General features: G+C 41.4%; 6 protein-coding genes, 1 long non-coding RNA gene and 1 pseudogene across 21 annotated transcripts; 4 read left to right on the top strand and 4 right to left on the bottom strand.

The window, feature by feature from the left end:
- The first annotated feature begins 154,355 nt into the window (after positions 1 to 154,355).
- On the top strand, positions 154,356 to 312,245 carry LOC138738357 (serine/threonine-protein kinase Nek6-like). 5 transcript variants are annotated; one of them, XM_069888420.1, is made up of 10 exons: positions 154,356 to 154,446; positions 190,614 to 190,742; positions 234,095 to 234,235; positions 236,444 to 236,506; positions 240,680 to 240,790; positions 245,601 to 245,709; positions 248,653 to 248,760; positions 275,409 to 275,503; positions 286,384 to 286,497; positions 309,992 to 312,245. In XM_069888420.1, exons 2-10 carry the CDS (start codon positions 190,650 to 190,652, stop codon positions 310,100 to 310,102), a joined length of 945 nt encoding a protein of 314 aa, XP_069744521.1. In that variant the 5' UTR covers positions 154,356 to 154,446; positions 190,614 to 190,649; the 3' UTR covers positions 310,103 to 312,245. The 5 variants fall into 5 exon arrangements, with proteins under 5 accessions (XP_069744521.1, XP_069744512.1, XP_069744494.1 ...); XM_069888411.1 differs by lacking the exon at positions 154,356 to 154,446 and adding an exon at positions 154,499 to 154,702; XM_069888393.1 differs by lacking the exon at positions 154,356 to 154,446 and adding an exon at positions 154,709 to 154,857.
- Positions 233,990 to 260,074, bottom strand: LOC138738373 (uncharacterized). 2 transcript variants are annotated; one of them, XR_011341515.1, is made up of 4 exons: positions 259,910 to 260,074; positions 242,886 to 243,042; positions 236,036 to 236,249; positions 233,990 to 234,268 (listed from the first exon to the last, which is right to left on the bottom strand). It is a non-coding gene; the product is annotated as an uncharacterized lncRNA (long non-coding RNA). The 2 variants fall into 2 exon arrangements; XR_011341514.1 differs by lacking the exon at positions 233,990 to 234,268 and having other exon boundaries at positions 235,905 to 236,249.
- A 2,895-nt stretch (positions 312,246 to 315,140) lies between the features above and the next one.
- On the bottom strand, positions 315,141 to 388,072 carry psmb7 (proteasome 20S subunit beta 7). The gene is made up of 8 exons (XM_069888380.1): positions 387,968 to 388,072; positions 382,703 to 382,796; positions 377,140 to 377,237; positions 375,967 to 376,107; positions 369,265 to 369,380; positions 338,465 to 338,523; positions 317,328 to 317,479; positions 315,141 to 315,396 (listed from the first exon to the last, which is right to left on the bottom strand). Exons 1-8 carry the CDS (start codon positions 388,027 to 388,029, stop codon positions 315,285 to 315,287), a joined length of 834 nt encoding a protein of 277 aa, XP_069744481.1. The 5' UTR covers positions 388,030 to 388,072; the 3' UTR covers positions 315,141 to 315,284.
- Positions 357,428 to 479,437, top strand: LOC138753607 (adhesion G protein-coupled receptor D2-like). The gene is made up of 21 exons (XM_069916849.1): positions 357,428 to 359,650; positions 360,085 to 360,308; positions 412,258 to 412,372; positions 434,372 to 434,507; positions 444,341 to 444,629; positions 445,357 to 445,424; positions 449,335 to 449,365; positions 451,901 to 452,146; positions 453,481 to 454,119; positions 461,652 to 461,756; positions 461,831 to 461,916; positions 463,324 to 463,605; positions 467,355 to 467,466; positions 468,098 to 468,233; positions 469,414 to 469,521; positions 469,782 to 469,896; positions 470,520 to 470,619; positions 471,120 to 471,216; positions 474,771 to 474,876; positions 475,068 to 475,149; positions 479,430 to 479,437. The coding sequence occupies exons 6-21, from the start codon at positions 445,383 to 445,385 to the stop codon at positions 479,435 to 479,437; spliced, it is 2,295 nt and encodes a 764-aa protein (XP_069772950.1). The 5' UTR covers positions 357,428 to 359,650; positions 360,085 to 360,308; positions 412,258 to 412,372; positions 434,372 to 434,507; positions 444,341 to 444,629; positions 445,357 to 445,382.
- Positions 479,438 to 479,587: 150 nt separating this feature from the next.
- On the top strand, positions 479,588 to 596,310 carry LOC138753556 (adhesion G protein-coupled receptor D2-like). The gene is made up of 15 exons (XM_069916744.1): positions 479,588 to 479,767; positions 480,262 to 480,314; positions 482,185 to 482,311; positions 483,242 to 483,345; positions 490,596 to 490,698; positions 498,092 to 498,245; positions 499,383 to 499,516; positions 502,208 to 502,320; positions 503,826 to 503,946; positions 546,395 to 546,436; positions 556,420 to 556,473; positions 557,242 to 557,386; positions 558,297 to 558,391; positions 592,347 to 592,377; positions 593,468 to 596,310. The coding sequence occupies exons 1-15, from the start codon at positions 479,588 to 479,590 to the stop codon at positions 593,473 to 593,475; spliced, it is 1,464 nt and encodes a 487-aa protein (XP_069772845.1). The 3' UTR covers positions 593,476 to 596,310.
- A 2,926-nt stretch (positions 596,311 to 599,236) lies between these two features.
- LOC138738252 (nuclear receptor subfamily 5 group A member 2-like) lies at positions 599,237 to 669,665 on the bottom strand. Of its 9 annotated transcripts, XM_069888371.1 has the most exons (11): positions 669,440 to 669,665; positions 662,714 to 662,822; positions 660,950 to 661,024; positions 660,233 to 660,351; positions 660,016 to 660,134; positions 659,608 to 659,749; positions 644,532 to 645,157; positions 642,003 to 642,077; positions 621,133 to 621,252; positions 613,682 to 613,829; positions 599,237 to 600,777 (listed from the first exon to the last, which is right to left on the bottom strand). In XM_069888371.1, exons 4-11 carry the CDS (start codon positions 660,300 to 660,302, stop codon positions 600,530 to 600,532), a joined length of 1,548 nt encoding a protein of 515 aa, XP_069744472.1. In that variant the 5' UTR covers positions 660,303 to 660,351; positions 660,950 to 661,024; positions 662,714 to 662,822; positions 669,440 to 669,665; the 3' UTR covers positions 599,237 to 600,529. The 9 variants fall into 9 exon arrangements, with proteins under 9 accessions (XP_069744472.1, XP_069744476.1, XP_069744477.1 ...); XM_069888375.1 differs by lacking the exon at positions 642,003 to 642,077; XM_069888376.1 differs by lacking the exon at positions 660,233 to 660,351.
- A 59,831-nt stretch (positions 669,666 to 729,496) lies between these two features.
- LOC138738226 (nuclear receptor subfamily 6 group A member 1) lies at positions 729,497 to 1,052,715 on the bottom strand. 2 transcript variants are annotated; one of them, XM_069888368.1, is made up of 11 exons: positions 1,052,500 to 1,052,715; positions 986,310 to 986,354; positions 971,778 to 971,834; positions 793,059 to 793,289; positions 767,273 to 767,328; positions 761,721 to 761,878; positions 759,340 to 759,564; positions 758,094 to 758,348; positions 752,904 to 753,025; positions 738,536 to 738,688; positions 729,497 to 736,212 (listed from the first exon to the last, which is right to left on the bottom strand). In XM_069888368.1, exons 1-11 carry the CDS (start codon positions 1,052,561 to 1,052,563, stop codon positions 736,124 to 736,126), a joined length of 1,455 nt encoding a protein of 484 aa, XP_069744469.1. In that variant the 5' UTR covers positions 1,052,564 to 1,052,715; the 3' UTR covers positions 729,497 to 736,123. The 2 variants fall into 2 exon arrangements, with proteins under 2 accessions (XP_069744469.1, XP_069744470.1); XM_069888369.1 differs by lacking the exons at positions 729,497 to 736,212; positions 738,536 to 738,688 and adding an exon at positions 756,960 to 757,009 and having other exon boundaries at positions 752,910 to 753,025.
- Positions 1,023,583 to 1,024,323, top strand: LOC138754072 (general transcription factor II-I repeat domain-containing protein 2B-like; annotated as a pseudogene).
- Positions 1,052,716 to 1,097,221: the final 44,506 nt, after the last annotated feature.

Here is a 1,097,221-nt window from a genome sequence, read left to right as displayed (position 1 = left end):
GTGTTCAAACAAGACCTGTTACAGAAGGGATCTGGGGAATTTTCTGAGCTCAAGAGAGTTTGTGCGGATTTTCCAGTGAGAGCCACTTCAGTGATGTGTTTGAACATAAATGCTCACAGTAGGAATCTAAACACAAAGCCCATGGCTTGTTACCATGCCAATGAGTATCAGGTTGTAAGGTACATCATTTTGACCTCTGCCCATCTTATTTGAATATTATTTTACTAAAGGCTGCCAATGTTCCCCAAAGACAATAATTTCCAATGAAAGCGAACAGGCCTTAACACGCAAATATTCCCTCAAGGGAGTGGGCTTTGCCTGCATAACAACCATGGCATTCCCAATGGGTTCAGATAGTGTGTTTCTACTGTACCCTATCTATATTGACACTGTAGGCACACACTCTGTACCTCCACAGATTGTGTGCTTGGTACTGTTTCTGAATACAGTCTATTTCCTCACAGAATCACTCTTCCCATAAGCCTTCTTTTCTGAAACCTTGTGCAATTCATCCGCATTTCTAACTAACATGGATCATTCATTTTAAAAAATGCTCATTCAGAGGACATTTCCAGCATTACAAACATTTATAAACCTTCTCAAATTGTTCCTGCAATCCCAACAACTATGATAGGATTCAAACTTGTATTTCTATCAGCCATTTTCAACTTTTTTCTGGCTACGCTCCGGCCGACCCCAAGGACTCTGCTCCAAGTTTATGGAATAAAACACGAAAGTTGTGATGGTAGTAAAGGACAGAAATGCTAGAAGAGCTCAGGAGGTCTCACAGCATCAACAGGAGGTAAAGATATATTACCAATATTTTGGGCTCGAGTCCTTCAAAGTGTGAGTAAATAGCAGGCAAGGGGTCTATATTAAAAAGCTGGTGAAATAAGAATAGGAGGGTAGGAGTCCAGACCAACAGATATGATGAGAGGAAAGGTGAGAATTGATAGAAGGGGAGGATTTTTGGCTCTGTGAAAGGAGACAGAGGGAAAAGGGAAGAGAGAGAGATAGAACTGGAGGAAAGGGGACAAGGAAAAGATGGATGAAGTGAATAATGTTGACAAGATCATCATGGGGGCATGAAGCAACACCAAAGTAGATGATATAGTGGAGGAAGAGCTGAGGGGCCTTGTCTGTGTAGGCTTGTAGCATGGATTGCTACACATAGCTAACAAAAAGGCAGGCATAATTGCTCCCCCCCCCCAGGGGGCCGTAGGGCCCACATTGAGAATGGCTGCTCTAGATTCATGATTGAGCTCTGGTGGATTGTCATAACCTAGCCACTATCCCATGGATATTGTCCATATCCAGGAAGTATAATCAATTCAGCCCCTTAAAGTTATTAAAACCTCAAATGGATGTGACCGATCTGTGACTATTAACCTATATCTATCCACCATTGATGATCATAAATGATTGTGGAGATAAAGTTCACAACTTTTGTGGCATGATGTGGAAGAGAATTGAGTCTCTGCACCAACCGGCGGTTGGAGATGGTGACACTGCCAGAGCTGCTTGAAACAGCCTGTTGAAAAGGCCGATGGTGTTTTTAAAAAAAATAGCTTGAGATCTGTGCCTGAGATGGCAGCACCCATGCTTGACTGTAGACCACGAGGGGTTGCAGACTCCAGTGGATCATCGGACTGGCGCTGAGGACCAGAAGCAGGTGACCACCCACCTACCTGCTGAGGAGAAATCTGGGAGACGACCCCCTGAGGAAAACATCTTTGCCATTTCCTTCTTTTTCTCTATAGTCCCTCTTCCTCAGACCGCAAGGGAATCATACTAACTTTGCCGAAACCTTTATTTTTTATATAGCTGCTACTCCTGGGCCAATACTCAGTGGTTTCAAACAATGTAGCATTCTGGGACCAGTTCACACATGTACAGACAAATGTTTAATATTTTAACAACCTCTCTCAGTCTATTTTATGCCTCTTTTCACATTCTGCGTTCTCTCTCCTTATTAATGCCTTGGATTGGTTATGGCTGCATCGGGTTTGGACTGGGCAAGGATGAGTTATTTTGGCCAAGTACTGCCAGTGTCTGATTGGCTGAGGTCAATTTGCATCCAGGTCAGATTAGCTTCAGATGAGTTGATGTCGGGTTGGGATGGGAGGTTGAATCAAGTTTAAGAAGACCATTGCTTCCTCTGGGTGATGATTGCCATTCTCACCAGAACTCCTACATCCCCAGTTTGATCTCTACATTTGAAGAACCGCAGGTCTGATTGTTTATCTGTTTATGGATGGAGTGGGGAAAATGGCAACCCTAGAAATGGGTTCCAATGAAATGAAGGCTGTTTAAATGGCAAATAATTCTTGCATTGAGTCAATAAGACCATAAAACTTAGGAGCAGGTTAGGCCACTAAGTCTGATCTGCCATTCAAATCATGACTGATGACACGTACAGTTAACAAACAACACAGGCAAGATAAATGCAACAGGAGGATAACAACAGATCTTTGGCACTATTCAGCACTTCCATTATTAGGAAAGAAAAATCTCACAGGGGAAACATTTGCAAACACCATGACAACCGGAGCCCTGCTGCTGGTGAGGGTTGGAGAGGGGTGTGGAGTGGAGATCTGCTTTCCAGTGCTCCTCTGCAGGGTCTTCCTGCTCAGTTATAATGGTAACAAGTTTAAACCCTCTGCAGATCGGAATTAGCGGTGTTTCATTTTAAGATCAATGACCATTAGAGGTCCTTGCCCAAGATGGCTACCATTCCATGATAGCCAGACCATGAATGGTGTGGGCTGCAGGGGTGTAGTCGGCCAGTGTAGGGCACCAGAGTAGAGCACCCACCCCACTCTCTATCAAGGAGGAGAAGGCTAGGAAAGGACCCTAGGGGGAGGAGACAATTGACCAGCAAGGGGTTTGGATACCAGACTCACACTAGTGTGTGAACTGCAGGGATCAGGACCAGGATTCGTGAGAATGCTGATGGTCAGCAGGGCTCCAGAAGGGCCTCGGTTGCTGACATCATCCCGATTATACGGGGGTTAGGAGCCAGAGGCCGAGGAAGGAGACTGGGATGCCTGGAGCTCGGGTTCACTGCTGGAACAGACAGGAGGTTGTGCAGCTATGGGGTTACAAGGGCCTAGGAGGCCGCGTCATCAGAGGAGGTGGCGTAATCTACGGACACAGTGTCTCTGCAAGGACTCTCCTTTGTTTCTCTTTCTCATCTTGAGAGGGGTGCTGAACTAGTGGCACTTCTATGTGCCTTTGCAGCAAACAAAAGAAAACAATTTTGTGTGTAATGATTGTGACAATGGAGGAACTTTTATGTGCATCAGCTGGTCTTGCTGTGCAGGAAATGCTATGTGAATGGATGTTGTTGTTGTTGCCAAGAATCCCATGATGTTTTCATGGTAAAGTTTGCATTAGCATTTAATATTGTGTCACTGCTTGAGGCAGCGGCCCAACATGTGGCTGCAATCACCTTCTTTCTCTCATAAAACTGGACAGATTTATATCGAACCAGCAAGATGTTTCATGAGTGGTGCTATCTGCTTTTTTATAACAGGCTAAGGAAATATTCCCAGACCCACTGTTTCACCAACTGAGCAACAATGGGGAAAGGGTAATGAGGGAAGGGTCATGGGTGGTTTGGAGGCACCAGATATTCTCCTCACTGCATTTGTTCCACCCAAAGATGTGAAAGTCTTGGTGTGCTAACAGTTGTTTTTAGCAAATGGTTTTGTCTCATTTGGCTGTTCATAAAGTGATTGCCTCCAAATAAAAACCAGGTGTTTCCATTGTGGAGGGGGAGTGGGTCACTGTGAGCCTGATGTAGAGTTACATCAGCCAGCTGGAAGGACTCTGGCATAAGAGCATCCTAGTGGCAAACCTACGCACTTTTCATCAATCCATCGAGCATCCTGCTGTCAGGTGTGGTAGAGGGAGCCACTGACTTTTGGTCACTTGCAGGTGGGATGTCCTGGACTTGTTGTGTAGCCAGGATTGGCTAAGTGTCTGGTGCAGGCCTTGTGCAATGGGTTTATGCGACAGAACCCACCTCTCCACCCAGTCTGTCCAATTTGGATCAGAGGACTCATTCATCTGAATCCTGAATGAACATAAAAAATGAATGGGAGATGGCCATCTGACCTGTTGAGTCTGTTCAATAATCTCCTCTGACAATGGACTAAGCTCCCACTTGCTCACCTGTCCCCATAACCCTTAATTCCCCAGTAATTTAAACATTTGGATAGATAGTGACATAAATATAAATATAACAAGGCAGCCTCTATTGTTTTTCATGTTGACTGGACAAAAAATAAATCTTTTGAACCAATTTTGTTCAGTACAATACTTTCTTTGATTTAGAACATTAACCTTCTCCTCTTCACAGATGCTACCTGATTTTCTGAGTATTTCCACCATTTTCTCTTTTTGTTTTGTTTCCACACACTTCACTGTAAATTGTTTAGTGTTTTGCCTGTCTGAAGTGTTGAATTACAAGACAGTTGACATTTTTGTTGGTTAAGGACAGGGAAGATGGCCCAGCTATGGTTAGAACATAGAACAGCACAGCACAAGCCCTAAAATTCATGATCTTGTGACAACCCACATAAACCTACTTCACAACAATTTAATCCTTCCCTATCTCACACTCTAACCTTAAGCCTTGTATCTTGCTTATATCCATGTTATTTTTTACATAGAAATTAGGTTTTTTTTTCATTCAAAAATATTTTCCTATCTTCCGGAGGTTCACACACGATTAATCAAAACTCGAAATCTCTGGTCCCTTACTTGATTTTACACTGAATACTGGAAGTGCGGTAAGTAAAGAGGCAGGACTTGCAAATACGTGCGCTATTCATTAACCCATTGTTGTGGACTGCCTGCGTTCAGTTTAGACTGCAGGCTGTCCACAAAATTGTCTAGGGCTGCCGTAGGAAAAATTTCGGAATGGGAATGAGTCATTAATTTCCGTTCTCAACTTTTTACACAGCCTGCGTTGCAGTAAGTTTGTGATAATTTCCTGTTACACAGCGGCTGTGTAAAAACCATGGAGTCTTCTGAATGTCCCTACTACACCAACCTTCACCACCATCCCCAGTAATGTGTTCCAGGCATTCTCTGTGTAAAAAAAAACTCACCTTTGACATCTGCCTGAAACTTTCCTCTGATCACCTGAAAAAAATTGTCCTCTGGTATTTGCTTCTGTTGCCCCAGGAGAAAGGTGCTGGCTGTCCATCCTATCTCAGCCCCTCATAATCAATTAAGTTACCTCTCCTCTTTTATGGTTAAGAGGACAGTACACTGGTATGCTCACTGCAGAATGCTGTGGTGGGACCAAGATATCTAACCCGACTCTCCAGAGTAGTACTAAAGAAACAGTATCTCATGGAATCAAATGAATACCGAATCTGCTCCCTCAAACAGATGTCAGCAATCCTGGGGGCACAGTTTTGAAACCAGGCTTAAGACTTAACTGAGCCAGTAATTACCCTTCAAGCACTTCAAAAATGGATAATCTGGTCATTATCACCTTATTGTAAGTGGGATCTTGCTCTGTAAATATTGTCAGGTTTACTGCAATACTTTGGAGAGTACTTCATTTGTTCAAAAGTGCTTGGGGTTATCCTAAGGTCAGAGAAGGTGCATACAAATGGAAATCCTGTTTGGAAAATCGATTTAAAGGATCCCAGTGAGCCTTTGTCTGGGAGAGCAGGGTCTGTGGTTCCACTTTTCTGTATATTGCAGCTTTACTCAGAAAATGCTGCAGAATCCCAGAAGCTGCAAGCTCTGCAGTGGGAGAAGGAAGAGGTTTAGGTAATGGAGAGTGGAGTTGATGAGCGGTAGTGACTCCCTGGAGTTGATGGAAATCTGTAGTGACTCCCTGGAGTTGATAATCTGTAGTGAACCCCAGGAATTGGTGCAGTGAAAGTGACTAAGTGTAGAGTTGGTGGCACAGCAATGGCTCATCCTGAAGTTCCTAAGCTCCAGCAGCACTGAAGCTCCGAGAAGCAATAAGTTCAAAATGAGAGCGCACGTGTGTGTGTGTGTGTGTGTGTGTGTGTGTGTGTGTGTGTGTGTGTGTGTGTGTGTGTGTGTGTGTATGGTAGAGCTGCAGGTACTCCCACAACGTTGAAGAACTATTGAAACACTGAGGCATTAAAAGCTATGTAGCAGTTAGTTGATTGGAGATGGGATTGGTGTAGATATGTTGGCATTATCACAGTGGGCCATGAAATCATAGAGTTGTACAGCACAGTACAAGGCCTTTTGGCCTACCATGTCCATTCTGACCCTGCTGCCCACGATCTCAAATCCCAATTACCCGCTTTCGGAATATGTGTTCTACTTTGGTTATTTATGAGTATATGAGAGTTTATTGTCATACGCATAAGTACAATGTACAAATACACCAACATTCTTACCTGTGGTAGTCACACAGATACATAAGTTACACCAACTACAATAGTATTAATTTAATTACCACAATATGCCTTGTCCCAGAACAAGAGATATAAAAGAATACATAAATAAATATTCATAATTGCAGTTAATACAAAAAAGAAAATGTTTCAAAGGAGCAGAGAGATCTTTTGGTTGTTCCGGAGTAGTTTATGGTTAGCATAGTACAGAGATCCTGGAAAAAAACTATTGTTGAACCTAGAGATGTTTTACTTTGGTGACTTGGACAAGTGTCTATCTAAATTCCTTCAACCAAGTGATTACATCTGATTCCACCACCATGTCTGACAGTGAGTTCCAGATCATAACAGCTCTCTGTGTAAAGAACATCCCTCAAATTCCCTTTAAAACTCTTTCCTCTCACCTCCAGCATGTGCCCTCTTGTTTTTGATACCCTTGTTGTGGGAACAAGATTTTGCCTATCTCATACTCTTGTATACTTCTAGCAGGTCACCTACAGGATCTGTCACTCCAAGGAAAGAAGCCCAGGCTATCCAATCTCTCCTCTCGAAGTCATGGTCCATGTCCATGCAGAATGAGAGTCTCCATGACTAGAGTCCACTTTCCCTGTCCTCCATTCTCATAGGGTATGGCTTAAAAGCCAAAAAGTTGCATTTCTTTGACAAATTCCATATCCTTTACTGTTTGTTTCAAAAGAAATGAAGACCTTTTAGAAGTCTCATTATTACTTATGTGAGCAATAATAACTGAAACTTGTATGTGTACATCATGCTCCCCATGAATAGCCATGTGATAATATCTAAGAATTTGCAATGAAAATAAAGACAGGGCTATTATAGCTCATGGTTACGTTTAGAGAAATCGAACAATAGTTTTTAAGAGGACACATGCATTGATCTGAGAAACAAAGTTTCCACCTGCAACACCGTTTCTCCGTAGAGAATGCAATTGGAACTTTCTTTTGTATTTACAACCCATTGACACAATTTTAAGTACTTATGAACTAAACTAACCATAAAGGTATCTTGATAGCATGAAGTCAATCTGTTTAACAATCTCCATAGTCCTCAAAAACTAATTTTACATGTGTGGAGTCTGATTTTCCAGCCTTTTTTTTTACAAAAAAATGAATGAAAACAGCTTTAATTTTGTTTTTTTTTTAAATATTTCAGGCTCCATCTTAATCTCTTGTGCATGACCCTACATTGTTCTATCTTTTCAGAAAGCCAATACATGTTAGAGCTGTTTGCTTCCTGGTTTGCTGTCTATTAGAATTTTTCAATGTATTAGTCTTCAAAATGACCTTTTGATGCGCACTGGGACTCCTTAGAACTGATGTCTGACAGACCCCTCTGTGGGAGGAGATGACAACCCAAAAGCTCTGCTGGATTTTTATTAGTTGGTTTACAAATTTGAGTTTGTTTATTGTGGAGAGTACAGTCTCTCCACTGCTGTAGTCCTAGATTCCTCTGGCCTGGGAAAGGATTATGACTATCCACCTAATTCATAGAACAGGGGTGTCAAACTCAAATTCACAGAGGGCCAAAATTAAAAACTTGGACTAAGTCATGGGCCAAACTAAATATTTATTGAAAATTTTCAACAACATCTGCATGTTTTTTCTTCTTTCAACATATGTAATGTTAAACTTTTTCTTATTAAAATAAATGTTTAATAATAGTTTTGGTTAAACTCTTTCCAGAAGAAGCATTAACAAATGAGAAATAAAATATTCAATAAATAATATTTCTCTATCGCCTTTAAGCTGCTTTTAAATGTATTTTTTTTCACAAGCCAACAAGTCAAAAAAAATAACAAGTTGCTTCAGTGAAAATCCAATCTTTCAACTATGAACAGTCCAAAGTTAACCAAAGAAAATATGAATCCAAGCTTAGCTTGCTACACTGTGATTTACTCTGATGTACCTGGGTCAAAACCAGATTCTTGGCATCTCTTCTTAGATGCAAGTTCATCAAACTCTGGGGTCAGAGTTTTCCTCCCACCTGTCTTGAAAGGTCCTGTTTTCTGTCTTTCGTTTGGCCATTTTTCGTAAGGGATTTATTACACGTGAGTTGGGCGACAGGTCGCAGATGCTAATGAAAGTAAAGGGAGGAGGTGGGGGCGATTAGCGGGCTGACGGGCCAAAGCATTCTGGGATTTGTAGTATTAGCTGTGCATGCGCTATACTGGCGCGGCAGCCAGCGGGCCAGCTCTAATATATATTTGATATGATCTTGCAGCCAAATATAATTATATCACGGGCCAAATTTGGCCCGCGGGCCTGAGATTGACATGTGTGCCATAGAACCATAGAGCATTGAAGCTCAGAAAATTTTTGTTACCGTAGATGTTAAAATTGAGCTCGCATTCACCACTTCAGCTGGGTGCTTGTTCCACACTCACAAGGTTTTAACCTTTACACCCACTACCCCACTGCTCCCCCTGAACTTTTCCACCTTCCCGCATACCCCATATTCCCTCATTTGTAACTCACCTACCCTCAGTGAAAAAAGCCTATCTATACTTTCTCTTGTATGCACCACTCATAATTTGAAATACTTCTCTGAAATCTTTCCTCATTCTTTTACGCTCCAGGGGATAAAGTCCTAACCTGTTTAACCTTTCCCTGTAACTCAGTTCCTGAAGTTCCGGTAACATTCTAATAAATCTTCTCTGCATTCTTTCTATCATGTTGATGTCTTTCCTGCAGTTAGGTGACCAAAACTGCACAGATACTCCAAATGTTGCCTCACCAATGTCTTATACAACTTTACCATAACATCCCAACTTCTGTACTCAATACTTTGATTTATGAAAGCCAATATGCCAAAATCTCTCCTTTCAACCCTATGTATCTGTGATGCCCACTTTCAGGGAATTATGTATCTGTATTCCCAGATAACTCTGTTCTACCACAATCCTCAGTGCCCTACCATTTTCTGTGTATGCCCTACCTTGGTTTGTCCTTCCAAAACGCAACACCTCACACTTGTCTGCATTAAATTCCATCTGGCATTTTTCATCCCAATTTTCCATCTGGTCCCGATCCCTCTGCAAACTTTGAAAACCTTTCTCACTGTCCACAGCACCTCCAATCTTTGTGTCTACTGCCTTCCAATAATTTACCTATTACTGATGTCATTTTCTGGGTTACTTTTGGAACCTTTTTTTAAACAACAGAAAAACATGAGCTACCCGCCAATCCTCTGGCACCTCACCTGTGGCTAAGGACATTTTAAATATTTCAGCCAGGGCTCCTCCAATTTTTCCACAAGCCTCCCACAAGGCCCAAGGGAATATTTTGTCAGGCCTTACGAATTTATCCACCCTTATTTGCTTTCAGGCATCAAGCACCTCCTCCTCTATAATATAAGTTCCATGACCTCACTGCTTTTTTTCCTTACTTCCCTCGACTCTGTGCCAGTTCTTGACTAAATATTGATGCAAAAACAAATGTTTCTCCCATTTCTTCTGGTTCCATTCCTAGCCGATCACTCTGATTTTAAGGAGACCAATTTTGTCCCTTACTATGCTTTTGCTCTTAATATATCTGAAGTAACATTTAGGATTTGTTTCACATTGTCTGCCAAAGCAATGTCATGTCTTCTTTTAGTCAAGTCAAGTCACATGGTAAAGATGAGAGAACATTTCTCCAGGATCACGGAGCATATTTATATCAATATAAGTTCGAATAGAAGTTAAACTATTAAAATATTAAGACCTATACAGTAACAAATTATATTGTGTTGATATTGTATTATTTTATTATATATATAAAAAAGGAAAATCTAAACCTACTACCAATAAGGAAGCTATTTGGTCAAAAAAATAAAAGGAAGACAGAATTCTTAGAGTGATAAATTACCTCATTAGTCCACATTTCTACCTTCATAACAAATCAAAGACCATAAAAGTAATTCAAAAAGGGCCCCCACTGTGTTTGAAAATGTAAATTCAAATTGGAAATTGAGCACCTAATCTTCTCTAAATTTAAACATGATGTCACGTAGCCATTGAGCATGTTTAGGTGGAGTAACGACCCTCCATCTGAGCAACAACCCCTGGCTAGCCATAAGAGAAATAAAAGCTAATACATGCAACTTGGATACCAGATAAAGCAGTTAAGGGATTAGGTTTAAATTAACTTTTAAAAGTGCAGAGAAAGTTTGAAATGCTTCGATCCAATATTTCTCAAGACTGACACGTCCAGAACATATGAATTAATGAAGCATCTCCATTGTTGCATTTATCACAAGAAAAAACTCAGCACTCTCAAAATTTCACCTTTAAAAGCCTTACACTTACTGAACACATCCTTTCCAGGAAACAACTTGTCCCAATCAACATTTTCTAGCTCCTTTCTAATTTCGTCAAAATTGGTCTTTCTCCAGTTCAGAATCTCAACCCGAGGACCATCCATAATGAATTTGTAACTAATGGCATTATGATCAACGGATCCCTAAACATACTTCTGTCACCTGTTCTGTCTCATTCCCCAATAGGAGATCCAGTATTGCACTCGTTTTTGTTGGTCCCTCTATACAGTATATTGATTTAGAAAACTTTCCTGAACACATTTGACAAACTCTAAGTCATCCAGCCCTTTTACAGTATGGGTGTCCCAGTCACTATGTGGAAAGTTAAAATCTCCCACTATCACAACTGTCAGTTTCTTCCAAATTTGCTCCTTCAATTCTTGCTGACTATAATACAGGTACAACCCCATAAGTGTGGTCATACATTTCCTGTTCCTCCCATTCATCCATGCCCCTAATTATTTTATAAACCTCAACAGGGATACTCCCAACTTCCCACATTCCAATAAGAATTGAACTGGATTATTTTATTGTCTCCTGTACAAAGATACAGAAAAATACTTTGTTTTGCCTGCTATCCATCCAGGTCAATACATATAGCAGATAATACATTAATAACAAATAAACAAGTAAATAAGTTAAAGGAACCATGATACAATAAGTCAAATAGTGCAGGGTCTATAGAAAAGTACAGTTAAAACAGTGCAAGGGCACCATCTTTTGTCAGTATGGTCCATTTAAGAGTCTTAAGAAACTATCCTTGGATCTGGAGGTTCCTGTTTTCAAGCATGTATATCTTCTGCTGAATAAACCCAGTTTATCCCCAGCCTTTTATTTCAGGCACCTGCTTGCTTTCACTCATATATTGAAGAAGGGATCGAGCCCGAAACATTACCTCCTATGTACACTGTGAGTCCTGCTGAGTTCTATGGTGTGGCAATCAGAACTGAACCCAATACGCCAAAACTGTTTGTGACTTCCTGGCAGTCACACTGAAAGTCGTTCATCTGGTGGCTGTGACAAGCTAGTTAGTATTTTTACCCAATGATGTTGACAGCAGTTGTCTTGCAGGGAATGTAAATGAAATTAAAATGACATGTTTATTTAGAAAGAGATGCCACTTAATTAACTGGTTTTAACACTGATGTGATGGAGATCCAAGGAAGTGTCCCTCATTATTTAACTTCTGTAACATGTGCTATTGAACATAATTGGGAGTTTCTGAGTTTTTGTCTCCAGATTCATCAGTGAAATAAAAGTAGAACCTAATGTGACGAGATAGTCACTGGAATGGATAAAGGAGGATGCAAGGGACTGCTGGAGATCACATCTACCTCAGCTTGTGAAGATGTTATAAAACCAGACATTCCTTCAAGACACAGGTAGGACTTGCGAGCCACCAAGGTCCACTTTCTCCTCCCTCTTCCCACCTCTTCATGGGTTGTCTATCTCAAATGCAGGAACACCAAATCATCCTCTTCAAAGGGAGCTTCTAATCACTCTGTTGAATCAGGGAGCTGGAGGCAGGAGGGATAGGTGAACTTCTTTCCCCCGGCTTGCTTTGTCATTGCTGCAAATGCAAACAGTCTGCAGAAACATGTTGGAACCTTCCCACCTCAAGTGGCAGGGTTCACATCTACAGCCAAGTATTCAGCAGGTACTCCACTAATTGAAAGGCAGTGGTCAGAGCTGACGATAACTACAGACAGGAAGATTAAAATGCACCAGAAGATTTCCACCATGAGATAGGACAGCAACAACCATTCAATAAGAATGAAATTTTATTGCTCTGACCCAGCACCCCCAGTAGAAAATCCCTCTGGCACAGCCTCAGAATATAAAACGTCTCACGAGAACAGAGATGAGAAGGAATTTCTTCACTAAGAAGGTGGTAACTCAATGGAATGTGTCGCTGCAGACAACTGTGGAGGCCAAATCACTGGGGATATTTAAGATAGAGGTAGATGTTTTTGATTAGGAAGGGAATCAAGGGTTACAGGGAAAAGGCAGGAGAATGGGGTTGAACAGGATAGAGATTGGGTTTGGCTCAGGAAGCGAGGAGGAAACAGAGGTTGCAGAGAGAGAGAAAGATTAAGAGAATGGGCAAAGAAGTGGCAAATTAAATACAATGTTGGACAATGTACTTTGGTAGAAGAGATAAAAGGGCCGACTATTATTTGGATGGAGAGAAAAATCACAAGATATAGGAGCACAACTCAATTGGCCCATCAAGTCTTCTCTGCCATTTTATCAAGAGCTGATCCATCCTCCCACTCAGCCCCATTCTCCAGCCTTCTCTTCATAATCCTTGATGCCCTGACTAATCAAATACATGTCAATCTCTGCCTTAAATATACCCAACAACCTTGCTACCACAGCTACCTATGGCAACAAGTTCCACAGTCTCACGACCCTCTAATGACATTTCTCTGCATCACTGTTTAAATTGATGGCCTTTTATCCTGAAGATGTGCCCTCTTATCCTAGACTCGACTACCATGGGAAACAACCTTGCCATATCTTCTCGGTCCAGGCCTTTCAGCATTTGAAATGTCTCTCTGAGGTCCTCCCCTCATCTTTCTGTACTCCAATGAGTACAGTCCAAGAGCCAACAAGTGTTAACCCTTTCATTTCTGGTATTATTCAAGTAAATCTCAGAATTAGAATTTATTGTCTTGAACAAGCCATGAAATTCGTTGTTTTGTGGCAGCGTCACAGTGCAAACCTTCATGTAAACCACTTCACAAAATATATACAAGAAATAGTGCACAAAAAGTCAAAGGAAGGCAGTGTCTTTGATTCATTGATCATTCAAGAATCTAATGGCAGTGGGGAAGAAACTGCCTTTGTGCCACTGAGTGCTTGTCTTTTGGCTCCTGTACCTTTTCTTCAATGGTAGCAGAGTGAAAGGGGCATGACCTGGGGGTCTTTGAGAACAGAGATTACTTTCTTAAGACATCACCTCTTATAGATGTCCGAGATAAAGTCTGATGCCTGTGATGTCGCAGGCTGAATTAACAACCCTTTGGAATTTTTTCTTGTCATGAGCATTGGCACTTCCATTAGCACCAGACAGTGATGCAACCAGCCAGAATGCTTTCCACGTTACACCTGTAGAAGTTTTTGAGAGTCTTCAGTGATGTTCTGAATCTCCTCAAACACCTCACAAAATATGGTTGCTGGCGAGCCTTCTTCGCTATTGCATCAATGTGGAGGCTCCAGGACAGATCCTTGGAGATGATGACACCCAGGAATTTGAAGTTCTTGACCCTCTCCACTACTGAGCCCTTGATGAGGACTGGTTCATGTTCTCTTGACTTCCTCCTGAAGTCCAAAATCATCTCCTTGGTTTCACTAAGGTTGAGAGCAAGATTGTTGGTTGACATCACTTAACAAACTGATCTATCTCCCTCCTGTAAACTTCCTCATTGCCGTTGTGATTCTCCCAACAACCATGGTGTCACTGGCAAATTTGTAGATAGCATTGACCTGGCCACACAGACAGGGTGTGCCTGGCCACACAAGGTGTATATTAAGCTCCTGCTGTTCCTGTGACTGGATCCCCTGCAATTTGCATACAGATCCAACCGCTCTACAGATGTCTTTGCCACCATCCTCCAACTAACCCTCACCCACCTGGAAAATAAGAACTTGTATGTTCGAATGCTGTTTATCGACTTAAGCACTTCACACAAGCATACCTCAGTACTTGTTAAGGAAGTTGAGTCTGTTGAGTCTAAACATCTCCCTCTGCAATTGGATTCTTGACTTCCTGTCAGGGAGACCTCAAGCAGTCCAGATCAGTAACAGCACTTCCAAGACCATCACACTGAGCACGAGGGGCCCCCCAGAGCTGCATGCTTAGTCCACTGCTGTTCACTCTGCTGACCAACGAATGTGCAGCTAAACAACTCAAACCAAGTTTGCTGATGAGAATGGGCGTGGCCATGCGAAGGACCTAGAAAGACACGTCTTGGTTGAGCTCTCCGTGAAGACTATTAAATAGAAGGTCAAAACTTTTTTAAAAAATCAAGATTTATTTTATTAAAAATGGTTAAAACTAGCACGAAGAAACCAAGGCAGCCGAGAACAAAGACTAAAGAAGCTCCTATTCACCTGGGAACATCTGGTGAAAGTCCGAAAGGGAGTGGTGCAAAATTAGTGACAGGTCTGGCAGAATCAGGTAAAACTGGGGAGTTGGGTCAAGAATTGAGCATCATCCTGGAAAAAATGGAGAATTGGACTAACTGATTCATAAGTGTTGGAACACTGATGTGAGTTATGACAGAGAAAATTATCAAAATAAAATAGATTTGATGAAGACCTGATGGAGAGAATAGATTGAGCAGAGATTGAACTGATGAAAATGCATGAGTTACTTGAAGCTTTGGGGAAAAAAAGCCAAAGAATGGGAGTCAGATAAATAAAGGCTGCCTGACAAAATTGACCATATGGAGATCTTTTGTCAATAAAATAATGTCAGAATTATTGGACTAAAGAAAGGAATCGAGGGAAGAGACCTGGTGAATTTCTTTCTAAAATAGATCCCACAAGTGTTGGGAGAAGACAAATTTGGAGAAAAACTGCAGTTTGAGAGAGCTCACTGAACACATGGACTCAAAAAAGCCAGTGACCGGAGACCAAGACCAGTCCTGGTGAGTCTTTTAAGCTACCAAGCATGGGATATAATTCTGGAAGCATATGACTACTCTAAGCCAAATAATGGCCCGCCTGAGGTTGATTGTGAAAAGGTACTATCTTTTCAAGATTTTAGCCCAACTTTAATTAAACAAAGGAAAGAACTTAAAGATATGAAAAGACAACTAGGTGCAAAAAACTTGAAACACTCAATGATATATCCTATGAATCTGAGGGTCAATGTAGTGGAAAGGAACTGGTGATTTTTCAAAAAACAAGAACGAGGTAGAAGATTTCCTACGAATATATAAAGAAAATAAAAAAGATTCAGGTTGCCGAGGGAGAAGATTGTGAAAATATTTATAATGGAACTAAGTAAAAGTAGTAAAAATATTTTTATTTTTGTTAAACTGTCTTGTATTTATTGTTTAAAAGTAAAGGGAATAAAATGCTCATGAGAGCTCAGTAAAGGGGGATAAAAATCTGTGAAAAGTGGTAGCAGGGTGGAAACCTGAGTCTAAGGGGGAGAAAGGCTCCTGGGAAGGAGTAGCAAAAGAAGATGGTGCTAAAGGGAGAGGTTCTTCTTCCTCGAGAGATTCCATGAGCTTTTTTTGCAAGATTTCAAGGCTCTACATACACAACACCGTCAGGGCAGGGACATTGTGTGTTTTTCTTAAAGGGGAAGGATCATTTTATTATTTAGAGTCAAAGAGATTTTACTGTTAAAAATATTGTTTTAAAGAAGAATATGAATAGAACTGAAATTTATTAGTTTTAATGTTAATGGAATCAATGAGAAAGTGAAGAGAAAATGGGTCATGGCATACCTAAAAAAATTAAAGGCAGATGAAGTCTTTTTACAAGAAACACATCTTACCAAATTAAAAAGAGGTTGGGTGGGGAAAGTAATATCATCTTCATTTGAATCAAAAGCAAGAAGTATAGCAATTTTAATTAGTAAAAATATACCAATAATAATAGAGGAGACATGAACTGATTACGCTGTAAGATTTGTAATGGCACATTGTAAAATTTATGCAGAATCATGGATATTTATGAATATTTATGCCACAAATTGTGATGATGAAGTCTTTATGAAGGAGTTTTTTAAAAATCTGCAGGGGGAAGGCAAATTATATAGATTGGAAAAGATTTCACTTTTTGTTTAGACCCAATATTGGACAAATCAGCGAGAAAAATAACAAAGGCGAAAGCTGCAAAAATGATATTGTCATTTATTAAGGATTTAAATTTAATTGATCTTTGTAGGTGGCTCAACCCTTTGGAAAGAGACTACTCATTCTATTCAAGGGTACATGATTCACATGCAAGTATGGACTTATTTTTTATGTCTGTCCAGTTACAGAGTGGTAAAAATGGAATATTTAGCAATACTTTTATCAGACCACTTGCTGTTAACATTAAGTATTACAATAATGGAAAAGCAAGAAAGTATGTATTGACGGCATGTTAACACTACATTAATAAAGAAGGATTTTTTTGTGAATTTATTAAGAGAGAGAAATATTTTGTGAAAACAATCTTCCTTCCACTGACAACAGTTTTCTAATACGGAATATGCTTAAAGATTATCTGAGGAGACAAATTATTTCTTATACTAAAAAGAGTATGCAAGAGACTTAGAAGGTGTAAAGAAGGATATAACAAAATTAGAAAAAGAATATCAGGTATCAGGAACACAAGAAAAATATAGAATATTATAGAGCAAAAAGTTACAATATACATTACAAGCATATAGAATAGAAAAATGATATTAAAAACTAAACAAATATTATACACTACACATAAATTGTTATCTTGGCAGGTTAAAGTAGAGGTGTCATCCAGAATGAGAAATGCAATAGAAATGGAAGCTGATACTATAACATATAATCAAAAAGAAAGAAATAATATGTTTAGGCAATACTATATGGAACTATATAAATCAAAATTACTAGGAGATGAAAACAAGATGGAAGAATTTTTAACAAATGTTGAACTTACTAAACTAGAAGAGAGAGAAAAAGGTAATTGAGATGCACCTATTACAAGGGAAGAAATAGAGAAAGCTCTGGGTACTTTACAAGTTAAGTCCCCAGGGGAAGATAGGTTCCCTCCTGAGTTCGATAGATAATTTAAAGATCTGTTGATGTCTCTTTTAATGGATGTGTTAGGTGGTGGAGACCCAAACTCTCCTGGAAACTTTTACAACTGCTATAATTACAGAGCTACTGATTAAAGGTAGAGACCCACTAATATCCTCATCAAACAGCTCCTAAATGCAGATTACAAAATCCCAGCAAAGGTGTTAGTTAACAGACTGAGTGAGTATTTACCACAATTAATACATCCAGATCAGGTGGGATTTGTTAAAGGAAGACATTCTTCTAATTGTCTGGGTAGATTATTCAATATAATATATATGGAAAAATCAAGGTTGAATCCAAGCATAACTATTTCTTTGGATGCAGAAAAGGCATTTGATCAACTAGAATGGTCTTTCTTATATAAAACATTGGTAACATTGGTATAGGTAGAAAATTTATAAATTGGATAAAAACTCTATCATAAGCCACAAGCTAAAATTATAACTAATAACCAAGTGTCATCTATTTTTCCCTTGAGCAGATTGAGTAGATAGGAGTGGCCCCTATCCCCAGCATTATTCATCCAGCTATTGATCCTCTGGTATAGATTATAAGAGATCCAGATATTAAAGGCTTCAAAGTTGGACAAGAAGAACATAAAATTAGTTTATTTGCTGATGATCTGCTATTATATATGTTTCTTTAGCTTGGCTTCGCGGACGAAGATTTATGGAGGGGGTAAAAGTCCACGTCAGCTGCAGGCTCAATTGTGGCTGACAAGTCCGATGCGGGACAGGCAGAAACGGTTGCAGCGGTTACAGGGGAAAATTGGTTGGTTGGGGTTGGGTGTTGGGTTTTTCCTCCTTTGTCTTTTGTCAGTGAGGTGGGCTCTGCGGTCTTCTTCAAAGGAGGTTGCTGCCCGCCGAACTGTGAGGTGCCAAGATGCACAGTTTGAGGCGATATCAGTCCACTGGCGGTGGTCAATGTGGCAGGCACCAAGAGATTTCTTTAGGCAGTCCTTGTACCTCTTCTTTGGTGCACCTCTGTCACGGTGGCCAGTGGAGAGCTCGCCATATAACACGATCTTGGGAAGGCGATGGTCCTCCATTCTGGAGACCCAGCTAAATCACTGATAAGATTACAAACAATATTATAAAAATATGGAAGAATATCAGGATATAAAAATAAATATGGATAAAAGTGAGATAATGCCATTGCAAAACTTTGATTATGAAAGATACCAAAAAGATAGTAGATTTAAATGGAAGAAAGATGGAATTAAATACTTAGGAATAATGACAGATAATAATTTACAGAATTTATATAAGCTTATTTATACCCCTTTATGAGGAAAAAATAGAAAAAGATTTGCAGAAATGGAAAGATCTGCCAATTACATTAATAGGAAGGGTAAATTGTATAAAAATGAAGGTAATGCCAAGTCTACAGTAACTCTTTCAATTGTTTCAACCTAAATTTATATCTAAAATGTACTTTGCTCTCCAAAATGAAAGTGAAAAGCCAGGATTACAGAGATCAAGAGAGAGATGGGAGTTGGATTTAGGAGTTGAAATAGTGGAAAAAGGCTGGTCTGATTGGTGTTTGGATAGCATGATGTCAATTATAAATGCAAGATATAGTTTAGTAAAATATAATTTTCAACACCAATTATACCTCACACCACAAAAATTACATAAATCAAAATCAGAAATATCAGAAATGTTTTTTAGATATGGAACAGAAATAGGAATATTTGTACATGCTACGTGGTAGTGTGTGAAGGTGGGACTATTCTGGCAGGATATTATTGAAATACTAACAAGGATAATGGGTGGACTTTGTGGATGATCCAGAGCTTTATCTTTTGGGCAACTTTATTTAAATAAATAATAAACTAACTAAATTCCAAATTTCATTTGTTAAAATAGCTTTAGCTGTGGCTAAGAAATGTATTGCGATTACTTGGAAATCTGACTCCCCTCTACCAATAACATGATAGAGATGAACAGTTGTATACCCACAGGAAAAAAAAACCATAATTTAAAGAACATATTTATAAAAATATGGTAACCATATTTGGATTATATCGGGGCCCAAATATAAATTAAAAAGAAAAAAAGGTGCTGTTATCATAAAAATGTGGTCTCCCCAATGAAGATTTTTTTTAAACCAAATGTAAGCCCTGATGGTATATGGTTTTATACTGTGAAGGTGGTAGCGGGGGTGGGTAGAAGGGGTTGTTGTGTTTTGTAAAAAAAAATCTTAATAATGGAAAATTTTGATATGTATATTTATGGAAAAAACAAAAATAAAATATTTTTTAAAAGTTCACTGGCAACACGACTGTGGTGGGCTTTATTATTAAGAATGAGGAGTTAGCATACAGAAATGAGGGGCAGTCACTAATGGACTGGTGCAGAGCCAAAAACCTATATCTGAAGATTATCGAAATGAAAGAGATGGTTGTCAAGTTCAGGAGGGCCCGGGGGAAACACGCTTCGCTGACCATTTATGGCTCAACCATTGAGGTAGTCAAGAGTATTAAGTTCCTTGGAGTACAATTAGTGGAGAATCTCACCTGGTCCCTTAACACCGGCTCCACAGCCAAGAAAGCCCAGCAGCACCTCTACTTCCTGCAAAGGCAGAGGGAAGTTGATCTTCCACCCTCCATCCTCACTACATTCTACAGAGAAAGTATTGAGAGCATCCTGTGCAACTGCATCACTGCCTGGTCTGGAAGCTGTACCACCTCAGACTGCAAGACCCTGCAGCAGACAGTGAAGTCAGCAGAAAAGATCATTGAGGGTTCTCTTCCTACCATGAGGGACATCTACAACACTCGATGCAGGTGAAAGGCAATAAATGTTGTGAAGGACTCCACACACCCTTCATGTAAACTATTTTCTCTTCTGCCATCTGGTAGGACGTACCGTAGTACTCAGGACCTTACATCCAGATTGGGCAACAGTTTTTTCTCCCAAGTCATCAGGCTCCTGAATTCCAAGAACATATGTGGGTAGTGGACTATTATTTTATACGTCTTAATATTTCAATGTGTTTAACTTCTATGCTAACTTATATTTATGTAAATATGCTCCCTGGTCCTGGAGAAATGCTATCTTGTCTTTACTGCGTGAGCATGGTATGAACAATAAATAAGGGTGACAACTTGAGTAGAACACATCTTTGGGATGTGCCTGCATTGACAGTCAGTGAGGAAGAGACGTTGTTTCCAATTCTTACTGACTGTGGTCTTCCGGTGAGGAAGTCAAGGATCTTCTCTAAACCCTCTCCAAAGCCCGCATATCCTTTCTCAAAAAAGGTGCCTAAAACTACACAGTATTCTAAGTGAGGTAGTTTTAGTGCTCTATAGAGAATCAACAATACATCCCTGCTCTTATATGCTATTCCTCTGGATATGAATGTCAATATTGCATTTGCCGCCTTCACCACCATTTCAGCCTGGAGGTTAACCTTTAGGGCATCATGCATGAAGACTGCCAAGTCCCTTTGCAGCTCTGAATTTTGAATTTTTGCCCCATCTAAATAATAGTCTGCCCAACCATTTCTTCTTCCAAATGTATGAACAAATACTTTAAAACATTGTATTTCATCTGCCACCTCTACCCAACACTATTCTTTGTGGAATACCACTTGTAATAGGTAGCCAACCTAAAGGTTAACCTCCAGGTTGAATAGGCAGTGAAAAAAGTGAATGCAATGTTGGGATTTGTATCAAGAGGAATAGCATATAAGAGCAGAGATGTGATGTTGAGGCTTTAAAAGGCACTACTGAGGCCTCACTTGGAGTACAATGTATAATTTTGGGCTCCCTATGTAAGAATCAATGTACTGGCACTGGAGAAGGTTCAGAGAAGTTTCACAAGAAAATGATTCCTGGAATGGAGAGATTAGCTTATGAGGAATGTTTGATGGCTCTTGGACTGTACTCCTTGGAATTCAGAAGAATGAGGGGGGACCTTATAGAAGCATTTTGAATGTTGGAAAAACTTGGACAGAGAAGATGTGGCAAAGTTGTTTCCCATAGTAGATGGGTCTAGGAAAATAAAGCACATGTTCAGGATTGGAAGGCAACCATTTAAAACAGAGATGCAGAAGAATTTCTTTAGTCAGAGAGTGCGAGCCTCTGGAATTTGCTGCCACAGGCAGTTTTGGAGGCCGGGTCATTGGATGTATTTAAGGGAATGATTGATAGCTATATGAAAAGTGAGGATATCAAAGGTTATGGGAGAAGGCAGGGGAATGGAGATGGATCAGCTCATTATGGAATGGCAGAGTGGACTCAATGGGCCAAATGGCTGAGTTTGCTACAAAATATTCTGGTCTAAATCATCCATGATGAAATGTCAGGTGCATTTGATGGGCTGGATCACCTAATTATACTCCTATGTCTCATGGCCTTATGTTACCTGACTCTACCCCCAACAAGCTGCACACCTGGAGCAGAGTTCACCACAGACTCAGAATGGAAACAAATCATCCACCAACCCATGGGACTCCCTCAAAGATTTCTTCCCCACTTGTAAGCTTGACTGTGTGTGGTATGGTTGGGATAAACAATCCTTGTCATAAGCCCCACAGAGTTCACCTGAGCACTTTTGCTCATTGCCCCATGTTCCATAACATATAAGACACAGTAATAAGACACAGTACAGAAGTGAAGAGTTATAGGGTGAGATCAATTGGTATAGAGTAAATGCAATATATCTTTACCTGTATGGGGTTCATTCAGGAGTCTGATAACAGCCAGAAAGAAATGGTCCTCAAATCTAGTGGTGAGTGATCTCATACTTGTTGTTGGGGTGGTGGGAGGTGTGAAGTGTGTGTGGCTGGGTGGGATGAATCTGTTAAATAGTTGGCTGCTTTTCTAAGGCTTCGGAAGGTAGAGGAGGAGTGGATGGAAGTGAGTGGGGGGGGGGGGAAAGGGAGTTATAAGTGCTAGTCTTAGCCATGTTCACAACCCTCTATGGTTACTGGTAGTCTTGGGCAGAGAAGTTCCCGTCCCACGCAGTGATGTCCTGATAAGATGCTTTCAATGGTGCACCTGTAGGAATTGTTAAGGGATGCAGGTGATAGCCCATATGAGAGCAACCTGCTTTGCATTAAGCCAGTAAAAGTCATAGAGAAACACAGCACTGAAACACACCTTCAGCCCATTGAGTCCGTGCTAGTCACCCATTTACACTAATCTTATATTAATACTATATTCTCCTACATTCCCCATCAACTCCCCCCAGATTTTACCCCTCACCTACACATCAGGGACAACTTAAATGCCAACCTGAATGTCTCTGGGATGTGGGAGGAAACTGGAGTACTCAGGGAAACATATGGTCACAGGAAGAATGTGCAAACTCCACCCATGTAGCACCTGCAGTTAGGATTGATCGCAGTTCTCTGGCACTGGGGAGCAACAGCTGTAGGAGCAGCATGACTCTACTGCTCTTCCTAAAGAACCATCTCTTTGATCTGTAATGGAGGATGAATATTTGGGAGAATTTGGTAAAATTTGAGTAGGTTACAAACATACATACATTTTAAAACAGATCTTATTTGAAAGACTGAAGAATTCATATTCAGTAACATTGCAGGATCTTTGGAGACTTTTATGTACATTTTACAAGTAGGTGCTAATTGAAATGACATCATGAAATGTTTGGAATTGGAGACAGGCTGGATGGTTGGATAACTACAAGGCTTCTGACCTTTCTGCTCACAGAAGGGTCACTCTGGGTTTTGTTTACCTAAGACAATAGCTTGACCAAGGGGGAGAACTCCTGTGGTTTGCTGAAGAAGGTGGGGGTTTTGACAGGTGAGAGAGTCACATGGGCTTTCTGGCAGTCTCAGTTGGAGAGAGAGAAAGAGATAAGGCAAGTTCAAGAAGCTCTCTCAAGCTAGTGTGTGTGTGACACTGAAAGCAGCTGAACAGTGAAAGCCAGGAAGCTGGTTGGAAGCAGAAAGTTCCAGAGCAGTGGATGGCTGAAAGTGCTACCTGTCTGATGTTTCTCTTGGAATAAGTGGAACAGAAAGGAACTTTGTGGTAGCCTGAAAGAAAGAGGTTACCATCTGGAGAATCCTGATGGGGCAAGTTTCATCAGTGAGACATTGTGGTGACTAATGGTGGTACCTCAGTTGTGGAAATCCTGGAACAACAAATCTCTCTCTGCAAACCCTACAAGAACTTTCCTGAGTGGTAAACATTTACCTTTAGAGCACCAAAGCCTGGTAAACTTTATACAAGTTAAATTCTGTGCACAGTATAAGAATTGCCTGCATCCGGAAATTTGGAAGAAGGAGAAGTGAGATTGAACTGTGAACCAAAGAACTTTTCTTAAATTTACACACACATTACATACACGTGTGCTTAGAATTAGAAGGGGGTTAATTTGGGTTAGTTAAGTATAGAGATAAGTTAAAGTTTGATTCTATTTTCATGTTTAAAGGTGATTAAAATCAACTTTTATTTAAGTAACTACTTGGTGAATGCCTATTGCTGCTGGGTTTTTGGGTCCTTTGGGTTTGTAACAGATCTTGCTTTGATCATGTGGTAATTTATTTATGTTAATTCAAGACAATAAATCATATTTTCTATGGTTATTTATGGTTACAATATTATTTTTTATTATTGCTCTACTTTTGAATTGTTGACCCATCCAAATCAGCCAGCAATTTCCCAGCACTGCCACGTGTTGCTCTCCAGCTGTCCACTAGAAGGCATCAGAGGGCAACCTCAGGGTTCAGAGTTCCCTCCAATCCCAACTTTAGGAACGCAGTACAGACTTAACCCATTCTGCAGTAAAAGCATGTTGAAGATACAAACTGTGGCAATTCAGAGACAAGAGTGACAGAGGAAATGTTCAATGTCAGTCCAAAAGCTTATTTGAACAAGTTATATTGTAGAAAATAATCAAATATTTTAAAACCCAATTGTTAATACAAGGTCAAAATATATAGTGTGCCTAATGTTGCAAAATAGACACTTCAGTCAAAAATGTACCTGATGAGGTGGCAATAAAGCAGTCCATTGATTCAAAAGGCCTCTTGTGTGTTGCAGGGAGCCTTTATTTTCTGTGCTTTTCACACAGTGGGCCAATGAGTTGGGAAAGAATTCCTATCATTTGTTTCATTGTCAGCCACAATAGTTTCATTCTGAAACTTACAAGGTATTCATAGAATCATTGAATGGTAGGTGTAGGAGCAGGCCAGTCCACTCTTTGAGCCTGCTCCTCCATTCTATTCGATCGTGACACATCGTGTGACCCTAGTACCCTATGTCCCTCCATGCCCCTTGATCCCTTGAGTGAATAGGACCACATCAAATTCCCTTCTAAATACATCAAATGAACTGACCTCAATAATGTTCTGAAACAGGGAATTCTACAAGTTCACAGCTCTCTGGGTAAAAAGGTTTCTCCTCATCTCAGTCCAAATGGCTTTAAGGATCAAGGTTCATTTTATTGTCATGTAATAATACATTAAAAATGTAATATACATGATAGTGACTTTTGGCAAAGAGTTGCCCTGAGCATTGCCTGACGCCCCTAACAATAGGAGAAAGAAGCAAATGAGAGTCTCTTCAGAGGAAATGAGTGTCTGTGGATTTACCTCCAGTGCTCCCACATCCTCCGCAGCCGCACAAGTCTCTGATCGATCCATCGGCAACCCAAGCTCCATATCCAAACCTCCCACACGATCAGGAAGCCTTCAGTGCCCGAGGACCTTCTCGGGAGCCCTTCTTGCCCACAGCACCCTCTTGTATCCCAGCTCCGATACCTGGTCCCATAAGATGGTTTCCAGTAGCCCACAGCCTGTGTGGGTTATCTGACCACAAGTCACTCGCAGCCCTCCCCCTTATCCCAAAACTGTGACCCCTTGTTCTGGACCAGGTGAGATGTTCATGTATTCCTAGAGCAGTGTTGGAAGGAGGCCCCACCTCCTCCTCTTGAATGGATGAATAAGATTCTGCTTTGGAGGAAAGAATGGGTGGTTTCTCCCGAATAATCCAATTGGTTATTATTTCATTGCTATTTGAAGGATTTTGCTGTGCTGAAATCAGCTGCAGTATTATTTGTCAGATGAGCTCAGTGCTTAGCTTTTTTCTAATTAAACTACGCATCGCAACTCCCACCACACTGATCAGGAGAGACCTCTTTTAAAAACATCTTTGCAGCAAAGAATAATGCAGCAGTGGCACAGCAAATTGAGATCTTTAAAAACATTTTAAAATTTTAGATGGAGTATGGTAATAGGTCATTTTGGCCCATGAGTCCATGCTGCCCAATTTACAACCAATTAATCTACATCCCTGGTACGTTTTGAATAGTGGGAGGAAACTGGAGCCCCAAGAGAAAATCCACGCGGACATGGGGAGGACATACAAACTCTTCACAGACAGCGCGGGATAAGGATGCTGGTCCCGATTACTGGTGCTGTAGAGGCATTGTGCTAACTGCTATGCCAACCGTGCTGCCCAAGGCGTTGTCTCATTGCTTCCTATCTAAACTAAACACTAACCCTAACCCCATACCGAATCCTAAACCCAAACCCCAACCCTAACTCCCAACTCCTGACACTAACTCTATCCCTTAACCCTAACCCAACACCTAATTCCTAACCCCTAACCTAATCCATGTGTAGAGTTTCCACGTTCTCCTTGTGACCACATGGATTTCCTCGGGTTGTCCGGTCTCCTCTCAGATCCCAAAGACATCCAAGACAGTGGATTAATTGGACATTTTTGTTAACCTTAGTGTGTAGGTGAGGGGAAGAATGCATGGGTGGTGGGGGAGATGGATAAATCGATGAGAATGTGAGGAAAGTTTGGTGAATCTCTGGAATTCTTTGTACAGGAAAGTTATAGAGGCTGGATGGTTTGGAGATATTTAAAGAAAAGATAGATTGGAGAATTGAGGTCTATGAGGATCAGGCACAGAGGAGGAGATGAGGTCTGGGACAGATCAGCCATGGTCAGATTCATTGGTGGGACAGGCTTCTCCTGATCCCTTTTTTTTGTGTTCATGTGGTACAAAAAAATATCTTGAAGCTTCCTGCCATATCTAGCTTTGACGGGCAAATGTCTCAAACTGAGCAGGTTGTTGTCACCTTAAAGCAAGCAGTTGTTAGATTTCTTCTTGACAAAGACTTTTTCTTGGGCCATACCTGAACCTACATTCAGGTTACCTTGTCACCAAATGGAGGAGGAAAGGTGGTGGGTGAGTTTTGTAGTTTAGGAAGTTTATTTATAATTTTCAGGTTTACTCAGTGCACGTCTGCAAGCACGTGAAGATCAACCAAAATAACCTTTGTCAAAGATCGAAAGAGTGACACAAGGTAAGCCCTTGAAAGCACTATGACCTCAGATAGCTTAGTGGAGAACAATAGACAATGATGCACTTCCAATTGTCATATAGATGTGTAATCGTTGATGTCGTGTAATAGTCAAACAGCACCCCCCCCCCCCCCCATTTGTGGCCCAAAATTCAGGTGCATTTGTATAACTTATGTAAAAGTTGACCCCCTTATTTTTGGCCCTGACTGCTCACCCATCTGAGCTTCTGATGCCCCAAAAGTGGACCCTCATCCCACCCACCCACCGGAGCTCCCGATGCCTCAGCCATTTGCCCACCAGAGCTCCCAACACCCCTCATCTGAGTTCCTGACTGCAGAGCCTCACCCCAGCCGCCCAGTTATCCCAGCTTCTGACCATGGATCCTTGCCCATCCAAACTCCTGATGCCCCAGTCATCTGCCCATCCGAGCTCCCAATACCCCATCTGCAGAGTTACCACCCATTTCTGGCCATCTGAGCTCCCAATGCCTTGAATGGCACAAGTACTCATGAAGGTCAAAAGTTTGAACCGTGAAAAAGTCAACCTCTCTTTTTTGGCCTGAAAAAGTGATTACATGAGTACATTAGGGTTTATACAGTACATAAATAATGCTCTCAAAATTATACTCATTACTGCAATGAGAGCAACATGCTGGTTATGTGCAATTTGAAGTCAGCTGTAACATTTAAATTCCATTTGTAATCCTAAAAGAAGATGAAAGGTCTTGAGTTCCTTTTACATGCTGGAATCAGAATACAGGCTTGAGGTTAGTAATTTGATCTGTTGAAGCAACACTTGGTTGTAAATCCATTCTACTGTCTCCACAAGCCTAACTCACACATTCTGAATCATTGTTATATGTGTTCAGTTTATAAAGGTGCTTTAGCAAATTTGCAAGCTACCTTAAACACTGAGCAGTTTTTCTTTTGAGATTTGACTGTTTCACTGGATTACTTTATAAAACTGAAAGTGTCCAATGTGTGCATTCGACCACAAGTGTGTCTTCCCCTTTTACAAATATGGAATGATTTGCTCTGCAGGACAGAATAATCCCTGGATCGATAACCATTTGCGAAAACGATATCTCCTCCTGTCTTTGCAGTTGTCAACCACTTCAGCAATGAGAACATAAGTGAGTGGGGAGATTGCTAGCTGCAGAGGGCATGCTAACACTGATCTGGAACATTGTTCGAACAAATATTGTCAACACATGCCAAAATGTGTTGATGTCTAGTCAGGCCTTCAGAAGCATGAATAACCCTCCACTAAGTCCAACACAGGCTCCAACCTCCCATCCATGGCAGACATCTAGGTAAGGCATTGCCAACATCATAAAGGACCCCCATCACCCTAGTCACCATCTCTTCTCACTGCTCCCTTCATGCAGAAGGTACTGAATCCTGAAGTGCGGCACCTCTAAGTTCAAGAACAATTTTTTTTTCCAAGCTTGAACCTCCCTGTACTACCCTAACCAGAACCAGGGACAACCAAAAGATCTGTCTGCATCATTGAATCCCTACTTTTTTTCTTGAACTCTGTAATGGAATAATTATTGATCTCCCTTACTTTTATATTTATTATTTTTCTGTATGGGAGTAATTTGATGTAAATTATTGAAGTTGTTTCTCTACATCAGTACCTATGGCTGCAGCAAGTAAAAATTACAGGCATATGATAACCATCACCAATGTGCATCTGTGCTCTCCTTACAGAGTACTTACTGGTTTACACAGTACTGAGAGATATCTTCTGAGGCAGTAGTTTTCAGTCCATGGGCCAATAGTGATCTGTAGGTTTGTTCAAGATGGTTAGCGATAGGTAAAGGAATGCTTATCTGTAATATCTGTAGGTGATTAAAAAAAGATTGATACCATCTGCTCTAAGGTTCACAACTTTTCCACCAGTTCAAACCCCTTTTGTTCCCCTCAGGAATGGAGACTGGAGAAATGGATTTATTTCTCTCAGAAGTCACGGGGGAACTGATCTAGAAACATTAAAGACATGGGAAAGGCTGCAGAGGCTATTGCTTGGTTTGGAACATTTCAGTGCCAAGGAGAGACTGGATAGGTTGGGGTTGTTTTCCCAGGAGGTAAAGTTACTGATGGGGTATCTTTCAGAGGTGTACTAAATTATGGGCAGCAGAGATAGGGGAGAGAGTAGGAATCTTTGCTCCTTGGTGGGTGTTGACAACATTAGAAGCAATCGGTTTCAGATGAGGTAGGAGGAATAGAAGAGATCTTTGAGGGAATATTTTCACATAGAAAGTGGTTGGAATCTTGAAAGCACTGTCTGAGGAGATGATGGAGGCAGAAACTCTTAATGTTTAAAAAGCATCTGACTCGCTGAGATAAATGGAATGACCTTGATAAGTGCAAGGGTTAACATGGTCACACGGGGCTGAAGGGACTCTTTCTGTTCTGTGCAACTCCATGACTCTTTTGAATGCTCTGGACCTTTGAATGCTGAAGGACTGCAGCTCATAAAATGAAAGGGCTGCAGGGGCAGGGGTTGTCAGCAGCTTCTAAAGTGGCTGCTGAATGAGAGCAAACTTCCCTGCGTCAGACCAGAAACTGTCCCTCTTACACATTGGCAGAGCTGGCTTCTAGTAGTAATATTTATTAGTAGTAATATTTGCTTTATTAGCAAGAGAAAATGAAAAGTCACTGTCTGTTGTTCTTGAGTATTCAAGAGAGAAAAAGTTCAGTTCTCTAATAAAGGTCGTCCACATTACATGAATATGTATGTTTCATTGTGGATTTCTTTGAATAAAGATTAGGTATGAAAGGTGAAATGTTTAATGAGAATATTAAGGAGAACTTCTTTATGCAGAGTCGTGAGAGTGTGGAACAAGTTGGCAGCTTGAACCGGTGAATATGGGTTCAATTTTGACATTTAAAATAAATTTGGATAGATACATGGATGGAAGGAGTTTTGAACAGTATAGTCCAGAAGAGACTAGATGGGCCTCCAAGACCTTATTTCAGTGCCATAGTGTTCTATGGTGTTAAATAGGATTCTCACTGAATCTCACAACAAGTCATATTGCTATGAGTCACTACCTCATAGCTCTAATGACCAGGTTCAATCCCAACCTCTGGTGCTGCCTGTCCGGAGCTTGCACATTCTCTTAGTGACTGTGTGGAGATCTGTGCACACTTCAAAGAGGGCTGGTTGATGTACTCTTAATGCAGCATTTAGTAACAGAATCCAAGGGGAGTGTAGGGAGAATCAAATGGGATTGGAGCAAAGGGCTGGTGGGTGATCAGAATGGACCTGGTGGGCAGGGGTCCTGAACCCGAGCTGTGAGATTCTTGCACCCATCCAGACGGGTTTGGGTTATTGATGGAGACAGACATACAATTTATTATTCAGATTTTTAATAGATTAATGCTGTGATGTGGTTAAAGATTTTTGCTGTATTTAATCAGAAAAATTGATAAAAAATTACTTCATCTGAATATAAATGCTCTCCTTCATTTGACTACCTTTAAGCTCTGCAGGTGTTTGTGATGTTGGAAGTGGCAGCTTATTTCAGAATTCTTGGAGGAGAAATTCAGTCTCGTGCAATTAAATCCTTCTCCAAAGTCTGCGCTGGGTTAAACAGGGAGCACCTGTGAAATCTGAAGCACATTTGGGAAGAGTGTGGGTATAACAGCGACAGCTTGGTCATTGGGTTGATGGCGGAGCAAGAGAGAACACTTCTTGTGGAATTGGTGACACGTCTTGCAGAGGGTGAGCACTCTGTCAGTAGAATTGGTACCTCTCTGCCAAGCTCCCGAAGGACCAACACCCACCCTGCCTAGGGAGCAAATGGTGCCATCTCCAGGACATTGAGTTTCTCCATAGAATTTTCTTCAGGAAGAAAACCAATCATAAAATTACTCTAAAGTAGGATTGTAATGGATGTGTTGTTGAACAGAGGACTTAAAAAGGATAAATGTTAGTGCTAAATCATATTTTCCTCCCATTTATCCAGCATGACAGTTGAACAGAATGTTAACTGTGCACTAGGGCATTTTGATCTGTGTCTGTTAGACATTGTTAAAGTGAGACCAAGCAGTTTGAGGAATCTTTGGAGTATAAAGATGATCAATAGGGGTGGGGTTTGGAGGTGTATTAAGTTGGTGCACAGAACTGAGGGCAAATCCTGCCCTGATCTGACAGCCGCACCAGAGGTTAATGAAGTCAGCTGGGGCTTGGGGTGCAGTGTGGGGAGGAGCCAACCACTCAGTGAAGTGAAAATTTGACAGAGCTTTAAGTCAGAGCTCAGCTGCCTTCCCACACTGCTGCCTCTTTTTACACAGAGAGCTTACAAAGGGTGTAGCCCTTGGCAACCTGTCTGTTCCCCATTCACCAATAAAGTGTACAGAGAAACTAGCTCGCGAGGTGGGGTAAGTGATGTCAAGCGCAAACTGCTGGAGGAACTTAGCAGGTTGAGCAGCATCAAGTGGGAGGGGGGAAAAAATTGGCATTTTGGGCTAAAGCCCTTCATCCAGACTGAAAATGCAGTAGTAGAGAGGGAAGCGTAAAGAGGACAGGGTTGGAGGAACAGGGGAACCAGAGCATAATGGACAGACACAGAATGTTGGCAAGGTGCTAGATGAAGGGAGAGGTAGGCGAGAAAAACAGAAAAGTCACGTGAAGGAAGATGAGGTACACAATGGGGTGTGGACGCTCAGAGAGACAGGCTGCCAGGGCAGGGATCTGATGAGAAGAGAACAGTGGAGTAAAGAAAGACCAGGAGGAACATCATCAGAATTATGATAATTAGAACAAGGTGCTAGGGGTTGGGGGTTGGGGGGGTTGGGGAGGAGATGGAGAGATGACACAAGAGGTAGTGGTGGCTGATGAGAGAGGGTACAGAACATATTTAGTTGTAGATGATCTATCTGGACAAGGCCCAGATAGAAGATGAATACAAATAGAAGAGAGAGAAAAATAGGGTTGAAAATATGGAATGCAAAATGTACAGCAGGTCAAGCAGCTCCTGTGGAAAGAGATAAAAATGGAGTAGTTCCCATTACAGAAGCTGTGTGGTGTGCCTAGATGGAAGATGATTTGATGTTGCTTGAGCTTGCATCAAGTTCACTGGAAAAAAGTGACTAAAATATTGTGAGAATTAAGATTTCAGGAAAGTGAAAGCTTTGGGTCATTCTTGCAGCTGAACTGAGTGAGCTTTCTCTGATATTGAGATCATCTTATGAGCACTGACTTCATTACGTTAAAGCTTTGCCCCTGTTATTTTCTCTAGTTGCTGGATAAGGCCACATGACTCCCATTCCAAAGGGAAGTCTCATTCCTCTGGCTCCTGTACATCTTCCCAATTCCCTGCTCCTGGAGTTGTCAGTAGCAAATAATGCCAACGCTTTCATCAAAGAAACTGCTTTATTTTCTTCACTTCTATCACCATTGTCAGATACAAATATTTGTAACTCTAGAAGAGGAAAGGATCAACATAATTTTTGATCTCCCTTATTAATGATTGGAATTACCTGTACGTTGTTCACTATATCCCCAGCAAGCCTGATAGCAGTAGTAACCTTTCCGGTGTATTACTAGAGGGGTCAAAACGCCAATTATTGTGCCATTTGTTGTTTTCTAACAATATCCTTTCATTTACATTGTAATTTTACTCTTGAAATTAGCAAAGCAATTAATCTATAACTCCCAAATGATAGGCAATGAATGGCCCAATCATACCTTGCATCAGGGGTAGGGTTTTCGAATTTAACTGTTTAACAGTGGCTGAAGGATAAGGGCGACTTGTGGTCTGGAGACCCGCACGGGTTGAAGGCTGCTGGAGACTGGCTCATGGGAACCAGGTATCGGAGCTGGGATTCAAGAGGGCAAGTAGGGCTCCTGAACTGCCTCAGATGCAGAAAGCTTCCTGATTGTATCATAGGTTTACATCTAGAGCTTAGGTTGCCGATGAATCAAGCAAGAGTCTGTGCGGCTGCGAGACTGCAGGAGCGCGAATCCATGGCCATCAGTGACTGCAGGAACTCACTTCTGCTTCTCTTTCTCTCATACTGTAAGGGGAACTGGGCGACACTAATGGTGACTCTTTGCCTTACAGCATGCAATTTTGTGTAATATTACATGTTCTGTACTTTTACAGAATTTTGTATCTTATTGTCAATTTTTTTTGTGCTATCTAGACAAGACAACCTATCTGAGAGTACAACAGGTAATTCAAAAATCCCAAAAAAGTACAGTGTAGTGTTATAGAGAAAAGGTTTAGTTAAATCAGTGCAAGGGCAGCATCATTTTAATAGTCTGGAAACAACAGGAAGGAAACTGTCCATGAATCTGGTATCAGCTGAAATGCAGTGATCGTGGCTTCAAGCAATGGGTGGAAGGGTTGCCATGGAATGAAGAGGTGTGGTGTCCAGGAAGAGAGGCCATCCCAGGATGAGCAGCCAAACTGAATCCTGATCTATTCATGTATACATCAGAGAACTGTAAAGAGATGCATTGAAAGTAGACCTTTAGCTCGTTCACTTTATTCTGACCATCAAGGACCTAATTTTACACTAATCCAACCCACCTTATTCTTTTCACATTCTTATCAACTCCCCACACTCACCTACAATGGGGGAAATTTCCAGTGGCTAACTAAACTACCAACCCACACGTCTTCAGAAAGTGAGAGGAAATTGGAGAACGCAGGAAACATGCACGGTCAGAGGGAGAACAGGCCAACAGCACCTGAGGTCAAGTTTGAACCAGGTCCCTGGAGCTGTGAGGCAGTGGCTCTGTGCAAGTAAAATAGTCCTCTCCATCACTTTGGGAGTTGATTGGCTTTGTAGCTAGTCACCTGTCCTTCATTCAATGCCCAGATAGAATAGATAATCTGCTCTGCTTTATGGGATTTTGCTTTGCAGCTTGGGAACTGAGCTTCCTCTATTTTGCCTGTATGTCATTGGCCGCAAGGCATTTATGCCTTCCATGTGTATATAAATCCAAGTTTGCCTTCTTTTCCTGTTCAGAGGCTTAGGCAGTAGGTATTAAAGGATTCAACTGGATTTTAATGATAGGAAATACAAAAAATAAGGAAGAGAACTTGTCAGCATTTTGTTTAACTGATGAGATACAGATTCCTGTCAGAAAAACAAAAGGAGAACAACATTCACTATCATCTTGGATGTTCAACAAGCTCATTTACATCTACTCAAGCTGACCAACTACAAGTCCCATCCACAAGGAATGGTGTCTGGGTTGGTAGTTCACTGCCCCTGTCAGACCTCAGGACTCTTACGACAGAGCCTGTAGCACTGCTTTCCTGACACTACCTGGTGACACTAGGCATATTGAGCTCTGGAGGCTGAAGGAAACATTGGGTGGTGCTGACTCACAGCTCTTGAGATCTGGGATCAATCTTCACCTCTGAGTTGCACCTCCTGTTTGTGAATCCACCAGGTGTTCCCGGCTCCTCCCACATCCCAAAGGCATGTGGGTCAATGTGTTAATTGGATGTTGTAAATTTGCTCTAATGTGTAGGGGAGTGGTTAACAGGAATTGTTGGGAACACGCAGAAAATAAAATGAGATTAATGTAGGTGTGGAGTGGGTGAGTGATTGATGGCTGGCTGATGTATACATGAGTATACAGTTCTCTGATGTATACGTGAGTAGATCAGGATTCAGTTTGGTTGCTCATCCTGGAATGATGGGCTGAAAGGCCTTTTTCTGTGCCATATGACTATGACAGCTGGAGGGCATATATTTTAGGAGATGGGATGAGACTTAAAGGGGACCCAAAAGACAGATTGTGGCTCTGTGGGGTGAGCTGCCAGAGGAAGTGAGAGAGGTGGGAACAATTAGAACATTTAAAAGATGAGCATTTACATGGGTAGTAAAAGTTCTGGGCCAGATCTGTGCTGCATAACCCTATAGTGATGTCTCCTTAGATATTTTTGGCACCTCTCATGACCTGAGTGCTGGAATGCATAAAGGTATTCTGTGTAGTTGACTCTGTGAGCAATTTGGAAACAGGATGTTTCCACAAACACAATGTGCTAGCAGCCAGAATATGTGGCATTGGTGGAGGAAAGTCTGTGGGAGAACTCGCCTTCTCTTCACATTACTACCATGGGATCTTTCACACGTCTGTCCAATGGAGCAGGCAAGGCAGCATCCTGGTTTTCCTTTTCACCTTGTTGGAAATCTAGATGGAATTGGGGTTGGGGGGGGGGTTGCGGGTCAGTGGGACCTGATTGTTAGACAGGATGAAGCATTTATTCCATCCCACATATCCACTATCATGTAGGAACATAAGAAATAGGATTAGGCGTCTCCATCAGGCCTGTGGAGCTTGTTCCACCATTCAGTAAGATCATGGCTAATCTGGCCGTGGACTTAGCTCCACTGACCTGCCTGTTCCCCATAACCCTTAATTGCCCTTTCATTCAAATCAAGTTCATTGTCATCTGATTGCACAAGTACAACCTGATGAAACAGCGCTCTCTGGTCCTCGGTGCAAAACACACAGACACACAACCAGGCATAACACATACAGACAAAATACATGTGGGGGACAAGTATACAAATAAATAAATACAAATAGTTTCATCAATATGAGAGTCTCAGGTAGTTAGTGTGAGCAATTCCTTTGGTAGTTTTGTATTCTCTCTGTCCATGGGAAGAAGCTGTTCCTCAGCTTGGTGGTACCTGCATCTCTTTCCTGACAAGAGCACAGAAAAATGCTGCATGTAGCGTGGAAGGGGTCTCAATGGTTTTGCATGCCCTCATCAGACAATGATCCTTCTCAATCACTTTGATATGGTGGGGGGGGGGGGGGAGAAGAAGAGGGAGACTCCAGTGATCCTCCCTGCACTCTTATGGCCCTGTGGATTGACCTCCGATTCATTTCTCTTCACCGACCATACCACACTGTGATGCACCCAGCCAAGATACTCTCGATAGAGCTCCTGTAGAAGGTTGAAATGATGCCGGCCTGTAGCCTTGCCCACTTCAGTCTTCTCAGGAAGTGCAGTCGCTGTTGTGCCTTCCTGACAAGTGAGGAGATATGTGTCCATGATAGGCCACTCATTAAGTGAACTCCAAGGAGCGAGATTCCTGGGGCCATGTAGATCAGATCACTTTAGTCTCCTTGATTGGCAATAATCTCAAGGTGTTGGCTTGGAAGAAATTTTTTTAAAAATCTCCATCTTAAACTTGGACTTCTGTGGTTCTGAATGTTGTAAAATATTCCTGACAGCATCTCCTGAGCATAAAGAACATACTTTCATTTGCACATACCACTCCTGCCCCTCTGGTAATAAACTTCATCTTTATCACACAATCATCACTTATCATGGAGGGGGAATTATTTATTTTCTTCATTAATTGCCCTCCTATTTAATAGAACACAATACTATATGTGGGCGAGAGATTGTGGTTGGATTTGCAATCAAGTCCCCATTGTCCAGCACCTTGATAAGCAACGCACCATGTGATGAATCACTCCAATTTCCTCATTACAGCTGCTGTATCATTGGGTTGCAGCCACCCACAATATCCTAGGTCTCAAGGTGCAATTCAGATCTTTTCAAAGCATTTTCATTTTCAAATTAAGGCAGAATAAAGAAAACTCTACCAAGTGCTGTCTGTTGTGCAATGAAGATGAGTAATTTATCATGGGTAAACAGGTCTCTGTGTGTGAATCATATGGGTTACTCAATAACTGGACATGGCAGATATTATTTAACATTCTGGCATATACTGTATCCAAGATGTTTTATTCCAGAAACATTTGCTTCCATTTATATAGTACGGTCTACTAGAAACAGATCCCAAAGGGCTTTCCATGGGAGTTCCTTAGGGAAACATTAGGGCACATCAAGTGGTGCATAGAACAGGTTACCAGGCATGTAATCAAAGAACTTGGGCTTATGAAGCTCAGTCAAGGAGGTGGGGAGGTGAATGGTTTGGAGCAGAATTCCTGTGTTTGAGGGCTTCAGGTAAAGGCAGTGTTCCCAATGGGAGGCAGAGTGATTAAAACTGAGGAGAGAACTGGAAAATTGCAGTGGCTTTATTGCAGTGGGTTAGGTTTATGGGGTTAGGTGGGAGGGGGGGTGTCAGAGCCAGGGAGTAGAGCGCTGGAGCGGGGTGACAGAGCCAGGGAGTAGAGTGCTGGACGGGGGTGACAGAGCCAGGGAGTTCAGCGCTGGGGGGGGGGGGGTGACAGAGCCAGGGAGTTCAGCGCTGGGGGGGGGGATGACAGAGCCAGGGAGTTGAGTGCTGGAGGGGGGGGGTGTCAGAGCCAGGGAGTTGAGCGCTGGAGGGGGGGTGAGTGAGCCAGGGAGTTGAGCGCTGGAGAGGGGGGTGAGAGAGCCAGGGAGTTGAGTGCTGGAGGGGGGTGAAGAGCCAGAGGTTTGCGCTGGAGGGGGAGTTGAGCGCTGGAGTGGGGGAGACAGAGCCAGAGGTTCGTGCTGGAGGGGGAGACAGAGCCAGAGGTTCGCGCTGGAGGGGGAGACAGCGCCAGAGGTTCGCGCTGGAGGGGGAGACAGCGCCAGAGGTTCGCGCTGGAGGGGGAGACAGCGCCAGAGGTTCGCGCTGGAGGGGGAGACAGCGCCAGAGGTTCGCGCTGGAGGAGGAGACAGCGCCAGAGGTTCGCACTGGAGGGGGTGACAGACAGGGTGGGTTAAGGTGGATGATGGACTTAGAAAACAAATGAGAATTTAAATTTTGACGCCATGTTTCTCCTGGACTCAGTGTGAGTCAGTGATGGGAGTAGGAGCTGGTGTTGATAACTGAACAGGATTGGGTCTGAATAGCAAACAGTGCCCTTGGGGTGTGGCATGTCGAGGTAAAATAGCGCCTACAGTAAGCACATAAATTGTGCACTCCCGCCTCCATTTATTAAAAAAAATTGCCTATAAAGTTGACAGTTAGGCAATTTTCATGCACAATTGAGCTGGCACCAACCGTGCCACCCAACATATTCTTGTAAATTTCACACATTGCGTTGTAATTTATTGGAAGTGAACTAGTGGATTAACTCCCATTTGGGCCCCTAGGCTGAGCTTGATTAAGGGAACGCCCTCCCCCCCCCCACTTGCTCCCCCCTCAGTTCACTCCTGCTGGTTTCCCCCTCACTAACAGAGCCCTGAATTGCAAACCATGCCACACCATCTTGAGGTTTATTACTGTCAGTCGCCAAGCCGTAGGATGCTCCAGGCTCCAGCCCGCATTGAAGCTGTCCAAACCTTGTATTTATTTGCCATTCCTGGCTGGAAGCTGCAACCCCAGCAAGAGGACCTGCAGCTTCTATGCTCGTGATAACTTCAGGTGGTTTACTCAGATTGTCCCGGGTCAGCACCTCAAAGGGCCGCTCCTGTACCTCATAGGGCCATTTTGGCTTTCAAGGCCACTTGCGCACATATGGCAGTGGCGGCTCATTGTGGAATCAGTAACCTTCCACGCAGGTGGAACTGCTCGGTGTTCCCCTGGCACTGACACAGTGGTTCCAGCTGGTGGGGTATTTTGTCCATTGATCCCACACAGCCACCACCGCAGTTAAGTGCCCAAGTGGCCCCAAAGGTCACAGCTGTCCGATGAGATGCTGGAGGCAGGAGTGGCACTCCTATGAGCTCCAGCAGCACTGCACCCTTGGCTGAGATGAAATACATATTCACATACACACACCAAACTGGGTACTCAGTATATTCAACACTCAAAGAAAACCAATAGGATACCCACAACACCACCCTTTGACTCAGGCACATGGTTCAATGCTACTACAAGGAACTAGGGACACCAATTAAACACTCTCAATCCTTTAGCAGTGTAGTGCACATCTTAGTACTAGCAACAACTTACCCACAATTTCTCCAGCAGCAAACACCATTCCATGGTTCTAGGCCTGGAGTGAAGCAGAGTGGCCCAATGGCAAAAAGGGTGATTTGAGCACACATAGTGCCCTTTATAGTCCTCAGGTTGGTTACAGGAGGTCAATGGCTTGGTGCCAGCAAGGTTAAACCAATTACAACAGCCAATGGCCTAAAGCCAAGTACAGGCAGGCTGAGGTGCCCAGCCCAGGTATTTTATAGGGTGAAAATGACTCAGTGCCATCAAGGTTATATCGATTACTAAGGCCGAGTACAAAAGAATTTAAATTGGCCAATGCAAGGTGTGCACTTAATGGGGTGGAATGGGGTGGGGTGGGGCCAAACTTTGATGGGTAGTGCTGTCATGACCCTTCACTGCCTCACAATAAAATACAGAGTGGAGAAATAATTGAACTCTTCAAATTATATTACCCTTTTCAGGCACACATCAACACTCTTTTAATTCATGTTTTAAAGATGACGCACAGTACTCTGTCAGTGTCACAAAGATAATACTCTGTGTTTCCCTGGTGCTGGCAGAGCATTTTCAGCTGCATGGGCGATTATGAATAAGGAAGACAACTATTTTGCCCATTGATCCTACATTGAGCTGCTGTGAAGTGCCAGAGTGGCCCAAGGTGGCTGCGACCCCAAAGCATCCTGATGAGATGCTGGTCCAGAGTGGCCCAGTGAGGTGCTGAAGCAGCACTCCAGGGCGCTCAAGTGGAATGCAGAATCTGTGCTGGGCTAAGGCCTCAGATATTGGGCGGGTGAAGTGAGGTCAGTGGTGCCCCCCTGCAAGTGGTGCCCAGGACATGTGCCTTGGCTGCCATTCCCTATATACATCTATGACTTGGGGTGCCACACTGCCGTAACCGATCTTCAAACCACCATCTTACAGAAGAGGAATCCTGCAGGTGGCAACACTGCCAATGGCTCACCTGACATGGCAGTTGTCCCCATATCTTACACAACACCTCGAAGCTGTGTTGAGGGACTTGTTACACGAGGACTGTCGGACATGTAAAAAGTAAACAGGAAGACGTGGATTAGAATTACAATTGTAGTTGCTGAATGTGAAGTGGATTGTGAATCTGTTCCATGAACTCCAAAGTTCAAAGGTAAAAGTTCAAATTTACTGTCAGAGTACATATATGACATCACATATAACCCTGAAATTCTTTTTATTGCAGGCCAATGCTTATGAGTATTAAATAATCAGCAGAGCCAAGTTACTTCTTTGGGCTTGTAAAGATTGCTGGGATTGGCTTGTCTACTGCTTGTTTGAAACAGTTGCCCACATTTCTGACTGGTGCCCTGCTGGAAAGATTATTGGAAAGGTTAATGTAAACAACTGTGATTCCATATCTGAAAAAGGTCTCAGACATGAAACATTAGTTATCCTTCCTAAGGATACTGCGTGACCTCAAGTCAAGTCAAGTCACCTTTATTTATTTTTCATACCATGCTCACATGGTAAAGATGAGATAGCATTTCTCCATGACCACGGAGCATATTTAGATAAATGTAAGTTAGAATAGAAGTTAAACAAATTAAAATATTAAGACACATACAGTAACAGTCAACGGTACAATATTCACATATGTTCTGGGAATTCAGAAGCCTGATGGCTTGGGGGGAAAAAAACTGTTGCCCAATCTGGACGTAAGGGCCATGTGCTAAGGTACCTCCTACTAGATGGCAGAAGGGAGAATAGTTTACATAAGGGGTGTGTGGAGTCTTTCACAATATTTATTGCCTTTCATCTGCATTGAGTGTTGTAGATGTCCTTCATGGTAGGAAGAGAACCCCCAATGATCTTTTCCACTGACTTCACAATCCTCTGCAGTGTCATGCGGTTCAAGGTGGTACAGCTTCCAAACCAGGTGGTGATGCATTTGTACAGGATGTTCTCAATACATCCTCAGTAAAGTATAGTGAGGATGGAGGGTGGGAGATGAACTTTCTTGAGCATTTGCAGGAAGTAGAGGCACTGCTGGTTTTCCTTGGCTATGGAACTAGTGTTAAGGGACAAGGTGAGAATCTCCGCCAAGTGGACTCCAAGGAAATTGATACTCCTGACGACCTCAATGGTCGACCTCAATGATCAGTGGAGTGTGGTCTCCCCAGGCTCTCCTGAAGTTGACAACCATCTCTTTTGTTTTATTAATGTTCAGATACAGGTTGTTGTCTCTGCACCAGTCCATAAGCATCTGGACCTCTTCTTTGTTTGCTGACTCCTCATTCTTACTAATAAGGCCCACCATGGTCGTGTCATCAGTGAACTTGATGATGCGATTCGAGCTGTGTTTAGCCACACAGTCATGGGTCAGCAGAGGGAACAGCAGTGGACTAAGCACGCAGCCCTGGGGGCCCCCCGTGCTCAGTGTGATGGCCTTGGATGTGTTGTTACTGATCCGGACTGCTTGAGATCTCCCTGACAGGAAGTCAAGAATCCAATTACAGAGGGAAGTGTTTAGACCCAACAGGCTCAACTTCCTTATCAGGTATTCAGGTATGATTGTGTTGAATGCTGAACTGGTCAATAAACAGCTTTCGAACATACGAGTCCTTATTTTCCAGGTGGGTGAGGGCTAGATGGAGGGTGGTGACGATGGCATCATCCACAGAGTAGTTGGATCTGTACGCAAACTGCAAGGGGTCTAGTGACGGGGACAGCAGGAGCTTGATGTGCCTATTGACGAACCTCTCGAAGCACTTCATAACAATGGATGTGAGTGCGACAGGGCGGTAGTCATTGAGGCTGGACACAGATGACTTCTTTGGCATGGGGACAATGGTGGCAGCTTTGAAGCATGTTGGGACCACGGTGCTTCTCAGGGAGATGTTAAAGATGTTGGTGAGAACATCTGTTAGCTGAGCCGCACATCCCTGCACTCTTTGCCGGGGACGTTATCTGGTCCAGCAACTTTCCATGGGTTGACCTTGCCTAATTCTCTCTTCACATCGGCCACTGCAAAACACAGCACCTGATCATTTGGAGGAGAGGTGGCCTTCTTCACCACCATATCGCTTTTCACTTCAAAATGCGAGTAGAAGTTGTTGAGTGCATCTGGGAGAGAGGCATCTCCAGCACAGGCAGATGGTGTAGTGGTTGGTGATATATTGGATGCCCTTCCATGTGTCGAGTGTCCTTGCTGTCTAGGAAGTGACTATGAATGCATTGGGCATATGCACGCTTTGCTTCCCTGATGGCCTTACATAGCTTGGCTCTTGCAATAGCTAGGGCTACCTTGTTGTCTGCTCTGAAGGCAGCGTCACATTTCCTGAGCAGCACATGCACCTCAGTCATCTATGTTTTCTGGTTAGAGCGAGTAATGATGGTCTTGAGCCCAGTGACGTTGTCAGAACACTTTAGCTGGCCACTAATACTGTTCCAGTTTGATGCAGTTGCCACCTTGAACACGTGGCAGTCAGTTCACTCAAAGCAGTCTTGAAGTGCATGAATGGCCCCCCACTGGCCAAATTTTAACCTGCTTCAGAACTGGTCTGGATTTTATCCAGCTGCTGAGTTTCTCCAGTACTTTTGTGTTTCAGTTGATGTTTGCAACCAAACTCTTATCTTTGATTCATCCCCTCTTCTTTTACATCAGCCATGGCTCAGCAGGAGATTTGACAAGCTGTGAAGTCGGCATTTGAATGCAGAGGTTTTGACGTCAAGAATTGAATGTTTCTCTTTCCATGTGGGTTTTCCATGTGGATGAGAATTTCCAGATTTGGGAAATTAGGGGAATCAAAGCATAGGGGTTGAATACAGGGAAGTGGTGCTGATGCAAAAGATCAGTCATGATGTTCCTGAACAAACAAGAAACCTTGAATGGCCTCCTTCTGCTCCATCCTCTTACAATCTTACTAGACCATGATTGGATGATCCCTGAAGATCATAAATCATGTGCAGTGATATGGAAGGTAGGTGCTAAGTTTAAATCTCAAGGCATAGCTTGGAAACAGCAGAGATTCTATTCAACCAACAATTAATAGCCAGGAAATGGTTGGGAACACAAGGCTGGAATTACAAGGAAAGTCAGTCCTCTAAAATAGCCTCAACTAATCTGAAAGTATGACACATTTCAAGGAATGGCATAGTTATGGTAGCATACAACATCAGGAAATTTAGACAAGATAAAATAATATTCAAATTAAGAAAGTAATTCCAAAATAAATAAACATTCAAAGCCCAGGAGTACATTGGTTGTAGAGCCAATGAGTTCATTGTTGCTACAGTAATAAAAAAAAGCATTTTGTTCTCTCTATGAGAGAGCCAAATCAAATATAAGCACCCCTGGGCCTTTCATGCCTCACTAAAGGTCAGCACATATACTACTCTCTCAAGATATTGATTTCACATTCCTCATGTTCTGAGGCACCATCATTTCTTAACCCTTCCTTTAACTCCAGTGGAATATTTTTAATATTTTATGGGATCTGGGTACTGATGTTAATGCCAGAATTAATTTGTGTTTCCTCATTAGCTTTGATAAGGGGATAGGGACCTACCTTCTTGAACCACTGCAGACTTTCTGGTGAAGGTGTTCTCATGGTGTCATTATGAAGGGTCCAAGAGATTCGACCCAGCCATGTTGATGGAGCGGTGATATAGTTTCAAGTCAGGATAGTCTGTTACTTGGAGAGGATTCTGGGGTTCCCTTACATCAGTTTTCCTTGTACTTTTTGTTGTTGCCGGAGAAGTGGAGGCATAGTGAAGGTGTTCCATGCTGCAGGTCACTGTCATCTCTTTGCTTCTCTGACAGCAGAGCATGATGAGCAAACACTGAGAAGATGGAGTGGCTCAATGGGTCAGGCAGCATTCATGGAGAGAGATGGCCAATGGATGTTTCGACAAAATGTCCCAACCTGCTGAATGTTTCCAGCATCTTGTGGTTCAATTACATTGTATAAAATTTAAAAAAAAAGATTTTAGGAGAAACATTAGAGGGTTCTTCTTCACTCAGAGAGTGGTGTTTGAAAGTGTATATCATGGCTATTGTGATTTATGGTGTGAAAAATAAAAAATTTAAAAAAAAAGAAAAAGTATAATTGAGCAGAGTCAACGTGGATTATGAAGGGAAAATCATGTCTGGCCTGTGTTGGAAGCCTTGTATAATGTGGACTCGATTAGAGGGAACCCTGGGCATCAGTCACCTATGTGAATTGTTAGATGCTGGTTAAATGTATTTAACTTACAATGCTTAACTAATGCACCTGCATTAAGAATAAACAATCAAAACGACAAAAAAAAAGAGAGTGGTGTTTGAATAGAATAATCTTCCAGAGGAAATAGTTGAGGCAGAGTCAATTCTATCATTTAAAAGGAGGCTCGATATATACATGGATAGGAGGGGGTTTGAGCGTTTTGGGTGGAGAATAGGTGGGGGGATCTAGTGGAGTTGTTTGAGTGAACCGGCATGGACTTGAAAGGCCGAAATGGCCTGTTTCCATGGCATAAAGCACACATGTCAAACTCTGGCCCGCGGGCCAAATATTTGGCCCGCAAGATCATATCCAAAATGTATTAGAGGTGGCCCGCTGGCTGCCGCGCCAGTATAGCGCATGCACAGTAACCGCTGTGTCCCAGGGTGAGAGAGAAAAAAATCCTGGTCCTTGAAAAGTAGTGGTGGGTGGTTTTATAAACACGCTGTCGTGTCCCCCCGCCCACCCCCCCACCGCAGCGCGGCCTGGCCGGTGTCAGGGGAAGCCAAGGCCGCGTCCCAGCGCCCGGAACCCCAGTGGCACAGCGTTTCTTGGAGCTGCAGATGGAGTTGGGACCCCAGAGGGAAGATTGGGGCTCCCCGCCGGGCGATGGGGGCGCCGGCCGCCCTGCGCCTTCCCACCGGACCAGCAGCAGGTGCCCGGAGTACATGTGGAGAGCGAGGCTGGTCGGGCAGGTAGGGTGGAACCCCCCGCCAATCTCGGGAGTGGCGTGGGCTGGATTGGGATTAGCCGCGCTCACCTGCTCCTCCACCGCTGACCGGGATCCCAGCACAATCCTGAGCGTGGAGACTGCCCTGGAAAGGTCCTGGGACACCGGCACGGAAAGAAGAGCAGGGTCCATAGAACATTACAGATCAGAAACAGGCCTTTCGGCCCTTTGACACTACCTCGTGAAAACCCAACACTGGAGAAACTCAGCGGGTCAAAGGGGGTCCGGCAGAAACTCAGCAGGTCAAGGGGGGTCCAGGAGAAACTCAGCAGGTCAAGGGGGGTCCAGGAGAAACTCAGCAGGTCAAGGGGGGTCCGGCAGAAGCTCAGGGGGGGCCTGACCTCGCCAGGACCGTTGCACACTCCCCCTCCCTGCCGCAGGCCGACCCGCGACTCACGGTGACGGGGCCGCTGATCCGCCGAGATGCCGCCCTGCAGCAAGAGCCGATGCCCCCGCACTGTCGTTGTCCAACCCGATTGCCCGCAAACCACGCCCTCCCTCACACAGGCCTGAGTAAGTATTATGAACTTTAATCTCAGGATAAAATGATCTTCCAATAGTTTCATGTCACAGTGATAAATATATTCCTGGTTAAAAATGGTCCTGCACCTGGATACAAGCTCATTAGGCATAAAACTTGAAAAGTTTGTAAATCAAAGGATATCTGTACCAATGGAAAAAGGGAAAATAACCCTGCTAGAGTTCATGCTCACAATCAGTCATCCATTTGATTGTTTCAGGAATCATGTTATTCTCCCACATTCTCAATAGCCCTCAGATTTTACTATTCGACAGCACACTAGCAACATTTGACAAATCCTCTATAGAGAAATATTATTTATTGAATATTTTATTTCTCATTTGTTAATGCTTCTGGAAAGAGTTTATCCAAAACTATTATTAAGCATTTATTTTAATAAGAAAAAGTTTAACATTACATATGTTGAAAGAAGAGAAAACATGCAGATGTTGTTGAAAATTTTCAATAAATATTTAGTTCGGCCCTCGACTTAGTCCAAGTTTTTAATTTTGGCCCTCCGTGAATTTGAGTTTGACACCCCTGGCATAAAGTGTTATTTATATGTGTTATTTGCTTCCTCAAAAAACATGGGGATTATGATAGACAACTTCAAGCTGAACTCAAAGATTATTTCAGATTTGCTGTATCACATAGGAGTTGGAGAAACATTAAATTAACTTCTATTGAATTTAGCATTATTTAATCACATAATGATGCTGACACATTGTGTTAATTCAACTGACCTAAAAATGCTTTGCTGCTAATTTTCATGTGTACTCAGCATCTGATGCCTCTCATGTCAGTTGACCTGCATTGATGGATTCCAGTTGCCCTGATACTGGTTTTCCATGGTCACAATGTCCTGGTGAAAACTTTCACTATGTTCATCACTGACAGTACCAAGATCAGCAGGGATGAAGTCCAAGTGTGAATACAGAAAATGAATTTTCAATGACATGTTGTACTTCATGGTTTTGTAGGCTTGAAGGATGTTGTCAATCAGCTGGATGTAGTTTGGTGCTCTGTAGTTGCCAAGAAAACTGCATCTATCCTGACTGAGCATGCCCAGACCTAAGACAACATTTGCATAGCGTCTGGACTGAGTGCATGCAGCTTGCTTTGTGGGCAATATTCTAGTTGACTTAAAATATACCAGGAAATCACAAAAATAGGTTATATCTAAAAAACGGTTCACGATAGAAACATGTTAAGGTGATGTTTATGATTAGCAGCCCAAAATCCATAAAATACATGCAAAGATGTTCAGGAAGCAAAATCTTTGTTGTCCAGTGTTATAGATCCAGCTCCTGCAATCCTTATGCTTGCCCAGCAGAATTTCACTGAAATAACTGGAGCTGCTCGATGGCAAGCAAGCAAGCCTACATAGTGCCTCGACAGCATTGACCTGTATGCTGGTTCAACTGTTTGCATGCAAGGGAACAGTACAGAATGACCCATGAGAGGTCAACATCAGGACCAAGGGTATGTATGGACAGAGCTCCCTTTTCAATTATCCAAATAAATCTGGAAGCAAAATGTAAATATCTTTAATGGCTCCCAATAATTGTGAAAAAAAATCTATCTGGATAACTCTCCCTTCTTTATGAATTAAATAGTGGGAAATGAACTGATGAGCTCCCTTGAGCACTGTTGCTCCAGTTTGACTCTGCATAGACTGCAGCCCCCTGTATGGTCAATTTTCCCATTGCCCCTGTATTTACAATGTGCCCATTTTCTCCACAGGGCCCAGCTCCCTATTGTCCCAGAATTAACTCAGGCACTAACTGGATTGATACTTGTTTTTGCTGGCTGAGGCCACTCTAGCCCAGATGTTCTACCATCGTGTTTTTATGCATGAATAATTGTCTGATTACCATGAGGCTTAGGACTTACCATATCACTGGATACACTTCTTGTTTCAGCTGCATTTCAGCAGATGTCATCAATAGAGAAGCATAGAGTCATACCATACAGAACAGGCCTTTCAGCCCCCCTCTTCTATCACGACCTAAGTATACTAAACCTAGCTGTCAGCACCTAGTGGTGTTAAATGCAAAATGGACCTCCCATCCATTGAATGCATCTATGTGAGGCCCTGCCCCAAGAAGGCAGTCAGCATCATCAAGGACCACTATCATCCTTCTCTCTGCTACTTTGCCTAAAGTCCTGTACCTCTAGGTTCAGAAACATTTTTTTCCAACAACTATCAGGCTCTTGAAGCTCCCTGTATTACATTTACCCTAACTACTTCGGGACCACCAAAATGCCAATTATTTTTCTTGGAATAACTGCAACTGTGAATCTTTATTTATATCCTATCATACTTATTATCTCTTTTTCTGCCTTAGAATATTATTGTAATTTAATTAATACTGTTGTAGTTGGTGTATCTTACATACCTGTGTGGCTGCAGCAAGTAAGAATGTCATTGCATTTGTATATTGTACTCATGTACATGATAATAATTTATCTTGATCTATAGCCTTGGCATCCAAGTGCTCTCTTGACACTTGGGTTGTGTATTCTAGATTCCAACCACCCTGTGTAGAACACAGAACAGTACAGTACAGGAGCAACCCATTCAGCCCACATGTCTGTGGTGAACAGAATGTCCAAACCAAACTAAGACTTTGCTGCTTGCACATGATCCCTGTGAATTCATGAATTTATGTAGATGCCTCTCTCATATCTGGTTTCACCTCTACCCTGGCAATCCTTTCCAGGCACCCGTCCATGTAATGGACATAAACTCATCTGCTCCCCATCTTAAATACATGTCTTCTAGTATGTGATGTTTTCACCCTGGAAAAATGTTCTTCGCGACCCATCTCTCCACTCACCCTTCTCCATCCAAGGCATGGGTGGCAGGCGGGAGCATTTGGGGCAGCAGGAGCTCGTGGGGGAAGCGGGGATCGTTGGGGCAGCAGGGACTTTTGGGGCAGCGGAAGCTGTCAGTAGGGTCTAGCGGGGCAGCAGAAGCTGTCAGTGGTGGCCAGCGGGAGCTGTCAATTATGGTCAGCGGGGCAGCAGGGACCATTGGGGTAGTGGGGACTTTTGGGGCAATGGGAGCTGTCAGCAGGGGCCAGCGGAGAAGCAGAGACCATTGGGGAAATGGGAGCCATTGTGGCAGTGGGAGCCGATGGAGCTAGCAGGAGCCATCAGGGGGCAGCCAGTATGGGCTGTGACAGCCTTTGGCCTTCAGGGCTGCTTTCTGCGGCTCAAAACGTGGTAGAGCAATGGCTGTCTTCCCTACCCATTATCCCCTACGCAGCTGGAAATGTTCTGGGAAACACAGCAGTTCCAGCTCCGTGGAGGATTATGAATAGGGAAGACGGCCATTGCTCTGCCGTGTATTTATGACGGGTTGTGCTATGGCACCAGTTGCCCCGCCTCCATCGGCTCCAAAGGGTGCTATGAGGTGCCTCTGGATATGAATGGGATGCTGGAGCAGCCTTTTAGGCCTGCTATCTGAAAGGTAAGTTTTAAATTTTCGATTTGTTCTTGTAGTTGGTGTCCCGGCAGATGCCTGACATGAAATGGCATTCAGTGTGTTCCAGAATTTGATACATTTGCAAAGACACTGTGATTTTGCAGGGGCGAACCATGCTGACTGCTGGAGAGGAAACAGCTCTTTGAAAGCAGCTCTTGTGGCTAGCCATTCTGTGGAATTCAGGGCAAAGTATGCTATGTGAATGACTGGGCCTCTTTGGTAGATTGACCTGTGCCAGGAGGATCTTTTTGGAAAGCAAAGTGCTTCATTTTGATTGTGAATAACAGTGGAGATAACTTGGAGAGACTTTCATTTTAAGTGTGACTAGCAGTGAAGTTACTTGGAGAGACCGGTGCCAGGGTCTTGGAACCTTCGTGGAGGCCACCCAGTTTGAGTCTTGGCTACAAGAGGACCAAGAGTGTTATAAGAGTGTTTGGATGGACATTTCTTTAAAGGCAACGCAAGAAGCATTCGTGAGTCTGTAGCAGACACAACTCCACTCTTCCCATCAGTTCAACATTAATTTCTGGGCATCAAATTTCAATGGCCTAAGCTTCAACATAGAATCTAAAAAACTGGACTTTGAAGTAACTTTCTAGATTTGGTGGACTGTAATGGTTTGGGGATATCACACACACACACATACACACACACACACACACACACACACACACACACACACACACACACACACACACACACACACACACACACGTGCGCGCGCACACACACGCACACGCACACGCGCACGCACGCACGCGCATGCGCGCACACACACACACACACACACACACACACACACACACACACACACACACACACACACACACACACACACACACACACACACACACACACACACACTAACCTGCGCATAGTAGGGGATAGATTTAAGTGTTAAGGATAGTTTAAGAAATAAAATTAGTTTTTAAAAATTAAACACGGTCTGCTTCATTGTCCTATTGTTGCTCGTTACGCACGGTTTGTAACAGTGGACCTTGACTCTCAGATGTTAGGGACCTCTGCTCTGTGAGGGCGGGGAAAGTGTTCTTATGATCTATGCAACGTGTTTTCGCTCAGTCAGAAGGTTATCAAATCGTGAATGGTGTAGACATCTGATGCTCCCAATGTATGGGATATGCCTCATCTGCTCCTTTAAGTAGATCAATAGATCTCACTTTGGTACTTTGAGGAAGAGTAGTGGAGGTTACCCCAAAATCTAGGCCAAACATCCACTTTTAATCAGTATGTCTGGTACAAAGTGACAGGCGGGTTGACCCCCATCACATTTCCTCTCACAGGAGATTACGACGTGCTTATTGACTGCCATAACAGCATTATGACTCCAAAACTATGTCGCTGTCTGTAACGCACCATATGATGAAAGAGAAAGGAAAATTTCTGCGTTAATGCCATATTTTTGTCAAAGAAATTAGGTATTTGGAGCCATAATTCATTGTAAAGTCCTGAAACTGAACCTGCCAGCAAAGTGATCATATTTGTACTATGTGACAAGCTACCTTTTAAAAGAAGAGAAAATTGAATTTTACTTGACATAATATGCATAAGGTACAGAATTTACAAATCAATATTTCCTATTCAAACTTTGCACCCAGTTCAATTGTTGATGGACTTGTTGTAGAAGATGACTATTTTACAGAGGAGTCTGGGAAGGTAACCAGTGGACCAGCGAGGGCTCAGTGGCTGAGGGGCACACACTAGGCTGCAAGCTGCTGGAGAACAGCTTGTGAGAACTAGGGATTGGGTCCAGAATTCCTAAGGGTGCTGGTAGCAAGCAGGGTTCTCAAAGGACTTCGGGGGCTGACAGCCTACTGATTGTATTGGAGGTTGGGAGCAAAGAGCTGTGGTTCACCACTGGAATGTGGAGCTCCAGAGTTTGCAGGAATGCAGGAGGCAAATCTATGGGCACTCTGTGCCTCTCAAGGGACTCTCCTTTGCTTCTCTTTCTCTTCTGGGTGGGTCGGTGGGGGTGTTGTGAACCTTTAAGGCAGGCAAAAATTAATAAATATTGTTTATAATGCACATGACAATAAAGTAATCTGGAATCTTGAATCTCTTTGCTGGTTGTTTGGACCAAGATCTCCATGTTCACTGCAAATAGTGAAAATGGAATCAATCCTCTCGCTGGCTTTCTTCTCAAAGGGCTGTGATTGAATGTAGAGAAGTTGTCAGTCCACCGACATGTACCCCTTCTTCATTCAGTGGGACCATTGTCTGTTTACAAAGGAGCAGACAAGGCCCCATTCAGAGCAAAGGCGGCAGTGGCAGCTTGTCCTCATTCACCCTCTATGGCTGCGGAAGTGTTTGCTTCCCGCCTGCCAGGCGGTTTCAAAGCCTCAATCCTGACCATTGACTGACAGATTAATCGGAGCAAGTGGCTGAAATCAAGCAGCTCACTTGCTTCTCCGATGGAGTTTGGTGCTTTCAGAGCCAGCCACAGCTGCAGACACTGGGAGGTCTCAGCATTGTCTCCTGGCGATAATGGAGAGCGGGTGGGAGGTAGGGAAAGCTTCCTTTGGTTTGCAGTCCATGCTTCCAGCTTGAGTTGAATAGACATATAACCAACGAAGGACCTATAAGTGGATTCAATGTGTAGTGGACTCAAGAAAAGAAAAGAAGCAAAACCACTCAGGCAAGAATTGAAGGTGCACATTGAGCTCTCTGCTATCTGTTGCATCCATCAGGTTTGGAATATACTATATACTCACCAGCGCTAGCCTGCACCCAGACTGAAAATGCAGGAGCTCAATGGGTCAAGCAGTATCTGAGGAAGCAAAGGGATCCTTAGCGTTTCAGGATGAGACCCTATGTTTAGAACTGAGAGTTTAAAAGTGAGAGAGAGGTGAAGGGAAGTGGAAGGAATGAGCTGGCAAGTGATAGGTGGATCCAGAGGAGGGAGCAGCTGATGGGCAGAGGGAGGGGACTGACGGAGGCCAGGGGGTGATGAGTGAACACAGCCAAGGCCACAAATTGTGGCTAGGGAGGGAAGGTGGTGAGTTAAATCAGACAAGTTAGGGGTGGGGCAGAGGGAAACAGTAGTGGGGGGGGAGGATGGGTCAGAAACTGGGTAATGGGACCAGGCCATGGTTTGTGTGAGATGATGTGAGTGGTTCAGAAAGGAATAGAGGGGGGTGCAGAGAATTCTGTGCTCAATTAGTTGGGTCAGCAGCATTCCGAGATGGATGCGAGGTGCTGTTCCTCCTGCTTGGCCTCACGCTTGAGGAGACTGAAGACTACAAGTCAGTGTGTGAATGAGTAGAGGTGTCAAAATTACTCAAGATGGCTATTGCAGACATATCTGATGAAGGGTACAGGCCCTGAATGCTGGCTACCCTTAACTTCCGATGACCTGCTGAGTTTCTCTAGGGGGTTTGTGTACTGTTCTGGTCCCCAGCCTCTGCAGACTTTCTTGTTTAATGAGTGGCACCACTGTGATGGTCCAGTCACTCATTCCACTTGTTCTCCGGATCATGGAAAACATCACTGTTTGGGTCATTTCACCCAGGTGAAGCCTCTGTGCTGTTCTGTTTGGTTGATGCATTCAGTCCAGATGGCACAGTCCAATAAGGATGTAGGCTATCAACGTAACTGCAAAAAATTTCAAGGAGAGGTAAAAATTGGTGTGGAAGGGGTTAGTGCAGCTCGACTGGAGAGCTACCCTGTTGCTTTTTTTTGTGCTGTTACAATTTCTTTTGCTGCACCAATGAAGCCTCACACTCATCAAAACACAAGTTCTAGTCTTTTGGGAAGAGAAGCTACATGAAATGCTGTGCCTAATTAGCTTGGTAGCCCTTGCAAGGCTAAAGACTCACAGCTAGAACTGCAATATTTATGCTGTGCCATTTCTTTAAACACAGAACTATTTCCATTGAAGAAATCCAGCAAATAAAATACGGATAGTCTTCGCATTCTTAGTCAAAAAGATAACAGCTTGTGGCTATTGGTTTCCCGACTGGGATACCTTGGAACCTGACTGTAATCTGAAATTATTTTTTCATCCCTCAAAGTGCTGAATCGTTTTAATATCACTACCAACTTTTCCATGCTGTTTAAAAATTGTCCGCTATTGCTAAATATTGCTATTTATTTCCTCTCTCTCTTTTCCACAGCAAAATTTATTCCTTCATTCTCATCTTTTCTTCCTTCATGTTCCTGCACTCATGCAAAAACTTAGGTCATTTCCATCTCAGAATCCAATTGCCTGTTCTATATTTGCCTGATTGCAGCGCCGGCATCTGCAGATGCTGGGGATTGTACTAAGGGTTGAGGCAGTTTTAACCAGTGTGAGATGATGTCATCTTATGCTGGCGTTGAGAAGATTTTCGTTTCACACTAGATCCTTTTTAGCCCCATGCAAGTGTGAAAGGGGCTTAGGTGAGGCGCTGCCTCAGGAAGGCAGCCAACATCATAAAAGACCCCCACCATCTTGGTCACAACCACTTCACATTTCTACCTTCAAGCAAAAGATATTGAAGCCTGAAAACCATCAACTCTGAGTTCAAGAACAGTTTCTTTCGAACAGCTATCAGATTCTTGAACATCCTCTTGTTACAGTAATCAAGGACAGTAATCAACAGTACAAAAGGACTGTTTGCACTATTATTTGCACTGGGATCACTGAGAATATTAAAAGTAAAACACAAAAGTCTGCCAATACCGTGGTTGAAGTAAAAATACAATGCTGGTGAAACTCAGCAAGTCAAACAGTGTAGAATCAGAATCAAAATTCATTGTCATGAACAAGTCATGAAATTCAGTGCTTTGTGGTAACCTCATAGTTCAAACCCTCTTATGACACTACTATAAAAAATAAAAATAATAGTGTCTGAAAAATAAGACAGTGTCTTTGGTTCAATGATTATTCAGGAATCTGATGGCAGCGGGGAAGAAGCTGTCCTTGTGCCGTGTTAGGTAAAAACATCATGAGCTGGGAATGTAGAGGGAGTCACCCAGTGCTGGGCCGTAACAAGATGCAGTTGTGACCTTGTACTCTCAAGATAAGAGTGGGGATGACAAATTGATGTGCAGGAGGCTAGCAGAGAGGGACAGCCACAGTTTATTCATTGGACAATGTCATGGTATGATAATTTACTAAGTACGTATCCTAAGGTATATAAAAAACACCACTTGCTGATAACGGCAGAATGCGCCTTCTCCAACTAACACTGTTAGTTGCAAGTGTTACAATCCGGCAATAAAGAACAAAGAACCTTGATTTCGACTCAGTCTGGTGTTTGACTCACTCATTCATGAACAAAGCAGACCTAACAGCCGCTGAGCACTCGTCTTTAGGCTCCTGCACCTTTTTCCCAATGGTAGACTCGCCAAGGCAAATAGCGCCTTTGGAAGACTACACAAAAGAGTCTGGAAAAACAACCAACTGAAAAACCTCACAAAGATTAGCGTATACAGAGCCGTTGTCATACCCACACTCCTGTTCGGCTCCGAATCATGGGTCCTCTACCGGCATCACCTACGGCTCCTAGAACGCTTCCACCAGCGTTGTCTCCGCTCCATCCTCAACATTCATTGGAGCGACTTCATCCCTAACATCGAAGTACTCGAGATAGCAGAGGCCGACAACATCGAGTCCACGCTGCTGAAGATCCAGCTGCGTTGGGTGGGTCACGTCTCCAGAATGGAGGACCATCGCCTTCCCAAGATCGTGTTATATGGCGAGCTCTCCACTGGCCACCGTGACAGAGGTGCACCAAAGAAAAGGTACAAGGACTGCCTAAAGAAATCTCTTGGTGCCTGCCACATTGACCACCGCCAGTGGGCTGATATTGCCTCAAACCGTGCATCTTGGCGCCTCACAGTTCGGCGGGCAGCAACCTCCTTTGAAGAAGACTGCAGAGCCCACCTCACTGACAAAAGACAAAGGAGGAAAAACCCAACACCCAACCCCAACCAACCAATTTTCCCCTGCAACCGCTGCAACCGTGTCTGCCTGTCCCGCATCGGACTTGTCAGCCACAAACGAGCCTGCAGCTGACGTGGACTTTTACCCCCTCTATAAATCTTCGTCCGCGAAGCCAAGCCAAGAGAGAGCAGAGTGAAGAGGGCATGGCCTTGGTGGTGGGGGTCTTTGAGGATAGAAGCTGCTTTTATAAGACACCATCTCGTAGATATCCTCGATGGAGTGAAGTCTGGTGCTTGAGGTGTCGCAGGCCAAGTAAACAACCCTCTGGAGATTTTTCTTGTCCTGAGAGTTGTCTTTTATTCAATTAAGTTTACTATTATAGATTTTTTAAAATACCTGTTTGGCTGCAGCAAGTAAGATTTTCATTGTATATTAGTCCCATTAAAACTATTAGGAGAAATCAACCATTTGGAGAAAGATAAATGAGCCTCCTAATTTGATTTTGTGAGTGTATTTGTTTTTATTGGTTTGATTATTTGAATCATTTCATAATTTTTCTTTAAAATACATCCAACTTTTCCCAGTTTGGAAAAGAAATAAATTCTGTTATTTATTCAGTTAATTCTGCAAACAAATTTCTGTACTATGTTTTACATTTTTTGACTTCATATACAATACAGTAATATACAGACAAGCAAATCTGAAAATAGGGGCTCAAATGAATGATATTATTAAAAATAATTGTCGAATTTGATCAAAACTAATTTTATTAGATTAACATACAATTCTAACTCCTTCTAAAAATGATATTGAAAACATTGGAGATGCTGCAGATTGTTCCTGAGAAGAGGGACCATAGATGAGAGAGGCTATTTTTGTTAGAGGGAAGGCTGAAGGAGAGTCAGATAAAACTGAGTAAAATGTTAAGGGGTCCTAACAGAATGGATAGTGTGGGCTGCTCTTGTTGGTGGAGGGGTTGATGGAGTAGTGGGGTGGGTGGAGCTTCTGGTGACACTGCCAGAGAGGGTGGTGCAACCTGAAACTTTCAACCCAATAAAAAGTATCTGGATGAGAATTTGTCCTCCTATAGTTTCCAATGAAACACAAAAGTGTGCAGATGCTGTGATTGTAGTAAAAACACAGAAATACTGAAGGGACTCAACAGGTCTCTAAGCATCTCTAATAAAGATAAACTGATGTTCTGGGCCTGAGCCCTTTTTCAAGGAATGAGTAAAAAGCAAGCAGGCATCTGATTTAAAAGATGGGGAGAAGGAAAGAAAGGACAGGTGGAGGGTCACAGATCAACAGGCAAAAGGGGATAATTGGATATGGATAAGAGGACAGGAGAGATGAAAGGTGAGAATTGATTGGGGGGGGGTTTAGCTCTGTTAATGCAGAGTTGGGGGGAAGGAGCAAAGGGTAAAGGGAAAGAGAGAGCGCTAGAGGGATAGATGGGGGCAGGGGTGCTAATGGAAACCAGAGGTTATGGAATATGAGATGTTGTTCATCCAATTTGTGGGTGATCTCAGTCTGGCAATGCATGAGACCATGGACAGATGCATTGGCAAGAGAATGGCCACTGTGAGATCCCACGTATTGTGGTGAAAATGTCACCATTTCAATTCTTTGCCTATACCCTTGCTGACATGTCACACACTGCCAAACTGAGACCACCCACAAATTGGAGGAACAACATCTTGTATTCTGTCTGGGCACCCTCCAACTGGATGGCATTTTCAGTGACTTCTCCAATCTCTCTCTTTCCTCCAGCTCTGCATCCCCCTCACAGAGCCAAACCCAACCCCACCCTTGATCAATTTTCACTTTTCCTCTCTCCTGTCCAACCCAGATCCAATTATCTTCTTTTGTCTGTGCTCATCCCCCTACCCTTTTTTTCCTTCTCCCCAGCCTTTTAATTCAGGCATCTTGAAGAAGGGCTTAGGTAAAAGGAAACACTGACGGGAGGGCGGGATCAGCCGAGGAGCGGGCAACCACAGCCCGACCAGCTGAGGGACGCCCGACACCAGAGCTATCAGCTGGAAGATGAGGAAGGCGCAGGAGAGGGAGTGAGGAACCAGTCGAGGAAGAAAGTCAACGGGGTGAACGGCAAGAGGAGCAGTAGCAGGGGGCCCGACAGATGAGTAGCCCAGGAGGGGAGGATCAACAACAAGAGGCCTAGCAAGAAGAGGCCCGACAAAGTGATACAAGCAACTCATCAGGAGAATCAGAAGAGACACAGATACAAAGAAGAGAAGAAGAAGACACAAACACAGGTACAGATACAGAAGAAGAGAAGAAAAAGACCAAGATCTTCACAGAGAAATAGAAGGTAAAACAGATGGACAGAATATAGATAAAGCCTTTTTTGAAGAACAAATGAGAGCATTAAAAGAATGGTTGTCATTAGAATTTAGTGCAATTAAAAGAAAAATGAAAAGAACAGAAGATAAAATGCAAAGTTTAGAGCGGGTCATGACAGAAATAGGGAAAAGAGTAGAAAATGTGGAAGAACGAGAAATGGCTGTAGAAATGGAATTAAATGACTTAAGAGGAAAATTGGAAATAAGTGACAAAAAAATTAAAGAGACACAAGGGTTGTTATCTCAGAAAATTGATATGTTGGAAAATTATAGTAGGCAAAACATCATAAAAATAGTTGGGCTGAAGGAGGGTGAAGAAGGCACAGATATGAAGGAATTTATAAAAGGATGGATCCCGAAGGTCCTGGGAATGACAGAAATGCCGGAAGAAATGGAAATAGAAAGGGCACACAGAGCATTAGCTCCGAAACCGCAGACACATCAAAAACCAAGATCCATTTTAGTTAAATTTTTGAGATATACGACAAGAGAAAATATTTTGGAGTGGGAAAGGAATAAAGTTAGAGAAGATAATAAACCACTGGAATACAAGGGTCAAAAAATATTTTTTTACCCAGACATAAGTTTTGAACTCTTAAAGAGGAGGAAGGAATTTAATGCAGCAAAAATGATTTTATGGAAAAATAGTTACAAATTCGTGTTAAGACATCCAGCTGTGCTTAAAATATTTATACCTGGGGAACAAAACAGACTGTTCTCGGATCCAGACGAAGCACAAGAATTTGCAAAGTGTTTGAAGGACAGAAGGAAGGATGAAGAGATGTAATAAGAATGAAGAAAGGTGATAAAGTATATATAAAGATGTAAAAACAATGTATATGTAAAGATCTAGAGAGGGGAAGGAAGGAAGTAAGGGGGGGAAAAAGAGAGAGCTTTGTTATATGTGTAAAAACAAAGTTTTTTCTTGGGGAGTTGGGGGGGGAGAGAATAACTGTCACTGCGAAATCAGTTGACATTTGCAAGCAAGATCGCAACCCAAATGGAAAGGGAAGTTGTGGTTGCCCAGCAAGGGATAAGGGGCAACTCAGAGGGGGGGAGCATTTGGGGGTTAAGGTAATATTGGGTGTGGGAATTGTTGGAGTATTTTATGTTTTAAATGTGTTGTCATACATTGAGTTTAAAAAGGGAAAACTGAGAGATGAAAATGGGGAAAAGGGGGATGGAGATGGTGAGGAAGTGGAAAAGAGGTGTAAACAAGATATAAGATGGCCACGTTGAATGATATGACTAGAAACATTAATGGAATACATAACCAAATTAAATGGAAGAGGATATTAAATTGATTGAAAAAAGAAAAAAATAGATATAGCATTTGTGCAGGAAACGCATCTAACTGAAGTGGAACATAAATTAAAGAGAGACTGGGTAGGATACGTAGTGGCAGCATCATATAATTTGAAAGCTAAGGGTATAGCCATATTAGTTAACAATAAACTCAAGGTTACGCATGATACAGTATAATTGGTTACGCAGGTTATATATCACTTCTCAAAAATTAAAAGAATGGGATCCAACATTATCAGATAGATGTTTTCGCTGTAAGAAGGAAATGGGAACAATACATACAATTTGGGCATGTACAAAAGTGAATACGTTTTGGGAAGATCTAAATCAGATATTAAATAAAATCACAAAAAATAACGTACCAAAAATTCCAGAGATCTTTCTTTTAAGTAACATAAGAAGTAATGAATTAGGCCTCAAATTGAATAAAGTGCAAAAAAGATTCATTATGATAGCCTTAGCAATAGCAAAAAAGTGTATAATATTAACTTGGAAAATGGAAGCGAGCCTGAGAATACAACAATGGTACATGAAAAAGAATAAATGTATTTCATTGGAAAAAATAACATATAATTTAAAAAATAAAGTCACATTATTTGAACAAATTTGGGAACCATACATGGAACATAACAGAGAGAGCTTGCCTCAGACCTCCACCCCCTAAAATGATAAGAAGACAAAACGATTTGATTCAGTGTGTAAAAACAGATGATGCATTTTTCTTGTTTATTTTTCATTGTGTGAAGACATTGTTTTATGGTTTTATTGTATTGTATATGTTGAATATTTATTGGTTTTGGAGGGGGTGGGAAGGGGGGAGGGAGGGTAGGGGGAAAAAAGGGAGAAAATGCCACTGTATATTTAATGAGAAACATTTGTACATATTTTGGTTGATATGGTTCACAGTGTGAAAAATAAAAAAAATATTAAAATCAGAACATTATGGCACAGAAAAAAAAGAAGGGCTTAGGCCCGAAATAGCAGATTCTATTTCTACCTCCTATGAATGCTGCAAGTTCTGCTGAGATCTTCCAGCAGTTCTGTGTCTTTACTACTATAGTTTTCAGCCTTTTGATTTTGGCTAGCATTACCATTGAGGGCTGAACAACCACCTACTTCTCTATCAGTGCCCCTGCTATCTCTTTTCTTAATCCCAGATCATCCTTGGGATTTACCATCCTTCATGCTTATCGGCACCCAACATCTCATTTATCTTTATGCTGACGTACTGCAGAATATCCATGGATCTTGTGACATTGATGCACAATGTCGGTAAAAGTGGTGTAATGTGTACATTGACATTGGCTCTGGGTGTGAAATCATAGTGTTATTGGCTCTCGGTAAGTGTAGTCTGCAGTTCTAAAAACAGAAGATGACATGCAAATTATAGAAATTAATTGCTGAAGAAATTGAAATAATTACTTCCTTGAATTTGCAGAAATTTTTCCAGGGGGAAAGAAATGATCCCATTATGTGTGTAGTCTGCAGAGGGTCAGAAGGAACTTGATCTGACTAACTGTTCCCAGTGGAGAACCTCGGGATACGCTTCTCCCTCTGCTGCATTGGATCAGAATTGGTTTAAAGTGCTGACGATTACAAACTTGGAACGTTTCCTCCCAGTGTTTTGTCTCTCACTGGAGTGCTCGGATCATAAGGAGGCAGAAGTCACTTGAGGTGAACTGGTCCCATCCCTTGTAGATACCCATTCAGTTTTAGAAGCCTTGCTTGAGAAAAGATACATTGATCAAGCCCGAAGAAGGGTCTCTAGAATCTGGGCATGAGGTAGAATCTGGGAGGAGTTGATGTGAATGCAGGGAGAATAAAAAATGAGATGAATGTAGAATTAGTGGAAATAGATGATTGATGGTTGGTTCAAATTTGATGGGCTGATGGGCCCCTGTCCATGTTGTAATTCCCTAAGAGTTTCTCATTCTTTGAGGGAGTTCGATAATGAGGAAAGGTTCCCAACCTTAACTTGCATTCTCTTTAGGATTTCTCTCACCAAGATCTTGACAGATTAAATTATACTATATCCTCAGGTGGTAAAGCAATGGTTTATTATCTAAAAATTAGTGTTGACCTTTCAAGAGTAACATTAATAATTACGAAGGATGAAATGAGACTCAGCAGTGCAATGGGTTAGAGCCACTGCCTCACATCGCTGAAGACCTGGGTTTAATCCTAACCTTGGGCACTGTCTGCGTGGAGTTTGCATGTTCTCCCTGTGTCTTTTCCCTGGGTGCTCAGGTTTCTCTCACTCCCCTAAGACATATAGGTTCGGAGGTTAATTAGACAATGTTAAGTTGGCCTCAGTGTGGAATCAGGTAGGGGGGGGAGTTGATGAGAATATGGGGAGAATAATGAATGTGACTAATGTAAATGGGTGTTTGATGCTAATATAAATTCAGTGTCTCTTTCTGTGCTGCATCTCTCTGTGACTCAGAATCAGAACTTATTGTCGTGAACAAGTCATGAAATTTGGTGTTTTTGCGGAAGGATCGTGGTGCAAACATTCATATTATAACATTTTACAACATTACTATAAATAAAAAAATTAAAATAGTAGTACACAAAAAGTGTGTTTGGTTCAATGATTATTCAGGAATCTGATGGCAGTGGGGAAGAAGCTGTTCTTGTGCTGTTGAGTGTTCATCTTTAGGCTCCTGTACATTTTCCCCAATGGTAGCAGAATGAAGATACTCCATGACTTCATGAAATCACACAAAGATCATTTGGAATGTGCATCCCTGACACTCTCCCTTCCTAAGGCAGTGGATCACTGGACAATTGGAGGTTCCAGGGGCTAACATGGTATGTGCCAACAGTGATCCTGAAGAAGAGACCTGTTTTGAATTGAAGGGCTTGTCACAAAGCTGCACTGTGTTCCAGGCCCATGTGACCTCCTGTCCCTTAATATGGGCAAGAATGTGGGTGGAGTCATCGACTTCTGGAGATCAGGAAAGCTGTTTCATCTCAAGGCAATGCTGCCAGAACACAGCAGAACAAGGAGGAGGAGTGAACCTTCTCTTCCAACACTTTTTAAACACATTCTTCTTTGGCTTGGCTTCGCGGACGAAGATTTATGGAAGGGGTAAAAGTCCACGTCAGCTGCAGGCTCGTTTGTGGCTGACAAGTCCGATGCGGGACAGGCAGACACGGTTGCAGCGGCTGCAGGGGAAAATTGGTGGGTTGGGGTTGGGTGTTGGGTTTTTCCTCCTTTGCCTTTTGTCAGTGAGGTGGGCTCTGCGGTCTTCTTCAAAGGAGGTTGCTGCCCGCCAAACTGTGAGGCGCCAAGATGCACGGTTTGAGGCGAGATCAGCCCACTGGCGGTGGTCAATGTGGCAGGCACCAAGAGATTTCTTTAGGCAGTCCTTGTACCTTTTCTTTGGTGCACCTCTGTCACGGTGGCCAGTGGAGAGCTCGCCATATAACACGATCTTGGGAAGGCGATGGTCCTCCATTCTGGAGACGTGACCCATCCAGCGCAGCTGGATCTTCAGCAGCGTGGACACATTACAGGTACTTAAAAGGCTGTTGCTAGGTGTTGCTGTTGGTGAGAAGACACGAGAGATCCCTAGGAGTGTTTGCACTCAGTCAGGTGTTGACTTCTGCAAACCCATGCAGAATTTTGCAGATGTGAAAGAACATAACAACATCTTGGTTATTGAGGGATCCAAGGTCTTTCAATTAATTGTACAGAGTTCAATTGAAAGCCTTCTGAATACTTTCAAGAAGAGTATACAGTGATGTACAGCCCCATAATTCATGAAAAATGCAAGAATATGTTTGGATTACTGAATGATAATTCACATTTTGAGGGTGGGCAAGGAGAGAATCAGCAGTGAGGGGAAATTGAGGGGTATGGAACATTGATGCTGATTGTAAGGTGCTTTTGATGACAGGATAATTCCCTTAGCCGAGGACTGTTGCCCCACTCTCACAGTTTCAATTTCTATGATTCCTGCTGGCAAACACTGGGCCACCCCTCTTGATGGCCCCTGAGATATTAATCACTGGAGATTACTTGCAGTCTAACTGGCTGCATTAAGCATTCTCCACAATGATTCCATTGTTCTGTGTTACTGAAGTTGGATTGGGAGGAACCCTCACACTGAGACCATTTAAATGCTGATTCCCTGTGGCATTCGCAATAAGACAGTGAGGCGAGCATGGCCTGTGCTATGTATTGCTCAGCACTTACACAGCTCATTTACAAGCTGCAGGAACAGCAGGTTCATCCCAAGATAATATTACTTGCAATCCAGGAAGAAATGGGTGGCACGGTTGGCGCAGCAGTCAGCGTAACACCTTTACAGTACCAGCGATCGGGGCCAGGGTTCAAATCCCGTGTTGACTGTAAGGAGTTTGTACCTTCTCCCCGTGTCTGCGTGGGTTTTCCCTGGGGAGCTCCGGTTTCCTCCCACTGTTCAAAAACATACCGGCATATAGGTCAATCGGGTGTAATAGGGATAGCACGGGCTTGTGGGCCAAAATGGCCTCTTACTGTGCTGTATGTCTAAATTTAATTAAAATTAAAATTTAAAAATCAGGAGGAGATTGAGGGCTCTGGCCAACTTCCTTCGTGATATCATGTCCTATCGAACTATTTGCTCTGGTTGGAAACTGCTCCTCATTTTATCTTATCTTTCCCTCCCCACTCCTGATCTTATGATTGAGGGAGGGTGGGTAGGTGGGTGAAAGGTCATTGATGTACTTGCTGGACAGCAGTGATTTCATGGTGTTTAGTTTGAGTTCATCAGGCAATGAATCAGCTTGCATTTTTTGCAGTAATACCTGAAGGACATTTTACTATTGGCCACAGTGTCCAGTAACTGTTCTGCAACAAGAAAATAAAACCATTGCCCCATGACACTCATCTACATTGCCCTGGCACCAGAATGTTGGGAATCACCAGGGACTGCAGAAACTACACAAGGATTCCAGTGACAGGGTGACATCACGAAGCCTCTCCACAACCTGCAAGGCACCAGTCAGGGGGCATGGTGAAATAGTCTCTACTCATTAAGAGTAGTATAAACATGAGGTGGATGGTCAGTAGGAATGGCCTCATTCCGGTCCTATGTCTTATGTATCTCTCCTCTTTCCACACCTGTCAGTTACCTTCAACACCATTCGCTTTTAGTTTCCAGTAACATTTGATAGCACAGCTCATTTATTCTGTTGACAGTTGGTAACAATTGAAAAGGACATTATGAATACGTAGGAGCTTAGAATATGGCCATCCGGCTCATCATTTCACTGCCAGCCCTATGAAGCAATCACGTCAGTCCCATTTCTCACAACTTTGAAATTACCCATGAGGCAATCCAATTCCCTTTAGAAAGCATCAGACACTCCTATAGGATTTGAATCCCTACTCTGCCTTGGAATTATTACGTATTTCTTTTCTAATCAGCTGTTGAGTATACTTTACATAATTTTCCAGGAACAGTCAAATATTCTGTTTTTATTTCAATGGCAAAAAGAAGCTTCACCATTGCATTAAAGTTGTATAGATGGTTGTTTTTGTCTGTTCGTCAGGAGAGGTTAGACAGTTTGGGTCTGTATTCCTTGGAGTTTAGAAGAATTGGGGATGACTTTGTTCAAACATATGAGATCCTAAGGGGGGATTGACAGAGAAGATGTTGAGATATTTTTTACCATTGTTGTAAGAGTCACAACAAGGGGACATAGATTTCAGGATAAGGTTCTGTTTAAATCTGAGGCTATTTAAAGCAGAAACCAGGGCTGGCATCAAGGTGGGGCATTCATCGTCATTGCCTCCCCAAATGAGGTACTGTGAACCCCCCCACCAACCCGTAGTACTAGCATCACTAATCTCCACGCGAAATAAGCAGTGGATTTGTCATGTCAGAGGGAGGGGGAAGTGTGACAGCGGCAGTGCACGGAGGAGGTTCATGGTAGGTAGGCTGGCTCCACCATTACTCCACGAGCTAGTTTTTGAACGTCAGATTTTTCCCCACAGAGTAACCCTAATGCCCCCTGATTAGACTTTTTCTGACACCAACCCTGGCAGAAACAACTTTTCTCCAAGGGTGATGGATCTCTGGAAGCAGTGGCGTAGCTGGGGGAGCAGAGGGGAGTGCAGGGGGAGCAACAGCTCCCTCAGAGCACATTCTTCAACACTGGCGCCTTTTTGAACTGCGCTCACTGCTCATTCTCTTGTGATGTGCTTGGTGGGCCACTAGCACATCGTAAGAGACTGAACAGTGAACACACAGTTCAAAAAGGTGCCACTTTTGAAGAACGTGCTCAGGGGGAGCTGTGTGGCTGCTGACATCTGGTGAGGAATAACTCCAAAGGTATTTATTTCTCCTTGGCTTTCAAAATTTTAATAAGTTAGTGATAAATGCAAAATGAAAATGTATGATGAATTTTAAATTATTTGGTATGCGTCGTGCCCTCGTCTCCCCTACCCCCGGTCTGTCCCTGCCCCCCCCGCAGTCTGACGGTCACCTCCCAGTCCAACGCCCCCCGGTCCAATACTCGACCCCCCCTCCCCCAATCTGACGCTCAACCCCCCCCACCTTGGTCCAACACCCCCCTGGTCCAATGCCATCGAAAAATCAGTGCGGCCTGGCGTTCAACTATTGACTCACCATTTATTGTGATGTCTTTTTTTATGTGCTCGCTCCCCCTAACATTAGATCCTGGCTATGCCTTTGTCTGGAAGGCTCTGGACCCTAAGGGTGGTAGAGCTAAATAATTGGAAGGTGAAAATAGGTAACTATTTCAAAGATTGAGGATTATGGGGAACTGGCCCAGGACTGAAAAGTTGGTTACCTTACTTCCTATGGATGCTGTGTGACCTGCTGAGTTTCTCCAGCACTTTTGTGAATTGCACTCTCCTCTACTCCAGCACCTGCAGATTTTCTTGTTTAACAGGAGAGGAGACCAGCATAGATCTCCCACGATCACTTTGGATGGTGGGATAGGCTCAATGGACTGACCTGTTCCTAATTACTTTTATTCCTGCTTCTTCAGATCCATTACGATTGTAATTATGGAAAAAAAATTTCAAATACTCACAAAGGAATATGATCCCATAATATTTGACAGAATAGCTGGCCACCTATAAGTGGTCTAATTTCTGAAATTATAAATTTCTATCTCCATATCCCATTGCTTCCAATTGAATCGAAGGTAATCATCTAAATATATAAATTGTTTTGTGGAACTATTCATTGGGTAAAAACTTTGGCATGTAAATCTCAGCATTTCTACAAGTGCAGAAAATAAACAGCTGTAAATAAACCCCACAGAATCTATATAGAAAGCAGAACAGTAAAACCTCTCTATTCTAAGGTTTACTGAGCTAAAATAAACAGGAAGGAGTTGTTTTGTTCAAATAAAAATCACTCAGAATGGTAAGTGGCATTGAGGATTGCTAACGTAGGGCAATGTTGACCTTCATTTGTTGAAGAGCTTTTAGCGTCTAAAATTAATGGCTCTTGTCTCGATGATAAGCGAAGAGCAAACAGAACTCTCATGGTACCACAAAATTACCCAACCCAATGATTGTGTTTTAAGCATAAGCAGGATGTCTCTTTGAAAACCTTTCTGTTGAAACTGAAAATGTTCCGGATCAGTGCAAGTTACATAAACATAGAAGCTGAGACAGTACAGCACGAGAACAGCCCTTGGCCCACCATATCTGTGCTGACTGTGATGACAATTTAAACAACTTCCATCTGCCTACACCTGGTTTGTACCCTTCCCCCCTCCCCTTCATCTATCTGCTTAAATGGCTCTTTAATGTTCCTGCCGTATCTGTTTACATTATTACTCTGAGCTGTGTGTCTCAGGCACAGACTCTGTGTAAAAAAATTACATTGCAAATCTCCTTTGAACACAACCTCTTTCACCTTAAGCCAATGCTCTCAAGTATTTGACATTTCTATACTGAGAAAAAGACTCAAACTCTTCACCTTTTCAATGCTTCTCATAATTTTATAAGCCTCTATCAGGTCAACCCTCAGCCTCCGATGCTCCAGAGAAAACAACCCAAGTCTGTTCAATCTCTCTAATCCAGGCAACATCCCTGGGAAACATCTGCACCCTCTTCAATGCCTCCACTTCCTTTGGAGAGGGTGCAGAAGAGGTTTACCAGATGTACACAATGGGAACCATTACTTTAACCAGCCATTTCAAGTTCCTAGATCAACAAATGGGGAGTAAGGGATGAAACTCCAGATACTGGAAAGCTGAAATAAACTCAGAAAATTATGGAGATGCTCAGTAGGTCAGTCAGTGTCTGTGGAAAGACTGGGGTCTTTATACCATTAATATTTTGGGCCTGGGACCCTTCATCTGTGGTGGAGAAGAGAGAAACAAATCACTCTAAGAAGCAGAGAAGATGGGGGGGGGAGTGGGTTAAATGGTATAAAGGAATGTCTTTGAAAGGATGAAGTTGGAGGCAGTTGAAATCAGATGAAGATGAAGATCCTTTGTCTATCAGATGAAGATCCTTTGTCTATGCATTGTGCTGCTAATGGTCCTGTGGGACATATCCCAGAGGCATCTACACAAAATAAGAAGCAAAAAAGGAAAATCTGAGCCAAAAATATGCCAGGAAAAAAATAATCCATATCTTATTCATAAGGGCTGATGTCTTTCTTTTGTTCTCACTGGATGTGGGGATCATTTTGCTAGTTCACAGTTTAATCACTGCAGGCAGACTCACCTAAACACAAGCTAAATTTTGGAAAATAGTCTGGAATCCATCACCATTTAATAGAATAATAATTGACCACTTTGAAGTTAATGAGAATGATTAATCCTAATCAGTTTAAGTGCTAATACATTTTCCTTGCACGGTGTGTGTTTTGTTGGTGCCTTTGTGCAGCTGCTATCCTTCTCTCAGACGAGGGCAGGATTTGCTCAGCTACCTCAATGAACAAATTCTCATGTTAACCTGGACCCTTTTAAGATTGATGAACAAAAATATCTGGAGAAAATAAGAATTTCCAGATATATGAAAGGGCTTGACTAATTCACCTGTGAAGGTCTTGATGTCCCAAAGTTCTGAGGTGAGGCTAGAACCAGGACCATTAGCAGCACAATGCATAGACAAAGGATCTTCATCTGATAGACAAAGGATCTTCATCTTCATCTGATTTCAACTGCCTCCAACTTCATCCTTTCAAAGACATTCCTTTATACCATTTACCCCCCCCCCTCATCTTCTCTGCTTCTTAGAGTGATTTATCTCAAGCAATTTCCTGCTCTGCACTTATCTACGGTGTAGACCTCCCATGTTAATCCTCAAGGCCAGAACATCCTGTTGTCTTGATCAGAAATCAATTCATACCCCATATATTTCTAATTATTTCTTTGTACTCATCTGGCCATAGCCTTCTGTTCTACTCAACACCTCCTTATGCCTTAACTTTCCTACTGAATTGGTTTATACATTTTCTTTGTCTCCGACATTCTCAGTCATGGTACGCTTTGTTCTCGTTTGGCCATAGTCTTCTGTTCTACTCAACACCTCCTCATGTCTTAGCATTCCTCCTAGATAGAAAAATACATTTTCTCTCTTTTGTATTTGGAGGCAGCAAATTCTACATGTACTATAATCAGCCAACTTTCATACTGTGTCTGTTACTTAATTGCATTCCTATTTCCCTTAAACAGTATACTTGAAGTAAATAGTAAATTGTTACATAGTACTGGATTAATGAATACATAATGAATAGTACATAGGCATATTTTCTATGATTACTTAACCCCTTGGTTCCAAAAGTCCCCCCTTTGGTCTCATGAAAATGAGACCAACCAAACCACCCGTTAACTTATGGGACCTCAGGAGTTTTGGCAAAGTCCAGCATCCCCGACCCCTTATTAAACTTAACCTCATAAACTTGGCCATTATGAACACACTTCAGTCCAGTGGGGGCCCCAACACAGTGTTCAGGAACGTCAGTCCAATCCGCAAAGTACTGTTTCGGTTCGTTATGGGCCCCCCAGGCTGACCACGAACACTTTGTACAGTTGTTTCCTTCTCCAGACCCTTCAAGGGCTAGGAACAACATCATCCATAGTCCCCACATAGTGTTCATCACAGCCCCCTAAATTATGATGACTTCAATATAGAAATATCACTTCCAATACTGATATACAGTCACCGTAATCCAATAGTCTCTTTAAAGGGACCCGTTAAAAAATTATTAGTCCATAGTTTTATCACAGGGTCTCAGTCATCTCCGTTCGAATCTGTTCCAGCTGCACACTGATACCACGTCTCTCCTTTTCCCTGAGTCGAACCCCGTGGGACGTTCTCTCCACCACTCTGTAGGGCCCTGTCCACCTGGGCTCCGACCACTTTCTCTTGATCACCTTTAGCAGAACCCACTCCACCACGGATGGTATCGGGGTTTCACCTTTTCGTTCGGTACTTGTAACCTGTTGTGAAAAAGCTGATACCAGACCCGTTAGTTTATCATAATAAAGCTTATATCTCATTGGTTTAACCTCTTCCTTTGTGGTATGAATCCCGGCTCCAGGTCCCGGAAACTGGTGCCCCATTTGCAGTTCATACGGAGTAAATCCTGTCACTGAACTTACCGAACTCCTTATTGACATCAATGCCAGGGGCAGCTCATCCACCCAATTTAACTTGGTCCGTGCCTGCACTTTCCCGATCTTACCTTTTATTATTTGGTTCATTCTCTCCACTTTTCCTTGGGATTGTGGATGATACACCGTTCCAAAGGCATGTTTTAACCCCAACATCGTTTCTATTTCCTGTAAATCTTTACTCTTAAAATGTGTCCCATTATCTGACCTGATCTTCCTAGGAAATCCGTGTATAGGAATATACTGGTTGATTAGGAACTTAATTACCGTCTTTGCGTCTTCTCTTTTGGCAGGGATTGCCTCTGGCCAACCTGTGTACACATCTACTGCTACTAAGAGGTATCGATATCCTCTTACCCTCTCAATCATGTCCGTGTAATCAATTACAATTTCCTGCCCTGGTAACTTAGGCAACGGGAACTGTCCTTCGTGAGGTTTCACAGTCGCCTTGACATTATATGTTATACATACCTTACACTCTCTGATATGATTCTCCACCATCGCCGGCAGGGAGGGGTGCCACCAATGTATCAAATATCTTATCATCTGTTTCTTCCCACAGTGGGTTAACCCATGCGTCTCCTCCAGGAGGGGTTTCATGAGTCCAGATGGTAATACTGGCCTACCGTCCATTGATCTCCACAGTCCTTGCTCTTCGGTTGCCCCCCCTTTCTTTCCATACCATCATTTCCTGGGGTGATGCTTTCGCTTGTTCCTGAATTATTACTCCAACCTCACAAGGTGGCAATAAGTCATGTGCCGTTCTATCTGCCTGCATCATAATAAACTGAGGGCCGTACCCTGCTGCCCTTTTTGCGGCCATGTCCGCTTCCTGATTTCCCCGAGCTACCATCGTATCTGTTTTATCATGGCCCTTACATTTAATAACTGCTAATGCCCTTGGTTTCAGGAGGGCCTCAGCCAATTTCCTGACATCCTTCTCGTGCTTAATTGGGGTCCTTGCTGCTGTTAAAAACCCACTTCTAATCCATTGACTAAGCTCAACCTGTATTGTCCCTACCACATATGCCGAATCTGTATATATATTTACCTCCTTTTCTTCTGTCCATTCTAATGCTGTTATCATTCCCTGTAGTTCAGCCAGTTGTGCTGACTCCTTTCCTCTCGCTGTCCCTGTAATAATTTCTTCAAATCCTTCTGTAGTTTTCCATACTACCGCATAGGCGGCTTTTAGTCCGTCCGTGGGGTGTCTGTAACAACAACCATCTGTAAATAAGATTTCATCTGGTTCTCTCAAGGGTGTAGCCTGTAAATCAGGTCTTATTTTAATATCCCTTCGAACCCTCTTTTCACAACAGTGTGGTTCTCCCTCTCCCATATTATCTGCCATGTTAATGCCTTCATGGGTAAACGTAATATTTGGAGCATTCAAAATCTTTTCCAGTCTCTTCTGCCTCAGTGATGTCGTTGTAAATGCTGTCGAGCTCACAAATGCTACAATACTATGTGTTGTTAATACCATCAGGGCATGTCCCATCACTTTGTGTGCCACCTTTTGTAAAATTTTTGCTATCCCTGCTGCATGTCTCGTACATGGTGGGTGTCTGTCTTCAGTCGGATCCAGTGTGATACTCACATACATGAGCACACATCTTCCACCCCCTTTGTTCTGAAAAAGGACACCATCAATTGTGTGTGTTTTTTCAGAAACATCCAAAATGAAAGGGTCTCTATAATTTGGAATTGCCAAATCTATAGCGGTTGTAAGAGCTTGCTTAAGTAGAATAAAACACATCTCAGCCTGTGCAGTCCAATCAAGTGTAGCTCTCAGATTCCTCATCCCCTGCTCATTCACTAAAGTTCGCAGTGGATGTGTCAACTCACCATATGATGGGATAAACTGCCTACTAAAACCCGTCAAGCCCAAAAATGAAAGCATTTCCTTAACTGTCTTTGGTTTTGGATGATGTAGTATCGCTGTTCGATGCACAGGCCCTGTACCTTTCGCTGAGAACATTCTTCCTAAAAAGGAGACCACTTGTCTGCAACATTGCAACTTTAAACAAGAGACTTTAAATCCTGCCTTGAACAGCTGCATTAGCAGGAGCCTTGTGGCCTCCAAACAGGAGACAGGCTCAGGTGCTGCCAATCTCTGCTACCAAAAGGGGGTGGAGTGATCCTCTGACATTCCTAACGAGAAGGCATTCTCAAGTGTCTGTTCTTGCCCTCTCTCATTTGTCTTTTCCATTCGCATACTAGTTTCCCTTACTTTACATACATCGTTCTGTATTCCCTTCGTCAATTCCTTTATTGTCATCACACTTTCCTGCACAACTACTTTAAGTATCTCTTTCACTTCCTGGAGTTCTTGTCCTGTTAATTCAGTGACATACACTATTCCCTCATTTATCTGCATCACTGGCATCTGGGGAATCGGATAAGGTGGTGGCACGTCTCTGGTAACTTTGGATAGAGCAGGGCTGATGGCTTAACCTCTCCTGTCACCTCCATAACCATATATAACCATATAACTGTTTGCAGCACGGAAACAGGCCATGTCGGCCCTTCAAGTCCGTACCGGTTCACTTGAACAACACCACTAGCTCCTCCGCAAACCAACAGACTAATGTTGGCATATCATCTACATTTACATTTTGACACGTGATAATAAAAGGAACCTCGAAGCCTTGGTGGAAGCTTTGATCCTCGTGGGACCAGTGAATCTCTGGGCACTAACACAGAGAGAAGAGACGTCAATAACAGCAACATCAAGATGATGAGAAGAGTACAATTGTTCTGCAGGAAGATGTTCTTGGGTATTTTAGTTAATTTCAACATTTTGTGTTAAATTTTAAAAATGATTCACGACAATTTGTCAAGAGTGAACATTCTGAATGCTAGGGATATTTGAAGAAGAATGGAACCTCCTCCCCCTTTTTCTCCTTTTTGATAGGGGATGCCTTTTTAGTAGAATGCTGAAGGTTTGTTTCCACAGACATGCAAGCCAATGTCATATTATGTAAATTTGCCCTCCTCTGTTCCTTCGCTTCCTTCTGTTGTTTAAATTTTCTTCTATTCAAGATAGACCCTTGTCCCTTTTTCTCATGTTCCTGTACCTCCTTTGTCGCATCCCTTTCGGCTTCTCCTAGATACCATACAAGCCTGATTTTTTTCCAATCCTAGCGGCACCTTCCCCTGACTCTGCAGCTCTTTCCATATCTGACCATACCGTTTCATAACCTTTCCTTCCTCCCCCTTTCGCAGTCCTCCCAGCAATTGACTCCTTGTTTTTTCCCACTGCTGGTTTACAGATGGAGGAATCCATTCACATCCCCCATACTTCTGACATTCCCCTAATTCTCCTTCCATCTTTTGTTCCTATCTTTTTTCCTTCAGACCTCGTAATTCAATGAGTCTCTCACCTGGTAGAATTTCGCCACCCTTCAACCTACTGTGAACCTTAACGCTTTCTCGTAACCACAAAAGAAAAACTTAACACAATACTCAACCAAATAACTCTTATGCAATACTAAAACAAATAACTCTTATACAATATTAAAACAAATAACTCTTATACAATACTAAAACAAATAACTCTTGTGTAATACAAAAACAAATAACTCTTATACAATATGTTAACTAAATGGCCAAGACCTTTAACTTTTATATCTATGACTCTACTAGGGGACTCTAACCCCTATTTCTCTAGGGGGCCTCTAACCCCCGGTTTTCTCCAGGGGACTCTAACCACCGGATTTTTAAGCTTTATTCCTTGGCTTCTACTAGGACTTTTGCAGAGTAGTGACAACACACAATTTTATCGTTGCCAATAGCAGAAATTCATTTAAACAGGCGTCTGCTTACCTCCTTTTGTTGAGTGATCCTTGTTGTTATCACCACACCATAATCGACCGATGTTTCGTCTCTTTGTCTTCCGTCACTTCTCCATCTTCATCATGTCGGAGTCACCAAATTGTCGGACTCTGGCTTTACCCCACCCTCAATTTAGTCTATGTGTCGTCTGAGTCCAGCGTGCTCGTTGAATGAAGTGATAGGAGAAGGTATTCGGTTCAACAATCAGTTGATTACACAGCACAAGAATAAAGCTTAACAGAGCTCAGGTTCAGTCGTTAGTTCATAGGTCACCTGCTCAGTGAGCTATTCCCCAAGACTGACTCCTACTGTCCAGTCTCTTCTGTTTATATAGATCAACATTATTGTACTGAACAAAAGTTGGCTTTCTTTGCTAGATTCCTTGCATAAGATTTATCTCAAGCAATTTCCTGCTCTTCAGTTATCTAGGGCGTAGACCTCCCATCAAGGCCAGAACATCCTGTTGTCTTGATCAGAAATCAATTCTTACCCCATATATTTCTAATTATTTCTTTGCACTCATCTGGCCATAGCCTTCTGTTCTACTCAACACCTCCTTATGCCTTAACCTTCCTACTGAATTGGTTTATACATTGTCTTTGTCTCCGACATTCTCAGTCATGGTACTCTTTGTTCTCGTTTGGCCATAGTCTTCTGTTCTACTCAACACCTCCTCATGTCTTAGCATTCCTCCTAGATAGAAAAATACATTTTCTCTCTTTTGTGTTTGGAGGCAGAAAATTCTACATGTACTATAATCAGCCAACTTTCATACTGTGTCTGTTACTTAATTGCATTCCTATTTCCCTTAAACAGTATACTTGAAGTAAATAGTAAATTGTTACATAATACTGGATTAATGAATACATAATGAATAGTACATAGGCATATTTTCTGTGATTACTTAACCCTTTGGTTCCAACATATGTGACCTACACTAAAAATCTTCCCCAATTTATCTCCAAAAACATATCTATAAACAATACAAACACAGCTTAACCTGTCACACTCTGCACAACAGCATGCTTCAATCTTTCATGATTTAAATAACAATCAAATTTACAATTATTTTTTTCTAAAGTGGATGACCTTGCATTTACCAACATTGTACACCATCGGACTTGTCAGCCACAAACGAGCCTGCAGCTGACGTGGACATTTACCCCCTCCATAAATCTTCGTCCGCGAAGCCAAGCCACTTAACCTGTCTATATCTCTGCAGACCCTCCACATTCTCTGTGCAATTTGCTTTTCCACTCAGCAAAGTTAGATATGTTGCACTTGGTCCCCTCTTCCAAATCATTAATACATACTGTGAACAGTTGTGATTGCCAACCAGAGAAACACCTATTTATCCCAATTCTTTGCTTCTATTGGTTAGTCAATCCTCTATCCATGCTAGTGCATTATCCCCAACTCAGTGCATCCTTACCTTTTGATTATGTCATTTATGTACAGCAATGAGCTCTCTGAACCCTTCTCCATTAACAATGGCGTGAAGCAAGGCTGCGTTCTCGCACCAACCCTCTTTTCAATCTTCTTCAGCATGATGCTGAACCAAGCCATGATAGACCTCAACAATGAAGACGCTGTTTACATCTGGTACCACACGGATGGCAGTCTCTTCAATCTGAGGTGCCTGCAAGCTCACACCAAGACACAAGAGCAACTTGTCCATGAACTACTCTTTGCAGACGATGCCGCTTTAGTTGCCCATTCAGAGCCAGCTCTTCAGCGCTTGACGTCCTGTTTTGCGGAAACTGCCAAAATGTTTGGCCTGGAAGTCAGCCTGAAGAAAACTGAGGTCCTCCATCAGCCAGCTCCCCACCATGACTACCAGCACCCCCACATCTCCATCGGGCACACAAAACTCAAAACGGTCAACCAGTTTACCTATCTTGGCTGCACCATTTCATCAGATGCAAGGATCGACAACGAGATAGACAACAGACTCGCCAAGGCAAATAGCGCCTTTGGAATACTATACAAAAGAGTCTGGAAAAACAACCAACTGAAAAACCTCACAAAGATAAGCGTATACAGAGCCATTGTCATACCCACACTCCTGTTCGGCTCCGAATCATGGGTCCTCTACCAGCATCACCTACGGCTCCTAGAACGCTTCCATCAGCGTTGTCTCCGCTCCATCCTCAACATTCATTGGAGCGACTTCATCCCTAACATCGAAGTACTCGAGATGGCAGAGGCCGACAGCATCGAATCCACGCTGCTGAAGATCCAACTGCGCTGGGTAGGTCACGTCTCCAGAATGGAGGACCATCGCCTTCCCAAGATCATGTTATATGGTGAGCTCTCCACTGGCCATCGTGTCAGAGGTGCACCAAAGAAGAGGTACAAGGACTGCCTAAAGAAATCTCTTGGTGCCTGCCACATTGACCACCGCCAGTGGGCTGATATTGCCTCAAACTGTGCATCTTGGCGCCTCACAGTTCAGCGGGCAGCAACCTCCTTTGAAGAAGACCGCAGAGCCCACCTCACTGACAAAAAACAAAGGAGGAAAAACCCAACACCCAACCCCAACCAACCAATTTTCCCCTGCAACCGCTGCAACCGTGTCTGCCTGTCCCGCATCGGACTTGTCAGCCACAAACGAGCCTGCAGCTGACGTGGACATTTACCCCCTCCATAAATCTTCATCTGCGAAGCCAAGCCAAAGAAAAGAAGAAAAATTGAATGCCTTCTGAAAATTCAAGTTTCCAACATGCACCCATTCCCTATTATCCACTGTACTTGTTGTATCCTCTAAAAACTCCAGAAAGTTTGTCAAACACAATCTGTCCTTCCTGAATCCATGCTCTATCTGTCTGTTGGAATAATGTCTATCCAGATGCCTTGCTATTTCTTCCTTAATGATGGCTGCTGGTATTTTCCTTGCTACAGACATTAAGCTAGCTGGCAATAGTAACCTGACTTTTGCTATATCCTTCTTCAAGTAATTGTGTGACATTTGATGTCTTCTAATCCAGTTCACTAGAGCCATGATGCAATGAATGGACATTGAGCCAAATGAATGAACACTGGCTCCAATGCTTCAACATCTATTCATGTCTAACCCTGCACAGATCTCTGATGCCTTGCCTACCTGGATAGGTTGCTACCTCTGTGAGCCAGGGTACAGGAGGTAGGAGGGGTGGAGCCAGGGATGTAATTTACAGAACACACTGCAGTAATCTGAAAGTCTGCGGAAGCAAAATGTATAAAACTTGCCTTTTTTTTCCCTTCCTCAGCAATTCTCTCCCCAACGGTTAAAGCTGCAGAAACCAAATTAAAAATAAATGTGGAGGGAAACAAATGGGAGGTTTCTGAGATTTGATGGAGGGAAGAAGATCTTGCATTTGTACTCTATCCCTGAATTATGATGTTAGTGAAAAGAAACCGATGCAGCAATAAAAAAGAAACTGGAAGGAAGTTGACTCATTGGAAAGCCATGACCCACAGAGATAAAAATGTTATCGTTACCAGTTACTGCAGTTGCAAATCATCACAGGTTGAGGAAGGTGACAGCATTATACAAGATATAAAGCAGAAGGAGGCTATTTGGCCCATTGAATTTCAGAGTATCTTATCAGTGGTGATGTCCCACATTCTTTCCTGGAACCCATTATCTCTCACAGCCCATCAACTCTGATTCTCCTGTTGCCTATCAACACACGAGGGGCAACCTACAGTGTGGCATGGGTACAAGGATGGCATGGTTAGCGTTGAAGGTAGCACAACACAATTACAGTGCCAGTGACGCTGGTTTGAATCCGTCACTGTCTGTAAAGAGTCTGTACATTCTCCCCGTGTCTGTTTGAGTTTCCTCTGGGTGCCCTGGTTTCATCCCATGTTCCAGAGACACACAGGGTTTAAAGGTTAAGTGGTCACACGTGTGTATTTGGGTGGCACAAGCTTGTGACCCAGAAAGACCTGTATCATGGTGTATCTCAAAAAAACAAATAGCCTACCAACCTGTACACCTTTTGGAATGTGGGAGGAAACCAGAGCAGCTGGGGATAAAACCTACGCAGTCACAGAGAGAGCATGCAAACTCCACACAGGCAGAAGGGGAGGTTGGAATTGAACTTGGTTCACTGGCATTGAGAGTTCTCCACTGTGTCACTCCAATGCTTGGTCTTTTAAATCAGCCATCTTTCCTCCTCTAACTGTACAACCCGATTCCTTTCACATTAAAAAATATGACTGTGGGAGAATGGAGAATTCCATTAATTCACCGCCCTTCAGATTAGGTCATTTCTTTTCTTTCTTTGGCTTGGCTTCGCGGACGAAGATTTATGGAGGGGGTAAAAAGTCCACGTCAGCTGCAGGCTCGTTTGTGGCTGACAAGTCCGATGCGGGACAGGCAGACACGGTTGCAGCGGTTGCAGGGGAAAATTGGTTGGTTGGGGTTGGGTGTTGGGTTTTTCCTCCTTTGCCTTTTGTCAGTGAGGTGGGCTCTGCGGTCTTCTTCAAAGGAGGTTGCTGCCCGCCAAACTGTGAGGCGCCAAGATGCACGGTTTGAGGCGTTATCAGCCCACTGGCGGTGGTCAATGTGGCAGGCACCAAGAGATTTCTTTAGGCAGTCCTTGTACCTTTTCTTTGGTGCACCTCTGTCACGGTGGCCAGTGGAGAGCTCGCCATATAACACGATCTTGGGAAGGCGATGGTCCTCCATTCTGGAGACGTGACCCATCCAGCGCAGCTGGATCTTCAGCAGCGTGGACTCGATGCTGTCGACCTCTGCCATCTCGAGTACTTCGACGTTAGGGATGAAAGCGCTCCAATGGATGTTGAGGATGGAGCAGAGACAACGCTGGTGGAAGCGTTCTAGGAGCCGTAGGTGATGCCGGTAGAGGACCCATGATTCGGAGCTGAACAGGAGTGTGGGTATGACAACGGCTCTGTATACGCTTATCTTTGTGAGGTTTTTCAGTTGGTTGTTTTTCCAGACTCTTTTGTGTAGTCTTCCAAAGGCACTATTTGCCTTGGCGAGTCTGTTGTCACTTCAGTCATAAATAGCCAGCCATGATACTGAGACTTTGGACCCAGATTCTGGAGAGCTCAGGCACTGGAATCAGCATCCCTTCTCTCTTTCATCCAGCCTATAAAATGCTGTACATTTCAATGATAAACCACACGGCAGAGTTTCTGGAGTTTGGTAAGTTAAAGGGCTGAGTTTGCAGAGTATGAGTAGAGTTGTTGGGAAGGGGAAGGGTGATGTTTTCCAGTCGAGATCAAGCAAAGAAGCATCACTATCCCAGCGAGAGTTCATCACATGTCCATCGATCCACCACCTCCTCTGATCATCACCTCCTCTGATCATGGCCCAACTTCACCCATTACAGAAGTAGGGGTGGTGGCTGTAAGATTGCCCATCAGATGGTTTGCACTATCTTCTCTTTTTCTGACCCACACTGCAGCTTCCGAACATGGAATCTAAAGCCACTTATTAATTAACGTCTTGCCAAAGTTAAAGGGTTATATTTTAATCAGTAAGACTCGCTATGAACAGCCCATAATTTAATGCCAGTTACAGTGATGTCAGGTAACAGAAAAGTAATTGTAAGGAAACATATGAAATAATCTACTAAAAAAAAGGTAAATTTTCCTCTGAACTGTTACAGGGGAATTAATTAAATGTGGTTATGGAAAGAATATAAGCTACAACTTATGAAACATGTTTTACAACCAGACTAGCAGACATTTCATACATAGTACCGCAAGTCATATAAAGTGAATGAGATCAATTGGTGTAAAGCAAAGGCAACATAGTTTTATTATTTTGGAATTCATTCATGTGTCTGATAATGGTGGGAAAGAAACTGTCCTTGAATCTAGTGGTACATGATCTCATTCTCATGAATCTTCTTCTCAATGGGAGGGGGGTTGAAGAGAGTGTGACTGGGGTGGGATGAGTCTTTTCCAAGGCAGCAAGAGACAATGGAGTTATGGGTTGGGGATGGGGGATGGGGGGGTGGGGTTTGGTGGGGGCAATGGCCTCAGCAATTTTTATGACCCTCTGCAGTTTCTTGCATTCTTGGGTGGAGGATTTCCTGACCCATGCAGTGATGCAGCCCAACAGGATGCTTTTAATGGTACATCTGTAGAAGTTATTAAGGGGTGTCAAATTTCCTCAGGCTTCTGAGGCAGTAAAGGCACTGGTGTGTTTTCTTGGCCATTGCATCAACGAGAATGGACCAGGACAGGTCGCTAGAGATGTTGACAACAATCATTATTGTCCTCCCTTTTCACCAGAACTCTAAATAACTGAATTTAAATTCCACAGTGGGAGGAGAACTTGCCACTAGAACCTTAGAATGAGGAACAGGAGCATTTCAATATAATTATGGCCGATCTTCGATCTCAAACATTACGCTCTGCCCCATTCCTCATATCCATGTAAATTTATTTCATGTGGAAAATGCAATGCTTTCTGTTTGGAATGAACTTGGTGACTCTTTGACGGAGAGAATTCCAAAGATTCACCAAAGATGAATGAAGAACTGTCACCTCCATTCCGCCTTAATGGCTCTCCCTTGTGACTCTTTCTCCTTCCACCCACATTTTTCAGGCCTGAGAAATGGAAATCCCCTGCTGATTCTTGGAATTCAGTCTGGATTTCTGAATTTCACCACAGTTCTGATTGGTAGCTGTATGCCGAGAACTGAAAGTGTTTCCAATTCCACAGCAAACAAGGCAGACAGTGAGACAAGGCCAACGCAAGCCTTTCTCTCACCTCTGTCACCTCTGTGAGCACCCAGCACTATCTCGACCCAGGATAAGGATGCCAGCGCTGCACTGACAGATCTGAGAAAAATGGGGAGTGGGGAATGGGACAAAGGCAGAACAGGGCCAGCAGCATTTTTCCCTTTGTCCTTGGATGTCTGTCAGGGGTGGGGTTGCCCATGTTCAGCAGCCCACAACTTGAGGGATATGGGTTTGGAGAAAGCCAGAATAGGAGAACTCCCACTGGAGGAATCAGGACAGAGAATCAGTTCAGTAACCATAAGCCTCACACCAGGCCTTGCTCTGGGACCAACTTCTGGGAACCAAGCATCAGGATGGGATCTGTGAGGGTGCCAAAGGAGAACAGTGCTCCCGAAGGGCCTCAGGACCTGAAGGCTTCTCTGTGCCTTTGGAGTTTGGAACCAGGGGTCAAGGACGAAGACTCAAATGCCTGGAGGTCAAACAGGGGTTTGCGGAGACTGCAGGATTAGAGGAAGTGGTGGATCCATGGACATGTGATGAACTCTCGCTGGGATAGTGATGCCTCTTTGCTTGATCTCGACTGGAAAACATCACCCTTCCCCTTCCCAACAACTCTACTCATACTCTGCAAGCTCAGCCCTTTAACTTACCAAACCCCAGAAACTCTGCCGTGTGAAGTCAGGGTATGACAATTAAATAATTGTCATACCCTGACAAAGGGCTCAGGCTTGAATCATCAGTTATACATCTTTACACCTTATAGATACTGTGAGACCTGATGAGCTTCTCCAGCATATCTATGTTCTTACTTTATTTAATTGTCAGCTACTATTTGAAACAATTGTCCAAAAGTACACAGTACATTATTGTGAAATAAATGCAGTTTAATTTTATTTTCTTGTTGACAGCAGAAAAGATCAATTCATTTTAGATTCAAAGAGGTATTTCGATGAAAATTGGCGAATATGTGACTTATACACTAGATTTTATGGTAATTTCTCATGTCACTAAGATCTGCTGTTCCCTGTTCACTGCCAACCAAGTTGTATTCCAACTGTCTCTTGGCATATCTGTGCTCACATTGAACAGTCTCTTTTGGAATACACGATACCCCCGCAGTAACTGTGATAGCTGTTCTACATCTGTGCAAGCCAGCCTCTTGTGGGCTCCTCTGTGAAGGTTGTAACTATGTAACTACAGAATCCTGGTTTGAATGGCTGTGCAAAAATCAGCGATTGTTTCTGACTTGCCCTGTCAGTCCAAGCATGAGCTTTCTCAGAATGAGGATGAGGTGAGATGTTTTACCAAATCCCCAAGGGGCTGGATGATGGATATAAATTGGAAGCAGCTGTGGAAGTATTTTTTTAATCTTCAATCATTGACCAAATGCACTTTGATCCATAATAGTCAATCAGTTCTTTATGGATTTGAGCACCAGGCTTCCCTGTGTTTCCCTGAACTTCCTTGAAGTTGGATACAAGATGATGACAGGTCTGGACAGTAGATCATGGAATGTGCTTCCATTCTGGAAGGGTGGAAGTGTGGTGGTGAGATTCAAAGTGTTCAAGGAGCTACAACCCTAGAGGTGCTAGTATTAAAATGCAAATTTTATTTACAACTGCGAGTAACACAAAACCAGAGACTGAACACTTGGATGTGAACCAATCTCACTAGCATGCAAGTTCACTAAACCACAAATACCTAGAGGAGGTATCTAGAACTTCAGAAGGTTAGAACAGAGATTACCTGCCACTCCAATGTAAAAGCATAGCTCATGGATTGAAGAAGCTGTCTCGCACAGATTTGAATGTACAAGTAAAACCGGGTGAACTATAATGGGTTTTCCAGGAGCTTGCCACAACAGAACTTCACCCTATACAGCACACACCTCATGACCAGTCCTTCAGCACTGCCCGCTGATCATAGCCAGGAGCAGGCTCAGGGGAATGAAGGGAGAGCGTCATGCACTGCTTTGTATACCCTTGGATGCCAGCCCAGGTGTCGAGTCACATAACCGCATAAGGTGGCTTATACTGGGGGGAATAGAGTCTGATTTTGATTGACAAGGGAACGTGACCTTTGACCAGAGAGGTGTTTCCTGTTTGACCAATGAGGTTATCCTCTGGGCTAGAGGGTGAGAGCTCTGGGGTGTAAAATAAAGGGAAGAGAAGTCAGACTGGCCATATGCTGGGTGTGGTTGGAGTTTGCAGTGCCCTGCCTGCAGATATAGAGTCATATAGTGTGGATAAAAAGAAAACCATATGCAGTACTCCAGCTGTAATCTGACCAAGGCTGAACTGACCATCTCTTTGTCCATGGAGGCTACTGACCCATTGGGTCTCTCTAGCTCCTCTTTGAGCAGAATGAGCTGGCTCAACGACTGTCACCCAGTAGCGCTAACATTGACTGTGATGAAATGCTTTGAGAGGTTGGTCATGGCCAGAATTAACATGTACCTAAGTAAAGGGCTGGACCCGCTGCAATTCACCTATCATCACAATTGCTCCACAGAAGACGCAATATCGCTGGCTCTCCACTCAGCTCTGGATCACCTTGAAAATAGCAACTCATACATAAGGCTGATCTTCATCGACTACAGGTCAGCTTTCAATACCATTATTCCCTCAGTGCTGGTCAACAAGCTCCAAACACTGGCCTCTCTGCACCCTCCGCTGCAACTGGATCCTTGACTTCCTCATGGGAAGACCACAGTCAGTATAAATCCGGAACAATGCCTTCTCCTCACTGATGATCAATACAGGTGCACCTCAAGGATGAGTGCTTAGCCCTCGGATCTACTCAATATATATACACCCATGACTGTGTGGCCAGACACAATTCCAATGCTATCAAGTTTGCTGATGACACCCCAGTTGTTGGGAGAATCACAAACAGCAATGAGGAAGTCTACAAGAGGGAAATAGTTAAGTGGTTTCATACCAACAACCTTACGCTTAATGACAGCAAAACCAAAGAGATGATTGTGGGCTTTAGGAGGAAGTCAGGACAGTCCTCAATGAGGACTCGCTCAGTAGTGGAGAGGATCAAGTGCTTAAAATTCCTGGGTGTCATCATCTCCGAGGATCTGTCCTGGACCCTCCATGTCAATGTAATCATGAAGAAGGCTGTTTGAGAGGTGAGGTGTTTGAGGTGATTTGGTATGTCACTGAAGACTCGAAAACTTCTGCAGGTATACCATGGAGAGCAGTCAAGTTGTTTACATCACTGTCAGGTACGGAGGTCCCAATGCTCAGGATAAGATAAAACTCCAGAGGGTTGTTTGGACATCTACAAGAGACGCTGTCTTAAGAAAGCAGCCTCTATCTTCAAGGACCCCCACCCAGGCCATGCTCTCTTCACTCTGTTACCATGGGGAATAGGTTACAGAAGCTGAAGATGAGCACATGGACAGCTTCTTCCCCGCTGCCATCAGATTCCTGAATGATCAATGAACTAAGACACTGCCTTTCTTTGACTTTCCTGCACTATTTTATTTGATGTTTGTAAGTGGATTATATAAATGTTTGCACTGTGATACCACAAAAGAACATGTTTCATAACTTGTTTATGACAGTAACTTTTGATTCTGATTTGCTCAAGATTCCATCTGTTGTGTTTCCCTACACAACTGTAGTAAGACAATATGATTCATGTATGTAAATCTTCTGGTGGTAAAATTTGCTTGCCAAGTTATTGGCTAAAATTTCAAATGAGCTTTCAATGTATCTTCAGTGAACAGAGTAAAGTGGTTCAAGAAGGCAGGTCCCCAGAAGCAAGGTGAAGAGGGATGGGCAATAAATGCTGGCCTTGTTAGCTGCAAACAAAAGAGATTGCAGATGGTGGCTCCCTCCAGCCGTTGGTTTCTTTGACTCAGACCTGTGAGCAGTGCTCACCTTCAGTCAGAGAACTGAAGTAAGGCTGCCTTCCTGGTGTACGGCTGGTGTTGAGTGTCAAGACAAACACTCACATCGAAGAACAGCTGGCCTGCTACAGCAGGCAAAAAAAGGAGGCAAACCTCTAACAAGTACCTGTCTTAGGGCTCTCTGATCCAGCAGCCACAGATCCAACGAGGCTGGGGAATAGGAAGAATTGGCTCACCATTAGCTGCTTTTCCCCAGGCCTCAACTCCTCTTCTGTGATAGTTTCCCTTAACTCTTGATCACCCATCTGTCAATAATGTACCTAGGTCTTTCTTTAAACCTCTGATAATCCAGCCTCCACAACTCATGAGTGGAGAATTTTTCAGAGTCACTTCCCTCTGTGAGGAGAAATTCCTACACACCCCCTTCTCAACTGACCATCTCCTCATTTGCTGCTTCGTGTACCTGTGTTGAAGCCATTGACTTCATCCACTTCGCTACCAACTTCCATCTCAACCTCAAATTCACTTGGTCCATCTCTAGCAACCCTTTCCTCGATCTTTATGTCTCCATCTCAGGAGACAAACTTTCGACGGACATCTTCTACAAACCCACTAACTCCTTCAGCTACCTTGACTACACTTCTTGCCACCCTGTCCCCTGTAAGGTTTCCATTCCATTCTCTTAATTCCTCCATCTCTGTCACATCTGTACCCAGGATGAGGACTTCCATGCCAGATCATCAAAGATGACCTTTTTCTTCAAACAACATGGCTTTTACTCTACCACTATCAACTTGGCACTTACCCTCATGTCTTGAATTACTTGCACATCTGCTCTGACCACCTCTCCCCTCAGTAGCAATAAGGACAGGATTCCTCTTGTCCTCACCTACCACCTCACCAGCCTCCACATCCAACACATTCTCCTCTGCCATTTCCACCACCTACTACATGATCCCACCACTTGACATATATTCCCCTCTGCTCCCTACTCTGCCTTCCACAGGGATCACTCTCTCATGACACCCTTGTCCCACCCACCAATCATCCCCTTGGGACCTACCCCTGTGACTGCAGGAGATGCTCACACCTTGCGCCTACACCTCCTCCCTCAGCACCATTCAGGGCCCCAAACAGTCCTTCCAAGTGAAGCAACATTTCACTTGTGAATCTGCAGGGGTCATCTTCCGCATTCAGTGCTCCCACTGTGGTCTCCTCTACATCAGAGAGACTGGATGCAGACTGGGATATCACTTTGTTGAACACCTCAGCTCTGTCCACCACAATAACAAGGATCTCCCAGTGGCCTCCCATTTCACTTCCCCATCCCATTCTCTTCTGACATGTCTCTTCATAGTCTCAGTACTGCCAGACTGAGATCACCCGCAAATTGGAGAAACAACACCTATTCTTTGGACTATTCTTCTGGATGATGTTAATATTGACTTCTCTGGCTTTTGTTAAACCCTCCTCCCTTATTTCTTCCCCCATCACCTTCCCCCAGCTGTCTCTCCCTTCCTTGTCTCTTTTCACAATAGATAACTTTTCCTTTAGAGAATGGGAGAGAAAAGGGATCAAAAGAATAGAAAATTGTTTTTTGGGAAATAAATTATTATCTTTTGAACAAATGAAGGACTAATATGGTATAACTCACGGTACAATGTTTGCATACCACCAACTGAAAACCTACTTGAAGGACAAATTGGGAAGCAGACTGAGGTTACCAGAGGAAGCAATTTTGAATATGTGATTACAGACACAATGATAATTAAAAGATTTATAACAAACATGTACATCAAACTGCAAGAGAAAGAGAATGAGGAAACAAGCTGTAAACCCAAACAAAAATGGGAACAAGATCTAAACATAAAGATAAAGAATTAAATATGGGAAAAGCTATGCTCCGGAACTATGAGAAATACAATAAACACGAGGTTACGCATGATACAATATAATTGGTTACACAGGCTATACACCACGCCCCAAAAGTTAAATAAATGGGACCCAACAGTATCAGACAGATGTTTTTGTTGTAAGAAGGAAACGGGAACAACAGTACATGCAATTTGGGCATGTGAGAAAGTAGAAAAGTTTTGGGAAGATCTGAACCAGGTATTAAATAAAATCACAAAAAGCAACATACCAAAAAAACCCAGCGATCTTTCTTCTGAGTAATATAAGAAGTGAAGAACTTGGACTCGATTTGGATGGAGCACAAAAAAGATTTATAATGATAGCCTTAGCTGTAGCAAAAAAATGTATTATGTCAACCTGGAAATTAGAAGATAGCCTGAGAATACAGCAATGGTACATAAAAATGAATAAATGCATTCCATTGGAAAAAATAACATATAATTTAAGAAATAACATCACAGTATTCGAACAAATTTGGGAACCGTACATGGAACACAACAGAGAAGTCCTACCGTGGACCTCCACTGCCTAAAATGACAGGAGAAGAAGACAAAATGAACTGACCCAGTATGTAAAAGTAGAAGACACAAATTTCTTGTTTATTTTCATTGTGTGATGACATTGTTTAATGGGTTTAATGTATCATATGTTGAGTGGGTGGGGAGGGGGGGGTGAAGGAGGGAGGGAAGGGAGGGGGGGAAAGGGGAGAAAATGACACTGTATATTCAAGAGGGAAATGTTTGTGTGTATTTTGGTTAGTATGGTTCATAGTGTGAAAAATAAAAAATTTAAAAAAAAGGAGTATCCATCATCCAGCTCCAATATAAGGCCCAGTGTTGGAGTCAGTGCAGAAAGCTTCACTGGGCTAATTCCTTGAATGAGGAATTTGTCCCATCAAATATAACCAGTATATTTTAGAAGAATGAGAGCAAATCTTACTGAAATATTCACAATCCTCAGTGTTTGACAGGGTAGCTGTTTCTATAAGTGAGAGAATCTTGAATGAGGGTTCACTGTTGATAAAAGGATAGTCATTTAAAACTAAAGTGTGCAGGGATTTGTTCTCACAGAAGATGGTAAATCTCTGGAATTCTCTGCCTAAAGGAGTGGTGGAGGTTCTGGAAATATTTAAAAAAGATGAAAATCAATATTTGAAAGATCAGGGAATTGTAGGCTATGGGGATTTGGTGCAGAAGAAGAGAGGAGGTCTGAGGTAGATTGACCATGATCAAATTGAATGGCAGTACAGACATGAAGGGACAAGTGGCCTCCTCCTGCTCCTATTTTCTTGCACTCTCTTTGTGTTTCCGCTGCTCCACATTTGCCAGCCCAATCCCTGTGATGAAGCCAGAACTAGGCCACTTTCATTCCCATAGCTGATGATCTCCGTGGTTCGATGTCCACCTCATGACAGGGTGCCATGGTCAAACTAAAAAGCTTCCACTCCAATTTCAGGGAGTCACGAAATATTGAAGTGTACTGGACTAATAAGGTTATTCTTTTAACTATCCAAGGATAACCCCAGGGTACTTTAAAAAGTAATGAGTAGAAATAGGAGCTGTCACTCTGGAATTCCAGATTATCATTTACCTCAGCACCACTCATCCCATGTTATTTAAAAATGCATCGCGCTCTGCTCTGGCTTTAAAGGTTGTCATAGCTGAAGGGTGGTAGTGGGGACAAGCTCCCACTGCTACACAAATGCTCCTCATGGCATGGGACTCAAAGAGCCTCTGACAACCCAGTCCAACTCCTGCCCTTCACACATGGCTCTTATGCCTTATGGAGCTGTTCTCACTATCAGGAGAAGGGGCAAAGATGGGCCTTGAAACCAATTGCTCCAGGCAGATAGGACTCATTAACCACGGATGGTAATTCAGCTAGGAGAGGGAAAACTTTGATTTCAAACCTCCACTGTCTTGTGTCTATACCCGGTCACGGGAAAGGCTTTGGGAGTAAACCCTGAGGAAAAATCTGGAGTCAGAGTCCCGAAAGCGGCTGACTGATTAACCCAGCGTCAGTCTGACAACTCCTGTGATGCTGCTGGCACCAACCTGTATCGACTTACATCATTCCTTTGTACCTGTCATTAGCATGGAGAACAGACAGATCGCTATATCAATTCTGCCCTGGCTTGTACCCTGGAGACACCACTCCAGCTTACACATGCAGCAACTGTGGCAAAGTCTGCCATTCCAGGATCGGCCTTAATAGCCATTTAACGCTGCTCAAAAAACCAGTGACTACCAGAGGTGCAGTACCCATGGTCGACCATGACCAATGGAGGCCACAACAAGAAAAAGCCCTCTGTTCTGCATAAACTCAGTGACTGGGGCTACATAGCCGCATTGGGGAGGTATTTCACAATTCAATCCCTGTTTGTTAAGAACTCATCTCAAACCTGAATGGTCAGCCTCTTGCCACTCTGACTTCTGGATGTTGATATCCCAGTCAGGCAAATGTTATAGAAAATGCTGGACAAACTCAGTGGGTTAAGCAGCATCCATAGAAGGCCATAAACAGTCAACATGTCAGGCCATAACCCTTCATCAGAAATTGCTCCACCTTGATGGACAACCCCCTATGAAGCAATGTCTCCTAGATCCCCACACAAAGAGAAACTTAAGGACATAAGAACACAAGAAATAGGAGCAGGAATAGGTCATCTGGCCCATCAAGCCTGCTCCGCCATCCTATGAGAGCATGGATGATAGGCTCATTTCCACTTACCTGCCTTTTCCTTATATCCCTTAATTTCCTGACTATGTAAAAATCAATCCTACCTTGTCTTAAATATAGTTACTGAGGTTGCCTCCACTCTTCAATGGACAGAGAATTCCACAATTCACCACCCTCTGGGAAAAGTTGTTCCTCCTCAACTCCATCCTAAATCTACTACTCTGAATCTTGAGGCTATGTCCCCTAGTTCTGGTCTCTCCAACCAATGTAAAAAACGTACCTATCTCTATCTTATAATTTTTCATAATTTCATAATTTTTTACTTTTCATAATTTTATATGGTTCTACAAAATCCACTCTCATCTTTTAAATTCCAGTGAGTTCAGAACCTGATGACTCATTGTCTCCTTATAATCTAATCCCCTCATTTTGGGAATCAATCTGATGAACCTCCTCTGCACCACCTCCAAAGCCAGTTACCCCTTCCTGAAGTAAGACCAGAACTGAGAAATTTGGAGTCACGTGATGGAGTAGTGGCCGGACGGTGAACTCGGGAAAAACAAGAGAAAATACAAAGGCACAGAAATAAAAGTTAAAGAAAAGTGAGTATAAAGGTGGAAAGAAGATGGTGACAAAAAAAGAAAAATCAAAATCAACGGTAAGAAGAGAGGAAGAGAAGACAACGGAGGAAGAAGGAGAAGGCCTTACCTGTCCGAAGAGGCCCGCTGTGGAGAGAGAAGCCCGCTTCCTCAGGTCGGTAGAAATAGGACTACAAAAATGGCTCGCAGAGCCGAGTAAAAGTGCGCAACCGCGCATGCGCGACTCCTCACGCATGCGTGATGCGCATGAAAAAAAACACACCGACGGGAGGGGGGACCAGCTGGGGAGTCGATCTCCACAGCCGGCAACGACAGCTGCAGAACACCTGCAGCAAGAAGAGACCACAGAAGACAATGAAAACAAGAAAGAAGAGAAGAAAAGGGCAACAAAGAAACAACAGATGGCCAACCCAGAGGAAGAAGAAGAGGAAGAGTACAGTGAAATAGAAGAAGGGAAAGGCAAGGTAAAGGATATACTTTCTCTTGTTAGAGGATACATGGAATCATTTAAAGAATGGCAAACACAGGAATTGACATGTGTGCTCTACACAATTTGCTTTTCCACTTAATTTAGTGTCATCAGCAAACTTAGATACACAACACTCTGTCTCCTCTTCCAGTTTGTTAATGTGTCTTGTTAATGTGAACAATTGCGGGGCTAGCACCGACCCCTACAGCACACCACGCACCACTGATTGCCAACCTGAAAAACATCCCTGCATCCCAATTCTCTGCTTTCTATTGGATAACCAATCTTCTATCCATGCTAATATATCACCCCCCAACTCTATGCATCCTTATCATCTATACGTCTTTTATGTGGCACCTTATTGAAAGCCTTCTGGAAATCCAGGTAGCCTCATCCATTTGCTCCCCTCTATCTACCGCGCTCATTACATCCTCAAAGAACTCCAGTAAATTTGTCAAACAGGACCCGCCTTTGCTGAATCCATGATGCATCTGTCTGAAGGATTCATTTTGCTCTGGATTTCTCTATTTCCTCATTATTTCTTCTTTAATAATGGCTTCAAGCATTTTCCCAACTACAGATGTTAAACTAACTGGCCTGTGGTTCCCTGCCTTTTGCCTACATCATTTTTTAAACAGTAGCGTGACACTCACCATCTTCCAATCCCCCCGGGACCTGCCCAGAGTCCAGAGAATTTTGGTCAATTATCACCACAACCTCAAGTATAACTTCTGCCAATTCTTTTCATACCCTGAGATCCATTCCATTAGGACTAGGGGATTTATCTATCCTTAGACCCTCAAGTTTTCTCAGTCCTACCTCTTTAGTGATAGCTTCCTATTACACCCAGGTCCTCACCTCCCATCACATCCATAATATCTGTCATTGACATGGTAGAAATGTCCGCCACAGTGAAGTCCAACACAAAATAATCATTCAAAGCCTCAGCCATTTTCTCATTACCCAATTATCAATGCTCCCTTCTTATCTTCCAAGAGACCTACATTCACTTTAGCCACCTTTTTGTGCTTTATATAATTATAAAATCATTTACTGCCCGTTTTTAGATTTTGTGCTAATCTTTTCTCATAGTCCACCTTCCCTCACTTTATTGCTCGTTTTGTGTTTCTTTTTTAAAAAAAAACTTTATTTAGTATTTTTTCAATAAGAATAAACAGACTTTTACAGAATAAGTAGTCTAATAATAAAACAGTAAAACAAACCTACTCCCTCCCACAACAGACCCCTAAAGGGAAGCATTAAAAATAAACAAAAACCTTCAGTAATTTACAATATTACTAAATTCATATTCTTCATATACAATGTCCACATCTTAACAAAAAAACCATAATTATTATGTAAGTTATATGTTATTTTCTCCATATAAATACACGACTTCAACTCATTATGCCATCGAATTATATTTAATCGTTTTGTGTTTCTTTGTTGTTTTTTTAAAATTTTCCCAATCTTCTAGCTTCCCACTGCTCTTGGTGACTTTGTACACATGAACTTTTAGTTTGAAGCCTTCCTTATTTCCTTAGTTATCTAAGGCTGGTTGTCCCCACCCTTACTGTCCCTGTTTTTAACTGGAATATACTTTTGTTGAGCACTGTGAAAAATCTCTTTGAAAGTCCTCCACTGTTCCTCAACCATCCCTCCATATAGCCTGGGTTCCCAGGGCAACTCCTCCCTCATCCCCTTGTAGTTTCCCTTGTTTAGGCATAACACACTGGTTTTAGACCAAACTATTGTACCCTCCATTTGGATGAGCAACTCATTCATACTATCATCTCTCTTTCCAAGAGGATCTCTAACTACAAGATCACTAATATTTCCTGTCTCATTGCACAGGACCACATCCAAGATAACATGTTCCCTTGTCGGTCAGTAACATACTGTTCAAGAACGCCACCATGTATGCATTCTGTGAAGTCCTCCTCAAGGCTGCCTCGACCAACTTGATTCACCCAGTCTATGTGCACGTTAAAGGCCCCCACAATAACTGCTGTTTCATTCTCTCATGCTTGCAATATTTTTTGGTTTATTGCCTGTGCCACTGCAATGTTACTATTGGGTATCCTATGGACAACTCCCACCAGTGATTTTTTTTTTCCCCTTTACTATTCTTAATCTCTATCCAAATGGATTCAACATTTTGCTCTCTAGATCTTACATCATCTCTTACTATTGCCCTGATCTCCTCCTTAACTAAGAGTGCAACCCCACCTCCCTTACCTTCCTGCCTGTCCTTCCTTATTACCTGACATCCTTGGATATTAAATTTCCAATCCTCTCCACCCAGCAATCACGTTTCTGTAATTGCCACTAAATCATAGGCCTTTGTACTGATTTGTGGCACAAATTCACTGATCTTGTCTCAAATATTATGGGCATTCAGATAAATTGCCCTTATATCCATTGTGCTTTTAAAATCCGGTAATCTTTAACACTTTTGACTTTTATCCCCTCTACTTTTACTTTTCTATTTTAACTTTTGCTTTTAATTTATCCACTCTCTTCCCTTTCACTTTATCCATCCCTCTCCAATCTGTTGAAACCCACCCCTTCAATTTAATTTAAAGCCCTGTCCACAATCCTAACTATGCGATTCGCCAGGATCCAGGTCCCATTATGGTTCAGATGGAACCCATCCCCTTTGAACAGCTCCTTCCTTCCCTAATACTAGTGCCAATTTCACATGAATGGGAAATCACTTCTCCCATATCAATCCTTGAGCTATGCATTTAACTGTCTAACCTGCTGGACTAATCCAGAGATGACCACTTTTATGGTTTTTTTTTAAGATTTAGTCCCTAGCTCCTCAAATTCCCTTAGAAGAACCTCTTTTCTGGTACTACCTTTGTCATTGTCATCCACATGGACCACGACAACTGGATCTTTCTCCTCCCACTGCAAATTCCTCTGTATGCTAGATAAAATGTCCTGAACTCGGGCACCAGGCAGGCAACACAGCCTTTGGGACGCTCCACCCCTGCGACAGAGAACTTTGTTTGTTCCCCGAACTACACTATCACCAATTACCACCACCTTTTTCTTCTTTCCTCCTTCTTAAATGGTTTCCTAAACTACAGTGCCACAGTTAGGTTGTTTATCTTTCCTTTAGCCCTCACTCTTATCTACAGAAGGAGTAAGAATCTTGGACGCAAGACAAGATCAAGGGTTGAAGCTCCTCCTGCACTGTCTCTTGGATCCCACAAACTGCCTCATTCACAATCACACCCTCTTGTCCCTGTCCACAGGCTGAATTTAAGGCAGCTATCCCAATGCTGCAGATGTAGTCATCAGGAACCAACTCCCACATCATGTAGTTACAACACATCACCACCTGATCTTGCATGCCTACTTTATTTAATTACCTCTAACTTCCTCTTTGTCTGTACGCTGGACATTTGGTGGGGAGGGAGTTAGAGGATATGGCTCAGCAACAATGAACTCACAAGAACCCAAGAAATTAAGAGCAGGAATAGGTCTCTCTATCCCTCAAGCCTCCACCATCATTCAATTAGTTGTGGTTGTCCAGTGCTGGCCTTCAATCCTTTTTTGTTCCAATTGCTCACAACCCTCAGTTCCCCTCCTCTTTAAATCCTTCCAATGATCTATCCTCCAGGGTGGAGGACTCAACAACCTCTGCAAGAAATAATGATTTGTTCCCAACTCAAGAGGGGATCTGACTTGGAATGAAACCTGCAAGCAGTAATGTTTCAAAGAACACATTTTCTAGGTCACACCTTTAAGAGGTCCACGAGGCAGCTTCAGCATTGTTTTTCAGAGATGTTGCACACTGTTGCCAGCTTTAATGTGAAGGGCATGACACAGGCTGAACCAGCTGCAGGTGAAATGACGTCCTGGTCATTGGAGTGGAAATTCATTTGTAAAGAAAGGATAATCCTGGTGGTCTCAGTTTTGACAGCTCCATTCCGAGCCACATTTCAGCAGCAAGAACTTGCAGAAGACAACATGATGTCAATGTCGTGCCTGTAAACGGATGCAGTGTTACCTTTTGTTTGGAGCTCCCCAAAGTCCTGACACTTATGAAAAAAATGACTCCCTGCAGACCTGACTGCGCACAAATGCTGTGCATTTTAACATCCAAAATGGATTTCCACATGGACGCATTTCAGCTTTATGATCCAGCCACTTACGTGGGCATGATAAATTACTGCAATAAATGTTCTCGCGTTGCAGGGAAAAAAATTGTTCAAAGAAGTAATTTTGGCAAAAGAAGTTGAAGAAAGATCTCTAGAGTCCAAAATGAAGCTTGAGGCAGAGAGGAATGTTAACCTCGACTTGTATCATTGACATTGCTGTAATTATTTGAATAAAACAGTTCATTTGATTTCAGTTCCGAATCCTTTCTCTTAAAACTAATAGGACAAGATTAATAACCATTAAATTTGGGAACCCTTATCATAACCATATTACCCTTGGAAAGGTGTGCTTTATAATAGTGCCGTAAGAATTAATGTTTCCACATGGAAGCCACAGTTTTGAATATCTCTCTGGTTGCACTTTGCAAGTCTTTGAGGAATAGGGATTATTTATTGCTGGAAGATATATTTTTATATGTACATGGTACTGCTTCTCAAAAGCGTACCAAATACCAAGATTCTTCAGCTGATGATAGGAAACAAGGTATAAAAAGCAAATGTGGGTTTGTCTGCATGCAATGGGTGAACAAGGGAGTCATTGTGACATGAGTGAGATCAAGTTTTTATCTCCTTACTTTAACGTCTGATCCCTCATGCACTCAATCTCTGTGTTTTGCATTTTTTTTGCTGACGTTTATCTTAAGAAGGTTTGACAAAGTCTGAAAAACTTTAACAGTTGACAAACTGGGGGGGGTCAGAGGTAAATGGATGTCAGTTGGTTTGAAAAGCTTCCAATTCCCAACCTGCTTTTAACATTGCCAGATTCAGGATCTGAAAACCCACAGAGATTAGGTCGATAATACTTTCCCAGTCAGACCTGGCATTCAGCTGTTGTGGGGATGCAGAATTCCAGCACACACCCCATCGAATGCTGGAGTCTGGGGTTCATGACAGTTTCAGAAGAATTTGATGATAATTCTCATATACATAAGTACAATGTACAGAGGCACCAAAATTCTTACTTGCTTTAGCTACACTGGTAGGTAAAGACAATAGAATAAATTAAAATGACCACAACATGTCATGAGAAAGAAAGAGATATAAAATATTATATTAATAAATATAAAAGGAAATGTAAATAAATATTCACAGTTGCAGATAGAACAAATAAAAAGTGATGTTTCAAGAGAGCAGACAGAGCTTTTGGTGATCTCATATAGATGTTGTCAATGAATGGGAGATTGTGCCCATGATGGACTTGATTTAACTGCAGGAAAGGCAGCAGTTATCGGGAGAACAGCTATGGCGGTGGAGGCCGGTACAGCCAGGGAGGGGCCAATGACTGCTCGTTGGTTTCTGGAGCCAGAAGAGTTACCGCAGCTACAGAGGCTGATCTGACCTGACTGTGACTAATGGCACAGAGCGACTGTGCAGGATTCAATCACCGCCAGCTCTTTTATTCTCAACTTCATTGTCCGACTGAGTGGCTTGTTAACTTCGATCATGTACACTACTCAAAAGAATACCTGCATCAAACTTCAATGTACATTTGGGTACAGAATGCAAACAAGTGCTGTTAGTATGACAACTATGGAGAATTTGCAAAATGTTCCTGTCAAAGTGCATTAAAAAGTGACTGCCTCAGACACAGAATGCTATCATTGCATGTTAAAAATCAACTACAGGTACAAATAAAAAGCTTACTAAGGGGATTTATTTGTTCACTTTTTCCAGGTTATCAAGTTTAAGTTTATTATCATCTGCCATATACAACCGGACAAAAAAGTGTTTTGTCAAACAATACACAGCACATGGTAATCACATATATACATAAGATATATAAAATGAAAATGTTCAAATATTTTGGAATTATTGACTTGTTTCATTTATAAAAGACCCAAGGTTCATCACTCTCACAGCTTTTGGGAGGAAGCTATTTCCTACCCTGACAATCTGTATCTCCTTCCTGATGGCAGTAGGTCAAAGATACTGTGTGATCGGTGGTAGGAGTACTTGATAATTCTTTGAGCTCTATTTAAGCAATGCTCCTTTTTAGTTAATCTTTTGGTCCTTTAGTTAAAAGTGTGGTTGACCAGAGTATTGATTACACCATGGAAGCTTCAGATTATGTCTGTGCATGTCGAGCTTGTTTCTGCACAGTGGATAACCCCGCAGGGGGCGGGGAGAGGGCAAGGGATTGGGGGGGGGTGGTGTGGTTGAATTTGGCCACTGTCAAAGCATGAATGAAGTGAGGCACAGTACAAATAGTCAGTCTCAGACGTAGTAACAAGAGTGATGCAATGCAAGTTTGAATCACTCTCTGACTGTGAAAGAACTTAGCAGGAAAGCCAAGCATCACTAAGGGTCTGATCCCAAAAAATTGAAGAGCCGAGATGATAAGAACAGAAAATGCTGGATATAGGCGGTCAGGCTCTGTCGATCTGCCTGAGTCCTAGTCGTCATGTGCCATGCTTTGTGGCTGGTCACAGACTGGGCTCCCAGAGCCCAGGGTTCTCTGTTCGTCATGAGGTCAGCTCTCCAGCCTCAGATGGAGGCTTTGCCCATTAGTCAAAGCTTTCAAGTGTTGGCTGGCTCTGGTCCTCCCTGATTTCACTGCAAACCACCAGGGCAGATTTATCACTCTCCAATAGTCTATATTCACTTCAACCTCTACTGAATGACAGTGCAGACCTTTGTACCCAAGTCTCCGGAGCAGGACCTCTTGAATCACAGGTGGGATGTGGAGTCCTTTGAAGTGATTGTCCCCAGTTATGGATAGATTTGGATATGCAAAGCATCTTCAAGGTCACAGCTTTGCAATTTGTTCTTCCTGAACAGCTAAAGAACCAATGGAAGGCATGGAGTTACAGAGTTCTACAGGCACACAGCAGAAAACAGGCTCTCAACTTGTGAATAGTGACCAAATCGGGATTCTGGGCTAGTTCCATTTGCCTACATTTGGTCCATACCCTCCAATCCTTTCTCTCCATAAATCTGCCGAAATGTCTTTTGAAATTGTCCCCACTTTAGTTTCCCCAGGCAACCTGTTCTAGATATGGACCACCCTTGGGATGAAAAGGTTGCCCCTTAGGTCCTTCTTATTTCTCCTCTCTCACCTTAAACCCTGCCCTCCAGTTCTATAATCATCTACCCTGGGTAAAAGACTGTAACCATTCACTTTATCCATGCCTCTCATAATTTTATAAATTTCTTTTAAGTCACCTTCAGCCTTCTGCTCTGTAAAGAATAAAGATCCAGCCTATCCAGCCTCTCTCCATAACTCTAGCCCTCAAATCCTGGTAACATCCTGGTGAATCCCTTCTGCACCCTTTCAAACATCAGATTATCTGGGCAACTAGAACTTCAGGCACTTGAATAGACTGACACTTTAGTCCTTCAAGTGAAGAGGCTGAGGGGTGACCTGATAGAGGTTTCTAAAATTAGGAGGGTTATTGATAAAGTGAATGATCCCAGAGTAAATGGCTCTAGAACTAGAGGGATTAAGGTTTAAGGTGAGAGAGGAGAGATCTAAGAGGGACCTGAGTGGCAACCTTTTCACTCAGAGGGTGGTCCTTATCTGGGATGAGCTGCCAGACGAAACTGTAAAAGAGGGAAATCAAAGGACATTTGGACAGATCTACGAATAGGAAGGATTCAGAAGGGATATGGATCAAATGCAAGAAAATGGGATGAGCCCAGAATGCTGACTTAGTGAGAATGGTCTAGTTAGGCTGAATGACTCCATGAGCCAAGGTACCATGTTATGTGTAGATTGAATTAACATACCTTGGCAGAGCTCTTACACTGAAACTTCTGTTTTAACCAAGAGTTTCAGAGGGAAATTAGTCTCCTTCATCTCTCAGCAACACATTCTTCATCCGAAGGAGTTATTCTCCATTAACCCTAATACTTATAGAGTAAACTAACCTCCGTCAGTGCAGCAAATATTGGCATTCTGATGCTATTGGGCTGGTGGTGGTCCTCCTTGCAAGAAAACAATGGACTGTGAGGAGTGTTAGTGGCCCCTTTCTCCATCCCAGAATCAGCTCACCCACAGGTGAAACTGCTATCACCTCTTTTTTACTTCTGGACTTGGATGCTGCTGCTTCGTTTGTCCTACTTGCTAAAAAAGAGAAGCCGTGCATCGCTCTGTTATCGATGTATGAACATGCACCAGTCCTGCTTCACCCACCTGACCTATGTATGCAGAGCCATGATGTTGAACACATTTTCAATCCCATTGTCTACCCTCCATGCACCTATAATCTCCACCTCTAATCTTCTTGAAGACCCTATGCTTTTATTTATAATCAACTTGCTGCTGCCTATCAACCCCAGTGCACCTTCAAGGTCATCAAATTATAGATTCATGCAGCCATTCAGTGCATTAAATTCATGGGAACCACCAAGCACCGATTTACACTAATCCTACCCATAGAAACATAGAACATTACAGTACAGAAACAGGCCTCTTCAACTCTTCTAGTCCATGCTGAACCTTTTTTTTTGTCTAAACACATTGACCTGCACCCAGTCCATGGCCCTCCATACCTCTCTCATCCATGTACCTGCCCAAATTCCTCAAATGTTAAAATTGAGCCCGCTGGAAGCTCATTCCACACCCCCACCACTCTCTGTTCCCCTTCATGTTCCCCCTAAACTTTTTTTTCCTTTCATGTCCTCTGGTTTGTATCTCACTCACCCTCAGTGGAAAAAGTCTATCTACATTTACTCTGTCTATCCCCCTCGTAATTTTAAATATCTCTAGCAAATCTCCCCTTATTCTTCTATGCTCCAGGGAATAAAGTCATAACCTGCTTAACCATTCCCTGTTCCTGAAGTCAGGGCAACATCCTAGTAAATCTTCTCTGCACTCTTTCCATCTTGTTGATATCTTTCCTGTAGTTAGGTGACCAAAACTGCACACAATTCTCAAAATTTGTCCTTATCTGTGTCTTATACAACTTTAACATAAAGTTTAACAACTCCTATACTCAGTACTTTGATTTATGAAGGCCAATATGCCAAAAACTCTCCTCTATCTGTGATGTCACTTTCAGAGAATTATATATCTGTATTTCTCAGTGCCCAACCATTTACTGTGCATGTCCTTTCTTGGTTTGTCCTTCCAAAATGCAACACCTCATACTTGTCTGCATTAAATTCCATCTGCCACTTTTCACCCCATTTTTCCAATTGGTCCAGATCCCTCTGCAAGCTTTGAAAACCTTCTTTGCTGTCTACAACACCTCCAATCTTAGTGTCATCATCAAACATGCTGATCCAATTTACCACATTATCATCCAGATCATTGATATAGATGACAAACAACAATGGTCCCAGCACTGATCCCTGAGGCCCACCACCAGTGGTGGTGAATATATCTTGCTGCATTTTAGATACCATCGACCTTCAGAGAGCATTTGATAAAGCGTTTCTTGTAAGAGTCTATTTAGGGTGTTCAGCATGCTCCGCCTTCCCTCAACAACAACTACAGGTGCACCATCGAGAGGACTCTTGCTGGATACATCACATCATGGCATGGGAGCTGCTCTGCTCAAGATTGGAAGAAGTTACAGAAGGATGTGTACCATTGACCATCAGACAGGCCTCCAGTCTGAGAAGCATCACTACTCTCTGGCTTCTCCCATCCAGCCATTGTCGAATCTAGTTCACTACTTCACCATGAATGCCTAATGTCTGAACCTTTCTGACTAACCTCCCATGTGAGACTTTGTTAAAGGCCTTACTAAAGTCCATGTAGACAACATCCACAGCCCTTCCTTCATTAACTCTCCTCAAAAAAACTCTATAAGATTGGTTAATCATGAACTACCAAATAAATGTATATCCATTCCCTTAGAATGCCTTCCAATAATTTATCTACTACCGACCTATAGTTTCCAGGGTTACATTTGCGGCCTTTTTTAAACAAACCTAATCCATTTTATTCTCCCTCCTTCCCACCAACATCCCAGTGCCCCCTGCCAATTCCACCACTTATCTACCCTCCAGTACCCAATTAACCTGCCAACCCACAGGTCTTTGGTACACCTGATGAAATCTCATGTAGTCTCAGAGAAATGGTGCAGACTCCACACAGAGAGCAGCTAGTCAGGAATGAACTCAGATTTCTGGAGTTTAAGGCTGTGGCTATACTAGCTGCACCACAGTGCTACTCCTGATCTTAACCCAAACCCAACTATGTGATCCCTGAGCTATGGGGATAAACCTAATTAGTTCCTGGCATCAGCAAAGCTCATGGTCATCTGAGCCAGCTGCACTGACTCTGGGAGACAGCAGCCATGAAGTTTCAAGCTTCTGGCTGTGGTCTAGTTGGCAGTTGGTATCTCTCCTACTTAGCATCTCAAAGTTGTGGCTTCCTGGCAAATCATGAAAGGAAAGTAATACAGAAATAATAGTAATATTTTCCTCCTCAGGAAAGTTATGGCAATGGCTGACAAATCCATTGGAATTTTTTGCAAATATTTCCAAATACTTAGGTGAATATATCTTTCTGCATTTTTGATACCATCGACTTTCAGAAAGCATTTGATAAAGCGTTTCTTGTAAGAGTCTATTTAGGGTGTTCAGCATGCTCCGCCTTCCCTCAACAATAACTACAGGTGCACTATCGAGAGCACTCTTGCTGGATACATCACATCATGGCATGGGAGCTGCTCTGCTCAAGATTGGAAGAAGTTACAGAAGGATGTGTACGCAGCTCAGAAAAATCACGCAATCTTCCCTCCTCTCCATGGACTCCATCCACATCTCCCACTGCCTTGGAAAGGCAGCTAAAACACTGAAGGACCCATCACATCCCAACACACTCTCTTCTCTTTCCTCCCATTAGGGAGAAGGCTCAAGAGCATGAAAGCACGCACCACAGGCTTAAATACGGTTTCTTCCCTGGAGGCATCAGGTTCCTGAATGAACCCCACAACAGTGCTAAAATAACCCTTCTCAATATAAACTTAAGCAGGAAAGTTCTTGGAGTTAAAGGAGGAAGTAATACATTGAACAATAAGTGAAGTCAATGTCAGAGAGCAAATTGTGTGACCATTGACGGGAATTAACTGGGCAACTTTGACCTGTCACAATCAATTCTGACAGGAGCAACCCAACTGGTGCTGAGAGAGAATGGAGAAACCAATCTTCCACTAAACATCTGGTTAAGAAAGATGTGAATTTCCATTTCACCTTTTACAACTTAAGGTTGTTCCATTAACTTTTCAGCTAATAAGACAATAAGAATCTACCACCCACCTGCACACAGGGGGCAGTTTACATTGGCCAATTAACCCAGTAATCTGCACGTTTTTGGGAAGTGGGAGGGATCTGGAGCATGTAGAAGAAACCCACACAGCCATAGGTAGAGTGAGCCAACTCTGAAACCTTTTCATTTATTCCTCACTGCAACTCTGCTCTCTGTACTGCATTTTATTCCATATTTGAATACATGGACAGGCTTGCTGGATAACACACAAAACAAACCTCTGCAATACACATGAGACCATAAGCATAATCTTGAACTTAAACTTACAACTTGGACTCTGTATGGACAGGAATGGGGGAGGGGGGGTCAAGATTGAACTGGGATCATTGCAGCTGTGGGACAGCTGCACTGATAATTGTGCCAAGTTCATGAGGACTTAACCTTAGTTTTGGCATTGGTGAGTGGGAAGGGAGTTGTTGAGATGTCTTCACTCAATTTCTAGTCTGTCTTTAACCCAAGACCAATTCAAAAACTTTGAGATGGATTCATTCCCATATACCCAACCTCCATTCTCTCTCCAATCTCCCTATATACCCAACCTCCATTCCCTCCCCAATCTCCTCATATATCCAACCTCCATTCCCCCTCTGATCTTCCCATATGCTCAATCTCCATTCCCTCTTGGATCTCCCCATATAGCCAACCTCCATTTCCGCTCCGAAAGGGCCTGTAACCACACGGTTAGTGTAGTGGTTAGCACAATGCTGTAACAGCGCCAACGTTCAAGAAGGAGTTTGTGCATTCTCTCTGTGTCTGAGTAGATTATCCTGGGGAACTCCAGTTTCCTCCCAAACTTCAAAACTTACTGAGGGTTATAGGTCAATTGAGTGTAATTGCACTGCCTGGGCTTGTGGGCCAAAAAGGGCTGTTACCGTGCAATATGTGTGTCTAAATTACTTGATGAACTGGAGCAGGATTCTATGTCCCTGTTCCAAGTTGGATTTAACTCCGGGGGTGAAGACACAATGAGTTAATCACAACCTAACCTCCCCGAAGTTGTTCAGGGCAGTTCTTATTTGATTTTCTAAGATCGATCATTGCCTAGTCCTGTTTTTCAGTGGAAACAGGACCAATCCAGCCCTCATTTTTGCTTTCAGTTTTGGATGCCTTTTGAATTTATTTTGGATTTTTGCCAATCAACGCGTCAGTTCACAGCAATGGTTTCAATCCATGGCGCTTCAATTGTAATATAAACTCTCACTTCCTGCATATGCCTGAGAGCCTGTAAAAACTATATCTCCATCATCATTGCCATGCAGGAACTGCTTTGCTGCCTGAACTCACTGACTGCAGAGTAACATCATTTTCTGCAGAACAATACCCATTAGAAAGGTTCTATTTCTGGTAAGTTCCACATACTACCTGGCAAATAGAAATTCAATTCATTAAATAAATCTGGTTAAAGAAATTAGCCCGTGTCAGCTAACATGAAAGTATTGACTTCCATCAAAACATCCGGTTGCCAAAGCAAATAAGCTTTTTCCTTTTACTGTTAATAATCAGTTTTTGAAGATATGGAATCAATTGGGGACTAAAAAAGTTGAAGATTGTTTTGAAGTGGGGAAACTTAAATCTTTTAATCGAATAAGGGGAAAATATGAGATCCCTAATAATACTTGCATCATTATTATCAAGTAAGTTTTTTTAACTGAAAAATTAGGTTATAGTTTAAAATTATCTAGACAATCTGCTTTAGAGTTATTACTTACTAACGGAGATATAAATACATTTATTTCTGAGATGTACAAATTATCACAGAGTAAAATGTCTAAACCAAAAATTCATAAATCAAGATTAAAATGGGAAACTGATTTGAATAGGAAGATAGATGAAAATGTTTGGAGGAATCTATGTAAAGATAATATAACTAAAGTTATAAATGTAAGGTACAGATTAGTACAATATAATTTTTCACACCAATTACACCTAACTCCTCAAAAATTAAAGAGTTTTAATTTCATGTTTAGATTTATGTGGTAAAGAGATAGGTACCTTTTTCCATTCTGTCCTAAATTTAAGATCTTTTGCATATAAGTTAAATTATTTTTGGAAAAATTATTGAAAGTTAAACTTCTGTTTGATCCAATATTGCTTTTATTAGGAGATATTAAGACGATTGCTTTAAGATTAAGGTTGACTATGTATCAGATTTAATTTATATGTTTAACCTTGACTGTATCTAAGAAATGTTTGGCTATTACCTAGAAATCTGATATAGCTCTAAGAATGCAAAATGGCATACTGAAATTAAATCTTGTATTCCTCTTGAAAAGTTAACATACAATTTGAGGGACAAATATAATTTTTTTTTAAAGTATGGAGCCCATATTTGAAATTCTTGGTTTGAAGATTTGAGCTCTCATTCCATTCTGGTGAGACATCTTGGTTTCACAGTTGAGTAGTTGAATTATATATATATTTGATGATCTCCCACTTTTTTTCTTTAGTGGGTAGATATAGGGGAAGGAGGATGAGTGTTAGTGGGGAGATTGGGGAGGGTTTTTTGTTATTATCCACATATATATTTTCTGTATATGAATTTTATTATAATTGATGTTATTGTGGTTTTAACATTTTTAAATAAAGTATTAAAAAAAACATCCAGTTGCACCCAGTGTATTTTTTCCTTTGGCCTTCAATTATCAGCTCATCAGTTTCCAGCACCGACAGCCTTTGTCTCCATTTATCTCCCACCTCTACCCTTCTCACAGCCATCTTCTTTCTTCTGATTCCCTGCCTTTTCTCTTGGCCCTCTCTCCCCTTTTCTGGCACCTGCCAATCACCTGCCTCCCCCTTCCCATCCTTCTCTTACTGTCTCCAACCCTTCAACCTGGTCCTCACTGCACCAACTAGCTCCCCTCTGCACTTAATTTTGATGGAGTGTTCTGACCCAAGATGTTGACCATTCTTACACTCAAACAGATGCCGTTCAACCTGCTGAGTCCCTTCAGCATATTGTTTGTTGCTCCAGATTCCAGTGTCTTAATTCACTGGTGTGTTCTAAAACCCATCTGGTGCACTTCTGCGATTTAGGGAAAGAAATTTTCCAAATTAAATTTAGACATACAACCCTTATGGAGGTTGGGTAGATAGGGAGATCGGAGAGAGAATTAAGTTTGGGTACATGGGGAGCTGACAAGGACAGAGGGGTCAATTGTGTGGAAATACAAAAACTGCAGAGGCTGGAATTAAGCATCGAGCAGCTGGAGGAACTCAGTGGGTCTAGCAGCATCTGTGGGTCCAAATAGTTAGTCAACCTCTTCAATCCGGACCCTTTATTGAGATTACAGTAGGAAGGATCAATGATTGTGTTGGATTCTAAACATGGCTGTGAGTTCCAAAACCCAGCATCCCCTCTCAAATCCCACGCAAAGGGCCAATTCTACATGTGCTGAGGGAAATTAATCCTCCCTATTCACCTTCTCCAGGCCCCCCATCATTTTTTGTTCAAAAGTAATTTGCCAGAAGCTCTCTGCACTCTGAACACCTCCCATCGATGGAGTAAATTTTAGTTGCATACAAATTGTTTCTCCACGCAGCTATTAGGGTTGGAGAGTTCAGGATTTATTGGCACTTTAAGAAATACTGTAAAGGATTTTTCTGTGAGCTTGTTAGTGACCAGTTATAAAGGAATTCAATTTAATATAATGAACATGCAAACATTAATTAATTTCATTGATGATGCTCTGGTGTTTTCTTTCTTCTCCCAAGTTAAGAACTGATTTTCTAAATGCTTCTCTCACCCTTTCAAAAAGATCCCACCCTCATTCCTTCTCATAACCAACTGACCCTTAGAATCCAACTATTATGTCCCAAAGTGTTTCCATATTTATTTGGTCCATGACTCGCACTTTGTGAAGAGGAAACTCTCCCTCTTCTCAAAGGTTTTATTTTGTAATTGGCTTGAATTTCACCCCAGAATAAAGAATTCTGAAAGGTTTGTTGTAAGGCCATATGCACAATTTTGCGCTGTAATTTTGCTGCTGATTAGCTGTGGTGATTGGGGACTTCAGCAGGACTAGGAATGACCACCCTCCGTAACATATTAATAGCTCAGTAGTGGAGAGAGTAGAGAGCAAGTTCCTCAGAGCCTACTTAAAAAGTGACCTATCCTGGACACACAACATCTCCTCACTTGTCATGAAAGCACAACAGCAACTGGACTTCCTGAGGAGACTGAAGCAGCCAAGGCTACCCGCCACCATGCTATCAAGTTTCTACAGGAGCTCTATTGAGAGCATCCTGCTTATCTGCATCACAGTGTGTTATGATTGTTGTAGAGCATTGGATCAGAGGTCAATCCACAGGGCCAGAAGAGCGGCAGAGTGAATCACTGAAGTCTCCCTCCCACTGATGTGATCACCCTGGATCGTTGTTTGAAGAGAGCTCGCAAAATCATGGAGGACCCTTACCATGCCACACACAGCATCTTTCAGCTAATCCCACTGAGAAAGAGATATAGGAGAATCAGAGCCAGAACCAACAGGCTGAGGACAGTTTCTTCTCATGGGAGGTGAGAATGGCGAATGACTGAATGCCCATACAAACCCTCCAAGACTCTACCATTTATTAAACAATGCTTATTTATTTTTAAATATGTATATATGTACCACATGTCATTTTTCTGTATGTGTGATACCTCTGTATGTCTCTATATATGTTATGTCTAGTTGTGTGTTTACATGTTTTTGCACTGAGGGCCAGAGAATGCTGTTTTTTCAGGTTGTACTTCTACAACTGAATGATAAAAAAAGCTTGTTGAACTTGAAATTTATGTCTGTCCACCTGTGGAAACATCCCCATCTCTACATTTTATATTCTGAACAAAGACTTTTCAATCGCTATTGTCTGCTGAGTTTCTATTCCCACCCTGTCAGGGAAATCAACAGGTAGGGTAGAAAGTTCTGAACAATAGCCCACACAGAGGAGGGAGAAACTTTCACATGAGAAAAATGCAAACACAGAGGACACTGGAATCTTGAGCAAGCATTGAGCTGCTAAGGGACTCAAGTTCAAGTTTATTTATCATCTGATTGTACCAGTGCAACCCACAGTGCAAATGTACAAACAGACACCACACAGATATGGACAAATGATGCCTATTCCAAGTACAGGTCAGGCAGCATCCATGGGCAGAAATGGTCAGTCAGCATTTTGGGTTGGGACTCTTTATTTAGACTAAAATAAAAAGGCGATTTAACATATATGTATGAAAAGGGAAAGGAGCTGGGGAGGAATGAGGTAGTAGGGTATTGAGGAGGGAGAGACACATATATCCAGAAGATGGGAGAGGCCTTATCTAGGTAACCATGTGTTGTTTTAATGCTTTACCTGCTAAATGTGTTCAACAAGAGAGCGCGCTTCATGGTGACGACATGGACTCCTTCTAAAGCCCAGGAATACAAAACATTGAATTTGGAAGGTTCAAAGTACAGGGAGGGCACTTGGAGCTATATCCCAGCATAAACATGGCCAGAAGCCCAGGGCTTCACGACCCTTTGCATAAAGGAGCTTCTCCACATATTTATCTTAAATTTTTGATCCTTTTGCCTGACTCTCACAAGTCCTCAGCTATAGGAGACAATCTCTCAGTATCAGTTCGGTCAATCCTCTGGTGTTTAGCCTAATAGAAGGGGGTTTTAACCCACCTAATATTGACAGGGATTACCCTCGTGCAAGGTGCTTAGATAGATGCACTGGAATTTGTTAAGTGCATCCTTTGTACAACAGAATGTAGACAGTCCTGCAGAGATAGGGTATTCTTGACATTATCTTAGAAAACAAAACTGTGCAGAAGGTGGAAATGTTGGTGTGGAATATTTTGCATATAGCCTCTGTGAAAGTGTTGATGATGATGTGTGCAAGTTCAAGAGAAGCCCACAATATAGATCACAAGCAGTTTCCGGTATGCTCACACAGAAATTATTAAATTTAGGACAAAAGATCATTGGATGGATTAATATGGCTTTTATGGCTAACCCAAACCACTAATTTAAATCTCTGAACAAACATGCAGGCAAACAGGTTTCAAAGGCGAAGCAGTCCTGATGTTGTTGAGGCAGCGAATGAATAACAATTGTTATTATTGCACAAATCATATCCAGCGTGATAATATGTAGGAATAACTGCAGACTGCTGAGAGACTGATGTGTATCAGAAAATTAACTCTTTACAATTAGTAATGCAAAATCTCAGATGTTAACAGTGTATCTTTGGGGCGAGGCCATGCAAAAGACTTAGACAGATGAGTCTTGATTGAGCTCTCTGTGAAAATTATTAAATAGATGGTCAAAATTTGAAAATCAAAATTTTCTTCATCAAAGATGGAAAAAATCTAGCACAAAGAAGCCAAGGCAGCTGAGATCAAAGACTAAAGAAGCACATATTCATCCGGGAACATTGGGCGAAAGGGAACAGTGCAAAAATGGTGACAGGACTGGCAAAACCAGGTAAAACTAAGGAGTTGGGTCAAGAATTGAGGATCGGGGGGCGTGGCAAGATGGCGTAAGGAACAGACGTGCCTTCCAGTCCTCTCCTGACTCTTTGTTATTGTTTTGTCTATAAGTGCCCATTAAAACTTTTTAAAAGTTTAGAAATAGTTAGAGGTGTTCAATTAGTTTCTAATGGTACAACTGTTGAAAAGAAGTAAAAAAATGGCAACAGATCGTTAAGAAATTGCATTTCCCGAGGTTAAATGCCTACCTGTTTACAAGAAGCCAGGTCTCAGCGTGGAATGGATCCAGGAAGAGAGGTACAAGATTCGGCAATGGAGCTCCGCTCTTTATCGGCAGGGCTCTTTAAAGATGGCACCTGGCAGCCCTTGGAACAAAGGGTTGGCCAGGCGCGTGCGCGTGAATCAATGCCCGCTGTGAGTGCTGTCAGTGAATCTTTGACAGCTAGAACAGCTGGGACGCTGCCAGCTGAAGATCCGACTCTGAAAAGACGCTTACCGATTGATGTAGCGGTGGCGCTGCGAAATGCACCTCCAGTAATGAAGACTTCAACAGACATCGATGTAATGAAGGCATTTGATATAATATGGGTTAAGGATAACCCTGGCCATCAACCTCCAGATACTGCTGAGGAGGTTGTGGCAGGGGTTTCCACATGCAGTCATACTATAAGAGAAGCAGTTAAACCAAAGGAAATAGGAGACCCTTTGGCTCTACTGAAACAGCAAGATCCTATTGTGCCTGAATCTATTCCAGTAGATATGCTTATTAAGAATCTTGAATCTAAGTTATCCTCTACAATAAAAGAAATAGGTAAGGCTTTAGTTCAGGTTAATACAAAGCTTAATACTTTGGTGGGCATTAATACTCAACAGATGGTTGATTATGGAGCTTTTAAGCTTGAAACGAGTGAAAGACTTGATGGTTGTGACCAAGGTATAGTTGAGGTACGAGACCAAATACAAGATGTAAATAAAACAATTGAAATTTTACAAATTCAGAATAAAAATTTGGCGAAAAAGGTTGATTATTTGGAGAATCAATCTAGACAGAATAATATAAAAATTGTTGGTTTGCCAGAAGATATGGAAGGATCAGATCCAAGAAAATTCTTCACTGAATGGATTCTACAAGTGTTAGGACAAGATAAGTTTCCGGAAGGCTTAATATTGGAACGTGCCCATAGAGCTTTGAGAAGAAAGCCTTTTTCAGGACAAAATCTAAAACCTGTTTTGGTTCGTTGTTTAAATTATTATGATAGAGAGACAATTTTGCGTGTGGCTATAAGAAATGCACAACAAAGAAGATCTTCCTTGATGGTTCAGAACAATCGTGTTTTTTTTTTAATCCGGATTTGAGTCAAGAAATTATGTCTCAACGACGTGAATTTAATCCTGTGAAAGAAGTGTTGTGGAAAAAAAGATATAAAGCAACATTTAGATACCCTGCAGTATTGAAGATTTTTCAAGATGGCTATCAACCAAAATTTTTTGATAATCCTAAGGAAGCCATGGACTTTGCTCAATTATTGCCAATTAAGCAATTTCAGGAAAGACGTTGTCCACCACAGTCTCCAAGGAGAGTGGAGACGCAAGATGGGAACCGAATTCCAAGAAGAAATGGAAGTAATGGTGGTCGGAGTGACAAAGTTGATTAAAAATTTTTTTTTTTTTCTGAGAAGATTTCAGATAATGATGATAGTTTAATGTGAAATGGGAGTTGGGAGAGGGAGCTGGGTGGGCATCATTTTCCAGAAGTCATCAGCTACGTGTGAGTTATCTCACACCCAATATTTTGTGGGAGTTACCACATTGAGCGGTTGAGACAGGAGGAGGTGGCTGCAACCTCCTACCTGTTCTTTTTTTAAATCAATTTTTGGATTAAGGAGTCAAGTTTTTTTAAATATTATTTTTAAATTTTTTTGTGTAGTTTTAGGAGGGGATAAGGGAAGGGGGTGTTTTTCCTTTTTTTTCTCTTTTCTTTTTTTTCTCCTTCTCTTTTTCTTTGTGTTATTGTAAGTAATGTCTAAACTTAAGTTTGCTTCTCTTAATGTTCAGGGTTTAAATAATTCTATTAAGCATAAGAAAGTACTCGCTTACTTAAAAAAATTAAAAGTTGATGTGGCTTTTTTGCAGGAAACTCATTTAACAGATAAGGAACATTTGAAACTTAAACGTGAATGGGTTGGACAAGTTTTCTATTCTTCATTTAATTCAAAGGCGAAAGGAGTAGCAATTCTGGTGCATAAGAATTTACCATTTCAGTTACAGAATGAAGAGAAAAATGGAGGAAGATTATTAAAACTGAACTGTACAATTCTTAATGAAGCTTGGACTCCACTTGATGTTTATGCTCCAAATGTTGAAGATGCAGCTTTTATTGTAGATGTGTCTTTATTACTTGGACAAACAAATTCCAATGTGATGATTGGGGGAGATTTAAATGTGGTATTGGAGCCTTTATTGGACAAGTATCCAAGAATAATTAAGAAATCTAAGATGGCAGTACAAGTGACTAATATGATGAAAGATTTGAATTTAGTTGATATTTGGCGAAGACTTAATCCTACAGAGAAAGATTTTTCTTTTTATTCTTCACGTCATAATTCCTTTTCAAGAATTGATTATTTCTTAATTTCAACACATTTGCAGGATAAGGTTATATCTATGGATTATAAGGCAAGATTGGTTTCAGATCATTCATTATTATTATTAGAATATCAGAGTTCACAAGATGTTCAGAGAATCCCAAGATGGAGATTTAACATTATGTTATTACAAAAACCAGAATTTATTAGTTATTTAAAAAAACAAATTGAGGATTTTATTAGTAATAATGTTAACTCTGTTTCTAGTCATTTTGTTTTATGGGACGCAATGAAAGCTTTTTTACAAGGTCAAATTATTAGCTATGCATCTAAAGTAAAGAAAGAGAGAATTAGAGAGATTGAAGATTTAGAGAAAAAGATAACTGTTAGTGAAAAAGAATTTCAAAAAAATGCTACCGAAATGCAAAAGAATCAGTTAACTAATTTAAAATTAAAGTATAATGAATTACAAACATATCAATTTGAATGTTTAATGAATCGAACTAAACATAAGTTTTATGAATGGGGTGAGAAAGCTCATAAAGTTTTATCATGGCAGTTAAAAAAAGAACAATTATCTAGGATTATACCAGCAATTAGAAAAAAATCGGGTATTACTTTTAGACAATAAGAAATTAATGAGGAATTTTGTAATTTTTATTAAAAAATATATACATCTGAGTGTAAAGATGTAAGTGAAGATGCAATAGATTCTTTTTTGAAAAATATTAATTTGCCACAGCTGAATCAAGAAGATAGACAAGAGTTGGATAAATCTTTTACAGAGAATGAAATTGAAATGGCTATAAGAGATATGCCAAATGGAAAGGCACCCGGTGAAGACAGGTTCTCTATAGAATTTTATAAAACTTTTTATGTTGATATATCTTCTATTTATAAGAATGTAATACAACAAATTTATAAAACTTTTCAATTACCTGAATCTTGTTCTAATGCAATAATTATGGTTATACCAAAAAAAGATAAAGATCCTTTACAGGTTTCTTCTTATCAACCAATATCGTTGTTAAATGTAGATTATAAAATTGTAGCTAAAGTTATGGCTAATAGATTGGCTCAATATTTACCTAAAATAATACATAAAGATCAAACAGGATTTATAAAAAACAGATATGCGTCTGATAATATTTTGCGATTAATTACTTTGATAAATAAATTTAAATCTCAAATGAATTATCCAATAGTGGTCTCATTAGATGCAGAAAAGGCTTTTGATAGAGTGGAATGGAAGTTTTTATTTAAAGTACTTGAGAAATTTTGTTTTGGTTCTTCATTTATTGGATTGATAAAGGCTTTATATAATAGTCTGAAGGCTAGAGTTGCTACTAATGGACAGATTTCAGAATCTTTTGATTTAACAATGTCTACTAGACAAGGATGTCCATTGTCACCTGCTTTATTTGCTATAGTTATTGAACCTTTGGCACAGTTAATACGTCAAAATGAAAATGTTAAGAAAATGTTTTGAATGAGGAATATAAGATTAATTTATTTGCAGATGACGTTTTATTATACCTGGTAGACCCTGATATTTCTTTACCAGCAATTCAAGAATCTTTAGAAAATTATGGTCAATTGTCTGGTTATAAGGTAAATTGGGCTAAAAGTGAAATTTTGTCAATTTGTAAAGATGATTATTCGATTTATAAAAATATTACGAAATTGAAGTGGACAAAACAAATTAAATATTTGGGAATTAATGTCAATACAGAATATCAAGATCTATATTCAATTAATTACCTTCCTTTAATAAAAAAGATTAAACTAGATTTGATTAGGTGGAAGGACTTACCTTTAGGTTTATTGGGGAGGATTAATACTATAAAAATGAATATTTTTCCTCGGATGCAATATTTATTTCAATCAATTCCTTATTTAAAAAAAAAGTTTTTTTAAGGATTTATATAAAGCAGTTAGAGAATTTTTATGGAAGGGAAAATTTCCGAGGGAAGCAATGAAAAAGTTGATGTGGGACTTTCAATTTGGAGGTTTGAGATTACCTAATTTTCAATATTATTATGAGGCAGCTCAATTTAAATTTCTTAGTGCATTAATGAATATGGAGGATTCACCCAGTTGGGCAAAGATAGAACTGGCAGTTATTTTAGAAAAATCTCCACATGAATTTTTGTTTCGATGGAATAAAAATTTGTTACGAACTTATGATGTACCAATATTGAAACATTTATTGAATCTATGGATGAGTAAACTTGATAAAATGGGGCTTAAAAATAAATGGTCTGGGCGATTGCCATTATATAATAATCAACTTGTTCCTTTTACGGTCTCCAATATCACTTTGAAACAATGGGAAAGGAAAGGAATAAAAAACCTATCTGATTGTTTTTTTGAAGGACATTTTTGTTCTTTTGAGGAATTACAAAAGAAATTTGGTATTAGTGGAAATTCTGTATTTGTGTACTATCAGTTAAGATCATTTGTAAAACAGATATGTGGTCATCAAATGACTTTATTGCCCGAAACTAGTTTTGAGAAATATGTACTTTCAATACCAGAAAAGGGGTATATATCTGATTTGTATTGTATATTACAAGAAAATGAAAATAAGAAAGATTGGGATAAAGATAAGTTGAAATGGGAAAAAGATTTAGGTTCTACAATAGCTGAAGAAGTTTGGATGGAAAGTTGTCAAAACAGTATTTGGAAATTGATTAATGCTAGATTAGCGATGATTAATTATAATTTTATACATCAATTATATTTAACACCAGAAAAATTAAAAAAATTTGGTCTTAGTAAGTCAGACTGTTGTTTTCATTGTGATCAGACAGCTAGTACTTTTTTACACACTGTCTGGTCCTGTGACCGATTGCAACAGTTTTGGAAAGGTTTTCAATCTATATTTAATAGATAATATAATATTTGTGTTTTATTAGATCCTGATACATTTTTATTAGGGAATATGCAATCATTAATTGATTTAGGATTAAATGATTATCAGATTTCTTTTATCTATTTAGCTTTAGCAGTGGCCAAGAAATGTATAGCGTCTACTTGGAAAGATAGAAATATACTAACTTTGGATAGGTGGTATTTAGAGATGAAGTCTTGTTTAATTATGGAAAGGATATCTTTTTCAATTCTAGATAAGATGTCTTTTTATAAGTTGAAGTGGACTCCATTTGTTAAGTATATGCAATCAAGTTTGATTTAAGCATGTTCTTAGATGTGATATTTTAGATGTGATAAATCTTTTTTTTATTATTTTTATTTGTCATATTTTTCTTTTTCTTTGTGTGTGTTTTTTAAATACATAATATTGTTAATTTTACTAATTCTTCACTCTTTATTTTGGGGGAGGGTAAGGGTTTTTTTATATATATAGATTTTTTTAGTTCTTGTATATGTGGGGGGGGGTTAGGTTGAATTAAGTTAGGTTATTAATGTTGTATTGTAATTATATTATTTTATTTTATATCCTTTCTTTAAATGTAATTTTTCTTTTTATTCCTGTGATAAAATCTTTAAATAAAGTTTTAAAAAAAAGAATTGAGGATCATTCTGGAAAAAATTGAGAATTTGAGTTACCGACTCATAAGTGTTGAAACGGTGATGAGAGTTATGATGGAGAAAATGACCAAAATAAGAGAAATTGTTGAAGACCTGTTGGAGAGAATGGGTCGAGCAGAGAATGAATTGATGAAAATGCATGAAAAATGAGGTTTTGGAAAAAAAATGCCAAAGAATGGAAGTCCGATAAACAAGGACTGCTGGACAAAATTAACCATATGGAGAACTGTCTTCTTCTTTGGCTTGGCTTCGCGGACGAAGATTTATGGAGGGGGTAAAAAGTCCACGTCAGCTGCAGGCTCGTTTGTGGCTGACCAGTCCGATGCGGGACAGGCAGACACGATTGCAGCGGTTGCAAGGGAAAATTGGTTGGTTGGGGTTGGGTGTTGGGTTTTTCCTCCTTTGCCTTTTGTCAGTGAGGTGGGCTCTGCGGTCTTCTTCAAAGGAGGCTGCTGCCCGCCAAACTGTGAGGCGCCAAGATGCACGGTTTGAGGCGTTATCAGCCCACTGGCGGTGGTCAATGTGGCAGGCACCAAGAGATTTCTTTAGGCAGTCCTTGTACCTTTTCTTTGGTGCACCTCTGTCACGGTGGCCAGTGGAGAGCTCGCCATATAATACGATCTTGGGAAGGCGATGGTCCTCCATTCTGGAGACGTGACCCATCCAGCGCAGCTGGATCTTCAGCAGCGTGGACTCGATGCTGTCGACCTCTGCCATCTCGAGTACCTCGACGTTAGGGGTGTGAGCGCTCCAATGGATGTTGAGGATGGAGCGGAGACAACGCTGGTGGAAGCGTTCTAGGAGCCGTGGGTGGTGCCGGTAGAGGACCCATGATTCGGAGCCGAACAGGAGTGTGGGTATGACAACGGCTCTGTATACGCTTATCTTTGTGAGGTTTTTCAGTTGTTTGTTTTTCCAGACTCTTTTGTGTAGTCTTCCAAAGGCGCTATTTGCCTTGGCGAGTCTGTTGTCTATCTCATTGTCGATCCTTGCATCTGATGAAATGGTGCAGCCGAGATAGGTAAACTGGTTGACCGTTTTGAGTTTTGTGTGCCCGATGGAGATGTGGGGGGGCTGGTAGTCATGGTGGGGAGCTGGCTGATGGAGGACCTCAGTTTTCTTCAGGCTGACTTCCAGGCCAAACATTTTGGCAGTTTCCGCAAAGCAGGACGTCAAGCGCTGAAGAGCTGGCTCTGAATGGGCAACTAAAGCGGCATCATCTGCAAAGAGTAGTTCACGGACAAGTTTCTCTTGTGTCTTGGTGTGAGCTTGCAGGCGCCTCAGATTGAAGAGACTGCCATCCGTGCGGTACCGGATGTAAACTGTAGTTGATGGAATAATGTCTGAATTAATAGACTAAAGCAGGGGTGTCAAACTCAAATTCATGGAGGGCCAAAATTAAAAACTTGGAATAAGTCGAGGGCCGAACTAAATATTTATTGAAAATTTTCAACAACATCTGCATGTTTTCTCTTCTTTCAACATATGTAATGTTAAACTTTAGGATATAACTTTAGGAGGATAATGTTACAGGTCAAGAGTAGGTAGCTCAAGTTCACCCTTTGCTTGACCTGAGGGAAACATATTTGGTCCCTGTGGAGATGTAGTCAGCATTCACAGGCTATGTCCATTTTGGCCTGCATCAGGACTCAGCATTTCCTGCTCACTCCTCAGGCTCTAGGCCTCTATTCACCCTCGACCCACCATCCCTCTACCTGACCAGTCCTTTACCCAACCTCTACTCACCCCTCACTCCACACGCTCTGCCTCTTCCCACCCCATCCTATACACGCCCCTCTACTGCCTCTCCCCTCAACCTGTTCCTCCCTCTACCCGTCTCTCACCCTCTGATCACCCCTCCCCTACTCGCCCTGCCCCTCCCCTTTTACCTCTTCCCTATCCACCCCTCCTTCTACTCATCCCTCCCTCTAACTGCCCCTCGCACCACCATAACTTCCCCTGCCCATTACTCCTCACCTACACCCTCTGCCCACCCCTGCTTACCCACCCACTCAGGCCCAGCACGCTGCCGATCAGCCTTTGCGGAACAGCGGGGGCCGTGCGCAGCCTGCCATGTCCGTTGCGCCGACAGGAAATCACAGGCGCTCGCCAATCCGCCGCACCGCTCGACAGGTGGGAGAAGCGACTGGTTGTGCGGGGAGCCTTCCAACTGGCTTGCCGGCTGATGACATCGACAGACTTCTCGTGTTACAATTTTGTTTTCCCCATTCTCAAAGTTTGCACGGACAACCTGCAACACTCTTGCTCCCTCCGCGTCCCGTGGATCTGATGCCCGGGTGTTGTTAGGATTCCCAGCAGAAAGTTTGTGGAACTTTACCATTCTGGATTCCTTTTTGAGAATATTCTGGCCATCTTTTAAGGGGGGTGGTTTTAGGGGGGAGGGGATAGTTAGGGGATGGGGAAGGATGTGCAAAGAAGGGGGAGGATGGTGGGGGTGACATTACCAAAAAACAGCATCGGCTCTCGCTGCAGGGCAGGCCACCTCTAATACATTTTTGAAATGATCTTGCGGGCCAAATATAATTATATCGCGGGGCCAGAGTTTGACATGTGTGGACTAAAGGAAGGAATCGAATGAAAAATGGATCCCGCAAGTGTGGGGAGAAGACAAATTTGGGGAAAAGCTACACATTGAGAGAGTTCATGAACACTCGAATTCAGAAGAGCCCGCAATCAGAAACTAAGACCAGTTCTGGTGAGACCTTTAAGCTACCAAGAACAAGAGAAAAGTTTGGGAGCAGCATATGACTACTCGAAGCAGAATAATGGCCTGCCCAAGGTTGATCATGAAAAGGTACTATTTTTTAAAGACTTTAGCCTAACTTTGATTAAACAAAGAAAAGAATGTGAAGATGTGTAAAGACAACTGCGTGATAAAAACTTGAAATACTCAATGATATATCCTGCGACTTTGACGGTTGAAGTAGCAGAAGGGAACTGGTGATTTTTCAAGACCAGGAATGAGGTGGAAGACTTTCTGCAAAGTTTGTAACAAAAAAAAAGAGATTCAGGTTGTCAAGGGAGAAGATTGTGAAAATATTTATAATGGAACTAAGTAAAGTTTTAAAATTTTTGTTAAACTGTCTTGTATTTATTGCTTAAAAGTAAAGTGAACTGCTCACAGTGAACTCAGTAAAAGAAAAAAACAAATCTGTGAAAAGTGGTAGCAGGGTGGAGACTCTGGTCTAAGGGGGAGAAGGGTGCCTGGAAAGGTGTAGCAAAAGAAGATGGTGCTAAAGGGAGAGGTTCTTCTTCCTCAAGAGATTCCATGGGCTTTTTTTGCAAGCTTTCAGGGCTCTATATACACATCACCATCGGGGCAGGGACATTGTGTGCTTTTCTTAAAAGGGAAGGTCACTATTATTTAAAGAGTCAAAGAGATTTTACTGTTAAAAAATATTGTTTTAAAGAAGAATTATTAGTTTAATGTTAATGGAATTAACGGGAAAGTGAAGAGAAAACAAGTCATTGGATACCTAAAAAAATTAAAGATAGATATAGTCTTTTTACAAGAAACACATCTTAGCAAATTGGAACATGCGAAAGTGAAAAGAGGATGGGTGGGGCAAGTAATATCATCTTCATTTGGATCAAAAGCAGAGGTGTAGCAATTTTAATTAGTAAAAATATACCAATAATAATAGAGGAAACATTAACTGATCAAGCTGGAAGATTTGTAATGGCACACTGTAAAATTTATGCATAATCATGGATGTTTATGAATATCCATATCCAAAACTATGATGATGAAGTCATTATGAAGGATATCTTTTTAAAAACTACAGGAGGAAGACAAATATATTGATTAGAGGGAATTTCAAATTTTATTTAGATCCAATATTGGACAGATGAGTGAGAACAATAACAAGGGCAAAAGCTGCAAAAATGTTATTATCATTTATGAATGATTTAAATGTAATTGACATATGGAGGCAGCTCAACCTCAGAAAGAGATTACTCATTCTACTCAAAGGTACATGATTAACATACAAAGACTGATCTATTTTTAATGTCTGCCCAGCTACAAAATAGAGTGGTAAAAACAGAGTATTTGGCAAGACTTTTATCATGCCACTCACTGTTAACATTAACTATTATGATAATGGAAAAGCAAAAAAGTATGTACAGATTGCGCCTTAATCTAACATTATTTAAAAGGAAGGATTTTAGTGAATTTGTTAAGAGACAGACATAAATATTTTTTGAAAACAATCTTCATTCCACTGACAATAGTTTTTAAAAAAATATGGGATACGATTAAAGCTTATTTGAAGGGACAACTTATTTCTTACACAAAAAATCTTGAGAGAATATGTAAGAGACTTAGAAGGTCTAGAGAAGGATATAACAAAGTTAGAAAAAGAATATTGGATAACAGGAACACAAAAAAATATAGAATATTAGAGAATAAAAAGTTACAATATAACACACTACAAATGTATAGAATGGAAAAAAATGATACTAAAAACTAAACAAAAGTATTATGATCTAGAACGGGCACATAAAATGTTGTCTTGGCAGATTAAAGCAGAGGAGTCATCCAGAATGAGAAATGTAATGGAAACAGAAGCTGATACTATAACATATAATCAAAAAGAAATAAATAATATATTTAGACAATATCATATGAAAGTATATAAATCAGAATTAATAGGAGATTTAAACAAGATGGAAGAATTTTTAATAAATGTTGAACTTCCTAAACTAGAAGAGAGAGAAAAAGATGAGTTAGATGCACCTTTTGCAAGGGAAGAAATAGGGAAAGCTCTGGGTACTTTACAAGCTAATAAGTCCCCAGGGGAAGATGGGTTCCCTCCTGAGTTCGAAAGACAATTTAAAGATTTGTTGATTCCTCTTTTAATAGAAGTGTTAGACCAGGTGGTGGAGACTCAAACACTCCTGGAAACTATTTCAACTGTTATAATTACAGTGCCACTGATGAAAGGTAGAGATCCACTAAAAACCTCATCATACAGACCAATATCACTCCTGAATGCAGATTACAAAATCCTAGTAAAGGAGTTAGCTAACAGACTGGGTGAGTATTTACCACAATTAATACATCCAGATCAAGTGGGATTTGTTAAAGGAAGACATTCTTCAAATAATCTAGGTAGATTATTCAATATAATACATATGGCAAAATCAAGGTTGAATCCAAACATAACTATTTCTTTAGATGCAGAAAAGGCATTTGATTGATGAGAATGGTCTTATATAAAACATTGGTAAAATTTAGTATAGGTAGAACATTTATAAATTGGATAAAAACTCTATCATAAGACAGATAATTTACAGAATTTACATAAGCTTGATTATACTCCTCTATTAGAAAAATAGAAAAAGATTTACAGAAATGGAAAGATCTGCCGATTACAATGAAAGGAAGGGTAAATTGTATAAAAGTGAAGGTAATCCCAAGACTACAGTAACTCTTCAATTGTTGCCTATAGTACTAAAAATTTATTTAAATTATTACATAATTGCATAAGACAATTCCTATGGAATAACAAAGTACCAAGAATTGTACTGGAAAAGTTAACTTGGGACTATAAACTGGGAGGACTTAGATTTCTAGATTTTAAAAAGCAAGATTTCTATCATCTTTCTTTGAAGAAAACAGTCCCCATTTGTGGATTTGAATAGGACTGAATTCAATAAAAGAGGAGACAGTTAAGGACTTTATTTATAAGTGGAATGTTAAGCCAATAACAAAAAAAGGCAATCCTATATTAATACACATGATTAGAAAATGGCAAGAAATAAATGAATGTATCAGGAAAAAAGCAGATATATCACTGAGGACACCATTATGTAAAAATGTACTACAGCCTATGAATCTGGGTAACAAAATAGTGAATTAATGGTATTACAAAGGAATAAGATATGTTGATGATTGTTATATGGAAGGATATCTTGTGTCTTTTGAACAATTAATAAATAAATAATGGGACATTCTTTTGCTTTCTCCAGTTAAGATCATTCTTAAGGGAAAGATGGGGACCAAACTTGACCCCACCTAAAATTAGTGAGGTTTGACTGGAGAATATCTAAAATTTACTTCGCTCTCCAAAATGAAAGTGCAAAACCATGTTTACAGAAACTGAGAGAGAGAGAGATAGGAGTCTGATTTAGGGGTTGCTATAATGTAAAGATGTTAGTCTGACTGGTGTTTGGACAGCATGACATCAATTATAAATGAAAGATATGGATTAGTATAACATAATTTTCTCCACCAATTATATTTCACAGCATAGAAATTATATAAATCAAAATCAGAAATATTGGATATTTGTTTTAGATGTGGAATAGAAATAGAAGCATTTGTACATGCTACATGATTGTGTGTCAAGGTGAGACCTTTTTTGGCAGGATATTACTGAAACACTAACAAGTATTACAGAGGTGGCCTTCACAGATGACCCTGAGCTTTATCTTTTGGCAACTTTACTAAAATAAGTAATAAACTAAATTAATTGGTTAAAATAGCTTTAACTGTGGCTAAGGAAATGAATTGGAATTACTTGGAAATTCAACTCCCCTCTACAGACAGCATGTTGGAAGATAGAGATGAACAATTGTATACCTATGGAAAAAAAATCTCATATAATCTAAAGAACAAATATGACATATTTATAAAAATATGGCAACCAAATTTGGATAGAGGGGCCCAAATATAATACTCTTATAAAAATATGTGACCTTCCCAATAAAGATTTTCATTTTTTAAACCCCAACCATAAACCCTGATGGTGATGGTGTACTGTGAAGGGGTGGGAGGGAAGGATTGTTGTGCTTTTTATTATTTTGTAAGAAAAAGTTATATACACATACATACATACATATATATAGATATATATATATCTATATATATCTTGAAAATTGAAAATTTTGATTTGTACTGTATATTTATGGAAAAAAAATCCAAAAATAAAATATTAAAAAACCATCTCTCTGGTGCATATGATCTTCCTTTGATTACAGTAATTTATTATGTAATTATCCTGAGATGCTTCCATGGAGTCACAGAAACATGTCCATTGGCCCACTCAATACATGCAAACATAAATCATCCATTTACACTAACCCTACATTATATTTGTTTTCATTCTTCTCACATTATTATTCCACCTCTCACCTACACACAGTGGCCAACCTGCACATCTGTGGGACGTGGGAGGAAACTGGAGCACATGAGGGAGAACGTGTTAGTTATTAGAATGTCTTACTGGTAATGTATCACAAATTTCAGTGATCTCCTGGACCTCTTCTTGATTGCCATTAGGGAGTTGGGGAGGGATTTCCAAAAGTTTTTCCTGAAATTGGTCACAGGTTTTTTTCACTGTCCCCAGGAGCCACAATACCAGCATATTAGGGTAGAGAGTAGTAGTAAATCTAAAAGGAGCAATGGCGTTAGAGAGAAATAGAGATTGAGAAAGATAAGGATAATGAGCAATAAATAGAGAGATAGATAGAGATAATATCTTTGAATTTAAATTGGGAGGATTTAATGGAGTCAGCAGCTAGGACAGTTGAATGCTCTGATGGCAGTATGTGGGAAATCTGGGTCAGCAAAATTGTTCCTGATGACTACACCTGCAAGAGGTGCATCCAGCTGCAGCTCCTGGGAGACTGTGCTAGGAAGCTGAAGTTGGAGCTAGATGTACTCAGGATCATTCAAGAGGCCAAGGCAGTGACAGAGAGGAGCTTCAGGGAGACAGTCATCCTTAAAAGTCAGGAGTCAGGCAACTGGGAGACTTAGAAGGGGAATAGGCAGATAGTGCAGAGCACCCCGTGACCTTCCCTCTCAACATTAAGTATACTCTTCTGGATACTGTTGGGGGGACGATCTACCGGGGACCAGTTGTGGTGGTCATATCTCTGGCGCAGATGATGGCCCCTCAGCTCAGAAGGGAAGAGGGAGAATAGGTGAGCTATGATAATTAGTATCTTTGGTTAGGAGAACAGATAGGAGGTTTAGTGGGCGAGATTGAAACTTCCAGATGGTAGATTGCCTCCCAGGTGCCAGGGTCAGGGATGTCTCTGATTGAATTCATAGCATACTGCAGGGGGAGGGAGAGCAGCCAGATGTTGTGGTCCACATGGGGACCAATGACATGGATAGGGGCAGGGATGAGATCCTGAAGAGGGAATACAGGGAGATAGGAAAGACATTAAAAAGCAGAATCTCAAGGGTGGTCATCTTGGGATTGCTACCTGGGCCACATGCTAGAGAGGGTAAGAATAGGAAATTGTGGCAGATGACTGCGTGGCTGAAGAGTTGGTGCAGGGGGCAGGGGTTCAAATTCATGGATCATTGGGATCTCTTCTGTGGAAGGTCTGACCTGTACAAAAAGGACAGGCTGCACCTGAACTGGAGGGGGACCAATATTTTGGTGGGCAAGTTTGTTACAGCTGTTGAGGAGGGTTTAAATTAGTTTGGCAGAGGGGTGGGAAACAGTATGTGAGTGTAGAGATTAGGGTAGAAGGAAAAAAGCATGAAACATTGGTGATGATGGACAGGCAGGGACAAAACATAAATGTAGCCAGTGTGTGGGTGCCGGTGGTGGGGGGGGGGGGGGGGAGTGGTGGTGGGGTTGAAATGTGTCTACAAGCAAGTCTGTTAAGGATGAAGGGCTGGAGGAACTCAGTAGGTTGGGCTTCTGCCTAAGTTCCACCAGCATTTTGTGTGGCTCCAGTTGGCCAGCATCTGCAGTCCCTCTTGTTCATATTCCTTGAGGAATACAGATGGTGTGGAAGGGAACTTATAAAATAAATCAGGAAGGCAAAAAGAAGGATATGAAGCATGCTTGGCAGATAAGATTAAAGAGAATTCCAAGACATTCTTTAAAGAGAAAGAGGGCAGTCAAGGAAAGAATGGATCCCCTTAATAACTAAAGTGGTAATCCAGTGTTTCTCAACCTTTTTATTTCTACTCACATACCACTTTAAGTAATCCCCATACCATAAGTACTCTGAGATTGGTAAGGGATTACTTAAGGTGGGATGTGAGTGGAAAAGGAACGTTGAGAATCACTGCTCTAGACCCAATTGTTACTGAAATATTTTGCCTGAGAAATATTGTCATTGGCTCATTTCCTTTGGAGTTATGAAACCGTGCACATAATGAGTCAATGAGGTACGATTAAAACAGTGGTTTTGAAACTTTTTCTTTCCAACACATACCACCTTAAGCAATCCCTTACTAATCACAGAGCACCTATGGCATAGGGAATACTTAAGTGGTATGTGAGTGGAAAGAAAAAGGTTGTGAACCACTGGGTGGGTGGTTGGAATGCATTGCTGGGGATTGTGGAGGAGACTAGTACGATAGGGACATTCAAAAGACTCTTAGATTGGCACATGGAAGTATGAAAATGGAGGCCTATGGGCAGTGTGGGAGGGAAGGGTTAAATTGATGAGGAATATATTAATCAGCACAACATTGCGGACCAAAGGGCCTGTACTGTGCTATGCTGTTCTACATTGTAAGAAGGAGTTTGATTGGTCCTGTGTCAGATTGCTATGGGAAGCAAGGGAGGAGACAACTGGGATTCTGACTAATATTCTTGCATCTTAGCCACAGTTAGGAAGACTGGAAGGTGGCCCATGATCTTCCTTTATTTAGGAAGTGCAGCAGGGAAAACCATGAGCCACTTCACTATAGGCTGACCAGTCTGCCATAACCTGGTGTACCCCTCCTTATGCAGAATAAAGGAAGATTAGGGTAGGTCAGTGGTGGGGAAACTATTGAAGAAGATCCAGAATTCATGTACAGTTGGAAAGACGGGCTGATCGGGGATAGAGAGGAAGAAATCCTATCTCACAAACTTGATGGAGTTTTTTTAAAGTAGTAGCAAAGGAGATTGAAGAAGGAATGGCAATGGACTTTAGTAAAATATTTGACAAGGTCCTGCATGGTATATGGATTGAAATGGTTCACTCAGTAAGTTTACAAATGAAACAAAAATTAGTGGTGTTGTGGATAGTGAGGGAGGTTATCTCTTGAGTACAGGAAGATAGCGCTGCTTTGCGGAAACTGCCAAAATGTTTGGCCTGGAAGTCAGCCTGAAGAAAACTGAGATCCTCCATCAGCCAGCTCCCCACCATGACTACCAGCCCCCCCACATCTCCATCGGGCACACAAAACTCAAAACGGTCAACCAGTTTACCTATCTCGGCTGCACCATTTCATCAGATGCAAGGATCGACAATGAGATAGACAACAGACTCGCCAAGGCAAATAGTGCCTTTGGAAGACTACACAAAAGAGTCTGGAAAAACAACCAACTGAAAAACCTCACAAAGATAAGCGTATACAGAGCCGTTGTCATACCCACACTCCTGTTCGGCTCCGAATCATGGGTCCTCTACCGGCATCACCTACAGCTCCTAGAACGCTTCCACCAGCGTTGTCTCCGCTCCATCCTCAACATCCATTGGAGCGCTTTCATCTCTCTTGGTGCCTGCCACATTGACCACCGCCAGTGGGCTGATATCGCCTCAAACCGTGCATCTTGGCGCCTCACAGTTTGGCGGGCAGCAACCTCCTTTGAAGAAGACCGCAGAGCCCACCTCACTGACAAAAGACAAAGGAGGAAAAACCCAACACCCAACCCCAACCAACCAATTTTCCCCTGCAGCCGCTGCAACCGTGCCTGCCTGTCCCGCATCGGACTTGTCAGCCACAAACGAGCCTGCAGCTGACGTGGACTTTTACCCCCTCCGTAAATCTTCGTCCGCGAAGCCAAGCCAAAGAGAAAGAAGACAGGAAGATATGGATCAGATAGAGAGCTGGATGGTGTGTGAGTAGATGGAATTTAATCCCAACAAATGTATTTTGGAGGTTCAAATAGGGGTAGGACATATCCTGTAATTGGTAGGCCACCAAGGAATGTTGATGAAAAGAGAGATTTAGGGGTCTTTGAAAGTGGCAACTGTTGGGCACTACCAGTTGCCCCAATAATCACCAGGACAAAGACAGAGGGGAACGATAGCCTTTATTGTACATAAGACTTGAGCTGGCCCGGATCTAAGCTAGGGAAGTGCCAGGAAGGGAGAGATGGTTGACCTTTATGGCCTGGGTCCCAGGGGAGGAGTCCAGGTGAGAATGTGATCAGGGGATGGGCCAGCCCATGCCTTTACCCATCAATGAGTACATACAATCCATACCATTTTAGCAACACAGGCCAATAGAGTGGTAAAGAAGGTTTCCCTCATAGGCAGGGCATACTGTACATTGAAAGAGTTGGGACATTAGGGCATAACTTTTCAAAGCACTGGTTTGACGGCATGAAGTATTCTGTGTAATTCTAGTACACAGGTGAAATCCATCCACATGTTGCTTGGATTGGAGTATGCTTGTATAGAAAGAGAGAGAGTGGATACACTGGGCTTGTTTCCTCTCGAGCAAAGGAGGCAGAGGTGTGAACTGATAGAAGGATATGAAATTATGAGAGGCAGAGATAGTCAGAATAGAAGGGCATATGTTTAAGGTGAGAGGAATGAGTTTTAAAGGGATCTGAGGGGTTGTGTTTTACACAGAGAAACACACAACATGCAGGAGGACACCAGCAGGTCAGGCAGCATCCAGATAGTTGATGTTTGGGGCTGGAATCCTTGCATAGATGGTGGCTGATATCTGGAGTATGCTGCCAGTAGAGGTGGAGGAATCAGACATAAACCTCTACAATTGAGAGATGCCTAGGCGGGCACCTACACAGACAAGGCACAGAAGGTCACAGACTAAATCTAGGGCAAATGGGATTTTGGTAGATGAGCAAAAAGGTCATCATGGACATGGTGGATCGAAGCTACATTGAGATGACCTTCTGATTCTTCAAAACTCTTCGATGCTCGCTGGTAATTGTCTTCAGCCTCCCTGAGAGTATTTGGTAATTTGGAGTAATTTATTTTGCAATAGCACAGCAAATAACATTCTTGTTCCATCAGTCTGGCATTGATTTGATGTCAGGGCCCAAGGGAGGGAAGGCAATGTCACAGGCACACACATCTCCCATGAGGTGAATTACAAGATGTCACAGAATGGGTTTCCATCTCTTTTTTTCAGTAATAACTTTCTGGGAAAGTAAATTTTCTTTTCAGAAGGTGAAGACAAAATTTGGAGTGGGAATTATTAGAATACTATTGGCTTTTATTAGTTTGAAACAAATTCATAAATGAAACAATACGGTAATAAGGTCAAACTTTTCCAAAGAGTTTTCCAAATCCAGAAAGGCAAGGAAACCCATATGTGAAGCAGATTCCAATGGACTTGTTCAGTGCCATGTTTGCGAGAATCCACATCTGTATCCACCAGCTCTTTCTTGGAGACCATCCAAACTCCTGCTGTCTGCATCCTAATTCACACCAGATCCTCTTATCCATTGTCCTGTGCTTGGTAATCTTCACTGGTGCCAAATTCAAAAAGCCCTCACTCTTCACATTCTCACCTTGATGTTCAATTCCCTCCAAAGCCCTTCGTCCACCGCCCTCCCCACCTCCACCCAAACCACTTACATAGAAGCATAAGAAACAGGAGCAGGAGGCAGCCATCGGCCCCATCACGTCTGTTCCACCATTCAACAAGATCACAGCTGATCTGGCCTTGGACTCAGCTCACCGACCTGTCTGTTCTCCAAAACCCTTAATTACCCTGAAATGCAAAAATCAATCTAATTGTGTTTTAAGTATATTTATGAGGAAACCTCGACTGCTTCCTTGGGCAGATTTCCAGTTTCACTACTGTTCCTTCTCATCTTAAATCTACTCCACCGAATCTTGAGAGTGTGTCCCCAAGATCTAGTAGTCATCTTCAACTTATTCGCTCACCTTAATCTTTCCATCAAAAGCCTTCAAATCCCAAGCTCAGGGGTTCTCTCTATATCAGTGGTGCTCAATCTTTTTATTTCCACTCACACACCACTTTAAGTATTCCCTATGCCATTGGTGCTCTGTGATTTAGAAAAGGGTTGTTTAAGGTGGTATGTGGGTGGAAAGAAAAAGTTTGAAAACCATTGTTTTAATCGTACCTCATTGACTCGTTATGTGCATGGTTTCATAACTCCAAAGGAAATGGAACAATGACAATTTTTCTCAAGCAAAATATTTCAGTAACAATTGGGTCTAGAGCAGTGATTCCCAACCTTTCCTTCCCACCACATACCACCTTAAACAATCCCTTACTAATCACAGAGCATCGATGGCATAGGGATTACTTAAAGTGGTATGTGATCAGAAAGAAGAAGGTTGAGAACTACTGCACTGTACATTTCGATACCTATATTGTTTAAGATCCTCTTTAAAACCTACTTCTTTAGTCAAGTTATTAGTTTTCTACCCATCCTCCTGATATGGTTTGGCATGTAGGGTCCTGTGAATGGAATTTGTCACTGATTCTAAAATTGCTCCAATACATTTCTATCTCAATGTTAGCAAGACCAAAGAGGAGGGGCAGAGCTCACTTCCTGGTGGAGATAATAGTTTAGAATCTGCACCTCTATTTCTTCAGAAGCCTGAGGAGCTTTGGCGTGATGAATTCTATAGGGCCACAATTGAAAACATCTTATCAAGGTGCATCACTGCGTGGGACAGGAACTACTTCACCCAAGACAAGAAACTGCAGAGAGTTCTGAACATGGCTCAGGCCATCACACACAACCCTTCCCCTCCCCTCCACTGACTCCACCTTAACTTCCCACTACTTAGAACATGCAGCCAACATATTAAAAGATGTATTCCACCGCAGCCACATTCCTTTCAACCCCCTCCCTTATTCATTGGGAATAAAGGCTGAGGTCCGAAACATTGACTGCCTTTTACTTCCTATGGACGCTGCACGATCTGCTGAGTTTCTTCAGCACTTCTGCACCAGGTGTGGGGAGAAATTTGCAGCAGTTGCACCAACAATCTTCTTTGTTGGGATTTCTGTGGGAAGTTGTAGCCACCTGTCCCTCAATGGACTATGAAGGAAGACCCCAGCATGGGTTGGGCCATTGGTGGCTCTAGACCCTGTAGAGCAAAGGTCCATTCCTGGACCGTCTCTGTCAGCATGATGGCAGTGGCGTGCCAACCTTGATGTCAAACTGTAACTGCCTTACCATCTATATGGCTACATTGTATATCTCCCTCTGGTCAAAATCCAATTGTTGTTTGTGGGGTATTCCTGTTCACAATGTACATGCTCCTTCAACGCCTTTGACGCCTTCATGAATGAAGAACCTCCACTTTAAATATACCCAATAAGTGTTATATATGGTATAAATGGTGCACTGTGCTGCTCGACCAGCTGAGTTCCTTCTGCAGATTCTGTTTTGTGAAGGGCTTGAACCCACAGCCTCCTGATTCAGAAGCAAGACCACTGCCAGAGAACCGCAGTACAGAACCACTGCACTCCGACAGCCTCAGCTCTCTATCCCAATGTATCAGCAGCCACACCTCCCTACTCCTCCATCCCAACAGCCACACCTCCCTACTCCTCCATCCCAACAGCCACATCTCTCTACTCCTCCATCCCAACAGCCACATCTCTCTACTCCTCCATCCCAACAGCCACACCTCCCTACTCCTCCATCCCAACAGCCACATCTCCCTACTCCTCCATCCCAACAGCCACATCTCTCTACTCCTCCATCCCAACAGCCACACCTCCCTACTCCTCCATCCCAACAGCCACACCTCCCTACTCCTCCATCCCAACAGCCACATCTCCCTACTCCTCCATCCCAACAGCCACATCTCTCTACTCCTCCATCCCAACAGCCACACCTCCCTACTCCTCCATCCCAACAGCCACATCTCTCTACTCCTCCATCCCAACAGCCACACCTCCCTACTCCTCCATCCCAACAGCCACATCTCTCTACTCCTCCATCCCAACAGCCACACCTCCCTACTCCTCCATCCCAACAGCCACACCTCCCTACTCCTCCATCCCAACAGCCACACCTCCCTACTCCTCCATCCCAACAGCCACATCTCTCTACTCCTCCATCCCAACAGCCACATCTCCCTACTCCTCCATCCCAACAGCCACATCTCTCTACTCCTCCATCCCAACAGCCACACCTCCCTACTCCTCCATCCCAACAGCCACACCTCCCTACTCCTCCATCCCAACAGCCACACCTCCCTACTCCTCCATCCCAACAGCCACACCTCCCTACTCCTCCATCCCAACAGCCACACCTCCCTACTCCTCCATCCCAACAGCCACATCTCTCTACTCCTCCATCCCAACAGCCACATCTCTCTACTCCTCCATCCCAACAGCCACATCTCTCTACTCCTCCATCCCAACAGCCACATCTCTCTACTCCTCCATCCCAACAGCCACATCTCTCTACTCCTCCATCCCAACAGCCACATCTCCCTACTCCTCCATCCCAACAGCCACATCTCTCTACTCCTCCATCCCAACAGCCACACATCCCTACTCCTCCATCCCAACAGCCACACCTCCCTACTCCTCCATCCCAACAGCCACATCTCTCTACTCCTCCATCCCAACAGCCACACCTCCCTACTCCTCCATCCCAACAGCCACACCTCCCTACTCCTCCATCCCAACAGCCACACCTCCCTACTCCTCCATCCCAACAGCCACACCTCCCTACTCCTCCATCCCAACAGCCACATCTCTCTACTCCTCCATCCCAACAGCCACATCTCTCTACTCCTCCATCCCAACAGCCACACCTCCCTACTCCTCCATCCCAACAGCCACATCTCTCTACTCCTCCATCCCAAGAGCCACATCTCTCTACTCCTCCATCCCAACAGCCACATCTCTCTACTCCTCCATCCCAACAGCCACATCTCCCTACTCCTCCATCCCAACAGCCACATCTCTCTACTCCTCCATCCCAACAGCCACACCTCCCTACTCCTCCATCCCAACAGCCACACCTCCCTACTCCTCCATCCAAACAGCCACATCTCCCTACTCCTCCATCCCAACAGCCACACCTCCCTACTCCTCTATCCCAACAGCCACAACTCCCTACTCCTCCATCCCAACAGCCACACCTCCCTACTCCTCCATCCCAACAGCCACACCTCCCTACTCCTCCATCCCAACAGCCACATCTCTCTACTCCTCCATCCCAACAGCCACATCTCTCTACTCCTCCATCCCAACAGCCACATCTCTCTACTCCTCCATCCCAACAGCCACATCTCTCTACTCCTCCATCCCAACAGCCACATCTCTCTACTCCTCCATCCCAACAGCCACATCTCCCTACTCCTCCATCCCAACAGCCACATCTCTCTACTCCTCCATCCCAACAGCCACACCTCCCTACTCCTCCATCCCAACAGCCACACCTCCCTACTCCTCCATCCCAACAGCCACATCTCTCTACTCCTCCATCCCAACAGCCACACCTCCCTACTCCTCCATCCCAACAGCCACACCTCCCTACTCCTCCATCCCAACAGCCACACCTCCCTACTCCTCCATCCCAACAGCCACATCTCTCTACTCCTCCATCCCAACAGCCACACCTCCCTACTCCTCCATCCCAACAGCCACACCTCCCTACTCCTCCATCCCAACAGCCACACCTCCCTACTCCTCCATCCCAACAGCCACATCTCTCTACTCCTCCATCCCAACAGCCACATCTCCCTACTCCTCCATCCCAACAGCCACATCTCTCTACTCCTCCATCCCAACAGCCACACCTCCCTACTCCTCCATCCCAACAGCCACACCTCCCTACTCCTCCATCCCAACAGCCACATCTCTCTACTCCTCCATCCCAACAGCCACATCTCCCTACTCCTCCATCCCAACAGCCACATCTCTCTACTCCTCCATCCCAACAGCCACACCTCCCTACTCCTCCATCCCAACAGCCACACCTCCCTACTCCTCCATCCCAACAGCCACACCTCCCTACTCCTCCATCCCAACAGCCACATCTCCCTACTCCTCCATCCCAACAGCCACATCTCTCTACTCCTCCATCCCAACAGCCACACCTCCCTACTCCTCCATCCCAACAGCCACACCTCCCTACTCCTCCATCCCAACAGCCACATCTCCCTACTCCTCCATCCCAACAGCCACATCTCTCTACTCCTCCATCCCAACAGCCACACCTCCCTACTCCTCCATCCCAACAGCCACATCTCTCTACTCCTCCATCCCAACAGCCACACCTCCCTACTCCTCCATCCCAACAGCCACATCTCTCTACTCCTCCATCCCAACAGCCACACCTCCCTACTCCTCCATCCCAACAGCCACACCTCCCTACTCCTCCATCCCAACAGCCACACCTCCCTACTCCTCCATCCCAACAGCCACATCTCTCTACTCCTCCATCCCAACAGCCACATCTCCCTACTCCTCCATCCCAACAGCCACATCTCTCTACTCCTCCATCCCAACAGCCACACCTCCCTACTCCTCCATCCCAACAGCCACACCTCCCTACTCCTCCATCCCAACAGCCACACCTCCCTACTCCTCCATCCCAACAGCCACACCTCCCTACTCCTCCATCCCAACAGCCACACCTCCCTACTCCTCCATCCCAACAGCCACATCTCTCTACTCCTCCATCCCAACAGCCACATCTCTCTACTCCTCCATCCCAACAGCCACATCTCTCTACTCCTCCATCCCAACAGCCACATCTCTCTACTCCTCCATCCCAACAGCCACATCTCTCTACTCCTCCATCCCAACAGCCACATCTCCCTACTCCTCCATCCCAACAGCCACATCTCTCTACTCCTCCATCCCAACAGCCACACATCCCTACTCCTCCATCCCAACAGCCACACCTCCCTACTCCTCCATCCCAACAGCCACATCTCTCTACTCCTCCATCCCAACAGCCACACCTCCCTACTCCTCCATCCCAACAGCCACACCTCCCTACTCCTCCATCCCAACAGCCACACCTCCCTACTCCTCCATCCCAACAGCCACACCTCCCTACTCCTCCATCCCAACAGCCACATCTCTCTACTCCTCCATCCCAACAGCCACATCTCTCTACTCCTCCATCCCAACAGCCACACCTCCCTACTCCTCCATCCCAACAGCCACATCTCTCTACTCCTCCATCCCAAGAGCCACATCTCTCTACTCCTCCATCCCAACAGCCACATCTCTCTACTCCTCCATCCCAACAGCCACATCTCCCTACTCCTCCATCCCAACAGCCACATCTCTCTACTCCTCCATCCCAACAGCCACACCTCCCTACTCCTCCATCCCAACAGCCACACCTCCCTACTCCTCCATCCAAACAGCCACATCTCCCTACTCCTCCATCCCAACAGCCACACCTCCCTACTCCTCTATCCCAACAGCCACAACTCCCTACTCCTCCATCCCAACAGCCACACCTCCCTACTCCTCCATCCCAACAGCCACACCTCCCTACTCCTCCATCCCAACAGCCACATCTCTCTACTCCTCCATCCCAACAGCCACATCTCTCTACTCCTCCATCCCAACAGCCACATCTCTCTACTCCTCCATCCCAACAGCCACATCTCTCTACTCCTCCATCCCAACAGCCACATCTCTCTACTCCTCCATCCCAACAGCCACATCTCCCTACTCCTCCATCCCAACAGCCACATCTCTCTACTCCTCCATCCCAACAGCCACACCTCCCTACTCCTCCATCCCAACAGCCACACCTCCCTACTCCTCCATCCCAACAGCCACATCTCTCTACTCCTCCATCCCAACAGCCACACCTCCCTACTCCTCCATCCCAACAGCCACACCTCCCTACTCCTCCATCCCAACAGCCACACCTCCCTACTCCTCCATCCCAACAGCCACATCTCTCTACTCCTCCATCCCAACAGCCACACCTCCCTACTCCTCCATCCCAACAGCCACACCTCCCTACTCCTCCATCCCAACAGCCACACCTCCCTACTCCTCCATCCCAACAGCCACATCTCTCTACTCCTCCATCCCAACAGCCACATCTCCCTACTCCTCCATCCCAACAGCCACATCTCTCTACTCCTCCATCCCAACAGCCACACCTCCCTACTCCTCCATCCCAACAGCCACACCTCCCTACTCCTCCATCCCAACAGCCACACCTCCCTACTCCTCCATCCCAACAGCCACACCTCCCTACTCCTCCATCCCAACAGCCACACCTCCCTACTCCTCCATCCCAACAGCCACATCTCTCTACTCCTCCATCCCAACAGCCACATCTCTCTACTCCTCCATCCCAACAGCCACATCTCTCTACTCCTCCATCCCAACAGCCACATCTCTCTACTCCTCCATCCCAACAGCCACATCTCTCTACTCCTCCATCCCAACAGCCACATCTCCCTACTCCTCCATCCCAACAGCCACATCTCTCTACTCCTCCATCCCAACAGCCACACATCCCTACTCCTCCATCCCAACAGCCACACCTCCCTACTCCTCCATCCCAACAGCCACATCTCTCTACTCCTCCATCCCAACAGCCACACCTCCCTACTCCTCCATCCCAACAGCCACACCTCCCTACTCCTCCATCCCAACAGCCACACCTCCCTACTCCTCCATCCCAACAGCCACACCTCCCTACTCCTCCATCCCAACAGCCACATCTCTCTACTCCTCCATCCCAACAGCCACATCTCTCTACTCCTCCATCCCAACAGCCACACCTCCCTACTCCTCCATCCCAACAGCCACATCTCTCTACTCCTCCATCCCAAGAGCCACATCTCTCTACTCCTCCATCCCAACAGCCACATCTCTCTACTCCTCCATCCCAACAGCCACATCTCCCTACTCCTCCATCCCAACAGCCACATCTCTCTACTCCTCCATCCCAACAGCCACACCTCCCTACTCCTCCATCCCAACAGCCACACCTCCCTACTCCTCCATCCAAACAGCCACATCTCCCTACTCCTCCATCCCAACAGCCACACCTCCCTACTCCTCTATCCCAACAGCCACAACTCCCTACTCCTCCATCCCAACAGCCACACCTCCCTACTCCTCCATCCCAACAGCCACACCTCCCTACTCCTCCATCCCAACAGCCACATCTCTCTACTCCTCCATCCCAACAGCCACATCTCTCTACTCCTCCATCCCAACAGCCACATCTCTCTACTCCTCCATCCCAACAGCCACATCTCTCTACTCCTCCATCCCAACAGCCACATCTCTCTACTCCTCCATCCCAACAGCCACATCTCCCTACTCCTCCATCCCAACAGCCACATCTCTCTACTCCTCCATCCCAACAGCCACACCTCCCTACTCCTCCATCCCAACAGCCACACCTCCCTACTCCTCCATCCCAACAGCCACATCTCTCTACTCCTCCATCCCAACAGCCACACCTCCCTACTCCTCCATCCCAACAGCCACACCTCCCTACTCCTCCATCCCAACAGCCACACCTCCCTACTCCTCCATCCCAACAGCCACACCTCCCTACTCCTCCATCCCAACAGCCACATCTCTCTACTCCTCCATCCCAACAGCCACATCTCTCTACTCCTCCATCCCAACAGCCACACCACCCTACTCCTCCATCCCAACAGCCACATCTCTCTACTCCTCCATCCCAACAGCCACATCTCTCTACTCCTCCATCCCAACAGCCACATCTCTCTACTCCTCCATCCCAACAGCCACATCTCTCTACTCCTCCATCCCAACAGCCACATCTCTCTACTCCTCCATCCCAACAGCCACATCTCTCTACTCCTCCATCCCAACATCCACATCTCCCTACTCCTCCATCCCAACAGCCACATCTCTCTACTCCTCCATCCCAACAGCCACACCTCCCTACTCCTCCATCCCAACAGCCACACCTCCCTACTCCTCCATCCCAACAGCCACATCTCTCTACTCCTCCATCCCAACAGCCACACCTCCCTACTCCTCCATCCCAACAGCCACACCTCCCTACTCCTCCATCCCAACAGCCACACCTCCCTACTCCTCCATCCCAACAGCCACACCTCCCTACTCCTCCATCCCAACAGCCACATCTCTCTACTCCTCCATCCCAACAGCCACATCTCTCTACTCCTCCATCCCAACAGCCACACCTCTCTACTCCTCCATCCCAACAGCCACATCTCTCTACTCCTCCATCCCAACAGCCACATCTCCCTACTCCTCCATCCCAACAGCCACATCTCTCTACTCCTCCATCCCAACAGCCACACCTCTCTACTCCTCCATCCCAACAGCCACATCTCTCTACTCCTCCATCCCAACAGCCACATCTCTCTACTCCTCCATCCCAACAGCCACACCTCCCTACTCCTCCATCCCAACAGCCACATCTCTCTACTCCTCCATCCCAACAGCCACATCTCTCTACTCCTCCATCCCAACAGCCACATCTCCCTACTCCTCCATCCCAACAGCCACATCTCTCTACTCCTCCATCCCAACAGCCACATCTCCCTACTCCTCCATCCCAACAGCCACATCTCCCTACTCCTCCATCCCAACAGCCACATCTCTCTACTCCTCCATCCCTGCAGCTAAATCTCCTTATCCCTGCACCCTGGCATCCACATCTCCCTACCCTGCTCTCCCTGCAGCCACACTTTGTCCCTGCAGCTTTAAAAGCTTCATTTGTCTCCTTTCAGTGCTTATGTTGGATCTCTAACCTGATATATTAACTGTTTCTCTCCCCACAGATGCTGCCTTATCTGTTGATTACTTCCAGCATTTTCTGTTTATATTTTAGATTTTAGGCATCTGCAGCTTCCTTTTTTTGATTTTTTTACTCACACTCCAGACTGTTGCCACTCCCTGTATCAACTTTGCCTGCTTGTGTCCTGCCGACGAATCCTGTTAGCACTCTGTGCCAAAAAAAACATATGGATTTGAATAGCTTTTTGCAGAGATGTTCAGTGAACATTGTAAAATTGAGTGGGATAAAGAGACAAGTTGATTTGTGATAGGGGTGGATATTATCCTGACTGTTCTTTCATTCATGAAAATTGCTGCATGTTTTAATGAACTCTGAATAACCAATGCATTAAAATGTCCAAAATATAAACTTTGTTTTTGAATGTTTCCATTATCATGTCAAACATTCCTCACAGATTTATAGTGTGCATGCCAGCCGTCCAAATAACAATTGGCATATGGTAACTAAATTTGCTAAAAATTGAACCCAGGCACCAGAATGAATTGAGATTCAGTTTAGCCACAAACCAATGGATTTCTTCTACATTCTCCCTCTGCCTTAATCCTCTTTGACTCCAGTGCTCAACCTCATTGATCTGCAAAACCATGCTGAGATAATAAGCAGTTTGTGACCCCATCTGAACAAGGATTCTTCCCCAAGGTTAGCACAGAGAGTAGTGAGACTATGGGTATACTAAGAGGTATTTGGCTGCATTGCTGCTGAGCGAGCTTTTGATTAATGACTGAATTGTGCAGGAGAGGCACACCAGGTGTGTACACACCAGACTGATGCAAATCTCCTGCATTGCCTTTAACAGATGGGGCAGTGGAGTGAAAGGAAATGTTAACCTGCATTAAGATGACCAGCTGCAAGAATGTACCTCTGTGAAATTACATCGCAGCAAAAATTGGGCAATAATTCATCTTTCTGTTTATCGGTTGTGAAATTTTGCCTTGGGTAACAATTGTCTAATTGCAACTGAAAGGGAGGTTGAGCCATTTTCTTAATGCTTTTGGAATTCACTAAACACAGGTCAAAAAGGCAGCGTAATTGCAGTTAATATGTCAATTTAACTTTCTCCATGTCAGCATGTGTTGGAAATTTGACTACATTCACAAAGCTCAGAAATTCACTTTAACAACTTCTATTTATGTTAACTACACTAGCAAGAGATATTTCATAAGTAGATATCAAAGAAAGATTGGCAGTGATTCATTTAACCAGATACCAGGACACATGGTCAAGACCATCAGCAAAGGGTGATGTTTCATCAAGTTTGTGAAAGGAAGGAGTGCTGGAGTAATTTAGGCAGGGATTCCACAGTACTGGGTCTAAGGCAATAGAAGGCATGGCCGCTCGCGGTGAAAGTGGTATTGAAGTGGAGGATGGTAGGTTCAGAGTTGACAACAAGGTTATAGAAATGAAGAACTGGAGGAGCTTCATCTTTGTTCCTGATGCATGGGCAATTGCCCTTGAGAAGCTGATGCTGGGTTCTGTTCATGTGCCTTTGCAGGGACAGGGCGGAGAGGCAAAAAACTCTGTGATTTTGATCTGGAGAAGGAGTTAATCCCTTCTGGATTTGGCACATTTTAAATTATATACATTTTTAATTTCTGGCTTTCCTGCTAGATTTATAGAAACAGATTAAAGCTTGTGCAGAAGAGATACATATTGGACTTGTATAAGTTATTACAACATGGAACATTACAGCACACCAATGATGTTGTGCTGACCTTTGTAAACCAACTCCACAACAATAACCCTTCCCTCCCTCACAATCTATAACCCTTTTACTTACATCCATGTGCCTTTTTAAGAGACTTTTAAATGTTCTTATAGTATAACCTTCCACCACTACTCCCAGCATCTGGGCACCAAAAAAACTATTCTCTGCCATCTCCCCTAAACTTTCATCTACTCACTTGAAACAGATGATCTGCCCTGGGGGAAAGGTGCTGTTTGTCCATCCTATCTCTGCCTCTCGTCCTCCTATGCACAATGTTAGCTGACTACAAATCAGCTGCGTCATTTTCCAAAAATATTCTTTATTCATAATGAATATAGTAAACATATCTTCTTGACATTATTAGTACATTTATTGACATTCTGTCAGCGCCCCTAATGTGTCCTGCTTAAACGAGAGTACAGAAGAGATTTACCGGGATGCTGCCTGAGTCAGAGGTGTGGGAGAAGTTAGACAAACTTTGTTTTCTCTGGAGTGTTGGAGGCTAAGGGGAGACCTGATAGAAGCTTATAAAATTGTGAGAAATGTTGATAGGATGGACAGTCAGAATCTTTTCCCAGGGTAAAAATGTCACACATTTAAACTTATATATGTGAATGGAGGAAAGGTTGATAGGAGATGTGTGGAGCAAGATTTTCTTTCATTTTACAATATTTTTATTGGTGTTTATATTATGCAAAATTGAATTGCACTGTTATTTATGGTAATGTACAATTCAAAAGATAAGAATTTTTTTGAAAAAACCTTTTACAGTAATTCAAACCCCTGCCACTAAGCAATGTTAAAAGCTAAAACACATAGGAATCAAGTGACAACAGCCCAGAGCACCACACCACCAAAGCTTGAGACCAACCCTAATTCTTTAGGTTTTGATAATAGTCCATAAATGAGCCTCACATCTTTTGAAAGTTAATATTTGACTCTTTAATTTTTTCTAAACTTAAACAAGACATAATATCACTTAAGCAGGGACTTTATTTACATTTAAGGAAAGACTGGATAATTACATGGAGGGGAGAGGATTGGAGGGGTATGGACCAGGTGCTGGTCAGTGGGACTAGGAGGGTGGGGATTTGTTCCGGCATGGACTAGTAAGGCCAAACTGGCCTGTTCTGTGCTGTATATGGTTATATGGTTAACCATTGTGCATATGTAGGTAGAGTATTGTCTTTGCATTTCATCAAGATTGCACATCTGGCTAACACTGAAGTAAAAGGTAAAATTCGGTTTTGAGTTGGAATCAGTAAAACATTTCGAGATGATGAGGGGCAAAATTTTTATACAGAGAGTGGTGGGTGCCTGGAACAGACTGCTCTTGGCAGTGGTGGAAGCAGATGCTTCAGTCATGCTTACGAGGCTTCTAGATGGACTCGTGGATATGCAGAATAGAGATTCAGTGCAAGCAGCAAAGCTTTAGTTTAAAGAGGGCATCATTATTGGTACAGACATTGAGGGTTGAAGGATCTGGAGCAGTGCTGTTCTGTTCTTTCTTCCATGTAAGCAATGCATCAGTGACATGTTGACATGTGAGAGAGATGGATACACAGAGCCCAGTCAGTCAGTATCCATTGGCAGCAGGATTTTTAGACTGTGGCCTTTTCTCACAGAGACCTTGTGTTGACTACAACAAGCCTCAGTACTCCTGCAGCGCCTGGAATGTGCCAGTCGCAGGGTCTGCACTAAGGGGGGCATCCACTGGCATTCCCTCCCAAACATGGTGCTGTACCCCCCCCCCCCTCCACCATATGGTTGCGGCCATCCCTGGCCATCAGACCTGCCTCCACTCCCTCCCTTCTAGGTTGACGCATGCTAGCGACTCTCCACCCATCCTCAGCCATGTCACTAGAGTGCTCAAGCGTCAGTAGCCAGTCGGCAGTATTTCCTCGTTACACTGGGAGACTAGGCAGACTAAAATGTGCTTTTCACTGAAATAATGTCAAATTATAGTTTATCAGTTAAAAAAATTGCTTTGGAGGGATGGCTGTTTTATGTTGGAACAGGGTATTCCTTTTTCTCCTTAATGGTCTGTCGAGACCTTTGTGATCTATTTCTGACAGCTGTTCTTGGATGAGACTGGATTATTCTTTTCCACTTGGAGACCTGGATATGCTTTACACCACGATGGTACAATGGAAAGGGTTCAACAAACAATCTGCTGGATGAACTCAGTGGGTAAAACAGTGTCCATGGGCCCACCTAAAATTACTGAGATGGAATGAACGATTTGGGTAGGGAACAGACCTAAATTTATATCTAAGATGTACTTTGCTCTCAAAGTGAAGTGAAAAACCAGGTCGACAGAGATCAAGAGAGAGATGGGAGTTGGATTTAGGAGTTACAATAATGGAAAACTGCTGGTCTGATTGGTGTTTGGATAGCATGACGTCTTTTATAAATGCAAGATACTGACTTTTTTTCTATACCAATTAATATACCTCACATCACAGAAATTACATAATTCAAAATCAGAAATATTGGAAATGTGTTTTAGGTGTAGAACAGAAATAGGAACATTTGTACATCCTATGTGGTCGTGTGTGAAGGTGAGACTTTTCTGGCAGGATATTACTGAAATACATGGAGTACAAGGGTGGCCTTTGTGGATTAACCGGAGCTTTATCTTTTGGGCGACTGTATTGAAATAAGTAACAAACTAACTAAATTCCAAATTTCATTTGTTAAAATAGCTTTAGCTGTGGCTAAGAAATGTATTGCGATTACTTGGAAATCTGACTCCCCTCTACAGATAGCACGATGCAAGACAGAGATGAACAGTTATATACCTACATACAATCTAAAGAACAAATATGATGGCAACCATATCTGAATTATATAGGGGCCCAGATGTAAATAAAAAAAGGAGCTACTATTATAAAAATATGTGACTTCCCCAGTGAAGACTTTCTTTTTTTATACCCAACTGTAACACCTGACGGTGCATGAATTTATACTGTGAAGGAGATGGGAGGGAAGGGTTCGTGCTTTGTTTTGTAAGAAAAATTATCTATCTATATAACTTGAAAATGGAAAATTTTGATATGTACCTTTATGGCAAAAACAAAAATAAAATATTTTTAAAAAGCAGTGTCCGTAGGTAGAAATAGGAACATAGGAAGTAGGAACAGGAGTAGGCCAAAAATGGCCCATCGAGCCTGCTCCGCCATTCAATACGATCATGGCTGATCTAATTTATGACCTAACTCCACCTACCTGCCTTCTCCCCATATCCCCTAATTCCTCTATCATGTAAACATTTATCTAACCGAATTTTAAATATGTTTAATGAGGCAGCCTCAACCACTTCCCTGGTTAGAGAATTCCAAACATTCACTACTCTCTGGAAAAAACTATTTTTCCTCATCTCTGTCCTAATTCTACTCCCCCGAATGATCAGTTAACAATTAGGGTCAGGATCATTTGTTGAAAGTAAAGTAAAAAAGGAGTGATATTATATCTCTGAAGGTGGAAGAAGCTGGGGAGTGGAGGTAGGGTATTATGCAAGAGGTAGGTGAGGTAGAGGGGCAGGTCGAGGGGGAACGCTTTAGTAAGGTGTAATCTGTGATGATGAGAATAAATGTTGGTCAGTCGACCAAGCCCTTCCAAACCATGGTTCACCCTCCCAAGTAAAAGTAATCACCGGTGACAACAAATACAGATGCCAGGGCATCAGACTGTATGCCTAGATTTTTGTGCGTATTTCTATGCTATGCGTTCTGAACATAGCATCGTCCTGTCTGTGATATTTCTTTTATTGTAATAAAGAAACTTGGGTTCTTTTAAAACAACTATAATTTATTAGCTAATGTACACACTCATGACCTTGTGGACGCATCCATCTCGAATCCAACCGAAACTGCAAGCAAACTAGTCTTCGATTCCTCGTGGTTAGAAGGATCACTAGTACTCTATCATTACATCCCCTTTCCTTGAGATACTGTATCCATTTCAATTTACAGTTCAACACAAATGTAAATACAAACATCAGCAGCACAAACTTTTTAAGTGTGCTTTTAATTCAGTCTGTCAGATGCTATGATAACACATGAATCTTCTTAACTCAAGTGCTTTTGTAGGCTCTCCTGGTCCACTATTGTCTAGCACTGGTGGTGTTTCCTCTGTTGCTGTCCAGGCTGGATCTTCTGCATTTATCTATCCCTGCAGTGAAACTTGTGTTTTCAGCAGGTTCTTTTGATTCCTCCTCAGTATTTGACCATCCTCTGTTATGACAGTGTAGGATCTAGGATTTACTTCCACTAGAATAATAACTTTTTTGACCCAAGTGTTGAAATCTCTGAGTCTTCCTGTGTTATGTTGTGCCAGTGGTCCTAAGCTTCTTGTTGACTTTACATAATTTGCCTTTGTATCCACTGCAGACACTTTTGTTTCTGTTCGATATCTTCAACATTTCTATTCTTGTTTGAGTCTGCAGAGTAGGGAAGTGTGGTGCATACATCCCATCAGAAGCTTAGCGGGTGACATGCCATGTTCAAGTGGTGAAATTCTGTAACTCGGTGGAGCTAGATACAGATCTAAGTCACTGTTTAATGCTTTATTGATCAATTGAATGCAGAGGATTTGAAGACACGTCAAAAATCATACTCTTCTGCAAAGTTCTGGAATTCACTACAGCAGTACTATGGTCCATTGTCACAGTGGACAATTTGAGGAATTCCATGTCTTGCACAGATGAATTTCATATTTTTGATCACACAATACTTGCACAGATCAATTTTATATTTTTGATCACACAAGCAGCAGACATGTTAGGAAGCAGTACAATCTCCAGATAGTTTGCTAGTCAGTCAAGAACCAGCAAGTAATTATTTCCATCCATGTGGAACAGATCAGTCCCAACTTTCTGCCATGGTTCTGCTGGTAAGTCAGTTATTATCAGGGGTTCCTTTGTCTACTTTGCATGATATTTCAAAAAGGTCTCACAGCCTGAAACCATTCTGCGAAAGTTAGCATTAACAGTTTTGGCCATCCTCTTGCCTTTTTCCATTCCAAGTTACCCCTCATGCACCCTTTTCATCTTCTCTTGTTGCAGTGATTGAGGAATGATAATTCTGCTCTGTCTGAGTAGACGCCTGTTGACAACACTCATCTCAGCTCTGATGTTGTAGTTTGGCTAACATTCACCTTTAGGCCATCCTTCATTCAGATTCTTGATGACTTTCTGTAGAACTGTGTCCTTTTCAGTTTCAGCTGTGATCTGCTTGGATTTTTTGTCAGATACGTGAAGATATTCAGTGATCAGGTTCATGTGGAGATTCACTTCTCTGTGTGGAACTCTCATTGTGTGCTTCACTCTATGTCATTGCCCTGGATAACACATCAGCTAACACAATAGGTTTCCCTGGTGTACACCCTCTTGACTAGGCTTAAGTTTTCACATGCTTTGTCACCAAGCAGTGATTCATGTCCATCTGGGACTACTGTGAACCTGAGGTGGTGTTCTTTATCTTTAACTTTTACCTTGAGTTTACAAGTACCTTTGTCCATTGTTGGCTTTGAGCTGTACAGGATTTGTATGGATTTAACTTCATTGCCCCTGTGTCCTGCTTGAAAGGAATATTTTCTCCATCTGTATGCAATGACACAATCTACTTATCCTGCTCGACTCTGATCACACTTGGCTGTCAGTGTCTGTTGGTTTATGGACTTTCTGCACTACCATGCCCATAAAGAGCGTATCACTGAGAGCAGCTTATTCTATAGTGTGTATAGTTTCACTTCTGTTTTGTTTTCCTTTGGAAAAGACATTGCTTTGCATAATGATTCTGCCCTTTACACTTATTACAGACTTTTTCATAAGATGGGCATTGGTTTGGTGCATGTTGAGTGGCACATCGTTTGCAATTGAATATCTCTCCAGCTTTTTGTTGTTTCCTATACCTCATTTTTTGTTTGTGTGTGTGTCCTGACACTGTGGCTATGACTTCATTTTCATTGGCTTTTGCACTATCACTGAACTTAATCACATGCTGTAGAGCTATTTCACTGGTGTGACATATCTTCACAGCTCCAGCTAAGGTAAGCTCTGTCTCACAGAAACCTTTCTCTCACTTTCTTTTTTTCTTTTTAAAAATATTTTTATTGAGTTTAACATATAAATCCTACATACAATGCCTTCTAATACTGTATAACAAGTAACAGATCATATCATATACATATCACAAATTAATATAAATGTAAATCTAAAACCCTATTCATATTATATCTGTTTCTTATCTATAATCCTGAACACAGTTTGATCACGGATCACTGAATCTTGCAGTGATCCAAAATTGCATGTTCTTGCTTTTAATTTCAAGTCCCATTAAAAAAAGTATCGAAGCGCTCTCCCTGCATCTGTGTACGCGAGCGTAACACATATCTCTCGAATGTTTCATTTTTCTTTGGTGAACAGTGTTCATCATACACCTTGATAAACTTTGTTGATGTTGCCCTGGTCTTCTGCCTTGCCAAAACAAATGTATTGAAAACCTCTAATGCTTGATGTCCCTCCACAGTAAGTAGCAGTGCAATCTTCTGAGCATCAGGTTTGCAATCAAGTCTAATAGCTTGCAGGTACAGCACGGATCTTTGAACAACGTCTACTCATGGTTGACATTTCTAGTCCAATTTACAGTGTCAGAAGTCTTTACACTCTCCATATCTCTGCTGATAAAGACTGAAACACACTCTGCACACTCCTGGTGTATCTTCCACTCCTGGTACCATGTGATGTTTTGTTTTATTCTAATAAAGAAATTTGGGTTCTTTTAAAACAACATTATTTTATTAGCTAAAGTACAGACTCATGAGTGTGAGGAGGCTTCAACCTTGAATCCAACCAAAGCTGGCAACAACCTAGTCTCCAACTCACTCTAGTGGTCAGGAGGATCACTAGCACTCTATCACTACCCTCTCCTGAGGAGGGGACATAACCAACTGAACAATGCCTCTCAGAGAATGCCACAGGCAAAGGTCAGAGTCATTCCATTCTCTGTTTGCTGACTGCAGTCAATTTTATCCCTTGAGTTGTATGATGGGAACAAGGTAGGGATGGAAGTGACCCAGAATTTGTTTGGGAGGACATTGCCATCCTTTTCCTAAATTGTATTTAGAAACTCCATCAAGAAGGCAGTGCTCCAACAACATGCCCCTGTCTCCAGTAATTACACATGATTGAACTTTAAAGCAGAAAATGACCAATTATTTCTTAGTTCAAGAAATTACAAGATAGCCAGCCTAACTGCTAAAATTTTGGAGATCACTCCAGAAGGAAAATTTTTCTGCTCATCTGCAGTTGAGATCATCTATGTTTCAACTGAATGACTTTCTCTCCTACCTTTGATTTCTATTTTTCAAGATGTTGGATCACAATCAAGGTACTCAGAAGTTGTTGGGACATTTTGATTTCCCTCATCCTTTTCAGACAGTGAGTCCCAGGCACAAAATTCACTGAGATTGAATGAGAAAGTGCTCAGGGTCATTCTGATTCTTGGGGCAAGGAAGGTTAGGAGAATGAGTTTCCTCTGTCACATGCATTAAAACTCTGATATCACATGATCTGTGTGATATGATAGTGATGTTAAGTTTATTGTCATACACATTGTACAATGCACATATGCACCAAAATTCTTCTTGCTGAAGCTGGACAGGCACTTTATAAAAAAAAATTAAATGGATTAAAAAAAACTACAGACTGAATGCTCAATTGAATTTAAAAAGGGCAATAAATTCACAATATGTAGGTATGTAGCGGCAGCTACTCTGCTCCTGCAAAAAACACACACAACCAGACGGGTTGAGCTCAGTGAGCAGACTAGTTTATTACAGGCTACTGGGCTGCACTTATACTCCCAGCCTGGACTTGGCTGAGAACCGCGCTGGAGGGCGCTGACGTCACCCGGGCGTCACGAGGTCCCCAAGCGTGGGTTTCTGAGCCCCGAGCTGGAAGGAAGGGAAACCCCTGATGGCACCATTTTGGCCAGCTGCCCTGCTGCGTGGCTTACAAGCGGGGCTGGTTCGCCTGTCTTGTGGTGAGCCACCACAGATAGATAATAAATATTCAGTTATCGAACATGACAGAAATATGATCTTCATTCCATCATGTTCATGCTGACCTTTTTGCCCATCTACACTAATCTCATTTGCCTGAACGAGTTCCTAAACCTCCAATCTTTGGCTTTTCAAGTATCTGTGTCAATGCATCTTCAATGGAATGATTAATCCAACTCCAGCACATTCCAGATATCAACCACTCTATATGAAAAGCATACCGCTCCGATCGCCCTTAATTCTCCTTCATCTCAGCTCTTGCTTTTGATACTCCTACCATGAGAAAGAGACTAACTGTCTACATTGTCTATGTCTCTGTCAGATCACTCCTCAGCTTCCCTTGCTCCAGAGAAATTTAGTTCCTGTGGATTCCCTAGATCTTTGCAGCTTGGGCTGTCATTATAAAGCAGAGGAGAAGACAGTCTATTCAGCCTCTCCTCATAACTAGTCTTCCAAACCAGCAACATCCTGGTGACTCTCCTCTGCACTCTCTCCTCCTTAATCCCATAGCGTGGAGACCAGACGGCACATAATAACCCAAGTGCTACCGAATCAGTATCTTGTTAAGTTGTAACAAGATGTCCCAACTTTGATAATCTATGTGTAACTCTGGTCTTGTTGTTTGAATGCAGCTTAGTAAATTGAGTGAAGATTGTTAATACAGGGTAACTATTATTTCCCTAGACTACATGTTGACATTCCTGTCACAGAATTTGGACATGGCATGTGAGACAATTTATTGCTCATTCTGAGTTTTCATGATGGTGATGAGGGACCTACTTAACCCATGGCCTGTGTTATAAGTATTCCCACAGTGTGTACGTAGGGGGTTGAACAAACTGGGTGTCCTGTTGAGGCACTTTGAGGATGATTAGTCATCTATGTTGTGGTGGGACTGGTATCACATACAGTCAGACTGAATGAAAATGGCGTTAAACAAGAAAATCTGTAACTGCTGGGGTTGGGTGCAATACATAAAAGTGCTGGAGAAACTCAGTAAGTCATGCAGCATCTGTAGGAAACAAAAGGTAATCAAAATTTTGGGCCTGAACTCTTCATCAGGAATCTGGAGAAACAGATGAATAAAAGGGTGGGGGAGGTGGGGGGAGGGAGGAGCACAAGCTAACTGGAAAAATGTAAGAGGTGGTTACAGGAAGGTAGAAAAGAAAGAAGCCAAGAAGTGATAGTAGGAAATGGCAGTGTGTCAAGAAAGGTAGCTCTCTTGCCAGAGAAGAGGTGTGGAGCTGGAGGAGAGGAAATAACTGGGGGAGGAGGTTAATGAAAATTGGAGGTTGGTATTATTGCCGTCTGGTTGCAGGTTGCAGAGACGGAATACAAGTTGTTGTTTCTCCAGTTTGCTGGTGGTCTTGATTTGACAGTCCATGAGGCCACAGACAGCCATGTCAGTGTGGCAGTGGTTTGGCTACCGGGAGGCTCTTGCTGTTATAGTGGACAGAGAGGAGGAATGAAGATGGCAGGCTTCTTTCTCTGAAGCTTGTCAGTGAACCAGGTAAGATTTTAGTTTAATGGTTTCCATTGCTGACAACCTCTGTAACTCCTGGTTTATTTAATTAATGACTTAAATACTCCAATTACCATGGTGGGATTTGAGCTCAGTCTCAAGATTGTTAGTCCAGACCCATTGGCACAGTACCTAATTTTTAATGGGAATTATGGAAGTGCAATAATTACTTGGCATTTATTGCAGCCTTCACTGGCCACAAGTGACAACACAAATTGTTGGGGGCTGTCTGAACTCTCGCTGAGAGATGAGAGTAGTTCTCACCTCCTGCGGCTGGATAAGGATTGGAAGCCAGATATCTCTCAACTGACGTGGAACATGCCCATATTTCATTAGTGTGCAAATATGAAAATTATTCCCCCTGTGTTCCAACACCCTGGACACTCCTATGTGACAGCGAGTGGTGACCGTCAAATCTGGAACTTGTCAAACAAATTATGTCAGCAAATCAAAAGCAGGCACGAAGAAAAATAATTTTCACAGAGAGTCTTCAACAAGAAGGTGTGATAGAAAAGATGGCTCCCTGGATGATCTTTGAGCTAGTGCTATTTCCACAAAGTTTATTTCATTAAATCTCATAATAGTTTGGGGCCCAGTTTATTTTAGGGTTCATGCTTTCTGGAGTCAATCTCAGAGATGTAAGGTTTAAGCATTTCCTTCTTGGGAAAGAGGGACATTTTTATTTCTATTTCACTCTCCCTGGAGAAAATTTAAGGTCCGTTGTACTGGAAATCATTAAACTTTCAGCCTTCCAGTGAGTTGCTTCAGCAACTACCCTCTCCTGAGCTGGGACTATCAGGAGTTGCTAAATCTCAGACCAACAGGAGCATTTATGCAATGAGTTGACATTGATTGGAACTTGGCTGAGATCAGTTTCTTAATTTAAAGTGCAAAAAAAAATTAAAAGGACAAAGAAAAAGATACTTTTAGAAGATTTGCTTTAAGAGCTTTTTCAGTGATTCAGCCATGGGACAGCGCAGCCAAGAAACTCAGGAAAAGACAATTATCACTCGGGAAGCAGGTATAGAAATGACTCCATCTGGTCCAGTCCCTTCTCCAACTCCTCTGCCCTTGCTCCCAGATTCCAGCATCTGCAGTTCCTGTGGATTCCTGAGAAGGGATCTTTGCAGCTTGGGCTGTCATTATAAAGGAGAGGAGAAAACAATGGATGCTGACAGCAAGAACAGACTAGAAGGGCTGAACATCCTCCACTGTTCTCGTGACATTTCTTTCTTTGGAGTTGACTTTCCTTTATTATCTTCAGACACAAAGTTGCATTCTTTCTTTATTTTTCAATCTTTTTATTGGCTTTTATAATAAATAAAGTAGAATGAAGAAAAGAGAACAAAACTGAAAATACAATATGAGATATGTGTGTAAAGTGTTACGAGCCCAGAGGATCCCAAAACCCAGCAGCAATAGATATTCACCAAGACAAATGGTTACTTAAACAAAAGTTGCTTTTAATTATCTTTAAACATGAAAACAGAATCACACTTTAACTTAACTTTACCCCCTTCTAATTTTAAGCGCATGTATCTAATGTGTGTATGTAAGTTTAGAAAAGTTCTTTGATTCACAGTCCAATCTCACTTTTCACTCCTCCAAGTACTCTGGTTGCAGGCAATTCTTATACTGTGCACAGAATTTAACATTTATAAAGTTCACCAGGCTTTGGTGCTTGAAAGGTTAATGGTTACTGCTCAGGAAGGTTTTTGTCAGTTTTCAGAGAGAGATTTGTTGTTTGCTGGACACAAACTGATTCTTTTTAATCAGCCACATCAGTGTATTGCTGAAGAAACTTGCCCCAGCAGGGTTTAACAGATGATAACCTCTTTCTTTCAGGTCAATACAGAGTTCCTTTCTGTTTCTCTTATTTCAAGCGAAACATTATTCAGCCAGTCCTCTCCTCTTGTATGGGCTGAACTAAGCACTCACAACCCATCTTCAAAATGGGGTTTTTCCACAAGCTTCCTAGCTTATCCTGTTCCAGTCCCAGCTGCTGCAGCTGCTGTAGCACTGCAAAACTGATCTCTCTCTCTCTTCCCCCCCCTCTCTCTCTCTCACTCTCTCTCTCTCTCTCTCTCTCTCTCTCTCTCTCAGAGAAAAAGCCTTTTTTACTCTCTCTGCTTGCATGTTTTTATGTGACCAACACTAAAACATGCCACAATTTATCTCCCAAAAAAATATCTATATACAATATAAAATATTGATGTATCTGGATAAAACTTCAGACAGTATAAACTCAATCCTCCGTTCACTGCACTGAAGGAAGGCAGAAAAGACATAAAAATTTTATAGATATATATATAATATGTAAAACCCACCTAACTTACTCTATTAACGGATTCATAACTCCAAAGGAAATGGGCCAATGACAATTTTTCTCAAGCAAAATATTTGGGTAACAATTGGGTCTAGAGCAGTGATTCTCAACTTTCCCTTCCCACTCACATCCCACCTTAAGCAATCCCTTACTAATCACAGAGCACCGATGGCATAGGGATTACTTAAATGGGATGTGAGTGGAAAGGAAAAAGATTGAGGACCACTGCGTTAGATAAAAACAAAGTTTTATAAATTTTTTAAATTCCTAAATTGGAACGACATTCGCAATTTATGTTTGAGTATTGGATCATTATTGATCTTGGAAAAATTAAATGGATGAGAGGTAGCCAATAGAGAAGCCACTGAATACTGCTGTATAGATTTCAATTCTAAATCTATCCATAAAGGATGATCCAATTTGTCAGAATAAAAAATCCAAAAAGTTTGTTAACGAATATTACAGCCCAGTAATAAAATCTAAAATTAGGTAGAGCCAGACCTCCCATCTTTATTCAATTTTTGTAAATGAAATTTACTAATTCTAGGATACTTGTTCTTCCAAATAATGGAAGAAACTTTTGAATCAATATTATCAAAAAAAAGACCGGGATAAAAAACTGGAATTGCTTGACAAAGAATTTTCCTCACATTGCCTTGTATCCATTTCCTACTGTTATGCTCCTGCTTCCATTGCCCATTTGTTTACTGGGATCAGTCTCCTCTGACCAACCCATTCACTCTAGACCTGCCATGATCTGACCCACCTCCCTCAAATATCTTATTCTCTCCATCCTCAGTGTCTCCAGTCCAAACCTCCATTTGTCCTTCCCCAATGCTGTTCACGCTGTGGAGTTCCTCCAGCAGGTTGTGCTTAGCTTCAGATTTCAGCATCTGAAGTCTTCTGTGTGTCTCCAAAGTATTTCAAGATCACTTTCTTTTTAAAATATTTTTATTGATTTTCACAAAGAACGTACACAAACAAAATGGGTACAATTCAATGAGATAGTATGGACAGTTACACAAACTAAATAAGGCATTCCTTAAATCACTAACATACATAAATTGTAAATCATATCCATAGTCCATATTTTAATTAATATACACCTTTTAAAAAAACTCTAATAATACAAAAAAAATAGAAAAGGAAAGAAATTCAAACCCCTTACCTAACCTGATTAGTATTAAAAGGAAAATGAAGGTTAAAAAAATTAATATAGAGAATGTGGAAAAGATACGTCAGACAATTTAATTACATTGGAGAAAAATTATAAAATAATAGAGTGAGTCATAAATGACCCCCATAACTTCTGGAATCTTATATCTGAATTATGAATTGAATTACAGATCTTTCAAGATCACGATTGCCTCTAAAACATGTTTAAAGCTACATCAGTCTGACTGCAAGTAAACTATTCCCAGTTAATTGATTTGAATTCAGGATACATGTAAAGTTCTCAGTGACACTGTTTTCTGTAGAAACCAGAGCTCAAATTGAGGACAATTGTAGCCTCAGCTGCTGCAATGTTGACCTCACTCGATTGATTGGGCCCTTGTCTCCAATAGGCTAGAATACACTTTGTCTGAATCCAAACCAATGTTGAATCATTAACCCTGGAGCTCATTGAACATGTTTAACATATTCATTTAATGGAAGAAGATGTTTATTACTTCTGGTTAAATGTCTGTTCAAATATACCTTAGATATTGGGGCTTCCTGGAAATATCTAAATCTTTTGTCATCACTAAGAACAAGGAGAAAAGGAGGCTATTCCACTCCTCAAGATTTACTGTACCTCAATGAGATTGTATTGATCTGTTACTTAACTGAAAATCACCACCTTTTCACCCATTCACATGTTGCAGCATTTATTACATAAAAGTGCTTGCCCTTAAGCAGGGGTAGTGAATCTCCTACAGTCCTGGGTGATGCTGGGTAGGGAATTCCAGGAATTAGGCAGGGAGATGATGAAGGGCTTGGGAGATATGTGACCATGGTTAATAAGTATCTGTCAGACCTGGATCTTAGGTTCATGATGACTGAGCACCAATCCTCACTGATCCTCACTGAACAACTGATCCTCACTGAAGAACTTCTCACTGAACACTGTGCACCAATTCTCAATGAACACTGATTCTTACTGAATATTGTGCTCCAATCCTCACTGAGTACTGATCCTCACTGAACAGTTGGCTGGGGTTTTCGTGGACATTTTCACTCTGCCTCTAGCCCAGGCAGTTGCTCAATGAGCTTTAAGATTGCTACCATCGTGTCTGTGCCAAAGTGCTCTACTGCTATGAGTCTAAATGACTACCATCCAGTTGTACTCAGCCCCATTATTGCAGTGTTTTGAGAGATTAGTCTTATCTGAAAACATGTTTGCCTGCCACTATGGATTGTCATCAATTCACCTACCCTACTAACAGGTCAACCAAGGTTGTGACATTTCAACAGTCCTTCACTCTGCTTTGACTCACTTGGACAGCTCTAACTCTTATGTTAGAATGCTATTCATCGACTATAGCTTGGATTTCAACTCTGTTGTTCCCTCTAAGCTGATAACCAAACTTCATTTGCATGGCATCAGCCAATCGCTTTGTAATTGGATTTTGGATTTCCTAACTGAAGACTTCAATCTGTTAAGCTGGGCAATATTTTCTCTTCCATTCTTACCTTGAATACTGTCATGCCCCAGGGTTGTTTGTTGAGCCCCCTTTTGTATTCCCTCTTTACCTCCGATTGGATTTCTATGGATAGTACAGATTTAATAATCAAGTTCACAGATGACACCTTGGTAGTAGGCCTGATTAAAGGGGACAATGAAACAGCCTATAGGGATGAAGTTCAACATTTGATCTTGTGGTGTGCTAATAACAACTTGTCACTCAGAAGACTAAGGAGATCATCGTGAACTTCAGGCATGCCAGAAGCCACACTCATGTCCCAATTTACATCAATGGAGTGGTGGTGGAGCGTTTACTGAGCTTTAAATTCCTTGGTGTTCATAATATCTGAAGATCTCACTTGATCCTTGAATTCTTCAAATTTGATTAAAAAGGCACAACAGTGTCTTTATTTTTTGAGGAGCATGAGGAATATCCACCTCTGCCCCAGGATATTGTTGGATTTCTATAGATGCACAATTGAGAACATGCTAACATATGGTATTTCAATGTGGTATGGTAAGTGTATTGCACAAGATCGCAAGGCACTCCAGCTGGTGGTGAAAACTGCCCAAAGGATTATTGGAATCCAATTGCCTACCATCAAAAACATCTATAGGGAATGATGTCTGAACAGGGTGAGAAACATCATCAATGACACCCAAATCATAGACTATTCTCTCTTCCCCCATTGGGCAAACCCTACTGGAGCCTTCGATCATGCACCAGTAGGCTCGAGAAGAGTTTTTTTTTACAAAGCTGTGAGCATGTTGAACACTGAATCATAGTGCTGAGTGGTACTGCACTCATATTGCAAAATCAGTACTTTTTAACAGTTTGTTGTAGAATAGTGTTGTTGTTGGTTTTAATTGTATGTTTTATTGTAACATTTTTTAACTTCTGGTTGATGCTGATTGTATTTCATTGGCTGATTTACCGGTACAATGAAAATAAACTGAATCTGAATCCAACTTATCCTCACTGAACACCAATCTTCACTGAACCTTACTGAAAACCGATCCTCACTAAACACTGATCCTTACTGAACACCAATCATCAATGAGTATTGATCCTCACTGAACACTGGAGAAAAATAGTATTAGCTGGTGGAGAGTTCTAAGTTCTGCAGAGGCACAGAGAGGACACCGGTTCAATCCTGGGCTTGGGTGCTGCCTGTGTGGAGTTTTCACATCTTTCCTGTCACCGAGTATCCTCCCACACCTTTGTAAACTGGATTAGGGCATTATATAATAATCCTAAAGCCAAAGAGGTGAATAATAGTCAAATAACTGCACTGCTTCAGCTGGCGAGATGAAGTAGACAAGGATGTCCCTTCACTCTAGCTTTGTTTATTTTAGCTATAGAATCACTTGTAGAAGCAATTCAAAGTGATTTGGAAATTAACAGATTTAGGGTTGGTCAAGAAGAGCATAAAATTAGTTTATTTGCAGTTGATGTTTTAATACATTTGACTAAAGCTGAGACTTCTTTAAAAAAAAATTATGTTAGATTGGAAGACTATGGAAACATTTTGGGTTATAAAATAAATTAGGATAAAAGTGAAATAATGCCATTAATGGAAGGAGACTATAGTCAATTCTAAAATTAAATGGCCAAAAGATGGTATTAAATATTTAGGAATATGTATTGATAATAATCCAAAGAAATTATATAAATTGAATTATTTATCATAACTTAAAAAGGTTGAGGAAGATTTTTTTGAAATGGATCAATTTACCTATAACTTTAGTGGGAAGGTTTAATTGTATTAAAATGAGTATATATCCAAGAATACAATATCTTTTCCAAACATTATCTATTTTAATACCTCAACATTTTTTTCAAGAATTAAACAAACATGTAAGGAAATCCCTCTGGAAAGATAAAATGTCAAGAGTTTCTATAGAAAAGTTAACATGGAAATAAGAATTATGAGGCTTCCTAATTTCAAAAACTATTATTGAGTGGCACAAATAAAATTTCTCACTTTTATTCGAAAGATAAGAAAAACGGACATGGGTTAAAACAGAAATGAATAAAATAGGAGAGAGTAAAGCAGAAGAATTCATATATAAATGGGTTGCAAAGTTGATGGTTGGTGAAAAAGAAACACCATTGCTGAAACATTTGATTAATATTTGGAATAAAATAAATGATGAAATTAGTGCAAGGGGATGCCTTCGACTCAAAATTCTCTAACATCTTTTTCAAAAGATAATCAATTTTTGGATATTTGGTTAATAAATCTGAAGATTGTTATGAAAGAGCAATTAATGTCATTTGAGCAATTGAGAACTAAATGTGGAATAACCCAAAATACTCCTTTTTGTTATTTTCAATTGAGGGCATACTTGAGGGACAAGCTAGGACCAACCATGGTTGCAGTGAAGTAGAAATTCTTAATCAGGAGAGGAATTGTTAAGAGGTTTACTCTATAGTATATTCTTTATTTCAAATAGGAACTCCTAAACATGGAGTTCATAAATCTTGACAGAGGTAGGAACCAGATTTGAATATTGCAATTGATGAGCAAAGATGGGCAGATCTTTGCAGTGATTCTGCGACTAACGCTATTAATGTAAGGTATAGGTTAGTTCAGTATAATTTTTACATAAGTTATATCTTACCCCACCCAAATTGAATAGATTGAAATCAGATTTATCAGATCAATGTTTTAGATGTGATGAGGATGTAGGAACATTTTTTTACATTCAACTTAGTCTTGTCCCAATGCAAGACCTTTTTGGGTGGATTTAGGGAATTTTTTGGAACAAGTTACATGTTAATTCCTCAAAATCCAGATTTATTTTTATCAGGAAATATTGAAGGAACAAGACCTAAATTAAAACTGTCAATATATCAATTGGAATTTGTTAAAGCTGCATTGGTGATAGCAAGGAAATGTAATGCAGTTACTTGGAAATCAGATATGCATTTGGGTATGTCTGGATTGAATGCAGAAATTCAAAGTTGTATTCCTTTGGGAAAAAAATTACATGTAATTTGAGAAATAAATATGCTACATTTTTTACAAATTTGGCACCCATATACTCAAATATTAGGTTTACGTTTGTAATGTGCTTCCTGCCCCTCTGGAGCTGTGAGAATCTCCTCTGAATTGTATTAAAGAATTCTGTTCGTCGGCATCCCTCTGTGCAATCCTGAAAGTTTCTTCTCTTTCTTTTATTTTACTATATTGTACCTTTTATATTAATTATTTTGAGGGTGGGGGCTGGGGGGAGGATTTGGAGGGCGGGTAGATACCACCATGTCTATAGTTTTCAGCTTGTTTTCTTTTTGCAATTTGTATTATTATATCAATCTTTGACGACGACTTCTAGGGGAAAATTTTTAAATCAAAGATTAAAAAGGAAATGGGGGAAGGAAAGCGACACGGGGAGAACGACAGCGCGGGATTCTCATGGGTGCAGAATGAATGGTTGATGGCTGACACGGGCGAGGTGGGCCGAAGGGCCTGGCCCCGCCCTCCGATTTCTGCCTCCAGAACGCTGTCCCACCGGCCGCACAGGTTGAAGGGAAAGCACCTCTGGGCCACGAACTGGGCGCTGCTGACGGACAGGAGGCCGAGATGGAGCTCATCATTGCCGACTCATGTGCTTTCAATTAAAGGGAAACATGAGCCAGCAAAGCACGTGATTAAAAAAAAGTCTCCAGCATTCTTCAGCAATACAAGGTTTCATTTCTCTGCTCTTTGGCTGAGTTCCCCCCCCCCCCCCCTTCCCTCTCAAAGCCAATCCCCTTCCTTTAGTGGGGCAAACATCTGGATCCAAATGCGAAGCCGACCCAGCTCGCCGTCTGCTCTCCTGGTGCGGTGTTTGGCCCAGACGGGAAGGCCGGCAGCAGGGTGAACCAGAAAACTTGAGCAAAGTCACTCTCTCCTCCCCTCCGTAAAGGGCCACCCCTTCCTTCTGGGAGGACTTGCGTGGCGTGTAAGTTGAACCAGGCTGAGAAACTAAATGGATTTTCATGCAGCGTGAGGGCAGGTTGGTTTATGGGGGGGGGAGAAAGCTCCAGCACTTTAATTTGCTTCACCGGTTTCCCCCACAACCTGCAAGGCAGTTCTGCAGTCAAGTTCAGGGTTGCGGTAGGTCTACTTTTCTTCCCGTTTTATCACAAACGCCTGCTTTAACGCAAGATCTCACGGTGGAGATTCCTCTCCCCTCTTGTGCTACGAAACTTTCGGTGTGTTGTATGTATCCAATGTTATATCGTACTGTGATTAGTGGAATTCCTTCTTCGTGGCTGTGAGAAGAGAAACATTCCCTGATTGTTACTGTTCCTGCCTCCCTAATACATGGCAAAGAATACTGAATTGGTCTGGTTCTTCTGAAGATCTGGTTTGCCTTCCTATGTGTGATTTCTGAGCGCAATTTATCATTGATGATTTTTTTTTTGGATGTGAAAAGAGACGTTATTGAATCCTCCCCACTCCCTCCATAAACTGAGAGTGAAGGCGAAGAATTCCATTGAGCAAAAATATTTGGGAAAACCATACGGAGAACCACTTTGGAAAAGTTAATGAGTCACAGCGTAGATGATGATAGCGGGAGACTTGGGTGAGGGGGGGGGGATGCAGTCAAGCTCAGTTGCCAGTCTGTGCACTCACTTCTCCAGTAAGTATCTTCTGCTGGGTTAGGGAGCATTGGATCTCAAAGAGTTGGATCATTTTAAAAGTAAATGGGAGCAGGAGGAGTGTGAGTGTAGATGATCTGCCCTGGGCCTCAATTCTTCTCTGCACCATGCATGTCCTATGATTCCCAGCTTCTAACAACATTTCTCCACCATCCCCATCTCCCCCCCCCCCCCCAAATGATTCGTCATACTCTTGACAAAGGTTTCTGCATACCTCCGTTTTAAATGGTTGGCCTCTCATCTTGTAACTGTGCCCCCTTGTTTGTGACTCTCCCAGAGGGAGAGTTTATTCTTGTCATAGCTGATCCTTTTTTAATCCTAATCTCCTGCCTTTTCCCCATAACCCTTGATTACTTTCCCAACCAAGGATCTCTTTCTGAAATATCTCCAATGAATTTGCCTCAACAGCCATCTTTGGCGAAGAATTCCACATCTACCATGTCAACCCCTCTCTGGTCTGAGATGTTCCAGTAAGATCGCCCCTCGTAGAGTGTTGATCTAATTTCTTTACCAACTCGTAGTTGGACAGTTTCAGAGTTCCTTATACTTTGGAAATAACACTTTTGTCACTTCAAAGTCTTGGGTGTTATGCTGGCATCAGATAAAGGAGGAAGGTTAAAGGAAACTTGCAGCAGGATCTATGACAGATTGAAGGGTGCCAAGCACAAGTTAGGCTAAACAATGCAAGATTAAGCAATCAATGCTACGTTTAATAATGACATACAGATGCTCTCAGCTGGGCTCACTGTGAATGGGCACTCTTGATACAGACGCTATCCAGTCTGGGATTTCAATGCTTTGAAAGATATGCTGGACACAGAATCTGCAGGGAATATCTAATTCCGCCCACCTCATCACTCTGCTCCACAATGCAAAGCATCTCAGGTGGCAACTGCTGTTCTGACTTGATTTACTTTTATTTTACAACAAACTTTATAATGAGGCAAAATCTATCCAAGTTCAGTCTTCTGGCAGGGATGGGTTACCTGTCTTTTTGAGTCTATAACCCTTGCAGATTGTAACTTTTGGAAGCCATGGCAGAGCACGGGCCCTTGTTGGTAGGTTTACCAGAACTGAGGGAGCAGAGAAAGGAATAAAAGGGGATGATTTGGCTTTGCTGGCCACAATGTTACTTGAGAGAAGAGAAGGTTTGGCCTGAAGATGTGAGCAGCCTGGGAGGGAGTATGGCATAGACCAGAGGTTAAACGGAGACTTTAGCATTTCAGCCATGGCCATAAGACCAGAAGCTGTTCGGCCCGTTGAGTCTTCACTGCCACTATAGCATCAGAATCAGAATTTATTGTTATGAAATTCAGTGTTTGTGGCAGCATCATAGAGCAAACAATCATATTCTAACCATCTTACAACATGACGATTAATAAAAAATAATAATTAATTATACTGCACGAAAAGTAAGGCAGGGTCTTTGGTTCATTGATTTTTCAGGAACCTGATGGCAGCGGGGAAGAAGCTGTTTTTGTGCTGCTGAGTGCTCGTCCTTAGGCTCCTGTACCTTTTCCCCGATGGTAGCAAAGCAAAGAGGGCGTGGCTTGGATGGTGGGGGACTTTGAGAATAGGGGCTGCTTTTTTAAGACACTGCCTCATGTAGATGTCCTTGATGGAGTGAAGTCTGGTGCCTGTGATGCCATGGCTGAGTTAACAACCCTCTGGAGTTTATTCTTGTCGTAGCTGATAGACTGTCCTTTTTATATCCTATTCTCCTGCCTTTTCCCCATAACCCTTGATTACTTTCCCAACCAAAGATCTCTTTCTGAAATATCTCCAATGAATTTGCCTCAACAGCCATCCTTGGCAATGAATTCCAGATTCACCACCCTCTGGGTAAAGAAATTCCTCAATCTCTGTTTTTGTATTCTGAGGCTGTGCTGCCACGGATCTGTGTTAGTATTAATCCTTAGTTTAATGTTAAAACTATATTTTATCTCGATAAGGTTTAATCCGATAGGTTTGGGTGGACAGGGCTCATTTACATTGTGCAGACATGCTGGTTATGGTTCTGGTTCTTTGCAGCTGTTAACTGGGTTCAGCATAAAGACAATGCATTTGCATTTTAAACGCCATTGACTACAAAAGACAGAATGGCTGCTGATGCCGGTTGAAGCCAAGAGGTGAAAGGATTTATGATGGTTCTTGAGATACTGAAAAAAGTGTTATCTCAGAAGCACCTGAGTAAATGCACAGCCATTTTGTGTCCATGTGGGAAGACATCACGGAGGTATAACTTAGATGCTTTTAACACATCAGTGTGAAAAGACATTATGAACTTCAAAGACAGAAATGATGTCACATACTATGGTGACATGAGAGATTTTCCAGAAATATGTTATTGAAATATAAGACAAAGAGGTCATTTTAACTTAGTGGTTTTAAAACTGCCTCCCTAAACACACATTCCACCTTCAGCAATCCCTATGCCTTAAGTGCTCTGTGATTGGTAAGGGATTGCAGAAGGTGGTATGTGAGGGGGAACAGAAGGTTGAGAACCACTGCTCTAGACCCAATTATGTCTGAAATATTTTGTTTGAGAAAAATTGTCATAGACCCATTTCCTTTGGAGTTATGATGAGTCATTTAGGTACAATTAAAACAGTGGTTTTCAAACTTTCCCTTTCCACCCACATACCACCTTAAGCAATCCCTTACTAATCAAAGAGCACCTATGGCATAGGGAATACTTAAAGTGGAATGTGAGTTTAAGGGGGTAGTTTGAAAACCATTGGCTTAAGAGAATTTACTGTCCTGTTGAGTGAAAGCAGCAATATTTCCTGCTGAGGGGAAAAAAGCTGCCTATGTTACTCTTGAAAAGGTTGGGGGTGGGGTGGGGTGGGGTGGGGTGGGGGGGGGGGGGGGGAGGGAGAGACACAGAATAAGTGACCTTGAAATAAGTCATTTCTGACTGCTTTTTTGAAAATAAAGAGTTCAGCCTCATCATGGAAGAAAACTGAAAACAGGAGACAGAAAACTTGACCTCCTGGAAAGACAGGTCTTGTATTATCCTATGCACAGGAGGTACAACATAAGTAGCTTTTAAATAAGTAAGACCACTTCTCATTTGTACCCAAAAAATGGTTACTCCAGTTTGAAGAATATCTCTGAAAGACAGCTCATCAAGACTTGTGAGTTTAAAGAAATCTGAAGATGTGATGTTTAAAAGTGCTTTATTTCTGAACTGAAAATTTAAGACCTTCAAGCAAGACCAAAATGATGCTGAAGTTTTTAAATGGACTTGCCCACCCACATACCACCTTAAGCAATCCCTTAATAAGACCACTTATGACATAGGGATTGCTTGATATGGAATGTGAGTTTAGGGGGGCAGTTTGAAAACCGTTGATATAGAGCAAAGGCAACAATTAGGAGTCTGATAATGGCAGGGAAGAAACTGTCCTTGTTAACATTATACCCTGCACTTTATGTGACACTACATCCTACACTCGTTTCATTGTAATGCTTTTGTGTTTCCTCTTGAACTACCTGCTGTACTGACCACAGGTTGACTTGCCTAGATAGCATGCAAAACAGAGCTTTTCACTGTTTCCCAGTATATGTGACAATAAACAATTCAATTAAATAATAAAAGACCTCTTTGAAACTATATGAAGAAGTTATGGAGCTTCTGATGTCCTGAGCAACATTCTCGTTCATAAAGTTTCAACCAGCTCCATTTGATTTTACCATAACCATAGAAAATTACAGCACAAAACGTGGGTCCTTCTAGTCTGTGCCAAACTATTATTTTGCCTAGTCTCACTGACCTACACCCGGACTATATCCCTCAATGCCCCTCTCCTCTACGTAACAGTACATTTTTTTTAAATGGCAAAATTGAGCCTGTATTCAGCACTTCATCTAGAAGCTCGGTCAATATTCCCTCCACTCTGTGTTAAGAAGTTCTCCCCAAATGTTCTCTTTAATCTTTTTCTCTTTCACACTTAACCTATGTCTTCTTATTTTTATCTCTCCTAATCTCAGTGGAAAAAGCCTGCTTGCATTTTCTCTATGTGTACTCCTCATAATTTTATATACCTCCATCAAATCTCCATCATTCTTCGACATACCAGGAAATAAAGTCCTAAGCTGTTGAACCTTTCCCTGTTGCTCAGTTCAAGTTCCAGCACTCTTCTTCTCCGCATTCTTTCAGTTATACTAATATCTTTCCTGTAGTTAGGTGACCAAAACTGTGCACAATACTCCAAATTTGGCCTCTCTTGTGTCTTATATAACTTTACCATAACATTCCAACTCAATATTTTGGTGTATGAAGGGCAATGTACCAAGAGTTCTCTTTATGACCCTATCTACCTGAATGGTGATCATAGGTATCGGATGTGAATCTCTGATTTGTTAAATCCTGGGGATGCTAGAATAGTAAATTCTATGACAGTCTCACCCCCTTCACCATTGGGAGAATGATCTGTTGCTAAGCTGTTCAAAGTCTAGCCTGGTTACACTTACCTGAAAGTGGTGAAATTAAGGTTAACAGCTATGTGTGATGTGTTTTTGAAGGCATATGGAGTGTGCAGTTATAGATATATCAATGAGCAAAACTAGTTGTACCTGTTTGTTTTTGAAATGCTGTATCTTGTGGGTGTGCTCAGGTGAGTGGGTTTAATGTGCCCATATCAACCGGAAACAACTTTTAAAACCTGCAAATAATCAATCAGTTATCAGGCTAAAGTGGTAATTGCACAATGAATTGGTTAATGATTTTAAACATGTAAGAAAACAAAGAAAGATCTTTCTCCCATCACAGATATTTGAGCTTTCAGGGTGTTGCAATGCTTTATAAATGAGTCCTAATCGCTCGAAAAAAAACTCAAAGTCTGACAGTGCACCAGTAACTGTACAAAATAGTTGCTGAACACAGCACAATGGGGGAAAGGGTAAACACAGTGTGTCCCACAATAAATCAACCCAAAATTAGTACTGCCTAATAATAAATCATAGGCATAAAAAAATAATCAAGCCTATGCTCCCTTATTATTCATAAATGCATGCATGTCAAGTTGACTTCAGTTTGGTTTGGTGAAAATTTAACCCACTTTGGCTGGTTACTACATTCAGGTGCTTTGCAGGAGAGGGATTTGCTCAGACTGACATTCAGATTTTGGAGCTCAACACAAGTTACACTCCTTTACACTCTGTTGCACTGGTATGTCACGCCAGTCTGTCACACACCATGCTGCAGATGTGAAACAAACACAAAATGTTGAAAACACCCAGCAGGTCGGTCAACATCTGTGAAGAGTGTGAGGTCTGCTTTGTTCATGAATGAGTGAGACAAACACCAGACTGAGTCGTAATCAGGGTTCTTTGTTCTTTATTACCGGATTGTAACACTTGCAACTAACCATGTTAGTCGGAGAATGCATTCTGCCGTTATCAGCAAAATGGTGATTTTTTATACCCTTGGATACATGCTTAGAACATCATCATATCATTACTTGTCCAATGACTAAAACTGTTGCTATCCTTTCCCTGCTAGCTTCCTGCCTCTCAATCCATCAATGTCTCTCTTATCTTGTAAGTACAAGGATGCATTCACATCTTGTTACAGCCCTGTACAGGGTAACTCCTTACACATTCCCATCTCATGATGTTTTACCTTACAATCCCTCCTTTGTCCTCTTTAGAGGACAATCTCGCCCTGACTATGCTACCACCGCGTTACATTAGTTCGCCTATTATTGCCAAGCTCTATACGGGTTCTGTTCACAGGGTAGTTCGGCTGGTGGGCGAGGGCTCCCCCAACCCTCCTTTGCGTACACCCCCCATCCGTCACCCCGATCCCATTGCCCGTTTACAAGTTTCATCCCATTTGCCCCCAAGCAAAAAACTAGCTAACCCCCCGTACATTAGTAAATTCCCAAGTTAACATATGGTCTACAATCTAATTCATAATACTTGTTCTACAATCTGATTAATAATGTTTGTGTTACAATCAATGTTATAATATTTGTTCTACAATCAAGGTTATAATATTTAGGTTACAAGCAAGGTTAAAATTATATGTGTAACAATCTAATTCACAATCCCTCCTTCCCATCACATTCCCCTTCCGACTCCAGATCGATCTCAGTAACTTTCTCCGCCTCCTGTAATGTGAGATAGTTTTGCTCCACAGCTTGCACAGCTTGATATTTCGGAGGCAGTTCATCACGGTCAGCAAAGGCTCTCTCTATGGTCCTCGTGACCAGCGTTCGAATGCATGGAATACAACAACAGCCACAAGTGATAAAAATTGATACAGAAATGAACAAACCCAGCAAAAGTTGTCCTAACAATGTGCTCCATCTCCCAAACACTCCCTGTAACCAGGATAAAACAGGATTGGAGACTCCAGACTGGGCTTTTAATTCTTTCGCCAATGCCCTAAGTTTCGTTAACCCCTTAGTGAGTGATCCATCTGGCCCTGTGTTATTAGAGATAGAAGTGCAGCATAGATCTCCAAACATAGCACACACTCCACCTTTCTCTGCCAGGACCATATCAATCGCTATCCTATTCTGAAGTGTCATAAGGGAAGTTTCTGACAGTTGTTGATGTATTGCCTCAACAACGTCCCTGGTCAAATTTGCAAGGCGCTGGACATTATAGTGAATAAGGTTGATCCTATTAACATTCTTATTTACAGTGATGGGAAAAATTGCACTAAAAACAGGAAAACTTTCAAACCCAGCTGCAATCTCATCGGCTAATTTAAATTCGTCCGGAATATTCCGGGCTTGGCCAATGGCATCAATCCATACCCCATCAGGGTTCCTTCCTCCCGGCCCCAAGAGTCCAACACTCCTCCTTTTCTCCACAGCCAACTCTCTGTGTGGCGCAATTCTAGGGAATCCTCGTCTCCCTCCTGCCTTTTGACAATCAGCACTGGCGCATTAAGGGTTACTAGAGCACACCGACCATCCCAGTTAGCGGGGAGCCAGTTGTACAGCACTCTTCCTCCACAAAACCACCAAATATCCGCCCTAGCCTGGGTCAAGCGGGTTGCACTACTGCTATGTGAGAGATCAACATGAGTCCTGCACGAGTCGCTGGGCAGCCAACCCACATGGAAAACGTGCGCTGCTGTGTTGTTGTTGGCAAAACAAGTAACATTAGTTATGCCTGTGGATCTAAAGACAGGGGGAGCTACATTAGCCGGAGCTATGGGAAACGTCTGTTCCCATATCAGACACCTATTCAGTGGGTTGGATTCTGACATTAGGTTCAAGGCGCAGTCCATAGCATCTGTCTCCTCAAAAATTGATCTGCTCATCCGTAATAATGGCCTTCCTCGGGCACAGACCCAGCAGTTCCCATACCCTGCTTGGTCCGCATATTTACCCATCTGATCTATCCAGGAGTTTGACTCATCAATACCTGTCTCAATTGCTATCTTCTCTCCCCTGGACATCTTCGTACTGTCGAATTTTCTCACTTCCCCCTCTTTCGAAGTGGGTTTAATTATGTCCTTTGTGTATGTTTGTAAGTCGAACCTCACCACTCCCCAAGGATCTTTTCCATTAATAGACACTCCAATCATTAGATAGAAGAGGTCTCCGACACCATGTTCTCTCCCTGTGCCTCCCTCGCATGTCTTGTACTGTAGTAGGTTTTCGATACCCTAGTATCATTTCTCTATGTGCCTCAGACATGGCCGTACCGTTTTTACCCACGAGTCTTCCTAGGAAAGTTACCACCCTCCTTCCGACCTGACATTTCGACCTTTTTACTTTAAATCCAGCCTCGCCTAACCCCTTGAGTAAAACTGCTGTCCCTGTCAGGCACTCATGTGGCGTTTTCCCTGCTAATAGTAGGTCGTCTACATACTGAATCAGTGTAACATCTTCCGGGAGTTTTAATTTCATTAGGATTTCGCTAAGGGCCTGATTGAACAGTCCTGGACTGTCCTTATAACCCTGAGGTAATCTAGTGTATGTGTACCGATGTGCTTGGTAAGTGAAAGTGAACCAGTCTTGGCATTCCTCAGCTAATTTCAAGCAGAAGAATGCGTTTGCCAGATCAATGACAGTATAGTATTCGTGCTCCGGACTCAGAGCCCTAAGTGCTACATATGGGTCTGGGACTGGTCTCCCGATGGTCTTGGTAGCCAAGTTAATCTCCCGGAGGTCGTGTACCATCCTCCAGTCTTTTCTACCCGGTTTGGGAACAGGCATGATGGGCGTGTTCCACATACTGTCAGGTGCCGCCCTTAAAACCCCTGACTCCATTAACCCTTCTATCGTTCCTTTAATACCCTCCTCCTGACTGGGCGACAAGCGGTATTGTTTTCTCCATATTGGTTTCTGCCCGGGGTTGGCCAATTCTAGAAATACCTCTCCTTTTATTACTCCCACATCATAGGGCCCCGTTGTCCATATATGTGGACTCAGATTAGAAAGATATTTGTCTGAGTCTCTGTGATCAATATTTTCTCCTTCTATGGCTCGGTCTCTTTCTACTTTCTCATTCACTACCTGGTCCCATGCTTCAATATTCAGTCTGACAAATTTTCCTCCCTCCGAGGTGGAATATCCCGGGATTTCTGTCTGCCTGTATTCACACCCTATCGCTTCCTTTACCATCGGACCCAGCTGTCGAGCGTGATGATCTTTGGCAATACCCAAGGTCACATGAGGCACACTTTCTACTCCTAAGCAGAACCACTCCATTTGTTCTTCTGTCATGACAACCATAGCAGCTATTCCCTCCTTACCTACAAAGATAAATGGACAATGTATCGTTTCTGTCTTCCCTTCTTTTAGAGAGTCCCACCTCTCCTCATATTCCTGGTCCGGGTGGATGGTGTAGTTTAATGTAACATGCATAGGATCTAGTGGATAATGGTAATCCCCATACCGAGGAATACTGGCCCTCCACTCAAAAAACTGTTTAATCAGCCCTGGGCCTGGTTCATCATACAGTAGCCGACTCCAGAAAATACTAACCTCCACAGAGTCTTCTGAAGCGTTAGATGGGGTCATTACTATAAACTGTCCTCCCCTTCTTATTGTATCCCCTGGGTATGTTAACCGAAGGCCCTTCTCAGAACATTGTATGGTTATTCCTAGTTTGGTAAGAATGTCCCATGCTAATAAATTAATGGGGCAACTTGGCACAACCAGGACAGGCGTTTTAACCCTTTGTCGTCCAAATGTCATGTCGATGTTATCTGTATAGGGCTGTGTTTCCCTTATCCCGGAGAATCCTATTGTAGATAATGTTTTGCCCGAAAATGTGCTCCCTGGGGGTTTTTTAATCACTGTCGTAACTGCTGCCCCTGTGTCAACCATAAATTCAATTTTTTCTCCATTTACCGTCCCCCAAACTTTTGGTGGCTCCCAGGGAGGCGTGATTTTTGATTCTCCAGGGCACCTTCAATAATCAAATTCAGCACCTTCCTCAATATAGTCATTACACTGAGGTGCCTGGACTTGTTGATCACTCTGCCACCCCCCGATTCTCTGGGGCCCATCAATGTGTCCACCCCTACCCCTTGCTTGTCCTCTTAAGTTTCCTCCTCTTCCCTGATAGCCTCTAATAGAGGGTAATCTTTTTCCCCTTGCTCTCCCAGCCTCCGGACAGTTCCGCTGGTAGTGTCCAGGATTTTGGCAGTACCAGCATACTGCATGTTCCCCTCTATACATTGTACCTAGCTGTCTTTCCCAACCATTTCTTACTTGGGGTCCCGGATTTATCACTGGCCCCATGACCTGTGGGACTATCTGTTGGGCCGCTAATTTAACCCCTATATGTTCTATGGCTCTCACCAATTTATCGGTTGTCTTGTCCACCTCCTTCGTTATCTTTTCCACTTCCTTCAATACACCTACCATTAATTCTTTTTGATCCTCACTGATCTGCCCCAGCACATTAATATCTCTGTTTAAGTTTTTAATGTTATCCTGAACCTTTTTCATGTTCCATTTCTGTATCTCTAACTCCTTTTCTATTTTCTTGGACTCCAGAAGGGTCTCCACATCTATTACTCCCCCTTCTATTTTTATTAAAGGGGCCTGTACCTCGTCTGATGTGTCCCTATTCCCGAGGTTCTTGTCACACCCCAGTGTCTCAATATCTGGATATAAGGGACGTGACTCCAGGATCCCATCTGGGGTGCCAGGGGCACCTTTTGACTCCACATATGTATAGGGCGGGGGTCTACAAGCTATTTCTACAGGGGCAGTAACAGGTGGGTTACCAGGGAGACCAAATTCTTCAAATAGAGCTAGGACATTGCGGTACTGAATCTCCTTGTCTCTCACCCTCTTTTTTGCTGACTCGCGATTAAAGATTTTGTTTTCTGTGTCCCGTTTTGTTTCTTCCAGCTTGCCTAAGACTCTACGTTTTAAAATTTTGTTTCCCTCACCTGTCAGGAACATCTCAGTGCCCCCGGGTAACCAACCCCTCTTCCTCCAGCGGTCTACACATTTTCGGAGCATTTTTTGTTTTTCCAATGCCGCATTACTGGTATTTCGCTCCTCTATTTCCTGATTAATTTCCTTAATAACTTGGTCAAAAGTCTTAGCAGGCAACTGTACAGCCATAGCTGCGGGACCACTTTCTAATGCCTGTTTTAATTTAGGTTTTTGTCCGTTTAGGGGATCTATGTCAACGAAAATTGCTTTTAAAAATGTCTCCTTGCAAGCTGGATGACTAATATCTTTTAAAGGAACAGTCTCTAAGTCTTGTCCTCCAATTGACTTCAGACTGTCCTGTATACTCTGATTGCTCGTTTTCCACTCTCTGTTTTCCCAAAGGGGTCTGAAAGTTAAATTACAACTAGAAAACCAAATATTTGGGCTATACTTTTGTCCTGTTTCCCTGTACCAATCTATGAATTTACGTAACTTTATCTCCTTGGTGATGTTGGGAATACCCTCATTTAACTTATCAAAAGTATTTCGAATAAACCGGGTGTCTCTTAGGAGTTTATCAACTTTTTCATTAATACCTCCTACCTGATCCGGACACAGCTGTCGCAGCCTTCTGTCGTCGTTCTTGTTCACCAGGCAGGCGTCCCTGAGTACTTTTTTTTTGTTGTCTCAAGGTCTCTAGTGTCTGCTGTGGTATTCCACCACGGCGAATTGGGGAAATAAATTCTTAACTTCTCAAGTGTACAGACATTATCATACCTACCGGACATTTATAAGTCAGTCTCTCAGATACAATTGAGGCCAATAAGCCTGAACCTTTGTTTTCTTTCAAAGCCCAACCTTCACGTGGGAGATTTCTCCTCTTAATAACCAGTTTAGGGCAGAAAACTCAGGTCCTCAATTGTTTATAGACCACCTTCTCACTCTATTGGACTTTGCAACGACACAATAAAGACTTTTAAACTCTAGTAGTTTCTTGCGAAGCACTTAATAAATGTCATTCAAACACCTTAAGGACTTTTGTCTTGTCTGTAATCACTTACGTGTTACAATCCTGGCATGCGACCTTCAATTGTGGTCGTCTAATTTGTCCGATCTCCAGTTCTTACTGACAATCATAAAGATTTTAAAAAAAAGAGAATTTTGTTAAAACAGGCTTCTCTGGACCTTTTTATCAGCCGGCTGAGATGATTGTCAGAAAAAACAGAAACCGTCGTCCAGTGTTCACTCACCCATCACGTCGGGGTCACCAAATTGTTAGGTCTGCTTTGTTCATGATTGAGTGAGACAAACACCAGACTGAGTCGAAATCAGGGTTCTTTGTTCTTTATTACCGGATTGTAACACTTGCATGTTAGTCGGAGAATGCATTCTGCCGTTATCAGCAAAATGGTGATTTTTTATACCCTTGGATACATGCTTAGAACATCATCATATCATTACTTGTCCAATGACTAAAACTGTTGCTATCCTTTCCCTGCTAGCTTCCTGCCTCTCAATCCATCAATGTCTCTCTTATCTTGTAAGTACAAGGATGCATTCGCATCTTGTTACAGCCCTGTACAGGGTAACTCCTTACACATTCCCATCTCATGATGTTTTACCTTACAAGAGGAAAATGGAATAAATGCATTTGAGACCCTTTGTCAGATTCCAACTCTTCCTCCGGCACATCTGAAATTATATTTCACCTACTTTGCACTGACTACCCCTGACCTCCAGTTGCCTGTGCTGAATCTAATTCCAAACCTCAAACTACATAATTGAAGTGAACCTTCAGGTGCTGGAGTCTAGCAAGATGAGGTGGGGGTGGGGGTTTCACACCTCTGAGTCAGAAGATTCTAGCCTCCATTTGCAGCATACCCCAGCACAGTTCACGAGAGTCCACTGTTGCTTCTCCAATTGAGTGGTTATAAAAGGTCCTTTAGGACCATTGTAAAGAAGGAGTTGTGAAGAAGACCACAGAGCCCACCTCACTGACAAAAGGCAAAGGAGGAAAAACCCAACCCCAACCCACCAATTTTCCCCTGCAACCGTGTCTGCCTGTCCCGCATCGGACTTGTCAGCCACAAACGAGCCTGCAGCTGACGTGGACTTTTTACCCCCTCCATAAATCTTCGTCCGCGAAGCCAAGCCAAAGAAGAAAGAAGGATTGACAAAGCTGTCCTGATGATCCTCTAATCAAAGCCACTAAAATCTGATCATTAACTCACAGCTATCCATGGGATCTTGCTGTGTCCACAATTAACATGTTTCTCACATGATATCAGTGGCTATATTCCAAAGTCCTTTGTGATGAGGTTACAGCTTCTTTCTAAATCCTATGTTTTTTCATGTGTTTCTTATTTTATTGTAAACACAAGCTAGCTATGGATCGACATCTGTTACTGGACCCTCCTCTCCTGTGGAAAAGTCTCTCCACTTTACTAGTATCTCCGCAAAGTGGGCCAAATAATTGAACTTTGACAAACGGGCAGCGAAACAAATAGAGATTCTGACCCATGGAATCAAGATAGAACATTTAATGTTCAGGGTTTCCCCGAGTACTTGCATTGACAGCAGAGGAACCAATTTATGACTTAAATCATAAATACACATGGATTAAAATCATCAATGTCCAGATCAACCCACTGGTAGCAAGGAAGTTACTCTGCAGCAGACTCTGTATGATCATGTGAGAGGAGAAAGGGGGTCTGAAGAGAGCACCTGTCGATTGTACAACCTGGAAATGGAAATAGCTTCAAGAAGCTGAGTTTAGGTTTATTGCAAGAAAACATTCCCATCCACACTGGCACCAATGTAATGTGAACATCCATGCAATTTTTTTTAAAATTGGAGAATGAGAGGCGACATCGAGTCACCTGGGACTGCACTCGCTGGAATTCAGAGAAATGAGAGGGAATTTTATAGCAACATAAAATTATGAAAGGGACAGATGAGAATGCTACAGCACAGAAAGCAGGCCATTTGGCCCTTCTAGTCTGTGCCAACTATCATTCCACTAGTCCCTTTGACCTGCTCCTATTCCATAACCCTCCAGACCTCTCCCAACCATGTACCTGTCCAATTTATTCTTAAAACTAAAGATCGAGCCCGCATTCACCACATCAGATGGCAGCTCATTCCATACTCCACCACTCTCTTGAGTGAACTTTCCCCTAATGTTCCCCCCAAACCTTTCTCCTTTCAGCTTAAACTATGTACTCTCATATTTATCTCCCCCAATTTTAGTTGAAAAAGCCTACTCTCATCCACTCTGTCTATACCTCTCATAATCTTGTAAACCTGTCAAATCTCTCCTCATTCTTCTTCACTCCAAGGAATAAAGTCCTAACCTGTTTAATCTTTCCCTATAATGCAACTCCTGAAGGCTCAGTAACATCCTAGTAAATCTTCTCTGCGCTCTTTCAATCTTATGGATATTCTTCCTGTAGTTAGGCAACCAGAACTTAACACAGTTTTCCATATTTGGCCTCACTAATGTCTTAAACAACTTCAACATAACATCTAAACTCCTGTACACAATACTTTGATTTATAAAGGCTAAGATGCCAAAATCTTTCTTTACAACCCTGGCCACCTGTGTTCCTAGATCTCTTTGCTCCTCTGCACTCCTCAGTGCCCTACCATTTACTGTGAATGCCTTACCTTGGTTTTCTCTTCCAAAATGCATCCCCTCACACTTGTTTGCATTAAACGCCATCTGCCATTTTTTTGGCCCATTCTTCTAGTTGATCCAGATCCCTCTGCAAGCTTTGAAAATCTTCCTCGCTGTCCATAATACCTCCTCTCTTTGTGTCATCAGCAAACTTGCTGATCCAATTTACCACATTATCATCCAGATCATTGATATAGGCACAATGGTCCCAACACAGATCCCTAAGGCTCACCACCAGTCACAGGCCTCAAATCTGAGAAGCAACCATCCATTACCACTCTCTGTTTTCTCCCACACAACCAATTTCGAATCCATTTTACAACCTCTCCATGAATACCTACCGTCATAACCTTCTGAACTAATCTCCCATGTGGGACCTTGTCAAAGACTTTACTAAAGTCTATGTAGACATCATCCACAGCCTTTCCTTCATCTATCTTCTTGGTAATCTACAACATTTGTGAAACACGAACTACCATGCACAAAGCCATGCTGATTGTCCTTAATCAGCTCATGGCTGAACAAATACCCATATATCCTATCTCTCAGAACTCCTTCCAATAATTAATCTACTACTGACACCAGGTTTACTGGCCTATAATTACTGGTTTATTGTGCCTTTTTTAAACAGTGGGACAACATGAGTTACCCTCCAATCCTCTGGTGGATACAATTAGAACTAGGGTTAATGTTCAGGTGAATAGATTTAGGATGGAGTGGAAGTGGAACTGCTTTCCTCAGAGAGTGATGAATCTGTGGAATTTTCTGTCCAAAGAAGCAGTAGAGGCTGCCTCATTAAATATTTTTAAAACACACTTCCAATTTTTGCAAAATTGGAGAATTAAAGGTTATGGCAAGAAGGTGGTTAGGATGAGCCAGATGGTCAACTCCTGCTCCTGTTATCTTGCATTCTTGTGCAAAAAAGAATAGCATGTTTTGAATGGTGAGGGATTGGTGTTCAGAAAACCCTGGCTGTCCTTGTACACAATCACTGAAAGGTAATGTGCATGTACAATGAGTGATTAGGAAGGCCAATATCATGTTAGGTTTCACTGTGAGAGTGTTTGTATGTAAGGATAGAGACATCTTGTTCCAATTATATAGAACCCTGGTGAGACTGCATCTGGAATATTGTATACAGGAAGGATATACTTATGGCAAAGGGAGTGCAGCAAAGGTTGGTGAGATTGATTCCTGGGGTGGAAGATTTGTTGTATCAGGAGAAATTAAACAGGCTTGGCCAGGGCTCTCTTGAGCTTAAAAGAATGAGAGGAGATCTGATAGAATCAGATATTTCTTAAGGGATTTGACAGGATTGGTGCAGGGTTGATGTTTACCTTGGCTGGAGTGGCGAGAAGCAGGATTAATGCCTTGTAATAAGGAGGTTAATCATTCTAAACTTGAATAAGAAGCAATTTCTTCACCAGGGCATAGTGAATATTTGGAATTCTCAGTCCAGAAGGGCTCTAGATACTATGTTACTGAGTGTATTCAATGCAGAAAGCAATCAGTATCTGGATAGTATTGCTTATAGGAATGGTTCTGGAAAGTGGTGCTGAGTTAAAGATTAGCCATGACGTTGAATTGCAGAGCATTAGAGGTTGAATGGTCTTCTATTATTTAGTTACCAACCCATAACTCATTCCTTTGAACCTTGTTTAAATACAACCAGAAACACAAACAAATATGCGCATCAGGCCAATTGATATTTGAAGGGGACTGCCGATGCAATACTTTGCTAAGATTTTAGGCTTTCCTTTAGATTCTTTCTTTAGAATCTAAAGGAACTGTTATCTGTCTCCTTCACACAGCAACTGTCCACATAAATCATGCAGGGCCTTCAGCCCAACTTGTCCCTGCTGACCAATGGCATTCTGAGCTCATCCCATTTGCTTTCATTTGGTTTATATTCTTCTAAGCTCTACCTAACATAAATCTGTCTAAATGTTCTTTAAACATTGCCATTGTACCCAATTCTACAGAAGTCCAGTTTTCTATCAAATATTTTCATTCATATTGTTTTGAATGCTTTTGATTTTTAATACAGAATGTGCTAGCCGCTAATTAAATCTGTTTTATGCAGAGTTTTCTTTCTATAAACTTACTTGTAGGTATTTTAGTTTTTAATTTTGTAAGCCAGGGATTGAATGATTGCTTGAACTGGAATGGTTATCATATCATTCTGCTATCTCAATCTTCATCCCCTCACATCGAGCCTACAGCTGGCAGAGTGGTTAGACAGACTGGAGACTCTCCAGTGGTTGATGCGTCTAGAATTGACCAAGGTTTGGGGGAGGGGTACGTGTCTGTCTGCAAGTAAGGCATTGCTTCCAGCAACTTCCATTTATAGAACTTCTTCACCCTAGCCAAACTGTTCCAGGGAGCCTCACAGGAAAAAGTGTGATCAAACTCTACAACTGACAGCAGTTTAGTCAAAGAGAGGGTTTTAAGGGGATGGAAATGCTGTGACGGAGAGGGGATAGTGGATTCCAGAGCTCAGAATCCGGGTAGTTGAAAGCACAGCTTCTGATAGTGGGACTGACAAGTTCAGGTTTAACCAAGGGGACAGGAGAGAAGGAACACCAAGACTTTGGGAAGTTTTTGGGCTGGTGTGAAATTTGAATATGGGCAGGGTTTGAAAACACTTTTAAAATTGAGTGCTGCTTAACCAGGAACCAAGTTTATTTTCATCAAGTGATATAGGTGTCACATTGGATGTAAAGCAAAACACTGCAGATGCTGGATATCTAAACTAAAAATGGAAAATACTGGAGAAACTCAGCAGGTTCAGCAACAACTGTGGAGGAAGAACCAGATTAATGTTTCAGGTCACTAACTCTTCACTAGTGGACAATCCTCTGAGAAGGGTCATCATCCTAGTCTCCCCTGCAACTTACAGGCAGAAGCCTGAAGTCTGGTCCCTCCAAGTTTAAGAAAGCTTTTATCCAACAACTATCAGACTCTTGAACCTCCCCATACTTCCCGAACCATAAACTACTCTGACGCCACAGAGAGACATGTCTGTACTATTTCATTTACCGATCTTTATTTCTTTTACTCACTATATCTGTGAATATTTAGTGACTATCTTTTATATTTCTTCTTCTTTGGCTTGGCTTCGCGGACGAAGATTTATGGAGGGGGCAAAAAGTCCACGTCAGCTGCAGGCTCGTTTGTGGCTGACAAGTCCGATGCGGGACAGGCAGACACGGTTGCAGCGGTTGCAGGGGAAAATTGGTGGGTTGGGGTTGGGTGTTGGGTTTTTCCTCCTTTGCCTTTTGTCAGTGAGGTGGGCTCTGCGGTCTTCTTCAAAGGAGGTTGCTGCCCGCCAAACTGTGAGGCGCCAAGATGCATGGTTTGAGGCGATATCAGCCCACTGGCGGTGGTCAATGGGGCAGGCACCAAGAGATTTCTTTAGGCAGTCCTTGTACCTTTTCTTTGGTGCACCTCTGTCACGGTGGCCAGTGGAGAGCTCGCCATATAACACGATCTTGGGAAGGCGATGGTCCTCCATTCTGGAGACGTGACCCATCCAGCGCAGCTGGATTTATCATTTAATTAAAAACATTTTTTTTTAGACATACAGCACAGTAACAGGCCCTTTTGGCCCATGAGCCCGTGCTGCTAAATTACGCCCAATTGACCTACAACCCCCTGTACATTTTGATTGGTGGAGAAAACTGGAGACCCCGGGGAAAACCCATGCAACGGTCAAGCTCCTTACAGAAATCATGGGATTGGAACCCTGGCCCCGATTACTGGTGATGTAACAGTGCTGCACTAATTGCTACACCAAACCCAGACTACTTTAAAGTATTGCTATTGTGATTGTTTTCTTTTACAAAAGTATCTGTTTGGCTGCAGCAGGTAAGAATTTCAAAGCATTTGTATATTGTGCAGATTAAAACAATAAATAGATCTTCATAATCATTGGGAGATAATCTACAGATGCCCTTGACCTGCTCAATATCCCTGGTATCTTCTGCTTTTATTTTGGCAAGGATTGTTTGTGTTTAACTATCTTTGTAAAATGTGGTGTTTGAGTTTCCTTCTCGAGCCATTGTGGACCATGCAGTGAAAATCCATGAGATTTTCAGAGTTTCAACTCGGTGATGGTAAAGGAACGATAATATAACTTCCAAGTCACTTGAATGGAGCTGAACTGCATTGAATTTCCTGCCACCTCATGACAGGAAGGGTGTGGATGCCAAAGAGGAGATTTACAAGGATGATGTCTGCTTTGGAAAGCATGCTTGAGTGAACTTGGTCTTTTCTCCTTGGAGCAACAGTGAATGAGAGGTGATCTGATTGAGATGTAGAAGATGAGGAGAGGCATTTTCTCAGGACTGAAATGGTTAACCAGAGCAGGCATAGTTTTAAGGTGCTTAGAGGTAAGTATGGGGGGATGCAAGAGGCAAGTTCTTCACTCAGAGAGTGGTGGGTGTGTGGAATGTGCTGCCAGCAATTATGGTGGAGGCAGGTACAATAGGATCTTTTAAGAGACTATTAGACAGGTACAAGGAACTGAGAAAAATGGAGGGTTCGGTTAAAGGGAAATTCTCGGCAGTTGTTAGAGTAGGTGATTAGGTCAGCTCTACAATGTGGGCTGAAGGGCCTGTACATCACTGCAGATTTCTATGTCCTATGGACTGGATTGAATTGGGCTGGGTTCATTCAAATGGATTAATTTTATCATCATGCCTATCAAGAAACAGTAAAGTTGCACTGGAGACACTACACATGCAGCCAGTCTATCCATATCTGGAGGGGAAAAGTGGCGTTGCTTTAAGTATCAGCCTGCTTTTTATCTCAGACATTCCAGTTGCAAAGCATCAGCATTCCTGCTTCTTGTTTGGGAGTTGCAGCAGATGCAGATGTCTTTAATCTCCAGTTTAGGAACCACCTCTACCTTTCAAATGAGGCACCTTGAGTATCGTACTGACCACAAGAAAGCTTGTGCACGTAAAGCATGACCTTTAATCATCCACCGCCCTCCTGTCACTGTTTATTCATGGCATGGCCTGACGCAACTGGCACTTACTGATTGCCTCTTGGGCATTTTAGAGTACAATTTAATGTCATGATGTTGGTGGGTCCAAAGTCAGTTATGGTCCAGACTGGGTAAGGGCTCTGAAATTCCTTCCTCAGAGGTGATAACCCTCTCACTGCCTGAAAACCCGACCCATATAATGGAGGCCTGACCTGCATGTCGGGGCCTGTCCCTCGTGAACCTTTTACAAGCTTGTTTGGATAATCCTCTCAAGCAACCAAGCTGATCTGATTAAAGTTTCACGCACAAAGCCCAGGTAAGCTGGACACCCAGGCAAACTGTGACAGGCCCAATGTCACTATGTTGCCAAGATTCACGTCAGGGACGAGTTATACAAACTCAATCAAAGTGGTGTTGATCGAGATATATAAGATGATGAGAGGCATTGATCACACTGCACAGAATAACTGGTCAACTTCCAGAGTGGTGGTGCTCAAAGTGTCGTGGGGGTCAGAGGTCACTCTTTGCCAAGTGGTGGGTGGTGAACATCACCTGGTGCCCAGATCACTGGATGTATGGGCTGAACTGGCAGGGGTGAAGGTCATTACCAAGTGGGACCTGATCCACACGTTTGTACAATGAAGTGTGGATAAGAAAGGCAACGCCATCTAACAATCAACACCATGAGGGACTTTGATCATCTGTCCAAATATGGATCAGACGCCAGAGGAAGTTCAGCATTTCCTACACAAGGAAGATATCACTTCGGTTGCATTTCAAGATTTAATTTAAATTTAAAATTTAGATACGCATCATGGTACTGTGTTACCCAATTTATACCCAATTAACCTACACCCCCTTGTACATTTCAAATGATGGGAGGAAACCGGAGCAGACATGAGAACATACAAACTCTTTACTGACAATACAGGATTCAAACCCTGTCCCGATCACTGGCGCTATAAAGGCGTTCCACTAACCGTTACGCAAACTGTTTCGCCCAATGTCATGTAATAATGACAGTGCAATATTACATGGAATTTGTTTTCACCTGCTGTAAAACAGACAGATTCGCCATTGGCAGAAATTGCCTGAAGTGCCTCTTACAGTCAGAGAAAGAGAAACAAGTGTGTCTGTGAATTCGCCTCCAGTGATTTTGCAGCCCCCACAGCCACACAGAGTCCAGTCCAAACCATCAGCAGCCTGAGCTTCAAACCTGAACTTCCCACGTGATCAGAAACTCTTCAACACCCTCTTGCATCCCAGTTCTGATACCTGGTACCCCTTCAGCCAGTTTTTGAGCCAGTCTCCAGCAGTCCACAGCCCAATGTGAATCCCTCAACCACAGTCGTCAACAGCCCAGAGCCTACGTGAGTTCCTCACCTTGAGTCAACAGTCCGCTCCATGTGTTTCATCCAACCACAGAACCCCGCACTGATCTGCTGCTGTTGCCAGTATCAAGCAAAATCTCCAAACATGGGGAGTTTTCAGGAGCTTCTTGAGTAGAGCCAATGTGGCCAGTGGCTTGGATCTCCAGAGGGGTAAATGAGCCACTGTTGGAAGAGAGGGGTTTTGTTGGGCAGTGGTCACGGCTACTGCATATTACAAAGCCAGAGGAAATCACTGAACCTTGACCTTTCCGAGGCACTGTCCAACACCAAACTGGGATTCTGCCAGTCTTGTGTTGGTGGCAAGTCCACTGCGTTCACAGCTGAAAATGGTAAGTCATGGAGAAAAGAAGAAATTCTGGAGAAGTTGTGAGGTGAATTCTTCCTCCTGCATTGAACTGACCAGGCACATGTGCTAAAGCCCTCTTGTTATGGCATAGGCAGTGAATAGGAGCAATGCCCAGGAGGAGCCCATTGCCTTTGTGTGATTGACATTGGTAAAGAGCGCACCCAGGTGAAGGAGACATCTGGATCAGAAGGCCCCAGCCATCATGATGGCCACTGGCCACAATCCTTGTTGGCAAGTTTTGGCCCCAAGTTGGACATTTCCCCAACAATACAGTGGCCGTCTGTATTTCTGACTCAGTGAGATCATGGTGTTTAATTTTGAGCAATCAAATATCATGCCACATGTGATGAAGCAGATGAAGATTACACAAGTTATTCTACCACATCAGAGGATGATCTTCCTGCAATAAGGGAGGAGATGTTCACATGGAGGGAGGGATCCACATGTGTGGATTGGTTCAGACTGATGTTCACACAAGAATGGAAGGTTTCTGCATCTCAGGCATGATGAGCTGTCTGCAATTGAGGATGACATCGACGGAGTAATGGTGTATCAAAACCCAAAGAACCATGAAGCAGAACGATGGAGGAACTTCATTATGAGCATTTGGACATAGCATGAAGCAAGAACTCCAGCTTTGTCCATTGTTTTGTCCACAAGCGAGGATCAAAGGGGGAAGTGGAATAACTGGGCATTGTACAATGCACAAGATTCAGCTACCAACAGCTCTCGCACGAGTATGGGAGTGGTCCCTGTGGCCATTCCAGCGAATCTACAGTGAGAAAGATATCCCATTTAAAGCAGATTTGGGTAACGCACCAGGATCTCCCACCCTGACTGCAGAAGAATTCATGTCCCATCTAATAATGGCCCTTGGCTTTGGTCACTTCCTCTTCTCAGTTTGAGCGGTGTTGTGTGCAGTTCTGATTGCTGTACTACAGGACAGATGGGGTAACTAACATTAGAAATAGTGCAGAAGAAATTCAGGATGTTGGGTGGAATGAGGGCTGTAATTCAAAGAGAGATTGGATAAGATGGAATTGGAGCAAAGGGGACTGAGGGATGACCATGGAGGTTTATGTTTATGAGGGTCATGGATACGATTGATGGTTCTGCTTATTAGCATTCTTAGCTCTTTGCTTCAACTGCCCAGATGTGGTAAGGGGATTTGAACTCCAGTCTGCAGGCCAAACTCCGAGGATATCAATGACTGAATCTCTCTGGTGTCAGACAACAGGGAAAGGTTGCAAGGGATAATTCTTGCTGTAGTTGTATTCCTGCACTGAAGTGCAGATTCCTGCACTGAAGGCTTGAAAAGATGAAAATGGCAAGGGTTGGAACAGAGCAGTTGGCATATTATTTCATAAATTGTCTGAATTTTTATGTAAAAATTATTACATTCTAAAAATAATTCTGTTAAGGTGCTGCATAAATTATTATTTCAAAGATGTTACGATTTGTTCTAAACCTCAGTGATGGTGCTTTTAAAAGGACAATGTTCTGAAGTTACAGAGACATATCAAAAGCAACTCTGCCAATTCGTACCCACTAAATGGAGGTGCTGGAATAGGAGGATTTAACACTGAAAGACCAAAATAATAAAAATACTTCTGTATTTTTTTGAACTATTTCCTCGTAGAGGGCAAAACCTCATCTAAACTATCCATCTGTGGAGCACAATTTGCTTTCCCTTTCTTCCAAATGAAGAAATAAGTGTACTTTCCAAATAATTATAAAAACAAAAAATTAAGTTCCAGAATCAAGAAGAGAAGATTGAAACGCTAAATCCTAATTTGAATAAGGACATTTTAAAGTAGTATACATTGATGAATCTTTACTGTTTCCAAGGAAAGCATTTGTTTAGGGTTATGGTATAATTGATAACAATCTTGATTTCAGCATCTGATCCAGTTTCTTGCCTTTAGAAATTGTGATGTCACCATATGACAAGAAGCCCGTTAATAATCCGGTTACAAGTTTGATTCCCGGTTTCTGGACTTATTTCATCTCAGGCCTGGGGGAATCTTTCTGCTTTTCCTCGGGGATACCACTCAATACCCCTTGCCCCCTTATTCAGTGGTTGAGGTAGCTCAAAGGTTGCATTATTCTGCAGACATTCTGAACCATTCCTCAAATGCAACTGATGATGCATTTGGATAGTGCACCATGGCTTAAGAGCAATGAGGATTAACCCTGCTGGGAGGAATGTTGCCTCTGGTGGGAGAATTTAGAACCAGGAGCCATCATTTTTAAAAAAAAAAGAGGGGTTGCTCATTCAACTCACAGAAGAGCAGTCATAAGGCTTTGGAATTCACTGTCTCAAGAGACAATGAATGGACTGAAAAATTTCAGACCGAGCTGGATTGATACTTTCTAAGCAAAGAGGTGAATGAAGAGGGAGATGAGGTCCTGAACAGATCCACATACTTTATGAATGATGGCGACCTCCTGCTTATGTTTGAATGTGTGGACAGCTTGTCTTAGAGGCTTAGAGCAACAAGGCCATGTCTAATGCTGCTACTAGCTGGCATGTGGGTAGGGAGTAGGAAGAAAAAGATGATACTAATGAGAAGTTGAAATCCTCATGCGATCCATGATTCACACCTGGTCAATCTGAAGCCTTTTTCCATAAAGTGGGGTATTAAAATTGTAAATGGAGACAATCAGCATCCGCAAGAATTGAGAGACCATTTCAATGGAATCATTGCACTCAATATTAAATAGTCTTTCACTTGTTGGAAAGTAGACCTTGAAGATTTTATCCCTGAGATTTTCTCAACTGGAACTGCCAACCGTAGCAAGGGTCTTTGATGAGTTCACAGCTGATCTACAACCTACTTCCTTGCTTTCATTAACAATAATGAACTCAGATTTTAAGTGATCAATTGGGATTTCCAAACTTCTCCCACTCTCTGTGTGCAGGGGTGGTTCCCAGCTTCACTCCTGAAAAGAAAAAAAACCCACAGAAACCGCAAATGCTTGAACCTTGAGCAAGCAATGTTTTGGCTCAGACCCCTCTTTCGAGACCTCTTGATAAAGCGTCCATTCACAAAACATTGACTGAACATTTCTGCCCATAGATGCTGCCTGACACATCAATTTCTTTTTGCAACTCATTGCTTACTCCTGAAACCCTCCCAATCACCTCTCTTCCATATAACAGAACCTCCAATGTGACTCAGATCTGAAAAGTTGCTGTAATTTCCTTCATGTTGGACATGACGTTTTCACACAGCAAATCTGAGATGAAATATTCTGTTGCTTTAAGTCAGTGGTTTTAAACTTTTTATTTCCACTCACCTATGCCATTGGTGCTCTGATTAGTAAGGGATTGCTTAAGGTGGTATGTGAGTGGGAAGGGAAGATTGAGAATCACTGGTCTAGACCCAATTGTTGAAATATTTTGGTTGAGAAAAATTGTCATTGGCCCATTTCCTTTGGAGTTATGAAACTGTGCACATAATGAGTCAATTAGGTACATTAAAACAGTGGTTTTCAAACATTTTCTTCCCACCCACATACCACATTAGGCAATCCCTTACTAATCACAAAGCACCTATGGCATAGGGAATACTTAAAGTCATATGTGAGTGGAAAGAAAAAGTTTGAAAACCACTCCCTTAAATAAAAGTGATCCTGATTGTACACATTCCTTTTCTAAACCTTGTGCCAAATATACTTGGGAAATTATTTCAATAAGATCAGAAATATTGAGGATTTGCTTCTCTGATAATGCTTCACAAAATGGAAATGGCAAATTCCAAGAGATTATTCATGCATTCTTGCTGAAATATGGTTAGAGAAGAAAGAATAGTCACTGTGAGGTATCCACATCCTAAGTGACAGTTTTGTTCGAATTTTTGGCATTCATGATGAGGCTTTAAGATATTTTAATTTGAGTAATTACCATATTTGGGCAGTGGGGGTAGTTGCCAATAAGCCACAAGAATAATTATGCCTGAGCAATTTTCAAACCAGTGTTAGTTGAGGTTATAGCAGACGCAAGAGGAACCATGTACATGTGACGTGATGACCATCGGATGGCTGAGTTGTTGGCGCTTTATTAGTGCATCCAAGGGGCAGGGGTGAGGGCTGTGCTAATCAACCCCTTGTGAGAGAGTTGCACTTGGTGTCATCGCAAGCTCCAGTTTTGAACTTGAGATGTGTCCCTGAGGCCAGATCGGTTCTGAGAGACGTTGTGGCTTCCCTATCACTGGTCCAGCTTGTCCTTGAACCACTGCAGGGCAGTAGGGATGTGAATGGGCATTGGAGAACTATGGGAGGATGAGCCTCACCTGAAACCATCCTTACTGTTCGTTAAAGGTGGAAGTCAGGAATCTGACCAACTTCACTTAAAGAGCAAACATCACGTTTGAAAAAAGGAACAGATTGATGATGAATTGTGTTTAAACGTGAGGGAGGCCTCATCTGCAAAGAAGCCTTGATTCATGTACGCAATGAGCACTTGGTATTTGGATCTTTGACTCAGTCACATCCATAACTCAAGCTATGGCAGCACCGTAACAGTCAGCATTGAGATGCACCAACTGCCCTTGTATCTGTCAGTTCTCTCAGGAGTCAGTGGGTTGAAGGTTCCCATCTGGTTGGAGAATCTCAACTCCATTAAACAACTGAGACTCTGTATAGGACAAAAGCAGTGAGGAAGCCAGGTATTGGGAAGTGTAAAGATAATCCTGCTGTGGTGGTGACTGAAGACTTGGGAGTTGGAATAGTTAGAAACATTAAAATCATATTGTGTAACTGGAGAAGTTTAATCCATGTTGGTCGCATGCAGATTAAATAACTGAACTAACCTCCAGAGTTCTGAACAATTGACCCAGTGTCCTGGTAGTTGAAGAATTAAAGTTCAAGTCATTCAATTAAACTGAAAAATTTATTTCAAGGTCATCATACTATGGGCTTTATTAAAACTGGACCAGTACTGTTACTGCTCACCAGTATTATCCTTCAGTTTCATAGCTGCAATTGGAGATTTGAATTATTATAACAGTCAGTTTAGCACAACAAATAATAAAATGCCATTATGGGTGCAGGGTGTCCACCCTACATGTTGACCTTCTATTTCCCTCCACCGATGCTGCTCAACCCACTGGGTTCCTCCAGCAGATTCCTTTTTGCTCCAGATTCCTGTATCTGCGGTCTCTTGTGCTCCATCAATACATCAACTATGTTTATTTGTTACATTTTGCCGAGAACAGTGAGAAGGGTTCTTCTTCAAACAATCCAGTGGTTATCTCTAACATTCATACGTCAATGTAAAGTGCACAATTTCCAGAGTATAGAGTTACAATGGGGAAAAAGAGACCAATTTCTAATGAAGTACTAAGACAGGAAAGTAATCGACAAAAAAAGAGAGGGATTGCAGATGCTGGAAAAATGGAGAAACACGCAAAATGCTGGAGGAACTCAGCAGGGCAGGCAAAATATAGACGCCATTTTGGGCAAGACTGTTAGGCATCAACTCGTACTTTCTGTGGATGAACACATTAAATAAGAACAAATATTAATAGAAGTGCTCTTTGCTACAAAATTGCACTGGATGTGATCTTGATGATTACTTTGTTTGCGATGTTGCAGGTCATTTGTTTTGAAATTTTGCTGACGTCTTGTTAAAGCCAAAAAAACCCTTTTTAACGATCGTCTCGTTAACTTTGGGTCAGTTTAATATATTCAGAGCTGGCCAACCAGAACTCTTGGAGTACTCGGGCTAATTAAGAGGCAGATCATCAATAACTAGGCGGCAGCAAGACATCTTGCAAAGTGTGGGAGAGAAAAATGATTTGAATAAAGTGCTTCCCAGATTCGCATCAGTTTCGATTGCGCAAATAAAACTCCCAGCATGCCTGGGGTAGCCCATAGACCTCAGCGTTGGCAGGGCCTGCCCAATAATCATTTTGTGTTAAACACCCAAGCATTTTTGCGCAAGGTGAGAGTCTTTAAAAGCAGTCAACGTATTGGACCGATCTCATGATCAATCAGTTCCATCAAGCTCAAACACAGCTGACTTCCATCCAGGTTTGTTTGACATCTGGACCCACACCAGCCTGACTTAAAAGAGTTGAGAGTCCTCTGCTCAGAGCTGTTGTTGACACCAGTTGATTGGTGAAAGAGTTGGTACTGTTGTATTATAATGGTTTGGGGCTGGTGTGGGAGTGATGATGTGACAGAATAATGACTGATGACAGAACATTACAGTGCAGTACAAGAAGTGCTGACCCCGATCAATGTATTCCTGGCACCTACTGCTCTGTATGTGTGTATATTAAAATAAACCCCACTAACACCAACAACAAACCCCTGATGTCTCTTCTAAACTTTCCTCCTCTCATCTCATGGAGATATCCTTTGCTATTTGTAACTGTCGTCTTGGGAAAAAGGTACTGCCTGTTCACCCAATCTATGCCTTTCATAATTGTGTACACCTCTATTAAGTCACCTCACATTCTTCTTCACTCCAAAGAGAAAAGTCCTAGCTCTGTTAACCTTGCCTCATAAGAGCAATACATTTTCCAATCCAGGCAACATCTCTAGATATGTCTTCTCTGCACCTTCTCCAAAGCTCCAAAGTGGACTAACTAGAGTTTTATAGAGTTACATTATCTCATGGTTCCTGAACCCATTCCCCTAACTAATGAAATCCATACCATAGACCTTCTTAATTATCCTATCAACCTGCATGGCAACCTTGAGGACCTGAAGCTCAAAGTCCCTCTGTATTTGCTCACTGATAAGAATCCTGCCATTAACCATGTACTCCACCTTCAAGTTCAAACTTCCAAATTGCATCTCTTCACGCTTCTCCGGATTGAACTACATCTGCCACTTCTCTACCCAACTCTGCATCCTGTCTATATCTGGCTGTAACTGATGACAACCTTCTGCATTATCCATCATACATCCAACCTTTGTGTCATCTGCAAATTTACTGGCCCATCCTTTCACTTCTTCATCCATTTATATAAATCACAAGGAGCAGGGGTCCCAGAACAGATCTCTGCAGAACTCCACTTGTTTCTGATCTCCAGGCAGAATATGCTCCATCTACTATTACCCTCTGTTTTCTATAGGCAAGCCAATTCTGAATTTACACAGCCAACACTCCATGGATCCCATGCCTCGTGACTTTCTGAATGAGTTCACCACAGGGAGCCTGTCACATGTTTTATTAAAATCCATACTACACACCACATCCACCACCCTACCTTCATCAATTTATTTTGTAATTTCCTCAAAAAACTCATTTACCTTTTCTTCCCTCATTTATCCTTAAGCAGCCATACCTTCACTCAAGTCATCCTTCTGTTCTTTATGTATGCATAGAATGCCTTAGTTTTCCTTAATCCTACTTATCAAGGCTTTCTTGTGTCCCCATCTCGCTCTAAGTCCTTTCATAAGTTCCTTACCGGCTACCATATAATTCTCATGAGCCTTTCCTGACATTTTCTTCCTGAACCTGTATACTTCCTCTAACTAGTTGCCTCACCTGTTTTGTCAACCGCGGTTTTTTTATTCTACTGTCTTTTTCCTGTCTCAGTGGGACAAACCTACCAGAACCTTGTGCAATTAGTCCTGAAACATCTTCCACATTACCTCTGTGCTTTTCCCTGAGGACATCTGTTCTTAATTTACTCTCCCCAGTTCCTACCCAATCCCATTGTAATTAGCCCTTCCCCAATTACACATGGCCATTTTGTCGACTCCTATCCTTGTCTATAGCTATGCTAGAGAGTTGTGGTCACTGTCACCCAAATGCTTCCCACTGAGAGGTCTATCACCTGACCAGGATTATTACACAGTACTAGATCCAGTATGGCCTCTCCTCTAGTTGACTTGTCCTTGTGTGGTGTCAGGAATTCTTGGACACACCTGACAATTTCTGCCTCATCCATTTCTCTTGCAGTTATGAAGTGCCAATCAATATTAGGGAAGTTGACGTCTCCCATAAACGTAACCCTGCTACTTTTGCTCCATATGAAAATCTAACCTGTTCCTCGATGTCACGAGGGCTATTTAGGTGCCTATAGACTACTCTCAATAGACTGATCACTCGCTTCCTGTTTCAGACTTCCACCTGCACTGACTTAGTAAACACTCCCTTCAGTGATACTATTGCTGATTAGTAATGCTACTGCCTCCCTAACCCTTTTGAAACCGTATTTGCATTAGCCAATTCTCTGTAACGGCCATAACATCATAATTCCACATACTGATCCATGCTCTATTTTTCTCCCCTATTCATGATATTTCATGCATTGAAATAAACACATTTCAATCCTTCCAGCTGACTACGCTTATGCTCCCTCCACTGCCTGTCCTTCCTCACAATCTCACTACACATTGCATCAACCTTTCCACCATCTGCTTTTTTCTTTGCCTCATTCTATCATTCTTCTTCCCATCCCTCTGCTAAACTTGCTTAAACCCTCCCCTACAACTCCAGCAAACCTCTCCACCAGGATATTGGTTGCCCTTCCAGTTTGTATGTAACTTGTCCTTATTTGACAGAATTAAATCCCATCTTTGTCGGGCACACTCAGTACCGGCTCACTGTTAATATTTTATCAACCTGGGAATACGGAGTCCAAAGCAGTATTGATGGTGCCTCCTTCATCCCCATCCCTGTGTGTCAGCGCAACACCTGTGGCCTCTGTGAGCAGAGGACCTTTAGTGGTCTCTCTATAATTACGTTTAAACACATTCTAATTTACAGAGCTTGGTGCAAATTGGTTGGGTGAGATGTACAATATCTTCAGTCAAAAACTTGGCGCATTGCTGGATATCTAAATTATCCTTAAAGGTGTCAGTGTAACTGTTACGCTGGGTGACATGAGCCATGTTAATTGCTTCAGGTTTGTGTCTGCTTGCAAAGAGGCCTGTGATCGAACAGACTGCTCTTGACTGGATGAATAAATATTTACAGCTTTAAGAAGCTCGGGCAGTGTGCCAGTGACTGGAGATGGGTGAATTTTAATTGTAAGTTTTTGCAATCATGTACTGCCAGCCACCCGTGGGTATACTGTTCAAAGTTGCTTTTATTAATATTTATATGCTATATTCAAGTTGCTGCCTCAAGCTGTCAGGTTTAACTTCAGTGGTCGTGTTGAGGGGAGATGGATCAAATAAAGATGATGGTAGTGTGTTCTGCTTTGAAATAAAAGAATGAAAAAAACTGGGATAAACTGATGGCAGCAGCGATAGGAAATTCACCCTATTTTCTTCCTCTCCATCAGGGAAGGAGACACCCAACGAGTGGCCTGAATTTTATGTGACAGCCAATCAGGAGCATGGACCTCTCTGAGCTCAGACTGATCCATGTTCAATGGGAATAACTAAAAGTGCAGACTTTGGAAATCTGAAATAAAAGCAGAACATGTAGCAGGTCAGACAGTCTCTGTGGAGGGAGAATGGGTTAACACGTTAGACCCTTTATTGGAATTTGGAAAGAGGTTAAAAATAAGTTGCTGAAACATGCCACCTTCTTGCTATTTAAAAAGTCATTTCCTGATCCTGAGGAAGTGTTCCCAACCTGCAACATTAACTGTAATTAGTCCCTCTACAGATGCTGCTCGGCCAGCTGAGTATTTCCAGCATTTTGTGTTCTGTTGCATGTTTTGAGTCCCACGCCAAGGACTCCAGCACAGACCCCCACCCAATCTCCTGGTGCACCATCAAGGGGTAGTTCAGTTAGTGGTCCAAATGCCTGGATAGCAATCCAGGAATGTGCACTCAAATCCCACCACTGCATCTAGAGAAATTAAATTCAGTGAATGATCTGGAATTTAACTTTAACAAGGCAAAAATGTCTGAGTAAAAGTTGACTGTGAATCTTCTGGCAATAAACAAATGTGCTGGAGGATCTCTGCAGGTCACGCAGCATCTATGGAGAGAGATGGATAGCTCAATTCTCCACCTCAGGTCAGAACCCATTATCATTATTGTCCACACCACAAAAAAAATTGGAAGAAATAAGATTTTCTGGAATGGCACTTTAATCACTTGGTAGTAAGTCTAAGTGCACCCTGATCTTGGTAATGTTGAGATCTTTGCTTCATCCCTCTGATGCAAAATCAGATAATTAAGAGGACAAGACATCTCTGTTAGAGCCCTGTGATCGAGGGAGTGGTTGTCATCTGAATGGGCTGAGTCAGAGTGGTAAGGCTTTGGCTTAACAGGCTTTGGCAAGAACAGGTAAACTGAGGGATCATAGAAGTTGAAGTAAGAAAGGGCCACCCTATTCAAGGAACAAAAGGATTCAGCAGGTAGGCACAGGTAAGGGCAGGTTTGAGATAACATATATTTTGTTCCCCTAGTCATAAACAGTGGGGATGGCAGCCAAGGCAGGGGAATGCTCCTCGTGCAGAACGTGGGTCATCAGGAATGCCAGCAAGTAGTGCATCCAGCTGCAGTTCTTGACAAACCACGTTAAGGAATTGGAGCTGGAGTTAGATGAATTCCGCATCATTCGGAAGGCAGAGAGGGTGATGGACAGGAGTTACAGAGGTGCTATCACACCTCGGAGGTAGGAGGAAGGTAGATGTGTGACAGTCAGCAGAGGGAAAGGGAACAGGCAAGCAATGGCTGTCCCCCTCAATAACAAGTATACCATTTTGGATACTTTTGTGGGGGGAGCAACCTACGGGACACAAGCAATGGCAATGAGGTCCCTGGCATGGAGTCTGGTCCTGTGGCTAAGAAGGGAAGGGAGGAGAAGAGGTAAGCTGTAGTGATAGGGGATTCCATAGTTAGGGGAACAGATAAGAAGCTCTATGGAAGAGAGCAAGTATCCCAAATGGTATATTGCCTCCCTGGTGCCTGGGCCCGAGATATCTCAGATCGAGTTCATGACATTATCAGGAGGGAGGATGAGAAGCCAGATGTTGAAGTCCACATAGGGACATGGGTAAGAAGGGGAGGAGTCCTGCAAAATTGTTCAGGGAGTTGGGTGCTAAATTAAAGGACAGGACCTCCATGGTAGTGATCTCAGGATTGCTACCAGTGCCACATGTTAGTGAGGTTAGAAACAGAAGGATAATGCAGCTTAACACATACTAAAGACATGGTGAAGGAAGTAGGGTTTCAGGTTTCTGGATCATTGGGCTCTCTCCCAGAGAAGGTGGGACCTGTTCTGACGGGACAATTTGCATCAGAACTGAAGGAGGACTAATATAATTGCGGGAAGGTTTGCTAGTGTTGCTCCAGTGGATTTAAACTAGATTTGCAGAGAGATGGGAACCAGAGTTCCAGAGCAGTTGGAGAAATGGAGGAGGGAAAAGACTGTGAAAATTGCATACACTGGGAACAGTGAACAGGTCAATGGTGGAAATATTCTGAGATGCATCTATTTCAATGCAAGGAGTATTGTAGGAAAGGCAGATGATATTAGAGTGTGGATTGGCATGTGGAATTATGACATTGTCCCCATTAGACAAACTTGGTTGCAGGAGGGGCATGATTGGCAGCTCAGTGTTCTGGGCTTCCGTTGCTTTAGATGTGTTAGAACGGGGGGATGAAAGGGGGAGGAGTGGCATTGCTCATCAGGGAAAATATCACAGCTGTGCTCAGGCAGGACAGTAAACCAGAGGGCTTGACTACTGAGGCTATATGGGTGGAGCTGAGGAATGGTGAAGTAGACCACATTCAAGGGGTTGTCTTAAACCACCCAATAGTCAATGAGAATTGGAGGAGTGAATCTATAGAGAGATAGCAGGCAGCTGCAAGAAACATAGGTTGTGATAGTAGGAGATTTTAATTTTCCACATATTGACTGGGACCCCAATACTGTAAAAGGCTTGGAATTTGTCAAATGTGTTCAGAAAAGTTTTTGAAATCAATATAAAGAGGTACCAACTAGACAGAATACAATACTGGATCTCCTTTCAAGGAACAAGACAGGACAGGGGACAGAAGTATGTGTAGGGGAATATTTTGGGCCCAGAGATCATAATGTTATTAGTTTCAAGTTAATTATTGGAGAAGAATAGGTCTGGGCCTCAGGTTGAGATTCTAAATTGGAGAAAGGCTAATTTTGAGGAAATGAGAAAGGATCTAGAATGCATGGATTGGGATGTTGTTTTGGGGCAAGGATGTGCAAGGTAAATGGAGGACCTTCAAAGATGAAATTTTGAGGGTAGAGAGTTTGTATGTCCTGTCAGGATTAAAGGCAAGGTTAGAAGGCATAGGGAACCTTAGTTTTCAAGGGATATTGGGGATCTGGTTCGGAAGAAGAGTGAGATATATAGCAGGTATAGGCAACATGGAGCAAATGAGGTACCTGAGGAGTATAAAAATCCAAGAAAATCTTCAAGAAAGAAATCGGGAAGGCTAAAAGAAGGCCCAAGGTTGCTTTGGCAGACAATGTGAAGGAAAATCCAAAGGGTTTCTACTGGTATATTAAGAGCAAAAGTAAGGGATAAAATGGGTCCCCTTGAAAGTCAGAGTGATTGGCTGTGTATGGAGCCAGAAGAGTGTGGGCTATCTTAAATTTTTTTTCATCAGTATTCAGTCAGGAAACAGGCACAGTCGTGGGAAGTAAGGAAAACCAGCAATGTGGTGGTCATGGAACCTAAACAGATTAAAGAGGAGGAAGTGCTTGTGGTCTTAGAGCAAATAAGGGTGGATAAATCCCCAGGGCCTGACAAGATATTCTTTCAGATCTTGACGAAGGCTAGTGTAGAAATTGCAGGGGCTCTGGCAAAAATATTTCAAATATCCTTAGCCACGGTGTGGTGCCAGAGGATTAGAGGGTAGCTCGCGTTGTTCTGTTGGCTCCAATAGTAATCCAGGAAATTCTAGGATGGTGAATCTGACATAATTAGTTGGTAAATTATTGGAAGATATTCTAAGAGATTGGATATACAATTTATTTGATAGGCAGAAACTGATTATGGATAGTCCACATGGCTTTGTGCATGGTAGGTCGGGTTTATCCAATCGTCTAGAGTTTTTCAAGGAGTTGACCAGGAAAGTTGACGAAGGAAAGGCTGCGATTGTTGTCTACGTAGGCTTTAGTAAGGCCTTTGACAAGGTCCCACATGGGAGGTTAGTCAGGAAGGTTTAGTCGCTAGGTATTCATGGTGAAGTAGAGAACTGAATTTGACAATGGTTTGAAGGGAGAAGCCAGAGAGAAGTGATGGATGATTGCTTCTCAAATGGGTGGCCTGTGACCCGTTGTGTATCTCAGGAATTGGTGCTGGGACCATTGTTGTTTGTCATCTCTATCAATGATCTGGTTGATAATGAGGTAAATTAGATCATCAAGTTTGCAGATGACACTAAGATTGGAGGTATGGACAGTGAAGAAGGTTTTCAAAGCTTGCAGAGAGATCTGGACCAGCTGGAAAAATGGACTGAAAATGGAAGATGGAGAATAATTGACTGAGTTTATTTCTGTAATGTGGTGCCGATAATAAGCACCTTAATCACTAAAAAATAGCCCTAAGTCAACACTCAAAAAATAATTTGCAAAGGAGCTTGGAAGTTAAAAATGTAAAGTATTTTCTTGTAAAACCATACATGGAACAATCAAGTCCAGAAGGACTTTGTAAGACACCAGAAACAAAGAATTATTTCTTTCAAGACTCTTTCAATTCCTGGAACTGACTCACTCCCCTGCAAAACATGGTCTGCCTGTCATAGGTCACCATCTGCGGAAAGGCCTGGTGAGGATACAGTTATAATAAGCTCTTTCAGTGAGAAAAGCCCTTTTGGATTGTGAGTGGAGAGAGCAGCACGTGGCATGTTTAAAAGAGGAAATGAAAGGCAGGGAATGAGCCAGGGTCTGGTGGCCTGTTTGAGGATGTGGGCGGCTGATTTTGCAATCACTTCTCAGTAATCACTGAATGCTTCATTTACGGCCTTACACCAGTAATCTGCAGAAAGACTATTTGTTAATTCTCAGCTCTGGAGCATTGCAAAAGTGGGAAGTGGAGTTCACTCAAGTTGAGAAACAATTCAATCTCATGTGGAGCTCTGAGCAACACAGAGATGTGGAATTTCTCAGTCAATGAACTTTAATTTTTCACAAATCTGTCGCTTCCTCTTCTGAAAGAAACCTGCATTGCTGCGGACAGTTCAGGCTACATTTTGTCAGTTTGGAAGAAAGGGCAGCTCTAACACAGGTAACGTGATCTATGGGTAATTAAAAGTAAATACACCCTTGCTTAATCCAAGAACTATTTCCTCAGAGATTGTGTTGGCAAGGAAATAAAGCACAAAATAGCTGATGTATGATTTCTGAAATGGATATTTATTAAGTTTCATGTGGACATTTTAAAAAGAATGAATCTTGTGATACCGGATCTAATGGATGCTTGGTGTATTGTGCAGGTTTGAGGGATTAAAAGTAAAGAGACCTGAAAATTAATCCATGCTGAAATTTCTTTCCTGGTTTGCAAAGATTTAACAGCTGGGTGTTTCTGCAGGATTGAGAAGACAGTGCCTCATGGTGACATGGTAGAATGGAGGAACAGCAAACTCGTCACTCACTTCCTTTGACGGATCAGCACAACTTCCTTTACAACCCCAGCTTGGGGTATCGGCAGGACGCACAGGTCAGTGCTTTTCTGTGTTGACCACAAACCTCTGCTGCTGTTTCACATTGCCGACTACCCAGTCCTTGTCAGTGCCCTTGTCAATGTATTGCACTGCCCATAATACCTTAGAGAGGAATGGTGTTAAAAGGGACATTGGGTATGAGCTTGAACTTCATGTAACCAATCATTTCAATTCCCTGCAGCATCCTCACACCAATGTGTCTGCTCTGAGCCTCATCCATATTGTCAGGGCGAGGCCAAATGTAAACTTGAGGAATGCCATATTTCTCCTGGTCAACCTTTTTTACATCTACCTGTTTTCTCTCTAATTTCCCTCCCACCTCCCACTTCCTTGTCTCTCCACCTCCCCCACCTTTTGCCCCATGTCTTTTCCCCTTTTGGCTCCAGTCCTATCCTCTTTACATATATATTGCCTTGGTCTCACAAAAGGGTCCCCAACTGAAACGCTGACTGACCCTTTCTACCCATAGATGCTGAATCACCCTTTCAGTCACTTCAAAGGGACAGGGGTTGGTAATGCGGCAGCGGAGAATGCGATTCATTCAGTACTGACTTGTACAGCAGGGAGTCTTTGGCTCAACCTCTCCATGCCCACCAACTTGCCTGCCTTTGCTGGCTCTTTGTAATTACCATTGCAACGCCATCTCCCAACATCAAAGCCACAACTTTCCTAGAGAAGTCTGTCAGTCAGACAGCGTGGGAAAAGGCCCTTCAGCCCCCTGAGACCATGCCAGCCATTAAGCACTTAGTTACATTGATCTGGCATCAACTAATTTTATTCCAACTACATTCACATCACCACCCCCCAAGATTCTACCACTTATTTGCAGAAATTGGATCTTAAATGGGAGAGGTCTCGGGACTTCAAGAACTGACTTACAGGGAAAGATAAAATAGGTTAGGACTTTATTCCCTGGAGCATAGAAGAATGAGAGGAGATTTGATAGAGGTATACAAAATCATAAAGGGTATAGATAAATGCAAGTAGGCTTTTTCCACTGATGTTGGGTGAGATACAAACCAGAAGACATGGGTTAAGTGTGAAAGAGAAAAGTTTGGGGGAACATTTGGGGGAATCTTCTTCACACAGAGTAGTGGGAGTGTGCACCAGCTGAAGTCGTGAGTGTGGGTTCAATTTTAACATTAAAGAAAAGTTTGGACAGGTACGTGAATGGGAGGGGTATGCAGGGCTATGAACTGGGTGCAAGTCAGTGGGACAAGGCAGAATAATAGTTTAGCACAGACTATAAGGGCCAAAGGGCCTGTTTTCTATGCTGTAATGTTCTATGGTTCAGTAACCTACCAAACCACATGGCTGTGAAGAGAAACCAGGGCCCCCATGGGAAACATGCACAATCGTATGGAGACATGCAAACTCCACACAGACTGCACCTGAAATCAGGACGCTGGAACCATGAAGCAGCAGCATGTGTCTGTACAGCTCTGGTTGCTAAGTAATGCCAATGATATCTCCCCTCATTCTTCTAAATTCCAATGAATACAACCGTAAATTTATCCAGTCTTTCTTCATCTGTCAGTCCTCCCATTCCAGTGATCAGTCTGGTGAATCTTGACTGAACCCTTCAATAGAAAGAATGCCGTTCCCAGATTAGGAGACCAAAACTGTACATTACACATAAGATGTGGCCTCACCAAGGCCTGGTACAACTATAGTAAGGCCTCTCTGTTTTCGTTTCAAAACCTCAGTATGAAGGTCAACATGTCATTTGCTTTCTTCACCATCTGCTGTAACTCCATTCATCCAGGACAGCCAGGACTTGTTGCACTTCCCCTTTTTCTTAATTTCTTATCATTCAAAGAATAAGTATTGTGGGCTGAAGGGACTGTTGCTGTGCTGCACTGTTCTACGATCTCAGTCTTGGCTTACACCAGACTCACTATGAACTTAATTTGCACAGACAGATTGACATTGAGCTGGTCTTTCTCTCCAGTGAGAAAGATCCAAAGATATTGCATTCTCTTGCGTTGTACAACTTAATGTTAGCTCTCTGCACAACAAGATGAGATACCTTGGACAATGAAACCTTGGGGAAGGAGTGCAGAGTGATCATAAAGACAGCATCACCTGACAACATTTGATGTGTGATTTAGGAATTCTTTTGATTGCGTTCTGTACAACATTTCAGTTCTGTTTGACAGTGTTAAATTACAAAAACAAATGCACTCTCTTCTCTTTGGAATCTCCAACAACTGAAAGAGCAAAATGCATCGAGCAGTTAGGGTAGAGAAATGTTGGCTTGCCAACACTGATCAAGGCAACTGTTTCATTCCTTTCTGTACATCCCTGAGCTTCAAGAACTGGAAACCCTAACCCTAATGTGAACACTTTTTTTAAATCATTGATGCTTTAGAGATATCACTATTGCCAGATAAGATTGAACACTGCAACTGAAAGGAGCCATGAAAAATTAGATGACGAGATGAGAGTTTGTTGTCATATACATAAGTACAAAGAGCACACAGCTACTGAAATGATTTGCACCATGATATTAGATTGCCAGTGACCCAGGTTTAAATCCTGTGCTGTTTGTAAGGAGTTTGTACGTTCTCCCCATGATCTGTGTGGGTTTTCTCTGGATGCCTCGTTTCCTCCAACCATCCAAAAGTGAATGGGGTGGTAGGTTTATTGGATGTAATTGGGCAGTGTGGGATTTGTGGGCCAGAATCTGCCTTCTACTGTATTGTAAATAAATAAAAAAATTTAAATCTACAGATGTACATGTATTGAAGTTGTTACTTACTGCAGCTACATAGGATAAGCCCGCTGCAATATAATACTGCAATAAATTACTATAATATACCAAGGTAAGAAAAGAGAGGGTAAATTTGAAAGGACCGATAAATCGACAGATGAAGTTAGTGTAAGAAAAAGAAGTGACAATTTGGTAGTACAGACAGATCTTTTGGTGGTCCCAGAGTAGTTTTGAGCCAGAACCCTATGTCATTCCAATAATTTTGTGTATGCACTCAACCCCAGCATCTGGAAATTTTCTTGTTTAACTCGAAAAGAGCAATGCTCTGTGAATTCAAAGCACCATAATGAGTAGGAGAACGAGTTAGCAAACCTTAAATGAATGGAATTGTTTATGGTCATTGTGCACTGAGATATAGTGAAAAACTTTGTTTTGTGTGCTGTACAAGCAAGTCAACTTGTACTTAAGAAGAATAGGTAGTTCAACAGCAGAAAGCGCAGAGTGTGGTACTACAGTAAATCAAAGGGTGTAGGAGATAGAGAAAATTACAGTTAAAACAGTGCTTTTATCCATGAGGTCCATTTAAGAGTTTTTGAATCAGGTGGTTTGTGTTTTCAAGTTCATGTATATATCTGCCTGATGGAAGGGGGAGATGAGAATGTGACTGGAGTGGGCCAGGTCCTTTAATATGTTCACAGCTTCCTACCACAATTTTAAAAAGAGCAGATCCATGAGATAACTTCACTCTCTAGATTCCAGCTTAGGTTTTGACATTCAGTAAGGAAACTGTCAGGTCGGATTTGTTAATGAGATTTCAGATATGTTGTTTGACAATGTCTCTGGAGTGATGTTAAAATGAATTGTTTATGCTCGAATGAAATATTGGTGCGACTAATGCTTTAAATAACTGCTTTATGAGGAGAAGTTTGTCTTTGGATATAATAGGTGTAAGTATTACCCTCGGAGTATTGAGGTCAGTGGAGCCAATTATCCAGCAGAGAATGCAACCTGAAGCAAGATCTAATACCAGCCTCCAAAGAGGGATCTCCTCTCTTTGTTTTATTTCTATATTATTTTTATTTATTCGATCACCTGATCTGAACCTCATTGGCAACATTATCAAACTTTTTCCAACAGCTTTTAGGCTGTCGAACCTCCCCTCCACATCCCTAACCATGAACTACACCAGTGCCACAGAAAGATCTATCTGCTCTATTGAACCATAGGACATCACTGCAGAGAAACAGGCCTCTTTGGCCCTTCTAGTCTGTGCCAAACCATTTTTTTTGCATAGACCCACTGACCTGCACCCAGTCCATAAGCCTTTATACCCCTCCCATCCATGTAACTGTCTAAATTCCTGTCAAACATTAAAAATGAGTCCGCATTCTCAACTTCAGCTGGAAGCTCATTCCACACCCCCAATACTCTTTGTGAAGAAATTCCCCTCATGTTCCCCCTAAACTTTTCCCCTTTCACTCTTAACCCATGTCCTCTGGTTTGTATCTCACCTACCCTCAGTGGGGAAAAAAAACTATCTACATTTACTCTGTCTATCCCCCTTGTAATTTTAAATACCTCTATCAAATCTTTCCTCATTCTTCTAGGCTCCAGGGAATAAAAACTTAACCTGTTTAACCTTTCCCTGTAACTCTGTTCCTGAAGTCCAGGCAACATCCTAATAAATCTCCTCTGCACTCTTTCTATCTTATTTATATCTTTCCTGTAGCAAAACAGCAAACAATACTCCAAATTTGGCCTCACAAATATCTTATGCAACTTTAATATAACATCCCAAATCCTGTACTCAATACTTTGGTTTATAAAGGTCAATAGGCTCTCTTTCAGGGAATTATGTATCTGTATTCCCAGATTCATCTGTTTTACCACACTCCTCAGTGCTCTTCCATGTCCTCCCAAAATGCATCACCTCACACTTGTCTGCAGTAAATTACATCTGCCATTTTTCAGCCGATTTTTCTAACTGCTCCAGATCTCTCTGCAAGCTTTGAAAACTTTCTTCACTGTCCACAACACCTCCAATCTTAGTCTCATCAGCAAACCTGCTGATCCAATTTACCACATTATCATCCAGATCATTGATATAGATGACAAATAACAATGGTCCCAGCACCGATCCCTGAAGCACCACTAGTCACCTTTTTTTCTTGCACTAACTGCAACTGTGAATATTTATCAATATTTTATATGTATCATCTCTTTTTCTGTCTCATGGCATGTTGTGGTAATTTAATTTAATCTACTGGAGTTGGTGTAACTTCTGCACCAGTTTGGCTGTAGCAAGTAAGAATCTCATGGTGCCTGGTGTGTATGACAATTAACTTTCATCAGCTCTGGAGGCAGTTATGAGACAACCACGTATATAAGTCTGAAGTTACTGGTAGATGAGACTGGATAAGGATGCCAGATCTCCTTCCCTGATAAACCAGATGGGTTTTATTATAATTCAGTTGTTTTACTGAGAATAATCTTAGTACAGAGTAATCGGATCATTTGAATTTAAGTTCTCCAGTTATGGTGGAATTTGAACTCCTGATTCTGAATTCCTGGTTCAGAGCCATGACTACTAGTCCAGAACTTAACTACTATATATAATTTTGCAATCAAAGGGAGCTTGGGACTTCTTGGTCCTGGCAATAATCTTTGTTATAATTATTTTGCCATTTTGAAACATTATGCTTCAAATTTATTTTACATATATATATATTTAAAAAAATCAACCTAGCATGAATGTTCCAGGAGTGTGAAACTAGCGTCATTGTAACTGGAACCATCTTTGAGGCCAAAGTTCTGATTGTCTTGAAATGATGTGACGATTATTTAGATTTCATGCTGGTGTAAAGTTGATTCAGAAGGCAGACCATCAATACTTGCTCCTCCTGAGCTTGTTGAGAGTATTGGCACAATGATTACAAGAGTCAGAGCCAGCTGTCCTGAATCCAGACACCTGTATTTTAAGATGCATGTTTTTCTGTTTACCAAGTCACTCTCGCTGGAGTTTTGATATTTTATTGGCAAATAGCAGTCACCCAGGCGCAGATCACTAATTCCCTGATTCTCTGAATTATTTGCGAATGAGAACAGATGGGAATTTAACATGAATATGTGACAGATTTATAAATTGTATCCAACATCAGTGAGACCACAACTTGAGAAAACACACACTACAGTAAAGAAGTAACTGCGCTGGAGACGGTGAAGAAAAGATTTCGGGTGTGTTGCCAGGACTGGAAAATTATAGATTTGAGAAAAGATTAGCGTGCCTGGGAGTGTTTCCTTTGGAAGAGAGGAGGCTGAGAGGAGACTTAACTGTGGTATGCAAAAGTATGTGGGGCCTACACGGAATAAATAGAAGGTTTTTTCTGAAATTGGCCGCAAGTTTTTTCTTTGGTTTTTCGTCTCCCCCAGGAGCCACGCTACAGACATAGTAGGCAGAGAGTAATAGTGTAGTGGGGGAGAGAGAGTGATCGTGTAGTGGGGGGAGAGAGAGTGATCGTGTAGTGGGGGGAGAGAGAGTGATCGTGTAGTGGGGGGAGAGAGAGTGATCGTGTAGTGGGGGGAGAGAGAGTGATCGTGTAGTGGGGGGAGAGAGAGTGATCGTGTAGTGGGGGGAGAGAGTGATCGTGTAGTGGGGAGAGAGAGTGATCGTGTAGTGGGGTAGAGAGAGTGATCGTGTAGTGGGGTAGAGAGTGATCGTGTAGTGGGGTAGAGAGTGATCGTGTAGTGGGGTAGAGAGTGATCGTGTAGTGGGGTAGAGAGTGATCGTGTTGTGGGGGAAAGAGTGATCGTGTAGTGGGGAGAGAGAGTGATCGTGTAGTGGGGGAGAGAGTGATCGTGTAGTGGGGGAGAGAGTGATCGTGTAGTGGGGGAGAGAGTGATCGTGTAGTGGGGGGAGAGAGTGATCGTGTAGTGGGGGGAGAGAGTGATCGTGTAGTGGGGGAGAGAGTGATCGTGTAGTGGGGAGAGAGAGTGATCGTGTAGTGGGGAGAGAGAGAGTGATCATGTAGTGGGGAGAGAGAGAGTGATCGTGTAGTGGGGAGAGAGAGAGTGATCGTGTAGTGGGGAGAGAGAGAGTGATCGTGTAGTGGGGAGAGAGAGAGTGATCGTGTAGTGGGGAGAGAGAGAGTGATCGTGTAGTGGGGAGAGAGAGAGTGATCGTGTAGTGGGGAGAGAGAGAGTGATCGTGTAGTGGGAGGAGAGAGTGATCGTGTAGTGGGGTAGAGAGAGTGATCGTGTAGTGGGGTAGAGAGAGTGATCGTGTAGTGGGGGAGAGAGTGATCGTGTAGTGGGGGGAGAGAGTGATCGTGTAGTGGGGGAGAGAGAGTGATCGTGTAGTGGGGGAGAGAGAGTGATCGTGTAGTGGGGGAGAGAGAGTGATCGTGTAGTGGGGGAGAGAGAGTGATCGTGTAGTGGGGGAGAGAGAGTGATCGTGTAGTGGGGGAGAGAGAGTGATCGTGTAGTGGGGGAGAGAGAGTGATCGTGTAGTGGGGGAGAGAGAGTGATCGTGTAGTGGGGGAGAGAGAGTGATCGTGTAGTGGGGGAGAGAGAGTGATCGTGTAGTGGGGGAGAGAGAGTGATCGTGTAGTGGGGGAGAGAGAGTGATCGTGTAGTGGGGGAGAGAGAGTGATCGTGTAGTGGGGGGGAGAGAGTGATCGTGTAGTGGGGGGGAGAGAGTGATCGTGTAGTGGGGGAGAGAGAGTGATCGTGTAGTGGGGGAGAGAGAGTGATCGTGTAGTGGGGGAGAGAGAGTGATCGTGTAGTGGGGGAGAGAGAGTGATCGTGTAGTGGGGGAGAGAGAGTGATCGTGTAGTGGGGGAGAGAGAGTGATCGTGTAGTGGGGGAGAGAGAGTGATCGTGTAGTGGGGGAGAGAGAGTGATCGTGTAGTGGGGGAGAGAGAGTGATCGTGTAGTGGGGGAGAGAGAGTGATCGTGTAGTGGGGGAGAGAGAGTGATCGTGTAGTGGGGGAGAGAGAGTCTGGGTGTGGATTCTAGGGCAGGGGAATGCTCCTTGTGTACGATGTGGATTGTTAAGGAAGTCAGCAATTTCCCTGATTACTATAAATGTGAAAAGTGCATCCAGCTGATGCTCCTGACAAACTGTGTTGAGGCTTTGGAGCAGGTGGTGGATAAGCTCCGGAGCATTTGCGAGGCAGAAAGTCTGATAGATAGGAGTTACTGGGACACTGTTACACCTCGGAGACAGAAAGGGTAGATGGGTTGTAGTTAGGAGAAGGGGGGGGGGGTGGAGCAGGCAGGCAAACAAAGCAGGGTCCCTTGGAAGGTGTCCCCCTGAAAAACAAGTATACTGTTTTGGATACTGTTGAGGGGGATGACCTACTGGATATAAGCCATGGAAATTGGGCCTCTGGCACAGATTCTAGGGCTGTGGCAAAGAAGGGAGGGAGGGAAAGAGCTGTAGTGATTCCACAGTTAGGAAGACAAATGAGAGGTTTTGTGGAGAAGATTGTGAATCACAGGTGGTATGTTGCCTCCCTTGGGTTAGGATCCGGGATATCTCAGATTGAGTTCACGTCATTCTTAGGTGGGAGGGTGATCAGCCAGATGTCGTAGTCCATATAGGGAACCAATGGCATAGGTAGGAAAGGTGAGGAGATCCTGCAAGGAGAGTTCAGGGAGTTAGACACTAGGTTGAAGAAGACCTCAGGATTCCTTCCTGTGCCACATGCTGGAGAGGTTAGAAATAGGAGCATAAGGCTGGAGACCTGGTGTAGTAAGGAGGGCTCTAAGTTTCAAGATCACTGGGCTCTGTTCCAGAGAAGATAGGATCTGTACCAACAGGACAGATTGCATATGATCTGGAAGGGAATTAATATCCTTGTGGATAGGTTTGTAGTCTTGTCCTGATTCGTTTAAAGTAGATTTGCAGGGAGAGGGGAACCAGAATGTTAGAGCAGTTAATGAGGAGGATAAAGTTCATGCGAGGACTGCATCTATAGTCAGAAATCAAAGGTTTGTACATGAGAGAAATTTTCTCAAGTGTATTTATTTTAATGCAAGGAGTATTATTAGAAAGGATGATGAGCTTAAGGCATGGATTGACACTTGGGATTATGACATTATCAGTGAGACTTGGTTTTGGAGTGGCAGGACTGGCAGCTTAATGTTCTGGGGTTCCATTGCTTCAGACATGATAAGGGGGAGGGATGAAAGGGGGAGAAGTGGCATTGCTAGTCATAGAAAATATCTCAAATGTGCAACATCAGGATAACCAGGAAAGTTTGCTACAGAGATCATGGGTGGAGAAAAGGAACAGGAAAGGTGTGATCACACAGATAGGGTTGTATTATAGACCACCCAATAGTCAGAATTGGAGGAGCCAATCTGTAGAGAGATAGCAGACCAATGTAAGAAACAGAAGGTTGTGATAGCAGGAGATTTTAACTTTCCAAATATTGACTGGGACTCCCACACTGTAAAAGGGCTGGATGGCTTGAGTTTGTGAAATATGTTCAGGAAAGTTTTCTAAATCAATATATAAAGGTACCAACAAGAGAGGATGCAGGACTTGATCTCCTATTGGGGAACAAGACAGTTCAGGTGACAGATGTATGTGTAGGCGAACATTTTTGGTCCAGTGACCATAATGTCTTTAGCTTCAAGTTAATTATGGAAAATGATTGGACTGGTCTTCATGTTGGGATTCTAAATTGGAGAAAGGCAATTTGTGGAAATGGGAAACTATCTAGGAAGAGAGGGAAATGATGTTTTCTGGAAAGGGTGTGTTAAATAAGTGGATGGCCTTTAAAAGCAAAATCTTGAAAATGCAGAGTTTGCGTGTGGTGAATCTCTGCCAAGCTGCCTCTCTCCCCTTTGGCAAGCCTTACTGTACTAACATTGGCTGTGCATTATCTCTACTGTTAAGGACACTCCCCTTGGATATAACTGTATATGCATCTATTGTCTTTCATTATTGTACCATGAGTTTCTGCTAATAAAAGCCATGATTATTGTTTGACCACATCGTCTTTGTCTACTTCATCAACTGGCACTTCAGCATGTTCCTGTTAGGATTAAACGCAAAGTTAACAGGCATAGTGAACCGTGGTTTTCAAGGGATATTGGGGATCTAATTAAGAAGAAAAAGAGGGAGGTCTATAGCAAGTGTAGACAACTGAGGTACTTGAAGGGTACAGAAAATGAAATAAAAAACTCGAGAAGGAAATCAGGAAGGCAAAAAGAAGACATGAGGTTGCTCTGGCAAATAATGTGAAGGTAAACCCAAAGGGTTTCTGTAAGTATATTAAGGGTAAAAGGATATTAAGGGGCAAAATTGGTTCCCTAGAGGATCAGTGGTCAACTATATGTGGAGCCTCATGCAATGGGGAGATCTTAAATAGTTTGTTGTTTTTTGCCTCAGATTTACTCAGGAAACTGACATAGTACATAAGGAAGGAAGGGAAACAAACAGAAGTGTCATGGAACATATGGAGATTAAGGAGGAGGAGGTGATTTCTGTTTTATAGCAAATAAAGGTAGATAAATCCCTCAGGGCAGATAAAATATTCCCTCGGACTTTGCTAGAGACTAGTGTAGAAATTGCAGTGGCCCTGGCTGATATTTTCAAAATGCCCTTAGCCATGGGTGAGGTGCCAGAGGATGAGAGGATAGCTCATGTTGTCCCCTTGCTTAAAAAAGGCTCCAAAATTAAACCAGGTAATTATAAGCCAGTGAGCCTGACATCAGTAGTGGGTAAATTATTGGAAGGTGTTCTGAGAGATGGAATATGTAGGTATTTGGACAGGCATGGGTTGATTAAGGACAGACAGCATGGCTTAGAGCGTGGTAGGTTGAGTTTAATGAATCTTGTGGAGTTTTTCGAGGAGGTAGATGAAGAAAAGGCTGTGGATGTTGTCTACATGGACTTGAGTAAAGCCTTTGACAAGGTCCCACGTGGGAGGTTAGTTCAGAAGATTCAGACATTATATATTAATGGAGAGGTTGTAAACTGGATTCGTGATTGGCTGTGTGGGAGAAAACTGAGTGGTAGTGGATGGCTGCTTTTTAGACTGGAGGCCTGTGACAAGTGGTGTGCCTCAGGGATATGTGTTGAGACCTTTGTTGTTTGTTGTCTATATCAGTGATCTGGATGATAATGTGGTGAATTGGATCTGCAAGATTGCTGATGACAGTGAGGAAGTTTGCAGAGGGATCTGGACCAACTAGGAGAATGGGCCAAAAAATGGCAGATGGAGTTTAATGCAGACAAGTGTGAGGTGATGCATTTTGGAAGGCAAAACCAAGGTAGGGCATTCACAGTAAATGATAAGGCAGTGAAGAGGGCGGAGGAGGAGAGAGATTTGGGAATACAGATTTTTTTCTACAACCACAGTGTCTACAGAATTTTGTGATTTACTTAAATGGGAATACAGACACATTGTTCCCTAAAGATGGCATCACAGGTGGACAGGGTTGTAAAGAAAGATTTTTGATCTTAGCCTTTATAAATCAAAATATTGGGTATAGGAGTCGGGATGTTATGTTGAAGTTTAAGACATTGGTGAGGCCAAATTTGGAATTTTGTGTGCAGTTCTGGTTGCCTAACAACAGGAAGGATATCAATAAGATTGAAAAAGTGCAGAGAAGATTTACTAGGATGTTGCTGGGTGTTCAGGATTTAAGTTACAGGGAAGCATTAAACAGGTTAGCACTTTATTCCTTGGAGCCTGGATGCAGACTAGGAGATTGCTTTGTTGAGCACCTCAGCTCTGTCTACCACAATAGTCTGGATCTCCCATGGCCACCCATTTCAACTCTCTGCTCCATTCCCTTGCTGAAATGTCTGTCCATGGTCTCATGCACTGCCAGACTGAAACCACTGCAAATTGGAGGAACAACATCTCTTATTCCATCTGGCATCCTCCAACCAGATGGCATTAACATTGACCTCTCCAGTTTCTGTTAGCCCTCTCCCCATTTGTCTCTCTCTTCCCTTTTCCCTCTATCTCCTTTTCCCTAGCTCTGCATTCACAGAGCCAAAACCCCACTCCCTTCCCCATCAAATCTTACCTTGCCTCTCTCCTGTTCTCGTATGCACAATCAACTAACATCTTTTTGTTGGTTTGTGCTGTGTCTGCACCACTCCCCCCCCCCCCCCCCAGCCCTTTCTTTTCTTCTGCCCAACTTTTTAATTCAGGCACCTGCCTGCTTTTTACTAATACCTTGAAGAAGGGCTCAGGCCCAAAATGTCGGTAATATATCTTTACCTCCTGTGGACACTGCGAGACCTGCTGAGTTCCTCCAGCATTTCTGTGTTTTTTTTTATCTAAAAAAAACACGACTTGTTACTACTTTCTCTGCAGGATGTGGAGCAGCAGTTCATTGACTGCTCACGAGTTATGTGCCCCTGCGAGGCCACAGTTGGATGCAGAACTTTTAAGAATGAGCAGATTGAATGTTATGATCCAATGCACAATGTTCCAATCCCAGCAAGGTCAGCAGAATCAAAAGTACTGCAGAGATTAGACTCTGGATGAGACTGATCTGTTGGTGCTGAGGCACTAAATTCAGGCCCTCATTTGCTCTCTCTTAATTTCACGAGACCTTTTGTACTCATTCAAGGATGAGCTGGGATTAGCCTGCAGGCCAACATCCATCCCTCACTCAGTATAACTAAAAGGGATAATCCAGTCATGGATAGTTTGCTGTTTGTGGAATCTTGCTGTGCACCCATTTTGCATATCATCTCACATTTACAGGTGGATATCACTAACTATAAAACTGATTGAGGTGTCCTGAAATGGTAGACTCCTTTACAATGTTGCATTAACTGATTCTGTTGGAAAGAAGGTTAAAAGTTATCAGAAATGAGTCATGCAACACAGAAGATGGTGGAACTTGCCAGAGGAAGTGGTAGAAGCAGCTTATTTTCATAGAGCTGACTGACAAAGTGTTCAAGATTAGGTTTTTCTTTTAATTTTTAGACATTCAGCACAGTAACAGGCCCTTTCTGCCCATGAGCCTGTGCAGCCCAATTGCTTCCAATTGACCTACCACCCCTGGTAGGTTTTGGAGGGTGGGAGGAAACCCACGCAGACATGGAGAGAATGTACAAACTCCTTACAGACAGCGCGAGATTTGAGCCCTGGTCACTGGCGTTTTAAAAGTGTTGCACTAACCACTGCACTAACCGTGCCACACTATGGTCAAGTTTAGAGTCATGTGTACCGAGGCGCAGTGAGGAAGTTTGTTTTGCAAACAGTCCAGCTGGATGTGATATAAGAGTTGGAGGCAAGTACCATGAAAATATTGAAAAGATATTTAGACAGGTCCATGGTGAATGAACAAAGAGAAGCAGGAAGAACTCAGAGGGTCAGACAGTATCCATAGAGAGAAGTGATCTGTCACATTTAATATCTGGAGCCTTAATTAAAACTAAAGTCAAACTTTATGTAGGCTGAAATGTCACTGTATATATTTTAATGATGAATATTTGTATATATTGTTATTGACATGGTTCACAGCGAAGTATTAATTAAAATATTATAAATTTAAAAAATAACTATGTAGGGTGGGAGAAGAATCTGGGTTAAGACTAAGAGGTGGTAGGATATTGGAGAGGAGGCAAGGCGGGGAGAGAGAGAGAGAGAGTTGGAGATGACTGGAGTGGGGGGCGTGATTAAAAAGAAAAGAAGCAGGTAAAGAAGAGATGGGAAACAGTAGTCTCTTTTAAACTGCAGCACCTGGGTAGCCCTCCTGGGACCCAGGTGAGATTACTGAGGCAAGGGTGCTGGAAATACCTTTTAAATTGCAGATGGATCTACCTATTAAATCGCCAACCCGGCGATTTAAGGAGGATCCCACCCCTGCAATGACACATCATGCACTCACCAGAAGTACTGCCGTATGTTCAGATGCTGGCTGCCCGGTCATGCACGCAAGCGCTGATGTCACTGGAATAAGCGGGTCAGCCATTTTCCTGTTCAAATCGCCTGTGGACGTGACCTAGGTAAGTTTAACTGAGTTCCCTGACTACCTCTGAGGTTGGATTCCAACGGGGTTGACCGGGTCAAACCCTTCTAATTGCTGCGTAACTGGGGTGCTAACTAGGCAAATTACCCGGTTAACCCCATTTTACACAGCAGTTTGAAAAGGCCTAGTGGAATCAAATAGAGGTGGGGGGAGGGGGCATACATGGATTGGAAAAATTTGGAGGAATTCAGGACAAGTGCAGGGAAATGGGACCGACTGAGTTAGATGATTTGGTCTGAAGGGCCTGTTTCTGTACTGTCTGACTCTCATTCCCAAAGGGATTTCTCTATCCTTCAGACAGCTACAAGGGGAAGAGAGCTTCTTGTGGGTTACTCAGCCAAACTATTCTAACATCAGTAAATCTATGGGAGGAGCTCACCTGGTCAACCAGCATCTCAAAGTGTTCCCACCTGAAATGTTGACTATTCTTTATCTCCCATTGATTAATACTGCTTGACCCATTGAGATCCTCAAACAGATTTTTTTGTTCCAGGTCTCTTGCAACTCTTGGTTTAGAACTAGGACCGGTTACTTCAGTAGGTGTCAATATATATTTTTCCATTTGTAATAGATCAGCAAGGTAAACATCTTGACAATTCTGACAAAATTCTGAGCAAGGAAAATAAAATAGACTTTGTAAATTTTCTTCATTAACTCCTCTCATCCAGAACTCTACCCACTAGAAGGATAAGTAGTAGATACATTAAAACCACCTGCAGGTTCCCCTCACAGCCTCATACCACTCCCACTTATGAATATATCACCACTGGTGTAAGACCCAGAACCCCCTCCTCCTCTTCACCAGAAAGCATGCAGGAGTCCAAGAAAGTGTCTCACTCTGCTCCAAGGGCAATTAAGAATTGGCAATAAATGCTGACCTTGCCGATGGTGTAAAGGAATCAAAAGGATTTCCAGATGTCAGGGAGTATGTGAACAGGGAGAAACATAATGAGATTACAAGGAGATAACTCCAGCTCTGCAAACTTTTAATCCTCACAGATGTACAAACATCAAGCAATGGTTTAGACTGAGGATTATTCATTTTGTCTGCTATGTGTTCATTAGATTGGAATGTAAAACAGAATCATGGCATGGTATCAGTGGTGGCAACACAGATGCATGATACTCTCTTCCCTTGGCAGTGAACTTGACTGCCCAGTTTCTGCGTATGAGTAGCATGTGTTCATTAACTTGATGGATGAGCCCAATTGGATTTGTCGCTTGTAAATACAATGATCATGTCTAGCAGAAACTTGTCTTTTATCTAGCGCTGGCAATGATGTTCTCTTCTATACTATTCAAGGAGCTAATGATCTGTTTAATCACCAAGAGATTGGAACAAGCTGTAAAAAGATTGCACATCCTGGACTAGGTTAATCTTCAGAACCAAAATCAATGGATTTATGTTGGGACACCAGTGGTGTATCTAGGTAAAATAGCGCCTATCTTTTTAAAAAAAATCGAAAATAAAGGTGGATGATTTCCATGCACAATTGGGCTAGATTTGAAGATCAGGCATGGGTAATTCCCTGGAGGAGCAGGGATTTCCATCAGAAATCAAAATGTGACAGTGTTCTTAAAGAACCTCTGACTGTTGCCCATAGCTCGAAGTTCTTTTGTCAGATGGAGATTCTCTGATGGGCTTGGGACTTAGGAATTCAATATTTGGCAGCTGAGGCGAGGTCAGTGGCGCCCACCCCTTCAAGTGGCACCCAGGGTATGTACCCTGGCTGCCATACCCTAGATATATGTATGTGGGGCATGGTAAAAGGATGAAATTATGGTCTAATTGAAAGGCAGAAGAGAATCAAGGAGATGAATGGCCTTTCCCTTTTCCTCTATGTTGCAGTCCTGTGCCCATTTGGGCATTGTGATGTCTTCAAATGTTTACAGCTTATGACATTTCAGACCTGGTCTTGTACACCATTCATTTTGATTCCCTATGCACAGTTAGCGTAGAGGTTAGCGTCAGCAACCCGGGTTTGAATCTGGCACTGTCTGTATGGAACTTGTACGTTCACCCTGAAACATACAGGCCTTGTAATTTGATTGGGGTATTTTGGGTGGTGTGAGCTGGAAGAGCCTGTGCTGTATGTCTAAATTTAAAAAAAAATAAATTAAAAATTTCTCTTCAGCTCCCTCAGAGACCTTGCCCCAGACCCTTCCCTCTGCTATAGTGGAGCCCTGAACAGCATTAGTAACACATGGTCCCCTCTGCAGTTCTTCACTTTGTAGCAATGACAGAGTAGAAGAAAGAAACTGCAACAAGAGCTTGAAGACAATGTGTAGAGAGGGTAAATGATCTGCCTTGCGAGTAGATAGCTGTGTTTTGGAGTCTGTGATGCAGTCTCTGCCCCAGTGCATGCGTCGTAGAGAAAGACAATACAGACACGGGCCCATCAGCCTACTTTATTCATACTGAGCTTCAATTAACCATCCATTCCAGTTTCATCTCCCAGTTTGAATACTTACATTCTACTTCATTGTAAAGATCTAATCTCTGCACAAGTGAAAACTTAAGATGTATTTTAAGATGAAAGCAGAAAATGCTGGAAACACTCAGTAGGCTGGGCAGCATCTGTAGAGAGGGAAGGAAGGTGGAAGATCATCAGAACTAAAGCGACAAAGTTTTGAACCCAAAATATTACAGATATTGCCTGACCTGGAGTTTTCCCATCTGCAGTTTTTTTTTGCATTTTGATATATTTTACAATGCAAAATAAATCCTCACCCTTGTCTTTCACCCCTCTCGGCCTTTGTGGCATTTCAGCTCCACAAGTGTCCAGAATTTCTCCAGCTTCCAGTGAAGGCTTTCTGGATTAGCTTCACTCTCCACTGTTCCATCCGTGCCTGCAACTGCCTGGATCCTGAGCTCCAGACTTCTCTCCCTGAACCCATCCTTGGGCTGTACCTCCTCCACCAAGCATGTGCTCAACTCCTATGTGGCTTAGTATTTGGTTTTTGTTTAACAAGGATGTTATATGATGTTAAAGGCACCATACAAATGCAATTTGCAGCTCTTGGCTGAATTATTTGCCTCCTAGTTTCCATTTCCTGTCGGTGCTGCGCTGACCTCCCTGGGTGTGTGTTTTTTTAACCATTTCCTCCTGTTGTAATTCCTTTATCTGACTGCTAGATTCAGTTCCTGAATTTTTTGCACAGTTTACACCATGATCAAACAAACAGATTAATAATGGCTACATTAAACTATGCAGACAGGAACGTTTGCAAACACATTTAACTGGAGTACACCACCTTGAGGAAATTAAAACCCATGCGTCTATTATTTTGCTTCTCACTGCACTGCCACACATTCTCAAAAAGATTTTTCTTCATCTTATTCCAATTTTATTCCCTAATTAAGCTTTGTTAACATGAATTGTGAGAACATAGAACGTTATAGCACAATACAGGCCCTTCGGCCATGATGTTCCATTAATTGATGTAAATTTACTCCACAATAGTCTAATCCTTCCCCATCTCACATCCATAACTCTCTATTTCTTTACATCCATGTGCCTATATAAAGAGTCTTTGGAATGTCCCTATTGCACCAGCCTCCACCATCACTCCCAGCAATACTTTCCAGGCACCCACCACTCTCTGCCATCTTCCCTAAACTTTCCTCCATTCACCTTAAACCAGTGTTCTCTGGTATTTGCTGTTATCGCCCTGGGAAAAATGTGCTGGCTGAGTGAAACATGATAGTCTGCAGATGCTGTGGTTGTATTAAAATGCACACAGAAATGTTGGAGGATCTCAGCCGGTTTTGCAGCATTCATTGGAGGTAAAGATATATTAACGGTGTTTCAGGCCTGCGCCCTTCTTCGAGGAAGAATGTGCTGGTTGTCCACCTTTTCTATTCCCCTCATACACTTCTATTAAGCCACCTCTCAATGTATGTCACTGCTAAAAGCTGTAGCTCTGTCAACTTTGCTCCAAGATTGAAGACGTTCTCCAATCAAGGCAACGTCCTGGTAAATCTCTGCACACAAATCTCTTTGCTTACATTGAGCAGAAAGGGAGCCTCCTTTTCAAGACTTAACAGATCATTGTGGGAATGAATGGGAATGACATTTCAAGTTAAAACTGATGTGAATGTTGGGCAAATCATCAGCTCGGAACCTGCGAGAGACTGGAATTTGGAGTAACAATCAATCTGCTGGAGGAAGTTGGAGAGAAAGATTTGTTGTTGATTCCTGCTATCCCAATGGAGGGTTCCAACTTGAAGCCTTGACCATTCTTTCTCTCCCACTGATGTTGCTCGACCCATGTTTGGTGGAACAGCTTGAAAGGATTTTCTGTTGTCCAATTTCTCTTGACGGCACAGTGATTCAGCTGGTAGCCCCACTGCCTCACCATCCAGAGTCCCTGGTTCAATCCTGACCTCTGGCACTGCCTGAGTGGAGTTTGCAGGTTCTCCCTTCTACCGCTCGGGTTTCTTCTGGGTGCTCTGGTTTCTCCCCACATTCCAAAGACATAAATTGGCCACTGTAAATAGTCACCAGTTTGGAGAGAATATGTTAAATAGAAAATTAGGGGACCAATAAAGGCTGCTCTGTGAGCTTGCACAGACAGGATAGGGAGAATGGTGCTCCTTGCCGTATGACGTCGGAAACTATTTGTGCCTAGGAAGATTCCAGAACTACCTTTGCTGGAGTCATTTGGGGGTAATTACTGGTTGTGAGGCAGCATTGTGAGGCACAAGGACAGCATAGTTGGCGTAGCGGTTAGTGCAATGGATTTACGTTGCCAGCAATGGGGACTGGGGTTTGAATCTCACGCTGTCTGTAAGGAGTTTGTACTTTCTCCCTGTGTCTTTGTGGGTATTCCTTGGGTGCTCTGGTTTCCTCCCACTGAAACATACCAGGCGTGTAGGTCAATTGGGTGTAATTGGATGGCACGGACTCGAGGGCCGAAATGGCTTGTGACTGTGCTGTATGTCTAAATTTAAAAAAAAACTTCTCTAAAGAGGCATCGGGATCTGAAGAGACGGCCATCTATTGAACATCTCCAGGATTCAGACCTTCCATCTGTGCTGCCATCCCCAGTGCTTCACTGAAGAGCTTGAGTGGCACAGCAATGCAGTGACTCACAGCCTAATGGTTGGGGAGCAAGAGTTCAAATCCCACTGTGGTAGTTGGGGAATTTAATTCCATAAACTTGAACTAAGAACCCGCATCAGTGCTACTAATGATGATAATAATGTGATTGAATTTCCACCCGTGTTTCACTTACTGCAGATGTGTAGTTTTGTTAATTTATTCCTGTGATGTGGATATTGCTGGAAGTCCCCTTGCAATTACATGACCATTTTGGTAGGTGTGAGCAAGTTGAGTCAAACCTGTTTCCACTTTGCTGGACTATCACAGGAGTCCATGATGGATGCCCTGAGGTCAGGATTCTATTGTGGATGGATATTAGCAAATCAGATGGGTTTTTGCAAGAACGCAGCACTTTCACAATTACCCCTTGTGGGAGAATTTAGAATTGGGGGCCCCTGTTTAAAAATAAGGGGTCAGCCACTGGCAGAAATGAGGTAAAACTTTCTCTCCCTGAGGGTAAGGGGTCTTTGGTAATCTCTCCTTCACTGTGCTTTGGAAGAGGAGTTGGAATATTTTTATGGAAGAGCTGGTTTGATTCTTGATAAGCAAGAATACAAACGTTACCACTGGTAGATTTTTAAATGTTGTTTTAATTTTAACAATACACATGGTAGTAGGCCATATCAGTCCATGAAAACTTCCATCCAATTAACCTATCAACCCTGTCATTTTGGAGGGTAGGAGGAAACCGAGGCACCTAGAGAAAGCACTCACAATCATGGGGAGAGCGTACAAACTACTTGTAGACACCAAAGGATTTGAATCTGGGTTGTTGTAATAATGTTACACTAAATGCTACATTAACCATGGTGCCCTCCAAATATAGAGTGAAATATAGAATTGTAATCAGATCTACAACATTAAATCATGGGGAATACTCAAATGACCTGCTCCTGTTAAAGGACTGAGTGACTAACTGTCCCTAATACAGTAAAACCCCTGTTATCTGGAATTCAAGCAACTGTGAGCCTCAAGCAACTGTCAAAAAAAATCACAGAAAATAAATTGGTAAAAAACGTTAGAAGTTTAAAATTGGCACGCTTCGCCATTTGTTTTGCCAATCCACACAACAACTATAAAATTCAAGCAACTATAAAATTCACTTATCTGGCATCTTCCCATCCTCATGGGTGCCAAATACTAGAGGTTTTACTGTAGTACTGAGACTAGTATTTAATTGAATTGCCCACCCACACCACCCTGGCCCCTGACACTTTACCCTGCAACCACAGGATGAGCAGGTTATCCAGGGACCCAAACAGCCTTTCCAGGTCAGGCGGAGATTCACGTGCACCTCTTCCAACCTGGTCCAATGCATGTGATGGTTTTGCTGCTGGCTCCTCCACAAAGATGAAACTAGCCATAGACCAGGGTGGACTGTAGCCATACTCCTAAGCCACCATGAACTGCCAGTTGCATAATTTCCAGACCGCTTCCCATTCCCACACTGACCTCTTGGTCTTTCTCCATCCTTCACCATACCGAGGCCAAACACAAACAAAACAGCACCTTGTATTCCATGGGTCAGCTTTACCACCCATGGTATGAACATTGAATTTTACAAACCCCGTTCTCCCACCCCCTGTACTCTTTGTCACCCCACTTCATCACCCAGGGCCTCCGTTCAAATTTTTTCATCCCTGTCCCCATTCCAAAGATTCATCACCTTCCCCACCCCCTCTTCCCCCCCCCCCCACCTGGTTCCAACTACTCACCATGCACCTATCTATCCACCTAGATTTCTTCTTCATTGTCTCATCTTTCCTATCTCCAGCCCTTCGCTCTCATTCTATCTGCGCATGCTTCTCCAACCCTCCCCACACCCTCATCTTGTACACCTCTCCCCAACCAGCCTTTGTCTCAACCATCTCTCTCAACCCCACATCCTAGCAACCTTCCTCCTCCACTCTGTCCTGACGTGGGGTCTCAACCTGAAACATCAGCACATCTTGTTCCCTCCCCGGATGCTGCTCAGCATGCTGAGATCTTCCAACAGTTTGATCTCCACTCCAACAGTTCCATCTGCTAAATCTGTTTTCTAGTAAATGAAAACAGATCCCAGGCATTGAAAGGAGCTCTGTTTGTCTATTTAAAACATTTGGCCATCTATTTCTATACTATGACAGGTTCATGGAAAGCCATTGAAACTGATTTAGATGCTGCAGACATTTTGCCTGCAATGGTGAAAGTTGGATTGCGGGTTCCCCCCAACCCCGTGTTGGAAAGAGAAGAATCTGATGGGTTTATGGGATTTCAGCTGAACAACTGGCCAGCCCTCCCCACCCCCACCCCCCACCCCCCACAAGTGAAGTTCCGCTTAATATCATCCATCTGGGAGAGTGCAGAGAAGCTGGCAGTCATTTTGAAGACTGATGCGGTGGTCTGTGATCACTCCAAGTACTGTCCCACCAAGCTGACCAAACGGGATACGGCTTTGCCGTGCTGTGACCACCAGACATTCTTAACTCGACTGAAGCTGCTCCTTTGCCTGCTGTGCTCAGATTTACACAGGCTGGTATAGCTCTCTTCTGCTCATGTGGAAGAAATAATTTGCTGGCATTTTGCAATCTGTGGGTTTGGTCACATTCCACATGCAGCTCAGAGAATAAACATTCCAGAAGGGATGAGTTCACTGCAGAGGAGCTGGAAAGGATAAAGGAAGTATGAGTAAAGAATGTGAGCACATTGAAGGACAAAACACAGAGTCCCAGGCTTGGTCTTGCCGATGGTAGTTCTGGAGATGGACCAGAGGCAGCCTGCTGTGACCGTGTATGCCACACAGAACACAATACACTGGAGGTCAGATGCTGGAATGTGTCTGCTCCATTCCTGCATTGAGTCCCTTGGGGGCTCCTGGAGGTAGACCAGGACACTGGTTTCACTGCTCTAGATGTAAGGAGCCACAGCTTCTCACTGGCTGCAATTGGTGCATTCACCGGTTTTCCATTCAATTAATCAGGTGTTCAATCCTGATCACTTCTTAGCTTCCTTCTCTTTACCCTCTCACCTGTATCCGCCTGTGAGCCTGTACTCTCCTTTCCACCCCCCACCCCCCCACCCCCCCACCACCCTTCTCCCCACCTTTTTGTTCTGGTATCTGCCTGGTTTTTGACACTCCTGATGAAGGGCTCTGGCCTGAAAAGTTGACTGCTTTTTACTTCCAACGGATGCTCTGTGACCTGCTGAGTGCTTACATCACTTTTCTCTCCTGACATGGAATGTTTTATTTATTCAGTTTAACTAATAATAATACATGTAATTAACACAGAAATTGAATGTTTAAAGTCAGTTATTACTTATTTTATTGCCATATTCATTTTTAACAAATGTTTAGAGTTACAGAGTTCTACATGCCCTCCATCCAACTTCAGGTCCTTGACCTGCAGTGGTGGTGACATTACTGACCGTCAGTGCAGATTCTAGGATCATTTCACTCCATATAAACTTTATTCTAAATTAATGATGCCAAACATTACTAGGTGGCTTTGTTTACTTGGACTGTCCTTCTATGGGAGATGGGATAGATGACTCCATCCTTGCTAAGCAGTTAAGGGAAATGTTTGGATCAATCAGCCACTGGGCATGACGGACTAACCTCACAAGAAGTGGAATTTGATCAGCCTACATAGGGGGAAATGGCAGAAATGCCCAACGCTGCATGCATCAGATTCCCAGACACACCGATTAGTCAGGCTCAGTCCTGGCAAGAGATTGGATTTCTTGTTAACCCCTTGAGCGCTGGTGGTCATTGTTTCCAAGTACCTTGCTGTGAATCTAAATTGCTGCCTGTTGCTGGCAGATAAGTTAATCTGATAGAGAAGTAGCTGTTGACCTGATCACTTGTGACCAGGTGAAGGAAGCATTTGATGGTGTGCCAAGGAATTGGAGGTTGGGCAGTACACACCATTGCACCCAAACGTCTCAACCCCCCCCCCCCCACCTCCCCAGGCTCGTGGTTTACAGGAGGCTGCCTCTGCTCCCAAAATCCGGCACCTGGAAACAATTTTGGGCTTGGGAGAAAAACTGCATACTAACTAAAGACCCACTTATCCACAGCAGCAGGAATCTGGACACTGAGAAAGGAATTTCTGGATTGTTTGTGAGAAAAAGCACATTGCATAGAAATTTGGACCTCAGCCTCCTATTATCTTTCCTGTTCTTGATCATAATATGCTGAAGTTGTGCTTGGGTGCTGCTCTCTTTCTCCACCCTGTCATCAGGTGTGTCTTCTGACCCAAAATTGTGGTGACCTTTCACTTCCCATGGACGCTGCATGACTTGCTGAATTTCTCCAGCACATTGGTTATTGTATCTTCCAGAGCAGTGTTTAGAATTATTAACCTGTAGCTCATGGGTGCAGAGACCTTGCTTTGATCAATGTATAGTGAGATATTGGGGAAGCTGATACACAGAGCCAGTGCCACAGTGTCCACTGGCATCAGGACCCAAGACTGGGCCTTTCCCCACAGATCTTTTGCGGTCACTGCACCACGTCTCAGGGCATCCTTCAGCCTGGAGTGTGTGCCAATTAGCAACACTTCTCACAGACATCTTGTTATTCTGGGAGACCAACACATTTTGGCCAGACCAAAGTGCATGAGTTTTGTGCATGTGGTGTGTGTGTGTTGGGGGGGGAGGGGAGAGGAATGAGAAGGAGGTATGTGATAGGTCCAGAGGAGTGCTTGGGGGATGGGTGAGATGGGTCTGCAGGAGGGGTGGGGAGAGTGAGATGGGTCTGGAAGACTGCTGGGGAGAAAGGGGGATGGGACTGAAGGAGGTATGAGGAGGGTTGCGGGAGGGGTGGGGAAGGATTGACACATTTCCAGAGGAAGGGGTGTGGGAAGGGGTGGGGTGGGCTGCGGTATGTCCCGAGGAGGGGTTGTTGGGAGGGGTGGGGGAGGGCTGCGGTATGTCCCGAGGAGGGGTGTAGGGAGGGGTGGGGGAGGGCTGCGGTATGTCCCGAGGAGGGGGTGTAGGAAGGGATGGGGGAGTGCTGAGGTATGTCCTGAGGTGGGGTTGGGATGGAGTGACAAATGTCCTGAGGAGAGGTGTGAGGACAAATAAAGTATATCCCAAGGAGGGGTAGGAGACAGCTCAATCTGATTCTTCCCCAACTCCCACCTGTCCCCAGCCCTGAGGGAACTGAGCCCTGTATAGAGGGTGCTCACTATGGCCTGTCACACAGCCAAGGTGAAGGATACTGGCATCAGGGCTCTGGATGGTTTCTCAGGTCCTACAACAACCTCTGAAGCATCTTTTGCTGCCAGGGACCTTGCTGGCTTCTGTTTCAGTGGGCTTTATCCCCTCAGGTTACTGCAGTTTCCAGTCTACCTTCTGAACGAACATGTAGACGTGGCTCAAAGGTAGGGGATTTCTCTTCTCTTTAGCCAATCCCATTCTCAACAACTGAGTGAAGAAATCCAGGCTGTTTCTTTTCTGAGGGAGTGCTGCCCTGTCATAGGATCTGAACTGAATTAAATTGTTTATTGTACCTACTGAGATGGAGTATTCTCCATGAGCTCTCAGTTGGATCAGTCATCAAATTGAATTCCCATCTACTCTTTCAAGTAAAAGTGAGGGCACTTCCTCTTCAAGCTGTGAGTTATGGACACTGAGCCACAATCTACTGGAGAACCTCTGAGTCGAGCAACATCAGAGGGAGAGAAAGAATGGTGATATTTCAGGCCAGATCCCGTGTATTGATTTCTTCCAGCAGATTGTTTTTTTTGCTCCAGATTCTAGCATCTGTAGTCTCTTGTATGCCTTGAGTTCTGTTCTGAAGCCAAAACACATAACTAAATCAGGCAGGTCATTCTTCCCTTGCTGTTTGTGGGAGCTTGCTGGGCACAGGTCAGGCAGTTACCCTTGGGACCACAGTGCCGATAATTTTAAAAATCGATCACCAGCTGAAAAGTGTTTTGGGTTGTGATAACACGGAGGCAAAGAACTCAAGATGCTGGCCAAACCTTCTGATGGGTGACCACACAAACTGGAATCACTCATTAGCCAATAGAGTGAAGGAATGTTGGAAAAACATTCAGGATCTTTGAAGTGTATTTCCCAGGAGGTGGAGCACAGCCACACAGAAAATCCATAATTGCAAAAAGCTGCATTTTTGACCGCAAACTTGGTTTAGAATTTTTACTCTAAATAGTAGCAATCGATAAAAATATCTTAAAAGGCAGTTTCTAGGCAGTGAGCAATCTTAAATGAAACGATTTGATAATCATATTCCACAGCAAAGGGTCTGTGTGGTGAGAGCCCCAGACCTTCCTGCTCACTTTACCCCTGTGTTATTGAATGGAATTGTTTATGGTCAGGTGTACAGAGAACAGCTTCGTTTTGCCTCTCATACAGGCAACTCCCAACAAAATGCCCCCGGCTGCGGCTCCATCAAGTCATTCACAGACGACAGTGGCGGGATCCATCATGAAGATGGCAGCGTTTAATTTTCATATCAGCATTAACTTGACAGAGAAATCAAATAAAAATCAACAGTGTTAAACAAGATAGTCTGCAGACACTGGAATAGAGCGGAGTACACAGACATGCTGGGAGCATCTCACAGCATTCAAAAGAAGTAAAGGGGTAACCAATGTTTTGAGCCTGGGCCCTTCATTAGGTATAAGTTTAAGTTTATTATCATCTAACTGTACACATACAACCTGATGAAACAGCACTTCTCTGGACCACGGTGCACACGCATAAACACAATACACATTATAAAATAATCACATATATACATAAACATATTTAAAATAAATATATATAAATATTTTGGGATGATTTACTTGGTTACAGGATATCAATCTCACAGCCTGCGGGAAGAGGCTATTTCCCAGCTTTGCAGTTTTGATTTTGATACTCCTATACCTTTTTCTATATGGAAGTGGGTCAAAGATGCTGTGTGCTGGATGGAAAGAGTCAAGTTTATTGTCATCTGATTGTACAAGTACAACCCAAAAAAAAAACAATGTTCTCCGGTCCTCGGTGCAAAAACATGCAGACACACAAACAGATAAAACACACATACAGAGACAAATAATGCATATATCGATATTTATATCTATAAAAATAAATATTGCTTTGTACAAATGTGAATCTCGATGCTTAGTGTGAGCAGTTTCTTTGGTCGTTCATCATTCTCACTGCCCGTGTGTGGGAAGAAGCTGTTCCTCAGCCTGGTGATCTGGCTCTGATACTCCTGTATCTCTTCCCCAATGAGAGCAGCTGAAAAATGCTGTGTGCAGGGTGGAAGGGCTCCTCAATGAATTTGCGTGCCCTCTTCAGACAATGATCCTGGAAGATCACGTCGATTGGGGGGCAAGGGAGAATCCACTCTTATGTTCTCTGTAGCAACTGTACTACACTGTGATGCAGCCGGCCAGGATGCTCTGGATAGAGCTCCCATAGGAAGATGACATAACAATGGCCAGTAGCTTTGCCCGCTTCAGTCTTCTTCAGAACAGTCACTGTTGCGCCTTCCTGACAAGTGCAGAGATGTTGAGTGTTAAGTGGTCTCCAAGGAACTTGGTGCTTTCCACTCTCTACACTACAGAGTTGTTTATGTATAGTGGAGGGTGGTCGATCCTGATCCTCCTGAAATCCACAATCTACAATCATCTCCTATATGGGTCTTTTATCATTCTTTGAATCCTATTTAAGCAATACCACCTGTAAATGTCAGTAGAGGAAAGGGAGACCCCAGTGATCATCTCAGCCAATTTGATGATCGTTTATATTGACTTCCAGCCTGAAGATTTACAGCTACCATCCCATACTATGATGTAGCCAGACAGGAATTCAATTGTGCAGCTGTAAAACAGGCAACCCCCTAGGCCACCTTTTTATTCAGATGCCCTCTGAGGATGAGTGTTGGTGAAGTCACCGCTCTTCTCCCTGACGAGGAGAAAATTGGATGGAGGGGTTTGAGATCAGGAAGGGTTAGAAACCAAAACGGATGCTTCACTGTGTTGAAGTCATCCCAATCGGCCAACGTGGCCTCCTTTGGCACAGCGCTGTTTTATTTCAGAGGCTGATTTTTGTTTTGCAAATTAATGAGCTGAATTCCCCTCTTTAATTCAAGATGCATTCAGCTCTTCTGGGTGTTTGCAACATCAGAGCTGCCCGGATAGCTAAAGGCATGACTAAAGCAGCTTGGTGGGATGCACCAGGGGATCAGTCCTCTCTGCTTTTATGTCAATTCCTCAGTGCATGTCCAATACTTTCATTGCTGCTGGATCTTCAGCTGTGTGCATTTAGACCTCATACTATTCTCCACTGCTGACGCTGTTCAAGTTTATTTGTCTTGCCCAGTACAGTGTGAAGGGCTCTTCTGCGAGAGGTCTGATGGCTTCGCTCTAACATTCAGCCAGCTACTTAAAGTAGAAGAACGTAATTACAGGTGTATGATAACTCCGAAATAAAAGATCAACTTATAAAAAGCATGGATTTTTTTGTGGTTCATTCAGGATCCTGATGGCTGTGGAGAAGAAACTATCTTTAAGCCTGTTGGTGCACGCTTTCATACTCTTGAGCCTTCTCACCTCAATGTGGGGGCTCCTTCCCTGACCCTACCACCACCCTATCCAAACAATGAACCATCTACAGTTGGAATGATGCACAGCTCCTCGATCTGAACCAACTATTGGCTTGTCCATTGACCAGAAATTTTGACCGACCATTTCTTTCCATGGATGCTGCCTGACCCGCTGAATCCCTCCAGCTCCTCTGTTCACTTGTCCAACTCTGTACAGGATTCAGTCTCCAAGCAATGGTCATTTTTTGCAGTTCCAGCATCCCAAGCCTATTCTAGGTGATGTGCGGTTTGTAGCTGCAGCATTAATTTGGCCTCCTTGCAATTCACATGAAGCCTCTGGGATGCTTCTTAATGAAAAATTAAATACTTACAGAGGTCTTCTTGTTTGAACAAAGCTATATACAAAGAAAAGAATTAGTATCGGCTGTAAGTGGGAATAATTTTCTGTAATAAATGTAGACGTTAAATATCGTTTGAAACATACTGGGGGTGTAGGTTAATTAGGTGTAAATTGGGCGGCACGGACTCGTGGGCTGAAATGGCCTGTTTGCTGTATGTCTAAATTTGAATTGAATTTTTAAAAAATCAGGGATAATTTGATAATGGGCACTTTGTCGGTGGCTTGGAATAATGAAATCAGGCACTTTGTTGTTACTTCAATGTCTGACCCATGTCTGAGCTTTGCAGGGAGGGTATAATCTTGTCCTTTGATAGCTATATTACTTTAATTAAGTCTGATGGCCTGCGATGCAGAATGCAAATCTAGGTCATTGCATATGTAAATGTGCAGCTGTGGTCTTGCTGAATGCCAGAACATATCAGACAATGTGTCCCAAGTCACTGAGCACTGTGGCAGGCAGACGTGTCTGCAGAAATGTCCACTAACATCCCAACCCCTGTCTCTTGTCTCCAACCTGTTCTAAAATGGAATAAGTGGAATTGTAAATAACCTCCAGCCCCAGACGAGCAATGGGTGAGGGGTCTATCCTCTCCTCAGTCAGTGGCTCTATAAATATGAGCTGGTGTGGTCTTTGTGACCACTTTCCTCCGCCTGTCTCAAGCTTTACGGTTGTGGTTTGAGTGCTATGGTAACTCTTGAGTTCAGAGGGAAGACCCAAGTTACCATTAGCAACATCAAGCCCTACCTGTGAGTTTCTTACAAAGAATAGTCATGGAAAATCTCTTGGTGCCTGCCACATTGACCACCGCCAGTGGGCTGATATCGCCTCCAACCGTGCATCTTGGCGCCTCACAGATCGGCGGGCAGCAACCTCCTTTGAAGAAGACCGCAGAGCCCACCTCACTGACAAAAGACAAAGGAGGAAAAACCCAACACCCAACCCCAACCAACCAATTTTCCCTTGCAACCGCTGCAACTGTGCCTGCCTGTCCCACGTCGGACTTGTCAGTCACCAACGAGCCTGCAGCAGACGCGAAGCCAAGCCAAAGAAAGAGTCATGGAAAATGAAGCAATCAATGTGAGCACAGCAAGCTCCCGTAAATAGCATTGAGTTAATGGTCACGTGATACATTGTTGATAATACTGATTGTCAGGGATCAGGAGAAACTATCAGGAATGGGTGCCCCTGCTTGTGATGGACTTGGCTAGGTTTGTCACTTTCTGGAGTCTTCTGTGTTCCTGGGCACTTGAGATTTCCATAGTGCACCTGTAGATGTTTAATAGTGTATTTGAAGAATCCCAAAGTTTCTCAGACTTTTTGGAAAGTAGAAACCTTGGTATGCAACCTGTGGGCAATGCGAGCCCCAACCATCCTTTCTGAAATATTTGTATTTCTGCTGGTCTTCACCAAGAATTCATAAGAATAAAAACATAAACTCTTCCATGTCACGGCAAGCGAAGGATGTGGAACACAAAGCTAACACATAGGTCGATTATGGCCAGCCTGTGATTAATAAATGCCAGCCTTTAGAAACGATATCAGCAGAAATCCAACCATGTTGCAGTCACAGAGGCACCATGGCTTTGCTTGTTGGCCCGACCGACTTCATCGCACTCAGGAGATTTCAGTATCACAGCAATAGACTTTTAGGATGATGGAATGGTTATTTAATTTATTGCTTGAAACACATTACAGCCCAGAAAGGAAAATGCTGGGGTTTGAAATTCTCCGGTGTACATTAAAATATATTACTGTAACAGCAATTGTCATGTTCATTGCATGAATTATATTAATGATTAACACAATCGCTCCAATAGTCCTGTTGTTTATGGAATGCATGAAAACACAGCCATGCCTCTTGTTTCTAACTGCTTCTACAGAGGCTATAAATTGTAAACACAAGTCATCAGCAAGGTCCTGGTGACTTATACCCAATATTCAAGGAGGCATAAGAGATGTTGTTGAGAGACATTATTGAGGGAAGAGACAGAGCAAGAGGGTATAGAGAGAAAATGTTAAAGTGGGAGAAGAGAAAAGGAGAGACGAGGGGGAGAGAGAATTTAAAAGCACTGGGAAAACAATCGATATGGGACAGCGGGAGAAACTCCAATAATCCGCAAATCCTGGTAGTTCATCATCTAGTTCCATGAAGCTGGATTTAAGCACACCCTGGAACACACAGGTGCCTCACCCATACACTCCCTGTGAACACACAGGCACCCACTCCCACACCCCCTGTGACCACACAGGGTCCTCACTCCCACATTCTCTGTGAACACACAGGGCCCCACTCCCACAACCATTGTGAACACACAAGACTCCCACTCCCACACTCCCTGTGAACACACAGGGTCCTCACTCCCACACCGAACCTACAAGGCCCCCACTCCCACACCCCCTGTGAACACTCAGGGCCCCATTCCCACACTCCCTGTGAACACCCAGGACCCCACTTCCTGTGAACACACAAGGCCCCACTCTCACACCCACTGTGAACAAAGAAAGCCCCCACTCCCACATTCCCTGTGAAGACATAGGTATATCTAGGGTATGGCAGCTATGGCACATGCCCTAGGCACCACTTGCAGGAGGCGCTACTGTCATCGCCGCACCCGTCCAGTACTCAAGTCCCTAGCCCAACACAGATTCTCCATCCCACTTGGCACCTCACCAGGCTACTCTGGGTCAGCATCTCATCGGACCGCTTCAGGGCCGTTCTGGCACATCATGGTGGTGGTGGCACAATGTGAGATCAATGGGCAAAATAGCTGTCTTCCTTACCCATTATCCCTCACGCAGCTGGAACCGCTGTCCCAGCATCAGGAAAACGCAGAGTATCATCTTTGTGACACTGACAGAGTACTATGTCACAAAGATGAAAATTAAAATGTGAATTCAAAGTGTATTGGTGTGTAACTGAAAAGGATAATATAATCTGAAGAACTGAATTACCATTTCTTCACTCTGTATTTTATTGTGAGGCAATGAAGGGTTGTGACAGCACTACCCAGCACTGCCAATCACAGTTTGGCCCGGCCCCACCCTTGCATTGGCCAATTTAAATTCCTTTGTACTTGGCCTTGGGCCATTGCCTTTGTAAACAATTTGACCTTGATGGCACTGAGCCATTGGCCCCTGTAAATTACCTGTACTTGGCTTTAGGCTATTGGCTGTTGTAAATGGTTTAACCTTGCTGGCACTGAGCCATTGCCCTCTTTTAAACAACCTGGGCTGGACCCCCCTCAACCCTCCAGCACTATAAAGGGTGCCATATGTCCTCGAATCACCCTCTTTGCCATTGTTGGGAGTCTTGGGACCACATATGCTCAAATCGCCCACTTTGCCATTGGGACCACCCTACTTCACTCCAAGCCCAGAACTGTGGAATGATGCTCACCATTGGAGAAATTGTTAGTAAGTTGCCATTGGTACTAAGATGTGCACTATACTGCTAAAGGGCTGAGAGCATTTAGTGTCTCTAGTTCCTAGTGGTAGCATAGAGCCGTGTGCCTGAGTCAAGGAATGGTGTGGTGGGTATTGTATTGATTTTCCTTGAGTGTTGAATGTGTATGTATGTGTATATATCCCAGCCAGGGGTGCAGTGCTGTTGGAGCTCACAGGAGCGCTCCTCTGGCCTCCAACACCTCACTGGGCCGCTCTGACCTTCGGCATCTTATCGGGCCACTTTGGCCTTTGGGGCTACTCGGGCACGTAATGGCGGTGGCGACTCAATGCAGGATCAATGGGCAAAATGGCCGTCTTCATTACCCATTAACTGAGAGATAACTGGAGGAGTCACATGATGGAGTATTGGCCGGTAGGAGAATACCAGTCCTCTCCAGAAAAGAAGAAATAAAGTGAAGAAAATACAAAGTTCAAGAAACACAAAAAAACAACAATTAAAAGATAAAGTTGTGGAGAAAAGAAAGAAAATGCCACCCAAGAAGGAAAAAATAAAAACAATGGGAAAAAAAAGAAGAAAAGACGCCGGAAGAGAAAGGAGAAGGCCTTACTCGCATAAGGAAACAGGGAGTTGTCGTGGAGAAAAGAGCCCGCTCCCCAAGGTTGGTGACGACCCTGCAGAGTCATGACCTCCTGACCGCTGGACTGAAAAAATGGCTTTCTGAGCCAAACAGAAGTGTGTAACTGCACACACTAAGGAAAAAGAAAACACCGACGGGAAGGGGACCCAGCTGAGGAGCGAACTAACACAGCGCGACCAGCTGAGGGATGCCCGACATCAGGGCTCTCAGCTGGAAGAAGAGGAAAGCGACAGGAAAGGGAGTGATAGGAAAGAAATGACTAGCCCAGAAGAAGAGGACCAACAGCAAGAAGCCATGCAAGAAGACGCCCAGCAAAGTGAGGCAAGCAGCTCAACAAGAAAGTCAAAGGAGACACAGATACAAGGCAGAGAAGTAGAAGACACAAACACAGGTGCAGACACAGAAGAAGAGGAAGAAGAAGACCAAGCTCTGCACAGAGGAATTGAAGGTAAAATAGATAGACAGTATATAGATTAAAAAAAATTCAAGAACAAATGAAAGCATTAAAAGAATGGTTGACATTAGAATTTAGTGAAATGAAAAGTACAGAAGAAAAAGTGAGTAGAATAGAGCTGGTCATGACAGAAATAGGGAAAAGATTAGAAAATGTGGAAGAACGAGAAATGGCTGTAGAAATGGAAGTGAATGACTTAAGAAGAAAATTGGAAGACAGTGACAAAAAAGTTAAAGAGTCGCAAGAATTGTTAGCTCAGAAGATTGATATAATGGAAAACTATAGTAGGCAAAACAACATAAAGATAGAGGACCTAAAGGAAGATGAAAGAATTTATAAAAGAATGGATCCCAAAGGTCCTGGGAATGCCAGAAATACAGGAAGAAATGGAAATAGAAAGGGCACACAGAACACTAGCCCTGAAACCACAAAAACCAAGATCCATTTTAGTAAAATTTCTAAGATACATGACAAGAGAAAATATACTGGAGAGTGCAAGGAATAAAATTAGAGAAGACAAAAAACCATTGGTATGCAAAGGTCAAAAAATATTTTTTACCCAGACACAAGTTTTGAACTCCTAAAGAAGAGGAAGGAGTTTAACAGCAAAATCGATCCTATAGTAAAAAGGTTATAAATTTGTTAAGATATCCAGCTGTGCTTAAAATATTTATCCCGGGGGAGCAAAACAGACTGTTCTCGGATCTGGAGAAAGCACGAGAATTTGCAGAACACCTGCAGGACAGAAGGAGAGATGAAGAGATGTAACAAGAACGAAAAACGATGACAAACTACATATAAAGATGTAAAAATAATGTATAAGTAAGAACTAAAGAAGGGAAAGAAAAGGGAAGTAAGGGGGGAAAAAAGAGGGTGAACTTTGTTATATGTGAAGATAAAAATCTTTTCTGGAGGGGGTTGGGTGGGAGAGAATAACAGTCACTGCGAAATCAGTTGACACTTGCAAGCGGGTTCACAATCCAAATGGAGAGGGGAGTTGTGGTTGCCCGGCAAGGGACAAGGGGCAACTCAGAGAGTCGGGGGGGGGGGGGGACATTTGGGGTTAAGGGAATCTTAGATGTGGGAGTTGTTGAAGTATTTTATGTTTTAAAAGTGTTGTCATACATTGAGTTCAAAAAGGGAAAACTAAGAGATGAAAATGGGGAAAAGGGGGAAGGTGGTGGTGAGGAAGTGGAAATGAGGTGTAAACAGAATATGAGATGGCCATGTTGAACTATATAACTATAAATATTAATGGAATACATAACCAAATTAAACGAAAAAGGCTATTAAATTTCCTGAAAAAAGAAAAAATAGACATAGCATTTGTTCAGGAAATGCATCTAACTGAAGTGGAACATAATAAATTAAGGAGAGACTGGGTAGGGCACATAGCGACAGCATCATATAATTCAAAAGCCAGAGGTGTAGCAATATTAATAAATAAAAATGTACTAATCAAAATAGAGGAGGAAATAATAGATCCAGCAGGGAGGTATGTAATGATAAAGTGTCAGATATATTCAGAATTCTGGAATTCGATCAATATATATGCACCTAATGAGGAGGATCAAAAGTTTATGCAAGATATTTTTTTGAAAATTGTAGATACGCAGGGGAATATATTGATAGGAGGGGATTTTAACCTTAATTTGGACCCAATGTTGGATAAAACTGGACAAAAGACTAGCAAAAAGAATAAAGTGGCCAAATTTATGGTTAAATCAATGCAGGAAATGAAACTTATGGATATATGGAGGAGGCAACAGCCAAGGGAGAAGGAATACTCATATTATTCGAGTAGGCATAAAACATACTCAAGGATTGATATGTTTTTGTTGTCGGTCCATATTCAAGGGAGAGTTAGAAAAACTGAATATAAAGCTAGATTGCTATCTGATCATTCACCCCTGTAATTAGCAATAGAACTGGAGGACATCCCACCAAGAACATATAGATGGAGATTAAACTTCATGCTACTTAAAAGACAGGAATTTAGAGAATTTATTGAATGCCAAATTAAAATGTACTTTGAAATAAATACGGAATCAGTGAAAGACAAATTTATATTATGGGATGCAATGAAAGTCTTCAATAGAGGGCAGATAATAAGTTATGTAACTAAGATGAAAAAGGTCTATAATCGGGAAATAGAGCAGTTGGAAAGGGAGATAGTAAGTACAGAAAGAGAACTAGCAACAAAGGAAGATATAATAAAAAGAAGAGAATTGGCAGACAAAAAAATTAAAAAAAACATTACAAATGTATAAGGTGGAGAAGAAGATAATGAAAATAAGCAAAAGTATTATGAGCTGAAGAAAAAACACACAAAAGCCTGGCAACTTAAAACAGAACAAGCTAAAAGAACTGTATTGGCATCAAGGAAAAAGGACAAACAAATTACATATAATCCAATGGAGATTAATGAGAACTTTAAGGACGTTTATGAACAATTATACCAAACTGAGAACGAGGGGAAAGAAGACAAAATAGAAGAGTTTTTAGCTGAAATTGATCTGCCGAAATTGCAAGAAGAGGAGCAAAACAAGCTGATAAAACCATTTGAAATAGAGGAAATACAGGATATGTTAAAAAAGCTGCCGAACAATAAAACGCCTGGAGAGGATGGATTCCCAATAGAATTCTATAAAACATTTAAAGACTTATTAATTCCTCCTCTTCTGGAAGTAATGAACCAGATAGAAGAAACATAAAACTTGCCAGATTCAAGTAAGACAGCAATAATTACAGTAATACCAAAGACGGGGAAGGATCCAGTAACACCAGCATCATATAGACCAATATCTCTTCTTAATTCAGATTGTTATTATTAGCAAAATTATTAGCAAACAGATTGGCCGAATGTGTACCAAAAATAGTAAAACAAGATCAAACTGGATTTATTAAGAAAAGGCGAACAGCGGATAATGTCTGTAAATTTATTAATTTAATTCATGCAGTTCAAGGAAATAAGATGCTAACAGTGGCTGTTACTTTAGATGCAGAAAAAGCCTTTGACAGGGTAGAATGGAATTATTTATTCAAGATATTACAGAGGTTCAACCTAGCAGAAAAATATATTAATTGGATTAAAGCATTATATAATGGACCATTGGCGAAGGTGACAGTAAATGGATATGTATCAAACCTGTCCACTATCTCCCTCACTGTTCGCTTTAGCAATAGAACCATTGGCAGAACTGATAAGAACAGAAAATAAAATAAAAGGGATAAAAATAAAGGAGAAGGAGTATAAAATCAGTTTATTTGCAGTATATTCATAGTATACTTAGCAGAACTAGAAATATCAATAAAAGAACTACATAGGAAATTGAAGGAATATGGAGAAACATCGGGGTACAAGATCAATGCAAATAAAAGTGAAGCGATGCCAATGAGTAATGCGGATTATACAGAATTTTAAAAAGAATCACCATTTAAATGGCAAACACAAGCAATCCGATACCTAGGTATTAGATTAGATAATTTAAGCCACCTGTACAAATTAAATTATCAGCTATTAATGAAGAAATTGCAGGAAGCCTTAGAACATTGGAAAGAATTACCACTAACATTGATAGGGAGGGTAAATTGCATTAAAATGAATGTCTTCCCAAGGATACAATACTTATTTCAATCATTACCAATTCCCTTAACAGAGAAATTCTTCAATTAACTAAAGAGAATAATAAAGAAATTCTTATGAAAAGGGGGGAAACCGAGGATAGCCTTAGATAAATTAACAGAGTGGTACAAACAAGGTGGTTTGCAGTTACTAAACTTTAAAAATTATTATAGAGCAGCACAATTAAGGTATTTATCAGATTTTTGTCAGACAAGGGAAAAACCAGATTGGACTAAGATAGAGCTAGATAAAATAGGGGAGAAGGTACCGGAATATATACTTTATAAGTGGGATGAAAAGCTGTTGCAATATAAAAGCTCACCAGTACTGCATCATTTGCTCAATATATGGAAGAAGATTCACTTAGAATGTAAAAAAGCAAATGACCAAATACCAAAATTATTATTGACACAAAATCCACTAATCCCTTTTACAATAGATAACCTTTCCTTTAGAGCACACATGTCAAACTCAGGCCCGCTGGCCAAATTTGGCCCTTGATATAATTATATTTGGCCCGCAAGATCATATCAAATATGTATTAGAGTTGGCCCACTGGCCACTGTGCCAGTATAGCGCATGCACAGCTAAAACTACAACTCCCAGAATGCTTTGCAAATGCGTTGGCGCCGGCCCATCAGCCCGCTAATCGCCCCCACTTCCTCTCTTTACTTTCATTAGCATCTGCGACCTGTCGCCCAACTCACGTGTAATAAACCCCTTACGAAAAATGGCCAAACGAAAGACAGAAAACAGGACCTTTCAAGACAGGTGGGAGGCAAACTCTGACCCCAGAGTTTGATGAACTTGCATCTAAGAAGAGATGTCAAGTATCTGGTTTAGACCCAGGTGCATCAGAGTAAATCACAGTGTAGCAAGCTAAGCTTGGATTCATATTTTCTTTGGTTAACTTTGGACTGTTCATAGTTGAAAGATTGGATTTTCACTGAAGCAAGTTGATATTTTTTTGACTTGTTGGCTTGTGAAAAAAAATACATTTAAAAGGAGCTTAAAGGCTATAGAGAAATATTATTTATTGAATATTTTATTTCTCATTTGTTAATGCTTCTTCTGGAAAGAGTTTAACCAAAGCTATTATTAAACATTTATTTTAATAAGAAAAAGTTTAACATTACATATGTTGAAAGAAGAGAAAACATGCAGATGTTGTTGAAAATTTTCAATAAATATTTAGTTTGGCCCACGACTTAGTCCAAGTTTTTAATTTTGGCCCTCTTTGAATTTGAGTTTGACACCCCTGCTTTAGAGAATGGGAGAGAAAAGGAATTAAAAGAATAGAAAATTGTTTTTTGGGAAATAATGTATTAACATTTGAACAAATGAAGTACAAATATGGAATAACTCATGGTACAATGTTTGCATACCATCAACTGAAAGCCTACTTAAAGGATAAATTGGGAAACAGACTGAGATTACCAGAAGGAAGCAGCTTTGAATACGTGATTACAGAAACAATGATAATAGAAAGGTTTATAACAAGCATGTACATCAAGCTGCAAGAGAAGGAAAATGATGAAATAGGCTATAAACCCAAACAAAAGTGGGAAAATGATTTAAACATAAAGATAAAAAATGAAATATGGGAAAAGTTATGGTCTGGAACTATGAAGAATATAATAAACACAAGGTTAAGAATGATACAGTATAATTGGTTACACAGGTTATATATCACACCCCAAAAGTTAAAAAAATGGGATCCAACATTATCAGATAGATGTTTTTGCTGTAAGAAGGAAATGGGAACAACAGGACATGCAAATTGGGCATGTGAGAAAGTGAAAAATTTTTGGGAAGATCTAAATCAGGTATTAAATAAAATCACCAAAAGCAACATACCAAAAAATCTTGAGATCTTTCTTCTTAAGAAGAAAAGAATTAGCCCTCAAACTGGATGAAGCGCAAAAAAGATTTATTATGATAGCCTTAGCTGTAGCAAAAAAATGTTTAATGTCAACTTGGAAATCAGAAGAGAGCCTAAGAGGTACATGGAAATGAATAAAATTATTCCATTGGAAAAAATAACATATAATTAAAAAAATAAAGTCACGTTATTTGAACAAATTTGGGAACCATACATGGAACATAACAGAGAGGGCTTGCCTTTGACCTCCACCCCCTAAAATGATAAAATGATAAGAAGACAAAATGACTTGATCCAGTGTGTAAAAGTAGATGACACAATTTTCTTGTTTATTTTCATTGTTTAATGGTTTTATTGTATTGTATATGTTGGACGTTTAATGGGTTTGGAGGGGAGAGTGAAGGTAGGGGGGAAAAAAGGGGAGAAAATGCCACTGTATATTTAAGAGGGAAATTGTATTTTGATCGATATTGTACACAGTGTGAAAAATAAAAAAAATTAATAAAAACTGAGAGATAACTGAAGTATGTAAGAACAGAATGGCAGTTATCATGGGGGACACTAACTTCAACATGGATTGAGAAAATCAAGTTGGTCGAGGTAGTCTGGAGGATGACTTCATAGAATGCATCCGTGATAGCTTTCTTGAGCAGCATGTTAAGGAACCAACAAGGGAGAATGTTATTTTAGATCTAGTATTGTGCAATGAGATAGGTAAAATTAACAATCTAGTACAGTGGTTCTCAACCTTTTTCTTTCCACTCACATACCACTTTAAGTATTTCCTATGCCATAAGTGGGTGGAAAGAAAAAGGTTGAAAACCACAGTTTTAATTATACCTAATTGACCCGTTATGTGCACGGTTTCATAACGCCAAAGGAAATGGGCCATTGACAATTTTTCTCAAGCAAAATATTTCAGTTACAGTTGGGTCTAGAGCAGTGATTCTCAACCTTCCCTTCCCACTCACATACCACCTTAAGCAATCCCTTATTAATCACAGAGCACATAAGGCATAGGGATTACTTAAAGTGGTATGTGAGTGGAAAGGAAAAAGTTGAGAACCAGTGGTCTAATAGTTCGGACCCTCTTGGAAAAAGTGATCATTGTATGATTGAATTTCTCATACAGATGGAGGGTGCAATAGTTAGATCTAGTGTATTGTTCTTGAACAGGGGAGACTACAACAGGATAAGGGAGGAATTGGTCAGCGTGGACTGGGAGCACAGTCCAGTTGGCAGAACAGTTGAGGAACAGTGGAAAACTTATAAAGAGATTTTTCACAGTGCTCAACAAAAATATATTCCCTTTTTTAACTAAGGGCAGTAAGAGAGGGAAGAGTCTGCTTTGGTTAACTGAGGAAATAAAGGAAAGTATAAAATTAAAAGCTCATGTGGTCAAAGTCACCAAGAGCAGTGGGAAACTGAAGGATTGGGAAAACTTTAAAAGCCAACAAAGGACAATGAGACAAGGAAAGGGAAGAAGGATTATGAAGGTAAATTAGTATAAAATATAAAAACCGATAGCAAAAAATTTTCTAAACATAAAACCGGGTGGCTAGAGTCAAAATGGGTCCCTTGGTAGATGAGAAAGTGAGATTAATATTGAGTAATGAGGAAATGGCCGAGGCACTGAACAGATATTTTATGTCAGTTTTCACGGTAGAAGACATGTCCAGCACGCCGAAGAGTGGTGATAGGGATGCGAAGGGAGGTGAGGGCCAGGATAAAATAATTGTTACAAAAGAGATAGTGATGAGCAAATTAATAGGACTGAAAGTAGACGAATCCCCTGGTCTTGATGGGATGCATCCCAGGGTACTGAAGGAAATGACGGGAGTTATAGTCAATGCGTTGGTAGTCATTTACCTAAATTCTCTGAATTCTGGGCACATCCCAGCAGATTGGAAGACAGCAAATGTCACACCACTTTTTTAAAAAGGGATGTAGGCAGAAGATGAGTAACTATCGGCCAGTTAGCTTAACGTCTGTAGTCAGGAAAATTCATTAAGGATGAAATAGCGAGGCATTTAGAACGAAGGGGTTCCATCAGGCAGACGCAGTATGGATTCAGAAAGGGCAGGCCTTGTTAGGCAAACTTGCTGGAGTTCTTTGAGGATATAATGGGTGTGGTAGGTAGAGGGGAACAGGTTGATGTATATTTAGATTTCCAGAAGGCGTTTGATAAGGTGCTGCACAAGAGACTTATCAATAAGATACCGCACAAGAAACTTATCAATAAGATACAGATGAATGGAGTCGGGGGAAGTATATTGGCATGGATTGAGGACTGGTTAACTGACTGAAGGCAGAGGGTTGGGATAAATGGGTGTTTTTCTGATTGGCAGACAGTGGTAAGTGGGGTGCCGCAGGGGTCGCTGTTCACAATTTACATTAATGATTTGGAAGAGGGGACAGAGTATAGTGTAGCCAAGTTTGTGAATGATACTAAATTGAGTGGAAAAGCAAATTGTATAGAGGATGTGGAGAGGCTGCAGAAGGATATAGTTAAGTTAGGTGAGTGGGCAAAGGTCTGGCAGATGGAGTACAAAGTTAGTAAATGAGAGATCATCCACTTTGGTAGGTAAAATAGAGCAGATTATTATTTAAATGGTGAAAAACTGCAGCATGCTGTAGCACAGAAGGACTTAGGAGTGCTTGTGCATGAACCGCAAAAAGTTGGGTTGTAGGTACAACAGGTTATTAAGAAGGTAAATGGAATGTTGGCCTTCATTGCTAGAGGAATCAAATTCAATAGCAGGGAGGTCATGCTTCAACTGTGCAAGGTACTGGTGAGGCTGTACCTGGAGTACTGTGTGCAGTTCTGGTCTCCATACTTGAGGAAGGTTATACTGCCCTTGGAAGCAGTCCGGAGGAGATTCACCAGGTTGATTCCAGAGATGAGAGGGTTGACTTACGAGGAGAAACTAAATCGCCTGAGATTAGACTCACTCGAATTCCAAAGAATGAGAGAAGATCATATGGACACATATAAAATTATGAAAGGGAAAGATAAGATAGAGGCAGGAAAATTGTTTTCACTGGTAGGTGAGACCAGAACTAGGGGACACAGCCTCAAGATTCAGGGGAGTAGATTTAAGACGAAGATGAGGAAAAACTGTTTTTCCCAGAGACCAGTGAATCTGTGGTATTCTCTGCCCAGGGAAGCAGTTGAGGCTACTTCATTGAACATGTTTGAGGCTCTGTTAGATTTTTTACATAAAAACGGAATTAAGGGATATGGGGAAAAGGCAGGTAGGTGGAGTTGAGTCAAAGATCAGATCAGCCATGATCTTATTGAATGGTGGAGAAGGCTCGACGGGCCAGATGGCCGACTCCTGTGCCTATTTTTTACGTTCTTATAATCCCCCACCAGTTGGAACCACTCTGCCAGTGCCAGCACCAGGAAAATGCAGAGCGGTTCCAGCTGCATGGGGGGGATTATGGGTAAGGAAGACAGCCATTTTGCCCATGGATCCTTAGGTGCCCAAGAAGCCCACATGGCTGAAGCGGCCCGATCAGATGCCATAGCAGCCCGGGGAGGTGACGTCCCAGGACATTCTGAGTTGATGAACCTGAAGTTATCCTGAGCACAGAAGCCGCAGGTCCTCCTACGGAAGCTGTAGCTTCCAGCAAGGAATGACAGGTAATAAATACAAGGCATGGGTCGCTTCAATGTGGGCTGGAGCCTGGAGCATCCCATGTGGTGTGGCGTGGTTTGCAATTGAGGGTTCTGTTAGTGAGGTGAGCGAGAGGAAGAGGGGAGCGAAAAGGGGGGAGCCTTTCCCTTACTAAAGCTCAGCCTAGGGGCCTGAATGGGAGTTAATCCATTGGTTCACTTCTAATAAACTACAACGCAAGTGTGAAATTTACAAGGATATGTCAGATGGCATGGTTGGTGTAGCGATTAGTGCCAGCCCAGTTGTACATGAAAATTGCCCAACTGTCAACTTTATAGGCAAAATTGTTTTTAATAAACGGGGGGGGGGGGGGTGGGGGGGGGTGGGTGCACAATTTCAGTGCTTACTGTAGGTGCTACTTTACCTAGATTTGCCACTGCCCAGCTCCCCACTCCTGCGAACGCACGGGCCCCCACTCCCACGCCCCCCTGCGAACGCACAGGCCCCCACTCCCACGCCCCCTGCGAACGCACAGGCCCCCACTCCCACGCCCCCTGCGAACGCACAGGCCCCCACTCCCACGCCCCCTGCGAACGCACAGGCCCTAATCCTTTGACCTGCTTCCCATTCCTTTTAAAATCACCTTGTTCACGTTATTTATTGCATTGCTGCATTAACACCTTTAACAGGTGAATTAAAAATGTACAGGACTGTTCATTGGACTAATATCCAATAGACTGGAAAGTCGTTCCCTCTGACATCACTCGTGGGTGCTTGGTCATCACTGGTGTGCACAGCACAGAGGCAGGCTCTTTGGCACATTGCCTCCACACTGGCCATGAACCTACCTAAACTCATGGGTTTACCTGTGATGAGCCTGCAGTCTTCTCCTCCTCAGTGATTCAAGTCAACTTGTTGCTTCTTGGACAATCATCTGGACAAGATGGAAACAAGTTGGGGGGAAGAGAACCTATCAGGACTGTGATGTGTTGGGAACAAAGACCTAGGTGAACCCCCATCCACCTGGCAGGAATACTGATCAATTAACATGATCTAAAGCAAAACACTGCAGATGATAGAAATCTGAAATAAAACAGAAAATTCCTTGGAACTGACAGCAGGTCAGACAGGAACTGTGGAGGGGGAAGCAGATCAATGACCTTCCATCTGAGCTGTTTGCAATCAGACTGCAAGGAAGGTGGGTGGTGGAGAGGATAAAGTTTGTGACAGGACAGAAATAGCATGAGGATGGGAGTTCGGAGGCTGTGATGGACCTGGCCATGTTTGTTGGACCTGGCTATGCTTGTCTCTCCTGTGGCTGTCTGCGATATGGGACACTGTAGGTCTTGGGAGAGGTAGGCTCCAATGTACCAGCCCTCAAGCTGCTCAAATTCCAGGTGATTTTTATATTTCCTTGTAAGTAAATGAGAATCAGGAATGAGTTGTCTTTACAATATCAATGTTCCCTGAAATTCTGACCTGTGAAGCACTGAGTCTGCAGAGAGTTGCTGGATGTGGACCCAGAGACAATATAAAACAGGAGAGGTTGGTGTGTGATTTAGAGGGGAATATGGGGAAAAGGCAGGTAGGTGGAGTTGAGTCAAAGATCAGATCAGCCATGATCTTATTGAATGGTGGAGAAGGCTCGACGGGCCAGATGATCGACTCCTGTGCCTATTTCTTACGTTCTTATAATCCCCCTCCAGTTGGAACCACTCTGCCAGTGCCAGCACCAGGAAGATGCAGAGCGGTTCCAGCTGCATGGGGGGGATTATGGTTAAGGAAGACAGCCATTTTGCCCATGGATCTCCCCCTCAGCACTAAACTGGAGCCCATCACTCTGATGGTTGAAGGCTGACCGAGTTTTGATAAGCTGCACCAGCACCCCTCTCTCTCCTCTACCTGCACAGGCAAAATAATCAATGCTGATCACGAGTCTCTTCTTTTTTGGAACAGCGACATTCGCCCATGTATACATATCGCAGCCGCTTGGCAGATTTCCGTATCGAGAAGAAGATTGGCAGGGGGCAGTTCAGTGAAGTCTATCGAGCAATCTACCTTCACAATGGAAAACCAGTGGCTCTGAAGAAAGTCCAGGTAAGAGCGGGGGTGCACAGGAGTCCGCAAACACTGGAATAAAGAGCAAAACACACTCAGCAGGTCAAGCAGCAGCAGTGGGAGAGAAAAAAAAGTGATAGTTGGTCTGCTCAAGCCACTGAGTACCACCAGCACATTGTGGTTTACTCCTTAAAGGCAAAGCCCAGATAGACACAGTCTTTCAAATCAATTTCCTTCAGCACAGGAACAGGCTCTTTTGCCCATATGTCTACACTGAGCAGAATCCCTAAGTTAAACAAAAACTCTGCCGCCTGCACACGATCCTTTTCCTCTATTCCTTGAAAATTCATGTGTCTATCTGGAAGCATAAATGCTGCCATTTTCAGTAAATGTTAATTTTCTACTAATGCAAGTGAATGTCCTAATTTAAATTTAGCATCGTTTAACATGTTTTAAAAAATTGTGTCAAATGCCTGTTGACAGTTTTTTAAAAATTTCCCACGTAGGTTCAAACACCACCCAATTAAAATTTCCTTAAACAAGGAAGATTCTCTATTGAGGCAAAGAGCATATAGATGTGGGATCTGGAGTAACAATCTGCTGGAGGAACTCAGTTGTTTGAGCAGCATCTGAAGGGGATGCATATAGATGTGGGATCTGGAGTAACAATCTGCTGGAGGAACTCAGTTGTTTGAGCAGCATCTGAAGGGGATGGGGGAGGGAAGGGAATTGTCAATGGTTCAAATTGAAGCCATACATCAAGATCACACATTACTTAAAGCATCCTCGGTCAAGGGCAAGAAGAGAACATTATTCGCAGGAGTAGCGCGAGTGTGTGTGTGTGGTGTGTGTGTGTGTGTGTGTGTGTGTGTGTGTGTGTGTGTGTGAGTGATCATGCCTCATCTTTCCATCAACTCCATGATATTCTCTTGGGCAATGAATTCCAAAGATTCTTCATCCTCTACTCATCTCAATCCTGAATGGCTGTTCCAGGTTTACCAGGCAGGGCATTTGTTAACTGGAAGCCCTTTTTGCAAGTTCCAGCGAGGTCACCACTCGTAACTCCAAGGGAATGTAGGCTTGAACTGCCTAATATGAGTAAGGGCCCAGGCCTAAAACATTGGCTATCCTTTACTTCCAATGGATGCTGCATGACCTGCTGACTTTCTCAAGCACAGTTGTGGACTGCACCCATCCAAGCTTGTCTGGTCTTCCCCTTTCATACATGTACAGAAACAATTAATGTTTGAGTTCATTACCCTGCTCTCACCTTCCTTGTCAGTCCCTTCAATTTCCTTCACATTCTTCCTCGTTTTTGGTTTAATATTTCTTTTGACAACTTGTGAGAATTTTACTTTGATCATAGAGCCGAGTGGGTCTGCTACATTGCTGTATGTCTAAATTTTTTTTTAAAAGTGGCTGCACAATCGGTGTAGCAGTTAGTGCATTGCCTTTACTGCACAAATGATCAGGAGTGGACGTGGGTTCGAATCCCGCGCTGTCTGTAGGGAGTTTGTACGTTTTTCCGTGTCTGTGGGGTTTTCTCCGAGGGCTCTGGTTTCCTCTCATCCTTCGGGGTGTAGGTTAATGGGGTGTAAATCGGGCAGCACAGACTCATGGGCCGAAATGGCCTGTTACCGTGCTGTATGACAACATTATTTTTAAAATCGATTGCTACATTAAATTTTCATGAGAGCAAGCGCGAGTCTACTTTTCTTGCTTTTATTTAATGGGATATATATCACTTGTAAATGATGTTTTAATTTCACAAACATTAACTATGTTGTTTACTGCCTTAATCTCAATTTAATTTCCCAGTCTACCATCACCATCTCAGACCTCACATCTTTGTTGCTTGTGATCAGGTTGAAGACCCAAGTATCAGAGTGAACCAAATCTCTTGCAAGCAAGAAAATGGTTCACATTCCACTGACGCACAAATTTTCTGGGCTTGATTCCCTGATGTTCAGGATTCTCCTTTTTGCTCTTTCGAGTCAGCGGGCTCCCACAGTTCACCATGCTCATTGAAGTCCCAAATGCCCAACCACTTATTCTGGAAAAAGTCACAATAAAGACACCATTTTATTAGTATGCAATGAAGTTTGATGCAATGATATTGCATTAAATTAAAAAAAAGAGCATGTTATTAGAAGCAGAAGTAATTATCTTGGATTACAATCAGTAACAGCCGACGTTAGCTATTATTGGAGCTTCATGTTTCTACTTATTGTTTATTATCTTCACTAGGTCTTTGAGATGATGGATGCCAAGGCAAGACAAGATTGTATCAACGAGATTGACCTTCTGAAGGTAAAGCAAGAAGATTCTGGAATTCTCATCAGAATGGCAGGGACATACTAGTCCATCTCTGTTCCTATGTCTTGTGATCTTAAATTTACATTTATTTACAACATAGTAGAAGCTGATTCTGGCCATTGAAACCCATGTCACCCAATTAGATCCAATTTACCAAGGGTGGGAGGAAACCAGAGCACTTTGGGAAAAAGTACAAACTTCTTACAGACAGCGCCGGATTTGAACCCGGGTTGCTGGCTTTGTAATAGCATTTGGTAATCACTAACCGTGCCATCCATGGTTTCTTTAATCAAATACTGGAGGTCAAAGGCAAGAACACTTGAACCATCCCATCATTCTCAACCCCCCAGTGCACCTGGCGGCCTATTAAATACTATTAAATGTTCACATTCATAATGTTGGCAAGTCCACAGAGGAAAGTGAAGGGAATCTGAAAACAATGAGATACAGCATGAAAACAGACATTTTAGCACACTAAGTCTATGCTCAGAAGTGCCCATTTACACCCGCGCAACACATACAGTGTTAGAGGAACTCAGTGGGTCAGGCTGCATCAAGCAAGGCAATAGACAGTCAACATTTCAGGCCAAAACCCTTCATTAGGAATAGCAAGAAAGAGTGCAGAGGCCAGTATCAAAGGGTGGTGAGGAGTAGGAACTTGTACGTGATAGGTGAGAACAGGTGAGAGGGGGAAGAAAGGGGAAGAACTGACAATAATATAAGAAGCTCGGAGATGATGGAAGAGGCAGAGAGCTGTGCAAGATCAGAGCACAGTAGATCACAGAATGGAGGTGGGGATCTAGAGGAAGCAAGGTGTCTATCATGGGGTGGTAGAGAGAGTGGGGGTCGGAAAAAGACCACTTTGAAGAAATCCATGGAGTCACAGGTAGAATGTGCAAACTCCACACCAAAAGCACTGGAGGTCAGGGAGAAAGTGAGGGACTTTAGTACTACCAGCTGCATCTGTGTGCCACCAGGAAACTGGAGACAGAGAGAAGCATTGGGCAGACATGACCCTAGCCCACCAGAACAGTCTATACCTTGATAGACTCCTGAGAGGTAAGAAGGGATTTTGGCTTGAGAACTTTGCTCTCAGATTAGCCTTGATTTTTCCACATAGTCTGAAGGGTGGGACTTGGAAGGAATAGGACTTTTCTGAAGGAGACTCCAGAACTGTCAGAGTGCTGCACTGCTGGCATTGTTGCCTTTAAGATTCAATATTAAACTTAATGTCTAGTATTTAGGCCAAGCGACGATGAAGAAATGATTAAATAGTTCCAGGTCAGGAGTGTGTGTGACCTGGGAGGTGCCATGGTGTGTCTGGGAAGGGAATGAATGTTCATGGGGAGCCAATGAACTGGGCTGGTTTATTGATGCATCATTCCCCCAGAAAGTGGAGAGTATTGCAGCACACTCTTGACTGCTGGCAGATGTCAGGAGCTTAGCAATGTAACACAGGAAGCATATCAGAGGGGGCAGATGCTGGGATCTGGGGCAAAACACAACCCGCATCAGAGAGAGTGAAAGAGTGTTCAACATCAATCCTCCAGCTGGAGTTCTTCCAGCAAATTGCCTCTCTCTCCACTCTTGGTAGGACCAGCTCTGAGATGCATGTGAATGATAAAGTTCTATGTTTGTAAAGGGCCAGAGACCCTGGCGCACGAGTTACATCCTGCTGAAAGGATAATGGCCAAAATCTGTTCAAAGACAAGGCCAAATTTAATTTTAAATGCTCAAATCAAATGAAATATTGTTCTCAACAATCTTGGGCTTGTAAAGTCTGAAGTTTGTATTCTAAACAAAGTGTCTGCTTGGCAAGAGCCATCTGTTGCTAGACCTGGGATTCTGAAGAAATGTTAACAATGCTATGTTTTATTTAACAATTTAATCATGGTCATTTTCATGCGGTGATTAAAGCCTTTAAACTTCTAATGACTTCCCATGGTTTGGTCATTACTGCTGATAGATCTTTGAATATTTTGCAATCAGTTGAGAAATCATCTCTCCAAGAGGATGAGGGATAGTTCCATTTACCTCAGTGATGACACTAACCAAAGGATTTGCCAAGTGAACATTAAACCATTAGAATAAACAAGCAGGAGCAACCTCTCAGACTCTCTGAGGCTGTCCCACCACAACATTCTTGGCCTCAACACCATTTTCCTAGAATCCTCACCTTCTATAGCGCAAGAATTCCTCCCTATCTTGAATATCCTCAGTGATCTGAAGACAAGAGTTTGTAACCCACCGGGGTAATTTGAGTAAAGTGGCAGTGATGAACATTAAGGTACTGGTTTCTTTTTTGGTCCTTGCCTGTTTTTAAGTCCAAGCAAATAGCGATGGACATATGAAAGACTGCAGATGTAGGAATCTGGAGCAAAACACAACCTGCTGGAAGAACTCAATGGGTCAAGCATCATCAATGGAAGATAAAGAATAGTGGACTTTTCAGGCCAGAACCCTTCATCAGCTTTCATTTGTGGTCTTGCTGAAGGGTTTCAACCCAAAATACAAACAGTTCCTTTTTTCCCTTTTGAAGCTGCTCAATGCTTGAGTACATTGTCTTTTCGTCTCCAAGCAACAGTGCAATTACCTCTTGATTGCACTCTGAAATGGTGCAGTACACCATCTTCCAGCACCCTCTGCATGAAAACCAATGTGTCTTGATTGACTGAAGTGCCTTGAGACAGAAGAGGGAGTAAGGCAATGGGAAGGAGTGAGCCCTGAGGAAAGGTGAGGGTAGTTAGGAGTATGGTCAGTGGGGGGGACAGTGTCACACTCGCTTAACCTAGGGTTCCCAGAGACTGTCAGTGCTTACTGCAGCCCCAGGGAACCAGAACAAGGCAGAAATTCAGGGCTGATGGTTCTGAAGGAAACTCCCAATTCACAAATGCTTGCCAACCTTGGCACCTGTGCCATGAAAGGAAGAAATCAGAGGTGACCTGTGGGAGGTCCTGCCTCACAAGCATGTTGACACACAGCCATCTTAATCCCCACATCTCAACCACACCCATGTCATTTCCCCTGCCCACATCTTAGCCAGACCCATATCTTAGCAATACCAACATCTGATCCCACCAGATGGCTGCTCCCATGTCTTGCCCCACCTATTCCCTAGCCATGCCCATGTTATCCAGACACACCTAATAGATAAGAGAAGCAAGAGGATTGTTTCCCCTGTTGGGTGAGACTAGAACTAGGGAATTTAACCTCGATTTGGGGAGTAAAGATTTAAGACAATGAAGAGTAACTATTTCTGCCAGGGAGTAATGAATCTGTGGAATTTCCTGCCCAAGGAAGCAATAGATGCTGCCTCAATTAATGTATTTAACACACAGAGAGATGGATTTTTCAATAAAAGAGCAACTAGATGTAAAAGGTGGGTAAGTGAAGCTGAGTCCATGGCCAAATAACCCATGATGTTGAGCGGCAGAACAGGCTCATCGGGCCAGATGTTGGTCTCCTGCTTCTGTTTGTTAAGTTTGTGTAAAGAGTTGGTGTTGGTCTTCAACCAAATTTTAGAGAACTATTTTGTATTAACATACTCCTAGTGGAAAACAATTCCATGAAATGAATTTGCTTTTTGAAAGGACTTACTGATGCAATGCTCTTTGAATGTAGTCAGTCTTTTTCTGGTGAAGGCATTTGTTAATGAGGCAGTTGACACATTCCTTTGGTTCATAATTTTGTACATAAAGACCACCGCCAGTGGGCTGATAACGCCTCAAACCGTGCATCTTGGCGCCTCACAGTTTGGCGGGCAGCAACCTCCTTTGAAGAAGACCGCAGAGCCCACCTCACTGACAAAAGGCAAAGGAGGAAAAACCCAACACCCAACCCCAACCAACCAATTTTCCCCTGCAACCGCTGCAACCGTGTCTGCCTGTCCCGCATCGGACTTGTCAGCCACAAACGAGCCTGCAGCTGACGTGGACTTTTTACCCCCTCCATAAATCTTCGTCCGCGAAGCCAAGCCAAAGAGAAAGAAAGAGAAGAGAAGAGACATAAAGCTAAACAAAATCCAAATGACACCTGCTGTTGTTTGGTTAATGTATTCCAAGAGATGTTTTCCCAAATATTGAATTGATACCTAAAAAAATGTTAATTGGAGAGAGAAAATTGGGATAATTACTGCAGAATTGATCATTTTCTCTCTTTATTTTGCAGCAATTGAATCACCCCAACATAATTAAGTATTTGGACTCATTCATTGAGGACAATGAGCTGAATATCGCCCTGGAGTTGGCAGATGCAGGTGATCTCTCACAGATGATTAAGGTAAGGAGAGAACCATCTTCTTGTAAGTTAAGAATCGGAATTGCCCCTGGGGAAACTCAGCAACAAGAAGGACTGCAAAATAGTCTCTCATTCATCATTTATATTTGCCATTTTCCCAGAACGCATGTGTGTAAAAAGGTCAGAATGGGAACGAGAGTGCCATTCCTGTTCTGATATTTTACCTCCTAGACCCCTAGTAAATTTCCCTGAGTGCCTACAGTCTAAAATGAACTGCAGGCATTCCATGAACAATGGGCTAAGGAATATCATGTATCGATGCTTTGTGTTGCAAGCCCTGCCTCTTTAATTACCGCACTTTTAGTACGTGTCTAAACTCGCGTAAGGGAATGGAGATTTCAAGTTTTGGTTGGTCATGTGTGAACAACCAATGCCAAGGCATTAGACATTTTTCAGACTGGTAAAATCACACAAATTCTATCTAAAAAAACATAACTTACTCAGAAAAAGGGATCGACTTTTCAGTTTCTGCCTATAAAATTCTGAATAATTACTTTTTCTTTTCCAATCTTATTTATTAATTTTAAATTGAAGCATACAAAAGAGAAACATAATTTATAGAATGCGAATTTACAGATTCTAATCAAACAGTTAAGCATTGTAAACAAAGAGCAATTAAACTCCCCACAACTCTCATGTTCAAATAATAAAAACAGTAGAAAAGATGAATGATCTAAACTAATAAATTAATCCCAAACCAAATAAAGTAGCCTAGCCCCCCCTAACCTAATAGTAGAAATTAGAAGTTGGGATGCCTTAAAACAATAAGATTCAATAATTACAAAGATTTAACAAACCCATTGGCTTCATTCTGCCACTTAAGTTCAAGTATAGTCACATGGTACAGTGATGGTGTTTGTTTTGCAAGCAGATCAGCTTGTCATCCCACAACTCACACATGTACCGGGGGGGGGGGGGGGGGGGGGGCAAGTTTAAAGCGGCCAATTAACCCACCAACCCCCATGCTTTTGGGATGTGGCAGGATTTCTAAGTACCTGCTCACGTGGTTATGGAGAGAACATGCAAACTCTATGCAGATAGCATCTGATCTTGGGATTGCATCATCCAATGCCAGAGGCACTCTGTGGTTAATTAGGGAGTACTTAAGGTGATATGTGAGTGGGGGAAAAAAGGTTGAGAACTACTGGACTAGAACCATGGTCACTGGAGGTGTGAAGCAATGCCTCCACTGTGAACTGCTCCTGTATGTGGATCATATTCCTCAGTCATTGGAGTAAGATCTCTGTCATGGTGTTTTGTGATTTTAAACTCTGAAGAATAAGATGACTTTATTGAACTATATCAAATTCTGTGGGGGTAGGCTGCTGACCAGACTGAATGGAGGTATTTACAACCAAGCATTTCAGAATGAGGGGTTGGTACTGACATTATTTGGATGGCATCATAAAGGCAGAGAGATTGTTTCCACTGGGAGATGAGACTGGAGCAGTGGCTATCAAACTTATTTTCTCCCACTCACATACCACCTTAAGTAATCCCTTACTAACTACAGAGCACCTGAGGCATCCAATGCTATAGGAGCTCTGTGGTTAATAAGGGATTACTTAAGGTGGCATGTGAATGGGGAAGAAAATTTGAGAACCACTGGACTAGAACTAGGGGACTTAGCCTTAAGGGTTGGGGGAGAGGGGGTAGATTTGGGATAGAGATGAAGACAAACTGCTTTTCCCAGAGAGTGGTCAACCTGTGGAATTCTCTGTTCAAGGAAGCAGTAGACTGCCTCATTAAATATATTTAAGACAAAGTTAGATAGATTTTGCTTAGTTAGGGAATGAAGGATTATAGGGAGATACGTGGAGCTGTTTCCACAGCCAGATCAGCCATGATCTTAATAAATAGAGGAGCAGGCTAAATGGGCCAGATGGCCAAATCCTGCTTCTATTTTTTATGTTCCAATATTCATTATGGTCTGCGTGGGCACAGTGAAACAAATATTCTTTTCTTGCATTTATTGTTCCACATTCTATTTCCTTATGATTTCAGCTCATTGAGTTCATGCCAACTCACAGAGCCATCCTACTCCTCCACTAATTGTCCCTGCAACCAGCTCACCCACCTGTCCATTAACTTCCCCTGAATTTCACCTCTCATCTACGCGTTAGGGTCATCATAGAGCGGCCAATTCCATGGACTGTAGATGGCAGAGCTTTCTCCATTCCTGCACCGTCTACCCTTCAAAATATTTCATGGGTTGTAAAATACATTGTAATATCCTGAATGGAAGAAACAGACACAAGAGGAACGCATGATGGGGAGAAATCTTCACAGTTAAACACACCTTCCAATAAGTATGACTTGCTTATCCAGCAAAATTTGCCTGGAATAAACATGGCTACATTATCAAGTAACAACCGCACACAACAAGCACTTTGTCAAACTCCCTTCAATGATGCTGTCTTTTTAATGAATTATTTATGAAGGATTACAGACAGGTACTCATGGGACATCACTGCATAAACCAAATGAGGAATTGGGCTCCCTTTTAGTTAAATGTCAGCTGATTTAAATAACTATTCCATTGTGAGTATTGAACCTACTCAGGCAGATGAAAGATAAATAAGGGGGAAAAAGAAACCACTCCAGTTTGCAATTGAACAAATAATTAGCATCGCAATTACCTGTGCAAGTAGGGAAATATGTGTAATAATACGGATAAGGGTTGCCTTTTTTCATGCACACACAAGTTTCTTGATGTAAGACATTTATAAATATTCCATTAACTTATTTTAGCATTGTAGATGATCTGTGTGAGCTCAAGAAATAAATTGAAGTTGTGCTTCTCAGTTTTAATGAGGAATGTTTTAAAACAAAAGGGTTAATGCCATTGTTAATAATCTGCAATATGTATCTCTGAGATTGTTTTTGTTTATTTCTGGGGAGTGGGCATCAGAGGCAAGGTCAGCATTAATTGTCTTTGAGAAGGGAAGGGGGAGGGGTAAAGGCTGAGCCAACACCTTGAGGGAAAGGAAGGGAGCTTCAGGATTTAGACCCAGCCTCCCTGAAGGGCCAGGTGATACACCCCCAAGTCAGGATGGTGTGGGTTTATGCAGATGGTGGTGTTTCCATGATGCTCTTCTTGGGGGTTAGAGATCACTGGATTAGGAGGGGCTGTTAGAATAGCCTAATTGGTATCACCCCACATTCAATGTTTGAGAAACTGCTGGCCTCTTTTACATTTGTTTTGTAAAGTGAAGACACCGCCATTGAATCTTTGATGAGAATTTGTGGAGCGCCATAAGAAATAAAAGAGCTGCACTGGTGGTTCAAGGATTAAATGCGCAAACCTTGTTACATTAACCATTGTAGTTAGGAGAGCTCAGCTGTACTCTGTGGTCTGAGCTGTCACATCACTCACACCTGGGAAATCAGGAATAAGTGTGTTCCAGGAGTGTCAGTCAGTATTCCTTGAAGTACCAGTGGTGGGCATCACAAACAAGTCAGGCATGTCAACAGAGACTTCAGATCACATGGATAGGACAACTGAGGCCACATGTCCACAGAGAGTTCAGACCACATGGAGGATGACTGAGGTCACGTCCAGGACGACTGAGGTCACATGTCCACAGTGAGTTCAGACCACATGGAGGATGACTGAGGTCACGTCTAGGACGACTGAGGCCACATGTCCACAGAGAGTTCAGACCACATGGACAGGACAACTGAGGTTACATGGGAATTTGGACACAAACACAAGGTCTCACATACAAGGCACAAACACAAGATCTGAAACTCAGGACACAAGTACAGGGTCTCAAACATAAAATCACAAATGCAAGCCTCAAGTATAGGTTTGCAATCACAGATCATAAATACAGGATTACAGACACAAAGTTTCAAATACAGGATTACAGAGGAAGACCACAAGGTCATTTGACCAAACCAAGAATTGCTGGAGGGATTCAGTGGGTCAGACAGTATCTGTGGATAGAAATAGTCTGCCAATGTTTCAGTTCAGGACCCTTCATCAAGGTAAAAGAGAAATCTAAAGGTGGAAATAAACTGGGGAGAGGGAGCAGAAGAGGTAGGGTATTGGACAGAAGGTATGAGAGGTGGAGAGACAGGTAGTGGGAGAGATTGTTGTGAGGTGGGAGAGGAAGTGCAGGAGTAGATAGATGGAAATGGAGGGACCAGAAAGGGGGCGGGGGGGGAGGTATCTAAAGTTAGACACACTTGACCATAATCACACAGGAAAGTATTGCAGGAACAATTCATTCAGCCCTGAGCCCACACAGATGTCACTACCAGAGCAATTTAATCCACTAGGTGTAACTAAAGGAATATTTACCACATATTATTACCTTCTGATATTTGATATGTGTTTGAGCATTTATTGTCATACATGTGGGTACATTGTACAGGCGCAACAAAATTCTTACTTGTTGCAGCCACACAAGTCCTTGAGATAGCCCAACTGGAGTAATATAAATTGATTTTCTGTATTATGCCATGAGACTGAAAAATGGATAACAAATATAAAATGATGGATGAATAAATATTCCTTTATTCATCCTTGCCAAGCCCAGTGAACAAGGACGGGGGGAGCACTGTCGAGGATAGGTTGACGGATGGGTTTCCATACTGAAGGGAGTCACCACAGCCGCGAACTTTACTCCGGGAGAGGAAGGGTTAAATGCTAATACAGTATGAATAATGCCTTTTGTTATGCAACATTTCAGCAAACGCCGCTTGAATGCCGTTAGCTTTGGAGTCACAGCTCCCGAGCCTAAACCTCATTGTTTATTCCTTCATCTTTTATTCATTGTTTCGACAGTACTTCAAAAAGCAAAAGAGGCTCATTCCAGAAAGAACAATATGGAAATATTTCGTGCAGCTCTGCAGCGCAGTTGAACACATGCACTCCCGGAGGGTGATGCACAGAGGTGATGCTCAGTCCCGACACGGCCCCATTCGAACCGACAGCAGCTCCATCAGCACCGGGGGAACGGCTGTGTGTGTGCGCGCACGCCTGTGTATGGTAGAGAGAGAATGTGTGTGGAGTCTGTGGACGGATAACCACGGGTGACAGATCCACAGGGAAGAGCCCACATCACAGTCATTGTGTTTGAGGCCAGGGTGACAGGGGTGTGAGTGGAGTCTCAGAGTCAGGGGGTAGTCAGGTCTGGAGATGAGCTGTCACTAATCCACTCCCCTCTACTGCCACAATTTAAAGAGAAAGTCCAAGTCTAATTAAGGCCCCAAAGGCACAGAGGAAAACAAAGGAAGGATCTGTTTCTATAGGATTTTTCTTGTCCCTTCAGAGTCACAGAGAACACAGCACAGAAGCAAGCCATTCAGCCCATCTCATTTGTGCTGACCAAGCAGCCCGCTGGACCAGTCCCATTTGCCTATCTTTGGCCCATATCCCTCTGAACCTTCCCTGTTCAGCACCTGTCCAGTAGATTCAAGATTTCTTTATTCTCATGTAATATTACATGAAATTACCTTCTGCCTGCCTTAATGCAGATGTTGAGTCACCATTAGTGTTACTCAGTACCCCTTACAGTAGGAGAGAAAGATAGGCAAAAGGGAGTCCCTCAGAGTCACACAGACTTCTGTTCAAATCATCGGCAATTCAAGCTCTAGATGTATATCTCCAAAAAGATCTGGAAGCCTTCAGCGACAAGGCCCTTTGGGAGTCCTACTTGTCCTCAGCATCCTCTCAAATCCTGGTTCCGTTACCTGGTTCCCATGACCCAATGTCCAGCAGCCCGCAGCCTGTGTAGGTCCTACAGCTGCTAAGCCCCTCACTGGTCCACTGCCAAGGTTACCTTCCCTGTAGAGTAATCTCCCATGCTCCTCCTCATCAAAGTGGGGTGTTCTCCCCAATTTTGATGCCCTGTGCTGGTCTGCTGCTGCCCAGAGTCTGCAGCACCTTGTGATGGTCCCCAGCAAGTACAAGAGCTGCCATCTTGGGCACAGACCTCACGATTGCAGGATTTTAAATGAAAGCACTATTAGCTCCTTTAACAGGCCATTTAAAGCCTATGGGATTGAATCCACTCTCCCAGGTCAGCAATAGTCAGAAATGCTGAAATTACCAGGTTGTGAAAATCTTGATCAGCTCACTGATCCTTTAGAAAAACAAATCTGGTCAATAAATAACGGGAAATATAGCACAAGAGCAGGCCATTCAGTCCAAACAGTTCCTGCTAACATTTATGCATCACCTGAGAACTCCTCCCATCTCTTTGCATCACCTTGACCCCATTCCCATCTACCTACTACGCTTGTCTACATTCCCATAAATGCATCCATTCTGTTCCTGTGAGAGCAAATTCCACCTTCTCTTCCCTCGTTGGCTGAAGAATTTTCTTCTGAGTTCCCAAGACAAGATAGGAATCTTAGTGGGAATGGGTGTGTGACCTCTTGATCCCATTCCTCTCTGCAATGATCTCACTGATTGCTTCAACAATTTCTTTTGTATTCCCAATTACCTTTAACCACCACCCATTCTCAGCTACAAGAGAATGAATCAGCATCCACAGCTACATGAGAATTCCAAAATTTCACAAATCTCCAGTCAGCGAATTCCACTTCGTCTCTTAAATAGGTGACTCCTTCCCTGAGACCCTCCACCAGTGCCTATCTGATCCAGTCCCCTGATGTCGTAATCAATACACCCCCACACCTTTCTAAACTCCAGGAAATGTCCAATACTTCCCAAAGGGGTGATCATCCTCTCAAATATTGGCTTTTACCCAATTACCCAATGTGCATGATGACGGGCACACATTTTGGATGGATGGATGGTACAACACAGGAACAAGCCCTTCAGACCATAATGTCTGCACCAAACACGATCCCCACAATAAACTCAATCTCTGCTGCCATCACTTGATCCTTATCTCTCCATTCCCTGCAAATTCATGTCTCTGTGAACACCACCATTGTATCTTCTTCCATTCCTGGAAGCCACCACTGTCGATGTAAAATATTTGCCCCACATATCTCCTTTACCCTTCACTTTAAAAATATACCTTAGTTGGGAACATTTTCACCCTTGGAAATATTCTGACCATCTATCCTAGTAATACCTCTTGTAGTTTTATAAGCATCTATGAAGTCTCTCCTCAGTTTCAGAGAAAACAACCCAAGTTTGTCCAACCTCTCCTAATAGTTCCTGCCCTATAATTTGGGTAAATCCCTTCTGTACCCTTTCCAAAGCCACCACATCCTTCTTGTAATGGGGTGACTAGAATTGCTCATTATACTCCAAATCAAGATTCAATTTACACAGAAATGTTTCCTGTGCTTGCTGACAACTAATCCAGTGCCCTTAAACAAAAGAGAGAAGCAAAAGAATCCCTTCAGAGAGATTGACAGGCTTTGGATCTCACCACCTCTTGCAGGGCTCCCTAACTTCTGCAGCCACATCATTATCTAGCTGTGAATGGAAATCAGGCCAACTATTCTTACATCCTGTCAATAGAGAATTTTCCCAGGATCTGTTGTCTGGGTTTAGATCAGTCCAGCCCACCTCTGCTTCATTCTGGAGTGGGTTGCCTCTCTTGGGGCAGCTGCTCTCAGCCATGAACCACATTTGCCCAGTGCTCTGACAACAGGCAATCGTACTGGTCTGGGCTCCTTTCTGCTTGGGTTCTTGCCGACATGTTCTGGAGAAGTTGCTGGCAATTTTCTACGTTGCACAGACAACATGAGACAATGAACTGCTTCATTTCTGCCTTTGCTTTTCCTGTGATAAAATTTGTTCTGTGAAAAGTCCAGGTGGGACTGATGTCAGTGTGAAGCAGATGGGGAGAGGAGTGGGAGGGGTGGGGGTGTGGTTAAAATTAATCAGTGATTGTCTCTGTCTCCGATCCCAGATATCAAGCCGGCAAATGTGTTCATCACGGCAACGGGGGCAGTGAAGCTAGGAGACCTTGGCCTCGGTCGATTCTTTAGTTCCAAGACCACAGCGGCACATTCCTTAGGTAAGAAGTGGCTGTCAACGACGAACCTTAAGCTGCAGTCTTCATGCACTGGTGGATCTCTGGTTGCATTGCTGCTGAGAGGCTGAAGGATGCAAGTTTTTGCACAGGGTGGTTGGCCAGAAATTTCATTGTTTCACTGCTTCAAAGAACAGTTAAGAATGGACTAGATTGGTAAGAACTTGGAATCATGCATAGGTTGGGATCCACTGATGAGAGATCACAGTGAACTGGTTGACTTATGATAATCTGCAAGTACTAATGTTCTCTCTTTAGTTCCAGTTTCTTAATTAAAACCATGGTGGGGTTTGAACTCATGTTTCTCAATCACTAGGAGCCTTACAGCACAGGACAAGCCCTTTGGCTCAACCTATCCATACTGAGCAAGCTGGTCCCATTTGTCCATTTATTTCTAAACCCTTCTTGTCCATGTATCTGTCCAAATGTCTTTTGAATGTTGTAATTGTCTCCTCTTCTACAGTTTCATTCTAGATATAGACTACGTTCTGAGCAAAAATGCTGGCCCTCAAATCCCTGAAACCCCTCCTCTCTCACCTTAAACTTTTGCTCTCTAGTTCTCAATATCCAAAGAAAGGCTCAGGCCCAAAAAATCGATTGCTTTTTGCTTTCTATGGATGCTGCATGACCTGCTGAATATTGTGTGTTGCTGTAGTTCCCCAATATCCGAAGACTCTAGTTCTATAATTGTCAACCCTGGGAAACCGACTGAGCATTTTTTTTATCCATGCCCCTCCTGACTTTATGCCCTTCCATGCTGCGATGTTCATATGTTACCTGCTTTTCCACTGGAAGTACTTTCTATTCCTTCATCATATTTAAATAGCAGTGATGCATTGAACATCACAGGAGTGTGACATCTTTTAAACACAGGTTGCTGCTCGATTACTCTGGATCTTGGAATAAAGTGGATGTCACAGGGTCCCCAGTCTGTCTGTCTGTCTTTGGCTCCCTGTGTGACTCTCTCTGCAGATTATCTCACTTGGGGTAACCACCCTTCTGGATAATACCTTTATCTATGGAAGTTCCCATTTGGAGCTTCCCGGGCAGATAATGAAAAGTGATCAACAACCAGAGACTGAGAAAAGTTCTTGCAGTCCTGAATATATCCCACATCCCAAAGACATATGGGGTTAGTTGGTTAATTGGTCACCTGCATTTGGGCTCTTGAGTTGGAAGGGCCTCTTACCATGCGGTGTCTCTAAATTAAAAATAGCTAAGATCCAAGCATTTGGTGTGCTTCCAATTTAAACCTGTAATGTTACTGTTTGTGTTAGAATAATCTTTCAGGTTGGTGTAGGCAAGTACAGAGTCCTTCCAAGCTGTGGGCAGAGATATCTGCAGACTGTTTGCATTTTTGGAGCTTCTAAATATTCCACTTCCCCTAGACCAGGGTTTCCCAAAGTTTTTAGCTCACAGAACCGTTTTAGGCAGCATTTGAAACTGCGGAAGTACAGTGTTTCCTCGTTATTATAATAATGAGAAAGTAATGATAATAATAAATAAAAAGAACGTACCTTGTGTTCAAACAAAGGTTGAATTGAGTGTGATTTTGGAATTAATCTTTTTGCTTTTAAATTTAAATCATCATCATGGCTTAGCTTTGTGAACGAAGATTTAGGAAGGGGGCTGTCCACGTCTGCTGCAGGCTCGCTGGTGGTTGACGAGACCAATGTGGGACAGACAGGCTCGGCAACAGCAGCTACAATGGAAATTCTGTTCTGGTTTTGGTGCTGCTGTGTTAAGGTTCTTCCTCCATCTCCTTTTGTCCTCAAGGCCAGCCCTGCATGCGTTCTCGAAGGAGGAGACAGACTGGTGAATGGTGTGTCACTAGGCCATGTATTCAGAAGCTAGAGCAGACCACTGGTGATGGTCCAGGCACCAAGGGATTTCTTCCGAGAGTCCTTGTGCCTCTTTTTTGGAGCCTCTCTGTCATGGTGGCCACTAGAGAGATCACCATACAGCACAATCTTGGGAAGCGATGATCCTCCATCCTAGAGATGTGCCCTGCCCAATGTAACTGCGTCTTCAACAGCATTGTCTTGATGCTAGTAACCTCCGCCTGTTCAAGAACTTCAATGTTGGTGATGAAGTCACTCCAGTGGCATTAAGGATGGTGTGGAAGCAGCATTCGTGGAAGCGCTTAAGGAGTTGTAGATGGTGATGGTAGGTGACTCACAACTTGGAGCCGTACAGGAGGATGGTCAGTACAACGGCTCTGTACACTCTGATCTTTGTGCCTTTCTTCAGATGCTTGTTGTTCAAGACTCATTTGTCCAGCCTGCTGAATGCACTTTTTGCCTTTGCCAGTCTTGTCAACCTTTTTTATCGATCTTGGCATCTGACGAGATGGTGCACCCCAGGTAGCTGAACTGGTGGTCTGTCTTCATCTCAGTCTTACCAATGGTAATGCGGGGAGGATGGTATTCTTCCTGAGGTGTGGACTGATGGAGAACTTCTGTCTTCTTCAAGCTGACTTCCAGTCCGAAGAGCTCGGCAGCCTTCGCAAAGCAAATGTTATACGTTGCAAGGCTGTCTCTGTATAGGCAACAAAGTCAGCATCATCGGCGAAGAGTAGCTCTTGAATGAGTTGCCTCCAATGTCTTGGTGTGGGACTGTAGTCGCCTCAGGTTTCCACTGATGCAGTATCGGATGTAGACACCATCCTTGCCATCAAGGTCTTCTGTGGGAGCATCATGCTGAAGAAGATGATGAAGAGAGTCAGGGCGAGGATGCAGCCTTGCTTTACACTTTTGCCTTTTGAGAAGGGCTCTGAGAGGTCATTGATGTGTCTGACTTGGCTACGTTGATCTTCATGTAGCTGGATAACCATGCTGAGGAACTTTGAGGGGTATCCCAGTTGTTCCATGATTTGCCACAAACCTTTTCTACTCACAGGGTCGAATGCTTTGGTAGGGTCGACAAATGCCAGGTACAGACCCTTGTTATGTTCCCTACACTTCTCTTGGAGCTTCCCGAGAAGAACAAATACCATGTCAATTCTCCTTCTGTTGGCTGTGAAGCCACACTGACTCTCTGGGAGGTGTTCTTCAGCAATGATTGACACAAGTTTGTTCGGGAGTACTCTTGCGAGGATTTTTCCTGTGATGGAGAGCTGAGTTATCCCCCCGGTAGTTGGAGCAGTTGTTCTTGTACAGGGTGATGATGACTGCATCACGGAGGTCCTGTGGTAGTTTGCCTTGTTCCCAGTAGAGTTTGGCATGTAATGCTGTGCCCCCATGCTCCCAAACGTCTGGTGGGATTCCATTGAATTTTGTTGTCTTACCACTTTTCAGCTGTTCAGTGGCCTTGACAGTCTTCTAGGGTTGGAATTTTGTCTAGTTCTGTTTTCTCTGGCTGTTGTGGGATACAATGAATCGCTGAGTCTTAGAGCATGTGGTTGGTGCTGAAGAGAATCTGGAAATGTTCCGACCACCGGTTCAGGGTGGACTCCTTGACTGTATAGAGTGCCTGGCTATCTGCACTGTGCAAGAGACTGGGTCTGGTTCAAAGGGCTATACATCGTCTTTAGGACTTCATAAAACACTCTGTAGTCACTGGTGTCTGCACAAAGTTGAGTTCTGTCTTCAAAGTTGGTACACCATATGTTCTAAATCTCTCGAAACTTGCACTGGAGATTGCTGCATACAAGTCAGAAGGCTGCTTTCCTATCAAAACAAGATGGTTGAGCAAGGTCCACCTGGTGGGTGGATCTCTTCTTTGATCTCCTGGTTGTTTTAATTGAACTAGCCTTTGTTCTTCTTTTTGGAAAATTCTAGGATTTCTTCAAGGTGTGCAGGATGGTAGTTTTTAGGTGTTTCCAAAGCCCTTCTGGAGAGGGGTCTGTGTGGAAACTGGGATCCTCAAGCCTCGACTGAAGATTTGCCTGGTAGTCAGCTTTTACTTCAGTTGACTAGAGATGGTCAACCTGGAACTTCTTCCTCTCTTTCGGTTGGGTTTGAAGTGGAGACTTGAGTTTGCAGTAGACCAGACGATGGACCCATATGACACTCTGTGCTGGGCATCACTCAGGTGAGTAAGATGTCCCCGAAGGTCTCTCTGGCACACCAAGATATAGTCTATGAGGTGCCAATGCTGGACTGAGGATGCATCCAGGTTGTCTTCAGACTGTCTTTCTGCTGAAAAATGGTGTTGGTGAGTTGCTGCGTCGCGTAAAATTCTAACAGAAGGCGCCCGTTGTTGTTGCAGCTTCCAGCACCTTGTTTGCCAAGTACTCCTTTCCAGGCTTCTGGATCTTGGCCTACTCTGGCATTGCATTTGCCAAGGATGATGACCTTGTCATCTGCAAGGGTGTTCTGTATCAGGTTGCACAGATCAGTGTAAAATTTATCTTTTTCTGCAGGATCCACTTGAAGAGTTGGGGCATACACGCTGAAGAGTGTGGCCTGCTGCTTGGTTCGAAGTGGAAGGCTCATGGAGATCATGTGGTCAGAGTGACCCATTTGCAGGTTTACAAGTTTGGAGGCAATGAAGTTCCTGACCATAAAGCTAATGCCAGAAAGACGTCTCTCAGTCTCTGGCTTGCCTGTCCAGTACAGGGTGTAGCTGGTGCCATTTTCTTGAAGGCTGCCTTCCTCTGGGAAGTGGACATCACTGAGAGTAGCAATGTCGATATTCAATCTTGAAAATTCATGTGCAACTCAAGCGGAGCGTTGTTCTGGGCAACCACTGTCTGCTATATCGAGCATGGCTCTGATGTTCCAGCGTGCGAGCTTTAGACCTTGCACATCAGGTAAGGCAGGTGTGTTCATTTTCTTTTTTATTGTTGTTCATCCACATTTGAGGATGCCTGTTGACCACAGCTAGCCAACTGGGGAAATGGAAATGAGCTTTGGTTAGGCCACCTTTTCTAGGCCCCTCTCTGTATGGAGCAAGCAGTGTTGTCCCAAGAGAAGGCTGCTTGGTCATTCAGTGTGCTGCGAAATGATGTTGTCCTGTCCGGGCTCAGCATCAGACAACCTATACACCTTGAACCGCCTGCATGTAGGATCGGAACTGTGGCTTCCAATGTCAGCTTCCACCTGCCTTTTTTGACCTTTACCCATCGCTGCAGGGCTTAATGAATGGTCAGGGAGGATGGTTGAAGACGTGGGCATGTCCCTCGAGCCTGCATAATGGATTTTTTTAGGTGGAGTGCAGTGTGTGCAGTACTGGCCCCACCCTTTACACCCAGGGTTTATCTGCCATGGCCTAGCAAGCAGGGTTAGTGACTGCCAGGTCTTCAGTTGCAGGTGTTACGCTGAAGTGTCCTTCTCTTGGATGGATCGCCTGATGAGGCTAACGAGCCTCATTTGCCTGGGTTTGAAATCAGAGTTTCCTTCTCTTAGGCTGGCTACCAACTAAGGCTAACGAGCCCAGTTACACCGCCGGACACTTGATCGTACCATGACGTAGCAAACTCAGTGAAAATGGGGGACACTGATGAGAAGGTGTTGATACGGATGCAGTAATGTAGGAGAGACCATCTGCACTGATCTCCTGTCTGGCAAACCAGACAGTGGCCATGCAGTGATCACTACACCAAGAAAGGTGAGGCGATGTATTACGCGTGCACTTTCCCTGGGTGAGCAGAGCATCAGGCCCAGACTTCATCTGCCCCCTTAAAGTGAAAATATACAGTGATGAAAAAGTGAAATCCTTTTTTATACTTGCATGTATTAATTTATTCTCAAAGAAATTCAGTTTAGTTTTTACTTAGCCCCTAATAATTCTGTATTACTAAGAAATTGCAATATTCAATAATTTTCTGATTATTCTTTCAGATTTTTTGAGATGAGAAAGAGTGCCACTTTTCCAATACCTGGTATATAAAAAAGCACAGTAAGGAAGTAAATAAACTCACCATTCTCCATGCTGAAATAATTTGTTGCCTCTAATTTACATTTAATAGGATTGTTTCTTGTCCTCACAGATCCTCTTAATGTTGGGCACCATATTAGATAGCTGTATCCTTATGTCAGGAGCTGCATCAAGTCAGTTTCTGTATTTTGTTTAGTTGCTGCATAATAGGAAAATCCAGTCTAGCACATGCAAGTCGTGGAAAATGGTAACAGGCAGAGCACAGCAGACTTTGCCAAGGACGGATCTTCTTCACTCACGCGAATCCAGAATATAGCGGAAAATCTTTAAATCTTTGCTGTAAAATTAAAGTTGGATGTTACATCGATTAGGTTTTCATATTCTTGCACAGATAAATCGACAGGTTGGGTTGTGACAACGGAAGGATTTTGTACCCATCTCTTGTTGTTACTAGAAACGTTGGGAAAATATTCATCAAATATTCATAAAGTAGTTATGTGTTGTACTATTTCATCAAGAAAATCTTCATCTACATACACATCATGCTCCAGCATAAAGTCTTGCGGCGTGGAAAAACAATCAAAGATTTTTTCCTTTCACCATTGAAATCTAAAAGTCAAATTTTCTAGAAAGTGATGAAATTTTGTCTAACACATTAAAAACAGTTACATTTTTACTTTGTAGGGGCATAGTTTCATTCAGTTTTGTGAATATATCAACAAGATATGCAAGACGCATTAACCAGCTGCAACTTAATGGGCACTCTGAGAATGAAGACTTCAAGTCACTAAAATAAACTTGAAATTCTTGGCAAAGTTCAAATAGCCTTACTAATACTTTTCCTTGGGATAACCATCTCACTTCTTTATGCAGTAGTAAGGCTGTGTTGGCTTCCCATTTCTTCAGAGAGGTTTAAAATGGGACTGCAGGGATCGACTTTTGATATAATTAACAAATTTTCCTGCTTCATTGAGCACTTTTGTCAGGGGCATGGGCATTATTTTCACTACAAGTGCCTCTCTATGAAGGGCACAGTGAGTCCTGCTGGAATTTGGTGCAACCCTCTTAATTCCGGAAACAGTTCCAGCAATTTTCCCTATGAGAGTTTTGGCTCCATCTGTGCACACGTGTGAACACTTTTTCCACGGAATGGCATTCTTCATCATGTAGCTACTGATGCAGTTAAAAATTTCTTCCCCAGTTGTGCACCTTGCAAAGACATCTGTTGACTCGTCCAGTTGTATCGAAAAAGCATCACATAACTGCAAACAACCCATTAATTCCCCTTCTCTGTCCTCAGCTAGATCCTTAATACATCTTGCAAAAGTATTATTTGACATTTGCACTGCATCAGGTTTCCTGCTGAACTGCTCGATGAACATAGACTTCACTATGTCCTTTGTACAAGGCTTAATGACAGATTCTCCAAGAGTGTGGGCCTCTCCAGCAAGGGCAATTCGATAACTTATCCAAGCTTCAGTCGCATTCTTATTCTCTGTCTTTGCTCTCTTTATGGTTTCCATCATAAAACCTTTACTGGTTCCAAGTGAATCCAATTTTCTTTTAAAGGACACATCCCTATCTTTGTGCTGGAGATGATTTGTTTCCATATTCTTTTTAATTTTATTGGGGCCAAAGAACTGTTCGACAGAATTTTACCACATAAAATACATTGTGTATCTGGTGCCTCTTTATTCCTGGCTGAGGTGATGCTGGTCGACAAATAATTTTAGTCATACCTTCATAACTTTACACTTGATTTTTCAGATATGGGCATATTTGAAGATTCTTCAAGAAAAAACAGTGACACTTCAGTATCTTCTTCAGAGGAATTATCCTGTCTCTTAGTTTCTTTTTTAATCCAATGATTCATGAGTTAAAACACGCATGGAAAAAAGTAACACTATTGTTTATAATATTGCACCCTTAAACTAATTACAATAATCACACATCAGCTCTATAAATTTTTCTCCATGTGGAATCTCAACATGGAATATTAGTTAAATATGGCCAACTGCTTCGCGCCAGTGCATGAAAAATTCTGATTCTCATTGGTTAAAAATTATGTGCCAAGTGCCATCTGCACTGCTGACGACAGGTCTCAAGATTTTTTAAATCTTGTGGTCATAACCTTGTGGAGTCTGCATGCTTATGACTTGTCCTTCTGCTAATGGCTTAAGCAGTTGGCTGTTTCTGTCGTCGCACCTTTTCTGTGTTAGTCTCCTGTTTAGTAGTTGTGACTTAATTTCTTGTGGGTCCTTCAGCTGGGGCTCCAGGAGCCTCCTTGCCACTGACAGGGTCGTCCGCATCTGGCTAGATGTGAGCCTTTGTGCCGGAGAGCCCAATGTGGCATCGTGAGGGATATTTCTTCGGTTCAGCAGGTTGAGGAACACATCCTCAACACGTCTTCTCCCTCCCTGTGAGACTTCTCCAAGAGCTGTTTTGCGCTCCTCATGGCTCTTTCAGCCAACTTCCCCGACTGTGAGTACTCCGGCTGCTAGTGGGGTGATTGAAATTCCATGTTGCTGGTAAGTGTCTGAATTTCTCACTGGTAAACATTGTCTGATAGGAGAGTGTGGGGTGACCCATGCACCGAAAAGTGCCTCATCAGATAAAAGGTCTATCTCAAACCATCCAGAGTATGAATCGACAAGAACCAAATACTGTTGACCGTGCCATTCGAAGATGACATTTACCATGGTTGACCAGGGGAAGACCGGCACTGGGTGGAGTTGCAGCGGCTCTTTCTGCTGGTGTGGTCTGGTACTATTGCACACCAAGCAAGCTTGGCCAAAAAACTGTGTCTCTTGCTTTGCGTTTGGTTGCTTCTGCCCCTAGGTGCTCTCTGTGCAGGATGTTGACATAGATGTTTTGCAGTGAACTCAGAACTACTGCTCTCAGGCCTTTCATTTTGATTCTGTCATTGATGAGTAATTCATCCTGGAATGGGAAGTAGGGTTGTACTTCAGGTGGGAGGCTGTGCTGCTTGTCAGGCCAGCCGCCCTTACATCGTGCTCAAGGTCCTCAAAGTTGCGTCTTCAGCCATGTGCTGTCTCAGTTCATCCAACCAGGAGGAGGAATTGTACATTACTGTCATTATATCAATGTGTCCTCTTCCTCAGCTTGCTGGATCATGCATTTTCTGGGAGCATGAGATAGTGCATCGGCTCAGTCCATTTCTTTTCCGCACTTGTAAACTAAAGTCAGGCTGTATTTTTGAAGCCTGAGCATCATTCTCTGTAATTTGCAGAGGCTGCGTGGTAAGTGGTCAGTCTCTCTGGTCACTGGCCTACCATAGATGTAGTCTTTGAATTTTGAGCAAGCGAAAACTACTGCTAACAACTCCTCCTCTATTTAAGTGTATCTGGTCTCCGTGGTGGTGAATGATCTGGATGCGTAGGCCACTGGTTTTCCATCCTGCAGGCATGCTGCACCCAGACTGTATTGTGATGCATCACAGGTTAGCATGATTGGTCTGCGCATGTCGTAGTATGATAGAACAGGTGTGCATGACATATGCCTTTTTAATATGTCGAATGAGTTCTGTTGTTGCTCATGTCAGGATCACGCTATGTTTTTGTGCGTAAGCTGCCTTAGTGGAGTGAGATCATTGGAGTTTGGGATAAACTTGCTCAGGTAGTGATCATGCCCAGGAAACGTAGCGCTGTCACGTCTGTCGGTACTGGCATTTCACTGATTGCTCTAGTCTTTGAAGGATCCGCCTTCAGGCCTTCTCCTGTGAAAACATGGTCGACATAACCAACCTGGTTCATACAAAATCTGTACTTACGGAGGTTGAATTTAAGATTAACCTTCCGGGCTTTGTTGCGTACCTTTTTAAAATCTGCGTCATGTTTGTCCAGTCCTTGCCACCTATGAGTGTGTCATCAACAATGATAGCACAGGGATACCCCGCAAATATTTGCTCTATTGATCTTTGAAATATTTCGCTGTCTGAATTGATTCCAAATAGCATTCGTCGGAATCTGTATCAGCCAAAGCTCGTGCAGAATTTGGTTAGCAGTGATGACTTCTAATCAAATTTGATTTACCAGAAGGAATTATTTGCATCTAAAACCGAAAAAACGGTTCCGTCAGCCATCTGCTTGGCAACCTCCTCCATGGTGCGCATTGGATGGTGTGGTCATTTTAAAGCTGTATTGAGGTCTCTTGGGTTTTTTTTTTATTAAATTTTTTATTTTTCACACCATAAATCACATTAGCCATGATATACACTTTTTCTTTTTCACACATTTACAGTGACTTTTTCTCCCCCCCCTCCCTCCTCCCAAGCCACCCCCCCTCCCTCCTCCCAAGCCACCCCCCCACCCCCCCCCCTCTCATCCATTTTAGGTATACAATCTAGGTTGCATTAATTCAGTCAGACAATGTTGTCATTCAACAAAAATACACCAGAAATTCTACAGAGTCCATTCTTTTCTTTCCTTCTCCTTCCATCAACTTAGGTAATGTTTGTCCCCGGTAGGTTTTCACTATTGTAAATTGTTTTTCAGGAAGTAGATTCTTATTCTTTGAACAAATGAGAGATAAGTACAATAAAACTGGAGATACAGCGCTGGCATATTACCAACTGAGATCCTACTTGAAGGATAAATTAGGAAGCAATTTGAGTTTACCAGAGGGAAGTAACCTTGAATATGTGATTACAGATACAATGTTAATCAAAAGATTTATAACAAATATGTATATTAAACTGCAAGAAAAGGAGAATGAGGAAACAAATGGTAAAACTAAACAAAAATGGGAACAAGATTTAAATATAAAGATAAAAAAGGAAACATGGGAGAAATTATGTTCTGGAACGATGAGAAATACAATAAATACGAGGCTACGTATGATACAATATAATTGGTTACACAGACTATACATTACACCGCAAAAGTTAAATAAATGGGACCCAACAGTATCTGATAGATGTTTTCGATGTAAAAAAGAAATGGGAACAACAATTCATGTAATCTGGACATGTGAGAGAGTAGAAAAATTTTGGGATGATCTCAATCAGATATTAAATAAAATAACAGAAAACAATATACCAAAGAATCCAGAGATCTTTCTCCGAAGTAACATAAAAAACAAAGAATTTGGAATTGATTTGGAGGATGCACAAAAAAGATTTGTTAAGATAGCCCTAGCCGTAGCAAAAAAATGTATTATGTCAACCTGGAAATTGGAAGATAATTTGAAAATACAACAATGGTATATAGAAATGAATAAATGTATTCCATTAGAAAAAATAACATATAGTTTAAGAAATAATATTGAAATATTCGAACAAGTATGGGAGCCTTACATTAAATACAATAGAGGTCTCTTGGGTTGATGCAGATCCAGATTTCCTGTCTTTCTTTTTTCTTAGCAGCCACCATGGAGGACACCCACTCGGTGGGCTTGAAGACTGGGGTAATCACGCCCAGATCCTGCATCCTGTCCAGCTTGGACTTAACCCTGTCCTTCATTGCTATTGGTATACAACGTGCCAAACGTACCACAGGATTCACTTCTGGGTCAGGCTGCATAGAATTTGTTACTGGCAATTTTCCCGGTTCTTCCATAAAAAAGTCACTGTTCTCAGAAAATATTCTGGGCATTAAATCAACTTCAGCCGGACTTATCTGGTAAATGAAACAAGTTCCATGTCCATGCTTGTGTTCAGGCCCTGCAAAGGCAGGATATTTTATTGAACTATGAGAAAAGTTTTTATGTTCAGCCGTCTTTGTAAGTAGCACGCAGTCACACTGTGCCATTGGTTCTGATTCTGCTTCCCCCGTATGCCACTCGGTTTGTGGACTTGGAGCACGGTATGATCTGTTCTGACTTGTTCAGTCGGTTGAACATTCTTTGTGACATGACGTTGCATTTGGCCCCATTGTTAACTTTCATGTCTGTTGCTTTACCATTAATCTTCATTGTTACAAATGATCCCTTGTTCCTTCTGATTCTTGCTAGGTCTCCTGGCCTCTGCAAAGTCAATCCATCAATGTAATCATCATCCGAGTTGGTTTTCCCTTGCTCAGGTTACAACTGGTTAATCATCCTTCTGTATATGGGTCTTGGGGTGAGTTGCTGCCTAGCTCTGCAGCATCTGCTGAAATGGTTCCATTTCTGGAAGGCTATGCACTGCTGGTCAAACACTGGGCACATCTCTCGTCTTGCCACATGGTCGCCGCTGCAGTGGCCACATTCCCTCCTAGGTGGTGGTGTAGTAGGGCTGGTTGGCTTTGTCTTTTTCTGGCTTCCAACCATTGCCTGTTTGCAGGTCCTGCCTGGACTGCGTCTATGCTCGCGCCTTGCTGCTGCGGAGGGGCTAGCTTTCTGCTGTTCTCTTCCGGAGATCGCCTTTGCAAGTGTTAGTTCATTATCACGCAGCAGTGGCTTTCTCATACTTTTGTCGCAGATGCCGCACACCATCCTGTCTTTAGTCAACTCATCACAGAGTGCTCCAAAGTCACAGGTCTTTGCCCTGATTTTTATGTCGCTGATGTACGAGTGAATTGATTCGCCAGGCCTCTGGTTTCTGGTATGAAATCTGTGCCTTTGCATTGTTAAGTTCTTTTGTGGATTGCACATTTCTCAAAATTTTTGTTTTAAACACTCAAGGTCCTCTCTCAACTCAGCTGGGATGATAACGATACCTCCTTCATGCACCTCTTTTGCATTTAGGAATGACCTTTCCCTTTTGATAGCCTCAGAGTCCGCTCTGACTCGGGCGGACTTATCACTATGTGCTGCCGAGATGAAAGTATCTTATTCTCTTTTGAATAAGTGCCAATACTCAGCCACGTTGCCCTCAAACACGAGCAGGTCGAATCCATCTGTCATTATGGTGCAGTTACAAACGTGTTGCAACCGTGGTGTTGGTTACTCACTTTTCACTTGAAGACTTCAGGCTTGGGATGCACGCGATCCCACTTCTGACACCATGTTTGTTACAACATGTGGTAACCTTAGTCAACGCTTTACTGTTAAACTCAGACATCACTAGGTACAACTGGAGTTTCATGTAATGGCATCTGGTATCAGATTTCTCAGTGATCACGTCTGCAAAGACTCGCGCTGTGTAGCGAGTACGCAGTAGCCAGAATGGTGGCTGCAACACATTTATAGCGGGTGCAAAGCAGTCAATGGGAGCGGCTGTCTACAGGAGGGGTGGGGAGAAATGTGGGTTCAGAGGGCAGCCTTCTTGCCTACTTATCAGAAGGTCATGGGTTTGAGTTCCAAAACTTGAATGAATTCATGAAATTTTATATCTATATATATATATATATATACACTCACACACAATGCAATTAAATGTGCACTTGCTGCACCTTCCCAAGTACATAAAACGCAATGAAGAGAAAAATATATGAACAAAAATGGAAGTGTTAAAAGAATAGATAAATATACGACAGATGTGAACCGTTGATCATAGAGCAAAATATGTCGGTGTAGTACCACGTTAGGATAGTACAGGGAGGTTCAAGAGCCTGAAAGTTATTGGAAAATACTGTCTTGATTGCAGAGGTGCTAGACTTCAGGCTTCTGCACCTCTGCCTGGAGGTAGCAGTGAGAAGAAGATGAGATGGGGTAGTGGGAGCCCTTTATGATGTTGGCTGCCTTTTTAAGAGGTCTCTGGATGGGAGATCAGAGGCTTTGATATTTGCTAATGATCTAATGAAGTGCCTGATACTTTTTTAAATACCCTGAGATGCTGAAGGCTTCTGCAAACAGGCCGATTTGACAGCTTCTTCCCTTGCTACATCCTGTTATCTAAAACTGGTCTGGTACTGAGGAGTGCAGAGCAGTGAGTGTAATCTGCCTGGCAGGTGCAAAGCCATGTCAGGGACAGAAACGGCAGTGAAAGTGAGGAACAGAATGGCCATCAAACAACTTACTAGGTTCTGACTCTGATTTGTCAGGAAGAATCAAACATTCAAGGTTTTATAAGAAGTAACAAGAGGAAGATTAAAGGTTTTCCTGCACATGGTTTGTGGGATCTGGGGACATGTCTAGCTCAAAGCCTGGGAGAGTAACTGCAACAATGTGCTCTGCTGCATCTTGATTGTTGGCAAACACACTGCATCCTCAGCTTTCCTGGTGATCGATTTACGACAGCACTTTGCAACGGTAGACCTTTCACCTTCTCTAAATCTGGGTTGGCATGTCATTCTCATTCACTTTTGTGCAAGGATATGGTTTGATATTTGGGACTTCAAGTGCCTCCCTGGTCAGTAGTGAGCATTTCTGTTTCTAAAAAGAAATCCCTTTTTGTAACCATAACAAAGGAGGCCATTCTGCCCATTGAGTTCATGCTAACTCAGACTATTCCCATCAATCCCATTCCCTCACTTATTTTCATGCAGTTTATTATCTTCCACTGGCCCCTCCCCAACTCCCTGTGGATGAAACTCTCAGCAGGTCAAACAGAGTACTTTATATAGCAAAGATAAAAATACATAACCAACTTTTCAGGCTTGAACCCTTCATCAAGGTATGAGATTAAACTAAATTCATGCTGAGCCAACACACCTCTCATCAACCTAAGTCACTTTAAATTTAAAGAAGATGGACTTTAACACCTGGAAGCTATGAGAATTTTCCATCTGCCTTTGAGAATTGAATTGCATAATTTGGAAAATACACCAACCTTGACCAGAGTCTATGAAAATTTGTAACGACTCAGCCAAGAGCACTGCAAACATTTCACATCTGGAGATAACCATGCAGAACGCATTTTGCAGAGAAGTGTCTTTCACTTATCTTATTTAACAAGTTCGATATGAATGGCACAGAGGTACAGCTGCCTCTCAGTTCCAGACACCCTGATTTGATCTTGACCTCTGATGCTGTGTGCTTGGAGTTTGCACGTTCTCCCTGTGACCATGTGGGGTTCTCTATTGGATGCTTCATCTCCTCTCTCCCCCCCCCCCCCCCCCCCAACATGCCAAAGACCTGCAAATCAGGAGATTGATAGGCTATTAGATTAGCCTATAGATTATTATGAGGGATATAGATAGAGTAAATACAAGTAGACTTTTTCCACTAAGGGTAGGTGAGGTACAAACCAGAGGACATGGTTAAAGGGTGAAAGGAGAGAAGCTTAGGAGAAACATGAGGGGGAATTTCTTCACACAGAGAGTGGTGGGAGTGTGGAACGAGCTGCCATCTAAAGTGGTGAAAGCAGGGCTCAACCTTAACATTTAAGAAAAAATTAGACAGGTACATGGATGGGAAGGGTATGGACTGGGTGCAGGTCAGAGGGACTAGGGAGAATAATAGTTTGGCTCAGACTAGAAGGGCCAAAGGGCCTGTTTCTCTGTGGTAAATGTCTGATTCTATGCTGATCGTTGCCCTGACTCTGCAGGTGGATAGCTGATCCTAAAGAGGAGTTGATGGGAATGTTGGGTCGGATTGTGAAAGAGGTAAATGGGTGATTGATGGTCAATACAGACTCATTGGGCTGAAGGACCTTTTTCTGTGCTGTCTGTCTCTGCTGGAACATAGCTTAAATGTTTTACTTTGTTATGTCAACTTTGATGCGTTACACTATTAAGACTATTTTGATATCTGAATGTTCACCTTGTCAGGTGACGTGAAATGGCCTCAGTTGGTCTTGTGAGGTTCATGTCATGCTTGTCAATAGAATCTGTGTTTCCAAGTTCCATGTAGTTATTGGACCGGAGAAGGAAAATCAAAATCCTGCAGATGCTGGAAATCTGAAATAAAATAGAAAACTTGGAGATACTAACCTCGTTTTACCAGAGTTAAAGGCAAATTCACTCTGACCCCATTGTATATTGCTGCCAAGAAATAACACACCATCCACTGCCAGGCAGAAGGGGAGCAGTGAAAAGAAAAAGACACATTTATAAAGTTCCAAAGAAACTAGGAAACGAACATTTCCTGCTTATGACCTTTAATTAGGCTGAACAAATGTTGAAGGAGCTTCTAGATCATCAGCTGGAAATGTTTGGCTTTTTCTCTCCTCTACAGATGTCCAGCATTTTCTATTTTGGTTTTAGGTGTGTTTAAGTTGTTGGGAGGGGAAGTGCGGAGATAATATTGTTTGTGTCAACATTCCTTTTCTTTCTCCATTCTCTGCACCACACCCTCCTCTAACATTTCAAATTCTGATGAACAGCTACCCATTGAAATGGTAACTCTTCCCGCATACTGTCTGACCTGCTGAGCATCTTAGATTTTCTGCTTTTCCTTTTCATGTCCAGGCATTCTTATAAAATGGAGGAAAGCTGTTATTTTTATCATTATGAAGAAGATATCATGAGCTTCAGACCACATGCCCAGTTCCATCTTCCAGCCATGTTCACCTGCTGTGGAAACCATCTTTGTTTGCCCCAGACCATCCCTCCTATACAGGAACATAAGCAGCAGGAGCAGGAGTTAATCATTTGGCCTATCAAGCCTGGTCCACCATTCAATAAGATCAGAGCTGATCTGGCCATGGACTCATCTCCATCTATCTACCTGTTTCCCATGACTAAATTCCTTTATTATTCAAAAATGTATCGAACTATGTTTTAAATGTATTTAATGTGGCAGCTTTTACTGTTTCCTTCGACAGAGAATTCCACAGTTTTTCACTAATCTCTAGAGAAGCAGTTCCTCATCTCTGTCCTAAATCTACTCCCCCCAAATCATGAGGCTACGACCCCCTCATTCCAGTCTCACCTACTGGTGGAAACAACTTTCCTGTTTCTATCTTATCGATTCCTCTCATAATTTTACATGTTTCTCTAAGTCCTCCTTCTACTTCATTAAGGCTGGGAGTTCTATGTTGCTGTTCTATCCTACAGAATGTCTAAACAACTATGCTGGCCTGCTCAATAACCCACACTGAGTCCAGGTTAAACAATGTTAAATTCTCACCCTTCTTCTCGATGTTTCCAATGTTCCCAGTCATGGTAGCCCCATCATCATTGAGATATTGGCACATCTCCCACTCTTTCCTGAGATGATTAAGATGCAAGAAGCTAGATGGAAAAAGGAAGAGGAAATGGGACTTTTGGGAGCCACCATTAATCCAATGGGATGAATGGCCCTCTTCTATTCCATCATAATTACAGGCACATCAAACTCTATCAATGGCTGCCATATCTTCAGTGGCCTTGTGAATCCTTCTCTCACCCCAGCACCTCCGTCTCTCCTTCCTTAAATCCCATCTCAATGACCTGGCAGTTGTTCCCCTTTACATGGTTGAGAATATTTCTGGGTTACAACAGCGGAAACAGTTGCTATGTTACAGCTATAGAAACCCGGGTTCAATCCTGAACTTGTGTGCTATTTGTGTGGAGTCTGGTTGATCTCCTTATGACTGCATGGGTTTCCCGGGGGTGCTTTAGCATCTGGCTCACAAGATGTTCAACATACCCGGGCATCCCGAAACTCCCCTGATTTTCCCACGCACTCTTGAAATTTACTGTGTTTTCTTGCTGCACTCTCGACACAGTTCAGCAGAAGGTGTATTATTCTAAGGAGTAATCTATTTTAGAATTAAACATGTTTTGGAACATTACATCCAATAGTGAGGAAAAGGTGCCAGTCTGGGACCAAAGTCCTGAGCGTGCCGAAGTATTGGAATATGTGTGTAATTGATGGATAAGGGTCAAGTGCAAGCAGTAGAATTTCAGTTTGAATTGTGTATCATGCTCGGCACAGACATCATGGGCTGAAGGGCCTGTTCCTATACTGTACTGTTCTGTGTTCAAATTTAAATGCATTTGAAATGTAAAAATTTACATTAAATTTTCGAGATACAGCACAGTAACAGCTATATTACATCCACGAGACCATTTAATCCACAAGCCCCCATAGTCTTTGGAATGTGGGAGGAAACTGGAGCAACCAGGAAAAACCCACACAGACATGGGGAGAACGGTCAAACTCCTTAAGGCGAATCCAGCTCACTGATGCTGTCATGGCATTGTGCCAACCTTGCCGCCCATTCTATCATCTCACAACTTATTAACAATTAATTAATTTATGGAGAAAGTAAAATGGCCATTAATTTATGGCCTTTCTAAAATCTTGTTGCACTTGAATGAAATTATATAAAATAACCAGAAATTACTTAACAGAGCACCAATTGTTTCATGCTGCTTGATATTTATCAAAAAGCAAACTTGTTCATTTAGGGATGCCTCTGGCGTTTATTTCAGTGACAGTTTCTCCTAATCCCTTATCTTGGTGTTGTAGTGGCCGTGTAGTGGGCTGAGCGTGCGCAGAGCGCGGCAACGCGAACTGTCGCCGGCACAGTTCTGTGAGCGTGCAGAACCATAATACGGGCGCTGCATATGATGTAGCAGCTGTGTAGCGGACTGAGCGGGCACACAGCGCAGCAATGCGAACTGTCGCCGGCACGGTTCTGCTGGCATGCGGAATCCTAATACGGACGTCTGCCTACTCACCTAATGGCTCGTACGCAAGATATACTGAGTACTGAGGAACGGCACATTGAGCTATTGAGTCTCCTGACAGAAGGCATGGGACACTTACAAGGCTAGATTTAAACCTCATAGTGACGTCCCACCTTGTCCCGTGGAACCCGGGCGGGACACACAGTATATAAAAGAAGCCTGTAAACCCTGAATAAATCAGTCTTGAGTTGACTACTCTGGTGTGTGTTTGTATTACTTTAGTAGCTCTACTGTAGTAGCCGCTACAATTGGTGACCCCGACTGCAAGATTCGGCCGAAGTCTGAGCCTACAGTCATAATGGATGCATCTTCAGCAGCGGCGGCAGTTAACGCAGTTAGGCTTCACTTGCCTCCTTTCTCGATACATCAACCTTGGGTTTGGCTTATTCAGGCTGAAACCCAGTTTCGTCCTCGGGGCATAACGGCGGAGGACACCAAGTTCTGGCATGTTGTAGGTGGGTTGGACCCTGCTACTGCATCTCAAGTAAGTGAATTTATTGCCAATCCTCCAGCGGAGAACCAGTACACCAGGTTCCGCCAGTTTCTTCTGGATACACTGGAATTGAAAAGGCATGAGCGCAGCATGCGGCCTTTGAACATGGAAGGCCTGGATGACAGGAATCCATCAGACCTCATGAATGAGATGCTGGCATTGGCGGATGGTCATTCTCATTGCCTACTTTTTGAAACCTTATTCCTATCAAAGCTGCCAGCTCGTGTTGCCATACCCATTGCTAACATGGATTTCCGCCATCCCCATGACATAGCACGGAAGGCTGACAGGCTCTATCGTACTCCTACATAAAGGTCTGCTCAAATACAGCCTGTTTTAGCAGCAGATACATCTCCCGCTTCCTACGAGCCTCCTGTATCTGCAGTTCAATCAAAGAAGGAGGAAGGTGCTGACGTATGTTGAGAGTGGTGTTTTTACCATCGCCATTGGGGGAGAAATGTCCATAAATGCGTCCAGCCATGTACCTATTACAGGAAAAAAGGTGGGAAATGAAAGAGCCGGCTGCCAGTAGTGGCCTCGGCAGCTGGCGCAAATACGGGCCTATTGTATCTTCAAGACAACGCGGGTAAGCGCAAGTTTCTTGTAGCCATGCACAGGTGCTGAGCTTAGTTTACTCCCGCCGACCTATTTTGAAGGGATGCATAAACAATAACTCCTGACTCTTCAAGCGCCAAATGGAACTACCATTCCAAGCTTTGGCACGAGACAGATTTCAATTGGAGTAGGAAGGACCACACTCCATTGGAATTGCGTCTTAGCTTCTGTTGCTCAACCTATTTTGGGTGCGGACTTTTTACGATCCCATGACTTACTGGTAGACGTGAAACGGAGGAAATTGGTTCATACCACCACCTTTAAGACATACACACTGGCATGCAGCAAAGGGAGAGTTTCCCAGCTTGGGGTGCATACGCTGCACAAAGATGCCTATGCTGGCCTGCTCAACGAATTTCCCTGTATTCTCTCTCCTAATTTCAATGCCTCAAAAACAGCCCATGGTGTGTCTCATTACATAGACACTTCAGGCCCACCGATTCATGCCAGGGCTTGTTGTCTTGCACCTGATAAACTGCTGCAAGCAAAGGTGGAGTTTACAGCAATGGAAGAGCTGGGTATCATTCAACACTCCAACAGTCCATTGCACATGGTGCCCAAGAAGACAGGTGGATGGAGACCCTGTGATGATGACTGTAGGCTTAACGATGTTACTACACCCGACTGGTACCCAATTCCTCATATACAGAATTTCTCTGCCCATCTACACCGTTGCCACATTTTTTCCAAGGTTGATCTGGTCAAAGGCTATCATCAGATACCTACCTATCCATAAGGATGATATCCCTAAAACAGCAATTATTACTCCTTTTGTGCTTTTTGAATTCCTCAGGATGCTGTTTGGATTGAAAAACGCTGCTCAAACCTTCCAGCGGCTGATGGACGCTTTAGGCAGGGATTTGGAGTTTGCATACATTTACTTGGATGACATCCTCGTAGCCAGTCAAACTGAGTAAGGTCACCACCTGTATTTGCGCCGCTTTTCCAACAGCTAGAGGAATTCGGTCTTACCATTAACCCTGGCAAATATCAGTTTGGCAGATCCACAATTGACTTCGTAGGACACAAGATCACGGCCGACGATATATTTCCCTTATCCAGCAAGGCAGACGCAGTCTGTGTTTTTTCAAAACCTACCATAGTTAAGGGACTGTAGAAATTTCTGGGCCTGATAAACTTCTATCACCGATTTATTCCTGCAGCTGTTCACATTCTTCAGCTGCAGATCCAGATGGTCTCCACCAAGCACAAGGACGTTACCTGGATATCAGAGGCGGAGGTTGCATTTATGACTGCCAAAGAGGCATTGGTCAAAGCAGCAATGCTCGCCCATCCCAACCCTGAGGCTACCTTGGTACTGAGCACTGACGCCTCAAGTACGGCCGTGGGTGCAGTTCTTGAACAGTACGTCAATGGTCATTATCAACCCCTCGCATTCTTCAGCAGGCATTTAAGGCCAGCGGAAATTAAATATAATACATTTGATCGGGAACTGTTGGCATTGTACCTAGTCACAAGGCACTTCCAATATATTTTGGAATGTTGCCATTTCACTGTGTTTACAGATCACAAGCCACTCATTTTTGCCTTCAGTACAGAATTCACGATGGACGTGCGCCGTGTTTCAGGGAAAGACAATCTTATCGCAGATATGCTGTCCTTACTGACTGTATATCATATTCAGGGTGGAATCGATATTCCTAAATTGACCAGTGCACAGGCCATAGATCCCGATGTTCAGCCATTATTAACCTGGACATACAATGGGTGGCACCACAACAGGGTGGCCCAATTCTCCTTTGTGACATGTCTTTGGCTACCCTAGACCGTTCATTTCGGCATCATGGAGGCGACGCCTTTTCGACCAGGTACACGACTTGTCTCATCTGTCCATCAGAACAGTCAAGCTCATGTCAAATAAATACATATAGCATGGACTAAAAAAAGACGTCGCTCAATGGGCACATACATGCGCCTCCTGCCAGACGGCGAACATTCAGTGGCACATCAAGGTGCTTCTTCAGCCTTTTCCAGCGGTACACAGGAGGTTCGAACATCTGCATGTGGACATGGTCGGGCCATTGCCAGTTTCTCAAAACATGAGATACATTATTAACAGTGGTGGACTGTTTCATGTGTTGGCCAGAGCCCAACCGTTGCCATCCACTGACACTGAAACATGTGCTAGGATGTTCATCGTCGATTGGATCGCTAGATTTGGTGTCCCAATGCACATAACTTCAGACTGCGGAGCACAATTCACCTCTGCGTTATGGTCTGCCTTTGCGTGTTTTTGTGGCTCACACATGCATTACACTACGGCATACCATCCACAGTCCAACAGCCTTGTGGAACGTTTCCACCGGCAACTAAAGTCTGCACTTAAAGGCCCGACTCACTGGTCCCAATTGGGTCGATGAGTTGCCATGGGAGTTCGTATAGCCCCAAAGGAAGATTTGTCTGCATCATCAGCAGAGATGGTTTATGGCCCGGTCCTTACAGTTCCAGGGGACATTCATTTCACAACCAACTCTGACCTGGATGTCCTTCAGCAACTTCGACACGGAATCACTAGCAGGAAACCTGCTCCTACCAGTTGGCATGGAACCCTTAAACAACATGTGCCCCCACAGCTCCTCGACGCTGATTTTATTTTTGTATGCAGACAAGTTCCAGGACCTCCGTTACAAAGACCATATGAGGGCCCTTTCCACGTGATTAAGAGGGACGGAGTTGTGTTTACTTTGGACATTGGGGGACATTTGCAGCTGTTTAGTTTAGACAGACCAAGCCTGCCCATATGGATCCAACTGCACCCATTCGATGCCCCCCAGCCCAGATGGCGTGGGCATCTTCCTAAGGCACACGCAACTAGGGTTTTAATTTCCAGCGATTATTCGGGGGGGGGGGGGGGTGATGTAGCGGCCATGTAGCGGACCGAGAGGGCGCACAGTGTGGCAACGCAAACTGTCGCCGGCACGGTTCTGCGGGCATGCAGAACCATAATACGGGTGTTGCATATGATGTAGCGGCCATGTAGCAGGCCGAGCAGGCGCACACCGCAGCAATGCGAACTGTCGCTGGCACGGTTCTGTGGGCGTGCGGAATCCTAATACGAACGTCTATCTATTCACCTAATGGACCGCACGCGAGGTGTACTGAGTGCCGAGGAGTGGCACGTTGAGCTATTGAGTCTCCTGACAGAAGGCATGGGACACTTACAAGGCTAGATTTAAACCTGCCGGTCCCGTGGATCGGCAGCAATCTCATAGTGACGTCCCACCTTGTCCCGTGGAACCCGGGCGGGACACACAGTATATAAAAGAAGCCTGTAAACCCTGAATAAATCAGTCTTGAGTTGACTACTCTGGTGTGTGTTTGTAATTCTTTAGTAGCTCTACTGTAATAGCTGCCTCAGTGTTTTATTTAAAGCACGATGTTATTTTGCTCTATCTCGAGATAAACAACAACAACAAACCCACTGACTCCCACAACTGCCTGGATGACACCACTTCCCACCCTTTATGTTTAAGGACACATCCATTTCTCCCTATTCCTCCACCTCTACCACATTTGTTCCCAGAACCTGTCACTCCTCCTTTTGTCCAATGCCTTTTCACTTCTTGGCCTCTCCATCTACTTAATATCGTCCCTTCTTTCTTTAGATTCCCGACCTAAGCGTTGACCTACCATTTCTCTCCACAGATGCTGCCTGATTTGACCAGTCCCCCCAGCTTCTCATTGCTTCTACAAGATTCCAGCATCTGCAATTTGTGTATTTCTTTCTCGTGCAAATGAAGTCACAAACATAAGCCACGTTCCTGTATAGCCTGCAAAAATTGTAACGTGACAAATGTATTCCAATTAATGAGTCATAAATATATCTGCCTCCTACTGCCAGGCCAATTTGATTTGTAGCTTTACCAGATTTTTGGAAGCAAATTAAACAGTGAGAAGGTATAAAATAATGAAAAAAAACAACAAAGTCTATTACCAGACAGAGATTCTCCCTTGCTGGAGTGTTTCAGAGTACATATTTTGATACACTACCTTGAGCAACAGCAGTTTAATTGCTGCAAAGAATATTATACTTGACCAATTTCTTTATTAATAATACTCTCTGAAATGCTAACCTTGTCATCTTGACTAATGTGGTGTGTTTGCAGGCCCAAGATGATTAAATTGGTAGCCCTGTGCATTTTGCAAGAACAGACTTATTATCAGATATACCCACAGTAGTTTGAATGGCTTGAAAGAGATGTGGGTTGTCACTTTTTTATGAAGAGTCAAATTTCAAAATAAGCATTACTCCTCTAAGTATAAAGATGCTGTGGCCCATTAGGGCAAGGTTTGTGGCTGCAGTTAAAACACATTGTGGACATACAACTGGATGGAAACTGCTCCACAAACCTGATTTATAAATGTGGAGAGTGAGGCACTGGAGACTGCTCTCATCTGCATCACAAACCCTGCCGGACCATCTCTCGGGGATGATTTGAGGCAACGATTTCAAATCTGTCTTTGGCCAACCACACACCTATAATTTGGCCAACAATAAGTCAGAATTTTGTTCATGAGCTTTGTGCAGGAAACCAGTGCCCAGGTGCGATGGGCTGAATGGCCTATACCTGGTTCTTTTCCTTGTGAGCATCCCTTATGAACACAGTTCTAATCTGTCATGCTGGAACCCTGGAAATTTTGTAAAAAGCACAATAGAACAAAAAAACGATATAGTTGGCATCAAATGAACAAAAATACAATCATAGTGGGAGAGGCAGTTCTGAACTATAGTAAAGTTTAAGCACAATATGCATTTTTTTCTTCCCCTTTCTGTTTACACACAAATCGCTCAATTGCCAGTTTGTACATCAACAATCACTCAAAGCAGTTATCCTTCCTGATAAAAACAGTGATTACGGAATGTGCTGCTTGAAACTAATCCTGTGCACTGTAATTTGGGACCCGCCAACACCTTGCCTGGTGTGAATTATCTTTCATTCCCGTTCCTGCAACTGTTCCCTTTCAGGTTTTTGATTGGAATTTGTATTGGTGCAAGGTGGAAATGCAGATGCAGTGCATAGGCCATGTATGATTATAGCATCTCCACGTGAACATATATGGCCCATGGTCCAAGAAGCTTGTATTCCTTCTGGCTGAGAAGGTAATATTCATGAACTGGAGAAACTTGAACTGCAAATTTCCCTGTGGAGGTAGCTATTTTTAGAAACCCACACTGCCAGAGACCAAGCCACAGAATTGAAGGAGATACAGGGATGAGTTCAAATTTGTAAACTCCAGCAGATTTTCACCAGCTAATCAGATAAACTGCTCAGTCAGATATCTGGATGCATTGAGATGAACTTGTGGTAATGTCTTTCTCACTCATAAATAGAAATTATTTTGTCCAATGTTCTTTATGAACTTTTAAATGCAAATAGTGATTCGGTTTCTGTTCTTAATGTGATATTTTGACTGTCGGGAAGGAATGGCTGCTAGGGGTAATGGCGGAAGTAGATACAATAGTGGCATTTAAGAGGCTTCCACATAGACGCAGGAGTATGAAAGGGATGGAGGATAGGGACCAAATACAGGCAGCAGACTTTTAGTTTAATTTGGACGTTGTGTTCAGCACAGGCACATGAGTCAACAGGCCTGTTCCTGTGCTGTACTTTTCTGTGTTCCATTTCTAGAGTAACTTCCAGACACACAATGGCATTTGAAGTATCCTGTAGAAAAAGGCGAAGCAACATTGCCAGCCAAGTTCTTTGGACCACTTTGGGTTGATGTGGAAAGAACACTGAGGTTCTTTTCATTTGTGGTCCCTGAGAGGATTCATTGCTGTTACTGGGGCTAATCTCCAGGCTTTAACACCAAGTTTCAAAAGTTAAAATGTTGTAGATGCTGGAAACCTGAAATAAAAATAGGGACTACTAAATAATTTCTACAGGTTAGACAGCATCTGAGGAGAGTGAATCTTCAGATCAGTAACCTCTATTGAGAGCCAAATTTGTAGCTGGCCACAATTTCTAGCCCAATTTATCTGATAGTTTTAGAACTTTGCAATGAACATGAAATTAGCACATTACAAGGTCATTTAAAACTGCAGGGTATAGCAACATCTTTTAGCAAAGGGTGAAGAATTGATGGAATTCTTTGCCACTGAGGATGAAGCTAAGATCATTGTTCGGGGGGGGGGGGGTTGGGGGGGGGGAGGGTTTTAACAGGAGATAGAGGCATTTTTTGAAAGATTCTTCATGCCCCAAGTAAGATTCTCCCAAATTCAGAAGCTCAGTTGTGCCCATCATGTGCCCTGCCGCAGGTCTTCATCAGTTGTAATGAAGCTGGGTTAATTTAATACATGCCAAGTGCTTACTGGGAGTGGGTTATGTTCCTGCCATTGTCCAGATCCTTGTCTCTGTCTGGTGAGTTTGAGTCCCACCATGGTAAATGGCGCATTTAAATCCAGTTAATTAACTAACTAAGTAATGCAACCATGAAACAAAGAACACAGCTTATCTGTACTGCACTTGTCTTTAGAACACGCGGAAAGTTTGACTGGCATTTGGTCTCTGTAAGGGCCCATGAATCCGTTTCTCATGGACCCAAATAATTAAAAAATAAACAGTGGCCCAACATAAAGTGTTCTGATTTATTTTGGCAATGCCATTCTGGATCACAACGCAGTGGCAAGGCTGGTAAAATGCTGCCTCAAAGATGCGGTGAGCTGGGTTCAATCCTGTCCTCGGATGTTGTCTTGCTTGCTCTACTTACATCTGAATAGCCTAGTTCTTCTCTTACATCTTATGATAGAATGGGGGGAGTTGTTGAGGATGTGGGAGAAAGTAACTGGGTTAGTACAAATAAGTGGTGATAGTTGACACACATCCATGGGCCAAAGGGCCTGTTTCTGTGCTGTACCTCTCCATGACTTTAATTGCAGGTGAAAAGCAGGACTGGAGGTAGTGCTGATGCCTCGCAGCCCCCAAGACCTGGGTTCAATCCAAGCTCCAGTGTAGCTTTGGTAGGGTTTCTTCTTTTGGCCATGATGGTTTCCCTCTCCCTCCAGGATTCCAGTTTCTTCTCAGAGACGTGTGGGTTGGTAGGGTAACTAACTCCTGTGTTACCTCTAGCGTGTAAGGGGATGTGGATGGTGCATATGATAGAATGTAGCAGGAACACGAGGACATAAAGAGTGAAGGCTGAGCAGGACCAATGGGAGCCATGATGGGGTGAATGGCCTCTTGTGTTGGTATGAGAATTTGTTCATAAAACAGAGGGCCATAATGTTGTTTTCTCTTCTATTACAGTTGGAACACCGTACTACATGTCTCCAGAGAGAATACACGAAAATGGTTACAACTTCAAATCCGATATCTGGTCGCTTGGCTGCCTGTTATATGAGGTAACGAACATCCATCTTCATTTTCAATGAGACTTTTAGAAAGCTGAAAGCAGACTGGTTCCCTAAGGAAAACAGGAAAGAACATAAAGAGGGAACCAGGAGGGACAGAGATTTCACTGGAAGTAGGATTCAGGAAAATGCCAAGGCACCCCATCCAGATATCAAAATCAAGACTATAGATCAGGAGAGAGTAGATCCTCTCGAGGACAAAGGAGGAAAATTGTGTATGATCTGCAGCAAGTGGGTGAGGGACTAAACCAACTAAACTTGATTGCTTCACAGGGAAGGGGGCCCATAAACTTTAAGCAGAGTCCATAGAGGGGCATAGACAAAAAAAGGGTTGAGAATGGCTACTCTAGGTTGTCCATATCAAGCAGATGGAGGTGTTGGATCTAGTGTAGAATGTTAAGATGGATAAGTTCCCAGGCCCTAATAGGATCCATCTCAGTTTATTATGGGAGGCAAGAGAAGAGAGTGCTGGGGCTTCGGCAGAGATTGTTCTATCCCTGTTACCCACAGGCAAGGTTCCAGAGGTGTGGAGAAGAGCCAGCATTGATTCCTCTCACTGAAAGTTTGTGACCAGCAACATTCTGCAGTGATCAGTGGTAGAACTCTTGTTTATGATATATACAAATGATTTGGACAAAATTTTTGATGGGCTGATTGGTAAGTTTGGGGGCGATATGGAAATTGGCGTTGTGGTCAGTGGGGAAAGTTGTCGAAGGATTAGCGTGATGCTACTATAGCACTAGTGACCCGGATTTGAATCCGCAGCTGCCTATAACGAGATTGTACGTTTTCCCCATGACCTGTATGGGTCTTTTTTGGGTACTCCAGTTTCCTCCCAAGTTCTAAAGAAGTACAGGGTTAGATGGTTAAATGGTCATATACATGTATTTGAAAAGCGCGGACTCACGGGGCCCTTAGGAACATTATCTGGGGCTCCAGGTCCTTAAATCCCTGAGCATGACAGCACAAGTAGACAGGGTGATAAAGAAGATGTAAGCATGCTTGTCTTCATCATTTGGGAATAAAGAACAAAAGTCAGGGAGTCAATCTTGTCTATACTTAACAATGTTACAAGATGTCAACAGATATATAGACAGGAAGTGTTTAGAAGGGTATGGACCAAATGCTGACAAATAAGCAGTACCTCAGAAGGCTTCCTTGGTCAGCATGGATAAGAGGGGCCAAAGGGTCTATTTTGTGCTGTATGATTCTATACTATTTCTGATAATGAATGAGAGTAAAATGGGGATGTCATAGGGACCAGTGATGTCTCAATCAGTCATGTTTGCATACACCCAGTGTGAGACCTAGTGTGTCCCTGAATTTGCTACATTTTCCCTTCCTTATTCTATTTCACACACTGTTTTTGTTAAGGACCACCACGGCCTTGCTTTCAGTGTGTTAGATGTAGAAAAGGGTTTCAGTTCATGGCCAGAGCAGATATCTAAAATCTGAGTAAAGCAAATCACCTATCTCATTTACTGGTTCTGACAGTTCCATTGTCAAGGCATCAGGTTGCTTAATATCAAAACTAAACAAAGCATATTCAATAATTACCCAAAGGTCCAATTTTCATAACTAAGGCGTAAATCTAGCCAGCTTTCAGACACGGCACACCAGGCAGATGTAAAGCAGCCTTAACTGAGGGTGAGTCACTTCCTCGAAGTGCAGAGGGAAGTCGCTGTAGGGATAAGGCAGTCCAGCCGTTATGTCAGATCCGTTCCGGATGAGCAAGGAAACTGGGTACAATTTCATACTTTATTTCAAGAGATTATCTAATTTCACCTGATGGATAATTGATTCAGCAAGTTAATGTATTGTGGTAACAATACATTTTTATGTAAAAACTGATATTACTTCGAGCATATTTCTTGAGTTTAGAGTCACTGACCATGATGCCAGACCTTTGGACCTGGTTTTGTACTGACCAACACTCACCCATTTACATTGATCCTTTTATTGTCTCTCCACTTCTCCCACCTTCTATCCAATACCCTCTCACCTTTTTGCCCCTCCCCAGCTTCTTCCCCCCTGTAATATAGTTGATATCTCCCCTTCCCACTTTACTCTTGATAAAGGGACTCCAAAGTGCCTTTTAATTCCTGTGAACACTGCATAACCTGCTGAGTTTTTCCAGCACTTTGTGTTCTGCAAAATGAATTAATTGATGCAAATTTATGTACAAGTCCCAGTCAGTTATTGAAATACATTTCAGAGCCTCTGATTCCCTTGTTATTCATATTCCAAATGGCCTCCTTTTGCATTGTAACTCTGTAATTAAGAACTCCAGAAGCATTAACCACTGCTGGAATGTGGAAGGAAAGCAAAATCTATCAAACTTCTTGATCCTACTTGAAACAAGATAATATTTTCTGAACTGGTGGGGACTAATATCCTTGTGGGAAGGTTTGCTAATGCTGCTCTTGGGGTGTGAGGAGGTTAAAACTAGATTTGCAGGGGGGTGGGATCCAGAGGGCCAGAGCAGATAGGGGAATGGAGAAGGAAAAAGATTATGAGGATTGCATGTAAAATCAGAAGTCAAAGGATTGTACATGGTGGAAATGCATCCATTTCAAAGCAATAAGTTTTGTAGGAAAGGCAGGCGAGCTCAGAGCACAGATTGGCTATTAGTGAAACTAGGTTGCTGGGGTGGGAGTGGGGGGGGGGGGGAGACTTGGTTGCAGGGATAGAGGTGAGGGGCAGGAATGGCAACTCAATGTTTCAGCCTTCTGTTGTTTCAGGTGTGATAGAATGATGGTGGGGGGTGGAAATGATAGGGGGAAAAGTGGCATTGCTTGTTAGGGTAAATATCGCAGCTGTGCTCAGACAGGACAGACCAGACATTTTGTCTACTGAGGTTACATAGGTGGAGCTGAGGAACGGGAAAGGTATGACCACACTCATGAGGTTATATGAAAATCACCCAATAGCAAGAATTTAAATTTATTTATATATTTTAAAAATTAGGCGTATGGCAAGGTAACAGGTCCTTTCACCTATGAGCCCATGCTGCTCAAATTAACCTACAACCCCCAATAAGTTTTGAACTGTAGGAGGAAGCAGGAGCACCCAGGGAAAACCCACACAGACATGGGGAGAAAGTACAAACTCCTTACAGACAGCGTGAGATTTGAACCCTGGTCCCAATCACCGACGCTATAACAGTATTGCGCTAATAGATATGCTGCTTATGGTTAGCTGCATCAGTTGGAAGAGCAAATCTGTAGAGATAGCAGATAGCTGCAGGAACCAAAGTTGTGATAGTAGGAGATTTTAAATTTTCCACATATTGACTGGGACTCCCATATGTTCAGGAAAATTTTCTAAATCAATATATAGAGGTACAAACTAGTGAAAGTGATATACTTGGTCTCGTATCAGGTGACAGAGGTATGAGTAGGGAACATTTTGGGTCTAGTGATCATAATGCCATTAGTTTGAAGTTAATTATGGAGATGGATAGGTTTGGGCTCTTGTTAAGATTCTAAATTGGAGAAAGGTCAATTATGAGGAAATGAGAAAGGATCAAGAATGCGTGGATTAGGGTAAGTTGTTTTCGTGCAAGAATATGCAAGGTAAGTGGAAGCCATTCAAAGGTGTAATTTTGAGAGTTCAGAATTTATATGTCCTGTCAAGATTAAAGACAAAGTCAACAGGCATGGGTACCTTGGTTTTCAAGGGATATTGGGGATCTTGTTCAGAAGAAGAAAGGTATATAACAGGTAAAGGCAACATGACGTACTTGAGGAAAATAAAAAAAAATGCAAGGAAAAAAAATCTGGAAGGCTAAAAGAAGAGTTTGCTTTGGCAAACAATGTGAATGAAAATCCCAAGTGTTTCCACGGGTATATTAAGAACAAAAGGATAGTAAAGGTCAAAATTGGTCCCCTTGAAGATCAGAGTGGTCTGGTATTTATGGAGCCAGAAGAGATGGGAAAGATCTTGTGGTTTTTTTGTATCCGTATTTACTCAGGAAATTGGCACAGTTGTGGGCAGTAAGGAAAACAAGCAGTGAGATCATGGAGTCTATACAGATTAAAGAGGAGGAGGTGTTTGCTGTCTTAAAGCAAATAAGGGTGGATACATCCCCAGGGCCTGACAAGATATTCCCTTGGACCTTGAGAGAGGCTAGTGTAGAAATTGCAAGGGGTCTGGCAAAAATATTTAAAATGTCCTTAGTCACGGGTATGTTACCAGAGGATTCGAAGGTAGCCCATGTTGTTCTGTTGTTTAAAAAAGGCTCGATAATAACCAGGAAATTCTAGGCCAATGAGCCTGTTGTCAGTAGTAGGTAAATTATTGGAAGGTTTTCCAAGAGATCAGATATATTTGGATAGCCAGGGACTAATTAGAGATAGTCAACATGGCTTTGTGCCTGGTAGGCCATCTGTAACTAACCTCAGAGTTTTTAGAGGAGGTTACCAGGAAAGTTGATGAAGAAAAGACTGTGGCTGTTTACATGAACTTTAGTAAGGCCTTTGACAAGGTCTTGGGAGGTTAGTCAGGAAGGTTCAGGTGCTAGGTATTCATGGTGAATTAGTGAACTGGATTCGACAAAGGCTGGATGGGAGAAGGCAAAGAGTAGTGCTGGATGATTGCTTCTCAGACTGGAGGCCTGTGACTAGTGGTGTGCCTCAGGGATCAGTGTTGGGACATTGTTGTATGGATGATAATGTGGTAAATTGGATCTGCTAATTTGTAGATCACAAAGAAATTGGAGGTGCTGTGAACAGCGAGAAAGGTTTTTAAAGCTTGCAGAGCGATCCAGACCAGCTGGAAAAATTGACTGAAAAATGGCAGATGGAATTTAATGCAGACAAGTGTGAGGTGTTGCATTTTGGAAGGACAAATCAAGAAAGGACATACATGGTAAGGCACTGAGGATTGTGGTAGAACGTAGGAATCTGGGAATACAGATACACAATTCCTTGAAAGTGGCATCACAGGTTAAAAAAGGAGGTAGAGGTTTTGTGATATTGGCCTTCATAAATCAAAGTATTGTGCATAGCAGTTGGATGTTATGGGAAAGCTGCATAAGACATTGGCGAGGCCAAAATTGGAGTATTGAGTGCAGTTTTGGACACCCAACTACAGGAAAGATATCAGTAAGATAGAAAGAGTGCAGAGAAGGATGTTGCTGGGACTTCAGGAGTTGAGTTATAGGGAAAGATTAAACTGGTTAGGACTTTATTCCCTGGAGCTTAGAACAATGAGGAGATATTTGAGAGAGGTATTTAAAATTATAAAATAAATTAACATTATAATATAATTATAAAAATAAAGTTAAAATTATAAAAAATAGTAAATGTAGGAAGGTATTTTCCACTGAGGGTTGGTGAGATATAAACCAGAGGACATGTGTAAAGAGTGAAAGGGGAAAAGTTTAGGTGAAACATTCGGGGGAACATCTTCACAGAGAGTGCTGGGAGGTGGAATAAGCTGCCTCTGAAGTAGTAAATGCGGGTTTAATTTTAACATTTAGAATAATTTGAGCAGGTGCATGGATAGGACAGGTATGGAGGGCTATGGGCTGGGTGCTGGTCAGTGGGACTAGGCTGAACAATAATTCGGCACAGACTAGAAGGGCCGAAGAGCCTGTTTGTGTGCTGTAATGTTGTATCGTTCTCTGCGGGGTGATGGTTACTTTGAGTTGTTGAGGTTGGTCAAGGATGTTCCATTATACGAGAAAGGGAGAGCACAATGGTGCAGTGAGTTGAGGTTCTCCCTCAGAGTCCCTGAGACTCGCATTTGACCCTGACTCAGGCATTTTCTGTATGGAGTTTACATATTCTTCCTGTAGCTGTGTGTGTTTTCTCCAAGAGCACTAGTTTCCTTTCACATTGCAAAGACATGCTGCTTTGTTTGGTTAATTGTCCCAAGTAAATTACCCCTTGTGTGTAGATGCATGGTAGAATCTTTGGAAGATTATGAGACTGCAGGAAGAATAACAAAAAGTGAATAATCGTCAGGTTCGGCGGGCAGAATGGCTTGTTTCCATGCTCCACATCTCAATGACCTTAGATGTGAAACACCAGCAAGTAAAAGGGCACATCCACTCCACCAGTTCCCCATGAGCTTTGAGCAGGCCAGCTGCTGTGGTCAGTCATGGATCTGCTGCTGAGTTCTAGCCAGACAAGCGGAGGCCCTCTCATTGAGTCCATGACCACACTCCTGGGAACAGCCCTCTGAAGTGCTTAGAAGTAAAAGGTTGAGAACCACTGTAGAGGTTGTGGAGACTTAGGTAATCAATTCAGGAATCAATAGATTCTGGCATGGTCCCAGAGGTCTGGAACATTGCAAATGTCACCCCACTATTCAACAAGGTAGGGAGGAAGTAGAAAGAAAATTATAGACCAGTTAGCTTGATGTCAGTGGTTGGGAAAATGTTAGAGTAGATTATCAAGATAAGGTTATGGACTACTTGGAGGCACATGACAGAATGGGAAATCTTGCTTGACAACCCTTTAGGAATTCTTTGAAGAAGTGACAAGCAGGCTGCAAAAGGGAGATGTTGTGTATCTGAATTGGACAAGGTCCAATACATGAGGCTACTTAACAAGATAAGAGCCCATGGTATAACAGGAAACATACTAGCATGGGTAGAGCATTGGCTGATTGGCAAGAAGCAGAGACTCAGAATACAGGGATCCCATTCTTATTGGCTGCCCGTTGCTAGTGGTGTTCCACAGGGGTTGGTGTTAGGACTGCTTCTTTTTATTTTGTATATTATTTGGATTATGGAATGAATGGACTTATGACTAAGTTTGCAGATGATATGAAGATAAGTGGAGGGGCAGGAGGTGTAGAAGAAACAGGGAAGCTGCCAATGGCTTAGGAGAATAGGCAGAGAAGTGGCAAAATAAATATGTCAGAAAATCTGCCCTTTGGGGGGGGGGGGAATAAATGGGCAGACTATTTTCTAAATGGGGTGAAAATTGAAAATTTCCAGATGCAAAGGTACCTGGGAATCTTTGTGCAGGATAGCCTGAAGGAAAACTTGCAGAATCACTAGAATGATTCCAGAAATGAAAGGGTTATCATGTGAGAATGTGTAACAGCTCTTGGCCTGAACTCGTTGGAATTTAGGAGAATGAGGGGGATTCTCATTGAAACATTTCAAATGATGAAATGTGTGGACAGAGTAGATGTAGAAAGGTTGTTTCCCATGGTGAGAGAATTTAGGACAGGGCACAATTTCAGAATTGAAGAGTAGCCACTTAGAACAGAGATGTGGAGAAACATTTTATTTTACACCAGAGGCTGATGAATATGTGGAATTAGGGCAGAGAATGATAGGTTCTTGATTAGCCAGGACTTCAAAGGTTATGGGGAGAGGGCCAGATAGTGGGAAAATATAACAACTCATGATTAAATGATGGGACAGACTTGATGGGCTAAATAGCCTATTTCTGCTCCTGTGTCTTATGCTTCTTATCACTCTCAGCCCCTTCCTCTCTGGATGCCAGGCCCAGGCCAATGGTCATCTGCCATCCATGGGACCCTCTGGGCCCACATCATGCTCACAGGGTTAAAGGGTGAGAATTCCCTGTCCACGTCACTATCATTCACAAAGTGACTATGCCCGTCATCATGGATGACACTAGGTTCCAGACCCTATCACAGTGCCCAAGCCTCCGGCAGGTGTGCTAATGAGCAGGAGACACGTCCTGGGGCGCAAGGTCAAAGCAATTATCAAATAATACCTTATTAAATATACTGAACAACATCAACCTCAGCTGCCATGCAAAACAATTCTTGGAGATGAGGGTGTGAGCCAGCAGTTTGCATGAACACTAAACAGAGGAGATAATATGAACTACTCAGAAGTGATTCATTAGAAAGAGGGAGTATTTTATTAACAGCCAGAGCGTGACAGTGAGTGAGAATGGCAACATTATAATCATATAACCAGATAACCATTTATAGCAGAGAAACAGGCTAGTTTGGCCCTTCTAGTCCATGCCAAATATCTTCTCCCACCTAATCCCACTGACCCACATTTGGCCATAACCCTCCATACCTCTATACCTATACAACCTTTCCTTAAATATTAACATTGATCTCGCTTCTACCACCCCCACCACCCTCTGCATGAAGAAACTCCCCCTCATGTTTCACCTAAACTTTTCTCCTTTTACTCTCAATCCATCCCCTCTTGTTTGAATCTCCCTCACTCTCAATGGAAAAAGCCTATCCACATTGACTCTATCTGTCCCTCTTATAATTTTGAATACCTCTATCAAATCACCTCTCAATCATCTATGCTCCAGGGAATAAAGTCCAAGCCTGCTCAACCTTTCCCTGTAACTGAAACCCCAGCAACATTCTCGTAAACCTCCTCTGCACTCCCTCTATATCCTTCCTGTAATTCAGCAACCAAAACTGCACATAGTTGGCCTCATCAATGCCTTATACAACTTCAACATAACATCCCAACTCCTGTGTTCTATACTCCGATTTATAAAAGCCAACATACTAAATGCTTTCTTCACCACCCTATCCACATGTGATCCATGCCTTAAGCTCATCCTCTTTATTTACAATGCTCCTTGCATTAAAATGGAGACACTTAAGAGAATGTTCTCCACAAATACTCCATTGGTTACCATCTACTTTTACCTCTTTCCCTCCTTTAATTTTTACTTTGTTTCCTCCATTCCTTCCAATGTAGGAGTTCTTCCTCCCTACTCTACGTACTCACATTCTGATTCCCACCCATCACCAAACTAGTTTAAACCCTCCCCAACAGCTCTAGCAAACGTGCCCGCCAGGATATTGGTCCCCCTCCAGTTCAAGGGCAGCTCGTCCCTTTTGTACACGTCAGACTTTCCCCAGAAGAGATCCCAATGATTCAGAAGTCTTAAACCCCTGCCCCAGCTCCTGAGCCACACATTCATCCTCCACAACTTCCTATTTCTACCCTCACTAGCGTGTGGCACAGGCAGCAATCCTGAAATTGCCACCCTTGAAGTCCTGCTTTTCAACTTCTTCCCTAACTCTATATAATCCTTCTTCAGGCCCTCATCCTCACTTCTAACTATGTCATTGCTCCCCATGTGGACCACGACTTCTTGGTGTTCACCCTCTTCCCTCCAGAATGCTGTGGACTCAATCAGACACATTCCTGACCCTGGCACCTGGGAGGCAACATACCAACCGGGAGCCCCGATCTCATCCAGCAAACCTCCTATATGCTCCTCTAAAGAGCAAGTCCCTAACTACAAGAGCCCCCTCCTCCCTTCTCCCCTCTTCCCCCCTCAAACTCAAACCCACATCCAGCACCTTTGCTGGCAGTTCATTCCATACTCTCACCATCCTCTGAGTGAAGAAGTTCTCCCAAATGTTCCACTTAAATGTTTCACCTTCCACCCTAAACCCACATCCTCTCATTCTGAAATGTCCTCTTTGGCTTGAATGGGAGTGTAATGGCTTCATTCCTGTAGAGTCCTGGACTGATGAGTTGGACACAACAGTTCATAAGCTTCCTTGGGAGTTAACTCAGTAATCTGAAATGGTTCTCTTTGGAAAATGTAGTAAAGCATCAAGCTTGTTGTAAAAAAGTCAAAGATTTTGTCATGTCAGGGATGGAAATCTGATGATACACTGGTGATTCTTGAACCTCCCACCAGCCAGTCAATTTCAGTGCAGATGGTAGCCTTGCCAGCAATGCTTGTAAAGGAATAACCATGAAAAAGAACTGTATTTGGGAGCAACACAGTGAATTGAGCTGCTACCTTATATCTTGGATGACCCTTGTTTGATCCTCATCTCTCGTGCGGTCTCTCCAAAGTTTGCACGTTCTCCTCTGGGCCCTCTGGTTTTCTCTCAAGTCCCATAAAAATTTAGGTCAGTAGGTTACTATAAATATTCCCTGGTGTAGCTGAGTAATAGATGAATAAAAGTGGAGAACAGGGAAACAAGTAGGAGAACAGAATTGATGGTGCCCTGGCAGGTTTTTTTTTAAACACAGAGGTTGATGGGAGGAGGATGTGGTTGAGGCAAGTAATATTGCAACATTTAAGAAACATTTGGACAGGTAGCATTGGTTTAGAGAGATATGGGCCAGTCGCTGGTGGGTGGGATGAGTATGGGTGGAACATTTTGGATGGCGTGGGCAAATTGGGTTGAAGGGTCTGTTTCCACACTGTATGACTGTGACTCCAGCATAGACGATAGACCGAATGGCCTTCTATGTCTTGAGAAAAATATGAGAAAGATAGCAGAGCATGGATTTGTTGTGTGCTTGGCCAAGGATGGATTCCTGGCTAGAGGTGGTACAGAGGAACTGTGGAAACGATTCAATTTTTAATGTAATTCGCATTTGGTGTTGCTTTAATAAGCACTGTTTTCTGCCAAGTTGATTTATTGCATAAAGTTATCATAAAACAAGCTTGCTAAATCTCTGGGCAAAGTTTTGCACCCTTTTTGAAAGAGGAAGTTCATTTATTCCATTCTTCAATATGATAGCAACAGCTCTCAGGTGAATCCACAAGTATTCAGGTTCAGAAGTAGAGGTCTGTGATCCTGAGAGGCGTTTACTCGGACTAAATGGGGTCTTTTCTTACATTTGGTCTGCAGTAAGGAGAAACTGTGGGGACAGTACTTAGCATTCATGGGATTAAGTCTCCTGAGCCTTTATCCCTCCAGAAATCTGTTCCCAGGGGATTCCACATCTACAAGCCATCTAGTCACATAGACCTTCAGCCAAGACTGTCTGTGCCAAACATTGAGTAACCATTTATATGAATAGTCCATGGGTGCACTCAAAACTCTCATCACTTTGACTTGGAGACTTGCAGCAAAGGAATGTGGTTGCTTTTCAGAGACTGGAGGCGTGACCTGTCTAAAACTCTGCTTCTTTCCATTCACAGATGGCTGCGCTCCAGAGCCCATTTTATGGAGATAAAATGAATCTCTTTTCTCTCTGTAAGAAGATTGAACAATGTGACTACCCACCGCTTCCAGCAGAGCACTTTTCCGAGAAGGTAGGGCCCCCGAGTTCTTCATCAGAGAAGGGCATTTACTATTGGGTAATGTATTTAAATGCAGTGACGACATTAAGGGGAGTGGATTGTCAACTTTGGGTGTAGAATGAAGATTGTCACAGTCTCACTAGGGGAAACAGAAGGAAAGAGGATGAGGTAGAAGGTAACACCTGTCTGTGAAGTTTCAGCTTCATGTTGAGCCTTGTATGGGACGCACTTTGGGTTAGACGTTACAAAATAATTACATTGAAGATCTTGCTTTTGGGTATATTTTACAGATTTTTGGGCTGCTCATCACAAATATCACCTTAAAATTTTCTTAACATTTTTTTTTAAGATATAACCTATTTTTCTGATTTCCTGTAAAATTTTAAGTTTGCTAGTATATTGCCCACAAAGCAAGCTGTTTTGGTCAGTCCAAGCATGCCTGGGAATGCACTCAGTACAGATGCTATGCAAATGTTGTCTTCAGCCTCCGCATGCTTGGAAGGCTTTTAAAGATGTTGTTGAGAATTTTCTTGGCAACTACATCCAGCTGATTGACAACATCCTTCAAGCCTACAAAACCATGAAGTACAACATGTCATTGAAAATTCATTTTCTGCATTCACACTTGGACTTCATCCCTGATGATCTTGGTGCAGTCAGTGACGAACATGGTGAAAGGTTTCACCAGGACATTGTGACCATGGAAAAGTGGTATCAATGCAACTGGAATCCATCAATACTGGCCAATTATTGTTGGGCATTGACACAGATGCTGAGTGCAAATGAAAATTAGCAGCAATTGAACTAATGCAACATGTCAGCATTATTATGAGATTAAATATGCTAAATTCAATAAAAGATAATTTAATGTTTCTCCAACTTCTGACGAGATGCAGCAAATCTGAAATTATCTGTGTGTTCAGATTTAAGTTGTCTATCATAATCCCCAATTTTTTTTTCAGGAAGAAAAACATTTGTTGTCCAGTGTAATCATTAATTTAAAAAAAATTTAAAGTCAAGACATTGCAGATGCTGCAGAGACTTATCAGGACAGGCAGCATCTGTAGAGAGAGAAGCAGGGTTAATGTTTTAGATTGAGGATGCAGTGGAACCATTCTAATGAAGGGGCCTGTTTTTCTGTGCTGTAATGTTCTATGGTTCTAAACCATTCTAATGACCTGAAACATTAACTCTTTTTAAAACGATGCTGCCTGAGCTGATGAGTGTTTTCTGCTGAAAATATAAATTCCTCAGGCAATGGTTGTGCTTCCCTCTGAGTTGTGTTTTTGATGTTTAAATTTATTTGTCACAACATACCTAGTTCAGTGAGAAAGGTTGTTCTGGGAGAGCAGACCACCAAGATTATCTCTAACATTCATTCAGCTGGGTTACAATAAAAAGGAAGATCAATTAGCACCAAGCAAGGGCAGCGTGAGAGAACTGCTGTAAGGTTCATTCAGGAGCCTGGTGGCTGCAGGGAAGAAACTATTCTTAAGCCTGCAGGTGCATGATGTCACACTCTTGAGCCTTCTTCCCCAGTGAGAGGAGGGAGAAGAGAGAATGTTCAGGATTCTTCCTAGGCTGCAGATGCTGATGGAGTGCACAGAGGGGAGGGAGATTTATGTGATGTTCTGAGCTGCATTCTCCACATTCTGAGCTCCTTGAGCAGATCAGCTCTCGTGCCGAATGATGATGCATCCAGCAAGTCTGCTTTTGATGGTGCTCCTGTAGAAAAAGCTCTGATGCATTCCAATATAGTTGGTGTGAAACCAAATTATTGACCACTGATCCCACTCACACCCCATCATTATTTAGAACCATAGAACATTACAGCACAAACAAGCAGGCCATTCAACCCTTCTGGTCTGTGCCGACCAATAAAACTAGCTCGTCCCACTGACCTGCTCTCATTCCATAATCCTCCAGAACTCTCCTATCCATGCATTTATCCCATTTATTTTTAAAACTCAAGACTGAATCTGCATTCACCACGTCAGATGGCAGCTCATTCCACACTCTTAGCACTCTGTGAGAGAAAAACTTTCCCTTTATACATCTCCCCTTTCAGCCTTAACCTATGACTGACTGCTCGTATTTATCTCTCCCAATCTAAGTGGAAACATCTTACTCACATCTACTCTGTCTATATTCCTCATAATCTTATAAACCTCGTTCCAAGGAGTATAGTCCTAACCTGTTTAATTTTTCCCAGTAACTCAACTCCTGAAGATCCAGCAACATTTTAGTAAATCTTCTCTGCACTCTTTCAATGTTATTGATGTGGTGCACACAAACAATGAAAGGCTTTAATTAGGTTAAAACTTGTACACCAGTTTCTGTATCTTCTCTGGCTCTGTGCTCTGCTCCTACTCAAGGGCTGGCATGAGCCTTTCTATGGGGCTGGTGAATGGCAGGGAGTAGGTGGAGCCAGTCTCCCAGGTTACCTCCCTGCAGATACAATGGGGTGCCTCCTGCAGTAAGCAGTACAACAGTACAGGCAGTCACTGATAGTTCAGTGGTTGTATCATCACAATTGATATCTTTCCTGCTGCTGGGCAACCAGAACTGCACACAATATTCGAAGTGTGGTCTCACCAATGACTTGAATAACTTCAACATAACATCCCAACTTCTATACTCTATACTTTGATTTATAAAGGGTAAGATGCCAAATGCTTTCTTTACAACCCTGTCCACATATGACGCCACCTTCAGGGAACAATGCATATGTATTCCCAGATCTCTTTGCTCTTCCACACTCCTCAATGGCCCACCATTTACTGTGTATGTCCTACGCTGATTCGCTCTTCCAAAACGCAACACCTCACACTTATCTGCTTTGAATTCCATCACCCATTTACTGGCCCAATTTCCCAGCTGATCCAGATCCCTCTGCAGGTTTTGAAAATCTTCCTCAGTCCATTAGGCCTCCTATCTTTGTGTCATCAGCAAACTTGGTGATCTAATTCACCATGTTATCATCTAGGTCATTTACATAGATAACAAACAATAATGATACCAACACAGATCCCTGAGGCACTCCACTCAACACAGACCTCCAATCTGAAAAGCAACCATCCCCCACCACTCTCTGCTTTCTTCCACCAAGCCAATTTCAAATCCAGTTTGCAACCTCACTGTATACCTGATGTCCTAATCTTCTGAACCAACTCTCAGTTGGAAACTTTTCAAAGGTCTTACTAAAGTCTATATGAACAACATCCACAGCCTTTCCCTCATCAACCTTCTTAGTAACTTCCTCAAAAAAACTCTACAAGATTTGTTAAACAGCCTACTGTCCTTAATCAACTGATGATGGTCCAAATAACTATATATCCTATCTCTCAGAAATCCTTCAAATAATTTGCATACTACTGATGTTAGGCTCACTGGCTTATAAATTGCCTGGTTTACTCTTGGAAACCTTAAACAGTGGGATAACATGAGCCAGCCTCCAATCTGCAGGGGTGCTGCAATTTCAGCATTTGTCTCCCTCAAGGTGTGGGGAAATATCTTATCTGGTCCAGGGGAATTGTCTCCCTTTATTTGTTGCAAGGCACCTTCTCGTTAAACTCCATATACTTCTACTGGTTTCCCTTCCATCCTTATTCACTTTCACTATGAGTTTCCTGCATAAATACCGATACAAAAAAATTGTTTAAGATCTCCCCCATTTCATGAGGCTTTACTCATAATTGACCACTCTGATTTTCCAGAGGTCCAATTTTGTCGCTTACTATCCTTTTACTTTTAATATACTTGCAGAAACTCTTTGGATTTTCCTTTACATTATCTGCCAAAGCACCTTCATGAATTCTTGTTGCTTTCTTAATTTCCTTAAGCATTCTCTTACATTTTCTATATTCTGCAAGTATTACATTTCCTCCTTGTTGCCTCTTCTTTGGCTTGGCTTCGCGGACGAAGATTTATGGAGGGGGTAAAAAGTCCACGTCAGCTGCAGGCTCGTTTGTGGCTGACAAGTCCGATGCGGGACAGGCAGACACGATTGCAGCGGTTGCAGGGGAAAATTGGTGGGTTGGGGTTGAGTGTTGGGTTTTTCCTCCTCTGCCTTTTGTCAGTGAGGTAGGCTCTGCGGTCTTCTTCAAAGGAGGTTGCTGCCCGCCAAACTGTGAGGCGCCAAGATGCACGGTTTGAGGCGCTATCAGCCCACTGGCGGTGGTCAATGTGGCAGGCACCAAGAGATTTCTTTAGGCAGTCCTTGTACCTTTTCTTTGGTGCACCTCTGTCACGGTGGCCAGTGGAGAGCTCGCCATATAACACGATCTTGGGAAGGCGATGGTCCTCCATTCTGGAGACGTGACCCATCCAGCGCAGTTGGATCTTCAGCAGCGTGGACTCGATGCTGTCGACCTCTGCTATCTCGAGTACTTCGACGTTAGGGATGTAAGCGCTCCAATGGATGTTGAGGATGGAGCGGAGACAACGCTGGTGGAAGCGTTCTAGGAGCCGTAGGTGGTGCCGGTAGAGGACCCATGATTCAGAGCCGAACAGGAGTGTGGGTATGACAACTATACTGCCTATACTGCATATATATATATATATATATATATATATATACCCCCCTTTTCTTAACCAACTCTCCAATATCCCTAGTAAACCAAGGTTCCCTATGTCTATTAACTTTGCCCTTATTGCTGGTAGAACATACAATCTCTGCACTCTCAAAATTTCATCCTTGAAGCCCTTCCACTTGCTGAATGCATCCTTACCAGAAAAAAAAAACATTCCAATGGAATCTAATGAGATCCTTCCTCTTTTCCTCAAAATTGGCTCAACTCGAGGACCAGACCTGTTCCTTCTCCATAATTCACTTGAAACTAACCATATTATGGTCACTGGACCCAAAATGCTTGCCTACATAGACATCTGCCACCTGGTTCCCTGAAAGAAGATCAAATATTGCTTCTTCTCTTGTTGGTAGCTCTACATGTTGAGGTAGAAAACTTTCCTTTTTCCTTTATTTAAAGATAAAGAGAAGAGCAAATTTCAAAGGAATAAGAAAGGATTTGGGGAGTATTGAGTGGGACAGGATATTTTCAGGTAAGGATGTAAATTAAAAATGGAGGATATTCAAAAAAGAAATTTTGCGGGCACAGAGTAGATATGTCCCAGTGAGGATCAAAGGAAAGGCTGGAAGTCATAGGGAGGCTTGGTTTTCAAGGAATATTGGAAATTTGGTTAGGAGAAAAAGGGAGGTGTACAAGAGGTATAAAGAGCAGGGAGCTGAGAGTTTGAAGGAGGACCACAAGGAGTGTAGAAGGAATCTTAAGAAAGAAATTAGAAAGGCCAAAATAAGGCATGAAGAGGCTTTGGCAGACAGAGTAAAAATAAATCCAAAGGGTTTCTATAGGTACATTAAAAGTAAATGATTAGTGAGGGATAAAATTGGACCCCTTGTAGATAGCGAGGGTAGGCTGAGTGAGAAGTCAGAGGAAATCGGGGAAATTTTGAATAATATCTTTGCCTCGGTATTCACTAGGGAAAAAAATATTGAATCAGTTGAAGTAAAGAAAAATAGTGGGGAGATCATGAAGCATATAAGGATAACTGAGGAGGTAGTGATGGCTGTGTTGAAAAAGATAAAGGTGGATAAATCTCTGGGACCGGACAAAATATTCCCAAGGACACTCAGGGAGGCTTGTGGACAGATAGTGGGGCCATTAACAGAGATATTTAGGATGTCACTGGTCATGGGGGTAGTGCCAAAGGATTGGAGGGTGGCGCATGTGGTTCGCTGTTTAAGAAAGGGTCCAAATGTAAACCTGGGAATTATAGGCCCGTGAGTCTGACGTCTGTGGTGGGTAAGTTGATGGAAAGTGTTCTGAGGGATGGTATTTACAAATATTTGGAGGTATAGGGATTGATAGGGAGTAATCAGCATGGTTTTGTCAGGGGTAGATCATGCTTGACAAACCTGATTGAGTTCTTCGAGGGGGTTACAAAAAAGGTTGATGAAGGGAAAGCTGTGGATGTTGTCTATTTGGACTTTAGTAAAGCTTTTGACAAAGTTCCCCACAGGAGGTTAGGTAAAAAGGTGGAAGCATTAGGTATAAATAAGGAGGTAGTGAAATGGATTCAGCAATGGTTGGATGGGAGGTGTCAGAGAGTAGTGGTAGAAAATTGTTTGTCCAATTGGAGGCCGGTGACTAGTGGAATTCCTCAGGGATCGGTCCTGGGTCCACTATTGTTTGTTATATATATTAACGATCTGGAAGTAGGGGTGGAGAATTGGATAAGCAAGTTTGCGGATGATACAAAGATTGGTGGTGTTGTGGACAGTGAGGAAGATTACTGTAGATTAAAAGGTGATTTAGGAAGGCTGGAGGTGTGGGCTGAGAAATGGCTGATGGAATTTAATACAGATAAGTGTGAGGTGTTACATTTTGGAAAGGCAAATCTAAATAGGTCATATGCATTAAGTGGTAGGCTATTGAGATGTGCAGAGCAACAAAGGGATTTAGGAGTGATGGTAAATAGTACCCTCAAGGCTGATACTCAGGTAGATGATGTGGTGAAGAAGGCATTTGGAATGTTGGCCTTCATAAATCGGAGTATTGAATTCAAGAGTAGCGAGGTTATGATGAAATTGAACAAGGCATTGGTGCGGCCAAATTTGGAGTACTGTGTACAGTTTTGGTCACCAAATCATAGGAAAGATATAAACAAAATAGAGAGAGTACAGAGAAGGTTCACAAGAATGTTGACAGGATTTCAAGGTTTGAGTTACAGGGAAAGATTGTGCAGACTAGGGCTTTTTTCTCTGGAGCGTAGAAGATTGAGGGGGGACTTGATAGAGGTGTTTAAGATTTTAAAAGGGACAGACAGAGTAAATGTGGATAGGCTTTTTCAATTAAGAGTGGGGGAGATTCAAACTAGAGGGCATGGTTTAAGAATAAAGGGGGAAAGTTATAAAGGGAACATGCGGGGAAATTTCTTTACGCAAAGGGTGGTAGGGATGTGGAATGAGCTTCTGGCAGACGTAATTGAGGTGGGATCATTGGTTACATTTGAGGATAGACTGGATAGTTACATGGAGAGGAGAGGACTGGAGGGTGCTGGTCAGTAGGACTAGGAGGGTGGGAATTTGTTACTGCATGGACCAGTAGGGCCGAACTGGCCTGTTCTGTGCTGTAAGTGGTTATATGGTTATAACAATCAACTTACAGTGATAACAAAGAAAAAGAGAAAAAAATTTTTTTGCACAATGTATTAAAAAAAACCCACCAACCCTCCCACCCCTTCAGCTAGCTCCCTTAAGGAGAGCCAAATATAAAAAATATTTCAAAGTATGTCTAGATTCATATACTCCAAATAATACCACATTTGAACAAAAAACAAAAAAGTTATCGTGCAAATTACATGTAATTTTTTTCCATAATAATACTATTTCTCAATTCATTATGCCAACGTGAAATATTAACCTCCACATTATCTTTCCAGGTACTATCTACACACTTCCGTGCTACAGATAGCACCAAACGTACAAAAGCAATTTGAAATTTATCTAACCCTAATCCTTTCAAAGAAACCATATATCCCAACAAAAAAATTAAAAAAAAAATCAAAAAAAAAATCGACGGATCTAATGGTAATTTAATTTGAAATAATTTTTCCAAAATCAACCTAATTCCTTCCCAAAATGGTTGTACTTTAAAACAAGACCAGACTGTATGTAAAAAAGTTCCAGTACATAATCCACATCTAAAACAAGAATCCGAATTACTAAACCCATACTTTTTCAATTTCTCTGGAGTCAAATATAACTGATGTAAAAAATTATAATTGACAATTCCATATCGTACATTGATCACTTTAGTTACACTATCATGGCACATATCCTCCCACATACAGGTTATATATCGGATTTGTATCAATTATTACAAGAAGCTATGGATAAGCCGGGCTGGGAGAAATCTAGGTTTAATGGGAAAATGATTTAACTTATATTTTTCCAGAGGATATAACCTTTCTTAGGTACAGAAGAAATCAAAGACTCAAATTTTGTCAACATAGGTAAATACATCTCTGTACCATAATTCTCTTTTATCAAAGCTCTAACTTGATAATACACTTATAAGGAATTTACTGAGTTATCAAATTTCTCCCACAATTGATTAAGAAAGGAATTGACCATCTTCAAGACCATCTTCAAAACAGTCCTGAATTATCTTTATACCCTTAAAATTCTATCTCTTCAAATGATTATTAAACATCGAAAAAGGAATAACCCGATTATAATATAACAGTGTTTGAATTGACAGTTTACCCTTAGATCCTAAAATCCTATTTCTTTTAACCCATATCTTTAATAAATGCTTTAATACCGGCATATTACATCCTCACAACAAATTCAAATCCCACTTAAACATAAACTGATGTATCTCAGCTTCAAATATACAAGCCATTTCCACCTTTGCCCAACTTGGAGGTTGATCCATATCCATCAATCTGCTAATAAATTTCAACTGAGCTGCGTCATAATAATTTTGAAAATGAGGTAACTGCAATCCACCTAGGGCATATTTCCATGTAAGCTTAAATAAAGTTACACAAATTAATTTCCCTTTCCACAAAAACTCCCGCACTGCTCTATTCAAATCTTGAAAATAACCCTTTGAAAGTGAACATGGTATGGACTGAAACAAATACTGAATTCAAGGAAAGATATTCATTTTAATGCAATTTACTCGACCAATTAATGTCAACAGTAAATCTTTCCACTTAATCAAATCCATTTTAATCTTTTTAAATAAAGGAAAATAATTTATATAAGGAATGATAATCTTCACTTGCTAATTCATTGCCAGATTTATGAGGAAATGGGCGATCGCCATCATTCTAAGTATTTAATCTTATCGGACCATTTTAATTTTATAATACTTTTATACTCTGAATAATCCCCATCCCCAACTGGCAATATTTCACTTTTATCCCAATTTACTTTATATCCAGACAATTCTCCAAATCTTAACAAACAATCTTGTAAGTGTTTCAAAGACTGTTCAGGCTCTGTCAAATATGCCAACACATCATCTGCAAATAAATTAATCTTATATTCATCATCCGCAATTTTCATTCCTTTAATCTCATCATTCTGTCGTATTGTCTGAGCTAATGGTTCAATAGCCAATGTGAATAAGTCTGGTGACAGTGGACAACCTTGTCGGGTTGATCGCATTAATTTAAATGATGGGAAAATTTGGCCATTTGTCACCACCCTAGCAACTGGATTTGTATATGAAGCCTTAACCTAACCAATAAAATGAGGGCCGAAATTAAACTTCTCTAATACCTTAAATAAAAAGTTCCACTCGACCCTATCAAAGGCTTTTTCCGCATCCAGCGCAACCACCATTGGATGGTTGGGTTGCTGTCTAAATGCATTGACCAGAGTTAACAATCTAAGAATTGTCAGATGCGTTTCTATTTTTAATAAAACCTGTTTGGTCTATATGTATCAACTGAGGTAAATACTTCGCCAGTCTATTTGCCAACACTTTTGCTATAATTTTATAGTCAACATTTAATAAAGAAATAGGCCTATATGAGGATACTTTAAATGGATCTCTATCTTTCTTAGGAATCACTGTAATTATAGCACTCGAACAAGATTCAGGTAACGACTGTTCTTCAGTTACTTGCTGTAAAACATCTCCAAATATAGAAGATAAATCTTCATAAAATACTTTATAAAATTCAATTGAAAGACAATCATCTCCTGGTGACTTTCCATTTGGCATCTCCTAATCTAAAAAATGAAACTTCTAATTCTCTAATCTGCTCCTCCCCTAAAACAGGTAAATTTAATTTAGATAAATAAGATTCGATAGAACCAACATCCTGCTTTCCCTTATAACTTATGGTAAAATAAATAAAATTGGTCATTAATTTCCTGAGGTTTATAGGTAACTATTGAATTCTTTTTCACAGCATTAATAGTTCGCGATGCCTATTCTGTTTTTAATTGCCATGCTAATACTTTATGAGCTCTCTCACCTAATTCATAATAATCTTGCTTAGATCGATTAAGTAAACACTCATATTGATAGGTTTGTAATGTATTATTACGCAACTTCAACTTCATTAAAGCAGCTTTTTTATCCATTGTAACATCCTTCTGAAATTCCTTTTCCAATTCAGTAATTTGTTCTCTAACATTGAACTTTCCACAACATATTGCTTTTTAACTTTCGTAGTATAACTGATAATTTTCCCTCGTAAATATGCTTTCAAAGCATCCCACAATACAAAATTACTATGCACTGAGTTAACATTCTCAGCCAAAAATAATGCAATTTGCTCCTTAACAAAAGTAATAAATTCCAGTTTCTTCAATAGCATTGTATTAAATCTCCATCTATAAGATGACTGTACCACCTCTGAACTCACACAAGAGAAAAATAACAATGAATGGTCCAATATAACCCAGCTTTTATATTCAGCATGCGCTATTCTACCCAACAAATGTGCCGAAATTAAAAAAAATCTATTCTAGTAAATGAATCATGTCGAGATGAATAAAAAGAAAAATCTTTCTCGGTAGGATTCACTCTCCTCCAAACATCAACCAAATTCAAATCCTTCATCAAAGTCCCTATTTGTATTACTGCCTTTGATTTTCTTATACTTTTCGGAGATCTATCCAATAAAGGATCCAAAACACAATTAAAATCTCCCCCTACCAAAATATTATTATTGGCCTGATTTAACACAGAAAAGTCTCTGACATAAACCGTTCATCATCTGCATTAGGTGCATAAATATTTAACAAAGTTCATGATTCAGCAAAAATTTTACAATTGACCATCAAAACCCTACCCATATTTCCTTCAAACGATTCCCTCAAATGGTAATTTCTTATGAACTAATATCGCTACTCCCCTCTCCTTAGAATTAAAAGAAGAAAACACATGCCTCACCCATTCGCTCTTCAACTTCAAATGTTCTTTTTCAGTCAAATATGTTTCTTGCAAAAAAACTATCAACTTTCATTTTTTTTAATATAGGCCAAAACTAGTTTATGCTTAATCGGGTTATTCAAACCCTGGACATTAAATGTTGCAAAATTCAAATTAGACATCACTAAATCTAACAATATATCACACTACTATAAAATAATGCTCCCCTTCTAAATCTCACAATATTCTAGTCGTCCCCCCCATTTAGAAATTTTTTTTTAAAAATTCCCAAAACTACTAAAAAGTAGTAGCCCACTAAAAATCTGGGTGTGGTAAAGTCCACAAGTGGCAGGTGACCAAAGGTCTCAGTGTCACCCACCCCCCTAGTCAGACTTCACAAAGTACTTAAACAGAAACATTCAATCCAGTGATTCCAGTCCCAATGATTGTTCAGGATCTTCAATATCAAGAAGACTTTGCATCAATTCAACTTTTTTCCCATTCTTTCCATATTTTCTATTCTTCCCATTTCCATTAACCCTTCTCTTAGGTGACAATGATGGCGATCGCCCATTTCCTTGTAAATCTGGCAATGAATTAGCAAAAATTAATGCGTCATGGTCATTTTCAAAAAACTGAGATTGAAAATTCCCATTTAAAAAACTTTCAATACAGCTGGGTAACGAAAAGCAAATTTATATACCTTTCGCCACAATACTTCTTTAGCCCAATTAAATTCTCGGTGTCTTCTAATAATTTCTTGACTCAGATCTGCATTAAAAAAGCACCCTGTTATTTTGAACCATCATTGGAGCCTGATTTTTCCGTGCTTTCTGCACCGCCAGTCGAAGTATCATTTCTCTATCCTGATATTTCAAACAGCGAATCAAAACTGCTCGTGGTAATTGGCCTGGAAATGGTTTCTTCCTTAACGCTCTATGCACTCAGTCTAATTCCAGACCATCCGGAAAGAATACCTTGCCCAACACTTCTGGGATCCATTTCTTATAAAACTTCACCGGATCCCAACCTTCCATATCTTCCGGAAGACCTACCAGAAGACATTATTTCTACGACTTTGGTTTTCTAATGAATCAATCTTCTTCAATAATTCCTTCTTCTGAATCCCCCAATCTACAAAACAATCTTGCACTTTTTCCATTTTTTCTCTATTACATTCCACTTGATTCTTACATTCAAGAAAAGCCTCCTCAATCTTTTTAAAGTTATCTTGTACAGTATCCACAGATCATATACATCTAGTAACATCACTCTTAACTACATTGATATCTTGCTTCACAAAAGTTATTTCTTCACACAAAGTGTTCATTTTAGTTTTCATTTCCGAAAATCCTTAAGTCATCTGAATTGACATATTTGACACGTTCCATTTGCTGCGCAATCCCTTCCAGAATTGTAAACACGGAATCCATTCCAGGATCCATCACCTCCCTTTGAGGCCTACCTTCTTTAGTCTCAGTCCCCAGTTCTTCTTCCTCCTAAGCGATGGGTCCTCTTCCAGTGCGGCTGCGGGACTGGACATCCAACGACAGCGTGCTGACCTAGTCAGCCCGCCACCGCTCAGACTCCCCCACAGCCCACACCTTTTCCAAAGGTTCGCAGACCTGCGATGCACCATGCATGCCCGGTAGGGCCACTGACTGCACAGGTGTGTCTTTCAACGCTACACTGCGCGCTCCCGGACCACCAGGCAATGCCATGGACTCGCGGGTCTGTTCTCGCTCGGCTGGCCCGTCCACATGCCCGGACTCACGAGCGCGCGAGTCAGACCCGGCCGAACTCATCGCTGAGCCGGCACCATCATGTGATAGCGCAGGCGATTCTGACGTAATACTTAGCCGGCCAGGAATCCTCTGAAGTTTGGGGACTCCAGTCGACGACTCTGTGGCTTCAACTTGATAGGTAGGCCTCAATTCTTCAACACTTTTGTAGGGTCATTTCTTCTGTAACTGAGTTTTTGATTCTTTCTCATTAGCAGCCATTTTGATCGTCCACTATTCCAAAGTCTATAAACTATATTTTTAATCACTTTTACAACTTTTAAAATCGGGCATTTAATAGTCTAACTGGGGAAGGGTGGAACCACATGTCTACCCTCTACGCCATCTTGCTACGCCATCTTGCAACGCCCCAGGTAGAAAACTTTCCTGCATGCATTTCACAAACTCCAACCCATTCCAGTCCTTTTACCATATGAGAGTTCCAGTCTGTGTGGAAAGTTAAAATCTCTTACTATCACAACTTTGTTTCTTACACCAGCCTGCTATCTCCCTACAGATTTGCTGCTCCAAATCTCTCAGACTATTGGGTTGTCTGTAATACAGCCCTATAGCGTGCTCATGCCCTTCCCATTCCTCAGCTCCACCTATATGGCCTCCATAGACGAGTCGTCCGAGCTGTCCTGTCTACTCACATCTGTGATCTTTTCCCTACCAATGCCACACCTCCTTCTTTGCCCTCTATCCTGTCTGAAACAACAGAACCCTGGAACATTGAGCTGCAATCCTGTTCCTCCTGCAACCAAGTGTCACTGATAGTAATAATGTCATAATCCCACGTGGCAATGCTTGCTATAAGCTCATCTACCTTACCAACAATACTCTTTGCATTGAAATAGATGCTTGTGAGACCATTTCTTTCCTGAACAACCCTGTCTTTACATGCAGACCTTGCATGACTCTCACTCTCATTATCCTCCACCCTACAATCTGCCCTCGCACTCCGGTTACCCTCCCCCTGCAAATCTAGTTTACCCCCAACCCGAAGCAACACTAGCAAAACTAACCGCAAGGATATTAGTTCCCCTCCAGTTCAGGTGCAAACAGCCCCGCCGGAACAGGTCCCACCTTCCCTGGAAGAGAGCCCAATGATCCAGTAACTTGAAGCTGTCCCTCCTGCACCATGTATTCAGCCACGTGTAAGCTGAATTATCTTTGTGTTTCTCACTCTCTCTTCCGAGAATCAGGAGCACATGATCCAAGATATCACGGACCCTGGCACCAGGGAGGCAACAAACCATCCGGGATAATCAATCTCTCCCACAGAACTTCTTGCCTCCCTCCCTTACTATTGAATCCCCTATCATGACTGCATTCTTCTCTTTTCTTCTAAGCTGAGGGTCCAGTCCCAGAGATCTGACAACGTGGCCCTGGTAGGTCATCCCCGCCAACAGTATCCAAAATGGTGTACCTTTTGTTAACGGGAATGGCCACAGGGCTACCCTGCTCTCTCTGCCTCTTCCGACAGTCACCCAGCTGTCTTCCTCCCTGAAGCTCCTATCTATCACAACCTCTGCGTCCCGAATGATCCTGAGTTAATCCAGCTCCAGTTCCCTAACTTGGTCTCCCAGGAGCTGCACCTCTTGCAGGTGTAGTCTTCAGGGATAAGTGCTGCCCCTGACTTCCCACATCCTACAATTGGAACATTGGACTGCCCTAACTGCTGGCTCCATAACTTAATTCTTGCAATAATCACAATTAATTAAAGAACTTACCACCCTTACCATAAGAGGAGAAAGATCTTCTTCAGCAGCTGCTCAACAAAGCCACCGAGAGATAAAGCCGTAACATCAATGTCCCACTGTCACTGAGCCTCTTCAATGGCTGTTCCTCCTTTTATTGCTCTCTACCTGTTCACTCAATTGCTTTCTAGCCCTAATCAATTGTCTCAATTGAACACACCCCTAATCAACTAATCTCTCACTGCCTCCCCACACAGGATCCAAAACATTTATTTCCCAACACATGCTCTTCAGCTTTCATGAGTTCTGACCGTTCTTTTGATTCCTTTTTAGAACCATAGAACACTACAACACAGGAAACAGGCCATTCAGTCCTTCTTGTCTGTGCCCAAATATTCTTTCTCTAGTCCCATTGACCTGCACCCAGTCCACAACCCTCCAGTCCTCTCCCATCCATGTATTGATGAGGGGGGGGGTGAATCTAAGGAATTTGTTGCCACTGATAGCAGTGTCAAAGATTATGGGGAGGAAAGAGGTGAATAGGATAGAGAGAAAAAAAATACATAGCCATGATTCGAATGGAATAATCAGCTCCTACATCTTATGGCCTAATATACCACAATTGTCCATTGACCCTGTCCACCAGAGATCAAATGAGCCAGGGAACCTCAATGCCAATATCAGATAAGCCTATTGCATTGTTCTGGTGCAGGAGTCTTTCAAGCCTATTCTAGCTCCCAGGGGAACAACCCCTCACTCTCATTCCCTCCCTCCAGAAAGACTGTCAGGGGTTACCTGCTGTACTCATATCCCGATTTACAGAAATCCTATTTCATGCTTATTTTCCATGCATTTTTTAATGCATTTTTCAACCTGGTAATGATAATAATAAAGTGCTTGGAGACATTCATTAATGACCAGATACAGTATATATTCCATTTGTTTAATTATTGGTGGAGTTAGGGTGATTATTCAATGGAATGAAATAATTATATAAAGTGTTTGTAGAGCAACATGCCATGGGTAGCTGTAGAAAATGTCTGTTTCTCACATGTGAGAGTTCTCCATAGGATGGAACTTTTCTATAACCGGGGACTGCTTGGATTCTGTTCCCTTTGTCCCCACAGGTTCCATCCTCTGAGCAAAATGTTCTTCCTTGAGTTCATTGCACATCTTTTGTCCGTGATTTTACATCTGTACTTTAAAGATATTTTTAAACATCTGCTCACAGAATCAGCCTCCTTAATTCCAACCCTGTCTTAATCCCGCCACTATCTGATTCACTGCCATCATATCTCTTGTCAACCTTTTCTCCCATCATCTGCAATCTAACCATGTGGCCACCACAGAGGTAGTAAATCTCACCCACACCCTTTCTACAACCTTCACATTCTTCCCAAGTTGTGGTGCTGGGGAATGGATGCAGTGTCCAGTTATAGATCATGTGGTATCTCAGACTATTTGAGGTAACCTCCTTATATTCTGCCCACTCTGCCTCGACTTCTGAATCTCAAGTTCCCAGGTGTTGCACAAACCACCTTGGATTTACCCCAATTAATAAAGAACCCATTCCACCCCAGTCACACTCTCTTCTCACCCCTTCTGTCAAGCAGAAGGTACTTGAGCTTGAAAACACAAACTCCAGATTCAAGGACAGTTTCTTTTCTGCTATTATAAGATGCTTAAATGGACCTCTTACTGGGAAAAAAAGATAATGCCCTTGTGCTGTTTAATTGTTCTTATCTTTGCATCCTGTACTTTGTCTTTATAACATGATACCCAAGTCTCTGTCTTACTGTAACACCACACTCTACCCTGTGGTTTAATTCCTGCACTACTTACTGTATTTAAGTATGGGTTGACTTGCCTGGATAGCAGACAAAACTAAGGTTTTTCCTGTAAAGCAGTGCACGTGACAATAAACAATTCAAGGAATAGCAATTCACTGGAATGTGCTACTTCAGGAAAGCAATGATTGGCAACACCTCAGATTCCACCCAGCTTCAGATACCTCCCCCACCCCCATGTTTCTGTTCCAACAGTCCACGTTTCCCAATTCCACCTGCCCTTCTCTCTACCTGACTTTCCTCACCTCTACCCACCCACTCAACCACCCCCTCTAGTTCTATCTCCCTAGCACCCCTTCCTTATCACCTTACAGCCCCTCTCTCTACCTTCTCTGTCCCCTCCCACTTCTGGCAGTAGTTTCCCATCATCCCCACCTCACTGGCTCTACCCATCACCTTACAGCCCCTGTCTTCCCCCCATCTCCCACTGCTTCAGACTGCATCTGTCCTCACTACACACTCAGTCATAATACAGATACACAACTCGAGGTGTCAACCATCCCTCTGTCCCACAGATGCTGGCTGAGTTCCTCCAGCAGTGTGGTTTTTACTCTGTACTGCAGTATCTGTGGTCCATAAGATATAGGAGCAGAATCAGGCCATTTGGCTCATCGATTCTTCTCTGCCAATCGAATCATGGCTGATATATTTTGCCCCTCAACCCCATTCTCCTGCTTTCTCCCTGTAACACCCTTGCTAATTAGCAAACCCATCAAGCTCCACTTTAAAGCTCCCAATGGCTTGGCCTCCACAACCGGTGATGGCAATGGATTCCACAGATTCATCACTTACTGGCTGAATAAATTTCTTATCTTGGTTCTAAAGGATGACCTTTTATTCTGAGACTGTGCCCCCTGGTCCTACATTCTCCCACTTGTGTCTGTAGTGTTTAGAATTATTGCCCAAGGCTGCAGCTCACATTCCCCCCCCCCCCCCCCCCAGAGTAACGTGCATTTAAATGAGGCTGAGTCAGACTGAAGATGAGATTATAACAGATTATGAAACAGTAGGGACAAACTGGAGCTGAAGTATACTCAGACATCTTTTCAAGTTCAGTCTTCCTCCTACCCAGGCCACAAATTAGAAGTGTGTGAAGTTTCCCACAAGCCACATCACAAAACCAGATCAAGTAATCCTTGTCACATTGCTGTTTGTTGGCTCTTACCTGAACATGGGTTGCCTGCCTTATTTCCCTCATTGCAACAGTGGATATGTTTCAGGAGTTAAACAGAGTGCAAAGAAATTGCAGGGGAACCAGTTATTAATCAATAATTTGGGTCCCCCCCCCCAAAAAAAAATCACATCGCAAAAAAAGCAGGGTCGCGCTAAATCGGGGTTTCAATAAATCGTCAGCCCCTGTACCTGTACACGCTTCTGGCGGCATCCTGACACCCAAGTCCAATGACTCATTGTGCTATAACCAGATTTGTGTTAAATTGGGGTTCCACTGTTCTCAGCAGGTCAGGCAGCATCTGCAGAGGGAGAATTACTCTGTCATATCTCACCTGACTTCTGTTTAACCTCTCCTACGCTTCACCTCTCCACGAACTTTTCTGTATGTCTGTTGCCCTTCCCCCTTTCACTTCATCATCCAGTATGTTCACATCCAACCTTTCCAAGTGCAGAGGTTCATCATCCTGAGCTAGTAATTCTGTTTACACATCACAGATGCTGCCTGGTTTCTGAATATTCATCACTTGCTTTATTTGGGCTTTCCAGAATCTGTGGTATTTTAATCACAGACACCATTCCTCATGGGCTGCACCCTGCTCTGTGTCCTTTGCAAATTAAGGTCTCCCTTTCCATTTCCAAGTGACTGAGCTGAACTGAAATCTCAAAATACTGGGTGTGACTAGGCTGTTGAAATCTCATACATCAAAACCCAACCACAAAAACCCTAGTTCAAAGATCTGAAAATGAAATTCTACATAAATCCACAGCAAAAAGCCAACAACTACTACAACCTTAAAATGATCAAGAAAAATTATTCAAATATTGGAACTCTGAAAGATAGTCAACTAATCTTTTATTTTAAACTAATTTGCCTATCCAAACAAAGCATCTTTTTTTTCTCACTGGTTCATTTCTTTTTTCTAATTTACCCAAGATTGGTGAGAAATATGTTTGCAATTTTTGTTTTGTTTGAACTCTTGACCTGATTTTATCATTAGTAAATCTGTCTCACAATCTTCCCAGAGTCAGGATTTATGAAAGAAGTATAATATTTGTGGAAGAACTCTCTTTGAGGATTATCTGCAGTGGTCCGTGTGCTTTATGGTCTAGGAGCTTTTGTTGTTAGATGCCTCATTGGAAATGTGATCTCATTGATGGTTGATAGACTTGCCATATGCTTCACATTTCACTTGGTAGTTTGATTCGGGATGCAGGGCTGGGAGAAGCCATTTAACCCTACAATGCCAGCTCTCTTCAGCTTAATATACTTATTCCCATTCCTCTGCCCTTTGTAGCCCTGGATTTCTCTCCCCCCACCCCCCCCCCCCCCCCCCACCCCACCTTCCCATCAGTTTCACCAATGTGACATAGTAACTGCTCCCTGCTCCTGGAATTTATTCTCTGCCCAATCCCTTGGATCCATATTGATGTCCTTCACTTTAGATCTGCAATTGCTGGTGCATATCAACAGAGAGGAATATCCTCTGTTGGGCCAGTGTAACACCTCAAACAATTATCTCGATTTTCTTTGTTCAACTATTCCACACACCCCCATCATCAATCTTAAGTTTCTACCTTTACCTGGTCTTGTTCTCACTTTTCACAATCTTTCATTTCCTTCCCCCCCACCGCCAAGATCCCTAGTAATCTCCTCCCCTACCTGCACCACTCACACCACTTCCCCCTCCCCCCCCCCACCTTATGCCTGATATCTCCCCTTCCCAATTTAGTCTCGTAAAGGGCTCCAACCTGAAACATTATACCTTAACTGGCTCAAGCCCCAAACATTGGTTATGTATCTTTATCTTTGCTATATAAAGTACACTGTTTGACCTACCGAGTTTCTCCAGCATTGTGTTTTCACTTTAATCACGGTGCATGCATAAGTTCACGTCTCCGAAATGCTGATTGATCATTTCTATCCACGGATGCTGTCTGACCCTCCGAGTCCCTCCAGCTTTTGGGTTTACTTAAGACTCCTGCATCTGCGGTTCCTGTGCAGCTGTTATTTGATGTTTATCCCTCGTTTCAAATGATTTTAATGATAGCTTTTCTGTGTGCTGGTTTATTATTTTCTCATTTAATTTTAATTAGGATTTTAAAGCTACCACCCCCTCCCTGGTAATTCTCTGTTAACACAAAATCCCTTAAAATAGGGCTGATAGAATTTTCACAGGGATTTACTGAACTCCTGCCATGTGTGGCTGGAAGATCGAAGAGAACCCCTGAGAAATGACTTTCATCAGACTGTCCAGGTCTCCTCCACCTCCTCAGTAAGAGATCACTTGATGATCTTGCAATATTTATATTGAGCTCTCTCCTGTCAGTCACACTCGTGGTTTTATTTCCACATCAGAGGTAAAAATACAGCACAGTACAGGTCCTTTGGCCCTCAATGTTGTGCCGACCAATATATTCCTTCCTGAAAAAAAAGTACTAAACCCACCCTACCCCATAACTCTCTATTTCATCCATGTGTCTAACAGTCTCTTAAATACCCCCAATGTTTCAGCCACCACCACCATCCCCTGCAAGGCATTCCAGGAATTCACAACTCTGTGTAAAAATCTTACCCGATGTCTCCCCTAAACTTCCCTCCCTTAAATTTGTACATGTCCTCTGGTGTTTGCTGATCCTGCTCTGGGAAACGGGTACTGTGTACTGGCTGTCCATCCTATTGATGGCTTTTATAATCTTGTAGACCTATTAAGTCTCCTCTCATCCTTCTACGCTCCAGACTGAAAAGTCCCAGCTCTGTTAACCTTGCCTCATAAGATATTTCCCAATCCAGGCAACATCCTGGTAAATCTCCTCTGCACCCTCTCCATAGCTTCCACATCCTTCCTATAATGAGGTGACCAGAACTGAACACAATACTCTTAAGTGTGGTCTTACCAGAGTTGCAACATGACCTCTCTACTCTTGAACTCAATCCCCCTATTAATGAAGCCCAAAATCCCAATAGGCATTCTTAACTATCCTATCAACCTGTGTGACAATCTTGATGTATGGATTTGAACCCCACTTTCCCTCTGCTCCTCCACATTCTTAAGTAACTGACCATTAACCTTGTACTCAGCCTTCTGGTTTGTCCTAACAAATGGTATCACCTCACACTTATCCGGATTGATATCCATCTGAGATTTTTCTTCCCAACTCTGCATCCTGACTATATCCTCTTGTGACCTTTGACAACCTTCAGCTCCGGCCACAACACCTCCAACCTTCATGTCATGCCAAACTTTAATGACCCATCCTTCTGTCTCTTCATCCAGGTCATTTATAAAAATCACAAAGAGCAGTGGACCTAGACCAGATCCCTATGTCAATCCACTGGTCACCGACCTCCAGACAGCATATTCTCCTTCCACTACTACTCAGCTTTCTTCACAGCCAGGGTTCCACTGATCCCGTGCCTCATGACTTTCTGGATGAGTCTCATGAGGGATCTTGTCAAATGCATAGCTAAAATCCATGTAGACCACATCTACTGCTCTACCCTCATCAACTTCTCTTGTTACCTCTTCAAAATCTCAATTAGAGTTGTGAGGCATGACCTTCCCTTCACAAAGCCATGTACAAGAGGGATTCCTGACAGAGTATGTACACCAGTCGACTAGAGGAGAGGCCAGACTGGATCTGGTTCTGGGGAATGAACCTGGTCAGGTGGCGGACCTCTCGGTGGGGGAGCATTTTGGTAGACTGAACTTATCCAAATGCTCATAGATCCTATCCTTAAGAATCCTCTCCATTAATTTGCACACCATGACGTAAGACTCACTGGTCTATAATTCCTAGGATTCTCCCTATTACCTTTTTTAAAACAAGGGGACTACATTTGTCATCTTCTGGCACCTCCCCTGCAGCCAAAGAGGATTCAAAGATCATAGCTACTGTCCCAATGATCTTTTCCCTCACTTCCCACAGAAGCCTGGGGTATATCGCATCTGGCCTCATCAATGTTGATGTTTTTAAGAGAGATCCAACACTTTCACTTCCTTAATTTTCACATTGTCCAGCACACAAGCCTGTTCAATTTCCACCTCACTGTGATAAAAGTCCTTTTGTCAATACTGATGCAAAGTATTCATTTAGGACCTCCCCAACCTCCTCTGCCTCCAGGCACGTTGCCTCCTTTAGCAGCCCCACCTTCATTCGTCATCATTTTGTTCTTCATATACGCATAGAACACCTTGGGTTCTCCTTAATTCTACATGCCAAAGCTCCTTCCTGGCTGCTATACATTTCTCATGAACCCTTCCTGTTTCCTATATCTAATATATGCTTCCTTCTTCCTCGACCCTAGCTGCCTCAACTGTTTTGTCAGCCATGCTGTCTTTTCCTTGTCCCAGTGGGACAACCCTATCTTGAACCCTGCACAAGTGGTCCATAAACTTCCTCCACATTAGTTCTGTGGTTTCACCCTTAAACATCTGTTTCCAATTTACTCTAGCTAATTCCTGCCTCGTGCTTTCATAATTAGCCTTCCCCAGATAAGCACTTTCCCAGTTTGACTGTTTTTATCCTTTTCTATAGTTATGATAAAGCTCAGGGAGTTGTCACTCTTACCAAAATGCTCCCCCACCAAGAAGTCTGCCACCTAACCAGGTTCATTCTCCAGAACCAGATCCAGTGTGGCCTCTCCTCTCGTCGGCCGGTCCACAAACTGTGTCAAGAATCGTTCTTGAACACACCTGACAAATTCAGCCCCATCCATCCCTCTTGCTGTCAGGTGCCAGTCAATATTAGGGAAGTTGAAATCACCCATAATTATACCATTCCAAAATCTGCCTGCCTATCTGCTCCTCGGTGTCCCAAGACATATTTGGGGGGACCTCTAGGCTCCTCCCTGTACAGTGATAGCTCCCTTCTTATTTCTAACTTCCATCCACACTGACTCAGTGGACACTACCTCTGCAGTGTCCTTCCTTTCTATAGCCTTGATACTATCCTCGATGAGTAATGCTGAATAACAGATTGCATCGAAACTTGGCTGGGAAGAGGGGCTTGAAGTTGAACCTTGTGTCTCGTGATTTCCCACAGATCAGCATTTCAGTAATTGAACACTGATGAGTAACTTGGAGATGGAGCAAAATATAACGATACAACCAACCAACTCAATTTCATGAACATATTCAGTTAATGTACTTTACCTGTTCATAAAATGAAAAATGTTCCTGCACTTCTCATCAATACATTTATAACCAGCAGCTCTATTCTACTGCATCATAATGCAATGTTAAAAAATTTAAATGAACAAAATTATTTAAAAAGAGCAAAAAGTAGTCATAAATCATGCATTTTCACTGGGCCCCTTGATTGCTGTTGTAACATTTCACTTTCAAAATTAACGGCCTTAAAATTGATTTTGTGGGTAAACCTGTGATTTTTAAGTCTTTTTGAAACTCCAAGATTTCAGTCTGGATTTAAACTAATGAAATCTGAGAAAGTGACAGGACACTTGGTGTAAGGATGATAGGCATGTGGAAGATATATTAGGCCAAACCAGACATGACAAAGGTGAAAATGCTGAAAACCTGAAAATAAAAGCAGAAGATGCTAAAGATATTCTGTAGTCTGACTGCAATATGTGGGGGAAGAAACACAGTTCATGATCTTTCTTATGTCAATATTTTATCCAGGGTCCTAAACAGAGTTCCTCCAACATTTTTGTGCTTTTACCACATTCACAGTGACTGCCGAGGTTCATGTGCCGGTCCTCCAACCTGGTCTGCTACATTTTGAAATCCCAGTATTTGGGGTTGAGAGGAAAAATACATCACCCATGAGTTGAATTATGGAACAGAGTCTATGGGTTGAATGGCCTAAATCTGCTCCCATGTCTTATGATCGTAACCTGTTTGTATAAAAAAACCTTCTCACTGTATTAGTTATTTTATGTCTTATAAATTTTATGAAGCCAAAGATAGTCTGATCTGTACATATTGCTTTAGTTAAGAGCAAATCAACTCCTTGTGTTCCTTGGGGATGGAGGGTGATGGTCATTGATCTGGATATCAAAGGTAAGGTTGTTACTCATTCCAAATCCCCCAGATTTGTCTAATGAGATACATGTTTCTCCCTAGCTACGAGATTTAGTGATCATGTGCATTAACCCTGATCCGGATCTCCGGCCAGACATCAGCTTCATGCATCAAATAGCTAAGCAGATGCATGGGTGGACAGAAAGCACTTGAACCTGGCACTGTGAAGATCCACATGAGAACAACTATCGCACACCCCTGCTTGAAGTTTGTTTTCAAGAAACAAAAAAAGCACCAGTGAAGATCTCAGCGGAGAAAGCACCATCAGTGGAATGTGTTAGACCCATTTTGGAATTAAATGGCACTGTAAGGACAGTTAGAGTAGATTTTAGCAATTGTAGAATGGTTAAGTTCCGTTGTCTGATCAAACGCAGAAGGAATGATATAGTCTCCATGCTTCTGTTACAATTTCAAAATGTATTTATAGATAGGCTTTCTGATTTCTGACCCTTGTTTCTGTTTATAAATTTCAATGCAGTAAAGTTAAGCCATGCTCAGCAATTATATAAATCTGAACTCAGTACACATTACAAGGTTGGACATACGACTGTCAGTGTAGCATGTGAAATCCAATACAACCCCTATACCATGCCCTGCCCGCAACAGGTTGAAATAGACAGAAATGATAGAATCTTGATAATGTTAGAAAAATAGTCCACAGAAGGCTCTTGGTAAATAGTTGTACTAAAAGAATGACTTGCTTGTGTTTTTAGTTATATATAGTGTTGTGCATTATTTGTATGTCCAAATACTCCCAATATTGTAATGGAAACTTACCTGTTTTTCCTTGTTGGGCTTTGCTACTGTGTATCCAGACTTGGTCCATAGCATGGAGTCAAATTTAACATGTTAACCTTGACTGATTAAAATTTCCAGCATGTTGAATGAGGTTACGATTAGTTGGAGGTCATTATAAGCAGGAAAATATGGAGAACACTGAGCAGTTGAGAAGGATTAGAACTTTGGATGCTTCTATTAACCAAGCGTACCAGACAAACACATTCCAAGCCTCAAATGTAGGTTAACTCCAAGAATCTAATTCTTCCCACTGAATTGTAATAAGATGAAAAATTTCTCATCCCTTTATCCTTCTTGTCAATTTAATAACACGAGAATTAAGAGTATGAATTACTGTGAGCCAAAAATTAGTTTTATTTATCGATATACCATTCGTTTTGATCTCCAAGTTAGTCTGTTGACATTAGAAACATCCTTTAGCCCCAGTTTTCAAGCTCAGAAGCACAAGCTCCTCTTTCCTTTTTGTTTTGCTGTGTTTAACCTGTCACAACCCACTCCAGACAGCTCTGCAGTTATTTTCACATGCAATGAGTGCTTTTCAAAAGCTCCATTTAAAAAAAAGGCATTTGAATTCTCAGAACATGTTAGGTATAGCATAACAGGAAATATTCAGTGAACCCAATGACCCACCACATTTTGTCAAACTGGGAGAATACAGTAACTGTGATGTTTCAACACTGTCAACATTGATCCACCAGGAATAGTGTGGCCCTTGCAACAATCTGGTCAATTTACCGACTGTGAAAACCTTGTAAAATGTGAATATTTGCTGCATACTTGGCAATATTTGAATTCTTGAAACTCTTAAAAGAAATTGTTCTGGACATTGGGAGTTCAGCTGCCTTTCCCTTGGCTTCATTCCTGATACTTGTCCTGCAGAGTATTGTGAAGGAATTGAAAGCTGTCTGTTAATGGTTAACGTGTGAGAGCAGACAGCTAAAAGGTGGCTTCAGGGGCAACAGGCTTGTTTCAAAAGAGGAATCTCATCTCCAAACCGTGCAGATGGAATCAGTACCCTGATACAATGCATGTGGTTAAGCAACACCCAACCCCAACCCACCAATTTTCCCCTGCAACCGTGTCTGCCTGTCCCGCATCGGACTTGTCAGCCACAAACGAGCCTGCAGCTGACGTGAACTTTTTACCCCCTCCATAAATCTTCGTCCGCGAAGCCAAGCCAAAGAAGAAAAAGAAAATTTATGTACATGGTTACCGGATTATGCTTTGGACCAAAATTCTGCATTAATTAAACTTATGCAGGCTAACATTAGGAACATTGTATGTAATGTAGAGCAATGACATATTCACGAATATAGTTGCTTACACTAAAGAGTAAAATTGTAACTGCATCCATTATTTTACTTTGATGTATGGATTTAAAACTCCATAGTGTTTCTTTTAAATCATGTGCTTTCAAGATTTTGTAAATGAATTACCAACCATTAAATCAATCAATTGCAGCATACTAACAGAATAAAAATACCTTTAACTACTTAGACACTTGGATCTATGCAACTGAAAGTTGCTGTTCTATTATTTCCACACATTTGTCATTGTATTAAATTAACCCAGTGTTGCTTTATGCCATCTATTCAGACAGAGCAAGGAGACACTAAAACAAAACAAAGACTAAACACAATGTGCTGGAGGAACTCAGCGCGTCGAGCAGCATCAGTGGAAGAGAAAGACTAGTCAGTGCGGTGGGCTAGAACCCTTCAATAGGACAGAGTATTGGTGTAATGAGGACAGGGTTGGGGGTGAAATCAGACTAGAGCCAGTGGAGAATTAGTGGACCAGGGAGGGGAAAAAAAATCAGATTCTGGTTAAAGAAACAAAAACTTCAGATGCTGGAATCTGGTGGTTCTTAACTGGACAGATGACATTCACAGAGAGAAATGGACAATCAATATTTTGGGTTGCGATACTCTCAGGGCTCAGAGACTAAGCTAATCCCATCCAACCTTTCCTCGTAGAACAATGAGTTTAGGAGATGATACAGAAAACCTGCTTACAACACTGCTGTCCCTCCTTAAATATAGGTCAGCACATCATTATGGGCTGAAGGGCCAGACAGTGTGACTAACTTTACAGTTCTCCAGATTCCATCTCATTAACATCCTGCAGAAGTTATTTTTCACCTGGTTTGGATCCAACTCCCTGAAAAATAATGCTGCTAGTTTTCCAATTACTTTCAGGACCTGTGAATAGCCTTTAGCGAATCATGCACCAGGCAACCAGATCCTTCTGAATGTCAGTTTTCAAGTCCATTATTGATTTCAATCGCATCCTTACAGTTTCTGCCAAAATGGACATCATATTTTCCCACATTATACACTGTCTTCCATATCTCTTAATCTTCACTCACTGTGTAATCTCCTTTATGCCCATTGCTCAACTATTTCCTAACCTGTATGATCAGTAAATTTAGCAAGTGTATCTCAAAAGCATCGATTTATGGAGCACTGATCCCAATGGAGCTTGTTACATCTCACCAACAAGATGCTTCATTTAAACTATTGATGATTTGACAGCTTTAAAAGGCTTTAAACAATTTCAAGTTTCTAATAGATAGACATTTAAAAATGATTAAAATCAATTGAAATAACGTTAAACATTTTAAAACACAATTTTAAGTAGCAAAATATTTTAATATTTTACCTTTTCCAAAAGGCGGAGAGGAGACTGGAGAGGAGAGGCTGCGGATGTTGGGGGAAAACGAAGATTGGCTGTGGTGACCATGGAGAGTGCAAAGACTACTCAATGAATAAGACCATAAGACATTGGAGCAGAAATAGGCTATTCAGCCCATTGAGTCTGCCCCGCCATTTGATCATGAACTGATCCATTTTCCCCACTCATTCCCACTGCCTGGCCTTCTCCTCATAAACTTTGGTGCCTTGGCTAATCAATAACCTACCAATATCTGCCTTAAATACACCCAATGACCTGGCCTCCACATCCGCCTGTGGCAACAAATTCAGCCTCTGTCTGAAGAAATTCCTCCACATCTTTGTTCGAAGCAGATACCCTTCTATCTTGAAGTTGTGCTCTCTTGGCCCCTCCCAGCACGGGAAACAACCTTTCTACATTTACTCTGTGCTGTCTATATTTTTTCACATATGAAATGTTTCAATGAGATCACCCTTCATTCTCTTAAATTCCAATGAATACAAGCCAAAAGCTGTCAAACACTCCTCATATGATAACCTTTTCATTCCCAGAATCATGCTTGTGAAACCTCTCCAATTTCAGCATATCCTTTCTTAACTGAGTAGCCCAAAATTGCTCACAATACTCCCAGATCCAGAAGCCACTCTTGCCAGAACTGTAATTTTTAATTTAGAGATACAACACAATAGGCCCTTCTGGCCCACAAAGTCAAATACACCCATGTGACCAATTAACCTACCAAGCCCATACATCTTTAGAACATGGGAGGAAACACATATGGTCATGGGGAAGAACATACAAGTCCTTTACAGATGGATTTGAACCTGGGTCACTGGAGCTGTAATAGTGCTGTGCTAATCCTGCAGCTGAAGTGGACTTTTTTACCCCCTCCATAAATCTTCGTCCGCGAAGCCAAGCCAAAGAAGAATCTTGCAGATCTGCACAAGTAGGTGTTACACTTTGGAAGCACAAAACTGAGGGAAATGTATACCGCAAATCGCAGGAAACTTAAGAACATTGGTGTGATCCCGGGGTGAAAGTCTTTATCTCCTCCAAAGTGGGCACACAAGGCAATAGGTTGGTAAAGAAGGCTTAGGGCATGCTTACCTTTGTCAGTCAGGACACAGAGTATAAAAGGTGGTAAGTCAGGTTGCAGCAGAATAATTTTTTTAAAAGTTAGACCACATTTGGAGTATTGTATGCAGATGTGAAGACTTTGGGAGAGGGTGCAGAAGAGGTTCGCCAGGATGTTGCCCGGATAAGGGGGAGAAATTTGACTTGTTGCTTCAGGAGTGCCAGATGCTAAGGGGAGACATGATAAAAGTTTATAAAGTTATGAGAGCTACAGAAAGTAGTCAGCCTTGTTCCCAGGTTGGAATATGTTAAATATTAGGGGTCATAGCTTTATGGTGAGATGGGAAAAGTTTAAAGGAGATGTCCAGGACATTTTTTTTAATTATGCAGTGGTAGGTGCCTGCAATGGGCTGTGAAGGGAACCAATAAATGCAGTTACAACAGTGAAGTTTAAGACAGATGTATAGGCATGGGAAAATGCAGGGAATGGAAGGATATAGATCATTGGAAGACAGAAGGATTTGGCTTAATTTGACATTAGATTCTGCATGCTCAAGGGCCTGTTTTGTGCTGAACTGCTCTATATTCTAAAGAGGATATTTCCTGTGGAAAGTGGGCATTTAAAGAGAAGCTACTGCAGATGAAAACATTTGAGGAGACCAAGTTTATTTGCAAAAAAAAATTGAACACATCTCCTGTTATTACACTTGTTATTTCAATGTACATATAATCATTCGATCTTCAGGACATCCACATCAAGGTGGTTAAAAAAAAGTTACGCTGGTCAGATTCTTCAGGAAGTGTCCATTGTATGCACAGCTTCCTCCACCACTTCAAGTTCCAGTGGGGCAATCAACTCCGTCAGGATTCCTGTCAGACCCCTCCTGTACTTGTAGTTACCTTGTCTGGAAGGACAAAATATATAGTGCACATTAAATCACTTCAGGTGAGAAACTGAAGATACTGAGCAACTGGAATCAATGCAATTATTGCTTTGACTGAGATTCAAAAACTGATTCCACTTTGAAGAGTTTTGTTGCTACTTTCATTTTGGAATAGCAAAGTATTAAAAGAATATTTAAATAATTGTTTTCAAGTTTTCTAAAGCCATGCTTGTGTTTCCAATTCAGGGTCCCCAGCTCACTCACACTCTTAAGCACAAACAATATGTTGCAACTCTATAGCTGTCTTCAAAAAAGGCTCTCTTGTTATGAATTTGCTGGCGAGAAAACCAGAAGCAACATCTGTACAGTTGAATAGATGCTCGTTAGTTATATTAAAATTCTTGTACAAAACTTCCAAGAATTGGGAAGCTGTTTATTAAGCAATTAATAACTAGGAGGCTGTGTCCCTTCCCCCTATCAGGTGGGGTGGGAGGGTGTTACAAAGTTAAAGATATGAAGCAGTTAATTGTCTGAGCAAACTTTTAGATTTAAATTTAAAATTTTTAAATTTAAATTTAGACATTCAGCACGGTAAAAGCATTTTGGCCCACAAATCCGTGCCACCCAATTAACATTTCAAATGATGGGAGGAGACCAGAGCCTCCAGGGAAAACCCACACGGACACGGGGAGAACATACTTACTTCCAGACAGTGCAGGATTCAAACCCTGGTCTGATTTCTGGAGCTGTAAAGGCGCTGCGCTAACTGCTATGCCAACCCGTGCTGCTTGTGAAATGTGGATCAGATTTGGTCCTATGACAGATGTAATGTATAATACAACCTATTCTTTTACTCCCTCATTCACCAATGGCTCTAAATCAAGTACCTGGCTGCATATTAGCTATTCAAGTAAATGTTGAGCATCTTCTAAGAGCAGGGAGCACTGGCATCCTTCTGCAAACAAATGGCCTGGTCAATGACCTCGTGCTTGCTCTGTGGCTATTCTGCTGCGGACAAAACCTGTCACTGCAGCCTCCTTTGCAACAGAAGGCAAAAGCAATGGAGTACATGCAAAAGAGCAAAGCCTCTGGCTGAACACTTTTATGCACTTGTGGAGGAAAATTGAGGTGGAAGAATTATGGAAAACGAAGCTGGTTGCTCTTTAAAGGTTTGTAGGACAAGTTGATGAGGCTGTTATAAAGCCAACAGGGTCCATGGCTTAGCAGTTCAAAAGGAAAATATTTGCCAAAAAAAAATGCCAAGCACCATCTATAGAGAAAGTCCATTAGTGCAAGTTGTGTATCGGATACTTTTTAAGTAATGGAGAAAAGGGAGGGGTGGAGAGAACAAAGGAAGTCTGTGATAGGGCTATGTCGAAGGTGAACTGAATGACAGTGGTGATGGAACCTGCTGAGAGATGGAGGTGAATAAAAACATGAGAAAGGGAAAAGGGGGAGAAACAATGCTGGAACTCAGATATCTGGACAAACAAAAACCTACAGATGCTGAAAATACAAAATTAAAAATGTTAGCAATACACAGCAGGTCAGGCAGCATCTGCGGAGAGACAATGTAGATCAAAATATCTTTCATCAGAACTGACCAGCTTTGATAATCAGGAAAGGCTAATTACCTGCTTTTAATCTAAGATGAGCACCAGAGCTTTCAAAACCTGTCAAACACTTGGAGTTTGGTGGTGGGGGGGGGGGGGGGGGGGGGGCGGGAGGGAGAGAGCAGGTGAGGTGTTGAGAAGATTCACCTGAACTGCACTAGTTCTGTGGGCAAAGGAGGGGTGAGATTTCCTTCATAGAAGGGTAAAGTAGATTTTAAAAAGTTGTTTAAAAAAAGAGTAATGGAGACAAAACGGTGGATAAACTCGGTTGGGATAAGGTGGCAGAGAATTGTGGATGCACTGAAAAAATTGCAAAGGTCAATGTGCAAAAATGCTTACCGTACACCCTTTTTGTTGGCGATATCATGTGGTCTCAAATAGTCCATCTTATTCTTTGTTATCACACACAAATCGATGTTACTCCCCGAGCCAAGGTCACTGAAAATTCCTGCAGCAATAGCATCCCGGACAAGCTGCTTTGCTTCTGCTTCCTGGTGGAAAAGTTTTGGAAAGGGAGCACATCAGACGAAATGAATAAAAGCAATTGGAAACAGTCCAATTTAAAAAAAATTGTGCACACTTAGGCACTGAATTAGTAGTAACAAAGGGGAAATTGTTTTGCTTCCATTTCAAAGATGCATTTGCAAACAGCAGCTATTTACAAGGAGGATTAAGAGGCGCTTTTCTGTTCAACTTTTACTCAATTTCTACATTCCTCAACTTGCATGTATTACTGGGCATTCCAACAAAGCAGCAATAGCCCCCTCTACTGGGAAAACAAGTTGACATACAGAGATTTCCAAACTTCAGTTCACAGGCATTTTAAACCAATAGTGATTGTTTTTCTGGTGATTTATTATAAGCATGTGGCAAATGTGGTAAGGCAATTTAACTTTTTGCAAATACCGTTAGTGAAAATGTAATTATTTAAAAAAAACAATAAATGTCTGAAAGCCACAAATTTAAAGTTACAACTTAATTTATCTTATCTTCCTAATTTCAACAAATGTCTCGTGGATGTTTGTTACTCTAGTCAAGGAATTCCTTTTTTATCACAGGGTCATCATCAAATTTTAAAAATAATTCTCCAGTTTTGTTTGTTTTTTTTTAAAGAAACCATAAGAAGAAAAATAGCCAAGGCCACACAAAATCCAGAACCAGTACAAAAATGGCTGCACATTTACACATGGTCCACTTGAAAGACGAGGCAGCTCTTAAATGTTCTCAATGGTCAAACAAACATGGAGAATTCTATAATAGTCTCACCATTCTCTGTGTTATATGTACCAATTTGAAACATTCATATTCTACTGGATTAACCAAGGCTTTCATCTTTGAGGGATTTGTTTGGGGGCATACAAATCATTTAAATTATTCAACCTCCTGTTTTTGCCACTTTATGGGCTTTTATCTCCTTGTATCACAAGTTTTTTTTAAAACAAATGAAAAATGCATTATCTCGTTAACTAGCAAGAGCCTCCACTCAAATTTAACCATCTGATTTCCTTGAGGTTTCTCAGTAAGCCATTTGGCAGATACTGCAGCCTGAAACTGGGTAGCAGTAACACATGCGGTCAATGCCAGAAAGTAGGAGGAAAGTTTGTGAGACATTTTGAGTCCAAGCTCTCAGTACACAGACTTGCATTCTTCAGAAAAAAGACTAGTGATTATGAAGTAAATTGATTAGGATGGACTGCAAACTCTGATAACAGATTCAAATACATGTTAAAAATATGGAATTTAACATCAGGTGAGCTTTAAACACACCAGATCAATATATCAACACCCCTTATTTCTTCCTTCAGACCACTTGCTTGTAGGATGTATGGTGTTAACACTACTACTGTTGCTGCAATTGTCAGGGGCTTTTCTACTGTAAAGCCCATTCTTTCTAACATTCCCCATGGCAGCCCCCACTTGCATTCTCATATTCCAGTGCAAATGCAACATTGAAGTTTGTCAAACTGGTTCCGTTTCCTAGTGAATTGAGTTTGAAATCCATATCTTCGAACAACCGGGACTCTTTAACCTTCACCATCCTGGTCTTTGATTACATTCTCAGGTCTGCTGAACATGCTCAGCCTTTCCCTCACCCAAAGTCACCTGAGTAACCACCCAGCTTTATCTATGCAACCAATCAGATTGAAGAATAGAGTTTAAACCTGCAGGGTTTAAATCATGCACAAAAAGCAAAACGAGAGGTAAGTCAGAAATGTTTTAAAAAGATGTTTTGAAGTCTCCAGCAATACCTAACATTTGAAGGAATAAAATCCTACACTTGTAAAACCATAATGCTGTCTAACCTGCTGAGCAGTTCCAGCCTTTTGCTTTATTCCAAACATGTAAACAATTAATTTTCAAAGACAAGCAGCAACTAAGATATCACATAAAACTTCACTTGCGCTTAAACAAAAAAACTCTTATGAGGTCCCAGTGAGAAGCAGATTAAATTGGTCAACAATTTCTACCTTCCTCCAACTCATCTCTCACCCTACCTACCGGAAGTTACTGCCTGTTTTACACCTTTATTCTTAACACTAAGTGGCGAATCTAGCCAAGTCCATCACAAGTACCAACCTCCAATCTGTTGGAAGACATTTTTTTGTGAGACACTCCCTCAAGAAGGCTGGCAACATCATAAAGGTTCCTCATCACCTGGGTCACATCAGCATCTTGTTGCTACCTTCAGGTAGAAGTTATAGAATCTAAGCTGAAGAACATTTTTTTTTTCAGGCTCTTGAACCGCCCCATACAACATTAATCCTAACCATAAACTGCTCTGGAACCACCGAAAGATGTGGTGCACAATCAAAATGTCACAGGTTTTTTAATTTAACTGCAGCAACTGAATATTTATCTTTTTTTTGGTCTTGGCACAATAGTAGTTTAATTTACACTATTGGTATAATCTTACTGTGACTACAGCAAGAATTTCAATGCATTGTACTTGTGCATATGATAATAAACTCATCAAGTTCTATTAAAAAAAACATTCTGCATCCTTTACTTGAATATTCCTATAGAGAGAATGTTGCCAAATATTTGCAGTGTATTTGCAAAATCAGTGACTGAGTGCACAGTGAAAACACTCAATTGCTTGCAATAACACACTCGAGGCTATGCCATCTCCTGAAGCTCAGGCGCTTTACCTTACAGGAGTCTGAATAGGATGAAGTGCTATAGCACAAGTCATCTGTGACAAGCAGCCTTTACAGTCCTATCTGCACACTTCCATCAGGCCATCACAGAATGTGTCCCTGGGCTCTTATGTGCAGCTCGATTTACTGCCAGATGACAAATGAGCTGCACTTGCAGGAAGTGTGAAAAGGTCTACACCAGTCATGTAATGGTCACCTTAGCTGCATTACAGTGCAAGGCAAGCTAAAGCAATAGCAAAAGTCATTAAATTGACCACTAATAGCCATTTTCAGAAGGTACCAAAGGAATTAACACCCTGTGAGATAAATAAAACTCTCAGCATGTACTGCTAATCAACAACAGTGTTTGATAAAATATTTATAACACTGCCAATCTGGTGCATTTAGAACTAGCAGGCATCTGAACATTGTCATTCTCAAAAGTGATTTATACATCGATGCAATACTGAACTGCATGGAACTTGTGTTTCTGGTCATACAATCTGAGATTATACAAATGAGCTTCTGACAGCTGAAAATTGCACCCAGGCTCATTATCTAAAGAAATGCAGATCAACAGGAATTGGAGCCCATCACGATCAGATTCTGGTCCTTTATTAAAAAAAAACAATGTCAGGAATTCTAAGCCGACTAGCCATAAATTCGCATGCACGACTAACGGTCATTTTGAAGCTTCAAGAATTTCAATCACTGAACCGTAAATTTTATGACACTATTTAAAAGGCGGCATCCTTGTAGAAAAACAATCTTAAAATATTGACACAGAGGAAAAAAATGACAACAAATTTCTGCTGCCAACTGCAAATCCCCAAATGGTTGGTTGATCATAAATTATTGCCCAACTGGGGAAAAATTCCTAGAGACCTTCATGCTAAGTATTACTCTGGTTCTATTTGAAATGAATAATGATTTAAAAACACAAAACATTCTTGAATTTTAAATATTAAGTTAAATTGAAAATGAAAAATTAAACTCAATTGCATCTTTTTAATACATTTATTCCATGAAATGATTAGATGCCATTTTCGGGCTTTGTTAAAATGGCAAATTATTTAACGAAAGAGTTTAATCAGTAACAGATTCAACTTCCTATAGATGAACCACAGCCAGTGTTATTCTCACTGTCTAATAAAAATCCCTAACATTTCTATCATAGCTCATTGCTTTTTCCAGCTCTCTCTGCCATTTCCCATGCCGTGAGGATCATAGATAATAAAATACAGAAAATGTTCAAAACACTCAGCATTTTTTAAAAAGGGAAATGTGACAGCTGGGACAGTCTTGCTTTAGAACGACGAAGGGTGCACACGGATGGAAATGTACCACATGCAAGTGGCAAAAGTTTTGGCTTAACAGTACAGACATGTCGGCTGAATGACCTGTTCCTATGATCATTATGGACTTTATCTCAGATTCTGGCTGGCAAAAGTGAGTGTTAATCGACACTGGAGAGAATAGTACATTTAAAGTTCTCTAACAACAGACTCGCCAAGGCAAATAGCCCCTTTGGAAGACTACACAAAAGAGTCTGGAAAAACAATCAACTGAAAAACCTCACAAAGATAAGCGTATACAGAGCCGTTGTCATACCCACACTCCTGTTCGGCTCCGAAACATGGGTCCTCTACCGGCATCACCTACGGCTCCTAGAACGCTTCCACCAGCGTTGTCTCCGCTCCATCCTCAACATTCATTGGAACGACTTCATCCCTAACATCAAAGTACTCGAGATGGCAGAGGCCGACAGCATCGAATCCACGCTGCTGAAGATCCAACTGCGCTGGGTAGGTCACGTCTCCAGAATGGAGGACCATTGCCTTCCCAAGATTGTGTTATATGGCGAGCTCTCCACTGGCCACCGTGACAGAGGTGCACCAAAGAAGAGGTACAAGGACTGCCTAAAGAAATCTCTTGGTGCCTGCCACATTGACCACCGCCAGTGGGCTGATATCGCCTCAAACCATGCATCTTGGCGCCTCACAGTTCGGCGGGCAGCAACCTCCTTTGAAGAAGACCGCAGAGCCCACCTCACTGACAAAAGACAAAGGAGGAAAAACCCAACACCCAACCCCAACCAACCAATTTTCCCCTGCAACCGTGTCTGCCTGTCCCGCATCGGACTTGTCAGCCACAAACGAGCCTGCAGCTGACGTGGACTTTTACCCCCTCCATAAATCTTCGTCCGCGAAGCCAAGCCAAAGAAAATCATGTGGCTATCATTATTAAGTCAAAATGCAGTCAGGCAAAATTGTGGCTTTTATTTTCACAAATGAAATTTAAAAAAAAACAGGTTTTTAAAGTACAGTAGATAGATCTTCATGAATCAGATGATCCAAACCACTCGAGGCTACACTGTTACAGCTTTTCATCTCTCTTGCTTTAATATATGGCTGTTTTTCATCATCTTTAACAAAACTATTCTCAGGAGCTGTGTTCAATAATCTGCTTTGCGATCAGCACTTTATTTTTAAGAAGTGTAAATTATAGTTTATTTTTCATATCAATTAAACTATTAAACATTGCCACCCTTTAGTCACAGTGGAATTAATATATACAGTACTAACTCTAGTTTCTTTGGCTTGTAATGATTATTTTGTTACGCTCACGAGTACATTATACATATTACAGAAATATTCACAAAGTATACCTATGTAATATTTTAAAATATTTTATTTATGATTTTCCAAACTTAACTGTTATCAATATTATCAGTGTCAATGTTAACAGTATCAGCATTGACTACAGTTTGCAATTATCAGTTCTATACAGTTTTCTGAAGAGTTCAAGCTCTTTTCCTCCCTCTCCCTCACCACCCTCAATACTTAACATTTATCAACCAGTTACACACAACATTCAAGACACTCACAACAAAGATACAAGACATATATCAGGGGTTTATGGGTTTGGCATGTCACAGCAGCCAGTGCTCAGGCTGTTTTCTTCTCTTGCCTTTTCCTGGTTGGGACGGGATGAACCCCCCCCCCCCACCCCAACATCGATTGAAGGATAGACGGGAAAGGTAGGGCGCGAGGCACAAAGGTCCACACTATAATCGTGCTCTTTTGGAATTTAAGTATAGTTGCCAAATTTTTAGAAGTGTTATACTTTTTTCTTAAGTTGTATCTATGTAATAGTTATCAAATGATCCATAGATAAAAGACATAAAAAGTCCAAATGATCTTATTGAAGAATGGTATTTAAAATTTAGAGATTTTTCTTGATTTATTGATAAAAATCAGACCCGAATGTCAAACAAAATTACTTTCCACTATTTTCTTGATTATTGGAATAAAGTCAAATATGATTACAGATCTGGACAAAATGTCTTTTGGCCATTCACCCAACTGTTCTTGCATTAGCCACTTTATTTTTAATGCAAATGTAACATCTGCTGCCTCTGGAGCATTACGATAATTTCACGATAAGTCTGATCAGTTCAAATGAATTCATTAGGCCATATACAATATCTTTCAAATAAAACTGATGGGATTTCAATGATATCAATGAAAATTTAAAATGATTAGTTCATCATTGACTTCACATCGAAGTGAAGTAGGCAGCTTGTACCAGGATAAAACACAATTATTCATTTTTTATAAATCCTTTAAAAATAAAAAGTGCTTGTACTTAAAGAAAATAAATAGAAGTAACAATGTATTTTCTATAATCCAACTCTATTTCCCATAATTCAGTGAAAAGATGGGCTTTAAGTGTCCCAGTGGGAAATTCGCATTTTTCTAGGAAATGGCACTTCCATCAGGTATTGCAGTGTAATTGTCCGAAGTCAGGACAAGAGACTACAGCTACGGAAATAATGACACAATAATCTGAAACTCATGACTTTAAAAAAAACTGCTTTGTCAGAGTATTCACTGAGACACTAATAGTTTTGCTTTATCTCCATTGCCTGCTGTCTTGATCTGGTGAGCAAACCTCACAGCAAGCAGTCACCTTCCCATGGAGCCATTAAAACTTAAAATGTCAGCTGGTGGTACTAGCCTGCGGACTTCCACACCTGAGCCCTGTGGCAGGCTGTTCGGATCACTGTCAGTAACAAACACTGAATTCATATGCAGCCGTCATTACTTGCTGGTTTTCGCATCTGACAGATGTGGTCTAAATGAGATTGATTAAAGTGTGCGTGCTTTCAGAGGATAAAGTTTCCAAGTTCACAAATGTTTATTTTTATGTCTGCTCTATGAAAGAAATGTGCCCAATTTATATAGCGTTATGGTTTCATTTTTGGTTCCCCCAGGATGACACCCCCACCACCAACCCATTCTTCCCATCAACAGATTGCCTTCAAACAACTTTCCACTGCAATGGTGGTGGCATTGTGCACAACGAGCAGTTCTTAAGTGAGGTGGAAAAGCAGACTACCTATAAATAAGGCAAATTACTTGGAGCCTGAAAGCAAACATTTTCATTGCTTCCACTTTAGATATCTAGGTTGAAAGACCAGCTAACCTCAGAATAACTGGCATGTGTAGAAATCCCTACGCACAATACTCAGCCTAATGAACTTCAGCATCTTTGGCAAAACAGATCATCTCTTCCTTTGCCTGGGTGGAGGTAAGTGTCACCATTTTAACTTAATGTAATTTACTGGTATTTATCAAAATTTAGCAGCTTAAATGTGTAAAAGAAATTGGTTGATAACTTATACTCAAATTACAATGTTGTCATTAAACTCTAATAGTTCTGAGCATGTTAATTCATGAAACATCAAGACCTTGTAATTAAAACTAGTACCTGTATAGAACCATTGAAAAATTACCAATTTTAGCCTAGGATAGACAGCCTACTATGGTAGAAAATTCCAGAAATCAACACTGGAGGAAAAAAAAGGTCCTAAATGACTCCTTCTTCAAAGTCTTACCATTTATTTACTTTTCCAAATGTTTAGATTTTCTGTCCCAGATGACAAAATGAATTTAATCATTCTTCTAAACACTAGAATGTTCTTCAATCCCTAACAATCCCCTCATCCCAGAATCAAATCCAAATCTTTACGACAGTCACTCAAGGCAAGAACTTCCTTCTTTTGGCAGAGAGGCATTAGTAAAATTTAATTTTAAGATCAGATTTAATTTCTAAACCTAGAATTCACCACCTTGATCAAAGAGAAGTTTAACGTTATCTTTTATCAGACAAATACAAGGTGAAGTCGCTACAATATACCTTTTTTGGGAAAAACATTTGTTCTTTATTCTTCTGCACAAGGAGTGGGCATTTTGCATTTGGTTTTTTTGCTGGCTTCTCGCTTCAGTTTAGACTATTATTGGTGGATAATTTTGTTGCTCATTTTTTCTGCCTTCATGTCCTTGCACTTACAGTCAAGATTCTCAGAGAGCAGTCTGCTTCACAGTTGTCGATACTTAGCTTTTAAAACATGGTTCCAAAAGAGCATTTGCGTTGTTGTTTTGAGGAACGTGTGACTATCTCAGTCTGGCCCATAACCAACTGCCATCAGAATTTGTGGCAAGCCACCTCCTGCAACCACAACATATCGGGAAGGGGGCCACAGAGTTCAGAGCTAGCAGTGATGCAGGAAAGACGATATAGTTTGATGACAGGGATAAAACCACCCATTGATCAGTAAATATTCGATATTTGCCCTTGAGGTCACACAGGTAAATAAAAGTTAGAAGATCAAATCAATGCAGACACAAATTTCAGTATATGTTGCCATAGTATAGACCTCCAGTGGACCAAAGCCAGGGAATGCTCACCACTATTACTGGATTGTATTTAGCTTTCCCAGTAAGGCTAATCTCATTTACTCAGCAGGTCAAACTAACAGTAGCAGAGTAACTGAATCACAATCAACAGTCAAAATCATGATCAATTTTATTCCTGCTTTGAGGTCCAAATATGTGATGTTTTTAAAATGTAGCGGAGAAAGGAAGAAAGAGTAGAGCACTATTTACTGATCCAACTCAGTGCTCTCCAATATTGCTGGACTGGACTTAAAACAAAACTGCATTTTACCTGCATCAGATGCCAGCCACATCTAGGTCTTCCTGCTCCCATAATAAGATTAATTATGAACCATTCTCTTCAGGTCACCTTGTTTAAATGAAGAACTATCCAGAGATGTTAAGTGGCAGGAAGGGTCAAGTATTTCACATCAGGGCTTCCCGATTCAAAAATAAAGTGAAGCAGAATTGCAAAAAAATGGGCAAAATAAGACAAAAAGATCTATTAAAATTGGTAAACCAAAAATGCATTAAAACTCAGCACAAACTATATATTGGTAAATATAATTGGAAACTAGAGAGGGGTTACCAAGCTGATAAAGATTTTTTTTATTGCATGCACAAGAGACAAAAGAGCAAAGGAGCACTGGTCATTGAGGCAAGGTATAGTGAGACTGTTTCATTCTAACTGAAGCCAGCCTTCTCGCATTAAATTGCTTCAAACAAAGAAGAAATCAACATTTATAAACTGTAGTACCATAGCACAACCATATGCATGTTCTAGTTTATAAAAGCACTGCATGAGCTGAAATGTTTGCCTCTTTAGTTGTTTAAAGTAGATCCATAGCTGCCCAGATGACAAATTAATATCATTCTCTAGTCGTTGTTTGGTGCTTGGCATCCCAGCACTGAAGCCTATGAGCTCATCAGGGCTGAAACTGCTCCCATCTTCAACAATCCATAAGTGTCCCTCTAGAGGCCAGTACTTGCATCAGTATGAAATATGATATCATAAATCAGGCTGCAGAAGTGGCACTTGCACACATCACCATCTATCTCACCGCTCCTCTCTGAAGGGTCTTGGGTAGAGCTTATCTTTCAGGAGTGCAACAAGGGACCAGACAATCAAGCGACTGGCATTGACAAAAGATGTGCAGCTTACATCTGAAGATGACAACTTGGAGGCTGTGTTTAAAAAAAGGTCCTCCTGGTACTGCCTTGCCTTGGGCACCAGCAGAATTGGTGGTGGCATGTCTTCAAAAGACAGAGCGCCTGAGTGCACGCAGCCCAGCAGCCCACAGAAACACGGGAAGCCTCCGGCCTCTGTTCCTTGAACTGGAGAATGTTCAAAGCCCAGAAATGTAACAGCAGGGCTCAACAGCTGCCATCACAAACCTGAGATGGCTCCAGTTTTGAGTAGTACTCAAGATTCATGCAAAAGAATATTTCAAGTTGCCATTATTGCCTGTCATGGGTTTATAAATATTGCTCACTCTCTGCTGTGCCGGGCTTCTCATGGGACCCTGCTATGTGACAACACAAGAGAATGAAAAATACATGCCTGTTGTTTTGAAAAATCTCACTTTCACTTTGCCAACATTTTATCCATCCACTGATGACTTTAACTAAGTAGATTTAGAGCAGGCAGATATCTGATTTTATTTCCAACATATTTCAATTGCAATCTTAATTATGCTGGTTTAATTACTTTCCAAATGTCAATTTACAAGTCGAAACTGAGGCTGCAGGACATTTGCTGTTGAATTGTACCCCTGTGATATGCTGTTGCATATGTACCCTATAGCCACTTTAGTCCCACTAAGGCAGTCTGACAATTAGTACAAAAGGGAATATTGTTAAAAGAAATGCACATTGAAACGCAAAGATGAAAGACCCAAAAGGCCACAAATTCCTTAGTTTCCCCCTTCCCCCTTAAATCCTGTACAACTGTGATTAACAAAAGCATGGTTTAACACCACCCTGAAAGGGGAAAAATGTGCCTTTTACAAAGCTTGCTTGCTCTCTAATTTTAAAAAGCTAATCTCAAATTGAAGTAGTGAATGTGGAGTGAAGAACCCTGTACATTTCCTCCCTACTGCTCAGCATTGATGAACTATATTTCTCACTAGTCAAAGCAAAAAGGAGAAAAGGAGCAAGAACATGTGTTGTGCACCAGCCACTAGATAATCTGTAGCAAGTTAACTAAAGCAAATGTACAACACCCCAGGGCCCAGTGAATATGTGCTCTGCCTCAGGGTGGAATTGAACCATAGGGATCAGTAAGTCCGTGATGAGTTTCACCCTCTGTTCCAATGGGCCTTTACAATATCCTTTAACACTCAAGGTGGGAACTGGGGAAAACAGAGAAGGTAGCTACCCAATGTCTCATTTGACTAGGTATTTGGTATATAGATATTAGGTATATAGATGCGATAGCCCAGTGTTCGAATTGCAATCCAACCTTCTAAGTATTACGGTTTAATCATGAACATGAAAAGGTCATAAATACAAGTTAAATAAATATGCAAGTAAAAGAGAAAAATAAAAATCAATTCAAATTAGTAAGTAACAACCTTGGACAGAGAACAACTTTAATGAGCCATGCTCACATTCCTTATTGCCAACAGAGCTTGCTAGTTTTTAAACATCCCCCACATGCATGAAAACAGCTCACTTACCTGACAGAGAACAGCTTTAAATACCAATTTTAACAAGTAGTTTCTTTTTTCTTTGGCTTGGCTTCGCGGACGAAGATTTATGGAGGGGGTAAAAAGTCCACGTCAGCTGCAGGCTCGTTTGTGGCTGACCAGTCCGATGCGGGACAGGCAGACACGATTGCAGCGGTTGCAAGGGAAAATTGGTTGGTTGGGGTTGGGTGTTGGGTTTTTCCTCCTTTGCCTTTTGTCAGTGAGGTGGGCTCTGCGGTCTTCTTCAAAGGAGGCTGCTGCCCGCCAAACTGTGAGGCGCCAAGATGCATGGTTTGAGGCGTTATCAGCCCACTGGCGGTGGTCAATGTGGCAGGCACCAAGAGATTTCTTTAGGCAGTCCTTGTACCTTTTCTTTGGTGCACCTCTGTCACGGTGGCCAGTGGAGAGCTCGCCATATAATACGATCTTGGGAAGGCGATGGTCCTCCATTCTGGAGACGTGACCCATCCAGCGCAGCTGGATCTTCAGCAGCGTGGACTCGATGCTGTCGACCTCTGCCATCTCGAGTACCTCGACGTTAGGGGTGTGAGCGCTCCAATGGATGTTGAGGATGGAGCGGAGACAACGCTGGTGGAAGCGTTCTAGGAGCCGTAGGTGGTGCCGGTAGAGGACCCATGATTCGGAGCCGAACAGGAGTGTGGGTATGACAACGGCTCTGTATACGCTTATCTTTGTGAGGTTTTTCAGTTGGTTGTTTTTCCAGACTCTTTTGTGTAGTCTTCCAAAGGCGCTATTTGCCTTGGCGAGTCTGTTGTCTATCTCATTGTCGATCCTTGCATCTGATGAAATGGTGCAGCCGAGATAGGTAAACTGGTTGACCGTTTTGAGTTTTGTGTGCCCGATGGAGATGTGGGGGGGCTGGTAGTCATGGTGGGGAGCTGGCTGATGGAGGACCTCAGTTTTCTTCAGGCTGACTTCCAGGCCAAACATTTTGGCAGTTTCCGCAAAGCAGGACGTCAAGCGCTGAAGAGCTGGCTCTGAATGGGCAACTAAAGCGGCATCATCTGCAAAGAGTAGTTCACGGACAAGTTTCTCTTGTGTCTTGGTGTGAGCTTGCAGGCGCCTCAGATTGAAGAGACTGCCATCCGTGCGGTACCGGATGTAAACAGCGTCTTCATTGTTGGGGTCTTTCATGGCTTGGTTCAGCATCATGCTGAAGAAGATTGAAAAGAGGGTTGGTGCGAGAACACAGCCTTGCTTCACGCCATTGTTAATGGAGAAGGGTTCAGAGAGCTCATTGCTGTATCTGACCCGACCTTGTTGGTTTTCGTGCAGTTGGATAATCATGTTGAGGAACTTTGGGGGACATCCGATGCGCTCTAGTATTTGCCAAAGCCCTTTCCTGCTCACGGTGTCGAAGGCTTTGGTGAGGTCAACAAAGGTGATGTAGAGTCCTTTGTTTTGTTCTCTGCACTTTTCTTGGAGCTGTCTGAGGGCAAAGACCATGTCAGTGGTTCCTCTGTTTGCGCGAAAGCCGCACTGTGATTCTGGGAGAATATTCTCAGCGACACTAGGTATTATTCTATTTAGTAGAATCCTAGCGAAGATTTTGCCTGTAATGGAGAGCAACGTGATTCCCCTGTAGTTTGAGCAGTCTGATTTCTCGCCTTTGTTTTTGTACAGGGTGATGATGGTGGCATCACGAAGATCCTGAGGCAGTTTACCTTGGTCCCAACAAAGCTTGAAAAACTCATGCAGTTTGGCATGCAGAGTTTTGCCGCCAGCCTTCCAGACTTCTGGGGGGATTCCATCCATACCTGCTGCTTTGCCACTTTTCAGTTGTTCAATTGCCTTATATGTCTCATCCAGGGTGGGAACCTCATCCAGCTCTAGCCTTAGGGGCTGTTGAGGGAGCTGGAGCAAGGGGGAGACGGCGGCCCCAGTCCGGGCACAGGGAGAGCAGCAGCGGCCCCGGTCCGGGCGAAGGGTAGACGGCGGCGGCCACGATACGGGCAGGAGCAAGGGGGAGACGGCGGCCCCGGCCTCGGTCGAGTGAGGCAGGCGGAGGCCCCGGTCCGGACAGGGAGTGGGAGGCGGCGGCCCCAGTCCAGGCACAGGGAGAGCAGCAGCGGCCCCGGCCCCGGTCCGGGCGAAGGGTAGACGGCGGCGGCCCCGATCCGGGCAGGAGCAAGGGGGAGACGGCGACAAGTAGTTTAATGATTTTAAAAATAGCTACTATTTTTTTTAAATTACCTGTTCAGAATTCAACTCTATACAAGCTCCTTCTCCCCCTGTAAATTACATATTTCTAATATGTTGTGTTACCACTTAAAATGCTCTCATTTTAGGAAAGGAGAAATATTTTATTATCTACTAAATGTTCATTTTCTTTTTACCTTTATTCACAGATACCGAACAGTTTCTATTTCTTTCAAGCTAGGATCTCTGTTCCTTACACTTTTGGGGATGTGCATATTCCATATTTTGCAGTGACGGATATATTGTCAGAATCAGCTCACCCAGATATTAAGCCAGGATTACTTGAACATGGCTTACGTTTAAAAAAAATGAATAGACTCACACATGTTGCAGAAAGGGAATCACTTCTTGCTTTTTGGATGGTACACTTCTCCACAATCCATCATATCTAATGTTTGGCCTAGAAGTCAGCCTGAAGAAAACTGAGGTCCTCCATCAGCCAGCTCCCCACCATGACTACCAGCTCCCCCCACATCTCCGTCGGGCACACAAAACTCAAAACGGTCAACCAGTTTACCTATCTCGGCTGCACCATTTCATCGGATGCAAGGATCGACAACGAGATAGACAACAGACTCGCCAAGGCAAATAGCGCCTTTGGAAGACTACACAAAAGAGTCTGGAAAAACAACCATATCACAATCTAACCAAGAGTGAATTCACAAACATGGAAGCTCATATGATTTTTTTTTTGCTAAGCGTTTAAGAATGGCTAAGTTTGTGGAGATGGCAACCATCATCTTCACCTCTGTTATCTTCATTACAAAACAGACTTCTCTGGTTTCTGCTACCTACTCCCATTCTCCATCTCTTCCCCATCCCTTCGCCTTCTTTTCCCCCAGCTCCCCACCCCTTCCCTCTCCATTCACAGAGCCGTACCCCTTTCCCCCTACTCCCTTATCCACCTATTACCTCCTGCCTATGGGACGGTGCTCCTCCCCCTCCATTTTGTTTGGGATCTTGCCTATATTTTTCTCATACCTTGATGAAAGGCTCAAGTCCTTTATCTTTACTACATAAAGTACAGTTTGACCTGCTAAGTTTCTCCGGCAATTGTGTTTTTACTTGTCTTTCATAAGCAGCTCTTTCAATAGAATTGTGTTCAGAAAATTTTATGTACATTTAAAATAATCTGCTGCTTGAAAACATTGTTGGGGAGACAAGATAAATCGAACAAAAAATGTATTTTAAGATTTTTTTTTAAACTTAAGGAATTCTTTTCCAGTTCTACCTTAACCACATAACTGCAAGCTGCATCAGAATCCCTCAAAGCATCGCACAAGAACGGACTAGGAAGGGTCTATATGTAAAAATATATTGGTATTCTTAAAACTTTTCTGGAAAAGCCATTCCTGACCTCTATCAGTGTCACTGGATGAGTTCAGCTCAAGATTGGCAAGCCAGAAAATGAGAAAATTGTGGGTTCAAATTTACTTGCAAAATCATGCTTTGTTGTTTGTATCAGCAGATGGCAAAAAAAAGCAAATAAAACAAATGTCAATACTCACCCCTCTGAATAAATGACACGACAATTCTGCTATATTGAATATATTCTACAATATATACACTAATATATTGTAAGTAAATATATTAGCACCAGAAGGTATTGTAGCTTTTTTTTAGTAAAATTCAAGAATGGGTTTAATTTCAATATCAATATCACTTATCTAATGAGAGGGTACATCTTGCTACTTTTGGTCCCTAGTAGCTCTTGCTCTCCCTTGATGCTCAAGTACAGGGAACAAGCAAGAAGCCTTCCAAAGCTACCAAAACTCTTCAATACAAGAGCTGGGACAGCACAATGGTACAACTAGTGGAGCTGCTGCTCCAGCTCAATCCTGACCTTGGGTGCAGTCTACATGGAGTTTGAATGTTCTCAATCACATCTTAGGCTTCCTGAAAATGCTCCAATCACCTCTCACATCCTAAAGACATACAGGTTGGTAGGCTAACTGGGCGTTGTAAATGGCCTCCAGTGTGTAGGTGAGTGGCAGAATCTAGCAAAGAGTTGACAAGAATGCGGTGGAAAGAAAATGGAATACATGTAGGATTCTGGTTATTTCGGATTACGTGGACTCAGTGAGCCATGAGGTCTGCTTCAATGCGGTACATCTCTAAAGCTCAAGTTGGAGGAGAGTGGTGACTGAATTACCCCACGGCACCTTTGATCAAGTTACAGGCTCAGTGCACAGAAGGCAGCCACTATTTCCAAAAGCAAAAAACAATCTGCTGGAGGAACTCAGCAGGTCAAGCAGCTGTGGGAGAAAAAGAGTTGTCGACATTTCGGGTTGGAACCCTACATCAAGATTCTCCTACTGATGCAGTTCACCTCACTGAGTTCCTCCAGCAGATTGTTTTATGCTCCAGATTCCAGCGTCTGCAGTCTTGTGTCTCCAGCCATTCTATCTATTGGATCCATGCTAGTTTTTTTTCAATTCAGGCAAACATGATAAGAAACAAACAGAAGGCCTATCAACATTTTGAGTCAACTCTTCCAATCAATAATATAACGGACAGCTTCTACTTCACGTCTGCACCCTATTTCCTTGCAAAGTTGTTCCACTGAACTGACCATAAACTGTGACATTATATATTACTGTGTTGGATGGATGCTGTGAAATATGGAACAGGATGATGACATTTGACAGCACCCTTGCCAGCATTTAGATGATTGACCTGGGACCTATGTATGTAACCACTCAAGTTATGGCATGAACATCAAGAGCATGGTTGTTAAATAATCATCTTTAAATCTCACAACACAATGCTGAAGCAATAAATTGGAAAAATTGATACCACTCTGAGTGCATTGTGTCAGGTACAAAATTCTAAGTTCAGTTCTATTGTCAGACTACATACATGACATCACATACAACCCTGAGATTTTTTTTCCTGCAGGCCAGGCAGAATCTCTACATATTGGCAGTGTGAAAACTGTACTTAAGTAAAGATACATATACCAAAAAGAGAGAACTGTAAACAAGATGGAAGTGCAAACAAACTGCAATGCAGAAAATAAATTTTCAATAATAAATAATGTGCAAAATAGAAGTCCTTAAATGAGTCTCTGATTGAATTGGTTGTTTAGGTACAAAGTTTACGATTACAATTATTTTTTATAGATTATTGCAGCTCAGTTTGAAAACAATTTTATTTCACAGAATCACATTAATATTTATATTTTGTTCCTACTGACCAACAAAATGCTTAGGAAATGTTGTGGTTACAAACCAAATAAATGCAGAAAGAAATTTCTCAAATTACAAGAACTTTTTTTTGACTACAGTAGACCCAAGTTGAAATTATATAAACATGTCAAAAGCTACAACTAACATGTTGAGTATTAAAAACAGAACCAAGGGATACAATGCACAAAAAAAAATTAGCTCAAAACATTCATCTTGATGTTTTTGTAAATCATACATGATATAGTAACATTTGGGCTAATATTAAAATGGTTCAGTTAGAAGTGAGAAAACACTAATATTCTCAAATTAACATTTAACACTCGAAGAACCACCAAGAAAAGCCCATTTAGCCCAACACCCCTACGCACCATATAAGCATTTCATCGTAATACCCTGTCCTCATTTTCAAGAGTGACTCCTACTTTCTTCCACCTACAAGTTTCAAATCATTTCTTTCAGTTAAGAACTCTGCATTTCCCAGACAGCTCTTTTATGCTTTCGACTACGGGGCTGGAAATTGTTTCTCAGCATTTGTGGTAATCTGAATTTTTGGAAGCAATTGTCTGCAATACTTTTCGTAACCAAACAACCAAAGCTAATGGAGTGTTGGTCTTTAACCCATGAAAGGTAAAATTCAAAAACAGTGGATGCAAAGTGGAAAGAGTACTGAACTCAGTTTTCAAGGAGCTCAGGCTTGAAGAGGGTCTATGCAGTTCTGATTTGTAGAAAAATAGACAAATAAATTAAAAATTAAGGACATATTGCACAGTTGCAGATTGTATTTTCTCAAAATAATGATCTGACTTTAACATTTGTATTTTAAGATAATTATGGGATTTCATAATCTTGTTAAGAGAACCTACTCTGTGTAGTGGCAAGCCCTAACAGGACAGACTGCAGCTCAGAGCCGGGCCACTGCAGAACCACTTTAGAGTCGTGGACATTTGTTAATCTTCCTTAAGGAGTCAAGTTGAGAACATTTCAAGAATGGGACTGAAAATACTCTTGTCCAACAATAAAATGAAGGATTATGGGACTAAGTCAGAATGCCGGAATGATTTGGCTGAATGGCATTAATAGTGCCAATCAGTTAAATGGTCTATTCCTGTCCCACAGTTTCCATCAACCTACTTCCACAGCTCAGTCAAATAATGATGCAGAACATTGTACTATCTTTAACCAGTTCTCCTAGACAGCCCCAATTCCCCTGGCAATTTTAAATCCCTCTGCTGCATCACAGCTGTATTAGAAGCAAATTAGAATTTGACAACCTTAATGGAGCTGCTATGCTTTTCACATTTAATGCAATAGTACATAATTGTGAACAGAGCAAATTATTCAAAGTAAAGCATTTTTTAAAGCTTAACATCTTATAGCCTTCTAGTGATATTCACACTCATACAGCATCTTTTCATATCCATTTTATTCACAAACTCAGGTAACAAAATAAAGGTCAAACAATCCTCCCAATTTTAGTCTTGTAAAAAAACTCAAGTTAAAATTAATGAAAATTGGGGTGCGAATCCAACATGGCCCCATCTATGGGAGGAATCTCTCTTTGCACCTAGAGCCTTATTGCAAAACTTCCTTTATAAACATCCTTTAGATATGAACATGACTGAAGCTGAATAATCAGTCTGAATTAACATCACACAAGTACTTGGGTCTTCAGTCTTTCCTCAATGACAAGATAAGCTACTTCCAAAGATTCTTTTTACTTTAGTATCCACCTCCTCTTAACAAATACAATGGCATGGGACATTTCATTACCTAAAAATAATTTTATTGGAAATTTACATTATGCTCAAATGTTTTTATTCACCTCTTCCAAGATCTCAGTCTTTGAATTAGTTTAAGTTTATTTTTCATCTATTCAAAGCACAGCATGCAATTTATTATTTATTTTATTTGGAGCTCATACTTTGTGAACACATTTCCTCCTGTCCCCTAATCTAAAGTAGTGTTGGATTAAGTTTTTCATTTTATTTGCATCTAAAAGTTTCTTTAACTCACCGAGCAGGAAAGAAAATGGCTGTCCTGTTATGCATGAAGCACGCAACCAGGCAGGTATAAACAGTGGGTCCAAAGAGCACTCCAAGTTCCCTCTTTTTTGGATAAACTCAAACAACAAATATATGTATTTAAAAGAACTGCTTACATAAAGATGCATAATGATATTTTGCTCTTAGAAATATTATAGTATTAATAGACTAGCACATTGCTCCAGATTGCAAATAAATATTTTTATGGCCAAAAATAAAAATAACTTGTAATACAATAGATATTGCTTGTAGAAAAGATATTAGTGTTTATCAAGTGTGCACAATACCTTTATAACTTTTAGTACAAGCAACATTTTAACTTAGTCTTTAAAGTTCTTTTAACGTGAAAAATCTCTTCAGTACTAGAAGTAGCTCATTTAAACACGGTAAGATTTGTAAGGCACTCCATTACATAATGCTAGGTTATCCAATGGGAACTGAAAATTTATTGAATCTGTTTTATTCACCAAGATAGAAAGATTGAGAAATCATTTCCCTGTCATTCAGACCTTCTAAATTTGGGTTCTTAGAGAACACTTGAGAGAGAGTTCAAGGAAAATTTTAAACTTAATGGAAACATGACCTTGGGTATTGGATCAGACAATGGAACAACTCCATCATTAATTTCTGTCTCTAAATGTTATGTAGCTGTTCTATGAAATCCATTGCTGTTAAAATAATCATACTCAATTAAAAAATGTCATACTCTTTCATAACATCTAATCTTACAATGCAGTTAACAATTTGAAGGAAATGCTTCTGCCCTTTTCCTAGATTCCCTTTATGCCCTAGCTTAACTTCCCCTTCAAAAGAGAGCAATCTTTTACAGAAATGTTTTTCCTGTGATCTGGGCAAGCTGGAGATGACATTATTTCTGCTTCACTTCAAAATTGCTGTTAGCAAATTCTGTCCAATTTAAAGGAAACAACTGTAAAATTTAAAATTCTTGCTCTGCATTTCTCTATCACCAAAGAATCTCAACATGAATGGAAGTATATCATAAGGACATTCTTCCAGTCTCACAAGATTTGCTGGTTTTATATTCCAGCTCTGGAATCAGTTCTTGAAGCACCTTTTTCTGTCAATACTCTAAAGCACCCATTCTCAACGCGGGGGGGTACAGAATATTTAAGTGGGGGGGGGGGGAGGGTAGGGCACAGACTGAAATCATTACATACTTTTTTTATGTTTTTTCATGTAGTTAGTAGGAGAGAAATACTGAAGAAACTAAATAAATTTGACTACTTATCAGGGAAGGGGGGGGGGGCCTAAGCCTTTTCACATTGCTGTGTAATATGGGAAACTTTCCCAGGAACCCTCCACGGGAACCAGTGGTGTGAAAATGTCAGTGGCCCAAGAGGTAGGGCTGTAGAGTCTGGTAATTTCACCGGGCCATCCTCTCCTTGCGGAATGAAAAGGCAAATGGTCAAGCATGGGAAGAGTCATGATGTCAGCGCTCGCGTGCTGCATCACATAGGTGATTAAAATAAAGAATCATATCACCTGACAACAGCGGGCTGTTTTGGGACATCAATGTGATGGTTCAATGGCTGTCCTCTTACCTATAATTCACCAGGCAGCTGAAACTGCTCTGCATTTCCCAGAACAGTTCCAGCTGCGTGAGGAATTATGGGTAATGGAACAGCCAGGGGCAGTGGTTACCTTACTCCTGTAAGTGCGTCATGTGTCAGCGCTGGGGAATGGGACCCCACCCCACTAAATTGCCAGGGAGGTCAAATTAGAGGGTATTTGGACTGCAGTGTGAAAGGTCCTGCCTTCCTGGGTCCAAGTAGGGTCACCGCTCGACGGCGGTGTGAAAAAGCCTTTTGAGCAAAGTCCTAAGGGGAGCATAGCCCGAACTGTTTGAAATGGCTGCTCTAAAAACATACATGTTTCATCTCTATTTTATTGGCTGTAAAAAATAATTCATTATCAGGAGAATTACAAAAATATCTTGCCTCCAGAAACTGACGACCCTCTGGAAACTTCAAAATAACTATTCTCATCTCTGAAGTTACATCAGCCTTTGCTTATTGTCAATGACTGGAATTATAATTGTAACATCTTCCCAAACTAACAGCAATTTTTTTTAAAAAAGCTCCTCTTTGTACATATAACTCCACATCTTAAAATTATCCATTTTCAATTGTCAAAAATTACCATACAAATATTGGAGGGATTTTTTTTAAACCATATCACCCTAAATAAACCAGTGCATCCAAGATTTAAGACAATCATTCACAACCATGGTATTAACTTTTCTGGAGCAACAAAAATGAGTATTGCATTCACTTAATGACACCAAATGCAGACCCAGATCCTATCCCTTCTATTACTAAAGCTTAAAGGCTAACCTTTGAACAATATCTTGACCCTTTGGGAACAGGAGTTAAAGAATTGATAACAATACTTTAAGTTCTTCCCTTTTATATTAAATTTGAGTAAGATCAGACCACCAGCTGTTATTTACACACACACTTACCTCCATATCTTGCTTATATCGATCTTCAAATACTGCCATCGCTGCCAAAGATCCAGAACCTGTATATTGAGTAAACACATTAAAAAAAAAATCAGGTAAAAAATGTGAAATCATTCAGATGTATAAATAATAGTTACATGCAGTTAATTACATAAATGTAAATTTCATTTGCAGATAATTAAATGTGCTGCAAATTGATGACAGCACAACTTACTTCCCTTCCAACTGAAGAAAACAATCTCAAATTTCTGTGGTTGCCTACAATTTTTTTGTTCCATTTTGTGACCAAAATAACCTTCAAATGAAATTATTCAAGGTGCTTCCACATTTGCAGTCCAGTCACTTGCAAGAGATCTAGGTTACTATTCTAAATGCTAATTTGAAAATATAGAGTGCCCTCCATAAGGTTTGGGACAAAGACGCATTTTACCTCTTATTTGCCCATGCTCCAGTTTTAAATTTGTAATCAAACAAATGTGCAAATTCCAGTTTTTATTAAAAGGTAATTGTGTACATTTTGGTTCGACCATATAGAACTTACAGCATGTTTTATTTCAGGGCACCATAATATTTGGGACATAGCAATGGTATGTATATTAAAGTAGTCGTGTTTAGTACTTTGTTGCGTATCCCTTGTATGCAATGACTGTTTGAAGTCTGTTATCAGGTGCTGAGCATCTTCTCTGGTGACGCTCTGCAAGCCCTCTAATGCAGCCATCTTCAGCTCCTGGGCTTGTCCCCTTCAGTTTTCTCTTCAGCATATGGAAGGCATGCTGAATTGGATTTAGATCACGTGACTGATTTAGCCATTTGAGAATGTTGTTGTCTTAAGCTTTGAAAAACTCCTTTGTTGCTTTAGCAGTGTGCTTGGGATCATTGTCTTGCTGTAACTGTACGACAAAGCGTCACCCACTGAGTTTGGTGACATTTGCTTGATCAATAGCAGACAAAATGTTTCTATACACCTCAGAATTCATTTTGCTACTGCCATCAGTTATATCATCAATGAAGGTAAGTGCACCAGTTCCTGTGGCAGGCATCAATGACCAGGCTATAACAGCTCCTCCCCCCCCCCCATGTTTCATAGATGATGTGGAATACTTTGGATCTTGCTCTGTTCCTTTAAGCCTCCACACTTTGCTTTTGCCAAATGTAGTCTCTTTGTTTAAAAAAGGTAATAAGGAGAATCCTGGGAATTATAGACCAGTGAGTCTTAAATCAGTGGTGTGCAAACTATTGGAGAGGATTCTTAAGGATAAGATCTATGAACATTTGGAGAAGCAGTCTACTCAAGGATAGACAGCATGACTTTGTGAAGGGAAGTTCGTGCCTTATGAGTCCAATTGAATTTTTTGAGGCGGTAACAAAAGAAGTTGATGAGGGTAGGGTGGTAGATGTGGTCTACATGAATTTTAGCGAGGCATTTGACAAGGTCCCCACGAGAGACACATCTAGAAAGTCATGAGGCATGGTTGTGTGGATAAAAAAAATGTCTTGTTGGAAAAGAGTTGCAGTGAAAGGAAAGTCTTCTGCCTAGAGACCAGTGACTAATGGAGTTCCGCAAGGATCCGTTCTGGGATCCCTGCACTTTGTGATTTTTATAAGTGACCTGGATGAAGAAGTGGAAGATGGGTCAGTACGTTTGCAGATGACACGAAGTTTGGAGGAGTTGTGGGTGGAGCTGAAGGTTGTCAAATGTTACAAGAGGATACAGACAGGATGCAGAGTTGGGCAGAAAAGTGGCAGATGGATTTCAATCTGGATAAGTGTGAGGTGATGCATTTTGGAAGGACAAACCAGAAGGCTGAGTACAGGGTTAATGGTCAGTTACTTAAGAGTGTGAATGAACAGAGGGACCTTGGGGTTCAAATCCATACCTCCCTCAAGATCACTGTGCAGGTTGATAGGATAGTTATGACGGCCTATGGGATGTTGGGCTTCATTAATAGGGGGATTGAATTCAGGACATGTTGCAACTCTACAAATCTCTGGTAAGACCAGAGTATTGTGTTTGGTTCTGGTCACCTCATTTTAGGAAGGATGTGGAAGCTCTTGAGAGGGTGCATAGGAGATTTATCAGGATGCTGCCTGGATTGGAAAACACATCTTATGAGGCAAGGTGAATAGAGCTGGGACTTTTCTCTTTGGAGTATAGAAGCATGAGAGGAGACTTGAAGATCTACAAAATTATGAGAAGCATAGATAGGGTGGACAGCCAGCACCTATTTACCAGGGCAGGATCAGCAAACACCAGAGGACACATGTACAAAGTTAAGGAAGGGAAGTTTAGGGGAGAAATCAGGGTGTTTTTTAAAAAATAAAAACTCAGAGTTGTGGGTGTCTGGAATGCCTTGCCAGGGATGGTAGTGGAGGCTGAAACATTGGGAGCATTTAAGAGACTCTTAGACAGACACATGGATAAAAGAAAAATGGAGAATTATGGGGTAGTTTAGTACTTTTTTTAGGAAGGAATATATGGGCTGAAGGGCCTGTACTGTGCTGTGTGGTTCTATCACCCTGAGTCAGGTTAATCTTGAACTCATCTGTCTACAAGACCTTTTTCCAAGCTCTTTTAAATACTTCTTGGCAAACTGGAATCTGGCCATCCTGTTTCTGTGGCTAACTAGTGCTTTCTATCTTGCAATGTAGCCTCTGCATTTCAGTTCATGAAGTCTTCTGCAGACAGTAGTCATTAACGTACCCACATCTGCCTACTGAAGAATGTTTCTGATATGACAGATATGATATGTTTGGGAATATTTCTTCATTAAGATGAGAATTATTCTGTCATCAGCAATGGAGGTCTTCCTTTACAATTACTGAGTGAGCTCACCAGTCCGGTCTTTCTTTTTAATGATGTCCCAAACAGTTGATTTTGGTAATCCTAAGGTTTGGGTGATATCTCTTACTGTATTACAACCTCAGAATGGCCTATTTGACTTTCATTGGTGCACCTCTGGTCCTCATGTTGAAGAATGGCAACTACATACTCAAAAGTGAAAGAAGCAAGCCTAGCTCTCTTATACCTGCACCAATGAAGCAATTAAACATACCAGAGTACTCACAAACACCTGTGAAGCCAAATGTCCAAAACATTATGGTGCCCTGAAATGGGGGAAGTACATATAACTCCGAAAATCCAAAACCCTCATTTATCTGAAGCCGAACTAACCTCGGAGGTTGAAAATATCACTCGACATTGTAATAATATTAATATTTGGGGAGATTTTATAAGATTTAGAGTAGGTCACATATATACACACATTTTAAAACAGATCTTATTTGAAAGACTGAAGAATTCACATTGCAAGATCTCTGGAGAATGCAAGCACCTTTCACAAGTAGGTGTTAATAAAATGCGTGACCATTGTCTTGCTGGAGACATGCTGTTTATCGCCCTTTCTGCAAAATGCTCACAGAAAGGTCAATTCTGGATTGTTTACCTAAGACAACAGCTTTAGAAGAAAGAACTCCTGTTGTTTTGCTGGAGAAGGTGGGGGTTTTGCAAGACATGAGTCACATGCTCTCTTGGAGCTTCAGTTGGAAAAGAGAGAGTTAACAGCTCAGTCCTCAGTCAGTCAGTCAGTGTGTGGGACACTGACAAGTGCAATCCAGGGAAAACTGTTTGAAACTAATGAAAGCAAGTTCCAGAGCAGTAGATGTCTGGAAGTGCTATCTGTCTGATGTTTCTCTTGAAATAGAGGAAGGAATGAAACTCTATGGTAGCATGAAGAAAGAGGTTACCATCTAGAAGACCCTGATGGGGCAAGTTTCATCAGCGAGACGCTGAGGTGACTAGTGGTGGTACCTCAGTTGTGGAAATCCTGGAGCAACAAATATCTCTCTCTGCAAATCCTACAAGAACCTTCCTGAGTTTACCTTTAACCTACATTTACCTTTCAAGCATCAAGCCTGGTGAACTTTATACATGTTAAATTCTGTGCACAGTATGGTGATTGCCTGTAACCAGAGAACTTGGAAGGAGAAGTGAGATTGAACTGTGAACCAAAGAACTTTTCTTGAATTTACACACATTACATACACGTGCGCTTAGAATTAAAAGGGGGTTATTTGGGTTAGTTAAGTATAGAGTTAAAGTGTGATTCTATTTTCATGTTTAAAGTTCATTAAAAATAACTTTTGTTTTGAAAGCCACGTCTTGGTGAATGCCTATTGCTGCTGGGTTTTGGGGCCCTTTGGGCTCGTAACAAAATGAAATTAGAACGATTGTCTTCATTTCAGGTAACTCCCTCTGCTCTCTTTTTCCATTTCTTATTTGCCTTCCCCTATTGACTTTTCTCTCCACTCTCCTTCTCAAACTGAATACCACTATCTTCGGGTGGAAGTATCCCTTGATCTGGCGTCATCAAGGAGTGGGTCCTCGGGCTCAGTGGTGTTCCCTGCCCTCCCTTCCTCTTTGGCACACCGGAGCTCCCAATACCGACTCCAAACCCTTCCCTCAGCTTACTACCACACACACACCAGAATCCCCAGTATGCATGTGCAGTAGGCCTAGGGGAGGATTCTGAGTCGTGACTCGGGCGTCGAGAGCTTCGGTGACTGGGGAGACAGGAGCCTGCCGACTCGTCAGTGTGTTCCACCAGCCTGGGAAGACTCCCTGGGGATCAACGGCTGTGGTGGGGATATATGAGAGATTGGCAGAGGTGGTTGGGAGGTCTTGGAGATTGGCAGCGGGGTTGCATTATTTTTTGTGAGAATTAAACATTATTTTAATGCTTTCCCTTGTTGTTTAAACATTGATACAAATGATTTGCTGTTGCTACTGAGCAGTTTTTAAAAATGACCAATTATCTGGAAAAAAAAACATTTATCCAACATGGGCATGTGAATTGTTTGATTATAAATTTAAAACTGTGGAGCAGAGTGGCAAATAAAGAAAAAATGTGTCTATCCTAAACATTATGGAGGGCACTGTATATTAAATGACAAGAGTTTGGAAACCTATAGGATGAGCATTGAAAGCAGTGTTTTGAAAGATTTTCCTTTTGGGAAAAAAAATCACAGTATTAAATATCTTATAGCAAGCAACTATGACAACATGACAGTTACCGAAATTAGCAGTGAGTGGAAGAAAAACGCAAGTACTGTTAAAATAGAAAAAGCTGCAAATAATTAGCAAGTCAAGCAGTATCTAGGAAGAGAGAAAGTCATCAGTGAAGTGACTGACAATCTACACTCAACCAGGCAAAATTTAGAAATTAATCATGCTTTAAGTTAGAGAGAAGAGAGAGGAGCTGGAGGGAATGTTTATGATCGGGTGGAGACGGAGACCGGATGATACAAATGGTGATGGTGACAGCTCAGAGACTGAAGTAAAGTTGTTCATTACAATCTGCCTGATGATGCAAATAGAAGATGATTTACGAATGCAAGAGGAGAGAATAAAAACATGGCTATGCAAATCTACAAGTTAGAGAAATAAAGCAATGCATAAGCCAGAATTTTGAATTTGAAACAATAAAATGCTAAAATTACTCAACATGTCAACTACCAGCAAGAAAGAATTTATGTTTCAAGTTGATAGTCTTTTACCAGAGCTGGCAAGGCCGGTTGTCTAAATTTATTGAATTCAATGTTAAATTGCAAAGGCTTTAATGTACACACTGGAAGGTGAAGTGTAGCTCCTCATGAACTTTATTAGAAAAATGTACAAGCAAAAAGACACAGATCTGAGCAAGTGTGCAATGGAGAATGAAAGTGACAGAAAAATGGTAACCCTTGCTACAGAACACAATCTCACAATTAAAATATTCACCCAATAGAATTTGGATTTACTAATGTAGAGGAAAGGACATTAAAAGTTTTGAATACAGTGTATCAAACTGAGTTTTGACCCCAGGATGGAGTACATTGGAGGGCAGAAGCAATCAAAGACCCACACCACCTACCACACTCTGTCATCAGTAAAGGGGTGCAGGTGCCACAAGACTCGCACCACCAGGTTCAGGAACAGCTGCTCCCCCTCCACCATCAGACTCCTCAATGACAAACTCAATCAGAGACTCATTTTAAGGACTCTTACTTATGCACTTTATTGATTTTCTTTTGTTCTCTCTATATTGCAGTTTGTTTACATTTGGTATCTGTTTACAGTTCTTTTATTGCTTACATGTTTACACTGTGTACAGTTTAATTTTTGCACTACCACTTAGTGGTAATTTTGCCACGCTTGCAGAAAAAAGGAATCTCAGGGTTGCATGTGATGTCATATATGTACTCTGGAAAAAAATTTGAAATCTGAAAGAGAGGGAAGTGGTGTTGTAAAGGAAAGGTGTAATGAGGAGAAGAGTTGACCGAGATAGAAGAGCACAGTCCTCTTGGGAATCTCAATGCAGAGGGAAGGGGAAGATACATCTTGCAGTGGCAGCACGTTGAAAGTGGTGGAAGATGCAGAAATTCATTAAATGGAAAGGGCGGTGGGTGGAAGTGTCATCAAAACTGATGTGACATCAAAATTGATGTGACTAGGTCAGAGAAACAAGAACAGAATGGTCCTTACAGGAAGCTAGATTTCATGGTTTATATTGGTTACTCATGTCTCTCCTGTGATGGAGGCCGAGAAGTCAGTAAAAGGGAATTGAAGACTCAGACCATGTGAAAGTAGAGGGGCCTGCTTTATCCATCACACTCTGGTGCACTCTTCCACTTCTACCACCAGAACCCAGTCCCATCAACATCAGCCTGTTGAACAGAAGCATCAATCCAAACACCCTTTCAGAATCAGCAATTTACTTCCTAGTCTGGAATATTGTCTGATCTGCATCAGAAGCCAAGCACAGGCTGGTTGCTGCGAAACACCTCCATTCAGTCTACAGGAATGACCTTGAATTCCCAGTGCTTGTCCCTGTAAACCTCCATCTCATTTCTACTTTTGCCCCTCTGCTTTGGCTTCTTATTCTTTTTTTAATGAAACCCAAGACAAGCTCCTCAAACAAGACCTCATCTACTAAAGCTGTTGGGGCTTAGCAAGGAATTCAACAAATACAAATAACAATTTTTTCCTGTTTCCGAACTGGCCAATTCAGGATGATTATCTTTTGTCTGGAATGCTTATTGTTTTTCTTTTCATGGATACAACCTGATTTAGTATTTTGAAACTTTTCTGCCTTTATTTCAGGATTTCTGGAATATTTGCTTTTGGGTTAATTTAGAATTCAATTAGCTCTGGATATTGGGCTAAACTGACAAAAGCAGGGCAGTCAAATTGCTAAGCAAAAAGCACCTGGCTTTTTTCCCACCTGAGAATATTCTTGGCTCAAAATGCTCCCACAACTATGGTCATTCAATGCAGAATGAATTTCAATGCAGTACTTAAGGAATACTGCAAAGGCTGAGGTGTTGTCTTTTAATAGCAATGGTTGAATTCCTTGCAAAGATCTAAGGATTGCAATAGATGAGGTGCTATCCTTAGAGATTACATTTGGATTTTTTTGGGTATAATAAGGTTAAAGCAGAGCACAAGAGTGAACCGAATAAATCAAGTCTCCTTAAGCCATTCAGATATATTATAAAGTGTCCTCAGGTTGTCTTTGAAGTTGGATAAAACTCCTTCAGTTATCTCCTTCAATGACGCAGTTATCTAACTGCAGTCAGATGGCTACAAACAGAATGCACTGGGATTCAGTTGGATTCCGCTTATCGTAGTAAATACGGCAATGATTTAGTCTTAAATGGTCCAAGACTAAAGATAGCAGAACAGATTGGAAGCCATGTACAACACTTGTCCTCTTGTTCAAAGCACAGAAATGTAACAAAATTGGTCAGCCAAAACTACACGAGAAAATTATTAGGGCTTAGCTCTCACCAGAATATCCCTCAATGGTGATGGAATATAACCAAACTGGGATCAAAAGGTGGCAAAATATTGTAGGCCATGAATGTTACATGCTAGAAAAATAATGCTGACAGCCATCCATACAATATACAGTCTAAACAGGCTCCTAGAAAGGACTGCCCGACAGATGAGTAACATCTTTCTTGAACCGCTATAGATTGAGGTGTGGATGCACCCGCAGTGGAGGGAGGGAGTTCCAGGATTTTGACCCAGAGTCAGTGAAGGAGTGGCAATATATTTCCAAGTCAGGAGCATGTGTGGCTTGAAGGGAAATTTCTAGGTGGTAGTGTCCCCATGCTTTTGCTGGCCTTGTCCCTTCTAGCAGGTAGCAGTCCTGGATTTAGGTGGTGCTGTCTATCAAAACTTAGTGGTAAATCTTGTAGATGGCACAATAGCTGGTATTGTAGTGGTGAAGGGAGTGAATGTTGTAGATGGGGTGCCTATTAAGTAGGCTGGTCTGTCCTGGATAGAGTTGAACGTTATTGAAGCTGCATTCATCCAGGCAAGTAGAGTTTTTGTTTTAAAAATCACCCTCTTGACTCAAGCTTTGTAGATGGTGGAGTGGCTTGGGGAGTTGGGAGGCAAGTTTCCTGCCACAGACCTACTCTTGTAGCTACATTGTGTTTATGGTCATTTCAGTTTAGTTTCTAGTCAATGGCAAAGACATTGTTATTTTCTGCCATCTTTGCTTAGGTAGGCACAGATGTGTAATCAGTTATAAAGTTTAAAAATGACAAATAAACCTATTTTTAAACCAAACTTGAAATGGTCAATGTGCAGCAATGCAATGGGACTACAACACTATGTAATGTAATCTCGCCACTGTTGCCACCCCCACTCCCCTCAGAAAAAAAAACAAGTTTCTACTTTGAGTATTAAAAGCAATTCAGCATCATTTTGAAAATGAGGAATGTTAACAATTTGTGCCACATGGTGCAAAGCATGGGGCTTTAAACCATATCATCCCATCTGCTATATAGTTACTAACTGGTTTAGAAACTTCTATTTCTGCTGAAAAATGCATTTGGTGCCTATTTTTCAATCCAATTAAAACAACTTTTTGGCATTTATTACTGTTTTAAGTAACTCTGCATACCACTTCTCATTTACCAGGCCTGCACAAGGAACAGCATTTCCCATTTAAAGTGATTTGTGAACACTGGTCGACCTCCACAATGGATTTGAATTGAAAAGAGGAAGCGATTAAAGGCTTTTGAATGAGATGTCCTGCTGACTTTATCAATTCTAGTGAATATGTAATGGTCTAATACAACCTGACAGTTATGGTGTAGGGAGAAAAAAAAACTGACTTTCTCATCAGCAACATTTAAGCAGTCTGATACAAAGCCTAGAAGCAGTAAATTTACAAAAAATAAATTGATCACTGCATCAAAAAGTCATATTCAATCTGACGGAAATAAAATATCACTAAATTCAGAACGATTAGAGAAAGCAATTTTCTGCAACAAAATATATTGCTTCAAGCTGCCAGGAACCAAAAGGGTACATAATAAGCAATGACTATCCATTGGAGATTTAAAATGTGCACTGAAACAGCCTCATTTTCTTGGTACATATACACAGAAAGTGTAAAAGCAGAGTTTTTAGATCATCTAATCAAATACTTGACTGAGCCAAGCAAGAGTGAATTCAACCCCTTTATAACCACCGTTTCCCATGTTTACAATTGTGACATGTTGGAGAAAGGGATACATTGGTCTTTTCGGAATGCAAACCTCTTTTATCCAAGTAGGCAAAAAGTTCTTCAGTCATTGAGTGACAAGTATAGAGATTGATGTATTATCGCCAACATTCAATAACTTTTGAAAGTGGAGATTACAGGAGCAATATTCATTTGTTTTGGGTTCTTGCTGTGTTCATTACCGTAACGTACTTCAAGACACCCTGAAAATACTCTGAGGAAACAGTAACTGGACGAGGCCTACCATTTAATATGGCCAGCCTAGAAATGGAAGGAAACCAGGCAAAGGGACTGTTCATTTTTACATTAATAGAAAATTAAGTGTTAATTATGAGTGTCGTAACACGACTCAAACAATGAAAGGCTGTCCCTTCTGATCTTTAGCGTGGCTGTCATTGTGTGGACTATACTGACTTCAATGAGCACACATCAATAAGTTGCTCCATTGGCCATACAGCAAGAAAAATACATTACATAAAAGTAAAACACAGAAATATGTAGACACAGAAATCCAAAAGACTCAGAAATCCAAAATAACAATATAATCTTTCTCAACAATGATATATTACATTCAGAGTCCATTTTTCCCCCTGCCTACCCCTCTCCCTTCCCTCCCATACCCTAATAACACAAGGAAAAGATTATGTAAATTAAACAAACAAAAATCTAAAAATCTATAGTCACAGACCTTTAATGGAACCAAATATAAACCCAAAGAAACAAAGTAAAATGAGAAAGATAAGAAGCTAGCACGTCATCTGCGCTACAACCCACTTCATTTATCTCAATCATTTCACTATTAGTGCAGGTTTTTTACCTTTCTTCTATTTAGAAGGGGTGTAAATGCATCTGCAGACAAGGCTGCCTTACCTTAACAAATGTGTCATATTTTAAATTATATGTGATTTTTTTCCAGGGGAATTCAACTCTATTTCTCTGCATTCCAGTGTGTAATATTTAGTTGGGAGTCAGGCTTCCACGTGACCGCTATACACTTCCTGGCTACCGACAAGGCAACCGTCACAAACTGGTATCTGGATAGTTTAAAATTCATATCCATAATGTTTCCCAGAAGGTACAATTCCAGATCCTGTGGAAAATCCTATTTGTAATTTTTTTCCAGAATTTCTCCCAGAAGGATCTTATCTTTTTACACAGCCAGGTTGAGTGGATAGAGGTTTCAATCTCCACACCACATCTGAAGCACATTTCTGAAATTTCTGGTTTAGATTTATGTAGTTTTTGTGGTCTGAGGTACAATTGATGCAGAAAATTGTATTGCACCAATCTGTACCTGGCATTAATAACTGCTGTCATGCTGTCCAGATACCATGTTGACCAGCACCGCTCATAGATTGTTGTGCCCAAGTCCATCGCCCACCTTTCCCTCGACTTGTGTAAGCCCAGCTTCAGGCCCTCACTTTGGAACAGGAGATACATCATAGAGATGAATTTGCGTGTATTCCCCTTTCAAATTAGTTCTAACTGGGTAAGGCACTGCTGCCCGTGAAAGTCTTAAAAATAAATGGTCCTGAACACCAAGATTTCTGAAATTTGACTTTATTTTAATATTAAACTTGTTCATTGTAAATATTAGCAAATATCAAGATCTGAAGATTATCAGGTTCATTTGTTCCTATAATGAGCTATTATTCTTTTCTCAGTTCAATTAGACAGCAATTTCACAAGTCCACTACGCAGCATAAGATTACAATGACAAAGTGATTGCAATTTATAGACAGGATTTTAAAAACTCACAAATGAGTATTATACATACATTTTAAAAGAAACAGATTTTGTACATTTATGGTCAACTATTCTTAGATTGGAATGAACAATTCTTAACGTTCTGACAAGTTTTCATCCATGCTGTCCACTTTTTGGTCCTAAAGAGACAGACTGGAATACAAATTCTATGAATAAATTAGGAAAGTTGGTCTTTTTTGCAAACCAGAGATGGTTTGTAGATGGAGGACTGGCTTGGGGAGTTGGGAGGCAAGTTTCCTGTCACAGACCTACTCTTGTAGCTACATTGTGTTTATGGTCATTTCAGTTTAGTTTCTAGTCAATGGCAATGACATTGTTATTTTCTGCCAACTTTGCTTAGGTAGGCACAGATGTATAATCAGTTATAAAGTTTAAAAATGACAAATAAACCTATTTTTGGCACAGATTATAAATTAAAAAGACAGAATAAGTAGAAGATGTTGGTGAGGCTCCATTTGGAGTATTGTGTTCAATTTTGGTCACTGAGTTGCAGGAATAATGTCAAGTTGGAGGGTGCAGCAAAGATTTATGAGGATGTTGCCAGGATTTGGGGGAAGTTGAGCAAGCTAGAGCTTTATTCTTTGGAGCAAGGGAGGATGAAGGGTCATTACATAGAGGTGTTTAAAATTATAAGAGGAATAGATCAGGCTTAGAGTAAGGGAGGACATGGGTTTCAGGTGAGGATGGAGAGATTTAACAGGAACCGGAGTAACTTTAAAAAAAAAATTACACATAATGTGGTGAGTGTATGGAATAGGTTGCCAGAGGAGATAATTGAGGAAGGTAGGTACTATTGCAACATTTAAGAAAGAATTGGATGGATACACGGTGAGAGTGACATAGGCCAAATGCAGACAAGTGGGACTAGCATAGGTGGGACATTTTGGTCAGTATGTGAAAGTTGAATTTAAAGGCCTTTTTCCATGCAGTATAACTATTGCTTGAAGTCAAATGTGGATACTGTTTGAACAAGTAACCCTTTGTGTGGAAAATGTAAGAATGCATTCACATTGCAGAGCAAAATGCAAATAAATTCTGATTCTGAATTCAAATTAAAGCAATATTTATAAAAGTGATTCTAAGGTTTAAAATCTGCTTTATGATATTGCTCCAAACCCAAGGTAGAAATCTCAAATATTCAGAGATCACTATACACAAATTATGGAATTGCTCATGTCAGTTCTATATTAATACACTTGGGGGAAAAAAAACCCAGAAAATAGATCCCCTCTTTAAAGGAACTTTAGTTCTCCAGTAAGACCACTTCCATTATTGATCTATTTCTCCAAGTTCAAATGAACTCAACATCATGTGACACAAGTTACTATAATCTAAAACATTCTCCTTAAACTGAATATTATGTACATTCACAGTAATTTTCCAATAATTATAAACAATAGGGTGGCATAGTTAACATAGCAGTTAATGCAGCGCCATTACAGCACCAGCGACCTGGGTTTGAATTTGGCACTGTTGTAAGGAGTTTGTATGCTCTCCCCATGACTGTGTGGGTTTCCTCTTGGCCTGTTTTTTCCCACCCTCCAAAAACAAATTATAGAGTTTGTCGGTTAATTAGTGTATTTGATCTGCATGGGCTTATGAGCTAGAAGGGCCTGTTACCATGCTGTATGTCTAAATTTAATTTTAAAAATTGGATTTAATGATATTTATCTGCAATTATTAGCTCAGTAATTATTCCGAATTTTATTTTACCAGTGGACAAAGCAGATGCAGCTAAACCCAACATCAGTGAGATCATGTTCTTTGTTCAAAGGATAAAAGGGAAAATAAACATTTGTATATTAACAATAGATGAGAAATTTTACTTCCAAACTGGTAAATAATTTAATTTTTGCCCTTAAATGTAAGTTCAACAATCCATTCAGAATACCCTTAAACTAAAAGGATGGGAAAATCCACTTTGCAAGGTTTGAAAACTCCTCATCTAACATTTCTATATCCAAATAATTTGATAGCACAAAGATTGTGTTATTTTGACTATTTGGAAATTCATCTGCACAACCTAATGCATATAATGTCCATCTTCCATTTCACCAGAACATAGAATAATAAAGCACAGTACAGATCCTTCAGCCTTCAATGTTGCACTGACCCATATATTCCTTTAAAAAAGTATTAAATCCTCCCCATCCCATAACCTTCCATTTTTTCTTTCATCCATGTGTCTTAAGAGTCTCTTAAATGCCCCTAATGCTTCACCCTCCACCACCATCTCCGGCAAGGCATTCCAGGCACCCACAACTCTGTGTGTAAAAAAAAAAATCTACCCCTGATGTCTCCCCTAAACTTCCCTCTCTTAACTTTGTACATATGTCGTCTGGTCTTTGCTGATCCTGGCCTGGGAAACAGTTGCTGACTGTCCACCTTATTTATGCCTCTCATAATCTTGTAGACCTCTGTCAAGTTTCCTTTCATCCTTCTACACTCCAAAGAGAAAAGTCTCAGCTCTACTAACCTTGTATATTAAGACTAGTTTCCAAATCCAGGCAACATCCTGGTAAATCTCCTCCATATCCTTTCCATTGCTTACACATCCTTCCTATAATGAAGTGACCAGAACTGAACACAATAGTATTACAGCTTTCACCAATGGCAGGGGATAAGACTTACTCTAATACACCGTCCAGTTCAGTTTGCAGACTTCCATTCAGTGCCCCTGCCCCTTCACCCCCTCTGCATAATCGCAGGACGGAACATACAGGGTATAAACTCACCAACTTACAATTCCATAATGGAATGAATATATTGCTCAAGTCTAACAGCATTAATGACAAATTTCATATGGCTCCAATTTAAAAAAAGTGTACTAAATTTTTAGTCCATGCCAACAAGTTAATATGCAATTCTAGCTCGGCACTATTTTATTTCTCCATTGCAAAACTACCTTTGATAGACACAAAGCTAGTTTTGTAATACATGGCAGTTCAGAAGAGTTTCAGTGTGATAGACAAAGAAAAGGTACATTATATACTGTAAAGAATAGTACAATGTTTGTATTAAAATGGAAAAATTGACAAACCTGATCATTGACACAAATTCTGCTGCAATATTCTGAAGCCTGACCTTTAAAGACTCACTGCTTTTTAAGTATATGAGACATTTAGCTTTTTAAATTGAACAAGTTACCGTCATAAGTAGACTTTACAAGGTGACTTGGAAGAATTTTTACTTTTTATATATACCTGCAAGTTCATGTATTAAATTTAAACACTAACAGCAGGGTCCTGGGGTTATACGAGTCTTGCTGTTTGAGACACTGTCACCTTTTCAAGAACATTATAATTAGTTCCTTTAAACAGGATTTCTCATTTTTCCTAAATGCCTTTTGTGGCATTCTCCTAACCCTGCTGTTATGTTACACAGCAGTCCATTTTAAGCACCCAAGGCCCCATTTGCCACTTCAGCCTGTTCCTTATTCTGAAACCTGCCACAGAACAGGATCCGCGCAGTGGCGAAAGTACAACATTTAGGACCTTCTCATTCATCAGTGTCAGAATGGCATGACAGAGTGCTTATTCACACTTACTCATTGTTATTCAATTTGCTGCTTGTTCTGTGTAAAAATTTGGTGCACTCCGCAGCCCCATCAATTGTGATCATTTTTCACCCTGGTTCCTGGCTGAGAAGGTTAGTCTCTTGGTGGTAATGCTTGCTCCACAGCCCGACATTGCCAATGTACAAAAAGCTGATTTATGAATATGAAACAACTTCAGTGTCAGGGGAGTAAGTTTATCCACAAGAGATTGAAGAAGATCTCCTCTTGCCTTCCTATAGCTGAACTGCTGATCGCCTGCAATACTCTAATTTTATGCAAACGCTCCACACTTCATTACAAGTGTCTGCCAAGAGCATCCCTGGACAAGCCGAGCAATCAAACTATCTTGCACAGCTTGCTGAAAACCAAATTTATCTTTTGTCAGCACAAATCGTTTAATTTGATGATTTCAGTCCTGAGCAAGCAAAGCATTTTTAATCTTTTTGAATAGATTGAGTTGCACCTAATGTAGCTATTTTTTTTGGCAGAATACAACTAGAATGAAACAATACCTTAATCCTGCTGTTAGAACAACAGGGAAAAGACAAAATGTTTAGCATCTTTCATAGATCCAGATGGAAAAATAAAAAAAATGAAATACAAGCCTCCTTTATTAATTAAGACTACAGAGAAGCAATTTTGAAATTGCTTTCCAATGTCCATCTACCAGAACTAAAGAAACTGAGTGGTTTTGATTTTCATGCATAAAAGATGTAGATAAGCTCAAGTGTGAGATAACAATCTTAAGACTCCAAGACTTATATCTAAACTGAATTGAAATTAGAGTTTAGGATTCAGTGACAGTTTGGAATAAATGAAGGGGGATGAATGAATAACTTTCCAAATTAATTTGATTTTTCCCAACATTATAAAGACATCACAGTTTTTTTATACTTAAGCACATGTCAAACTTTGAGGATGAGAAAACCAATAAAATCCTCTTTTACAAGACAAGTGGCTAATCCTTGCAGGTTTACATTTTAAAAATGGACACGAAGATTACAATTCCCTTGTTAATTTGCAGAAATAAATACTTTCAATTGATATTTTTGAACAAGACATCTGTGCAGTAGTAACAAAGCTAGGATCAGTGTCAGGAGTACTAATTATTATTTAGTTAATAACACTTGTTTAATGCACATTACTGGATATACTCTGGCCAGGTGGTCAAAATGCATTTAAATTGTGTCTTTTAATGTTGAAAACTGCTACAGAAATAAAGAAATTGGACACAGTCATAGGAAAAATGATAAGCAATGATACAAGCTTGTTCAAAAAGATGCTTTTTGCCAGCATCAGTGAGAAGAGTGTTGGGCGAAACAAAATACATGGAGGTAATAACTTAAGATATTTTTTGAATGATTTTATTGAATGATTCTAAATTGTACATTTAAACTACCAATTAAGTTAAAAAAAATTTCTACAGTTGAAATTAGAGAATGAAGAAGAGAGAAATTGCTAAAAATATTCAACAACTAAAAAAACATAGCAGTGGAATGGACATGGACATCTTTAAGAAGTCATTATTTACATCACTAATTAAATTTCCCTTCTCTTCAATACTAATTCAAGCAAACTACCCACTTTTCCAAAATAGAAGGACAAGGCAGAAGTCAGATCAACATCTCATAACTAACCGGGTTGTTATGAGATTCCCTCCAGCTCCACAAAACAGGTTTTTAAGTCATTCAAAGAGAACCAATATCTCAAGATTCCATTGAAATTTTTATGTGCAACCATTCTTAGAAATATGTTAGTTATTTTCATAATCCTTTACAATGGGAGTGGGTTAAATATTTAAGAAACAAAAGACTTTTTGATATTGTTCCCATTTATTGAAGTGAAAAATGAACACACTGTTGTAAACCAATTCTCAATATTTAAGAATGTAAGCTTCAGGAGGTACCACAATTTTAAATTACAAAGTGGACATATTGACAGATTAATACGTCTGGAGGTTAACTAATTACTTTACACTGTTGTAATCTTCCTGCAATCACGAAGTAATGAATTCAGTCAATTGTGGCGGCGCACACTCTCATGGCAAACCAGCCCCGTGTGTAACACCACGTGGTGGGGAAGCCATGGGAAGATGGCACTGTCAGAGTTTTCTCCATGCCTCAAGTCTCCTGCCCAGCGCGCGCCTTGGGCAGTGATTATGATGTCACAATGCACGAGGTGACTGAGCTCATGCTGCCCTTAAAAGGGCCCGCGCTGAATTTGAATAAAACAGTCATTAACGACTTTCAATGTGGTGGCTGAGTCTTTCTTGGCTGTGACCAGCACTACATTGGTGACCCTGTTGAGCCCAGATGCCTCTCTGTTCTCAAGAGCATGGATCCAGCAGAGATCAACGCTGTTGCCATCAAACTGCCCCCCTTCTGGACCCATCGCCCGCATACGTGGTTCGGGCAGGCGGAGGTGCAGTTTCAACTGAGGAACATTTCAGCAGACGCCACAATGTTCTACCACGTCGTGAGCGTGCTGGACGAAGAAACGGCAGCCAGGGTGGACGATCTAATACACAACCCACCGGCCGAAGGTAAATATCCTGCCCTCAAGAACCTGCTCCTTGGCACTTTCGGGTTCTCCCCTCAGCAGCGTGCCTTCAGGCTCCTGCACCTCGAGGGGCTTGAGGACTGCACACCATCGGCCCGAATGGACAAGATGCTGGCGCTGGTGGAGGATCACAAACCTTGTTTCCTATTCCATCAAATCTTCCTCAAGCAGATGCCCGGGGACATCCAACTACTCCTGGCGGATGAGGACTTCACGGATCCACGCTGAGTCGCAGCCTGAGCAGACACCACTGGTGCACCAAGAGGAAGAATGAAGCAGCCCTTAGTCAGGTTGCACGACCAAGAGCCAGCTGGCCACAACACTCCCCCAAGCACAAGCCGGAGGAGCACCATTCCACCTGGTGCTTTTACCATTAGCGGTGGGGAGTGCAAGCTCATAAGTGCTGACTACCAAGGGAAACAACCCGACCAGCTACCTTTGATGGCTGCAATAGCTGGCCACTTGGACAGCCTCCTTTACGTTACCGACAAGTCCACCGGTCCACGTTTCCTGGTGGACACAGGAGCGGAGCTGAGCATCCTGCCCACTACCGCCCTCGAGACACGCACCCGATCTCGTGGTCCCACCCTGCAGGCAGCCAACGGTTCCGCCATCAAGATCTTCGGAACCCGCAGGGCGCAGATCAAGATCAGGAAAGAAAAATTCCGCTGGAAGTTCGTGTTAGCCTCAGTGGGTACTGCGTTATTAGGGGCCGACTTCCTGAGGGCACACGGACATGAAGGGCAAGAGGCTAGTCAACGCTTGCACCTTCCATTCGGTGCACCTGGTCGCCACGAATGCCTGCAGGCCCGAGATAGCTGCCATTGCTACTTCCAGAGATGAGTATTCGAACATACTCCATGAGTTCCCCACCATCCTTCAACCACGATTCAGCATCACCTTACCCAAGCATGGGGTATACCACCATATTTCCACACAGGGCCCCCTGCTGCACGCCAAGCCCAGACGACTTCCGCCCAAGAAGTTGCAACTGGCAAAGGAGGAGTTTTCCCAGCTGCAGGAGTTAGGGATCGTCTGTTGTTTGGACAGCGCCTGGGCTTCCCTTCTCCACATGGTCCCCAAATACTCCAGGGGCTGGAGACCCTGCAGTGATTACTGGCATTTGAACAACGCTACCACACTGAACAGGTACCCGGTTCCACACATTCAAGACTTCTCTGCCAATCTCCACGGCGCGCAAGTCTTTTCCAAGATCGATCTGGTGCAGGGGTATAATCAGATCCCAGTCCACCCCAAGGACATCGGCAAGACGGCGATCATCACCTCCTTTGGTCTTTTTGAATTCCTGCGTATACCTTTCAGCCTCGAACACAGCCCAAACTTTTTAGCGCCTCATGGATGCAGTGGGTAGGGACTTGGACTTTATCTACCTGGACAATATCCTTATCACCAGCCACAACTGCGAAGAGAGCAAGGCCCACCTCCGTACACTGTTTGCCCGACTGGCGGAGTTTGGCCTCACGGTTAACTGGGCCAAGTGCCTGTTCGGCAAGCAGACACCGCAGTTCCTGGGGCACACCATCTCAGCAGCATGGGCTGCCAGAGAATGTCGCAGCCGTCCAACGGTTCTCCAAGTCAACCACCCTCAAGGGCCTGCCAGGAGTTCGTGGGGATGGTGAAATTTTATCATCGGTTCATCCCTGGAGCCGCCCCCACCATACGACTGCTGTTCACGTTGATTGCCACTAAAGAGAAAGTCCTTACCTGGTCGGAGGAGGCAGAGAGCGCTTTTGCCGTAAAAAAGGAGGCCCTCGTCAATGCAACTCTATTGATGCACCCACACCCAGAGTCACACACGGCGCTCTCGGTGGATGCCTCAGCCACGGGGGTAGGGGGCGTACTCAAGCAGTGGCTCAACGGACAGTGGAGCCCGCAGACCTTCTTTAGCAAACAGCTGTGCCTGCCAGAGCTCAAGTACAGCGCTTTCGATGGGGAGCTCCTGGCACTGTAACTGGCCATCTGGCACTTTCAATACTTTCTGGAGGGCAGGCCCTTCACGGTGTTCATACACAAGCCCCTCACACAGACACTCATGATGGTCAAAGATCCGTGGTTAACTCGCCAGCAATGCCACCTCTCCTACGTGTCAGAGTTCACCACCGACATCCGGCACAGGGCAGGCAAAAACGTCGTGGCGGATCTGCTCTCTTGTCTGCCAATCAACGCTCTCGCCCCCGGCCTTGACTACACACAGTTGGCACAGGCCCAGAAGCTGGACACAGAGACGCAGGCTCTCTGGACCACTATCTCTGGCCTCGAGCTCCAGGACATTCAGTTGCCCAACAGCCTGGACATGCTGCTCTGCGACATCTCCACCGGCTCGCTGCGCCCGGTAGTCCCACCGCAGTGGAGGTCGAGGGTTTTCAGCTTAGTCCATGACCTAACCCACCCCTCGGCAAAGACTTCAGTGCGAATGGTGGCAGAGCAGTTTGTGTGGCACAAGCTCAAAAAAGGTGGCTGAGATGACAAGGAACTGCACCAGTGCCAGGCCTCCACGGACCACCGGCATACACAGACCCCAATCCAGCAATTCGATCCGGTGGTGAGATTTCAGCACATCCACATTGACATCATAGGCCCCCTGCTGGTGTCCAGAGAAGCGCGCGACCTTCTCACAATAGTCAATCGGACCACGAGATGGCTAGAGGCCGTTCCCATCAAAGAAGCTTCCGCAGAGACGTGCGCCAGGAACCTAGTCAGTCATTGGATCGCTAGATTCGTAGTCCCAGCACACATCACCAGTGACATGGGCGCTCAGTTCACCTCTGCGCTCTGGGCTCAGCTGGCGAATCTCCTGTGGGTTAAATTCCACCACACCACAGCCTACCACCCGCAGGCAAATGGTTTGGTGGAAAGGTTTCGACGTCATATGAAATCCGCCCTCATGGCTCGCCTCACCGGCCCAGGCTATGCAGATGAACTGCCTGGTTCCTCCTCTGCATCAGAACAGCACCCAAGGAGGACCTACATGCGTCTTCTGTTGACTAGTCTACGGCATGCCGCTCTCGCTGCCCGGTGAATTCTTTGGCCCAGAGCCCAATGTCACATCCAAGTATGCAAACCTTTTGGCAGATCTCCATAAGAAACTATCCTTGCTAACACCCACCTCCCTCACTTCATGGCATCCAGCCGACACATCGTCCCAAAGAGCTGGACTCAGCGGAATTCGTATTTGTTGGCGTGGCCCACATTTGCCACCTTTACAACGCCCGTACGAAGGTCCATACAAGGTCCTCCAGTGGTCCGGCAGGACTTTCACTTTGGACCTGGGGGTAAAGATGAACTTTTCACCATGGACCATTTGAAGGCAGCACACTTCGACCTATCATGGGTGGTGCAGACGGCCATGCCCAAACGCTGGGGCCACCAGCCCAAGCAGCGGGATACGTAGCCAGTTCTGGGGGGGGTTGTGTGGCGGTGCACTGGCCTCGCTTGTAATGCCACGTGGCAGGCCAGCCATGGGAAGATGGTGCTGTCAGGGTTTTCTCCCTGCCTCAAGTCTCCTGGCCAGTGTGCGCCTGGGGCAGCAATTATGACATCACAATGCACGAGGTGACTGAGCTCATGCTGCCCTTAAAAGGGCCGCGCTGAATTAGAATAAAAACAGTCATTAACGACTTTTCAATGAGGTGGCTGAATCTTTCTTGGCTGTGTCCAGCACTACACAATATTGTTTTCTAAACTGAAAAATTGGCATATCTATTCCAGCTTTCTGCATAGACACAGGTTCAGTATCACTACCAATGTAACAAATCCTAGGTTATAAAAATTATGGAAGATTAAATTGAAAAGGTACAGTAAAACATAATGCTGGTAAACTCAGTAGGTCAAAGAGAGTGCTTTAGATAGCAAAGATAAGATACATAATCAATGTTTCGGGCTTGAGCCCTTCATCATGGAATGAGTAAAATGTCAGCAGACACCGAAAATGGTGGAAGAGGGGCTGAGGGAGGAGCAAGACCCACAGGCAGGAGGTAGCAATTGGATAAGTGGCGGGGGGCATCAGCAAACAGGGGAAGGGAGGATGGCTCTGTGAACAGAGACGGAGGGAAGAGGAAGAACGGGGAGTGGACTACCAGAAAGAGGAGATGTCGATGTTAATTCCATCCAGTTGGAGAGTGCTGAGATCCTATATTAATTTTTGTTCCTACAATTTACAGATGCCTTTGGTTTTCTCAGTGCATGAGGCTATGCACAGACATGCCAGAATTGAAATGGTGGCCAATGGGAGATCCCTGTCATTGATGCAGAAAGAGTGAAGGTGCTCATCAAAGTGATCTCCCAATCTGTGTCCAGTCTCTCCGATGTAGAGAAGGCCGCAATGGGAGCACCAGATGCAATAGACGACTCCTGCAGATTCACAAGTGAATTGTGGCTTCACTAGGTAGGTTTGTTTGGATCCCGGAATGGTGGTGAGGGAGGATGTATGGGCAGTATGGCATTTCCTGCGGTCACAGGGGAAGGTGCCCAGTGGGCGATTAGTGGGAATGGATGAAGAGGTTCAGTTCCTGAAATATGCTTTGGTAAAGGTCTGCTTTGCATGCAATAAAAATGATCTTCTTCCATAGTGGAGCATTTTTCACAATACATTTGAAAAAAGACCAGAGAACCACTGAATGCTACAGCACAGAAAACAGACCATTCAGCTCTTCTATTCTGTGCCGACCACTATTCCACTAGTCCTATTAACCTGCTCCCACTCCATAACCCACCAGACCTCTCCCATCCATGTATCCATCCAATCTATTCTTAAAACTCAATATCGAGCCCACATTCACCACATCAGATGGCAGCCACACTCCCACCACTCTGAGTGAAGAACTTTCCCCCGAAACCTTTCTCCGTTCAGCTTAAAACTACGATCCCCCCAATCTAAGTGGAAAAAGCCTACTCTCATCCACTCTGTCTACCTCTCAATCTTGTAGACCTCTATCAAATTTGCCCTCATTTTTCTTCACTCCAAGGAATAAAATCCTAACGTTTAATCTTTCGCGGTAGCTCAACTCCTGATGATCCAGCAACATCCTAGTAAATCTTCTCTGCACTCTTTCAATCTTACTGATTGATATCCTTCCTGTAGTTAGGCAACCAGAACTTCACACAATATTCCAAATTTGGCCTCACCGGTGTCTTAAACAACTTCAACATCACAACTTCGACTCAATACCTTTTTTTATAAGGGTTAAGATACCAAAAGCTTTCTTTGAGAACAATGTCTCTGTGTTCCCAGATCTATTTTCTCCTCCGCACTCTTCAGTGCCTTACCATTTACTGTGTATGCCCTACCTTACTTTTCCCTTCCAAAATGCATCACCTCATACTTGGCTGCATTAAACTTCATCTGTTATTTTTTGGCCCATTCTCCCAGTTGGTCCAGATCCCTCTGCAAGCTTTGAAAAGATCCCTTGCTGTCCACAACGCCTATCTTTGTGCCATCAGCAAATTTGCTGATCCAATTTAATACATTATCATCCAGATCATTGATATAGACAACAAACAACAATGGTCTCAACACAGATCCCCGAGGCACACCACCAGTCAGAGGTCTCCAAAATGAGAAGCAACCATCCACTACTACACTCTTTTCTCCAACACAGATGACTACAAATCCAGTTTATAACCTCTCAATGGATACCTAGTGTCTTAACCTTCTGCACTAACCTCCCATGGGGAACCTTGTCAAAATATGTAAGGCTCACCAGCCTATAATTAATGGTTATTTTTGGAGCCTTTTTAAACAACAGGACAACATGGGCTACCCTCCAATCCGCAGGCACCTAACCCATGGCTAAGGACACTGAATATATCAGCCAGGGACCATGCAATTTCTACACTAGTCACTCTCAAGGTCCAAGGGAATATCATATCCGGCCTGGGGGATTTATAAACCTTTATTCGCTGTAAGGCAGCAAACACCTCCTACTCCTTAATCTCCATATGTTCCATGACACTTCTGTTTATTTCCCTTCCTTCCTATGCATGGTGCTAGTTTCCTGAGTAAATACTGATGCAAAAAAACTAAGATTTCCCCTATTGCATGAGGCTCCACACATAGTTGACCACTCTGTTCCTCTAGGGGACCAATTTTGTCCCTTACTATCTTTTTATTCTTACCTTCACATTATCTGCTAAAGCAACTTCATGTCTTTTTTTGGCCTTCCTAATTTCCTTCTTGAGTATTTTCTTCCATTTTCTGTACTTTAAGTACCTCAGTAGCTTCTTGTTCCCTATACTTGCCTCCCTCTTCTTTTTAACCAGATTGCCAAAATCCCTTGAAAACCAGGGATATTGATGATCTGGTTGAGGAGGGAGGTGTAACTTGGTCTTTAATCCTAACAGGAACATGCAAGGTCTGCATTCTCAAGTAAGCGGATGGCCTTCAAAGGTGATATTTTAACACACCCTTTCCAGAAAACAACATTTCCCAATCCACTCATCCTATATTCTTTTTTCATTTCCACCAAATTTGCCTTTCTCCAATTTAGAATCCCAACATGAAGACCAGACCAATCCTTTTCCATAATTAACTTGAAGCTAAAGACATTATGGTCACTGGACCGAAAATATTCCCCTACACATACATTTGTCACCTGAACTGACTTGTTCCCCAATAGGAGATCAAGTCCTGCATCCTCTCTTGTTGATACCTTTATATATTGATTTAGAAAACTTTCCTGAACACATTTACAAATTCCAAGCCATCCAGCCTTTTTACAGTGTGGGAGTCCCAGTCAATATTTGGAAAGTTAAAATCTTCTGCTATCACAACCTTCTGTTTCTTACATGTGCTATCTCTCTACAGATTGGCTTCTTCAATTCTGACTATTGGGTGGTCTATAAAACAACCTCATCTGTGTGATCACACCTTTCCTGTTCCTCTTCTCCACCCATATGACCTCTGTAGCAAACCTTCCTGGTTATCCTGACGTTACACAATTGAGATATTTTCTATGACTAGCAATGCTACTTCTCCCCCTTTCATGTCTGAAGCAACGGAACCCCAGAACATTAAGCTGCCAGCCCTGCCACTCCAAAACCAAGTCTCACTGATAGCAATAATGTCATAATCCCAAGTGTCAATCCATGCCTTAAGCTCGTCATCTTTTCTAACAATACTCCTTGCATTAAAATAAATACACCTGAGAAAATTTCTCTCACGTACAAACCTTTGATTTCTGTCTATTGATGCAGTCCTTGCATGACCTTTATCCTCCTCCTTTTCACTAACTGCTCTAACATTCTGGTTCCCCTCTCTCTGCAAATCTACTTTAAACGAATCAGGACAAGACTACAAACCTATCCACAAGGATATTAATCCTCTTCCAGGTCAGATACAATCTATCCCGTCTGTACAGATCCCACCTTCCCTGGTACAGAGCCCAGTGATCTAGAAACTTTAAGTCCTCCCTACTACACCATGACCCCAGCCATGTGTTAAGCTGCCATATCCTCCCATTTCTAACCTCTCCAACAGTTTAGAACAGTTAAGCAGCAATGGCATTACCTTTCAGATTTTTGTACTAGCAAAATATTTGAAAAAACCATTTTGTGAATTTGAAATAAACAAAATGCCTACTTGTTTGCAATGGGACAATTGTTGATTACATGAATCTTACAACATGGAAACAAATCCCCCATGAGACTAAATTTGAGCTAACAATCAACCACCCATATACCCTGCATTAAAAAAATCCCATATTCCCATTAATTGCCCCTGGATAAGGCCATACACCTGCACCCGAGGGACAATTTACAGTAGCCAAATAATGACCACTTGGCAAGTCTTTGGGGTATGGGAGGAAACAGGAGCATTTGTGGAAATCCACAAAGTCGGAGAACATGCAAACTACACAGACTGCACGGAGGATCAGGATTGAAACCAGATCACTGGAGCTGTGAGGTAGCAGCTCCAGCAGCCACGCTACTGTGAAGCATTAAGTTACTGACATTTAATGAGGCAGAAGCGTAGAATTGTATCTGTACCATTTTCCAAGAGGGGTCAACTGTGGACAGCGAAAGCCATATGGAAAACCAAGAAAGATGGGAAGAACAAATGGATGAAAACATTTGTTATTCCAATAGCAGCTAATTTCTAGATTGAATCTATGCCAGAAGCCAGAACCTATCTGGTCTTATTCAGTTCAAGGCAACCCAATTTCCCTGGATGCCTGAAAGTAATCGAAAAGAGAGGAGACGTGTGTGGCGAAAGATGACAATTTCAATAGTACAGCATTCCCTCGGTAAAGAGATGCATTACAGTCTGTGATGTGGGATTTGCAAGTGCAACCTGCTGACTCAAGAAACAGTGGGGCATCTAGTTATTTTCAGACATCCTTCTGGCAGCAAGTTAACTGGTCACCTGTGCTCCTTTTTTGATCCAGAAGCAGGCAAAATTACAATAGTTTCGATCTCCAAGTTATGAAGTGAACATTTTCTGCCGTAGTCACAGAACACTGTCCTTGCCATGATTAACTCCCTATAAATGTATCTATTGCACACAATTCATGCAAAACTAAGTGCTATTCCAAAAGGAATGTTTCTGCAATCTGTACAAAGATACAGGTCTCATGGAAAGTAATGCAAAATTCATGTGGAATTCAACTAATTACCAGCAAACAACAGTTCATGATTCCTAAAAATAAGCTCCCACATCTATTATGGCTTAATACAAAATAACTAAAGCAAGTTCATTTCAGTCTACATACTGAAAAATGGATTGGAATAATCCAACAAAAGATGCTGCCTGGACAACATTATGCGCATCATGAAAGCCAGAAATCTCCTCAGGCCAATTCAATCAAATTTACACAGAGCATCAATTACTGATGCAAAGTGGATAAAACTGTTTACAATTACTCAGCAGCAAGATTCTAAAATTGTAGGAGAAAGCCAAGGTCTTTATATAGTTAAAATCAAATACAATAAACGAGGAAATAAATGAGGGAGGAAAAATGCATTTTTCAACCATTCCTTGGAGAATTTTAAAAAACAACTTTTTCAAGTACATTTGTTATTTATTCATGACTAACACCATCATTCCATTTTTAAAACTACAACAATTGACTTTCATTGTGAGCACTTCATTCTGTGTGTGGTATACCAAGTTAAAAGACATCTGTAGTCCACAATTACTGTCGAAAATATCACATTTGTGGACAAGATGGGGAAAGGGAATATTGTTTCATGACTGTACAAAGTAAAGAACTACAGTTCTCTCTGCAGTTACTATGCTCTAGCTGGACAGTGCAAGTTGAGTATTTTTGACAAAACAAAAACATAATTCAGAAAACAACCCCACAGGCACAAAAAGAACCACAGTACAGTTTGACAGTTTTCTTTCACAGAAGCTCTCGTGAGACTAACAACGAAAGGATCAAAAGGCAAATGATTTGCATGTTGTACACTGGACAGAGAAAAAAAAATCAAGCTGTTTGAGAATTTACAATATTTTAAGAAAAACATTGAGATAACCCCTTCCTAGCTCCCTTCCTGCTCACTATGGACCTACCCACTTGAAGACCAAATGCACTGTCATTATAAAGTCAACAAGACTTTACAGTACAGTTGGATCATGTTCAATAATCAATTCACACAATTCCATCCTAAATGCAAGTGCCTCAAACTTGAAAAACAACGCACACCATCAGCAACTAAAATCTCAAATTGCACAGCGATGGGCTGTAGGTGTTAATTCCAAAATAGTTACACGCTTCAATTTTTCAGAAGCCTCTTGACAGACAGGTTTGAGTTCAATTTTAATGCAACAGCACCACCTACTGGTCTACAAAGGACTACCATCGTCAGAGATGTACTTCAAAAATGCAAATCGCACGCTTAGCAAAGCAGAAATAATTTATTCCAGCTTGTACTATCCTGCTGCTTATACTGTTTTATTTATGTAAAGGAACGTAGACTGGGGATATGCAGTTAGAATTTGTACATTTTTATAAGCAATGGTTGTAGGCAATCATAAGGGGACTGTAAAATACACAACAGTGAAGCATATAAATAAATCATGCTCCTTAAGTCTCAACTTCCTTCAATATTAAAAACACCAAATGTGCTACACTACAAATTTATGTGCACCGTTAAAAGAGTTTGTTCTTGCATTTACAGAATGCAGATTTGTGAAGAACCAGATTCTACAGGCATACAAACGTAGTCTGATCAGCCAGTGAGTGGTGCAAGTCAAACAGGATAAACTGATGTTGATCAGATTTTTCACAGACCTCAGCAACCAGCACACTAAGCTCTCTAACATCCTGGTTAGACTAATTATGCAATAACTGTTAGTGACAGTAATGCCATGCTATGTTCTGCCACTATAACTGAGCTACTTTTGTATTACATTGACACACTAATTCAATTTATATCCCAATACTAAGCTGCAAAAAACAAAATTATAATTGTTTTTAAATAGTTTTGGAATAAGATTAACCTTCAGATTATAGGAAACTACCAACACCTTTGCAAAAGAGATAACATATCACACAAAAGAAAACATTACAGTAGCATAATCTCCACAATATACTGGGAGATCAAAACACAATAACTACATTGGAAACATGGGTAGGATGATGCCTAATGATGTGCCTATTATTTAATGGCTGCAAGTGTAAGTGAAAAAAAATAAAGGGCAGTGGTGTGAAAGTTAGTGGACAAGATTCTGAGGAACAGTAAATATGGAAAGGCAAGGACTGAATGGAGACAGCATGGTTTTGTGCATGGGAAATTGTTTTTCATGAACTTAATTACCTTTTTTGAAAAGGTGACTGAGATGTTTGGAGAGGACAGGGCAGTCGGTGAATGTTGCTATGTGGCCTTTCACGAGACCTTGATAAGATTCTGCATGGTAGGCTTGTCCAGAAGGCTAGATTGTGTGGATCCAGGGTAAGCTAGCCAATTAGATTCAAAATTGGCTTGATGATAGGAGTCAGAGTGTTGATTCTCAGATTGGAGGCCTCTGACCTGTGGTACACTGCAGCTGGGTCCACTGTTGCCTGTTAACTATATTAATGATTCAGATGACAAAGTAGTTAGCATGGTTAAGAAGTTTTCCGATGATATCAAAATTAGTGATGGGATATATACTGAAAGTTACAACAGGATCCAGATTAAATGGAGAAATGGGCCAAGGACACTCAAACTAGTGCAAGTTGTTGCATTTTGATAGGTTAAAAAGGTTAAGACCTGTTCAGTATAATAGAACAGACAACCAAAAAGTACAGATACCCAATTCCCTGAAAGTGAAAATATTAAGTGGCCAAATTCCCTGCTTGTAAAACCGCATATTATGGCAATATGCGGCTGTCGGGAGGCCACATGAATGTGCAGGAAACACCTGCAAGGAAAACTTGGTAACCCTCCTCCAAGAGGGATAATCGCCGCAGCACAGTGGTCACCCCAGCCATCTGAATGCAGCCGCCTGAAAGTGGCTGCTAAGGGGATGACAGTCAGCTGGTGAGCGCCTGACAGCTCCCCTCCCAGCTGCCCCTGGCCCCCAGCACGGGACGTCCCCACACTGATAGCCCGCACCGGCTGTCCCAAGTCTGACAGCCTGAAGGGACAGGAGCCAGAGTGTGCTCAGAGGCGCATCCGTTGCAGCTGTCCCATCAGGTGGCCATCGCTGCGCTTTTAGTGCTGCCACCTGAACGACAATTCAAAGGGCTGCTTCCTCTACTTCAAGCGCATTCTTAGCAGAGAATGCCCCTGAAGAAGCCTACAGAGTGATGAAGGCAGCATTTGGCAAGTTTGCCTTCATTGGCCAGGTTATTGAGTACAGGAGTTGAGACATCATGATACAGTTGCACAGGACACTCAAGATATTGTGTGCAGTTCTGGCTGTCCAGTTAAAGGAAACATGTCATTAAGCTGGGAAGGATGAATAACCAAATCAGCATTGGAGGAATTAGGTTAAGAAGAGAGCCTGGATAAAATGGGACCTCAGGGAGTTTAGTCTCACCTTCTCCAGCCTCTCTTTTTTAACATTTCCTTGGAGAAGAGGTGGAAGGGGCTTTATGGAGGTTTATAAAATCACAAGGGGCCTAGATAAGCTATACAGACTTTATATAAAAAAAAATCCCAGGATAGGGGAACAGATTTAAGGTGAGAGGGGAAAGATCTAAAATGGACTTTAGGTTCAGCTTCTTCCACACAGATGCTGGTGGGTACATGGAACAATTTGCTAAAGGGAGTTGAAGGCGCAGGTACCATTACAATAGTTAAAAGACTTTGAGACATGTAGATTGATAGGAAATTAGATGTGGGCCAAACAAGTAAATGAGGCTAGCTTAGGCAAACAACATGGTCAGCATTTAGATGTTTGGATGAAGGCCTAATTCTGTGCTGTATAACTTTATAGAGAGTGACACCAATACTCCTGAGTGTAAAACCCTGCAAAAGGTAGTAGACATTACAGGCAAACCCCTCACCCATTGAGAACTTCTACAGGGAATGCTGCTGTCAGAGAGTAGCAACAATCATCAAGGATCCACACCACCCAGCACATGCTGTTCTCACTGCTACCATCAGGAAAGAGGTAGAGGCACCACAAGACTCGCACCACTAGGTTCAGGAACAGCTGCTACCCCTCCACCATCAGACCTCAACAACAAACTCAATCAGGGTCTTATTTAAGGACTCTTACTTTTGCACTTTATTGGTTTTTTCTCCTCTCTGTATTGCAATTTGTTTACATGTGTATATTGTATACAGTGCATCAGCTCTAACAGAATCATAGAAAAATAGATGAGAAATAGAAAGAGATCACTGGTGGAATATTGGGTCAAATATTGGAACTGTATTAAAACCGATGATAAGCAATGCAGCCATAATAGCACATTTATGAGGCAGTGGAAAGATGGTGATAAAGGATATTATTACCCAATATCGAGAGTGTGCCAAGGGGAGAAATTACATCACAAAATGCTTTAACAGAAATGGTGAGAGGTAACAGAACACAAATAGACAGTAATACAGGGAACAGATATTCATGAAATAAAAAGTATAACTAGACAAATTGCTGAATAAGATAGAGAAGGAACAATGCTAAATAGAAAGGAATTCACAACGCAAATTTTACCTTTAAACCACCTCTATAGTGACAATCTTTTAAACAGGGTTACAAATCCAGAACCCAATCAAAATAACTGTTGCTTAGGCAAATGCCATTTATTCTACTGTGTATTCCCTGGATCTTTAAAGGAACTATCCAATTAGTCCTTCTTATCCAATTAGTTCTATTCCCATAAGTCAATGATCGATTCCAACTCAAATTTAGTGTTATTACAGTGGAAAACTCATTTAGTGCTTGTAAGATGTTAAACAGAAGAGGAACTCACCCATAGTTACATATGGCAACGTGTCAGTTGAGCCATGTGGGTAAATGCTATAAAGATGGGGGCCAGAGCAGTCTACTCCACCGAGTACTAATGCTGCACCAATGTATCCTTGATATCTAGTTCAGGAAAGAGGAGAGGAACAGATTATTTATTTGCTAACACAGGTGCATGGTTGAAGGGTGATTCAACATTTTTTTTAAGCAGAAATAGGCTTGAATGATATTATATACAAATGTATATACAAAAACCAAGTAACTATTTATTCACTAATATTCACAAATGCCAAAGTACTAATGGATGTTCTCTCCTCCAAAGTTAACATGCAAAGGTACTGTTCCTGGCCAGAGCCTCCACTACCTCTTATACCAGATCAGACAAACATCCGCTTTTACCTTTTTCCTGTCATAGTGAAGATCAGGAATGCCAAAGATCAGAAAGAATGAGAACACAAGAAATAGGAGCAAGATTCAGCCATCTGACCCATTGAGCCTGCTCCACCATTTAATCAGTTCATAGCTAATCCAGCTGTGGATTCGGCTCCACCTACTTGCCTTTTCCTGATAACCTTCAATTCCTCTACTATGCTAAAAATCTATTTAACTGGTTGTAAATAGATTTAATGTGACAACTTCTACTGTTTCCTTGGACAGAATTCCACAGATATAGCACTCTGTGAAAAACAGTTCTTCCTCAGCCAGAATCTTTAATTATTTCTTGCCACAGTAATATACAAAATGTAAATGTACAAATTGATTTCAATATTTGAGTGAAATGTAGGTAGTGTAATGGGCACTGAACTAGCTAATTTGCCAGAGGCAATTTGATTTACAGAAGTTCAATTAAATTTATTAATCTAATTTACATGGTGCCTCTCAATAATAAACCAAAATGTACAATCAAATCACTAAAATTCACAAATTACAGTTCATTAATTGAAAAACAAAATATTGCATATGCTATTAACCTAAATAGCAAGAACATTAGATGAATTATCATCTATGCAAAAAGGTTAATGCTCAGAAACATTGACAAGGTTGCTCTTTCAGTTAATGTTGCCATACATGGAAAATTTTAAGCATATCCTGCTATTCCAATCAAGTTATACAATTCTACAGATATCTGAAACATTAAACTCCTGTTTTAAGACCATAAGACATAGGAGCAGAAATAGATAGCTATTCAGCCCATCAAGTCTGTCCTGCCACTTAATCATGAGCTGATCCATTTTTCCACTCAGCCCCCTTGCTCGACCATCTCCCCATAACTAATCAAGAACCATCAGTCTCTGCCTTAAGTACATCCAATGGCCTGTGGCAACAAATTCCAGGTACACCACCCTCTGGCCAAAGAAATTCCATCAGATCTCTGTCCTAAGTGGATGCCTTTTAATCAGGATTTAATGTCATCAAGAAGTCATGAAATTTGGTGTTTTTTAGCAGCATCTTATGACATTCATATAAAAACAACAACAAATGAAAAGTAAGGCAGTGTCTTTTGTTTACTGATCATTCAGGAATCTGATGGCAGCAGGGAAGAAGCTGTCCTTGTGCCGCTGACTGCTCATCTTTAGGCTCCTGTACTTTTTCCCTGATGGTAGCATGACCTGGTTGGTGGCGGTCTTTGAGGATAGAGGTTGCTTTTTTAAGACACTGCCTCATGTAGACATCTTCAGTGGAGTGAAGTTGTAGGCCGAGTTAACAACCTTCTAGAGTTTATTCTTGTACTGAGAGTTGGCCCCTCCATACCAGACAGTGATGCAACAAGCCAGAATGCTCTCCATGGTATACCTGCAGAAGTTTATGAGAGTATTCAGTGATATACCGAACCTCCTTAGACACTGGCAACCCACCATTGTTTGCATCAATGTGGAGGCCCCAAGACAGATCCTCAGAGATGTTGACACCCAGGAATTGAAGTTCTTGACCCTCTCCACTACTGAGCCCTCAATGAGGACTGGGTCATGCTCTCCTAACTTTCTCTTGAAGTCCACATTCATCTCCTTGGTTTTGCTGATGTTGAGCACAAGGTTGTTGTCATTTCACCATTCAACGAGCTGATCTATCTCCCTCCTGTACACTTCCTCATTGCTGTTTGTGATTCTGCCAACAACTATGGTGTCTTCAGCAAAGTTGTAGATGTCATCGGAATTGTGCCTAGCCATACATTCACGGGTGTATAACGAGTAGAGCAGTGGGCTAAGCACACATCCTTGGGGTGCTTCTGTGTCTGCTTGTCCTAGACTTTCCCACCATGGGAAACACCATTTCTATATCTACTCTGTCCACGCGTTTTGACATTCAAAATGTTTCAATGAGATCTCCCTTATTCTCCTAAATTCGAAAGAGTACAGGTCAAATGCTTCTCATGTGATAACACTCTCAATTCCAGAATTATCCTAGTGAACCTCCTTTGAACATTCTCCAACTTCAGCACATCCTTTCTTAAATGAGGAGCCCAAAACTGCTCACAATACTCCAAGTGAGGTCCATTTACCACTTCTCTGCCCATTTTCCCAATCTATCCAAGTCCTTCTGCAGCCTCCCTGCTTCCTCAACACTATCTACTCCTCCACCTACTGTCATCTAGCTTAATTTATGACTGGATATTTCAAGTCAAATTTATTGCTATCAAGTACAACCCGATGAAACAGCATTCTCCGGTCCTCGGATATAACACACAAATAAACAATACATATGCAAGACAAGTAGTTACCTACACGAATAAATAAATAGTTAGATTCACAGATAACTAGATAAATGATATGAGAGTCTTGGATTTATCTCCTTCATTCACTTTAACAACACTTTTAACCATATAACCATTTACGGAGCGGAAACAGGCCATGTCGACCTTTCGAGTCCGCACCGGTTCACTAGAACAACTCCACGAGCTCAAACCACCCGCTCACCGCCAATAATCCTTCAACCCCCCTCACCTCCATGTATACATCCAACCTTCTCTTAAATGACAGAAGGAACCCTGACGCAACTATCTCATTCAGGTTCATTCCATTCTGCCACCACTCGCTGAGTGAAAAAGCTACCTCTAATATTTCTCCTAAAGTGTTGCCCCCTTACCCTTAACTCATGGCCTCTTGTTCCAATCTCCCCTGCCCTCAGGGGAAAGAGTCAAGTCTATCTATTCCTTTCATAATTTTAAATACCTCTATCAAGTTTTAAAAGAACATTATACTGGGTTGGGTCAGAAAACAATCAGTGACCATCTCAGTTGCTATAGATCCAGGGCAATAGACTGAATTTTCAGAAGAGAAAAAAAGTGGAATACAAAACTTTGTATTTTGTGAATAGTGAATAAATGAGGATGAAATCTGCAGGCAAATTAGATTTGAAACAAATAATTACAGAGCTTAATCTACAAGGTAGGGAGATGAAACAAAATTGATGATTAAACTGGTGGCAGAGTTCCTTGAACAAAGTAGAGCTGATTAAATAAATCACATGTTTTGTCTGAAAGGGAAGTCTAGCCAAATCTGTTTAAGGATGGTCGGTTACTCTAGTTATTGTTACTGAAATGGTAATCCTGAGGCACAAACTAAATTCAGAGATGGCAAATTCAAACCCCTCCAAATTGTTTCTGAACTTCAATTGAGCTTTCTGAAAGTTCTAGACTAAAAGCGACATTAAATTTCAGAGTCCAATAAATATTCAACTCATTCACTAATAGTTTTCCAGAAAAAAACTAATAGCCTCTCAGATAAAGTTTAAAAAAAATCAGTTGAGCAGCTTGTTTGTATGAGAGTCAATCTCCTAACTAAGGTGGTGGAAATTGTGACCAGTTCAGGCAAGGTGACAGACGCCCGATCCCAAAAGACAGGGCTTTGAGGAAAGGTTTTGATTACCTTCTCAGGACAAGTACACTAGGGCAATGAAAATAAAGGCTGTCTCTCCAGTATTATTTCCACAAGAATAAATGGAAAATTCACCAGGCCCACAGGACGGGTATCCACAGAGCAGCAGATGTGATTTGTGAAGTGATGATTATTGTTTTATGCCAAAAAGCTAAGAGGGTATTTGTTGTGCAGCAATCATCAAGGAGAATGACAAAGCAAATAAATTATAAGCCAATTAATCTGTTCAGTAATGTGATGAAATTAACACTTCCAAAACCACGGTCTATTTTGAGACTTTAGGCTGTGGCTGGACTGATTTAATTGGATCTTGTGAGAAAATTTGAACTCAGTATGGATGTAATAAGGAAAATAAAAATTTTCAATTTATTAACAAGTACCAGAATCTATTCAGGTGTCAGTGGCATCTAACCTTGTGGTTACAGAAATAAACAAGGTAGGATTATTGAAGTGCCCTGGGGATTTGTGCTGGAATGTCTTTGTTCAATATAAATTACAATGACAACATTAAATTTTTTTGACACAAAAATCAAAAATGAACAAACATTACATTCTTCATGTGCTGTGGGGGGAATAAATTCCAAACATTAAGATTCTGAAGACTACATTCCCCTGTCACCATTAAAACATTCCAGCTACATTATTTTTTAAGTGAACGCTTCCTCAGTCTGCTCATGGTGTAATGCCTCTGACACACAACGAGCAGGTTAAATTAAGTCCCCTACAGCTGCAAATTCCTTTTCAGAGCTTTTCCTTCTCCACTGTGGGGGAAAAGCTCTGTGCAAAGGAGAAGGTCAGTAAGTTACCAGATCCTTTGCTTGTTGGGGAGGTTAGTTAGTGACATCAATGGGCATCCAGAGGTCTAAGATTTGTACCTGATCACTTGTATTAGAGCTGCTTCTTCAAGCAGCCACTCATGCAAGCAGCAGGCCACAGGAACATCTGCCGTCCAGTCATTTACCGCTGGACCCTAATACTCTCCACTTTTTGATCTCCTTTTCACTTGCTGTAGTCTGCAGGATTTGAAGATCAAGAATTCCTTGAGGAAAAGTTCAAATTTAAATTTAAACAAAGCTCAGTTACAGGCTCTCCTAGCCCATGCTTCCCAAATACCCTAATTAAACTACATCCTCTGTACATTTTGAAAGGTGCGAAGGAACCGGAGTGCCCGGAGGAAACCCACACAGACATAGCACTAGATTTAAACCTGGGTAGGTGGTGCTGTAACAGCATTGCATTCACTGCTACACTAACCATGCCACCCCAACATCTTGCTCCATCCCTCCGAAGCACCAGCAGGAAAACAGTCACCAAATCAGTGATTCAGCATTTACGTGGTTGCCACTTAATGAACACTTGCAAGTTTCAGAGAGAATAAGTTCAGGGAACAGTTAGCTGGAGGACAGCAACGAATCAATGAATCTCTATGGTGAATCTTGATTTAAAAAAATGATTAAGTTGATGCCCTTCTGGCTCTGGGTGGCCACACTACTGACAAGAGAAAATTAGTGAAGCATCTGTGCAAGTCTTCAGTAGAGAACCTGATCTTCCTTTCTCAGATTCATCACTTCAGGATGAGCTGCTGCTCTTCCTTGGTTGGTAAATATTGCCACCACTCAGGATAACACCATCTACTCCTTAGCCAGCGCTATGCTTCTCGTGATCCAGGAAAGGAAGCAGCGGTGGACTGCTTGAAAGCCTGAAATGGCTAGAATAAATACAAGCCGGGGTTCAAGCTGGGCAGCATGGTTATCACAATGCTGTTACAGCACCCCAGCGACCAGGATTCGAATCCAGCACCGTTTGTACGTTCTGCCTGCATCTGCATGGGTTTTTTCCGAGTGCTCTGGTTTCCTCCCACTCTTCAACATGTACCGGAGCTGTAGATCAATTGGGTGTAATTAGGCAGCACAAGCTCGCGGGCCAAAAGGGCCTGTTACCATGCTGTATCTCTGAATGTATGTACAGTGCTTCCTGAACCCCGTAATGTTTGGGACAAAGAAACTCTTTTCCTTTATTTGCCCGTGCTCCATAGTTTTGTAATCAAATAATACACAAGTAATTAAAGTGCACATTCTAGATTTTATTATAGGTTATTTGTATACATTTCGGTTTGACCATGTGGAAATTACTGCACTTTTTAATACATAGTCCCCTCTTCAGGGCACCATAATGTTTGGGACATTTGTCTTCATTATGAGTACTCAGCTATGTTTAATTGCTTAATTGGTGCAGGTATAAGAGCTGGGCTTGCTTCTAAGCTTTGATCACCTTTGGAGACTGTAGTTGCAAGCTAAAGATACTCAAAGGTTTTTTTTTAAAAAAAAACTTTTAATATAATTTGAAATTCAATCCTTACTAATTTGTGTGTAAAACCTTGGCCCTACAGAAAGATTCTTGAGTGCTGCCTAGGCATACCATTGCTGCATCCACTGCATCACTGTTTCTGTGCAGTGGACTGTGCACTTTATATCAAAGCTTGCAACATGTATGAAGCTAATAATCACAAAATCACATCCTGGCCTACATGGGACAAGCAGGAAAGCTTGATCTAATGCCAGACAACAGGGCCAAGAGCATTTACAGAATATGCCAGGGTGGCAACAGATTTTGCAGGTACCACGAAAACCACAATTAATGATGCGTTGGAACCTCTAGACACAGCAACTCACAAATATATCAGTGCTGAAGTCAAGACTGCCAATTCGTAGTAAGGATATAATAAAATGAATCATAAAGGAATCATGGAAACCCTCAGTCAGTTGACCAGACATCTATGCAGATTTAAAATCAAGCAATTTAAACGCAGTGCAAATGAATTGAGATATATTTACCTGAAGAGCATCTGCTTCAGCATGCGATTTGCAGTAGCTACACGGGCAAGGCGCCCAGTGGACAATGAGTGGAGCTCCAGATTGGATGAGATCAGCTGAGTGGTCATCTCTGTGTCTGCTGCAGTCCCAGCACCACAGCAACTAAAGGAGATGGCAGAATGCACAGCCAGTGAGAATTTTCTCATGAAATAAAGATGTCACTTGTAGCAGTACTAGATTTGTATTCCTCCTCCCCCCCCCCCCCAACTCTCTTTAGACTATTGGCAGGATTGTTTTATACATAACATTTAAAACTAAAAATCAGAGCCTTGTTACACAGGGCTACAAGTTGAAGTAAACAAAGTAAAGAGGGATAAGGTGTGACAAAGAGGAAAACAAAAGGAAAAAAATGTTCACAACACCAGTGCTTTCAAGTTAGTGATATGCTTTAAAATTAGTCGCTGCTACAAGAAATAGTAGCCAATTTGTGCATACCAACATCAAGTAAACAACAACACAAAATAAACTGCTGGAGGAACTCAACTCAGGCAATATCCATGGAAGGAAGTGAACAGTCAACCATTCAGGTCAAAACTCTTCTTCAGGATCCCATAAACTATAATGGGTTCTCAAAAAAGTTCTATTTTGACAGTGCAATTATGGGGACAAACATTGAACTGAATCAGAGTAATAAAATACCTTTTTCTCTCCTTCAGAGAGCAGAATGGGATCTTCATCCACTTGAAAAACTAGGGTTATTCAGTGTAATAGCTCATCCAAAATTGGTGCTATCAGTCTGGATTGTATTCTACTCTGGAATGGGATGAATGCAAAACTCTCATGATGTTGCATTCAAGGAATCAAGACCAAATACAGTCTTTACCCAAAGCAGGGTTCAAGGCTGGGAATATATACGAAGCCTATCAGACAGTTGAGGAATGTAAAACTTCAGAAAAGAGGAAATTTCAAACAACCGAAACATTAGAACTTACTTATAAAAATTGCTTTACCTGCTAGATTTTACAGATTTGTTTCTAGATTTCTTTGTTTTGAGGAACTGAATCTGGTTGACAACTGACTTAAATTTGAAATTTAAGCTCACAGTGTTTAAAATGAGCAGCAGTTTTTAAAAGCCATGGGAATAATCAAACAAATCAAAATTAGAAATGAAAATTTACCAGGTGAATAACTTACTAAATGTTAGGTGCAATATAATGAATCTTGGAGCAGTTCTTATCTGCAACAACCATTCCTTCAGTTGCTCTGGTATCAGCGCCGAGAATTACACCATCCTCAAGGTAAAAGAAAAATAGGTGACTTAACACTTTAAAATTATAATTAAGTGTAGCATTGCTTGCATTGGCCATAATCAAATTTTACAAAAGTGCATATCTGAATTAAGGTTAAGTTAAAAACAAACATCCAGCATTTTCTATATTGCTTGCTTCTGAATGAAGAAAAATAAGTCATTTTGAATTTCAACTTCTCAAGTAGACCACCATAACACTGGTTCAAAGAGGATCCAACAAAATATGTTGACTCTTAACAAAATCGTTGGCTCCACTTGCAAATTCATAAATAAAGGATTAGAAGATACTACAATGTAGTTTAAACAAGTTTATTTACCCCAAATGCTTTCTTTAAAATGAAATAAATGCCAATCAATGCAGGAAACTAGGGGGAATCTGGCATGAACCTGGAGAATTTAAACATTTCACATCTGTACCAATAGCAGTCACTCCAAAAATTATGACCAATGTGCTTGGTCATGATGTTCTTGCAACATTAGAATATTATACATTCCAATCCCTTTGTTAAAAAAACGAATTGCTCTCCATAGATATCACTGGTTGAGGTTTCCATCATCTGTAGCAATTTGAAATGTACAAAATTTCTTGGAAAACAATGCTTTAAACAAGTATAGTTGCAAATAAGAAACACATAGCCAACATTATCTTAAAAGGGGGAGATAGAGCCCATATTCATGTTGGTGTCAGAGTTATGTACCTTTGTACAGATTAAAATGTAGGTCAGGGAGGAACAATTTATGCCCCATTAATAAATTGACATGCCACTCTTGAAGCCATATCATCTACATTTCCTACATTATGCTTCAGGGCACCATAATATTTTGGACACAGCTTCACAGGTGTTTGTGAGTACTCAAGTATGTTTAATTGTTTTATTGGTGCAAGGATAAGAGAGCTAAGCTTACTTCTAAGCATTTGATCACCTTTGGAGTCTACAGTTGCCATTATTTAACACGAGAACCAGAGTTGGGCTGATGAAAGTCAAAAAAGCCATTATGAATAAAAACAAAAATATCACCCAAACCTAAGCATTACCAAAATCAACTGTTTGGAACATCATTAAGAAGCCTGCCACATTGACCATCGCCAGTGGGCCGATATCACCTCAAATCGTGCATCTTGGCGCCTCACAGTTTGGCGGGCAGCAACCTCCTTTGAAGAAGACCGCAGAGCCCACCTCACTGACAAAAGACAAAGGAGGAAAAACCCAACACCCAACTCCAACCAACCAATTTTCCCCTGCAACCGCTGCATCCGTGTCTGCCTGTCCCGCATCGGACTTGTCAGCCACAAACAAGCCTGCAGTTGACGTGGACATTACCCCTCCATAAATCTTCATCCGCGAAGCCAAGCCAAAGAAGAAGAAGAGAAAAGAAGAAGAAAGAGCATATGGGTGAGCTCAGTAATCACAAAGGAACTGGTAGGCCAAAGAAGACCACCACTGATTATAGAGAATTCTCATCATAATGCAGAAAAAAATCCCCAAGTCCAACAGATCATAAACACTCTTCAGGAGGCAGGTGTGGATGTGTCAATGACTACTGTCTGCATAAGGCTTAATGAATAGAAATACTGCAAGATACAATAACAGATGGCCAGATTACAGTTTGCCAAGAAGTGCTTAAAAGACCCTGAAGAATTCTTGTAAAGGTCCAGTGGACAGATGAGACCAAGTTTAATCTGTATCAGAGTGATGGCAAGAGCTAAGTGTGGAGGCATAAAGGAAATGCCCAAGATCCAAAGTATACCACCTCATCTGTGAAATATGGTGGTGAGGGGGTTATGGATAGGGCATGCATGTCTGCCACAGGTACTGGCGCACTTATCTTCATTGATGATGCCATAGCAAAATGAATTCTGAGGTGTAAAGAAACATCTTATCTGCTCAAGTTCGTACAAATTCCTCCAAACTCATTTGTTGGTGCTTCATCCTACAGCAAGATGATTATCCCAAAAATACTGCAAAAACACAGAGTTTTTCAAACTACAAACTGGAAACTTCTTCAATGGCCAAGTGAGTCACCCGATCTAAATCCAAACGAGCATGTTTTCGATATGTTGAAGAGAAAATTTGAGGGGACAAGTCCCCAAAACAAGCAGGAGCTGAAGATGGCTGCAGTAGAGGCCTGGCAGAGCATCACCAGAGAAGATGCTCAGCACCTGGTGATGTCTATGAATCACAAACTTCAAGCAGTCATTGTATGCAAGGAATATGCTAAAAAATACTAAACATGGCAAGAGGTGCACAATCCTTTATCCGGAACCCTTGGGGGACAGTGTGTGCCGAATTTCAGATTTTTTGGATTTCAGAACAAAGGCCAGCTGCCCCAGATTTAAGCCCACCCGAATTATGTAGCCATATCCAACCCCTTCCAGTCGTGCTGGCTTCTCTCTCTCCCCCACCCACCCGAATCGTGCTGCCGTCTCTCCCCTCCGCCCACCTGAGTCGTGCTGCTGTCTCTCTACCCCCTCGCCCACCCGAGTTGTGCTGCCGTCTGTCTCCACCCCCTCGCCCACCGAGTCGCGCTGCCGTCTCTCTCCCCCTCGCCCACCTGAGTCGTGCTGCCATCTCTCTCCCCCTCGCCCACCTGAGTCCCACTGCCATCTCTCTCTTCTTCCCCCCCCCCGATTCACGCTGCCCTATCTCTCTCCTCCCCCCACCCACCCAACCTAGTCGCGCTGCTTTCTTTCCCCCGCCCCACCCAACCTAGTCACACTGCTGTCTCTCTCTCTCTCTCTCTCCCTCTCCCTCTCCCTCTCCCTCTCCCTCCACTATACCAGCACCAGGAAAAAAGATACTGGATTTTGGAGCTTTCCGGATAAAGGATTGTGTACCTGTACTTTAAAATACATACCATTGCTATGTCCCAAATATTATGGCACTCTGAAGTGAGGGGACTATGTATAATAAATGCTGTAATTTCCAAATGGTCAAACCAAAATGTACGTTAATAAAGTCTGGAATATGCACTTTAATCATATGTGAATTGTTTGATTACTGTGGAGCACAGAGACAAATAAAGGAAAAATGCGTCTTTGTCCCCAACATTATGGAGGGTACTGCATATGCATAGATAGATATATACAGTAGAATCCTCATTATCCAGAATTTAATCAACCAGAAATTCAAACAACCAGCAAAAATAACAACCAGGGAAATAAATACACAGAATTTCAGAATAATAAGACTGAGCAGATGGACCCTGTGGGGGAGCGCTAAGACATCGTTGGACATGCGCAGGTTTGCCTTGCTGAACCAGCAATGCCTCTCAACGGGCATGCATTCTTTTCACCGTCACCACTTGCATGGAGGTGAGCCAGGTTGTCAGTGCAAGGAAAGTGCCCCAAGGACCTAATCAGAACAGTTACGTGGAGGTGAGTCAGGTTGTCAGCACAAAGAAGGTGGTAGAGTGCACCTAGGGCCTGACAGGGACACCCGAATCAGAGCCGGATGGTTGGAGATGGATATGGAAGGGGAGGGGTAAGATGGCAGCAGTGTTAAGACTTTGCTGTCAAGGTACTTGGCATAGAAGACAACCCTGATTTTGAGGAGGCTAATTATGACAGAAGCACAGTTAGTGCAACACTGTTACAGCACCAGTGAATACAATTCAAATTTAAATTTCATAAGTTACAGTAATTACCTGAAGAAAATGAACTTATCATAATTAAAGACTACAATATTGATTTTTTTTCCAATTTACTTTACATTTTGCATTTTGTCTTTTAAATGGTGCGTTCTTAATGCAGGTATACTAGTTCGGCAAGAGAGAGCAAGAGCACGCGGGCTTTAGAGCAGCTGCGTACGCGGGTTATACAGTGGCTGTGTGTGTGCACTATAGCACAGTATAGGCCCTTGATGTTGTGCCGACCCATTTATTTGTTCAAAAAAAGTATTAAACCTTTCTTGCCTCATAACCCTCTATTTTTCTTTAATCCATGTACCTGTCTAAGAATCTCTTAAATGCCCAAAAAATTTCAGCCTCCATCACCATCCCTGGCAAGGCATACCAAGCACCCACAACACTGTAATAAAAAACATCCCTGATGACTCCCCTAAATTTCCCTCCCTTCACTTTGTACATGTGTCCTCTGGTGTCTGCTATGTCTGCCTTAGGCAAAAAGGTGCTGGCTGTCCACCCTGTTTATGCCTCTCAGAATCCTGTAGACCTCTATTAAGTCTCCTCTCATCCTTCTTCGCTCCAAAGTCCCAACTCTGCTAACCTTACCTTATAAGACTGGTTTCCCAATCCAGGCAACATCCTGGTAAAACTCCTCTGCACCCTCTCCATTGCTTCCACATCCTTCCAATAATGAAGTGACCAGAACTGAACACAATACTCTATCTAAGGGTACTCTTACCAAAGATTTGTAGAGCTGCAATACCTCTCCACTCTTGAAATCAATCCCCTAATAATAGCATCCCATAATCCCATAGACCTTCTTAACTATCCTATCAACCTGCATGGCAACCTTGAGAGATGTATGGATTTGGTCCTCAAGTCCCTCTGTTCATTTACACTCTTAAGTGACCGGCCATTAACCCTGTACTCAGCCTTCTGGTTTGACCTTTCAAAATGCTTCACCTCACAATTATCCAGATTGAGCTCCATTTACCACTTTCGTGACCAACTCTGCATCCTGTCTATATCCTTATCACCAACGACAAACTTCAGCACCATCCACAACTCCTCCAACCATCTTATAATCTGCAAACTTACTGACCAATCTTTCAGCCTCTTCATCTTAGCCAATTAATACCAATTGAGGAATTTTTTTTAAAAATCTCCTAATTTTTGCAATTTTAAAGTCATAGAAGAATTCTGATTTTAACAATTCAACAATTTATAGTACAGGTTGAACCTCTATTATCCAGTACTCTGAGGTCCAACAACTCCCATGGTTCAGCATGTTTTAAATCTGCTGCCATTAGTACAAACTCCTTATAGACAGCATGGGGCTCAAACCCTGGACCCAATTGCTGGCACTGTAAAGGTTAAATCTGCCATGATCGAGACTGGGGTTTGACTCCTGCGGTGTCTGTAAGGAGTTTGTACTAATGGCAGCAGATTCAACATTTACAGCACCAGCTATCAGAACCAAGGTTCAAGTCCCACAGTAACTCTAAGGAATTTGTACTAACGTCCCGACCACTGGTGCTGTAAAGGCATTGTGTTAACCGGGACACTAACTGTGCCACACCACAATATTATTTCTTGTTTTAAGCTTTGTTCTACTTTTGGTATGTTTACATAAGGGGTTCCCTTCGGGATCAAGTTCTGTTTTCCAGCATCTTCTGTGGTCAGGCAATGGCCAGGACATCACTAGATTAAAGAGGATCAACCTGTAGTCTGGTCAGAGCTAATGTAGATCAACAACATCACTCAATATTCAAATGGTTACACATAAGCTTTTATAAGGTTAAATTATTAACTGACTTAAAATACCTTGAATATAACCCCAGCAATAGTGGTACCAGTTTTCCTTGCTTCAAGAACTTTGAAGCCTTGCTTGGTAAGTTGAGCTTCAATTAATGCATTCCTGAAAAAGAAAAATAAATCTAAAATTTCAATACTGATCGAATTCACCAAAAGGTATCATTTGATAAATCAGATTTCCAAAACTAAACACAGTAAAGAGGGTCAGGGTGTTATGCACAGAGAAAATGTAGCCTCCCTGCCTGTCCAGAATGTGCATCTTGCAGGTGGTCACATGTCCTCCCCACCTGACACTTATTCAGAAGTCACATCACCTGTCAATCAAGGTTTGACTCCAGCCACCCAATATTGCACAACTTGTCATTGGCTAATTTAAATCACCTTGGGTCATTATTGGGTAGAAGCACAGATTAGCACTGTATAGAACACCAATGCATAGCACTTTTTTTTCTTTTTGAGATATCTATTGAAATTTGCAATAATACAAATACTAAATAATACAATTATATATTGAAATACAAACTACAAGAGAGAAAAAAAAACCCCTACTGCTATATCATGTTGAGGGGGATAAAACAAACATCTGGCTATCAAGTGATGACAACCTGGAAATAGACACTACAGATATGAAGTTTATAACAACTTTCTCTCTGCCTTGTTGTCCAAGTCCTGGACATTGCTGGAAGAGTTGCAGGTAAAGTGTAAACTACACTGAAGCTGAGCCTTAGTATTGCAATAGATCAATACTTGCAGGGAGCCGCATCCCCATTGGTCAGGGAACCAGGTGTGTGTTAGATTCCTTGTTTGTAGTGTGTGAGTTGGTCGACTGTAGGTTTACTATTGTCGGAGTCCAACCGAAGTTTGAGGTAAATGTCTATATCGTCGCTTAAGTGAAATAGTGATCGAGTACCATTTAATATTCTCCCGTTTGTCTCTCATGTGTTAACAGAAGTTACGTGTGATTAGGCCTTTTCACCCCGCCACATAAATTGGGGATTCCCAGGAAATTTTCCCAGGAACTCTCCCAAGAACCGGCGGTGCGAAAATGTCAGCCCTGAAAAATTACTCTTGGGTAATTTCCCCAGGTTACCCTCTCCCAGCTGTGTGAGGAATTATGGGTAATGAAATTGGCCCTTGATCCCATATTGTGCTGCTGCTGCAATGTGCCAAAGTGGCCCTGAGGTGGTGGTGGGGGACGACAGATGGCTGGGGTGGGGTGCGCCTCACTTAACGTTTGGACCATATCACTAAATCTGAATTTCATTCAACACTGATTGGAGAACTGGGTAAAGAAATGCTTTAAAGACATTAATATTAATGTGATTTGAATGAACAATGGGGAGTAACATAAAGGTCTAATTCCAAGATAGTGAGAACTCTGGTTAGAGTAGCCTCTTACTTCTGTGAGTGCATAATGCATCATCACTGGGGGAAGGAGGACACTAAATTGCTGGGGAGGGCAAATTTCATGGAATTTGGGCTGCAGTGTGAAAGGCCCAGGAGGTCCAGCCATCCCAGAATTTCACCTGGGTCCAATTAGGGTTACTGCTCGCCCACACTGTGAAAAAGCCTAATTGTCTCTCTGTGAACCCACCAAACCTGATAATCTTCCCAACACGAGAATTGACACTGCGAGCAGGGTTCAAAGAGTTTCAGCTGGACACGTGGAATCTTAACCATGTGGGAGTGGAAGATTGTACTAACAACATGGGACATTGTATGAGAGAAAGAGAGAGAGTGTGTGTGTTTGTATCCTGTCAAGTGTATGTGTGATTGTGTACCTGCTCAACAATGGGGGCAGTAGGAGGCGACCCACAGAAAGGGACCTTGAGGTTGGGTTTTGAAAACCATGGGTGGACCGATGACCATCATGCTTTCAGCCATTTGGCAGCGTGGCTGGTAAGCCATGCCAGTCGATTGTGTCGACAGATTGGACACCCACAGAGAGAAGATAGGGCACCATGTGGTCTCCCAAATGGAGTTACTGGGGTTTCCAAAGGCTGGGGTGGGGGGGGGGGGAAATGTGGGGGACCCCATCTGAGTTAAGTAGTCAGGATTCTCAGAAAGATAGGGAGATAGAATCCCTGCAACATGATTATTTTGAATTGCAAGAGGCAGTGCAGATTGCCCAAGGGCAAGTGACCAACTTAGAAATTAAAATCATGGAGGCAGCTTCCAAGTTGATTGAAACACAGCAGCTGCAAGCAGCTCACTGGTCTGGCTCACAGCTTGACTTATAAAAGTCCGAGATATTGTCCAGCAGTGGGGAGGGAATCGACACATGCTTGGTGGATGGATGGTGATAACCATGAGGAAACTGAGTCCCACGACACATTTCCTCCTTCCTGTGTGCCTGAGCCTTTACAAGCCTGACCAGCGACCAAGCAGTCCCAGACCTGGCACAAGGGCACCCCACCGACCCTCTAAAATGAGGAGGTAGCTCAAAATGGGGGAACCTCAGCTGGGCACGTATGTGGTCACTGTGAAATTACGGAGTCCCAAGACTACTACTCCACCAAGCTAACTGGACGAGGGGAACCATACCACCAGCAGCCAGGCAAACACGTAGCCATGCGTCTGCCATCGCTGAAGGGCCCTCAATTTCATTCTCTCTCATCGGGAAGCAAGAATCTTGGGCGGTCTGACCAGCAGATGATTGGCAATGCCTTGCGGGCGCTGCCAGGAGTTAATGATGGCACCACCCTATGGGAATGGGTGGCGACTGCAGTCTGGGCCAGGTTCACTGTTCTTCTGGAATGGGGCCTCCATGGCCAGCTGCAGTGGCACACCGTTGACGAGGGGGACAGGTTGTTAGGGAGTGGGCACTGATTATGGATATCTACAGGGGCTCCCATGAGCACCAAAGCACAAAGGTGCATGCTCTCTGGAGAGAGCATTGCGGGGAAAAGCCTGGGGAGGGGGGGTGGAGCTTCCCATGCGCTGCCCACTCTGACCTGGTCCAGCCTTCCGTCTGGTACTCCCCCATTGAAAGTGGTCCCTGTCTAATCTATTTTTTTGAACTCTTTCCCCCCCCCACCCAAGAGAAGACTAGCCTTCAAGCTGTTCCTCTTCTTGACGCGAGGATGTACGAAACACTGATTAACACAGACTGCTGCGATCTCATCATTAGCCCTTTCACACTTGCCAGTGGTCCCAGGAATTAATGGCCAATTGGCCTTTAAAGGGTCTAGAGTAAAAGGAAAATTGTCTCAATGCCAGCGTCAGATGACGTCATCTCCGCCGGGAATTGACTGCCTCGACCCCTAGTACAATCCCCAGTGTCTGCAGACAACAATGTTTCAATCAGGCAAGTGTAGAATGGACAATTGCATTGAGGGACTGAAGTAACCCAAGTTTTTGCATGAGTGCAGGAACGTGAAAGAAGAAAAGATTAAAATGAATATATAAACCAGGCCATGGGAAGTCACAGCGGGAGTGAGAGAGGAAATAATAGCAATAGCAGACAATTTTTAAACAGCGTGGGAAAGTTAGTAGCGCTATAGTGGACAATTTATAAAAACTGTGGGGAAAAAAAGCAATGGTGGACCTGACTTTCCAGAATGCCATGTGGCAGAATACTCTCCATGAGTGCTCCGTTCATACAAGCCTTTCTCTGCCACATGGCATCCAAGGAGGGCACGACCACCATCGCTTTTTCCCACGGTATTTCTATATTGTGTGCAATAGTGCTACCAACATTCCCAAGGTCTCATGGTCTTTATAAATTGAGCACTATAGCGCTACTAACTTTCCCACGCTGTTTAAAAATTGTTCGCTATTGCTAGAATATTCCCATGGTTTATAAAGGTTTATATAGGTCGGCACAACAACAGTGGCTGAAAGCTCATACTGTGCTGTACATAAAGCTTAATTATGTTATAATTTGGCATGATTAATTTTGTTCAAATATAAGATCATAATACATTGATCAGAATTTAGGGCAGGTCTACCATCACTTGATGCGTCATGACGTCACAAGTAGAAGGCAAAACAGTCCTAAACCTGGGATGGCTCCTTGCAAGTGTGAAAGCATTTAGTGTCCCAGTTAGGAGTGGTCAAGTGTGAAAAGCCAAACCCTTATTCCTATCTTGGGACAATGATTTAGTGGGACCCAAGTGTGAAAGCACCTATGATTTCAGCCAGCATCTTTACAGCAACCAGCAACAGACAGCCTTTGTCATCTATTATGCAAAGAACTCTCAGCAAAACAGGGAAGAGCTGTTACCATGGAAATTTAAAGCTCAGCATTGGATATTTGATCACACCTATTGTGATTCGCAGACTTTGTAATAGTCTTTTTATATTGGTTTTCTCCTTTTTAATCACCCAAAGCTGTAGTAATGGTGTCTACAGAGGATGCCGGGAATTGAAGCTACAATTTATAAGTAGAGTATCACAGATTCAAAGTTACAATTCAAAAGTAGTGTCACAGATTCAAAGTATAAGAAGTGGGTCATTGATCAAACACTATAAAGAAACATATATATTTTGTTTCACTGACAGTGGCAGCATAGCCCCAGAACTCCCATTAACAGAAACAAATACCTCATGGGGTAGAGGCTTCAGAAGCTTTTATTTAAAATCACTAATTGGCTAACTTAGTACTGACTCCTCCTGGCTATCGTGATAGGGATCCAACACAAGCCCTTGTGGCACCCGCTTAAAGAGAAGGCGAGTAGGTTGGTGTCAGATGACCACCCAGGGAAACAGGGCATCCCGGGTACACCATAGATATACATCCGCCCCTGCCTCACTACGGGATAGCACGGTGACAGTCATCTAGGTTCTGTGCTTATGGTGCACTCAAGCATGAGACCAAGGCACGAGATGCACAAGCCAAGAGAGGGCTCTGGCACCTGATAGATGATCTTGCACTGCCTGTTCGCAAACGTTGCTGTTTAAGGGTGTGAAAAGGAGGGGACGGGCGCCTGGAGAGAGGGGACAAGGGAGGTAAAGAGAGGGTAAGGGGTAAAAGGAGAGGCGGGGGTGGGGTGGGAACAAAAAAGGACGAATAGGGGCCTGGGCGGGAGGGGGAGATGAAGAGGCAACGTGGGGCCGCGGTGAGCGGGGAGGGAAAGAGAGCAGGGTGGATACGAGGGAGGTAGCCACCTCCAATTCCCGCATCCCAGGCCTGATTCGGGCCCAGATGCCGAGTCATCGTCGGCCGAACTCGAGCAGGAACCGCTAGAATTCGGCCCGATGGCGGCGATTGATCGACTGCTGGGGTTTCCCGGGGACCACTGCCTCAGGCGTTGCCCGCCCTGGGACCCTCACCTCCGGCAGTTCTGGAAACTGAATCCGCCCGCCGGCTCCCGGAGAACAGCGAGCGCCGCCATCACAGTCCAATCGGAAATGACGTTTTACCGGGCAGAAGCCTTTCCGGCGAGGGGTGAGGAAAGGGGACGGGTTGGAATGAATGAAGAGCGGGGAGAGGAGAGGAATGAACAGAGGGAAAAGAGAAAGAGGGGGGTGAGGGGAGAAAAGGGGAAGGATGAAGGTGTGGGGAGGGATGGAGGAAGGAGGATGGAGAGATGGGGATACAAGTATGGTGGGGATAAAAGAATGGAGGGGTTAGGAGGAGGGGATTGTAGGAAGAAGGGGGAAGAGGGAGGAGGGTTAGGAGAAGGGTGGTAGGGGGAGTGGGGGGGGAAGGGGGAGTGGGGGGGAGGGGGAGGGGGAGTGGGGGGGAGGGGGAGGGGGGGGAGGGGGAGTGGGGGGGAGGGGGAGTGGGGGGGAGGGGGAGTGGGGGGAGGGGGAGTGGGGGGGAGGGGGAGTGGGGGGAGGGGGAGTGGGGGGGAGTGGAGAAAAGGGGTGGAGGAGGGGAGGAGGGGGGAGGGGGAGGAGGGGGGAGGGGGGGGAGGGGGAGGAGGGGGGAGGGGGAGGAGGGGGGGAGGGGGAGGAGGGGGGAGGGGGGAGGGGGAGGAGGGGGGAGGGGAGAGGAGAGGAGGGCAGGGGGAGGGGAGAAAAGGGGTGGAGGTTGGAGAAGGGGATGGGGAGGGGGAATGGGGGGAGAGGGGGAATGGGGGGAGAGGGGGAATGGGGGGAGAGGGGGAATGGGGGGAGAGGGGGAATGGGGGGAGAGGGGGAGTGGGGGGAGAGGGGGAGTGGGGGGAGAGGGGGAGAGGGGGAGTGGGGGGAGAGGGGGAGAGGGGGAGTGGGGGGAGAGGGAGAGTGGGGGGGAGGGGAGGGGAAGGGGGAGGAGGGGGGGGAGGGGGAGGGGAGGGGAAGGGGGAGGAGGAGGGGGGAGGGGGGAGGAGGGCAGGGGGAGGGGGGAGGAGGGCAGGGGGAGGGGAGAAAAGGGGTGGAGGTTGGAGAAGGGGATGGGTGGGAGAGGAAGGTGGAGAAAAGGAGTGGAGGTTGGAGAAGGGGATGGGAGGGGGAGGAAGAGGGAGAAGGAGGGGTGGGAGGGAGCAGTGGTTGGATGGGAAGGGAGGGAATGAGAGTGAAGGGGAGGAAGTGGGTGCAAAGGGTAGTGGGTGGGAGGCGGGGGAAGGAGAGTGAAAGGATGGGTTGGAGGTAGGGAGGGAGGCGGCAAGATGTGAGGGAAAAGGAAGGGGGAGGGGAGAAGGGAGTAGGAAGGAGGGATGAAGAGGCAGGGGAGTTGGAGGCAGAAGGGAGTGAGGGAAGGAGCGAAGGGAGATGGAGGATGGAAGTTGGGGAAGGAATGAAGGGAGAGGGAAGGAAGCAGGGAGGGAAGGGAAGTAGTGGGAAGAGGGGAGGGATTGAGTGAGGAAGGAAGGTAGCTGAGAAAGGGGAAGGAGTAGGGATGGAAGGGAGTGGTTGTTGAAAGGGAGGAAAGGGAAAAGAGGAAGGGAGGGGTTGGGGAAAGGAAGGAGGGAAGGGAAAAGAGGAAGGGAGGGGGAAGGAAGGAAGAGAGTATAGAAGGGAGAAGAAATGGAAAGGGTTTCCAGATTTGGGAGTCAGAATTCTCCAGCATGGAAACAGGCCATTCAGACCAATCTGTTTATGACAACCAAGTTGCTTATCTGACTATGCCCCGCTAAACCTTTCCTATCCATGGATACCAGACAGAAAGAAAGAAAGCAGGTGAGCTTCTGAGAGATAAATGATAGGGAGAGAAGCAGTGGGGAGAGTGAATGGAGGTAGAAGAATGGTGTGAAGGGGAGGGTGGAGAAGAAATAATTGATGGGAATGCTGGGGGAGAAAACAGATTGAGGTAAGGGCAAAGAGTGTAAGTGGGTCCATTGGTTATGGACCATAAATGTTAGCCTTATTAGTAATACATACCAATGTACGAGTAAATAAATATATTTTTATTGTTAAATCCAGGAAACCATGCAATCCAACAGGAGATTTGACCTTATAATTGTGGTCTTTGTTTCCACATTTGATAGTTGGATTTAATACCTTTGGGAATTTCAGAGATGTTGGGATTTGATTGGCATACAAGCAGAACTTTGCAATTTGTACAACAGGTCTCAGGATATAAAACCGCTAAAGGGTAAAACAGGTTTTGTTTTCTCCAGCGTTTCATCATGCAAACAGATGTCCAATGCCACCACTTTTTCCTCTGTGTAATTTTTTTTTGTAGGTTTGATATTCTCTCAGGTATGCAGATGGCTCTTGCTCCAGGTGTGCAGATAGACACATTTATTCCAGCCTGGCATGTTTAAAACAAACTGGTTTCTTGTTAATCTGGCACCACCTACTGAGCATGATGAATACAACATGATGAATCATCTTGACCAACCTGAGTTGGTCATTATCCGTGAAACAATGCTTGCATTACATGCATTATTTTTTATCAAGGTTATTTCTTAATTTTCAAGATCTTGTAAATACCCATATATCTTCAAGATCCTTTGTGCACAGTGGCCATATTAACAATTACCATTCTGGAAACCTGGTCTGTTCATCCTGAGACATACCAAAAAATAGATTAAGCCCCCTTGAGTTATTCTGCCATTCAACAAGATCGGGGTGGGGGTTGATCTAAACGTCAACTCTTCATTCCTACCTACCCATGGTAAACTTTCAACTCTTTGCAAAGTATCTCTGCTTGTAAAATATTCAACAATTCTGCATTGACTGGGATCTTTGAGAAAGAGAGATCCAAAGACTAGTGACCAGTGAATTTCAATTTAATTGTTCTAGATTTCTCCCGAAAGATTAAACATCCTCACCACCTCCACACAGTCACAGCTCCTGAGGATCTTGCACGTTTCAGTCAAGTGTTGAAGATCCAACTGCGCTGGGTAGGTCACGTCTCCAGAATGGAGGACCATCGCCTTCCCAAGATCGTGTTATATGGCGAGCTCTCCACTGGCCATCGTGTCAGAGGTGCACCAAAGAAGAGGTACAAGGACTGCCTAAAGAAATCTCTTGGTGCCTGCCACATTGACCACCGCCAGTGGGCTGATATCGCCTCAAACCGTGCATCTTGGCGCCTCACAGTTCGGCGGGCAGCAACCTCCTTTGAAGAAGACCGCAGAGCCCACCTCACTGACAAAAGACAAAGGAGGAAAAACCCAACACCCAACCCCAACCAACAAATTTTCCCCTGCAACCACTGCAACCATGTCTGCCTGTCCCGCATCGGACTTATCAGCCACAAACGAGCCTGCAGCTGACGTGGATATTTACCCCTCCATAAATTTTCGTCCGCGAAGCCAAGCCAAAGATGAGTCCAGGAAAGATCCTCTGAGATAGTGCCTCTCAAGAACTTAAATTTGCTCACCCTCCCTCAATGATTACTGGATTGTATACCTCTGGCTTTCATGAAGTCAACAGTCAGCTCCTTGGTTTTGGTGATATTGAGTACAAGGTTGTTGTTGATGCACCATTCAGCCAAATTTTCAATCTCGCACCTATATGCTGACTCATTGCCTTTCTTTACACAACCCACTACCGTAGTATTATTGGCAAATTTGTAAATGACATTATTGTCATACCAAGCCACAGAGTTGTAGAAGTAGGTGTAAAGTGAATAGAGCAGGGGGCTAAGTACTGATGAAGATTGTGGAGGAGATGTTCTTATGAATTTATGTTAACAATCTGTAATTTCAAAGAAAGAAATACTCATTAATACTAATAACCATGAGATCATTGGGTTATTAAAAACCTACCAGTTCACTAATGTGTTTCAGGAAAGCAATCCAACCCAGCCTTTATGTGACTCCAGATCCACCACAGTGTAGATGATTTTGAAATGGACTAGAAACCAGGAACAATGAGGGATCAGCAATAAATGTTGGCCATGGTGAAATATTTTCAAGTCAGAATGGTATGTGGAGTGGAACAATATTGGGAATGCTCCCTGCGCCTGCTGCTCATCTCTTCCTTATTGGTAGAAGTCCAAAGCTTGGATGATTGTTGGAGAAGGCTGGGTAAGTAACTGCAGTGCATTTTTCCAATGGAATACACTGGTCTAGAAGTATTGAGGTGCCCCCTTTTTTCTTACCACCAGTCTGTATTAAAATCAGGTCTATTGTGAATATATTGGTCAGGATCTCAACTAAATCATGAAGCAGACCTAAAATGTTTTGCAGGTAGCCAAAATAACTGAATGCATTGTTCCTTGAATTTCTTTTGCAGTTGTCATGGTAAGGTTTATATTTGCTATGCCTCTAGTTGGAAGAAATGCACTCTGATTTGTGGAGTCACTGAGAAGAGGAAATTCCCTGTGGGAGATAGTGGGGAGACACTTCTGCAATTACTGTGATTTGTCTTGATTCTTGCAGTATCTTGGAGGTTCTCTGGAATGTCATCTTCCCACAGTTCGGAGATAAATTTGTGAATTTGTAACTGACTCCGAAATAACAGCAGAAAGAAGAGTATTGTTACAAGAATCAATGCCAGCATCCCACACAGGATCTTTTTTGTTGACTCCCAAACAACAGGAGCTGAGGTGTGCTCACAGTTTTTGACTGTCCTAAGTCCACTATAATTGAGGAGATAAGCTTCTCTACAAGAAAACAGCAAGGCTAGTTTGATGAAAATGACAAAGAATTAATTTATAGCAAATGTAAGCCGTTTTTGGACTGGAAGCTCCACCAGCCCTCAAGAAAAGAAACTGCTTGAATTGCTGAAGAGTGATGTCCAATAAATGTGCATGTGGTCCCTATGATAGCTGGTGGATGAGAAGAGAGCAGGAGCTTGTGGATTCTTCAGCACTGATAAAGCCATTTATTACCCATAGCACCAAGAGCCCAACTTACTGAGAGACAAGAATGGAGAAGAGATTTTCAAGAAGACAGACATTACTTGCTGGAAGGAATTCCTCAGCCATGTTATGAGTGTCCTTGATGTGAACCAACTTCACCCTTACCCTGGACTGACAAGACAACAAAGCAATATATGCTTTGGACACTGGGACAGAACACTATTTCCCCACAACCCCTAGTTCCCCACAACCCCTAGTTCCCCACAACCCCTAGTTCCCCACAGTACAGCATCCAAGCATCATCAAGGTGTTTGTGTTCAATGTTCTGTTGTCAAGTTTATTATCATCTAATTGCACGAGTACAACCTGACGAAACAATGTTCTCTCGTCCTCAGTGCAAAACATGCAGACACACAACTAGACATAACACATACAGACAAACAATATTCATCCAGGACAAGTATTCATATATACAAATAAATAAATAAATATTTTTTTTCAGGAATATGAGAGTCTTGGATGGTTAGTATGAGCTGTTGCTTTGGTTGTTGAACATTCTCATTGTCCTTGGGAAGAAGCTGTTCCTTAACCTAATGGTGTTGGCTCTGGTACCCCTGTATTTCTTTTCTGATGGGAGCAGCTAAAAGGAGCTATGTGCAGGGTGGAAGGGATCCTCAATGATTTTGCACGCCTTCTTCAGACAAAAATCCTAGTAGATCATGTTGATGGAGTGGGGAGGGGAGAGAGACTCCAGTGTTCCCTCTCTGCCACTTATGGTCCTGTGGATTGACCTCGGATGTATTTCTCTGCAGCAATCGTATCACACTATGATACAGCTGGCCAGGATGCTCTCAATAGAACTTCTGTAGTAGGTTGACATAATGGTGGTAGGTAGCCTTGCTTGCTTCAGTCTTCTCAGGAAGTCCAGTCACTGTCATGCCTTCCTGATAGGAGATGTGCGTCCACGATGGGTAACTAGTTAAGTGAAGGAATTAGCATGGGACTAGAATTTACAACAGCCATCTGAGTTATGAGTTATAAACTGAAATCATAGTTATAAAACATTGACTTGTTCTATTTGTTGCATACCTTACACGGATCCCCACCTCAAAAAAATTATGTTATAGATTGCTACCACAGCACATTAGTTTGTCTTGCATTATGCAGTTATCTGTTCACATGACTTCAATCCTAGCGAAGCTGGAGCTAATAAGAAGTTGCAAATAAATCCTTTGTAAAAGACAGTGCAGGAGATGGTTGGCATTGATCTTCAGTGGGGCTCATTGATGCTTCAAATAATAGCAATAAACTATGGGAGAAGCAGAAACCTGAAGGGCAAACAAGAAAATTAAAAGCTCTTCAGCTGTGATTGCCCAGGGCCCCCATAGAACAGAGAAGGCTCCAATGTCCAATCCTCAGACATGTTTTTATCCTTTCAAAGGATAAAAGCAATTATGTACCTTGCTCAACTATTTCCATGGATAAAGTAATAATTACCATAATAGTAAAATGGTCTTCTGATCTAGATATCAGCTAATTTTGCTGACCAACTAAAACAATGCCATGTTCAATTCCTTTTATCAGAAATTAATAAATTTGTTTTCTTTCAAGTATAAACTTCAGAGAAAAGGAACTGTTTTCCAGTCAGAGGCTTTCACAAGTGTAGCCCTCTCACAGGTGTATTTACAGATGGAGCTGGCCAGGAAATCACAGAACCGGAAGCCATGGATGCTCTGATTAAATAGATGGAAAATTCTGATCTGCTTCAACAGGTTCCCAGTGAGCAGAAATGTTTTTCAAAGAGATCTTTGGAGTGTCATATTTGATCAAATAAAAATAGAACATATGATGAAAAAATTACTGTAATTAAAGTTACTATTGATAAAAATAATTAAAAGCAAAAGGAATTGATTTATTTTGCAACTTCATTTTATGTATGCATATTTTTCTAAAGCTCTTATGTGCAGAATGAATATTTGGGTTTCAAAAGCAAAAGTTGCTTGAAAAACTGGAGGTCAGGAAGTATCTGTGGATAGAGAAACAGGTGACGTTTTAGCTCTGACCTTTAGGACAGGAAAGGTGAGGGAAACAAGCATATTTTAAGTTGCACAAAGTTTTGAGTAGAGTGTTACAGCTTGGAAAGAGGCCCTTTGGTCCTTGTGTCCATACTGACAAGTTGTCCAAGCTGCTCCCATTTAGCTGCATTCTGCATCCAATCCATCTAAACCTTTCCTATCCATGTACCTTTCAGGTCTCTTGAATTTTCTCCTCTCACGTTAAATCTATACCCTCTAGATAGTGATACCCCTACCCTGTGGGGAAAAAAAGACTGTTGATCTACTGTTTTGATGTCCCTGTAACAGATTTGTGTTAATTGTGGTGTAACACTATTGGTGGGACAGGACATCGAGTGGGCCAATGACATCATAGGGTGGAACTTCTGCATCTGGTGGGGGGGGGGGGGGGTGGGGGGGAGGGGGGGAGAGGCTCAGGACCAGCAGGGAAAGCCTGCACATGTAGATGTTCACTAAGAGTATGGTAAAATAAAACAAGCTACGAAAGTGACTCCAGGCTCAAGGCAGCCTCTATTACGAGCGTGTTTGAACCCAAAACAACATGATGTCAGAAGTGGGATTTTTGAGCCACAGAGAGAAAGACTGTGAAAGAGTAAAAGTGAAAGAAATGAGCTAAGATGGAGGATGGTCCTGAACATGTGGAGGCACCTCCAACAGCGACTTTCATGATAAAACCTCCAGAACTCTTCAACTTCTCAAAGCCATAGGAGTGGGAGAATTGGATAAGAAGATTCGAGCACTTCAGACTGGCAAGTAATTTAAATAATTCCTCTGAAACTAACCAGGTGAGTGCATTGGTATACTGCATGGAGGATGAGGTTGATGTGCAATAGGGCCTAGACTTAACAGGTGTGCAGTGGTAGCAGTACAGTGCAGTATGGAGAGGGTTCGATTATTATTTTGTGCCTAAGAAGAACATAATTTATGAATGGGCGAAATTTAACAAGAGAGTGCAGCAGCCTACAGAGACAGTAGACACATTCATTACAGCCTTGTATGCACTGGCAGAGAATTGTCAGAGGATGAAACTTGATAAAGACCTCACCCTCATGAAAGCAGTCACGACGGCTAGACAGAGGCGATAAAGCAACAGCAAACTGACTTGCGAAAAATGTGTGCAAGCAAACCAACTAGACGGAGTGCAGCTTGAGAGGAAGACAGCAGAAGTTTAAAGGAAAAGGGCAGATGCCAGGACAGCAAAAGGTTAAAACAATGGCACAGAGCAAAGTGCAAGACATGCCCCAAGTGTGGAAAGCTACCGTTCTACCCGGACAGGAGTGCAGAATGTCACAACTGTGAACATACTTGGTCCCCACTAAAAGATGGAACCACGAGTGCTGACAAAAACCTCATGGAGGATGCCAATATTTATGTAGAGATGGTGATGGAAATCTCCCAAAGAGCAACAGATACCTGACAAAGCTCTGAGAGTAACTATGTGCTGACTGTGTGTATGCAGGTCATGAAATACTGCATTGGAGGCTGGACAGACAGAATCCAGTTACAAGGGCCAGTCAAACACTACTGGCAAGAGAGAGCCATTCTGACTATAATAGTGGACTACTGCATGGTACGAGATTAGTTATTCCGGCTAACGTGTGGAATGAGATACTTGAGAAAATACACGAGGGCCACCAGAGGGTTGTAAAGTGCCAGGAGTGCACCAATCAAACAGTGTGGTGGCCATGTCAGTAATCAAATAAGCGAGACTGTCCTGAGGAGCAGAGAGTGCAGCCAGGAAAGGACAAACATAAGAGAACCGCTGATGCCAAGTAAATTCCCTGACAGACCATGGCAAAAACTTGGCACAGACTTATTCACTCTTGGAGAGAACATGTGCTTATTAGTGGTGGGCTATTTCTGTGGATTAATAGAAATAGCACAACTCAACCTGACATGAGCTACTGATATAATTATTCATTAAAAATCGATGTTTGCATGGTATGGCATTCCAGAGACATTAGTAAGTGACAATAGTCCACAATTCTCTGGACAAAATCCACTGCAAAGGCTTTCAGGTTATGGATTTGAACATGTGACCAGTAGCCATAGGTATCCACAAATTAATGATGAGGCAGAGTGAGCTGTACAAACAGTGAAGAAGCAGCTCAAGAAGGCAAAAGACACTTACTTTGCACTATTGGTGTACAGAGCCAGACTGCTGAGTAATGACTACAGTCCAGCCCAGTTGCTCATGGGACTCTACCGACCCTTCCAGAGAGGTTGCAGTCAGAATTCCCAGACCTGCTACAACTCCAGAATGAGGAGAGGGAGAAGAGGTGTACGAATGCGAAGTAGTATAACGAGATTCAGAATGAGTGACCTGGAAAAGTTGGCACTAGGAGATAAGGTGTGGATCTCCGATGCAAGGTTCAGTAACTTCTGTGCACCACAGCTCAAGGTCATACATAGTTAGCGGACCACAAAAGACACGGACGGAATCACTAACATCTCGTTCCCATACCAGAGTCTCAAGTCTCAAGAGCACTAGCTGGAAATAAACACTCCTGCAAAGGCAAGTCCAGAGACTCTGCCGACTGAAACCAGCAGAGTTTGCCTGGCATGATAAGAATGAGGTCAGGCCGAAAAGTAAAGACCATAGAGATTGAATCTATAGAGATTGTAAAATACCCAGAGTCAAGAAGGACTTGTGTATTGTAAATGTTTTATGTATTTGTATCTGAATACGTAAAAGTAATTGTAGTGGGTGAAGCTTCAGAAAAGGGGGTTTCGAATGCAACGTAAAGGGGATGTGGTGTAACACTTAGTGAGACATAGAGTGGGCCGATGATGTCACAGGGCTGGACTTCTGCATCCGGGAGAGATGCTTGGGACAACCAGATAAAGCCTGCGCATATAAATGTTCACTGAGTATGGTAAAATAAAGCAAACTATGAGCGCGACTCTAGGCTCAAGGTAGTCTTTATTATGAGCATGCTTGAACTTGACACAACATTAATCTTTGAAGTTATAAAATCTTTAGTTATAAAATATATATTTCTTAGTAAAGTAAGTTATAGAGTTAAATATATTTCTAGTGAGGGAACTGTGGGCTGAATACAGGGTCACAGCACATTTCCAGTTACATCATTGAACTCAGAAAGAGTTCATTTCAGAGTTGACATGTCTGGAAAAACAAAACCATAAAGCTGAAGAAGTGTTCTCAATTTAAAACTCAAGAAATGCTTAAAAGCATTTGTGTTTACACCCAGCATTTTTCTGGCAGCTGTATCAATAAGTAGTTCTTCCTTGAGTGAAGTGTTCAGACATAATCATTTAAAACTCTTGAATGGATGTTTTTATAGATGTGAAGTGATAATTTGAAGGAAGGAAAAAAAAAAAGGTCATCCACAATGAGTTTTGAAAGAAATGAAACTGTCAGAAAAACATAAATTAAGAAGGCAGGCACATTTTGAAACCAGTTGGAAGAAATTAACTCTCCTGTGAAGGACACGGGTAAAACAGTAGTCTCTGGAGGGAGAAGGAAATGCTGATCTGTATTGTATTAGCCTTATAGGAGATGCACAAAATCAGTGGCCATAAAGAAGATTCACTTCATTGTCTCTTTGAATAAGGAGGACAGTTTCAGAATTGAAAATACAGTAACTAGAAAAGGTACCGTGTGTTACTCCTGGAAAAGGGGAATGCAAAATAAGTGGCTTTAAAATGAGTAAGACCACTTCTGACTGTCTCTTTAAGAAAAGAGGGCAGATTCTTCATGTGAAACACTGATTCCAAAATCTCCAAGCAAGAGAGGAGAACACTCATGTAAAGAATATCTCTCTGAAAGACTATTCATCAAGAGACTTGTGAATTTAAAGAGATCTGAAGATATAATGTTTAAAAGTGCTTCATAATTACTTCTGAGCTGCAATTTAAAAAGATCCTCAAGTTCAACAAAATATTTGAAACTGGATTTTAAAATGGACTTTTTCAGAATCAAATTGAAACTGTAATGGTTTGAATCTAATCACACACATATCTACATTTGCGCAAAGTGGGAATTACATTAGAGTTAAGTTTAGAAATAAGTAAGAAATGTTATGTTATTAATAGTTCAATAAAAACTATTATTTTGAATTTACCATTAGTGAATTTTCCACTGCTGTTTTCCACTGCTGTAACAGTCCCTCATGGTTTTATAAAACTCTGTAAGGCCCCCATCAGCATCTTACACTTTGCATAGGTGTATGGGAAATTGTGATATCTAATATGGTGGACATCAAGTTTATTCAGGAGACACATGTTGATGCCATCAAACAGAGGGAGATAAGTGCTTGTCGATCTGCTGATCTGTTGAGGATAAAGGAATGTGAAGATAAATAATGCTGGAACTGTGAGATGCAAAAAAGCAGTTGCTGGAAATGTGAAACAAAAGAATGCTGAAAATATCTAGGAGATCAGGTTGAGGAGAGAGAAAAGATGGGCTAGCCTGACAACTGGCCAGTTCTGCCACAAAGAGGAAAGTCTAATAATGCGAAACTATTTTACTGTCTTCACAATGCTGATTGATCTGATGAGTATTTTGAACATTCTTTTATTTCAGATTTCCAGCACCTGCAGTTTTTAAACTTAAATATGTGAGTAGTCAGATTCAAGATTTGGAAATGAAGGGAAGAGAATATGGTAATGAACAGCAATGAAGTGCCTTTGATCCTAAGCCAATGTTTTGAATCACAAAGCAAAGTTTTACCTGATGAAAACCTGTGGCAGAGAGACCCGGTTCAATCCAAACCTTTAGTACTGAACATGAGCATCTTGTGTGTTCTCCCTGAGACTACATGGGTTTCCTCTGGGTGATCTGTCTTCCTCCCACATCCTAAAGATGTGCAAGTTAGTGGTTGGCCACTGTTAACTGTCTCTAGTGTGTAGATGAATGGTAGTTTTGTAGCGAGAATAAGTTACAAGGAAAATTAGTGGGGGGTTGTGAGAACATATGGTGTATGGCCTCCTTTGTCAGAAGGGAATCTGTAAGCATCGGAATATCTTGGAGACATGTCTGATTCACTAACCTGTGGAACTCTCATCTGCCTCTGGCTAGTATGTGAGTCCATCCCGCAGCAATGTGGTTTTCTCCAACTGTTCCCCAAAGTGCTACTTTGTCAAAAGTTATACAAAATTGTGGGGAACATAAATAGAATAGACTGTAGGAAACTTTTCCAAATAGCAGAGATGCCTAAAACTCGAAGGCATAGATGTAGGGTAAGGGGTTTCAGTGGGGTTCTGAGGAAGAATATGTTTACCCAGAGGGTGGATGTTATTTGGATAATACTGCCTGAGAGTGGGATGGATGCAGAAATTCTCACAACCTTTATGATATATTTTGAGGAACGTTTGAATCACCAAGACTAAGACTGATGAAGCACTTGTTGATGGGATAGTGTAGGGGACACATAATGGTCAGCATGGGTATGGTGACTGAAGGGTCTATTTCTATGCTGTACGACCATGGCAATTAGGGAGAAACAACAAATCCTTGTGAAACAAGAATCTGCATAAGCTGTGATTGTAGTAAAAACACCAAAATTCTGGAGGAATTTATCAGGTTTTGCAGCGTCCATAGAAGATAAAGATTGTGACAGAGTATATAGATATGTTTTGGGGAGAAATTGGGGAAGGTTTGTTAGAGTAGGTCACATACAAACACTTTAAAACAGATCTTATTTGAAATACTGCAGCTCTACTCATGCTAGACATGTCAGGGCCTCAGAGCCTTTGTAAATGCTTTGGAGAGTCCCCAAGAGACTTCACTAATGGATTGTTGTTTACAAAAAGTCAACAGATGAAAGATCTTGAAATTGCCTGGAGCTATTCTAAGAGGGTCATGTGGTTTTGCAAGCAGAGAGAGTCAAACAGGCTTTCTCTCACAGAGAGAGAGAGACACACACACATAGAGATCAGTTCTACAATATTACAGCCAGAAACAGCAGCTGGGACTGGAACAGGACAAGCTGGCAAGCTTGTGAAAAACCCCATTTAGAAGATGGGTTCATATTTCAGCCAGGTCAAAGCCCTTGTCATGCAAGAGGAGAGGACTGGCTGTCTAATGTTTCACTTGGAATAAGAGAAACAAAATGGATGACCTGAAAGAAAGAGGTTATCATCTGGAGAACCCTGACAGGGCAAGTTTTGTCAGCAAGACACTGAAGTGGCTGAAGGAAGTATATCAGTTGTGGATGTCCTGGAACAACAAATCTCTCTGAAAACTGACAAGAACCTTCCTGAGTGGTAACCATTTACCTTTCAAGCACCAAAGCCTGGTGAACTTTATAAATGTTAAATTCTGTGCACAGTATAAGAATTGCCTGCAACCAGTGAACTTGGAGGAATGAGAAGTGAGATTGGACTGTGAACCAAAAAACTTTTCTAAACTTACACACACATTACATACACGTGCGCTTAGAATTAGAAGGGGGGTTAAGTTAGGTTAGTTAAGGCAATTGTGATAAGTTAAAGTGTGATTCTGTTTTCATGTTTAAAGATAACTAAAAGTAACTTTTATTTAAGTAACAATTTGTCTTGGTGAATATCTACTGTTGCTGGGTTTTGGGGTCCTCTGGGCTTGTAACAAGATATATAACCAATTTTTTTGAACCTGAGCACTTCAAGGTATGAATAAAAAGCAGTCAGGTGCCTGAAATAAAAGGCAAGGGAGTAGAAAGGAAAGGGGAGGGGGAGGAGCACAGACAAAAGGTGATAATTGGACATGGATCAGAGGACAGGAATGCAAAGGTGAGAATTGATTGAGGAGGGGTGGCTCTGTAAATGCAATGCTGGAGGAAAGGAGAGAGCCAGAGGAAAGGTGAAATAGGGATAGAAAAGAGGGATGGGGCTAGCGAAAACCAGAGAAATCAATGTTAGTGCCATCTGTTTTCAGGGTTCCCAGGCGGAATATGCGGTGTTGTTCCTCCAGTGTGCAGATTGGCCCAGTTTGGCAGTGCATGAGACTATGGATGAAGAAGTTGGCATGGTAATGGGGTGGGAATTTGAAATGACTCAAAAAAGCCAAATAAATTTAAATTATTAAAAGCCATTAAAATTGCCAAAAATGAAATGTTCTTTGTATGCATGTCTAACATCAATTTCATAAATATATTTGTTCTTGGAGGAAAATCCCAAAATGAAGATGAAATAAGAATGTTGAAGATAGAGAACTTTTAAGTGTTCTGCTTTTAAAAATGAATAAGACTTTGATAAGTTCTGATCACATGCTGCTTCTGATGCGGATATCAGTAAAGACTGAAGCCTCTCACACATATCAGTTTTCAAGCCTTCAACCCCACCATGATTTCTAATTGAGGAACAATATACCTGAAGGAGTCTTAAGCTTGCCAGCACCCCCACCCTCACTGGTGATCTGTGGATTTGTTAAATACTTGACTATATTGAGATTGATAGATTTTTGAAAATTAAGGGTATTAGATGGGAACCAGGCAGGGATCAGTCACAATTGGCCTTAGTATGGCATTTGTCAGCTGAATACAAAATTGGCTTGGTGTCAGGAGGCAGTGGAGTGGGGGAATAATACATTTCTGTTTGGAGGTCTGTGACCAGTGGGGATAGGTGCTAGGTGCTTGTTGATATATATATCTATCAATATAGATAAACTCAAAACGGTCAACCAGTTACCTATCTCGGCTGCACCATTTCATCGGATGCAAGGATCGACAACGAGATAGACAACAGACTCACCAAGGCAAATAGCGCCTCTGGAAGACTACACAAAAGAGTCTGGAAAAACAACCAACTGAAAAACCTCACAAAGATTAGCGTATACAGAGCCGTTGTCATACCCACACTCCTGTTCGGCTCCGAATCATGGGTCCTCTATCGGCATCACCTACGGATCCTAGAATGCTTCCACCAGCGTTGTCTCCGCTCCATCCTCAACATTCATTGAAGCGACTTCATCCCTAACATCGAAGTATTTGAGATGGCAGAGACCGACAGCATCGAAGATCCAACTGCGCTGGGTAGGTCATGTCTCCAGAATGGAGGACCATCGCCTTCCCAAGATCGTGTTATATGACGAGCTCTCCACTGGCCACCGTGACAGAGGTGCACCAAAGAAGAGGTACAAGGACTGCCTAAAGAAATCTCTTGGTGCCTGCCACATTGACCACCGCCAGTGGGCTGATATCGCCTCAAACCGTGCATCTTGGCGCCTCACAGTTCGGCGGGCAGCAACCTCCTTTGAAGAAGACCACAGAGCCCACCTCACTGACAAAGGACAAAGGAGGAAAAACCCAACCACAACCAACCAATTTTCCCTTGCAACCGCTGCAACCGTGTCTGCCTGTCCCGCATCGGACTTGTCAGCCACAAACGAGCCTGCAGCTGACGTGGACATTTATCCCTCCATAAATCTTCATCCGCGAAGCCAAGACAAAGAAGAAATATAGATATATATATATATATATTTAGATATACGTGTGTGTGTGTGTATGTGTGTGTGTGTATATCTATATATATGTATATATATATCACTTGGATGTTAATCTAGGAGGTGTGATTAGCAAGTCTGAAGCTGGCATAGAAGTTCATCAAGTAATGGATAGAGATGGAAATTGTCCAAGGATGTATATCAGGTGGAAAGTTGGGTAAAACTTTGGCAGTGAAATTTAATCCTGATGCCTGAGGTAATGCAGTTTGGAAAATTAAGTAGGTGTGGGACATGTTCCCTAAATGGTCGGATGGTAAGACATGTTGATGAACAAAGGGATCATGGGTTCAAGTCCACAGTTCCTTGTAAGTGACAGCACCAGTAGAGTGGTGACGAAGGCACCTGGCATACTTGCCTGCATAGGCCTAGATGTGGAATATAAATGTTGGAACATGATGTTGAAATTAGACAAAACATAGGTTAGATCACATGGAGTATCATATGCAGTTGTGGTTGTCACACGGTAGGAAGAATGTGGTTATTCCAGAGAGAGTGCAGAGGCATTTCACTGGGATATTGACAGGATCTGCATTTTAATTACAAGAAGAGATTAGATAGGCTAGGTATATGTCCCTGGAGCAAAGAGTAGCCTGAGATATATAAAATTATAAGGAGCAAAGATAGAATAGATAGGCAGCATCTTTTTCCAATGCAGGCATATCCTCAACAAGAGAGGATAGCTATAATGTGAGAGGAAGGAGATTCAAGGGACAAGATTTTATGAAGAGAACATCTGATATGTGGAATACACTGCCATAGGTGGCATCAGATGTAATCACTATATTTAATAGATATTTGAACAGGTATACAAGAAAGCAAGGCACAGATAGCAAAACAGATGAGTAGATGTGCAAATTCAGTTAAAGGCCTGCTCCATTCTGTGAATGTATAAATGGAAGGGCAGACTCAAGGGCATTATTTTCAACTACTTGTGCTCTTCTGGAAGTTATTCTTGAAAGTTGAGATTGAGATTACCACATGATCTTCACATTCCAAATATTTTATATTTCAGAGCTACACCTATCTTAAATAAGAACATAAGAAATAGAAGCAGGAGTAGGCTATTCGGCCTGTTGAGCCTAGCCTTCTCCACCATTCAATGAGATCGTGGTTAATTAGATGATAGGCATATCCTCACGTACCCTTAATTCCCCTACTATGTAAAAATCTATCCAACCTTGTCTTAAATATATTCACTGATGTAGTCTCCACCACTTCAATGGGCAGCGAATTCCACAGATTCACTACCCCTCTGGGAAAAGCAGTTCCTCCTTATCTCTGTCTTAAATCTAATGTCCTGGATCTTGAGGCTATGTCCCATAGTTCTAATTTCTTCCATCAATGGGAGCAGCTTATCTACCTCTATCTTATCTATGCATGTCATAATTTTAATTGTTTCTATAAGATCCCCTCTCATTATAAATTTCAATGAGTATATCCCCAGATGATTCAATCTTTTCTCATAGGCTAATCCCCTCATCTCTGGAATCAACCTGGTGAACCTCCACTGCACCGCCTCCAAAGCCAGTACTGTACATCGTTCCTCAAGTAAGGAGACCAGGAGAGGAGTAACGTGATGGAGTAGTGGCCAGTAAGGTAATACCAGCCCTCTCCAGAAAAGAAGAAAAAAAGTGAAGAAAAGACAAAGTTCAATAAATACAAAATATAAGAAATAAAAGATAGTTGTTGAGAAAAGAAAGAAAATGGCACCCAAGAAGGAAAAAGTAAAAACAATTGGAAAAAATGAAGAAAAGACGTTGGAAAAGAAAGGAGAAGGCCTTACCTGCATGAAGAAGCAGGGAGCCATGGTGGAGAAGAGTGCCCGATATCCGAGGTTGGTGACGACTGTAAGGTAAAAACATCATGAGATGGGACCGGAGAAGGAGTCACCCAGTACTAAAGAGTAACAGAATGCAGATGTGACCTTGTACACTCAAGATAAGCTTGGCACTAACAAGCTGATGAGCAGCAGACTAACAGTGAAGGGTAGCAACAGCTTATTCATTGGACAATGTAATGGTATGATAATTTACTAAGTATGTGTCCTGAGGTATAAAAAAACACCACTTGCTGATATCGGGAGAATGTGCTTTCTCCAACTAACACTGTTAGTTGTAAGTGTTACAATCCGGTAATAAAGAACCTTGATTTCGACTCAGTCTGGTGTCTGACTCACTCATTCTTGAACAAAGCAGACCTAACATGACCCAACAGAGTCGCGACCCCCCCCCCCCCCCCAACCGCTGGACTGCAAAAATGGCTTTCTGAGCCAAACAAAAGTGCTCAGTGCACAAACTAAGGTGAAGGAGAACACCGATGGGAGGAGGGCTCAGCCGAGGAGTGGGCAACCACAGCGTGACCAACTGAGGGATGCCCGACACCAGGACTCTCAGCTGGAAGAAGAGGAAAGCGGCAGGAGAGGGAGTGAAAGGAAAGAAGAGCAGCAGCAGGAGGTTCAACAGATGAGTAGCCCAGAAGAAGAGGACCAACAGCAAGAGGCCAAGCAAGAAGAGGCCCGACAAAGTGAGACAAGCAACTCATCAGGAAAGTGAGAAGAGTTACAGATACAAAGAAGAGAAGAAGACACAAACACAGGTACAGACAGAGAAGAAGAGGAAGAAGAAGACCAAGATCTTCATAGAGAAATAGAAGGTAAAACAGATGGACAGAATATAGATAAAGCTTTTTTTCAAGAACAAATGAGAGCATTGAAAGAATGGTTGTCATTAGAATTTAGTGCAATTAAAAGAAAAGAACAGAAGATAAAGTGCAAAGATTAGAGCTGGTCATGACAGAAATAGGGAAAAGAGTAGAAAATGTGGAAGAACGAGAAACAGCTGTAGAAATGGAAGTAAATGACTTAAGAGGAAAATTGGAAGAAAGTGATAAAAAAAATTAGAGTCACAAGAGTTGTTAGCTCAGAAAATTGATATGTTGGAAAATTAAAGTCGGCGAAACAACATAAAAATAGCGGGTCTAAAGGAAGATGAAGAAGGCACAGATATGAAAGAATTTATAAAAGAATGGATCCCAAAGGTTCTGGGAATGACAGAAATGCAGGAAGGAATGGAAATAAAAAGGGCACACCGAACACTAGCTTCGAAACCACAGACACATAAAAAAAACCAAGATCCATTTTAGTTAAATTTTTAAGATATACAACAAGAGAAAATATTCTGGAGCGGGCAAAGAATAAAATTAGAGAAGACAATAAACCATTGGAATACAAGGGTCAAAAGATATTTTTTAACCCAGACATAAGTTTTGAACTCTTAAAGAAGACGAAGGAGTTTAATACAGCAAAATCATTCCTATTGGAAAAAAGGTTATAAATTTATGTTAAGACATCCAGCTGTGCTTAAAACAGACTGTTCTCGGATCAGGAGGAAGCACAAGAATTTGCAGAACAATCGCAGGACAGAAGAAGAGATGAAGAGATGTAACAAGAATGAAGAATGGCAATAAAATATATATAAAGATGTAAAAACAATGTATAAGTAAAGAACTAAAGAAGGGAAAGAGAAGGGAAGAAAGGAAGTAAGGGGAAAAAAAGGAGAACTTTGTTATATGTGTAAAAAAAAAAGTGTTTTCTGGGGGGTTTGGGGGAGAGAATAACCATCACTGTGAAATCAGTTGATGCTTGTGAGCAAGTTCACAATCCAAATGGAAAGGGGAGTTGTGGTTGCCCGGCAAGGGATAAGGGGCAACTCGGGGTGGGGAGGGGGAATATTTGGGGTTAAGGGAATATTGGATGTGGGAGTTGTTGGAGTATTTTATGTTTTAAATGTGTTGTCATACATTGAGTTTAAAAAGGGAAAACAGATGAAAATGGGGAAAAGGGGGATGGTGGTGGTGAGGAAGCGGAAATGAGGTGTAAACAGGATATGAGATGGCCTTGTTGAACTATATGACTATAAACATTAATGGAATACATAACCAAATTAAAAGGAAGGGCTATTAAATTTACTAAAAAAATATATATAGCATTTGTGCAGCAAACACATCTAACTGAAGTGGAACATAACAAATTAAAGAGAGACTGGGTAGGGCACATAGCGACAGCATCATATAATTCAAAAGCTAGAGGTGTAGCTATATTAATTAATAAAAATGTACCAATCAAAATAGAGGAGGAAATAATAGGTCCAGTAGGGAGGTATGTAATGATAAAGTGTCAGATATATTCAGAATTTTGGAATTTGCTCAATATATATGCACCTAATGAAGAGGATCAAAAGTTTATGCAAGATTTCTTTTGAAGATTGTAGATACACAAGGAAATATATTGATAGGAGGGGATTTTAACCTTAATATGGATCCAATGTTGGATAAAACTGGACAAAAGACTAGCAAAAAGAATAAAGTGGCCAAATTTATGGTTAAATCAATGCAGGAAATGAAACTTATGGATATATGGAGGAGGCAGCACCCAAGGGAGAAGGAATACTCATATTATTCAAGTAGGCATAAAACAAACTCAAGGATTGATATGTTTTTGTTGTCAGCCCATATTCAAGGGAGAGTTAGGAAAACTGAATATAAAGCTAGATTACTATCACATCCCACCAAGAATATATAGATGGAGTATAAACTCCATGCTACTTAAAAGGCAGGAATTTAGAGAGTTTATTGAAAAATTAAAACATTAATCAGTGAAAGACAAATTTATATTATGGGACGCAAAATTAGAGGGCAGATAATAAGTTATGTAACTAAGATGAAAAAGGACTACAATCGGGAAATAGAGCAGTTGGAAAGGGAGATAGTAAGTACAGAAATGGAAATAGTAAAAAGAGATGATATAACAAAAAGGAGAGAATTGGCGGACAAAAAAATAAAATACGAAACATTACAAACGTATAAGGTGGAGAAGAACATAATGAAAATAAAACAAAAGTATTACGAACTAGGAGAAAAAAAACACATAAGGTATTAGCCTAGAAACTTAAAACAGAACAAGCTAAAAGAACTGTACTGACATCAAGGAAAAAGGACAAACAAATTACATATAATCCAATAGAGATTAATGAGAACTTTAAGGAATTTTATGAACAATTATACCAAACTGAAAACGAGGGGAAAGATGATAAAGTAGAAGAGTTTTTAGCTAGAATTAAATTGCCGAAGTTGCAAGAAGAGGAATAAAACCATTTGAAATAGAGGAAGTACAGGATATATTAGAAAAGATGCCGAACAATAAAATCCCTGGAGAGGATGGATTCCCAATAGAATTCTATAAAACATTTAAAGAGTTATTAATTCCTCCTCTCCTGGAAGTAATGAACCAGATAGAAGAAACACAAAACTTGCCAGATTCCTGTAAGACAGCAATAATTACAGTAATACCAAAGACGGGGAAGGATCCACTAACGCCAGCATCATATAGACCAATATCTCTACTTAATTCAGATTATAAAATAATAGTGAAATTATTAGCAAACAGATTGGCTGATTGTGTACCTAAAATAGTAAAACAAGATCAAACTGAATTTATTAAAAAAGACAAACAGCAGATAATGTCTGTAATTTATTAATCTAATTCATGCAGTTTAAGGAAATAAGAAACCAACAGTGGCTGTTGCTTTAGTCGCAGAAAAAGCCTTTGACAGGGTAGAATGGAATTATTTATTCAAAATATTACAGAGGTTCAATCTATCAGAAAAATATATTAATTGGATTAAAGAATTATATAATGGACCATTGGCAAAAGTAACAGTAAATGGATATGTATCGAACCAATCTAAATTAAGTAGGTCAACTAGGCAGGGATGTCCACTATCTCCCTCACTGTTCACTTTAGCAATAGAACCATTGGCAGAACTGATAAGAACAGAAAGTAAAATAAAAGGGATAAAAATAAAGGAGGAGTATAAAGTCAGTTTATTTGCAGATGACATCATAGTATACTTAACAGAACCAGAAATATCAATAAAAGAATTACATAAGAAATTGAAGGAGTATGGAGAAATATTGGGGTACAAGATCAATGCAAATAAAATTGAAGTGATGCCAATGAGTAATGCAGATTATACAGAATTTAAAAAAGAATCACCATTTAAATGGCAAACACGAGCAATCCGATACCTAGGAATTAGATTAGATAATAATTTAAGCCACCTGTACAAATTAAATTATCAGCCATTAATGAAGAAATTACAGGAAGACTTAGAACATTGGAAAGAATTACCACTAACATTGATAGGGAGGGTAAATTGCATTAAAATGAATGTCTTCCCAACGATACAATACTTATTTCAATCGTTACCAATTTCCTTAACTGAGAAATTCTTCAATGAACTAAAGAGAATAATAAGAAAATTCTAATGGAAAGGGGGGAAACTGAGGATAGCGTTAGATAAATTAACAGAGTGGTACAAACAAGGAAGTTTGCAGTTACCAAACTTTAAAAATTATTATAGAGCAGCACAATTAAGTTATTTATCAGATTTTTATCAGACAAGGGAAAAACCAGATTGGACTAAGATAGAGCTATATAAAATAGGGGAGAAGGTACTGGAACATGTACTTTATAAGTGGGATGAAAAGCTGTTGCAATATAAAAGCTCACCAGTACTGCATCATTTACTCAATATATGGAAGAAGATTCACTTAGAATAGAAAAAAAACAAATTACCAACTACCAAAATTATTATTGACGCAAAATCAACTAATCCCTTTTACAATAGATAACCTTTCCTTTAGAGAATGGGAGAGAAAAGGAATTAAAAGAATAAAAAATTGTTTTTTTGGGAAATACTTTATTAACATTTGAACAGTTGAAGTACAAATATGGAATAACTCATGGTACATTGTTTGCATGTAATCAACTGAAAGCTTATTTAAAGGATGAATTGGGAAACAGACTGAGATTACCAGAAGGAAGCAGCTTTGAATATGTGATTACAGACACAATGCTAATTAAAAGATTTATAATGAACATGTACATTAAGCTGCAATATAAGGAAAAGGATGAAATAAGCTATAAACCCAAACAAAAGTGGGAGAAAGATTTAAACATAAAGATAAAAAATGAAACATGGAACAAGTTATGCTCTGGAACTATGAAGAATATAATAAACACAAGGTTACGCATGTTACAGTATAATTGGTTACACAGGTTTTCTATCACGCCTCAAAAGTTTAAAAAATGGGATCCAACTTTATCAGATAGATATTTTCGCTGAAAGAAGGAAATGGGAACAATAGTACATGCAATTTGGGCATGTGAGAAAGTGAAAATGTTTTGGGAAGATCTAAATCAGATATTAAATAAAATCACAAAAAATAACATACCAAAAAACCCAGAGATCTTTCTTCTAAGTAATATGAGAAGTAAGGAATTAGGCCTCAAATTGGATAAAGCAAAAAAGATTTATTATGATAGCCTTAGCAGTAGCAAAAAAATGTATAATGTCAACTTGGAAAATGGAAGAGAGCATGAGAATACAGCAATGGTACATAGAAATGAATAAATGTTTTCCATTGGAAAAAATAACATATAATTTAAAAAATAAAGTCACATTATTTGAACAAATTTGGGAACCATAGATGGAACATAACAGAGAGGGCTTTCCTCGGATCTCTACCCCCTAAAATGATAAGAAGACAAAACGACTTGATCTAGTGTGTAAAAGTAGATGACACATTTTTCTTGTTTATTTTTCATTGTGTGATGACATTGTTTAATGGTTTTATTGTATACGTTGAATATTTATTGGTTTTGGAGGGGGGTGGGAAGGGGGGAGGGAAGGTAGGGGGAAAAAAAAGGGAGAAACTACCACTTTGTATGAGAAACATTTGTACGTATTTTGGTTGATATGGTTCACAGTATGAAAAATAAAAAAAATTATATATATAAAAAAAGTAAGGAGACCAGAACTGCACACAGTACTCCAGATGCAGCCTCACCAGTACCTTGTACAGTTGCAGCATAACCTCCCTGCTCCTAAATTCAGTCCCTCTAGCAATAAAGGCCAACATTCTATTTTCCTTCTTGATAGCCTGCTGCCCCTGCAAACCAACCTTTTGTGATTCATGCACAAGTCTTGTCAGTTCTGATGATGCCTTAATATAGAACAGACAACAGTACAGGAACAGGCCCTTTAGCTGGCATGATGCACTGACCATGATGCTCAAACTAAAGTAAAACTCTACAGCTTGCTCATGATATTTATCCTATTCCATGCATATGTGCATGTCTAAACCACCAGTTGCTAATGCCTTCTACTTTAATGTTGACCTGAGTGTTCTTTGTTTTCAATATTCAGTATTTGTACAAAGCGAACTAAAATGAAAAATAGATGCTCACTTGAGGATCCAGACTTCTCTTCCCATCTTTTCATCAAAAAGCCACTGCATCCAGTGATAAGCAGTTGAAACAGTTTTGAGGGTTTTCTTGAATCTATTGATGTCCATAAAAAATATTGTTCTTCCAAAGAAATTGTGAACTCAATTTTAACTTCCTTCATGCGATTTATCAGTCTGTGAAGTGATGAAAACATTAGTCTGTGAATCATGCATTTCAAAGGAATATCTTTGTTTCAGAAATAAGGTGAAGGTCACTAAACTGAGGATAGTACTACACCAACCATTAAAAGCTGGCAATGAGAACCAAGTATTATTGCATTCTGAGCATTCAGATGTTTATACAGCAAAGTAACTGCTGGTGGTTAAATCAAACGACAGAGGACATTGTAATATGTAAGTGCAATTCCTGTGGGCGGGTGGTCATTATAAGAGGAAGAATTTCAATCAAGTAAGTAACAAAGTAATTGGAAATGCAACCTGAGGCAAGATTGTGGAGCATCTGTGATCCACTCCTTCATGTAATTAATCAACTTAGTTAATATTACTTTTGGCAGATTTTAATTAGAAAAAGCCCAATATTTTAATTTTGCTGAACATTTGTTTTTTTAATTTGTAGGTACTATTGATTCTGCTAATTGCAAATTTAAAAAGTTGGATTCATCAAAGTGCAAAAAAAAACATCATTCAGATTCTTCATCTTAATTTAAGATCCTGATCCTAAGCCTAATTTAGTAAGTAATGCTGTATTAAAAATATTAAATATGACATTTTTAAGAAAAAATAATTTTCTGTTAGTTTCTATTAAATGAGACTAGCTCATATCTACGTTGACGGATTGGACCAAAGGGCCTGTCATGTGATGTGTGGCTCTATTTTCTTAGAATCATGAAAACACCTCAACATGATCCCTATTTACATTAATCCCATTTACCCACAATTGGCCTGTATCCACCACCCCCCTCACCACCCCCCCCCCCCCCCCCCACACACCTTTTCTGTCCAAGCGCTTGTCCAAATGCTTCTTAAACTTTGTAATAACTGCCTCCATTACCTCCTTGGTAGCTCATTTCAAATATTCATCACCCTCCATGTTGAAAAACTTACCTCTCATTTCCTTTAAATTTCTCCCTTCCTGTGCCTTCTAGTTCTGGACTCAGCTGTCTGAGGAAAAGCATTCTGACTATCCATCCTATCTATGCCCCTCATAATTTTGTAACCATTTATGAAGTCACTCCCCAGCCTCCTACATTCCAGTAAGGATAAACCCAGCTATTTTAATCTCTCATAACTCCAGCTCTCCATTCCAAACAACACTTCAGTTAATTTCTTCTGCACTCCCTCTGTTGTTATCATATCCTTCCTGTAGTGTAGTGACCAGAAATGTTTTATTGAATGAGGGGTATTGTTGTAATGCTAATATGAATGAATTGCCTTTCCTGTTCCCTGGTCCAGCCCATGTTCCTGAGTAAAAACTGCATTTCCAGAACTGGCATAGATGAGTTTTATCACTGAGCACAAGTCATCTTGTGGCAGATTGCTTACTGCATTTACTTTGTTTCTTTGACTGGACAATGTAACCTTCCAAAGAATCCTCAAGGGTTGTTCTGAATGATGTTTCAGCCATAGTTCAAATTGATTACTTAGAAAGAACGAGGATTAACTTTAGCAAATAAAATTTAATGTTTAACTGTGTACAAAGATGTACTGTAATTGCTTTAAATTTAAACAAAGAATGCAATGACATTTATGCACACCATTGTAATGGTTTTTGGAGCCTTTTGGTTCCATTAAACAAAACCTAAAATTCAACTGAAATATAATCAGTTTATTATCAACTTTCTAAAATCAGGATACATCCACAAATAGGAAATATATTTCCTGCACATTAACCAAAGTTTAATAGTCAATTGAATTTTGTAGCACAGAAGGAGGAAATTCAGCCCATCATATCTGAGTTAGCTCTTTCAAAATAAAGTAAATTCATCCCATACTTTCCACATCCTTTCAACTTTACCCCTTCTATTTCCCCATATTCAGATCTTTCTCCATCACCCTATCAGGAATTGCCTTCCAAACCCTAATCATTCTTTGAAAAATGTGTTTTACCCTCAGTGATCCAGATGACCTCTATGATCTTTTCCCTGGATAACCTTGGCTACACCTTATTACAAACATCCTTTTGTCCTATCCATCCATCCACAACCTATTCTGGAACTTGTTTTCTCTCTCCGCCTTATTTAAAAAAAAAATTTAGACGTACAGCACTTTAACAGGCCCTTCCAACTCATGAGCCTCTTCTGCCCAAATATCCCAATGAACCTATAACCCCCACACTTTTTGAAAGGTGGGAGGAAACCGGAGCACCCAGAGGAAATCCATGCAGATGCAATCATTCTTTGCTTATTCCTTGAAGAAAGATTCAGGCTCAAAACGTCGGCAATATATCTGTCTCCTATTGTCACTGCAAGACTGGCTGAGTTCCAGCATTTTGGTGTGTTTTTACGACAATCACAGTATCTGCAGACTTTCATGTTTCATCGTGACTACTGAACACATCAACATTTTACCCCAAACACAATTTGGAAATGCTTTCAACCTCTCATTGAAAAACTTCACCTAAGAGCAGATTGGAGAACATTAGTCCATTGGACACTAGACTGGGCCTCTTGTATGGCGATTGTGTTCTCGTATTGTGACCATATGAATTCCCACTGCCTCTCCATTGGCATTAGTGTTGTCAGGTGGTGTTATTTTCACAGACCATTGCTTTTACTTTGCTCAATGGAAAAAAATCATCGAACCTGGACTAGTAATTGACTATAGCCAAACTATTAATCACTTCACACCCCTGGTCGCAAACCCCTTCCCCCGAATCTCAGATATGATGAATAAATTGGCGCAGTACCAAAAGCTGCATATCACCAAATACCAATCCATTCCGAGGATCGTCCCTACACCGCATTGGAGGCTAAGGAGCGGCTTTTTCAGTTCCTGATGTTCCCCTTCAGCATTACGAACGCGATCTTGGTCTTCCAGAGGCAGATGGATGAAATGGTAGACAGGTATGGGCTAAGGGCTACCTTCCCCTACCTCAACAAAGTCACCATTTGCAGATATAACCTGGAGGACCCTAATGCTAATCTCCAGAAGTTTCTCCATGCACCCAAATCCCTGAAGCTTGCATACAATGCCAGTAAGTGCGTGTTCAGGATCAAATGCCTAGCTATCCTGGGCTATGTGGTGGAGAATGGTGACATTGGCCCAGACCCTGAGTGTATGCGCCCCCTCTTAGACCTTCCTATACCGTGGACCATGAAGGCACTAAGGAGGTGCCTGGGCTTCTTCTCATACTATGCCCAGTGGGTACCTCATTACGCTGACAAGGTCCGCCCCCTCTTAAAATCCACCTCCTTCCCATTGTCGGCTGAAGCCTAGGCGGCTTTTAACTACGTCAGGAGCTACATTGTGAAAGCTACTGTGCATGCGGTGGACGAAAACGCACCATTCCAGGTGGAGAGTGATGCCTCCAACATAGCTCTAGCCGTGACCCTTAACCAGGTGAGCAGGCTGGTAGCTTTCTTTTCCCTCACCCTGTAAGGCCATGAGCTCTGAAACCTGTCTGGAGAAGGAGGCTCAAGCCATTGTGGAGGCCATCAGGCACTGGAGGCACTACCTGGCTGGCAGAAAATACACTCTGCTCACTGATCAGCGATCTGTAGCATTCATATTCAAAAATACGAACAGGGGCAAAATAAAGAATGACAAGATCGCGAGGTGGGGGATCGAACTCTCCACCTATAACTATGAGATAGTGTATAGGCCAGGTCCACTCAATGAGCCTCCAGATGCCCTGTCCCGAGGAAGCTGTGCTGCTGCAGACACTGGCCAGTTGCGGTCACTTCACGACAAGCTCTGCCACCCGGGCATCAGTCCTCCTTGACCAAGCAAAACCCCACTAGCTGAGTAATTCGACGATGGAGGTGAGGGTGAGCAGACATTTGACAGACTGTTTTGTACTGACAATAACCACACCAGCAGTGCGAGTATAAGACAGCTTTAATAAACTAATAGGTACACTTGTCTCTCTGCAAGACGAACGTGGAAGGCTAGACTGCAGCTCTGGACTGCTTTATATACAAGGTCACTGGGGTGACCCCTGGTGATCTAGTGGTGTAATTACATATCACCACATTCACCCCCCCTTAAAAAAATTGTTATTACCCCCGCCCCGTCCTCCTTCCCTTGTTTGTAAGTTCATAAGTCCAAAGTTTTTTGTGGCTTCTATTGCCTTCTGGACCTCCTCGGTAGTGGTATAGGGGTGGGGAGTGTGGTCTGCCTTTCGGCCTTTCTTGGTGGAGGTATGGGAGTGGGAAGTACTAGATGGCCACATGGCAGTGTGGGCTGGGGATCCTCTTGTATGGGATTAGGTCCTGCCATCAAGTCTAGGGTGGTGATATTTTGTGGGGCGGGCATGCCCATGGTCCTGATTTCCGGGGTGGGTGGTATAGTCCTCTGGGGTGACTCGATGGACGTCTGTTCTAGTGACTGCTGCTGCGCCTTGTTGATCCGTAGACATCTGTGTTTCCTCCACGTTGTTCACACATCCGGCCGGCGCAAGATCCCTGGCGGCCACCGAGTCTTCTCTTCCATCTGGGAATGTGACGAAGGCGTACTGAGGGTTCGCTTGCCTCAACTCCACTTGATCCACCAGCGGGTCCGCTTTGTGAGATCTGCAGTGCTTCCGGAGGAGAACAGGTCCCGGTGTCATCATCCATTTAGGCAGCACTGGGCTCGTCGTGGCTTTCCTTGTGAAAGAAAAGATACGTTCATGTGGAGTCATGTTAGTGGCAGTACACAACAAAGAACGTATAGAGTTTAGGGCTTCTGGCAACACTTCTTGCCATCTAGTAAAAGGCAGGTCTTTTGCTTTTAAAGTCAAGAGGACCGTTTTCCAGATAGTGGCATTTTCCCTTTTGACTTGTCCATTCCTCTGGGATTGTAACTTGTAATGCGGCTGGTAGCAATCCCTCTCTCGTGCAGGTACTGCTGTACTTCTGCGCTCATGAATGCAGCACCCCTGTCTGTGTGTATGTAGTTCAGGTACCCAAATATGCTGAAGATGGGTTGGAGGCAATTTATAACAGTGGCTGCTGATACATCAGAACACGGGATTGCGAAGGGGAAATGGGAATATTCATCTATTACGTTTGGGAAATAGACATTTCTATTATTGGATGGGAGTGGGCCTTTAAAATCGAGGCTGAAGCGCTCAAAAGGTTTGGTAGCTTTTATCAGGGTGGCTTTATCTGGCCAGTAAAATTGCAGTTTGCATTCCACACAGATGGGGCAGCTCTTGTTCACTGACCTCACTTCTTTACCAAAAATGGGAGGTTTTGGGTTATAATGAAGTGAAACAGTCTAGCGACCCCCGGGTGGCCCAGCTCATTGTGCAAGCTCTGCAACTGGGACATGTGGTTAAGGATGGCACAAGTACCTCTGGACAGTGCGTCCGGGGGCTCGTTGAGTCTCCCGGGGCGGTATAGAATGGCGTATTTAAATGTAGACAATTCTATCCACCAGCACAGTATTTTGTCGTTCTTGATTCTCCCCCTATTCTGGTTATCAAACATAAAAGCCACAGACCATTGGTCCATGACGAGAGTGAAGTGTTTGCACGCCAGATAATGTCGCCAGTGCCTTACTGCTTCCACAATGGCTAGGGCCTCCTTCTCTACTGCTGAGCGTCTTACCTCTGACCCCTGTAGGGTTCGTGAGAAAAAGGCCACCGGTCGTCTGTCTTGGTTTAGGGTGGCTGCCAGAGCCACATCAGATGCATCCGTTTCTACTAGAAACGGAATCGACTCATCTATGGACTGCATGGTAGCTTTAATGATATGGTTCCTAATGTCCCTGAATGCTCTGGTGGCTGCTGGGCACAGTGGGAAAACTGATGCTTTTATAAATGGGTGGGCTCTGTCGGCTTAGTTGGGGACCCATTGGGCGTGGTAAATGAACAGTCCCAAACACCTTTTTAGTGCTTTCAGCGTGTGTGGCACTGGGAGGTCTAGGAGAGGGCACATACGGACTGAGTCTGGGCTGATTTCCCCGTTCTTCACTATGTAGCCCAGGATTAGCAACTTTCTGGCGCTAAAGACACATTTGTCCCTGTTGTATGTTAGGTTTCTTTCCTCGGCTGCCTGGAAGAAGCGTTTTAAATTCGTGTCATGATCCTCCTGAATGTGGCCACAGATTGTCATGTTGTCTAAGTAGGGGAACACCGCTTTCAGTTGGAACTCATCTACTATTCAGTCCATTCGACCCTGGCGATCTGGAGCTGCACAATCCACCCAGAGGCCATGGCTGAGCTCTGCAACCTCTACCAACCCCAGGTGAACGAAGTGTACTCACTGTATTGACTGGCCTCGACAATACAGCAACCCGTTGAGTCCATGGACGAGTTCCTCCGAGCGCTGTACAATCTGGGGAGAGACTGCTGGGGCACTGCTACAGCCCCCGTGCCCATAGCCCAGTGTGTGGAGGAGCTGGTGCAAGATGCCTGCATGGATGGAGTGAGGTCTGACTACATTCGTCAGAGCCTGCTCAAGGAGGACAAGTTTCTCCTGAAGAGAGCCTTCCAGCTTGCCAGGACCCTCGACTCGGCCCAATGCAACGCCGATGAGATTGCTGGTAAGAACGGGGCTTCTACGTGTGGATCATGGGAGCTGCCACGTTGGGAGCCAGTGTCACAGACGGCCTCCATGATGGCAAACCATGACCCCACTGCTGCTGCCGCCATTAATCAGATACCCGAGGTGCCACTACTGCGGCCAGCTGAAGTACCCCAGACGACTCTGTCCAAAGGACCAATCTGGGGAGATCTGGAGGTACTGTGTAGCGCCGTTAATGGTGGGGAGGAGTAAATGCTATGATAACTTTCATTTACTTGTGATGCCACAGCTCTGTGTGCTGATACTCCTGGTCCTCAACTTCCACAGCCAGTTTAAGAGTGTAACCATGGCGTTCGGAGGACCAAAACCACCCATAATGGTACACAACCCCCAACTCTCAACCTCCTCCCCCCCCCCCCCCGACAGCTGGCCCCTGCCTGTGGCCTCTCCACCCTCTGCATATCCCCTCCGTCACTATTCGAGTACTTGACCCGGACTGCCGGCCCATTGCGACAAAAAGTAGGTGCTATAGTGACGAGGATCGGGCATTTATAAGGTCTGAGGTGGAGCGATTCTAGGTGGAGGGGAATCATAGCTCCCAGTTTGAGCCTGTGGCAGGCCCAGGTCGTGGTGGTCAGGGCGGAAGCAAACCCTGCATGGTGATAGATTACAGCCACATGGTCAATTGCTTCACCCAGCTAGATGCTTACTCCACTCTCCCGGATAGCTGATATAGTCAATAAAATAGCCCAGTACAAAGTGTAACTCCACAATTGACCTGAAATCAGTGAACCACCAACTCCCCCTTAACCCGGGGACTGGAAATACACTGCCTTTGAAGCGGATGGCAGGCTTTATCACTTCCTCAGGGCCCTCTTTGGAGTCACCAACAGAGTCTCACTGTTCCAAAGGGAGATGGATCGAATGGTAGAGAGGCATAAACTGACAGCGACATTCCCTTACCTTGACAATGTCACCATCAGCGGCCATGAGCAAGCAGGAGCTGCACCTCTTATGGCCCCTTGCCTGCTTCGTCAGCAGGATTGTGGTCCTGCTGCTCACTGTGCGAAATTTCTCAGCACAGTGAAGTCCCTGAATCTGACATAACAAGGAGAAGTGTGTGTTTAGTACCACTTGCCTGACCCTCCTTGGATGCGTCGTGGCAAATGGTGTCATTGCCCCTGACCCTGACTGCATGCATCCCCTTATGGAGCTCCCAATACCACACAACCTCAAGGCACTGAAACGGTGCCTGGGCTTCTTTTCTTACCATGCCCAATGGGTGCCCAATTATGCCAATAAAGCTTACCCCTTAGTAAGGTCCACAAGCTTCCCCTTATCAGCAGAAGCCCAGGCAGCATTTAACCAAATCAAAGGAGACATCGCTAAAGCCACAATGCATGCCATGGACAAATCCATCCCATTCCAGGTGGAGAGTAATACCTCTGACTTCGCACTGGCCACCACTCTCAATCAGGCTGGCAGACCAGTAGCATTTTTTTCTCCGCACCCTTCATGGCCCCGAAACATGGAACTCCTCAGTTGTGAAGGAGGCACAGGTAGTCTTTGAGGCCATGCGCCACTGATGTCGCTACCAGGCCAGGAAAATATTTACCCTGCTGACAGACCAACAGGCCATCACCTTCATGTTTGACACAAAACTACAGGGTAAAATCAAAAATGATAAAATCCTGAGGTGATGAATCGAACTTTCCACCTATAACTATGATATCCTGCATCGGTTCGGCAAACTGAACGATCCCCCAGATGCCCTATCCCAGAGGACATGTGCCAGCACACATCTCAACTGCCTCCAGTCCCTCCATGATGACCTCTGCCACCCCAGAGTCATGAGGTTGTTCCACTTCATAAAAGCCAGGAACCTCCCGTACTCCATTGAGGACATCAGTTTCCTGACTAGACACTGTCAGGTAAACCACAGTTCTTCAGGCCTGACAAGGCACACCTCATCAAGGCCACATGCCCTTTCGAACGGCTGAGCGTCGATTTCAAGGGACCCCAGCCCTCGACATCATAGACGAGTTCTCCAGATTCCCGTTTGCCATCCTCTGTCCCGACATGACCTCTGCCACAGTTATCAGGGCACTCTGCAGCATAGTCACCCTCTTCGGGTACCCAGACTATATTCATAGTGATCGGAGGTCTTCGTTTATGAGCGACAAGCTGCGGCAGTACCTTTTGGCTAGAGGTATAGCCACGAGCTATAACCCAGGGGAAACGGCCAGGTGGAGTGAGAAAACACCACCATTTGGAAGGCGATTCTCCTGGTTCTTGTCAAAAGGCCTAGCGGTGTCTCACGGGCAAGAAGTCCTGCCAGAGGCATTCCATGCCATCTGTTCTCTCCTATACACTGCTACAAATGTGACCCCTCATGAACACATGTTTTCCTTCTCCAGGAGGTCGGCGACCAGAACCACTCTGCCATCCTGGCTCTAATCTCCGGGACCGGTCCTGCTGACGAAGCAGGCGAGGGGCCATAAGAGGTGCAGCTCCTGCTTGCAAATCTACAATACGCATGTGTCTGGTACCTCGATGGCCATGAGGACACAGTCCCTGTCCTGGACCTGGTGCGTGCCAGAGACACCCACCTACCCCCAGTCCCGACCACCACATACACACACATCAGCCCCTGCAGGGAGTTCGTACAGGCTATTGACACCCCCCGGGCACCCACACCACATGGCTGGGACCCTCTCCCTGCCAAGACGACTACCACGACCCCTACAGACAACCAGTCCCCACCCCCTACAGTAACAGCCTTGTCCCCCTGCCTCAAGACACCCAACCAGCAACAGAGCCGACCAGTACACCCCCGGCAGAGCTGTGCAGGTCATAGAGGCAGAGGAAGCCACCTGACAAGCTGAACCTCTAGGATTGGATCTTGTGTTTTTAAAGAGGAGGAGGTGAATGTAGTGATATGTATATATACTGTTGCTGCTCTGTACATAAGTGGCCGGCCTGCCCACTGGTGAATCGACCCCATGTAACCCCTCCCTCTGTGACCTGGCCATAAAGGTTGACCACCCTGCCCCTTCCTTTCATTGTGGAGTTGGGCCAACCAAAACCTAATGTGTATGAAAGCCTATTGTTCCTCACTCAGTCGTTAGAGTAATTGATAGTACGTATCACCGCCTTAACTCAGATTTACCTGAAGATCTGTGTAAATACTGGCCATTAATTGCAAGCTAATAAAAGCATGTTTGTCCAAGTACTATTGACGTCACAGAGTCACCTCCTAAAATCCTGCCCAGTGCCAGAACTTTCAATGACATCAATCAAACTATTGATTGAGTCATCATTGTTTCTGAGTTTCCTGAACAGAAAGATCATCCTGGGTTTTCTGAGAGTAGCTATACTTCAAATATTTTCTTTGGCTTGGCTTCGCAGACGAAGATTTATGGAGGGGTAAATGTCCACATCAGCTGCAGGCTTGTTTGTGGCTGACAAGTCCGATGCGGGACAGACAGACACGGTTGCAGGGGAAAATTGGTTGGTTGGGGTTGGGTGTTGGGTTTTTCCACTTTTGTCTTTTGTCAGTGAGGTGGGCTCTGCGGTCTTCTTCAAAGGAGGTTGCTGCCCGCTGAACTGTGAGGCGCCAAGATGCACGGTTTGAGGCGATATCAGCCCACTGGTGGTGGTCAATGTGGCAGGCACCAAGAGATTTCTTTAGGCAGTCCTTGTACCTCTTCTTTGGTGCACCTCTGTCACGGTGGCCAGTGGAGAGCTCGCCATATAACACGATCTTGGGAAGGCGATGGTCCTCCATTCTGGAGACGTGACCTACCCAGCGCAGTTGGATCTTCAGCAGCGTGGATTCGATGCTGTCGGCCTCTGCCATCTCGAGTACTTTGATGTTAGGGATGAAGTCGCTCCAATGAATGTTGAGGATGGAGCGGAGACAACGCTGGTGGAAGCGTTCTAGGAGTCGTAGGTGATCCCGGTAGAGGACCCATGATTCGGAGCCGAACAAGAGTGTCGGTATGACAACGGCTCTGTATACACTAATCTTTGTGAGGTTTTTCAGTTGGTTGTTTTTCCAGACTCTTTTGTGTAGTCTTCCAAAGGCGCTATTTGCCTTTGCGAGTCTGTTGTCATCTCGTTGTCGATCCTTGCATCCGATGAAATGGTGCAGCCGAGATAGGTAAACTGGTTGACCGTTTTGAGTTTTGTGTGCCCGATGGAGCTGTGGGGGGGCTGGTAGTCATGGTGGGGAGCTGGCTGATGGAGGACCTCAGTTTTCTTCAGGCTGACTTCCAGGCCAAACATTTTGGCAGTTTCCGCAAAACAGGACGTCAAGCGCTGAAGAGCTGGCTCAGACAGCTCCAAGAAAAGTGCAGAGAACAAAACAAAGGACTCTACATCACCTTTGTTGACCTCTCCAAAGCCTTCGACACTGTGAGCAGGAAAGGGCTTTGGCAAATACTAGAGCGCCTCGGATGCCCCCCAAAGTTCCTCAACATGGTTATCCAACTGCATGAAAACCAACAAGGTCGGGTCAGATACAGCAATGAGCTCTCTGAACCCTTCTCCATTAACAATGGCGTGAAGCAAGGCTGCGTTCTCGCACCAACCCTCTTTTCAATCTTATTCAGCATGATGCTGAACCAAGCCATGAAAGACCTCAACAATGAAGACGCTGTTTACATCCGGTACCGCACGGATGGCAGTCTCTTCAATCTGAGACGCCTGCAAGCTCACACCAAGACACAAGAGCAACTTGTCCGTGAACTACTCTTTGCAGACGATGCCGCTTTAGTTGCCCATTCACTTCAAATATGTTTCATTGTAAAGTGTTTTGAAAGAACAGCTTGCTTTTATGTACCACCTTTCACAACCTTAAAACCCATTATAATTTAGTGTCACCTGCAAATCTGATTATTATCTAAACTTCTAAACCAGATTACATATTTAGCAAAAGTAGTGTCAATTGAGAACTAATTCCTGAGGCAACAGCAAACGAAATACTTCAAGTTGAAACAGAGTCTAACCAAACTATCAAAATATTTGTTCTCTTTGATGAATGTTATAGGTTATGTTCTTATAATACAATTCTGGACTAATGATCTGGAGATGTGCAAATGCCAGCAATGTAGCCAGGGAATTTACATTTGGCTAATTACATAAAAAGCCAGCATCTGTCATCACATGATCCTCAGAACATGTTGATTTGTGAAATTTCTTTAAGAAAAGGAATCTGATCCTAATTGCTCCAAATCAAAACAACAGTTTCCTCCTAACTGTGCAAAGGGCAACACAGCTTGTAATGCACTTGTTCTAAAACATATAACTGTGCATAATCACCCATTGTCTGAGTATAGACCTGCCTGGGGCTACCTAGTGCAACTGATGGTTAACCAGGACCTTCAACAGAGGTTGCTTGATTGTCACTTAAGCAAGAGACGTTGTACTCCCAAAAGGCAGCGTAGCGGTGCAGCCACAAGAGCCACCACCTCACTGCTCAAGCTCCCTGGATTCAATCCTAACCACCGGTCTCGTCTATGATGAGTTTTCCCCATTCTCCCTGTGACCGCATGGGTTCCCCCTACAGTCCAGTTTCCTCCCACAACCCAAAAAACATGTGTGTAGAGTAAATATGAAAGTCTGCAGGCACTGTGATTGAAGTAAAAACACAATGCTGGAGAAACTAAGCAGGTCAAACAGTGTACTTTATATAGCAAACACACCGCTTGTGTGTAGGTGAGTGCCAAGAATCTCAGGGGAGCTGATGGCATTGTGGGGAGAATAAAATGGGATTACTGTGGGAATGGTGTATATGAATGGGCAGAGGAACCAGTATCCATGCTACCTGATTCCATGAAACACCATTGTCTCCTTTATCTCTCCTTCAGGCTAAGAATTTTCCAGGAACTCTGTTTTTGGCAAAAGGCTTCTTTGCTGAGGTGAACCTCATTCTTTCTTCACCTTGATTCCAGAGATTTGATGGTATCCCAAGTCAAGTTCAGTCACCTTTATCTATCGTCTATACCATGCTTACATGGTAAAAATGAGATAGTGCTTCTCCAAGATCATGGAGCGTATTTACATAAGTATAAGTTAGAATAGAAGTTAAACATATTAAAATATTAATTGTATACAGTAAAAGTACACTATTCACATACATGGAACTCAGGAGCCTGATGGCTTGGGAGGGGGAAACTGCTGTCCAATCTGGGTATAAGGGCCCAAGTGCTACAGTATCTCCTACCAGATGGCAGAAGGAAGATCAGTTTACATGATGGATGCGTGGAGTCCTTCACAATGTTTATTACCTTTCACCTGCATCGAGTGTTGTAGATGTCCTTCATCATCATGGTAGGAAGAGAGACCTCAATGATCTTTTCTGCTGACTTCACCATCCTCTGCAGGGTCTTTCGGTCTGAGGTGGTACAGCTTCCAAACCAGGCAGTGATGCAGTTGCACAGGGCTGTAATCATTGAGGCACTTAAGACGACTTCTTCAGCACGGGGACAAAGGTAGCAGCTTTGAAGCATGTTGGGACCACGGTGCTTCTCAGGGAGATGTTAAAGATGTCGGTGAGAACATCTGCTAGCTGAGCCGCACAACCCCTGAGCACTTTGCCGGGAATATTATCTGGTCCAGAATTTTTCCATGGGTTGACCTTGCCTAATTTTCTCTTCACATCGGCCACTGCAAATCACAGCACCTGATCATTTGGAGGAGAGGTGGCCTTCTTCACCACCATATCGCTTTTAACCTCAAAATGCGTGTAGAAGTTTAGTGCATCTGGGAGGGAGGTATCACTAGCACAGGCAGATGGTGTAGTCTTCTGGTTGGTGATATCTTGGATGCCCTTCCATGTGTGTCATGTGTCCTTGCTGTCCAGGAAGTGACTATGAATGCATTGGGCATGTGCACACTTTACTTCCTGATGGCCTTAGACAGCTTGGCTCTTGCAATAGCTAAGGCTACTTTGTCGTCTGCTCTGAAAAGTGAAATAAAGGAAATGTTTGTTGGGTTAGTCAGCAGCTGCAGAGAAAGGAAGACGTTGTAATGTTTCTCTTATTGTAATAAATAAACTTGGGTTCTTACAAAACAACTATACAGATACTCCTCAACTTACGTCCATGTTCCGCTCTGGCCGACTGGTCATATCTCGGAATGGATGTATGTTGGAATTTCACTGTATCCATGTTATCATTCAACAAGTACATCATGGTGGTCACCAAGGCCAGCTCTCGCGAGAGGTTGGCTACTGCTACAAACCTCTCGCAGGAGGCATTATTTTCCATAGATAGGCCCGACTTTCATCTGTAAATGTGTAATTTTTATATTTTTTCTTCATATAAAAAAATTTGGTTGTATTTATGGATAGCTGTAAGTTGCAACAATAGTAAGTCGGGGAATACCTGCATTTTATTATCTATATTCTCCAGACCATGTGGAGGCATCCATCTTGAAACCAATTGAAGCTGCCAACAAACTAGTCTTTCCCTCTAGTGATCAGGAGGATCACTAGCACCTTATCATTTCATGCCCTTCCCTTGAGATGCTTAATCTAACAACATGACTAATACAGTATTCATTTCAATTTAAAAGTTCAACACAAATGTAAATACAACGTCAACAGCACAAACTTTTAAGTGTGCAGTTCTTTTTAGAGATGCAGTCTGTCAGGTGCTTTGACAACACGTGTGGATCCTCTCAACACAGGTGCTTGTAACGGCTCTACTGGTCCACTACTGTCTAGCACTGGTGGGGTTTCCTCTGGTGCTGTGCAGACTGGATCTACTGCATTTATCTGTTTCTGCAGTGTCTTTTGGGTTTTCAGCAGGCTCTTTCAATTCCCTCTCAGTATTTCACCATCCTCTATTCTGCCAGTGTAGGATCTTGGATTTACTTCCTCCAGAACAATACCCTTTTTGTCCCAAGTGTGGAATCTGAGTCTCACTGTCATATTGTGCCAGTGCCCCTAAGCTTCTTGCTGACTTATCATAGTTGGCTTTTTGTCTTCACTGCAGACATTTTTGTTTACATTCGACATCATCGACATCTCTGTCCTTGCTTGGGTCTGCAGAGTAGAGAAGTGTGATGCTCTTTATCTTTAACTTTCACTTTGACTTTACATGTACCTTTTGGGTCAATGCTCTGTCCATTGTAGGCTTTGAGCTGTACACAATTTGCATGGATGTATGGCTTTATCTTCATTGCTCTGATGTCACACTTACAGATCAAATTGACTTTTGCCCCATGTTTCAGCTTGAAAGGAATATTTGTTCCATTTGTATGCAGGGGCATAGTCCCTGCTCAACTCTGTTCACACTTGGCTGTTCAGTGTCTGTTGGTTTATAATCTTCCTGCACTACAATGCCAATGAAAATTGTGACACTGAGAGCAATTCCTTCTATAGTGTGTACACTTTTACTTCTGTTTTGTTTCACTTTGGAAAAACATTGCTTTGCATAGAAATTCTGCCCTTTGCATTTATTACAGACTTTTCCATAGGCAGGGCATTGTTTTGGAGAATCTTGAGTGCCATGTCATTTCCAAATGAATGTATTGTGGCGGTGCACATCTCTGTGAGTGAACTGGCCCCATTTGTACTGCCGTGCTGGCGGGGCAGCTGAAGAAGATGGTGTCGTCGGGGTTTGCTCATTACCTCGTGGCTTAGGCCACAGCTCACACCCCGGGCCACGTGATGACATCACTGCTGCATGGGGCGGAACTCCCGTTGGCCTTAAAGGGGCGCACATGAAATTCAAATAAACATTTCTACTGGAAACCCCACAGAGTTCAGTGGTGTGTTTTCTGTGTTGTAGCAGCCGCTGCATTAGTGAGTCCGCAGAGCCCAAACGTTATCTGGTCTCTCAACATGGATTTAGGCGGAGGTGCAGTTTTGACTTAGGCAGATCACCTCGGACTACCATGTTCTACCATGTGGTGAGTGTCCTCGATGAAGAAACCGCGGCCAGAGTGGATGACCTGATCCACGATTCTCCAGAGGAGGGCAAGTATATCACCCTCAAAATCCTCCTCCTCAGCACCTTCAGTCTCTCCCGCTGGCAGCGCATGGCCAGGCTGACCTCGATGGCCTGGAGACAGAACCCAGTCCGCCTTAATGGACGAAATGCTCGCACTGGCAGAAGGTCACAAACCCTGTCTGATGTTTGAGCAAGCTTTCCTCTAACAAATTCCGGAGGACATCCAGCTCCTGCTAGCGGACAAGGACTTCTTGGACCCCAGGAAGGTTGCAGCCTGTGCCGACGTATTGTGGCAGACGAGAGAACGAGGCCACCATGAACCAGGTCACCCGCCCTGGACCCAGCCGACCACAGCCTGCCCCCAAACAGAAGATGGAGGAGCACCAATCAACCTGGTGCTTCTATCACCCACGCTGGGGAGCACAAACCTGCAAATGCCGCCAACTCTGCTCGTACCAGGGAAACGACCGGGCCAGCCGCTGCTGATGGCTGCGACGGCTAGCCACACGAACAGCCTCTTACACGTGGTGGATAAGACCAACGGATGGCATTTCCTGGTGGACACCGGAGCTGAGTTGAGCATGCTGCCCCCGACCGCCCTTGAGACCTGAACTAGAGCATGAGGCCCCACCCTGTAGGCAGCGAACAGCACCGATATAAAGACCTTTGGCACATGGACTGTTCAGGTATACCTTGGGCAGGATAAATACTGCTTGAGGTTCCTACTGTGAATTGTAAGAACTGCACTGTTAGGAGCCGACTTCCTCCGAGTGACCTGAAGGGCCAGAGGCTTGTGCATGCCTGTACCTTCCAAACCCTTCATCTCGAGCCATCCAGCGTACACAGCCCGGGGATAGCAACCATCTTTATGCCCAAGGACGAGTACTCCCGCATCCTTGATGAGTTCCTCGCCATTTTACGGGCCACAGTTCACCGCCACCATGCCCCAGCATGGCATCCGCCACCACAACATCACGTAGGTCCCTCCACTCCATGCCAAGGCCAGATGACTGCTGCCAGAGAAGCTGCAGTTAGCAAAAGAAGAGTTCTCCCGCCTCCAGGAGCTCGGCATAATCTGCAGATCGGACACCCCTGGGCCTCTTCCCTACACATGGTCCCCAAGGCCTCTGGGGATTGGCACTCGTGCGGGGACTACCACTGGCTCAATGACACAACCACGCTTGACCGATACCCCATCCCCCACATCTAGGACTTCACGGCCAACTTGCATGGCGCAAAGGTTTTCTTCAAGGTCGACTTAGTCAGGGGCTACCACCAGATCCCCATACACCCCGATGACATTGTGACATTGGCAAGACCGCCATCATCATCCTGTTCGGCCTTTTCAAATTCCTTCGGATGCCTTTAGGCATGAAGAAAGCAGCCCAAACCTTCCAGCGGCTCATGGTCGCAGTGGGCAGAGACTTAGACTTTGTGTTCATCTATCTCGACAACATCCTCATTGTCAGTTGAGATCACAATGAGCACAAGCACCATCTCTGCACACTGTTCGCCTGCCTGGCTGAATTCAGCCTCACCATCAACGTGGCCAAATGTCAGATCGGGAAGGAGTTGCTACACTTCTTGGGCCATACCATCACCGCAGATGGGGCACCGTCGCAAGACAAGGTCAAGGCCATATAACAGTTCCCCAGGCCAGTCACCCTCAAAGGCCTGCAAGAGTTCACCAGGATGGTCAACTCTACCACTGTTTCATCCCGGGGACCGCACGCATAATGCGCCCACTGTTCACCCTGATCTCCACTAAACAAAAGACGCTCGAGTGGTCAAAAGAGGCTGAGATAGCCTTGGCGCAGACCAAGGCTGACCTCGCGTGCACCACCCTACTAGCCCACCTATGACCTGATGCCCACACGGCCCTCTCGGTGGATGCATCCACCACGGCCGTAGGGGCTGTACTTGAGAAAGAGGTCAATGGGCAGTGGTGCCCCCTGGGTTTCTTCAGCCGGCACCTCCGACCACCCAAGTTGAAGTACAGTGCATTCGACAGGAAACTTCTGGCCTTGTACCTCTCGATCAGGCACTTCCACTACTTCTTGGAGGGCAGACCATTCACCGCCTTCACGGACCACAAGTCGCTCGCTTAGGCCCTCGCCAGGCTAAGGATCCCAGGTTGGCGCACCAGCAGTGACATGCTTCCTACATTCCTACATCTCTGAGTTCACCACCGACATCCTGACTCCGGGCGGGTAAGGACAATATCGTTGCTGATGCGCTTTTCAGACTGCCATCCACAACTTGTCCCCTGGCCTGAACTACGCCCAATTAGCTCAGGCCCAAAGGGATGACAAAGAGACTCAGGCTCTCCGAACCTCCATCACCAGCCTGCGCCTCGAAGCCCTGAAGCTGCCAGGCAGCCAAGACACGGTCCTGTGCGATGTGTTGACTGGCTCGCCGCGACTGGTAGTTCCCTTCCAGTAGAGGCAGGAAGCATTCTGGGCGATCCACGACCTGACTCATCCCTCAGTCAAGACAACAGTGCATATGGTGGCAGAACGTTTCGTCTGGCACGGGTTAAATAAACAAGTGGCCCAGATGGAGAGGAACTGCTCACATTGTCAAGCATCCCAAATTCAGTGCCATGTCAGAGCCCCAATACAGCACTTTGACCCGCCTTCCAGAAGGTTTGACCATATCCACATCGACATAGTGGGCCCCCTACTGGTGTCCAGGGATGTCCGCTACCACCTGTCTGTGGTTGACCAGACAACGAGGTGGCCGGAAGCCATCCCATCGGGGACACTTCCGCTGAATTCTGCGCCAGAGCCCTGCTAACGAACTGGGTCGCCTGTTTCTGCGTTCCAGCCCACCTCTGGGCACATCCAACAAACCATTTGGGAATCAAACTCCACCACACTTCGGCCTATCATCTCTAAGCGAATAGACTTGTAGAACGTTTCCACTGAACGTTTCCACTGAACGTTCACCTCAAGGCGGCTTTCATAGGGGGGCTAAGAGGAGCAAACTGGACAGACGAGCTGCCGTGGGTCCTGCTTGGCATTCAAACGGCTCTGAAAGAAGATCTCCAGGATTTGTCTGTGGAACTCATCTACGGTGCACTGCTATCGCTACCAGGGGAGTTCTTCGGAACAGGTGCCAAACCTGGAGGTGAGACCCTGACCCTCCGCAACAAGCTTGTCTCGTTCATAACCCCACCGCCTACCCACCACGGCAAGCACCTGGCAAACGTCCCTAAAGAGCTGGACTCAGCGGAGTTCGTGTTTGTCCAGCATTTCTCGCCCCCAACACCCCTGCAGCGCCCGTATGAGGGCCCATACATAGTCTTCCATCAATCGGGAAGGCCTTTACTCTGGACATTGGGAGCAGGGAGGAACTTTTCATAGTCGACTAACTAAAGCCGGAGCACGTGGACTTAAACCAGCAGGTGCAGACGGCCCAACCTAAACGGAGAGGCCGGCTGCCCAAGCAGGGGGACACATAAGCTGGTTCTGGGGGGGCTGGGGTTGTGTGGCACCGCACATCTCTGTGAGTGAACCGGCCCTGTTTGTACCGCCGTGCTGGAGATGGCACCTTCGGGGTTTGCTCATTGCCTTGTGGCTTAGGCCACAACTCGTGCCCTGGGCTACATGATGACATCACTGCTGTGCTGGGTGGAACTCCCCATTGGCCTTAAAGGGGCATGCGCGAAATTCAAATAAACAGTTATAAACATTGTTCATCAAACATCTCGATAACCTTGTCGAACTTGCCCTGGTCTTCTGCCTCAGCAAAAACAAATATATCGAAAACCTCTAGAGCTTGAAGTCACACCATGTTAAGTAGCAGTGCAATCATCCATGCATCAGGTCTGCTATCGAGTCCATTGGCTTTCAGGTACAGCAAGAATCATTGTTTGAACAACCTCCACTCATAATCAACATTTCCAGTCCAATGTACAGCATCAGGATTCTTCATACACTCCATGACTCTGCTGATAAAGTCTGATACACACTCTGCACACTCCTAGTGCTTCTTCCAGTCCTGGTACTAGGCATATCCCTGGTACCATGTGATGTTTCTTTGTTGTAATAAAGAAACTTGGGTTCTTTTAAAACGACTATATTTTATTAGCTATATAATCAGGACCGTGTGGAGGCATTCATCTTGAATCCAACCAAAGCTGCCAGCTAACTAGTCTCCAACTCCCTCTAGTGGTCAGGAGGATCACCAGCACTCTATCATTACAGACGTGACTTTTCCAGTAGCCAGGTAGGAACTATTGAAATTGTGTATGCTTCAAATGTGTATTTTTGGCTGTACAAGGCAATGAAAACAACCATGGGCTTCACTACAGTGTGGAAACATTCAGATATTAGGCTTTAAATATTTTAAAAATTAAAAGTTGACTTATTGAGAAAAAAGTCATTCACAGCTTTTTTCTATTCTTGTAATGTTGAAATTATGGTAACAATTTGTGATCAGCAAGTTCCCAGAAACAGCAACATGATTGTGACAAAGTGCCAGTTCTCTTTAAACAATTATTCCTCTAAGCAACATTTCATATGTGAATCGTTGTTCAGAGGAATATTTGCTGGCAAGGTCGTTAGCATGAACTTCCCGATCCTTAGAATAATGCAATGGGATCATTATCATCCAACTAAGAGAACAGATGGGGGCCTCGATGGAAGTTTTCACCCCAGAGAAGATAGTACTGATATCGCAGCACTCCCTCAGAACAGCACAGAACATTAGTGTTCAAATGTCTACAGCAGGGCTTGAACCCAATACTCTCTCCCCTGAAGAGAGAATGTTACATTGAACCACAGCTGACAAGAGAACATAGGCTATATCAATGAGTTCTAACAGGGTCCATTGCACTGCAAACAATTCAAACTTTTATAGGACAATACAAAAACATCCCCAGGAAGAATGCAGTACAAGTTGCTGTACTGTTGAGAGTCTGAACCTAGTGAGTTATATTTAACCCTTTAACAGCTATTGCAGCAATCAAATTGCTGTCCAACTTGAATTGACGCATTTAATTTAAATTTAGACATACAGCCGGTAGCAGGCCTTTTCAGCCCACGAGTCTGTCCAACCCAATTTGCACCCATTAACCTACACTACATCCCAGTACATTTTTGAAATGGAGGAAACCTGAGTCCCAGAGAAAACCCACGCAAACAAAGGAAGAATGTACAAACTCCTTACAGACAGCATGGGATTCGAACCAAGGTCCGGTCCTAATTGCTGGCGCTGTATAGGGATTGCATTAACTGATACGACAACCATGCTGCCCTAAATATGATTTTAAAACTCCTCACTACAATAAAAGATAACCTGAGTGTAAGAATTGCCACTTATTAAAATTGAAATTTGCTGGGTCTTAAAGCAATTTATTTTCCAGAATTTGGAATCATTTGTTTATTGCCTTTCCATTTTATTTAAATGTTCTTGGAGCAGGAAAGATCAAGAGGCAAGAAACAATGCATAGAATCCATCTAAGCATTTCCGTCACCTAAATCTTTTATTTCCATGAATGCTTCAAGAAGTGGCTAGGAACGGATTGTGAGGTGCCATCAATGAACAGAGAGGTTGACGCAACTATCAATGCAGCTCTTTGTTCAGTGAAAGAATTATTGAAATTTACTGAAAAGGAAAGAGATACTAGTCAACCAAATCAGGGGACTGGAATGCGTCAAGACAAAAGGCTTTCACCAGAATTCCACAGACTAACTGAATTAGGTGCCCTGCTGTGGGGGTGGAGAAAAGTCTTAAAGAATTTAATGCTGGTTTAACTGAATTGTCAAACATTAACTGGGGAAAACTCTCTCCCAGGGAAGAGGTCATATAAAAATGTACCATGGATACACGCCATTGTTGGCCAACTCTCACTTGCATGCTCCAGACCCCTCTAATAGCAACCCATTATTTATGGCTACCTCTCAACAAATGGAAACCACAGTCACCTTTGCCTGAGTATTGGCTTTTGCTCAGCTTTCAGAGGACACACTGTATAATGATGCAGATTTAATAGGTTGCCATGGAGAATCTGCAAAGCATTTAAATAAGTCAAAACTAGGGGAATGGCTGTTTCTCCCATCTAAAGTGTGGTTGAGTCTCCCATCCGAATATTTCACTTTGGAATATCTTAAGAGATCACTAAAAGCTGCTTGTTTCTAAGATGTGAATTTTCAGGTTCAAGGTGTGGGGTGTGAGAGACAGGGAGGAAGAACAGTTGGTTTAACATTCTTTCCTATATGTAATTAGAATTAGTAACTTTACTTATCGATATTATTCTACTGATTCAATATCATCAATATAATCCAACAGAATCAAGTGATTTTTCGGGTGTTGACCATGGCTCAGAGGGTGATGCTCTCACCTCTCCTTCAGAAAATGTTATGTTCAATCCCACTTAAGAGTCCAAAGTACAAGAAAAATCCTAAGATGACTCTCCCATGCTGCCAGGGTGCAGGAATGTGCTGAAGGATACACTGCCGGTTCATTTGTCTTCAAGAGGGAACTGATTTAATATATGACATGGGAAAACTTGCAAGTCTTCAGAGAAAGAGTCGAAAGATTGGGCTGAATAGCCACCTTCTGTGCTGTAACCTAGCTTTCTATGACATTATTTGTATTCATCCTGTCAACATTATCCATCTTCTTAATTGCGAGACCTTGTCTGCCATGTTTTGATCACTACACACACTTGATTTTTGGCTCATAATCTGCTCGAAAGCACCTTTGGACATCTTATTTTAGGGCCAAGTGGCATTGACCCTCCCAATATGAAGCAAACATTATATTAATATTCATTATTTGATATTTGAAAATCACGATGGAAAATTTGAAGTAGGGCCTGACTCAACCATGTACAGAATAAGGCAAATCTTTTTAGTTACATTCCCGCGCCCCCCCCCCCCCCCTCTTTTCATGGGATGTGTGCAATACTGGCACTAATTGCCTTTGAACTGATTGTTTCTCTGGGCCACTTCAGGAATCAAATAGAATTGAGGGTCAGGTGTTTCGAATAGGCCTGACTGGGCAAGGATTTCCTTCCTAAAGGACATTACTGAACCAGATGTGATTTTACAATAATCCAGTCATCATTGTGTAAATTATCTTTTTTTTGTTCCAGATTTATTGAACTGAATTTAAAATCCACAACTATTGGGCAGGGATGTGACCTCATACCTCTAGATCATTAGTCCATGCCTATGAATCACTAATACAGGTACAGAACCACTGTACCTCTGGACCTAACAAGCATGGTGGTTAGTATGCTTATTTTACTTGAAAGATTTCTGTTGCATACTTGACAAAAATAGGTTGTTATCGTCTTTTACACCCTTAAAAAGCCTTTCGTAAACAGCTGATTAAACCCATATTCTTTGGAGACATACGAGAGGCTGCAGATGCTGGATTATTCTGGAGAAACTCAGCAGCATCAGTAGGAGAGAAAGAAAGGTCAATGTTTCAGGCCAGAACCCTTCATCAAGACTGTCCATGTTCTTTGGCATTTAGTAGAATGTGGGGTGACCTTATTGAGACATATAGGATCCTGAGGAAGCTTGATGTCTAGGCTCCACATAATCATACTTCATTGTGGGATCCTTATCTGCTCCAAAACATTTTGGGATATCCTAAGATCTTGTGTCAGAGCTGAAGAAACAAGATCACAAGTTGGAAGCGAGCACAAAATTGACATTCACTATTTGATTTTCCTTTATATATAATTGCCTTTGAACTACATGACTCTCTAGGCTTCTTTAGAGGGCATTTGAGAATCAATAATTTCTGTTGGTATTTTATTCTGAGTTTTGAGTGGGCCAGACTGGGCAGGGATGGTAGATGTCCTACCTAAAGGACATCAGAACGTGTCCTTTAGGATCCATTATTTGCAATCTTTCTTATTAGTTTTTATAATAAATGCAGTACAATAAGGAAAAGGGAACAAAACTGAAAATCCAGTATCACGTGTGTGTGTGTGTGTGTGTGTGTGTGTGTGTGTGTGTCTGTATGTGTGTAACCCACACATACTCCCACTTAGCCTTCTCTATTAAAATAAAGGAAACTAACAAAAAATCTGAGCAGCTGATCCTGAGGGTTGCATATATTTTGTAGCTTTTGATTCATACCTTGAATCAAAAAAACAAAGGTAAGACGATATCTCATCTGGAAGAGTGAGTACATCTAATCATATTAAAAACATTTACATCAAATGAATGTAAGTCATATATGGTCGCCATGTATCTTCAAATTTCACTGATGAATCAAATACATGATATCTAATTTTTTCTGAATTTAAAACAGGACATAATATGAGAGAACTATTGAAAAATTGTTGGAGGTCTAGAGTCTTTTCATTTGAATAAGATGGCTTTTCTAGCCAACAATATAGAGAAGGCCACAACCCATTGTGCAGGTACAGAAAAACTCCCTATGACTGGTTCAATAACCCCAAAAAGAGCAGTTATTGGATTGGGTCGTAGCTCCACCTGAAATACAGTTGAAAAGATATTAAAAATTTCTTTCCAATAGATTTCTAAGGATGGACAAGACCAAGACATATGTGTCAATGTGGCAATATCAGATTTGCATCCGTCACAAATAAGGTTAATATTAGAAAAGATATTAGAAAAGCCAGCTTATCTTTGGACATGTAAACATGATGCACCACTTTGAATTGGATTAATGAATGTTGGGCACATACTGAAGATGTAATCACCAGTTTAAGAATCTTGTCTCGTAGATCCTCCAATAAGGGCTTTACCAGTTCCAATTCCCAAGCCTTTTTAATCTTATCGTGAAGTACTGGATGTAATTTCAATAATCTATCAAATACAATTCTAATTAATCCTTTCCAAGAAGGATTCAAACAAAAAATATTATCAACTACATCAAGTGGACATACAAATGGAAAGTCCGGTAATATGGAATTTAAGAAATTTCAATCTGTAAATATCAAAAAACAATTGGTAAATCATATTTACTTGCCAGCTGTTCAAAAGATATTAAACAACCTTCCTTAAATAAATTTGCTAAAGAAATAATACATTTTATTTTCCATATAGAGAAGGATTGATCAATTATTGATGGTCAAAAAAATAATTATGAGAGAGAGCATTAGATAAAAAACAAAGTTCTTTTAAATTAAAAAAATGTCCTAAATTAGAACCAGATTCACAACATACAGTACAACTCTGATTATCTGAAATGGTCAGGACTGGGCCCTTTTTGGATAAATGTTTTTTTTGGAGAACTGGTCATTTTCTAAAAACAGCCCAGTAGCAACAGCAAATCACTTGTAACAGTGTTTAAAATACAACAAACAGCAAGGGAAGGCTTTTAAAGCATTAAAATAACGTTTAAATCTCTCCAAAAAAAAAAGCTGGCCACCACCGATCACTGACACCTCCCCACCAAGGCCCCACTCCTACCCGGGAGCTGGAGGACCCCGCTGCCACTGGGAGCCCAAGGTATGCTGCTGCTGCTGCCACAGCCGGATGCCTGAGGTCCGCTACTGCCACTGCCGGGAACCCGAGGTCTGCTGCTGCCGCCATCGGGAGCCCAACGTCCCCGGTCAGTTGGGCTCCAAATAAATTTCGTATAAATGAGGATTTCAGAGAATCCGATTTCAGCTAATCAGAATTGACTTGTATGTTTGAGTATTAGATTAGATATATCCTTATTGATCTTGGAAAAACTAAATGGATGGTTAGCGGTAAAGTCTTGTATGTGGGGAACTGGATACCTGTCAGGCATGGTGGCATTGTTGAGACATCGGTAGTCTCCACCCTCCTGATGCTTTGGGCACCATGTGGAGCAGTGAGGCCCACAGACTGTCAGATTGTTGTACAGGGCTAAGCTTCTACATTTTATGGAATTCCTCCCTTGTCAGGTTAAGTTTCTCAGGTGACAGGTGGCATGCCCTGGCATGGATGGGAGGTCCTTGAGTGAGGATCTGGTGCCACACCCCATGTTGGGGTGTTGTAGAGGTGAAATGCAACATTGTAACGGAAGGAAACTCGGCAATAATGTGTACAAATGCATTGTCAGCGGCAGTTACAGAATGTAGGTGTGGGGCCGTGAGCCTAGTATCACCAAGTGAAAAGGACTGGAAAGTCTTTGAGTGTGCTAGCCTCTGTCCCTTGATATCCACCAGTAGAGAGTTGACTCTGAGGAAGTCAGCCCCAGGAGTGGCTGTTGAATGGATGCCAAAATGAACTTCCAGGTAAAATGGCAGTTACCAAAACGAAGGGGAATGGTGCAGGTGCTGAAGGTGCATATGTGTGGTGTGCTATCAAACAGAAGCAAACACACAAAACATAAAATCTGTTCAATATGCTTTATTCAACATAAACTTCCACAGAGCTAGCCGTGAGGAATGCTGTTGCAAGCTCTGAGACTGTCTTCAAAGGGATGGCTCTGGCTTATATCCCAGAGGGTGATTGACAGCCAACCAGTTGGGGCTTGGTCTATTCAGGTCGGCTGATTGACAACTGGCGAGGTGTTGTCTTGTTCCCGTTCTCTTCTGCAGGTACAGAGGTCACCCCCTGCAGTAGTGTACCATCACATTCACCCCCTTCTTTAAAATTGTTCTGGGAGTGGGGAGGTTGCAGTCCTTGGCCTACCCAGATCCCAAAACATATGCACATTATTTACAGATTAAGATGGCCTGGTGGCCGTCGGAGACTCTGCGACTGTCGCAGGACTGGCTCCTGGTCACTGGTCACTGGAGAGTATGTGGAGCTGGGGGCAGAGGCTGGAGTGATTGGCATGGTGCAGCGCAGAGGTTGAGGTGTGTGTGTTGCATTGGATGGGTGGGGGGCAGGTTCGTCCCCCAGGGTTGTAATGAGTCCTTGATGCCCAAGGAGGACTTGAGTGCCCCAAAGTTGTCGGGGAGGGGACACGTGGTCCTAGGCTGGAGGGCGCTGTGTTGTGGTGGGTGTTCCTGCTGGTGCTAGGTCCCTGGTTGAGATGGTGCCCTCCCTGCCGCTGCTGAATTTAATGTAGGCGTAGTTGTAGTTCGGGTGTAGGAGGAACACCTGCTTGACACATGTCAAGCAGGATCACTGTTCCCGGGGATGCGAGCCATTCTTGGGGAATGAAAACAGGCATTCGTGAGGGGTCTCGTTGGTAGCTGTGCACAGGAGTGACTTAATGGCGTGGAGTGCCTCGGGAAGGGCGTCCTACCAGTATTCTATGGACCACCCCTTTGACTTAAGGGTAGGAGAACTGCCTTCCAGATCATCCTATTTTTGCGTTCCACTTGTCCATTACCTCTTGGGCTGTAACTCGTCGTGTGACTAGTTGCGATGCCCCTTGCTGTAAGGTACTGGCATAGTTCCTCACTCATGAAGCTAGAAGCCCGGTCGCTGTGGATAAATGCAGGGTAGCCGAAATGATGGAGATCTGTGTCAGTGCCCTGATGACGGTGGCCATGGAGGAGTCTGGGCAAGGGATAGCGAAAAGGAAGCGGGAGTACTTGTCTATGACCGTGAGGAAATTGACATTCCAATTTGTGGAAGGCAAGGGTCCTTTGAAGTCCATGCTGAGGTGCTCGAAGGGCCGAGTGGCCTTTACGACGTGAGCTTGGGACAGACGGAAGAAGCAGACCTGGCATGTCACGGTCATGGTCCTGATGTCCCTGACAGCGTTCGGGAGGTTCCGGGACTTGATGAAATGGTATAAGCGGGTGATGCCCGGGTGGCAGAGGGACTCATGCAGTGCCTGCAGCTGGTTGTCGTGGGGCAACACGCAGGTCCGCGAGAGGGCGTCGGGGGAGTCATTAAACTTCCACGGATGATACTGGATGTCGTAGCTGTATGTTGCCAGCTCGACTCTCCAGCGCTAGATCTTATTATTTTTGATCTTGCCTCTGTGGGTGGTGTTGAACATGAACGCCACGGCTCGCTGGTCGGTGAGGAGGGTGAACCTTCTGCCGGCCAGGTAGTGGCGCCAGTGGCAGACCACTTCCACGATCGCCTGGGGCTTCTTTTCAATGGTGGAGTGCCCTAGCTCGGAAGGGAGGGTCCTGGAGAAGAAGGCGACAGGGTTCCCCCCTTGGTTAAGGGTAGCGGCGAGGGCTACATCGGAGGCATCGTTCTCCACCTGAAAGGGGAGTTCTCATCCACGGCATGCATTGTGGCATCTGCGATATCCTGCCTGATGCGCGTGAAGGCTGCCTGCGCCTTGGGTGGGAGAGAAAAAGTTGTGGCCTAGGCCAGTGGGCAGACCTTGACCGAGAAGCGGAGAACCCACTGTGAGTAGTAAGAGAATAAGCCAAGGCACCTGCGGAGGGGTTTGATCATGGGGGGAAGGGCAGCTCCATTAATGGGCGCATCTATTCAGGATCTTTACCCCAGGATGGCGAGGCAGGTGGTGCTGAACGTGTACTTCTCTTTGTTGTAAGTGAGGTTTAGCTACTCGGCCATCCGGAGAAATTTCTCCAGGTTGGCACCATGGTCCTGCTGGTCATGGCCGCAGAGGTGACATTATCCAGGTACAGGAAAGTCGCCTTTAGCTTGAGCCAGTCTACCATACGATCCATCTCCCGCTGGAAGACAGAGACCCCATTCGTGACCCCAAACAGAACTCGGCGGAACTGGTACAGAGGCCTGTCTGCTTCGAAGGCAGTATAAAGCTTGTCCCGCAGGTGGATGAGGAGATGGTGATAGGCCAACTTCAGGTCAATTGTGGAGAAGACCCGGTAGCGGGCTATCTCATTGACCATGTCGGCTATCCTCGGTAAGGGGTAGGCATCCAGCTGAGTGTTCTGATTGATGGTCTGGCTGTAATCCATGACCATCCTCGGCTTGCTTCCCCCTTTGACCACTAGGACTTGGGCTCTCCATGAGCTGTGGCTGGGCTCCATGACACCTTCCGCCAGAGGCCGCCACACCTCCACCCTGATGAAGTCTCTGTCCGCGGTGTAATAGCGCCTAACTTCTAGTGGCTATCAGCTTGCAGTCTGGTGTGAAGAGTGAGAAGAGCTCGGGAGGGGTGATGTGCAGAGTGGAGAGGCCGCAGGTTGGCTGGGGCTGGTTGGACGGTGCGCTGTGGAGTGTGAGTGGGGGTAGGGGTGAGGATGACGCCCTGCAGGTGGCATTGGAAGTCTAAGCCCAGGAGGACTGGGGCGCAGAGTTTGGGCATGACTAGGAGCCTTAACCCGGTGTATGTCTCCCCCCCCCACAGACAGATCAGCTGAGCAGTGCCCGAGGGTATTGATAGTCCGGTCCTTGGCAGCAAAGGCGATAGAGAAGGTGGTAGGTGGATTTTTAGCTTTAAGGAGTGGACCACGTTCAGGTGAATGAAACTCACAGTGCTGCCACTGTTGATTAGGCACTTTGTTGACTCTCCTTTGATTTTGACGTCCATCATGGAGCGCCTGAGCTCGTGGGGGATGTTCCTAATCAGGGTGGTGGCTGCTAGGACCATCTTAGGATCTGAATTGTCGTTCCCCGACGGTGGAGGCGAGTTGTTGCCGTCATTATCCTCTGCAGGCGTTGCAAGAGATGAGTGTCAACTGGTGATGCTCTCCATAGGTGTGGGGTGCGGTGTGCAGCAGTTAGTGCCGTCTGGAGGCATGGGGTGCGTCGGTAGGGCAGCCTGGACAGCGCCCGTGTTGACTACGTCATCATTGTCTTCGTTGGAGGCTTGGGTGGCAGTGGTGCCTGCACCTGACCGGCCCAAGATGGCAGTGCCACATGGAAGGGCGAGGCATGGCTGGCCTTCTTCCCCAGCTGCGCTAGTTGTGCCGGGGGAAATGATGTCATGCTGTCGATGAGGGTAATGTCATCACGGGCGGCGGAAGTGACGTCATTCCATAGACCGGAAGTGCCGTCATTGTAGTCTTCAGGAGGCAGCGCTGGTGAGAGCAAGGCTGGTCCAGCGCATGCGGCAATCATTGCCAGTGAGGCCGGAATTTGGGCCACCAGGGTTGGGGAGGCTAGAAGTGGCTGCAGGGGTAATGGCATCGCCAGGCAATTGTATGTGGCGGGGATTGTGAGGGAGGGGGCAGGTCATAAATGGCTGCTGAGCTCTCAGCAGTCTTTGAGAGGCATACTTTGGCGAAGTGGCCTTTCTTGCCTCATCTCAAATAGTACTGGTTTTTGGCCGAGCAATTTTGGCATGATCGACGATCAGACCCATACCGGGATCCACAGTACTTACAAGGGCGCTGAGCATCCACAGCAGCGAAGTTTTCATCCCCAGTCTGGTCTAGGGCCACAACAGCCGACTGTGCTGACCACGCAAAGGCCTGAGGAAGCCTGAAGTCGAAGGCTTCGGTATGCAGGGCTGCTGCCTCCAGGGTTCGGACTACCTCCACTGTTTTGGCTAGGGAGTAGATATTGTCCTCTAGCAGCTTCTGCCTGATGGCTCTCACGCATAGCCCTCGGACGTAGGCGTCTCTGATCAGTCTCTCGACCTCCCTTTCATTTACCCTGGGTTCAGCCAGACAAAGTCGGGCCAACTCACGCAGGGCTCCCAGGTAGGACGGGCATATCCCCAGTCAGCTGGGTACGGATACTCAGGAGGAACCTTGCAAAGACCACATTCATGGGAGGTTTATACACGGTCTCGAGGGTGTTCATCATTTCTGAGTACTCGTGCAGTCTTTAAGTGCCTGGAAGGCTCGGGGACCCAGCTTTGAACAAAGTAAGACGAGCCTCTTTTGGTTGGAGTCCAGGATGTCGTTGGTGTGTACCTCAAAGAATCTAATTTGGTTGCAAGTCTGTAGAAGAGGGGAAGTGAGAGCAACATAATCTCCCTCTGTCGTCTGGGTTCCTCTACAGAGGAAGCTGACGCACCTCTCATTCTGCCTGCTGACAAGGAAAAAAATCCCCATTAGTTATGCAAGTTATTCCCTGTTCCACTTTCTGCTTCACCAACTCGAGACCTAACTGTAATATTCAAGAACATAGGAAATAGAAGCAGGAATTGGCTATCTGGCCCATCGAGCCTGCTTCATCATTCAATAAGATCATGGTTGATCTAGCCATGGACTCACCATGATTTGAAAGGAAAATTGAGATCCTAACCCTAATCCAACCCTGACAGTAACATGGAAGGCGATGAAAATGCTGAGTCCATCCGTTTTCTGACGCAGCAGTCGGGGATCATTTGACCCACTGAGTTCCTCTAGCAGTTCATTGCTCAAGGATCTAGCATCTGTAGTTTTAATTTTCCTCTTGAGTCTGATAGTGACTTCGCCTCCTGCTTGGCATCCACCTTCAAAGGGCATAGAGGCCCACAAAAAAAAATCTATGTCTTTTACATATTTAGTTTTGGATGTTAACAATTTTATATACAAGCCAGTGTTTACTTTTATTTTAAATTCCAATTTACTTTTCTTATGAAGGTACCAGAGAAGGGGTATATTTCAGTTATGTATCAAATATTACAGGATGGAATAGATAAAGAGGGTTGGGATAAATCTAAAAGTAAATGGGAAGTGGAGATTGGTTTTATTTTTTCCAAGGATGATTGGTCAGATATTTGTAATGACAGTGTAACTAGACTGATAAATGCATGTTATGCAATGATTAATTATAATTTTTTACATCAATTATACTTAACACCTGAAAAATTTAAAAAAAATATGGTTTTCATGAATCAGATTTGTGTTTTAGATGTGGTAACGCTGTTGGAACTTTTTTTCATGCAGTTTGGTCATGTGTATATATATATATATATATATATATATATATACATACATACATATATATACAATCTATTTGGAAGAAAGTACAATTGTTTCTGGAATGCCTGAATAAGATAAAATACCTTTAGATCCGACAGTATTTTTATTGGGTAGTTTGCAACCTATGAAAGGTCTGGGATTAGATAAATTTCAACTTGCTTTTGTATATTTAGCATTATCTGTAGCGAAAAAATGTATTGCTAGTACGTGGAAAGATATGAATATAATTGATATTAATAGATGGCATAATGAGATGAAATATTGTTTAATAATGGAAAAAAATCACATATGTTTCGCGTGATAACTATAGTTTTTTTATTAATAAGTGGTTGTTATATTCAGAATATTTACATTTTGATTTACATTGATTAGATCTTAATATGTATGTTTCATTTTTCTTTAATTTTTTTTCTCTTTATGGCTCTCCTTAGGAGAGTTGGCTGAAGGGGGGGGTTTCCTTTTTTTTCCTCTTTTTCTTTTTTTTCTTTTATATATATAAAATATAATGTTCATGTTTAGTTTATTGTTATATATGTTACTTATTATCTGTATTTTGAATGAATAAATAAAGTTTAAAAAATTCCAATTTACAAGTGCAAATACATATGCATTAGCAACTTTATTGCTTAGTTTTGTTCATGATATCCTGATGATATCCATTTGCTTCATTTCTTGGCTCAATCTTTCAGTCACTTGCTCCAATATCGCCTCATTTGTCTCAATGTTGATGTTTGTGCACTTTTCCTCCCGTGAGGTGCCTTGATTCATTTAACTACATCAACAAGCATTTTATGAATGGAAGCACAGCTCCTGCTTCAGGTCATCTGATTATAAATTTGACTTTAAATGTGAATTACACTTTAAAGTTCATCAAATGTTCCAGGGCTGATTGGAGAGATGCCATCTGCTGTGGACCCTTCATTAATAAACTTGTAATAGAGTCATATCTTCATTCCTTTGTTAAATAAATCATCCATATCTGATTTTTAAAAGTGTGTATTCTAATTGTATGGTTCTCTTTCAGACTTTCAACATGAATGCTTCCAATTTTTAATTAAAAAAATTACAATTGTAAGATAGAAATCTGAGAATAAATTTAGATGAGATTGATCAGTAACCACACTGATGATTTCTTCATTTCTCTACTTACCCTGTTGTTCTCCAAGTTTTACTCATCTATTTTCTGAAGAAGCAGATTTTTCTTTCATTTTGTCATCCAAAAAGTCCAAATTCCATGGGTTGGTTTTAGTCTATTTTGATACTAGTTTCCTTTTCTTTAAAAAAAAAGTACAAAAGTCACTTAACCAAATAATATAGGAGAAGGGTCAATGTAGTTGTAAATAGTTCACTCACTGCTTGTTCCCAAAAAGAAGAACTAATCAAATGCTCCCCCTCCCGCAGAGTGAATTAACATCAACTGAGGCACTTTTGCCAGGCTCTTCAATGGGTTTGAGAGCAGCAGGGGTCTCCCAGAACTCTTGGTGAGCGATTTCTAACAGCCTGGTGTTATGTGCTGGAGGAGGGAGATTGAGTTTATTGAGCAGCACTTTGAAATATGCCTCATTACCATCAGAAAAGCTGAAGAACTTTCTGTTCAGAAGCCAGAGAACCGGGGCGAAGTGTATCTAAAAGCTGCCAAGGGAGACAAAACAGTGCACATTTAGATTTCAAAGGTGTTCATTGGAGTAAGGTAAGAGTGTAACAAGCCGTTCTTTTCCCCTAAAATATTTACACTTCCCCATTTCTATCTACCCACCACTAGCTTCTCCAGTAAATGTTTTGCTGAGGGTAGTTATAAATTGCCAGTTTTGTTTAAATTTCCTGCTCCCCACTGTGATAAAATTGGAGCTGGAGTGGGGCAGGGGCTTGGAGAACACAGAGTGAAATGCTCACTGGCTAAACCTGCTTCCCTCTCAAAAGTCAATGGAAATACTCAGCCCATCCAAGACCTGATGCAGCGGACAAGAGTCCAACAGTGACTGCATCTCTGCTCGCCATCCGAACTCAACATGCAGAGAACAACAAGCAAAAACGGTCTGTGTCTATGCAAAGTATCTGTCATTTAAGATTTTATATTTGGATGTTAACAACTTTAGATATGTCTAGATGTTTAGTTTTATTTTAAATTCTAATTTATGAGTGTAAAAATATGCATGGGCTGGCAACTTTATTGCTGAGTAATGTTCATGATTTCCTAATACGTTTGGTGCATTCATTCTGCTGGATAGTAATCCTATTTCAAAGGTTTGAACTGCTGCCTGGAGTTTCCATGAGACCAATTAGGTTTTACTGTTCACTGTGCAACTGTAGAGTTGCAATGTTTAGGAATGCCCATAAATGCCCAGTTCATAACCAGCTAACCATCCAGACTCATTGTGTTAAATTTTATTTTCATATTACAACCTTCATTGTAACAGGGGACTCTTGCAACTGTTGAAGAGAAATGTGTGGATCAACCATTAAACTTGGGGTCTGTGTACTTCTGGTAAGTTTATTTCATAATATTGTGGGATATTCAGTGTATACAGATCATTAGGTCTTTGAAGTTGATGCTGGTTTAATGGAAGAAGAATCTAATCAGTCCTATTACCCAGCACATTACTCACAAACCTGTCAATCCTTTTCCCTAATTCCGTTTTGATAGCCATAATTGAATCCGTTTCCCTTGGCCTTTTAAACAGTGAAAACTGAACCTTGAGAAAGAGCAAAGAACAATTCAGCACAGGAACAGGCCCTACGGCCCATATGTCTGCAGGGAACATGATGCCCAAATTAAACTAAAACTCTGCTGATTACTTCCTTTATTTCCTACATATTCCTGTGTATATCTGATGCCTCTTATTTAAATGCTGCTATTGTATCTGCTTCCACCACGAGTCCTGCCAGCTCGTCCCAGGCACCCACCACTATGTATAAAAATATTGTCCCACACATCTTCTTTAAATGCATGACCTCCAGCATGTGATTTCTTTAGCCTGGGAAAAAGATTCTGACTATCTTCCCTATTAATGCCTCAATAGTTTTATAAGCTTCAATCGGGTCTCTCCTCAACCTCCAATGCTTCAGAGAAAATTACTCAATTTTGTTCAACCTCTCCCCATAGCTCATATACTCTGATTCAGGCAGTATCTTGATAGACCTCTTTAGTACCATTTTCAAAGTCTCCACATCTTTTCTGTAATGAGGAGATCAGAAATGTGCACAATAGTCTGAGGACAGCCAAGTGCACTAGGATGGCAAACTTCTACAGATGTGTAGTGGCTGGCTGCATCATGGTTTGGTATGGAGGCACCTATACCTCTCATTGGAAAGCCCTGCAAAAGGTAGTGGACACAGCCCAGAATATTACAGTCATAAGTAAAGAAAAATAGTGGGGAGGTCATGAAGCATATAAGGATAACCGAGGAGGTAGTGATTGCTGTGTTGAAAAAGATAAAGGTGGATAAATCTCCAGGACCGGACAAAATATTCCCAAGGACACTCAGGGAGGCTTGTGGACAGATAGTGGGGCCATTAAAAGAGATATTTAGGATGTCACTGGCCACGGGGGTAGTGCCAAAGGATTGGAGGGTGGCGCATGTGGATTCGCTGTTTAAAAAAGGGTCCAAATGTAAACCTGGGAATTATAGGCCCGTGAGTCTGACGTCTGTGGTGGGCAAGTTGATGGAAAGTGTTCTGAGGGATGGTATTTACAAATATTTGGAGGTACAGGGATTGATAGGGAGTAATCAACATGGTTTTGTCAGGGGTAGATCATGCTTGACAAACCTGATTGAGTTTTTCGAGGGGGTTACAAAAAAGGTTGATGAAGGGAAAGCTGTGGATGTGGTCTATTTAGACTTTAGTAAAGCTTTTGACAAAGTTCCCCACAAGAGGATAGGAAAAAAGGTGGAGGCATTAGGTATAAATAAGGAGGTTGTGAAATGGATTCAGCAATGGTTGGATGGGAGGTGTCAGAGAGTAGTGGTAGAAAATTGTTTGTCCAATTGGAGGCCGGTGACTAGTGGAATTCCTCAGGGATCGGTCCTGGGTCCACTATTGTTTGTTATATATATTAACGATCTGGAAGTAGGGGTGGAGAGTTGGGTAAGCAATTTTGCAGATGATACAAAGATTGGTGGTGTTGTGGACAGTGAGGAAGATTACTGTAGATTAAAAGGTGATTTAGGAAGGCTGGAGGTGTGGGCTGAGAATTGGCTGATGGAATTTAATACAGATAAGTGTGAGGTGTTACATTTTGGAAAGACAAATCAAAATAGATCATATGCATTAAATGGTAGGCTATTGAGATGTGCAGAGCAACAAAGGGATTTAGGAGTTATGGTAAATAGTACCCTCAAGGCTGATACTCAGGTAGATGGTGTGGTGAAGAAGCCATTTGGAATGTTGGCCTTCATAAATCGGAGTATTGAATTCAAGAGTAGGGAGGATATGATGAAATTGTACAAGGCATTGGTGAGGCCAAATTTGGAATACCGTGTACAGTTTTGGTCACCAAATTATAGGAAAGATATAAACAAAATAGAGAGAGTACAGAGAAGGTTCACAAGAATGTTGACAGGATTTCAAGGTTTGAGTTACAGGGAAAGATTGTGCAGACTAGGGCTTTTTTCTCTGGAGCATAGAAGATTGAGGGAGGACTTGATAGAGGTGTTTAAAATTTTAAAAGGGACAGACAGAGTAAATGTGGATAGGCTTTTTCAATTAAGAGTGGGGAGATTCAAACTAGAGGGCATGGTTTAAGGTTGAAGGGGGAGAATTATAAGGGGAACATGAGGGGAAATTTCTTTACGCAAAGGGTGGTAGGGATGTGGAATGAGCTTCTGGCAGACGTGGTTGAGGCGGGATCATTGGTTACATTTAAGGATAGACTGGATAGTTACATGGAGAGGAGAGGACTGGAGGGGTATGGACCGGGTGCTGGTCAGTGGGACTAGGAGGGTGGGGATTTGTTACGGCATGGACTAGTAAGGCCGAACTGGCCTGTTCTATGCTGTAAGTGGTTATATGGTTATATGGTTTAACGTGTCCCACAATTGGGAAAATCTACATGGAATGCTGCTGTCAGAGAGCAGCAGCAATCATCAAGGATCCACACCACCCAGGACATGCTCTGTTCTTGCTGCTGTTATTAGGAAAGAGGTAAAGGTGCCACAAGACTCGCACCACCAGGTTCAGGAACAGTTGCTTCCTGTCCACCCTCCAGGGGGTGCAGTGCTTAATTTTTAAGTGCTGGAGCTCACCAAAAATGGCAACAAGGAGGTCCGAAGCTGCCTCCTGAGGTGCCGGAGCAGCACTCCATTGAGCTCCAGCAGCACTGCACCCATGCCACCATCAGATTCCTAAACAACAAACTCAATCAGAAACTATTCATGTAAGGACTCTCTCTTTGCACATCATTTATTGGATTTTTTTTTGTATTGCACAGATTGTTTGCACTTCCTTGTTTTACATTTCTCTCTTTTGTATACGTACAGTTTTTTTGCACTACTGATAAATAGAAATTCGGTCTGGCCCAAAGGAAAAGAATCTCAGGGTTTTTGTGATGTCATGTACGTACTCTGACAATAAATGTGAACTTTGAACTCTCTATTTTATGTACTGTTGTCTTTTTTAATTCTGTTAAGTTTATTAATATAATTTATTTTACAAATACCTATTCAGTTGCAGCAAGTAAGAATTTTGGTGAATATGAACATTGTGCAATGCACCGTATATACTTGTGTAATAGTCGATCCTGCGTAATAGTGAAGCCCCTCTTTTTTGGCCCAAAATCATGTGTTTTTCATATGACCCATGTATGGCCCATAAGCTCCCGACACCTCAACCATGAACCTTCGCCTTGTCCGCCCTCCCATCTGAGCTTCCAATGCCTTGACTGAAACCTCGCCCCAGCCACCCACCAACCAGGGCTCAGGATGCCCTGGCCAGAGTCTCTCTTCTATGCTTTGACCACCCACCCACTGGAGCTTCCAATGCCTGGCTGTCCACCCATCCGAGCTCCTGACGCTCCCACCAGGGACTTACCACCTGGTCCTGGCCAACTGAGCTCCCAACACCTTGAACGACACAGGTAATTACCGTGGTCAAAAGTATGACCTGTGTAAAAGTCGACCCCTCCAAATTTGACTCGAAAAGTTGGTCCAAATAACTTGACTATTACAAGAGTATATATGGTATATGATGATAAACTCATCATGAACATTTTATATAGCTTCAAAAGAAGTTTATTAAATGTGGTTCTGTTCCCAAGGAAATTGTCATCAATTATAAATTGAATTTAATTCTCGGATGTTATCAAAAATAGTGATTTGAATTTATAAATAAATAAAATTTAAGATGAAGCTGTAATTCTTTCAAAGATAACAATTTTGCTTTCTACTTTCTTTTTGTAGGCCTGTTGTTTGGATGGAGTCCACTCACAGGGTAAGGATAATAAGTGTAGGTCTCTCTGCTGCCTCTCTTCTGGTCCAGATGAACAGTGGGGCAGATGATGTAAATATATTGAGAATGCAAGCTGTAAGATTTTAGGTTCTATGTGGTCTCGTTGTATATAAATGCTCCTAAGGTTCCTGCAGTTTACTGCATATGTCCTAACAGAATTTGACCTCTAAAAATGCACTACCACATACTTGTCTGGATTAAGTGCCATAGTGTCAGAGTTTAGCAGAACCAAATTTGTGTGACCATTGTTTCCTATTAACTGCAACATGCAGCCTTTAAGGAGATGCACCACATTATAAGCAGCTCCTTATTTAGCTTTCACTGAATGAATGGATGCTGCAGTCTTTGGAGGAGGTGGGAGTCAGAGTATGTGAGGGACTGTTTAAAAAATACAGATGCTGGAAATCTGAAATAAAAACAGTAAATGACAGTAAATCTCTGCAGATCGGGCATCATCTTTGCAGGAGAAACAGGTAAGAGAAAATTGTCACTCTCACATCAGTCACAATAGACTGGGAAGATGTTGCTGGCTAGAAGCAGTCACCAAAAGTAATGCAGCCTCTGAATAACTGCAATGTGGGGGCCCATAGCACACACATCCATGTCCTCTCCACCTGTGCCTAGAAGCTGAAGGATAGGTGGATGAGTACGGAGTCTGGGTGACCTCCATGTGAACAGCAAGTGGTTTGTGGGATCAGCAGCAGCATTCTAGGAAGCTGAGATGGACCCAGACCCAAGGGTCACAGGTCAAGCTGAATTTGTATTTGAGGTTAGAAGAGAACAAAGATCTCATGGGGGACAAGGGATGAGATTGGTTGTTGACCCTTTATATAATTACTTTCTGTGGAAGTGGTTTTTATCAGTCCTGGTTATTAAATAAGATTTCTGAAAATAAAAATCGTAGGTTCTCACATCATTGCAGATGAATTGCATGAGTCACTTGGCAGAGTTGTACCTCAGAACAGAAATGCCACTATCCAAGACATCTATAAAAGTAAGAAATGCTCTATTCTTGCTTAGCCTGTCTGGCAACAGCACAGCATCTTTATTTCCGGAGTTTGGTCAATGAATGTGCATCTTATTTTACATGTGCACCAGGCATGATTTAGTTTGGTTTTCACCTGGGCTGTCATTTCTTTTGCTGAAATTGATTGTTATTGTCAGCATTTGCTTGACAAATCAATTGAGATTATAGATTCACAAATATGAATTCATACTAAAATGTGAATATTTGATTTCCCAGCTGAGAATTAACAAATTAAAATGTTGCTAAATTTATTGTCTTTTGTAAAATACTGTTACAGCATTTACAATAGCCATGTGGCTAAGTCACTGGTTGACGAACCAGATATCATTGAACCAGAGAAAAAGGTTCTTGGCAAGAATTTAAATTTAATTAAACTGGAATTTAGAAAACAACTGGTCTCATTTATTGTAACCATGAAACTATTTGCTTTGTCATAAACCCTAATATCTTTCAAAGAGGAATTTTGCTGTCCTTAATTTCTTTTAGTTCATATATGATCCCAGACCCACTATGGTAACAAATATACCAGTCTCTCATCATTTGGGGATGGACATTGCCAATGAGATCCACACATGGTTAACAAGTAAAATAAATTTATACAGGAAAACAATGCTTTATCCGGAACCCTTGGGGGACAGTGTGTTCCGAATTTCGGATTATTCCAGATTTCAGAAAGCCAGATTTAAGCCCACCCGAATTGTGCTGCCAAATCCATCCCCACCCCCTTCCAGTCGCGCTGCCATCTCCCCACTCTCGCCCGCCCGACTCATGCTGCCGGTTACCCCCCCTCGCCTGCCCGACTCACGTTGCTGTCTCTCGTCCGCCTGACTCGCACTGCCAGTCTCTCTCCCCACCTGCCGGATTTTGAAGCTTTCCGGATTTTAGATGTCCGGATAAAGGATTGTGTACCTGTATAATGCTGAAATTGTGAAGAAAAGAATAGCAGAAAACACTTAGCTGGTCAGGCAGTATCCGTGAGGTAACAGAGTTAACATTTAATTCAGCAGCCTTTCACCAGACTGAAATTGTTATAGGCACAAATTTCTATAATATTGATAACTCATATTAAGAAAAAAATATGCAAGGTATTTTTTTGTGATATATATTTTAATTTTGTTGATTTTGATTGGAAATTGATGGATAAGCTTTATATGTGAGCTTATATATTAAGCTCAGAAAGATCTCCACAAATACCAATTAAATTTTCATTATGACATTTAGTTATGTATTCTTGATGTAACTACATTCCCAGGTAGGAAGGAATGTGGAGTATAAATACTCAAAGTAACATTACTTGATTTTGTTCATCAAGAGAAGGAGGATCATTGTTGTAAAGAAAAATTTAAGCTATATGTTTTGAAACTGCCCCAAACAGTCTTTATCTGCAGATAACAGAGCTCTGAGAACAAATGATCTGTGAAATCAAACAATGCTGAGAATGAGAATGCAAGTTCTTGGCTGCTAACTATATTTGCTCTCCAATTTCACAGATTATAGTCATTCATTGGAACTTCATTCATCATACCACGTTTATGAATATATAGCAACACCCTTGAAATGGCAGCATGCATCCAAATATTGTGAGCTACGCTTTGGCAGCCTGCCTGTTGTCAGAGATGTGGAAGAAAAGAGTGTTATGTTGGATCTGTTAGCTTCTCAAGGTGTTAATCAACAAATATGGATGAAAGGAGAACTGAGTGAGACATTGGAAAGGGATAAAACCATGGGAGAGAACAGTAAGTGGAAGAAATTTCAGGAATTTTTGTTGTATGTGAACATTAATTCCAATGAACAAATATTGCCTTTTGGTGAATCTCCAGTGGGTACTGTTCATGATTGCTTGAGGATAGATGATTTATTTTGGTGCATATTTTGCAACAGGAAAAATAAGGGAGACTGAAGCCTACAGTCCATCATGATGTTAGGGGTGGGTGGACTGAATTGGAAACATTGGCAGCAATCCATTGAGAAGCAGACAGGACCATTCTACTGCGAGACACCAGCACGACAGATGCTGGAATCTTGAGAAAAAATTAGATACTGGAGGGACTCGGTGGGTAGAACTGGTCAGTCAATGCTTCGGGTGAGGACGCTTTATTTAGACTAGTAAAAAGGGTGTGATATTACATATAGAAAGGGGAGAGCTGGGAGGGGCCAAGAAATGATAGGGTATTGGACAAAAGGAGAAGAGGTAATATATATGAAGGGGGTGGGGGAAATAAGTCAAAAGATTAGGTGCTCTTCCTTAATTTTTATGTAGAATTTCAATGCATCATGTAGGAGACCAAGGACAAAAGGAAAAGTATGGAGTGAGTCAGAGAATTACATGTACAGTGGACTGAATGTTTAAAAGACATTTGAGCAGCTCATAGACAGGAAAAGTTTGGAGGCATATGGACTGCATTCAAATAAATGGACGAGTTGGGCCAAAGAGCCTATGGCTGTGCTGTCACGATAGGCATCCAATGAATGTCAAGGGCAGGTGATTATTCTCTGTTGGCAGAGATGTCAGTGCCTGGGACACTGGTGCAAGAGGAAGAATAAGTGTTGGTGAGTGTGAAAATGAAAATGTGAAAATTTGTGTCAAGGAGAATGAGTGTAATGTGTGAGTGTAATGATATGTGCGGTGAAGTGGTGGGGTTTGATTGGTGTCATGTAATGTGACTTTGCTGTGGCTGTGTTACTGGAGAATGTTGGGAAGAGTGTAATGGGAGAGTGCAGGGAGAAGTGTAATTGGAGAGTGCGGTGAGTGTAATGGGAGTGTGCAGAGAGTGTAATGGGAGTGTGGAGAGAGTGTAATGGGAGTGTGCGGTGAGTGAAATGGAAGTGTGCGGGGAGAATTGTAATTAGAGCACAGAAGAGTTCCACAAAATAATCTCAACATAGAGCTATTTAGGTTTATTAGATAACACAGCAATTAAAATCCACAAACAATCTTTGCAACAAAATATTCACAACAAAAAGATTTTTAACATCAAACTTGTAATAACAACTCTGCACACCTGAGATGTATGACATCTACCATTTACCCTATAAGGTCTAATGGAATTTCTTTGAACATTTACCCCAGGTCTTGATAAGTTTGCAGTGTTGACATTCTCGAATAAAACAGACACCAAATATGCGAAGATTCTCAGTGTGCTGCCTTCCATGTCAGCTGTTACAGCCTGTGCAAGCCTTCAGTGGGATAACAAAACCAATACCATTGGCACAGTATTTTCTTACGCTGTCCCAGTGTTTATGAATGAGTTTCAGCTGCGTGGTCACATGAACGATACGGGATTTATCCAGTTGGCCCTGATCGTACACGGGCACCACACACCTTACCGAAGTGTGCTTAGAAGTGATGGACAGTGGCACCACATCTGTGTGACGTGGCACACAGAGAAAGGTGCCTGGTCTTTTTATGCTGATGGCCAACTGGTGAGTTCGGGAGTGGGTTATTACACCTCGCACCTTCTTGCTGGAAATGGAATCTTTATTATTGGTCAAGATCAAGATTCATTGGGAGGTGCTTTCAAACAAAATGAAGCTTTTAGTGGCAACATCACAGCCTTGAACATCTGGTCAAGGGCCCTGACTGGAGGAGAGATTGCAGCAATCAATGGGTGCTCCCTCCCACTGCAACATCTCGTCTATCAGTGGGATCTGGCCAACATGGAGATTGAACCCACAGTGGAAATAATGCAAGTTCAGGTGAATTGTTCAGGTAAGTGAGCATTTGGATATTACAAACTTGTGAAGTACATAGTAAATAGTAGCAGGAAATCTCTGCACAGAACTCCCTCTGTATGTCCGATTTGCAATTGATTGTCCCTGCATAGATACTGAGAGTTCTGTCCACTGAACCTCCATTCATTTTAATGGAAAACAACAGCACCAAGAGAAAGAGAAACATTTCAAGCAACATACATTTACTTGTTGTAAATTGAATTCATTTAAATGTATTCATTGGTGCTAAGTGTTTCAATTATGTATTTTCATACTATATTTATCGGACACAGAGACCCTCACGATTCCAGGTTAGGAGGGTGAGAGGGTTAGACAGAATCTATGAGAGGCATAGATTGGGGTGGAGAATAATAAACCTGTCCCCATAGCAGGGGTGTTTAAAAACAAGAGGGTAGAGGTTTAAGGTACAAAGTAAGAGGTTTAAAACTTATGAGGAAAAGCTTTTTTTCTCAGAAGGTGGTTGGAATCTGAATGCACTGTGTGAGGGATAATGGTGGCAGGCACTCTGACAGCATTTAAGATGAGCACTTTATCATCAGGGCCTGGACAAACAGCAGGTAATTGGGTTGAGAGTGCATAGGCATGGAAATAGTGGGCTGAAGCGTCTGTTTCTATTCTGTCTATCTTTATACCTCTACGACAGCCATTCTCAATTTTTTTTTTGGCTATGGTCCCCTTAGGACTCTTCTCAAAGATTATGGGCCCCCTTTCCTGTGAAGCAGTCAAATTTAGTTGGTTTCTTCTGTACTTCTCTCCTACTGATGACATAAAAATCATGAAAAATATATTATGATTTCAGTCCATGCCCCCGCCTTAAATTTGCTGTGGTCACCATTGAGAATAGCTGCTCTATATAACAGCTGTATAACAGTTTAATTGTATAACATCTTTGACAGCCAGTTCCACTCAGGGATTTGGGGTGGTGTGGTTTCATTTATGCATAATTTATGTCTGTTCGGCTATTCCAGCTCCCAGATCAATTCTATCAAACCCATGACCCCTTTCACTTCCCAAAACCTATTTTTTGTATGCCTGTCCTCATTCCCCCTGCTACCCAACTATCTCAGGGGTAAGTTACAGTGGCTGATTAACCTGCTAAGCTGCATATCATGAGCACAGAGGTGGGAAGCGGAGGGGGAGGGCGGGAAATCACGTGGTTACAGGAAGAACATGCAAACTCCAGCAAGACAACTCGAGTCAAAATCAAACCCAGGTCACCATACCACTAAGGCATTGTACTACCTGGTTAACCAGTTGGGAAAACCAATTCCCAATCTATGCAGCCAAGGTTCCATGGATCCCATTCCTTATGACTTTCTCAATGAGCTCTCCTTGGGGACCTTGTCAAATGCCTCACTATAATCCATATACACCATATTTACTGTGCTACCTTCATTAATTTCTTTCTCACCTCTTTTGTTTTAATATTAACATTAAAACTTTGTTTAAAATCTAGATAGGTAACCTGCCAGAACATATTATGCACTGCTCTCCAATTTGTGAAAATACCTGGATGTGAATCTTCACTGAACTTTGGTCCTTTTTTTAAAAAACTTTCTTAGTTTTGCCAGAATTATTTTTGTTAGGATGCTGCAAAGCAATAATAAAAAAGAATATTCAAAGTTTGTTAAGTGCACGTGTTCAGATGTATGGGGTTTCTGATCTCTGGCGGTGGGGTGTGGGTATGGGCTGCACATTTTCATAACAACCATTTGAGAGGCATTTCTTAAAGCCTGCCATTCTGATTAAGCCTTTGGTTATCTGGCTTTGTACCTCCTTGTATTGATTGGCATCAACTTCTTTTGTTAATGCTGCTCTGAAGCTTCTTAGAACATTTTTTGTGTGTGCAAAACACTTTATAAATGTAAACAATTATAACATGTTCGACAAATGCTGCAAAAAGCACATCTTGTGTGTTTTGTGCTGAGAATTCATAATGGATTTTGTGGTCAGCAGGGATCTTGGAGAGATAAAGACTGGGGTAGGGAGTACTGTGGAGGAAACAAAAGTTGAAAACAAGTTTTAAAGTTGATGCGCGATAGAACTAGGAGCCACAGTACATCTGTGAATAGAAGGATAATAGGTGAATGGGATGGTGCATATGAGGTAACTGGACAGCAAAGTTTTGATCACTTTGTTTTATTCTCTGTTACAATTGTTAATTTAGACAGAATTTGTGAGAGCAGTAGTCTGCACTCTCTGGTCAGCAGGGAAAATGTTCAACACTGACTTTGATGTTGCTATCCGCAAAGGCCAAGCAGACACTTCCTCTTATTTTCATGCCAGTTCCAGTGGACCTCTGCTACTCAGCCTCATTGGGCAGGCCAAGCAGCCAATCACAGGGAAGAATCCTTGATAAGCAGCAAATTTGAAAGAAAAAATACTAACTTCATTAACATTCCATAAGACAGCAAAATAAAGATTGGAGTAAAGTTGGACAATGAAATAATATAAACGAGGTGTAAAAATTAAAATTTTATTTTAAAACATTGAATATGATTAGTTTTTAGTGTGAAAGGGAGAATGTTCACAGTAAATATAGTTTAGTGCACCAAATAAAAAAACTAAGTTACATTGCATTTAAGATACCGAGACAATTTCTCATAACAGTCAGAATAGATTGTAACCCTGGAACTTGTCATTAACTCAGTGGTTTTGCTGGAAGAATTGTAAAGCCGAGGACCCCAGGGAGCATGGAGCAGGAAGTTGCTCCAAGACCTGGAATCCTGTGTTTACTGTTTTTGTCTGCTGGAAAAGCTCCGTCAAATTTCCTCCTTCACAACAGCCTCGGGGCTGCACTAATCAGAACTCCAGCCCATTAAATTGGGGTACAAAAGAATCTAGTAATATGGCGCTCAGAACCAAGAAATTTGTTCAAAACTAAATTGATCGATTGAATTTTTCAGTAATATCACAGTTCTTTTTGATGGTTGTTGTTAGATTAATAGCCAGAGGTTTGATTCTGAGACAATGACAGCTCAGGAATTTAATTAGATAAATTTGTGTGGTGCTACTACTATTGTGTATAGATGTATATATGTGCAGCCCCCCCCTGAACCTGTGACTCCTCCCTCCCAGATATACCCATAAAGGCTGTCACACCCAAACCCCTCCCTCAGCACCTGGCTTGGAACTGGGCCAGCAACATGCAAGCTGTGCTGACACTTTAAGGAGATTAAATTGTACTACCAATCAACCACAATCAAACAGAGAGTCATGATTAATAGGCTTTAATCACCAGGGCTGTGGCTTTGCTCTTCTCCAAGAGGAAATGAAGATTTTGTCCTTTGGGTTTTCAAAGTTTTCCATGTTGCTCTGCTTCATGGCACTGCCCTCTGAGCTGTATTCCTCTTTGGTTTAGACCATGGACAAGGTAGTATGGGCAGGTAAATTAGACACTGACCCCAAGGACCCAGAGGCCTCGACTAAATTCGACCAGAGGGTGCAGTGCCTCATTTCTTTCATCAAGTCAGTCACTGGGTTTTCCAAGCAATAAGAGACTTTGCTACTTTGAGGCGATGGAGTTCCCGTAGAAGAAATACTGGGCCCTAACGAACGTAATACACACATGATTCCTCCTGGGTGGCTGAAAACAAGCTCTGGTGAGTCGATCGATGAATACATGCGGGCTCTGTGGCAGCTGGGGACAAACCTGTGAGTGCTGAGAAGTCTCTGAGGCTGCCCACCTCAAAGGCCTAATACAAGACACGTGCATGGCTGGATTCAGCTCTGGCTATATCAGACAGAGGCTACTAGAAAAAGGCAATTGGAGTCTGTAGGAGGAAGTGGACCTGGCGAAATCACTGGAGACTGGGTAGCAAAGTGCAGAAGCATTCTCCTCAGGTAATGCAGCCACTGCATGGGGGACACAGGCGTCGCCTTCTTGGGACGCAGTGCCCCATATCACTACTGCCGCTATTGAGCGCCAGAAGTGCTATTTCTGTGGGCATGGGAAGCACTTCCATAAGAGCTGCCCAGCCCGAAGTGCCATACGCTCTGCTTGTGGGAAGAAAAGGCACTGCACAAAAGTGTGTAGGTCCCATCCTTCCCCCAGCAGCGCTGCGTGCGGCTGACAGCCAACGCCATCTTGGACTGCCCCACTTCCACCTTCACCTCAGACATCACTTCCAGTGACCAGGGACAGATCGATGGGGCCCTGGGGTCGACAAGTGGGGCAGCGCCACTTCCGGTGACATGGAAGATTTTGTCCTTTGGGACAGCATGGGGCAGCCATCTTGCCAACACTACAGCAACTTAGACAGTGACCACACGCTCACCTCCATCATCTTCAATAAGATAGCCCATACCACCTCGCCAAAGCCATGATGAATGTAGAGGTAAATGGCCACCCTACAAACTGTTTATTCGACACCGGAAGCACAGAGAGCTTCATCCATTTGGGCACTGTACACCAATATTCACTCCTAGTGACCACAATGCAATAAAAAGTTTCCCTCACCTCCCAATCCTAATTGGCTAAGATCAGCGGCTGCTGCACCGTGACGCTGACGGTATGGGGCACTGAATACAGGAATTTTAAACTCCTGATCACACCGGTCACACTGGTACTGGATTTCCAGTGCCAGCTACAGAGGATCCGCATGCAGTTCAACAGCCCCGACCCACCCCTCACGGTCTTCAACACCAACTGGCTGACCCCCCCTTGAACACGACCTGTGGCTCTCTACTCTCCAGGTCCCCCCACTGTGCCTGTTCGAGATCCTCACCCCTGACTGCAAGCTGGTAGCCATTAGGAACAGATGGTACAGCCCTGGAGATAGGGCCTTCATTAAAGTGGAGGTTAAATGATTCTTAGTGGAAGGAGTTATAGAACCCAGCACCAGCCCATGGAGAGCCCAAGTAGTGGTGGTAAAAAGCGGAGAAAAACAATGTTTGGTCATTGACTACAGTTAGATCATAAACCGCTTCACCCTACTAGATGCCTACCCTCTCCCCCGCATCACAGACATGGTCAACAAGATCGCCCAGTTTTGGGGGTTTCTCGACCATCGACCTTAGGTCGACTTATCACCAACTACCAATCTGGCTAGAGGACAGCCCTTACACTGCCTTCGAGGTGAACGGCCACCTCTACCACTTTCTCTGCGTCCCTTTTGGAGTCACCAACAGGGTCTCAGTCTTCCAGAGGCCGATTGATCCCATAGTTGATGACTATGGACTCAAGGCCACATTCCCCTCTCTGGACAATGTGACCACCTGTGGCCATGATCAGGACCATGACGCCAACCTCCACAAGTTTCTCCAGGTGGCCAAAAGCCTCAATCTGACCTATAACCAAAAGAAGTGCATCTTTAGCACTTTGAGGCTGGTTATCCTGGCTGATTGGTGGAGATGACGTCATTGGGCTAGACCCAGACTGCATGCGCCCCCTGTTGAAACTCCCATTACCCCAGACCCTCAAGGCCCTGTCCAATAGCACACAGCTTCCACTATGGCATGGGCCTCTTCTCCTATTATGCCAAGTGGTCCCCAATTACGTGGACAAAGCCCGCCCCTTGATAAAATCAGCCACTTTCCCCCTGTTGGCAGAAGCCCAAATCCCAAGGTGATGATGCACACTGTAGATGAATCCACCCACCCTTCCAAGTGGAGAGTGATGCGTCCGACTTTGCCCTGGCCGTCACTCTCAACCAGACAGGCAAGCCCTTGGCATTCTTTTCCAGAACCCTCCAGGGCCCTGAGCTCTGGCATTCAGGCATTGAGAAAGAGGCCCAAGCCATAGTGGAAGATGTGTGGTATTGGAGGCACTACTCGGCCAGAAAATCATTCACCCTGCCGACTGACCAACATGCAATCGCGTTTACGTTTAACACAAACAGCAGGGAAAAATGGACGACAAGATCCTGAGGTGGAGAATTGAACTCCACAACAACCTCTGCCATCTCAGAGTCACCAGGCTCTACCACTTTGTTAGAGCCCGCAACCTCCCCTATTCAGTCAAAGACATCAGGGAGTTAACACACAATTGCCCAGTCTGAGCCGAGTCCAAACACCAGTTCTGCCAGCCGGACAAAACCCACCTTGTCAAGGCCACCCGCCCCTTTGAGCGGCTGAGCATAGACTTTAAGGGACCCCTCCCATCTACCAACAGGAATGTGTACTTCTTGAACACTGTGACGAATACTCCCGCTTCCCCTTTGCCATCCTTTCACAGACATGACCATGGCACTGTCATGAAGATGCTACATGGCACCTTTGCTCTGTTCGGATACCCACGTTGTATCCATAGTGACTGGGGATCCTCCTTTATGAGTGAAGAGCTGCACCAGTACCTGTTGGCCAAGGGCATAGCCACGAGCCAGACCATGAGCTATAACTCCCTGGGGGAATGGCAGTTCAAGAAGGAAAATGTCACCATTTGGAGGGCAGTTCTCTTAGCTCTTAAATCAAGAGGATTACCCACCTCCCGGTGGCAAGACAACCTCCCTGACATGCTCCATGCCACCAGGTTCCTTCTCTGTATGGCCACCAACACAACACTGCATGAAAAACTCTTTTCCTTCCCCAGGAAGTCGACATCCGGAACTACACTACGGTCCTGGGTGACGAAGCCTGGGCCGGTGCTGCTCTGAAGGTATTTCAGACACCAAAAAATTGACCCTCTGGTCAAGAAGGTCCACCTCCTCCATGCCAACCTCCAATATACCTATGTGGAGTATCAGGATGGTCAATAGGACACTGTCTCCATCCGGGACCTGGTGGATGCAGTAGACCCCCCAACTGACCAGACAATCCCCTCCCCCGGTAACCCTGACCAACTGACCCCACCTGATTTTGCGCCCCAAACTCCAACTGACCCAAACAACATGACTGTACCCACATTCCCTCGGCCACCCGAGGCACCACCTGTTGCGCAAGACATTTCCTGGGAACTGACAGCTGTGCCACAGCAGACCCTGCAACAGTCGTATTGACAGATGAGACCAGCAGACAGGTTGAACCTGTAAGGGACTGTGGAACTGCAATGAACTAAAACTACACCACCCTGCCACACTTTGTTAAAAAAGGAGGGATGAATGTGATGTTCTACTATATGTGGTATTTGGGATGGCCCTACCCCTGGACCTGGTACTCCTCCCTCCCAGATATCCCCATAAAGGCTGTTACACCCAAACCCTTCCCTCAGTACCTGCCTTGGAACTGGGCCAGCAACATGCAAGCTGTGCTGACACTTTAAGATGATTAAAACCTATTAATCACAACTTTGTCTGACTGCAGTCTATTTGTAGTATAATCTAGAATTAGAGTTAGGTGTATGTAACAGGAACACGGCATTGCAACATTAAAACTTGTCAAGCTCACTCGTGTCACATAGAGAACACATCTGATGTGCTTCTCCTGATCTCCAGACCCACCTCTCTTGCTGACTCTTCAGTTCAGGGGCAAATAGTGCCAGCTTAGACCCATTCCCCACATCACAGAAAGAAAAGAAAAATGGTAATTTCTGTGGCTAATTACTGACAATACAATTGTGTTGCTTTATTACAGCAGCCAATGTTTTCTCAAATGAATGTCCAACGTTTCACGTCTCTGGAGTTGAAAACCGACACAACTGTGAGGTTCCCCTCTCTTTCTTCTGCCAGTTCAACAAAGGTCAGTGAAACAAAAGACACAGCCTTCAGACTTTTATTGAATGCTGTGGAATCATGTATCACTTTCATTTCCAGACACATATCTGAAGTTGAAGAAGCTTGAATCAGATTCAAGAAGCTTATTCAAGACTAAATTGAATGAATTTTCCAATAACATCACAGTAAGTTCCTTTTGATATTTATAGCAAGATTAGTTTAATATTTCAGCAGTTTTTCTGACTCCTGTTATATAAGACAATTTTTATAAAACAGTTATACCATTCTTTTTAACAGTGTCAGTGACACCTTGGAAAGAGGAACTGAGTTAACATTTCAAGTCTTCAAAAGATATTGTTTTGGGTCTTCAATCTGAAATGTCCATGTTCCTCTTTCCACAGATGCCGCCTGCCCTGCTGAGCCTCTCCAGCAATTTAGTTTAAAACTAGCAGGATACCCAAGTTTACCTGGGAAATAAAACACTCAGTTGTTGTCTACATAGTTGAAACAAAATACCCCAAAAAACTTCATGGTAATTCTCAGCAGACTCTTCTGGCTTACTCATGGAATGCCTAGCAGCATCAGCCGTGAGGAAGGCTTGGCATTGTTCCTCAGTTTCCTGCTTCCTGCTTCTTGTTTGTCTGAAGACTTGTCTTGTGGTTCTGTTTCCTGCTGCCTGCCCCTTGCCTGTCTGGAAGCCTGAGCACTGAGACGGGTGTAACAGAACATTTCCATATTGCCATCTTTGTTCCCTTGGGCATGTTACAGGATAGCTGCTGGGCCCAGTGTTGAGCCCAGGATTGGAATGAAAGGTTGCTGCAGCATGTGAATATGGAGATCTAGTCACATTAACATACACTGCAGCTAGCTAAGGCTCGGTAGCGTATGATGCGATAGCTACGTTCGATATGACAGTAGTGTGTAAGAGACTTCTAGATAGACAGTTGTATATGCAGGGAATAAATTGTATACAAGCAGCAGAGTTTTGGTTTAATTTTGGTATCATGTTCAGAGCAGACATGGGCAAAATGGCCTGTTTCTGTATGGAATTGTACATGTTCTATGCTTAACAAAGTCACCAGGTGAAGGGACCACAATCATCCCCATTAAAATCAGAAGAACATTGGAAATAGGAGCATTTTCACTGTTCAATAAGATGACGGCGGATCTGATTTTGGCCTTGGATCTACTTTCCTGCGTGGTCCCCATGACACATCACTCCCAGAAATCCAGTGATCTCTCTCCCTCTGCCTTGTACACATTGAATGACTCCTGCTCCATCTTTCTCAAGGCTAGCAAATTCCAAAGGTTCTCCACTGTCTTTGCAGCTCTTTCTTAAGTGACCAATCTTTTATTCTGAAACTTGTTTTTCCTTTTATAGCCCTTAGAGGGCAAGGATCCCCTCAAAAATCTCATTCATTGTTGTATCAATAAATGTCTACAAACAATTGTCAGAGGGTTAATATTATTATCCACATTATTGATTGCAGACAATGTCAGGCTATTTAGTATTAACTCTCATTATTTTATAGTAAAAACAGAGAGTGATGTGCCCACAATAAGTACAATTAACACAATCTCTTCCTGCACAGGTAACTGAGTACATGTCATTGACCAATGTCAAACTTGTGCACAGTGTTTCTGAAGCAGAGGAGGTGCTGAAGGCTGTGCAACAGGTCTTGAGTGTTGAAAATACCACTCTGCAAGTAGCTGACCTGCTAAGTGTTATCAGCTTGTTACAAAATGTTGCAGACATGGAGGTGGATGCAAGTGACACCAGCGAAGATCCGGAAGACATCAGTCAAAGCTTTATAGATGTGGCTGGTGAGATTCTTGATGAGCATCATGCAGAAAGGTGGAATGAAATCAGTGAGGTAAAAAGTAACTTTTCTTTATTGGATTTTTAATTTTAATTGTATTTATTTATAATGTTTTACAGCACGGTGGAAGACAATTCTGGTTATTTAAACCTGTGCTGCCTTAATTACATCCAAATTAATTTACAACCCCGTACGTTTTAGAAGGTGGGAAGAAACTGGAGCACCCAGGGAAAACCCATGCAGGCATGGGAAGAACATACAAACTTCTTACAAACAGCACTACATTTGAACCCAGGTTTCTGGCACTGCAGTAGTGCCACACTAACTACTATCTGTTAGAGTTAATGGAATTAAATTGAATTGTTAATTGTCACATGCATCAAAATACAGAGAAAATTGTTGGTTTGTGTGTTATACAGACATGTTAACCTTTACACAGTATATCAGGTAATGCAAACATAAAAATATGGTGCAATAAAGCAAATATGTAGAGATTAGTGTTAAAGAGTCTTTTTCTTTTTCTTTGGAAAGAGTAAAGTATGGTTAAACAGTACTTATACTCATGGGCAGTCTATTCCAGATGCCGATAACAGCTGGAAATAAACTGTCCTTGAATCCAGAGGTACTTGTTTTCAAAATTGTGTATTTTGTGCCCAGAGGGCAGTGGGGGGGGGGGGGGGTGGAGGTGGGGTGGGCGTAAGTTATTATGACCCGGTGAGATTGAGAAAGGATACTTTGAGATACACCATACTTTATGGGGAAAGAATCATCAATCAGTCCACACTAAACTGGCATTTTACTTGGAAGGTTCAAATGTATTTATCATTCAAATGTATGTCTTTATTTTTCTCACAAGTGTGAAAATGCATTGTTTCCCTTTTGTCCAACATAGCGTGGAGGCAGATTTTATAAGAGCCTATTTGGCCCTTCAACCCTGCTCTGACACTTAATTCCCAGGTTGATGCTTTACGTCCCCCTGTTAATCTTTTCATTCAATTTCTTTTACCTGCAGAAATCTGTCAACCTCAAATCTTGAATATATTCAATGATTGAGCATTCACTGTCCTCTAAAAAAGAGAATTCTATGAATAAAGAAGTTAATCCTCATCTCAGTCTTCAATGTTTGAACACGACGATGAGGCTATTCCTGAAATCTTTTGGCTTGGGATATAACCTCACAAAACCTCCCCTCACTGTCACTCTGAGGTCACCTCTTATTTTTCCAACACATTCTATCTCTTTGAGCAATGTATATTAAAACTCTCTGCTCATGTTATCCACAGAGGATATTGGTTATTTAAGTCATTATGCCACATCAGACAATTAGTTTGAAGTCCAGTAATTATTCAATCGAAAACAAATAAGCACTGGTAAATCTTAAAAATTTAATCTCTATATCCATAGTGAAAGTCAATCACAAATCAATTAAAACGATAGCTGGTGTATCCCTGAAGTCCACCTGAACACCAACCTTGCGATTGGTAGAATTTTCAATCACAGCACAATGTCCAGTGATTGACAAGGTACTAAATTGGCTTTGTTGTTTCTTTGGGAGAATTCAGTGACTTTCTTTCCCTAGTAAATGACATGTCCATTACACAATCTTCAATTCCACTGGCATCTCCACTGATAAAGGGGCAGCCCACACTAACAAGCCACAGAGCCCAGGCATGGATTAATAGTCAGCAAGTAACATGCATGCCACTCAAGTACCTGGCAATGACCATCTCCAACAAGAGAGAGTCTAACCATCTGCCCTCATGATTTGGTGGTATTAATGAGGGAGAAATTAAATCCTGCACCTTTAATTTCCTTATGTTCACCATTGACCAGCAATTCATCTCAAAATAGTAAAATTATTTATTTTAATAATGTTTATTGCCCTATATATTATACAATGTACATATATTCCAACATTTTCAGATGAAGCAGCAGAACAGGTACTTGTAAAGAAAAACTATAATAGCAAACTACAATATAATCCCCATTATCCGGCATCAACAGGGATTGCGGATGTTGGATATGCGAATTTTCTGGTTGACTGAGACTCTTCCAATGCCTAACTAATACACCTGCATTAAGAATACACCATTTAAAAGACAAAAGACGATGCAAAATGTAATGTGAAAAGAAACAGCAGTCTTTAATTGTGTAACATTCACTTTAATCAAGTAATTCCCACAGTTTACAAAATTTAAATCGAACCCCAGTCACTGGCGCTGTAACAGTGCGCTAGCTGGTACACTAACCATGCCATCATTATAATTGACCCCCACCAATTTTAAATTTACATATTTTTTAGCTACCATAAATGCCAGTGTAGAGGACAATCCTTGAAACTTAAAAATGTTGCCTCAAAATAGGGTTGCCTTATATGCTGGGTTTAAAATTTGACCCTTGCTGGTGAAGTCTCAACACCATTGCCATCTTCCTCCTCCCCTTCCAAATCCTAGCTCCATCCCGCCAGCTTCAACTCAAGTGTCCTCGTCAGGCCCTAGGTGCACATTTACTACCTTCCTCACACTGACAACCCAACTCACCTCCACGCAAGTGTCCCATTCAGGCCCTCAGTGCACCTTCCTCGTGCTGACAACCCAACATCTCCACGCCAATGTCCTGTTCAGGCCCTCGGTACACCTTCCTCGTGCTGACAACCCAACTCACCTCCACGTGTGTCCTGAATAGGCTTTCAGGGCACCTTCCTCAAGTTGACAACTCAATTCACCTCCATACAAGTTACCCTGTCAAGCCCTTGGCGCACCTTCCTTGTGCTGTTAACCGGACTCATCTCCACACAAGTGGTGACAATGAAAAGAATGCGCGTGCATTGAGGGGCATTGCTGATTCAGTGGGGCAAACTTGCATGTGTCCAACAAAGTCTCAGCACTCCCCGCAGGGTCCATCCACGCAGTCTTATTTATTTGTATTTATTTATTTCCTCAATGTTTTTGACAGTTGTTCAAGTTTCTGGTTGATTGAATTCTGGATAATGGGGATTTTGCTGTAATTGAATTAAATTACAAGAGATAATAAATACACAAGATAGATCTTATTGTTCAACCTCTTACTGCATTATGATACATGTGACAATGAACTGGAACTTGATCTAGATCAGCAGTGCAAATATCGTAGTTAAAAAAGTAGACTGGGGGCTGGATACCCTGTGGTGAGTAGCCTTCCCACCATCGACAAGGCATAATTTCAGAATGCGATGGAATTTTAACTTGACTGAATGAGTGCAATGCCAGTAACTCCATTAACTCCCAAGAAGGTCGACACTATCCAGCCCAAAGCAATCAGCTTATCTGGCACCCCATTAACACCCTAATCATTCATTCTCCCCACCTCAGTAACTGTAGTGTGCACCAATATCCACCAGCAAGGAACACCACCCTGGTTTCCCTCCAAGTCATACACTGCCCTGAGCCAGAAATAAATAACCGAGCCAACATCAACACAAGGTCCAAATTCTGAAACTCCCTTCCCAGTAGCTCAGTGGGAGTACCTTCACATGATTCAGAAGCTGGGTAAATCATCACTCAAGGTCAAACAGGGATGGACAACAGTGGTTTTACTGGTGATACTCAGATTCCAAAGAAGGAGCACATTAAGAAAAGTTGTGACATGTTTATGACTGTAAGTTTGCATTGGCAAGATTTCAAAATGAATTCCTCCACATAGCTGCAGATGAAAAAGTAGCTTTGGAAAAGAAATTATAGGTAATGATGAGTTATTTATAGACTTGAATCTTGGATTTTAAAGGTCCTTTCAATCTATTACTGCCTCATAATTCTTTACCCTAGATTGTTCGGGGACCGATGTCAGTGGTTTACGGTGTTGATAGAATGGTGCGAAATCTGAACAAGGTGTCCACTTTTGGCCAGAAGAATATTGTCATTCAAAATAAAAATATCCGTACGTACAGCTTCAGGAAGCTCTTTGAATAAATACTTAAATGCCTTTCCGTCTTCTGCAATCAGACTTGATATGATAGAACTTTATCTCATCTGTTGTCACATCCAATAAACATATAGATCCTTAAGACTGTAAGATGTAGGAGCAGAATTAGACTGTTCAGCCCATTGAATCTGTTCCACCATTCAATTCATGGCTGATGTATTTTTTTCTATCAACCCCATTCTCCTGCCTTCTCCCCAGGACCTTAGACATCCTTACTAATCAAGAACCTATCAACCCCCAGTTTAAAACTACCCAATAACTTGGCTTCCTCAGCCATCAATGGCAACAAATTCCACAGATTCATCATCCTCTGGTTGAAGAAATTCCTCTCATCTCGGTTCTCAAGGGACACCCTTTTATTCTGAGGTTGTGCTCTCCCACTACTGGAAACATTTTCTCCACATCCACTCTATCTAGTCCTTTTGATATTCGGTAGGTTTCAATGAGAACCCCCCTCATCCTTCTGCACTACAGCCAGTCAGATCTAGAGCTATCAAACACACAAAGGAGTGGTATTTTAGGCAGTTCCATTAAATGTCAAATTGGATAATTACTTTGCATTTATTATTTCTGTTGTATTTTACAGAACTTGAAATCAGACAAAATCTGCTCCATAATTTTACAAATGGCTTTGAAGTTTATGTGGGTGATGGGATTAACAAATCATCTGATCAAATTGGACTTCCAAAGGAAACAATTGAAAGGCTTCAAGGAAAAGGAAAGTATTGGTCTGGTGGTCCATAGGTTTGTTAGAAATGGTCCGTGCCAAAGACAAACATTACTGATGTCATAAACAAGTGATATGTAAAACAAGATTGTAAATTTTATGATAAAACAAAATGTAAATACTCAAAATATGTTCCCACCTGCATTGGGAATGAACATGGGTGATCAAAAATCCTGTCAATGTTCTGGAAAGTAGTTTATGTTTGTGAGCCCTCCCATAGGTGGACAATGGAAGGTAAGGGAATACTTAAGGTCGCTTGTGAGTGAAAAGAGGTTGAGAACCATTGCTCTTTCCCCTTGTTTGCCACAACAATGAGGAATTACCACATCATTAAAGCCACACTGGAAGAAATGGATCTACTTTCCTTTGAAATCAAATAGATGAGCATAACATCTTCTTGTTCCCTGTACGTCTTTAGTGTGATGTTTCTTTTATTTCAATAAAGAGCTCAGCTCTGAAGTTTCAAAGTTTCAAGTTGTCTGTCCACTTAAATTCACATTTGTCCTGTAACAAGTTCCTGAGGTACATTGTTTTGAAGACAGGTTTGGTATGAATTTACAATGAAGTTGATAATTCCCAACACTCTCAATATGCCTTTTCTGTCAGTGGGTCTGGGCATCTCTAAACTTGCTTTCACCTTGCTCTTGTCTGGCTCTACACCTGCCTCTGACAGTTTATCTCCCAGAAAGGTGATTTCCTTCACACCAAACTGTTATCTTTCTCTGTTTAATCCATACTTCTGGATGCATTGAAGCACTTTGAGCCTTTTGTTGTGTTGTTTTGGTGTGGATCCCCATCGGATCATGTTATCCATGTACACACATACCCCATTTATGCTTTCTATGATGTGTTCCATTGTCCTGTGGAACATTTCTGGAGGTGAGAAAATTCCAAAAGACATCCTCAGACAGAAGTGTTGGCCAAACGGTGTATTAAATGTACAGTATTTTCTTCTATCATCATGCGGTTTTATTTGCCAGAAGCCCTGGGATGCATCCTATTTAGTAAAAAACTTTGCACCGGCCGTCTCACTTGTAATTTCATCTCTGGTTGGAATCTGATAACGTTCCCTCTTTATACTGGCATTCAAGTCTTTTGGGTCCATGCACATGTGTAGGTCACCGTTCTTCTTTTTGACCCACACCATTGAATTCACCCATCTTTATGACCCCTAGTGCTGTCATTCGGTTGAGTGCCTGCTTGAGCTTATCTTTTAGTGGCACTGAAACCCGCTTTGGGCATGCACTATTGGCTGTGCGTCCTTTTTTAACTGTATCTTATAGGTAAATGGTAGAACTCCAAACCCTTTGAAGATGATGGGAAATAGATCCAGTATTTTCTCTATACTGTTCTGTGCATGGTCACTGTTAATGTGATCCACCCTCTTTACTATGTTTAAGTTTTCACATTCTTTGTCACCAAGCAGTGAATAATGTCCATCTGGAACTACTGTGAACCTAAGGTGGTGCTCTTTATCTTTAATTTTCACCTTGAATTTACATGTTCCTTTTGTGTCAATGCTCTGTCCATTGTATGCTTTCAGCAGTACAGGATTTGCATGGATGTATGGCTTTATCTTCATTGCCACGATGTTGCGCTCAGAGATCCAATTGACCTTTAACCCTGTGTTTAACTTGAAAGGAATACTTATTCCATTTGTATGCAATGACACAGTCCATTTACCCTGCTCGACACTGTTCACTTTCTACACTACCATGTCCACGAAAATTGTATCACTGAGAGCAGTTTCTTCTATAGTGTGTACACTTTTACTTCTATTTAGTTTCCCTTTGGAAAAATATTGCTTTGCATAGTGATTCTGCCCTTTGCACTTGTTACAGACATTCCCATAAACTGGGTATTACTTTAGCACATGTTTAGTGCTGCATCATTTACAATTGAATGTCTCTCCATCTTTTTGTTGTTTCATATTTTGTTTGTGTGTGTGTCCAGACAATGTGGTTATGACTGTGCCTCATTTTCACTGGCTTTTACACTATCACTGAACTTTTTCACGTGCTGCAGAGCTGGTTCACTGGTGTGGCATATCGTCACAGCTCCAGCTAAGGTAGGCTCTGTCTCTCACAGCCACCTCTCTCTCTCACTTTCTTATCATTAATTCCAAACACAATTTGATCACAGATCAATGAATCTTGCAGCAATTCAAAATTGTATGTTCTTGCTTTTAATATTAAGTCTGTTAAAAAAGTATCAAATCTATAGCTGCATGCACAAGTGAAACACGTACCTCTCGAAGGTTTCATTTTTCTTTGACGAACAGTGCTCATCAAACATCTTGATAACTTTGTCGAATTTGCTCTGGTCTTCTGCCTCATCAAAAACAAATATTGAAAACCTCCAGAGCTTGAGGTCCAACCACAGTAAGTAGCAGTGTAATCTTCCGTGTATCCAGTTCGCTATCGATTTCATTGGGTTGCAGGTACAGTATAAAGCTTTGTTTAAACAGCCTCCACTCATGGTCAATATTTCCAGTCTATTTTACAGCATTAGGAGTTTTTAAACTCTCCATATGTTTACTGCTGATATCGACTTTTACTATGTATACTGTGTGTTTGTTTGTTTTTCTTTCACTCCTGTGCACAGCAGAATTTGGCTGTTTCTTCCACTTCTGGTACCATGTGATGTTTCTTTTATTACAATAAAGAAACTTGGGTTCTTTTTAAAACAACTAGATTTATTAACTAAGCAAACAGCACTAAGGACAGAACATACATATCAAACCTTATGTGGAGGCATCCATTTTGAATTTGCCCAAGATGCAACATTCCCCAGATGCTACACATTCCATCTCCAACTACTCCTGGTGGTAATACACTATCACTACATTTAGGTTGTTTGTTTTCTCTCTCTTGTACAACAGGTTTAACAGCCACCTTTGTAAACACCTGGTATCGAACGCTTCCCAATTTGCTGAACACAGGTAGTTTGGTGGAAACTGTTTTCGATGAAGGAATTAAGTAAGTAAAATTTTGCCATCTTTATCATCCAGTATAAAACAACATAGAAAAAGTGGGCAGAAAGATGGCAGACAGAATTTAATGCTGATAAGTGTGAGGTGCTTCATTTTGGAAAGAATAATCAAAGCAAGACATATGTGGTAAATGGGAGGGCATTGAAGAATGCAGTGGAGCAGAAAGATCTAGGATTAACGGTGCAGTGTTCCCTGAAGGTAGGAGCGCATGTGGATAGGGTGGTGAAGAAGGCCTTTAGTATGCTTGCCTACATAAATCAGTGCATAGAATATAGGAGTTGGGAAGTAATGATGAAACTATACAAGGCATTGATGAGGCCAAATTTAGATTACTGTGTGCAGTTCTGGTCACCGATTTATAGGAAGGATATTAACAAGATAGAGACAATGGAGAGAAGATTTACAAAAATGTTGCCTGGGTTTCAGCATCTGGAATACAAGGAGAGATTGAGCAAATTAGATCTTTATTCCTTGGAACGTAGAAGGCTGAGAAGGGATTTGATAGAGGTGTTTAAGATAATGAGAGGGATAGATAGAGTTGATGTGGAAAGGATACAAGAGAGATGGATACAAGAGCTCATGGATTGAGAGTTGATGGGCAAAGGTTTAGGAGTAACATGAGGGGGTAGTTCTTTACAGAGAGTCGTTACTGTGTGGAATGGGCTTCCGGGAAAGGTGGTGGAGGCAGGGTCCATTTTGTCATTTAAGAAAGAGTTAGATAAATATATGGATGGGAGGGAGATGGAGGGATATGGGTAGAGTGCTGGTAAGTGGGAATTAGAGGAGGGTACTTGGATCAGTGTGGACTAGAAGGACCAAATTGGCCTGTTTCCGTGCTCTAATTGTTATATGGTTAAATAATGTCTGTTCACATTTTTAAAAAAAATGTGTAATGCTTCTTTCAGAATCTGCCTCTGAATATTTTCCCATATTTTGAGATCTGGGCTATAACATTAGTATACTAGGATAATTATGGCAGGCAGACCATTTGCAATTGGTTATCTATCTATTTATTTAAATTATTATTATAGATTGTGTGGATGCACTGTGCTCACAAGGCTCCTGGAACAAGATAAACGTGGGACATAAGAGACTGCAGGAACTGAAATCTGGAGCAAAAAAATCAAACTGCTGGATGAACTGAGCAGGTCAAGCAGAATCTGGAGGGATGGACATTGTTTTGAGTTGAGATCCTCCATCAGGACTCTTTCTTTCCACCAGCAGTTTGATTTTGCTTCTGATTCCTGCATATCTTGTGTCTCCATCCACAGATGCTGTCTGACCTACTTGGTTTATTTTATAACTTAAACATTTTTTAAATTGTAAATGGCATCCTATAGGATTTCATGCTATTCAAGAGCTGTTTTTATCATCTGCTTACATTAAGTGTTGATCTGTTATTTTAAGAAATATCTCCAAAATAAACCACAAATCTGCTTTAGGTTTTTCCCCATTAAGTAATAGTCTTGTGAGGATTGAGAATTGTTTATTGTTTCGTACTAAGTTACAATGAAAATTTTTGTTTTGCATGGTATTGAAACAAGTCAAGATTCAATTTATTGCCATGTAATAAAAAGTGTCATCTTACACAAAATTGCTTTTGTCTGTTTTAAAGCAGACAGATTTGCCTTCGGCAGAAATTGCCTGGAGTGCCTCATACAGTCAGAGAAAGAGAAGCAAAAGAGAGTTCCCCCAGAGTCACCAAGTGTCCATGGATTCGCCCCAGCACTCTTGCAGCCACACAGATTCCATTCCAAGCCATCAGCAAACCTCTGATACGATTAGGAACCCTTCAGTGTCCCTAGCACCCTCTTGCATTCCAGTTCTGATACCTGGTACCCCTTCAGTCAGTTTCAAGCCAGTCTCCAGCAGTCTGCAGCCTCTTGACTGCCGTCTCCAGCAGCCCACAGCCTCCATGGGTTTCTCATAGGCAGCCCGCTGCCTTTGTGGTTCCTTCAGCCGCAGAACCCATCACTGGTCCACTGCCATGATCACCAACCCATGAGTCATCTCCACTTTATCAGATGGGGGTTTGTCTCCCCATTTTCTGGTGCCCTACTCCAGTCCTCTGCTTCCCCGGAGTCTGTAACCCCTTGTGGCTGGTGCTGATCATAGGTGCTGCAATCTTGGGACCAGATTTTAAATAAAAGTACCATCTGCTCATTTAACGGGCCGTTTAAACCCTGTACGGAGCTGAGGGCAGTTGGAATGAGCGGTTGAGCCCCATACTTAATAATAGCAGGTAGTGCAAAAATAAAACCAAAATGCAGAGTATAGTGTTACAGAGAAAAATTCAGTTACACAGTATAAAGGCCACAATGAGGTAAGGCCTGTGAAATCATGACATCACCTTTTACTAATGAGAGGCCCTCTCAAGTGTCTGATAACAGCAGGAAATAAACTCTCCTTGAATCTGGTGGTGTCTGTTTTCAAACACATCTATCTTTTGCCCAACTGGAGAATGGGAAGAGAGTATGACTGGGGTGAGATGGGTGCTTCAATATGTTAACTGTTTTCCCAAGACATAGGGAGGTGTAGAGGGTCTCAGTGGAACTGAGTTTACAACTCTCTGCAGTTTCTTTAGATCTTGGGCAGAGCAGTTCCTGTCCCAACCTGTGATCCACTTTCTTAGGCACATTTGTGAAATCTGGGAAAAGACATTGGAGACATGATGAATTTCCTTGAGTTTCTGGGGAAGTAAAGTCAATTGTGTACTTTATTGGCCATAGCAACAAGATGCTTGCACAAGGACAGTGCTATGGAGATATATACGCCTAAAAATGTAAAGCTCTATGGTTGCTACAGATAGGGGGTGTGTTCCATGCTGCTTCATTGTCAATGAGCAGCTCCTATAGAGATAGGGAGGGATAAAGCTCATGATCTTTAACACAAATAAAAAAATTTAGAAGTCTGAGTGAGCCAATGAACAGCTTTAGGCATATGGGTGAAATGGGCTTGTACATAGTGAGGACACATACAGCAGAGTTATGCCAGCTAAGCATTTCGGGGGGTGGGGTGGGGGGTTCTGGTGCTGGGTGGGGTGGAGAGACATTGGGTTTTTCCAGGTCAGGACATTGCACAGGTTTATGACAAAGAACTATTCTAGCATCAGTCATGAAGTCTGTAGTGTTGCTAGCACCTCATAGCTCCAGTGACCCTGAGTACATGCAGATTCCACATCAACAGCTCTAGAGCCAGGACTTAACCTGGATCACAGGAGCCTGTCTGTAGCATTGTTGTGTCATCCCTCAACTGCATACTTGCATAAGTGGAATGTGTCGCTACGCAGCAGTCAACTGGAAGTTCCATTCGAACAAAACTTGTGTTGCCATGGTTCGCTGAGACTGAAACACGGTGATTTTTATTTTGATTAACCACAGGCAGAATCTTTGGGGAGATTACATTCTTTACCTTTTTGCACATTTGAGTTTAAATCTGTATTAATAAACTGTTATTAACTTCACGTTTTACTAAATGCTAGATATGAGGTAATTTAACCTCCTCAGTTCTTCATGTGTTGTGTTCCTTTGCTGCACTCAGACACATCAGAACACAGGTGGCATCTGCGGTTATTTCATCCACTGTGTTCGTTGGAGGTTGGGAAGTCAGTACTCCGACACAGTTTAAACTGCTGCACAGAGTGAAGGTAAGAGCTACCATTTCACCCCCTGACCTATGGCTGATGTCAACTGACCATATGAGAGTCACGTGGTCACGGGGTCAGACAGACCTTTAATGAACAGACCAGCCCTCTCATCCATGTTCCCCACTCCCAGCCACCTCCGCTTCATGGAGTGTTCCATCAAACATTGCTTTATTCTGTCACACCCACTGTAGTATAGAGAGTCACGTGACCCTTCTGGTGGGAACCTAGGCGGAGGTCACTGCACCTGCCAATCATTGTCAAGCTCACCCACAGGTGAGCACACACTTTGCAATTGGCTTCTTTATTAAAATATTTTATTTAAAGTATTAGACCTTGATACATACAATCAGAAAACAAATAATATATATAGTCAATGAAAAATACATGGTATAAATAAGCACACTACCTCCTCCTACCCACCCTCCTCCCATACAAACCCTCCCCCCCTCCCTATCCCCCATACCCAGCCCCTCCTAACCAACTAACTAACCTAAAACCAAAAGAAAGAAGGGAGATGTATACTAGAATAACATAATTAATTACCATGCATTAGAGTAACACCACTACAGAATGGTCGGAGAATTCAAAATTTTAAACCAACATAATCCAAATAAAAGCTTCAAATTTTCCAATTAAAAACAAATGATCATGTAAATTATGTGTTATTTTTTCCAATGGAATACAAGATTTCAATTCTATGTATATTCAAATCAGTCTAATTTTTCCAAGTCATCCCTAAACATTTTCTGGCTACAGCCAATGCTAATCTCAAAAATGCAATTTGAAATCTAGTCAGTCTTAATTCTAAACTTAACTTTTTAATATTACCTAACAAACATACTGATGAATCCAATGGAAATTTAACTTTAAAAATAGCTTCTAAAAATTCTTTAAGTCGCAACCAAAAAGGTTTTACCATGTCACATAACCAAGTAGAATGTAAAAAAGAATCTACTTCCTTATGACATCTAAAACATAAATCTGAAGAAATTAAATTATATCTCTTTAATTTTTATGGAGTTAAATATAATTGATGTATAAAATTATAATCTCACATTAACAATTTTAGTCATACTATCTTTACATAAATTTCTCCAATCATCCTGATTAATTATTATCCCTAAATCTTTTTCCCATTTTAACCTAGCTTTTTGTAAATCTAACTTAGGAATTTTATTTTGTAATAACAAATACATTTCAGATACAAATCCTTTCTTCTCACCTTCTGTAAGTAAAATTTCAAATTGAGATTGTCTTGGTAACCTTAAAGTATGTCCAAAATTATCCAATAATAAAGCTTTAACTTGATAATAACAAAAAAGAGTATTTGATACTTCATAATTTTTTAATTCTTTGGAAAGAAATAAAATAACCCACTTCATAACATTCTTGTACAAATTTCATTCCTTTTTGATCCCATAATTTCAATAATTGATTATTAAGCATAAAAGGAAAAAGTTTATTCTGATATAAAGGTGTCTTACTTGAAATTTTCCCTTGTGTACCTATTGCTTCATTAATCATATTCCATAATTCCATTAAATGTATCAAAATAGATGAATTATGATTACATTATAATTTAGAATTCCATTTTTAAATAAATTGGCCTGTCTTCTTCTCACCAATTTGAGATAATTCAATATTTACCCATACCAATGATTTTTCCAAATCAAACATTCTATTGATAAATTTTAATTGTGCCACTTTATAATCATTTTTAATAATTGGAAGCTGTAAACCTCTTAATTTATATTTCCATGTTAATTTTTGTAAAGATATCCTTACCATTTTATCTTTCCTTAAAAACTTCTTTATAATAGAATTCAAATCTTTAAAAAAAATTACAAGGAATGGATTGAAAATGATATTGTATTCTAGGAAAAATATTCATCTTAATACAATTAACTCTGCCTATTAATGTTATCGGCAAATATTTCCATCGATTCAAATCATTTTTAATTTTATAAAACAAAGGTAAATAATTTAAATTACTATCTACTTTCATACCTAAGTATTTAATTTGGTCTGACCATTTAAATTTAACATTATTTTTACAAGTATAATCTGCTTTAACCAATTACTTAATCTTACTTTTTTCCCAATTAATTTTATAACCAAATATTTCTTCATACTGTTCCAGCCTATCATGAAACCATTTTAAAGAATTCTGAGATTCTGTTAAGTATATCAAAACATCATCTGCAAATAAATTAATTTTAAATTCATCAGTTTTCACCTTAATACCCTTAATATTATTATCTTGCCATATCAATTGAGCCAAATGTTCAATAACTAATGCAAAAAGAGCTGGTGACAAAGGGCAGCCTTGTCTAGTAGATCTTTCCAATGTAAATGGCAAAGATATCTGCTCATTCGTCACAACTCTGGCAATAGGATTTTTATATAAAGCCTTAATCCAACCAATAAATATTATCCCAAATTTACATTTTTCCAATACTTTAAATAAAAAAACCTCCATTCCACTCTATCAAATGCTTTTTTAGCATCTAATGATATGACCATTGGCAGGTTGGATTCCTCCCAAGAAATATGGATCAAAGAAATCAGTTTCACATTGATATCTGCAGAATAACTATTTTTAATAAATCCAGCTTGGTCTAAATCAGTGGTTCCCAACCTTTTACTTTCCACTCACATACCACTTAAGTATTCCCCATGCCATAAATGTTCTGTGATTAGTAAGTGATTGCTTAAGGTGGTATGTGAGTAGGAAGGGAAGGTTGAGAATCACTGCCCCAGACCCAATTATTACTGAAGTATTTTGCTTGAGAAAAATTATCATTGGCCCATTTCTTTTGGAGTTATGAAACCATGCACATAATGAGTCAATGAGGGATGATTAAAACAGTGGTTTTCAAACTTTTTCTTTCCACCCACATACCACCTTAAGCAATCCCTTATTAATCACAGAACTCTTATGGCATAGGGAATACTTAAAGAGGTATGTGAGTGGAAAGAAAAAGGTTGGGAACCACTGGTCTAAATGAATCAAAGCTGGTAAATATTTTGCCAGTCTATTTGCTAGAGCCTTTGTTACAATTTTATAATCATCATTTAACATGAGATCCAGTTTTCAAAGGATTTCTATCTTTCTTAAGAATGACTGTAATAATTGCCTGAGAAAAGGAATCCAGAAAAGAATGAATCTCTGTCGCTTGTTCCAATACTAATAAATCTTGAAATTTTTTATAAAACTCATATGTAAATCCATCTTAACCTGGAGATTTCCCATTAGATTGAAGTGCTTCTATAATTTCTCAATAAGTAAACGAGGCTTCCAATTCATTAATATCCCAGTTACTTAAAGAGGGTAAATGAAGGTCAGATAAAAAACTATCAATTTTAACTACATCTTTATCTCATTCAGAAGTATATAATTTCACATAAAATTCCCTGAACCCATCATTTATCTCTTGAGGTTTATATGTAATCATTGAATCCTTTCTAATAGCATTTATTGTTCTTGAAACTTGTTCCATCTTTAATTGCCAAGCTAAAACCTTGTGGGCCCTTTCCCCTAATTCATAATATCTTTGTTTAGTTCTCTGTAACAACTTCTCAAACTTAAAGTTTTGTAATGAATTATACTATAATTTCATATTAATCAAATGTATTGAATTCTATTGAATTCTGTTGTAAATCTTTTTCTGAAATTTCTATCTCTCTTTCCAATTTATTAACTTCAAAGGAGTGCTGTTTCTTAATTTTTGATGTAAAACTAAGATATGCTTTCAAGGGATCCCATAAAACAAACTTACTATTAACTGAATCTGCATTTATTTTCAAAAGTTGCTGTATTTGATCTCTTATAAAGTTACAAAATTCAACATTTTTAAGAACAAAGCATTAAATCTCCATCGATATCTGAACCTGTACATGTTATTAATAACAGCAGATATAACATGACCTTGTAAATGCACCGATATGAAAAATATATCTATTCTAGTGTAAGAATCATATTGAAATGAATAAAATGAGAAGTCCTTCTCCTTAGGATTTAATCTTCTCCATATATCAATTAAATTAATTTATTTCATTAACATTAATAACTCTTTTGCCATTTTAGTCCTAGTTACTGTTTTTGGAGATTTATCTAATAATGGATCTCAACAACAATTAAAATCATCTCCAATCATAACTTTTTCATATGCCTGTGTCAAATTAAGAAAATAATTTAATATAAATTTCTCATCATCTATATTAGGGGCATAAATATTCACCAATGTCCAAGATTCTGAATAAATTTTACAATTTATGACTAAAAGTCTACCAACTGATTCATTTACTGATTCCAACTTAAATGATAATTTCTTATTAATCAGAATAGCTACACCTCTTTCTTTAAAATTAAAAGAAGAAGCTATAACCTGTGTGTGTGTGTGTGTGTGTGTGTGTGTGTGGGTGTGTGGGTGTATGTGTGTGGGTGTGTGGGTGTGTGTGTGTGGGTGTGTGTGGGTGTGTGTGTGTGTGTGTGTGGGTGTGTGTGTGTGTGCGCGTGCGTGCGAAATCCCTGTGTTGATTTCCCCCTACAGGTAAATAAAGGTCTTTCCTGCGATGTAATTGTGTTCAAACTTGTTGCTTCTCGGACTCTCCAAACCTGTATACTTCATCACAACCACCTGGCTTATTTTTGAGAATGTTTCCTCAATTCAAATATAGGGTGAATTCAGGAGAGGTTGTGGGACCTGACATGTTGTGGATCTGCTGGGATTGCACAATAGTTGTTGCAGCTCCAACTCAGGGACTCTTGCACTCCATGTCCAAGGGACATGTCAAAAGCTATATTGGAAAATCCCTCCCTCCTCACACAAGCAACAATTTACTTGAATCTGTGCCAAAGCCAACAGTGCCAACGCTGCCACAGTTGCAGGTATCAACCTTGGCTGCATCTTTCCCTTCCTCCACCTGAACTGGGAGGGGAGAGAGCTCAGGGATGAAGCTCCCATTAATACTCTTCTTTTTTTGTGTTACTACTGAGCTGGTGCGAAAGTAACCTCAGACTCAAGTAGGAGGAGCAGGGGATGATGAGGTGAGCCATGGGTGGGGGGGGGGGGGGGAGGGGGTCCACTCAGACCAATGGAGCAGGAAATGAGGAGATTTGAATTGTACGGGTTAGACCGCAGAATGCTGCTGTTGGGTCAGACTGTTCTCAGTCACTGACAGATTAATCAGTCTCTCTGATTTGTTGTGAAAGCAACATAAATAAAAGTCTTTATTTTCATATATACATTTTGTGTTTATTATTCATTTGTGAATCCAGAATACACAAGTTCAAGAAGTATAACTGACATTGAGGGAAGCTATAGTAGCTTGAAAACAGTGGAAAGTGAAACAATTTCACTGATGTTTGTTTTCCTTCCACAGACTGACCCTTCAATTGTTGATTCCATCTGTGCCTTCTGGAATTTCACCCTCAAGTGAGTACTCCAAATTCAGCAAGACCAGACAGATACAAACTGTGGCAGCATGTATGGTATGAGGTCAGAATCTCTCCACAATTTAACTTGAGAGCACTATGGCTCAGTGCCTCTGCATCATAAGGTTTAATTCTGGTAAATATAAGCCTGAATTCTCAGTCAACGCTACAGGAGGCACATCAAGATCCTATCAGCTCCTACAGGAGGATGTTTGACAGTCCCCTCTAGAAACCTAGGCGTGTTTTTTTTCTGGTCATCGTCAACATCAGTGAAGTATTTGCAGATTACCTGGTCACTTTGCTGTCCATTTCCTCTGAGCAAACAGTGACCACCCACTCATCAAGTGTTCCTCACTACCTGTAATGTACTTTGGAACATCCTGAAAGGCACATGAAAGACACCATCCGTTATTCTATTTATACAGGGATGTAAAGGTCAAATAATGTCCCATGACTTACTCCAACAGCTTTAATAATAATTCTTTGTTGTTAAGGACAGTTTTGTGGGACCTTGTGTGTCTGATAGAGCTTTGAGTGTGAGGCTTAAAGCCAACTTTGTACCCATTTGTAAATATGATGTGAATCATAAATTTGTTGACCATTTATAATGCAGAAGGAGGCCATTCAGCTCATCTCATCCCTTCTAGGTAGAATAACGCACCTCTTCTTCCTTCACTGAGTCGGTCCTACATACACAGTTCATTAAAGAGTGAGAGTTTTTGCCTCTCCTACCCTGTCAGGCATTGATATACAGACCCTCACCCATATCTTAAGTGCCTGGAGTCGCAAATGCATCAGGCCAGGTAGCAAAGACAATGTTCCCTAAAGGACATTACTGTTTTAGGGGTGTGGTGTAGGAGCATGAGCTTCATTGCTAGAAATGTAGATGAACTGAAATTCGTATTGACTGCAGCCACAAAGGTATATAACAGCGCAATGCCGTCACAGTGCTAGCAATCTGATCTGGACCGGGGTTCGAATACTGCAGTGCCTGTAAGCAGTTTGTACAATTTCCCCATGTTCTGAGTGGATTTTCTCTGGGGTCTCTGGTTTCCTCCCACCATTAGCAACATATCAGGGGTGTAGGTTAATTGGGTGTAAATTGAGTGGCACGGGCTTGTGGGCCAAATGACCTGTTACTGTGCTGTATGTCTAAAAATATTTAACAATAGTGACATGGTTAGTGCTATGGACGGCACAACATTATTACAGGATCAGTGACCCTGGTTCGAATCTGGCACCGTTTGTAAGGAGTTTGTACATTCACCCTGTATCTGATGGGCTTTCTCCGGGTTCTCCAGTTTCCTCCCACTGTTCAAAAATGTACTGGGGTTGGAAGTTAATTGGGGTATTTGGGTAGCACAGGTTTGTGGGCTGGCTGTATGTCCAAATTAATTTTTTTTATACCACAGTAAGCCATGAGTCAGTGAAGAGATAATAAATATAAATACATGGGTAGACAAGAAAATATTCAGATGCTGGGGGTCCAGTGGAGTAAACTGGATATGGGAGATTCTCTAATGCTGGAGGATCCAATTTTTGTGGTCTACATAGTCATTAATGACATAGGTTTTACTGAGTGATTAGGAAAAGCTTGGAGCAAAATTTAAAAGGATTACAATCTTTATCTGTGGATTATCAACTGAGCCACATGCAAGTAGGGTTGGAGAAGTAAATGTGGGGCTCCAAGCATGCTGTCACAGAAATGGGTTCCAATCTGATGGGTATCGTCGACTGCTCATTTCATTCCATGGATGCTGCCTGTCTTGCTGAGTTTCTCCAGCTTCCCTTTGCTAAAGTTTCATAGTGAATGGTTAACGTTTGATATCCCTGCATGCATCGTACCAATATAATGACCTGCGTGTCCACAGGCCGGAGATCGGTGGAGGCTGGTCCTCGGATGGTTGTATCATTGTCGAGTCTGACCAGCAGTCAACAACCTGTTTCTGCAACCACACCACAAACTTTGCTTTGCTTTTCCAACTCTATGAGATGAAGGTAAAAGTGTAACTTTTTAAATTTTGGACATTATTTCACTATGTGACTAGTTGTGTAAGTGCACAGTTGTAAAACTCTTCATGTCTTCACTATATTTAACCATTATGTTCACTTGAAGCATTTATTTACTCTAAATGACCCACAAGCTATAAGTTGCACTATAAAACATCAAATGACCCACCACCTGTTCTAAATGATTAGTTGTATTTAATACTTAGAATGTTATTGACTAATGCTTGTTTACTTAAGGAAGTGTGAGGGAGGATGGTCAGGATGGTGTCAGAAGAATCAAGGTTTGGGTGGGGCTACCATCAGCGAATACACACAGTGATGCAGCGGTTAGTGTCTCTGTCTCACAGTGGGAGTGATCCAGTTAAACCCTGATCTGGGCAGATTTTGTATTTTCTTCCTGAAACTACCTGCATTCCACCCAGTTTCCTCCCACGTAAGTAGGTGGCAAATGAATCAAAGGTGAGTTAATGGGTATTTAAGGGAGAGTATAGGTTGCAGGGTGTGGGGAAATTAGGAGGGGGATGATAATATTACTGTACTGGAGCTAGAATGTACCCAAAGGGCCAAATAGTCCTCTGTGTTGTAATGAGTAAATGAGCTGAGGCAGGGTCAAATTCAGTAGCTGTGGTGAACCTTAATGTTGTGAATGGACCATTCAACTCAATGGAGCAGACTTGATGGGTCAATTGGCCTACTTCTGGTCCTATATCTTGCATGATCTTCATCCACCTGTTATTTTTCTGCCTTGACACTGCCTTGCCTCAGCAGAGATGTCCACAAGTTACAAGGCTCACCTCCTGTTAAGTCCCTTTGCGATCAATCGTGTGCCATACCATTTGAAATCTATCTTGCCATTTACCCTGGTGTTATACTTTTGACATCAGAACAACTAATAATACAACTTACTATTACTTCCAGCAAAGTCCTTATGAAGAAGCTATACTTATGAAGTTAACTCTGATTGGTTGCTCTGTGTCTCTCTGCGCAATGGTGACCACACTAATAGTCTTCTCAGCGCTGGGGTGAGTGTTGCATTTGTGCATTGCACCTTCATTTATTCACTGCATCGTGTAAAAGCACATATTCTACAGAAGTTAACACTCTTCATTCTTGCTAAGATCTCCATGAAATAATAACCATAACTCCGGGGCTGTTAAGCCTTAGGAACACATTGTCTTTTTATGTCCAGTAGGTATCAGTGGCTGATATGTGTGTTAGCAGAGAACCCTGAAATAATGTTTAGCCTAATTAAAAGAAACAGCTCAAACTCCCTAATGAAGTTTGAATCATATTTTGAGAAGAAGCGAAACACAAAAGCCTGCATACACTGTAATTGTAGTAAACACCTACCAAAATGGTGGAGGAACTCAGCTGATCCTTTCAGCATCCATAGGAGAAATTTTTTTTTGTACTTTGGGAGATTGGGAAATTTGAACCATTACTTTGAGAAATTGGGAGGTTTGAAACATGGGAGATTTAAGATGGATGCATCAAGAGCACAGCATTTATCTAACTTCCTGCTTTAGCCATCTTGGAATATGAAATTTGTGAGGTCAAACTAGGGATCTGACCCCAAAACACAGTGCAGTACTGCAAGAGTGTTACAATGATGGAGTAATGCCAAACCCTTGCCCAGCTACTAGCTGCACAGGTGTAAAAGATGACATTGCTTTCATGTTGAGGAAGAATCTTATCAGTGTCTGACCAATTGTCATTGTCATTAAAACAGTTTATTCCTGATGAAGGGTTTCGGCCTGAAATATTGACCATCTGTTGTGTTCCATAAATGTTGCTGACTTGCTGAGTTCCTCCAGCATTGTGTGTGTGGCTCCTGAAAACAATTGCCTGACTATTATTATAACATTGCTTGTGGGATCCTGGTCTGTGCAAACAGGCTGGCATGTTCACAAGCATCACTGCACTTGTGTAACATTTTGTTCGCTATTAGGATGTCAGAATTCTCTGACTAAAGCCATGTAATTACAGGCTCTGCATGAGACAACTATTAACGTGGATGAGAATGAGACATGTTTTTTAAAAAAGGTTACTGATTAATATTGAATTGTGGTAAATCTTTGGTTGAGACCTTCACTAAAAATGGGTGGGGCTCCACCAAATCAAGGATGTAATGGGCTGACGCTCACTCAGAGAGGAGTGCTCTGTCCCATTGGTCAAGTTGCAAGAAGGCTTGAAAGGATCTATCAAACATTGATATAGTGTTAAAGAGTCTATCAAATAGTCTTACAGTGGTAAAGTTGCTGGACTAATATCCAGAAACCTGGACCACTGTCTCCCAGATTGTGAGGTTTAATCCCTCCAAGGCAGCAAGAGTTTTTAAATTTTCAGTTAATTTGGGATAAGAAGCTGGTCTCACAAATCCACCAGGTTGTTGTAAAAAAAAGCCCATCACTCTGTACTTCAGGGGAGGAAACCGCTTCTGGCCTATGTCCACTTCCTGAACTTGGCGCCTTCACAACTTGGCTCACTCACAGCTCCTCTCTGAAATAACTCAGCAGGCTAGTGGCAACTTGGATTGAGCAATGCATGCCATCTTATACAACAATCCCCACTTTTCCTAAATATAAATAAAAGTAATAAATTTTAAAAGTCTCATTAAAGGGTCTTGGGCTGAAACATTTAAAAAAAAATATTTTATTTAAAATTTTAAATCACATCAAAAAGTACATATATAAATGTATTTCCTAATCTAATGATTATAAAAAGATAGATTGTATATATACATAAATAAAAAGATAGATAAAAAAAGAATATATATAGTTAATATAGGAGAATGCCAATCTAAAAATATAAATCTGAATATAAATTGATTTAATTGTGGAGTACAGGTTCACCACTCAAACCAGATATTGAGAGATCTTTAAATTTTTAAGCCAACACTTTTTGTATATGGGCTTCATGTTTTGAAAAAGAAATGATACTTATTACGTGAATTATAAGTAATATTTTCAAGGGGAATACATGAACGTAATTCTGCGTGCCATCTCCCTAACCCTAAATCTACATTAGACTTCCCTGTAATAGCAATGTATTTCTTTGAGACAGCTAAAGCAACTCATAAAAATTCTATTTGGTACATAGTTAATCTGAATTTAAAACAAGTATTTTTATTATCTCTTAGCAAAATTATCATAGGATCACTAAAATTTTTTTAAATTTCAAACCAAAACGTATATACCTTTGGACAAAGCTAAGTAGAATGTATAAAGTAGCCTTCTTCTTTATTACATCTAAAACATAAATCTGATAATGTCAAATTAAATTTCTTTAACTTATTAGGTGTTAAGTATACTTGATATAAAAATTATATTTTATTAGCCTATACCAAGCATTAATAATTTTAGTCATACTTGGTTTACATATCTTTTTCAAATGATTTTCATCTATTTTAACATTCAAATCAGATTCCCATTTTAATCTTGATTTATGAATTCCCAATTTAGGAGCTTTTATCTGAAGTAATCTATACATTTCTGAAATAAATTTAATAATATCTCTGTGGCAGCCTGCTGCCGTGGCGATCAAGCCAGTGCTCCATGCGGTGATCGCAGCGACACTGGCCCCAACAAACAAACCGGCCAGTGAATGGCAAGGGCAGCTTAAAGGCCAGCGACCCCAAAATGGCATTGGCCTTGTTGCGCAGCCAACAGACAGGGATAGTGTGCGGGGAAGAAGGGAATTGTTATGCAGGAAAGTACCCGTGCGCGGGAAACCTGCTTTTGTTATGCAGGTCATGTCGTCAGTAAAGGGGGGCAACAGAGGGAACCGTGCGAGTATAAAAGTTGGGCTTGAAGCCCCCATTAAAACACAGCTTAACCTGACTACACTCGTGTGTGTCTTTTGAGTAGCACGTTGCTACAATTGGTGACCCTGACGATTTAGGCGGCATCTCAACCCAATGATGAGTGAGCTGGCAGCAGTCCACACATTGCCCTGAAGCCGCCGACCTTCTGGACGAATCAACCACGCATGTAATTTGACCAGAGTGAGGCACATTTCTGGATCCAGCAGATCACAGTAGAATCCACCCAGTACTACCATGTGGTGAGCGCCCTGGACCAGGGCACAGCAGGACGGGTGGCTAACTTTATCCAGGATCCCCCATCAGAAGGCGCCTTCAAAAACTTCTTGATCGAGACCTTCGGCCTCTCACGGCATGGTAGAAGGGCACGTCTGCTCCACTTGGATGGGCTAGCGGATAGGCCCCGGTCAGCACTCATGAATCCAACTGCTTCTGGCTGGCCCCAGAAAGTCGCAGCATGAGCGGATGTTCTGTGGAAGCAGAAGAGAGAGTGCTCGGCATCTGTGGGGCTCATCACTAAACCCCGCACCCAGACCCATGGAGACCCGCCGAGGGAACAGCAGCGCCCCAGAGGAGGTGATCCAGATGACCAGTGGTGTTTCTACCACCAGAAATGGGGCACCGGACCCTGCTGGTGCAGGTCACCATGCACATTTCAGGGAAAAGCTGGGGCCAGCCGTCGCTAATGGCCACAACAGTTGGCCAACAAGACAGCCTCCTCGTGGATACAGGAGCAAAGGTCAGCGTCCTGCCCTCTTTGGGACAGGATACCAGGAACAGGGAGTCAGGCCCCACACTGAAGGCCGCCATCAACAGCATGATCTGGACCTGAGTGTGCCAGGGTCCTGGCCAAGTTCATTGCAGTGCTTAACCCCCAATTCACCACGGTGATGCCCCGACATGGAGTACAGCACAACATCCTGACCCAAGGCCCATGACTCATTTAAAGGCAAGGTGCCTTCCTCCAGAGAAGATCCAGCTGGCGAAGGAAACTGGAGGAACTTGGCATCGTACAGCAGTCGGACAGCCCAGGGCTTCTTCCCTGCATATGGTACCCAAAGCAACTGGGGGATGGAGACCATGTAGTGACGACCACCAGCTCAATGAGGCCACAACACCTGATTGATACCCCATGCCACATATCCAGGACTTTGTGGCTAACCTGCATGGGGCAACAATGTTCTCCAAGATGGACCTCGTTTGGGGATATTATCAGATCCCAGTACACCCCAATGATATCCCCAAGACCACCATCATCACCCCGTTCGGCCTCTTCGAATTCCTCTTTATGCTGTTCAGGCTAAAGAACACAGCATAGACCCTCCAACGATTTATGGACACAGTGGGTCGAGACCTGGACAACACCTTCGTGTACTTGGACAACATCCTGGTGGTGAGCAGGAACCTATGACGCACCTCCGCAACCTCTACACCGGTCTGATGATCAACCCAGCCAAATGCCAGTTCAGATTTGAGGCCATTGACTTCCTGGGCCATAGGATAATCAGGGAAGGAGCCACACTGCTAACCAGTAAAGTGGAGGCCATCCAGAAGTTCCCCAGATCCAACACGACCAAGGGACTACAGGAGTTTGTGGGAATGATCAATTTCTTTCGCAGGTTTATCTCCTCAGCTCCCGGGATTGTGCTACCCTTGTTTGCCGGATGGCAGGCAAGGCGAAGGACATCACCTGGGATGAGAAGTCAACGGAGGCCTTCGTGAAGGCCAAGGAAGCCCTGTCAGGCGCTGCTGTCCTGGCATATCTCAGGGCAGATGCTCCAACTGCCCTGACGGTGGATGCCTCAGGAACAGCGATCAGCAGAGTTCTAAAGCAGCTGATCGAAGGAAATTGGCAGCTGCTGGCTTTCTTCAGCAAACATCTGCGGCCTCCTGAACTGAATACAGTCCTTTCAACAGAGAGTTACTGGTGCTGCACTTAGCCATCCACTACTTCAAGTACTTTCTAGAAGGCAGGTCCTTCATGGCTTTCACAAATCAAAGCCCCTGACTTTCGCCTTGGCTAAGATCTCAGACCTCTGGTCGGCCCACCAGCAACAACACCTCTCTTACATCTCGGAGTACACCACAGATGTAAGGGATGTCTCCGGCAAGGACAACGTGGTGGCTGAAAGTACCCACACATTACCAAGGGGAGTGGAATTCATAAATAAAAGGAAGAGTGAATTCATAGCATTGGCAGAGGCTCAACAGAAGGACAAGGAGATGCCCCAATACAGGACTGCCATATCGGGACTGCAGCTCCAGGACATCCCAGTCAGCACAGGTAACACCACCCTCCTGTGCGACGTGGTCACCGGCCAGGTCAGACTTATCGTCCCAGCAGCTTGGAGATGGCAAGTTTTCAATTTCATCCATGGGCTGGCTCACCCATCCATCAGGACCATGGTCCGGCTGGTGGCCAGCAAATATATGTGGCATGGATTGTGGAAGCAGGTCAGCGGATGGGCATGCAGTGCCAAAAAACCAAGGTACAGCAGCATAGAAAGACCCCACCTCAGCACTTTGAACTCGCGGAATGAAAGTTCAACCACATTCACATGGATGTATTAGGACCCTTGCCAGTATCCCAGGGTTACCGCTATCTGTTCACAATGGTCGACTGCTTCACCAGGTGGCCAGAAGCAGGCCCACTGGCAGACACGTCCATGACCTCGTGCGCCAGGGCCCTAATCTCGTCCTGGGTGGCATGGTTTGGGTTACTATCCCACATCACGTCCGACAGAGGAGCCCAATTCACCTCCAGTCTGTGGTCTGACCTCGCCAGCCTGTGGGTTGCTCAGCTGCATCACACAGCAGCCTACCACCCATAGTCCAATGGGTTGGTAGAGGACTTCCACAGACACCTCAAAACTGCTCTCATGACCAGACTTCAAGGACCTAACTAGGTAGACAAGCTACCACGGGTGATGTTGGGCATCCATATGGCACCCAAGGAGGACCTCAATACCTCTTCGGCCAAACTCATCCACGGAGCTCCACTGGTGTTCCCAGGAGAATTCGTTCCATCCCCAGGCAGACTGTAGGACCACTCAACAGCTTTCCTCAATAGGCTGAGGGAAAGAGTCGGAAACCTGGCCCTGACTCCACCTTCCAAGCACAGACACATGAGGACCAACATACCCAAGGACCTGCAGGACTGTGAGTATGTTTTCATTCACAGGGGTCCACATTGTCCATTGCTTCAGAGGCCAGTTCCAGGTCATCCGCAACAACGGGGCCACATTCGAGCTGAAGGGTGGAGGCAAGACAGAGGTCTTCACCACAGACGGGTTGAAGCTGACACACCTGGACCCAGTGTGCCCGGTTGAGACAGCAGCACCACACCGGAGAGGCAGGCTACCAAAGCTTCAGAGACTTTGCCTCCAGGCACCAAGAACAATACCACCAGTTCTGGGAGATGGGGGGTGGTTATGTGGCAGTCCGCTGCCATGGCGATCAAGCCAGCACTCTGGGCAATGGGTGCAACCAAAGGCCAGCAGCACGTGCAACGAGACTGGCCCCAACAAGTGAACCAGTGGGCGAATAGCAAGGGCAGCTTAAAGGAGAGCGACCCCAAAATGGTGCTGGCCTTGCTGCACAGCCAACAGACAGGGACAGCACACAGGGAAGAAGGACATTGTTATGCAGAAATGTACCTGCATGCAGGATCCTCTTTTGTTATGTGGGTCATGACGTCAATAAAGGGGGGCAACGGCGGGAATGGTACGAGTGTAAAAGTCGGGCCTAAGCCCCGAATAAAATATAGAGCTTAACCTGACTACACTTGTGTGTGTCTCCTATCAAGTAGCGCGTGGCTACACCTCCATTAGTTATTAATAATTCCAATTCAATATGTCTATGTGTTAAATTATGACCTAATTTTTTAATTTAAAAAGCTCTTATTTGATAATAAACAAATGGATTAGAATGAAATTAGATAATATTAGAGATGATTCAAAGGAAGAGGTTATTTATAAATGGAATCCTAAATTATTAATGGGAGCTAAATATTCATTTATTTTAAAACAACTGCTAGAAACTTGGATTAAAGTTTATTATGAAATAGGAGGCTTAATTTCTTGTAAAGTGCCTTTATATCGAAATAAACATTCCAAATTCTATGAATAATCAACTTTTAAATATTTGGTTTCTAAAAGGGGATTAAAATTTACATTATTGTTTTGAAGTTAACAAATTTATTAATTTTCAAAGAATGAAAGAAAGTTTAACATACCCGAAAATTGACAGACGCTGCCTGACCCACTGAGTCCCTTCAGCTTCTAATTGTTTGCTCATTAATAAAATAATGATTGACATTCAGTCAGTACTACCCAGGGATGGTGTAATCAATGCAAGGTGTATTTCATAGTCTTCACCTCTAAGTGGAGCCATCATTTCAGCTATTTGCATTCTGTTTGCAAGATTCAGTGACGGGCAATAATTATCTCACAGTGTTCCATCATCTGACCGAACCACAGTCCACAAGAATCTCATCGGCGCTCTAATTGCAGCTGAGGCTCTGCTACTGGCGAGTGAGTCTGCAAGGACACAACGGGTAAGAGAGAGAACACTCAAAAGGAACTTTTCATCACTCATCTCATCTGTTGCCATTTTACTGGTCAATGAGGAATAAAACCAGCAGGAAAAGGGAATCGGAACAGCTAGATGAACAAATTATAATTGCAATCAGGCTTTGTGAAGTAAGATCAAACAATTAGTTCCAAATTTGTATTATCATCTGACTGTACAAATACAACCAGACAAAACAGTGTTTCTCCAGACAATGGATTGTCCACACACACACAATAATCACATATCACATCAAATGTAAAATAAAATAAATATATATTTTTTTATTAACTTACTCAATTACAGGATAGCTTTTATCAATCACACAGCCTACCTACTGGAAAAAGGTACATCCCAGCCTGGCAGTCCTGATTTTAATGCTCCTGTACCTCCTTCCTGATGGTATTGGGTTAAAGGAACTGTGCAGTGGATGGAAAGGTTTCTCAATAATTCTTTGAGCCCTATTTAAGCAACGGTTAAATACATTATTAATCAGCGTAGGGCTGCTGTCAAGTAGAAATTAACATTGACTCTCGTTAGGACATGCAAAAGCAAGTGGCCAAAAGTTTAGTCAAGGAAGGAGGGCTTAAAGAGAGTTTTGGAGGAGAAAGGTGAAGGGGAACGGTTGTGGAGCCTGAGTTTGGATTTATTCAGTGCTAGAGAAACTTTTGGATTGCAGGAGAGTTGAGGCTTGGTTCAAGAAAGAGGTGCTGAAGCCAAGATCAATTCAACATGACCTTATTGGATGACTGAGCAGGCTCAAGTGTCAGAAGGACTGTTGTGCTACTATTTCTTATAACAGAAAGATTTAAAGCAATGCTAAGAATTTTAAAAGCTGATTCTTTGCTAAATGGGGAATCACTGCAGTTGTGGAGCACAGGGTAAGGGTTAAGAGGTTCTGGTGCCAGAAATATTCGATAGATTAGACAGCATCTGTGGAGAAAGACACAGAGTTAATGTCGCAGAACAGATACTGCCCAGCCTTGTTGAGTGTCTTCACCATTTACTGCTTTAGATTTCCAACATCTACTGCATTTTGGCTTGCTTTTGTTGTAAGGTTGTTGGTCATCATGGAGTAGCTATCGATTAGAAAGTGCTAAGGTTCAGTGGGACAGGGACAGATGTCAGAGGGGAAAGGCTGTTGGAGAGCTGAAAGTCATGGGAGAAACCAGGCTGAGAAGCTGGGAAGGTGGAGGAGGGAATGAACAAGAACGGGCTTATTGGTTCATATGTTAGTTGTTGTCGATCTGCCTGATCTATTTATCTGAGGTAGCAGAAACACCACCAACCACTGAGGCCATGAGTCCACCCGAAGCAGGCCACTGGGATATCTAGTTACAACACATAGCTCCCCATACTCCTGTCCCATTGGGTTGGGGGATGAAAGTGGCAAAGCATCGGGGTATTTCCCCCTAAAGCCCATCCTGGCAGTGGATGGCCAGGAGAGTTTTTAGAAACAGAGCTGCTTTTCCAGGCATCTGCCTGAGTCAGTGGTGAGAAGCCTCCTCTTGGCATGGACTGGAGCCTCTCCTTCTCTGGCTAACAGTGTGAATATGAGCTTGATGTTTAGCAGCACAACAAAATGCAGTTAAATGCATTCCTGTAAAATAATTTGTGCATGAATAAGGTAAACCCCGGCTCACTGGTTGCTCTCTGAATCAGCCAATGTGCCTCAGATCCATCCCAGACCTGGCGTAAAAACCAAGCCCGACACTTCCATGTGGGACTATCTGAAGTGTCATCACTTGTACCAGGTTTTACTCCTCATCCTTGCTGTTATTTTGAAGAAGAATAGGAGAGAGTTATGCCCAGTGTCTTGGGCAATACTTTCCCAGCAATCATCATCCCTTGGTCTATTTCACCAATATCACATTGCTTTATTGGGGGATTGTGGCCACTGGAATCGCACAAGGCATTTCTAGAGTGAATCAAATGGATTTACTCTTCATCACCTGCCCAACCTTTAAAAAGCCAGAATCGCACACTCAACATGCGCTGACATCATCACGCACTGACATCACATGGCCGATTCGATGCCTCCTGGGAGTTGAGGTGCCACCATAGAGCCATTACATTCCCTCCACACCACCTCCACACCACCCCCCCACCCCAGAACCGGCAGGAAAGCTTGTCTGTCTTTTAGGTTGTTGACCTCTGCGACAGACAGTTGGCTGCTGCAGTGAGGAAGATTTAACCACATGAGCTGGTTTAAGCCTGTCAGTAGTGAAAGATTGTAGCTTCTCTCAAGTGTCCAAAATACAGGTTGACCTAGTTTGCATGAGTATCTAATAAAGTCCCTCATAGGGTATCTGTAAAGGTTGACCAAGTGTTCCCCTTCAGATGAAGACATATTCGCAGTTTTTGAGGTCTTCAGGCACAAAAGAAGAGTGATCTCTGTGTAACGATGGTGGTATAGTGGTCAGTTTTCCTACGGTCTCCCTTAGCCTGCTCAACAATTCTTTAGGATCATCAATGGAGTTAGAATGGTAGGGGATAAACTCCCCTGGGACCATCAGCAGTGTGCCATACATGAGCTCCGCAGATGAAGTTGGAAGTCCTTTAGAGTGTTTCTAATGCCCAGTAATACCCAGGGCAGCTCATCAGCCCAGTTCGGGCCCTCTAACTGAGACATCAAGGCTGACTTGAGATATTGCTGAAATCTTTCCATCATTCCATTGGGCTGGGGATGATAGACATTCGTATGATGAATTGTTCCATCGAGCAACCGAGACAAGGGCGACCACAGCAAGGAAATAAATTGTGGTCCTCTATCCGAAGTAACATGTGCCGGTAAACCAAAGTGAGACACCAAGGAACTCAGGAACGCTCAAGCACAAGTGTCTGTAATAGCTTCTACCATAGGCACACCTCGGGCCACCACGTAAAACTGTCTATTACTGTAAAAAGATAATGGTATCCACTTGAAACAGCAAGTGGACCAATGATGTCCATGTACACATGAGCAAAACAGCAAGTAACTGCCAGGAAGGACTGCAGTGGTGCCTTAGTATCCCGCTGAACTTTTGCTTTTTACCAGGCAATGCAGGACCTCACCATTTATATAATGACTTGTTTAAGACCGTGCCACATGAACCTGTCCAAAACCATACGAACAGTTGATCTAATTGATGGATGTGATAGACCATGCACAGAGCCAAATACTCGACGTTTCCACAGTGCCAGAACTACTGGGCATGGGTGTTCCATTGATATATCATAGAGGAGTAGTTTGCCATTAACTCCAAACTGGACATCTTTCAATTGCAGGTTTGATTGAAGTTCGATAAGCATTCATCTCATGGTTGAGTTTTTAGGCTGCAGCCAAACTTGATCTACAGACGAAACCTCGATTAGAGCAGAGTGGGAAAGTGCATCAGCTACTACATTATCTTTTCCAGAAATGTAGTATTTTTGGAGAATTCTGAAATGAATGATAATTGCCATTGTTGTCGCGCAGACTAGTGCTCTGTGACCTTAGAAAATGCAAATGTTAAATGCATAGTAAAATCCCTGCCCTCCAAAAGTAACGGAAGTGTCGAATAGACAAGTAAATAGCCAAAATCTCCTTATCAAAAGCACTGTATTTCTTCTCTGCTTCACGAGGATCGCGGCTGAAGAATGCCAACGGTTGCCATTGCCCATTGACATATTGATGAAGTGCATCTCCTACAGCCATACCTGAGGTGTCTGTAGAAAGGGTGGTGGCTACATTTAAAACTGGGTAGCTGAGCTTAGTGGCATGAGTCAGCAAATCTTGCATCTTCAAGAAGGCATTGTTTTTCTCTTCAGTCCAATGGATGGTTCTGGTGTTTCCAGACAGTAAATCGAAAAGAGGCTTCTTGATATGAGCTGTTCCTGGAAGAAACCAACAATAAAAATTTACCATTCTCAAGAATTCTTGTAAGCTTTTAACTGTAGTAGGTCTTGAGTACTTGGTAATGGCCTCTGTGACAGGCCCAGAGGACCACAAAACCCAGCAGCAATAGAAATTCACCAAGACAAATGGTTACTTAAACAAAAGTTATTTTAATTTTCTTTAAACATAAAATCAGGATCAAACTTTAACTTATTACTATTAACTTAACTTAACCTAACTTCACCCCCTTCTAATTCTAAGCATACATGTATATGTGTACAAGTTTAGAAAAGTTCTTTGATTCACAGTCCAATCTCACTTTCACTCTTCCAAGTTCACCGGTATCAGTCAATTCTTATACTGTGCACAGAATTTAACATTTATGAAACTTCACCAGGCTTTGGTGCTTGAAAGGTAAATGGTTACCACTCAAGAAGGTTCTTGTTGATTTTCAGAGAAATTTGTTGTTCGTTGGACACACACAAACTGATTCCTTCTGATCAGCTCTTCAGAGTCTTGCCGAAGAAATTTGCCCCATCAGGGTTTTCCAGATGATAACCTCTTTCTTTCAGGTCACCACAGATTTCTCTTTCTGTTTCCCTTATCTCAGGTGAAACATTATACAGCCAGCCATATCCTCTCGTATGGACCACATGGGCTTTGAATAGGCTGAACTCACAACCTGTCTTCAAAATGGGGTTTCAAACAAGCTGCGGCACCGGACCCAACCTTCTGAGTCCGTTCATCTGTTGCTTTCCAAAGCAATAATCCATTACTCCACAGTATGTCCAATTAACACCAACTTGTGAAGTCCTTATAGACATTCTTCAAAGTTTTTGCAAAGGCACTGGGAGCCTGGACTGTCTGGCTTGAGTAAAGCTCTTGCATTTTAAATGAGATCTGTTTTGAAGTGTTTGTATCTCTGTGTGACCTAACTAAAAATTTCACAAAATATCTCCTCCAAAACATATGTATATACAATATAAAATATAACATAATACGTCACACCTCAACTTTGGATGGCAGTAGAGTCACATCTTCCTGAATAATCCTATGTCCCAAGAAATCATTCATTCCTTGTCCAAAAACGCATTTATCCGGATTGATGGTCACTCTAAACATTTGAAGATGAATAAAAAGTGTATGAAGATGTTCCACATGTTCTTCCTTCATTCCTCTGGCCACTAAAATGTTGTTGAGATAAATAAAGATATTGATGATACCACATCCTAAATCATCCGTCACCCATTGAAATGATTGAGCAGCATTCTTTAATCTAAAAGGCATTTGTAAAAATTTAAACAACCCAAACGGGGTAATTATTGCTGTTTTTGGAATGTCTTCTGACTCTACTGGTACTTAGTGATACCACGCATTGTCTATTTGAGAAGATCTTTGCTCCATGCAAATTAGCCGAGAAATCCTGACTATGAGGTGTTGGACAATGATCTGGGATGGTGGTGTCATTAAGCCTCCTGTAATCTCCACATGATGACCAACCTCCATTGTGTTTCGGGACCATATGTAATGGAGATGCCCAGGGACTGTCGGACCTACAAATTATCCCTAGTTTCCTCATCTTCACAAACTCTTCTTTAGCTAAAGCGCTGCTTCTCTGGAGGCAAATGACATGCTTTAGCATGGATAGGAGGGCCCTTAGTACAAATGCAATGAGTAACACTGTGCATCACAGTGGAGGCAGAAAACTGTAGAGTAGTAATCTCAGGGAAATCTTCCAACAGCTTGGAGAATTCATCTACTGATTTACTTAAAGTTTGAAGGCACAGAGCAGGGGTATAGGCATCTGCCAGAGGAATAGTCTGAAAATAGTTCCATCTATTAGCTGTCGCCCTTTTAAGTTGACGAGGAATGAATGAGCCTGAAGAAAATCTGCACCAAGATAAATGCGTTTTTGGACAAGGAATGAATGATTTCTTGGGACATAGGATTATTCAGGAAGATGTGACTCTACTGCCATCCAAAGTTGAGGTGTGACGTATTATGTTATATTTTATATTGTATATAGATATGTTTTGGAGGAGATATTTTATACTGCTGCTATAATAAATGGCCAAATGTAGAGATGATTCTCAAACTTGACATTCATCTTCCTGGTGCCAAATGTTGGAACTGTTAACTGCTTGTAGTTGCAGGTTCAGGGTAGGATGGCGTGTGTCAAAACTGGTGGGTGGAAATACACTAACTTCTGAACCCATGTCCACCAGAAATTTTTGCTGGGACAACTGGTCCCATACATACAGTAGGCAATCTCTCGCCAACTACTGCAGCCCTCATCGGTGGTTGTCCTGGGTGTTTCCCACAAATGTGCAGGGTGGAAGGTACTTGTGGGCATTTACTCCCCAACCCTTATGATAATAACACCAAGATGAGGTGTCCACAGGCTGCTTGCTTGTCTTGGGGCGTTGGCTGCTTGTAGGGAGTGATGTGCTAAGAGTACTAGAGTGTGACATGGGGTCAATATTGGAGGAGTTGGTTGTGCAGACTTGTCTTTCCTTGTTGTGCTTTTTAGCCAGCCATAGAATGTCTGCCTCTGCTGCTACAACCCTTAGGTCTTCAAATGAACACTTGGATAACAAGAGCCTAATATCATCTGGCTTTCACTTAAAAAGAGCTGCTCGAATAACATATTGGGCCTTTCATCAGCTGCCATGAACAGCATTTTGTCTATTAGTTCTGAAGAGGCCAACCCATCGGAATTTACTAGTTTGGCTGCCCTTTCCCTAAGGGACATACCATCTACCTCTAATAAAAGTGGTTTTAAAGCATCATACTTGCTGGTTTGTGGTGGATCCCATAGGAAGTTGCCAACCCTCTTAGCGATGACCTGGTCCAGGGCATTGACAAGATGGTAATAACAAGTGGTGTCCAATTCAACTTTGCGAAGGTGAAATTGTGCTTCAGTCTGTTGGAACCACAGTTCAGTCTCAGCTGTCCAGGAGGGTGGTAGCTTCACAGCAACGGCTACAGAGTCAATGTTTGTCCAAAAATACATTTTTGGATTTATCGGGGTCACCAATTGTGACCACTGGAATTGCAGTGGACATGACAAAATAATCACACAAGGCATTTCTAGAGTGAATCAAAGGGATTTACTCTTCATCTTTTAAAAGCCAGAATCACGCGCTCAACACGCGCTGACATCACGTGGCTGGTTCGATGCCTCCTGGAAGTTGAGGTGCCACCATAGCGCCACTACAGGATCTTGCTGTACACACATTGGCTGCAGCATTCCTTGCATTTCAACAGTGGCTACCTTTCAAATCATGGTACAACACGCTGGCAGGAATGTGAAACTTGCAAAGGAACATTTTTGAATATATAGTATTTTGCCCATTTATGAGCAACAATTTTCATATGGTGCCAGTTAGATCTCTGTAACAGTGTTGGCACAGAACTGGGCAGGTTAACAATCTGAACCTTGCACTTCATACAGTTCTGTAACAGTGTTAGTGCAATACTGATTAACAGCTTTTTAATCTGCATCTCTCTGGCCTTCCACCAGGTGGCATGTTGGGTTGTGACGGTTCTCCTGCACCTGTTCTTCATGGCTGCATTTGGTTGGATGTTGGTAGAAGGAATCCTCCTCTGGAGCAAAGTCATTGCAGTCAACATCAGTGAAGATAAGAGGATGAAGTATTACTACTTGACTGGTTGGGGTAGGATAATCTTCTTTCTTTGTTATACACACTTCTTGAAGCTCATGAAATCATTATTGTTGACACAGAAGCAGTCTGGGTGAGCAGCAAGGTTTGGACTGGGCAGAATGTGAGGCACGAATCACCTTGACTTGTGGCCCTTCAACTTAGACCAGGCTGATTTCTGCTTGGAGCTATGGAAAGTGAGGACAGACCTCTGAGTGGGGAAGCTAGACTGAAACCATCCTTCTTTCAAGGTGATAGAGGATCTCAGGATGTATGACACTACTCACTCTTCCCAAAATCTGCCTGTTGAAATTGTTAATGCTACGTTATTCTGGGAAACCCAGAATGTTAATATTCTTGGCATAGAGAGTCATAGTATTTTTTTCCCAGGGTAGGGCAATGTAAAACTAGAGTGCAAAGGTTTGAGGTGAGTGGGAAAAGATTAAAAGCGGATCTGAGTGGCAATGTTTTCAATCAGAGCATGGTGGGTGTATGGATCATCCTGTCAGAGGAGGTGGTAGAGGTGGAGCAATCTCAAGAAGGTCTGGTTTGGAAACTTCAGTGTCCAGGAACACAGAAGGCTGCAGAAAATGGCAAACCTACCCCAGTCCATCATGGGAACTGACCTCCCATAATTTAAAGACATCTCTGTGAGATGCTGCCTCAAGAAGGCAGCCAACATCATAAAGAACCACCATCACCCTCATCAAATATAATAAATGAAACAGAAATCTCAAACAGGAGAGTGGTTAAGTGGAGTGAGTGTCCCTCAGCTCTGGAAGATCAGACATCCTTGTGTGTTTACTGACCATTATCAGCACAACGTTCCATTGGTAGTGTTGGGGGCAAGGGGTGCATTGGGTGCTGGGGAGTGTTGTTTGTCCATTGCACATTATTGTGACATTAATGTTGATTCTAATGTTAAATTATTAGTATCAGAAGATACAATGTACAGGAAAAGACTTTTTGGCGCATGCTTGCATGGTCTTTTTGAACAATAATTTAAAATCTTTCATAATTTCTGCCAAGGTAAGAGGTCTATTTGGGGAGATGAATTAAATGAAATTTGGTATTTGTAGCTGCATGAGAAATAAACAGGAAGAATGGTTGTTACTGAGAAATAGGAAAATAATTTCTAAAATTTTCTTTCAGGATTCCCAGTTTTTATTGTGGTCATCACCGTAGCAACAACCGGTGACAGATACGTTGCGGACAATCACTGCTGGCTAAATATTAAGAGCAACGTCATTTGGGCTTTTGTTGGGCCTGTCCTCTTCACTCTAATCGTGAGTAGCCGTGCATTCTCTGACAACAAAACAGATAAAGTTGTCAGCTGTACAATCCTGGCTGAAAATGATTCAGTATCTCTCTTACTCACTTCATAAAACACAGATGGTAATAGGCAATCTACATTACCAGCAAAGAGCTTTATCAACAAAACAGTGTTCAGAGTTAGTTTTCTTTATGTCAGCATTATTCTAGAATGTTCTTCGGCAAATCCTGTTCCAACATGTTGTGCAACCCTTAAAGGGGAAACTATATGTATTGGAAGAGTGCCCCTGGAAGTTTCAAGAAGAGCAGCAAGAATGTAATGCTGTCATGTGGTGTTGATAGATTTCCAGGAGGCATTTGATAAAGTGGCATAGTGGAGGCTTATCATCAAAGTTAAACACATGGTGTCTACATTAATGACCTGTATTTATTCCTAAATTTGTGGATGCCCCAAGCCATAAACTGTGAAGAAGGATAGTGATAGACTGCAGCAATAACTGAGCTTGTCAAATGGGCAGGTCCGTGGCAAATGATGTTTAGAACAGAGAAATGGTGCGCGGTGGCAGGAAAGTGAAGGAAAGATTGTATTGAATGAAGGATCCTGTTCTTAGCGGAGTACAGGAGGAAAGGTGTGTTGTTCATTCCAAGTGGTGGGGTGGGTGAGAAAGCAATTGATGAGCTATGCCTATTTCTGTTTAGACTTTATTAATAGAGGCATTGAATGCGATAGTAATAATAATACTTATTGTCATACACATTGTGCAATGCACTCGTGAACCAAAAATCTTTCTTGTTGCAGCTGAACAGGTATTTTGTAAAAAATACAACTACAAAAGCAACTAATAATATTTACAACAGTGCATTTAATTGAATTAAAAATACAAAATATAAAAAAATAGATAATAAATTCACAGTTATCCTACTGCAAATAATAACTGATGCGGCAATAGTGCAGACAGTCCTTTTGTGGTGTCCAAGCAGTCCCTGATTATTGTAACAGGGCCCTGTCAGCTGTTGTAAAGAAATTGTTCTTGAACCTAGATGTGCCGGTCTTCAGGCTTCTGTACCATTTACTTGAAGTTAGCAGTAAGAAGAGGTTGTGAACAGGGTCCTTTATGATGTTGGTTGGCATCTTGAGGCAGCATCTCACATGAATGTCTTCAATGGACAGGAGGTCATTGCCCGTGATGGATGCTTCCCCTGGCTGGGGTGTTGGAAACCAGGGGTCACAGTGTCAGAATGAGGGCTGAGTCTTTCAGGAATTCTCTGGAATGTAGAAGAATAAGGGGAGATTTGATAGAGGAATTTAAAATTATGAGGGGGATAGAAAGAGTAAATGTTGATAGGTTTCTCCACTGAGGGTAGGTGAGATACAAACCAGAGGACATGGGTTAAGGGTTAAAAGGGAAACATGAGAGGAAATTTCTTCACACAAAGAGTGGTGGGAGTGTGGAACGAGCTTCCAGCTGAAGTGGTAAATGCTCAATTCAGAATCAGAATTAGATTTATTGTCATGAGCAAGTCATGAAATTTGGTGTTTTGCAGCGGCATCATAGTGTAAACATAAATATTATAACCATCTTATGACATGACTTCAACAAAAATAATAAGAATAATACTGTATGAAAAGTAAGGCAGTGTCTTTGGTTCATTGGTTATTCAGGAATCTGATGGCAGTGAGGAAGAAGCTGTCCTTGTGCCCTAGAGTGCTCATCTTTAGGCTCCTGTACTTTTTCGCCGATGGTAGCAGGGTGAAGAGGGCATGGCCTGGGTGTTGGGGGTCTTTGACAATGGAGGCTGTTTTTTTAAGACACTGCCTCATGTAGATGTCCTTGATGAAGTGAAGTCTGGTGCCTGTGATGTCGAGATAACAAACCTCCAGAGTTTTACCTTCTCCTGAGAGTTGGCATCTCCATACCAGGCAGTGATGCAACCAGCCAGAATGATCTCCATTGTACACCTGTAGGAGGTTACGAGAGTCTTCGGTAACATACCGAATCTCCTCAGACACCTCACAAAGTATAGCCATTAGTGAGCCTTCTTTGTGATGGCATCAATGTGGAGGCTCCAGGACAGATCCTTGGAGATATTGACACCCACGAATTTGAAGTTCTTGACCCTCTTCACTACTGAGCCCTCGATGAGGACTGGGTCGTGTTCCGCTGAATTCCTCCTAAAGTCCACAATCATCTCCTTGGTTTTGCTAATGTTCAGTGCAAGGTTGTTGGTGTGACACCACTCAACGAACTGATCTATCTCCCTCCTGTACGCTTCTTTATTGCCGTTTGTGATTCTGCCGACAACTGTGGTTTTAACATTTAAGAAGAATTTGGACAGGTACTTGGATGGGAGAGGTATGGAGGTCTATGGGCAGGATGCAGGTCAGTGGGACTAGGCAAAAAATGGTTTGGCACAGACTAGAGGGGTCGATGTGGCCTGTTTCTGTTCTGTAATAGTTCTATGGAATGACTTAAGAAATTTCTTCGCCCAGAGCTGGTGAATCTGCAGAATTGTTTTCTAAGAGGGCTTTCAAAGCAGTGACAGGTTTTTACATTTTGAAAGAATTTAGGGCCAGTGTTGGACAGGAAAGTGATGCTGAGGTAGATTAGCCAAGATCTCATTAAGTGATAGGATAGGTTTGAGAGGCCAAATGACTGATGCCTGTTTCTATTTCTTGTGGACATTTTTTTGTTCTTGCATTGCAGGTCAATACATTTGTCCTGTGCCGTGTTGTGGTCATCACTGTCACAAGCTTCCAGCGCCGATCCACAATGTTGGTGTCAGGGTGCCGCCTTCCTCACCATGCTTACCTCACATGGTGAGTAGCATCAAATCCTCAGCTGCTGCGACACTACATGAACAGGGAAAGGGACAAAGTGACTGTTGTTTTTGCAGACTTATCACAGGAATCTGAGGACAGTTAAGCTCTGTGTTCATGTTGGAGAAACACAGGCTACATATTTTGACTAGGATGAGCTGTGTCAACTCAAATCTGCAACTCTAATCAACAAATAATCCGGAGCATTTAGAAAACAAAATGAAACATTTTTATGTTGATAAAATAAAAATGGAAGGTTCTAGAAATAAACAAGTTACCCAGACATCTGTATTAAGGTTATATTGATGGCTTGGATCATAGGGCACAATGTTGCCATATGAAGAGGAGGCAACATATGGTTGTCTAGCTGGGGACATCTCAGCAGACAGCAAGAAGATACTAGGATAGAGCAGGAAGGGAAGAAGAGGAATGGTGCAGTTGGTGTGTGAGCCTTTGATGGAGGCAGGATAGGTTAAGAAAGAAGCTGGAATGCTGAGCTTCTTGAGTCAAAGACACAGTAAAAATTCCAGGCTCTGCTGCACCCATTTGAAGCACTGATTGTCCACTCTGCAGAAAGAGACCTTAGACTGTGGTGAGAGGCAAGGCAGAGTTGGAGAAGCTGAGGGTGTCCTATCCAGGCAGACAAGGCTCAGAGGAGGTTTGATAGATGGTACTTGCATTGGCTGAAGATTGAACAATAAATTTGATTGTATTACTTTTAATGTGGTTCACATTGGAAGCAATATTAGGGTCCATTTCACTCTGCTCCTGTTGCTGCCTGACTGTTTCCTAGGGCCCTTCATTCCCTGATCTTTCAACAATTCATATGCTTCCTCTTTAAATCTCCCCATTGATCCAGAAATTCACCATCCTCTGCAAGAAGGTTTACAAACCAATGACTGATACCAGACTGATAAATGGATAGGAAGGGTTTAGAAGGATTTTGGATCAAATGTGGGCAAATTGGACTGGCCCCAGATGCCAACTTAGCCAGCATGGACGAGTTGAACTGAAGGACATTCTCCAAGCTGTATGGCTGCCCAGAACCTTGTAACTATCTTCTATTGTTCAAGACTCTCCAATCAGTGGAAACATTTCAACAGCTACTCTCTCTTGCTTGAAAGGGATCTGACATGTTTCAATAAAATACCTCCTCATTCTGCTCCAAAGAATATCAATCTAATTGATCTAATAAATATTGATCACTCATTAGTCACGCACAAATAGGATAATGCATTCATCTCAGTAGCTGGCCTGTCTCCTGGACTACCTCTAATCTGAACTGTCTCCAATACCAGCCATTCTCTCACCGTGCATCACAGTCACAGATTCCCCAATGAACCGGAGGTCCAGGATCTCTGAGTTCACAACTGCTCAGGACTGCACCTGTCAGCCATTCCAGTGGGAACTTGTGCCATTTCCTCCAAAGATCCAGAGCTGGACTGATTGCAATCCTGCATTGAATAAGCAAAGGTGTAATTCTACAATGTTTCTGTTATTTACAGGGCAGGCATAAAGCCTTTGGCAATTCTTCTGCCAGTTTTGGGTCTGACCTGGTTTTGTGGAGTTTTGGTCCATCTCCACATTACTCTTGGCTACATCTTTGTTGTACTTAATTCCTTCCAAGTAAGTGTGAATCAATTCCTTTGTACTCATTTAAAGAAATACTGCCTTATCACACAAATATTTGAGGTGCAGGCAGTCTTTTTTTTTTACCCTTATCAGCTGTTGTATCAAATTTCTTTCAATTCTTTTCACAGAGTAGACATGGGTATTGGCATTGTATGGTCTCTGTAGAAAGGATTTTATGGTGTAAGTGTGCAATGGATCACAATATGGAAAGCACTGGAAAGCACTCAAGAAACAGGAGCAGGAGTGTTCCCACTGGCCTCTCTTCCCTGTTCAGCAGGATGCTACTAAGCTGGAAAGGATGCAAAAAAAGAGGCACAAGGATGTTACCACCAGGACTGGGGTTTGAGTTATAAGGTGAGGCAGGGGCTTTTTTACCTGGAGCAAAGGTAGCAGAGGGTGTGGCATTTCAGAGGTTTATAAAATCATGAGGGGTCATAGTTAAGTTGAACACTTCCTTTCTCCCCCTCCCTTTACCCAGGTTGAGGAATATAAAGCTAAACATCATTGGTTTAAGGTGAGAGAGAAAATAAATAAGAGACGCTTGAAGGGAAAGTTTCCTATGCAAAAGGTGGATTGATCTGCTAGAGGAAGTGTCCCACCTAAAGATCAATGCCTCATCGTCGGGCTGTTGAACATTGACTTCAGCTTGACATTCAACACAATCATACTTCAGAGGCAGGTGAATATACTGTCCTCACTGGGACTCAGTACCCCTCTCTGCAGCTGGATCTTAGATTTCATTGAAAGACTACAGTCTGTCCGGGTTGACAGCAAGACCTCAAGCCCCATCACACTGAGCACTGATGCACCTCAGAGCTGTGTGCTCAGCCAACTACCGTTTACACTGCTAACTCCTGATTGACGGTTCAGCTCCCACAGAATCATCAAGTTTGCAGATGACACAACGGTAATTGGCCTCATCATTAACAATGATAGGTCAGTGTACACAGAGGAGGTTGGAAAACTTTATAGTGGTGCAAGAGCAACAATCTGAGTCTTAATCTGGACAAAATAAAGGAGATGATTATGAATGCCAGGAGGATAAAGGACCACTCCCCATTACATATCAATGGCTCCGTCACAGAGAGAGTGGGGAGCACAAATCTCCTTGGCCTATCCTGGACTCCTCCTCATTAGCCAGAAAGGCACAGCAGCACCTACATTTCCTAAGGAGGTTGAGGAGGGTAAGGCTACCAGCCACCATCCATGTCCACAGGAGCACAATAGAGTGTCTTGGCTGACTGCATCAGAGTGTGGTATGGTAGCTGCAAAACATCTGATTGGAGGTTAGTACAGAGGGTGATTAAAATTGCTGAGAAGATCATTGGGGTATCCCATCCCCCTATCTACGACATCTATAGGGAGCTGAGATTAAAGAGGGTTCAGAGAATCATCACAGACCCTTACCATCCAGTCCACAGTATCTTTGAAACAATACCTTCAAGGAAAATATACAGGAGCATAAAAACCAGGCTGGGATACAGCTTCTTCCTGCAGGTGGTGACACTATTGAACTATTTTAGAAACCCTTTGATTATGTTGGATTGCTATATACATATATCTGTCATTTAAGTGTAGGGTGCATTTTGTGTCTGTATGTGTTTACTATGGTCTGAAGATACACTGTATGTATATGTACAATCAGGTGACAATGAACTTGAACATAAACTTGATAGACGTCTGTACAACTGTAAGATTAAATAGACATTTAGAAGGATACGTGGGTAGGAACAGTTTAACGGGACGTGGGCCAAATACAGGTAAATGGGACTAACTCAGGTAGTCAGCATGGATCAGTTTCCAAGTTGTGAACTTGTATCACTGTACAGATCTTAGCTGATTAACATTTGGCCATGTCACCACCATGTAATGTTCTGCCCCATACTCTTTGACTCTCAACTATCAACCTCAACCTTGAAGATACTCCACATCTCTTCCAGAGAAAATTCCAAAGACTCACCTCAGGTTAGGAGAAGAATTCCTTCTCATCACCATTTTAAATGGACCATCCGTCAAACTGCAAATATGCCCCTTGGTTCTCAACATCCCTTATTAGGAAATCTTGTCAGTGCCCTTCAGAGAGTGATTGGATCACTTTTGAATAAGAACCATCATAGCTTTTAATCCAATGCCTTTTTCTGAAATGTGGCTGCCTGACAAAGAGAAGGAAATGTATGGATTTACAGCTGAAATATTCCTGTCTATAAGTTTACATGAATTCTTTCCTTTTAAGAGTAGACAATGAGCAGTGTTTAATATCATGAGGAATCATATACAAAACAGCAGCAAGCAGTCGAACAGGAAGGCATAGTGGTGCAGCAGGTAGTGGCACTGCCTCACAGCTCCTGTGACCTGGGTTTGATCCTGGCCTTGGTTGCTTGTATGGAGTTTGCACAATCTCCCTGTGACCAGTTGGGTTTCCTCCGGGTGCACTGGTTTTCTCCCACATCCCAAAGACTTGCTAATTGGTTTCCATAAATTTCCCTGAGCATAAGTAGGTGGTAGGAGACTCAGGATGTAGCTGTTGAGTTTGTTGACCAGAAACAATAGCTCACATCTTTAAAATCTATTAAGGGCTACAGCTAACCTTTAACACTTGACACATTGCCAGTTGAAAATATGAATCTCTGTTCCCCAGTGGCTCACTCTGTGGTATTTGCTGCACTGGAGTTAGATTGCATTGCAGTCAAAATGATGCAATATTGTGAAACTGTTGCAGAACAATTCCATTCCCTTGGGACTAACTACACAATATTCAGGAAGGCATATGCACATATACAAGCGCACACACACCCAAACCTTGGTTTGTAGCAGTCTTGCCTCTGAAGGTGTGGGTTTGAATCCATAATCAAAGACTTGAGCACAATAATCCAGCCTTACATTCAAATACCATAATGAGGGAGTCCCTCACTCTCCAAAGAGTTGGTGTTTAGGTGATTTCTCTCTTGGGGAGACGTTAGAATATTGAAAGTCACTATACTGAAGAAGAGAATGTACCAATAGACAATAGGAGCTGGAGTAGGCCATTTGGCCCGTCGGGCCAGCACCGCCATTTTAGATCATGGCTGATCATTACCATCAGTACCCCTTTCCAGCCTTATCCCCATAACCCTTAACTCCGTTACCCACAAGAGTCTTATCTAACTCTCTTTTGAACATAGTCAGCGAATCCACCCTCTGTGGCAGAGCATTCCACAGATTCACACTTCTCTGGGTAAAAAAATGCTTTCTCATCTCCGTCCTAAAGGGCCTACCCTGTATTCTTAAACTATGCCCTCTAGTCCTCGTCTAATATTTGTCTGAATCAGCCAACCAGGCTGGTTTGTCATTTTCACTTTTGTTACTGGGAGCTTGCTGGATATAATTAGTCTGTCGTGTTTTCTATATGGCAAGTGACTGCCCTTCAAAAGTACTGCAAGATTAAATTGCAAGTCTTTTCCCGCCAAATCAATAATATTTTTTACTCTTCCTTTTTTTAAAAGTTGCAATGTCAGAGTAATTTTTTAACACACAGGATTAGTTCTGTAAATCAATGACAAAAGTCTGTCCCACCTAATGAACATTTCACCCTGAAGACAAAATTCCTCAAGATTTCATTATTGAAATATATTTTGCAAGCTAATTAATTCTCAAAAGAGCAACAATAACAAAAGCAATTATATCTCCTTCTGTTTTCAAACACAGTGATTAATTGGACAAATGAGATGCTGGAAAGTGCTTTGTAGATTACATAAAACACTTGAAACACATGAATTTTGCCTTATCTAGAATTTATTTTTTTGATAAGTAGTTAAAGTAACTAAAACTGACAGAATCTTAATATTCACAAAATATTTGGACGATTGTCTTTTCTATAAATCTTTCAGTTCCATGCCCATAAAAATCTACTGCAGCAATAAATCATTTGCTCACTAAAAGTACTTCCAGCTTGAATGTTTCCCCTAATGCATAATGTCAATTCAGTAGAAGAGAGACTTCACTTTGGAAGTTTTGTCTCTCAGCTCAACTATATAAAAGGAATGGTATTATTTAGTTTTAGCATCCTTGCCTTCAGTGATTACCCTGGTTTTAGAAACATTTTGTTATCCAAAGTCTTAGTGCTAACACATGACATCACTAAGGAATCAGATTCAGAATCAGAATTTATTGTTATGAAATTTGGTGTCTGCAGCATCATAGAGCAAACAATCATATTCTAACCATCTTACAACATCATTATAAAAAATAAAAGAGGTAGTGCATGAAAAGTAAGGTCTGTGGTTCATTGATCATTCAGGAATCTGATGGCAGTGGGGAAGAAGCTGTCCCTATGCTGCTGAGCGCTCGTCTTTAGGCTCCTGTATCTTTTTCCTGATAGTAACAGAGTGAAGAGGGCATAGCCTGGGTGGTGGAGGTCTTTGAGGATAGAGGCTGCTTTTTTAAGACACTGCCTCATGTCGATGTCCCCAATGGTGTGAAGTCTGTTGCCTATGTTGTCGTAGGCCAAGTTAACAACCCTCTGGAGTTTATTCCTGTCCTGAGAATTGGCGCCTCCATACCAGACAGTGATGTAACCAGCCAGAATGCTCTCCATGGTACACCTGTAGAAGTTTACGAGAGTCTTTGGTGATGTACTGAATCTCCTCAGACACTTTACAAAGTATAGCCGCTGGTGAGCCTTCTTTGTGATGGCATCAACATGGAGGGTCAAGGACAGATCCTTGGAGATGCTGACACCCAGGAATTTGAAGTTCTTAATCCTCTCCACTACTGAACCCTCGATGAGGACTGGGTCGTGTTCCCCTGACTTCCTTCTGAATCATCTCCTTGGTTTTGCTAATGTTGAATGCAAGGTTGTTGTCGTTACACCATTCAACAAGCTGATCTATTTCCCTCCTATACGCTTCTTTATTGCAGTTTGTAATTCTGCCAACAGCTGTGGTGTCATCGGCAAACTTTTAGATAGCATTGGAATTGTGCCTGGCCATACAGTCATTGGTGTATAATGAATAGAGCAGTGGGCTAAGTATATGCCTGCATTGATAATGAAGAGCAGCTGTTTGTATGATTGCTGTTTTCAAGGTGTTCCAGAGCTGAGTGGCGATTGAGACAATAGGAGAATTGCAGTGGGTCCAGGTCTTTAGTTAGGTACGTGTTAATTCTGGCCATGACCAACCTCTCAAAGCATTTCATCACGGTAGAAATTAATGCGACTGGGTGATAGTCATTGAGGCAGCTCATTCTACTCTTCTTGGGCACCAGGATGATTGATGCCCTTTTGAAGCAAGTAGAAATCTTTGACTACAGCAATGGGAGGTTGAAAATGTCTGTGAATCCTCCAGCTAGTTGGTTGGCACAGATTTTCAGCACCCAGGTACACCGTCAGGGCCTGATGCTTTGCGAGGGCTCACCCTCTTGAATGATGTTCTGACGTCACCCTCGGAGACAGATATCATAGGGTCCTTAGCCTTTTCAGGGATTCTAGTAGGCACTGTTTGGTTCTTCTTCTCAAAGTGGGTATAGAAGATGTTCCGTTGTTCGGGTACTGAAGCATCACAGCCATCTATAACTTTCGTCCTTGCTTTATAGGGTCTAATGGCCTGCACTCTCTGCCATAGCTGGCGTGTATCTGTCTCTTTCTCTAGCCTCCTCCGGAATGGCCACTTTGCTTCAGAGATGGCCTTCCGCGGGTCGTATCTAGTCTTATTGTAAAGACCCTGATCACTGGCCTTAAACCCGCCTCAGCAGGTTGAAAATTCTCTTATTTGTCTTGGGTTTCTAGTTAGGGAATACCCGATGTGTGTGTGTGTGTGTGTGTGGGCACACACTCATCCATGCATGTCTTGATGAAGTCGATGACACCTGTTGCACATTCTTTCAAGTCTATGGATGAGTTCTTGAATATGAACTTGATAATGCCGAGCAGTTTAAGAAGTTGAATTAACTCACACAGATAGATCCTGAGCCAGTGGCCACATTTAGTGCTCAGAGCTGTGTTTCTCAAACTTTTCTCTCACAGAGATGACCAGATATATTCCTTTAACTTAACCTGGACCATCTATAACAAATGCATGAACCACCAGTGGTGGTAGGGAGCTGCTGGCAAGTTTGAGCCCCTTACCAGACCACCTACGGGAAGTTTGATTTGATAGGAAAATCTTTTGGGAACTGCACACAGAACTCCATTTGCATCTTCACCAGTACCCAGTGCAGTTGTGTTAGCTACTTGGTCTGTTGGTTTAGCACAGTTACAACAGGATTACTTAAGGCCACTGCTGGGGCATTAAAATCCAGATGAGTTGAGGCCATTTCATGAACATCTGAGTTGAAGTAAAATTCATTTAGCTAGACCTAAGATGGAATATTTTTGAAAATGACGGCATTATCTGCAGAATAAATGGAGATAGGATTGATAGCGCAGGAAGATATATATTGCGGCCAGGATTTGAAGGACGTACAATGAGCATCTGTAATGATAGATGGGTTCCCCTTTCATTATACTGCAACAGATGTCCAGATACTACAGTAAATTCCTATGCCTTACTCTTAAAAGTCCAGCTGTTTGGCAGATCTGTCTATTGTGCAGGTATTAGGAAACAGACCAACTCTTTAGCTGCAGCATTTAGGACTGAATTATGATCCATACCATGAATGATGCTCATGAAGAACATTTATTATCCACAAGAAGGCAGTTAAGTTCCAACTAACCTCTCAATTCTTCACCCTTTAATGTTACTGATTAAAAATATCTTCAGTGCTTCAAGGGCTATTTCCCAGAGTGAGTATTTAGCTTCAGTGTCAGATAGGATGTTAGAAATAGTTAAATCCTAAATGTACTCCATAATCAGAAATCGTACCATGATAGTCCTACATCATAGGTCAGCCTATAGGAGAGAGATTGAAAACTTGGCTGAATGGTGTGCTAACAACAACCTCACATTCAATGTCACCTAAAGTAGGGAGCTGATTGTAGACATTAAGAAGGAAAAACCAGATGTGTATAATCTAGTTATCATTGTGGGATAAGAGGTAGAGAGGGTGAGCACATTTAAATTCCTGGGAGTCACTATCAGGAAGGACCTTTCCTCAACCCAACACACAAATGTCATCGTGAAGAAAACACGTTAGCGCTGCTATATCCTCAGAAGTTTGTGTAGGTTTGGTAAGACATCAGAAACCATGGCAAACTTCTACAGATGTGGAGTGGAAAGTGTGTTGATGGCTGCATCATGGTCTGGAATGGGGGAACCAATACCTCTGAGTGGAAAGTCATGCAAGAGGTAGTGGTCGCAATCCAGTACATCACAGGCAAAACTCTCCCCACCATCGAGAAATCTGTATGTCAGAGGGCAGCAGCAATTATCAAGGATCCACACTAGCTAGGACATGCTCTGTTCTTGCTACGGCCACAGGAAAAACGTATAGGTGCCACAAGACTCGTACCACCAGATACAGGAGTAGTTGCTACCTCTCCATCATCAGACTTAATTAGAGACTTGTTTAAGGAGTCTTACTTTGTACATTATTTATCAGTGAATATTTATTTATTTTCTGTATTTTGTGTAGTAAGTTTGGTTACATTTCTTTCTTTGTTCATATTTCTCTGTTTTGTATATGTATCTTTTTCTTTAATACAGTTTACACTACTGATAAGCAGAAATTCTGCCTGGCTCACAGGAAAAAGAATCTCTAGGTTGTATGTGATGTCATATATGTACTCTGGAACATCTGCAAATCTTGTCAAGGGGGTTCCCACCTGAAACATCAGCCATTCTTTTACTTTCACAGCTGCAGCTCAACCCACTGAGTTCCTCCAGCAAATTGGGTTTTGCTGAAGATTCCAGCATCTGCAGTTTTCTGTGTGTCAGATGGTTTAATGTCTTCATACAAAATACATTATTTCCAACAATGTAGCATTTCTTCAGTATAGCATGGGAGTAAGTTGTGAGCTAATCACTGGCCATTGCAGACACTCTTGGCTTCTAGTCACTGGACACTCAATCTAAACCCTTGTGGCAGTTCAGCAAAGTACTGCAAGGACTGTGGTAAGGAAAAATTGAGTAGAAGTTGGTCCTCACTTGCCTGTACCAATGCTCAAAGCAGCAGTCATGCATTATTTCTGTTCCATCAACTGAAAGGGAACAAAACACGCATTAAGCATATGGAACTGAAGATGAATTCATACCCTTTGGTTCGGAGAGGTAGGCTCTTGGATGTAACATCACACAAGAATATGTCTGGATAGGAATTGGAAATGGTAGATTCAGAATTATGTGAGGGTAGTGCACAGGTCTAAGACATTGAAAGCCCAACGTCAAGGAATTTTCCTTTCCACTAAAAGAGATCAGACTGGTGGACAGAGGAGTGGAGCCCTTTAAGATATAACTTTGGGTTGCTGTAGGGTTGGGATAATGTTGTGTTTCTTTGAAAAGCTGGATTAAGATGGGGAACATGGCCTCCCTGAACCAGAATTATTGTTTCCCTTGCAAAGTCCCACAGCAAAACTGAATGAATGCAGCTTACATTTTTGGTTACTGAGGGTAAAAAGTAATTTGGAATCTAAAGAGCAAAATCCTATAATCCTGTAATTGACAGTTTGTGGGGGATGATTTTATAATCTAATTTTGGGTCTGCTAGTGAGGCAGGCCAGATATGGTCCATTTGTGCTGATTGTGGATCTATGGAATAACTACTGCTGATTGATGAAGGTCAGACAGGGCAATCTTCACTCATACCAATGATGAGAAGCTGGCTCATGATCATGCAGACAATGGATTATTTTCATCCTTTCACTGTAGATATTGTGGGGTAGACTACGGGCAGCCAACCTTCCTCTCCCAGACACTGGTGTAGACTTCAGCTTCTCCTAGAAGTTAGATTTCTACTTCAACCTGATTGATTTTTAATACATTTTAATGTACAGCACGTCAGAAGCCAATTCCAGCCATTGAAACCCATGCTGCTTATTTAGTCTACCAAACCAACATTTTGGAGGGTGGGAGGAAATTGGAGCACCCGGAGAAAACCAATGCAGACATGAGGAGAATGTACAAACTCCTTAGAGAAATTAGTTGTCCTTTGGTTTGAAGAAGATACAATGTTGCACAGTTCATTTGTGGAGATGAAGGTGACTTTGCAGTCCCGGTCTAGAAGTGCAAAGTCTAGCACAATGAGAACACTGGAAGTCCGTTGTTGTAATAACCATGGCTGCTGCTTTGTGATGCCGTTCATGGTTTTTCATCAGTTTTTGGCAGCATCTATCTCCAAAACTGGTGCAGGCTTCATAGCACAAGGCTCACCAGCAGGTTCTGTCAGCAGCTGCAGTTTCTACTTCTCTTGGCTTAGATGTCACAGTAGCGTAGGGTTTCCTTCACAGCATCTTTATAGCACTTGCGTCGATGACCTTGAGGTCTCTTCCCGGTCTCCAGTTCCCCATTGTGCAGTTAGTGAGAAATTCCACATATGTGCCATGCATTCCATCCTTGTTGGCAAGACTGTCTCCAACCTGGATGTCTTGGATCGCATGAAGTCCACTGGCATTGAGTCCCTGATCATCAGATCTGGGGTCATTTGGTACATAACCGTATGCCTCGCATTACAGATAGTGCAGGGTTGAAATCCAGGTCACTGGCACTTTAATAGCATTATGTTAACTGTGCCACTCATTAAATGACACTGGAGCTCCCAAGTTATGAATGACCTGATTTACAGTAATCCAACTTTGCAAATTCTTCCAAACATTTTTAAAGCACTTTTCAAGCTAGTAATAACAATAATAAAATGTTTCACAATACCCATTAATATCTGGATGCATTACCAGACATGCTTGATGTCTGCTATGGATTCTGTGTAAATACAAGTTGTGATGTGTGGACTGAAGGCAGTAGAAACTCATCATCAGTTCCACATGCTTCAGACTGCTCTCTTCACATTGTTTGTGAGGTCCATTCGTCATTATGACACAAAATTGCCTGTGGCCCATACCATGGACAGCAATTGATGTAGATCAAATCAGTGATTCACTGGTCCCTAACTACACGCTATTGCTTAAAACTCCGATAATGCAGCACCATGGGTCATTGGAACTGGCTGGTTTTCCGGACTCTTAGATGTTGCTCCTATTGATACCCAAACACACTTTTATTTCATGTCTTTTGCATATACAGAGTATAATGTCTTCTACTGTACCAAATGAATTTAAAGTGATTGCCAGTATTTTGGGCCCCAACTGCAGTTACAAACCCACCCCCTTTCCAACCCATGGTGTTCCAGACCCCGACCTTGGACCCCTTAACCCATCTCCAACCATGGTCCAGACCCCAATCCGGCTCCAACTCCAGTTGAGACCCCTACCATATACAGGAATCCTGGCTATGATCTCGGATCCCAACCCGGCTGCAGATACGGTCCAGACTCCTGCTCTGACTGCATTCTCTGCTAATGCTCTGGACCACAACTCAAATTCCAGGCTAACAAGTAAACCACATACCAAATCATCAGGAATTCCAAACAATCAGATGCCAGATTATTGGAGTTTCAGTCATTTTGCTATAACATAATTGTTATAATTTCAGAAACATTTTTTATTTTGTTCTATTTCAAAAAAATGTGCATTTTTAAAACATTTTTGGAGAATTGATTTCGAAACATTAGCAATTATGTTGTGACTCCTTCGAGATGTTTTAGTGATTACTTAATAAATCAATATTTATAGAGTCATGGAAACAAAGGGGTACACTTAATATCCATTTTTTATCCTAATATCAAGTAACTCAGACCTTTGTCCTCCTTGTTAAGATGGCAAGCAGTTGGGTTTTTCGAGGTTAGGGAATTGCAGCTGGATTTGAGTTAATCTAAAACTGCATTGGAAATTCGTCAAGTCATTGCTTAGTTTGGCAAATTAACCAGTAAAGCTGCTCCTGTAGGAGTATTCGGTATTCTGTCGAAGGACAGGTCAGTGGCAGAAACCCAACAATATTACCCTGCCAAATGTTCCAAATGAGGAATAGCATTTAGTCAGGAAATCATACAAGATGGATGGCAAGGATTTTAGGCATGCTATCTTCTGCTTGATTAAATGCAAGCAGATAACATAAATCAGGTCAGAAGAACATGTAGTGGTGCACTCAACTCTTGCCTTTAGTACAACATTTTAAAGAGTCTCATTTATCTGCATCTAATGCCCAGTGCAGAACCTTCTGCATCGCTGCACCTACTCCGGTGAACAGAGGTAGATTATGTGGGCTTCTTGCACTGAGATCTGAAAATTGCAGAGGAGCAATGATCTAATGCAGGAAGCCAGCTTAGGGCCCAGTTAATATTTTGTGTTATGTTTTCACAGACAGGTACTGCAAAACTGAAATAAAACCCATGCAAAGGATCTGTGTTAATATTAATTCTTAGTTTAATAATAAAACTATATTTAATCTAGATATTGTTTAATAAGTTTATTTTGGGTGGATAGGGCTCAATTACATTCTACAGACATACATGGTTCTTTGCAGCTGTTAGCTGGCTTCAACATTAACAAACGTATTTGCATTTTAAACACTGTTGACCACAGAAGCTAGTTTGAAAACCAAAGAGTCTGATGTTGCCTTACAAGGAGAAGAAATGAAAGATTTTTTATGATGGTTCTTGAGATAAGTGGGCCAATGGATTGTTTGCTTGATTGTATAAGAAGCCATTTTATTAGTAAATTCTAGATAGCCCAAAACCAGAAGAGAACCATCAAACAAAGTTAATTTTTTTTAATTCTGTAAATAAGTGGTCTTTAGATGCTTTTAGCACATCGGTGTGAAAAAACATTATGAACTTCTGACAGAAATTATGTCACTTACCATGTGACATGAGATATTTGCCAGAAATATATTATTGAAATATGAGATAAAGAGGTCAGTTTAAGGAAAATTACCATCCTGTTAAGAAGCAGGTCTGACCAGCAGCAATATTTCCTGCCTATATTACTCCTGAAGTAGGGGAACAAGGAATAAGTGGCTTTGAAATAAGTAAGCCCACTTCTTACTGTCTCTTTAAGATAATGAGGGCAGTTTCAACGTTTGGAACACAGATTCCAAAAGTCTTCATTCAACTCTTAGGCAAATGAAGAGGGAGTTTGCGAAATCACTGATATGAAAGAAAATTTCTGAACTGAAAATTTAAGACTTCCAAGCAAGACCAAAATGCTGCTGAAGTTTTAAAATGGAGTTTTTCAGAGTTTGGGACTTTAACTAGTGTGGGCGCGTGCGCGCACGTGCACACACACACACACACACACACACACACACACACACACACACACTTACATTTGTGCATAGTGGGATTAAATTTAAAGTTTAAGTTAGAGATAAGTAAGAAATGTCATGTAACTATAGTTTAATAAAAACTATTATTTTGAACTTACTATTGTCTGGTTAATTTTTGCCATTGCTGTTCCTTTGTTAGTGCTAACAAAGCCTCTTTAGTTCTTAACGAAATTGCGAGAGTTGTTAGTTCATAACAAAATTGGGAGCTCTTCGAGATAAAACCAAACATTTGAACTTAATGAGAGCTTATTTGATTGATTATTATTCAATTTGTTTGGTTAAAAATCTTTTTGAAAGCTAATTAAAAGGCTAATTAAAAGGCAAAATAGAAGGAATTATTGCTTATCATGAAAGAGTTGAAATTACAGAGATAAAAGTGGGGATGAGGAAAATTGAGATCCAGAGAATTATGGTTGACCACTATGTGAAAGGGTATTTTTGAAGAGGATGTGTTAAAACAATTTTCTGTGAGTAAATCTCTTGAGCAGCAGCTACAGCAGAGGCAGATGGAGTTAGAAAAAAATTAGAATTGAGTGTGAGAGACAGAAAAACCACAAACAGCAAGAGCTAGAGAGAGAAAAATAATAGACAGCATGAGATAGAAAAACAGAGGGAGAGAGAGAAAAGAGGCAGTTTGAGCTAGAATTAGAAGCACAGAGCTGAGGAAGCTGAAAAACAGATTTTGAAAGAGGAAATAAGGGAGAAGGAGGAGATCAATCTCTTGGGTCTCATGAGAGTTTTATGACTACTAGGGAAGTGAAGTTAGTTCCTCCATTTAATGAGGTTGAAATTGATAACAATTTTCAACATTTTGAGAAAGTTGCTGAGAGTTTGAAATGGCCAAGAAACCAGTGGTCCCTCATGTTACAGAGTGTAATTAAAAGAAAGGCTCAGCAGGTTACTCTGCCTTCACCATCCAACAAGCAACTTATAGCTTTTACTTATACAGTAAAAGAAGCTGTACTTAAGGTTTATGAATTTGTTCCAGAACCATTCAGAAAAAAATTCAGGACTTAGAGAAATGCTGTGAACCAATCTTATATGGATTCTGCCTATGATTAAGTTGTGTGCTTTGACCGATGGTGCACATCAAAAGAAATAAATGATGACTATAACAGAATAAAAGAGCTCATGTCAGTTGAGAAAATTAAAAGGTGTGTTCTTAATGATACAAAAACATACTTAGATGAAAAGGGAATGACAACTTGGCAGGAGGCTGCTAAGTTAGCCGATGAATATGCATTAACTCACAATGTGAGATTTGTGCCCAATCAACCTTTTTCAGAAGGTAAACCTTTTCAAGGAGGTCATCTGAAGTATCCAATTAAAGTAGAAAGTAAAAGTAGAGGTAAAAGAAAGAAAGCCAGAGAAAGAGAAGCTTTCTGGTCCATTTTGTAATTATTGTAAGAAACGTGGTCATGTGGTAGAAAACTGTTTTTCCTTGAAGAGAAAGGAGGAACAGAAGCAGCACCAGAAGCTTATATTCAAAGAGGTGAAATATGGGGAAATAAAAAGAGACTTTCTGGTGAAATTAGGAAGGAACTTATATACTTTGTTTCAGAGGGTAAAGTTTCATTAGAGGAAAGATCATCACAGGTAACAGTAAAAATACTCAGATACTGGGGCAGTTCAGTCAATTATATTGGCTAGTGTCTTGGAGTTTAGTGATAGGTCTGCCAAAGATGAAATAAATTTGATTAACAGTTTTGGAAATTATTTGGAGGCGATACCTTTGCACAAGAAATCAGAATTATGGTAATTAATAGACTTGTTAAAATAGGGATCGGATCAAGTTTACTGGTGGATGGGATTTTCTTAATATTCCTGCAGTGAACTTAACAGATAAGCCAGTCATTAATGAAGCAGAGATAGATTTAGATATATACCCAGCGTGCAGTGTCAAGGGTGATGGTGAGAAAGCTGCCAGTGAAAACAGTGGTGTACAAGATGATTTAAAAGGGTTGGAAGTCTGTGACCGTGCACAGCAGCTGGAAAAGGATTTGTTACTATCCAGAGCAAAATTAATAGAAAAACAAAATGAAGATACTGATCATGCTGAAGTTAGGGAGAAAGACCTCTCTAATGAAGAAATTAAGAAAGTGCCAGTTGGATATTATTTTAATGGGGGTTTATTGTTGAGAAAATGGAAGTCATGGGAAATGCCTGGTAATAAAGAATGAGCAGTGGTTCACCAGGTTGTAGATCCTAGAGCTTATAGAGATGAGGTTTTGAACATGACTCATAGCAGGCCTTTAGGTGGGCACCTTGGAGAAAAGAAAACTACCTACAAAATTATGAAACAATTTTATTGGCCTAATTTAAGAAAAGATGTTAAGACAGTTTGTAAAATCTGTCACACTTTTCAAGTTGTGGGGCAACCTAACCAAGGTCCCACAGTGGCACCTTTAAAAGTTATTCCTGTTTTTGGAGAAGCTTTTTCTAAAGTAATTGTGGAGAGTGTTAGTCCAATGCCCAAAACAAAAACTGGAAATGAATACCTGTTGACCATTATGTGTGCTATTTCCAGGTTTCCTGAAGGTATCCCACTCAGGAACAGTAAAGCAAAAACTGTGTCTGGGGCTCGAGTAAAATTTTTCACATCATTTGATTTGCCCTAAAGAAATGCAATCAGATCAGGGAAGTAATTTTATGTCAGGTGTACTTCAACAGTTTATAAACAGAGAGCTAAACAAATTACATCATCTGCATATCACCCTGAATCTCAGGGAGCTTTGGAAAGGTTCCATTCAATTTTAAAAACAATGATGAGGACTTATTGTCAAGAGAATGAGAAGGATTAGGATGAAGGTGTTCATTTACTTTTGTTTGCAGTGAGGAAATCCGTAAAAGAATCATTTGAGTTAGTATTTGGTCATGAGGTTACAGGACTTTTAATGTTGCTAAAAGGACAGTACGTTAATGTGGATGTGCGTTTGAATTTGTTAGATTATGTTTCAAAGTTCAAGGATTGTTTACAATATGTCTGTAAAATAGCTAAGGAGAAATTAAAAATGGCTCAAGGAGTTATGAAGGTTTGGTATGACAGGAAATCTCATGAGAGAATGTTTAAACCAGGATAGAAAGTGTTAAATCTGCTTCCAACCAGTTCTAATCCTCTTAGAGCAAAATTTTCTGGATCTTATGAAATAGAATCTAAGGTAAATGAAGTTAATTATGTGGTTAAAACACCTGATGGGAGATGTAAGACACAGAGTTGTCATGTTAACATGCTGAAACCTTATTTTGAGAATACCAAAGGTATTAGTTTTTGACAGAACTGAGGTGGTTATGGATCATGAAATCACACAAATCATTCTTGTGGGAACCATTATAAAGATAATATTTTTCCAGTTCTTTTACCTAATTCAAGCACATTGGAAAATTTGGATAAGAAATTGGCTCATTTGGAACCCCAGGAAAAGGAACAAATGAAACAGTCAATTTTAAAATTCAGAAATTTATTTCCAGATGTGCCACAGTGAACTTCTATTGCTTGCCACTATGTTAATATTGGAGATGCAAAACCTCTCAAACAGCATCCATATTGAGTGAATGTTGAAATGTGTAAACGGGTAGATCAAGAGATTGAGTACATGTTAAAGAATAATATTATACATTCTACCTCAGATTGGGGCTCACCCTGTGTACTGCTACCTAAATCAGATGGGACAGTTTGATTCTGCACTGATTATAGAAAAGTTTATGCAGTGACAAAGACAGATCTTATCCTATCCCTAGGGTGGATGATTGTGTAGGTAAGATTGGAAAAGCTAAATTTTTTACAAAGATAGATTTATTAAAAAGTTACTGGTGCATTCCCTTAACGGAAAGAGGAAGGGGAAGTTCAGCCTTTGTAACTGCATTGGGTTGATATGAGTACAATGTTTTACTATTTGGGATGAAGAATGCTCCAGGAACATTTCAGATGATGATGAACTCTGTAACCCAAGATTTAAAAATATGCAGATGCTTACATTAATGACTTGGTTACAGGGAATGACACATGGGAACAACACATCTCTGCATTAGTAAAGTTGTTTGATAAATTTTTGAAAGCCAATCTTGCTGTTAATTTAGCTAAGAGTGAATTTTGTCATGCTCAGGTGATTTATCTTGTTGTTGGCCAGGGAAAGTTGGACCCCGTTCAGGTTAAAGGTGGGTCAATTTCTGAATTTCCTATACCCATGAGTAAGAAAGCTGTTAGGAGATTTTTTTTGGAATGGTTGGATATTATAGGAAATTCTGTAAACACTTTGCTCTTCCCTTGACTAATCTTTTAAAGAAGAGTGAAAAGCTTATTTGGACAGCTATTTTTCAGGAAGCATTTGACAAACTGAAAGACATGTTATGTTATAACACTGTGGTTAAATCGTCTGATTTTTGAGAAGTCATTAGCTTTGGTGGTTGATGCCAACGAAGATACAGCTGGTGCTATATTGTTACGAAAAGATGACTGTGATGGTGTTGAACATCCAGTCGCTTACCTAACTAAGAGATTCAAAACACATCAGAAGAATTATTCTACTATTGAGATGGAATTATTGTCCCTTGTACTGGCTCTGCAACATTTTGAAGTATATGTTTGTACTGCTATGGGACCAATTATTGTTTACACTGATCATAATCCATTGGTGTTTTTAAGCAAAATTAAAAATAAAAATAGACAATTATTGAACTGGAGTTGAATTTTGCAAGAATATGACTTGGTAATAACTTAGAGGCAAGGAAAATATTAGTGCCGATTGCCTTTCGCGATGTTAGCTTTACAATGTATTTACAATATTTACAATAAAAATTGTAGATTGAGGTTTTTAATTTTTTTGTGATCTTTTAGAAGTTCAAAATTTTTCTCTGTGGAAGGAGATGCAACGGATCTGTGTTAATATTAATCTGTAGTGGTAGCTACAAGGGGGAGTGAAATGAAGAGACTACACACTATAAGTCACTTGCACTTCCAACAGTTTATTTCAAAAAGCCTGCGCTACTCCTTATATGGTGGCCCGTGGGCCTTGCCCACACACAGACGGTGATGTCATGGTGCAGCCGAGTGCGCATGCGCAGCCTCCTCAATCATGAAGAAGATGCACCCAGTGGTGCCAGCTTGATGCGGCTGCTCCGTTGCTGTGGCCATAACAATGCAGAGCTGGTTCACCTGTGTTCAGATGTGTGCCACCACACAATCCCTCCCCCAGAACCGGTGCTAGCATTCCATTACCCCTGAGTGTAGTGAGGCCGAACTCTTGGGAGGTCGTCCCCAGCGCTTGGGTTGCGCTGGCACAACCAGCTGGCTGAGGTGTGCGGACTTCAGTTGGTCAGCTGTGAACAGTTCCTCCCTAACCCAATGTCCAGTGTGAAAGTTTTGCCCATGCTGAGGAGGACTTTGTATGGGCCCTCATAGTGTCATTGGAGGGAGATGGGATGCAGTCCATGACGGACAGAAACAAAGTCTGCGGTTAATAAGTCCTGAGGAATGGACGAGGGCCAGTGCCCATGGTGTGAGGGTGGGGGTGCGAAGGAAGCTAACCTGTCCTGTAGTTTCTACAATGCTGCTCTCCCCTCGGCGTCCGAATCGTGGGTCAGTGGGAAGAATTCACCTGGCAGAATTAATGGGGCGCTGTATACCATTTCCATGGAGGAAGCCTGCAGGTCCTCTTTGGGTGCAGTTCAGATGCCCAGGAGGACCCAGGGGAGCTTATCCACCCAGCTGAGGTCAGTTAAACAGGCCATGAGAGCTGACTTCAGGTGGCAGTGGAAGCATTCGATGAGACCATTGGATTGTGGGTGGTAGGCGGCGGTGTAGTGCAGCTTAATGTCCAGGAGAGTTCCTAACTGTGTCCACAGTGCTGATGTAAACTGTGCCCCTCTGTCAGTGGTAGCGTGAGCTGGTATCCTGAACCTCCCAATCCAAAGCATGAGCAGTGCCCTGTTGCAGTGGAAGTGTCTTTTAGTGAGATTGCTTCCGGCCATCTTGTGGTGTGGTCTACCACCATTAGCAGATACCGGGCATCCCGGGAGACAGATAGTGGGCCCACGATGTCAACATGTATATGCTCAAACCGCTTTTTCGAATGGGGGTCGTGACATGACAGTGGACCTGACACTGGATACAATTGTGGGTCAGTTTGGCAACCTGCTTCCTCAAGCCGTGCCACCATGCAGGTTGTGGTCTTTATGGATGAGTGGGCAAGATAATAGTTGGCATGGAAAGTCTGGCACCTCCATTGCTGTGACCAGGCACAGTGAGCCAGTGGAAACATCGCACAGCAGTATGTCAGAGCTGCTCCTCAGGCTGATGTCTTCGAAGCGGAGGCCGGTGATGGCTGTGCGGAAAGCCTGAGTTTCCACGTCCTCTTTTTGGGCTCATGCCAGCTGGGAGTAGTCCAATCTGGGGGTCAAGACTTGGATGGTGAGGGCCATTGGCACATCTGATCTGGGATGTACTAGCAGGGTGGCATTGGCCTGGCTGTTTTTAGTTGTGGTGAAAACCGCATTGGCCTCCTCTGTCCAAGCTAGAATCTTGCATTTGGCCAACATCATGGCAAACAGGGAGTACATGATGTGTGCTGCCCCTAGGATTAAGCGGTTTTAGAAATTAACCATCCTGGTGGATTCCTGGAGGCCTTTGAGGGTGTTAGGGTGGGTGAACTGGCGTATGGCTGTGACTTTTGCATTAATGTTGTTGCCCCATTTACGGTGATAGTGTGGCCCAGGAATTGCATGGAGTCTTTCCCAAACAAGTTGTCCATGAGGCTGAACACAGACAGGCGAGTGTAGAGTCTGCGGAGATGATCTTTGTGTTCTTTGTGGTCCTTGCTGGAGATGAGTATGTCATCCAGGTAGATGAACACAAACTCCAAGTCTCTGCTCACTGCATCCATTAAGTGCTGGAAGGTTTGCACCACGTTCTTGAGGCCAAACAGCCTGCAGAGGAATTCAGAGTCTGAATGGGGTGATGATGGCTGTGTTCCCAATGTCATCTGGGTGGAGCGGGATCTGGTGGTAGCCACGCACTAAATTGACCTTTGAGAAAACCTTTGCACCATGCAGGTTGGCCATGAAGTCTTGTATATGTGGGACTGGGTAGCAGTCAGATGTAGTGGAGTCTTTGAGGCAGTGGTAATCTCCACAGGACCACCACCCACCTGAGGACTTAGGGACCATGTGAAGTGGGGACGCCCATGGACTGTTGGACCTGCAGACTATGCCCAACTCTTGCATCCTAGAAAATTCTTCCTTGGCCAATTGAAATTTATCCGGGGAAAGCCTTCTGGCTTTGGCATGGAGCGGGGGGCCTTGGGTCAGGATGTGGTGTTGTACCCTGTTCTGCGGCATAGTGGAGGTAAACTGCGGCCTGAGGATGGATGGTAATTCATCCAGGATGTGACTGTATTTGTCTTTTGGAGCGCTTACCGTGGCCACGCTTGTGTTACGAGCATTGGTTGCTTTAAATTTGGATGGTTTGGGATGTCTGGGTATGGACCAGGCATTTGGCTTTCACATCCACCAGCAGGCTGTGGACTTATAGAAAATCTGCACCAAGGAGTGATGTGTCCACAGCGGCTGGTGTGAAATTCCACCAGAAATTTTTCCTGCCGAGTTGTATTTGTACATTGTTCGTGCCTAAGGTCTTGACGGTGTGTTATTTTTCTGCCCGGAGGGTGGGACCTGGTGGACACATTCATGTCTCCAGGGCGGTTTAGAGGGTGTGTTGACCACTAGCCTTGTCGGTGACATGCAACAGGCAATAGGCTATTGGTGTAGCAAGCATTCATAGCCATTACCAGCAGCTGGCCTGGGCATTTTTGGATGACATACAACTGCCCCCCAGCATTGATGATAAAAATACCAGCTAGTGTTTGGTACTTCTGCTGGTTTGCTGGGGCACGGTCACGCTTGGTTCGGGTGGCCTGGATGGGGACGAGCCATCTGGTACATGGCAGACTCCTTTTCGCGTTTGGTGAACCATAGGACATCTCAGACCTTATGTGGGTCTGAGAAATTTTCATCCGCCAACAGCAGTTGTATGTCATCTGGCACCTGTTCCAGGAAAGCCTGATCAAACATGAGACACAGCTTGTGGCCTCTGCTAGTGCGAGCATCTCATCCATAAGGGCGGATGGTGCTCCGTCTCCTAAGCTGTCCAAGTGCATGAGCCTAGCAGTGCACTATTGTCTGGACAGGCCAAAAGTGCTTAGGAGGAGTGTCTTGAGGGCTGGGTATTTACCTTCCTCTGAAGGGTCGTGTATCAGACGTGGATGCACTCTGGCTGCGGTCTCTTGGTCTAGGGAGCTGACGATGTGATGAAACATCGACGACTCAGAGGTAATCTGCCAGAGGTGAAATTAAGCTTCAGCTTGTCCGAACCAAGTGCGTGGGTGAAGCGTCCAGAAGGTTGGCAATTTCAAAGACACTGCATTGACTGCTGCAGTGTCCATGGTGTAGAGTGCAGAATTGTCGGGGTTCGTTGGAGTCACCAATTGTAGCAGTAGCTACAAGGGGAAGTGAAATGAAGAGATTGCACACTGTAAGTCATTTGCGCTTTCAACAGTTTATTTCAGAAACCCTGTGCTGCTCCTTATAAGTCCCAGCCACACGCAGGCGGTGACGTCATGGTGCAGCTGAATGCACGTGCGCAGCCTGCTCGATCATGGAAGAAGATGCACTCAGCCATGCCATCTTGACATGGCTGTTCTGCTGCTGCGGCTGTAACAATGTGGAGCCGGTTCACCTTGTGCTGCCACAAATCCTTGGTTTAATGTTAAAACTATATTTTATCCAGATATTGTTTAATAAGTTCATTTTGGGTGGACAGGGCTCATTTACATTCTACAAACATACCTGGTTCTTTGCAGCTGTTAGCTAGCATCAGCATCAACAAACACATTTGCATTTTAAACAGACCACAGAAGCCAGTTTGAAAGCCAAAGAGTCTGATGTTGCCTTGCAAGGAGAAGAGATGAAAGATTTTTATGATGGTTCTTGAGAAAAGTGAGACAATGGATTGTTTGCTTGAGTGTACAAGAAGCCATTTTGTTAGTAAATTCTAGATAATCAGGAACCAGGAGAGAACCATCAAACAAAATTAATTACTTTGATTCTGTAAATAAGTGGACTTTAGATGCTTTTAGCACATCGGTGTGAAAAGACATTATGAACTTCAAAGACAGAAATGATGTCATATACCATACGACATGAAAGATTTGCCAGAAATATATTATTTAAGGAAAATTGCCATCCTGTTAAGAACCAGCTGAGGGAAAAACCTGCCTGTGTTACTCCTGAAATAGGGGAACACAGAATAAGTGGCTTTGAAATAAGTAATCCCACTTCTAACTGTCTCTTTAATATAATGAGGGCAGTTTCAAAGTTTGGAACACAGATTCCAAAAGTCTTCATTCAAGAGAAGTAAACAGACTCTGGAACTCTTAGGTAAATTAAGAGGGAGTTTGTGAAATCAATGATAAGAAAGAAAATCTCTCTGAAGGACAACTCATCAAAAGAATTGTGAGTTTAAAGAGGGCTGAAGATATGATGTTTAAAAGCGCTTTATAATTATTTCTGAATTGAAAATTTAAGACCTTCAAGCAAAATGTAAAATGATACTGAAGTTTTAAAATGGAGTTTTCAGAGTTTGGGACTTTAACTAACACACACATACACACACACACACACACACACACACACACACACACACACACACACACACACACACACACACACACACACACACACTCTTGTGCATAGTGGAGTTCAATGTAGAGTTTAAATTAGTGATAAGTAAGAAATGTCATGTAACTATAGTTTATTTAAAGCTGTTATTTTGAATTTTTGACGTTGCTGTTCCTTTGTTAGTGCTAACAAAGTCTCTTTAGTCCCTAACAAAATTGAGAGGATTGTTTGTTCATGACACCAGACATGCAGGAAACTTGGTCCGGGGTCATAATGGACTCTGCCTACAGCTCGCTATTGAACCGCTTTTGCAGATGTATGCCAATGTCCCATCCCAAGGCTACAGCCACCCCAGTGGTGGGAAATATCTATCAGCATTGTCTGGGGTCAGGGGATGGAGACTAAGGCCCTGGGCTGGAGTAGCCAGAGTCCTGTCTCTAAATGGCCAATGGTTAGACACCATTAGAAGCAGCATTTAAGTAATTTAAATCATTGAGAAATGTTAACAAAGTCAATCCAAAGCTAATTAATTAAAATGACAATGAAACAAGAAAGTCTGCAGATGTTGTGATTGTAGTAAATACTTCAACTAGTAAAAAATTTAGGCGCTTAAATTTTTGCTTATATCTTAACGAAGGCTCATTCCAAAACTTTGGTTAAATACCTTTGTCCCTATCGATGCTGTGGGATCTGCTGAGATTCTGCTGCAACTTTGTGTATTTAGCTAAATTGACAATCAAGCTATGTAAACATTGATAATGAGTCTATTATCATGTACATTTTACAATGTATAAATACACTGAAATTCTTAGTTGCTGCAGCCGAACACATTTTATTTTTAAAAAATAACTAAAAAACCACATACTAAATACTTCAATTAATTAAAAAGATAACAAATACACAAAAATAGACAGGTATTCACAGTTATTCTAGTTTAAAAAAAAGTGACTTGCAATAGTGCTGACCTTTTGTGGTGTCAGAGCAGTCCCTGATTAATGTACCAAGAAGAGGTTCCAAAGCCGCTGTTGTAATGAAATTTTTCTTGAACCTAGAGGTGCTGGTCTTCAGACTTCTGTACCATATAACCATATAACCATTTACAGAGTGGAAATAGGCCATTTCGGCCTTTCGAGTCCGCACTGGTACACTAGAACAACTCCACTAGCTCAAACTTCCCGCTCTCCGCCAATAACTGTTGAACCCCCTCACCTCCATGTACACAACCAACCTTCTCTTAAACGACAGAAGGGACCCTGACGTAACTATCTCATTCAGAAGATCATTCCATTCAGCCACCTCACGCTGAGTGAAAAAGCCACCTCTAATATTTATCCTAAAGTGTTACCCCCTTACCCTTAACTCATGGCCTCTTTTTCCAACCTCCCCTACCCTCAGGGGAAAGAGTCTGTTTATGTCTAGTCTATCTATTCCTTTCATAATTTTAAATACCTCTATCAAGTCTCCTCTTAATCATCTACATTCCAATGAATAAAGTCCCAGTCTCCTTAATCTCTCCCTGTAATCAAGATGCTGTAAGACAGGCAACATCCTTGTAAACCTTCTCTGAACCCTCTCCACTTTATCTATATCCTTTCTATAATTTGGAGACTGGAACTGAGCACAGTACTCCAAACCTGGTCTCACCAAAGCCTTAAACAGCTGCAGCATCACCACCCAGCTCCTATACTCTATACTATGATTTATGAAGGCCAGCATACCATATGCCTTCTTAACTATCCTGTCTACATGGGAATCCACCTTCAGTGAACTCTGTACCGTACCCCCAGGTCCCTTTGCTCCTCTGCATGTCTCAATGCCCTTCCCTTAACTGTATATGTCCTATTCTGCCTGAAGGTAGCAACGAGAAGAGGTTGTGTCTAGGGTGATGAGAGTCATTTAAGACATTGGCTGCCTTCTTGAGGCAGCGCCTCACACAGATGTATTCAATGGACAGGAGGTTGAAGCCTGTGATGGAAGCATTGAAAGTTTTGTTTTCTATATTCTAATTCTTTTTCTTTGGCTTGGCTTCGCGGACGAAGATTTATGGAGGGGGTAAATGTCCACGTCAGCTGCAGGCACGTTTGTGGCTGACAAGTCCGATGCGGGACAGGCAGACATGGTTGCAGCGGTTGCAGGGGAAAATTGGTTGGTTGGGGTTGGGTGTTGGGTTTTTCCTCCTTTGCCTTTTGTCAGTGAGGTGGGCTCTGCGGTCTTCTTCAAAGGAGGTTACTGCCCGCCAAACTGTGAGGCGCCAAGATGCACGGTTTGAGGCGATATCAGCCCACTGGCGGTGGTCAATGTGGCAGGCACCAAGAGATTTCTTTAGGCAGTCCTTGTACCTTTTCTTTGGTGCACCTCTGTCATGGTGGCCAGTGGAGAGCTCGCCATATAACACGATCTTGGGAAGGCGATGGTCCTCCATTCTGGAGACGTGACCCACCTAGCGCAGCTGGATCTTCAGCAGCGTGGACTCGATGCTGTCGACCTCTGCCATCTCGAGTACTTCAACGTTAGGGATGAAAGCGCTCCAATGAATGTTGAGGATGGAGCGGAGACAACGCTGGTGGAAGCGTTCTAGGAGCCGTAGGTGATGCCGGTAGAGGACCCATGATTCGGAGCCGAACAGGAGTGTGGGTATGACAACGGCTCTGTATACGCTTATCTTTGTGAGGTTTTTCAGTTGGTTGTTTTTCCAGACTCTTTTGTGTAGTCTTCCAAAGGCGCTATTTGCCTTGGCGAGTCTGTTGTCTATCTCGTTGTCGATCCTTGCATCTGATGAAATGGTGCAGCCGAGATAGGTAAACTGGTTGACCGTTTTGAGTTTTGTGTGCCTGATGGAGATGTGGGGTAGTCATGGTGGGGAGCTGGCTGATGGAGGACCTCAGTTTTCTTCAGGCTGACTTCCAGGCCAAACATTTTGGCAGTTTCCGCAAAACAGGACGTCAAGCGCTGAAGAGCTGGCTCTGAATGGGCAACTAAAGCGGCATCATCTGCAAAGAGTAGTTCACGGACAAGTTTCTCTTGTGTCTTGGTGTGAGCTTGCAGGCGCCTCAGATTGAAGAGACTGCCATCCGTGCGGTACCGGATGTAAACAGCGTCTTCATTGTTGAGGTCTTTCATGGCTTGGTTCAGCATCATGCTGAAGAAGATTGAAAAAAGGGTTGGTGCGAGAACACAGCCTTGCTTCACGCCATTGTTAATGGAGAAGGGTTCAGAGAGCTCATTGCTGTATCTGACCCGACCTTGTTGGTTTTCGTGCAGTTGGATAATCATGTTGAGGAACTAATTAGAATAAAGAAAAAAACAAATTGATTACCTTGATGAAGAGCTCAGGCCCAAAGCATTGGTTATCCTTTACTGCTGAGTTTCTCCAGCACTTTTGTGTATTGCACTATCATTTGCCTTCCCAAATGTTGACAGTTCCCTCTAGAATCACTGGCCATAGCAAACAATTTGGCCAATTAGTTACAAAGCTGAAGTAATATTGTACTATTGTAACACCATGTTTACACTACTTTATTCTCTTGCATTATGGTAACTGTGAATATTTATTAACTACCTGCCTTTCGTAGTTATTATTTATTTTATTTTGTGTATACGATTGTAGCTTTTTGTTGTAAAGTATCTGTTTGGCTGCAGCAAGTAAGAATTTCAGTGGATATGTATGTACATTGTGTACTATGTTTATGACAATAAACTCATTTACATTAATGGTACCTGGCAAATTTACCACTGAGTTAGGCATGAGGCTGAATCTCAACAATTAAATTGATGGTTTGTTGGTACCTTCAGAATCTTTACCGAACATTGTTCCCTAATATTAAACTGGGAGTCCTCTGGATTCCACTACTTAAGGGATATGGTTCAAACACTTCTCTGTGGAATGGAAGTGTACAATCAATCGTTAGATTAAGTTGGTACTTAATGGGCATCTAGCCCACATTGAGGCTTTTTCTGACTACAGTGTGTAGCTACCAAAGTCCAGAATACAATGGCCTCTTTCAAAATGTGACGATGTTCCTGGCCAATAACTGAGGACAAATACTCTGTCTCTAGCACACTTGGCATCCAGGGGGAAAGGAACAGGTCCACATTTGAGGTTGATCAGATCTGAAAAACGTCCGAGGTGTAATGGGTTTGAGGGGAGGGGACAGGCTAAATAGGAGGTGAGAACATGGGGATGTTTGGGATAGGGTTGAGGAAAGGAAAGATTAAAAAGCAAAAGGAGACTAAAGGGGGTCATAATGACTCAGGTAAAGCAACAGGGAATACAAGTGGGGGAACATTATCTCTTGGATTCACTGTTGAGTCATAGTGGTGTCTTGTGTACAGTTGAAAGATGAGTGTTGTTCATGCCCTTGAAGCATTATATTTACCTTGAGCTCTAAGCCATTGATTGGTAATAAGATACCAAGGTCACTGGAACTTGCATCTTAATAACAGCATGACCTAACATGCAGAACTTTGGACTGAAATAGAACATTTGATCAGAAAGTGAACAACAAGAATTATAAACAGTTTGGTTTGAGTGCATGCAATAAGAAAGGTGTTCAGTGCATCAAAACCCTTCATCTCTCCATGGAGTAACTCCTCGTGAAATGATACATATTGCAAGATGGTTCTCACCGCAGCTTTCTTTCTAACTTCCACCAAAGCTGAGCTTGATGCACCATCTGATATGCACCACAAGTTTTCAAGTTGCTGCATTGTTAACTCAGGCAATGAGCACAAGACAAGGGTGTGAAATTATGATTATTCCTCAAACCATGGGCAGGAAATCAACTATCATCAAGCCAAATCTCTATGTTGGAAGGACACACTCATTCCTCAGAAGGTAGCCAATAGGATGCTGGATCATCAGGTTCGACATGGAGTCTGTCAGAGTACACTGAAGAATCCTGTGTCTCAGGTCATGATCCTGAAGGATGCCAAAAATTGATGTGATGTATATCATACAAAGTTCCTCAAAGTACCTTGACTGTCATCAATAATGATCACTGAGAAAATCCTACCCTCTGAAGATGAGAAAGTGAGGGTGATTTTTATAGGGAGCTTGATCAATGTAAGAAGATAAGAAATAGCAGTTATCAGTGCAGCCCCTCTACCCATTCTGTGTTCATGACCAATCTGACTTCACCCCACTGTCTTTGTTGAACCATACTAATCAAGACTAGCTCAGCCATTGCCCTCAACTCCCTAGTTCTTCCCTCATGCCCTTAAAATCTACTGTCTTGTCCTTGGATCCAAAAACTGGCTGGTGGAATTATAATGTTAGCCACACATAGTCCTGAATTATCCATTCTGTTTATCTTTCTCCAAAGCCACCCATACATTCAGAAGCTCCACAAATCAGCCAGTTCCTATTTTCTTCTCTTCCTTCTGTGGCTCCTGTACCATCCTAATTCTTTGCTGCCCCCCCCCCCCTTTTTGATGGTATGTTGGTTTTGTAACCTCATATTAATTTAGAATCCTGTCAATTACAGATTTTTCTTCAGTTGATTTTGAGCGGAAGCTGGTGGTTTACTTCTTTCACCTGACTTGAACTCTGCTCTCAAGTCAGCAATAATTGTCAGCAGTTGCTGGTCTTTGATGTCTTGCAATTGGTTGTCAGTGCTTGCAGAACTCTTATAAAGGTCATAGAAAGATACAGCTCAGAAACAGGCCCTTCAGCACACTGACTCCATGCTGACCATCCAACACCAATCTACATCAATCCTATTTTGTTCTCCCCACAATCCCATTAATCTCCCCACATTCAACTCTCACCCATGCAGTGGCCAGTCTAACTATTGGCAGGCCATTGGAATGTGGGAGGAAGCCCGAGCACCCGGAGGAAATCTGCATTGCCACAGGGAGAGCATGCAAACTCTGTGCAGACAGAACTCTGGGATCAGGATCCACTGTGGGTCACTGGAATGTTAGACAGTGAATCCACCATAGGGTCACTCTGAGAAATTGTTAAATTCGAAAGCCCAATGTATGAGTCTGAGAGTCTATTGTGCCCAAGGAGAGTAGTGTGAGATGCCTCAATGACTGTAGCCCAGTAGCACTAATTTCTACTGTGATTAAATGATTTGAGAGGCTGGTCATGGACTAAATTAACACATACCTAAGTAAAGGTCTGGTCCCACTGCAATTCGCCTAGAGTCACAATCGCTCCACAGCAAATGCAATATTGCTGGCTCTCCACTCAGCTTTGGTCACCACAAAAACAACAGCTCATACATACGGCTGCTCTTCATTAACTACAGCTCAGCCTGCAACACAATTAATTCCCTCAGTGCTGATCGAGAAACTACAAACTCTGGGCCTCTGTACCCCATTCTGCAACTGGATCCTTGACTTTCTCATTGGAAGACCACAGTCAGTACGAATTGGAAGCAACATTTTCTCCTCATTGATTATCAATACAGGCACACCCCAAGAATGTGTGCTTTGCCCACTGTTCTACTCATTATACACTCATACTGTGTGGCCAGGCACAATTCCAATGCTATTTACAAGTTTGCCAATGACACCACAGTTGTCGGCAGTATCACAAACGGCAATGAGGAAGTGTACAGGACCGAGATAGATCAGCTCGTTGAGTGGTGTCAAATCAACAACCTTACGTTCAACATTAGCAAAACCAAGGAATTGATTGTGGACTTCAAGATGGAGTCAGGGGAACACGACCCAGTCTTCATCGAGGGCTCAGTAGTGGAGAGGGTCAAGAACTTCAAATTCGTGGGTGTCATCTCCAAGGATCTGTCGTAGAGCCTCCACATTGATGCCAGCACAAAGAAGCCTCACCAGTGGCTATACATTGTGAGGTGTCTGAGGAGATTCACTATGTTTTTTAAAAAAAATTCTTTATTTATTTGTTCAAAGTACAGATAATAAGTAACATATATAACAATAAACCATAAACATGAATGTTATATTTTATATATATAAAAGAAAGAAAAGAAAGAAAAAAAAAGAACCCCCCCCTCAGCCAACCCTCCCAAGGAGAGCCATAAAGAAAAGAAAAATATATTAAGAAAAAATTAAGTATACATATTAAAATCTAATCAACGTAAATCAAAATGTAAATATTCTGAATATGGCAACCACTTATTAATAAAAAAACTAGTTATCATGCGAAACATATGTAATTTTTTCCATTATTAAACAATATTTCATCTCATTATGCCATCTATTAATATCAAACATGTTCATATCTTTCCACGTACTAGCAATACATTTTTTCGCTACAGATAAATCTAGATATACAAAAGCAAGTTGAAATTTATCTAATCCCAAAGCATTCAAAGTTTGCAAACTACCCAAAAAAAATACTGTCGGATCTAAAGGTATTTTAATCTTATACAGATATTCTAGAAACAATTGAATTTTCTTCCAAAAAGATTGTATATATATATACATGACCAAATCGCATGAAAAAAAGTTCCAACAGAGTTACCACATCTAAAACACAAATCTGATTCATGAAAACCATACTTTTTAAATTTTTCAGGTGTTAAATATAATTGATGTAAAAAATTATAATTAATCATTGCATAGCGTGCATTTATCAATCTAGTTACACTATCATAACAAATATCTAACCAATCATCCTCGGAAAAAATAAAACCGATATCCATTTCCCATTTACCTTTGGATTTATTCCAACCCTTTTTATCCATACCATCCTGTAATATTTGATACATAAATGAGATATAGCCCTTCCCTGGTACCTTCATAAGAAAGGTCTTAAATTTAGTCATTCCAGGTAAAAGCATATCTCTACCAAACACATGTTTTACCAAAGATTGAATTTGATAATAAAGAAACAAAGAGTTCTTATCAATACCATAACTGTCCCTCATCTGGTCAAAAGATAAAAAGTTACCTTCTTTAAAACAATCTCCCAAATTTTCCACACCTTTAGATCTCCAATATAATAAACTGATTATTTATTGAAAAAGGAATAAGTTGATTATTGTACAACAGAGTCAAAGCCAATAATTCACCCCTAGAAGCTATCTTTTTCTTTTTCTTTTTGTCCATAACTTCATTAAATGTTTTAATATAGGCACATGATATTGCTGCAACAAATTTACATTCCATCTAAACAAAAATTGATGTATTTCAAATTCAGAAATATTTGCCATCTCAATTTTGGCCCAACTAGGAGGCCGTTCCAAATCCATCAATGAACTAATAAATTTAAGTTGGGGTGCTTCATAATAATTTCGAAAATGTGGTAAACGTAGTCCCCCTAATTCATATTTCCAAGTTAATTTATTCAAGTCTGCTCTTGAAAATTTACCTCTCCATAAAAACTCCCTAACCATTTTATTCAAATCTCGAAAAAAAAATTATTAAGTAAATACGGAATAGATTGAAATAAATATTGCATACATGGAAAAATATTCATCTTAATTGTATTTATTCTACCCAATAAATTAATAGGTAAATCTTTCCATTTAATCAAATCAGTTTTAATTTTTTTAATTAATGGAACATAGTTTAATTTATATAAAGATTGATAATTAACATCCAAAATTATACCCAAATACTTAATTTGATCCGTCCATTTCAAATTAAGTATATTCTTATAAGCTGAATAATTTCCTTCACTCACTGGTAATATTTTGCTTTTTTCCCCAATTAACTTTATATCCAGAAAGACATCCATATTGCATCAGACACTCCTTCAAATGTAAAAGTGATTGAGCTGGATTTGTTAGATACACCAATACATCATTGGCAAATAAATTAATTTTATATTCCTCATCTAAAACTTTCATACCTTGTTCGATCACTAACGCAAACAAAGCTGGTGATAAAGGACAACCTTGACGAATAGATCGGGTCAATTTAAACTGTTCCAAAATCAAACCATTCGTCAGTACTCTAGCTACAGGTTTACTATATAAAGCCTTAATCCAACCAATAAAAAAAGGACCAAACTTGAATTTCTCCAGAACTTTGAACAGAAAATTCCACTCAACTCTATCAAACACTTTTTCGACATCTAAAGATATCACCATCGGATGGTCTGAAGATTGTCGAAATCTATTAATCAAACTAATCACACGTAAAACATTATCTGAGGCATATCTATTCTTTATGAAACCTGTCTTATCCATATGAATCAGCTTAGGTAAAAATTTAGCCAATCTATTCGCTAAAATTTTAGCTATAATTTTATAATCTACATTTAACAACAAAATCGGTCTATATGAGGATACTTTCAAAGGATCTCTATCTTTCTTTGGAATTACTGTAATTAAAGCACTAGAACAAGACACAGGCAATTCATAATGTTCTTCAACCTGGCGTAATACATCTCCAAACACTGTAGAGAAGTCATCATAAAAAATTTTATAAAATTTGACCAAAAATCCATCATCACCAGGCGATTTACCATTCGGCATTTCCATCATAGCCATTTTATTTCCGAGTCAGTAAATGGTGCTTCCAACTCCTGTATATCTACATCCTCTAATGTTGGTAAATTCAACTGTGATAAAAAAAAGTCAATCGATCCATTTTCTTGTTTTCTATCAGATGTATATAACTTTTTATAAAATGAACAAAATTCATCATTAATCTCACGAGGATAATAAGTGATAAGCGAATTCCGTCCAACAGCGTTAATAGTCCTCGAGACCTGTTCTTTCTTTAATTGCCATGCCAATACCTTTGTGGTTTCTCTCCCCATTCATACTATCATTGTTTAGTCCTATTAATCATACATTCAAATTGATAAGATTGTAGAGTATTATATTCCAGTTTCAACCTAGACAATTCTATTTTCTGATCTTTTGTAGCATCTTTCTGAAATTCCTTTTCTAACTCACCAATCTGTTTCTCTAAGTCAAGACGCTGATTTAATCAGTTCTTTTTTATTTTAGAAGTATAACTAATTATTTGTCCTCTCAAATAAGCTTTCATAGCATCCCATAATACAAACTTACTTTGAACAGAATTAGAATTTTCTTTCAAAAAAAATTAATTTGTGTTTTTAAAAAATCAATAAATTCCGTATTTTTAATAACATTATATTAAACCTCCAACGATAGGCCACCTGAATTTTCTCAGAGGTTGCATATGTAAAGTATAACAAAGAATGATCTGAAATCACCCTACTTTTATATTCCGCTTGTTGTATTTTCCCCTGTAAATGTGCTGATACTAAAAAAAAGTCAATCCTTGAAAACGATTCATGTCTAGTTGAATAAAAGGAGAAATCCTCTGTCGGATTAAGACGTCTCCAAATATCCACTAAGTTAAGATCTTTCATCAACGCTTGAACCTGAACTGCCATCTTAGATTTCTTAACTTTCTTCAGAGATTTATCCAATAAAGGTTCCAAAACACAATTAAAATCACCACCAACTAAAATATTATCATTAGCCAGACCCAAAATTCACTAAAAATCTTACAATTCAATTTAAGAATACATCCTGCCTTTTCCTCCATTGATTGTAATTCGAAAGATAAATTCTTATGTATCAAAATTGCTACACCTTTAGCCCTGGAATTAAATGAAGAAGAATATACATGCCCTACCCTCTTCAATTTTATACTTTCTTTGACATTCAAATGTGTTTCTTGTAAAAAAGCAACATCAATTTTCATTTTCTTAATATACGCCAAAATGCGCTTACGCTTAATCAGACTGTTTAAACCTTGAACATTAAAAGTAGCAAACCTCAACTTTGACATATCTACTAATATTACTAAGAACTAATAATATTGTTATATAAAAACTCAAATCAACGTAAATAGGCCCTCCAATAGGAGAAAAAAACCCCACAAATTTAAGACTAAATAAAATAAAAATTAAAAATAAAAAAATAAAGAAAAATTAATCAAAAAAAGAAAAAAAAGAAAAGAACCCCCCCCCCCCAAAAAAAAATTACCACAAGGTAGTAATCCCTAAACAAAACTTGGGTGTGGATCATCCACCAGTGGCTGATGACTAATAGAACTTAGAGCCAATCTCTCCCTCCCCAGCCGAACAAAAATTAACATCAATATATCATAATGACATAAAAAATAAAGTAAGAATAAGAAAGTTCTTCTATTCATCCAAGAGATTCCAAATTCGGAGACCCCATTTCCAGAGAAGTTGGACTCTTTCCATTCCCATTTCTCCCATTTCTGCCATTTCTTCCATTTCCAGAACAACCAGATTTTTCTTTAGGAGACAATGGTGGACAACGTCTTTGTCTTCTTGCATCTGGCAATGAATCAGAAAAAATCATTGCTTCACAATCATTCTGAAAAAACCGAGATTGAAAGTCTCCATAGAACACCTTCAACACTTCCGGATAGCTAAAAGTAGACTTATAGCCGAAACGCCACAAAACTTCTTTAACTGGGTTAAATTGACACCGACGCTGAATAACCAATTGACTCAAATCTGGATTTTAAAAAACTCTACTATTCTGAATCAATAACGGAGCTTGTCATTGTCTCGTACTTTGCACTGCTAGACGAAGTATTTCTTCTCTGTCCAAATAATTCAAACATCGAATTATCACAGGTCTCAGTGATTGACCAGGTAGAGGTGTTCTTCTTAAAGCTCTATGAGCTCTTTCCAATACCAAGCCTCCATAGAAAAGTTCTTGCCCCAATATTTGTGGGATCCATTCTTTAAAAAAATGAAGAGGATCTTGTCCTTCCATACCTTCTGGCAAACCAACAATTTTCACATTATTCCTTCTACTTTGATTCTCCAAGTAGTCTATTTTCCTCTCTAACTCCTTCTCATGTTCTCGCAATTCTATAAAGGATTTTTCAAACTTCAACACTTTTTCTGTATTAGAAGCCACTTGCTGTTTACATTCCCAAAATTGCAGACTGAAACTTTTTTAAATCTTCACAAGATGCTTCCACACATGCTTTAACTGTATTAAATTCTGACCTTATACTTGTGATAGTACAGATCTATCACCAATGTACATAGTGTATATAATTACTGTATCTAGACTGTGCTTACAGCGATTGGCTGAGAGCTAAGCCACACCTATTGTCTGGGCCATAAAGGGTTGTGTCCCTAGCCAGGTTGGATCATTCCGGACTGGTCAGTTACCTGTGAAGAGCTCCTGTCTTTTGCTAATAAAAGCCTTGGTTTGGATCAACAAGTCTTTGGTTCTTTCGACGAGCTCTACAATACTAACATTCATTTGAGCCAGCTCTTGCATTATAGGCTGAATTACAGTATTTAACTGCTTATATTGTTGCTCAGAAAAGCTCAGCCCTGCTTTTTCTGACATAGTGGCAGAACCAGGTAACTGCAGCTCCTGCTGCATCTCAACAACAGACAGTTTAACGGTTCTACTGCGGATCTGGACTCCCAGCGATGGCACCCCGATTTCTTCAGGGGGTCGACACTGGTCTCCCCCCGCAACTTGCTGTTGTTTCAAAAACTCACGGATAAGATCGAGCTCTTCAGATTGGAGCATTGCCTGAGTCGTTTCAAACAATGGAGTCGTCTTCCTGCGTACTCCCTCCGTTAAAGTCGGCAGGCTGCCAGAATCGGGATCCACTTCGTGGGCACACGCACCTTCCTCTTGAGAACGGCTAATTCCAGTGATGTCCTTCTCTTGGTGAGTAGTAGTCATTTTTTTTTCAGCTCCCACAGGCAATCTTTGTGATTTAGGCACTGAAGAAATTAAACCTGAGGCTGTAGCAAACTGTTTAGGCCCTAAATCTTCAACACTCCGAAAATGTAATTTCTTCTGCACTTGAGGTTTAATCTTTTTACCATTAATGGCTATAACAGTTCCTTAATACTTTAGACTAAAATTTAAGAAGTTTAAATTTGAAAACAAAGGGTTAAAAATGGGTACTTAAAAGTCCAGCCAGAGAGGTTGAGATTACACGTCTAGACTCTACGCCATCTTGCCACGCTCCCCTGAGATTCAGTATATTACTGAAGACTCTCGTAAACTTCTACAGCTATACTATGGAGAGCATTCTGTCTGGTTGAATCATTGTCTGGTATGGAGGTGCCAAATCACAGGAGAATGAAAAAATCCAGAGGGTTGTTAACTCAGCCTGTGACATCACAGGCACCAGACTTCACTTCATCAAGGACATCTACATGAGGCGGTGTCTTAAAAAAGCAGCCTCAGTCCTCAAACCACCACCAGGCCATGTGACTCTTCACTCGCTTCCGTCGGGAAAAAGGTACAGGAGCCTAAAGACGAGCACTCAGCGGCACAGGGGCAGATTCTTCCCTGCTGCCATCAGATTCCTGAATAATCAATAAACTGCCTTACTTTTCATGTACAATGTGATGGAACATGGTAATGCAGGTGGGGACCTCACTGGACTGCTCAGGCTGGCCCACATCTGACCTGGTAACTCCTCCCTGTAGTTTCCCAATAAAGGCTTCTCCCTCAGTACCAGCCTTGGATCTGAGTCAGAAGCATGTAGTTATGTGCTGGATAATTCAGGGTGTTAAAGCCTTTAATCACTTGCTTTATGTCTGCTTGTAATTATTGATCATGCTACACTTTTTCATATATATATTAGTGATGTAAGATGGTTCATAATATGAATGTTTGCACTAATGATGCTGCGCAAAACACTGAATTTTGTGACTTGCTCTTGACAATAAATTCTGATTCTTATATGGAAACACACTGTACTGATACACCAAAAATCTTCCTTGCTGCAGCCACATAGGTAGATAATAGTATTAATTAATTAATTGTTTCTGACTCAGATCCAAGGCTGGTACTGAGGGAGAAGACTAGGGTTATCAGCCTTTATTGGGAAACTACGGGGAGGAGTTACCAGGTCAGATGTGGGCCAGCCTGAGCAGTCCAGTGAGGTCCCCACCTGCATTACCATGTTCCATCACATTGTACATGAAAAGTAAGGCAGTTTATTGATTATTCAGGAATCTGATGGCAGCAGGGAAGAATCTGTCCCTGTGCCGCTGAGTGCTCGTCTTTAGGCTCCTGGTTTGAGGACTGAGGCTGCTTTTTTAAGACACCGCGTCATGTAGGTGTCCTTGATGAAGTGAAGTCTGGTGCCTGTCATGTCACAGGCTGAGTTAACAACCCTCTGGATTTTTTAAAAGGCCCTTTTGGCCCACAAGCTTGTGCCACCAATCACACCCAGTTGACCTACAACCAGTATGTTTTGGAAGGTGGGAGAAAACTAGATTCCTTGGGGAAAACCCACACAGACACGGGGAGAATATACAAACTCCTTACAGACAGTGCGGGATTCGAAGCCTGGTCCTGATCACTTGGTGCTGTATTAGTATTGCTCTAACCAAGCAGTCAGTATACCTTCTCCAGTGGATCTGTAAATTGTCATAGTATGCCATGAGACAGAAAAAGAAGCAATAAATGTTAAAAGCTATACGTATAAATATTCACAGCAGCAGTTAGTGCCAAAAAAAATGGTGTTTCAACAGTACAAATAGATCTTTTTAGTTCCTGGAGTAGTTCATAATTAGGGTGGTATGGGGAGGTTCAAGAGTTTGATATCCATTGGTGGGGGGGGGGGGGAACTGTTCCTGAATCTTAAGGTGCTGGATTTTAAGTTTCTGTACCTTTTGCCTGAAGGTAGCAGTGAGAAGAGGTTGTAACCAGGATGATGCTGTCCTCTGATAGCTCTGAGGTCCAATAGCTCAGTGGTTAGAGGTCTTGTAAACCAGGGTCACAAGTTTGTTCATCGCTGGGGCCTCATTTCTGTGAGGGATGCTGGACAAAGTGGCGACTCTCTGTTTTCCTTATGGTTGACAAAGGTAAAGAGTTTCATGTATGTTTTATTCTAAATGTGATATTATGTTACAGTAATGGAACCTTTTATCTTTATGATGTTGGCTGCCTTCTGAGGCAGCATTTCAGATAGATATCTCAGTGGATAGAAGGTCAGATGGACCTGGCTAGATTTGTCATATTTTGCCACCTTTTGTGATCCATAGAACTTGAATTTCCAAACCAGGCCAAGCTGCAGCCAGTCAGTATACTTTCCACAGTGCATCTGTCAAAGTTTAAGAGATTACTTGACATCATTCCGAATCTCCTTGAACTTAATAGAAAGTAAAGGAATCGATGTACCTTTATCACGGTTGCCTCAATGAAGTGTAATATTTATGATCACCAAATATTTGCATCTGTGTGTAGAGTGTGACTGGTGTCTGTATATCCATACATACAGGTATGTGAATCTGTGCAGCAGACATGTCTAACCATCTGGTTCCCTTTGCCAATGGGCTGAGTTGTCATTGCACCAAGGCTGTATGATCATGAGTGGGCTTCTCTCTTCCTCAAGCCCCAGGAACTCATGAAAAGAAGATCAGGCATGTGTGTGAGTGTCTAGGAACACTGAAATCTCCAGTGTTCAACTCGGAAGAATCATTGAACCTGTTCAAATTGATAAATAATTCACAGGACAAGGACTAATGAGAGACAGAGCGACCAGGATTTCTGTAGCACCTTGCGTCACATCCTGAACCCATTTGCAGCCAATAAAGAGTGGGAAATGCAGCAGCCACTTTGTGCACAGCAAGATCCCACAGAGCAACTGATCAAAAAACATTGATACAGGCCGCTGGATATTGGGGGAAGCCTTCTTCTTGTGAATTAGAATTGTACCAAGGAACGTTTCCTTTATTTTCTTTTCCCCGAATGTTAATCCTGGATTGTTTTGATGCACTTGGAGAAGGAGGTGTGACCTTGGCTTCACATCTTGTATTTAGTTTAACACTGCTGAATGTGTGGCATACCCTTAGTGCTCGACTGCAATTGTCATCTTAGGTTTCTGTTCTCATGTCTTTGGAGGGGAAGAAGCACGACTTTCTGATAAGGAGCAAGAAATTCTGAATGAAAGCAAACTTACTCCGCATTTGAAGTTTCTGGTAAAACAAACTTTCATTAATATTATTACAGGCTGTTTCCACATGTGAATATCTTGGATAGACTCCATTTTGGAAGTGTTATCAGAATATTCTGGACAAGTGTCAAAAGTACACATTAGTTTAAAACTTCTGGAGCAATTACACCCAACATGATTTTCTTTTGTCTATTACATGTGCTCTCTGACAGAAAGAATACTATTGGCAACATTCCTTCTTTGAGGGTATTTTCATTTCTTAATATGTTTTGTGATAAGCAAAACGTGCCATTGGACTCCATTGTTAAAATTCATAATGTTTTAAAATTTACATTATGTCATATTTGTTACAAAAGGCCTGATGTAATCATTATAGACATCAATATCAGAGCTATTGCAGAGATATTAAATAATTGATATCAAAATTTGGAGAAAGCTTTTCTTAAAATGAGGAAAACAGGACACATTACTGTAGACAAGCTCTTTCAATGTCGGGACTGAAGCTGTTTGTCAGTAGATCCCACAACCTTCCTGCAGGATAGAGCTTTGTGTGGGTGTGAGCTTTCCATCTCAAGAGAAAAGGCGGAATGTCGGAGACAAAACCAGCCATTAAAGCACATCTGCTGCTGACTGGGTATTTATTGAGTAGCTCTAAATACATCTGCAACCCTGCCTGTCCATCTCACTGTGATGGAAGAAAGAGGAAGCAAATTACAATTCAATCTTGATAAACACAATTTATTTGCCAAAGAATTCTTTATTTGGACCAGGCTTTTGCTTTGATCAGGATTTCCCTAAAAACAGCAAAAGGAACAGCTAGTTCTGTAAGTCTGTGCCATAAACCCTCAGAATTGTTCAATCAAAGCTCAAATATCATTACAAATTTGACCAGGTTGATTTTATGTCATCATTCTCTTAGGAATGAGTAATAAAATGAAGAGTGGTTCTGTAGCAACTGTGTTGCAGTGTGAAATGAAGAAGGAGAAAATGACCAGATGTAGTCAAGTCGAAGTTCATTAAAAGTTATTTATTCCAACAGTCACACAACTTTTAAAACCTTCCGTGTTCCAAATGACGTCATCGTATTATGATGTGATGACGTCATTTGGAACCTCCTGAATCGGTTTGATTAAGCATCCGGTGAGCTGCTACCTGGCATCTCCCCCCCCTCCCCCCCACCTGATCTGGCGATAGGAGGCTAAGCCTTTGGTGCTGCTACTGTCCACCGCTCTTGGACAGTCATCTGTGCCTTCGTATCGGGGGTCGTGGCAAGGGCTGATCCAGGTCAAGATGCTTGGGCTTTAGTCAGTCAATCATAAATGTCTCTGGATGCCCCCCAATGTCCAGAACACAAGTTGTACGATTGTTTTGTAGCACTCTGAAGGGGCCCTCATATGGCCTCTGTAAGGGTGGCCCGTGTGCACCTCTATGCACAACCACAAACTTGCAATCCCGGAGTTCCTTTGTGATAAAGGATAATTGGGATAAAGGATAAAGGATAATTGGGATAAAGGATAATTGGCCCCAGTTCCCATGCCTTGACAAGTTTGACACCTCCTGAGCACGTGCTGCAGGCACAAACTCCCCAGGTATAATGAGTGTGGCTCTGTAAACCAACTCGTCCGATGAGAAGTTCAGATCCTCCTTGGGTGCTGTTCTTATTCCCAGGAAGATCCAGGGAAGCTTGTCCGCCCAATCAGGTCCTTGGAAGCGGGCCATCAGTGCAGCCTTCATGTGTCTATGGAACCACTCCACCAGGCCATTCGATTACGGGTGGTAGGCAGTAGTGTGGTGGAGCTGCATTCCCAGCAGTCACAACAAAACGTCCCAGAGTGTGGAGGTAAACGGTGGGCCTCTGTCGGAGGTGGCGTTTGTGGGTTGGCTGAACCGAGATACCCAGGCAGAAATAAAAGTTCTGGTGCATGAATCGGTCAATGAGTCCATCATAGGAACTGCATCCTGCCACCTGGTAAATCTGTCGATGACCATTAACAAGTACCTAGACCCTCGTAACACCAGAAGTGGGCTGACAATGTTGACGTGCACATGGTCGAATCTGCACTGCGGTGTCTGGAAAGGCTGAAGCAGCGGCTTCACGTGCCTTTGCAATTTTGCAGATTGGCAGTCTGTACATGTCTTTTCCCAGTGCGTGATCTGCTTTTTGAGTCCATGCCATACAAACTTGTTGGCCATCAGGCAGACTGTTGGTTGAATAGAGGGGTGGGACAGTCTATGAATGGCATCGAAAATGCAACATCTCCATGCAGCAGGGACGATAGGGCAAGGCTGACCTGAGGAAACATCACACGGGAGTGTGGTACCTTGCAGCCCAAAAGCTACATCCTCGAGTTGCAGGCTCATAACAACAGTTCAATAAGACAGGAGTTTGTCGTCCTTGCATTCAGTTTTGGCAAGCGCCATGTAGTCTACACCCAGGGAGAATGCACATACTGCTTGAATGGAGGAGTGGGACAGGGCATCAGCCACCACATTACTCTTACCAAAGATGTGTTTAATCCTGGTTGAAAACTAAGATATGTAAGATCGGTGGCCGTGCTGGTGGGCTGACCAGGGATCTGATGCCTTCGCGAAGGCAAACGTTAGCGGTTTGTGGTCAGTAAAATCCGTGATGTCCCTGCCTTCCAAAAAAATAGCAGAAGTGTCTGACCGCTAGGTACAATGCCAGCAGTTCCCTATCGAATGTGCTGTATTTCATTTTTGAAGGGCAGAGGTGCCTACTAAAAAATGCTAGAGGCTTCCATTGTCCATTTGTATATTGGGAATATAGGCTGGAGCTTGTGGTGTGGTGAGAGGATATAAGAATAAGCAATATGGGTCTCTGAAGTCCACTCTGCCATTCAGTAAGATACTGAGCCTGAAGAAGAACACTTCACCTCTTCTCTGCACCTTCATGTGCCCAATAAATCAAATCATTTTCAGTTTTGATATCATTTCATTTCATTGTTGAATGACTGACACTTTGACATAGAATATTATAGCACAGTATAGGCTCTTTGGCCCACGATGTTGTGCCAACCTGTATGTACCAAATAAAAAAGAAACCCTTCTTACCTCGTAGCCTCTATTTTTCTTTCATTCATGTGCATGTCTAAGAGTCTTTTAAATGCCCCTATTTTACCAGTCTCCACCACCACCCCTGGCAATGCATTCCAGGCACCCACAACTTTTGTGTAAAAAAAAAACTCTGATGTCTCCCCTAAACTTTCAGCCCTGTCCACTGGTGTTTGCTATTCCTGCCCTGGGAAAAATGTGCTGCCTGTTTACTTTATCTATGCCTCTTAGAATCTTGTAGACCTCTATTAAATCACCTCATTCTTCTTTGCTCCTAAGAGAAAAAGTGTAAGCTCTGCTAACCTTTTCCAATCCAGACAATGTCCTGGTAAATCTCCTCTGCATCCTCTCCATAGTTTCCACACCTTTTCTATAATGAGGTGACCACAACTGAATACAATACTCTAAGTGTGGTCTTACCAGAGATTTGTTGAGTTGCAACATGACCTTTCAACTCGTGAACTCAATCTCCCAACTGGACCTGAGATTGTGCCCTTGTTCTCAACTCTCGCCTGAGGAAACAACTTTGTGATTGATCGGAATCCTGTATGCCTCTTTTAACTTAAGAAGACCACCTCTCCCATTCCTGACTGATGATTCTATCTGGTGACAGCTTCTTTCATTTATGCATTGAATATCAAATATACTTGTGTAATAGTTGACACCCCTCCCCCTTATTTTAGCCAAAAAAAATCATGTGATTTCCATATGACTCATGTAAAGATCAACCCCCTTATTTTGGCCCTAACCACTTGCTGACCAGATCTCCTGATAGGGTCACAGACTCTCTCCTAGGCCCCCGCCACCTGCCCATCCAGGCTCCTGATGCCCCAAATGCAGACTAACCACCTGGTCCAAACTACCCCAGCTCCTGACACCTTGAATGGCGCAGGTATTTACTGCTGTCAAAAGTATGACCTGTGTAAAAGTTGACATCCCCAAATTTGACCCGAAAAATTGGTCCAAAATACTTGACTATCATACGAGTATTTACGTACTTAGAAAGGTACCACTGTATTATTAGAGTAAGTATACTACCTATGTTGGTATATGCTTCCTTTCCCTATGAAAGTATTGGTTACTTGCCTTCACCGTTTCCTCTGGTTATGACCATGCACTGAGTGAAGATTCTTTTCTGATTTCCTCCTGGATTTTTATTTTGTAACAAACTTGTGATTATGACCCCCTCCCCCCCCCCCCCAAGGTTTTAAATAACCTCCCATGCTGAAAAATTCTCTCTTCTCCTACCTTATCTCAAGCATTTATATTTCCAAAGTAATGTTTCACTCATCATCAACTCTTGCCTGTTCTAATGAGAGAAAGTACTATCCTGTTCAGTGTTTGTCAATAGCTGCAGCCTTCCGTTCTGACACTCAATCTGGTTGACCTTGCTGTCCTTTCAGAAGTGTGGAAACCAAGTGATTTAGATGTGACGTCTATTGGGACCCATCATGTCCTCTGGCAATAACCAAAATGCTAAATAATTTCTTTATGGTGATTATGTACTACTGCATCATCAATAAGGTGATGTGTGACCAGTGTGTGTGCTTACAAACCTGTTTGTTTTTGGTTTACTTTAGGGCCTCTATATATTCTTGGTGTATACTCTGTACAACAGTGAGGTATGGAACATTTTATTGAAAATTTTATTTATCATTTGCATCAATACAAACATTAACTCAATAGAAATAATATAACAACATAATAGAAAATGATACAAAAAAATCCATTTTCTCCTCCACCCCCTCCCTCCTAACCCCTGAAGAAAGAAAAAAGAAAAGAAAAACACCTAAATCTATACATTTGCTATTATTACCATAATTATTTTATTTTCTAACTATTAATTATTAACTGAGAGTAGTGGGTAGATGGACTTTTATTTGTGAAATCCATATATGGTTTCCAAATCTTGTAAAAACTCCCAATCTGATTCCTCAAACTATAAGTAATTTTTTCAAAAGGCATACAATTTTGCATTTCAATGTTCCATCTATCTATTGTTACAAAATTCTCAGTTTTCCACATTATTGCTACACATTCCATTGCTGCCGCTATTGGAATACTCAAAAATTTTATTTGGTATTTATCTGCTTCAAATATATTACCAAGCACAAATATTCTTGGATCTTTTTGTCTTTTTATCTTCGTAATTTGTCTTAATAATATACTCAAATCCTTCCAAAATTCTTCCACTTTTACACAAGACTAAACCGAATGTAAAAAAGTCCCTATTGCCTTATTACATTGAAAACATTTATCAGAATGATTGAGGTTAAAACCATTTAATTTATAAGGAGTATAGCATAAATGATGTAGAAAATTATATTAAATCATTTGATATCTAGCATTAATCATATTATAACACTCTCTTGACACAATCTTGATCATATTTCTTCTTGAATTTATTTATTTAAATCTTTTTTAGATTTATATAAATCCTTTTCCCCATAGTATCTTGGAATTTTTGTGTGTGTAGGTATATATATGTATTAAATTTCTCAATTAATGTATCTGTAATAAATATTCAAATTGACTTTGCTCCAGAAGTCTTAAATTCGTATCTAATTTCCTTTTTAAATATGATTTAAGTTGATAATATGCAAAAATTGTATTATTTTTTGTCATATTTCTCCTTTAATTGTTCAAAAGTTTAAAAATCATAAAAAAATCTTTTATCCTCTGTATACCTTTACTGTACCAACTATCAAATAAAGAATTATTCAAAGAAAAAAAAATAAGTTGATTTTGTTTTAGCATCATTTTAGGTATTTGATCATTTTTAATTCCTCTCTCCACATGGATCTCATTCCATATCTTCAATAAATGTTTCAAAGTTAGAACTTCTATTTTCCCTTTTAGTAATTCATTATTCCACTTATACAAAATTTGCTCTAGAGTAGTTTCTCTAATTTCATTCATTTCAATCTGAGCCCAAGCATTTTTCTTGCCAATTTGATAACAGGAGGACAAGAATCTTAATTGAGCTGCTTTATAGTAATTTTTAAAATTTGATAATCTCAGTCCTCCTTGTTCAAATTTCCAAGTTAGTTTTTCCAAGGCTATTCTTGACATTTTACCTTTCCAAATAAATTCCTGTACATATTTATTTAAATTTCGGAAACACTTTTTTGGTATAGAAATGGGTAATGATTGAAACAAATATTGAATTATTGGAGAAATCTTCATTTTAATACAATTTACACACCCTATTAAAGTTATTGGTACATTTTTCCATCTTTTTAAATCTTCCTCTATCTTTTTTAATAGTGATAAATAATTTAATTTAAATAAATTATCTAAATTTCTATCAATTTTTATTCCTAAATATTAAATTGCTTCTTTTTGCCATTTGAACTTCATAATTTTAAAAATTTTGCATATAGTCCATATCAACTGTAGACATAACTTCACTTTTATCAACATTAATTTTATAACCAGGTACTAAGCAATATCCTGCTAATCTTACATTTAATTTATTCAGTGATATTTCTGGCTTTGTTTAATAAATTATAACATCATCTGCAAATAAACTGATTTTATGTTCTATAGCTAATGCAAATAAAAATGGTGACAATGGACATCCTTGGATGATCTTTCTAATAAAAATGGTTTTGATATTTGTAACTACTTTAGCTTTTGGTTGATTATATAATGCTTTTATCCAATTTATAAAAGCATTCAGAATTCCAAATGTATTTAATACTTTAAATAAAAAAATCACATTCTAATTTTTTCTGTATCTAATGCAGCCACTACTGCTAGCTTCTTTTCTTTCTGTGTTACACTTATTAGACTCATATATTTGACTATATTGTCTACAGATCATCTATTTTTAATAAAACCAGTCTGATCCATTTTTATTAATTTTGGTAAATGTTTAGCTAATTGATTAGCTAGTAACTTGGATACAATGTTATAATCTGTATTCAATAATAATATAGGTCGATAAGAAGAAGGCTATAAAATATCTTTTCTCTTTTTTGGATTAACTATTATTAATGCTGTTTTAAAAGATTGTGGTAAGTCATGTACCTCTTTCATTTGATCTAATACACCCATTAATACAGGAATTAATAATTCCTTAAATTCTTTATAAAACTCCAGTGGGAAATCATCTTCTCCCAGGGCTTTATTGTTTTGTAATGACATCAAAATCTCATAAATTATCTCAGAAAAAGAATTAGATAACTCTAATTTTTCATCTGTATTTAATACAGGTAATTTAACCTGTTGTAAGTATTCCTCATTTTTTCCATCTTTTAGAGATTCTGATTGATAGAATTTTTTATAAAAATTCTTAAAATTATCATTTATTTCCTGAGTCTTTTAAGTGACTTGACCAGTTTATTTTGTTGCCGTTATTGTTCTGGAAACTTGTTCAGTTTTTAACTGCCTTGCTAATACTTTATGAGCTCTTTCACCTAATTTATAGTACTCGTGTTTGCATTATATCCCTTTCTACCTTATAGGTTTGTATTGTATTAAATCTCAATTTCTTTGGTTCCAATAATTTTTTTCCTCATCATTTTTTGCCTATGTAATTCCTTCTCTAATTTCACTATTTCTTTTTTCCAACTGGTCTACCTCTTTCATATGTTCTTTCTTTATTTTTGAAGTATAACATTATTTGACCTCTTAAATATGCTTTCATAGAGTTCCATATTATAAACATGTTCATAACTAAATTGCCATTGGTTCTAAAAAAATGTATATGTTGTCTCATAAAATCACAAAAGTCTTTTCTCTTTAATAATAATGTATTGAATCTCCATCCATAACCTATATTTTGTTCTTCCTCCAATGAAATTGAGAGAATTAAGGGAGAATGATCAGATAGAACTCTTGCTTGATATTCAATCTTTTTAACTCTGGATTGAAGCTGTGCAAAGACTATAAGCATATCTATTGATGAATATGTTTTATGTCGAAAAGAATAAAAGGAATAATCCCTTTCACTCGGATGAGTTCTTCTCCAAATATCTGTACGTCCCATATCTTTCATTAAACCTATTGTAGTTTTGGCTACTTTACTTTTTATAATTTTACCACCTGATCTGTCTAGTTTTCAATCAAAGGTGAAATTAAAGTCTCCTTATAAAATTTTACCTTTAGCATTGGATAATTGCATAAATAGATCCTATATAAATTTTCCATCATCTATATTAGGCGCATATGCATTCATTAAAGTCCAATATTCTGAATAAATTTGACAATTGATCATTACATACCTTCCCTATGTATCTATAGTTGTGTCTAATATTTTAACTAGTAAATTTTTATGTATTAATATTGCTGCACCCCTAGCTTTTGAATTAAATGAATATGCCCATATCTTTCCAACCCAATCCCTTTTTAATTTTTCATGATCTTTTTCTGTCAAATGCATTTCTTGTAAAAAAGCAATATCCACTTTTGCTTTCTTCCACTACATTATTTTTTTTCCATTCTTTTGTGTTAATGCTCTTAAAATTCCTTTTCATTTATTAAATCTTTTGACTATCCATTCTTCCTCTCCCATTCCTCCCATTGTCATAATGTTAACAACATATTTTATAATGGTCTTGATTAATCTAGGTGCATAAAGGAAAAACAAAAGAAAGAAAGCAGAATAAAGATAGAACCCCCTCCTCCCCCGCCAAAAAAAAGGCGCACAATGGTGATATAACATCTTTAAAGGCCTGATCTATTTGGGTTGATGTTGGAACCACACCAGCACTCATGACTCCTCAGCAGTTAGCTCCAAACTCCCAACTGACTTTCTTGAAATGCAGTTCAGTCTCCTGTTGCATTTTATCTATACATTCTTTGTCATTTTAATTATAAATAGATCACTTATGGGTTAGAACCCTCCTCCCCCTTAAGCTCTCTCAATTTTTTTTTCTGTATTAACAACTGAAACCATTCAGTGATATTTTTCATTCAAGTGTCACCCACTACTTGTCTCTGTCTTTCAGCCAATGAATTCACAAACACTTTTGCCTCATTAGGCTCCATAAAAAACCTGTTCCTCCCAACTGGAATAAAAACCTTCAGAACTGCCGGATACCTTAAGATAAAGGCATAACCTTTCTTCCATAATACATTCTTTCCTCTTTTTCAACAAATCAAAGCTTTTATCAGAGTAAAATAAAATCTTGCTTCCATTATAAATCAAAGATAACTTTCTTTTGCTTCTTTCACCGCCATTTCCAAGATCTTCTCTCTTCATAACAAAGAAATTTAACCAGTATTGGACAAGGTCTTTGATCTGGTTGTGGCTTCAGCCGTAGTGATCTATGAGCTCTCTCAATCTCAATGTCTCCTTGAAATTCAGTTACCCCCAAAGATTGCAGAATCTAATGCTGTAGAAACTTCTTAATTTCTTGACCTTCATCGGCTTCTTTAAGTCTAACAATCTTTGTTATTCCTTGTACTAAAATTTTCTAAAATGTCAATTTTTTGCTTTGACCTTTTGTTGCAGCCACTTCAGCTTGTATTTTCTTCATCAGTCCCTTAATGCCTTAAATCTCAAATTCATTCTTTTATTTTTTTCTTTCACAACTTCAAATATTTTGTCCATTTGCTGCATCATTTTTTTCCACCCTCTTTGTAAATTTTTTTATTTTCATCTATATGGTCTCCACATTTTTTAACCTCTGTTAATAACATCAATGATTACTGGAAATTCTCCACATAATTTTTTCATCTCAATTGTAGATATATAAGTTCTTTCGTTTTCCCCATCTTTTTAGCCATAATTCTTTGTTTAAAACACACATGTCAAACTCTGGCCCGCGGGCCAAATTTGGCCCGCAAGATCATTTCAAAAATGTATTAGAGGTGGCCCGCCCTGCAGCGAGAGCCGATGCTGTTTTTTTGGTAACGTCACCCCCACCATCCTCCCCCTTCATTGCACATCCTTCCCCATTGTAACACGAGAAATTGTAACACGAGAAGTCTGTCGATGTCATCAGCCGGCAAGCCAGTTGGAAGGCTCCCCGCACAACCAGTCACTTCTCCCACCTGTCGAGCGGTGTGGCGGATTGGCGAGCGCCTGTGATTTCCTGTCGGCGTGACGGGCATGGCAGGCTGCGCACGGCCCCCGGGCAGCACGAGCCCCGCACGACTGGCACCGGACGGCCCTTCCACAGCGCGAGCGCACTTCTCCCGGTCACCACGGCCTTCAGCGCTTGCACCCGCGCAGACCCCAGGGACGGCTGGTTCGGCCCTGCACGTGAAGAGAGAGATGGTGGCTGTCCGCAAAGGCTGATCGGCAGCGCGCTGGGCCTGAGTGGGTGAGTAAGCAGGGGTGGGCAGAGGGTGTAGGTGAGGAGTAATGGGCAGGGGAAGTTATGGTGGTGCGAGGGGCAGTTAGAGGGAGGGATGAGTAGAAGGAGGGGTGGATAGGGAAGAGGTAAAAGGGGAGGGGCAGGGCAAGTAGGGGAGGGGTGATTAGAGGGTGAGAGATGGGTAGAGGGAGGAACAAGTTGAGGGGAGAGGCAGTAGAGGGGCGTGTATAGGATGGGGTGGGTAGAGGCAGAGCGAGTGGAGTGAGGGTTGAGTAGAGGTTGGGTAAAGGACTGGTCAGGTAGAGGGATAGTGGGTCGAGGGTGAATAGAGGCCTAGAGCCTGAGGAGTGAGCAGGAAATGTTGAGTCCTGATGCAGGCCAAAATGGACACAGCCTGTGAATGCTGACTACATCTCCACAGGGACCAAATATGTTTCCCTCAGGTCAAGCAAAGGGTGAACTTGACCTACGTATTCCTGACCTGTAACATTATCCTCCTAAAGTTATATCCTAAAGTTTAACATTACATATGTTGAAAGAAGAGAAAACATGCAGATGTTGTTGAAAATTTTCAATAAATATTTAGTTCGGCCCTCGACTTAGTCCAAGTTTTTAATTTTGGCCCTCCGTGAATTTGAGTTTGACACCCCTGGTTTAAAACATACTTCTTGTTCTTCTTCTTGTCCACTAGAGATGGAAGCCTCTAAAATCTTTTTTAAAATTGCCTCTATCTTTTTTGAGCTCTGCACATGTGCAGAGTCACATCTTCACCCGTAGCAGGTTGCCATTGTCGGCGGAGATCCTGCACTGCAGTGTCCAAGGTCTCCCCAGCTCCTGGCTTGTCTCCCAGGCAGCTTCTGGATCCTTCTTCAAAGTAGGCCTTTCTTCCTTATCTTGTTCTTTTTCTTGCTCAGTTTCTTGTGTTGTTACAGCTGGTTTTTCTTTCTTTGGTGCCATTTTAAATTATTCTCCAAGTCTTCCAACACCTTTTCTGTTTCTGTTTTTCTTACTATTTCAATCTTCTTTAGCTTTTTTTCCCAACTTTTTTGAGGAGAGTAGGAATTTGCAGTCTAACCCCGCATCATCATGTGATACGCCCCCCGGTATAGAACATTTTTTATGTTGATATATTGCATAGTCAATTAAGCTCACATATGGTATTGGCAGTAAGATGGAACATCTAACCTGTTGGTGGAGTAAAAATGTTTAATTAATGTTAGTTCCCTTTAAACATCATCTGCAAACTCGAATTTTACCCTAGGCATTCCAATACAAGCTGTCCTTTGCTTCTGAGCTTTGATTTTGTGGGAGTTAGTAGCCCGACATCGAAAGCAATGTACAGTGTGCACACATGTTGACACTACACCTTTACTAAAGCAGCTGAGGATAGGTTCACCAATTCACCCCAAGCAGTTGTCCATTTCAAAGCCTCAGTACCTGGCTCCTTTACAGGGTTTTGTCTTTTTGTTCTCTGTGACCAGCCACACATTTATCCTCTCACAGTAAGCAATAACTTTGGCTGATCGAGACCTTGGCTTCCATTAGCTATACCTTCCCTTCCCACCAGTGGCCTGCCTCATTGTTGGTGTTGAAGTACAGGAAATTTGTAATCACAGGGTGACACCAGTGTGTGAGGCAACCACATAGCTGTGGGTCAGAGTTACACATGGGCTAAACGTGGAAGGGATGTCTGGTTCCTTCTCCCACAGGATACAATGGACCAGGCAAGCTCATTACCCTTCTGAGGCATAGATAAGGTAGACAGCCAGCACTTTTTCCCCCAGAGCAGGAAGAGCAAACATCAAAGGACATCTGTAAAAATTGAAGGGAGGAGCATTTAGGGGAGACATCAGGGGTAAGCTTGTTTTACAGAGCTATGAGTGCCTGGAATGCATTACCAGGGTTGGTGGTGGAGGCTGGTGCAATAGGGGCATTTAAGAGTCACTTAGGCAGGCACATGGATGAAAGAAAAATAGAGGGTTTTGAGGAAGGAAGGATGTAGTTTTTTTTGATATAGATAATACATATATAGACACAAGAGCCACTTGTCCGTGAACTACTCTTTGCAGACGATGCCGCTTTAGTTGCCCATTCAGAGCCAGCTCTCCAGCGCATGACGTCCTGTTTTGCGGAAACTGCCAATATGTTTGGCCTGGAAGTCAGCCTGAAGAAAACAGAGGTCCTCCATCAGCCAGCTCCCCGCCATGACCACTAGGCCCCCCACATCTCCATCGGGCACACAGAACTAAAAACGGTCAACCAGTTTACCTACCTCGGCTGCACCATTTCATCTGATGCAAGGATTGACAACGAGATAGACAACAGACTCGCCAAGGCAAATAGCACCTTTGGAAGACTACACAAAAGAGTCTGGAAAAACAACCACCTGAAGAAACACACAAAGATCAGCGTATACAGAGCCATTGTCATACCCACGCTCCTATTCGGCTCCGAATCATGGGTCCTCTACCGGCATCACCTACGGCTCCTAGAATGCTTCCATCAGCGCTGTCTCCACTCCATCCTCAACATTCATTGCAATGACTTCATCACCAACATCGAAGTACTCGAGCTGGCAGAGTCCGCAAGCATTGAATCCATGCTGCTGAAGACCCAACTGCGCTGGATGGGTCACATCTCCAGAATGGAGGACCATCACCTTCCCAAGATCGTGTTATATGGCGAGATCTCCACTGGCCACCGAGACAGAGGTGCACCAAACAAGAGGTACAAGGACTGCCTAAAGAAATCTCTTGGTGCCTGCCACATTGACCACCGCCAGTGGGCTGATATCGCCTCAAACCGTGCATCTTGGCGCCTCACAGTTCGACGGGCAGCAACCTCCTTTGAAGAAGACCGCAGAGCCCACCTCACTGACAAAAGACAAAGGAGGAAAAACCCAACACCCAACCCCAACCGACCAATTTTCCCTTGCAACCGCTGCAACCGTGCCTGCCTGTCCCGCATCGGACTTGTCAGTCACCAACGAGCCTGCAGCTGACGTGGACATTTACCCCGCTATAAATCTTCATCTGCGAAGCCAAGCCAAAGATAGGTTGACACAACATTGTGGACTGCAGGGCCTGTACTGTGCTCTAATGTTCCATGAATTAGAATTTTTGTGAGTCATGCACATCAATGTGGGATCAGTAGTTGAAAATTCCACCATCTGCCATTAATGGCAAGCTATTGACCAACAAAGAATGAGGCAGAAGTCGCCAAATAGAACATAGAATATTACAGGCAGTACAGGCGTTTAAACCCATGTAAACCTACATAAACCTACAATCTAATCCTTCCCCACCTAACACCCCATAACCCTCTATCTTTCTTACATTCTGGTACCTACCTAAGTCTTTTGAATGTCCATACTGTACCAGCTTCCACCATGAGCCCTTAGCAATGCATTCCAGGCACCCACCACTCTCTGAGTAAAAAACCTAGCTCTCGCATCTCCCTGAAATTTTCCTCTCCACCCACTTTAAATAGATGTCCTTTGGTATTTGGCATTATTGGCCTGGGAAAAGGTGCTGGCTGTCCACCCTATGTACAAAAATCCTTCATGATTCTATATCTTTATTAAGTCAACTCTCATATGATTGCCTAGCATCAAGCAGTCTGCTCTGCTGCCTCAGTGAAGTCAATGTTGCAGATGGTACAATCACTGCCTCCATCACCTGTACAGTGCTCCACTCTCTGGTGCACATATTCTGAGTGCCTACAGTTAATTTTGTGGAGTTGCTGCTTCCTGGTCAATCCTTGACCACCCCCCCATATCTTGTTGGTTATATGTTACAATCCTTGAAAGCCACATTTAACATTACACAAGGGTTATAGAGCTCGAGTTCAGACTTTTAAAAGTGTTTTCCTAAAGCATTTTTGGTGCCATAGACTCTCAGATCCTTAATATCCAATTTCTTTTATTAATTTTTTTTATTTCTGACTTTGTGAACCATATCAACCAAAATATGTACAAACGTTTCTCATTAAATATACACAGTGGAATTTTCCCCCTTTTCCCCCTCTTTCCCTCCCTCCCCCCCTTCCCACCCCCCTCCAAAACCAATAAATATTCAACATAAACAATACAATAAAACCATAAAACGACGTCTTCACACAAAGGAAAAACAAAGAAGAAAAATGTGTCATCTACTTTTACACACTAAATGTAATCGTTTTGTCTTCTTATCAATATCCAATTTCTTGAACCCACTATCCTTCCTGTCTCCAATAACCTGCAGCTTCCCACTTGATGCTGACACTCACCTCTATCAACATTCAGACACTCCAACAGGAGTTCTCACTGACGACATTCTGTGAATTCTCTTTCTCTACAGGTGCGAAATGCCATTAAGAGAATGAGAGAGAAAAAGAAAGCTTTATCTTTCAACGTGAGTACAGCTTGTTTAGAATGGGTTTCTTTTAACCAGGTGTTCCTGGTAAAGTTAAATGGTGTGAGACTGTTAAATGTTGGTATTCCAAAAATCAACATCCAGGAACCACAAATAATTCTGAATGCAAATGCAATTTTGTCCTTTATTGCAAGAAAGCAGGCAATATCCATGGGTAGAAATGGTCAATCAGAGTTTCTGGTTGGGACCCTTAGTCTTGATAAAGGGTCCCAACCTGAAGCATTTCAACCCATGGATGCTGGCTGACCTGCTGAATCCCTCCAGCAGATTGTTGTTTGCTCAAGATTCCAGCATCTGGTCTTTTTGTGTTTCTTGTGCTAATTAGGACAATTAAAAAGACAGAAATTCCCTTTATTTCATTGAATACTTAAGTAATAATGTTAACTTCATCAGCTAAAGCAAATACCAAAACTATAGCTATTGCTCACCTTCTCTTGATCCTTCCACAGTTATTGGTGGGGGGAAATTCATTGATTGATGTGGTTTAACATACAATGATACCAGTGCATTACTATTGGTTACCATCTCTGTATGTATGGCTGGCCCGCCTCTGTGCTGACTCCTCCCCTTGGAATCCCCTAATAAAGGCTGTTACATCCAGACCCTTCCCCAGTACACGTTCTGGACTCAGGCCAAACAACACAAGTGTACGTACAGTTTTAAGCAATTAAAAGCTTATCATTCTGGCAACTTCTAGTCTGAAGTTAATTGATAGTGCATCATTATCATGCACCTTTTTCACTGCAGAACTGCACAGGCTCCAGGCCATCCAGCTCTCTTGCTGGTCCAAGAATGATCACTTCACTGAAAACTAGAGAGTGTTCCATTCCAGCACCTGAGAAGAAAGCTACAAAACCACACGATTCAACCAAGAAATCAGTTTGCAGCAAAGGTAACTAACTACTGTACCTATTCCTGGAGTTTCTGCACCATTCTGCATCAATGTTGTTAACTTTTGTTAACAACATTTTCCCCTTCCAAAAAGTTAGAAATGTAATATTTGTTTTGAGAATGAATAACAAAAAAGAATCCAGCAAATTTGCATTAAAATTTGGTCTTATAGAAATACAATGTGGCCAAGTTCAATAAGAGTCTGTGACCTTAACAAAGGCACTGAGAAGATATGTTGTGGCTCTGATTCCAGCTCTTTGTCTACTCCAAGTTTGAGTTGCCTCTCTAATTCAGCCTGTTTACACTGCCAATTACATCTGAGTGAACCCACCAATGTCAGGGGTCAAATTGCGCAGTGTGAAATGACATAACTGGGCAAGGCGAGTAGATTTCAACTGGGCTCTGATTCATGGAGGGAAAAAGTGTGGGAGCGCAGCTCAGTTAATTTACCAATTGCCTTCTGGCGGTGCAAAATCACAACCTGCTCTCACATTGTCATCGATGGAGGTGGGACCCCTATAGCACGATCAATATGCACAAGCAGACTCAAAGCGAGTGATTAAAGGTTTTAATAACCTGAAACATCAGGCACATTTTTACATACTGCTGGCCCGGATTCAAGGCTGGAATGGAGGGCTCTCAGCGTTTATTGGGGATCTTATGGGGAGGAGTTAGGGAAGAGTTACAGGGTTCGGAGATGGGCCAGTCTGTACAGTGTAGTGAGGTCACTTCCTGCACTACCATGTTCCACCACAACCCCCTCCACATCCTGAGTTGCAGAATTACCTGGAAATAATGGGGTGATGTGAAAGGGTCCCAGGTCAGCTTGCCCTCCAAATTTTCTGTTTCCTAGGAGGGTTGGCAATGAGAAAGGGGCTTAATTGTGCTTTTTCTTATTTCTGGAAACATAGAGACACTCAGTGAGGAACTGGGAGCAGAGGGGCTGTCAACTTTCTCACTAAACTTTACACCAGATGAAAATGCAAGTTATGATCACCCGATAAAGGTAGGATTCATTCTGTTGTAATTCAAACTTCATTTCCCAAATTCAAATCATCTTAAAGAACGATTCCCTTTGGCACAGTGCTCTTAAGATCTGGAGACATATTTTCACACCCACTGATGCCATTGTGATCATGTGATGTGCAGCTTCCATTTGTACATAGTAAACTTCCATAAATGGCACTGTGATAATGATTGAATAATCTGATCTGTGATGCTAACTGGGGGATAAGTACTGTCAGATGCATGGGTGGGGGGAGGAGTGATAATCCCCTGTATTCAATTAAGATAATACAATGAAATGTTTTTATGTTTTCCTGAGGACAGAAAAGGCTTTGGTTTAATATGGCATAAAGTGGCACTTCTGACAGTGTTATGCTCCATCAGCCCAGCCCTGAGAATCATCCTGGGCATTTGTCTCAAGCCTTCAGAATGGTACTCAAGCCCACAACCATCTGAATCTGAGAGAGCATCACACTCATGTGCGTGAAACACGAAAGTCTGCAGACATTGTGATTATAATAAAAACACACCGAAATGCTGGAGGAACTCATCCAGCTGAGTTCCTCCAATGTTTTGGTGTATTTTTAACACACTCACGTGCATCTGGAATCTTTGACGACTTCATCCATTGTGTGAATGCATTAGGCCACACCTCAGCCATGATAGTACAGGCTTGTGAGGTGAATAGCCTCCTCCTGTTTCTCCCTCTGGTCTCTGGCTTTATTGTAGTGAGTTAGCTAATTCACTGCCAGGGCAGTAGTTGAGATCCATGATTCTGGATTGAGCAAGGATAGGGAAACTCCCTATTTCCCACTCAGGACCTGCTCCTTAATGGATACTTCTGATGCTACTTCCCGCAGATCCTGACATTACAGCTAACTTTGGAGGAAGAGAGGGAGGGAGTGAAGGAAGGACCAGAAACCATTAGAAAAATGTTGGGAAATCTCAGAGATCCAGAACTAGAATTCTGCATATGCTGGAAATTTGAAATAAAAAAAACCAGAAAATACAAGAAGCACTGGCCAGGCAGCATCCATGGAGAGAAAAACACAGTTTCATGTTTCAGGTCAGAGATTTGCTTCAAGGTTCAGAGTGTTACAAGATCAAACCAGCAACCACAAAGAAGGCATATCACACAGGGGTAAAGATGAACAAGTACTGTATTAACAAAAATTCACCTTCAAACTATAATGCAAAATCTCCCCTTTTATAACAATGCCCACTGGTTACTATGCAAATTTCTATAACAGTGTAAAACTAATAAATTCCCCAGCCTAAATATAACATATGTAATTAAAGTCTAAGTTATATTTCCAATCAGCCCATAAAAAAACTTAGACACAAAACACACAAGACTCACAAAACTTCGATCTCAACCGAAGCAAAGATCATAAACAAAATTCAGTTTGTTTGGTAAACTGAAGCCAAAAGATCTTTGAGAGAGAGAGAGAGAGAGAGAGAGGGAGAGCACAAAATTCAAAGTTGTCTTGTGTTGCTTGCAGAGAGAGGAACAATGGCTTGGTCCGGATCCTTCTGGCTGCCTTCGGAATGTTCATCTCTTTTAAAATGCCCAACATTCTAAACTGTCTTCCAGACAATGACTCATGCTTGGGCCTTCTTCCACTCCACAGCACCACCCAGTGGTGGTTTGTCTTCTAAGTCCAGAAATTTTTAGTTCATTTTCTGCACATGCCCAGTCCGTCTCCCACTCTCTCCACCTTCACCTTGGCTCTCAAAGGCAAACTGTCACTTTTTAACAAAAAAACCACACAACACATAGGTCAATACACAACACTCTGTAACAAGAGGAAAAGTAAGGGAAGTAAGGAACATAAGGAACTATTGGTAATAGAATGGAGAGGAATGAAAAGGAGTGATGGGACATGCAAAAAACTTGACCATGAGCAGATGCATAGCCAGAGGTGGATCTGAAGGGAGTGTCAATGTGATTGGCAGCACATTATCTGAAATTAATGAACAGTGTCGAGACTGGAAGCCTGTCATGTGTCTAGTCAGCAGTTGAGATGGTGTTCATCAAGTTTCTATGCAGGTCAAGTGCAGAGAGGCTGCAAAGGGAGAGGGTGGAGAATGGCAGTGACTCAAGCCTGAAAACTCTTGGTTCATCATAAATATTTTCTGCAACATTCTCATTCTGGGGGCAGTCTGATTGGGAACTTTTTCCTCTAATACTGAGTTACACAGGGAGGCTTAATTGGCAGTTATATTGCAAAAACTATTGAAGATATTGTCCAAAGAGTGTCCAGAGGTCTAATTGAATGGGTTTTTTTCTTCCCTGCTGTCTGGCACTTTGAGGTTGCTCAGTATTGCTTCACCTAGGGTAGCAAGTATGGGCAGGTATTGTTTGGGCCAATAACACTTGGTAATGGTGTGCTTTGGGCCTTGACACCTCACTTCCATCCATGAAATTGAGTGATATTGATCTACACCACACCTTATGGAGGAGCCGCTGATCACCATCAGAGCCAACATCTATCAGTTTTTTTCTTTTATTGTGAAGTAAAAAATGACAGCTCATTAAGAGGAAACATGGCCAAATCAAACTCTCTCTGTCAGGCAAAACACCACAGGGATGTTTGATTTCAGAGCTGGAGAAAGATCCTAAATGTGCTCTCTGCCTTACTTTTACTTTAAGCACTTCATTGGATGTCATTTGTCCAGGTCTTTGCTATTGGCAATGCAAGGGGCATCCAATCCAAAATTCTTCATCAGGAGAGAGAGAGAGAGAGAGAGAGACAGAGAGAGAGAGAGAGAGAGACAGAGACAGAGAGAGCAGGTATGAAGTTGGAGTATTTACATGTCCTCATTATACCATCTCTCTCTCTTCCACACCCATGATCCCTTTGCTTTCACTGAGGCAAGGTACCACTAAGAGGTTACAAAGCTGATATACCATTCACTTGTATATACCCTCCAGGTTAAGAACATTAAACCAAACAATAGAGCAATAGAACCTTTAGCCCACAATCTGTACTGAATGTGATGACTAAGTTGAACCAAATCTCCTGATAGAATGCACTTCACACTGCTGTTCCTGTTCCAGTAGGCCTTGTCCTTTAGCTTCAGACTATTCACTTCCCAACAACTGGCCAGACCTTCTTGCTTACTTCTTTGCATCCATGTCCCACTGCCCCACTGAAAGCACCCTGTTGTTGTCAAACTCAGCTCCTTGCTACCCTGCATCATCACACTGCAGCTCCTGAAATGCTGCCTGGTCTCATCCTTACTCCCAGCTTTTATTGGTCTATCTCCAAAGCCCAAATCCCCTCCATGAATGTGATCCTGGCAGCCAGTTTTTAATTACTGGTGAGGAACTAACGCGGATGATGTCCTGTTAAATAAAATAGATTTCAGAGTACGTCTGATAAATTGCTCATTGAAATGACAGTGAGAAGCAAGCAGGAGTAGACTGAGTGCTGGGCTGGGTTATCTGCTTCTATAATACAATTGCACGAGAGCCGATGGAACCAAATTTCAGAAATAGAGCATGATGCACAGCCAATATTACACATGCCACTCAGATAAATTTCAGCCTCACTGTGTGTTCATGACATAATGACCTCTGAAGCTGCAGAAGCAGAATCAGTGGCATCGAGAGAAAAGGGAAAATGAAAATTGTGCAGATTTATCACAAAGCCCCTTCTGATATGATTACGTAACCTGCAAGAATAGTTCAGATGTTGCTGATTTTGATTCATGTAACTTGATCATGTCATCATCTGTATTATCAGTCAATAATCCTGCATCTCCTTTCCTTTCCTGGTCTGCCAATTCTTAATGCATTATTGTTTAGCTCGAGAAGATTAAAATATTTGTTTCAAGACTATAAGGAGATTAGGTGCAGCTGTGCAATTGTGATGGGTGATCAACAAACTTGATGGCAAAAGGCAAGTAAATCACTCCAAGTCCAACCTTGAAAGGTCCTCCTCCCATCATTGGATGATAAAACTGGAAGAACTGTATCCCAGCTGAGGTAAACAGCCAGGTATAGTCATACCTATATACAGCACCCTCCATAATACTTGAGACATTTTTTTCCTTTATTTGTCCCTATGCTCCACAGTTTTAAATATGTATTCAAACAATTCACACATGATCAAAGTACCCATTCCAGATTTTATTCAAGGTTATTTGTAAACATTTTGGTTTGACCATATAGAAATTACAACACTTTTTATATATAGTTCCCCTGCTTCAGGGCACCATGTTTGGGGTGTTTGGCTTCACAGGTTTTTGTCATTACTGAAGTATGTTTCATTGCTTCATTGGTGCAGGTACAGTATTAAAGAGCTAGGCTTATTTCTAAGCTTTTGATCACCTTTGGAGCCTGCAGTTGCTATTTTTCAACATTAGGACCGGAGTTGTGCCAATGAAAGTCAAAGAAGCCATTATGAGGCTGGGAAACAAAACAGTAAGAGATTTCGCCCAAACATTAGGATTACCAAAATCAGCTGTTTTGAATATCATTTGGAAGATGAGGACTAGATGATGGGGTGGTGAATTGGATTAGTAAATATGCAGACGATACTAAGATAGGTGGAATAGTGGATAATGAAGAAGGTTTTCAAGGATTGCAGAGGGATATGGGCTGCTTAGAAAAATGGGCTGAAAAATGGCAGATGGAATTTAATGCTGATAAGTGTGAGGTGCTTCATTTTGGTAAGAAGAATCAGAATAGGACATACGTGGTAAATGGGAGAGCATTGAGGAATACAGAAGAGCAGAAAGATTTAGGAGTAACGGTACATCGTTCCCTGAAGGTAGAAACTCACGTGAATAGGGTGGTGAAGAAGGCTTTTAGTATGCTGGCCTTTATCAATCATTGCATGGAATATAGGAGTTGGGAGGTGATGTTGAGATTGTATAAGACGTTGGTGCGGCCTAATTTGGAGTTCTGTGTGCAGTTCTGGTCGCCTAATTATAGGAAAGATATAAACAGAGTGGAGAGAGTGCAGAGAAGGTTTACCAGAATGTTACCTGGGTTTAAGCATCTAGAGTATAGGGAGAGATTGGACAGATTAGGTCTTTATTCTTTGGAGCGTAGAAGGTTGAGAGGGGATTTGATAGAAGTATTTAAGATTATGAAAGGGATAGACAGAGTGGATGTGGATAGACTATTTCCGTTAAGAGGAGGAAAGATTAAAACAAGAGGACATGAGTTAAGAATTAAGGGGCAGAGGTTTAGAGGTAACATGAGGGGGAACTTCTTTACTCAGAAAGTGGTAGCCGTGTGGAATGATCTTCCGGGAGAAATAGTGGCGGCGGAGTCAATTGTATTATTTAAGAAAAGGTTGGACAGGTATATGGATGAGAAGAAGATGGAGGGTTATGGGCATTGTGCAGGGAGGTGGGACTAGAAAGGGGTGTTTGGTTCGGTGCAGACTAGAAGGGCCTAATGGCCTGTTTCCGTGCTGTAATTGTTATGTTATGTTATGTTATATGTATGTATGACTGGTCGGCCAGTAAAGACCTCCACTGTTGATGACAGAAGAATTCTCATTATAATGAAGAAAAATCCCTAAGTGCTTGTCCAACATATCAGAAACACTCTCAGGAGGTAGTTGTGGATATATCGATGATTGCAGTCCGCAGAAAGCTTCATGAATAGAAATAGAGGCTACACTAAAAGATGCAAACCACTAATTAGCCATAGAAACAGAATGGCCAGATTACAGTTTGCCAAGAAGTAGTTAAAAGAGCCTGCAAAATTCTGGAAGATCTTGTGGACAGATGAGGCCAAGATTAACCTGTATCAAAGTGATGGCAAAAGAAGTGTGGAGTGTAAGGTAAAACATCATGAGATGGGAATGTGTAGGGAGTTACCCTGTACAGGGCAGTAACAAGAAGGGGAGGTGTCCTTGTACTCCTGTTAGGTAAAACATCATGAGATGGGACCGGAGAAGGAGTCACCCAGTACTAAGGAGTAACAGAATGCATCCTTGTACTTACAAGATAAGAGAGACATTGATGGATTGAGAGGCAGGAAGCTAGCAGGGAAAGGATAGCAACAGTTTTAGTCATTGGACAAGTAATGATATGATGATGTTCTAAGCATGTATCCAAGGGTATAAAAAATCACCATTTTGCTGATAACGGCAGAATGCATTCTCCGGCTAACTTTGTTAGTCGCAAGTGTTACAATCCGGTAATAAAGAACAAAGAACCCTGATTTCGACTCAGCCTGGTGTTTGTCTCACTCATTCATGAACAAAGCAGACCTAACAGGAGGCATAAAGGAACCACCCAAGAGCCAAACCACACACCTCATCTGTGAAACATTGTGGTGGGGGTGTTATGGACAGGGCATGTATGACAGTGCACTTATCTTCATTGATGATGTAACTGCTAATCGCTGTAGCAAAATGAATTCTGAGGTGTACAGAAACATCTTATATGCTCGAGTTCGACAAATGCCTCCAAACTCATTGGACGGTGGTTCATCCTACAGCAAAACAATTATCCCAAACACACTGCTGAAGAAACAAAGGGATTTTTCAAAGCTAAAAACTAGAAAATTCTTGAACAACCAAGTCAGTCACCCATTTTAAATCCAATTGACCACTCTTTCCATATGCTAAAGTGAAAATCTAAGGGGTCATGTCCCCGAAACAAGCAAGAGCTGAAGATGGCTGCTATAGAGGCCTGGCAGAGCATCTCCAAAGAAGATGCTCAGCACCTGGTGATGTCTATGAATCACAGATTTCAAGCAGTCATTGCATGAAGGGATATGCAACAAAATACTAAACATAACTACTTTTTATACATATGTGTTCCAAATATTATGGTGACCTGAAATGAGGGGACAAGATATAAAAAGTGTTGTAATTTCTACATGGTTGAACCAAAATGTACATATATATATCCTTTAATAAAATCTGGAATGTGAATTGTTTCATTACAAATGAAAACTGTGGAGCACAGGACAAATAAAGGAAAAAGATGTCTTTGTCCCAAACATTATGGAGGGCACTGTACCTGTGTGCCACACTTCTTCATTTAAACCTGGGTATGTCCAGTCAATAGAGTTACACAGTGTGGAAATAGCCCCTTTGGTCCAATTTGCCCACACCAACCAAAATGTCCTACCCACACTAGTCCCTCCTGCCCATCTTCCTCTGAAGTATCCTATTCGTGAATCCTCCAAATGTTTCTTGAACATTGCAATGGATCCTGGTTCAACCACTTCCTCTGCTGCTTTTTCCCACCACCCTCTGGTAAGACTGGCCCATCAGAGGAGGGGGCTCAGTGGTGTTCAGGCAGGAAGTAGGAACTCATGAGAGCTGAGCATTGATGCCAGACCCATAAAACATGGGCATGGAAACCTACTAACTGGTTACCACCTACTGTTCATTCACAGCAAATGAATCTGTGCCTTCCAACACTTAGTAGAATCACTGAGAGCAGCAAGACATGGAATATAGTGGCTGAGAAACACCAGCCCTTGCCCAACTGGCCAAGGCTTGAGTGATGTAGTTTTTAGACTGGATATGTGGCAGCTAGTGAAACAATAGGAGGAAGAAGAACACATGACCAAACTACCTTTGACATGTATCAGTCTCTGACAACATTGGTCAAAGTGAGCACTGCTTAGTCCTTGTGCAGGCATTGCTCTATCTTCACAAGGAGAACATCTTTCTTTGTGTCGTGAGGTGCAGAATAGTTTGGGCAGTTCCAAACTGGGCATCCAGAAGAAATGTTCACTACCACCATCTGTGACCTCCTTACTGCTGAGTCTCACACTACAATTTCTGCTATGAGCCCAGAAGTCCCCAAATCCCAGCAGCAATAGAAATTCACCAAGACAAATGGTTACTTAAACAAATATTGCTTTTAATTATCTTTAAACATGAAAACAGGATCAACCCCCTTCTAATTCTAAATACAAGAATATATAGTGTGTGTATATAAGTTCAGAAAAGTTATTTAATTCACAGTTCAATCTCACTTCTCACTCCTCCAAGTTCACTGGTTGCAGGCAATTCTTTTACTGTGCACAGAATTTAACATCTATGAATTTCACCAGACTTTAGTACTTGAAAGGTAAATGGTTACTGCTCAGGAAGGTTCTTGTTGGTTTTCAAAGAGAGATTTGTTACTCATTGAACACCCACAACTGATTCCTTCTGATCAGTCACTTCGGTGTCTTGCTGAAGAAACTTGCCCCATCAAGGTTTTCCAGGTGATAACTTCTTTCTTTCAGAGTTCCTTTTTTGTTTCCCTTATTTCAAGTGAAACATTATGCAGCCAGCCATCTCCTCTTGTGTGGACCACAAGGGCTTTGACCAGGCTGAACTAAGAACTCACAACCCATCTTCAAAATGTGGTTTTTCCACAAGCTTGCCAGCTTGTTATGCTCCAGTCCCAGTTGTTGAGCTGCTGAACTGTAGAACTGTTGAGCTGAATTCGCTCTCTCTCTCTCTCCCTCCCTCTCACACAGAGTAAACCACATGACCCACCTAGAACAGCCAACTGCACTCAGCCTGAGGCACCGGACCCAATCTTCTGAGTTCGTTCATCTGTTGCTTTCCAAAACAATAAAAAATCCCTTACTCCACAGCATGTTCAATTAACACCTACTTGTGAAGTCTTTACAGGCATTCTTCAAAGATTTTGCAAAGGCACTCGGTGCCTGAACTGTCTGGCTTGAGCAGAGCTCTGGCATTTTAAATGGGATTTGTTTTGAAGTGTTTGTTAGTGACCTACACTGAAAACCCACCACAATTTATCTCCTTTTAAACATATCTATATAAAATATAACATAATCTGTCACTCTAGCCCTACAGAATTCATGTTAGTGCCTTCTATAGAAGCCACTGTTTCTTGTTCCATAACAGGTACCTCTTTCTGTTAGTTTTAAGTCTGGATTTTCAGTATTACCCCATGGAAGAATTTACATGTAACTAGAATAATATCAACTGGATTCGGCTTACCATAAATAAGCAAGAGGGAAGAATCATCTGATCCGAAAAAGTGATCATGTTCCATGGTGAGAATAATTCAAAGGCAGTGCACTTTCTCATTGTGTTGTGATTTTCAGCAGTTCCTCTTGTAACGAGCCCAGGGGACCCCAAAACCCAAAACCCAGCAGCAATAGATATTCACCAAGACAAATGGTTACTTTAACCAAAGTTGCTTTTAATTATCTTTAAACATGAAAACAGAATCACACTTTAACTTAACTTAACTAACCTAACTTAACCTTCTTTTAATTCTAAGCGCACGTGTATGTAATGTGTGTGTAAGTTCAGAAACGTTCTTTGATTCACAGTCCAATCTCATTTTTCATTCCACCAAGTTCACTGATTGCAGGCAATTCTTATAATGTGCACAGAATTTAACATTTATAAAGTTCACCAGGTTTTGGTGCTTGAAAGGTAAATGGTTACTGCTCAGGAAGGTTCTTGTCAGTTTTCAGAGAGAGGGTTGTTCCAGGACATCCACAACTGATGTACGTCCTTCAGCCACTTCAGTGTCTTGCTGATGAAATTTGCCCCTTAAGGGTTCTCCAGATGATAACCTCTTTCTTTCAGGTCACCACAGAGTGCCTTTTTGTTTCTCTTATTCCAAATGAATCATTAGACAGACAGTCTTCTCCTCTTGCATGAACCACAAGGGCTTTGACCAGGCCGTCTTCCAAATGGGGTTTTCCACAAGCTTGTCCTATTCCAGTCCCAGCTGCTGTTGCTGGCTGTAACACTGTAGAAGTTATCTCTGTGTTTCTCTCTCTCTCTCACTGAGAGAAACTCTGTCTGACTCTATCTGCTTACAAAACCAGATGACCCTCTTAGAACATCTCCAGACAATCTGCGACTCCAACAGGATCTTTCATCTGTTGCCTTTTGTAAACAACAATCCATTAGTGAAGTCTCTTGAGCACTCTCCAAAGCTCTTGCAAAAGCTGTGGAGCCAATATGTCTAGCATTAGCAAAGCTCCAGTATTTCAAATAAGATCTGTTTTAGTGTTTGTATGTAACCTACTCTAACAAACCTTTCCCAATATATATCCCAAAAACATATCTATATGCTCTGTCACTCACTTGAATGAACCAAGCTGCCAAAGTCATGTGTCCTCTGAAAAAAAAACTGACCATTTGTTCTTCTATTGGATTATTTTTGTAAAGTAACATTGCTCAGGGAGATGTAATCTTTTCTTCCTGTGATTTCAAAACAAACTCCTGCCCTCCTCTTTTATTCAACAAGCAAAATATTTTCTACTAAATTATTACTTAAAGATGGAGGATTTTTTACACAATGAAATTATTTACTTCTATTATTTAATTATAAATTAATTTGCACATCTCATTGAACTATTTCATGAATGTTCTGACACGAAATATTAACTCTGTTTCTTTCCATGGATGCTGTCTGAATGTTTCCAGTTGTTTCAATTTTAACTCTGGAGATACAGGAGACTGCAGATGCTGCAATCTGGAACAAACAATCAGCCTGCTGGTCTCCATGGGTCAGGCTGTGTCAGAAGTTTCTGCAACAGTTTGTTCTTTGCATTGAACAAATGTGCTGGAGAAACTTAGCAGATCACACAGCATCCATGGAAAGCAAAGGCAGTCACTGTTTCAGGCCTGAACTTTTCTGTTCATATTGAAACTTCTTTGAATACTGCATTACCATCTGAGTATTTGCATCATTCTGCTTGAATTTTAGATTTCCAGCATCTGCCACTTTTTGTTTTTAATTAGCTCTGCTAATCAATCAAGCAATTAATGGGCTTCATGATCACTGCTGCTTTAGTGATTAGCCTGCACACATTCCCAGAAAACTCACAGTTGCTCTGAACTGATTGATAGATTTTGTATATTTCATTGAAGCTCTGTCTTTACAGTTGAAATGCACAATTTGAAGGCTAAAAATTAGTTTAATTAAAAAAAACAGTTTAAAATATACATCCCAATCTTACATTCATTTAAAGTATGAGTACATACACACCATTCTTTGGCTTGGCTTCGCGGATGAAGATTTATGGAGGGGGTAAAAAGTCCACGTCAGCTGCAGGCTCGTTTGTGGCTGACCAGTCCGATGCGGGACAGGCAGACACGATTGCAGCGGTTGCAAGGGAAAATTGGTTGGTTGGGGTTGGGTGTTGGGTTTTTCCTCCTTTGCCTTTTGTCAGTGAGGTGGGCTCTGCGGTCTTCTTCAAAGGAGGCTGCTGCCCGCCAAACTGTGAGGCGCCAAGATGCACGGTTTGAGGCGTTATCAGCCCACTGGCGGTGGTCAATGGTCCCATACCTCTGTCATTGCACTGTTTCTTAAAATATTTTATTTATGATTTCTTATACTTAAATTCAAACAGCTGTCAACATGATCAGTGTCAATGTTAACAGTATCAGCATTGACTACAGTTTACAATTATCAATTCGATAATACAGTTTTCTGCACAATTCAAGCTCTTTCCGTCCCCCTCCCCTCCCACACCCTGAACATTAAACACGTAACAAACCATAGTTACACACAACATTGAAGACACTCACAGCAAAGGTTTTATGGGTTTGTCACAGCATGGCAGCTAGAGCTCAGGCTGCTTTCTTTTCTTGACTTTTCCTGGTTGGGATGGGATGGAAACCCCCCCCCCCCCCACCGATTGAGGAATAGCCAGGGAAGGTAGGGCAGCGAGGCATAATGGTCCAAATTACAGTGGTGGTCCTATGGAATTTAAGTATGGTTTTTTTATGTGTCATACTTTTTTCTTAAGTTGTAAGTAATTTTCTCCAGGGGAACACAGCTTTGCATTTCTGCATTCCAGCGTGCAATGCTCAGAGTTGGATTTCCAGGTAAGTCATTGCACTGTTCACTAACTGTCAGAAATTAGTTCCTTCAACTGTTCCAAATCCATGCCAGTTGATTCCACTGCTCTCCATGGTGTCTGTTTGAGATTGAACCATGCTGATCACACCTTGCAGCTCAAAGAGATTTCCCACCAACATCTCAGACCTGTTACATGACAGTCTGTTTCCTCCTGAAGAGCATCAACAGTTTTCACCTTGCCTAACCCAAACCATGTAGGGGAGAGGTTGAGGAGAATAGGCGTATGTAGGGTGTGACAGTTAGGGTACATGCCCTGGGTGCCACTTGCAGGGAGGGGTGAAATGCCCAATATCCAAGTCCCTAGCCCAAAAATTAAGCTCTATCCCAGGGGTGCAAAGCTGCCGGGGCACACTTGAGCACCCCGGAGCACTCTGGCGCCTCACTCAATGCGTGATCAATAAGCAAAATGGCTGTTTTCCTTATCCATAATCTCCCACGCAGATGGTGCTAGTTCCAGCACCAGGGAAATGCAGGAAACTCTTTCAAGTAATGTGTTCACCATACTCCCCACTCTCTCCTGCAGTGTGTTCCCCATACTCCCCACTCTCTCCAGCAATGTGTTCCCAATACTCCCTACTCTCTCCGGAATTGTGTTCCCCGTTACCCCCACTCTCTCCAGTAGTGTGTTCCCCAAATTCCCCACTCTATCCAACATTGTGTTCCCTGTAACCCCCACTCTCTCCATTAGTGTGTTCCCCAGTACCCCCACTCTCTCCCTCATTGTGTTCCCTGTGACCCGCACTCTCTCCCTCAGTGTGTTCCTTGTATCTCCACTCTCTCTGGCAGTGTGTTCCCCGTGACCCCAACTTTCTCTGGCAGTATGTTCCCTGTAACCCGTACTGTTGGGCACTATCGATAGCCCCAATAATGATACAGACAAAGACTGAGGGGAACGATAGGCTTTATTTGAGCAAGAGACTGCTGGCCCTGGCTAGGAAAGTGACCGGGAAGGAGACGGTCACATGGGTAGGATCAAGGGAGGAGCTAAAGCAGGGAGATCCTGGAGGGTGGGCCAGCTAGTGCATGCAGCCATATCACCACATTCACACCCCCTTTTTTTAAAAAAGAACCCACTGGTAACAATAAAACCAAGAGGCAATAGAACAGCAATATAGAAATATTTAACAATAAACAAACAACCAGGTTGAAGAAGCGGGCACCCACCACCAGCTAGAGGTTGAGCTGCACAGGTGGCCTCCTCTGACTGCCGGATCGCCGGGGAACCAGCATGTCAGAACAGTGCTCCTTCAAAGAGGGGGCCAATGGGGGAGTGACCGCTGCAGGAACTGCGGGGATTGGGGTGCTGGCGGTGGACTCCTGGAGTACTGGGGTATCCTTTGCAACTACAGGAGTGGTAGGAGCCTGGATGTCTGGCTGCAAGGTAGGCAGGGCTGTGCTTGGATGTGGCACCATTGGGTCCGCGGCGTGGTCAGCAGCTGGCAAGGCAGCCTCCGGACCTTGCTAGGTCTCGTATGGGCACAGTGTCCTCATGGCCATCCGGGTACCTCACAAATGCATATGAGGTGTACTGCTTCAAACAGTGGATCCGTCTTATGGCCTCTGACGTGCCTCCGAAGGAGAACCGGCCCTGGCGATGTCAGCCAGGAAGAGATGGAAGAACCATTCGCTGACATCGTAGGGAAAGCAAAGAGACGTTCATGCGGGGTGGTGTTAGTAGCGGTGCAGAGTAATGATCGAATAGCGAGGGCTTCGGGCAACACATCCTGTCAGCAGGACACTGGCAAGTTTTTGGACCTCGGAGCCAGGAGCACTGCCTTTCAGATGGTGCCATTCTCCCTTTCCACTTGGCCATTACCTCTGGGGTTATAGCTGGTGGCTATACCTCTGGTCAGGAAGTACTGACACAGCTCCTCACTCATGAATGAGGTCCCCTGGTCACTATAAATGTAGTCGAGGTACCCGAACAGAGTGAAGATACTGCTCAAGGCCTTGATGACCATGGCTGAGATCATATCCGGGCAGGGAATTGCAAAGGGGAACCTAGAAAACTCATCCACCAACGTCAGGAAGTAGGCGTTCCTATTTGTGGTCGGGAGGGCACCCTTGAAATCGACACTGAGTTGTTTGAAAGGGCGAGTGACCTTGATGAGGTGTGGCTTTTCTGGCCGGTAGAACTGAAGCTTACACTCGGCGCAGATTTGGCAGTGTCTGGTTGTCCTCGACAGAGTACGAGAGGTTCCTTCACCTGATAAAGTGATATAACCTTGTAACTCCAGGGTGGCACAGCCTGTTGTGCAGGACGTGGAGACGGATGAGATGCGCACTGGCACACAACCAGCGGGATAGGACGACCGGGGGATCGTTGAGCTTACCCGGCCGGTACAAGATGTCATAGTTGTAGGTGGATAGCTCAATCCTCTACCTCAGAATCTTGTCATTTTTGATTTAACCCTGTTGTTTGGCACTGAACGTGAACATGAACATGAAGGCCACTGCCCTCTGATCAGTCAACAGGAACATTGCCGTCAGCCATTGTTCCTCCACCATCTCGTCCATCTCTCTCTGGAAAGCAGAAACATCGTTAGTAATGCCGAAGGGCACCTGCAGAAAATGGAAGAGTTTCCCATCAGTTTCTAATCCAGTATAGATTCGATCGCTCGGACGGAGGGGGTGTTGGTGGTAAGCCGACTTGAGGTCAATGGTCGAAAAAATTCTGAATTTGGCGACTTTATTGACCAAGTCGGCTATACGGGGGAGCAGGTACGCATCCAGCTGGGTGAAGCGGTTGATGGCTTGACTATAGTCAATTACCATCCGGGGCTTGCCCGCCCCTATGACCACGAGGACTTGTGCTCTCCAGGGGCTGGTGCTAGGGGCTATGATCCCTTCTGCCAGGAGTTGCTGGACCTCAGCCCGGATAAATTGCATATTCCTCGAACTATAGCGCCGACTCTTGGTGGCAATGGGTTTGCAATCCGGCATGAGATTCGCGAACAGAGACGGAGGGACCACCCTTAAGGTGGTGAGGCCACAGGTCGTAGTCGGGGACCGAGTGCCGGGACCACTGGATGGTGCTGAGGACCAAGTACCAATACCATTGGACAGTGTTGGAGATTGGGTGCCGGGGCCACAGGATGGTAACGGAGGTTGGCTATTCAGTTGGGGATGGACACCTGAATGCTGTGGGCTGCAAATGGTCAACGGTGGCTGGGGGCCTCCAAACGCCATTGTCACACTCCTAAACTGACTCTGAAAGTCAAGGCCTATGAGGATTGGCGCAAAGTCATTATAACCCCCCCCCCCCCACCACCCCCCCCCCACCACCATCAGAGACACTACACAATACCCCCTGATATTCACCTGTTAGTTCCTAGCCACCAATGAAACCATCCTGGTCATGATTCGGACCGGGAGGGAGAGTCTCTGGACCACATCGGGGTGTATGAAGCTTTCCATACTGCCACTATCAAAAAGACAGTTAGTTTTATGTCCATTCATCTCGATCTGCATCATTGAGTTCGAGATCGGGTAAGGTCCAGCTTGGTTCAGTATCACTGAAGCAAGAAGCGGCATTCCTTCATCGTTGTCATCGGTGGGGAGGCCCGCCCAAGATGGCGACCTCCATGTTGACCATGCAGCATTGGATGAAGAAGAAGCTGGAAGTGGAGTCGTGGTGGATGGAAATGAAGTCACTAGAGCAGTCGGCCATGGTGCCGAGGTTGGGAGCAGTGGCTGGTAAGATGGCGCTCCACCACCGCGCACGTGGTCAGCACCAGATGCTCTTCAGGGATGCATGCCACACTGCGTGCTGGCTGCGATCGAGACCTGCAGACCCTTAGATAGTGGACCCTCTTTCCACAGCCCGAGCATGTCGCTCCTTTCGCGGACAGAGGCGCCTCAAGTGCCTGGCCTGCCCAGAGAAGTTGCATCTCGATGATGTAGTCGGCGTGATTGCGGCCGCAGTCAGGTCACTGATGCCCGACGCTGAGTCCCAGGCTGATGGCCCTCATGGTGGAACATACACAGTTGGCCCGCTTTTGCCCGCGATCGACACCGCTTGGCGCTGGGCCAAATCCAGAGTTCTGACCAGTTTGATAGCCTTTTTGAGCAGGAGCGGGTCCTCCTCGAGGAGTCTTTCCCGGATGTAGTCCGACATACAGGCGTCTCTGATCAGCTCTTCCACGTACTGGTTCAGCAATATCGTGCCCGGGCCCGTGAGATCCCCAAACAGTCTTTTCCCAGTGTGACCAGAGATTGGACGAACTCTTTAGCAGACTCACCAGGCTGTTGTTTCTGGATGCCAGCAAGTAACGGGAGTAAATCGAGTTCACCTTTGGTTTATAGAGTGTCTGCAGCTCAGCCATTGCCTTGGTGTAAGTCGTGCAGCCTAGGATGGTCAGGTAGGCCTTCTGGCCGACTCATGTTTGAAGGATCTTGAGCTTCTTTTCGTCTGAGTCGACCACCTTCGCAGCAGCATCGAGGAAATTATTAAAACAGTTCACCCACTGCTCAAAGAGTACCGATGCACCCGGGACTTGGGGGTCTTCTTCCAGCCGTTCGGGGCACAGCAATTTCTCCATAACCAGAGAGTTAAAAAATCTTGCTCAATAAATTGTTGGGTGCTATCAGTAGCCCCAATAATGATGCAGACAAAGACTAAGGGGAACGATAGGCTTTATTGAGCAAGAGACTGTTGGCCCGGGTCTAGGCTAGGAAAATGAGCGGGAAGAAGAGGGGACTCAACCTTTATGGCCCGAGGTCACATGGGTAGGATCAAGGGAGGAGCTAAGGCAGGGAGACCCTGGAGGGTGGGCCGGCTAGTGCATTCAGCCATATCACCACACTCACTCTCTATAGCAATGTGTTCCCCATGAACCCTACTCTTTCCAGCAGTGTGTTCCCCGTACTCCCCACTCTCTCTTAGCAAAAAGTCTCCATCTTAACCTTTTACCCTTTTACCTCGATCTATATCCATTGGTTCTATCTTTCTTAGATTCTTGTAGTATATCCTATGAATACTCAATTTTATGTACCTCAATCTTGCACATCCTTGTTCTCCTCCATTCTGGGGAGAACAGATGCAGCCTCTGCTCCATCCCAGTCAAAGTTTTGGTGAATCTCCTCTGCACAATTTCCACATCCTTTCTGATCACACAAACCTAATGTGCATGCTCCACCTCTCTGCTTCCTAGTAATATCAAATATATTCACATTATCATTCTGGTTTCCAACAGCTTCTCCCTCATCTCAACCCACCTTTTCTCCATAATCTCTTCCACTTCTACAGCTGTGCTGCCCTATTCTTGTATTTTAATTATACCCATATCGGAACCACACCACAAACTGAGTTATGAAATTCCCTCCCGAAATCCTTCTGTTTTCTCTTCAAAACCAGGCTCTGAATCATCTACTCGTATGTAGGCAGGCTCCAGTAGTTAACTGGGCAACACGGTTGGCATAGCAGTTATTGCAAAACTGTTACAGTGCCAGCGATCACGACTGTCGTTCGAATCCCACGTTGTCTGTAAGGAGTTTGTACATTCTCCCCATGTCTGCTTGCGTTTCTCTGAGGCCTCCAGTTTCCTCTCACCATTCAAAATGTACTGGGGGTTGTAGGTCAATTGGGTGTAAATAAGGCGGTACAGGTTTATTAGCTGAAATGGCCTGTTACTGTGCTGTAAGTCTAACATTTAAAAAAAAAATTAAATTAACAATTGAAACTTGACAACTGCGCATAGCTTAAGTCTGAAATAAAAACAAAACATGCTGGAAACTTTCAGTGGGTCAGGGAGTATCAGTGGAGCTAGAAACTGAGTTAATGTTTCAATAACCCTTTATCAGAACTTAATAAGTCATGGCTAAATAAAGAGTCAGCTGCTGTGAATTGATTGAGCAGAGCTTGGAAGAAGATAGTCATGTGGCAATATTAGTTCATGTCACGGAAAGGGGCCGCTCGATCTATGATGTATCTGTGCTCAGGAGCCCTCTCTCAGCTTTCCCATACATCACAGTAGCCTCCTCTGTGCTTCACTTCACTTCGCTTTATTCTTTGGTCCTCAAGGTAAATACTTGGATCTGAGGCTCTTCAGCTGGGTTAGTTCTTGTTATATTTCTATTGTGCTTTTATAATTATTCCTGCTGTTTTATTTGTTGTGCGCAGGTTACTGATTATAAACCATTATGACTCAAAGCAACCATCCACAATGATAGTTCTGCAGTCATTAGTTTCATTTGCATTATATCAAATTTTTTCTTCATATATCAAACACTTCCAAGATCAATTGTGATCTGCAAAAATAAATTTCAGGTAATATCATAAGATAATAAGATACAGTTAGCTAATTTGAAACTTTGTTATAATACAAATCAAACTTATAATTATGAAAATTGACTTTGAGATCAAAACAATGGTATTATGAGTTAGGAGAAAGAGCACATAAGGTACTAGCATGGCAGTTGAAAATGGAACAAACTTCTAGAACAATCAATGCAATACGTGGAAATATGGATATTACTTATAAACCACAGATAAATGAAGAGTTTTGTACTTTTTATCAAGATTTATGTACATCTGAAGATAGGGTGGATGTCAAACAGATTGATACATTTTTGTCTGGTTTGAATTTGGCTTCGTTGGAGGAGCAAGATGTGAGATTGTTAGACAATCCATTTACGGATTTTGAATTGAAAGAAGCATTACAAGCAATGCCGACAGTTAAATCACCTGGTGAAGATGGATTTATGGTAGAATTCTATAAGGAATTTCATGACTTGTTGTTTCTGGTATATATGGATGTTTTGAGACAAGCCACAGATACTGGGTTATTTCCTGAATAATTTTCGAGAGCATTGATAACAGTTATACTAAAGAAAGATAGAGATCCATTGAAAGTTGGTTCTTATAGACCTATATCTTTACTTAATGTAGATTATAAGATTGTAGCAAAAGTCTTGGTTAATAGATTAGCTAATTTTTTACCGAAATTAGTACATGGAGATCAAACAGGATTTATTAAAAATAGATATTCAGTTGATAATATTACTAAATTAATTAGAATAATTAATGCATATAGACGGCAAGTCAATCAAGCAATGATACTAGCATTGGATGCTGAGAAAGCTTTTGATTGAGTTGAATGGACATTTTTATTTAAAGTGTTGGAAAGATTTAAATTTGGGCCATTTTTTATAGCTTGGATTAAAGCATTATATAAGAATCCTTCTGCACAGGTGATGACAAATGGTCAGGACTCTCAATCGTTTACTTTCTATAGATCAACTAGACAAAACTGTCCATTGTCACCAGCCTTATTTGCATTAGTTATAGAACCTTTAGCTCAAGCAAATAGACAAAATATGGCTATTCAAGGTATTACAATTGGACAACGTGAGTATAAAATTAACTTATTTGCAGATGATGTATTGATATATTTATCTAAACCTAAGAATTCATTACGACCCTTACAAGAATGTCAGGATACAAAGTAAATTGGGATAAAAGTGAGATACTACCAATATCTGAAGAAGATTATTCGGATTGTAAGCAAATTACTAAATTTAAATGGTCTGAGAAGATTAAATATTTAGGTGTAATTATTGATAAGGAATTTAAGAATCTGTATGGTCTAAATTATTTACCTTTATTAAATTAAATCTGATTTAATTTGCCGAGTAAACTGTGTTAAAATGAATATTTATCCATATATTCAGCATTTATTTCAATCAATTCCGTATTTGATACCGGGGAAATTTTTCAAAGAATTGAATAAGGTGGTATGTTTCTTTATATGGAAAAGTAAATTATCAAGTGTATCGATGCAAAAGTTGACGTGGTCATATGACTTAGGAGGTCTCCAATTACCACATTTTCAAAACTATTACCAGGCAGCACAATTGAAGTTTATTAGTAGATTGTTCGATATTGACCAACCACCAATGTGGGCATATGTGGAGGTAGATCAGATACAAGAAAGGTCAATGCATAATTTTACATATAAATGGAATTTATTGCTTTTGCAAACATATAAATTACCTGTTTTAACTCATTTATTTAAAATATGGAGCAAGTGGAATCAGCTTATAGGTTTGAAAGAAATGTGTTCAATTAAAACTCCATTATATCAAAATCATTAGATTCCTTTTTCAATGCATACCACTTATTTGAAGGAGTGCGACTCAAAAGGTTTGGTATTAATTGAAGATTGTTTTGAGATAGATTTATTTTTGTGCGCCGCCACACAATCCCACCCCCCAGAACTGGCTATGCATCGCACCACTTGGGCGGGCAGCCTCGACGTTTGGGCATGGCCATCTGCACCGGCCATGATAGGTCTAAGTGCGCCGTCTTCAAACGGTCCATGGTGAAAAGTTTATCTTTACCCCCCTATGTCCAAAATGAAAGTCCTGCCGGACCACTGGAGGACCTTGTATGGACCTTCATATGGGCATTGTAAAGGTGGCATATGTGGGCCGCACCGAACAAATACGAATTCCGCCGAGTCCAGCTCTTTGAGATGATGTTTCGGCTGGACGCCATGATGCAAGGGAAGTAGGGGGGCTAGCGAGGATAGTTTCTTACGGAGATCTGCAAAAAGGTTCACGTGCTCAAACATGACATTGGGCCAAAGAACTCACCAGGCAGTGAGAGCAGCACACCATAGACTAGTTCCACAGAAGACGCTTGTAGGTCCTCCTTGGGTGCAGTTCTGATGCTGAGGAGGACCCAGGGCAGTTTGTCTGCCCAGCCTGGGCTGGTGAAGCGAGCCATGAGGGTGGATTTCATATGACAATGAAACCTCTCCACCAAACCATTTGCTTGCGGGTGGTAGGCTATGGTGTGGTGGAGTTTAACCCACAGGAGGTTCGCCAGCTGAGCCCAGAGTGCAGAGGTGAACTGGGCACCCCTGTCACTGGTGATATGTGCTGGCACTCCAAACCTAGCGATTCAGTGACAGACTAGGTTCCTGGCACACGTCTCTGCGAAAGCCTCTTTGATGGGAATGGCCTCCAGCCATGTTGTGGTTCAATCGAATATTGTGAGAAGGTAGTGTGCTTCTCTGGACACCAGCTGGGGGCCTACTACATCAACGAGGATGTGCTGAAATCTCCACACCACCGGGTTGAATTGCTGGATTGGGGACTGCGTATGCTGGTGGACCTTGGAGGCCTGGCACCTGGTGCAGATCCTCGCCATCTCGGCCACCTCCTTTTTGAGCCTGTGCCACTCAAAACGCTCTGCCACCATTCGCACCAAAGTCTTCACCAAGGGGTGGGCTAGGTCATGGACTAAGCTGAAAACCCTCGACCTCCACTGTGGTGGGACTACCGGGTGTGGTGAACTGGTTGAGATGTCGCAGAGCAGCGTGTCTGGGCTGTTGGTCAACTGAATGTCCTGGAGCTCAAGGCCAGAGATGGCGGTCCAGAGAGCCTGCATCTCTGTGTCCGGCTTCTGGGCCTGTACCAACTGTGTGTAGTCAAGACCGGGGGCAAGAGCGTTGATCGCCGGACGAGAGAGCACATCCGCCATGATGTTGACTTTGCCTGCCCTGTGCCGGATGCTGGAGAAGGAGAAGTGGCATTGCTGGTGAGCTGACCACGGATCTTTGGCCATCACGAGTACCTGTGTGAGGGGCTTATGCTCCGTGAACACCGTCTTCCCTCGAGAAAGTATCAAAAGTGCTGGATGGCCAGGTACAGTGTCAAGAGTTCCTGGTCAAAAGCGCTGTACTTGAGCTCCGGCGGGCGCAGTTATTTGTTAAAGAAGGCCAGTGGGCGCCACTGTCCATTGAGCCATTGCTCGAGTACGGCCCCTACCGCCATGGCTGAGGCATCCACCAAGAGTGCTGTGTGTGCCTAAGGGCATGGGTGCACCAATAGAGTTGCGTTGGTGAGGGCCTCCTTTGTTGTGGCAAAAGCAGTCTCTGCCTTCCCTGACCAGGTCAGGACTTTCTCTTTAGTGGCGATCAACGCGAACAGCAGTCGCATGGTGCGGGCGGCGACAGGGATGAACCAATGATAAAAATTCACCATCCCCATGAACTCCTGCAGTCCCTTGAGGATGGTTGGCTTGGAGAACCGCTGGACGGCAGCGACCTTCTCTGGCGCTGGGGCAGCACCTGCTGCCGAGATGGTGTGCCCCAGGATCTGCAGCGTCTGCTTGCCAAACTGGCACTTGGCCACGTTGACCATGAGGCCAAACTCCACCTGTTGGGCAAACAGGGTGTGAAGGTGAGCCTTGTGCTCTTTGCGGTTGTGGCTGGTGATAAGGATATTGTCCAGGTAGATAAACACAAAGTCCAAGACCCTACCCATTGTGTCCATGAGGCGCTGAAAAGTCTGGGCCGCGTTCTTGAGGCCAAAAGGTATATGCACTTTGACCTCAAAGAGGCCAAAGTGGATGATGATCGCCGTCTTGCCAATGTCCTTGGGGTGGACTGGGATCTGATGATACCCCCGTACAAGATCAACCTTGAAGAAGACTTGCGCACGTGGAGATTGGCCGAGAAGTCTTGAATGTGTGGAACCGGGTACCTGTCTGGTGTGGTCGCGTCATTCAAATGCCGGTAATCTCCGCAGGGTCTCCAGCTCCCATGGGATGTGAGGACTATGTGAAGAGGGGATGCCCAGGCGGTGTCCGAGCGATGGACGATCCCCAACCCCTACAGCCGGGAAAACACCTCCTTTGCGAGCTGCAGCTTCTCGGGCAGAAGTCGTCTGGGTATGGCATGCAGCGGGGGGGCCCTGCGTGGAGATATGGTCATTTCCCCTGGTAGTCACATGGTTATCAGCACTTATGAGCTTGCGCTCCCCAGCGTTGATGGTAAAAGTACCAGGTGAAATGGTGCTCCTCCGGCTTGTGCTTGGGGGAGTGTTGGGGCCAGCTGGCTCTTGGTCGCGCAACCTGACTAAGGGCTGCTTTATTCTCCCTCTTGGTGTGCCAGAGGTGTCTGCTCAGGCTGCGACTCAGTGTAGATCCATGAAGTCCTCATCCGCCAGGAGTAGTTGGATGTCCCTGGGCATCTGCTCGAGGAAGATCTGACTGAATTGGAAACAAGGTTTGTGATCCTCTGCCAGTGCCAGCATCTCGTCCATTAGGGCTGATGGTGTGCGGTCTCCAAACCCATCGAGGTGCAGGAGCCTGGAGGCACGCTGTTGAGGGGAGAGCCTGAAAGTGCCAAGGAACAGGTTCTTGAGGGCAGGATATTTACCCTCGGCCGGTGGGTTGTGTATTAGATCATCCACCCTGGCTGCCGTTTCTTCGTCCAGCACGCTCACGATGTGGTAGAACATCGTGGCGTCTGCTGAAATGTTCCTCAGTTGAAATTGCGCCTCCTACTGCCCGAACCACGTATGCGGGCGATGTGTCCAGAAGGGGGGCAGTTTGATGGCAACGGCGTTGATCTCTGCCAGATCCATGTTCTTGAGACCAGAGAGGCGTCTGAGCTCAACGGGGTCACCAATGATAACCCTTTGATGTGGGCCAATATTGAATTATCTCAAATTGGTGAGAAGAGGATGGATCAATTTATTTATTGGTGGAACTCTCAGTTGTTGAGTAATTATAATTTATCGGTGTTAAAACATTAATGGAATTATGGAACAAAATAAATGGAATTATAGCTATCTAGGGTAATATTTTGGCTAAAACAGCTTTGTTTCAAAATAAGCTTTTTCCTTTTATGGTTAATAATAAACTTTTGAAGCTCTGGGAACAGAAAGGAATTAAATTGGTAGAGGATTGTTATGAAGTGGGATATTTTATTTCTTTTCAAAGAATGAAAGAGAAGTATGAAATATCTTTGAGTACACTTTTTTCTTATTATCTAGTCAAAGCATAATTATTGGATAATTTTGGGCATACCTTAAGGTACCTAGATGGTCTAAATTTGAAATCTTACTTACTGTTGATGGTAAGAAGGATTTATATCTGAGATGTATGCTTTATTACAGAATAAAATGCTTAAACCGGATGTTTGTAAATCTAGAGTGAAGTGGGAAAAAGATTTGACGATGTCTATTTCTCAGGATGATTGGATGATTATATGTGAGGACAGTATGACTAAAATTATAAATGTAAGGTATAGATTGGTTCATTATAATTTTATCCATCAATTATATTTGACTCTGGAGAAATTAATGAAATATAAATACATCTCTTCTGATTTATGTTTTAGATGCCATAAGGAAGTGGGTACTTTTTTACATTCAGTTTGGTTATGTGAGACGGTTAAACAGAGCAAAATTAAGGAATTTTTGGAGGTTATGTTTAAATTTAAAATTTCACTTGACCCTATGATATTTTTTATTGGGTTATATTAAAAAAATTGAGTTTGGAGTTAAAATTAGATACATTTCAAATTGCTTTTTTGAGATTGGCTTTAGCTGTAGCTCGGAAATGTCTTTTAATCCCTTGGAAAAATGAAACTAATTTGAGTATTCAAAGATGGTATTTGGAAATGAGATCTTGCATTTCCTTGGGAAAAAATAACATATAATTTACGAAATAATTATACCTTTTTTGTTAAAACTTGGAGCCCATATATGGAATATATGCGATTTAATCATTAATATCTTCTTTCCCATACATTGATGGTGTTGTCCCAAACCATGGCAAATAATTGAAGGGTATTATGTTAGTTGATCTCCTCTCCTTTTTCTTTTTTCTTTCTTTGGGGTAGTTTAGAGGGGGGTTGGGAGGGGTGGGTGGGATAGAATTGGTTGTGGTGGGATTTTATGGGATAAAATATTATGGGATAAAATATTATGTATTGGCTTGTATTTTGATTGTATGATTTTTTATGATTCATAAACAAAATTTTCAAAAAAAGAATGATTCAAATTTAATTTCTAATAAACCTCAAGAAATTAATAACAATTTTACTTAAATTTGTATCAAATGGCATCTTTAAAAGATGATAGTAAAATAAATAATATTTTAAATCTAATATTAATTTACTTAAATTAAATTTGGATGATCAGAGAGAGTTAGCTGCGCCTTTTACACTAATAGTGGGTAGGTAAATGCTGAGTTCTTTACAAAGTAATAAGTCTCCTGGAGAGGATAATTTCCTGTCTGAATTTTATAAAGAGTTTAAGGATTTTTATCTTTCTTGAGCTGGACTGTAAGAGTTGGTGTTGAGAAAGATTCCAGAAGTGTTTGCATTTCTGCTTCCATATTTACTACCCTCATAATGAGAGGTTACAACAAATCTTTAAATTCTTTCTAAAACTCGACAGGGAATCCATCCTCTGCTGGCAGTTTATTAATCTGTAACGAATTCAGAGATCTTTCAATTTCCTCATTAGAGAAAAGGGTTGTCTAAATCCACCTACTCTTCTTGATTTAATTTTGGTAATTCAAGCAATTAAAAAAATCCTCTTTTTTTAAAATCACCCAATGATTCCAATTTATAGTTTTTCATAAAATTATCTAAAATTTGCATTAATTTCTTCAGGTTTATATGAAATGTTATCATTATCCATTTGCACTACATCAATTGTTCATGAGGTTTCTTCTGCCCTTAACTGCCAAGCCAAAACTTTATGGGCTCTTTAACCTAATTCACAATATATTTGCTTAGATGTTAAAATGATTTTCTTAATTTTATATGTCTGTGATATATTATATTCAAATTTCTTATTTATCAATTCTTGATTTTTTTTATGTGAGCCAAATTTTTGATCATCTTTTTCTAATACAGTTATTTCTTGTTCTAATTTGTTTATTTTTGTAATAATTTCTTTTTTGACATTTGTTGAATAGGAAATTATTCGGCCTCTTAAGAAAGCCTTTAATGTATTCCAAATTATGAAACTATTATCATTTGAAGGACAGTTCACCTCACAGAACAATTTAATTTGAGCTCTGATAAAATCACAAAATTCAGCCATTTTCATCAGTTGGATTTAAGCACCATCTATATATCGGTGCCTGTTTATCAAGCATTAATAATAGATAAAGTCTTCCTTCCAACTGAGCCAAAATTAAGAAAAAATCAATTTTAGTGTATAAATCATATTGTTTGTAATAAAAAGAACAATCTCTATCCATTGAATTTAATCTTCTCCAAGCATCTACTACAAATTGTGTAGTTTTTCCTGCTTTTATTTTTCTTTATTTGAATATTTAAAATTTTTTAAGACCATACATGTAATCAAATACAAAGTTAAAATTGTGAATACATAAGTAGACAAATTTATTCTGCATGATGGTTGTAACCCAAACCTTCCAATCCCCCCTCCATCCACTCAAAAGACCCCAAAAAAGTATGAAAAAAGAAAAAGAAAGAAAGAGTGGGAAAATAAAAAAGTGCCGTACACTCCACGAATTTCAGTTCATTATTTAATTAGTCTTCTTCATGGGGATGATTAACATGGACTTGAGGACTGGAAGAAGGTCAACTAAAGATTTACACCTGAGATGTGTAAATATGGTCTCCATATTTCCAGAAATATGTATACTTATTTCTTAGGTTGTAAGAAATTTTCTCAAGGGGAACACAGCTATGCATTTCTGCATTCCACCATGCCATACGTAGATGGGAGTCAGAATGCCAATGCAATTTTTAAAAATTCAACTTGATATTTAGATCATTTCAATTTTGGTCTGCTTTAATTTTTTGAACAGATCTTGCATATCTATCCAAAACTGGATACAAACCGAAGTTAAAATCCCCATCAATTAGAATAGTTTGTTTCTCCTCTGCCACTTTCATAAAAATATTATGAATAAATGATTCATCGTCAAAGTTTGGTGCGTACAGGTTCAAAAGTGTCCGAAATTCTGAATATATTTCACAATGCACTAACACAAATCTCCCAGCTGCATCAGTAACTACTCTTTCATCAATTTTTGGAATATTTTTTCCAAATAAAATAGCCACTCCCCTTGCTTTGGAACTAAGAGAGGATATAAAATGTCCCACCTAACCCCCTTTCAATTTCTTATGTTTTTGTTCTGTAAGGTGGGTCTCTTGTAAAAAGATTATATCTGCTTGAATTTTTTTATATGCGACTAGACTACTTCCCTTTAAGCGTTCCATTCAGTCTATTTACATTAAAGCTCACAAACTTAATTGACTTGTTCATTTTCCTTAAATAACAATAGAATCCCCTTTTGTACCTTTATTATAATGCATGATTTGTTGCAGATCAATTTTTTTTAACCAAATAAATGGTCTTGCTCAAAACTACCCTAATGAAAGAAAAAGATTCCAGAAAAGAATCCCCAAAAGACTCCAAAAGAAATTACCCAAATAAGGGAAAGAATTCCCTTCCCCTCCTCGTGTCTAGGACTAAACCTTTGAACAAATGTCCCACCAACTACAGGGGTGTCCTCTATCTTAACAGTCAATAGTTATTTTTCCACTCAGTCCAGAGCTCCCATATAATTTTCACCCAAACCCCAACTGTTAACCCCCCATTTACCCTTCATATATTCATCCGAATCCTTAACTATAAAGTAGATAATGTTCACATAAACAATATGGAATTCTTAATTATAATATTCAATTCTATGGTAACCATTATTATTAATACTTATTTTTCAATGGTTTAAAGTATATATAAATGAAGCAGAGAAGAGAAAAAAGTGATCTATATCTTATTTACCTTTTTTACTCTAAATATCCCCACCACCTTTGTTTTCTAATTTTGAACTTTAAACCTTAAACTATAATATTACAACACAAAACTCTTAATAACTGTTATAAATCTTAATTAATAACGTCTTATAAACTTTACAATTTCACATAATAACTATTTTAACTATAATCTTAAACTGCACACATAATATACTCATTTTTTTCATATTTGTATTTCTTATCACCCCAGTGTCTAATTTATTTATCCTTATTGTTCTTGTGACACCTTCGACAGTGTCTTAGCAAAGTTCATTGCTTCCTGAGGGCATTTTAAAAATAAATTTTCTCTTCCTGGCTGTATCACCTTAAATGTCACCGGGTATAATAAAGAATATTTAATTTTTTTTTGTCTTAGGTGCCTCTTTACATTATTGAACTCTTTTCTTTGCTTAAATCAGGGAAAAAGAACATTTTATTCCCATCAATTTCTAATCGACCTCCTCTCTTTTTAGCCCCAGCAGTTGCAGCTCGCAAATTTTTTTCTCTATCTTGGTGTTTTAATAGAATAGCCCTTGGTCTTTGTCCTGGGGCTTGTCAGAAAGCAAGAGACCTATGTGCTCTTTCAATCATGAGTTCGTCATCAAAATAATTATGCCCAGTCCTGCTGGAATCCATTCTTTCATAAAGAAGTCCCTGCCCTCTGCCCCTTCCTTAATCCTCATTACCTTTACATTATTCCTATGGCTATGGTTTTCTAAACTGTCTATTTTTCTGTCTTCTAGACATCTTGACTGTTTTCCAAGTCTTGAATTTTATCACTGGGCATCTATCATCTTATCTCCAACATCTTGCACCAAGAAGCTAACGACTCCAAAAACTTTTTCAGATTGCTCATTTTCTGAGCAAGCTCTACTAATTGATTGTCAAAACCACGATTTTCTCTGTTAGAACACCTAAACCAGACATAATATCTTTCAGTATCAGTTCCATTTCAAAGGCTGTAGTCCTGTTATCAGCACGCTGTGTCATTGCTACTGTTGGGCCAACATCAATCATCCCGCTGGTCTCGGGCTGTTCTTCCATTACAGTCTGCACAACAATGAGGGTGCGACCCCTTTGTTAACTGGTAGGATTTTTGGGTTTCCTGGGCATTTTTTCTTCTCTTCTAAATTTTATAGTTTCTTCTCTTTAGTTTAAAGGAAGAATTTCTTAATTTTTATTGGGAGCTCTGTAGACTGTCTCTTCACCACAATATCATAATGTGACCCCCCCCCCCCCCCCTAGATAATTGTTAATTAAATCCCAGAGTTAGTTTCAGTCAGGCCACGACACAGCTGGGCGAGATCAACATACATATCTATTACCTTCAAACATTTTGTTCCTTTTGCTCTTGTGATGTGCTACACTCCTATCCGCTTGGAAAGTTGTTCAATACACTAATTTTTCCTTCGAGACAAAGGCAAAGTTTTAGAAGTTCCTTCTCTTACACCCTCTCTGGACCAAGTGGAAATAGGTTCTCAAAGCACCTTTTCATTCATGGTGATTCCGACATCCATTTCAATGTAACACTGAGGGAGTTCTACCCTGTCAGAGATGACACCATTAAAATGTCTGTTTTGTGGTGTTATGGCGAAGAGGTGCAGGGATTGTTATCCCCAATGTCCCGTCTAATGTTCACACCTTGAGCAAAAAGGCTAAAACAAATGACCTGGTCAATGATCTTCTTGGGAGCTTACTGTGCACCAATTGGCTGCCACATTCTTTCCACTTTAACAGTGACTGGGGTTCAAGAGTGCATGATAAGGTGATGTGGGGCTGTGAGAAGTCTTTAGTTGTAGGATCAGAATATACATGGTTTGGTGAAGCCCTCCTTCCACTAGAGAATCACATTCAGAGTAGCCACATCTATGTTTAATGCCCCTATAGTGCCCTGTCTCAACACGGTCAACCAGTTTACCTACCTCGGCTGCACCATTTCATCAGATGCAAGGATCGACAACGAGATAGACAACAGACTCGCCAAGGCAAATAGCACCTTTGGAAGACTACACAAAAGAGTCTGGAAAAACAACCACCTGAAGAAACATACAAAGATCAGCATGTTCAGAGCCGTTGTCATACCCACACTCCTGTTCGGCTATGAATCATGGGTCCTCTACCAGCATCACCTACAGCTCCTGGAACGCTTCCATCAGTGCTGTCTCCGCTCCATCCTCAACATTCATTGGAATGACTTCATCACCAACATCGAAGTACTCGAGCTGGCAGAGTCCGCAAGCATCAAATCCACGCTGCTGAAGACCCAATTGCGCTGGGTGGGTCACGTCTCCAGAATGAAGATCCATCGCCTTCCCAAGATCGTGTTATATGGCGAGCCCTCCACTGGCCACCAAGACAGAGGTGCACCAAAGAAGAGGTACAAGGACTGCTTAAAGAAATCTCTTGGTGCCTGCCACATTGACCACCACCAGTGGGCTGATACCGCCTCCAACCATGGATCTTGGTGCCTCACAGTTCAGCGGGCAGCAACCTCCTTTGAAGAAGACCGCAGAGCCCACCTCACTGACAAAAGACAAAGGAGGAAAACCCCAACACCCAACCCCAACCAACCAATTTTCCCTTGCAACCGCTGCAACCGTGCCTGCCTGTCCCGCATCGGACTTGTCAGTCACCAACGAACCTGCAGCAGACGTGGACATACCCCTCCATAAATCTTCATCCGCGAAGCCAAGCCAAAGAAGAAGAAGTGCCCTCTACCATTGCTCATTCCCTCTCTCCCACACTCTACCATCTCTGCCTTTCCTCATCTCCCTCTTTCCTCATCCCTATTCCTCACCATGTCTGTCTCTGCATGTCTTTCCCTCCATCCTGTTTCTCCCCATTTTCTAATTTTCCCTTTCACCCCATATACACTTCCCACCGCACTTCTTCCTTTCCATCCCTCTCCTGAGGACCACGAGATCATTAACATTTCATTCCACACTTATAATTTGCTTTGGTAAATGACTGTCAGTATTTCACAATGAATAAAGATCTATGTTTCTATCAAACCACTAACTGGGAACTGCCTCAATAGTTTGTGCTTCACAAGAATCCAGGAGCACAGTGTCTGCTAGGTGCATAAAGGAATAGGACAGGGATTGTCCCAAACTCGTGAGATAGCAAGATGTATTGCTGACAGCATGGAGAAATTAACAGCATATCAGGGCAGTTATGTGGCTTCAGAGGGCCAAACTTTTATCTCGTCGACATCAGAGGGAGCTCTTGATTTCCTTTGCACACCTCTGCTGTCAACGATCATCGTGCCTTACCAGCTTTTTCCCTGTTAGTCTTGGAGCCCAGTTGTCAAGAAGGGAACCCGAGCTGAACACTTGAAGAGATGTGTTCTGTTGGAATCAAAGAGTCCCCCTAATCACTTCCAAGTTGTAAGAACCTCTTGATAACATAGAAGAGTGGGACAGAACAAATAGAGGCAATTCAGCCCATCAGAGTTGTACAGCACAGCAGAAAGCCATTCAGCTCATCTGAATAGTACAGGAGGAGGGCATTATGTCAATCCAAACAATACTGGAGGTCATTCAGCCCATCAGAATAGTACAGTACCGAAGAAGGCTGTTCAGCACATTGGAATAGTACAGTACAGGAGGCCATGCAACTCATCACAATTGTACAGTACAGGAGGCCATTCACCCCATCAGAAGACTAGGACAGTACTGAAGGAAGATATTCAGCTCATCCTAGGAAAGTAGAGCAAACAATGAGGCCATTCAGCACCTCAAGCCAGTGCGAGCTCATTGAAAGAGCAATTCCATTAGTCCCAGTCTCCCTTTCATTCCTAATGTTTTGCAATTATTTTTTTCTCTCTCGGCACACAATTGAGGATCACAGCTCTTTTGGATACCTCCACCTGAAAGCACAGCTGTTCCTATAAGTTAGAAGCCAGTACCACCAGAATGTAGAGCATTTGGCCTCATCTTGCTCTGTGCAGTGGCTGAACTTGCTCTGACACACTGTTCATCAGTCATACGCTCTTGCCAACTTGAGGTGGATATTGTCAAGAACTAAGAACTAAATTTGACAGAACCAAATTATGTGGGGCCAAAGGAACATCCCCCTTCCAAGCCATGGTGGGTCACTTTATCGACTGGATTTATTGTTGCCTGTGAGTTTCCTGCTTGGTGAAATCAATGCATAAGGGTATCCTACAAAACCTAATGGAGACACCATACAGGAACCAACAGGGAACAGATTATTGAAACACAGTTAGTGAGTACTACTTGCCATTCTAATGCTCTATTTAGTTTCTGGTCAGGAGATACACCGAAGAGTTTAATCAGGCAACATGCAAAACTAAAAAGTTATTTTTTTGAAATGTTTAATTTTAATGATACAGCACAGTAGAAGGTCCTTCTGGCCATGAGATCTGTGCCACTCAGTTAACCTACCAAACCCCATAAGGTTACCTGGAGAAAACCCATACAGGTCACAGAGAGAATGTACAAACTCCTGTTAACGGCACTGGATTCAAACCCACGTCGCTGGCACTGTCATAGCGTGGTGCTTACCACTTTGCTAACTGTGTCACCCATAGAAGCAATTTTGTGATTTATTTTGTTCCACTCAGAGGATTTGCACTGTTCTCCACACAAGAGTGAATCACAGCTCCGCAGAGCTCACTAGTCTCAATAAATGAATCACCGCCAGAGGCATCTACATCTGTGAGCCTCCCTCCTGGCCTCTCTCCCTGGTAAGCCAGCTGAGACCGATACCTCACCATCTCTAGAGTTACCCCCAGAATTCCACTCAATGTTCACCACTGCAAAAGCCATACAAAGGTCCCTTTCAAGTCATCCAGAACAATTGAGCTACCTTTGAGCTGGACATTGGTGGTAAACCAAAGGTCTTCACTACAGATAGACTCAAGCCTGCCCACACAGACCCAGCAGAACTCGTGGAGACACCAACACCTTGACGCAGAGGCAGACCACAAAAGACTTTGGGGTCTACACCTACGGACACTATAGACTATAAAGCCGGTTCTGGGGTGGGGGGCATCATGTGGCAGCCCTCAATTGCGGAGATCAGGCTGGCACATCACGCGGCAGCAGAAGCAGACAGAGATCACTAAAGCGACTCCCAGGACAACGAACTGGTGGGGGTAGAAGCTGGGGCAGCATCAGACCAACAGGCCTAAAATGGCATTGGTCAAGCTGCCCAGCCAACTCAGCAGAAACAAGCGGGGGAAGAAGGGCATTCATACGCATGGATGTTCCCGCCCTCTATTGTTATTCATATTGTTATTGCAGTCAATCAGCAAAAACGGCGGGAAATTGAACAGTATAAAAGCAGCCTTTCCAGCCCTAATAAAGGAATGAACTTAACCTGCCACACTGTGTGTGTGTGTGTGTGTGTGTGTGTTTTTCTTTGTAGCCGTCGGCTACATCCACAATACCACGGTAGTGGGTTGTATAATGGAAGGGGATGAGTCAGCATACAGGAGGGGGATTGAAAACTTGGCTGAATGGTGCAACAACAACCTTGCACTCAAAGTCACCAAAACTAAGGAACTGATTATTGACTTCAGGAAGGGAAAACCAGAGGTATACAATCCAGTAATCACTGGTGGATCAGCGATGGAGAGGATGAGCAAATTTAAGTTCTTAGGAGTCACTGTCTTGGTAGATCTTGCCTGGACCCAACACACTAATGAAAGCACGTCAGTGCCTCTACTTCCTTAGGAGTTTGCGGAGGTTTGGTATGACACCAGAAACCCTGACAAATTTCTACAAAGGTGTGGCGGAAAGTGCACTGACCGGCTGCATCATGGTCTAGTAAGGGAACACCTATACCCCGAGCGTAAAGTCCTCCAAAAGGTAGTGGACACATCCCAGGACATCACAAGCAAAACCCTCCCCACTACAGAGAACACTACTGTTGGAAAGCAGCAGCAATCATCAAGGATTCACACTACTCTGCACACATGCTGTTTTTGCTGGTGCCATCAGGAAAGAGGAATGGGTGCTACAGAACTCACGCCACCAGGTTCAGGAATAGCTGCTACCCTCCACCATCAGACTCCTCAACAACAAACTCAATCAGGGACTCGTTTGAGGACTTTATTTATTTTTAAAAATTCTCTCTGCATTGCACAGTCAGATTGTTTACATTTGTATTCTGTTTACAGTTCTTTATTTGTTTACATGTGTATGTTGTCTTCAGTATTTTGGGATACCAATAAATGATAATTCTGCCCTCAGTCTCAATAAAAAGAATCTGAGGGTTGTATGTGATGTAACGTATGTACTCTGACAATAAATCTGAAATCTGAACTGCTTTCTCTGAGCTCCATGGTCAAAGAAGGCAAGTTGTGCCCAGTAATTTGTGCTGGAAATTTAACAAGATGCAGACAATGGTCATCAAGCCAGACAGCATCTGTGGAATGAAATACAGTGTTCTGTGCCTTTCATTTTAAATTCCTTTTTTAAAACTACGGCAGCAATTGCAATTTGCATGAAATCATGTGTTACCTATTGGGTCACTTCAATGCTTTTCATGAAACAAATTCTTTTCTTTCAGGAGATTGAACTGACAGCTTTCACAGGGTCAGGTATGTACAAATTTAGTGCTGGTGTGCAGCAGCTGCTGTGATAGGAGGGAGCAAAGTGACCACACCTCACCCCAAGACTAAAGAAAAATGCACAGGTTCCTGTTCCTGCAATCAGTGCTGTCAGAGAGTGTGCAGCAGTATCAGGGTGATTATTATTGTGCAAGAGGTATGGGTTTGGCTCACGTCTACTACAACAGCCCAGAGAGGGCACCCTCCGATTGACTGAAGATTGAGCTTAATCCCAGGAAGTGACTGTGCATCACTCTCTTTCACACCTCTCCCAACATTAAATACCTCGAATCAAGAGGAACAAGGAAGTGAAAGCCTCTGAAGGGATTTGAAAAGAATTGAGGCAGAGAGTGTCAGCCACTAATTTGTTCTTTGGTGTGATCCATTCTGACTTTGAGTTGAGTGACAGGGGAAGAGTGAATATGACTAGGAGTGAATCGCATCTTATTTCTATACAGTTGATTATATAGGCCTGTTTCTATATTGTTGATTCATCAACTTTTACTTTGTGGTGAACTTACTAAAATGACCTTGCTATTACTCAAGACCCCTAAGTTCCCTGTAACTGTGAACATTCCTGCCATCAAGGGCTTTGCAACCCTGGGCTAGGGACAACTCATCTACAGCTGTACAATCTAATGCTGAAACACAGCCACCCACCATCTCTGTTTGAGCCCTCTTTCTTCTGAGTGTAGGGAAGATTAAATGTTTTCCTTGCTTGTTCATTTCCTCCAGTTAAACGTTTCAGGCATTTGAGTTGATGAGAATCAAGCATAGAGAGGACGGAACAGGTAGTTAACGAATGCGACTTCACCACTCATAAGGAGATCTGTCCCAAACGCTGAGGCTTGTGAATTTTTGGAATTTTCTCCACCCTGGTGGAAGGGGGATCAGACACTTTGAAATCCAGAGGTTTTTGGACACAAAGAATTGGGAATCAAGCAAGAAAGTGAATGAGGTATAGAGCATTAATCATAATGAATAGGAAAACAGTGCCAAGGGGCTGAATAGCTGACTCCTGTTGCTTGTGTTCTTATTATTTGATACCACACAGTACTCAGATCCTTGTATTAACTTGCAGGATTGTGAAGCATCAACATTGCCATTCTAATGAAGCAAGCACTGGGTAAATGAGGACCAAAGGATTATATGGTGAAGATGGACCTACAAATCAAAGTCAATGCACAGCCTCTTTGAATTCTAAAATGGACTGTAAACCTCAGATAAACAAGAACTCTTCCATGATGATGGCACTCAGCAACTCAACAGTTTAAATCAAATAACCAAATGAAAATCAAATACTGCAGATGCTGGAAATCCAAAACAAAAACAGTCATGTTGGAAATACTCAGCAGCACCTGTGGAGAGATAAACATTTCAGGTCGAAGATTTCTATTCTGTTCTAGAACTGATTGCTTGATCTGAAACGTTACCTCCAGTTTTCTCTCTTCACAATGCTCACTGACCTGGTGAGTATCCCCAGCATTTTTTCCTTTATATTTCGAACCCAATTAATCTCTTGTTTCTCTCACAAAGAAAGAACAAATCGCTGAATGAACTCAGCAACATCTGTGAGGAGAGAGGAGTTACTTTGTGCTTTAGTTCCAGATTTCAGAGTCTGCAGTTTCTTGTCTCACCATCTTGTCAAGCCATGTAATGAAATAAACCATGATATTATTGCCCTGGGATTGGAATATCTAACGTGACCAGTGAAGGCACAGTGTATAGCTGGAGAAGGAGTTTTGTGTTTGATACCGAGAACAGACTAACTAGAAGAAGTCAAATACACAACTGGTCTGCTAGTGAAACAACTTCTATCACTGAAATTTAATGTACATGTCAATAACCAATTAAGCTACAATCCCTGTATGTTTTTGGAAGGTGGGAGGAAACAGGAGCGCCCAGAGGAAACCCACACAGACACAGAGAGAATGTACTAACTCCTTACAGACAGCAGTGGATTCCATCCCGAGTCACTGAGACTGTTAGAGCATTGCACTAACCACAATGTGAACCGTGTTGCCCTTGAAGATGAAATGACAAAAGACTTGGTTTCTCTGGCAGAGACAATGATTGTTTAGTGCTACTGAAAACAGTGGTTCTTCACGTAAAACCAGTCACCTCTATGGTTGTCCAGACATTAGATCAATGATTTTCTGGAATGATCAGGCCAGATATGTGTATAAAACAGCATTCAGACAAGTGAGAGCAATTCTGGTCACTAGCCTAGAGGAAAGGGAGATGTCACAGGGGAGGGTGCAGAGAAGATTCACCAGGGTTGAGTTGAAGAATTGTACTGAGAGATTGACTCAGCAGGGCTTGTTTGGAAAGGTTGATGGGAACTTTAATAATTATGGGAAACAATAATTGGGGAATTAAGATAATTGGTGGAAGGATTAGAGAAGGGGAATTGTTTCACCTTGTGGAGAACAGGAATCAGGGTCTGAAAGGGTGGGAGGCAAAAACATTCACCACATTTCACAGCTGCTTGGTGTCCCACTAGCTGCAAGGCCACAGACCTGAAGCTGGGAAGTGGGATTAGTGTGAGCAGATCACGAGCCACTTAGAATGCATTTGCTTTTCCAATTCATAGTTTGCCAAGACTAATTTTGTGAAATGTTGGTTTCCTGCATTGATACAAGTTACTGGCATTCTGGGAATGTTGCAAGTATATTGGAGACAGGAAAATGGGAGCTCAGTCGTTTACTGTCTTCAACCTTTTTGAATATTTGTCCTTGTCTGTGCACAATCTTTGTTTTTTGTGAAGTGGGAGCCATTGTTTTAAACAATGATGTCTGTTACGTAAATTCACAAGGGTAAATATAGTGTGGAATGCCAGTAAAATATCTTAATATTGTAATGGTTTAGATTCTTTATTAACATACTTATACATTATTTGTAGCACACTAGAAAAACAAAATGTTCCAACATTTTAATGATAATACAAGTTTCAGGGAAAACAGTAATTTAGGCCAGAAATTAAAAATACACATTTTTGAAAAAAAATCAGCTAAATTTGTTGCCATTGCAAAATACTTTTTTTTAAAAAAAAAGAAAACACATTGACTTTGTAGGACATCCTGAAAACACTTGAAATAGTGTGTGTTCCAAACAGTAACAAGTTGAAATATTATCTTTTGGACTGTTCAATTTAAAATAAAATTTGTTTCAATGCAAAAACATGTTTTTGTAAACACATTTTTGGTACAATGTCACTGATAGCTGTAGCACTGCTGCATTCAACCGATTTTTAAATAACACTTTTATTCAACCATTTCTTAAATGAGTTAGCTTTTATTTAATTTATTTAGTGTTCAAATGGCACTGTACATTTATCTGCATGCGATGCATCAAACATTTGTGCTCATCAGTTCACTCTAGCTGATCTTTAAACATTCCCTGATATTTCAAGATTATGTGATGTTGTATCAAGGAGGTATAGGGGAGTTTGCCCTTGGAATTTTAGGACCCAAGTTCATCCTTAACATTATAATAAAAAAGGATTATTGTATCATCGTCACTTTATTTGTGGGAGTTTACTGCGTACTATTTGCTACTGTGTTTCCTATATTACAAAATGCACGCTGCCCTTAAAAATACTTACTGGCTGAAACGTTTGAGGTTGTTAAGGTGCCACAAGAATTACTATTATTTTCTATCTACTTTCCCTGAAAAATAGTTTATCTCATTGATTTCAGAAAATATATGTTTTTCAAAAATGTGTCTAGCACTTGTAATATATTTCTGTAGAATATAAATATCAAATCAGGGTGAATGGTCCTTTTAAAAATCACTTTTTGAAGATTGATTCTTTCAGAATAATTAACATCTGGCTACGTGTTCTGGAGATGGAGCAATGTTACCCATTTCAACCATGCAGTCAAAATATTACAATCTGTTGGAACTATGGCAACGAATTATGCTTTCAGACACTTGCTGTTTGAAATGGTCTTTAAAAAGATCAGGTTCCAAAAGATGGCTTGTCTTTTGGGAATAAACACTATAATTTTCCTATGCAGATGTTAATGCTGTTAATTTATTCCTCATTTCTTTAGAGAAATAAAGGATTTAGAACTGAATTTTGATCTTTTTTAAATTTAAGGCTATCACATCTTTACAAAATGAAACATCAAAAGGGGTCTTTTAGAACCAAATGCTACCTTTACTCTAACTCTGGCACACCTCACAGTTTAGAGTTCACATTTTGTATTTTGAAAATGGACCATTATCAAATAAACTGTATACATGATAAACTCTTTACAGAACTGACAGTAGGCAATCAAAACGAAAGTTACAACAAAATAACAGGCCAGGATTTAGGAACATATTTTCTGAGGCACATTCTTTAAAAAAAAGCTCTAATGCTGATTTGTGATGTGTAAAACAAATTAAATTGTCTCTATCCCTCAAGATGGAGCTTCCTTTCACAGTAATGTGTTTACTTCTAAAGTATCATTAGTTTTAAAGCTCTCCCAAATTCTGAACTGGTGAAAAACAAATCCTCCCTCTACTGTCAATGTGTGACTTGTATGAGAATACAGGTTCAATTTCAAAGGTAAAAAGCATGCAAAGTCTCCAGAAAATATTCTCAAAATCATTTATTTCCAATTAATGAAGGAAGAAAAAGTTAAGAATTCCAAAGTAGAAAACCTCACTTTGAATTTAGGTGGTCACCATTTACAAAGATTTGAGAGATTAGAGAAATAAAATGACAGTAATCACAGATGCTGGTAACATACAATTCAAAGAAATGTATAAGGCATTCTGTCTCACTGTAGAGGGAATCCTCCTCAACTTGTTTTTAAAAATTTTTTAGGTACAGCACAGTAACTTCCGCTTGCGGCCCAGTACTTGAAAAAAAACTGCCAGTGGCTTCCAGAGGTATACTGCAAATAACCCCTCCTCTTGTTCCCTATTCCTTTTCTGCAAGAGATTGGAAAATCTGTTTTATAATTTGAGTTTGCTTTCTGAAGTGGGAATGAAATGGGAAGAATTTAAATGATCTTTTGTGAAGCCTAAGATTAATTGCCTATCATTCTGAGATGCATTTTAGGATTCCTTGAAGGAATAAAGCAGTAGACAATTTTAGATACATCTAGTCTGAACATTACCATGACTGGCAAATATTTAACCAAAGTCTTCAACAATTGTACTGACTAAGAGTTCAGCAAGGTCTCAACTGACCATAAAGGTAGTGGTCTTTCATTGAGACACCAACATTTAAAAAGAAAAATTTGGAAAGAAAGTAGTCTTAGGATTCTTAGAGTAACATATTAAATCCCATCAATAATCAATTTATTTTTTGTGTAACTTTGGTGGCCTGTTATACATCTCCAGTTTATTCACTAAGAAAGAGTAAGTGGATGAGGTTCGATCTTTTCACTTGCACATTTCACCATTCTTTTCAGTATTAATGTTTCCCAGCAGCCCAGAATCAACTGTATCTTCCTCTGGCCAGTTCAAAACCTCCTCAAAAGAGATCTGAGCAAAGCTGTCCCTTCAGGCACTTGCATCAATATTATGAGCTGTGTTTCAGACAAACACAAGCAGGAGAAGGCCACTGGGCTCTTCAAAGTTACTCCACCATTCAGACTGATGGAGGCTGATCAACACTGGCCTCAACTCCATTTCAGTGCCAGTTTTCCAGAACAATCAATCTTTTAAAACTTCCTCTACTTTCAGTATTTCTTCATATTTATCCTCTACATCTGGTGGGGTCAGAGAATTCCAGACATCGACTACCATTTGTGAAAAGAAATTTCTGTGCATTGCAGTTTTAAATGACCGACCCCTTATCTTGGACCCATTTTCCTTCATTCATGCCTTACCCTCTCATGGAAACATCTGAAAACTATCCTATCAAATCCATTTTGAATCAAACATGCATAAATAAGGACACCCTCCTTCTTCTAAACTCAGGTTGAGGAGGGCAAGGCTACAGGGCCCCATCTTGATGCTTGTTACAGGACCACAGTTGAGGGTGTCCCATCTGGCTGCATAATTGTGCAGAAGACTAGCTGTAAAGCATCAGACCAGAAGTCAACATGGAGGATCATCAAAAGGGACCTCCTTTTCCTCTGTTGACAACATTTACCTGGAAGCATTACTTAAATAGGGCTCAAGGAATTATCGAAGACCTTTTCTATCCAGCATACAGTATCTCACCCACTGCCATCAAGAAGGAGGTACAGGTGCATCAAAATCAGAACTGCCAGGTTGGGAAATAGCTTCTTCTTACAGGCCATGAGATTGATGAACAGAATCCTGTAACTGAGAAAGACATCTCAAAATATTTATTTATTTTGAACATGGAAGAAGCCAATTCCAGCCATTTAAACCTGTGCTGCCCCAATTATGTCCTGTGTATTGTGTAAAAGTGTGTCTTCACCATGGTCCAGAGAAATGTGGTTATGTTGGGTTGTATATGTGCAATCAGATGATAATAAACTTGAATTTGAAGTGTCTAAACTCTCTTGCTTAAGACATTCCACGGTAAATGTCCTCATGGACTACCCAAATCCTGTCTGGACAATTGAATGGAAAAAGTCTAATCCATGTGTCCTGGCCAACATCCATCTCTCAGTCTCCCCAAGTATCTGCTGGCACTTGATTCTGAACATTTTCCACATTGCTGGCAGGGCTCCAATAGCATTTCATTGGCTGTAAAGCACCTTGGGACATCCTGAAAAGGATGTGAAAGGTACTATGGAAATGCAAGTCTTTTTACTCTCTCACTTGTTTTTAATGTTAACGTGACTGCAAAGGAAATAAAATATTGTCTTTACTAGGTTGGGTAACCTGCTCCTTTTTTGGAACACCCACAGTTATAAACAGGAACAACACCAATGTACAAATTTAATGAGTTTATTTCTCTAAGAGCTGAGAAAACATGCATGAGAACAAAGTACAAGAGAGCCGTTTACATAGTATTGATGTAACGCAAAAAAAGTTAAATATGATTGAATTAGCAGTTGTTTACTCATTAAATATTAATTTCCATAAAACATTTGTTTTTAACCATAGTTTCATTTTGTACAATTCACCATAACACTCAGGATAAAACAAACTCAAAACATAAAAATAACAAATATAACTGCTTGCAACTCCATAAAAATACAAGTGCCTTCAGCTTTCAAATATTAAATAAAGTACAGATATGCAGTTCTAGAATGCTGTCAAGCAAATTACTGAAGAGAATAATACTGTTGCTTGGATTTGTGTTGCTTCTCCGGACAGCCCAGAGCTCTAAAGGTATCACGGTGCCGACTTGTTCTACACTCACAGTTACTGCGATGTGAAGATTCCTGGTTAGCTCTCCAGGTCATGCACAATTACGGGATATGTAGAAACTTTGTCTTGTGAATTGCTGGAATTCTCTCTCTGCTAACACTGGGCAGATAGGTGTCTGACCAAAGAGTTTATCCAGCCATAATCAATGTAGGGGTGGGGTGGTAGGGGTAGGGCTATGGCTCCCCTGCAGGCCACAGCACATTTGAGTAAAAGCCTTGTTTTCACCTCATGTAACATAAATATTATGTTTTTTAAGGTAGTCTGTAGGAGAGAATGATAGAAGAAACCAAAACTTGCCTACTTCACAGGGAAGGGGGCCCATAAAGGGGGTGGGGGTAGATGGGGCAAGGCCAGAAAAAAAGCTGGAGGATGGCTGGTAAACCTTAACTGCCATGACCTCAGTGAATGGAGGGAGAGATGCAAGGAAACCCTCAGTCAGCTCCCGCTTCTAATTCTGACTTGAAATCACCAAAGAATCAAATGTTAACCCCTGGACATCAGATGATCTCAAACAAAGTCATTGCAATGGCTAACCTTTAAAATGTAAACACCACTCTTTGCTCAACGGCCGTTCCTCAGCCTCAATAAACAGAGTAGCAGAGACTGAACCAGAACAATAGATTTGAAAATAAAGCCAAAAATGTGTTTTTTGCAAATAAAAAGGAAAAAACTAAGGCTCTGAACATTTTCTTCTGAGGTGATCCAAGATTACTTAGGTTTTGTATACTTAAAAATCATGTTGTTGCTATCAAATTACAGTGATTGTTTCAGTAATAATATAAAGTAATATAATATATATATTTATAATGCAATCCACAACCTGACTTTAGGGGTCTGAAATCAGGGCTTGAGCTCAGGCTCGTTTGGCATGAAGCATCTCTATCAGCAGGTTATTACAAGGTACCTCCCCGCTCAGGTGCTTGTAGTACAGGTAATCTTCAGCTTGCTTACTGATGGCATGGATTTCTGGTAACCTGAGCAACAGCTGTCCGAACTTCTCACCGTGCTGGGGGTAGTTGCACATGGTGTAATCCAGGAGGGCAGCGTGCACCTGCTCCTGCACACTCTCAATCAAGTGTCGGTTCTCCAAGACCTTCACATCTGTTGAGAGATGGGTCGCAAGTTCTCAGTAACACCACAACTGAAATGGCTCTCCCCCTCACACAGCACAGAAAGCAACTCTGATCCCATTCTGAGGTGAAATGTGAAAGCACACAGATGCTGTGATTGTAGTAAAATCACAGAAATGCTGCAGGAACTCAGCAGGTCTCGTAGCATCCATTGGAGGTAAAAATATAGAACAGATGATTCAGGCCTGAGCTCTTCTTCAAGGTTTGAGTAAAAAACAGGCAGACATCTGAATTAAAAGGCTGGAGAGAAGGAAAGAAAGAGCATGGGGAGGAGACAGACCAACAGCGAAAAGGGGATATTTAGACATGGATAGGAGAACAGGAAAGGAAAGGTGAGAATTGATCAGGGGAATAAGTGGCTCTGAATACAGATCTGAAGGACAAGAAACAATGGGAAAGGGGAACAGGGAGAGACAGTGAGAGAAAAGGAAAAATAGGATAGAAAAGGGGGGGAGGGCTAACGGACATCCAGTTGGAGGGTAGATTTTCTGAGATGTAAAGGGACCATTTGACCCATTGGGACTAACCCAGCCCTGAGTCTAACACATTCTACTTCCCCCATCACCTCCCCCACTCAGATTTTACACTTCATCTATACCTATACTGGAGGCAACTCACAGTGGCCAATTAACTTACTGCCCCATATATCTTGGGGTTGGAACCTCAAGCAGTCACAGGAAGAACATGCAAACTCAATACCAACAGCTCCTGAGGTCAGGATTGAACCTGGCTCATGAATGCAATGAGGCAGCAGCTCTATTTCTAAGATGGTGTTTTTATTTTGAACCCGTGTTTATTCACAGAAGATAAGCTTGAATTAAATGTGTGCAATTTACTTTGCGATGTTCCACCTATCAAACGGAAACTTTCTAAAGGGGGCAAAGTCTTTGAGATAAGTAAACCTGCTGAGGCCAGGCTGTAGAAACACCCAGCCCAGAGAACAACAACTCATTACAAATCATATTTTACCAATCAGACCGAGCACTGGTCCAATCTGAATTTCTCTCTGCCACCTCCTGTACAGTTCAGGCTTGAGGGACAGGACTTGATGTTCCAGTTGGAGGTAACTTGCAATGATTTTATATTTCTTCATTTTGACTTAATTTTTCTTAGTCTGAATGCATAGTCTGGCCTGCTGGACACATTGGCAACACATTCCACAAAGAAAACAATCTGATCTTAACTGCTACTTTACAGCCTCCACGTTGATGCAATCACAAAGAAGGCCTGCCAGCAGCTATACTTTGTGAGGTGTCTGAGGAGATTCAGTATGTCACTGAAGTCTCTCGTAAGCTTCTACAGGTGTTCATGCATCGCTGCCTGGTATGGAGGAATCAACTGTCAGGACAAGAAAAAAATTCAAGACGGTTGTTAACTCAGCCTGCGACATCACAGGCACCAGACTTCACTCCATCGAGGATATCTACAAGAGGTGGTGTCTTAAAAAAGCAGCCTCTATCCTCAAAGACCCCCACCACCCAGGCCACACCCTCTTCAATCTGCTACCATCGGGAAAAAGGTACATGAGCTTAAAGATGGGTTAAGGCCAGCTTCTTCCCCGCTGCCATCAGATTCCTGAATAATAATTGAACCAAAGGCACTGACTTACTTTTCATGCAGTTATTGTTATTTTATTTTTCAATGTCGTAAGAGGTTATAATATGAGTGCTTGCACTGTGATGCTGCCATAAAGCACCAAATTTCATGACTTGTTCATAACAATAACTTCTGATTCAGATTCTAAGTCACTTGAGTCATTTGCTCTCACTCTATGAAAGATATTCCCTTTGATCCATCTGTCCTTCCCGCACCTTCTCTCCTACCTTATTCTAACTTCTCTCTCTTCCCTCATTCTGATTAAGGGTTCTGGACCTGAAACGTTAACTGTTTCTCCTTCCACAGATGATGTCTGACACACCTGAATGCTTTCAGAATGTTCTGTTCTTATTTCAGATTTCCAACATCTGCAGTGTTGATCTTTATTTTGTTGGACATTCATTAGTTTCAGAGAAAATCCTATAAAATTGTCCAGATTTATAAAATAATTTGTAAAACGCAGAAGGCTCTGTGCCACTCCTAGTGGCCAATGTTTGAGTATTGCTCAGGTTTTTTGGAGATCGAATGCCATGTTTATAGCAACATGTTTAAAGTGTTAATAATGTTTCTTGTGAAGAGCTCTGTGAGTTATCAACTGATATATCCATGAGGACATAATTCAAACACTTTGTCCAACGTCTACAGGTGTAGTGTGAAAAATACACTGGCTGATTGCTTCACAACCTGGTTTGGAAACTCAAGTATCCAGAAAGATAGAGGGCTGCAGAAAGTGACAAACCTAGCCAAGCCCATCACAGGCACCAACCTCCCATCCAATGCAGACATCTATAATGAGGTGCCAGCATCATAAAGAACCCCCATCACCCTGGTCACAACCTCTTCTCACTGCTTCAGTCGGGAAGAAGGTATAGAAGCCTGGTTCCAACACCTCAAGATTTGAGAACAGTTTTTATCCAATAGCTAGCAGGTCCTTGAACCTTCCCATACCCTACCCCTCACCCCACCACGGCCACCAACTCATTGCCTCCCATCCTCGCACCGCCAGTTTCTACCTTCTACCCAAGATATATAAACCTAACCATCCAGGCAGACCCATTGTCTCTGCTTGCTCTTGCCCCATGGAACTAATTTCATCCTACCTTGACTCCATCTTTTCTCCCCAATCCAATCCCTGCCCACCTATATCTGTGACATGGCACACACCCTCCACCTCCTCCAAGACTTCAGATTCCCCAAACCGGACCACCACATCTTCTTCATGGATGCCCAATCTCTTTACACCACCATTCCCCACACAGAAGGCCTCAAAGCACTTTGCTTTTTCCTGAATCTCAGACCTGAGCAGTCATCTTCCACCACCACCCTTCTTCACCTGACAGAACTTGTCCTCACCCTTAACAATTTTTCCTTTAACTCATCCCTCTTCTTCTTTGGCTTGGCTTCGCGGACGAAGATTTATGGAGGGGGTAAAAAGTCCACGTCAGCTGCAGGCTCGTTTGTGGCTGACAAGTCCGATGCGGGACAGGCAGACACGATTGCAGCGGTTGCAGGGGAAAATTGGTTGGTTGGGGTTGGGTGTTGGGTTTTTCCTCCTTTGCCTTTTGTCAGTGAGGTAGGCTCTGCGGTCTTCTTCAAAGGAGGTTGCTGCCCGCCAAACTGTGAGGCGCCAAGATGCACGGTTTGAGGCGTTATCAGCCCACTGGCGGTGGTCAATGTGGCAGGCACCAAGAGATTTCTTTAGGCAGTCCTTGTACCTTTTCTTTGGTGCACCTCTGTCACGGTGGCCAGTGGAGAGCTCGCCATATAACACGATCTTGGGAAGGCGATGGTCCTCCATTCTGGAGACGTGACCCATCCAGCGCAGCTGGATCTTCAGCAGCGTGGACTCGATGCTGTCGACCTCTGCCATCTTGAGTACTTCGACGTTAGGGATGTAATCGCTCCAATGGATGTTGAGGATGGAGCGGAGACAACGCTAGTGGAAGCGTTCTAGGAGCCGTAGGTGGTGCCGGTAGAGGACCCATGATTCGGAGCCGAACAGGAGTGTGGGTATGACAACGGCTCTGTATACGCTTATCTTTGTGAGGTTTTTCAGTTGGTTGTTTTTCCAGACTCTTTTGTGTAGTCTTCCAAAGGCGCTATTTGCCTTGGCGAGTCTGTTGTCTATCTCATTGTCGATCCTTGCATCTGATGAAATGGTGCAGCCGAGATAGGTAAACTGGTTGACCGTTTTGAGTTTTGTGTGCCCGATGGAGATGTGGGGGGGCTGGTAATCATGGTGGGGAGCTGGCTGATGGAGGACCTCAGTTTTCTTCAGGCTGACTTCCAGGCCAAACATTTTGGCAGTTTCCGCAAAGCAGGACGTCAAGCGCTGAAGAGCTGGCTCTGAATGGGCAACTAAAGCGGCATCGTCTGCAAAGAGTAGTTCACGGACAAGTTTCTCTTGTGTCTTGGTGTGAGCTTGCAGGCGCCTCAGATTGAAGAGACTGCCATCCGTGCGGTACCGGATGTAAACAGCGTCTTCATTGTTGGGGTCTTTCATGGCTTGGTTCAGATTGAAAAGAGGGTTGGTGCCAGAACACAGCCTTGCTTCACGCCATTGTTAATGGAGAAGGGTTCAGAGAGCTCATTGCTGTATCTGACCCGACCTTGTTGGTTTTCGTGCAGTTGGATAATCATGTTGAGGAACTTTGGGGGACATCCGATGCGCTCTAGTATTTGCCAAAGCCCTTTCCTGCTCACGGTGTCGAAGGCTTTGGTGAGGTCAACAAAGGTGATGTAGAGTCCTTTGTTTTGTTCTCTGCATTTTTCTTGGAGCTGTCTGAGGGCAAAGACCATGTCAGAAGTTCCTCTGTTTGCGCGAAAGCCGCACTGTGATTCTGGGAGAATATTCTCGGCGACACTAGGTATTATTCTATTTAGTAGAATCCTAGCGAAGATTTTGCCTGCAATGGAGAGCAACGTGATTCCCCTGTAGTTTGAGCAGTCTGATTTCTCGCCTTTGTTTTTGTACAGGGTGATGATGGTGGCATCACGAAGATCCTGAGGCAGTTTACCTTGGTCCCAACAAAGCTTGAAAAACTCATGCAGTTTGGCATGCAGAGTTTTGCCGCCAGCCTTCCAGACTTCTGGGGGGATTCCATCCATACCTGCTGCTTTGCCACTTTTCAGTTGTTCGATTGCCTTATACGTCTCATCCAGGGTGGGAACCTCATCCAGCTCTAGCCTTAGGGGCTGTTGAGGGAGCTGGAGCAGGGCGGAATCTTGGACTGAGCGGTTGGCACTGAAAAGAGATTGGAAGTGTTCTGACCATCGGTTGAGGATGGAGATCTTGTCGCTGAGGAGGACTTTGCCGTCTGAGCTGCGCAGCGGGCTTTGGACTTGGGGTGAGGGGCCGTACACAGCCTTTAGAGCCTCGTAGAAACCCCTGAAGTCGCCAATGTCCGCGCTGAGCTGGGTTCGTTTGGCGAGGCTAGTCCACCACTCATTTTGGATCTCCCGGAGTTTGCGCTGAAGATGGCTGCATGCGCGACGGAAGGCTTGTTTCTTCTCTGGACAGGACGGCTTTGTAAGGTGAGCCTGGTGGGCAGCTCGCTTCTTTTCCAGCATCTCCTGGATTTCCTGGCTGTTTTCGTCAAACCAGTCCTTGTTTTTCCTGGAGGAGAAGCCCAGTACCTCTTCAGTGGATTGCAGTATGGTAGTCTTCAACTGATCCCAGAGGGTTTCAGGGGACGGGTCCGTGAGGCGGGTTGCATCGTCGAGCTTTGCTTTGAGGTTTGCCTCAGACCTGAGCAGTCATCTTCCACCACCACCCTTCTTCACCTGACAGAACTTGTCCTCACCCTTAACAATTTTTCCTTTAACTCATCCCTCTACCTCCAGATTAAAGGAGTAGCCATGGGTTCCCGCATGGGTCCCAGCTATGCCTGCCTGTTTGTGGGTTTTGTGGAGCAAAACATGCTCCAAGCCTTCACAGGCAAGACCCCCCCTCCCCCAACTCTTCCTCCAGTACACTAATAACTACATCTGGATGGCCTCATGCACCTGCGATGAGCTCTTCAATTTCATCAATTTCACAGCCAGGTTCCACCTGGACCTCAAACTCACCTGGTTCATCTTTGATCGCACCCTCCCTTTTCTGGATCTTTCTGTCTCCATCTCAGGAGACAGCCTCTCCGCTGACATTGATTACAAACCCTCTAACTCCCACAACTACCTGGACTACTCGTCCTCATACCCTGTCTCCTGCAAGGACTCCATCCCATAACATAACATACAACATAACAATTACAGCACGGAAACAGGCCATTAGGCCCTTCTAGTCCGCACCGAACCAAACACTCCTCTCTAGTCCCACCTACCTGCACAATGACCATAACCCTCCACCTTCTTCTCATCCATATACCTGTCCAGCTTTTTCTTAAATAATAAAATTGACTCTGCCCCCACTATTTCTCCCGGAAGCTCACCACACCGCTACCACTCTCTGAGTAAAGAAGTTCCCCCTCATGTTACCTCCAAACCTCTGCCCCTTAACTCTTAACTCATGTCCTCTTGTTTCAATCTCTCCTACTCTTAATGGAAATAGTCTATCCACATCCACTCTATCTATCCCTTTCATAATCTTAAATACCTCTATCAAATCCCCTCTCAACCTTCTACGCTCCAAAGAATAAAGACCTAATCTGCCCAATCTCTCCCTGTACTCTAGATGCTTAAACCCAGGTAACATTCTGGTAAACCTTCTCTGCACTCTCTCCACTCTGTTTATATCCTTCCTATAATTAGGCGACCAGAACTGCACACAGAACTCTAAATTAGGCCGCACCAATGCCTTATACAATCTCAACATCTCAATTTCAATCTCAATTTCTCCATCACTGCCCCATCTGCACCCAAGATTAGGTCTTCTAATCCAGAGTCTCTGAAATGTCTGCCTTCTTCCACAAACATGGCTTTCCCTTCACCACTATTAACTCGGCCCCCTGCATCTCCTCCATTCTCTGCTCATCTGCCCTAGTCCCCCCTACCCCCAGAAACAATAAACACAGAATCCCCCTCGTCCACATCTACCCCCCCCCACCAGCCTCCGCATCCAACACATTATCCGTCAGAATTTCCAGCATTTACTACAGAACTCCACCACCAGACACATTTTTCCTTCTCCTCCCCTGTCAACCTTCCGTAGGGACCACTCTCTCCATGGATCCCTAGTGCACTCTTCCCTCCCCACCCATCGACCCCCCCCAGCACCTTCCACTGTAGTTATAGGTGGTGTAATACCTGCACCCATACCTCTTCCCTCACCATGGTCCAAAGTCCCAAACAGACCTTTCAGGTGAAGCAACACTTTACCTCTACCTCCAAAGAACTCATTTACTACATCTGGTGCCCCCTCTGTGGCCTTCTCTACATCAGAGAGTCCAGTCGCAGATTAGGAGCTTGCTTCGCCCAGCACCTCCTCTCCATCTGCAACAAAAGCAACCTCCCGGTAGCCAACCATTTCAATTCTGAGTCACTCTCAAGCTCACATGTCTGACCATGGCCTTTCACACTACCCCACCCTGACCACCCGCAGATTGGAGGAACAACACCTCATTTTTCATCTGGGCACCCTCCAACCCCAGGGCATGAACACTGAGTTCACTGCATTCCACTAATCAGCTTGCTTCCCTCCCCCCCTCCCCCCCCCCCCACCCTCTACCATTTAACTAGTTATTCCAGGTCCTACTTCCTTTCTCTCTCCACCTAGCCTAGACTTCCCCTCTTTCCCCCCCACACCAGGTGTTTCCCCCCTCAACCTATCATCTTCTACCCTCACCACTCCCCACCCCCTTCCCCCTCCTCCTTTTGTTTGGACATCTCGCATGTTCCCCCACACCTTGATGAAGGGCTCAAGCCTGAAACGTTGATGATTTATCTCACCTTTGCTACATAAAGGCACTGTTTGACCTGCTGAGTTTCTCCAGCATTTGTGTGCTTTTTCTCCTCATTATAAACTACTCAGAGAGCACCAAAAAGATCTGTTCACACTATTATTTTCTTACACTGTAAATGAATATTTATTTATATATCTTTTTTATATTTATGATCTCTTTTTCTGTCTTGGTATGCTGTGGTAATTTATTGTATACTATTGTAGTTGTTGTTGTATCCACATACTTGGATAAGTAAGAATGTCATTGCACCTGAGCATTGTACATGACAATAAACTCTCATCATCAACTCCATCTTCGACATCATCATCATCAGGTATTTTAAAATAAAGAAGCAGTGAAGTTTCAGGGGGAGATCCAAAGCTTTTGGCCTTTGGCCGTTAAACATATGGATTAGTGATTAAATTCAGGGATAATGAAGTGATTGGAATTGGAGGAGTCCTGAGTTCTGGAAAGGGTACAGGGATAGAAGAAATCTCTAGATAGGGAGAAACAAGTCCACAGAGGGATTGGAACAGGATTTGGATTTGCAATTCAAGGAGAATCAACCTAAATAATTTAACTGATGACCTTCATTCTGCCAATATACTAAATACATCGAACAGTTGCCTATTTCTGAAAAAAATATAGTTGCCCAGTGCAATAGTAAAAATCAATTCACACAAGCCTCCTAATCAGATGGATTCTTCAGTGATAAGCCTGCAGTTGTAACACTCCTGTGGAACATGGATCCACCCTAACTAACAACTGTTGACCTGCCATAAGTTGTTGCTTTCTCTCACAGCTCCATCTCTGGGAGCAGTCTTTGTTCACAAGAGATCTGCTGCTACATTGCCATCACTTAGGGGAATGTGGGTTATAAAAGCCCTGCCAAGCAAAGAATCTGCATGATCGAAAGGCAACTGTAGGTCAATTTGTTGAGGCTCCATTAAATGTTTCTTTTGAAGCATATCTTCTTCACAACCTCAGCTTTTTTTTTTTGCAAAATTCTAAATTTAATTAAAACCCTTTACCTGCTCAGGAGGAAAATCAATGTGGATCATAAATGTCACACTCTTTTGTAAATATTTTGCTTTGTGTGGACTGTGATCAGCTGAATGTAAAATCCTGCCCTCCTGAAGGTAATTAAAAGCCACACTAGCGACATAAAAAAACTGCCAGTGTTGTGCTTATTCTATGGAAAGCACAAAACATCCCAACACAATGTTTTCAAATTTATAAAGGGGTGAAATCTGGTGAAAATTATTCTTGTGTGGGTGGTGGAGAGGGGGTCGGGGGTGGGGGGAGGTTTAGAAAAGGCCAATTTCAGTGTGTTTTTGTATTGGGTACTGTTGTGATTTGTGAAGTAAATAAAGTGAAGCCTTTAATTCCAATGTGTATTTGGAAGAAAGCAATGTATCTGCACTCTGAAAGGAGATTTTTCTGTGTGTATCTCAGCAATATTTTATTTCTTGCAGTGAAGCTTTTAAATCAAATTTCTGTGTTGCCGCAGAGATCTGAATTAAATGCCCACTTGGCCCTGAGATATAAGCAGAAATAATCTAGGCAGCAGTTACTTCCCCTTTCAAAAACGAAGATTTTGTAAGGCACATTTTTATATAATTCATTACTCAATCAGTGGCATCGTTTTGTCTGATTTTCTTGCTTTATTTCCAAGGTACCTGACACATTGCAACTGAGACAAATTTCCCAAAACATGAAACCAACCACAGTCATTCCCAGAAGATCAAACCCTGTGAAGGTACACTTTTAACAGAGTGCTGGTCAATTTGAGGGGCTTCTGACTGTGGGCGGGAGAGTCAGATTGGGAAATGGATAGTCCTAACCACTCCTTCACACCAGATTGTTAATGGCAGCTGCCCAGTTATTGTCCAGTTTCCCAAACATGAATGTTCTGTGGCCCACTGAAGGGGTGGGGGGGGGGGGGGGGGCAGGGCTGATCGTCATGTGTGAGAGGAGAGAACAAGTTGAAGTAAAAACAAAAATGGTTTGAAAATAACAGTGAAACAAATTTTGATGAATTTTGTAGCAATGGCATTCTTTGTCATCCATTATGCAGTAATGCCATCGGCCAGCTGTCGGATAGGGCCCAGTCACAGCAGTCCAAAGGCTACGGCCAAAGATCCCATTGTCAAAACTTGTGTTGAAAATCTCCTGTGTTACACAGTGAGATTAAAAACTTGGCTGAATGGTGCACCTACAACAACCTTGCACTCAATGTCACCAAAACTAAGGAGTTGATTGTTGACTTCAGGAAAGGAAAGACAGAGGGGAGAGGGTAAGCAAATTTAGGTTCTTGGTAGTCACTATATTAGAGGATCTTTCCTGGACCTAACACATCAATGGAATTGTGAAGAAAGGACATCATTGCCTCTACTTCCTCAGGAGTTTGTGAAGGTTTGGTATGACACCAGAAACCCTGGCAAATTTCTACGGAGGTGTGGTAGAAAGTGTGCTGACTGGATGGATCATGGTCTTGTACAGGAACACCAATACCCCTGAACGTAAAGCCCTCCAAAAGGTAGTGGACACAGCCAGGACATCACAGGCAAAACTCTCCCCACTATCTAGAACATCAACAGGAAATGCTGCAGTCAGAGGGCAGCAGCAATCACCAAGGATCCACACCACCCAGCACATGCACTGTCTCACTACTGCCATCAGGAAAGAGGTCTTGGTGCCACAAGACTCGCACCATCAGGTTCAGGAACAGCTGCTACAAACCCATCATCAGACTCCTCAACAACAAACTCAATCAGGGATTCATTTAAGGACACTTACTTGAGCATTTTATTGATTTTCTTTTTGTTCTCTCTGTATTGCACAGTTTGTTAGCATTTGCTATCTGTTTACAGTTTGTTTATTTATTTTATGTGTGTAAAGTTTATATTTTGCACTACCAATTAGTGGTAATTCTGCCACGCCCACCAAGGTCGCCGTCTCTTCAAATATAATAGGAAGTAAATGTACGACTCCTAACTTTCACTAAACTTAAACATGACATAATTTGAGAGAACCACTGAGTCAAAGTAGGTGGTTTGCAGCCTAACAATGCTTTGTACAACTCAACATGATGTCCCAACTCTTACACTCAATAGTTAAGAAAATGAAGGCTACATCCCAAATGCCTTCTTCACTATACTATTCATCTGTATCAGGTAAGGACTCTTACATTCTCAACTAAGTCAAATGTTAGAGACAAGGAAGGTCCCAGAACCAATCTCTATGATACACTGCTCATTACAGGCTTCCAGTCTGAAAAGGACCACTCCCCTCTGCTTCCTATCACTGAGCCAATTTTGGATCCAATTTTCTAATGTGCCTCAGATCCCTTGTGACTTAACCTTCTGGACAAGCTTATCATTCAAGACTTTGTAAAAAGCCTTTTCCAAGTCCATGTTAACCTGTTGTGTGACCCGCCATGTCGCTCCAACACTATTGTGTGTGTGGCTCCAGTTCTATAGCCTCCGCAGACCTCTTGTTTACCCTCTTCCGCTCAGCTACCTCCTCAAAAGAGTCAATCAGACTTGTGAGACACGATCTCCTGGTGCAAAACCACTTTGAATCCTAATCAGGGCCTGCCTTTCCCAATGAACAGATATCCTGTCCCACTGATGTAAGGTTCACTGGTTTCAAGGCTCATCCCCACTACCCAGGTGTTCTAGTTTCCTCCCAACAGTGTGTGGGAGGGTGAGTTAATTACTCTTGGCGTGTAGGATTGTGGTGGAATATGGGGGAGTTGAGGGAAATAATGTAGGATTGTGTGTGTGAGTGGTTGGCAGTTGGCATGGATATGATGGATTGAAGGCCTGTTCCTTTGCTCTCTCAATGACCCCATGCTTATCCTGTTGAACATCAAGTATCCACAACAAGTAGCTTCATCTTCATGACAGGCACTAGCTGGCTCTAGAACATTCTTAATATCTTTTCAACATGCTGATTAACAGGTTTACACCACCATTAGTAAGGGGAGATCACAAACAACATTTCAACTGCCCCTGTGAAATACATGGATTCTCTGAAAATGTACTTCTATCTTTTTGGGTGAAAAGAACTCTCCATAACACAGATCTTGCCAAATTTGTCTCGATGCTAATGAAAAACCAACCGAGACACACATTTATTTTATTTTGTCTAGATAAACCAGCCAAGCACAGGAAGACAAAGCCAGCTTAACCAGGAAACTCCTGGCAGCTGGGGGCTAGGCCCAGTCTCAAGACAAGCTTCGGTTCGAAGAGCTATTGGGATGACACAGACATAAGCATCCCTCTGCAGCAAAGCCTCAACAAAGCTGTTTGTTTCCATTGCACTATCTCTCTGTGAGCTGTGCTGTCTGCTCAGTTGCTTTTCAATTTCTCTATTGCAAATATCGTGGCATACACAATTAAATAACTGAACATTTAATATGGAAAGACTATGATTGAGTATTGTAAATTTTTAAGCATCAAATGGGATCCATTTAAGCAGCCAGCTTCTTTACTATTCAATACAGTGACTCCACGCCTTTCATTGAATGTGGAGGCATTGGCTTTATCTGACTTGACATCACAAGGCTCAAGCAGAGTCCTCACATTATCTGGCCCAGGTCTAACATCTGGAAGGTTCCGCAGGTCATCTCCTCCTCCTCCAGCCATATTTATCAAGACCACTGCCTGATCTCCAGCCCAGCCCCCACAACTGCATGAGAACTTTGACAGTCAGGAAAATTATGCCCCCAGCTCTGCCAGCTGATCAAACCCCTGCCCCCAGCTCTGCCAGCTGGTCAAACCTCTGCCCCAGCTCCTCTGGTTGTCAAGTTCCTGCTCCTCAGCTCCACCAGCTGTTAAACCCCTCCCCCCAGCTCCTCCAGTTGTCAAACCCCTGCCCCCAGCTCCGCCAGCTTTCAAACCCCTTCCCGCAGTTCCGACAGGTGTCAAGGCCTAGAAGTGTTAAGGTTTTCAAATCTCCTGATATTTTTAAGTCCTTGGAAAAATCTAAACTTGTCACAAATATTATCTTAAAATTAAAAATATTAAACAGAAATAATAAAAGAAATTTAAATGAGCAGAAATACTTCCTTAAAAAACTTTCCATTCATATCCCTGCCATCCACACTTAAGCCAACAAAAACCAGAACAAAGTCTGGCACAAAAATCCCCCTGAAGTGCAAATAAGCTGAGTGGGACTGTGGAATAGACAGCAGTTCTGGGGATGATCCCAACATGCTGCGGAACATACAAATCCACAATTAATCATTGGGTCTCTGATGCTGAGATGCCAGACAGTTTGTACCTGATCCCTCTGACAGGAGGATGACAGGGGAAACTCTCTCACTCTGGGATCCTCTATCTGTTCCTGGGGAATAGGCAGTGCTCCACTTTATAACATAATCATTTGACTTACCAAGACTAAAGAGCAGGAGGAACTTAAAGCAGACGATGTCCCTCCGATCGACCTGCAGAGATTGCAACTTCACTGCCAACTCCTGAGCTCTTAGCACCAAGTTAATGAGAGTTGATCCTGCCTGGTTTGCGATTGTAGACAACTCAACCTGAACAACAAGCACAACATGTCACAAGTTTATTGCAGTTGCTGGCATGACAGTTTGCTGAGAAATTGAAGTCACATAGAACCAGAAACACTCCAGCAAAGAAGCATGCCCTTCAGCCAATCTCGTCTGTATCAAACTATTATTTTGCCTCGCCACATTGACCTGCGCCCTGACGATACCCCTCCGTCACCCTCCTATCCATGTATTTTTCCCACATCCACCACCTTCTCTGGCAGCTCATTTCACACTTTGTGTGAATAATTTCCTCCAAATGTTCCCCTTAAACATTTCACCTTTCACCCTTAACCCATGGACTCCAGTTCTTGTATCACCCAAACTCAGTGGGAAAAGCCTGCTTGTGTTTCTCTATGCCCCTGATAATTTTGTACACCTCTATCAAATCTCCCTTCATTCTTGATGATCCAGGGAATAAAGTCCTAACCAGTTTAATCTTCCCATGTAATTCAGTTCCTCAAGTTCTAAATTCTGTGATGGAGAACTGGTCCAGTTTGAAACAGTACAATTCCTCACTCACAAAAACCCTGCCCTTTTCCCAGAACAAAGAAAACATTACTCAGATGTCTCATGTTTCAAGGTTATCAAGTTTCTGGTAGTTTCTCAAACTACATAGACACTCATCCCCATTCATAATACCTCAAGAAGGAAATGGATCTGATTGTGCAAAACATAGTGGAAAGTTATACCCGCATAAACCAGGGCATCAAGGAATAACTGGGCATCTTATAGGGGCCATCAGGACCCAGTTCAGACAAAAGATCTTTAGTCTTGGGCTGAATAGTGGTGCAGTTAGTAGAGCTTCTGCCTCACTGCACCAGTTTCTCAGGATCAATCCTAATCTCGGCCACTGCCTGTGTAGAGTTTGCATCATTGTCCTGGGACATTGTCTCTAGGAGCTCTTGTTTCCTCCCACATCTGGTAGGTGAGGTGGCCACTTGTGTGTAGGAGAGTGGCCCAATCCTGGGGAGGGGGAAGGGGAGTTGATGGGAATGTTGGGAGATTAGTTTACAGAGGACATTAGCAGAGAATGGGACTGCTTTGTGAGCTAGTAATAGATTTGATGAGCTGAAATCGCCTCCTTTCTTGGATGGAACATGAAAATGTGGCTCTGTTTCTCTCTTCACAGATGCTGCCTGAACTCCAGACCATTTCCAGCATCTTCTGCTTTTATTTCACATTTCCTGCAACTACAAATTTTATATTTTTATTTTCCTATTACATCTTTGACACCATCCATTGCTAGGTAACCTGACTTCTGGTGTCTGATGTTAACATTTCCTACAAGAGGTGTGAAAGTCAAAGCAACTGAACCATAGCAGAAGGGAGGGTTGTGGAGGATATGTGAAGGAGCAGGAAACCAGGCCATTCTGCCAGCTTTTCCCTGATATCAGTAGAATATGCCACACCTCAGAGGTAATGTTCACCTTCCTTTTACAGAATTTTGGGGGGGAAAATGGTTAATTGATTAAATAAAGTTCTGTAGTTCATCAATAAACATGTAATGTTCCAAATGTTCCAGTCACTAACTCATGCCAAATGTGCTTTTTAATATTAGACGTTTCAGATCGAAAACCCATTTCAGGACAAGAGGAGAGGGGTGAATAGGTGATTGGTGGAGAGATGAGGGATAAAGGATGATGGATAGATGGAGCCAAGTGAGGGATGGATGAATGTCAGATGGAATCAGACAAAGGGGAAGTGGATGTGGAGTTGGGGGGGGGGGTGGAGGGTGAAGCTTCTGATAGTAGGAGATTGGTGAAACCATAAAGGGAGAGGATAGTGTGGGAGGAGATGTGGATGGTGGACAGGTGGGGTAAGTGGAAGGAACTGAGTAATGGTGGGGGGGGGGGCAAATGGGCTGGTTGGAAAGAATGGGGTGTGAGGATGGTGGATTAACAAGGGGACAGAGAGGGAAGAGTTCATGTCCAGCCATTTACACCACTGCATGGTGCAGGATTTTCACACTTGGTACATGTCAGGTCACCAGGTCCAGGGGCAATTGGCCAGAAGGAGACACCAGTGTTCGGTCGCAATGCTTGCCCATTATGTGCAGGGTGAGATGAGTGACAGCTGTCAGTGAACCTGTCACTGCCCCCACCCTGAACTCTGTGTGGAGAACAACAGCAAAGCTTAATTCTGGTGACATTCCGTCGCACTACCCTAGAGAATCCACACCAGCCAGACCTGGACAAGAATTTAAATCCCCAGTCACTCGAATGGTGATCATTGTTATTTATATTATTTATTTCAGGAAGGGTTGAATTTAAGAGCAGGAGGTTCTGCAACATCTGTATAGGGTACTAGTGAGGCCACACCTGGAGTACTGCATGCAGTTCCAGTCTCCTTACTTGGGAAAGGATAAACTGGCTTTGGGGATAGTGCAGAGAAGGTCCACCAGATTGATTGCAGACATGAAGGAATTATGGGCAAAGACTGAATCACCTGGGTCTGTATTCTTTGGAGTGTAGAAGGGTGAGTGTGATCTTTTAGAGACATAGATAATTCCAGAAGGAATAGGTAAAACAGAAGTTGGAGGTTGTTTCCACTGTAGGCGAGACGAGAACTGGGAGATGTAGCTTCAAGATTCAGCGGATCAGACTGAGGATGGAGATGAGGAGGAACTGCTTCTCCCAGAGAGGTGAATCTGTGGAATTCTCTGCCCAAGGAAGCAGCAGCAGCTGCTTCACTGAACGTATTTAATAAAAAATGATAGGCAGAATAGGGGAATTAAGGGCTGTGGGAAAAAAGCAGGTCAAGGGGGCTGAATCCTGGGCTAGATCAGCTGTGATCTTGTTGAATGGGGGAGCAAATGAATGGGCCAGATGGCTGATTCCTGCTCCTGTATCTTAAGGTTTTGTGGTGAACTGCCAAACTGTATTGTATTCCTGATTTCCTGATTACCTGGCTCCGCCCTGTCCTGTGACTGTACCTGCAGACCCTCCCTCTTTTGACCTTGTAGAAAGTCTCCATCACCCTGATCCTTCCCCAGAAAGCCCAGATCACAACAGGATGAAGTCCTTGTCCATTGCGAATAAAAGCCTGCAGATCAATGACTCAGTGTTAGTTTCTCGAGTTATTTACTGTGCGTCAGGTCTATATTTTATATTAATACTACTCAGATGTAATGTAACTCAGATAGGCTCAAGGTGATTCATTCTGAGAGTTTATACCTGGGTAGGAATGGTAGGGCCCTGGAGAGTGTTGAATAGAGAGACCTTGGGGTACAGGTACATAGTTCCCTGAAAAAAGTGACACAGGTGGACAGGGTGATAACAAAGGCAAATGGCTTGATAACCTTCAATGGCCATGGTATTAAGTTTAAGAATTGGGACATTATGTTACTGTAGCACAAAACAATGATTAGGCCACACTTGGAGTATTGTGTGCAGATCTGGTCATGGACTAGGAAAGGTGAGTCTAAGTTGGAGAGGATTCAGAAAAGATTCACAGAGATGTTACCAGCTCTGGAGGGCTTGAGTTATAAGGAGAAGCTGGATAGGCTAGGACTAACAAGGAACTAACAAGGCAGAGAGATTGCATATAGAGGTATATAAATGTATGAGGTGTAGGTAGGGGATGACAGCTGGAGTCTATTTCCCATGGTAATGGTCTCTAAAATGAGAGGACATAGATTTAAGTTGAGGGGGAGAGGTTTAAGGGGATCTATGAAGTATTTGAGACATGGAATGAGCTACCAGAGGAGGTGATGGAGGCAGGAACAGGAACAACATCTAAGAGGCATCTGGACAGCTACTTGATTAAGCAAGGCACAGGGGGATAGGGAATTAATGCAGACTAGTGAGATTATCTAGTTGGGCACAGTGGTGAACAGACAAGATAGGACCAGAGGCCTGTTCCTGTGATGTACAAGTCTGATGTTATTACTTCTGAGTATTAATGCATTAATGATTCTGTTTTTGTCCTTGTTTAATAATTTAAACCTCTTTGCCTGACTCCACCTTTGCTTGAAAATTCGTTTTCAAGAGTTGTAACAATAACGAAACTTCCTGGCAAATCAAAAGCAGCCTTACAAAATGACTCAAGACCATGGCAATTCTCAATGGACAACATTGCCAGCAATATCAACACTTCAGAACAAATTCTTAATCTGCCTGACTCTAAGGTTGTGTGTTCATTTTCACTGCTACCATGTCTGGAAATACTGTAATTATTTCTGTCTAAAATTAACTTCAGCCTTGTAAATGCTGGGGTCTGGTTCCCAGATCACTTGCAGTAAACACCAAATTTTGTGTGGGAAGTGAAGGAGTGCATTGACGGAAATCCATCACTGCTGAGTCTGCCTGTGGTCTGTGGACGGCAAGTGGTCACTCTAGGAATCAGTGCTTGTCCCTGGTGCAGAAACAATTCCAGACACAGTCAAACAGTTGTGGTGCCAATTGCTAATCTGACTTCTTCCCAGCTGAGAGGGAAGTTTTATCTTTGTCACGTCTCCGCAGTTTCAGAAGTTGATTTCTGAAAGGCGACAATTGGCAAAATAGTGGCAGGTTTTTATAAATATGCAAACCAGTACATAAAGCAAAGCCAGAAGATTGCTGTGATTCACTTGGGAAGGAAGTTTGGGAACCTGCTCAGGATCACTGGTTTCGTGAACACATTCCAAACCACGAGCTGCTGCTCACATTTCCCCCTCTTTCCCATTTTGTTTTTTGTCTCAACACCCCATTGTGCCATCTAATCTCTCTTGCTTTCCAAATACTGCCCTTCCTCACCCTCCTCTTCTTGCCTCCTGTTTTATCCTTAACTTCTCCCAGTCCCAATGAAGGGCCATTGCTCCCTTTGCTGATGCTGCCTGAACAGCTGAGTATCTCCAGCAAATTCTTTTTTATTTCAGGTTTTCAGCATCTGCAGTTTTGGGGTATTTGAAACCACAATACTGGATGGTTACTGTAATTGGTTGAGGCATTTAAACAATATTCCTGATTATGTAGTAAACTTTCATCTGTTTGAAATTTTGATTTTCACTGCAGACCACCTTCACCACTTTAATCTCATCATCAAATTCTATTTGATTAAATTATATCCATCTATGTATTTTTCAAAGCAAGGAAGGGGTTGAAGCAATCTTCTCCACATTTGATTAGTTACCACAAGGAAATTGGCCCAAATACAGTTCATCTTAGATGGGCTTATGTTGGCCCTCATGTCCAAAATTGGCTTAGTGATGGGAGGCAGAGGGATTGGAAACTGTCACTAGTGGTGTGCCACCAGGTACCACTATTTGACCATCTACATGAATCCCATTTGCTCACACTGGATCATATCCCTCTACGCCTTTCCTGTTTAAGTGCTTGTCTTCATCTCACCTAACCATAGTGATTCATCTCACTCACCTCCTTCTCTAGCAACCAATCTCTGGGTAAAAGTAATTCGCCTCAAATCCACCTTACAATTCCTTCCTCTCATTTTAAACTGATGACTTCCAATTTTTGATGCCCACGCCGATAAAAATATTCTGACATTCTACCTTTTCTCTCCCTCTCTTCATTTTATATGTTCATCCATCCCTCTGGTGTCAACAGCCCTTTATTTGCATCTAGCCAACCATCACTTGAGTTTTAAAGTTCTCCTCCATGTTTTCAGCTGTATCCTTGTCTCGCCGCGATACCTCATTGTAACTTCCTCCAGTTCTCCTCCAATTCTGGCCTCTAGTTCAGGTCTGAACATATGACCTCCACCAGGGTAAGCTGGCCCACAAGTGTAAGGCTCATGGGATCCAAGGCGAGCTGGCTGCTCTCAGTTGTGTTCCACAAGGATTGGTGCTGAGACCAATGTCATTTGAAATATATATTTTTTCATATATTATGAACAGATAATACACATTAATTAATAAATCATATTAAGCACTTTGCATTTAAATGGTCGTGTTTTCCTTCACTGCAGGAAAAACAAACCCAGACTTAAAATCTCCTGCCCCTCACTAAAGGCTGCAAATTCAGGCAACATCCTGATGAATTTTCTCTGCGCTTTCTCTAATGCAATCCCGCCCATCCTGTAGTGTGGCAACCAGAATTTTCTAGAACAATCCAAGTGCAGTCTAACCTGGTTTCATGAAGTTGCAGCCTAATGGTGCAGCTGTTACGTTCTGTGCTTCAACACATGAAGGCAAGCATGCTATATGCTTTCTTCACCGCCTTGTCTACCTGTGTTATCATCTTCAGGTAAATATGGACTTGAATCTCGAGGTCTCTCTGTTCATCAACAATATTTAGCACTTTACGATTTACTGCATATGCCCCACCCTATTTCACTGCCCAAAATGCAGCATCTCACACTTATCAGGATTAAATTCCATCTGCCAATCTCCGCTCAACTTTCCATCAGAACGATGTCTTGTTGAGGCTTTAGGCAAGACTCCTCACCAGACAGCACCACCAACTTTTATGTTGTCTGCAAGCTTACTAATCACACCTCCTACATTTATATCAAGTCGCTAATATATATTTCAAATGACATTGGTCTCAGCACCAATCCTTGTGGAACACAACTGAGAGCAGCCAGCTCGCCTTGGACCCCATGAGCCTTACACTTGTGGGCCAGCTTACCCTGGTGGAGGTCATATGTTCAGACCTGAGCTAGAGGCCAGAGTTGGAGGAGAACTGGAGGAAGTTAAAATGAGGTGTCGCGGTGAGACAAGGATACAGCTGAAAACATAGAGGAGAACTTTAAAACTCAAGTGATGGTTGGCTAGATGCAAATAAAGGGCTGTTGACACCAGAGGGATGGATGAACAGGGCAGTGCAAGATGGCATGCAAACAGTGGAGTGAGGAGCATTGGCCAGCAGTATCTGGGAGAGTCAGCAGAAAGAGCAGGGACAGATTCAGGGAGAGATTCCGTGGTAAACCTGTTTGCAGACATAGTCCAGAAAGAGATAGTCCCAGTGATGCCAATAGTGCAACTGGTTTCAGGATGATTGGGGCAGACCTAGAGGGCTGAAAGGCCTGAGTCCACATATGACTCTCAACTCAAGCATGACCAAGAATTAGAGGCCGGGGATGAAAGACAACAGATTTGGTCTCCCCAAGATTTGTACCCATCCAGTACCCACTTGTACCCAATACAGGATGTTGGACAAATGACCTAGGAGGTTAGAAAGAGAGGAGGAGCCTGGTGTCAATCACTGGTCTCGGTGGATGTCGTCACTGGGAAGCTAGTTCTCCAGCTCTGGTGTTCTGCGTAAGTGATCACTGCTATTAGGGGGTCCCTGTGGTTCTGGACACTGGGCCTGGCCCGTGGGATAATCATGATAACCCCTGAAAGGGTCACCTCTTGGGCTGTCACCAGGAGGATACTGTTTTCCTTCCCGTGGTAAACCTGTCTGCAGATATGGTCGAGAACCAACAGCTCACTCCAGCAGTTCTGTAGCAGCTTCATTTGGTCATCCACCTGCAAATCAGAAGAGAAACCCGTCAGGGACTGAGCTACAGAGACTGCCCCACTCCATGCCCCACTATCCCAATGATGAGCTCCTCACTCTGACAGGTCAATGTTGATTTTGTTAAGTTGTAGCAATGAACGTATGTAGCAAGTTCGATTCCCTGGATATTGATGCAAGTCCAGCGTCATTAAATGCATCATTTGGCTGCTCCTGTCTCTGCAATTCATTCTGTTGACTTCACTGGGACTGAATTTCAGAGGTGGAGCACACCATACCAACACTCCGACAGTATGTGATTGCTGGGTGAATCTCTGAGCAACATGTACTCTGCATATTTCCTTCCCTACCTAACAATCATGTCCCATCACAGACCTGGGCAAGAACTACCCAGTAAGTTCTGATAGGAACAGCAAGACAATTCAGATACAAGGCAACCACTGAAATGAACAGATAATACACATTAATTGATAAATCATATTAAGCACTTTGCATTTAAATAGTCGTGTTTATATTTGGAAGTATTTACTTTTTGCATTGCGTCCCCATGTTTAATGTGTAATCATGGAATTAGAAATGGTTTATTGTGCAGTAATAATGTAAAGACCTCAGCAAACTGGAACAAGGTGCTCTAAAATTAATCATTAGTTGTATCTATCGCATATGACCTTTCAATTAGTGGGGCATCATAGGTTATGGGGAGAAGGTCAGACAGTGGAGCTGAGTTGGAATATAGATCAGCTCATAATTAAATGGTGGGACAGACTCGATTGGCTCAATAGCATATTTCTGCTCCCACATCTTATGGTTTTATAGTCTTATTAGTGGTTCACGTCTCCAGAATGGAGGACCATCACCTTCCAAAGATCGTGTTATATGGCGAGCTCTCCAATAGCCACCGAGACAGAGGTGCACCAAAGAAGAGGTACAAGGACTGCTTAAAGAGATCTCTTGCTGCCTGCCACATTGACCACCGCCAGTGGGCTGATATCGCCTCCAACCGTGCATCTTGGTGCCTCACAGTTCGGTGGGCAGCAACCTCCTTTGAAGAAGTCCGCAGAGCCCACCTCACTGACAAAAGACAAAGGAGGAAAAACCCAACACCCAACCCCAACCAACCAATTTTCCCTTGCATCCGCAGCAACCGTGCCTGCCTGTCCCGCATTGGACTTGTCAGTCACCAACGAGCCTGCAGCAGACATGGACATACCCTTCCATAAATCTTCGTCCGCGAAGACAAGCCAAAGAAAAGAAATGGTTTATATTAAGCTTCTTCAATTATAAAGAGTTTGTTCCTTCCAAATAATCATGAAAGAATGGTTGAGAATGGTGTTGAGGAACTCGTGCAAACATACCCCCACCCCCATCCCACCATTCCTTGCAGATTATGTGTGCACATAACCTTCCAAACTCCCCCCCAGACCCATTGGGCTGGACCATATCCATCTACTTCCTAACCCTGGACCAGCTCCACTCCCAAACCCCAGATCAGCTTCAATTCCCAACCCCAGACCAGCTCCACTTTCTATTCCCAGACCAACTCCACTTCCAAAACCTGGACCAGCTCCATCCACTTCCTAAGTGCAGACCAGCTTCAATTCCCAACTCTGATCCATCTCCATCCACTTCCCAAATCAGGACCAGCTCCACAAAGTGGAGACTCACTGTATGCCTTTTGGTTGACAAAAGTTAAAAATTTCATCTATGTTACATTCTAAATGTATTATTACGTGACTATAACAGAACCTTTACCTTTACTTCCTAACCCCGCACCAGCTCCACTTCCCAAACCTGGACCAGCTCCACTTCTCATCTCCAGATCAGTTCTACTTCCCGATCCCAGACCATCTCCATCCACTTCCCAACCCTGTATCATCTCCATCCACTTCCCAATCCGGATCAGCTCCGTTCACTTCCCAAGTGCAGACCAGCTCCACTTCCCAACTCTGATCCAGCTCTATCCACTTCCCACACTGCTCCACTTCCCAAGCTCGGATCCAGTGAGCTGGACATTCTCCACCTCCCTGCTCCCTATTGTCTAATTTTGCCCTGTGCCATCATTATATTCATTCCTGCCCCCTGTCCTGTCACAAACCTCTCTGCTTTTATTTGTTCCCTTACGCACTGAGATCCCAAGTCCCTCTTCTGGTGAAAGGCTGACAACAGCTCCGCTTCTGACATTGTCGACAGTGGAAACGTTAGCTGTTTCTCTCCCTACACGGGCATCCTGACTAGCCAAGCATTGTAAAGGGCTTTGTTTTTTTTTTGAATATTTTATTTTAAAAGACCCAAGCTAATGTATACAAACAATATAGATATTTTCTTATCAAACAATATAATATACAGAGTCCAGTATTTTTCCCCGTTTCCACAAATATTAAATAAACCATAAAAGGCAAAGGAAAAATTTTTTAAACTAAAAAATAAAAATTAAAGCACACGTCATCTGTACCACAACCTTAATTCAGTCTCTTTATTTATCTGTCAGGACAATTGTATCTTAACTCATTTCTTAAGTGGGGGGGGGGGGGGGTATAGATCATATCTGTCCCCTTGTGTGCCTCAGGTATGGTTGCCACACTTCAATGTACATGTCCTACTTCCTTCTCAAGTTAGAAGTCATCCTCTCCAGGGGAATGGAACTCTACATTTCCGTACTCCATCGTGTAATACTCAGTTGAGAGTTGGACTTCCACGCAACCACTATACACTTCCTGGCCTCCGACAGCGATCTTCACAAATTGAATTTGGTGTTTGGATAGTCTAGACTGTACTTCGCTAATATCTTCCAGAAGGAACAAATCTGGGTCTTGTGGAAACTCCACTTTTGTAATTTTTTTAAGATGTTCGCCCCAGGTCTACCCAGAAGGATCTTATCTTTGCACATAGCCAAGTGGAATGGATAAAGGTTCCAACTTCTACACTACATCTGAAAAGCATATCTGAAATTTCTGACTTTGATTTATGTAAATTTTCTGGTGTGAGGTATAACTGATGCAGGAAATTGTACTGTGCCAGCATATATCTAGCATTGACAATCCCTGTAAAGCTGTTTAGACACAAATCTTCCCACCAAATTTCATTAATCATTATACCCAAGTCCAACTCCCATTTCTCCCTTGACCGGTATAATCCTAGTTTTGGACCCCCACTCTGGAGTTTGAACTGCATTCTAGTAATAAACTTAAATACGTTCCTTGTTGAATTAGAATCTCCATGGTGCTACACTCTGGCAGAGTCATTGGTTGTCCTAATTTATCTCTTAAGAAAGATCTCAATTGTAGGAAGCAGAAGAATGTTCTATTAGATAACCCAAAATGAATTCTCAATTGCTCAAATGACATTAGTTTCCCTGACCATAATAGTCCTTGATACACCTGATCAGTTTCTGACACCAGGTGTCCAGGATCCTGTTGTCCAACATCATGGGTATTAAATTGTTCTGGGTCAAGGGCATATTAGGAGACAGCCAACCTTCAATCCAATGCATTGATGTTTTTTTTTGCAATATTTGGTATATTTGTTTTAAAATGGGATTATTTGGTGTTCTAGTTATATATAAATTCTCCTGCTGTCCTTTACCATATCATGTGTAGTCCAATTTGTGCCCAGGACAGGGGGCCCCTCCTCAGTGAGGTAATAAATCTCACTTGAAAAGCCCAATAATAATTTTTTGAAATCTGGCAGTTTTACATTCCCATGTTAATTTTTCCATGGAGACTCTAGCCACCTTCCCACTCCACAAAAGGTTTCTGACACATTCATTGAGCATTTTGAAGAAGCACTGGGCCCCTGTTCTGGGCAGTGTTTGGAAAAAGACATTGTAGTCTTGGCATCACCTTCATTTTTATACAATTTACTCTGGCCAGTAATGTTATGGGCAGAATTTTCAATTTAGCCATATCCGCTATAGTTTAACTTATATTTATTGCTTAAATCTTTTTCTACTCTTACTCCTAAATACTTATACCTTCTTGTTGCCACTTAAATTGGTTTCCTTACTGATATGGTTTGCAATCCCTTTTAGTCAAAGGCATAATTTCACTTTTGTCCAGATTTATTTTATATCTTGATACCTTCCTATAATCTTCCAGTGCGGTCCATAGACTGGCCAATGACCCCCTTCCCCACCCCCCCCCCAGGGTCTGTCAAATATATTAACACATCCTCAGCAAATAGATTGATTTTTTGTTCCACGTGGCCCACCTTATACCCCTTTTTATGTGGGTCTCATCGAATGGTTTCCACCAGTGGTTCAACAGAGCTGGTGACAAAGGACTGCCCTGACTACTAAATTCACTCAGCGGGAACACTGGAGATCTTTGTCCATTTGTGATCATTTTGGCTTGGAGCTTATGGAATAATGTTCTCACCCAATTTATAAATGTTTGTCCCAATCCAAATGTTTCCAGTACCTTAAATAGGAAATCCCATTACAATCTATCGAAGGCCTTTTCCACATTGAGAGATACAGCCACCCCCAGATCCAACCCTGATTGTGCCAGATGTATTATATTAAGTAGATGTATTATACCTGCAGTTTGCCTTTTTTGAATGAAGCCAGCCTGATCTGGATTTGTCAATTTTGGCAAATATTTTGCCAAACTATCAGCCAACATTTTTGCTATAATTTTATTATCTGCGTTCACTAGTGATATTGGTTGATAGGTTGTGGGTTTCAATGGATCCCTGTTTTTTTGGAATCACTGTAATAATTGCTATCAGAAAAGACTCCGGGAGTGTATGTGTTTCCATCGCCTGATCTACTACCTTCATAAGAAGGGGTATTAAAAGGTCCTTAAATTCTCTATAAAATTCAACAGGGAACCCATCCTCTCCCGAGATTTACTTGCCTAAGAGTGCTCAGAGTTTGTTCAATATTTTCTCTTGAGAAGGGGATATCCAGTCCATCTTTCTCCTTCTAATCCAAATTTGGCAGTTCTAATGCATGCAAGAAGTCGTCTATTTTAGTAGGGTCTCCCTTTGATTCTAATTTATACAGTTTTTTATAGAATTACTTAATGTATCATTTATTTCTTTTGGTTGAATCACATTAATTGTCCTCCAGACTTCTTCTGACCTCACCTGCCAGGACAAGACTTTATGGGCCTTTTCCCCCAGCTCATAATATTGTTGCTTTGATCTTAAAAATCTTCACTTTGATCGTAAAGGGCTTTGCTTTATAAACTAGAACACCCACTCCCACTCCCTTCCATCAACTCCACTATAACTTCTGTTGCTTTGAAAAAGACATCCTGCTCCAGTCACATTCTCTTCACTCCTTCCCATTAGGAGTGTGAGATCACACACTACCAGATCCTTTCCAACTATTATCAGACTCCTGAATGACCCCCACAATAGTATAATTACAGTATATTGCCTTTGCTCCATGCCAGATTATCTCTCACTCTCTCTCTCTCTGTAACCCTGCCCTTTGTACTGTGCCTTACATGCTGTACTATGAATGGGATGTCAAGCCGGACTGCTCACTACATGTTGGTATATGTGACAATACACTAGTTGAAGAAATAAAATCGCTGGGGATGGGGTGTGTGGGTCGATGCACATGATATAGCCCTGATTCCATGAAAACAGCAAGGATGATTGTCACAGGATAATACAGACAGGCAAATGAAGGACAGTGATGCCTCATCTTACCGAGCAAAAAAAACTTGACTCTAATATCGAACTTACAAATCTGCTTCCCAGAGAGAATGCAGGAGAGCAACCCAGAAACTGCAGCGATCACGGCAAAATACAGGAATTTATTTACAGGAATACAGTAGTTCAGAAATAAAACCAACACTCCGCAGGTCAGGCACATCTGTGGAGAGAGAAACAGCTAATATTTCAGCTTGAAGACCTATCAGTAGAATTGTTTATTTTTGCCTGATCTGCCGAAGGTCTCCACAATTTTCTCTTTTATTTCCAATTCTTGTCACCCACAACATTTTGCTTTTATATTATTGATTATGATTATGAAAATAGTTTGGGCTCCAGAATTTTCAAATACTTCTGATTTTTGGCAGAATTTTGTCTTGGATGTAAGCATCTGTGCCTTTAACAAACTTGTGATCTGCACACTGATTTGTAAGCATGCAAAGCAAAAGCTCATTAGTGATGTTATGTTTTATCTTTTCTGACCTGGAGCTGGGAGGTTTTGATGACTGTTTTTAATATGAGAACTGCAGAAGTCCAGTCCAACATCTGACCTCTTTGGCCAACCCAAGAGTCTGTGGGATTATGTCTCCTAGTCACTCTCAAAACCCAGCATTAGCTGCAGCAGGCTAACCATAACTCAGGTTACATTATGCCAGCTTGCAGTCGACTCTCAATCAGAATATGGGCAGTCAAAACATAATGAGGAATTAAAGATTTATCTTTGTATTACGTTGGGAGTTTATAAAGGGTTAATTATCAGTAGCTTAAAAAGGCAAAATCCAAATTGCAGCACATTTCACAGCAACTCACTGCCCTTTACAGCTAAAGAAGTACTTCTGATACCAGATCTCTGTTGTAAGGGCTAACACATGCACAACAAGATCCCATAACAATGAGTGATGGTGATAATTTAATGGTTGTAAGCAAAGGACCAAGACAGTAGAGTGGAGTCTGCAGAGTGCCATGGGATCTTTTATGTTCAGATGGAAGAGAAGATGGTGGCATGGTTGATGTAGCAGTTAGTGCAATGCCTTTACAGTGCCAGCACTGTCTGTAAGGAATTTGTACGTTCACCTTGTGTCTGCATGGGTTTTCCTCAGGGGCTCCGATTTCCTCCCACTGTTTGGAATGTACTGGGGATGTAGGTTAATTGGGTGTAAACTGGGCGGCGTGGACTTGTGGGCCGAAATGGCTTGTTATCGTGCTGTATGTCTAAATTTAACTTAAATTTAAAATTTAATGGACCTCACTTTAATAGTCCTTCCGACGGTTCAACACCCCCTCAATTAGTCACCAGAAGTCGGCCAAGTTATCTGAGCATGGAGTCTGGAGAGGGGCGTGGATCTCCTGTATTAGAGGTGGAAGCTTATGCCATAATATTTCTTACTGCATTCCTTCCTCTGGTCTTCAAGCATCATTGCTTTATGTGTTACCTCTTGATGCACTGGGCCATTCCCCAGTTCAGTGCAAGAAGTAGCTGTGATATAAAAAAAAACTAGCAGTTGCTTCTGCCACAGAGGGAGTAATGCAAAATCTCACCAGATCTCTTCCTGGGAGGCAGAACTGATGAACTTGATAAGGTTTTCACTGCAGTGGAGAAGGACATGGGATGATTTACCTGAATTCTGACAGGACTCAACAGACTGGGTTTGGGATGAATGTTTCTCTTGTTCAGTACAAGGGTCAAAGTCTCAGGTTATAGACAAGAAATTTTAGACTGAGGTGAGCAGCAACATCTTCACTCAGAGGGGAATTGGGGTTAATGGACTGTCAAGGTCAGGTCACTGAATGTACTTAAGATATACATTAAGATACATTTCAAAACACAAATATACATCAAGAGGTGTGACAAGAGTACAGGAGTATGATGCAAAGATCAAGCAAGACTATATTGAATGGGACTGTAGAATGCCCCATTCCTGCTTCTAATTTCTAAATTGCTGTGTCTCGCTTGAGGATCTGGAACCTGCTGTTCCTGATGGAGTGTTTGCTGGTTGTAGGAAATTGACAACTGGGAAATGGTGCCTTCCTACAAGGTCAATATCCCTGTAGAATTGGTGTCTATAATGAGGGAACATGCAGAGGGAGCAGAGCACCACTGGGCAACATGGAGATTTGAAAAAGGAGGGTCTGTTATTTTTTTCCCCAAGGTTCCTCCAGTGTGTGGTCTAGGGTGGCTTGGATCTGTACCTCATCCACTTCATTGTGTAGGAAATGCTGAACTCCCTCTAGTGTCTGGTCCACAGTGACCTAAAATGTCTCAGGTGATGATGTCATAACGTAACATATTTGGACATGTGATCAAAGCCCCTCATGGTGTTGATTGTTAGATGGCGTTGCCTTTCTTATCCACACTTCACTGTACAAACGTGTGGATCAGGTCCCACTTGGTAATGACCTTCACCCTGCCAAGAACGCCACAGTTATTAATACATGTTATTATAACATAAAATCTGGTTTGGTGATTCGAGTGCCCAGGAACGCAAAAAACTGCAGCAAGTAGCCCACACATCCAGTGATCCAGGCACTAGGTGGCGTTCACCTCCCACCATTTGGTAAAGGGTGACCTCTGACCCCCAACCCTTTGGGCACCACCACTCTGGGAGTTTTCCAGTTATTCTGTGCAGTGTCGACCAACACAACATTGATTGAATTTGTATGATGCCTCCCCAGTGTGAGTCTTGGCAACACCTAGTGCCAACTGAGCCTGTTACAGTTTGCCTTGGTGTCCCAGTTTACTGGCTACCTGGGCTTTGTGCATGAAACTATGATTGGATCTGCTGGTTGCTCGAGGGGATTATCCAGACTCTATTGCAAAATGCTCACCCCAGATCATCCTTCCATTCCAGCTTCAACACTTTAGGGTAATCTCTTCCTCACAGAATTTGTCTTTCTCTGTGCAATTGACTGCTGTGATTGATTCCTGTAATATCCCTTGATACGCTCAATATTTTTATATTTTTTTTAATTTAGACACACAGCACAGCAATAGGCCCTTCCTTGCATGAGTCCATGCCCCCCCAAATACTCCAATTAACCTACAACCCCCATATGTTTTGAAGGGTGGGAGGAAACCTGAGCAGCTAGAGGAAACCCACACAGACATGGGGAGAACGTACAAACTCCTTGCAGACAGCGCTGGACTCAAACTCTGATTACTGGCACTGTAATACTATTGCGCTAACTGGTACTCTATCCGTACCACCCAAGTAAAATCCAAAATCGATGTAAAATCTGGCACACTTAATGGCACTTCAGGTGCATGGGATCCAATAAAATGGTCCACAAATCCAACCACAGTCAACATGATGGAACATCAAAGACCAGTCCCCACTCATTCTTTCAAGGGAGTGGGGGTTGGGGGGCGTGCGCACACACACACACACACACATTTTGAGGCATGTGTAACTCAACTTCTGATAGGTGCATAGCTGATGGCCCAGGTGTTCATGTCGATGTTACAATGTTCCAGCAGCCATCAGCGGGAGGCAATGCCTGTCTGATCACCCACCTATCAGTCCAGGTCCAGAAGCAGTCCTGACAATTGCGGTGGTGGCTGCTGCTGGGAAATGTTTTTGGCAACTCCCAATCTCAGTACCAAACCATGCTACAAATTTCCAGCCTCTCACAGTACTGAGCCATTACCTGCTTCATGTAAACTGCCTGGGATCTAGGATTCCCTTGGCCACAGCATTAGACCGTCGCTCCCTGAAGCCCACTGTTACAGACATAACCTTCCTGTACAGAGGCAATATACCTCATGCTGTTGAATTTACTAGTCCGACATCTTTCTCTGAAGCAATTTTGCAACCAGTCTTGCTGTAAAAGTATTGTACTTGTCGCCCCTTCTTTTTTTAATGAGAATGAGGTTATTTCCATAAACATAAGTACAATGTACAGATGCATTGATATTCTTAATTGCTGCAACCACGCAGGTATGTAAGATGCAATCGTATAACTTAAATCATCCCTTATGAAAATAAATAATAAATATAATGGATAAATATTCACAGTTCAAGTGATGTTCCAATAATGCAGAGAGATCTCTTTGTGGTCTTGTTTATGATTAGGATAGTAAGTGGAGGATCAAGAAGCTGACAGCCATTTGATAAAAATTGTTCTTGAACCAGAGTTGCTGGTCTTCAGGTCTGAAGGTAGCAGTGAAAAGTGCTTGTGACCAGGGTGATGGGGGCCCTTATAACGCTGGCTGCCTTCTTGAGGCAGCGCCTCACATAAGTCTCTGCGATGGATGGGAGGTCGGATCCCATGATGGACTTGGCTGGGTTTGCTACTTGCTGCAGTTTTTTGCGTTCCTGGGCACTCGAATCACCAAACCAGATTTTATGTTATAATAACATGTATTAATAACTGTGGCGTTCTTGGCAGCAGAATAATCATTGCAAATGCTGAATGATACATTGTGTAAACCTTAGCCATGCAAACTGTATTCTTTTTCCATCTAGCAGCTGAGAAATATTCCATTTCATTAGTTTTCCAAAGTTTTCATCAACCTCCCACCACTTTCTGATAATAACTGGGCAAGATGTAGTGGGATTTTTTTTTTTGCATGGATTGTGTGTGCTCAGCATTGGGGGGGAGGGGCATCGGGTTGATAAGACAGCCGTGTCCAATTAGAGTGGGCAAAGAAAGCAGCTATCACTCCAGTGGTAGTGGAGAGGGAGCCAAGTTTCTCCCTGTACCACCTGCATTTGGCACAATGGTCATCCCTGAAGCTCAGACCCAGACAAAGAACAAAGCAGGTCTTCTATGCTTCCCACTTAACTCTTCAGGTTCTCTGCTTTCTGGATGCAGTAGTTGTTCAATTGTAGATAAGATCCCTCTCCAATACAAGGTTATCTATTTAAAACATATCCAAACAATTGTACTGTTTGCAAATATTCTGTCACTCTGTCATTATGCTGATAGAGTTATAACTCTTTTCATACCAGGACCCTCAATTATTAATTAAATTTTGCATCTTGATTAATTCCCGCTGCCTTGCCATGTTTCCCTGAGTCCTGCCTCAGAGTGTGGGAAAGAGAAACTGCTTCAAAGTTCATTTCTAGTTGCTGCTGTACATGCTTGAATGTAGTCAGTGCATCTCACTCTGCCTCTGATGTTCACTTTGGCAGGGCAAGGCCATTCAGCCCCTCCTGGCCATTCTACCTTTAACAATATCCTGTCTGATTTTTAACTTCAGCTCCACTTTCAAAAAAAAACTACCTTTGAGCAGAATGTGCAGAAGCCTGAAGACCAGCACCACTCATTTCAAGAGAAGTTTCTTTCCAACAGTGATCAGGCTCTTGGGCATCCCCTTGGCACACTAATCTAGGACTGCTCCAACAACACAAAAAGTCTGTCTGCACAATTACAAGTCACTTTTCTATGTACTAGGATAACTGAATATTTATTATCTATCTTTTGTATTTATTGCCCTTCATGTTTCAATATTTACAAACACCTTTTTGGCTGCAGCAAGAATTTTGGTGCATAGGCACATTGTTTAATATACGTATATGCCAATAAACCTATCATTATTCCTGGTCTAATTGCACACCGCACTTCCCTTAACATCTAAAGACCACTCCATCTATGTTGTGGAGTTGCAGGTCTACATTTAGGTGAGTTACTGACTTTCCCAATGTGGATAGATTGCAATGAGCTTGATCCCGCGGGCAGCCCTGGATGTTTGCTGCAGACACCCACACAAAATATTCAAGGGATCAGGAATACACTATTCCGGGATCTTCAATGGAGTCAGGAGCATTCCAGAATGTTCCTGGCCAGGTATTCAGTGGAAGGTAAACTTCGTGTCCTACCCCTCAGTTTTGTATGGGTTCAGCTGGTGATCCAACCCAAGTGTGATTACAAACTTCAATAAGGTAGATATTGCTATTTTAATTACCAGTAACACCAATAATTTATATCAGTTGATTGGGCTTCAGTCATTTTTAAAAAGTGTTCAATTGTTTTGCATTTTTTTAACAGTTTCCAATTGCCAGATTTGTTAGAACTATTCAGAATTGCCATGAGCTGTCAAAAGCTATCGGAGCAACCCAGGAGGGATCAGGCTCTACCACCTCAAGCCTAGTTGCCACTCATATCCAGCCCCATCTTATTGACACAATGTGACAGCAAAGCATCATGGTTGTTGGCAGCTGTGCAACTGGAGGGACAACAAGGGACCGCTGGAGGGGGCAATGAGGGACTGCTGTGGAGGAGGCAAGGGACTGCTGGAGGGGGCAGTGAGGGTCTGCTGGAGGGGACAGAGAGGGTCTGCTGGAGGGGGCAGAGAGGGTCTGCTGGAGGGGGCAGAGAGGGACCGCTGGAGGGTGCAAAGAGGGACCGCTGGAGGGGGCAGAGAGGGACCTAGCATAAAGCTCAGGACTGGTCCAGCATCATCCAACCAATTTTACTGAGCTCCTTAAACTGAGCCAGGTCCTTCACTGGCTCTAACCTCCTGTCCAGTAGAGTCATCTATACAAGGCGATGACTCAAGAAGATTTTCTGCATCAGGTTCCACCCTCACCCCCTCCCACCACCCTCCCTACCCCCACACACTAACAGAGTTCTTTACTCCTCCCTGAGGCCAAACATAAACTTGAGGAACCATGCATTGTAATTGTCCACAGCCTTAAACCCATAGGATAAATGTTAATTTTTCTAATTTTGGGTCATCCCCACCTCATTTGGTTCCATTGTTTCCTGATTTCACTTTGCTCTCTAAATATTCCCTCTTCCCCGTGGTCTCCCCCTCTACCTGTCTGCCTCTCCATTCCATTACCCTCTCATGTCTCAGCCTCCTTCTTATTCCCCCACCTTGATGTACTTGATATCATCCCCTCTTACTGATGTCTCAATAAAGGCTCCTGACCCAAAACGTAGACTGCCCATTTCTCCCCACGGATGCTGCCTGACCTGTTAAGTTCCTCCAGCTTCTCTTTGTTTGCTCTCCACACAGCCAATGTCCTACAATCCAAGAATCACCCAGGGATATGTCCTCTGCACTCTCCCCAGCACAACCACATCCTTGGATATCATCATGTTATCTTCCACACAATTTCCAGGACTCACTCCAGATGGAGATTGGCTGCATCGACATTTTAAAGGTTGATGGATTCATTTCCAAAAAGGTTCTAAAATGTTGGAGTGAGTCCTGGAAATTGTGTGGAAGATAACATGATGATATCCAAGGATGTGGTTGTGCTGGGGAGAGTGCAGAGGACATATCCCCGGGTGATACCTGGATTGCAGGACATTGGCTGTGTGGAGAGCAAACAAAGAGAAGCTGGAGGAACTTAACAGGTCAGGCAGCATTCGTGGGGAGAAATGGGCAGTCTACGTTTTGGGTCAGGAGCCTTTATTGAGAACATCAGTAAGAAGGGATGATATCAAGTACATCAAGGTGGGGGAATAAGAAGGAGGCTGAGACATGAGAGGGTAATGGAATGGAGAGGCAGACAGGTAGAGGGGGAGACCACTGGAAAGAGGGAATATTTAGAGAGAAAAGTGATCCACATTTTATAGAGTTTTAATGTAATACAGCATGGAAGCAGGCCCTTCAGTCCAACATCCATGCTGACCAAGTTGTCTCAGCAAACTAGTCCCATTTCCCTCTGAAATCTTCCTACTTGTTCCCCGTCTAAGTGTAAACTCAACAGCTCCTGTGTCTGACATAGCCCTGGGCAGTTTGACAACTTCACTGGCATCTTCTGAGTCTGGGGTTGACTCTGGAGGCTGAAAACTGTGTCCCCTTCACTGGGTGGAGCATCTGCAGAACCCAGGGTCTGGTCCAGCCCTGTCCTCTCCCTTCTCTGGGCACAAGTCCTGCCTCCAGTTGCTGAACAGATTAGTATTCCCTGCGAAGGCCACACACTGCAGTAATTCTCAGAGGTCTGACAGTGTGTGGGAGCTCAACGATGGCCCAATGATCTGGTTCGATCATTTGTCAGCTACAACATGACAGAATTACTGTCACTTAAATGAAACGATATATTTTAGGGAGTTAAATCTGTTTCCAATCTGGTTACTATCCATCATGGTCTTAGCATCAACTGTGAGCTCATGTCAGTCAGTGCATTAACCTGCACCTGTGACCCCTAAGGCTTTATTTAGGAAATTTGCCTCAAAATGTCCACCACTTTCACTCTGTCAGTTGCCTGCCATTGGGAAATAGTATCCTTGCATGATACACCTCAGCTAATTTTTGCTGGTGTCAGGCACACAATTATTGATCTCACAGAATGTCTCCACTGTGAGCTGGAACCACCGAGGGACATCACCACCTTCCTTATCAATCGTGAAATTTGCAGCAGAACCTTGGAGCACAAGAGGAGGCAGAGACATGGATGAGGGTTACAGCAGCAGAGAAATTGAGCAGGGAGAAGTGGACAATGCCAGATCCAGGGGAACATGGGATGGTGTGGGTACATGTCTGGTGATTGCCAACATTTTGGTTTGGTCTTGTATGGTCTCCTTAGAGATAGGTTATGGATTAAGGTGGATGGACACAGGCCAAGTGCAGGAAGAGAAGAGTTTACTTTGGCATTGTGTTTAATGCAGATATCAGGAGCCCAAGGTTCTGTTCCTGAGGCCTCGATTCTACATTGAAAAACAATGGAATTAGTGCGGAAGCACAAAATGCACAGAAGCGAATCAGCTCTTCTGTAACATTGAAAGTGATGTGAAATAGACCTTGGTAAACAAGAGAGATTGTAGATGTTGGAAAACTGGAGCAACACAACAAGTGCTGGAGAAACTCAGCAGGTCAGGAAGCATCCATGGGAGTGACCCCCCTCCAATCCCATGCAATCCTAACTTAGCTGTTGCTTTGAAATAACCAAGCCCAGCCTAATTACGGGATTTTGTACACTCATTCCCTGTGGAAACCAACAAGTGGTTGAACTTGAGAAATCGCTGGAGGAAGTCAGCGGGTCAGACAGCATCCATGGGTAGAAATGATCAGTTAACATTTTCATGTTGGGACCTTTCCTCTGCAGCTTTTCTGATTCTCAAGTGGTGAAACAGTCCTGAGGACTTACTGACCATTTCAGAGGTTGGATTCTCATCGAGAACAGGATGCACTCAAACATTTAATTTTATTTTTGTCAAGATTCCCTGAAAGTACATGTACTCACTTTAATCCAGGAAGCAAAAGCATTGCAACAGTTATCATGGTACACCAGTCAAGTGAATGAAGGGAAGTGGAGAGTTGAACCTCCTTAAACCATTGTTTAGACTATCTCACTTACCTTGCTACCAAAATTAACCTTACACAATCATATCACTTTTAAATAGGGCATCCCTGCAAGTGTCCATTGTGAAAATATTACTTCCTGTCACTGGTGTTTACGCTGGAGTTATTTATTTTAAAGAAAGTTTCCACAACTGCCAGAATTAAATTTCCACCTATAGTTCTTTATCAAGGCTTGATGAAGTATGGTCACAGCTTGAGCTGTAAGAGGAGACTGACAAGCAGGGAGCTGACCTTGCCAGCTCTCTCCACCTAGATGTGACAGTATCGATCCCCGCAGATACAATTTTCTTAACTACAATTCCTCAATGTGATATCTTTCAATTACATTTTTCACATGACAACTTGCTTCTTCACACCATTTGGTCATGCCATGATGCCGTGTGTTTGACAGTGATGCATTTTAAATCACTATGGAAAAGGAGATTGGTCAGGTTATTTTGTAACTCTAATTGTTCTTTGCTGCAGCTGTTGACACATTAGAGATTACATAATCAGGAATTTAGCCAAACAATGAATTGACAATGCAGATGTTAATAACTTTCTTACAACTTTTCACCAGAGAGTAGCAATGAAAGAAACAACAAATAAAAACGTGTTTATTCCAAACTAAAAATCTTATCAGACTTTTTCATACACCTGTCAGGAATAGACAAAAGGGGAATTAATGCAGTCTTTTAAATTCATAAGATCCACATTTGGAGCTGCCATTCCAGTCATAATCGGGGAGTTTGTGTAGAAGGGATTTTGTGGTCAGACCGTGTCAGCTTGGAGTGATGCCTGGGATCAGGCATCACTCCATGACAACGGTGGAAAGTGAATGGTTGGGAAAGGTTGCTGTGGCCCTGGAAATCATACTGAAGTATGGAATAGTCAGATTCAAAAGCCAGGTAACTAATGGGATAAGGGGGATAATTATTGGCTGGAGCCGAAACCAATGATCTTTGATGCAGGGGACATTCGATACGATGCATCATATGGAGATGGGAATGAGATAGGAAGCCTGCCCATTTCATCATTGCTGTGAAATGCAATAGTGCAAACCAGGTTCAAATCGTGAACTGCCAGTCTGAACATTTTTAACTTTGCTTTATTTAGCAGGAAGTCCATGTAGTTGTTAACTTGGTAGAGCTTGTTCCTTAGTAAAACTCAGGATCTGGGTATTATTTTGAAACCAGAATTTATTGGCATGCCCCTTGATGCTTAGAGGGCAGTGTGGAGGCAGAAGAGATTTAGCTTAATTTGGCATTGTATTCAGAATAGACATTGTGGGCAGAAGGGCCTCTTGGTGTGCTGCACTGTTCCGCCAATCTTCCAGTTAAGCTGAATCTCACCTGCAAATGACTGTGGGCTGTTCATCTCACTGTTGGAAGGATGTGACACAATGAGGAATTGTTGCTGATAATGACAGTAATAACAGAAAGGCCTTGTTAGGCCCGGGCAAGCTTTCAGCTGTGAGATTAGGTCTGAAGGCAAGAAGAGCAAGTTACGATCCTCTCAGTGAATATTTAATGTTTACAAGAAGGGTTTGAATCATAATTTTTCCAATACACATTTGTTAATTCTCAAAAAGACAAAAAAAAGTTCAAATTCTTAAACAGAATGGATTTGAAACACCTCCTGAGTTGCCATGTTATTGGCAGCAGCTGCCAGGCATATGAAGCTGAATCCAAACAAATTTGTGTTCCCACATGCAATCTCTGGGGTTATTCATCTAAACCCACAAAGAAGCTAATTCGGTATCGCAGGCACAACATACCCTGGATGAAAGTTTTCCAAAAAAAACAAGCCTGACCATTACATTATCAGTTTTTGTGATTTTATGAAGTCTGAACAAATATGTTTTTGTCATACTTTGCCGATTTCAATGACTGAAACCGAAGGACTCCTAATGTCAGGTATTTGCCACTGATCATTTGTTATTGTATTTTCTCATCCTATAAGATCCCCGCAGATACAATTTTCTTAACTACAATTCCTCAATGTGATATCTTTCAATTACATTTTTCACATGACAACTTGCTTCTTCACACCATTTGGTCATGCCATGATGCCGTGTGTTTGACAGTGATGCATTTTAAATCACTATGGAAAAGGAGATTGGTCAAGTTATTTTGTAACTCTAATTGTTCTTTGCTGCAGCTGTTGACACATTAGAGATTACATACCCCAACCAACCAATTTTCCCCTGCAACCGCTGCAACCGTGTCTGCCTGTCCCGCATCGGACTTGTCAGCCACAAACGAGCCTGCAGCTGACGTGGACATTTACCCCCTCCATAAATCTTCGTCCGCGAAGCCAAGCCAAAGAGATATTTATTTATTTTTTCTCTTCATGGCATCTTATGTGTTCATTGAACTTAATTGTTGTGATTGTGCTTTACATAACTAAGCTGCAGCAAGTCAGACTCTCATTGTACCTGTATATTGTACTTACATAAGTGACAATAGATTCTCATTCATTCATGCATTGGTTTATTTCTCTTAATGAGCCCTCGCGATGGTGGCCTCAGCATCTAAACTTTTATTTATGTGAAGAAAATCCATCCAATACAGCACAGAACATGGCACTACATACCTTCAAAATATTTTTTAAAAATATTAAATAAATAATATTTAATATTTAATAAATGAGAATGGGAGCCTTGAGTGTGGTTGATTAACCTAAAAACTCTCTACCAGTGGTCAGTGATAATGGCACAGAATTCATTTGCTAAGCCACAGCTGATGAGGCAATCCGTGCCCCCACCCAGCAAGATGCAGACATATTCAGGTATGGCAAATAAATGCCACTCATACCACACTAGTGCCAGACAACCACCATCTTCAACATGAGAGAATCAAAGCAAGCCAACTCTCTGACTTTGACAGATTTCTGAATCTCAATCATTTGGGAGTCACAACTGACCAAAAATCGGATAGATATAGGAAGGTGACGTGAGTAGGTAAGGGTCTGGCAGATGGAGTATAATGTTGGTAATGTGAAATAATCCACTTTGGAAGGGAAAATAGATCTCATCATTACTAAAATAGTGAAAGATTGCAGCATGCTGCTATGCAGAGAGACTTGGAAGTGATTATGCATGAATCCAGTGGTAGATTAACTACCTCCTAGGCCCTAGGCTGAGCTTTAGTAATGCCTCCATCCCCCTCCCCCTGCAGGGGCATAGCCAGGTTTTAACGTTAGGGGGAACGAAAGCACATAAAAAAGGTGCCACGACCATGGCTGTGCACATTTATGCACTTGCACACAAGTTTTGCAAGCAGCACATGTGAGTGCGCGTGCGCACGCACACCAGGGAATCTTTGCTTTTCCAACCACGAACTGGTAGAGGAAGCTCTGCGCTGTGAGTTGCATATTATGTGTGTCCATCAGATCAATCATGGCATGGGGAGACACTTTCTGATCTCTCCTGTCTTTCCCTTGGTGGTGCTGAAAATGGTGCTTGTGCAGACAAGTGAAGGTTCGCAGAGCAGACTGGTACCGCCTTGACCCCCCACTCCTTTCATCTCTCTCTCTCCCTCCCCACCTCCCTCCCTCCCTCCCTCTCCCTCCCTCCCTCTCCCTCCCTCCCTCCCCCTCCCTCCCTCTCCCTCCCTCCCTCCCTCTCCCTCCCTCCTTCCCTCCCTCACCCTCCCTCCCTCTCCCTCCCTCCCTCTCCCTCCCTCTCCCTCCCTCCCTCCCCCTCCCTCTCTCCCCCTCCCTCTCTCCCTCTCCCTCCCTCTCTCTCCCTCCCTCTCTCTCCCTCCCTCTCTCTCCCTCCCTCCCTCTCCCTCCCTCTCTCTCCCTCCCTCTCTCTCCCTCCCTCTCTCTCCCTCCCTCTCTCTCCCTCCCTCTCTCTCCCTCCCTCTCTCTCCCTCCCTCTCTCTCCCTCCCTCTCTCTCCCTCCCTCTCTCTCCCTCCCTCTCTCTCCCTCCCTCTCTCTCCCTCCCTCTCTCTCCCTCCCTCTCTCTCCCTCCCTCTCTCTCCCTCCCTCTCTCTCCCTCCCTCTCTCTCCCTCCCTCTCTCTCCCTCCCTCTCTCTCCCTCCCTCTCTCTCCCTCCCTCTCTCTCCCTCCCTCTCTCTCCCTCCCTCTCTCTCCCTCCCTCTCTCTCCCTCCCTCTCTCTCCCTCCCTCTCTCTCCCTCCCTCTCTCTCCCTCCCTCTCTCTCCCTCCCTCTCTCTCCCTCCCTCTCTCTCCCTCCCTCTCCCTCCCTCTCCCTCCCTCTCCCTCCCTCTCCCTCCCTCTCCCTCCCTCTCTCTCTCCCTCCCTCACCCTCCCTCTCCCTCTCCCTTTCTTTCTACTTCCTCCTCCAGAGCTCAGAGATCATCTTCCTTTTTAGCATTTTCCGTTTCCTAGATCCCTCCCTGTATTCACCAATGCCTCCACCCCAAGGGAGATGACAGAGCATTGGGATGGAGAGGAAAGGGGAGAGAGCGAAGCGTACATCCACTCCCTGCACACAGGCAAGCCCTGCATTTAATTGATCACATCCCATTCCAATGGAATGAGTTACCAATAATTTCAACTATTGAAGCGATGACTGCATTTAAAATTAGCTATTATTTAATAAAATCATATATATTTTACATTTTAAATCATTTTATAATGAAGATGCACACCTACATCCCCAGTGTAAAAACAACCTCTTTTTGATTACAGTATTTTAATATTTGAATTAAAATGATAGGAATTGGCCTACTACCACACACACACTGGACTCCAGTATGCGTGTGTGAGGGTTCGGAGTTGGGACTCATGCATCAGGGTCTCCAGTGTAGGCCAAGGGGAGGGTTCAGAGTCGGGTGTGAGAGATCTGGTGACTGGAGCTCCTGATGCCTGACTCCGAACCCTCCCCTCGGACTACCTGGAGCAAGATTTGCAAATCAATTCATTTTTTAAATAAAACAAACAATTTACTTACTTGCCTCTCAGGCTCACCCTCTCTGATTTGCTGTTTGAACATCAAATTATTTATGCGCCTTGTATTCGTGCGATTCATGCATGTACAGCGTATGATCCATACCAGCTAATAACCCAGTCAGCAGGGAGCACACACAAGGAGACGGCATCTGCGGCAGATGCCGTGGTCTCGCAGTTCAAAAACAGTCGCCACCTTTGAACAAATGTGCTCGAGGGAGCAGTTGTTCCCTTGCATGACTCCCCCCACCTCCCAAGCTATGCCACCTCCCCCATTGAAAGATTCCCCTCTACCCCTTTTCTCACATGAGCCACCCCAATATGACTTCAGACACTCAGTTCCAATACCGGTTGGTTTCCTCCAACCAGTCCTGGCTCGAATCCTCTTGCCCAAATCATCCCCCCTTTTCTCCCAAAGCATTGACAATGCTGGAAAACACCATCTCCCTGCTTGTTCCATCCGATCTCTTAGTCATGGCCACTCAGGAGAGAGTTCTTCACTTGTTGTAGCAACTGCAAAGGGCGTCATAAGTAACCAGCTGTGAGCTGTAGCCACTGGGGTTACTTAGCTGCCTGGCCGGCATGAGCTGAACACAATGTGGCCACAGGGAAAGGGGAATCTGGCTGGATCCAGGTCTGGGCCCGAACACAGCCAAAGCTTGTGGATTTTGTGTGATTTTGCCCAGCAGTCGCGGGCAAAGGAGGCAGTGAGCACAAGTTACCAGTTGTGTGTGGGGCTGCGGACTCACAGACACACTGGCGTTATTATAACAAAATGCACTGCAAATGTGTTTCTAAAAATCTTAAACACCCAGTGCAACCAGACAAAGATGGGCCAGTGACAGTGCTGCCATCAGCTCAGGTGCAGTTCAGGGGGTCTCTTGCAATCTGGAAGGTTTAACAAATAAATATTGGAGAAATCCTGGCGGAGCCCCAGGGAAAACTCACGCAGACAAAGGGAGAACTCCTTGCAGACAGTGCGGCATTCGAACCCCAGTCCTGATCAATGGCGCTGTAGTCTACCTGGGGTTAATGGACATTCTTTTAATAAGCTGGCACAGTTACAATGGGTCCATTTTATGGTTCGACAACCAATGGTGGATTAACCATTAGACCGAATAATGAACCTCATTGTTTTTGTTAAGACAGTTTAATCAAACCATAAGGCGTTGGGCTGTCTTACCTTCTGCGGCCCTAGGCTTCAGCCTACTCAGCCTAATGCTTAATCCACCACTGCATGAATTGGAAAAGGTTGGTTTAAAGGTATACCAACTAATTGAGAAGGCAAATGGAATATAGGCCTTTGTTGCTGGAGGGATTAAATTAAGAGCAGGAAGGTTTGCTGCAGATGTACTGGGTGTGGGCCAGGCCACACTAAGAGTACTGTGTGCAGTTCTGGTCTTGCTTGAGGAAGGATGTACTGGTTTTGGAGATGGTGCAGAGGAGGTTCACCAGGTTGATTCCAGAAATAAGGGAATTAGTCTAGGAGGAGAGATTGAATCACCTGGGAAGGGACTGTACTTGCTGGAATTTGGAGGAATGAGGCGGATTTTGCAGAAACATTTAAGATTATGAAAGGGAAAGATAAGATTGAGGGTGAAGACTTGATTCCACTGATAGATGAGACTAGAACTTGAATAGCTTCACAATAGACTAGAATAGCTTCACAATTTGAGGGAGTTGGGTTTAGGATGAATATGTGGAGGAACTGAAATTCCAAGAGAGTGGTGAATCTGTGGAATTCTCTGCCCAAAGAAGCAATAAAGGCTGCCTCACTGAATATATTTAAGACACAGATAGATAAATTTTTGCAAAGTTAGGGAAGGTTATGTGGAAAATGCAGGTAGTTGAAGCTGTCTCCATGGCCCAAATAAACTATGATCTTGTTGAATGCCCCAGACTTGCTCTTATTTTTTTGTTCTTATAGAAAAATCAATGTAAATATTTCAATTACAAGGACTGGTCATAGACTGGGATCCTGCAATGAGTGATTCACTGTCATCCTATAAATTAGACCCGACAGACCAGAAGTCAAGATTAACAGGCTTTAATCACTATAAGCTTACAGTCATATCTTACATGCTCCAATTCCAAGGCAGTTCTGAGGGAGGAGACTGGGCAGTACTGCCCAGAGGGGGAGGAGTTACAATATCAGGGGCAGGCCAACCAGTGCAATGACTGCAATACATTGTTCCACCGCACTCATGGCCTGACGTAATAAACCCATCCCACAAGTCAGGAACATGATAGTATATTTGTGCTTCCTTGGGTAACATCAGGTCCCAATAATATCTGAGGCATTCAAGGCTACCCTGGTTGTCAGAGCTCCATGCACCCACCATTGCTGATGCATTGTGGCGGCTTTCACTCACACAGGATTCTCCAACAGCACTTCCAAACCTGCGACCCCCTTCAGTAAGGTGTCCAAATACACCAGGCAATATCTTTCATGTCACGCACTATCCCGGCTTGGAGAAATCATCCTTCTTTAGAGTTAATGGATTCATATCCTGATTCTCCCTAATCTGTGGAAGGACCTTCACCAGAAGGACTACAGTGGCCTGAGAAGGTGACTCACCAGTACCTTTTCAAGGGCAGTTACAGATAGGCAGAAAATGCTGTTCATGCCAATGACACTCAGATCCTGCAAATACTATCCAAAGAATATCCCTCCATCCTGCAAAAGGTTAGGAAACTGTCCCAAGTAACTAGAATGATATGAATATTGTGCAAGTTTTCCATCACTTTATACAAGATCACTTGTATGTTTGCATTTGAAACTCACATTCAACATTTGTAACATTGGTACCTTAATGCTTTTAAAATTGCTTTTTGTCTCAAGAAAGGTCAACTTTAAATCATACTCCAGGCCCAATCAAAATCGTTTCCTAAAGGGACATTGAACTGTGGGATGGAGGAGAGGCCAGATGAATGGCACCAAGGTAACCACTATCGTACGAAATGCTGCAGCCAGCACAACGGGCCAGCTGACCCACTCCTGTCTCTATCGCCAACATTCTCATGGAACAAAGGGCATGAGAAGGCTCATGGCTGTTCCAGGTATCACCACAAGTACAACACTGAGCACTTTCCATTACATCCTGCACAATCACAACAACATGCATTTACATTACACCCTTGGAGTAGCAACAGCACCCAAGGATGCTTCACAGAGGCCCAGGTGGTGAGGAAGATGGAATTTGAAAGCACTTTCCCCAGCACCTGACACTGTGGTAGGGTGATGAGACACAGTGGGGAACGCAAGGTTTTGTAACTGAGGCTGGGAATTTCACACACTCTGCCTCCACTGGGTCCTGAATGCTATAGGAGGACCATGGACAGAAATCATACCTTCCAAACTGGAAATGGCAGTGTACCAAGATAAATGATCGACATCTCTCGAGGACAACCATTACTATGGGTGACCAGTCAATTGACCACAGCAGCAATCTTTATCAACAATGAAGGGTGTCCTACCTTAAGTTCTCTGAAGAATAAACAACTCCGTGCCCATTCAACTATGGAAAAGAGGGTCTGGTCAGCCATTTTGCACATCAGGCCAAAAGTGCTAAGCTTCTCATGTTTGCCCCTGGTGGCCTGCTCCTGTTGCAGGTGGGTTAGAATCTTAGCCTGGACTTGAGGCTCGTCGGGTTCACAGCGCAAGAGTTCCAGGATCAGCTGTGGGATAAGAGCAGGAGAGCTGTTCTGGTAGGTGTCTGGGTAAGGGTAGCCGACCAGAGACTCTGGTGAGCTTGTGTAGTGGTCGGGATATTCAGATTTGATTGTCCGGTTATGAAATGATGGGTATTGATAACTTGGCACTGCCATGCCCACAGACGGTGCTTCATAGAGGCCTCTATCATAATCCGTGGCAGGTAAAGAAGCTGAATTGGAAGGAATACCTTTGGATACAGAATGTATATTATGCATAGTGGTTGAGAGTGAATATTCATTCTGTGCTGAAGGCATCAGTTGAGACACGGTCTCTAATTTAAAGCCATTTGCCCGGATCAGTGCTTTCTTTTGCTGTTTTAAGGCTCGATCACGTTTGTACATTGGCCCAAATTTGTTTCTTCCTCCTCTCATTCTGTCCGCGCGGACGGCTGTTTAAGAAAGCAAAAAAAGGAAAACTCGTCAACACAACCTGTGCAAAAGTGTTATTTCAAACACACAATATCTGGAGCATACCCACCACAAATCTTCAAAGATTCCCAAGTTCAAAAGTCAACAAACCCTTTAGAAGTTGTTTGAATTGCAAATGTTTATTTCTAAATTCATCAAATGATCTCTGAACGGGCATGAAGGAAAATTAATATCAAAAAGTGAGAATATCACTGTTTTTCCCCGAAAGCTGAGATAAACCCATTTTTCTTTCAACCTTTCAATAATTTTTGGCAAAACTTCTGAACCATCTTATTTTGTTTCTTTCTCTCTGTTTTTATTCCAATATAGAATTCCTAACAAAATGCTGCGCTGCCAACTAGTTTGAGTTACATTGTTTGATATACTGATGGGGTTCTAGTTAGGAACGGAATGCTAATTTGAGTGGTAAGTGCTTTTATCAGTTGGAGATACGAAAGATTGAAGATGCTGAATTCTGGAGCAAATAAACCAACCTCCTTGTGAAACTCAGCAGGTTGAGCAGCATCTGTGTGGGGAAAGGAATTGCCAGATATTTCGGGTTGAGACCCTCTGTCGGGAATGAAAGTGGAGAGGGAAGATAAGAACATAAAAAATAGGAGGAGGGGCAGGCCATTCAGCCCACCAAGCCTGATCTGCCATTCAATAAGATCATGGCTGATTTGATGATTGGCTCATCTCCAGCCACCTGCCTTTTCCCCATATCCCTTAATTCTCCCACTATGTAAAAATTGATCCAACCTTGTCTTAAATATATTTTCTGAAGTTACCTCCACTTCTTCATTAGGCAGAGAATTCCATAGATTCACCACCATCTGGGAAAAGCAGTTCTTCCTCATCTCCATCCTAAATCTACTACCCTGAATCTTAAGGCTATGCCCCTAGTTCTCTTTTCACCTACCAGTGGAAAAAATCTACTTACCTCTATTTTATCTATGTCTTTCCTAATTTTATGCTTTTCTATAAGATCCCCTTTCATTCTTCTGAATTCCAGTGAGTACAGCCCCAGGTGATTCAATCTCTCTTCATAGGGTAAACCTTCTCATCTCTGGAAATAATCTAGTTAACTTCCTCTGTACTACCTCCAAGGCCAGTATATCTTTCCTCAAGAAAGGGGACCAGAACTACATGCAGTACTCCAAATGTGGCCTCACCAGTACCTTGTATAGTTGCAGCATAACCTCCCTGCTCCCAAACTCAATCTCTCGAGCAATGAAGGCCAACATTCCATTTGCCTTCCTGATAGCCTGCTGCACCGAGAAATTAACATTTTGCGATTCATGCACCAGCACTCCAAAGTCCTTCTGCACAGTAAGTATGCTGCAATCGGTTCCCATTTAAATAATAATCCCATCTTTCATTTTTTCTTCCAAAGTGGATAACTTCACATTTACCAACATTGCACTCCATTTGCCATACGCTTGCCCTCTCACTTATATCTCTCTGCAGACTATCTGTATCCTTTGCACAATTTGCTTTTCCACTCAATTTAATGCCATCAGCAAACAAATACATTACAGTGTCCTCTCTTCCCGATCATTTATGTAGATTGTGAACAGTTGCGGGCTCAATTCCAACACCTGTGGCACACCACTCATCACTGATTGCCAACTAGAAAAACACCCATGTATCCCAACTCTCTGGTTTCTATTGGTTAACCAATCCTCTATCCATGCTAATACATCACCCCAACTCTATGAATCCTTATCTTAAGGATAGCTTTTTATGTGGCATCTTATCAAACACCTTCTGGAAATCCAAGTAAGTAACATCCAAGTAAACACCTGTTCCCCTCTATCTACTACACTCGATATATCCTCAAAGAATCGGGTAAATTTTCCAAACAAGACCTGCTTCTGCTGAATCTATGTTGCAGCTTCCTGATGGTTCCAATTCATTCCAGATGCCTCCCTATTTTTTCTTCAATGATGGCTTCAAGCATCTTCCCAAATACAGAATGGCCTATAGTTACTGCTTTTTTTCCTACATCCTATTTTGAACAGTGGTGTGACATGCACTTTCTTCCAATCCGTTGGGACCTACCCAGAATCCAGAGAATTTTGGTAAATATATCACCAGAGCATCAACAATAATTTCTGCCATTGTTTTCAGTTCCCCGGGATGTATTCTGTCAGGACCAGGGGACTTATCCATCTTTAGGCCCACAGGTTTGCTCAGCACCCCTTCTTTAGTGATCACTATTGTATTCAGCCCCTCACTTGCCATCGCATGCATAACCTCTGTCTTTGGCATGTCCTCCACTGCGAAGACCAACACAAAATAGTCATTTAAAGCTTCTGTCATTTCCTCATTACCCAATAGCAATTCCCCCTTTTCATCCTCCAAGGGACCTACATTCACTTTAGTCCCTTTTCCGCTTTATGTAATTCTAAAAACGTTTACTGTCTTTTTATATATTGTGCCAATCTTTTTTCATAATCTACCTTTCCTTTTTATTGTTCATTTTGTAGCTCTTTGTTGCTTTTTAAAGTTTTCCTAATCTTCTAGTTTCTCACTACTCTTGGTGACTTGCATGCACGGGCTTTAACTTTGATGTTTTCCTGGATTTCCTTAGTTATCCAAGTGTGGCTGTCCCCACCCTTATGGTCCTTGCTTTCAACTGGAATACATTTTTGTTGAGCACCGTGAAAAATCTCTTTGAAAGATAGTGGGCACAAAGAGGAGATAGGAAAGGATGAGACTTGGGTCAGTACGTGGTGTGAGGACAGAGGAGAGATGATGGACAGGGAGGGGGAGAAATTAAAAGTCTAGGAAATGGAGGAAAATGAAAGAGGGCTTCATCAAACATCGTAGAAGCCATGTTTCCTTGGAAAGGGAGACACTTCAGATGTCTCAGAATGGAAGATCTGTCTTGAGAGCAGATACAGCAGAGATAAAGAAAGTGAGAGAAAGGGATGGCATTCATACAAGAGACAGGATTGGAAAAGGTGCAATCTAGATAGCTGTGGGAGTCAGTGGGTTTATAGTAAATGTCGGAGGAGAATTTGTCTACTGAGCGCAAGACAGAGAGATTCAGAAAAAGGAGAGAAGTGTTAGAAATGCTCCAAGTGAATTTGAGGTGGAAGTTGCTGAAGCTGAAGAATTCTTGGAGGTGCAGGAAGCAGTGCCAATCCAGTCTTCAATGTAGGAGAAGGAGTAGGGAGTGGTACCAAAGAAGGTTTGGAACAAGGAATGATCTAAGTGGCCAATTAAAACTGTAGCCGAGGTCCATGCAAGTGCCCATGGTGACACTTTTCAATTGTATGAAGCCAGAGGAATCAAAAGAGAAGTTGCACAGGATGGGAGCAAGTTACGGGAGGTGATGGAGAGTGTTGGTGGTGGGGAACTGTTTGCATCTTCTTGTTAATCAATAGTTTAATAAGAAGATAAGTCACCTCAGGGGCATAGCCAGGTTCTAACGTTAGGAGGAGCGAGCACATAAAAAAGACGCCAGATGGTGAGTCAGTGGTTGAATGGCGGGCCACACTGATTATTCGGTGGCATTGGAGCGGAGCAGGGGCGGGGAGTGCAGTTACAATTGTACAGATTTCAACAATTTTCTTCCCGATGAAGGGCTCTGACCTGAAACGTCGACTGCCTATTTCTTCCCATGCATGTTGCCAGCTTCCCCCGGCACCTGGTAGATTGCTTCAACAATCCTGCCAGGTTACTTAAAGCTATATGGCGGCAAATAAGAAAACCTGCGCATGCCGGGGTTGAGTACAAACATCCAGCACTTTGGGGTACTACTTCAACTCAACACAATCTGCTGGAGGAACTCCGAGGGTCGACCAATACTGCTGCTGCTCCGTCCACCAGAAGATTATGTTTAGCTTCAGGTTCCCGCATCTGCAGTCTCGGACATGTCTCTACTTTATTCTTTAATCCAGACAAAAAGTTGTCTTCACCAAATTAATTCGACTTTGTAGGGGCATCTGTTCATATCTGGCTGCGCAGGGGTGACGGTCTCAGTTTAAGGGAGTGAAATCCAGCAGAGTTTTCCTTTTCATTTAAATCTCCACGAATACTTTATTGACACTTGGTACTTCCGGAATCACTAAGTATCATATTTTTCGTATTACAGGGCTTAATTAACACGATACACGTGTTCTTTCATACGTTTTCCCCACACTGTTTGCAAATCTCTTCTGAAACTGATGGCAGCCTTGTATCCAACCTTGTATACACTTCCAATTAACGGTAATGCTACGCCCTGCGCTGTCACTGGGAACATGGAATATCAATGGGCGTTTTATGCATGGCGCAAACCCATCTAAACTTCAGATGGATTATTGGGATCACATTCAGATCCTGGTCTCATCACGAATATTGTACATAATGGGTAAATCCAGCCCAGTTCTCCCTTTTCCCCTGTCCACCTTTCTGCAGCTCTTCTGAGATCACTTCTCAGTCTCTTTCCCTTACCTTTACACCTGTGTCCACCTGCTAGCCTGCGCTCCTCCTCTTCCCCTCTCCCTCCTCACCTTTTTATTCAGGCGTCGGTCTCAGTTTCGATATTACCGATGAAGAGCTGGACTCAAAACGTCAACTGCCTTTTGCTTTCTGTGTGACCTGTTGAGTGTCTCCAGAACTTTTGTGTACCTCACCAGACCCCAGCTAGGGATCCCCAAAGGACCCTGCACCAACAAGAGACACAAATCTAATTCTGAGTTGTACCTCAGCAGAAGGGCGGTGGAGTTCTTGGCCTCTTCAACCTGGTTTTACTGTCTGCTGGTCTTACCGGTTTTGACTATCCTTTATGGTAAGCTGAGAGCTGAGAAAGCCATTACTTCTTGATGACCTGCGAGCCTCCTAGCAGATTGGGAGCCGCTTGCACCCAGCCGGCAAGGTCCGTGGAACAACTCCCGTTTGCCAAACAGTCTCATTCCCAGCAATGAGCAGTTGGAGTTATGGTTGCGCGTGATTCCTGGGCAAAAGCAACTCGGTGGGTTTATGGGCCAGTTTAACGTGACGGTGAGATGCAAGGAGGAGACGGGCATCATCCTGCTTCACAGCCAGCAGCTCCGTTATAGCAGGCTGGCTGTCAGTGCCAGCGGTACTGAGCCTTGGTCTTCTCTGGCCATTCACGACACTTGGCTGTAAGTTCAAAATGACTACCTGGTGATTGAACTGAATGACAACACCGGTGCCAGGGCAGGACTACAACATCCATATTGTGCTACTGGAGGAGAAACTCACAGGGCTTTTCGTTGGCTACTACCAGGAATGGGGTATCAACAAGTAAGTGGGTTTGAAAACTAAGGAGGGGTTCGGGGTACTTCCTGACTGGCACACCCCTCTCGAATAAAGGAACAGGTTCAATGTTCAGAGTTTTCTGCTTCAACATGCCAGACTTTCCTTCTGGTTCTTTGCTGAAGTGGTGCGTTAGATAGTGAGTAATCCAAACCCTGTGGCGCCTCAGCAAGTCTTTACTAATAATTCTCCCCCCATTGGGGTGAATGCTGCAGAGATGTCCCAGCACCGCTGCAGTTCCAATAATGTAGGGGTGTAATGGGGAGTGGGGGGGGGTGGTGGGGGGAGAGGTGGTGGTGTCGTCAGACCGAGGGTGGGGGCTGAGCCACCATTTTTGAAAAATGTGCTTATGGGGAGCGGTCCCTTTCTTTCCCCCCCCCCCCACTTCTCCTGACACACATGGTAAGAAATAACTCCAATAAATCATAGAATCATAGAATATATTGTATGTACAGGATAAGGCCATTCAGCCCTTGAACCTACACCTCCATTCAGTACCATCATGGCTGATCATGTGACTTCTGTACCCTATTCCCGCTTTCTCTCCAAACCCCTTGATTTCTTTAGCCATAAGGGCTATATCCAACCACAGGTCTCAAAAACATGCCATGGCAGAGAATTCTACAAATTCATTACTCTCTGAGTGAAGAAAATTTTCCTTATCTCAGTCCTAAACCTCAGTCCCTTGTTCCAGACTTCCCCAACCTAAGGAATATTCTTCCTGCATCTAACCTGTCGAGCCTGGTCAGAGTTTTCCATGTCTCAATGAGATTCCCTTTCATTCTAATTTCCAGTGGTACCCCAGCTGACAGCCAAACCATTCCTATCCACGACAACCACCACCACCTTCACATAGTGGCTGCAGTGTGTAGCAGCTCCAAAAGACACTTCAGACCACTCCACCAGCACCTTCTAAACCTGAGAAGGGAATGGGCAGCATGTGCAGGGAAACCCCATTCCTGCAGCTGTTGGATGGCTCTCACACCATTCCAATTCTGATGTGCACCACAGGTCCTTCATCGTTGCTAGGTCCACATTGTGAAACTGCCTCCTCAACAACAGTTCAGTAGAATCATAAGGACCGCAGGACTGTTAGATATTGGAGAAGCCCCTTCAAACATTCATATGGAGCTTATAATGCTGCTCTTTAGACAGCAAAGTAGCTCCAGTGACCCAGGTTCGATTTGAACCTCCTCTGCCTACACAGTCCCCTGTGACTCTAGTGCTTCCATTTTCTCACAGATCCCCACAGCACACTTGTTGTTAGGTTAATCTGTAAAACAGAAATGCTGAAGAAGTCAGCTGGTCTCACAGCATCCACAGGAGGTAACAATATATTACCAATGTTTTGAAGGGCTCAGGCCTGAAATGTTGATAATATATCTTTACTGTACCTCCAGTGGATGCTGCAAGACCTACTGAGTTCCTCCAGCATTTCTGTGCATTTTTAAAACAATCACAGTGCCTGAAGACTTTCATGTTTCACTTTGTTAGATGAATCTGCTTTGGGAAGTGGGAGGAAACCCGAGCATCCAGGGGAAAGCCATATGGTCACAGGGTGAAACTGCAAACTCCACAAAGATAGCATGTGAGGTCAGGAATGAACCTGGGTCACTAGAGCTGGGATACAGTGCCTCTATCTGCTATGCCTCTGGGCCAAAAATAACTTCAAAAGCATCTGAAATTCATTAAAACCAAAATAAAATGGCAGATGATGCAAATCTGAAATAAAAAGAGAAAATGCCGGTGATACTCAAAGTCAGGCAGCATCAGTACAGAGAGAAACAAAGTTAAATCTTCTCCCATAAAAGGTTATCAGCCTCAAACATTAACTCTAACACTACCTGGGTGGAAACAAGGGGCAGGTCAGTTCAACAAGACACCAGAGAGACAACTCTTGCCTTTTGCACCATTTTGCAGCCACACAACATGTTGCTTTGATTGAAACATTGTAAGCATCAGGAACAGCCTGACCACAAAAATTCCACAAGTGCCAATTCCAGGAGGGATTGGACTTCATGATGCCTTCCAGAATTGAACCTGAGTGTGGTCACAAAGAAAAGCATGACATTAGCATGAGTCAGAAAGAATAAAGGCAGCCCCAGACTATATACCAGAAAATGCAAGAAAATTTTAACTTTACAGTTGAAGAAAATAAGATGGAATGGTTATTCTTTAAGCATGAACAATTATTGTTGTTGGGTTATTTAAAGACACTGTCTTCTTTCACACATTCTATGTACAAACATTAAAGATAAACAACATTACTGGAAAAACTGCAAGGCAGTCATAAAGTTCCTCAGCATAGAAATAGGCCCTTCAGCCCAACTGGTTTATGTCAACCAATTGTGGCCCACATCCCTCTTAACCTTCCCTCTCCACATAGCTGTCAAAATGTCTTTTCAACATCACAATTATTGTCTTTTGAATGTTACAGCTTGCAGAGAAGGTTAACATTGATTTTCTCCATGGTGTTCTGTTCAGATCTGTGTTTGCTATTACCTGGAGGTAAAGTGAGGTTATTTCCAACCCTGGGAAATAGTGCCAGTTCTGGCCATTCAAATATCTGAGCATAGTTCCAGATGGCTACAGTCCAAGGTCTGTGGAGGAGGGTTTCTGGATGTGAAAATACGCTGTGAGTAGCCTGATTAAACAGCACATCTGTTTAGTCATCCAGACATCTGAATATCATAAGTGAGGTACAGGAGAAACATACCCACACATATTTGAATTCAGCCAGATCACACGCTGGGATGAATAGCACCTCTGACATCTTCCACAAGGCTCTGGGATATTAGACTATATATAACACCATAAGATACAGGAGCAGAACTAGGCCATTCAGCCTGTTGACTTCACTCCGCCATTCCATCATGAACTGATTTATTCTCCCACTCAGCCCCTCTCCCCTGCCTTCTCCCCATAACTTTTCATACCCTGACTATTCAAATACCTATCAATCTCGGTCTTAAATACTCCCAACAACCTGGCATCCACAGCCGTGCGAGGAAGCACACTCCAGAGGTTCACCACTCTCTGACTAAAGGAATTCCTTCACATTGGTTTTAAATGAGTGCCCTTCAATCCTGAACATGTGCCCTCTTGTTCCAGACTCAATTACCATGGGAAGTAACTTTGCCACATCGATTCTGTCCAAGCCTTTCAACATTCAAAATGCTTCTATAAACTCCAAGGAGTACCGCCCAAGAGCCATCAAACATTCCTCATATGCTAATCCATGTTTTCCAGGAATCATTTTTGAGAGTCTTCTCTGAAACTTCTCCAATGCCAGCACTTCCTTTCTTAAATAGGAGCCCAAAACTGTACTCCATACTCCAAGTGAGGCCCCACCAGTGCCTTATAAAGCCTCAACATTACATCCTTGCTCATATATCCTATTCCTCTTGATATACAGTAAATGCTAACATTGCATTCACCTTCTTCACCACCAACTCAACCTGGAGGTCAATTTTTAGGGTATCCTGAACAAGGACTCCCAAGTCCTTTTGCACCTTTGAATTTTCTCCCCATTCAAATAATAGTCTGACCTTTTATTCCTTCTACCAAAAGCACAGACCATACACTTTCCAGCATTGGGCTTCTGTTGGCACTAAGCAAGGGGAGGAGTGGATGGAAAATGATCAAATAGGTGTCTGGAAGCCCGGGGTCACCTTGCAGTGTGAACTGACCTGTTCTGTAATGCATTTCAGTGGTTAGGTGATTACACTGTGAGCATTGAATATACCAGAATGCAGGACACAGAAATGAATCACTGCTCTGGTGGAAAATCACCAAACTATAACATTTTTAAAATTTAGATGTACAGCACAGTAACAGGCCATTTGGGCCCACAAGTACATGCCACCCAATTACCCCCAATTATCCTACACCCAAGTACGTTTCGAGCTGTGGGAGGAAACCAGAGCCCTCGGGGAAAACCCAAGCAGACACAGGGAGAACATTCAAACTCCTTTCAGAAGGGGTTGAATTCCCAGTTCCCGGTCATGATTGCTGATGTTGTAAAGGTATTGTGCGAACTGTGCTGTATTATGCAGCCTGAGAATGAGCCCTGTTCTGTCGATGTATGTATGCTTACCTGTGTAATTACTGGTAATGACAAGTGCTGGTGATTCTCGTGTGCTCAATCCAAGGATGTCTTAGCGCTAAGTATGAGTGGGCATTGAGGTTATATACACAGTAACTGTTATGGCCGGGCACTCCAGGGACTTTCCCCTAAGTGTGTGGTGAGAGAAATGATGTTCTCTGTAGTAGGTAGCCTAAAATGCAGATATTCAGAATGATCATTAATCATGTATATTTGTTTCCCCACAGTTGCTGTCCAACTTGATTAATGTTTCCAGCATTTTCTGATTTGCCTTCAGATTTCTAGCATTTCCCTTTTTGAATAATTTTTCTTAAATGTCAGTTCCTTTGGGTGACAGATGCTTCCACGTGAACAAAACTGAAATTGGAGAATGTTTTCCTTTCACTGAATCCAAAAGCACTGAGTGTCAGAAAATATTGGAAATCTCCCAGTTTTTGCTGTAAACATATTGCATGTTTCGCCATATAAATCAGACTGTATCTTTTGTATCTTTTAATGACATTTTGTGCTTATAAAAGAGAGATAGGAAACTGCAGAATGCAACAAGGTGCCCAAATCTAAATGAATGTCCAGGGCTTCTCAGAATTGTTCTCTCATGTTATTTTTAATGAATCCCTCCACTTGAATCTATTCTAGTTCAATGGACTTTCATTAACCTCTCCCTTTCCTTCCTTTCAGCAATGAAAAGCAATTCTTTGGTTGGTTTCTCCAGGAGACCGCACTAAGCACTGAATATACCAGAATGAAAAATATTGTAATTAATAATTTCATCGCAATGATCTGAGAAATATGTAAATTATTTTTATATGTATTTATTTTGGATCACAATTCATATATGTTATTTGTGTGTAGGGTGTACTGTGAGTCTGTGTGTACACTATGGTCTAGAGATAAACTGCTTCGTCAGGTTACATATGTACAATCAGATGACAATGAACTTGAAACTTAAAATGCAAGCAATTTAACTGCCAACTTGGTAAAAACAGGATGCTTATTCAATAAGGCAAAATGGGCCACATTCCCTGGGTAACTATTTCATTTACACTTCATGTTGCAACAACTGCATGTTTTTGGGACCAGGGTTAACTTTCTCAGCCGTTAGGTTCTTTCTTTGCTAGTGATCCTTCTAATAAAGTTTGCATTTCTTAATATAATTAAAATATACAACGGATTTGTTTTCAGTAAATAATTATGGATTACATTAACGAAGTTTCAAGAACTAACCTTTACAAGTAAAAATCTCCCATCCTTCTTAATATTTAGTAATGATCCAGCAGATTGACCATTAGATCATTGCCCCAGCTCTGCCACTGACCTCAGCTCCATTCTCACACTCTCCCCATATACTTTAATTCTTTTAACATTCAAAGATCTTTAGCTCTCTAATTGACATGTGCATTTTCTAAATCATATTGGAACTCAAAGTCTATGAATGAATGACTGACGTTCCACAGACCTGGTGAAGAAACTCAACCTTTGTGGAGGGACCTGGGCAGTCAATATTTCAATAGTAAAACATGTATTGCAGTTGTATGGAAGAATGAGATTCAATTATTCAATGATGGCATGCGAAGATGAGGTCATGTATTCCTTTATAGAAGATAACGTATAATTTACAAAATAATTATCCTTTTTTTTGTAAAAGTTTGGAGCCCGTACATGGATTGGATGTGTACTAATTGTTAAAATATTTTCCCATACCTGGGTGGTGTGGTCCCAAACCACGACACATTTAAATGCATTGTTTTAATTATTCTCTTCCATCTTTCTTTTCTTCTCTCTCCTTTTTTTGGGGGGTAGATTAGTAGGGGGTGGGGTTGGAGGGATAGGGATGGGGAGGGGGGGTTTATGGGATAAAATATGTATTACATTATATTTTCCATGTATTGTCTATTACTGACTATAATAAAGATTTTTTTAAAAATAGTAAAGCATGAAAATCTGCAGACACCATGAATGGCAAAGTCACAATAATGGATAAACTCAGCAGGTCAAACAGTGGATTTCATATAATTAAATTAAAGGTACAGTACATAGCCAATGTTTCGAGCTTGAGCCCTTTATCAAGGGAGTGGATATTTCAATGTTCAGATGAAGCTCCCGATTTCAGTATCTGAACTCTGTTATATCTGTCCAGGGAGGAAACTCCAAAGATTCACCTCCCCCCACATGAAGATATTTTGCAAATGAACCTGAATATCTGCTACTGTTATGTATCTATGATGTTCTGAATACCAGAGCTTAGCAAAATATTATTACTGGTTGAGCCCAAGAGGGCTTTGTGTTTCAATAAGGTCTCCTCTCCTTCTAAGCTGTAAAGATCACAGTCCTCACTCAGCAAACCCAGAATCAATCCAATTAATCTTAGCAGCCCTCCTTCTAAGATAAGTCCAAGATTTCTTCGGTAAGACGTCCAACACCATACAATACTTAAGATATAGTCTTCCTATGATCTGTATAATTTCAGCAGACAAAATCCTCCGTTCTCACACATCAACCATCAAGTCTCTGATGAATTCTAAAATGAATGTAATGTTTTCACTTGCTCCAAACAACAACACAACAAACCAGAGGTAACACGGTCTAACCTTGTTTATTTTTCTGCAAATTTATAAAGAGAACATTATATCAAATAATAATTTAAAGAGATCATACCTGTGATATCCACATAAAGCTGAGAAAGACACTTTAAAATTTGTCACTTTATTCATGACCAAATTCTACGTGCTATCATCAGATTTTCACTGAATCAAAAATATTTCAGATATAATTTCTAGTTGAATATAATCCTCAATAACTCCTGTATGTACAATCAGCTCAGAAAGATCATAGCGATTGCATGAGGCATAGGTTATCTTTACATCAAAAGACAAATAAAAAAAATCTGCTAATATCTGAAAATGCAGATAAAAATGGAAAAAAAGTTGCAAATGCTTTAGCAAAACAGGCTTCCTCTGTGGAGAGTGAAAAAAGATGAACTCTTCATGTCCAAGAATCTTCTTCAGAACTGATAAAGAGTCTTGGACCTGAAAAACACATATTTTCTTTGCAATGGTGCTGTCTGGCTTCAATGTTTACTGTTATAATTATGTATATCAGAGGTAGCTTGCACTTTACAATAATTTTGATGCAGTATGTAGCAAAACAATAGCATCATGAATTAAACTGAGGTGAAACAAGATCTGCCGCTGATTCAATCTGTTTTTCATAAGACCAACCTCTAGCCCTCCCATTACTAAATCAAATAAAGTCTTCATGCCAAGTCAGGCTGTGTAGAAAGCTCCTTTAATGAACACAAATTTCTTGAATGGTTTACTTCTGGTGGTTGTAAGGAGCACATAAAGCTTAGGTCAGGAGACTTAGGGACAATAATGACTCTGCAATCTCTTTCTAGGGCTTGAATTTTTGGTTCAGTTTGTTTCTTTCACTTTTCATCGGAGTTTAGCAAATTTAGTAATTAAAAATGCCAGTGAAGAGCTGTGCCTGCTTTCGAATCTGCACCTGAATTGATATTACTAACTATGACAATATGCACATTTTAAATCATATTAACATTCAAATCATTGACGTTATCAGGTCCCAACGTTGTGTAATTACACAGTGCACACACAACAAACAAACAGCATTGAGCAATCATTTACATGTTTATTTCTCGAGACCTGTGTGACATTCGTAAACCCAATGGAATGAAGATTTCAACCCAGAGAAGTTACATTTATTGCTGGTAGGGAGTTTATTGGTGAAACAAACAAAATCAATTTTTTTTTAAGTAGGCTTTGTCTTTTTTCAGGTAAACTGTAAAAGTCAGATGTTAATTAGTTAGAATTGGATTGCTTTCCAAGTGAATTGTATTTAATTTGTTTTAATAAATGTCTATATAAAATAGACAGTCATCAGACTATGATCCACAGCGAACAAAACTGGAGTAAAGTAAAACAATATTATGTCATATCAATGTTCAATTTCTCTCGACAATGACACGCCACTTTAATAATTTTCATTACTGTTAAAATAATGTATTAATGATCCATAACTAGCCATTTAATTTTTTTTAAAGCAACCACATCTTACACCACTTTTGTGCAAATGTTAGTCGTTTGCTTTCATTGTAAAAAATGATATTCAGTACCTGTTATTCTGATTTTATGATGTATTAAAATGTAGTGATTGGTTTAAAGATGAGGTGTTACATCATGAATTAAAAATTCTGGTGTCTAATAATTGTAAAATGCTACCATTGCTGTACAAACAAAATTCTAGTTTAACTCGTATTGTTAATTTACGATTAGTAGCACCTTCATGTCAACGTTATTTGAGAATTTCAATATCAGAAAAGTTAAAATGTTTGCCGATCATTCTTTTATCGGTCTAATGACAATAACGATGAAAATAAATTCCTTCTACTCTCACTTTTCACTGCCCATCTGCACGAAGTTTCATAATTTCTCACCGGGAAGATTAGGCAAGTACTGAAGTCTTCAGGCAAAGGATTAAAGAGGTGTATTATTGCAGGGAAAAGAACCTGCTGTGATGTATACATGAATCAAGCATTAATCTAGACTCAGTTCAACCGGACATCTCAAGCCTTTGAACATACCCAAATCTCGTAACATGAAACCGGAAAATCTGCAGTGCCCACACTAAAGTCACACTGTTTTCTGCAGCCGAATGAAGCAAAGACCATTAATAGTCACCGCGAAAGGCCTTCTACCTCTGCACACGCGATTGCCTAAAGGTCTCGTTATTCCGTGAATCTGGACACAGAAATAAACCAGCTCTCGGGTTCACTGGAATAGAATAATTCGTGCAGTCTGTATTCACGAATAAGAGATTTTTGTTTACTTCTAATTGTGCCACATACCATTTCGGTCATATACGTGTGATCAAAGTTTAATGTTTTAAAGCTTAATAAACCCACACACATTTCATTTCAATGTTCTACGACTTGTATGGAGCAACCATGTTGACTATATTTAAAGAACACTGACCATTGGTGAAGGTGAGTTTCAGGGTTTTCCTAACTTAAAACGTGGAAGAGGAAAGACGCACACTTACCTTCTAATCTCATACCCACTGTGAGGCACTTCTGAAATCTACAATAGGGGCATCTCTTCCTCTGGGTTTTGTCGATTTTGCAATTTTGGTTCTCCGTGCAACTGTAGCGCTTGCTGTTCTGCACAGTTCGCTTGAAAAATCCCTGGGGGTGGGGGGAGAAGGTGGGAAGTTGATGGAAAACTGACCCAGAAAGAAACACAACAGAAAGCCAAGTACCTACTCCCCAAACAGAAACGCAACTCCAAAACTGTACATGTTCGAAAGGTGATTAAAATTATTTTGTATGAATGTGCATTTTTTATCACTCTCTTTGGGTCGACTTTTAGCATGGATTCGGTCGGAAATTGTCACAGTTAATTGTTATAATTAATCTGGACCCACCGCAGATTCGGAGCATTGGAAACTCACCTTGCAACTCTCACAGGTCAGTAGTCCGTAATGATAACCTGATACTTTATCTCCACACACTGGACACAGTTCATCAAGATCGTCGTCGTAAACGTAATCCATCACCTTGAACTGAAGATCTGATCAGAAGGAATCAAACACAAGAAAGAGGGATAATGTACTGAATACTGCAGCCGCGGAGGTGAGGTCCGGTTCTAATCAGAACATCCAGAGGTACCTGGATATTCAAAAGTCTTCTTGCTTCTTTGAAGACAGTCATTTATAGAAATCACACTGTCACACATCATTTTGCCATGGAGACACAGGCCAACCCACAGACGTAATTGACAAACGGCCCTATCGAAGCAATCGATAACAAACGATTATTTGAGAACTCCCCACACTTTCACCGCTCTCCTCTATGGCACACTTGCAGCCCACACTTAAACCAAAGTAAAACTGACATCTCCCAGTTATCAAGTAATTGAATACAATGAATTTGAATGTAAAATAATTTAAATTCCAAAACGGTCCGGGGGTTGTAGGTTAATTGGAGCATTTGGGCGGGATTGGTTCGTGGGCCAGGCAGGTGTTGTACCTCTAAAATAATGTAAAATAAAGTGACCACTCGCCCGTTTGTAAAGCCAAATTCCTTAACAGAAACAAGCATTGTTATAAAAATACAATTTATTGTGGATGTCAGGACACACTTGAAATAAGAGTATTATTGATGTTACATTTGGGATCGTTGAATAAAATGATTGGTTATCTTGGCCCAAGTATTGCAGCCGTTAGATCCGGTCATGGTTTACGTTGTGTTTTCCTGAAGCGCAGTGAAGGTAGAACTTCATGAACGAAGATGTGCTTGACAGTCAGTGGCGACTCGGTGTGCCAGGAAAAGTTAAGATCCACGTACCGGCCTAAACTCCGAATAGAGAGGCTGATGGGACCTCACCTGTGCTGCAAACAGCTCTGGGAAGAGTGGAGTTGCTGGGGAACCAGTCGCAGGGTCACTCTGCTGCCCTTGTTTCTGCCGGAGTAAACGGTGAAGCTTTCAAACTCCATGCATAAGTTCCCCGGATCCCAGTCCCACGCCGGCCTCCCCGCGACTAGACGGGTATAAACCGGGTATAATTGCAACACATGAGCGAACAACATTAAAAAAAAATATTTTATTTTGTTTTTATAGACTCATAAAGCAATTCAAACAACCAATACCATCTTTTCCAGCATTCATATAACGTTTCCCCCTCCCTTCCCCCCAAACATACAAATTATACAGATACACGTACAAGGGGGATTCACAGCCCCCACCGAAACCGAAGAAAAAGTGACCGCGAGAGAACAACTTTAGTCCATTGTAGGATTGTCCCTCTTTCACATTTAACGTCTGAGTTCAATAGACCAGACCCGCGGGACACATCCCGATGTGGAATCGGGAGTGCGACTTCATAATAAACAGTTGTTTCATTGTTGATATTCATAAAAATAAGGACCTTGTCAACGTGCATGAAGAAGAAAGGATTTCAGTTTGTTGCTTATTACATTATTTTCATAGACCGTTCACGGTGAACTCCGATGAAGGAACTTTTGTATTCTGTGAAATACGGATTGGTGACACCAGTTAAAGGAAATTGAAGGCGAGAAAATTGTTGCAATGGTTCAGTTGATACTGGGCTCGCTTGTTAGAGCTGCGAAGATTCAGGTGCAAGACCAGTTTCTCTCCCCCTGTCGCCACCTGCTCCCCGCGCCCCCCACCACCCCCACACCGGAAACCGAAAGCGAGTGCACGGTGAAGTGTCTCATCTAATCAGGGAGAGAAAGAGAGAAGCCAGACCGGCAACCGTGTGAGGGGGAAATAAACCGTGAAGCGTCTGTTATTTGGATTGATTCGACGACTGAATGAACGGTGAGATTGAGAGTATTGAAATAAATAGGAGGTTTGCAGAAAGCAACGGGTCCGAGTGGGGAGAGAGAGAGAGAGAGAGTCAACGTTTCGGGTCGGGACCCTTTATTAAGCCAAATCAAGTTTATTGTCATCTGATTGCCCAAGTACAACTACGAAACAGCGCTCAGTGCTAAACACGCAGACGCACAACCAGACATAACGCACAAACAGACATGCAGAACAAGGATTCATACATGCAAATAAATAAATACAAATTGTTTGCGAGTCTGGGATGGTTAGTGGAAGCAGTTCCTATCGAGTCTGGGATGGGAAGGGAGCATAAACATGGGAGGGGTGGATCCGAGGTGGCAGGATGCTGGATGTATGAAGGAAGAAGAGGTGGAGAGACAGTGAGAGGAAGGACGGATGGAAACAGTGGATGGGGGTGTGGGATTCAATGTTGGCGCCCTTGTGTTTTAGGTGGTTTGGAAGCTGTACCTCCTCTGACCGCAAGACCCTGCAGAGGGCAGTGAAGTCAGTGGAAAAGATCAGTGGGGGTTCTCCTCCTCCCATGAAGGACATCTACAACACTCCATGCAGACGAAAGGCAATAAATATTGTGGACTCCACACACCCTTCACCCTTCTGGGGGTACTACAGCACCAGGGCCCCCAGATTGGGCAATTTTTTTCCTCAGGCCATCAGATTCCTGAATTCCCAGAACACATGTGCATAGAGTACCTTGGTAAATATACGTCTTAATATTTAATAGTTATGTGTTTAACTTCTATTTTAACATATGGTCCTGCAGAAACGCTATCTCGTCCTTACCGTGGTATGGACGATAAATAAAGATGACGACTTGACTACTCGGGTGTGTAGTTCCTCAATTTTACGTTGAACCCACCCTGGCAATGGATGAGGGCAAGGACAGATGGGTCTGTGCGAGAAAGGGGAAAGGAAGTGATTGGTAACGCGATTAAGGAGCGGGAGACTCTACGAATAGTCTTTTGAAAACTGATTCCGAACCCAATAGCTTTCTCCCAGTTACAAGAACATTTAGAGAATCGCAGAAAAATGTCTGTTTCCAGTCACCCTGCCCGAGACGTTTCAATTGCGAGGTTGGCGGCAGTTGTCTTGTGAAATCCATGTATTCAAACCCACACTGAATGTTTCAATCCAACCGAATTAAGCTATGTTACTATTTGTAAAATGTAGATCTACACGGAAACAAGCCCTTTCCTCCCCTCCTGGATTTACATTAAACCGCCCACCGGTATCTCGGGAGCACCCGCCGTTTTCGCATCGCTTGACCCGAACGTTACAATCTCCACCATCGTGTCAAAAGAATAAAACGGGCAACAGCCCGATGCTGGAACTTGGAGCAAGAGAAAACAACGTGCCGGAGGATCTCAGTGTGGAGAAACATACCCACCTTCTGAGTTCCTCCAGCAGATTTTTATCAAGCGAGCGAGGTTGCCCACACAGTCTCCAGCCAATGGGCAGAAGTCGTGAATGAAGTGAGTTCAAGTCACCTGATTTGGGTAAAGGCAATTTTATGACTGCTTGCAATGTGGACGGAAGTTGACTGGTTAAACTGTGCCTGCTGCATGGTGCCCATTCATTATAACATTTTCATCCCAAATGACCTGCAAAATGTTTCATCATCTGAAACCCAACGTGCCCGGTCCAACAAACATTCGTTCACTCGCGCCCCTCCCCGGGATTCAGTAAAGGGCGAATCGTGATTGACGCCAGGTGGTTGATTCTTCTCTCCAAACCCTCGCGCCTCATTGGATCGTGAGCGTCGCCTCAGCAGCCCAAGGAAGCTGGCTGCACCTGAGGACCAATCAGCAAGGGCGTGGAGCCAGCGCGTGCACCCCCAGCTGACGCGAAATGGTCAATCTCACCCAGCTGTGATCCAGTTGATGCGTTTTGACCCAGTGGCTTCGAGCTCCATGGGGTGACCGGCATCTCGCAAGTAGGTGAGGTTCCTCTCTCAGAAACTGCATTGTTTGGTGGGCGCCACTTCCAGTCCCCCAGGCAGTCCAGGTCCGAGCTCAGAAAGCCGAGTAGGTCGTTGGACGTGGGTGGCACTGCCCTTCGTGTGGTCCTTTGCAGGACGCGTTCACGCGAATCCCCGACGGTGGAAAAAAAGTTCGCACCATTGAGAGGATGGGACATTCCTGGTAGATTGACACAGCCTTCATTCACAAAGGTCACTCAAACTGATTATACTGCCCTTATGTCGCCACGTACCCACATTTCTTGTATCTTAATATTTATGGGATATAACCTACTTCGAGAAATCTTAAAACTTCAGTGAAAAATTCTTAAATGTGTGCGTGTGTGACCTGTTGGATTTACAAAATGGAGATAAAAGTCTGCAGATGCCGTTATCTTGAGTGAAACAATCCAAAGTGCTGGAGAATCTTGAGGCTGAAGGATGGTTGGTTTCAGGTTGAGACCATGTATCTGACCTACTGAGTTTCTCCAGCAGTTTAGTTTTTTGACTTGCAACACTATTTTTGATATAGCAATATGGCCTCTGTATATATATTATATATATCTCTTTTCTTTCTTTGGCTTGGCTTCGCGGACGAAGGTTGGCTCGTTTGTGGCTGACAAGTCCGATGCGGGACAGGCAGACACGGTTGCAGCGGTTGCAGGGGAAAATTGGTTGGTTGGAGTTGGGTGTTGGGTTTTTCCTCCTTTGCCTTTTGTCAGTGAGGTGGGCTCTGCGGTCTTCTTCAAAGTATATTGTATAAACATAATTTGTGAAATTTCCCTTAATGAAATATTTTACAGGAGTTTATTCTCTTTATATTCATTTCTTCATTTCAATGTTCCAAAGCCTGATAAGTAGTGTGGTTTTGAATGTGACTGATTTCAAAAATCAGGATTTTATTTATTGCTATATTCACTAGACAAACAAAAATCTTTCTTTCCTTTGCCCTGCAAAAGGGCAGGCCCTTTACTATTGGAGTCACTTCTTTAGCTAGAGGGTGGTGAATTTATGTAATTCCTTGCCATGGACAACTATGGAGGCCAAGTCATTGGGTATATTTAAAGAAGAGGTTGCTAGGGTCTTGATTAACAAGGGTGTCAAAGGTTATGGCCAGTATGCGTTGTACTTAACAATATTATAAAGGTTTCAAGTAATGCAGAAAATGACAGGCAGGCAAAATAGTGATGTAACCATATTCTGCTAGGTAGATAGTGTGCCCACAATCTTTCATGCGTTACATTCTTCTGAGGAAATAATTTTGCTTTTTATTGGGATACTTTCTAATACCATAAGAGATTTTTTAAAAACAGCCATTTTTCCCATTGATTCTGATCATGTCAGATTACACCCAAGCACTTGGCATCCACAATTTCTGGGGTGAACAACTCGTGAGAAAAAAAGTTGACTTTGAGAGTTGTACACTTATCTGTTCTCTGACCAACTGTCCTCTTCCTCACCAACCATCAACAATGATGCATCAACCACTAGCTTTTTAAAATGAAATATTGGGAGGTGGGCATCATTGACCAATGAAGCTCATTCATTGTCATACAAAAGTTGTGAGTCACTTTGAGCTCCTTGATACAACTAAGTAACGCCCTTAGCCATTTTGTTGTATGGTTGCAGGTCCATAAGACTTTGGAATAGAATTAGACAATTCAGCCCTTCGATCTAATCCAACATTTGCATCAGAGCTGATGTATTTTATCTCTGATTCCCTATTCTCCTGCCTTCTCCCTATAACTTTTGACACCCTTGCTAATCAAGAGCCTAGCAACCTCTGTTTTCAATATACCCAATGACTTAGCCTCCATAGGTGTCCATGGCAACGAATTCCACAGATTCACCACCCTCTGCCCAAAGAAATTTCTCCAATAATAAATGGCCTGGCTTTTCAGGGAAAAGAAAGGAATTTTTTTTTCTCTTTTGTGTATATGACAATAAATAAAATCTTGATTTATTAAAAAAACTTTGAGATCGGTCACATACAAATCCAAATTGGCTATGAATGGCAGATTTCTTTCACATGAACTCAATGAAACAGATGGAATATAATGATTTAAGAGCTTACTGAAACCATTTTTAAAAAAAAACACAATTCAGTTTTTAAATATGAATTTGACTGAACTAAATAATTTGTCTTTCACTAAAAGTTTAGGCTGTATTAATGTGATTTCTAAATGAATTAAAAGTGACAACAATTAAACTTGAAAATGAGATTCAGGTTTGCTTCCTTTGGTTTTCTGAAGAAAAATGCTTCATTTGTGTGTGGGATCTTTAACCTCCAAATATGTTTTTTTTATGGCTTTAGTATGACTTTCATAACATGGTACAAATGTAGGATAGGTTTCTGGAATTCATTAAAAATAAATGATTGATCCTGATTGCACAAGAATTGCTCATTCAGAAGACTTTAGATATTATTGTTTAAAACATATATTTGTTTTACATTTCATTTAATTATTTATCCAGGAAGCTAAATTGCATTTCTTTGGAAAAAGGTTTCAGTGATCATTTAAACTGAAACATCAGTGAACTGTAGATTAGGTAAATCGGATGAATAAGAGAGGGATATAAAGCATATCATTCTTAAAATTAGGCCAGACAATCTATCATATTAAGGTCTAGATTGTCAAATTAATTAGTGTTTTTTCAAGCCCTCAGTCTCCTTATCTCTGTTAATCAATTTTACTCTTTCCTTTTTTTAAATTGTGGCTCTAGCTTTTTTCAATCTATTTCTCATTATTTCTCTTTGCTTTTTACTGCCCCATTTTAGTATCTTTGCATCTTCATTCTCTTGTTTGTCATTCTCTTGTTCTTCATCGCTGAATTGCTTTACAAAAGTTCATTTACATTTTTCAATTTTGCCGACTCCATAATCTCTCGAGCTTTTGTCTTTGGCTTTGTTCCTGAATTATTTGTTTAATTCCTGGTTCTGTACCACTGGCCACTCTCCTGACTTTCTTTGTCTCCCATCATTGACCAGAAGATCTACAGGCTGGAAGTAGCTCCCCAGCACAGAAACATGGATTCCTGTCATTATCACTCTCATTCCTGGTGCGGTATCCTTTACTAAGACATAAATGTTTCTATTTATTCTAGATGCTTTGAAAGAATTCAGAAAGAACAACACCGGCAATGCATTGGATTTAAATTTCAGCAAGGTACATTTCAGCCTTTTTTTAATAAAGTGCATAAGATCGTATATTTGTATTCAATGTTAAAATTGTGGATTACTCTTAGCACTTTGTTTTCAATTATCTTTAAGACATATCTAACCTATAGAGTTACTAACAAATAAAGATTTGCCAGGAATTTTGCCAATAGTTTAAGTATTTGCATAATATTGCCATGAAATATATATTACTAAGGAAGAATATTTGTGACCTGTAAACAGGGAAGATTCACCTTTCAAGCTCTGTGAATGGAAAATGGTGATTTAATTAATAAAGCTAATAAATCTTTTAAAAGGAGCAAATCATGTTTGATGTAACTATTCTGTACATTGGGCTCACTGGAATATCATTGTATTGTAAATGAGTATTTTTAAAAAAAATCTCACTTTAAACTGCTTTTGGATAATTAATATACTAATGTTAAATTATGAATACATATTTCTCTCTTTAAAACAAAAATCCCTTTAATGAAGGGAAGTGACATTATTTTATCAATGAGATCAGGAGGACTCCTGAACTTGTGGTTGGGACACTAAAATCTGTTATCTCATTGAGGTGTTGATCAACTGTCAGCTGGTTCATTATATATTAAATGCAGTGTTTCATTTCAGTGTGGCCTTGCGGTGATTCACTCGTAAATTATAGTTAAATTGCATTCCTCAGAGGCCACTGAAACCTTCAAAGTTCCGTGCAGTTACCTTTGCAGATTATTGAATTCTATTTATTTATCAAAATACATTTGAAATTGAGCTTTATAATCAAAAGATATAAAGGAAATCTACAGACTGCCATGTGAGAAAATTCTTGTGCACAGATAATATTTTCAGTTGAAATCTTTTACCAGTAGCATTCTGAATTTGCTGTGTTTTCTTTTAAGTATATAATTAAACTAATTTAAATGTGCACATAATATTTATATTTTTATAATAAATGGCAAAATTAAGTATTTAGTTTCTTCAAGAAATATGTATTTAAATATAAATATGTTTGGAATTGCTTTATAAATTTATCCACAATTATTCAACAGATGCAACCAGAATTGTATTTTTCAGTTAGACATTCATGTGAATCTGCAATTTGAGAAAAAAAATCTTTACCAAATATAGTCAAATTATGTCTTCACAAAACTGGAATAAATATTTTTTTACTTAAACATTGTTACTCAATTAAAAATATCTGCAGTGATGCTATTGAAACACAGAATTTTAGTGAATATAACATTGTTTATCTGCTTGTTATAAAACAAGACAAAGTATCAACTAAGAATTGTAAGCATCGGAAAAAGGATTTAAACACAACATTATTTTTAGGGGTAATCATTTGCAGATCATCTAAAGCTCTCTTTAGATTAAATCTATAACTCTAGTAGAGTAAAAATGTTTGAGTACCTGAAACCTAAAAATTTGAAAAATTCTTTTAAAGGAGTACATTTGTAACAACAATTGATACAATGTATTTGCAATTTTATAACATTGTTTAAAGTATGTTATTTCTAGATGCTGAACAAGTAGTTCCGTTACAGTGTAGTGTTAACTTTTTTCTAGAATATAATGTGTTTTTATTGATTCACTTTTACATCTGCTATCACAGTATAACTTATCAGAATAAGCAAGTACCAAACTTCTAGCATTTTACAATGACAAAGTACCCTCACAATTTAAATGGTTACAACATTTATTTTTAAAAATAATCAATTTCTTTCCACTCCAAAATATACTCTGCATGTTTGTTTTGGTCATAACTAAAATGTTTTATGAAGACACCATTGGATGCAGTATAAAATTTAGCACTGATCAGGTTTAACAAATAAAATTTGCACAGTAATTTTATACATGCACGGAGAAGAAACTAATCGGTCAAATAGTGACTACAATTCTTCATGAGCAATGTGAATCCTGTAAATCAAACTCTTTGAACTGCAGTAATTTCACAAACCACCAGCCTATAACCAAATGCTTTAAGATAAGGTGATGTGTTGCTCAGAAACTTATGACTCTTTTGAATGTTCTCCCGCTGGCTATTTATATTTTATTTTCAAATTAACATTTGGAAAAAAAAGTCAATTTATAATATGATGGTTAGCATTTTACCAGGTAATATTTAAGAGATTTTAATCTTTTTTGTAAATATTCTAGCAGTATAAAATGTTGTAATTATTGCACCAAAGTGAGAAATCTCCATACAAATTTCAGTTACATTTGTCATAACTTTTTTTACATGTTTAAATTCAAAATTCCAATTCAAACTTCCTTGTCTATTGACTAATGTAAAGTTATAATCACTTAATCTGGCGTACTGTCCTTCATTTAACTAATTCTCTCTACAAAATTAAGATCTGCGTCAAAACAATCAAATATGTTTGAAAATACTTACTTGTGTCTGGAGGGGTTTGATTGATGGGTTTGCAAGAAACTGCCAAAGAAGGGCTATCAGACATTACTGCTTTAAGAGAATTTGCTCCAAACAGCTTCGCCTCTGGCCTAGTTAAAATGATCTTCAAATTTTTTTTTAAATCAAGAGAGTTGTAAAACTAAAATGATACGCTTGCAACTGAACTCTGATCAGGATGTGTGTCAGTGCTACAGTGAAGTGCACCAGTCAACTCGTGAAGGGGCTAATAGCGAAATAAGGGACCAGTCTAGAAATTTGATTGGCTATTCTGGTCAGGTGACCTCATGAGAGATAAGAAGTCCTAGTTACAAAATGACAGAAGTTTTTTTGTAAGAACAGATAATATAAAAGAAATAATTAACCAAATCTTTGGCGGGGGGGGGGGGGGGGGGAGAGAGAGAGAGAGAGAGAGAGAGCTTGAGAGAGAGAGAGAGAGAGAAAATGGGAGAAGTTTTCATAAACCGGGGGGGGGGGGGGGGGGGGGTGCAGGATTTTCAGATCTGTGGTTTAAATAGCCAATAGTTTGTTTCCAACAGGGATCCATGTCTTCAAACTAGTTTCAGTTTTGTTTGCTACCCTGTGAAGAATGGATTTCCCATTGAAATCTAAAATGACAGTGCACAATTCAATCTAGAAACCCACATCGATGTGTGAATTCACACAACTAGAAAAGGAACTAAGGAGAGCAGGAGCAGGAGAGCAGGAGCAGGAGAGCAGGAGCAGGAGAGCAGGAGCAGGAGAGCAGGAGCAGGAGAGCAGGAGCAGGAGAGCAGGAGCAGGAGAGCAGGGGCGCCGGAGCAGGGGCGCCGGAGCAGGGGCGCCGGAGCAGGGGCGCCGGAGCAGGGGCGCCGGAGCAGGGGCGCCGGAGCAGGGGCGCCGGAGCAGGGGCGCCGGAGCAGGGGCGCCGGAGCAGGGGCGCCGGAGCAGGGGCGCCGGAGCAGGGGCGCCGGAGCAGGGGCGCCGGAGCAGGGGCGCCGGAGCAGGGGCGCCGGAGCAGGGGCGCCGGAGCAGGGGCGCCGGAGCAGGGGCGCCGGAGCAGGGGCGCCGGAGCAGGGGCGCCGGAGCAGGGGCGCCGGAGCAGGGGCGCCGGAGCAGGGGCGCCGGAGCAGGGGCGCCGGAGCAGGGGCGCCGGAGCAGGGGCGCCGGAGCAGGGGCGCCGGAGCAGGGGCGCCGGAGCAGGGGCGCCGGAGCAGGGGCGCCGGAGCAGGGGCGCCGGAGCAGGGGCGCCGGAGCAGGGGCGCCGGAGCAGGGGCGCCGGAGCAGGGGCGCCGGAGCAGGGGCGCCGGAGCAGGGGCGCCGGAGCAGGGGCGCCGGAGCAGGGGCGCCGGAGCAGGGGCGCCGGAGCAGGGGCGCCGGAGCAGGGGCGCCGGAGCAGGGGCGCCGGAGCAGGGGCGCCGGAGCAGGGGCGCCGGAGCAGGGGCGCCGGAGCAGGGGCGCCGGAGCAGGGGCGCCGGAGCAGGGGCGCCGGAGCAGGGGCGCCGGAGCAGGGGCGCCGGAGCAGGGGCGCCGGAGCAGGGGCGCCGGAGCAGGGGCGCCGGAGCAGGGGCGCCGGAGCAGGGGCGCCGGAGCAGGGGCGCCGGAGCAGGGGCGCCGGAGCAGGGGCGCCGGAGCAGGGGCGCCGGAGCAGGGGCGCCGGAGCAGGGGCGCCGGAGCAGGGGCGCCGGAGCAGGGGCGCCGGAGCAGGGGCGCCGGAGCAGGGGCGCCGGAGCAGGGGCGCCGGAGCAGGGGCGCCGGAGCAGGGGCGCCGGAGCAGGGGCGCCGGAGCAGGGGCGCCGGAGCAGGGGCGCCGGAGCAGGGGCGCCGGAGCAGGGGCGCCGGAGCAGGGGCGCCGGAGCAGGGGCGCCGGAGCAGGGGCGCCGGAGCAGGGGCGCCGGAGCAGGGGCGCCGGAGCAGGGGCGCCGGAGCAGGGGCGCCGGAGCAGGGGCGCCGGAGCAGGGGCGCCGGAGCAGGGGCGCCGGAGCAGGGGCGCCGGAGCAGGGGCGCCGGAGCAGGGGCGCCGGAGCAGGGGCGCCGGAGCAGGGGCGCCGGAGCAGGGGCGCCGGAGCAGGGGCGCCGGAGCAGGGGCGCCGGAGCAGGGGCGCCGGAGCAGGGGCGCCGGAGCAGGGGCGCCGGAGCAGGGGCGCCGGAGCAGGGGCGCCGGAGCAGGGGCGCCGGAGCAGGGGCGCCGGAGCAGGGGCGCCGGAGCAGGGGCGCCGGAGCAGGGGCGCCGGAGCAGGGGCGCCGGAGCAGGGGCGCCGGAGCAGGGGCGCCGGAGCAGGGGCGCCGGAGCAGGGGCGCCGGAGCAGGGGCGCCGGAGCAGGGGCGCCGGAGCAGGGGCGCCGGAGCAGGGGCGCCGGAGCAGGGGCGCCGGAGCAGGGGCGCCGGAGCAGGGGCGCCGGAGCAGGGGCGCCGGAGCAGGGGCGCCGGAGCAGGGGCGCCGGAGCAGGGGCGCCGGAGCAGGGGCGCCGGAGCAGGGGCGCCGGAGCAGGGGCGCCGGAGCAGGGGCGCCGGAGCAGGGGCGCCGGAGCAGGGGCGCCGGAGCAGGGGCGCCGGAGCAGGGGCGCCGGAGCAGGGGCGCCGGAGCAGGGGCGCCGGAGCAGGGGCGCCGGAGCAGGGGCGCCGGAGCAGGGGCGCCGGAGCAGGGGCGCCGGAGCAGGGGCGCCGGAGCAGGGGCGCCGGAGCAGGGGCGCCGGAGCAGGGGCGCCGGAGCAGGGGCGCCGGAGCAGGGGCGCCGGAGCAGGGGCGCCGGAGCAGGGGCGCCGGAGCAGGGGCGCCGGAGCAGGGGCGCCGGAGCAGGGGCGCCTTCGAAATGTGTCTTTCTTTGGTTTTTCCAGACTACAGAGTGTTTGCTTTCTGAGACAGACTTGGTAAAGTGGGTGCTGATTTAGATTTGGACAGAGATGGGTATTTCCTCTCAGTGAGGACATTGTTCAGAAGGTTAAAGGGTCTTGACCTGGGTCCATGGGTTGTATTTTAAAGTTTAAAAAGGCAAGTGTCATTGGTCACAACAAGGCAATGAAAATTCCTGTCTTCAGGAAGGTCATTGCTAAGCTGTTTCTTCATCTTCTGACTGTTTGAATGGATTTTTGTCCAAAAACATTTCCATTAATTTATTGTTGACCTGGTGGCCCAGGTTAATAGATTTTGAGAAGGATTGCCATTGTGCAGAGTTTAAAGTTATATTTTGATGCACATGACAATCCTTCCGCTCTGTCACTCGCCCTATCACAATTTTTTCCTGCTACACTTATTGATGAAATACAATTTAGATAAGATAAACCACGAATGCTAAGTGGTAATAGAGTAGAAGCGTACACACTTTTGCCTTGAAGATCTTGACAGATTTGCAATCTCTCTCATTAAAATGATTGCTTTTAAATGTGAGGGTTATCACCGATGTAGTCAGTATTTATCACCAACTCATTATTGGTTCATCAGCTGGTGATCATAGTGAATTGCTGCAGTACAAAGAGATGAATTTCCACAATGCAAAGTAATTTCCAGACAAGAGAGAAGTAATATCAGAAAATCCCAGCATCCAATCAAGTAGCGACTGTATGGTATGGAGTGCCTCGGAGAGAGCCACTTGCCAATAGTTGATGGACCTGCCTTTTGACCTCAGGGCCAGGAGGACTGTTTTCAAGATTACCCTGTTTTCACATTCCACCTGTCCATTTCCCCCTGGGTTTGTAGCTAGTTGTGCGACTAGCCATGATGCCTCGCTCCACCAGGTTTTGGTGGAGCTCCTCACTCATGAAGCTAGACCTCCGGTCGCTGTGGATGAATTCTGGGTATCCAAACATGGTGAAGATCTGCATCAGTGCCTTGATAACGGAGGCAGTGGAGGTGTCAGGGCAATGGATGGCAAAGCGAAATTGGGAATATTCATCAATGACGAAGAAGAAATAGATATTCTTATTTGTGGAAGGCAGTGGTCCCTTGAAGTTGACACTGAGTTGCTCAAAAGGTTGAGAGGCCTTCACTACATGGGCCTGTGGCGAGCGGAACTTTCACTCTGCACAGACCCTGCAGGACTCCGTCATGGTCCAGACTTCCTGGACAGTGAAGGAGTGATTCCGGGACTTAATAAAATGGTACAGGCATGTGACACCTGAGTGGCAAAGGGTGTGGTGCAGCGCCTGAAGCTGTTCAGACTGCACACTGGCGCAGGTCCGGGACAGGGCATCGGGAGAGTCATTGAGCTTCCCTGGCCTATACTGGATGTCATAGCTGGAAGTGGCCAGCTCAACTCTCCAGTGCAAGGTCTTAACATTTTTGATCTTACCTCTGGGTGTTGCTGAACATGAATGCCACTGTGCCCTGGACTGTGAGAAAGGTGAACCTTCTGCCTGCCAGGCAGTGGTGCCAGTGGCAGACCACTTCCATGACCACCTGGGCCTCCTTTTTGATGGTGGAGTGTCCGAACTCCAAACCGTGGAGGGTCCTGGAGAAAAAGGCCATGGGTTTGTCCCCTAGATTGAGGGTGGCAGCGAGGGCAATGTCAGAGGCATCACACTTCACCTAGAATGGGGTGGTCTCATCTACGGCATGCATTGTGGCATTGGCCATGTCCTGTCTCATGTGGGTAGATGCTGCTTGTGCCTCGACGGGGAGGAGAAAGGTGGTGGCTTGGGTCAGTGGGCAGACCTTGTCTGAGAAGCAGGGGACTAACTGAGAGTAGTAAGAGATGAGACCTCGGCACCTGCAAAGGGCTTGAGCAGTTCCATTAGGGGGGCACATGCGTTAGGGGTCGGGACCGATGACATGTTCCACTATGCACTCTAGGATGGCGAGGCAGGTAGTACTGAACACTCACTCCCTGTTGTAGGTGAGGTTCAGTGCCACTGCCATCCGGAGAAATCTCTCCAGGTTGGCATCATGGTCCTGCAGGTTGTGGCCACAGATGGTGACATTGTCCAGGTATGGGAAGGTAGCTCTTGAATTGTGCCAGTCTACCATGTGATCTATCTCCCACTGAAACACAGAGACTCCATTTATAACCCAAGCTGGACATGGCAGAACTGGTAGAGGCATCTGTCTGCCTCAAAGGTGGTACAAGGCTTATCCTGGGCATGGATTGGGAGCTGATGGTAGGCTGATGTCAGGTCAATCATGGAGAATGCCTTGTACTGGGCTATCCCATTGACCATGTTGGTGATGCGGGGCAGTGGGTGTACTGGTTGATGGTTTGGCTATAGTTGATGATCATCCTCTATTTGCTGCCACCTTTTACAACAAGAACCTGGAGCCTCCAGGGGCTGGTTCTGGGCTCTATAACTCCTTCTGCCAGAAGCTGTCCTGTCGGCTGCACAGTAGCACCTGGTCTTGGCAGCTATGGGCTTGCAGACTGGCATCAGATAGTTGTAGAGAAATGGATAAGGCACCCATAGGGTGGAGAGCCTGCAGTTGGACTGGGGGTGGTAACTGAACTTTGTGCTGTGGATGGTGAGTGGGGGGGGGGGTGGTGTGGTGGACCACTGAAGGTAAGAGTGAGGCTGTGGAGATGACACTGGAAGTCAAGTCCCAAGATAACCAGAGCACAGAGCTTTAGCCAGGAGCCTCAACCCTTAGTATGTTTCCCCCCCCCCCTGTCAAGTTCACTGAGCAGCCCCCTAGTGCCATGGTGGAGTGGTCCTGGGCTGCAAAGGTGATAGCAAAATTCACTGAGTATACTTTGAGTTTCAGCATATGGACCACATTTGGGTGCACAAAGCTCTCAGTACTACCGCTATCAAACAGGCATTTTATTACATTCCCGTTGACAGTGATGTCCATCATCAAGCGCCCAGGTCCGTGGGGAATGTCCTCCATTAGTGCGGTGGATGCTAGGACTGCCTTGGGGTCCGAGTCATTGCTTCCTGACAGTTGTGGCGAGTAGCAGCCAGTGGGTGCCCTTCAGAGCATGGGATGTGGCGAGAGCATGGTTTTGCACTCGCACGTGTTGACCATGTCATCTGGTTGGCGAGTTGGGGTGGTTAGGGGTTGGCTGTACCATGATGGCAGTGCCCAGGAGATGCACATGGTGTTGGCGTAGTCAGGCGACCCGACCAGAAGTGTTATCGTAGGTGCGGGCAGAAGTTGGGCGAATGAAAGATGGTGGTATGATTGGACAGCCAGGCCAAAAATGACATCGTTGGTGTGGGCAGAATAATAGAGCTGCCTGGCATCTGCAAATGGGGGCATCTGGAGAGTCGGAAGGGGCTCCCAGTTGGTCGTGGAGTGCTGCAGTGCTCCTGGTGAGTTTGGAGAGGCACACTATAGCGAAGTGGCTTTTCTTGCCGCCTCAGGAGCAATGTGAGTTCCTCAGCAGGGTAGTTCTTTCGGGACCACCTGTCTGACCCACACTGGGACCCGCAGTACTTACAGCGTTAGACTGTGTCGGTGGCGATGATCGTCTCTTCCATGTGGGGCCCCTCAGCGACTGCTATTGTCGACATCATCCAGGATGGGGGAGGTGAGCATCGAAAGCCTCTTTATGTGAGCTACCGCTTCCAGGGAGTGGACCACCTGCATGATCCTGGTAAAGGAGGTATTATTCACCTCCAACTGTCGAGTCATCCTCGACCGCAGCCCTCGAACGCAGGCATCTCGGATGAGTTGCTCCACCTCCCCAGCTTCGATTGTGCATGGGCGAGCTAGTTCTGGCAGTTCCCCCAGGTAAGCATCTGCCGTCTCACTTGGCTGCTGTCCCCTGATGCTGAGTGGGTACCAGGTGTAAAGTATGTTCATCAAGGGCAGGTACATGCCTTCCAGGATGACCATTGTTGGTTCAAAATCCGTGCAGTCTCGGATAGCCTTGAAAGCACATGGGCCGAGCTTGGTATGTAGTACCATGAGTCTCTTTTTAGTGTTGATGACCTCAGCCTGTGTGTGGATGATCGCCTCAATCGCATGCTTCCAGATCTTGAAGTATGCTGGAGCGTCCAGTTGAGGGTCGATATCCAGCGTCTCAATGGTGAGGAACTTCTCCATGGTCCATTAATTTTAAGTTAATTAAACTGTGAGCGCTGCTGTGCAAATAATTCTGACACAAAGTCCACAGACTGTGTCCACAACAGGCTTTAGTTAGCTTAAACTTGTACACAATACAAGTATCTTGCTGCCTCCACGAGTCTGATTGTCCCCTGAAGGGTCTGGCTCGAGTCTTTATACAGACTTGTGATTGACAGCTGGCAGGTGGGGCCAGCCTCCCAGGTTGGCTACCTGCAGGTACAGTGGTTTCCCCCTGCAGTAGGCTAGTAGGAATAGTAGTGGTTAAATAGCAACGACTTCCTGCAATCTTCCTACCTGCTCTCTGCTTTTAAATGTTGAAATAATACCTGCCTCATCCACCCTCTTCTGGCAGCTCATTCTGTCCATCAACCACCCTCTGTATGAAAGAAAAAAGTTATCCCTCAGCTTCCCATTAAATCTCTCCCTCATTACCTTAAACCTATGTTCTCTGGTTACTGATCCCCTACTCTGGGCAAAAGACTCTGTGATCACCTGATTTTTTTTTCCCCTCCTGATTCTGTACACCTCTTTGAGATTGCCCCTCATCCTACTGTCCACCACAGAATAAAGCTGTAGCTTGCCATTCATTGTGTAGGTCCCACCTATGTTAGACCTCCCAAAATGGAACATTTCACATTCCTCTGCATTAAATTCCTTCAACCAGTGGAGGAGAAATTTCTGTCCAGCTGCTGCCCTGGTATCTACTGCTCTCATAGTCTCACTCCTAGAGGCTTTCATCAACAAAGTACACTGCAACGGCTCTCCAGGATTGCTCCATCACCTGCAGGGACTTCAGTGGAACCAAGTATCAGGCCCAGGGCTCCACATACTGTAGCATTATGTGTGGGGCACGTGACAAAAAATAAATTTTCATGATTGTTTTCTTTAAAATGCAGAATAAGTGAGAGGAGTTGTCACGTCAGATTGGTGTGGGTGTGGACACATCTACCTGAGGTATGAATGGTGTACAGGACTCTAATCTGACCAAAAGGTTCAAGAGGAAGGAATCTAGATCCATAGAACACTCCCAAGGGTACAGGGCATGAATGTCTAGACAATCCAGTCAATAAAGAGGATGGCAATTTGTAAGGGAACTTGTTTTAGAGGCACTGCAGGGAGAGAAGATGTGGTGCAGAGCACAGATAGGGGTCACTTGGAGAGAGGGTAATGACCATGGAAGAGGTCTAGAAATCAGTCCCTTTCTTTTGCCATAGAGGTTCTTTTCCTTACCAGGGAGAAACTACGAAGCATTCTTGATGGCTTCAGCTCAACTTGGTGTTCTTCAACATCCCTGTTATTTTCCTTCTGAATGCTTGCTGCCCATTCATTTGCAAAGTTTGCCTTCTCAGTAAATGATGTGTTCATTGCAATTACTTTGTGAATGGAAATAGCCAGATTGAAATGAAATGAAATCTGCCTTGAAGGGGAGAGAAAAAGGGAATACCCTCCAGCAAGGCCCAGATCCTGATCAAAATTACAAAAACCCAGAGGGAAGAAAGGACTGAATGCTGGAGGCCCTCAGCAGGGCAGGCAGTGTCTGAGGAGAGAGAAAAAAATCAGACTCTGCATTTCATGATGAAGCCTCTTCAGTATGTGAACTAGTTGGATATTGGTGAAAACGTTTGCATTCAGTCTGCTGGGCCTATAGTCTTCTGGAGATGTGGATAATTCTGTGTAGTCAGACTTTGAACAGCATTCCCTAGTAATACTTGCTATTAAGCAAAGGGAGACACAATAGTGGATGACGAGAATACATGAGGTTATGGGGGAGGTTAAGTGGGGATAATATTGAAAAAACAAACTTTAAACATCAATTTGCCTTGGCTTTACTGAAAAGGAGATAGAATTGCACACTCAGTGGTTTCTCTTTTTGGAAATCATTTTGTCTCTGAGTTTATCTTCATGTAAGACACAATATTATAAAACAGAAATTGAAAGTTAAAGCACATTTCTATAACAACTTTCTGTAGATTAACAATGATCTTTGGTAATGTCCAGATCCAAGGATTGATTATTTCTGATTAATTGATCCAAATTTAGCCAATCACAAGGTTCCATTTATGAACTACAAAGAAAACAATTTCTTTTACTAAAGGTTCTGGAGAGGCTGGTTTCCTGAAATCCTGCACAGATAGATATCAGGAGTACCAGATGTTTAAATTCCCATGCCAAGCTCAAATAAATCTTTGTGGGCTCAAGGCTGTTGCAGCTGTGGACACCAGTGTTAAGGTAATGCCTTGTGAATTGTAGCCACTTCTATCATTAGTGCGTAAATGTTCAATGTCCAGTGCCTTTGCTTCACTTGGATTTGTTGCAACACCCATCTCCCACATAATGAGCAGCACAGGCTATATACAAAATAGAAAGAATAGCAAGATGGTGGTGGATTTAGTGCTGAGCTAGTTACCTACAGCTGAGCAGCAAGGGAGAGCAGGTCAACAAGGCAGCAAGTCAAGTCAAAAAACAGCAGAAAGTACTTGTAATGTTAACTGATTGGATAACAAAGGATTTCTGCTGGATACAAATTGTAAATGGCAATTCTAAGTCAAAGCATGCAGGGGTTGAGACCTTTTGTGAAAAGTCTTGTTCAGTGTATTGATCACCAAATTAACATCATTTAAAGAGACAGGACTCCTGCCGGTAAAACAGATAAGAGCCAATTTCATTCCTCACCAAAATAATTTTATTCCAATTTTACTAGACTCAAACAGAATTATATTAATAAAAATATAAAGCAACCTCAATTTATATTTCCAAACCAAATAGAAAAATGCAGATGCTCAATCTGGAGAATGATGTCTTTAGCCAGATAACATTGAAATGAGCCCCTCACTTTATTTTCTCTCATTCTACAGTGAGGTCAACTTGTAAGATTATTTGTATAATAACGCTATCCAGTTCTGTGTCCTCTAAATATGACGAATAATTGGGTTTGTTTTGTGTATGGGAGGGAAACCATTGTTCTCCATCCCCAATTGCTCTGGAATGGAGGGAGAAGATGAGTGTCAATCGCAAAACAAGCCACTGACATTTCCACTGATGGACATTTGGTGAACCAGATATGTTAGTGACAGGAGACGAACCTTTTCAATTCTGGATTTATTTAAATTAATATAAACTAATTCCTGTTCTGACAATTGCTGGATTTTGTCAACTTATTTCTTTCACAAATGAAAATTTGCCTGAGTGGTTGACTCAGAGCTGTTGTCTTAATTGGTCTAGTAAACACCCAGCTCAGGGATACCTGAGCATGCCTGCCTTAAAAGTAAACTAGAAAACTGGGTCAACTGATCCAGAATAAAACAAAGTGGTAATTTTAGCTGTCAGATGTTTCACCTTAAAAGATATTGGGGGACTCAGCCTTACTGGGTGGTGGAGACAGAAACTCTCACAGTGGTAAAGAAGAAACCAGATACCGGACTTGATGTAGAATGAGACCAATGAATGGTCTCTGAGTAATAGATGGTATCTGGACATAGGCTGAAGGCAACATTCCTGTCCCTTCGAAAGTCCAAAGGCAGCCAAGATCCATTGGACAGTGTTTCCTGGCCAAATGCCCTTTGGTCAAGATGCAAGTTCATTTGTCACAAAGGATTCATATGTGAGCTGGCTGAGGTTACCTCTAACATTCATACAGCTATGTAAAGAGAACAATATGCAGAGTGTAGGATTACCATGAAAAGGAGGGTCAATTAGCACTAAGCAAGGGCATCATAAGAGTACTATTGTGGGGCTCACTCAGGAGCCTGATGGCTGCGGGGACAGACCATCTTTGAGCATATTAATGCATGATTGCACACTCTTGAACCTTCCAATGAGAAGAGAGGGTGTGATGAGTCCTTCAGAGTCTTAACTGTCTTTCCTAGGCAGCAAGAGATGTAGATGCAGCCTGTGGAGGAGAGGGAAGTTTGTGTGAACTTAAACTGCCTTCAGTTGTGGTAAAATCTGAAGTTGTGAAGGTAACTTTGTACGTTTGAAGGTGCCTCTGCAGTCCAGAACTGACAGATCAGACTGATGCAGCCCCACATCTGTTCTTGTCCTGCTGCAGCTCCTGGGAAACTGCTCAGGTGCTGCTGTTGACTTGCTGCATTGCCAGACATTAAAACAAATAATGATTTCTGTGCTAGTAAAATGACCTTTATACTTCTAACATCTTCTGTGTCAATCTTCAACTAATGTCGATGTTGGACAATCAAATTCACCTTCCCAGAGCCTGTTTTGTCAGAACATCGCTGGGATAAAGAATAACTAGGTCAGCATGCGAGGGGATGCTCCTGGGTTATACTGGCGTGTGCAGTGTTCTCATGGGCAAGGAACCAGATCACAGCTGCACAGATTAAAAACACTTGAGACTGTCAACTGTAAGTTCATCAGCCATATGCCAGGGATTTATTTGCTGATCATTGTTAGAGGAATAAGTCAAAATCTGACTTCCTGTGGTCTCCAGCACAATTGGATTGCTCTGAGAAATTCCCTCTGTCCCAGGTCAGCCTGCTTCCTGTGCCTGGTATCCTGAGCAACAAGACTGAAAAGGAGAGGCAAGTGACTCCAGCTTCTGGAATGTGGAGTGAGTGGAAAAATGCTTCTGGAGAAACTTGGGGAAGAGGGAGTCTGGGGGTGGGGGGAAGAGGGTGGTTGATGTTTCAGATCAAGACCCTACGTGAATTAAAGGTTCACCACCCTCTGTTGCATGCAGGGTCACCATTCAAAACACCAACCATCCCACTGTCCCCACAGACACGACCAACCCATTGAGCTTCTTCATGAGGCAGGGAGACCCGCAGGGAACATCCAGCTCAGGAGCTCAGCGACATATGTTCCAAAAAGAAAACCCTGACCTGTTTGCCTCTCTTGTGGAACACAAGAAAATATGATTTGGAAAAGGCCACTCTTTCTTTCTTTATATATTTTTATTGATTTTGTATACATAAACATGCATATATAGTACATTTACGGCATGCACAGTAAAAATTGAAAATTATATAGCTCAGAAAGTTATAAAGGCATGTAGAGTGCATCCGCAATAAATAAACAAACACATCTAATTTTATAAACCCCATTCCCTTACCATCATTGTATGGTGGAAAAAAAGAACGTATTTCTTTCCTGGAATTAAACAGCAAAGTATTTAAAGTTTAGGATTTCTATTATGTCTAGAGGTTGTAGAACAGATTCAAGAATGGTCCCCACAATATTTGAAACCTTGTATTTGAGTTATTAATTCACAAATCTTTTCTAGGTTTAAACAGGTCATTATGTCCTTTAACCGCTGAGCATGGGTCAGTGGGGCAGCATCCTTCCATCTAAGCAATATCACATGCCTGGCTAAGAGAGAGGCAAAAGACCGAACTCGACATTTGGTTGGAGTTAAAAGAACCTCATCCTCTCCAATTGTGCTGAAAAGAGCAACCAAAGGATTAGACTCTAAATTTAAATTGAGAATTAAGGATAAAGTTTGAAACACACCTCTCCAATAACTTTCGAGACTAGGACACATCCAAAACATATGGATTAGAGAAGCCTCTCCCCTCTTACATTTATCACAGCAAGGGTCTACATCTGAATAGATATAAGACAATTTAACTTTAGACATATGAGCCCTGTGTGCAACTTTAAATTGTAACAAACAATGAGAGGCACATAAAGATGTAATATTAACCAACTTAAGAGTTGAGTCCCAACCCTCGTCTGATGTTAAAAAGTTTAAATCCTGTTCCCAGTCAATTTAAATTTTAACTAAGGGAGCGTATTTTAAACCTACTAACTTATCATAGATAATGGATATTAGACCTTCACGAGAAAGTTGAAAACTAAAAATAACGTATCAATAATGTTCACATCAGTTACCCCAGGGAAATCAGGTATCTGAGATTGAAGAAAATATCTGATTTGCAAATATCTTAAAAAAAATAAGTATGAGCTTTTCAAATGATACAAAACTGTTATCAATAAAAAAGATCTTTGAAATGTTCACTACCCAATCTGTCCCATTTATGAAAAGCAAAATCACGTAAAGAAGGTTGAAAAAGATGATTGGACAGAATAGGACTTGAAAGAGAAAAACCATGAAGTCCAAAATGTTTCTGAACTGCACCCAAACTCCCTGAGTTTGCCTGACAACAGGATTGTCAATTGATTTATTTAAGGAAAAAGGAAGTGTGGATATGAGAAATGCTGAAATGGAAAAGTGGGTTTTTTTTTTTAGCAGAATTCAGCTCCATTGTTACCCCTACTGGACGGTCCACTCGGGTATGAAAATGTAACCACAACATAAGATTATGTACATTGACCTCCCAATAATAAAATTTGAAATGAGGTAGCTCCATACCCCTATTACCTTTGGATTTTTGAAGATGAACTTTATTTAGATGATATATACGAATCACTTAACTATTTGGGAATTAAAATTGGTATGGATTGAAAAAGATATAAAAATGTAGGTAAAATATTCATTTTGATAGAATTATCATGACCAACCAGACACATGGACAGGGGTGACCATTGTGTTAGAGATGGTTTCAAATGTTTTAATAAAGCAAGGAAATTTTCTTTAAAAGATGCTTATAATTCTTTGTTAATCACAATCTTAAAAGAGACAAATGTATTCTGACGCAGCAACATTCAAAGGGAAACATCCACTTTTACGCAAATTTAATCCATATCCTGAAAACTGATTAAATTGAAAAAGTATCTTGATATGAAAAAGGCCACTCTGACCCCAAAGAAACACTGTCCATTTAATGTCATCAGAACTAATATGTCATCTGAGCTAGTTCCCACAGCCCTCAGTTAATCAAACTTTCATGAGACATTATCTGTTTCCTCTTTTTGTGCCTTCAGCATCCTGCTAGAAATTTACCACCTTTCACCAAAAGTTATTCTGCATCTCCTTTCTAAATGTATCTGTGTCCCTCATGCGAGACTCCTCCAAAAGAGAGTCATCTTGACATCTACCTTTTCAAGCCCGTTGCAGGATTACGCACATTTTAATCAGATCACCATCATTCTTCTAAACTCTACTGAACATAGATCTAATTTCTTCAGCTGCTTGGGATAGAACAATCTCTCATGCCTAGAATTACCTGAGTGTGCCTAAGCTTGTTCTCGTTTCCACCTGTCCAAGATTGTGTTCTTCATTTGGGGGTTGGGGATGGCACAACTACACTCTCAACCCCACTCTGTGTATTGACTCAGAATATTTTAGTTTTACAGAGAAGAAACAGGCATTTTGGCCTCCCTCATCTACACGTGCATTTGGTGTTTAACTGATCAAACTAATTTGCTTGTATTGGTTCCATAAATTTTCTTGTCTAAATGTCTTTATTTATTAAATTTAAAACCACAAAACAATTCACTTATTTACAATAATCCAAATCCATTACAAATACATAAAAGAATGAAAAAGAAAGAACCTCCATAGCCCTTCCCCTCCCCTCTCTACCTCTCTGAAGTAAAGAAGAAAAGAAAGTGGGACAAGTGATCTTCACCTGGAGTGCTCCTTACAATAAGACTTCATTAAGTGTACGGAGATCTTTAGGAGAAAGGGAATGCCTAAGATTCATTTAAATATTCCTATGATATTTATCTCTTTTAAGTATTTTTCTCAAATGGTATACACCTCTGAACTTCTGCACGCCATCTCTTCATTCCCAAGTCTATAATCAGATTTCCAAGTTATAGCAATACATTTTCTAGCTATTGCTAAAGCAACTTGAACAAACTTAACTTGATACATATACAATTTAGGTTTAATCCCTCTAATATCACCCAATAAAAACAAACATTAGATCCTGTGGGAATTTAACCCCCATTATTTATTCTAATAAATTACATATCTCCAAACAAAAAAGATTTAATCTTAGGACACTGCCAAGTAGAATGTAGAAATGTACCCATTTCCTGTCCACATCTAAAACATAAATCCAAAAAGATATAGTTCAATTTATTTAACTTTTGTGGTATCAAATATAACTGAGATGAATAAAATTATATTGTTCTAACCTATACCTCACATTTATTGTACTTTTCATTCTTTCTCTACATAACTCCATCCAATTACATTCATCTATTTGCTTATTCAAATCTACTTCCCATCTTTTTCTTGATTTATATAATCCTATTTCCCAAGCTTTATTTTGTAACAACCTATAAATTTTTGAAAAAAAATTCTTTTTATCTCCGTTATACAACAATGACTCCACCTCTGTTTCTTCTGGCAATACCGGATCTTGACAAAAATCTTCATGTAAAAAAAAATTCATAACCTGATAATAACAAAGTCTGGTATTCTCAGATATCTTAAACTACTCCTTCAATCTACTAAAAGTAAGACATTTCCCTGCTTCAAAATAATCCTTGATCTTCTTAATACCATGACAATGTCAAATCTTTAAAAATGGATTTCCCTTAGAAAATGGAATAAATCTATTTTGAAATAAGGGTGTTCTTTCTTGACATTAAGCCTCCTTCTCCTATCTCTTTATGAACCTTCTTCCAAAACACAATTAAATGTTTCAATAAAGGAGTTTCTCTATTCACTATTAACAATCTTGAATTCCATTTATAAATAAAGACTTGTGGATTTGCTTCTCCTATTTTACTAACTTCTATATTCACCCAAGTTGGAATTTTGTCTGTTATACATTATGTTAATAAATTGTTTAAAATGTATTGCTATAACCTGGAAGTCGGATACTGATTTGGGAATGGATAGATGGCATACAGAAGTTCCATTTAAGAAAATTACATAATTTAAGAGATAAATATCATACATTTTGTGAAATATGGACCCCAAATTTACAAACTGTAGGTATTAAAATTTAAATGAATCTTGAACGTTCCCTTTCTCTTATAGGTCTCTATAAATATTTATATGTTTAAAAGTATCAGAAAGTGAAGGGCTCTTGTTGTGGATTTCTTGTCCCTCTTTTCCTTTATTTTTTAGTTTGTAGGGGGTTGGGGAGGTTGTAGGAGGTTTTTTATTTCTTTTGTATTTCTTGTATTTTATAAAAATGAAAAATTAATGTATTTGGATTAAGTTTGAAATATTGTGATATGTTTGCTAAGTGGTTTTATATTAAATAAAGTATATTTAAAAAGCAACTGGGCTTCTTTATAATAATTCATAAAATTGGGGAGCTGCAAACCCCCTAAATCACACCTCCACTTTAATTTTTATGAAGAAACCCTTGCCATTTTCCCTTTCCATAAAAATTTCCTAACACAAGTTTTTAATTCCTTTAAAATTTTTCTGAGGAATTAAAATTGAAAATATTACAAGCTCAGAGGACCCAGCAACAATAGATATTCACCAAGACAAATGTTTCTTTAAACAAGCATTGCTTTTAATTATCTTTAAACATGAAAACAGAATCATCTCTATTGACTTAACTAACTTAACCCTCTTCTAATTCTAAGTACACATGCATGTAATGTGTGTATGCAAGTTCAGAAAAGTTCTTTGATTCACAGTTCAATCTCACCTCATTCCTCCAAGTTCACTGGTTGCACAAAATTTAACATTTATAAAGTTCACCAGGCTATGGTACTTGAAAGGTAAATGGTTACCACTCAGGAAGGTTCTTGTCAGTTTTCAGAGAGAGATTTGTTGCATGCTGGACACCCACAACTGATTCTTTTTTAATCAGCCATTTCAGTGTCTTGCTGAAGAAAGTTGCCCCTCAGAGTTCTCCAGATGATAACCTCTTTCTTTCTGGTCACCACAGAGTTTCTTTTTGTTTCATTTATTTCAAGTGAAACATTAGACAGCCAGTCCTCTCCTCTTGCATGAACCACATGGGCTTTTACCTGGCTGAACCAAGCACTCACAACCTGTCCTCCAAATGGGGTTTTCCACAAACTTGCCAATTTGTCCTGTTCCAGTCCCAGCTGCTGCTGCTGACTGTAAAACTGAACTCTCTCTTTCTCTCTCTCTCTCTCTCTCTCTCTCTCTCTCTCTCTCTCTCTCTCTCTCTCTCTCTCTCTCTCTCATATTTCCAATCCAGACAGTCTGTGGCTCTGACAAGTTCTTTAATCTCTTGCCTTTTTGTAAGCAACAATCCTTTAGTGAAGTCTCTTGGGTACTCTCCAAAGCTTTTGCAAAGGCTCTGGGGCTGACATGTCTAGCTTGAACAGAGCTCCAATATTTTAAATAAGATCTGTTTTAAAGTGTCTGTATGAGACCTACTCTTAAAAAGAAACCTGCCCCATTTTATCTCTCAAAAACCTATCTATATACAATACAAACACAACATAATCTGTCACAGAATTGATTGGAAAAATATTGTATTCTAGAAAATACATCAATCTTAACACAATTTACTTTATCAAAATTAAAATTAATTTGGACAAAAGTGAAATTATTGCCTTAGTTAATGGGGATTATACACAATGCAAGAATGTAATTCAATTTAGATAACCAGATGCTGAGATAAATATTTAGTATTCGTGTGGAACCACAGTTAAAAATTTTATTTAAGTTAAACATTATTAAAGAAAATAAGAGATGATTTGGAGAAATGGAATACTTTATCTATTACTTTGATAGGTAGCGTAAATTCTATTTAAATATCTTTTAAAGGTTGCTATTGTCTCAGCCTCTACCACTTCCTCTGGCAGCTCATTCCATGTCCCCTCTGCCCTCTTGGTGCCCACCCCAGTTCCCCAATTAACCTTTCCCTTTTCACCTTGGATATATATTCTCATGATTAGGACTCCCTGTCCCAGGGTGGGGGGAGAATGTATACAAACTATTTACTCTGTCAGTTGCCCTCTTTGACTGTGGATCCCAAAGTCTGTCTTTTACTGGAGAACCAGATGTAATTGCACATCACCACAGGAGCTGAATCTAGTTTCAAAATTGTTAATTAGCATGCAATTATTTGTCAAGTCTCTGCTATTTAGGGATTGAATTGAGAAATAGAATACCTGCTATTTGGTATGCCACATCACTGATCGGTAGATTGCCGATCCCAGAAACAAGAACATCAACTCACTAATCAACCTCTGCCAGGAGAATGGGAAAAGGTTAACAACATGGGGTTCTCCAGATACTGCCAACACACTTCAGGTTTGCATGTGACATCTAGTGGCAGTCAGTGCATCTCCAGTGCACTATCCTTGACATTTTCCATCAGTTTTCATGAAGTCCAGTAGCACCTCCTGACCACTAACCCTGACTGCCCACCCCAGGCATTTACCATTCTCTGTAAAGAAAAATGAGGTCCACACTTCCCTTAAATGTAATGTGCTTGTAAATGCATTCACATCTACTTCAACTGTCTCTGGTAGTGAGAGAGGATTATAAACTATTGAATTTTTAAATTTTTAACCTTTTTATTAATTTGATAGTGAAATATTACATGTATATATTGTTTAGCTATTAATTATATAGCTGTTATATAATTACAATACAGAATTTTACCTCTTATTTCTAATGTTGAGATATACATTATCTAAATAGACCAATCTCTTCTAGTTCTTAAAAAAAGAACAAAAGTAAAAAGAAACCCACCCCTCCCCCCCCACTAAACACGATCACCAGCAAATAAATTGTGAAGCATCGAGTACCGACTCTCGGACATCGGATAGAAAACCCCCAGAGCCCCCCTGCCTAAGTAATCAAATTATGATCATAGTCCATGAATGGGCCCCATATCTTGTCAAATTCAACTTTTAATGTTAGATCTAATTTTCTACAAACTCAAGGAAGACACAACATCCTGTAACCATTGCATACGAGTTGGTGCTCTGCTGTCTTTCCATCTTATCAAAATTGCTCATCTGGCCATCCATGAAGTAAAAGCTGCTATTCTTTTTTGAGTTGAATTCAAGGAAATCCTCTCTTCTAGAATAATAACCAATCAAAGCAATAAAAGGAAACAGTTCTAATTTAATCCAAGAACGTATAATAGAGTTTTAAAGAATTGTTCCCAATATTCTTGTAGTTCTGGACACTCCCACATCATATGAATAAGAGGCAAATTTTTCATTTGTCACATATTGGATCAACATCAGGATAAAACAGAGATAATCTAACTGTGGACATATGTATTCTATGTACAACTCTAAATTGTATTAAACAATGTCGTGCACAAAATGAAGCATTATTAATCAGATCAAGTGTGTTATCATAATTTTCATCTGAAATTGATGTATTCAAATCTCATTCTCATTCATCCTTCATTCCCAACCCTGAACATATTCTTAGGTCCATCAAATTGCTATAAATAATTGCTATCGATCTACCATGGGAAAACTTTAAATCAAAAAATAAATCAAGAAAATTGTTATTGAGAATTCGAGGAAAAAGAGAATTTAGACTGAACAAAATGCCCAATTTGTAGATATCTTAAAAAAAAAAATGCCTATTAGGAAGGTTGAATTGAACTGTTAATTGTTCAAATAAAGCAAAATTGACTTGAAACTTTTTATGCCCAATCCAACTCATTCCCTAAAACTTGCATCCAAGGTAGAAGTTTGAAAAAGATGATTCTTTATAATAAAGTTAGCATGGGAAACATTAAGATAGCCAAAAAAATTCCTAAACTGTTGAATTTAACAAGGGTTACAGGGGAGTCGGGAACTTCCACATTGAGACCCAGCACAGGAAAGCCAGGTATAAGTGCAAGGATCCCATGGGTTTGGGCACAAGGTGCCACTGGGCCCCATGAGTGATGAACTGTCCACAGGGTCTGAGATTGGAACAAGCCACCAACTGCACCTTCTGATTACCTTGCTTGTTTCTATGACAGCTTTTGTAGGGTCAGCAGGGGCCATTTCTGCCCACATCTGTTACATTTTGGTACAAGTGAATGAACATTGTAATGTGATACATGTAACCAAGGCAACTACTTGAGGAACACTTAATCCAATATATTTGAGAGCTACTGAAGGATTTTTGGGTGGGGGAGGGCATGTTACTTCTTGCATAAGGTACATGTCTAAATTTTTTTGGACTGCTATTTACTTGTGCTTTTCTGCAGCCAATATATTTGGCCTCCCTCATCCTCCTGGGACATCAGGAGAAACTGAGGCACAGTCGCTACATATTTGAATTACATAATGCTGGTGTTTCGTTGCTGAATCTGATTTTTAAAAAATTTAAACGAACAGCATGGCAATAGGCCCTTCTGGTGCACGAACCCATACCCACCCCCCCAAAAAAAACGATTAACCAACAAATCCCATAGTTCTTGAACACATCAGGGGTAAAAACAAAACCTAATCATTAATACCAAATCTCTTGTGATACTCCTGAAAGTTTTCACTTTAGGAGTGCACAGTTTAAGTAGCACAAAGTAACGTTGTAATCAAGTAGTGGGGTGTGAAATGACCATTGTAATGGCCCATGATGTTTGACCACTCTTGGCCTGTACTCATTGGAATTTGGGAGAATGACCAGTGATCTCCTTGAAACATTTAAAATATTGAAAGGCACGGACAGAGAGGATGTAGAAAGTGTGAGAGTACAGATTCTATCACCAATGTGTATATGTATAGATTGCAGTGTAGGATGACTGTGATTGGCTGAGAGCATAGCCACACCTACTGGCAGGTCTTAAAGGGTTGCTCCTAGCCAGACCAGGTCATTCAGGACTGGTCAAACTACATGTGATATGCTCCAGTCTTCTAGGTAATAAAAGCCTTGGTTTGGATCAACAAGCCTTTGATTCTTTTGATGTGCTCTACAGAAAGGTTATTCCCAGGTGGGTCTAGGACAAGAATACACAACTTTAGGATTGAAGGGCATCCACTTAGAACAGAAATGCGGAGGAATTTCTTCAGCCAGAGGGAGGTAAATCTGTGGAACTTGTTGCCACAGGTGGTTGTGGAGGCCAAATCATTGGATGTATTTAAGGGATGAGATTGATAGGTTCTTGATTACCCAGGGCATCAAAAGGTTATGGGGAGATGGCCAGACAGTGAAGCTGAATGGGAAAATCAATCAGCTCATGGTGGGGGCAGAGCTGGATTATGGTATTGCGGGGCCTGTAGCATTTATTTTAAAGTGGCCCTAAATTGTGCCGGCTGACACATGCGTTGTCTTAAATCGTGTTGGCTGGCATATGTGCATTGAGGGGGAAGTATAACTGCAGCCCCCTCCCCCCCACGAGAGAGTTTCTGACACTGACCCTACATGTCCCCTGTTTTGGTAAATTTGAAAAAGTCTTAATTATTCTTAACAAAATGATGCTAGCTTTCTCAGATCACTATATATACAGTGATTACCAGTGGCATATCTTGGGAGCATAGAGCCTATGGCAAGCATTGAAATTGAGCCCTCCCTCCATTAAAACTTACACATTTTGAACTTACACCTACACTGAAGTTGGGCATCCCCTTTTCCAACCCTCCCCTGCTAAAACTTGCTTATACATTTTGTTAAAAAAAAACTTGCTTGTGGCAATGGCTCAATGCAGGATCAATGGTTGTCTTCGTTACCCATAATCCCCCATGCAGCTGGAACTGCTCTGCATTTCCCTGGTGCTGGCAGAGTGGTTCCACCTGCATGATGGATTAAGGGTAATGAAAGCGGCCATTACTCCTGTATTGAGCCATCGCCGCAAGCTACCGAGGTGGCCCGATCAGATGCTGAAGAGGTGCTTCAGTGAACTCCAGCAGCACTGCATGCCTGATGCTGTGCCAGGAATTAGTTAGGGGCTGCAGGAGGGTGGCTGCGGATGGAGGTGGCTGGCCGGGGGGAGTGGGTGGGGCGGGTTGGCCAGCAGGCGGATGGCGCGGGGGTTGGGGCTAGAAGCAAGGCAGTTGGGTGAGGTAAGGACAGTGGTCTCCCCCTTTAAGGTGAGCGATTTTAGCCAATTATCACCTATAATCAGAGTTATTACGGTAGACTATCAATGTGGCATATCTCAAAGCCGCTGCACAAAGATTAAAACAGAAACGTTTCTCTTAATTCACAGTACATAAATGCGGGGGCCCCTTGAAAATCCGGGGTCCATAGCATATGTGACTTTTGCTACTATGTTAATCTGGCCCTACGGGGCTGAATAGCCTATTTTCACTTATACTTAATGTGCACACCAGCTATAAACTGCTCGGCTATTACATGCCCAAGCTGTCTGGCAGACCTGCAATGTCAACCCACACAGCCACACTCATTCCCCAGTCAATGCCCTCATCCTTAGCCAAGGTCTTTCAGAGCCAGGAATGATCCTGCTTTTGACGTCAGTTCCACAAGGGCAAAAACCTCTGATGCTTTCAACCTTGATGACTGTTGACCCCAGTGAGTGAACTGCTGATACCAATATGCACGTAGCCCCCATTAACCACACAGTCAATCCTGGTAGCCGCCAACCCCTAATATGGTGTCGCCCCCGTTAGCCACATTGTTGAACCCAGCGACTGCACCGCTGACCCCAATGCTGTCAATCCCAATGATCACACTGCCGATCCCAATGGCCACTGATCTCAGTGGATGCACCGCCAACCTCAATATGGATGTTGACCCCGTTAGCCACACCATTAGCCTGATGGCCACACCGCTGAGTCTAATGGCTGCGCTGTTGATTCCCATGGCCACACTATTGACTTCAATAGATACACCACTGACCCTCAATGCCCACACCACCAACCCCGATGCCTACACTGCCGACCCTAAAGGCTGCACTGCGAACCCTGATGCCTGTGCTGCCAAACCTTGAGCCCTTGATATAGTATGATCATTGAGAAGTTCTTGGATTTACTCTCACTGTTCGGTAGATCTGACAGCAGTTTCTTGCGTCCAGAATAAATCCAGAGAATGGTGATTACTCAGTTAGTCAGGCAGTATCTGTGTAGAAAGAGAAAAACGGGTCAATTTCCAGGCAGCTACTCTTCATCAGAACAGATGTGCCCAGTGCATGAGTTGGAACAGCATCTTAGAATGTAGAGTTCTGTGGTATTTCTACCAGAACATTAAGCTCTTCACTGTGTGGACTCTTCACTGTGTGGGGTCAGTTTGCATACATCAAGTATGGAAATTCCCCCCTCGACCTCCATCTGGTTAATATTCAGATCCCACAACACACTTTGCTGCTTATATTTTTTCCTATATTTTGACATTTTGGAACTTTGTGTGTTTTGGTGTTTCTCCATGTCATCTCCTAGCTGTTCCTCTCCACAGCAGGGCTTCAGATCCAGAACCAAATGGATGGCATTCCATCAATGACTTTATAATTGTGGCTCATGGGTTGAGGTGGGAGAGATAAAGATGCTGCATCTGTGTGACTTCTGTTTTTTGGGTTTCGGAATAGTTTTACCAGGATGCAGTATAGGTTAGAGGACATGAGCTATGGCTGGACAAATGTGCCGTTTTCTCTGGATGTCAGACACTGAGGGGTGACCCAATAGAGGTTTATAAAATGATGTAGATAGGGTAGACCATCAGAATTTTCTTCCCAAGGTAAAACTGTCACACACTAGAGGTCTTGCATTGAAAGCAAGGGGAGTTTAAGTGGTGGGTGCCTGGAACAGGCTGTCAGGAGTAGTGATGGACGAACAGGTACTAGTTATGGATAGACACATGGATATGCAGGGAATGGGGAGTTGTGTGAGTAACAAGTTTTGCTTTAAATTGGGCATCATGTTTGGCACAGGTACATGAGCTGAAGGAGCTGTTCCTGTGCTGTACTCTTCTCTGAGTGGATTAATGCCCCAGTTACTCTTTATCCACATATAGGGTCCTCTGCCAATATCTTCAGCAGATGATCCATTCCCAATTCCCAGCATTTCTCATCCTGATGAACAATCCACATTTAGCTGACACAGTTCCTGTGTCCTCAAGTATCAGGAAGCACATGTAGTCCTCTTATTGCAATCCATGTAATGACTGGAACCCACTTACCATTCACACCAATGACCAGGTCAGGACTGGAAACAGTCCATCAATCTATGCAAGGAGATAATTTTCTCAGAAACTCTCAGGTTCTTATTTAGACTAAATTGCGGATGGAGAGCTTTCTTTTCAAAGATTAACCGATTGCCTGCTTTATGGGAATCCTGATGAGGCATAGTTTTGATTTCAGAGGAGTGTATGTTTATGAAGTAGGTTGAATATATCAGGATTTTGCCAGATTAGTGAGAAAAGTTTAGTCTTCAGATTTACAAACTAGTCTTGAACCTACACCCAGTAATTAGGTGCAACAGAAGGTGTAATGCAATCTCTAATATTTTTGAAGTATCACGGTGCAGATGTATAATTTCAGTTCCTCAGTCAATTTAAAGTAAATGATTTTTCATTGTGCATTATATTTTTTAGGGGTGAAATTTTTGTTAAATGTGTTCTTACTAGGAATTTTTCTGTTATGTCATTTAAGTGAAACACAACTCAGAAATTCCTCTGCATTGTCTCGATGGCATTATTGAACCCTGACCCCATCATGATGTTGGGTTAATATTGCTGTTTACCTGGTTTTCAATTCTTATAGCATCATTTGATTTGAGACCATCTGTTTCAAGTCAATCCCAAACTTTCTCTGTTGTATTTTGGAACTTTGAAGGAATTGCACTCAGTTCCTGCATCCGTTGCACAGGAATGGAAAGTTAAGTTTCTTGTAAGTGATGTTGGTGAAGAAATTACTTATCTCAGGAAACTTATTTAAAAGTGGTATAGTGTAGTGAGACAGCTGGAACTTTGCTAAAAATGCAAATGGATTATTTGTATAAACAGTGATAATAAATCTCATTCACTTTTGGAAAATGTCCTTTTGAATATTTCTGATTTTCATCTTGGAGCTATTTTCATCTTCCATTTAATGCCATTTATGAAGTAAAAACACAATGCTGGAAAAACTCAGCAGGTCAAACATTGGCCTATATATAGCAAAGATAAAGATACATAACTGAAGTTTCAAGCTTGAGCCCTTCATCAAGGTATGGAAAAATGTCAGCAGGCATCTGAATAAAAAGGAGGTGCATAGTCGCAGGAGGTAATAGGTGGAGAAGGGAGGAAGGGCACAGCAGTAAGCAGGGGGAGGAGGGATGGCTGGGTGAATAGAAAGAGAAGGGGGTGTAGAGCTGATGGGGAGGGGTAGGGGGAGGGGGAAGGAGAGCAGGTTAGCATAAACTAGAAAAGTTGATGTTAATGCCATCTGGCTGGAGAGTGCCCAGATGGGAAATCAGGTGTTTGTTCCTTCAATTTACAGGTAGTCTTAGTGGGACTGTACATAAGGCCATGGACATACACGTGAGTGTGACACAGAACTGAAATGGTTGGCCACTGGGAGGTCCCTGTCACTCATGAGGACAGAACGAAGGTGCTCAGTGAAACGATCTCCCAGTCTACACCCAATATCTCGGATGTAGAGATGGCCACAAAGGAAGTGCAGGTGCAGCAAATCAATCCTGTGGATACACAGTGAAGTGTTGCTTCACTTGAAAGGCTTGTTGGGGGCCCCAGACTGTGGTGAGGGAGGAGGTGTGAGTGCAAGAATGGCACCTCCTGCGGCCACATGGGCGATTGCTGGGATGGAGGAGGAATTGGTGCAGAGGGATGAGTGCACGGGAGAGTCACAGAAGGAACAGTCCTAACAGAAAGCAGAGAGGGGAAGATGTGTCTGGTAGTGGTATCCTGTTGTAAATGCCAGAAATTTCAGAGGATAATGTGTTGGATACAGGGGTTGTTGGGATGGTAGATGAGGACAAGGGGAATTCTATGTTTGTTGCATCTAGGGGTAGAGGGGTCCAGGGCAGATGAGTGGGAAATGAGCAGGGTGGAGCTGCGGGTTAGGGTTGAGTTGATGGTAGTGGAGGGGAAGCCATGTTTGAGGAAGAAAGCAGACATTTCAGATGATCTGGATTGGAAGACCTCCTCTTGGGAATAGATGCAGCGGAGATGGAGAAATTGCAAGAATTCCATTCCCTTCTTGCAGAGGACAGGGTGAGTACACATCTTAAGGCAGTTGTGGGAGTTGGTGGGTTTGTAAAATATGTCGGTGCAAAACTTGTCTCCTGAGATGGAGACAGAGAGATCCAGGAAGGGGAGAGGGTTATCAGAAATTACCAGGTGGGTTTGAGATCAGGGTGGAAGTTGGATGTGAAGTGAATGAAGTTGTCAAGCTCATTGCGGGTGCATGAAGCAGCCCTGATGTAGTGTTCGATATACCGAAGGAAGAGTTGAAGGGCCTTACCTGTGTAGGCTTGCAACATGGATTGCTCCACAAAGCCCAAAGAGAGGCAGACGTAGCTGGGACCCATGTGGGTACCCATGGCTACTCCTTTGATTAAAGGAAATGAGACAAGAGAAAGGAGTTTTTTTTAAGTGAGGACAAGTTCTACAGAGGAGAGGGGTGGTAGAGGGTGACAGGTCAGGTTTTTTGACCAGAAAGAAGCAAAGTGCTTTGAGATCTTCTGTAAGGGGGATGGAGGCATAAAGGGATTGGACATCCATCATGAAGTTGAGTCAGTCCAGTTCATTAAAGAGATGGAGGGCATGTGAGGTATCAGGACCAGGGGCAAGAGCAAGTGGAAAAATAGATCGGCTTGTGTATCTTGGGTAAAATTTAGAACTGGCAGTACAAGGATGGCAGACAATGAGGTTGGAGGCTGTGGGAGGAAGATGACAAAGTTGGAAGGCCTGGGTGTCACTGACAGGCCTTGTGATATACTGGAGAGATGCTGCAAGAGGCTGCTGGGCCACTTCGAATGGGAGCAGAGAGTTAACAGTACTGCTGTCCATCTGGGATTGCATGTGAAACCAGGTCAGCAGATTTCCACCCTGAGACCGGGATGGATTCTACATCAGGGGAGTGGCCTCATGGTCACCAATATTGCTATTCCAGGTTATATAACTGAATAAATCACCAACTACAGTAATAACATTCAAATTGATGTTTCCAGATATTAACCACCTCTGAGTTAGTGGTTCCAGTCCTATTTCACCTGTTACCTGTTGGACAGAGACTCAACTTAAAACTACACAAACTTCTCTCCAAGATGGGTCCTGATAAACGCAGAAGAGAGCTGGATCTGTGTGATTGCTTTTCTCCTGTGAGTAAATGAATCACCCTTGCTGACAGTGCCTCAGTGGGCAGTGCCCCAAGTAACGTTCCAGGGTCAAGTTTTACTTTTATATTCCCTCTCACTATCAGTGTAATGCAGCAGTCCATTCCTTGGGTTGACCCAGGAAATGGCCATCAAACGCAGTAACCAACAAAGCAATGTGTGGGCTGAAATGTCCATGTCCATAGGCCGCCGGCAGAGCGGTGAAACTGGCCAATTACCGCCGGTGGATCGCAGGGGGCCCAACCAGGTCCCAGGCATCCAAGTTAACCAATTGGCAGCCCGTCTTCTCAAACCACTCCCCGGTGGTGACGCGGTGTGTGTTTCTTCTCCTGTGGATTCGAGCTATAGCTTTAGGGCTATAGCCAAGAGCTATAACTCAGCTGTAGTCGTAGCGACCTTGCTATAGTAGCTTGTTTCATTGTTAGAACTGTTTGGGTATTAGTTCATTCCAATCCTCTGGCACCCCCTCTGCAGCTCCCCCAACATGTGTGCTCTCACTCCCTCTCATCCTGTGCATTTAGTATTATAATGTACAACTTCATTTCCTGATGAAGGGTTTCAGTCTGAAACGTTGACCGCCTATTATCTTCCATGGATGCTGCCTGACCCACTGAGTTACTCCAGCATTTTTGAGAGTTGCTTCATTTGAGAATTTGGTGTAACATATAATATGTTAACAGTGCTAAAACACGAAAGTCTGTGGATACTGTGATTGAAGTACCTTGATGATGGGGTCAAGTCTGAAACATTGGTTATGTATCTTTATCTTTGCTATTTAAAATACACTGACCTGCTGAGTTTCTCCAGCGTTGTGTTTTTACTAGATTAACAGTGGGCTTTCCATAATCAGGCTCGAGGTGTTCTTACAACACTGTGAGGCATCTTGGATTAACTACACATTTCATCAGAATTGTTTTTCTCTATCTCTTTTAGAGATTTCTTTCATGTGAATCAGATATGTTTCTTACTCCATTCGCAACAAATATTAGTCAATGTTAATCACCCTTTCTAAATGGAGAGGGGATAGTAAGCAATGTGCTTACTCATTACTGAATGCAGAATGGCCTTAATAATGCCAGATTTCTAAACACATTTTTTACAAGCCTCTTTACGTTATACAACAAATTTACAGCATTGATAAAGATAGTTTGTGAGGCAATGACTCTTGACAGAAATGGGTTTTGGCTTTGTCAAGAAAATCTTATTATGATAACCTACAAAGCATCACCTTATCAAATAATACTGCAAATGACTTCAATCTTATCTCATGTGGTGGTGTGACGATTAAATTACTGCTCTTGCATAAATGTGATTGACATTGATGTACCTTGTAGTTCTCCATGGGTCCTTTCAAATCTTTTGTTATATTAATGACCTCATAAAAGTCATTTCTCAATCTAAAGTTTATGTGTACACTGATAACGCTAATGTGTAATGTGGCCACAAATCTTCAAGTTGTTGGGAGCACTTTAATCAAGGATGCTATTATTTTTCCAGTGAATGCGAACTGCAAATAAAAGCAAGGATTTATTTATTATTCATTTATTTATTGTCATTGTCATTTTAGGCTCTGTTTTACTTTAAAATAAAGGATGAAACCACATGAAGGTGAGGCGTTTGGAGTTGTCTCAATCTCTGACCCCTTCTCCATTTGGTTCAATGTAAACTTTCCCCAAATGTAAGAACTTGTACCTTTGTGGATCAGTAACAACTGACACTTGGATCCTCCTTAAACAAAGCAAACTAGGGGGAGTCACGTGATGGAGTAGTGGCCGGTCGGGTAACTCCAGCCCTCTCCAGAAAAGTAAAAAAAAGTCAGTGAAAAAACAAAGGCACAAACACAAAAACCAAAATAAAGTGAAAATAAAGGTGTGGAGAAAATGGCAGTGAAAAAAGAAAAGCCAAAAGCAACGGGAAGAAGAGAAGAAGAAAGGACGTCAGAAGAAGAAGGTGAAGGCCTTACCTGTCCGAGGAGGCCCGCCGCGGAGAGAGAAGCCCGCTCCCTAAGGTCAGTTGAAGCCCCAAACTCGGGACTACAAAAATGGCTCACGGAGCCAAACAAAAGTGCGCAACCGCGCATGCGCGATGCGCAAGACAAAAATAACACTGACGGGAGGGGGGACCAGCTGAGGAGTCGATCTCCACAGCTGAAATTGACAGCCACAACAAAGCAGCAAGAGGAAAACACAGAAAATAATGAGAGCAAGAAAGAAGAGAGTAAAAAGAAATCAAAGAAACAACAGATGACCAACCCAGAGGAAGAAGACCAACACCAAGACACTTCTAATAAAAATAAGAAGACCAAAAATACCCAACAAAATAAAGCAAACAAACCAACAAGAAAACCAGAAGAGACAGAAGTAAAGGACACAGATCCTGGAATGGACTCAGAAGAAGAAGAGGAAGAACACAGAGAAATGGAAGATGAAGGGAAGGGCAAGACAATGGATATATATTTATTTTAAAGAATATATGGAATCAGTAAAAGAATGGCAGTCACAAGAATTCAGTGAAATAAAAAGAAGAGTAAAAAGTACAGAAGAAAAAATGAATAGATTAGAGATGATCATGTCAGATATAGGAAAAAGAGTGGACAAGGTGGAAGAATGAGAAACAGCCATAGAAATGGAAATAGAGGACTTAAAAAAGAAATTAGAAGAATCTGATAAAAAAGTTAAAGAGACACAAGAGCTGTTAGCTCAGAAGATAGATATAATGGAAAATTATAATAGAAGAAACAATATAAAGATAGTGGGCCTTAAGGAAGATGAAGAAGGCAAGAATATGAGAGAATTTATAAAAGAATGGATCCCCAGGGTCCTAGGAAGACCAGAATTACAGGAAGAAATGGAAATAGAAAGGGTACATAGAACATTAGCCCCTAAACCACAACCACAACAAAAACCAAGATCCATTCTAGTAAAATTCTTAAGATATACAACAAGAGAAAATATATTGGAGAAAGCAATGAGGAAAATAAGAGAAGACAAAAAACCACTGGAATACAAAGGTCAAAAAATTTTTTTCTATCCAGATATAAGTTTTGAACTCCTGAAGAAGAGGAAGGAGTTTAATGCAGCAAAAATGATCCTATGGAAAAAAGGATTTAAATTTATGCTAAAGTATCCAGCGGTACTTAAAATAGTTATTCCAGGGCAGCAAAACAGACTATTCTTGGATCCGGAGGAAGCAAGAAAATTTGCAGAACAACTACAAAACAGACAGAGAGAGGAAGATATGTAACGAGAACAAAAATGACCACAAACTATATGTATGTGTGTATGTAGGTATATATATATATATATATATATATATGAATGTGTATGTGTGTATGTATATAATTAAAAAAAAAAGAATATAGGTAAGAACTAAGAAGTGAAAGAAAGGGAAGAAAGGAAGTATGGGGGGAATTAAGAGAGTGACCTTTGTTGTATATGAAAATTAAAATCTTTTCTGGGGGGGGCTGGGTGGGGAAGAGTTACGGTCACTGCGAAATCAGTTGACGCTTGCGAGTGAATTTGCAAATCCAAACGGAGAGGGGAGATGTGGTTGCCCGACAAGGGATAAAGGGCAACTCAGGAAGGGGAGGGGATAGTGGGGTTAAAGGAATTTTAGATAGGAGAATAAGGGAAATGTTTTATGTTTTAGAAATGTTGTCTTATAAAGTGTTCAAAAAAAGAAAGCAGAAATGGATAAGAAGGAAAGGTGATGATGAGGAAACAGAAAGGAAAGATAAACAAAGTATGAAATGGCTATGTTGAACTATATGACTTTAAATATTAATGGAATACATAACCAATTCAAAAGGAAGAAACTGCTAAATTTACTGAAAAAACAAAGCAAACTCAAACAAGGAAGTATTCTCGTCCAGGAAGAGAGGTTAAGTGGGCTGTGCACCAGCTTTGTTGATGATCTTGTGTAGGAATCTACAGAGGGAGAAAGGTTAGAGATCAGGAGTCAGCATGTGAGTTGAAAGAGGGATCTGTGTTAGAATAAGTTCCTGGGTCATGTGGATGGGAAGGAGTGGACCCATGGAGGGGTTTCAGCACATGTTTGGGATCCCAGTAAGAGGCCAAGATCTATTCGAAGCTGAGCACAAAACCTGCAGCAGGCAGGATGTGATGTCAACGGCTTGGGAGAGGTGAGAGGCAAGTATCAGAATGTTCTCACTGGAGGTAGAGAAATGGTTTATTTTCATGTGTACCGAGGAGCAAAACAAACTTTCTCACTGCAAGCAGTCTAGCTAGACAACCCATGTACACAGGGAATAGTCAGTTAGAAGGGAGCTTAGACAATATTATTTGGCAGGTCTGGGGTACATTCAGGGGCCTGACAATGGTGGGAAAGAAACTGTCCCAGAATCTGGTGCTGTGTGATCTCACACTCATGAATCTTCTTTCTGATGGTAGTCAGGTTCAGAGAGGGTGGTTGGGGTGGGATGTCTTTTAAAATATTGGCTGCTTTTTTGGGGCAGAGGAAAAGATGGTTAGAGTTGATGGAGGGGGTTGTGTGATGGCCTGACCTGTGTTTACAACTCTCTTAAAGGATTTCAAAGGTTTTTATTGGAGCAGCTGAATGGAATTTTCAGGAAAAAATTGGGTCTTTGTTGGGGAAGCTACACTGAGAACAAAGGCTAATGTAAGATGCTACTTGGGATTTTGGATATAATAGCAACTGGAAATTCAAAGCATTAATTACCCAACTCCTCAAACATTCTGGTCTAAACCAAATGGTCAGAAAGTGCTTGTAGCAAACTGAACATTGTCAGATATCAGACCATTGCTCCCCATTCGACTAGGCTAAAAGTTTGTGCACTTTAAACAAAGTGACAATGTAATAATTTCAGTCTTAAGAATGAGCAACTATTGATGTGGAAGAACCTGTCCATGATGAGACAGGACTGTGATATGGTCAGAATTTAATGGAGTCTGTGGCAAAAGACTTCACTTCAAAACACTATCACAAGGAAATGGGAGGAGGAGAAGGCCACTCAGTTCCTCTGTTCTGTGCTGTCGCTTAATGTGATTGTGACTGATCTGCTCTAGACCGCCTCTCTTCCCCCAGAAAAGACCCCAAAGGTCCAAGTGGCCTGCCACAACTGTCAGCTAAGTTCTTAATGAATCAAGAATGTTGCCTGTGGTCTCCCTTGCAGACCAAGCAGGAGTCATGGTTAACGGTTGTAGCCAGTGGCAGCAGGCTGTACTGGCTTACTGAAAATTGGGCAGCCTCAACAGACAATCTGGAGTCTGAGGTTATTTCTTGTTATTTAATTAATACTGAAATGAAGAGAGCTGATGTTGTGTAGGGAAAAATTCTGCCCTCAATGGTCTGTCTCGTCAGTGTGAGAGTTCAGTTCCACGCAGTGGCCAACACTTATCTCTGGAAAAGACCAACAGGGGTCAGATGATATAGACAACAAATATGTAAATCCACAACAATTAAAGTTAAGCCTCATGAAAAATGCAAAAGTAACTGAGAAAGTTTGTTAAAAATCAAGACTTTCACCTCTGTGGCCTTGGTTAAAGTCCAAACCAGCCAGATGGTGTGAAGGTTGTTTCTAGCTGATGCCTGTTGCCAGCACAAACTGTTTGGACAGCAGACCAGTTGGTTCCAACAGTCTCCAAATCTCCTTGCACTCAGAACAGCTGAGGTCATTCAGCATCTGTGTGGACCTCTTCTCTTGAGTGCAAAATATCCTTCTGTATTGGATCAGTTCTCTTCACGTGGCAGATAATTCACAGGGCAAACATTGGACAGAGGTTGATGGAAAGATGAGATTGTGTGTTGATCTGTTCCATGTTTTGAGTATTTATAAATGGGCATGGACACTTTTATATATTTTGCACAAAGCATTTGGACAACAAGTTGCTAAAGAGAGTAAAAGATGCTGTGAGTGGATGTACAATGTATTCACAACCATTGGAGTTTCCTACCCACACCAAGGTAGGATCTGGCAGAGGTTGTAGCTGTATACAGAGCTTCTCTAACATTATCTGTCATCTTGCCTCAGTGTTACCAGAGCATGTGGACTCTGGCTTGAGCCCCAGACTGTTGTTATTTTAGGTTTTGTTCATGCAGCAGGAAAGATCGGTTGTGTGTGTGTTCTCTGGACTGTTGGTGAAGTCTTGCATTGACTGTCACTGAAAGACGAGCTCTTTCTGTGCTGTGACTTTAGCAGGCCTGGGGTCCATAGGAACAAGGCAAGGGACTTTGCATGACCCTCATCGTCAACCTCATTATATATCAGACGGAAGAATGATTGAACCAGAAAGTGCCAGTGCAAATATTTGTCAAATTATGAATAAAAAGTAAGGAAAAATGAATTGCTGTTGGGAGGGATTTTTAAAAAAAATCGTCATTTAAGAGGAGGTGAGATGAGTACATGGATGTACTCATCCATGGGCAAGGGAGTGGGTAGATGGAACTAGTGGAGTTTCACGTAAATCAGTGTGGACTAGAAGGACTGATTATGGCCTGTTTCTGTACTGTAAATTGTTATATGTTATATGGTAATAAAATCATGAGGGGCATAGATAAGGAGATTGGTCATTTTTAGAGCAGGGGAAGTATAAAACTGGAGGGCACAGATTCAAGGAGAGAGGGGAAAGATTTAAAACAGTCCTGGGGGGAGGGCGGTACCTTTGCCCCACAGCAGGTGGTGAGAATATACAATGATCTGCCAGAAAAAAAATTACATAAGTAGATATAGGCCAAGTACATGGATGGGACTGGTTCAAAGGGATATGGGCAGAACACAGCAAATGGGATTACCTCAGATTACAACTGGATCAGCATGGACAAGTTGAGCTGAAGGGTCTGTTTCCTTGCTATAAAATGTTATTTTATGACCATTTGAAGCTCAAAGATCAAGGCCCCTTGCACACAGATGTTAACTTTTAGTGCTGTTGAGGTTGTCTGGCAGTAACTGAGATTCTTCATGATATTAACTTATCTGCACTGCAATGGACGAGCTCTGGCTTTCATTGTTGATTGAGCATTGAGATGAGAGTTGGATGAATACTTTGGGGAGTAGGGTTAGCTTGGATGGCTTTTATGTGGAGCTGGCAGGGACTTGACAGGCAGCATGGCCTTCCATTTGTTGAATGGGTTTCTATTGAGTAACTAAAGCAAGCTCATATCATTCTGTATGTTCCAATTCTATGTATCTGGTGGAAGAGAAAGAATTAGATTTTGTGATTCCCATGTTCATTATGATTTGGTGCCCTGCCGAGTGCTGATGTCCTTGCTGGTAATTTTACTGCAATGTCTTAGCTGACACCACTATCCAGGGTGATCATTAGTAGCATGTTGGAGATCTGGAAATGTGGTAAATCTAGTGTCATGGGTAGGATAGTGGTAGACACAATGCTATCACACAGCACTAGCAACCCAGGTTCAAATTTGTCACTTTGTGAAAGAAGTTTGTATGTATTCCCCTTATCTGCATGTGTTTTCTCCGGGTGCTCTGGTTTCCTACAATGTTCCAAAGAAGTGCAGGGCTAGTAGGTTTATTGAGGCAGTGCAGGCGGAAACAGCCAAAATGTTTGGCCTGGAAGTCAGCCTGAAGAAAACTGAGGTCCTCCATCAGCCAGCTCCCCACCATGACCACCAGCCCCCCCACATCTCCATCAGGCACACAGAACTCAAAACGGTCAACCAGTTTACCTACCTCGGCTGCACCATTTCATCAGATGCAAGGATCGACAACGAGATAGACAACAGACTTGCCAAGGCAAATAGCGCTTTTGGAAGACTACACAAAAGAGTCTGGAAAAACAACCACCTGAAGAAACACACAAAGATCAGCGTGTACAGAGCCGTTGTCATTCCCACGCTCCTGTTCGGCTCCGAATCATGGGTCCTCTACCGGCATCACCTATGGCTCCTAGAACGCTTCCATCAGCGCTGTCTCCGCTCCATTCTCAACATTCATTGGAATGACTTCATCACCAACATCGAAGTACTCAAGCTGGCAGAGTCCGCAAGCATCAAATCCATGCTGCTGAAGACCCAACTGCGCTGGGTGGGTCACATCTCCAGAATGGAGGACCATCGCCTTCCCAAGATCGTGTTCTATGGTGAGCTCTCCACTGGCCACCGAGACAGAGGTGCACCAAAGAAGAGGTACAAGGACTGCTTAAAGAAATCTCTTGGTGCCTGCCACATTGACCACCGCCAGTGGGCTGATATCACCTCCAACCGTGCATCTTGGCACCTCACAGTTCAGCGGGCAGCAACCTCCTTTGAAGAAGACCGCAGAGCCCACCTCACTGACAAAAGACAAAGGAGGAAAAACCCAACACCCAACCCCAACCAACCAATTTTCCCTTGCAACCACTGCAACCGTGCCTGCCTGTCCCGCATCGGACTAGTCAGTCACCAATGAGCCTGCTGCAAACATGGTCATACCCCTCCATAAATCTTCGTCCGCGAAGCCAAGCCAAAGAAGCAGGCTGGATGAGCCTGTTACCATGCTGTATCTCTAAATTAAATTAGTGTAATTAAAATTTACAAAAATTATAGCTCATTACACTGGGTACAAAACAGCAATTGGCATGAGGGTTAAATTCATTGGAAACCAAATCTTCTGGTTTTGCGTAACCTTGATATTGTGTGTTGGAAAATATCCTTCAGAATCTTTATCATTCTCCACTGCTGGCTTGGTTTATTCTTTCGACATCCTACATAATTAATAAGGCATGCCTACATCAGGTGTGGTCCCTCTACTACATGTTCATCATTTATCTGCTATTCTGCAAGGAGTCCCTGACTTTGCAAAGCTCTCTCTGTGATTGGCTGTGTCGTAGCCTTGTTTCGTTGACAGATCACTTGGTAACGCCAGCCTTGTGTTTCTCAATCTGGTCCCTGAGACCTTTGCTCTGAGTTCTTTTTACATAACCATAATTATTTACACCTGCCTCTGAGCCCTTGTGTTCATGCCATTTGCGTGAAGCTCCTTCAAGTGAGCTGGAAAATGTCAAAATGGCAAATGCATACTATCTTTGAAGATTCCTTCAAAATGCAACTATTATATAAGAGGAACAACCATTTCTTAGAACTCTTCACCGATGATACTTTTAAAAATATCCATTGCAAAAGCAAAGTCAGTGTAAAGTGTGGGACAGGGGTCGGACTGAAAAATAAGAGTGTTGTGCTTAACGTTCTGTATTATTTGCTGTCAGCCTTGCTTAATTGTTGCTACCATGTGTCTGTGTTGTGTGTTTGAGCCCCACATCACTCCTGAGATGGGAAGCAATGTTACTTTGTGATACTGAGGGAAGCCTACACTTGGGGCTGCAGGTTTCCCAATGAGATGGTAAAACTGGAGATAATTTTTCTAAAATGGCTATAAAATGGCAGTATTTCAGAGGAATGGAGGTTGGACTTGCTCCTGGTGACAATTTATCTTCCGTTTTTATCATTAAAAAATCTTTCCAAATTTTGACTGGAGTTGCTATAGGCCTTAAGAGAGCTGGCTGAAGGGTTGGGGTGGGGGGGCGGGGTGAAATTTGTTAAGTGTAACTGAGAAAGTTTATTTTATTTTCCCAAACTTTATTTCTTCTTCTTTGGCTTGGCTTCGCGGACGAAGATTTATGGAGGGGGTAAAAAGTCCACGTCAGCTGCAGGCTCGTTTGTGGCTGACAAGTCCGATGTGGGACAGGCAGACACGATTGCAGCGGTTGCAAGGGAAAATTTGTTGGTTGGGGTTGGGTGTTGGGTTTTTCCTCCTTTGCCTTTTGTCAGTGAGGTGGGCTCTGCGGTCTTCTTCAAAGGAGGTTGCTGCCCGCCAAACTGTGAGGCGCCAAGATGCACGGTTTGAGGCGTTATCAGCCCACTGGCGGTGGTCAATGTGGCAGGCACCAAGAGATTTCTTTAGGCAGTCCTTGTACCTTTTCTTTGGTGCACCTCTGTCACGGTGGCCAGTGGAGAGCTCGCCATATAACACGATCTTGGGAAGGCGATGGTCCTCCATTCTGGAGACGTGACCCATCCAGCGCAGCTGGATCTTCAGCAGCGTGGACTCGATGCTGTCGACCTCTGCCATCTCGAGTACTTCGACGTTAGGGGTGTAAGCGCTCCAATGGGTGTTGAGGATGGAGCAGAGACAACGCTGGTGGAAGCGTTCTCGGAGCCGTAGGTGGTGCCGGTAGAGGACCCATGATTCGGAGCCGAACAGGAGTGTGGGTATGACAACGGCTCTGTATACGCTTATCTTTGTGAGGTTTTTCAGTTGGTTGTTTTTCCAGACTCTTTTGTGTAGTCTTCCAAAGGCGCTATTTGCCTTGGCGAGTCTGTTGTCTATCTCATTGTCGATCCTTGCATCTGATGAAATGGTGCAGCCGAGATAGGTAAACTGGTTGACCGTTTTGAGTTTTGTGTGCCCGATGGAGATGTGGGGGGGCTGGTAGTCATGGTGGGGAGCTGGCTGATGGAGGACCTCAGTTTTCTTCAGGCTGACTTCCAGGCCAAACATTTTGGCAGTTTCCGCAAAGCAGGACGTCAAGCGCTGAAGAGCTGGCTCTGAATGGGCAACTAAAGTGGCATCATCTGCAAAGAGTAGTTCACGGACAAGTTTCTCTTGTGTCTTGGTGTGAGCTTGCAGGCGCCTCAGATTGAAGAGACTGCCATCCGTGCGGTACCGGATGTAAACAGCGTCTTCATTGTTGGGGTCTTTCATGGCTTGGTTCAGCATCATGCTGAAGAAGATTGAAAAGAGGGTTGGTGCGAGAACACAGCCTTGCTTCACGCCATTGTTAATGGAGAAGGGTTCAGAGAGCTCATTGCTGTATCTGACCCGACCTTGTTGGTTTTCGTGCAGTTGGATAATCATGTTGAGGAACTTTGGGGGACATCCGATGCGCTCTAGTATTTGCCAAAGCCCTTTCCTGCTCACGGTGTCGAAGGCTTTGGTGAGGTCAACAAAGGTGATGTAGAGTCCTTTGTTTTGTTCTCTGCACTTTTCTTGGAGCTGTCTGAGGGCAAAGACCATGTCAGTGGTTCCTCTGTTTGCGCGAAAGCCGCACTGTGATTCTGGGAGAATATTCTCGGCGACACTAGGTATTATTCTATTTAGTAGAATCCTAGCGAAGATTTTGCCTGCAATGGAGAGCAACGTGATTCCCCTGTAGTTTGAGCAGTCTGATTTCTCGCCTTTGTTTTTGTACAGGGTGATGATGGTGGCATCACGAAGATCCTGAGGCAGTTTACCTTGGTCCCAACAAAGCTTGAAAAACTCATGCAGTTTGGCATGCAGAGTTTTGCCGCCAGCCTTCCAGACTTCTGGGGGGATTCCATCCATACCTGCTGCTTTGCCACTTTTCAGTTGTTCGATTGCCTTATATGTCTCATCCAGGGTGGGAACCTCATCCAGCTCTAGCCTTAGGGGCTGTTGAGGGAGCTGGAGCAGGGCGGAATCTTGGACTGAGCGGTTGGCACTGAAAAGAGATTGGAAGTGTTCTGACCATCGGTTGAGGATGGAGATCTTGTCGCTGAGGAGGACTTTGCCGTCTGAGCTGCGCAGCGGGCTTTGGACTTGGGGTGAGGGTCCGTACACAGCCTTTAGACCCTCGTAGAAACCCCTGAAGTCGCCAATGTCTGCGCTGAGCTGTGTTCGTTTGGCGAGGCTAGTCCACCACTCATTTTGGATCTCCCGGAGTTTGCGCTGAAGATGGCTGCATGCGCGACGGAAGGCTTGTTTCTTCTCTGGACAGGACGGCTTTGTAAGGTGACCCTGGTGGGCAGCTCGCTTCTTTGCCAGCAGCTCCTGGATTTCCTGGCTGTTTTCGTCAAACCAGTCCTTGTTTTTCCTGGAGGAGAAGCCCAGTACCTCTTCAGTGGATTGCAGTATGGTAGTCTTCAACTGATCCCAGAGGGTTTCAGGGGACGGGTCCGTGAGGCGGGTTGCATCGTCGAGCTTTGCTTTGAGGTTTGCCTGGAAGTTTCCTCTCGCTTCGTCTGACTGCAGGTTTCCAACATTGAACCTCTTTCTGGGGGCTTTATTGTTCCTGGGCTTTGGTTTGAAGTGAAGGTTGAGCTTGCAGCGAACCAGCCGGTGGTCAGTGTGGCATTCCGCGCTAGGCATGACCCTGGTGTGGAGCACATCTCGTTTGTCACTTTCTCGCACCAGGATGTAGTCCAGGAGGTGCCAGTGTTTGGATCGGGGATGCATCCAGGTGGTCTTAAGGCTGTCCCTCTGCTGAAAAAGGGTGTTTGTAATGACAAGCCGCTGTTCTGCGCAGAGCTCCAACAGGAGGCGCCCATTGTCGTTGCACTTGCCGACGCCATGCTTGCCCAGGATTCCTGGCCAGGTTTCTGAGTCTTTGCCGACACGAGCGTTGAAGTCGCCCAGGATGACAACCTTGTCGGCTGTAGGGGTACGTTGGATGAGGTTGCGCAGGTCGGTGTAGAACTTGTTCTTTTCTGCTGGTTCCGCCTGGAGGGTTGGAGCATAGACACTGATGAGGGTGATGTGACGCTTGTTTTGAAGGGGGAGTCGCATGGACATGATTCGGTCCGAGAGGCCTGTCGGAAGGTTTTCGAGTTTGGAGGCAATGAAGCTCTTGACCATGAAGCCTACACCAGATAGGCGTCGTTCATCCGAAGGCTTGCCAGACCAGTAGAGTGTGTAGCCCGCGCCGTGCCAAACTTTATTTATTGAAAAATTATTGGTAAACATACAAAATACACTTCACAACAAAATTTTATATATATGAAAATAAAAAAATTTATAAAACAACAACCCCCACCCCTTCAGCCAGCTCTCTTAAGGAGAGTCAAAGAAATATATATATAAAAAATAACTAAAAAAAGGAATAAAATCAATCAAAGTACCTCTAAATGCATATATTCCAAATATAATGACCACTTATTAACAAAAAAATTACCATGCAAAACATAAGTAATTTTATCTATAATGATACAAGCTTTCATTTCATTATGCATTGCATTATACTAATCACTGTCTTATTCTTCCATGTATTTGCTATACATTTTCAAGCTACAGACAACACTAAATATACAAATGCGATTTGAAATTTATCCAACCCCAATCCCTTTAAAGGAATCACATAACCCAGTAAAAAAAACAGATGGATCTAATGGTAACTTAATCTTGTACAATTTTTCCAAAATTGACTTAATTTCTTCCCAAAATGGTTGTACATACATACATGAGCAAACAGCATGTAAAAAGGTTCCAACACAAGTACCACATCTAAAACAGAAATCTGAATTACTAAGGCCATACTTTTTCAATTTCTCAAGAGTTAAATATAACTGATGCAAAAAATTATAATTACCATTCCATGTCGAGTATTTGTCAATGTAGTAACAATATTAAGGACAAAGGTGATGTAGACTCTACAATGCCTTTGTTGACCTCACCAAAGCCTTCGACACCGTGAGCAGGAAAGGGCTTTGGCAAATACTAGAGTACCTCGGATGCCCCCCAAAGTTCCTCAACATGGTTATCCAACTGCACGAAAACCAACAACGTCGGGACAGATACAGCAATGAGCTCTCTGAACCCACCTCCATTAACAATGGCGTGAAGCAAGGCTGTGTTCTCGCACCAATCCTCTTTTCAATCTTCTTCAGCATGATGCTGAAACAAGCCATGAAAGACCTCAAAAATGAAGACGTTGTTTACATCCGGTACCGCACGGATGGCAGTCTCTTCAATCTGAGGTGCCTGCAAGCTCACACCAAGACACAAGAGCAACTTGTCCGTGAACTACTCTTTGCAGACGATGCCGCTTTAGTTGCCCATTCAGAGCCAGCTCTTCAGCGCTTGACGTCCTGTTTTGCGGAAACTGCCAAAATGTTTGGCCTGGAAGTCAGCCTGAAGAAAACTGAGGTCCTCCATCAGCCAGCTCCCCACCATGACTACCAGCCCCCCCCACCCCCACATCTCCATCGGGCACACAAAACTCAAAATGGTCAACCAGTTTACCTATCTCGGCTGTACCATTTCATCGGATGCAAGGATCGACAACGAGATAGACAACAGACTCGCCAAGGCAAATAGTGCCTTTGGAAGACTACACAAAAGAGTCTGGAAAAACAACCAACTGAAAAACCTCACAAAGATTAGTGTATACAGAGCCGTTGTCACACCCACACTCGTGTTCGGCTCTGAATCATGGGTCCTCTACCGGCATCACCTACGGCTCCTAGAACGCTTCCACCAGCGTTGTCTCCGCTCCATCCTCAACATTCATTGGAGCGACTTCATCCCTAACATCGAAGTACTCGAGATGGCAGAGGCCGACAGCATGGAATCCACGCTGCTGAAGATCCAACTGCGCTGGGTAGGTCACATCTCCAGAATGGAGGACCATCGCCTTCCCAAGATCATGTTCTATGGTGAGCTCTCCACTGACCACCGAGACAGAGCTGCACCAAAGAAGAGGTACAAGGACTGCCTAAAGAAATCTCTTGGTGCCTGCCACATTGACTACCGCCAGTGGGCTGATATCACCTCAAACCATGCATCTTGGCGCCTCACAGTTCGGCGAGCAGCAACCTCCTTTGAAGAAGACCGCAGAGCCCACCTCACTGACAAAAGACAAAGGAGGAAAAACCCAACCAACCAATTTTCCCTTGCAACCGTGTCTGCCTGTCCCGCATCGGACTTGTCAGCCACAAATGAGCCTGCAGCTGATGTGGACATTACCCCTCCATAAATCTTCATCCCCGAAGCCAAGCCAAAGAAAGAAGAAAGAACAATGTCATGACACATATCCATCCAGTAATCTTCAGAAAAAACAAAAGTTAAATAATTTTCCCATTTAAACTTAGATTTCTCTCATTCCAACTTATCCATACTGTAATACTTGATACATAACAAAAATATAACCCTTTTTAGGTATTGAAGAAATCAAAGACTCAAACTCCGACAATACAGGTCTCTCTACCATACATTTTTTTAACCAGTGACCGAAGTTAATAATTAACAAATAAAGAAGCTTCAGCAATATCAAAACGCTCTTTCAATTGAATAAAAGAAAGAAATTAACCTTCTACAAAACAATCCTGCAATATTTTTATACCCTTCAAATCCCAATTCTTTAAATGACTATTAAACAATGAAAAAGTAATAAGTTGATTATTATATAATGGTGTTAAAATAGATAATTTACCTTTTGATCCTATAGTCTTTTTTTTGTCCATAACATCAATAAATGTTTTAATATTGGCACATCATACTCCCGTAATAAATCTATATTCCACCAAAATATAAATTGATGTACTGCAGTTTCAGAAATACATGCCATCTCAACTTTAGCCCAACTTGGCTATTATTTTATAGTCCACAGTCAATAAAGAAATAGGTCTATACGAAGACACTTTTAATGGATCTCTATCTTTCTTTGGAATTACAGTAATTAAAGCACTAGAACAAGATTCTGGTAACTCATACCGTTCAGTCACTTGTTGTAATACCTCCCCAAACACCGAAGATAAATCTTCATAAAAAAACTTTATAAAATTCCACCAAAAACCCATAATCTCCTGGTGACTTACCATTAACCATTTCCATCATAGCGGTCTTAATTTCTAAATCTGTGATCGGAGCTTCCAAATTTATAAATATCCTCTTCACCTAATGCTGGTAACTTTAATGTAGATAAAAAAGAATCAATAAATCCATTATCCTGTTTCCCCTCAGAAGTATATATTTTTTAATAAAATGAATAAAACTGTTCATTGATTTCCTGAGGTTTATAGGTAACTATTGAATCCTTTTTAACAGCATTAATAACCCTTGAGGTTTGCTCCTGTTTTAACTGCCACACAAGTACTTTATGCACCTTCTCACCCCACTCATAATATCGTTGCTTAGTTCGATTAAGTAAACATTCAAATTGATAAGTCTGTAACGTATTATATTGCAATTTCAATCTAGTCAAAGCTATCTTCTGTTGTTACTCCCTTCTGAAATTCCTTCTCCAATTCATCAATCTGCTTTTCTATTTTAATACTTTCAGCCATATACCCTTTCTTAACTTTAGTTGCATAACTAATTATTTGTCTTCTTAAATAAGCCTTTAACGCATCCCATACTACAAATCTACTTTGAACAGAGTTAACATTTTCTGTTAAGATCAATCTGTTTCTTAACAAAAGCAACAAACTCAGGTTTTTTCAACAACATGGTATTAAACCTCCATCTATAAGAAAAAAATAATAAAGATATTACTCTACTTTTATAATCTGCCTGCAATATCTTTCCCTGTAAATGTGCCGGCATAAAAAAAAATCTATTCTAGAAAAGGAATCATGCCTAGAAGAATAAGAAGAAAAATCTTTCTCCATAGGATTAATCCTTCTCCAAATATCTACCAAATTTGTCTTTCATTAAAACCCCTATTTGTATCACCATTTTTGATTTTCTAATACATTTTGGGGATTTATCCATAAATGAAATCTCCCCCAACTAGAATATTTTCATTAGCTTGACTTAATAACAAAAAAGCGTCTGAAATAAAACATTCATCATCCACTTTAGGTGCATAGATATCAAATAAAGTCCAAAATTCATTAAAAATTTTACAATCCACTTTTAAAACCCTCCCAGCATTCCCTTCTACAGTCTGAAACTCAAAAGATAAATTCTTATGAACTAAAATCGCTATACCTTTTGCCTTAGAATTAAATGAAGAAAAAAAAACATGACCAACCAATCTCTTTTCAATTTCAAATGTTCTTTTTCAGTCAAATGTGTTTCTTGTAAAAAAAGCAATATCGATTTTCATTTTCTTAATATAAGCTAAAACTCGCTTTCGCTTAATCCTTGAACATTAAAAGTTGTAAATTTCAAACTAGACATTTAATAATTTATTAATATAAACGCGTAATATATTAAAAAATGCTCTCCTGTTAATAAACAATATCTATTGTCCCTCTCCTAATGTTATAAAAAATTTAATATAAAAAGGAATGCAATTAATTCCCCTCTGAAACAAAAACACACAAAGGTAGTAATTCCCTAAAAAAACTGGGTGTGGAACACCTCACCAGTGGCAGATGACTATCAAAGATATCATTGCCATCCTCCTCCCCCCAGCCAGAAATAGAATATATATAATAATAAAATTCAACATCATTAATATATTCAGCCCTGGGACTCCAGTTCCAGAGATTGATCTGAATCTTCAACATCATTAGGACTATGTGTCAAAGCTTCCTTCTTCCCATCTTTCCCATTCTTCCCGTTCTGTCCATTTCCATGTCCATTGGCCCTTCTTTTAGATGACGATGGTGAAATACATCCCTGACCACGTAAATCCGGTAACGAATTGGCGAAAACCAATGCATCGTGATCATTCTCAAAAAATTGAGTCTGATAATTGCCATAAAAAACCTTCAACACTGCAGGGTATCGAAAAGCAAACGTATCCTTTCCACCACAGCACATCTTTGGCCAAATTAAATTCATGTCGACATCTAATAATTTTTTGACTCAAATCAGCATTTTAAAAAAAACTATTATTCTGAATTATTATTGGAGCTTGACTTTGTCTCGCCTTCTGTACCGCCAACCGTAAAATCATTTCTCTATTCTGATTATTCAAGCACTGAATTAACACTGCTTGTGATGGTTGACCTAGTAACAGTTTCCTCCTCAATGCTCTATGTGCCCTTTCCAGTACCAAACCACCCGGAAAGAACTCTTTACCTAACACCTCAGGAATCCACTCCTTAAAATTTTTTATCGGATCCGCACCTTCTATATCTTCTCGAAGGCCCACAATTTTTACATTATTTCTCCAGCTTTGATTTTCCAATGAATCAAATTTTTAAAATAATTCTCTCTTCTGAATTCCCCAATCCACAAATGAATCTTCCACTTTTTCTATTTTTTTCTTTATTTGATGAGACATAGTATCCATATAACAAGCAATCCCTTCCAACACAGTAAAAATAGAGTTCAGTCCAGGTTCCAGTGTCACATCTTGAGACCCACCTTCTGCAAGCTCCTCCCCCAGTTGTTCCTGTGAACTAGCTGAATAAGGTAAGTCCTCTTCTTGCTCCCTCCTCATTAAGACATTCCCCGTACGGCTGTGGGTTTGGACACCGATGACGCCACCCTGACCAAGTCGGGGCGCCATTCCTCGGGCCCCCCCGCACTCTACACACGTTCCAACAGATCCTGGACCCTGGAAGCACTGCGCATGCCCAGCAGAGTGAAGGTCTACACAGGGGCGGCTTCCAGCACCCTCCCGCGCATCCCCGACTCCCCCGATGGCAGTGCGGGCCCAAGGATTCCTTGCTCCATTGGATCGGCCACATGCCCATTTCGCAAACGCGTGGGTCGTCAGTCAATTTCCTCAACAAGCCAGCGCCATCTTGCGGGGAGAAGACCGGCACCGGCATAACATTCAACCTGGCTGGTGTCCTCTGTGGCCTGGAAGCTCCTGATGGCAGCTCCGTGGTTCCAGCTGGACAGGTAGACCTCAGTTCTTCAGCACTTTTAAAAGTAGTTGAACCTTAGATTTTTTAATATTAGCCCCCATTATAGACAACTAATGTGCTTAGAAGCAGAAATAAAATGTTTATATATGTAGATTAAAGTTTAAAAATGGGTATTTAAAAAAAACTGGCTGAGGAGGATTAGGACTGCATGTGTGCCCTCTACGCTATCTTGCCACACCCCCCCCTCCCCCCCCCGAGAAAGTTTCTTGATATGTGGTGAGGCCTGCCAGGAACAGGGCAACACTTGACCTTTGGAAATGAAACTGGGCAGGTAATGGGGGAGCAGTTAGAGAATAGTGACCATAATTCTGTAATAAATCTTCATTTGCTACATGCAAGGTATCTGAAAACTGGAGGAAAGCTAATGATATTCTTTTATTTGAGAGGGGCAGCAAGGCGAAGCCAGGTAATGACAGGCTGGGAGATCCTCACATCAGTGGTGGGAAATTAATGAAGAAAATTGGATAGGATCCATGTATATTTGGAAAGGCAGGAGCTCGGACAGTCAACATGGCTTTGGGCATGGGAAATCCTGTCTCACTATTTTGATTGTTTTTTTTAAGGAGGTAACCAAGAAGGTTAGTTAAAGGCAGGGTGGTAGATATTGTTGACACAGACTTCAGCAGGATATTTGATAAGGCTGATCTCAAAGTTAAGACACATGATATCCAAAGTGAGCTGATCAATTGGATCCAAGGTTCAGGAGGCAAGGCGTGATGGTGGCAGGATGCTTCTCTGATTGGAGGACAGTGCAGGGACTGGTGAGACGCTCGTTATTTGTGATGCATATGAACAAGTTGTAGTGTGGTGGAAAGCAGCAAGGGAGGTTGTCTAAGGCCAGATATTGATGCATCAGAAAGGTGGGAAGAGTGTGCCAGATGGAACTTAATTCTGACCATTGCAAGGTTGTGCATTTTGAAAAGTCATGTGAATGGTTCATATCTAATAATTTGGAGGGCATGAGGGGTCATTGATGAACAGAGGCACCTCAAAGGTAGATGGGTGATGAAGAAGGCATATGCATGCTTGCCTTCATTAATGAGGTCACAGAATATAAAAGTTAAGATGTTATGTCATAACCTTAAAAAAACATTGGTTAGACTCCATATAGATTATGGTGTGCATTCTGGTTGGTATGTGAGAAAAGGATGTGATGGCACTGGAGGGAGTGCAGAAGAATTTCTTCAGGATGTTACCTGGATTGGAGGAGTTTAGTTATGGGGAGCGATCATATAGACTGGGCTTGTTTTCCCTGGAGTGAAGGAAGCTGAGAGTCACCTGATAGAGGTATACAAGATTATGAGAGAGAGAGAGACAATAGCTAAGGGTATCAAAAGCAAAAGGTGAGAGAAAGGACTTTTAAGGAGGATCTGAGGGCTCTCTTTTTACACTGAGAGCAGTTGATATCTGGAATGCTTGCTGGAGGAGGTGGTGGAATCAGAAACAATTGTTAAGAGAAGTTTAGACAAGCACTCATCTAACAAGGAGCAGAAGGAAAGTGGGATTAGTGCAGGTGGGCAAAAAGGTTAGCATGGATGCAGTGGCTGAAGGGGCTATTTCTCTGCTGTGTGACTCTAGGACTAAGTGGAAGTTCACAGTTGCCAGAAAAAAAGGGATTCGAGCTCCTAGTGCCAGGGGCCAAATTACAAGGTCACCGTTGACCAGAAATGCCTTCCAACACCAGTGAGCTTGCATTCACTGTCACATCTGGCGGGGTCTTGCAGGCTGAGGTAACCACCTTTCTGAGGTGTTAGTTACCTCCAAGGATGGCTGTGCTGAGGGGCATGCCACACTCTGCCCCATCACCCCAGTCAGGATCTTCACCAGCAGAGGGGTGTACTTGTGCCCAACACAGCGAGTCATAGTGGGTTGTTGCAGAGTCACTGGCTTACTGCCCTTTGTATGCTGAGCAAGGATGTGATCAGATTTCCAGAGGAATTCCATCTTGTCTGTGACATGGTAGGAGCTGCCCAAACAGAAACTAACCATGGTTCTTTGTGAGAGAAGCTGCGTGTCCCATAATGTCTCATAATGTATCTGCTGCTCAGAAGGAGGACCCTGTTTGGACATTTGAAGGACTTTAGCCCAATTTCCATTTGATTCCTGGTCAGCCCCTGGTGAGGTTCAGTGGTTTCCATCTTGGTGACTTGTCTTCCAGCCTTCGGCCTGGTGCAAAGTCAGCCGGAAACCTGGCTCTGGCCTCACTGGGAGGTTGATGCTGTGACCTTCTCCAAAGCTGTGCCCCTTTGCTCCCTTGTCTACTGTGTGATCACTTTTATGGAGCCGTGGACTTGCACCTCTGCACATCAATGCTCCTGAGGGACTGATGTTATTTTCTATTATCACCAAACAGAGGGAAGGCATTTGATGTTTCCCACTAACCACTTGGATCCATAATTGCAATGGGAACATTCGTCATGCTTGGCTTATTCAAAACTAGAGTGCGAGTTTGAATCGCTCCTGTTACTTGTTGCAAGGGATCTGCCATGTGTGACCTAGCCCAGCAGCATCACTCATCCCAAGAGAGTATCTCTGACACTGCAGCATTCCCTTGACATTAGATCAAAATAGGATTGGAATGCTTGGGATGCAAGTTGGAATTTCTGTGGGACTGATACCTTGTGAACCTTCAGACATTTGTATTGGATCCTTGCACAGGCCTTCAAGTAATTAATGTTTACTGAGTCATCCATTTTAAATGAGCTGATCTGAGCGCATTAAGGGTTGATGCATTTTTCAGCAAAACCAGCATGATATCCACGAGGCTGATAAAGGAAGTGCAGAAGTGGGCCGCTCTGCCCTTCAATTTTGTCTCACACAACTGGCCATAAACAGGCGTCATAGGGTAGCAAGTTCTTCATTCTATTCTGAAACACATGTGATAGGTGCAATGCAGATGCAAGTCTTTTGGATTAAGTTGTTTATACATGTTTGTTTCATATTCTTTTAGCTTTTTCCCACTAAAACATTATTTACATCAGCCTAGAAGATAAATTGTCATAATTTATCAGCTGTGTGGAGAGTTGTACCTTTCTCTGTTGTGAAGAATGGTGTCTTAATTTCTGCTGCTTAAATGAGGAGCATTTCTTTTCACAAACTGAGAAAGCAGTGCACACTGACACCTTCCTGAAAAGTATTCTCTCCACATCTTGTACTGTGCTTTTGAGGCAAGTCATCTATATTACTTAAGGTTGGGTGTTTGTGAGGACAGAGAGTTGCACCAAACAGGTTCAACTTTCAGCTTATGGCCAAGCAAAGTTGTAAACTAAAAGGTCACAGAACTAGTTCATGTTTTCAATTTTCTGTTACATGAAAAATTTACGTCTGAGATGAACTCGATAGCTGTTGTTAAGATTAAGTAGACATTCTGAGGACATGAGTTCACTTTATACATTGCAGGCTTGTCATTCATTCAGAGTAAAAAATGGTTTTGCTTTTCCTAACTAACGAATTTCAATACTTGGGACACCCATCTTAGCCTTGAGTTTATTGTATGAAGGTCAGAATCTGATGCTGTTACAGCAACTGCCAAACGCATCCACCGAGGGCCTTGGGGCTGATAATGTATGTTCCATCTAATGATGACATTGGTGATCCAACAAAGATCAGGTTAACAACTGTGACGTTACTGAAAGTGTTTTAAATGTCCAAGTCCCAATCAGAAAACATGGAATTCCAACCTTCAGAGATGAACTGTGACATCTGCTTTCAAATCAATTCTCCCTCACTGGAAAGTATTTCAACAGAAGGGAAAAATGTAGCTTGATTTTGGAAATTAAGCTGGCCAGTCACAAACCAGGAATAACATTTTTTCTCTCTAATATTTTTATTGGTTTTATACAAATGAACATGTGTACAAAACATTTGAGATGCACAATAAAAGTGACAGATTACATATCTCAGCAAAATAGAGGTACATAGACCACATCCATAATACAAAAGCACATCCGATAATAATTTTGTCACAGATAGCCATGCCTCTAAACCCCATCACCATACCGACACTGTATGGCTAAAAAAAGAGTACTTTGATCCTGGAGTAAAATGGCAAAATACTGAACTTCAAGATTTATATTATGCCTAAAGGTTGTGAAAATCATTTTTGGAATGGTTCCCACAAAATTTGAAACCTTGTATTTCAGTTATTAATTGAGTAATGAATCTTTTTCTAAATTTAAGCAGGACATAATGTCCCTCAGCTACTGAGCATGGTTAGGCAGGGCAGACTCGTTCCTTCTAAGCAATATCGCACGTCTGACCAAAAGAGAGGCAAAAGACAAAGTATGACATTTGATTGGAGTTAAAAGAACATCCTCTTCATTGTACTGAAAAAAGCAACCAAAGGATTAGGCTCTAGATTTAAATTAAGGAATAAGTTTGAAACACATCCCTCCAGTATTTTTCAAGGCTAGGACATGTCCAGAAGCCTCTCCTCTTACATTTCTCACAGCAAGGGTCTACATCTGAATAGATACAAGACAATTTAACTTTAGACATATGAGCCCTGTGTGCAACTTTAAATTGTAACAAACAATGATGGGCACATAAAGATGTAATATTAACCAACTTAAAAGTTAAGTCCCAACCCTTGTCTGATATTAAAAGGTTTAAATCCTGTTTTCAGTCAATTTAAATTTTAACTAAGGGAGCGTATCTTAAACCTACTAAATATATAACATTCATTGACTATTTTTTTAAATTAGCTGAGAGGGGTGGGCAAGGTGGATGGGCATTTATTCATAAAATCCACATATGGTTTCCAAATTTTATAAAAGCTTTCAATTCATTTCCTTAAACTGTAAGTATTTTTTTCTAAAAGTATACAATTTTACATTTCAATCTGCCATTGTCTATTTTTTACCAAATTCTCAGTTTTCCATGTTACCACTATACATTTATTTGCTGTTGCTATAGCTATATTTAAACATTTTTCTTGATATTTATCCAATTTCAATTTTACATCTTCATATGTATTCCAAAGTAAAAATATTCTTGGATCTTTTTGTATCTTTATCTTCATAATTTGTCCTAATAATATACTCAAATCTTTCCAAAATTGTTCCTCTTTCACAAAGGACCATACTGAATGTAAAAAGGTCCCTATTTCCTTGTTACATCAAAAACATTTATTCAGATTGGAATTAAATCTGTTCAATTTATGTGGAGTATATATAATTGATGAAGAAAATTATATTGAACCATTTGATATCTAGCATTAACTGTATTTGTAACACTCTCTTGACACAATTTTGACCATATTTCCTCTTGGATTTGTATATTTATATCTTTCTCCCATTGTAATTTTGATTTATTTAAGGGTTTCTACAAGTATGTTAAGAGTAAAAAGATAGTAAAAGACAAAATTGGTTCCCTAGAAGATCAGAGTGGTTGTCTATTTGTGGACCCTCACATGATGGGGGAGATCTTAAACAGTTTTTTTGGATCAGTATTTACTTAGGAATCTGGCACAGTGTATAAGGAAGGGAAAACAAGCAGTATTGTCATGGAACATAGAGAGATTAAAGAGGAGGTGTTTGCTGCCTTACAGCGAATAAAGGTAGATAAATCCCTAGGGCCTGATATAATATTCCCTCAAACCTTGAGGGAGGCTAGTGTTGAAATTGCAGGGGCCCTGGCAGAAATATTTAAAATGTCCTTGGCCAAGGATGAGGTGCTGGAAGATTGGAGGGGAGCTTATGCTGTTCTGTTGTTTAAAAAAGGCTCCAAAAGTAAACCAGGAAATTACAAGCCAGTGAGCCTAACATCAGTTGGGGGTAAATTATGGGAGGGTGTTCTGAGAGATCGGATTTACAAGTATTTGGACAGCTAAGGGCTGATTAAGGACAGTCAGCATGGCTTTGAGCATGATAGGTTGTATTTAACCAATCTATTAGAGGATAAATTGGATAGATTCATGGTTGGGAGAGGTCTGGAGGGTTATGGAATGGGTGAAGGTCAGTGGAACTAGCAGAATGACGTTTCAGCACATACTAGAAGGGCTGAATGGCCTGTTATCTATGCTGTAATGTTCAGAAGAATGAAAAGGGATCTTATAGAAAAGTATAAAATTATGAAAAACATAGATAAGATGGAGGTAGGTATGTTCTTTCTATTGGTGGGAGAGACCTGAACTAGGGGACATAGCCTTAAGATTCAAGGTAGTAGATTTAGATGAGGAGAAAATGAATCTATGAGGCAACCTTAGTAAATATATTTAAGATAAGGTTGGATAGATTTTTAAATGGTAGGGGAATTGAGGGATGTGGGGAAAAGGCAAGAACGTACAGATGAACCAATCAGATCAGCCATGATCTCACTGAACAGTGGAGTAGACTTGATGGGCCAGATTGCCTACTCCTGCTCCTAATGTTCTTATGATTCCAGACCCAGGATCATTGCTGCAGTTGCAATGAGAGTACTGAGATCATCCCTAGGGCACTCTGGAGTGATAGCAGAGAGTTGTGAATAAACTTGGAAGGAAGGTGGTAGCAAATGTACGAATAGTTGGATGTGAGGAACCAGAGGCAAGGAGCAGAGGTGGTTCTTCCTGCAAGGATCCAAAGGTGTGGCTTGGTGAAGGCACCAGAATGGAGCTCAGCCTCCCCTCGAAGCAGCAGAGAAGTAGGTTAATCTTCAGACCATTCTTGGACAGGAGGCATTGTTTGAGCCTATAGGGTTTGTTCAATTTATAATTCTGACTGCAATATTGATGCTCAGAGTGGTTTTTGAAAGGTTATTGGATATTGGAGCAACTTGTCAGAAGCTGTTATTACTGACTAGAAGCTGCCGGAGATTGGACCATGTATTAAGAAGGTGTGTCAGGAAGAAAGGAGGGAACTGAAGGAAAACTAAAACAACCACCACTTTCCCATCTTCCCCTCCAGCCCTGCTACCCTTGGTTCCATCTCAGTTACCCCAGAAATGCCTTGCCAATTTTGAGCCTGGAATATTTTGTGCATTTCTCACAGAAGAAACTGAAAGTTTGACAAGGCTGATGAGTCTACAGGTCAGGGCAATGTTTGAATTAAGATGTTTTGGTAGTTTTCAGAGCTGCCTAGGGAAGCATTATCAAATCTGATTATCCACACAACCAGGTGTTGATCTGAAACTGCTTTTCCTATCTGAGTAGCCATTTATCTCAAACATGCCAGCTAACCAAATGGAAAATGGCAGAACTTTTTCTGATGACTTCACTTTTGGACACTGCATGCAGTGGTATCCTCTCTGCAAAGGGGACTTCCTCTGGACCCTAGACATCCACGAGATTACTCACTGGAGTAGTTGCCGCCCATCAAAGGGTGAAACAAAGCAAAAGCTTTCTTGAAAATGTTTGAGCCAGCTGCATTCCTGGGACAATCGCTATAAAACATCCAAAGTGTCCTCCCTTCTGATTAACCCCTTCGCTCCAGATTTCTCCTGCTTTATCTCACAGAAGCCTTTGCAAAAGTTTCAGCTTCACAAATCATAGAATTTCAGTAACTATCCACCTTTCTATCTCAGGGTGATACCTGGCTGTGCTTTATTCCTCCATTAAAATTAACAAAGACACTACCTTCAGCTTCACAACTTGTATTCACATCTGACTTCTGAGATTGAAGTTTTTCAGAGGTTATTAAGGAACCTGACTAAAATTAATCCAGATCAGATGTCTGAATGTGGAAGTTATTGTCATTTATTTAGCAACTTTAATCAGATGCTGTATGGGATTTGGTGATCATTGCAAAGACTTGTAGATTTTTTTTTGTTAGGAGACTATGGCTGGAGCTGCCACTACAACTGGCTTAGTAGTGGCTTGCGTTGTCCAGGGAAATGGTTACAAGTATCTGTTCAGAATTGTAAGAATTAACCCAACCTCTGTTGACACAGATTGGAAACCTATAAAACCATCCCTATAGCCCCATCCTAAGATGTTGTATCCTCTGTGCAGCAGAAGCCAGCACATTCTACTGTCACCTACATGCAGTAACTTACCTGAAAGAAAGACAGACTAACATTTGAGACATCACAAAGAACTTTAAGGTCAATAAAATATTTTTGAAGTGCAAGCATTATTGCAATTCAGTGCAGAGCAAGCTCCAACCAAAGTGATTTTATGATTGATGTTAGTGTGTGGGTTCTTTCACATCCTCCAGAGTATGCAGATAGGGCTCCAGTTTAACATGTTATCTGATAGGGAGCAGCATCTTTTGTGATTAAATATCCCTCTCACATCTGCACTAATGTTTGTGCTGGTCTGAAGTCTGGGGAAATAAACCCACAATTTTGTGCCTCGGAGGCTGACTAAATGGCTGGTGCTTCCAATGTCTAGACATTGTTACATTGCCACCTTTTTTTGGCAGGGGGGGGGGGGAAGAAGCTGTCACCCATAGAATTTCACCTGTAGAGGTAGGATTCTGGGTGGAGTCCTCAGGCACAGGAATCACTTGAAGTGGTTGAATCTCAGGAGGTGAGTCACATGGGTTGAATTTGAGAGAATGAGCAAAGTAGAAAATATGCAGGAGATGCCATTAGGTGGAAAATGTTGGCAAAGGGAAGAATGAGTTTGGCTGCTGGTTTCCAGGAATCTTGGGGCAGGGATTTGCTTGGGGGAAATTGATGAATGAATTCTGTCACAGATTCTTTTCATTGGTTATCTGGTGCAGTGCAATGATCAGGACTCTCACAGCTCACTTCCTCCTGCCTCAGTGACCCCCCACTTCAGACCAGAACAGAAATGGTTTGTCCGAAGCTCCCGTGTGGGAAAGATGTTGCACTAAGACCATGTTTGTTTTCTCATGAATGGGAAACATCCCATGGTACTGCCTCAAAGATGAAGTTACCCCCCCTCGAGCCCTGGCCAATATTGATTTCACAATTGGCACCAGGGAAATGGGCAAATTGGTCACTGTTCCTAGGTTGTTTCTGGGAGCTGGTTGTGCTCTAATTAATGTTGTTACAAGAGTGATTACACTTCAAAATGAGTTAATTGCTTCCAAAGCACTGCAGAACATTGTGAGGGTATAAATAGTGCAACAGAAATGGAAGCCTCTCTTTTGAATTATTTTATTAGTATTGGTTCTTCAGATTCACTCAAGGCAAGCACCCCAACATTGCTTCGAGGAACTTATGGCGGAATTCACTACACAAACATCCTGGGTTTTCCCCAGGTGCTCCAGTTTCTTTTCACATTCCAAGGACGGGCTGTTAATGGACTGCTGTAAATTGCTGCGTGTGAGTGGTAGAATCTGGGAACAGTTGATGGGAATGTGGAGAGAATTAAATAGGGATTGGTATAAATGGTTGGTTGAAAGCACAGACTCTGGGTTGAAGGGCCTGTTTCTTTGCTGGATGCATCTACAATTCCATCCACTTTGTTGTTACCAGTACCTTTGGGTGGGAAACAGTTTTCCTCATGCCTATTTTGATCCAATGGTGGAATTCCATTCCATAGACCTGAATTAGACTGTCCTACACAACAGTGTTCCTGTTGCCTTGTCTATTTCTAAACTTAAAGCTGATTTCGGTCACTTCAAAATATTCAACTCTTTCCATTGGGCAGATGAAACAAAAGTCTGGGAAGGCTTTGAAATTTCACACAATGACCTGCTTGACAGATGAGAAACACAGTTCAATGGATAGGGTGTGTTCACTCTTAATCCAGAAGGTAGGTTCCAGACCCATTCTGGAGATCAGAAATATCCTCCTGACATGCCAGTGCAGTAACACAATGGTCCAAGGTGCAATCTTCTGAATGAGATATTAAACTGAATTCCTATCTTCTCTCCCAAGTAAGTATAAAGGTTTGAAGATCAAGGAATTATCCATAATGATAATGTTTATTATCATCAACATTCACACTTGGTGCACCCGAATAGGCACTTATAAAGAAAAACTATAATAGGAAACTAATTGAATTAAATTGAAATAGATAATAAAGAAACAATATTCACAGCAATCCTCATGCAAAAAAAGGGACTTGCAATAAATATAGACAGTCCTTTGTAGTGTCAGAGAAGTCTATGATGGGGCAGTTCAAAACCATGATAGCTGTTGGAAAGAAACTGCTTTTGATCTAGAGATGCTGGCCTTCAGGCTTCTGAACATATGATGTCTTGGCTAAGTTCAGTAAAATTCCTTGGTAACCAGCACCTTTGGGGATTGGTAGATGCTGGATAGATGAATTTTGGTTTTTTTGAAATTGTGTAACGTGGATTGGTGAACTAACAGTGAGGCACGCTAATTTATTTCCTTTTTTTTTTTTAACCTATTTTCAGTTTCTTGAGGCTGCCAGTTGCTTAAATTCAGATAATAGGTTTTAATGTTTATCCCTTTAGCATCACTAAAAGTCATAAACACATACAGCTACGACGACACAGCATCATTGACTGTCATTGGAAGAATACTAAACTATTGGCCTCAATTTTGGAATATCTTGAAGGGGATATATGAAAAGGACAAACTCCATTCTGCTTCAATGAGATGGTATTTGGGTGGATTTGTTGCTTTTTAAAAATAAAAATCAGTATTTTGAGATCTAAAACACTGGTGGATGACCTTTGAACTTATCTGCATAGCAGGATACCTCCAGAGCTGAACATTAAAATGCCAACAGTGGGTTGGGAATGTATTGGGCAGGAATATGTAAAATTGTTTTATTAAACTACATTTGCACTTAAGATTATTTATAAAACATGCATAAAGTTTGTGCTTTAAATGGTGCCAACATCGATCTCGTTGATGAATCAAAAATAATGTGTCTAAGTTGCCAAATAGTTTATTCCACTCTAGGAAACTTTAGTTAATTCAAGTTAAAGGATAAATTACGCAAGTATTTTTCTGCAACATTATATCTTTAGAGTTGGGTCTCCACTGAGTTCCAATTAATTTTCTGTTTTCAGTCACCAGCATTACTTTCTTTCTCACAAAGAAATGATACAGATCTTAAGCCAACCTTGAACATGTATCGCAAGCTGTCATAGTCAAATATGACAAAAACAACTGCCAAATCAATTAATTTACTGATTGCCTGTGCCTGACAGTGTTAATTACTTTCAAATTCATGAATAAGAGCTTCAAATTTCCTTGAGTAAAATTTCACAGTTGTATTTTGATTAATTTGAGTATTTCACAATAGACATTATCATTTACATAAGCAAAATAGATTTAATTTCAAAATTGAAAAGGTTTTTATAATTTTTAAGTTTACAAATATTTACCATTTGCCTTCAAATTGTCTACCCATATTTAATGTGATAGAAGGAAAAATGTTGGAATCACAGAAGGATATCTTGAATGTGAGGTATAACAATGAATAAATGGTGTGGATTACAGGGGGGAATAATCTTGTCTGACCAACTGATCTGAACCTCTTGAAGAGGTAGCCAGAGTAACAGTAGTTGCAAAGTTCATATAATTCTTCAATAAAGCATCATAATAGACAAATAAGATCAAAGAATATGGAATCAGCAGAATAAATTATTAGCTGGCTGCAAGCATGGAATAGTAAGAGTAAAGGCGGAGTTTTACAAGGGTAATTGCTGGGAACACTGCTCTTCACAGTTTGTATCAATGATATAGAATCAAAAACCCAAATGTCTCAATTTTCAAATGATGCCACATTGGGAGAATGGTTCACACTGAGAACAACAATTTAAAGGGTAAAATAATTGGTAAATTAAGTTCAAGGGCGATAAACATGGTGGTGGCGTATCATGGTAGAAAAAAGGCAGTGATTACTTATGATTAGGTAAGGGGTAGAGGAATGGGGATCTCAGGGTACAAATAATCAGTAAACATTATATCAAGGTTATGTGGTTGGTGGAAGGGACAAAACTAAGCAGTCAGGTTTCTTTCTCAAGGGAGTAAACCAGCTACTATTCTGGTTGCTGTGTTGCATGGACAATACAGGAGAACGCTGGAAGGTACAGAGATTTACAAGGGTGATACAAAAATGCAAGGATATATCTATATCCATATATATATATATATTTTAAAAAATCCTTTTTTCTTGAAATAGATAAGGATGGCCTAATATTGTATGTTTTAGCAAGGGTTCACCAGGATGTTGCCTGGATTACAGGAGGTTGGACAAATTTCAGTTGTTTTCTGTGAAACACTGGAGGCTGAGGATTGACCTGATAGTTTATAAAATCATGTGAGGCTGTGTTGTTAATGCCTTACAATTACAATGATTAATGAGATTGCATACCAGATCACTGTGCTGGCCATAGATATGCTAACTGTGGGGTTGTGAAGGTGTGGTCTTGCAAGAAACCCCACTTAAAAAAAAAATCAGTTATGATTTTACTGAGCATTGATGAACTTTTCAAAGCAGAGATAAACACAGGCCCGCAGTGCCATGCTGAAAATTTATAGGAAACCCTTGCTGCTGGTTGGAATATTTTGGAGCTTGTACTGCAATGGGAGAAATTGGGATAAAGTTCACCCCAAATATTTCTTAACAGCACCCTGAAATTAAAATAAAATTATGTTGGAATTTTAAGTCACTAAAATGCAGGAAACAACATGGAGTGGAGAGGAGTGAAGCTGACAGAAGATGTTAATGGATCAGAAAAGATTGCTCTGTGCTGGGCAAAGGAAATGCAATGACAAGCTAACAGATGCAGCTGTTGATTTTGCCAAGACGCGCAATTTCATGTTGACCTCTGATCTTTTGAAATTAGTTCATTCAGGTCTATTTACAACACTGAAAAGTAAGAGTTTTTTTTAACAATCTATTTCCTTTCACTGTCAACTGGTTAAACTTTTAACCATAAAGAATATAAAATGAAATACAGGAGTTTAAAATGTGATGTTAATTACTGAAATTTCATGCAACTTGTATGGAATGCAAACAATTGGAGAATCGCAGAAATTTTTTTCTTTTTTTGGAAATGAGTATTAGATTAATTTCTGTCCAAACTGAAGCTCAGCAGTATTTTTAATTGATTTATTCATTAATGGATCCATTGATTTCTTTTTACTTTAAACTGTCCCATATTTGCTGAAACTGAGTAGGGCAGGTGGTTTTGTTGGCATATGCAGGGCATTCTTCTCCATCTGATTACTTGCCTTTGCATCTCAAATATTTCAGCTTATTTCAGCCAACTTGTCCAGATACACAGCATCCTCTCTAAAATCTGGTACCTATTTGGTGAGCAGCTTCCAAGCTCAGCACAAAATTAGATCAAAAGTGTATGTGCACCATTTATCTCGAGTTAGTTGGGCAGCCACAATAATTCCTCAGCATTATTCAAGGGTTTTTTTTGCATAACTAATATAATTACAGCCAGTTTCAGAAAACAGTAGTAAATGCCACATAAAACTCTCATACTTTTATTCTTTACATTCATGCTAAATGGGGAAAAAAAAACCTGCTAATAGATTTGTGGTATCAGTTTTGAAAAATTTGCACTTCATTTTGTGGGAAAGAAAGATGAATAATGACAAATCATCCATGATCATGAACATTGATGAGAGTTAGTGCTGGTTTAATGGTGAATGACTGAGATGTCATTTCAATCTTCCCCAAGACCAATTCCTTTTGTGTGAATCAGTATAGTAGCTTAAGCTATTGTGATGTCAAGTGATTTAAAAAGATTGCACACACATCAGCTGGTCTGGTTATGTGTGACACTAAAATTCTAAACACTATAACACAATCATCCACAGAATAGATTGGAGACTTTGGTAAGTTGATTCACATTTATTGTTCAAATTTCTAACACTCTAAACATGCTTTTTAACACTTATTGGTCACATTATTTCTCAGAAGGTAGTCAAGTTACAGAGTGGAGCAAACAGAAATCCAGAAAGAAACCTTTATTACATTTCTAATACATGGAAAAACATTGTTGCACACTTTATTTTCAACTATATTAGGGCTCTGAATTTTGATCCTGTTGCCCTATACTCTGGATGTAAATAGTCAGTGATCCTTTCATAGCTGAAAGAGACGTAAATGTTAGCTATCAAAGGTTAAGCTGAAGTGACATCATGCTTCCCTGATATATTCAAGGGATTTTGGGAAAAGCTAGAATTTTTTCATTTGAAAGGCCCTGAATTTTGAGATTATTGTAACATATTTTGGAAGAGCCGATCAGCTTCAGTTTACCCGTAACTTTTTCTGACAAAGAAATGAAGGCTCATTTGCTACACCACGGCAAGTGAAAAGTAGCAGCACTCATTGAAGTGAACTGCATCATTAAAGTCTGATCATATTTTGGTAAAGGGTTTGTAATTGGAAAACAAACAGAATCCTCTGCCCAGTGAACTATGAGTACATATTTTTTCCCACTATGCAGTTATATTATTTTGCCTTCCTTGTGCAAAGGCAAATGTGGTATTTCAATGTTCAAAAAGGGTTTTAAGAGCTAGCTCAGAGAATCAGAAACCTGATCCTTGTAGCTCACAACCATCACAGACTGATTAGTTGAAGGAAAATATTGTTTCCTACTTACAAGGAAACCAAATAATTGCCAATTGCATGTTGTGACTTGAGCATTCTTGACTGCAGGACATTCTATCTGTCCAAGTTTTCCTCAAAGAACTGGTAACTGTGACAGGTGTTTAAATATATTTAAACAAATGTTGTGATTTTATTACTTGGAGTTCAAAAAGCTAAGTAGAACATCTGTTCCATAATTATCCTCTCGTATTTATGTTCTGTGGCTTGTTAGATTTTGTTTTAAAAATTCAACTCTTTTTACTAACATGGTTTCCTAAGATAGCATCTTTAAAATCCAGAGTTAGAGCATAAAACATGCTCTTATACTGAAACAGACAATATGCCATCTGTCCTGCTCGTAGTAAATTTTGTCATAATGAGGGTGCTGCTTTATTCAAGTTGTCAGAGTTGGCTCTGAAGATTCTATATTGTGCAAATATTTTGGGGTTTGCAAAATATATGTAGAGTAATTATGTGCAGTATCGGAAAGGATATTTATGAAATTTACTCACTACAATTCTACCCAGAACTTTGCTTGGACAAGTTTCTCAAGGCTAGAACATTGTTTGAGGAGTTGTGTTAACTGATGCCGTTTTCCTTGATCAATCAAGTCAGAGGTGAACACTTGGCAGAGGATTGTCTCTGATATTTACCCTTGATTTCTCTGTTATCTCTAGAGCAGCCATTCTCAACAGGGATCATAGCACATTTGGTGGGGGGGGGAAATGGATTGAAATCATTAAATTTTTAAAATTTAATCAGTAGGAGAGAAGTACAGAAGAAACCAACTAAACCTGACTGCTTCACAGGGAATGGGTCCCATAAACACAGCAGAATCCTAATGGGGGCATAGCTAAATAAAAATTGAGAATGGCTGCTCTAAAGTTTATGGAATGATTAGTGTTTGCTGGAATTATATTTTAACTCTTGGTTTCTCAAAGTCAGGTGTGTCATCAGCTTGTTTTAAAACAAATTGTGATCAACTCAATTAAATATTTCATTATCCAAAATGAATAAATTGAGAGCTAATGACAACAATTCACTTCAACCTGCTTTCATTGAGTGCTGTAAAGTGGAAGATCATCAGACATGCAGTATGGTGGTGATGCATTAACCCTACTTTTACCAGTGAGGTGGCTCTATTTCCATTGTCTACACTTGCAGAGTCTGCTTTAACCAGAGCATAAACATTCTGACTTAGTTTCATTGAGATTATGCAGGTTAAAATGATGACCTAATGATTGTAAAGAAAATGGCAATGCTTTCAAGCACCGTGTTGAATTAACATGTTCATATTTATGTAAACAGGGAAAAAAATCAACATTTCACATTATCCCTTTACGACATTAAACAACAGGATGTCACATGAGGTAGTTTTTCCACACTGTCATTTGTGTAAATTATGCATCAACTATTACAAGACACATTCCACAATTCAAAGAAAAACACAACTCACATTAGGCAATATGAAGCCGATACTTAGATAATCTGGTACCTTGTGCCACTGACTGGCGCTTTTCTCATGGACATATTTGGGATATCAAGGCATTTTTCTACAACAGTGTTAAATTATTTATAAACACTAAACAGTTCTATGGCATTCTATCAATTTTTTTTCATTTTGTTGCAACATGTTATGACTTGATTTGGATGCAAAAAATGGTTTGCTCAATAGTCTCATTATTTTTGATCTTGGCCATTTTGTAATATTTACTTTATGTTCATTATCTATCATTTGGTTAATATTATAGGTTTGAAGAATAGCCAAAATACAATGTGGATAGATGGATCTTTCAGCAATATGAATGATAGTGTCAGAGAACTGCATAAACTGTAGTAGAATCTTTTATTTTGCATGCAATGAAAAATTCAATGCTGGAACCTGTAATGTCAGCAGTGGGCAATAGGAATGAATTGGCACTTGGCCATTTGTTCAGACTTGTATGTGTATATTATGGGTTTAAAAAAAAATCAATAAGATTGAAATACAATGATTATCATGTTGCAGAATATATATATATTTATACAAATATATTTTAGTTAGGATTACAAATGCAAATCTGTGAGGGTATCCCGGCCCAACTGTGGTAAATGGAACATGCTGCCAGCAGATGTAGTAAATGCAGGTGTTTAGACAGGTCCATTGAAGAAGCAGAAATGGAGGGATACAGAGCATGTGCATGCAGATGTGATTGGTTTAGTGGGCATTGTGGTTGGTACAAATTTGGTGGACTAAAGAGCCTGTTCCTGTGCACTGCTGAATGACTTCAAAGTATATCCAATTGTGTCATAATTAGGCTATTTTAAATACATCCACGATAGCAAAAGACTTTTTAAAGTGTGGCCAGCCTGAATTTATGCTTTGAGCATACAAGATGATTTCAAAGCAGTGGATCTAGAGATGTGTCTGTTTTGATGACTGATTTATAAAGCTCAAGTCAGGAGAGTTGTTATGCCTCTATTATCAGCCAGGGTTGGATACTTTATACAGGACCCATACTGATGAGAAGTAACATTTGGTTTCAAGCCAATGAATTACTACTATTTTAAATAACTTGTAGATGACTTGGCATCCCCAAGTTTGTCCATGAAAGCAGCTTTCAGCATAAAGTTGGTTTTTCCAGTGGGTCATTTATTTAAATAGATCCCTGAGCTATAAACTGCTTTGCATGCAAGGCAGTGATGACCCTTGAAAAAAACCAGACTTTACGCTGTTGTATTAATTACATGTCATTTATGATTAAACATTTTCTATAAACACTACTCATTTCTATAGTTTCACTATATACCAACTCACCCTCCCCCCACCCCTCCCTCCTGCTCTTGGCTACACAGCAGGACTGATTGCCGCTTATCATCCTGAGAGAAAGAGATACATTTTTCACAAACATCTAACTTGAAAATTTAACTCAATTAAAAAAGTGAATAATTATTTGTAGTTTACTTTCAGCCACATTCACAAAAAAATTGTTAAAGATAATTAAAAAAAAAGGTAGAAATAAATTTCAAGTTTAAGGAGGGCTTTTGTTTTGAAGGTCTGGACAATCATGTTTGAAGGAATTGATGAAAATATGGAACTGGAAACTTAACTGTGCCGCCTCTGTATTTACATTCTGACGCATTTTCACAGTGTTATAAAATGCTTAGTTCCATATAGTAGATTTTGGTTGCATTTCAGTTTCTTCACATTACTATCTGCTTTCAAACATATAGTTATATTACATGACAATAAAGGAATCTTGAATATATATATTAAACATTTACCAAGTAGTTCAGAGAATGATCATGTTTGATGACTAGAAACCGATACTAGGTCAGGTACATAAATTAATTTTTGTTGTAGTTGTGAAGGAAGAACAAACTTGCAAAGAACATTTACGTCATTACAAATTATTGCATTATGATTGAACAAGGTTCATAATTTGATATGATTTACAATCTTTGTTTCCGTTTAGGAAAGATTCCCAACTTAGAACCCATGCCAAATTATTTTGTTGTACTAATTATTATTCAGATAACATTTTTAAAGTGAAAATGACAAAACTAAAATGAAGGGGATCCAAAGTACTTACTGTGTTGAGTGGAAAGTACCAACTAAATATTCTGAGTTTTTACTTGGCAAATGTTGCCCACATTGTTGGGAAATTTAAAGAATTGTACTAAGATTCAATTAGAACTGTTTTTGATGTGTGGAGAGACAAACTGGTTTCAGATCATCCATGTGGTTTTAAAAATATAACACAAAATTAAATTTTCAATTCCCTAAAAAAAAATCCAGCCTTCCAATCATTTCCCTCAATTGCAATTTAAAAGAGAAAGATACTTGTGGTTTAAAATGTCTACTTCTAACACTAGTTAGTCTATTTTCATCATCATACCTGAGTAATTTTCATATGCAACACAACACATTCACTTTACCCTGTTTTAAAACAAGCCATAAAAGACTTGACGATGAAGATACCTGCATTTGAGAGTTCAGGTATGTCAATTTTCAAGCAAATTGAGCTAAAAACATTATAGCTATTCCTGGAGAATTTTAAGTTTTTTTGGCTGATCATTTCCATGCCAATTTATGAATATTTTTTACAGAATTATTACAGGTGAGAAGCTTTTTTTGTTGCAAAACAAGTCAGTAGCTTATGAAATCTTAAATATTTTTCATCAGAAATGGATCATGGATTTTTAGACAATGGCATGAATCTCTTGCCTTAAACTGAGCCTATCTGGAGTCTGGTTGCAGGAATGATTGAATAAATGTGATCACAAAGTTGGACAGGGAGCTGAAAGAATACCTCGCATCAGAAAAGGTCTTCTTGTTTATGATTTAACTAGTGGGCTAACATGGAAAACATATTGAGGTAAAAAGGCACCCACAAATCTTCCCTGTGACCTGAGGTAAAACATGTCAGGTAGAAACTTTCACGAAAGGAGTGTGTGAACTGTATGCATGCACATTTTGGAATAACACTAGCAGGGATTTAGAAAGGAAATTAGTTACTTAAAAAAGTTAACTACACCCACAGATAAGATCTAAAATCAACATATACTGCAAGTAAATGCAGGTTAAAAGCAATTTTTAAATGTCACTAATGTAAACCAGTTTTTTTTTGGCTTTTCTCTCACAAGGTATCAGTATTCTGTGGAACTGATGCAAATTTTCAGATGTTCCTGGCAACTTTAAGATCAGAAACAATGATGTAATAATAATGAGAGAATTCTTCAATCAAGCCATGAGTAAACTTGGGAGTACAACTGCAAAAAGATGATTTGGGACAAAACATTACTGTTGTCTGAAAGGTGAGATTCAGAATTTTATGGTAATAGTGATGTTGTCACCAAAGCATCTTGCTTAGAGGAAGGAAAACAAGCAAATTTGGATATTGGGAGGAGAATGAAGCATGTTACTGAATTTCAACCACTGTGTTTGATGGTGTATAAGGACCCACCACCTTTTCAGCAGTGAATATTAAGAATTATTTTAGTGTATTTATAGGTAAACATTTAATGTTACTGAAATATGTAGCTACAATATAGCAGAAATAAAACTTGATGAGGGAGTGGGGCAGCAGGCTGCTGGGGAGAGAGGGGACTGGCTGCCAGGAATCTCCCGCCACCATACCCAGCCCCCCATGATAGACGGCAGTGACGCTAGTGAGCCACACAGCAACAATGATCACTGTTGGCATTACTCACCATTATAACCCTAATTTCAACTTCGCTTACAAGACCGGAGATAATTTTGAGCCATCTTTTGGGGAGAAAAAAGTGGATCTTGTATGCCATCAATATGGTAATTCAGTGACCTATGATAACTCAATTTGTACAAATAATGTATAAAATGGAACAGAATTTGAATGCAGGAAATAGGCTCTATGGAGTTCTGAATTTCATAATTGTGCAAGAAATCCAAGACAAGTCCATTTCTTTCCCTCCAAGTCTAAACATATTTAACAGGTTTTAATTCTGTAATTAACCAGATTAGAGAGGATTCTTCATGATAATTCATATATTGGGAATGACAAAAGGCTTGCCAAAAAACTTTTCCCCATTTCACCTAGATCCATTTTATGTTCAGTGTAAATTGGTCTGTTCTAAAAATAAAAGGATGTTCATATCTGAAACACAATTTCACTTTCTCATGAACAAAAGTCAAGTAAAAATGCCCTCACAAAAATATTATTAATAGGGAAGATGTATAGATGCTTGTGCCTTGGAAAGCAATGCTGCCTTGTATTAAAAGGTTCCAAAAGTCAAATGAGAATGAAACTTAGATTTTAGCTCCTAATAATGTTATCCCAAGGCAAGAATTTGCAAATAATTTACTACTGCTTGACATATTAAAAATACAATGCACAGTAAATATTAAACATATTTACCATTTCCTGTTTATGAATCTTTGGTTTTATTTTAGAAACCTATATATGAACCTCCTGTTTATCCTCGACCATGACAATTTGTTCTGAGACAGTATTAATAACATATTATCAATATTCCTGTAATTACTTAGCAGGGCTTTTTGGTTTACAGTAAATATACCAAGGTGACACTTCTTTTAAGCATCTGCATCAGTACTAAATGCAATATTAATAAAGTATTAGTTTTATAGAAGGAAATTATTAAATTTCCAATTTAGAGGTAATTTGTAACTGCCTCATCAGTGAAAAAAAACCCACTGTAACTAGCCTAGTTACAGCACCTGGATGCACTTTATTGCACCATCCTTCTGTAGGATCCCCACTGAAATTGTACACAAAAATGATGCCCACACAAGTATAACATTTTAAAATTTAAACCTCTTGCAAAGACTGGAAATAGAAGCAATAAATGTTGCAATCGATCTGACTGCAGTTAGTACCGATTTGTTGTAACAAGGCAGCAGCTTGCCAGAATGGACCACTTTAGTGACAGCCTTAAGGCATTTGAAATGGAGAGACACACAAATGGTCATCTCATTATTGAGGTAGTCTTAATAAAACAAAACTTTGCTCAGCCCCCTCCCCCAAAAATATAAAAAAATTCAACTAGACCTAAAATGGCAATACTGTAACAATAACACCCTACATACCGTAAACTGCAAGGAAATGCATTAACTGCGTGTGCACTGTGTTGAAGATCATACATTCAACTCTGTCGTGAAAATAAATAAAGTAAAATATAGCTGTTGTCAGAGTGACAGGGTTTCACACTCAATCTGAGGATTTTCCCTGTTCTCTGAGCCTTGGTCAACTTTATTCCCCTTCTTCACCTGAGGCAGTAAGGCATGGAAAATTCAAGGGCCACAGGCTGATGGCTCACTCTTTACTTGTGTTGGCTTTACATGAGTGCAGGACTGCTTTGAAAAGCAGAGGCAGCTGTTCCAAAGGAATATTGACCAGTTTACCTGCAAGAAATTATTAACATTCATAAAATATCTTAATCCACATTTAAACAATTATTATCCTTGGCTCCTTACATTAGGTTAAAATGTTTCATGTCATTTGCATTGAAGTACGAGTTACAAACTGATAATGAATGTATTTAAAAATCGAAATTAACCACAGAAAATGCTGGAAACCCATTAAACGATATTTAATTCTCCAACTTTATCAGAATTAGCCATTTCTGCCTGTCATTTTGGCTCAGTTTTTCATATTCTATTTGTAAAATCTGGCCTGCGAGTTTATCCCCACTATTAATTTTAAACATTATACAGATAAAGAATCTTAACATGCTTTTAAACATCTTTTTGAACACCCTATCAAGATTTCCTTTGTTCTAACCCTTCCTCCCCATATTCTTCCTTACTGAAAGTAAATGTGATTTTTTTTAAAAAAAAACTTCAGTTTTGACAAAAGGCACTGGGTCTTAACCATTAACTGTTTCGTTTTCCACAGATGCTCCCGACCTGCTGAGTATTGCCAGCATTTTCTTTGTCACGATTGAATAATAGGATAGCTGTGTGGATGGTTAGAAAAATAACTTTTGCTGACAACATTTAGTTTGATTCACAATACAAAAAACCATTGAACACTAGTTGTTTTTACTCTGGCCAATTTGGTTCTTGGGGCAAGAAATAATCAAGTATTAATGTTGTTTTTTTCTTCTTTTATTTCTGTGCACAAATTTAACTATGACAAAAGTGATTCATAGTGTTACGGAGTCCAGAGAACCCCAAAAACCAGCAGCATTAGATATGCACCACAACACAGAGTTACTTAAACAAAAGTAGTTTTTAATTATATTTGAACAAGAAAACAGAATTAAACTTTAACTTATTACTATCAACCTACTTACTCCCCCCTCTAATACTAAGTGCAGTGTGTGTAATGTATATTTAAGATTAGAAAAGTTCTTTGGATCACAGTCCAATCTCACTGGTTGCAGGCACTTGTACTCTGCACAGAAGTTAACATTAACAAAGTTCACCAGGCTTTGGTGCTCAACAGGCAAATGGTTACCACTCAGGAGGGTTCTTGCTGGTTTTCAGAGAGAGATTCCTTTTCCAGGACATCCGCAACTGATTCCTTCTCAATCAGTCTTGCTGAGAAAATTGCCCCCTTCAGGGTTCTCCAGATGATCCTCTTTCTTTCAGGTCACCTTTCAGACCGTCAGTCTTCTCCTTTGACCAGGCAGCCTTCCAAAGTTTGCCAGCTTTGTCCTTCTGGAACTGATTTCTGTGTCACTCCCTCCCTCTCTGAGAGTAAAACTGTTCTGACTCTGGCTGCAAAGATCACATGCTCTCCCAGGCAAGCTGCTGAATGTTGCTCCTCTGCAGAAGTCCTGCAAAAACTCTGTTTTGAAATGTGTGTGTGCAAGCTGCTCTAACAATTCCTCCCAAACCACTTCAAAATACTCTGTCACAATAATAACTAATAGTTAAAGGATGTGTATAAATTTACACCGTGGCAACCAAGTTAAAATAAACCCAATTCATTATTCTGACTGGCACAGGATGTCACCTTCAAACTAATTTATAAAAATTTTGCTTTCAACAACCAATGCTTGTTAAACCCTCAGTCATTGTGGGGATTATTTTAATCTCCCTTGCCCGTTGGGAAACTAGTGGAATTAAATACAATGCTTCTTTTACATTTGCCTGATTTTACTGCCCATTGCAATGCACTGATCCACCTAGGAAAGTTAAAACAGGGCAGCAATTTTAACTTACGATGGACTTCCTATTTTCCCATAGACTCAGCTGAACTCACAAACTGTTTCCCACCACTTAAATATCAAAATGTAATTGGATTTGATTTTGGAAAATTGCCAATGGCCTAATTTCCTAAATAAAGCATTTCTGGAAAAAAAATACAACTAAAAGATTCACAATTTCTTCACTTATTTATTTGAACAAAATAGGGTGCATACAATCACCAGGTCAGGGAGACATCCACCCTTAATTGTCTTTGTTACACTTTTTATATCCTTTAATTTAAGGTAATTGGACAAATTTAATGTTGGTGATTTGTTCTTCACCATGGAAAAGTACTCTTAATAAGTAGTTTATCTCTTATAATCACTTTAATCTTCTTTCATGGATTCCTTTGCCACTCTCCAAAATAAGAATGGTCATCCTGAGTAGAAAATGGAACTTCTCATTTTATGACTTTTTTAATGAAATAGACAGGATGTCACTGCATTATATAGGCACGTGTCTGTCCTGTGATTAAAGCAATAAATCATATCTAGCAGATTTACATTAAAAGTTCTACATTTTAATTTACCTGCAATGTAGCGTATTTCTGGCAGGCACATCATGAGTTCAGGAAAACGATTGGTCTGGTGTGGGTACTTGAACTCAGTGTAATCCTGGCACACATACCAGTAACGTTTGTTCAACTGCTCCAACTGAGACACATTGGTCAGTCCTCCAATATCTGTAAAATAAGAGTTTGGTTGACAAGGCATCGATAACAATTTACTCACTTGTCTACACTGTTAAAATCCATTTTCCTATTGAAATTTATGGGAATTTTATATCAAAGCTGATCAGAGGCAAGGGGCATCTAGGTGGCAGATAACACTTTATATTGGAATCCAATTTTCTTATTTTTGCTCTTCTGAATTGAGATTGCTGCTGTGCAAGGATCCATTGCAGTGGGACTGGTGAATCAATCATGAGAAGCATCTTTTTTATGGTCAATTGTGTCCTTACTTAACACCATTAAATGCATTTGATATATGATTATCGTTAGCGTAGCGGTTAATGCAATGCCATCACAGCTCCAGTGACTCTGTCTGCAAGGAGTTTGTACATTCTCCCCATGACCACATCAGTTTCCTCCCACCCTCCAATAATGTACGGGGTTTGTAGGTTAATTGGTGTATCTTGGCTGCACGAGGTTGTCCACATTGAAATCACATGGGGGCAATGATGATATTTGCAGAGGCTGAATGTAAATGTTCGTAGAAGCAAATCAAAATACAAAGCATTCCATCATCCCTTTTTAAAATAGATTCTTACAAGCTCTTAAAACATTTAACTGATGTGCATTTGAATTATGGATTTTTTAATGTTAATTAGCAAATTGGTCACAAATGGTAATTTTAGAATTACACAAGATGAATAAAATTACGTCAGTTATTACCATGAGCAATTTAGTAATCGCTTTTATCTAAACTTTCAAATTGTCAAACTCTGAATAGTTTCTAACAAAATCTGGCTACATTAACATTAGGGTCAGTGTGACATTTAATTTAAAATAAACAGTACCATCAATGCCAAATGAATTAACAGAATTTCATTTTAGACTCCATAAAAAGAGAAAGAGTAAATATAAATGATAACAATATATTATTAAACAACTAAAAGTGTTCTTCTGCAATCCTGTTATGACTGCTAATTAACCCTAGGTGAAAACCAATTCCTTGAAACTTGCACAACACTTAAATATTACGAGTAAAATCACCGATTTGACATTTTAGTTCAGGAGTAGTATTGTGTACATCATTAATTAATATGATAATGACCATTCTGAAATCAATAAGGCATTTTTAGCTGGTGCTTCACGAGATCAGTGTGCAAAATGATGGGCTAGAAAAGATCAAAATAAAGGGGATTTATTTTTATTCCAATCATCACCTGGAGAAAATGGCTGCAAGGATTTGAGAGATTTTGAGGAAAGGTCTTATTGTGAATCCTAAAAAGATAACTCTTTATATTTTGGGTAAGTTTGAGTGACTTTCTGCGCAAGTGCTTGAATTTCATTGATAAACAATAATACATTTCTTGTATATTCACTTTGTGTATCAAAATGTGGGATACAAACAACGGTTCAAATTATTACTCGGAAAAAATCTTGAAATTATTTGAAAATTGGATAATAAAAGCCTACTCAAAACTCAAAGAAAGTATTGTTCACAATATGCATACATTGAGAATTGGCAAAACATAATGCCTTACATAAGTTACAATTTAAATAGGGACAAGGCAGCAGAAAGAAGCTGATTGGAGGAAGAAGCTGAGTATCATTATAGAAGTGTAGCAGTCATTGTTGGAGTGGGGAGACTTTGTCTCAACAAGTCTCAGTGAGAACAGGTAAGTGTCAAGGGATAGTAGGAGTTGAAGTAAGAAAGGGCTACCCTATTCAAGGAACAAAAAGGATTCAGCAGGTAGGCACAAGTAAGGGCAGGTTTTAGATATCATTTATTTTTATCTTGTCATAAACTGTGGGAATGGCAGCCAAGGCAGGGGAATGCTCCTCTTGCAGAATGTGGGTAGTCATACTTCATCTGCGAGAAGTGCACCCAGCTGCAGCTCCTGACAAGCCTAGTTAAGGAATTGGAGCTGGAGTTGGATGAACTCTGGATCATTCAGGAGGCAGAGGGTGTGACAGATAAGAGTTATAGGGACACTATCACACCTAAGAAGCAGGAGGAGGGTAGGTGGGTGACAGTCAGGAGAGGAAAAGGGAATAGACAACAGTGCAGGGCACCGTGGCAGCCATTCCCCTCAATAATAAGAATACAATTTTGGATACTGTGGCAGGGACAACCTACCAGGGAGAAACCAGGGCAATTAGGTCTCTGGCATGGAATCTGGTCCTGTAGCTAAGAAGGGAAGGGAGAAGAAGAGGTCAGCTGTAGTGATAATCCATAATTGGAGGGACAGGTAAGAGTTTCTGTGGAAGAGTTTGAATATCCTACATGGTAATGTTGCCTCCCTGGTGCCAGGGTCCAAAATAACTCTGATTGAGTACACTGCATTCTCAGGAAGGAAGGTAAGCAGCCAGATATAGGTATATTAAGAGCAAAAGAATAGTAAGGGTCAAAATTGGTCTCCTTGAAGATCAGAGTGGTTGGCTTTGTATGAAGCCAAAAGAGATGGGGCAATAAATGTTTAATTCCCCCATCGGTATTCACTCAGGAAATGGGCACAATCGTATGCAGTAAGGAGTGAGGTCATGGAACCTATATAGATTAAAGAGGAGGAAATGCTTGCTGCCTTAAAGCAAATAAGGATGGATAAATCCACAGGGCCTGACAAGATATTCCCTTGGACCTTGAAGGAGGCGAAGTGTAGAAATTGCAGGGGCTCTGGCAGGAATATTTAAAATATCCTTAGCCATTGGAGGATTGGCAGGTAGCTCATGTTGTTCTGTTGTTTAAAAAAGGCTCCAAAAATAATCCTGGAAATTATAGGTTGGTTAGCCTGACATCAGTAGTAAGTAAATTATTGGAAGGTGTTCCAAAAGATCAGATATACGATTATTTGGATAGCCATGAACTGATTAGGGATAGTCAATATTGGCTTTGTGCATGGTAGGTTACGTTTAACCAATCTTGTAGAGTTTTTCTTTTAAAATTTTTTTTTTGTTTATTGCACCATGAACTGTATCAGTAACTATATATATACACACATATACATACACACGGTGACACTTCCGTTTTCCCCTTCCTCCCTCCCCTCCATAAAACAATAAATAATAAAAACACACAAGATAAAAGACAACAAAAAGAAAAGGAAATCGTATCACCCACATTTACATGTATAAGTCTCATTGTATTTGTTTTCATATCACTTTAGCAGACAGAGGTTGAGGTCAACATTTTCTAACATATTTTATGTATGGTTTCCAAATTTGTTCGAATAAGGTATATTTGTCCTTCAAGTTGTATGTAATTTTTTTCTAATGAAATACATCTGTCCATTTCTGTGTGCCATTGTATTTTAAATTTGCTTCCGTTTTCCAAGTTGTCATTATACACTTTTTTGCTGCTGCAAGACCTATCATAATAAACCTTTTTGGGGCTCTGTCTAATTTTTACCTAGTTTTTTGTCTCTTATGTTATTTAGCAGAAACATTTCTGGATCTTTTGGTATGTTGTTTTTTTTTGTAATTTTATTTAATATTGGGTTTAAATCTTCCCAGAAAGTTTTCACTTTTGAACAAGTCCAAATTACGTGTAATGTTGTTCCAGTCTCTTGTTTACAGTGGAAGCATCTATCTGATATTGTTGGGTCCCACTCTTTTAATTTCTGAGGAGTGATGTATAGTCTATGTAACCAGTTGCATTGTATCATACATAATCGGGTATTTATTATGTTCCTCATAGTTCATGTACATAGCTCTTCCCATGTTTCGTTCTTTATCCTTATTTAAATCTTTTTCCCAACTTTGTTTAGGTTTATACCTTATTTCATCCTCTTCCCTGTATTGCATTTTATTATACATGTATCTGTGATTAAGTATTCATAGGTGCTACTTTCTAGTACTCAAACTATTTCCCAATTTGTCTTTTAAATTTTTTCAACTAATAGTACGCAAACCTTGTACCATGTGTTATTCCGTATTTGTCTTTTAATTGCTCAAATGTTAATAAATTGTTTCCCAGAAAACAGTCCTCTATTTTCTTATTCCTTTCTAGTCCATTCCTTGAATAAAAATATCTATTGTAAAAAGGATTAATAGGTTTTGTGTCAGTATCATTTTTGGTAATTTATCTTTTTCCATTCCAGATGTGCTCTCTTCCATATTTTAAGTATATGGTGTAGTACTGGTGAATTGTTATATTGCCCAAGCTTCTCATCCCACTTATAAAGTAAATGTTCTGAGACATTTTTTCCTAATTTATCTAGCTCCATCCTAGTCCAGTCTGGTTTTTCTCCCATCTGATAACTATCTTAACTGCGTTGCCCTATAATAATTTTTGAAGTTTGGTAGCTGCAGCCTTCCTTGTTTGTATCTCCATGTTAATTTTTCTAGCGCTATTCTTGATTTTTTTTTCCCTTCCATAAAAATTTCCTTACTATTTTCTTCAGTCCTGTGAAAAAAAATTCCTCTGTCAGGGGAACTGGTAATGTTTGGAACTGATATTGCACCCCTGGAAATACATTAATCTTAATACAGTTTACTCTCCCTATTAAAGTTAACGGTAGCTCTTTCCAATTCTCAAATCATCCTGTATTTTTTTATTAGTGGTTGGTAGTTTAATTTATATAAATGTTTTAGGTTATTATCTATTCTGATACCAAGGTAACGTATCGTCTGTGATTTCCATTTAAAAGGAGATTATTTTTAAAATTCTGTATAATCAACTTTGACCATTGGCATCACTTTGCTTTTGTTAATGTTAATCTTGTATCCTGATATCTCTCCATATTCTTTCAGTTTCATATGTAGCCTTTTTATTGATCTATCTGGCTCTGTTAAATATACTATGATGTCATTGTGAATAGGCTGATTTTATATTCTTTCTCTTTTATTTTTATTCCTTTTATCATCGTTTCCTTCCTTATCAGCTCCACCAGTGGTTCTATAGCCAAGGCGAACAGTAAGGGGGACAATGGGCATCCATGTCTAGTTGACCTGCTCAATTTGAAGTGATCTGACACATATCCATTTGCTAATGGTCCATTATATAGTGCTCTAATCCAATTAATAGATTTTTCTGGTAGTTTTCTGTCGCACTTTAAACAAATAATTCCATTCTACCCTGTGGAAGATTTTCTCTGTGTCTAGCGTAACAGCCACCATTGGCATTTTATTCATTTGCGCTGCATGGATTAAATTAATTAGTTTACAAACATTATTTGCAGCTCGTCTTTTTTTTTTAACAAATCCAGTCTGATCCTGCTTTACCAATTTTGCTACACAGTCAGTCAGTCTGTTTTTAATAGTTTTGCTATTAATTTGTAATCTGCATTTAATAAGGATATTGGTCTGTGTGACGCTGGAGACAGCAGGTCCTTTCCCATTTTTGGAATTACTGCTGTTTTACATGATTCTGGTAAGTTTTTGGTCTCTTCCACCTGCTTCATTACGTCTATGAGGGGTGGGATTAATAGGTTCTTAAACACTTTATAAAATTCTATACGGAATCCATCTTCACCTGTTTGGTAGTTTCATTAATATATCCTGTACTACTTCAATTTTAAAGGGTTTTGTCAGTTTGTTTTGATCTTCTACTTGTAGTTGTGGTACTTCGATATTAGATTAAAAACTCCTCAATTTTATCATTCTTTCCTGTATTTTCGGTTTCAACAATTGTTTATAGAATTTTAAATTTTTTAAAATTAATTTCTAATAGGTTGGATGTGATCTGTTTTTCTTCTTGTTGCTAGTATGGTTCTTTTACCTTGCTCTGTTTTAAGTTCCCAGGCCAATATTTTGTGGGTTTTCTCTCCCAATTCATAATATCTTTGCTTTGTTTTCATTATGTTTTTCTCCGCAAATTCTCTCTTTTTCTTTGTCTTCTCTTTTCACTAATTCCTTTTCTATAATTGCTATCTCTTTTTCAAACTGTTCAACTTCCTGATTATATTCTTTTTTAATTTTAGTCGCATAGCTAATTATTTGTCCTCTAATAAAGGCCTTCAATGTGTCTCATAGTATGAATTTATCTTTCACTGACTCTGTATTTATCTCAAAATATGTTTTAATTTGGTGTTCAATATATTCTTTTTTCTTTGTCCCCTTATCTTTTTTACATTATCATCTTTACAATTTATTTCCATACATTGTCTTGGCAGTCTTTCTTAATACTCTTCGTCTCGTTGTCTGTTTGGCAATCGTTCTGCAAAGTGTTGGGCTTCTTTTGGATCTGAGAACAGTCTATTCTGCTCCCCAGGGATGAATACTTTTAGTACTACTGGATGTCGTAGCACAAAATTTTAGCCTTTTTTCCAAGATGAAGTCGTTCTGTTTCTGCAAGAGTTCAAAACTAGTGTCCGGATAGAAAATTATTTTTTGTCTCTTGTATTCCAGTGGTTGTTTATTTTCCTTCACTTTATCCTTTGCCAGCTCCAATATTTCCTCTCTCGTTGTGTATTTTAGTAACTTTATTAATATGGAGCGCGGTTTTTGTGCCAATGCTCTGTGGGCTCTTTCGATTTCTATTTCTTTTTGTAGTTCTTCCACTCCCAAGACTTGTTGGATGCATCTTTTTATAAATCCTTTGTCTGTCCCTCTTCGCCTTCTTTCACGCCCACTATTTTTATGTTGTTGCTCTGCTAAAATTCTCCAACACATCAATTTTTTGAGTTAACAAATCTTGTGTCTCTTTCAGCTTTTCTCTTAGTTCATTCATCTCCATTTCCACAGCTGCCTCTCTTTCTTCCATTTCATCTACTCTTTCCTATCTCTGCTGTAGCAAGCTGTCTTCTGCCTTTCCATTTTTTAAATTGTATTAAATTCTGTCATTAAAATGTCTTTTAGTGTCCTCATCTATTAGCTGCTTATCTTTTTTTACCTTCTGCTTTCCCATGTGGGCCTTTGTCTCTTTTTCTTCCTTCTCTTGTCTTCCTAGTGCCTCCTCTTCCCTGTGATTTCCATTTAAAAGGAGATTATTTTTTAAATTCTGTATAATCAACTTTGACCATTGGCATCACTTTGCTTTTGTTAATGTTAATCTTGTATCCTGATATCTCTCCATATTCTTTCAGTTTCATATGTAGCCTTTTTATTGATCTATCTGGCTCTGTTAAATATACTATGATGTCATTGTGAATAGGCTGATTTTATATTCTTTCTCTTTTATTTTTATTCCTTTTATCATTGTTTCCTTTCTTATCCTTAACTGCATGCGCAGTTGGGTTTCTTTTTCTGGCTCGGCGAGCCGTTTTTGCAGTCTGGGGGCCGGGCGATCTTCTTAATGGGAGCTCCCTGCTACCGTGTTTAGGTAAGGCCTTCCTCTTCTTTCCGGCATTTTTCTTTCTTCTTTGTCCGTCGCTCTGATCTTTTCCTTCTTTGGTGCCATCTTATGGGTCTTGGTTACTTTATCTTGCAGTTTCTCTGTTTTCTCTTTTTTCCCCGACCTGCCACGTGACTTTCTTGTAGAGTTTTTCAAGGAGGTGATCAGGAAGGTTGACGAAGGAAAGGCTGTGGATGTTGTCTAGGTGGACCTTAGTAAGGCCTTTGACAAGGTCCCGCATGTCAGGATAGTTCAGGCGCCAGGTATTCATGGTGAAGTAGTGAACTGGATTCAACAATGACTGGACAGGAGAAGCTGGATGATTGTTTCTCATGACTGGAAGCCTGTGACTAGAGGTGAGCCTCGGGGGATTGGTGTTGTGACCATTATTGTCTATATCAATTATCTGGATGATAATGTGGTAAATTTGATCAGCAAGTTTGCAGATGACAAGATTGGAGGCATTGTGGACAGCAAAGGTGGTTATCCAAGCTTGCAGAGAAATCTGGACCAGCTGGAAAAATGGCAGATGGAATTTAATGCAGAGAATTGTGAGGCATTGCATTTGGAAGGACAAACCAAGAAAGGACACTTACACTAAATGGTAGGGCACTGAGGTGTGCGATAGAACAGAGGGATCTGGGAATACAGATACACAATTCCCTGAAATTGGGATCTCAGGTAGATAGGGTTATAAAGAGAGCTTTTGACCTATGGGCCTTCATAAATCAAAATTTTGAGTCTAGGAGTTGGGATGTTAGGGAGGTAGTCCCCGACTTCCAACCTTCCACACAAAAAATAAAATTTTCTTGGTTTATGCTGTATTTCACAAACTATAAGAGCCAAAATGTGCGTACTTACCTTGTCAGTTGGGGAGGGGGGGTTGGGCCATCTTGATCCCTGTGCAAATGTGTGAGTCTTCTGTAGGTGTATGTGCGAGATTAAGGATGCAATTTCAATATCGTCAGGGCGTTTAACTCTTGCGCATGTGCCAACCGAACTCCAATATGCTGATGCAGTGGGTTCATATATTGGAGTTCGGTTGGCGCATGCACAAGAGTTAAGGATACGATTTCAGTATTGTCAGGGCGCATAAGACTCTCGCGTATGCGTCAACCGGACTCCAATACACGGATCCACCGAAGTCTCATATATGTGCACAGGAATTAAGTTGGCCACGACCAGCCCCGAAACATCAATTAATAAGGTAAGCATGGACCAGAATGCAGAAAGGTTTGTCAAGGTTGATCGACAAATTCAGGAAGCTTTAAGTTGTTATTGTCAAATGTACAATGAAAAAAAAATTTAATTAAAAAGTTTGCTTTCAGACTTTGATCCCAATTACAATCGTATGTTGGGGACTACCCGTGTAAGACATTGGTGAGGCCAAATTTGGAGTATTGGGTACAGTTTGCGTCACCTAACTACAGGAAAGATATCAATAAGATGGAAAGAGTGCAGAGAAAATTTACTAGGATGTTGTCTGAACTTCAGGAACCGAATTACAGGGAAAGGTTAATTCTTTATCCCCTGCTGTGTAGAAGAATGAGGGGAGATTTGATAAAGGTATTTAAAATTATGAGGGGGATAGACAATGTAAGTGTAAATAGGTGAAATACAAACAAAAGGACATGGGTTAAAAGTTTTTGGGGAACATGATGGAAACCTCTTAACAGTGAGTAATAGGAGTGTGAAATGATCTGCCAGCTGAAGTGGTGAACACCAGCTCAATTTTAACATTTAAGAATTTGGACAGGTACATGGATGGGAGAGATATGGAGGGCTTGGACTGCATGCAGATCAGTGAGACTAGGCCAAAAAAAAAGGTTGGGTTCAGACTAAAAGGGCAAAATGGCCCTATTTCTATGTTGTAATGTTCTATGGTTCTGTAAGGAATGGCAACCAAGTATGAAGGACTGGAGTAAGTACTTCAGGTGAAGGATGTTCATCTCTCAATGTTTACTGTTTCTCTTTGCACAGATGCTTCCTGACCTGGTGAGTGTTTCCAGTATTTCTTTATACTAGCATCAAAAGACTTTCATTGAGAAGCTAAATGATCATCAAAATAGAAGGTAAAATACTTCAAGATTTTTATGAACTTATTTCTGATACATTATTTTGTTGCTGGAAGTACCAGGATGTGTAAGAAAAAATGTCCCAGTGAACAGAGGCATCCAAAATCTGAACAAAGCCTCTACTTTTGGTCAAGATTTGGCATGCCATCAAATACTCTTTTGAATGTTGACAAGTGTACTCTAGAAATTATACTCACTGGTTGCATCACATCCTGCTTTGGAAACTCAAGTGCCCAGGAATGCTGAATTCCATTGAAGGTGCTAATGTGAGACACTGCCTCAAGAAAACAGTCAACATTATAAAGGACCCCCATCACCCTGGTCACTATATCTTTTTGCTGCTTCCTTCAGGCAGAATCCTTAAGTACAGCCCCTCTAGGCCTGAACAGTTCCCCTCCACCCAACAGCTATCAGGCTCTTGAATTTCCCCATTATATCCTATCCATAAACTTCACTAGAAGTACCAAAAGATTTGTTTGCACTAATGACAACTTGGCATAATTCAGGTCTTAACACCTTATGTAGGACACTAACAGAATTTTTAAATGGCTTGTCATAATGGGCGGTTTTGCAGTGGTGATGGCCATTATGTTTTGGTACATTACTACAGTTTGACATGGACTATTGAAAAATATGCCATACAAATATTACACATAACTTATAAAGGGTAATTAACCGATATTAATAGATATAGGAAAACTGCAAACATTATTGCTTGATTTTGTCATGACAATTCCACAAATTATGTATAAAACACCTGCTTTGAAGATTAGTATTTCTCAGCCATGACCTCTTAACACAAGGTTTGGGTTGTGATGGGTAAATGTCCCAGGAACTTGAGAGCATCAGGGTCATGGTTATCACCAGCAATCTAAAACTTGTTATTTTTAATACGACTTTCAAAAAGAAAGAGATGATTATAACACCAAAGAGCAAGTAATCGTACATATTAACGGTTTGGACTTTGTCCCAATCTTCACCATTGCCTGTTCTATAAGGATACATTGTGGAGATTTTTTAATATATATAGGGTTGACTTGAAAATCACCCAAAAACATTGTATAAACTTTAAATATTAATTGCAACTAAAACATTACAGCACAGCACAGTACTTTGGCCCATGGTATTGTGCTGACTGATTAAAAACCTACTTGACAAACTAAATCTTCCCTAACTTACATCCTTAAATCTCTATTTTTCTTGTATCCATGTGCCTAAGAGTATTTTAAAATTCCAATTGTACCAGCCTCCACCTCCACTCCTGGCAATGCATCCCAAGTGTTCACTACTCTCTGTGTGGGGGTGGGGAGAGGGGAACTTACCCCCGACATCTCCCCTAAACTTTCCTCCCTCACCTTGTACAGATGTTCTCTGGTCTTTGCTACTCTTGCCCTGGGAAAAGGGTGCTTGCTGTTAAATTACCTCTTATTTTACTTCACCCAAAGTTCTAGGTCTGTCTTGCCACATAAGACACCAGAATTATGACTGGATTGGAAAATGTCAGTCTCCTCTGCACCCTCTTCATAGCTTCCATATACTTCTAGTAATGAAACCATCAGAACTGAACACAATATTCCAAGTGTGGTCTAAGAGTTTTTATTGAGCTGCAATATTAATTCACGACTCTTGAACTCAATCCCCTGACTAATGAAGCCAGCATCCCATAAACCTTTTTAACTACCCTATCAATCTGCAAGGCAACCTTGAGAGAGCAATGGATTTGGACCCCAAGCTCCACACTGTTAAGAATCCTGCCATCAACCTTCAAGTTTGACCTTCATACTTAACCAGATTGAACTCCAACTCTGCATCCTATCTACATCCTGCTGTAACCTAAAACATTCTTCTACACTATCCACAACACCCTCCAACCTTTGTGTCATCTAAACTTACTGACCCATCCCTCTACCTTTTCATTCGGATCATTTATAAAAATCACAAAGACCAAAGAGGTCCCATAACAGATCTCAGCTGAACTCCACTTGTCAACGACTTCCAGGCTTAATACGTTCCATCTACTTCTACCCACTACAAGTTTCAACAATTAAATTTTCTCTGAAACAAATAAAATATTTTAGCATAAAAAAAGAGACAGTAGGTCTAACCTAGTTTCAGAAATAAAGATAAAATAATCCTAATTCCTTTACAGCATTTGCAAATACTTAACATTTCCTGTGAAATTTGGATAGAAATATGAATAAGTTAAGCCAAGTTTATTGTCATCTGATTGTACAAGTACAACCCAAAAAAACAGCTTTCTCTGGTCCTCGGTACAAAAACATGTGGACATACAACCAGACTTAACACACATATAGACAAATAATAAACATTGTTTTGTCCAATCGAGAGCCTCAGATGGTTAGTGTGAGCAGTTCCTGTGGTCAAATAAATTTCAATCCTGTATCAGAATATTTGTCAATTTTCTAGTCTCAAAATAATTATCGATGGACAGAAATAACAGAAAAATGTTTTAAACATTTGTGCCCTAAATTATTATTAAAAAATGCATGATAGAAATCAGGAATAAAAAAGTGCTAAAAATCTTCAGCAGGTTAGGCAAAGCAGTTCTAATGAAAGTAGAGGGTATTCTCCCTCTTGATTTGAATCCTCTTTCTGCCCAGTCCTATCCTTCCATTTTATTCAATTACTCCTCAGACAACTTGTATATGCTGGTGCTGCCAGAACTGCTGTAATGGCAGTGCTCCCAGAGGGAGCAAGGAGCAGATATACAGCACTCCCAAGGGGTCCAAACTCCCAGTCAACTGTTGTCAACTCTGCACAGGCTTTAAACAGCCTGTTAAAGGAGCCAACTGTAGTTTTATTTAAAATCCCATGACCACAGGGTCCATGCTCAAGATAGCAGCTGCCACGAGGGGTTGCAGACTCCAGGGGAGCGGAGGTCTGGTGCAGGGCACCAGAAAATAGGGAGATCATCCCCCGTCCGAGAAGCAGAGAGATAACCAAGAGGGATGGACCAGTGAGGGGACTCTGTGGCTGAAATACCAATGCATGTGCCAGGTTGCTGGGAACTTGAGACGAGGAACTCATGGAGGCTGTGGACTGCTGTCGGGAGACTCATGCCGGGCTGCAGTCTACTGGAGACTGATGAAACTGGCTGAAGGTGTACCAGATATCACGGGATGCACGGGGGTGCCGAAGGCGTTAAAGGGTTCCTGACCATGTCAGAGGTTCATACCTGGAGCTCGGGTTGCCAATGGCTTGGACTGAACACTGTGTGGCTGTGGAACCACTGGAGGAATATCTACAGACACTGGGTGACTCTTTTCCTTCTCTGACTGTATGAGACGCTTCAGGCAATGTCTGCCTTGCAGGCATTTCATGTAAATATTTCACTGTTTTATTACATGACAATAAATTGAATCTTGAATCTTATTTTCAGTACTTTCTGTTTTTATAACCAAAAGCACTTTGAATGATAAAGAAAAATACTGACTATCTGAAGGAAAGGTAGCATTCAAAGCAGCCCATCATCAACCTCAATAAAAAAAAATTCCAAGTGTACAGCTGCAATCACATCTTTATCACTAATTCCAAATAAATCTCCGGTATCTGAACATCTATCAACACAAAATAATTATGCCTACTCTCTCAGAAAGGGGAATTAGATGGACCTTTTCAGACCAAGGATACTATAACATTATGGCATCTGTAAAAGAAAATGTGTATGATCTTAATGACTATATTTAAAAATAGTGAACTAAAAGCATTAAGCAACATTTATATGTCCAATGATAAACAAATTGCAGAAAGATTGCTATTACTTTTCACCTGGCATCCTAGCATTTGTTTAATGTATCAAATTGGATCCATTAAATAGTTAAGAGTTGTATTATATGGCACATGACCATATTTGAAGGAAGTACATATGATCAATTTGAGTTCCAGGTTTCAGAGCTTGAGCATCAGATGTAGAACCTACAGTGCATTGGCAAGGTTGAGTGACATGGACAAGATATTTTTTATATACAGATTGTTATCCACAGCTTATCAGGTAGAGCGAGAGAGGCAGGCATATAGTCAGGATGCAACTCACTCCAGAACTATTTTTCACATGTTGGAAGTCAAAGAGTACAATGTTCGTTCCTCTGTGGTATTCAGGTTAGTTTTATTTGCAATGGAGAAGATTGAGGAGCAACTGGAGTGAGATATAAAAAATTACGAAGGCATAAATTTAACTTACCTTTCACCTTAGTTTGTGTCTACAAGCAAAATGGCATAGGTTTAAGGTAAGAGATCACAAGGGATGTAGGGAAGACTTTTTTTCCATATGGAGGGTAACTGAAATCTGATTTACCTGGTGGAGACAAGTATTCTCACAATAGTTAAATTTTTTTTACGAAATCACTTGAAATGTCAAGGCACAGAAAGATATGGGCCAATTGCTTGAATATAGGATCAATGTAGATAAGTACTCATGGCTGGGGTGGAAACAGTGGACCAAAGAACCTGTTTTTGTGCTATTCAACTCTATCACTGTAATATTTTTCCTCTCCACACTGGACATGTCCACTTCAGTAGTAGAGGTAATGAAATCTTCAGAGAACAGTATGTCTGCAGAAAATTTAGAGATGTGTAGCCATGCATCTTGTGTGTGAGAATGGTGATTCTTTAAGTGATTGCTACTGGCTAAGAATCTGTAGACTTTGATTCACTCATTTTTTTTTCCCAGGAATACTCAATTGTGCAAGCAAGCGCTGTCAAGTGAGAGAAGTTTCCATGGGTGGAAAAAGCATGGAGATGGGTCAACTATACATTTCACACCCTACTTGCGTTTCCCATGGAAAACTGACTCCATGTTTGACTTGTGAAAGATTAAATAAAGAAAATTATACAAAAATAGTAAAAATGTTGCAGAACACCTTACCTTGATTTAGAAAGTTGATGGCTTTCATGCACACATACTCCTCATTGCTAACCTTCAGCTGCTGAAATTTTCTAAAGAGGTAGATTAATCGTTCCATAACTTCCATTCCCTCTTCACTAAACCTAAGAGAGCAAAAAGAGATTACTCCTAATTATTCAGCTGCACATTTGAAATAGAAATGGCTGAGTTCATATTGGTGATGGGTTTTATTGTTTGAGCAATTTATTTATCATTTCCAATATATATATAGTTCTTGCAAAAAAAAAATCACATTGTGCACAAGGTATCTTCAGTTGTCAAAAACTCAGATACTTAGCGATCAGTGGATTTGTACATTCATCAGGCAACAAGTATTTCCTGGTTATTCTCCCAAATGTTATTGTTTAAATTTGCTTTTTAAGAGAAACAATATTTAGAATTGGCTCAAGGATTTAAAATAGTCATAATGCAACGGCAAAAGATTCTCTACACAGTGACCTGCATCCACTCGTGGATGTTTTAAAAAAAAATCAAGTCCACAATAGTGACTAGATGCTGTCTCTTAAAGATACTAACTGGCTGAATCAAATGTAGACTTGTGTGGTGTGTCTGATTTTGCAAGGAAGTAATAAAAAAAGTGATGAAAAATATGCCAAACAATAAAAAAATCAACATGAACTGTCAAGCTATTTTTTATGTTAAAGAGACTGCAGGTGCAACACAGCAATTTTTAATGAATGAACAGAAAATCCTCCCATTTTGTAAAATGATACTGAAACATTTGTTGGCTTTCACTGAACACTTGTCAATTTTATAAATTCCTAAGATGGAGAATCACCCCGTCTATCTCTGATGTTATTACTGCTTTTCTTTCTGTCCATATTCCTCCCTTCAATGGCACAAAGCATTCAGCACTAGCTCAGGCAAAGCTGTCATTTGAAGTGCAAACTCCTCCACAGCTCCTGACTTTCCTTCTTTCAAACAACTCAGAATTTATGACAATATGTCATTAGCAGAATATATTGCAGCACTTAAGCCACGTTTTCTAGAAAAAAAAATGTATTTTATTTCAAAGCCAACATTTTAATGACATCATTCAGTAAGATAGACTCCAGGAAGGTGGATTTACAAAGTCAACCATCTGGGTATAAATTATTCAGAAAGCAAAACCTACCTGCAGTAAATAATCATGCTTCAATGTAGGAGGAAAATAGGGTGGAAATGAATACACATTAAAGATGCCAAGCAGTTGTTCATGTATAAAATTACTTGCTATAAAAACTAATTAATGCCAAGTTTGAGATTGTCACTGAATGGTGCAACTGACCCACTCCTGCAGAAACTCACATTCTATGTATCAGGATAATGTGGCTAATCTCAAGTCAAACGACAAAACTTCTAAAACTTGATAAGAGAATGGCTAAGAAAACACAGGACATAAATCTGGTTCAAATTAGTGATGGAAGACAGAATTTAAGATGGCAGAATTTACCAATGAATACATATAACTATGAATAAAGCTGAAAAATAAATCACGCTGCCTGATAAAAACCCTTAGGAAAATTTGACAGATCAAAATAAATTTAAAAGGCTTCATGCTTGTGAGACAAGCTATAGGATTTGGTTTCCTTTATTGTAATCTTGAATTTGACAGCTTGGAATAAATGGTTTCCTCCCCAAAAAAAGCCGACATCCTTTAGTAAACTGTAAGAGTTTGAAATCTTTCAGTTTTAAAAATGAATCCTCAGTTTGCTTTGCTTCATTAACTAAAATTGTTAGATATCTGCACAAAATTCAGACTTCACCCCCTGGTGTTTCAAATTAGAATTTATTAATCAGGGCCTTATAATGCTAAAACTGCCCTTTCTGAATCTTGAAGTCTACAAATTTTATTCAGGTCAACAACAAAAAAAAAACCAAATGTAAAGAATACATCTTGCAAAGTCAAAGAAGGACTTAAACCCAATTTTTTGAAACAAAGGATCACATTGGTTCCTAGAAATGCAAGTTGGACACACCCCTGCTAAGACACTTTACGGTCAATTGATTCCATTCAGCAGCACTTTTGCTTCTCCCCAACCAATAAAACTGCAACACTGGACTTAACATTGAATTTAGCTGTTATTACAATGTGTCAGTAAGAATTGGAAACATATCTTCCTCAATGACAATCAACACAGGATGCATGCCCACTGCTCTACTTGCTATACACAAATGATTGTATAGCTGTACTCGCTATGCACCCATGATTGGCGAGGAACAAATGAAATGCCATCTACAAATTTGCAGATGACACCTCAGGCAGCAATGAGGAAATGTACAGGAAAGAGATAGTTCAGCTAGTTGAGTGGTGTCACAACAACCACCTTGAACTCAATGTTAGCAAAGCCAAGGAGATGATTGTGGACCTCAGGAGAAAATTAGACAAACATGAACTAGCCCTCATCGAGGGGGTCAGCAGTGGAGGGATCAAGAACTTTAAATTCTTGGGTGTCAACATCTCTGAGCATCTATACTGGGGCCTCCAAGAAGGCTTACCAGTGACTATATTTCATGAGGAGTTTGAGGAGATTTGGAATGTCACCAAAGACTAGAAAATTTCTACAGGTGTAATGTGAAAAGCATTCTGTCTGGTTGTATCACTGTCTGGTATGGAGTTGCCAATGCACAGAACAGTAAAAAACTTCAGAGAGTTAACTTGGCAAGCAACATTATAGGCACCAGTCTTCACTCCATCAAGGGCATCTATAAGAGGCGGTGTCTTAAGAAAGCAGCCTCTTTCGTCAAGGACCCCCACCACCCAGGCCACACCCACTTACTACTGCTATCATCAGGAAAAAGGTACAGGAGCCTGAAAATGAGCATCCAGTGTGCAAGAACAGCTTCTTCCGCTCTGTCATCAGATTTCTGAATGGACAATGAACCACAGACACTACCTCACTTTCTCTTATTTTCTTGCACTATTTATTTATTGTTGAAATGTAATTTATAGCAACATCTGCATTGTAATGCTTCTGCAAAACAATGAATTCCGTGACATGTTCATGACAAATTCTAATTCTGAACAATGTAAAAATACCAGAAATGTTTGGGATCTGCAGGATTTTCACTGCAAATGCCCTAAAATTATTGCCTTGTTGGATGAAGTGTTACTGAGTTTTTAAACTGTTTATTGTACAATTACTGTTGCATCCTGTAGGCCCTCAAAAATTAGTTTAAGTGTGGAGTCATTCCCACAAAACATTATAAATTAAAAAACTCTTTGCAGAAGGCAAACATAAAAATAAACCCCTTTTACTTCTTAATTTGTTGATGTGAATACAGTAAAACCCCTGGTATCTGGAATTCAACAATCGGCAACCAGCAAAAAACGTCAAGGAAAATAAATTTTAAAAACTAAAATAAATAAGAATAAAATAACAGATAAAAAAAATAAATACGTTTAAAATTGTAAAAGTAAATATTTCCTGAAGTAACACATAAACCTTTGGTGACTATGGGTGCAAATATTCAGCCAATGGAGTGCCTTGGTTGAGCTTTGCTCATAGCAGTAGTTTGAATAAAGTTGAGTGAAACAGCAATGGTGTTGTCCAGGATGAAGAGCTAGTTGATGCCACTCGCCATTGGGGTGACTCTCTTAAGGTGTCTCCTTATCCCTGCTTAGTAAGAGTCACCTCGGTCAGAGGCTTTATCTGCAAACTTGGGGGAGGGGGATGAACCTGCAGATGCAGCAACAGTTAAATATTTTCAAAGAATGTGACTGAAAATAAAGTAAAATGTTTTAAATGTTTCATGCAAGTGAAGTTTGTTCAGAGTAAGTACAGTATAGTATTTTTCTCTTTTAAAATGTTTATTCTTAATGCAGGTATATTCATTAGGCATTGTAAGAATAAGTCTCATGCAACCAGAAAATATACATATCTGGCATCTACAAATCTGCTTAGGTGCCAGATACCAGGGGTTTTACTGTAATTCAATCTGATTAGTTTTTCATCTGATCAAGCTTCCTAGATGTCCAAGAGTTCTCCAGAAATAACAGCAGATCTGGTCTCTGCAGCAACCAGCTTCTAAATTTACCTTGTCTAAAATCAGAAAACACTGGGGACTTCCAGCAAGTCAGGCAATATCTATGGAGAAAGAACTGGAATTAATAATTCAGTCTGCTGACCCTTCATTGGCATTGGAAATTATGACCTAAAATGTTAACTCTGTTTCTCTCTCTATATATGTGGTATTTCAGAATATTCTATTTTAATGGCTTGATTTAGTTTTGTGATTTGATATTATTTTCAAATGTTTCTAAAGATTCAAAAACATTAATATTTTGGAAAGTTTTAACAACTAGTTAAACCAAATAATGTGGTTGAGCTGCCAATTAGTACTTTTTCAGTGAAGTGAGCTGGTTTTGTGCATCACTCCTGACATTATGGGATTTATGCTGCTGTAAAGAACATAGACCTGATCAGACTAACATAGTAGTTTTTAAACTGGTGTACTGCAGATTATGGTGTGTTTGAATAGCCTGCTATTGACCTGAAATTCTGGGACATTAAGAGATGCCTATGAACAGTTTTCTAACGAGATTACGGTAGCAACCGACATTCAGACACTGTCAAGTCCAACTGAATGCTGGGCATTGCTGGGTTTACATTTTATAAGTGTGTGTAAAATAAATACTAATTACAAAACAAAAAGATAGTTATATTCCAGAGTTCAGATGATAGGCTAGAGTTTCAAATTTCAGCTTGAAGTCAGCAGGTATTATGATACTGTCCATTTTCAAAATCTTATTGGAATGATCAGATGGGTGTTCTTCTTTCATTTAACATAATATGTACTATGGACATCCAATAAACATTAGAGCTTTTTTTTATTTATTTCATGGTTTGCTGTTGTGAATTCTATAATCTTTGACAATTTTGATGATCAAATGTTCTGAAGGTAGAATTAATAAAATATTTGATAAGCCGAGAGACAGAGATTACTGTCGGTAGATTGGAATGTCAGCCGAGGTTACAATCTGATCTAATTAAATGGCAGAACAGGCCTTTGAAGCCAACAACTACCGTTGCTCTGATTTGTACGTTAGCTACACACCAAACTAAATTATGATAAAGCAGTTTTACTGCTGAGATGGCCTCTAACTAGTTTGCATGGATATACGAAAAGACAAATACTGCAATGCTAACAATTTTTTGTCATTCATCTCACCTTTGGAGTTCATCGTCAGATGGCGCATACTTGGAAGTGACATCAGCAAGATCTCCAAATATTTGTCGGTCGTAGACAGTGAGGGAAGAGAGGAGGATGAGCTCCTGCCAGGTGGAACTGAGTAGGCAGGTGTAATCTTTGATTGATAATTCACAGAAAAATGGCAATTTTTTGATCCAGCCAATTTGCCTGAAAAGCAACTCATCAGCCAGGCGGCAAAGTAGAGCAAAGAGCTCTGTCTGAGTTACCTTGTACCTGGTTAAAACATAGACAAACACATTCACAATTTACAACAACTATCTTGGAAAACCACAAAGCTTCACTGTGTTTTATGAAAACCTCTAAAAAAGGTAATTTTTATTATAACTAACACAAAATATGGAAAATAACATTTTGCAAATCAAAAATAGAGTAATTATTCAGCAGTTTTCACCATGAACAGAGTGAAGGAAGACCAGAGAAGTTTGACAAAGCAGCAGTTGATGGTGAGAGGCAGTCACCTTTTAGTGGCTTTGAATAGGAGCAACAAATAAAAGACAGGAGGGCTTTAGCAGAACAGCCTATTTGGAGCTGTTGCTTTGCGAGTGGTAGTGCTTGAGGCTCAAGTGCAGCGATCATGGGCAAGTGTTAAGACTTTGGCTTGAGAGACTTCGGCAAAGAGGTTTGAGCAGAGGTACAGGAAAGGTTTTCCTCTATTTTCTTTAGACAAAATAGCAGACAGGATGGCGGTCATGGCAGAGGTATAGTCCTCCTGTGAGAATTGGGATATCAGGGAAATATAAGTGTCCCTGGTGTTTATACCATGGGAAGGGCATCCAGCTGCATCTCCTGAAATAAACACTTCAAAGAACTGAAGCTGGAGGTGGATGTGCTCAAAATCATCCAGGAGTTTTAGAAGATCACAGATAGCAGATGTAATGATGTCATAATGACACTCTCTCCTTGACAAAATATTCTCATCTCATATTTTGTGAAAAAAAACTTTGAAATTTGTTTTCGGACAGAAAATGTGATCTAATAAGTATATACACATGCACCAAGATGAAATCACCAGAAGATATATTGACTTTAAAACAATAATTCAGATGCAAAATGAGCAAAGCTTTGCCAGAGGATGAATAACTAAGTAGTCCTGGGTTATTAAGACAAAGCAAAATATAGAACATAGGGGATTTGTCTACATTTAGCACTGTTAGAAAGCAAGATTAGATGCAATAGCTTTACTGTACAATTAAACTGTACTTACCCATCTTCAATCAGCATTGGTGTTCCAAGAGGTTCAAGATCTTCTGCTCCAACCAACTGGCTTACCAAAGTATGTGACTGAGGATCTAAGTTGCGGGGTTGAGGTGGCAACAGACCTGAATGAGCAGCATAGCTAAAAAGGTGCGGCAGGTACTGATAGTGCGCGGAGACCGGTGTCCCTATGAATTGATCCCTGAGTGCAGTGTAACCATTCAGCTCCATTGATCTGCAAAAAAGGAAAGGCGCAAAGATTCTAATTTTTTTAACCTCTATTCATCTAGCCTTAATGGCATGGCCAGCAATTATTTGTCATCCTTCATTGGCCTCAAGAAGGTGATGGTAATCGGCCCTTGCAGTCCTTCTGGTGAAAGTACTCAAACAATGCTGTTGAAGGAGTTTCAAGTTAGGATGGTACGTGATGAAGAGGAACCTACAGATGGTCCCTTGTTGGTCTAGTCTGAGAGTTTTGGACTTCCATACGTCTCACAAAAACACAGAGTGAGTTTGTTCCCATCTGCAATCTATCGTGGCACCTTCAATTGGAGAAAATGAATGGAATTAAAGGAAAATTTCACCTTCAGTCAGGTGAAGGTTGAGTCGCAAGGTTGACTGGCCAAACCTTTATACAAAGAAAGCTGTTCTGATGTGGGATGGAAGTGTAGAGAAGTGGATTTTCATGGTATAAATGAGCCAACTGAGACCAGGGAAGTTCAAAATATGTATGGGTTAAGATGAAAGAAATATCACTCATACGGGTAGGCACTGTTAAGACAAGAGAAAAAATTGAATTAAGATAGGAAGAAATGGGAGTTATGGCACAGAACCAGCTGAAACAGTGAGTTCCTGGGATGGTTCTGTTGTTGGATTTAGGAGGAAGATAGGTCTATCTTTCTTTCTTAGCCTTAAATATACACAAAATATGCATGCATAGCTCCATGCAGTTTACATACATGACATCATATACAACCCTGAGATTCTTTTTTCTGCAGGTGAGGCAGAACTACCATTCATTGGTGGTGCAAAAAATAACTGCACACAATGTACACATGAAAACAAATAAAGAAATGTAAAGGGAAAAAAAACAATAAAGTCCTTAAATGAGTCCCTGATTGAGTTTATTATTGAGGAGACTGATGGTGGAGGGGTAGCAGCTGCCCCTGAACCTGATGATGTGAGCTTGTGGTACCTATACCTCTTTCCTGATGGTAGCAACGAGAGTGGTGAGTGTGCTTGGTGCTGTGGATCCTTGATGATTGCTGCTGCTCTCCAATGGCAGCATTTCCCGTAAATGTTCTCAATGGTAGGAAGAGGTTTGCCTGTGATGTCCTGGACTGTGTCCACTACATTTTTAATTGGTGTACCTATTCCAAACCGTGATGCAGAACTTTCCACCACTCATCTGTAGAAATTTGCCAAGGTTTCTGATGTCATACCAAACCTCTGCAAACTCCTGAGGAATGAGAGGTGAAGACGTGCTTTCTTCACGATGCCATTAATGTGTTGGGTCTAGGAAAGATCCTCCGTGTTAATGACTCCTGAGAATTTACATTTACTCACCCCCTCCACCTCTGAACCCCCACATTCTAAATAGGTTGTTGACTACTGTACTACAATACAGGTAAATTTACACCCACTTAACTTGCTTCATGAAAACTCACCACTGCTTCATATTGAAATGAGCATGAAACCAAGGAATCTATAAATTTCAATTCAAGCTTTTACTTTTCAACCAAAAGTATACGTTTTCAACTTTGAGGATAACTATGATTTCCAACCCTGCCAACCTGTAGGCTTCCTTTAACCGACTGAATATGTTTGTGATTTTGCTTGTCAAAATTTCCAGTATACTGCCTAAACTTGTTGCATCTTTATTTAAGACAAAGAATTTTCTTTTTAAACCTTTGAAAACCAAAATTTTCTAGAAAAAATAGTCAATACAATATTTTACATTTGAAATCAGATGTTTTTAGTCCAGGGTGAGAACCTCACCTCCTAATAAGCTCCTATTTCTTTTGATAAAGACCATGCAGCCTCATTAAACAGCTATAATCTATGTGAAATGTACTCAGCTAAGCCACAAGCTACCAACATTTGGGAATCATGTACCCATATTTATATGCAGCACACACTGGATGGGCAAATTTCTTGTGAAACTGGCACTAATTGGCAGTCAGCTGATTGAAAGACAAATGAACAGACCAGTCATGAGCCTGATTAGGATCCAGTCAGAGAAGTCTTTGAGAACATTGACAGTTGGTTAAACTGGCTACCAGTCTAAACCAGTTCTCAGAAAAAAACTCTTTGAATGCCTGTTAATATGGAATTAAAAATACTTGAACATAATTCTATTTTGTTGTTCATCGTGACTTTTGGTTCTCCCACCTTGAGGAAGGAGTAGAAATCGGTGATGGTTGGTTCCCCTCAGAGATACCGTTGCCAGGGGAGCTATGATCACTGTCTCCATTGTTACTCCATGAATGGTTGGCTTCCCCCTCAAATTCTTGTCCAGTCATAATTCTTTCAATCTCTTCTTCAGATATCTGAAATACATAGCAAAGTTTATCTGGATTAGATGCATATTGACAGTGAAAGTTAATGTGTTCATGAAGGCTGCCAATAGTAAATGAATTTGAAATTTTTATCTTTCAATATCACGTTGATAAGAAGGTGAATAAAGAGATCAGAAGATGAGTGGGAGTGGGGACATCATAGACCTGTTACATTTTCTATAAGCATGCCCAAATACTTCACAGTTAGTTGTGCTCATTTAGAAATAAGAACATGCAAAAATGCTGTTATTTATGGAAAAATTGTTCAAGATCCATGTTTTCCCAATTCCTACAACTGTACATTAAGACAAAAGCTGCTATTTTAGTGTTTTTATGTTTTTAAAAAAAATGAAAAGATATTAAATATTATCAAGTAAATGGGAATGATATCATCTGGAGATCATAAATCTGTTCAATGCTTTTTTTCTGCATCTACATATATTAGGAATTTGGAGAAATATTGGCTTTATGTAAACCTGCCATGTTATTTTTATTCTCTCCCTTTATTGCACTTTTTCCTAACTAACAACCATGCAATAAAATGAAGCTTTATTTATTCCATTAATACTGGATAAATTAATGGAACAAAAGACACTTAATCCTCAGGATCTTGAGACCTACTTCCTAAGAATGTGATCTAGAATGGTGGATACACTTGATCAGTGGTTTTCAAACTTTTTCTTTCCACTCACATACCACCTCAAGTAATCCCTTACTAATCACAGAGCACCTATGGCAATGGGATTATTTAAGGTGGTATATGAATGGAAAGAAAAAGTTTGAAAGCCACTGTTTTAATTGTACCTAATTGACTTGTTATGTGCATTGTTTCATAGCTCCAAAAGAAATAGGCCAATGACAATTTTTCTCAAGCAAAATATTTCAGTAACAATTGGGTCTAGAGCAGTGGTTCTCAACTTTTTTTTTACCCCACTCACATACCACTTTAAGTAATCCCTTAGGAATCACAGAGCACCTATAGCATAGGGATTACTTAAGGTGGCATGTGAGTGGAAAGAAAAAGTTTGAAAACCACACTAGATTCTAGAAGGGATTCCAGATTGCAAAGCAGAAAACATGACCCTTTTTTGAGAGAGGAGAAAATACAGTGAACTATAAACCAATTAGACCAGGGATGGCCAACCTATGGTGCATGTGCCAAAAGTGGTGCATTACACCCTAATGATAATAATAAAAAAGTAAGCTTACTCATGCAAAAAGTAGTAACCAAAAACTGATTTGTAGGAAAAAAATATGTATCAGGAATTCAAAATTTTATTATTTCATGCACATCTTTTGGCAATGTTATCTTCCTTCTGTTTTCAATTTTAAAAAATGTTCGATGAGTCTAACTAGGAAAAAAGGACTTTTGTTCTGCAGTCATTCCATAACTGTTTAATACATTTGATAATTGCTTGATCCTGAGGTGCCAGGCATCTGCACCAGCGGTGTGCCACAGGTTTCTGCCAGTCAGTTCACAATTGACACTTGTGTGACATGGAGTTGTGCCTTGTTCATCCTTTGTGAACATTTGCAGTTTTGTACTTTTTCAAAAATTAAGCCTTGTTTTTACATTTAGTTACCCATCACATTGCAAAATAAAAGCAGAAAGTGATAGTAAGCGTGAATTCAATGAACAATGGGAAAATGAATTCTTATTTATAGTGGGTTCGTTAGAAAAACCATTGTGCATTGTTTGTGAAAACACTTTCAGATAATAGAATAAATGATCTTAATAGACACTATAAAACACAAAATCAGACTGAAGTAGAAGGAAAACTGAAGCTAGTGCTTGTGTCTGAGTTATGGAAAGAATATGTGATTAAGAAAAAGGAAGAAATCAAAAGAAGACAAAATCTATTTATTAAAAGAAGTTGTGAAAGTTTGGTGATGACAGAAGAGTCCTACGAAATTGCTTCAAACTTGGCCAAAAACAGAAGTCTTTCTGATGGAGAAGAAACTGTAAGCCTTGTCTCCAAATATTTGCAAGACATCTTGATGATAAAAATATCAAAAGGAGATAAAATTGCTCTGTCAAAGCAAACAGTTATGAGACGCACCGAAGAACTCTCTCATGATGTATCTGAGCAACTGAAAGATCTTGTCCATGCTTGTATTTTCTTTTCTTTAGATTTGAACAAATCTGCTGACATGTGATGTTGCCCAGTTAAGAGGAATTAATTAAAATTTTAGTGTCTTTGAAGAACTTATTGGTCTTGAATCACTCATGGGAAAACAAGAGGATCAGACATAGTTGACAAAATAAAATCATGCCTAGAAAATCTGATTCTAGTAAATTCATCGGTGTTTGTTCTGAGGGAGCACCATCAAAAATAGGTAAAGCTGTAACTACAACTTTGCTTGAAAACTTTTTAGGTCATCCTCTACTAAAAATCACTCCTTTATACACTAAGTCTTAAGGCATAGCCAGCGTGCAAAAAAATCTGTAATTGGAAACCACCAGCCACATCAACATCAGGAATTGAAGTATTATTGAAAGTGAGCTAGTACCCATTACTAATTCACTGTAGGCCAGAAAGATGTGTGTGGCTATCTGACTGAAGCTAATACAAATGTCATATTGCAATGGACTTGATTGTAGTGGTATAAAATGTACTTACCTCAGTAAGATTTAAATGGTACAAAATATGCTAGTGAAGGGTACTCTACAATATAATTAATTTTCAGCATATGTATGACAATAAACTTGTTATCATTATCAAGTCAGTTCCATCTAGTCATTTTCATGTTAATGCCTTTTACTCTTTACTAATGATGGTCCATATTGTGATTAAGCTTTGTGCCAATCATATTAAAGTTTATAACCTTGCCATATTAGTACTGAACGTTGATAGATACTACACACACAAGCTACCAGCAGAGTAAAACTTTATTTTCTTAAGTATATTTTATTGCACCATCGTGCTATTTCATTTTCCAGTTTCCATGATTTGCAGTAAAACTGTGCCAAATTCATGCAATTGTATTGTGAACAATTTCTTGAGGAATTAGATGAAATTATCTGCTGAAGAGTACTTGGAAGAAGTGGACTGTCTATTCCATTCAAACTGAGGTTTTAAAAGTTAAATGAAAGCAGTTTTTTTTTGTTTTCATATAATTTTGGTTAATCTTCTGAAAGAGTTTCTAATTGGGAATAATTATCAATTCATCTCCTTATTTCTCCACACCCTAAAAATGAGCCCAGTTGTATTTGTGCAACCATGATGTTGTGCAACCAGGAAGTATTTAAAAATGCAATTTTGGTTTAAAATATTTCTCTTTGCAACTTGGATTGATTAGGACAATTGACCAACCCTTTTACAGGTATAAATTACTAACATTATTTTAGAATTTTAAAAAATTATGTTGGCACATGTTTGTCAGTTTCTGAAATGTTTTAGAGTGTGCATTATATTATCCTTAAACCTAAAAGTTTTTGCCAAAAGCCTGAAAGCAAGCACAATTAGGGGGCATTCCTCAAAATGATTTATTCGTTCAGGGAGCATGTCCTGTCTCAAGATCCTGAGGGATGCCTGATTCAGGTACAATATTTATGAAGATGGAAGGAATTTCAGTTGAGGCAAGCACAAATTACACCTAAAATTGTTGAAACATTTGTTTCATTTACACTAAACTGTCCATTATAAAATAAGTACAATCAAGGGGATGTTCCCTTTTTTAAAGCTAGTATATAATTCTTGGGGTAACTTTCGACATGATTTCAGATTACATACTGACATCACATACAACCCTGAGATTCTTTTTCCTGCGGGCCAGGCAGATTACCACTTATTGGTAGTGCAAAACAAAACTGTACATGATCTACACATGCAAATATTTTTTTAAAATTTTAGACGTAGCATGGTAACAAGCCATTTTGACCCACGAGTCCATGCCGCCCAATTTATACCCAATTAACCTTTACATTTACACTTAAATTAACATTTCGAACATTTGAGAAAACCCACGCAGACATGGGGAGAACCTCCATACAGACTGCATGGGATTCGCCCCAGTCCCGATCACTGGTGTTGTAAAGTCATTGCGTTAACTGCTACGCCAACTGTGCTGCAGTTGTTTACAAATGTAAACAACTGACTGTGCAATACAGAGAGGAGGAGAGGAAAAAAAACAAACAATAAAGTGCAAGAGTAAGAGCCCTTAAATGAGTCCCTGATTGAGTTTGTTGTTGAGGAATCTGATGGTGGAGGGGTAGCAGCTGTTCATGAAACTGGTGGTGTGAATCTTGTGGCACCTATACCTCTTTCCTGACAGAAGCAATGAGAACAGAGCATGTGCTGGGTGGTGTGGATTCTTGATGATTGCTGCTGGTCTCTGATAGCGGCGTTCCTCATAGATGTTCTTGATGGTGGGAAGGGGTTTGTCTGAGATGTCCTGGGCTGTGTCCACCACCTTTTGCTGGGCTTTATGCTTGGCAATATTAGTGTCTCCATATCAGACCGTGATGCAGCTGGTCAGCACATTTTCCATCACACATCTGTAGAAATATGCCATGGTTTCTGATGTCATACCAAACCTTCACCAACAACTGAGGAATTAGAGGCGCTGACGTGCTTTCTTCACAATGCCGTGTGCTGAATCCAGTAAATATCCTCTGAGGTAGTGACGCCCAAGAACTTACCATCTCTGATATCCCAATGATTACTGGATCGTGTACATCTGGTTTTCCCTTCCTAAAGTCAACAATCAGCTCTATGGTTTGGGTGATACTGAGTGTGAAATTATTGTTTGGTGCACCATTTGGCCAAGTTTTCAATCTCCCTCCTGTATACTGACTCATCATCTCTTTTTATACAACTCACTACCATGGTATCGTCAGCTAATTTGTAGATGGTGTTGTTGTCGTACTGAGCCACACCACATGTGCCTTGTTTAAATGGCTACTTTTCAGTTGTGTGGCAAGCTAATGGATGTTGGTCATTAATTGATCCTGTGAAATGTTATGGAACCAGGTCTTCTCTTGCTCAAAGTACAAGCAGGTGCATTTTCCACAAGGGTTACAGGATAACATTCACTTCAGTGCAATTTGTTGAGTGGCAAAAAAAAGCACAAGTTATCCTGGGCACTTGAATTATCAAACCAGGGCATGATGCAACCAGTCATATACTTTCCACAGTACTTTTTATATATTTTGCATTTCTTCCACCAAAAAATGGAAGAAATAGGCACTTTTCTCCCTCAAGATAATGGATCCAAATCCCTTGCAAGCCTTGCGTTATGATATTTAAGCTAAATAGGAAAAAATAAATATATGTTCTATCCATATGTTCTTAAATTAATTCAATTGAACTGTTTAACAATTAAATAAAAATGTTCCTTCACTTTTTCATATTGCTTAATTTCCAAGAATGAAATAATGCATACCTGAACAGGACCAATACTTTTGTTTCTACCTCCTGGCATTCCATCTTCCCTGATTGCTGAAAAAAAAAGTGACTTTTAAAATTATTTGAAATCATTATTGCATTTTACAAACCTGAATTTGATTTTATTTATAAGCTTGTGGGGGATGGAAAGGTGATCAGATTTATAGGAATCTAATCATCAACAGGCAAACATGTTTCTTCAAATCTTGGATGAAAGTACTGGCAGTCCTTGTACTAAATATGGTTCTGTTCCTGACAAATTTGTCTACAAGTTGGACACCAACAAAATTGCCAAATCAAGATTAAAAGCCCATTGCTGAAATACATACTACGGAACTTTGTTTATTCATAGTATTGCATTGCCATGTTGCCCATTATCTGTTGCTGTTCATATTGTACTGCTCTGAATACATTTCTTATAATTCTTTATAGCAGATACTCTCAACCTTTTTTTTGTTTGTGTTCCCTTGGGACTCTGTTCAAAATTTATGCTCCTTCCCTGTGAAGGTGTCAAGTTTAGTTGGTTTCTTCCATTCTTCTCTACATAAAAAAAGACTTTTATGATTTCAGTCTGATTTCAGCTTTGGTCCACAAGGGAACCATATGGATCCCCATTGAGAATGGCCACTTTGTGGGAATTAAAATACATAGGAGAATTTGCATAAATTTGATATCCTTAAGTCAGGTGTGCCATAATCAAGGGAGCTCCTGTAGTTCATCTTTGCTTGGTCCTTCTTAAACCGATGAATCTATGTATCTCACCACTTAATTCGATATTTCAGTTTCAAAATATCTATTTAAATAGAAAACAGTAACATTTTTAAAAATGCATTAAAAATGTTACAAGTGCTAAAATTATTGAAACTAATTATTTTTAAATACCTCAGCATATAGTAGTAGGCAGGCATTAATATGGCACAAAGATCACACTGCTTAAGAAGTCAGGCAGCATCAGAGAGACGGTCAGCATTTTGGATCAAGACATACATTAGAACACTGAATGTAGAGGGGAGATAGTATAAAGAGGTGAGGAGAAGGGACAAAGGAGGGGCTGGTAGGCAATGTGAAAACAAGTGAGGTGGGAGATAATAAGCCCAAGATATAGCCCATCGATTCTGCTCCACCATTCCATCATGAGCTGATCCATTCTCCCACTCAGCCTCACTCCCCTGTCTTCCCCCATAGCCCTTGGTACCTGGGCTGATATTGGGCAGATAGAGCCAAATGGGGAGGAGTGATGAAGTTGGGAGACAGCAGCTGGTGAGTGATAAGGAGAAAAAAAAGATGGAGCCAGATGGATGGCAAGGGTGGAGGTTGAGCAAAGGCTGGAAGGTAATAAGTGGAGACACAAAAGGTTGTAGATGCCAGAATCTAGTAATTAAAGAAAGTGATGTGGAATCAAATAAGGGAGGAATAATTGGTAGATGAAACCAGTTGGGGGAGAGGTTAGAAGATCCAGGAGGTTAAGTGTGTGGGTTAAAAGGCAGAAATAACTTTGTAATGGCCAGCGCTGAAAAAAGAAATAGGAGGCCGGGAGAACTAAATGAGCACAATGGGTGTGGACTACCTGGAATATCCACCCTCTCGGTCCTTTCTTTTTCAATAATTTTATTAACATTGAAATTTCACATCCAAAAATACAGAGCACATATGGATATAAGTCAAAAAGTATATTACACATAAATCATGTCATTTCATCCAAGATACCCCAAATTTTAATCAAACAGATTATATTGTATTGATATTTTATTATTAAAAAAAGGAAAATATCAACCCACTTTCAAGAAAGATGATGTTTGGTCAAAATAAAAGACAGAATTCTTGACAGAGTGATAAATTACCTCATTAATCAACAGTTCTACCTTCATAACAAATCAAAGATTATAAAAGTAATTCAAAAAGGGACTCTACTGTGTTTGAAAATTTGAATTCAAATTGGAAATTGAGCATCTAATCTTCTCTAAATTTAAACATGACATGAAGTCATGTGGCCATTGAGCATGTTTAGGTGGGGTAACGTCCCTCCATCAGAGCAACACCCTCCACCCAGCCATAAGAGAAATAAAAGCTAATACTTGCAGCTCAGATGCCGTTAAAGTTATCTCACTCTTCTCTAACAATACCAAATAAAGCAGTGATGCAAGGTAAATGTGAACATGCCTATGAATTAATTTTCACCCATTTGTTTCCTCCTGCCTATTCTCATCCTCTTCACTATGCAAGTTTTGCATTGCAGGAGTCATAGAAATATTCTTTTTTTTTTCTTTGGCTTGGCTTCGCGGACGAAGATTTATGGAGGAGTAATGTCCACGTCAGCTGCAGGCTCGTTTGTGGCTGACAAGTCTGATGCGGGTCAGGCAGACACGGTTGCAGCGGTTGCAAGGGAAAATTGGTTGGTTGGGTTTTTCCTTCTTTGTCTTTTGTCAGTGAGGTTGGCTCTGCGGTCTTCTTCAAAGGAGGTTGCTGCCCGCCGAACTGTGAGGCGCCAAGATGCACAGTTTGAGGCGATATCAGCCCACTGACGGTGGTCAATGTGGCAGGCACCAAGAGATTTCTTTCGGCAGTCCTTGTACCTCTTGTTTGGTGCACCTCTGTCACGGTGGCCAGTGGAGAGCTCGCCATATAACACGATCTTGGGAAGGCAATGGTCCTCCATTCTGGAGACGTGACCTACCCAGCGCAGTTGGATCTTCAGCAGCGTGGATTCGATGTTGTCGGCCTCTGCCATCTCGAGTACTTCGATGTTTGGGATGAAGTCGCTCCAATGAATGTTGAGGATGGAGCGGAGACAACGCTGGTGGAAGCGTTCTAGGAGGCGTAGGTGATGCCGGTAGAGGACCCATGATTCGGAGCCGAACAGGAGTGTGGGTATGACAACGGCTCTGTATACGCTAATCTTTGTGAGGTTTTTCAGTTGGTTGTTTTTCCAGACTCTTTTGTGTAGTCTTCCAAAGGCGTTATTTGCCTTGGCGAGTGTTGTCTATCTCGTTGTCGATCCTTGCATCCGATGAAATGGTGCAGCTGAGATAGGTAAACTGGTTGACCGTTTTGAGTTTTGTGTGCCCGATGGAGATGTGGTGGGGCTGGTAGTCATGGTGGGGAGCTGTCAGATAAATGCCCTTTAGCCCACTAGGTCCACATTAATCATTTACACTCATCCTAAAAAATGATTGCTGACTTCTGGAAGGGAAAGCCAGAGGTGTATGATCTAGCGATCAGGTGGAGAGGGTGAGCAAATTTAAGTTCTTTGGAGTTTACGATGTCAGAGGATCTTTCCTGGACCCAACATACTAATGGTTTCATGAAGAAAGCACGTCAACATTTCTATTTCCTCAGGATTTTTCAGAGGTTTGGTATGATATCAGAAACCCTGCCAAATTTCTACAACGTGTGGTGGAAAGACTGCTGACTAACTGCATCACAGTCTGGTATGGGAACACCAATATCCCCGAGTACAAAGCCCTGCAATAGATCGTGGAAACAGCCCAAAACATCACAGGCAAAACCTTCTCGACCATTGAGAACATCTACAGGGAACACTACCATTGGATATCAGCAGCAATCATCAAGGATCCACATCACCCAGCACATCTCTGTCTCACTGCTACCTTCAGGAAAGAGGTACAAGTGCCATAAGACTTGCACCACCAGGTTCAGGAATAGCTGGTGCTCCTCTGCCATCAGATTCCTCAACAACAAACTCAATCAGGGACTCATTTAAGGGTTCTTATTTTTGCACTTTATTCATTTTTTTTCTCTGTAATGCAGTTTGTTTACATTTCTTTATTTGTTTACATACTGTATGCATGTTGAGTACAAGTTTTTTTGCACTACCATAAAGTGGTAATTCTGTCACGCTCTCCAGGAAAAAGAATCTCAGGGTTATATGTGATGTCATGTATGTATATTCTGTCAATAAATTTGATTTTTTAATCTAGTAACCTCCTTTTTCCTTCCCGCACTCCCATTTTCCAGATTCTACCATTTATCCAAGCAGCAGGGGTAAATCACAGTGGCCACTACCTACAAACCACCACATCCTTGAGGGAGGAAGAAACCAGAGCATCCACAGAAAATACATGCAATCATTGGGAGGATGTGGAAACACCACACAGCCAGCACCCAAGGCAGCAGCTCCTCTAGCTGTCACTGTCCTGCCTATCTGGTAATTACTTGCTGCTTAAGATTACTGAAACAAATGATCTGCTTCACCAATCAGATTTTTACCTGGACCTGCCATGATAAAAAATGACCTAATCTTTCATCACAGCAGGACATTAACCCAAGCTCTACCCATTCTCATTGCCCAAAGAGCAATCATCTCAGACTTTCTGAGTCAAGACTATACATTTGATTGCTTTTGTATTTCAAGATAGCTATGGAGTGAAATATTTTCTTTTAATTAGAGTCCAAGACTACACGAGTATTTCTAAAAAACTGATCAAAGATGGGCCTGACTGCAAGATGTTCTTAGGCATCTGATAACCCAATTTTGAGAAAAAAAACCCAACTTAATAACAGCTGCTGATAACTTTAAAAAAAAATAATTATGCCATTCTGAAAATTTAAAGAAAATGTCTTTTTATCGATTTTCTCGGCACCTATAAAAATTGATAAAATAATTCTTGCTATCAATTTATCAGTAACAAATTGAAGTGTTATGAGTGTCATGTTAAATGCTTTATTTTACTCCTTCTGAAAGGCCTTTTATCTGTATTAAGGTAAAGTTCTTTAATGTGCAATCATGTAATGAAAAATAGTAAACTTCAGGGATTGCGACTAAAAAGTTGATTTTGTTTATCCTGAAAAGAATTTAGGCAATGCTGTCAAGGCCAGTGTTTATTGTACATCATTAAGTCCCCCTTGGGTGGCTTGCAAGGCCAAATAAGAGAGCAGTTAAGAACCAGCTACAGTGTTTGGTTTAGCAAGGATTGTGGATTTTCTACCCTAAAAGATATGAGTGAAACAGATAGGTTTTTTATTACAATCTGTTTGTTGTCACTTGGTTAACATCTCTGAAACCAGATTGATTTAATTACTTCTATTTAAATGCTCCAATTGTCGAGTTGGGATTTAAGTTACCATCTCTGGACACAATCTAGGTTTTTCACTACTTCAATCACCACACAAAATTATGAGTTTTTAAGATGAAAAGTTTTGAATAACTAGTTACTGCTGATGGCGAACGGAAGCACACATAAGAATGAAAACGTAGGAATTATTTTCCCATCACTGAAGGGGGCACATTATTTTGCCAATGACAGAAAATGTGGACTATTTTATTTCCTGCCATTCCCATTTTTGTCTTTATTACATTTGCTTTTATGATCCACTGATTTTAAAGACAACCAATACATTTTAAAATTCCCTTCTAACCCCTGTTGTTTAATTTTTTTTCAATGGCTCCAAACCTATTCTGCTCAATAATCTTGTCCACTAATTGCAGCTATGGAAATCTCCCCCCCCCTCCCCCCACCCCCCAATCTTTTATTTATTGTGCTTACATTAAAGGAGCCATAAAATGCAGCTTTTTGTTCATTAGTCAAATAAAAACAATTAGGAAATTAAATTTACAATTCTTGTAAATTTTAGGAAGTAGACTTTGAGGTCAAGATAACAATGTGGGAAGGAACAGGAAGACTTTCAAAATACTTTGTGTTTTTGTTAACTTACTTCCCTCTAGTGTTGAAAAGTAGCACAAGAACCTTCTATCCAACATTTTTTGGAATTTCTTCAATAATTAGTCCTGCTGATCTGAACTCCAGATACATGCATTCACTGACCTATACAGAACATTATTCAGAAAGCTGCCTTACTTTTCTTAAGCCAAATATTCTTGAACAAAATTGTGTTTCATTACGGCAGAAGGCTGAATACAGGCTTAATGGTTGGATACTTAACAGTGTGGAGGAACAGAGGGATCTTGGGGTCCAATCCATACATCTCTCAAGGTTGCTGCACAGGTTAGAAAAATTTGATAAGATATGGAAACCTTATATGGATTTTATTGCTATGACTTCATCTACAGTGTCTGCCACTCCCGCTCCAACTCACCTTAGTTAATAGATCATGATGTAAATTTGAAATCTAACTAATTAAGAGGATATATGATTATCAGACAGGCTTTCTTTTCTTCTATCTTTCCTACTTTTTTGGGGAGGGAGGGAGAGGGTAGGGGGGAGAAAATATGTATTATTTTTGCATTGTTGTTTTTTATTATTCTTTATGATATGGATAAATACTGTACTTGTATTGATGCAAATGAAAAATAAAATTTACAAAAAAAAAGGTTGCTGCACAGGTTGATAGGATAGTTAAGAAGGTCTATAGGATGCTGGGCTTCATTAATAGGGGGATTGAATTCTAGAATTGAGAGGTCATGTTTCAACTCAACAAATCTCTGGTGAAAACACATTTTAGATATTGTGTTGAGTTCTGGTCACCTCATTAGAGGAAGAATGTGGAAGCTATGGAGAGGATGCAGAGGAGATTTACCAGGATATTGCCTGGATTGGAAAATAAATCTTATGAGGCAAGGTTAGCAGAGCTGGGACATTTCTCTTTGAAGCAAGGAAGGGCGAGAGGAAACATAATAGAGGTTTACAAGATTTTGAGAGGCGTAGATAAGGTGGACAGCCAGCACCTTTTCCCCCAGGGCCAGAGTAACAAACACCAGGTGTCAACTCTACAAAGTGAAAGGAGGAAAGTTTAGGGGAGACATCAGGGGTAAGTTGTTAGTTATGGGTGCCTGGAATGGCTTGCCAGGGATAGAGGTGGAGGATGAAACATTAGTGGCATTTAAGAGACTCTTAAGACAAGCACATGGATGAAATAAAAAGAGGATAATGAGGTAGGAAGGGTTTAGTATTTTTTTGGTAGGAATATATAGGTTGGCACAATATTGAGGGCCTGAAAGGTCTGTACAGTGCTGTAATGTTCTATTAACTAAAGTTGTTACATTACTAATAAGTTGTTAAAATGCAGACCTTTAACTAATGTTCTGTGGATGAGTCAGATTACTAAATGATGATGCAAGCTTAAACAGCTGTCTCACCTGTGTTTCTTATTCTTCCATAAATAGCACAAAACTATTTAAGCCAGGTCTTCTCACTACACTCATGGTTGTCTTGACAATACTGCACTCCTATTTATAGACTGGAGCAAACTCTGCAAAGACAAATTTCTGAATCCAGTTGATCAGGAGCCATCAGGAGTTGCACTTTCAGATTCACTTCAGAATCCGAATTTATTCTCATGGAATTCAGTGTTTGCTGCAGCAACATGGTGCAAATATTCCCATTATAACCATCTCACAGCATTAGATAAAAAATTAAAGTAACACTGCATGAAAAGTAAGGCAGTGTCTTTAGTACATTGATTATTCAGGAATCTGATGGCAACGGGGAAAAAGCTGTCCTTGTGCCATTGAATGATCATCTTTAGGCTCTTGTACCTTTCCCCAGATGGTAGCAGGGTGAAGAGGGGATGGTGAGGGTCTTTGAGGATAGAAACTGCTTTTTTAAGATACTGCCTCATGTAGATGTCCTCAATGGAGTGAAATCTGGGGCCTGTGATGTCGCAGACCAAGTTAATAACCCTCTGGAGTTTGTTCTTGTCCTGAGAATTGGCGCCTACATACCAGGTAGTGATGCTACCAGCCAGAATGCTCTCCATGGGACACCTATAGAAGTTTTCGAGTCTCTTCAGTGACATACCGAATCTCCTCAGACACCTCACAAAGTATAGCCATTAGTGAGCCTTATTTGTGATTGCGTCAACATGGAGGCTCCAGAACAGATCCTCAGAGATGTTGACACCCAGGAATTTGAAGATCTTGATCCTCTTCACTACTGAGCCCTCGATGAGAACTGGATCATCTTCCCTTGAGTTCCTTCTGAAGTCCACCTCATTTCCTTGGTTTTGCTGACGTTGAGTGTAAGGTTGTCATCGTAATACCATTCAATGAGCTGATCTATCTCCCTTCTGTACACTTCCTCATTGCTGTTTGTGATTCTGTTGGTGTATAATGTGTAAAGCGGTGGGCTAAGCACTCACCCTTGTGATGCGTCTATGTTGGTAATCAGTGAGGAGAAGTTTCCAAATTCATACTGACTGTGGTCTTCTGATGAGAAAGTGAAGGGCCCATTTGCAGAGGGGAGAACAAAGGTGTTTAACAGTAAGGATAATGTGAATTATTTTGTAACTGCGTAAGGGGGGTGTGTGTGTATGTGTGGTTTCCTGAGATGAAGGAAGACATCAGTAAGTAAAGTCTCTTCTGCTATTTGAATCTTGCATCTCTAAGTTATTCAAAAAGCCTCCAAGTAACACAGAGAAATAACATAGCGGCAGCGGAATAAGAGAATAGGAATAAAGTCATATAATTGATTGAAAGTCAATGAAATATGAAGGGCAAGAAGAGAAAAAACATTACTAAGAAACATGGCTGCAGCAACAACAGTCCACCCAGTGATGGACTGGGAGGCTAAAGATATTGCTGAATTGTTTAAAAGGTTTCAGCAAAAGTGCAATTTACCATTCAAAAGCCATTTTAAAAATGGAACAGCAGAGCAGAGGGTCAGTTATATACTTCTCTGGACAGGGGAGTGAGGCCTTGACTTATTTAATAGCTGATAGCTTACAGAGGTGGAGAAAAATGATCCAAAGCAGATAGTTGCCAAGTTTACTTCTCACCTTGAACCCAGGTCTAATCATAGAATTAAATGCAATGAATTTCAAGGCTTAATGCAAGAGACCAATGAAACTGTTGATAAATTCCTCACTAGACTAAAAATTGTTGCTGCAAAATGCAGATTTAAGGATATAGAGGAAAGATTATTTGATCAATTAATATAGGGAAGTGCCCATCCCGAAGTGCAATAGTCTCTTATAGGGAAGGATAGATTGAAGCAGGTCAAAGCTAATAGACATATTCAGAGCTTTTGAAGCCATGAGGACGTAAATGAAATCCCTATCCATGCAGACCCACCCACAGCAAAGTGAAGGAAGGGTTGATGCTATAAAGAATCAGAAAAGTGAAAACCCCCAAGACCTGCAGAAAGTGAGGCAGACAAAACCCCTTTGATGACTGAAGCAAATGCCCCGCATATGATTCTGAATGTAGAGCGTCTGGTAAAGCTAACCACACGGTGAAGATGTACATGTCTGGTATGAAGAAAACAGTAAAACCAGTGAAGAAAAAAGACAAGAATAAGATCCACCACATAAAAGGAAACAACGAGGACTCCTACACCCAGATGCTGGACATAGAATCCATACACCTTTATGAGTTGTCGGGTGAGATGAAAGAAGGAAGCGAGTTGCACACAAGGATCCAAAAACAGAGGAGAATCCAGAATAAGCCTACGATATTTAGAGGTGAAGCTGGATACTGGATCACAAAGCAATGTATTTCTCAGAGAATAGAATAAAAGGGTATCCAAAAGAAGGTGCATTGAAAACAGCAAATGTCACGTTAATGGCCTATGATGAACCCATGATCAAGCAGATCAATTCTAGGTCTGGATAGCTGCCAAAAATTGCAGTTGATTTCTGTCAATTATGAGATCCAGAAGAAGATATCCAAAAGGATCAAATGAAACACACAATGAAAAGAGGAAATGATTTCCACAGAAGTACCTTCCAGGACATGGCACATAGTGGGAACAGACTTGTTCACCGAAAATCAAGAGTGGTATTTAATAGTAGCCTGTTACTACTCTAAGCTTCCATTTGTCAAAATGGTGAAAGACCTTGCTGAACAAGGAATACCCGAGCAAGTAATATGTGACAATGGAACACAGTTCACATCATAAGAATTCAGAAAGCTGGCTGTAGAGTATGGATTTCTTATCACTACATCATCCCCATACTACCCAAAAGGTCATGGGTTCATTGAAAGACAAGTGCAAACTGTGAAACGCACACTAGTTAAGTGTCGCAAAACAAAAGACGACCCACACCAAGCTCTTCTATCATTACAAGCAACACCTTTAAGGGCTGGTATGAAGTCCCTGGTGGAACTTCTAAATGGCAGGAGATATAAAACAACTCTGCTAAGCAAAATACACGCTCTAGAAGACCAGGAGAAACCAGAAAAAGACTGGCTAACATGGAAGAAGAAGGATGCCGGCATTATAACAAACATGCACATACACTGCCAGAACTCCAGATGTGCACATGTGCATGTGCATATTCAAGAGCCGATGTTGAAAACATGGACCTCAGCAAAGGTCATCAGAGAAGCTGAGACACCAAGATCCTACATTGTTGAGACAGACTCTGGCAATCAGCTGAGGAGGAACAGAATTCACATCAAGCCAACAACACCTGATGAAGCCTAAAGCTTTAATACCAGCAAAGCTTACCACACCAATATTAAGTGCAGAGACCGCAACCACTAATACCAAAACATCAACACAGAAGTTGTCAGGTGAAGCACAACAAGCTACATCACCTACACGTGTACCAGCAACACAGAGCCCAACGGTCGGAGCCAAATCGACAAGACGATGAAGCAACATGCCGCCAGTGCGATATTGATAAGAACTATTTAAAAATGGTTGTGTAAATAAACTAGTGTACAAGTTCAGTCACATATTGCACTGATAAGGAAGTGATAAAGAACACTAAATTTTTTCTTTATCCAGAAGGAGGGATGTTATATAGTCACGATAATGCAAACTATTTTGTAACTGCCTAAGACGTGTGTGTGTGTGTGTGCGGGTTCCTGAGATAGTGGAAGATAGCAGAAGTTAAATCTCTTCTGTCTTTTGAATCTTGCACTCTAAGTTATTTAAGAAGCCTCCCAAGTAATACAGAGACATAACAAGAGGCCTAGAGTTTGTAACTTCTTGACCAGCACTGATGGAATAATGGTATTGAAGGCCAAGCTGCAGTCAATGAAGAGCAGCCATATGTATGAGTTGCTGTTTTCGAGGTGATCCAGAGCTGAGTGGAGAGCCAGCGATATTGCATCTGCTATGGAGCGAATGTGGTGATGGGTGAATTGCAACGTCCAGATATGTGTTAACTCTGGCCATGATCAGCCTTTCAAAGCATTTTGTCACAGGTTGGTTTCATTGACACCAGAGTTTGGCATGTTCACAATATACCAGAAATCCTGGAGGAACTCAGCAGGTCTCATAGCATCCATAGGAGTTAAAGATATATAACCATGTTTTGGGCCTGAGCCCTTCTCCCTTACAACCTAATGTACAGGTACACAATCCTTTATCCAGACATCTAAAATCTAGAAAGCTCCAAAAACCGATATTTTTTCCCTGGTGCTGGTACAGCAGTGTGACTAGGTTGGGCGGGGTGGGGGGGGGGGATGAGACTGCAGCGCGACTTGAGTGGGCGAGGGGGGAGTGAGAAGGCAGCGCGACTCAGGCGAGCGAGTGTGGAGAGAGACGGCAGCGCGACTTGGGCTGGCGAGGGGGGAGAGAGACGGCAGCGTGACTCGGGTGGGCGAGGGGGGAGAGAGACGGCAGTGCAACTCGGGTGAGCGGGGGGGGAGGAGAGAGAGATGGCAACACGATTGGAAGTGGGTGGATACAGCAGGACAATTCGGGTGGGCTTAAACCTGGGGCAGCTGGCTTTTGTTCTGAAATCCGGAAAAATCCAAAATTCAGAACACACTGTCCCCCAAGGATTCCAGATAAAGGATTGTGTACCTGTATTACTTTTGTTCTGTAAATACTATTGCAATATAGAAAGCACAACAGCCAATATGCACACTAGCAAACTTGCACAAATAATCATTTAAATTTTAAATTTAAATTTAGACATACAGCACAGTAACAGGCCATTTCGCCCACGAGTCCATGCTGCCTCATGTACTCCCAATTAACCTACACCCTGGTACGTTTTTTGAAGGGTGAGAAGAAATCGGAGCCCCCCAAGGAAAACCCATGCAGACACAGGAAAAATGTACAAACTCTTTACAGACAGTGCAGGATTTGAATCCCAGTCCCAATTGTTGGTACTGTAAAGGCATTGCACTCACTGCTACCCCAACAGTGTCACCTGGTTATAATCTAAGTAATTATAGTCTGATAATTAATTTGTTTATAGAATGTTAATTGAGAAATAAATAGCTACAATGCCCAATGTTACAATATTTTAACTATTAACAAGCTTTAATGCCTCAAAATGAAAAGAGTTGGCAGCTAAATTAAAGAAAATATTTTAGATACAATGTTCATTTTCATGGTGGCATACTGTCTACTATATCTTCAAGTAGCAAGGATTGATGTAGCATTTCACTCACTGAAGGAGGTCAGAGTGATTATGAACCAAAATCAATATTACAGAGTAAAATGCAAAAAAAGTCATTTCCAAAACTATTACTTTAAACAATATAAACACTGCATTCATACAAAGGGATAATGCACTATAATAATTTGCTGTGGAATAAAATGTATCTTGATCATCTGATCATCTTGATCATCTGTTCAAGATTGTGCATGCTCCTTCCTTCAATGTGTACACTCTTTTATGCCTATTCCCAATTTTAAAAATTGCCAACTCATATTATGTATTCATGTAATACCTGTATTACATCATGGAAAGAGTGTTTCCTGCATGCTCTTTTTAAGTTTTAGAGCTCAAATTATTGGACAATTAAAATTTTGAGAAAACAGGAATATGTCATTAAAATAGTTGAGATGAGGATTGACCAGGACTTTTTTTGCTCGGTTGGTCTGCATTCCTGGGAAGGGGAGGTGGTTGTGTCACAGAAAACAAGAAGATGAGTATAACTTTCCAATGCAGTCAAAGAATCAGCCAAAATTATTGAATTTAAGCTTTGCTCATGAATTTGAGTTTTTTCTGAATTTCTAAATAGTCCCGATATTTGCTTAAGCTTTTGGAGATGCAGCTTATACATTCAGCTATTCCTTGCAGATAAATGGGGTAGACAAGACTGTTCACAAGTTCATATTTATATCCTAGTAACTCAATTAAAGCTGCAAATGGATTTATGTAGCTATTGTGTTTTCACCCTGCACTTAGAAAAGAGTTGTGTCTATGAAATTAAGTAAAACATGAAAGTCTGTAAATACCGGGATTAAATTAAAAGCACAGTGCTGGAAAAACTCAGCATGTCAAACAGCACATTTTGTATAGCAAAGATACATAACCAACGTTTTGGGCCCGAGCCCTTCATCAAAAGATGAACAAAATGTAGACAGGCACCCAAATAAAATGATGGGGAGGAGGGGTAGGGGGAGGAGTAGTGTCCCACTTTAATATTTTGGATGCAGAGGCTGGTGGGATGTAGGTGAGGATAAGGGGAATCCTGTTTTTGTTGTGCCTTCAAGATTCAAGGTTATTTTTATTGTCAAGTAATAACACAGAAAAAGTGATATTACTTGGCATTTTCCTTTAGTCTATTGTAAAGCAGACAAATTTTGCAATCAGCAAAATTTCCCCTTTTCCTGCTTATAGACAGAGAAAGCGAAGCAAAAGAGAGTTCCCCAAAGTCACTGAATTTCTTCGGCTTCACCTCCAGCACTCCTGCAGCCACACAGTCTTCAGTCCAAACCATCAGCAACCTGAGCTATGAACACATCTGGCACAATCAGAAAGCCTCCAGCACCCTTTTGCAATCTGGTTCCGATACCTGGTAGCCCTTCAGCCAGTCTTGACCACAACCTGTGTGAGTCCTTTGACTGCAGTTGCCAGCAGCCTGCATCCTGCATCGCTCAAGTCCCCAACAGCCTGCTGCCTGTGTGTCCTTCAGCCGCAGGAAGCCTAACTGGTCCACCGCCATAGTCCCAGTCCCGTGGGTCTTCTCGGTTAATCCTTCTCAAACGGTAGGTGGTCTCCCCATTTTCTGATGCCCTGAGCCAGTCCTCCATTTCCCTGGAGCGTGCAACCCCTTGTTACTGCTGCCAATGATAGGTGCCGCCATCTTGGACCAGACTCCTGGTCGCGGGATTTTAAATTAAACCATTCTCGACTTCTTTAAAAGGGCATTTAAAGCCTGTACATAGCCGACAGCAATCGAACTGGGCAGTTGGACCCTGTGGGCAAATGCTGAGACTACAGGAAGTGCCACACTTGTATCCACTCTTCCTTCCTCACCACCATTGGAGCCCTAAACAGTCCTCCTAAGTAAAGCAATGCTTCATTTGTGAATATGTGGCAGTCATCCACTGAATCCTGTGCTGTTGTTCTGGCCTTCTCTACATCGGAGAGACTGGACGCAGACTAGGAGATCGCTTCACTGAGCACCTTCACTCTGTCTGCATAAATGATAGAGATCTCCAAGTGGCCAAAAATTTCAATTTCTGTGGCCCACTCTTGCGCCAATATGTCTGTCCATAGCCTCATGATCTACCAAACCAAGGCCACTCGTAAACTGGAGGAACACCACCTACTATTCTGTCTGGGTATTCTCTAACCAGATGACATTATTGTCGAATTTTCCGGTTTCTGTTTGACCATCCCTGTTCTCCTTCACTACCCTATCCCTCTGTCTCCTTCCCTCCAGCTCTCCACCACCTTCCCTCTCCATTTACCATCCCCTCTCCCTCTGTTTGCTGTTGTGCCCTCCTGCCTCTTTATCCACCCATTACCTCTTACCCATGGGGATGTGCTTGTACCACCCCCCCCCCCCCCCCCATACCATTATATTCAGGCGCCTGCCTACATTTTGCTTATACCTTGATGAAGGGATCAGGCTCAAAATGTTGGTTATGAAACTTTATCTTTGCTCTATAAAGTATGCTGTTTGACGTGCTGAGTTTCTCCAACATCGGCCCACTCTTGTTCACGCTACTGACCCCCAACTGCATTGTCAGATCTGGCTCCAAGTGTTATCAAGTTTGCAGATGACACAAGAGTAGTTGGCCTCTTTGAACAAAGATGAGTCACACAACAAAGAAAAGGTGGAAAATCTTGTGAAATGATGGAAGAGTAAGAACCTGAGTGTCAGTGTGGACAAGACGAAGGAGATGATCTTGGATTTCAGGAGGACCAGGAACGACCACCCTCCACTACACATCAATAACTCTGTAGTAGAGAGTGGAGACCACCAAGTTCCTTGGAATTTACTTAACTGATGACCTATCGTGATCACTCAATATCTCCTTATTTGTAAGATGCCACGCAACTGCACTTCCTGAGAAGAATGAAGCGGGCACTGGCCAGTTATGTCAATCTTCTATTGGAGCACTATCGAGAGTGTCCTGGCCAGCTGCAACAGAGTGTAGTACAGTTGATGAACAGAAATGAATTGGAGATCAATCCACAGGACAATAAGAGTGGCAAAGAGGATCATTGGAGTCTCTCTTCTCCACCCCTGCCCTAATTGACATGATCTACTGGGATCGTTGTCTGAAGAGGCATGTAAAATCATTGAGAATCTCTTCTACCCTCCACACAGCACCTTTCAGCTGTTGCTAATGGGGAAGAGAAGATACAGAAGTATCAGAGCTAGCACCACCAAACTGAAGAACAGACAGCTTCTTCCCACTGGCAGACAGAATGCTGACCATCCAAGACTCATATTCATGACGCAATATTTATTTATTTGTAGAGATGAAATACTTGTCCTGTATATGTATTGTTTCTCTGTATGTGCATTATGTCTGGCTATATGTCTGCATGTTTTTACACCGAGGACTGTTTCTTCGGGTTGTACTTTTACAATCAGATAACAAAAAATTTGACTTTACATTATGTTTTTACTTCTGAAATCTTAGTATAAAATGGTAACTCAGCCTTGCTAACATGAAGTGGACACTACAGATCACGAATTAAGTTTTTTGAGTAGTGACAAGATGTGCAAAGTTGACACTTTTTAAAAGCCTCGTGCCGGTTAGATACATGTGACAGCTTTTGAAGTAATCGCTCCTTGGGCTCAAAGCCATCTTTTAGTCACATGAAAAGATGAAAGATAAATTAGAGATACATTATATAAAAATATTGTAATGCACAGGTAAAATTCACTCAATCATAAAGAATGAGAGTTTATTTAGCCTGTGGTGCCGAAATGTATAAAACTATTTCCAGTAAGTATATAAAAATGCAATAGTATTTTTCAAAATCTATTGCAACAAAATTAAATTTCATATAGCCCCAGAGTGGCAATATTATTTGATCTTCTCTTTATGATTGTGTATTAACCCGTTTTAAATGTCCTTTTATGATAAATTTCTCTGATAAATATTAGCATAACTGTAGTTTATTGTTTATTACAAGAAACATTAAGACTAAATAATTGACCTGCAGCATATTTAGCACTAAGTATTTTTTAAATTTAATTTCAATAGTAACTGACCTTCCGGCTCCCAAATACACCCATGTGACAAGTTAACCCACTGACCCCTTAGGCCTTTGGGAATGTGGGAAGAAATTACAGCACCAGAGGAAACCCATGCAGACATGAGGAGAATGTACCAACTTCTTATAGATAGCGGCATTTTCAAAGCTGGGTCACTGGCTCTGTAATAGTATTGCGTTATGCTAACTGCACTAATCAAATTTCATAAAAGTCCTTCAAATTAATATTCAAGAAGGGTCCAAATCTGCATGACGTTATACAAATACATTGAGGTTTACCTGAAATTTTCTCCATTTTAATTTCATTGCGATTATTAAAGTAAATGACATTGATATTTCTAGGTTTCACTTTTATTTGAATTTAAAATCAACTCTATGGACTAATTCCATTTAAAAAGAATTTGAAACATAAATACCAAAAAGGTGATTTTATGGATTTTTTTTTTTACACAATGCCTGTGCCCTAGCCTGGAAACGCAAGATAGGTTTTACATCTGATCAACATCCAACAGTGAATTCTAATATTTCTTGATAAGGCCACCAGATGGCAAACTTAACTAGGAAATACAAGGTTCATTTTGAGACTAGATAAAAGCAAAACAGCTAAGTTGTTTTCACTCCCTTTTGAATAATGACATTAGCATTCTTACATTTTTTCTATAAAGGCTTCATATGGAATCACATAACCCTTCCCAAAAATATCCAATGTAATACAAAAGATGTACAACATTCCTCAACCTTTGTATGCACAGTTCACTCACTGAGAAATACTGGGGAATTATAGGATCTATTTTGAAATATTTAAAGTAGGACCCCTTCAGTCTGGTCCTTAAAATATCTTTTTAGTTCAGTATACTCATTCTTCAAATTCCAAAAAGGATCATCAACCTGAAATGTAAAGTCTTCTTTGTCTCTCCATGTCTGCTGCCTGACAAGCTGAGAGTTATTATTTTCTGATTTATGATGCCCAATACAGGGCCATCCTGACAGCTGAGGTACACTGTATACCTAAATGCAATAATGGAGGTGCATAATAAGATGAATGGCAGTAGTTTTATGTTCATTTTCTTGTTGCTATGTTTGAACACTGCAGTGTTTTGCAGCAGTGATAGATAGAAATAAAAATCTTTTCAACTTTCAAAGATAAGCCAGAGAGTAGATTTTTGAAAGGAATGCAAATGGATAATTGACACAAATTGCAAGAATTCTGCAATGTTCCAAATTAAGTCTGTGAATGTGTTTGACTCCTTGCTTGGCCGTCCCATGAAGGTTGTTAATCTCAAAACATAATTATTCTTAAACACTAGTTTCCACCTTGTTTTTCAACATCTGTATGCAGACTTCCAAACTGCCAAATGTAGCAATAGAACTATAATGTTAAGAATATATATGAAAATGATTTAGTCAGTAAAAGTTCTTTCATGTACTTACACAGAGTTTGGGTGCCTAAGATAATCATGTTTAACCAGCTTTGAGGAAGGTTTGTTTTGACAGAAAAGGAACACCTACTGAAGAAATAATAGATAATAATCTTGCTTCACAAAATCACTTGGGGCAAAAACATTGCTGAGACTCTTTGTAAACACATTGCATTGTGATAGAAAACTGCTGTCAAAAATCACCTCACCCATGGGTCGCAGTTCAAGAGGATGCCACAGTACCTATTTCTGTTCAAAATATTTTATTTAGATGAACTAAGTTTTAAAGCAGACAGAACGGGTGCAGGGTGTATAATTACGGATTAATCTGTGCCCATACATGCAATTCAGGCTCTTTTTTGGTCATTCATTGACAAAGGGCTCAGGACCGAAACATTGGTTATATAGCTTTGCTTCCTATAGATGCTGCTTCATACTTTGAGTTTGTCCCCTCTCTGCTTTTCACAGGGACACCCTTGTCCATTCATCTCTTCCCACTAATCATCCCCTCAGTACTTACCTGTAAATGCAGGAAATGGTACATATGTTCTCACACCCCCTTCATCATTCAGGGTCCCAAATGGCCTTTCCAAAAAACTCCAGAGGGTGGTTAACTCAACCTGCAATATCACGGGCACCAGATTTCACTCCATTAAGGACATCTACAAGAGCCAGTGTCTTAAGAAAGCAGCCTCTATCCTCAAGGACCCAACCACCCAATCCATGTCCTCTTCTATCTGTTAACATTGGTAAAAAGGTACAGGATCCTACAGAAAAACATTCAGTGGCACAAAGACAGCTTTTTCCCCCTGCATCAAATTTCTGAATGAACAATGAACTAGACACTACCTCATCGTGTCTTTTTCTTGCTCTACTTTTATTTAGTGTTGAACAAGTGGTTTATATAAATGTTTGCACTCTGAAGCTTCTGCACAACAACAAATTTTGTTACATGTTCATAACAATAAATTCTGATTCATTTATGAATATGCAAGGATCATCTACTCCAATCAGTGCTCTCACTGTACATTGGAGAAGTTGAATGCAGACAAAGATCATTTCGTTGAGCACCTTCACTCTGTCCTCTGCAATAATGGGCAGCTCTCAGAGGCCAACCTTTTCAATTCCGCACCGATCTGATGCACTGAAAAATTACACCTAATATTCCATCTGGGTACTGTCCAACTAGATGGCCTTTACATCAACTTCAGTTTTCGTTAGTCTACTCCACTCCCTTCCCATCCCTTTTTCATCCAGCTCCCTATCCTTTTGCTTCTCCTATCACTTCTCATGTTTTCTCTTCTGCCCTCTCATCCATATCTACCTACACTGTATGACCTATTGCCAGTTGGCCTGTGCTCCTCCACCTGGCCCTTCTTCCTTCCTCTCCTCCCCCTCTTTCCCAACCCCCCCCCCCCCCCCACAGTTTTATTCAGGCACCTGCGTGCCTCTTGCTCATACTTTAATCAAGGGTTCAGGGCTGGAACATTGGTTATATCCCTTTACTTCTTATACCTGCCAAGTTTCTCCAGCAGTTTTGTGCATTGCTATTCAGGCAGCTACCAACTTTGGCTGGCTGCCTGTCATGGTAGCAGCATCCAACCAAAGCTTAGTCTGTTCTGGCTTGATGCACCTGAATGTCTAGTGGCCCCTAAAAGGCCATGTAATATAGTAGGAGCAGTACCTAGTAAGCTTTTGGAACTAAGACATAATGAAAAATGCCTATAAGGAGAGAATGAGCACTAAACCTCATTGAGACACCAAAACCCGAAGGTGAGTCATGTTCACCAAATTCCAGTGGAGGAACATGTAGTGATCATAATATCATGAGGTTATTTGCAGAAATGTAACTGAATATTTATCTATCTTTTATATTAATTTTCTCTTTCTGTACTGAGATAGTTTAATGTAGTCTATGTGTATGACAATAAACTTATCATCACTGTAGAGAAATAAGATTAGATTTTGCCAAAGATAATTAGAACCAAAAGTTGACAGGCAAAACTATTTAAACAATAGACTACCTTCAAGGAAGAGATGACAATGTGCCTTAACTGCACCTGAACCATCAGAAGCCAAGGAAGATTTTTTTTAAATCCAGAGCTACTTGATTAACAAAAGAGAAACAGAACCAGATAAAGCAAAATAAAGACTATTCAAGTGTTTGGTTGTAAACATCAGTAAATACTTATAGAATAGTAACCAGAACTGCACATAATATTCCAGATGACATCTCATCAACATAGTGTGCAGCTGTAACATAATGTCCTGACTCTTGTACCCAGTGCCTCATCCGACAAAGGCAGGCATACTGCACGCCTCTTTCACCACCCTGTCTGCCTGGGAACACCTTCAGGCAACCAGGTACCTGTAAACCCATGTCCCTCTGTACTACAACATTCTGCAAGATCTTGTCATTCTTCTGCAAGTCCTATCTTGGTTTAACTTCCCAAAATGCATAACACGCACATTAATTAACTGCAAAATCATATAAGCTAAAACTGCAATAAAATTAAGAATCAATAAAAGAAATCAAATCCAACATGAGGGTCTCAATTGTAGTTTCTTGATTTAAGTTGATTTTGATTGGTTGAATTTGTTATTAGTACCAACAAAATAAAAACTGTTAAGCAAGACTGCTCTAGAAATGGTCTTTTTTGTGCTACGCACACCAGCCCACTTACTATTCTTTCTTTTTGCAGACCAACTGATCAGAACCTCAATACTGCTAACATCTGTGACATGTCTCGAGGTTCTAGCTCAGGAAATAAGATACACATAACAAGGAGTGCAGTTGACACTGATTTTAATGAACTGGCTGCTCTCTTTTATATGGTGAGGCAGACCCTGGCTGCCACATGACCGACGGGCATGACCCATGCCCCTTCGGCCGGCTTTGCTGCAGCATCATCAACAGGTGTGGTTTGTGCCGCCCTGGGCACCAATCTGCGATCCGTCGCCGGCGATTGGCTGGCAGAGCCTGCTTTGCTGTGGCCTAATGGGAACGGGCCACTGATGCCTCGTGCAGCCCACTTGATTGAAGTGTTCGAGCGGCGTCTTGTGTGTCGGCCTGTGGCGATAGCTGCGGGCTGCTACACAATTCCTCCCCACCCCCTCAGAACTGGTGATCGGAGAGATATTAGTACCTTTGGAAGGCCTGCCCTTGTGGCAAGGGATTTGGAGTGTGATTGGTTGACTGGTGTCCAAATGTGCTGGTTTGATTCAGTCAATCGTGAAAGTCTCTTCCCTGCCGCCGATGTAAGAATGCAGGTGGACCCATTGTGTCTTTGGAGCAGTGGCCTATGAGCGCTGCACTTCATGAAAACATATGTACTGTTCTTGAGGTCTCTGGGGACTATAGATCAGGGAATGCTATGCACTTTGGGAAGTGTTGGGGCGAGCGTTCCCAAGCGTTCACACAGTCAAGAATTTGCCCAGGATGAGTTTCGGCTGCGGATCTATTGAAATCCACCTTGGGTCCAGATCAAATGCCCAGGAGGACCCATGGCAGTTCATTTGTCCAGCTGGACCCTGAGAGTCTAGCCATGAGGACTGATTTGAGGTGCCGATTGAATCTCTCCACCAATCTGTTGGCTTGCAGGTGATATGCTATTGTCTGGTGGAGTTGGGTTCCCAGGGCATTGGCCAAGGTTGTCCATAGACTGAAGGTAAATTGGGCTCCCCTATCAGAGGTGAGATGTTCTAGAACCCCAAACCATGTCACCCAGTTGTTTAGCAGGGCCCTAGCACATGTCTTGGTGGATACCTCAGGTAACGGGACTGGTTTGGGCCACCTGGTCGAATGGACTACAATTGTGAGCAGGTATTGGGTGCCCCAAGACACCGGTAGTGGGCCAACAATGTCCATGTTTATGTGAACTTTTGCCGTGGTGGTTTGAAAGTCTGGAGAGGGGCCTTAACGTGTGTCTGGATCTTAGCAGACTGACATTGTGTGCAAGTCTTTGCCCACTGGCTGACCTCTTTTTGGAGGCCATGCCAGATGAATCAGTCAGCTACCATTCTGACAGTGGTCCTAATGGAGGGGTGTCCCAGATTGTGGACCATGTCAAAAATTTGTCTTTTCCAATTGACCAGGATGATTGAGCGTGGCTTACTGGTAGCTGTGTCACATCTGGACCAATGGGTTCATCCTCCAGCTGCAGGCCAGTTACTGCAGTCCGATAAGCGTGGATGTCGGGATCCACCTGTTGTGCTTTCACCAGGGCCATGTAGTCAGTGCCTGGGGTGGAGGCATGTATGGTGGAAATAGTGGGTCAGGACAATGCATCAGCCACTACATTGAATTTTTCAGTGATGTGATTAATGTCAGTGGAGAATTCTGAAATATAAGAAAGATATCTCTGTTGCCTGGCTGACCAAGGATCTGAAACTTTGTTGAAAGCAAAGATAAGCGGTTTATGGTCAGTGAAGATCTGAAATTTCCTGCCTTCTAGGAAATATCGGAAATGCCTCACTGCTAGGTACAGAGCTAACATTTCGCTGTCAAACACAGTGTATTTCAATTTCGGTGGCCGGAGATGCTTGCTAAAAAAGGCTAGCAGCTGCCATTGTCCATGAACCAGCTGCTCAAGTACACCCCCAACTGCTGTATCGGAGGCATTCACAGTGGGGGCTATTGGGGCATCAGGCCTAGGGTGCACCACTATCATTGCATTGAGCAGAGCATCCTTAGCAGATTGGAAAGCCTCAGCTGCCTCATTTGTTCATATAATGTCTTTCTTGTGGCTGGAAATGAGGGAGAACAATGGCCTCATACAGGCCGCTGCTGGTATGAATCGGTGGTAAAAATTAATCATACAAGCAAAATCTTGTAGGTCCTTGACTGTATTTGGCCAAGGAAATGACTGAATGGCTTTTTATCTTCTCAGGCAGTGGTTCTTTCCCCACCTTTATTAATCCGGTGCCCCAAGAAGTCAATAGTCTCACGGCTGAACCAGCTTAATGGTCAACCCATACTTACTCAGCTGAGTACACAAGTCTTAAATGAGTAGTGTGCTCGGCGTGGTCACGGATAGCTATCAGAATATCATTAATCTCTGGAAGGTTTGAGCTGCACTTTTTAATCCGAAAGGCATCTGGAAGAACTCAAAAAGTCCAAAGTGGGCGATAATAGCAGTCTTGGGGATATCTTCCAGTAGACTGGGATTTGATGATAGCCCAGGATTAAGTCAAATTTTGAGAATACCCAGGGCCCCTGAAGGTTAGCAGTGAAATCTTGTATGTGGGGAACTGGATACCTGTCAGGCTTGGTGGCATTGTCTCCACATGGCTTCCACCCTCCTGATGCTTTGGGCACCATATGGAGTAGTGAAGTACACGGACTGTCAGACTGCTCCTACATTTTACGGGATTCTGCCCTTGCCAGTTAAGTTTTTCAGGAGGCAGGTAGTGCGCCCTGGCATGGAGGGGAGTTGCCTGTGTGAGGATCTGGTGCTGCATCCCATGTTTGGGTGTTGAGGTGAAGTGTGGCATTGTAATGGAAGGAAACTCAGCAATAATGCGCGCAAACACATTGTCAGTGGCAGTCACAGAATGTAGGTGCGGGACCGTGAGCCTAGTACCACCGAGTGGAAGGGACTGGAAAGCTTTTGAGTGTACCAGCCTCCGCCCCTTAATGTCCACCAGTAGAAAGATGGCACAGAGGACGTCGGGCCCCAGGAGTGGCTGTCAAATGGATGCCAAAGTGAACTTCCAGATAAAATGGCAGTTGCCGAAAGAAGGGGAATGGTGCGGATGCCGAAGGTGCAAATGTTTGAGTTATTGGCAGCCCTCAGTTCTCGGCCCATCCTTTGGCTGCAGGCATCAGAGGTGGGGGTGGTGGAAGGACACTCACCTCAGTCTCAGTGTCAACGAGGAACTAACAGCCTGACAAGGAGTCTCGTATATGAAGCAGGCTTTGATGTATGCTGGCCATGGTAGCTATCAATGATAGCCGGTTCTGGTGTTTTCTGGGAACGTGCAGCAGGAGCGGCATCGACAGGCCTCTGAACCCCTGCGTTGAAAAGAGTAGGGTTCGCCGGTGGGGTCAGTCAATCGGTGGGCTTCCAGGCTGGTCGCTGTTGCCAAGGCATCTTCACCTTTCCAGTGTAGCTCAGGCATCTCTCTTCTCTGCCCATAGCACATCTGCTCAGCTACCTTTCTGGGGCTTGACGAAATCATCTTTTGCAATGAACAGCCAGATGTCTTCAGGCAGCTGCTCCAGAAAAATCTGCTGAAACAGCAGGCAAGAGGTGTGGCCATCATTAAGAGCGAGCATGCCGCTCATGAGGGAGGAAGGGGCCTCGATCCCCCAAACCGTCCATATCCAACAGCTCATGTTTCGAGAGCCTGAAAGAGCGGGTTAGCACCTCCTTGATGGTCACATACTTTATTTACTCTGGGGGCTGCTGAAGAAAATTGGTGATCCGGGCCATGGTGTCCTGGTCAAGGGTGCTTACTACGTGGTAGTAGCGCATGTCATCGGTGGAGATCCAGCAAATGGCGAACTGGGTGGGCTTGCTGGAACCACATCCGTGCACGCGGCGTCCAGAAGCTCAGCAGCTTCAGGGAGACCACGCTGATTGAAGGTTGGTCCTCCATCTCGATATCCAGCTTTGGATCCAAAAACGCTGTTTAGACCAGTTGGGGTCACCACAGAGGCGTGTCTCGAAGTTCTAGCTCGCAAATAAGGCACACACAACAAGGAATGCAGTTGACACTGATTTTAATGAACTGGCTGCTCTCTTTTATCTGGTAGCTGTGCCCCTTCAGGCTCTGATTGGTGGGTTTGGCCCGTTGTGCTGCAGCGTCATCAATGGGTGTGGTTTGTGCGGCCCTGGGCGTCAGTTGGCCCTTTTGCAATCCATCACCGGCGATTGCCTGGCAGAGCCTTTTTTTCAGCGGCCTATGGGAATGGGCTGCTGAGGTCTTCTGTGTCAACCGGCAGCTATGGCTGCAGGCCGCTACACATCCACATTTCTAAGGTAGTTCTGAGATGCACTTGAGTTACAGATCAAATTCTAGACCATAAGACTGAAATTGGAAGAGCAACACCAAAGCCAAACCAAGGCCATCTGTAAATTGGAGGAACAACACCTATTATTCCGTCTGGGTATTCTCCAGCCAGATGGCATTATCATCGACTTTTTTGGTTTCTGTTAGACCACTCCCCATTCTCCCTTTCTTCCCTATCTCTTTGTCTCCTTTCCTCCAATTCTCCACTCCCTTCCCCCTCCATTCACAAAGCCATCCCCCTTCCCTGTTTGGTGTTGTGCCCCTCTCTTATCCACCTATTATCTCTTGCCTGTAGGCCTGTACTCATACTGTACTCACACCCCCCCACCCCAACCATTTTATTCAGGCGCCTGCCTACATTTTGCTTATACCTTCATGAAGGACTCAAGCCTGAAAAGTTTGTTACATATCTTTGCTGTTTGACCTGCTGAGTTTCTCCAGCACTGTGTTTTAAAACTCTAGACCACACACAGCTTAATGGTCATCAGTGAGAGAAAAAAGAATGGTCAATATTTTAAGCCAAAACTCTTCATCACCTTAAAATGTTGACCATTCTTTTTCTCCCACTGATACTGCTAGACTCACTGAGTTCTTCCAGCAGATTGTGTTTGGTTTTAGATTCCAGTAACTGAAATCTCCTGTATATCTCCAAATTCTCAACTGTTCCTCACTTCTTTACGGCACCTTTTTTGAAAACTTCTGAATTAAGTTATGAAGCCCAATTTGAACAACTCTTTCTGGTGGACGAAGTCCTAAAATCTCAAAGTATGAAACATACTCCACATCTGTTTTTAGGGCATTCAAATGATACATTAATATCCATACAAATATAAGGATAACTGCTACAAAGCAGTCAAAACATCTATAACAAATGTTAAAATATGACTTGCATATTCCAATTATGATACAAATGTCAATGTAAATCATTTGGGGAAGAACTTTTAAATGTCTGACAATTGAAATCCAGCCAAATTCAGATCAATTTCATCAAACTAAGTCAACTTAAGGCAGAACTTTTTGGTTGATGTTTGAAGTCAATGTTTACGATGTTGAAAACTAACATACCTCTTCGGTTCATGCCCATTTGGAGACACTTCAGCAGCCGGCAGTATTGACATCTGTTTCGCTGCTTGCGGGACATGACACAATTCTTATCTCGACTGCATCTGTAAATCCGCTTGTTGCAAATACTACGTTTGAAAAAGCCTTTGCATCCCTCACACGAGATGATACCATAGTGCAGACCTGTAGCTCTGTCTCCACAAATAAGGCAGGTTCGCAGATCAGTGCGATCATCTGAAAGGGAAAGAAAATCATTTAATGCAAAGCCCATATGATGATGATACAAAACTCTTTAAGGTTTTTATGGATATAAATATTTCTTCACACGCTTTAAATAAAAATACAATATGCTAATCAAATTTGGATAAGAAAAATGACACTAAAATACATAAAGTTAAATTGGGCCTTGATGCAACAAATGACACCAGGCCAGAGAAATTACTTTAAAAAAAATCTTAACTTTTGTTTTCATATGCAGTCACATCATGTGAGCATACAAAGAAAATACATAGATCACATAAGAGATACATCCAGGGCATAGATGTTCATAGAAACATCTGATTTTGGCATCCAATTAACCTTATTCTAACCATTATGCAGTCACATATATAGTTAATCATACACTTCATATGCCCATTGTGAAGCTTTTGAGCTTAAATCGAGGATCAGAGTAAACCTTATTGAATTTATCATTGCGTTATCACTATATATGCACTTGTATATTATCACAATCTCATCTATAGCGTGCACTGGTCGAACTCCTCTCCACCACTGAAATTACAGAGTGGTTATATCTTGAATAAATCTGTAATATTACTAGTAACCACGATGTTGAAATCATCAGATCTTAGTTGGAGTTTAGCTGTTATGCTTTCCTTTTTATTTCTTTTTTAATCTTTTTTATTGTTTTTTTTAATAAATACAGTACAATGAAGAAAAGGGAACAAATCTGAAAATACAATACCACATATGTATATATATCAAGATAAAACATCAAACAGTATAAACTCGGTCTCCCTCCACTTAACTTGGTGTAAATAGAAAAGACATCAAAAATAGTGTGTGTGTGTAATATATAAAATTATATAATACATATATTATATATGCATGTATATGTATAAACAAAAAACCCACCTAACTTACTCTATTAAAAAAGAAAACTAACCAAAACAAAAATCTGTGTAGCTTATCTTGAGAGTTACATATATTTTATAGCATTTGATTCATACCATGAATCAAAAAACAAAGGTAAGACTATATCTCATCTGGAAAAGTGAGTACATCTAATCACATTAAAAGTATGTATGTAAAATAAGACATAAGGTCACAGTGTATCTTCAAATTTCACTGATGAATCAAATACATGATATTAATTTTTTCTGAACTTAAACAGGACATTTATGAGAGAACAACTAGAGTCTTTCCATTTGAATAAGACAGCTCTACCAGCCAGCAATGTAGAGAAGGCTACAACCCATTGTACAGGTACAGAAAAACTCCCTATAGTTGGACTGGGTTGTAGCTCCACCTGAAATACAGTTGAAAAGATAGTAAAAATTTCTTTCCAATAGATTTTGAAGGATGGATGAGACCAAAACATATGTGTCAATGCAGCAATATCAGATTTGCATCTATCACAAATAGGGTTAATATTAGAAAAGATACAAGCCATGTGAACACTATGCACCAGTTTGAATTGGATTAATGAATGTTGAAGATTTATTCACCAGTTTAAGAATCTTGTCCCATAGATCCTCCAATAAGGGTCTTGCAAGTTCCAATTCCCAAGCCTTTTTAATCTTAACATGAAGTACTGGACATATTTCAATAATCTATCATATATAATTCCAATTAATCCTTTCTGAGAAGGATTCAATTGAAAAATATTATCAACTACATCAAGTGGATATACAAATGGAAAGTCTGGTAATATGGTATTTAAGAAATTTCTAATCTGTAAATATCTAAAAAAAATTTGATAAATCATATTTACTTGCCAGCTGTTCAAAAGACATTAAACAACCTTCCTTAAATAAATTTGCTAAAGAAGTAATACCTTTGATTTTCCATATAGAGAAGAATTGATCGATTGATGGTCGAAAAAATAATGATGAGAGAGAGAAGTAGATTAAAAAAGTTATATAAATTTTAAAAATTCCTAAATTGGAACCAAATTTGGAATTTATGTTTGAATATTGGATTAGATATATCCTTATTGATCTTGGAAAAACTAAATGGAAGAGAGGTACCCAATAGTGGCCACTGAATACTGCTGTATAGATTTGAATTCTAAATCTGTCCATAATGAACAATCTAATTTGTAAGAATAACAAAATCCAAAAAAAGTTAAATAACAAATATTAACAGCCCAGTAATAAGATCTAAAATTATGTAGTGCCATACCTCCATTTTTTTTCAATTTTTGTAAATGAAGTTTATCAATTCTAGAGTTTTTGTTCTTCCAAATAAAGGAAGAAACTTTTAAGTCAATATTATTTAAAAAAAAGACTTGGGATGAAAACTGGAATTGCTTGAAATAGATATAAAACCTTAAGTAATATTATCACTTTAACTGCATTAATACAACCTTTTAAGGATAATGATAAAGGAGACCATGTCAAAAAAGACAATCTCAGATACTCAAAAAGAGGAGAAATATTGAGTTTATATAAATTTTAAATTGTTTAATAATTTTAACATCTATGTATGCAAATTTTAATGGAACTTGAATGTAGATAGGGACTTGCATATTAATCAGAAAAAAGTTCACTTTTATGAAGGTTTAATTTATATCTAGAGAAAGAGCTGAATTGAGAAAACACATAACATTACTGGGATAGATCTTTTGGGATCCAAAATGTAAACAAATAGGTCATCTGCTTACAAAGAAATCTTAAGAGTTAATCCATTTCTGATAATTCCTTGAACCTCATGAGTATCTCCAAGGGCTATTGCCAGAGGTTCAAAAGCTAGATCAAATAGCAAGGGCATGGGGAAAATCCTGTCTAGTTCCCCTAAACAGCCTAAATAAGAAGGATTTGTTACTATTAATAACCACCAAAGCTTAGAGGGTAGTGTATATCAATTTAATTCATGATATAAATCCCATATCAAAATTAAATCTCCTTAATGTTTCAACTAAATAGCTCCACTCCACTCTGTCAAAAGCCTTTTCAGGATCTAGAGAAACTACACATTCTGGAGTTATGTCCAAAGGGGAATAAATAATGTTCAATAATCTACAGAAGTTAAAATGTGAATAACGACCTTTAATAAAATGAGTCTGATCTTTAGATATAACAAAGGGAAGGGTATTTTACAAACTACTGGCCAAAATCTTAAAAAGAACCTTAAAATCTACATTCAGCAAAGAAATTGGCCTATAGGAAGTACATTCAGTCAAATCTTTATCTTTTTTATGAATCAATAAGGTCCCAGAAAAAAAATAATTTTCAAATACTTTTCATAGTTGAGGGACAAGTAAATTAGTAAATGATTACAAAAATTCCACACTAAGTCAGTCAGGAAGGAGCAGACAGGTGAGCGACCTACTGATGGCTGAGAGGAAGCAGGCAGTCGAGCGACCTACTGACAACCGGGAGGAAGCAGGCAGTCGAGCGACCTTCTGACAACCGGGAGGGAGCGGGCAGGCGAGAAACCTACTTACAGCTGCAAGGGAGGGGGAAGGCGAGCGACCTACCAATGGGAGGGAGCAGGCGGGTGAGTGACCTCCTGACGGGAGGGAGGGACCAGGCGAGTGAGGAATGGACAGACAGGCAATTGATGGGGGTGGGGGGGGGGGGCGGGAACTTACTCTTACTCCTGTGAGTATGTAATGTGTCATTGGTTGGGGGCAAGACTCCCCCTAAATTGCCGGGGAGAGCAAATTCTCAAGAATTTGGACCACGGTCATTCACCTGCCCACCCACCCGCGCTTTGGGTCCACTTCAGCACGTCATGATGATGGCACAATGCAGGATGAATGGCTGACTTTGTTCCCCATAATTCCTCATGCAGCTGGAACTGCTCTGGAAAATACAGCTGTGTGAGGGATTATGGTTAGCGAGGACGGCCATTCATCCCACATTGTGCTGCTATGGTGACAGGCCGAATGGCCTGCTCTTCTCTGGCGGTATCTTATAATTTTAATCACCTACGTGATGCAGCATGCAAATGCTGACATCACAAGGCTTCCCTGCTTGGCCATTTGGCACTGCACAATGCAGGGAGTGGGTGGTCTGGGAAAATTTCCTGGGGCTGCAGCCCTACCTGTTTAAAATTCCAGTGTGGACCTTTTCTCACTGCAGGTTCATGGGAAGGTCCCTGGGAAAATTTCCCAGGAAACCTCATTTTACAATGTGGTGTGAAAAAGCCAAAAGAAAACTTGGCTGGCTATTAGAAAACAACTAATCTGATTTTATAAGCTAAGCAACCTCAGGGCTGTTTAGTACGGAGGGGAGATTGCCTATTATCACCAGGTTGTAGGTTTCTGTGAGGGATGCTGGACAAAGTGGCAACTCTCTGTCTGCCTTATGGTAGGCAAAAAGTCAAAGAATTTCATGCATGTTACATTCTAAATGTAGTGTTACACAACAATAATGGAACCATAACCTTTAACCTTTTTAACTCTACATCCAGAGTATTAAAAATTGCAGCTGTCCCAGAATTCTTACCTGGAAAAGTAGATAATGGCTTTAGAAAATGGCTGGATAAAGGGATAACTATTGTGGATCAGCTTTTTTCATGGGGAAACCTTGGACATCTTCAGAAAGAATTTGGTTTGTCAGGGTGAAGCGTGATCAATGACCACTCACAGACAATGAGTAAGGGCCAAAGGCTTTATTGACCTAAAGATCCAAGCATACCTAGGCATTCTGCTGGCTCAAGTCCAAGGGCAGGTATAAGGGAGGAGACTAGGGTTCTCGGACTTTATTAGGGGTCTTAGGGGGAGGGGCTACCAGTTCAGCATGTGGGCCAGCCTGGTGGGGAACGTGCCTACAATACCATGTTCCACCACACAGGGATGGATTTTTTTTTAGATCCTTTAAGTCTGGCAGTACTAACAGACACATGCAGATTGGAAGCAGATATGTAAAAAGTAATTTACACTAGAAAAGATTTTCATTCTGACTACAGTTGGAGTGATCAAGAAGAACATGATAGCTCACTTATACAGATGGCTTCAAGATAGCGTAACAGGAAACATTATGGAAATAAAACAGAAATGGGAATTAAAAATGAATATTTGTATTACAGATGAAATAAGGGAAAAGATATACCTTCATGGTCACAAGTTAATAAACAGCCCTAACTTGAGGGAGCGTGAGTGGAAAATTAAAATGAGAGTATTTAAGACTCTGGTCAAGAGATACAGTAATACCTCAGAATTATGCTGTAGAGAATGCAGGAAGATTGGTGATCATACCCATATTTTTTGGGACTGTTCCAAACTCTATCAATATTGGACATTAAGCAAATCCATGGGGGTAGATCTACCTTTGGAGCCAGCATATTTTATATTGGGGTGTGACTCCAGAGGATATTGATACTAAAAATCTTACTCTTACTTAACAGAAATTTTACTTCAATTGGTAAGGAAGAAACTTCTAGATGAAGTATCTGGGTTCAGAAGCACATCCAACCAAAGCAACGTAAATATAATTGATACCACCCATGATTTCTTCCAATAACTTCATTATTTTAGTATTTTGTTGCAACACATTACTAGTGGATGCATAGAAGACTATTTTATGACATTCAAATACTACAGATTGAACTCACAGGTTCTTGGCTGGGTTATTCACTAAACATTGTAAATTGATGATCGGGTCAGTGGAGAAGCAGATGGAAGAATATCTAATGATAACTACAAAAAAAAGTTAATAGCCATAACTAGAGGTGACACTTCCCAGCATTAGATTGATCACTTGAAAACAAAGCTTTGTCTAACTTGACACAAAAAAGAGAATGGTGCCAAGTAATCCTTATAAACATAATTTTGAAGTCAATAACACAAGTAAAAAGAAAAATGTAATTGTTTTTAAAGATTTTGCAGTGAAACTTCAAAGATGCCCACATTGGAATCATGTAATAATACTCCTGTGATATAATATGCAAATTTTCATGCTTCTTCTATACTTCAGTGTGATCCCGTCACCAGATAAATCTTCCCTCCCCCACTCCTTTCTGCTTTTTGCAGAGATAATTCTCTCCATAACTCCCCAGTTCTCTTTTCCCTCCCCACCATCCTTCCACCCTCTTAGGCTATAAACAGGTGAAGCAGTTTCAAATGTATTCATCTAACCTAGTCTATTGCATTCTGTTCACTTTTCTATATTGATGAGACCAAATACAGATTATGCAACCACTTCATCAAGCACCCTGTTCTTGGGTGCAAGATGGAATTCACAGCCACCAGACATTTTAATTCCTTTCACTATTCCCATGCAGTTATGTTTGTCCTTGGCCTCATTCATTACTGAGGCAAGGCTATCTACTTGAGAAACAACATATTCCCCGGCTGGCACACAATCCAATAGCATGAACATTGGATTTTCCAGGTTTAGGTAACCCCCATCCCAATTCAATTTCACTGTTTCCATCTGTCATTTACCTGCTCTCATTCTACTTTTCTCAAACCTCTATCCCTCATGGTTTCCTCCCATAGTCATGCCTCCACCTCTTCCTCCTTCATTTGTCCAATTTTCTATCACCTATTAGCCTCTCCCCTTTCCCCTTTAACCTAAACAAAGGGCTCTAATTCAAAACATTGACTGATCATTTCTCTTCATGGATGCTGCCTGACCAGCTTCTCTGTGTTACTCATTTATAATATGCATGTCAAAGTTTATTAGTAGGTGCAATGTAAATAAAATGTACATTACAGGTGAATGACAACCAACAGAGAAATAATCTATTAGAAACAGTAAAGAACTTCAATTCAAAGCAGTCTTAAGAGACGAGTAATGTTAGGTAACCTACAATCTTCATGATAGATCTATACCAAGGCATAAAACAATTATCTATACTAGTATCTGAATGTTTTGACAGAGCATAAATAATTTGGTGGATAATTCTGGTGTCTTTGAACTAGAAGCAATCAGATATTAAATATTATATGCTCCCTTCCAACATGTGGTCTATAAACAAGTGTTCCCAGTCTTGCCTTGATGGTTCTAAACTGAATATGTAAAGGACAGAAACTATCTTTCATTTGATCCAGTTTCTGCTGTCGAAACATTTCAGAACTTGTTAACTAAAGTTTTCCTTTGAATACTATTTCTGGGTTAAATAAATAGAAATGAGCAAAGCATACTACTAGGAAGCTCGCAATACACCCATTTCATCAACCATGCCTTTAACAGCTGTTTGCAAGGCTAATCAGAAACATACCCTATTGCTTCACTTCTCCACTGAAAAATTCTCTCAACTTTTCCTTTAAAAGATGTCATTGCAAATACCAATAACACAGAGCACAAATAAATTTAAATTATATTTTTCTCCACATTGCAACAATTTTGAATTAGTGGTTTTTGCGCCCTTCTCCTTAAGATTCTCCCCACTATTAAATGTTTAAATCTGTCAGACCCAGAAAGTACCATTCACAATATAACGCAGAATGGACAAGAAGAGAAGCTGGGTGGTGATTATCATGGCCAAGGGAGCAGAAATTTAGGCTTATGGCTAAGAAGTTTGCAGGGAACAAAAGTGACCAACGTGAGAGAATTTAGAGGAAGTTCTGGATACATATATCATGGGAGTAAAAGAAAAGGATGCAGCATTGGCAAATAAATTGTATTCATCATTCTTAATGAGCCTCATGAGTTCCCCACATTGATTATTGAATGTGTAAATGAAGGGAGAGAGAGGGAAGAACAGCATCCAAGTTCATTTGTTTAGATATTGTGAAATGTTGCTGTACATAGTAAGTCACAGTTATGCAGGAACCGAGTGTTTAATGGAGAATTCCTCCAGATCTGAGATATGAAGATGTCTCTGAGTCGAGAGACCTTTTCATAATTATTATTGAAGAAACATTTATTTCAATGCAATTTTGATTGGAATTTGTCATTTACAACCTGTATGTTCAATGACTAGAAGTCTTTTATGTTTAGCTACCCTGTTGGGGTTTCTTTCTAATATACTAACTTCCTGCAGCACAAGGATTGTATGTTAAGACTCTAGAATTCAAAATTATCCAATGATGCCCTCACAATCTACATCAGACCTGTATCATTAAGATCATTGCTGCTACTTAAAGTAATTTAAGCCAAGAAAATGTAAATAGGAATTGAAAATTCCAAAGTTGGGATGCGGAGAGTAAACAAAAAGGACAAAACCAAGGAATTAAGAGTTCAACATGGGAAAGAATGAGGACATCCAAAATAGACCAAGAAAGGGAAGTGAGAGCAAATACCTAGGAATTGTAGGCAAGTAGAGAGACCTGATCATCTTAGCATTGCCCATTCTCAACAAGTATAATCTCACCTGGTGCTCTCCAGATACTGATGCCCAAATGCCAAAAAAAAAACTAGATATTACACTTCATCTCTTAATTCCAAGATCACCAGAACCTTGATTTTCAAAATCTCAAGTACTTAATGGAGTACTCAATGGTCTTGTCTACCACTGTAATAATACTAAATGCTCCACCAAAGCATTCTGGATTCAGGAAATCCCGATTTTAATCATCCTATTACTGCAGTCAGGGGTTTAAGAAATAAAGCTTTGAATCTCTTCAGTTGCTACTAAATTACAACAGAATAATCTTCTGCTCTAGGGACACTGCATAGGCTGAGCCCTGTGATATTTTAAATGTTGTAGTGTTAAATCTTTGGGACTTTACAGCTGCAGTATTTCCAAAGATAGCTAACATAGTTTCCAAAGAACTTCTATACACTATATGAAATTCCAACATGAATTTTCCAATAGATTTTTAAAATATGTTGAACAAATGAAAATGAAATGTTCTTGAAAGATATTACAAAAAAAATCACAATTCAATTAATTCAAGTTTATGAATAAAGGAATCATTTCTCAATTCACCAAACTGAGTGAAAACTATATATTTTTAAATATTGTCATATCTAATTAATATCATTCTTATCTTTAGTTCATCAGATAAACAGCAACATTGACATGTAGCTAGTTTATCCTTTGCTCTTTCTCCTCTCAGTGATACACAGTTCAACCTCAACCAAGCCCCATGCCCTTATCCCTGTAAATCTCTAAACAGATGGAAGAATACCATGGTTACTGTGAATAACAGTATTCTGCAGGAGCTCTGTTCGAATTGTCTCTGCAAAGAAAGAATACCACTCATCAGAGATCCCAACAGGCATGCAGAGGCCATCGTCAAGGGCCCATAAAACACTAAGGGGAAACAATCTTAGGCCTTTACACATGGCTTTAATGATATCAATCCACAGTAACACACTGCTGTAGAATGTGTGAGAAATTGCCCATAGTGCCACATGATACAGCTATTTCACAGGCACAATAAGAATCAGCTGCTCATTGAAACCTTAAGAATCCTTTAAGGCCAATAATTGATTGCAAACTGCCTACGTTCAACTAAAGCAACCACATAATCTGAAGAATTTCTAAAAAGATTTATTTTAAAAAAATAAACAGAAATTTCCATGAACAATCACAATGGCTTCAGTTTATGGACTCTTGACCCTTGGTATTTGAAATTGTCACCCCTAATTAATGCAAGCCTCTTGCATCAGAATGTCAGCATCATGAGATGGACTTCAGCCACCAAAGACCACGGATTTTGGTTAAAAAAAAGTATTCATTGTGGATTGACAATGCCTGCCTCTTGACCTTGGGCTTTGAATTTTCAGTGACTTTCAGCTATACATGGCATACTTTTAAATGTGCTTCAAATTCTGTTACATTGACCTTAAAAATATATATACTGGTTTCACAAGATACTTTTGGGAGAAACAAAAACTATGAACAGATTCCATCTCTTCCCCTGCCCCTCCCCCAGTGTAATTTGACCCCTTTGCTGCTGTTGCCCTCCACCATGTTTATATTTTGTGTGAACCTTGTGTCAAGTTGCAGATCAGAATCTAGTTGTGGTGAGGTCATTCATAACAAGGCGATCCTCAGGAATGACCCAGGAAAATAACTGTTTTAAATTATAGGTCAAGACTGAAAGCCCCGTAAAATATCTTCTCTTGTTGCTATCACCTTCCACAAAAACACAATCTTAAATTATACTTTGGCAGAGGGGGAAGGGAAATGTAGCATCAAGAGAATTGTCTTAATATTACAGGTACTCCCCGACTTATGACCATAGTTGGGATCAAAGGATCGGTTGTATCTTGAAATGGACATAAATCAGAATTTTGCAAATTTAAAGTCTTAAAAGCAAACTTTTGAATCAAATGTTGTGTTTGACAAACTATAACAGGGATACAAGGGATATAAGAGCCAAAATGTGCGTACTTGCTTTGTTAGTCGGCACCCATAGACTAGACGCAGCCATCTTGATTACTGTGCATATGGGCGAGTCTTTGGTTGGCGCATGCACGGTGGGTTCATATACTGGAGTTCAGTTGGCACATGCATGAGAAGTAAGCACCCATATGATACTGAATTCACTTCCTTAACTCTCACACACGCGCCAACTGAACTCCAATACGTGAACCCACCATGCATGTGCCAACCAAAGACTTGCACTTGTACACAGGAATCAAGATGGCTCAGAGAAGCTGACTAACACAAACTACACACATTTTGGTCTTACATGCCCTATGTTGCCGTTATAGTTTGTCAAAGAAAACATAAACTGTGTAAATTTTATATCTTTTCTTATATATTTTTTTTAAAATTTGGTCGTATTTGCAGATGGACGCAAGTCGCATGGGTCGCAAGTCAGGAAGTACCTGTACGTATCTCCCTCCCAGTGTTTTTGCACTGATCCATTTTAATTCATCAATTCCCACAGGATAGCATAAGCATTTATTTTCCAAACCCTACAGTGTTCTTCAGAACTCCCAAAGCGTTCTCCAACTTCACATAATCGCTCCAAATTCCCACTACTGTTGTACAATTATTACAACTTATCTTCAAATAACCTGCATCCTTTAACCAAGAATATATTTGCTAATACCTCCTCCCACTTTTTGATTATGAAAATATTGATCTAAATTTTCTTATGAATATAGATTGATGTTCTCAGCATTATAAAATAGAAATATGTATAAGGATGCCAATAAAAAGATATGCAAATTATTCAGTTTCAGATGCTAAGCCAATTGGACAAAAAGCCCAATTTCAATTCAACAGCTCTGGAGAGGTGCTAGATTCTTGAAAGCCCTTAACATATGGCAAAAAATATCTTTGACAGAATTAAGAAAATTTGCTTAGACACATTCTTAAAAATTTGAAAATTACTTAAAACAATTGCATGTCATTTTCAACATTTTGTTATTTATTTCACTTCTATAACTGGAATCACTACTGGTCAACTGACATTAAAAGATTTATCTTTGACATTGCTCATTTATAGTTCTTTAATTATCAGCTGCTTTTGACTGTTATGTCCTGGTTATAGTATTAAAAGATTATTCAATAGCAAATATTACTTATGTAACTGCATTGAATGATATGACAGTGTTTCTAAATTAATACTGCACAAGGACGTGGGTGCTGCTCGCAAGGCTAGCATTTATTGGCCCATCTCTATTTACTTTAAAAAAACAAGTAGCATAGTGGAGAGTGCAGTGCCATTACAGTTTCAGCGAGCTGGGTTCAAATCTGGCACTGTCCTTACGTACTCCCCATGTCTGCATGGATTTTACCCAGGTGTACTGGTTTCCTCCAGCCTCCAAAACCTTCAGCAAGTTAATTGGTGCTTTTGGGCATCAAGGGGTTGTTGGCAGAAAGGGCTTGTAACCGTGCTGCACATCTAATTTAATTTAATTTTAAATGTGGTAATGTGCTTCCTCTTTAAACTTTTGTATTGAGTTTTGCAGTGAAGGAACATCCAGCATACCATATATTTATACGTAATAGTGAATTCCAAGATTAAGAAATAAAAATGAAGGATAAACAATCTAGAGCACACATGTCAAACTCAGGCCTGCGGGCCAAAGATCATATCAAATATGTATTAGAGCTGGCCTGCTGGTCGCCGCGCCAGTATAGCGCATGCACAGCTAATACTACAAATCCCAGAATGTTTTGCAAATGTGTTGGCGCCGGCCCATCAGCCCGCTAATCGCCCCCACCTCCTCTCTTTACTTTCATTAGCACCTGCGACCTGTCGCCCAACTCACATGTAATAAACCCCTTACGAAAAATGGCCAAACCAAAGACAGAAAACAGGACCTTTCAAGACAGGTGGGAGGCAGACTATATGTTCATCATTTTAAAAGACAAACCTGTTTGTCATTGAAGCAAGTTGTTATTTTTTTGACTTGTTGGCTTGTGAAAAAAAATACATTTAAAAGGAGCTTAAAGGCTATAGAGAAATATTATTTATTGAATATTTTATTTCTCATTTGTTAATGCTTCTTCTGGAAAGAGTTTAACCAAAACTATTATTAAACATTTATTTTAATAAGAAAAAGTTTAACATTACATATGTTGAAGGAAGAGAAAACATGCAGATGTTGTTGAAAATTTTCAATAAATATTTAGTTTGGCCCTCGACTTAGTCCAAGTTTTTAATTTTGGCCCTCTGTGAATTTGAGTTTGACACCCCTGATCTAGAGCCTATGGGGATTGTTAGATGCCAGATAAGTGAATTTTCTGGTTGCTTAAGATTGTGTGCTGTGTGGATTGGCGAACTAACTGCTAGGGGGTGCCAATTTTAAGCTTTCGTTTTTTACCTATTTATTTTCTGCAATTTTTTTATGCCAGTTGCTTGAATTCCAGATGACAGGAATTTTATTGTAGTTCCAAGTCAATATTGTAATTGTGGTTTGAAGGAGAAAATGAAGGTAAATATGTTCCTAACATACCTCCACCCCATAACTATTTTGTGGTACAGGTTGTAGGCTTGAGCCTTAACAAGTTTCTGCAATACATTTCCTGTGTTGCAATATGGTGCATCATGGTGGAGGGAATGTACCTTGCAGATGATGAATGAGGTGGCTGTCATCAAACCATTTAATATAGTTACATATTAAACAAAATTTGTCATTGAATAACTTTGTTAAAGCTATAACTGCTATCTCCTAGTCAAAAGAAGCTGATAACGACAAATTAACTATAAATGAGAAACTTTAGAGATAAATCTCCTAATGTCAATTGAGCAACAGTACCGTATCTGATGGCATACAAGATCCCCCACCCCCATTTCAGCAGGGAATATTAAGACATTTTTTAAGTGTATTTACGGGTAAGGATTTAATGTTATTGAAATATGTAGCTGCAGTATAGCATAAAAGAATGTGGACAAAACATGTAATTAGGACAACAGGAGAAGTCTTTTTATTAATACTTCTGTAATTTATAAGTACAAAAGCAACTTAGCTATCACAGAAAACATTTTATAAAAGCAAACTGCTGCTGTCGGTCCCTGCACTGGTCCCGCAGTCCACGCTCTCTCCCAATGGCCTTCTGTTGGTTCCTGTGCTGGTCCTACTGCCCCGCTCTCTCCTGGGTAGGAGGGAAGCGGGGCGGTGGGATCAATGTGTAAACCAACAGTAGGCTGCCAGGAGAGTCTCCCGACAGTCCCCACTACCAGTCCCCAGTGATAGATAGCGGTGATGCTAGTGAGCCACACAGTGACAATGACCACTGTTGGCGTTATTCACCATTATCCTTCTAATTTCAACTTTGCTTACAAGACCCAGGGGATATTTGAACCTTTTTTAGGGAAAAAAGTCAGTCATATGCCATCAAATATGGTAATTCCAGTTATTATAGAAGTGGCCACCCATTTCAATTCCCCATTCTATTTCTTTGCTGACATGTCTGTCAATGGTCTAATGTACTGCCAGACTGAGACCACCCACAAACAACACCTCAACTTCTGACTGGGTACCCTCCAACTGGATGGCATTAATATTGACTCTTCTGGCTTTCCCTAAACCCCCCTCCCTCACTTCTACTCTGTCGCCTTCCCCCAGCTCTGTATTTCCCTTCTGTCTCCTTTCGCAAAAACACGATAAATTCTTACCTTGTCCCTTATCATATCCATACCTTTTGTTGGTCTGGATTTCTCCCTCAGCAAGCATTGTCTGAATTCTGAAACTTTCTGAGATTTCCTGCTTTTGGATCATTCTGCTTATTCCTAGAAGGGCTCATGTCCAAAATGTTTCAACTTCAGTGCCATTAATGTGGCATGTGGCCCCCTCTCCTGAAGTCAATGTTTATCTTTTTCTTATCGATGTTGAGAGAGAGAGGTTATTATCTTGGCACCATGCCACTAGACTTAATTTTATTCCTTTATTCCATCATCACTGTTTGATACCTGACCTACTAATGTGGCATTATCAGTAAATTTGAAGATGGAGTTGGAATGGTATTTACCTGCACACTCGTGAGTATAGGAGAAGCATAGTAGAGGAGTGAGGAAACATCCTTGAGAAATGTCAGTGTCAAGAGTGGTTGTTACCCATCTTCATTAACTACAGTTTTGGAGAGGGAACTGAACCCAGATCCTGAAGTTTGGGAATGAGTTTGCTATGGACTTCCCATTGGAGGTTTTCTGCAGCTTAAATAAAACTTATGCCATGGGGGTAAAAGAGGAACAGTCATACATCTGAAGGTTGTCCAGGAGGAAGTTGCCATGCCAGTTACTCAATCGGGATGCCATATACACAGAAAATATGATACTGCAGCAATGTTATCATCTGCACATAGCATAATAACTGTATTCTAGAGTGGCAATTTCCAACAACAATTTTCCTCCTCAAACTGAATACTCTAGTATTCATCACTCTAGTTACAGTCAAATGGAATACTTTTATGGTGAAAATATACAAGATCAACAAATTAAAATGGAAAGATATCTGAATGTAGACAGAACAATCAAAGGGAATGGAATAATACAGTACTAACATAAGAGAGAATACCAAACAATTAAGAGAAAAGCTAAAAGCACAAGAGAACAGGTCAAGAATGCAAGACAGAAAGAGAGAGAATATAAGCATATCACAGAGAAAGAAAAATTAAAGATTCTCAAGAGGAAAAAAAGTGATGAATAAAAAGAGTGAGTTAGAAAGGTGAGTGGGAAATAATAAAATGATAGCTAAGAAAATTAACTTTAAACCATGAGTGATACTAGTCCACAGGGCAGTTAGTGGAATACAGGAAAAGGAATATGCCTGTTTATAACTGCAGCTTATTTACCTTACAATAAGATTACTGCACTGTTTGACACAATCCATAGACTTGCATTTGGTTTTTAAAAAATGATCGATCTCAGATTTTAAATTAACTGTCTTGTACAACTTCAGCATATGCAAGAGAGTTCCAAATTCCAAAGTCTTTCTACGTACAGAAACATTTGCTAACCACATCCAAATGGACTGGTTCTAATTTTTAAACAACCCCCCACCTCCCCCAAGACCAAGACCAGAACCAACCCGAAGAAATGGTTTCTCCACTGAGTCAATCAACTAATATTCAGAGATGTTCAGTGAAATCACCATGTTAGCACCAAATACTAATTAGCATAGTCTTTACTTACATTTGTTGCTTTGTGGCAGCATTACAGTGCAAATATTGCTATAAAATTACATTTAAAACTAAATACAAGCTTGCCTGTATTGTTCCTAATTTTAATCCAATCTATGATAGATGTAATTCACAAGGGGCTTCATGTTTTGGTCCTGTCCAGTTCTGGAAATATATTGGAAAGATATCTTTAGTACTCTTTCAATAATCCTTGCAATCTTTGGCTTGGCTTCGCGGACGAAGATTTATGGAGGGGGTAAAAGTCCACGTCAGCTGCAGGCTCAATTGTGGCTGACAAGTCCGATGCGGGACAGGCAGACACGGCTGCAGCGGTTGCAGGGGAAAATTGGTGGGTTGGGGTTGGGTGTTGGGTTTTTCCTCCTTTGTCTTTTGTCAGTGAGGTGGGCTCTGCGGTCTTCTTCAAAGGAGGTTGCTGCCCGCCGAACTGTGAGGCGCCAAGATGCACGGTTTGAGGCGATATCAGCCCACTGGCGGTGGTCAATGTGGCAGGCACCAAGAGATTTCTTTAGGCAGTCCTTGTACCTCTTCTTTGGTGCACCTCTGTCACGGTGGCCAGTGGAGAATTCGCCATATAACACGATCTTGGGAAGGCGATGGTCCTCCATTCTGGAGACGTGACCCACCCAGCGCAGCTGGATCTTCAGCAGCGTGGAATAGATTTACATTAAGATCCCTTAACTGCTCTTTTTGGAGGTTTAGGAGCAGATATAGGTTAATGTCTGGCTTTTGCTCATCAGATGACAGCTTTTACCACTCTGATAGCTAGGAAAGCATTCTTCTTAAATGGAAGGACCTCACTTCGTCTACTATAGTTTAATGGTTTTCTCAAGCCATGCCTGTTTGAACTTAGAGAAAATTAGAAGTACTACATTTGATCCCTCTGTTAAATTTGAAGAAACTTGGCACCCATTCATACAATTATTTCATATGATGTTATTTTTAACATTTTCTTTGATTTATTAACCCTTCCTGATACCATTAAGTTTCTCTTTTGGATGAGGACCAGGCTCCTTACGTTTGATGAATGCTGATCCAAGGCTTTCCATATTTTTACTTTTTTTTTCTTTTTCTCTTCTTTATTAGATTAGTTCAAGGGGTTTTACTATAAAGTGAATTTTTCCTTTACTTTTTTCTCTGAGTATGGAGAGATGAAGATACTATTATTCTGTATGGATTGTTGCATATTGTAATCTTTTTAATTATGTATTCTTATTCTCTCCATTGTTTATTGCATATTAAAATCAATAAAAAGAAAGAAAAAGAAATAAATTAGTGCAAAAATAAGAGAAAGTGAGAGTGTGTGTGGGTGATTGTCCATTCAGAAATCTGATGGCAAAGGGGGAAGAAGCTGTTCTTGTGCCGTTAAGTGTTCATCCTCAGGTTCCTGTATGTTCTTCCTGACAGTAGCACTGTGAAGAAGGCATAGAAAAGGTCCTTGAGGATTGAGGCTGCTTTCTTAAGAGACTACCTCTTATAGATGTCTTCGATGGAGTGAAGACTGATGCCCATGATGGCGCTGGATGAGTTTAGAACTTGTCCTGTGCATTGGCACCAGTCAGAATGCTCTCCAAGGTACATCTGCAGAAATTTGCAAAGGTCTTTGGTAACATACCAAATCATTAAACATACCAACATGCCCATGATGGCGCTGGATGAGTTCAGAACTTATCCTGTGCATTGGCACCAGTCAGAATGCTCTCCAAGGTACATCTGCAGAAATTTGCAAAGGTCTTTGGTAACATACCAAATCTCCTCAAACTCCTCACAAAGTATAGCCACTGGCAAGCCGCCTTCATAATTGCATCAATATAGAGGCCCCAGGACAGATCCTTAGAGGTGTTGACACCCAGGAATTTAAAGCTCTTAATACTTTCCACTGCTGACCCCTCAATGAGGAATGGCTCGTGTTCTCCTAATTCCCGCTCTCTGAAGTCCACAATCAGCTCCTTGGTTTTTCTAATGTTGAGTGCAAGGGTTTTGTGGCACCACTTAATTAGCTGATCTATCTCCTTCCTGTACACTTCCTCATTGCCATCTGTGATTCTGCCAACGACCATGGTGTCATTGGCAAATTTGTAGATGGCATTCAAATTTCACCTAGGCACACAGAGCAGTGGGCTAAACAAGCATCCTTAAGGTATGCCTATGTTGATCGTCACTGAGGAGGAGACATGGTTTCCAATTCATCCTGACTGTGGCCTCCTAATATGGAAGTCGAGGATCCAGTTACAGAGGCCCAAGTTTTGGACCTTAATGACCAGCACTGAGGGAATAATGATGTTGAAAGCTGAGCTGCAGTCGATGAAGAATAGCTTCCCATACTTTTTAGCACTTTGAAATCACAGAACCTCAATCGTTAATTACAGTTTAAAAGACCTGGTATATACACAAGCCTAGTAGGAAAGTAAATAAACATCATTCTCCACATTGAAATCATTTGTTGCCTCTAATTTACATTTAATGGGATGAAATGGGGTTGTTTCTTGTCCTCACAGATCCTTTTAATGTTGGGCACCATTTTAGATAGCTGTATCCTTATGTTAGGAGTGGCATCAAGTCAGTTTCTGTATTTTGTTTTCATTGCTGCATAATACAAAAATCCAGCCTCGCACATGCAAGTTGTGGAAAATGATAACAGACAGACTTTGCCAAGGACAGATATTCTTCACTCAGACTAATACAGAACTTAACAGAAAATCTTCAAATTTTTGCTGCAAAATTAGGGTCGCTGTTACATCGATTAGATTTTCATATTCTTGCACTGATAAATCGGCAGGTTGGATTGTGACAATGGAAGGATTTTGCACCCATCTCTTGTTCTTAGTAAAATCGCTGGGAAAATATTCATCTAGTGTAGTACGTAAAGTAGTTAAGTGTTTAACCATTTCATCAAGAAAATCTTCATCAACATGTACATCATGCTCCATAGTAAAGTCTTGCAGCGTGGAAAAACAATCCAAGTTTTTTCCTTTCACCATTAAAATCCAAAAGTCGATTTTTCTAGAAAGTGATTAAATTTTGTCCAATACATTAAAAATGGTTATGTTTTCGCCTTGTAGGACCCTATTAGTTTCATTCAGTTTTGTGAATATATCAACAAGATACACAAGATGCATTAACCAGGCACTCTGAGAATGAAGACTTTGAGTCAAGACTCAATTTATTATCATAGTAATAAAAGAGTGTCATATTACATGAAATTTATTTTTGCCTGCTGTAAGGCAGACAGATTTGCCATCAGCAGAAATTGCCTGAAGCGCCTCTTACATTTTTTACAGTATGGCTTTCAGTCAGAGAGAGAGAGAAAGAGAGAGAGAGAGAGAAGCAAAAGAAAGTCCCCCCAGAATCACCAAGTGACTGTAGATTCACCTTCAGTACTTCTGCAGCCACACAGAGTCCAGCCCAAACCATTGGCAACTCAAACTCCAGATATGAACCTCCAACACAGTCAGGAACCCTTCAGTGCCCTCGGCACCCCCTCCCCATCCCAGTTCTGATACTTTGCACCCTTCCAGCTTGTTCGAGCCAGTTTCCAGCAGTCCACAGCGTATCACTAAAATACACTTGAAGTTCTTGGCAAAGTTCAAATAGCCTTACTAATACTTTTCCTTGGGATAACCATCTCACTTCTGTATGCTGTAGTAAGGCAGTGTGTTGGCTTCCTATTTCTTTACAGAGGTTTAAACAAGCGGGACTGCAAGGGTTGAGTTTTGATATAATTACCAAATTTTACTGCTTCATTGAGCACTTTTGTCAGGGGCATGGGCATTTTTTTCACTTCAAGTGCATATCTATGAAGGGCACAGTGAGTCCTGCCGGAATTTGGTGCAACCCTCTTAATTCTGGAAACAGTTCCAACAACTTCTCCTATGAGAGTTTTGGCTCCATCTCTGGAAATTTTGCAGCAGCAGGTTTTTAATCAGCGCTGGCAGCTTCCCCTGTAATTCTTAAGTTGCATAATCCTGTTCGATGTTTCAAGCAGTCAAACCAACCTAAACTTGCAGCAAAAGTTTCTGTATCCCCTTGAAATTTATTTTCTTTAAGCATCAAAGATGTTTAAAGCTTTGGTTTGAATGCTTTTTTTCACAAAGTGGTATTCACTTTTGGTTACAATCTTCAATCCGGAGATGAAGGAGCCACTTCATTTCAATCATTAATGGACTTCTGTTTCAAGTAATTTGTATGCTTAGAGAAACTGATGCAACTTTACCTTGTTCTTTATATTTATGCTTCTTACTTAAAATTGTGCATACCATTGACTCATTGTAGCCCAGATGGTGTCTGATTTTCACATTGCTGCCACCGTCTTCATCTCATTTAATAACTTTGTTTTTCTTCTAAAGTACAGTACAAAAACGATTATCCAAAATCGGATTCTCTGAAATCCTCATTTATCTGAAAATTTTTAAAAAAAATTTGGATAAATGATGCCATCTGAGACAAATCAGAAATTCTTATTTATCCAAAATTTTTTCAGAGCTGAACTGACCTCACAGATTGAAAAACAATTCACTCGACGTGAAATTAGAAGGATGATTGTCTTCATTTCAGGTAACTCCCTCCCCTCTCTCTTTCCATTCTTCTTTACCGTCCCCCATTAACTTTACTCTCCAACTCTCTATAGCGTGACAGAGTACTCAAGACCAGAAAGAGTACAACACGCTTTTATTCAGTAAAAATAAACTGGGGTTTTAGCGGGGATCCAGGGTTTAGTTGGGAGAGGAGCCAGTCCTTAAGATGTCACATCAGTAGTGAATTCAGTTCATTACATTCACCCCTTCCTTTAGAATGAAGTCTCCAGGTGAGACAGAGAACATAGTATAGCCATAGAAAAAAATTTACAATATTTACAAATTCAACCTGTCAGGAGGTCTGGAGATGTGGACAGAGCGCCGTAGTGCAGGCGGGCTCTGGACTTCCTGATTCTCCTGTGATTCCGTGACCTCGGGGTGGGGGTGATTCGGTTCTGGTCGAGGGGTGGCTGGAACCACTTCCTGAGTCGTCTCACCTGAGCCTCTTGGTGTTTTCCAGGAAACCCTGGGTAGGTCCTGGCTCCCTTGAGGTGATGGACCCTCAGTTCTGGCAGGTGCCAGGTCCTTGATTGAGTCAATGTCCTCCCTGCCATCTGGGTATGCCACTTAGGCATGTGGAGTTGGCATGGAGTAGATGCACTCTCTTGACCAGGGGGTCGGATTTGCTCCTGCTCACGTGCTTTCAAAGCAGCACTGGTCCTGGTGCTGTAACTTTCTTTCAAAAGAAAACACAAGCTCGTGAGGAGACGCATTGGTCACAGTGCAGAGTAGTGACCTAATGAAGTGGATTCGACCTGTTCATTCCCCATGGTTATAGCTGGTAGTCCTGCTGGATGCGATGCCCCTTACCAGCAAGAACTGATGCAGCTCCTCGCTAATAAATGATGAACCCCAGTTGCTATGAATATAGCCGGGATACCCGAACGTGGCAAAAACGGAGTCTAGGGGGCCTAATGATGGACGGCATGGTCGTTTCAGAGCAGGGAATGGCGAATGGGAAATGAGAGTACTCATAGATGACTGTGAGAAAGTACACATTCCCATTCGTGGAGGGGAGGGGTCCCTTGAAATTGACACTGAGTCGTTTGAAGGACGGGATGCCTTTATCAGATGTGGTTTGCTGGAGCAGTAGAAGTATGGCTTATACTCAGTGTAGACCTGGCAGGACCTGGTCATTTCCCGGACATCCTCAATTGAGTAGGGTAAATTGCATTCCTTGACAAAGTGAGCCATTTGCATGAAGCCTGGGTAGCAGAGCTCACTGTGCAGTGACCACAACTGACCAGTGTGTGCAGAAGCTGAGGTCAGTAGACTATGTCATAGTTGTAGGTGGAGAGTTTAATCCTCCACCAAATGATTTTATCATTTTTTATTTTTCTCCAGTTTGAACATGAACATGAATCCTACCAATTGCTGGCCTGTGAGGAGTGTGAATTTCTGTCCACCAGGTCATGCCTCCAGTGCCTTGTGGCTTCCACAATAGCTTGAGCTTCTTTCTCTACTGATGGGTTCCGAAGCTCATGACCTTGTAGGGTCCTGGAAAAAAATGCAACTGGCCTACCCACCTGATTAAGAGTCGCAGCCAGGGCCATGTCTGAAGCATCACTTTCCACCTGGAAAGGTACATTCTCATCCACCGCATACATGGTGGCCTTTACAATGTGGCTTCTGATGTAGTTGAAAGCATTTTGAGCTTCAGCTGTCAGTGAGAAGAAGGTGGTTTTTAAGAGGGGATGAACTTTATCTGCATATTGAGGTACCAACTGGGCGTAATGTGAGAAGAAGCCCAAGCACCTCCTCAGAGCCTTTGTAGTCCTCAGGATTGGGAGTTCCAACAGGGGGTGCATCCTGATGGGGTCAGAGCCATCGATGCCATTCTCCACAACATAACCCAAGATGGCTAGGCATTTAGCCCTGAACACTCACTTACTCGTGTTGTGTGAAGTCCCTGACCTCAATTGTGTGGAGAAAATTCTGGAGATTGGCATCATGGTCCACCAGAGAGTTGCCACAAATGGTAACGTTGTCAAGGTAAGGGAAGGCAGCCTTCAACTTAAATTGGACACCGTTCAGTCCATTTGTCTCTGGAAGATTGAGACCCCATTTGTGATACCAAATGGTACCCTCTGCAACTGATAGTCTCCCATTAGCACCAAAAGCAGTGTAGGGACGGTCTTCGGAATGGATTGGCAACTGGTGGTATGCAGCTTTAAGGTTGACAGTCAAATAGACCTTATACTATGCAATTTCGTTCATCATGTCCAAAATACAAGGGAGGGGAGTGTAAAACAATTAAAGGATTGGCTATAGTCAATTACTAGCCTGGACTTTTCTTACCCCTTTACCACCACCACCTGAATTCTCCATGGGCTGGTACTGTGCTCAATAATGTTCTCATCAAGCAGTTGCTGTGTCTCAGCCTTGATGAATGCCTGCTCCTCTGAGCTGTAGCACCTGCTTTTCATAGCAACTGGTCTGCAATCAGTGCTCATATTTGGAAACAGCAGAAGTGCATCTATATTCAGTGTGGAGAGACAACAAGAGGCATTAGAGTTTTGGGGCCTTCCGTTCCGAACCATAATGGGAGGAAGAGGACCAGAATACTCCAGGGTCATGAAGTCAAGACCCAACAAGACCACTGCACATAAATTCTTAAAAACATACATTCTGAACTTACAGAACTCTCCCTCCTGCAAAGATAAATGAACCATACAATGTTCTTGAATATTTAGACTGTGTATGAGACGCTAAAAAATAATTAGAAGGATACACTTTAAGATTAAGTTTTTGGACTGTCTCTCAGTCTATGAAGCTCAATTAAACATTTCATTTTATGCCAATTAACCCCCACCTTGATCTTGGAATTGTTCAGTTGGTGTGGTATCTCCTGGTCCAACACCATTGCTGTCAGGACTCCGGAGATGCAGTTGTACCCCTCGTTGGGGTCACTCCACTCCGAAGCTTTTCGGGCAGGCAAGATGGTGGGGGCCACAAGGCACAGCAAGATGGCTGCCGTCCTCTTGCTTCTTCTGTTGGCGCCGATTTTGAAAACTGGAAAGATGGCGGAGACCACACGGTGCGATGATATGGCTGCTCCCCCTCCTCATATGAGGAGGGCGCCAGTTTTAAAACACAGCAAGATGGCTGCTGGGGTTTCCTGCATCACTGCCCTCACTATGCAGCCCCACAGGAAGGCTATGGCGCACAACACTGGCATTGGGAGGTCGGGAAACTGGCCTTTCAATTCACCTCGGTCAGCCCGGCAGGGGTCGTGCATGCGTTGGACCTCTCAGTGCTCCCCCTTGCCCAGTGCCCCTTCTTACCACAACAGGAACATATGGCGTCTTTAGCAGGACATCAAGTTCTTGGGTGCTGCTGCTGACTGCAGAAGAATCACCCCTTGGTGCCAGAGGCACCACCATCAGGGCCAATGCCGCATGTGGAGCCTCTCCAGGAAACAGACTATCCTGGAGGGTACCTACTAGGTTATCAGCTAACAGTTGGGCCATCTCCAGCAACAGCCAGTCACACGTTGTCAGACAGCACCACACTGCCTTACTCCAGCAACCACTGCCTGATATACTTGGACCTCACACCACCAACAAGAGCACCCCAGATCTGCTCGTTTTCCCGTTCTTGGGTCGAGCCATCTTCGTACCTGCAGTTCCTTGCGAGTGCTCATACGATGACAAAATCTTCAATAGATTCACCAGGCCGCTGCTTCCGTTGCGAGAGCTGATGTCTCGTTAGGTTGACATTTTGGGGCATCATGTAGCGAACCTTCAGTCGTTCGATGGCAGACTCGTAAGTAGTGCAGTCCCTGATGATCAGGAGTCCTTTAGGTTCGATGCATAAGAGGAGTACCAACCTCGAGTTCATCCATGGAGTAGACCATTTGTGAGGCTGCTAGGTACATTTGGAAGCACTCCAGCCAGTATGTGAATTCCTCTAGGGCACACATGTCAAACTCTGGCTCTTGGCCCGCGACATAATTATATTTGGCCCGCAAGATCATTTCAAAAATGTATTAGAGGTGGCCCGCCCTGCAGCGAGAACCGATGCTGTTTTTTGGTAATGTCACCCCTACCATCCTCCCCCTTCATTACACATCCTTCCCCATTGTAACACGAGAAATTGTAACACGAGAAGTCTGTCGATGTCATCAGCCGGCAAGCCGGTTGGTAGGCTCCCCGCACAACCAGTCACTTCTCCCACCTGTCGAGCGGTGCGGCGGATTGGCGAACGCCTGTGATTTCCTGTCAGCGTGATGGGCATGGCAGGCTGCGCACGGCCCCCGGGCAGCGCGAGCCCCACGCGACTGGCACTGGACAGCCCTTCCACAGCGCGAGCGCACTTCTCACGGTCGCCACGGCCTTCAGCGCTTGCACCCGCGTGGACCCCAGGGACGGCTGGTTCGGCCCTGCACGTGAAGAGAGAGATGGTGGCTGTCCACAAAGGCTGATCGGCAGCGCGTTGGGCCTGAGTGGGTGGGTAAGCAGTGGTGGGCAGAGGGTGTAGGTGAGGAATAATGGGCAGGGGAAGTTATGGTGGTGCGAGGGGCAGTTAGAGGGAGGGATGAGTAGAAGGAGGGGTGGATAGGGAAGAGGTAAAAGGGGAGGGGCAGGGCGAGTAGGGGAGGGGTGATTAGAGGGTGAGAGACGGGTAGAGGGAGGAACAGGTTTAGGGGAGAAGCAGTAGAGGGGCGTGTATAGGATGGGGTGGGTAGAGGCAGAGTGAGTGGAGTGAGGGGTGAGTAGAGGTTAGGTAAAGGACTGGTCAGGTAGAGGGATGGTGGGTCGAGGGTGAATAGAGGCCTAGAGCCTGAGGAGTGAGCAGGAAATGCTGAGTCCTGATGCAGGCCAAAATGGACACAGCCTGTGAATGCTGACTACATCTCCACAGGGACCAAATATGTTTCCCTCAGGACAAGCAAAGGGTGAACTTGAGCTACCTACTCCTGACCTGTAACATTATCCTCCTAAAGTTATATCCTAAAGTTTAACATTACTTATGTTGAAAGAAGAGAAAACATGCAGATGTTGTTGAAAATTTTCAATAAATATTTAGTTCGGCCCTCGACTTAGTCCAAGTTTTTAATTTTGGCCCTCCGTGAATTTGAGTTTGACACCCCTGCTCTAGGGCCTCTGTGGACAGAGGGTTGATTAGGAGCATCACTGGTTTCTAAACAGTTTCCATCCTCTTCTTACTGAATAAAATTGTAGTGCATCTGAGAGCACTCAAGAAGAGAGAGAGTACAACATACTATTATTTAGTAAGAATATCACAATAGTCTTTGGACTAAACTGGCGGTGCTATGTGGGGGCGAAGTCTGGGGAGGAGCCAGTCCTTAGGACATTATATCAGTAGTGAATTCCCAGTTCACTATACTCTCCCTCTCAATCTGCGTGCCACTGTATCCCAGCTGCAAGCAATCAGAAGAATCCCTTGTCCCGGCGTCATCAAGGAGAGAGGCTCCCCAAGCAGGAGGAGGACCTTGGGCTCTCCGCCCCTTCCCTCCCTTCTTGGCACAGCAGAGCTCCATAATGCTGACTCCAAATCCTCCCCTTGGCCTACTACTGCAATATACACATTGGACTCCCCAGTGAGTGTGTGCAGTAGACCTAGCAGGGAAGGATTTGGAGTCGTGAGCTCCAGTGACCGGGGAGACAGGAGCTCGCCGATTCACCAGTGAGTGTTCCACCAGTTTGTACGCACGGACACACACTTATCCACACAGGGAAGACGGTGACAGCCGTGGCATATTCATTCAACTTTGAGGCAGAGTCCTTAAATATGGTTCAGTCCACTGATTCAAAGAAGCTTTACTGGTGCTCCTCCACCTCCCTTGACCATACTCTCACTATCTTTACCACTAGTGCTGTAGTCTTCTGTCTCTGCTTGTATGTTGGGAATAGAAGTACAGCCAGGTAATCAGACTTGCTGAAGGGTGGCCATGGCATGGCTCAAGAAGGTATTCTTCATGGTGGTGAGGCAGTGACTGTGTTTTAGCTCCTCTGGTTTTGCAGGTAACATGTTGGTGGTAGTTCGTCAGAGGCTTCTGCAGCAAATTGGATTGGGTGAAGTCCCCTAAACGATCGGGAAGGCATCAGGATGTGCTGTCTCATGGCTGCTGATCACAGTGCTCAGTCCCTCCAGAACTAGCCTGATGTTAGCCGGGTTGGAATGTATACTGCAACCAGGATAATGGAGGTGAACTCCCTCAGCAAGTAGAATGGGCAACACTTAATATTTCAGATAGGGAGAGCTGGTCTGGGATATAACCATCATGTTTGTGCATCACGATGAATGATGGTTTTTGCTGATCCTGGTGTCTAGTTCACACAGCAGACGATAAAGCCCACAGACTGTAGTGCTGTGTTCGCAATACCCTCATTTAGCTATGGCTTGGTGAAGTACATGACACTTCTAATGTCCCTCTGCTGCTGTAATTTGGATCTAAATTCATCCAGTTTAGTTTCCAAGGATGGTATATGCAAAATAGCCAGATTTTTTGGAACTAAACAAAGATAGAAAAAAGCACTTCTTGAACAGTAAAATGTTAGAAATAGTGGGACGTCACATTTGGCTACATTGCAATCCACCAACCAGTCTTACCTTTTTGCTTATGCTTATCTCTTTGTTATTCAGTGTTTCTAATTGCCACTTATCTCTGTTTCATCAGCAAATAAAGATATATTGTCTAATATCAAAATAATTTATTATTTATAACAAAGGTTTAAGTGCATAAAATCCTTGCAGGACATGGACAGTTATATTTTGCCAATCTATACAGCTGCCCAATCACCAAACTGGCTCAATAATCAGCCTTCCTTTCCAAGAGGTTCAACTTTTTAAAGTGTTACCAAATGCCATCTTGAAAGAAATACAAATAACATCTGTGCATTTCCTCACCTGCTACTTTAAACAAATCTCTACTCACAGGTTCAGGGATAACCTGAATCAAATCCTAGGTTTTCTGTTACCCTTAACTTTAGTTATAGAATATAGCAACTTTTCAACAACAAATATTAAGGCTTCTTCACAATTCTGGTAGCGATATGCACAAAATAGTGGATATTGTGCATATCACTGTTCCCAAATCTAAAGTTTGTTAGACCATCAGAGCTAGCTTATCAACTTTTTTTAAATTGTGGGGTAAGGACTACAAGGGAATTTTCACTTTAATACCACCGCTTTTTTTAATTAGTCTCCTTTTGTTAAGTTTGATGAGCAGTTAGTTCAAAGTTCAGATTTATTGTCAGATTACACACATTCAACCCTCAGATCCTTTTTTTTCTGCGGGCCAGGCAGAATTTCTACTTATCGGTAGTGCAAAAATCTATACTCAAGAAAATAGGTGTACAAAACAGAGAAATGGAAAACTGACTGTGCTATTCAGAAGAAAAATATATTCAGTAATAAATAATGTGCAAACCAAGAGTCCTTAAACGAGTCTCTGATTGATTTAATTGAGTCAAATCAATTAAATGAATAGTACTTACCATGGAATATTTAGCATTATGCCCCTCTTTCTTTACTGTAAATATTACAGTGAAGTAAAGATTTAATGTATGCCACTTCCTTACAGTACTCTGGAACTTCTCTCAGAGTTCAGAATAAGAGTGTTAATGAATTCAGTGCTTAAAATGCTATAGAGAAATGCATCACTGACATGGTTTGAATTTTCCATCCTCTTCACTTAAGGAAAGGAAGCAGATGATTCAATCCAGGTCCTTGTTACCTGCACAGCAGATAGATCTTGAGGGGATGTCTTTTTAGGAATAGGTTCAGACTGGAGATTAACAAATGACACAACAAATTCAAGCAAAGCAGGACACCGTACTGTCAAATTTATATATTTGTTTATTCAATTTAGCATACATATATGTAACTAAAGAATTAAGTATTCATTTTCATATTTTTAAATGGAAGAACATTTGAATCATTCAATTACTTTTTGTTAACTGGTTGGGAAAACAGAATGGAAGATTAATGCCAATAATATTTCAACAAACCAACTAAAAATTGTATTTTTCCTAGACTAATAATTAAAGTTGGACTCTGGGCTGACTTGAATTTATTTATTCTGTGCCCAACAATTTATATATGTGTACTTTTTTTTATAGCCATTATTGTTAAATTACACAATATCCACATTCCAAACAGTTTTAATATTAACTATATTCAAATTCATAACAAGAGAAGCTGCTTTTTTCTCACATGAGCCCTCAATGCCCAAGGTGCTATCCATTGACATGAATAGACAAAAATGATCAACTCTCAGGCCAAGAATTAGCTCCGACACATACTATTCCCTGCTGAAACCATCCATATCCAGAACTCTTTTTTACAGGCTGTTCATCATTTCAATCAGTGCCACAAAAAAAGAAAAATATCTTTCATTACTTAGTTATAATTTTCATTAGGTGCCAGGATTGCACTGGACACAATACGTTAACACCAGGGGATAGTGCCGGAGGATTGATGCATTGCGCATGTGGTTCCATTATTTAAAAAGGGTTCAAGGAGGAAGCCTGGCAACTATCGGCCTGTAAGTTTGACGTCTGTAGTAGGTAAATTAATGGAGAAAATTCTTAGAGATAGTACTTATAAACATCTGGATAGACAGGGTCTGATCAGGAGCACTCAACATGGATTTGTGGGAGGAAGGTCATGTTTGACCAATCTGATTGAATTTTTTGAAGAGGTGACTAGGAACGTGGATGAGGGTAGCGCAGTGGATGTTGTCTATATGGACTTCAGTAAGGCCTTCGATAAGGTACCACATGGAAGGTTAGTTAGGAAGGTGCAGTCTTTAGGTATAAATTTTAAGATAGTCAAATGGATTGAACATTGGCTGAAAGGGAGAGGCCAGAGAGTGGTAGTGGATAATTGTCTGTCAGGTTGGAGGCCGGTGACCAGTGGTGTGCCTCAAGGATCTGTATTGGGCCCATTGTTGTTCGTTATATACATTAATGATCTAGATGATGGGGTGGTGAATTGGATTAGTAAATATGCAGACGATACTAAGATAGGTGGAATAGTGGATAATGAAGAAGGTTTTCAAGGATTGCAGAGGGATTTGGGCTGCTTAGAAAAATGGGCTGAAAAATGGCAGATGGAATTTAATGCTGATAAGTGTGAGGTGCTTCATTTTGGTAAGAAGAATCAGAATAGGACATACGTGGTAAATGGGAGAGCATTGAGGAATACAGAAGAGCAGAAAGATTTAGGAGTGACGGTACATCGTTCCCTGAAGGTAGAAACTCACGTGAATAGGGTGGTGAAGAAGGCTTTTAGTATGCTGGCCTTTATCAATCATTGCATGGAATATAGGAGTTGGGAGGTGATGTTGAGATTGTATAAGACGTTGGTGCGGCCTAATTTGGAGTTCTGTGTGCAGTTCTGGTCACCTAATTATAGGAAGGATATAAACAGAGTGGAGAGAGTGCAGAGAAGGTTTACCAGAATGTTACCTGGGTTTAAGCATCTAGAGTATAGGGAGAGATTGGACAGATTAGGTCTTTATTCTTTGGAGCGTAGAAGGTTGAGAGGGGATTTGATAGAAGTATTTAAGATTATGAAAGGGATAGACAGAGTGGATGTGGATAGACTATTTCCGTTAAGAGGAGGAAAGATTAAAACAAGAGGACAAGAGTTAAGAATTAAGGGGCAGAAGTTTAGAGGTAACATGAGGGGGAACTTCTTTACTCAGAGAGTGGTAGCCGTGTGGAATGATCTTCCGGGAGAAATAGTGGCGGCGGAGTCAATTGTATTATTTAAGAAAAGGTTGGAAAGGTATATGGATGAGAAGAAGATGGAGGGTTATGGGCATTGTGCAGGGAGGTGGGACTAGAAAGGGGTGTTTGGTTCGGTGCAGACGAGAAGGGCCTAATGGCCTGTTTCCGTGCTGTAATTGTTATGTTATGTTATATGTTAATCGAATTTACTATGAAACACATTGAAGGCAGATTTCAGGTGTTGATTGGAGTAGGTCAATGTATGCCTGTGAAAAAAGGCATGGCAATGGACACATGAAGTGGGAAGGTTCCAGAGACAGCCAATAACAACTAAAAGCAAAAGTATGATGGTCATATTTGGAAGGAGACACCTTACAATTAAGAGAGATTTGTAAAAACAATAAAAGTGTGAAGAAACAGGAACCTTGAGTGAACAACAAGAAGCTGGATGGACTCAGAAGGACAGTCAGCATCCATGATATAAATGGTCAGTGTTTCGAGTAGAGATCTTTTATCAAGACACTGGGAAGAACAGTGCTGACACCATACTTAAAAATGATAGTAGTGAGCTCTGGGTTGAAAAGACAAACCTTTAACCTTCAATGTTGAAGGACCATTGCACTAATCAAATCTTCATCTTCATATAAGGCTTTAAACAAGGCACATTCTGCTCTCTGGTAGATCAAAAAAGTCATAGAAATATATTCAAATAAAAAGAAAGTTATTTTTAAATCAATACCCAAGAAAGGAACTAATTTACAAATTGTATCTTATATTTTATACAAAGTCATGCATCTCCAAAGCAACTCTTTGGCTGTTCAGCCCCAGTATTGTTTCAAAGAATTCTTTACATATTTTCCTTCACCTGCAATACCTTTAGTGAAAATCACAAACTTGAAATGTGAAAGTAAAAGTCTAATCTTGTATTTTATTTGGGCAACATCTATGGAGTGACAGAGGAGCTTCCTATTGTGTATCTTACAGAGAACTGGTGGGTCCTGAAGGAAATCCACTACTCAACTGGCCGTTTCCTGGTTGAGGGCACTTACCATATGATTGTACTTAGTGGCGTCCACTTCTATCTTGCGAATGTGGAACTGCGCCTCAGCCTACCCAAACCAAAGGAAGGCACATGATTTAATTTGAAATTGTAGCAGCTCACTAGAGACTTAATCAAACCAGCTCGGGAGGTTCTGAGTGACGTCATGATGTCACAGTATGATTACATCATTTGGAGCGCTTGGGGTTTTAAAAGCTGTGTGTGACTATTTGAGTCAATGACTTTCACTGAACTTCAATTCTACTACATCTGGTCATTTACTCCTTCTTCATTTCTCACTGTGACACAGTTGCTATATTGGTGACCCCAACGATTTTGGACCCAAATCGATTTTGGACCCAACATGGACAACACAGCAGTTTTTCTGAAACTGCCTGTCTTTTGGACCATTCAACCTGAAGTTTGGTTCGGGCAGGCTGAGGCACAGTTCCACATTCGCAAGATAGAAGTGGACGCCACTAAGTACTATCATGTGGTAAGTGCCCTCAACCAGGAAATGGCCAGTTGAGTAGTGGATTTCCTTCAGGACCCACCAGTTCTCTGTAAGTAAGAAGCCCTAAAAGCTCTTGTTCTCCGGATCTATGACACGACACGACCGAGCTGCATGGCTTCTCCATATCAATGGCCTACAGGACCTCGCCCCTTTGGAGTTAATGAACTGGCAAATGGCCATAGGCCTTGCTTGCTCTTTGAGCAGTTGCTTTTAGAGCCAGAAGACATCTGCCTCATGTTGGCTGACAAGGACTTTGATAACCCTCATACAGTGGTTGCCCAAACAGCAATACGCAAGGCCCACAGAAATGAGTGCTGTACCACATCCAAAGGCCCAGGCTTCATGAGTACTGACAACAAGGGCACACATTTCCCCGGACAAGCACGACTCCATGACAACCACCTGGTGTTTTTACCATCAATGCTGGAGGTCTGGAGCTCGCCACTGCTGACCTCCTTGCAGCCGGGGTAACGTTCCATTGTCTATCAAAGTGGAAGCCATCCTTACATTTGCAAGGCCCTATACCATCAAAGGACTCCAGGAATTTGTGTGGATGGTCAATTTCTATCGCCACTTTTCATATTATGAAACACCTCCGACCTCATATCCAGCAGTGCCAAAGAACTCAAGTGGACAAAGGAGACAACGGTAGAATTCTAGCAGACTGAAGGCACCCTAGCAAAGGCAATATTGTTAGTCCATCCACAAATGGATGCAGCAACCACCTTGACAATAGATACGTCCGATGCGGTGGTAGGTGGGGTCTTGTCACAGTACACCAATGAAAGCCTCTGGCATTTTTTAGTAGGCACCTTCACCCTTCAGAAACGAAAAACAGCATATTCGATAGGGAACTGCTGGTGCTGTACCTAGCGGTCAGACACTTCTGCTATTTTTTGGAAGGCAGGGACTACCCAGTTTTTAGTTACAACAAATTGTTAACGCTCACTTTCGCGAAGGCATCAGATCCCTGGTCAGCCCACCACCAACGCTACCTATATTACGTATCCGAGTTTTCAACCAGGATTAAACACATCTCCAGTAAGAGAAATGAGATGGCTGATGGCCTGCTGCACTTCTTTGATCAAGCAGTACTTGCCCTCTCTCCTGGTGTAGACAACATGGTGTTCGCCAAAGCTCAGCACCAGGATGACCAACTCCTGGCTTATAGAATTGCTGTTACTAGCCTGCAACCTGAGGATGTAGCCTTTGGGCCACAAGGTACCACTCTCCTGTGCAATGTTTCCACAGGTCAGCCTTGCCCTATCGTCCCTGCTGCATGGAGATGTTGTATTTTTGATGTCATTCACAGACTGTCCCACCCCATGACCGACAAATTTATATGGCATGGATTCAACAGCAGGTCATGTACTGGACAATCTGCAAAAGTGCAAAGGCATGTGAAGGCGCCGCTTCAGCCTTTCCAGGCACCGCAGTGCAGATTCGGCCACGTACATGTCGACATTGGTGTCATGAGTGTCTAGGTGCTTGTTAACAGTCATCGCCAAATTCACTAGGTGGCAGGAGGCAGTCCCTATGACGGACTCATCGACTGATTCATGTGCCAGAGCTTTTATTTCTGCCTGGGTATCTCGGTTCGGCCAACCCACACACACCACTTTTGATAGAGGCCCACAATTTACCTTTGCACTCTGCGACATTTTGTCACGAATGCTGGAAATGCAGCTCCACCATATGACTGCAGTCGAATGGCCTGGTGGAACAGTTCCATAGGCACATGAAGGCTGCACTGATGGCACGCCTCCAGGGACCCGATTGGGTGGACGAGTTACCCTGGATCTTCCTTGGAATAAGAATGGCACCCAAGGAGGATCTCACCTCCTCAATGACCGTGCTGGTTTATGGAGCTTCGTTCATTGTACCTCAAGTTTTAGGCAGACTGCGGGAAATTGACCCCAGTTCTCCCGTCAAAGCATGGAACAATGACACCCTTCATCCCAAAGGAACTCTGGGATTGTGAGTTTGTGATTGTGTGTAAAGGTGCACATGGGCCACCCTTACAGAGACCGTATGAGGGCCCCTTCAGAGGGCTACAAAACAATCGTACAATTTATGTACTGGACATTGGGGGACATCCAGAGACATTTACGATTGACCGACTAAAGCCTGAACATTTCAACCTTGATCGACCCTCGCCAACCACAATCACAATGCGATGATGTCATTTGGAACATGCAAGATTTTAAAAGCTGTGTGACTGTTTGAATAAACGACTTTTATTGAACTTCGACTCGACTACGACTGGTCATTTTCTCCTTCTTCATTTCACACTGAGACACAGTTGTTACAAAATGACATCCGAATGTGTATCAATTTACTATAATTTCTTAATTTATTACTTGACTCAACTTTCAGGTGTAAGCCAGTACAAAACAACCAATTTTTTAAAAAAGTTATGAACAAATACAAATTAATTTGAAAAATATTTGTGGTTCTGCAGGTTTGAAGATTTCAAAAGAAATTTTCAAACCAATATCTCTCACAGAAATTAATTTATAAAACTATTTATAAAATGAGTCGATTCAGAATATTTTGTCTGCCAATCATCACTGTTCATGATGTTTTATTAGAAAGATGCAATGTCTCCAAACACAATGCATTTGGGAATTTTGCATACATGGATTGCTCAAACAGCACTAAATGTTATCCACCTTAGACCCAGGCTGAAAGTGCCAACTCATTAAATTAACCTCCTGTAGATTGGACTTTGACTGCCTCTTCAAAGCACGAACAAGGCATAGATTTAGAATTAAAACAATTACTTTTCGCAAAAGGTGAATGATATGCTAAAATAGAAATAATTTTTTTTTGAAAAGCAATGATGAGGGTTGTAGTATTTTTGTAGGAGGCACTTTTTCTCACCTTTTCATTTCCTGGATGCAAAATACAGTGTAATAGGTGGCCATGAGAGTTCTAACCACAGGGAGAATGCTTTAAACCCTCCCCCGTGGCCACAATTGAGGACTATGTCAACACATGGAATCAAGATGCACCTTTATTAAACACTACAGCTTCGTCAACCAAATAGAATCTTTTCCCTGCCTATTTATAACATTCTGATTTTGTTTGGTACAACCATCAAAATTCCTTTGGAAGTTATAGAGGTGTTAACAATTGAAAATTTTCTTAAGTGACAAAGTATAAATAGCTCAATGCTGTCAGGAATTTTTGGAATGTGATCCATAAATTCTTGCTCTCAGACCCACCTTGTGTGTTTTTTCTAAAGCCAAAAAGCCACACAGCTGATTGCTATTGAAAAGATTTTTTTTAAACCTTATATAATCATTTTGCCTAGAATTACTGAAATCTGTATGTAGTTCACACTTAGTAAAAAGAGAGGTGGGTTGGTTTAATATAGATCTGAGAGTGTAAATCCTTCAATGTTTGTCCATGTTTGCAAGTTAATTGAGGCCAGTTTCCACCATGGTAAAAGGCAGGTAATGTTTAGTTTGTTTGTTCTTGATTTCATCCCTACTAAACTCAAGCTCAAAATCAAGGACTGGTTTGACTCTAGAGAGCCCCAGTAGAAGAGATTCTGCTTCTATACAGCAGTCTATAGGGTTTTTTATGCACAAAAGCCACGATATCGCCTGCTCAAATTCCAAAAAGGCAAATGTATCTTTTATGCAGAGGACAGAAAAGGCAGATCACGCAGTTCTTTTATATAGCCCAGAGCAGGGCACTGGCTTCCCAGGGCAAAAGGGGGGGGGGAGATGTATTGAACAGTGGCGACCACACCAGCTCCCCGCCATGCTGCCTGACAGCAGCCCCTGCCCCACTCCCTTCCCTCCCTCCCACTTCGATTCCCCTTCCTCTTGCCCCATTTCCCCTATCTGTCCCACACCAACCCCATCAGGAGTGGGCAGCATGAGAGAGCAGGGCAGGGGAATGGGCAGCATGAGGAAACGGAGTGGAGTGAGCACAACCTAACAAGTCCACCAGCTGCTCTGTGACAACACAGTGGGGCAACTGGGCTGTCAGCACAAAGTCAATCATCTTACTTTGCTGTTTGGAGCTGCTTTAAGCAGCAATCCTTTTATGCAGGAGGTGGAGTGACATTGCTCCACCTCTGACACTACCTTGGTGGAGGGAACCTGGAGCTAATTGGACCAGCCAATCCACCTTTGCACCTTTTATGCAGGGAAGGGGAGCATTTTAAAGGTAAAGGAAACCTGTCTTTACAGATTGTTAATTTTCACTATAAAAGGACCTTGTGTCAGTGGCCCAGTACATATTAACAATCAAACCTCATGAATGCCATCAGATAGTTTTTGGCATAAGATGGCAAGTACTTGGCAACAAACAACGAGATGGTGCCGAGAAAACAAGTTGAAATTAAAGTGACACTTACCTACAGAATACATTGCTTGAGAAACTTAAACTCATCAGGTCAAACCGTGTACTTTATGTAGCAAAGATAAAGATACATAACCAACCTTGCCTTCATCAAGGTACTGTATGAACAAAATGTAAGAGGTGCCTGAACAAAATGAATACAGCTGGAGTTAAAATGCCATTGTAAATATATTTATATCATTTACTTTCAATGGCATTCATAAAGTGCCCACCAGAAGTTGAAAGCTGTGTGCACCAGTGTAAAATCATGGATAATGACATGACTCAAAATTAAGAATAAAAATTGGCTACTGCTGAAAGCATCAAAGGCAATATGGTTGTGTCAGTCACAGATCAATGACCAGAACGTTTTTGATTCAAATCCCACTTTAGGTACTTAAATCTTACACAATTCCACAGAATGCTGCACTATCTGTATCAGGACACTGAATCCTCCACTACTCAGATTAATCATAAAGATTCCATGGCTCTACGTCAAAGAGTAGGGCTGTTATGATTCAAAATAATCGAGTTTTCTTCTGTGCGGATTTGAGTCAAGAAGTTATGTTCCAACGACGGGAATTCAACCCTGCTAAAGAGTTGTTGTGGAAGAAAGGTTATAAGGCAACCTTTAGATACCCAGCTGTTTTGAAGGTTTTTCAAGATGGTTACCAACCAAAGTTCTTTGATTCTCCAAAGGAAGCTATAGCATTTGCTCAAGAGTTACCAGTCACTCAGTTTCAACAGAGACATAGTCCGCTGCAATCTCCAAGGAGACAAGAGATGAAAGAGCTGTGCTCCAAGAAGGAATGGTCATAACGGTGACTCGGCTGTTGGAGCTGATTAAAAGAAGAGTTGTTCTTTTTTTTTCTAATGCTTTTTTTTAAAAAAAAAGGGATATTAAATAATGATGATGTTAGTTTAAGATGAAGTGAGAGTTGGGGGAGAGAACTGGATAGGCACTATTTTCTGAAAGTCATCTGCTACGTGTGGGTTATCTCACACCCATTTTTTTTGGGAGTTACCGCATTGCGCGGTTTAGACGGGAGGGGGTATTTTTAACCTCCTACCCATTTTTTTTTCTTTTTTTTTGTATTATTAGATTAAAGAGTGAAGGAGGTTTTTTTTGTCAATATAAAAAAAATTAAAAAAAAAATTTTTTCTCTCTTTTCCTTTTTTTCTCTTCTTTTTTTTTCTCTTTTTTATTGTATTAAGAGAGGGTAAGGGGGTAAGAGTTTGGGTTTTTTTTTCCTAATTGTTGTAAGACATGTCGAAATTTAAATTTGCTTCTCTTAATGTTCAGGGTTTGAATAATCCTATAAAGCGTAAGAAAGTACTTGCTTATTTAAAAAAAATTAAAGTAGATGTGGCCTTTTTACAGGAAACTCATTTGACAGATAAAGAACATTTGAAACTTAAGCGGGACTGGGTTGGACAAGTCTTCTATTCTTCATTTAATTCAAAGGCAAAAGGAGTTGCGGTTTTGGTACATAAGAATTTACCGTTTCAATTGCAAGATGAGGAGAAAAATGGAGGAAGACTACTTACGTTGAATTGTATGATTTCTAATGAAGCCTGGACTTTGATTGATGTTTATGCTCCAAATGTTGAAGATACTGCTTTTATTACAGAAATATCTTTATTATTGGGACAAGCTAATTCCAATGTTATGATTGGGGGGGGGATTTAAATATGGTATTAGAACTGTTATTGGATAAGTATCCAAAGGTAATTAAGAAATCTAAGATGGCGATACATATGGCTAATATGATGAAAGATATGAATTTAGTTGATATTTGGCGTAGATTTAACCCTACACAGAAAGACTTTTCTTTTTATTCTTCTCGACATAATTCTTTTTCAAGACTTGATTATTTTTTAATTTCGGCACATTTACAGGATAAGGTTATATCTGTGGATTATAAGGCGAGGTTAGTTTCGGATCATTCATTGTTATTATTGGAATATCAAAGTTCTCAAGTTACACAACATACTTTAAGATGGAGATTTAATGCTATGTTATTACAAAAGCCAGAAGTTATTGTTTATTTGAGAAAACAAATTGAGGATTTCATTGCGAATAATGTTCACTCTGTTTCTGATCAGTTTGTTTTGTGGGACGCAATGAAAGCCTTTTTACGAGGTCAAATTATCAGTTATGCATCTAAACTGAAGAAAGAGAGAGTTAGAGAAATTGAGGATTTGGAGAAGAAAATAACAATCTGTGAAAAAGAATTTCAAAAGAAAGCTACTGAATTCCAAAAGATCCAAATAACTAATTTAAAGTTGAAGTATAATATGTTACAGTCATATCGATTTGAATGTTTGTTGAATCGTTCAAAAAATAAATTTTATGAATGGGGTGAGAAAGCTCATAAAGTATTCGCTTGGCAGTTAAAAAAAGAACAGTTATCTAGGATTATACCAGCTATTAGAAATAAATTGGGTATTACTTTTAGCCAAAAAGAATTTAACGATGAATTTTGTAATTTTTATAAAAAACTTTATTTGACTGAATGTAAAGAGATAAAAGAAGATGCAATAGACTCTTTTTTGAAAAATATTAATTTACCACAATTATCTCAAGAAGATAGACAAGAGTTAGATAAACCTTTTACGGATAGTGAAATTGAAATGGCTATAAAAGATATGCCAAATGGAAAAGCGCCTGGTGGAGATGGTTTTTCTATTGAGTTTTATAAGACTTTTTATGTTGATATATCTTCTTTATTTAAGAATGTAATACAACAATTTTATGATACTTTTCAATTACCTGAGTCTTGTTCTAATGCTATAATTACAGTTATACCAAAAAAAGATAAAGATCCTTTACAGGTAGCTTCTTATCGTCCTATATCTTTATTAAATGTAGATTATAAAATAGTGGCTAAAGTTATGGCTAATAGGTTGGCTCAGTATTTACCAAAGATAATACATCGTGATCAAACAGGTTTTATAAAAAATAGGTATGCTTCGGATAATATTCTACGATTAATTACTTTGATAAGTAGATCTAAATCTCAGAAGAATTATCCAATGGTGGTTTCATTGGATGCAGAAAAGGCATTCGATAGAGTAGAATGGAAGTTTTTATTTAAAGTACTTGAAAAGTTTTCGTTTGATCTCTCATTTATTGGTATGATTAGGGCTTTGTATAATGGTCCGAAAGCTAGAGTTGTTACTAATGGTTTGCTTTCAGAATCCTTTAATTTAACAAGATCTACTAGACAAGGATGTCCATTATCACCTGCCTTGTTTGCTTTAGTTATTGAACCTTTAGCACAATTAATACGTCAGAATGATAGTATCAAAGGTATGAGAGTCTTGAATGAAGTTTATAAAATAAATTTATTTGCGGATGATGTTTTGCTGTATTTGGTGGATCCCGATGTTTCTCTGCCAGCACTTCAAGATTCCTTAGAGATTTATGGTCAATTATCTGGTTATAAGGTTAATTGGACTAAATGTGAAATTTTATCAATTAGTAAAGATGATTACTCAATGTTTAGAAATATTACGAATTTGAAGTGGACGAAACAAATTAAATATTTGGGAATTAATGTTAATACTGACTACCAAAATTTATATTCACTTAATTATCTTCCTTTAATGAAGAAGATTAAGGCAGATTTAGTTAAATGGAAAGATTTACCTTTGGGTTTATTAGGAAGAAATAATACTATAAAAATGAATATTTTTCCTCGTATACAATATTTATTTCAATCAATTCCCTATTGTTTACAAAAATGATTTTTTAAGGATCTATATAAAGTAATTAGGGATTTTTTGTGGAAAGGAAAATTTCCTAGGGTGGCGTTGAAAAAATTGATGTGGGGTTTTCAATTTGGAGGGTTACGGTTACCTAATTTTCAATTTTATTATGAAGCAGCTCAATTTAGATTTCTTAGCGCATTAATGGCCACACAAGATACACCTAGTTGGGCACAGATAGAATTGGCAGTTATTTCTGAAAAATTTTCGAATGAATTTTTATTTCGATTGAATAAAAATTTGTTACGAACTTATGATGTACCAATATTGAAACATTTAATGAACTTATGGACAAGTAAATTACATAAAATGGGATTAAAAAATAAGTGGTTGGGAAGATTACCATTATATAATAATCAACTTGTTCCTTTCACGGTATCTAATACTATTTTGAAACAATGGGAGGAGAAATGAATACATAATTTATCTCACTGTTTTCTAGAAGATCATTTTTGTTCTTTTGTAGAATTGCAAAAGAGATTTGATATAAGTGGTCATTCTATATTTGTGTATTATCAGTTAAGATCTTTTGTAAAACAGGTATGCGGTCGTCAAATGAATTTACTGTCTGAAACTGATTTTGAGAAATACGTGCTCTCATTTCCAAAAAAGGGTTATATATCAGGTTTGTATCGTATTTTGTTGGAAAGTGAAAGTAAAATAGATTGGGATAAAGATAAAATGAAATGGGAAAAAGATTTAAATTTAACAATAACTGAAGAAGATTGGTCTGAAATTTGCCGTAATAGTGTTCGAAAACTGATTAATGCTAGATTGGCGATGATTAATTATAGTTTTATACATCAATTATATTTAACATCCGAAAAATTTAAAAAATTTGGTTTCAGTAAGTCAGATCTTTGTTTTCGTTGTGATCAGGTTTCTGGTACTTTTTTACATGCTGTTTGGTTGTGTGATCGATTACAACAATTTTGGAAAGGTATTCAATCTGTATTTAATAATCTATATAATCTTCATATTGTATTAGACCCTGATATATTTTTATTAGGGAATATGCAACCGTTGATTGATTTAGAATTAGATAATTACCAGATCTCTTTTATTTACTTAGCGCTGGCAGTGGCCAAGAAATGTATAGCGATTACTTGGAAGAATAGAAATGTATTGTCTTTAGATAGGTGGTATTCAGAGATGAAGTTTTGTTTGGTTATGGAAAGAATATCTTATTCTATACAAGATAAGATGTCTTTTTATGAGTTAAAGTCGACCCCATTTATTGATTATATACAATTTAAATAAGTTTGAATTAATTATTTTCATTTAAGTTCTTTTTGTTTTTGTTTTTTCATATATATTTTTATATAATAAAAAGTATTAATTAATAATTAATACTTAATTAATACCTTTTTTTGTTTTGTTTTGTTTTTTTTTGTTTGTTTTTATATATATATTGATCTTTTTTTTTAAGATATATATTTTTTCATTTTTTTTATTATTATTATACTAATAGTATTAATTCTTCACTCTTTATCATGGGGGTGGGGATTAGGGGTTAAAAATAGTTTTTCTTTCTTAGTCTTAGTTTTTAGTTGTTAGGGGGAGATGCCGAGATTGGTATTGTATTAACTATGTTATATTATACTTGTATTACTTTATTTTGTATTTTTTTTGTACATGTATTACTTACTTTCTTTATATGTTAAAATTAATAAATAAAGTTTCGAAAAAAAAGAGTAGGGCTGTTATCGGCAGCATTCTGGGCAGTACTTAACCCTCATTCAACAATACTAATATGTGGATAAAAGGAAGATGGCGGCGAGGGGCTTGTAAGGTGATCCAAGAGCTCCCCCAGGCAAAAGAGAATGAAGGACAGATAAAAGAAGATCCTGAAAATATAAAGAACCCAAAAAGAAAGACAACCAGAAAAATAAATAGAAAAGTGAAAAGGAAAAGATAAAAAGATGGGAAAAAGAACAAAGACATTAAAAGGAGGAAAAGATTCACCAAGTGGTGGAGGTGGAGTGGCCAACCCTAGGCCTACTAAGATGTTAATGGCGGCGGCAGCGAAGTCCCAAAATTTCCATGAGAAGAAGACAACTCGCAGGGGAGGGTGAGAGAAGGTGGCCCTGGAAAGGTTGGACAGTGAGGTGCCCAGAAGAAGGCTGCGATCGAGGCGGCAGGAGAGTGGTTTACAAGGTGGCAGAGGTCCATGAACAGCAGGAGCAACTGGGGCCTGTAGCAGCAGCAGCGGTGGTAGGGGCAGCAATGGAGGGGAAGCTGCCGGCCACCAGAGAGGATAAAAACTTACAGTGTAAGGAAGATCTAAGCGAGGGCCAGGAGGAGTCCACAGCCGAGGTGGCATCGGATGGAAAAGGCATCGGTTCTGGCAGGTGGCAGGAACAACGCAATTGGGGAGGTGTGGGGACCTGGTGGAGAGAAAAGAGGTTGGGAGGCACGGGCAGCACCAGCCCAACAACTTCGGAAAGCGAAGAAGAAGAGACAGATGGAGGAGAGGAGAAGGAAAAGGAGCGGAGAACGGGTGAGAGAAAAGGTAGAGGGAGGAATAAGGAGTACCCCCCACCGCCAGGGACATTATGGAAGCTATTAAAAAATGCAAAACACATTAAAAATACAGATGGTGGGCCAGAATGTAATTAAAGAAAGGCTGGACAATGTAACTGAAAGGCTAATAGTGACAGGAGAGAGATTGGAAAGGAGGGAGAGCAAGATGGATGTGTAGATAAGAGAGAGAAGAATGGATTCCTTAGAAAATTAGAGCAGGAGAAATAATGTAAAGATAGTCAGGGTGAAGAGTGTACAGAGGGATTCTTTAAAAAATGGTTCCCAGAAGTTCTGGGAAGGGACCAAATTGGAGATCATTTCAAAAAAGAAACAGCCCCCCACCCAAATCCAGATCAAAGACTCTGCTCTGTCCTGGTCAAACTTCTTCACTACCAGGACAGGGAGCAAATTTTACAGGAGGCGGGAAGGGAAGCGAAAGGGGGGGGGGGGGGTGGAAAGCTGAAAAAGTCCTCTTTTTCCCAGATATTCTTTCTTTGGCTTGGCTTCGCGGACGAAGATTTATGGAGATATTAGTGTGGCGCTATTAAGGCGCAGGAAGGAATTTGTCCCAGTTTAAAAAATCTAAAGCACAAGAGGATGGAGTTCATCCTCCTTCACTCTGCAACTTTAAAAATAACAAGGCCAGGAGGGGAGAGAAAATTTCTCGTGGATACTAGAGAGACAATTAATTATGTTAAAAATTTGCCATCCTCTCGACATTAAATGTAAATATAAATGGGAAAGAATAAAGGTGATGAGTTGTATATATTACAGATTTTAAGAATGTTTTAATGTATTGTTAGAAAGATAAATGTCAAAATTAAATAAAGAAATAATATGGGGGGCTCTAAGGGGGGAGAAACAGAGTAAGAGATAGATAGGTCCATATTAATGGGGGAGTTGGCGCCAGTTATGTGGGCCAGGAAGGGAAAGGGAGGACAAGAAGAGGAGAAGGGGGGAGGGATATCAGGGCGTGTTTCTGGTTTTTTTTAACTTTGACTGATTTGTTGGTTTTAGTTTTTTAAGTTTGTTTAAGTTTTACTTGAAGTGCAACTGTCTGCGTCTCATGGAGAGACCCATGGATATTATGATGAATGGAAGATAAATACCGGGGGAAAGAAGGAAGGGGAGAAAATTAATGCAGAAGTCCCGGGGTAATGGTTAAGACAATTAAATTCATAAGTTTTAACATAAATGGGATTAACAGACTGATTAAGAAAAAAGTCTTGGCACACCTAAAAAAAAATGCAGGTAGATATAGCATTTCTACAGGAGACCCACCTTACAAATCAAGAACAAAGAAGTTAAAAAGGGGGTGGGCGGGCCAGAGCTAGGGGAGTGGCTATCCTCATAGGGAAAAATGTTCCAGTGGTGGTCTGGGGTATAGTCACTGACCTGGCTGGAAGATTTGTGATGATCCACTGTCAAATATACTCTGAACCATGGACACTTATGAATGTATATGCCCCAAATTTCGAGGATGAACAATTCATACAAGATATATTTCTGAAGGTAACAGAGGGGTGTGAAAATGTTTTGATTGGAGAGTCCAGTCATGGACAGGTCAGTGATGAAAGTAACAAGGGCCAGGGCAGCTAAGTCTACCCTGGCCTTTATGAAAGAGGTTAATTTAATAGGCATCTGGAGAAAGCAGAATCTGAGAGAGGGATTACTCCTTTTACTCAAGAAAACAGATTCCTACACACGAGTAATTTATTTTTGGCATCAGCCCAATTGGAGAGTAGGATAGTGGAGACCAAGTACACAGCTCAGTTACCATTTGATCATTTACTCTTGACTCTAGCTATCATAATGCCAGATGCGCAGGCCACAATGTATAGATGGTGTTTTAACTCTTTGCAGTTGGAAAAATTGGAATTTTGTAGCTTCATTAGAGCTCAGATGGATTTCTTTTGTGAGACGAACTGTCCATCTACTACCAATAGTTTCCTACATGGGACACATTAAAGGCTTATTTAAGGATCCAGATAATTGGATATACCAAATGTATCAAAGAGATTAAAAACTTGGAACGGGAAATAGTCCAATTGAAAAAGATTATCAAAGATTGGGTTCCGAAGTAAAATATAAGAACATTGAATAAAAGGCTCAAATATAATACAATGCAAACATACAAGACAGAAAACTTGATCTTAAGATCTAGACAACAGTATTATGAGCTGTGGGAAAGGGCAGGTGAGGGCGGAAGAGGTCTCAAGAACAATTAATGCGATCCAAACAGGGGAAGGCAAGATTTCACATAAACCAAAGGAAATAAAGGAAAAATTTAGAAAGTTTTATAAAGAACTGTATAAATCAGAATTAGTGGGGTTTCCATTAAAATAGATGATTTCTTGCTTACATTGAAATTACCAAATTTGGATCAAGATGAATGAGAGGGGCTGAGTGCTCCCTTCTCTAGAGAGGAAATCGAAAAAGCTCTGGGATTATTACAGATCAACAAGTCACCGGGGGAGGATGGGTTCCCCATAGAATTTTACAAAGAGTTCAAAGATCTCTTAATGTCCCTTCTTATGAGGGTGGTGGATCAGGCAGCAGAGAGACATATTCTCCCAGAGTCTTTCTCAACAGAATATGGTGATTCCAAAAAGGGATAGGGATCCACGGAATCCCTCCTTCTATAGGCCATTTTCATTAATGAATGTATATTATATCAAAAGCATTGGTGCCACATTTGCCAAAGTTGACAAAAGGGTCAATCAGCAGAAAACATATGTAGATTACCTAATGTAGTGCATCTGGCATGGCCATGGCTTTGGACGCACAGAAGGCCATTGACAGACTGGAGTGGGACTTCCCGTTCCAAGTACTGGAGAAATTTGGACTGGGATAACCATTTATTAATTGGCTAAAAATGCTCTACCATAATACCCCAAGCTAAAATTATTACAAATGGGCAGGCATCTCAAGTGTTCCCATTGGGTAGATCCAGTAGGCAGGGCTGCCCACTGCCCCCAGCATTGTTTATATTAGTTATTGAACCGATGGCAGAAGCTATCCGACAGGATCCAAAAATAAAAGGGGTCAAGGTGGGCGAGGAGGAACACAAAATCCATTTGTTTGCAGATGATGTACTAGTATATTTGACTGACCCGGTGGGTGTGGGGAAGAAATTGTTGGCCAGGCTGAAGTACATACTGCAAGATTATGGCAAGATCTCTGCATACAAGATAAATTTGGATAAAAGTGCCCTTGAAAAAGGGGACAGTACCAACAAGAGAGCCAGTTGAAATGGCTGCAAGAGGGCATTAGATATTAAATAAGTAGCTAAGAATTTGAGTAATTTATATAAATTCAATTATCTCCCTTTGCTCCGGAAGACTGAAGAGGATTTGGATAGATGGGTAACTATGCCCATAACTTTGGTGGGCAAGGTTAATTGTGTTAAAATGAATGTGATGTCAAGTCAGCAATATCTGTTTCAGTCCTTGCCCATCTCATTGCCCCAGAGCTTCAGGAAGTTTTTGAGGAACAGTAAAGTGGCTAGGGTCTCCACAGAAAAATTGATGTAGGATTATGAACAGGAAGATGTGAAATCACTTGACAATTAGGCGGTCCAGTCAAGATTTATCACTTCTCTCAATGAGGGAGGTGGTACCCCATCCTGGGCACAAATTGGACTGCATACAGTAGGAGAAAAGATAGCAGGAGAGTTAATATACAAGTTGGACACTATATTGATATCAAGGAAATCAGATAACCTCATATTAAACATGTAATTCAGACATAGCAAAAAATAAATCAATGTATCAGGCTAAAGGTGGGGTTATCTCCTAAAACGCCTTTGTCCCAGAACAGATTAATACCTATGACTCTGGATGATGAGATCCTGGACACCTACTGCCAGAAGGGGATTGGGTGTATTGAAGATTGTTATGAACAAGGGCAACTTATGCCAATTGAATAGCTGAGGAAAAAGTACGATTTGTTGAATAAAATTTTATTCTGCTATCTTCAGTTGAGATCTTTCTTAAGGGATAATTTGGGACTGTCTATTCCCCTACCAGTGTGTAGTGACATGGAAATTCTAGTTCGTAAGGGGAAATACACACAAGTTTATTTATATGATGCATCTCCCATTACAAAGTGAGGGCCCAAAGCCAGGCTTACATAAGGCAAGGGAAAGGTGGGAGACCTGGGTGTGAACAAGGGTGAGATCCTTCTGGGAGGACCTGGGAGCCATTCTGAAAAAAAATTACAAAGGTAGATTTTCTACAGGATCTGGAATTGTACATCTAGGAAACATTATGGATGTGAGTTTTAAACTAAGTACCAATTTCAGTTTGCGAAGGCTGCCTTGGCAGTAGCCAGGAAGTGCACAGCGATCACGTGGAAGTCCAACTCCCAACTAAATATTACATGATGGAATACAGAAATTCAGAGTTGTATTCCCCAGGGGAAAATCATGTACAATTTAAGGAGGAAATATGACACATTCATTGGAGTATGGCATCCTTATCTGCAGCATAGAGATACGCAGATATAGTTACACCCCTTCTAAATAGGTAAAAATCCATATTAATAGTGAAATGGCTGAGATAAATGAAGTGGCATAGATGATGTGCTCTTGTTTTGTGTCTTTTTCATTTTACTTTATGTTACTTCAGGTTTATATCTGGTTCCTTTGAGGGTCTGTGACTCTATAGATTTTTGTTTTTTTTAATGTTTGTTTAAATAATCTTTTCCTTGTGATATTAGGGTATGGGAGGGGAGGGAAGGGAGAGGGGTGGGCGGGGCAGGGGGGAAGGGCTCTGAATGTAATACATCATTGTTGAGAAAGGTTGTATTGTTCTGGATCTTTGCAAGTCTTGGAAAATCAAAAATTAAATATTTTAAAAATACTAATATGTAATTTGGTTGTCAAGTTGCAAGTGATAACATTTCAAAAAAGTGTTTAATTGGCAGCAAAAAGGACCAGAATTTCTTTAAAAGGAAATAGAAATGTGGTAGGTTTGAACAGGCATTTTGATCAATAGCCAAGAAATTAGAATGTTCTTGAAGGTTGAGCAAAACTAAATAATCCAAGGAAGCAAATGAACTTTGATCAATTGAGTTAACCTACTAAATGGATGCATTTCATCTCAGGCCCACGGAAACTGCATTCTGACTACATGGAAAAAAAAAGGTATTATCAGCAGTTCAACCATGAGACGAAGCATTTCAGGATATTGTCATCACACTCTGTACAAAGGGGGCAATGGGTAACTGCTAGATATTGGCAAATAGCTCAGGAGATCCCCAAAGATATTTCACTTTCTAACCATATTCAGTTGTGGGAAGTGACAGGGAAGAGGCTCCCTTTTGGACAGCCTTTCTCAACTGGGACTATACAGCCCCTGGGGGCCACATTTAAGGGGGAGGCGCATAGATTGAAAGCATTAATTTAAAAAATGTTTTTAATGTTGTCACTATGAGAAAAGTACAGAAGAAACCAACTAAACTGTTTCACAAAGAAGAAGGTTCATAAACTTTAAGCAGAGTCCTAAGGGGCCCATAGTTAAAAGAAAGATTGAGAATGGCTAATCTAGAGAATGGTGTCAAAGCAAGACAATTACTATAGATGGCTCAAATGTAGAGGGAGGAAAAAGAATGCCGTGAAAGCAATAGTTATAAGGGAACAGAGATGTTTTCAGAATAGTATGCTGTCTCCCTCATTTCAGAATTAAGAACATCACTGAGGGGCTGGAAAAACCTCTGAAGGGGGAAGATAAACAGCCAGAAGTGCAGCCCACATGACTACCAATGACACAAACAGGAGAATCAGGAGTTGGGGAAGAGATTAAGCAACAGGATCTCAAAAGGTAGTCATTTCAATAGTGTTATGCCACTCCTCTGAATATAGAAATGGAGAGTAACACAAGTAAAATATTAAGCTGGGAATATAATGCAGGAGGGACAGCTTTAGATTCTTGGGCATGAAGACCATTTCTGAGGGAGCTGAAGTCTACACAGGCTGAAATCCAAGGTCCATTGTAAAGGGTAAAAATAAGGTTAAACATGAATTGGGAGAGAGAAATAACACAAGGAGATATAGGTCTTCAGAACTAGACCAAAGTAGGCTACAATAAGGCCCAAGGTTTATAATATTTTTATGCGAACAAGAAACATATTGGACAAGATTTAAGAGCAGTTGGTGCAATGAACTAAGTGTGATTACTATTTTTGCTAATAACATTTATTTATATATATTGTTTAGCTTTTGTATTTATTATCTATTTTTCAATTTGATTTAATGCATACTATTGCAGTTTTTATGAAGTATTTGTTCAGTTGCAAAGAATTTTGTTGCATATGTACATTATACAATTTATATGACAATAAACTCATAACTATTATCAGAAATCCAGCTTTAAAATATGGCATGGACAGGTTCCTTATATTCCTGGATATGAAGTGTTAAGGAAAGATAGGAAAGGAAAAAAAGGAGGGAGCAGCAGTGCATTAATTAAGGGAAATATTACTATGGTGGAGAGAGAAGAAAAGTCCAAGACAGAATCTGTTTAGAATTAAGAAACAATAGCACGTAGATGGAAGTTAGTGGGACAGATGCGGAGGAACAAAACTGCAGGACGACTTTAGCGATAATTAAAAGTTTGACCGTGATAATGAAAGGCTTCAACAATATAGATTGTGATAATAATAAGAAATTCCTTGTCACTTAAATATGTTAAGGAGAATTTTGTTGATCAATGCATTTCTCAGAAATAAACCAGGCCAAATGGGGAAACATCCATGAAACAGTGATCATATACATAGGATGGCGATGAAAAAAAATTATACAGACCAGAGATAAAATAATTAATTGGCGAATGACCAATTTCAATGGGATGATAATAGATCTGGTTTAACTCGAATTAAAGCTTGGCAAGCAACAATAAACAATGGGAGGCATTTAAAGTGGAGATGTTTCCGCTTCAATCTCAAATCATTGCTGTGTGGGAGAAATTAAAACTGGAGCTCTAATCAGAAAGAGAGTAAAATAAAGCAGTAAAAAGTGTCTGATAACATGAACGAGAACTAGGCTATTAGAGGAACTAGGCTGTTCAGAGAGGAAGTAACAGAGGAAATGTGAGGCAAAGGGAAATCATGAGAAAGACTGACAACAAACAAGGGATTGCTAATAGGAAAAGGATTTTTAAAGGAAGTGGTGTTGATCAAAAAATGCAAATTACTCATGGAGGAAGATGTATTAAATGAGCACTTTACATAATCAAGAATAATCGATTCCACCACTACCCCTTCCATACAGCTATCGCCGTGTGTTAAAAAAACATGCCCAGTTTATCATCATTAAACTTCCTACCCCTCTAGTGTTTGACATTTTTCACTCATATTTTATACATTTCTATCAGGTCTCCCCTCAGCTTCCCATGCTTTAAAGAAAATAACTTAAGTTTGTCCAATCTCTCCTTATAGTTTATATATTTTAATGCAGGCATCATTCAGGTAAATCTCTTCTGTACCCTTTCCAAAGTCTCCACAGCTTTCCTGTGATAGGATGACTGGAATTGCACACGACACTTCAAATGCAGCCTAACCAATGCTTTATAGAGCAGCAACTTGACTTCCTTGCTCTTACATTCATTGCTCTGACCAATGAAGGCAAGCACGCCATACACCTTTAATACCACCTGTTGCAAGCTTCTGTTTTAATTAGTGAGTTCACTTTGAGGGTTGGTGCTGCAGGCATTCACAGTTCACAGCATATTACAGACATCTTTGCACCATTGAGTCCAAACTATAAACAAAGGATGCTCTCAACTAAGAACCCAGAACAATGGATATTTACCCAAGGAGGAAAACAGATGGTGAGAAAGAAATCATATGATTATGAGTCATGTGTTTGGGAGAGTGTTGATCAGCAAGTGATCTGAAAACAGAGAGGTGGAATGGCTCTGTGAAATGAACAATTCTGATAATTCTCTGTCGGGAATTATTGTTGAACCACTCTGACAATTATAATGGTCATTTTGATTAACCCATATTTGAGTAAAGGAAGCAGAGAATTGCTTCATTTGGATCATGACCATTCCGACCCTTATCTGGGTTTTTTGGGAGCACAGTGGAAGACACATGTTTTGTTTCCCTTATGCAGGGAAGAGGGGAGTTGTGACAATCATTCATATGAAAGAACATTTCTCTGGAAGCAACTGAACAAGGATTCATGAGTTTTGAGCAGTCTGATCACTCAGTGTCTCACCTACTTTGTAATTATTTCTGAGTGACAGTATAAAAGGCTGAGTTTCAATATAGGATTTCTAAGAATGAACTTTTGGCAATTGACTTTCCAAAATTGTCCCCAAGTTGTAAATATTTGGGTAATCCACACATGCACGCACGCACATATTTGCGAATAGTTGGGGTTAAGTTTAGATTTAAATAAGATGTTATATTATTAGTAATCATGGATAAAAATATTGTTTTAAATTAACATTGTCTGGGTGAATTTCTATTGCTGCTGGTCTGCGACGTAACACACCCTATCTCAATGTGGCCTCTTGCTATGGACTCTGACCTATAGATCTCTCCATATTCTGCCATCAACTCTATACTCTTCCCTTATATTTCACCAACCAAAGTGCCACTCTTGACACTTATCTCAATTAAACTCCATCTGTTAATTCCCTCTCCATACCTGTAACTGATCTATATCCTGCTGTATTCACTGTCCACAACTACACAAACCTTTGTGTCAAATACAAAATGATTCTGTGAAAATTGATTTGGGATATCCTAAAAGGAATTGGAAGATACTATATAAATGTAAAGCCTTTAAAAACAAAATTATTCCCAAAAATGTTTACAGTGATTTGCAGCAGTGAGATCAGAATTTTGACCCAGTTTACTACAAAGGAACAAGTATACATTTCCAAGTGAAGGCAGTAGAAAATATTGAAGGAAGATTGGAGATAATAACATTCCCACATACCTGATATCCTTATGCTTCTGGGTGGTAAATATCATGTTTTTGGTAGGCTGACAAAAATCATGCCAAATTGCAACATGCATCTTGCACATAGTACGCATTGCCTGAAGGGATCATGGAAAAGGTATCAAGAACTTGAGAGACACTATTCCATTGAACATTAAAGGCTCTGGGAGTTTGGAAGAAGTATGGTTGAGAATATACTGTGAAGCTTAAAAGGAGAGAAGCCCATGGAGTTCAATGGGGGCAAGGTAGATGAACACCCTGAACTTGATGTCTTTCACACTGGTAACCCATTAAATAGGAAAGTAAATGACCCATGTTGCAATACCAGATGAATTGTTCACACTGGACCATGAATTCCCTGGTTCATGTGGATAACATAGGTGTAAGGAAGGCCCAACCTCCAGTGATGATGTCCCGAGTGACATATTATGTACTCAGAAGGCAGTGAAATCGCAGCGAGAATAAAGCACATACACACACAATTTATGAAAGAGCGTAGAAAAAAATGCACACAATTTAATAAGACATGTGCACAACATAGAAAATAGCGTGGGAAAAAAAGCCCACAATTTAATAAGATGTTCATGGGCAATGTATAAAAGACTGTGGGCTTCAGACTATTCAAATTTAAGACAAACCCGCAGACTAACTCCCTCACAATCTGGCAGACCTGATGTCAAATCTTTGTGTCTTGTGATTAATACCTACACTAAAAACCTTTGAAATACAACCGCACTGATATTAAAACTACCAGAATGACACACACACGCAGTGATGTCACTAATGGTAACCAGTTGAGTGGGTTGCCTGTTCACATTGGAGCAGAGTCAACTCGGCCGGGCTCTAATACAACTCCCTGAGTTGCATCAGAGCCCGGTTGATTTTTACCTCACTGCCAGGTTGGGAGCATTCCCATTGGCAGGTGTCCTGCTAAATACCCATCAAGTTGCCCAGTTCAATCCACGTTCAGTGGTAGTGTGAAAGGGGCTATTGTATCTGCTGGATTAAGGTGATATGAAGTGATACCACAACTATCTGATGGGAAATCACATGCTGAAACCCAGTAAAAGATCACAGTCTTTCTACATTGGGCACTGCTTGGAAGACGGTTGAAAATTCTCCAGATGACTTCCAGGAGAGTTTAGAGGCTTTTGGTTTCAGCTATTGGTTTTGTGTAGTATGGGTGCTGGGCCTGGGCATGAGAGGGAATTGATAACTAAAGAGTGACCCTGAAGAGGTTGATCTCAGGCTCAGAGCAGCTGGAGATTGGATCAGTGAGTACAATGAGAATCAAGGGAAGGAGGAGGAAATGGACTAACCATACAAATGCAACCATACTGAAGGAACTGAGAAAGATAGAAATCCAAGTCTAAAGGAGACAGTTCAAGAAGAGAAATCAGAATGAAGGAAAATGATGGAAGGGATCAGACTGGGAAGGTGTGTGTGTGTGTGTGTGTGTGTGTGTGTGTGTGTGTGTGTGTGTGTGTGTGTGTGTGTGTGTGTGTGTGTGTGTGTGTGTGTGTGTGTGTGTGTGTGTGTGTGTGTGTGTGTGTGTGTGTGGTCTCTGTAGCAAAGCCTGCTTTCTTTCCTTCTCACTGAACCTCCTTCATATTAGCCCTGCTCGAAAAGTCAACACCATGTGGTGCTTGTGTGCAAAGGCTGTTGCACATTGAAAGAAATCATGCACAGAAGCAAGTTCTCCTCAATCTCGAGGGACTGCCCAAGACACATGCAGCACATACAGTATACCATTGTTGAAAATACTAAATGCCAAGAATGGCAAAAGGAATGCAAATTAAGCAAGCTGCTTTGAGTTACAGTGCTTTCTATTGCCTGGACCTAATTATAATTTATCCAAGACTTTATACAAAAGTAATGAACATTTAACATTACTGTTATTGAAATGGAAAAGGAAGAGATTAAAAATAATTCAATATATGAATATAGTGCAAAACAAGTGGGAGAAATTTTATCAATCATCTTCTAACAATCATAAGTGTTGTACTTGGAGGAATTTTTGTGATTGCTGCCATTGTGCGATGGTGGAATCCCTTAATGTACATTTATGTAAGATTAGGAACATATTAATTGAGAATTTTAATCTCTCAAGCTTTATTACTGTCATTCGAGACAAAGATGAAGATTTGCAAATTAAATTTAGCATTTAGTATTAAGAATCAATACATTAATCTATGTTCAATATCACATAATGAATAATGTTTAATGATATTAAAGCACTTCCACTGGATTTTGTAAATATGAAGGTTTAAATATGCAAAATAAATAACAAGGATTTTTGAGTTTCATATTGAAATTACACGAAGCACAAAGTAGCTGGGGGGTTAGGTTTGTAGATTTTTTTTAGATCTTGTAGTTTTTTTCTATGTAACCATATAAATTGCTTTTTGATAATTTGTTAATTCTAATTCTGTAATTGTGGTTATTTACTTTGTTTTCTAATAAATTTTTTTTTTTAAAAAGCACAAAGTAGCTATAACAGACAAAATAAGCAGAAAATTTAATTTATTACTTACAACACAGTAGAAGCCACTTCTGGACATTTAAACCCGTGCCATCCAATTACACTCAAATTATCAATAACCTGCAACCCCATATGTTTTGGAGGGTAGGAGGAAACTGCAGTAGCCAGGGAAAACAGACAAGCTCCTTACAGCCAGCGCCAGATTCATACTCAGGTCATTGGCACTGCAATAGCTTCACGCCTAACATTAACATTGCTAAGATCTCAACCCTTTCTGTATATCACATAAACTTTCTGCAAATAGACATTTCAATATCCACTCTTACATGCAAAGATACTTAAAATCCTCAACTGGTCATGCAGAAAATGAAACGCAAGACTCAACCAAAATTTGGAGAGAACATTTACACCATTTATAAACATTTCTGTGTTTTTCTGCTGTTTTAATTTTGGTTGCTAATAGGCTTTATGAGACAGCTACTTTTTAGATTTGGAATCTGCAATATTTGTATATCTTTAAGGAAAAAACTTCAGTTAGCTGCATCAACTTCATTTTGTCACAGGAACAGTTTAAAATCCAAAGGGCAATCATATCAGTAGAACTGATATGTTACATATATTGATTAAGTACTATAAAAATCCTAAAATAAAACCATGTTGAGAGGACAAAACACTAACAAAAATAGTGGGAAGAGAAATTTTGCAACTATCCAGAAAATGATGTGGTATCATCTTAATTCATGAGAAAAATTGGCCCTTTTAAAGTAAGTCATTTCTACTTCTATTTTCCTTTGGAATTTATGATGCTTATCTCAAATTAAAATGTAAGGATTTGAATGATCAGACTGCAGTTCACTACATTCTGAAACTTTGTCATCATCATTTCACAGAAGTAAACATGCTTAACCAATCTTCTCCCTCTATTTCCACATTTATTTTTTCATACAGTATTAAACTAAATCATATAGGTGAAGGGTTTATTTTATCTCTGTTTGTTTACTTACTTTGCAATGTCAAAGCTTCTTTGGAAAAAAAACCTTGGCACAGCATTTAATGAAACTCTCTCCTTATCCAAATTTGGTAAAATTAACAAATAGCATGGTTAAAATAAAAATAAACAAATTCAATCTTTTTCATTAATTATTTTTGGTGAATGGTAAAGCAATTACATTATTACTTATTTCCCATGTAAATGAATCAGTGCAAAATTAGATACTAAGCAAAGAAATAGACCATCTCCTTATAGAATAACAATTTCATGGAAAAAGATATGGTCAGTGTTGACATTAGCAATAATCATGCAAAAGTCAAGAACATGCTCATATTAAGACATAATTAGATGAATTATTTATTTCATAATTTTCTGCATCCGCAACATGTTCACCATTTTATAATCTGAATATATTCTTGCAAATCTCAGCAACAAAGGTCCCCAATTACATTAAATTTTCAAACCCAAATCTAAAGATTAGCAAGAGGCCTGCTAATTCCTATCCCGAAGTTCAAAATAATGTCACATTTAAAATACTGTGCCTCGCAAAATTAAAGCAATATTTTTGTGAATATTTTGCCATCCTTGCCACCCCACAACAACTATCATATTCCATTTTAAATTGATGTTATCCATGACTCAGAAAGTATACAAAATTATTATAAGGTCATCAAACCATCATGGTACAGGTACACGATCCTTTATCTGGAACCCTTGGGGAACAGTGTGTTCCAAATTTAGGATTTTTCCGGATTGCGGAAAGCCAGATTTAAACCCACCCAAATTGAGCTGCTGTATCCACCCCCTTCCAGTCATGCTACCGTCTCACCCCCCCCTTGCCCACCTGTCTCGCGCTGCCGGTCTTCCCCCCCCCCCTCGCCCACCCAAGTCGCGCTACCGGTCTTCCCCCCCCTCGCCCATCTGAGTTGTGCTCTCGCCTGCCTGAGTCACGCTGCCGGTCTCTCCTCCTCACCCCCGCAACTCACACTGCCGGTCTCTCCCCCACGCTCCCCCCCCCCCGAATTGCGCTGCCATCTCTCTCCCCACTTTCCGGATTTTGGAGCTTTCCAAATTTTAGTTGTCCGGATAAAGGAACGTGTACCTGTATTGCAATGAATGGCATCAAAAACATATTAAGACAAATAAGAAATGGCAACTGCTGAAAGTGAATCTTTTTTCTGCCATTCAGAGGAAACACGATCAGAGGAATGAATATATGTAAAACCTAAGAACAATATAGGACAGAAACAGGCCCTTTAGCTCTTCTGGTCTGTGCCAAACTATTGTTCTGCCTATTTCCACTAACCTGCATCCAGTCCATAGCCCTCCATACCTATCCCATCTATGTATCTGTCAAAACTTCTCTTAAATGTTAAAACTGAGCCCACATTCACCAGTTCAGCTGGCAGCTTGTTCCACATTCCCTGCATGAAGAAGTTCCCCCTAACGTTCCCTCTAATCCTTTCCCCTTTCACCCTTGGTCCTCTGGTTTGTATCTCACCTACCTTCAGTGGAAAAAGCCTGCCTACATTTACTCTGTCTGGATCCCTCAATTTTAAAATAACTCTATCAAATCTCCTTCATTCTTCTACACTTCAGGGAATAAAATCCTAACCTGTTTAACTTTTCCCTGTAACTCAGTTCCTGAAGTCCCGACAACATCCTAATAAATATTCTCTGCACTTTTCAGTCTTATTGATATCTTTCCTGTAGTTAGGCGATCAAAGCTGCACAAAATACTCCAAATCTGGCCTCACCAATGTCTGGTACAATTTTACCGTAACATCTGAATTCTTACACTTAATACTTTGATTTATAAAGACCAATATGCCAAAAGCTCTCTTTTCCACACTATCTACCAGTGATGCCACTTTCAGGCAATTATGTATCTATTTGTCTGTTTGCAGTTCTTTGTTTGTTTACATGACTATGCTGTGTACAGTTTTTTTTTGCACTACCAGTTAGTGGTAAATTTTTGCATGTCCACAGGAAAAAGAACCTTAGGGATATATGTGATGTCATGTATGTACTCAGACAATAAATCTGAAGTCTGTTGCTCCTACTATTCACCATGTATGTCCTTTCTTGGGTTGTTCTTCCAAAATGTAACATCTCACACTTGTCTGCAATAAATTCCACCTACTATTTTTCAGCCCATTTTTCCAGCTGCTCCAGATCCTTCTGCAAAGCCTTCCTAGCTAATAATGATGCAAAAAATACATTTAAGATCTCCCCCATCTCTTCCATTTCCATACATCGCCGACCACTCTGATCTTCAAAGGGGCCAATTCTGCCCCTTAATATCCTTTTACTCTAAACTATACCCATAGAAATCCTTAGGATTTTCCTTCATATTATCTGCCAAAGCAACCTCATGTCTTCTTTTAACCTCCCTGATTTCTTTCTTAAGTTTTTTCTTGCTTTTTTTTTTTTTTTTTTTTTACACACTCCTTGAGTTCCTCATTTGCTCTGTGTAGCCTATGTTTGCTATACACCTCATCTTCCGAACCAGATCCCAAATATCCCTCTAAAACCAAGGCTCCCTATGCATGTTCACTTTGGATTTAATCCTATCAGGAACATACAAACTTTGTACTCTCAAAATTAACCACATTTGAGTCTGAATTCTAAATTTAAAAATATTATGCAAGATTTAATGTAAAAGTGCTTATAAATCAGACATTTGCAACCTAGGGACAGCCTGTATATAAAAAAATTGGATGTGCTCTTCTTACAAAAAAAAATCACATTCTATTTCCATTAAAGATAATATAATCATGAATTTAAAGGATCCAAGAAAATCTCCATGATCTGGTTCTTTTACAAACTTCTGTTAAAAAATACACACCTAGGCATTAAAATCCTTATTGGCATGAACGTAGGTCAGTCACAATCACAATCTTACACAGAACCATTGCAATTCACCCTTTGTACAGTAATGACTAAAGCTTTTAATCCCCTCCCCCACCTTTCTTTCAATCCCAACCCCCCAGACATCAATCTTGTGCCTCGTACTTCTGCAACGCGCACACACACTTTCCTGCTTGACACAATGAAAGAGCAGGCCTTGCTACTCTGAACTAATTCTGTGATCGCACCAATTGTGAAAAGCTCAATAAATTAACCCAATCTACTCCTGCTGTAGTGCTGTGCCCAATTCATGGTCAAGTCAGCATAATTCAGTTACTTAGAGCAGCAGTTTCAAAAGAAACAAGGACAAAAAAATCCTCAAAATTATTTTGGTATTAGAGAAATAATTACAGATTCTAATTATGTTTGGATGTTTCGGGATTCATACAATATAATGACCCATTCCATAGCTCCTTAAAGCTTATAAACTTCCAACATTCAAGCTGCTTAAAAAAACACAATGGCAACCCAAAAGGAAGGAAAATCTTATAGATTTTCACACAGAATTTTAATTGGAAATTGTGTACACGTTCAACATGTGAAAGTTAAATTGTTAACAATAAGATATATATTTTAATATTCCTTTCCTCTGAGATTCCTCAGTATTATCACATCAACAAAATGCTGTTCTATCCCAAATAAAAAATGTTCCTTCTATTAAATTATGCAACCCAAAAATTCAAGCTATCAATTATCAATAATCTGACACTAACATTTTGTATGTCTAAATTTAAAAATTAAAAAAAAAATTAGAATTGAGAAGTTAAAATCACAATAAAGACACATACTGAACCGCTCACCATTACATAATTTTATTTTAAACAGAGAATATACAACAGAAGCTGTGCTTCAGCATATATTTGAAGTTATACAAACATGTACAAAGGTGAAAACTTAAAATGACAATTTATTCCATAGCAATAACATCCATCCTTGGTTTCTTAAAATACTGACTGCACTTTCTTATTCTTCACAAAACGGATAATTTTCGACACATTTTATTACAAATGCATGTAGAAGACATGAAAATTGATGGTACCCATATTACCATTTTAATCGAAAAGTATTTATCTTGAAAATTTACTCTCACACACAACTTTTCAAAGGTCAAAAGGAAAACTAATTCTGAGAGTTCCTGCCTGAAAATTTTACAAAATTTTAAATAGCGTGTTCACAGCAACAACGTGAAAATTTTTGGCAACTCCACAAGTCACTGCTATACATTAGATAATGCACAAATTATTGACAATCTATAATAAATCAATAATTTCTTTCCCAAATGATTGCTTTCAGGATCTTCAAAGTATTTTTGTTTAAACTTGCAAATTTTACAGGAAATTAATGCAAAATTCTAAACTTCAGCTGACAGAGAAAGCCATTTCATTGATATGAAGCTACTAATAGCTTTATCCTCATACTCAGCTGTTACGCAGAGCTTTAGGGGACACACAACACTACTGTCTCCTGTTCCAGCTGATGATTCCAAACAAATGGATGTTAGAAAGTTTGAATACACATACAAAAAGTCATATGACAGCATAGATCAACTTATTTTATTAATTGATTTTGCAAAAGAATTATATCCAGTATAAAATATTCATTTTATTCTGTATTACTTCAACCATGATTTTGCACTTTTTTTAAAAAAAAACAACAGCAGTTAATTACAGGCAAAAAAAATAAGAATTTGACTGGGCCTGTGGGATATCAGCCACAAGCTGTGGTCTACAGAGGATTTAATGGCCATCAGATGCTCCGAAGTTCTCTAGCTGCACACATACAAACAATGGAAGCCTGGAAATAGGCTAGGCTATTCTCCAAATTAATAAAAGGCTTAGTAAACAAATATTTTCAAGAGACAATACTTTTTTGTTTCTCTTTGCATTCCATTCTCTAAACCCACTTATCTACCTAAAACCATTTGTGAGTCAGTATCAGCCCCAGGGAAATGGGTGGGGAGGGGATTGATTGGGCAGGGGGGAGAGCGATATGTTACACATCAAAAGCAATTGACACAAATCATCCTGATTTCATCAAAAATTAACTGGCAGAAGATAAACTTTTACAGAGTTGAAACAAAGAGCTTTTTGAACAACTTTATGCAACAGGATACAAGATTCCTTTTAAAACTGAATAAAAACACTACATGCAGAAAGTAGACCAAAGATGAATGGTCTGTTAATCAAAACCAGGATGTGTGGGTTGCTTTTTGACCAGCAATGTGGAGAGAGATTTTTTTTCTATTTTCCTTCCTAAAATATCCATAAAATCTTAACTGCAAAAAAAATGTCACTTTGCCCATTTAAAAATTAAGACAGTTGCTGAGTCCCCTCCCCCTAAGGCCAGAGTTTGTTTGTTGATAATCTCTCACAAAATTACACAGGAGCTGATAGCAAATTTAAGTATTTAATGTATATACTACCTTCCCATGTATCCATTTCATTCTTCTCCCAGTTTGCCGGTAACTTGCATAGCAGCCATCCATGCAAAAATTTGCTACAAATCTCCAGCAGTTAGAAAGCACCTCATGTTTCTCACTGCCAGTTTCTGTGAAGCTTAGATGCAACAGTCAACCCCACAGGTCAGTTTACACGCTGGTCATGTGACACTAAAGTTCAAGCCCTAAGGTCACAACTTTGCTTCAAGTCCTCTGATGACCAAAGGTTATCTGAATGGAACTGATAGCCCTATTTTTCTGTTAACGTTGTAACCTCAAAGATTAACCCTTAAACACAGAACAGTAGCATTTAATTTAAAATTGGCATATTAAGTGACAACCACCACCAATAGCAAATAAATGAATTGTTAATCACAAATCTATCACCAAACTGCTTTAGTTTCAGTTTCTGCCATTACATTATAGCTAGGCAACACTATAGCAATTATTAAAAAAATAAATTAATCTATAAATGCAAGTAACAATTTTTTTCAAATTTTACCTCAAAGAACAAACTGAAATTTGAACAATCTGAATATCTTTTTAATCAGCACTTGGTTTAATCAGCAATTGTAAAAAGATTACACAGCAGAATTAGAAGACACATCAATGGCAAAGCAAGTCCATCTATTACAAACCAGTATCCTCCCTCCATAGATCCATCAATGCCAATAGATAACCAATGGCTTAAAATGAACAGCATCGAAGGAATAAGTCCTATTGCTGATTACGACACATTTACACATTTAATTTGAAACAGAATTTCTACAGCTTTATTCTACAATAAAATCTATATTGCACTGTATATTACCTTCCATAAAGTTTGATTCTTGCTTCATTCCAAGTAAGACAGAAGCTTTTACAAAGACATGATTAGTCCCCCTTTCTGATCAGTGAGCCACGTCCTTCTGGAAGCACATCTCCCTGCCATTATGTTGATGAAAGCCAGCCGAATCTGATCTTTATGTTAATGAGGTGTGATGTCATCAATAAGGGCTTTTCAGATTCAAATTAAAGAATTCGAATTAATGTTTTAAAAGACAGAGTATCTGATCATTTCAAATAGAGAAAATAACCTCTTATTTAAAGATAAAACTCCAGATTTGCAAATTCTCTCTCAAGTCCTGAAACCATTATCCTCATAAATGTACTAAATCTTACACCTTCCTGCCAGCAGTCTTCATTAAGACAGAAGAGGAGCTTGCTGACCAGGCCCCAATCTCGTGATTGGAAAGTTGATATTTGACAGGACTATAGCTGACAACCAGTAACAGTGAAAAGGCATCAGGAAATGCATCAGCTTGCCTGTTCAACCTGTATGGCTGAACCGATTAATTGACTCTTGTGGATACAAATATACTAGGTTTGATCAATTCAAAACAATAACTCTCAAAAACAATCCAAAAAACTCAATCAATACAAAATAGCCCCCAAAGACATCACGTTATATTGAAAAAAAATTTCCTGAAATTTGCAGTATTGAAGCTTGTCGTGACATTATATAGCTAGTTCCCCACCTAATTGTCTCTTTCTGCCTTTCTTAAAATTTTGCAGAATTGAGAGCGCAATGTACAGTTTTGTGTATTTATGTTCCTGACCTCTGCCCTTAGATCCTAGTACTAACAATCACAAAGGCAAAAAAACAGCCACCTGAAGTGAAGGTCAACTCTATAAGTACACAAAGAGTGAAGAGAAGCACCATGATGCACAAAATTTTAAAGCAAATTGGTATTTTTCCAGATATAATATTTTGTAAATTTAGTCATATATAGAAAAAACACATCATCCTCTCTTGGGGTACAGATCTCTTGATTAATATGTTTGCATTCTTCCAATGTCAACATTTATCATCCTCAGTACTAAATTAAAAATTCACTATTTTTTTGACAAAACCATGAAGGGTTGCAACACAGAATGAAGCCATTTAGTCCATTGAGACTTCACTGAATCTATGTAAAGGCAATCCAGCTAGTCTCACTTCAAAACCTTCATGACTGCAAATTACTTCCTTTCAGATTCCCTTCTGAAACCTAGTTCTCTTCTGTACAGAAGAAATTAATCAGGCTCACTGCATTCCACAATCTAACCACTTGTTATGTAAAAATATTTTTTTCATGTTAGTTTAGGTCCTTTTTCCAATCATCTCCAATTCATGTCCCCTGGTTCTTGGTTTATCTGGCAATGAGAAAAGCTTCTTTTAATTATCTATAGCCTTCACGGTTATAAATTCCTCTACAATATCCACTTGCAACTTCCAGCTATAAGGAAATAACCCCAGCTTCTCTTGTCTTTCCACATAACTAAAGTGCTTCACCTCCAGAATTATTTCAGAAAACCTCTTGTGCACTTTGCAAAGCAGTTACACTTTTATTTTTAAAAAGGTTTTCTCCAGAACTACCCAATTATAACTAATGCATTGCTTTATACAAGTCATCCATTGCCCTTCAATTATTGCTCTTTATATCACTATCTTAAAAAAATGTATGTTAACCACTTTTTAAAAAACTTGTCCTGGAACTTTCAACAACATATGTATATTTTGTTTATCTATAACTAGCATTTATATTTCTGAAACACAAAGCCTATTCACAATATACTAAATATAGGGAAAAACAGATAAAGCTGGATACTTCATTCAAAACAACATTTTAAAAAATCCCACGTGAATCTTGAAAAAAATCCAGAATTTTGAATTTGGGTTCAAAGGAGTGAACGAATACTCAAGGAAAGTCTGGAAAATGGAAAAAGATGTAGAAATTAATCTTCAGAACAAAGGGGTTGTTGAGGTCGGGATGAGACTTGACTTAGTGGGATAAAGAAATAGCAAGGAAAGGTATATACTGCACTTAGTTTTTGTATCGATAGTGTCTGTGAGCTATTTACATTTTGGGAGACAAGTTGGGTGGAGGGCACAGGGGTGGACAAGGTGCTGTATTCCTTTTTCTCCAGAAAATTCCTCATCGTAGACAATTATGGCACAAGAGTTAGATACATTTGATGCAAATGATTGTAGCTGAGTTCCTAAGTCTAGAACTTAGAAAGTGAAAACATCAAGCATCCAAGCAGGAATAAAAAATGATTGTTTTGTTTCAGGTACAAGTATTAAACCAACTTCATGCCAAGTTATTTCATCAGAATTACAGCAATGGAAGTTAAGGCCTTAAGAGAAGGAATAGCGCATTAAAATGTGCATGACTGGGCAACTAATCTAATCTGATTTGTGCTTTGTTTATTACCCTTAATACTCTTGGAATACAAACAAAAAAAAATCACTTAAAATGTTCGTTTCCTAATATTCACAGCCTTTCTGGGAAACTGTAATTTTTCTTCATTAAAATGGGTTAATGCATCAAAAACATTATCAGTTATGGATACAGAATAAAAAATTGAATGCAAGGAAAAGCAGAAAGGTATATGTACATTAATATCATATTTATCTTTACTTTCAGGATCAGAGACCTCGACTCCTAAACCAATCCATTTCACAAAAAGAAACAAAGCTATTTGAAAGAATGACAGCCCTAACATGCTGTTTTCAAGAAAATGAAATGATTGATCTTGTGTTCACATAGAAATGATTTCCAGGCCAAAAATACTTTGAATTACAATTTGTATTTTTAAAAATATAAAAATAATCTGGTTAGGAAAATCTTTAATACATCTTACCTTTTTCATTGTGCCCACCAGCAGTGACAAAACAAAAGTGAAACAGTTTAGTGTTAACATCACAACTCCTTTGGGGACATGGCTTTCTATAAACAATAAAACCAAAAAAACCCCTTCTCACCGTTTCTAATGTTAATTTAACTAATCTGTTCTTTGCATCACAATGATAATTCCTACCTTGTGTACTAACGCATTTGACTGAAATAACAGGACTAAGATCAGCAAATGCAGCAAAGCATCATTAATAATCCTTTGCTAATTAACTAGCACGGGGATGTGCCTTATTCACACACGAAGCCTCTGACTGTGACAGCAATCCTTTTGTTCAATGAATAGAATCAGCTGCTTTTGATTTCAATGCCTATTTCTATTTACATTTTAAAAGATAAATTTAAACTTAAAGTAGCAGCCTAACTTTTAGCTTACATTTTCTAACAAAGGGTTGTATATTGCATTCCTCTTACAATGCCTGAAGTTATCCTTTGGAATACATTTGATGTAATCAGGATGCTACCTGAGCAAAAATGAAACAGCTGCTTCATATTATGGAAAAAAAAATCAGTTTCACTAAATACTTTCTAAATACAATAAGTTTCCAAATGTCCGAAACGCTCGGGACTGGATATATAATCGGTTAACTGCCTTTTCCTGATATCTGATCTGCAGCCCAGTTTAAGCATCGGCCATTGCCAATCCTGACACCTCCCCACCGCTGTCGCGGAAACAGCCCAGGCACCCGAGGTCCATGCTCGGATCCCCGACACCTCCCCACCGCTGTCGTGGAATCTGTCCAGGCACCCAAGGTCCCCGCTTGGATCCCTGACACCTCCCCACCACTGTCACGGAAACTGCCCAGGCGACCGAGGTCCCCACTCAGTTCCCTGACTCCTCCTCACTGCCATCGCGGCACCTGCCAGGGAGCACGAGGCCCCTGCTCCAATCCCAGCCCAGTAGCATCAGCATAATATTTGTACAGAATCAGTGATTTAATCAACAACAAAAAATAAGGGAAGGGTTTTCAAGCATGAAATACATAAGAGCTCTGTTGGATTCAAAATGGCGCTAACAGTGTGTCAGAGTCCCACTTGAGCACGGGGTGTAAAAATAATTTCAACTTTTTTTTCAACTTGTTACATCATGTTGCCGCCAAAATTTTTTGCAGATAACTGTTAGTTTCAGTAAATGGCTTTCAGGTAATCGGAAACATACCGTAATTTGAACATGTGGAAAATGCAGCCTAATTATGTCATAAAAGTGCCAGGCCATGACCACCTACAACAAGAGGGTATCTAATTGTCTGCTCTTGACATTCAAGGGTAGTACCATCATAGTTTTGTTATTATAAGAACCATAAGCTCATTATTTACCCACCGGTGCAGGTTCGGCGGTATCCTGCAGGGCTCATAGGCCTATTTTCGTAGGCTTCTTCCCGTTGACGCACACGAGGGCCGGTACCGCCAGAGCTGGATTGTGGCAGCATATGTGCGGTTGGCTCGGCCCCAATGACGCCAGTTTCTGCTGTGGGTCTGTCAATACGCATGAGCCACACAATGTAGTGACACATCTGCACTCGGCTCGGCTCTAACAGAGCAGCAATTGCAGCCAGGTCCAAGCATGCCACACCAAGGAGCACGTGCAGCAGTTCCACAGCGTTTAAAAGGAAGTTCTTCAGCCAGCGTTAGGAGTTTGGAACCAGAAGGAGGGCGAGTTAGGGGGTCTATAATTTCTATTGACTGTTTTCAGTATCCTTTAATTATCAGTTGAATATCTATTAGGCTTGGTTAAATGTGCTGTTGTTAAGAATAAAGGATTTAAAATACAGGTACACAATCCTTTATCCGGAACCCTTGGGGGACAGTGTGTTCCAAATTTTGGATTTTTCCTGATTTCAGAAAAAAAAGCCAGCTGCCCTAGATTTAAGCCCACCCGAATTGTGCTGCCATATCCACCCCTTTTCCAGTAGCGCTGGCATCTCTCTCCTCCTCTCCCCCCCATCCACCTGAGTCGCGTTGCCATCTCTCTCTCCTCCCCTCCCCGCCCACCCGATTCACACTGCTGTCTCTCTCCTCCCCCCTGCCTACCCGAGTCGCACTGTGTCTCTCTCCCCCTCGCCCACCCGAGTCACGCTGCCGTTTCTCTTCCCCCTCGTCCACCTGAGTCGCGCTGCCATCTCTCCCCTCACCCACCCGAGTTGCACTGCCGTCTCTCCCCCACGCCCAACCTTGTCACGCTGCTGTCTTTCTCTCTCCCTCTGCTGTACCAGCACCTGGAAAAAATGCTGGTTTTGGAGCTTTCCAGATTTTAGATGTCCAGATAAAGGATTGTGTACCTGTACAACTGAATTTATGTTAGAAGTGATTGGAAACATGTCACGGATAAATGCCTAATTTAGCCTCCAAGAAACTTCATGGAAGTCACTACAGCCATCAACTAGAAATTCAGCTGGACCAGCAATATAAATACTGTAGCTGCAGCAATTGATCAAAGGCTGGGTTTCTCGTGAAGAGTGTGATGCTCCAAAGCCTTTCCACCATCTGTAAGGCATTTCTAGAGCGTGATGGAATAATCTCCATATGCCGGGATGAGGGGAGCTAGAAAAACTCTCATTGCCACTCATCATTATGTAGAACAAAGCACTCACATCAATCCTCACTCTCTCCACTACATGCAGTGTGGCTGTGTACCACTGACAAAATGCAATGTTACTCCTCTATGCCACTTCAAGTGCACCCAAGACCACTCTTACTGAGTATTTTCTTCTGGGTATCCATCCCATAGGATGATAATGGTTCCTTTTTAATCAGTTTGTGGGGTTTGATATGATGGTACCCCATTCCTCAGAAAGAAACATCTTAAACATGAATGGATTTAGGTGAGTATAGGTCCAGACCCACCCTCTTGATACCCCCTCCCGAATCCAGTGGCATGGTGAGGTCCAAGACTGCTGGGGAAAGTTCTGTTGCAGTGAATGGCCAGACCAAGCTTTAATGCAAAGGATGCCCTTCCCGCGCTTCACGGCACGTGTTTGCTAGATGGCCATTGACCCTACAAGAGGGTTTGGCCACCCTTTGACAGGTCTTGTTTTTCATCCTGCAAGTTGTCTAGCCACCCTCTGTATCAGGCAAGCTTGGTGGGGGAGCTGGTTTAGTCACTAACCACCTGACCAGGCGACAGGTAGCACTCAGACAAGTGACCTGACACATTATCCTTACCTTATCCTTACTGAGTAGGATAAGGGTTATGGGCACATGGGATCACCATATTTTGCAGGATCCCTTCCAATATGCACACCATGTCTGAGGCTCTTTATTGCTAGGTCTGAAATCTGAGTGACATCACTCACAATTCCAACAACTAATTTGACCCTCAATTCCAATGTTGTCTATGTTGTAGAGTATTTTCATATCCTCCATGATTTTATTGGGATTTCCCCTTAGGTCTGGTTACCTCCTATGTTCCAAAGACACACAGGTTGATGGGTAAATAGGAGTACCATAATCCTGAAACTCCTTGACCAAAAAACATTTTGCCAGTGTTGCAGTCATTCAAGAAGACTCACCATAACTTTTCATGGACAATTATGGATAGGTAATAAATGCTGCCCTTGCTCATAACATCCATATTCTAAAAAAAATGCAAGTAAAAATTCTAATTTTCACTCATCTAGGCCCTGGTTATTGAAAACCCTTACATTTCTGCATCTATTTTTCAATCAATGTGTTGTATCTTAACATCAATATAAACATAATTTTTAGCCATCTTTGGGTTTTTTTGATGCTCAAAATTAAAAATTTTTCTTTTTGTACTTACATGAACTTTCTCAAGATGTTTCTCTACACAATGAAGGCACAGATTGTGGTGCAAGCTGAGCAGATTACAACTGGGTTGTTAACTGGATTAATCGCTTGTGCACCCGAATTGTTTTCCATGACTTATACACGAGGACACCAGGCCCAAACAAATATTTACTATACCGAATTATCATTTATAATAGTGGACTTTTTTCCCCCCAAAATTGATGACTTCATAATTCCATTTGATATTCAAGTTCCCATGTTTACACCCACTCACTTAGCTTGCCAATATCCCTTTGAGGCTTTATTATCTCCTCCCAACTACTCAAAAAAATCATACCTAGTTTTGTACCAGGCACAAACTTGGATAAACTGCATTTGGAAAGGCAAGATAAAATAACTGGTACAATTTTAATGAGTGTGCAGAATAGTTGACTTTTACTTCCACAAAGCTCTGAAATTATTATGGATGTAAAAGCATGTTGATAGGCCCTATCAATAACTCCAAAGCTGTAGAGTGAGGAACGATAGGCTTTATTATACTTTAGACTTGTAGCTGGCCCAATTCCAAGTGCTCGACTGAGGACAGGGAGAGAGAAAGAGGTCGACCTTCATTCCAGGGTCACAAGAGGAGGAGTTACCAGGGAGCAAATCACCAGTCGGGGATAGGCCAACTATCCATTGGCAGTTACATATTCATATCACCACATTCACCCCCTCCTTTAAAACAAAAATGCCGCTGGGTTAAAAGTCCTAGAGGCTCAACCAGTCAGGTGGTCTCCTTTCCCTCTGTGACTGGCACAGTTCTGCTGGAGGTATAATGGTCAGCTCCATTGCCAGTCATGTGCCCTGAGGTTGGGGAAGGAGGGCTGGCTCCCTCAGACATGGGACTCGGTTGAACGCAGGGGCAGTCGTAGTGGTCGGAGCAGCTGTAGCAGGGTCCGGGGGTGTATGGTACAGTGGGTGGGTCGCTGACCTGCACCGAATCCCTGATGGGGGCAGCATGTAGGACCTGGGTTGAAGAGGGTGGGGAGTGGGCAGGTGTCTACGGCATGCACCAGGCCCCAGTTGGGGACCGTGTCCTCATGGCTGACCTTGTAGCCATACTGAGGGTTGGCATGCAGGAGCTGCACCTCTTCAATCAATAGGTCAGACTTGTGACCCCTCACATGTTTCCGCAGCAGGACATGTCCCGGGAATGGGGAAGGAAAACATGCGTTCATGTGGGGTTGCGTTAGTGGCAGTGCATAACAGAGATCAGATGGCATGGAATGCTTCCAGCAGGACCTCCTGCCAATTGGTCACTGCCAGACCTTTTGATTTAAGAGCTAGGAGGACAGCTTTCCAAAATGTGGCATTTTCTCTCTCTACTTGGCTGTTCCCCTGGGGGTTGTAACTAGTCGTCCTACTAGTAGCAATGCTTCTAGCCAATAGGTACTGCCGCAATTCATCACTCATAAAAGAGGACCCCCAATCACTGTGGATGTAATTCTGGTACCCAAAGAGGGTAAATATGCTGCGGAGCACCTTTATGTCAGTGGCTGAGGTCATGTCGGGTCAGGGGATGGCTAAAGAGAACTTGGAGTGCTCATCAATGATGTTCAAGACGTATACATTTCTGTTGGACAAGGGCAGGGCTCTTTGAAATTGATGCTGAGTCATTCAAAGGAGCATGTGGGCTTTATGAGGTGCTACTTGTTGGGCTGGAAGAACTGTGGTTTGCATTCCGCACAAACCTGATAATCTAACATCCTCAATGGAGCGGGGTAGGTTCCGGGTTTTCACGAAGTGGAACAATCTTGTGACTCCAGGGTGGCAAAGGTCATTGTGGATGGACTGGAGTCAGCTGAGATGCATGCTGGCACACATCCCCCAGGATAGGGTTTCTGAGGGGTGTCATTGAGCTTGCTCAGCCCCAAATTCAGTAGGATATTGTAGTTGAAGGTGGAAAGCTCAATTCTCCACCTCAGGATTTTGTCATTTTTGATCTTACCCTATAGGGTAAACCTCTTCCCGGCTAAGTAATGATGCCAGTGACGTACCACCTCAACGACAGCCTGTGCCTCCTTCTCAAGAGAAGAGTGCCGTGTCTCAGGACCGGGAAGAATATAGGAAAAAAAGGCTGCAGGCTGCCTTCCTGGTTGAGAGTAGCAGCCAGCACGAAGTCAGAAGTGACAACGTCGCTGTAGGAGAACGTTAAGTCGGGTTTAATGACCGACCCTTGGGGTGTACGTGAAGCTGGTCGATAGGAAAGGCTTCAACTTACTTACTCTTTTGAAGTGTCCTTTCTTCCCGCATCCCTAGCAGGTGGCTTCTCTTGCCATCACTGGGGGTGCTTCTGCTGGCCATAGAAGTAGCACTTCAGGTGCTCGGCTGTGGCATCGGAGCTTCCCTGTACAGAGGTGGTCTGTGATACCGTGTCCCATAATGGCTGCGCCCACGGTCTGCACGTGGATGGCCCATTGTCGGCCACGATGCATTCAGCATTGTAATGGGCTGAATCTGAAGTCCTAGTGAGCTGGAGGGCTCTCTGCAATGGCAGCTTGTCTACTTCTACCAGTCACTGGCGGATATAATTGGACCTCACCCCATCTAAGCAGATCAGCTCTTCCACATACTTGTCTGCCAATACCAGGGCGGGAATATTGCCCCTGTATTCTCACCCCAGATTGTGCAGGACCTGAAAGAAATCATCCAGAGTCTCACCAGGTTACTGTTTTCTTGAGGCCAGGAGGTACCATGAGTAGATTTTGTTTACGCATGGTCTGTAGAGGTTGCGGAGCTCAGTCATGGCTGCGAAGTAAATCATGCAGCCTCTGATCGCCAAGTACACACAGCGGTCGATTCTCGTCCGCAGTAACTTGAGTTTCTTCTTGTCAGAGTCCACGAGGTCCTCAAAAGCTTTCAGGAAGTCTGTGAAGCACTCGATCCACTGCTCGTACAGCTCTGGGGCTCTTGGCATCTGTGGGTCAAAGTCTAGCCTGTCGGGTCACAGCAGTTTATCCATCCCATATAACCATTTACGGAGCGGAAACAGTCCATGTCGGCCTTTCGATTCCGCACCGGTTCACTAGAACAACTCCACTAGCTCAAACCTCCCGCTCACCGCCAATAATTCTCCAACCCCCTCAGCTCCATGTACACATCCAACCTTCTCTTAAATGACAGAAGTGACCCTGACGCAACTATCTCATTTGGAAGTTTATTCCATTCTGCCACTACTCGCTGAGTGAAAAAGCCACCTCTAATATTTCACCTAAAGTGTTGCCCCCTTACCCTTAACTCATCCCTTACCCTTAACTCATCCCTTACCCTTAACTCATCCCTTACCCTTAACTCATCCCTTACCCTTAACTCATCCCTTACCCTTAACTCATCCCTTACCTTTAACTCATCCCTTACCTTTAACTCATCCCTTACCTTTAACTCATCCCTTACCTTTAACTCATCCCTTACCTTTAACTCATCCCTTACCTTTAACTCATCCCTTACCTTTAACTCATCCCTTACCTTTAACTCATCCCTTACCTTTAACTCATCCCTTACCTTTAACTCATCCCTTACCTTTAACTCATCCCTTACCCTTAACTCATCCCTTACCCTTAACTCCGTGTGTGAAATTTAAAGTATAATAAATTGATAGGCTCTATCAATAACTCCAAAGCCAGAGTGAGGAATGATAGGCTTTATTTTACTTTAGACCTGTAGCTGGCCTGATTCCATGCTCGACTGAGGACAGGGAGATTATTCCAGGGTCACAAGGGGAGGAGTCACCTGGGAGCAAGTCACCAGTGGGGGACAGGCCAGCTATCCATTGGCAGTTACATATTCATATCACCACACCTGTATGTTACTGAACATTATTTATGGGGACCCAAAAAACCACCAAGCTGGAAGGAAGTTCAGAAAGCCCATACACGACAGAATGTGTTTCAAGTAATTTCCAAAGGTTTTCTCCTTAACAGTTACTGATTGACAAGATGGATATCTACAAGGTGGGCAATCAAACTACACTAGGCAACAGCTGTGGGGATAAATAATGATGGGAGCAGAGTGGGATTAAAAACATTGATGGAAGTTTGGGAAACAAAGTCTGAGCAGTGAAATCACTGAGGCAGAGGGCGCCAGAGAGCTTGTCGTCATCAGTAAGAGGGAGGCAGGGAATAGCTGGAGTTGGGAGGTAGTGGGGGCATTTTCCTTGGCAGATTGAAGGGCCTGATCAATACATTCCCGATCTTCCCAGCCCACAAGCAATATTTTGAAGTCATTCACCTAACAGATTTCTCCAACTCGGGTATATTTTTACTCAGGTATATCAATTAAGATATTTCAAAAATCTGGCCAATCACAGTTTAAAAATAAAAATGATGGTAAGCATTTTACTCTGTATCACACCATTAAACCTACATATATGGAGATCCTTTCATCTCATTATACATTTAAAGTGCACAAAAATACACTCAGGAGGTGAGACATCTATGCTTAAAGCAGGGTCTCGACCCAAAATTGTCTCTATAGACTGACCAATTGAGTTCTTCCAACAGTTTGATTTTTGCTCTAAATTACAGCATCTGCAATCTCATCTCTTATGTCTTTGTTTAGAGTGTACCTTCTCTCAGCATCATTCCTGATTGCCCTTCCTATTTGTGTGTTTTCTAAACTATCCATTTCATCTCCAACATTTCATTTGATATACAGTGAACACCAGCACAGAAATCATAAAAATGCTGTCAATACTGACACTGTCTATACATATAAGCAATATTAAAATGTCAACTTTTTAAATAAACATTTTTTTAAATGATTGAATACAACACATTTAATAATGAGAAAATTGTGACAATTCTGCCACTGTTGATGGAGCATAATTTATTTTCCTTTTTAGTAACTCCTATCTCTTTCAACAAGTGAAAAAGAGATTTATGAATATAGACTAATCCAGACCTTCTAATCCAATACCCCCACCCCTGAAAATGATACTTTCATCAAGAAATGTATTATGGTTTTATTAAAGTGGCTTAATTATTATGACGGATGTGTTCTTTTCTTTTTTTTCTACTTTTTTTCTTCTATCTGTAGGGGTTAGGGATGGTGGGAGAGTGAAAATTGAAAATTATTTAGTATCTATTATGTAATATTACAAGTTAATTTGAAATGTATGAAAGATACTAATAAAAAATGTAGAAAAAACAAGTGAAAAGATTATTTTGTACTTAGAAATTATATGAGCAAATTTTGATGATTTTATAGAAATATGAGCTACTGAATAATGCACCAATATATCTGTATATTCCTGCAACCCAGCAGCAGTAGATTTTGGGAGTGGAGACTAAAGCTGGTTTTACAAATGAATTCATGACTCAGTGACAGCTTTAGACAGGGATACAAATAGGGTGGCCATTCTAAAGGAGGCCATTGTCAAAGGTTAGTGTGTGTGTGTATAAATAAAAGTGTGTTTACAGTTGTCTTTGCAATACCATTAAACAATATTGGAAAAACAACAAATGCAAACCTATGATCATGTCCTCCTTTAGAATAGCCAACCTAGATGTAAATGACCTGATTTCTCCAACTCATTACAAACTGTTGTTTCTTTAGACAATTCGGCTTTGGACTCTGGGAATATCGTGACAACCCTTTCACTCCGGGACATTTGCTTTTTAACAGAACGCCTGCTGTCTAAAAAGCACCTAGACAAAATTAGAGGGGGTGGGGGTCATTCCAGTCCTGGCTTTTTTCTGGCAGCAGACCTCACAACAGTCCCGGAACGCCGGCTGTATAAAAGGCACTTTTGGTATTCCAGGACCTATTCGGGTAAGGATGTGAAAGTGTATTGTAACATTTTTAAAGAATATTTACGGTAAGCATTTAAAACTTAGTCAAACATGGAAGTAGAACAACAGGAAAAATCTTTTTAATAATAATTATGCTGTCCTGCTTTGTCCCGGCGGCCCACTGTTTCGTTCTTTCCCAACGGCCTGCTGCTTACTCTCTTTTGCTGTGGGATACTCATGGAGAGGGGTGAGGGTAACACAAAGTATGGCTGGGTCCAGTAAGGTATCATTCCCAGTACATCACTGATTTGACACTAGGTCTGCCAGATTGAGCTGCAGTTATACAGCAAAGGTAAAAGGCAGAGTCAATCTGCCTGACAGCGAGTAGTTCACTTGGTAATACCTGACTAGCAGGCACTTGGGTTTAGTCCATCTCGGATGTCTATGTATACTCCCATAAATGTAGAAGTCTGAAATAAGCTGTAGGTGAAATGGCTGGAGCTTGAGATGAAATGAGCTGGTGATGAAATAGTAATGCATCCCCTACAAGACTCACCATTTTGTTAGGTGGGTGATGCACTGATGTGCTGCTGGAGGAAAATGATTTGATTCATAAGCATATAATTCATGTTTTTTTTACAAGACAGAAGTGGGGTTGCTCTTGATTTTTCAAAATAGGGCTTGATCATTCATGAATAAGATAAAAATTATACATCAAAGGATACTGAATCTGGAACTCTACAGAAAGAGGGTGTAAATGCTCAGTTACTGAATTTATTCAAGACAGTCACTGACAGACCTTCAGATATTAAGGAAGAGGAGATTAGTGTTAGGGAGTGGCATTATGATAAAAGACCATTCCCCACAATGATCCCACAACCCTGCTCTCAGCTGTCCCCAGTTGTCTCCAGTCACCTTGTGCTGTGAGAAAGCTGGTCTGTGGGTTTGTCCTCAGTTTGAACAGTGTGAAGCCCACAGACCTGCTACCAACCCCACCCCCCCCCAACCGACAGCCCGCCACCAGCCCCAAACGATAGATAGAGGTGATTAGCAAGAGATTACTTAAGGTGGTATGAGAATGTAAAGAAAAAGTTTGAAATCTACTGCTATAGATCAATACTTGCAGAAGATTTTCCCACGCTCTTTTATATATTGTGCACGCATGTTTTTATTAAATTGTGCACATTTTCCCACACTCTTTTATACATTGTGCACATATGTTTTTATCAAATTGTGCATGTATTTTCCCACGCTCTTTTATTAATTGTGGGTTAATAAAAGAACATTTTATTGCAAACCCTTGTGTCCAGACTCGTCTCTCACGAGCCTGTCACTTTTCCAACACAACAATAACCAGTGTGGGGATCGACAGTGTAACAGTTGGGGTTACTTACCATTATCACCCTAATTTCAACCTTGCCATCAAGACTGGGGGAATATTTGGGGGGGGGGTGGGGGAGAAGTGGGACTAACATGACGTCAAATACGGTATGTTATACATGACACTAGATGCCGACGCCTATGCCGTTGAGTTACACGCTCCATCTCTTTTGCTTGTGGAATGCCAGCTTGCTGTGTAAAAAGACAGTGAACTGGAAAAATGCCAGCTTTGTTCGTTTCAATGTAAACGACCAAAGCCACTTTAATGGCAGGTCTTCCTTGCAGAAATATTGTGGAATTTCTGTGTAAAAACCATAAATAATAAAAAAGCTTGTGTGTGCATAATCATACATTCCAATATTGAAGATTTCAATTAGTTCAACAGAATTAATGGGGGGGGGGGGATGTGGAGAATGTGGTAAAATATAATTGCTACATAAAAGCCATGAAACTCTCTCAGTACACTGATGATAGTTACATTGGGTTTTTTTCATAAATTAGCAAATTAATCTGTGACAAGCATTGTTGGCAATTGACAAAGCACAATAATAAAAACTGCAAATGCCTATCATGCTCCAAAATTTTTCATAAACTAGTTCCAAACCCAATTAATAGATAAGCAAATGTGAGCAGCATTAAGAAAATGTCTGTAGAGAAAAATTACAAGTTTTTAAACTTACATTTTAAGTTTCATCTTTGAGGTGAATAAAGGAATTTCCACAAGCTTCCTTTGAAGTCCTCCTTTTTTTAAAAACTATAAATTAAGCTTGTAATGATTTTATAATGTACAATTCAGGCTTACTTGAAAACTTCGCAAAATCTCTGAATTCCCAGGAAATAAGGATGACTTATTTTCACTTCAATTCTATGGGCTCTGAGATTATTGAATTTAAATAATTAAATTGAGACATGCAACATGATAACAGGCATTTCGGCCCACAAGTCCGTGCCGCCCGATTTACATCCATTAACTTACAGCCCCAGTACGTTTTGAATGGTGGGAGGAAACCAGAGCCGCCGGAGAAAACCCACACAAGTCATGGAGAGAACGTACAAACTCCTTAATGACAGCGCGGGATACGAACCCCGGGTCTGATCCCAATCGCTGGTGTTGTAAAGGCATTGTGCTAACTGCTATGCCAACTGTGCTGCCCCTAGGACCAAAGAGACTCGGAGCTCCAGGTGTCGTTCCAAATGCTCATTGGTTGGTCGTAGGCAGCTGGAAAATTACATTTTGTCAAGTCGACTTAGAGAACACCTTTGAATCATTTCCTCGGTACTCTACCCCAACAAAGTTCAGAGCAGACTGCCTGCTTTTGGAAGTTTAATGCCAAACAATGTAGATTACCTAATGCAGCAAACACAGTCCAAGTAGAACCTTGATAGGGATAGAGCCAGCAAATGGGTATTGATACTGTGTTACCTACTCTATTTGTGGATTAAGAGGATTTTCTGCAGACATTGTCAATTTGTTCAAATGCTGCATGCAAGAGAACAGATCTTTCACAGAGCAAAAAACACAAGAATCCTGGAGAAACTCAGCAGGTCTTGCAGCAACCATGGAAAGTAAACCTTTCAGGTTTCAAGTATGGACCTTTTTACTCTACAATCGTAGAGCCAACAGATTTCCGTGTTTCACTCCTTGCACTATGCAAAAGACCCTTTACCAATGTGGCCTTGCAACATTACTTCTCTTCTCAGTAGTAAAAGTCCATGACAACAGCCTGGAAAATGTGAACTACCAGTACATTCAATGGAAAGCTATTTCCCAATGAAGGAAGGTGTCAATGATGAGGATGAAAGACGGCATGTATAGTACTTAGCAAACTGAGAAAAAAATAACTTGCCGATCAATTACTGCAAGAAATTCATGCAAGCAGTGATTCCAGCCTCCGGAGACATGAACTATCTGCAGCAACACAATATAAAATACAAACATAGTTCTATCGAGATAGACAAAGAGTGCAGATGCTGGAATCTTAAGTAAACTCAGAATTCAAGTTAGACACAAATAGTCAGTAAGTGTTTTGCATCAAGTACCTAATCATGACAACCTTAATAAAGGCCCCAGACCCTAAATATTGATTGACTCTTTCTACTCATGGATGTCGCCTGACCCAAAAAGTTGTGTAGCTCATTGTTTACACAAACTGTTTGACTGTCCTTGGCTTCATATATTGTCAGGGAGAGGCTAAATTTAAACTTGAAGAACAACGCATCATATTTCTCCTAGACAACCTTAAAATTAATGGCATGAACGTTGATTTTTTTTTCTAATTTTAGGAAACCCCTCTCTCTGTCTGATTCTACTGTTCCCATCTCTTTTTTACGTATTCCTGTACTTAACATTTTTTTCTAACTTTTCTGTCCCACCCATCTTCCTAATAGTTTCTCCCTCTGCTTCTCTCTCCGCCTCCCATACCTTCTGTCCTATTCTCTATCACCTCTGGGCCTTTCTCCCAGCTTCCTTTCCCCTTTATATATGTAATCTCACCTATTCTCTCTTAGTTTTGATAAAGGTTCGGACTGGAAACATTGACTAACCGGAGGGTAAGTCAGAATGAAGCATCATTACAAAATTAAGTAAATAATGAAAAGCTGGATAAACTCATGGGCAGTCTGCATTTCTACCCACGGATGTGGTCTGACCTGACACAAGATTCCAGCATTGGCACCTTTTGGGTTTCTCTATAATTCCATGTATGCCCTATAGATGGAGCTGAAGATTTAAACCCTACACATTTTGTAACTTTCAAGTATGGACTCATGAACCTGCATAACACCTTCATTCCTTAGATTTACAGAATAGTTTTACTTCTAAATTTGTTTTCAGAAAATCAAAGAAACTGACGTATATTATTATTTTTTAAAATTTACAAGTTTTTTCTTTGGCTTGGCTTCGCGGACGAAGATTTATGGAGGGGGTAAAAAGTCCACGTCAGCTGCAGGCTCGTTTGTGGCTGACCAGTCCGATGCGGGACAGGCAGACACGATTGCAGCGGTTGCAAGGGAAAATTGGTTGGTTGGGGTTGGGTGTTGGGTTTTTCCTCCTTTGCCTTTTGTCAGTGAGGTGGGCTCTGCGGTCTTCTTCAAAGGAGGCTGCTGCCCGCCAAACTGTGAGGCGCCAAGATGCACGGTTTGAGGCGTTATCAGCCCACTGGCGGTGGTCAATGTGGCAGGCACCAAGAGATTTCTTTAGGCAGTCCTTGTACCTTTTCTTTGGTGCACCTCTGTCACAGTGGCCAGTGGAGAGCTCGCCATATAATACGATCTTGGGAAGGCGATGGTCCTCCATTCTGGAGACGTGACCCATCCAGCGCAGCTGGATCTTCAGCAGCGTGGACTCGATGCTGTCGACCTCTGCCATCTCGAGTACCTCGACGTTAGGGGTGTGAGCGCTCCAATGGATGTTGAGGATGGAGCGGAGACAACGCTGGTGGAAGCGTTCTAGGAGCCGTAGGTGGTGCCGGTAGAGGACCCATGATTCGGAGCCGAACAGGAGTGTGGGTATGACAACGGCTCTGTATACGCTTATCTTTGTGAGGTTTTTCAGTTGGTTGTTTTTCCAGACTCTTTTGTGTAGTCTTCCAAAGGCGCTATTTGCCTTGGCGAGTCTGTTGTCTATCTCATTGTCGATCCTTGCATCTGATGAAATGGTGCAGCCGAGATAGGTAAACTGGTTGACCGTTTTGAGTTTTGTGTGCCCGATGGAGATGTGGGGGGGCTGGTAGTCATGGTGGGGAGCTGGCTGATGGAGGACCTCAGTTTTCTTCAGGCTGACTTCCAGGCCAAACATTTTGGCAGTTTCCGCAAAGCAGGACGTCAAGCACAAGTACAGCACGATTAAAAGCCCTCCTGGTCCATCAGCACATGCCACCAAAATACCCCAACCTACAACCCCATACTTTTTGAAGGGTGGGAAGAAATCAAAGCACCCAGAGGAAACCCATGCAGATGTGGGAGAACATACTAACTCCTTACGGACAGTACTGATTAGAGCCTGGCTCACTGGCACTGTAATAGCTTTGTATTAACCATTATGTTAACCGTTCTGCCCGCATTAGAGATATTAGGAACAAACTGAAGCCAACTAAAACGAAGCGCAAAATGCAAAGCCAAATTCCAGATCTTAACCTCTCTAGTTATTAGAAAGTTGTGAGTTTTATACTTTTCAGTCAATGTCAAAGGTTTAAACAAAGTTAAGATTTATCTGGTTTCTTTGCTGAAAGAATAATCTATTTTGCAGATTTCACGAGTTGAATTTAGTGGGTTTAACATAGTTTATGTCACGAGTGGATACCAGAGCTGAACAGTTACAAGTATATCAGCCAGCTAAATTTAAAGCTGATTCTTCATAGTATTGGTTCTTTGTTACAATAGTTGCCTGATTTAATATGAAAAATGCAAATCAGAATGGATTCCTAATAATTATTAGGTTCAAGTCATTAACTAGGGTAACCATTAAGTTACCAGTATCCAAGTGACAAATAATACTTATCTAAAATAAAGATAAACTTAAAAAGGATTTATTTGAAACATTTTAATGGTATATGAGAAAATTAATTAGTTCTTGTAGATAACTGAGCTGTATGCATAAAATGTGGCATGGTTGGCATAGTGATTAGTGCAACACCTTTAGAGCACCAGCGATCAGGTCTGGACCAGGGTTTGAATCCCGTGCTGTCTGTAGGGAGTTTGTACATTCTTCCCGTCTCTGCATGAGTTTTCTCCTGGGGCTCTGGTTTCCTCTCATCGTTCGAAACATACCAGGGGAGTAGATTAACAGGGTGTAAATTGGGCAACACAGACTCATGGCCAAAATGGCCTGTTATCATGTTGTATGTCTAAATTTAAATTTTTAAAAAATTAAATTGCCTCAGACCCCATATAATGGGAAGAGGAGTAAAAATAAAGCATCCTTGTTTCCTAGGAATTGAGAGATATTGCAACGCTTTGCCTTTTTTGGCTTCCAAATTTGGTAGTCAGACACACTGAGAATTTGGTTTAAATTTAGAAAACATTTTAGTTACTACAGGTTTTTAATCAATTAGCTCTATTCTACATGACTTTTTTTAACATTTGGTCCAAGATATTGGTTATATTTAATGGTTAAGCTTGGGTATCCAATCATTTTTTAGATCTATATATTGATCAAAATTTTGTTTCTTTTGAACAATTATCAGTTAAATTTAAAATTCCTAAACATCTCATTTTTCGTTATTTTCAGATTAAGAGCTTCTTAAATTCTTTAACTTTAAACTTCCCCAGGACTTGGATCCTAACCTTATTTGGGATTGCTTTTGGCCCTTATATGAATTACTTTTAAGATCTAGGGATAGTTCCCTGGGTCGTATTAAGAAAATACGTATTAAGACTTTCAACAACCATTTTGCTGAAACTATATGGGATTCTATTTTGAAAAGTTTTCACTCATCTTTCTTTGTGCTAGGCATTCAATTATAAAATTTAAAGTAGTCCATCAGGTCAACTTTTCCAAGGTTCAGTGAGCTAAATTTTATCCTAACGCCTCTTCTAAATGTGATAAATGCATGACTGAGGAAGGTATTTTGAATCATATGTTTTGGTTATGTCCTTCTCTCTCTCATTTCTGGCAAGGGGTATTTCACATTTTATCATTAGTTCTTGATATTAACTTGAGTTCTACCCCTTTTTTTGTTATCTTTGGAGTGAGTGGATTTAACATTGAATTCTTCATAATCCCATAGAGTGGCTTTTGCTTATTGCTAGAAGGGGCATTTTGCTGAGATGGAAAGATGCTGTCCCTCCCATTTATACTCAATGTTATTGGATGTGATGGCATGCCTTTCTCTAGAAAAAAATTAGGTGTTCTACTACTGCAATGAATTTTAACTTTTTCTTTTTGGGGTCCTTTTTTCAATTACTCAACTTGTAGATTATTGACTTTTTTTTACCCCATTGTTATTATTATCAGTAGTGGATTCGTTAACTTAGCCAGCAGCCCTTGTAGGGTGGGGTTTGATTCTTAGTTTAGAAATACCCGTTTTTTTCTATTTTCTTTTTTCCAACTTGTTATTAATTTACTTTACCATTATTATACCTATATATTTTGCATAGATTAAAACCAATAAAAAGATTGAAAAGGTTAAAAAAAATCACAGAAATAGTGTTGCAACTAACAACTACTTTATTTACCTCTTTCTCTACATGACTTTCTTTTACATTGCAGCTTTGTTCTTTTTTAATGTTTCATCCTTGAGTTTTGGAAGAAATTACTTCTTTATAGCATTCAACTTTAACATCAATTACCCAGACACTGCCAGCGTGTAATTATCTCAAACCAGCATATTTGCCAAGCCTGGCTAAATTGTGATACTGCAAATGTCACCAAAACATCATTAGAGCTGCCTACATAAATATGGAAATGGGTATATATCATGGCAGAAAAATTGCCTGCTTAAAATGAAAGTTCACAGACATCAACAGATGCCAGATGTTTAGGCTCTCAGTATTCAAAATTAAATTTAAATCCCCAAGGGATTATGCTGAAGAGAAATAGGAACATGCTGATCATTTAAGTACAATCTTCAAATTAGTCTTGATAAACAACTCAAATCTAATTATTTTGGCTCAGGAATCAAATCATCATTATGCATTTTGCTCTAAAGACACTGAAATCTTAATTAAATAAATGTGGCCAGATGGAATTTGCTCTGAAATCATTTAAGACAGCAAATGCAAAACTTAAGTTAAGTTTTCCATTTTCAGTCTTAATCAATTCAGAGCAAAAACTGAATGCAAGAACCAATAAACAGTAAAGAATGTTCAGAAAAAGTGAGAGAAACAATCTTGTGAATTAGACCTCAATTAGTGTAGCACATAATGTCAAGCAAGATGATAACTGTATGGGGTCAACAGGGATAATCTGCATTAATTTAGAAGTAATAAATCACACCATTAATCTGTTAAAAATTTCAAATCTACGTGGAAAGTTGGCAGGATTATTGAACAGCTCTTTCAATCATTCTGAGATAACACCACATGGTTCTTCAATAAATGAGGACTTCAAATTTTGTAAGATGTCAGCAATACTTTCTGAAGGTAATTGAAATGCAATTTATAATATAACTAACTGAATTAAAATATTCTTTGAAATACCAAACAAAATATATCAGTAACAATGTATAAAGGGTGAATGATTTTCACCCTAGTATCTTTCAGTCTTGGTGTAATTTCCTGTGCAGGCAATTAAACCTTTCACTGCTTTCATACACTTTACCATTAGAAAATAATGTCAACAAGGCTACTTTTCATCTTTTACAATGTTCTAATTCCCTTGGAAGTGTAGACATTTACAACTTTTAGCCTGCTATTCACAATCTTTGTGTTGATCTATTAAAAATTGCTATTCTTCATACATTCTCAATCTGTTGGTTATGCAATGCAGTATTGGAATGACTTCATCACCAACATCGAAGTACTCGAGCTGGCAGAGTCCGCAAGCATCGAATCCATGCTGCTGAAGGTCCAATTGCGCTGGGTAGGTCACGTCTCCAGAATGGAGGACCATCGCCTTCCCAAGATTGTGTTATATGGCGAGCTCTCCACCGGCCACCGAGACAGAGGTGCACCAAAGAAGAGGTACAAGGACTGCTTAAAGAAATCTCTTGGTGCCTGCCACATTGACCACCGCCACTGGGCTGATATCGCCTCCAACCGTCCATCTTGGCGCCTCACAGTTCGGCGGGCAGCAACCTCCTTTGAAGAAGACTGCAGAGCCCACCTCACTGACCAAAGACAAAGGAAGAAAAACCCAACACCCAACCCCAACCAACCAATTTTCCCTTGCAACCGCTGTAACCATGCCTGCCTGTCCCGCATCGGACTTATCAGTCACCAACGAGCCTGCAGCAGATGTGGACATACCCCTCAATAAATCTTCGTCCACGAAGCCAAGCCAAAGAAAGTTGGTTGCTGCATGGTCACAGTGGTACAAACAGCTTCATTTAAAGCCACATTTTAACCTGATATTAAATGAATATAAAGCTAAAACTTGGCAGCGCTGCCAGAGCTGCTGTAATGGCAGAACTGCCACCGGTGCAGACCCAAGGAGAGCAAAGTGCGAAGATACAGCGCTCCCGCAGGTCCAACCACCCGGTCAACTGCTGTCAGCTCCACACAGGCTTTGAACCACCCATTAAAGGAACCAACAGTAGTTTTATTTAAAATCCTGCAACTGCAGAGTCTGCACCAAATATGGCGGCACCTCTGATCGGCGTCAGCCACAAGGTGTTGCAGACTCCAGGTAAGCAGAGGACTGGCGCAGAGCACCATAAAACAGGGAGATCACCGTCATCTGAGAAGGAGAAGCAGAGGAGACAACCCATGGGATGGTGACAATGGTGACAGAACAATGAGGGGGTTCTGATGAAGGACCCATGCATGTGGCAGGCTGCTGGCGACTTGAGGTGATGAATCCACGGAGGCGATGAATCCATGGAGGCTGTGGCTGCTGGAGACTGCTGTCAGGGGACTCACACCAGGCTATGGACTGCTGAAGACTGGCTCCAAACTGACTGAAGGGGTACCCTTCTCACAGATAGTAACTGCTCATATCTGGAACTCAAGAAACCAAGTGAAATTTCAATAATGCTAACTGTTTCAAATTCTTAGTGCAGATTCTTGAATGAGATGAAAAGTCAAAAATTAACTGCTGCCTTTACCTCAATACCCCAATGAGAACCAACTCAATAAGATGCCAATTACATCTACCACTTTGAATAATATTCTCATGACTTTCATTTAAGATCAATGATAACAGTATCTACGCTTTCAAGAAAGGCGCCAATAAATGCTTATTTACTCTATTGTCTTATATTGATAATGTAGATAACCACACACATTTGACAGTGGATTCATCCAGTACTCTAATCAATCTGTTCTAAATAACATTCCTGATTACCCTCCCCCATTCATCCACACATTACCATTACCTGTTCTACTTTTATGAGCAGAAATTTAAATATTAAAATCACATCAAGTTTAACCAAAATCTCTTCCATTCCAAATCACTCAAAAAAATCACAAAGGATGAAACTGTCTCTAATTGCTTTTCATTGTGTATAAAGGATTCGAGCAGAAACATTCCAGAAATTCAGCATATTATCACAATTAGCATATGTTTATCCAGTTATCTTGCCCATTCCTCTCCAGACACCACATCACCCAGAAAACAGGGAGTCAGTAGCATTGATTTTCTGGGCCAACTGCAGATGAGGGGACAAAAAAAAAAGACATTTTATGTCCACAGTTTGCAGATTCCATGTACTTTTTGTTCCCAATATCAACAGAGAAGTATTTCTGATTCTTTTACCGTAATATTGACCAGTTAAAAACATATTGCAAAACCCCAGTGTGCTGCGTTCAACATGCTTATTTTCAATGGTGCGTCATATGCCGTCAAACATTTGAAGTTCTGTCAAATCCCTAAAAGGTGGGAATGGACTCACCAGAATTAGTTTGTCAATGCTGTTAGGGTTTGTTTTGGGGAGAAGAGCTCCTGAGTGCCAAATATTCCCACTGCCACTTGGAAATTGGAGCAACTCCTTCATTGTTCCTCCATCAGTACTCCTGATGTGGCTTCCTCCACAATGGTGAGATCAAGCTCAGAGTAGGTAATCAATTTTCACAGCACCTATGCTCTATCCACTACGGCCATCCCAAGTTCCCAGTTGACTGCTAATTCAACTCCCCTTCAAATACTGACTGTCCACCTTCAGCATTCTTCACTACTAGGGAGTGGCTGATTGCAAATTAGAGGAACAACATATTTCACCTGGGAAGTCTACAAAATTGAATTTTCCAAATTCATGTCACCCTTACCTCCCATGCTCCCAACTCTTTCTCTCCATCTGAGTCACCTTTGGAGCTCCCAATTTTGTCGTCTTCCTCCATGCCACTCTTCAGCTTTCCATCATCCATGTTCATCCTTTTCTCCCTTCTGGTTCCATCCATCCACTAGTCACATATTTCATCCACTGGATTCCATTTCAAATCTGGTTCTATCTGCCCTTCACCTCTCCCTTAATGGTTCTCATTATCACCTTCCTTACTCATTAGAACTGGTAGCCTTTATGTTCCTTCTTACCACCCTCCAGCAACTGTTTTTACCTTTTCACCCCCCACCACACCCACCCCATACCTGGCCACAACTGTTCCTTTTTTTTTGTTTGCTTCTGTTCATCAGTCACTTGCCTCTTTCTCTCAACACCACCCACTCCCCAGGTGGCTCCTTCTGTCCATCACCCCTCCCAGTCCACCTACTAGGTACTGGCCCGATCTCATTACCTCCTCTTGTACTGGCTATCCTTCCTCTGAGTCCTTATACTGCATAAGGACTGCCTCAACCAAACACATCGACATCTCCTTCCTCCCCACAGATGATGCTTGACCTACTGAGTTCCTCCAGCAATTGTTTTTATGCTGGATATTGGAGTGATCTGGCTTGACCATAGCACCAGCATGGGCTCTTTGCAGTGACTGTATCAACTCAGAGTTCAATGTGAAAGCTAATCTTTTAGAGATCTTGCTTGTTCTTGTTTCAGCACTGGAACTTTGGCTGAAATGCCACCAAGAGTAATGTAGGGAAAGGCCTAAGAGCAGCTTTGGACAGAAGCTTAAAGTATATGCTCCACAATTCCCAGTCCACCATGGCAGGGAGTGGCCAACAGTTTATAGAAACTGGTCGGCCTCTTCTCTCAAATAACCAGCTTTGTTGGTTATCTATGCTTTAACAACTTATAACTGCATTCATGATAAATGTTACCATGATGTATATGGTGCATTGTTGACTTGCAATTCACTAGAACAAAGAACAATAGAGCACAGGTACAGGCCCTTCAGTCCATGATGTTTACACCAAACATGAGGCTAAATTACACCAAAACTCTTTTGCCTGCACATGATCTATATCCATCCATTCCATGCATATTTGTGTGTCTATCTAAGTGCCTCTTCAAATACTACTATTGTAATTACTTCTATCACAACCTCGGGTGCCGTTCCAAGCATCTGTAGCCGCTTTCAGGTGCATTTTCCACCAAGAATGCACCTGCAGAAGCGGGTGCAGACCTGTGGAATGGTCATTCAGGTGTAAGTCCTGAAAATGCTGCGCTGTCCACCTAAAAGGGACAGCTGCAGGAGAGGGGCCTCGGAGCGCACTCCGGCTCCTGTCCCTGTGGGACGTCGGGACAGGGGCAGCCGGCAGGGGACTTTGGGGCAGGGACAGTCTGCCCTAATATCCCACGCCAGCCACCCCAGCCCTGATGTTCAGTGCTGGCAGCCCCTGCCCCATAGTCCCACACCAGCAGCCCCTGTCCTGACATCCCGCGCTGGCAGCCCCTGCCCCATAGTCCCGCGCTGGTTGCCCCTGCCCCATAGTCCCGCGCTGGTTGCCCCTGCCCTGATGCCCTGCGTCAGGAGGCAGGGACAGAGGGGAGGGGGGCTATCAGGCGCGGGGAGTTAGGTCGCCTTCTGATTGTCATCAGCCCACTCCTTAGCAGCCGCTTTCAGGCAGCTACATTCAGGTGCCTAGGGGGACTTCAGTGCTCTGGCGATTATCCCTCTCGGAGGAGGGTTAGAAAATGCGCCTTGGAGGTGCCTACTGCTTTTTCAGGTGGCCTCCCGACAGCCGCATAAGGGTAGAATATGTGGCTTTACATTGGGGTATTCTGGCCACCTGAAAAAGCCTTACCACTCTGTTAAAAAAAACTTTCTCCGCACACTTCCTTCAAACTTTCCATACCTCGCCTTAAAAGAACTGTAAACAGATAATGAATATAAACAAACTGTGTACAATACAGAGAGAAAAAAAGAAAATCAGATGAGTCTCTGATTTAGTTTGTCATTGAGGAGTCTGATGGTGGAGGGGTAGGATTTGTTCCTGTACTGGTATCTATGTTTGTCATAATTTTATAAACTTCTATCAGGTTTCCCTTCAGTCTTTGACTCTCCCAAGTTTGTTCAACTTCTCTTTATAGCTCATATCCCCTAATCCAGACAGCATCCTGGAAAATATCTTCTGTAGTCTTTTGAAAAACCTCCACATCTGTCCTGCAATGGGGCAATCAGAATTGCCCACAATTCCAAGAGCAGCCTCACTAAAGTTTTATGTAACTGAAACATGACTTTGTTACTCTTGTACTCATGTTCCAACAAATGACGCCAGGCATTCACACATACGAGTATGAGAGTTTATCGTCACACATTTGTGTGCACATGTACCAAAATTCTTAAATGCTGCAGTCACACAGGTAATGCAAAATACACTAATTACCAATGTATAAATTAAATGACCACAATATGCAAGACAGAAAAAAAATACAAAGGATAAATAAATATTTATAGTTGAAGTTAAAATATTAAAATAAAACATTTCAATGGCGCAAACAGATCTTTTGGTGGTTCCAGAGTAGTTTAAAGTTAGGATTATATAGAGTGGGGGATCAAGAGCCTGATAGCTGTTGAAATTAAAACATTTTTGAATCAAAAGATGCTGGTCTTCAGACTTGTATCTGAAGGTAGCAACAAGAAAGGAATGTGACCTGGGTGATGGGGATCCTTTATGATTTTGGCTACCTTCTTGAGGCAGTGACCATGATGGACTTGGCTAGATCTGGCTAATTTCTACAGCCTTCCTGCACACTCAGGTTTAAAAATCAGAACAGTATACTTTCACTGTATACCTGTAGAAGTTCAATAGACTATTTGATGATATGCCAAATCTCCTCAGACCCCATCTCCAACTGGATCCCACCACCAGACACACTTTCTCCTTCCTCTCAGATTTAAATGAAGTTCAATCCCTCCTTGTCTCCCTTGTCCCTTTCCATTAATCATTCCCAGGTATTTATCCCAAGATTGCACTAAGAGATACATCTGCACTGACACTGCCTCCATATTTGAGGGGACAAATTATTTCACATACAGTTAATCTTAGGAAAAAGTCTAATAAAGAAAAACTGGAATTGATTAATTGGATTAAAGAAATTGATATATTATTTGCGCAAAATAAAGATCCAGAGTTATACAAAAAAGAGTTGAACTTAAAACTAAATTTGATCTATCTATATATCCTATTGAACAACAATTGTTGAGAAGTAAAAGTCCTTTTTATATTCATGATGAAAAGATTGGTAAGTTACTTGCAGGTCAATGAAAGATAATGCAGTTAAAAACAAATTAGTAAGATTCAAATAAGAGATGGTACAATGACTACAGATCATTCTAATATTAATGAGACTTTCAAACAATTTTATTCTAGTCTTTATACTTCTGAATTTAAGAATAACTTCAATGGCAGAGTTTCTGGAATGTATAAATTTACTTGTTTTACCTCAGGATAAGCGTATGAGGCTGGAGGAGTCTATTTCTTAGGATGAAATCTCTACAGTTATCTCTTCTATGCAGTCTGGTACATCTTCAGATCCAGATGGATTCCCTACAGAATTTTATAAATAATTTTTTAAAAAATGCCTTGTGCCTTATTTAAGCACTGTGTTTGAAGAATCATTTAATGAAGGAATGCTTCCCTCATCTTTTTAATGAGGCTACTATTTCTCATTTTGAAAAAAAGGGAAAGAAGCTACAGAATGTGCTTCTTATAGACCAATTTCATTACTTAATCTTGATATGAAGTTTTTATCTAAAGTTTTGGCATATAGATTAGAAAATATTCTACCAACAACCATTAATGCCGATCAAACAAATCTAATTAAAAATTATTAGTCTTATTATAACTTACATGGTGTATTGAATACAATATATTTACCTTCTACTCATGTGATGGAATGTGTCCTTTCTCTAGATGCTGAAAAAGCGTTTGATTAGGTTGAATGGATATAATTATTTCCTATATTAAATAAATTTAATTTTGGTCCAGATTTTATTAACTGGATCAAAATATTATATTTACATCCTACTGCTTCAATCAGTTATAATTTATAACAGTCGAAAATATTTAAGCTATTTAGGAGAACATTAAGTCTTTTACTATTTACTATTTGATATAATACTAGAACTAATAGTGGTAGCACTTTGAAAATCTGTAGAATTTAAAGGATTAACTAGAAATGGAATTGAACATAAAGTATCTCCTTATGCAGATGATTTATTATTTTTTATTTCAAATCCAGAGGTTTCTTTATCAAATATATTAACTACATTTGCTCAGTTTGGACAATTTTCAGGATATAAAATAAATTTACATAAGAGTGAAATTTTAACTTTAAAAGGATCTCTTTTTATGTATTCTAAATTTCTGTTTAAAATAGTTCATGATCAGTTTGAATATTTAGGAATCACAATTACAAAAAGTTATAAGAATCTTATGAAATTAAGTTTTATAGCATTACTTAATCGGATTAAAAAATTATCGGGATGGTCAGTACTTTCGATTACATTGATTGGACATATTAATTCAATTAAAATGAATATTTAACCTAAATTTTTGTATTTATTCCTAAATCCTTTTTTAATTCATTAGATTCAGTTATTTTTTCATATATATGGCAGGGAAAACAATCACGTATAAGTAAAACAAATCTTCAGAAAACTTAGAAATGGCAGAATGTCACTTCCAATTTTAGATTACTGGGCAATCAATATACACAGTTTACTTTTATTATTAAAATTTGATAAATTAGCAAGTCGCTCTTCTTGGGTAGAAATGAAACAGCACTTTTCTAAGAAGTTGTCTATGTTGGCAATTTTTGGTTCAACTTTGCCTTTTTCATTTTCTAAATTGACAAATAATCCAATAATGAGAATTAGATTGAGAATATGGACTTTATTTGAAAATTTAGGAAATTTTTTGCTTATAATAAATTTTCTCTGGCTAATTCTATTATCGATAACCATTTTCCCACATTCATTATAAGATGAAGGCTTTAAGGAATGGTATAGATTTGGTAATAAAAATTTTAAAGGTTTATTTATTCAAAATAATTTTGTTTCTTTTGAATAATTGACTGTTAAATACAAGCTTTCAATAGACATTTTTTTTAGATATTTGCAAGTTAGGAATTTTGTTCAGTCTAAATTGATCACTTTTTCTCAAATTGCAGATTCAAATATTCTGGATTTACTTTTTGATTTACAATTTGTTCATAGAGGATTTAAGATTAGCCTCAATGGCTAAGATTAAAAATGATAGGGAACGTGATCTTAATATAACCTTTTCAGAGGGGGATTGGTATTCTACTCTTGGGTTGATCAATGAATCTTCATTGTTTATTACAATTGTTGATACATAGAATACATATGTCCAAACTTAAATTATCCCATTTCTATGTGGATGTTGATCCATTTTGTAAAAAGTTTAACATTTTTGAAGCCTCATCGATTCATATGTTTTGGGAGTGTCTAAATTACGAAGTTATTGGCAGAATATTTTAAATTCTTGGTCACTAATTTTTAAGATTAAATTAGAATCTTGCCCTGGAACTACTCTGTTTGGTTTTTCACGTGAACCAGATACATTTTTTTAAAAATCAGGATCTCAAGAGTAAGTTTTAGCACATTGATAGCCAGGCGGGCAGTTTTAATGAAATGGAAAGATGAATTCCCACAGTGGCTACATAATGTAATGTCATATTTAAGCTTAGAGAAAATTAGGTATTGTAGCAGCCAACACAGGGAACGGCCGTCAAATATGGCAATCGAGCAAACAGCACACAGGATGAGACACCCACTCCCATAGGCCACAGGAATAGCGGTCAAATCAACCAATCACTGTCACTGGATCACAGGGGTTCCAATCCGGGCCCATGCATCGGGACAGCCAATCGGCAACCAGCCCCACTCAAGCCACACCCCAGTTATGATGTGCCCGGATGCCTATAAAAGGCAGAACTGCAACCCAATAAAGTCAGTGTTGATTACACTCCCTTTGTGTGAGTACTTTTTTAATTTAACCTCCAGCTATAACCACATTATACCTCGAACTATAACTGTAGTGTCCCTGCTATAGTATTAAAAATAAAAAGTTTCAGTTTGACAAGGTATGGGGCCTATTTATTAAATATTATCATAATTGCCAGTCTTAGAGGATTTGGGTCCTCTAGGGCTGTTCTGTCCATCTTCTAGAGGTCATGACCTGATCCACCTTTCTATTTTTCTCGTAAGCTTGATTAGAGGATGGGGGGTAGATGTTTCTTTTAGATAAGTGGATTTGTTGGTTTAATTATAATGAACCTATATAATATCCCTTCTTATAGGTCTTATTAAGATACAATGTAATTTGTTGTGATAGTAATTAATTGATTTATATGTATAATTACCTTAATAATCACAATTAATATTAAGGGATGGAATATATATTTCTTATTATTTGGTCTTACTTTTTAATATTTTGTATATGGATGGTTATGTTAAACTTAATAAAAATATTTTAAAAAGAAAAAGAAAGAGCATACTGGTGAGCTCAGTAATTGCATAGGGACTGGTATTCCAAGGAAGACCCCCCACTGCTGATGACAAAAGAATTCACATCATAATGAAGAAAAATCTCCAAACGTACATCCAATAGATCAGAAACATTCTTCAGGAGGCAGTTGTGGATATGTCAATGACTATTCTCCTTTGAAGACTTCATGAACAGAAATACAGAGGCTACGCTTCAAGATACAAAGGTAGTATGCTTTGGATCTTGGGTAATTCCTTTACGCCTCCACTCTTTGCTATTGCCATCACTCTGATACAGATTAATCTTAGTTTCATCTATCCACAAGACCGCACAGGTGAAGCGTCCAGAATGTTGGCAATTTCATAGCCACTGCGTTGACTGCTGCAGCATCCATGGTGCAGAGTCCAGAATCGTCTGGGTCATCAATGTAGTGGTGGCTACTAAGGGAAGTGAAATGTCAACTCTACACACTGTAAATCACTTGCACTTCCAATGGTTTAATTTTGAAAAGTCCGTGCTGTGCCTTATAAGGCAGCCCATAAGTCCTGCCCAGGCACGGGTAGTAACATCACAACACAGGCAAGTGCATGTGCGCAGCCTATTTGAGCACGGGAGAAGATGCACTTGGCGGCACCATCTTGACGCGGCTGCTCCACTGCTACAGACATAACATTGTGGAGCCAGTTTGCCTGCGTCTCGACATGTGCCCCCACACAACACTCACCCCCCCCCCCCCGAACCGGCTCAAACATTCCATTACATCTGAGCATAGCGGGGCCGGTCATTTGATAGGTTGTCCCCAGCGCTTGGGTTGTGCTGGACGACTGGCTGGCTGAGGTCAAGATGTACGGGCTTCAGCCAGTTGGCTGTGAACAGTTCCTCCCTATCCCCAATGTCCAACATGAAGGTTTTGCCCGTGCTGCATAGGACTTTGTATGGGCCCTCATAGGGTCATTGGAAGGGGGTGGAATGTGGTCCGTGACAGACAAAAACAAATTCTATAGTTAATAAATCCTGAGGAATGGATGCGAGCCGGTGCCCATAGTGTGAGTGTGGGGGTGTACGAAGGAAGCTAACCTGTCCCATAATTTATGCAACGCTGCTTTCCCCTTGGCACCGGGGTCTTGGGATGGTGGAAAGAATTCACCTGGCAAGATTAATGGGGCACCGTGCACCAATTCCATGGAGGAGGCTTGCAGGTCCTCTTTGGGTGCAGTTTGGATGCCCAGGAAAACCCAGGGAGCTCATCCAGCCAGCTGGGGCCAGTTAAACGGGCCATGAGAGCTGGGTTTTCCTGGGCATCCGACCTAGTGTTCAACAAGGCTGTTAGATTGTGGGTGGTAGGCGGCGGTGTGGTGTAGCTTAATGCCCAGGTAATATGAGCTGGTATCCCAAACCTCGCAATGCAATGCATGAGCAGTGCCCTGGCGCAGGAATCAGTTGAAGTTTCTTTTAACGGGATGACTTCTGGCCATCTTTGGTGCAGTCTACCACCATTAGCAGGTACCGGGCATCCCGGTAGACAGGTTGTGGGCCCACAATGTCAACAAGTATATGCTTGAACTGCATTTCTGGAGGCTCAAATTGATGTACGGGGGTCTTGACATGTTGGTGGACCTTGGAGATTTGATACTGGGTGCAATTGAGGGACATTTGGGCAACTTGTTTTCTCAGGGCATGCCATACAAACCTCTCTGCCACCATGTAGGTTGTGGTCTTTATGGATGGGTGCGCGAGGTTGTGGATGACCTGGAAAACCTGGGACCTCCATTGCTGTGGTATAATCAGGTGTGGTGAGCCAGTGGAAACATCACACAGCAGTGTGTTGAAGCAGAGGCTGGTGTGGCTGCATTGAAAACTTGCGGTTTCGCGTCCTCTTTTTGGGTCTGCACCAGTTAGGAGTAGTCCAGCCCGGGGGGACAAGGTTTGAATGGTAGGTTGGGAGAGGGTGTCGGAGAGGTGCTGGATGGTGGTGGTGAACCTCGATATGTATGATAGGTGGCATTGCTGATGCGCTGACCAGGGATCCTTTACCATAGAGAAGGCATGTGTGAGGGGCTTGTGGTCAGTAAAAACAGTGAATGGCTTGCCTTCCAGAAAATAGTGGAAATGTCTAAAGGCAAGGTAGACTGCCAGGAGTTCCCTGTCAAACACGCTGTATTTAAGCTCTGGGGGTGGGGGGTAGATGGCGACTGAAAAAGGCTAATGGCCTCCACTGACCAACGATGGACTGTTCAAGGACAATCTAACCCTAACCCTGATGGTTGTTGCTGATGTGTCAACGTTGAGGGCCATGGGCACATCTGATCTGGAGTGTACCAGCAAGGTGGCGATGACTGGGGCTTTCTTAGCTGCGGTAAAAGCCACGTTGGCCTCCTCTGTCGAACCTAGAATCTTGCATTTGGTTGCCATCTTAGCCAACAGTGGTCACATGATGTGTGCTGCCCTAGGAGGAAGCTGTTGTAGAAACTAACTATTCCGGTGAATTCCTGGAGGCCTTTGAGGGTGTTAGGGTGGGCGTACTGGCATATGGCTGTGACTTTTTCTGTTGATGGTGTTGCCCCATTTGCAGAGATAGTGTGGCTCAGGAATTACATGGAGTCTTTCCCGAACTGGCACTTTGCCAAGTTGACCGTGAGGCCAAAGTTGGACAGGCGTGTGTAATGTCTGTGGAGATGATCTTTGTGCTCTTCGTGGTCCTTGCTTGTGATGAGTATGTCATCCAGAACAAAGTCCAAGTCTCTGCCCACCTCGTCCATCAAACGCTGGAAGGTTTCTGCCATGTTCTTGAGGCCAAGTGGCACGTGGAGGGATTCAAAAAATCCCAATGGGATGATGAAGGCCGTCTTTCCAATGTCTTCTGGGTAGGCGGGGATCTGGTGGAAGCCATACACTAGATCGACCTTAGAGAAAACCTGTTGGCCATGAAGTTTTATATACGCTGGATTGGATAGCGGTTGGAAGTGGTGAAGTCGTTAAGGTGACAATAATCCCCACAGAGCTGCCACCCATCTGAGGACTTGGGGACCACGTGAAGTGGGGATGCTCAGGGATTATCGGACCTATGGACTATGCCTAACTCTTGTATCTTGGAAAATTCTTCTTTGGCCAATTGCAGCTTTTCCAGGGGAAGCCTTCTGGTTTTAGTGTGGAGCCTTTGGTCAGGATGTGGTGTTGCACCTTGTGCCATGGCATAGTGGAGGTAAACTGCGGCCTGAGGATGGATAGGAATTCATCCAGAATGTGACTGAACTCATCTTTTGGGACACTCACCGTGGCCACTCTTGCGTTATGAGCGTTGGTTGCTTTAAGTTGGATGGTTTGGAATATCTGGGCATGAAGCAGGCATTTGCCCTTCACATCCACCAGCTGGCTGTGCGCTCGTAGAAAATCTGCGCCAAGGAATAATGTGTCCACAGCGGCTATGGTGAAATTCCACTGGAACTTTTCTCTGCCGAGTTGTATTTGAACGTTGCGCGTGCTAAAGGTCTTGATGACGGTGTTGTTTGTTGCCCAGAGAGTGGGACCTTGTGGGCGTGTTTGTGTCTCCAGGGCGGTTGGCAGGATGACACTGAGTTCAGCACTCGTTTCGAGCAGGGACCGCTGGCGCTAGCCTTGTTGGTGACGTAATAGCAATAGGCTATTGGTGTGGCCAGCCACCATAGCCATTAACGGCGGCTGGCCTGGGCGTTTTCCAAAAACGGACACGGCTGCCTGCATCTTTGTGCTTGTGCCCCCCAGCATTGGTGATAAAAACACCAGCTAGTGTTCGGTGCCTCTGCTGGTTTTCTGGGGTGCGGTTGTGCTTGGTTTGGATGGGGTCTGGTCTGCTGACCCGGATGAGGATGAGTCAACTGCTTCATGACAGATTTGTTTTCACGTTTTGTGTGCCAGAGAACGTCTGCTCTGGCCACAACCATACTTGCATCTGAGAAATCTTCATCTCCCAATAGCAGTTGTATGTCGTCTGGCATCTGTTCCAGGAAAGTCTGCTGAATCATGAGACAGGGCTTATAGCCCCCGTGAGTGTAAGCATTTTGTCTATAAGGGCTCTGTTGCCTAAGCCGATTAGGTACATGAGCCTGGCAGCAGGCTGTTGTCTAGAAAGACTGAAAATACTCAGGAGGAGTTTTTTGAGGGCTGGGCATTTGCCTTCCTCCAGAGGATCGTGTATCAGGTCATCCACTCTGGCTGCAGTCTCTTGGTCTAGGGAGCTGATGACGTGGTAAAACATTGTCGTCGGAGGTAATCTGCCGGAGGTGAAATTGTGCTTCTGCTTGCCTGAACCAAATGCGTGGGGAAAGCATTCAGAAGGTTGGCAATTTCATAGCCACTGCATTGACTGCTGCAGTGTACATGGTGTAGAGTCCAGAATTGCCTGGGCTCTTCAGGATCACCAATGTAGCAGTAGCTACTAAGGAAAGTGAAATAATGAGACTACTGTAAGTCAATAGCACTTCCAACAGTTTAATTTTGAAAAGCCCACTCTGCGCCTTACAAGGCGGCCCCGTAATTCCAGCCCACACATGGGCAGTTACATCACGATGCAGCCAAGTGCATGTGCATGGCCCGTTTGAGCACAGGAGAAGATGCGCTCGGCGGCGCCATCTTGATGTGGCTGCTCTGCTGCCACAGCTGTAACAGTGCGGAGCCGGTTCACCTGCATCTCGATGTGTGCCACCACAACTTCTTAATTGCTTTGAGAATTTAACATACTTTGAGCTTGGATTCACTGGTTCACAAGAGATTGTGTGGCTACAGGGTGCAGGAGGCGGTGGGATCCACAGACACTCAATATTTCTGAAGATGCTCTCTTTTGTTTCTCTTTCCTATTTTGATAGAGGAATTTTATTGGTATCATTCATTTGTGTGGACAAGGCCGCAGACAAGGCAAACAAAGAAAAACCATTTCTATACGTTACAATGAATGGAATTGTGAATCTTATTCACAGTGTTCCAATTTTTCAGCTGAAAAAGATGCAATAACAATGGTGAGTTTGAAGTATCCCGTGTCTGTTACCATCAGAATGTCATAGGGACTGGAGTTGGTGTCAAATGTTCCCAACAGTTATTCCAAATATCATGATGGCATGTCCTGGCAGTGAGACATGATACATTCAGGAATTCAGGTGTTTAGGACATTAGCTGAAAAGGCAAGATTCAATGAAGACAGGTTTGTCAGGTTTTTTTATTAGCTTTTGTTATAGATGGCTCTCCCAAGGCAATCCAAGAGGTTTGTGAGGAAGCCACTGAAAGGTTAATTAGAGTTGATTCTAGATAGTCGTAATGGCTTTATGATCATTCTATTGTTCTTTAATGTCATGTTTTTGAAATAAAAGAACTGCTTGCTGAGCCATTTCAGAAGGTACAGTGATGAACTTCCTGTCTTAATTAAAAATAGCATCATAAAATCAATGATGTCCACTTGAGAGATCAGTTTAACATCTCAAAAAACTTATCACTAGAAAATTCAGCTTGGATTTATTGGAGCACAGTAGTTACAAACCTGAGGTAGAGGTTTTAGTGTGTTGGAAAGTGAAAGTGTGGGATGGAAGAGGGTGGGAGAGGATGCGAGATCAGCTACTGATCAAGCAAGGTTGTTTGTTCCCCATGGCCACCAATAAGACTATTAAAAAGGAACTTAGCTTTCTAATACCTTTTATTTCTGGGTTTCATCAGTATGGGTAAATATATGAATTAATTGTTAAAGTTTAATCTTGCTCCTATTTATACTTCAGGATTGAGCTTCAAATCTCATTGAAGGGTTACTTCTCTCTAGGTGTCACCCTAAAGACAACTGCACACAAAAATAGTTGGGTTCATTCACCATCTTTATGTTTTTAAACTCAAAGATCAATTCCTGTCTATTGTAGAAGGATGGGTAAGTCGAAGGTCAAGATCAACACAGAATCAACATATTAAACAGGTTTATTGCTCTCTGGGTACAAGCAACTCAGGATTACTTTGTGTACCATACTTAGAAAATGGAGTAGAAATGGAGACACATTTGATAAATTTTCCTCCCCTCTTCAATGGGAGTTCTGTGAATCCCACTCTCACTGCTCCCACACTGCGAGTTTCACTGCTCTCCACTCTTGACTGCTTTTTGCACAGAAAATATTTAGTTCAGTAGCATCAAGTTGGTGTTACATTTTGAAAGCCCAAATTCTAACATTAAATTGGAACATTGGAAAGAAAGAGGTCCAATGAACTGATCAAAATGGGTTAGAGTCAGAAGCCATTTCTGCATTACAGTTTTCAGTAAAAGTAAGACAATTACAAAAGAAATAAAAATGCACTGTAATGCTGTATTTTCAGCGTCTATAGGTAACAAAGAATCATTGCCAATGTTTCGGGCGTAATCCCCTTTTTAAGGAGTAACCCAGACCATTAGCAAAGGTATTAATAAATGGATATGTTGTAGTGGCAGCGACACTGCTACTGACATAACACACAACCAGATGGGTTGAGCTCAGTGAACAGAACTGATATATAGCAGGCTGCTGGGCTGGACTTGTACTCCCAGCCCGGACCAGGCTGAGAACCGTGCTGGGGGATCGCTGATATCACCCAGGAGTCACATGGTCCCCCAGTGTGGGCTTCTGAGCCCTGTGCCGAGAAGAAGGGGAAACCCCCCCCCGACGGCACCATTTTGGCTGGCTGCCCATCAGTGTGGATTACAAGCAAGGCCAATTTGCCTGCCTTGTGATGAGCTGCCACACAGCACCCCCCTCCCCCCAGAACTGGCGCCAATGTCCTTTTTAGCTGGGTGGCCTCGCTTCTTGGGCTGGGCCACAATCACTGGTTCAGTGGGGTCGAGGTGCCTGTTCACAGTAAACAGTTCCTGTCTGCAGCCGATGTCCAGCGTGAACATAGACCCTGAATGCTGGACAACCTTGTACAGCCCGTCGTAAGGAATCTGCAGAGATGCTGCGGGAGGGCCCAACCGAATAAAAACATACTCTGCGGAAAGCAGCTCGCTGGGGACGTGAGATGGCCGTGTGCTGTATCTGGGCAGCAGTGGGGATGTGAACGAGTTCAAGCGGGCCCTGAGGTGGGGAAGCAGCTCGTGCGGCGACCGCTGGGGGTTGTGAGGTGCATTGATGAACTCACCAGGAAGTGCCAGCAGTGCGCCGTAGACCAGCTCAGCTGATGACACCTCAAGATTCTCCTTGGGCATGGAGCAGATGCCCAGGAGCACCCAAGGCAGTTCGTCCACCCAGTCAGGATTGGTGAGGCGGGCCATAAGTGCCGACTTAAGGTGGCGGTGCAAACGCTCGACCAGGCCATTGGCCTGCAGGTGATAAGCCGTGGTGCGGTGTAGCTCGATCCCCAACCTGCTGGCAAGCTGTACCCAGAGCGCAGACGTGAACTGGGAGCCCCGATCGCTGGTGAGGTGATTCGGAATGCCGAACCGGGCGTCCCAACTGTGCAACAGTGCTCGGAAGCAGGAGTTCGTGGAGGCGTCTGGCATCGGGATCACCTTGAGGCAACAAGTGGTGCAGTCCATCACCGCAAACAGGTAACGGTTACCCCGGGAAATGGATAAGGCCCGATTATATTCACGAGAATGTGACTGAAACGTTCCCGGACGTGCTCGATCTCTTGCATGGGTGCCCTGGTGTGCCTGTGTACCTTGGACATTTGGCAATGGGTGCATTTTCTTGCCCAGCCCGTGATCTGCTTCCGCAGCCTGTGCCAGACAAACCACTCTGCCATCATCCGGACCGTGGACCTGATGGATGGGTACGAAAGGTCATGGATGTGATGGAAGACTTGCCTGCACTACTGCTGGCCGCGGGGTGCCCATGGTGACATCGCACAAGATGGTGCTTCCGCCACTCGGAGTCGGGAGGTCTCAGAACCACAGGCCCATGATAGCAGTCCTGAAGGCTAACGTCTGCTCATCGGACTTCTGATCTTGGGTGAGCTGGTCAAAGTCAAGGCTGGGCATCAGCGCGCAGATGGCCAGTCGCGAGAGTGCATGGGCGACCATGTTGTCCTTCCCCGCCTTGTGCCGAATGTCGGTGGTAAACTCCGACACGAAGGAGAGGTGACGCTGCTGGCAGGCCGACCAGGGTGCTTCGCCATCGCAAGTGCCTGGGTAAGGGGTTTGTGGTCAGTGAAGATGGTAAAAGTCCTCCCCTCCAAGAAATAGCGGATATGGCACACCGCCAGGTACATGCCCAGTAACTCACGGTCAAAAGAGCTATACTTGCACTCTGATGGACAGAGAAGCCGGCTGAAGAATGCCAGCGGCATCCATTGTCCATTCACCTGCTGCTCCAGGACGGCACCGACGGCTGTGGCAGAGGTATCGACGGAGAGTGCCATATGCAGGTCGGTGTGCTGGTGGTCGAGCATGGTAGCCTTTGCGAGGGTGTCCTTGGTGGCCTCGAATGCACTACAGGCCTCTGGGGTCCAGGTGAGCATCTTGTGCTTGGCTGCGATGAGGGCGAATAGCGGCTGCATGATGTGCGCAGCTCCCAGGATGAATCGGTTGTAGAAGTTTACCATACCCGCGAACTCCTGCAGCCCCTTGAGATTGTCCGTACGTGGAAACTCCCTGATAGCAGCGACCTTCATAGCGGCGGGTGTGGCTCCCTCAGCTGTGATGGTATGGCCCAGGAACTGCATGGACTCTTTCCCAAACTGGCACTTGGCTGGGTTGATGGTGAGGCCGAAGTCGGCCAGCCAGGAGAAGAGGGTGAGCAGGTAGGCCTTGTGTTGCACCCGATCCCTGCTGTCAATGAGGATGTCATCTAAGTAAATGAAGATGAAATCCAGGTCCCTGCCCACTGAGTCCATGAGGCGCTGGAAGGTCTGAGTGGCGTTCTTCAGCCTGAATGGCATGCGAAGGAATTCGAACAAGCCGAAGGGGGTGATGATGGCTGTCTTTGGTATGTCCTCAGGGTGCACTGGGATTTGGTGATACCCGTGCACCAGGTTAACCTTGGAGAAAACCCTCACACCATGCAGGTTGGCCGTAAAGTCCTGTATGTGAGGGGTGGGGTAACGGTCAGGAACTGTTGCCTCGTGGAGCTGTCGATATTCTCCGCAGGGGCGCCAGGCGCCGGAGGCTTTCGGGACCAGGTGGAGTGGCGAGGCCCACGGGCTGTCAAACCGCCCAATGATCCCCAGCTCCAACAGATGCGAAAACTCCTCCTTCACCACCTGGAGCTTGTCAGGCAGGAGCCGGCGTTCCTTGGCATGGGGATGTGGTGGGGATGTAGTGGAACATCCCATGAGGTGGCGAGGCAGCGGAGAATTGTGTCTTGAGGAGGGTCGGAAACTTGTCCAGGATTCACTGGAATTCGTCTGGGTGTGCTGATCGTGCCCATTTGCGGCTGCTCTGTGCAGGAGGCGTTGAGGCGAATGGCCTGCAAAGTACGGGCATCCACCAGGCGCCTACCCCAAATGTCCACCAGAAGCCCGTGGGCGAGGAGGAAGTCGGCAACCAGGATGGCTGTCGGAAGCGATGAGATGATGAACCTCCACGAGAACTTTCGTAGGTCGATCTGGAAGTGGACTGTCTTGTCTCCATACATCCGGATCTCTGTTGCGTTGGCCACACGGAGGGGATGTCCTCGAGGTCAGTTCCTGGACTCGATGGCCGTGGCCAGGATGATGCTGATCTGGGTCCCAGTGTCAATGAGGAACTGATGGCTTCTGACTGAGTCCCACAGGTAGAGGAGGCTGTATCCTTGGCCAGCCGCCGCAGCCATTAACAGCAGCTGGCCTGCTTGTTTCCCGGCTGACGTCACTTCCGAGCCTTGGCTCCCCAGCACTGGTGGTAGAAGCAGAGGCCTGGAGCGGATGCCAAGCCCCTGGTTATTCTCTTGGTGGCCCCTGCAGGGGCCGGATGCTCCACCACAGTGCTAGGAGCAGGCTTGGTGTGGTCATGCCCATGCCTCATGACCTGCTAGACTGCTGAGCCCTCCGGGAATCGCTCAAGACATAGCTCTTGGGCTTTCTGAGTGACATTCCTCGGGTCGGTAAAGCTCTCTTGGGCCAGTAACGGCCGGATGTCCTCGGGCAGATGGTCGAGGAAAATGCGCTCAAAGAGTGGGCAGTTGGTGTGATTACCCATGAGCAAGAGCATCTCGTCCATCAGCTCCATTGGGGACCTGTCCCCCAGGGCATCGAGGTGTAGCATCTGAGCAGCACGCTGGTGCCTGGATAGTCCGAGCGATCCGGTGAGCACTCGCTTGATGGTCTCGTATTTGTCTTCAGCGGGTGGGTGCTGAACGAGGTGCAGCACGCGTTTGGCGGAGGCCTGGTCCAGGGCGGCGACCACATGGTAGAATTTGGTCGTGTCGGATGAAATCTGGCGGAGGTGAAACTCAATTGTAGCAGCAGCTACACTGTTACTGAAAGAACACACAACTAGAAGGGTTGAGCTCAGTGAGCAGAACTGATTTATTGCAGGTTGCTGGGGTGGACTTGTACTCCCAGCCCGGACCTGGCTGAGAACCGCGCTGGGGGGCGCTGACGTCACCCAGGCGTCACGTGGTCCCCCAGCACAGGCTTCTGAGCCCTGTGCTGAGAAGGGGAAACCTCCGAGGGCACCATTTTGGCCAGCTGCCCAGCCGCGTGGATTACAAGCAGGGCCGGTTCGCCGGCCTAGTGGTGTGCCGCCACAATGTATCAGATCACTTTAAATTAAGCAGGTCAACAAGACAGGGATGCCCATTATCCCCTTCACTGTTTGTTTTGGTTATTGAACCACTAGTGGAGTTGACAAGAAAGGAAACTATGATAAAAGGAATAAAAATAAAAGAGAAAAAATATAAAATCAGCCTATTTGTAGATGACATCATAGTATATCTAACAGAAACAGATAAGTCAATAAAAAAACTACATATGAAACTGAAAGAATATGGAGAGATATCAGGGTACAAAATTAACACCAATAAAAGTGAAGTGATGGCAATGAACAAAATTGATTATTCAGAATTTTAAATAGATACCCTTTTCAAATGGCAATCACAGGTGATACCTTGATATCAAAATAGCTAACAACCTAAAATATTTATACAAATTAAATTATGAACCATTAATTGAAAAAATACAGGAAGATTTAAAGAATTGCAAAAAACTATCATTAACTTTAATAGGAAGAGTAACTGTATTAAGATGAATGTGTTCCCATGAGTGCAATATCTATTCCAAACGTTATCAATTCACCAGACAGATAAATTTTTTGGAAAACTGAAGAAAATAGTAAGGAAGTTTTTATGGAAAGAAATCAAGAATAGTGCTAGAAAAATTAACATGGAGTTACAAACAAGGAGGGTTACAGCTACCAAACTTCAAAAATTACTACAGGGCAGCACAATTAAGATACTTACCAGATTTTTATCAGAGAGGATAAAAACTGGCCTGGACTAAGATAGAATTAGACAAATTGGGAGAAAATATCCCAGAACACATACTTTATAAATGGGATGAAAAATTGGTGCAATATCACAATTCACCAATACTACATCACATACTAAAATTATGGAAAAGAATACACCAGGAAGAAAAAAAGATAAATTATCAAATACCAAAAATGATATAAAAACAAAACCTATTAATCCCCTTTACAATAGACTATTTATTTTTCAAGGAATAGGATAGAAAAGGAATCAAGAAAAATAGAAGAATGCTTTTTGGGAAATAATTTATTAACATTTGAGCAATTAAAAGATAAATATGGAATAACACAAAGTATAATATTTACATATTGCCAATTGAAAACTTATCTAAAAGATATATTGGGAAATAACTTGAGATTTGATATAAGTATTTAAGATTATGAGGGGGATAGATAGAGTTGATGTGGATCGGCTTTTCCCCTTGAGAGTAGGAGAGATTGAAACAAGAGGTCATGAGTTGAGAGTAAAGTGGAAAAAGTTTAGAAGTAACATCAGGGGGAACTTCTTCACTCAGAGTGGTGGCTGTATGGAATGAGCTTCTGGGAGAAGTAGTGATGGCTGGGTCCATTTTGTCATTTAAGGAAAAATTGGATAGGTATATGGATGGAAGTGAATGGAGGGTGTTAGGTCTGCTTTGTTCATGAATGAGTGAGACAAACACCAGGCTGAGTCGAAATCAGGGTTCTTTGTTCTTTATTACCGGATTGTAACACTTGCGACTAAACATGTTAGTCGGAGAATGCATTCTGCCGTTATCAGCAAAATGGTGATTTTTTATACCCTTGGATATGTGCTTAGAACATCATCATATCATTACTTGTCCAATGACTAAAACTGTTGCTATCCTTTCCCTGCTAGCTTCCTGCCTCTCAATCCATCAATGTCTCTCTTATCTTGTAAGTACAAGGATGCATTCACATCTTGTTACAGCCCTGTACATTCCCATCTCATGATGTTTTACCTAACAGGAGTACAAGGACACCTCCCCTTCTTGTTACAGCCCTGTACAGGGTAACTCCCTACACATTCCCATCTCATGATGTTTTACCTTACAAGGGTTATGGGCAAGGTGCAAGTAGGTGGGGCTAGAGGACAGGACTTGGTTCAGTGTGGACTAGAAAGGCCGAGATGGCCTGTTTCTGTGCTGTAATTGTTATATGGTTATAATATATATAGTTATTACCAGAAAGTAGGAACTATGAATATTTAATCACAGGCAAAATGATAATTTTAAAAATTATTACAAACATGTACATCAAATTGCAATAAAAATAAGAAGATGAAATAAAGTATAAATCAAAACAAAGTTGGAAAAAAGATTTAAACACAGAGATAAAGAACGAAACATGGTTGACGTTATGTATAGGAACAATGAGGAACACGATAAATAGTAGATTATGTATGATTCAATATAACTGGCTACACAGATTATATATCACTCCTCAGAAATTAGAAGGATGGTACCCAACAGCATCAAACAGATGTTTTCGTTGCAAACAAGAGATTGGATCAACATTACATGCAATTTGGACATGCTCAAAAGTAAAAACTTTCTGGGAAGATCTAAACCTAATATTAAACAAAATCACAAAAAATAATATACCAAAAGATCCAAAAAAATTTCTGTTAATATAAGAGACAAAAAATTAGGACTAAAATAAGACAAAGCCCAAATAAGATTTATTATGATAGCACTAGCAGGAGCAAAAAATGTATTATGACAACCTGGAAACTGGAAACAAACCTTAAAATACAACAGTGGTACAAAAATAAGCAAGTGTATTCCATTAGAAAAAAATTACATACAATCTGAAAGACAAGTGTACATTATTTGAACAAATTTGGAAACCATACATAAAATATGTCGGAGAATGCCGACCACAAACCTTCATCTCGTAAAACAACATAATTATGAGCACAATAAGATTTAAATATGTTAAAGTAGATGATACAACTTTTTTCCTTTTTTTGGTTATTTCTTTCTTTTAAGTGTTTTATCATTTATTGATTTTTGATGAGGGTGGGGAAGGGGAGAGAGGAAGTGGGGGGGGGAAAGAAAAAATGTCACAATGTATATATTGTTGATGATCATTTGTGGATATTGTTATTGATATGACTCAGTTACAAAAATAAAAAAAGGAGTAACCCAGAAGCAGGAAATCTCAGAAAGTCTCATAATTCAAACAATACTGGCTGGGGGAGGAATCCAGACCAACAAAAGGTGTTAATTGGATATGATAAGGGGTGAAGTAAGAATTTATTGTGTGACCTTGCAGATTCACAAGTGAAATTATGCTTCACTTGGAAGGACCGCTTTGGGCCTCGAATGGTAGTAAGGAAGTGTGGGTGCATGGAGTTTTTCTTGTAGACACATGGGTGGGTCTCAAGGGGATGACTGGTGGGGAGAGAGGAGTCCCTGCGGAAGTTGGAGAGGAGAGAGGAATATGTGTCTAGAGGTGGGATCACGTAACAAGTGGCAGAAATGGCAGAGAAGGATTTGTTGGATGTGGAGGCTAGTGGGGTGGTAGGTGAAGACAGGAGGAATCCTGTCCTTGATTTGTGTTTGTGTTGGAGCGGGGGGGGGGGGGGGGCAGGGCAGATGTGCGGGTAATGGAGGATGTGCGAGTGAGTGCCAAGTTGATGGTGGTAGAGGGAAAGCCATGTTGTTTGAAGATGGAGGACATCTCTGATAATCTAACATGGAAGTCCTCATCCTGAGTGTAGATGCGACAGAGAAAGAGAAAATGAGAGAGTGGAATGAAAATGTCAACAATATATCTTTGTCTCCTTTAGACGCTGAAAAAACTGGCTGAGTTCCTCCAGCATTTCAATGTGTTTTTACTACAATCACAGTGCCTGCAGATTTTCGTGTTTCACACAATTACAGAAGAAGTCAATTCTGCCCAGCATGTCAATGCCTACTCTTTGGTACAGATAATCCATTAGTCCCACACCCTTCCATGGTTTTCTTTTGAACATGAATTTATCATTTCAGGCAGTGCATTCAGAATCATAACTTGGTGGCAGTTATGCTTTTTTTTTGCTGCCACTTTGTCTTTGGGCAATGATTGTGCTACCAGATAATAGCCCAGAATATTCATACTCAAAATTGATCATAATTTAGAATAGTTCCATTACTTTTTTATATTACCTCTATATTATTACACCAGTTCCTCTAGTTCTGTTGCATGAATGGAGCCACTCTACTCTGGTAGCATTCTGCCAATTACTTCCCCCCACCCCCTCCCACCCCACCCAAGACCTCTTCAAACTTACTAAAGTAAATGTCCAAATTTTTTAAACAAGATCTACCAGCAGATGCTTAACCAATGATTTGTAAAGGTTTAGCATAGTTCTCCAGATGTTATGCATTAACAGTCAAGCAATCAGTTTGCAATTTTTAAAAAGGCACTACTTGTCTTACCACCTAAATGAATACTAATTTAAAATGCAATTTAATTCCTGCACCAGGAATGAAGAATAAATGGGATTGGGCATGTGTTAGGATGAAGGGCAGTAGAGTTTGGGTGTTTTGTTTAGAGAAGATGGAAGTCTATTCCAAAGCAAAAGCCGCATTCTATATTTATCAAATCAAGATAGAGAGAAGGTTCTAAGTCTTGCTGTGAGGGGCAAGGGAACAGAAAAGCCTGCTTCAATGGGATGGAAATAGAATTTTATTCTATCCTGATCTGAGTGAAGATTTAGTGAAAGAAGAAAAGAATTCAACCCAGCTAAGAAAGCTCTTTTTGATAAAGGCAACAAATTTGTGCTACATTACCCTGCGACTTTGAAGATTTTTGTAGCAGGTGACCAAAATAAATTATTTTCTAATTTGCTCAAGCAGAAGAATTTGTCCAGGGCCTCCCAGAGTGCAGCGCCAAGAAGATAATTTATCTTTGCTGGAGTGAATTACTTCCTCTTCTCTGTTTCATTACTATTGAAAAAGAGGAAGTTTGTAAGATGAAATAAATTAGAACTAAGAATTACTCTTTTCTCTTCCTTTCTTTCTGATTTATGGGAAGCAATTTTTAGTTGGGGTTAATTAACTAAAGATTATATGGTAAATATATCAAGAGATGTATTTATAATATATTAAAGCATGGGATTATATATTTTTGCATGTTTATCTGTCTTCTTTCTTTTATCTGGATTACCGGAGAAGATGCGTACCGACACAAAGGACATCAAACAATGGAATTACAAGATTTGCAGGGGAGGTAAAGGAAGTAACATCAAAAGGATTAATTATAGTTTATCAAGATGAGTAAGGTAATCAAATTTGCAAATTTTAACATTAATGGGTTAAACAGACCTTTAAAAAGGAAAGGGGTGTTAACACATATTAAGAAAATGGGAGTTGATGTAGCTTTTCTCCAAGAAACACATTTAAACAAAAGAGAACATCTGAAATTAAAAGGGGACTGGGTCAGATATGTAATGTCTTCTTCATTTAATTCTAAGCCAAGATGTGTGGCAATATTGATAAAAATATAATCTTCCAATTAAAAATCAAAATGTTGTGATGGACCATGCATGGAGATATGTAATAGTACATTGTTGAGTATATTCTGAATTATGTACTTTTTTAAACTTATAGACTCTAAATACTGATGATGAGAAATTTGTTCAAGAAACAATTGTTAATTTACCAGAAATTAGCAGAAATATTTTAACAGGAGGGGATTTTAACTTCTGTTTAGATCTAATAGATAGATCCATGAGTAGCGACAAGAACAAAAGCAGCAATAGCTACAGTGGTATTAATAACACATTTGAATTTAATAGATATATGGAGATTTCATCCTAGAGCGAAGGATTACTCATTTTATTCAAGTAGACATTATTCCTTTGCTAGAATTGATTTATTTCTAATTTCAGCACAATGCAAACTAAGATTCTTGAAGCGATTATAAAGCAAGGATCTTAACTGATCATATGCCTTTATTAATAATGATTGAAATGCCTGATAAAGAGAATGCATTTTTTTAAATGGAGATTGAATTCTTTATTGTGAAAGTTTGTTACAACAAAAATTCAAACATTTGTGATACAAATGTGAACTCAGTAAATTATAAGTTTATTATATGGGATGCTTTGAAGCTGTACTTAAGAGGTCAAATTATAAGCTTTACTTCTAAAATTAAAAAGGTGTATATGAGAGAGATTGATCAGTTAGAAAGAGAAATAACAGTTTTGGAAAAGGATCTTCAAAATCAAGGTTCTGAAGATAAGCATAGGCAATTAATTAATAAAAAAACTTCAATATAACACATTACAAACAGAAGAGAAAGCAGTTACAAGAACAAAAGAAAGATATTATGAATTAGATGAAAGATTACATAAAGTATTTGCTTGGCAATTAAAAACAGAGCAGGTCTTGAGAACAATTAATGCAATTAAAAAGATACTAATGTTATTATTTATAAGCCTCAAGAAATAAATGAATCCTTGAAGAAATTTTATTTGAAATTGTACAACTTGGACTCTTTAAAGATGACATTAAAATATTTATTACAGATAATTTTGATTAGATTATAGTTGGAAGAGCAAATTTAATTGAGTGCTCCTTTACTCAGTTAGAGGCGAGGGAGGCTATGAGTTCATTACAGTGTAATAAATCTCTAGGAGAGGATGGATTCCCACCTGAATTTTATAAAGAATTTAAAGATTTATTAATTCCTATTTTTATGGAAGTATTAGATCAGGCTTTGGAAACCCATATTTTCTCAGAATCATTTTGACAGCAATAGTTACATTGATACCTAAAAGAGATAGAGACCTTTTAAAGTCTTCATCTTATAGACCTATTTCATCATAAAATACAGATTATAAGATTGCTGTAAAAATTTTGGCAAATAGAATGACTAAACTGCTACATAAATTGATACATATGGATCAGACAGGTTTTATAAAAAAAGACACAGTCAGTTGAAAATGTGGCCAGATTACTAAGTATAATCCACAGTGCAAAAAAAAAAGAGATTTGAGTGTTGCAGTGGCTCTAGATGCAGAAAAAGCATTTGATATTCTGGAATGGATTTGGATGAATCTTTGAAAACTAGATTAGGGCATTATATAACCCTAAAGCTAAAGAGGTGAATAATAGTCAAATATCTGCACTGCTTCAGCTGGCGAGGTCAAGTAGACAAGGATATCCCTTCTCTCCAGCTTTGTTCATTTTAGCTATAGAATCACTTGCAGAAGCAATTCAGAGTGATTTGGAAATTAAGAGATTTAGTGTTGGTCAAGAAGAGCATAAAATTAGTTTATTTGCAGATGATGTTTTAATATATTTGACTGAACCTGAGACTTCTTTACAAAAATTATATGTTAGATTGGAAGAATATGGAAATTTTTCAAGTTACAAATTAAACTAGGATAAAGTGAAATTATTCCATTAATGGAAGGAGAGTATAGTCAATGCCAAATGGATACCCAGTTTAAATGGGCAAAAGATGGTTTTAAATATTTAGGGATTCTGAAGAACCTATATAAATTGAATTATTCATCATTACTTAAAAAGATTGAGGAAGATTTATAATAATGAATCAATTTACCTATAATTTTAGTGGGAAGGATTAATTGTATTAAGATGAATACAGTTCCATGAATACAATATATTTTTCAAACATTACCTACTTTTATACCTAAACATTTTTTTCCAAGAGTTAAACAAATATGTAAGGAAATCCCTATGGGAAGGTAAAATGTCAAGAGTTTCTATAGAAAAGTTAACATGGAAATAAGAATTGGGAGGCTTTCCACTTTCTAATTTCAAAAACTATTATTGAGCAGCACAAATAAAATTTCTTATTTTTATTCAAAAGATAAGAAAAACTGGCATGAGATAAAACAGAAATGAATAAAATAGGAGAGAGAAAAGCAAAGAATTCATATATAAATGGGATGTAAAGTTGATGGTTGGTGCAAAAGAAACACCATTGCTGAAACATTTGATTAATATTTGGAATAAAATAAATGATGAAATTGGTGCCAGAGGACATATATTGCTTAAAATACCTTAGACTCAAAATTCTCAAATCTTTTTCAAAAGACAATCAATTTTTGGATATTTGGTTTTATAAGGGGATTATAAATGTCAATATTATTATGAAAGAGGTCAATTAATGTCATTTGAGCAATTGAGAATAAATATGGAATAACCCAAAATACTCCTTTTTGTTATTTTCAATTGAGGGCATATTTGAGGGACAAGCTAGGACCAACCATGGTGTTACCTAATTGTAGTGAAGTAGAAATTCTTATCAGGAGAAGAATTGTTAAGAAGTTTACTTCTAATATATGCTTATTACAAATAGGAACTCCGAAATGTGGAGTTCATAAATCTTGACAGAGGTGGGAACTAGATTTGAATATTGCAAATGATGAGCAAAGATAGGCAGATCTTTGCAGTGATTCTATGACTAATGCTATTAATATAAGGAATAAGTTAGTTCACTATAATTTTTACCTCAGTTATATCTTATATCACAAAAATTGAATAGATTTAAATCAGATTTATCAGATCAATGTTTTAGATGTGGTGAGGATGTATGAACTTGGTCTTTTTGGGTGAATTTAGGGAATTTTTTGGAACAAGTTACAGGTGTTGTATTTCCTCAAAATCCAAATTTATTTTTATTAGGAAATATTGAAGGTACAAAACCTAAATTAAAACTGTCAATATATCAATTAGAATTTGTTAAAGTTGCATCAGCGATAGCAAGGAAATGTATTGCAGTTACTTGGAAATCAGATATGCATTTGAGTATGGCTGGATTGAATGCAGAAATTCAAAGTTGGAAAAAATTTAATTTGAAAAATAAATATGCTACATTTTTACAAATTTGGTTTATGTTTGTAATGTTGTGCTTTCTGTCCCTCTGGACCTATGAAAATCTCCTCAGTTATATTAAAATACCTTGTTTAAACATGTGGGTTCGATGGCATCCCTCTGTGCAATCTTGAAAGTATCTTTTTTTAAATTTTATATAACTATATTGTATATTCGCACTAGGCACAAATGACTTTAATAGAACTCTCGCGCACACTTAAATCCCTCAGAACCCGATGACGCTTGCGATGCCTGGGACCTTTATGACATCAGCCACCAAGACGTGGGCTTGTCCCACACACGGAGCTCTCAGAGTCAGGTCTGCCGTGGACTTGCCCGTGATTCTGTGAGCTGGCTTGTCTGTTGCATGGGCAAGCTGCCTCATGGCCCCTACCCCCCCCCCCAGAGCCAGCATTAGGAGGTGTGGATTTCACGGCCAACGCCCCTTTAGTCTGTTTGGGTGGCCAACCTCGTCAGCGTGGGGGTGACACTGTCACAGGGCGTTTCAGGTCAAGGTATGCCAGCTTGAGGCGGTCAATGATGAAGGTCTCCTCATGGCCACTCACATCGAGGACACATGTAGTTCCGTTCTGACATACCACCTTGTACAGCCGCTGGAGTATGCTCCTGCGGTTGAAGACTTAGTCCTGGAGAACTTTCAGGACAAAGGAAGGTGTCAGACTGTGGCATGAGGTTGGGACAGGAGCTAATGTTCCTACCTTCTCTCAGAGTTATGTGAGAACTGCCGCGGGTGCCTCCTCTGTGCCACAGCAGCTTGCTTAAACTCATCTGAAACCATCAGTGGGGTGTCATTTACCAACTCTGCCAAAGATCTGGCTAAGTCTTCTTTGGGAGCCACACGAATGCCAAGAAGGACCCATGGGAGCTCATCCACCCAATTTGGCCCTCAAAGGAGCGCCATCAGGGCCGACTTCAGGTACCGGTGGAAACGATCTACCAGGCTGTTGGACTGCGGATGGTAGGCCGTGGTGTGTTGCAGCTGGGTCCCAAGTAGCTGTGCCAGAGCCGACCATAGGCTGGACATGAACTTCAATCCTCTCCCCGGTCTGAGGTGATGATGGCAAGCAGGCCGAAACATGCAACCCAGCTTGCAATGAGGGCTCTCGATCTGGACTCCATGGATGTGTTGGTGAGCGGTACAGCTTTTTGCCACTTGGTAAACCCATTGACCATGGTGAACAGGTGCCTTGCCCCTGGCAGACCAGCAGTAGACCAACGATGTCCACATGGACATGCTCAAACCTCTTGTGTGTCAGCTGGAAGGGTTGAAGGGAAACCTTTACATACCTTTGCACTCTGGAGGTCTGGCAGTGTTCAACCTGCTTGCATAGGCCATGCCTAGCAAATCTATCCAGTTGGATGGTTGCCTGAATGGATGGTTGGGCCAAACTATGTAGTGTGTCAAGAATACGATGCCTCCAAGCAGCTGGAATGATGGGCCAGGGTTGGCCGGTGGACACATCAGAGGAGCTTGTTGTCTGTTGGGCCGATGGGGATATCCTCAAGTTGTAGGCCCAAGACTGCGGTGCAGTAGATGGCATTTCTTTGTCCAACTGCTGTGCCTTGGCGAGTACTGTGTAGTCCAATGCTGGGGACAGGGAATGCACCGAATGGATAGAGATGTAAGACAATGCATCAGCCACAACATTGTTTTTCCCAAAGATGTGCTTTACGGTGGTGGTATACTGCGAGATGTATGGCAGGTGGCATGGCTGTCTTGCCAACCATGGATCCAACACTTTAGCAAATGTGAAAGTGACGGATTTGTGGTCTGTGAAGACTGTGAACTCTTGCTCCTCCAGAAATACTGAAAGTGCCGGATGGCGATGTAGAGGGCTAGCATCTCCCTTTCGAAAGAGCTGTATTTCAGCTCTGGGGGGAGGGGGGGTGTCACAGGTGCCAGCTGAAGAACACGAGTGGTTTACAATGACCCTCAATTAGTTGTTCAAGCATGCTGCTTGTTGCATGTTGGAAGTGTCAACCATGAGGTCTGTGGGCACATCCACCCATGGGTACCAGGAGACTGGGATTTGCAAGGGCATCCTTGGCTTGCTCACATGTTGCTGTTGATTCTGTGTCCCAAGTGATTTCCTTGGCCTTTCTGGACATCAGGCCGAACAGGGGTTGCATTATTTGGGCTGCTGACAGTAGGAATCAGTAGTAAAAGTTAATCTTGCCCACAAACTCCTTTAGACTATACTGGGACTTGCAAACTGGCGCATGGCTTCAACTTACGCCGGCCAACAGCCCAAAATGGCACTTTGCAGGGTTGATGGCTAGGCCGTATTCACTCAAATGGTGGCAGAGTTGGCACAGGTGCATCAAATGCTCTTGGTGTGAGCAGCTGGCAATCAGGATACCATCTAAGTAGATGAAGTTGAAATTCAAGCCTCACCCTACTGAGTCCATGAGCCGCTGGAACATTTATGCCATGTTCTTGAGTCCAAAAGGCATCCACAGGAACTCTAATAGGCTGAACAGGATGATGAGGACTGTCTTGGGGACATCACTGGGATGGACGGGAATCTGGTGATATCTGTGGACCAGGTCGACCTTGGAAAATATGAATAGCCCATGCAAATTGGCCATAAAGTTCTGAATGTGAGGCACTGGGTAGTGGTAGGCTGAGGTGGTGGTCTTCTGTAGTTCCCACATGGCACTCATCCTCCAGCCAACTTGGGCACCATGCAAAGTGGAGAGGCTCATGAGCTGACTGAGCGCTGGACTATCCCCCATCTCCTCCATTTTCTTGAATTCCTCCTTGGCAAGGTGGAGTTTGTCAGACGGGAGACTGTATGCCCAGACATGTAGTGGTGGTCTTTGAGTGGTAATATGGTGCTGTACACCATGCATAGGGCACACCTGTAGAGAATAGTGATCCAATAATGGTCAGAAATTCCACTAGTACTCCGGCAAATTCATTGCCTGACAAAGTCACAGTGTCCAGGTGAGGGGCCGGTAACTTGTCTTCACCAAGTGAGAAGGTCTAGAAGTCTTGGCATTCACTAGGTGCCATCCCTTGAGGTCCACTAGGAAGCAGTTCACCCAGAAGAAATCTGCACCCAATAAAGTCTGCCACATTGCTGCCAGCGTAAACAACCAGGTGAAACGGCTGGAACCGAACTGTAGTGGGATCCTGACTTCCCAGTGCAGTTCTTGTGGCTTGAGGGGGAAAGACACTAACTTCTGCCTCTGCGTCTATGAGGAACATTCATGCAGTGTCGGTCCCATAAGTAAAGGAGACGATCACAGTGGCCAGCCGCTGTAGCCATTAGCAACGGCCAACCCTGGTATTTCCTGGAAAAGAACAGGGTAGGCGGCAATTGTGGGCTCCTAAACCCCACTTTTGGCAGTAAAAACATCAACAGTCCGAACTGAAGTTGTTCCCTGCTGCGGACATCACCAGCTTCATTGTTGACATTGGAATGGCCCTGGCCTTACGTTGTGACGCAGCAACTTGGTCGATGGAGGCCCCGCCATGCTGTTTGATGTGCCACAGGCTATCTGCGTGGGCCGCTACTTTGCGTGGGTCACTGAAATCATTGCCAGCGATGAGGAGGCAGATATCTTCTGGCATCTGCTCAAGAAAGACTTGTTCAAACAGTAACATAACAATTACAGCACGGAAACAGGCCATTAGGCCCTTCTAGTCCGCACCGAACCAAACACCCTTTTCAAGTCCCACCTCCCTGCACAATGCCCATAACCCTCCATATTCTTCTCATCCATATACCTGTCCAACCTTTTCTTAAATAATACAATTGACTCCGCCGCCACTATTTCTCCCGAAAGCTCATTCCACACGGCTACCACTCTCTGAGTAAAGAAGTTCCCCCTCATGTTACCTCTAAACCTCTGCCCCTTAATTCTTAACTCATGTCCTCTTGTTTTAATCTTTCCTCCTCTTAACGGAAATAGTCTATCCACATCCACTCTGTCTATCCCTTTCATAATCTTAAATACTTCTATCAAATCCCCTCTCAACCTTCTACGCTCCAAAGAATAAAGACCTAATCTGTCCAATCTCTCCCTATACTCTAGATGCTTAAACCCAGGTAACATTCTGGTAAACCTTCTCTGCACTCTCTCCACTCTGTTTATATCCTTCCTATAATTAGGTGACCAGAACTGCACACAGAACTCCAAATTAGGCCGCACCAATGTCTTATACAATCTCAACATCACCTCCCAACTCCTATATTCCATGCAATGATTGATAAAGGCCAGCATACTAAAAGCCTTCTTCACCACCCTATTCACGTGAGTTTCTACCTTCAGGGAACGATGTACCGTTACTCCTAAATCTTTCTGCTCTTCTGTATTCATCAATGCTCTCCCATTTACCACGTATGTCCTATTCTGATTCTTCTTACCAAAATGAAGCACCTCACACTTATCAGCATTAAATTCCATCTGCCATTTTTCAGCCCACTTTTCTAAGCAGCCCAAATCCCTCTGCAATCCTTGAAAACCTTCTTCATTATCCACTATTCCACCTATCTTAGTATCGTCTGCATACTTACTAATCCAATTCACCACCCCATCATCTAGATCATTAATGTAAATAAGGAACAACAATGGGCCCAATACAGATCCTTGAGGCACACCACTGGTCACCGGCCTCCAACCTGACAGACAATTATCCACTACCACTCTCTGGCCTCTCCCTTTCAGCCAATGTTCAATCCATTTGACTATCTCAAAAGTTATACCTAAAGATTGCACCTTCCTAACTAACCTTCCATGTGGTACCTTATTGAAGGCCTTACTGAAGTCCATATAGACAACATCCACTGCGCTACCCTCATCCACATTCCTAGTCACCTCTTCAAAAAATTCAATCAGATTGGTCAAACATGACCTTCCTCCCACAAATCCATGTTGAGTGCTCCTGATCAGACCCTGTCTATCCAGATGTTTATAAGTACTATCTCTAACATGGCTTATGGCCATCTGCTAGTGCCAGTATCTTGTTCATTAAGGCTGATGGTGGGCTGTCGCCTAGGTCATCCATGTGGAGAAACCGTGCTGCACGCTCACGGCAGGAGAAGCTAAAAGTACAGATCATGAGCACCTTGATTGTTTCATACCTGCCCACAACCAGTGGCTGGTGTAGGAAGTGGATGTTGCGGCCTGCTGTTTCCTGGTCAAGTTAACCAACCACATAGTAATATTTTGTGGCATCCGAGATGATTTCCCTGACCTGGAATTGGGCTTCGGGCTGTTCAAACCAGATCTGAGGCTGTGAGGTCCATAAAGTTGGCAGTTTCAGTGAAACTGCGTTCTGCGTGCTTGGGTCGGACGTCGTTGGATCCAAATGCCATTTGGACCGACGGGGCAACCAATGTAGTCGCACTAGGCACGCAGCAAGCAAAGGACCCCACAGAATTGAAAGCGAGTTGAACCAAATGACTTTAATAGAACTCTCGTTTGCACTTAAATCCCTCAGAACCCGATGACGCTCACAACTCCTGGGACCTTTATGATATAATCCGGCAGGCTGTGGGCTTGCCCCACACCCAGAGCTCTCACTGTCAGATCTGCTGAGGACGTGCCCGTGACTCCGTGATCTGGATCGCCTATTGTCTGGGCAAGCCACCACAATTGTTTCTTTATATGTTAATTATTTTGAGGGTGGGGAGTTTGGGAGGGGGTCTTTTGAGGGGGCAGCAATATTACCATCATGTATGTAGTTTTAGTTTGTTTTCTTTTTAAAATTTGTATTATATTAATCTTTGACTACTACTCGGATGGAGAACATTTTAAATAAAATATTCAAAACGATTGAAATGAGGGCTTGAGAATGCTGGAATTGTTATATTTGCATATTGAAAAGGCATGGATGAGGATCACAGCAGCAGATAATTTGAAGCAGTCGTAGATGGACCAGGGGCTTAGGTTAATTGGGTGTAAATTGGGCGGCACGGACTCGTGGGCTGAAATGGCCTGTTACCATGCTGTATGTTTAAAATTTAAATAAATAAATGTCTAAAATTTAAAATTAAATTTAAAAGGATTAGTAGTTTAAAAGTGGAAGCAGTAAGACTTGTTGATCAAAAAGTAAATTCAGTCCAAAGCTCAGCTCAGGGATAAATAAGAAATCAAGGTGTCAAGCAATCCAATTCAACCTCAAACACTAACAAGAAAATGTACAATAGGTGCAGGAGAAGACCATTCAGTCCTTTAGCTTGCATCACATTTAATATGATCATGGCTGATTATGCAACCTCAGTACCCTATTCCTGCTACTGGGAGGTCTCTGTTGTAGTGAAAGGAGCAGAGGTGCATCCGATGCTCCCTTTGTGGCCTTCTCTATATTAGAGACACCAGTCGCAAATTGGGAGTTCACTTCACTGAGCACCTCTGCTCGAACAGAGACCTCCCAGAACCCATTCATTTTAATTCTGAGTAATACCCCCATGTCTGTCCATGGCCTTTTGAACTATCCCACCTTGACCACCCACAGATTGGAGGGAACACCACCTTATTTTCAGTATGAGCACTCTCCAGCCAGATGGCATTAACATCGACTTCTCTGCTTTCTGCTAACCAGCTTGCCTTTTCCCCTCCCCCTTTCCAGTTCTCCTGCCTCCTCCCCCTGTTCACTGCTGTGATCTACATACGGAGATTCACTGGTGGTGTGTAATACTGATGGCCGGCTCTCCCCCCATATATAACCCTGGTTTCCCACCTAAACCTTGAGCCCTTCTGAAGACTATTGTAAGAACCTACCCTCAGTTATAAGCTAATAAAGGTGTGCATTCTCCCTCCAGTCATAAGAGCTTTTATTCACGCTACAATTTTATTAACTTGCATCTCTAAAAAATGAAAGTGCTACTCAAGCCAGGGATATTGGTGATAGACCCTCTGAGCCCTGACACTGCTGAGGAGTTCACGTACTGGCTAGACTGCTTCAAGACCTACCTGAACTCGACATCTTCTGCACTTGTTTCCAGGGTAGGAGTGAAAGGGTATGCAGTCATCAGGGACTGTATTACATATGATGCTGAAATCGAGGCTTTGAAGGCTTGGTACCTGAAGTCACAGAACGAGGACCTCGCTCTACATCGCCAACAGCCAAGAGTGATCATCAATGATTACCTGTTGGATCTGTGGACACTTGCCAAAAAGTGCAGGTACGAAATGGCTACGGGCCATGTTCGGGAGGAAGAACAGATCAGAGAATCTCTGATCGCGGGGGTCCGCTGGAGATACGTGATGCAGCGACTGCTCGAGTTGGGTAAGAAGGACCTGGCTAGCCACATTGAACTGGCCAAGCTTGAGACCAATGACCTCACTCACCCCGGCGAGCCCTACCAAGGACTGGAAGTTTCTACTACTCCTCCCATACCCTCCATGCGAGGAAGCACACCTGCGTTAGGGAGTGCTTCTTCTGTGGTAAGAATTTACATCCTCGGTCCCGATGCCCACCAAAAGATTCAGAATGCTCCAGCTGCGGCAAGAGGGGTCACTGGGTGAGGGTCTGCCACATGAAGGGAAGCCTGGGGAAGTCCACAGCCTGCATGGCTCCAAGATCAGATTCCAGCCCCAAGCTGTCTGCCCAAATTTGCCAGAACCCACTTGCTGCGCTACACACCAAAGGAGGGTGGCAGTTAGAAAATGGTGTGAAAAAGGCTTGGTGGCAATCTTGCCGTGACTTAAATTCAAATCCGCTGTCTTCATTGTCAGAGGAGGAAGGAGGGCGGCCATCTTACCATGCCACGAGCTCCATTCCATCTTACCCGCGAGTAGCTCAGGATGGTGTGGGCCACACGAGTGAGCAATATGGAGTCTCCAGGGTTCTAGCATCCACGGTTCTGGATCAGGACAGACCTCATCAACTTAGCAACTCCACAGTGACTGTCAAAGTAAACGGACACTCTACTAAATGCCTAATCGACACAAGCTCTACTGAAAGCTTCACAGATTCACGGACTGTACAAGAATACAACCTGAAGGTGTATCCTTCCATTTATTGTATATTCCTCGTGTCCCATTCGCACTCTACCCATATTCATGCACATTTGTTGTTTGATTGGGGGGGGGGGGGGCGGGGGAATTTTGTAAAATATGCCTGTACGTACATAATGAATTGTGCGCTCCAGTACTGTTGAGTCTGGACTTCTTGTGTCTCCTTAAAAGCATGACCTTGAAGTATTCTGGTCCCCTCCCTCCCTAATGGTTCAGAACCTAGGGCCTTCTAAAGTTGGAACCCACATTCACCCTCTCCACACTAAACATCAACCCCCTCCCCTCTTCCTGAATCTGTCCCCAGACTGCAAACCTATTGCTACCAAGAGCAGGTGGTACACTGCACCTGACCGAGACTTCATGAAGGCTGAGACACAATGTCTACTCAATGAACCCTAGCACTAGCCTGTGGAGAGCGCAAGTGGTGGTGGTAAAACGGGAAACCAATCCAGGCTAGTAATTGATTTTGGCCAAACTATTAATGGTACAGACTCCTGGATGCATATCCCCTCCCTCACTTCTCAGACATGGTGAATGATATAGTGCAGTATCGGGTTTATTCGACCACTGACCTGAAAGCTGCTTATCACCAGCTGCCAGTCCGTTCTGAGGACCGTCCCTGCACAGCATTTGAGGCAAATGGTTGTCTCTATCAATTCTGGAGGGACCCTTTCAGTATTACTAATGGGGTTTCTATCTTCCAGAGGCAGATGGACAGAATGGTGGATGATTATGGATTGAAGGCTACCTTTCTCTACCTTGACAACATCACCATTTGTGGACATACCTTGGAGGATCATAATGCCAACCTTCAGAGCTTTCTCCATGCAGCAAAGACCTGAACCTCACTTATAACTCCAGCAAGTGCATGTTCAGGACTAAACATCTGGCTATCCTTGGCGACATGGTGGAGAATGGTATCATTGGCCCTGACCCCGATAGGATGCACCTCCTGCTAGAGCTGCCTATTCCCAGGACCATGAAAGCTTTGAGGAGATGCCTGGAGTTTTTCCTCATATTACGCTGATAAGCTTGCCCCCCCCCCCCCCCCCCCGTCCAGCCAGGAGCCCTTAATGACCCTCTAGATGCATAATCCTGAGGAAGCTGTGCCTCTGCTCACTCTGGTCAACTGCAGTCTCTACATAATGAGCTCTGCCTATCAGGGGTTACCCGCATGGCTCATTTTGTCAAGGCATGCAATCTGCCCTACACCATGGAAGGTGTCAGGGAAATGACCAGGTCTGCGCAGAGTGCAAGCCGCACTTCTACTGTCCAGCAGAAGTGCACCTTATTAAGTCATCCAGGCCCTTCGAACAACTCAGTGCCAATTTTAAGGGACCTTTTCCCCTCCACAAATGGAAACACTTTCTTCCTCTTTATCATTGATGAGTACTCCCGCTTCCCATTTACCATCCCATGTCCAGACACGTCCACTTTGTCAGTCATAAAGAACCTAGATTCCACTTTCGCCCTGTTCAGGTATCCCAGCTACATACATAGCGACCAGGACTCATCTTTTATGAGGGAAGAACTACGTCAGAACTTGCTGGCAAAGGGTATCGCATCCAGCAAGACTACTAGCTACAAACCCTGGGGGAATTGGCAGGTTGAAAAGGAAAACGCCACGGTCTGAAAGGTTGTCAAACTAGCCCACAAGCCAAGAGGTCTTCCAGACTCACGCTGGCAGGAAGTTCTTCCTATGGCACTCCATTCCATCCGATCGCTAGTATGTACAGCGACCAACGCTACTCCTCATGAGATCCTATTCAATTTCGAGAGAAGTTCGGCATCGGAATCTACACTTCTAACCTGGCTCACCCCTGGTGTAGTCCTCTTCAGGAAGTACATAAGGAGAAGCAAGACTGATGCCCTGGTGAAAAGGGTGAAACTGCTCCACGCCAATCCCACATACTCCCATGTGGAGTACCTTGATGGCAGGGATGACACCATCTCCATCAGGGACCTGGCACCCTCTGGAACAAAGGGTCCGTTGCCTCAAATATCCTACGAACCGCAGAGCTCATTCTCACCACTACCAGTCAGGGCCTTGGAGAATCTGGTTCAGGAGGAAAGTGCATCCCCCTATATCGTAGAGCATGAGACCCCACCTGCCACTCCTCCCTCACAAAGGGACCAAAAGACCCAAGAAACCCAAGGCCCTTTCATGCTTAGGTGCTGCACCAGGATCTCCTGACCCCAGAAAGCCTAAATTTGTAAAAAACTGTATATTTTTCAAATTTTTTTCCATGAATCAATGTTCTTTGCCTTCATCCACAGATCCTAAATTCTTCAGGAATGGAGTGAACTGAGATTCACTGGTGGTGTGTTATACTAATGGCTGGCTCCATCTCCCGGCTCTGCCTCCATCTACTCATATATAACCATGGTTTCCAGCCTAAACCCTGAGCCCTTCTGAAGACCACTGTAAGACCCTACCCTCAGTTATAAGCTAATAAAAGTGTGTGTTTTCCCTTCAATCGTGAGAGCTTTTACTCGTGCTACACATCTCCTGCCTTTGCCCCACCCCACCCCCCCCCAGTCCTTTTGTTTGGACGCCTGCTGACATTCTTCCATACGCTGATGAAGGGCTCAAGCCCGAAATGCCGATTATATATATTTATCTTTGCTACATAAAAGACAGACACTGACCTGCTGAGTTTCTCCAGCATTTTGTGTTTTTACTTAATATTGCAATTCTGCAGAATTTCTTAATGAGAAAACTTAAAACATTTTGCATGTGAAATGAAATGTTTATTATAAAAATTTTCTAATTTTAGAGAAAGCCCAATTGCAAAACTTGTAGTTCAAATCCCATAAACATGGGATCAGAAATAAAAAGAGCAATTTTCTCGAGGCAATTTTGCACAATTTCACAAGTGTATCATTTTAAAACAATTTCATATGAATTTAAGCCTGTTATTTTCTTCAAGACAAACTTTATATTCCAAATATACGATTATTTTCAGGATTTAAAGAGGTTCCTTTGTCCTTTTCCCTCCTCCAAGAGTTATGTTCATTCAGCATTCTAAAGGAATGATAACAAAACCAAGTTTCCCCTTACTCATGCAGTACATTGCAGCAAGGGAGAAAATAATTACTTAAGAGCTTTCTATGACAATTGCTAGCAGCCAGACACCCAAACAGCCATCCCTATATAACAAGCTTTGAATGGTAAGGGCTTCACGTCTCAATGATCATGGTCTGGTCCAATCAGAAGCCAGCCTCCAAACTGGCAGAGCTCAGCGAATGGTCTGTGTCCCAGCACCGCACATGACTAAATTTGCTCCTGTCCATCATTTGGGTCATATATAGTTCAATTCAGTGAAGCAGACAGGGGCTGTAAGGAAATCTGGAGCTGATCAATGCCTTGTCTGGGAGGCTCACAAGCTGCTGATATATGCTAGCAAAACTCATGCCTCAATTCTACCTCGGGCCACAGTACAGTCCGGCTGACAACAATAATTCCATTTTTTTTTGAACTTAGTTTCAATTGTGGGAAAGTAGTCTTTCTTCCAACAGTAACTGCAACATTTTTGACAAAGATCCAACATTCTGCCTGACGTAATGCAAGTTGCTCCGAGTGATCTCCCCCTCTACTGTTGGGTAAGATTTTTATTTGTTATTACTAACAAGAAAAAAAGGATGCAAAAGGTTCTGCTGAGGAAATGGGTTTAAAGAGTATTTTGCTCATATACTGTTGCTGTATCTTAAGTCCTGTTTCAGCACGTGCTCTTTTGTTCTGAGCTAAGAGACTCTCCGTACCACTTTTGGAAAAAATATGCACATGGAATGGATTAAGAAACGTGATTTATTACTGTGAAAGTGTTATAGGTTTCTACTTTCAAACTTTAACTTTTAAAGAGTTTGCCATAGATACTTAATTTATTGCATAAACCAAGTTCGGTTTCTAACTCTTTATCTTAAAGTAACTAAACACTATTACTGCCTAAGGGGCTAGTGAAACAAATATAGACAGAGAGGAACTCAGCCAGACATGGACAAAGGCATAAGCCAAAACCAGACAGTCCAGGTCGCTCAATAGGCCATCAGTGGACGAGACAGGTCAGCCAGCTGCTGTGCAGAAAAAAATGGATCTGAGATGCTCATGCGTGAGCTCAACTTGCCTTGTAAAAAAAAACTGCTAGTTTTATTTAGTTGCGCTTTTAGAAATATATATTTTACAATTAAATATAGCATTCTAGTTCAAAATATATTAAAAACAGGAACACAAAATAGTGATTTTTTTTGTGGGGAGTGAAAAGGAATGTGTTGAGTGACAGGAAATACTCCATGCTTTTTTTCTAAGTCGCGCCTGCTTTTGTCTAAAAGCTTTTAATCCGCACATTGCTACTCACAAAAGCTGTCTGAGTTTGAGACAAAAAGGGAACATAAAAGATATGTCAAGCTTCTGCTGAGATATACATCGTGAAGCATAAAGAAAATTGCAGCAAAGTTCTTTCTTACCCACTGCGAAACTAAAGCTATTCAGTAATTATTCTACGTGTCAAAAAATAATATCCATCCATACATTAAGTTATAAACACAAGTTACGAAAATTCAGATGTTGATTTTGTTGTCATTAAAAAATGTTTGATATTTCCAGAAGTGAAATGAATTACTTAGTAGAGCAATAATATTCTTATTCAACAGTTAATATTGCCAAGTAAAAAAACTCGAACGCTTGGGATATGCGGCATTTTTTTTGGAATGATTCCAAGTACACATTAACATTCATTTATATTTGCAACAGAAAAGTCATATAAGCACGTGATATTACTTTAAAATCTTTCAGTTAATGGTATTTCTTTAAGGAGAAATGGTGTCTATGAAAGTAAATGTTACTTTGAGCCAAAGGGTTATTTAACATTTTGTTCTATGAAATGTAAAGCATATTATTTTGCAATGTTTAAGGAAACCTAAACTGCAACACCTTAAACTGAGAATTAGGAAATGGTAGAGGCCAAATCACTAAAAAAATTACAGCATTATTTAATAACAGAAATGGAAAAAAAAATTAGACATGTGCATTACTAAACAGAATTTCATCCTGTTATTGTTTGATCAAAATGACAAGATCATTCTCAGTTTTTAACCATAGTAGCTTGAAATGGGAAATTTATAGATTGCAAATTATTTTAGATATTTAATCAGTTTCCCACTATTTTTAGAAGTTGTTTTAACTGTCTTGTAAAATTGCTGAATAGTTATCACATCAGTAATAACATTCTCAAGAGGCTTTGGAATGCAGTCTTTTTCACAAACTCTGCTTTATATTTTTAATTTGAAATATTTTAAATCCATTTACATTGATTTTTTCCTACATCTGGTAATGTGAAAAATCTCTTTGGCTTTTATTTTTGTAAAAACCTCAATATGCATTGTGAATATACAAATTCTTACATATAATACAGATAATTCATTCTAGATTGACAAATCCCAAACAGTTTTCTAAAGAATTCCATCAAGGTGCCATAAATTGAGCAAATTTATTTGCAGGACTGTCCCAGACCCTTCCACTCCTCTGATCCTTACCTGGATTTGAATACAAACCAGACAGCAATTCGCCAGATCCAGCCACCATTTGATTCGTGAACAAAGGCGATTTGTTAGCACACAATTACAAGCACAGGAACACAAAAGTTGAAACAGGTTACGAAGCACATGCAGAGGGGTCTGCAATGAACAGGAAATGATAGTCTTTGATGCATTAGTGTCAGGTCTAGAGTCACTAAAAGCTACAACTATGTTATACATGCTTCAAGGGAGGGGAGATGTTTTATCAGAAACAAAAATTATGGAATCCAAATGGATATTTAGCATATTAAAAAAAACTATATAATGCAAGAATAATATCCAACTATGGTGGGTGGATTTTAAACTCCAATTTAGAAAATTTTCTGTCCATTCTCCCCCCCCCCACCCCACCCACCAACTTCACGCTGCAGTATAGGTCCGCCAGTAACAAGAGATCTCTGGTACTGAAGTTGTTGGATACAGGTAGTAACAAATATTTGATGTAGGATTGTCAGAGTTACACCTATTGTTATCCTTAACATCCAAGTTAGCTAACTAATGATGGGGGCCAACAAGTGCAAAGACAGTAAAGAGGAGTTTTAAGGAATGTTCAAGATTTTGATTGGGTAAATTTGAAGTGTGTAGCGAAGTCGCTGCGGCTACAGCTAGGTTATAGCTCTGGGTTATAGCCCTAAAGCTGTAGCTCAAATCTGCAGGGGAAGAAAGACACACATATCAGTGGAGTGTATTCGATACTGAGTTTATTCAGTGGCAGCTCTGCCTTTTATAGTCAGCTCGGTCGCATCACCATCAGGGTGTGGCTTGAGCGGTGTGGTGAGTTCAGTGCCCTTGAGCTCGAGTGACTGAAATGTCCAGGCGTGCACCAGCCGGCGTTCCTGATATATACCAGAAGTGAGTTGGACCGCAGGAAATGGTTGCTGCACAGCCGCCACCGTAAACTTCCAAGTGAATTGTCTATCCCTGAAGTGTAGGGGAATGGTGCGGGTGCCAAATGTTCTGATCTTGTCACCGTTTGTCGCTCAGCACTCCTGGCCCACTTTGCCACAGTGGGCCTCCAGGCTAGTCGGGGGAATGATGATGTATTCTGCCCCAGTGTCCACCAAGAAACATCACCCCAACAGGGAATCTTGAATGTGTAGCAGGCTATGCAGTTCGCCGGTCATCGCAGCCATTAACAACAGCCGGCCGAGGTGTTTCCCTGGAATGCACAGGGGGAGTGGCATCAACAGGCCTCAGAACCCCACCAATGATGATGGAAACGGTACTGCCCACTGGTGGGGCATGGCATTCGGGTGGTCGGTCAGTGGTCTTCCTGGCCAGGCAATGATGACGTGGTGCTGTTAGCTGCTTGAGCAAAGCACAGGCATTCCTCTTCGCCGCCCATAGCAGGTCTTCCTGGGAAGCCAAATTCCTGGGGTCATCGGTCTTCCTCCACGATGAGCAGCTGAATGTCCTTGGGCAACCTCTCCAGGAAGATCTGCTGGAACAGCAGGCAAGAGGTGTGGCCATCATTGAGATCGAGCATGTTGCTCATGAGGGCTGAGGGGCCCTGTCCTCCAAACCGTCGATATGCAACAGTCAGGGAGTGCGCTCACACTTTGAGAGCCCATATATGCGGGTTAACAGCTCTTTGATGGCCACATACCTTCCTTGTTCCAGGGACTGCTGGAGGAAGTCAATGATGTGGGCTGTGGTGTCCTGATCGAGGACGCTGACCACGTGGTAGTAGCTTGTGTCGTCGGCGGAGATCCGTCGAATAGCGAACTGCTCCTCGGTTTGCTGGAACCACACCCGTGGTTGTAACTTCCAGAAGCCGGGCAGCTTCAAAGCTACAGTATTGATCGCAGGTTATTCTTCCATCTTCGGGTCCAAAGCGCCGTTTGGACCAATCAGGTTATAGCCCTACGGCTGTAGCTCAAATCCGCAAGGGGAGAAGATACACACACCAGTAGAATTTATTCAACACTGAGTTTATTCAGTGGCAGCTCTGCCTTTTATAGTCAACTCGGTCACATTACCAACAGGATGTGGCTTGAATGGGCCAGTAGCTAATTGGTTACCTTAGATGCCCGGGCCCTAATTGGGCCCCCACAATCCACCAGCAGTGACTGGCTAGTTTCACAGTTCTGCCGGTGGCCTATGGAAACGGTGTTTCAGCCTGCAAGATGCTTTGCCAGTTGCCGCATTCGACTGCCATTTCCTGTGTCGGCCCGAGGCGTGGGCCGCTACAAATGTTGCATTTAGTAATTTGATAACTGGAGATTTAAGATCATTGCAAACCCTAGAGAAATGAGCATTTTCTTTACATAACAAATTGATGAGTTCAGAAATCCCCTACCAAAATAACTGGTAGAAGCAAATACAGCAGGAAACATAGACAAAGAAAAAAATTGGAGGGCAAAGGGCCAGGATGTGAAACTAATTAGATAACAAAATGGATAGAATGGCTTCCTTTTGTGAAGACTGAATTATCTTAAGGGGATTATTGGACAACATGAAATCAGCTCAAGTATATTCACTACAATCTTGCTCATGAGGCAAACTAAACATCAAATCATGAAACTTTCAGTTACATAACAGCACAGAAGCAGTCTTGAAGTTTAAAATCATTCAACAAATCAATATTTAATTTAAATGCAAAATCTACATAATGGAAATTAAATAATTGTTTTATTTTTGAATAGAAACATTACTGAAACTATCAGCAACAAAGTTAAAGAGTAAATGGATCAGCAAGTTCTGCATTTTCGGATATCTAGTTAAATCAAAATTAAGTTGATGAGTGTTCTCCAAAAGCTTCACTTTTACAGCATTTCATCCTGCAACTTACCATTTAGATATATTGGACATGAAGTCACAGAATTTATCACTGATATTTATATACTGATAATGTGTACATGCATACATTAAATATACTAGGAAAAATTCAAGGTTTGAGGTATATGATTAAATTTCAATTTTTGCTAAAACAGTCTGTGTGACTAAATCACAATAGTATGTCATTCTTTAAGATGGTAATCATGTTGAAGACTTAAAAAGAAACTCTATTTCTTACCTTTTCCTCACTCAATTCTTTCTAATCCCTTTTGAGATTTGTTTTCAGTATATAATGGGGTGCAGAATTCAACATTTTAGCTTGCACTTCCTGACTTGGAAAGGGCAGCTGTCTCTGCAAGAACTCTTCAAATTCAATTGATTTAAGAAAAAAGTTTTTGATTTTCCTACTCTCAGATCACACAACTTCTCATTAGGATGCTATTATCTATACTAGCTAGCCTCCATTTGCAGTTTTAAAAAAAGTGACAAACATAAAGAAAGGTCAATACTGGATGCCATTAATCAAAATCCAGGCCACTGTTTCCAACTAAGTAAAGAATTATTTAACTTCAAAGTATTACCCTTTCACATTGGCACTTGAACCCAGTAATTAACTGCCAATTTACCGGGCCACCTGCTCGTGTGAACGGTCCCAACTCGGTATGGGGGGGGGGGGGGGGTGGTCAGGAAATTAACTGCCTATGGAAGTAATATCATTGCATCCATTTCAAATTGGCTCCAATGTGAATGGACAACCCGGTATGCCTGGTCCAATTATTGACTCACTGATGTCATTCTTGAATGTGTAGGAGGTTCTTAAAGAGGTAGGGAATGGAAAGAGCAAAAAAGTGAGATCACAGCAGAGAACTGCTACTAGCAGCATATGGAAAGAGTGCTGAATGAAAATAACAACAGGAACTTGTCGGAATGACTACAAACAGTCCACATGCTGTTTATCAAATTCAACATTTGTGCATTGGAATAAAAACAAGTCCCAAGTTATTTCTAGCAGTTCTGATGGTTGGGTGGCAAGATATTATTTTTAATGTGTGTTTCATTGCTGGAGATACTTTCCCACCCTCACTATAAATTGTGCACGTATATTTCAATTTTGGAGCAACTTTCCCACACTCGTATGCATTTTATTCCATCTACTACTTTCCCACGCTTGTGGAAAATTGTGCAGGTGTGTATTATCCCCATTAACATTTTCCCATGCCCATCTTTTGTAAATAAAATCATTTATTAAAATACTGCAACCAAGAGTCCTTGCTTTTGAGACACATCGAATCTGTTTTCTCACTCATAACATCCACCCACCCAAATACACCCCCACAGCCCCAACCCCCGCACCCAGGGAGTGAGGGGCTGAAGTGAAGTGTGGGTAATCTCTTTACAAAACAAAGCATTAACTGACTGCAAGTACATGTCACTCAGGATGTCACCACTGGAGGTTGAGCTCCCTTAGCTCCACGATACCAGGTTGGTAATGTGAAAAGACGCGTGGAACTGTTTTTTCTTGGTCCAATGTGACTGGCCCTACTGATCCTTCAAAACGAGTCGGTCACATGCCAATGTAGCAGGTTGTCTTCAGCCAATCCTGAGTGACAAATGTGACTTAAACATGATTCCAAATGATTTGGAATCTTCAGAGTTCAATACAAGTTATTAGTAACTGTAAAACAAACTTTATTCCAACTTGGAATCATGAATAGGCATATAACTAAATGCCAAGTAATTTGAAATTATGATGGCACAACTTAAAAACAGGGATGTGGAAATACAATATTCAAAAATAAATCTATTAAAACAAAAGACTATCTTTCAATAGCTTCGGGAAGAATTGAACACTTATATATTGCAGAGGAAAAGAAAATACACTAACAGCAATAATTAGAGAGAGTTTTAAAAACCTTGGATGAGATGGTCATGATAGCAGTAATTAGAAAGAATTTTAAAAAGCTTGGATGAGATGCCCATAAAATGAATCTACAAGAAGATTTTTTTTTAATGGTGTTAGGTACAGAAAAGCAGATATTATGTCAAATTGTATGTCAAGTACAGTGTGGTATAATGCAAAAATCTAGGATCAATAAAGAATTGGAAAAAAGATAAAATGCACACAGTGAACAGGATGAATGACTATCTGGAAGTTAGTGACTTTTGAACATATTAACATCATACCATTATATTAAATGAATTTTTTGGGGCAAGAGGACAGAACGTGTGGGAAGTGGGGGGGGGGGGGGGAAGAGAGAGAGAGAGAGAGAGAGAGAGAAACCATTAGGAAGGGTACAGGTGGGAAATTGGGAGTTTTGTGCCTCTGGGCTTCACCCCAGCCTCTTTCCCCTTTTATATATGTAATTTTACCAATTCTATTTTAGTCATGATAAAGGATTCAGATGCAAAATGTTTCTACCCATGGGTGCTGTCTGACCTGCTGAGTCCCTCTAGCAATTCTTTATATGCTCAATATTACAGCAAGTGCAGCTTTTGTATTTCTCTATACTTTTGTACAGTAAAAGCCCTGGTATCCAGCACCTATGTGGATTGGTAGATGCCAGAAAACTGAATTTTACAGTTGTTTGAGATTGTGTTGCATGATTGGTGAACTAATGATGAGGTGCGCCTATTTTAACCTTCCACATTTTTTACCTATTTATTTTCCGCTTTTTTCACCAGTTGCTTGAATTCCAGATAACAGGGGTTTAATTGTACAGTGAGTGTAAATATGAATGGAGAATAAATACAGCCAATTCAGTAGTTTTAAAATCTAGTCATTGTTGAACTATGTAGAAATATACGAATGAAAAGCAAGATAACAGACTATGTCATAGTGATCAGCTAAATTACTTCTAAATACCACTAGGCTTTTCTTATCAGAAGCAACAAATTAGTTTAGGCACCACTTGTGCCTCCTGTATGCTTATTTTTTAAATTGCTTCCCATTGATTTGGCAGTGCTTCTGTGGCAACACTGAACTTCCCTCTGTGCTTAATGGTAATATGTAATGATACCCCAGCTACTGGTAATCAGGCTAGAAATGACCTGGATAGATGGATTTGGTCAGCAGGAATAGCAGGATGCACATCCAAAAATCCCCTTACCTCTGCAATCCTCGACATTCACCACACAAATTTTAATTTCTAATGCTGCAATATTATTTTCCTCTGACCTAAACAGAGCATAAGTTTTAGTTTTAAAAAGGCAGCAATGCATTCAGGAACCAGTGAGAGGGACAGGATAGAAATGCACTAAATCTGTATTGCTTAGTTTGGAAGTAGTAACAATACTACTCTTAAAGTGGGTGTCAGAGATCATCACACAGGGCAGAGCTTTGAAATTGCTAATCTAAGCAAACCCTGTAACTTTGAAAGTGAAAAAGCATGATCATTGATTTATGATACTCATGTCATTCCACTGCTGTTATTGTCCTCATGTCACATCCATGTTTGTTTTTGCAGGCCTAATTCCTAAGAGATGTGAATAGATAATGCATAGTTGTATTTCAGCCTCATCCAAGCCCAGTTTAAAACATGTTTTGTCACAGCTCATAAAGGCTTACTCTAATTGAAGTGCTCACAATGTGTAAAGCACTATTCATTCCCATACTGTATATTTCACCCACAAACATCTTCGATTACAATCCATAATGTTCAAGTCAAACTCCCCATTGCCACAAGATTGAAAGCCCATTTATTTCTGCTGTTGTGCACTCACACAACCATTTCACCTAGGTAACTTTTAGTGTTGGAGGTTATATTTTCCAAAACCAGGCTAGCAGCTTCTGATAGTTTGCTGTATTTTTCCCCATCTTAATATAGCATGCCAGTGAAGATTCCAACAAAGCCCAACTTCTCCCATTTCTTCCCGTCCTCTCACTTCCACTAAAACTCCCAAATATTCAAGCCCCTCCTTATTCTCCTCCTCAGGCCCCTGTGAACCAACTGAAAACCTTCAGTCACTTGTATTTGTAAAGCTCCTGTTTTAAGCGCGACAGGACCTCACTCACCTACTGACTTCCATCAGAGGAATGCACCTAAAACACACCGGTAGAAATTTCATGCTCCAAAGCACATTCCAATTGACCCAGAAAACTTGATTTTCTCATGTTACCCCAGAGAAAAAATATCATACATTAGGTGAATCCTTTATCTCTTCACACTAAGAGTTCTGAGAAAAATAAAAATGGTTCCTGACTTGTTCCCTTCAACTGCAACCAACTTATTTGGGGAACAAGGTGAACAATTGAAAAAACTTAATAAGGATATCCCAATTATTTTTCAAGCTCCTTCTAGAACATCCCAAAATTTGAGCTTGTACAATCTGGAATGAGATAATTTATAGCAATTTTTTTAAAGAGATAAACAGTCAGGACACAAAGGGTACCCAAATGAAAAGTTTAAAATGGATTACTTTGTCACATTAAAACCTGTGTGAGATTACTTAAGCTCTTTCTGTAATTGCTTCCTAAATATTTATGGTTTTATGTTCACTTTCAAAAGACCTTTGATAAAATAACCTTTATAACTCAAATATTAATGCACACTCCTACATAGAATAGCTTTTCTCATTTGCTTATGTAACTATGTTCAGCAGTCAAGAGAGAACAAGCTAAACAGAAAGATGTAAAGTTGAATCTTCTTTTTTTCCATGAGGATCTTCCTCTCCTTTCAACAATGTCTAAATGCAACAACATTTAGTTGCAGAAACAAACAGGAGAGAAAAATTAATTAAAGATAAACAAATGAAATAGTAGGTTTGAACAATAAGGGATAAAAGGAACAGAAGGGATTAGACTCTGAGGTATTGCATTTTTTTTTTGCAGAACTGGAGAGGCTAATAATTCTTAATTTGGAAATAATCTGTGAATCTCCTGTTTTTTTTCTTAAAATAGGATTAAACAAATTTCTAGCTTCACAAGACTTCTTGCTTTTGCATGCTGGAAGACACAGATAATCACAAAAATCATTAATTTAGCTATATTTAGTCATTATGAAAATATGTTCACAGAATTTGAAAAATGTTTTTGAATAATTATATAGATGAACTGACCATCCCATTCAAAAGCTGTTACAATCTACACACAAGATGGCAAAGCTTATGATCGGCAGCAGCCACAAAGGATTGCAGACTCCAAGGAAGCGGAGGACTGGTGCAGGGCACCAGAAAACAGGGAAATCATCCCCATCAGAGAAGAATAAGCAGAGGATACGACCCATAGGACAGAGACCACAGCAGCACAACAGTGAGGGCTTCTGTGGCTGCAGGCTTTTGATGGCTCGAGGAGAGGAACCCAGGCAGGCAGTGGGCTGATGGAGACTGTAGTCAAGGGACTCACACCAGGTGCGGCCTGCTGGAGGCTGGTTCAAGATTGGCTGAAAGAGTACCAGGTATCGGAACCAGATACGAGAGGGTGCGGAGGGCGCTGAAGATTTCTCAAAGTATCAGAGGTTCAGATCTGGAATTCGGGTTTCCAATAGTTTGGACTGGATTCTGTGGCTGCGGAGGCTGGGGAGTGCTGGAGACAAATGTTGGGGGTGTGGGGGGGATCTCTTTTTTGCTCTCTTTGACTGTCAGAAGCACTTCAGGCAATTTCAGCTGATAGCAAATCTGTCTGCTATAAGGCAGATAAAAGGCAACTTTGCGTAATACAACACTGATTTTAATTACATGACAATAAATTGAATTTTGAATCTTAATTGACTTGGGCTCCATCATAATCAAATCACACCTCCCAGAAGACACACTATTCATTTCAATTTGCCTATAGATGAAACTGCTCCACTGATGATGCTATAGCCTAGTCCCTCTTCTCTGCCCTGACCCACCTGGAGAACGATGCCTCCATGCCAGGCTGCTGTTCATCTACCAGCTTGGTGTTTAATACGATCATTCCCCAGAAGCTAGTGGAGAATCTGTCCTCTCTGTAACTGGATTCTGAACTTCCTAATGGAAAAACCACAATCTGTCCAAGTCAGCAGCAGAAGGTCAGGTGCACTTCAAGGCTGCTTGCTCAGCCCACTCCTCTTCATATTACTGACCCATGATTGCAATGCCAGATCCAGCTCCAACAAAGGTCATCAGGTTTGCAGATGAACACGACAGTAGATGGTCTCATCAGAAGAACGATGAGTCGCAGTACAGAGAAGTGGAAATTCTCACAAAATTGTTGGAGAATAACAATCCAACGTGGGCAAGGCAAAGGAGATGATTGTGGACTTCAGGAAACCAGGGACAACCACCCTCCACTACACATTAATATCTCAGTGGTGGAGAAAATAGAGAGCATCAACTTTCTCAGAGTCCACTTAATAACTGACCTATCATGGACAATATTTCACTTGTCATGAAGGTGGAACAGGACTTCCTGAGAAAACTGAATTAGGCAAGGCTACTGGCCACTATCCTGTCAACTTTCTACAGGAGCTCTATCAAGAGCATTCTGGCCAGCTGCATCACAGTGTGGTATGCTTGCTGTAGAGCATCGAATCAGAGGACAATCCATAGGACCATAAGAGTGGCAGGGAGGATCACTGAGGTCTCTCCCCACCTCCGCCCCAGCCCCCATTAATGTGATCTACCAGGATAATTTTCTGAAGAGGGCTCACAAAATAGTTGAGGACCCCTATCTTCCTGCAAGCAGCATCTTCCAGCTAATTCTAACAGGAAAGAAATTAAGGAGCATCTGAGCCAGAACCACAAGGTTGAGATAAAACACAGAAATGCTGGAGGAACACAACATGTCTAGCAGCATCCATGGGAAGTAAAGATATATAACCAATATTTTAAGCCAGAGTCCATTTTTTAATACTTTATTTCTAAATTTTAAACCACAATATAATTACATTATTCAATTGTAAATTTTCAAATAATTATTACACGTGTTAATACACTCCCATCTCCCTCAACCCATCCTCCCAACCCCCTACCTCTAAAAATGAATTTTAAAAAACTGGAGAATGCCAAGAAATAAATAATTTATGCAGAAAAATCTATTGGAGGTGAGCAAGAAGTGAGGTCTTCAGAGAGTCGATCAGACATGCAAACAAAAATTTTGAAAATATGGTCTCCATATTTTCAAAAACTACGATATTTATATCACAAATTATGTAATTTTCTCTAATGGAATATAACTATGAAGTTCTGTGTGCCATCTTTCCATGCCTAAATCTATTTTGACTTCCATGATATTGCTATACATTTCCCAGCAACTGCTAAAGCAATTAACACAAATTCAATTTGATAAATATTTAAATTTAATTTTGGCCTTATAACCTTAATGTTACTCAGTAAAAATAACATCGGGTCCTGTGGGAATTTGACCCCAGTAATTCGTCCCAAAAAATTACCTAACCAAAATTGTCTAACTTTAGGACATTACCAAGTTGAATGAAAAAAAGGTTCCAACCTCAGAGCTACATCTAAACCACAAATCTGATACGGCAGGGTTTAATCTATTTAATTTTTGTGGAGTCAAATATAACTGATGTAAAAAGTTATATTATTAGTCATATTATTCTTACACAAATCCATCCAATCCTTTTCACTTACTTGAGAATTTAAATCTAATTCCCATCTTAATTTATGCACCCCAATTTTGGGGGCCTTAGTTTGAAGTATATTATACATTACTGAAATAAATGTATTTACAGTAGTATTAGAAATCAACATTCCAATTCATTTTGATTAGGTAACATCAAAATAGGACCTATTTTGCCAGATAAAAAAGATTTAACTTGGTAATAACAAGATAAAGTATTACTAAATTTTTCCCTCATTCTTTCAAATGTTATACATCTCCCATCCTCAAAACAATCTTCAATCCTCTTGATAACCTTCCATCTCCAAATCTTCAAAAATTGATTATCATTGAAAATGGAATAAGCCTACTTTGACATGGAGGCGTTTTTCTAGATATTAAAAATTTCATACCAATTTCATTATCAATATTATACCTCAACTCAATCAAGTATTTTACACAGCTTCCTCCCATGTGTGGTGAGTGTGCTAAACGACCTAATAAATGCTCATGCAAACCCTCCGAGACTCTAATATTTATTTATTTTTATGTATGTGTTTTTGCAACAAGGATTAGAGAATGCTGTTTTGTCAGGTTGTACTTCTACAATTGGGTGATAATAAACTGAATTTGAATGGGGACAAAGATTATTTTTCAGCTCAACTCCATAATTTATGAAAGAAGCATTAACTGAGACATTATATTTTATAAATGAAGCATTCAATTCTCATCGAAAACACAGACCTCACATTAATGATTGAAAGGAAAATATCAAATATGGAACAGATTCTTCTTTGTCATTTTCATCACATTTAAAGGGACAAGATTTGGTCTTGTTGTACAGATAGTTTTACAATGTGTACATATGAGCATTCTTTTTGAAAAAAACACAGCATCGACCACAAACTCAGAATGAAATATGAACTTCTATTACTTTATTTATTGAATGTGTGTGTCACTGGCAAGTCTTGTATTTAATGTGCATTCTTAATTGCCATTGAGAAAGTGATAGCAAACAGTCTTGAACAGCTGCAATCCTGACAAGGTCAATAAATAAATGGCGATATACAGTAAAACCCTTGGTATCCGGCACCCATGAGGATTGGTAAATGTCAGATAAGTGTATTTTCCAGTTGCTTGAGACTTATTCTTACAATGCTGCATTAATAATAAACAGTTTAAAAGACAATGTTAGAAGCTCAGAGGATCCCAAAACCCAGCAGCAATAGAAATTCACCAAGACAAATGGTTACTTAAACAAAAGTTGCTTTCAATTTTCTTTAGACATAAAAACAGGATCAAACTTTAACTTATTACTATTAACCTAACATAACTTAAGCCCTTTCTAATTCTAAGCGCACATGTATTTAATGTGTATATGTTCAGGAAAGTTCTTTGCTTTAATAGTTCAGTCATTCACCTCTCACTTCTCCAAGTTCACCGCTATCAAGCAATTCTTATACTGTGCACAAATTTAACATTTGTGAATTTTCACCGGGATCTGGTGCTTAAAGATCACTGCTTCGGAAGGTTCTTGTTGGTTTAAGAGAGCTATTCATTACTTGTTGGACACACTCAAACTGATTTCCTCCGATCCCGCCACTTCAATGTTTTGCCAAAGAAACTTGCCCCATCATGGGTTTTCCAAATGATAACCTTTTCATCCAGGTCACCAGAGTTCCTCTTGTGTCCCTATTTCAGGAGAAACACTCTAGCCAGTCATTTCCTCTTGTAAGAACTACAAGGGTTTTCAACAGGATGAACTCAGAACTCACAACCCATCTTCAAAATGAGGTTTACAACAAGCCTGCCAGCTTGCCATGTTGCAGCCTTCAAAAGCTACTGTAGAACTGACCTCTCTCTCTCTCTCTCTCTCTCTGAAGAATCACATTTTTTTCTCTCTTTTTGCAAAGCCACATGATCCCTCTTAGTAGAGCAAACTGCAACCAGAATGCTGGCACCAGAATCAGTTTCTGAGCCTGGACATCTGTTGCTTTAAAGACAATAGTCCATTTATTCCATCAGTCCAACAGACTTGTGAAGTCTCATATGCATTCTTCAAAGTTTCTGTAAAGTCACTGTGGACATTAAGTCTCTGCTTATGCATAGCTCTTGCATTTCAAATGAGATGTCTTTTATGAAATGTTAAATGTCAGTTTGTGAAATGACCTACACTAAACCCCTACAATCTCTTTTAAAGATATATATATATAAAATATAAAATATAATATAACCCGTAACTCTCCCTTTACAAAGGAATTTCAACTCTCAAGTTATGATATGATTAATTTGTAGATTATATTCTTGTAATATTAAACTCCAGTTTAAAAATCTTGTGTTTTTATTCTTCACTTTATTCAAAAAATACCAGAGGATTGTGGTCAGTAAATATCACAACTAGTTCAGGAGTGCTACCTAGATACACATCAAAATTCTGCAAAGTATTATAGACAACAGTTCCTTCTCAATAATTGGATAGTTCCTTTGATGAACATTGAATTTTTTTGAAAAGTAGGCAACTGGATGGTCAATTTCATCATGTTTTTGTAACAAAACTCTACCTGCTGACCTCTCACTGGCATCCACTCCTAAAGAAAATGTCTGTCAAAATCAGGAGATTTTAAAAACATGGTAATGGCATAGCATTTCCTTCAAATTTTCTAAAGCTCTCTGACAAACTTGCATCCACACAATTTTCTTCCCTTTCTTCAAAAGATTGGTTTAAGAAAGATCAACTTCAGCAAAATTTCTGCCAAATTTCCTATAATATCCTGCCATTCCTATAAACCTCCTCACTGCTTTCTTGTCATATAACCATTTATGGAGCGGAAACAGGCCATGTTGGCCTTTCAAGTCCGCACCAGTTCACTGATTTTGTGCGCCCTCTTCAGGCAATGGTCCCGATGGGTTTGGCCCTCGAATTCCAACTTCAGTGGCTGAATTCTTCCGTTATTCCACCTTGGCAAACTCCAAGAGTCTCGTTTGCAAAACCTACAAATTGGGAAGATAAAGAGGTCCACGAGCTCCTTACCCTCCAAACTCCATCAAACTTCTCCTGATGCACTGAGGAAAGTATACTGTCTGATTGGATCATAGCCTGGTTTGATTTAATTTAAGTGCTTATCTTATGCATCTTCACAATGACATTCCCAAATACTATAGATTTCAGATTATATTGAAATAGGTGCAACTTTGCCATGACCTACTATATGACCTAAGTACTTCACAGTAGCATGTCCAAATTCACTTCTAGCTAAATTGACACTAAGTTTGCTTTGGATATTCTTGCAAACAATTTGTCCAATTCTCTCAGATGTTCTTACCATGTGTCCTTTTTGAGACCAAGTCATCAATATAAGCATCTGTATATGTTAAACCTTGGATAACTGTATTTATTTTCCTTTGATATGTTGAAGGGGCATTTTTCATGCCAAAAGGTAGCACATTATATTCGTATAAACCAGATGGTGTCACAAATGCAGAAATAACCCTTTCTCTCTCTGTTAGAGGCACACACCTGTAACCTTGCAACAAATCCACCTTACTAAGAAATTTAACTTTCCAAATTTTATCAATAGAATCATCAATTCTAGGAATAGGATATGCATCCGTTTTAGTTACTTAATTAACCTTCCTGTAATCTGTACAGAACCTAACAGTTCAATCTGTTTTAGATACCAGAATACAAGGAGAACTCCAATCTGAGTTTGAACATATATTCTACCTCCTGATCCATTTTACTCTTCTGAATGTTTATTCTATATGGATGGTTTTTTTTTTAATGGGACTTGCTTCTCCCACATCCACATCATGACAAATCACTGAAGTTCTTTTTGGCACATCAGGAAACAAATTTGCATATTTCAAAAGTAACTGCTTCAGCTGCTTCTATTCTTGTGATTTAACACGGCATAACTTTTCACTCAAATTTTCCAAAATTTTTGAGTTAGGCAGGTGCACAGGAACCATGGTTTCTTTAAGGTTACCCTCATAAGATTCTGTTTCCATAATATTGTGATCCACAACTTTTTCCAACCCTGTCAACAGCCAGCACTTCTGATGCAGACTGTTCTCCACTACCCTTTTCCTTATAAGGTTTCAATATATTTATATGAAAAACCTGATTTTATTCCTACGACGTGGAGTGTTTATCACATATTTAATATCATTCAGCTTTGATCTAACTTTGTATGGTCCAGAAAATTTCATTCTCAGAAGATTGTGAAGTTCTGGTAACAAAATTAACACTTTATTTCCTGTCTTAAAATTCCTCACTTGAGCTTCCCTGTCAAATAAACAGTTAATTTTACCCTGAGCCATTTCCAAATTCTCTTGAGCCAAAGTCCACACTTTTTGCCACCAATTTTTATATTTAGAAACATAATCCAGCAAATCCAACTGTACATGCTCATTACTATTCTTTTAACAACATTAAAGATCCTTTAACCTGATGTCCAAACACAATTTCAAAAGGGCTGAAACCTAATGAATCCTGCACAGACTCTCTTGCTGCAAATAACAATAAATGAATACATTCATTCCAATTTTTTCCATTCTCCAGACAATAAATCCTCATCATATTTTTAAAGAGTAGAATGAAATCTTTCCAAAGCTCTCCAAGTTTCAGGATGGTACACATATGAAGTGATCTGTTTAATTCCAAACTTATAAATCAATGGTAGAAACAACTTGGACATGAAGTTAGTTCCTTGATCTCTTTAGGCAATCCAAAAACTTAAAATTTTTTCCAAACCGTTTACCACTGTTTTTGCTTAATATTCTTCAATGGTACATATCATTGTTAACAAGTACTAATCCCCAGCTTTTGTTTTAGGCAGAGGATCCACACAATTCATGATAGCCCTAGAGAAAGGAATAGGTTGCGGGGATATACTGGAGTTTCACCATAACCTGACAAACGTGACATGTCCAGCACCAATTCACAACATCCTTTCTCAAACCAGGCCAGAAAATATGTCTCAAAATTTTATTCATTTTTTTACACCAAGATGACCACTCAAAGGTGTACCATGGGCCAAATCAAAAAATTCATTCAGTAAATTCTAGGAATGACCACCTGATGAATCATCGCTCACTCTTCATTTGCAGGAACATCAAGAGGTCTCCATTTCCTCATTAACAATTCACGCTTCAAGTAATATCCACAGGGTATTTCCTTAATCTCTTCCTCATTTACAGCTTTCTTCCTTAAGTCAACAAGATCAGAATCTGTCTTCTGCTCTCAATTAACTCTTTCCTTGACAAATACAAATCCTGACTCAATTTTAACCTGCTCCTTCTGGACTATTTCAGAAATACTGGGCAAGTCTCTATCAACTGGATCTTCTTCTGCTCTCATTTTCTTAGACAAAGACCTTGTTACAACACATGCAGGATACATCTCACAACCTTCGTCAACCTCATCCTTATTAGGCTTATTTGTTAATCTCAAAACTGACCCAACTTTATCCTCCGCCAAATCATTCCCTAATAAAAATGAGACTCCTTGTATGGGTAACTTTGAAATAACTCCTGCTACAACTGGTCTTTTAACTAATTCTGAATTCAACACTATTGGGTACAGAGACATTGACTCAACATCACCACCAACACCTTTAATAAAAGTAGTGTCTCCTGTAATCAAGAGTTAAAACATCATCCAAAACAGTGACTGGGCAGCCTAAGTATCTTTAAGAATTTTAACTGGAACCTGGGAATTACCATCCTTTACTGAAACCAAGCCCTCTGCACAAAAGGTTTAAACACATCCATAACATCCTTACCAGGTATGGAACATGTTTTCATTAAACAGAACTGTCTGAATACACACTTCTGGTAATCTCCTTTTCTGGTCTCTCTTTCAACACTAAACAATTTGCAAGAACATCACCAGGTTTCTTACAAAAATGACATACAAATCCAGAAGTTCTGTCCTTTCAACCTTACCTTCATCTTTTTTCTTAATATTCTCCCCAGATATAATTTCAGGCTGACTGGTCTGCTCCACATTAACCTTCTGAACAGGCTTACTAATCTGCTCCACATTAACCCTCTGAAAAGGTTTAGTATACTGAAATTTGATTTTGTGTATCAGGGCATATTCATTTGCTAACCTAGCTGTTTGCAGCCATGTCCCCACGTCTTTCTCATCCAAATATAATTTAATCTCATTTGGAAAACACATTTTAATTTCCTCAATTAATATCAATTCTCTTAATCTGTCAAAATCATTATTTATTCCTTTTGAGGTGCACCAGCGGTCAAAACATACAGATTTTCCTAGAGCAAAATCCATATGAGATTGGTTCCATGTTTACACCAAACTCTAAATTTTTATCTATATGCTTCTGGAATCAACTCATAAGCTTAACAGTCTCATAATTTGCCACTTGCTCTGTAGTCAAACTAGAGGATGCAATTTGTTCTTTTACCTTCAATAGACTTTGGACCATAAGAGGCCATTTTTCTTTTGGCCATCTTGAGCTCTCAGCCACCTTTTCAAAAAGCTTAAAATCTTACATCTCTCTCATTGGATGGAGGAAATAAATTTACACCTCTTCCAACCAAAAACCTTCCCCCAGGAGTTCCAGCCTCAATTCTCTTATCTCCCTCCATCTCAATTTTTAACTTCTCTAATTGAAACTGTCTCTTTCAATTTTTATCCCCAAGTCATGTTTTTCTTTCATCATCCTCTCTCCATTTTTTTTAGCTACCTCTAACCATATAGCCTCCATTTTCCAGTTTCCTCTGTCTCATATTGTTGTCTGTCATTCAAACTCCCATTTCTCTTTCTTCTACCACCCTCCATTTCTTTCTTCTTCCACCCTCCATTTCTCTTTCTTCTTCCACCCTCCATTTCTTTCTTCTTCCACCCTTAATTTCTCCAATTGCACGTCAAAAGATCTATCCTCCAGAAAATTGTCTGTCTTTCTCAACAAATTTTCCCTCACCTATATAATATTTTACTATAATCCTCTGTATTTGCATTTTTCTCATCTAATGCTTGACTTCAGCCAGCTTTAATTCCTTAGTAATGACCATCAGTTCCTCTTTTCTTTTTCTCTGCAGATCCACAGGTGATGGGTGTAACGAAAATATACCAACATTCATTGCTGTTGTTTTTCCACACACACAAGCTTTAAATTAGCTTGGAAAAACCAATGAATAAATCACAAAAACTCCAAATACTTCAATCCAAAACGGACGAGTCCCACTTTGTTCTGAGCCCAAAGGACCCCAAAACCCAGCAACAACAGAAATTCACCAAGACAAATGGTTACTTAAACAAAAGTTGCTTTCAATTTTCTTTAAACAAAAACAGGGTCAAACTTTAACTTATTGCTATTAACTTAACTCCCCTTCTAATTCTAAGCACACGTGTACGTAATGTGTACATGTTCAGGAAAGTTCTTTGCTTTAATAGTCCAGTAATTCACCAGTATCAAGTAACATTTATGAATTTTCACTGGGATCTGGTGCTTAAAGGTAAATGGTCACTACTTAGGAAGGTACTTGTTGGTTTAAGAGAACTATTTGTTGCTCGTTGGACACACACAAATTGATTTCCTCCGATCAGCCACTTCAGTGTCTTGCCGAAGAAACTTGCCCCATCATAGGTTTTCCAAATGATAACCTTTTCATCCAGTCACCAGAGTTCCTCTTGTGTCCCTTATTTCAGGAGAAACACTCTAGCCAGTCATTTCCTCTTGTAAGGACTACAAAGGTTTTCAACAGGCTGAACTCAGAACTCACAACCCATCTTCAAAATGGGGTTTTCCACAAGCCTGCCAGCTTGCCATGTTGCAGCCTCTAAAAGCTACTGTAGAACCGACTTCTCTCTCTTTCTCCCAAAGAATCACAATTTTTTCTATCTCTGTTTGCAAAACCATATGATCCCTCTTAGAACAACAAACTGCAACCAAACAGATTGCTGGCACCCGAATCAGTTTCTGAGTCTGGACATCTGTTGCTTTAAAGACAATAGTCCATTTATTCCACAACATCAGTCCAATTAACACCTTCTTGTGAAGTCTCCATAGGCATTCTTCAAAGTTTCTGTAAAGTCACTGTGGACATTGAAGCCTCTTTCACACTTGCCAGTGATCCGAGGAATAAATGCCAATCGGCCTTTAAAGTGGCTCAACGCCGGCGCCAGGTGATGACATCTCACGCTGGGGATTGCCAGCCTCAACCTCCATTACAACCCCCGACATCTGCAGACCCCAGCGTTGAGATCAGGCAAGTGTGAAACGGACAATTGTATTGCAAGCACTTCCTATTAAAGACAGAACAGAAAAACACCAGGATAAACCCTTGCAAGTGTGAAAGCATTCAGTGTCCCAGTTAGGAGTGGTCTCGTGTGAAAGGTCAAACCCCCATTCCTATTCGGGGTCATTGAACAGATTTACTGGGATGCAAGTGTGAAAGGGGCTTAAGTCTCTGCTTATGCATAGCTCTTGCATTTCAAATTAGATGTCTGTTTGTGAAATGACCTATACAAAACACCCACAATCTCTTTTAAAAGCATATTTATATATAATAAAAATATAATGTAACCCATAACAAAAATATATTGTACTTGCACTGAACAAACTTCACTTGGATGAATATACGAACCTTAAAGCATGTTACTTTATTTTCAGTCACATCATTTGAAAACATTTAACAGTTGCTGCATCTGCAGGTTCCTCCTCCTCCACGGAGCCAGCCGAAAGACAAACAATAACATTACAAATAATTAACCCACCCCACCCCCCCACCTCAAAGATAAAGCCCGGGGCCACTCTTACTAAGCAGGGATGAGGAGAAACTTTAAGAGAGTCATCCCAACGGCGTGCAGCATCAACCAGCTCTTCATCCTGGGCAATGCCATTGCAGTTTCACACAAAATTCAAACAGCAGCTATGAGCAAAGCAAGACTAAGGCACTCGGCTGGCTGAATATTTGCTCCCATCTTCACCAAACTTTTGTGTTACTTCAGAGTACATTTAATTTTACAATTTTAAACGTGTATTTTTTTTACCTATTAAGGTAAAATCCCTGGATTCTGGCACCTACAAGGATTGCAGATGCCAGATATGCAAATTTTCTGGTTGCCTGAGACATTCTTACAATCCCAAGCTAATACACCTGTATTAACAATAAATAGTTCAAAAAGCAAAAGACAGTGCAAATGTAATTTGAAAAAAAGTATTGAAGTCCTTAATTATGTAAAATTCACTTTAATCAGGTAATTCCTGTCATTTACAAAATTTAAGTTCGAACCTCGGTCGGTAGAGAGCACAAAGAAATGAGAAATTTTCAGGAAATACTGTGGAATGTGCACTTTAATTACATGTGAAATGTTTGATTACAAATTTAAAACTGGAGCACGGGGGAAAATAAAGGAAAAAAATATCTTTGTCCCAAACATTATGAAATAACACAGGAATTCACAGAGCATATCTATAATTTACACCAACCTTGATGCAATTGCCAAAATTCAATACTTACATTAATTCTTTAAGTTTTATTGAATATTATGATGGCTAAAGTCTATTCTCCCCTTCCCTGCCCCACCTTCTTCCCACAACCTAGAAAGAAAAAAAAATCCATCCCCCTTCAACCTGCAAAAGGCATGCTGACAAGCTCTCTTTGAAGTCACAACTAATTACTTAATATTGACTAAATACTGTAGTTTAACTGAACACATTTGTTAAAACTAAGTGATTGCATCCTGTCTCTAATTCCTTATTGCAGTATTAACATATTTTTGTTATTTCCAAGGATAATCATTTTTTCCTGCAAATTTCTCATTTCTTTGTGCTCTCTACATTGTTCTCAGATTAACAAAGATAGACCTCAAGCCAACCTGTATATCAAAATACATACTGTATATCAGAATATCAAAAACACTTACGTTCCAGTATTTCTCTGCCCTCACCCAAATTATTACTGTAATATTGATATTTGAGAGGATAATGTGCCAGACTATACATATGTATAGATCGCCTCTGATAAGTCTTAGAATTTAAAACAAAACTACTTCTGATGTTCAGAAGGCCAAGATGGATTGGCTGAGCAGTTGCAACCAGAAGAAAACAATTAACAGTTTGATTAAATGCAAAAGCTACAACCTTGCATGGAGAGATTTATAAAGAGGCTGAATGGAGCAATCAGTAACTGTGGTGACAGAGATGTTAGTGTACTGGGTCTAGAAAAGTTCAGTAGGTTGTGTTATATAGATTTAGTGAGACAGGATGAAACTAGTTAGTAAAATGAGAAAGCTAGTGAGTAATTCAGTTGGGCAAATAAACCAAATACCTTTTATAAGTAAACAGTGCTTGAAATAGAGAATTAATGAGGTTATACATTCTGGATGTGATATACCCTTTTACTACATCAGGATCAAAGATGTGAGAAAGATAATGTGTGTATGAACTGCACATTTACCAAATAGCTTTTATCATTGAAAAATATATGGAAGTGATTATATTGAAGATGAAGCAATATTGATATTTTTGCACCAGAACACGTGCAATTACAGACAAGGGTACAATAATCTTAAAGTTAGCTAAAGTGTAGTTCTACCTAGTTTCCCATACAGAAATCAGCAATTAAAATATTGCTGATACACTTTTAGAACTTCAAAGAACTGTGTAAAGTGATACCTCGCATTCCTTACTGAATTGAATCAAACTTTAAATTAATGGTGCCAGTGCTGCATATATATTACCTGGTCCAATTTCCTCTTAAATATAGTGCATTACCTACAAAGACGGATATTTGGAAAATATCAGAACAATTTGAGCACTTGGGGCTTCATGCACAGATTTATTTATGCTTGCAACTCGTCCATTGGAAAACAGGTCTAACCAGCAGTTCATTTACCATGCACATCATGACACAAAGGAGCAATTTCTGGGGTAATGTGTGAAAACAATTAGCAGGTCAACACAGTGAAGCATTCACTGTGATAGTTCCATCATTAGACCTTCCACAGTTCAAATTTTGATTTGATATGCTGCATTATTTCTTTCCTTGGCTTGGCTTCGCAGACGAAGATTTATGGAGGGGTAATGTCCACGTCAGCTGCAGGCTCGTTTGTGGCTGACAAGTCCGATGCGGGACAGGCAGACACAGTTGCAGCGGTGGCAAGGGAAAATTGGTGGGTTAGGGTTGGGTTTTTCCTCCTTTGTCTTTTGTCAGTGAGGTGGGCTCTGCGGTCTTCTTTAAAGGAGGTTGCTGCCCGCCGAACTGTGAGGCTCCAAGATGCACGGTTTGAGGCGATATCAGCCCACTGGCGGTGGTCAATGTGGCAGGCACCAAGAGATTTCTTTAGGCAGTCCTTGTACCTCTTCTTTGGTGCACCTCTGTCTCGGTGGCCAGTGGAGAACTCGCCATATAACACGATCTTGGGAAGGCAATGGTCCTCCATTCTGGAGACGTGGCCTACCCAGCGCAGTTGGATCTTCAGCAGCGTGGATTCGATGCTGTCGGCCTCTGCCATCTCGAGTACTTCAATGTTGGTGATGAAATCGCTCCAATGAATGTTGAGGATGGAGTGGAGACAACGCTGGTGGAAGCGTTCTAGGAGCCATAGGTGATGACGGTAGAGGACCCATGATTCGGAGCCGAACAGGAGTGTGGGTATGACAATGGCTCTGTATACGCTAATCTTTGTGAGGTTTTTCAGTTGGTTGTTTTTCCAGACTCCTTTGTGTAGTCTTCCAAAGGCACTATTTGCCTTGGCGAGTCTGTTGTCTACCTCGTTGTCAATCCTTGCATCCGATGAAATGGTGCAGCTGAGATAGGTAAACTGGTTGACCGTTTTGAGTTCAGTGTGCCCGATGGTGATGTGGGGGAGGGGTAGTCATGGTGGGGAGCTGGCTGACGGAGGACCTCAGTTTTCTTCAGGCTGACTTCCAGGCCAAACATACAGGATGTCAAGCGCTGAAGAGCTGGCTCTGAATGGGCAACTAAAGCGGCATCGTCTGCAAAGAGTAGTTCACTCTTTACATTACTAATTAGTTGTCAAATGCCAGTACTGAATAGGTTCACATCTAAATTCCACTAGAAATATTTGAATTTTAAGGAAGGTTGAGGACAAAATATCAACGGAGAAAAAACAGAACCAATGAGAGTACTGCTGAATTGGGATTTATAATCTAAATCAAAATAGAGATAAGAGTCTTACAGCATAGAAACAGACTATAGACCAATTTGTCCTGCTGAACAACGTGCCCTCCTGCTTGAACCCCACATGAAGCCACACCTCTCTAAAATTTGATAAATTTTCCAATTTTAGTTCTTTGGGGAGGAAAGAGACAAATTGTTTTTTTTAATATAAATGTTCTCTTCATTCAATGTTCACATGAACATTGCAAGTTTTAGATCAGGGACAGCTAGTGCGGATTTTCTTGTTGCAACTCTGGGGAATCTATCGTTTCTTTGCAAGGAAAATTACTACATTTTTGAACAACTTGGTTGACTATTTTAGAGATTTACATAGATGATTGGAATTAGCCTAAATGAATTAATTCAAGGCTTTTGATAATACCTCACATTCTAGACAGCTCAAAAACTATACCGATTGGCATCCAAAAAAATGTGACAAAATTTGCTTTGTAGCAGGCAACTAGAAGATTTTGTGATTGGCTTGCAGTAGTCTGCAAAGTTCAGTACCAAGTATTTTGTTTTTTTGTGGTACATATTTATGATTTCCATTTAAATGAAATGGCGGCTATAAGGGAATTTTGGTTATGTGGGATCATTTTCTTTCACTTTAATATCAATTAAGCTTATAAAATTGAGGTGATTAGGAAGGCCTTATTTCACTTAGTGAGAAGTATAAATATACTACGATCCAAAATGTTAGGTAACAACCAAATGGATGAAAGTTACATTAAGGAAAAATATTTTCACCTGAAAGAATAGCATTGGTCAGGAATTTATTGCCTGGGAATTGTGGTTAAGACAAACTCCAAACACAATGTAGCACTTGGGGATCAGAATTTAAACCAGTGGGTGGGTTCAACAGATTGGAGGAGGATAGATAAAATAAAAGAGAAGTGTGGATAGAGTATAAAGCAAAGTTAAAAAAAGAGAAAATTAAAAGTAGAGAATATAGAAGTCAGTGCAAAAGATGCAAAATTTACTAGATTTTTAAAGTATAATGGGGTATAAAGGAACTTTATCTGAATGCCCATAGTATGCAAAACAAGGTCAGTGAACTTGTGGCAGAAATAGTACAAAGGGGTATGATTACCGTACGTTTTCAAGGTGGAGAGGATTAGGAATTAAATATCCAAGGATATGAGATAACAAGGACAGACAAGAAGGTAAAGGAAGTGGGGTAGCACCCTTAAGAATTAGCTCAGGGCAATAGTGAAAGATGATGCAAGATATAATGAGCAAAATGTTGAGTCAATTTGGGTCAAGATTAGGAATAGTAAAGGGGGGGGGGGAAAATCACATGCAAGTTGTCTATAGGTCGCCCAATAACAGTGATGCAAGCAATAAACCAAGAAATATCAGAGGGCATGCAAGGATGGAACAGCAGTTATTGTGGGAACTTTAACATGCACGTAGATTAGGTGAATCAGGTTGGTCGAGGCGACATTGAGGAGGACTTCACAGAATGCATATGTGATGGCTTTCTAGAGCAGCATGTTACTGAACTTACAACTGAATGTGCTATCCTGGATCTGGTCCTATGAAATGATACAGGTAAAATTCATGATCTTTTAGTTAGGGATCCTCTTGGTAAGAGTAATCACAGTACAATCGCATTTCTAATACAAATGGAGAGTACAATAGTTCAGTCTAAAAACAAGTGTGTTAAGCCTATACAAGGGAAACTACAAGGGGATGAGGGAGGAGTTAGCCAGGGAAGATTAGGAGCGCAGGCTAAATGGAGGAACGATTGAGGAACAGTGGGGGACTTTTAAAGAGATTTCTCACGGTGCTCAACAAAAGTATATTCCAGTTAAAAAGCAAGGATAGGGGCAGACAGCATTGGATAGCTAAGGAAATCAAGGAAGGCATCAAACTGAAAGCTCATGCACACAAAGTCGTCAAGAGCAATGGGAAGATAGAATGGGAAAAGTAAGAAGCACTAAGCAAGCAATAAAGAGAAAGAGAAGGTAGACTAAGATTAGTACAAAATTTAAAAAGACAAAAGTTTTTATAATTATATAAAGTGCAAAAGGGTGGCTAAAGTGAAGGTTGGTCCCTTGAAAAATGAAAGAGACAACTAATATTGGGTAATGAGGAAAGGGTGAGCCTTTGAATAATTATTTTGTGTTGGTATTCATGTTGGAGGACATGTCGAACATGCCAAAGACAGACGTTATGGATGTGAGGTAAGGTCATGGATGTAACAGCTATCACTAAAGAGGTCATACTCAGAAAACTTGTGAGCCCAAAGATAAATAAATCCTTTAGTCCTGATGATGCATCCCATGGGTTTGGTGATAATTCACCAAAATTGTCTGGACTCTGGCCAGGTCCAGCTAGATTGGAAGATGGCAAATGTCACATCACTATTCAAAAAGGATATAGGCAAAAGGCAGGGAATTACAGGCCAGCTAGTATCTGTAGTTTGGAAAATGCTTGAAGCTTTCATTAAAGAAGAAATAATGAGGCATCCAGAGCAAAATGGATCCATCAGGCAGACACAGCAGGGACTCAGCAAAGGCAGACCCTAGTTGACAAATTTACTGTAGTTCTTTGAGGATATAATGAGCGCAGTAGAAAGAGGGAAGCAGATGGACATTGTTTTCCTGCATTTCCAGGAAGCGCTCCATAAAGTGCCACATAAATGACTTAAATGGCAGGATGCATGGAGGTAGGGGTGATGTATTAACGTGGATAGAGGATTGGTTAAACATTAGAAAGCAGAGAGTTTGGGGTGCAGGGTTGTCTTTCTGGTTGGCAATCAGTGTTGAGCAGAGTGCCATGGTGGGGGGGGGGGTTGGTGCTAGGCTTGCAAAAATATACAAAATGATCTGGAAGAGGGGAAAGGGATGACCAACCTATGGCACATGTGCCAAAAGTGATTAGAAATGGCACATTGCACCCCAGTGATAAAGTAAGCCTACTCATGCCAAGAGTATTAACAACCAATATATTTTACACTACAGTATCCCATATTTTTTTTTATTTGTAAGTAGGGATCAGTGTGGGGACCAGTGTGGGGACCAACACAGGACTGTGAGCAGAGAGCAGGGCAGTGGGATCAGTATAGGGATTGTGGGGAGAGCACAGGGAAGTGGGATTAGTTGGGATTGATACAGGAATGTGGGGAGAGAGTGGGGAAGTCAGATCAGTTTGGGTATACAGTATACCATTTCCTATAGCTCGTGATCGCTTTTTCTCTTGTGGTAAATGATTAATTATGAGACCAAGGACATACAGTCAGACATTGCCTGAATGGAAGTTAAGCAGCGCATACCTGTACACATATAGGAACTCGTGTGTGAAAAATTGACGCATGGAATATAAAAGGTTGGCTACCCCTGGTTTGCTGATGACACTGAATTGAGTGAAAAAAAGCAAATTTTGCAGAGGATGCAGGAAGTCTGCAGAGATATATAGATAAGATTCTGGGCAAGAATCTGGCAGATGGAGTAAAATGTTGGCAAATGTGATATTATCCACTTTGGAAGGAAAAATGGAAGATCAGAATATTATTTAAATGGCAAGCATTTGCAACATGCTGCCATGCAGAGGGACATGGGAGTGCTTATGCATGAATCACAGATGGTCGATTTGCAGATGCAGCAGGCTATCAAGAAGGCAAATAGAGGCATCTTTACTGGACCCAACACATTAATGGCATCATGAAGAAAGCAGGTCAGTGCCTCTACTTCCTCAGGAGTTTGCAGACGTTTGGTATGACATCAAAAACCCTGACAAATTTCTACAGAGGAGTGGTGGAAAGTGTGCTGACTAGCTACATCACAGTCAGGTATGGGAGCACCAATACCCCTGACTGTAAAGCCCTCAAAAAGGTAGTGGACACAGCTCAGGACATTGCAAGCAAAACCCTCCCCACTATCTACAGGGAATGCTGCTACTGAAGAGCAACAGCAATCATCAAGAATCCACAGCACACACTCTGTTCTCACTGCTACCATCAGGAAAGAGGTATAGATGCCTTAAGACTCTCACCACCATTCAGGTAGAGGTGCTACCCCTCCACTATCAGACTCCTCAACAATAAACTCAGACTTATTTCAGAATTCTTACGTGTGCACTTTATTGATTTTTTTTATTTTCTCTGTATTGCACAGTATGTTTACAGTTCTTTATTTGTTGACACATATATGTTGTGTATAGTTTTTTTTTGCACTACCAATAAGTGACAATTCTGCCTCAACCACAGGAAAAAGAATCTCAGTTTTTATTTGATACTATGTATGTACTCTGACAATATATCTGAAAATATGAAATCTGGCCTTCATTGCTAGAGGGATTCAATTTAATAGCAGGGAGGTTATACTTCAACTGTATAAGGTATTGGTGAAACTGCATGCAGTTCTGCTCTCCCTTCTTGGGGAAGGATGTACTGGCTTAAGAGATGGTGAAGAGGAGAGATGGAGTCTTCTGGGACTGTACTCGCTGGAATTTAGAAAAATTAGAGGGTATTTTGTAGAAACACAAAATTATGAAACGCATAGACAAGATAGAGGTAGGTTAGTTGTTTACATTGGAGACCAGAACTAGGGAACAGAGCCTCAAGGTTCAGGGTAGTAGATTTAGGACCGAGATGAGGAGGTGGATCTATGGAATTTGATGCACAATAAAGTAGTGGATGAAATCTCAGTAAATACATTTAAGACAAAATTGGATAGAATTTTACATAGTGAGGGAATTAAAGGATATGGGGGAAAGGCAGGTAGGTGGAGATAAGCCTATCATCAAATCAGCCATGATCACATTGAATGGCGGAGCAGGCTGAATGGGCCAGATGGCCTACTCGTGCTTCTTATGTTCTTGCATTACATAATTCCAGTGAAGGAAATATGATCCAATTCAAACTTTTTGCTGTTCATATGCTGATCGTTTATCCCATGCCTATAAGGAACCAAAAAATACACTTTTTGACTAAGTCGATTGAGGTCCTTTGGGCAATCTCAAAGGTTTCAGTTCAACATAGTTCAGAAATGTTTTCACCTCACAAAAAAATGCTAAAGTTCAATGGACAGCTTTCTAGCAAAACACACTTCTAGAGCTGAAAATTAATAGTTCAATTTCAAAGTATTACTTTGCCTAGAAGAGCAGGAAAATTTGTCTTAAATTCTTACTGTCACAGATTAACAGATTTTTAAATTCTTTTAAAGCAGTGGTTATCAACCTTTTTCTTTCCACACATATCACAATGTAATCCCTATGCCATTTTAGTAAGGGATTGCTTAAGGTGGCATGCGAGTGGGAAGGGAAAGTTGAGAATCACTGCTCTAGACCCAATTGTTACTGAAATATTTTGCTTGAGAAAAATTGTCATTCGCCCATTTCCTTTGGAGTTATGAAACCATGCACATAAAGAGTCAATTAGGTACGATTAGAACAGTGGCTTCCATCTTTTTCTTCCCACTCACATAAGTAATGCCTTACTAATCACACAGCACCTGTAGCATAATGAATACTTAAAATGGTATGTGAGTGGAAAGAAAAAGGTTGAAACCACTGCTTTAAAGGATAGGTATTCCAAAATGAAGTATAGAAAGGAGAAAATCCCATTTGTATATCTATCACCTCAGCCACATTGACAAGTGGGTATTCATCTATATTAATCCCAGCTTCCAGCACTTGGTCTGTAGCTTTTTATGCTGAGGTGCTGTAAGTGCTCAATGAAAACTCTTAAACCACTCACTTGGGCTGTGCGTGCCAGTCACTCTGTGTGGGGAAAAAAAATGTTTCCTTGGACTCTTCCCCCCCCCCCACCCCACCCCAAAAATCTCTTTCCCTTTAAATCTATCTTCTAATATTATTCATCTCTATACTGCTCAACATTGTCCCATCTTAATCACCTGCTCTCCATGGAAAACAAATTGAGCAAATGCAAATCCAAAAATCTGTTGAACTCTTCGATATAGCATAAGCCTATTGTTCTGAATAAATCTGACAATTTACATAAAATATCTTCCTGCTACATACTTAACAATGCCATCCAAGACAAAGTGTCCATTTGATCAATTTTCATCACCACCTTAACCAATCCTCTCCAGCAGCAGTGATTCTATACATTGTCCAGTGTGAGATATTCTGTCACAATTAGCCAAGCCTTCAATAACAACTTCAAATCCCCCAATTCTGCACACGAGAGCAAAAGAAACAAGCAGGAACGCCATGATTCCAAGTTCCCTTCATTATGGTGTTCAAACCTGTCCTTCATCAATATTCAGTCTTACCATTTACTACCAATATTGGTACCACCCCCAACACTACAGTAGTTCACAGTAGCAACTCACTATTTTTCACCCAGAGGATGGCTGGAATTTGGAACACACTACCCGAAGGGTAGGGGAGGCAGAGATTATTACATTTAAGAAATACTTAGATGAGTACTTGAATCACCAGGCACAGAAGGCTATGGGCTACTGGTGGAATATGGGATTAATGCAGATAGATACTTGATAACAGTATGAACATGAGGGGCCAAAGGGCCCATTTTGTGCTGCATGACTATTTTCTCTTGGGCAACAAATCATTGTGTTGATCTTACCTTAAAATTAAAAGGTACTTATTAGAAAATTCCACAACAAAATCAAAATTCTGATGGATGTCAAAATCCCCAATATTGATCTGTGCTTATTTTCTTCATTAATTTTTCAAGATCTAGACATCACTGGCAGAGCCAGTATTTAATTGCTCATTCGCAGCTGATCTAGAAAAGGTAAGCATTTTTCTTGAAATACTGGTGAAGATACACCTACAATGATATCACGATACTGGATGTCAGAGAACTGCTGGGTGTTCCAGCATATTGACCCACTGACAATGAAAGCCATTTCAGCCAGTAATGAAAAATCAATCATATTGATAGGTCTGGAGTCAGACAGTCTGGGCTAAATTACAGATGGCAGACCCTACCAGTAAAGACACAACTATAGTATTATTACTATAATTAGATAAATTTGAGATCAATATCACCGATCATTAATTATTTTTAAACTCCAACTAACTACATTTAAATTATACACATGCATGGTGGCATATCAAATCAGAAATCTGGATGGTTAGTTATTGTGAAAACTACAAATCTGGTATGACTTAATCCCAACAACTATGCAATTTATATAAAAATGTGATTTTACAAAAGTTTTATAAAATCACAAGGATTATACAGATGTAAAAAGGATTAGATTCAACTTTAATGTCATTGTGCCCAAGTACAGATACAAATTACTTAACGGTTACTTCAACTCTAGATTAGTTCTATTGCTGTTATATTAACAGTAGAATTAAAATGATTTCCTACCTCAATCTGAGAATAAACAAATACTGCTTTTATTTAACTTCATTTCATGATCTACTTTTTTTGCAACGTTTCAAAGTTTTAAATGTGTTCTTGGGACAATTTTTAATCTTTGAATCTATTAGAAATTTGTAAGGGCTAACCTTTAACTTTAATTTAAAACTATAACTTGGATCACAAGGTTTTATTCTGAAATAAATACAAACATTAAATAAAATTCCAAATTGGGGTATTTTTGTTGGGTGATTTCCTCTTCTGCTTAAATAATATTCAATTAATAAAGACTAGAGTGTTTTTTTTTTAATTAATTTATGGATACTCATCCTCTCGTTTCAATGCCACTGATCTTCAGAATGAAATACACAAAAGCTGAAATCTGCAAAAATATCTTTAGAAAACCAGATTTCTTCAAGGTCAAAAGGATCAGAAAAGTTTCTTTTGAGAATTTGTTCTTAGAATTAGACATTTACTTTAACAAACCACTTTTGTCTTAATAAATTAGTTTTGATTTGCTTTTAAGATCAGTTAATGTGGAAGGATGCAAACAAATATAGAGTATCATTAGTTGTTCACTCTATTTTGTTGGAATACTATAGTCAAAGGTGTTCCATTGCTTATTATCTTATACCATTGAATACAAAAGGAAAAAAGATACATTTTTTATTATTAAAACATTTTTAATGTTTTTTTAAAATTAGACTTACAACACGGTAACAGACCCCTCCGGCTTATGCTTCCTAATTATATTCAATTAACCTACAATCCCCCCAAATTTTGAAGGGTGGCAGGAAATTGGAGCACCTGGAAGAAACCCATGCAGACAGGGGGAGTGCCAGATCTAGTGCTGTAATAGCATTTCGCTAACTGCGCCATCCCAATTTCAGTAAATATATATGAAAATTAAACTTTTATATTTAATTTATGCCACTGATGTTATTAACAATGACAAAGCAATTTTGGTTGCTGCTGAAGTTGCAGAGATAATACAAAGACCTAAAAGATTTTGGTAGTGTAGATTCCCATTTTCCTATGTTGGTTCTTGGTTAGTTGCTGGTTGTAGAGATTCTTCAGGATCCAACAAAGAGCATGTCATTAAGCATGCTTTGCAAGTAATCTCATTCACAATTTGACAGACAACAAACCAGGGGAAAAAAGATAATTTTAACATTCTATAATGTGAGAAATAAAAATAAATAAAGGTTAAAGCAGAAACCAAACTATCTGAAACTTTAGAATTTTGGACAACACCAAATTCTGAAATAATAAATGAAGGAATGCCAATTACACCAAAGTGTTAGGATCAGAAATTATGGCTAGGCACACAAAGATGCATTCAAATTTCATGAAACACACTGCAACATTTTTAGTTCCTTTTAAAAAAAGACATTTTTATATTGTACAATTCTGATTATCTGAAATCGGATTCTCCGAAATCCTCATTTAAAAAAAAAATTAAATTAAAAAAAAATTGGATAAATGAGGATATCCTAAACAAATGAGATTTTTTTTTTCCGGAGCCTAACTGACTTCACAGGTTGGGAAAAAAAAATCACCCAACAGGAAATTAGAATGACAACTGTCTTCGTTTCAGGTAACTCCCTCCCTCTTTTCATTTCTCTCCAAATCTCCATCTCAAACTGCACATCACTGTCTCCCAGCCACAAGCAGTCGGAAGAATCCCCTGTCCTGACGTCATCAAAAAGACTGGCCTCCCGGGCAGGAGCAGGACCTCAGGCTCAGTGACATTCCCTCCCCTCCCTCCTTTGTAGGCCAGAGCGTGTGCGTGGGGTAGGCCTAGGGGAGGATTTGGAGTTGGGACATCCAGTGATTAGGGAGACAGGAGTCCACCAACTCGCCAGTGAATGTTCCACTGGCCTGGGAAGCCTCTTCGGGTTCAGCAGCAGCAGTGGAGACGTGTCGCGGGGATTGGCGGTGGCAGTTGGGAGGTCTCTGTGATCGGTGGCAGCATTGGGGACACGTCAGGGATCGACTGTAGTCAGCATTTTTTTGTGAGAATGAAACATTATTTTAATAGTTTAAAAGCCTTCCCTTGTTTAAACAGTGATACAAGTAATATGTAGTTGCTATTAGGCTGTTTTTTTTAAAAAAAAGATCAGTTATCCAAAAAAAACATTTATCCACATTGGCCAGGTCCTGACCATTTCGGATAATCAGAGTTGTACTGTACCCGAAATTGTCAATTTTGATTCTAAATATCACCAGAATAAGTTATAAAACAGTGTATTGACAAGTATTACTGACAAATTCCAATTTCTGCATCAGACCAAGAACCTATAATTTGCAGAAGGTTCTGTCAGTTTCATTCCATGACAAGAACAAATTGTCAGTTTTGTCATTATTAGAACAGAAAAATCTACTTTCTTGACTTGTCTTACAATCACAGAATCACTAATCACAACTGTTCAATGTATAACAGCTGATATTCCATTCTCAAAGATTTAAGTTAAATTATAGTCTATGCTTTGTGTCAAGCTCAGTGATAAATTCTGCAACACAAGCACAAATAATTTGCACTCCCTGTGAAAGGAAGTTTTCATGTTTGGTTAAGAAGACAGGAATGTAACTTCTCTCAGAACTTTTTTTTCTCCACGTCATGAAGAAATGACAAGGTTTTTCTTTGTTGTGCAATGAATTTGTTTTGTCATTACCATCCTGCACAGAAGTAATGGGCTCGGGACATGCTTCCAAAAACAGCTTGCGGTTAGTTCTATGGCTTATAAAACAGTGGACAGAATTCATCCTCCTAAATAGGGGATAACTAAATAATCAAATTTCAAATTACAAGCACAAGGACAGCTTCTTCCCCGCTCCCATCAGATAGCTGGATAATCAATGAACCAAAGGCGCTGCCTTACTTCGACTTTTCATGCACTATTTTTCATTATTTTTTTAGTAATTTGTTTATACAAATGTTTTCACAAATGTGACTTGCTCCATGTCAATAAATTCTGATTCTTAGTGTAGCTCAGTGGACCCAGAGTCAAGAAAATGTGTAGGGAGAGCTGTCAGTTTGCTTGCAGTGTGTGTGGGGGGGGGGGGGGGGGCTTGGCCTGCTATGTGGGATGGTGAGACCCATCAAAGGTATGCAGGGCCTTGTGTTTATTTAATGAGGTGCTATATTTGCAGGTGTTGATCCACATTCCATCTATCTCAGTCCTCACCACAGCCTGAGATAATGCAAGCTGAGCACCTGTAGAGGCTGATGGAAAGATATCAAATGTTGTTTAACATCCTCTGTCAATCTTGATTGGTGTGATGGACTGATGTTTTATTGAATTAAACTGAACAGTGGATCTTGTATTATCATATTTATGTTATAGTAGCTGCGTAGGGAATCATACAGTAAAACCCCTTGTAACCAGCACCTATGGGGATCGGTGGATGTCAGATAAGTGTATTTTATGGTTTCTTGAGATTGTGCAGCATGAATGGTGAACTAACGGTGAGGTGCACCAATGTTAAACCCCTTTTTTTAAACCTATTTATTTTCTGCAAATTTTGTTTCCCAGTTGCTTGAATTGCAGATACTGTATTTACCAGAGAGCAATCACAATCCAGCATTTTCACACTGGATTGTTGTGACTGTTTAGCAAAGCACCTTACTAATACTTTGGAAAATATTTCATCTTGAAATCACTGGGATACATCAATTATATATATTTTTTAAGCCATGTTCTGAAAATGTTGAAGGACTTGCATTCAGATCTTTTAGACCACAAGACATTCAGTGTTTATACAAACAACTATACAAAATACCTTTGCTTATAATGGGGAACAAACACAATGCTCATTTTTAAAACTGCATTTCTACCACATTCAAAAATGCCTTCTTGCATCATTCCATTCTCATGGCACCAAAATAGTAATTTTTTTTTTTTTTAAAAAGGATTATCATAATGTAAGCTCACTACCTTCACAAGTTCTACCTACAGATCAATGCATCCTGACTATCTGGATCAAGAAGAAAAAAATATGATCATCCATGAAACATGATTTCCTTTTTGATGGCTTCAGTGAACATTCAACGCTGTCGGTGAGTTTTAACTGTTCAATTTAAACCATCGACCGTTGGCTGTACCTTGAGATCCATCACTGACATAGCTACTAATCATATTCAATGCAAGCAAAGCCCCAAGGTTTGTATAGAAAATCTGCATCAATTATATTTAATAATCATTTGGTTGGGTTTGCTCACATTAAGTGAGAATGATCTATAATAAACAAATATCAAAAATTATTTACATTTTAAAGCAACATAGGAACAGAAGTTAATGTAACAAGTTCTGTCATTCAATTATATCATAGCTATCCTATAGCTCAATTAATTTAATATTAAAAGACATAAGCTCAGTAAAAATTCACAATTATATAAATTGACAACTGCCCAATTATGGCATAGTATATACTGGTTAGAAAATGTTAATGTTTGAATGGTCTATAATAAATCCTACACTTCCTTTACATTAAATATTAATTTCATGTTTTCCTTTAAAGATGCAATTTCCTCTGCCAAACAAAATGGTGTATTGAACATGGCAAATATTCTTCAAATAGAAATTTTCCCCAAAGCTCTCTCCTTGCTCTATTAAAGGTGATCATTAATGCACTGAGCAAAATTTCATTATTCACTGCCAGCAATGTTCATAACTTCAACTAAATTTCATATCTTGTTTTAGCAGAATAATTTTTTTGTCACACATCTAACTACAGCTTTTCTTCTTTGACATCGACACAACTTTACTACATGCTCAACATAGCTTTTATTTTCAAAAACATTTGTTTAAACAAAATTAATTTTGTACTTTATGTCCCTTGTAATAATGCACAATTTTGTCCCATTAAATCAAAGCACATGGAATTGAGGGAAATAAATAGTCATGGAATAAGAATGAGTTGCTTGAAAGAATATAAAAAAAAATGAATGAATGGATAATTCTCAAGATGGAATTCTGTATCTTGTCAGGATGGTGCAGGGACTATTGCCATTAATTATTTCCAAGTTTGTAAATGGTGGTTGATATTGGAGTTGAGAGAAGTATGCAGAGGATTCAGTTAATATACACAGGCAAGAAGATGGCAGACATAAGCTGCTTTCAGGTGCATCCTCTTCCTTGAGGGCGGCTGCAGGAGCGGATCCTCGCCTGAAGACTCATCTTTACGGCTAAAAGGCTGCTACAGCCAACCTGAAAGGGCGTATTAATATCAAGAGGCGCCTCCGCATCTGATGGAGCCGGGGCGATGAGTGCCGCAGCACCACTCGTCATAAATAAGTGGCATAGCAATGGCCGACTTCCCTACCCATAATCCCCCATGCAGGTGAACCCTCTGTGTTTCCCACACAGTTCCAGCTGCGTGGGGGTTTATGGGTAGGGAAGACCGCCATTACAATGTCACATTTGGAGCAGCAGAGAGCGGCCCCGGTGCAGGAGTGGCCAGTCGGGGTGTGACAGCCTTCACCAGCCACCCCTGCCCCGACATTACCTGGTCCCGCTGCCTGACAGCCCCTGCCCTAATGGGGAAGGGAAGTCGGTGGTACATCAGGGCAGGGACGGCCGGAGGGGAACGTCGGGGCAGTGGGGCTGTCAGACAGCAGGGAGTTGGGTCGCCAACTAATAGTATCATCAGCCCACCCCCAGGAGCCCAGCAATCCACCGATTATCCCTCCCTGAGGAGGGTTGGTGTTGGCCACTTCAGGCCTCTGCTTCTTCCACCAGCGCTGGGGAGCCAAGGCTCGGAAGTGTCTTGAGCCCTGCTCGTTCCAGGGAAACGAGCAGGCCGGCCGCTGTTAATAGCTATGGTGACTGGCCAAGATCACAGTCTTCTCTACCTGCGGGATTCAGTCAGCAGCCGGCGCTTCCTCATCGACACCGGGGCCAAGATCAGTGTCATCCCAGCCACAGCCATCGAGTCCCGGAATCAGCCTTCATGCAGCCAATTCGACAGAGATCCTAATGAATGGAGACAAGACCGTCCACTTCCAGATCGGCCATCAAAAGTTTTCATGGAGGTTCACCGTTTCATCCCTTCCAACCGCCATCCTGGGTGTCGACTTCCTCCTCTCCCATGGACCCCTGGTCGAAATTCGAGAAGGCAACTGGTAGATACCCATACCTTCCAATCTGTTCGCCTCAACGCCTCCCGCACAGAGCAGCCGCAGATGGCCATGTGCAGCTCGCCCAAGGTGAGTTTCAGCATATCCTGGACGAGTTCCCGTCCCTCCTCAAGCCGCAGTTCTCCGCCGCCTCACCACATCATGGGGTGTTTCATTATATCCCACCCAAGGCCCGCTGGTCCACACCAAGGCACGCCGGCTCCCGCCGGATAAGCTCAAGATAGTGAAGGAAGAGTTCTCGCATCTGCAGGAGCTGGGGATCATTCGACGCTCCAACAGACCTTGGGCCTCACCACTCCACCTGATCCCTGAAAGCCTCAGGCGGATGGCGCCCCTGTGGAGATTATCGACAGCTTAACGACATGACAGTATCTGACCGTTACCCGATCCCTCACATCCAGGACTTTTCAGCCAACCTGCATGGCACAAGGGTATTCTCCAAGGTCAACCTGGTGCACGGGTATCACCAGCCCGAGGACATACCCAAAATGGCCATCATCACCTCCTTCGGCTTGTTCGAGTTCCTACGCATGCCATTCGGGTTCAAGAACGCCACCCAGACCTTCCAGCGCCTTATCGTTACAGTGGGCAGAGATTTGAATTTCGTATTCATTTACCTGGACAACATCCTTGTTGCCAGCAGAGACTGGGCATAACACAAGTCTCACCTGCGCACCCTGGCATGGGCTTCAGAAGCAGATTGCGGACTGGGCCAGAACCTGCACCCATTGCCAGCTTTCCAATGTACTCTGGCACATCAGAGTGCCCGTACGAGATTTCAAACATGTCTGGGAACGGTTCAGCCACATACATGTGGACATCGTCAGACCCTTACCCGTTTCCTGAGTAACCGTTACCTTTTCACAGTGGTAGACCGCACCACTCGTTGGCCCGAGGCGATCCCAATGCCAGATGCCCCCACAGACTCCAGCTCCCAAGCGCTTTGCTCACCAACAGGCTGGAGATCGAGCTACATCACACCACAGCCTATCTCCCGCAGGCCAATGGGCTAGTCGAGCGATTGCACCGCCACCTTAAGTCAGCGCTTATGGCCCACCTCACCAGCCCCAACTGGGTGGATGAGCTGCCTTGGGTGCTCCTGGGCATCCGCTCGACACCCAAAGAAGACCTACAAGCACCGGTTATGGGTGGGGGAGGGGGTGGCTGTGAGGTGATACGCCATTAAGCAGGAGAACCAGTCCCGCTGGTCACGCACGCGTCAAGGCAGCCGGCCAAAATGGCGCCATCGGGGGTTTCCTCCCGACCTCGGCACCGGGCTCAGAAGCCTGCGCTTGGGGATCCACGTGTAGTTGGGGCCCCCCAGCGCACTTCTCAGCCAGGTCCAGGCTGGGAGTATAAGATCAGCCTGGCAGCTTGCAATAAATCAGTTTTTGCTCACTGAACTCAACCCGTCTGGTTGTGCAATCCTTTAGTTAGCAGTATAAACACCGCTACAAAATAATTGTTAACCTTGGCAAATTCCATTTGTGATCTTGATATTCGAAACAGCTCAAAAGTCATATATGTTATTACGAATAATGGGCAAGATGAATTACATAACATTAATTTGTACAGATTTATAGACCAATAGGAACTATGGAAAGTAAGCACGAATGTGAAGCCAAGATCAAGATTAAATCAGCCATGATCCAATCAAATAGAAGAACAGGCTTAAGGGGCCTCCAATTTCTTATAATCTTGCATTCCAACTTGCTCATTCTTTTATTCCCTTTGGACAAACTAATCTCCAGTCCTCATTTACAAGGGAGGTTGAAAAGTTGCCAGAGTATCTGTCTTTTTTCGCTGATTTTAATAAACTAAATTAGGTGTCAATGAAGTTCAATGATTTATTTACTTTGAATACCACTACTTCCCTCCACCCCCAATAACAAATTATTGGTTTCTTTTAAACTATCATGGATATCATATCATGGTACAAACTATTGTAAAACTTAAATCATCACCTGCATAATTACACTTCAACTGTTTCATTCTTTACTTTTGAAACATTAGATAATTTAAATGTCCTTTCAATCCATTACTTAATTCTTTGAAATTCTACAATGATCTAATCCATTTGCTTTAGCTATTCTTTCAAAATTATCACTAATTTTCTTTAAATGTTAGCTGGAATAATATACTGGAATAATTTTAATTTTTATATCATCCTCATGTAATATTTTTACTTTTTAAGATCTACTCGCCTCTTAAGCCTTTATCTTAATCCACTACCATATCCCCTTATTCTTGTCCTCATCTCAGACAAGTTCACTAAACCAGACTACTTTTAACATGCTGCTATAGTGTCAGGATGCAGAAGATATTATTCAAACTTAGATATTAAAGTAAATCATACAGCATGAAACTGCAAGAAATGAAACCTTTAATGGAGTGATATGACCTCAGGCATCTGAGTGCTTTACATCTGATAATGTATTTTTCTTTGAACTATAATCTCTATTATAATAGGGAATGCTTTATGAAAATCCAGCAACTTTCAGAAACATTTTTGGTACTTCAGTTTATTTTCATTCCCGTTTAATTTTCACAATTTTCCAAGGTGGAATTGGTAATTTTTAAAATTCATGCCAACTAACTTGTCAGAAATACTATACAGAAATATTTGGAATGGAATTCACAGGATCTGCCACATACCAAAGGAGGTTTTACCAATCTGTTTAATATGTCCATAACAATTATTTTTCAGCAAACACAAAGCTCTAGTCATTGTCCCCAAAACACCATACCAGCAAGATTTGATTAACAAAGATATGCTTTTGAACTAATTTTTCACATCTGGTGTATTTGATACTCTATCAAGCCATTTGTTTAACAATCCACATTTTTTTTTCAAATGTAGGGATCTAGCTTGAAAGTTAAAGAATGACTGCTGCTTGTAGCTTTTCCAAAATACTCTACTACAATGAACAAAAAAAAATCCCAACACTGAGCAAGACAGAAATCTCTGCTGCTTAGTCACAGTAGAGCTATATCACAACAAGTTTGCTAGCATCTTTATAAGTGCAGGAAAAAAGCTAGCTTGAATGGATTGGACCCAATAGCCAGTTTTTGCACTTTGATCTTAGGATTCTAATTCTGGACAATTACTGAATCATCAGAAGGTGCATATAAGATTCAAATGGTGGACAACAATGTCACAGCAGGTAATGCTGGTAAATCAAAGATCCAGACCCCAAAGATCAACTCTAACATCTGGTGCTGCTGTGCAAAATCTGCACATTCTCCCTGCAAGTTTCCCACAGATGCTCTGCTATCTTTCAATATCCCAAAGTCCTGATGGGTTGGAGCTTCACCCTATCCCAAACTCAAGTTTCTGTTCGGTACAGATCTCAGCAGGAATCTATCCTAGTTAAAAAGAGGGATTTCATGAGAAATAGGCACTGTGATTAACAAAAGACGTCAAGGATAACGTAGGTCATACAAAGTGGCAAGAACTGGGGCCAGGCCAGAAAACTAGGATGTTTTTAAAATCTAGCAGCAAAAGACTAAAAAGGTCCATGAAATATCAAAACAAATTGTAGAAGTTTTTATGGATATATAAACGGGAAGGCATCAGCTAATGTACCCAACAGGAAACAAAGAACTGGCATTTTGAAATATGTCTTTCACCATGAATGGCACTACAAATATTGCCAACAAAATGGGTTAATTTCAAATAATAGGGAGGAACTTTTAAAAATCCCAATTATAAAACATAAGTATTCAATAAATTCATTAGGCTAAAGGCAGATAAATCACTGGGACCCAATGGCCTATATCCCAGGGTTTTAAAGGCAGTGCCTGTAGAGACATTGAAATCATTAGCTGAAATTTAAAAAAACTCACAAAGTTCCAGAAAGGTACCAGAAAAAGACAGAAGGCAAACTAATTGGCTTGAAGTTCCTTAACAGCTGCTATTGGCAAGGTGCTGAGGTCAATAATCAAATATGAAATATCCAATCATTTAGGAAAACTGAATCTAATCAAAACATGTGCACATAATTTTATGATGGGTAAACCAGTTTGACTGATTTCCTCAAAGAATTTAAAGATGTGAGAGGGGCACACAAAATGACAGCACTGCCGGAACTGTAATGGTAGCACTGCCACAAACCCAAGAGAGCAGAGGCATAGGGGTGCTCAGAAAGGTTCAACCGCCCAGTCCCAATGCCAACGGCTCCAATTACAAACAGCCTGTTAAAGGAGCTGACGGTGTTTTTAAGTAAAATCAAGCAATCACAGAGGTCTGTGCCCAAAATGGCAGCACCTTTTCTTAGCGGCAGCCACAAGGATTTGCATACTCGGTAGCAGCAGACACCACATTGAGAATGCCCCCATTGAGAAGCAGAAGAGGCAAGCCACCAATGCAGTAAAACAGCAAGGGGCTCAGTAGCCAAGGGACTAGGCTGCAGGCAACTTGTGGTCAGGAGACCTGTATGGGCTCCAGGCTGCTGGAGACTAACACAATGGGAACCAGGTATTGGAGGCAGAATTCAAGAGGGTGCTGAGGGCAAGAAAGGTTCCTGAAGGACCTTGGGCACTGAAGGCTTCTTGCTCATGTCAGAGACTTGAATCTGGAGTTCAGGTTGATGTTGAATTGGACAAGGGTCTGTGTAGCTGCAGGAGTGCTGAAAACAACTCTGAAGGGAAATCCTTTTGCTTCTTTCTTACTGTAAGGGGTACTGTGCAGGCAGAAAGCAATTTTGTCTAATACATGTTCTGAGGTATTACATGACAATTAAGGAATCTTGTATCTTTTAAGAGTTGATAGAGGAAAACCTGTAGATGTAGCATATTTAGATTTCCAAAAAGCATTTGACAAGGTGCCACAGAGACTATGCACAAATTAAGAGGCATGTTATTGGCCCTCAATTGTTTATTATTTATATCAAAGGTCTGGCCAGCAAGGTTTCCAAGTTTGATGATACAAATAGGTGGAAGGGCATGTTGTGATGAAGCCATTGATATTCTGCCATGGAATATAGACTGAGTGGGTGTCTGGGCAAAATCCTGGCAAATGTGGAGAAATGTGAGGTCATGAACTTCAGTAAGAGAAATCAAAATGCAGATTATCTTAATGGAAAGACTGCAAATAAGTGAGGTTCATTGGATTTAAATACATGCATCACAAAATGCTCACAAGTAGATCCAAAAAGTAGTTAATAACTCAAACCACATGTTGACCTTTATTGCAAAGCACAGTGTTTATGACTTGGGGTGTTTTGTTACTGTTGTAAGGATGTTAATGAAGCCCTACATGGAATAGATTGTACAGTTTGGTCCATTTATCCTTAAAAACAATATAGTGGCACAAAGGGCAGTCCAAACAGATTCATCAGGCTAACTTTAGGAAATGGTTTTCTCCCCCTCACCCCCCCACCAAATCAAGGCTGGACAGTTTGCATATATGATCTTTGGAAGCTTACAAGAACAAGGGAGAACTTTATTCAAATACAGCAATGGAAGTCACAAGAGGACATAAATACAAAATAAGAGGCAGGTTATTTAAAACTAAAGTCTTTTGAACATTCTACTCTAAGGGAGTACAGGTACACCATCCTTTATCCAGACATCTAAAATCTGGAAAGCTCCAAAAACCAGCGAGTCAGGAGGGCGAGAGACTGGCAGTGCAAGTGAGGCGTGCGAGAGACCGGCAGAGTGACTGGAAGAGGGTGGGGTGGATACGGCAGCACAATTCGGGTGGGCTTACATCAGTCTTTCCAAAATCCGAATTTTGGAACACACTGTCCCCTAAGGGTTCTGGATAAAAGATAGTGTACCTGTAGTGAATTACTAGAATTCTCTGCCACCCCCCCCCCCCCCAACCACAACCAAGGTTGATGGAGGTCAGAACATTTGATATATTTAAGATGGAAATGGATAAATATTTTAAAGATTGAAGAATTGATAGTTATAGGGAACTGGTGTAGGAGTTAAGACCAACATGGATCAGCCATGATCATATTGAATGGCAGGGGAAACTTGAGAAGCCTGATTTTCTTGTCATATTATACATAGACAGTGACCTTCTTTCCCCACTTCGGTTTCCCATTTTTAAGGAATTTAACTGGCAGGAAGAAAACTTTAAGCAATTTTTAACATCACCCCTAGATGCACAGATTGAGATCAATTTTCAATTTCATTGCTAAGCCCTACCCTATCCTTGCACATGCATCAAAGGAGATATGGAGTATGGGGTTTACCACATTGAGAATGCCAGCTGTGAGGGTGATGAGAATGTTCATGTCACTGCAAGAGTGACAGCATTAGTTCTCATAATTCTCTCCACCATAGATTTTAAAACAAAGAAATTTTAGATTTTTTGCAAAATAAACCTTGATCAGCTAACCATTACATTTAATTATTTTGAATCTTATTGTACCTCCTGCCATTGATTAAGCAGTTATCTAACAACATTCCTCAAATTTTGATGCTAGTTGACATAGGATACATGATACAACAATGGCCATTTGGTCCAATGTGAGTAATGATCACCTTAATATTTCACTTGAAACTCTCCTCATCCAAATTAATCAGCACAGCCCTTTATTCTATTCTCCCTCATATTGTGCAGCCTCCCTATACATGTACTGAATACTTGTACCATCCTGTGGAAACAAGCCCTCTCCACTCTTTCAGTCGAGAAAGTTAAATCCAATTCTCAATTGGACATTGGTCTAGTAGGTCTTAAAATTTCACCTCACATTTATCAGTATTAAGCTCCATCTACCATCCTCCAGCCCACTCTTCTAACTGTCCTATATCACCCTGTAAGCTTTGATAATCTTCCTCACTGTCCACAACACTGCCAACCTTTGTATCATCTGCAAATTTACTAATCCAATTTGCCACCCTATCATCTACATCATTAATATATATAACAAACTGCAGTGGACCCAGTACCGATCCCTGAGGCACCCCACTCATCACCAGCCTCCAATTTGACAAACAATTTTCCACCACAACTCTCTGGCATCTTCCATCCAACCATTGATTAATCCATTTCACTATTTCCACATTAATATCTAATGCTTCCACCTTCTTTACTAACTTCTTATGGGGAAACTTGCCAAAAGCCTTACTTTTACAACATCCACAGCCTTCCCCTCAACAACCTTTTTCGTAACCTCATTGAAAAACTAAGATTTGTTAAACATCATCTTCCCCATACAAACCCATGCTGACCACTCCAAATCATTCCCTGTCCTCCTAATAGTTGTATAACATCTCTAAGAATACTTTCCATTAATTTACCCACCACTGATGTTAGGCCTATAATTACAAGGTTTACTTTTGGATCCTTTTTTTTTTTTAAAAACAGTGGAATAACATGAACCACCCTCCAGTCCTCCAGCACCTCCCCCATGGCAGTAACATTTTAAATATTTCTGTCAACATTTCCACTATTTGTACACTAACCTCTCTCAGGGTCCTAGGTAAGTTTGTCAGGATGCAGAGATTTATCCACCCTTGATCTTTTTTAATAGATCCAACTCTAACTCCTCATTAATCCTTACATTATCCATGACCTCCCTACCATATTTCTTCACTTCATCTGGCTCAATATTCTTAGTGAATACTGAAAAAAAAAAATCATTTAAAATTTCTCCCATCTCCTTTTATTTCTCACAGAGCCCATCCCCCTGAACTTCAAGGGGCCAATTTTATCCCTCACTTTTAATGCACCTGTAGTGGTAGCTACACTGATCCTGAAAGAACACACACAACCAGATGGGTTGAACTCAGTGAGCAGACTTATACTCCCAGCACGGACCTGGCTGAGAACTGCACTGGAGGGCGCTGACGTCACCCAGGTGTCACGTGGTACCCCAGCGCGGGCTTCTGAGCCCCATGCTGGAAGGAAGGGAAAAACCCCGAAGGCGCCATTTTGGTCAGCTGCCCTGCTGCGTGGCTTACAAGCGGGGCTGGTTCGCCTGCCTAGTGGTGAGCCGCCACACAACAACCCCCCCCCCCACCCCCGAACCGGCGCCAATGTCCTTTTTTGACGGCTGGCCTCGCTTCTTGGGCTGGGCTACGACCACAGGCTCTGTGGGATTAAGGTGCGCTGGCTTCAGCCTGTCCAGAGTAAACAGCTCCCGCCTGCCACCAATGTCCAGCGTGAATGTGGAGCCGGAACGCTGTACAACCCTGTACGGCCCCTCGTATGGTCACTGCAGAGGTGCCGCAGTCGGGCCCCGCCAAACGAAAACGTACTCCGCGGAAAGTAGTTCGCCGGGGAAGTGAGACAGGCGGGTGCCATGTCTGGGCAGCGGTAGGGGTTCAAATGAGTCCAAGCATGCCCTGAGGTGAGGAAGTAGTTTGTGCGACAACTGCTGGGAATTGTGAGGTGTGTTGACGAACTCACCAGGTAGTGCCAGCAGCCCACAGTAGACCAGCTCAGCAGATGACGCCTGCAGATCTTCCTTGGGTGTGGAGCGGATGCCCAGGTGCACCCAAGGCAGTTCGTTCATCCAGTTGGGACCAGTGAGGCGGACCATGAGTGCTGACTAGACGTTCGACCAGTCCATTGGCCTGCGGGTGGTAGGCTGTGGTGCGGTGTAGCTGGATCCCCAACCTGTTGGCGAACTGTGCCGAGTGCAGATGTGAACTGGGCAGCCCGATCACTGGTGAGGTGACCCGGGACGCCGAACCAGGCAACCCAACCATGCAACAGTGCTCGGGAACAGGAATTAGTGGAGGCGTCTGGCATCGGGATCACCTCAGGCCAGCGAGTGATGCAGTCCACCATTGTAAACAGGTGAAAGTTGCCCTGAGAAACAGGTAAAGGCCCAACGATGTCCACTTGAATGTGGCTGAACCGTTCCCGGATGTGCTCAAACTCCTGTACAGGTGCTCTGCTGTGCCTGTGCACCTTGGATGTCTGGCAATGGGTGCATGTTCTGGTCCAGCCCGCGATTTGCTTCCGCAGCCCATGCCACATGAACCGTTCTGCCACCATCCAGACCATGGATCTGATGGATGGATATGAAAGGTAATGGATGTGATGGAAGACCTGCCTGCGCCACTGCTGGGGAACCATCGGTTGCGAGGTGCGCATGGAGATATCGCACAGGATGGTGCCTTCGCTGCTCGGAGTCGGGAGGTCTCGGAACCGCAGGCCAGTGATGGCAGTCTTGAAGGCCCTCTTCTCCTCATTAGACTTCTGGTTGCAGGCAAGCTGGTCAAAGTCAAGGTCGGGCATAAGCGCACAGATGGCCGGTCGCGAGAGTGCATCGGCAACCACATTGTCCTTCCCTGCCTTGTGCTGAATGTCGGTGGTAAACTCCAACATGAAGAAGAGGTGACGCTGCTGGCAGGCTGACAGGGATCCATTGCTATCGCAAGCACCTGGGTGAGGAGTTTGTGGTTGGTGAAGATGACAAAAGTCCTCCACTCCAAAAAAAATAGCGAAATGCCACACCGCCAGGTAAATGCCTAGTAACTTACAGTCGAAGGCACTATACTTGCATTCCAGCGGGCAAACCAGGTGGCTGAAGAATGCCAGCAGCTTCCAATGTCCATTCACCTGCTGCTCCAGGGCGGCACCGATGGCTGTGGCAGAGTTCGACCAAGAGTGCCATATGCAGGTTGGTGTGCAGGTGGGAGAGCATGGTGGCCTTTGCGAGGGCATCCTTGGTGGCTTCGAATGTGGTGCAGGCTTCTGGGTTCCAAGCGAGCGTTTTGTGCTTGGCTGTGATGAGGGCGAATAGCAGCTGCATGATGCGCGCAGCTCCCAGGATGAAGCAGTTGTAAAAGTTGACCATACCCATGAACTTCTGTAGCCCCTTGAGGCTGTCCAAGCTTGGGAACTCCCTGATAGCAACGACCTTTGCAGTGGCGGGCGTGGCTCCTTCAGCTGTGATGGTATGGCTTAGGAACCTTGGACTCTTTCCCGAACTGGCACTTGACCGGGTTGATGGTAAGGTCGAAATCAGCCAGCTGGGAGAAAAGGGCATGTAGGTGGGCCTTGTGTTGTGCCCAGACCTTGCTGGCGATGAGGATGTCATCCAAATAAATAAAGACGAAGTCCAAGTCACTGCCCAGAGAGTCCATGAGGCACTGGAAGGCCTGAGCAGCGTTCTTGAGCCCGAACAGCATGTGCAGAAATTCTAACAAGCCAAAGGGGGTGATGATGGCGTCTTGGGTATGTCCTCAGGGTGCACAGGGATCTGGTGATATCTACGCACCAGGTCAACCTTAGACCCTCGCGCTGTGCAGGTTGGCTGTAAAGTCTTGGATGTGAGGGATGGGGTAACAGTCAGGAACGGTTGCCTTTTTGAGCCATCGAAAGTCTCCGCAGGGACGCCAGCCACTGGAGGCTTTTGGGACCGGGGAAGCGGTGAGACCCACGGGCTGTCGGACTGCCGAATGATCCCCAGTTCCAACAGGTGCAAAAAGGAGCTTGTCAGGCAGGAGCCGGTGTGCCTTGTCGTGAACTGCTGGGCCCTGGGTGGGGATGTGATGGAAAACTCCGTGACGCGGTGAGGCAGTGGAAAACTGTTGCTTGAGGAGAGTCGGGAACTTGTCCAGGATTCGCTGGAACTCGTCTCTGGGCGTGCTGATCGCGGACATCTGCAGTTGCTCCAAGCGAGAGGCGTCGAGGCGAACGGTCTGGAAGGTATGGGCATCCACCAGGTGCCTACCACGAATGTCCACCAGAAGCCCATGTGCGAGGAGGAAGTCTGCACGCAGGATGGCAGTCGGGAGGGACGAGACAGTGAACCTCCATGCGAAATTCTGTTGGCCGATTTGGAAGTGGACTGTCTTGTCTCCATACGTCTGTATTTCTGTTGCGTTGGCTGCATGGAGGGGAGGCCCATGAGGTCAGTAACAGGACTCAATGGCCATGGCCAGGATGACGCTGATCTGGACTCCAGTGTCAATGAGGAACCGCTGGCCGCTGACTGAGTCCCACAGGTAGAGAAGGCTGTGTCCTTGGCCAGCCGCCGCAGCCATTAACAGCAGTAGGCCTGGTTGTTTCCGTGGAACAAGAAGGGCTGACAACACTTCCGAGCCTTGGCTCCCCAGCACTGATGGTAGAAGCAGAGGCCTGAAGCAGATGCTGTGGCCTTGGTTATGCTCTTCGGGGCCCCTGCAGGGGATGGATGCTCTACCACAGCGCTAGGGGTGGGCTTGGCGTGGTAGTGCCTGAGCATCATGACCTGCTGGACCGCTGAGCCCTACGGGAATCATGCAAGCCATAGTTTTTGGGCCTTCTGGGTGACCTTCCTCAGGTCAGTGAATCTTTCCCGGACCAGCAGCAACTGGATGTCCCCAGGCATATGGTCGAGGAAAATGCACTCGAAGAATGGGCAGTTGGTGTGCTCACCCATGAGCATGAGCATCTCGTCCATCAGCTCCATCAGGGACCTGTCTCCAGGGCATCGAGGTGCAGCATCCGAGTGGCATGCTGGTGTCTGGATAGTCCGAGGGATCTGGTAAGCACTCGCTTGATGGTCTCGTATTTGTCTTTGGTGGGTGGATGCTGAATGAGGTGCAGCACACGTCTGGTGGTGGCCTAGTCCAGGGCAGCGACCACATGGTAGAATTTGGTCGTGTCGGACGAAATCTGGCAGAGGTGAAACTGAGCATCCGCGTGGCCGAACCAGGTCTCTGGCTCCTGAACCCAGAATTCAGACAGTTTCACGGCTATAGCCCTAATCCCAGGCTCATTCATGATGGGTTCAAAGATGTTTGAGCCAGTCGGGGTCACCAATCGTAGTGGTAGTTACACTGTTCCTGCAATAACACACACAACCAGATGGGTTGAGCTCAGTGAGCAGACTGGTTTATTGAAAACTGCTGGGCTGTACTTATACTCCCAGCCCAAACCTGGCTGCGAACCGTGCTGGAGGGCGCTGACGTCACCTAGGCATCACGTGGTCCCCCAGCGCGGGCTTCTGAGCCCCATGCTGGAAGGAAGGGAAAACCCCCGACGGCGCCATTTTGGCCAGCTGCCCCGCCGCGTGGCTTACAAGCAGGGTCGGTTCGCCTGCCAAGTGGTGAGCTGCCACACACCTATAGAAAACCTTTGGATTTATTTTTACTTTACCTGCCAAAGTAATTTTATATCTCCTTTTAGCCTAATTTCTTTGTTTTTTTTTTGTTACACTCCTTATATTTCTCAAACAATTCACATATTCCCTGCTGGTTATACCTATTTTACACATCCCTCTTCCTCCAAACCAAGTTCCCAATATCTTTAGAAAACCAAGGCTCCATATAGTTTATAGCCTTTCTTTTAATCCTCACAGGGAGATACTGACTTTGTGCTTTCAAAATTTCTCCTCTGAATACCCTCCATTTATCTGCTACATCCTTCCTTGAAAATATCTTATCCCAATCCACACCCTTCAAATATACTTTTTTCCCCCAATCAAGAATCTCAACCTTTGGTCCATCTCTATATTTTTCTATTATTTGCCTAAAACTAATAGTATTGTGATCACTAGACCCAAACACAAACCCATTACCCAACCGATCTTGTTCTTTAATAGGAGATTCAATACTGCCTCCTCTTGAGTTGGTTCTTCTGCGTACTGATTAAAAAAATGCTCCTGAACACACTTAACCCATCCAGTCCTCTTACTGTATGGACATCTCAGTTAATGTGCAGAAAGTTGAAATCAACCATAACTACGACCTTGTGTTTATTACACATATACACAAACTCCTTACAAATTTTACCTCTAATTGCCTCAGCCCGTTTGGTGGTCTATAATGCACTCCCATTAATGTTTTCATGCCTCTGCCATTCCTCAATTCTACCCAAATAGCCTCACTGGACGATCCCTCCAAACCATCCTGCCACAGCACTGCTGTAATGTTCTCTAATAAGCAATGCAACTCCTTCAACTTTCATCCTCCCATTCCATTGTTTTAGGTATTTAATCTCCGTACTCTCATTCTGATTCTCACCCCCTGCTAAACTAGTTTAAAAAAAAAACCCTCCCCTAAAACTCTAGCAAACATGTCCACCAGGATATTGGTCCCCCTCCAGTTCAAGTGCAGCCCATCCCTTTTATACAGGTCAGACTTTCCCCAGAAGAGATCCCAATGTCCAGAAATCTAAACCCCTGCCCCAGCTCCTGAGTCACACAGTCATCCCCTACAGCTTCCTATTTCTTCCCTCGCTAGCATGTGGCACAGGCAACAATCCCGAGAATTACACCCTTCAGGTCCTGCTTTTCAACTTCTTTCCTACTAATCAGTATGGGTTCACAATGCAATGCTTAAATATTCTTAAAGCAAAATTAATTTTGTGAATAATCAAGCAGATCATATTAGCGACATCAAACTGTATCATGGCACCTTCCCTTACAACCTCAGGAGATGTATCAGCTCTTTTAGCTCTTCTTTTCATCATCCAAGATCCCACATACATTTTCCAAATAAAACACCAATTTAAATGCATTGCATTAAATTCACAATTCACTGCCTACAATTCGGCCTTCTTTGTTTGGGGAGACCAAATGCAGTTGACCACAAAATACTTCTGCTCGACCACAGGTTTAGTGTGAACTGATGGTCCAGGCCTCATTTTACTTTATTTTGAAAAAATGGTATATTTGATCTTTGGAATCTTATCTGATTTAACTCTGGCCATTACTGACTATGAATTTTACACTGCTGTAACTTGCACAGCACAAAGTCTAATGAGTGATCAGAAAGCAGCAAGTGAATAAAACAATAGAATAACAAAGTGCAATAAATATATTTTGTGAGAACAAAGGAAAGTATTAAAATTTTTCAGAATGTATGGAATTTTATCCCATGAAGATTTGTACATGCCAAGAATAAAGGAATTGGACAATACAAATCTGCTTAAAAATAGAATATACAAGGATTACATTTGGACTGGAATAATTTGCATGCACCAAACTTCACAATGCAGTCACAAAACACAAATTCTACTGACTTAACTGTTTTAAAAATACTGTTTGTTACTCCATTTACTCATAGACATCAGTAAATAAGATAAATACAAAACAGCTGAAAAAATAAAATTGTTGGTACACTGGTTTTAGTTCAGATTTTAAAATAATTTAAGGATGAACTATAAAATTGAAGAGGACTACAAATGCAAACATGCTTGACAAAAGGTTGCAATAAACATTCATTGCTGTCGGTGGGTTTAAGTTTTAAAGAACTCACTGATCAGTGAATGGAAACTGCAGCCCAAAAATTTTTGAACTCAAGAACCTTCAATGCAAGTTAAATATTTGCTTTAGAAACGAGTTAACTGAAATAAAGTAAATTTTTATAAAGTGATTTTTAAGTACTATTGCTATGACAATCTTGTTGCCATTTGGAATTTAAACACTTCTTCCAATTGAAAACTCCACCTGAATTCTTATTCTAACAGGTTAGTATTGTGGAAGATTTGGTGTTGGCATTCTGTAAGGATTGGAAAAAATGAAAGACACACTCCATTCAAGAAGGTACCTTCTGATATCTGTTTGTAGTTGATAATAATTTACGCAATGCAAGTTAACTACAAAACCCAACTGTTACTGCGATTTTATCTGCAACTCATTATGACTGCAGCTCACAGGACACCATTGAGACAGTATCTGCAAGATTAATAAGTTAAATGGTCACATCTACAATTTAGTGTGTGGGGGAAAAAAAACAGCCATAATACAAATTCAGTGCTGTGTTCCATCCCTGGCAAATAAGTGAGAACAAAACATCCAAGGGTGCAGAAGAAGGAAAAAAAAACCAAATGAAATTGCGGAATCATTCAAATGGTGAAAGACTATACAAGCAATCTAATAACAAATTAAACAGGATGAGGAGCAAGCCATTCAATACGGTCAACCACTTCACTAATCTGTTTTAATTTTTTCCGATCTAATTCATGAATATATCAATGACTCCCATTCCCTTTGACGGTACAAAACTGCAATGGATCACCACCTCTAGGTGAAGTAATTTGTTCAGCTCTCAATTTTACATGGCGTATCCCAGACCATCCACAACATTCCCCCTTTACAAACACTGTCAAGTCTTGTTTTGATCTTTAAGATCTTATGGAATCTACTCTCATTCTTCTAAATTCCAGTGAATATAGGCCTAATCACAAATCTCCTCATATACAATGTCCTCCTATTCCAAAATCAATTCAGCAAGCCTTTTTATACCCACTCCCTGTTAAAAGCACCCTTCAGACGAGGCCAAAAATAGACAAACCTCCATGGAGTGTTCTCACCAAGATCCTGTACAACTCCAGGAAGTCATCCTTGCTCCTATACTCAATTGCTCTTGCCGTGAAGGCCAACTTACCATCTACATGCAGAGTTAGATGATATCACCAAAAAATATTTGAGTTGGGCAATAAATCTGGTCAGAACTGGTGATGTCCACACAGGGTCTTGTATGAAAATTGGGAAATTCAAACAACTTTCACAATTGTTTCAGCAGTTGAAGGAAGCAAAAAGACAACACTGCAGCTCATCATTCTGTTCAAAGGATACATTATTTATTTGCTACACGCAATCAACATAGGAACATGGGAAATAAAAGCAAGTTAGTCCTTTGCAGCTGTAATAGCATTTAATATTATTGCAGAATTTTTTTTAAACCTCAGCAGCATTTTCCACCATTAACTTTGCATTCCACATTTCCCTTTAATAACCAAACCAATACAATTTATCTACCCCTTGAATATACTTAGAAGCTACGCACTCATATAGCCCATCTGGGTTTCAAAAATTTCAACATTGTCTGAGTGAAGTATTTATTTTTAATTTGATTTGAAAACATTTTGAGATCTGTCAAACTGGGCACATATTTTGTAATGAGATAAACTCTCATTTTTCAAAACTCAAAAGGTTATAATCCTTGACTGTTCAACCTAACAGTATAAATTCTTCAATCCTAGGAATCAACCAGGTTAATCTTTTTTGCCATGACCCCAGCTATTCACAATCAAGTTAATAATTTGGATAAGGGGGTCAAGAACAATATATTTAAGTTTTCTTATGGTACCAATGAAAACATTTCAAGGATATAGAAAGACTGGATATGGTTTAGACAAGTTAAACTAATAGTGCTCAGAGTTACCTTATATTTGAATTACAGGCAGTTAACATGCAGATACAGCAACTAATTGGGAAGTCAAGCTGCTGCTGACCATAACCATAAAGAGAACAGGCAAAAATGCCTTGCTGGAATTGTACAGAGTTCTGGTAAGACCACCCTGCAATGTTTTTCCACCAATTGAAGGATATATTGTTCTCCAGGTTACAAATGATCAGATTCCAGAAAAACAACTTTATGTAAATTCTCCCATGTTCAAAGCATTTATCAAGGTTGCAATAATATTTTTTTTTTAAATTTAGACAAACAGCACAGTAACAAGCTGTTTAGGCCCACAACCCTGTGCCACCCAATTACACCCAAATAACCTATAACCCCCTGTACGTTTTGAACAGTGGGAGGAAACCCACGCAGACATGGGAAGAACATATAAACAGTGTGGGATTCAAACCCAAGTCCTGATCACTAGTGGTGTAATAGTACTGACAATTTAACAGTGACTGGGTATGGTTTATTTTTCAGTAGTATAATTATGGGTAGCATCATGGTGATTATTCAACAAAATTTTTAAAAACTATTAAGTGTGTAGACATGGGTGGTTAAATAAAATGGACATTTCCTATTTTATGGGGAAATTAGCATATAAAGTTATCAGGAATAAAACTCTTACATAACCCAGAGATTACTTTCTAGTTGTGTGTAATAACCTTGTGTGACACAAGATCATAAGACATTGGAGCAGAAATAGGCTATTCAGCCCATCGAGCCTGTCCCATCATTTAATCACAAGTTGATCCATTTTTCCCACTCAGCCCCACTGCCTGGCTAATCAAGAACAAATAAATCTCTGCCGTAAATACACCCAATGACCTGGCCTCCACAACCAACTGTGGCAATAAATTAATCAGATTTGCCACCCTTTGGCTGAAGAAATTACTCCATATCTCTTCTAAGAAGTCGTCCTTCAATCCTGAAATTGTGCCCTCTTGTCCTTACCTTTCTATATCTACACTGCCCATGCCTTTCAACATTCAAATGTTTCAATGAAACTTTCTCCTAAATTTCGATGAGATCAGCCAAGAGCTGTCAAACACTCCTCATATAACACTTTCAATCTGGAACCATCCTTGTGAAGCTCTTCTGAATCCTCTCCAATGTCAGCATGTCCTTTCTTAATCAAGTCCAAAATTACTCTCAATATTCCAAATGAGGACTCAAAACTGACTTACAAAGCCTCAACATCACATCCTTTCTATTTGTCTAGAAATAAATGCCAGCATGGCATTTGCCTTCTTCACCACCGACTCAACCTAAGTTTATCTACAGACCATTCTGCTCGAGGACTCCCTGGTCCTTTTGCATCTAGGTATTTTCAATTTTCTCCCCATTTAAAAAAAATCTGCCCACTTATTTTTTCTACCTAAGTGCATGATCAAGCTTATCAAAGACCTTCCAAAAATCCAAACGCACCACATACATGAATATCCCCTTAACTATTTTGCTAGTTACAACCTAAAAATCTTTCCGTAATCCGTAAACATGATTTCTCTTTCATAATCCATGTCGACAGCAGAATTCAATTACTTTATTCTTGTTAATGACTTCTTCCTCAGTAATGGATTCTATCACAATTCCTTCAATCAATCACCTTGTATTATCATTTTAGTGCAAAAACAAAGATGCTCTCCTGCATCCACACATTATATTTTTCCCCTAATTCACCACCTAGCCTGACCAATCTCTGTATTTATCTGAAACTAGTTTTTTTAAACCATTTTTCAGTTTCAAAGAAAGATCACAGCCTTGAAATGTAAATCTCATTCTTCTCTCCATAGAAGCTACCTGACCTGGATTTATTGTCAATTAAAATTCTTGTATATGTCCTGTTTTAAAAGGACAAGCAATTTTTAGTTTGCATTGCTTTTTGTAACTGACGAAATTAAAATAATTGGTGTTAGCCTATTTGTGCACATACCTTCTTTACAAAAAAAATCTTCCGTTCCTATCCAATGAATGAATTGTGGCAGCATTATAGAACAGCAATTTCAATGCAATGTTTGTAAATTTTACCAACTCAATGTAGATTTTTTCTGCCCCAGAAAATAATTTAAGCAAAGCAATCTTAAAATTATGGAGACATTGGAATCAGAGGATGCAGTCAAATTAAAATGACCTATTTCTTTGTTTAAGCAAAAACAAAGCCTTTCAACAGCATAAAGATACAAGATAAGAAAATTAGATAGGTCTTAATTGGAAGAGAATTAAGTACCTTGGTCTAATAGGTATGAAGAGATTTTGAGAGAGAATTTCAAAGCATGGGTTGCATCAGGTGCAGTTACTTGTGCAAAGATTAAGCAATGGCCAGAATCAACAAAGGTCACAATAGAGTTAGTGAATGTGAGATGGAGGCTGTCAAGTTCACAATCACAAAGGAATAAAACTAAAATATATAAATTTTAAATAATTGAGTAACAACAGCCAAAGTAAGCTGGTGATGTCTTGAATTCGTGAAATGAAAAAAAGTATTGAGGATGTCTTCAACAAACATTGAAGCAAATGCAAAGAGAAGAAATATGACAGATGAAGGGGACATTGGAGTAATAATGATGGAGATAGTCAACTCAAAGAAATTAAACAAAAGGTAGTAAGGAGTTGACCCAAATGCATCTACTAAGGGTATTTAATTTGCATTTGTTTCCAAATGCAAGCATGGAAGAAGTTACATGGGAGCAAAGGAGGAATGGGACAATTTTACAATCACCCAGTTTTTGGGATTACCTTACTGAAAAATGAAACAGAAAACACTGATATTTGAATTTACAATGCTCATTACAATGTGCTCTCTGTAGTCCACCATATTTACAGTATTTTAATAAGGATTTCTGCAAATATCTTATAATGTAAAGGTCACAGAGTAAAAACAAATCTCCACAAAATATTTAAGAGTAAAAATGCTACATCACTGTAACTTCAATACTTTGCTGGACCATTACTCACTGTTTAGTGAGTTCATCTGAAGCACTGAAGAGGACTCCAAATGCTGCACATCTGGACCTGTGGAAAATATCAGGTTAAAGTTAAGTACATTGAAGTGGGGCAGAGAAACAGTTTAATTAACATACATCAAAACATAGGGAATATCAGCCTACCAAGTTAAACCTGGTTTGTACTCAACAATAAAGGATAAAAAAAACAAGCAGTCCATTAAAATCTCTTCAAATGCAACTCCATCATCACAGGAACCTACAAGACCATAGTAGCCTTTGTGTTAATGTATTTATAGTTAACAGAGCTATTTCCAGGATGGTCTCTATGGCAGCACGGATAACTCCAGAGTAGTCCCCAAGGCTGTCACCATGGTAACCAAGCCTTCACTGAAACAAGAAATGCTTAAGGCATGACACCACCAGACCTCAATCAAAATCAGGGGTCCATAAGATTCACTATTACACAGGAAATGTGACATCCGTAATGGATTATGTGCCTTCTTATTTTGGGTTGGTCAAGAAGTAATATCTATATACCTGTACATCCTGCAGAGGCAAGACTTCATCTGCGTACAAGAATGCCAATATTTAGCACATTTAAAGAGAATATTTATACTGCAACCACAAGGTGAACAGACCTCCACCTCCCTTGCAGCAAGAATCTTTGCTCCACTTCAGCAGTAGGAGTTTAAAAAATGCTGGTGCAAGGTTAGAACAAGATAACATATTCCAGTTTGAAATTTAGCACAGATTATAGAGAATATCCCAGATATTAAAGTCTGTATAAAAGGTGATGTGCCTAATTTTAATCAGAACACTGGGGCAATTTGAATGTGGTCAGGAGGAATAAATGTACATCACACATATAAACTACCCTCATACCTGGGATGATTCATACTCATCACTGCCATCTGTCCTAGGTCCTCTCAACTTTGCAAAGGCAACAACCATGTTGCCATTGTTACACTAATGCATCAATCACCCTTTTTCCATTGGCATCTCAGTTAATTGGCTGTTCAGTGTCCTGGGATAGGAAGCTTTTTGTGACGTTTCCACTGGGCAACCCTCAATTGGGACACTAATTGTTTGTCCACTGAACACACATCCCTGGGGATCGGAGTGTTCTACTTTCAACTGGAAACAGCTGACTTTCTGCTGACCCTTTTCCACTAGTTTTATCAGCACACGAGTGTCAACAAACACTGGGAATATGAGTATGGGGTAGAGGCGGTTAATCCCTGGCGTGAAATGACGCCATTTGATGCCGACGTTCAGTCAATTTTCTTTTTCCACTGGACCCTGACCCAGTTAATTCCTGGGACAGGGTGACAGTGGAAAAGGGGCTAGTAATTGGTTTACCTTTCATTGTCACTTAACATGCATGAAGTCCCTCGTTACCTTGAAAGCACAAAGATTCACTCAAAATGTGGCATCTGAATCAAAGATTAAGCCAGATCGGTAGCCTCCCTGGTCTTTGTTTTAGCCCTGATGGTATCCCAACATGATTATTTAATTTCACAGCATCATGGTAAAATCTAAACTCCTAATGTTAGTGTTAATCCAATACCAAAACCAGTAATTCTCTCAACATTAGTCTAACTCAGTGGTTTTCAAACTGACACCCTAAACTCACATTGCACCTTAAGTAATCCCTATGGCATAAGTGCTTTGTGATTAGTAAGGGATTGCCTAAGGTGGTATGTGAGTGGGAAGGGAAGATTGAGAATCACTGTTCTAGACCCAGTTGTTAGTGAAATATTTTGCTTGAGAAAAATTGTCATTGGCCCATTTCCTTTGGAGTTATGAAACCGTGCACATAGCAAGTCAATTAAGTACAATTAAAACAATTGGTTTTGAAACTTTTTCTTTCCACCCACATACCACCTTAAGCAATCCCTTACTAACCACAGAGCACTTGTGGCATAGGGATTGCCTAAGGTGCAATGCAAGTTTAGGAGGGCAGTTTGAAAACCACTGGTCTAACTCATCAATTAAGTCAATCTGCAGTGAACTCCACCCCCACTGTGACTAGCTTCATTCGTGCAACAAGTAGTATATTTTAGATTTAGTAATACAAGCGTCATTCAAAGCTGAACTAAATCTTAGGAATTCAAATACATCAGATATGAATCAGAATTTTAATAACATGTGTGCCTCAATAACAAGGCACGTCACTATTTGCAAACACAGCTTTTTGAAATGATGAAGGACTCTGAAAAATGTCTCCCAACATGGCAATAAATAACATCCATTCAATAATAATGCCAGTCATCCTCAAGACGTTCAAATTTTTGGTTAATCCAGGTTTTATTTAATAGACAAATTGCATTTTATGCAAGTGATATAGTTTGTTGCCTTTCACTCGATCAAACATCTATTTTATCACCTCACTGATTTAATCACATCAAGGATCAGCAACACCCAGCATATGCTGGGATTTCAGCAAAGAGGTCTAGGTGCCACAAGACTTGCACCACTAGGTTCAGGAACAGCTGCTCCCCCTCCACCATCAGACTCCTCAACAACAAACTCAATCAGGGTTTTATTTAAGGACTCTTACTTTTGCATTTTATTGATAATTTTTTTCTCCTCTCTGTATTGCACAGTTGTTTACATTTGTTTATTTGTTTATCTGTACATTGTGCAGAAAGTGGTAATTCTGTCTGGCCTGCAGGAAAAATCTCAGGGTTGTATGTGATATTATGTATGTAGTCTGACAATAAATCTGAAATCTGTAATAAGCTTCCATGTCTTATTAATTTGTCTTGCCTCATACACTTCCATGACCAGTCCTTAAATACCAAGAAACAGATTCTTTTTTATTTAAGTGTTCTTTTCCTGTCTTCCTCTTTCAAATACAATCCATTCCATTTCCTCACATTTATACCCTGTATCTACAACAGCTGACATAGTAAAGAGCCTGGTCCAGGTCTGCATTCAAAGAATTTATTCTTTAAACTCCTATTTACATTAGCAAACCCATCTTAAACATACGTCATCTTCATGATATAATTACATAGACTCCACTCAACATTGGCCTTTTAGTGCAACTTTCTGCATAATTTCTAGCAGCATTTTGTTGTTAAAGTCAACTTACATTGTAAGAAAACAAACAGCAGAAACAAAACCAATTAAATGTACAACAGCTTCTTTATTTAACCCTTTGTATGCTAGCAGGAGTGAGGGAATTTAAAAGAAAGCTCAGTGACTACACTGAGCCCCAAACCCTCAGAGTGTTCATCGTACTTTTATACACATTTTAGGCACTGGTCGACATGAGACACTTACAAGTTTCACACACCTATATTTTGTATTTACCATAACATGTTATCCTGTAATGTCTACAAATGTCTAGGAAAGTCAGTGTATCTTGAACCCAAAGTTCATTGACATTCTTGTGATATCCATTGCTATCTTACTACAGAACAGAAAATGTCATTTTGGAAAAGCAATTATATTTCCACCATCTTACTGGCAACTACTGCATTTTCTCACCTAATGCATTAACGTTTTAAGCATATTCATAAAAATTATTCTTTCACAGTTAATCACTTTATGTTTTATCAATTAGCCATTGCCAGTTTTTTGGCACCAATTACTCATTTAGAAAATGAATGTAAAAAGTGATGAAGTGTTTTGAAAGGCTCCTGTTTGAGTGGGGGCATGGATATATTCCAGTTTGCCTACTGTAGCAATAGGTCTACAGCAGATGCCAGCTCACTGACTGAACAAAGCTCTGGAACACTTAGATAGTAAAGATGGATTCATCAGAAAACTCTTTATTGAGCATTTAACCCCATCATCCCCTCAAAACTGATCAGCAAACTCCAAGACCTAGATCTCAACATCCCAATGTGCAATTGGATCATGGATTTCCTCACCTCCAGACCATAATTAGTGAGGATTCCCAAGAAGATTTCCTCCATAATCTCCATCAGTACCACAGGGCTGCGTTCTTAGCCCCTGCTCTTACTCACTTCACACCTACGATAGTGTAGCTCAGTACAATAACACCGTCCACAAATTTGATGACAACACATTAGTGTGTTGTATAAAGAAAGGCAATGAGTCAGCGTACAGGAGGGAGATTGAAAACTTGGCTGAATGGTGCACCAACAACCTTGAACTCAAGCACCAAAACCAAGGAGCTGACTGTTGAAGTCAGGAAGGGAAAACCAGAGGCATACAATCCAGTGATCATTGGGGGAATTAGAGATGGAGAGGGTGAGCAAATTTAAGTTCTTGGGAGTCACTATCTCAGAGGATCTTTCCTGGACCCAACATACTATTAACATTGTGAAGAAAGCACATATAACCATATAACCGTTTACAGCACGGAAACAGGCCATGTCGGCCCTTCAAGTCCGTACCGGTTCACTTGAACAACTCCACATGAGTTAACAAAGTTCAGGAGTTTGCAGAGGTTTGGTAATGATACCAGAAACCCTGACAAGTTCCTGCAGATGCATCTATACAGGTATAGATGCCACAAGACTCGCACCATCAGGTTCAGGAACAGCTGCTACCCCTCCACCATCAGACTCCTCAGCAATAAACTCCATCAAGAACTCATTTAAGGGCTCTTGTGCATTGTATTTTTACTCTCTCTGTATTGCAGTTTGTTTACATTCATTATCTGTTTACCTGTGTATGTTGCATACAGGTGTTTTAGCAATTCTGCCTCGCTCACAAAAAGAATCTGTTATATGTGATGTCATGCATATACTCTGACAATAAATATAAAATCTAAAAAACTGTTCAACGTACACATGTAAATTTACACTAACTGTACAATACAGATAGAAAAGAAAATCAATAAAGTGAAAAAGTAAGTCCTTAAAGGAGTCCCTGATGGAGTTTGTTGTTGAGGAGTCTGATGGTGGAGGGGTAGCAGATGTTCCTCAACCTGATGGCATGAGTCTTGTGACATCTATACCTCTTTCTTGATGGTAGCAATGAGAACAGAGCACATGCTGGGTGATGTGGATCCTTGATGATTGCTGCACTCTTTTTGAGCAGTGTACCTTGTAGATGTTCTCGATGGTAGAAAGGGTTTTGCCTGTGATGTTATGGGCCATGTCCACTGCCTTTTGGAGAGATTTATGCTCATCAGTATTTGCAACCCCATACCAGACTATGATGCAGCTGGTCAATACACTTTCCACCACACCGATAGAAATTTGCCACGGTTTCTGATGTCGTACCAAGCCTCTGCAAACTCCTGAGGAAGTAGAGCCACCATTTAGCTGAGTTTTCAATTCCCCTCCTGTGTGCCGACTCATCACACCTTTTTACAATCCACTACTGTGGCATCATCAGCATATTTGTAAATGTTGTTATACTGAGCCACACAGTCATAGGTGTATAGCAAGTAGAACAGGAGGCTAAGAATGTAGACCGTGGTGCTCTGGAACTGATGGGAGATTGTGCGGGAGATGTTCTTACCAATTCTCCGTGATTATGGCCTAAAGCACACATGTCAAACTCTGGCCCGCAGGCCAAATTTGGCCCGCGATAAAATTATATTTGGCCCGGAAGATCATTTCAAAAATGTATTAGAGGTGGCCCGCCCTGCAGCGAGAGCCAATGCTGTTTTTTGGTAATGTCACCCCCACCATCCTCCCCCTTCATTGCACATCCTTCCCCATTGTAACACGAGAAGTCTGTCCATGTCATCAGCCGGCAAGCCAGTTGGAAGGCTCCCCGCACAACCAGTCACTTCTCCCACCTGTCGAGCAGTGCGGCGGATGGGCGAGCGCCTGTGATTTCCTGTCGGCGCGACGGACATGGCAGGCTGCGCACGGCCCCCGCTGTTCCGCAAAGGCTGATCAGCAGCGCGCTGGGCCTGAGTGGGTGGGTAAGCAGGGGTGGGCAGAGGAAGTTATGGTGGTGCGAAGGGCAGTTAGAGGGAGGGATGAGTAGAAGGAGGGGTGGATAGGGAAGAGGTAAAAGGGGAGGGGCAGGGCAAGTAGGGGAGGGGTGATTAGAGGGTGAGAGACGGGTAGAGGGAGGAACAAGTTGAGGGGAGAGGCAGTAGAGGGGCGTGTATAGGATGGGGTGGGTAGAGGCAGAGCGAGTGGAGTGAGGGATGAGTAGAGGTTGGGTAAAGGACTGGTCAGGTAGAGGGATGGTGGATCGAGGGTGAATAGAGGCCTAGAGCCTGAGGAGTGAGCAGGAAATGCTGAGTCCTGATGCAGGCCAAAATGGACACAGTCTGTGAATGCTGACTACATCTCCACAGGGACCAAATAGGTTTCCCTCAGGTCAAGCAAAGGGTGAACTTGAGCTACGTACTCCTGACCTGTAACATTATCCTCCTAAAGTTATATCCTTAAGTTTAACATTACATATGTTGAAAGAAGAGAAAACATGCAGATGTTGTTGAAAATTTTCAATAAATATTTAGTTCGGCCCTCGACTTGGACTAAGTTTTTAATTTTGGCCCTCCGTGAATTTGAGTTTGACACCCCTGGCCTAGAGAGTGTCTACACAGTGGGGATGTAGAGTCCCAGGTCTTGGGAGCTTGCTGATTAATTTTTGAGGGGATGATGGTGTGGAATGCTCAACTGTAGTCAATAAAGAACATCCTGATGTATGCACCTTTGCTATCCAAATGTTCCAGTGCTTTGTTAGAACAGTGCAATGGCATCTGTCATTGACACATTGCTATAGTAGGCATATTGCAACTGGTCCATATTGCCATACAGAAGCTAATATGCTTCAACGCCAGCCTTTCAAACATTTCACTGTTGATGTGCATGCCACTGGGTTATAGTCTTTTAAGCAGGTTATCAGATTCTTCTTGGGCATTGGCATAATTGACACCTGTTTGAAACCGTTAGGTACCTCGCCCTGCCAGAGTCAGATGTTGAAGATATCCATGAATGCATTAGTAAATTGGACAGCACAGGTTTTTAAATACTTTCCGGCTATTCTATCCAGACCAGGTGCTTTCATCGGATTCACTTTCCTGAAGGCAACTCGCACATCATCCAAGAAGAGCTTAAGAAACATGGAATTCCATGAGATGCTGATCATGCAACCACCCTGTGTGAAGAACCAGTAACTGCATGGAAACCACTCAGCAGATTAGGCCACACCTGTGCATTAGCACTTTGTGCTTGGACTTCAAGCATTGAACTTGGACAATGGGTTCGACCTGAAATATTGGCTATTTCGCTTCCCACAGAAACAGCCTGACCTGCTTAGCACTTCCAGGTTTTTCCTTCGATTTCCAGCATCTGCACCTCTTTTTTTCATTTTCATTTCCAGGGCTACCAATCACATTAGGGAGAAACTATGAACACTTCACATGCACATACAAACAGGTAGGCCACCACATCAACCCATCCCAAAAATGATACATGTGTACTTGTACAATATTACACACATAAATGCATTTGAAAAATTAAAGGAATATTAAATTACACCATAACAAGGGTAGGAGGGGAATGGGAAATGGTTTTACAGAATGAATGAGGAAAAATTAAAAGTAGGTTTCTTCTAAACAAAGAAAACATCCCCATCTTGGGGAACTTTGGTGTATCATAGCAATCTCTACTTGATAATTTAGTTCTTCCTCATTCATTCTGCGAAACCATTTCTCATTCCCCTCCTACCCTCCCCCACCACACTGCTCCTCAGTCTTCTACTGAATTCAGTTTCAGAGTTTTAGCTTTACGGACCTCACCAGCGAGGTATTTCCCCAAGGACAGAGGACAGTGAGAGCATTGAGGAGAAAGCTCAAGTTTTAAAGCATTTTAAGATCAAGAGGTGGTATTGGGTCTTTTGAAGAGCATTAAAATAGATATGTCCCCAGGGTAGATATGATATATCACAAGTTGTTTGAAAGAGGCAAGTGTGGTGATTGCTGGAGTCTTAAAAATCTTTGTATCCTCATTATCAACAGATGATGCCCTAGATGACAAGAAAGTAACCATTGTTCATGAGAAATAGCAATAATCAAGGAAATCATAGACCAGTGAGCTTTACATCATAGTACGGAAGCTCTTGGAGAGGATATCTGGCAAATGAGTGACAGCATAACTTTTTTTGGTGGGGGGGGGAAGAAAGAGAAGGCAAAGGCAGTTGATGAGGGTAGGGCAGTAAATGTTATCTTCATGAACTTGAAAGCATTTGATTAAGTCCCCCCATGATAGGCTGATCCAGAAGGAACTACAGTCAACTGATGGTTTGGATTCAGAATTGGCTTGCCCAGAGAAAACAGAGCAATGGAAGATGGGTGTTCTGCATGGATAAGTATTGGGTCCCTTATTGTTTCTGATATAAATAAATAAATATCCTGGATGAAAAATTAGGCTGGTAGGTTAGCAATTTTGCAGATGACATCAAAATTGGAGGAGTTATGGACAGATTACAGAGCTTTCAAATACAAGGGATAATACATCAGTTATAGAAATGTGCAGAGAAATGACAGATGGAGTTTAATCTGGACAAGTGAGGTGTTGTATTTTGGGAAACAAATAAAAGGGAAAAATAAAGACTCTCAAAAGCATGCGGTGATGTGAGAATCTCCAGTCATCTCATTATAGGAAGGACGTGGATGCTTTGGAAAAGGGGAGGTGTGGACCATTTAAGAGATGCATGGACAAGATTTCCAAGGGAAACGATACAAGCACATATGATAGCAGCATTTAAGAGGCTTCTAGATAGATGCATAAATATGCAGAGGATAGGAGGAAGTGCACCATGCGAAAGCAGCAGAGATTGTTAAATTTGGGTGTCATGTTTAGCACAGCCATTATGGGCTGAAGCTACTATTCCTGAGCTGCCTTGATTTATGCTCATAACATTTCTTGTGGCAGATCAAATACCAAAAAAGTCCCAATATGAGATTTAGATGTGGAGTTGTGGAGCACAGAAAGGGGTCTCAGATCTTCCTTTTCTGATTCTAGTAATTTGGAGAATCCCTGTAAATCCAGACAATCTGGCAGTATTCACAGGGTAGATGATGTTCTATATGCAAGAAGTGGAAATGACAAGAGAATGGGGTTACCTTGCATTTCACTTCAAATGGGTTCAGGATAATGGCAGTGTTGTGAGCATAAGGTTGCTGAGCAAACATACTGAAGGAAAAAAATCTTGAAGGCCGTGTGCAAGCTCAGTAAAGTTGTTAGGAAGGAGAAAAAAGAAGCCTCGGTGTATTGACAAAAATTGGTGCAAAGCTTATTTGAAGTCTGCACGAAAGAAGTGTTAGATCTTGAATGCATTAGATTCACTAATTGTACAGCTCTCCAGGAAAAGTGAAATGTTGACAGTGGGACATATGGTAGTTGGCCAAACAAGCTGCAGAGAAAAGCTACTGCTGAGCTCTGAAACTATAAAAATAAACTTTTTCATACCTAAATTAATTTCAAATTGTTATCTTATAATCATCTTAAATGGAAAAACAATGTAATGAACAGAATTGAATGGCTCCACACTGAAGGTTTTGGTATTGTAGAGAAGTTGAAGAAAAGTAGGTAGGGGGGGTGGGGAAAGAGGGGAAATCATGTGGGAATAAATGAAAATTGGAAATCAGTAAATCAAAAGCATGAGAATGGTAGGATGAAACCCCCAAATTATATTTCCAAGTTCCTAAATGACTGTTTACAACAGGAAAAGTACACTAAATGCCCAATAACAAATTTATTGGTTTAATTTAGAATTTGCAATTACAAATATATATCTACAAATTATTTGTTACAATTTGGATTGAAATAATATTTTAAGAAACATTTCGGAATTAAATGTGAATAGTTTTCTTGTAGAATGACCAAAACTTGGCAGTTGAGGTCAATAGCAGCTGATGTCTACTTTAAGGACGACCATGTACTATGAATCAGGGGACTGCTCTCAACAGCCAGCTCCAGATTAAATCAAGATCCAGAGCTACTCACTGCATCTGCTGAAGGATAGAGCAACATTGAAAGTGTTTGGTGGCTAAATTGAGATTCCTTTTGATTTTTCAGATGGTTGCAAAAGATCCAATGGCATTTTAAGAAATGCAAGGATTTTAATTGTTTTAAAATTTAACACTACTTCCTTATGCCACACCAAATTATTCATTTGTTGTTTGTCGTACCTTGTTGTGTGCCAATTGGCTACTGCATTTCCCATATAACAATTGTGATTGCACTTCTAAAGCATTTCCAGACATGTGAAGCATGTTGGGCCATTTGGAGCATATATTAAAGCAGAGTAAGTGGTCCCTATTGCTCTGAAGCCATCATGCCAAGTTACAAAAAAAATGAATTTAAAAGCTATTTTAAAGTACTGTTGCAATTATTGCTGCCAGGCTATAAGTAAATGAACAAAATTTGTGGATAAAATAAATAATTTTATATAATTTTAAGTTTAATTATACAATCATAGTTTTACTTATCCTTGTAACTTCTAACATCAAGACATGCATAGCAATTTATAGCCCATCAATTCAACTCAAATTATACATTACTTCATTGCACCCTTGTTAATAGGAAATCGAAAATCCTCATTCAAATGTTGCTGCATGGGTACATTTATTTTGAAAAATACTGCAGAAAAATAAATTATCATGAAAATCTGATATCCATTAAGATGGATTCTAATGAACATTTTGAAGGTTCTAAAGTACATTTGCATTTAATCTTTTACCTATTCAAAAGCACATTACACCTAATGATTTGAGTCCACTTCCTGGCCTGAATGGGGTACTAAATACTGTACAACATAGCAGATGGTCACTTACAATACTGGCTGCTGCAAGTTCAGCAGCTGTCCATTGAGAGGACCAGATGGTTATGGACAGGCCAGAGTTGACACCGTTCAACATAATTAAAGTTGTTCATCTCCAAAAGCCTCAGTACATCAAGCAAAATAAAACAGAAACATCTGAAATATGTTAATAGATTTTAATTCAACTCCTCCCCCCAAAAAAAGACAAATACAGCCAATGCCATAACAGTGTAAGGTCGGAGAATATACAATTTATAATGTTCTCCTTTACTAAAAATGTGGCTTATGAATCATCTCCCTCAAATTAACCTGTTTTCCCAAAAAATTTTTTGTATTTTATACCATACTTTTATTTTTATTATCTTCATTATGAATATTTAAAGTTAATTGTGTTTTATCCAGTTAATTGTATGTTCAGAATTCTGAACCATTTGTATTAATTTCCAAGTAGCTAATCCCATTTTTAATCAATATAAATCTGTAACATGAACCAGATGCAGCTATAAATTAATGCATCTGAAATCTTCATTCAAGTTTTCTATCAAGATAAAAGGGGTGATTATGCAAACATAGCTGGAGAAATGATCAGCTGCCAATCCACAATTTTTAATAGGCTCTTCCATGCAAATATAGATTGCAACTCTGCAGTACAGAATCACCAAGTCCATTATACAAACATTCAGCAAATGGGTGAAATGATAGAAGAAAATAAAGGAGCAATAGTAACAGGCCATTTGGCTCCTCAAGACTGCTTCAGCGTTCTGTAAGATCATGGCTACCTGATCTTAGACTCAGCTCCATATTCTTTTCCATTCTCCTTAAACTTTGAACTTGAGGGAGAAATATGGTTCAGTCACCTTCAATGTCATTACAGAAACAAAAAAAACCTGCATGATTTGAGAGAAAGACCATGATTAGGGATATGGGTGAGGGGATAGAGAAAGGAGTTCATTATTCCAGGTTTTCACCCAAGGGTGATCTTGCTCATGTTCATAAGAAATGCATCACAGAATTGTTACAGAAGTCATTTAGCTTATCAGATCTGTCAGCTTTTAGTAAGTGGGTATCAGTTATTGCCATTACCCAGTTCTTTCCCTGTAGCTATGCAATAGCTTCTCCTTCAAGTTCTAACCCATTCCCTTTTTGAAAAGCAAATCTATCTTTTGTGCACTGAATTCTAGATCATAACAAACTACATTTTATTTAGGATTCCTTTTCCAATGACCTTAGCTGTTTTTTTTTTTAAACTAAAAAGTTTATCTTTATTCAATTTGTATATGCCCTGTTGTGATAGTACAGATTCTATCACCAATGTGTATATGTATAGATTGCAGTGTAGGATGACTGTGATTGGCTGAGAGCGTAGCCACACCTACTGACAGGTCTTAAAGGGTTGCTCCTAGCCAGATCAGGTCATTCTGGACTGGTCGACCTACATGCGATATGCTCCAGTCTTTTAGTTAATAAAATTGTAGTGCACGTCGAAAGAACCAAAGACTTGTTGATCCAACCAAGGCTTTTATTACCTAAAAAACTGGAGCAAATCACAAGTAGGTCGACCAGTCCAGAATGACCTGGTCTGGCTAGGAGCAATCCTTTTAGACCTGCCAGTAGCCAATCACAGTCATCCTATACTACAATCTGTACATATACACATTGGTGATAGAATCTGTACTATCACACCTGTATAATCTTTGAATACTTCTATCAACCATTCCTTCTCAAACAGGCAAAGCTTCTCCAGTTTATCCACTATTTACTTCCAAACCATTTCAGCAAAATTAAAAATAACACTAGTCTCAGATCTACTTCATGATCATTTATGTTCTCCTAAGCAAATACAGAAAGGATGAAAGATTTAAGATGCAATTTCTTTTTAATGATGCATTATTGGATGCTTCTAGTTGATCCTGTTTTATGGTGATAAGGGGCAGACAGGATTGGGATGAAGTCAGGGAGGAATGGAGGTACTCTGTATACAAAACCAGAATGTACAATCACAGTAGATTCCAAATCATGACTCCCTAAATTTGAGTTTCCAATCACAGTCCCCCAGTTAAAAAATGGCAAGTTTTCTTCATTTATATTTCTTATAATTCTGGTCAGCTCTGTTCACCCAGCCACAGGAAGGAGATTCAAATTGGAATGAGCGCAAAGAGATTCACTAAGATATTATGGGACTTGAGTTGTAATGGGAGGTTGAATAGGTTGGGTCTTTCTTTCCTGGTGCATAAGAGGCTGGTAGTGGTGTCCTTAGAGGTATACAAATCATGAGGAAGATGGATAAAATTAATTCTCAGTCTTTTTTCCCCCTCAGGGTAAACAAATCTAAAACCAGAGGCAATAGGTTTAAAGGTGAGGAGGGGGGGGGGGCAACATTTTTCACTCCTGAGTAATCAGATCTGTAAGAAGCTGTCAAAGGAAACTAGAGAAGTGGTGTTCAAGAGATATTTGGACAAGGTACATAGATAGGATCGGTTTAAAAGGATATGCTCAAATGGAGGCAAAGGGGACTACCCCAAATACCAAATTGATCAACAAAGACAAGTTAGGCTGAAGGATCAGTTCTGTGCACTATGATTCAATAACATTTGAGCTGTATTTCCATCTCTGTGCTGTACAAGGAAAAATATGCACCAAAGTTGCAAAAATCCTTAAAATCTTCAACAAGAATAAAAACTGTTACTACAGTGCATTTATAGGGCCCTACAAGTAAGACATAACCTATAATAAAAGTCTTAAATCTCTACTAGTATTCCTTTATAGTGCTACTCAAGTAGGAAAATTAAGTAAGCAAATTGTTTGCCAATTTCTGGAGGAGCATCATGTCAGTTTGTGCAGATTAACAAAGCTGCTGGCAGCATTTCTAGTCTTTAGTAGACTGCTACCTTGATGAATGGCTCAAGCCCCAAATGTTAGTTATGTATCTTTATCTTTGCTCTATAAAGTACACCGTTTGGCCTATTGAATTTCTTCAGCATTGTATTTTTATTTCAACTATGGTGCCTGCAAACTTTCTTCATTCACCAAGCCTCTTAGTTAATATTATGAATCCACTTCATTTTGTATATTTCATTGCATCTATTTCAACAAGTGGAGACACTGTCTCAGTTACAATCCACATCTCCTGTGCTGTCTGTGTGGAGTTTGCACATTTCTCTCTGTGACCATGTAGGTTTCCTCTGGGTGCTCTGGTTTTCTCTTACATCCAAACACTCGAGTTAGTAGGTTAATTTGCTACTGTAAATTGCTCCAAATATTTTAGTGGGTTGCAGAATATGGAGAGAGTTGAGAAGAATAAGAGAATAAAAACATGGAATTAAAGTTTAACTGGGTCAAAGGTTGGTTTGGACACTGTAGGCCCCATGCCCGATTTCATGTTGTATCAACTTATCAAATGCCAATACATATTTTTGGGCCTCAAAAATTCAATAATTTGTAGAAAATGCTGGCTTCGCACTGAATTACTTCAGTTATCATGTAATAACTTTTCTCCAAGAGAAATTTTATAAAAACATTGATCCAAATGTGAACTTCATCTTGAACATTTTTTTTGCAACATTATAGCTTCACAAAATTTAATGCTGTGCACAGTGCCAACAATTGAAGATAAGATCTGTTTCAAGGCCACCCAATTAAATACATTGGATATTATTCACTTGCTACAAAATATATGAAAAAGCAGCTTTCAGTTTGAAGACAACTGGGCATGAATTTCAATTTAGTGGCTGCAATGATCATCAATTCCAAAATGTCACATATTCTACAAACAAATTGCAAACAATGTCATTCTTGCGCAATATTGAAACATGGAATAAACACTTACTGGTATTAGACTGGTCCTTTTCTAGTGGGTGGTCATCAAAAAATGCTGAAAGAAAGAAAACGCAAGCTTCAACTTCTTTCATAATTAATGGTTAAATGTGATCTTTGCTTTCCTTTGGTATTAACATTATTTAAGTTTATTTATTTCAATTACTCCCTATCGGCCCACTGAGTGTGCTCCACCAATCTATTATGAGCTGATCCATTCTCTCACTCAGCCCTACTCCCCAGCCTTCTCCCCTTAACCCTTGATGCCCTGACTAATCAAATACCAAACACTATTATAAATCGCAAAAGTAAAATAAAATAAACCATTTCAGATGTTGCCCTTCTTTATTACAGTATTTCAAGAGATGCTAATTGGAATCCATATCCAAAACTTATTTTGCTTCAGATGCTGACTAAACTTTTGGCACAAACATTATTTTTTATTTTTCCATCATACTTTCCATTTCATCTCCAAAAATGAAACCAAATCTGTTAATAACACATACTTGTACTGCTCCTTTAATGAGGCACCTCTTAAGCATTTAAAGGGGGAAAAAAAAATAAGAGGGGTCACAAAAGCAATTTGGGAAAAAAATGAATAGAATCAAAAGAGCAATGGAGGAATGGGGTGAGAGAAGAGGTGTGCTTGGAAGCCCTTAGTTGGGAGCAGACAGATCAAAATCATTTTTAAAAATGATCAAAATATTGAAACTCCACAGATTAATATTAGTGTTATATTGTTGACAGTTATTGCTAGTAGCTTCATGGTTTCTGTCTACATAACAAAACCTTTGCCTCACTCAAGACTGACTATTGCTTAAACCAAAGCATCAGTTTTAGACATAAACTTAGATTTCATCTATCCACAAGTGAAATTGGTCACAAGAAAATTGCATGATTTGTGGCAAAAAGAAATCAATAAAGTTCAAGGTGGATTAGCCTTGAACCGATAAGTCTTTTTTCAATATTTTTATTAACATTGAAATTTCAGATCCAAAAATAGAGTACATATGGAGATTTGTTACAATTCAAAAAGATACATTATACTTAAATCATATCATTTTATTCAAGATATCCCACATTTTAAACAAATTATATTGTATTGATATTTTATTATAAATAAAGAAAATCTAAACCCACTCCCAAGAAAGAAGCTGTTTGGCCAAAAAAGGACAATTCTTATCAATGATACATTACCTCAACATTTATACCTTCATAAGAAATCAAAGACAGTATTACAAAAGTAATTCAAAAAGGGCCCCCACAAAGTTTGAAAATTTAAATTCAAATCAGAAATTGAGCATTTTATTTTCTCTAAATTTAAACAGGACATCACAGCCATAGAGTACAAGTAGGTGGGGTAATGTTCCTCCAACTGAGTAACACCACCCACCTGTCTTGAGAAATAAAAGCTAATACACGTGCTCAGATGTTGTTAACACGATGTCACTCTCTCCAACAATATCAAATAAAGCAGTTAAGTGATTAGGTTTAAAATTAACTTTAGAAAGTGCATAGAAAGTTTGAAATACTTCGATTCAATATTTCTCAAGATTCTGGAATGTCCAAAACATACAAATTAATCCATACAACGAGGAGATACATCCACATAAAAATGAGATCGTTTGACTTTGGACATGTGAGTCCTATGGTCTACTTTAAATTGTAGGAGAGAGTGGCATGGCAGGCACATAGAGAATAGGTATTAACTAATTTGAAAATCACACTCTAAGTTTCTTCAGGAATTAAAAGCTGAAGGTCCTATTCCCAGACTTTTTAAAAAAATTTATCTGAGGGAGCCTCTCTTAATCCCAACAACATATCATAAATATTAGATATTGAACCATTATAGAAAGGTTTTAAATTAAAACTTGCATCAATTAAATCCTTATCAGTCCTCTTAAGAAATGTATGTAATTATGATCAGAAAAAAATCTAATCTATAGATAATGAAAAAATAAGTATTTGGTCGACTGCATTTAACTGAAAGTTGTTCAAAGAAAGTGAGAATCCCCTCAACAAATAAATCTTTAAAACATTTAATGCCCAATCTATACCATTATTTAAAAGTTACATCAATCATCCAAGGTTTAAAGAAATAATTAGAAAAAACAAGACTAGAGAAAGAAAATCTCATTAAACCAAAATGTTTTCTAAATTGTATCCCTATCCTCAGGGTGTGTTTAACCACCAGATTATTAATGCATTTATTTAGAGATATAGGAAGTGAGGTTCCAAGAAGAGAAATGAGAGAAAATTTTGTTACCGAATTAGATTCCAGAAATATCAATATCAATAAATGAAGGCATATGCAAACTACCTTCAGGAGCATAAGAAAACAACTTAACCAACTTAAATGAGGTCAAAATAACAGGATACTCTAGAATCAAATCAAAGTTAAAACACTGCAAAAGTTGCAGTGCAATGGCACAATACTTCCTCCAGAGACCCAGGTACAATTTTGCTGTTTATGTGTGACTGAATGGGTCTCTAGTTTCATTTCATATCAAGACCATGGTGGGTAGGTGGGCTGTTACTGTAAATTGCCCCGGTACAAGTCTATGGCAAGGGTATTGATGGGGATGCAAGAGAACAAAAATAGGTCTTTTGGAGGATTAGAGTAGTTGGATGCTTGATGGTCTATATGGACATAATGAGCCAAAGTGCCTGATTTTGTGCTTCGAGATTCTGAAACTCTACAACCATGTAGAATTTATAATCATTACCAATTAATGCAATTTTAAGTGTAAATGAAGTTTACAAACTTGAAGCAAGGCAAACATATTTTTGGGAACTCGCTTTATTTAGATGTATTAGAAGGATTAGTATTTGTATAAGTACATATGCAACCAATTCTTCATCTATGAACAGATATGAAAAATAATATAGTTTAGAATCCTTAATGTGTATAAAAACAAAATCTTGGAAACAATAGCTACTTTCAGCAATACAAAATACACCCCTTTTGGTTTGGAGGATCACACCTTGTGTCCTCAACTCTCACCTCTTGACCCCATCCTACAGTTTCTCCCTGCATAAACATGTCACCCCCCCCCCCCCCCCACTTTCACTTTAGTTTCAATATAAAGTCCAGAACTCAAAATGTTAACCCATGATGCTGTCTGACCCAGAGTTCATCTAGCATTCCTGTTTGCTCACTTTTTTCCTTTTTCATTGAAATCTGTTGCTGGAGCCATCTTACCAGCCAAGCTGCTACAATTGTTTTAATTCCAGAGGCTTTTGTTTCTAATTACTGTACATGTTTCTTTAAAGATAAATGTATTGACTTACGAAAAGATCTTTTAGTTCAACAATTTGATTTTCTAAAAAAGTAATGTATCACACTTGATGTTTCACTACATTAGAAATATCTGCCACACAAACATACTCAAAATCAATAACATTAGGAAGAAACAGGAAAATAAAATCTAATTTTACACAATAATTACAGATGGCAACAAATAAATGCATTGTCTAGATTATTCATTGAAGTTACTAGATCTTCAGTCTTGTATTACCATGCTAAGGCAAAAAAAGTTACAGATACAGTACATTTCTGATTAACTGAAAACCAATTAACCGAAATTCTGAATATCTGAAAGTAACAATTTGAAAAAAAAAGTTGAAAAAAATTTAACCACTGTGCTCATGTGGGGCTACAGGGAATCATTTTTACAAAGGAGACATTTGTCCACAGGACAAGGATTGCACTGATTATTTATAAATAGTCATTTTTTTTGCCATGAGTTATAGCAACTTTGTGATAAATTGCATTGAATTTGAAATGTATACTGCACTTTCTCCCTGCTCATTCACCCGAGCCACGCTATCAAATACCCTTTTAGCCGGGGGCAGGGGGGGGGGGTTGCTGAAATTCTGCTGGAGGACAATCCCTATACAATCTCCTACAACTTACAAGTGAGGTGAGATCTCAGACTCTCGGGCAGGATTGGCAATGGTGGTAGGGAGGTGTCGGGGATCGGCGACAGCTGATACAAGTATTCTTCTGATGCTACTGGGCTGTTTTAAAAAAAATACCAAATATCCAAGAAATCCACCTTGGTCGAGTCCCAAGCATTTTGGATAATCGGAAATGTACTGTACTGGAGATACAAAACAAAAAAAAAATGCTGGAAGCACTCAGTAAGACAAACACCATAAGCAGAGAAAGAAAAAAAGCAACAAGTCAGAGAAAACAAGTTCCCTGAAGACATCTTCCATGTATTTCTCCATTTATATGAAATGTATTGAATTAGGTACAATCTTAACCAACATTATAGTGGTATTTTTAAAAAATCTAAAAACTCCAGAAAGTTTACTTTTTAAAGATGTGTTGCCTGTGGTATTTGTCTTGATTGTTCAATACATCTTTATACATCAGTATTTGAAACATGGCTTGTTTTAAGTCCCAAAAGCACAAAGAATTACATTTAAAAACAGCAATTATAAAGGCTGATAGTGTTTGAACAAGCCAAAAGGATAAAACGTCATGTATATTAATCCAATCTATTAAAATTTACAGAGGCAAATCAGTCCATTAATATGAATTTTCCTCATTTTAACTATGATCACTGTCCAAAACAATTTGTTGCTGCTTTGATGAATGTTACAGTATAAGAGAGTGGCCTATTTCTAGGAGGATAAGGACCTAGATTTTGTAACAATATTGCTGGAACAAGCATATTTAAAAATCTATGACCATTCTAGTGATAAATATTTCATCTCTGCTTCAAGATAATTTTGTGTCTGACCTTTTAAATCACAAAAGGCATACATGCTCTGTATAATATAAAGTTATCTAAAGTTGCTCAAAAAATCATTTATAATTCTGTCAACAGATCAGCCTGAAGATGTTTTTTTAAATGCAGCTTTCTGCACATAATACCCAATTAACTAATGAGTGCTCAATGTACAAGCACCAAGTCAAATGTAATACGCTCAACAAATTTAAGAGACAATAGTAAAAATGCTAACATTTGGTTGTATTAGTGAATGGTGAATAGTTATCTTCTATCTATGCCATCTGCTTTGTCATATAAGTGAATATCAAACCTCAACAGCAGCAGGCTTGTTGAGGTTTCCTTTGTGAACTCCCCCTTTCCATCTGGAGGTAACTGTTCAGACTTGACTGCCAAGCAAATGTGTTTATTTTCCCTCAAATAATATGATTAGAAAAATTATCCAAAAGAAAATAAATACTGCAACTTCAGTGGAGTTAAGAGTGGAAGGATTAACAGCTCAAAAAAAGATACTCCTTTAAACAGTGGTTTTTACTATAAGCTTCATAACACATGTTTTACACATACACAAGATGGGCTTTTTTGTGCATTTGCATGATAATAATGGTATTTGTGGAAACTAATCATTAGTCTCTGTCCCATATTAAATGTTAACTTACAGAACCACTGGTTCTTTTAAGAATAATTAATAAATAAAAGTATGGCATCACAAGGACCAATAATATATCAGCAAACTGTCAGATACAATAATAATTTGCTTTATTTTGTCAACTAATTTAAACTATTACATTTAGCAAAAGAATCAGTATGAGTATTTGTTATAAGCAAGATTTGTCCTCTCGTAATACATTCTCGAAATCTAATTGCCAATAATCCACAATTACCACAATCTGGCCTTTTTAAGGAATTACCTGTCTGTTCCTGATCTGCAGAAACTTAATTGAACAATATATGCATCTGGACACAAATGCTGGAATCCAGAATACAAAAGCTTCTTCAGAATCTGATGGATCCTTTCACTTCTAACAGCAGGACTGAATTTAATCCACAATACAAGGACTGTGCAGAAAATTAGGCAAATTCAGCCTGCTTTTTGGGATACAAAGCTATACCACAGTAAAACAAAATTTGTCTGCAACTTCACTCGGAGGATCACAAACCTCAGGGAGCCAAAAATATCATCCCAATAGAAAATACATGGTGCCATTATTAAATAATCTTTCTGAGACCAAATTGGTTTTGCTTAAGCTACTCTAGAAGTCCCTGATGCTGTTAACGATTTTTACTTCTCAGCACTGACAAAAAGCAAGTGCCCGTTTAACTTAATTAAAATAAGCCTGTTGGAAATGTATTTACTAAAATGTTTGACTATCATTAATAACCATCATCAATCCTGCAATTCATTCAACTGAAAGAAAATGCTTCAATATGATATTTTTAAAAAGGCTGTTCAGCAGGTCATGCAACATCTGTGGAAAGAGAAGTAATTGATGTTTCAGGTTGAAGATTTTTCATTAAAATTGTTTCCTCATAGTACCGTTTATGGCAATCAGTGAAGTACCTTTGAAGTCTGCATTGTATTATAGAGCAAAATTGCTCCTGACCTTTAAATATAGAAAAATAGATTTTAAAAAATGTACATATATATTTTAAAAAATGTGTTTACATGAAACCCCTCTTTAAAAGTTCCCATACAATACATTATACTTCTCCATGATCACATGCTTGCACAATTGTCAAGGACACCCTTCCTCTCAAATATGCAAAAAAATCATTGTATTATGACTAATTTATACCAATACTTGCCTGCAAAACCTCAATTTCAAAAACATCCCTAAATAGACATTTAGGAAACGCAACTGCAACAAAAAAAAATCCACATTTACAAATATGAAGAAAGCAACCTTGAGTCCTGCTCACTAAGTTACTTAGCCTCCTGCAACAAGAATACCTGATATTTTCAGTGATCAAAAGGTAGTCTCACTGAATCTTCAAACTACTGCTATCAGCTTAGAGGTTAAACTTTTTAGAAAAGAAACAGTAATAAGATTGTTCATGAAAAGTTAAAGTATCATGATAGTGCTGGGATGGTAGAAATAATCCACAGGATATTGTCGAGATCTTTAATTGCAAGTGACTACATTAAACAATGTATGATTGGTTTTATTGTATGAATTACAATTATTAAGCATTTAATATTGAGAAAATGCCATCAAGCATTAATCATTCACAAATTAATTTTGCCTGTATTATTCAATCTTACATGATTAAATACTACATTAGCAGACCATCTTTCAGGTGCAATTAGTTTTCAATTTTGCAATATAAAAGTGCATTCTAATCAAAACACAATATTTATATCAGTAACAAAATCATTCCAAAAGTAAATAAATAATTCTGAAAGCTACACATTAAAAAAGCGTATGTATTTGTCCCATTTATTCCTTTTAAAAATTTAATTTTTTAGCCTTCAATAGCAAAAGACAAAATTGTCTTACAGCTGCAGCAAATTCAATGTACTAATTTTGCATTAGTTAGCTCCACAGAATATCTTCCTTAAAAAGGATGTTAAAAGGCAGGTGATACACATGAGAGATAAATTGACCAGACAGCTGCAAGATCCAGTCTTTTTTTTAGGATTTGATTGATAATGCTTTGTACAAAATGGCTGCCATAGAAATGATTGATGTTTGTTTCTAAATGATGCAGGGGTCCTCCTGCTGGGAGCCCTTTTACGCAGCAGTCACATTCATTAACACAAAACAGAATTGTCCCTCATTTGCTCAATTTCACTTTCAAGCAAATTGAAAGCTGTTCCTTCTTCTCCCTCACCCCAAATTTACATTAAACCACTCAGAAACATTCAAGTTAATTTTGACACTTTCTGTCTAGTGCCCTTGGGTGGGGGGGGGGGGGGAAGAACAGATAGAAATAGAAAAACTTACCATCTAATTTCTGTCATTAGTACCAATGTCCTCCTGTAATCATGCAAATCAGAATCAATTGGCATGAATAGGAACCCAATACAGGTATACCCTGCTTTACATATACTCGCTTTATGTACATTTGTTTTTACGAAAACGTGGCTGGCATGGCTGTCAGGGTGCTGCCAGCGGGGCTGACTCACTATCTTCGATTCTGGTAAGTGAAACTACACTGTACGTACATTATACATTATTTCTACTTTGTATAAGCTGCGCATTTATCATATTCCTGCATTTACTATATGTTAGTGTTATTTTATTTTTTGTGTGTAATTTTATTTTTTGTGTGTTATTTGGTATGATTTGGTGGGTTATTTTTTGGGTCTAGGAATGGTAAAAAATGTTTGCATATAAATTAACAGTAATTGCTTCTTCGCTTTATGCCATTTCGGCTTATGGAAGGTTTCATAGGAACGCTCTACTTTTGGATTATGGGATATACCCCTGTACACTTGAATGCCACAAACAGAATTACTGGTACCCAACAATCCTTGGTGGCAAGTATCAAAATCAACAATCAAGTGCATATCAGGCAACAAAAAAAATTGTACTTTTGCTTACAGCCTTCATCTGATGGAATGATATGAATTGTGATTAAACACAAAATCAAAGAAATCATCATTCAGCATAAGGGACATTCAATTCATGACATCAATGTTGTCCTTTCAGAAGATCTATCCAATTCATTCTGCTCCATTTTTTCACATAGCCATGCCAATGTTAACTTGTTGAATGCATATTAAATTTACTTTTCAAAGTTGCTACTGAATCAGCTCCAAGCATTAAAACCAAAAAAAAACAAGCAGGTTGGATTATTACAAGCTCCTGTTTCATTTAGTGTGACTGTAACTTTTAGGGTTAATACAGGCTGCAACCATTCACAGTTGTGGTGAGACTTCATGGCACCATCAAATACAAACTATAAAGAAAGTTGCTGCTCTGGAAGAAGAGGAAGAACAGTGGTTGCTTATCCAGGAAAACAGGTGGTGAGAGAGTATTTGAGTGGGACACGAGATTTTCAATGGTAACATCTGATGAACACAGAGCTGGAGTGAATTTGTGCATAGTGAACAATTTCACTGATTCTCCCTGTCAGTCAAATTATTGAACCACCATGACCAAAGGAAAGGTCATTTTGCTTGATCCACATCTGGGTTTTGAGAGCAGAAGAATTGAAGCATTGGATCATGACCAAAGTAATGGTCATTTCAACTGACTCTTGCCTGGGTTTTGGAAGCATCGTGGAAGTCACTCATTTCATTTCCCCTATGCAAGGAAAAGGGAAGTTGTGACAACTGTTCATTTGAAAGGGTTTTTCAGCAAAGGGAATTCATGAGTTTTCAGCAGACATGTCATTCAGTCTCTCCCACTTCTTTTGTGATTTCTTCTTGGCTTCAGTTTAAAAGTCTAAGTTTACTAAGACTGAAATTTGAAATGACTTTCCAGAATTGTGCCGAAGCTGTAATGGTTTGGGTATCTCACATACAAAAAGTTAGGGTTAAGTTTAGACAAGTTTTTATATTATTAGTAGTAATTAATAAATATATTGTTTTAAAAGAAAAACACTAACATTCTCTTTATGAATTTCTATTGCTGCTGGTCTGCAATGTAAGAGGATTATAACAATCTTTACAAATACCTGATCATTTGCCAATAATGTTAAATCTACATCAAAAGTCCTCAGTTTTGAATATTTCCATTAAACTTGCTCTCAATTTTTGATGCTTCAAGGGATAGAATCTAAATATGCAGATAATTACAATTCCTTGTTCTTGAAATACCTTCTCTACACTTTCTTCGATACCTTTTTTTAAACTTTATTTATTTGAAATATCATTAGTAATAATACAGCATACATTCCATAAAGACAATTTTATTATATATATATATACACACACACAAACACATATAAATTAATTATATATATATATACACACACACACACACAAATTAATTATATATATATACACACACACACACACACACACACACACACATATTATATATATATAGAAAAAAAAGAAAAATATATATTTTAAAAATTTAAAAATGAGTCCCCACCCACCCTCCCACCCCATCAGCCAGCTCTCTTAAGGAGAGCCAAAAATATATAAACAGAAACTCAGAATATATAATAAATCAAAATGCATCTAAATGCAAATATTCCATATATGGTAACCACTTATTAACAAAAAAAATAATTATCATGCAGATTATATGTAATTTTTTCCTTAACAATACAAGCTTTCAATTCACTATGCCACCGCATTATATTAATCACTATGTTATCTTTCCATGTACTTGCTACACATTTTCGAGCTACAGACAATGCTAAGCATACAAATGCAATTTGAAATTTATCCCTTTAAAGGAATCATATAATCCATTAAAAAAATAGATAGATCTAGTGGTAACTTAGTGTCATATAATTTTTCCAAAGTTAACCTAATTTCTTGCCAAAATGGTTGTTCATTAACACAAGACCAAACAGCATGTAAAAAATTACCAGTACATACACATCTAAAACTAGAATCCGAATTACTAAAACCATATTTTTTCAATTTCTCTGGGGTTAAATACAACTGATGTAAAAAGTTATAATTAACCATTCCATACTGCACATTCATCAATTTAGTAACACTATCATGACACATATCTGCTCAATAGTCTTCAGGAAAAAACAAAGGCTAAATCATTTTCCCATTTAAGCTTAGACTTCTCCCATTCTGGTTTATCCATATTGTCTTGTAATACTTGGTATATAACAGAAATATAACACTTTTTTGGTATAGAAGAAATCAAAGACTTGAATTCCGTCAATGCAGGTAAAATCATCTCTCTACCATACATATCTTTCACCAAAGCTCCAAGTTGATAATAAACAAACAAAAAATTTTCAGCAATATCAAAATGCTCTTTCAATTGATTGAAAGAAAAACTGTCTTTCTACAAAACAATCCTGTAACATCTTTATACCCTTAGAGTCCCAACTCTTTAAATGATTATTAAACATTGAAAAAGGAATAAGCTGATTGTTATATAATGGGTTAAAATTGACAATTTACCTTTTAATCCTAAAATCTTTTTTTTTTTAGTCCATACCTTCAATACATGTTTTGATATCGGCATATTATATTCCCGCAACAAATTTAGATTCCATCGAAATATAAATTGATGCACCTCAACTTCAGAAATACAAGCCACCTCAACTTTATCCCAACTCGGGAGTTGGTCCAAGTCCATCAGTCTACTAATAAATTTCAACTGGGCTGCTTCATAATAATTTTGCAAATGGGGTAATTAAAGTCCACCTAACGCATACTTCCAAGTAAGTTTATATAATGCTACCCGCTGTAAGTTACTTTTCCATAAAAATTCTCTCATAGCTTTATTTAAATCCAGAAAAAAATCCCTTTGAAAAAGGACACAGTATTGATTGAAATATTGAATTCGCGGAAAAATATTAATCTTAATACAATTAACTCGGCCAATTAAAGTTAACGGGCGATCTTTCCACTTAATTAAATCTGCTTTAATCTTTTTAATAAAGGAACATATAAAGATTGATTATCAACATTGACAATTATTCCTAAATATTTAATTTTTTCAGACCATTTCAATTTAATAATATTTTTATATTCTGAATAATCTCATTATCCAACTGACAAGATTTCACTCTTATCCCAATTAACCTTGTATCCAGATAATGTTCCATATTGTAATAAACATTCCCACAAATGCACTAACATTCTGGATTTGTCAAATATATCAAAACATCATCTGCAAATAGATTAATCTTATACTCTTCATCCATAACTCTCATCCCTCTTATATGTTCATTCTATCTTATTGTTTGAGCTAACGGTTCAATAGCCAATGCAAACAGGGCTGGTGAAAATAGACACACTCGTCGGGTCGAAAGTGTTAATTTAAACGGTAATTAAACTTGACCATTTGTCACCACCCTGACAATCTGGTTCGTATATAAAGCTTTAATCCAACCAATAAAAAAAGGGCCAAATTTAAACTTTTCCAACACCTTAAATTTAAAAAAAATCCCATTCAACCCTGTCAAAAGCTTTTTCGGCATGCTGTCGATATGCATTGAACAAAGTAATTAATCAAAGAACATTATCTGAAGCATTTCTATTCTTAATAAAACCTGTTTGATCAATATGTATTAATTTAGGTAAATACTTGGCAAGTCGATTTGCTATGATTTTATAATCTACATTCAGTAAAGAAATAGGTCTATACAAAGACACTTTCAAGAGGTCTCTATCTTTTTTTTGGAATTACAGTAATTAAAGCACTAGAACAAGATTCTGGAAACTCATGCTCTTCAGTTACTTGTTGTAATGCTTCCTCAAACACAGAGGATAAATCTTCATTAAAAACTTTTATAAAATTCCACAGAAAATCCGTCGTCACCTGGTGACTTCCCATTTGGCATCTCCAACATAGCTTCCTTAATCTCAAATTCTGTAAATGGAGCTTCCAATTCCATAATATCCTCCTCTTCCAATGCTGGTAATGTTAATTTAGATAAATAAGATTCAATAGAACCACTATTCTGTTTCCCCTCAGAAGTATACAATTTTTTGTAAAATGAATAAAACGGAGGTTTATAAGTAACTGTTGAATTATTTTTAACAACATTAATAGTCTGTGAAACCTGTTCCATCTTTAACTGCCACGCTAGTATCTTATGTGCCCTCTCATCCAACTCGTAATAACGTAGCTTAGATCAATTAATTCAATGCTCAAATTGATAAGTTTGCAATGTATTATAAAGTAATTTCAAATTAGCCAAAGTCACTTTTTTTTTTAATATTGTCACATCTTTCTGAAATTCTTTCTCCAATTCAGCAATTTGCTTCTCCAGTTCTGAACTCTCTGCCATATACTGTTTCTTAACTTTAGTAGTATAACTAATAATCTGCCCTCTTTAATAAGCTTTTAATGCATCCTATAATACAAAATGACTATCTACAGAATTAGCATTCTCAGTCAAAATCAAAGTGATCTGTTCCTTAACAATAAGTAACAAATTCTGGTTTTTTTTTCAACAACATTGTATTAAATCTCCATCTATAAGATGAACAAACCACTTCTGAACTTATGCAAGAGAAAAATAATAAAGAATGATCTGATATAACCCTACTTTTATATTCTGTCTGTAATACTCTTCCTTGTAAATGTATGGATACTAAAGAAACTATTCTGGAAAATGAATCATGTTGGGACGAATAAAAAGAGAAATCCTTCTCCGTAGGATTAACCCTTCTCCAAATATCCACCAAATTTAAGTCCTTCATCAAGGCCCCAACTTGTATCACCATCTTTGATTTCTTTATACTTTTTAGAGATCTATTCAGTCAAGGATCCAAAACACAATTAAAATCTCCCCCAACTATGATATTTTCATTAGCTTGATTTAACAACAAAAAACATCAGAAATAAAATGCTCATCGTCCACATTAGATGCGTAAACATTAAGCAAAGTCCAAGGTTCAGTAAAAACTTTACAAATCACCCTTAAGACCCTCCAACATTTCCTTCCATATTTTGTAATTCAAAAGGCAAATTCTTGTGAATTAAAATTGCTACACCTCTTGCCTTAGAATTAAATGAAGAAGAAAACACGTCCAACCCAATCTCTCTTCAATTTCAAATGTTCTTTTTCAGTCAAATGAGTTTCTTGTAAAAAGGCAATGTCAATTTTCATTTTCTTAATACAAGCCAAAACTCGCTTTCGCTTAATCAGATTATTTAACCCCTGAACATTAAAAGTTGCAAATTTCAAATTAGACATCCTTACAAATTAACAATATAATCTCTCACTACAAAATATCACTCCCCTTATAATAACTTAAATCACTATCCCTCCCCTAGATATTTAAAGAAAATGCCAAAAAAAATTAATTATCCCAAAAAAACTACCCAAAGTAGTAATGCCCTAAAAAAAACTGGGTGTGGTAAACCCCACTAGTGGTGGATGACTATCAAAGATTTCAGTGCTATCCTCCCCACCGCCCCAGCCAGAAATACATTATTCACTTCAACACAATCAAATATTGTAAATATATTCAACCCAGTGACTCCATTTCCAATGATTGTTCCGGATCTTCAATGTCAATAAGACTGTGTTAAAACTTCTCTCTTTCCATTCTTCCCATTTTTCCCATTCCCCTTTTTAGGCAACGGCGGCAAAGATCTTCCATATCCTCGCAAATCTGGCAGCGAATTAGGAAAAATTAATGCATCATGGTCATTTTCAAAAAATTGAGATTGAAAATTACCATAAAAGACTTTTAATACTGCAGGGTAATGCAAAGCAAATTTGTAACCCTTCCGCCACAATATTTCTTTAGCAGAGTTAAATTCCCGAGGTTGCCTAATAATCTCCTGACCCAAATCTACATAGAAAAATATTCTGTTATTTTGGACCATCATTGGAGTTTGACTTTGTCGTGCCTTCTGCACCACAAACCATAATATAATTTCTCTGTCCTGGTATTTCAAACAACAAATTAAAACCGCCCGTGGCAGTTGTCCTGGTAATGGTTTCTTTCGTAACGCTCGATGTGCCCGTTTCAATTCTAGGCCTTCCGAAAAAAACTCCTTGCCCAACACCTCAGGAATCCAGTTCTCAAAATTTTTTATTGGATTGGACCCTTTAATATCTTCTCGGAGACCCACAATATTCACATTATTTCTCCGACTTTGATTTTCTAATGAATCAATTTTTTTCAATAAGTCTTTCTTCTGAATTCCCCAATCCACAAAGGAATCTTCCATTTTTTCCATTCTTTCCCTACTACAAAAGCTGTTTCAATTTTAAAAAATTTTTCTTGCACTGATCCACTGATTTAATACACTTATTAACATTACTCTTAACTGCAGACATATCTTCAGACATAGTAGTCATTTTAGTTGTCATTTCTAAAAATCCTTGAGTCATTTGTTTAAACATATTGTCCAATTGATAAGCAATCCCTTCCAGGAACGTACACACAGACTCCATTCCAGATTCCAGTTCCACTTTTTGAGGCCTATCTTCTCTGGTCTCCACCTCCAATTGTTCCTGTGAGCTGCTCAGTAAAAGTAAGTCTTCTTCCAGCGTTGTCCGTCCCCTCCCGGAGCGGCTGCAGGTCTGTACACCCTACGACGGCATCCCGACAATGTCGGGACGCTGCTGCTCGGGGCCCGCCCCCACAGCCCACATGCAGTCCAACAAATCCCGGACCCTTGAAGCACCGTGCATGCCCTACAAGGCCAGGGACTACGCAGCTGCGACTTCCGACACCATTTTGCACATCCCCAGCCCACCTGACGGCAGCCCAGGCTCAAGGACTTCTCTCAGCCAGGTCGCCCACACGTCCGACATAGCGGATGCACTGGCCGAACTCATCGTCAGGCCGGCGCCATCTTGCGGAGGCAAGATCGGCGCCGGCGTCATACTTAGCCGGGCAGGAGTCCTCTGCACCTTGGAGGTTCCAAACGTCGGGTCCGTGGTTTCAATTGAACAGGTAGGCCTCAATTCTTCAGCACTTTTAAAAGGTAGTTTCTTCTGCAATTGTTTTCTTTTTTTTACATTAGTAGCCATTATAACCCACTAATGTTCCCAAAAGTAAAAATACAACTTTTAATCACTTTTATAAACTTTTAAAACGGTTACTTAAAAAACTAGCTGAGGAAGAGTGGGACCGCACGTCTGTCCTCTACGCCATCTTGCCTCGCCCCCTTTCTTCAATACCTTAAGGATCATTCTAAAATATTTGATTCAATATTCTAAGGTCCAACTAATGACTCAAGTATTTTTCACAATTTCCTTAATTTTGAATCACACAAATGAAGAAGTGTCTTTTTAAAATCAAAAAAGTTTGTTAAGTTGGCAAACAAGCCATTTGAAAATTATTGCCAAAACCTTTCCTTTCAGAGAGTGCTTGTAGAAGCTTAAAATTCTTGATATCTTAAGTGGGCAGGTTCAGCAAGAAAGGTGATTCTACTCTACACAGGGTGTAGAAAATCAATAATCAAGAGATCACAAAGGTTGAAAGTGCAAGGGGATTAAAGTACAGAATGCTAAGTTATCTTCAAAAGAGCTTGCAGATCTTCACACTAGTTGATTGTAAGCCCAAACAAACTTGAGAAACTGACAGTCATGAACTGACTGAAGAATTCTAAGATTTCAAAATTGTCAGGGATAATTAAAACAAAATCAAAAGTTTGTAATAGAGGATCCTGTTGATTGCTCTGTCCAGAATTATAGACATGCTAGAGCCTAACTCTACTATAATACAAGCTATTCTATGGAAATTACTGAGTAATTACATTACTGGATGTCAACAAGTCTTGTACTGCAGGTTATTTACCAAGATCTATATCTTAATCCCATACATCAGGTTCTTTGGGCATCACTTACTAACAAATGCTTTAAGAATCTTCATCCATCTCATTCTTTCCTTTTTCATCCTAGTTAAGGAATAAATTTCTGTATTGAATCTGAAGTATCGAGTACTTATTCAGGAAAATGTTCCTATTTTGATCAATCACAAGTATGTAATGAGAGAAAGGCATGGTCTTACAGTAAGAGGAAGCAATATAGCAAATAACCTCGACATTCTAGTATCCTGTGAGACTCCTCGTCTATAATATTTCTACTTTATTTTCTCTAGAATGAGAACTGCTTCCTCCATCTGTGAGCAATGGATAAAAATTATCTAAAAAGCTTATTTATTCCGTACTTTGCTAGTCTGCGTTATATAATCAGGATGAAGTAAATTATTTTATAACCACATAAGAATACACCCTACTCACTGTAGTAACTGTAGTCCACCACTATAGTGTATGTATATGTATAGAGTGTGTGTGAACAGTTTTTTGAGATGGTGGAAGGCATCAGTAAGTAAAGTCACTTTTGTAATTTGAATCTTGCATCTCTACGTTATTTAAGAAGCCTCCCAAGTAACACAGACATAACATGGTGGCAGCAGCATAAGAGAACAGGAATAAAGTCATACAATTGATTGTAGTCAATTGTAAGTCAAGGAAATACAAATGGGAAGAAGAGAATAAACATTACTGAAAAAATTTCACCCAGTAATGGACTGGGAGGCTGAAGACATTGCTGAATTATTTTTAAAAAAAAGTTTCAGCAGAAGTGCAATTTGGTATTCAATAGCTATTTTAAAAATGTAACAGAGGAAAAGGTCAGTTATATACTTCTGTGGACAGGGGAGCGAGGCCTTGACATTTAATAGCTGGGAATTGAGAGGTGAAGAAAAATTATCCAGAGCAGATATTAGCAAAGTTTGCTTCTCACCTTAAACCCAGGTCTAATCATAGAATTAAATGCTATGAATTTCAAGGCTTAATGCAAGAGACTGAAGAGACCATTGATAACTTCCTCACTAGATTAAAAATTGTTGTTGTAAAATGCAGATTTAAGGATATAGAGGAAAGATTAGTTGATCAACTAATATGGGGAAGAGCCATTCCCAAAGTGCATAAGTCTCTTAAAAGGAAAGATAGCTTGAAGCTGGCCAGAGCCTTCGAAGCCACGAGGACGCAAATGAAATTCCTATCTATGCAGGCCTCCCATAGCAAATAGAAGGAAGGTTTGATGCTATAAAGAACACAATCAGAAAAGTGCAAACACAAGACCTACAGGAAATGCTGTAGACAACACCTCTTTGATGACCATAACAAATACCCCGCATACAGTTCTGAATGTAGAGCCTGTGGTAAAGCAAACCACAGGGCAAAGATGTGCAAGTCTGGTATGAAGAAAACAGCAATACCAGTGAAGAAAAAGATGAAGATCTGCCACATAAAAGGAAACACCAATGAGGACTCCAACACCCAGATACTGGACATAGATTCCATACATCTTCACAAGTTGTCGGATAAGATGAAAGAAGGAAACGAGTTGCACACAAGGATCCAAATAAAGAGGACAATCCAGAACAAGCCAACGATATTTAACCTAAAGGTGAAGCTGGATACTGCATCACAAAGCAACATCCTTCCACCAATGTCTACCATCAGATGTTCCCAGAGAACTTAATAAAAGGGTATCCAAAAGGTGGTACATTGGAAACAGCAAAATGGCCTATGGTGGACCCATGATCAGCTAGAGATAGCTAAGATCAATGGCTGCCATAAGAAACATCCTCTGCACTTTCCACATGGTAGATGAGATGGACCAGCAATTCTAGGTCTGGATAGCTGCCAGGAGTTGCAGTTGATCTCTGTCAATTAGGAGATCTAGATAGAGAAGATATCCAAAAGGATTTTTTTTTTTTTTTTTTTTTTTTTAAACACACAAAGAGGATGTGGAGCTGGCCACAACCAAGAAAGACACAGCCACCACGTTGAATGTCATTAACAACTGTTTTATTCAAATTTAGTACATGTCCCTTTAAGGGCAGCATGAGCTCAGTCACTGGGTGTGTAGTGACATCGTAAATGTTGCCCCAGGCGCACGCTGAGCAAGAGACCCAAGGCAGGGAGAAACCCTGACAGCGCCATCTTCCCATGGCTGTCCCACCACATGGCGTTACACATGGGCTGGTTTGCCATGAGAGAGTGCACCACCACAAGGAAATGATTTCCACAGAAGTACCTGCCAGACCATGGCACACAGTGGGAGCAGACTTGTTAATACTCTGTTTCCATTTGTCAAAAGGGTGAAAGACCCAAGAGCATCAACTATCACCTCAGAAATAACAGCGCTCCTTGCTGAACAAGGAATACCCAAGCAAATAACATGTGACAATGGAACACAGTTCACATCACAAGAATTCAGGAAGCTGGCCGCAGAGAATGGGTATGTTATCACTACATCATCCCCATACTACCCTAAAGGTCATAGGTTCATTGAAGGATAAGTGCAAACTGTGAAAAAGGGGTTAATTGTTGCGAAACGCCCATACCTCACTCTTCTATCATTACAAGCAACACCTTTAAGGGCTGTCGAAGTCCCTAGCAGAACTTCTAACTGACAGGAGATATAAAACAACTCTGCCAAGCAAAATACACGCTCCAGAAGGCCAGGAAGAAACTAGAAAAAGACTGGCTGACATGCAAGAAAGACGCCAGCATTATAACAAACATACACAAACATTGCCAGAACTCTTCAGAAGGCAGCATGTGCATATTCAAGAGCCGAAGTTGAAAACATGGACCCCACAAAGGTCATCAGAGAAGCTGAGACACAGTCTTGAATGAAGATTATAAAATAAATTTATTTGCGGATGACGTTTTGCTGTATTTGGTGGATCCTGATGTTTCTCTGCCAGCACTTCAAGATTCCTTAGAGATTTATGGTCAATTATCTGGTTATAAGGTTAATAGGACCAAAAGTGAAATTTTATCAATTAGTAAAGATGATTATTCAATGTTTAGAAATATTACGAATTTGAAGTGGACGAAACAAATTAAATATTTGGGAATTAATGTTAATACTGACTACCAAAATTTATATTCACTTAATTATATTCCTTTAATGAAGAAGATTAAGGCAGATTTAGTTAAATGGAAAGATTTACCTTTGGGTTTATTAGGAAGAATTAATACTATAAAAATGAATATTTTTCCTCGTATACAATATTTATTTCAATCAATTCCTTGTTGTTTACAAAAAAGATTTTTTAAGGATTTATATAAAGTAATTAGGGATTTTTTGTGGAAAGGAAAATTTCCTAGGGTGGCGTTGAAAAAATTGATGTGGGATTTTCAATTTGGAGGGTTACGGCTACCTAACTTTCAATTTTATTATGAAGCAGCTCAATTTAGATTTCTTAGCGCATTAATGGCCACACAAGATACGCCTAGTTGGGCACAGATAGAATTGGCAGTTATTTCTGAAAAATTTTCGAATGAATTTTTATTTCGATTGAATATAAATTTGTTACGAACTTATGATGTACCAATATTGAAACATTTAATGAATTTATGGACAAGTAAATTACATAAAATGGGATTGAAAAATAAGTGGTCGGGAAGATTACCATTATATAATAATCAACTTGTTCCTTTCATGGTATCTAATACTATTTTGAAACAATGGGAGGAGAAAGGAATACATAATTTATCTGACTGTGTTTTAGGTCATTTTTGTTCTTTTGTAGAATTGCAAAAAAGATTTGATATAAGTGGTTATTCTATATTTGTGTATTATCAGTTAAGATCTTTTGTAAAACAGGTATGCGGTCATCAAATGAATTTACTGTCTGAAACTGATTTTGAGAAATGTGCTCTCATTTCCAAAAAAGGGTTATATATCAGGTTTGTATTGTATTTTGTTGGAAAGTGAAAGTAAAATAGATTGGGATAAAGATAAAATGAAATAGGAAAAAGATTTAAGTTTAACAATAACTGAAGAAGATTGGTCTGAAATCTGCCGTAATAGTGTTCGAAAATTGATTAATGCTAGATTGGCGATGATTAATTATAGTTTTATACATCAATTATATTTAACACCCGAAAAATTTAAAAAATTTGGTTTTAGTAAGTCAGATCTTTGTTTTCTTTGTGATCAGGTTTCTGGTACTTTTTTTACATGCTTTTTGGTTGTGTGATCGGTTACAACAATTTTGGAAAGGTATTCAATCTGTATTTAATAATCTATATAATCTTCATATTGTATTAGACCCTGATATATTTTTATTAGGGAATATGCAACCGTTGATTGATTTAGAATTAGATAATTACCAGATCTCTTTTATTTACTTAGCACTGGCAGTGGCCAAGAAATGTATAGCGATTACTTGGAAGAATAGAAATGTATTGTCTTTAGATAGGTGGTATTCAGAGATGAAGTTTTGTTTGGTTATGGAAAGAATATCTTTTTCTATACAAGATAAAAGATGTCTTTTTATGAGCTAAAGTGGACCCCATTTATTGATTATATACAATTTAAATAAGTTTGAATTAATCATTTTTTTCTTTAAAAAAACTTTTTTTATTATATATTTTTTCTATATACATGTTTTCTTTTTTTTCCTTTTTTTTTAGTTTTTTTATTATTAGTTGGTTTTTTTTCGTTTAAGTTCTTTTTTGTTTTTTCATATATATTTTTATATAATAAATTTTTTTTGGATTAATAATTAATACTTAATTAATATTTTTTTTGTTTTATATATCGATCTTTTTTAAAGATATATATTTTTTATTTTTTTTATTATACTAATAGTATTAATTCTTCACTCTTTATCATGGGGGTGGGGAGGGGGGGTTTAGGGGTTAAAAATAGTTTTTTTTAGTCTTAGTTTTTAGTTGTTAGGGGAAGATGCCGAGATTGGTATTGTATTAACTATGTTACTTTGTACTTGTATTAATTTATTTTGTATTTTTTCTGTACGTGAATTACTTACTTTGTTCATATGTTAAAATTAATAAATAAAGTTTCAAAAAAAGAGAAGCTGAGACACCAAGATCATACATTGTCGAGACAGACTCTGGCAATCAGCTGAGGAGGAACAGAGTTCACATCTGACCAAAAACACGCAATGAATCAGAAAGCTTTAATACCAGCAAAGCCTGCAACACAAATATCAAGTGAAGAGACCACAACCAGTAATACTGAAACATCAACACAGCAGTTGTCAGGTGAAGCACAACAAGCTACATCACTTACATGTGTACCAGCAACACAGAGCCCAAAGGTCACAGCCAAGTCCACAAGATGGCGAAGCAACATACTGTCACTAGTGCAATATTGATAAGAACTATTTAAAAATAGTTATGTAAATAAACTAGTGTACAAGTTCAGTTACTCAAGTTGCACTGGAAAGAAAGTGATAAAGAACAATATTTTAATCAAGAAGGAAGGATGTTACATAGTCAAAATAATGTGAAATATTTTGTAACTGCGTAAGAATACACCCTTGTCACTGTAGTAAATGTAGTGCACCACTGTGGGGTGTATGTATATGTATAGAGTGTGTGTGTGAATAGTTTACTGAGATGGTGGAAGGCATCAGTAAGTCTCTTTCGTTATTTGAATACTGCATAGTAAAACACAGAGACATAACAGTTCATGAATTTCACAAGTAAAAAGTTAAAATTAGTCTGTTACTTTCTCAGCAATTGTGCCTATTGAAACTAAATTCCATCTTATGCATTCTTTGGGTTGGCTTCGCGGACGAAGATTTATGGAGGGGTGTGTCCATGTCTGCTGCAGGATCGTTGGTGACTGACAAGTCCGATGCGGGACAGGCAGGCACGGTTGCAGCAGTTGCAAGGGAAAATTGGTTGGTTGGGGTCTAGTGCAGTGATTCTCAACCTTTCTTTTCCACTCACATACACCTTTAAGTAATCCCTATGCAATTGGTGCTCAGTGATTCGTAAGAGATTGCTTAAGGTGATATGCAAGTGGGAAGGGGAAGGTTGAGAATCATTGCTCTGGAGTCTAGACCCAATTGTTAATCAAATATTTTACTTGCAAAAAAATCTTCATTGGCCCATTTCCTTTGGCATTATGAAACTGTGCACATAATGAGTCAATTAGTATGATTAAAATGGTGGTTTACAAACTTTTTCTTTCCACCCACATACCATCTTAAGCAATTCCCTACTAATCACAGAGAACCTATGGCATAAAGAATACTTAAAATGGTACACGAGTGGAAAGAAAAAGGTTGAGAAGCACTGAAACTTCTGTTAATTCATCTTGTCGCAAATATTTGCCAAAAATATTTAGCCACAGAAAATCATGGGGATAAAATCCAACAAGTGTAAATTGTGGGATAGGTTAGTGATAAAATATGACATTAATACAACTTCATTAAAATATCAATCTTGAAAATGTTTAACTAAGCCAATGCAATAGGAGTCATGCAACAGAAGGCAAGCAAAATGAGATGCACTGATCAGTAATAATCTAATTATATGGGAGAACATACTAATAGGGTTTAATGGTCTACTGCTATTCCTCAACAGCAAATTGAGCTGGTTATAAATAAAGCTAAATCACTCCAAACTCCAGATCAAAGCTGAATGATGGGCAACTGGCCAACTAACAAGAAGGTTGTTCATTAACATGTCACATCCTCTCCATGGTAAAACTCAGCATGAAATCAAGAGACAAGTTAGAAACATTTGAATAAAGCAAAAAAAAGTATTCAGTCTCCTCCATGGAGCCCATCATAGATTTAGTTTATTCCACTATTTTTTTTTTTAAAAAGCAGTTACTTACAATTGCTACAACATGTAATTAGCCCCTACAGAACAGGAACACAAGAAATAGAGGGAGCAGGCCACATATCCCTGAACTTACCTAACTTTTCAAAAAGTGGATGGCTGATTTGATCCTGACATCAACTCCATTTTCCATAATACTTGATTTCCCATCAATACATTAGTCCCTTGAAACTGATGTCAGCCTTAGCAGGGATGCTGCCTTTTTTTTTAAAATAAAACCATATAAGCCATTAAGCATTTGAACAGCTGCTTAAAGATAAGACAACACAAAGGAACAGCAACATGACGATACAATGACTTGAAATACAGCTTGTATCCCTAAAACTTTATAAAGAATGAAAATCATCCCCAGCATTTAATCAAGCATTATTAAAGCATTATGAAAGATGTAGAATTTAAACAAAGTAATATACAAATAGAAATATGCACAATTATTATAATATCAAAAGGCAGAAATGTACAAAGACTTGGGAATATATAATAATGGCAAGACATCAACTTGGAGAAGAACAAAGAACATTTACACCTCAAAAAGGTAGCTGGATTGGTTATAAGGTGAATAAAAATGTCTAAATGAAATAATACAACACCCTCCAGCCCTCATCTATGTTAACCATGATGTCAATGGGCAACATGGTTGGTATAGCGGTTAGCTCAATGCCTTTACAGCACCAACGATCAGAACCGGGGTTCAAATCCTGCGCTGTGAGTCTGTGTGGGTTTTACCCGGGGGCTCCAGTTTCCTCTCAAAGTTCGAAACATACCTGGGGTATAGGTTTTCTGGGTGGCACAGACTCATGGGCCAAAATGGACTGCTATCTTGGTCTATGTCTAAATTTAAAATTTAATGTAAACTAATCCCAGCTGCCTTTACTCTATATCCCTCCATTTCCTGCTTATCCATGTGTCTGTCTAAATGCCTCAAACACTCATATATATTCTGCTTCTACCAGCTTTCACCTTTTTACCTTAAACCTATGTCCTCTAGTATTTGACATTTCTAGCCCAAAAAGTCTGACCATCTACTTTATGCCTCTCCGTTTTATGTGCTTTTGTCCATCAGTCACTGACACTTAGAAAACAATCCAAGTTTGTCCAAACTTTCAACGCTTACCATATATTTTCCAATCCATGCAAATATCCTGGTGAATCTCTTTTGTTCCCACTCCAAAGCCTCCTTTCCTAAAGTGTGGTCACTAGAACCACACACAAGACCCAAACATTGCTTAACCAAAGTTTTATACACTTGCTATACAATTTCCCCATTTTCATACTCAATGTCCTGACCAAAGAAGGCAAGCATGTCATACAAACTTGCTTAATGTAAGAGCCACACAGGATAAACTTCAGATGTTTGAGAGCCGCAAGACAGCTTATTGCAAGCCATGCCCAACTCATACGGTTCCCATCCTAGCCAACATATTTCTGTGAACAGCACACTGTATGTCAAAGAGCCACATGTGGGTTGCAAGCAGTGGTTTGGCCACCCGTGCCATACATATTCCTTGCCAGCTTATCTACTCAGATGACCTCTTTCAGGGAACTATAGACTTTCACCGCAAAATCCCTCTGTTCATCAATGCTAAAGTTCCAACCATTTATTGTACACTTTCATCATGAATTTGACATTCCAAAATTTCTCTCCAGCATTGCTGTTTCCCTCCCCATCCCCCTCCCTCCAGAGGCAGGGAGCTGGACTTATTTCAAATAAGGAGGAACTTTTAATAATTTATCCCAAGTGATTGGAAGTTTTAAAAGTGGGCAAATCTTCAGGACTCTATGGCCTGCAATCAGGGGTTTTAAAGAAATACAGAATTTAAAAAAAATTAAATTCCAGGAAGGTACCAGAAGATCAGAAAATAACAATGCGACTCCCTGAAGAGTTATTTTAACATCAGTGTTGGCATAATGCTGAAGTCAATATTCCAACACAAAACAATTTAGGAAAACTGGACATAATTAAACATAGTCAACATGGTTTTATGAAAGGTAAATCACATTTGGCAAATTTCCTCAAATAATTTGAGGACTAAATAGAAAGAGATAATGGATGGGAAACCCTAGATGTAGCACATTTAGATTTGCATAAGACATTGACAAGGTGACACACTAAGAGGCTGGTATATAAATTAGGAGTCCAAGGTATTGGAGAAAGTGTGGTAGTATTATTGAAAACTAGCTGTCACACAGAAAACAAAGAACTAGTGAAGTATCTCCAGGATTGGTTCTTTGGCCTCTATATGCATTATGGATGGAGAAGGAAGCAGTATGCAAGGTCTCCAAGATTGCCAATAATATGCAAATACGTAGAAAGTTGTGGTGTGGAAGTTGTGATTCCGTGATGGGACATAAGCTGCTTTCAGGTGGCCAGAATACCCGAATGCGGCTGTCAGGAGGCCACCTAAAAGTGGAGAACCCAGCCCCAAGGAGCACTTAACTAATCCTCCTTGGAGCCCTCCCCCCTAGGCACCTGAAAGCAGCAAGGCAAATAGCAGCTTTCAGGTGCCTAGCAGCGGGCGGGCTGATAACAGTCAGCTGGCAACCTACTGACAGCCCCCCTCCCTGCTGCCTGACAGCCCCCCGGCACGGGACTATGGGGCTGGGGCAGCCAGCACATAGTCCCGCACCGGGGGGCTGTCAGGCAGCGGGGAGGAGGGGCTGTCAGACAGCTGTCCCTCCCCAACTCAGGAGCCAGCGTTTGCTCGGCAGCACCTCTCCCCTCTGTGGATCTTTCAGGTGGCAGAATACTGCCTTCAGCGTTGCCACCTGAACGTCTCTTTGCAGACACCCGCAGCCACATTCTCCCGGCAATTCCACCTGAAAGTGGCTACAGATAAATTAAATGATTGAGTGAAAACCTGGCAGATGGAGTGGAGATGTGGGGAAGTACAAACTTCAGTACAAGGTATCAAAAGGCCAATATTCTAAATGAAAGACTGTAAATGACTATTCAAACATACAAGATTCTAAGATCTATTCAGATGTTTTCATCAGTAGCAGAGTCACTAACAAGGGGGCACAACTGCAAAATAAGGGCTGGCCGCATCAAATTGAGATGCATCAAAATTTCTTCTCTCAGAACAGCAAATACCTGGAATAATCTGCCCTCAAATACGGTAGAAGCCAGATCAATGGTTTTATTTAACGTGGAGATAGAAAAAAAAACAAATCTTTGCATGGTTACTCTATTGCAGACTGTTAATTACACCAGTTTGAGTAGTGCATTCATTTCATCTGACCATATCAAAGGCGAGAGGTGACTACCCAAGAAAATAAGTGCAGTGAAGTGATATGGGGATGTTGTGGGTCTTGAAAGGCATATAAGAATAAAGATTGGATAAACGGGTGCTGTTTTCTTTGAATAGGTGACTGAAGAGAAACAACGGAGGCTCAATTGGGCAAGACACAGTTGTTCTCAACCTTTTTCTTTTCACTCACATACCACTAAGCAATCCCTATGCCATAAATGCTCTGTGATTAGTAAGGGATTGCTTAAGGTGGTATGTGAGTGGGAAGGGAAGGTTGAGAATCACTGCTCTAGACCCAATTGTTACTGAAATATTTTACTTGTGAAAAATTGTCATTGGCCCATTTTCTTTGGAGTTATGAAACCATGCACATAATGCGTCAATTAGATACGATTAAACAGCTGGTTTTCAAACTTTTTCTTTCCACTCACGTACCACCTTAAGCAATCCCTTACTAATCACAGAGCACCTATAGCACAGGAAATACTTAAAGTAAGTGGCATGTGAGTGGAAAGATAAAGGTTGAGAACCACTGGGCTAGAGTAGAAAAAAAAGAGGAAGAATTTATTTGGCTTAAGTGGGTGGGGGTACAAAACCAGAAGGTAGAGATTTTAAATAATTGGTATTGGACTGGAGAGTAAACAGGCAGAATATTTTTCATCCAGATGGTTATGAGAGTCTGAAACACTGAACAATAAAGTGTCAAATCCTCTCCAATATTTATTCGATGTGCATAGGTTGAAGCACGTTCTGCAAAGGTAAAGAACTACTACTGAAAGATGGGTATGAGGCTCAGTGGTTAATTTCCTTCCACGTCCACATGAAGTCATCTGTAGCTGGGGCACTGAGAACAAGGTCTATTGGTGACATTTATTTTATATAATTGAGAAATAGTGATATATTGTTCTCAATTTGTTTTCCTCTTAAAAAGGAACAGAAAGTTTAGGGGTCCAAATTAATAAGCCTGAAAAAAAGTAGAGGGACCCTTATGAGCATTAATGATCTACTACTTATTCATTATCAATGTTACAATATCCAGAGCTAACTACATTGTTCCTTTGCAGAATGCTTCAGCAAGTGGTCAATATCACCAGTCTCTAATGCTAGCTAAAGCCAGCCTTCACCTTTTGTGGCTCAAAAAGGTAGAAGATGGTGTTTGCCTGTACTGCTGGCCAAGAAAACTGAATAACTCCATATCAAAGGAGAAAACATTGCAATTTTTGGGTCCTATACTGAGTGAAAACAAGAGGCAGTGTCCTGTATGAATGGGTGTCCAAACACTGCCTCAGAAGGCAGATGAAGCAGACATCCATGCAGATCAACACCAGAAGTCAAGCTCCAAGAATCAAATTGCAATGCTGTAACTCGCACTATAACTTCTTGAATAATCCTGGTCACTAAATATACCTCCCACTTGCACAACTGGCCTCAGGGGCTAATCAATCACCACAGCCCACTCAATGACACCAATACTACCAAACAATCAGGATTTATACACAACATTCTACAGTAAAACCCCTGGTATACAGAATTCAAGCAACCAACAAAAAAGGAAAATAAATTTAAAATTTTTAAATAAACAAGAAAATAATAGATAAATACGCAAGTTTAAAATTGTAAAAGTAAACATTCTCTGAAGTAACACAAACCTTTGGTGAAGATGGGAGCAAATATTCAGCCAGCAGGGTGCCTTGGTCATGCTTTGCTTGCAACAGCTGTTTGAATAAAGTTGTGTGAAACAATGGCATTGCCTAAGATGAAGAGCTGGTCGATACCGCTCGTCGTTGGGGTGACTCTCTTAAGGTGTCTCCATATCCCTGTTTAGTAAGCCACCCAGTCGGAAGCTTTATCTGCACACTTGGGGAGAGGGGATGGGGGTTAATTATCTATAATATTATAGTTCATCTTTCAGGCAGGAACCTGCAGATGCGGTGATGGTTAAATGTTTGCAAAGAATGTGACTGAAAATAAAGTGAAATGCTTTAAGGTTTATAATATTCATGTAAGTGAAGTTTGTTCAATGCAAGTAGAGTATAGTATTTTTGTCCTTTAAACTTTATCTTAATGCAGGTATATAAGTTAGGCATTGTAAGAGTAAGTCTCAAGCAACTAGAAAATACATTTATCTAACATATCAATCCCTACAGTGCCAGAAACCCCTACAAGGGTTTTAATGTATGTTTCACTCTATCTTAACAGATTGCTGCAAGCAGACTCGCATGTCACACATTGGCAATCAGGTGGAGCCCAGATTGTTATATTTATGCTTGGCTGGTCCAGTTCACTAGGCTTCTATACCCAAAATTGCTTAACATCTTCTCTAAGGCCAGAACACTTGAATGCTGATGGAGCAGAGTCACTTCTGATCATAACAACAGTGGAATATTATTTAACTATGAGAAGCCTAGATTGCAAATGACATTTTTTCCCCCAGGGTAAAATGTCACATATTGAAGGACACATGTTTAAAGTGAAGGGTAAAGTTCAAAGGAGATGAATGGGGCAATTTTTAAAAAAAAACACAAATGGTAGGTACAGTACTTTTGGACACAATTGGACCTGCTTTCAACCACTGCTCATGGCAGCATGTTTTGTTTTTCAGAGGTTTCTAGATAAACATGAATATGTAGGGAATAGTGGGGGGGTTATGCATCATGTGCAAGCAACAAAGTTTTAATTTGGACATCATGTTTGGCACAAACATTGTGGACCAAAGGACCCGTTCTGTGCTCTAATATCCATGTAGCCAATTGCCAACCTTCAACATGGGGTAGCCTGCAAACAAGTAAAGTTTTGTGCTTTCATTTCATCCCGAGTGGAATTAAAATCCTTATGAATCAAATGCCAGTGGTTGCCTTTAAAGAGCAATGGGCAAAAAAAAACATTTGTTTATGTTGTACACATTATCAGCTCTGGTATTGAAGGAGACAACAGCCAGTGGCAATGCAGTTCTTGTGTTGCTCTGAGGCTGTTGTGGTGACTGTGGTGACTTCATTTCAGTAAGTTTGACCTAATGGAAATGCAAACATTTCACATATTACTCTTAGAACAACATAGATTTGGTCTCTTGAAACCAATGGAGGATATTATCTCTTGTCCAGAAGACTCTCCCCTGTTGTCCAGCAACACACAGCCATGGCCTACTTTTCCAGTCCCTCTGAATTTCAACAGAAATATCTAGCATTACAGCCATGTGTGAAAGCAAATGACTGTTCCAAAATACTCCATACTAAATGCCCACAATTTGGAAAAAGATCCAATAATCAACCACTTTCAAACCACAAGTACAGCAGAAGTCTAACCAACAATGTATGAATAAGACTGTAGAACTTCCTTTCTGCTACAGATCCATGTTCAGTCTGTTTTTATGAAGTGGTCTCAATACCTGGACAATCGAGCTCCAAGTGGCAAGCTCACATTAAATTTGTGTTAAATTCTTCACATTATGATTACATTGACATTTACTGTGATGCAATGTATTCAGTCCAACTTGAACAGTAAATGTAGAATTGGAACCCAAAATACAACCCCAATGCACAAAGAAATTAATTTTGCATTTTACGTGAAGTTCAAAATAAAATAAAGTTTGATTCTTTAGCAATGCAAGCTATACATTTTACTGATTTTTATATATTCTATCAATTCAAATCTAAATAAAATGTTCAATTATAATAAATCATGAAATCCAATGTTTAAAATATTGGGTAATGAATTATCGGCAATAATATACAATTCTAATAGCTAAAACCCCATTTGTTGGATTCCAGCAAATGTTTTGCTTGTAATGCAGTTAGAATCGGGTGCACTCAACTTCCAAATCAAATCTTCCTATTAAAAAGCTTTATTTTTGTGGAAAACAGGTACAAGAACTCAGGCCTGCTAACTGATGTATTAAGCCATTAGCTAGAAAAGTACTATTGCTTGCTTTGAAATGTGAGTCCACCTGCTGTCTCACATTAGTCAAAAGGTAACTAGACCTATTGCAAAATAATAATGCAGATCATCCCAATTTCACAGGCAGCTGTTATGACATATTAAATGTGGAACAGTCAATACTCCGTTTCTATTTTTGTTTTCAAGGAATAGGAGAGGATGGTTGTTTGAGAATCATGGTCAATTTGAAGGGTTGGTGACTCTTCTCTGCCACCTACACACACTTGAGCAACTAAAATCTGGCCATTTGATCACCAGGAATATTAAGCACAATGTTGTGCTCTTAAAGCAATGTTTCTGATATTAGAATAGTTCTAGGAAGATCTCAATGAGATGCACATATATAGTTTCCTATACACACACACATTCCATCATTAAAACCTCTATGTTTAACTCTCCATTAAAATAAGTGAAACTTCTACCCAGCCATGAGTGATAGACTCGAGTTGTCATGAAAGAATGCTGCAAATAATAGTAAACTGCTTCAGTCTTGAAAATAATTGGAGAATCACTATTATCCCTAACAGTAACAAGCATTGAACACTATAATCTTCCATTAAGGATCTTAACTCTAACCCAACTCAAATTCCACAGAAATGCTGGAGGAACTAGAAGGTTATGCAAATCCATAGGAAGAAAAGAAATAACTTTTGGGCCTGAGCCCTTCTTCAAGAAGGGCACTGCCATGAAACATCAGTAATATATCTTTCCCTCCTACGAATACTGCATGAACTTCTGAGTTCCGCCTGCATTTCTGTGTTTTTACTACAATCACACGGTCTGCAGATTTGTGTTTTACTCAAACTCAGATCCCTATCAGAAATTCTGCTCTGAAAGCTCATGCAATCAAAGAGACTTCAGACGAACATGACCGAGACCTCATATTGACCCCAACCTTACCAATCCCAAATCCATTGGTTAAATTTCCATCAAAACTCATTAACAGATATGCAGTTCTTTTCTTGGATACTAATGCCATTCAGATTCAAATGAATTATGTAATTGCATTGGTAGAGTTGATCTGATGGTCTCCACATTATCCCCACAATTCATACCTAAATCCTTCCACATCACCAATCCTTATCCAACACTGTTTTGGTGAAGTTGGTTAGGTCCACTAAATCTGACTCAACCATGGCAAATCTGAATCCAACCTAATGTATTTGGAAAGTATCAGCTTCGGTGGGTTCAGAGAGAGACTAGTCTGGACACTGTTACAATCATAGAAACATAGAAGATAGGAGCAGGAGTAGGTCATTCGACCCTTCGAGCCTGCTCCGCCATTCAACGAGATCATGGCTGATCTTAAAGTTCAGTACCCCGTCCCCGCCTTCTCTCCGTAACCTTTAATACCCTTATACTGAAGAAATATATCTAATTCCCTCTTAAATATATTTAATGAACCTGCCTCTACTGCCCTCTGTGGCAATGAATTCCACAGATTCATCACCCTCTGGGTATAGAAATTCCTCCTCATCTCAGTCCTAAATGGTTTGCCTATTATCCTCAAACCATGGCCCCGGGTTCTGGATTTTTCTATCATTGGAAACATCCCATCTGCATCCATTCTGTCCAGTCCTGCCAGAATTTTAGATGTCTCTATGAGATCCCCTCTCAATCTTCTAAACTCCAGGGAGTACAATCCCAATTTGCGCAATCTTTCCTCATAAGTCATTCCTGCCATTCCAGGTATCAGCCAAGTGAATCGCCTCTGCACTCCCTCCATTGCAAGAACATCCTTCCTTAGATAAGGTGACCAAAACTGCACACAATACTCCAGGTGTGGTCTCACCAAGGCCCTGTACAGCTGCAGTAAGGTATCCTTGTTCCTATACTCAAACCCTCTTGATATGAAGGCCAACATACCATTTGCCTTTTTAACCGCCTGCTGTACCTGCATGCTCGCCTTCAGAGACTGATGTACAAGTACCCCTAGGTCTCTCTGCACATCCCCATCTCTTAATCTATTGTCAAAGGTAACTTTAATGAACACAGAAGACAAACAGGGGACAACGTCAAATGATACTTAATTCTCTACTAGTAAACAATACTGTAGACATTCACATTAGACCCAGGTTAGACTCCAATAGCAGTGGCCACCCATCCCCTACATGCTCCCACACATGCACACATTTCACAGACAGGGATTTTCAAACAAATTCCTGATTCTCTGTACCAATTGGGGTGCAGCTCTCTGCAAGCACTGATCTATCACAGAACTATGACTCAACTTAAGTGCAGTCCACACCTTACCCATGACTCCTCCAGCAATGCCCACAGTAGTAACCTGGCATGGAGTGATGTCTTGGACTTGACCAAGAGGCAGAAGGAGAGAAATGTGGTATGCATTGATGTTTTATACTGTTTTAGCTGGGTGTCTGGCCAATGATCTTACCGAGTCATTTAAATGTGCCACTGGTAAGGTGTGCATTCATGGGTGGCCAGGGTCCAACCTTGATCGGCAGGTGATTCGACTTCCAAAAAAGGTTTCGGACAGGGAAGCCATGCAATCATCTGCAATGCCTAATGTTCCAAACAGGGAGGCCACATGTTCCTCCAGAATCCACATACAACATCTGATGACTTCATTTGTTCCTCCATACACTACCATTCTAAAAGATTTACATAATAGTTATACAACACACAAGAGGCCCTTCAGCCCAACTCATCCATGCCAACCAACTCAGCATTCTTAGCTAATCCCATTTGCCTGCATTTGCTCCATATTCTTCCAAGCCCTTCCTATTTATATATTTGTCCAAATGTCTTTTGAACATTGTATACACCCCCTATTATACTTTCCTCTGGCAGCTCATTCCAGTTGCAGACCACCCTGTGTGGAAAATGGTGCCCATCAGGTCCCTCTTAAATCTCTCCCCTCCCACTTTAAACCTTCTGTATGCCCACTGGTATTAGAATTTTTAAAATGTAAGCATTCACTTTATAATAACAAATATCATTTGCAGCCCAAAAAAAGCACAACTGAAGACCCTTGCCCACTCCCTACTCATAGATGTTACCACCAGACCAAGGCACAATTAAAGAAAACATGGGAAAACACTTGGCAATCCCAGGTATTACCTACCATCGTCTCAGTGTGATCATCCCCACATGGCAAACTTAAAAAAGGCACCCAAGTTACATCATTACAGGTCTAGACCCTATACTCCGCTAAATATTATATTCTATCACCAGCGTCAAGCCAAACTTGATGAGTCTAAGCAATGTAACATAAGCAAAAAAATTCAGGAATCTGAAATAAAACCAGAAATTCCAAACATTTGCTTTATTCCAAGTCATGGTAAAATCCTCTGTGAACTCTTCATGAAATAATATTGTCATTCGGCCATGACACAGTGGATGATTTGAAACCAATGGCCACAAAACATGCCCCTGTCACTGACACACAGACCAACTTGAAACAGATGCATGAAAATGAGCTTTCCGAGACAAGGCCACATTTCCTCTCCAATCCCTTGTCAAGTAATTCATCCTGCCACTGAAAGAAACAAACTTGAAATCAATATCCCAAACAATCCTCCCTTACCTATTCACTCTTTGGCCAAATGTCCATCTGTCACTAACTAACACCAATTAAATCTTACCTGGATAGAGTACTGGCTGATTGATACACAATAGTTTCAGCAGAGTACATACCCAGACCAACACACAAAGTGGGGTTCTGTTGGGCTTGAGCCAGATGTCAATGTTAACTGCCTGTATTACTTAAGCTACATCATTCATTAGATTCTCAACAATAATCTCCTTCCTACAACAATTCATTGTTTACCCCAATACTTTCTCGTGCAACGGCAGGAAGTGCCACACTTTCTCCTCCCTCACCATCATTCAAGATTCCAACCAGCTCTTCCACATAAGGTAAAGATACATATGCACTTCCTCCAACCTCATCTATTGTATTCTGTGCTCCTGAAGTAGCCTTCCCTACATTAGTGAGGCCAAATGCAGACTTCAGGAACATTTCACAGAGCATCTACGCTCTATCCACAACAGCTACCCCTAGCTCAGAGTTGCTGCTATTTCAATTCCTCTTTCCACACCTACACAGAACTGCCTGTCCTGGGCCTTCTACACACAGCCAGAGTGAGGCCCAATTAAAATAAGATCTCATAATCCATCTGGGCAGGCTACAGCCCAATGGTAAGAACAGAGAATTTTCTAATTTCAGGAAATAAGCCCTGCTTGTTCTTCCCTTTTCAACCACTCCCACTCAACTACCCCTCCAATACATTTTCATTCCCCCTCCTTTGTTCCATCCCATCCACCCCCATCTCCCTTCCACTCCTCCTCAGTTCCATCTGATGTCTCTTTATACCACCATTCTCAACTTCTCCAGCACCAGCAATTTTTAATCTTCTAATCACCCATTCCACCATGTCTCAGCTTTTCCACAACCCCGTTTTCTCCCCCCACCCCTCAGTGTTTGGCATCTGTCAATCCTCTGTCTATCATGTTTCACCTCTTTCTGGTCCACCAATCCCATATGGGGTCCCTGCTCCACCCCATCCTTCTTACACTGGCTTCTGTTCTACATTTCCTGTCTTGATAAAGAGCTCCAGCACAAAATATTGACCATTCTTTTAGTCGTGCTTAAGTTGCTAAGCAGACTGTGTCAGCTTCAGATTCCAGCATCTGCAGTCTCCTGTGAATCCATATTTTATTTTTCTTGCAAAATATTGCAATGAGAAGGCTGAAAAAACAAAATTATCATCTTCAAGAGGTAAGGTTTTACATACTAATAAAGGCTGCTAACCAATATGTAATGATATGGTATTGTATGTACTGACCAGTACAGGCACAGGCTGGCCCACCCTCCTGATGACATCCTCTCCTCGACTCTTCCCTGGTTCCTCCCGTGACCTAGGCCATAAAGGTCAAGCCACCTCTTCCTTCCCTTCACTTCCCTAGCTTGGACCTGGGCCAGCAGTCTTGTGTGTAATAAAGCCTATCGTTCCCCTCAGTCTTTGTCTCTGTAATTATTGGGGAAACTGGTCATGCCCAACACATCATATCCAAGTCACCCCTACTGAAGCAGCTAATGAGATTGCCCCTATTTTTTCCTGATTGCAAGGATAAGTGTGGAGGAATAGCACAAGCAACTTTCAAATTTTTATGGTTCTTCAATTACTCATTCTCACAGGACAAGAAAAAAAATCCATTTTATATTCATCAATTCCCCCCTATAAACAGCATGATCTTGTCAGTTTATTTAAAATATGACAACCAGCCAATTTCAAAGTTAACTCTGGGTAACTTCCTATCAACTTCTAAAACAAGGGCCAGAGGAGTCTGGACACCTGACAAATATCCCAACATTGTTTAGACTACAGGGCTAAAGGGGGTTAACACAATGGATACAATTGGGATAAGCAACTTAGATCACATACTCATTTCACAATTGGCATAGGTAAAAATGGATGATGGGGATGAGGTGAGTGCTGGAGATGAATTATAAAAAAAAGATTTTGTAAAGTGACAGCAAGTGGTTAAGTTAAAGAGTTTAATGACTGAATAAGAAATTGCTGATGAAGACATGAAGGATGAACAATAATCTATATTCAGAAGAGCAGAGCTGGCTAGAAAAGATTCTTAGAAAGGGAAGGGAAAACTTAAATATCTAAAGACAATGATCTTGAGGGACAGAGAGCTGATCAAAGTCCAAAGGCATCTGAGACTTTCTACCAAGGGGATCAGAAATCAGGCTTTAGAGCTCTGGGTCAAAACAAACATTAAAAGGATAAGAAAATTCAGGAAAATAGATGACACAAAATCTACAATTCAATTCTAAATGCTTATTTGTTGTGAAAATTAGCTATATGGTTAAGAATGTGTATAGTGAAAAGAAAGGGGTGGCACAGTTAGTGCAGCATTATTATAGCGACAGTGACATGGGTGGAATCCGGCGTTGTCTCTAAGGAATTTCTACATTCTCCCCGTGACCGATGGGTTTCCTCCATATTCCAAAGATGTACGGGTTAGTAGATTAGTTAATTGGTCACAAGTTTAATTGGGCAGCACAGGCTCAATGGGCTTGTTACCGTGCTGTAAATCCAAATTAAAAATTAAAATAGAGACAACCAACGAGAGAGAAAAGGTCATTTTTCTTTTATTTGTAATCACATTTGGCACAGGCCCGTGCTGCACTTTTCCATGCTCTAAACAGTTTAAGTCCAAACAACTATATTCCATAACATTATTGTAAACAGCATTCAAATAGTCTCACTACTCCACAAGCATTTCAATTTTGATATAACAGATATGGATTCACAGCTATTATTGTGTGGCTGACAAACCATTAACTTTACAATCTCACAAGTACATGGCTTCTGTTTTGCTAGGTCTTCTCAAATAGTGATAAAAATAACTAGCATACAGATACCATCTGTTGTGCTACCTTTGTTGTGGAGTTAAATATTAATAAATATAAATGTTTAGAAAATTTAAACATTCTAAGTTTATTCTAAGTATATTCTATGTTGAGTACTCAGAGGTTAAAGAAAGGGTAAATATTTTAACATACTTGGCAAAGTTTACTACAATTTCAGTGAATATTTGAGATAACATAAAGTGACCTGGAGGTCTGAAGGATCAAAGCAATACCACACAGCCTGAGATGACAAGAATTCCCTGAACAGTGGCCAGCTGAAAAAGATTCTAATCCTGTTCTTATGCAAATTACTGTGAATTAGACTAGATTTTGCAAGCAAATTCTTTCTCATCAAGCAAGCTGTTTATCGACAGGATAAACATTTAAACCTATATTCAATGAAGAGTGAGATGGGTTTCTTCTATGTTCTACTCTTTGTTATTAAAATAATTGAACACTAACAAGGTGAAAATAATAAAATTACCAAGAACCACATGTGACCCTTATGACAAATAATATTTTACAATGCTTTGTTTAACCCATATCAAATAAACCCATATGTATTATTTGTTAAGAGCATGGTTACAATCTGTGACAGAGTAAAGCTAAAACATCTTAGAGAAAATTGAAGTACATAAACTACAAATACTTTAAGAATGTGTATTAAGAATGTCTTTTTTGCATATGTAGCCTACAAATAGAAATCCGTGCGTGCGCACACCTTGACCTTTATTCAGTTTACGAGTGTTATCCTACAAAAATGTCGGCTCATATTAAAACATAAATGCAGAATTTCACTGAGGTAAATGCATGCCTGGACAAGCTGGGACTGAAATGGGTCAGACTGGCAGGTGTTACAACGGATGGATGTCCAAATCTAATGGGGAAAAACGTTGGACTTTTGAAACAGATGCAAGATAAAGTGGCTGAAATCAACCCAGAACTGAAATCGGTATTCTTACATTGTATCATACATCAGAATGTGGTGTGTAAGTCAGTGCTAAAACTTAACCATGTTATTGATGTTGTAACTAAAATAGTTAACTTCATCAGAGCACGAGCATTAAATCACAGACAGTTTGTTGCACCCATGGAGGAGCATGAGATTGAACATGGTGATGTAGGCTACCACACAACTGTAAGATGGCTCAGCCGGAGCAAAGTGTTGAAAAGAGTTTGGGACCTGAAAGCAGAGATTCAAGTTTTGTGAAAAAGAAGGGCAAAGACAGACCAGAGCTCTCAGATGGGAACTGGATAGCAGATCTTGCATTTGCTGTTGATGTGACTGCACTGATGAATGAACTAAATACCAAACTGCAACATAGGGGCCTTTTTGTTCATGGAATGTACAGCCTGGTGAAGGCTTTCATGGGAAGGTTGCAATTTCTTTCAAGCCAAGTGGAGAGCAACACTCACTCACATGCAAACCCTGAAAGAAGTCATACCATCAGCTGATCACCTCCGCAGGTACTCATCCATGTTACGAGCACTGCGTGGAGAGTTTTCAAGACTTCCAAACAGTTGAGGGTGAAATGCACATGATGTCCTCTCCCTTTACCTGCCGTGTGGATAATGCACCCAGTCATGTTCAGCTGGAACTCACTGACCTGCAGTGTGATGATACTGGCAGAGCAGTTTAAGTCAGAATCACTGCTGGATTTTTACTCTTCTCTCAAGGAGAACTTTTCACACATGAGGAGGCATGCTCAGAAGGTGTTAGTTCTCTTTGAATCTACCTACATATGTGAACAAACATTCTCAGTGAAGAAGTTTAACAAATCCAGTTATAGATCCTCTCTCACTGATGATCATCTGTCAGGTGTCCTTTCCATATCCACCTCAGACATTCAGCCTGACTTCGATGCACTTGTTCAAGCCCAACAGAGACTAGATTTCTCCCTCTAAACAAAAATTAAAAAACAGCAAATGAGGTGGTTGGACTACAAACAAAATAGTAATAACAATTTGTATAAAGCTGATTTAATGCTGATCTTTCAAAAATGGTTCATTTCTGAACATGCACATTTTGTTTGAATAAATGATGTTTTGCCTAAGCTTATTTTCCATTGCTTAATCATCACATTTACTCTTACCAGTCGCATCTTGTCAAAACAATGTAATTTACTGCTTTTATAAAGAGATAGAATTAATATTAAGCATAATTTAGTTCAGCCTATTGGTCCTGCCCTCCACAATAATTTCTGTTTCTCATGTGGGCCCTTGGGAAAACTAATTGCCCACCCCTGTTGTACACCATACCTAAAATGTTACATGCTAAAACACACCAAGTCACGATCACCTTTGCTTATTAGAATACATCAGCCCCCCCAATTAAGCAATATCTAGATTGTAATTTCTATTTTCAAATCACTATTGCCCCCCCCCCATCTTTTCACACTTTATTTCAATCTCCTCTATCCCTATTGTGACAGAGTATATGTTTTTGGGAGTTAAATTGGGAAAGGTTTGTTAGAGTAGGTTACATACAAACACTTTTAAACAGATCTTATTTGAAATACTGGAGCTCTTCCCATCCTAGACATATCAGCTCCACACGTTTTGCAAGACCTTTGGAGTGCACTCAAGAGACTTCACTAATGGATTGTTGTTTACAAAGGGCAACAGATGAAAGATCTTGTTGGAGCTGCAGATTGTCTGGAAGAGAACTTGCTGCACTAAGAGGGTCATGTGGTTTTGCAAGCAGAGAAAGTCAAACAGGCTTTGTCTTGGGGGAGCGCACACAAGGGGGATCGAGAGAAGTAGCTGGGACTGGAGCGAGAGAAGTAGCTGGGACTGGAGCGAGAGAAGTAGCTGGGACTGGAACAGGACAAGCTGGCAAGCTTGTGGAAAGCCCCATTTGGAAGATGGCCAGGTCAAAGCCCTTGTGGTTCATGGAAGAGAAGAGGACTGGCTGTCTAATGTTTCACTTTGAATAAGAGAAACAAAAAGGCACTCTGTGGTGACCTGAAAGAAATAGGTTATCATCTCAAGAACCCTGAAGGGAGCAAGTTTTGTCAGCAAAACACTGAAATGGCTGATTAAAAAGGAATCAGTTGTGAATGTCTTGGATCAACAAATCTATGAAAACTGACAAAAACCTTCCTGAGCGGTAATCATTTACCTTTCAGGCACCAAAGCCAGGTGAGGTTTATAAATGTTAAGATTGGACTGTGAACCAAAGAACTTTTCTGAACTTACACACACTTGCACTTAGAAATAGAAGGGGGTTAAGTTAGGTTAGTTAAGTTAAAATGTGATCCTGTTTTTATGTTTAAAGATAATTAAAAACAACTTTTGTTTAAGTAACCATTTGTTTTGGTGAATATCTATTGCTGCTGGGTTTTGGGGTCCTCTGGGCTCGTAATATTATTCACCAACTTGTGTGAACAGACCTTTTTAAAAAGGTAGTAGGACAGGTTAGTTAAAAAAGATAAAGAGTTTATAGCAGGTTGTGCGCGAGCACAGCAAAAAGAGTGAGACAACAGGCTGAGAGCTTGAATAACACAACTGCTTTACTTTGAATTCTGCGCTGCAGCCTTTAAGGTGTCTGGTGCTGCCCCCCGCATTCTGGAACTTGTCTCAATGTAAGTTCGCACCCGGCTTTCCAGTCTGGACCAGAAGAGACAGTCCTGCGATGCCATCTTTGCTGCAGCTGCCCTGCTGACTGCACGTGACAAGCAGGGCTAGTTCACCACACAAAACACCCCCCACCCCACCAGAACCAGCACTAATGGTCTCAATGCATTGAGGGTGAGGTCTGCTGTCTCAGTGGGTGACCCCTAGGTACCCATGCGGTGTCCTGTACTAGTTGGGACAAGTCCAGGTGGCTGGTTTCAAAATGGTCCAGTGTGAACAGTTCCTCCTTGCCCCCAATATAGAGTGCAAAAGGGGATGAGTTTCTTTGCAGCACCCTGTAGGGTCCTTCATAAGGGCACTGAAGGGGAGTCCTGTGCGTGCCCCTTTGCACAAATGCATACTCACAGGAGGATAAGTCTCGGGGGGGGGGGGGGGGGGGTGGAGTTGCAGGGTGGCTGACATGTCTCAATGGTGCAAGGGAGCTCAATTTGTCTCGCAGCCTCTCCAGGATGAAAGTGGTGTCAGTGGTTTGATTGGGTGCTAAAGGAAGGAACTGGCCCGAGACTGTAAAGTTGAGGAGGCTCAGAGGTCATCCTTAGGCACCATTCGTGTCCCCAGGAGAACCCAGGTCAGTTCATCTACCCAGTTAGACTTCAGGAGCCATGCCATCAGTGCTGATCTGAGGGGATGATGGATGCGATTATCTAGCCCATTGTCCTGAGGATGGTAAGCCATGGTGTGATCCAGCTGGGTGCCCAGGAGCTTGGAGAGCTTGTTTCACAGGGCAGAGGTGAACTGAGTTCCTCAGTCAATCGTTATGTGTACTGGAACATCAAAACAGGAGATCCAGGTGGAGAGAAAAGCCCTGGTGCACACATTGGTGGAGACAACCAGGAGGGATATAGCCTTTGGCCATTGGGTAAACATGTCCACCACTGTGAGCAAGTAGTGCAACCCTTGGGAGAATGTCAAAGGCCAACTATGTCGAGGTGGACGTGCTGTAACCTGCGGGTTGGACAATCAAACTGCTAGACTTAGTGCTTGGGGTATGGCTGGACTTTTGCAGACTGGCAGGTTTTCACCCATTCTGATTTGCTTGTGTAGCCATGCCAGAAAAATCAGGAGGATACCAACTGCACTGTCGTGTGGATGGAGAGTGCGACAAACCGTGGCTCAGGTCAAAAACAAATTTCCTCCATTGGACAGGGACCAGCAGCCAGGGTTGGCCTGTGGAGACATTGCAGAGAAGCGTAGTGCCATTTGCATCAAGTGGGAGGACTTAGAGCTGCAATCTCATGACCACAATCCTGAAGCTGTGTGTTTCAGGGTCATTTTGCTGGGAGCAAGCCAGGTCATGGTAGTCGATGCCTTGCGATGTGTTGACCACTGGTCTGGCAAGTGCATCAGCAACAATGTTGTTTTCAAGAGAGATGGCAGATGGAGATTGTGAATTCAGAGACGTAAGAGAAGTGCCTCTGCTGTCAGGTGGACCAATGGGTCGGAGGACTTAGAGAAGGTGAAATTGAGTTGCTTATGATCCATGTAGACAGTGAATGACTCCCCCTCCAGGAAGTAGGGGATGGCCAGGTAGAGGGCTAGCAGCTCTCTGTGAACACCCTGTACTTCAGTTCAGGCGGTCGCATGTGGTGACTGAAAAAGGAGAGAGGTCTCCATGAGTCATTAATGAACTGTTCCAAGACAGCGCCTACTGTGTTGACTATGAGGTCTGGCGGTACGTTATTCGTGGGTGGACTAGCATCGTTGTATGGGCCAGGACCTCTTTGCTCTCCTCGAGAGCATCATGGGCTTCGTCTATCCATGTGAGCTCCTTTGTCGAACCCGACATGAGAGCAAGGGGGCGCATAATCTCAGCTGCTGTGGGAATGAACCTATTGTAAAATTCATTATGCTTACAAACTCTTGTACTCTACAGTGTCGTCGGTCTGGCAAACTGTCGCATGGCTTCCACTTTGTTGGGTATGGGTGGCGCCATCTTTGGTAATCCTGTGTCCCAGTAAATTTATTTCCTCGAGGCTGAACTGGCTCTTCGGCAGATTAATGGTGAGGCCGAACTGTGCAAAGCAGTTGAAAACCTGGCACAGGACTGTGATGAGCTCATCCGGTGTGCTGCTGGCTATCGGGATGTTGATGTAGATGAAAAGGAAAGGAAAGTCTCTGCCGATTGCATCCATGAGGAGCTGGAAAGTCTGTTCCACAATTTTCAAGCTGAAGGGCATGCGAAGATACTTGAAAAGATGAACGAAGTGATTATAGCGGTCTTCTGGACATCATTTGGGTGTACAGGGATCTAATGATATCCCCAGATCGTCACCTTTAGAGAAAAGCTTCGCGCCGTGGAGGTTTGCCACAAAAATCCTGGATATGGGAAATTTGGTAGAGGTTGGGCATTGTTGCATCGTTGAGGTATCTGTAGTACCCACAGGATCTCCAGCTGCAGTTGTACTTTGGTACCAATTGGAGAGGTGAGGCCCATGGGCTGTCAGAATGGTGTACAATGCAGAGTTCTTCCATGCATTTAAACTCTTCCTTGACGAGGTTGAGTTTGTCTGGACCTAGGCAGCAGTCTTCTGAATGCAATAGCAGGCCAGTGGTCGCAATGTGGTGCTGGACGCCATGCTTTGGCACGAAGGCAGTGAACTGAGGGCGCAGAATGGAGGGAAAACAAGCGAGGAGGCGGCTGTATTGGCCGTGTGGTGTCTCCACGGAAGCGACCTGGGTGGGCGGCTCGTTGGACATGCCAAGAGGCACCATCTGGAAAGTCTCTGAATGGACTAATCATCTGCCCTGGCGCTCTACTAGTAGGGAGTGTGCCCATAGGAAATCTGCACCTAATAGAGGCTTGTCCACCAAAGCCAGCGTGAAGGACCAATTGAAGGTGGTCTCGCCGAAATTCACCTCTTGCCAAAGGCTTTAATGGCATCGTTGGCAGTGTGCACGGAGGGGCCGAGAGGTCTCGTGCGTGTCTTGAGTGACATAGGAGGAATGACGCTTATCTCTGCCCCCTTGTCCACGAGGAATCTGCAGCCTGAGATCCTGTTCCAGACATGGAAAAGGCTGTTCAGTTGGCTTGCTGCCGCAGCCACTAACTGCGGCTGGCCCTGTTGTTTCCCGGAAACAGTCACAGCTGGCAGCACCTAAGAGCTGATGCCCCTAATGTTGATGGTAGAAGCACCATTTTGGGTCAGACCTTTCTGTTCTCTGGCAGAGGGGGGCCTGCTCATGTGGTGGCAGCCATGTAACGTGGTTAATTGAGTTTATGGCCTCACATTTGGAGCAGTAGAGAACATCTGCTCATGCCACAACCTTGCACGTGTTGCTGAAATCCACGTCAGCCAATAGGAGTCTGATGTCTTCAGTCATTTGCTAGAGGAAAGCCAACTCAAACATGAAGCAGGTTTTGTGCCCTTCTGCCAGTGAGAGTATTTTGTCCATGGGGGCAGACAGAGTCCTATTGCTAAGGATGTGCAAGTGAAAGAGCCTGGCGGTTCTTTCGTGTCATGAATGCCCTTGAATGCTAATGAGGAGGTTTTTAAGAGCCATGTATTTACCTTCTGGTGGCACCTGGAAGAGGTAATCGACCAGTGAGGCTAGTTTCCTTGTCGAGCGAGCTGACGACATGGAAGTATCTCAACGAATAGGAAGTTATCTGATCTGTAACTGGGCCTCCACTTGGCTAAACCAAGTGTGGGGCCTGTTCGTCCAGAATGTTGACAGCTTCGACGCAAGGGCACCTACAGGTTCCATTGTGCCGAGTCTTCAGGATGTGTGACTCGTCGGGGTCACCAATATAGCAGGCTGTGCGCGAGCACAACAAAAAGACAGACAACAGGCTGAGAGCGAGTAACACAACTACTTTATTTTGAATTCTGAGCTGCAGCCTTCAAGGCTATGTCTGATCCCACCACCCAAGTTCCAGAACTTGCGTCATGCTGACCTAAGCGTGCACACATTCTTCCGGTTTGGACCGGAAGAGACAGTCCCGCTGCGCCATCTTTGCCGCAGCTGCCCCACTGACTGCGTGTGATAAGCAGGGCCGGTTCACTGCTACAACTATGTGAGTCGCAACAAGCTTTTATTTATTCACTTTGGCAAAGAACAGCAAGTTTTGCAGAGAACACAAATATCTGTACAATGTTATTAGGCCACAGTTGAGGCACTGCAAATGTTTGGTTCACATTATAAGAAAATTTAGATTGCAGTGAAGAAGGCGGAGAAGTGATTTAGGAGGATCACAGGTTGGAAAGATTTTTGTCATGGGAAGTGATTGAGGTTTTTTCGTTTGGAGATGAGAATCCCATGGTTAAAATGGAATATGATATTTTTGTTGTTGGCTCATATTTAAGGGAGAGTCAAGAAAACTGAGTATAAAGCTAGACTACTTTCAGATCATTCACCCCTGCTATTAGCAATAGAATTGGAGGACATCCCGCCAAGAACATATAGATGGAGGTTAAACCCCATGCTACTTAAAAGGCGGGAATTTAGAGAGTTTAGTGAATGCCAAATTAAAACACATTTTGAAATAAACACAGAATCAGTTAAAGATAAATTTATACTATGGGATGCAATGAAAGCCTTCATTAGAGGACAGATAATAAGCTATGTAACAAAGATGAAAAAAGAATACAATCAGGAAATAGAGCAGCTGGAAAGGGAGATAGCAAGTCCAGAAAAGGACCTAGTGAAAAGGGACGATATAAAAAGAGAGAATTGGCGGACTAAAAATATAATATGAAACATTACAAATTTACAAGGTGGAGAAGAACATAATGAAAACAAAGCAAAAGTATTACAAATTGGGAGAAAAAAAAACACAAAATATTGGCCTGGCAACTTAAAACAGAACAAGCTAAAAGAAGCTACAGCATCAAGGAAAAATGACAAACAAATCACATATAACCCAACAGAGATTAATGAGAACTTTAAGGAATTTTATGAACAACTATACCAAACTGAGAATGAGGGGGAAAATTATAAGAGTTTTTAGCCAAAATTGAACTGCCAAAATTGCAAGTAGAGGATCAAAGCAAACTGATAAAACCGTTCGAAACAGAGGATATATTAAAAAAGCTGCCAAACAATAAAACACCAGCAGAGGATAGATTTCCAATAGAATTTTATAAAACATTTAATGAGTTATTAATTCCTCCTCTCCTGGAAGTAATGAATCAGGGAGAAGAAACACAAAACTTACCAGACTCATGCAAGACAGCAATAATTACAGTAATACCAAAGATGGGGAAGGATCCATTATACAGACCAATATCCTTACTTAACTCAGATAAGATAATAGCAAAATTATTAGCAAACAGATTGCCCGACTGAGAACCAAAAATATTAAAACAAGATCAAACTGGATTTGTCTAGAAAAGACAAACAGTGGACAACGTCTGTAAATTTATTAATTTAATTCACGCAGCTCAAGGGAGTAAAGAAACCAATGATAGCAGTTGCCTTAGATGTAGGAAAAACCTTTGACAGGCTAGAGTGGAACTACTTATTTAAAATGTTACAGAAGTTCAATCTGCCAGAAAAATATATTAACTGGATTAGAGCATTATATAATGGACCATTGGCAAAGGTAGTAGTAAATGGATATGTATCAAACCAGTTCAAATTAAGTAGATCAACAAGGCAGGGATGTCTATTATCCCCCTCATTGTTCTCCTTAGCAATAGAACCACTGGCAGAGCTTATAAGAAAAGGGATAAAAATAAAGGAGAAGGAATATAAAATCAGTTTATTTGCAGATTACATCATATAGTATATAGTATACGTAACAGAACCAGAGAAATCAATAAAAGAACTACATAAGAAATTGAAGGAATATGGAGAAATATCAGGGTATAAAATCAACACAAATAAAAGCGAAGTGATGCCAATGAGTAATGCAGATTATACAGAACTTAAAAAATAATCTCCATTTAAATGGCAAGCACAAGCAATTCGATACCTAGGAATTAGGTTAGACAATAACTTAAACCACTTGTACAAATTAAATTATCAGCCAATAATAAAGAAATTACAGGAAGACTTAGAATATTGGAAAGAATTGCCACCAACATTGATAGGGAGGGTGAACTGCATTAAAATGAATGTGTTCCCAAGTATACAATACTTATTTCAAAAGTTACCAATTCCCTTTAACAGAGAAATTCTTAGTTGAACTAAGGAGAATAACAAGGAAATTCTTGTGGAAAGGGGGGAAAACTGAAGGTAGCACTAGATAAATTAACAGAGAGGTATAACCAAGGTGGTTTGCAGTTACCAAACTTCAGAGATTATTATAGAGCCGCACAATTACGGTACTTATCAGATTTTTACCAGACTAGAGAAAAACCAGATTGGACTTAGACAGAATTAAGAGAGAAGGTACGAAAAGCTGGTGCAATTTAACAGCTCACCAGTATTGCATTATTTACTTAATATATGGAAGAACATACACATAGAAAGGAAAAAAAATAAATTACCAAATACCAAAAATGCTATTGACACAAAATTCACTAATCCCTTTTACAATAGATAACCTAACCGGAGAGAAAAGGAATCAAGAGAATAGAAAATTGTATTTAGGGAAATAATTTATTAACATTTGAACAGTTGAAGGACAAATATGGAATAACTCAAGGAACAATGTTTCCATACCATCAACTGAAATCTTAAAGGATAAATTAGGAAACAGATTGAGATTACCAGAAGGAAGCAGCTTTGAATATGTGATTACAGATACAATGATAATTAAAAGATTTATAACAAATATGTACATTAAGCTGCAAGGTAAAGAAAATTATGAAATAAGGAATAAACCCAAACAAAAGTTGGAAAAGGACTAAAATATAAAGATAAAGAATGAAACGTGGAAAGTTATCTTCTGGAACTATGAAGAATACAATAAACACAAGGTTACGTATGATACAGTATAATTGGTTACACAGGTTATATATCAGTCCTCAAAAATTAAAAGAATGGGATCCAACAATATCAGATAGATGTTTTTGCTGTAAAAATGAAATGGGAACAACAATACATGCAATTTGGGCATGTACAAAAGTGAATACATTTTGGGAAGAACTAAATCAGATATTAAATAAAATCACAAAAAACAACATACCAAAAAATCCAGAAAGTAGTAAAGAATTAGGTCTCAAATTGGATAAAGCACAAAAAAAAAGATTAATTATGAAAGCCTTAGCAATAACAAAAAAATGTATAATGTCAACTTGGAAAATGGAAGAGAACCTGCGAATACAGCAATGGTACATGGAAATGATTAAGTGTATTCCATTGGAAAAAATAACATTTAAAAAAGACAAAGTTACATTGTTTGAACAAATTTGGGAACCATACATGGAACATAACAGAAAGAGCTTGCCTCAGACCTCCATCTCCTAAAATGATAAGAAGATACAAAAACGATTAGATTTAGTGTGTAAAAGTAGATGACACATTTTTCTTGTCTTTGTCCTTTGTGGGAAGATGTTGTTTTATGGTTTTATTGTATTGTACATGTTTAATATTTATTGGTTTTGGAGGGGGGTGGGAGGGAAGGGGGGAGAAAAGGGGGAAATGTCGCTGTGTATATTTAATGAGAAACATCTGTACATATTTTAGTTGATATAGTTCATAGTGTGATAAAAAATTATAATAAAAAATGGAATATGGCTAGTAAGAACAGTCTCTAACAATAAATTGCACTGTATGTACATTGCACTTCTTAGTTACAACAATAAGTGTTGCTGCAATTTTGAACAACTACTAGACTGACTATTAAAAATGTTATACTCATCGATAAAAGTATTTACCTCAGTTTTAAAATGTTTACTTTAGTTGATTAAACATGGCGAAACCAAAAAGACAGAAAATAGCAAAGGAGTGCCAAAAATTTCAGACACTTTGGGAAAGTGAATACTTTTCACAGAAGTGTGTTTGTTTGATTTGCAAAGAATCTGTTAACTTTAATAACCAATCTACAGATTTACACATTGCATCATCATCATTAGGTTGGACATTTGGGCCATGAACTGTATTCACAGAGTTGTGAAGGAATGTTGGAGACTGCCTTGTCCCTTTCTTGATCTTTTCTCCTGTTCTTATTTTGCGACCCAGGTTTTTATTTTGCACTGCTTTTAGAAAGAGGGTTTTTTTTGTATTTAAAGAGCAGATACAGAAATGCGTTCTGTAATATGTGAGCACATCAATAAAATTATTGCGATGTCAACAATTAAACTGTTCAGTAGTGTCATAGTTATTTTGATAGAAAATGAATTTTTGATGGCACAGGGGTTTTTTCTGGTCTAAAAACACAATTTTTCTTGCAGTGTAACTGGGTGAAAATGACAGGCTTAATATTGTAACTCTTTATATTTTTTTTGTGCATGCTCCACAACCAAAAACATTTTGTCACCCCTGGTTTAAGGGATCAAAAATAGGAAGGCAGAAATTTATAGTACAAAAACAGAAAATGCTGGTCAGACAGTATCTGTGGGAAAAGAAATAGAGTTAAGGTTTCAGGTTGGGGAAAATGGAGCCAAGAGTATTTCCAGCATTTTTTAAATTTTTCTTTTAAATTTTCAGCATTACAATTTTATTTATTTTCTCACAGATTTATATAACTGGTAGAACGATCAGATGGGTAGAAAAGATGAATAAGGAAAGAAAGATTTTTTTTTAAAAACCAAATTCTACCAGCAATTCTGGAGATAATTAAACAATCCAGTAGTGGCTAATATTTATTAATAGTGAAATCCCGCTATAATGTGATGGTTTGGGTCCAAAAAAAATCATGAAAAAAAGCAGGGTCATGCTAAATCAGGGTCATGAAAAACAACATTTCAAAAAGAACTCATGTACAATACCTGCATTTGCAATCATCTTTTATTTATTACAATAATCATTTTATTTCTTAAAACAATCAAGTGTTCATTGCCTGAACACAGCATGTCGCTGGCTGCAAGCGAAATCCAAAATGCCTCTGAAGTCCACATCTTGGGTCTCCAGCCAACATAGGCTAATCTCAAGGTACTCAATTGCTTCAGACACTTTTGGAGACGGGGGCTCCTCATTGTCATCCTCCTGTGGTTCAGGAACCAGTGCTATAGTAATATTACAGACAATCTCAGAGTCCATCAGATGCTCATTTGTCGAGCATTCGTCATTGGCAGAGTACCACTGGTGCAAATCCTCTTTGCTAATTTCAAACAGCCTCTGCACCTCATCCACCTCTTCATCTGTGAAGCCATAGAATCCTTCCTTTTGTGGACTGCCGAGATGAAAAGGCTGGACCCAGACCCTTCTCCCAGCATATTTTCCACACTCGAGCTGACTGCTGCCCAGACCTTCCCACCTAAGTGGCAAACTTCCTTAACGTTCATGCTTTTCAGACAGTCTTCCGGAGTTGTTGATTCATCTACAATCTACTAATTAATTCACTCCTGTAATTCTGCTTGAACAAAGAGATTATCCCCTGATCTAGTGGCTAGATCTTGGATGTAGTGTTCTTTGGGAGGCAAGAAACTCTGATCTTTCTGTCGTGGCTTAATAAACTGGCAGCTGAGCAGGACAGTGTCAAGCAAATAGAGCTTTGAGTTCTAGCTTTTGCTTACCAATTCTCAAAGATAACACTAGTCATTGCTGCTATGTGTGTATTCAAACAGTAATAACTTCACATTGACATGGTGGAAACAGCAGGGCGAACTAAATTTTTGCCAATTATATAACAATCACAACACAGAAACAAGCCATTTTGGCCTTCTAGTTTGCACCAAATTAAGTACTCTCCTCTAGTCCCACCTACCTGCACCCTACCCATAACCCTCAATTCCCCTTCCATCCATACACCTATCAATTTTTCCTTAAATGTCAAAATTGACCCTGCTGCCACTACTCCCGGAAACTCATTCCACAGAGCCACCACTTTCCGAGTAAACAAGTTCCCCCTCATGTTACTTCTAAACCTTTGTCCCTTAACTCTCAACTCATGATTTCTTGTTTCAATTTCTCCTCTTCTTCTTTGGCTTGGCTTCGCGGACGAAGATTTATGCAGGGGTAATGTCCACGTCAGCTGCAGGCTCGTTTGTGGCTGACAAGTCCGATGCGGGACAGGCATACACGGTTGCAGCGGTTGCAAGGGAAAATTGGTTGGTTGGGGTTGGGTGTTGGGTTTTTCCTCCTTTGTCTTTTGTCAGTGAGGTGGGCTCTGCAGTCTTCTTCCAAGGAGGTTGCTGCCCGCTGAACTGTGAGGTGCCAAGATGCACGGTTTGAGGAGATATCAGCCCACTGGCGGTGGTCAATGTGGCAGGCACCAAGAGATTTCTTTAAGCAGTCCCCCTCATGTTACTTCTAAACGTTTGCCCCTTAACTCTCAACTCATGATCTCTTGTTTCAATTTCTCCTACTCTCAAGGGAAAAGCCTATCCACATCAACAGTATCTATCCCTCTCAATCTTAAATACCTCTATCAAATCCTCTCTCAACCTTCTATGCTCCAAAGAATAAAGACCTAATTTGCTCAATCTTTCTTTGTAATCTAGATGCCGAAACCCAGGTAACATTTCTATAAATCTTCTCTGCACGCTCTACCTTTTGATATCCTTCCTATAATTCGGTGACCAGAACTGCACACTGTGCTCTAAATTTGGCCTCACCAATGCCTTGTACAGTCTCAACATCACTTTTCAACTCCTGTATTCTATACATTGATTTATAAAGGCCAGCATATTCAAAGCTTTCTTCACCATCCTATTCACATGTGATTCTACCTTCAAGGAACGATGCACTGTTATTCCTAGATCTTTCTGCTTCACTGCATTCTTTTTTTCTTGAATATTTTTTATAGTTTTCCATGTTCGGACTCAACAGTTTACAACAGTAGCTACAAATATGTACCATATACAACTTATCCAATCTATGCAAGTTTTCGATAGAATTCAAACCCAATATACCTTTCCCTCCCCATTCTGTCAACATCAAACACAAACAACAACAAAAAAATGAACATTTAAGACATTAAAACATCCATAAACATAGGAATAAATCATATCGGGGAGTTATGGGTCTGGTCTGGTCCAGCAGCCAGAGATCAGGCTGATTTTCCTTTTATTTCCCCCCAACTTTCCCTGGCTGGGCTAAGGTAGACCCCTTATATTCCCCCCCCCCCCACCTCCAGAATTGGGGAGGGATTGGAATGAGCTGGGCCCCGAAGCAAAATTGTCCTTTTCACAGTCACGGTCCTATATGGTTCAGGTACGACTGACAAATTTTTTGGAAGGTGCCGTACCTTCCCTTCAGGTTATAGGTAATTTTCTCCAGGGGAACACAAACTTGCATCTCCTTGTTCCATTGCATAATACTTAGGCAAGAGTCGGACTTCCAGGTAACCATTATGCACTTCCTGGCCACTGCCAAGGCAATCATTACAAATTTAATTTGGACAGCATTATAAATCTTATGTCCATTATGTTGCCCAATAGGAACAACTCAGGATCCTGTGGAAATTCCTTAACCATAATTTTCCCTAGGTCTTCGCCTAGTTCTGCCCAGAAGGGACTCAACTTGGTACATGTCCAAGTCACATGCACAAAGGTTCCTGTCTCAATGCCACATCTAAAACCCTGATCAGACAGCTCCAGCTTAGACCTGTTAACCTTTTGTGGCATCAGATACAGCTGGTGCAAGAAATTATACTGCACCAGCCTGTTATCTCCCATTGATTACCACAGTCATGCTAGTCTGACATATGAACAACAACTGAGTGATGCTGGTCCAACCCCCACCTGTCTCAATTTATGGAGACCTTGTTTGGGTCCTTACGCTTGAAGCAGGAAATACATTGCTGAAATGAATTTTCATGTGATCCCTGTTTGAATCACAGTCTCTATGTCACTGCACTTTGGTAGGGGCATAGTTGGACATAATATGTCCCGTAGAAAAGATCTTATCTGAAGGTAGCAGTGGAATGTATTGCTTGACAAATAATATTTCTGCATAAGCTGTTCAAATTACATTAACTGTCCATGCTCATAACAGTCCTCTATGCACCTGATGCCATTCCTACACCAGGTGTCCAAGATCTTGTTTCCCACTAAAGGTATTAACAATTTTGAAGTCAGGGGCATTTCTGGGGACAGCCCCAGTTTTATTTCTAAATATCGATTAATGTCACTCCAAATATGAATAATTTGCTTTAATATGGGGCTGAGTGTTTATCCAGATAGCAATTTGGCATCCCATTTGTAAATAAAGACCTCTGATACCCTCTCGTCTAAGTGCAGGCCAATTTGTACCAAGGATGGTACCTCTTCCACACCCTCCCCCAAAAGAGTGATGAGATGTACCTCGACTAGGCTGCCCAATATATATATATATTTATATATATATATATATATATATTTATACAAATATATATATATATTTATACAAATATATATATATATTTATACAAATATATATATATTTATACAAATATATATATATATTTATACAAATATATATATATTTATACAAATATATATATATTTATACAAATATATATATATTTATACAAATATATATATATTTATACAAATATATATATATATATATATATAAATATATAAAAAGTCCAGCATCTGCAATCCACCCAAACTATAGTCCCAGGTTAATTTCTCCATAGAGACTCCGGCTACTTTCCCGTTCCATAAGAATGTTCTTAACCATGAAAGCAAGGCTTGAAAAAAAAAAACAACAACCCTGGGCAATGCCACAGACAAGGTTTGAAATAAATACTGAAGTCTTGGCAATACATTCATTTTCACACAGTTGACTCTGCCCACCAGTGTTATGGGTAGGGACATCCATCTGTTTAGGTTCTCCTCAACCTCTCAGCAAGGGGGTATAATTTAATTGGTACAGATTATTTAGATCATTATCTATTTTGACTCCTCTGAACTTAATCCAGTTTTATGGCCACTTTAGGTAACTTTTTTTAAAAAATATATACAACTATTAGCTATAATCCCTTCCTGTAAGTGGCATAATCTCACTCTTGTCCCAATTGATCTTGTATCCAGAGTTCTCCCCATAGTCTTCCAATATCAGTACATCCCATCGGCAAATCAACTGATTTTGTGTTCTTCCTGGCCTACCTGAAACCTCTTAATGTCTGAATCCTGATGAATGGCCTCAGCCAACTACTCCATAGCCAGTACGAACAGAGCTGGAGATAGTGAGCATCCCTGTCTGTTTGATCTTGTGATTGGGAAGGCTGAAGAAATTTTCCCATTGGCCACAATCTTCGCTCTTATCCAATTAATAAAAGTTGGCCCTAGCCCCATTTTCTCCAAGACTTTAAATAAAAAGTTCCACTCTAATCTATCAAATGTCTTTTCTGCATCGAGCGCCACAGCGAGACCCCTCTCATTTCTGGTTTGTGCCAGGTGCATTGTAGTCTGCCCACATTATCTGGCACCTGTCTTTTTTGTACAAAGTCCACTTGTTCTTTGTTAATTAGTTTTGGCAAATGCTTCACCAATCTATTTGCCAGGGCTTTGGCTATCATCTTATAGTCCACGTTTAATACCAAAATAGGTCTATAAGAGGACGGTTTGAACAGTTCTTACCTTTTTTCAAAATCATTGTAATGATTGCTGTCGAAAAAGATTCCGGAGTCTATGAGTCTTTACTGCCTAATCTATCACTTCCATATACCTTCCCCATAACCAGTCCCTTTCCTTCATCAAGGTATTTATCTTCCTTCCCATTTATAACATCTTCAGTTGTCCCCACTCTTTCCTCAACTTCTGATACCCTTCCTAGTAATCCTGAAAGGGCTTCTTGCATTTTATCTTCAGCCCTTTTTTCCATGAAGTTGAGTGTTTTCATTATATCACACAGGGAGGGAATTTACCTCTGTAACTGAGCCAACACTGCCTGGATCAACCTCACCCGCAGCTCTAACCAACCTGCAACAGGATCTGCCACCAGTGTTAGTCTCCTCGTCAGGCCAGATGCTGCCTGGCTCCTCTCGACCCAGGGCTGGACCCGCCACCAAAACCGGAAAGCTGCGACACTTCCCTCGGGGTCAGATCCAGTAATGAAAACCCCAACCTCCTCATACGCCGGCTTGGGTCAGTCATCACGGTGCCCTGCTCCCCTAGGTCGCGACCGTCACTTGGATCTCCCGTGCCACAGGGACGCTCCCTCTGACCTTCCCATTGCAGGAAAGGGGGGGGGAGAAATCCAAACCCCTCTCTTCCTCCTCTACGTGGGATCTTCTGCTGCTACCCGCTGGCCTTGGTGACATCCTCTCTCGAGACTGGGAACTCCTGCTGAGCAGGCTGCACACTTGAAGTGGTTGTTCCTTCAGTGGGCCTTGACACCATTTTCCTCGCCACAAGTCTCCTCCACTCTGGTCTTCTGCTTAAAAGGTTCTTCTTCACGATTTATTTGATGTGGACTTGCCTTTTATTGTCATTTTTATATTCTTGATCTGTTCCCATGCCCTTTATGATTATTTTGAAGTTTTCTTCCGTTAATTTTCTTTCCATGTTGGGAGCTCTGGGATTCTGCCTCCTATTTTCTCTGCATCTTGCGACCACCCCCCTACATTCTTCAATACCCTCCCATTTACTACTCATCTCCTGTTTTGAATATTCCTACCAAAATGAAGCACTTCACACTTATCAGCATTAAATTTATCTTTTAGCCCACATTGCTCTGCAATCTTCGAAAACCTTCTTCATTATCCACAATTCCACCTATTTTAGTATCATCTGCATATTTACTAATCAATTTACCACCCAATCATCCAGATCATTAATGTATATGACAAACAACAATGGACCCAATACAGATTCCTGAGGCACACTGTTCGTCATCAGCCTTCAATCTGACAAACATTTATTCATTATGACTCTCTGGCACCTCCCTTCCAGCCACTGTTGAATTAATTTGACTATCTCAAAATTAATAACTAACAACCAAACCTTCCTCGCAGAACTTTATCGAAGGCCTTACTGAAGTCCACATAGACAGCATCCACTGCTCTACCCTCCAACATTCCTAGTCACCTCTACAAAAAAATCCAACAAGATTGGTCAAACATGACCTTCCTCGAACAAATCCTTTGTTCCCTCTATACACACACACACCACCCCATCTCTAATAACACTTTCCATTAATTTACCTACCACAGACGTCAAACTTACATGCTGATAATTGCTAGGCTTGCTCCTCAAACCCTTTTTAAACAATGGAACCACATGTGCACCACGTCAGTCTTCCAGCACTATAGTCACCTCATACCTTCTATTAGCTTTTCTAATTTCTTTCTTAAGATTCCTTTTACATTCAATGTATTCTCCAAACATCTCCTTTATTCCTTGTTTCTTATATTTATTATAGGTCTCCCTCTTTTTTCAAACCAAGCTTCCAATATCTCTTGAAAACCATCTCTCTCAAACTTTTGACCCTACTTTTAAACCTAACAGGCACAAAGATTTTGTACCCTCAAAATCTCACCTTTAAAAGGCCTCCATTTTTCCACTACATCCTGCCGATAAAACAAATTATACCAATTCATTCCTTGCGATTCCTTTCACATCTCCTCAAATCTAGCTCCCCCCCCCCCCCAACAAATCAAAAACCTCAACCCTCGGCCCTGACCTATCCCTTCCCATAATTACTTTGAAGCTAATGCCACTATGATCACTGGACCCAAAATGCTCCCCAACACATACCTCTGTCACCTGACCCATCTCATTCCCCAACAGTAGATCCAACAATGCCCCTTCTCAAGTTGGTACCTCTTTTGTATTGCTGTAAAAAAAACTATCCTGCACACATTTTACAAACTCCAACCCATCCACCCCATTCACAGAATGGGTTTCCCAATCTATATGTGGAAAATTTAAATCTCCCACAATCACAACCCTGTGTTTATTACAAATATCTTCTATCTCCCTACAAATTTGCTCTTCTAGTTATCGTTCCCCATTAGATGGTCTATAATACACCCCTATAAGCAGTTTTAATTTGTGTTCCAGTCTTGTTAACACAAAACAACATCACACGATCTTTGCATTGTTTGAACCCCTCACATCGATTGGCATCATCTATGCTAGACAGTGTGCAGTCTGGATCATCTTGTAGTAGAGATGTTTCACAGTTGCACACTTGTTCTTTGACGTAGCCACCTTCTTCTAAGAAAGTTTTTAGTTCTGCTGGGTTTTCGATGACTCAGCCAACAATGCCGCTGCCAATTTCTCCAGAGACTAACACTTGAGAAATCCCGTGATGCCGTTTAAACTGGTCTAGCCATTCATTGCTAACTTTGAACTGTAAGGTTTCTCCGTTGATCAGCTGGTCAAACTTCAACTTGAGCTTTGAGAATAGGCCCAGAAATTGGAAGGCCTTTTAAGCATGTTTAAATGAACCACTCGCACAGGGAGTCAGAGGCTGACATTTTTGGCTGTCTTCATGCATTCGGCCTTTGATCCTGCCTCCTCCTTGACATTCCAAAGCAACGCATATAACTTAACTTCCTGAGATTTCCAGCCATGAAGTGTTGATTCAGGTATGCAGAGGTCACGTGCAACTTGGGTTTGACTTTTATTCTTGATCACATTAAGTGCATAAAGCTCATCTTTCACTGAAAAAGATTTGTCTTCTAACAATGTGTTCAATTTTGATCTGAAAACAATTTCAATTCCAAAGAGGAAAAAAGGGCTAAAGGCATTGTATTTAAATGGATGCAGCATAAGAAATAAAGTGGATAACCTTGTAGTTTAGGTATGATGTTGTGGCCATGACAGAATTGCTGCTAAAGGATCGACGTCATTGGGAGCTGAATGTCCAAGGATACACAGTGGGCATTAAGGATAGACAGGTAAGCAGAGGGGGTGACATGGCTTGGTTGGTAAGAAACATTAAATCATAAGAAAGAGGTGACATAAAAGAAAGAGGTGACATAAAAGAAAGAGGTGACATAAAAGAAAGAGGTGACATAAAAGAAAGAGGTGACATAAAAGAAAGAGGTGACATAAAAGAAAGAGGTGACATAAAAGAAAGAGGTGACATAAAAGAAAGAGGTGACATAAAAGAAAGAGGTGACATAAAAGAAAGAGGTGACATAAAAGAAAGAGGTGACATAAAAGAAAGAGGTGACATAAAAGAAAGAGGTGAAGATATAGAATCACTATGGGTTGAGTTAAGAAATGGCAAAGGGAAAAATACACTGTTGAAAGTTATCAGGACCTTCAAACTTTTGCCAGGATGTGGACAACAAATTACAACAGCAAAAAGAAGTGTGTCAGAAGGGTAGTCATGGGAGATTTTAAACAGGCAAGTAGATTGGGAAAACCAGGTTGGGATTGGATCGAGAGAATTTGTAGAAAGCCTGAGATGGCTTTTTAGAACAGCTTGATGATGAGCCCACAAGGGGATTGGCTGTACTGGATTGGCTGCCGTGTAATACACCAGAGGTGATTAGAGAGCTTGGAGTAAAGGAACCATTAGGGGGCAGTGATCACAATATGACTGAGATTTGAGATTTAACAAGAAACTAAAACCAGATGTGTCAATATTTCAGAATTATAAGGGAATTATACTGGCATAAGAGAGCAATTAGCAATTAAGAAATATAAATTTGAAGGGTGAACTAGCAATGGGTGGAGTTTTTACATGAGGAAAGTGCAGGATAAATATATACCAAAAACGAGGAACAATTCAAATGGACAAAATGTCACAACTAAGGAAGCAAAATTAGTGGGAAAATAGAGCATTGGGAAGTTTTGCAAAACTTGCAGAAGGCAACTTTAAAAACTCATAAGGAAGGAAAAGATGAAGCATCAAAGAGGACAAAAATAGCTTCAAGTATATGAAGAATAAAAAAGTAAAAGTAGATATCGGGCCACTATAAAATTATGCTAGAGAAATAATAATGGGAGACAAAGAGATGTTAGAAGAACTAAATCAGTCTTTACTGTGGAAGACATTAGCAGTGTGCCAGATGTTGAAGAGATCAGAGAAAGGAAGTGAGTAGAAAGTACTCAGAAAACTGAATAGTCCAAGGGTGGATAAATCTCCTGGACCAGATAGATTGGACCCTCAAGTTCTGAAAAAAGTAGTGGTAGAGATTGTGAAAGCATTGGTAATGATTTTTCAAGAAACAATAAATTCTGATATGGTCCCAGAGGACCGTGGTGGCGCACATCTCTCACGGCAAACCAGCCCCCGCTTGTATCTCCGTGCCAGCAGGGCAGCTGCGGGAAGATGGCGCCATCGGGGATATCTTAATGGCTCGTGGCTTCAACCACAGCGTGCGCCTTGGGCGAACATGATGATCTCACCGCCAGCGCAGGGCATAGCTCACGCTGCCTTTAAAGGGCGCATGCAAAGTTTGAATAAACCAGTTCAACTGAAACCCCTCAGTGTCCTGTGGTGTATTTCAGAGTTCGTAGCTGCCACTAAATTGGTGACCCCAGTGAGTCCAGACATTTTTCTTGCCTCCTGACATAGATTCAGCAACAGTCAACGCGGTCGGGTGTGAAACTCCCCCACCTTCTGGATGTATTACCCACGCACTTGGTTCGGGCAGGGGGAGGCGCAGTTTTACCTGACACATCACTTCAGATGCCACAATGTTTTACCATGTCGTGACCGCACTTAATCAAGAAACCGTGGCCAGGGTGGATGACCTGATCCACAACCCACCGGAGGAAGGTAAATACCTCGACCTCAAAAGCTGCCTCCTTGGCACCTTCAGCCACGCCCGTCAGCAGCGTGCCACCAGGCTCCTATACCTGGACGGTCTGGACAACAGAACCCCATCCGCCCTCATGGATGAGATGCTCGCACTGGCAGAGGGTCACAGACCCTGTATGATGTTTGAGCAGGCCTTCCTCGAGCAAATGCCTGAAGACATCCAACTCTTGCTGGCAGATGAGGACTTCTCAGATCCACAGAGAGTCGCAGCCTGTGCGGATGTGCTCTGACAGATGAAACGAGAAAACAACGCCACCTTCAGTCAGATCACCCACCACGGACCCAGCCAACCGCAGGCTCTCCCCCAACCATAAACCGGCAGAGCCCCACGTCACCTGGTGCTTCTACCATCAACACTGGGGGGCTCAAGCCTGCAAGTGCAAGTGTTGTTTCAGGGAAACAACCTGACCAGCCGTCATTGATGGCTGGCAACACCAACAGCATCCTGCACATAACCGATAAGACCAGTGGCTGACATTTCATGGTGGACATCAGAGCAGAGCTGAGTATGTTTCCCCCGACCACCCTTGAGACCCCCACCGAGCATGAGGCCCCACAATATGAGCAGCCAATGGATCCACGATCAAGACTTTTGGCGCACACAGCGTCCAGATCGGCAAAGACAAATTTCACTGGGTTTGTGTTGGCCACGGTGGGCATGGCGCTTTTGGAAGCCAACTTCCTCCAGGCATACAGCCTGTTGGTAAACATAAAAGGCAAATGGTTGGTGCATGCCCGCATTTTTCAAACTGTCCACCTTGATTCCACAAGCACGTGCAACTCGGGAATAGCCACCATTAGCAGCCGCAAGGACGAGTATTCTCAACAAATTCCCCAGCATCCTGCAGCCTCAGTTCACATCCGCCATCACATCTCAGGTTCCCCTCCACCCCACCATGCCAAAGCCAGACAGTTGTCCCCCGAGAAGCTACAAATGGCAAAGGAAAAATTCTCCCGACTACAGGAGCTAGGGATCGTCCACAGGTTGGATAGCTCTGGACTGCCTCCAAGGCCAGTATATCCTTCCTCAAGTATGGAGAGCAGAACTGTACACAAAACTCCTGGTGCAGCCTCACCAGTAACTTTACAATTGCAGCCATGACCTCCCTGTTCTTGAATTCAATTCTTCTAGCAATGAAAGCCAACATTCCATTTGCCTTCTTAATAATGTCTTGTACCTGCAACCCAACTTTTTGCAATTTATGCACAAGCACTTCCAAGTCCTTCTGCACTACACCATTTTAATAATAATCTGCTCTATTTTTCCTACCAGTGGATGATCTTGCATTTACTAACAATGTACTCCATCTGCCAGACCTTTGCCTATTCACCTAACTTAACTAAATCCTTCTGCAGCCTCTCCACATCCTCTGTACAATTTGCTTTTCCACTCAATTTAGTATCATCCACAAACTTGGCTACACTACACTCTGTCCCCTCTTCCAAATCATTAATGTAAATGGTGAACAGCTGCAGGCCCACCATCAACCCTTGCAGCTCCCCACTTACCACTGTCTGCCAATCAGAAAAACACCATTTATCCCAGCTCTATGCCCTCTGTCAGTTAACCAATCCTATATACTTCCCCCGACTCTATTCATTTGTACCTTATTGATAAGTCTCAAACGCCTTCTGGAAATCCAAATATACAACATCAATTTGTTCCCCTCATTCAACCACACCCATTATATCCTCAAAGAAAGTTTGTCAAACAAGACCTGCCCTTTCTGAATCCACATTGCATCTGCCTGATGGAACCCCTTCATTCTAAATGTCTCGCTATTTCATCCTTAATGACAGCTTCAAGCATTTTCCCTGACTATAGACGTTAAGCTAACTGGCCAATAGTTAATGTATTTTCCCTACATCCCTTCTTAAAAAGTGGTGTGACATTTGCCATCTTTCAAACTGCCAGGACCTGCCCAGAACCCAGAGAATTTTGGAAAATGGCTACCAACGCATTGATTACAACTCCTGTTGTTGTGCATCCCTTTGGTCTGCTTTCAGTCCCATTAGTTTGCTTATCACGATCTCTTTTGAAACAATTCTTTTAATTGCATCCCTATCACCACTCTTTGGCATGCTGGACAAGTCTTCCACTGTAAAGACTGACAGAAAATATCTGTTCAGTGCCTTAGCCATTTCCTCATTACTCAATATCAATTTTCCTTTCTCATATTCCAAGGGACCCATGTTGACTCTAGCCACCTTCCGTTTTATATATTTATAAACATTTTTGCTATCAGTTTTTATATTTTGTGCTAATTTACCTTTATAATCTTTCTTTCCTTTCTTTATTTCTCGTTTCGTTGTCTTTTGTTGCCTTTTAAAGTTTTCCCAATCCTTCATTTTTCCACTACTCTTGGGGACTTTGTACACAAGCTTTTAATTTTATACTTTTCTTTATTTCTTTAGTTAACCAAGGCTGACTCTTCACTCTCTTACTACCTTTTTTTTTTAAAATATATTTTTGTTGAGCACTGCAAAAAAATCTGAGTTTTCCACTGTTCCTCAAATGTTCTGCCAACTAGCCTGTGCTCCCAGTCCATGCTGACCAATTCCTCCCTTATCCGGTTGTCGTCATCCTGTTCAAGCATAATACATTAGTTTTAGATCTAACTATTGCACCCTCCATCTGTAGGAGAAATTCAATCATACAATGATCGCTCTTTCCAAGAGGGTCCCTAACTACTAGATTGTCAATTTTACCTATCTCATTGCACAAAATAGCATTCTCCCTTGTTGGTTCCTTAACATGCTGCTCAAGAAAGCTATTACGGATGCATTCTATGCAGTCATCCTCCAGACTACCTCGATCAACTTGATTTTCCCGATCTATATGGAAATTAAAGTTTCCAACTCGACAACTGTCATTCCATTCTTTCATGCCTCAGCTACCTCTCAGTTAATTGCCTCATCATTAACCAGTCATAAAATTTGTTTTGCAGCAGGATTACAGTGAAAATATTGCTATAAATTTCACTTCAAAAATAAATAGTGCAAAAAAACAGGTCAAAGTGAGGCAGTGTCTGTGGTTCATTGTCCATTCAGAAATCTGATGGCAGAGAGGAAGTAGCTGCCCTTGTGCCGCTATGTGCTCGTCTTCACGCTTGTGTACATTTTTCCTAATGGTAGCAATGTGAAGAGGGCATGGTCTGGATAATTGCATCCTTGAAGATAAAGGCTGCTTTCTTAAGATAAAGCAGTCTCTTGCAGATGTCCTCGATGGAGTGATGTCACTGGCCGAGTTAACAACTCGGAATTTTTTTCCTGGTCTGTACATTGACACCTCCATACCAGCAACTCGATGGAATGCTCTCCATGATTTACCTGCAGAAATGTCTTTGGTAATGAACTAAATCTCCTCACGAGGATTCTTCGTGATTGCATTTTCATAGAGGCCCCTGAACAGAGCCTCAGAAATTACAACACCCAGGAATTTGAAGTTTTTGACCTTCTCACTGCTGAAAACTCTGAGGATTGATTTGTGTTTTCCCTAAAGTCCACAATCATCTCCTTGGTTTTGCTAATATTTTTGAGTGTAAGGTGGTGTTGTGACACCACTCAACTAGCTGATCTATCTCCCTCCAGTATAACTTCTCATTGCCGTTGGTGATTCTGCCATTATCGAGGTGTCATTAGTAAATTTGTAGACGGCATTTGAATTGTGCCTAGCTACCCAGTCATGGGTGTAGAGTGAATAGAGCAGTGGGCTAAGCATGCATCCTTGAGGTGTGTCCGTGTTATCAGTGAAGAGACAACATAGTTTCCAATTCGTACTCACTGTGGTCTTCCAATGAGTAAGTCAAGGATCTAGTTGCAGAGGCCCAAGTTTTGGAGCTTGTTGTCAAACACTGAAGGAATGATGTTGTTAAAGACTGAGCTGTAGACAATGAAGAGTAGCCAGATGTATGTGTTGCTGTTATCTAGGTGATCCAGAGTTCAGTGGAATGATATTGCATCTGCTGTAGAGCAATTTTGATGGGAGGTGAATTGCAGTGGGTCCACATCTTTACTTCGGTTCGTGTTAATTCTGGCCATAACCAACCTCTCAAGTATTTCATCACAGTCGTGAGTACTACTGGGCAATAGTTATTTCTGCTCTTCTTGGGCACCGGGATGATTGATGCCATTTTGAAGTAGGTGGGAACCTCCAACTACAGGAATGGTAGATGAAAGTGCCCATGAACACCCCAGCTAGTTGGTTAGCACAGATTTTCAGAATCCTGCCAGGTACATCATCAGGGCCTGACACCTTGTGGTGGTGTTCCTCCAATTTACTTGTGGCCTTAATGTGGCAGTACCCAAGGCAATGGACAGTCAGCTCAGTGTGGCAAGGAGATGCAGAAGTGAAATGGTTGGCCATTGGAGGTTCTTACTGTCACAGCGGACAGAGAAAAGGTCTCAACAAAGTGATTCCCAGTCTGCGTCCAATCTCCACGATATGGAGGCCACCATATCATGAGTGCGAGGTGCAGTAAATGACAACTACAGATTAACAAGAGTAACTGAATTAATGAAAATTGAATGATTGGAAAATGAGCAAATAATCTTATTCTACAAAATAAATCAAAATATTTAGACAAGCAGGAGCTAGTAATGCTATTAACAAGGGATTATTTTATGAAATAAAGATGATAAAATATATCTAAAAATAAAAGATTTAAGGGAATTTTGAATAAAAGATGTAGATGTCACTTCTCAGCTTCTAATATTTCCCAATCTCAAAACATGTCATCTTCCAAGAAATGCAAGGGAATCAAGAGAACAAAACACTTCCAGAACTGCTATGAAGGCAAAATGTGAATTTTAAGAATACATTGTAGCATGACAGTATTCAACAGATTTTAATATTGCAGCATCTATTATAAAATAAGACCAATCATTTTGATCATTATTTTGGGAAGGATGTTTTTCTTCAATTATACAATTCATGTCTTCCAGTAAAATCTTAGCACATTATGCTGGGAATTATCCCATGCAGAATCAAATGCCCATTACCCACTGACCTCCAACCACAAATAACAAGCTAAAACAAAACCATTCATCTCATTGCCTTATTTCCAACTATTTAGTTCTGCAAACGTTTTTTTTTGGTATGTGCATAGTGACTTTCCAACAGGCCAAGCCATCTTCTAAAAGATCACACTTCAAATTGATGGCACACTTTTTGGTCCAGAACATGAAGCATTTCACTATATATCAAAAGCTTCCTATTACTACGTGATACAGAATTTATTTATACTGATGTTTCCTCTCATCATACCACCTTCATTCTTTAGATATTATGCAAAGTATTTCACAGAATAATCATGTTTGCTAAGTCATAAAGCTGTTGGTGCAAGAAATGTTACTTTTATTTCAAGGATAGCCTCCATCTCCATTTTAGCATTATTTTAATACTGAATTAGCAGATAATCCACATTTTTTCTATCCTTCATACTTTGGCACAAGATGTAGAAAGGGTAAAAGTCAAATGATGACACATGTTATTGAGACCCAATAGTTAAATCAGATCTAATACAATATTAAACTAATGTTACAATATTCAAAGCAGGAGTAGTATTCTTTTTAGAAGATGCACACCTGCATCCCTCTCCCATCATGACAGTAACATTACCCCCAACCACCAACACTTAAAAGCCAAATAAAGACCAGTAATTCAAATAAATGTTTAGATATACAAATGCAAATGTTCATGTTTTAAATCCAAATTGCCTGAAAACAGCTAATGTCCTGATTACATTTCTATGATTGTCACAATGCAAAGGTCTATTTGCAAATCTCTCTACAATCATTTTAATTATTTTCTAGAAATTTCAATATTTTCCCTTCCAGCACATTCTTAAGCCTGTTCTTCTACACTGCAACTGAAGATAGCACTACTGAAGGTAGCTTGATTCTCAGAATCATGAGATTGTTGATGGGCATTGCACTGCTTGATGAACAATTCACATTGATATAGCTATTAAACTCACCATCTTAAACATCACGAAACAAAAAAAGTTGCGGCAAAGTGAGAAAAAGAGCAGAATTGCCTTCTTCTCTCAGTATTCTTCCAATAGATGTTATGAGGCAATAAAATCTATCCAAGGCAAAAAAAAAGTCACTAACTACCTCAGAAGCTAAACTTATTAAAATTTAATAATTGATAAGTTTTATTATCCAAAATGGTCACAGTGGCACTTAGCCTTATTATCAACAAAATTCTGTTGGCTTATCAAATTATATCCACCTTAAAATGGAAAATGTTTGTTGCAGAAAACAAACTCCATGAAGCGAAATACATTTTAACTTAAACTAAAAATGTGCAAATGAGAAATTCACAGGGGTCAATAATCAATGCATTAACCAAAATAAATAACTGTATTTCAGCGTTTTCAAAAGGCTGGGACTTTAAAAAAAAAACTTGGAAATCAGAAAAATGCAATACTGAATGCAAATAGATACAAAACAGTAAATCAAAGAGATAACTCAATAAAATGGATAAATACTGCGAAAAAAAAATTAAAGGTGACCGCTAACACACAGTGCAACAAAATGGGTTAGATCGATTACTTGGTTGCTTGTATGATCTGTTTTCACTGTAAACTCAACTTGTTCTCTTTTCTCCTGCAAGTCAACTTCAACAAATGACTGCTCGCGTACTTCGAAATATTTGATTGACATCTCATTCCCAGGATCCGCAGTATTTCATGTCGAACTTCTCGATACCCTTTTACCCTCATCAATAACCTTTTCATTCAGCTCCCTCACACCAAAAACACGTCCCACTCTTTCGGGCGTGGCATTTAATAATTTGCACTGGGTAGGTTAAAGAACACAAAATGAAAAAAATTGTGTTCGACTCCGATTCTGGAGTTAATTTTAACCGAGACTACGACATGAACGCATTGCATCTCGAAGCCACTACCCCGGTCAGCAGAATGCAAGGTTTTATGATGTGATGCTATTTTGATTGATGGGGTTTTCCATTCTTTTTATACATCCTTTGTAATTCGGCGGTGTCCTTATTATGCCTTCTCCTAATTGCTCCAGGGCGCTCTCAAGTTCAAAAGTTCACGTTTTACGACCTTACAAAGACTCATCACTGCAGAGAAACACATTGCAAATAAATGTCCCCCAGCTGCAGTTTGTCACTAAACTAAGCTGCGCACCGGGCTTTCCGCAATTCCGCCCCGTCGCCCGCTCCTGAACTGCTGATAGCACCGGGAGCCGGGGGAGCGGCCCGATCCCTCGCCGACGCCCGCAATAACTTGTCCAAGATGCAGCGAAACCGAAGTACCGTCCGGGGCCGAGGAGTCCATCCCGACGCTCCCGAAACCGCCCCCCACTTCAAAATAAAATCACCTCGCTGCTCACTTACTCAGGGGCGTTAAACCGTTTTTCTCTTCGTATTCGTAGCCATTCGTTCTTTTCTCGATCTCCATCCTCGAGGTTTGGCGCCCTCACCGAGAGCTCAACGGCCGTCGTCCATTGCCGTTACCTGTCAGCTGCCCGGTGACCGACCGCCCGCTCGCTCGCTCTCTCTCTCGCTCGCTCGCGCACCGCGATCACGCCGGCCCGGCCGGGCGACTGAAACCGTTCGGCACCCGGCACTGAGCATGCGCGCAGCCCAGCACTTACTCCAACAGCCCCCTCCCCCTTTTTCCTCTCCAATCCCCGTGCGTGCTGCGTGGAGGGACGACTTCCTTGACAGCGCTTGCGCGCCTCCAAAATGACGGCACCTATTTTCTTGTTGAAACTATTTCGAGCTCAGCAGTTATTTCAAAACACAGTTCTAAATTTAACCTCCAGTTCCATTTCTTTACGATATTTATCGCGGTTTATAAAAGAAAACATATTCTGAGATCGAAAATGAGAGAAATGTCCAAGAGACGAGTTTCAAAAGAGCACATCAGAATTTATTGTCATGAACAAGTCACATTGTTATTTTGCAGCAGTATCAGAGTGCAAACATTCATATAAAACCACTTGTTCACCACTAAATAAAAATAGTGCACAAAAAGTCAAAGGAAGGCAGTTGTCTTCGATTCATTGAACATTCAGGAATCTGATGGCAATGGAAGCTGTCCTTGTGCCCCTGAGTGCACATCTTTAGGCTCCTGTACTTTTTTCCTGATGGTAGCAGAGTGAAGAGGGCATAGCCTGTCCTTGAGGACAGAGGCTGCTTTTTTAAGACACTCATGTAAATGTCCTTGATGGAGTGAAGTCTGGTGTCTGTGATGTCACAGGCTGTGTTAACAACCTCTGGAGTTTTTTCTTGTCCTGAGAGTTGGTCCCTCCATACCAGACAGTGATGCAACCAGTCAGAATGCTCTCCATAGTACATCTGTAGAAGTTTCCAAGAGTCTTCAGTGACATAACAAGTCTCCTCAAACACCTCACGAAGTATAGCCGCTGGCAGGCCTTCTTCATGATTCCATCGACGTGGAGGCTCCGGGACAGATCCTCAGAGAATTTGAAGAACAATATCCAACCCTGTAAAAGGTGGAGAGGTTCATGCAAGAATCCCCAGGATCCAGGCAGGAGTTGCAATCACTATTAGGTCGCAGGGAGCCAGGAGAAATTCTAGAAATCTTCTCAGAGGAATGAACTGTTCTAAACAAGACTTTTTGCAAAGCGAGAAGGTGAGGGCTCATCATCAATGAAGATGAGTATGAGAGTTTATTGTCATATACATAAGTACAGTGTATAAATACACTAAAATTCTAACCTGTTGCAGCCACACAGGTATGTAAGATACACCAAGATATGGTTTATATAATTTAACTAAATTATTAGTGAAAACCAACCTCACAGCTCACAATGGAGATGACCAGGGATCCAAAAAAAAAATAAGATACTGTAATTCCTGAAGAATTTCAGAAAAGTAAGTTCTGGAATGTGGGACAACAACAAGGCAAGCATTGATAGTGAAAAGTCTGTAGCTGACTAAGGAATACATGTAAAAGACCAGATGTGAAAGTAGGAACTTGGATGTGCATAGGCTGTGCAATCTGAATTTTAGCTTGTGGTAGAACAGGGTTTCACTGCTTAGAGCAATCTGGGAAACTGCCCACAATTTTAATTCTACATAGAAATGTCCAGGGAAATTTATGAAGATTATTCTAGTTATGTATTTTGTGGAAGGGGGAGGTAAATGTCTTCATGTTGATGATAGTCAATAAAGATGATAAAGTCAGGGAAGCAAAAATGTGTGCAATAAATAGCTATAGCAGAAGCGGATAATAATTGATCTTGCACAAAAACTAATTTCATCTCACAAAATTCCAACAGCCAACTTTCAAAATGCCGCAATAAACTTAAGAAGCAAATCTAGAAGGAGTGAGACAAGATTGGTAACAATATTTTTCTGGATGGCCCAGACCGAGTAAAAGAATGGTAAAAATATCCTTCACCTCAGCCTATGGTCAAAAACCCCCAAGTAAATCTCAATTACATTTTACTAACAGTGTCAATGGCACAAGACAGCTTAAAAGATGCAACATGCTTGCCTTCTCAGCTAAAAAATAGTGTTCGTAGAGAAGAAAATAGCTTCAGTAATGAAAGGAGCTAAAACTTGGCATGTCTTGGCATTACAACTTGCCTTTGTACCATACTAAAATGTCAAAGCAAACTACCAAAGGGACTTGGTGATTGCTTTTAGTAGAGATGGAATGACATCGGCAGTTTTCTAAAGCACATTCCAGGTTACAAATTTCATTACCTGCACAATCGGAAAAGGTCTTATCCATGAGTTTCAAATAATGGTTAAACCTCACTTCATTCAAATGGGTGGAGGAGGGTAGTTAAATAAATATTTGAGACACAGTGGATGCCATTGTAATCCCAACTAAAACAATCATCATCTCACACTTCGGTTAATGAATTGCAAAACTTTATGGCAATGATAGGCCCAAGGTTTAAATATATTGCAGAGCTTATTGCTGTTTTTATAACAAACCCTATCTCTGAGAATAAATCTCTTGTGAAGGTTACTGGGTGTGTTTGTGCAATCTGCATCACTGGCCCCTACAGGGTTCAAATGTATAGTAGAGTTTCAACTTGTACCTCAACAAAATAGATAGTTAAAAGGATTCCCAAAATCTCACTGCTGTTTTTGATGCCATAAAAATATAAGCACAACACAAGTTGATAAACAGATTAATCCCCAACTAAAAGTTATGAAATGCAAAAAATGCATATAATTCCAATGACACTTGTAAGATCCTGTCCTTATCAATTTATCTTGAACTATTAGGAAAATAATAAATTAGATGCAAGCCATCTCTCCACTCACCTCTGGATCACCTACAATTGGCTACTCATCATTGACTACAGTTCAGCCTTCAACACCTCAATGTTGGTCAACAAGCCTCAAAACTTTGGCATTTGCACATCCTTCTACCATTGGATCATTAACTTCTTCAAAGAAAGATCTCAGTCAGTATGAATTGGAAATATTCCCTTCTCTCTAATGATCAACACAGGCGCACCTCAAGGATGTGTGCATAGCCCTTGACTATGTGGCAAAGCCCAATTCAAATAAAACATAGAACATAATGCAGCACAGTACAGGCCCTTCAGCCCTCAATGTTGTGCCGACCCATATATTTCTTTAAAAAAATACTAAACCCACCCTACCCTGTAACCCTCTATTTTTCTTTCATCTGTGTGCCTCTCTCTCAAATGCCCCAAATGTTTTAGCCTCCATCACCATCCCTGGCAAGGCATTCCTATTCCAAGCATCCACAACTCTCTGCATAGGGGAGAGTCTATGTCTCCCCTAAACTTCCCTCCCTTCACTTTGTAAATATGTCCTCTGGTGTTTGATATTCCTATCATGGGAAACAGGTGCTGACTGTCCACCTTATCTATGCCTCTCATAATCTTGTTGACCTCTATTAAGTCTCCTTTCATCCTTCTACACTCCAGAAAAATGTCTCAGCTCTGCTAACCTTGCATCATAAGACTTATTTTCCAATCCACATAACATCCTGGTAAATCTTCTCTGCACACTCTCCATAGCTTCCACATCCTTCCTATAATGAGGTGACCAGAACTGAACACAATACTCTAAGTGTGGTCTCACCAGAGATTTATAGAGTTGCAACATGACCTCTTTTCTTTTTCTATTTTTAAATTTTTAAAAATTTTTCACACTATGAACCATATTAATCAAAATACACACAAACATTTCCCTCTTGAATATACACAGTGTCATTTTCTCCCCTTTTCCCCCTCCCTTCCCTCCCTCCTTCCCATCCCCCTCCAAACCCATTAAACGTTCAACATATACAATACAATAAACACATTAAACAATGTCATTGTTATATAGAGAATTTAGGTTAAAAAGACTTAAGTTAAAATGTGATGATTAATCATAAACAGGGAAGCCAGAACGGACAGAGAGTTTACTAGCAGTCAAGGACAGAAGGATCTGCTGAATATGTTTTTTTAAACCTATCTTTTCATGGTCATAGTAAGAGACATGCAGGAGACAAAGGATTGATAAGAAGTGTGAGAAACAGAATTTAGTGAATGTAGAGTTCACAGCGTACGTAACGAACGTGATAATTAATAATGCAGTTATACTTAGAATGTTTTTGTAATACTAACCAATTAAAACAGTATTAATAAGAAGGGGAAGGGCAAATAATAAGGGTATAAAAATCAATGCACTGTATGTATCGGGGCTTAACTGGTGAGAAACCAGTTGAGTCCAACTCTGCAGACTTGTAAATAAAGCTTGTCGTGTCATCAGTTTTAAAGAGACTCATGTGTGAGAAGTTTTATTTCTGACAGTCATCACACAATGAAAATAAACAATAAAATTGTGTCATCTACTTTTACACACTGGGTCAGTTCATTTCATCTTCTTCTCATTCTATCATTTTAGGGGGTGGAGGTCCACAGTAGGCCATCTCTGTTGTGACCCATGTATGGTTCCCAAATTTGTTCAAATAATGTGACTTTATTTTTTTAATTATATGCAATTTTTTCCAGTGGAATACATTTATTCATTTCTATGTACCATTGCTGTACTCTCAGGTTCTCTTCTGATTTCCAAGTTGACATTATACATTTTTTTGCTACAGCTAAGGCTATCATAATAAATCTTTATAGCACTTTATCCAATTTAAGGCCCAATTCTTTACTTCTTGTATTACTTAGAAGAAAGATCTCTGGATTTTTTGGTATGTTGCTTTTTGTGATTTTATTTAATACCTGATTTAGATCTTCCCAAAACTTTTTCACTTTCTCAAATGCCCAAATTGAATGTACTGTTGTTCCCGTTTCCTTCTTACAGCGAAAACATCTATCTGATACTGTTGGGTCCCATTTATTTAACTTTTGGGGTATGATATATAGCCTGTGTAACCAATTATATTGTATCATGCGTAACCTCGTGTTTATTATATTTCTCATAGTTCCGGAGCATAGCTTTTCCCATACTTCATTTTTTATCTTTATGTTTAGATCTTGTTCCCACTTTTGTTTGGGTTTATAGCTTATTTCATAATTTTCTTTCTCTTGCAGCTTGATGTACATGTTTGTTATAAATCTTTTAATTATCATTATGTCTGTAATCACATATTCAAAGCTGCTTCCTTCTGGTAATCTCAGTCTGCTTCCCAATTTGTCCTTTAAGTAGGTTTTCAGTTGGTGGTATGCAAACATTGTACCATGAGTTATTCCATATTTGTATTTCATTTGTTCAAATGATAATAAATTATTTCCCAAAAAACAATTTTCTATTCTTTTAATCCCTTTTCTCTCCTCTTCTCTAAAGGAAAGGTTATCTATTGTGAAAGGGATTAGTTGATTTTGCATCAATAATAATTTTGGTAGTTGGTCATTTGTTTTTTTTCTTTCTACATGAATTTTCTTCCATATGTTGAGCAGATGGTGCAGTACTGGTGAACTTCTATGCTGCACCAGTTTTTCATCCCACTTATAAAGTATATGTTCTGGTATCTTCTCCCCTATTTTATCTAGCTCTATCCTGGTCCAATCTGGTTTTTCCCTTGTTTGATAAAAATCTGATAGATATCTTGATTGTGCTGCTCTATAATAATTCTTAAAGTTTGGTAGCTGCAAATCCCCTTGTTTGTACCATTCTGTTAATTTATCTACCGCTATCCTCGGTTTCCCCCTTTTCCATAAGAATTTCCTTATTATTTTCTTTAGCTCATAACAGAATTTCTCTGTTAAGGGAATTGGTAACGATTGAAATAGGTATTGTATCCTTGGGAAGATATTCATTTTAATGCAATTTACCCTTCCTGTCAGTGTTAGTGGTAAATCTTTCCAATGTTCTAAGTCATCTTGTAATTTCTTCATTAATGGCTGATAATTTAATTTGTATAGATGGCCTAAATTATTATCTAGTCTAATACCTAGGTATCGGATTGCTTGTGTTTGCCATTTAAATGGGGATTCTTTTTTAAGCATTGTGAAATCCGCATTATTCATTGGCATTGCTTCACTTTTATTTGCGTTGATCTTGTACCCTGATATTTCTCCATATCTCTTCAATTTCTTATGTAATTCTTTTATTGATATTTCTGGTTCTGTTAAGTATATTATAACGTCATCTGCAAATAGACTGATTTTGTATTCCTTCTCTTTTATTTTTATCCCTCTTATTTTATTTTCTGTTCTTATCAGTTCTGCCAATGGTCCTATTGCTAAAACGAACAGTGAGGGAGATAGTGGACATTCCTGCCTAGTTGACCTGCTTAATTTAAATTGGTTCGATATATTTCCATTTACTGTCACCTTCGCCATTGGACCCTTAAATAATGCTTTAATCCAATAATATATTTCTCTGGTAGGTTGAACCTCTGTTATACTTTGAATAAATAATTCCATTCTACCCTGTCAAAGGCTTTCTCTGCGTCTAAAGCAACAGCCACTGTTGGCGTCTTATTTCCTTGTACTGCATGGATTAAGTTAATGAACTTTCAGATATTGTCCGTTGTTCGTCTTTTCTTAATAAATCCAGTTTGATCTAGTTTTACTATTTTTGGTACAGTCGGCCAATCTGTTTGCTAATAGTTTTGCTATTATCTTATAATCTGAGTTAAGTAGAGATGTTGGTTTATACGATGCTGGTGTTAGTGGATCTTTCCCCATCTTTGGTATTACTGTAATTATTGCTGTTTTACATGAATCTGGCAAGTTTTGTGTTTCTTCTATCTGGTTCATTACTTCCAGGAGAGGAGGAATTGGTAACTCTTTAAATGTTTTATAGAATTCTATTGGGAGTCAATCCTCCCCAGGCATTTTATTGTTCGGTAGCTTTTTTAATATATCTTATATTTCCTCTATTTCAATTTATCAATTTGTTTTGCACCTCTTCTTGCAATTTCAGTAGTTCAATTTTAGCTAGAAACTCTTCTATTTTGTCTTCTTTCCCTTCGTTCTCAGTTCGGTATAATTGCTCGTAGAAATCCTTAAAGTTTTCATTGATCTCTGTTGGGTTATATGTAATTTGTTTGTCCTTTTTCCTTGATGTCAATACCGTTCTTTTAGCTTGTTCTGTTTTAAGCTACCCAGCTAGTATTTTGTGCATTTTTTTCTCCTAGCTTGTAATACTTCTGCTTTATTTTCATTATGTTCTTCTCCACCTTATACATTTGTAGTGTTTCGTATTTTATTTTTTTGTCCGCCATTTCTCTTCTTTTTATTGTATCTTCCCTTGTTGCTAGTTCTTTTTCTGTATTTACTACTTCCCTTTCCAGCTGTAGTCCTTTTTCATCTTAGTTACATAACTTATTATCTGCCCTCTGATGAAGGCTTTCATTGCATCCCATAATATAAATTTGTCTTTCACTGATTCCATATTTATTTCAAAGTACACTTTAATTTGGGACTCAATAGATTCTCTAAAATCCTGTCTTTTAAGTAGCATGGAGTTTAATCTCCATCTATATGTTCTTGGTGGGATGTCCTCCAGTTCTATTGCTAATAACATGATGAGTGATCAGATAACAATCTAGCTTTATATTCCATTTTCCTAACTCTCCCTTGGATATGGGCTGACAACAGCAACAGGAACAGGTCAATCCTTGAGTATGTTTTATGTCTACTCGAATAATATGAGTATTCCTTCTCCTTTGGGTGTTGTCTCCTCCATATATCCAAAAGTTGCATTTCCTGCATTGATTTAACCATAAATTTGGCTACTTTGTTCTTTCTGCTAGTCTTTTGTCCAGTTTTATCCATGTTTGAATCCAAATTAAGGTTAAAGTCCCCTCCTATCAATATATTCCACTGCGTATCTACAATCTTCAAAAAATATCTTCCATAAACTTTTGATCCTCTTCATTAGGTGCATATATATTGACCAAATTCCAGAGTTCTGAATATATCTGACATTTTATCATTACGTATCTCCCTGCTGGATCTATTATTTCCTCCTCTATTTTGATTGGTACATTTTTATTGATTAATATAGCTGCACCTCTGGCTTTTGAGTTATATGATGTTGCCATTATGTGCCCTACCCAGTCTCTCCTTAATTTATTGTGTTCCACTTCAGTTAGATGCATTTCCTGCACAATTTTTTTTATTTTTTCAGTTAATTTAATAGCCTCTTCCTTTTGATTTGGTTATGTATTCTGTTAATATTTATAGTCATATAGTTCAACATGGCCATCTCATACTCTGTTTTCACCTCATTGCAATATGACCTCTTGACTCTTGATTTCAATCCCCTTATTAATGGAGCTCAGCATCCCATAGGCCTTCATAACTATCCTATCAACCTGTGTGGCGACCTTGAGGGATGCATGGATTTGGACCCCAAAGTCCTTCTGTTCATTGACACCCTTAAGTAACTGACCACTAACCCTATATTCAGCCTCCTGGTTTGTCCTTTCAAAATGTCTCAACTCACACTTATCCAGATTGAATTCCATCTGCCAATTTCCACACAATTCTACATCTTGTCCATATCCTCTTGTAACCTTTAACAACCTTCAGCTCCATCCACAACTCCTCCAACCTTTGTATCATCTGCAAACTTATTGACCCATCCTTCTGCCTCTTTATCCAGGTTATTTATAAAAATCACAAGAGCAGAGGTTCCAGAACAGAACCTAATGGAACTCCACTAGTCACTGATCTCCAGGCACTGCTTTCTACCTGCAAGCCAATTTTCTATCCACACAGCCAAGGTCCCATGGTTCCCAAGCCTCATGACTTACAGGCTCATGACTTCTGGGCTCTCCCAGCACAAGCGCACCTCCTAATTGCTGCCTATGGACAGATTGGGGGTCAGGGCCCCATCCACCCTAATGAGCGAGATGCTTGCTCTAACCGAGGGCCATACCCTTGCCTGCTCTTTGAACAGATCTTTCTGGAGCAGCAGCCTGAGGATATCTGACTCTTACTCACGAATGAGGACTTCAGAAGATTGCGGCCTGAGAGGACATACTCTGGAGAGTGAAGAAGGACACCAGTGCCATCATAGACCACATCAGTAAGCCCCACAAACAGTCGTCTGTGAGATCAAGACCAGCAGAGAGGCAAGTTAATACCCTGGGACAGCTATAGTACTATCATCAGCGATGGGGTGCGAAGGCCCGTCAATGCTGCCCACCCTGCGGGTTTCTGGGAAATACCCTGGCCAACTGTCGTAGATAGCTGTGGCGGTTGGCCCATGTGATAGTGTCCTCTACGTCTGGGACTCCTTGTCGCATAGGTGTTTCATGGTTCACACTGGAGCCAAAATAAGCATCCTACCCCCTCACAGGTCTTGACACCCGCAGGGCCCAGCACTGAGGGCAGCCAACAGCTCCTCCATTTGGACTTTTGGGACCTACACCATTCGATTTAGCAACAGCCACGTTAGCTGGACCTTCACCCTTGTGGCAATGGCACAACCGTTCCTGGGGGCTGACTTCCTTTGGGCCCACTGCTTGCTTGTCAACCTCAAGGGATGGTGCTTGGTACATGCCAGAACTTTTCAGACTCTGCCTCTGGGGGAAGCCAAGCTACCCGTGCCCCCCACCACCTGGACTCAATAACACTCTCGGACAATGAATTCACCTGCATCCTGGTGGAGTTCCCCTTAATAGTGGGGCCACAGTTCTCCACAGCCAAGCCAAGGCATGGGGTAAGGCATCACTTTCTGATGAGGGCCCCCCTCTCTACGCCAGGGCATGCTGGCTCCCTCCCATAAAACTCAGCCTAGCGAAGGAGGAGTTTAAGAAAATGGAGGAGCTGGGGATTGTATGGTGCTCCTACTGTCCCTGGGCTGCTCCCCTCCACATAGTGTCCAAATCAGCAGGGGACTGGAGGCCATGCAGTGACTACCGCCACCTCAATGAGGCCACCACGCCCAACTGATACCCCGTGCCCCACATCCAAGACTTTTCCACCACCCTGCATGGAGCATGGGTGTTCTCCAAGGTGGACCTCATCCTGGGGTGCAACCAAATCCAAGTGCACACCTAGGACGTCCCCAAGACCTCAGTCATAACCCCTTTGGCTTGTATGAATTTCTCCGCATGCCCTTCAGTCTAAAGAATGCGGTTCAAACTTTTCAGCAGTTGATGGATGCAGTGGGCTGGGACCTCCTATTTGCGTTCATCTATTTGGATAATATCCTCATTGCCAGCTGCAGCTGCAAAGACCACGCCACCTACCTAAGATAACTGTGCACCCACTTGAGTGAGTTCAGGCCAATGATCAACCCCGCAACATGCCAATTCGGCCTAGACACCATTGACTTCCTGGGGCACAGGATAAACAAACATGGGGCTACACCCCTCCCTGAGAAGGTCGAGGTGGTCTGGCATTTCGCTAAGCCATGCACAGTAAAAGGGCTACAGAATTCACCAGTATGATAAACGTTTACCACAGGTTCATACTGGCAATGACAAGCATCATGCGCTCTGATGACCAGGAAGTCAAAAGATGGGATGACAAGTCTTCCAGGGCATTCCAGCACACCAAAGATGTGCTGGCCAATGCCACCCCAGACCGGAGGCACCTATTGCCTTGACAGTGTGTGTGTGTGTGTGTGTGTGTGTGTGTGTGTGTGTGTGTGTGTGTGTGTGTGTGTGTGTGTGTGTGTGTGTGTGTGTGTGTGTGTGTGTGTGTGCGTGTGTGTGTGTGTGTGTGTGTGGGGGGGGTGTGTGTGTGTGTGTGGGGGTGGGGTGTCTGTGGGTGGGGGGGTGTGTTTTGTTCATATAAGCAATGATATGGTTACAACACAACACTTCTTCCCTAAACAGAACATTAGAGTTACTAGAAATCTGAAGTAAAAAGATAAAATGCTGCAAGTACTTGGCAGATAAGATAGCAACTGTGGGAAAAGAAAACCAAAGCCTCTGCTTTCTAATAAGGTAAAGGAAATTCAGCATGTCTCCCTTGTCCCTCAGTAACTTTTACAGGTGCATCATTGCGAGGTATGGGAGTTCCTCTGCTCTGCAGAAGATGATGAATGGAACTTAAAATATAATGAAAGCTTCCCTCCCCTCCATGGACTCCATTTACATCTCCTGCTACCTGGGGATGACAACAAATATTATGAATGGCCCAGCACACCTGGTCACACACTCTTATACCTTCCTCATGATGGGAAAGAAGTGTGAAAACATGCACTGTGGTAAACCTGTGGCAAAGACAGTTTCTTCCCTGCAGCCATTAGGCTCTAAAATGAACCCCATAGCTGTCCTTCATGCTGCCCTTACTTGGTGTGAATTCATCTTCCCTTTCATTATAATCTGATACTCTGTCGGTTGTCTTCTTTACATGGCTGTATGTAATGTTAGAAATAACCTGAATACAATCTGCTGGAGAAGCTCAGCGAGTCAAGCAGCATGAATGGGAGAAAAAGAATGATGAAAATTCTGGCAGAAACTCTTTATCGAGACAGGTTAAATGTAGAAATCTACATTTTATCTAGTCTTGATAAAGGATTTTGACTCAAAACATTGACCATTCTTTTTCTCCCACAGATGCTCTGCTTGAACTGCAGATTGTGTTTTGCACCCGATTCCAGCATCTGCAGTCTGTTGAGTGTCATTATAGATAACCTGTTCACAGAACCCTTTTCATTGTATGAGGTACTTTGTGACAAATAAACATAAACCAGTATGTTCTTTCTTTGGCTTGGCTTCGCGGACGACGATTTATGGAGGGGTAATGTTCACGTCAGCTGCAGGCTCGTTTGTGGCTGACAAGTCCGATGCGGGACAGGCAGACACGGTTGCAGCGGTTGAAAGAGAAAATTGGTTGGTTGGGGTTTGGTGTTTCCTCCTTTGCCTTTTGTCAGTGAGGTGGGCTCTGCAGTCTTCTTCAAAGGAGGTTGCTGCCCGCTGAACTGTGAGGCACCAAGATGCACGGTTTGAGGCGATATCAGCCCACTGGCGGTGGTCAATGTGGCAGGCACCAAGAGATTTCTTTAGGCAGTCCTTGTACCTCATCTTTGGTGCACCTCTGTCTCGGTGACCAGTGGAGAGCTCACCATATAACACGATCTTGGGAAGGCAATGGTCCTCCATTCTGGAGATGTGACCTACCCAGTGCAGTTGGACCATCAGCAGCGTGGATTCGATGCTGTCGGCCTCTGCCATCTCGAGTACTGCGATGTTGGAGATGAAGTCGCTCCAATGAATGTTGAGGATGGAGCAGAGACAACGCTGGTGGAAGCATTCTAGGAGCCGTAGGTGATGCCGGTAGAGGACCCATGATTCAGAACCAAACAGGAGTGTGGGTATGACAACGGCTCTGTATACGCTAATCTTTGTGAGGTTTTTCAGTTGGTTGTTTGTCCAGACTCTTTTGTGTAGTCTTCCAAAGGCGCTATTTGCCTTGGCGAGTCTGTTGTCTATCTTGTTGTCGATGCTTGAGGGTATGGTACAAGTATCTGCCTAATCAGCTGAATATCTCCATTATTTTCTATCTTTAAATCTTCAAACATATTGCAGCCTTTGTAACAACCTTTCAATTTATCAAGCTGATAAATTATTAATGTGAATATATTGGTAATGTTTCACTCTATAACCTAATCTGACTTTTAAAAAGGACCCATTTGATCTGAATTGAATGGGTTTCAAGGTCATTAAAATGTAAGAGACATAAATGATGGAAGCAGACCCTTCAGTCCACCAAGTCCACGTCAACCATCAACCACTCAATTCCACTAATTCTTTCTTATTTTTGCACATTTCATCAACCTCCTGTAGATTCTACTGTCTTCTTTGGCTTGGCTTCGCGGACGAAGATTTATGGAGGGGGTAAAAAGTCCACGTCAGCTGCAGGCTCGTTTGTGGCTGACCAGTCCGATGCGGGACAGGCAGACACGATTGCAGCGGTTGCAAGGGAAAATTGGTTGGTTGGGGTTGGGTGTTGGGTTTTTCCTCCTTTGCCTTTTGTCAGTGAGGTGGGCTCTGCGGTCTTCTTCAAAGGAGGCTGCTGCCCGCCAAACTGTGAGGCGCCAAGATGCACGGTTTGAGGCGTTATCAGCCCACTGGCGGTGGTCAATGTGGCAGGCACCAAGAGATTTCTTTAGGCAGTCCTTGTACCTTTTCTTTGGTGCACCTCTGTCACGGTGGCCAGTGGAAAGCTCGCCATATAATACGATCTTGGGAAGGCGATGGTCCTCCATTCTGGAGACGTGACCCATCCAGCGCAGCTGGATCTTCAGCAGCGTGGACTCGATGCTGTCGACCTCTGCCCTCTCGAGTACCTCGACGTTAGGGGTGTGAGCGCTCCAATGGATGTTGAGGATGGAGTGGAGACAACGCTGGTGGAAGCGTTCTAGGAGCCGTAGGTGGTGCCGGTAGAGGACCCATGATTCGGAGCCGAACAGGAGTGTGGGTATGACAACGGCTCTGTATACGCTTATCTTTGTGAGGTTTTTCAGTTGGTTGTTTTTCCAGACTCTTTTGTGTAGTCTTCCAAAGGCGCTATTTGCCTTGGCGAGTCTGTTGTCTATCTCATTGTCGATCCTTGCATCTGATGAAATGGTGCAGCCGAGATAGGTAAACTGGTTGACCGTTTTGAGTTTTGTGTGCCCGATGGAGATGTGGTGGGGCTGGTAGTCATGGTGGGGAGCTGGCTGATGGAGGACCTCAGTTTTCTTCAGGCTGACTTCCAGGCCAAACATTTTGGCAGTTTCCGCAAAGCAGGACGTCAAGCGCTGAAGAGCTGGCTCTGAATGGGCAACTAAAGCGGCATCATCTGCAAAGAGTAGTTCACGGACAAGTTTCTCTTGTGTCTTGGTGTGAGCTTGCAGGCGCCTCAGATTGAAGAGACTGCCATCCGTGCGGTACCGGATGTAAACAGCGTCTTCATTGTTGGGGTCTTTCATGGCTTGGTTCAGCATCATGCTGAAGAAGATTGAAAAGAGGGTTGGTGCGAGAACACAGCCTTGCTTCACGCCATTGTTAATGGAGAAGGGTTCAGAGAGCTCATTGCTGTATCTGACCCGACCTTGTTGGTTTTCGTGCAGTTGGATAATCATGTTGAGGAACTTTGGGGGACATCCGATGCGCTCTAGTATTTGCCAAAGCCCTTTCCTGCTCACGGTGTCGAAGGCTTTGGTGAGGTCAACAAAGGTGATGTAGAGTCCTTTGTTTTGTTCTCTGCACTTTTCTTGGAGCTGTCTGAGGGCAAAGACCATGTCAGTGGTTCCTCTGTTTGCGCGAAAGCCGCACTGTGATTCTGGGAGAATATTCTCAGCGACACTAGGTATTATTCTATTTAGTAGAATCCTAGCGAAGATTTTGCCTGCAATGGAGAGCAACGTGATTCCCCTGTAGTTTGAGCAGTCTGATTTCTCGCCTTTGTTTTTGTACAGGGTGATGATGGTGGCATCACGAAGATCCTGAGGCAGTTTACCTTGGTCCCAACAAAGCTTGAAAAACTCATGCAGTTTGGCATGCAGAGTTTTGCCGCCAGCCTTCCAGACTTCTGGGGGGATTCCATCCATACCTGCTGCTTTGCCACTTTTCAGTTGTTCGATTGCCTTATATGTCTCATCCAGGGTGGGAACCTCATCCAGCTCTAGCCTTAGGGGCTGTTGAGGGAGCTGGAGCAGGGCGGAATCTTGGACTGAGCGGTTGGTACTGAAAAGAGATTGGAAGTGTTCTGACCATCGGTTGAGGATGGAGATCTTGTCGCTGAGGAGGACTTTGCCGTCTGAGCTGCGCAGCGGGCTTTGGACTTGGGGTGAGGGGCCGTACACAGCCTTTAGAGCCTCGTAGAAACCCCTGAAGTCGCCAATGTCCGCGCTGAGCTGTGTTCGTTTGGCGAGGCTAGTCCACCACTCATTTTGGATCTCCCGGAGTTTGGGCTGAAGATGGCTGCATGCGCGACGGAAGGCTTGTTTCTTCTCTGGACAGGACGGCTTTGTAAGGTGAGCCTGGTGGGCAGCTCGCTTCTTTGCCAGCAGCTCCTGGATTTCCTGGCTGTTTTCGTCAAACCAGTCCTTGTTTTTCCTGGAGGAGAAGCCCAGTACCTCTTCAGTGGATTGCAGTATGGTAGTCTTCAACTGATCCCAGAGGGTTTCAGGGGACGGGTCCGTGAGGCGGGTTGCAACGTCGAGCTTTGCTTTGAGGTTTGCCTGGAAGTTTCCTCTCGCTTCGTCTGACTGCAGTTTTCCAACATTGAACCTCTTTCTGGGGGCTTTATTGTTCCTGGGCTTTGGCTTGAAGTGAAGGTTGAGCTTGCAGCGAACCAGCCGGTGGTCAGTGTGGCATTCCGCGCTAGGCATGACCCTGGTGTGGAGCACATCTTGTTTGTCACTTTCTCGCACCAGGATGTAGTCCAGGAGGTGCCAGTGTTTGGATCGGGGATGCATCCAGGTGGTCTTAAGGCTGTCCCTCTGCTGAAAAAGGGTGTTTGTAATGACAAGCCGCTGTTCTGCGCAGAGCTCCAACAGGAGGCGCCCATTGTCGTTGCACTTGCCGACGCCATGCTTGCCCAGGATTCCTGGCCAGGTTTCTGAGTCTTTGCCGACACGAGCGTTGAAGTCGCCCAGGATGACAACCTTGTCGGCTGTAGGGGTACGTTGGATGAGGTTGCGCAGGTCGGTGTAGAACTTGTTCTTTTCTGCTGGTACCGCCTGGAGGGTTGGAGCATAGACACTGATGAGGGTGATGTGACGCTTGTTTTGAAGTGGGAGTCGCATGGACATGATTCGGTCCGAGAGGCCTGTCGGAAGGTTTTCGAGTTTGGAGGCAATGAAGCTATTGACCATGAAGCCTACACCAGTTAGGCGTCGTTCATCCGAAGGCTTGCCAGACCAGTAGAGTGTGTAGCCCGCGCCGCGTTCTTGGAGGCTGCCTACATCTGCCAGGCGGACTTCACTGAGAGCGGCTATGTCGATGTCAAGTCTGAGGAGTTCATGTGCAATGTCCAGGCACAGGGAGAGCAGCAGCGGCCCCGGCCCCGGTCCGGGCGAAGGGTAGATGGCGGCGGCCCCGATCCGGGCAGGAGCAAGGGGGAGGCGGCGGCCCCAGTCCGGGCACAGGGAGAGCAGCGGCGGCCCCGGCCCCGGTCCGGGCGAAGGGTAGACGGCGGCGGCCCCGATACGGGCAGGAGCAAGGGGGAGGCGGCGGCCCCAGTCCGGGCACAGGGAGAGCAGCAGTGGCCCCGGCCCCGGTCCGGGCGAAGGGTAGACGGCGGCGGCCCCGATCCGGGCAGGAGCAAGGGGGAGACGGCGGCCCCAGTCCGGGCACAGGGAGAGCAGCAGCGGCCCCGGCCCCGGTCCGGGCGAAGGGTAGACGGCGGCGGCCCCGATCCGGGCAGGAGCAAGGGGGAGACGGCGGCCCCAGTCCGGGCACAGGGAGAGCAGCAGCGGCCCCGGCCCCGGTCCGGGCGAAGGGTAGATGGCGGCGGCCCCGATCCGGGCAGGAGCAAGGGGGAGATGGCGGCCCCAGTCCGGGCACAGGGAGAGCAGCAGCGGCCCCGGCCCCGGTCCGGGCGAAGGGTAGACGGCGGCGGCCACGATACGGGCAGGAGCAAGGGGGAGACGGCGGCCCCGGCCTCGGTCGAGTGAGGCAGGCGGAGGCCCCGGTCCGGACAGGGAGTGGGAGGCGGCGGCCCCAGTCCAGGCACAGGGAGAGCAGCAGCGGCCCCGGCCCCGGTCCGGGCGAAGGGTAGACGGCGGCGGCCCCGATACGGGCAGGAGCAAGGGGGAGGCGGCGGACCCAGTCCGGGCACAGGGAGAGCAGCGGCGGCCCCGGCCCCGGTCCGGGCGAAGGGTAGACGGCGGCGGCCCCGATACGGGCAGGAGCAAGGGGGAGACGGCGGCCCCGGCCTCGGTCGAGTGAGGCAGACGGAGGCCCCGGTCCGGGCAGGGAGTGGGAGGCGGTGGCCCCAGTCCAGGCACAGGGTGAACTGCGGCGGCCTCGGCCCCGGTCCGGGCAGTATGGACCGACCTAGGAGGGGAGGCAGGCCCCTCCAGCCCGGGTAAGAAACCTGCATAGGAGAAGGCCACTCCGATATAAAACCTACGACCCAAGGACCTCGCTGCCACGTCCCAGCTTGCTTGGCCACGGCACACGAACCATGGGTGTAAAGGGTGGGGCCAGTACTGCGCGCACTGCACTCCACCTAAAAGCTCCTTTGCGCAGGCCCGAGGACAGGTCCACGTCCTCCCCCTCCACGTCCTCCCCCTCCACGTCCTCCCCCTCCACGTCCTCCCCCTCCACGTCCTCCCCCTCCACGTCCTCCCCCTCAAAAGATGCTCACAAACTCAAGCTAGCATGCTGGAACATCAGAACCATGCTAGACAAGACTGACAGCCATCGACCTGAACGTCGGTCTGCCCTCATTGCACATGAACTCCTCAGTAGATTCTACTGTACACCAAGGATAAAATACAATGGCCAATTTACCTACCAACCTTTGCGATGTGGGAGAAAACTTGAGCATATGGGAAAAACCCATGCAGAGACAGGGATTTGATGCAGTGATAGATAGATTTCTTCAATTAATGAGAAATCAGAGACATCTATGTGAGGTACTGCCTCAAGGAGGCAGCCAACGTCATAAAGGTCCACGTCACCATCATCACAACTTATCCTCATTGCTTCATTCAGGCAAAAGATACAGAGCATCAAGTCCAGCACCTCTAGATTGAAGAACAGTTTTTTTTCCCCAACAACCATCAGGATCCTGAATCTTCCCTGTTGTCCTAATCATAAACTACTCCAGGACCACAAAAAGACCTGACTGCACTATTGAAATGCCAATTTATTTTCTTGGATTAACTATAATTGAATATTCATTTATCTATGTTGTATATTTATTATCTCTTTGCATATGTAATTATGTGTAGGAGAATAAACATAATTATGTTGGCTTCTGTGGTGGAGTCCAAACATGAATTCCCAAGATTTGGTGGGTGTGTCAAACCATGTTAATCTAGTAATCTAGTAAACCCTTTGGAGTTTGGAGCAGAATGTTTGTGTCAGGTAATTTTAAGAATAGGTGCATAATTTCCCAAACAACCCATAAACCTTCCGCCCATCTGTAGTTATCATATTCACCTTATAAATCACTTCAGAATTTGACCAAGTGACAAACTAAGAAGCAAAAGACTCAGACACTAGCAAATTTGATGTCCATGGATGGAACCAAAACCTAAATGTTACTTATCTCTCCAAATATGCTGACATGCAGAGTATTTCCAGTATTCAATGTTTTTGTGTATTGCCACTGACCACGGTCTAGAAAATGAATCAGATCATTTATATCAACACTATGGCTACCAGGAAAGCCTGAAAGCTTAGTCATAATGTTCCAACATCTTAAGTCATCCCATCAACTCCAAGGCTCAAGCTAGGAGTGAAATGGGGCATTCAATACTCACTTGAATAGACTCAGCTTCAATAGCTTGTGGTGCAATGCTATCCAATATAGAATATATCTTTGCACAGGACAATATCATCTCTTAAGTCAGTGGCACCTATAATGAAAAGGATACTGAAGTATTTCACAAAGTTTACTTCAATAAGGGTCAGCTGTGGCTCATTTGGTCCCACTCATGCCTACAGGTCAAAAGGTTATTAGGTTCAAGAACACTCCAAAAATGAGTTCAAAAATTCTAGTTCAGGACCAATATCCAACTTGGTCATCCCTGACCCCACCTGTGATAAAATCTGCTAATCCCACACTGGCCTCATCAATCAGCTTTGAACTCACAGAAATGGAATGGAAACATCATCTTCAATTCTGAGGAACTGCTTAAGATAGGGGTGGGCAACCTACGACCCAAATTTATCCAGCCCACAACCCAATGCAAAAGTACCATGTGCACCCAGCCCACTGATACAAGTAGTGTAAAAAAAGTTAAATACAGTCAAATTCACATCGTGTTGATTCATATTCACCTCGCATCATATCAAATCCTCGTCTTGCTGAGTCAAATTTGTGTCGCATCATGTTGTGTTGAGTCAGAGTGGCATTGCATCTCATCAGAATTGCATCAAATCGAGTCAGAGTCGTGTTATTATGAACTCCTATTTCATTTAGTGTGAGTATCACTTTAAGGGCTAGTACAGGGTGTAACAATTCACAGGTTTGGAAAGTCTCTCCCATCTCCTTTGTAATTACTTCTGTGCATCAGTTTAAAAGTCTGCATTTCGACAATGGATTTTGAAGACTTGAACTTTGGAACGACTTTCCAGAATTGTGCGCAATTTGAGAGAGAACAAAGGCAGTTTAAGAGTGAACAAAGGCAGCTTGAGCTATGTGTATTTGAGGTAGAGTTAGAAAAACGTAGATTTGAGGTGGAAGAAGCAGAGAAGCAAAGGCAGTTGGAGAGAGAGAAGATGAGGAATGGACTTCCACCTTCTTGACCTAGTGAGAGGTTTGTGACCAGTAGGAAGGTTAGGTTAGTTCCTTCATTTGATGAGGCTGAGATTGGTAAATACTTCCCCAGCCTTTCATGAAAGTTGCTGAGAGTTTAAAGAGGCCAAAAGACCATTGTTCTCTCATGTTACAAAGCATGTTTAAAGGGAAGGCCCAGCAGGCTTATTCAGCCCTTACAACCAAACAAGCTGCTGATTTTGAGACTGTAAAGCAAGCTGTGCTTAAAGCTTACGAATTGGTTCCAGAAACCTATAGGCAAAAATTCAAGTACTTGAGGAAATCAGTGAACCAGTCTTATATGGATTTTGCGTATGACAAAGCTGTGTACTTTGACATAGGCAAACCCACATTAAAAAAAAGAGCATAACAACCTGAAAGAGCTGATGTTAGTTGAGGGAATTAAAAGGTAGATTCCAAATGACATAAAAGCATATTTAAACAAAAAGGGAGTGGAAACTTGCAGAGATCTGTTAAATTAGCAGATGAGTATACTTTAACCTACAAAGCTAAGTTTGTATCAAGTGGAACCTTCCAAAAGTGTAATATGGAGTATCCAAGTAAGTTAGAAAATAAATCAGGAAGTAGTACTAGGGGTAAAGATGAAGGGAAGCAAGTAAAGGAAAAACCTTCGGGTCTCCTTTGGTACAATTGTCAGAAACCTGGGCACATGATAGCAAATTATTCCATGCTGAGAAAAAAGAATGAAAAGGAAGTACCACCAGAAGCTTGTATTCAAAGTGATGTAGCACATAGAAATCAAAAAAGTTCCAGACCTGCTGATAACATTATGGATGAATTCAAATATTTTGTGCCAGAGAGGTTTGTTTCAGTAAAGGAAGGGTCACCACAAATGACAGTGAAAATCCTTCCAGATACTGGTGCTGCCCAGTCATTTGTGTTGGACAGTGTTTTGGAGTTTGGTAATGAAACTGCCATGGGCTGGGGGTCGGGGGTGGGGGGTTTGGTCATCAGAAATTGATACCTCTGCTCAGGATAGTCTTGAAATCAGCATTTGTTGATGGACCTGTTACAATAGGGATACAATCAAGTTTATCATTGTTATTAGGAAATGACCTTGCAGTGTGTAAAGTTGTCCCTGTGGTTAGGTTGACAGCTAAGTCAGTCATTAATGAGACAAAAACAGATTCTAATGTATATCCAGCCTGCGCTGTGACTCAAGCTATGGCTAAAAAGCTTGCCAGTACAGACGGTCCTATGCAGACTGATTTCACAGGGACCAGAATCTGTGATGGTCTGAAACAGCACTCAGGTTGTAATGACCTACCAAAGCCATTACCTCCTTCTTTATTGGACCAGAGTTCTGGTGCTAAACCAGAGTGTAAAGATTTGTCATTTTCCCGAAAAGAGTTTATAGCAAGGAAAAACAGAGATCCTGATCTTACTGAAGTGAGAGATAAGTTTCTCTCTGATGATAAAATTAAGAAAGTGCCAGTTGGCAATTATTTCAAGGATGACATATTGATGAAGAAGTGGAGACCAACTGATATCCCTGCCAGTGAAGAGTGGGCAGTTGTTCACCAGGTTCATAAACCTATAGGGATGACATTTTAACCTTGTCCCATAGCATGCCCTCAGGTGGTTATCTTGGTGTAAGAAAAACTATGTATAAGATTATGAAACAATTCTATTGGCCTAATTTAAGATACGATATTCTGACATTTTGCCGGACATGTCACATTTGTCATGTTGGGGGTAAACCTAATCAGGGTTCCTCAGTGGGTCCTTTACATCCATTCCTGCTTTTTTTTTAAACTTTATTTAAGATTTTATAACATGAATAACATATAGAATTACATTTTTAAAAATTAAGAACAAAATAATAAAATTACAATACAGTATCAGTAATCTAAATAAACTATACCCTCCCCAATAATTATTACACATTAATAACCCAACTCAAATTAGTCCAACCCCCCCTTTCCCCCCAAAATAAAGAGTGAAGAATTAATAAAGTTAATAATATATGTGAGAAAAAAACCCACTTACAAAAAAAAACAAAAACATAACCGATTAAAATACTAACAAAAAGAAAAGTAGTTAATACTAAGATATCAGACTTAAAAAACATATTTAAATCAAACTTAAATGCATATATTTAACAAACAGTTAAGATGAAACATATATTTAACTCAAACTTAATATAAAAAATTAGTAAAGTTAGTAACATTGTCTATCAAAAATTCTTAAACAATAATCAATTCTTTAAAAAAAATTGTAGCATGAGGAAAAAAAGATGAAAAAAAAACTTTCTCTATAGAGATAAACCTTCAGCAAATATCAACTAACTTCACATCTATCATCATATTAGTCACATAAACCACCATCTTAAAACAAAATTCAAACCTCATTAAACATTGTACAATTCAATTTTAGTACTCTTCCACCATTTTTCCCTTTTACTCTTGAATAATTATCCAATAAAAGCTCCAATGCCACATTTAAATATCCCCAATCATTACGTTAAAATTCAGATATCCAAATAATAAAAACACATCTACAACAAAATCTATATCTTCAACAAATGGAGCATAAACCACAAACAAAATTCAAGTCTCATTAAGAATTGTACAATTCAATTTATAACTTTCACCATTATTCCCTTCGTTCTATAACTAAAATAGCAAAATAATATACACCAGAATTACCACTCCTTTCACCTTAAAGTTAAAGAAAAAATATTTTAAAAAAACTTATCCATCCCATTCACATTTAAATTTCAAATATTCCTTATCTACTGAATAAACTTTACAAAAAAAACCACATCAATTTTTAGTTTTTTAAACAATCAAATACTTTCTTATGCTTTTTTTTATAAACACAAAAAAAACCTTTCACTCTTTAATCTAATAATACAAAAAAAAAGAAAAAAAACGGATAGGAGGTTAAAAATACCCCCTCCCGTCTAAACCGCACAATGCGGTAACTCCCAAAAAAAAGGGTGTGAGATAACTCACAGGTAGCAGATGACTTTCAGGAAATAGTGCCCATCCAGTTCTCTCCCCCAACTCTCACTTCATCTTAAACTAACATCATCATTATTTAATATTCTTTTTTTTTTAAAAAAACATTAGAAAAAAAAAGAACAACTCTTCTTTTAATCAACTCCAACTGCCGAGTCACCATTACAACCATTCCTTCTTGGAGCACGGCTCTTTTTTTCCATCTCTTGTCTCCTTAGAGATCGCGGCGGACTACGTCTCTGTTGAAACTGAGTGATTGGCAGCTCTTGAGCAAATGCTATAGCTTCCTTTGGAGAATCAAAGAACTTTGGTTGGTAACCATCTTGAAAAACCTTCAAAACAGCTGGATATCTAAAGGTTACCTTATAACCTTTCTTCCACAACAACTCTTTAGCAGAGTTGAATTCCCGTCGTTGGAACATAACTTCTTGACTCAAATCCGCATAGAAGAAAACTCGATTATTTTGAATCATCAAGGGTGATTTTCTCTGTTGTGCATTTCTAATAGCCACTCGTAAAATTATTTCTCTGTCGTAATAGTTCAAGCAACGAACCAAAACAGGTTTTGGACTTTGACCTGAAATAGGTCTTCTACGCAAGGCTCTGTGAGCACGTTCCAGTATTATACCTTCCGGGAAATGTTCTTGACCCTGCACCTGCGGAATCCATTCAGTAAAAAATGTTCTTGGGTCTGGTCCCTCCATTCCTTCCGGCACACCAATAATCTTTATATTGTTCCGTCTGGATTGGTTTTCCAAATAATCAATCTTTTTCACCAAATTTTTATTTTGAGTTTGTAAGTCTTCAACCATTTTGGTCACATCCGAAACTTGATCTCATATTTCGTCTATATCTTCTTCACACGAATTAAATTTATCTCTCACTTCAAGCTTAAAAGCTCCAAACTCAGCCATCTGTTGAGAATTTATTTCCATCAGAGTATTGAACCTAGTACCGAGTTCAGTCATAATCTTAGATAATCCCTGGATTGTATAAGATAATTTAGATTCAAGATTCACAACAATCTTTTCAATTGGAAGAGATTCTGGCTCAACAGATTCCTGCTTCTTCTGCATAACCAAAGGGTCTTCTGTTGCTTCCTTCATTCTGGTTGCCTTCCTTGTAGTATAGCTGCATGTGGAAACCCCAGCCACAGCCTCTCCAGCAATGACTGGAGGACGCTGGCCGGGATTTTCCCCAGTCCATAATGTGTTAATTTCTCCCAGTACATCAAGTTGTATAGGTTCTTTTATCTCAAAAGGTGCAGTTTGCAGTGCCACCGCTACAGTTGACAAATGCCTTTCCCCAGCCGGTACTTCAACTGATGTTACTACAAGTGATTCATTCATAACATTGCCGTCAGATGCTACTGCACATGTGCGAACCTGAGTAACTCTTTGTTCTAAAGGCTGTTTGGCGCCCTCTTTAGAGGGCTCTACCGATGTAATATTGAACTCTACATCCGAAAGCTGTACCTTTCTCCTGGGATCCATTTCAGGCTGAGTATCGATGTCTTCCCTGTAGGTAGGCTCCAAAACTTGAACTTTTGGAAAATGTAGTTTTTTGATAATCTGTTGTCGTTTTTTTTTTGCTCTTTTCCACCAATTGTACCATCATAAGTTAAATTAACAGCACTGAAGTTATCTAAACTTTTAAAAAATTTTAACGGGCATTTTTAGACAAAACAATAAGATAGAGTCAGGAGAGGACTGTAAGGCACGTCTGATCCTTACGCCATCTTGCCACGCCCCCCTCCATTCCTGCTTTTGATGAACCCTTTTCTGAGTTATTGTGGACTGTGTTGGTCCATTGCCCAAGACAAAAGCTGGGAATCTGTCATGAGTACAGCCTCCAGTTCCACTTAGAAATATTAAAGCTAAAGCTGTGTCAAAAGCACATAAAATTTTTCACTTTAGTCAGTTTGCCTAAGGAGATTCAATCAGACCAGGGAAGTAATTTCATGTTGGGGCTGTTTCAGCAGATAGTTTATAAATTAGGAGCTAACCAAATCACGTCATCTGCATATCATCCAGGATCTCAAGGGGTCTTGGAGCGGTTTCATTCAACCCTCAAAAACATGATGAGGACTAATTGTTTTGAAAATGAGAAGGACTGGGATGAGGGTGCCCATTTACTTTTGTTTGCAGTTAGAGAGTCTGTACAAGAATCATTAGGCTTTAGCCCTTTTGAGCTGGTGTTTGGACACCAAGTTAGAGGACCTTTAGTATTGCTGAAGGAACAATGAGTTAATGAGGATGTGTAGTTGAATTTGTTAGATTATGTTTCAAAGTTTAAAGATTGTTTGCAGAAAGTCTGTAAATTAGCTCAAGAGAATTTGAAAATAGCTGAAGGCAAAATGAAGGTCTGATATGATGAAAAGGATAGGGTGAGAATTGTTAAACAAGAGATAAACTGTTAATTCCATTCCCTTTAGGGCTAAATTTTCAGGCCCGTATGAGATAGAGTCAAAGGTAAATTAAGCCAGTTATGTAGTTAGAACACCTGATCAGAGATGTAAACTGCAGAGTTGCCATGTCAACACATGTTAAAACCTTATTTTGAGAACTTGGCTTTTAGCAAGGAACAACCTTCACCAACAGTATAGGTTGTTTTTTTTTAAATTTTTTTATTTTTCACACTATAAACCATATTGACCAAGATACATACAGACATTTTTTTTCTTGAATATATACAGTGTCATTTTCTCCCCCTTTCCCCCTCCCTTCCCTCCCTCCCTCACCCTCTTTCCCATTTATTTGAAGTTCAATCTATAAGATACATTATACCTGTTAAACAATGTTGTCACTTAATAAAAATAAGCAAGAAATTTTACTGAGTCAGTTCTTTTCGTTATCTTCTCCTTCTGTCATTTTAGGTGGTGGAAGACCATGATAGGATTTCTCTATTGTATTTCATGTATGGCTCCCATATTTGTTCAAATATTGTGATGTTATTTCTTAAATTATATGTTATTTTTTCTAATGGAATACATTTATTCATTTCTATGTACCATTGTTGTATTCTCAAGTTGTCTTCTAATTTCCAGGTTGACATAATACATCTTTTTGCTACAGCTAGGGCTATCATAACAAATCTTTTTTGTGCTCCATCCAAATCGAGTCCAAATTCTTTATTTCTTATATTACTCAGGAGGAAGATCTCTGGGTTTTTTGGTATATTGCTTTTTGTGATTTTATTTAATATCTGGTTTAGATCTTGCAAAAATTTTTTCACTTTCTCACATGTCCAAATTGCATGAATTGTTGTTCCCATTTCCTTGTTACAGCGAAAACATCTGTCTGATACTGTTGGGTCCCATTTATTTAACTTTTGAGGTGTGATGTATAGCCTGTGTATCCAGTTATATTGTATCATGCGTAACCTCGTGTTTATTGTATTTCTCATAGTTCCAGAGCATAGCTTTTCCCATGTTTCATTCTTTATCTTTATGTTTAGATCTTGTTCCCAATTTTGTTTAGGTTTACAGTTTGTTTCCTCGTTCTCCTTTTCTTGCAGTTTGATGTACATGTTTGTTACAAATTTTTTAATTATCATTGTGTCTGTAATCACATATTCAAAATTGCTTCCTTCTGGTAACCTCAGACTGTTTCCCAATTTGTCCTTCAAGTAGGTTTTCAGTTGGTGGTATGCAAACATTGTATCGTGAGTTATATTATATTTATCCTTCATTTGTTCAAAGGATAATAATTTATTTCCCGAAAAACAATTTTCTATTCTTTTGATCCCTTTTCTCTCCCATTCTCTAAAGGAAAGGTTATCTATTGTGAAAGGGATTAGCTGATTTTGCGTCAATATTAGTTTTGGTAGTTGATAATTTGTTTTATTTCTTTCTACATTAATCTTCTTCCAAATGTTGAGCAGATGATGCAATACCGGTGAATTCCTACGTTGCACCAAATTTTCATCCCATTTATATAGTATATGTTCAGGTATCTTCTCCCCTATTTTATCTAGTTCTAATCTGGTCCAATCTGGTTTTTCCCTTGTTTGATAAAAATCTGATAGGTGTCTTAATTGTGCGGCTCTATAATAATTCTTAAAGCTTGGTAGTTGTAAGCCTCCTTGTTTATACCATTCTGTTAATTTATCTAGTGCTATCCTCAGTTTCCCCCCTTTCCATAAGAATTTCCTTATTATTTTCTTTAACTCCTTGAAGAATTTCTCTGTTAGGTGAATTGGTAATGACTGAAATATTGTATCCTTGAGAAAATGTTCATTTTAATACAGTTTATCCTTCCTATCAGTGTTAGTGGTAAGTCTTTCCAATGCTCTAAGTCGTCTTGTAATTTTTTTCATTAATGGATGATAATTTAGTTTATATAGATGGCCGAGATTTTTATTTAGTTGTATACCTAGGTATCGCATTGCTTGTGTTTGCCATCTAAATGGTGATTCTTTCTTGAACTTTGTGAAATCCGCATTATTCATTGGCATTGTTTCACTTTTATTTGCGTTGATCTTGTACCCCGATACTTCTCCATATTCTTTCAATTTCATATGTAATTCTTTTATTGATATTTCTGGTTCTGTTAAGTATATTATAACGTCATTTGCAAATAGACTGATTTTATATTCCTTCTCTTTTATTTTTATCCCTCTTATTTTATTTTCTGTTCTTATCAGTTCTGCTAGTGGTTCTATAGCTAACGCGAACAGTGAGGGAGATAGTGGACATCCCTGCCTTGTTGATCTGCTTAAATTAAATTGTTTTTAGATATATCCATTTACTGTCACTTTCGCCAATGGCCCCTTATATAATGCTTTAATCCAATTAATATATTTCTCTGGTAGGCTGAATTTTTGTAGTACCTTGAATAAATAATTCCATTCTACTCTGTCGAAGGCCTTCTCTGCGTCTAAAGCAACCGCTACTGTTGGAGTTTTATTTCCTTCTACTGCATGAATTAAGTTAATAAATTTACAGATATTGTTCGTTGTTCGTCTTTTTTTAATAAATCCAGTTTGGTCTAGATTTACTATTTTTGGTACATAGTTGGCCAATCTGTTTGCTAATAGGTTACTATTATCTTATAATCTGTGTTAAGTAGAGATATTGGTCTATATGATGCTGGTGCTAGTGGATCTTTCCCTGTCTTTGGTATTACTGTAATTATTGCTGTTTTGCATGAATCTGGTGTGTTTTGTGTTTTATCAATCTGGTTGATTACCTCCAGGAGGGGAGGAATTAATAAGTCTTTAAATGTTTTATAGAATTCTATTGGGAATCTATCCTTTCCTGGTGTTTTATTGTTCGGTAGTTTTTTTAATATGTCCTGTAATTCTTCTATTTCAAATGGTTTTATTAATTTATTTTGCTCCTCTGTTTGTAATTTCAGTAGTTCAATTTTAGTTAGAAATTCATCTATTTTGTCTTCTTTCCCTTCGTTTTCAGTTTGATATAGTTGCTCGTAGAATTCCCTGAAGTTTTCATTGATCTCCATTGGATTATATGTAATTTGTTTGTCCTTTTTCCTTAATGCCAATACCATTCTTTTAGTTTGTTCTGTCTTAAGCTGCCACGCTAGAATTTTGTGCGTTTTTTCTCCTAGCTCATAATATTTCTGTTTTGTCTTCATTATGTTCTTCTCCACCTTATATGTTTGTAGTGTTTCATATTTTATTTTTTTGTCTGCCAATTCTCTACTTTTAGTTGTATCTTCCTTTATTGCTAATTCTTTTTCTATATTTGTTATTTCCCTTTCCAACTGTTCTGTTTCCCGATTGTAGTCCTTCTTCATCTTAGTTACATAACTTATTATTTGCCCTCCGATGAACATTTTCATTGCGTCCCATAGTATAAACTTATCTTTCACTGATTCCGTATTTATTTCAAAGTACATTTTAATTTGTCGTTCAATGAATTCTCTAAATTCCTGTCTTTTAAGTAGCATGGAGTTTAATCTCCATCTATACATTCTTGGTGGGATGTCCTCTACCTCTATTGCCAATAACAGGGGTGAGTGGTCCAATAATAGTCTAGCTTTATATTCCGTTTTCCTAACTCTCCCTTGAATGTGGGCTGATAACAGGAATAGTTCTATCCTTGAGAATGTTTTGTGTCTACCCAAATAATATGAATATTCCTTTTCCTTTGGGTGTTGTTTCCTCCATATATCCAAAAGTTGCATTTCTTGCATTGATTTAATTATAAATTTGGTTACTTCATTCTTTCTGTTAGTTTTTTTTCCAGTTTTATCCATGTTTGAGTCCAAATTAAGGTTAAAATCCCCTCCTATTAGTATGTTCCCTTGCGTATCTGCTATCTTCAAAAAGATATCTTGCATAAATTTTTGATCTTCTTCATTAGGTGAGTATACATAGAGTAAATTCCAAAATTCTGAATATATCTGACATTTTATCATTACATATTTCCCTGCTGGATCTATTATTTCCTCTTCTATTTTGATTGGTACATTTTTATTGATTAATATAGCTACTCCTCTGGCTTTTGAATGATATGATGCTGCTGTTACATGTCCTATCCAATCTCTCTTTAATTTCTTGTGTTCCACTTCAGTTAGATGTGTTTCTTATATGAATGCTATATCAATTTTTTCTTTTTTCAGTAAATTTAACAATTTCTTCCTTTTGATTTGGTTATGTATTCCATTAATATTTAAAGTCATATAGTTCAACATAGTCATTTCATACTTTGTTTATCTTTCCTTTCCGTTTCCTCATCACCACCTTCCCTTCTTATCCATTTCTGCTTTCTTTTTTTGAACACATTATAAGACAACATTTCTAAAATATGAAATATTTCCACTATTCTCATATCTAAAATTCCTTTAACCCAAATTGTCCCTCCCCTTTCTGAGTTGCCCTTAGTCCCTTGTCAGGCAACCACATCTCCCCTTTCCATTTGTATTTGCGAATCCGCTTGCAAGCGTCAACTGATTTCACAGTGACTGTTATTCTTCCCCACCCAGCCCCCCCAGAAAAGATTTTAATCTTCATATATAACAAAGGTCACTCTCTTAATTCCCTCCTTACTTCCTTTCTTCCCTTTCTTTCCCTTCTTAGTTCTTACTTATACTCTATTTTTTTTATATATACATATAAAGTTTGTTGTCATTTTTGTTCTTGTTACATCTCTTCATCTCTCTGTCTGTTTTGTAGTTGTTCTGCAAATTTTCGTGCTTTTTCCAGATCCGAGAATAGTTTGCCTTGCTGCTCCGGGATAACTATTTTAAGTACCGCTGGGTATTTTAACATAAATTTATAAACTTTTTTCCATAGGGTCATTTTTGCTGCATTAAACTCCTTCCTCTTCTTCAGGAGTTCAAAACTTATATCTGGATAGAAAAAAATTTCTAGACCCTTGTATTCCAGTGGTTTTTTGTCTTCTCTTATTTTTTTCATTGCCTTCTCCAATATATTTTCTCTTGTTGTATATCTTAGGAATTTTACTAGAATGGATCTTGGTTTTTGTTGTGGTTGTGGTTTAGGGGCTAATGTTCTGTGTGCCCTTTCTATTTCCATTTCTTCCTGTAATTCTGGTCTTCCTAGGACCCTGGGGATCCATTCTTGGATAAATTCTTTCATATTTTTTCCTTCTTCATCTTCCTTAAGGCCCACTATCTTTATAGTTTCTTCTATTATAATTTTCCATTATATCTATCTTCTGAGCTAACAGCTCCTGTGTTTCTTTAACTTTTTTATCAGATTCTTCTAATTTTTTTTTAAGTCATCTACCTCCATTTCTATGCCTGTTTCTCATTCTTCCACCTTGTCTACTCTTTTTCCTATATCTGTCATGATTATCTCTAGTCTATTCACTTTTTCTTCTGTACTTTTTATTCTTCTTTTTATTTCACTGAATTCTTGTGTCTGCCATTCTTTTAATGTTTCCATATATTCTTTAAAAAAAATTATCCATGTACTGTCCCTTCCCTTCATCTTCCATTTCTCTGTGTTCTCCCTCCTCTTCTTCTGAGTCGACTCCAGGATCTGTGTCCTTTACCTCTGTCTCTTCTGATTTTCTTGTTGGGTTGTTTATTTTATTTTGTTGGGTATTTTTGGTCTTCTTATTTTTATTAAAAGTGTCTTGGTGTTGGTCTTCTTCCTCTGAGTTGGTCATCTGTTGTTTCTTTGATTTCCTATTTTTATTCTCTTCCTTCTTGTTCTCGTTATTTTCTATGTTTTCCCGTTGAGAGTCTTGCTGTTGTGTTGTACTTGCCTGTTTCAGCTGTGGAGATCGACTCCTCAGCTGGTCCCCCCTCCCGTCAGTGTTGTTTTTGTCTTGCGCATCGCGCATGCGCGGTTGCGCACTTTTGTTTGGCTCTGTGAGCCATTTTTGTAGTCCTGAGTTCAGGGTTTCCACTGACCTCAGGGAGCGGGCTTCTCTCTCCACGGCGGGCTTCCTCGTACCAGTAAGGCCTTCACCTTCCTCTTCCGACGTCCTTCCTTTTTCTTTTCTTCCCGTTGTTTTTGGTTTTTCTTTCTTTGCTGCCATTTTCTCCACACTTTCACTTTCAATTTGTTATGGTTTCTGTGTTAGTGCCTTTGTTTTTTCTTTACCTTTTTTTACTTTTCTGGAGAGGGCTGGAGTTCCCCCTACCGGTCACTACTCCATCACGTGACTCCTCTCAACAGTATAGGTAGTTGATAGACCTCAGGAGTCTCGGGACCATGAGATGGTACACACTGACTCTTGTGAAGTTCATTTCAAACAAAACATCATCCCAGTTTGTCTGTCTAATTCTGTCTTTTGCAGAATTTGGATACTAAGTTGGCTTGACTTCATCCCCAGGAAAAGGAACAAATGAAACAGCTACTTTTAAAATTAGGAACCTGTTTCCAGACGTGCCTAAGAGAACCTCAATAACTTGTCATGAGGTTGATGTTGGAGATGCAAAACTTATCAAACAACATCCATATTGAATAAATGTTGAAAAGTGCAGACTGGTAGATCAAGAGGTTGAATATATGTTAAAGAATGATATTATTAGATGTTCTACCTCAGACTGGAGTTCACCTTGTGTCCTGGTGCCTGAATCAGATGGATGGTTAGATTTTGCACTGATTATAAAAAAATTATTGCAGTAACAAAGACAGATGTTTATCCTATCCCTATGGTGGATGATTGTGTGGGGAGAGTTGGAAAGGCCAAGTTTCTTACAAAGATGGAAAAAAGGCCACTAGTGTGTCCCTTAACAGAAAGAGAATAGTGAAATTTCTGCATTTGTGGCCTTGTCAGGGTTATATGATTACAATGTTTTACCATTTGAAATGAAAAATGCTCCAGGGACATTCCAAAGAATTATTAATTTTGTAACTCAAGGTTTAGAGCAAACGGATGCTTATATTGATGATTCAGTTATGGGGAAACACCTGGGAAACATGTATCTCTGAATTAGAGAAATTGTTTGACAAACTTTGAAAAGGGAAGCTATGAATTCTCTACATAGTACTAAATCGCCAGGAGAAGATGGTTTCTTATCTGAATTTTATAAAGAATTTAAGGATTTATTAATTCTTATATTTATGCAAGTATTGGATCAAGCTTCACAAACTTCTATTCTTAACATAACATAACATAACATAACAATTACAGCACGGAAACAGGCCATTAGGCCCTTCTAGTCCGCACCGAACCAAACACCCTTTTCTAGTCCCACCTCCCTGCACAATGCCCATAACCCTCCATCTTCTTCTCATCCATATACCTGTCCAACCTTTTCTTAAATAATACAATTGACTCCACTGCCACTATTTCTCCCGGAAGCTCATTCCACACGGCTACCACTCTCTGAGTAAAGAAGTTCCCCCTCATGTTACCTCTAAACCTCTGCCCCTTAATTCTTAACTTATGTCCTCTTGTTTTAATCTTTCCTCCTCTTAACGGAAATAGTCTATCCACATCCACTCTGTCTATCCCTTTCATCATCTTAAATACTTCTATCAAATCCCCTCTCAACCTTCTATGCTCCAAAGAATAAAGACCTAATCTGTCCAATCTCTCCCTATACTCTAGATGCTTAAACCCAGGTAACATTCTGGTAAACCTTCTCTGCACTCTCTCCACTCTGTTTATATCCTTCCTATAATTAGGCGACCAGAACTGCACACAGAACTCCAAATTAGGCCGCACCAACGTCTTATACAATCTCAACATCACCTCCCAACTCCTATATTCCATGCAATGATTGATAAAGGCCAGCATACTAAAAGCTTTCTTCACCACCCTATTCAAGTGAGTTTCTACCTTCAGGGAACGATGTACCGTTACTCCTAAATCTTTCTGCTCTTCTGTATTCATCAATGCTCTCCCATTTACCACGTATGTCCTATTCTGATTCTTCTTACCAAAATGAAGCACCTCACACTTATCAGCATTAAATTCCATCTGCCATTTTTCAGCCCACTTTTCTAAGCAGCCCAAATCCCTCTGCAATCCTTGAAAACCTTCTTCATTATCCACTATTCCACCTATCTTAGTATCGTCTGCATACTTACTAATCCAATTCACCACCCCATCATCTAGATCATTAATGTAAATAATGGACAACAATGGGCCCAATACAGATCCTTGAGGCACACCACTGGTCACCGGCCTCCAACCTGACAGACAATTATCCACTACCACTCTCTGGCCTCTCCCTTTCAGCCAATGTTCAATCCATTTGACTATCTCAAAATTTATACCTAAAGACTGCACCTTCCTAACTAACCTTCCATGTGGTACCTTATCGAAGGCCTTACTGAAGTCCATATAGACAACATCCACTGCACTACCCTCATCCACATTCCTAGTCACCTCTTCAAAAAATTCAATCAGATTGGTCAAACATGACCTTCCTCCCACAAATCCATGTTGAATGCTCCTGATCAGACCCTGTCTATCCAGATGTTTATAAGTACTATCTCTAAGAATTTTCTCCATTAATTTACCTACCACAGACATCAAACTTACAGGCCGATAGTTGCCAGGCTTCCTCCTTGAACCCTTTTTAAATAACGGAACCACATGCGCAATGCGCCAATCCTCCGGCACTATCCCCATATCTAATGACATTTGGAAAATTACCACCAGAGCCTCTGCTATTTCCTCCTTCACTTCTCTCAATGTCCTGGGGAAGATCCCGTCTGGTCCCGGAGACTTATCCACCTTTATATTCTTCAAAAGCCTTAAAACTACACCTTTTGTAATCTCTATATTCCCCATATTTACCCAATTTGCTTTTTTTATCTCACATCTCCCAATATCCTTCTCCTTAGTGAATACCGAAGAAAAGAAACTGTTCAATATCTCCCCCATTTCTCTAGGCTCCACACACAGTTTTCCGCTCTGATTTTCTAAGGGACCAATTTTGTCTCTAGCTTTCCTCTTACCATTAACATATTTGTAGAACTCTTTTGGATTAGTTTTCACCCTGCTTGCCATAGTTTCCTCGTACCTTCTTTTAGCTTTCCTAATTCCTTTCTTAAGATTCCTCTTACATTCAATGTATCTTTCAAACAACTCCTTAACTCCATGCTTCTTATATCTAATGTACGCCTCCCTTTTTCTTCGAACCAAGTTTCCAATATTCTTTGAAAACCACGGCTCTCTCAAACCTTTTGCCCCTCCTTTTAACCTAACAGGAACATAAAGCTTTTGCACTCTCAAAATCTGATCTTTAAAAGACTTCCATCTCTCTACTACATCCTGCCCATAAAACAAATTGTCCCAATGCACACCCTGCAAGTCCTTTCGCATCTCCTCAAATCTAGCTTTTCCCCAATCAAAAACCTCAACCCTTGGCCCTGACTTCTCTCTTTCCATAATGACATTGAAGCTGATGGGATTATGATCACTGGACCCGAAGTGCTCACCAACACTAACCTCCATCACTTGACCCATCCCATTTGCCAACAGTAGATCTAACACTGCTCCTTCTCTGGTCGGCACCTCTACATATTGTTGTAAAAAACTATCTTGCACACATTTCACAAACTCTAACCCATCCAGTCCTTTCACAGAATGTGTTTCCCAATCTATATGTGGAAAATTAAAATCTCCCATAATTACAACCCTGTGCTTATCACAAATATCTACTATCTCCCTACAGATTTGCTCCTCTAGGTCTCGGTCCCCTCCAGGTGGTCTATAATTCACCCCTACAAGTGTAACCTCTCCTTTCCTACTCCTCAGTTCCACCCAAATAGCCTCCGTGGATGTGCCCTCTAATCTATCCTTCCTAGGCACCGCTGTAATATTTTCCCTGACAAGCAATGCAACCCCACCTCCTCTTGCCCCTCCGACTCTATCACACCTAAAACAACGAAACCCAGGGATATTCAGTTGCCAATCACATCCCTCCTGCAACCATGTCTCACTAATCGCTACCACATCATACTTCCAAGTATCAATCCACACCTTCAGCTCATCCACCTTTTTTACAATACTCCTGGCATTAAAATATATGAATTTCAGAGATTTCCCAATTTTTAATCCCTGTTTTCCCTCATCTTTAATAACAACATTATTTACTTTTCCTGCCAATTGCCCTTCATCTTCTTCCAGAGCAATTCCCTTCTCTATCACCTGCCCATCCATATTCAAATACTTACTACAAACTTTCTTTGTTTGCATTCTAACCTTCTCCTTACTGCTCTGTACTATTTTGTTCCCTCCCCCCAACCATTCTAGTTTAAAGGATCCTGAGTAGCCCTAGCAAATACCTCTGCCAGGATTCTGGTCCCCCTGGGATTTAAGTGTAACCCGTCCTTACTATACAGGTCACATCTCCCCCAAAAAAGGTCCCAGTTATCCAGAAACTTAAAACCCTGCCCCTTACTCCACCCCTTCAGCCACGTGTTAATCCTCCACCTCATTCTATTTCTATTCATACTGTCACGTGGCACAGGGAGTAATCCAGAGTAATCCAGAATCATTGTACATTACATACTTCAAGCAGAGACAATCAAAATCTTAAATTAGATAATGTCTGTGTTTCAGCATTTATTTCATTTATGGTAGCATCAGTGTGGCCTGCCGTTCAACGACTGATACACCATCCAGCCCACACATGGTAAAAAGGCTTCCTGCCCCATCCTAAGATGTATTTGAGAGACCACTGGGAGAGATTTGTTCTTTCAAACATCTAAACATTTTGGGCTCTCAAGTGGATGGAGAAGAGCTCATGTGACTTGAAAGAAAGCCAAAGAGAGTTTTCCTGGTGTTCTGGCCAAAACTTATCCTGATTCAAAATTTCCAAAACAGATTATCTAATTATTATCACTTCTTGGCATTGCACAGTTTATTAGCATGCTACAATTTGTGAAATCTTGCTCTGTACAGAGTGATCTGCATTATAAAATTAACTTGAAAATGTGACAAAGCATTCTTTTGTAGAAATTTCTATAGAAATCATTTTGGTGTAATTCATTGTGAATTTTTTTTTAATTTAAATTTTGACAAACAGACAAATTTGGCCCTACAAGTCCGTGCCATCCAATGTACACCCTATTAACCTATACCCTGGTACATTTTTGAAGGATGGGAGGAAACGGAGGTCCTGGAGAAAACCCACACAGACGCGGGGAGAATGGATAAACTCCTTACAGAGAGCGGACCTGATCATTGGCGCTGTAAAGGTGTTGCACTAACCACTACACCAACCAGCCTGCCAAAAGTTATGAAAAAGTTATTGGTTATTGTTTATACAAAGCCTTCATCTTATGAATACTTAAAAAGTAATGTATTTCTGGTTACATTATTTACAATAAAAATTAAGAGAAATCAATATGAAATTCTAAGAGGTGTGCTTCATATTTCACACCCAAAAATACTTCTAAATAATTTAGTTGCATGATTTTTAATTACGGAAAATATATAAAACACAGTACATGCTAAGGTAAATGTGTATTCTCAAAAATAAAGCATTGGTTATAAAGAAAAGGAAGAAACCACAGCTCCACTCCTGGTGAGTTGAAGTACACTAGGATGATTCTGTACTGATTTCCAATCCTTTCCAGCAACCAATATTGTTCCCTGTGCAGCATCTACCCCTGCTGACAGGATCAGGAATCCTTTATGTTTCTGTCTTCAATTCTGATAAAAGCCATCTTTAGAAAAAAAATGTTAGAATTTTTATCATGTAAAAGGCATTATATCACCATACTCATTCTAAAAACTTTTTAAGTTTGTAGCATTCACTCAAAGATAAAAATAAATGACTTTATGTGGATGCAATTAGTTTTTCTGCACTTATTACTAAAATATTGGACCATAGTAATTTCTCCTAAAACTATCTCAGGACAAAATAAACACAATCTTTTAAGATCTTTTTGGAGTTGTGTGTGAGCATCCACAAGTCTGCCAGTTTATTATTTTATAAAATTACATGATAAAACTAATTAAAAATCACATAAAAATTAAATACCTCACTTAGAAGCTAAAATAACAACCTTCTAATTATATCAGAAAATAAATAAAAGATCAAATCTTTCATTATTATCCCATTCAATTTTCCACTTCAGCAACCAAGATCTTTCAACCACTTACATTTTTACCATAATAAATCAAATCATGATATGCAAATAGCTTGTTTAATTTATTTATTGAAAATAATTATTCAAATAATTACAGCTCTGTTTAAGGAAATCCAAAATTTACTAGGTGTGAATTGTGTAGAGAGAATGTACAATTTAGTTCTAGTGTAAGGAAGATCTCACAATTGTAAAAGTAAAAGCTGGGTTATGAAGTAAATCACAAAATTCTGTCAACACTGTGGCTGAAGAAAAAAAATGCTGGAGAAGCTCAGCAGGTCAAACAGTCTCCTTTAAGGTAAAGATACAGAACCAACGTTTCGGACTTGATCCCTTCATCAAAGTATGAGAAACTGCTGGCAAACATTCAAACAAAAGAGTTGGTGGGGGGGGGGGGGGGAAAGGTAGGAGATGATAGGGGAGAAAGGAGGGAGGGGACAGCAGCAATGAGGGAGAGCAAGGAAGACTGGTTGGATGGACGAACTGAAAAGACAGGAAAGGGGATGGGAAAAGAAAAGGCGAGCAGGTTTAGTGGAAAGCAATAAAGTTAATGCCATGTGGCTGGAGGGCGCCTAGACAGAAAATAAAGTGTTGTTACTCCAATCTGGGTGATCAGGGTGGGGTAGTACACACATGGACAGAGAGTGTGACCCAGAACTGAAATGTTTGGCCGCTGAGTGGTCGCTATGGTTGTGAATGGAGCGGAGGTGCTGAGCGAAGTGATCTCCCAGTCTCTGATATAGAGAAAGCCACAAAGGGTGCAGCAGATGCAGTAAATAAGTCCTCTGGATCTACAAGTGATGTGTTGCTTCACTTGAAAGGCCTGTTTGGGGATCTGGACTGTGGTGGGGGAGGAGGTGTGGGCAAGTGTTGCACTCCTGCAGGCATAGGGGAAAGTGTTGGGAGTGTGATGGGTGCAGAGGGATAAGTGCACAAGGGAATCATAGAGGGAGTGATCCCTGAAGAAGGCCGAGATGGGAGGAGAAGGAAAAATGTGTCTGGTGATGGGATCCTGTAGTGAGAGCCAGAAATTCTGACGGATTCTGTGTTGGATGCGGATGCTGATGGGGTGGTAGGTGAGGATGAAGGGGATTCTATCTTTGTTGCATCCAGTGGCAGAGGGGGCCAGGGCAGATGAGCGGGAAATGGGAGAGAGGCGAGTGATGGGTGAGTTGATGGTGGTGGAGGGGAAGCCACATTGTGGAAGAAGGCAGACATTTTGGAAGATCTGGACAGGAAGACCTCATCTTGGGATCAGATGCGGTGGAGACAGAGAAATTGAGAGGGGGGGGGGAGATGGAGTCCTTGCAGGGGATAGGGTGTGAGGAAGCGTAATCAAGGTAGTTGTGGGAGTTGGAGGGTTTGTAATATATATCACTGGCCAGCTTGTCTCCCGAGATGGAGACAAAGAGATCCAGGAAGGAGAGAGTGTTGTCAGAGATGGACTAGATGAAATTGAGATCAGGTTGGAATGAAGTTGACAAGCTCATCATGGGTACATGAGGCAGCCCTGACATAGTCATCGATATACTGGAGGAAAAGTTGAGGGGTCTTGCCTGTGAGGGGTTGCAGCATGGATTATGAAAGTCTTATGCATTAGAGCAGGGATGTCAAACTCAAATTCACAGAGGGCCAAAATTAAAAACTTGGACTAAGTCGTGGGCCAAACTAAATATTTATTGAAAATTTTCAACAACATCTGCATGTTTTCTCTTCTTTCGACATATGTAATGTTAAACTTTTTCTTATTAAAATAAATGTTTAATAATAGTTTTGGTTAAATTCTTTCCAGAAGAAGCATTAACAAATGAGAAATAAAATATTCAATAAATAATATTTCTCTATAGCCTTTAAGCTCCTTTTAAATGTATTTTTTTTCACAAGCCAACAAGTCAAAAAAAATAACAACTTGCTTCAATGACAAACAGGTTTGTCTTTTAAAATGATGAACATATAGTCTGCTTCCCACCTGTCTTGAAAGGTCCTGTTTTCTGCCTTTGGTTTGGCCATTTTTCATAAGGGGTTTATTACACGTGAGTTCGGCGACAGGTCACAGATGCTAATGAAAGTAAAGAGAGGATGTGGGGGCGATTAGCGGGCTGACGGGCTGGCACCAATGCATTTTCAAAGCATTCTGGGATTTGTAGTATTAGCTGTGCATGCGCTATACTGGCGCGGCGGCCAGCAGGCCAGCTCTAATACATATTTGATATGATCTTGCGGGCCAAATATAATTATATCACGGGCCAAATTTGGCCCGCGGGCCTGAGTTTGACATGTGTGATTTAGACTATCTAAGATCAGTAAGTATTTTTCCAGTTCAATTATTAAATATTCATTACATATTTGGTTACAATTTTGAAGGCGTTTTGGACTAAAACATTTTGCCTTGGCTAATATTATATATCTTAATTATTTTTTTTACACCATCTACTCTTGAATGATCCTTCCTTATTTAGAAGATTAAAGGAGTTAATCTCTTTTGTAGATTTATTCTCTGATGTTGGTTTGATGTCTTTTGATCAACTTTCTACCAAATGTTATTTACCATGCACATATTTGTTTAGACATCTACAGAATAGAAATTTCCTAAATATGGTAAAGTCTACTTATCTAACATTACAACAATCAGCTTTACTTGACACTTTGTTCCAGTTAAACCCCCTTCAGAAGGGTTTAATTGGTACTATTTATACTCTTATATTAAATTTGAGATCAGTCCCCATGGTTAAGATTTGCCAAACATAGGAATTGGAAATTCAACTAACATTATCTCCTGAAACATGGGAAAGAATTACTAGACTAGTTAATACTTCTTCACTTTGTGCACATCATTCTTTAATATAGTCCAAAATAGTTCATAGAGCTTATATGACTAAAGATAAGCTAGCTCACATCTTTTCTAATATGAACTCAACTTGTGATAGATGCAATACTGAGGTGGCTTCATTGACTCATATGTTTTGGTCATGTCCCATGATTTAAAATTTTTTGAAAGATTTTTAAAATTCTATCAATTATACTGGTTATTCAATTACAGTACAATCTAAACCCTTAACTCCTCTCTTTTTGGAATTACAGATGTAGGTTGTTTATCAAGCATATCAAGTTATAGCTTTTTCTACACTATTAGCTGGAAGCGTGGAAAGACTCTGATTCTCCTACATTATTTCAATGGTTTTCTCATGCTTGTCTTTCTTAAATCTAGAAAAATCAGAAGTTGTACTTTAGATACAACTACTAAATATGAAGAAACCTGAAAACCATTTATTGATTACTTTCATGGGATAAAACTGATATTATTCTATGAATTAACTCTTCCTTTTCAGATGAAATAAAATTCTTGCTGTTTTTGTTATCTGTAGGTATGAACCGGAGTTATGTTTTAAACTATTCAACAGATCCTCAGGATAGGTCACTCAGTTGTATTTTTTTTAAATTTTATGTCTTTTTTAGTAGATTAGTTGGTTTATACATATATATCTATAGATATAGATATTTATAGATATATATAGATATATATATATATATATCTATATATATATAATTATTTATTTATCTCTGTTTTCTTTGTTAGGAGAATTATTTCTAATATGTCACATTTCCATTCTTTGGAATTTATAAATGATACTTATACTATGTAGACTTGGACATACCATTTTAATTGTGTTATTTGTATTCTCCTGATGCTGTGCATATTAGGAAATGTAAATAAAAAAGATTGAAAAAGAAAGAAAAAAAACATAATTTTAGCAGTCAATAACTTTTATATCTGTATGACTCTTAATCTCAAATTAATTTATTGTAACATGTATCAAAGATACAGCGATAGAGATTGTTTCCCCAGCAGACCAGTTAGATATCTCATACATTGCACAGCATGTAAGAAGCAGAACAGAGTCCAGAGCCCAGAGAGTGATGAGTTGGTACAGAGCAAAGGCAACATAATTTTACTATTTTGAGGTTTGTTCAGGAATCTGATAATGGCAAGAAAGAAACTGTCCTTGAATCTTGTGGTGCATGATCTCCTTCTATGTTCTTCCTCTAGGATAGGAGTGTAGAGAGAGTGGTTGGGGTGAATGAGTCTTTCTGGGTGTCAATATCTCTAAAAACCTTTCCTGAGACCATCATGTTGATGCAATCATGAAGGCCCACCAACAGCTATATTCTATGAGGAGTTTGAGGAGATTTTGTATGTCACCAAAGACTCTCAAAAGTTTACGCAGATGCATCATGGAGAACATTCTGACCTGTTCCATCACTGTCTGGTACGGAGGTGCCAATGCATGGGACATGACCAGGCTACAGAAGGTTGTAAATTCAGTCAGCCCCATCATGGGCATTAGGGGCAGTACAGTTGGTGTACCGGTTAGTGCAACGCCTTTACAGCGTCAGTGATTGGGACAGGAACTGGGTTCGAATCCAGGAGTTTGTACATTCTCTCCATGTCTGCATGATTTTCTCTGGGGGTTCCAATTTCTTCCCACCCTTCAAATAAAAATGTACTGGGGTGTAGGTTAATGGGGTGTAAATTGGGTGGCATGGACTCATAGGACTGAATTGGCTTGTTATGATGATGTATGTCTTTTAAAAAAATTATTTAATGATTTTGTAAAATACAAATCAAATACAACAATAAAAAACAAACTACAAACCACCTCCCCGATTACTAAACTAACCACCCCCCCCCCTCCCTTCGAGCCTTAAAAAAAATTGGGTATTAAATATTCACTGTTTGGTGTGCCAACTCTACAATGCTTATTTAACTTCTATAGACAAACATTCTAAATATAAACCCCACATATCAACAAAAAAAGAATAATTATTTTGTAAGTTATATGTTATTTTTTCTAAATATAAATGTGACTGTAATTCATTATGCCATCTTTGTAGACTCAATTGTGCATCATTCTTCCATGTAATAGCTATATATTTTCTCTCTGCTGCTAACCCTAATCGTACAAAAGCTAAATACGGTTTAATCATTCGTGATTCTACAGATAATACATTCATATAACCTAATAAACACATAATTGGATCCAATTGCAAGTTTATTTTGAACAAATCTCTCAAAAACTTTACAACTTCCTCCCAAAAAGGTTTAACTTTCTTACATAACCAAACTGAATTTATAAAAGTACCTCTTTGCTCCCCCCCATCTAAAACACAAATCTGTTAAATTAAATCCATATTTCTTCAATTTTTCAGGAGTTAAATATAATTGATGTAAAAATTATAATTAACCATATTATACCTTACATTAATTAACTTTGTAACACTATCAACACACATATTCGACCATTCTTCCCATGTCAAAACAATATCTAAATCTTTTTCCCATTTCTCCTTAATTTTATTTATATCCACTTTCTCCATTTTCTCCTGTAACAACCTATACATATCTGAAATAAACCCCTTTACAACTTTATCTGCAATTAGTAACTCAAACTTCATTGGACTTGGCAAAATTAAATCCTGCCCATAATTCTTTTTTTAAAAATTCCAAAGTGAATAATAAGCAAATAAAGAATTTGACAAAATACCATCTGTATGTCTAAATGTAATTTTTTAAAAAATTTAATGTAATTTTTTTAAAAATTAAATTTAGTCATCACTCCATTAAGAACATCTTTAAGAGGCAGTTTCTATCATTGAAGACCCTCACCACACAGCCATGCCCTTTTCTCATAGCTACCATCAGGAAGAAGATACACGCTCAATGTTACAAGAAGATTTCTGAATGGACAATGAACCGATAGACACTAGTTACTTTTTTTCTTTTTGCACGAATTATTTATTTTTAAATATTGCATTTACAGATCTGTAAATGATAGCAATTTTACACCTGTAATGTACATTACTGCTGCTGCTGGAAAACAACAAATTTCATGACATATGTTCATGACAATAAACCTAATTCTGATATGTCGGCTCCTTTTCAAAGGCTGAGGGACTAATTAATGGAGTCACAATCGCTCCACAGCAGATGAAATATCACTGGCTCTCCATTCACCTCTGGATCACCTACACAACAGCAACACATAAATGGGACTACTTTTCATCATCTATTGCTCAGCCTTCAACACCATCACTCCTTCAGTGCTGGCCAACAAGCTCCAAACCCTGGGTCTCTGCACACCTCTCTGCAACTGGATCCTTGACTTACTCATCAGAAGGCAAAAGTCAGTATGAATTGGAATCAAAGTCTCCTCCTCTCTGACGATCAACATAGGCGCACTTCAGGGATGTGTGCTTAGCCCACTGCTCTACTTATGCTACATCCATGACTGTATGATTAGGCAGGTTAAGTTGTCAGCAGAATCACAGGTGGCAATGAGGAAACGTACAGGAGGGAGACAGATCAGCTTGTTGAGTGGTGTGACAACCTTGCACTCAAAGTGTCAACATCTCTGTGGATCAGTCATGGAGCATTCATGTTGATGTAATCACAAAGAAGGCTCATTAGCAGCTATACTTTGTGAGAAGTTTGAGGAGATTTGGTATGCCAGCTCCCCACCATGACCACCAGCCCCCCCACATCTCCATCGGGCACACAAAACTCAAAACGGTCAACCAGTTTACCTATCTTGGCTGCACCATTTCATCGGATGCAAGGATCGACAACGAGATAGACAACAGACTCGCCAAGGCAAATAGCGCCTTTGGAAGACTACACAAAAGAGTCTGGAAAAATAACCAACTGAAAAACCTCACAAAGATTAGTGTATACAGAGCCGTTGTCATACTGTGATAGTACAGATCTATCATCAATGTATATAGTGTATATAGTTACAGTATCTAGACTGTGCTTACAGCGATTGGCTGAGAGCTAAGCCACGCCTACTGTCTGGTCCTTAAAGGGTTGTGTCCCTAGCCAGGTCGGATCATTCCGGACTGGTCGGCCACCTGTGAAGAGCTCCTGTCTTTTGCTAATAAAAGCCTTGGTTTGGATCAACAAGTCTTTGATTCTTTTGACGAGCTCTACACATACCCACACTCCTGTTCGGCTCCGAATCATGGGTCCTCTACCGTCATCACCTACGGCTCCTAGAACGCTTCCACCAGCGTTGTCTCCACTCCATCCTCAACATTTATTGCAGGGACTTCATCTCCAACATCGAAGTACTCGAGATGGCAGAGGCCGACAGCATCGAATCCACGCTGCTGAAGATCCAACTGCGCTGGGTGGGTCACGTCTCCAGAATGGAGGACCATCACCTTCCCAAGATCATGTTATATGGCAAGCTCTCCACCGGCCACCGAGACAGAGGTGCACCAAAGAAGAGGTACAAGGACTGCCTAAAGAAATCTCTTGGTGCCTGCCACATTGACCACCGCCAGTGGGCTGATATCGCCTTAAACTGTGCATCTTGGCGCCTCACAGTTCGGCGGGCAGCAACCTCCTTTGAAGAAGACTGCAGAGCCCACCTCACTGACAAAAGACAAAGGAGGAAAAACCCAACCCACCAATTTTCCCTTGCAACCGCTGCAACCGTGTCTGCCTGTCCCGCATCGGACTTGTCAGCCACAAATGAGCCTGCAGCTGACGTGGACATTACCCCTCCATAAATCTTCATCCGCGAAGCCAAGCCAAAGAAAAAGAAAAAAGGTGTCTTAATAGAGCAGCCTCTATGCTTAAAGACCCCTGCCACCCAGGCCTTGTACTCTTCACACTGCTACCATCAGGAAAAAGATACAGGAACATGCAACACAGCACCCAGCAGCATATGGACAGCTTCATGCCCTCTGCCATCAGATTTCTCAATGAGCAATGAACCACAGACACCA

Source organism: Narcine bancroftii, chromosome 1, assembly GCF_036971445.1.
Source record: "Narcine bancroftii isolate sNarBan1 chromosome 1, sNarBan1.hap1, whole genome shotgun sequence".
Taxonomy (NCBI): domain Eukaryota; kingdom Metazoa; phylum Chordata; class Chondrichthyes; order Torpediniformes; family Narcinidae; genus Narcine; species Narcine bancroftii.
The sequence above is the reverse complement of the archived record's forward strand: the minus strand, read 5'-3'. Positions and strand labels throughout refer to the sequence as shown.

Coding starts and splice junctions, on each gene's coding strand:
- LOC138738226 (XM_069888368.1), bottom strand. CDS start 1,052,563: ATGGAGATCGAGAAAAGAACGAATGGCTACGAATACGAAGAGAAAAAC. Junction 761,879..767,272: donor AAAGTATTGGTCCTGTTCAG/GTATGCATTATT, acceptor TATGTATTTCAG/ATATCTGAAGAAGAGATTGA. Junction 758,349..759,339: donor CCAATGCTGATTGAAGATGG/GTAAGTACAGTT, acceptor TGTTTTAACCAG/GTACAAGGTAACTCAGACAG.
- LOC138753607 (XM_069916849.1), top strand. CDS start 445,383: ATGTGTGGATCAACCATTAAACTTGGGGTCTGTGTACTTCTG. Junction 467,467..468,097: donor CATTCAAAATAAAAATATCC/GTACGTACAGCT, acceptor TGTATTTTACAG/AACTTGAAATCAGACAAAAT. Junction 474,877..475,067: donor AACTGCTGCACAGAGTGAAG/GTAAGAGCTACC, acceptor CACCCACTGTAG/TATAGAGAGTCACGTGACCC.
- psmb7 (XM_069888380.1), bottom strand. CDS start 388,029: ATGGCGGCGCTCGCTGTTCTCCGGGAGCCGGCGGGCGGATTCAGTTTC. Junction 382,797..387,967: donor AGTTTCCAGAACTGCCGGAG/GTGAGGGTCCCA, acceptor TTTCTTTTTCAG/GAATGCATTAATTGAAGCTC. Junction 338,524..369,264: donor GTTGCCATATGTAACTATGG/GTGAGTTCCTCT, acceptor CTCAATATACAG/GTTCTGGATCTTTGGCAGCG.
- LOC138753556 (XM_069916744.1), top strand. CDS start 479,588: ATGTTGTGGATCTGCTGGGATTGCACAATAGTTGTTGCAGCTCCAACT. Junction 502,321..503,825: donor CACCATGCTTACCTCACATG/GTGAGTAGCATC, acceptor TGTTATTTACAG/GGCAGGCATAAAGCCTTTGG. Junction 558,392..592,346: donor GTTATGATCACCCGATAAAG/GTAGGATTCATT, acceptor CTTTTCTTTCAG/GAGATTGAACTGACAGCTTT.
- LOC138738357 (XM_069888420.1), top strand. CDS start 190,650: ATGGAGGAACAGCAAACTCGTCACTCACTTCCTTTGACGGATCAGCAC. Junction 236,507..240,679: donor ACGAGATTGACCTTCTGAAG/GTAAAGCAAGAA, acceptor TTTATTTTGCAG/CAATTGAATCACCCCAACAT. Junction 245,710..248,652: donor CCGGAGGGTGATGCACAGAG/GTGATGCTCAGT, acceptor CTCCGATCCCAG/ATATCAAGCCGGCAAATGTG.
- LOC138738252 (XM_069888371.1), bottom strand. CDS start 660,302: ATGATGTGTGACAGTGTGATTTCTATAAATGACTGTCTTCAAAGAAGC. Junction 613,830..621,132: donor TCCTGGTGACAGCCCAAGAG/GTGACCCTTTCA, acceptor CTTGTTGTTCAG/GTTGAGTTGTCTACAATCGC. Junction 600,778..613,681: donor CCTCCTGCTCTTTAGTCTTG/GTAAGTCAAATG, acceptor ATCTCTCAACAG/ATGTGAAGGTCTTGGAGAAC.